Source organism: Corvus moneduloides, chromosome 1 (genome assembly GCF_009650955.1).
Source record: "Corvus moneduloides isolate bCorMon1 chromosome 1, bCorMon1.pri, whole genome shotgun sequence".
In the NCBI taxonomy this organism is placed as follows: domain Eukaryota; kingdom Metazoa; phylum Chordata; class Aves; order Passeriformes; family Corvidae; genus Corvus; species Corvus moneduloides.
The window spans coordinates 37,202-1,129,491 of record NC_045476.1 but is presented as its reverse complement, the minus strand read 5'-3'; the positions used below and the strand labels follow the sequence as shown (position 1 = coordinate 1,129,491).

Below are 1,092,290 nucleotides of genomic sequence, written 5' to 3'. Positions count from 1 at the left end.
GCAGGAATGAAGCCCAGCACCACCTGGGGAACCCACAAAAATCAGCACAAAGGGGATTTTTTTCCCCGGGAAGCCCCAAAAATCCCCTTTTAGAGGCAGCACCGTTGCAAAAATCCCCTAAAACTCCGCCCCTGTAAATCCCCAACTGAAGCCGAGTTTTGGGCACTAATTTTTTCCCTTTTTTGGGGACAAACCCCCTCTCCTGGCACAGCCAGAGCTGGAAAACTTGGAGCATCCTCATCTGCTCCATCACCAGCACCCCCGTGAGATGGATTTGTGTGGGAAAGGGATTTTCCCTAATTTTTGGGTAGAAAAAGGATTTTTTTCCCCATTTTTAGCTGGAAAAGGGCCTTTTTCCTTCTTTTTTTTTTTTTTTTTTTTTTTTGCTGTTTGCTCCTCAAATGAAATCTTTCCCTCCTCATCCTCACAGAGAGTTTCCAAGCTGGGAAGCAGCTCCCGGAAACAATCCAGCTCCGGATTATCCATCTTTTTGGAGCCATCCTCTCCGGATCCAAGGTACCCTTGGGGAGCAGATGGGGAGGAGCTGAGCTCCTCATTCCAGGGATAAACCCCAAGTTTTGATTTATTCCAAGGCTGGAATTAAACCACCAAATTTTCCAAAGCTTTTGAAAATCCTGTTTAACATTCCAGCCCTAAATTGGGTGGGATCAGCTCAGAAACATTAAATTATGTCATTAAATTAAAGAATTAGGTTAAATAATTAAAATAAATATTAAAATAAATAAAATAATAAACAAAAACATTTCAATACAATTATTTAAATTATTAAATTAATTAAATTAGGAATTAATGAAATGAAACAAAACAATAAAATAAAACTAAAAAATTAAATAATTATGTAATAAAATTAAAGAATAAGCTAAAACAAATAAAATAATAAAATAAAGCTAAAAAATTAAATAATTATGTAATAAAATTGAAGAATAAGCTAAAACAAAATAATAAAGTGAAATACTTAAATAATTAAATAAAGTGATAAAATTTTAAAATAAACTAAAACAAATAAAATAGTAAAAAAACCCTAAATATTTAAATAATTAAATTTTAAAATTACACTTAATTATTGAATTAAAGTATTAAATTAAACTATTAAATTTAATTATTAAATTTAATTAAATAATTAAGTTAAGGGAAGCTTTTATGCTGAAGCTGCTGCTTCACCTCCAGTTCAGCTCTGGGTTGGAAGCTGGAAAATCCTTGCATTCATAATTTGGAGCCAAAATCGGTTTTCATTTCCGCCGCAATTAAAAGTCACTTTGATCAATAACTCCAAAATTGGCTTTAAATCAATTCACACCCCGGGGGTAAAATCTGCACCGCTGGAGGCCTCGGGGTCAATAAATAACGGGATCAACAAAGGGCTCGTCTCGGAATTCCCGCCCGTTCCCGCATCCCGCAGCCCAACGCGCTCCAGGCCATCACGCCGGCGGCGCTGGAAGTGCTCCTGGGGGTTCTCCAGCGGGGCGGCAGCGGGGCCCCCCCGTCCCCCGCGCTGCTGGAGGCCACGCTGCGCTCCGTGGTGGCCGCGGTCCACGTCCTGCACGGCTCCAGCCCCGGCGCCGGCCCCGTGTCCCTGCGGAGCCTCCTGGACGGATACTTCAGGGTGCTCAACTCCGACCTCCCCACGGCATCGCTGGCGCCCGAGGCGGCCGGCGGCCTCATCACGCTGCGGGTGCTCATGTTGGGTAGGTTGGGAACGAGGGTGGGGTTTGGGAGGGTGGGAATGGGAAGGGGCTGAGCAGCCATCTGTGTCCGTAGACGCCATCCCGGCCATGCTGAGCTGCCAGGACCGGCCGGTGCTCCAGGCCGTGTTCCTCAGCAACAACTGCTTCGAGCACATCATCCGCCTGCTCCAGAACAGCAAGGTATGGGATGGCACCTCGGTGTCCCCATCCTCGTCCCATCCCCATCCTCATCTTCCTCCTTATCCCCATCCCCATCTCCATATCCCCATCTCCATATCCCCATCTCCATATCCCCATCTCCATATCTATCCCCATCTCCATATCTATCCCCATCTCCATATCTATCCCCATCCCCATCCCCATCCCCATCCCCATCCCCATCCCCATCCCCATCCCCATCCCCATCCCCATCTCCATCTCCATCTCCATCCCCATCCCCATCCTCATCCCCATCTCCATCTCCATCATCATCTCCATCCTCATCCCATCCCCATCTCCATCCTCACCATTCCTGGTACTAAATGATCCTGGGACAAAGTAGCACCAGGCTTGGGCACTTTCATCTCCATCCTCACCATTCCTGTCTCTGAATGATCCTGGGACAGGGTGGCACCAGGGTTGCCTGCCTACATCTCCATCCTCATCCTCCCTCCCTCCCTTCCTCCATCACTTTTTCCTCATTAAATGACCCTGGGACAGGGTGGCATTTCGCCCTTGGTGACACCAAGGTTGGGCACCTTCATTTCCATCCTCACCCTTCCCAGCTCGAAATGATCCTGGGACAGGGTGCCGTGTCCCTCTTGGTGACACTTTGGTCACCTCCATCTCCATCCTCACCATTCCCGGCTCTGAACAATCCTGGGACACATCCGTGGGGTGGGGACCCTCCAGAACCCCTTCCCCGTGTCCCACGCCCACCCCGTGTCCCACAGCTCTACCTCGGCAGCTCACGGGAGGCAGGAGAAGCCCGGGACAAGGTTCCCACATGGAACAGGGATGGACTCCAGCAGGTACCCCAGAACCCAACCACCATCCATGGTGGGCCGTGTCCCCTCCTTCCCATATCCCAGCAGCTCCCCCATTCCCGTGTCCCCGTAGGTCACCGCCGGCAGCTCCGACGCCATCGCTGTCCACGCCCTCGGGGTGCTCACGGCCATCATGAGCAACTCGCCCTCGGCCAAGGTGGGCCGGGGGACCTCCCTTTGGGGAGGACACCCCAAAACGGAGGGATTTGGGTATTTTCATGCGGGTTGAGGTGCTCAGCCCGTGGTGGGGCTCGGCTGGGATCCCACTGTCCCTGTGCTTCCAGGAGGTGTTCAAGGAGCGCATCGGCTACACCCACCTCTACGAGGTGCTGAGGAGCCAGGGCCAGCCCACCCAGCGCCTGCTCCAGGAGCTCCTCAACATGGTGAGCATTCCCGCTTTTCCTGCCTCCGGGCAAAGCCCTCAACACTGGCGCTTCCTGTGGATCTCGGCTCAGATTCCAAGCCCCCTCGTGCTCTCCACTCTGCTGGTTTCTCAGCAGCTTCCTCCTGAGGGGTCCTGGGGCCATCTTTCACTTGGAGTTGTGCTTGGGTTTGGGAGTTTTGAGCCCTTTTGGATGTGGAACTGCTCACTCTGGTACTTCTGAACACAGGAGGGTCTCCAAGGGGCTTCATGCATGAGGGTCTCTGAGATCCTCGATTCATGGAGGCCTCCAAGACACTTAATGCACAGGGATCTCCAAGATTCTGGATGCACAAGAATCTTCTGAATGCTTGGTGCATGAGGGTCTCCAAGATCCTTGATTCATGGAGGTCTCCAAAACTATTCATGCACAGGAGTCTCCGAGATCCTTAATCCATGAGGGTCTCCAAGATCCTTGGAGATGCATGGAGTCTCCAGGATTCCTCATGCACAGGATCTCCAAAAGCATTGATGCTTAAGGATCTCTGACAGACTTGATGCACGAGGGTCTCCAAGATCTTTAATCCATGAGGGTCTCCAAGACCCTTGATGTCTGAGGTCTCCAAATTCTGGGTGCATGGGAGTGTCCAAGATTCTGGATGCACAAGGGTCTACACAAGGTCTCTGCTGCCAGCCCGGGGTGGCCTGGGATGGATCTATCCCCCTCCACAGCACTGGAGCTGCACCGACCCCCTCTTGTGTCCCTGCAGGCGGTAGAGGGTGACCACAGCTCCTTCCCGGTGCGTCCCATCCGCAACGAGCAACCCCTGCTGATCCTGCTGGCCTGGCTGCCGGCGCTGGAATGCCGGGATCTCCAGGTGTTCCTGTCGGCGTGGCTGCGGCGCCTCTGCGAGGCCTCCCTGCCCAGCCGCCTCACCTGCGTCAAGGCGGGCATGGTGGGCTCACTGCTGGGCGCCCTGGCCACTGAGCCGGCGCTTCCCAGTGCCTGCTCCCAAAACCTGCTGGAGCTGCTGCGCTCCTTGGGCAGCCTCTCCATCCGGCCCGGGGAGCTGCGGCAGCTCCTGCGGCTGCTGCGGCGCGAGCGGGGCCGGGGGCCGCATCCCTACGTGGCTCCGGTCATCCGGGCGCTGTCCGGCATGGCCAGGGGCGAGGGGCCCCCGCGGGCGCTGCAGAGCTTCGACCTGAGCCCCGGCATGGCCGGGATCATGGTGCCCACCATCCAGAAGTGGCCCGGCGGCGCCTTCGCCTTCCACGCCTGGCTGTGCCTGAGCGAGGAGGAGCCGGAGCAGCCGGCGAGGCCGAAGAGGAGGCAGCTCTACAGGTGATGCCCGTTGGAGGGGGTGAGCTGAGGAGGGGCAGCACCACCATCCCCACCGTGGTTTTCTCCGTGGTTTTCTCCACCAGCTTCTTCACGGCGGGCGGGACGGGCTTTGAGGCATTCTTCACCGCGGGCGGCGTGCTGGTGGTGGCTGTGTGCACCAAGAAGGACTACATGACGGTGGCACTGCCCGAGTTTGCCTTCAACGACTCCGCGTGGGTGAGGATCATCCCCATCCCCACCCCTGTCCCCATCAGGGGCACCGTGATGCCATAATGTCCCTCTCTGTCCCTCCAGCACTGCGTTGACATCGTCCACGTCGCCGGCCGCCGGCCCTTCGGCCAGAACGTCGTCAGCATCTACGCCGACGGACACCTGCGGAAAACGGCACAGCTCCGCTTCCCATCCCTCCACGAGGTGGGGGGTCCTCCCAGCGCCCACCCAGACCCCTCCCCATGGCCTCAGCCGGGGCTGAGCGTGATCCCTTCTCCCTCCCAGTCCTTCACCTCCTGCTGCATTGGCTCCGCGGGCCACCGGACCACCACGACGGCCACCACCACTGCCGGTCACCCACCAGCGTCCCATGGGCCGGAGCTGGTCTTTCCCCCACACCCCGTGCTGGGACGCTCCCAGTCTGTCCCCGCCACCCTCGGCCCCCACTCTTGGACCCCCACGCAGCTGCCCACCGAGGGGGTGGTGGCCACCACGGCGGCCGGAAGCCAGGACACGGAGTGGGGCAGCCCCACCTCGCTGGAGGGTCACCTGGGCTCTGTGGCCATCTTCTGGGAGGCTCTGCAGCAAGCCCAGGTCAAGGCTCTCTTCTGTGCAGGTACATCAGGGTGGGGCGTGGAGGATGTCCCCGGGGTGCTGGGGGTAACCGGGGTCTTCTTCGCCGTGTCCCAGCTCATCCCAGTCCTCTCCCCCAGGACCAAACGTCACATCCCCGTTCACACTGGAAGGTGACTTGGTGGAGCTCAGCAGCAAACTCTTGCTGTACTACACCCCCCAGGTGAGGAGAGCCACCCCCCTGGGGACAAGGACAGTGCTGGTGGGCCCTGGACCACCAGGGACACATCCAGGACCATTGGGATGCTCCCATGGTGTTCTCTTCCAGGCCTGCAGGAACAACATCTGCCTGGACCTCTCTCCCAGCCATGGCTTGGACGGGAGGCTGACGGGGCACAAAGTGGTCAACTGGGACATCAAGGTGGGCTGGGCACAAGGTGACCCGTCCACCCCATGGCCTGGAGGCAGAGGGGTCCCTCCTGGGGCATGATCCCAGGGCAGGGCCCCCACAGATCCCCTGGGCCCTGCAAAGACTCTGCCCGTGGTACTGGGTCCACCACGACCCATCTGTCCCATAGGTCCTCAGTGTCCAGGGTGGGCACCAAGGGTGGTGCAGGGGAGCAGGTGACATCTGGGGACCCCAAGTGCCGTGGACCTCCTCCTGTACCCTGCTGCCACCAGCCAGCAAAGCCTGTCCCCTCCCTCCCCCAGGACGTGGTCAACTGCGTGGGTGGGATGGGGGTGCTCCTGCCCCTGCTCGAGCAAGTGGTGTCCAAGACGGAGGAGCCCGAGGATGAGCAGGAGACCAACGACCTGGTGGGGCCGGAGCTGACGTCCTCCAGGAACGCCCAGGGCATGCTCATCCCTCTGGGAAAGTCCTCAGGTGAGGAGTTCAGGGGACGTGGAGCAGGGGCTGTCCTGCTCAGGTGGCCGGAGGTGACCATGGAGGTGCTCCTGGACCTGGCAGGTGTCCACCACGGGCAGGAGAGGTTTGGCCTGTGGCTCCAGGAGTTACGGGGTGATGGAGGAGCCGCTTGGGATGCTGTTATGACCCAGTTAGTCACAAGCAGTTCTGGGAAAGTGAGGGTGGCTCCAGGAACCTTTGGCGCGGGTGGAACGTGCTGTCTCCCGATATCCAGCTGCTCAATTCCGAGCTCAAAGCAGCAGAGGCTTCCGTCTCCTTCAGCCTGGAGGAAACAGGAGAAGGGGGTGAAAAGTTTGGAGAGACAACTGGGTGGGATCTCCAGGAAAGGGTTTGGTGGGCCCGGGGCTCACAGGTCGCGGTGCCCTGCAGAGAGCAGGCTGGAGAGGAACAGCGTGGCCGCCTTCCTGCTGCTGCTGAAGAACTTCCTGCGGAACCACGCCGTGAACCAGGAGAGCCTGGTGCAGTGCCACGGGCCGGCCATCATCGGAGCGCTGCTGCACAAGGTGTGGGAGGCTCCCCACAAGATCCCCATCCCACGGTCCTTGCCTTTCCCAAGGGGCTGGAAGTGTCCCCTGTCGCTCGTGGCAGGTCCCCGGCACGCTGCTGGACATGAGCACCTTGGTGGCCTCGCAGATCCTCATGGAGCAGGTGGCTTCCGAGGGCAGCGGGCTCCTGCTGCACCTCCTCTACCAGCACCTCCTCTTCGACTTCCGCATCTGGAGCAACAGCGACTTCGCCGTGCGCTTAGGTGGGAACTGGGAATGTCCAGGAATGTCCATCCCACCCGGCCTCCGAGGGATCCTCACACCTTCTCCCTGCAGGTCACATCCAGTACCTGGCCAGCGTGGTCAAGGACCACAAGCAGCGCATCCGCAAGAAGTACGGGGTGCAGTTCATCCTGGACTCCATCCGAACCTACTACGGGTGAGCTGCCACGCAGGGCTGGAATCCTGGAATGCTGTCGGGGTGGCATTGGTTGGGCTTCACCCCCCTGGGAGCTGTGGTTTGGATAGACACCGTTTTTCTGGGATAATATCCCTCCTTCCAGTGTGGGAGCGCTGTGGTGGGTGCAGCACCTTCCGTGTCCCATCCCTGAGCCTGTTCCCAGCTCCAAAATCCTCCCCCAGCAGCCACCAAGAGCGCGGTGGCTTCTGCAGCAAGGTGACCCAAATGCATGGGGTGGACATTTCCCAGTGGGGCAGAAGATCCCTGGCTGTCCCCACCAGGCTCCCTGGAGCTCCTCAGGTTCTGCGTTGGGATTTGGGATGATGCTGGCGATGGGTGACAAGGGACACGTCCCCATGCGTGTCTGTCCATCAGCACCTCCAGGGAGAAGACCACGGCCACCGACGACATCAAGACGGTGCAGACCTCCCTCTTCAGCCTGGTGAAGGATTTCTTCTGCAGGAGCTTCTCTGGGGAGGAGATGCAGAGCTTGCTGAACTACCTGGCTGGGGCACAGGACGAGCAGCAGGTGTGCCACCGGCCACCCTGTGGTCCCCAAACCCCTCAGCGAGCCATGGGCTGGGGAGAAGCCACTGAGGTCCCGGTGGGATGCTCGGAGGGCAGTGGACAACCAGCCCCGTGTCCTGCAGGTCTGTGGGGCGCTGGAGGTGATCCACAGCCTGCTGAAGGGCTCCCCAGCCCAGGAGCAGCTCTTCGCCTTCCTCTTCGAGCCGGGCCATGTGGAGCTGCTCTTCTCCCTGCTGGTGCAGAAGAAGTTCTCGGATGAAGTGCGGGAAAGGGTCTTCAAGGTAAGGCAGGACCCCAGCGCCCACCTCCTGTTGTCCCAGAGGAGACATCACAGGCAGGTGGCCTCTTCTCACCATCCCACCAGGTCCTCTACAAGATGCTGAAGTACGAGAAGGTCCCCGAGCGCAGCAAGAGCCGCCTGAAGCTGAAGGACATCGGGTACCACGGGCTCATCTCCCACCTCAGTGACATTCCCGGCTCCATGCTGCTCTTCCGCTGCCTCTCGGAGCAGGTCCTGGGGGCAGGTACCGTGTGCCAAAGACCCCAGGCCACCCATCCCAGCCACGTCCTATGGGGTCATCACTGGTGGCTTCCCACGAGGCTCAGCTGGGCTGGGTCTTTGGTGGCTTTTAAGGACAGCAGGAAGTGTCCCACCACTGTGCTGTCTCTCCTTGTCTGCAGACCCTCCCAGCTACAAGGACCTGGTGGCCGTGGTGTACTTGTCCCACCAGGCTGAGCTGAGCATCCGGCTCGACATCTGCCGCAAGGTGAGCGGGGCCGGGGCACAGCGGGAAGTGACGGAGGTGTCACCCCAGGGCTGAGCTCCTTGGACACCCAGCCACGCCCAAAAGTGGTGGCCATGGGGATGGTGGTGACATGGATCTGCCAGCATGGAAATGGTGGAGCCCCAGCACCTCATGATGGTTTTGGAGGATCTGGGGTGCTCCTGCTCCTGGGATGGGTCCATCCATCGGGAGCTGGGGCAGCAGCGTCCTTCCTCCTTCCTCCTTCCTCCTTCTCCTTCTCCTCCTGCAGCTCTTCCACCTGATCTACGCGCAGCAGGACCTGGTGAAGCAGCTGGCCAGGTTGGCTGGCTGGCAGGACACGCTCACCAAGCTCTACGTGAAGGAGTCCTACGAGTGCCGCCAGCACAGCCTGAGCACCGCGGGCTGCCCGGAGCTGCTGCGCCTCTCCGAGCCCTCCAGCAAGGACGGGATGAGCCCTTTGCCCGCCGAGCTCCAGGAGCTCGATGTCTTCCTCCCGCTGGGATACGAGGCCTCGGACCAGGAGCTCTCCGAGGGCTTCTCCGACCACTCCATCTCCCCGAGCGGCCGCACCAAGTCCTTCCACAACTACAACTTCAAGTCCTTCGACTCCTCGGACCGGGCCAGCCGCTCGTCCTCCAACCCCGGGGATGGCCCCCCCTTCGATGGCGTCTACCACCCGCTGTCCCCCTTCTCCACCTCTCCCTTCGACCTGGGGCTGGACCTGGCCAGCACCAGCTCCATGGCCACGGCCGAGAGCGGCACCCAGACCCCGGCCAGCGGCCCCGGCACCCCCTCGCCCCTGGAGAGCTTCAAGCCCTTCCCGGGAATGCGAGCGCGCAAGAGCTCCAGCCTGTCCAACATCCTGGATGAGAGCAGCTACCAGGACGTGCTGCCCAGCGACAACGTCTCCAACACCAGCAACCCCCAGGTGAGCCCCAAACCCTCGTCCCCACCACGCCAGGGCACTCGGGGCACCTCTCACCTCGCCCTCCGTTGGCAGCAAACCCCCGAGGAGGAGCTGTGCAACCTCCTGACCAACATCATCTTCTCGGTGACGTGGCGCGGGGTCGAGGGCTGGGACGACGCGGCCTGGAGGGAGCGCGGCCAGGTCTTCTCCGTGCTCACCAAGCTGGGCACGGCCTGTGAGCTGGTGCGGCCCCCGGATGAGATCAAGTGCAGGTGAGGCCCGCCCGCGTCCCGGGGCTGGATCCCGAGGGAAGGGCACCCTCCGGAGCCGCTGCTGTCCCGCAGCCTGCTGGAGATGATGCTGGAGTCGGCGCTGACCGACCTGAAGGAGTCAGGCCCGGCCGCGCTGCCCGGGCTCACCCACAACGCCCTCAAGCTGCTGCGGCTGCTCCAGGATTTCCTGTTCTCCGAGGGACACAACAACCAGGCCCTGTGGAGCGAGAAGGTGGATGGGAGTGAGCGGGGATTCCTGATCCCAAACCCCAGCTCTGCTGATCCCTTATGTCAGCCCTGGCCCTAAACCCAGCCCTACCTGCAGAGCTTGAACATAACCTTGGGAAATAAGCTCAGATTTATTCCTAAACTGAAATCAAAGCCTAATCCTAACCTTGGGAAATAAGCTCGGCCTTAATCCTAGATTTAAATCAAAACCTAATCCTAATTTTAGGAAATGATCTCTGCCTTATTAATAATCTTAAATCAAATCCCAATCCTAACCCTTAAACCTTAATCCTAGCCCCTAATCCTAAACTTTAACATTAACCTTAAACCATTGCCATAAAAGCAACCCTTTATACTCTACGCCCTGAGCCTAAACCCTAAGATTAACTCATAAACTCTAAATTTAAACTGTACCTCCTAAATCAAGATCCTAAACCTTAACTCCACATCTTTGTCATAAAGCCCAACCATTAATCCTAATCTTAACCCTAACTCTTAGTGTAAACCTAAACCCTAACTCACAGCCTGTAACATCACTGTACTTCCTACATCCTAATCCTAAACCTGCTACACCTTTGTCCTAAAGTTCAACCCTACCTCCAATCCTACACCCCAGCCCTAATCCTGACCCTGACCATAATTCCTGAGCCCCAACCTCATGCCAAACCCAGACTAGTTTTGGGCTCTACCCCAATCCTAAACCCAAACCCTAATCCGAGGAGGGCTGGGTGACGGGGACGGAGCCGGTGGCTGGGCAGGGCTGGGATTCCTGCCTGGGTGGGGTCTCACGGTGTCCCCCCAGATCTACGAGGGGGTCAGCAGCCTGCTGGACAAGCTGGGCGTGTGGCACCACCTGGCCAGCGGCACCTCGGACCTCAAGGAGATGGCACAGACGGGGCTGCGGGTGCTCATCGGGTACATCCTGCTGCAGGACCCCCAGGTGGGTCACCCCTCCCCGGGCCCCGCGCTGGCCCCGCGCTGGCCCCGCCTGACGTCCCCTGTCCCGCAGCTGCACTCGCTGGCCTACGTGAAGCTGCACAGCCTCCTGCAGACCACGTCGGCCCCGCGGAGGGACGAGGCCTGTTACCTCCTGGGGAAGCTGGAGACGCCCCTGCGGCGCTCCCTGCATTCCAGGTCAGAGGCCTTCTCCTGGCTGGTGCCCATCATCCGGACGCTCATGGATCAGTGCTACGAGACCCTGCAGCTGCAGCAGTTCCTGCCCTCGCTGCCCCCCACCAACGGCAGCCCCACCTTCTACGAGGATTTCCAGCTCTTCTGCACCACCCCGGAGTGGAGGGGCTTCATCGAGAAGCACGTGGGTGCCGTGGGATGACTCCCGGGGGGAATACCTGGATGATGGGCGGTGGGTACCAAGCCCTGGAAATGCCTCTCTGCTCATCCAGGTGCAGCCCACCATGGCCCAGTTTGAGATGGACACGTTCGCCAGGAGCCATGACCTCATGTCCAGTTTCTGGAACGCCTGTTACGACGCCATGATGAGCAGCTCCCAGCGCCGGGAGCAGGAGAAGGCGGCCAGCCACAAGTTGTTCCAGGTACTGCCTGCTCCTCACCCCTGGCATGTCACCCTGGGGTGTGCTCCTCAGCCTGGGACACGCTCCTCACCCCTGGTGTGTCTCTGCACATCACTCTGGGTGCTCCTCGTCCTGGGGACGTGTTCCTCACCCCTGGGGTATCAGCCTGGGGACATGTTCCTCACCCCCGGGGTATCATCCAGGGATGTGCTCTTTATCCTGGGGACATGTTCCTCACCCCCAGGATGTCATCCAGGGAATGTGCTCCTTATCCTGGGGACATGTTCCTCACCCCCAGGATGTCATCCAGGGAATGTGCTCTTTATCCTGGGGACATGTTCCTCACCCCAAGGATGTCACTCTGGGTTCTCCTCAGACTGAGGACATGTTCCTCACCCCCAGGATGTCATCCAGGGAACGTGCTCCTTATCCTGGGGATGTCATCCTAGGGACATGCTCCTTGTCCCGGGGACATGCTCCTCACCTTGGGGACATTAATCCTGGGGATGTGCTCTTCATCCCAGGGATGTCATCCTGGGAACACTGTCCTGGGGATGTGCTCCTCATTCCAGGCGCATTATCCTTGGGATGTGCTCCTCATCCTGGGGATATCATCCCAAGGATGTGCTCCTCATCCCAACCACATCATCCTGGGGATGTTCTCCTTGCCCTGAGGACGTCGCCCTGCGGATGTCCCCAGGCCCCAGCCCTGCTGTCACTTCACTCTGGTGCCCCCTCGGCAGGAGCTGGTGCTGGAGCCGGCGGCGAAGCGCTGCAAGGCGGAGAACGCCCGGCACGCCAACGTCCTCAAGCAGGCCAACAACCACCACAGCACCGTGCTCAAGCAGTGGCGGTCCCTGTGCCGCCTGCTCACCTCGCCCCGCTCCGCCTGGGCCGACCGGTGAGTCCCCACCTCGTCCCCAGGGATGGGTGGCACAGCCAGAGGTCCCCAGGGTGCCTCACGCCCGGCTGTCCCCCAGGAACCCACCCGAGGTCCGCTGGAAGCTGTCGAGCGCCGAGACCTACTCCCGGATGAGGCTGAAGCTGGTGCCCAACCTCAATTTCGACCAACACTTGGAGGCCAGCGCCCTGCGGGACAACCTGGGTGAGGCGGTGGCACTGGGGCTCCTGGGGATGTCACCGGTGGGGTTGGGCCGGGAGATGTCACGGACAGGGTTAAATTGGGGCCCTTTGCAGGACTTGTCCCCAGGTTCTGGGGGAGCTCTGGGGTCCTGCTGACCCCATCCTCATTTCAGGAGCCGACCACCTCCAGAACCCCGCCGAGTCCCTCCCGCTCGCCATGGCCAAGGAGGCCAAGGTGAGCGAGCTGGAGGATGACCAGCTGGCCGAAGAGGACCTCCCCGTGCTGGACAACCAGTGAGTGTCCCCACCCCTGCCACCGCGCTGGCTCACCCGGACTGGGGGTGTCACCAGGGTGTCCTCACCCCGCTGTGCCACCCAGGGCTGAGCCCAAGGAGCAGAACCAGCGGGAGAAGCTGGTGGTGTCAGAGGACTGCGAGCTCATCACGACAGTGGCCGTGGTCCCCGGGCGCCTGGAGGTGACAACCCAGCACGTTTATTTCTACGACGGCAGCAGCGAGAAGGAGGAGACGGAGGGAGGTAACAGCGGGTGCTCCTTGAGGGGGGTGAGGAACCCCCGCCCCATCCCTGCCTCAGGAATGGCGAGATGGTGACACCTGGGGGGGCCTCGGCAGGGATCGGCTACGACTTCAAGCGCCCCTTGTCCCACCTGCGCGAGGTCCACCTGCGCCGCTACAACCTGCGCCGCTCCGCCCTCGAGCTCTTCTTCATCGACCAGGCCAACTACTTCCTCAACTTCAGAAAGAAGGTGGGGACCTCCTCATGGCCTCCTCATCCCCTCCCAGAGCCCTCCCAGGCCAGGGCTCTGCCCGAGCTCCGGCTGCTCCACATCCTCCTGTCCCCGCCAGGTGAGGAACAAGGTGTATTCCAGCATCCTTGGCCTGCGGCCCCCCAACCAGACCTATTTCGGCAGCCGCTCCCCCCAGGAGCTGCTCAAAGCCTCAGGGCTCACACAGGTACCGGCCCCACCACGCCCGTGCTCGTTCCATGTGTCCCTTTCTCAGATGGAAAAGGGGAGGGTCACAGCATGGGATGGGGATGCCCACGGGCCCATGGGCTGGAGATGGCCAGGGGATCAGGGATGGGTCTGGATCCGGGAGTGCCCATGGGACCATGGGCTGGAGATGGCCAGGGGATCAGGGATGGCTCTGGATCTGGGAGTGCCCATGGGACCATGGGCTGGAGATGGCCAGGGGATCAGGGATGGGTCTGGATCCAGGAGTGCCCATGGGACCATGGGCTGGAGATGGCCAGGGGATCAGGGATGGGTCTGGATCCAGGAGTGCCCATGGGACCATGGGCTGGAGATGGCCAGGGGATCAGGGGTGGCTCTGGATCCGGGAGTGCCCATGGGACAGGGATGGCTGTGGGGTGAGGACAATCATGAGATTAAGGACAGCCATGAGGCGTGGGATGGTCTGAGAGCAGGGATGGCCATGGAACAGGGGGTGGCTATGGGATAGGGATGGCCATTGGACCAGAGGTGATTGTAGAACCAGGGATGACCATGGGGTGGACATGGCCACAGTTCTAGGGACAACTGTGGGACCAGTGATGGCCACGGGACTGGGGACAACTGTGGAACCGGGGATGGCCACGGGATGGGTATGGCCATGGGACTGGGAACAGCTGTGGGACCAGAGCTGCTCTGGGACCAGTGATGGCCCTGGGATGGGCACTGCCATGTGGTGGGGGGTGTCTGCCCTGTCTCCTCCCCACCCCAAGCCCATCTCCTCCCTCTCCCTTCGCTCCAGAAATGGGTCCTGCGGGAGATCTCCAACTTCGAGTACCTCATGCAGCTGAACACCATCGCGGGGCGCACCTACAACGACCTGTCCCAGTACCCCGTGGTGAGCCCCTTTGTCCCCCACTGTCCCCACGGGGACCCCGTGACCCCCCCCCACCTCACCCGCCTCCCGCCCCCACCCAGTTCCCCTGGATCCTGCGGGATTACGTCTCGGAGACCCTGGACCTCACCAACCCAGCCGTGTTCCGGGACCTGTCCAAGCCCATCGGGGTGGCCAACGAGCGGCACGCCCGCGACGTCAAGGAGAAGTGAGTACCCCACAAACGAAGGGCGGGGGACGCGGGGAGCACCTGGCTGGCTCCTGGCGGACCCCATCCCCCCTGGCCCACAGGTACGAGAGCTTCGAGGACCCTACGGGCACGGTGGACAAGTTCCACTACGGCACTCACTACTCCAACGCCGCCGGGGTCATGCACTACCTGATCCGCACCGAGCCCTTCACCACGCTCCACATCCAGCTGCAGAGCGGCAGGTGGGCACCCGGCGGGTGGCTCCTGCAGAGGGGACATCGTGGGGACGGCCAGGCTCCAGCCAGGTGTCCTGTGCCCCCCCCAGGTTTGACTGCTCGGACCGGCAGTTCCACTCGGTGCCGGCGGCGTGGCAAGCCCGCATGGAGAACCCGGTGGATGTCAAGGAGCTCATCCCGGAGTTCTTCTACTTCCCGGAGTTCCTGGAGAACCAGAACGGTAAGGGACACCATTGTCACCGCCGTGGGGAGCAGGGGGGGGTCCGTGTCCTTCGTTCCTGCATCCTTCCCGTCCTGCCCGCAGGCTTTGACCTGGGCTGCCTGCAGCTCTCCAACGAGAAGGTCGGGGACGTGGTGCTGCCGCGGTGGGCGCGCTCCCGCGAGGACTTCATCCAGCAGCACCGCAAAGCCCTGGTGAGATGGGGCAGCCCCTTCATCCCTGCGGGCGCTCCGGGGGCACGGGGGCCATTCCCAGCCCGCGCTGACGCCCCATCCTGGGACAGGAGTCGGAATACGTCTCCGCCCACCTCCACGAGTGGATCGACCTCATCTTCGGGTACAAACAGCGCGGCCCGGCCGCCGTGGAGGCCCTCAACGTCTTCTACTACTGCACCTACGAGGGTGAGCTGTGGGGCGAAGGGAGGGGGACACCTGCCAGGGCTGTGTCCCCCCGTGACCGTGACCACCCCCGTGCCCAGGGGCCGTGGACCTGGACGCCATCGCCGACGAGACGCAGCGCAAGGCTCTGGAGGGCATCATCAGCAACTTCGGGCAGACGCCCTGCCAGCTGCTCAAGGTAGCTCAGACCCCCACCCCCAAAACCAGCCCCTTTTGGGGGGTCGTCCCCCCCTTCTGATGGGTCCCCTGCCCCCCCAGGAGCCCCACCCCGCCCGGCTGTCGGCAGAGAGCGCTGCCCACAGGCTGGCCCGCCTCGACACCCGCTCGCCCAACGTCTTCGAGAACCTGGACCAGCTCAAGTCCTTCTTTGTGGAGGTGAGGACAGCCCCGGGGGGCCGTGGGCAGGACTGGGAGGGGTGGGGTGGCCAGGAGGGTGCCCAGCAGCTGCTGTGTCCCCACAGGGCATCAGCGATGGGGTGGCCTTGGTGCAGGCTGTGGTCCCCAAGAACCAGGCGCATTCCTTCATCACTCAGGGATCCCCCGACATCCTGGTGAGTGTGGGGAAACTGAGGCACGGGGCCGTTTTGCTGCTCCAAGGGGGTCCAGGACCAAACCAGGGAGGACCCCGGCAGTGGGAGCGGTGTCACCTCCCCTCGCCTCTCTGCCCAGGTCACCGTGAGTGCCAACGGCTTGTTGGGGACCCATAACTGGTTGCCCTACGACAAGAACATCTCCAACTACTTCAGCTTCACCAAAGACCCCACTGTCACCAACGCCAAGTGAGTCACTGGGGCACAGGGTCCCCAGGGATGGTCCCTGGAGGTGCCACCAATCCACCATCATCCCACGTCCCGCCAGGACCCAGCGCTTCCTGCAGGGCCCCTTCGCCCCCGGGGCCGACCTCAGCTCGCGCACGCTGGCCGTGTCCCCCGACGGGAAGCTGCTCTTCAGCGGGGGACATTGGGACAACAGCCTCCGTGTCACCTCGCTGGCCAAGGGCAAGGTCGTGGGGCACATCACCCGGCACATAGGTACGTCCTCCTCCCAGGATGATGATGATGATGATGGTCTGATGATGCCCTGATGGGGTTGTAGAGCTGTGGGGGGAGGCAGGTGACAGGTGAGGGGCAGCTCCCAGTGCCTCCGTCTCCTGGGGACGCTCCAGGTTCCACCTCAGAGCTGGAGTGGGGTGAGGAGCAGCAGCATCCACACCCCAGAACACACCTTGGAGCGGGGTCGGCAGCAGTTCCACGTTCTAAAGCACATCACGCTGCCAGCCCGTGGAGTCGGGGTGCCGAGCGTGGTGGGAGGGGACCGGCACCTCATGGTGTCCCTCTGGGTGTCACAGATGTTGTCACCTGCCTGTCGCTCGACCTCTGCGGCATCTACCTCATTTCCGGCTCGCGGGACACCACCTGCATGGTGTGGCAGGTCCTACAGCAGGTAAGGGCTCGAGGAGCAGGGGGAGCTCGCCGTGGGCGCTGCCAGCAGGTCACTGATGTCCCCATGTCCCCAACACCAGGGTGGCTTTTCCAGCGGCTTGGCTCCCAAACCCGTCCAGGTGCTGTACGGCCACGACGCCGAGGTGACGTGTGTGGCCATCAGCACCGAGCTGGACATGGCCGTGTCCGGCTCCAAGGTGAGCTGGTGGGGCCATGGGGTGGGCGTGGGATGGGCAGTGCCACCACCATCGTCACCCTGTGTCCCCTCCCTCCTCCCCCAGGACGGCACCATCATCACCCACACCGTGCGCCGGGGTCTCTTCATCCGCTCCCTGCGGCCGCCCGGCGAGAGTTGTCCCCCTGCCATGCTGGCCCACCTGGCCGTGGGGCCCGAGGGGCAGGTGGTGGCCCAAACCGCCGTGGGACAACGCTCCTGCTCCAAGGTACGTCCAGGTGGCCCCGTGTCCCCCCCGGCCACCACCACCATCACCACCACCACGACGCTCCCCCTGTGCTCCTTGCAGGACAGGTTTGCGCTGCACCTGTACTCGGTGAACGGGAAGCTCCTGTCCTCCGTCCCGCTGGACCGGGAGGTGACAGCCATGTGCCTGACCGAGGACTTCGTGGTGCTGGGGACCTCGGAGTGCGGCCTGGAGATCCGCGAGCTCCAGAGGTGAGCGCTGGCCACGCCCTGTCCTGTCCCCATTGCGCCCTCAGGGTGTGCCGTGCCATGGTGTGCCATGGCTCGTGTCCCGTGCCATGGTGTCCCGTGCCATGGTGTGCCATGCCATGGCTCGTGTCCCGTGCCATGGTGTCCTGTGCCATGGCTCATGTCCTGTGCCATGGTGTGCCATGCCATGGCTCATGTCCTGTGCCATGGTGTCCCGTGCCATGGTGTGCCATGCCATGGCTCATGTCCCGTGCCATGGTGTGCCATGCCATGGCTCATGTCCCATGCCATGGCTCGTGTCCTGTGCCATGGTGTCCCGTGCCATGGCTCGTGTCCCGTGCCATGGTGTCCCGTGCCATGGTGTGCCATGCCATGGCTCGTGTCCTGTGCCATGGTGTCCCGTGCCATGGCTCGTGTCCCGTGCCATGGTGTCCCGTGCCATGGTGTGCCATGCCATGGCTCATGTCCCGTGCCATGGTGTGCCATGCCATGGCTCGTGTCCCGTGCCATGGTGTCCCGTGCCATGGCTCATGTCCCGTGCCATGGTGTCCTGTGCCATGGCTCGTGTCCTGTGCCATGGTGTCCTGTGCCATGGCTCATGTCCCGTGCCATGGTGTCCCATGCCATGGCTCGTGTCCTGTGCCATGGTGTCCCGTGCCATGGCTCGTGTCCTGTGCCATGGTGTCCCGTGCCATGGTGTGCCATGCCATGGCTCGTGTCCCGTGCCATGGCTCGTGTCCTGTGCCATGGTGTCCCGTGCCATGGCTCGTGTCCTGTGCCATGGTGTCCCATGCCATGGCTCGTGTCCCCAGCCTCAGGGCGGCCGTGCCCCCCGTGCCCATGCGGGTGCCCGTGCACAGCGTGTCCGTCACCAAGGAGAAGAGCCACATCCTGGTGGGGCTGGAGGATGGAAAACTCATCGTGGTGGGCGCCGGGCAGCCCGCGGAGGTGAGCGGGACCCCAGCTGGGTCAGGGTGGGAGCGGGGACGTGGCTCGGTGTCCCCTGGGTGGGGACATCGCCAGGGTGGGGACAGCGGTGTGTCCTCTCCAGAGGTGAGGGCACTGGGGTGGGGAAGGGGATGTGGGGTGGGGATGGGGGTGGAGATGGAGAAGGTGGTGAGGGTCTGAAAGGAGATGGGGATAGAGAAGGGGATGAAGATGGGGTTGGTTCAAGGGTTTTGGGAACGGGATTGGGATGGAGAAAAGGGATGAGGATCTGGAAGAAGATAAGGATGGAAATGAGGAAGGAGAAGAGGGTGGGATGGAGGAGCAGATGAGTGTCTGGGAAGGAACAAGGAGGAAGAATGGGATGAGAAAATGGAAGGAGATTGGGATGGAGAAGGGGATGAGGAACTGGAATGGGATGGGGATGGAGAAGGGGATGAGGATCTTGCAGTGGGATGGGGATAAGGAGGATGGAGGAGGGGGTGGGAGAAGGGATGGATAAAGGATTTGGGGCTGTCCCCAGGTGCGGCCGGGCCAGTTCCACCGGCGGCTGTGGCGTTCCACGCGGCGCATCTCCCAGGTGTCGGCCGGAGAGACGGAATACAACCCCTCCGAGGGCAGGGCCTAGGCTGGCACCCACCCCCCCACGCCCCCCGTGCCCCCCACACGGACAGGGGCACCCCGGGCGCCGAGGGGGGCCCGCAGAGCCTCGCCCCGCCCGACATCCGTGGCCTTATCCAGCCCCGCTGGGATGTCCAGCCCCCCCCGGATTTTCGGGAGCCGCGTCCCCCGTTTCCACGGCGGGATGGGGGCGGAAGGAGGCGGGGGCCCCTCGCTGGGAAGGGGGGTGGCACAGCCCCCCCGCCGTGCCCGCTGGCCAGGAGCCGGCAGCGTGTGGGTGCCCCCCGTCCCCCCCGTATTTTTTATTTCTATCCGTTTTTAGAGCTTTTACAGAAAAAGAATTGCTATTAATAATAATAATAATTAATTAATAATATAATAATAATAATATATCTGTGGGAAATCAACGTGTGAGGCCCGTGGCTGCCCCGAGACGGGGACACAGCCCCTCCTGTGTGTGTCCCCCGGTGTCCCCCCACTCGGGTGTCCTGCGGGGGGGGTCCCGGGCAGGGGAGCGTGGGGACACTCGTGTCACGAGTGCGGGGGTTCTCGGCAGCCCAGAGCTCAGGGGTGACGAGGGTGGGGCTGTCGGTGGCCTTGTAGCGGCGTGTCACGAGTGTGGCAGGTCTCAGCAGCCCTGTTGGCCACGTGCCACGAGTTTGTGGGGTCTCGGTAGCTCTGCACACACGTGTCACGAGTGTGGGGGTCCTCAGCCGCCCTGTCCCCACCTGCCACAAGCTGGGGACAGTTTGAGTAGCTCTACACAGGTGGCAGGAGTTGAGAGGGGCCTCAGCAGCCCTGGTACCCACCTGTCACGAGTTTGGGGGGTCTCAGTAGCTGCAGACACACTCGTGTCATGAGTGTGGGAGTTCTCAGCAGCCCTGTACCCACCTGTCACGAGTTTGGGGGGTCTCAGCATCACTCCCCACGTGTGTCACGAGTTTTGGGGGTCTCAGCATCACTCCCCACGTGTGTCACGAGTTTGGGGGGTCTCAGCATCACTCCCCACGTGTGTCACGAGTTTGGGGGGTCTCAGCATCACTCCCCACGTGTGTCACGAGTTTGGGGGGTCTCAGCCGCTCTCCCCGTGTGTGTCACGAGTTTGGGGGGTCTCAGCAGCAGCAGCTGTGTCCCCCCCATGTCGCAGGCGGGGCCAGTGGGTCCCCAGCAGCCCCTGTCCCGTGTCACGAGCACGGGGGGTCTCGGCAGCCCCCATCCCGCTCTCGGCGTCCCCTCCGTGTCCCGGAGCGCGCTGTCCCCGGAGCTGGCAGCGCGTCCTGGCCGCGGCGCCGGAGCGTGTCCTGCGCTGGCCCTGCCACCCCGGCGAGGCCCCTCGGCTGGCAGTGACCCTTGTCCCCGCTCTGGCGGCCGTGCCACGGCGTCACGTGGGGCACGGGGCACCCGCGGGGCCACCGGAGCCACCGCGGCGAGCCCGGAGCAGCCGCGGCGCCGGCCGGAGCCATGGACGGAGCCACGGACGGACGCACGGACAGGTGGGGAGGGGACGCACGGACAGGTGACACCGGGGGTGGCGGGGACACGAGGCCACGCTGCTGGAGGCTGTTCCCGTCCCACTGGAGCTTGGACTGGTGTCCCTGTCCCCGGGCCAGGTGGCCCCGTCCCAGCTTTCCCAGTCCCAGCTTTGCCAGTCCCAGGTGTCCCAGTCAGAAGTGTCCCTGTTCCATAGATCCCAGTCCCTGCTTCCAGTGTCCCCAACCTCGGCGCCCCAGGTGTCCCACTGCTCAGTTTCCCACTCTCCCATGTCCCAATCCCAGCATCCGCCTGACTCCAAGGAACCCTTGGATTGTGCCCAAGGAGGGGGGGACACCCCGGGGCTGCCCCAGCACCAAAACCCCCCCAGGGCCGGGTCCCTGGGGGAGCTCAGCCCCCCAGGAGCCCCCAACCCCCTCCTGGGGGGGTGTAGAGTGGCTGTAGGGTGGGTGCAGGGTGCTTCAGGGTGCTGTAGGGTGCTGTAGGGTGGATGTGAGGTGGGCACAGGGGGTTTTTGAGGGTGCAGGGGGGGTTTCCCAGCAGGTTCCCCCCTCTCCCGCCCCCTCCCCACATTCCCAGCTCGTGGCTGGGAGCCCCCCTGGAGCAGTTGCCCACCCCGGCGCTGACCCTGGACCAGGCCACGCTGCGCGGGAACGCGGAGCGGATGCGGGAACGCTGCCGGGCCCTGGGGCTGCGTCTGCGCCCCCACGTCAAAACACACAAAACCCTGTGAGTGTGACCCCAGAACCCAGTATCCCCAGTAGCCACCCGGTGTCCCCCCAGAATCACCCCTCATCCCTCCAACCTCTTCCCTGCATCCCTCTCAGCGTCACCTCGGCACCCCTCAACCTTCCCCCAGCTTTCCCCCCGGCACCTCCCCCATCCTCACCCCAAAATCCTTCTGCAGCATCCCCCACCCTCCCCATCGGCCCCTCTGCGTCATCCCCCCAGCATCCCCCAGCTTCCTCCCCAGCATTCCCCAGTTTCTCAAGCATCCTCCCAGTCTCCCTCCCAGCATTCCCCATATCCCCCCCCAGCATCCCCCACCTCCCTCCCCAGTATCCCTCCATTATTCCCACAGAATCCTCCCAGTACCCCCCATCCTCTCCCTTAGCACCCAGCACCTTCCCAGGATCCCTTCCATCACCTCCACCTTCCCCCCAGTATCTCCCCATCCTTCCCAGTATCCCCCATCTTCTCCCTTAGCACCCAAGTTCTCCCCCAGGATCCCTCCAGCATTTTCCCAGTTTCCCTCCCAGCACCCCCTCATCCTCCCATTATCCCCCAACCTTCCCCCCAGTATCCCCCCCCTGTCCTCCCAGTACCCCCCAGCTCTCCCTTAGCACCCAACGTCCCTCCAGCACCTTCCCAGGATCCCTCCCAGCTCCTCCTCACCCTCCCTCTCATCGTCCCCACCTTCCTCCCAGTATCCCCCAGTATCCCCCCACCATCCTCTCGGCATCCTCCATCCACTCCCTTGCACCCAGCTTCTCCCCCAGGATCCCTCCAGCATCTTCCCGGGATCCCTCCCAGCACTTCCTCACCAGCCCCACCTTCCCCCCAGTATCCCCCAGTATCCCCCAGTATCCCCCCCATCCTCCCAGTACCCCCCAACTCTCCCTTAGCACCCAGCACCTTCCCGGAACCCCTCCCAGCACCCCCTCAGCATCCCCCACCTCCCCCCCAGCACAGTCCCACATCGCCCCTCATCCTCCTCATCCTCCTCCTCCTCATCCTCATCCTCCTCCTCCTCCTCATCCCTGAGTCCCTGATTCCCAGGGAAGGGGCGGAGCTGGCCACGGGCGGGACCCGCCGGGGCATCGTGGTGTCCACGCTGGCCGAGGCGCGGTTCTTCGCGGCCGGGGGCTTCGATGACATCCTGTACGCGTTCCCGGTGCCCGCCTGGCGCCTGGCCGAGTGCTCGGCGCTGGCCCAGCGCCTCCAGGCATTCCAGCTGCTCCTGGACAGCCCCCAGGGGCTGGAAATGCTGCTCCAGAACCCCCTTCCCGGCGGGAAGCGCTGGCTCGTCTGGCTCAAGCTGGACTGCGGGAATGGCCGGGGTAGGTGACCCCCAAATCCCAGCCGGGGTGCAGGCAGGGCGCAGCGTGTCCTGTCCCGAGGGGGTTTCACCCAGGATGGGCCGTGGGGTGGGATGCTCTGTGTGCCCCCCCGGATCCAGAATCCCAACCAGGATGGGGCATTGAAGTGCCCCCGAAAGTCATTCTTCAGGGATGTTCCTTGGGGAATGGTGTCCCGTGTCCCTCCAAGCCCCCAGATCCACCATCCCAAGCAGGATGGAGAATCCAAGCCACCCCAAAGCCATTTTTCCCGGCCACGCCTGCAAAGGGGGACCTTTAACCCCCTTCCCTTCCCTCCCCAGCCCCATTCCCACCGCCAGGATGCTCCATGGCGTCCCCGTGTCCCCTCACCCATCCCCCTCCCCTCCCCCAACGCGGGGGATCCCAAACCCCCCTCCCACGCTCGTGATCCCCTCGGGCAGCCGGGATTCGTCCCACGGATCCCGAGGCCCTGGCCCTGGCGCGCGCCATCGCCGAGGGGTCCCCGGAGCTGGTGACACTGGTGGGGGTCTACGCCCACTGCGGGAACACCTACGGCTGTCGCGACATCGCGGCCATCCAGGCCATCGCCAGGGCCACCACCGCCGCCGTGCTGGAATTCGTCACCGCGTGAGTGCCCGCGGTGCGCGGGACCGCGGGGATGTGGGCACTCCGGGGATGTGGGCACTCCGGGGATGTGGGCACTCCGGGGATGTGGGGATTCCGGGGATGTGGGGACCCCGAGGGTGTGGGGATTCCAGGGATGTGGGGATTCTGAGGGTGTGGGCACCCCGGGGATGTGGGGATTCCAGGGATGTGGGGACCCCGGGGATGTGGGGACCCCGGGGATGTGGGGATTCCGGGGATGTGCGGATTCCGGGGATGTGCGGATTCCGGGGATGTGCGGATTCCGAGGGTGTGGGCACTCCGGGGACGTGGGGACAGGAAGGGTCAAGGCGGCCGCTGTCCGCACATCCCGAAGTGCGGCTGTTGGCTGTAAATGTGAATCGCCCCCATAAAGGGGCCCCCAAAGCCCCCCCGGGGGGCGCCGGGGGGCGACGGCGGCCCCGCTCGCCTTTGATGTGGCGGCGGTGGCGAGCTGTGACCCGGGGCAGGGTCCCCTCCCTCCTCCCCGCCACCCTTTCATCCCGGCGGGGGCTCGCATCCTGCAGGGAATTGCGGCCGGATGGCTCCTGCTGGGAAAAGGGGGAGGGACCTCCACCCCCCCACCCCGCCAGGGACAGGGATGTGCCCACCTGGGGACACGTCCTGGGGGTGTCCGGCCCAGCCCAGCGCGTGGTGGCACCGGGGAAATCCCAGATCCCCGCCCCAAAATTCGGGGGCTCCCAGGCGCATCTGGGGGCTGGTTCCGAGCACATCTGGGGGTCCTGAAACATCTGGGAGGGGTCCCAAGGACATCTGGGGGGTGCTCTGGGACATCTGGGAGGGGGCCCAGGCATAAATGGGGTGCTCTGACACAATTTTGGGGGGGGGTGTCTGTGGAACATCTGGGCGCGGTTCAACACATCTGGGGGGGATCTCCAGCTCATATGGGTGGATCTCGGGCACATCTGGGGATGCTTGGGCACATCTGGAGAGCGCTCTGCCACATCTGGGGGGATCTGGAGGGACCCACACCGGCCCTGAGCCTTTGAGGGGGCTCCCTGGCACATCTGGCTGGCTCCTGGGCACATCTGGATGTGTCCCCAGCACACCTTGAGTTCTCCCTGGCACACCGAGAGAGGCTCCGCCACATCTGGATGGCTCCCTTGAGTGTGTGCGGGGGGCTCCCTGGCACATCTGGGGCACCCAAAGGTGCAGGACCCACCTCTGGTGTTGTTCCCGGGGGTGCCCAGGGGTGACAGACCCACCTCTGGTCACCTGGGGGTGACGTCCCCCGCCCCGATCACCCAGAGGGTGCTCCCCGTGTGTCCCCAGGCTGCGGCAGGCGGGCATCCCGTGTCCCCAGGCCACCATCGGCTCCACCCCGTCCTGCAGCCACCCGGTGCCGGAGATGTCGCAGCTCACCGAGTTGCACCCGGGCAATTACCTCTTCTACGGTGAGCGGGACGGGCTCTCCCCGGCCGGGTGGGACCCCCCGAGGATGGGTGGGACCCCCCCAGGCTGAGCCCGTGTCCCCCGCAGACCTGCAGCAGACCCAGCTGGGCTCGTGCCGGCCGGAGGAGGTGGCCATCCGTGTCCTCACCAGGGTCATCGGCCACTACCCCCACCGCGGGCAGCTGCTCGTGGACTGCGGCTGGGCCGCCCTGAGCCTGCACGGCCGCGACCGGGGACCCCCGGGCTGTGCGGCCATCGAGGGCCACCCCCGGCTCAGGTGACAGCGCCGGGGAGGGTGGCGGGAGCGGGGGGGGACGGGGGTGACGCGTGTGCCCCGTGTCCCCGCAGGCTGGTGGGGCTCACCCAGGAGCACGGGCAGGTGGAGGCTGTGGATGGCGAGCTGGATTTCGAGCGGTTCCCGGTGGGAAGCACCTTGGCGCTCATCCCGTACCATGTGAGTGTCAGCCCCGCGTGTCCCTTGTGTGGCAGCCCTGTGCCACGGCTCGGTGTCCCTGTGTCACAGCCCTGTGCCACGGCTCGGTGTCCCTGTGTCACAGCCCTGTGCCACGGCTCAGTGTCCCCTCTGTCACAGCCCTGTGCCACGGCTCGGTGTCCCTTGTGTGGCAGCCCTGTGCCACGGCTCGGTGTCCCTCTGTCACAGCCCTGTGCCACGGCTCGGTGTCCCTGTGTCACAGCCCTGTGCCACGGCTCGGTGTCCCCTCTGTCACAGCCCTGTGCCACGGCTCGGTGTCCCTGTGTGGCAGCCCTGTGCCACGGCTCGGTGTCCCCTCTGTCACAGCCCTGTGCCACGGCTCGGTGTCCCTCTGTCACAGCCCTGTGCCAGGGTTCGGTGTCCCCTCTGTCACAGCCCTGTGCCACGGCTCGGTGTCCCTGTGTCACAGCCCTGTGCCACGGCTCGGTGTCCCCTCTGTCACAGCCCTGTGCCACGGCTCGGTGTCCCCTCTGTCACAGCCCTGTGCCACGGCTCGGTGTCCCTCTGTCACAGCCCTGTGCCACGGCTCGGTGTCCCCTCTGTCACAGCCCTGTGCCACGGCTCGGTGTCCCCTCTGTCACAGCCCTGTGCCACGGCTCAGTGTCCCTTGTGTGGCAGCCCTGTGCCACGGCTCGGTGTCCCCTCTGCCACAGCCCTGTGCCACGGCTCGGTGTCCCCTCTGTCACAGCCCTGTGCCACGGCTCGGTGTCCCTGTGTGGCAGCCCTGTGCCACGGCTCGGTGTCCCCTCTGTCACAGCCCTGTGCCACGGCTCGGTGTCCCTGTGTGGCAGCCCTGTGCCACGGCTCGGTGTCCCTTGTGTGGCAGCCCTGTGCCACGGCTCGGTGTCCCTCTGTCACAGCCCTGTGCCACGGCTCGGTGTCCCTGTGTGGCAGCCCTGTGCCACGGCTCGGTGTCCCCTCTGTCACAGGCCTGTGCCACGGCTCGGTGTCCCTGTGTGGCAGCCCTGTGCCACGGCTCGGTGTCCCCTCTGTCACAGGCCTGTGCCACGGCTGCCATGCACCCCGTGTACTTCGTGCACGCTGCCGGGAAGGTGGTGGAGCTCTGGCGCCCCGTGCGCGGCTGGTAGAGGGGAGAGAGAGGAGATTCGGGGGGATGCACCCGCACCCAGACCCCGCACCCAGACCCCGCACCCACAGCGAGATCTTGCACCCAGGAGACCCCGCACCCTCGCCCCTCCGAGCCCACTCCGAGCCTGTGCACCCCCGCTGGGGTCCCGTGGCCCTGTCCCCGTCCCGCGCCCACTCCAAGACCCCGCACTCGCTCCCACGCCCTGCGCCCACCCCAGGTGCTGCATCCACACCGGGGCTCAATAAAGCTGTTTCTCCTGCTTCCAGGCAGTTATTCCCTCGGGGAAGGGCCGTGGGGAGGCGGAGGGGGTTGCACCGCCTCTTCGGTGCCCTCGATCCCAGTTCGCACCAGTCCGCTCCAAGTTGGGCCCGTCCCGGTGGGAGCGCCCCGGGCGGGATTCGAACCCGGCACCCAAAGAGCTTCGAGGGGCGGAGCTCCATTCCTGGCCACGCCCCCAGCCGCGCGCAGCCAATGAGAGCGCGCCCCGCGCGGCCCTGCCCGGGGGAGCCACGCCCAGCCCGGCCCGGCCCAGGCGCGACGGGGCGGCCGAGAGGAGCCGAGCGCGGCCGAACCGGGACCCGGCGGGGCCGAACGGAGCCGAGCGGGGCCGAGCGGGGCCGAAACGAGACCCAGCGGAGCCGAACGGAGCCGAGCGGGACCGAACCGGGACCCAGCGGGACCAAACCGGGACCCAGCGGAGCCGAACGGAGCCGAGCGGGGCCGAGCGGGGCCGAAACGAGACCCAGCGGAGCCGAACGGAGCCGAGCGGGACCGAACCGGGACCCAGCGGGACCGAACCGGGACCCAGCGGAGCCGAACGGAGCCGAACCGAAGCCGAGCGGTGCCGGACGGGATCGAACCGGGCGGAGCCGAAGCGGTTCGGAGCGGCTCGGCCCCGCTCGGCTCGGTTCGGCCCGGCCCGGTGCGGGGGTCCCGGGCCGGTGCCGGCGATGCGGCCGCTCCCGGTGCCGCTGCTGCTGCTGCTGCTGAGCCCGGTGCGGGACGGGACCGGGAGCGGGACTGGGAACGGGCCGGGACGGGATTGGACTGGGAACGGGAGCGGGACTGGGAACGGGCCGGGCCGGGATGGGACCGGGACCGGGAGCGGGACTGGGAACGGGCCGGGGCGGGATGGGACTGGGAACGGGAGCGGGACTGGGAACGGGCCGGGCCGGGATGGGACCGGGACCGGGAGCGGGACTGGGAACGGGCCGGGCCGGGATGGGACCGGGACCGGGAGCGGGACTGGGAACGGGCCGGGCCGGGATTGGACGGGCCGGGTCTCCCGCTGCCCCCGGGGCGCTCCGGGTCACTTCGCTCCGTGGCTTTTGTTGAAGTTTTTGGGGTTTGATTCGGTTCAGTTTGGGCCATTTCGGTTCAGTTCCTTTTCTTTCATTTTATTCCGTTTTCCTCCATTTTTTTCCTCTTTATTCTCTTTTATTTCCGTCGGTTATTTTCTTTTTCTTTTCCTTTTTTAAATTTTTTTATCGTCCCTTTTTAGTACATTTTCTCTTTTCTTCTCTTATTTTTGTTTTCCTCTTTTATTTCATTCTTTTTTGAATTTTATTTTTTTATTTTCCTTTTTAATTCTATCGCATCTTCATTCCTGTATTTCCTCTTATCCTATTTTACTTATTTTCTTTTATTTTACTTTCCTTTATTTCAAGTCATTTTCCTTCCTTTCATTTTAATTTACTTCATCTTTTCCTTTGCTTTCCCTTCACTTCGTTTATTTTCATTCCCGTCCGTTTCAATGCCTTTTATCTCTTTTTTATTTACGATTTATTCCCTTTCCTTTTTACTCTTTCCGTTTGATTCCCCACTTCTATTTATTTCCCTTTCTCATCATTATTTATTTTTGCTGCTCCTCAATCCCTCTCCTCCCACTCTTTTCCCTCTCTAATCCCCCTTTTCCATGCTTTTGGGGGCATCCCAGCGGGAATTCGCGGGGCCCTGGAGCGAATTAAGGGGAAACTGAGGCAGCCCCTCCCCCCTGTGCCCGCAGGTGCCGGGGCGGGGCGGGGGGTGCCCCCCGTGTCCCCCCGGTGTCCCCGAGCCCTGCGACAGCCGCTGCCCGCCCTGCGCCCGCAGTGAGTACCCCAAAAACACCCCGCACCCAGAAACACCCAAAAACAACCCCAAAAACCCCAAAATGCCCCAAACCCGCAGCGCGGAGCCCCGCGGAGGAGGAGCCGGAGGAGCCGTGCCCGCCCTGCCCGCCGTGCACCCGTGAGTGGCACCGGGACCCCGGCGGGGGCACTGAGGGGGCTGGGCCGCGGGCCCCCTTTTGTGCCTCAGTTTCCCTTGGTGTGCCTCAGTTTCCCTTGGTGTGCCTCAGTTTCCCTTTTGTGCCTCAGTTTCCCTTTTGTGCCTCAGTTTTCCCTTTTGTGCCTCAGTTTCCCTTTTGTGTCTCGGTTTTCCCTTGGTGTGCCTCAGTTTTCCCTTTTGTGCCTCAGTTTCCCTTTTGTGCCTCAGTTTCCCTTTTGTCCTCAGTTTCCCTTTTGTGCCTCAGTTTCCCTTTTGTGCCTCAGTTTCCCTTTTGTGTCTCGGTTTTCCCTTGGTGTGCCTCAGTTTCCCTTTTGTGCCTCAGTTTCCCTTTTGTCCTCAGTTTCCCTTTTGTGCCTCAGTTTCCCTTTTGTCCTCAGTTTCCCTTTTGTGCCTCAGTTTCCCTTTTGTGCCTCAGTTTTCCCTTGGTGTGCCTCAGTTTCCCTTTTGTGCCTCAGTTTCCCTTTTGTGCCTCAGTTTCCCTTTTGTGCCTCAGTTTTCCTTTTGTGCCTCAGTTTTCCTTTTGTGCCTCAGTTTCCCTTTTGTGCCTCGGTTTTCCCTTGGTGTGCCTCAGTTTCCCTTTTGTGCCTCAGTTTTCCCTTTTGTGCCTCAGTTTCCCTTTTGTGCCTCAGTTTCCCTTTTGTGCCTCAGTTTTCCCTTTTGTGCCTCAGTTTCCCTTTTGTGCCTCAGTTTCCCTTTTGTCCTCAGTTTCCCTTTTGTGCCTCAGTTTTCCCTTTTGTGCCTCAGTTTCCCTTTTGTGTCTCGGTTTTCCCTTGGTGTGCCTCAGTTTCCCTTTTGTCCTCAGTTTCCCTTTTGTGCCTCAGTTTCCCTTTTGTGCCTCAGTTTTCCCTTTTGTGCCTCAGTTTCCCTTTTGTGTCTCGGTTTTCCCTTGGTGTGCCTCAGTTTCCCTTTTGTGCCTCAGTTTTCCCTTGGTGTGCCTCAGTTTCCCTTTTGTGCCTCAGTTTTCCCTTTTGTGCCTCAGTTTCCCTTTTGTGCCTCAGTTTCCCCACGTTGCTCCTCAGTCTCTCCATGTCCTGCCCCGGTTTCCTCTCGTTCCTTACTTTCCCCTCGTCGTTCCTTAATTTCCCTATATTATGGCTCAAGTTTCCCTTGTGGTGCCTCAGTTTCCCCGTTTGTGCCTCAGTTTCCCTTGTCCTGCTTCATTTTCCCCACATCGTTCCGTAAGTTCCTCTTGTCCTGCCTCAGTTTCCTCCTTTTTTCCTCTCATTCCCTCTTTTTCTCCCTCGGTTTCCCCTCACGCCTCACTTTCCCTTGTCTATCTCACCCCCCTTGTGCCTCAGTTTCCCCTTTTTTATCTCAGTTTCCCTCGTTTTACCCCATTCCCCCTTCTGTGCCTCCGTTTCCCCCTTTTTTCCCCTTATTCCCCCTCCTTGTGCCGCAGTTTCCCCCCGTGTCCCTCGGGGGAGGTGACGGCGGGAGGTGTCCCCAAAACCGAGGGTCACACCCCCTGCCCCCCCCCCTCCCCTCCCCAAGGGGAAACTGAGGCACGGCCGGGAACGTCCGCATTCCCTTCCCCTTTTTTGGGGATCCCACAGACGAGGCCACGGCGCCGCTCCCTGAGGGGACCCCGCCGGTGTCGGGGGACCCCCGAGTGACCCCGCCGGTGTCGGGAGCCCCCCCCGAGCCGCCCCCCGGGGACATCATCCCCCTGTACTGCGCCCTCCTGGCCGCGCTCGTCGTGGGGCTCGTGGCCTACGTGGCCTTCAAGTGGTGAGTGGGGGGTCCCGGGGGGGGACACACGGGGATTTGGGGACCCCCGGTGACCCCCCCCCCGTGTCCCCCCAGCTGGGACACCTGCAGGAAGAAGCGGCAGCTGGACAAGGCGAGGGACGCGGGGGACGCGGGGGTGGCGGCGGACGGGGAGAAGCTGCGGGGGGACAGCGGCGTCTGCCCGGACAGCCCCGGCCTGGAGCCCCCCCGTGAGCGCCCCGGGATCGGGGGGGGTGGGGACACCCAGGCCTGGCGGGGTCTGGGGACATCCGAGGGTTTGGGGACACCCAGCCCCGGGGGGATCTGGGGACATCCGAGGGTTTGGGGACACCCAGCCCCGGGGGGAATTGGGGACATCCGAGGGTTTGGGGACACCCAGCCCCGGGGGGAATTGGGGACATCCGAGGGTTTGGGGACACCCAGTCCCGGGGGGATCTGGGGACATCCGAGGGTTTGGGGACACCCAGCCCCGGGGGGAATTGGGGACATCCGAGGGTTTGGGGACACCCAGCCCCGGGGGGGTTTGGGGACATCCGAGGGTTTGGGGACACCCAGTCCCGGGGGGATCTGGGGACATCCGAGGGTTTGGGGACACCCAGCCCCGGGGGGAATTGGGGACATCCGAGGGTTTGGGGACACCCAGCCCCGGGGGGGTTTGGGGACATCCGAGGGTTTGGGGACACCCAGCCCCGGGGGGAATTGGGGACATCTGAGGGTTTGGGGACACGCAGCCCTGGGGGGGTTTGGGGACATCCGAGGGTTTGGGGACACCCAGCCCCGGGGGGAATTGGGGACATCCGAGGGTTTGGGGACACCCAGCCCCGGGGGGATCTGGGGACATCCGAGGGTTTGGGGACACGCAGCCCTGGGGGGGTTTGGGGACATCCGAGGGTTTGGGGACACCCAGTCCCGGGGGGATCTGGGGACATCCGAGGGTTTGGGGACACCCAGCCCCGGGGGGAATTGGGGACATCCGAGGGTTTGGGGACACCCAGCCCCGGGGGGAATTGGGGACATCCGAGGGTTTGGGGACACCCAGCCCCGGGGGGAATTGGGGACATCCGAGGGTTTGGGGACACCCAGCCCCGGGGGGATCTGGGGACATCCGAGGGTTTGGGGACACGCAGCCCCGGGGGGAATTGGGGACATCCGAGGGTTTGGGGACACGCAGCCCTGGGGGGGTTTGGGGACATCCGAGGGTTTGGGGACACCCAGCCCTGGGGAGGGTGAGGGTTTGGGGGCACCTGAGAATTTTGGGGTGGATGGGATAGGATGGGATCAGGGAGCACCTGGATGGGGTTGGGAAGCCCCCAAATGGGATTAGGGAGCACCTGGATGGGGTCGGGAGTCCCCTACTCCTCCCGGTGGGGCTCGGGAATCGCCCCCATGCCTCCCTCGGTCCCTCTGTCCCGGTGTGGAATTCCGGGATGCTGATCCCGTCCCTCCCCGCAGCCCCCCCGGAGGGTCCCTCCCCGCTCCCGGGGTCCCCGCGGCGCCAGGAAGAGCCGGGAGAGCTGGAGCGGCTCCTGGAGCTGGGGACACCCGGCAGCGAGCGGCGCGGCCCCGGGGCGGCCCCGGGGGACATCACCTCCGCCGTGTGACCCCCCCGGGACACCGGGGCCGCGCCGGTGGCTGCTCCCGGGGGGGGTTCCCGCTTCCCGATGGATTCCTGGGGTTTTTTACGTGGGTTTTGTACTTTTTTAGGGATTCTGGGGGGCGGGACAGGGACCTTTGGTGGGGGTATTAAACGTGTCACTGGGTGCCACCAGGGTTTGTGTCCTTGGGTGTCCGTGTGTCCGTGCGTGTTCCTGGGGTGTGTCCCCTCGGGTGTCCCCAGTGTCACCAGGTGCCTGTTTGTCCCCAGGATGTCTCCCCTGGGCATCCCGAGTGTCCCCAAGTGTCCATGTGTCCCCAGGATGTGTCCCCTGGGCATCCCGAGTGTCCCCAGGTGTCCATGGAATGTGTCCCCTCAGGTGTCCCAAGTGTCCCCAGCTGTCCACGAGTCCCCTCAGGTGTCCGTGTGTCACCAGGATTTGTGTCCTCGGGTGTCTGTGTGTCCCTGGGAGGCACCCCAAGTGTCCCCACGATGTGTCCTTGGGTGTCCCTGCATCCCTGGGATGTGTCCCCTCGGGTGTCCGGAGTGGGTGTCCCCAGGTGTCCGTGTGTCCCCAGGAGCTGTCCCCTCAGGTGTCCGTGTGTCCCTGGGGTTCTGGCCATCCCTGTGTGTCCCCACATTTGTCACTGGGATGTGTCCCGGGGTGTCCCAGACAGACCCCAGGCGTGGGTGGCCCCAGGAGGAGGAGGAGACACCCCAAAGTGCCCAAGGCAGGTGGCAGCGGGCACAGAAAGAGCCATTTTTAACCCCAAAATGCTCCCGTGTCACCCCAAACCTCCCTTCCCCTTCCCAGGGGTCTGGATTCCCGGGAATGCTGAGGGTGACAGGAGGTCCCCAAGGGAGAGGGGACATCCCAAGCCACGTCCCCTCTGTGGCCCCGCCCGGCGTCGGTTTTGGGGTTCGGGGTCTTTTGGTTGTTTTGTTTTTCTTTTGATTTTTTATTTTTTTCTCTTTTTTTGCTCCTTTTTTTTTTTACATAAAAAGTTCCGTAAAAATTGGATAAAGTAAAATGCTCGAAGCAGTAAAATCAATCTTATCAACATGGCCAGAAATCCGCAGTATTTACAGGGAAAACGGGAGGAAAACCTCGCGGAACCAAAAGGAAAACCAAGGAAACAACCCCAAAAAAAAAACCAAAAAAAACAAAAAAAACCTTGGGAATAACCCCCAAAGTCTCCTGCCAAACGTTCCCGTGGGATCGGCACGTTTGGGGCTGAAAGCAACGGGAAAAAAGCAAATTATTATCAATATATTCACATATACGTTAAAATATAATACAGAGCTTGGGAGGAGAGCCGGGCTCAGCAAAGCCTGGATCGGGAAAAGCAGGCTTGGGAAAGCCCGGCTCGTCCGCGGCGGCGGGAACGGAGTTTGTTTTCCTTAAAAAAACAAAAATTTATCATCATCATCATCATCAATTCACAGGTTGGTGGCTCGGAAGGGCGAATCCCGGTGGGACTCGGGGCTCCCGAGGGCCGGGGGGTCATTCCAGGGGCTATTCCAGCTCCGTGTCCTCTTTGGGCTTGTAGAGGATCCCGAATTTCTGCATGTACTTCTTGATGTATTCCTTGGTTTTGTGTTTGACGTTCTCGTTGCACTCCAGGTCCTCGGGGTTCTTGCAGTACTTGAGCTCCTTGTTCATCACTCCGTGGGTCAGCTGCGGAGAGGCCGGGAATGCCGCGGGAATGCCGCGGGAATGCCGGAGTCAGGCCCGGAATTCCCAGCGAGCCGAGGCCTGGGCACTCCCCAAGCCACTGTGCTGCTACTTCCCAAATATTTCTGCTGATTTCCAAATGTTCCCTGAGCTACTGTCGTATTACTCCTCAAATATTCCTCAAATTTCCCCAAATATCCCCCAAATATTCCTCAAATTTCCCCAAATATCCCTCAAATATTCCCCAAATATTCCCCAAATACCCTTCAAATATTCCCCAAATACCCCTCAAATATTCCCCAAATATCCCTGAAATATTCCTCAAATATCCCCCAAATATCCCTCAAATATCCCCCAAATACCCCTCAAATATTCCCCAAATACCCCTCAAATATTCCCCAAATATCCCTGAAATATTCCTCAAATATCCCTCAAATATCCCCCAAATATCCCTCAAATATTCCCCAAATATCCCCCAAATATTCCCCAAATATCCCTCAAATATTCCCCAACTATCCTTCAAATATCCCCCAAATATCCCTCAAATATTCCCCAAATATTCCCCAAATACCCCTCAAATATTCCCCAAATACCCCTCAAATATTCCCCAAATATCCCTGAAATATTCCTCAAATATCCCCTAAATATCCCTCAAATATCCCCCAAATACCCCTCAAATATTCCCCAAATATCCCTGAAATATTCCTCAAATATCCCTCAAATATCCCCCAAATATCCCTCAAATATTCCCCAAATATCCCCCAAATATTCCCCAAATATCCCTCAAATATTCCCCAACTATCCTTCAAATATCCCCCAAATATCCCCCAAATATCCCTCAAATATTCCCCAAATATTCCCCAAATACCCCTCAAATATTCCCCAAATACCCCTCAAATATTCCCCAAATATCCCTGAAATATCCCCCAAATATCCCCCAAATATCCCTCAAATATTCCCCAAATATTCCCCAAATATCCCTCAAATATTCCCCAAATATTCTCCAACTATCCCTCAAATATTCCCCAAATATTCCCCAAATATTCCCCAAATATCCCCCAAATATCCCTCAAATATTCCCCAAATATTTGGTGTTCCCCTAATATCTGCCATTATTTTCCAAACTTTCCCCAAGCTATTTTCCTGGTATTCCCCAATTATTCGATTATTTCCCAATATTCCCTGAGCTTCTCTCATATTATTGCCCAAATCTTTCCTGTTATTCCCCAAATATTTCTCAAATATTCCCTAAATATTTGGTAGTGTTCCTTCAATATGTATTATTTTCCCAACATTCCCAAGCTATTTTCCCATTACTCCCTAAACATTCCCCAGCCATTCCCCAAATATTGCCTATGATTCCCTAAACTCTTTTTCTATTACTTCCCAAATACTCTAATATTTCCTATTATTCCCCCAATCAATTTGCTGTTATTTCCCAAATATTCCCTAACATTTGAAATTGTTCCCCGCAATGTTTGCTTTCATTTCCCAAATATTCCCTAAGATATTTTCCTGTTATTTCCCCATTCTTCAAATATTCCCCATTATTCCCCCAAATATTCTAAATGTTCCCTGTTACCCTCAAGCGTTTCCTATTATTTCCCCAATGAATTTGCTATTATCCCCCAAATATTCCCTAAATATTTGATAGCATTCCCCAAATATTCCCTAAATATTTCCTATTATTCCTCCCTATAATTTCTCCATTATTCCACAATTATTTACTATTATTCCCCAAATATTCCCCAAACTATTTTGCTATTACTCTCCAAGTATCACCTGAAAATCCCCCAGACATCCCACATTATTCCCCACACTGTTTTACTGTTACTCCCCAAATATCTCCTGTTATTCCCCACTCTTCCCTGTTACCCCCCACCATTTCTCCTTCCCTTCCCTCTTCCTCGAGGCAGCTGGAGGGACTTGGAATGACACGACCCCCCTTCCTGGGGCCAGTCCTGTGTCCCCATACCCCACATCCCATATCCCTGTACCCCGTGTCCCCATATCCCCATGCCCCCTATCCCTGTAGCCCCCATGTCCCTGTGTCCCCATGTCTCCACATTTCCATGTCCTCATGTCCCCAATTCCCAAACCCCCATGTCCCTGTGTCCCCATGCCCTCATGTTTCAGCATCCCCGTGTTCCCGTGTCCCCATGTCCCACTGCCCCCACATCCCCGTACCCTCCATGTCCCCACGTTCCCACATTCCCATATCCCTGTGTCCCTGTTCCCATGTCCCCGTACCCTCCATGTCCCCACGTTCCCACATTCCCATATCCCTGTGTCCCTGTTCCCACATCCCCGTACCCTCCATGTCCCCACATTCCCACATTCCCATATCCCTGTGTCCCTGTTCCCACATCCCCGTACCCTCCATGTCCCCACGTTCCCACATTCCCATATCCCTGTGTCCCTGTTCCCACATCCCCGTACCCTCCATGTCCCCACGTTCCCACATTCCCATATCCCTGTGTCCCTGTTCCCACATCCCCGTACCCTCCATGTCCCCACGTTCCCACATTCCCATATCCCTGTGTCCCTGTTCCCATGTCCCCGTACCCTCCATGTCCCCATGTTCCCACATTCCCATATCCCTGTGTCCCTGTTCCCATGTCCCCGTACCCTCCATGTCCCCATGTTCCCACATTCCCATATCCCTGTGTCCCTGTTCCCACATCCCCGTACCCTCCATGTCCCCACATTCCCACATTCCCATATCCCTGTGTCCCTGTTCCCATGTCCCCGTACCCTCCATGTCCCCACGTTCCCACATTCCCATATCCCTGTGTCCCTGTTCCCATGTCCCCGTACCCTCCATGTCCCCACGTTCCCACATTCCCATATCCCTGTGTCCCTGTTCCCATGTCCCCGTACCCTCCATGTCCCCACGTTCCCACATTCCCATATCCCTGTGTCCCTGTTCCCACATCCCCGTACCCTCCATGTCCCCACGTTCCCGGATTCCCATATCCCTGTGTCCCTGTTCCCATGTCCCCGTACCCTCCATGTCCCCACGTTCCCACATTCCCATATCCCTGTGTCCCTGTTCCCATGTCCCCGTACCCTCCATGTCCCCACGTTCCCGGATTCCCATATCCCTGTGTCCTGTGTTCCCATGTCCCCGTACCCTCCATGTCCCCACGTTCCCACATTCCCATATCCCTGTGTCCCTGTTCCCATGTCCCCGTACCCTCCATGTCCCCACGTTCCCACATTCCCATATCCCTGTGTCCCTGTTCCCATGTCCCCGTACCCTCCATGTCCCCACGTTCCCACATTCCCATATCCCTGTGTCCCTGTTCCCATGTCCCCGTACCCTCCATGTCCCCACGTTCCCGGATTCCCATATCCCTGTGTCCCTGTTCCCATGTCCCCGTACCCTCCATGTCCCCACATTCCCACATTCCCATATCCCTGTGTCCCTGTTCCCATGTCCCCGTACCCTCCATGTCCCCACGTTCCCACATTCCCATATCCCTGTGTCCCTGTTCCCATGTCCCCGTACCCTCCATGTCCCCACATTCCCACATTCCCATATCCCTGTGTCCCTGTTCCCATGTCCCCGTACCCTCCATGTCCCCACGTTCCCACATTCCCATATCCCTGTGTCCCTGTTCCCATGTCCCCGTACCCTCCATGTCCCCACGTTCCCGGATTCCCATATCCCTGTGTCCCTGTTCCCACGTCCCCGTACCCTCCATGTCCCCACGTTCCCACATTCCCATATCCCTGTGTCCCTGTTCCCATGTCCCCGTACCCTCCATGTCCCCACGTTCCCACATTCCCATATCCCTGTGTCCCTGTTCCCATGTCCCCGTACCCTCCATGTCCCCACGTTCCCACATTCCCATATCCCTGTGTCCCTGTTCCCATGTCCCCGTACCCTCCATGTCCCCACATTCCCACATTCCCATATCCCTGTGTCCCTGTTCCCACGTCCCCGTACCCTCCATGTCCCCACGTTCCCACATTCCCATATCCCTGTGTCCCTGTTCCCATGTCCCCGTACCCTCCACATTCCCATATCCCTGTGTCCCCGTGTCCCCATGTCCCCATACCCTCTATGTTCCCATATCCCTGTGTCCCCGTGTTCCCATGTCCCCGTACCCTCCATGTTCCCATGTCCCCGTACCCTCCATGTTCCCATATCCCTGAGTCCCTGTTCCCATGTTCCCGTACCCTCCATGTCCCCACGTTCCCACATCCCCGTGTCCCTGCAGCCCCCACTCCTCCATTCCCCCATTCCCACCTTGCGTGCCAGGTGCTTGAAGTCCTCGGTGGTGGTGATCCGGCCCACCTTGCAGTCGGGTTTCCGGTAGGGATTCAGGCACTGCACGATGAACTGGGACATCTGCGGGACACAGCACTGGATCCGGCTCCCCGCTCCCAGCATCCCACCCCATCCCACCCCATCCCACCCCATCCCTGGGCTGGCACAGGGATCGCTCACCTCTTTCCTGAACACCTCCTTGCTCTTCTTGGCCAGCTCGCTGGATGTGTCGGCTTCCGCTGTCTTGGGCTTCTTGGAAGACTGGAGAAGGGAACACCGGGATGGCAACGCTTCCCTGTTCCCCCTTGGGGACAGTCCCACAGCCAGGCGGGCAGCACACGCTTCCAGCCCATTCCCAGGGAGCTTCCCAGCCCATTCCCAGGGAGCTTCCCAGCCCCATGCCAGCACACTCCCCAGTCCAATCCAGTCTTCCCAGCCCGATCCCGATGGGCTTCCCAGCCCAGTGCTGCTGAGCTTCCAGGCCCAATCCCAGTGCACGCTCCAACCCATTCCCAACACCTTTCCCAGCTCAGTCCCAGAGAACTTCCCAGCCCAAGGCCAGCACTGATCCAGGTGCACTTCCCAGACAAATTCCAGCACACTCCCAACCCCAAACCCGGCATTTCCCAGCCCGGTCCCATGAGCTTTCCCACCCAGTCCTGCTGCTCTTCCCACCCTGATCCCACCAAACTTCCCGGCCCAGTCCTGGTGCACTCCCCAGTTCAATCCTGGCAGTCCAGGTGAGCTTCCCAGTTCATCCCAGTGAACTTCCCAGCCCGATCCAGGCACACTTCCCAGCTCATTCCTGCTGGGCTTCCCAGCCCAGTCCCGGAACGCTCCACACCCCAAAGCAGGCATTTCCCAGCCCAATCCCAGTGAGCTCCCCATCCCGACGCTGGCACGCTCCTCGCCCCAACCCAGGCACAATTCCCAGTCTAATCCCAGTCCAGGCCCAGCATTTCCCAGCCTTGCTCCTGGCATTCCCCAGCCTGGTCCCAACACACTTCCCAGCCCAATCCTGGCACAATTCCCAGCACACCCCGGTCACACTCCTGGGCTGGGAGGCACAGGGACCACTCCTTGCTCTTGTTTGCTTTGGAAAAAAAGCTGGAAAAAGAGCAGGAGCAGGTCCTGGGGCAGCCAGGCTGGTCCACAGCGGGAGCAAGGCCTGTGGTGGTGGATTTTCCTTCAGGAATTCCCTGGGAGGGCTGGGGCCCCCCACAAGCGTTCACACGGACTAACTTTAGCTACACTCAAGATGAAGGGAATTTTCTAGGAATTTCTGGCTGCTTCCCTGAGTACTGATCCCTGATTCACTAGCGGAGTGGAATCCGCTCTGGCTGCATCCCGGAGCACATCCCTTCCTGCTGGACCCACACCCACCTCCCACACGCTCCCATCCCAAGCTCTGCCATCTCCTTGGAGCCTAGGGGAGGGAAAAGCGGCAATCCCTGCACCAGCACCATTTTCTGGGAGAGGTCTGGCATCCAGCTAATCCCGACTTGGATTGTAAGGACGGGAAGAGCAAAAGGATTTGTTAAAGGTTTGGAAAGCCGGGGGAGGCTTCCCTTCTCCTTCTGCTCTTTGATGATGTCCCAATATTTCTTTTAATTAAAAAAATCCCACTTTTTTTCAAGTGTTGAACACTGAAAAAAGCAGGAGCCATCCCATCCCTTTCAATCCCTAAAAACGTGCCTGGAGGCTGGAGGGCAGAGCTGCAGAGCCGTGGGAGCAGAGGGACAGGGCGTAAATCAGCCGCGCCAGGGAGGTTTTATGGCCGAGGCTTGGCCGGAGCAGGGACATCAAAGCTCCTGCTCCGGCCCCAGGCTCGGCTGCCACTTCAAAAGGCCGGGAATGGGGAGCAGATGGCTCCGGATGGCTCCGGCACCAACGCCTGCAGTGCTCCGTGGGCAAACCCTCATCATTCCCAAACCCTTCCCAAACCCCTCGTCATTCCCAAACCCTTCCCAAACCCTCATCATTCCCAAACCCTTCCCAAACCCCTCATCATTCCCAAACCCTTCCCAAACCCCTCGTCATTCCCAAACCCTTCCCAAACCCTCATCATTCCCAAACCCTTCCCAAACCCCTCATCATTCCCAAACCCTTCGTTCTTCCCAAACTTTTGTCATTCCCAAACCCTTCCCAAACCCTTTGTTCTTCCCAAACCCTTTGTCATTCCCAAACCCCTCATCATTCCCAAACCCTTCATTCTTCCCAAACCCCTCATCATTGCCAAACCCTTCCCAAACCCTTTGTTCTTCCCAAACCCCTCGTCATTCCCAAACCCTTCATCATTCCCAAAGCCTTCTACAGCAAACCCTGCTCCACCCCCAAATCCTTCTCCATCCCCAAATCTTTCTCCACCAACCCAACCCTTTCTCCATCCCCCAACTCTTCTCCATCACCAATCCCTTCTCCATCATGAAATCCTTCTCCAACCCCAAACATCCTTCTCCATCACCAAACTCTTCTCCATCACCAACCCATTATCCACCCCCAAATTCTTTCTCCATCCCCAAACCCTTCTCCATCCTGAAATCCTTCTCCACCAATCCTTTCTCCACTCCCAAACCCTTCTCCATGACGAATCCCTTCTCCATCAGCAATCCTTTCTCCACCACCGAATCCTCCTCCATTCCCAAACCCTTTTCCATTCCCAAATCCTTCTCCATTCCCAAACCCTTCTCCACCCCCAAACCCTTCCCCATCCAACCCCTCTCCGTGTGGGATGAGGGGAAAAATCGGTGTCTAAAATTGGCAGGGAAAGATGAGGAGGAGAAATAAAAGCTCCATTTCCAAGCTCCTCCTCGTGCCAAAGTGCCAATTCCTCCTCGGAGAATTTTCCCTAATTTTAGGCTAAAATTGCATTTTAAATTTCTTTTAATATCAAAACCTCTTTATCAAGGCCTTCCTCCCTCACCTCCCCGAAGTGTAATCCCATAATCCAAAGCCTGCCAGGAAAACTAACACAGAAAAATGCCCCAAAATGGTGCTGTCGCTGTTTTTCAGCCTCTGGAGGAGACAGGAATGGACAAGCCACAAAAACAGTGGGAAAACCAGCCTGGGATGGGATCAGGAAGCCAAATGTTTGGGAAAAGCTGGAGGAGCCTGACTGGGATTCTCTTCTCCAGCAGCTGGGATCTGCTCTGTTGACACTGACTTTTCCATGGAGAACCAACGGGCACAGACAAACCCAACCCAATTCCAAGCTTTTTCCATCTAAAAGGATGCAAAACCTTCAGAATCCAGCCCAGCGTCCCTGCCAGCCTTCCTGCTGAGCCACTCCCTCCAGAAAACTGTATTCCATGGGGAAAAACAGGATTCCAAGGGTGTTTTAAAGGGAATGGCGACCCTGGCTTCCCACTCCTCTTGTGCCTTTCCATCAAAATCCTCCCCCACAGCCCAGGAACACCGGGAATAGCAGCCGCAGCTGTCGGACGCCGGAGCCGCGGTGCCGGTGGGTTTAATCCCTCCTGGGTGGGTTTAATCCACTTGGGAAAGGTGTGGGGTGGGGAGCAGGGTGAAAAATCCAAGGAATGTGGTTGTAATTTCAGGGTGGAAGCGTCGGAGGCGGGAGCCGTGACCATGGGAATTCAGTGCCAGGAAAATCCCGACCTTCCGGCCATCCTGGCCCAGAAGAAAAGGAATTGAAGCTCTGGAGTGAGTTGGAACCACCTCACCCTGAGGTCAGCCAGAGCCACGGCTCATCTAGGAATGAGGGGTTCATGGATTCAGGGAAATTCAGGGATTTGGGGTTTGGAGCGAGCAGCAAAACCTGGAAGGAGCAGGGAGTTCATGTCCGGCCCGAGGTGAAGCCCTTGGATGGTCACCTCGGCCCTCAGCTCCTCCTCATCCCAGTTTATGGGATAAACCCCCACATTCATGGGAGCATCATTCCTTGCTGCTCCCTCTGCTGTGCAGGCAGCACGGAGACCCTCAAAATTCCATAGGAAAACAATTCCCAAGCTCGAAAGCACCAGCACAGCTCTATTCCCTCACTCGGAAGAGCCCAATCTTCTCCTCAGCACCTCCTTCCCATCCCAGGGATGCTCCCAGATACCTCCAAGCTGCTCTGCACCACTGAACTTCAGCTCATCCCTCCACAGAGATGCAATTCCCAGCTATTCCAGCTCCAAATCTCCCTTCAGAGCCTCAAATTAACATTTTCTTCATCAATCCCAACATCCTTCAACAATATTTGCAATCCTGAGATCCCGGAATCTCCAGGGAATGCCATGGGATAAAGGTGACACTGATCCAGGGGTAAGAATCCTTGAAAAGGCTTCCCTGGATTCCCCTGTGGAAGAAACAGCTCCTGGCTGTGCAGGGAGTGCCAGCTCTGAGCTCATTTTCCAATTAATTTCTTTCCAGGGAGATAAATATTTGTCCGTAATTTTGTCGGAGTGAACTCGCCAGGAATCCTGGCTGGAGCACTCGGAGGCGTTCCGGGAATGGGATTAACCCTTGGGATCCTGGCAGCACATGGAAAGGCAACAGCAGCCGTGTGGGATGTTCCTGGGTGCTGCAGGGTTCCAGGGTGCTGCTGCTTCCGCCTCCAGGAAAGTCACTCCCGGGAATGCGGGAGCACCGGAGCAGTGGGAGGATTGATTCCTTTCTTTCCATGGATCTTCTCCAGCTTTTTAAGGAATCAGAAAGATACAGGAAAGGCTCCTAAGCTACACCCTCAGTTTGTCCTTCTCAATGTTATTCCCCCTCATTCCCTTTTTTTTTGGCCAGCTCCACACACGAGGTTGGAATGCAGGGCAGAACTTCAGGGAAGTCCGGTGTCCACTCGAGCTGTGGCCGCAACGGCCGAGCCCCAACAGAGCCACTCCAGAGGATCCGGGGTCACTTCTGTCCCCCTGCCACGCCCCGAATCCACACTGACCTCCCATCCCATGGTCCTTCCCAAGGATTTGCCTCCCTCACCTTCATGGGGTTCTCGTCGTACGTGGGGGTCCCGAGGTCCATCTCGGCCTCGTGCTCCAGGCTGGTGTCGTCCCCGGGGCTGTCCCAGGTTGGAGGATCCCACTGGGTTTGTCTGGAGGAAGGGAGACAGACCCTTAAAGAAACCGGGACCTGCTCATGGATTATCCCATCAGCTGGCACATCCGGAGTCCATCAGCCATCAGAATTCCTGACACGCGGAATTCGCGGCCTCGTCTTGCTCCTGATGCTGCGTTTGAGGATTTCTAAGTTGGAGAAGGTTAAAACCAAGCAGGAAGAACTGAAAAAAGGGAATTTGCACCATTTCCCACCATGGTGACGCTGTGGGATCAAGGGATGTTCATCACCGGGATGAAATTCCCAGCATGGAAAGGTGGGAATGTCCCAGCAGAGACCCCAGCTGGGCCTCCTCATCTCATCCCGAGACTTCCAACCAGCACAGTTCACCAGTTCCTGCTCGACTGGTTTCAGTTCCAGGTGTTTGAAGGTCTCCTGCCCTGCTGTTGGTGTGCCAGGAAGCAGAGAGGAATCCAAAGGGAGATGGAAAAGATTAGTGGATGCAGAGAAATGTGTGCCAGGAACAAGAACTGACAGCAGGAAATGGATATGGGAGAAAATATTCCTGGCTTATCCCTTCAGAGGTGGATCCCCATCCACACCTCCCACGGCGTTGGAAATGTAAAAAAAAATCCTTTTTAGAAGCTTAAAATTCGTTATAATTCCAGGTAATTCCATAGGGATTGATCCAAAACCTGGTTCTTCCCAAAACTAATGGGAAAGGTGTGGGGAAAACATTGGGAAAATCGCGTTCCTTGCTGTGGAGGTGGGAGTTGGGCTCCTCTCCCAAGAAACAAACGACAGGACAAGAGGGAACGGCCTCAAGTTGTGCCAGGGGACGTTCAGGTTGGGAAAATTCCTTCATGGAAACAGCTGTCCCTGGACAGTGCTGGAGTGCCCATCCCAGAGGGATCTCAAAGCCCTGTGGCCGTGGCACCTGGGGCCAGGGGTCAGCGATGCCCACACTCACCTGGTGACCACGTGGTAGTAGTAGATCTTTCCCTCAGGGTCCCGGGCCGTTTTCCAGTTGGGAGGGAGGACGATGGTTTTGGGTTTGGGAGGGGACGGCGGAGGCAGATCCAGGAGGTTATTGGTGACCACCAGCTCAGGCTGGAAACAGCACGGAAGGGATGAAGAGAGAAGTCATGAGGGGCCATGAGAGGTGCCCTGAGAGCTCTTTATCCCACGGGAAAACCCTCCCCATCCCTTTGGATCCAGCAGTCCTCACCTGCTGGATGGGCTGGGGCTGTCCGGCTGCCACGATGGTGGTGACGGCCGTGGGGGGCTGCACGATGACTCCCTGCGGATGAGCCGTGTAGATCTGCTGGCCCTGGATGTACTGCAGACCTGGCTGGGCATAGCTCTGGAACAGGGAATCACACTCAGCTGGTTTTCCCAAAAAAACCTTTGCTAGAGGAGCGCAGCGTCCGCCAGGTCCCAGGCTGCTCCCAGCCCCAATGTCCAGCCTGGCCTTGGGCACTGCCAGGGATCCAGGGGCAGCCACAGCTGCTCTGGCAATTCCAGCCCAGCCCCTCCCCACCCTCCCAGCCAGGAATTCCTTCCCAATATTATCCTTAGATTTTTGGAATGTGATTAATTCTGGTAGCTCCAGACTCCCACTTCCAAAAGCCAGTGGAAGCTGAGCTCCCACATCCACGTTTTACTCGTTTACTCAGCTCCTGCCCACAAACCTCCCTTCAACAGTCAAGAAACCAACACAACTTCTCTAAAGAGGTTCTGAAACATTCCTGCAAGCTGCAAGTTCCTGATTTGCCCCAAGGACTATGGAATCATCATCCCTGGAAGTGTTCTATATCCTCCATCCCTGGAAGTGTTCTATATCCCCCATCCCTGGATGCTCTCAATATCCCTCATCCCTTGGAATGCCCAAGGCCAGGTTGGACATTGGGGCTTGGAGCACCCTGGGCCAGTGGAAGGTGTCCCTGCCCACAGCAGGGGGTGGATTGGGATGTTCTTTAAGGTTCTTCCAACCCAACACATTCCCAGATTCCATGATTCTCTAATTCATGCCGTTTGTAGATGGGAAATGCCCTGGAATGTGCTTTTCTCCTACTCCTGGGCAGGAAGTTCCCTGAGAAGAGCTAAGAAGATGCTCCAACAACAGAAGCAACAGTGAGTAACTCAATTCCCAGCCGGCTCCCCTGGTGTTCCCAGCTGGAATTACCTGGACGATGGGTGGGGTGGTCTGCGAGTAGGGAGAGGTCACTCCGTAGACGGTCTGGCAGGTCTGGCCCTGGTAGTAGATGGCCGGTTGGGACTGGGCCGGGGAATAGGGCTGCTGGACAGCCACGGGCTGCTGGCTGGAATCCCACACCCCGTAGCTCTGGCTCTGCACCGCGCCGGCGGCGGCCACCGGCAGCACGGCCACGTTGGCCTCCTGGTGCACCACGGTGTCGCTCTGGGCCACGTACTGCGGGGTGGTCACCTCCATGGTGGTGGCCACGTGCTGGACAACGGGCACCGGCTGCGGCGTGCTCAGGGCGGGCTCCACCGTGTGCCCCACCAAAGTCTGGGAATGCTCGTATCCCGCCGGAGAGCACATGGAGTCCATGGTGGGCGTGGGCAGCAGCACCTTGCCGGCGTTGGGGTTGCTGGGGTCCACGTAGGCCTGCATGGGGTACCCCGGCGGGTATCCGATGAAGCTGTGGTGGGGCGTTCCGTAGCCCATGGAGTCGTAGGGAAGCGGGGACGTCATTCCCAGGTTTTGGAGCTGCTGTTGCTGTTTCTGGGCTTCCCGTTGGGCCACCTCCTGCTCGAAGAGCTTCCGGCGCTCCTCTGTGGACAGCTTGTTGCGGTCCTTGGGCCGGACCTTCTTCTTGGAAGATGCTGGCGTGTCATACCTGGGAGAGAGGGAACAGGGAAAGGGCTGTGAGGCCTCAGGAAGCTGCAGGCCCAGGGCTCCAGCAGCAAAAGGGAGGGTGGGAAACCTGGAATGCCCAGCAACAGTGGCGATTCCTAAAAGCATTCCCTTTGTTCCGGCTGTTTGAGCAACTCAAGAGAAACACCAACACCCCGCTGGTCCTGCTCCCCCACAGGGAGCCAGGGCAGGGGGTCAGCAATCCCGATGGATTGGCCAACATCAGCCTGGTGCTGATGGAGACGCAAAGGTGCCAGAGAAGTTGGAGGAGCTGCTCCGGGATACCTGGAGAGCGAGGGAACATCTCCCAGAGAACCCAAGGAAAGGTCACAACCAGCAGGGTATCCCAAAATGCTGGAAACACTCTGCCGTGTTCTCCTAAAGCAGGACCAACAAAGAATTTGGAAGAGGCTCCCAAACAGGAGCAACTCACACCACGGCACCTTCCCCCTCAAATTCCAGAGCTGGAATGAGAATTCCATCTTTCCAGTCCGGAACCCCGACACGGGAGCTGCAGACATGGCAAAGAACAAGGGAGTCACAAACAGCGCATTCCTGTTGGGAATTCTGCTCCTTCCCAGACCACAACTTCAGCTTCAAAAAATAATGGTGTGTATGGGGCTTTAATTCCTTACGAGTTTTCATCCCAAAACACAGAGCAGCTGGAGGGATTTTTCCAGGGAATTAAAGAAGGAGGGGAAAAAAAAAAGAAAAAGCCTAAGGACTTTGATCAAAGCCCAACCAAGGAAAATTTCAGATCAAAGGTGGATATTTCCAGACATTACGAGTGTGGTAAAACAGGGATCACAAGGAAAAATGCTTTGCAGCCTGAACATAATGGATTCTACAAAGCATCCAGGATATTCTCCACATATTCCGTGGCCCTGGGATCCATTTACATATCAAAAGCACATTGCTACCAACAGATCCGCTGGAGCTGTTTCCTGGCATTCCCAGAGGAGCTGCAGGATCCGTTAATGGGAACCTCATTGCCGTGAGGAGTTTGGTTTCCCTAATTAAAGTCTTTCCTGGCACTGCCAGCAGAGTTTGGAGGAGAAGCAGCCGGCGTGGAGGGAGTGGGGAGAAGGAAACCGAGGGTTTAGCGTTCCCTTCTCCATCCGTTCGGTTATTTTCCTTATTAAATCCTTGGGATAACAACGGGGGATGCTCAGAGTGGGGAGAACATTCCCAGAGAAGGATGTTGCTCCTTCACGGACACGGCACAGGAGGAAGAGTCAGAGCAGCAACTCCTCACCCAAAAGAACCGTTTGTTCTGTTTAGAACAACCCTGAAAATCCAGGATTTACTTCCTGGGGATGTTTCCAGCCTCGTTCCAGGGGGATAGATTTACATCTGTATTTTTTCTCCAGATGTTTCCAACTTTCCCGGCTCAGCTCAACGCGAGGTTTCCTCGTCTGGCTGACTCGGCACCAATTGTTCCCTAATTACGGAGCGGCTTTGAGAGGGACAACAGAGAACGGAATTCTTGAAAGGAAATTCCCTGGTATTTTTCCTGCCTTTAACACGATCTCCAGTCACTCTGAGCTCCAAGACATGGAATATTTTCCTTCTCTTTATTAGGAGTCGCATTCTCTGCCCCGGCAGTGATGCCACCGTTCCCAAGGAAAGGCAGGAGACACGGCACCGGCCTGCTGGGATCACAGCTCCCTGGATTGTTGTCCTTGCAGGAATATGCAGGGAATAATTACTCAGACAAGGAAGTTTTGGAGTTAGAAGTCCTGGTTTGGGCACTGCTCCCTCCTGTTCAGGCAGGGATTGCTCCAAGTTCAGAATAATTCCCAGCACACCAGGAAGAGGAGGAGGAGGAGAAGGGAATGGGTTTTGAAGGACCCAGGGAGCCCTTTGCATTAGGAGGGCTGCATCCTGGAATTCCTGGATTCCCCAGCCCTGGCAGTGCCCCAGGCCAGGCTGGACACTGGGGCTCGGAGCACCCTGGGACCGTGGAAGGTGTCCCCATGGCACTGGATGGGCTTTAAGGTCCTTCCAACCCAAACCATTCCACGATCCCTAATTTCTGTGCAGGAGCTGGCACAGCTTTCCTCATTTCCCACCTCATTCCCAGAACACGCCTGAAGATGGAGATGCAGCTCATCCCAGAGAAGAAGCCACCAACACCACAGAACCGCCCAGCTCCCGGGAACAGATCTCACCACCAGGATTGCTCCAGGAGAAAACTCCCTTCCCCAGCCCTGGGCGATTTCAAAGATCTCCAGGACCATTCTTCCTGCAGATTTTACCCAGGATTACAGCAGATCCCTGGAATACGGTGGATCCCTGCCAGCACTTGCCTGTCCTCCGGCCTCTTTGTCCCCCGCTCGTAGCCCGAGGACGGCGGGGACAGGGAATCTCTGCGTCTCTTCCTCTCCTTGCTCTGGCTCTGCCGCTCCGGATCCCGCTCCCGGCTCAGGATGGGGTTCTTGGGAGTAGGGGTCTGATCCCGGAGCCCGGCTGTCTCTCTCCCACGGTCAGCTGTTGGGAAAACAGGGAAGAGGGGGGAAATTTTTATCATTCGGAGTATTTAGAGTATCCCTCTCTTAGAACAAGAGGAAACGGCCTCGAGTTGCACCAGGGAAGGCTCAGGTTGGATTTGGGAATATTCCTCTTGGAAAGGGCTGTCCAGGGGTGGAGTCCCCATTGCTGGAGGGATTTAAAAGCCACGTGGATGTGACACTTGGGGACGTGGCTCAGGGGTGGCCTTGGCAGCGCTGGGGGACAGTTGGACTCAATTTTGCAGGGTTTTTCCAAGCTCACCAATTCCATGATTTTAATTCTAGGTTGCCCCATGCCACCCTCAGGGCTCCATCTCCCACCACCCACCGCTCAGGTTATCCTCCCTATCCCAGGAGCTGCGCAGGCAGAGCATCCCTCGGCATTCCCACCTGGGAAAATGAAGCATTTCCATGGGAGAAGAGGAGAACATGGAAAAGGTGAGGACTTACCACTGCTCTCCTTTTCCGCTTGGCTCTTCTTCGGGATGCGATACACCTCCTGTGGAAAAGGCACGGGCACGGTCAGAATTCCAGCTGCTCCCAAAACCACCCCAAAGAGCCGAGAACCGCATAAATCCTTGATAGGGAACCCCCAAAAAAGGGTCTCTTGAGGGAAAGTTCTGGGGGTTTTGTGGTGCTCTCCACTTATCTCCTCTGCTCAGGGTCTGATTTTTGATGGATTTAGGTGGAATTTTGGGCCAAGAGCTCTGGGCAGAGCTGTAGGGTGCTACACATTCCGTGGGGAGATAAGAGTGTCCCACCAGCACCTCCTGCTGTCCCTGTCCTGGTCTCCAGGGCAGTTTCAGATTGTCCTGCTAGGAGCAGGGAGTTGGGCTTGGTGATTCCCACTGCAGACATTCCATGGATCTGTGATCCTGGCTCTGGTGGCCAACATCTGCTCATGGACCATCCCTGGGCTTCTCCCAGCTCCCAAGAGCCTCACTGGGGACAGGGTTCACGTTTCCATGATGTTCCCAAGGTCTGGTGTTTGATGTTGGAGCATCCCAAGGGCAATGAGCAGGAGGCCAAGGCCCAGCTCCGAGCAACCCCTTTGACCAAGGACCTGCTGAAGCTGCTGAGATCAGACCCCAGCGTCCAGCACTCCTTCAATGGCAGCAAAGTCCAAACCCTCTGCTCATCCAGCTCCTCCCTCAGCACAGGAGAGAGTCCAGAGAAGGCCCCAGAGCTGCTCCAGGGCTGGAGCCCCTCTGGAGCCAGGCTGGGAGAGCTGGGAATGTTCCCCTGGAGAAGGGAAGGACACAGGGAGAGCTCAGAGCCCCTGGCAGGGCCCAAAGGGGCTCCAGGAGAGCTGCAGAGGGACTGGGGACAAGGCCTGGAGGGACAGGAGCCAGGGAATGGCTTCCCAGTGCCAGAGGGCAGGGCTGGATGGGAGATTGGGAATTGGGAATTGCTGGCTGGGAGGGTGGGGAGGGGCTGGGCTGGAATTGCCAGAGCAGCTGTGGCTGCCCCTGGATCCCTGGCAGTGCCCAAGGCCAGGCTGGACACTGGGGCTGGGAGCAGCCTGGGACAGTGGGAGGTGTCCCTGCCCATCCAGGGGTGGGATGGGATGATCCCAAAGGTCTGGTGGAGATGGCACCGTGGGAAGGAAGGGAAGAAGAGCTGGGAACGAGGATCAGAACTTCCCTAAAGCCCAGCTTTAGCACAACAGCCCTGCTAAACCCCACTGGAGTGTGCAGCACCGACTCTTCCCACGTCATTGGAAGCAACTGTGCACCCCCACAATTAGGAATGAGGTTGATTAGCACCTTCCCATGCTCTGCTGTATTTTTAATTGGAATCTTCTGGCACTCTCAGTGTAAATCCCATTTCATCTCAGCGACGCTCATGATCCTACAGAGGTTTCACATTTACATTCCTGACTGTCCAAGCCCTGAAAGCTTGGAATAAAAAGCTCCTTTTTGTTTCATTCCAGCTTCTATCAAGCCCTAGCTCTGTTCCCTTCCTGAAGGAATACAGCATTCCCAAGAATTCCCAGTTGTTTCCAGCTGCTTTGCGCCTGATGGGGCATCCCTGATGGAGCTGCAGCTGCCTCCCAAAACAAACCCCACGGAATCATGAAGGAGATGCTCAGTTCCACACAAAGAAATTGCTGTCAGGAGCTGTGCTGACATTCCAGCTTTCCCAGGGCACCTTCCCGAAAATCTCCTTTCATTTACGCCCTGGATGAGGCAGAGTGGGAAAAAAGACGGATTCAACTGTTCCTGAGGGGAGAAGGCTGCTCCAGGTGGGAATTTAAAGCTCCCACGAGCTCAGAAATGTGGAGTTTACCTTGATTTGACTCTCAGATTTTAAAGAGTATCTTTTTTTTTTTTTTTTAAATTCCTGGAGTTTTTAAAGCTGTTTGGGAATTAATTAAAGGGTGGCTCAGGGGGCTCATTAGCAACGTGTCCACCCCTAGGCCTGGATGGGCTAAAAACGAGAATTTCCTTTAGTGAATAAAAGGAAAGGAGAAGAAACCCCGTTGTGGTTTGTCCACGAGGCAAAACCACTTCAAAAGTGCTGCTGCTGGTTAAAAAAAAAAAGGGATTTGGGCCAAGTTTTTTAGGTTTTTAAAGATATTTTTGCTTTTCCATAGAGCTTGGACACAGCACGTGCAGTTTGAAGGATCTACAAAAAAGAGAGGCATTAAAATTCCATTAAAATGACATTTTTTAGTTGTTTTTATCTGTTTGTGTGTTTCCTATGGGTTAAAAGACTCCAAATCCAGGGGTTTTCAGATTAAAAGTAAAGAAACAAAGCAGCAGCTCCATGTTTGGGGTGGGGAGGGATGCAGGAGGAGCCCATAATTATATAGGATTTATGTATTTATGAATGATGTCATCTCTGCAATGTCCCATATCATGGAATCATGGAAAGGTTTGGGCTGGAAGGGACCTTGAAGCTCATCCAATTCCAATCCCCACCACGGTCAGGGAACCTCCCGCCAGCCCAGGATGCTCCAAGCCCCATCCAGCCATAATTTATGGATTTGATTTTATTTTCCCACAGAATTCCATGGCTGTGGATGGCAGGGATGATCTTGCCTCTCACCACCTCATGTGGGATGGAAGTGACCACAGGCGCAGGTCCTGAAGCCCCAAAATCACCTCCCAGCAATGGGTCTCCCAATTTCATTTCTTTCTTTCCCACATTAAACTCCTAAAAATGTTCATTTTCAGAGTAGCACATCCAAAAAATCCCCCCAAATCTGCCCCAGGGCTGCTCCCAGAGGGAACGAGGAGCCACCGAGGAACGGGATCGTGGATGAACTGCCCAGAGGGGAAAGACAACACGAGTGTTGGGAAGAGCTAAACCACACCAACTCCCCAGCTCCTAAAAAGGATCTGTCCCATTAAAGAGCAGGATGGGGAATGGGAAATTACTGGGAAAAGGCTCGGTGGGAAGAGAAGGAGGATACGGAGCACCTGGAGTAAGGGGACTCGGCACCCCCGGCACTGCCACTCCTGCCACACCTCGCTTGAGGTTCACCAGGGCACTGGGGGAGCCCGTTCCAGGATCCATCCCAACCAACTGGCCAGCCCTAAAAAGTCCAGGAAGCCCAAAATCCAAGGTCATTATGAGCAGGGAGTGAGCTCCGTCCTGCTGGAGAGCAACTCCAGCTCTACTCGGTGGAGCCTCCAGCATCCACGTGGGAAGATGGAGACAGCAAAGGCTTTGAACCAGGAACAAACGGAAGGACTTGTCCAAATTGCTCCATGAGAAGCAGATGGTGGTCAGACCAGGCTGGGGAAAGTCCCAAGAAAAGTCGATTTTATTTTGGGAAACGGAAGCTGCTGGCTCGGAGCTGCAGAATTCCTCAATCAATGCGACCGCCGCTAACGGGCTCCAAATGGCTCCCGAGCTTCCAGCACAGCTTTGAAGGGATTGCACGGAAAATTAAACGCAGAAGGAAAAGTGACACGAGTCTGTTCGACACAAAAGAGGGGGGAAAAATGGGATTTAGGCTGTCCAGCCTCAGGCACAAGCCAGCCTTGGCTTGGGAAAGGGAAGAGAGCTGCAGGATCGAGTCAGGACTCGAAAGACGCAGCAGTGGGAAAGGAAGATTGTGCCTTGATGGAACCTCCTCCCTGAATCCGTCCCTCAGCTGCCAATCACTCCTGAATTAACGGTTGGATTTGATGATCTTAGAGGTCTTTTCCAACCTTAAGGATTCCAGGAGTTTATCCTACAACTCTATGAACTTCTGCTGACTTGTTGAAGGAACACAACTCAACCAAATCCATCCCCTACGCGGCTGGATGCTCTTCCTTCCCTTCCTCCCTCCTCTCCTCTCTTCCCTCTGCAGCTCCAGCGTGATCCCAAGGGATGGGGCAGAGCAAGAGGAAGGACCAACACCACGAAATCCCTGCTGGAAGGCCAGAAAATCCCACAGCAAACCCCGGCCTGGCCGCTCCCCAATCCTATTGTTTTCCCAAACTATTCCTTGCTCTAAGTTATAACAAATTATAAAATTCCCCATTAAAGCATGGGATGCACGAGCCAGAGCCAGAGCCAGGCACTCCAGGAAGGCTTCACTGGGAAAGGGACAGGCAAGAGCAGCTTCACCGGGCGTTACCAGGATAAATCAGAGCAGACTCGGAAAGATCATCCCAGGGGAAGATGGAAGCGCCTTTGGCCTTGGTCACCCAAGATGTCCCATTCAGGGTGAAGTGGCCTCCAGGGGAGGCTCAGGGTGGATATTGGGAATATTCCTCCGGGAAAGGGCTGTCCAGCCCTGGCACAGCTGCCCAGGGCAGGGGTGGAGTCCCCATTGCTGGAGGGATTTAACATCCATGTGGATGTGGCACTTGGGGACAGGGTCAGGGGTGGCCTCGGCAGGGCTGGGGGAAGAGTTGGGCTCAATGGTCTCGGAGGGTTTTTCCAACCCTATCAATTCCCTGATTCCATAATTATTAAGCTCCCAGATGGGAGCAAAAAAAAAAAGGCCACTTTGGCCTAAGTCAGGGTGAGGGCTCAGCCTTGAGCTCCGAGTCACCGCAAACGCCTGGAAGGTCAGAAGTGTCCAACTGAAACCATTTAAACACAAGGCTGGCTCTTCCAAAAGACTTTTCCTAAAACCAAGACCCTCTCCAACTCACAAGGAAAGGGCCTGTGGACCCTCAGAGCCACAACTCCCAATTGCCCTTTCCCAGAAGGTGAGGGCCTCCTCTGGGGTGGAGGAAGATTCCCAAAACTCGGTCCCACCTGAGGCAGAGTGGCACCAAAATGTCCTCTCCTGTCCCTCAGCTCAGCTACTCAACCTCAGCCATCAAGTAGACGTTGGGAAGAGCTTCCCAAGCTTGGCCCTACGGCGTGTTCCGGTGCTTCCGAGAGGTCTGTTGGCCATCGCACCACGTGTCACCTCCAGCACGGGCCTCTCCGCACGGATCAGCCCACGGAGCCTTACCTGAGCGCGATCCACCCGGAGGAACCACGTGGAACCAGCACCTGCGCCCCTGCCGGGTGCCCAGCAGGCAGCCTTTGGCACTGGGAGGGAGTTTTCAGCCCGGGAGAAGCCATGCGGCGCTTCCTCGGACAGCGGGAACGGCGCCCACGAGCCCGGGCTGAAAACTCATCCCGCTGGGAATGGGAGTGTGTGTGGTGTTGTGCCAGGGGTGTGGCCGTGGCCAGCACTCCTCACGGAGTCGGAGTGTTGGAGCCCTGGAAGGACTTAAAAGTCCTGTGTGTAGAGGTAGAGAAAAAAATTAAGCTCACTTAATCCTTTCAGGCCAGGAGCTGGGATTTCCCCGGAGCGACGTCCATTGCCGGCAATGGACGCACCAAAATAACGTCGGCATCCCCGAGTTAACCACCTCTGTCCTCCTTTCACCTATCACACTGCTCATGCATCATCCAGCTTCCCAACCATCTTCCCGGCTCTTCACGCTATGTCCTCTCCCTTCTTCCGCACGGAGTTGGAGAAAAGGAGCCCCTTGGTCAGCTCTGGCTGCCCGGAGAAGCTGGATGGAAACGGTGGAAATTACAAGGGCGTCATCAGCAAGGCTGGAGAGGACAGCGCTTAAGTCACGACGTTTCCGACCCTCCCGCCCCCCAGCCAAGGCCAGGTGTTCCACCGCCCCAAAAACCCGGCTTTTCCAAAGCTCGGATGTGCCGGGAAAGGCACCTGGGGGTGATTGAGCCATCCCCCTTCCAGCTTGGATTTGTCTTTTAGACATCCGGGGCGGGCTTTGGTGGCACCTCATGAGGTGAGAGGTGGACAGAGGCAGTTAACTCCCCGAGCCATGAAAAAGTCCAGCACAGGATAAATTCCCAGCTCCCAGCTTCCCTACAATTGTTTTAGAGAGAAACGAGTTGTCACAGCCCCGTGTCACGATCCGGCTTTTTTGGGATGGATTTGCTGGGATTACACTCCAAGCTCGTGAGATCCAACCCCATCCCTACAAGCAGACCACGACCTCATTAATAAATACACGGAGAGGATGAGAATCCACCTCTAAAATACGGGACTGCGGCAGGACTCCGTGGTCCAACCACAACTTCAACAAAATTCTGTAGATTCCCAAGCTGAGCTTCTCCAAGCTCCAAAGAAAACACAAATCTTGGGGATAAAACGACACCGTCAGATCAAATCTGGTCTCAGACCAATGTTTTGGGGGAGTTTTGTGAAATTTCACACGTTTTACCAATATTTTATCATTTTCTCTGTGCTGTCCCACGCACATGGAAGGGAACACGGCAGTTCCAAAGGAAAAACTCCGTCTGGATACCCAAAACAAGTCTCCAAAGCAGAGCGGGACTAAGGCCTGCCTTAACTTTCAGTTTAAAACAGGTTGGACTTGATCTTGGAGGTCTTTTCCAACCTTAACAATTCTCTTGGCAATGACGGAAAAGGACTTTTTCCTCTTTAACCACAAATCCAACCTGACGGTGTCGCTTCAAGAGGAAAAGCACACCAAGAGTCTGCAAATTCAAAGCTGGTAAAGGATCAGATCCACTCGGAACAAAGGGGAGGAAAACGCCAAACCACAACCCAGCCTCTCTGCAGAAATGGATTTCAGTCACCTCCCTTCTTCTCCCTCCAAGATTTGTGGCACAAATGATTGTGCCCAAAACTGTGAATTTCCCGGGAGTGTCTGATCCTCCTGAAAAATTCAGACTGAGGCAAAATGTCCCTGAATTCTCCTGGGAATCTCTGCATTTCTAAATCCTGATGTTTGTAGCTACAGAATGGCACAAGCAAAGCTTAAGGTGAGGTCTCCTCCACCTGTGCTGGCGCCGCAGCACAATTAACACCCGTTATTTTAATTAACCTCCTTCAATCATTACTCATTATCAAAGCCAATGGGTAAATAAACTCCTTAGCTCTGTGATGCATCAGAAAACATGAATTTGCTTAAAACTACTTCCAGTAATTAAAGCTGGGCTGGTGGTTGATTGAGAGAAGGGCAGAAGAGCCACCAAGCCCACAGGAAGCTGGAATTGCAGCAGCACCTTCAATTCCTGCTGGATCCCCAAGAATCACTGGGTTTGGACTTCTTAAAGAGGCTCCCACCCCTCCTGCCCTTGAATATAAGGAATATAAAATAATACATGGAGCACAATCCTACAGAAGCAGCAGCTCGGTGAGGAGCTTCCAAAGAGCTAAAGAAACCCAGGAATGACTGAAGCGCTGAGTAGACAGCAAGATCCACAGAACCATGGAATGGTTTGGGTTGGAAGGACCTTAAAGCCCACCCAGTGCCACCCCTGCCATGGGCAGGGACACCTCCCACTGGCCCAGGCTGCTCCAAGCCCCAATGTCCAGCCTGGCCTTGGGCACTGCCAGGGATCCAGGGGCAGCCACAGCTGCTCTGGGAAGTTGTGCCAGGGCCTGCCCAGCCTCACAGCAGGAATTAACTCCTTCTTCACCACTGATCTAAATCTTTCCTCTTTTAGTTTAAAACCGTTACTGGAATGTCACCCTACATCCCATCAGAAAGGAGCTGTTGGCTGAAGATCCCACTGGCCACCTATGGGACAGGGACACAATTCCACAGGACAGAGGGAGCCACCAATCCCTTCTCTTGAAGAGGTTTTCTGCTCCAGAAGACCTTGGTGGGAGTGAAACCACTGAAGTCCCAAATAACACCCAAATCTGGGCATTTCCATCTACAAACACCCAGGGGTTGATCCAACATGGCCTTTGAGAGAACCTTTGTGGCCAACAGACCCTTCTCTGGAGGCTCCACACGGTGCAGATGAAAAGCAGATGTTGAAAGGACAGGAAAAGCTGAGGATGTTGGGATAACTGAATTCAGAGAATCCCAGAATGCTTGGGCTGGTAGGGACCTTTGAGATCATCCAGCTGCACCCCCTGCCATGGGCAGGGACACCTTCCACTACCCCAGGGTGCTCCAAGCCCTGTCCAACCTGGCCTTGGACATTGCCAGGGATGAGGCATTTAGGAACAGCCCTGAACACTTCCAGGGATGGAATTCAGGAGCAGACAGTCCATCAGTTTGTTTCAACACTGATGGATATGAGCCACTTCCACCCAAAATGCTCATGGCATCTCTGGCCTCCTTTCCTGATGGGTTGAGAAGGGAATCTCAATCCCTCAGAGCTGCCCTTTTCCTGGACAGCCTAAAAAACAACGGGATGACCGAGGTGTCCTTGTGTGCCCAAACCCAACCAGCTGCTGATCTCAGCGTGTGCCACCCGGACTCAGGTCACACCCAGGGCAGTTTGCACCAGAGGATTTATATAGAAAGCACTTTTTGTGTAGAAAAGACCATTTTAGTCACCAAATATTGACCAAAAGACATCAAACCAGCCCCATTTGCACCACACCACCACCAAATCCATGCTTTCCTTAGCTCCAGGTGCTGGAGCTGCACGGAGCTGCCTCTTACCTTGAGCTCCTTCCAGCTGTCGAGCAGCCTGGTGGCCAAGTCGCTCACATCCACGATTTTATCTGTCTGCTCCTGGCTCCTCTCGCTCTCCACATCAGAAACTCCTTCCTCCTCATCCTGCGACGGCGTTTCCATGGCCATGGGCTCTTCCAGCTTCGCTCCGTTGCTCTCCTTGACCTCTGCCTCAGGCTCGGCCTCCAGCTCAGCAGGCTGGGATTTGCTGCTCTCCACCGGCGCCTCCACAGCAGTTCTGATGTCCTGCTGCTGCTGCTGCTGCTGCTGCTCCTCCGTCACCTCCATCGGGGCTGCCTCCAGCTGGTCCAGGTCCTCCTTGCCCTCCTTCCCTTCCAGCTCGCTGGTGGTATCCGAGATGGCGCTGTCCATGCTGTTCTCGCTGATGATCTTCAGCCTCCGGAACACCAACTTCTTGGGGGTGTCTGTGTCACCTTCCACGCTCTGCTTGGCCGAGAGCTCCGGGGTGTTGAGCGGGGTGTGGGCCCGGGACGTGTTCTCGCTGGAATATCCGTCGCCCTCGCTGAGCTGCGGCACCGCCGTCTTGGTCTGAGCCCAGCGCTGGATGATGGGCAGCACCTTGCTCTCCTCCAGCATGTTCTTGGTAGGGATGGGCAGCAGCTCCAGGGTCTTCATGATCTAAGGGCAAGGACAAGCAGGGCATTGTCAGAGCCATCAGGATTTAAAGCTGTGTCCAACCTGGAATAATTCCCTTTTGTCAGGAAGAATTCAGTCTGGAATATCAAGGTGGTATCAAGGTTTGGGTGGGAAGGGATCTTAAGGGTCGTCCATTCCACCTCCTGCCATGGGCAGGGACACCTCCCACTATCCCACGTTGCTCCAAGCCCTGTCCAGCCTGGCCTTGGACACTTCCAAGGATGGGAAGTCCACAACCTCTCTGGACAACCTGTGCCAGGGGCTCACCACCCTCACAGCCAAGAACTCCTTCCTAATATCCCATCTAAAATTTAAGTATCTGATCTAATCTATCTAATGATGGTCACAGGTCATGGGTGAGGGATTTCGGGAGGAATTTCTCCATGGAAAGGGTTGTTACACATTGGAATGGGCCACTCAGGGAAGTGTTGGGGTCCCCACCCTGGAGGGGTCCCAGGAAGGCCTGGAGGTGGCACTTGGTGCTCTGGGCTGGGGACAAGGTGGGCATCGGGCACAGCTTGGACTCGATGACCTTGAACTTCCAGATGTCTTTGGGCATCCAATCCCCAACTGCGTATGGAAAACCAAAACATTCCAGTTCCATTTCAGACCGTGAGGATCTCCAATTCCCTGTGCTTCAGCATGGAATAAGCAGCAACAGCAACAACCTTTAAGTCTCGCTCATGGAATCTACCTCAGGAATTCAAGGAAAACCACAGGAGCAAATTCCTTCCGTTCATTAAGGATGTGCCTGAGGGCAGAAGTTTCAGGCCTGTAGTTCTGAGGCACCTGAGTTTGTTTTCCATGAACACTTGGCATGGATTTGTATTTAAAAAAAAAAACAGAAGGAAAAGAAAATCCTCGTGATCCCGAACATTCAGTAAAGCTGCCAAAACCCTGTTCCCCAAGAAGGGGAAAGTCCGGACTCCCCGTTCCTGGAGGGATCCAACAGCCCTGTGCATGTGGCACTTGGGTTAGTGGCAGCCTCGGCAGTGATCAGGAATGGTTGCACTTGACCTTAGAGGGCTTTTCCCACCTCGAGGATTCCGTGGGAGCTCCCAACCCCAGGGAATTACTGACCTCCAGCTGCAGCTTCAGGTTGTTGGCAGTGCTTCCTCTGCCATCGCCCAGCTCCGTCATCCAGATCCAGAGCAGGGACAGGCCGTGACACTCCAGGAAGGACTTCAGGCAGGACTGGGAGTGAGTGTTCTGGAGAGCCAAATGTGGGAATAGTCAGAGACTTCCGGGCAAAACCATGGAAAACTGCTCCACTGGGATTATGGTGAAACCCACGGCAGAGCCAGAACTCGGCACCTGAGCACGTCCAACTGATTCAAGTGGCTGGAAGTGCTGGGATTGGAGCAGGGATTCAGCAGCAGGACCAGGATAACCATTACACAGCTCGTACTGGGGAACAAAATTTAAGGGCAATGGATCCTGGAGCCACTCAGCTGAGCTCGGGATGCTGGAACAAGGGCAAGACCTGCCTCCCACACTCCCCTCTTCCTCTGAGGATCCCTCCCGGTCCCAGGGCTGCTCCTCACCTGGATGAGCTTGAGGCAGGTGAGTTTCTGCTCCAGGGTTTCGATCCGGACCATGAGCCGGGACAAGCTCAGCACCTGGTTTTTATCGGAGAGGCCCTCCCCGTTCTCCAGCAGCGCCTCCAGCTCCCCATCCACCTGCACAGCCAAAGGAGAACAACCTCAGCCCCAGGCCACGGAATTCCCTGACTCCAACCTCTGCTTTCCCTAAGGAATGTCACGTTTTAGCTCCGGACAGGTGGAAATTCCAGGTGGTCGCACCAAAAGCCTCCCAGTTGATCGTCTCAGGTAGGAAAACAAACTAAGAAATGATCTTTGATTGCAAGTAAAACTTATTCTTTATATTCTGAATTGTAGAATTCCTTTATAAATCTGTAATAGATTCATGGATTATAAATTGTAACAGATTTATAATCCTTACAACCAGAGGCTCCCTCTCCACATGGACACTGGAATATCCCTCATCATCATTTTGTGACTAATCAGTGTTCTAACACACCCTCTAAATGATGTATCAATTATTTCTTGGCTTCCTCACTCCCTGATACAGCAAATAAAAATGAAAACTGGCATTTTCAAACTTCCCAAAAGAATTAGGAATAAACCTTCTCCACAGGAATAGAGGTTTGTATCTTCAAGGATGGAATAATTACAATTTGTAGGAATTAAAGAAGAGCCTGTGCAGGTTCTTGCAGAAGATTTCACCCAGAAAAAATCCTTTTGCTCTGGATTCTCTGCACTTTTTCCACACAGTGTGAACCCATCCCTGCAATTCCAAGTGTTGCCTCTAAGCCAAAACAATTTAGAGACTCAAATTCCACCTCCCAACCTGGAGATGGCCGAACTCTGCCCTCGGAGCTGCCCAATTTCAGGTGATGCCCTAAATGGTGGAGCCAATATTGTTCATCTTTCATGGATGTTTAAAAATCGTGGAAAACAACCCAAATTTTTTAATCCATGTGGAATTTATGGCAGGGTTTAGTTACGAATGAGCAGATACTGGACCTGGGAAAGTCCCCCTCTGGTGGGACTTTAAATAACCAGGAGAAAGGAAATACGGATTTAACTGAAGGTCCAAGAAAACACAAATCTTGAGGGGCCTTGTGAAATAAAATCACTGAAGTTGGAAAAGACCTCCAAGATGATCAATCCAACATTTAACGACACATCCATGGGAAAGACTGAACCCTGAGGTCATCAGGAGTCATCTGCTCCAAGGGAACAGCCTCAAGCTGTCCCAGGGGAGGGTCAGGTCGGACACGGGGGGAATTCCTTTATGGCAAGGGCTGCTGGTGGTGGAATCCCCATTCCCACAGGGATTGAAGCCGAGCGGATGTGGCACTTGGGGACGTGGGTGGTCTTGGCAGCGCTGGGGAATGGCTGGACTCGATCTCAGAGGGCTTTTCCCACCTCAGGGATTCCGGGAGAGCCAAACTCACCGAGTCCTTTTTCCGGGAGCGCTCCTTCTTCATCTTGCCGCCGGCCGCGCGGATGCTGACCCTGTTCTCCCCGCCCAGGTAGCCCCGGCAGTTGGAGGAGCCACAGAAACATTTCTGGGCCTCTTTGCTGTGGGGGGACACAAAGAGAGGTTCAACCCCAGCTCAACCCCAGCCACAGGCACTCGTCCAGCTCCAGAAGCCAGGCTGGGAATGGCTCTGCATGGAAAAGCCACTGAAAATGCAAATAAAGGCTTTGCTCCTGACACAGCTCCCGTGAGCCCCAGCTGTGGCAGCTGCAAAGCCAAGCCTGCCTCACTTCCAGGCTCTCTGCAGGTCCAGAACCAGGAACCAGAGAGGAAAAGGCGGAGCTGGTGGGGCTGAAAACTTCTTATCCCACATCGGCACCGATAGCCTAATTTTCCTAAGGAATTTATCCTCAGGATTATACATCCATTAGGAAAAGCTTGCAGTTCATAGCTTTTTATATATTCATTTTTTAGATATTTATTTATGATTTATTTTTATAATATAGTTCTTTTATAGATATATTATGGCTCATATATTGAATTGTAAAGCTCAAAACAGGATAAAGAATGAGCTCAGGATTCATGGAAGCAGCAAAATCCACATGGAAAATTTGCTCTGTATGCACAGCCGTGGATAATAAATCCAATAAATATAACAAATGTAATAAATGTAATAAATACAATAAATGTAATAAATACAATACATATAATAAATGTAATAAATATAATAAATAAATATAATAAATGTAATAAATATATTATAGTAAATATAATAAATGTAATAAACATAATAAATAGAATAAATGAAATAAATAAATGCAATAAATTTAATAAATTTAATAAATATAACACATTATAAATATAATAAATGTAATAAATAGAATAAATAGAATAAATAGAATAAATGTAATAGATACAATTCCCAAGGAATATTTCTCCCAAGCCTCTGTATTTCCCACTCGACACACCATCCATTTCAAGCCCCATTCCACAATTTCTTGGGAAAATGGCAGGGTTTTATCTTAAACATGTGGGATCCACTGGAGGAATGTGGCTCTGCAGTGGTAAAAACCAGGGAAGCTCAATTCCAGGAATTTTCAGGAAGGAGGAATGATTTTAAAATGCAACTAAAAACTCAGTCCTGATCTTCCTGCCTACAGGAAGGGCCTGGAGCAGGATCCAGAAGGAAAAGGAAGGGATGCTCCTTAAGTTACACTTCAGCACACAGTAACAGAGGAATATTAGGCTCAGCTTTAGCAAAGGGATCCAAATTCCAGGCTGGAGCTTTCCCTGCACCCCTGGATTAGGCCAGGAAGACGGGATGTGTTCCCGAGGGGGTTTTACAGCTCCTCAAGGACTTGCAAAGCCATAAAACAGGAGCGGGAAGGGAAGAACAGGAATTCCTGGGGAATACTGCAAAGCCTGGATCCTGGCTAATCAATAATGAGACAGGAAGAAGCAGGGAAGGGAATTATCTGGGAAAGGGATGGCGTGGGACCCAAGTGACACCGGGAAAGACGAGGTGAGCACGGAATTCCCGTGCCAGGAAATGGGACGTACCCGTATCTCTGGAACTGGTAATCGAACGTCAGCTCCGAGCCCGACGGGACCAGTTTGGTGGTGAAAAATCCAACCCGGAGCTGCCCATTCACAGTCCACTATGGAAAAGAGATGCCAGGAGTTATTCCAAGCCTGACTCCAGCTTTGCTTTCCCTGAACCGCATTAATCCTTGGAAAAGCAGCACGGGGGAGTTTAAAACCGGGCGCACTGCCTGGTTTAAATCCAGTTGGTTTTGTGTCGCTGATACGACAGCAACAAGAATTGCCAAAAGGAAGAAGGAAAACGCTTCACTCTGAGCTCTCCAGAGGGAGGAGCCGCTGGATTTGATCCAGCACTTTACCTTTTGGGTCTCACAGTTGGGCTCACAGCTGTGGTTCATGAAACGGGAGCAGTTTCCTTTCTGGGTGGCATCGATGATCTGGAAAGGAACCAGAAATCCAAGGGAAAAGGCTCATTCCTCGGAATGGGAAGCAGCTACAAACACAACTCATGGAGGAATCAGCTCCTTTCCCGCTCTTCATTTGATATTCCCCATCCTTATTCTGGAGATTGGGGGTTGTTGGCACATCAAGTTCCCCCCAAAAAAGAGCTCTTAGGTACACGGCCCTTCATTTCCCAAAGTTCTCCAGCTGGATGTGGATCCTGGATTTTGTTTCTGGTGAGACCATGAGGGGCTGGGACAGTGAGTTTTTCTCCCACACACCTCATACTCCGAGGGAAAAGTCTGGATCACTTCCAGAAATAAAAACTCCTTTTATAACTGGAAATGCTCCTTTGTGACACTTCAAATCACACAACAATCCCCAAAATCCTTATTTTGAGAAGAAAAAAAAAAGCAGGAAAAACCACTCTTGAGTATTTTTAGCTCCTTTTCTCTCAAGCTCCACAGACCCAGAAAGTCCTGACAGGAGAGACAAGGAGAGTCTGAGATGGAATTTCTATTTATCCCCCTTGTTCTCAGGCAGAGGGAACAGCTCCACATCCCACGGAGCTGAAGCAGCCATAATTAATTAAGGAAATCCGATATATAAATAGTCCAGAGGCAATCCTGCATGGAGGGACTTTGCCAGCTAAAAATATCCCAACTTCATGGAGTTTAACAGGAAAGGAAATGTGGATTTTTGGTGTATTTGGGCACCCAGGGAGGGCGAGTTTGGCCTGGAGCACCTTCCCAAACACAACTTTTCTCCCAGGGACGATGTTTGCTCATGGAAGGGATGAGCCATCTTTTCCTTTGGAAGGACACTTTCCCCTCCCTAAGGGACACTGGGATACATTTAAGGTGCCACAAATATTGTTGGAACTCAGCAATGAGTTTAAAAAATCCCAAGGCTTGAGGTTTCCTTTCCTCAGGAAAACATTCCTGATGGATTCAGGACATTGCTCCGTGGATTCCCAAGGAGCTGGGGCTGTACACACCTAAATCCAGCCTTTCCCAGAGCCAATCCCAGCAATCCCACTGCTCACCTCATCGTTCTTCAGGGCCATGAAATAATAGTGGATGTTCTTGTTCCGGGCATATTCCTTCACCCGAGCCTTGAACTCCTTGTGATCCAGCACTTCCCCACAGTATTCCAAGACAAAAGTGTTGCTGCAAGGGGGGAAAAAACATCAACTTTCTTAACAAAGAACCACCAAGAAACACAGAATAATCCCTGTTCAGGGGGATTCTCTGAACACAACTCCCAGCCTGGCCATCCCGGTGGTGCAGCAATAATTAATTGCCTTAACCTCTGGGAATTCTGATTGATTTGGGATTTTATGCTGTCACATGGGAAGGTGACAGAAGGATGAAGCTCCCATTTGAGCAGGGTTTATCCTATATATCCTACATATCCTGTATATTCCATATATCCTGTATATTCTGTATATTCCATATATTCTATATATCCTATATATCCTGTATATCCTGTATATTCTATGTATCCTATATATTCTATATATCCTATATATCCTCTATATCCTGTATATCCTATATATCCTGTATATTCCATATATCCTATATATCCTATATATCCTATATATCCTATATATCCTCTATATCCTGTATATCCTATATATCCTGTATATTCCATATATCCTATATATCCTATATATCCTCTATATCCTGTATATCCTATATATCCTGTATATTCCATATATCCTATATATCCTATATATCCTATATATCCTCTATATCCTGTATATCCTGTATATTCCATATATCCTATATATCCTATATATCCTATATATCCTCTATATCCTGTATATCCTATATATCCTGTATATTCCATATATCCTATATATCCTATATATCCTATATATCCTCTATATCCTGTATATCCTGTATATTCCATATATCCTATATATCCTATATATCCTATATATCCTCTATATCCTGTATATCCTGTATATTCCATATATCCTATATATCCTATATATTCGATATATCCTGTATATCCTATATATCCTGTACATTCTATATATCCTATATATCCTGCATATCCTATATATCCTGTATATCCCATATATTAATGGAATTCCAGGCTGGCTTGGGTTGGAAGGGAGCTTTGAGATCATCCCATTCCAACCCCATTCCATGGGCAGGGACAGCTCCCACTGTCCCAGGCTGCTCCAAGCCCCAATGTCCAGCCTGGCCTTGGGCACTGCCAGGGATCCAGGGGCAGCCACAGCTGCCCTGGGCACCCTGTGCCAGGGCTGAGCAGCCCTTTCCAGGAGGAATGTTCCCAATATCCAACCTGAGCCTCCCCTGCCACAGCCTGAAGCCGTTCCCTCTCCTCCTGTCCCTATTCCCTGGGAGAAGATCCCAAATCCCCCCCGGCTGCCCCCTCCTGTCAGGGACTTGTGCAGAGCCACAAGGTCCCCCCTGAGCCTCCTTTGCTCCAGGCTGAGCCCCTTTCCCAGCTCCCTCAGGAATTCTCCAGCCCCTTCCCAGCTCCATTCCCTGCCCTGGACACATTCCAACATGGTCCCTTCTCCCAGTAAACCTCATCTTGGTCTCCCCATCCTGCTCAGGCCCCACAAGATCTCAACATCCTCTCTCCTCTCCCGGCCTCACCCAAAGCAGCGCTGGGAATGACAATCCTGAGTTAAAAGCAGGAGGAAAGATCCCCTCGGGATCTTCTTGTTGTCCAAAGGGGAGGAGGAGGAGGAGGAGGAGGAGGAGGAGGAGGAGGAGGAGGAGGAGGAGGACTCAGGAAGCGCAGAAGTTTTGCAGAGGTGGGAAGAGAAGAATGGACACAACCAGAGTGCAGTAGGGACAGAGAAAGGGGAGGCAGATTCATCCCAAGAATAAACCATGGAAAGGCTGTTGGGAAAGCCTGGAGAGTGGGAGATCACACAATGGACGGACAGATGGCAGAGAGGGACACCCAGCAGGGACAAGGACAAGCTGGAAGAACCTCGGCCCATCTCCTGTCAGGGACATCAAGAGCCCCCAGGCCCTTCTCCCTTCATGAGGGAGCGAAAGAGCGGGAAAAGGCCGTGGGAAGAGGGAAGGCTTACGATGGCAGGTCCTTGGCAGCTCTGAGCCCCCAGCCCTTCTTCTCGGTCAGGATCACCTCCACATCGGCGTGCTGCTTCTTCTGGAAGCGCCGGTTGGAGCAGTAGTCGCCGTTTGGACACCGGGAAGAGCTGAGGGAAGGGAAGTGAAGGGAGAAAATCAATTCCCAGCAGGGAAACGGCGCCAACAGAAAGAGCTCAGATGGGAAATAAATCCCAAATAATCATCATCAATCCCGTGTGAAACCTTCCAATGTGGTTTGCTATAAAAAGCACAACCACGTGACTGTCACCATGCAAATGCAGATCATTTCTTTCTGGGAAGATAAAAACACTTGGAATGCTGATCCCGCTGTATTTCGGTATCAGGGCATCCCAATGGGGAGAACTGGGCTCTTCTCCCCTTGTTTTGGGAGTTATTCCTTCAGAATATTCCCTGCCCTAGGTTTGGGCTAAGAGAGAAAAGCAAAAGTTGAGATTCTGCCAGGTAATTCCAATCCTTCCACATGCCAGGGAGGAATCCCACCAAGCACCCTGTCCCTGCCTCCAGCTCCATGGAGCAGCAAACCCCTTCCAGGAGGGGCAAGGAGACACCAGCCAAAGGTGGGAGAGGAGACCCAGGAGATTGTGAGGGCTGACCTCCTGCAGATCATCCAAGGATTTACATCATGGAATCACAGAATGGTTTGGGTTGGAAGGGACCTTAAGCATCATCTCATTCCACCCCCCTGCGATGGGCAGGGACACCTCCCACTATCCCAGGGTGCTGCAAGCCCCACCCAACCCCTGAACCCTTCCAGGGATGGGGCAGCCACAGCTCCTGGTGGCAGCTCCGAAGGTCACTCCAGGCCAGCATGGACACTTCGCTGCCACCTCCCAGGAACTCCTGGCTTATCTGAGGCATTCCCAAGGCATCTCCAGGCCAGCCCACGGAACCCCACTCACCACTCGATCATGAGCAGGCGATTGAGACAATCCTCTCCACAGGCCACCTCCCCCTGCGCCCGCTCCTCCTTGGACAGAGGGGGACACTCACACAGCATCCGCTTGATATCCCGGTGGGATTTGTTCTTCTTCCTGGGGAAGCCAAGTCATGGAAATACAGGTGAGAGATCAGCCAGCAGGAGAAATTCCTCCTCGAACCTTATCAGTGGTTATTGGAAAAATTGGAAAATTGATTTCTGGACATAGGGATTGATAGCCCTGGGATAACCACCGGGAGGCACAGGGATAACCAAGGACACTCGGCTCGGTGATGACTTTGTGATGACAAAAGGTGATTTCCTAGAGAATTCCCAGGATGTTTAGCTGGTTTTCCTTTCTCCTCCCTGCCCATGTTTATTTGGACATCCATATTTTAATAGGCAAAGTGGAGGGTGTGGTTACTTCAGCCTTGCTGTCAAGTGAGAGGATGAAAAAGAGGAGAAAATCAGAGTTATACAAAAGGCATCCACTGATTCACATTTTAGCTTCCATAAAGGATTTCGGGAATGCTCTGGAGCGTGGATCCCAACAAGGCAAAAAAATCCACGAGAAAAAAAAAAGTAGTATTTTGAATTATGGGCATTAGATCCAAAACAGCTCCTCTGAGACGATAAAGAAAGACATGGAAGTAACCAAAAGCTTTAGAAAAGCGCCTTGTTTGTCCAAAACCTTTTCCACACCCAGAGAGAATTCCCTGTACCTACGGAGAGGGAGTGACCTGGCATTCGGGATATTGAACAGGCAGGATTTGGTAAAGCTATAAAAAAGGGTATAAATAAATCAACCTTTCCCTCAGATCCTTCCATCTTCCATCTCTTCTCAGCACTTGGGACTGTCTGGGCCCAACTGGGGGATTCTCTTCAGGAGAAGAGACCCCGGGGTGGCTTTGCCAGATGTTGGGAATGCAACATCCCCTCCCCTCCCTCCAAAGGATGCCAATTTGGCCATAAAAACCCAACCATCCTGGAAGCAAATGGAAGTTAAATCCCAAACTTGCTCCAGGAATTAAAACAAGGATGAAGCAGCAGTTACCTCTCTGTCAAGTAGACGTTCTCCTCGATGAGGTCGAAGTAACAGGGCATCTTCCCCTGCTTGGCAAACTCCTTCCAGCGCTGGGGGTCCCTGAAGTCATCCATGATACACAGCCTGCCCACCATGGAGGAATCCTGCGGCGCCGGCTCCGCCTGCTCCCCCTCCAGCTTCCCCTTTCTCTTCTCTCCGGCGTCCCCGTCGCTCTCCGAGTCGCTCTCCAGCTCCGGGCGCCTTTTCTTCAGTGGGCCTCGTTCTTTCGCGTCGTTTTTGTCCAAAGCTTTCACCTCCTCCTTCTTCTCCCCACCCGGCACCGGCTCCTTGGTGGAATTGCTGCTGATCTCGTGTGCCTGCACCGAGCCCTTTTCCTTCTGCCCGGGCAGCTGGGATTTTCCAGAGGGGCTGGGAAAGCGGGGCTTGCAGTCCTCATCCCAACGTTCATCCTCTTCATACTCCTCATGGTCTTCCGTGAGGGAATCGGGCACCTGCCCTTGGATGCGTTCGTAGTTAACCACGGAGGGTCTGCTGGCTGCCCTCGCGTCCCAGTAACCGTTGCCTTGCCAGTAGCTCTGGGAGCTGGGATAAGCTCCCGAGCCCGGCTGGTAAACGTAGCCCGAGTACATCCCGAAGCTGCTGTCCGGCTGCTGGTAGGTGCTGCTGGGCTTCTCCTGCTGGGAAAAGTCCCAGCCCACTGCACCCATTTCCTCCGGAGCACGGAAACCATCCAGCCTGGAGTAGTCTCCGAGGCCAGACTGGTTCAGCCCGCCCTGCCCTTGCCGACTGTCGGGCTTGGAAGAGCTCATCTGGTGCCGGGATGCGTCGGTGCTCTCCAAACTCTCTGGGACACAGAAGGGCTGCTCTTCTGGCCGAACCATGGGCCTTCCCACGTCCATCACATCCGTCAGCACCATCCTCTCCTCCGCGCCGGCTTTGCCATGGGAATCAGCCGTCAGGTCCGCCTGGCTCGTGCTGTCCACGCCGTCGCTCTGGGCCTGGCACGGATCCGCCCGCAGCTCCTCCGGCTCCCTCCTGCTCAGCTCCGTGGAAGTTGCTGGACTCTTCTCCATCCCTCTGGGAGAACACCTGCTCTCCACCTGAGCACCACCTTTACTGCCCATATTTTCTGACCTCTCCTCATAGTAGGGCCTGCTGGGCTCAGGCCACTCATCATCCCAGTGGTCAGAGAAGCGCCGGCTGCTCCGGGAGGAGCCCGGGCTGTTCTCCTCCGTGGCTATGGTGGAGTTCTTGGGAACCACCACAACAGACTGGAGCCGCTTCCGTGGCGTCCCATCATCGGAATCTGAGTCCTCCGTGTCGCTGTCCTCGCTGCCCCCCTCACTGTCGCTGTCCCCCGTGTCAGAATAATCGTCGTGGCTGGCGGGAATGAATTCCGCGGCGTTGCCGCTGCTGTCGCACGTTGGGGCTTGGGTCAGTGTCTCGGTGTCCTCTGCAGTGACGATGACATCAGAGGAGGGATACAAAGCATCTGGAAAAGCCGAGGCCACCAAGGGCTCGCTTCCCTCATCCCTCTCGGCTGATACGCCAGGACACGGAACCCTCAGCTCCTCCAGCTCAGCTCCCTCGGTGGAAACAGCACTTGCTTCCACGACCTCTCTGCCGCGATGCTCCAGCGGCACTTCCGAATAGTAGGAATGTTCATTCTGGAACGATGACTTGCCTTTTGCTGAGCCAAGATCAACGTGCTGAGCATCCAACTCCAGCATCTCTTCAGCTTCCAAACGTGGGAGCGGCTCCTGGCACACACCCGGAGGGGGCACATCCCACTTGGAAGAGACACTTTCCTCCGGCACAGGATGATCCGACTGGAGCCTCTGGGAACCGCCATCCTGGGAGGAATCCCTGCCCGAGCATTCCACTGCCAGACTGATTTTATGGGAAGCATGGCCATGCTCATCCTCCCCAGCAGACTTGGAATGGGAATCCTCCGTGCTCTCGTAATCGCACGTCACCGTCTGCGGCTCCACCTGCACATCCAGGAAAGTCTCAGATGTCACTTTCAAATCCGCAGGTTCCGCTTCGATTTCCACTTCCGAGTGGTACAAATCAGGGGTGGCATCATCGGAAATGTAGCAAAAAACAGGTTCTTTGGTTTTGTCACACAGAGTCACCTCCTCATCCACCTTCTTAAGGACAGTTTTAGTGGGATCTACATTCACGACAGGGAGAGGGGCGGCTTCCTCCGGCTGCTGCGGCTCCGCAGCCTCCGTTTCCTGGAACAGGCTGTTGCACTCGCTGGACTGGACCCGGGAATCATCCGGCTCTTGCTCTTGGGACACATCCCTGCTCTCAAACCCATTGGATGGCAACGGATATGACGGGCTCGTCTTCACGGCAGGCGACGCTTCCGACCAACCCGGGCCGTGGTCAGAGAACGCGGCGACGTCCTCTGCTTTGGAGGCACTGGAAGTTGCCAGACCCTCATGCTGACCCTCCGGGGAGCCGTTCACACTCGATTCCGTGGGGAAACACGTTCTTAAGGAATCGTGCTTTGCCTTTAAGAATGTTTCTTGCTCCTTAGCACTGCCGTGGCATTCGTTTGCTGCAAGTTCCTCGGATTTTGAGTCCGCCAAACCCACCTTGGACTCGTCGGCCTTCGGCAAAGCAGGAGAATCGCTGAACTGATTTAACGGAGAAAGTGTCTTTTCCCGTTCCAACTTTTTCACGCTGGACACCCTGATCTCACTGTTCTTTACACAAGAGGTCTCTAAATCTAGAGAATTACACCTGGACTTGATTTCTTCGATCGATTCTGTACAACAGAAAGAACTCTTAAATTTATCAGGCTTTGGTGCGGGGGCCTTGGATTTATAGCGGGAGGAATTCACATTACTGTCGGGCTTGGAATGGGATGTCCCCTTCCGATAGCCCAGTTCATCGAGGGGAGAGCACCTTTTGGATACTTCACTTTCAGAAGTCCTTCTGGAATCTCGATCCGCTTTCGAAGACGACCTCCCTCTCCTGTCCACGTCAGCATGAGACGACTCCACTTTGCTGTCCCTGTCTGACTTGGAGTAAGAGGATCTCGAGTCTCTGTAGGAGGAGGAGGAATGGGAGGACGTACGCCGGGAGTCGCTGGACCTGGAATGTGTCCTCCTGTACTCCTCCTCCGAGTCCGAGCTCTCTCGCGCCCGGCTGTCCGCATACGACCGGGAATATCGCGACCGTTCCCTGTACGGGGAGCTCCGGTGGTACCGGCGGTCGGAGTCGTAGTAATGCGAGCGCTCCGACCTCGAGTAAGAGGAGCTGGTTCGGGAGCTGCGATCAGAGCGGGAACGGGAATGAGACCGGCTTCGCCTCCTCTCTCTGTCCGAGCGGGAGCGGGAGGACGAGTACCGCGAGTCTCTCTCAGATTTGGAATAGCTCGAGTACTTCTCATCCCTGTCCGACTTGGAGCGCGACGAGGACTTGCCCAGGTCGTCACCCCGGAGGGACGCGGAGCTCCGTCTGGGATCTCTCTCCTTTTCCGTGCTGGATATCTTCTGCTCATGCGACCGCTGGCTGGAGGAGGTCCTCACGGAATCCTCATCAGACTCGGAGCCCTGCGGCGCACCGTCCGACTGGGAGAACTTCCTCTTGGCCCCCTGCCTCCGGGAGCAAGCGGGAGCACCCTTCAAGCCGTCGGAAACCTCATCCTCCTTCCCAATATGGGAATCTTCCTTCGGCGGGGTTCTCTCCGTCTGCTCGGGCGCGGTTTGAGCCACGCATTCCTCGGAGCCGCGCGACGCCGGATCCTGCTTGGCATCGGGCTCCAAGGCCTCCCTGGGCAGCGCGTGGTTCGGCTCCCTCGGCGCGGGGGCTTCGGCTTCTCCGGGCGGCGACAGCAGCAGTGCCGACATCGGCACCACCGGCGGCGGCGGCGGGGCCGTGGCTCCAGGGACCGGCATCGGTGACGCCGGCGGTGGCGGCGGGGGCGGGGGAGGCGGCGGCGTGGGGGGGAAATCCACGGCCAAGGCTACCAGTTCCGTTACCGGTGCCGGGAGCGGCGCCGCCGGAGCCGGGGGTGGTTTTGCCGTGACGTTCAGTAAATGTTTTTTGAAATGAATCTTCCCCAATTCTACCTTCGGTTTCGGGGGCGAAGACTCCTCGGCTGAACCAGCGGCGTCCCCCAAGTCCAGTTTATTTTTGGGGTTAAAATCAGTCGGGAGGGGAACTGCTGGAGGGGTGGGAGTTTCATTTTGTTTCTCGTTTCCCAGAGCAGCCAGGAATCGATTGGGTAAAGTTTTCTTGGTTAAACTAAAGCTGAAAGACACTTTTTGTCTTCCCTGCTCCTCAAGGTTAACCTTGGTTTTGGTGCCTTTGGGCAGAAAGCGGCTCGAGGCGACGCCTTTGAACACGGGGCCTTTGATAAAACCGGCTCTCGGCACCGTTTCGGGTTTGCCCTGCGGACGAAAAAGAAGATGCAGTTGGAGGAATTGGATTTTTTGGGGGTTTGAACTCAGTTCTGCAGCATTTTCTTTCACCTGGTGAATTTTTCATGATGATAAAAGAGAAATGCATACCCTGGGTCTGCCTTTGGTGCCCGGCTCTGTCCTGAAAAAAATCAATTCCTCAGACTTCTCCAGCTTGGAACAAAACCTCCTCTGAGGTTTGGGCTGAGGCTTTTTATCTGACTTATTAATGACCAAGCTCAAAGTCCTTTGATCACTTAATCCTTATTTTTTAAAAAAAAGAGAGTTCAGTTTATGAAGTTAATTGATGACAGAACTCTGCCTTTCTTATGCTGCTTCTGTCGTCCCAGGCTACAAAATATCCTGAGTTTTAAGCTTTAAGTACATTCGTTTCCATGTGACTCCACCTGGATGCAGCCTTCCAGTACTGGAGAAGGGAAGGACACAGGGAGAGCTCCGAGACCCTGGCAGGGCCTAAAGGGGCTCCAGGAGAGCTGCAGAGGGACTGGGGACAAGGCCTGGAGGGACAGGACCCAGGGAATGGCTTCCCAGTGCCAGAGGGCAGGGATGGATGGGAGATTGGGAATTGGGAATTGCTGGCTGGGAGGGTGGGGAGGGGCTGGGCTGGAATTGCCAGAGCAGCTGGGGCTGCCCCTGGATCCCTGGCAGTGCCCAAGGCCAGGCTGGACATCGGGGCTGGGAGCAGCCTGGGACAGTGGGAGGGTGTCCATGGCCACAGCAGGATGGAATGGAATGGAATGGAATGGAATGGAATGGAATGGGATAATCCTGAAGGTTCCTTCCCACCTAAAGCAGTCTGGGATTCTGTGATTTGGTTCCAGCACAAATCAGACCAACAACAATTCCAGCAGGAATTTAAACCCGTGCTCTCCCACCTCCCTCCAACAGCCCTCTCCCAGTCATTACTAACTCCTGCAAGTTCCCAGGCTCAGGCCTAGACCAGCATTAATTAACAACTCCCCAAGAATTCCCATCAGGACCCATTGGTGTGTGATGACTCCGTCACCTCTGGATCAACCAACTGTTCCCTGCTCCACGTCCTTCCCACCAGGAGGTTTCGGCTGCCTCCTGCCCAGGAGCTCACTCAGTACCTTCCGAGCCCAAACCCAGGAGTTCTCAGAGCACAGAGCGCCCTATATTCACCCATTTGGGCATTTCTCCCTCTATTTTAAATCTTAGAGCTCATCTGTGCCCCAGGAATAAAATCCTGGAGAAGATAAAGTGGGAAAAGGGCTTTGCTCTCAACAGTCCCTACGTCCAAAATCCAAACTGCATCAGAATCGTGGAATTCTGGAATGGTTTGGGGGGAAGGAACCCTCAGGATCATCCCATTCCACCCCCAGCCATGAACAAGGACACCTTCCGCTATCCCAGGCTGCTCCAAACCAAATCCAGCCTGGCCTTGGACACTTCCAGGGATCCAGGGGCAGCCACAGCTGCTCTGGGAATTGGTGTAATCCCATTTTGTGTGTTAAGCCTAATTCCAGTGGAAAGAGTCGTATCCAAATTGTCCAGAGGCAGATTTTGCTCCCATAGCTGTGCCATGAGCACATTTTTGGCAGGAGCAGCAGTTTCCTGCAGCCCCCTGTGAATTATTAAGGATTTTGTTATCCTTTAACTCATGGAAAGCACCATGCAGCTGCCCAGGCTCAAGGCACCCCAGTAAATGATTAAATGAGACATTGGTGCATTGGAAATCCTGGCTTTTTGCACCCTGGGACATCATGTATCCCAAAAAATCCTCGTTTTCAACACATCAAGGGGTTCATTGTGAAAACCTTTCAATGGTCTGTTCGTGGCTCGATCTGGTGACCCAACCCAGCACCACTCTGGAGCTGCAGCAGCAAATTCCCTTCGCTGTGGGAAAACTGGGAGCAAAACCCAAAAGCATTTCCTTGAAATCGGTGGTTTTTATGAGGGGACATTTCAGGGGTGATTTCAAAGGAGTTTCATGGCTAAAAAGGCACCCAAAAGAAAGGGCATCTCCAGCTCCGAAACGGGCTCCTCTCACCACTGCTCACAACCACCTCCACAAAGTCCTGCTGAAAATGCTACCCCTGTTTTCCAGAGAATCCACACATCAGAAGTGATCCTGGGATTAACCCACAAATTTATACCAATTAACTCAGGGAAGAATGAAGGACAAAATGAGCACTACTGAGACCACCCTCCTGTAGGATACCAGGTCCAGCCTCCTGAAGAGTGAGGGAACAGCATTTTGGGGGATTCCTGGATCAGTGATTATCCCTACAACCAGAAATTCCCACACTTTTTTTACTCCAACCTGGGACAACAGAAGCGAGCAGGTTCCTCTCCAACCTTACCCTGAAGGATCTCCACAAATCTAAACCCAAATTCTTATCAGAGGCTGGATTCTTTAATCATATCAATTATAAATGATAAATGAATAAATATCAATTTTAAAATACAGGAAACTCAGGGAATCCGCATTTCGGAGTTTTCCTTCTCACTCCAGCTTTGGTGCCATCATTTTATGCGCCAAAACCGTGCCAATGTTTTGATTAAAATCCTCCTAATTTCAAGCACAACAGCTTTGAAATAATGGGAAGAAGGGGGTTTGGATAGATCCACCTTTTCCCAAATATGGGATCTGTGGGCAAAAAAGAGCTGCCACATTCCAGGCTATTTCCCCCTCATGTGCTCACCCTTCCAGGGATTTTTTTCCTTAAATAACAGCAATTTGAACAAAACACAGCTTCCAGAATTTCACACTCCACAGGTAACTTGGGAAATGTAATAGGTGGGAATGACTGGAAAAGCTCTCCGGGAGAAGAGGAATTCTCCTTCCTTTCACGTTTTACAGACAGGGAACATTCCCCAAAATGGAAAAACCAGCGCATCCAAAATGATTAACAGCCCTCATTCCGAAGGCAGGATATTAAAATCTATCCCAGGCCTGCAAGTTTTCTCTTTTCCCAATAAATTCATTGAGTCACAGGCAGCAAAACTCATTATTTTTACAAATTAAGTCCTTAAATAATCCACACCAACCCACACCGAGCTGTGCCATCACATCCCGTGTGCTTATGGCACAAGTGGCACTGGAATTATTGCCCTTCCTTCCCAAATTTAAGGAGAATTATTGCCCTTCCTCCCCAAATTTAACAAGAATTATTGCCCTTCCTCCCCAAATTTAGCAAGAATTATTATTGCCCTTCCTTCCCCAATTTAATGAGAATTATTGCCCTTCCTCCCCAAATTTAACGAGAATTATTGCCCTTCCTCCCCAAATTTAACGAGAATTATTGCCCTTCCTCCCCAAATTTAAGGAGAATTATTGCCCCTCCTTCCCAAATTTAATGAGAATTGTTGCCCCTCATTCCCAAATTTAATGAGAATTATTGCCCCTCCTTCCCAAATTTAAGGAGAATTATTGCCCCTCCTCCCCAAATTTAATGAGAATTATTGCCCCTCCTTCCCAAATTTAACGAGAATTATTGCCCTTCCTCCCTAAATTTAATAAGAATTATTATTGCCCTTCCTTCCCCAATTTAATGAGAATTATTGCCCCTCCTTCCCAAATTTAACGAGAATTACTGCCCCTCCTCCCCAAATTTAATGAGAATTGTTGCCCCTCCTCCCCAAATCTAACCAGAGGAATCCCAGAAAAGCACCCCTTTCCTTAATCCAGCCCCTCAGTTGCTCTGGATTCATGGAATGTCTCTGTCAAACCAAGCCAGCCGGGCTCGCAGGACATCCAGAAACGCTGCAATCGCTTCCACTCACCTCATTTTCTTCTTCTCTATTGCAATCCAGCCAGGGAAACATGGAAAAAAGAACAGGAGAGAAGGTGTGAACACCAGGCAGGAACAAGAAATGTCCCACTGGACATCTGGGTGTGGAATGGGATGGACCTGGGACACGGAGGGAGGGAAACACCGATGGCACCCAGAGGCAAACCCGGCTCTGGAGGGGAGCACGGCACAGCTGGGAGGCTCCAAAATTCCCTGGAAAATCTCACATGGATTGGGACAGAGCAAACCTTTTTGGAGAGAACTGCTGGCTTAATAACTCCAGTTATTCCAACAGGCTGCAGGAATAAAACCCTCAGGAAGGGGATGGAAGAAGGTGGATTTGGGGTTCTTTCCATTTGAATGTTTTCCTGAATAACTGAAAGTTTCGGCCTCTCACTGACAGAAATTAAAGATATTAATGAAGGTCTGACTGCTGTGCCTCTGCCCTGGCTATTTGCATAATTAATCACTATTCTGGCAGCTTAATCATGAACTCATTAGGACCATTCTCCATGCTGAGCCAACGGGAAAGCCCCACTTTTCATTTTTCCCAAGTTCTCCGCTCCGATCCCACAGCAAAGTTGTTTCTCCTCAAGGAAGGAACAAGGACACAACTCCCTCTCCTTGCTTTGCCCGGTTCCTTGGAGAGTGTCAGGGAATTTCTCGGCCCTCCCAACACACCTCAGCCAAGACATCAAAAGTTCACCCATCTCTCTGTCATGGATCTGCCAGAGATCCCAAAATCCCCTTCAGAGCTGGAATTTTCCTCCTTTTTATCAGCTTTTAAACCATAATTCAGCACCGCTGTGGTGACACAGCCAAAGACTTCCCACAGAAAAGGTTCCCAGATTCCCCCTCAAGCATCAGCTCAATGAGAAATATCCCAATTCTGGAAGAAAAAGCCAAAATTTTCCATTTTGGAGCAACCCGGACGCGGTGACAGCACAAGAACCACCCATGTCCCCATTGAAACCATCACAGACTGGGAAGTGGGAGCAAAAGGAAGTGCTGGGGAGAACTATCCCCATAGGAATATTCTCCTGCCTCTCCAAAGGCTCCCATCCAATTGATGCAGCTTATTAAAAGACTATAAATTATTCCCAGAGCAGCACGAACGGCGTTTGATTCCATCAAGGAAACCCGAGCCGGGAGTTCCGGCCTGCGGAGCACACGAGGGCACAGACGGGATTTAATGGGGTCAAGCAGGCCAGGAATTCCAAATCCCACAGATTCAGGAGCTCTCCAAGAGCAGCACTTAGATTGGAATCAAGGCCTGAAAGGAGCTTTCAATTTTAGGGCCACCAAAAGAGGAGTTTGGGACTTTCGGGAAGCATCGCGCGGTTTGGGGGTTGGGGTTTGAGGTTTGGTGGAGTCAACTCTCAACAAAACCCCTGGATTTGATGACTGAAGGGCCTTTCCCAAGCTCAGTGATTCCAGGAAGATTTTCCAGACCTCCCCAGGCAGCTGCAGCAGGGAATTACAACCACCAGGTGGAAGCTGAGGGTTCAAAAGCAAAAATAACTCACTTTATACACAAAAATCCACCTTTAATCAGCTGTGCATGGGGAGAGAGGTAATTAAATTCCGTGTTTATCATTAGTAACGGGAATAATTAATGTCAGGGAGAAAAGAGAGTCGAGATCCTTCAACTCCCAGAAAAATCCTGCAGGAAAAAGAGAAGGAACGGATGATCCCCATCCCTGGGAGTGTCCAAGGACGGGGCTTGGAGAAACCTGGGATAGTGGAAGGTGTCCCTGGGTGGCACTGGATGATCCCATTCCAACCCAAACCATTTGGGATTCTGGGATTCCATGCATTAGAATGTGTTGACTTTCCTAAAAGTAAGGTTATGGATCCCATTTTCCTTCCCAGCCTCTTCCTTCTCCCCCCCCAAAAAATCCCCAGAAATAGAATTCCAAACTTAGGGAACGCGCTGCCGTTCCCTCAGGAACCTTGTGCCAAATTCCTCCCACGCTGGGATGAAGTTACATAAAATCCCCCTGTTCCAAGCTCAGGATCCATCCCAAGACACAACCCAGGGGTTTTCCAGAGCTCTTCCAGCTCCACAGGTTTGGAACAATTCCCTCAGCTGCACCTTGGTGCCTGCAGGCACCAGAAATAAAAGCAGGATGAAAATTACCGTGGAATTCCTGCACTTTGTGGCTCCTTTCCAGGAAAACCAGGAGAGAAGAGTTGGTAAAGTCCAAAATAAGGCTCAAAATAAAACTGAACACCCTGAGAAGTGGTGAATACATGCAAAAAAGAACGTAAAAATCCACAAAATCAACCAAATAACAAAAAAAGTAACCCCAGCACCAGGAAACTTCACCACCTTTGATCCGTTTCCAGCAGCTTGGTGTGTTAATTTTGTTAAAAAACAAAAATTAAACTCCAATTAAACTCCAGGAAAAGCTTTTGTAAGGCTGAAGAACAACATTTATATAAAAATTCTTTATATAGGGGCCACATTTCTACCAAAATTCCTTATATGGAGCCGCATTTTGACCAAAATTCTTTACATTTAAACTTTATCAGCTCCTCTCCTCATGGAAACATCCCAATTTCGTCATGAGAATGCTGATAAAAAATAAAATTGCATTTTAATTCCGGGGTTCGGCAGCTCCAGCATTTCTTGGTGCTTCAAGAGCTTGAGCTGAAGGAGATTTTTCTCTTTCTTAAGTGCAACCCACACAATAATTGGAATTTTATCCCAGTTTTCAGTTTTCCTTATGCAAAAGGAGCTGAAAAATGCCCTCAGGCTTCTGAACTCTAAAAGACAAAACTTCAGGAGCCTCATCTCCCCTAAATCCTGGGGGGTTTTTATTTTCTTCCCTTTAAAAGAGGAAAATCTGGAAGCCTGGAGCTTTTCTTATCTGAACATCAGCAGCCTAAGAGCCCTGGGAGCTGAAAAGGCCCATTCCCAGCAGGAATTCAGCTCAGGAATTCCACAGGGATCCATCTGAAAGCCACCTTGCTGTCCAAAGAAAGGGAAGCAAATGCAAAAGCTCAGCGCTTAAATCCCAACTTCCAGCTCAGGAAATTGGGATTTAACCTGTTTTGTTTAGCCACAAGTATCCTGGATGCAGCTGGGGCTCCATGGATCATCACCCTCATCCACAGCAGGGCTAAGGAAACCGGGAAGCAGCAAAACAAACCAAGCCCTCAGGTGGAAATTTGGAATTCCAACAGGATCCTGGAGCCCAAAAGGAATTATCCAGGCAGATTTGTCCCAGATGCTGATGCAGAGCTGCATCCATGGGCTTCTGGTGCTGGGGATGCAATTCCCTGGATGCTGGGGAGGAAATTCCCTCTCTGCTGCTCTCATTCACAGAATCCCAGAATTCCAGCACAGAAAGGACCTTAAAGCTCATCCCATTCCAGCCCCTGCCATGAGCACCTTCCCCTATCCCAGGCTGCCCCCACCCCGTCCAGCCCGGCCTTGGACACTGCCAGGGACGGCACAGCCAGTTCCTGTGGGAAAACTGCTCCAGTGCCTCACCCTCCCCCCAGCCAGGAATCCCTTCCACACATCTATCCCGAATTTCCCCTCCATTCCCACCCTCCAAACAGAAGGATTTGCTGAAGTGTCGTTGCTCCTCTGTTTATGAATCCCTCATGTGGGATAAAAAGCAAGGACAGAAGAGCAGCTGTCCTTGCATTTAATGGAATATGGATGGAATATTGGAATTGCTGGGAAGCCTTTTGTGCAGAGCACTGGGATTTAGCACTGCAACGTGTCCCTGCTCCCAAAAACACCACACTGCCAGTGGAGAATGGACAAGCAGGAAAAGAGCTGGGAAGGGAACAGGCAATCCATGGAGAGTGGAAAGGCAAAAGCACTCACGTGAGGAGGGAAAATCCCTGGAAAAAAACCTGATTTAACCAGGAGGTGGAATCCAAGCCGAGCTGCCTGGAAAACGAGGTCAAGGTACCTGTACCTGCAGCACATCCCCAAATCCAGCTCTCCTGCTTCCCAAAATCCCCATTTCCTGGCTTGGACATTTCCACCGAGGGTTTGGAGCTGGAAGTTTGGAGCAAGGGAAGTGACAGCATTTCTCCTGTGCTGGAATAGGAAAGAACAGGGAGGACTGGATATTCCAGGGAAAGAAGGAGCTGAACATACTGAAAACCAGGATTTATCCTTTCATTTATAAAAATGAGAAGGGGCTGAGTGACTTCATTTCTTCATTATTCCGTAATTTCTGTGTTATAATTCCAGCATTTTAGAGAAGTCAAGATCTGCTCCAGGAAAAAGATCCAGTTAAGAAAAAAATATCCACTTTCTGTGCTCCTTCCCCCAGCTGCCTGAGAATTCCCAAACTCCCCCCAAATCCTGCTTTTCCATTTCTGCTCGGGGCACACCTAAGGAAGAAATTCCATTTGAAATCCTGCCAGGGATCAGGAAAAGCAAAGCTGCTCCCAGGGAAGCCAGGAAAGGGATTCACCTGGCACAGGGAGGGAGAGGATGAGGATGGAAGGGTGAGGGTGAGGATGGGGGGGGGGGAAGCCGAATGGGACCCAAAGTAGAGGCACAGATCCTACTGGAATTCAAAGCACAGCTCTTGGAAAACGTCCCCCTGAGCCTCTGGAAGCAGGGAAGGAGATTCCAGGAGCAGCTTCCAGAGTCAGCACCTTCCTCCCACCAATCCCATGGCCATGGGATGCGGGTAAAGCCTGCCTCAAACCCCTCCTCTGCCACGAGGAGCCTTCCAAGGAAAAACCTCACCGGGAAAAGGGAACTGCAACTGCATTTTCCCAACCTGATGCACTTCAATCCCAAAATCTTGGGGCACATCCCTGAGCCCATCCAGGATGCAGAGAGAAGGGTGAGGCTGCATCCACCACACCAAGGCAGTTTAGCAGCTCCGGGAGGGTTTCCCATGGATCTGTCCCTGTGGAACACCACGGGAGGGATGGATGGGTGGGAACTGCACTGAACCCCCAAAGCCACAGTAAATCCAAAATTCCGTGGACACTTTGGAGCATTCCTGGGATCAGAGCAGCCAAGGGCATCATTTCGCTCCGGATTTTCCCCCCTCATTAACAATTCCTAATTCAAATCACAACAAGGTTAGGCCAGGCTTAAAGCTCAGGCTCAGTTCCACCACTGAAACATTTCCCCTGCCAGCACAAAGCCACTTCCAGGACTGAAAATGTTGGAATTAGTGGGAATAATGGGGGGAAAAAAAAAAAACCAAACAATTTTTATCATTTTGCTCAAAACCCAAAATTATCTGTGCCCAGAGGAAGCTCCTCTGTTTAAGTTGCTTTTTTTAAGTTGCTCTTTGTAAATTCCTCGATTTAAGTTAAAATAGGTTTGAGCAGGAAAAGGATTTCAGGAGGAAGTCCTGGAACCTGGAAACTTGAGGGATTTTAAAACAATGAAAATAATAATCAGAAAAATCCCAGTTTACTTACACATGTTGCTACCAGGGACCGGCACAGGGATTCATTCCCAGGGATGAGGATTCATTCCCAGCACCTGGACACGCAGAGGTGCTGAGGCTCCACCTGAGCTCAGCGAAGAATTTGGGACTTGTGCTAAAAATCGGGGGAAAATCTCCTCGGAGCAGCAAAGCAACGCCCCTCCCTCGGAGGGGGAGGATTTGGGAATGGCCCCCAGGATCCAGCGCTTCTCCCACCCCGCTGCCTTCCCGGGAAAACCAGGGACTTCCAGCCCTCCATCCCCTCCCTGACCTATCAGGTATCGCCATCCCGGGGGATTTTCCTTGAATGGGGCAGCAAATTCCAAGCGGGAGCTTAAGGAGCCTGAATGACATCACCCCCCCCAGGCACTGCACGGCACCTTTGTCTCCCAAAATGCCTGGAAAACAAGGAATTCTCTCTGCTCCAGGGCTCTTGTCCTGCTGGGACACAGCTGGATACGTGGCACCCATTCCCAAAGTCCCCAAAAATAGAAGCCATCCTGCCCCCTCCATCCCAAGATTCACACTGAGGCAAAACCTTGGAATTTTAGTGTCACCACCTCCTAATTCACACACGTGTGCCACCAAATATTCCCAAAATTCACCACAGCAAAGCCCCAGATAGCCCATTCTTAGTCCAAACTCATCCCAGATTTAAAAACAAGGCACTTCCCAATCACGAGGTGACCCTAAAACCGCATTCCAAAGGGCAGCAACTGCAACCTGCATCCCAAAAAACAGAAAGTAAAACGTTGCAAGGCCCTGGCCGGGCTCAGAGTCACTCCTTTGATATAAATAAATCTAAATAAATAACAATAAATAAAAATAAATATAAAGAAACGTAAATTCTCCAAGGACTGATTTCTTACCTAATTATAGCTGAAGTTTAATGTCCTGGGATTTTGCCCAGTGGGAGCAGGGACACCTTGGGAATTGCTCCTCAATCCACAGAAGAGAATAAATCCCTTCCATGCTCCTTTACACCCCAAATTTGCCAGAGAATTCCAAACTGGGAATGGGTTGTGCAGGTGAACACCAAGCACCAGGCTCCCGAGTTTTCCCTGTTGGATTTCCACGCTGCAAAAAGCTGGGAATTATAATTACAAAATGTACAAGGATTTTCTGCTGCCTGGGAATGACACACTTTGGATTTCCAGCTGGAAAACTTCCGCTGGTGCTCTTCCAACAGGAAGGAAATACTGGAACTACAAAGATGCTGGGGAAGCTGTAAAATCTTGGAGCGACACAGACGGAATCCACCAGGAATTGGAGCTCCAGCTCCTTCCTGATCCAGCCTGACGCCTCCTCCTCACATCAATATTTTGGGATCAAGTTTTGACTCCTGGCTCATTTTCTCCTGAATTTTAGGTCCAGCTCCACATCATTCCCAGGGATTGCAGCCTCTGGGGTGGATCCCAAAAAGCTGAAGCTCACAGGAGAGGTGCAGCTGCAGGGATGGAGCATTTTTAGGGATGTTTACCCCCAAAAAAATAGGAAAAGTCAGGAAAAAAAACCAAGGAAAAGGAAAATAACCTGTTCTACCAACATCCATCACCCAGAGCCACACTTGGGCTTCCTCAAGACTTTTCCTTGAGGAGTCCTAAAATCCTGGAAGGAAAAATGCCCATTAAAAATAGGTGTTTATAAATCTTCCCTTCTATATATCCAAACAAATCCTATCTGAAATTCCATCAGCCCATCTGGGAACAGGCTGCCCCGAGGAGCTCCAGCTGCCCAATTCCTGGAAATGCCCCAGGCCAGGATCCCAAATTCCCCATTCCGGCTCCCAAAGCCAAACACATAAAAGTGAATTTTCCCTAAATAATCCAACTTTCCAGACACATTAAAGCTGAAACACGGAGCTGGAAACCCCATGGATACACTCAGGCAGTGAGTGCCAAGTTCCTCCCTCTCCTCTCTCCATCCCACAGCCCGTGGGACCACCATTAATCGCCTTAATAAAGGGGAGGAGCATTCCAAGGGAAATGCAAGTGGAAAACTCAGCCTTGCTCTCCCCTCAGCATCTCCCAGGTGGATTGGAACAGGCTCCAGGGTGTAAATTTGGGTGTTTAACCACAGCACATCTGCCAGGAGCTTGTGCCCAGGGAAGGGCAGAAAATAGAATCCAGATTCCCAGAAAAAACCAGCAAGTCCCAAAGTGACACCGCCAGGGAACAGCCTGGGAGACTCTGCAGCTCCAATGAACGTCCAAAAAAATCCTGGGGAACAGCCACAGCCAGAACCTGGAGTTCCAGACTGGCTGAATCCCTGTCGGGTCACGTTAACAAAACCAACGGAATGTTCCACGCTCTGATCCTAAATCCCAACCCTCCCACCCACCCTCGGACACGCCAAGCCCCACTGGCATCACCGGGATGGCTGGAAAAGCATCCTGCCCCCAAATGGAGCTGAATTCCCGGTGGGGACGTCTCCAGAAGCAGACAGATAAATGCAGCTTCCAATAGCACAGAAGGACACGAGGGAAATAAATCCTTGGAGCCTCGATTCCGTCCCACCACGGAGGGGTCACCGGTCCAAGAGGTTCCTGCACCCTCGGGATGGGGACGATCGTGGAATCTTCTCCCAGGAAACAACAGCACCAAGAGATGAAGTGGCTCCTGCTCATGGCAGGATACAAACACCCATCAATATCCATCAGGAACAGCTTGTCTGGAGAAACCATGGCTGCCCCTGGATCCCTGGCAGTGCCCAAGGCCAGGTTGGACACTGGGGCTGGGAGCAGCCTGGGACAGTGGGAGGTGTCCCTGCCAGGGCAGGGGTGGCACTGGATGGGCTTTGAGGTCCCTTCCAACCCAAACCAGTCTGGGATTCTAAGCAGGTCCAGGCCGGCGCCGGGCAGCTCCGTGGAGAGGCTCCATGTGGAATGTGGTGGCAGCTCCGAGCTCAGGGAATTGGGTTGGCCCAAATTTAAGCATCCAAAGAGTCAAGGAGACCTGGTTCTGCTGGATACCGAAGTTCCCAGGAATCCGAGCTCTGGCTGACGAGCGGACACAGAGAGCGACCAATGAGGTAAAAGCGAGCCAGAGGTTCTTTCCCACAGGGAAATTCCAGTAAAAGCCATCGGCACGGACGAGTCGTCGTTCAGCTCCCGGCTCAGCATCCACCTTCTCCGGCCAGCACGGAGCTCCAGCTCAGCAGCATCCCTGGAAGTGTCCAAGGCCAGGCTGGCCAGGGCTTGGAGCAACCTGGGATGGTGGAAGGGGATCCCTGCCCATGGCAGGGGTGGAATGGGATAATCTTAAGGCCCCTTCCCACCCAAAACATCCTGTGAATAACTCCCAGGAAAAGTAAGGCTGAGCTTGATGATTTACCAGCCTCTGATCAGCCCTCTCCAAGCAGCACAATCCCAACGCTCCGAGCTACAAAAGCAACTCATCCCAAAAGAGAAGCCCGTGCATCCCTGCTCATCCCACCCTGCGGCGGGTACGGAGCGGGGGAAGCCACCAACACCCCACAGCCAGCATGGCTTGGTTTGAATTCCCGTCATCCCAAACAGCCAGCAGATCCTCAGACACTTCGAACAACCTTCAGCCAATTTTCCCAGACAATCCTTCTCTCCAGGTAGAAGTTCCGTGCTGGGAAAAGCACATCCAAATTAAGGCACGCCGTTAACGAACGCGACTGGGGCACGGAGGGAACACCGGGATTCCGGGTGGGGACGGGGGAACAACAACCCTAAAAACACCAGGACACCTCCTGAAAACTTTCTGAGTCCCAACACGCCCCAAGGAAATCCCAAAATCAGGCCAATTAATCCATGATTCCATTAAAAAGTCGTTAGAGGAGCCGCTCCGGCTCCTTTCAGCAGCCCGGGTTGGCGCCACTGGACACTTTTAGACAACAAACGGTGACGTGGGACAACCCGGACACTTTTGGCCACCAAATTCCAAGTGCCAGCCCAACCTCGGGCACCAGGATCCCTCCACACGCTCCAAACTACAGAGGCAAAACACCTAAATTAGCCTAAAAGTTTTGGGATGAACAGGAGAGTGGTTTGGACCCAGAGGGGCTCTCGGGAAGGGACCGTCCCACCAGGGTTAAGCTGAAGTAAACCAGGATTTACTCCAGGCTCTCCCATCCCGGGAGCCACGTCTGGCAAAACACAACCTGGGTTCCAAACGAAATCCTCCATTCCCCACTAATTTTAGACGCCTCAGCCACCGGCACCGTTTCAGCTGCAACAAGGGGAAGCTGTTCCTCAGCTGCTCCAGGTGGGCACAGACAGAACTCGCTCAAAAAAGGTTTGCTCTGTTGTCCCTGCTCAAAAAAACCACCATTTTTAGCTTTGCCTCCAATCTGGCCGTCGCTCGAGGGGTGCTCCATGCCAGATGTCTGCTCCTTCCACCCCAGAGCCGGCAAAGTTTATGGAGCCCCATAATCCTTCACCAAGAAAGTCTAAAATTGTAAAAATAGCGTTAAGAAGCAGCGGGAAAGTGGTGGAGGGGGAGAAACCCAGCAGGGACGGAGTGACTTCTCAGAGAGGCGATAAAGCCGGAGGCCCTGATGGAATGAGGGGGGTGGGTTGGTGAAATTCCCCATCCAGAGGAGAACCAGAGTTCCCGGCCATTAGGCTGCTCCCCCTTCCCTGGCTCCTTCCTCCTGGCAGAAAATGGGGTCAGGGCAGGGGCCGCCCGGGGGGAGAGAATTCCAGGGGTAAAAGCAAGACGGGGTTCGGTAACTAGACAAAATAACATTAATAATAATAATAATAAAGAAGGTACTGAAAAATGGCCCCGCGGGGAGGCCGGGACACGTCCGCACGCTCCGCCCGGCTCCCCCCGCGCACCCCCGGGCAGGGACGGGACAGGGAAAGGGAAAGGGACACGGGCAGGGACAGGGGGGACACGGCCCCCGAGCCGACCCGCCACCCCCGGCGCGGCCGCTCCCGCCGCTCCCGCCGCCTGCTCTCCGCCCTGCCCGCGCTCCCTGCCCGCCCTCCCCGCGCCCGGCCCGGCCGCGGCCATCACGCAAGGCCGGGGATGCGCGGCCTACCCCGAGCCGGCGGGAGGACGGAGGGAAGGGGAAGGGCGGCGGGACAGGGAAAGGGAAGGGGCAAAGGAACGGGAATGGGAAGGGGAACGGGAAGGGGAAGGGGCAGCGGCCCGGCTGCCGGCGGTCGCGCGGTGCCGGCGGGCCCGAGGCCGCGGAGGGCCCGCGCTTACTCCGGCGTGGGGTGCTCCGGGTCGTAGAAATCCCCCATGGTGGGTGGGCGGGCGCGGGGCTCCGCAAGTGCCCCCTGGCCGGGGAGGCCCCGGTCGCCCCGTCGGGGCTCCTCACATGGTCCGGCGGGGCCCCCCCGCCACCCGCGCCCAGCCCGGCCCGGCCCCGCCGCGATCCGCCCCGGCCGCCGGCTCCTCCTCCCGCGGCACCGCGCAGCACCGGGATCCCTCCGGGAGCGGCCGCCGAGCCCCGGGACGCGCCGGCATCGGGCCCGGGACGTCGCCGCGATCAGCCGCGGCCCCGCCGGGATTTTTCTCGGCGCACAGCGGGATCGCCCCCGGGATCGCCGAGGCCACAGCGGGCACCGGCACCACGCCAGGATCGGCCGCGGTGCCACCGGGATCCCACCGGGATCAGCCGCAGCACCACCGGGATTTTCTTGGGACCATATTGGGATCATTCCAGGGATCGCCGGGGGCACGCCAGAATCAGCCTGGGTGTCACTGGGATCCCACCGGGATCCGGGAAGGGGTCAGCGGGGCACACTGGGACTGCCGGGATCTGCTTCAGGTCAGCCACTGCACCACCAGGATCTCCTCAGGATCACGCCTGGGTCACTCCCAGGATCACCAGGATCAGCTACGGGATCACTGAAATCTCCCCAGGATCACCAGGGCCGCACCAGGTTCAGCCACACTGTTCCCGGGATCTCAGTGGGATTCCCCTGGGGCCGCACTAGGACTGGACACAGGATCTCCTTGGGATCACCCCTGGGATCCTGAGGATCTCGCCAGGATCCGATAGGAGATCACTGGGGCCACACCTGGATGAGCTGCAGGACTGCCAGGATCACCAGGGCTACACCTGGATCACTCACGGGACAGGCAGGATCTTACCAGGATCTCCTCAGCATCACACTGGGATCACCCCCAGGATCACTGAGATCTCCCCGGGACCACACCAGGATCTCACTGGTGTCACACTTGGGATCACCAGCACCCCTGGATCACCCATGGCACACCATCCTGGGGTCAGCTGCTTCCCTGCATCTCCCATGCCCTGGAGCACCAGCACCCCGGGGTCGCCCACAGCCCAGTGTCAACACCCCTGGCATCACCCCTGGCATCACCGGCACTCCCAGACACTGGCACCACATTTACAGCTTCCAATATTGAGATTCCTGGGATTTTCCCAGATTCGGGTGTGGGCAGGAGGGACCCACAGGGATGGGGTGGGAAGCAGAGGAGGGGTGGGTGGAGGGAAGGACAAAGGAAGGCTCCGTTCCAGTCGTGTGGAAGCGTTTTCTTGGGACATCCAGCCTGCCTTGAATTCCCAGCAGCTCCGTGAGCCTCTGGAAATGGGTCATTAGAAGGAAAAGGAGATTTCTGGGATGTTCTCCAGTGCCCTTCCAGGGGACAGGTGCTGTTATGGGGACAGAAGGAAGCTGCAGTGAATTAAAGCAAACGGAACCGTGGATTCCTTAATTCTCCCACTTTCCGTGTACATGGGGGCAGCAGGTGGAAAATCTGGGCTGCTTGGATTAGGGATGCTCCCACCATGGCTGGTGCTGGTTCTGGCAGGGGGATGTTCCTGGCAGCTGCAGGGGGTTGACTTTGGGGCTTTCAGCATTCTTCTTCCAGCCTCCCAAATAATTTTGAGGCAGCTGGAGGGGCTCATCCTGGAGAAAAGGAGGCTCAGGAGGCACCTTCTGGCTCTTGGGAATTCCTTGGAAGAAGGTCGGAGCCAGGAGGGCTCGGGCTCTGCTCCCAGGTGACAGGACAAGAGGAAACGGCCTCAAGGGGAGGCTCAGGGTGGATATTGGGAAAATTCCTCTGGGAAAGGGCTGTCCAGCCCTGGCACAGCTGCCCAGGGCAGGGGTGGAGTGCCCATTGCTGGAGGGATTTAAAAGCCATTGTGGATGTGGCTCTTGGGGACATGGTCAGGGGTGGCCTTGGCAGTGCTGGGGGAATGGTTGGACTCAATCTTGGAGGGTTTTTCCAACCAAAACCATTCCATGATTACCCAGAAATGAATCTTTGTTCCGTTCCCTTCTCCAGGCAGGTCCAACAGGCCAAGCCATGACTTGGTTGCTCCAGAGGGAACAAGCCCAGGAATCCTGCGGCTCCAGCACCAGGAAAGAGGGAATCAGGAGCAGCCTGGGTTGTCCACAGCAACCTCTCTGCCATGACCTTGCCTTTTCCAGAGGCTCAGGAAAACAAGTGGTGCTGTTGGAGCTGCCTGGCCCATGTCCTGTCCAAACAGCGGGATCGATGCCCAGGGACTCCCTGCCTGCCCAAAGGTTGCGTGGTTCGCTTTTCCTGCTGTTTATTCTTATAAATCCATGGTGGACGCAAGCAGGAGGCACTTCCTGAGGTGGCATTCCTTAGGGAATGCTGGGATCCAGGCTATGTGATGGGCAGGAAGGACAGGGCTTTCTTCTTCCCAGCAGCCGTGACCAGGCCGGGTTTCCTGCTCATTTTCTGGAGGGCCGCCATGGTCCTGTTGAAGGTGTGCTGGGAACAAGGAACACAAAGGGATCACTGACCTCAGCACAGCTCTCACCTGGCAAAGCTTTTTTCCTGAAAAATAAACCCAACCACCTTCCCGGCCTTTCCAAGTGGTGCTGGGAAAAGCTGGGAAAATCCCCATCACAGCAGCATTGCTCTGCCAATAGCAGATCCCAGCAGGCTCCAAGGAGGGTCAAGAACCCCTGGGAGATTCTCTGGAGCACTGAAAAGCTGCTTTTGAGGTGTTTCCATGGAATCCCAGAATGATTTCAGTTGGAAAGGACCTTAAGGATTATCCCAGTCTACCCCCTGGATGGGCAGGGACACCTCCCACTGTCCCAGGCTGCTCCCAGCCCCAATGTCCAGCCTGGCCTTGGGCACTGCCAGGGATCCAGGGGCAGCCACAGCTGCTCTGGCAATTCCAGCCCAGCCCCTCCCCACCCTCCCAGCAGGGAATTCCCAATTCCCAATCTCCCATCCATCCCTGCCCTCTGGCACTGGGAAGCCATTCCCTGGCTCCTGTCCCTCCAGGCCTTGTCCAAAGTCCCTCTGCAGCTCTCCTGGAGCCCCTTTAGGCCCTGCAAGGGGCTCGGAGCTCTCCCTGTGTCCTTCCCTTCTCCAGGGGAACATTCCCAGCTCTCTGGTGGAATTTGTTCTGGCCAGGCTGGACATTGGGGCTTGGAGCAGCCTGGGACAGTGGGAGGTGACCCTGCCCATCCAGGGGTGGCACTGGATGATCCTTAAGGTCCCTTTCATCCCAATCCATTGTGGGATTCTCCCTGGCCCAGCTGGGGTTACCTTTTGTTCCGTCTTCATCCTGGCCCTGTAGAAGGGCTCGGAGCCCGGGCTCTCTGGCAGCACCATCTCCTGCATCTGCTCAAACCTGTCCTGCTCATCTTCGTCCTGCCAGGAAAAGCATTCCCCATTCCATGTGCAAGGCACACACCGGAGACCTGGGATAACGATCCCGTTTGCTGCACCGAACACCGATTCAGCCAGGAAAAGCCTGGGAAGTGAGAGGTTCCCCTTCCCACACCTTGGAGGAGCAGCTTTGGACAAAAACCTGCAAGGGTTGGGATTTTCCCACAGGGAAAATGAATATTCCCAGCCTGGCTCCAGAGCAGAGGGGCTCCAGCCCTGGAGCAGCTCCGGGGCCTCCTCTGGGCTCTCTCCAGCAGCTCCAGGTCCTGGTGCTGTTGGCCCCAGGGCTGGGGCAGCTCTGCAGGTGGGGAATCACCTCAGAGGGGCAGAATTCCTCCCTTTCCTTCTGGCCACACTTTTTTTGGATGCAAGAATTGCAGAAAATGGGGATTTGAACCGAAATGTGTTTTTTCAGGATGACAAAAGCCCCCGGCCCCCACAGTGGTGGCTCCTACCACAGGACTGGTACCGACCAGTGCCACGAGGGTTTGGCTGCAAACCTCGGATCCCACAGGCTGGGAATCAGGCTCCCAACCATCCCTGCAGCCCCGGGCACTTTGCCCCGTTCCTGATATTCCACAGACGCCCAGGTGCCTCAGTCACTGTCCTGATTTAGCCTCTGAACAGTGCAGGGAATGTGGCAGCAGGATGTGGCTCCAGATATTCCCTCTGTGCCTCACAGAGCTCCATCTCCTCCTCCTCCTCCTTCTCCTTTTCCTCCTCCTCCTCCTCCTTCCACGGGCTCCCTCACCACCCCCCACGTGGCTCCCAAGGAGAACCGGCAGAACTCCGGGATAACTCACCAGGCACGTGACTCTGTTTATGGGAATCATTCCTGCTCTGGTGTTCCCACCAGGCTTCAGAGCTTCCCTCACGTGTTCAGGGATAAGGAAGGATTCCTTGTACCAGATCTCAAACTCTGCAAAGCAAAGAGAGGCAATTAATGGCTGTAATTAATGACCCAGAAGACATCGTGGGCTGGTTCTCCCTATGGATCAGGTGGGATCTCAGTGCTCTTAAACCCTCAGACAGCTCAGAACTCCAGGATTTTGAGTTTAAACAATTGGAAAAGTTAATTTAAGGAGGCTGATGGCTGTGCTGAGGTGGCCGGGAGGTGGTGGCCAGCTCCGGGGACAGTGCCCTGGCCATGAGAAGGCACCGCTCCTGCAGCCCCTGGAATCCCTTTGGAACGAGCAGCACGCCTGCGACTCGGATTTCAGTCCCACGCACTCAAGCACAGCTGCCTGCCATCCCATAATAGCCAGTGAGAACATGCAGCGGGTGGGAATTACGTCCTTAGCAATCCCGGGCATTTCCCAGGCACTCCCCTCCCGATCCGGGTGAGTCCTGGATGTCTGAACAAACAGCAAACATCTGGAGCACCCAAAAATGCCAAACCCGGATCCAACGGGAAGCGGTGGCAGAGTTGGGATCGGGCCCTGTTTATCCCTGGGATGATCCGTGCGTTTCTTCCAGCGTGGGATGCTCTGATGGATCCAAGCTGTCCCCTGGCAAACGTTGCCATGTGCACAGCATCCAAATGTTTGGGGCTCTGGAATTCAGACATGGACTGGCTTCCATCAGAGAGGCAAATCCAGGGATACAGCAGGGGTAGTTTGAATCCACAGATTCCAAGGTGGAGCCCAGCAGGAATTTGCAGGGATTTCCCCAGCAGAGCTGTGGCCAAGCTCTTTTTCCTGACAAGGCTGCAACACTGGAACCTGGAAATCACACAGGGACAGAGGAGATACTGGGAATCCAGAGCCCAAGCCCTGTCCCAGGGCAATTCCTTAACCACCACCTCTATTAAATAAAATCAGGGATGAGATCCAGGGCCAGCAGTGGGAGCACTGTTGGAAAATTCCTTGTGGGAGGCTCTTTCCCCCACGTCGTGGTGTGCCCAGGGAGCAGAGGGACATTGTCTGGGAGACAGGATCTGCAGCAGTTCAGGGTTAGGTCAGAAAACCCCACCTGAGCATGGATAAAATCCAGCCTGGAAGGCAACAGGAAAAAGGACAACAGAGGATGGGAACTTTGGCAAGGGATGGAGGAACAGGGAATGGCTTCCCAGTGCCAGAGGGCAGGGATGGATGGGAGACTGGGAATTGGGAATTGCTGGCTGGGAGGGTGGGGAGGGGCTGGGCTGGAATTGCCAGAGCAGCTGGGGCTGCCCCTGGATCCCTGGCAGTGCCCAAGGCCAGGCTGGACACTGGGGCTGGGAGCAGCCTGGGACAGTGGGAGGGGATTGGAACTGGATGGACTTTCAGGTCCCTTCCAGCCCAAACCATTCCGGGATTCCAGGGTCTGTGAGTGCTCCAGCCTGGATTTATCCCAGATAACCTGGGGGCTGCTGAGCCCTGGTGCTCCTACCTGAGATGAGCCTTTTCCTGCACTTATCCACGAGCTGCTGGCAGTACTGGATCTCTGCCTTCAGGTCCTGCAGCTCGGCAAAGCCAGCCCTGTGCGCCTCCTTCAGCTCCTTCAGCTTCAGGATGAGGGAAAGCTCCTTCTCCTTGATGATCATCTTTCCTTCCTCATCCATGAATTCTCCTGGAGGGGAAGAAAAGGAAGGGAAGGTTCTGGTGAGGGCAGAGAGCAGGGACAGGGCTCTGCAGATGTGACACCCTGATGGAGGGTCTGACGTGGCTTCCAGGGGCAAAATCCCTGGGGTTGTTTAGATGGGATATTGGGAAGGAATTCCTGGCTGTGAAGGTGGGGAGGGGCTGGATTGGATTTTCCAGAGCAGCCGTGGCTGCCCCTGGATGCCTGGAAGTGTCCAAGGCCAGGTTGGATTTGGTTTGGAGCAGCCTGGGCCAGTGGGAGGTGTCCCTGCACATCCAGGGGTGGAATGGGATGATCCTTAAGATCCCTTCCCACCCAAACCATCCTGGAATCTATGACCACCCAAAATTCCCTGAAGCCCAGAGCTCCATCCCTCTGTCCCACGCTGCCTCCTCACCCTCCTGACTCTGCTTCCGCTTCCAAGCCTCCAGAGCCTCCGTGATTCCCTCCATCTGCTGCTTGTTGTGGTTGATCCTGTTGGCCACGGAACAGCTTCTCTTCTTCCTGGAGATGAGGATTCTGTTGTTCTCCCTGAAGATCTGGTGGATCTCCCTTCCAGCCTCCTTCTTAAACAGCTCAAACGCCTCTTCCTTGGATGAAGGGGACCTGAAAGCAGGCACAGACACGGGAGGTCACTCTGTCCTGCCCCGCAGCATGGAATCATGGAATGGCTCAGCTTGGAAAATCCCTCCATGATCATGGAGTCCAACCATCCCCCAGCACTGCCGAGGCCACCCCTGCCCCACGTCCCCAAGTGCCACATCCACAGGGCTGTTAAATCCCTCCAGCAATGGGGACTCCACCCCTGCCCTGGGCAGCTGTGCCAGGGCCAGACAGCCCTTCTGGGGAAGGAATGTTCCCAATATCCAACCTGAGCCTGCCCTGGCCCAGCCTGAGGCCGTTCCCTCTCCTCCTGTCCCTGTTCCCTGGGAGCAGAGCCCGACCCCCCCGGCTGCCCCCTCCTGTCAGGGACTTGTGCAGAGCCACAAGGTCCCCCCTGAGCCTCCTTTGCTCCAGGCTCAGCCCCTTTCCCAGCTCCCTCAGGAATTCTCCAGCCCCTTCCCAGCTCCATTCCCTGCTCTGGACATGCTCCAGCCCCTCAGTGTCCCTCTTGTCACGACGGGTCCAGAGCTGGACACAGGATTTGAGCTGTGGCCTCCCCAGTCCTTGGGAATGGCCACAGCTGAGGTTGGATGGGATTTCCCTGGGTTCCTTTGGGGTCCCTCTGTCCTGGCTGCTCCCTGGCACCATTCCCGTGCCAACCCCAACACCCACTGTCCCCCAGGCTGCTCCCAGAACAAAGTCCTTCACACGGACACCATATTCCTCAGGAGATGCCTCAGAGCTGAGTATTCCCTGGAAAGCCGGCCTTTCATGGATTGAATTTTCACAGAAAGAATGGATATTGTTCCTCCCCATTGTTAAACAAATGCCTGTGCTCTTCCCGTGCTGGATTCCCAGCACGGATCCGTCCCTTCCACCAGCCAAACCCCACAGCTCCGGGCCTTGGCCGGCCCCACAGCACTGCTGCCATGCCTTGGAAGTCCTGCCTGTTTTCCAAGTCTGAATCCCAAGTGCCATTCCCGACTTTTCCATGAAGGGGCTTTGATGCCCCCGTGAACAGCTGGTGTTATTCCAGTGGGAAGCACTCCCAGCAAAGCAAGGGAGAATGTCACAGCCCACAGATGCTGCTGGGTGCTGCTGATATTCCTGGAGAGCAGGATGGATTTGGGAGCAGCAGGGAGGAACAGAAAACCATGGAATGATGTGGGTTGGAGGGGACCTTAAAGCTCATCTCATTCCAACCAAAGGCTCCACATTCCTCACTCCAGCCTGGGCAAAGCCAGATTCCAACTCCTGCCTTCCCTGAGTAACCTCTTAAGGGCATTTTCCAGCTCCTCCAGGGCTGTGTGACGCTGTTCCCGTGCCAAAGCACTGGCACAGGGCTGTAAACAACAGCCCCTGGGCAAAGTGCCACAGCTCCAGCTCCCAGAGCCAGCTCCGAGCTGCTGGAGTGCTCTGGGATGTGCCCCCTGCAGCTGCAGCAGCCTGTCCTGGCAGCCCCAGCAGTGCCAGAGGGACACAAATCCCGCGTGGAGGGAACGGAACCTGGCTGGGGAGCTCCAGGAGAGAATTCTCCTGTGACAGCTTCGCTGCTCTGCTGGAATCCACAAACCACATCCTGGGCTGAGCCCCAGCGTGGGCAGCAGGAAATGGGGGATTCTGCCCCTCGGCCCCACTCAGGTGATTCCCCACCTGCAGAGCTGCCCCAGCCCCGGGGCCAACAGCACCAGGACCTGGAGCTGCTGGAGAGAGCCCAGAGGAGGCCCCGGAGCTGCTCCAGGGCTGGAGCCCCTCTGCTCTGGAGCCAGGCTGGGAGAGCTGGGAATGTTCCCCTGGAGAAGGGAAGGACACAGGGAGAGCTCAGAGCCCCTGGCAGGGCCTAAAGGGGCTCCAGGAGAGCTGCAGAGGGACTGGGGACAAGGCCTGGAGGGACAGGACACAGGGAATGGCTTCCCAGTGCCAGAGGGCAGGGATGGATGGGAGATTGGGAATTGGGAATTCCCTGCTGGGAGGGTGGGGAGGGGCTGGGCTGGAATTGCCAGAGCAGCTGGGGCTGCCCCTGGATCCCTGGCAGTGCCCAAGGCCAGGCTGGACATTGGGGCTGGAGCAGCCTGGGACAGTGGGAGGTGTCCCTGCCCATGGCAGGGGGTGGGAATGGGATGATCCCTAAGTTCCCTTCCAACCCAAGCCAGCCTGGAATTCCATGATTCTGTTGACCCATTTCCATGCCTGTGGGGATTTCTGGCTGGATGTGAGGACTCCCTGCAATTTTCCCACTCACCAAAGGGATGCTGAAATTTTCAGAGATTAAAATATTAAATTAATTAAATAAAATGAAATTAAAGAAATTAAATTAATTAAAATTCAAAAGAATTCAACAACAACTGGCCGGGCAGAGCTTGAAGCACAGAGGTGACCCTCACCACCATCATCTGGAGCTCAGGGTGTTCCCAGCACCGCTCCTGTCCTGTATTCCCTGAAGATCTCCAGAGCTCTCCCCCTTCCCTTGTAGGTGCACTCAGGGAACACAATCCAATCGTTCCGGTGTAGAACACCCTCTGGAAAAGGGGATTTAGTCCCTCACAGGGAAAACCTACCCAGGCTTCTGGGAATCCTCCCCTGAAGATGAGATTGGGACCTCTTCATCACTGTCCTGCACACTTCCTTCCTCTTCCTCATCCACATCCTTGGTGGGACTTTCTAAAGGTGAGGATTCATCCTGGCCTGGCTCAGGAGGAGGGCTCCCACCTATTTCCTTCCTGAAAAAGGGGGAAAAGGTGAACCAGATTTGTTCATTTCCTCACCAGAGGAACTGGAAGCAAAACATGCAGCGGGTTTGGCTTTGCTGATTTCAAAACTGGTGATCTGAGGTAGCTGCTACCAGAGTTTCCAGGGAAATACCCAGTGACAAGGAATAAAATCAGCCTTGTTCCCACAAAGTCCTTCATTCTTAGAGTGGAGGAACTGCCCTGGATCCTATGGAATACAGGCCAGGCCGGATGAGCTCTCTTGAGAAGGATCTCAAGGACAACAGTCCCACCCTGTCCAGCTCTGGGCACACCTGGACAAAGGATAACCCTCTCCAAAAGAAATCTCCAAGGATTTGATCCAACCCCACATCTACACCAAGCCTGGTTCCCTGCTCCTTTCCCTCCACAAACCCCTCCAGCCTCAACTGCAGGGAATAGAATCATCATGGAATCCTGGAATGGTTTCAGTTGGAAAGGACCTTAAAGCCCATCCCCACCCCCTGCCATGGGCAGGGACACCTCCCACTGTCCCAGGCTGCTCCAAACCAAATCCAGCCTGGCCTTGGGCACTGCCAGGGATCCAGGGGCAGCCACAGCTGCTCTGGGCACCCTGTGCCAGGGCCTCCCCCCCTCACAGGGAATTTCTTCCTAAGGAATAGTGCGAGAGGAGAGTGGGGCTTGGAACACAGACAGGAGAGTGTTGGCCAGATCTCCTGGTGCCTCCCTAAAAGCAGAAGAGCCCAGCAGAGCCCAGGGCTCACGTGGCCACCACAGCCTTGGTGCTTCCTCTGCTCCCTGGCACGAGGACTTCAGGGAAATGTCAGGGAGGAGCCAAGCAGGGATTTATTTGTGTAAACTGAAGGCTCTTGCTCTGCTCAGGACTGATTGTTCCCCCCTCCCTCCCCAAATCTCTTCTCCTTCTCTGCTGCTCTCCCAGCTCCCTCCATTCCTTCCTCCGTGGGCTGCACATTCCTGCCTGACCAGAGCTGGGCTCTGGGAACTGCTGGGTCCTGCACTTGGGGCACCATGAGGATTGGGGACAGCAGCTGGGAAAGGCCCTGGGGGTGACAGCAGGTGCCAGGGAACAGGGACAGGAGGAGAGGGAACGGCCTCAGGCTGGGCCAGGGGAGGCTCAGGGTGGATATTGGGAACATTCCTTCCCCAGAAGGGCTGTCTGGCCCTGGCACAGCTGCCCAGGGCAGGGGTGGAGTCCCCATTGCTGGAGGGATTTAAAAGCCATTGTGGATGTGGCACTTGGGGACAGGGGGCAGGGGTGGCCTTGGCAGGGCTGGGGGATGGTTGGACTCAATGACCTTGGAGGGCTTTTCCAATCCTGACAATTCCACGATTCTGTGATTATCGGAGGTAAAGGAGAACTTTCTGACTGCTTAACTCACACGAGCTGCTCATCGTCCTTCTTGGCTTCCTTCTTCCCATCAGGAACGGGGGATACAGGAGGACTTCCCTCAAGAGCCTCTTCATCCTCTTCCGGCTCCAAATCCTCATCCCCTTCATCTCCCCTTCCCTGGAAGCAGAGAGGAACAACCCATGTGTCTGCACCATGGAAACTGTCCAGGCCTCGCCCAGCAGCTCCTCCCTCCCCTGCTAGGGCCTCATCTGGGAATTAAAAACTCTGTGAGAGCCCAGGGCAGGATTTATGGATTATGTGTGATTTCTACACTTGGCTCCAGAAATTATAAGGATTAACACAGGGATCTCAGCAGAGGCAGGACCTCACCTTCCCCACGCCAGCGCTGGACAGGTCACTTTGTAGATGGCATTGTAGGTGGCTTTAAACTGAAAGGGGGCCTGTTTAAATGGGATTTTGGGAAGGAATTCCTAGCTGGGAGGGAGGGGAGGCCCTGGCACAGGGTGCCCAGAGAAGCTGGGGCTGCTCCTGGATCCCTGGAAGTGTCCAAGCCAGGTTGGATTTGGTTTGGAGCACCCTGGGATAGTGGGAGGTGTCCCACCCCATGGAACGGGATGATCTTTAACATCCTTTCCAACCCAGATCATTCTGGGATTCTAATTCCCGTTTAATAAATTATTCTGTGCAGATAAAGGGCCCAATTAATCCCTCTGCTGACAGAAATTCCTTTTATAATGCTGCATCTCTGCTCTGGACACTTTTTTTTTTGGCAAACTCACCCCACTGAGGTTTCTGAGTTTGATTTCAGCAGGGAAAAGCTGCATTGGAGGCAATTCCCATTTTGGCAGCAAAGGAGCCGGTTCTAAGGTGGATTCTGGGCCAGGTCAAGCCCCAGCATTACCGTGTCCTCCTGCTTGTCCTGAGCCTCCTCAGTGTGCAGAGCAGCCCTCCACTCAGCCTTGGCCTCAGAGTCAGCAGCGAAGTCTCCGTGTCCCAGCCCGTACTTGCTGCGGAGCCTGAACTCCACTTCTTCCTCCTGTTGGCTGAGGAAAAACCAGCCCTTCAGGAATCCTGTCCCACACAGACACACCTGGGATCCCTGCCAAGGTCGGATTCCCAAAGAAAAACACCTTTTCCCTGTGGTTTTATCCCTCAACACCCATCCTGTTGTCCGCTCTCTTCCTCTCCTTTTCCATGACATTCCTTTAGGGATCTTGGATATTAAAGTTTTTTGATGGTTATTTCAAGGCTTCCCAGAAGCTTTTGATGGTCACATCAAGCCAAACCAACTCTGCTCAGTGCCATCACCTCGTTTGAACCTTCAATCCAGGTTGGACAGGGCTCGGAGCACCCTGGGATAGTGGGAGGTGTCCCTGCCCATGGGATGGGATCCCATGGAATGGGACGATCCTTAAGGCTCTTCCCAACCCAAACCAGTCAGGAATTCTATGAACTTACCTTACAATCACTTTGAACTGTCTAAACACCTCCTGGATCTGCCTGACATTCACTATCTGAGGAAGAGAGGTACAAAGCCATCAATTTCGGTATTAATTCTCTAAAGGAGTTCCAAATAAATCAATTTAAAGGGTTTTTAAGACTGAGGGAAAGTCTCCTGGAGCTTCCAAACCAGCAAAAATGGAATGAAAACATGCAACACACTTAACATGCAAAAAGGAATTAAATCACAGCTCTGTGGTGGGTTTGGGGTGGAAAACAGCCTCTTCCAAGGATGTTTTCACTGCTCCTCTCTTGGAGGAAAATGGGGTGGAATCAGGATTTCAGTCCTTTTTTCACCACTTACATCGATTTCCTTAATGACTCCTCTGAGGTATTTCTGCACTTGAGATCTGATTTCTTCTCTCTGGGCTGCAGTCAGGGGCTTGTAACTTATGAAGGAATGATTTGCCTTGAAAAAAAAAAGATGGAAAAGTGAGAATCAGGGAGTCACAAACAGCTGAGGGGCCTGGGAGAACAGTGGGGACAAAGCTCTGAGCAGGTCCTGCCATGGTGGGACAAGGAGTGATGGTCTTAAACTACCAGAGGGGAGATTCAGGCTGGATTTAAGGAAGGAATTCTTGGCTGTGAGGGTGGCACAGGGTGCCCAGAGCAGCTGTGGCTGCTCCTGGACCCCTGGCAGTGCCCAAGGCCAGGCTGGATTTGGTTTGGAGCAGCCTGGGATAGTGGGAGGTGTCCCTGCCCATGGCAGGGGTGGAATGGGATGGGCTTTAAGGTCCCTTCCAACCCAAACCATTCCAGAATTCTGGGATTCCACTGGTCTGGCAGACACCTGGCATTGCTGTGCCCAGTTCTGCTTGGGATTCTCATCACCTGACTTGCCAGGAGATGGGATTTGGGAGTAACCAACCAACAGAAAGGCATCAGGAGCCTGGAAAGAAACCATCTCCAGTGGATTGAGATTCCAACACAATCCCTCTGTGTGGGATCTTGGGAGGTTTCCCTAAGCCCCAAAGGATGGTGCTGGAAGCAGAAGGAAGGACACAACCCCCCTGGACACTGAGTCCAGTGCTCCTTACGATGAAGTTCTGCATGTTTAGCTCCTGCTTCAGGAGTTGGATCTCCTCCTCCAAAGCCTTCACTGACACCTGACAGGGAAAAAAGGGTGAGCAAATGACTGAATTATATTGGGGAAAAAAAACCCTGCTAAAAACAGCACGAAATTGGCTGCTGGACAATATCCCAGCTGGATCCCAGCTCCCTCAGGGCCTGCAGCAGGGAATTTGTGGGTCTGGAAATCATTTTGCCTTTGATTAGCCCCCAACAGGATGGTTTCTGCTGGGTCCTGCCTGCACAGTCTGCCCAAGCCACCAAAGAAGGGCCACCTGCTTTATGAAGTGATGATTTCCTGACCTGGACCCGCAGGGACCAGTGAGTTCTGGGCTCTGGGATATTATCCTGGAAGCCAAGCATTGTGCAGGGCTCACCTCTGCCCTCAACTCAGCAGCTCTGACATGAACTGGGACAAAGGAGAGACTTCCCTGTGCTGTATTTGACTGAATTTCTCCATATCCATGGAATATCTCCAAGGATTCACTATTTCAAATGTGTTTTCAGAAAAGTGAATATAAAAAAATCTTGGGATTCGGGGAGAAGTGGACACTGAGCTGCTTTGAAGTGACCTCTGGAGCACCAAAGCACAAAAGTTCCCTTCCAATTCCAGCTCCTCCAGTTTGTTTTTCACTCTGAAAGTGTACTCAGGGCATCTAAAATCCTGTGGGCCTTTTCTTTTAAATGATCTCCTTGATTAACCAAGTTTTCTAATTGTGGAGAAGCTGTTCTGTTACCAGCAGCAACGGGGATAAAGCTGCAGGAGGACTGGAGATGATTTCCCTGCATATCAGAGGAATAATTCATAATAAAATCTCTCAGTTGAGAGCTGAATCCCATCAGAAAAAGTTGGGATATGCAGGAGAAAGAATTCCCAGGTGTCAGGGAAGATGTGAGGCTGTGCCTCAGAACAGGGAATTGTAATTCATTCCCCAGAAAAAGGGATTAATATTGATCCCTTTCATCACCCACCTAAAACCAGCAGTGTCAGCTTGGCTCAGGAAGGGTTGTTTATGAAACTACCCGATTTTCCTCTGCTTTTTACGGGTGTTATCCTAAATATGAACGAATCTGGGATAATCCCCCTTCCTCCAGCCCCTGCTGTCCGTACCTCCTTGTAAAAGGGCTCGTTGGGGACAGGCTCTGCTGTCACCCAGTTCATCCTGGTGGCAAAGCGAAGGGAAGACAGCTGGAAAACAAAGGGTTTAAAGGAAATCAGAGAGATTTGAGCAGAGATATCATTTTCCTAATATTTTCTACTTAATTCCATCAGATCCAGGAGCACAGAAATCTAAAATGTATGAACTGCTCCAGGTGATTCCCTCCTGTTTGCTACGGATCCAGCTCCCACAGGGGGATTTTCACCTATTTTATCATTTCACAGGTTAAAAAACAACCTCCTGGGAGGTTCCTCCTGATCCCTGCTCCAGCAAGGAGCCAGCTCAGCTCTGCTGGGAACTGGGGCAATTCCAGTGAGTCCGTGATGTGATGTCCCATGGAAACACATTAAATAATAATAATAATAATAATAGTAATAACAACAACTCTCCAGTGAGCTTAAATCTGAGCAGCTCCTGCCTGCTGTGCTGCAGGCTCTCATGTGACAGGAGTCTGGTTTTGAGCCTTTGGGATAAGAGGAGCTCTCCAAAGTTTGGGATGTTTCCCTGCCAAAGCCTCCAGAGACTGTTCCTTAAAACCAAGCAGGAGCAGGGCTTGGATTCTGCAGGAATCCCCTCAACTCACAGTCTCTTCCACGTGAGATGCTTCCCCATAGATGTTCGTCACCAGCACAGTGTTGCAGTTTCCCCCTGGGAAGAAATGATAACAAAAATAAAGTAAATAACACAATTTGGGGTGATTTTTTTGTTGTTGTTTCCTTTTCTGCAGTGCCTGATATGATGTGCTGATTAAATCAGAGGAGAGGAATCTCAGAATGGGTTGGGGTGGAAGGGGCTTCAGGGATCATCCAGTGGCACCCCTGCCATGGGCAGGGACACCTCCCACTGTCCCAGGGTACTCCAAGTGTCCAGCCTGGCCTTGGGCACTGCCAGGGATCCAGGGGCAGCCACAGCTGCTCTGGGCACCCTGTGCCAGGGCCTGCCCACCCTCCCAGCCTGGAATTCCTTCCCAGTATCCCACCCAAGGCTACTTTCAGTTTGAAGAAGCATAGAGGACACAGCCAGAGTGTAACTGTCCCTCTAAAGGGCACAGAAAAAGAGGCAGAGAGTGACTTAAAAATAAAGGGGAAATTTGTGTCTCACGGAATGAGGATGCAGGAGGAAGATGGGAATGAAAACTCTGAGTTCCAGGTGTTTCTGAAGGTTCTGCTTTTCAGGATGCCCGGAGCAGCTGTGGCTGCCCCTGGATCCTTGGCAGTGCCCAAGGCCAGGCTGGACACTTGGAGCAGCCTGGGACAGTGGGAGGTGTCCCTCAAGGGGTGGCACTGGATGAGCTTCGAGGTCCCTTCCAACCCAAACCATTCCAGGGTTCCACGATGAATTACAGCCTTAGGACTTGATCTGCTGCCTGAAACCCCAGTTTGCCAGGAGCTGCTGGAACTGCCAGCTCTTACCCAGTGAGTCCTTGAGGACGTGGGTGAGTTTGCTCTGGCGGAAGGGAATGTGCTCCCGCTTGGGGTCGGCCAGGGCGATGACGAGCTGCTCCAGGAACGACAGGGATTTGTTGATGTAGGAGGCTTCGACCCGGAGCTGCCCTTCCGACTGCAATGGAGACCAACAGGAAAAGATTCCATAATGGGGAAACAGCGGGAGAGAGGATATTCCCTGGCGAGGGGGAAAGCGCTGACTCCAAGGGTCAGGAGTTAATTCAGGCCCAAAAAATTCATCATCTGCAGCTTTCCTCAGTTTGGAAAGGAGTTTTCCTAAACCATGGTTTTCCATTACAAGTCTACAAGGATTTGCATTTCCTTCCCAAAGGGTAAATTGTGTGTTTGTCACAGGCTTGATGCCATTTTGGTTCTGATCAACACGGAATGGCATGGAATCAGGGAACTGCTGAGGTTGGAAAAGGCCTCTTAGATCGAGTCCAACCATCCCCCAGCACTGCCAAGGCCACCCCTGACCATGTCCCCAGGTGCCACATCCACATGGATGTTAAATCCCTCCAGCAATGGGCACTCCACCCCTGCCCTGGGCAGCTGTGCCAGGGCCAGACAGCCCTTCTGGGGAAGGAATGTTCCCAATATCCACCCTGAGCCTCCCCTGGCCCAGCCTGAGGCCGTTCCCTCTCCTCCTGTCCCTGTTCCCTGTCAGCAGAGCCCGACCCCCCCGGCTGCCCCCTCCTGTCAGGGACTTGTGCAGAGCCACAAGGTCCCCCCTGAGCCTCCTTTGCTCCAGGCTGAGCATTCCCAGCTCCCTCAGGAATCCTCCAGCCCCTCCCCAGCTCCGTTCCCTTCCCTGTTTTTCCACAGTGTGGGCTCCAAAGGGACCTGAGCAGCTCCCATCACTCACCCCAGTCTTGCTCAGTCTCTCGGATCCCGCCAGGTCAATTAAGGTGATTTTAGATTTAAGGCATTTGGGATTTGTGTAATCTCTGGAACGACACTGAGGGAGAGAAGAAGAGAACCTGCACTTAGGAGCAGACAAAACTGAAACACAGGAAAAACCAGAACTGCAAAGGTCCTCTTGAACCCCTAGGAAGCCATTTCAGTGCCCAGGAACAAGGCTGGAGCTCTCACCTCAATGTACAAAGTGAAGATGCAGTGGGATCTGGAGGAATTCTTATTCAGGGTGTGCTCTCCTATCACTCTGTTGGTCTCACCCTGCCAATGGAGAGAAAATTCCAGGCTCAGCTCATGGAACTGTGGCTTTTTGAGGATAAGCCAGGCAACATCTCTGTGGCTCTTCCCATTTCCTGATGACTGGAAAAGCAAAGAGCTCCCCAAGCTTCAAATGGCCACGGATCTGAACCTCTGACAGGAACACAAAGGGATGTTGGAAGGGATCTTAAGGATCATTTCATCCCACCCCCTGGATGGCAGGGACACCTCCCACTGTCCCAGGCTGCTCCAGCCCCAATGTCCAGCCTGGCCTTGGGCACTGCCAGGGATCCAGGGGCAGCCCCAGCTGCTCTGGCAATTCCAGCCCAGCCCCTCCCCACCCTCCCAGCCAGCAATTCCCAATTCCCAATCTCCCATCCAGCCCTGCCCTCTGGCACTGGGAAGCCATTCCCTGGCTCCTGTCCCTCCAGGCCTTGTCCCCAGTCCCTCTGCAGCTCTCCTGCAGCCCCTTTAGGCCCTGCAAGGGGCTCGGAGCTCTCCCTGGATTCTTCTCTTCTCCAGGCTGGACGTTCCCAGCTTTCCCAGCCATCATCACATTCCTTCTACTCTTTAAAAAGAAAAAGGCAGTCCCTGCACATTCCAGAGCCCAGGACAGCACTGTGTCATTAAAAAGGCCAGAGAAAGACTTTAAGGACACCAGATGGCCCTGGCTGAAAATTCCTGCATCCAGATCCAATTATTTATCCCTGATTTCCTCAAGAACCGAAACAGCCATGAGGAAAAGACAGATGCTGATCTAAGTAATCAAAGACCCCTCACAAATCTCTCACCCTGAACAGCCCTGCTGGGAATTCCAGCAGTGCCAGGACCATCCCAAATCATCTTTTCTTGGAGCACCTTCCAGAATCCCTGAGCCAGGGACATTTTCCTTGCAAGATCAAGAGTTCCCAGCCGTTCTACCCACACTCAAGAGGGGTGGTTGAACCTCCTTCCACCATCTTGGCCACCCGCTCCTGCCTTTCCGCCTCCTCCCTCAGCCAACACCCACAACTGTGGGATCTAATGGAATATTTGGCTTCTCTTGCCTCAAAAAGGAGGTGCAGGGCCTCCTCCTCATGGCTGACGGGGTGGATGGAGAGCCCCTTGACATAAACCCCCTGGGGGCCATCCCTGACCACCAGCTGGGTGTCCCTGCATCCTCGGGCCAGCTCCGGCGCCAGGAGGTCGAACAAGGCCTCGTTGTAGATCTCCAGGTAGGAAATTCGGACAGTGACCATGACATTGAGGAATTCTGCAGCTGCTTTGAAGATCTGCACAAAGACAAAGGGTTTGTGTCCGTTCACAGGCAGAATTTGTAGGTATTTGTGGCTTTTCAGAGGAGATATTTATGTAGATGTTGATGGGAGATATAAATGGTGTGATATAAATAGGTGCAAGAGAAAAATAGATATAAAATAGAAACAGGTAAAAATATAAATAAAGTATAAATAGATATAAAATGGAAATAAACACACTAAGATGTATACAAGATATGAAATTATGCAATATAGGTATTTATACAGAGATAGTTCTGAACAGCTCCAAGTGCAGCTGGGGCTGTGTGGGGCTAAATCTGAGCTGTGGCCCCTGAGGGCTCAGCTTGGATTTGGATTCAATGATCCTACAGAATCATGGAATTCTGGAATGGTTTGGGTTGGGAGGGACCTTAAAGCCCATCCAGTGCCAGCCCTGCCATGGGCAGGGACACCTCCCACTGTCCCAGGCTGCTCCCAGCCCTGTCCAGCCTGGCCTTGGGCACTGCCAGGGATCCAGGGGCAGCCCCAGCTGCTCTGTGCCAGTGTCTCTGTGCCTTAGAGGTGTATTTTTAACGATTTTATGATCAGTTTTAACCTGATTTCACGAAAGGACACTTTGGAAAACACGTCTTTCGAAGGCTCGGTGACATCTGGGGAGCAGCAAGAACTTAAACAGCAACTAAAGAGGAACAACCTCTGAGAATGCCAATAAAACTCCTTCACTCTTTAACCATCATCCCTTGGGTAAAATGAGGGGAAAAACCCACATAAAACATACTCACTGTGTTAAAACACTTGGATATCAGCAAGAGCTGATCCCAGAGTGTTCCTTGGTGCTTCTCCCACCTCTTTTCCCACCCAGATCCTGTTGGATACCTGATGGATAGCTCTGGGGATGATCCCTCGGCGTCTGTAGTCAGAGGTCACTCCAGTCATGGTGTAGGTTTTGCCAGCCCCAGTCTGCCCATAGCACATGATGGTGCCTAAAAAAAAAAATTCAAAAGCAAAAGAATAAACTGGGGAGGGAGCCTCCAACAGAAAAAATGGATCTCTCCTCAAATCCAGTCTCTTTTTATGATCAAAATAATCAAAATTGCAATAAATCACCATTATAGCCCTGCAAAGCTTTGGCCACCAAGTCCTTGGCCACGGTCTCATAAACCATTTTCTGGGAAGTGTTGTGGAGGAGCCCATCCAGCTTGAAGGACCAGTCAGTGTGAGAGTTGTTCACAGCTCCTCCCCTGGGACTCCTTCGGATGTAGATATTGATGCTCTGCAAGCCAAAAAGAGAGGAAGATCAACTCAGCAGCCCTGAGGATTTTCAGCAGTCGAGGACCTGGGGTTAAGCAGAAGAGGGAGCACAAATAACAGGGTTATTTTACTGCCTTGGGTAGTTCTAGATGTCCTAAAAATATCTGGTAATGCTCTCGGATTTCTAGTGATAAATATCACCAATAAAAAGGAAACGTGGTTAAGCTCATCTGTTTAACTTCCTGTGATTCTGTGCCTCAGGGAAATTCTTAATTAAGCAAGAGAAGGCAGAGGGAGGGATTTGCATAAGAGGGGATAGAAACAGACTGTGCCAAACTGTGGTTATCACTGGGAATTCCTCCTGGATCAGCCAGTCCCAGTCCTGTTGAGGGTTTTCCTGGTGACTGTACCACGGGAAGTGCATTTTCCATGCTCACCCTCGCCGTGACAAAACCACTGCCAAGCAGGAACGGGTGAAGCAGCACCCCCCAAACTGTTATCCATGGCCTCAAGGGATGGAAAAATCCTGTTTTCCCATGGGAAAAGCTGGACTCAAACTCCAAATCTTTCCCACTTCCAACTTCTTTTACTCTACCTTGTTGTCCGACCCGAGCTTGATCATATCTTGGGCAAAATGAGCTGTTGGCTTGACCCGCACGAACGCCTGGACTCGCTTCGGTGCTCTGAGGAGAGGAAAAGGAGAATCTTGCATTGCCTAAACTGAAATTTATAGTATTTGTCAGCTAAAGGTGAGGCAGAGGAGTCAAATTTAAAAATCAAGTGTTGGCCATTATGCAGCTGCAGTTTTTATTCCCCACTAAAAACAGCTGCGGGCAAGGGCTTGCTGAAAATTCCTTCCAGCCTTGTCCTGCTTGGAAAACGGAGGATGTAGGAAGAGGAGGGTCAAACTGATCCTGATTTTCTGATTTCCTCGTGTGTACCAGGCCCAGGAGTGTTGGATACACACAGGGTTTCTTCCTCTTAGCCTTGGAAAGCAAAGTGTTTGCAGGAGTAGGAGAGGGATTTTCTTTGGTCACACGCAGCCTTTTTTAAAGTCATTTCAATTCCCAACAAACAGCTGATTGGCAATTTCCTGCAGGAAATATCCACAGGCTGGAGGATCTGCTGGGTAAAACCCACACCAGGAGGGCACAGGGCCCATCCAGCTGCTACAGCCACGTGCACTGAGGATTTTTAAGCCCCTGGAATGCGTAGATCCCATGTTTTCCCTCAGTCACTTCCTCCAGACAGCCCGAGCTCAATAATTGTGTAGTGACAACTTCTAGTTTGGGACAAAATCTTGGGGATTTCTGGTACATTCAGGATTTTAGTGACCTCTCACACTTCACCTGCTGGGACTGCTCTAAAATGAAACGTGGAGGTTTGAGCTGAGGCAGGACTTGTTGGATTTAAACCAGGGGAACGTTTGGGTGATACCTGGGGGCGTCACCCTTGGGCTCCGTGTCAGAGAGCCGTGAGGAAATGATGCTTTCCTCATCCTCAGCCTGCTCCTTCTCCTGCTCTTGCTCCTGCTCTTGGTCTTGGTCTTGGTCTTGGTCTTGCTCCTGCTCCTGTTCCTGCTCCTGGTCTTGGGAGTTCACAGAGGTCACAGAACTCTGTCCAAAAAAACCCAGAACCAAGTGTTGGAGCAGCTGTGAATGACTTCTTCAAAGCAAGATACGCAGCAGGGAAAGGAAGAAGGGGAAATTTGGGGGGAAAACTCCGCTATGAGTCAGGGAGAGAACCAATTCCGAGCAAGTGGCATTTCCCTCGCTGCAGCAAGGCCCTGTGGGGGGCTTTGGACACGTGAGGACAAAAGAAACTATTCCTGGGAGGGGTTATTAACACGAGGAGATGGGAAGAAACAGGGTGCCCAGAGCAGCTGGGGCTGCCCCTGCATCCCTGGCAGTGCCCAAGGGAGCTTGGCCAGGGCTGGGAGCAGCCTGGGACAGCGGGAAATGTCCCTGCCCACGGCAGGGGGTGGGATGAGATGAACTTTAAGGTCCCTTCCAACCCAGACCATTCCAGGATACTGGCTGGGCCCGGCTGGAATTACCCTTCGTTCGGTCTCTGCTTTGGATGCGGAGCTTTGACTCTCTTCCAGCCCCTCCTGCTCATCTTCCTCCTGCCAGTGAGAAACAGAGCCGACTGCACGTGAGAAGGGCACCCGGAGACATGGGGTGGGAATGGAATGATCCTTAAGGTCCCTTCCAACCCAAACCACCCTGTGACTTTCCAAGGCACCTCCCGAGGTGTGGGGGGGGGTGATGCCCCGGGGAAGGGGGGTGATGCCTGGAGGGTTGATGCCGCCTGCGCGGGGATACGACCTCCGATCACCCCTTGAGGAGGGGAGGGCGACCCCCCGGGCACCCCCCCGGGCATCCCCCGGTCCCTGTCCCACCTGCGACCCCTCTACAGCTGGGCTCGGCGTGGCGTCCGGGGTCGCCATGGCAGCGTCCACTTCCGGGTTCTCCATGGCAACGGCAACTTCCGGGAGAGCCCGGAAGTGGCTCCGCATACGGCGGCCGGGCGGGGCCAGCGCGCGGCGGGGGCGAAGCGGGACGGCAGCGGCACGGGAGTGGCCGGGACGATGCTGGAAGCGGCGGCGGCGGCGGACCCGGAGCTGGATCCCGAGGATCTGGTGCATTTCTCGGTGGGAGACCTGCCCAGCCGCGGGTATGGAGTGATGGGCGAGATCCGGCGGCAGGGAAAGCTCTGCGATGTGACGCTCAAGGTGCGGCCCGGCCCCCGGGGGCGGGGGGGGGGCGTAGGGACCACCCGAGCCCTGAAGGGTCTGAGGGGGACCTGAGAGACCTCGACCCCTCAGGAGGAGTGAGGGGCACCCCAGTCCCTGATGGGGGATGAGGGACCCCGACCCCTCAGGGGGCTGAGAGGCGGCTGAGAGACCTCAGCCCCGGGCGGGGAGTGAGGGACCCCCGGCTCCTGAGCGGGGACCCCGGTCCTTGAAGGGACACTGAGGGGGGACCTCGACCCCTGAGGAGGTCACGGTCTCTGGGGTGGGGGCTGAGGGAGGACGCTGAGGGGACTTCCCCCAGTCCCCTTAGGAGGGAGCTGCGCGACCCCCTGGTCCCTGAGGGGGGCTGGGGGACCCCCGCAGCCCTTGGGGGAAGATGAGGGTCCCCAGCCTCAGAAAGGGGAGCCGAGGGAGATCGAGCCCCGAAGAGGAGCAGGGGGGACCCCCCCATTCCTGGGGGGGCTGAGGGACCTCAGCTTGTGGAGGGGGGACTTGAGGAAGCCCCAGGCCCCTGAGGGAGGGGGCTGAGGGACAGCCCAGTCTCTTTTCCAGAGGGAAGGAGGAGCGGGAGCTGAGGTCCCCCCTTCCCATGGCTTTGGCAGAGCAGAGGGACAGCGCCGAGACTCCCCCAGACCCCCTTAGTGGGGTGCCAGGGGGTCTGCGAGGGCCTGTGGGTCCAGGTTTATGGACCAAGCTCTGCTCCAACCCACGGGAGAAGACTCCTTTCTCTAGGAAACCATTCCCTTATGGGAATATCCACTTTTTAACATCCGTGAGCGTGGTAAACCCTCAGGACTGTGTCCCTAGCTCTGCAGGGAATGGCTGGGAGGGCTCGGAGAGTGCCCTGTGCCAGGCAGGAGCTGCTGGAATCCCTCAGGATTCCAGACTCGGAGGAGCTGGTGGGGTGGGAGCCACACGCAGCTCTGAGTCATTGCAGAATTAACTCTGCAGTTTAATTAAACGGGAAGGTGTTCCCAGCCTACTCACCCTGAAACCTTCCAGGGGAAGCAGCCGGAGAGGGCTGTGCCCATCAGGGAGACGGGATGTGGGACAGGGAGCATTCCATGGATACGGGGACGGCTTCATCCCTGTGGAGCGGCTGTTCCCCCCGGGAAGAGGGGCTGAGGGTTGTGATCCTCCTTGGAAGCGCTTGCTCCTGCTGTAGGGTGATGTTTGTGACCGTGTGGGCTGGAGCCTGGGTGCCTCGAAGTGGCTGAAAACAGAGGCCAGGCAGGAAGAGGAGAATAAAAGCAGGTATTTATTGGAAGGGCCTTCCAAGGTGCCCCCAGGCAGCCCAAAGCCTCCACCCAAGATGGACCCTGGCTCACGGGTTCTTCACACTTACATAAGTTTGGCCCATTTGTATTTCAGGGTTAATTCTGCAATTATAACTTTGGTCAATGATGTCATTACCCCGAGTTTGCTCCTCCTCTCAAAGGCTTTTGGTTTAGGTATTTTGGGGCTTGGGGACAGCAAGGTGTCCTTGAAGTGCAGATGCAGAAAGGGTTTGTTATGTCTGACCAGTGTGGGGGAACAGCGGCTAAAGGGCCACGTGAAACTCCAGAGTTACACACCAGGCAGTACAGGATTTGAAAAATATAAAAGTTCAAACCCAAGGCATCAGCCTGAGGGAATTCCGTGGCAAAGCCAGTTTGGGATGGAGAGCGCCGTGGTTTTAGGATTAAACTGGGTATTGGTGTGGCAGGAGAAGAGTATCAGGTCCTGGCAGTCCCTTGTTTCTGGGAGTCAGTAGGAGGAGGTCTATGATCCCAGTCTTATCTTGGATAAATTCCTCACCATTGTTTCTAAAATTCCTTTGAATAATGATCCATTTCTGTGGATTTTCTGTGGCAAAGAGCTGTCTAAATCCTCTTTGTCCCTACAGAGGTTTAAAAGGTGCTAGGAAAGCTCACAAACACCACAGAATGGTTTGGGATGGAAGGAACCTTATGGAACATCCAGTGCCACCCCTGCCATGGGCAGGGACACCTCCCACTGTCCCAGGCTGCTCCCAGCCCCAATGTCCAGCCTGGCCTTGGGCACTGCCAGGGATCCAGGGGCAGCCACAGCTGCTCTGGGAAATCCATCCCAGGGCCTCCCCACCCTCACAGGGAAGAATTCCTTCCCCAAAATCCCAAAGAGAGATGCCAGCAGCGCCTGACACGTTGTCAGTCCTCTGTCCCTGTCAGTCCTCCGTCCATGTTGTTTCAAACATTCCAGCTTTCCCTCCTACACCCACAGCTTGGAATTCCAAGCATTTCATTCATTTGATTCCTCTTGTTGTCTCGGGTCATCCTATGAAAATCTCCCACCTTGTGCTGCTTCTGGCCCTGGACATCCCTTTTCCCAGTGCCCCGTGGTGATGGAATCAGGGCAGCCAAGGCTTCCCTCCCATTCCCAGAGCAGGCTGGCTGCTCCAGCTGCTGGTGCTTTAAGCAGGGGTTTTTCTTAGCTCGAAGTTGGGGGTGGCTTTGGATCGCTCAGGAATCCCGAACTCAGCCAGCACAAAATGTCTCTGCTGTGACCTGGCTCGGGAACATGTTCTGTAAATCCCGGGTGGGTTTCCAGCAGGGACAGAGTTTGAATGATTCTTACCCAAAATTAAGGGAGGAAAGTAAAGATCACTGAGCTGCTCCCAGGGCTGGAACCCCTCTGCTCTGGAGCCAGGCTGGGACAGCTGGGAATGTTCCCCTGGAGAAGGGAAGGACACAGGGAGAGCTCCGAGCCCCTTGCAGGGCCTAAAGGGGCTCCAGGAGAGCTGCAGAGGGACTGGGGACAAGGCCTGGAGGGACAGGACACAGGGAATGGCTTCCCAGTGCCAGAGGGCAGGGCTGGATGGGATATTGGGAATTGGGAATTGTTCCCTGGGAGGGTGGGGAGGGGCTGGGCTGGAATTGCCAGAGCAGCTGGGGCTGCCCCTGGATCCCTGGCAGTGCCCAAGGCCAGGCTGGACACTGGGGCTGGGAGCAGCCTGGGACAGTGGGAGGTGTCCCTGCCCATGGAATGGGGTTGGAATGAGATGATCCCTAAGATCCCTTCCAACCCAGACCATTCCAGGATTCTCTGATAAAAGCTCTGAGAAACATTCCAAGCCCATCCTGAAGGAGCCCCGAGGTGGATCCTGATGCTCTCACACCACCGCAGTGAATTTATTCCCCTTTTTTCCACTCCTGCTCCTTTTTGTGAGCCCCATCTCTAAAACAAAAGGCTTCCACACACCCCTTTGTCCCAGAAGTTGGATCTGGATGTGCCCAGTGCTCCAGCTCATGGATAAAGCAGGAGCAGCAGTGGTCCCATTCCCACTCTCAGCTGGGATCACTGGGATTCTCCCAGCCCTCAACCCTGTTTGCTGCACAAACAGCCCTGGAATTATTAAGGAATTGTCACTACTCCGGTTTGTTTGTTTTAATTATTCCCCTCAGAAAGGGAGGCAAGCATTCCCTCAGGAGCCAGGAGGGGCAGGATGGGTTCTCCTTTCCCAGAAACCTCCTTCCTGCGGGAATCAGCACTGCCTCAGCAGCCGGGCTGGATGGATTCAAAGCCAGAAGTGCGGATTTGCCTGGCTCCCTTTGGATCTCTGATCATCCCAGCTGGGCTCGGGGAAATCTGTCGCTGCTGCTCACGGTTGTCCATGTGAACATGAGGTTTCCTGGGAGCTGCACCTCTTTCCAGCAGCTCAGGATGTGTCCTGGAGAGCCTGAAGCTCCTTTCGTGCACGGATGGAGCCTATGGATCGGGAAAAGCCTTTTCTCTCCCTGTCTCTTTAACAGCTGCAGGTCAGGGCTGCTCCTGATGTTCCATCTCAGCTCCCTTTGGAGGCTCTCCGAAATGTTTAATTAAAGATTCATTTGCTAGGAACACACATGGATGGACTGGAGGGAGGAGGGGAGGGAGGAGACACACCTCAGCCTGTGGTTAGTCGTTTTTCCTTTGGAAAAAAGTAGGATTTTTGCTTAGCAAGGCCAAACTTCTGCTTTCTTCTCTGCGAATCACCGGGCTGGGCGCCGGTGTGGCCGAGTCTGGTTATAAAATAACCAACCCAAGCCTTTTCCCCAATTTAACCTGAGCCCAGCCACGCTGTGGAGGGTGAAGCTGTGTTTTCCTCCTCATCCAGTGTTGGTGATGATGGAAAAGCTGACAGAGGTTCTGACAAGGGCAAGGAAACACCAAGCCTGGAATAATCATGGAGAGAGCAGAAATGAGGCTTCTGAGCCTTTTTTTCCTTTAATTTGGGGGGGATTGAGGCTTTGAACTCCAGATACGGACAAGCCAAGGGGCAGAGGGGCAGAATCCCCCTCTCAGAACCCTTCCCCCTGATTTTTGGTGGGTTTCCAGTCTTTCTCCCTTTAAAGCTCACAACTAAACCCTGCAAAAGCCCCGAGAATTCCGGCTCGCTGACAGGTGCTGGCATTTGGGGCTGTTATTCCCTGAGCTGCAGATCCTGAGCTGCTTCTTACCAGCACAAAAGAGGCTCCTCAGTGCTTGTGTCCTTCCTGAGCATTGTTTTTGGAATTGTTTCATCCTTCCAGGATGAAAGCTGCCCGGGCAGCTTTGTTTTCTGGGATGTGCTGCCTGTGCTCCAGGCCAAGGTCCGAGCGCTCTCCGGGGACACATCGGAGGCTGCTGCAAGCTGAGGAATGCACCACTCTGTAAAACAGGGAAAACATATTCATCCTATTTCTTCATTACAAATTTAGAGGGAGTAAATCTCTCCAGAGCTCTTGCTGGCTCCCACTGGAGCTGGAGGAGAATGATCCAAGTGCCAGGCTGGCACCTCCAGAAATCCTTGGCCAAGCTGTCGGGAGAGGGAAGGTTTGTGCCTTCCCAAATCCTGAGAGTTGACGTGAGCTCCTCTTGCTGCTGCAGCTGCTCCTCCTCGGGATCTGAACCGCTCCAATGCCATTTTTCCATGACTGACTCCAAGACGAATTAGAAAAGTCTCCTAAAATATGATCCAGGTCTGGCAAGCTGAAATAATTCCCAGCTGTGGAGAGGGTACAGTGTTTGCTCCGTGTTCAATCCCAATGGCACTGACAGGTCACAGTCCTGCTGGCTTCTCTCCCATCCTGATCCCAGATTTTCCAGAGCAGACTGTGAACTCCAGACCCTCCAAACTGGAGCAGTTGCACCCCTGAGAGCTGATGCAGAGGTGGAGGAGCCTCTGGATAAGTGGAATTCCAGACAGCTCGGGCTGCCTGCCCGATTCCAGCAGGATCCTTGAGAACTCAGTGCCTGGCTGTGCTGCAGGTGTTGGAGCATGTTTGGGAGATCCTCCAGGAAAACAGCCTTGGAAGGTGTGCCGGTTTGGCCAAATTTGGAAATATATCCTCTGAGAGAAGGCAGATTACAACCACCCTTCCCCCACCAGGTTCGGGAAAAAATAACTTTTCCTCGAAGGAAAGTGAAAGAGATAAAAACTATTTATTTAACACACACACAGGAAAAGAATAATGATGCCAAATAATGAAACCTCTCGCTCTGCTGAGAGAAACCTGGGAAAAGTTCAGAGTCCTCCCGTAGATCTCTCTCCCCCTCCATGGAGCTGGGATGGGGCGCTGGGCCCCCCTCCAGGGCCAAGGCCTCGGTGGAAATTCCTCCTGATGCATTCTGATGTTGAAACCATCCAGCAGAGAGAAAAGGGAAAGAAACAAAGTCCCAGGAAAACAAAGGTTCAACTCTCTGTCTCCCTCCGGAGGAAAAGAAAGCCGAAAGCTGGAAAGCAGGCAGGGCTTCGTCCCGCTCCTCTCTCTCGAACGCAGAGCAGTCTGTGTCTGTGTCCTTGAAAACAAACTGCAGACTGCTTTGAAAGTTTTGCTGGGTTTTTTTTTCCTCTCCCCCCTCTCAGGCTCAGTTTAAAGGCACAAAATTAATTGCTGGGCATAGGGCAGCGATATGGGATCAACATCATAAAGTCACCCCCAGACAGAAGGAGAGGGAATATCTGTTTTACTGGAGGAGCTGGGAGACTGGAAAAGCAGCTGATCCATGACAGGAGAGCTGCAGGATGAGGATGTGATTCCAACCTTGTCACACAACAGACAGGAGTTATTTGGGATTCTCACTGGAGGTGATTCCCCCGAGCTCTCGGCTGCCCTCAGCTCTTCCCTTACACAAAACATGAGGATTTTTAGTTCTAGGACAACATAAAATGTCTTTTTGCTGTCCCTTCAGGAGCCTTAAGGAGGGCAGGGCTGGAGCTGATCCCCTTGGGATGCTCCCTGTCCCCGTGGGAACTGGAGGGACAGGAATTCAGCAAAGCAGTTGGGCTCCTCTGAGCTGGCAGGGAATTCCCTGGGGATGTGGCTTTGTTGTACATCCAAGGGGATGTTCCTCTGCTTCAGAGGAATTGGTCACCGTTCTCATGGAATGCTGGAATGGTTTGGGTGGGAAGGGACCTTAAATCCCATCCCACCCCCTGCCATGGGCAGGGACACCTCTCACCCTCCCAGGCTGCTCCCAGCCCCAATGTCCAGCCTGGCCTTGGGCACTGCCAGGGATCCAGGGGCAGCCCCAGCTGCTCTGGCAATTCCAGCCCAGCCCCTCCCCACCCTCCCAGCAGGAAATTCCTTCCCAATCTCCCATCCATCCCTGCCCTCTGGCAGTGGGAAGCCATTCAGAATTCCCTCTTTCCTGCTGCCCACACGGGGGGTGGGGGGGATCAGCCCCCAGGGCACGGCGAGTTCTGGCCAGGGAATGTGGAGCTCCTCATCCACCAAATCCTTCCCTGCAGTGCTCCTCTCATTGTCCAGCCTGGATTTGTGCTTGGCATTGTCCTGATCCAGGTGCATCCCATTATTACCTTTTCCTGGCAAAACGGGGCTGCAATGGATTGGACACCAGCTCTGCTTCTGCTCTGGCCTCTCCGTGCCCTCAGTGCCACTGTCCCCTCAGAAAAGATGGATTTGGGGTTTTTTTGAGACCTTCAAAACTCAGCGAGTTCTCAGCTCGGCGGGGTGATGACGTCAGGAATGCAAGGAATGCCTTTCCCCCACCTACAGCATTTTCCTCCGGAGAAAGGCTCCTTGTTCCCTGGAATCTGTTCATGTTTGTGGCTGTGGGGGTGTCCGGGAGCAGATTCCTTTGTTACCCGCTCAGAGACACGTTAGAAGGGAATTCTGGGATTCCCAGGGTCAGGAGGGATGCTTGCAAAGTTCCTTTTTTCTGCAAAACTGAATCTTTCACCTTCAAAGCAAAGGACCTGAAGTGATAAATTGTAAAACAGAACATGCTGGAATGGTATCAGGAAGAGGACGAGCTCTTTGCCGCTCTCTCCTTAGGTGACTCCAGAGTGACTCCATCAGGAAGGCGCCTTAGTGCAGTCAGGGAAAGGGAGAGCCTTTGGCTCTGCAGGTGGGGAGCACTTTGGGAAAGAAGACACGAGGATGAGCTGAATGGACACGTGCTGCGGGCCCATCCTTGGAAGGCTTTTCCATATCCCAGGGGAAAAACTTGTCCTTTGCCTGCAGCAAGAACTGCAGTCCTTGGGGACTCGCCATCAAGTGCTGATGGAATGAACACGATGATAGTTTGAGAGCAGACATCCCAATTTCTCCATCTCCCCGAGGGTTCTCTGCCATTCCAGGAGCAAGTTTCAGACATGAGGAATCACAGGTTGTGTCTTGTCCAGCACCAGGAAATATTTCCCGGGCTCTTTGCTGGTGCAGCTCCGTGGATCTCACTGCTCACAGGGACCATTCCCAATCCAGGACCACCTGGAAGGGCAGCACTGCCCAGACCCAAGGGATTCCATCCCGGTGGTGATTTCATCCCAGCTGTCATTATCCCGGCAGGAATCTTGCAGGATGCCTGGGGATGTTTGCCCTTGCAAGGACCAGGGCTGTTGGAGATAATGAGGCTGTTTGGTGGCAGCTCCTCAGGGGTGAGGTCACCGAGATGCATCCCTGGAACTGGACCTTGGCGGGACCTCTCAGCCCTTGGACAGGGCTGGAATCTCTTGTGCTGGAGCTGAGGGCATGGAATCATGGAATGGTTTCGGTTGGAAAAGGCCTCTTGGATCATGGAGTCCAACCATCCCCCAGCACTGCCGAGGCCACGCCTGCCCCACGTCCCCAGGTGCCACATCCACAGGGCTGTTAAATCCCTCCAGCAATGGGGAGCCACCAGTGCCCTGGGCTGTCCCTTCAATGCCTGACCCCCCTTTCCAGGAGGAATGTTCCCAATATCCACCCTGAGCCTGCCCTGGCCCAGCCTGAGGCCGTTCCCTCTCCTCCTGTCCCTGTTCCCTGGCAGCAGAGCCCGACCCCCCCGGCTGCCCCCTCCTGTCAGGGACTTGTGCAGAGCCACAAGGTCCCCCCTGAGCCTCCTTTGCTCCAGGCTGAGCCCCTTTCCCAGCTCCCTCAGGAGTTTTCCAGTTCCCTTCCCTGGACACGCTCCAGCCCCTCAATGTCACTCTTGTCACAAGGGGCCCAGAGCTGCCACCTGGGCTCTGTAATTTACAGTTATTTTGTGAAATAAGGGCCTTTTTCTCCTCCTTGGGTCACACTACAGGCTCAGGTTTTGAGTAAGTATAACCTTGGTGTTGAAATTCCTGTTATCTTTAGTTATAAAGATAATTTTGGTTATAAATAGAAGGTCGCTGTGTGCATTTGAAGCAGGTGTTTCACTTTAAGAGGTGCCTGTTCAATTTTAGCACCACTCTTTATTTATTAAAGAGCTGAAATGAGATTTGGGCAGTTGTGATTTTTGGCAACTTGGGCTTGGGGGGAAATGAAAGTCAAGTAAAATGTTGCTTTTCTTGCACACTCAGCCTGAACGGGAGCACTCATCCAAACAAACCAAATGGATTGTTGCAGGTGGAGTGATTCCTTAGGGAATTTTAGAGATAAGAGGAGGCCTTGTTCTTTCACCTTTCAGAAACAGCAAAAGCAAAAATGGAGTTTTTCTATGTTTTGGGATGTTTGAGGCACTCAGGAAGGGGTTTTGCAGCAGCATGAAGGTGTGTCAATAATGGGATTCATTGCTGGGAAATCAGTGGGTTGGGCCAGGAGCAGCTGATGATGGGATGGCTTCACCCATGGGGAAGGGATGGACTGGGAACTGCCCGAGTTGCTGAGGTGTTGCCGAGCAGGTCGGGTGTTCCTGAGCCTCCGGGCTGGAATGTGGACGGGCCAAGCAGCAAATTTGTCACCGTGGTCAACCAGGCTGTGGCTGCTCGTGTGTCAGCCATTCCCACTGGGAATTCCCAAAGCAAGAGCTCCAGCAGCTGAGTGTCCTCAGGGATTCCCCTGTCCTGAGCAGCACCTCAGACCCACCGAGAGTCCAGGTGTGCTCACCTGGCAGGGAGGGAGGGAATGAAAATCCCAGGGGTCTGGGAAGGGTCTGTGGGCTCTCAGGTTCTGGAATCACTTCCCTGTTTGGCCTTTCCTCGTGAAATTTGCTGTGTTTTTTGTATTTTTAAAGCTGTTCAAAGCTCTGGCCAGGCTGGAGTTTGTGCTCTCTGTGTGAGGTCGGGGTGGGAACCTGCTCAGCCAACATTCCTCCCTCTCCAGGGCCAGGGATGTGGCCTCGAGCTCCATCCCCTCACGGAGCCTGGGCCTGCAGTCCCGATTCCTTTTCCCAGAGATTCCCCATGCTGCTGTGTGCACAGGAGGAGGCTGGCAAAGATTTTGCTGATACCTCGAGTCTTGGAGCCTCTGGGATGTTTTCCAGGTGGTTTTGGGTCAGGAGAAGGGATCCATACAGACCTTCATCCCTGTAAAGTCACATGCAAATAAATATGTATGTGAAGGGTGTCATAGTCACGACCATTTCGCTTCCTGATTTTGCTCTGGGAATTAGGAATGCTGCAAAATCCAGGAGAGCAGGATTTGTGCAGCATTATCCAAGCACAGAGGACAGCATGGACAGGGATTCAGGCCCAGGACAGAGACAAGGCTCTTCAAAAGTTCCTCCTTTTTTTCCATCTGGCAGGAATTTTGCTTTCTAAACCCTCTGCAAGTTTGTGTTTGCTGGCTCTGAGCACTCCAGGCCTGGAGGGAGAGGGGAGGCACTGTTGGGAATCATGGAAGTCCTGAATCCAAACAGCATGTCTGGAGATGAAAGTGGGGGGAGGGTTTTGCAGAGGAGAAGAGAAGGACTCCTTGGATAACCTGGAGCGAAGGGCCCTGCTGTGCCAGCTGCTTTGGCCATAAAACAAAGCTCCAACGGGAAATTTTGGCTTAAGAGAGGAAAAAAGGGCAGTTCTGCACAAGCTGGGGTGGGCATGGACTGGGATGAGCCAAGTTGACATGGAAATTAGGGAAAAAAGCTCTGAGAGAAGGAATCAGAGCAAAGACCTGACTTGAATCCTTGGATGCTGGTGGAGCTGTGCTGCAGGGAATCACCTGGAGCCGTGGGTGGTGCTGATCCCTTCTCCTTCCCTTTTGCCCCTCCTTTAGGTCGGGGACCATAAATTCAGCGCGCACCGGATCGTGCTGGCAGCCTCCATCCCGTACTTCCACGCCATGTTCACCAACGACATGATGGAGTGCAAGCAGGAGGAGATCGTCATGCAGGGCATGGATCCCAGGTGACATCCCTAGGGAGAGCCCGAGGGAGCACGAGGCCTCTGCGGGCCTTGGCGCGGTGTGTGCGCGGTTCAGAGGCTGCTCTCCGCGGGAACGATCCCACAGAGCGTTCTGCTGCTGGCACAGGGCTATCCCAGCTGGAATTCAGTGGGGTTTCTGCCCTTTCTCCCTGTTTTTAGTGCTCTGGAGGCTCTGATCAACTTCGCCTACAACGGTCACCTGGCCATAGACCAGCAGAATGTGCAGTCCCTGCTCATGGGGGCGAGCTTCCTTCAGCTGCAGAACATCAAGGACGCCTGTTGTACCTTCCTCAGGGAGAGGTGAATGCGCCTGGGGGGATCCTGGGGGGATTCCGGGGGCATTCCAGCTGCTCCCCAGCAGCAGTGAGGGTCAGGCACCTGTGTCCGGCTTGGGAGGAGCAGATGTGTCCTTCTAGCAGGAGGAGGAGGAGTGTGCATCCCAAAACTTGGCATCTGTGGAGTTATGGAATCACAGAATGAGTTGGGAGGGACCTTAAAGCCCATCCCAATCCACTGTCCCAGGCTGCTCCCAGCCCCAATGTCCAGCCTGGCCTTGGGCACTGCCAGGGATCCAGGGGCAGCCACAGCTTCTTTGGGAATTCCATCCCAGCCCCTCCCCACCCTCCCAGCCAGCAATTCCCAATTCCCAATATCCCATCCAGCCCTGCCCTCTGGCAGTGGGAAGCCATGCCCCCTTATCCTACCATTCTCATTCCCTTCGGAATAACTTACCACTCCTTCATTGGGACACAATAAAAGACCTTGGCCAGCCATGGGAATTAACACCCAGAGCAAAACTGAGGGACCATCTCCCTTTTTGAGAACCCATCCTGGCAGGAACTGCCCAATAAAATGCCCTAGGGTACATCACCGTGTCCCACAGCCGTAGGGAGGAGGAGAGAAGATCCAGCAGACAGGAATTGTGCAGCAAGATTGATTGATTTAATTATTTTACAAACTCTTTTATAAACTTTTCTCTTCATAGTCTAATTGGACAAAGGATCAGCCTCCCCTTGGGGGTGATTGGCCAAAATCCTAAAACATCCATTGTCAAAATATTTTCCTACTGTGCCATAAACAAGACTTTTCAAGGTTGCAGGTGGCTTGGTTGTTTACAGAACTCTGCCACTATCTCTGTGAGAGAGAAAAGTCTCTCATGGACTTAGAAAACAGCAAGAAAATCCTCGCTAGCAGCATTTTTGTATCCACAGTTGCCCTTCCTGCTGCTGTGTGTGCTAAAGGGGAGGAACACCGCGCCTCAGCCCAGGAGCTGGACAGGAAACTGTGGCAGAGCCTTAAATTGGTCCCAGGTTTTTCAATTTCCTCGCTGGTGTTTGGCTGCGAGGCTGTTCCAGCAGCAGGGTCTGGAAATGGAAAGCTGGGATACTCCTTGTCCACGTACCACATGGATTCTCAGCCCGTGCCAGGGAGCCTGACGTGTTCAGTTTTCCCAGCCTGGCTTCTCTGCAGCTGCTCAGGGTGCTCAGTGGTATGATGTCAAACACACCCACCAAGTACAGGGATTGGCTACCAAAATCCTCCCAAATCCACCAGGAGCAGCCAGGTGTCCTAAGTGAAGTCCTGGATTTGAGTGCACAGCTGCCAGTTTGGTTAATAACTAAAAATTAGTGGATTCTGGCCACCCTGGGAGCTGGGACATGGACACTGAGCTCTTCATCTGAAGTGGAATTGAGAATTGGGATATTTTTAGGCAGCTGTGTTGTAACCAAGCCCTGTGTGAGCCCTCAGAGTCACCCTCATGTGACAGTTCCCCACCCAACAGCACCAGGACCTGGAGCTGCTGGAGAGAGTCCAGAGGAGGCCCCAGAGCTGCTCCAGGGCTGGAGCCCCTCTGCTCTGGAGCCAGGCTGGGAGAGCTGGGAATGTTCCCCTGGAGAAGGGAAGGACACAGGGAGAGCTCCGAGCCCCTTGCAGGGCCTAAAGGGGCTCCAGGAGAGCTGCAGAGGGACTGGGGACAAGGCCTGGAGGGACAAGAGCCAGGGAATGGCTTCCCAGTGCCAGAGGGCAGGGCTGGATGGGAGATTGGGAATTGGGAATTGCTGGCTGGGAGGGTGGGGAGGGGCTGGGCTGGAATTGCCAGAGCAGCTGTGGATGCTCCCAGAGCCACCTGGATCTATCCAATGGCTCCTTGGCAGGGACAAGGGGACATTTGTGTTTTCCATCCTCTGGCTGTGCTGTGGATTCACCTGGAGCTCTCTGTGCAGATCAGCTCATGGGTGAGCTGGAATCTGCCACCACTGGTGAGGACACAGCTTTCACTACACTGCATGTCCTGCAAGGCTTCTGTGCTTCCCAGAATCCTGGAATAGTTTGGGTTGGAAGGGACCTTAAAGCCCATCCCATTCCCACCCCTGCCATGGGCAGGGACACCTCCCACTGTCCCAGGCTGCTCCCAGCCCCAATGTCCAGCCTGGCCTTGGGCACTGCCAGGGATCCAGGGGCAGCCCCAGCTGCTCTTCCATTAACCTGACATTCCTGTTGCTCTCCTCTTCCCCTTTTCCCAGGCTCCATCCCAAGAACTGCCTGGGTGTCCGGCAGTTTGCCGAGACCATGATGTGCACGGTGCTCTACGACGCTGCCAACAGCTTCATCCACCAGCACTTCGTGGAGGTCTCCATGTCCGAGGAGTTCCTGGCCCTGCCCTTTGAGGACGTGCTGGAGCTCGTTTCCAGGGATGAGCTCAACGTGAAGTCCGAAGAGCAGGTGGGTGCCTGGTGTAGGAAACTTTGAGGAAACTTTGAGGAAACTTTGACCTCGAGGGGTTGTGTGTTGCTTGGGAGTAGGAATGGGAATGATCCTATTGCTGGGCTGAGGGAAGCTGAGATGTCCTGGCACAGGGGGGACATTCAGAGGTGCTGGACAGAGCGGTGATGGTTCCTTGGGCCTACTCCAGACTGACTTGTTCCTAGGAAAAAAGAAAAGCAGGGCTTTTTTAGGATCACAGAATCATTGAGGTTGGAAAAGCCTTCAGGCTCCATCAAGTCCAACCATCCCCAGCACTGCCAAGGCCACCCCTGCCCTGGGCAGCTGTGCCAGGGCTGGACAGCCCTTCTGGGGAAGGAATCTTTCAAATTCCTGCCTAAACCTCCCCTGGCACAATGTGAGGTTGTTTCCTCTCCTCCTGTCCCTTGTTCCCTGGGAGAAGGGCTGGAATCCCACCTGGCTGCGCTCTCCTGTCAGGGGGTTTTGGGGGGAAAGAGGTGAGCAGGGAAAACAGAGCCGGTCCTCGAACCTGGAAATCCATCCTGCTCTTCCTGAGGAGCCTCCAGAGGAGGTGACAAAGGCAGAGCAGACCTCCAGCTCCTCCTTGCAGGGTAAAAATGTGCTTTGCTAATCAGGCTTAGGGAGGGAGGGGAACCTGCCTCGCATTCCAGCCACATTCCTCTATCATACCAGGAATTTCTCACTCTGTTTTTCCCAGAGCAGGTAGGATCCAAAGAGTCCATCCTGGGGATGTTTCCTCGTGCCCTGGCACCTGCCAGCCCCACTTTTCAGAAATTCCAGTGGCACCCTGTAGAGTGGAAAAAAAGTTGGTTTGGGGTTTTTAATCCCTGTGGTGCTGTTGGAGAAGCATTTTTGCACTGGAAAGTTTGGGAATTGTGTTGGGAGAGACTCCGGATGCCACTATACAAGAAAGTGCTGATGATTTTGTTCTGGTGGATGACACAGGTTGCAGTAACTTTAACAAGGAGTCCTGTGAACCCAGGAATGCGTGTCCCAAATCAAACTGGGACCAGGGCACGGGGATCCTTTTGTAGCTGGAGTCATCCAGTGGTGCTTCGGAGAGGTCTGTCCCTTCCAGTGTGTGGGATGGAGCCTGGAGAGACCAGCTCAGCTCCAGGCATCTCCAGCGTGGTTATCCAGAGAGAACAGATGGATCCCTGTCATCAAACCTGTCTCCTGGTTTCTCATGGAGCAGCACCACTCCCTGTCTTCTTTCCCAGTTTGCAGATTTCTGTCACTAAAAAAACACAGTTTTGTGTTCTGTGCCACCTCCTCTGCCAAAATCCTCCTTGCAGCTCCCTCATCTCCCTGCAAACAGTTCTGCTGGATGTCCCATCCCACGGGACCACAGATCGGGATTCTTGGAGGCAGGGAAAGAAACTGCATGGAGTTTCTTTCCCTTTTTCCCTCTTTCCCTCTTGGAGCTTCTTGGAGAGGCTGGGACAGCTGGGAATGTTCCCCTGGAGAAGGGAAGGACACAGGGAGAGCTCAGAGCCTCTTGCAGGGCCTAAAGGGGCTCCAGGAGAGCTGCAGAGGGACTGGGGACAAGGCCCGGAGGGACAGGACACAGGGAATGGCTTCCCAGTGCCAGAGGGCAGGGATGGATGGGAGATTGGGAATTGGGAATTGCTGGCTGGGAGGGTGGGCAGGCCCTGGCACAGGGTGCCCAGAGCAGCTGTGGCTGCCCCTGGATCCCTGGCAGTGCCCAAGGCCAGGCTGGACATTGGGGCTGGGAGCAGCCTGGGACAGTGGGAGGTGTCCCTGCCATGGCAGGGGTGGCACTGGATGATCCTTGAGGTTCCTTCCAACCCAAACCATTCCAAGATTTGATATCGTTTCTTTCCCATCCACTTGCACAACCCCAAAACTCCCAACTTCCCACTCCTGTCTCGTGGCAGGTGTTTGAAGCTGCCTTGGCCTGGATCCGGTACGACCGAGACCAGAGGGAGCCCTTCCTGCCCGAGCTCCTGTCCAAAATCCGGCTCCCCCTGTGCCGGCCGCAGTTCCTCACGGACCGCGTGCAGCAGGATGACCTGGTCCGGTGCTGCCACAAGTGCAGGTGAGGCTGGGACATGGAGGCAGCAGGATGGGAAAGCTAAATCCTTCAATCTCAGGCTCCAGACAGTCAGATCTCCTCTTGAATGATTCCCTGATTGGATTCCAGGGATCTGGTTGACGAAGCCAAGGATTATCACCTCATGCCAGAGCGCCGGCCGCACCTCCCGGCGTTCAAGACGCGGCCGCGGTGCTGCACGTCCATCGCGGGGCTGATTTATGCCGTGGGGGGACTCAACTCAGCAGGTACCTTGCAGTGGAAAGACCGCCAGGGGCTGGGTGGGATGCTGGAATTCCCCCCTGTGGAAGCGTGGAGCAGTTTCTCCTCCTCCATGCAGCACTTCGACCCTTCCAGTGAAACCCTCGGGGTGGTTGTGCCCATAGTTTAACGTCTTCCATCTAAATCCTGCCGAGGTGAGGCTTATTCAGGATGTTTAAGACTTTGAGGATGGTGTCCTTGCCTGAAGCCCCAAGCAGGACTTGCAGGGATCTCCACAACGTTGTGGGATCACAATACCGTGGTGCCATGAGCCTCACCGTGCTGTAAAAAGGGAAGAGAGAATGGTCAAGGACAAACCTTCTGTGGAGGAGCTGCGTTCCCGGGAAGCAGCGACAGCACAGATGGGACTTGCAGGTCTCTGCTGCCCCTCGGAGGACAGTGGAGGTGCCACTTCCACAGAGGGAACTTGTCGGGGCTCCTGGTGCAGAGCACGGGAGAGCTCTTGGAAATGTTCCCTGATGGTTCTGAGTGTGGGAACAATGGGAATTGTTCAGAGCAGGAGCTCTGTGGGAGAGCAGGGATATCTGGCTGGGAAATGTCTCTGTGGGAGCAGGTAGGCTGGAATGGGATGTGAGACCCCAGGATAGGACAGAGAATCCCAGAATGGGCTGGGTTGGAAGGGACCTTAAGGATCATCCCACTCCCACCCCTGCCATGGGCAGGGACACCTCCCACTGTCCCAGGCTGCTCCAAGCCCCATCCAGCCTGGCCTTGGACACTGCCAGGGATCCAGGGGCAGCCACAGCTGCTCTGGGCACCCTGTGCCAGGGCCTGCCCACCCTCTCAGGGCAGAATTTCTTGCCCCGACCCAGGTGCAGCACTTTGCACTTGGCCTTGTTGAACCTCATGAGCTTCCCACTCTTTGAGCTTGTCCAGGTCCCTTTAGATGCCATCCCACCCTAGCAGGTAAAATGTTTTTCCCAGATGTTTTCCTAAACATGGTTCCCCATGCCAACCCCATCTTTAGGATCACAGCAGCACCCCATTACCCCTCCACCCCGCTCCCTATCCCAGGGCTTCATCAGGTCTCCCTCTTTTAATTTGAGTAGCAAATTTCTATGCAGGCGACTCTCTGAACGTGGTGGAGGTGTTTGATCCCATTGCCAACCGCTGGGAGAAGTGCCAGCCCATGGCCACGGCGCGGAGCCGCGTCGGCGTGGCCGTGGTCAACGGGCTGCTCTACGCCATCGGCGGCTACGACGGCCAGCTGAGGCTCAGCACCGTGGAGGTTTACAACCCAGACACCGACTCCTGGTCCAAAGTGGAAAGCATGAACAGCAAGAGGAGGTACGTGCAGCTCACAGGGAAGAGAGCTCTGGAAAAGCAGGGAAAAAGGAGGTTGGAGGAAGAGTGGGGGAGTGGGTGCCCAGCAGGATGGGGGGGGGGGGGTGGAAATGGGAAAGGAGGAGTGGGGCAGTGTGGAAGCAGCTGGGATTTCCGTGGTTAGTTTCTGGTGCAGCCGAGGGGGGGCTGGCCTCTGCTGCCAGGGAACAAGGACAGGAGAAGAGGAAATGGTCTCAAGCTGTGCCAGGGGAAGGTCAGGTTGGATATAGGGAAAATTGCTCCTGGAAAGGGCAGCCCAGCCCTGGCACAGCTGCCCAGGACAGGGGTGGAAGATGTATGTGCCCCTCACCAGGTACCTCTGGAGCTCCCTTAGCCGCTCCTGGTGCTCCAGCCCCTTCCCCAGCTCCATTCCCTTCTCTGGACACACTCCAGCCCCTCAGTGTCTTTTTTTTTTTTTGTCGTGATGGGCCCAAATCCAAAGCTGGGATTCAAGGTGCTCCTGCCGTGAGCACCTTTCCGCTTTGTGAGCTCAGAGTTCGGGTGGGACTGAGCAGTGTGCAGGTGAATCCAGGGCAAAGGCGGTTTGGTGGGATGACACAGGCAGAGTGTGCAGGGTCACAGTGTTGGGGACAGGGTGACAGCACCCCCAGCCATCTCACGGGGCCCCGCTGTTCCTTGCAGCGCCATGGGAACGGTGGTGCTGGATGGGCAGATCTACGTGTGCGGTGGATACGATGGAAACTCATCCCTCAACTCCGTGGAGTCCTACTCTCCAGAAACAAACAAGTAAGAGCCCTTCATGTCCCAGAGCTTTCCCAGGAGCTTCTCCTCCGGTGTTCCGTGCCCTGGCACCGCTGGGCATCTGGGCTGTGAGAATGGTTTGAATAAGAGTGGGGAAAGGAGAGTTGGTGGAATCCAGCACTAGAAAACCACGGAATAATCTGTGGGAGTCTTGCTGATCTCTCCCCTCTCCCTCCCAGGTGGACAGCAGTGACCCCCATGAGCTCCAACCGCAGCGCTGCCGGAGTCACCGTGTTCGAGGGCCGGATCTACGTGTCCGGAGGGCACGACGGGCTCCAGATCTTCAACAGTGTAAGGCCCTGGGCTGGGGCTCATCCACTGCACCTCAGGCTGGGGCTGGAAGGCTCCGTGTCCTTTCCCTGTGCACCCAAACGGCCCCAAGTGCTTGCGCCACCGAATTGTGTCACTTCCACCCATGACCGAAAAACCTGAGGTGGAACAGAAGTGACTCTACCTGCTTGGGGTCGTGGAGGTGTTCTGAGGGTTGGAGCCCCTCGGATATGGAGCCAGGCTGGGAGAGAAGGGACGGACACAGGGAGAGCTCAGAGCCCCTGGCAGGGCCCAAAGGGGCTCCAGGAGAGCTGGAGAGGGACTGGGGACAAGGCCTGGAGGGACAGGAGCCAGGGAATGGCTTCCCAGTGCCAGAGGGCAGCGATGGATGGGATATTGGGAATTGGGAATTGCTGGCTGGGAGAGTGGGCAGGCCCTGGCACAGGGTGCCCAGAGCAGCTGTGGCTGCCCCTGGATCCCTGGCAGTGCCCAAGGCCAGGCTGGACAGGGCTGGGAGCAGCCTGGACAGTGGGAGGTGTCCCTGCCCATGGCAGGGGTGGCACTGGATGAGCTTTAAGGTCTCTTCTAACCCAAACCCTTCAGGCACAATCCCATAGCAGCTGAACTTTTAACTGAAGGCAGTTCAGCCCTCTCAGCTCCCCCAGCTGCTCCTGGCACTCCAAACCCTTCCCCAGCCCCGTTCCCTTCCCTGGGAAGCCCCTCACTGCCTTGTCACGAGCAACCCAAAACTACCCCCAGTTTGGAGGTGCCACAGCGGGAGACTGTCACAGGCTGATTCCCAGGGCAGCATCCCTAACTCCCGCTGTGCTCCATCCCAGGTGGAATACTACAACCCTCACACGTCCAGCTGGCACGCGGTGTCGCCCATGCTGAACAAGCGGTGCCGGCACGGCGCGGCCGCGCTGGGCAGCCGCATGTTCGTGTGCGGCGGCTACGACGGCTCCGGCTTCCTGAGCGCCGCCGAGGTCTACAGCTCCATGGCCGACCAGTGGTACCTGATCGTGCCCATGAACACCCGCCGCAGCCGCGTGTCCCTCGTGGCCAACTGCGGCCGGCTCTACGCCGTGGGCGGCTACGACGGCCAGTCCAACCTCAGCTCCGTGGAGATGTACGACCCCGAGACCAACCGCTGGACGTTCATGGCGCCCATGGTGTGCCACGAGGGCGGGGTGGGCGTGGGCTGCGTGCCGCTCCTCACCATCTGACGCGGGGGATTTTGGGGGCATCTCGTCGTCAGCGAGCGTGCCACGATTTCCAGGTGCTCGATCCAAACGCAAAGGAACTTGACAGAGTAATCCCCCACCTGTAACTTTTTGGGCTGAAGGTCCTGAAAGGTCAAATATGGTGAGTTTATGTGCGAGCAAAGACTCCTCGGCCTCCCCCGGAGCCGTGGCCGAGCAGATCCATCCATCCGTCCATCCATCCCTCGTTGGTTTTCCTGCGGTTGCGCCTTTGGGAAGCACCGTTGTGGGGTGAGGGAGGGGGACAGGCTTCATTGTGACATAAAAACAGCCACTTCAAGGACTTGGAAAATCCGTTGGCATCTTCTGGAGCAGCAAAACCACCTGAGCCCCTCCAGGGGTGTCAGCAGCGATTTGGGGGGTCCTGGTCACACAGAGGGGGTCTCCAAATGCGACAAACACGGCGCTGTTGCTTCCAGGAGCTTCTTAGACAAGACCTCCCCCCCCCCCCCCCAGTTTCTCGTGTTTTTCTCAGCTTGATGTGGAAAACTTCTCCACAAGAGCCACAGGATGGAGAAACCAGGAAGAAGAAAAGGTCGGTTAAACCAGGATCGTTTGGGCAAGCTCTGGAGAAGGATGGATGGAAACGACTCCAGGCAACAGCCTGAGGGTTTCAAAATGGGAAGTAGATTATCAGGATGTCCTTTAAATTAAATATCAAGGTATTTTCCAAGGCTAAGAGGCAGCTGTAGCAGAAAGGCCGGGATATTTTAGGAGAAGCAAGGAAAACACGTCATGAGTTTGTCATGCTCTGCTGGGAAAGGTCTTTGCCGTGGGTTTTGTGCCAGGAAACTTTGGAATGCTGGCAGAGCCAAAGAGCTGCCTGGCAGCACCTTCCCTGTGTCAGCCCTTCAGCCCTCCTCCTGCATGATCCGTGATCCACCATCCCCCCGGAGCTCTCCGTGCCCGGCTCTTCCCGTGCCATCCTGGGCACAGCCATACCTCCTCCGGGCAGGCAGGGCCAGGCAGCAGGAATGTGACCTGATCCCAGCTGCTGGGGAATGGGGATCTCCCCCTGGGTCCGGCCCCATCCTGGCGTTCCGAGGGGCTGGGAGCTGGGAGGAGCGGGATGTGCCCCCCAGCCCCGCTCCCCGTGTCCATTCCTGCTCCCCAGCATCCCTGGGATTGACTCTGGCTGTACATGTGGATGTCTATACTGGGGTACTGTGTATATTTTAGGGTCTATAATGAGCATATCTGGCTATAAATGTGATCTATCAGCACATATCCATTTCTTCCACACCTATCCACTGCTGGCTTCCCAGGAATGGGAATCCTTTGGACTTTTCTGTGCTGCTCAGACTTTAAAAAAGAACAAAAAGAAAAAACAGGAATACTTGGATCAGAATGAAGTTGTTGCTTGTGGCATCTTCTCTTCTCCAAGACCCATCCTGACCATCTCCATGGGCAGAGGAGGCTCTGATGAGCTGCTCTCCTGGTCTTCCATTATCCCTTCTCCCTCCCACCATCTCCCACCTGGGGCTTGTGTCCATAAGAATGGGAATATTGGATCAAATACCCTTGGAAGAGCAGCAGCTCCCTGACACCGGGGCTGTCGATGGCCCCTGGGCTTCCAGAGCGCTGCTCCCAGGCACGGTGATCCCGGGAGACTCAGGTATCTCCCAGATGTGCTTCCTGGGACTCCTTCCCCAGGGATCTCTGCTTTTCCATTGTGAATGAAGCAAAGAGAAAGGGGAGCTCCTGGCTCCAAAGGCGACAGGAAAAGACTGAATTTTGGGGAAATGAGACTCGCTCACCCAGGGAAGGCAAACTGGGAGAGCGGGATCCACACAGTGCAGTGCTCGCCAAACCCTGTGTTCCTGAATCCAAGGAACACCTGGGCATGGGGTGTTTGGATGAATCTGAGCAGGGTGAGAGGGATCTTAAAAACCAAAAATAGCATAAAGAAATTGGGAGAGGGCAGAGGGCTCCTGCTTCTTTTCTCTGTGGGAACCAGGAGGATGCTGTCGCTCCCGGCTCGGGAGGAGCAGGATCTCGGTGGGACCAGCGTGCCAAGAAACTGGGAGCAGGCACAGGGAAGGGGCCACGGATGGGGGATCGGCCCTGCCGCGCTCCAGCATCGCCGCATCTCCTGCAGGTCCAGGCGCGCTTCCCCCCGCGGCACCGGGCCAAGGAAAACATCGGCAACCCGATCCCTTCCCGCGGCACGGGGGCCGCTGTTTATCCTGGAGCCGGGCCGAGCCCGAGCCCGGGGCCGATCCCGGGCTCATTCCCGGCCGTGCCGCCCGCATGGCGCTGGTGCTCGGGGCCGTGCTGCTGGCGGCGGGCGCCGCCGTGCCCCCGGCCGTGCCCGCGGCCGTGCCCGCGCCCCGCGAGCTGGCGCGCTCCGTGCTGGAGACGCACGGGCAGGAGCTGCGGCTGCTGCGGCTGCTGGGAGTCGCCAGGACGGTAGGAAAAGGGGTGCGGGTGCGGGGGGTGCTCCCGGTTCCGGCACCCGTCCCGTGCGGGTCCCCACGGAGCTTTTCTCCCGGCAGAGCTTCGACTGGGGAACCCACTTCAGCATCAACTTCACGGCCCGGCAGCCGCCCTGCCCCCGGCCCCCCCCGGACCCCCGCGGCTGCCGGGGCCGCCCGGGCAGGGTGAGCGTGGGGCGGGACCTCCGAACCGGGGGGCGCGGGGGGTCCCCGGGGTGCTGAGGCCGCTCTGTCCCCAGGTGCAGCGCTGCTCGGCCCAGGTGTCCGTGTTCACCTTCCTGCCCGACGTGCCGCTCTCGATGGTGGAGTGCGGCCGGGAGCCGGTGAGGGCGCCGGGAGCCCGTGCCGGGGGTGGGACGCGTGTCCCCCTCACTTTGGGGGGTTTGTTGGCTCTGGAGTGAAAACCCACTTTATTTCTCCCCGCAGCAGCCCGATGGCAGCGCCCAACCCCGCTCCCCTGGCACCAACCCAGGTCATTCATCCTCCTCATCCTCCTCCTCATCCTCCTCCTCATCCTCCTCCTCATCCTCCTCCTCATCCTCCTCCTCATCCTCCTCCTCATCCTCCTCCTCATCCTCCTCCTCCTCCCCGCGGCCCCGGCCCCCTCCCAACGCGTCCCTGCGGGGACCGTCCGGCCGCGCCCTGTCCCCAACGGAGCTGGAATAAAGAGATTTCGGACGTGTGCGTGTATGGGGGTGACAGTTTGGGGGACCCGGGGGGCACCCTCGGCCTTGGGCAACAGCGATGGGGCAAGTTTGGGGTTGTGCAACCCCGCGGGCACCAACCTGACACGGGCAACGTGTCCCCTGTGCCCCCCCGAGGGGGCCTGCGCCCCAAATCCCCCCGTGCCCAGCCAAGGGGCTCCCAAGGGTGGGGACCCCGAGGGGGTCAGATGCCACCGCCCATCCACGGGGACACACTGGGCCCCCCCCGCCCCGCGTGTCCCCCCCAAACAACGGCCGCTCTGCGGGATGGGGCCGGGCCTTTCCCAAGGGGGGGAGCCGAGCCCCGGGGCGGGTCCCCGACCTCCCGTGCGGGATAAAAGGAGCCCGGGGGTGGCCGTGGGGACAGCGATGCCGAGCTCGTGGGTGCTGGTGCTGGCGGTGCTGGGGGGGGCCTGCGCCCTCCCCGCCCCGGCGCCCCTCGCCTACACGCAGGTGCTGGCCCAGGCCGTGGATTCCTACAACCAGCGCCCCGAGGTGCAGAACGCCTTCAGGCTGCTCAGCGCGGAGCCCGAGCCCGCCCCGGTGAGTGCCCCCCACTCGGGACCCCCCCACGGGTGACACCCCCACCCCACTCGGGATGCCCTATTTGTGATCCCCTACTCGTGGTGCCTGACCTGGGCTGCCCAACCCGACCCTGAGTCCGCTCCGGTGAGTGCCCCCCACTCGGGACCCCCTATTCGTGATCCCCCACTCATGACTCCTGATTTGGGCTGCTCAAGTCCAACCCCTGAGCCCCCCCCAGTGAGTCCCCCCCGCGAGTGACCCACTCCACTCACTCGTGACCCGCTGTTCCTGTCCCCCCCACTCGTGGTACCCTACTCGGGGTGCACAGTGCCCACCCCTACGCCCCGCCCGGGCAGTGTCACCCCACTCGTGACCTCCCCATTTCTGACACTCCCTTCACACCCCTCACGGTCCCCACCCCGTGAGCGCTCAGCGCTGAGCCCGCGCCAGCGATTGCCGCCCCACTGGTGACCCCCTACCAGTGACACCCCCACCGGACACCCCCCACTCGTGACCCCTCTGCTCCTGTCCCCTCCCGCTCGTGACCCCGCTGCCCACGCGTGTCCCCAGGGCGTGGAGCTGAGCTCGCTGCAGGGACTCAACTTCAGCATGATGGAGACGGACTGCGCCGCCAGCGCCCACGTCAACCCCGACGACTGCGACTTCAAGGAGAACGGGGTGAGGAGGAGGAGGAGGAGGAGGAGGAGGAGGAGGAGGAGCGGGAGGAAGGGGGACACGGGGGCCCGGTGCCATCCCCGGGGTGACACCGCGTGTCCCCGTGTCCCCGCAGGTCATCAAGGAATGCTCGGGGTCGGTGCAGCTCCTGCAGAGCTCCCCCGAGATCGACCTGCGCTGCTTCGACGCCTCCTCCGACGTGAGTGGGGGGGGCCCGGGGGGCACCCGTGGGTGGGGTGAGGTGGGAGGGTCCCTCCCCCTGCCCCGCATCCCCTAAAAGGGACACCCCGATGGCTCCGTCCCCCGCGATGGAGGGTGGGGGGTCCTGGGGAGCTCGCAGGTCTGGGTGGGGTGTCGCAGGTGTGGGGTCCTGGGTGGGGAATTTGGGTGCAGAGTCCATGGGGCGGGGCCCATGGGTGTGGGGTGCAGGGCCCCGGGGGAGTCCTGGGTGCAGTGACCCGGCAGGTGCTGGGTGTGGGGTCCCAGATGTTGGATCCTGCGTGGGGCCTGGGTGTGGGGACATGGGTGGGGTCCCTAGTGTTGGATTCTGGATTTAGGGTCCCAAATGTCCCAGGTGTGGGGTCCTTGGTGCGGGGACACGAGTGGGGGCTCTGGTGTGGGGTCCTGGGTGGGATTCTGGGGGTAGGGTCCCTGCTATGGGGTCCTGGGTGGGATTCTGGAGGTGGGGTCCCTGCTATGGGGTCCTGGGTGGGATCCTGGGGGTGGGGTCCCTGCTATGGGGTCCTGGGTGGGATCCTGGGGGTGGGGTCCCTGCTATGGGGTCCTGGGTGGGGTCCCGGTGTGCTCCCAAGGAAGGGGGGGTCCCGCACCCCCTGACCCCCTGACCCCCATCCCTCCGGCAGCCGGTTCTGATCCAGCGCGGCCGCTTCGGGCGCTTCCTGGGCAAGATCCGGCGCTTCCGGCCCAAGGTCAAGTTCGACGTGCACCTGAGGGGCTCCGTGGGCTTGGGCTGAGCAATAAAAGGGCCATCGGGAATGGCCGTGTGGGCACCGGGCTCTTCCTGTCTCTGGCACACGGGGAAACTGGGGCACGGCTGGCACACGGGGAAACTGAGGCACGGCTGGCACAGGGGGAAACTGAGGCACGGCTGGCACACGGGGAAACTGAGGCACGGCTGGCACAGGGGGGAACCGAGGCACGGCTGGCACAGGGGGAAACTGAGGCACGGCTGGCACACGGGGAAACTGAGGCACGGCTGGCACAGGGGGGAACCGAGGCACGGCTGGCACACAGGGCTGCGCCCCCACGTTGTCCCCAAGGGGATGTGGGGTCAGGGATGTGGGGTCAGACTGGGTACAGGGATGGGTTTGCTCTGGGGAGCCCGCAGGGCCCCACCCATAAAAGGGGCCGCTCACATCCCAGCCACCATCGTCCCCACAGTGTCACTGTCCCCACAGTGTCACTGTCACTGTCCCCATGGTGTCATTGTCCCCACGGTGTCACTGTCCCCACGGTGTCACTGTCACTGTCCCCACAGTGTCACTGTCCCCACAGTGTCATTGTCACTGTCCCCACAGTGTCACTGTCCCCACGGTGTCACTGTCCCCACAGTGTCATTGTCACTGTCCGCACGGTGTCACTGTCCCCACGGTGTCACTGTCCCCACGGTGTCATTGTCACTGTCCCCACGGTGTCACTGTCCCCACGGTGTCACTGTCCCCACGGTGTCACTGTCACTGTCCCCACGGTGTCATTGTCACTGTCCCCACGGTGTCACTGTCCCCACAGTGTCACTGTCACTGTCCCCATGGTGTCATTGTCCCCACGGTGTCACTGTCCCCACGGTGTCATTGTCACTGTCCCCACGGTGTCATTGTCCCCACGGTGTCACTGTCCCCACGGTGTCATTGTCACTGTCCCCACGGTGTCACTGTCCCCACGGTGTCATTGTCACTGTCCCCACGGTGTCATTGTCCCCACGGTGTCACTGTCCCCACAGTGTCATTGTCACTGTCCCCACGGTGTCACTGTCCTCCCTGCACCTTGTCCCCCCCAAACCAGCAGTGATGGCAAAGGGAGATGGGGGGGGGGGGGGACACAGGGGACACCATGAGCCCCCCGGGGAGCTGCAAGGGCGGGGCTGGGGGAGTTTCAGGTCCCGAGGGGACCCCCACGATGGACCCAGTTTGGGACAGGGACATGGGGGGTGCAGAGTTGTGGGGCTCAGGGACCCCTGTGCCCCAAAAGTGGCCAGAGCAGGGTCATGGCTGCGGCCCCCTGGGGGTGACCCTCCTGTCCCCCCATATTCCTGTGGGTCTGTACCCCACAAACACCTCTGTGGGGGCCCCACAGACTCCAGGGGACCCCCAAGGTGTCCTGGGGACACGGAGGGACAATCCCGGCGGTCCAAGTCCCTGCAGGAGGCCGGTGAGACGGCGGGAGCCAGTGGTGCCCATGGGGCCAGGACGGTGTCGTGCGCATTTTAGGGGGGCAGATCACACTCCCCCCAACCCCGGGACCCTCTGCCATCAGCGCCGTCCCCATCCCACCGCCATGTCCCCCTTGTGGTGACAATGGCAGGAGGCGGCACAGCAGGGCCGGGAAGCGGCTGGATTTGGGGAGGGGCTCTCGGGGGGTCCCCGAGGTGGCGGCACCTGCAGGGGGGTCCCTTCGCCTCTCCACGGCCTTGAAGGGTTGGGGGGACCCCAGATCTGCCCCACTGAGTGCCGCTCACTCGTGACACCCCCACTTCGTGACCCGCAGGGTGTCCCCAGCTCTCAGAGCTCCCGGGCTGGGCACAGGGGGGATTTTGGGGGCGCTCGGGGGTCCCCGTAGGGGCGCAGGGACACTCAGGGTGACACCGGGAGCGATGCAGGGACGTTTATTGGCAGTGAAGCAGCCGGGTGGGGGGCACAGGGAGGGGACACAGGGAGGGGACACAGCAGGGTCCCCTCAGGGTTTGGGTGCCTTGAGGTTGAGCCTGTCCCGGATCCAAATCCGACCGCACTGGAAGAAGCCCCGGAAGCGCTGCTTGACCTTGCCAAAGAAATCCTTGATCTTGGACTTCCAGGTCCGGCCGAACTGGGAAAACAAGGAGCGGTGTCAGACTTTGGGAGGATGAGGAGGGACCGGGGGCACCCCCGGCAGCCGGGGGGACACGGAGCCATTCCGGCCCCCTCGTACCGCGGCCGGAGCGTTCTCGCAGGAGAGCTCCACCGTGGGCTTCTGCTCCTCCAGGAAAACAAAGCCGTGGCACCAGGTCACCGCCTGTGGGGACGCAGAGGGGACACGGGAGAGCCCAACCCCCCCGTGCCTCAGTTTCCCCACCGGATAATCCCCAGTTGCCACAGGACGAAGCCTCACCCCGAGCCAGCGGCTCTTGCAGTTGCCGGTGTCCATTCCCGGTGTCCGGCACGTGGTTTCCTCCAGGGTGAAGCTCAGCTCCTGCCGGCTCTGCAGGTCCGAGGGCTGGGAAAGGGGACAGAACCCATCAGGGCCCCACCGCCCCCAGTGCCCAGCCCCGCAACGGGCCGGAGCCAGCCCCAGGAGGGGCCACGTCCAGCCTGGAGCGGGTCAGGCTCAGCCCAGACTCGGCTGCGCTCAATCCCGTGGGGGTCAGACCCAAAACGGGGCAGAACGGTTGGATCCACCACTGCCCGGTCCTGGAGCTTCTCCTGGAAAGGGAGAGCTCAGCACTCACCCACCCGGGCCGGGGCTGAGCCTCCCGGAGCCGCAGGACGTGGGGACTGACGGCCCTGGCGTTGAGCAGCTCCACGGCCGCCGCCACCACGTCCTCGTAGCTCAGGGCCCGGGGTCCCAGCGAGGACAGCGTGAATCCGTCCCATCCCGGCGTGGATCCCTGTGGCCACAGCGTGGAGGCTCCGGCCAGCCCCACGAGCAGCAGCAGCGGCGGCAGTGGCAGCGCCCGGCACGGCCCCATCCTGGCTCCTGGATCCTGGATCCTGCTTCCCACCGGGCCAGGAGCACTTTTATGGGAGCTGCCGTGGGCGTTCCAGGGGGCTGGGACACCGGGACATTCCAGGTGGGATGAATCGGGCCCAGAGCCCAGCCCAGCCCAGCCCGCTCTGGTCCCCGGGTCAGTGGGGATGGGTGTCTTGGTCACTTTTGGTCAGCAGAAGGTCACAGGGTTTGGGGTCCCGTGCCATGGGGGTCGCCAGGGCAGGGAATGTGTTACCAGGGGGTGACAGCGAGGACGGGGGTGACAGAGGGGACAGACATGGCCGTGGGTGGTCCAGGGCGTGGTGGGATGAAAGGTCCGAGCCAGGTGAGGATCGGGCTCTGCTCCCAGGGAACACAGACAGAAGAGGAAGTGGTATCAGGCTGTGTCAGGCCAGGGGAGGCTCAGGTTGGATATTGGGAACATTCCTTCCCCAGAAGGGCTGTCTGGCCCTGGCACAGCTGCCCAGGGCAGGGGTGGAGTGCCCATTGCTGGAGGGATTTAACAGCCCTGTGGATGTGGCACTTGGGGACATGGGGCAGGGGTGGCCTTGGCAGTGCTGGGGATGGTTGGACTCGATAGACTCTGAGGACTTTTCCCCTCAACAATTCCTTGATTCTCTGGAGACGGATGGGGTTTTTCCAGCCCAGGGCTGATTTATGGCCTGTCCCTCTCTGCAAACAGGGTGGGTTTCACCAAACACCAACGTGGGAGCGGCCGCTCTTCCCCAGGAGAGCAGGAAGCTCCAGGAGGACACCCAGGATCCTGCCCGGAGGATGACCCTCGGCTCAAGCCCCCCCCTGGAGCCACGCAGAGGGTTCGGAGCTGGGATCAGTGGAGGCCATGGAAAACACCCTCGTAAATCACATGGGGACAAAGACAGCAGGGGGTGGCACTGGGAAGTCTCCGGGGAGGGACGGTGTCGGTCACAGCCCTGCAGCACAACCCCGCCTGACCCCGGAACGTTCCAGGTCCAACCTTCCATGGAAAAGGGACCTTGGGTGGGATTATCCTGCACCACATCCAGGCTCACACTAAGAACCTCCAGGGAGGGGGATTCCAACACCTCCCCAGGGACTGATTGGTCTCTCTGGACAACCTCAGTGGACACAAAGCATCTCCCAGAGCCCGTTTTCCCTGGTCTCGTCCATCAGAAGAAACCTCTTCCAGTTGTCTCTGCTTCCCTCCAAGTCTTTCCCAATTCCTTCTGAATTTGTCCCCGTTCCTTCCCAGATTCCCTCCAAATTCTTCACTTCCTTCTGAATTCCCTCCAAATTCCTCCCAGCTCCTTCCAAACTCCTCAGTTATTCCTGTTTCCCCCATATATCCCCCCTAGGATTTAACAGTAAGAGAAACAGGTTCAAAATCGAGGTAAGAGATTTAAATTTCATTTTTAGGTGCCTGTGCCAGCCCCGAGCAGGCTCCAGACAGCCACGAAATCCTTGGAGGCCATTTTGGGACTAAAAAAGGGAAAATCCAGTGAGTTTTCCTCAGGAATTTGTGACTCCCCGGGCATCTCCCACCTCTGACAGGAAAGGGAGTAAATCCCCCGCCAAGCCAAACCCTGAACCCTGAGCCGGGGTTCATAAATCTGTTCTGCCCAGCTCATAAATCTGACTTGGGCTTTATTTGCCCTTCCCAGGATCATGCTCCTCATTCCGGAACACCCTCAGGTTTGTCTTGGAGCCGTTCCCACACCAAGACCCTGATCCAACCTGGGCAGGGCAACGTTCCCAGTCTGAGGCAGGGGGAGGGACTGGATGGGCTTTAAGGTCCTTCCAACCCAGCAGGTCAGGGATTCAGGGATACAGAAGGGAGGGCATGTCTGGTCCATCACGGAATCGTCCTGGAATGCTTTGGGTTGGAATGGACCATCAATCCCGTCCCATTCCCACCCCTGCCATGGGCAGGGACACCTCCCACTGTCCCAGGCTGCTCCAGCCTGGCCTTGGGCACTGCCAGGGATCCAGGGGCAGCCCCAGCTGCTCTGGCAATTCCAGCCCAGCCCCTTCCCACCCTCCCAGCCAGCAATTCCCAATTCCCAATATCCCATCCAGCCCTGCCCTCTGGCACTGGGAAGCCATTCCCTGGGTCCTGTCCCTCCAGGCCTTGTCCCCAGTCCCTCTGCAGCTCTCCTGCAGCCCCTTTAGGCCCTGCAAGGGGCTCTGAGCTCTCCCTGTGTCCTTCCCTTCTCCAGGGGAACATTCCCAGCTGTCCCAGCCTGGCTCCAGAGCAGAGGGGCTCCAGCCCTGGGGCCGCTCCGGGGCCTCCTCTGGGCTCTCTCCAGCGGCTCCGTGTCCCTGCCGGTCCCTGCCGGTCCCTCCGTGTCCCGGTTTCCCGCTCCAGGCCCCGGTGCGTCCCTGGTTTCCACGGCAACGGCCCCGCCCCGGTTCCCATGGCAACCGCGCCGAGGGGGCGTGGCCACGCCTGTAAACGCGCGCGCTTCCGCGCCAGGCCACGCCCCCAACGTCACCTCGCGCCTCGACCCGGAAGTGGCGCGTTCCCCGCGCTTACAGGGCGGCGCCATGTTGGGAGGCCGCACAGCATCCGGGCCGCGCGGCGCCGCTGTGATTGGCGGAGCGCGGCACGTGACCTGAAGCTCCCGCTGCTATTGGGCGCCGGTGCCGCCGCTTCCACGGCCTGTGCGGGCGGGGGGGCCGCGGGGGGGGGAGCTGGGGAATGGGGGGAGGAGACGGGACCCCCCAGGCCCTGAAACCTCACCTGGAGCCAGGACAAAGCGGCTTCTGAGATATTTCGCCGGTTTTATTGGCTTTAAAATCCCGTTTCACTGTCCGCTGGCACCGACGAGGCGCGACCGTCCTTACAGGAATTGCGGAATGATGGAATTGTTGAGGTCGGCAAAGCCCTCAGAGATCCCCGAGTCCAAGGCCACCCCTGACCATGTCTCCAAGAGCCACATGCACAGGGCTGGTAACTCCCTCCAGCGATGGGGCCTCCACCCCTGCCCTGGGCAGCTGTGCCAGGGCTGGACAGCCTTTTCCCGGAGAAATTTTCCCAATATCCACCCTGAGCCTCCCCTTGAGGCCGTTTCCTCTTGTCCTGTCACCTGGGAGCAGAGCCCGAGCCCTCCTGGCTCCGACCTTCTTCCAAGGAATTCCCAAGAGCCAGAAGGTGCCTCCTGAGCCTCCTTTTCTCCAGGATGAGCCCCTCCAGCTGCCTCAAAATTATTTGGGAGGCTGGAAGAAGAATGCTGAAAGCCCCAAAGTCAACCCCCTGCAGCTGCCAGGAACATCCCCCTGCCAGAACCAGCACCAGCCATGGTGGGAGCATCCCTAATCCAAGCAGCCCAGATTTTCCACCTGCTGCCCCCATGTACACGGAAAGTGGGAGAATTAAGGAATCCACGGTTCCGTTTGCTTTAATTCACTGCAGCTTCCTTCTGTCCCCATAACAGCACCTGCCCCCTGGAAGGGCACTGGAGAACATCCCAGAAATCACCTTTTCCTTCTAATGACCCATTTCCAGAGGCTCACGGAGCTGCTGGGAATTCAAGGCAGGCTGGACTTCCCAAGAAAACGCTTCCACACAACTGGAACGGAGCCTTCCTTTGTCCTTCCCTCCACCCACCCCTCCACCCACCCCAACACCCACCCCTGGCACAGCCTGAGGCCGTTTGTTCCTTGATCCCTGGGGAGCACAGCCCAATCCCTGGTCGGTTTTTAAGATCTTTTCCAGCCCATCCCGTTCCCGGAGTCCAGGATTTCAGGATCCCTCGCTTAACTTTTCCTTCTTTCCTCCTTCGAGCCACACTGATTCTCCCCTTTCCCACTGCTTTTCTCCAAAGGTTCTCAATCAATCCCAGTTCAGGGCTGGGGAAGTTTTAACCCCCCCAATCCGCCTCTGCCACGTTTCTCCTCCTGAAGCCCCCAGGGCTGTGGGGGATTGGGCGCTGTGCCTCAGGGAATCCAATCCCAGGATTCCCGCCGGGAGTCAGGGCTTTCCAATCTCCCCCAAGTTGTCGATCTCGATGACGATGGGCCAGATGCTCTTCACTTGGGAGAACCCCTGGAGCTCGAACTTCTGGCACATGGAGTTCAACATGGACCTGACAGCCCTCAGCGCGTCCCGGATCACGGCCTGCAGCGACCCCCCCTGGGATTCCACACGTCCATTAATTTTCCAGCGGGTTCCAGGATCCTCCAGAGGCTTCGCTCCCTTCCTCACCCCTGCAGCCGGGATTGGGGCGGGGGGTGAAGCCCCAGTTCCCAAAATCCACTTTGGGGCGCGTCGCGCGTCCGACGTCACCCCCTTGGCGTTCCCGGCGCTCTGGAGGCCGCACGGCGCAGCCGCATCTGTCGGAAGAGAAGCCCCGGGGTTTGTCCCCTGCGCAGCAGCACGGCAGCCAGAGCAGCCTGCCCAAGGCAACCCCGACCTCCTGTAGGGCCGGTAGCGCCGCAGGATCTCCCTGGCTTTCCGGAGCACCCTGTGGAAGCGGGAGCGCGGCCGCGCCACCCGGCAGCGCGCAGCCCCACGCCTGCGGGGTCTGCAGATCCTCCTGGCCCGGGGCCCCTGGAAGTAGTCGTGTTCCCACGGCGAGCACGGCCTGGGAGCACAGGGCGTTCCCGGCTCGCACCACAGGCAGTAGCTGTGGTCCTTCGCCACGGCCGCTCGCAGCTCCTCCACCTGCAGCTCCCGGTTTCCCGGGAGAAGCGTCGCCTCTCCCGAGGTGTGGCCGTGGTTTTGGGCGTGGCCGTGATTCCTCTCCCCAGAGCGATCCCACAGCCGTCCCCAAGGACACACGCTCCGCTGCTTCGTCACGGAATGAAGGAGGAACGTCTCGCTCGGGGGCAGGTTTTCCACCAGTTCAGGTTTCTCCTCCTCTTCCTCCTTCACGAGCCATGGCCAGACTTGGCTCCTCACTCCACTGTCCGCTTCCGACGGGAATTCGCTCCTTCCCTTGTGACAGCCAAACTTCTTCAGGAGCCTCCTGGCCTGGAGACAGCACGACGTGCTCCATCCTGCTGGGAGAGGGGTGGGAAGGGGTTGGATTCTTCCTGGCTGGAGCAGGAAGAGGAACATCCCTTCTTCCCGGTCCGGGACCACCCGGGCTCCACATCCCAACCTCTGCCAGATGTCAGGAGAGCCCAGCAGTGGGAGAGGCCCTGGAGGTGCCCCAGGGATGGGGCTGGAGCTCCTCAGGGATGGGGCTGGAGCAGGAGGGAGGAGGATTCACCTGGAGACGAAGGCTCTGGCCCCTCCTCCAGCTCCTGGCACCCACTGGCTCTGGGCCACCAGCCAGAGGACGGCTCCTCCAGCCAGCTCCCGGCGTGTCCTGCAGGAAAACAGTGCATGTCACCGGCCAGGCTGGGAATCCTGACTCTCCATGGCCACGGGAATGAAGGAAGAGCCCTGTCCTCGTCCCCACCAGGAATCCCAGCTGCTCCTTGGCCATGGGGATGGAGGAGGGAGCCCTGAGCCCATCCTGGACATGAATTCCATCCCTCAGGGTCGGGATGTTGCTGCTCACCTGGAGATGGGCAGACCCACGGCTCTTCCCCGCGCTCCAGCCGGTGCAGGATGTCAGGTTTGGGGCCTGGATAACCTGGGGATGGGACAGAAAGCCTTGTGCTGTCCCTCATCACAGGAAAACCAAGGACTGGCCCACCCTGGCTGTGCCTCACCGTGCACGAAAACACCTCTGGGATGTGGGAAAAGCGAGGGAGAAACCAGAGCTGCTGCCAGAGAGGGATTTACTCCCGAGGATGAAGGCAGAGCCCTGATGGAAGTGTGGGAGTCAGCTCCCAGCTCCGCTGACGGGCGTTCCCAGCGAGGGAATGTCTCCTGCTCATCCCGGGAGCAGCTCCCAGGGGTGGAACATCCCACTGTGCTCCCTGATCTTAGGGAATCATTTCCAGGGGTGCTCAAACCCAAACCCAAATCCTGCATTTTCCAGCACTAAACACCCTGATCAGCCCCTGTTAGGGAAAACTCCTCATGGAAAGGGTTGTCCAACCCTGGAGGGATTGGAAAGCCGCGTGGATGTGGCACTTGGAGACATGGACGAGTGGTGGCCTTGGCTGTGCTGGGGAACGGTTGGATTTGGGCATCTCCAAGGCCTTTTCCAACCTCAACAACTCTGGGATTCTGGGATTCAGAGTTCTGGAAGCCGCACGGCCCCGCTGGGGTGGGACCCGAGGGAACCCCCGCCCAGGGCGATTCCCGGGATTACCCAGGGAGGTCAGGAGCTCGTAGGTGTCCGACACGACATCCCGGTACAGCTCCCGCTGCCCCGCCGGGAGCGCGTCCCACTCCGCCCGGCTCAGGAACACCGTCACGTCCTCGAAGGTCACCGGCTCCTGCCACGGGATCAGGGATCACACCCTCCCCAGGGATCACACCTTTCCAGGGATCACACCTTCTCTCGGGGATCACACCCTCCTCAGGGATCACACCTTCCCTCAGGGATCACACTTTCCCTCAGGGATCACACCTTCCCCCAGGGATCACACCTTCCCCAGGGATCACACCTTCCCCAGGGATCACACCCTCCTTGGGGATCACACCTTCCCTCAGGGATCACACCTTCCCTCAGGGATCACACCTTTCCCAGGGATCACACCTTCCCCAGGGATCACACCTTCCCCAGGGATCACACCCTCCTTGGGGATCACACCTTCCCAGGGATCACACCTTCCCCCAGGGATCACACCTTCCCTCAGGGATCACACCTTCCCAGGGATCACACCTTCCCCCAGGGATCACACCTTCCCCAGGGATCACACCTTCCCAGGGATCACACCTTCCCCCAGGGATCACACCTTCCCCAGGGATCACACCTTCCCAGGGATCACACCTTCCCCAGGGATCACACCTTCCCTCAGGGATCACACCTTCCCCCAGGGATCACACCTTCCCTCAGGGATCACACCTTCCCAGGGATCACACCTTCCCCCAGGGATCACACCTTCCCCAGGGATCACACCTTCCCAGGGATCACACCTTCCCCCAGGGATCACACCTTCCCCCAGGGATCACACCTTCCCCAGGGATCACACCTTCCCAGGGATCACACCTTCCCCCAGGGATCACACCTTCCCCAGGGATCACACCTTCCCTCAGGGATCACACCTTCCCAGGGATCACACCTTCCCTCAAGGATCACACCTTCCCCAGGGATCACACCTTCCCCAGGGATCACACCTCCCCAGGGATCACACCTTCCCCCAGGGATCACACCTTCCCTCAGGGATCACACCTTCCCAGGGATCACACCTTCCCCAGGGATCACACCTTCCCCCAGGGATCACACCTTCCCTCAGGGATCACACCTTCCCAGGGATCACACCTTCCCCAGGGATCACACCTTCCCAGGGATCACACCTTCCCCCAGGGATCACACCTTCCCTCAGGGATCACACCTTCCCAGGGATCACACCTTCCCCAGGGATCACACCTTCCCAGGGATCACACCTTCCCCCAGGGATCACACCTTCCCTCAGGGATCACACCTTCCCAGGGATCACACCTTCCCCAGGGATCACACCTTCCCAGGGATCACACCTTCCCTCAGGGATCACACCTTCCCCCAGGGATCACACCTTCCCTCAGGGATCACACCTTCCCAGGGATCACACCTTCCCCAGGGATCACACCTTCCCCCAGGGATCACACCTTCCCAGGGATCACACCTTCCCCAGGGATCACACCTTCCCCCAGGGATCACACCCTCCCACAGGAGAAGCCTTTCCCATGCCAGGGGAGCTCCCAGGACACGAGGCCGTGGATGGCACCATCCCAGGAAGGTGCGTTCCCCACTCTAGGGGGAATTGCGGATCTGGGAGGAGGAGAGGCTGGAATTCAGCGCCAACCACTGGAATCCGGCACCTCGGGATGTGTTTTACCGATCCTACTGGGAGCACTCCGTGATCCCCATGGCACTGGGATAGTCCAGGACCCCCCCAGGTCACCTGGAGCTGGACAGCCCCCTGTGACCCCCCAGGGCACATCCCAGGAAATCCCCCGGGATCGATCCCAGCGGGGAGGGGAGGGATGTGGGGGAGAAATGTGGAGGGTGATAGGGGTTTTGGGGTGGGGGGGATTGGGGGAATGGGATGGGGGGTTTTGGGGGTTGATGGGGATTTTGCGGGGGTGAGGGGGTGGGGAGTGACGGGTGGTGTTAGGGATGGGGGTCTTCAGGGGGAATTTCATGGGAGTGGGGGGCAGTGGAGGGGGCGATGGAGGGGGTGATGGGGTGGGATCGGGGGTGTGATGTGGGGGTGATTTGGGGGGGTATTTGGGTTTTCGGGGTGGGGCTGAAGGGGTGATGGGGGGATGATGGGGTTGGGGGGTCCCTGGCCATTTGAGGCCAAGCCCCGCCAGCAGCATCGGAGGGGGCGCTGCGGGACCCCCTCGGATCCGGGGGGGCTCGGGGGGGGCCGGACATCGAGGGCCCGGGCGGCGGCGAGGGCAGCCCGGGGCTCCCCCGGCCAGCGCCCGGCTCCTACCTGCGCCTGCCCCGCCATGGCGGCCGGGGGGCCCCGCGGGGCTCGGGGGGGGCCCGGGAGGTTCCGGGGGGGCCCGGCGGCTCCGCGGCCTCTCCCGCACGCGCTTCCGGTACAGGCCCCGCCCCCGCCGGAAGCGCCGCCATTGCCGAGCCGGAAGTGGCGCCCCGCGGGCCCCGGAAGCGCCCCGGTGACCCCGCACGTGATTCCCGGATCCGGGGCGTTCAAATCCCGCCGGGAACGGGGCGGCAGCGCGGCCCTGGGCAGCTGGGGCACGGCGGGACAGTCTCTTCCTGCAGGGGTTTTCCCGCTGTCCCACCGGGCCCTCCCCTGAGGCCGTTTCCTCCTGTCCCGTCCCTGTTCCCCGGCAGCAGAGCCCGCCTGCATCTAGGCCGCTCTCATCCCGCTAGGCCTCCAGAGTCACCGGTTCTCCTGAAATCCCAAACTGAGCAGGAGAATTGTCAGGTTTTCCACCAGAAATGATCTCACATCCCACCCAGACTCCGGGTTTCCCCATGCTCTTCCCTGAGGCCTGAGCCCGTACCTCCCGCTGCCCCCGCATCCCTCCGCGCTGGCTCCTGGCTGAGCCTCCTCTGGATTTCCCGCTTCTCTCGGATAAAGTTCCCGGCGATTCTGCCTCTCCCGTGTGCAGCTTCTCTTTAATTCCCTTCCCACCAACCTCGTGCAAGCAGTCTCCATCTATCCGCTGGAATTCCCTATGGAATTCCTCTGTCCTGCCCGGACCCTTCACATCTGCGCCACTGAAAGCCAGAAAATCGTAATGAATCCAATTCCATCGTATCCTAGGAACCCGCAGGAGTGGCCAGGAGTAATCACTGATCACTAAATGGGTACAGTGAGCGTGGTTTGGTTTCATAGCAATCCCAGAATCCGGAATTGTGGGGTTTGTTGGAGCAGCAGCAGGATGTGGAATTGCTGTTGGTAAAAGACTGGATCATCCCTCAATTCCCTCCCAGCCCGGGCCATTCCAGGATTCCAGGACTCCACCAGAGGGGTGCAGGGAGAGCAGGACCCCCCGGACACGGTTTTGGGAGATGTTTCCTCCAGCCCTTATCCAGAACCGGCCCTTTCCTCTCCCTGTGTCCGGCAGCCCCGGCTCCGACTGACCTTTCGGGGTCACCGTGGTGACATCAGGGGCCAAGGTCCAGGCGGGGCAGTGACACCATGAGGCTGTGGCTGCTCTGCGCTGTGGCCGTGGCCGCTGTGGCCGTGGCCGGAGCCCGAGCTGACCACGGCGGCTCCAGGATGGTGGCACGCGGGAGAGAGGTCGGTAGTGCAGGGAGAGGGGTAAAGCTGGGAATAACAGGGCCGGGAATGCCGGGAGCAGCGCGGGAGGGGGAATGGCCCAGCCCGGCACGGCCCCCCGGACCCGCACCCTGCCCGAGCGCCCGGAACGAATCCCGGAACGGGAGCAGCTTCTCCAGCATCCCCGTCCTGCTGAGGATGGGCTCGGCATTCCCGGCCCCTCGCGGCATTGCGCAACCGGAGAGGATCCCACGGGGATGGCGAGGGGGGAGCGGGGAGGACGCGGCGGGACGGGGGCTTCCCCTCAACTCCCGCTCCATGGGCAGCTCCCTGTCCTGCCCGCATTCCCAGCCCCGGGCTCCGGCAGATCTCGATCCACCCCTTCCCTCCGCAGGGCCGCCGGCGGCCGCACAGACCCTGCTCCGGCTGCTTCTCCGTCCTGAGCGAGGTGAGCCCGCGCCGCCGGGATGCGGGAATGCGGGATGTGGGAATGCGGGGGATGGCGGCTCCCACACCCGCGTCTGTCCCGCAGGAGTCGCAGTCGATGCCCTGGAATTCCCGTGAGGAGGATGCGGCTCAGCCGGGCAGGCGGGCACGGAGCAGGAAGGGTCTGGAGGTACCGGAGTGCGCCCCCGGGATGGGGATGGGGATGGGGATGGGGATGGGGATGGGGATGGGGATAGGGATGGGGGTGGCATCTCCCTCTCCCGGGGCTCCGTGTGACGCCGCGCTCACTCCCGCAGGGCAGAACCAGGAGGGAGAGCCCGGAGCCGGCGCGGGCCGCGGCACTCCCCGGGCGCACCCTGCTGCTGTGACAGGTGACAACGGAGCCCCGGCAGGACCCCGGGCCCCGCGGAGACCCCCGGCAGCCCCCGCGGGGCGTTCCAGGAGCCACCGAGCGCCGAGAGCGCGGCGGGAGCGATGCCGGAGCCGCCTGGGAATGATGCTGGACACTGGGAGCAGCCCCACGCCAGGAGAGAGCTCAGCCGCCCGCTCCCTGCTCTGAGCTGAGCCCCCCGCCCTTCCCACCCCCCAAAATGCTTCTGGGGCAGCTGCCCCCGCTTTGCCAAGCCCCCCAATAAAGCCGGCACACCGGAGGGAGAGGATGCATTTGGAGGGACACGTAGGGTGCGTGAGCCCCGACAGAGACACCCTGGGCTGGGCTGGGTGGGAGTGTGGGGACACCGGGGCTCTGAGGGGCTCTGAGCCAGCCCCGTGCGGTGTCCGCACAGGGGGATTGCGGGGGGATCGCAGGGATGCTGGTCCCAGGGATGGTGGGGCTGGGGGACCCCCCGGGGGTGCTGACCCTGCGGGTCCCTCAGGAATGTCCGTTCAGGGGTGTGGGAGGTCCCCCAGAGCGCTGGTCCCAGGGGAGGTGGGGCTGGAGGACCCCCCAGCGATGCCGGTCCTGGGGGTCCCGCAGGGCTCCCAGTTCAGGGGAATGAGGGATCCCCAGGAATGCTGCTGGACCGCAGAGATGCAGCGGGTCCCCAGGAATGCTGGTCCCAGGGGAGGTGGGGCTGGTCCTGGGGGTCCCGCGGGGCTCCCAGTTCAGGGCCCGGGGGGCGGCCGGCGGTCGGGCCGTGGTGACCCCTAGCACCTGACCCCGCCTCCCTCCGGGCCCCGCCTCCCTCCGGGCCCCGCCTCCCTCCGGGCCCCGCCCCACAGCGGGCCCCGCCTCCCTCCGGGCCCCGCCTCCCTCCGGGCCCCGCCCCATCACGGACCCCGCCCCACAGCGGGCCCCGCCCCATCACGGGCCCCGCCCCATCACGGGCCCCGCCCCATCACGGGCCCCGCCCCCGCCTGCCCGGCTCCTGCTCCTCCCGCCCGCCAGGGGGCGCCGCTTCCCGCGCGGTGCCGCTCTGGCGGACGGCGCCCCCTGCGGGCCCGGTGGCGGCGCGGGCGCGGGGCCTGAGGCGGCGGTGGCGGCCGCGGCCATGTCCCGCCGGGGGCCCGCGCAGGTCAGGGCCCGGCCGGGGCGCGGGGCACGGGCCGGGACGCGCGACGGGACACGGGACGGGGCGGGCCGCGGCGGTGCTGGGTCAGGGGCGTGCGGGGGTCCCACAGGGGAAGTGGGATGGGGGATCAGGGAGGTCCCTCAGGGTCCTGGGGATGGGGGGAGGGAGGTGGCGTGGGGGGGTTCTTGAGGGGGAGCTCGGGGGTCTCCGGGAGAGCTGGTTCTGGGGGATTGAGGGGTCCCCCACGGGAGATGGGGCTGGGGGAACCCCCAGGGGTGCTGGTTCTGGCAGTCAGGGGGGTCCCTCTGGATCCTGGGAATAGGGGGGGACCCTGAGGGGTGACAGCTCAGGAGGACAGGCGGGCTCCCCAGGGCTCCTGGTTCAGACGGGGGCGGGGGTCCCACAGAGGAGGTGGGACTGGGGGCCCAGAGGGCCCTCAGGGTCCTGAGGATGAGGGCTTGGGGAGGGAGGTGCGACTCTGAGGGGTGGCAGTTCAGGAGGATGGGGGATGCCCCAGGGATGCCAGTTCATAGGGATGAAGGGATCTCCCAGGGATGCTGGTCCTGGGAGAGGTGGAACTGGGGAACCCCCCAAAGGTGCTGGTCCTGGGGGGCCTCCTTTGGTCCTTGGGAAGATGGGGACAGGGGAACGAGGGGGTGGCAGCCAGGCTCTGGCAGATCCCTGCGGAACTGGGGCTACTGGGGGGGTCCCCATTCCCTGGGCACCCTTGGGCCAGGGCCGTGGCCAGGCTCCTAACCCTGAATCCCCCGCAGGTGTCGGGCAGCCTCCGGCAGAAGGCGGTGCCGGGCATGGCCCCGGCGGAGCTGCAGGAGCTGCAGAGCCGCACGGAGCGCGCGGAGCGGCGGCTCCTGGCCTGCGAGAACCTGGTCGGGGAGCTGGGCAGTGGCCTGGCCACCCTGGGCACCCTCGTGCAGGGCTATGGGCAGCTCCAGCAGCGCCTGCTCAACCTGGAGAACCTCCTCAAGAACAGGAACTTCTGGATCCTGCGCCTGCCCCCCGACTCCCGGGGGGAGATCCCCAAGGTAGTGGCGGACGCTTCCCAGGGATCCTGCGGGACTGTGGAAGGATTGGGGGCCGAGCTCCTGCGTGTCCCCATAGTGGGGCTGGATGTGTCCTGAGCCACACGTGGTTCCAGGGGAATTCCCTGTGATTCCAGGTGCCGCTCACCTTCGATGATATCTCGGTGTATTTCAACGAGCTGGAGTGGGAGAGGCTGGAGCGCTGGCAGAAGGATCTGTACCGGGCCGTGATGAGGGGCAACTATGAGACCTTGGTGTCCCTGGGTAAGGCTTGGGGGGCTGTAGCTCATGGAATTGTGGAATAGCCTGGGTTTGGAAGGCTGTGAGGATGGTGAGGCCCTGGCACAGGTTGCCCACATCCCTGGAAGTGTCCAAGGCCAGGTTGGACAGGGCTTGGAGCAACCAGGGATAGTGGAAGGTGTCCCTGACTTCCACTAGAGGGAAATATTCCAGCCAAAGCTTTTCCCTCACTTGGGATTTTAGTTCATGTTCTGCTGGTTAAGATCTTCTCTACCTGGGCTGCATCCGTGCTTGGGGGTGGAACCTGCCTCGGGGTCAAGGAGGTGTTTGGAGTAGGGATGAGGTGTTTGTGTCTCTGCCAGGGCTGGGAGAGGGGACAAGGGTCACTCTTGGAATGTGCCAGGGTAAAGGCACAGCCAAATCCTAACAACCCCCATTCTCTGCCCCATGATCAGACTATGCCCTGTCCAAGCCCGACATCCTGTCCCAGATCGAGAGGGATGAAGAGCTCAGTGACAAAGACGGTCAGGAGTCCCCATGGACAGAGAATGGGGATGGTCAGAAGCACCCCCAAGCACCAGAAGAGATGGATGAGGCTTCAGGAGATGAAACCCCCATGGAAGCTGCCCCAGGTGGGTGCCAGGAGGAGGTGGCTGTTCCTGGAGATCTCCCCTTTGTTGGGAAGGAAGTGCTCACTCCATGGACTAAAGCACCCCGGAGCACTGTGAGTCTTCATTCCAAGAGGAATGGTTGTGCTTGGTCGGATGAATCCCATGGAGAAAAGCAGGCAAAACCTGCAGGAGGGTCTGGAGTGGTGGGAAAGGCCTCCTGTAAGACTAGAGCTTCCAGAGGCATTCCTGCCTGCTGTGGAGGGACAGGAAACATGCTGGGAAGTGAGGAACTAGGAGCTGAGGTGGGAGGGGGAGGCTGGAGCTGCTCTGCTTGCCCTGGGGGAACAGAGGAGTCTGGGGAGCCTTGGGGCATGGATTTTGAGTGGGAGGGCTGGGCAGGAAGATGGGAGGTGCTGGAAAGGGACAGACAGAGCTAGGAGCAGCAGAGATGGGGGAAGAGCCGTGGTCGAGGGCTCTGTCCTGCAGGATTGAGGAGTCTGGAGGGTTAAAGGCATCCCAGGAGAAGCTGGGCAGGTGCTGCCCTGTGGGAAATCTCACCTGGAGCCCCGGTGGAAGTTTGGGGGTTGGATTGGAAGATAGGAAAAGGGACACAGAGGGACATCTCCTGTGGGATTCATGTTCTGTTAGCTGGAGCTTCTCTCCTGTGTGGATCCTGCCACGGGGCCAAGGAAGCGGCTCTGCTGTGGGGGTTGGAGCAGGGATGAGGTGTTTGTGTCTCTGCCAGGGCTGGGGGAGGGGACAAGGGTCACTTTGGGAATCTGGCAGGATAAAGGTGCAGCCAAATCCTAATAAAGCCCCTGTTCTCTTCCCCAGGAGCAGACGGTGCCGTGTCCAAGCCCAATGGTCGGTCTTGCATCAGGAGGGATGAAGAGCCCAGCGACAAAAAGGGTCCAGAGCCCTCATGGACACAGAATGGGGACAGCCAGAAAACCCCACAGATACAGGCTGGGGACAGCCAGGAACCCCCACAGACACGGAGTGGGGACAGGCCAAAGTCCCCATGGACACGGAGTGGGAACAGCCAGAAAACCCCACAGATACAGAATGGGGACAGCCCAAAGTCCCCAAGGACGCGGAGTGGGAACAGCCCAAAGTCCCCAAGGACACGGAATGGGGACAGCCCAAAGTCCCCAAGGACACGGAGTGGGAACAGCCCGAAGTCCCCACGGACACGGAGTGGGAACAGCCCGAAGTCCCCACAGACACACTCTGGGGACAGCCAGACACCCCCTCAGACACAGACTGGGGACAGTCAGAACCCGCCCCAGACAAGTGTCACCAACAATGAGAAGCCCCCACAGACACCAGAAAAGATGGAGCAGAAGGAAGAGGCTTCGGGAGAGGATCCCGTGCCCATGGAAGCTGGCCCAGGTGAGTTCCAAGGGTGCCAGGGAGGATGTGCTTCCTCTTCCCCAGCTCTCTGGGGCTCTGGCAGTGTCCATGGCAGAGGGCATGGTGCTTGGAGAGGCATTGCCAGGGAGGAGCGGGAGCCTTGGGATGCTGTCACAGGACCATGGAAGGGGGTTGGGGCCCTGGACACAGGAATGCAGCCTGTGGAGATGGTGGGGTGAGGCTGCTCCATGAGGCAATGGCACATGGTACCTTGGTGTCCTTCCTCCCAGCCCTCCCTCTGCTTTTGGTCCATGTGTGGCTTCACTCCAGTTCCTCCTGACACCTTTCCATAGAATTGGTGGGGTTGGAAAAGTCCTCTGAGGTCATCGGGTCCAACTGTCCCCCAGCACTGCCAAGGCCCCATGTCCCCAGCTGCCACATCCACACAGCTTTTAAATCCCTGCAGAAACAGGGACTCCACCAGTGCCTGTGCCAGGGACAACCCTTTCCAGGAGGAATTTTCCTGATAACCGATTCACATCCTGGCTCTTGAGCCACAGCTTTCTCTGGCTCTTCCCCACACTCCCAGCAACCCCTGGGAGTTCTTAATGTCGGAGCAGGGACCTGGGAGCTCTCCATGGGTCTTTCAAATCCCTGTTCCCTGCAAACAGAATTCCCCATCTTGGTGATGAACGTGATGTCCCTGGGGGACCATCGGCCGGAGACAGGGACAGAGGAGGACCCGGAGATGGAGGAGGACCCGGAGATGGAGGAGGACCCAGCAGAGCCTGACACTGGTGAGTCACCCTGTGCCAGGGACACAGGGCCTGGTGGGTGGGAAGCAGCTTCCAGACCTGATGGGCTTGAAATAGGGAGGGAAAAGGAAGTTTCATGGGTTCCTTTTATCTTTTCCTGAAACATCCTGTGGGTTAAGAGGTGGGTCCCTTGTGCCACTGGTCCTGATGGCACCACGGAAGGCTCAGCCTGGAAGATGGGCACTCCATCCCTGCCCTGGGCAGCTGTGCCAGGTCCAGACAACCCTTTTGGAGAAGGAATGTTCCCAATATCCACCCTGAGCCTGCCCTGGCCCAGCCTGAGGCCGTTCCCTCTCCTCCTGTCCCTGTTCCCTGGGAGCAGAGCCCGACCCCCCCGGCTGCCCCCTCCTGTCAGGGACTTGTGCAGAGCCACAAGGTCCCCCCTGAGCCTCCTTTGCTCCAGGCTGAGCCCCTTTCCCAGCTCCCTCAGCCACTCCTGGGGCTACAGACCCTTCCCAGCTCCGTTCCCTGCCCTGGACATGCTCCAGCCTCTCAATGTCCTTCTTGTCATGAGAAGCCCAGAGCTGCCTCCAGGACTGGAGGTGCCCCAGCAGTGCCAGCACAGGGAGGGGCCCTGATCCTGTGTCACACCGGTGCTGGCACAAACACGGTGTCTCTCTCTTTCAGAGGAAACCTCATCCATGGAAGATGAAATGCCGTGCGAAGGGGCTTCTTCCGAGGACGTCAAGGTGAAGGAAGAGGAGCCTGAGCTGCTGGCAGAGGAATCCACACCCTCTCCTGGCTCAGAGATCCAAAAGTACCCCAAAAACGAGCTGGTGAAAGCCAAGAGTAAGAAGAAGCCGAACCGGTGCGAGGCCAGCAACCTCCTGATGGGCAACTGCCGGCGCGGGTACGTGCGGGAATGGTCCCATCCCTGCACGGAGTGCGGGAAGCGCTTCCGCCTCAAGATCAACCTCATCATCCACCAGCGCAGCCATGCCAAGGAGGGGCCCTATGAGTGCCCCGTGTGCGAGATCGGCTTCAGCAGCAAACGGCACCTGGACCTTCACCGCGACATCCACGTCAAGGACAGAGCCTTCGGGGCCAAGGTCTGGGGCAACGTCCACCCCGAGCTGCGCGTCCGCCCGCGCAGGGACCTGTGCGGTGGTGCCCACAGGCTGGGCAGCGGCGGCCACGCCGGGGGAGCCTGGCTGGGCCAGCCCAAGGAGGAGCCGGACAGAGAGGGCCTGTCCGGCTCCGGGATCGCACGGCCGCCGAATTCCAGGCTGAAGTGCCCCCACTGCAAGAAGTTCCTGTCCTGCTCCATGTCGCTGCAGCGGCACCTCCAGACCCACACGCGGGACCGGCCCTACTGCTGCAGCTCCTGCAACAAGTGCTTCACCCGCCGGAATCACCTCCTGCGCCACGAGAAGATCCACGAGCGGGCTCTGGCCGCGCTCCAGCAGGAGGCAAACGCCCAGGCCCCCGCTGCTATCCCGGCATCCCCACAGCACAGGGCTCCTGAGGCCGAGAGGAGCCTTTCCCAAGGGAGCAGGAGCCCTGAGGCTGCAAAAGCGAGCCCACCCAACATGCTCCTGCTGGGAGCGACACCACTGGGGCTGCCGGACAAAGGCTCCCCGCTCCCTGACTGCATCGGGAAAGCCGTGCAGCCTGTGGTCCAGCTGGGATCGAGGGCAGTGGCTTCAGGGATGATGGAGAAATGACCACGGGACAGATCTGAACTGTGCGTGTCCCTGGAGAGAAGCTGTGAGTTTGTTGGGTTTGCACCTGCTGGGACACCGGGATTGGGAATCTGCTACGTTTTAGGAGCTTCCTGGGTTGTAGAAAGAATGGGAAGCTTGGAAACCGCAACAGAGAGCAAACTGTGGAAGCCTCCAGTGATCCAAAATGATTCACCATTCCGCTGACTTGTTTCTGTTGGCTGATGCTTGGAATTTTCCCAGGCTGACTCCTGGGAGATGACCAGGTGAATCCTGGTCAAACAGGAGCAGAGCTTTCACGTTCCTTGATGTTGGAACTGCCCCCTTGTGTTCGGGAACACAACTGAAGAGGACAGGCAGAAGGGACTGGAGCTGGCAGCATTCCCAAGCAGCCCTTTGCTCCATGGACCAAGCTTCCTGACAAAGACACCGGATCAAGAGAGCGTGACATCTCTGAGACCCCACCGCATCCTGGCCACGCTTGTCACCCCCCACCCTGGGGAGGAGATCACCCAACACCCCCTCCAGCAGGTCGGGAACACTGGAGCTTTACACTGGAGGATCCGGAGGACAAACCAAACCCCAATGTTCTGTGCTGGCGTATTCCAGGGATCCCGGCAGGTCCATCAGGAAGGCCACAGGCACCCTCGGGACCATCCTGCATGGGTGCAGAGTCATTTTAGGAATACTTGACGGGTCAGCCAGCCCCATGCTGCAGCAGCACCCCTGATCCTTGTGGATCCGCTTGCATGGAGCAGCCCCTCAGCTCTGGAGGAAACTCCCACTCTCCCAACCACAGCTCATCCCCTTTTGCCCAAAATCCCACCATAATGAATCCTACGGGAAAACAGTTCTGCAGCTACCTCAGTCAGGGAGAGGGGGATCTGCCCGGAGGCAGCCCGTGGAAGCCAGGCCTGGCGCTGCTCCGGTGTCCCCTGGAGCAGTGTCCTTGGCCAGAGCCCCACACACATTCCACACACTGGCTGTGCACAGGGAGCACATCCCACCTGGAGCCATCACCATGCGGGCCCAATGGAGCAGCTGTTGGGACTCCTGAGTTTAGTTAGTTTTGCAGGTTTTTTTTGTTTTCTTTGAGTTGTTTGATGTAATTATTTGATACCCTGAAGTCTCTGGCCCTCTCCAAGCAGTGAGCACTGGGAACTGGCAGGCTTTTCCCATCTTTCATTCCAGTCACTCCCAAGGTGTGATGGTGCTGCTGGGGAAGCTTTGGGAGCTGAGGGAACACCTGTGCCACATCCAGGTGTGATCCTCAGCTACCTCCTGCTCCACGGGACAGACAGCAGTATCCAAGCTGCTCCACAGAGATACACGACATCCCACTGTTCCCCTGGGCCAGTGTCTCACAATTCCTGCCCCTGGGATTGCATTGTGGAGCATTCCTGGACTGCAGCAGGAGCTGGGAGGGGTGACAGTGGCAGATGGGTCACTCTGTGTCCCCAGCAGGACACAGGGGTGGTTGATGCCTTATGGTCCCATGGTGGCCATGGATCTGGCAGTGAGCCAGTGGCTGGTTATCCCTGTTATCCCTGCCCAGGCAGAGATCCCAGTGCTCCCCGGTTTATCCCAGGGGCATGGCTGAGCTGGTGTGCCGGTGTTGCTGGCAGGTGAATCCCCCCAGGCCAGCAGAAGGGCCCCAACCAGGCATTTCTAAATCTGCTGTGAGCGGGACCAGCGTTTCCTACGACATTCCCAATCCCTTTCTCAGGCTGTGGAATCAATAAAGTATTTGTCTCTATGTCTGGCTGCTTTGGGAGCTGCGCTGGCGCCTGTGGGCGCAGAACTGGGATCAGCCACGACAGCTCTCACCGGGAGGTTTTTGGCAGTCACTGCCAGCAGCTCCAAAGCCCCCCACTGGGAGAGTTGTGGAACCCCAGCTGGGAAGGACGAGCGGCCAAGGGGAGCAGGGAAGGACCGGGGATGGAGTGGCCCTGGCCACCAGGGGTGGGACGTGTCCCTCAGCACTGCCAGGGAGTCCCGTGGAGCCCAGATCCTACAGCAAATCCCATGGGGAATTCCTGTGGGACTGCTCCACATTCCCATCACACATTCCCAGCAGGCAGCTCTGCACTCCTCCCTTGATGGCCCCATCCTTGTTGAGCCAGGGATGTCACCCCCCAGGCTGCCCCTCGCCCACCCTGGAGCACAACAGGAGACCACGGCAGCTCAGTCTTTTATCTGATTCTCTTCCCGGCTGCTCCTGCCACCCAGCCCCCACAGCCTTCTCAGGGCCACCAACTGCCCCCAGGCCACCTCCCTGCACGGTGGTGGTGTTCAAACAACCCGAGTTCCACCATTCCATGGGATCCAACAGAGCCACTCCTCTGCTGAATCCACGGGGCAGCGGCACTGCCCAGCTCGGCTCCGGCTGCTGACCCTCCTCTGCTGCCTCGTGGCCGGTCCCATCCACCCTGGGCCCTTCCTTGCCGGAACAGCACAGCAGCCTCCTTCCTCCTCCTCCTGCTCCTCATCCTGAGACCCAGGTGGTGCCACAAGTCCCACGGCATCGTGGACAAACTCCCGGTGGTGCCGCAAGTCCCAGCTGCCCAGCATGTCCCACCGCTGAAGAACCACTGTCCCTTCCCTTCTCCAGCCCTCTGGCTACCGATTATCCTGGCTCAGAGCCTTGCAGGGTTCCAGCTCTGGCTCGTGTCCTGGCAAGCTGCCGGCCGGAGAGGCGGCCACGGCGTGCACCTTCTGGTGGTGGTTCAGCGACTGCCGGTGCCGGAAGCTCTTGGTGCAGCTGTGGCACTGGAAGGGCCGCTGCTGGGTGTGCCGGCGCTGGTGCTCCTCCAGCGACGCTTTCTGGGGGAAGCTCTCGGCGCACTCAATGCAGCGGTAGAGCCGCTCCCCGGCGGCACTGGCCCGCGCCGGCCGGCCCGGCCAGGCGCTGCGGAACTGCGGCCCGTGGATGCGCTGGTGCTTCTGCAGGTGGTGCTTCTGCACGAAGCCCTTGCCGCAGGCGGGGCAGCGGTACGGCCGCTCCCCGGTGTGGATCCGGTAGTGCTTATTGAGGTTGGACTTCTCGTTGAAGCTCTTCCCGCAGGCGGGGCACTGGAAGGGCCGCTCACCCGTGTGCAGGCGCTGGTGCCGCAGCAGCGCGGCGTGGTGGGCCAGGCTCTTCCCGCAGGACGTGCAGATGAAGGAGCCGTTGCTCTTCCTCGCCCGGCTCTGCTGCCGCGCCAGGAGGTTCCGCGTCAGCCGGACGCTCTTCCAGCCCGACGGCAGCGCCCGGGGATCATCCTGGGGGCTCTGCTGCTCCCAGCCGGGCTGCGGCGAGGCCACCTCGGCCGCGGGGTCTTCTCCCAGTGGCATTCCCTGGGCAAGGGCGAACGGCTGCTCCGTGCCCACGCCCAGCGCGTGCTCCGTGGGGAAGGGCAGGCCTGGGGCAGGGTGAGCCTCCACCGGCACCATCACTGGCTTGAATTCCCCCAGGCAGAATTCCCCCAAGCCCTCTCCAGCCGCCTTCGGCCCAGCCACGCCATGGCTCTCCCAGGAAACCGGCTGCTCCTGGCTGAGGGGAAGCTCCTCGTCCAGCCTCACCGCGGGCGCCATCGGCAGTGCCAGGAGCTCAGCTCCGTCCTCCTGCGGCTGCTGCTCTTCCATCTTGATCACGATCGTCTCACCTGTGGAGAGACAACAGTTCATTCCCAGGAAGGGAAGTCCTCCCATGCCTGCAGCTCCAGAGTGGGAGCAGGAGCAGAAGTGAGAGGAACTGGCAAAGAACGCAAGGGAGCAGGAAGGATTTCCCAGGAGGAGATGAGGTGAAGGGGGGTTGTCCGGGCAGCTTGTTGGACCTCAGGGATGTCATGGAATCACTGAATTACTGAGGTTTGGAAAGCCCTCCACGATCAAGTCCAATCATCAACCAAGCACTGCCAAGGCCACCACTGCCCCATGTCCCCAAGTGCCACATCCACAGGGCTGTTAAATCCCTCCAGCAATGGGGACTCCACCCCTGCCCTGGGCATGCTGGACTCAATGGACACTAAGGACTGACAGTACAATCCTCACAAAAAAACTGAACCAGAGGGAATGTGAAGGCAAAGCTGAGCTGCAGAGTCCTCCATCCTGGGAAGACCCCATCGAGAATGGCAGAGTTTAAGTGGGTGAATCCAGGGAAAAGGATCTAAGCAAAACCTCCCCGCAGCAGGAGGGAGCATCCACCCACAGGTACCAAGCCCCAGAGCCACCCTCACTGAGCCTTGCCCCAGGTTTTCCCATTTTCCATCCTTATGAACCCCGCTCAGTCCAGGCAGGTTGTCAGTGCCCATGCTCAGCTCCCCTCACTGTCACTCACTGTCACCGAGCTGTCCTGGTACCGCTCCCTTCTCTGGCAGCCCGGGGGTCCCTGGATCCTCCCTGTCCTCGGCTGGTGGCAGCAGTGCAGGTTTGGAACCAGCATCCTCAGGTCCTGGGAAGGAGGGAGCAATGGGATAAACTGCTGACAGTGGGGACCAGCCAAAGGGGAGTCCTGGAATTCCAGGACATCCGATCACACAGGCCACTGGCAGCCAAACCAGGCACATGGTTTTGCTTATCACAGGAAGTGCCTGTTGGACACTCAAGCTCTAAAATTTCAGCCCAAAATTAGTGAGTGCTAAAATGTAGGACTTTCTGCAGCAAATCCCTGCAGGGTGATCCATCCACAGCCCATATCTCAGGAAAAAACGGTGCAGGAACACTGGCTGCAGAACATGTCACCTGGAATTCCCCCACATTCCACGTGGGAAGGGCTCGGAAGCTGGGTCAGCCCAGGGATGACGATGCCTCTGACATGGTCTGAGTGATCCTCACTGAGAGGGACCATGGCCTCGTAATTCCCCTTCCCGGCAATCCCACGGAGCTCCCGGCTGTCCACGCTCCCCAGCTCCTGCTCCGGCAGAGTGCCCGCCTCACCCTCGCCTGCTGCCGGCACCTGGAAGTAAAGGAGGCTCCACGTGGGGGTCCCCACTGAGCCCCTCCCTGAGCCCCAGGAGATCCCTGGGGGTCTGAAGCTCCTACGAAGAGCCACGTCACAAGGGACATTCCCAGACATCCCAGGGAGGCTCAGCTGTTTCTCCCCAGACCAGAGGCAGATTCTCATGATCCATCCCACCAGCCAGGTGAGCAGTGACCCCTCAGGTGGGAGTGGGACAGGTGGCACCACCCCACATCACCCCACTAGGGCCCAACATGGCTGAAACACTCGGGGCGGGTGTTCTGCTCCCCCTCTTCCCTGGAGACAGGGACAAGCACCAGAGGAGCTGTGTCCATCTGGCTCCGTGCAGCTTCCGAGAGCCAACAGCACATCCCATTGGCCACATGATCACCTGGGGCACTTTCTCATTGCTTTGGGTACATCTCTGCCACCTACGGCTTGTCCCTGCCACCCTGGGCACAACCCTGTGAGATGGGACAGATCCCTGTTCATCTTTGGCACATTCCCATTAGCTGGGGCTTGTCCCCGTTTGTCACCGCTGGCACGTCCCTGTTATCTGGGGCTTGTCCCCACCAGCTGGGGCTTGTCCCCATTACCTGCGCCCTATTCCTGCCACCCTGGCCACATCCCTGTGAGATGGGACTCATCCTCATTACCCTGGGCCCATCCCTGTCATCATGGGTTCATCCCCATCCCTGTTCCCCAGAGCTTGTCCCTGTCACCGTGGGCTCAGCCCGATCCCCATTCCCCAGGGCCCGTCCCGTTCCTCATTCCCTGGGGCCGGTTCCCACTCCCCGGGTCCCATCCCAGTCCCTGGGGCCCGTCCCCGTCACCATGCGGGCCCGTCCCGGTTCCCGGGGCCCCAGCCCCGTCACGGTTACCTGTGTCCGCTCCCGGGCGGCGCCGGTGCCGGTGCGGTTCCCCCCGCAGCGGCAGCGGCGGAGCTGGCGCTGGATGCGGCGGAGGCGGCGGGAGTTGTCCCTCAGGAGCGCGGCCAGCCGGGCCCCGCCGGCCCGCACCGCGCGCTCCAGCCCCGCCACGCGCCGCTCCAGCCGCTCCAGCCGCCGCTCCGCCGCCGCCACCGCCCGCAGCGACAGCGCCGCCGGGGCCGCCCCGCCGGGGCCCGCGCCGGGATCGGGGCCCGCGCCCTGCCAGGCCTCGGGCGCCCACTCGGGGTCCTGCTGCGGGGGGAAGAGGGCGGTGAGGTGCGGCCGGGCCCGGGGTCCCGCCGGGGGTGGCGGTGCCGGGGGGGTCCCGCCGCTACCTGTGCGCGGCCCCACCGGGCCATGGCCGCCCTCACCGCCGCGCGCCGCAGCGCCCCCTGCCGGCCCAGCGCCGCCCGCGCCGCCCCTCCCGCGGCCGCCGCGCCGAGACCCCGGCCCGGCCCGGCCCCATCCGCAGCCCATCCCATCCTATTCCATCCCATCCACAGCCCATCGCATCCTATTCCATCCCATCCCATCCTATTCCATCCCATCCACAGCCCATCCCATCCCATCCACAGCCCATCCCATCCTATTCCATCCCATCCCATCCTATTCCATCCCATCCACAGCCCATCCCATCCTATTCCATCCCATCCTATTCCATCCCATCCCATCCACAGCCCATCCCATCCTATTCCATCCCATCCCATCCTATTCCATCCCATCCACAGCCCCATCCCATCCACAGCCCATCCCATCCTATTCCATCCCATCCCATCCTATTCCATCCCATCCACAGCCCCATCCCATCCACAGCCCATCCCATCCTATTCCATCCCATCCCATCCTATTCCATCCCATCCACAGCCCCATCCCATCCACAGCCCATCCCATCCTATTCCACCCCATCCCATCCCATCCACAGCCCATCCCATCCTATTCCATCCCATCCACAGCCCCATCCCATCCACAGCCCATCCCATCCTATTCCATCCCATCCCATCCTATTCCATCCCATCCCATCCACAGCCCCATCCCATCCACAGCCCATCCCATCCTATTCCACCCCATCCCATCCCATCCACAGCCCCATCCCATCCTATTCCATCCCATCCCATCCTATTCCATCCCATCCCATCCACAGCCCCATCCCATCCACAGCCCATCCCATCCTATTCCATCCCATCCCATCCACAGCCCCATCCCATCCACAGCCCATCTCATCCTATTCCATCCCATCCCATCCACAGCCCCATCCCATCCTATCGACAGCCCATCCCATCCCATCAACAGCCCCATCTCATCCCATCGACAGCCCACTGACAGTCCATCCCATCCCATCCCATCCCATCCCATCCCATCCCATCCACAGCCCCATCTCATCCCATCCACAGCCCCATCTCATCCCATCCCATCCCATCCCATCAACAGCCCCATCCCATCCACAGCCCCATCTCATCCCATCAACAGCCCATCCCATCCCACCCCATCCCATCCCATCCCATCCCATCCCATTGACAGCCCCATCCCCACCCCATCCCAGAATGGGTCAGGTTGGAAGGGACCACAGTGCCTCATCTGGTCTCACTTCCCTGCTCAGTCAGGGCTGTCCCAGAGCACGGGGCACAGGATTGTGTCCAGACCATTCTGGGATAACTCCAGTGAGGGATAACTCCAGTGAGGGAGGCTCCACACCCTCTCTGGACAACCTGTTCCAGTGCTCAGTCACTGCACAGGGAAGAAGTTCTTCCTCCTGTCCAGGTGGAACTTCTGGGCAGCAGTTCCTGCCTGTTCCTCTTGTCCTGTTGCCAGATCCCACAGCAAAGAGCCAGGCTCTATCAGTCCTGTCCCATCCTATCTCCATCCCCATCCCATTCTGTCACATCCCACCCCATCCCTATTCCATCCTTGTCCCGTTCCCATCCATCCCCACCCCTGCAATGGGGATCACATCTCCAGCGCCCAAATCCTCAGTGCTCAGCGACCCCCAACACCATTCCCAGAGGCCCATCTGGACCCCAAATCCCATCCCTATTCCATCCTTTTCCCGTTCCCATCCATCCCCACCCCTGCAATGGGGATCACATCTCCAGCGCCCAAATCCTCAGTGCTCAGCGACCCCCAACACCATTCCCAGAGGCCCATCTGGACCCCAAATCCCATCCCACCCCATCCCCATCTCAGACTGGGACTGCAGCCCCCAGCAGCAGGTGACACCCCCCACCCAGTGTTCAGTTCTCACTCTTCCATCACTCCACACCATGGATCCCATTCCTGGTGCCACCCACCCAGCCAGACCCGGCAGGACCCTCCCGGAGCCCCCTCAAGGAATCCACACTCAGCATCATGGTTTCTACAGCATCTATTGGCACTCTCCAGAAAAGGGACCCACTCCCAGCATCCCACCCGCCCCACCAGGGCTTGGGAATGAGGAGCCCCCCTCGCTTGGGCCAGGCAGGTGCCCCCATCCCCACACCAGGACAGGGGAGCCAGAAAATGTTGCCCATGCTCCATCCTTCATCTGGAGAGGGAGAGAGGGGAGAAGGTCTGACAGTGGCCTCCAGTCCCCATGAGGTCACTTCAAGGTCCAGCAGCATCATCACATCCCTGGGAGTCACTTCAAGGTCCAGTAGCAGCATCCCATTCCTGGGAGGTCACCTTGAGGTTCAACAGCAGCATCGTATTCCTGGGAGGATACCTTGAAGTTCATCAGTATATCCCATTCCTGAGAGGACACCTCAAAGTTCATCAGCAGCATCCCATTCCTGAGAGGACACCTTAAATCCCATCAGCACCATCCCATTCTTCACCTCAAGATCGGACAGCAGCCTCCTGTCCTAAGGAGGTCAACTCAAAGTCCATCAGCAGCACCCTGTGTCCGGGAGGTCACCTCAAAGTCCATCAGCAGCATCCTGGGAGGTCACCTCAAGTCTCTGGGAGGTCACCTCAAATTTCAGCAGCATCTTCCCATCACTGGGAGTACACCCTGAGGTCCAACAGTGGCCTCCCATTCCCACGAGGACACCTCAAGGTCTGACAGCAGCGCCTCATCCCTGGGGGGTCACATCCTGGCTTCCCACCCCGTCTCCTGCTGCAGGTGCCTCCGTGATGGGCACGCGGTTGGCACAGGTGAAGGGCCGCTCCTGCCGCCCGTGGATCCTCTGGTGCGCCTTGAGGTGGGAGAACCTCTTGAAGGTCTTCTGGCAGATGCCACACTGGTGGGGCCGGACGCCCATGTGCGCCCAGTGCTGCCGGACAAAGTCCGAGACCCAGGTGAAGCTGCGGTTGCAGCAGGGACACAGGATGAGGTGGTGGACGGAGTGCCGGCGCTGGTGCACGGTCAGGAAGCCCTGGCTGGAGAAGTTTTCCATGCACTCGTTGCACGTGTACATCATTTTCCCAGGTGCCAGCGAGCACCTGGCAGGGCCGGGCTCCTGCCACACTGCGCTGCAGTCCCTGCTCGGGGCTTGCGGCTGGGAGGACGGGCACAGGGGCTGGCTGGGACACTCGTCTGGCTTCGAGGGCTGGCAGGTCCCACTGGGTGCCCAGGTTTGGGGCTGGGATGTTGGGCATGGCCCCTGGCTGGGACACTCGTCTGGCTTCGAGGGCTGGCAGGTCCCATTGGGTGCCCAGGTTTGGGGCTGGGATGTTGGACGTGACCCCTGGCTGGGATGTGCCTTCACATCCGAGGCCTGGCAGGTTCCACTGGGTGCCCAGGTTTGGGGCTGGGATGTTGGACGTGACCCCCGGCTGGGATGTGCCTTCGCATCCAAGGGCTGGCAGGTGCCATTGGCTGCCCAGGTTTGGGGCTGGGATGTTGGGCACTGGGATGCCGGGCACGGCCCCTGGCTGGGACATGCCTTCGCATCCAAGGGCTGGCAGGTGCCACTGGGTGCCCAGGTTTGGGGCTGGGACATTGGATGTGGCCCCTGGCTGGGATGTGCTTTCACATCTGAAGGCTGGCAGGTCCCGTTGGTTGCCCAGGTTTGGGGCTGGGATGTTGGGCATGGCCCCTGGCTGGGATGTGCCTTTGCATCCGAGGCCTGGCAGGTCCCACTGGGTGCCCAGGTTTGGGGCTGGGATGTTGGGCATGGCCCCTGGCTGGGATGTGCCTTTGCATCCGAGGGCTGGCAGGTCCCGTTGGTTGCCCATGTTTGGGGCTGGGATGTTGGGCACGATCCCTGGCTGGGATGTGCCTTTGCATCCGAGGGCTGGCAAGTCCCGTTGGCTGCCCATGTTTGGGGCTGGGATGTTGGGCATGGCCCCTGGCTGGGATGTGCCTTCACATCCAAGGGCTGGCAGGTCCCACTGGGTGCCCAGTTTTGGGGCTGGGATGTTGGACGTGGCCTCTGGCTGGGATGTGCCTTCACATCCGAGGGCTGGCAGGTCCCATTGGTTACCCAGGTTTGGGGCTGGGATGTTGGAAGTGGCCCCTGGTTGGGATGTGCCTTCGCATCCAAGGGCTGGCAGGTCCCGTTGGCTGCCCAGGTTTGGGGCTGGGATATTGGAAGTGGCCCCTGGCTGGGATGTGCCTTCGCATCCAAGGGCTGGCAGGTGCCATTGGCTGCCCAGGTTTGGGGCTGGGATATTGGAAGTGGCCCCTGGCTGGGATGTGCCTTCGCATCCAAGGGCTGGCAGGTGCCATTGGGTGCCCAGGTTTGGGGCTGGGATGTTGGAAGTGGCCCCTGGCTGGGATGTGCCTTCGCATCCAAGGGCTGGCAGGTGCCATTGGGTGCCCAGGTTTGGGGCTGGGATGTTGGAAGTGGCCCCTGGCTGGGATGTGCCTTCGCATCCAAGGGCTGGCAGGTGCCATTGGCTGCCCAGGTTTGGGGCTGGGATGTTGGAAGTGGCCCCTGGCTGGGACACATCTTCGCGTCCGAGGGCTGGCAGGTGCCATTGGGTGCCCAGGTTTGGGGCTGGGATGTTGGGCACTGGGATGCCGGGCATGGCCCCTGGCTGGGGCAGGCCTTCGCATCCGAGGGCTGACAGGTGCTGTTATCTGCCCAGGTTTGGGGCTGGGATGCTGGGCACGGTGTCCTACTGGGACACTCCTCTGGCTTTGAGGCCTGGCACGTCCCGTTGGCTGCCCAGGTCTGGGGATGGGATGCCGGGCACGGCACCTGGCTGGGACACACCTCCAGCTCCGAGGGCACGCACGTCCCGTTGGCTGCCCAGGCACGGAGGTGCCGCCTGATTTTCTTCTTGGACATGAACTTGCGGTTGCAGTGGACGCAGACGTAGGGCACCCAGTTGGTGTGGCCACGCTGGTGGATCAGGAGGTTGATCTTCAGCAGGAAGGTTTTCCTGCAGATGGGGCAGGAGTAATATTGCCGCCGGGTGGCATTTCGCTGGCAGGCCGCTGACCGGCCCACGCAGGACTCCTTCTCCAGCTCCCCTGGGCTGGGATCTGCCTGTTCCATCATTCTGCAGACATCTGGTGTCACCTCCTTTCCTGGTTCTTTGGGAATGTCGGCCACCAGATCTTGGCCAGTATTCCCTGAATCTTTCACAGCCTCCTCTTCCAGACCTTTGTTCTCTTCCGGACCCTTAGCGGGTGTTTTGGGCATTGATGGCTTCTCTGCAGCAATCTCCTCCTGCGGCACCTCCATTGGGATCCCCGCCTCAGCATCTACTGGGAATTTTTTAGAATCCAAACATCACTTTTCCACATGGTTTTGAGGCATGAACAGCAAAGGGCTTTGCTCCCACCCTCCCTCACTTCCCACCCTGTTCCCAGCAGCACAAATCCTAGCCTCGCTCTCCTCTTCCAGCCCAGTTCCTGGACTGTGTAAAACCCACAAATAGCCACAACTCCTCCCTGTAGACACCCCAAGAGCAGTGTGAGGTGGCAAACATCACCCAGGTAGGACAGGGGACTTGACAACCACCCTGGGGCTTGTCTGGGCAGGTGAGCCAACGCCATGCCGGGCCTTATCTCAAACGGTTTCAATGCTGGCAACAGGATTTGCTGCTCTTTCCTGGAAGCCCTGGGCCTGGAGAGAGGCCCAACAGACCCCCCCAAAGCTGCCAGCCCCGCCGAGAAGTGATAAAGGTTCTGCCCCAGTACCTGCTGCAGGGGGAGAACAGTTCTGACCCACTGGTTCCTGGCAGTGCACGGAAAGAGGGCAGGGAAGGGACGGGGTCGGCTGGCCGAGATCCGCCGGGACAGCAGCAGCTTCCAGAGGGACGGGTGCTGTGAGGGCAAGAGCAGCAATGGAGGTGGGTGAGGAACAGCCGGGCAGGGATCCAAGACCCCTCACAGCAGCAGCAGCAGCATTTGCCAGGCACTCACGTGTGCTGCAGTTCTCCGGGACCACTGGGCTCCTGCCTTCCTCCACCAGGTTCTTGCTTTCCTCCACCAGGTTTCCGCTTTCCTTTGCCAGGTTCCCACTTTCCTCTGCTGGCCTCCCGTTTTCTTTTGCCAGATTCCTGCTTTCCTCCACCGGGTTCTCACTTTTCACTATCAGATCCCAGCTTTCCTCTGCCAGGTTCCCACTCATCTCCACTGGGCTCCTGCTTTTCTCCACCAGGTTCTTGCTTTCCTCTACCACATTCCCACTGTCCTCTGCCACATTCCCACTTTCCTCCGGCTCCCTGCAGCCCCTCTCCAATGTCTCTGTCTCCAGCAGCGCCTCATCGCTGGTGCAGTTCTGTCGGGCCAGCTCTGTGGAGGACAAGGACATTTGGACTCACCAGCAGCCAGGAGAGAGCTCCAAGGAGCCAGTGCAGATCCCATTCCACAGGGTGTCAGGATCCCTCACACCCAGCAGCTGCTGGGGCAGGGGCTTCCAGGCTATCCACACACCCCATCAGGTATTCCCTCACAGCGGACACTTCCCAATCCCTGGAAGTGTCCCAGGTTGGACAGGTCTTGGAGCAACCTGCACAGTGGAAGGTGTCCCTGCCCATGGCAGGGGCTTGGAAAGAGATGAGCTTTAAGATTCCTCCCAACCCAAACCATTCTGGGATTCTGGGATTTTCAGTCCCTGGGACTGAGGCCACTGTCCCAGTGAGCAGCCAGAAGCTCCTGGCACAAAAGAAACCCAGTGTCACCCACCTACAGCCAGCTCTGGGGACACCTCTGCTGCCTCTGGCTCCGATTCCGGCGGCGTGCTCAGCTCCTCTCTTTCCAGTTGTAATAACAGTTCAGGCTTGGACAGGGCACAGTCTGGGCAAGAGCAAGACAGGCATCAGGGACATGATGGGACAGGGACTCTGCACCCACAGCCAGGCAACAGAGCCAGTCCCAGCCCAGGACACTTCATCTCCAACCGAGGCCACGACGGGAGTTATGGATACAGACAGGAAACAGCAGGCAGAGCTGACAGGGGAATATGGAAAGCAGCCTCTGACAATCCCCTGGGAACAGCTGCAAGAAAACCCATCTTTGCTCCACCCCTGCTAAAGATTTCCCCATTCTCCCAGAAAATTCACCTTGCAGATAGGAAAACACCCTGAAAGACAGGAGTTGTGAGGCTCCTGACTGAATGTTCGCCCAGGAGCATGAGGGCAGTGCTGAGGGACCACCTCGAATCCTGGGGGCAGTTCTGGGCCCCTCACAACAAGGAAGACATTGAGGGGCTGGAGCATGTCCAGGGAAGTGAACAGATCTGGGGAACAGAGCACCAGGAGCTGGGGGGGCTCAGTCTGGAGCAAAGGAGGCTCAGGGGGGACCTTGTGGCTCTGCACAACTCCCTGACAGGAGGCTGCAGCCAGGGAGGAATCAGGATCTGCTCCCAGGGAACAGGACAAGAGGAAACAGCTTCAAGGGGAGGTTCAGGCTGGATTTTAGGGAAAATTCTCATGGAAAGGGGTGTCCCAGCCAGGGAATTTTGGAGGTGACAACCCAGGGAGATGACAACACCAACAGTGTACCTGTTCTCCCCGAGGAAAAGACAACAGGCACTTACTACCCTGTCCTGCGTGTCCCTGCCACACTCCAACCGCTGCTGGAGGGGACAGGGGAAGGAGAGGATTATTTGAAAGCTGGAGGTTCCAGTGAAAGGCAAAGAGGCAGAGAAGTGACCCCAAGAGAGCTCCCTGGGGCTGCCAAACCGGCGCAAACGCAGCCTACACAGGGACACCAGCATCTCGTAGTTGCCTTCCATGACGCTCCGGTACAGCTCCCTCTGTCCCTCGTCCAGGCTCGCCCACTCCTGCCGGCTGAACCGCACTGCCACATCCTCGAACAGCACCGGGACCTGCAGCACCGGCTGGCATGTGGGACAGGGCAGCTCCCAGACCCTCAGACACCCACAGCCCTTCAATAGCCCCAAAAGTCCCATACAGAGTCCCCTTTGCTTATTCCCAGCCCCCTAAACCAACCCGCTCCCAGTAGCCCACTGGATTCATCCCCAGTCTCCCGAAACCCAGCGCAGCTCCCTCAAACAGCTCCCAGATCCCCAGGAGCCCAGTGGATTCATCCCCACAGTTTCCTGAAACCCACTGCTGCCCCCTGAGGAGCCACCCGAACAGCTCCCGGCCAGCCGGGAATCCACTGGATTCCCATCCCGTCTCCTGAAACACACTGCAGCCCCCTCAGGAACCCCCCCAAACCTCTCCCAGCCCCTCAAGAGCCCCACGGGCGATCCCCAGGCTCCCTCCCAGCCACAAATTCCCATTGCAACAGCCCCATAAGCGGCCCCCAAGCTACCCCTCAACCTCCCCCCAGCCCCTAAGTGCCCGCCCCCAGTCTCACTCCCAACCTCCAGCCCCACAAGGGCCCCATAAGTGACTCCCCCATCCCACTCCCGGCCCTCCTCGCCCCCCATCACCCCCCCAAGCGCCCTCAGTCCCACCCTCAGCCCCACAATCGACCCCCCCTCGCCCCCTCCGGGGTCTCCCCGGTTCCCCCATCGCGGCGCTCACCCCGTGGAGCCGCAGGGCCGCGAGGGGCCGGTCCCGCAGCGCCGCCTCCGCCCGCTCCATCCGCCGCTCCAGCGCCGCGAGGCGCGCCCGCAGCTCCGCCATGGCCCCGCGCGGCTGCGGCCGAGCCGGGCCCGCACAGGACACGCTGCCAGAGGGGCGGCACCGAGCTCCCGGAGGGGTGGGGAGGGTGGATGGACGGTGGGATGGGTTGGGAGGGGCGGCACCGAGCTCCCGGAGGGGTGGGTTGGATGGATGGACGGTGGGATGGGTTGGGAACTGGCTGAGTGGCAGCTCCCGGAGGGTCGGGGTCAGTGGCCCGGGGTGTGGTTGGAGGACTGGGATCTGCTGGGCTCGGTATTGTTTGGCTGGTTCACCACTGGCTTGGGTGAGGGGGTTGGTGCCTCCCCAGCAGGTTTGCTGAGGACTCAAAGCTGGGAGGAGCGGCCGATCCCCCCGAGGGCTGTGTGGCCCTTCAGAGGGACAGATGGGCAGGGAGGAAGCTTCTGGAATTCAACAAGGGCAAGCACAGGTGTTGCACCTGGGGAGGAACAGCCCCAGGTACCTGCACAGGCTGGGGTAGCCTGCTGGAGCAGCTCCATGGGGAAGGAACGAGGGGTCCTGGTGGACAAACAGCTGTCCCTGAGCCAGTAGAGTGTCCTGGGGACAAGAGGCCAATGGGATCCTGGGGTGCATTGGGAAGGGCATTCCCAGCAGGCCAGGGAGGGATCCTGCTCCTCTGCCCAGCCCTGGAGGCACCTCTGGAGTGCTGTGTCCAGCTCTGGCTCCTCAGCACAGCAGGGACAGGGAGCTCCTGGAGCGGGGCCGGCGGAGGCTGCGCAGCTGAGGAAGGGCCTGGAGCAGCTCCGTGCCCAGCACAGGCTGAGGGAGCCGGGGCTGCTCAGCCTCGAGAGGAGCCCCAGCTGAGAGGGGCCCTCAGCCCTGGCTGTCCCTGGCTGCAGGGAGGGCTCAGGGCAGGGCCCGGGCTCTGCTCCGGGGCCCGGCAGCGGCACCAGAGCCACGGGCAGGGCCCGATCGCAGGGAGTTCCACCTGCACAGGAGGCAGAACTGCTGCCCTGGGCAGGGCCCAGCCCTGAGCAGAGACCAGAGGGGCTGTGGGGTCTCCTCACGGGGATATTCCAGAGCTGTCAGGATGTAATCCCGTGCCCTGAGCTCTGGGATGGCCCTGCTGGAGCAGGGAGGTGGCACCAGGTGCCCACTGTGGTCCCTTCCAGCCTGACCCGTTCTGGGATTCTGTGACTCACGGGGAAGAGCCGCTGCGGTGGAACCCCGGGGGGATTCCTGGCACTCCGATCAGCCCCTTTCCCGGTGACTGACAGCTGTCAATCACTGCGGGGGCTGCCGGCCGGCGGGGGCCGCTGTGGCGGCGGCGGAAGCGGAGGAGGAAGAGGAAGCGGCGCTTCTTGGCGGCAAGGAAAGGCGGCGGCGAGGGGAGGGCAGGAGCGGCGGCGGAGCGGCGGCGGGCAGGGGCCGGTCCGAGCGGAGAGCTCCAGCTCCGGGGCGGGAGGGACGGGAAGGACCGAGCCGGTCCCGGTGTGCGGCGGCCGAAGCGGGGCTCTCCTGCCCCGCTGTCGCCCTTCCTCAGCCCGGAGCCGCAGCCTCTCCCTGCGCTCCGTCTCTCCCGGTGCGGGGATGGAGCTGGCGGGCGGCAGCACCATCTCGCTGTGGACGGTGGTGGCGGCCGTGCAGGCGCTGGAGCGCAGCGTGGCCGCACACGCGTCCCGCCTCTTCAGCCTGGAGCACCGCGCCGGGAACAGCGAGAAGAAGCACCTGGACTGCGAGAAGATGGTCGGGGAGTTCGGGAACCAGCTGGAGAGCAAGTGCGCGGCGCTGGGCACCCTCGTCCAGGAGTACGGGCGGCTCCAGCGGCGCCTGGAGAACATGGAGAACCTGCTGAAGAACAGGAATCTCTGGATCCTGCGGCTGCCCCCAGGGGTGGAGGTCCCCACGGTAACGGATGGGTCTTTAAGGGGTCTGGGGGAAACATGGACAGCGCAGAGGCTCCTCTGCTCCTCACCTCTTCCGGCAGCTTTCCGCCATGGAAATCATTTCACAAACTCTGCTAAGATTTCTTCTGTCGCCTGTCGTGCGAAGGCACGAAGCAGGAAGTGATTTCTCCTGTGTGTTGTTATATTCAGCTGGTCTTCCCTACAAAAGGAGGGGTTGACACGCTTTTACCAACAGGAAGTTTTTCCCCAGTCTGAGCTCCCCAATGGGATCAGGCTCCACACAGGGAGAATATTGTGGAATTCACAATTCATCTCCCAAAGTTTAGCAAAGATCCAGCCTGTTACTCTCAGTGTCCAGAGGATGCCCCAAGGCAGGAATTTTCTTTCCCTGATGCCTGGTAGCAGGGATAAATAGGGAGGAGGATTCTCTGTGTTCCAGGAGCGGTGCTGAGTGTGTCACTTTTGGGATTGCAGGCCCCAGCTGTGGCGTTGGAAAACAATGCCACTGGCTTTTCCACTCAGGAGTGGGAGAACCTGGAGGAGTGGCAGAGGGAGCTGTATGGAAAGGTGCTGACAGGGAAGAGAGAAGCCCTGGTCCTGCTGGGTGAGTGTTGCTGTTGGGTCGGTTATCAGCACTTCCAGACTGGCTCTGGTTGGGGAATCTTTCCCATACTTGGGAAGCAGATTTGTGGGAACACGGTGAGGCCGAGGCCAGTGTTTGAGGACTCTGCGTGCTGCCCAACCATGTGTTGGAGCTGATGGAGCTGGTTTGGGGAGCGCAGCTGGGTGCGTTCCTCCCTGTGGATGCAGCAGGGAAGCATTCCTATCCCTGTTCCTTGTCAGACGATGTCATCTCCGAACCTGCCCTCCTGTCCCGGCTCCAAGGAGGAGAAGCGCCCTGCAGTGAAGAGGAGCCAGCTCCTGGAGAGATCCCAGCAGAACCAGGTGCAGGCAAGGGATGAATTAAAGGTGTAATCCTGGGGGTGAGGGTTGAGTGGTGCTGTCACCAGACAGAGGCTGTCACCAGACAGGTGATGGTGATGGTCCTGGTTTGCTCAGAGGGAACTTCTTGGATCTCAAAAGGAGCCAGTTTCAGGGGGAGTAACAGAGGGTGAGAAAAAATGTAACAGGTTTGATTTTTAGTATTACAAGTCAGGAAGAAATTCGTGGCTGTGAGGGTGGGGATGCCCTGGCACAGGTTGCCCTGTGGCTGCACCTGGATCCCTGGCAGTGTCCAAGGCCAGGCTGGACATTGGGGCTTGGAGCAGCCTGGGATAGCAGAAGGTGTCCCTCACCATGGCAGAGGGTGAAGCTGGATTATCCTGAAGCTCCTTTCCAACCCTCCTGGCATTCCGTGATCTGATTCCATGATTTCTGTCATTGGCAGAGGCTCTGCTGTTTGAACTCGATGTGAGCAGCTGGGACAGCAGAGAAGCGCAGGAAAACCAGGAGGGAAGAGCAGGGCTGGCTGAACCTGGCCATGGTGAGTGTTGTGGAAGGGCCTGGGCTCGAGGGTGTGGAGGACCCTCTGGAACTGGGGGGTTCAGGGGGAACCACTTCCCTACAGGACAGAGCAGAGCTCCCAGAAGCAGGAATGGGAGGTGCTGGAGAGGTTGTGTGTGGCAAGACAGTGGGTGGGTGGGCACCAACTTCCTGGGGCAGCAAGGGAGGAGTCCAGTGGTGCTGCAATAACCAGTAAAGGAGTTTCCTCTTTCCCAGTAAAGGAGTTTCCACTTTTCCTCAGCAGACTGCAGCATTCCAGAGCCGAGCTCTGCGGTCACCGTGAAGCAGGAAGAGGAGGAAGAGCCCTATGCAAAGGAGCAGGGAACTATGGAGGGCATGGAGTTTTCGGAGCTTGGTGTGGGTGAGTTCCAAGTGATTCCACAGCATCCTGTGCTGCTGGAGATGTGGGAATCCCTGACATTGCTGCTGTGGGACAGTGTGTGCTGAGATGTGGGTGCTGAGTGGAGGCAGGTGGGGCAGTGGGGAGAGAGCAGGAGCCATGCTGAGGTGGGAATTGGGCAGGAAGCCTCGGGACAGTTTAATTGTTGGGAAGGTTAGAGCGCTGGGACGATGAGGCGCTGCAGGTGAGGAGACTGGCATACCTGAAATGAATCCCTCGGAATACGAGGAATCATTAAGCTGAGAACAATTCTCAAGGCCTTCTCCATTGATGATGTTATGCCTGAGTATCTGGGGAGCTGGGTGAAGTTCTGGAACATGGCAGTCGGGGACACTGTCCAGAGTGGGGAGGTGGAGAGCTTCGATATTGGGAAAGAAGGAATGTGGCCTGGGAAGGGGATGGCAGAGAGGGGGACACAGCACAGGGCTGTGCCTGGTGAGCACAGCAGGAGCTGAAGGAATCCAGGAAGGAGCCTCAGCCAAGCAGGGCAAACTCGGCTGTCACAGAATGTTGGAATGATTTGACTTGGAAGTGACCTTAAGGATCATCCCGTTCCACCCCCTGCCATGGGCAGGGACACCTCCCACTGCCCCAGGCTGCTCCAAGCCCCAATGTCCAGCCTGGCCTTGGGCACTGCCAGGGATCCAGGGGCAGCCACAGCTGCTCTGGGCACCCTGTGCCAGGGCCTGCCCACCCTCCCAGGGAAGGATTTCTGTCGTGTGTGTGAGTCCAGAGGGCTCCACTCCTTTGTGGGTCCTGTCTTGTGTCCTCCACAAGGACCTCCTTCCCTTCCTGCTCAGTGTCCTGGCGAGCACTTTGGGTTTGTCCATTAAGTGGATAAACTTAAACCAGTGGGTTTCTATGGATTCTGGTTAAACTGCTCTTATAACTTTTTTAACTTATTCTTTGAGGCTTCAGGGCAGGGAACTTGTTTCTATCTATTTGAAAAATGCTGATTAAATTTGCAGCAGTAAAGACTTGATTTTTAATAAAAATGACATTATGCCTGTGAAACTCTAAATGCTTTTTTCAGTCTTTTTTATTTTTCAAACCATGTTACCTGCTGTAAATGGCAGTTTCTAGTATTGTACCTTATGGGTGGAGAAACAGAAGTCAACCTAAAATAAAAAAAAACCAGGAGGTTCAATTGTTTTTAATTTTTTTTCAGTACTGTGGTGGAACCTGAGCAGGAGAATGGTTCTCCATGTGTGTATCTGAAATCCACACAGGCCTGAAGTGTAAAAATGTCTAAAAATAGGGTGTAAATAAGCTCACAATACAATTCTTGCCCAGATCATGTCGATCCTTCTGCCAGCAAAACATTTTCAGTGTTGTGGTCGTGATGGGTTGAGTCCAGGAAGAGAAAAAATGTTTAGTTTCTGGTTTGTTTTCTGGGGGTTTTTATTTCTTGGTGCGTTTCACTTGTGTTTTGACAGCAGCTGTTTGTTCTGGAACATGAGTTCAGGGGGGTTGTTGCCCTCCAGAGTCCTCATCAGTGCTGTCACAAGAGTGGTAGAATATTGCAAGTTATAGAGAGATTTAGATCCAAATACAGAGGGTGAAGAGGAGGGAATTTGAAAATAAACGGAATGAACAAATCAAAACAGCTGAACAATAATGACCTTATTATTATTTAGGTCACACAGAAATGGGCTTCCCACAGAAAAGCTTATCCTTACTGGTTCAGCATAAAATTTGGGTTTTCAGTCAAAATACTCACTTGTGAAGAGCATTTTTAGCCTGCTCTTATCCAAGAATCCATGGGTTCTGTGGACCATTGCATGATTTGAATGGAGTTATTCCCTCCTGAGGAAGTCCATGAAATCAACAGTTCATTTTGCATCAAAATTTCGTGGAGAGATCCTTTTGACTTGATGGTGTCGTGGCAGCATCTCACAGTGGAACTGTTGGGGTTCCTGCTGCATTTCATCTCCTCATGGATTTAATTGTTGGATACGGAAACCGACTTCCAGTCACAATCTGCTTGGTCAGATCAGGAATAAATGAGTTTAGAACTCTCCCTAACATTTTGGCCGATTCGCTGCTTTAGTACAGGAAGAAGGAAAACAAAACTCCGGGTTTTCTGGTCCAGTTAGAACTTGGTTCATTTTAGATTTGGTTTTTTGGGGTTTTTTTTTATGTTCTAAGTGCCCTAAATTGCAGGATAATGTTGAGGCAAAGGCTTCCTGCTGGCAGAGGGCTGGGTTAGGTGGGATATTGGGAAGGAGTTCCTGGCTGGGAGGGTGGGCAGGCCCTGGCACAGGGTGCCCAGAGCAGCTGGGGCTGCCCCTGGATCCCTGGCAGTGTCCAAAGAAAAGCTGGACAGGGCTTGGAGCAACCTGGGATAGTAGAAGGTGTCCCTGCCCATGGCAGGGGGTGGCAATGGATGGGCTTTAAGGTCCCTTCCCACCCAAATCTTTCTGGGATTCTATAAGAGCAGGATGTATTCTGGGATAAAAAGGCAAAGTTGTGGCCCTGTAAAGCAGTGCAGGGACATTTGTGATTCCCTTGTGACCAGAATACCCTGAGTTCTATTTGGGATCATCTCAGCAGCGCTCCTGGATTATTCTACAGACAACCTGAGGTGCCCTTTCTTGCCTGTTTCTGTATTTTACATGCTCCGTGTTTCATCACTTTTTGAAGCTGCCTTTGATACCAGAGATGACACAGTATTTTACAGTCAGTCATGGTTTTTCTGTTCCAGACCAGCTCTCCTGAATTTCAGAGAAAAATACATGTATTTGTAACAAATCTCAGAGCTATTTTGGGATTTGTGTTGTTTGAATTGCAAAAATAGAACCCTGAATTCAAGACAAAATGTGAAGTGACACAGAAAGGTGCTGCTTTTCCAGGACTGAGAGGAAGAATAGAGGTTGTTCCTGTGCACAGGCAGGCTGATGCTCTGCAATCACAGAATCATGGAATTGCTGAAGTTGGAAAAGGCTTCTGAGTATCAAGTCCAACCATTTCCCAGCACTGCCAAGGCCACCACTGTCCCATGTCCCCAAGTGCCACATCCACATGGCTTTTAAATCCCTCCAGCAATGGGGACTCCACCAGTGCCCTGGGCAGCTGTGCCACAGCTGGGAGGCCCTTTCCAGGAAGGAATTTTCCCAATATCCAGTCTAAATGGATAGGGACCACAGTCCCTCACAGCTCTGAAAGAATCCACAAGTGCCTTATGGCTCCGAGAGGATCCTTGATCTCTCATGGCTCTGAGGGTACTCCAGTCCCTCACAGTTCTGAGAGGATCCCTGATCCTTCACTGCTTTGAGGGGACCCTGTTCCCTCTTGGCTCTGAGAGGATCCCCAAGCCCCTCACAGCTCAGATGGGACCCTGGTTCCTCACAGTTCTAAGCGGGCCTCTGACCCTTCACGGCTCTGAGAGGATCCCTGATCCCTCACGGCTCTGGGTGGAACCCATTCCCTCACGGCTCTGAGAGGATCCTGTTCCCTCACAGCTCTGGGTGGGACCCATTCCCTCACAGCTCTGAGTGGGATCCTGTTCCCTCACAGCTCTGGGTGGAACCCATTCCCTCACAGCTCTGAGTGGGATCCTGTTCCCTCACGGCTCTGGGTGGGACCCATTCCCTCACAGCTCTGAGTGGGATCCTGTTCCCTCACGGCTCTGGGTGGGACCCATTCCCTCACAGCTCTGAGTGGGATGCTGTTCCCTCGTGGAGCGATGCAGGTCAAGGTGCGGGTGCATGTGCAGCTGGGATGTGGTAAGGGCGGGCGGTGAGGGAGCCCCACGGTGCTCCCCCAGCTGCCCCTCACCCTCTGCTCCCCACAGGGCCGGACACCGCTGGACACAACGCCCAGGCCCCAGCAGAGGGTGAGAACCAGCCGAGTGCCCAGAGCTGTGAGGACCGCGACAGGAAAGGGAATCCTGCAGAGACCGGCACCGGTGAGTGGCGTTGAGGCTTGGTTTTGGGGACGCCTGGTTTTTGCCCCTGCCAGGTTTTGGGGGCATCTGGGGTGTGGGTGGTGTTTTAGTCTGGAGCAAAGGAGGCTCAGGGGGGACCTTGTGGCTCTGCACAAGTCCCTGACAGGAGGGGGCAGCCGGGGGGGTCAGGCTCTGCTCCCAGGGAACAGGGACAGGAGGAGAGGGAACGGCCTCAGGCTGGGCCAGGGGAGGCTCAGGTTGGATATTGGGAACATTCCTTCCCCAGAAGGGCTGTCTGGCCCTGGCACAGCTGCCCAGGGCAGGGGTGGAGTCCCCATTGCTGGAGGGATTTAAAAGCCATTGTGGATGTGGCACTTGGGGACAGGGGGCAGGGGTGGCCTTGGCAGTGCTGGGGATGGTTGGACTCAATGACCTTAAGGGGCTTTCCATGGCAATTCCATGATTCTGTGACTAGCCTCTCTCCAAGGCGCTTGCTGTGCTGAGTGTGGTCTTCCAAATGCAGCTGTCAGGCTGCCATCCCCACCAGCCTTTCCAGGATGCTCCATCACACTCTTCTTTTCCCTCTCCTGGGGAATCATCAGTCCCCTTGGCCAGGTCTGCACTGTAAAGGTGCAGAGCACAGGCCCATCTGCTTTTCTTTATTTATTCCACAGACTTCTGTTTTCTTTTTTCAATAAGTTTCATGACTAACTCTCTAAGAACTCTCTTCTCACGAGTGTTTCACTGATTGGTGAGAAGTGGTGTGTGACTGAGAGGGATTGAAAAGGAAACAACAGAACTCCAGCGGTGCCAAGAGAGAAACGAAACTCAATGACAAGAATTCAAGTGGCTCTGGCCTCTCCTGGGGCCATGGAGAACGTGTTTTCACTTGTATGAAAATGTTGTGTGTTTCTCAGGCTCAAACATCTGCTAAGGGTTTTGTAACCAACATTTCAGGTCTGTTCAAGAGGCCTTGGTCAGCAGGAACTAGAACTGGAGTGAGGTTTTCACTGGAATGTGAGCTAGAACAGAGCAGATCTGCCTGGGCTGGGCTGACAATTGGAATTAATTTTGTATGGTATTAAAATAACACTGGTTCCTGTTAACAGAAGACAGCACAATCCCAATTAAGCAAGAGTTGTGCACTGCAGGTCGGGAGGAGGAGGAGGCTGCAGAAGCTCCTGGAGAGCCCTGCCCAGGTGAGTAACTGCATACCTCGGAGGGAAATCTAAGATGAGGGATTAAATTCCAGGTTGTGTGGGGGTTTTTTTCCCCACCTCTGCTCATGTATTCCAAATCTGTTAGAAGTTTTGAGCAGACTTGCCAGCAGCCCCGACAGGCGAGGGCTGGTGTTGCCCTTTCCCTTCTCAAGGACATTTTGGAGCTTTCAGATGCATGGCTGGTTTTTGTCCAAGTGTGGATTAGGAGATGTTTCATCCTCCCCTAAATCCCTTCAGGTTGCCCTTTCCCTCCTCCCTTCCCTTCTGGGGTTTTCCTGGGCAAGGATGAGCACACAGACTCCTCTGAAAGGCTGCAGAGCCCTGGGCCCTGTTCTTTGCCCTCTCACTTGGAACCTCTTTGTTTTACAAATCAGCTGCTCTGCTTTGCAGATTTTCCTCACTCTACAAAGGGTAGCAATGCTGCCTGTTGGCTCCACCGGAACTTGGCTTACTGTCTTTGCAGCCAGCTGGGATTTTTAGACCTTTCCAACAGGTTTCCTTAAGAAACTGGGCTATGGGGAGCTGGGCTTGGGGATACAACCTCCAAACAAAGCCCAAACCAGAGCAGGTTTTCGGCCTTGTGAAATCCTGAGCTTAGGCAGGTATGATCCACTTCTCCTGGATTTTCTCCCTTAGCAGAGCGAGGATTTTACAATCCTGAGGCATCCAGTCAGACCAGGAAAGGCAGCGAGGTGGATGCCAGGGAGCTGCCAGGCACAGAGGGCGAGGACCTTCCAAGAGATCCTGACACAGGTGAGGATCTGCCAAAAACTCCACTGCAGGAATTACCCCTTAATGGCTCTTCATGTTGTGTCTTCCCTGATGCTTTGGTGCCATTGTGCATTCCCGAATTATCCGTGCTTTGTGCCTTCCCCCGGTGTTTCTCAGCTGTGTAAATTCTCCCCAATAAACAGGATTTCAGACTTATGCAACGGATATTTCATCGTGGATTAAACAAGAGGAGGAGCCACCCTGCCCTGCACAACAGGACCTGGAGAAAGAGGAAATCTCTACAGTTCCAAGTACAGGTCAGTAATGGATTTTAGCTGGGATTTCAGGGACAGTAAATGTAGTTTAGAGTATTTTTTAATACTGTATGAAATGTCACAACCTTACGATGTAAACCATGAGAGAACTGGGACAGACCTCAGTCTGCTGGTTAATATTTGGTGACAAAACTTTTGGGTTCTGTCAGCTGAAGAGACTCCTTCCCCCTTGAGCCAGCCAAAAGCTGTCAGAGGCGCTGGCTTGGGCTTGTGTTGAGGCAAGCCCAGAGGTGTGCTCAAGCTGCATGGATTGAGTCTGTGCTGCTTTTACCTGGATAAAAACCTGGCTGAGGGCTGGGCCCACAGAGTGCTGGGCAAGGGAGTGACACCAGCTGGTGGCCAGTGACCGGTGGTGTCCCAAGGGCTCAGTACTGGGGCCATTCTGTTTAATGTCTTTATCAACGATGTGGATGAGGGGATGGAGGGCACCCTCAGTCCTTTTTATGGACAGGATTCCCTACCCTGAAGACAAGTTCCTCACTTCACATGCAGTCAGTTCTTCCAGGCCTTTCTGGAAATGGCTTGGAGGCTTTGGGCTTTTGATCGCCCCCCTATAATCCATTCCCACTTCTTACCCTCATTCCTGCCTTTGTGCTGTGTTGTGCTTGTCTTCAGGAGCTACAAGGATGTTTGTCCCAGAAATTGCTGCCCTATCTCCACATGGCCCCCCCTTCTCCAGCCAAATCTTGTTCTTTCTCATGTCACGTTAATCAACAGTCCTTGGTTGGCTCCATGGCCATCCAGTTATCAGTGTTTGGGACACACACATTCCTTTATTTTCTGGGAATCAGGAGCTCAGTGGGTCTCACTTTGGACCGCAGTTTATAGAGTCACAAGAGAGTGGGCTTTAATCACAGTGATTTTCCGTCCTGGCTGCAGTTCAAGTCAGTGACTTTCTTTGAAAGTTCAATAACAAAAATATTATTCTACTTGGGTGTTTCAGGCAAGAAAAATAAGTTTCCAAGGCTGTTCATTAAAAAACAGATGCTCATTAGACAACTCTAGTTCCTGGGAGCAGAGAGTGCTTCTGATAGGCTTAGGAGGGGAGGTTTAGGTTGGATATCAGGAAAAGGTTCTTCTCCCAGGGGGTGGGGGGGCACTGAACGGATATTTAAAAATGCAGTTTAAAAAAGTCCTATTTCCCTGGAGATACTGTTTCAGTGGACGCTGGTACTTGTTCCCGCCGTCAGTATTAATGATGTGGCTGTAGGCTGGGAGGGACATTCCTAAGGAGACTCCTGAATTAAAAATCTCTGAAATCTCTCTGTTTCAGATGAAAATTTGAAGAGGGACCATCCAGCAGACTGCTTTGAGAACAAGACCTGTGACTTAGAGATACCAGGAAGGCCAGGAGAGGGGTTTCCCAAAGATCCCAGCCATGGAGTGCCATGGGACAGTCAGTGGAATTCAGAAATGATGGAAACAACCACCACCGCGAAAGGGAACGGCCTTGGAGGGGATGCCCAGTACGAGTTCTTTAGTGCTCAGGAAAGGAGCCTTGAAAAGCAGCCCTGTGTGTACAAGTGTGAGAGAAACTCCCCACAGCAGGGCCAGCCTCAGGCACCGCAGGGAGAAGGGGAGATGTTTCCAGGCCCCACGTGTCAGAGGGTGTTCCCTCTGCTGCACCCACACCCGGGAGAGAAAGGAAGGGGCCCTGGAGCTGCTCCTGCCTCCTGCGAGGGGCTGGGGCCCCGCTCCGAGTGTGGAGAGACTCCCCCGGGCACAGGCAGGCCCCGTGACCAGGACAGCCTGGGCGCAGAGGAAGCTGCTGAAAACGAGGAGAGCTTCCCCACGGACACATCGGGAGCCAGCCCCTGCTGGGATCCACCCCCGGCCCGGGGCAGCCCTGCCCAGCAGCAGAGCCAGGGCCGGAGCAAGTCCTACATTTGCAGCGACTGTGGGAAAAACTTTGTTTGCCACTCCTGGCTCGTTAGGCACCAGACAAGTCACACGGGAGAGAGGCCCTACAAGTGCTCCAAGTGTGACAAAACCTACAGGAGGAAGGATTACCTCCTGAACCACCAGCGCCGGCACACGGGAGAGAGGCTTTTCCAGTGTCCTCTCTGCAGCAAAAGGTTTGTGCTCAAGAGGAGCCTGCTGAAGCATCAGGAAGGTCACATGCAGGACACACACGTGCCGCTGGTCAGCTGGCCCTGCGGGAACATCAGGGGCTCCGTGATGCATTCCATATAGGACATCACCCACGGCCCCCTCGGGGTCCCCTCGCTGGGCCAGGGCAGCTCTGTGCCAGACCCTGAGGGCAGGAGAAGGCTGTGGAACAGCCATCCCGAGCCCCTCCCAGGAAAAGGGAGGTGGCTGGGGGTTGTTTTCCCATTCACCGGTGCCTGTGGATTTGGGGAGGTGTTGGAGGTACTGCTGGCTGTGGATCCATGTGGGAGAGAAACCGCGTTGACATGGAACAGTTTGTGATGTTTGTTACAAAGAAGAATTGTCTGAATAGAGAGAAATTATCTGAAATGTTATCCCGGGAGTCCGGAGTCCTTGGACTGGGCTGGGAACAAGTGAGTTAAAGGTATTAATTGTCCACTAAATGAGTGAAACGGTGTCAGGAAACACCCACTTGGGTGAAATACTTTGGGAAAGGAAGTGTTGCCCCTGTGGCTGTATGAGGAAGCCTCTTTCTTCAGTGGCAAACAGAAAGAAGGCTGCAGAGCCTGGGAGGCAGCTCATTCCCACTGTTAAATCCTGGGGCTCCTTGCTGCTGAGCCCCAAGGGAGAATTCCTGGAGGGTGAGATCCTTACTGGGAGTTGTAAAATGGCCGGGGAGCCTGGAATATGGTTTCAATTTTGCATAGCCTTAAAGTTGTGTTGCATTTATTTTCCCACATTGTTAACGGTCTTCTGTTTTTGTTCAATTTTCCAAACCCCGTGAAAGTGGAACATGGAGATGCTGCAGAAAACCTGGGAAACATGGAGTTAACGAGCTGCTGTGTCCCAAACACTGATAACAGGATCTGCTGGAGGGAGAGGGGGCCATGTGGAGGTAGGGGCAGCTCTGCTCCTCCAGACTCCCTGTGTCCCGCTCCCAAGAAGAAAGAAGCTCCCAAGGTTTGTAGATGCCCGTGGGCAAAACGGAGTGACAGGTGTCAGAGGGGTCCAAAAAAGCTCACAAAGTTCTATTAGAAAATTCCACACTCAGTGTGGGAATTGGTATTTTTGCCCTTATCTTCTGGTATTAAGAGAAATAGCAGAGTAAAAGAAAAGAGGGAAGAGAGAGAGGGAGGTCAGAGAGGCGAAGGGGAGGAGATCACCAGTCTTGGCTCTGGCATCGATCCAGCTGACACAGTGTCCAGGATCCCAGAGGTGCCCCTGTGAATGCTGTATCACCCTTTTATAGCCAAGTTTTCCACACCCTGGGGCCACTTTTTTCACTTTTGATGCAAGCAAGTGAGCAGACACAGTCCATCCCTCTGGATCCTCCTAGAAACGGGTCAGGGGGTCTTTGGTGGTTTTGATCCCCCCCAAACTGATCAACCTTTGTTGGACACTCCATGTCCTGTGCTGTTCCACGTTGTGCTTATCTCCAGGAGCCAGAATGAGGGCGTTTGTCCCAGAAAAGAGCTGCCCCAGCTCTGTGTGCTCCCTTCTCCAGCCACATCCTGTCCTTTCCCGTTCCGTGTCTCACACAGCAGTCCTTAGCTGGCTCCACAGCTGTGGCTGAGACACACACACCCTTATCTCCTGGCCTTCTACAGAATCCAAAGTGATAAACCTCGGCCTGAAAAATAATCAGCTTGGGACTCTACTGGCTTCAGCAGAATGCAGGGAAAGAATTATTGGAGAATTTAGATAGGAAAAAGCGTGGTAGAGAGGAAATAGAAGGGAGGAAAAGAGCTGTCAGTGAAAACTGAGCAGCTGCAGAGAGAGTTACAGGAAGAAAAGCCCCAACACTGGAAAAATCAGAGGGGCTGAAAATATCAGAGGGTCCCCCTCTGCAGGCACACCCTTTGTTCCAGTTTGTCCCTTGTTAGCAGGTTTGGGACACAGCAGCACATTAACTCCTTGGTGCGCGGGATGCCACACCCCAGGGCACTGCCCACACGGTGTTGGGACCCACAGCTTTTATTTGGGCCAACTCATCTGGAACTCCAGAAATTCCCTTTCCTGCCGCAGCAGGAATTTGCCATTGTGGTACTTTAATAATTTTTAAATCAAGGAGTGCAGGCACTGCATGGAGTCAGTGCACCGTAGCCTCTGGAATTCTTTTGGGGTTAAGGTTGGCAGATTCCTGGTTCTCACCCAGGAGCCATAAATTAACCTGAGCAGTTTGACACAGGAGCATTGCTCCAGGGATTTTAACTCTTTGCCCTCTGGGTCCTACATGAGCGTCCTGCTATGTTAATACTGCATATTGTGTTCCCGTGTCTATTAAAAATTGTATTAATTGTTGGCAAGATCCAGCTGGAATGTGAATGTCCAGGCTGTTATTTTGGCTGCATGGGTAAGATTCCACTTGCTGGATGTCTGGCTGTTAAGGAAATTTCCCCGTCTGCCCATCCAGGAGTCACAGCTGAGCATCACCTGAGCTGGGGCCGGCGCCCGTGAGCCGGTGGGTCCCTGTTTGATCCCACACTCACACAGGTTTCCTCACAGACCGCATCCCAGATTTCCCATAGCAGAGCCTCGGGCACAATAATTTAATCTCCATACAGCAACAGCATAACAGCTCAAGGTGGTGCTTCCAGAGAGAGATCCCAAACAAAGCAATTCCACCCTCCTCCCCGGGCTTTTCTCCCCTCACAGTCTAAACTGAAAATCTGGGATGATCGGCTCCTGCTGTGTCCCTGAGTGTCCCTCGCTGCGCCCTTTGTTATGGAAAGCTCGGGCACTTGCCGGCCCCTGGCCTCGGGCTCCTGATTGTTTCCCTCCGCAGTGCCCAGGGTGCTCTTGCAAATCAACCCCCTGGGTCGGATCAAACGGGATCGTTTTTTATGAGCCATTTCCCGCTCCACCCCCAGAGGTCCAGGAGATTCAGAGGTGTTGGAGGAGATAAGGAAAGACTTCCCCGCTTCTCGGGATCACCCCAAGTTTCCATCCCGTTCTTCAGGGGACACAACGGGTTTTCTAATCTGTGCGATTGTAGCAGCCAGGGCTCCAAGGAGTTAAGGCGCTGCTGTGTCCCAAACGCTGATAAGGAGCAGGATGGAACAGGATGCGACTGGAGAGGGAGCGCGGCAGATAGGGCAGCGCTGCTCCGGAGGCCAACTCCCCCTCGGGACGCGGAGGCACAACAAATACAGGACGAGGCCAGCGGGGAAGGAGCACGGAGATGAGCAGAGAGGGATCAAGAGCACCACAACCCTTCAAAGCCCTCCGACCCAATTCCAGAAAGGTCCGGGAGCAGGATTGCGCACACTCCCTCATTTGCATGGGAAGTGGGAAACCTGATCCCGGGGCGGGGAAAATTTACCCATAAGAAGGTGCCCGCACAGCATCCTCGGGACCCTGCACATCCTGCAGACCCGGATCGGCGCTGGAGCCAGGACTGGTGATGTTTCGTGACCTCTCCCTCTTCCCTCCTTTCTTTTTAATTTACTAATAGAACAGAAGGGGCTAACTCACCCCAATTTCCATGTCAAGTCTGTAATTTACCAATCAAACTTCGTAGCTCTTTTGGGACCCTCTGGCGTTTGGACCCCGGGCATCTCCGTGCCTGAGGAACTTCGCTCCCCTGTGGAGCGGGACAGGGCAGCTGCTCGTTAAACATCCTCCTTCCGAGACCTTTCGCTCGTGTTCAGGGTCTCTCACGGGGCTGAGTCGGACGTGTGGCCTTGTAAGGACACAATTTACTCCTTTTACTAATAAGAGTCTGGATTTGGCACCTGTCACCTTGTTGGGGGCGTCGTGGGCAAAAAAAAAAATAGAGAAACAGAGGTGTCTGAGTCAGGGAAGAGCCTGTTTGGGGTCAGAGCTCCTTCACTTTTCCTTAAAGGAAACTTCCTTAAAGGGCCTTTTTTCGCCTGCGTGTTTCTGCTTAAGTTTTGTCAGGATGTTTGATTCGTTGGCTGGAAATTTCAGGGGTTTTAATTAAAACTATCAAATGCCACACGGGTCGTTCTGCAGCGGGAGGGGAGGAGCGAGGCTGAAGCCAGAGGAGGAACTCAGCGGCTGCCTCCCCCAAATCCAAGATTTCAAGGCATCTTTGCGTTGGGAGGAAACGGGCGCGGAGGAGGGGAGCGGCGGGGGCCGGTTCAGGCGGGGGAGGTTCCCTCCGCTCCCCGGGCCCGGGCCCGCACTCCGAGACGGCGAATGCCCCGTCCCACCGGTGCTCGGAGAGGGGTCCAGGGGCTCCGGTCCCGTCCCGCGGCTGGTGTTCGGTGAGGAGTCCCCAGGGCTACAGCCCCGTCCTGCTGCCGGTGGTCGGTGAAAGATCTCTGGGCTTCGGCCCCATCCCGCGGCCGGCGCTCGGTGAGGGGATGCCAGGGCTCCGTTCCGCGGCCGGTGCTCGGTGAGGGAGCTCGGATCTCCGTCCCGTGGCCGGTGCTCGGTGAGGATTCCCGGGGCTCTTTCCCCATCCCGCGGCCGGTGCTCGGTGAGGATTCCCGGGGCTCCTTCCCCGTCCCGCGGCCGGTGCTCGGTGAGGATTCCCGGGGCTCTTTCCCCGTCCCGCGGCCGGTGCTCGGTGAGGATTCCCGGGGCTCTTTCCCCATCCCGCGGCCGGTGCTCGGTGAGGATTCCCGGGGCTCCTTCCCCGTCCCGCGGCCGGTGCTCGGTGAGGATTCCCGGGGCTCTTTCCCCGTCCCGCGGCCGGTGCTCGGTGAGGATTCCCGGGGCTCTTTCCCCGTCCCGCGGCCGGTGCTCGGTGAGGATTCCCGGGGCTCTTTCCCCGTCCCGCGGCCGGTGCTCGGTGAGGATTCCCGGGGCTCTTTCCCCGTCCCGCGGCCGGTGCTCGGTGAGGATTCCCGGGGCTCTTTCCCCGTCCCGCGGCCGGTGCTCGGTGAGGATTCCCGGGGCTCTTTCCCCGTCCCGCGGCCGGTGCTCGGTGCAGGTTCCCGCGGTTCCGGCCCCGCCGCCGTTGCCAGGACAACGAGAGGACGCCGCTCCTAATCCCCTCCTCCCTTCCCTCCTCGTCCAATCAGCGCCCTGCTTTCCCTGCGCGCTGACCAATGGGGATGAGCGCTCTTGCCCGCCCCCTCCTCGTGGAGCCCGCCGCGCGCCGGGGGGGTGGGCGGAGCCGGGGGCGGCGGACCAATAGCGTGGGGGGAATGGTTAGGGCTGGCTCTCGATTGGCTGCTGCTGCCCGGCACCGCCTCTGATTGGCTGCTGCGGCTTGGCGCGGCCGAGGGGGAGGAAGATGGCGGCGCAGCGTGGCGGTGAACGCCGGGGGTTCCGCGCGGCTTCCCGGGGCGCAGAGCCGTGTCCGGCCCCGCTACAGCCCTGCTGCGCCTTCCCAAGGGCCCCGGCCCCGCAGCACAGTGAGGGGAGCGCCGGTACCCACTTCCCCCCGTAGCTGTGGGACGGGGAGAGAGGCACAGACACCCCCGGCATGTGCAGGGGATGAAAGCGGCGCTGGGCTGGAATGGTTTGTGTTGAAAGGGACCTTAAGGATCATCCAGTGTCACCCCCTGCCATGGGCAGGGGCACCTTCCACTATGCCAGGCTGCTCCAAGGCCCGTCCAACCTGGCCTTGGACACTTCCAGGGATCCAGGGGCAGCCCCAGCTGCTCTGGGCACCCTATGCCAGGGCCTGCCCACCCTCCCAGCCAGCAATTCCTTCCCAATATCCCATCTCTGTTTCAGTTTAAAGCCGTTCCCTGTGTCCTGTCCCTCCATGCCTTGTCCCCAGTCCCTCTCCAGCTCTCCTGGAGCCCCTTTAGGCCCTGGAAGGGCTCTGAGCTCTTCCTGGAACCTTCCCTTCTCTCCCAGCCTGGCTCCAAAGCAGAGGGGCTCCAGCCCTCGGAGCAGCCCCGTGGCCTCTTCTGGACTCCCTTCAACATGTCCCTGCCCTTCCTGTGCTGGGGCCCTGTGGACACCTGGCCCCAAGGAGCTGATGTGCTGCTGTGTCCCAAACTCCCGTAACAAGCACGTTAGAACGGGCTGTGGTTGGAGAAGGGAGGCACACAGGTGAGGGAGCACCTTCCTGGGGCCTCTTCCCTGTTCTGCTCCACGGAGATAAGGGCAATGGGAAAAATCATAGTGGGAATGGGGTCGGGAAGTGGGCACAGAGTGTCAACCAAGCACTGATCCAGGAGAGGTGGATGAAGACGCCCAAAGCCCCCTTCCAGAAAGATCTGGGAGAAGGGACTGTTCGTCCTCACTCATTTACATGAAAAGGGAGAAACCTGATTCCAGGGTGGGGAGAACTGACCTGTGAAAAGGTGCCCTCAGGACTGGATCAGTGCTGGAGTCAGGATTGGTGATCTCCTTCCCTCTCCCATCTGATCTCCCTCTCTCTTCCCTCTTTTATCCTTTTATTTCCCTTACTACCAGAAGATAAGGGCAAAAATACCAATTTCCCTGCTGAGTGCTTAATTTACTAATCAAGCTCTGTGAGCTTTCTTTGGACCCTCTGATCCTTGTTCATTTTTGACCACGGGCATCTACAAACCTTGGGATCTTCCTCCTCTTCGGAGCAGGATGCAGCAGGATCCCTGGATAGTTTATTCCCTGTTCCAAAGATCTCCTCACTGACTGACAGCTAACACCCCTGAGACTCTCCTCTGGTATGATGGAGGAGCCCTTGGCACACCCCAAACTTCCATTTTTTGGGGATTATTTGCTGTGTGCTGGATAACCTTTGGAGCTCAGGATCCCTCATGGATACACAAATGAACGAAGCTCGTGTCTGTGTGTGCACAGCAGGGGTAAATGAAACGTAAATCTGCATATTCAGGGGGCATTACACTGATTTTAAAGCTTTTTTTTCCTTTTCAGATCGGGGATTTGGAGCAGCTGGGAAAAACCTGTGGGAAGTTCAGCCCCGCGTTTCACTCGGTCACCTCAGCTCTTCCTCTTCGCCAAAACCTCAAAACCATGGGGTTTTTCGGAGAAGTTTAGGCCCGTTTGGGACTGAGGTTGATTAGGAACTCCCTAAACGTTCCTCCCAGTGTGGTTTTTGGGGTTTTTCCCCCACTCCTGGTGCTTGACAATGGTTTATTGTGCGGCCCTGAACTGCCAGAATGGCACGAACGGAGCCTACAAGAACAGCTCCGTCACTTTTTATGGATTCCCCCTACAAAATGAACCCCTCTTGAGGCAGTGGATCCAAAACATGGGCCGGGACATGGAGACCCCCTCCAAATACCAGCGCCTGTGCTCGGAGCATTTCGAGGAGAGCTCCTTCGAGACGGATCCTTTGAAAAGCCACAAGAGCCGGCGCCTGCTGAAGGAAGCTGTTCCCAACAAATTCATCCTGGGGGAAGATGGGAGCTGGCTCGTGGGCACCCCCCAGGGTTTCTGCGGCGTGGGGAGGAACAAAACCCGAAAACGGATCTGGAATCCCAAGCACTGGAGGGTAATTGAGGGGTTGGAGAGTGGGAATAAATGAGATTAAAGGGAGATTTGCCTGTAAAGCCTTGGAAGCAGCTTGGAAAAATATCCCTTCGAGGGTTTGATTAATAATAATAATATTGTTATTCCCTAATAATAAGCTTTCATTACGAGGGAGGAGCTTTTCCAGCCAGCTTGACAGATCATGGCACTGCCCCAGGGTTTATTTAAAACACTGAATTATTTTCTTTCTCATTGAAGGAAGAGCCACATTCTCTGGGGGGGCTGGGCATGGATGCTGACCATGGATATCTTTTTTTATGACTAATTTCTGACCCAGCTGTTGGAACAAATCATTGTTCTGGCTGAGTCACATCATTTCAGAGCCTTTTCTCTCCTTCTGGATTAACAGTAGAAGGTTCTTATGTAAAATCCTTCATTAATATGCTGCTTACACATAGCACAGACATCGCTGGGAGCAGCTGGGAGGTGCCACGTGTTTAAACTGTTGGGATAAGAGGGTTTTCAGGGATTCACAGCTCCCCTGACTGTGGCACATTTTGATTTTTAGGCCTCTGGGATGTTTCCTCAGTGGCCACGACTGGAGGATTGGCAGAATGAGTTTTATAAGCAACTTCTAAAGGAGAAATACGGATCTTTGATCACACTGGGAAGAGGTCAGTGTTCCCTCTCCAACGGGACACGTGCTGGGTCTGGCCTGGCTCTTGTCTCTCCTCAAATCCCTGGATTTTTAGACAATTCATCTTTAAGTGCTTGTGAATCTTTGTGAGGGACAAGAAGCTCCACAATTTTCCTTTAAGAGGTTGTAGGAGAGTTTAGGATCCCAGGGAATGCACCTGCCAACAGAAACAAGGAACAAAGAGTGGAAAAGGTTGGGATCCAGGAGCTGCAGTGGCACACGGGATCATTAATCCTGTACCCTCATTAATTACAGTGAAGTTGTGTTTTCCTCATCCCCAGACCCTGATGTATGTTTGGCTTCAGGGTTCAATGAAGAGAATTGAACTATTTTGATGCAGAAATAGTTGAATTACTCGAGTGATGCCCAGAAAAGGAAGGAATCTCATTAATTAGCTTTAAATGCCCAACTATATGTTTGCTTGAAGTTACTGATATTTTAAATCTGGATCTGTGAGCCCTCCCTGGCTCCTCAGCATTCAGGTAATTCCTTGCATTGATTCCTAGAAGAACCTACTGCTAAAACTGGGGGCATTGCACAAGGGGAATTAGCTGGGGAAAAGACAGGACTGAGCCATAAAACCCAGCACCAGGCTGCTGAATTTGGGGTTAAGGCTCAAATCCCAGACCTTCCACTTTCCAGCATTTAATTTTCAATCTTCTGGGTGTAATTTCTGGAATATTTTGTAAAAGCTGGGACACAAATCCAGTTCACCTGCCTCCCAGCCATCCTTTTAGACACCGGGGCAGCTGCGTTTGCTGTTCCCTCCTCGTTGGATCTTTTCCTGGAATAACAGAGATGCTCTTTAGAGAGTGGGTGATGCAGGGATTTGCTGGAAAACCATCAGAGGGAAATATTAACAACCATCATTCCCATGTTCCTTCTGTTCCTTGTTCAGACCATGCTGTTCCCAAAAGCCACGTCCCGGCAGGAGGAGCGGTGCAGGTCAAGGAGTCGCAGGATTTGGTGGGAAGGAAAATTCCTGCCAGCCCCAGCACAGGTGTGTGGGAATTCACTGGCAGCATCTTGAGCTTGGTAGGATTGGAGGGAGGGGGGATCCCAGCTCATCCCTGCTTTTTTTTTACCCAAAACTTGGGGGTTCTGTCCGGATGCAGTGAATCCGGAATTGTTCTTTGGAGGTTTGTGTTCTGTTACATCAGACACAGGACACGTTTGGAATCTCCTTGTTCCAGGCCACGATGGTGCCACGCTCAGCTCCCACCTGCAGGATGCAGGAGGCACCCAGCTGCACGGATCACCCTTGGGAGCATCCCAAGCCCCGCACTGCCGCAGCTCGGAGCAGGGGGAAGCGTCGGGGAGCGGCCACGACCCAGCGGCAAAGCCGGCAAAGCCCGTGGCAATGAGGAGCGGTAACAGCGTCCTGGCGGGGCGGGAGCTGGACGAGTTCCGGCGGTTCCTGCTGTGCCACCAGGGCCGGCCCGAGGAGGCGGCGGTGCCGTGGTTCATCTGCACACAGTGCGGGAAGAGCTTTGCCCGCCACGCGTACCTGCTGCGGCACCAGCGCACCCACAGCGGGCAGCGGCCCCACGCCTGCGCCGAGTGCGGCCGCAGGTTCCTGGCGAAGCCCACCCTCAACAGCCACCTCAGGACGCATTTCCACATCATCCGCGTGCCAAAAGCCTTCCCGGGGTAGATCTTTCCAGCTGTCAAAATCCCTGCTCTGTGCAGAGGTGGGGGTTTATGGTCCTGTGTGGATTAGAGGGAAGCTTTGGGATAAGGCAGTTGTCCTAAACTGAGTCAAGTCCTGATTGGATTTGGTGCTGGGCTAATGGTCGTTGATTAGGAGCTGATTTTAATTAGTGGCTGGATAATTCCTGTCGTTCTTACCATGCTCCATCCAGCCTCCAGGAGTTGGATAGAGCAGCATTGGCTGTACCAAAAAGGGGCATTAAAAAAACCTGGTGCACCAACAGCACCAACGTGCTGGAGAACATCCAGAGTAGCACAGAGAAACCCAGGAAGTTTTCAGGGATGAAAAGTGGAGAACTGGGAATGGGATTGTCCCCTGGTAATTGATGTTTGACGCAACCGATTCCGGGCTTTATTTCCCCCCTTCAGCTGCTCTCCCATGACTGTACCTGCAGAACAAACTCTATTTTTGGGTTCTATTTCTGTACTGACCCCCATCTATTTCCTGTGGGGCGAGATGCTGCTTTGCTGTCTGAAATTCTGGGGAAAAAAACCCATGGATCTATTCTTCCTGTGTGTGCAGTGTGCCGGTGATGTTCCTCTGGGGAGTGGAAATGCAGCGGGGAGAAGGTGAGAGGAGAGGAGGGAGGGCCTGTGGAGGCAGCACATGCAGATTTTGTGTTTTCTCCCCACGTGCTGGTGGTTTTCAGCATTTTTGATTATTCCAGTTGAGTGCCAAGAGGGAAAATGTGTTGCCTCCAGTTGGAGGGGTGTCCTCAGTCACAGGCTCCAGCTGGAAGGAAGTCTCCGGGTGCAGCAGCCCCTGAGGAGCAGGAGAGAACCAGCTGGTGCTGTGCTGGAGTTCCAGGAGCTCTGAGCAGGATTGGGAAAATACACTTGGCCCTAAAGCATCCTGCCCATCCCAAGTACAGGAATAATGTCCCAAAAACCTTTTTGCCATGGGCTTCTCATTGTTTCCTTCTTATAAGTGAAGTCCTGGGGTTGGCTTTGCTTTTATTCCTCATGGAATCCCAGGCTGGCTTGGATTGGAAGGGATGTTAAGGATCATCCCATTCCAAACCCCTTGCCATGGCAGGGACACCTCCCACTGTCCCAGGCTGCTCCAAGCCCCAATGTCCAGCCTGGCCTTGGACACTGCCAGGGATCCAGGGGCAGCCCCAGCTGCTCTGGGAATTCTATCCCAGCCCATTCCCACCTTCACAGCCAGGAATTCTTTCCCAATATCCCACCCATCCGTGCCCTCTGGCAGTGGGAAGCCATTCCCTGTGTCCTGTCCCTCCATGCCCTGTCCCCAGTGCCTCTCCAGGTTGGGATGCTCCAATGTGGGATGTGGTTTCACAGCCTGGACATCCTGCACTGCTCCCAGCCCTTGGAGAGCCCCAGCAGGAGGGAATGTGTCCTCCTGGACTGGGATGCAACTCCATTCCCACAGAGGGGATGGTTCCTCTGTCTCCTGACCGCTGGATCCCATGGGATGCTCCAGGCCCCGGCACCCCTCACTCCTGAGGGGCAGAGCTGCTGTGCCAGACCCAGCTTTAACTCCCACTGCCACAAAGAGCAGGATCCTCAGCAGGTGCTGTCCTGGGGGATCAAAGCTTCTCCCAGGAGGACCTGACATTCCCAGGGAAATACCACGTGCATGGTAAGAGATGTTGGGAAAACGTTGGGAATAAACCAAGCAAACCCTGTCTGAGCTGGCAGTAGGTGAATCCATGGCTGAGATGAGACCTCAGTGGCTGAGGGAGCTGGGAAAGGGGCTCAGCCTGGAGCAAAGGAGGCTCAGGGGGGACCTTGTGGCTCTGCACAACACAGGAGGGGGCAGCCGGGCTCTGCTCCCAGGGAACAGGGATGGGAAAATTGGAAATGGACTCAGATTTAGATTGGATATTGGAGAAAATGTCTCCATGAAAAAGGCTCGGCCATGGGGCAGGGCCTGGGGGGCTTGGGTGTCCCAGCTGGGCTGCAGGGGCCAGGGAGCGATGACATCCTGGAGGGAAATGGCTGCTCGGGCTCCCGTGATGCTGCTCAGCCCGTTAACCCTTCTTGTCCCACTGCCCTCCCTTCCCCCGGGGCTGGGGTCATCCCAGTCCGTGTCCAGCCCAGGGGAGCCCCCGCCGTGGTCCATCCATTGGATCCTGGAGCTCCGAGGCACCGGAGGAGTTTTTCCGGGGATAATCCCAGGAAAGTGGGACCAGAACACTCCCCCTGGCACGAGCCCCAGCCCCTGGCACTGTTAGAGTGAAGGGTTCCAGGGTTGGGATGAGCACACGGGCTGGTGCCAAACCCAGAATGTCCCCCCATGAGGGTCTTCTGGCCAGGACGGGGGTCCTGGTGTAGGTGGTCATGTCCTCGCCCACACGGCTCATGGCCCTCGGTGCCACCAGGCGTGCCCCGGGGGGAAGGGGTGTCCCAGCACAGCAGAGCTGCGGCCCTGGCTGTGGCACGGACGTGGTGCGGGGTACCCCGGGGGCTTTGGGCTCTGGGCACCCCCAGGGCTCGGAGCTGGTGCTGATCCTGGAGCCAGGGCTTGGTGGTGATAGCGGGGCTGGTGGTGACCCCAGCGCCGGTGCCAGCACTGGGGATGATGCGGGTGCCAGGCCTCGGTGCCGGTGCTGGTGCCGGTGCTGATGCCAATGCCGGTGCTGACACCGGTGCCCGTGCCAGCACTGATGCCCGCGCTGGTGCCAGCGCCAGTGCCAATGTCACTTATGCTCGTGCCACCATCGGTGCTGATGTCGCTGCAGAGACCGGTGCTGGGCACAGAGCCGATACCAATTCCCATGGTGGTGCCAGTGCCGCGGCTGCTGCCGGGGTCTCGGTGCTAGGGGTGGACGTGGCAGTGCCGGTGCCGGTGCACCGGTGCCACTGAGGGTGCCACTGCCGGTACCCGCGGCCGTGGTGGAGCCACTGCCGGTGCCAGCGGACCGTGGCAGTGCCGGTGCCGGTGGCAGAGCCGGTGTGGGTGCCGGTGCCGGTGGCGGGGCCGCTCCCGGCAGGCGGTGGCGGCACCGGGGCCGCGCCGGTGGCGGAGCCGCTGCCGGTGCCGGTAGGCGGCAGTGCTCCGCGCTCCCGCCGCTCCCCGCCCGCTGCCGCCCAGCCCGGAGGAGGCGGATGCGATTCCCCGGCTGCCCGTGGCTGCTCGGCGGGGCGGCGGGGCCCGGCCCGTGCGCAGGCACCGACAGCGGCCCCGGCCCCGCTCCCGGCCCCGGCCCCGGCCCCGGCCCGGCCCCGCTCCGCGCTCGCCGCCGCCGCCGCCCGGCCCCAGCCCCAGCCCCGGCCGCCGGGGCCCGGCCCAGCTCCGCGGGGCCATGGCCGAGTGGGCGCCCGCCCAGGTAAGCGCGGCCCGGGGCACCGGCACCGGGCACCGGCACCGAGCACCGGCACCGAGCACCGGCACCGAGCACCGGCCGCAGGCGGAGCCGCCCCGCCCGCCCCGCTCCCGCTCCCGCCGCCGCCCGGCCCGGCCCGCGGCCCCGGCCGGGACCCTCCGGCACTCCCAGCCCGCGGGGCCCCCGCCACCTCCGGAGACCAGAGCCGCGGTGGCCCCGGTGCCCCGGGATGTGGCTGAGCACCCCTGCCCCGGGATGTCCGTGAGTCCCCGGGATGCGCCGGGCACCGCTGACCCGGGATGTCCACGTGCCCTCGGGATGCCCCGGGATGTCCCCAGGGACCCGACCCGCCATGGCCCCAGCGCTCCCGGGATGCCCCGGGTCCCGCTGACCCGGGATGGCCGTGTGTTCCCAGCGTGTCCCCAGGCACCTCTGCCCCGGGATATCCCCGTGCCCCCGGGATGCCCCGGGGTGCCCCGGGATGCTCTGAGCCGGCTTCAGCTCGGGGATGCCCCAGGCACCTCTGTCCTGGCATGTCCCTGTCCGTCCCCAAGGTGTCCCTGGACACCCCTGGTCCACAGTTGCCCTGGCTGCTCCCTGCCCACCCAAACCCATCCTCCTCCTGAGTGGATTCCAGCCTGGGCAGGCCCAGGAATGGCTCCCAAGGGATTGGGGTGACGAGTTGGGAGGGGGTCACCATGGTGACCTGCTGAGGCTGGTGTTCCATGGGGACAGTGATGGGCACTGCCCCCACGGCCACCCTGGACTGTCACTCACTGTCCCCTCAGACCGATGGGCATCAAACTCAGGGGTCCCATGCAGTTCTGGGGCTGCTGGTGGCCAAAAGCCCTGGAACTGGGGAACAGAGGCTCCAGGGGGTCACCGTGGGCCTCCTCCCACTCGTGCCCTCCCTGTGGCCCAGGTGCAGGAGTGGAACATGGAAGCCCCTCACCTGATGCCGCTGCAGCCGCCGCTGCTGCCGGAGCGGGCGCACGTGCGGGAGGCGCAGCTGCACTCTGCCGAGGCCTCGCTCTGGACCGTGGTGGCCACAGTGCAGGCCATGGAGAGGAAGATTGACCTGCTGGCCACCCGCCTGCTCAGCCTGGAGGGCCGCTCCGGCACGGCCGAGAAGAAGCTCCTGGACTGCGAGAAGACGGCCATGGAATTTGGGAACCAGATGGAGAGCAAGTGGGCCGTGCTGGGCACCCTCATCCAGGAGTACGGGCTGCTCCAGCGGCGCCTGGAGAACGTGGAGAACCTCCTGAAGAACAGGAACTTCTGGGTGCTGCGGCTGCCCCCTGGCCCCCGGGGCGAGGTCCCCAAGGTAGAGGGTCCCAGGGGGCTGCAGGACAGTGGGGGGACCCTCAGTTTCCCTGAGGAGTGGGCACCACTGAGCCGGGGGGTCTTGTCCCCACAGGTGCCAGTGACATTTGTTGACATCGCCGTCTACTTCTCAGCGGAGGAGTGGAAGAACCTGGAGGAGTGGCAGAAGGAGCTGTACAACAACCTGGTGAAGGAGAACTATGAGGCTTTGCTATCCCTGGGTAAATGTCCCTTTTCCCATTTCCTGGCAGGAGGCAGCGATGGCTGCATCTCCCCAGAGGGTGCCCTGGTCCCCCCGCCAGTGGTTGGTGGTGGCACTCGCTGTGTCCTGGGACCACCATTCCAGAGGGAACGCTCCATGGCTCGTGCTGTGTGTGGGGACAGGGTGACACGCCGTGCCATGCCAGTGCTGCCACGGTGCTGCCCAGGGGGCTGGAGAGGGTCCTTGTCCCCCAGAACCCAGGAACTGAGTGTCCACACTACAGGGACCTCCAGCATGGAGCTGCCGTGGGATTTAGGCGCGTTCTCTGCCAGGAGGCATGCCAGGGCCTGGCAGCCTGGTGTGTCCCCAGTGTGTCCCCCCAGGCCTGGGTGACTGGCCCTGGTGACATCAGCCTGTGTCCCCTGCAGATGGGGCCCTCTCCAGGAGCGAGGCGCAGCCCCGCAGCGAGCGCGGGGATGGACCCTGTGTCCCCGAGCAGCGGGAGCTGGAGCAGAGGGAGCTGCCGCCGGACGCCTGCGCAGGTGAGGCACCGCGGGAGGACCCATCCCCACTGCCCCCACCTCGTGTTCCCTCAGGGATGCCCCTCCTCCTTCCCCAACAGTCCCATCCCCACCGGGCCCAGTTCTCCAGCTGGGACTGGGAACTGCCGTGAGTGGCCCCAGAAAATCCGTGACTGTTGTGACGTGGATATCCATCCCTGGGAGATCCACGTGTCCCCTGCTGCCACCACGTTGTGTCAGAGCCCATGGGCTGTGTCACAGTCACCCAGCCCCATTGCCACCTGTCCCCAATGGGCTGTGCCACAGCCATCTGTTCCCAAGGGTTGTGCCTGTCCCCAAGGGCTGTCTCAGGGTCACCCATTCCAATGGGCTGTCCTACAGTCACCCATCCCCATGGCTGTCTCGCCGTCACCCATTCACATGGGCCACCTCAGGGTCCCCCATGCCCAAGGGCTGTCCTATGGTCACCTGTCCTCACATGTCCCTGGGGGTGTTGGATGTCCATAACTGCTGGGGGATGGGGCTGTCCCCTGTGGCCAGAGTCCAGGGGTCACACACCGCGGGGTGTGGTGGCCGTGGGTCGCACCATGTGGTTCCTTCCTGGCCTGGCCAAGTCTCTCCTTGTGAACAGAGTCGCTGATCTCCACCTCCGACATCCTGTCCCGGATCAAGCAGGAGGTGGCCTTTGTGGGGGAGCAGCAGTTCCCGGAGGAGCGGGGGATGCCACCAGACCCCTGTGCAGGTGAGCCCGGGGCTGGGCCTGCACCCACCGGAGCCATTCCCTCCCCTGCCTCCCGGAGCAGGATGTGGCCCCGCGTGGCTGAGTCCCTGTCCCCATCCCTGTCCCTCCCTGCAGGCGCGGACGCCCTGATCACTGCGCACGACTTCTTGTCGTGGATCAAGCAGGAGGAGGAGCCCTGTGTCCGGGAGCCCTGGGAGCTGCCCGAGAGGGAGATGCTGCCCCCGGGTCCTGGTCCTGGTGAGCGATCCCCACCATGGGGCTGGGGTGGGCGGGAGCACCCAGCCAGGACGAGTTGTGACTTGGGGACAGCCCCAGTGTCCCCGGTAGGCACTGACCAGTCTCTCTGTCCCCTGCAGCCAGCGAGGGGCTGCTGGTGAAGACGGAGGAGCGGTGCCCCCACGCCGAGCCCCCCGAGGAGGTGGGTTTGCCGGGCAGCTCCGGGGAGCTGCTCTTCCCCGGCACGGGCTTCGGGACCCCCGAGGGACAGGCGGCGGTGCCCGCGGCGGTGGCTCTGCCGGCGCAGCACAGACTGGGCAAAGCTCCGGGCCCCGAGCCGGGCCCGGGGGCCGATGCCGGGGGCGTCCCCGCGGCGCCGCCGGGCCCCGCCGAGGAGCGGCCGCACGGCTGCGCCGAGTGCGGCAAGAGCTTCAGCGGCAAGAAGAGCCTGCGGATCCACCAGCGCAGCCACGCGGCCGAGCGGCCCTACCCGTGCGCCGAGTGCGGCAAGAGCTTCAATTGCCACTCGGGGCTGGTGCGGCACCAGATGATCCACCGCGGCGAGCGGCCATACAAGTGCTCCGAGTGCGGGAAGTGCTACAGCCGCAAGGAACACCTGCAGAACCACCAGCGGCTGCACACCGGGGAGCGCCCCTTCGCCTGCGCCCAGTGCGGCAAGAGCTTCATCCGCAAGCAGAACCTGCTCAAGCACCAGCGCATCCACACCGGGGAGCGCCCGTACCAGTGCCCCGCCTGCGGCCGCAGCTTCCGCTACAAGGAATCGCTCAAGGATCACCAGCGGGTCCACGGCGCCGAGGCGGGGCCGCCGCCGCTGCCGCCGCCCGGGATCCTGCCCCCCGGGGACTAGGGGCCGCCCCGCCGCGGACTGGCACCCCCCGGGACGGGGACAGCCACCGGCCACGCAGCTTCCGACCAAATCTTGGTGCCCGGCCGGGGCGGGGGGCACGCGGGGAGCCCCGGGGGGACACGAGCCCCCAGGTCCCCCGCCACGGACGGACACTTCGCCCCCAGCGCTCCCCCCACGGACAGTGTCGCCGCACGGGGTGGGGGGCAGCCCCCCGCCGTGTCCCCCCGCGCCACCCCCCGCCTGCCGCTCTCTCCCCTCGCCCCCGCTGCTTATTTTTACTGCCCCCCCCGCGCCGTCCCGCTGTACAGTGCTTGGGGTGTAGTTTTGTATGGACGAAGCGATATGGAATAAAGTCGTGCTGGGCTGCAGAGCCTTCAGCACCCCCGCCGCGGCTCCCCCCTGGTCTGTGGCCGCACTCCTGCCCCGTCCCCGGGGTCCTGCGCCGCGGGAAGGCAGCAGCAGCAGGATGGGGGAAGGGGGAATGTCGTGGTGGGACACGGGGTAGTGGGAATGGCAGCACTGTGGATCTGGGGGTGTGGGGGCTCGGGAGGTCCCTGTGTCACCAGCTGTGGTGGCCTCATGCTGCTGGGGCTGTGTGGAGACCCTCGTTCCTGCCCATGTCACTGACCCATCCCTGCATCCTTCCTGCCCCCTGTCCTTGCCCCATGCCCAGGTCCCTCCTACCCCTGATTTGGGGATAGGAGTTCTTTCACCCAATTTTCTCTCCACAGCCGTGTGAATCCAGAGCCCTTCCTCAGGCACCCCGGGGTCCCCAAGCTGGGTGTCACCATCCTCCTGGGAGGCCACAACCAGAGCTGGGTGACGCTGCAAATGCCACAGCTCCTGCTGCCCCACTGTCCCCTCCCTGGGGGCTGCACCCTCCTGCCCCACCCCACGTGGGGTGAAGGAGCTGCCACCGAGCAGGACGTGGCAGTCAAGGGGCCCTGGGGGCTGGAAGAGCGGACACAGCACAGAGGGTTCAGCGGTGCTGTCACCCTGATGTGGGCTGGAGATGGAGGGGGGACACAGGGGGTGCAGTGCTGGGGTGCCCTGGGGACACTGCACATGCTGTGGGGACACTAAACATGTTCTGGGGACCTCAGACATTCCCTGGGGACCTTGGGCATTCCCTGGAGACCCTACACAGTGTCCAGGGGCCTTGCATGATGCCAGGGACCCTGCACACTGCTGGGGACACTGCACCTTGCCTGGGGACCCCAAATGCTGCTGGGGACCTTGGACACTTCCTGGGAATCCTGCACACAGCCCAAGGGGCCTTGCATGATGCCAGGGACCCTCTACGCTCCCTGGGGACACTGGGCACTGCTGGAGACCTTGGACACTCCCTCAGGACACTACACACTCTTGGAACCTGTCAGGCTGCCTGGGCCCTGCACATTCCTGGGGACCCTCTGGCCTCCCTGGGGACACTGCCTGGGGACCCTGCACGCTCCCCGCAGGCTGTACACGCTGTCACCCCTCTCCAGATCCACGGAACTGCTGGTTCCAAGCCTGGACTGCACAGCTCCCGTTCCCCAGCCCCGATCCCAGGGTGCTGGGCTGCCCCACAGGAATGGGGTGAAGCTCGTTTGTCCCATGGCCTTGTCCCCATTCAGGGCTGCAGAGCCATGGGTCAAACGACCCCCCTGGCCCAGCTCCCACCCCCACAGAGAGGTCACACACAAAACCATCATTTCTGGGTTTTTTTGGAGGCGTTTTTTTTTTTTAACAGAAGTTTTATGGTTATATGCAAATTAGGTCATTAAATGATTTGCATAAAATGTTCGCACGTCAGCGACTAAGTGTTCCTAACTCCCACCCCCCGACAGGTAGTAAATCCTACTGGACTAGCGCCGTCACGCCGCGCTGTCACACGTGTCCCCCGCGGGCACAGCGGCGTCACCTCGGGGCCCTCCCGCGCCTCCCACGCGCGGGGACGGGCGGGCACCTGCCCGGAGCGCTGCGAGCCCGCGGCAGCCGGGGCAGCGCCGGCCGCCTGCGTCCCCCGTCGCTTCCCGCGGGGATCCGGGTGCCGCCCGCGTCACCGCACACCGTCCCCCCGGGGCGGCCGCGGGCACTCGTGTCCTTGGCGGGGCGGCTCCCGCCCGTCCCTAGCTGTTGGTGAGGAAGAGGCGTCTGTGTCGGGAAGCGGAGCCGCGCGGCCGCCCGCGGCGCCGGCCCCGGCCGCGGTTGCCGAAGGGGCTCCGGCTGGGCACGGCGGTGTCTGCCCAGGCGGCGCTCCCGGCCGGCGGCTCGGGGAAGCTGGGCTCGGCTTTGGGCTGCTCGAGGAGCGGGCTGGGGTCGCGGCGGGGCTCGGGGGGCGGCGGGGCCGGGCTCTGGCGGGCGGCGGCGCGCTCCTGGCGCAGGTAGCGCAGCTCGTCGCGGATGTCCGTGAGGACGCCGAGCAGGCGGAACTGCAGCTCCCGGTCGCGCGCCCGCTCCTCGCGCTGGGTGGCCCGTTCCTCCTGCCACATGGCCAGCTCCTGATGGTACAGCTGGTCCCACTGCTCCTCCAGGTCGAGCAGGTGATGGATGCTAGTCCTCCAGCTCTCGCGGCGGTCCTCGCGCAGGCGGGAGCAGCCCAGCCCGCGGGCGGGGCCGGGGGCGGCCGGGGCGTCTCCCGGCGGGGAGGCGGAGGAAGGCAGCGATTCCTCGGTCAGGGCGCCGTGCAGCGGGGAGCGGGCCGGGGGCTCCTCCTCCGCCGGGGCCTTCTCCCAGGTGGGCCCCATCAGTACCCTGGGCAAGGCGCCCATCTCCGGGCCCGGGCCCCCCGCCTGCTCCTCGGGATGCGCCGAGTCGAGCCCGCGGCCCAGGGCGGGCAGGTCGGACACGCCCTCGTGCCCCCAGTCCGAGTGAGCGTCCGCGGGGTTGAGGGAGTCCTCGGGCAGCGAGGTGACGGAGCCCTGGGAGCTGCACCGGCGGATCAGCATGGCCTGGCGGGACAGTTTCATGTCCTCCTCCGCTGACATGGGGGCCTCGGGCCCCGGCTGCATCCCCGCAGCCCCGCCGTGGCCCCTCTCCACCTCCCGGCCTTCCCGTTCCTCCTCCTCTGACATGGAGGCGTAGGAGACCAGGGACTCGTTTCGCAGGGATGGGGAGATGGCCGACACGTCTGGAGTGCGCAGCTCCGGTCCCGACTCGGCTGGGAGAGAACAGAAACCTCTGGTGAGCCACAGCACTGCCCTGGGCCCAGGCCCTCCCTGGCACATGGATCCCAGTGGATCTCCATCCTGACCAAGGAGATCTCCATCCTGACCCAGTGGATCTCCATCCTGACTCCACTTCCAGCAGATCCCCATCCAGAGCCCCACTGCCGGTGGATTTTCAACCAAACCCCGCTCCCAGCAGGTCTCCATCCAAACCCTGCTGCAGAGGATCTCCATCCAGATCCCACACTTCCCAGCAGATATGCATCCTGACCCAGCGGATCTCCACTCAAACCCCACTCTCAGTGGATTTCCATCCTGACCCAGCCGATCTCTGTCCCACCCCGCTCCCGGCAGCCGCAGCCTGTGCCCGTTCCCGCCGTACCGGAGCCGCCCTGCCCCTCTCCTCGGCCGTACTCGCAGACGCCGGCGGGGTCGGGGCTCTGTCCCGGCAGGCGCGGCGCGGCCGAGCCCTCCACGTCGGGCAGGGCCGAGGGCTGCCCGTTGGTGTCGATGTAGATGCTGGGGTGGCTCACGCCGGGCTGCAGGTGCATGAAGGGCTGCTTGGACGCGCCGGGGAAGAACAGATCTGCGGGACACAGAGGATGTGGCCTCAGCTGATGGGGACACGGTGGCCCCGAGGTACAGACGCTCCCGCAAGGCCATCCCGAGGCAGCCTCACCTGCCCCAGCACCATCCCGAACCCCCAGGGGGCTGACACCGCCCATGGTGCCAGAGAACCATGGGATCAGGGAATAGCCTGAGCTGGGAGGGACCCACAGGGATCATTGATCAAACCCCTGGCCCTGCACAGACACCCCAACAACCCCACCCTGGGCACCCCTGGAAGCGCTACCCAAACGCTCCTGGAGCTCTGGCAGCCTCGGGGCCATGCCCATTCCCTGGGGAGCCTGGGCAGTGCCCAGCACCCTCTGGGGGAAGAGCCTTTCCCTGATCTCCAGCCTGACCCTTTCCTGGCACAGCTTCATGCCATTACACAGGATTTCTTTCTTCAGCCTAGAACCCTCTGTTTGGGACACAACCGGCACCTGGATCAGAGACACCCGAGTCTGGGCCACGTGGACTGAGCCCCACGATGCCGCCAGCAAAACCAGAGGGCAACTCCGGCATCAAACAGCATCAAATTAAAGAAAAGAAGAAAGAAGAACAAAAAAGACGCGCTCCTACAAAGCTTGAGGTGTTCCTACCAATCCTGTTGATTTGGCAGCTTTCCCAGAGAAGCTGTGGCTGTCCCTGGATCCCTGGCAGTGTCCAAGGCCAGGCTGGACAGGGCTTGGAGCAGCCTGGGATAGCAGAAGGTGTCCCTGCCCATGGCACAGGGTGGAACGGGATGAGCTTTAAGGTCCCTTCCAAGTCAAACCACTCCGGGATTTCTACAGTTCACTGATCCCAGGTTATTTCCACAGAGGATTTCTAATCCCAGCACACAAAGTTCCCTACCCCGGTGGCTGGTACTTGGGTACCACAGGACCGTGGCTCTGGCGGATGCTATAATCCCAACACAAACCCCGAAGTCTCTTTCCACAATCCAGAGCAGCCAGCTCAGAACGCCAGTGTGGCCGGATGTCCCTCGAGGAGCGCAGCGGGGCCACCAACGCTCCAACCATCCTCTGCCCGCAGAACCGCCACCACTGACCTGGGTCCAGGATGATCTCGGGCTCCGAGTCGTGGCTGGCCTGCAGGAAGGTGGAAGCCACCATCTTCTCCAGGGGCGTGAGGCGCGGCTTGTGGAGCGGCCCCCCGGCGCGGTTCATGGGCAGGTGCTTCTTGGAGGTGATTTTCTTCTTGACGTCCAGCCGCAGGTCGCGCCACTTGTGCTTGAGGTCGTCGATGGAGCGCTCGGTGTAGCCCAGGAAGTTGACGCGGCTTTGGATTTGGGTCCAGAGCTGCTTCCGCCGCACGGGGTGAGCCCGCAGGGCCTCGGACCCGTACAGGGCGCTGAAATGCCGGACCACATTCCAGACCAGCGTCTCGGTCTCGTCATTGGAGAAGTTGGCCTTCCTCTTCCGGCCAGACGCTGGCATCGCCTGCGAGGCTGCGGCAGAGGTGGAAGGGGCACAATTGAACCTCGGTCCCCACTCCTCTCTGTCAGCTCCTGGGGGGAACATGGGGCTGCGGGAGCCCGAGGGAGCCGCGGAGGAGGGAGCCGAAGCAAGGGCCCCGGAGGCATCCATGGCAGGGGAGGCTTGGGCCAGGGAGGATCTAAAGAGCCGCTTCGGCACAGCACGCGGCACGGGCGCACCGCATCGCCTCGCCCGGCTCGAGAGCACCTGGGAGGGGAGAAAAGGAAAGGGCAGCGGCGGGTGGTGGCAGCGCGGGGGGACGGCGAGGGCCCCCCGGCTCTCTGCAGCCAGAGGCACCCGGGAGCCCCCAGCCAGCTGCCACGGGGGCCGCGGACAGGGAGGTGGCCGTGCTGCGCGTCAGGACCACGGTGAGGGGTTGTGGTGAGCGCCTCGGGCACAGCACCTGCTGTGGGGCCACAGCGCTGCCCCAGAGGGTGCCGAGGAGCACCTTGGGGCACGCTGAGGGTGATGGGGGCACCTCAAGGCCACAGCGAGGGTCTCATGGCAATGCCGGCCACGATGGGGAAAGTCTTGGGCATGGTGAGCACCTCAGGTTCCCAGACAGGACCTCGGGATCACAGCACTGACCAAGACCTGAAGGACAGGTCTAGGGGCCTTGGTCATGGTGAGCACCTCAAGGCCATGACGAAGACCTCAGGCAAGAAGCAGGCCTTGGCAAGGGTCTTGGCCATGGTAAGAACATCAAGAGCCCAGTGAGCACCTCAAGTTCCCACTGAGAACCTTGGGGTCATGGTGAAACCCATGGCCACAGCGAGAGCCCCAAGGCCACGGCAAAGGCATCACGGAAGGTCTTGGCCATGGTGAGCAGCTCAAGCTCCCAGGGAGCACTCTGGCACCAGGGCAATGACCAGGGCCATGGCAAGTGCTGCAAGGCCGTAATGAAGACCTTGGCAAAGGCCTTGGCCATGATGAACACCTGAAGAGCCCAGTGAGGACCTCAGGGCCACAGAAGAGACCTCGACTATGGTGAACACCCCAAGCTCCCAGCGAGGACCTTGTGGACACAGCAAAGACCTCGGCCTGAAGCTCCCGGTGAGCACCCTGGGGCCATGGCAAAGACCTCGGCCAGGGTAAACACCGTGGCCATGGCAAAGACCCCAAGCTCCTCGTGAGGAACTTGGGACCACATCAAAATCCTTGACCGTAGCAAGCGCTCCAAGGCCATGATGAAGCCCTCGGCCATGGTGCACACCTGGACCAGGTGCGCACACCTCAAGCTCCCACAAGGACCACGAGACCACAGCAAAGACCACGGTGCCCACCCCAACCTCCCATGGTGCCCTCAGCCCCCACCAACCCGCAGGAGCACCGCACCAGCCTCGTGCAGACCCCGCAGCCCCGAGGTGCCCCTGACGCCCCTACCGTGCCCCGAGCCCCCTCCCCATCCTCTGGGCCCCCCGGCAGCGCCCACACCCGCGGCCTCGGGGCGCCCGCTGCGGGGCCCGGGGGGCTGCGCGCTGCCCCCCCTTGGCTTTGTTCGCGCTTCTCTGACCGGGGACAAAGCGGCCGGGCCGGGGCCTGCCCCGCGAACCGCCCCCCATTCGGGATCCCCCTGCGGGGGGGTGCGCGGGGCAGACACCGGCCGCGGCCCCGCGGCTCCCCCCGCCCCGCCGGCCCCCCCCGGCCCCGGGGCGGCGCTTACCTGTGCCGGGACGGGCGTGCGGGGCGCGGAGGGCGCGGAGCGGGGCCCCGGCGGCGGCGGGAGGGGGGGCTCAGGTCCGGCGGCGGGTAATGGCTCCCGCCTCGGCGGAACTCGCCTTCATTTCCTCCGAGCGCCGGCGCGGGCCCTGCGCGACACCGCCGCCCGCGGGCCCCCCCTGGCGGCACCGCCGCGCACGGGCGGGGGCGGGACCTGCTCGGGACAGCCCCGCGGGAGGGGACACCGGGAGGGGACACCGGGAGGGGACATCCCACCGGTACAGGACAGCCCCGCGGGAGGGGACACCGGGAGGGGACACCGGGAGGGGACATCCCACCGGGACGGGACAGCCCCGCGGGAGGGGACACCGGGAGGGGACACCGGGAGGGGACATCCCACCGGTACGGGACATCCCACCAGGAGGGGACACCGGGAGGGGACATCCCACCGGTACGGGGCATCCTACCGACACGGGACAGCCCCGCGGGAGGGGACACCGGGAGGGGACACCGGGACGGGACATCCCACCGGGACGGGACATCCCACCGGGAGGGGACAGCCCGCCGGTACGGGACAGCCCCGCGGGAGGGGACACCGGGAGGGGACATCCCACCGGGACGGGACACCGGGAGGGGACATCCTACCGGGACGGGACATCCCACCGGGAGGGGACACCCGGAGGGGACACCGGGAGGGGACACCGGGAGGGGACATCCTACCGGTACGGGACATCCTACCGACACGGGACAGCCCCGCGGGAGGGGACACCGGGAGGGGACACCGGGAGGGGACATCCTACCGGGACGGGACAGCCCACCGGGAGGGGACACCGGGAGGGGACATCCTGCAGGTACGGGACATCCCACCGGGACGGGACAGCCCCGCGGGAGGGGACACCGGGACGGGACATCCCACCGGGACGGGACAGCCCACCGGGAGGGGCACCGGGAGGGGACACCCTACCGACACGGGACAGCCCCCCGGGAGGGGACACCGGAAGGGGACATCCTACCGGTACGGGACATCCTACCGACACGGGACAGCCCCGCGGGAGGGGACACCGGGAGGGGACATCCTACCGGTACGGGACATCCTACCGACACGGGACAGCCCCGCGGGAGGGGACACCGGGAGGGGACATCCTACCGGTACGGGACATCCTACCGACACGGGACAGCCCCGCGGGAGGGGACACCGGGAGGGGACATCCTACCGGTACGGGACATCCTACCGACACGGGACAGCCCCGCGGGAGGGGACACCGGGAGGAGACATCCTACCGGTACGGGACATCCTACCGACACGGGACAGCCCCCCGGGAAGGGACAGCCCACCGGGATGGGGACATCCTACCGACACGGGACAGCCCACCGGGACCGGACAGCCCACTGGGAGGGGACATCCTACCGGGACGGGACAGCCCACCGGGAGGAGACAGCCCACCGGGAGGGGACATCCCTGCATTCCACCCCGAGGGGACGGCGGGTACCCACTGCGGATGTATCCCCGTGGGGGTCCCCCTGGGGTGATGCATCCCTGTACCTCACTCCCGAGGGAGCCGGGGGTACCCCTGTGGGGCTGTGTCCCCGCGGGGATCCCCCCGTGCCCCCCATCCCTGCACCCCCCTGATGATGCACCCATGGGGGTCCCACCCCCATGCACCCCATGTACCCCCGTGACGGCGTATTCCCGTGGGGCTCCCCCCATGCATCGAGTCCCCGCATCCCCTCCCTTTCCCACCCGTGGCTGTGCATCCCTGTGGGGGTCCCCCCTGCTGCACCCCATAACTGCATTCCCTGTAACTGCACCCCCTCTCCCCTGGGTACCTCATGCTCACCCGTGACCATTTATCCGTGTGGGGATTCCCCTGTGGACTCCATCCCTGTACCCCCTGGGCCTCTGTCCCTGCCTGGTGGCCTGGTGGCCTGCAGCTGCCTGTGACTGTGGACATGCAGAGGGTCATCCCCGTACTCCGTCCCACCCCAGGAACCCCAGTGTGGGGGACAAGGTGCACAGTGTACAGGGGGGCTGTGCAGGGGACCCCAGGGTGCCCGTGGGTGCCACCAAGGCTGGCACAGTCCCCACAGGGCGGTCAGCCAGATCCTCACTGCCCTGGGCCTGGTACCCGGGTGGGGATGGCACAGCTCGGGGTGGCTGTGGGGGCCATGGTGTGCCCAGGACAAGGAGAGGGAGGGGAAGGGGGAAGTTTGGGGTGGCCCCACTGCTCCCGGCAACCCTGGGGAGCTCTGCCCCACCACTCACAGCGGATGCGACAGTAGAATAAAACCACCCGTGCTTCCCTTTGCTGAATACCAACTTTTTAATGCCTGTAACAATTCTCCGAGCAGCACTTGGTGACAGCAGCCAGTGCCACCTGGTTCCCCCACGGGAAGAAGCTGCCGTCCCTGGCACGGGGACACCCCAGCACCACCCACATCCCCCCACGGCAGTCACAACTACCCCACCCAGGGCAAATCCCCACCGGCAGCAGCTCCACACCGTTTCCTGCTGGCTGCAGCAGCCACCCTCTGGGAGAAGGTTCTGGCAGCAGGTTTGTGTCCCCAGCACTGCCAGTGCCCCACGGGTGACACCCAGAGCGTGGCGGCTCCTCAGCCCCCACACACGGTGATCCCATGGGGCCATACAGACCCACAGCAAACCCCACGGCACAACTGCAGGGGACAGTGGCCAGGCCGGTCCGGTGACGGCCCCAGGGAGCACCGGTCCCTCTCACGGGCACGAGCGGGTCCGGGCACACACCAGCCGCCCGGTCACTGCTTGGGAAGGGTGTCCCCGAGGAGGGCTCGCCCCGCGCCGGCTGACACCATGTGCACCGCGTCCTCCAGCTCGTAGAAGGCCTGGAAGAGGTCCGGCGAGGTGGCCTGGCACTCCAGGTACCGCCGCAGCGTGGCCAGGCTCCTCCAGACCTCCCGCTCCGAGGGGCAGGGCGGCACGGCCGCCAGCTCGCCCGCGTCCTCGCCCTCCGCCATCCCCTCGTCCCCATCCGCCCCCGCCGGGTCCCCGTCGCGCTCCAGCTGCTCCCGGCTGAGCAGGCCGGGTGCCGAAGTGAGGGACACGGCCTCGGCGCTGGCATCGGGGGTGAGGCCGGCGGCGCGGAAGCAGCTGGCGATGAGCCCCGGGTGAACGTCGCCCCAGGCTTGTGCCAGCATGTGCAGCACATCCAGCAGGCTGGGCTGCTCCGCGCCGCGCTCCGCCGGCAGCCACCGCAGCAGCCGGCGCCGGTAGTGGCCCTTGAGGTCGCTGGCGATGCCGCGGTCCAGGGGCTGGGCCAGGGCGGTGGCCGGCGGGACGAAGACCATCCTGACATTGGACAGCTGGAGGTAGGGGTGCGCCTCGTGCTTGGCCAGCAGGAGGAGGACGCTCTTGCCCTGCCGCCGCATCCCCTCGTTGAACTCCCGCAGCCACTCGGCGAACAGCGGGGCGGTCAGGCCGGCCAGGCTGCCGGCGCGGTAGCTCCACGGCATCTGCTCCAGGTTGACGCCCCGCAGGCAGCGTGGCCGGGGGCTGTCCCCCACCGCCCGCAGCGGCACCTTCTCCGAGCCGCTGGCGTTGGCGCAGAGCAGCAGCGTCAGCCGCTCGCCGCTGCTCTCGCCCTTGCCGGGGCCGCCGGCCGGGAGCAGCACCGCGGTCTCCCCGCAGGCGAAGATCTCGGCGGGCGCGTAGCTGCGGAGGAGGCCGGGCAGCACGGCGCCGGCCCAGTGCTCCGCCGTGGGCTGCTCCGCGTCCCCTTTCTCCGCCGGCGGCTTCTTGCCGGCGAGGCCGTGGCGAGCGCCCAGGCGAGCCAGCCAGCCGCCGCAGGGCTCGGGGTCGGGCCGGGCCAGCGCCCCGGCCAGGTGCCTGGCCCTGAGCTGCAGCAGCGGGCGGCTCACGGGCAGGTCGGCGGCGCGGGCCCCCTCCACCCAGCGCAGCAGCGCGGCCTCCAGCGCCGCGTCCTTCCCCTCCCGCTTGCGCTTCCGCTCGGGGTCGCCGCTGCGGTGCCACTCGCTCAGGATGCGCTCCTTGTTCTTGATGATGCGGCAGATCTGGGGCTGCGACACCCCGAAGCGCTTGGCCAGCTCGCTCTGCGACACCTTGGGGCCCTCCAGCATCTCCAGCACCCGCACCTTCTCGGTCAGCGACAGCTCCTTCCGCTCCTTGCGCGGCGCTGCCGTCGCTCCCTCCGCCGAGCCCGAGGAGCGCCCGGTGCAGGAGGCCGGGCGGTGGGGGCTGCCCGTGGCCCCCAGCCCCGCCGGCTCGGCGAGGCCTCTCCCGCAGCGGCCGCAGGCGTAGCCGAGCTCCGTGCCACGGCCCAGCCGGTGCCGCACCAGGTCCGGCTTCTGCCCGACGCCTCGGCCGCACTCGGCACAATCCAGCGGCGGCTCCCCGGGCCGGCAGCGGCGGCTCTCGAAGGCGGGGGGTGCGGCGATGAACCCCCCGTTACCGGCACCGGGATTCGGCTCCGGCTCGAGGACGCCGCAGTAGCTGCAGCCCCGTTCCCGCAGCGGGACGAGGAAGTCGGCGGGGCCGGTGTGGCGGGACGGGGGGGAGTGGGGCGGTGGGGACACCCCGTCCTCGCTCTTCACCTCCTTCCCCTGCCAGTCCCCTGCGGAGACAGGAGCGCGTTGGGGAGCGGACCCCTCACCGGGAATCCCGCGGGACCAAGGCCCCGGCTCGGCAGGATCCGGCCCACTGCCCGAGCCCTGCTCCTGGTCCCACCTGGCCACGATCCCGCCCGTCCCCGTGTCCCGCTCACCCTGGGAGGGGCCGGCGGGCGCCGCGTGTGGCCGGGGGCTCTGGTGCTCCCCGTAACGCCCCGCTGCCGCCGCCACCCCCTCGTCCCCTCGCTCCACCTCGGCCAGGATGTCGGGTTTGGTGATGGCGTAACCTGTCACAGAGACAAGAGGAGGGACAGCCAGTGATGCCACTGGTGATGCCACTGGAGATGCCACCAGTGATGACATCGGTCACAACAGGCCAGTGTTGGCTGCCCGTGGTGATGGGGACAGGCAGCCGGTGTGGTCCCGTGGTGACCCCAGAGCCATCCCGTGACCTTCCGCTCCCGGCACCAACCCGGTGAGTGCCGGCCTCGCTCATGGCCAGGCCACGACCGGCAACGCCAGGACCGGTGCCGCGACGGCCCCGGTGCCTCACCCAAATCGACGGGATGCTGGCGATCCTCCTTCATGGCACCGGCACCGTCCCGGTCCTCGGGAAACGCGGCGGCAGCTGCTGCCGGTGCTGCTCCCGCCGAGGCCTCACCAGCGCGAGGGATGGCGGTGATTGAGCGATGCCGCACCGGGATGACGGCGCGCGGGCGGGCGGCGGGACGCGGCGTCAGCGCTGCCCGTGGGGCCGGTGGCGGGGCCGCCGAGCCCCGGTGGGCCGCGGTGGCGTTGCCACACCTGTCTCCGTCCCCTCCCGCCCGCTCGGTCCCGCCCGGCGCCGCCGCCGCCGCCGCCCCGCGCGGCCCCGCTACCGGCGGCGGGAGCGCGCGTGACGCCGGGCCCCGCCCCCTCGGCGCTCCGCCCCCCGATTGGCCGCGCCGCCGCCCAATGGGCGCGCGGTCCGCCCGCCGGCGGGGGTCGCTGTGGCGCCGGGCGCCGCCGCCGCCGCTCCCAGCGCGCCCCGCGCCCTCGGCATGGCCGCTCCGCCCCGCCGCTGCTGAGCCGCCGCCGCCGCCCGGCCCCGCCGCCGCCCGCCCGCGCCGCCGCCCCGCACCGCCCGCGCCGCCCCCCGTGCCATGGCCGACTGGGCCCCCGCTCAGGTAAGCCCCGCCGCCGCCCCCCGCCGCCCCCGCCGGCCGCCGCCCCCCGGCCCGGCCCGGCCCCGCGTCCCGCCCCCCCCCCCCCCCCCACCCCCCCACGGGCTGCGGGCGCATTCCCGCTCTCACCGCCGCGCGCCCGGCGCGTTCCCCCCGCAGGAGCTGGAGAGCATGATGGAGCCCCAGGAGCTGGGCCTGGAGCAGCCGCTGCCCGCCCCCGAGCAGGGCCCCGGCGGCGAGGCCGAGCTGCCGGCCGCCGAAATCTCGCTCACGCTGGTCACCGAGATCCAGGCCGTGGACAGGAAGGTGGACACCCAGGCCGCCCAGCTGATGAACCTGGAGGGCAGGATGAGGATGGCGGAGACTAAGCTGATCGGCTGCGAGAAGACGGCGGTGGAGTTCGGGAACCAGCTGGAGAGCAAGTGGACGGCGCTGGGCACCCTCATCCAGGAGTACGGACAGCTGCAGAAGCGCCTGGAGAACATGGAGAACCTCCTGAAGAACAGGAACTTCTGGATCCTGCGGCTGCCCCCGGGGGCGAAAGGGGAAGTCCCCAAGGTAACGGTTCGCTGCTCCCCGCTGCAAAACAGGGCTGTTCTGCACATATGCTGGGCTCACAGCCCCATATCCTGCACTGGCAGCCCCATATCCTGTGCACTGACAGCCCCATCTCTTGTACACTGACAGCCCCATCCCTGCACTCACAGCTCCATCCCTGCACTGACACCCCCATCTCTTGTACACTGACAGCCCCATCCCTGCACTCACAGCTCCATCCCTGCACTGACACCCCCATCTCTTGTGCACTGACAGCCCCATCCCTGCACTCACAGCCCCATCCCTGCACTGATAGCCCCATCCCTGCACTGACACCCCCATCTCTTGTGCACTGACAGCCCCATCCCTGCACTCACAGCCCCATCCCTGCACTGATAGCCCCATCCCTGCACTGACACCCCCATCTCTTGTGCACTGACACCCCCATCTCTTGTGCACTGACAGCCCCACCCTGCACTCACAGCCCCATCCCTGCACTCACAGCCCCATATCCTGTGCACTGACACCCCCATCTCTTGTGCACTGACAGCCCCACCCTGCACTCACAGCCCCATCCCTGCGCTCACAGCCCCATCCCTGCACTGATAGCCCCATCCCTGCACTCACAGCCCCATCCCTGCACTGATGGCCCCATCCCTGCACTCACAGCCCCATATCCTGTGCACTCACAGCCCCATCCCTGCACTCACAGCCCCGTTTTGAGGCAGCTGCAGTGCTGAGAGCAGTTCATGGCTCCCCCACAGCACTGTCTTCCCTTCAGCACCCAGAAGCACCAGCACAGGTCCCGCTGTGTTAATTATGCACCGCTTGTGCACGTGTGATCTGGGAGGGATGTAACAAATTCCTGTGTTTGGATCACCTGGAATTGTGTGGCTCAGCCCCCTGTAACTGGGAGGGCTTGGGAACATGCCAAGTGCCTGTTCAGAGGTGATGAGCAGCAAAACCGTCAAAAAGGAGGTGAAAAGGAGTCTGTGCCAGGCGCTGTGCACGGGGCAGCGCCTGTGACAGGAGGAGGCTGAGCAGGGGGAGGGGACAGGGGAAATCCCTGTCACGTCTCTTGAGGGCTGAGGCACACGGGAAGGAGCAGATGTTCCTGCCTGGGACTGTCCTGCACGACGCTTGGGGCGTTTGAGCGAGAAAATTGAATGAGAAAACATCCCCAGGTACTTCCTTAAACGAGAAACAAACGCCGTGGTGCTGCTCCTTGCAGGTCCCCGTGGCCTTCAACGATGCCTCGTTTAACTTCTCTGAGGAGGAGTGGAAGAGCCTCAACGAGTGGCAGAAGGAGCTCTACAGGCACATCATGAAAGGCAACTACGAGGCCGTCATCTCCATGGGTAACGACGGGCCAGGGTTTGCCCTCAGCCTCCTGGCACGGAGTTTTCCCGGGAACTGGTGGATGGATGGAAGCAGCCCGGTGTGCTGCGGGATCAGGGAGGGGGTGGTGTGCTCTGGGAAGGCGTTACACAGCCCTGGCAGTGAGTTCAGCCCTCACAGCCACGTGCAGGGTGGAAGGATGTCATGAGTGTCACCGCAGGGACAGTGGATCCCCGATGGTCCCTGCGGCCCGGCGAGCGCTGGGATTGTGAGGAGGAGGAGGGGAAGTGAGAGGACCCTCAATCCAAGCAAAGCTGGGGAAGAGGGAAGTTCCTTTGTCGCGCCAAGGTCCACCGATCCACTGCGCTGGGTGCATCAGCCCGCTGGCTGCTTAGGGCAGCAGAGGGTGCCCTGTGCCCTGCCTCTGAGGTTCCTTCCAGCCCTTTCCGTGGGGCCTTCCATGAGGGAGAAGTGACATTTGCCTGGGTGCTCTGTCCAACCCCGGGGAGCGAGTCCTGCTCGAGGTGCTGCGGGATCTGCTGGGGCAGAGATGGGGAGAAGCAGCGGGTGAGGGCGAGCTCTGCCTCCTGCTTTCCCCTCAGCAGCTCAGGGCAGTGCATTCCCAGCCAAAGGAACGCGCTTCGCTCGCTCCTGCCAGTCCTGGCCATGGGAATTCCCTCTGGGGAACACGCTGCCTTCACAACATGTTCCAGAAGTGACCTTGCCTTGGCTGGACAGTGGGTGGGAGCACAGATGCCGTCCCTGGTAGCCAGACACTCCCCTGTGCCGAGTGCAGGCTCATCCACCTCCCCGCCATCCAGCTCTGCCCAGTCCAGGCCTTTTCTGCTTTTTTTTTCCCCCCTTTATTTCTTTGAACAGAGGTTTCCTGCAGTCCCTGTGTGCCAGGGCAAAAGGTGAAGGGTAACCACAGCCCCCATTCTCCTGTTTCCAAACCGATCCCGTGTCCTGCTCCTGAGGCATGGGAATGCAGCAGTCCTGCTGGAGGGGATCTGGGGATCTGAGCCTGGAGCTTAGAGAAATGTATCTGTGCTTCATCCCAAGGTTTCCCTTGAGAAACGAGGTTTAGGGGTTTGGCTCCTGTGTAAGGCAAACGGATCCAGCGGAGCAGAGGTGGAATTTAACCCCCAGGGCCTCCCATGTGTCTGGAAGTGAAGTTTTCCGCTCTCCGCCCGAGGAGAGATGGTGATTGTCCCCTTTCCCCCACCAAAATCCGCGAGCAGCCCGTGACTCGGACGTGCAGGACGGAGCGGTCCTGGCTGGAGGGAACCGCACGGGGAGGGCAGTGCTGGCAGCTCTGGTGCTGCCCCCGAGCTGAAGTCCCCATTGTAATGGATCCGCGGACCTTAGCGGAGAGGAGAAGACAGGAGAGCCTGCAGGTAAGCGCAGATGCCTTTTCTTACTGTCCTCCTCACGCTGCAGGCTGGGAGGTGCTCCTCACCTGAGCAGAGTGTGCTCCTGCATCCAGGGCCCACCCAAGGTGAGCGCGGCAGATGGGTGAGAGCAGCTTCCTAAGCCTCTCTCGTTCGTTTCCCAGTGAAGGAAGGTTGGTGGGCGAAGGCTGGAGAGTTGCTCTCTCACCAGGGCAGGGGAAACATCCTCCTCCTCTTTTTACATGCAGACGCTGCCATTTCCAAGCCTGACCTGCTGACACGGATCGAGCAGGGAGAGGATCCCAACGCTGAGGATCAGGAGGACTCGGAGGGAGGGGAGACCCCCACGGACCCCAGCACTGGTGAGCCACAGGATTCCTGGGACTCGGCGGGGAGGTGGAGGCAGATGTGGGGCAGGCTGTTCAGTTCTGTCAGCTCTGTGCTCAGGTACAGGGGGGGCTTCGCTCTCCTGCTTGTCTCCCACCTGATTCATCCATCTCTCCTGGAATCCTCTAAAGCAGCTGGAAGGTTGGAGTGTAACTCCTGCTCTTTTCTCTTGCACAGAGTTTTTCTTCCCTGGGCCCGATGACAGCTCGTGGGGTAAATATGAAGAGACTCTGGCTGAAAGCCACGAAGGCTCCGAGGAAGAGGAGGGCGTGGAGGTCCCTGGTACATGTGAGTGCCCTGAGCTGCTTTGGGAAGTGTCCCTTGCCTGGATGTGCTTTTGGCTTCCCAGCCTCATTCCCAGGAGCAGCTCAGCTCTTCTGGATGGTGCTTTGCCAGAATTTCAGATAGTTGCTTTGAGTCATGGTTTATACCATGGCAGATCCTTCAGCCTCAGGCACTGTACAAGCCCATGAGGAAAAGAAGTTTTATTCCCTTTTTCTCTGGTTTCTTTTTGCTTTTATCCTAAACCACACATTCTTAAAGACCTGTCCTGCTTCACCTCCTGCTGAGGGACCCACTTTTTTCCTCTGGCTACCTATCTATAGCTAGATTATATATATTATATTATATTGCAATATAATTGAAGGCAGGAAGTTGCTGGAGTGTGTCCAGAGAAGGGAACGGAGCTGGGAAGGGTCTGGAGCACCAGAAGTGGCTGAGGGAGTTGGGGGGGCTCAGGCTGGAGCAAAGGAGGCTCAGGGGGGACCTTGTGGCTCTGCACAAGTCCCTGACAGGAGGGGGCAGCTGGGAGGGGTCGGGCTCTGCTCCCAGGGAACAGGGACAGGAGGAGATGAAAAGGCCTCAAGTTGTGCCAGGGCAGGTTCAGGCTGGAAATAGTGACAATTTCTTCCCCAAAAGGGGCTGTTACGCATTGGAACTGCCCAGGGCAGTGGTGGAATCCCCATCCCTGGAGGGATTTAACAGCCCTGTGGACGTGGCACTTGGGGACATGGTCAGTGGTGGCCTTGGCAGTGCTGGGGCTCGCTCTCCGAGGCCTTTTTCAACCTCAGTGATTCTGAGATTCCAAGTCAAACCCCTCTGGCCTCGCCTGTATCCCAGGACATAGTAGGTGCTCCCAGCTGGACTCGCAGCCCCGTCAGTGCCAGGCTCTGAGCTGGGTGCGCGCAGCAGAGACCACCCGTGTCCCGAGGGAATTGTGGTGTAAATAACAACCCAGTTCTTCCTCCCCAAATGACACGAGTGTCTCTGCTCTGCCAGACGAACAGCCGTGCGACGAGGAAGGCTCTGAGAGCCTGGAGCTTTCCAGGTCGTTGACAGGAAAGTGGGAAGAAGTTTTCTCCAGCCCAGAGGAGGAGATGCAGTCGAGCAGCAAGAGCCAGAGCGGGTCAGCCCCGCCGCAGCGAACGGCGACGGGCAACGGGCTGAGGCGCTCCGTGCGCCGCGGGAGAGACTTGGCCAGGAAGGATCCCGAGGAGGCGGCGGCGGACAAGGGGCCCTACATCTGCTGCGAGTGCGGGGAGAGCTTCCTGGACAAGCAGCTCTTCGCCACCCACCAGAAGGCGCACGCCAGCGAGGAGGCCTGCACGTCCCTGGAGCACAGCGAGGGCTTCCGGCAGAAATCCAAAGCGAAGGGCCAGGGCCCCTCCCGCTCCAAAGCGTCCAAGCGCCCCGACGGAGAGAAGAGCTCGGGATTCAAGTACGGCTTCGTCAGGCACCAGGTGAACAACATGGTGGAGAGGCCTTACACCTGCTCCCAGTGCAAGGAGAGCTTCAGTCTGGAAGTGAGTCTGATCCTGCACCAGAAGCTGCACACGGGGAAGGGCGACGGGCCGCTGACGTGCACCTACTGCGGGAAGGACTTCCGAGACCTCTCCAAAGCCATCCGCCACCAGCGCATCCACACCGGGGAGAGGCCCTACCAGTGCACCGAGTGCGGGAAGAGCTTCATCCGGCGGGACCACCTGCTCAAGCACTGGCGGGTGCACACCGGGGAGACCCCCTACCAGTGCCCCGTCTGCGGGAAGCACTTCCGCTACAAGGAGTCCCTGAATTGCCACCAGAAAATCCACTCCCGCAACCCGCGGCCCGGGGAGGATTCCCAGCACAACCTGGGCTCGGCGGGCACCCAAACCGACCATTTCTGCGTGAAAAAAGAGACTAAGCAGTAGCCATGGTGGGGCCGGGGCAGGAGGGCTCGCGGTGACCGTGACGGTCTGGCAGGTGGACGTGCAGCATGATGGCAGGTGACTTGTATCGCAGCTAATCCATGTGGTCATGCTACGAAGCCCGCTTTGGTGAAGCATCCAAGGAATTCCTCTTAAAGACTCTGCTCGGCCGGCCCAGGCAGGTCTGGGACCCCGCGGGGTTCCGTGGCACTTCCACCGCGGCGCAGGCCCCGTGCTCGCTGTTCCCTACGCAGGGTTGGATTCTGCCCGTAGAGAATAATCCCGAGCGATTCTCTGGGGTCCGTATATAGCAGGTGTTCCCCCACCTATCTTTGTGCATATTCAGGAGTGACAAGCTTTCGCTTTCTTTTTTCCACTCGTTTCACTGCAAGGCTGGAAGCGCGAGGAGGGAGGGAGGGAAGGAAGGTGCCGTTCCCAGCCGGCCGCCCGCTCCCGCTGCGTTGCCGTGTCCCGAAAGGCTGCGAGGCCAGGACTGGGATGAAGGGAAGAGAAGCGAGGCAGAGAGGTGGTCAGGGCACGACGCGGGATTTGTGGAAGGCGGAAAAGCGGAGAGGAGAGCGTGGCAAAGAGCGGGGTGAGATGAAGCAGGTGCAGGAGAAGGGGCTGAGGACATTGGAGCAGGAGGAGTCGGGAAGGGCAGCGTTTGGAGGCGTGCTGGGCTCACTCGCACGAGGAGGACACGTCTCCGTTCTTCTGAAGGGTGTCACTGGCACCAGCCGGGCTGTGGTTCCCCTCTGGCGTGAGGGAACGGCGCTGCTGGGCCGACTCACGGACTCCTGGCAATGAAGGTGATTTTATTATTATTTTTTAACTGGGTTTGGTCTCACTCAGGTAAGTCAGACGAGTGAAAGCAGCTTCTCCTAACCCCTGTAAAGAGCTGTTTGGTTTTTAGTTAACCTAGAAGTAGTCTATTATTATTAATTATTATTATTATTATTAATTATTATGATGATAATACTACAAGGAAAGGTGTGACACTATATTTCACAGTTGCTCTAAAACACTTCCATGTATGCGATAACCGCCCAGAGTTTTCCAGCTGTTTGTGTAAATATTGGATGACTTCTGGAGCTGTTGGTGTTGTTCTGAGGTGGCTGTACGTGGTGTCTCTTCGCTCTGTATCGTCAGCTGCTGGTTCGTGACCGTGTTTTGTAACAACTTTTGTAAAGTCTGTCAATACAGTGTTTCCATTCTGAATTCCGTGTACTGGTACCTGCAGCTCCCTCATCTTGCTCCTGGCTGTTACTCGGGAGCTTTTCCAAGTAATTGTGGAACAGGTGAACAGCCCAAGCCAAGCTGAGCATCTGGAGAGCCAGGCCTGGCAAACGAGGCTGCTCTGGGATGCTGCATCTGGCACTTGGGATTTGTGTTTTTGACTTTGCTCCTATGGCTGGAAGCAGATTTTGGGTTTGTGCTCTGGGAGTCAGCCTGTGCCACAGACTAACAGGGCTGTGGATGGCTGAGGAGTCCCTGGATCTGGGGTGGGATGGAGCCGGGGCATCCCATGCCCAGGATGAGGGAGAGGGAGAAACGCTGGTGGCTGTGGCCATGGAGCTGGGACCATGGAATCATGGAACGGCCTGGGCTGGAAGGGACCTCAAAGGGTGCCCAGCTGGTGCCACACACTGGGGGCACTTCCCTTCCAGGCTCCCCCTCAGCCCAGCATTCCCCAGGCTCTTCCCTGCCAGAGCCCAGGACACAGAGACAGTTCCCTCTCCCCACCAGAGACCTTCAGCAAGGCTCAGGGGTTGTTCCAGCTTGGGACCCGGTGTGGGAGGTGGAGAGGGCAGCTCATAGGTCAGAACCACCGTGGGCATGTGGCACTTGGAGCCCAGAGACCGGGGAGTGCCGGAGCCCCTCAGCCATCCCAATCCATGCTGGGTGCCTGGGGAGACAGAGCAAGTGACCCCAGAGGAATCCCCCCACACTCTGAGTGACCCCAGGGGAATCCCCCCACACTCTGAGTGACCCCAGTGTGAATCCCCCCACACTCTGAGTGACCCCAGTGTGAATCCCCCCACACTCTGAGTGACCCCGGGTGAATCCCCCCACACTCTTGAGTGAGTGACCCCAGTGTGAATCCCCCCACACTCTTGAGTGACCCCAGGGGAATCCCCCCATGCTCTGAGTGACCCCAGTGTGAATCCCCCCACACTCTGAGTGACCCCAGGGGAATCCCCCCACACTCTGAGTGACCCCAGGGGAATCCCCCCATGCTCTGAGTGACCCCGGGTGAATGCCCACCCTGTGGGATGGGGCTGCCCCATGCGGGCACGGAGATGGTGGGGAGGAGGAGGGGGAGGGAAAAGAGCTCAGGGAAGGAGCATCCTGTGGGATCCAGGCTGGGAAGGGCAGGTGATGCCAATGGTGAGGCCGAGCACGGCCCTGAGCGCACGGTGAGGCCACGCGAGTGTCCTGCTCTGGTCACACGTGTGCTCTGTGTGCACACACGTGGCTGGAGCCCAGGGCACAGGCGCATGGACTCCATGGACACGGCTGTGTCCCCATCCTGCTCAGTCCACTCCTGGGAATAAATACACCTGGTGATCACACCCATCTCCATAGGGACAGCGTGGGGCCTCCCACAGCCAGGGTCAGGCACTCCCTGTGCCAGGAGCTGCCCTGCAGCCCAGTGTCCCCAGCTGCACTGGGATGTACAAACCCCAGGGAGGGACCCCCTCCATCCCAGAGCTGCTCCTGGTGTCCCCTGCCAATGGGTCAGCCCTGGACAGAGGCTGTGGATCCCTGGGACAGCCCCAGAGGGGCCTGGACAGGATGTCCCTAACTGGGGGTCCCCACCTGCTGTCACACCCCTGTACCTCCCAAGCCGGGGTGACCCATCCCACTTGTCCTCTCCCTTTTCCCATAAACTAAAGGGTTTCCTGCCCTTCCCTGTGTTTGGTGACTTCCCCCCCAAAGTGTGGCGGGGCTGTGCCAGAGCAGGCAGGGATGGGACTGGGGAGATGAGACGGGGATGGAATGGAATGGGGTGGGACCGGATGGATGAGCTAGAACCGGGAGGGATGGGATGGAACAGGATGGGATGGCACAGGGCAGATGGGATACAGTAGGATACAGTGGGGCAGGATGAATGGAATGAGATGGGATGGAACTGGATGAGACATGGACAGAATGGGATGTGATGGGACAAGATGTGGGATGGAGAGGGTGGGACTGCATGGGACAAGACTGGACACACAGCATGGAATGGGATGGGAGAGGATGGGATCGGATGGGATCAGACGGTGTGGATGGAGTGGGATGGGCTGGGGCATGAAGAGACAGCATGGAGGGGGTGGGACAGGAGGGCATGGATGGGACAGGGCGTGGTGGGAGAGACAGAATGGAGCAGGACAAGACTGGAAAGGACATGACAGGATGGACTGGGAGGAGGTGGGAAAGAATAGGAATGGATGATGTGAGACAGGAGGGGGCAGCGGGAGGGGACGGAAAGGGATGGGACAGGAGAGGACGGGACGGGATAGGACGGGATGGGATGGGTTGGGATGCTGGGGTCGGGTCCGGCGGGGAGGCCGTGGGCGGGGAGGGCTCGCTCTGTTTCCACGGCGCCGCCGCCTCCGGCCGCCATTTCCGAGCCCGTGGGGATGGGCGGGAGGGACCCGACGGGCGGAGCCGGGGAAGGCGGCCCCGGGGCCTCCCCAGTGACCCCTCGGTCCCCCCCCCAGTCCCCCCTCTTTCCCCGCCGCAAGCCCCGTGCCTCGGGCAATGCCCCGAGTGCCACCAGTACCCCCGCCCGCCCAGCTCCCCCGTGCCCCCAATGCCCCCACCCCCGTCAGTTCCCCGGTCTCTCGGTTCCCCCGGTCTCCGCAGTGCCCCCCGGTCCCCGAGGTCCCCCCCTGTCCCCGCAGTGCCCCCCTGTCCCCGCGGTCCCCCCCTGTCCCCGCTGCGGGCGGTGCCGTGGGGGGGCCCCGACGGGGCGGGGCGCTGATGCCGTCGGCCCGCCAGGGGGCGCTGTGCGGCGCGCGCCGCCCCGCTCCGCCCCGGCCCGCGCGCGGTCCGGCGGCTGCAGCGCCCCCTGGCGGCGCGGCGGGGCAGCGGCGCGGCCGGAGCGCCGGACCCGGACCCGGACCCGGAGCCACGCTCGGTGTCGGAGCCGCCGCCGCCCCCGCCCCGCCGCCTCCGCCCGCCAGGCCCGCGCCGCCCCCGCCCCGCCCCCGCCGCGCCGCGCCCCCGCCCCGCCGCGCCGCCCCGCGCCCAGCCCGATGCCCGGCGGCGGGCGGAGGTGAAGCAGCGAGCGGGCGCTGGATCCTCCCGGCCGCAGCCCCCGGGGCCCCGGGCACGGAACAAAGGGCCATGGCCGAGGGGGCCCCCGCTCAGGTAAAGGGCGCCCGCCCGCCGCGGGGCCGGGCCCGGCGCGCACCGCCCGCCCGCGGCTCGCGGGCCGCACGTCGGGGCTCCCGGGCCGCGCCGTCGGGGCCGCGGCGGGCGGGGGGGGTGGCGGCGGGCGGCGGGCGCTGTCAGCGCGCGGGGCCGCGGCCGCCTCCCCGGGGGGACGGGCGGGGACGGGACGGGCGGCCCCGGGGGGGCGGCGGGGCCGCGCCGAGCCCGCCCGGGCCTCCGCGGCCGGCGGCGCCCGCGCTGCCGTCGGGGCCGGGCCTGCCCGGCCGCCGCGCCCCCCCGCCCCCCCCCCCGCCCCGCCGCCGGGCCCTGCGGCCCCTTGGGACGGACCCGCCGCCGCCCCCCACCCCCGTGTCACCGCCCGGTCCCCATGGCGACGGGGCGCCCGCCGCCCCCCGGGTGTCCCCTCGCCGTGCCCATGGCAACGGGGCTCGGCCGGCCCGTGTCACCGCGCGCCCCCCCCCGCCCCCACCGTGTCACCTCCCGGCCCCGCGCTGTCACCTCCCCCCGCCCCCGCCGCCGCGGGTCCTGCCCGTCCCGTGGGACCGGCACGGGGCCGGTGTAAGCGGCTTAGCGGGGACACGGGGACGTCCCCGCCGCCCCGGGGAGCGCTGGGCCCTGCAGCGGCCCCCCCGCGGGGTCTGCATGGCCCCGGGGGCGTCCCCATCGTCCCGGGGGGCCCCTGTCACGCCGGGGGGGATCCGTATCGCCCCGGCAGGGTCCCATCCCCCCGGGGGGACCCCCGCCCTGACCCCGCGCCCTTGTGTCCGCAGGCGCCGGAGCCGGTGCGGCCGCCGCGCTGCCCCTCGCCCCTCCGGCCAGCGGCCGGCCCCGAGCGCACCTCGGAGCGGGAGACGCAGACGGCAGAGCTGTCCCTGACCGTGGTGGCGGCCGTACAGGCGGTGGAGCGGAAGGTGGATTCCCACTCCACCCGCCTGCTCGACCTGGAGGGTCGGACGGGGATGGCGGAGAAGAAGCTGATCGACTGTGAGAAGACAGCGGCGGAGCTGGGGAACCAGCTGGAGAGCAAGTGTGCAGCGCTGGGCACCCTCATCCAGGAGTACGGGCTGCTCCAGCGGCGCCTGGAGAACATGGAGAACCTCCTGAAGAACAGGAACTTCTGGATCCTGCGGCTGCCCCCGGGCAGGAAGGGGGAAGTCCCCAAGGTAATGGTGTCCTGGGGTCTGGGAGCCAGGCACTGCACCCAAAATGCTCCCGGAGGGCAGGACAGGACCGGGGTGGGTGAGCGGGGACAGCCCCAGCACAGGGGAGTCTCTCACCATTGCAGCTGCCCATCGCAGCTTCCCAGCTCATCCCTGCCTGGGACTGAAACACGGTGGGACACCGGCCTGGGAGGACATCCTGGTACTCAGGCCAGAGGTTTCAGTTCTGCTCCACTGCGCTGCAAAGCCCTGGGACCACTGACTCTTTTTTTGTTCATTTCTTTTTGACACCATTTGAAAAAACCCTGCAGATTTTGTGGTTCTTTTGTTTTGACCACCTTGGTGCTGCAGAGTCTCCCAGGCCGGGGAAGGAGCAAGTGGGAGCTGCTGCTGCAGGGAAGGGGGAAGCTTTGGGATTCAGGAAGGCAGATGAGCTCCCTGGGTTTAGCTGAGCTCCAGAAAGAGCCCACCTTCAATATTCAGCTCCTACTTGAATTTCACAACCTTCCCGCTAAAAGAACGTGTGCAAATGAGACCGTGTAGGACATGGGAATGACTCCGGAGAGAGCAGAGAGGGTCAGGAAAAGGGGGGTTCAGACCCTGACACCCCATCAGCGTGGTTGGGGGGCAGAACTGGCGTGCTGTGTTCTCCTCTGAAGAGCTCCACTCCAACACAGCACTGTTTGCACATCCTGAATTTATCCTTGGGAATTACTCCTTGGCTAACGAGATAGGGAGCTGCAGCCAGTGAGCACAGAGTAACCAGGGATAATGGGGAGCCCTGTGGGCCTGGGTAGAGTTTTCTCTGGAGTTCTGGGGTAATTGAATCCGGGGGTTACGTCAGCTCATCAATAGGGATGAGTCCAGCCCAGCTCCTGGGTTTTCTCTCCCTTACCGTCCCCCAAGCCTGATCACCCTGCAGAGAGCAGGAGCTCGGGGTCCTTTGGGGAAATCCCAGTCTGGATTCATGGCTAGGAACCATCCCTTTGGTTTGGTTGAGTCCTTTATTCCCATAGAAATACCTGCCCAGGAGTTGTTTTAAGTGTAAAAAGCAGCTTGTTGATGGCCTTGAAGGAGCTGCAGCTTGGCCATGCCCAGGCTCCTGCCTGAACCCGCTGTTGGAATTGCAGGTGCCGGTGACCTTTGATGACGTGTCCGTCTATTTCAATGACAAGGAATGGGAGAAGCTGGAGGAGTGGCAGAAGGAGCTGTACAAGAATGTGATGAAGGGGAACTACGAGTCTCTGATCTCCCTGGGTAAATATGGGGTGTCCTTGCTCTGCCGAGGGACGGGGGACTGCTTCTGGCTTCTCCTTGGAGATCCCCTTGGGCGAGGCCCAAATGTCCCATTTTAAAGACTTAAAAACACAGGAGGATGTTTTTAGTCTGGGTTCATTCCAGCTCATGCTGTGGTGGTGTTCTGGCTGCGTGGGGGGTGCCCTGTGGGCAGGTGGGCTGGAGACCTCCCAGACCTCTTCCAGCCACAGTTATGCAGTCAAAAACCAGCTCCTTCCCCATGGCTGGTGGAAGGGCTTCCCTGGGGCCTGCAGTGGGTATCAGCCCATGCACCCCTTTAGAGGATTTTGCAAAGGGAAGAATTGTCTGATGTCATCCATGCTTTGGGGCATTTCTTATGGAGGTTCAGGAGGAATCCCAGCTCTGCTGGGAGCTGGTGAAATGCTTCTGGCTTTGCAGTGGGCACGATTTGTCTTAAGAAGTTCTAAAACCCCACCAGAAAAAAACGAAAGGGATTTGGTTTCTTCTCTAAGGTAGTTCCTCTGTGTGTGGCACCTCAGCTCCTGTCTCCCTGAATTCCCTCTGCCAGCAGCACCCGTGGATGTTCCTGAGTGTCCTCACGTGTTCCCCGGCGCTGGGAAGAGCTGGAAGCCAGTATTCAATTCCCAGCGCAGTAACCCCTCTCTCCACCCCTCTGTCTCTCAACAGACTATGCAATTTCCAAACCTGGTGTTTTGTCTCAGATCGAGCAAGGGGAGGAATCGCGGGGCAGGAATGAGCAGGACCTGGAGGAGAGTGAGATCATTACTGATGCCACTGCAGGTGAGGAGGTGCCTTGGCACCAGGGCAGCCCTGGGTTGTGCTCCCAGGAGCTGCTCATCCCAAGGCTGAAGCAGGTGTTGCTGGGGCTGTGGCTGATGGGGTTTATCAGGAGAAGCCTTGCCTAGGAATGGGATAAATTTGGCTGATGGGAGGTTTGGTGTCCAGGTACAGCTCAACATAGAAACCAGGGCAAGCAGAGCCTAGAGAGTTGGGCACTGGGAGCCCTTCCCAGCAAGGGAAGCATCTGCAACCAGACCAGGTCCTCAGGGAGCTGGTGTGCCCAGCAAGGAAGGAGAATTGGGTCCCATTGGGAGAGCCCATCCATCCAGAAAATCCTCTCCACCCTCTCTTTGCGTGGATGGTGCCTGGAGCATCCTCCTGGGCAGGGAAGCGGGGTCCCATCCTGTGCTGAGGGGCAAGGCTGGGCTGGGAATGAGGCACCAGTGGCCCCAAGTGCCAGAGCGACTCCTGCTGTCACATGAGGGGGCTGATAAGGAGATGAGGAGATGGCCTGGAAGAGATGCTGTCATCTCCACTGGTCATCCCTGATCCCAGGCTGTGGATGTGGGGTCACTCCAACACCCTACCTGCGCTCTCCATCACAAGGATCTTGAAATTAAGTTAAGGCCAATAGGAAGAGGAAGATCACGGGCCCACATGGAGCTGCAGCTGGGGAATGTGGGGTGGCTGAGGGCTGCTGAGCTGTGCCACCAAGGCCCCAGGCTGGGTGGAGCGAGTTCCCTGTGCCTGCGGATGGTCCTGGGCTGGAGCTGGGAGCGTGGCAGGGATGGGTGAAGGGCAGGGGCTGTAGGGAGAGCAGAAGAGGCCGAGGAGATGAAACCCCTCTGTGGGATCAGCAGCCAGAGCCGGCGGGGATTGCTGGGAGCAGTTCCTTCATCCTGGGAGTGATGGCAGGCGGGAATCTCTCGTTGCTGCAGCTGGAATAAGGGTTGTGATCAAAACGGAGGAGCTCCTTCCTGAAGACAGCCCCGAGAACCCCGAGCTGCACGGGATGTCAGGGCAGTCCGAGGGGAGCTTCCAGAGCCCAGACGAGGAGGCAGCCTGCGAGAGCCCCTACGGCTCCGTGTCCCCGCCGAGGGACCTCCCGGGAACCAGCCTGGGGGACTCGTCCGAGTATGGAGCCGACTTCAACGAGATCCAGAGGGTCATCGTCCACCACGGGAGCTGCACCGGTGAGACACTCTGGACACGGGAGGCCCGGGGGGCTGTGGTGGGTTAGGAAAAGGTGGGCAAAGGGTTGGATGGGCAGGAGGAGTTAAATCCCCCCCAGAAACCAGCACCAGAAGGAAAGTTTCTGGGTTCAGCAGCTTCCAAGAGTGGCTCTGGCCAGGCCTTGGGCTTGGAGGAGGAGGCAGCATGTCCCTGGTGGGCACAGAAGGTGGTTTTTGAGGGCTCCTGTTCCACTCCGGAGCGGAGTGAGCACTGGCCCAGCCCTCCGTGTGTTACCCACCGAGACCAAGGGAAGATGTGCCTCAGGCAGTGTTCTGTGAGAGCCCCAGTGAGCCCTGCTCCCAAAATCCCGCTGTGGCAGAGGGCAGGACGTTGGTGTGAGGTGTGGAGGAGTGGATGGTTGCACACCGGACTCTGCTGGAGGAATGTGGGAGGTCCTGCAGGTTGCCAAGTGTGGGAGTTGCTCGGGGCAGCTCCGCAGGACAGGGAAGAACGGCTGGAGCTCTGTGGTGTGTGAGCTGCCAGGAGGGAAGGGGAAGGATGAGGTGATTTAGTGGAGAGATGCAGTGATGGCACCGAGTGTTTCATGTGTAGAATTCTGCCAGTGGAGTGGCAGATGCAGGCCAAGTCCTGCAGATGTGCTGCGAGGGTGGGGATGGGAGAGCAGGGAGATGAGAGGTTGGGAATGGTGGGTTCCCTCCTCCTGACGGCTTTGTGGTGTAACACAAACCAAGACGCACAGGGTTGGGCTCTTGAGGGCCTCAGCTCCGTCTTGTGGGTCCTGTGGTCTGCTCACGGCTTTGTGAGGGAAAGCAGCCAAGCCACCAGTGGGGCTGGAGCCGATCCTTGTCCGAGAGCCGCTGCCTCTGGCAGGGCGTGGGGCCCAGCTGGTGGGGCTGGGCAGGAGCTACGGCGGTGCCGGCCGGGATGGGGGATTGAGCCCCCAGGTCCATAGAGGGGGGCAGGGAGAAGGACCTGGGTTTTCCCCTCCCTCAGAGGGAAGAGGGCCGCCACAGCTTTGACACATCCACTCCTGTCGATTTCCCTTTCTTGGGAAAGTGTAGCTGCTCTTCCCAGGAGACTATTTAGGCCTGGCTGGAAGTCCAGTGTGGGGTGACATGAGGGATGCCCTGTGGGCCTTTCCTTGGGCTGTGCTGGCTGTGCATGTCGTGCTCTGTGTCCCTGGGATGGCTGCTCTCACCAAACAAAATCCCTGGCTCACTTCCTGCCTTGGTGACACGAAGGCGAACCTGGCCTGCTGCCATCCATCCCACTGCCATTCCATCCCACTGCTGGGTGCTCTGGGAAGGAGGTGGGTCTCTCCCCTCATGGCAAGGCTGAGGGAAGGGGACAGTCCCAGGCTGGCTGTGCTGTTCCCAGAGCAGAGCCAGCAGCCCAGTGCTGTGTTTGTGTTGAGTGGTGCCATGTGGGGAGTGTTGTTGTAGCCCAGTGAAACAGCAGCAGATGGAGCTGCTCTGAAATCTCTTGGCCACCCGAGCCCTGGTGAGCCCATGACACTGTTATCCCCCACATCCTGCAGCACCATGAAGCTGCCAAACCTATTGGCAATTGGTCAGAGCAGACCCTCCGGGGGAGCCTGACCTGAGCTCCGTGTTCAGGGGGCATGTGGCCCATCCCAGCGCTCCGGGCTCCGGCTGCAGCCAGCTCGTGTCCGGGTGGTGGGGCAGGCGCAAACAGCTGCAGGAGCCTGTGCAGGTGTTTCTGTAGCACCCAGGGGTATAAGAAGCCACCCCGTCCCACCCAGTAACCTTGACACTGTTCGGTTTTCCCCCACAGAGGATGGGATCGTGATCAAGACAGAGGAGGAGGAGGAGGAGGAGGAGGATGACCCGGACACGCTGGAGCCATGTGCCATGTTCTCGGGCCGGAGCGAGCCGCCGGCGTTCCCCAGCCACGAGGCCGGGCTGGGCTGTGAGGCGCAGTGCAGCTCCAAGGCGCAGCCCCGCGGCCTGGCCGCCCGCGTGAGGAAGCCGTCGGCCTGCGAGAGGGACTCCGGGGACATGAAGCCGGCCAGCGGCCAGCAGCGGAACCGGACGCGGGAGAGACCCTACATCTGCCCCGAGTGCGGGAAGAGCTTCATGCTGAAGATCAACTTCATGATCCACCAGCGCAACCACCTCAAGGAAGGGCCCTACGAGTGCCACGAGTGCGACCTCAGCTTCCGCAACAAGCAGCAGTTCCTGCTGCACCAGCGCAGCCACACGCGCCGCGGCGTGGGGGTCCCGCGGCGCCCCGAGCACGGCCTCAAGCCCCCGTCGCGGCCCCCGCCCCCGGGGAAGCCCTACAAGTGCTCCGAGTGCGAGAGCAGCTTCAGCCACAAGTCGAGCCTCAGCAAACACCAGATCACCCACGTCGGGGAGCGGCCCTTCACCTGCGGCGAGTGCCGGAGGAGCTTCCGCCTGCAGATCAGCCTCCTCATGCACCAGAGGATCCACGCCGGCAAGAACGAGATGGCCTTCCTGTGCCCCCAGTGCGGCAAGAACTTCACCCGGCCCTCCCACCTGCTGCGGCACCAGCGGACTCACACCGGCGAGCGGCCCTACCAGTGCAGCCAGTGCGAGAAGACCTTCAGCGAGAAGTCCAAGCTCACCAACCATTACCGCATCCACACGCGGGAGCGCCCGCACGCCTGCGCCGTCTGCGGGAAGGGCTTCATCCGCAAGCACCACCTCCTGGAGCACCAGCGCATCCACACGGGCGAGCGGCCCTACCACTGCACCGAGTGCGGCAAGAACTTCACGCAGAAGCATCACCTCCTGGAGCACCAGCGGGCGCACACCGGCGAGCGGCCCTACCCCTGCACCGAGTGCACCAAGTGCTTCCGCTACAAGCAGTCGCTCAAGTACCACCTGAGGACGCACATGGGAGAGTGAGGGGCTGCCCAGGCTTCCTCTCCCTCCTCTCCCTCCCTCCCTCCATTCCTTCCTTCCTCCTCGTCCTCCTTCTCCTCCACTCATCTCTCCCACCCTCCCTCCATCCATCTCCCCCCACCCCGGCTCAGGGCATGGACATCAAGGAAGCTTTGTGTGGTAGCGCCGCTGGTCTGGTGGAGACTCGGCTGATTGGAAATAAATTAATGAATTAAAGCAAGCAACGCGCGGCAAAATTAAAAAAGATTATATATATATAAAATTAACAGAAGCAGCTGATTTAGGGGGAATCCTCACCAACAAGCAAACAAACCACCAACAAAAGAAACCTGTACACAGGGTGTTTTGCCAGAGTAGGACTCGTAACTGCTTTTTAAATCTACTGTTTGGTTTTTTTTAATAAATGTGGAGGAACTTTTTATTTGATAAGCAACCTTAGGGTGGGCAAGATTTTATTTTTGGTGGGTTTTTTTGGTTTTTTTGTTTTGTTTTGTTTTGGTTTTTTTTTGTTAACTGCTCTCTGTAGGCTGATTCTGGCACAGTCACTTTTTGTCCAGGAGCTCTGCGGAGGCGCTGCCTCGTCTGGGCTGGATGCTACAGGAGGAGCTCCGGCCGGGGGGAGGTGAGTAATTAACAGATGCAGCTGATGAGGAAGTTGTGCGTGTGTCTAGATTGGAAGCGCTGATAGGTGCCTGCCCGGCTCGCGGGGCTGTGATGCACTCCTGAATTATACAATAGAATAAAACTCTAGTTGCAGTAAAAGACCCTTTTTCTGGTAGGACCCCTCCGCAAGGCTCCTCCAAACACCCATTCCTAGCGCTCGATCCTCCCACCAGGGGCCTGGCCCTGCCACCACCGAGGGCATTGGGGTGCTGTGGGGTCACCACAGACTGAGAGTGAGACCTTGTGTTTAACTGCTCTGCTGTCCTTGAGCCGCTGCCGGTGGCATCGACCACGTTCCTCAATGCGGGAGCTGCGGGATTCCTGCCCAGGGGAGGAGCAGCTCCAGGCTGGCTGCAAGGAAAGACCTCCCTGCTCCTGGGCACCTGCTGCCAGGGTGGGTGGGACACGATCCATCTCCTTGCTGTTGGTTTGAGCTCCTGTTTGTACCAGCTCTGTTCCTGGGGATCCCAGCTTGTCCTGGCTGCAGCTCCTGAGGCTGGGCTGTGGCTGGGTGAGATCCATGCGAAGAGCTGGGCTGGGGCTGGGGTGGTGGCATCAGCTCCCCGGAGGACGCCGGGCTCCTTCCCGGTGCTGTCAGATCTCATGTTGGACAGTGGCATCAATAAACGGAGCGATGATGGGAGAAGTTGTCAGGACCTGTTAATGCCTTTGCAGAACCAAAGTCCTCATCCAGGACTTTCCTGGTGTATGAACCCCTCCTAAGTTGGAATTTACAGCCTTTTCCATGCTAGAAAGTGCCAGAGAGCAGCACAGCCATGTGCAGCTGCTGAGAGCCACCAGCTGGTCACCACTGTGGGTAGGAGCATTTTGGGGCTGCCAGGGCAGGCTCCTGCCAAGGTTCCTGCCTTCCCACTGCTGGGGTGGTGCCTACAACTCCCTGGAAGCAGTTTGGTGTTTCAGCTCAGGGCCTGCAGCCTGACAGGAGCTGCCACTTCCATCCCTGGACGTTGGCCAGGCTGGACGAGGCTTTGAGCAACCTGGTCTAGTAGAAGGTGTTCCTGCCCTTCCTAGGGGATGGAACAAGGTGAGCTTTGAGGTCCCTTCCCACCCAAACCATTCTGGGATTCCATGAAAAGTGCTGTGGCAGGGCTGGTGTCCTGGGAGGGAGGTGTGGGGGCAGGACAGGAGCGCCTGGCTGCAGCCCTGTGTCCCTCAGCAGCCTCCCTGCATCTCCCTCACCAGGACTAAATGCAATTATGGGGAAGAGGGAAATGAAAAGCAGAACTGATTCTGGTTCTCAGCAGCTCATGTTCGTCACACTGGCAGCAACACGGACCTGGCACCATCCTTTTTTCTTCCTAAAAATGGATGAATTCAGCTTTTTATTGGCAAAAAAAAGCTGAGGCGCCTGTACTAGCCTGGCTGCCCCTCTGCAGTGCCAGGACCTTGGTGTGGCCAAGCTGGCAGTGCCTGTGCTCTGCTCTGTGTCACTGGGCCCCACACAGCAACTCCTGCCCCTCGTGCTGCTGCTCACCCGCCACACTCGGATGTAACAGCCTCGGTCACCGGACACTGCCAGGATTTAACAACATCCTGGTGACCTTCAGCGGCTCAAATGTCACCAATCCGTCTGCAGAGACAGCTCCCGTGCCAGTGGGACAACACGGCCATCGTGGCCCTGAGTGCAGGATTGGCAGCCACACTGAAAACCAGCATTGTCCCATGGTGGGGCCCACTGACTCGACAGCTGCTGTCCCTGCAGTTTGGGGCAGTGACACTCACCCAGCCTTCCCTGGCCTGGGGTGCTGGAGGACCTGGACACAGATGTGCCCAGAAAGCAGCTCCAGGAACAGGGGATGAGCAGGAGCCACCATTGTCCCCACTGGGATGTGAGATGGGCAGTGTACCTCAGGCAGCACCACAGAGGCTCCAGATGAATGGGGGCATCAGGCTGTCACCCCGGGGTGCTGCAGGGACAGCGGGCAGGAGGCTGGAAGCACTGTCATGACCTGTCACAGACCGGGCTCTGGGACCCACCGGGGCAGGGAAGCGGGCAGTGGGGTGGCAGGGACGCCCGGCAGGGCACGACCATTGCAGGGCAGTAACTGCCTGGAGAGGGATTTGTTCAACTGCTTTATTGTGTCAGGGGGTGGATGGTGCCCCTCAAAACACTCCTTGGGCCCCAGCTGGCAGCCCATGAGGGTGGAGGAGGAGCAGAACCAGCGACTGAATATGGGGCCTTGATTCTGGGCACCCAGCACCCTGCGGGGCTGAGCCACAGCAGCACAGAAGGGACAATGTGGACCCGCAGCAGGCGGAGAAGCGCGAGGCAGCTCGAGGGGCGCTGCTTCCTTAAGCACCGCTGCTGCTCGCCGGGTGTTGTGGAGCTGGGGAAGGAGACACTGGGAGAGGCACCGGCAGCCATGGGGTGCGGGGATGGAGGCTGGAGCCCTCCTGCCCCGGAGCAGCCCGGGGACTGGGCTGGTATCAGGCGAGCAGGCCGGGGCCGGCAGCGCAGGGAGGCAGCACAGGATTACCCTCGGCTCCCGCACGGCGCAGCTGCCGCCCTGACACAATCCCTTAAAACTGCATTAACCCGGCCCGGGTGGCCGGGAAGCGGCTCCGGCGAGCGAGAGGCCTCGGGAAGGGATTCCCGCTCGGCAGCTCCGACCCGCCGCCACGGCCGAGCCAGGGAGAAGCTCCCGGACGCGTTCCAGGTTATTAATGATTAAATTAATTTAAGCATCCCGAGCATCCGCGGGCGCTGGCAGCACCGTGCCGGAGCGTGCCGGCGGCGCCCCGGGGGAAGGCTGAGATGAAGGCTCGCACTCGCACTCACCCCAGCCCTCCCCTTCTGCGGCCGCTGCTCCATCCCCGCTCGCGTGGGCTGCCCACGGCCACGCGTGTGCAGGCACGGGCACACGCAGCGCACGCAGCGGGCCCCGTGCCCGTGTGCCCCCCGGTGTTTTCCTGCTCGTTCCTCCCCGGCTTGCACACACACACTTGGACAAGGACACGCATGTGTGTATTGTGAGATCCAGGCACAGGAACATACACAGGGAGAGACAGGGACGCTCCCACGCATACACACACACAAACGCGTGTGTAATGACATGGATGCACACATGGATGCACACACAGAGGCACACACACACACGTGTGTTGTGACACGGATGCACACACAGGGACACACAATGTACACGGAGGCACACACCCCTGTATACAGATACCAACACACAGAGACATAACCAACAACTACATACACGTATGGAGACACACACACATGCAGGCATACACATAAATGTACAGACACGCACAAATGTGCTCCCACATGCAGGCACGTGTACAAAACCATTCACACCTGCATGTGTATACACCACATACACACAGACATACAGACACAGACACTGACAGACACAGACAGTCACACCCTCAGCCCATTCCCGGCCCCGCAGCCCCGCCCGTTCCCGGCGCGCCCCGCCCCGGCCCGCCCCATCGCGTCCGTCGCGGCTATGGCTCGAGAGGTGCTGGGTCTGGGCAAGCAGCTGGCGGCCGAGGCCACCTGCCCGTTGTGCCTGGATCTGTTCGCGCAGCCCGTGCTGACGGCGTGCGGGCACAGCTTCTGCGGGCAGTGCCTGGAGGGCGTGCTGGGGGACCCGCCGCGCCGCGCCGCCTGCCCGCAGTGCCGCGCCGCGGTGGAGCCGGGCTCGCTGCGCCCCAACCGCTCGCTGGGCGCCATGGCGGGGCTGGCCCGGGCCCTGGAGGAGGTGGCGGCGCGGCCGCTGTGCCCCGAGCACGGCGAGCTCCTGGCGCTGTTCTGCGAGCCCTGCGCCGCCCCGCTCTGCGCGCTCTGCCGGGACGGGCCCGGGCACCGCCAGCACCGTGTCCGCCCCGCCGACGAGGCCGCACGGGAGCTCCGGGTACGGGGCGGCGCCGCGACAGGGGCTGGGGAGGGGCTGGGTGCCTTTGCTGGCCGGGGTGGGGTGGCCGAGGGGCACAGATTAGCGTCTCCTCCGGGCTCAGGGTGGGATCCCCTCCACGCGTGGGCTGGGGCCCCTCGGTGCGTGGGTTTAGGTCCCTTCCAGGGACAGGCAGGGGTCCCTCTGGGCACAGGTTAGTGTCCTGTCCGGGCACACAGCTGGGGTCCCTTCAAGGACAGTCTGGAGTTGTGAGGAACGAGACAACTCTTAGAAAAATTAAAATAATTTATTACAACAGAAAAATTGAAAAATTACAAAAATCAGAAAAATATAAAAATTTGGGATCCTAGTGCCTCAAGAGGTATGCGCAGGAACGCAGGGATTAGAGATCTTTGGGCTTAAACAGCACTGGACCTCTGGTGGAAAACTTGCAGTGCTGGGCTGACTTTTAGCTAACCCAAAAGTCGAAGAAAAATTATTAAAGGCTCCTAAATAGGAGTAAGGCTTAGGTGCCCAGCACTAACACCCACTACAGCTGAAACCTGCAGTGTTCTGCCCCTGCTCTGAGGCTGACTCACTATTTTATAGTACCTTTGCTCCGCCCCAGTCCGCCCACAGCCCGCCCACAGCACACCCCTTTGGTCCCAAGTGATTGGTGCTTCCCTTTTGACAGATCATCTCTGTCTACCAATAGCTCGTCGTTGTCAGGGTTGGGGTAGTAGCAGCTGGAGTAAGGGTGGTAACATGCCCTCATTAAGATTCAGGTTGCCACGGAGCTTACTTACAGACCAACGGCCAAAGGTCTAAAATTAGCTGTTGGCTGTTAGAAACTGGGGTTTGGAGCTGGTTCTGAGACTAAGGAGCAAAGTAGAAACCCTTAAAATAAATATTAAAATACATCTAACACATCTTAAAACATTTGTAAAAGTATACAGAGAACATGAGAAAAACAACTCTTACAGTGTACAAGTGGTTTAAAGTTGGAAAGGGATTTTTAACTGGAACACTTCTAACTGGGGGATTTTAACTGGACCTGGTGCAGAAAAACTGCTTTGAACAAGTGAAAACACTAATAGCAGAACTTGATATTTGTACCTGGACTGATGGGTGAACATTAACACTCAATTAAAAATTGTTTAACCCAAAATTAACTAATTAAAACACTTAACATGCAAAGACCAAACTAATTAGGGATTTCATGTATGACATGGGGTCTGCTCTGGGTGTGAGTTCGGGACGCCTCTACGTGTGGATCTGGGTCCCCTCCATGCATGGGTGGGTCTCCTCTGAGCACGCTCTGGGGTTCATTCAGGGCACCTGTCTGGTTCCCCTCCACACACAGGTTAGGGTGGGTCCCTGTCCAGCCACGGATTTGGGCCCTCACCCGGCTGCTGGCTGGGGTCCCTGTGTGGGTACCAGTTTGGGATGCCCATGTGTCTGTGGGCTGGGGTCCTGTATCGCACCCTGCTGGGGCTGCTGGTTCTCCCATCGCCTGGCCCCAGCCCACCCAGGAGCCCAGGTCCCTCTCACTGCTCACCCCTCTGTGTCCCCGTATGGGTCCCTTGTGCTCTAGATGTCCCCAGCCAGGGTTTCACCCCCACTGTGTGGGCTGGGGTCCTGGCTCGCTGCAACGCAGGAGATGACTCGGAGCATGAGGAGTTTTTTAATACTCCAGCAAATGTATGGAGCATGTCTGAGTCACTGCTACTGTCACTGCTAACCTATTCCCAGAAATCCCACTTCCAATGCCAAAAGTTGTTTTTTCTAATTAAAAAAAAAAAAAGCAACAAACTCCAAACCACAGACTCCAGGGTTTCCACAGGAAGTTATTCCAGAAATATTTCTGGCCACAAGAGCTGTGGATGGGGATCTCCCCAGCCTGACTGAAGTGAGTTTGGAGAGGTGGGTGCTGTCTCTGAGCTCAAAACCCACTCCCAGGTACTCAGAGGTCACCCCCAGTGACTCCCCAGACTGGGATTGTCCCCACACAGGCTGTTCGGTGAAGTCATCTCCCTCCTGCAAATGTCACTCTGAAATTACCAAAAATGCCTTTTTTAATCCCTGCCCCAGGAGACACTCCAGAGCAACCTGCTTTTTCTACAAAAACAGAAGGAAAAATTGAAGCCCAAAGGAGACCAGAAAACTGATGACCTGCTGGTGAGTGTTCCTCTTCATGCCCCACACTGGTCACCCACCTGGCTCCCCAGGCATGTCCCATCTTCCCCTCTCCCCCTATATATTTATCTCCTATTGCATGACGACGTTCTTTTCTCTCTCTCTCTCTCTCTGTCCATCCCACATGGCCTCCTTGGGCCCATCAACATCCAGACTTGCCACCCATCTCTCCATTCTTCCCGCTTTTCCTGTACAAAACCTCTGGTCCCCTTCTGTGTGATCCTTGTCGCCTCTCTGCAGCAGCCGTGTCCCTGCGGAGGCAGCCGGAGGCTGGGCGGGCTCAGGGCCTCCGTGCGGTGCCTTGCAGATGACGGTGGTCTCAGAGGCACAGCGTGTGCGCGACACCTTTGAGGAGCTGCAGCAGTTCCTGAAGGAGCAGGAGAAGATCTTCCTGGCCCAGCTCGAGCGGATGTCCCAGGAGCTTCTTGAGAAGAGCCATGAATACAGCTCCAGGGTTTCAGAGAGGGACTCGCTGCTGGACACGGTGATTGCGCAGATCGAGGAGAAACGGGACCAGCCGGTGGTCGAGTTCCTCATGGTGAGGCTGCATCACCCACTGGGCGCTGTGACCCCTGGCGAGGCTGGGAGCACCCACCTGGCACCCTCACATCCGGGTGCAGCCCGGGGCCAGGCTGTGACACTGCAGTGTGCCTGCTGTGGGTCAGGGCCCTGAGGGAAGGGAGGGTTGGGGTGAGGTGTGGGGTGACGCCCGGCCCCCTTAACCTGCTTCACCACAGCTGGGCAGCCACCGTAGCTCCCTGCCCCGGGCACCGCTGTCCTTCTCAGCAGTGCCAGAGCTCACCTGTGTTTTCTCTCTTCCAGGATGTTGGCAAAATCCTGAGCAGGTATGAAACAGGCTTGGTGTCACTCTCCTCCTGCGCAGCTCTTTTGGGCAGAGGTTTGGCAGTGCTGCAGGAGCCGGGAGGGAGGTGCTTTGCCCTGCTGAGTATTTGGGATTTCATGTGATGTTAGCAGGAACCAGAGGCCATTGCACCCCTCTTAAAGATGGGCTTCCTATGCTGATAGCTGGGATACTGCTCCCCTGGGTTCTGTGGCTGCAGGGATTTCCCTGTTTCCCTCCTGGCCCTGGCTGATGGCTGGGCTCAGAGCTCCTCTCACTGTTTTTCCCCTCAGCTGCGAGGCAGCCAAGGCCCCGATCCCAGAGCCAGTTTCCCCGGAGCTGCAGAGGAGCGTTGAGAGCCTGTCTGAGATGAGCCAGCTGATCGTGGACATGGTGGCCAAATTCAAAGGTAAAGCTCTGCTGGATCCACGCTGTGCTTCCCCTGGGCTTGGGAAATCCTCAGTGCCTGCTGCCTCTGCCTGGGGCTCGAGAGCAAAACGCCTGCTCCAGATGGGAACCATCCCTGAGATGCGCTTTGCTGGAGCCTGGGGCTCCACATCTGTCTTGCTGTCTTGATGGGGAGCAGGAGAGACACTCATGCATCTTCCTTTCCTTCTTCCAGTGAACCTGCAGAAGCAGATAGACAGTGAAAAGGGTAAGTTTCTGGAGCTGATGGGCACAAGAGAGGGGGAAAACCTTTCCAGGATGAGTTTCCTCATGTCCTTGGTGCAGAGATAGGCTCACACCACATCTAAGCCCGGCATCTGTCTAGCCCTGAGTCCTGTTGTTTTGACTAGGCCTGCTATAAAAATCCACGTCTGTCCCGTGCCAGACAGCACCAGGGACGCTGTCCTGCGACACCTGCCGAGGGCCAGGACAGCACGAGGCCATGTCAGGCTGTGCCCAGTTAAGCAGAGGTGCTGTACATGTTTTTAGCTGGCATTTAGGCATGATCAGAAGTGCTTTTGCAGGTGCTTGGGGCCCACATGATGCAACATCGCTGGGCTGAGGTCTGGCTGGCACCACTTGTGCTGAGGCTGCTCTCCGCACTCTCAGTTTTTGGGATGTTTTTGAGCACAGGACAGTCGTGCCTCAGTTTCTCCCCTGCAGTCCCTGGAGGAGTGGGTTTAGCAGAGGGTCTGGGGTGGTGACACTGCACAGTGACACCTGTGCGGCCTTGTGGGATGGCCACGGGATGGCAGCAGAACATCCCACATGGACGGGCAGCTCCTGCTGTGGCACAGGCTGCCCGGTTGCTCGGCAGAGCAGGGTTCCGAGCTGGTTTTCCCTTGGATGAGCACTTGTCACATGAGCAGGGACTGGCCTGGCACCACTCCTGCCTTGCAGCAGTGCCTCCTCACACCCACGGGGATATGCTGCTCCCCACAGCCAGCGATACCCAGCAGATCTGGAAGCAGATTTAGCAAAGCCCGTCGTGTCTGTCCCCTGCATGTGGGGATGCTGGCTGGCACAGTCCTGCTTCAGGGAGCATCTTTTCACCCTTTGGTCCCAGCGTGGGGGACCATAAGGGTCCTGTGTCCTGTGCCACCTGAGGGGGCTGCAGGAGTGCCCGCTGTGCTCCCAGGACATGTCCCAGCCCCGTGGTGCAGGGGATGAGGTGCTGGTTCTCTTCTCAGTGGGCACAGACTGATGTTTCTGTCATTCATTAGAGACAGTGATGCTGGACCCGGAGACGGCGAGTCCTCACCTGACCCTTTCGGAGGATTACAAAACCATCCGGCTCGGAGGTGGGAAACAAAACCTCCCTGATACCTCCAAGAGATTCACAGGCAGCCCCAGTGTCCTGGGCTCCCGGGGGTTCACATCTGGGAGGCATTACTGGGAGCTGGAGGTCGGGAAAGGGAACAGCTGGGCCGTAGGGGTGGCCCTGGAGTCCGTGCAGAGGAAGGAGTCGCTCAGCCTGGCCATGGGGAAGATCTGGGCTCTGCGGCTGGACTGGGACGACCAGTACAGAGCACTCCGCATGCCTCCTGTCCTGCTGGAAGTGAGGGAAGAGCTCCACAGAATCAGGGTCCACCTGGACTATGAAGCAGGCCAAGTGACCTTCTACAACGCAGAGAGCATGACGCAGATTTTGCAGTTTGAGGCCACCTTCACTGAGAAAGTCTTCCCATATTTTTGGCTCTGGTCACGAGAAACCCACATCCAGCTGTGTGACTGATAGGGTCAGATGGCTCCCAGGCCCCTGCCTGTGCCCTTGGCTAGCTGAGCAGGGAAGAGATGTGGGAGAGACACGGCATCACGCTGCAAGCTCACTGCAGCTCTGCCTGGGCTGGATCCGCTGTGTGCTTTGCTGCATCTCCTCTCACTAAGTCCTTTAGAGCATTAAAGAAGTGCTGTCCTGCCTGGGGGTGTCTGTGTGCCAGTATCTCGGCCAGATCGCAAGGTGACAAGTGTCCTACCTCCCTGTGGGCACTGAGGCCATGGGATAATGGGGAGGGAGGAGGGAAGAGGCTCTGATTGTCCATGCCAGCCTTTGGCAGCTCTGCGTGGCTTGTTGGCATCTGTGCTGTGCTGGAGGATGCAGCCACCCCGCACACAGGAAGTCAGGGTGGAGCACGAGCTAATAATACTGGTGGTAACTGCTCAAAAAGCATGTAAAAAGGCAAATGTTCAGGGAGAGTGGGAGTGAGGGTGCACCTGGAAGAGCAGCAGGAGCTGGGGGTGTGATGGGGATCGCTGAGATCTGGGGTGGTCAGGGAAGGAGCAAACACCACACTGTCTAATCCAGGAACCGGGAGCATTGTGTGACTGGTGGGTGGCAGGGCCCGGGCAGAGGGACATGGGGCGTGTGTCGTTTGGTCCTGGAGATCCCCTGGATCCAAAACGATCAGCTGGAGACAGCAGCCTCCGGATCCAGTGGAGAGACCCGGCAAAGGATCTGCCAGGGACTGGAGAGCACGGATCTGCAAACCCTGAGCTGAGGAGAAACTGCGTGTCCTAAAGAGTCTATGTGGAGTACAAGTGGGGGACAGTCAAGTCTCCCTTCTCCTGCTCAATGAACCCCATCCTGATGTCGCAGGGATGTGCACAGCCTTATTTCCCTAGCCGCTCACCAAAAGCCTCACAAAGTGGCTTTTGTTCTCATAGAGAGCTCATTTGATGATAAATGATGTGAGAAGGGCTCTTTGAGGAGAAAGGATGTGGGAAGGGTTTGGCTCAGCGAGGCCGTGTTATCTGCTGAGTTTGTGCCTTTCTTCCTTCGTCTTCCCCATTTTCCCCTCACGCCCAGGCTAAAGGGAGACCGCCGGAAACATGGCGGCAAAGCGGCGCCGCCGTGAGGCGGGAACTACATTTCCCAGCATGCAACGCACACAGCGATAACGCGCCGCGCCTACAAGGAACACTGGGAAATGTAGTCGCCCGCGCTGGCGCGCATCACCCCCCACCCCGATTTCCTCGCTTTCCTATTGGTCCGGAGCGAGGCCAAGGGGCCGCGGTGGGCGGGGCCTCGCCGCCGCGCCGCCGTTCCTACTGGCCGGGGCGCGCGCGGTGGGAGGGGAGGTTTGAAAAAAAACAACCCGCCCCCCCGCGGGACGCCGCGCGCTGATTGGCTGAGCCGCGGTTTGGCGCCAGCTTCGGAGCGGGCGACGGCTACCGGCTGGGCTCAAAACGCTGCGGCGGCCGCGCTGGCGGCACAGACGGCACGGGACGGCTGAGCTTCCAATTCCCATTTCCACTCCGATGGATCCCGCCCCGAGCGCTTCCCACCGCCGCCGCCTCCTGCTTCTCTCGCCGGCGGCCCCCGCCTCGCCTGCCGTGGTTAAGGCGCTCTTCCAGGATGAGCTCTCGCCTGTCTCCGATCTCCGCCTCACCATGGAGCAGCTGGGGCGCGGGTGAGTCGGGGCGCGGGGCCCTGCGAGCGCTGGGCCCGGGCACCCCCCTTTTTCTTGCCTCTGTCGTGACCCCTCCTCCCCAAAAAAAGCGAGGTTTGGAGGGCTTATCCCCCGCTGTTTCCTCCCGTGCTAAGGGAGCCTCTTCCTCCTCTCCTCCGCCCTCATACGAGCTCTCCCGGGCATTTCGTCCCCTCTCCAGGGCGTTCTGCCTCCTCTCCAAGACGTTTGCTTCCCCCTCCCAGACCCGAAGCGAGGCCTAGGGAGGTTCCCCCTTTTATGAAAAACCCCAAGGCCTCCCGGAGTCGTTTTCCTTCTGTTCCATCCACCCCCATAATTTCCTCCCGCTCAGTGAAGCCTTATGGCATTCCCACCCCCACCAAAAAAGCCACAAACCCCAAACCCCTGGGATGTCTTTATCCCCCCTCCCAAGCCCCAAAGCCCCAGGGATATCTTTTAACCCCCACCCCCCCTTTCCCAGACCTAAATGTCTTTACCCCCCTCCTCGCCGCCCAAGGTCTCAGGAGCTCGCTCCCTTCCCTGTCCCCCCCTCCTTCCAGAAACAAGGCCTCGGGGTGCTCACCTACCCTCACCCTCCAAAAAACAGGGAGGCCTCGTGGATCCCTCCTTTTCCTTGCCCCCCATCCCCCAGTGGAGGCCTTGGGGGTCTCTTCGTCCCCTTCTCCCGCCAGGAATGAGGCACTGAGGGTTCACCCTGCTTTCTCTCCTTCCAGGCACCCTCCCCACACCTAAACCCGAGGCCCGCAGTGCCTCTTCTCCCAGCCCTTCCCCCAAAAAACGAGGCCTCCCGGAGCTGTTTCTCCCCACCCCCGCCCACGAGGCCTCGAGAAGTTTTGTACCCCCCACCTTGCAAACATCCATGACTCCCTTAGGGTCCCCCACCCCTTTCCTGATGCCTTCCCCCTGCAGAGCTCTCTCCTCCTGCCCCATCCCACATGGATCCATGCTCTGGGACAGCTTCCCCCTGCCCTGGTTTTGTTCTGGGCATCCACCTCCCTCCTGAGCCCTTCCCTGGGCTTCCCTCTCTCCCACAAATACCTTTGTGTCCTTCCTGCCTGCCTTGTTCCATCCCAGCCCTGTTCCTGCACCCTCATCCTCTCTTTTCTGTCTCCCATGTGCTGCAGTCTCTGGGCCCTGCAGCTGCTCTCCTGTTCCCATAACCTCAGCCGCAGCTGCTCCATTTTCCTGGTCTCCTAACTCTTCTAATCCCATTATTCCCACAGTTTCTCCCGTGTGTGGCTCCTGTTTTGTCCTGGCCCACTCAGGTCTCGATGACCCTCCTGGCTTTTGTTTGTTGATTTTCTGTCATTCTCATTTCTGCAATCACCTGCTTTATGATCCTTCCCTCCTTCAGATTCCTGGGATTCCTGCAAACCACTGGCAGTCCTTCCCATGTAAATTATTCAGCCCTTTGATTTCCTAGCCCTGGCTACGTTTTTTTTTAATTACCACGTGCTGGAACCTCACTCAAGTAGCTTTCCCTTATATATGTGAGGCCAAATATGATTTTCTTTTCTCTCAGTGCTGAGGTTTAGCAGATAAAACAGAAGTTGGGAGGCAACTATTTATCAAAATGTGTTTGAGTTAGAAATTGGCAGTTTTTTCTATGCAAAACCTGAACTGGGGGAGTGGCTGCCCAAGAGAGGGTTGCAGTTCCAAGGAGGATAACTGGGCTCTGATGGAAATCCAGGTGATGATCACCTGTGCTGTACCTACCTGCAGTGTGGTATTTCTTGCTTTTAAAGCAAATCCCAAATTCCTTTTCCAGGCAGCTTGAAAACCTGGAGCAAGATGTGGGAACCAAGAATGGATTACACAGATCAGCATCTTCGGAGTCCACAGACTCAGGTAGGGCTTCCTCAGCTAACAAATAATGACTAAGAACTGCAAAGCAATGCACTTTTACATGGCTCCCACTGCAGGCAGCTCCCAGGGTTTGGAGAGAGAACTATCCCTGCCTGAGGTCCCTGCAGCCCCCTCTCATTCCCGTGCTCTTGGAAGGAGGGAGGCAGTTGGAAAATCCCACTGCAGCTCATGGTTTGGGCTGTGGGTGGGTTGGTGATTTTTTTTTGCTTTATTTGTCCTGGAGACTGTGAGCAGTAGGGAGTGAAAACTGGTTCTGCTCCTTGGGGGACTCCAATAGAGCCTTTTCCCCTTTTTCCCCTTTTTCCCTGTTGTGGTTTGTGCTCTGGGCTGCTGTTGGTGGGAGCAGTTCTGGAGTGTCCTGCTCTGGGCATGGCAGGCAGCAGGGACAGCTGGAGGTGAATCAGGCTGCTGGGGATAACCCAGGGATCCCTGGGGAGCTGGGCTGCCCCCATTCCCTGGTCTGGGGTGCTTTGTGGATGCTGCTGTGGAAAACAGGGAGATGGTGTTTTATCCCTCACCGATGGGATCTCCTGGAGCTCCTGTCCTTTGGAGGGTGAGGAGGGAGAGTCCTCGCTGTGTTTTCTCTCTTTGAACCCAGACTGTGCCAGTGAGTGGCTTTGTGCTGTGTTTTCCTGTTACCCAGAGCTGGCTGATGATCTGAAACCCCTCAGTTCTCTGATTTTCTGGTTTTCACGCGAGATGTTTTATCAGTGAAAATGAAATAAGCTCTCACTCCATGACTTGTAGATTGCCTCTGGTGCTTCATTGCTCCAGCTCAGGGAAATCACTGTTTCCACCTGAATTTATGCCCCATTTTGAGGGCACTTTCAGCCTAAAAAAAGAACTTTATGAAGTGCTAAAACACAAGTACAGCTCACAAACCACGGAGCAACCAGCCTTGCTAAATCCTCAAGTTCTGTGGCTCCTCAGGGATCTGTTGGAGTGACTTTGGATGTGTCTGTGCTGAAATGCTGTGGGGCTGTAAAGCTTTGCTTGGTCTGTGCTTCTGAAGCACTTCCTGTTAATTCCAGCACATCCAGAAGGGCCTTTTGACTGCTTATTTTTTTGGAATGAGCCCAAAAATCTCTTCGTAGGAAGAGGTGTAACTAAAACCATGCCTTAAAAAAAAAAACCCTAAAGGACTAAATAGTTTGTTAAGGGGTGTGTGAGAGGATAAACAGAGTATTCCATGCTGAGTGCCAGCACTCTGTTCCATGTGACAGCTCAGGCAGGGCTTGGGGGATGTTCTTAATGATCCCTGGTTTTCCCCAAGCCCTGGCACTTGATGATCCACAGCCAAACCCCACAGTGGGGAGTGTCTGTGACGCTTATTTATTCTACAGCGAGGTGAGGCTGCAGATGGGACTTTCCACGGGAGTTTCTGTGGAAATCTGCTGCAGTGTCTGATAATCCCTGGATACAAATCAGTGGGAAATCTGTGTCTCCTCTGCAGGTTTGGCTTTGGATTCTCCTGGCCCCACGACCTCACACAACACCATGGAGGACACGTGAGTAACCCTGTGTTAAACCTGGCTTGTGGCATCATTAGCAGACCTGGGCTGATGAGGTCTGGTGAGGGTTTTCCTGTGCTGGCACATGTGCAGCTTCCCTGCTGCAGCTTTCCATGTGCTCCACAGCTGGAATGCTGGGATTGGCCCTGCCGTGCCCAGGGCACTGAAGAGCTGGCTCTGAGCGAGGGTGTTGTGCCAACCACATGGCACTGGCACCTTCCTGCAGTCTGGGGCTGCACTGAGGTCTATCTAAATTGCATTTTTTAACACTTAATTTATGCTTGTCTGTGCCTTAAGAACCACAGAATCATTTAATTTGGAAAAGACCCCTAAGATCTTCCAAGTCCAACCTTTGATTTTTTGCTTTTAGGTTTGAGAAAGCAATCAAATCCAGCAGGCTGAAGTAAGTATAATTCTTTTTTAAATTCTTCCTCAGTGTCTGTTTTAGATGATGGAGTTGGGAGGTGATTTCTGTTCATGTCACTGCCTTTTAAAGCAAAATGTTGAAGTAAATTTTGTTTGTTTGTCGTTGTAGCCTTCGAATACCTTTCAGAAGAATCCATTCCCTGCCAGTAAGTGAGAGTGGTATTGATGTTTTATACGTTAGTTAAAGGATTTAGCATGGGTTTAGTTGAATACATTTAGTTGAATACTTGTTAATTTTCTGGCTTCAAGAGCAGCTGCTGGGGTACTTCATGTCAAAATTGCAGCTTGTAAATTCCAAATCTCACTTAATTTAGTGTGAAATTTCCGTGATGTGGCTCCATCACTGGTGCCCTGAAGCATTTTGGTCCCTGTACCAAGATGCCAGCAGAGGATTCCTGCACAGGGTGTGCACGAATTTGTAGTCAGAGACTTTCCAGTCTTTATTAACCCCTTTAGTGCTTAGCTTGTGCAAGGACTGATGCACAGTCCTGAACTGTCCCTCCTGTGTTGTAGCAAAGCCTGCTGGGCTCCAGCCCTGCTCTGAAGAGAAACCACTCTGACTCTCTGGACCCTGATGCTTTCCAGCCTTTGGAACAGGATGAAAATAAGGAAAATGTAAGTGTTGTTTCCTGCTGCCTGTGATGATCCCGTGGGAGGGGAGGGACAGCTGGATTAGCACATCCTGCCCAGGGAATGTGGTGGGAAAGGCTTCAGTCACTCCCTGCCAGGCTGCACTTCAGGCACAACCACCTTTCAGTCAGTTTTTCTGGAGGGAACTTGCAGCTCTGATGAGAGTGGCTGCAAGCTGTTGGGAGGTTCATAAAAATTGGGAAGACTTTGCCCAGTTCTGCCTTCGTGCCACTGACCCTGATTCCTTTTTGGCTGTGGCAAAGGACAGTGTATTCCCTCTGCTTGCTCCAGGCAGCTGCAAGAGCTGCCTCCAGAAGGTGCTAGGGGGGATCACCCCCTCTCTTCCCACTGCTGCCATGGGGAGCCCTGGTTCCTCATGGAATCTGTGTTCTGGGCCTGCCCTGGCTGCTGGGAATCCCGTGGGGGATGAGGTGTCAGGACACAGCCTTGGCTGCCTCCAAATATGATTTAGTCTGCAGAGAAGTTGACTGACAGAAATAGAAAAGCCCTGAAGCCTGTAGGTGATGCCAAGAGCATAAATGCTGGATTATGTTAAATGAAACACTCCTGTAACATCTTTAATTTGAAAACATTCACCTTCAGACTATTCCTGTTGGCAGGAGGGAGCTTAAATCCAAAATGTCAGGCAGCTTAAAAACCATGAAAAAGATAAAAGGATCCAAGCAACTTAACACAGTTTGTAATTTTGGTAAAAATATAATTTTTGTGCTTTTTATTTCAGGAATCATTTGAGTTTAAGAAGCCAACCAAACCAGCTTCTCGTTGCTTCCGTGATGGAAGGGGTGTTCCTGCAGCAAGACAGAATTCATCTCCAGCTCAGGTACTTGGTTCTTTTCAACTAATTCTCACCTAATTCTCTGGGATCAAAAAAACTTCATCAGGGTTCTGAGGTGGTGCTGTTGCTCAGGTGCCAAACAGAAAAACTTATCTGCAGATAAGAAAATTGTTCTCACCTTTGGCTCATGAGGTGGCATTGAGCCAATGAGAAATTTGAAACATTGTTTTGGGAAAGATGAGTCAGCACAGAGCTGAGGTTGTGCTCAGCTACTGAAGGGAGTGGCCGTTGATGTGGGATTGAAAGGATCAGTAAAACTGATACTTAATATTCAGGCAGATGCATTTGGAACAGTGAACCCACCTGTGTAAATGCAGCTGGATTTTGCGTCCAGATGTGACAACCACGGAGAAAATCTACCTTATTTGTACCCTGCTGTTTAGAAAAACTGAAAAATCATTGTATAGAAACAGAGCTGGGGGGGGGGGGGCCAGGCCTTGTCTCTGCTCCCTGGATCCAGCAGGGATCCTTCATGCTGCTGCCTCCTGCCTGTGCTGTGCTCAGCACCTGCAGCTCGGGGTTGGGAATAAGCACGGTGTTCCTGTAGTGCAGAGAGCCGTGGGGCTGCAGCATCCTGCAGGGAACAGAGGGGTTGTTGTTATAACAACTCCCTTTGTCTTCTCTCAGCTGCCCATGGGTGAAACAGCCTCAGGGGAACAGGAAAACTACAGGGCAGCCTTCCTGCAGCAGCACTCCCTGCCCTCCTCGGAGAGCGAGGATGACGATGGGTTCCTGGAGCTGCTGGATGACCAGGACTTGAAGGTATGTGCAGAGGGCATAGGATGGAGAGCCCCAAATCAGCTCTGCCTGATGTGTCTGGTGTGCTCTGGCTGCAGTCAGGGTGCTCAAACTGCAGCAAGCTGAGTTTTTGGGAATCACAGAATCCCAGAGTGGTCAGGGTTGGAAGGGACCTTAAAGCTCATCCAGTTCCAACCCCCTGCCATGGGCAGGGACAGCTCCCACAAGGAGATTAGTTCTCATCTTTTTCCACTCACTGGGGTGTCTATATCTTGCTCTTCCCTGGTGCAGCCAGTGGGATTTGTTTGGGCTGTGAACAAGTGAATTATTTTTAGTGTGAGAACTGAGGGAATTATTTGAGCAGTTGGCATTTTTCTTTAGAAACTCGCTGAAAAAGTCAGAGGTGGTGATTGCTTTGAGCCACTTAAATACATGACTGTTTCCAAGTGAATTTGAAATGTTTAAAACCCTGGAGACTCATCTTTGTTAATCAATCAATGAGTTGGTAAACTCACCTTCTCCAACATGGCTCGGCTCAGTTCCGTTATTTCCTTAAGAGTTGGACTGATAATGGAGTTAAATCCCTGAAACTGCTCTGACAGCTGAATGCAGCTGGAATGTTTGCCTGAGCCACGCAGGAGCTGTACTTGCAGTGTCTCCTGTGGTGAGATGGATGAGAATGAACTTCCTTCTCTTCCCAGAATGACGAGGAGATGCCCTCAGACGTGTCCAGTCTCTGGACGGCGCCGCTGGTCATGAGGAGAGCGGACAGTCGGGTGAGTGTCCCCACACAGGGACAGGGACTGTCCTGGCAGCTGGGACAAGTGATCCCACTGTCTCCTGCATCCCTGAGAACAACAAAACAAGCCCTGGCATAACCCCCTGCAGAATTCCCTTATCTCTGGGGCAGCTCACCTGGGAGACTTGGTCAGTGTGGAACAATTGGTGTTAATAGGCATAAAATTTCTTCTTGCACTTCATAAATGTGAGAAGATCTTGAATTGCCTTATCAGAATCCTGATATATCTGGAATTCACTCTGCCCAGACTCACCTGGAATGCTGTAACCTGATCCTCTGATAACAGGCTGGGAAAGGAGTTCAGACTCCAGCAGAAAGCTCCTTAATCTGCTGATAAATTGGCTGCTAATTGGTGTAGAGCACTTTGCTGCCTCTTTATCTTGCTTATGGTGCTCCAAGCTCCCCCAGTAACAAGTGTTACTGGAAGTGTAAAGCCTGGATAATTCAGATTAACAGCCCCCTGTTGCTGTGCAGTGGTGGTGCCTTAAATGAAGCCAAGTTTGGAATAATCTGAAAGCCTGAGTTGTGTTTATTTTCTTTTGTAAATCTTTGCTGGACAACTCAACTCCTCTCCTCCCTCGTAGGCCAAGCGCTGCTGCTTGTTTGGCTCTTCATCCATGTCAAGCATTGCAGGAAGAACCACCCAGAAAAGGATGGAGAGATCCCAGGAGGAGAATTCTCCCGGGAAAAGCAAGAAGAGAAAAAGCCTGCCCGGAACTTCCGAGGACTCCACGGTTGGTGGCTCAGCATCCAGATTGTGACAGGGAATTGATGAGGGGAGGTGCAGTGTTGGGGTCTGGTTTGTGAAGGTTGGTGGGAGCTTTTCCAGGTGGATTGTTGTGCAACTGCTGCCCTGCCCCAACCAATCCTGAACCTGCTGGAAGCTGAGGAGCCATTTTGGGGCTTGGGAGTACACTGAGCTGTCAGCTGTGGGAAGCAGGGAACGGGATGTGTCTGCCCTTGGTGCTCATGGATCTCTGACCTGTGTCCTGCAGAGTCTGAAGCTGGTGAGGATCCAGCCCTCCACAGCAGAGATCGAGAGCATTTTGGACAGTGACCAGAGAGACCTTATCGGGGACTTCTCCAAGGTAATTCCAGAGATTCCATGGCCAAGTGCTGAATGAAGTGTTTCAAGGGCCTCTCTTGGTGGGGATGTCTCAAACCAGCCCAGAAAAACACTTCCATTTACAGAGGCTTTTCTGTTCCCTCCTAAACCTGCCTTGCTTCTTTGGACTTGGTCTTGGAGGTCTTTTCCAACTTTAACAATTCCCTGACCTTCAACCAACCAGGGGAGGTTGTTGGTGAGAAGGGGATGTTCCAGGCTAGACGCAAAGTAATCCATTTGTGGTTAAAGCCCTATAAAATCTCTCGAGTGTAGGAGCCAAAAATTAAATTCTACGCCTGATTTTAGACTTTTTAGGTGTTTTAACTTCTGCAGAGGTTCTGGTCAGCAGAATATGTGTTAGAGGGTGAACTGCTGGATGCTGTGCTGTCACCCACGTGACTCTCAGCTGGAATTTTCTCAATCCTGTCTCTTCCAGACTTACTTATTTGACACTGTCGATGGGAAACATCAAGATTTAAAATACATCGACTCAGAAATGGTGAGTGCTCCAAGGAGAGCCAGAAAAATTCTTTACTGGGGATTGGGGAACAGCATAAAAATGGCTTGAAACAATTGAACTCTGGTTTTTGTGGTTTTTTTTTTTTTTTTTTTTTTTCAGATGGTGTCTGTGCTGACTGGGAAGTTCGAGAGCTTCATCAAGCAGTGTGTGATAATTGACTGTAGATACCCCTATGAGTACGAGGGGGGACACATCAAGGTATGTTGGCCCCACAAGGGCAGTGCAGGGGGCTCTGAAGCTGCAGCCTGGGGTCACTTGGCACCCAGTGGGGCCGATATCTATCCAAGGCCCTGTGGATATGTTATTCCTTCCAGGGCCTAGAGGGGCTCCAGGAGAGCTGCAGAGGGACTGGGGACAAGGCACGGAGGGACAGGAGCCAGGGAATGGCTTCCCAGTGCCAGAGGGCAGGGATGGATGGGAGATTGGGAATTGGGAATTGCTGGCTGGGAGGGTGGGGAGGGGCTGGGCTGGAATTGCCAGAGCAGCTGTGGCTGCCCCTGGATCCCTGGCAGGGCCAGGCTGGATGGGGATTGGAGCACTCTGGGACAGTGGGAGGTCTGGCAGGGGTGGCACTGGACGGTCTTCGGTCCCTTCCCAAATCATTCCAGGATTCTGTGACTGATCCTGAATGTTGCTGCCTGAGCAAAGGCCCTCCCAAATACAGGGGATGGGGGGAGGGAGATCCAGGCAGCCACAGCCTCCAGGTGCTGAACTGCAGGAGGTCCAGGTCACCCAGAGCCCGTTCCAGACTGTCCGTGGTGTCCTGGTGGGGTTTGGAGCCATGTTGGGAGAGGGTTCCAGAGCTCCTGCAGCAAGACCAGATGAGGAATTGGCTCCTAGGGAAGTGGGATGAGTTTGTGGCTGTTCCCTTCCACTCACTGCTCGGACTCTGCCCTTCCAGGGTGCCATAAACCTCCACATGGAAGAGGAGGTGGAAAATTTCCTGCTGAAGAAGCCGATCCAGCCGTCGGAGAACAAGCGCGTCATCGTGGTGTTCCACTGCGAGTTCTCCTCGGAGCGGGGCCCTCGCATGTGAGTTCCTCTCCCTGGATCCGGCATTCCTGCAGCTGAGTGGCTGGGCTGGCTCCAGTTGCTCTGGTGGTTGTCACCTCTGGCAGGGTTTGGCACAGCTTGGGGTGCGAGTGGCTGTGCTGGGCCTGGGCTGGAGCACTGGAATGTTCTAAGGGGAAAGGAGAAGCCTGTGAACTGTGGCTGTGGGGCTCCTCAGCCTCCCCCTGACAGGCAGCTCCAGCTCCTCCATCGAGGGATGGGGGCTTTGGGGGGCAGGTTTGGGAGTTACTGGTTGAATGTGGGATTTAAGATGGGATTTTCCCCGCTGCAGGTGCCGGTTTGTGAGGGAGCAGGACAGGCTGAGCAATGAGTACCCCAACCTGCACTACCCAGAGCTCTATGTGCTCAAGGGGGGCTACAAGGATTTCTTCTCGAGGTGCCAGGTGAGTAACGTGGATTCTCCATCCCTGGAAGAGTCCAAGGCCAGGTGGGGATGGGGCTTGGAGTACCCTGGGATAGTGGAAGGTGTCCCTGCCCATGGCAGGGGGTGGAACAAGATCTTTCAGGTCCCTTTCCAACCCAAACCTTTCTGTGGTCCTTTTCACACTCAAAAGGAGTGTGAAACAATAGATAAATAATATTAATTTCTTCCTATTCAAACTTCTCTTTGGGGCAGAGTGGTTTGGCTGGGGGGCTTTTCCTCCTCTGTCTCTGTGGGCTGTTCCCAGAGCAGCTCAGCTTGTTTCTTGTCTCAGAGCTGTCTTCCTGCCATAGCTGAAGGGCTTTTCCACTTGTCTCAAGAGTAAAACAGAAGTGGTTTCTGCCCCTTTAGATCAAACTGTCAGTCACAGAAGGGATTTCAGGCTGCTTGGAGCAGGGGAGAGGACGAGGCTTGACAGTAATAAATGGAAACCTGAGGTCTTGTACAGTCCTGACCCAGTAAAATTTGAAAACCTGAGCTTGGAGATTGCAGCCTTTAATTGAGACAAGGAAACTAAAACCCACCTCCAGCACTTCAGGGGTAGGATTTCTCCTGTCACTTGGCTCCTGCTCCTGCAGCATTTCCGTGGTCCTAGCGCTCCTGGGATCTGTCCTGCTGCTCTGACACGAACAGGCCTCAGGCCCCCACACTTGCAGTTATCCCTTAGACTGCCTTCCTTTTCAGGGAGATGGGAGATACTTGGCCTGTCCATGGCCAGCTGGGTGGGGCTGTCAGCTCCCTCCCTGTGGGATGTTGGCTGTCCCAGCACTCGGAGCTGATGGCAGCCAGTGCTGCCCGGGGTTCTGGTCCTCCTGCGATCTGCGGGCTCCCCTGGGCTGAGGGACAGCCGGGCTTTGGGTTGCCCTGAGGAGGGGGGACCGAGGCCTCAAGGTGGCAGCACGGGACAGCCAACGGCGGCTCCCTGTGAGCCGGGACCTGTCCCGAGGCACAGGGATCATGGAATGCTGGGAGCTGGAGGGGACCCGCAGTGATCGCTGCTCCCAGCGTGGATGGAATCCACGACCTTGGTGTGATCAGCACCCTGCTCCGACCAGCTGAGCTGGAACATCCTTCCAGTCTCTTCCATTCCAAGCTGAACTCTAAACCAACCCAGCCTGTGCGTTGGCTGCCAGGAAATTTGGGATGAGAGCCCTGTACACAAAGCCCTTGTTTTGCTGGCTGTAACCTGAACATCCCCGGGCTTTGTGTGTCTGCCACGGAGCTCCCACGTGGAGCAGGGTCTGTCCCTGTTTGTTCCAGGGGCTGCTGGCGGTGGCGTCACCACCCTGGTGACACTGAGGTGACCCCAGCTCCTCTTCCCACAGAGCTTCTGCGAGCCCCAGAGCTACCGCCCGATGCACCACAAGGACTTCAAGGAGGACCTGAAGAGGTTCCGCACCAAGAGCCGGACCTGGGCTGGGGAGAAGAGCAAGAGGGAGATGTACAGTCGGCTCAAGAAGCTCTGAGGGCTGCAGGGACCCACAAGGACTGCCCAGCCTGGGGGCTGTGGTGGGAGAGCCATGTGTTCCTGTGCTCCCGCTCCCCTGGGCCGTTTCCCCCCTGGGATCACCTGGACCTTGGCTCCGTGAGCTGGACGCCGGCTGGGAGCTGCCCCTTGGGATTCTTTTGGTTACGTTGCTTCATGAAAATGTTGTGGCTTCTTGTGTTGTGGGACACCCCAAAGCACCCAGGGAGGGTGGGGACAGCCTCGTGGGGCTGCACTCGGTGGTGTCAGCACTGCCAGGGAATGTTAGTGCCTGTTGATTTTTAAATGCTTAATTTTATTTAAATACAGTCAAGTGAAGCCAATACTGCTGCGGTTGGATCATCTGGATTGTACTTAAACCTTGTTTCTGCTCCAGGGTGACCTGCTGGGGGGGTGTTGGGGGTCATTATTTTTCTCAGCTGCAGTTTTGGTTCTATGTAGCATCGTGGGGAAGGAAAATGGGAAATACCCCGTGATGGCTCAAGATTCCCACCTGGCTGAGCGCTGCGGGAAGCCTTGGGAGCCCATCTAAAGGGAAACTGCTTATTGTTCATAAACATGATGTTCACCTCGTTTACTTACTCCAGGCTGGTTTATTTCATAGTCTCTTTTTGTTGGTTCTGGAGGAGTTGGTGTTTCAATGGAGGCAGAGTTTTTGGGAGCTGAGGGGTTCAGCAGTTGGGTGACCCCAGGATGCTCAGCAGTGTTGCTGCTGCCTCCGAGGCCTCCTTATCCTGGAACATTCCCAGAGCAGAGCCTGGCTGTGAGGGCTTCTGGGAAGCTGCTCCCACACTGCTGCTCTGGGGGTGGCTTTGGCCACTTCTCTGTCTGCCGGGAAAGGCAGGAAGTGGAATTGATCCGTGAGGGAAGCGGAACTTCCTCAGCAGTGTTGGACCCCCCAGCTGAGGAAGTTCTGCAGTGCCAAGCCCCCAAGCTGCTTTGCTGCTGGTTTTGGGGTCACTTCAGTCCCAACTCTTAAATCCATCTTCCTCACACACCAACTTCCAGGTGTAACTGGTGCTCCTGGGAAGCTCCAGGTGCCTGGGGAGTTCCTGGCTCACTCTGTTGTATCCATGTCAAAAAAATACTGAAATGGAGGTGCCTTATGTGGAGTTTTAACTTTGATTTTTTTTTTTGAAACCTATTTCTTAAAACCTGCTGTTAATCCTTTTGCTCCGAAGAGGATTAAACTTGGAATTCTTTGTTGTTTAAAAAAAATTGGAATTTGCTGTTTTCCCTCAAAGCTGAACCCCTTGAAGGGGGGGAGATGATGAAATGTTAAATCAGAAGTGATGGTTACAAATTTCCCCCATTGCCTTGGGAAGGGGACGTGGGGTGGGAGGAGGCCACGTGCCAGAGAGTTGGGGAAAGTCATGGGCAGTGTCCTGAGTGACCCAAACTGCCCTTGGATTCAGCCCAAGGGCTAAAGCACCAGCTCAGCACCACAAGGGCCGGGCAGGATCTCTCAGTCCCACTCTGTGATCCAGTGGTTGCTCCATGGAAATGTTTTAACTCCTCCTCTGTGTCCAGAAAAAGCAGATGGAGACTGGCCTGGGTCAGGACCCTCCTTCCCAAGGTCACGCAGCTGGAGCAAAACCATTGCAGCAATGCCTGGTTTACAGCTGCACTTCCCCTAAATCTGCTCGTGATCCCAAGCTCCCAGGTGCTCGGGGAGCTGGGTGTGGGGGGCGGGGTGGCTGTGTCCCAGCAGTGCCAGGGAGGAGCCCTGCCCAGGGACTGGGAATGTCTGTAACCCCCGAGGGGTGCAAATGAGACCCCCTGTCACAGCCCACCTGGTTCTGGGTGTTGGGAGTCCTGGGCAGGGAGAGGGGTCTAAACAGGGTCCAAACCCTTATCATCTCAAAACTTAAGAGTGCTCTGGGCAAAGGGAATAAAGTCCTAACAATCCAAGCTCTGGGCTCCACGTCTCCTTGCAGCAGGACATGGATGAGCTGCTCGGTGGCACTGGTGGCAGAAGAGCCCCAGTCTGGTGCTTGCTGCTTTTCATGTTCTGGCTTTGCTCCTTGCTTCCAGGATAAACTTCCAGAGCAGGCTGCCCCTGGATCCCTGCAAGTGCCCAAGGCCAGGCTGGGCAGGGCTTGGAGCAGCCTGGGACAGTGGGCGGTGTCCCTGCCCCCATGGCAGGGATGAGCTTTAAGGTTCCTTGAACCCAAACCATTCTGGGATTCCATGATCCTGCAGCCACCTGAGTGTCAGTGCTGTGTTCCCATCACTCCATCAATGCTGTGGGCAGTCACGGCTGGCTTTTGGCTGAGGATCCTGCTCTGTGCTGGAGTTGTTCCCAGGGGGGCACCTGTGAGGGCTGTTGTGTGGAGGATGTGAGGAGCAGGTGGCCGACAATGGGGTCAGATTTAAAAGCTTCCCTGGAAATACAACAGTGCGACTCCAAAGCCACAGGAGGCTTGAGCAGAGCGGGGTGAGGTTTCTTTCCCCCCTTCCCTCCATCTGTCACCTTAAAACTGATGTTGAAAGCAGCTTAAACCTTCATCAGCCTCGCCCCACAGCTCCTGGACGCCGCAGAGCTCGGTGTTTCCTCCCATACTGCGTCACCTTTGTGGCCTAAAGGACTCTCATGCTCTGTCCTTGGGCCTAATAAAGGCCAGCTGCAAAGAGCCACCTGGCCTGCTGTGCCAACAGCTCCTGGATCCCCTTGGGAACCAGCAGTGAGTGTTGGACATCCCTCCAGTGCTGCCTCAGTGGCGTTCAGGCTGCCTTAGGAAGAGGGAAAAGGTGATTTTAGCCATAACCAGGCAATTCCCTGATTTTAAATCCTTTTGCAGCTTTTCAAACAAACCTTCTGTCTTTGCCTTTCTGCCTCCTCTGTTTTCTTTGTGCAGCAGCTCTTCCCAGGCCTCTTGCAGCCTGTTCCCCCATCCCAGCTCCTTTCCTGCACACACCCAGCCCCTGTGAATCCCAAACTTGGAATTTTCTGCAGTTATTTGTCCAGTGAAGCTGCCCCACCTGAGGCTCTGCTGGGCCAGGAGGGATTATCCCAGCTGGAGGCAGGAGCACAGAGTGAGAACCAGGGAAGGGCAAAGCAGGATCTCTGCAGGGCCTGAGTGCTGCTGCTTTGGGCTGAGGCAGAGGTTCAAATCCTCAGGTAAAATTCACTAAAACTCCCCAACAAACCAAGCTCCTGCAGGTTTGCAAGCGGTGCCGCTGGAGGTGTGTGGCTGTGGCTGGGAGAGCCCCCTCTGCCCAAAGCTGAGGGGTTTGGCAGGGAGAAGACACACAAGGAATCGCCTCGGATGAAATCTTGGCTGTACCTTGGTGAGTCAATGTTTTCTGAAGGGGACTCACGTGGCTTTGCTGGGCAGAAGCTCCTTTGTTAAGAAAATCATTGGCTTCTTGTCCTGGCAGTGGCTTTTAGTGCCAAGTGTGACTAAGCTGGGCCCTGGAGAGCTGCTGCATGGGCAGCAGTGCCCCAAAATTCCTGGAGATGTTGGTACCAGGTTGGGCCAGGCTGCCAGCTGGGTTTCTGTGGGACTGGGGCTGGGTGGTGACCGCTCCCATAAGGACATTCCTGGGGCTCCATCACAACCCAGTGCCCCATAATCCGTCTCCTGTGTGGGGTGATCCTGCTGTGCCACGGCTGATCCCTCGCCCAAAGCCCTGAGCTCCCTTTGGGCACAGCAGCACCCTGCCACTGCACGGGAGCCGGGGAGGGCGAGGGGACGGTCCCAGCTCCCCACCAGCTCCCCAGGGATCCTCGGGAAGGCCCTGCCGGGAGCAAGGAGTAGAGGCTGCCAGGCAGGGCGGAAGGTCCTTGTTAGAGGTCACCAAATCCAGGCAAAGCTGGAAAGGAAGCTAATCTCCTGCTGTCGAGCCAAGCTCCAGGCGTGCTGCAGGAGGCTCCGGGCGGGTGCCAGCCCCGGGCCTGGCAGCGGCTCCAGCGTGGCCCTGTCCCAGTGCCCGTGGGGAGGCCTGTGCTGAGCCTCGGGGTCCCTCCGTGCTCCGAGGGGCCGGGGCAGGAGCTGCTGCCTCTGGAGGCTGCTCTGGGCTGAGGGATCCAACTGCTCGAAGGCAGTGGCACAGGGGTTCTGGGGGTGGCACAGAGCGTCTGCTCAGCGTTAAGGAATGATGGGTTCCCCCCACGGCGCCCTGTTCTCCTTCCTGAGGGGACCAGGCCCTGTTCAGCCCCTGCCTCCAGATCCAGCGGTGCCATCGGGTCTGTCACTGCCACCAACCCCGCACTGCCAGCACTGGTCCCCGGGCAGGGGCTGCACTGACAGGGTTTTCCTCACCCAAAATACTTCCCTTGGGGGAGCAAAGTGCAGTGGGTGTAGGGGGAGGCAAGCCTGGAGGCCCCTCCATGTCCCATGCAGGCTTTGCCCCTCAGCTTCACCTCCTGCCACGGCGCCATTCTCAGGGGTGTTTGAAGTCCCTCAGGCACCCTTGGAGAAGGGATGTCACTGAGATATCCAGCCAGGGAGGGTCTGTCTTTGGGGTTTGTCTGCTCTGGGGGCACAGCCCCCGCCGGGCAGTGCTGGCCCAGGGCTGTGTGTGCTGCTCTCCCCTGCTGCAGACACAGCCCTGGCTGTTGCTGTTGGATGAACTCTCCCTGCTTGCTGGGGCTCAAGGCTCAAGCAAGGAGCTGTAAAAAGGGAGAACATCAAAAGCAGAAAGTGGAAGGGGGCCAAGAGGAACGTGGCCAAGCGCCCTTTCCTTCTTTCTCTTTCTCTCTGTGGGGGAAGTCCCCCAGCCTGTGGCACATCCCTGTGCCAGACACGGCCACGGCTCTGCCACCACAGGGCCACGCGACGGGAACGGCCCCGATGGTGGCTCAGGGGCCCGGGGAGGGCAGGGAACGGGGGAGGCTGAGCTGGGGAGAGGGGCCCAGGGGAGGAGCTCCTGATGGAGCCAGGATGGAACTGTGCTGGAGGTCCCACTCCACTCTGGGGTTGTCCACATGGGGTGGCTTCTGCCATCGCCTTTGGCGGCACGGGAAGGTGGGACCCTGGTGGGAGGTGCTTGGTGGTGGAGGGGGTCTGTGGCTGGATCCTGGGAGTCCCCACTGGAGGAATTAAGCAGGGCGGGGAAGGAGATAGTGGCTGCTCTGTGGGGAGGAGATGAGTGGGTGCAAACACCCCACAGGCAACCCCTGTCAGGTGCCACGGGAAGGCACAACCCCAGCTCTGTGGTGCTCGTCCCTGTGACCTCCTCACCAGGATTCCTGCCCTAGGCAGCTCAGGAAACCCCACAAGGGAACCCCGGAGCTGGCGGTGGGTCAGGAAGCGTGGCTGGCACCCGGGGTCACCTGGCAGCTGCCCCATGAGGTGACCCACGTGGTGTCAGGGCTCTGTGACACCCAGCAAGGATCAGTGGAGGCTCCCAAGGAGCTGCAGCCCCTTTTTGGGCACAGGCTCCCTGTGCCAGGAAGTGGCCATGCCCTGGCCTGTCCTGAGGGTCTCGTGCCCTGGGAGAGGGCAGAGGAGGTGCCGGGTTTTGGGCTGTGCCCTGGGAACAGCCCCAGGCAGCCACAGTCCTGGGTGGGTGACACTGCCAACGCCGCAATTAGCAGGTGCCAGCACTGCTGGGGTTTGTTTCTGGTTCAGCCCTGGCTCAGCCCTGCTTCCTCCTCCCACCATCCTCCTCCTCCTGGGGCTGGGCAGTCCCAGAGGCACAGCTGGGCCCACGCAGGTTCCTGACTGCCACCACCCACTGCAGCCCTTGGCCCGAAGGCTGAGGAGCAGAGCCCTGCTTTGGGAAGTAGCCACTGAACCAGTTTGGCGAGCGCTGAGGTCCATGGGCGAATGCTGTGCTCATGGGAACTCTCCCAGCATCACCACAGTCCCAGGAAATGTGGGGTCTGCCCTGGCAGAGCGAGCACAGGTGAATTTGGGGCTGTGTTTGGGGCTCTCCTGGGTGGAGAGCCGGTGTTTTGTGTGTGGAGGGGATGAGTTTGATCCTGTGGGAGCAGGAGCGGGAGTGGTGCCACAACTCTGCACTGGGAACAACCGGTCACATCCCCACCAGCCCCACCAATCTGCAGCCCCTCGGCTGCTCCTCTCCCCTCCATCCAGTGTGGTTGGAATTGGGTGAGACATTTGAGCATCCATGTGTTGGAGTGAGCCCAGAGGAGGCCACCAAGGTGATCAGAGGGATGGAGCAGCTCTGCTGCAAGGAAAGGCTGCGAGAATTGGGATTGTTCAGCCTGGAAAAGAGAAGCTTTGGAGCGACTTAATCATGACCTTCCAGTGCCTGAAGGAGCTACAAGAAAGATGGGGAGGGATTTTGGACCAGGGCCTGGAGTGACAGGATAAGGGGGAATGGCCTTCTCCAGGCCGGACACCCCAGCTCTGCCCACCTCTCTCCATAGGAGAGCTGCTCTCCTCACCTCCAGCATGTCCCTCTGGGAAGCAGCAGGACCTGCTCCTCCCTCGGCCAGGGAGGCAGAGCTCCCCCCAGAGCTCACCGGGGCAGAGCCATCCCTCAGGGCACCGCCTGGCACTGCCAGAGTCGTCCCTGGGCAGCAGAGCGAGCTGCCAGCCCGGCTGTGCTCCGGGGTACGTGCACACACACACCCCCACACTGCAGCTGTGCACAGATGTCTTTGGATCCCGCTGAGGGTGTTTATTCCCATTCCCAGCTGCTCCCAGCTGACCCTTGGGCTGGCTGTGGTGCTGGTGGGACCGGTGGAGTTGTTCACGGCGTGGTTTTTGTCAGGAGCTGTGATCCAGTGGCCGGGGGTTTGTGGTGCCAGGGCTCTCTGCACTCCCTGCTCCTCAGCACAGCCCTCACTCTGCAGCCAGGGCCTGTTCCCAGGGGATTTCACCCCAAATTCACATCAGGCGAGATCTGAGCCATCATTTCAACCCAGCTCCCGTGCCGTGCCAGCCAGCCCTGCCGTGGGGCTGGGAGGCGAGGAGGGACCGCTCTCAGCTACGCTCGGCAAGGAGACAGGGAAGCGGGATATTCCCTGGAACAGCAGCAGCTGTTTGCACAGCGAACGTGTGTCCGTGGCCTAGGAGACCGTCTCCTGCCTGGAGAGCTGACAGTGGGAATAAAGACGTCGGGAGCCCGCAGACAAAGGCACGATTGTTGTGGCCGGGGCTCGGGAGGAGCGAGGCTGCTCCCAGTGTCCCTGGGCGCTGCCAAACAGCAGCTGGAGCCCGTGGAAAACAACTCGGCAATGCTGCTCTCGGCACCGGGAAGGCCCCGGCAGCCGGGCACGTCCCATGCCCCCGCACAGGGACAGCAGGCCTGGGACGGGCCGAGGGAGGAGTCGGCTTTGGCTCCGGGCTGCTGAAGGGAATCATCCAGCAGGGCCTCCTCACAGGAAAACGCTCCGGGAATTCCCGCGTGGGTTTTGCTGGATGCCGGCAGAGCTGCTGGCCCCGGGCTGTGCCGGGGAGCAGCCACATGTCACTGAGGGCTGTATCCCCCCGTCCCCATCCTGTCTGTGCCAGCCGGGCCAGCCCAAAGCGTCCCATGCTCCTGGGATCCCGGGTGGGAGCTGCGGGATGCTCAGGGCTGCCCGTTGTGTGATCCATCCCGCCCGTGGGAGGGAGAGGGGGCGAGGGACAGGGTGGGCATTCACAGCCCCTTTCCCTGCAGGATTGCTCCGGCCCCGATGGGCTGAGGCCACTTGGCAGCTCCGGATCCCTCTGGATCACAGGCCCCGCGTACCTCTGTGCGGCAGTCTGGGAGCACTGCGGGGTTCAGGCGAGTCACGGAGCCGTGGTCACCCTGTCTGGTGAGTGTCACGCACCCCTCACACCCTCTCACACACTCACCTCTCACACACTCACCCCTCACACACTCACCCCTCACACCCTCACACACACACCCCTCACACCCTCACACCATCACACTCACCCATCACACACTCACCCCTCACACCCTCACCCCCTCACACACTCACCCCTCACACCCTCACACCATCACACTCACCCTCATACCCTCACACACTCACCCCTCACACCCTCACACCATCACACTCACCCATCACACACTCACCCCTCACACCATCACACTCACCCATCACACACTCACCCTCATACCCTTACACAGTCACCCATCACACCCTCACACGCTCACACCCTCACTCACACGCTCACCCCTCACTGCTCCGCAGAGCATCTCCCGGCAGCTCTGCCCCTGCTCCAGCGGGAGCAGCGCGGCCGCGGAGCTGCCCCGAGCTCGGCTGAGCACAGCAGGGAATTTGCAGCAGCCTGGCCATTTCCCATGCATGAGGCAGGAGCCGGAGCCAGGCGCTCCTGTGCCGCCTCGTTTCTCCCGGGCTGGCTGCACGAGTCCCGTTTGTCAGGGCCGGGGCTGGAGCCGAGCCTGGGCGCTGTCCCAGGGCTGCTCCTCTCCGGGGGGAACGGGCCGGGCAGGAAGCAGCGGCTGCTGCACACATTCACACCCTCCTGCTGCCAGGGGATGCAACAGGAGAGCCCGAGGAAAACACGAAGCGTTTTGTTAACAGCCCTTGAAGCAGCTTCCTCTCCCACCCCGCTTTGGGCTGGAACCAAGGAGGAGCTTCCCTGCCTTGCTGAGCATTGATGGCAAAACTGGGGCTCGGATGCTTTTTCTTCCTCCTGGAAGTGATGAAGAGATCCCTGCCAGGCCCTTTCTCCTCCCTCACCACAGGACAGCCAGAACAGTCTTTTCTTTCTGTGGGATGATGTTGCTATTGACAAAAGTATGTAGACACCCACCCACTCATAAATAACTCGGTTATTGCCAAGCAGAGCGGGACTTTGCCGTAATTCCCCACGGATCTGTGCTGTGGTGAGCGTTGTTCCTCTCTCCAGCAGACCAGGCCCATCCGGAGCTGCCTCTGCAGCAGATCCCAGGGCAGCCCAGCTTTCCTGGGGCTGGGTTTCAGTGGAGTCACGGGGTTGGGATGCTGGGAGCAGCCAGTCCAAGACAACATTTTGATCAGCTCAGGAGGAGAAGCTGTTCCAGCAGGAAAGAACAAAACAGTTCAGCACTTCACGGCCCAGCTGCGTGTGCAGGGACGTTCAGTCTGCAACACTTCAAGGAGCCCAGGAGACACGAGGATTTCCCATCTTCTCACCCCACCACAATCAGTACCCTGAGGCACTTCCCTGTTTCATCAGACTTCCTGCGAGAAGAAATTCAATATTCAAATAACAGCAGCCAAGATTTGTACCAGTGGGATGATTTCAGCACTGGTACGTGATCCTTTGTGGGGTTTATCTGCCAGCATGGGCAAACTGGGCAGAAGGTGCTTTTTGGTAAACCCTGAGTGTTTCTCCCACAGGTAAATCATGGAATATCCTGAGTTGGAAGGGACCCACAAGGACCATCGAGTCCAGCTCCTGACTGAGGGATGCTCAAGGTGGGGACAGGTGGTGCAGGGATGAAAGCCCTGGTCTTCTTAGAAGTGTGGGGTTTGGCAGCATCCTGAATCCCTTCCTTTCCCCCCCCAGTGTTCCTCCAGCCCCACACCTCCCTTGGCACACAGGACCTGCCACAGGCACCCAGAGGTGACAGGGAGCAACATCACCTACTCATTTTCACACCCACGGCAGGGGGTGGGAGGAGATGAGTTTTGAGATCCCTTCACCGTTCTGGGACTCCATGAGGAAACAATAGCAGCCATCCCTCCTGCACGTGGTTATAGAGATGTATACGCACAAAATGGCTATTTTATGCTGTCTCTTTGTTTAGCAGCTTTAACTGCTGCAGAATTAATGGCCTGTAAAGATTAGAACCAGACGGAACCGCTGCGAGGCTCAGCTGAAGCAGCTCCCCCCGGGAGCTGTGGTGAAGCTCTGCACAACATCACGGTGCCATCTCGGCTGTTTGATTCCATTTCCTCTGCCGGCCTGGCAGGAAAGAAAATGTTGGGGTTTTTTTAAAATGAACATCAGTGTTTGAAAATATGCTGATTGTTTTCTTGGTGCATTTTCAGTGATAAATTAATAGCAGCAAAACAGCCAAGCCCCCCATCCGTGCCTTTTTTGCAGTTGAGCAGTCGGTCGTGGATGCTCCAACCCTCCCTAAGAACAGCCATTCCTTTTCTTGGGCTATTCTTGCAGTTTGGGCCTGATTTTCCTCTCTAAACACAGCCTGTCTGTTGTCAGCTGCCAGAGGACAGATTATCTCCCTGCTCTCCATGCCGGAGTGTCCTGGCAGGGAAGCCCTGAAGGATTACCACGGGATAATTTGGTAATAAATAGCCATATTTGTAATATTTGGTTACAAATCACATCCTAATGTGCTTTAATAATGGGGTGTGTTTACCATGCAGACACAGAATTTCTCTTTCATCACAAACCCTCCAAGATTTCTTCCAACCTATCTTTTAATCTAATCCTAGAGAAACTTTGGACACAATCCTTACTCCTTACTTTCATCATGCTGCCAAGTTCTGTTGTTGGTTCTCTTCTCCCAGACCAAGGCTCGACTCGGTGGCAGCACATGGAGAGTTTGGTGCAGGGCCTTGTCAGCAGAACCATCATCAAAGGAAAAAATTATATCTTTTGCCTGCAAGGCACCATGCCTGCAGTGAAAGGAGAGGACTGGGAAGCTGCAGGGACTCCTGTGGTCCCGATTCCTGGGATCTCCCCAGCTCCAGCCGTTCCTGTCAGCTCCGGTGCTCCATGGAAGACCTGGGGGTGTTAGTGCTGGAATTTCAGTTTCTAAACAAGTAAGAGAAGTTTCTTTCAGTGTTTGTTTTTTGTTTTATCACTCTCCTACTTCATGGTGAAGGTTTAAAGCTGGTGAGGAAGAGCAAGGAACGCTCCTCTGGCCCAGCCAAAAGATAAAAAAGAGTCACCTCTGCTAAAATACCTGAGTGCGGTTGGGGAGGCAGCGAGTCTGGGCTTTAATTAACACAGGGCAGTGCAGCCGCAATTACACTCACGGCTTTTTGCAGTGAAGAGGGAAATCAGGGGCACTGCTGCCCTTCTGTCCCCTTTCCCTTGAGCCCATGGCTTTGGTCACATCCCAGAGTTCCTGGAAGAGCCTGCCCAGCAGTTCTCCAAACAGGCCCCTTTCCCTCTGCTTCAATGTCTTTTCATCTCCTCTCCTGTCTCTGTGCAGCTCCTCTGGAGAAGTCAGGGCTGTCCCACTGTGGCTGCTGAAGGCAGGGCAGGAATCCAGTGTCACTGCAGGAATCGGCTGGGTGGGAGCCCTGGAGGTGCCACAGGGACACACAGAGGGACCCACAGAGGGACACAGAGCTCACACCCGTGGGGATGGACACAGCTCTGCCCTGAGGGCCACACGGAGCAGCAGGGAGGAGAATCCCGGTGCTCCGTGTGCTCCGTGGCTGATCCTGAGGGAGGGGATTCTGCCCCTCGGCCCCACTCAGGTGAGACCCCACCTGCAGAGCTGCCCCAGCCCCGGGGCCAACAGCACCAGGACCTGGAGCTGCTGGAGAGAGCCCAGAGGAGGCCCCGGAGCTGCTCCAGGGCTGGAGCCCCTCTGCTCTGGAGCCGAGGGGCTGGGAGAGCTGGGAATGTTCCCCTGGAGAAGGGAAGGACACAGGGAGAGCTCCGAGCCCCTTGCAGGGCCTAAAGGGGCTCCAGGAGAGCTGGAGAGGGACTGGGGACAAGGCCTGGAGGGACAGGACACAGGGAATGGCTTCCCAGTGCCAGAGGGCAGGGATGGATGGGATATTGGGAAGGAATTGTTCCCCGGGAGGGTGGGCAGGCCCTGGCACAGGGTGCCCAGAGCAGCTGGGGCTACCCCTGGATCCCTGGCAGTGCCCAAGGCCAGGCTGGACACTGGGGCTGGGAGCAGCCTGGGACAGTGGGAGGTGTCCCTGCCCATGGCAGGGGTGGCACTGGATGATCCTTAAGGTCCAAACCATTCTGGGGAGGAGAGGCTGGGAGCAGCAGTGCTGTGAGGCTGCAGAGCTCAGATTCTCAAGCCCTGGTGGGACCCACCAAGCACAAGCTCCTTCCAGCTGCTTTCCCCATCCCGCTTTTGCAAGAGCCCTGTCCCCATTTGAGAACCTTTGCGCAGTTCCCCCGATTTAACAAGCTCTGTCGCAAACCCACACTCATTCATTAATGCTCAGGCTGTTCTCATTCCATCCCCTTTAATAACTCTCTCTCACCAGTGCTTATTTGGGATGACTGTGGGAAGGTTTTGAAACCAGATATAGGCTTGGCAAAACACTCATTATGGCTGTGGCTCATCTGCTCAACCCAGAAATTGCATCTTCCCCCAGTGCCCCAAATCTGCTTCCATTTGCTGAAGCAGCAATTTGACATTGAAGTCATTTGGTTCTTCTCAGCGGTTTCACATTTGACTTCTCAGGTTTCCTGAGGAATTTGTTGCAGACTAATGTTTAATCATGCTCTGGTAGGGTGACAGCTCGAGTTTAGCAAAAATGCTGCTAATGTTCAGATCTGGAATAATTTATTTCCAAAGCAGATGCTTTCCCAAAGGAATGGATTTATTTAGAGACTAATTTTAGAGAAATGCTTGGGCTGGTTACAACCAGCACTACTCTGTCAGCATGTAAAGCTCTGTGCAGCGCGTTCCTGACACTTGTGACAAACTGATTATCCCTAATTCTCTCTTCCAAAGACTCTGTGGCCGAGGAGAGGAGACAACAGCCACAGGAGCCTGTTCTCAGAGGGAAGAGAATTAATTCACTGACTTTGAAAACTGCTCTGAGGCCAACTCTGAATGAAGTCATCCATTAACAAAAAATGGGAGCGATGTCCACATGGGACACGACTTCAGTCAGATTCCCTTTCCAAAACTCCCTCTGCAATGAGAGATTAAAAGGTTCTCTGCTGCCTGAAATCAATCAGTGAAGGTTTCCAAGTGCTCTCCTAGTGGGATCTGGACGCTGCCCTGGCCTCATCCAGGTTCAGTTGGGGTTTATAGAAGCCACAAGCACAGTCTGCAGGGTTTTCAGCTCGGATTTTAGCTGAAACCTTTTATCAGTGATTCAGTAATGATGATATGGGCCTGGGAGAGCTGCACACAGCAAAGGCTCCTCCCATGGGGAGGAGAAATCCAGCAGCTCTTCCATGGACTGTGGATACTCCTCTTGGAAGGAATGGCCTGAAGGTCACCTTCAGGGATGTGCTGAGACACCTTAAATACCTTCTCCCATCTGTCTGGGCACTAAATGACCCCACAGCTTCCCAAATTCCCTATTGCCTCTACAGGTTCTCCTGTTACTCAATTCAGGTTCAATCCACCCCATGGACCCTCAGAGAGCCTGTAGCTCCCTGTTCTTGAGCAAGCCCAGAACCTGGGCCAGCTGAGGACCAGAGGATTTGCTCTTGAGCAGAGACCATACCGAGTGTTTCACTATGATGTGTAATGACCTCTGGGGATTGGTTTTAATTTGGGAAAGAATCCTCGAGTCATTCAGGCTCCCCAGCCACCATCTCCCCCACTTTCACGTGGTATCTTGATGTCCTGAGGGTTTGCTTGTCTGTCACCAACGCCTTCATCTCTGCCTGACATGAGTTAATTGCCACAGAGCTCTGATCTTCACGACTCTCCTGTCATCTTCCCCACTCCTTCTCCAGGAGCCTTTTCCCAAGCTTGCTCTGCCTGCACAATTCCCTGTTCAATGACTGATGCTGGCACTGAACACCTCTGTTTATAGATGTCTTCGGCACTTATTTCCTTATCACTTACTTTGCATGGCATTTCGTGCCCTTCATTTTCCCAGCTGCCACAAACCTTCTTCAAATCGAATAATTTGGCAATAGTTTGGACAAGGGGGGCTTTGATTCCTTCAGAGTTTGTTTTCTTCCCCTTTAAAGCAGTTTTTAATGCAGATACCACTCCACAGCTGAGTGCTGCTATTAGGGATTCATTCAGTTTACCGAAAACTTGAAAATAGCTGAATTGGGCTGTTTGGTTGCCTGGATCCTTGGCTGCTGGACGCTTCCAATTATAATCAATTCACAGAGGTAGGGGCCTAAATTTTCCTTAATTCCTGTCTGTCTGCTGCCCTGCTGTTTTCCGTGATAAATCCTCTTGGCTGCAAAAATGAAAATGCCAAGATAATACCTAAGATCAGTTGCCAACAGCCTCCTTTGCTGGGCCCTAAGACCTGCCTGCTCTCCCCAAAGCCTGTTTCATCTCTCAAAAGGCTGGAAAGCGGCTGTCTCTCAGTCTTTTTGCTTCTGCCACTGCTCAGACTTTCTAGTTTTCTGCTTTTTTCGAATTTCATAGCCTGCCAAGATTTTTTTCTCCTTGGATTATCATTATTTTCCATGCTTTGTATGAACGAGTTGTATTCCTATTCCAAGCAACGCATTCACTCTCCCCTCCACCCCCTTCCTTAAAGTCGCTCATTTTTGGGAGATGAATAAGAATTTAAATGGGAGCTCTCCCCCATAGTACTGAGAGCTGCCGTCGTTTCCCCCAGCTCTCGTGTCTTTTTAAAGCAAGAGCAGAAGGAGATGTAGAAAAATCCTGGCAGTTTGTGGCCTTTGAGCACAGGCTTTGGACATTATCGGCATTTCTTTCCTGCCTTCGACGATGGGATTTCGCAATCAGGTCTCCAGGTCTGTTGCGGAGTCCCAAGGGAAGAAATCGCCTTCTAGAGCCTGTGTTTACATTGTCTCTTCCAGAAAGCTCGGCTCTAACAACATGGTGATTAAATCAGATGACAGATTGAGTTTCATCCTTCGGCATTTTCAGGCAACTTTTAATTCCACCCTTTGGTTCAGCTCTAATTGGAGCAGCTCTGCTGCAGCTGTGCCATGAGCCTGTGCTGCATTTTCACTATGCTCCTCGGGACAGTTTCTGTAGTCACAGCCTCATCCCAGCTCTACCTTCCTTCTTGTCCTACTCCAGCTTTGGATGTGAGACAGTTCCTCGGAGTTCACCTCTCTGCCCCAGCCTCAGGGGTGAGCTGATTCACTCTGCTCTGCTCTGGCAGCCAGGGCTTGGGAGCAGAGGCAGGAAACTTTCTCAGTTGCAGCCTGAAAACCCTCCCGGTGAGGGGATGTGTGAATGGTGTGGAAGGCTCACGTTCCAGGGCTGCAGAGCCAGGTGGGATTTGTTACCTGGTCCTGGGAGCTGCCAGTCCAGCCCAGCACGAGCAGCTGGGACTGAGGGGCTGCCAGGGACAGGAACCAGCTCTGGTTCCTCAAGCGAGTCCAGAGGAGGCCACAGAGCTGCTCCGAGGGCTGGGCCCCTCTGCCCATGGCAGGGGTGGAATGGGATGATCCTTAAGGTCCCTTCCCAGCCAAACCAGGAATTCTCTACTCAAGCAGGGCTCAGCTCTGCCCTCGCTGCTAAGGTGGCACTGCCTTTAATCCACACAGAGACCTTGCTTCTAGCCTGAAAAGGTGTTTTTCATCCTGTGCAGCCCATATTTAAAGCTGCAGCATCTGCATGAAAGCCACACACCCTTTATTTGCATGCCTGAACTGCTGAGTGTGCAGCGGCTGCACAGCTCAGGACGAGCATCACGCATGTCCTTCCCAGCCCACATGTCCTTCACACGGTGCATGCAAATGGCCTGGCTGCCCAAACTGCAAATAAACAGCAGGAAATGCCCTGGGAATTCTTCAGGCAGCCAAAGTGCCCTCAGCCATCTCCATGAGCAGGGAAACTTCATGAGAGTCAGGTTTCTAAAGTGGCATTTCCAAAACCAAACTTGGGCACTACTGTACATGGGGTGTCCTGAATTCTGCCCAGGCTGGGGGCAAGAGGAACAAGGTGTTAGAGATTTAAGGGAAGATGAAGAGTACTGGAAGTATTGGAACACAGATGAGTGATGCAGGAAATGTATGGAGATGGTACAGTCTTTCCCAAGGCAATTCCCACAGCACACTACAAAGACATTGGAGATTCAGGAGAGTTCACCAAAAGCAGGGGGGGCACCTGAAGAGAGAAGAGCACGTGGTGAGACACTGAGGGATCAGGCACCTCAGGAGAGGTCAGAAATGATGTGATGGAGCCACAGCAAATTCTGAATGGCCAAGAGAAGATGCAGCAGAAAGCCTCCATTCTTTTTTCTGTTCTAACACAAAACCAGAGGAATTACAAGGCAGGACCATTACCCTCTGTAAGGTGCAGTCACATGAAAATGCTGCCCCTGCCTTAGGAAGGCTCAGAAAGGGAGTGGGCTGCTGGGTCCCAGGATTGCCCAGAATAGTCCTAAGGAGTGGTACAGAAAGTGTGTGCTCTGAAAAATCCTGTCCCAGAGCTCCAAGCAGCACAGGAGGAGACTCAGCGCAAGGAGATCACCCCTGCTTGGCCTGGCCTTGCCTGTGCCTGGCACAGCCCCCTGGCACTGCACCCTGGCACAGCTGTCCCCAGACACAAGGTCCCACACCAGATGTGGCCCTTGGTTGCCTTTCACAACTCCCTCGTTTTGTCCCAGCAGTGACAGCAGGTCTCACAGCAGAGGCCTGGAAATCCTCTGGACACCGTGTCCTCCATCTCAGCACCCTCGGGCCTCTCCTCCCAACCTGCAGGTGAGTGGTCAGAACTTCCCCCTCTGCTGCTCTCTGCACTTCATCTTGTACCTGCTCACCTGAGGAAGGAACAGTAAATGAAACCAACCCAGGCCCTGGTCCCTGACACACTCTCCTTGTCAGTGAAGGGTATGACTTGCACAAAACTTCTTGCAGACCCTCAGGCCTGATGGAGAGGGCTCTTTGCAGATGGCTTTCCCCCAGAACAGTCGACTTCTGTCTCATCAGGCAGCTTTTGTCAGTCCCGGTTACATGCTCCATCTAGTTCGGGCTGGGAGCTCCTCAGGGCCCAAGGACCTCTCACCCTCTCCTGTCCCCCAAGTGTCCTGTGCACCAGCAGCAGGACAGAAATAGCAAATCACCATCAAAGTGATCAGGAGGAATTTGGGAGCTGCGTGTTTCGCATAGCAAGGAAGAAAACATCCATGGCTGCACCAGGGAGAGCTGCACCGAGTGGGGAGTGTCACAATCCCCTCTGTCCCCCACTTGGGAGTTTGAGGAGAATAATTTGATTGAAAGGCAAATCCTTTAATCTGCAGATATAAATCAGCAGAGTGGCAGAATTGCTTAGGATGGAATACATCATATAGGGCATGTCCTGTATGTCTCTTCCCTTTAAACAACCACGGGCCCTCCAGCTGTTAACCTATTTATAAAAGGTAACTTAAGGCTACGCGCTAACTCCTGAGGACATTTCATTCTGTCATTACAGCACAGACTCCATTTTTCTGCCTCAGAATAATTTGGCTCGGTTTATGAAGACCCAGGCTAGAGGAGAGATCATCTCTGATACTAAAAGCCCTCTCCAGAGGAGCAGGATGAAGCCCCCCAGGAGGTCAGGCTGCCCTGTGCTTCCCAGGACAAGGCTCTGTTTGGAGAAAGAACGATGCAAATATCAGCTACTGAGTCCTGACAGGTTCTCCTCTTCCCACATGAGAGATCCCAAGCTCTGTGTGGAAAGTGTCCCAGGTCACCCACAGCAGGACCTGTGGTGCAGGACAGCAGCAGGAGCTGTGTTTTCTGGGACCACAGAGCTCTTGGCAATGGAACTCACTGCCCCAGCCTTAGTGCAGCCCCACAGCCAGCTTCCTCCTCCTCTTCTTCCTCCTTCTCCTCCTCCTCCTCCATGGCCCCACACCAGGTTACAGCTGACGGAGAGATCCCAGATCAGGAGATCACGGGGTGTGCCAGCTGCAAGGCAAATCCCATGACCAGTCAGAGAGCCTTGACAGGTCTCTGGGATGGCAGGGATCCCTGGCCGAAATTCCATGCCTTCCATTGTGCTGGAGTCAGCTTTGATGAGCAGAACAGCCCTGTCTGGCTGGCAAATGTCTGCCAGTGACCCACAATGCTTTTGTTGTCTCCAGAGCAGCGTCTTGCCTCGCTGAGTAGTTACCTTCTTGCATCCCTGATCCATGATAGGGGAGCGATGAGAGGTTTGCTTTGTACGAGTATTCAGATTCTCCAAGCTGCTTACAGACATTCACTTTCAAAAGTGAATGAACCGAAATTTCCTGAAAATGAGAGTCTGCTGGGTGCTGCTCCAAGTGTGGAGGCAATTCCCTCCTCCGCTCAAACCCTTTCCAGATCTGCCTCATGAGTTGTTCTCCTCGATGGAGTTCGGGTTCATCACTTACTGCCTGCACTGCTGGGCACCCATTTTTGGATGTGAGCCCTGCACGGGCTCTGCTGCTCGTCCGGAATGAGTGAGGGATGCGAGGAGTGACAGCCCAGCCCCCGGCAGCGCCGCGTCCCCGCGGAGCCCAGACAGACCCGCAGCGCTGCCCCTGTCGGGCACCTTCCTTCGGCCATCGCATCCCGTGCTTTGAGCAAGGGAATGACAAACCCTTGCCAGACGGGCAGGAAAGCTGCCCGGTTCATTACCGCTTATCTCCAACACTTGTGCTGTCAGTGCCCTGGATCGGCTGTGTCACCCAGCGCCCTGCATTTGCACCGGCTCCCATCAAAGCGGTGGCAAACGAGCGTTCCCCAGGCTGAGCTTTCCCTTTCCAGCTCTCCCGGTGCCCACAGGTGACTCACCCAGCACGGGCCAGGCCCACGCAGAGAGCAGCCCCAGTGCTGGCTGCCCTACCTGCCCTGCTGGGCTAATGGCGCTGGTCAGGAGTGACTCCTTAGGGAGATGAGCCGGGCCCTTTCCCTTTTCCCCAGCCACTTTCACTGTCTGGCTTGATGAAAGGGCAGAGCCATTGCCTAAACACCTTCTCTAAACACCTTCTGTCCTGCCACCAACCCCACCAAACAAAATGCCCCCCCTTTGCTGGGACAAGGACAGACACACCTGTGGCGTCTCACAGATTTTGTCTGCCTTGCACCGAGGACATTGGATCATGCTGCCCTCCCTTCCAGGCCACATGGAGATGGAGAGGACTCGGAGTCTGGAAAAGCAAGTGGAGAAATAGGTTATGTTCTTTAGAGGGACAAACAAAGGTAAAGGAGATGGTTTGAATTTTTGCACAGGTGAAGTGTATGGGGAGGCAACAAACGGAGCGTGGCCTGAGGTTGCTCCCAGGAAGCAGAGAATAGACTTCAGATTTTAAACTAAACTAAGGAAGTTTCATATTAAACAGCGCCCTGCAAAGCCATGCTAAGCTTGGGTAGATTAATAAAGTAGAAATGAGTTTTTCTGGGCAAGGTTGGAAAGCACAGGAGCAGCTAAGAGGACACATCTATCAGTGGTTCACCTAGGAACAGGCCCAGCTGGGATTTCATTGATGATTTTTTTCATTGATGATCTTTATATTGATGATTTTTGAGGAGTTACAGGAATTCACCTGTGTGGAGGATAGAGGTGCAGCTCATATTATATAATGTCCTTCCTTCCCTTCCCTTCCCTTCCCTTCCCTTCCCTTCCCTTCCCTTCCCTTCCCTTCCCTTCCCTTCCCTTCCCTTCCCTTCCCTTCCCTTCCCTTCCCTTCCCTTCCCTTCCCTTCCCTTCCCTTCCCTTCCCTTCCCTTCCCTTCCCTTCCCTTCCCTTCCCTTCCCTTCCCCTTCCCTTCCCCTTCCCTTCCCTTCCCTTCCCTTCCCTCCCTTCCCTTTCCCCCCCCATGGCTGTGGGGCTGTCGGAAGCCCCTTGTGCAATTCCATAGGGACGCTTGGGTTACAGTGGACAGTTGCCTGCTGCAATTTATAGTTTACAGTGGACACACCTGTGGCATTAAAGGTGCTCTATGATTTCAGGTGTGCCTAGCTGGGATTTGGGTGAGGTGTCAGAGCTGCTGTGTGACAGGGAGAAGCCTGGGCACACATGTCCTTAATCCACCAAAGGTTTGCTCCTGTGTGATTGCTGTGCAGGGAAGGCCTGGCTTTGGGCTCTCAGGTTTTTTCTTTTGGGGAACAAATTCCAGACTCAGAATTTAGAAGAAATGATCCTGAAGCTCTTTTTGAAGCCAAAAGCAGGTCAGCCCAGTGGTCAGACATGAGCTGATGGAACTCACTACTTTTTATTGTATTATTGTGTTGTAACCCCCTGCTTTTTGTTATATTACATGTCTGTTCCACAGACACAGGAATCACTGTCCTGCTCTAGGACCAGGGTGCCCCCTGTCTCAGAGACAGGCAGCAGAAAGGCTCCAGAGGGGAAGAGAGGTGGATTTCCTAAGGAGAGAGAGGGATCATTAAGCCTCTGATGATCAGGGTAGGCTGGGACAGCCCTGAAATTCAAACCACCGCCTGACCCTCCCAAAGAAAGCCATTAGGATGCTATTTTATCTTGGAGCTTAAAAATAGCACATGGTACAAGCAGTTGTTATGACTCTGCCTTTCATCAGGACACGGGATTTCCCTCTCCCAACTCCAGCCCTGGAAAGGTACCCAGGCTTGGGAGGTTGGGAGAGGGGTGGGCAGAAGATGCAGCTTAACCCCACCTGGATGGGGTGTGCCCCCTTCCACACCTCATGCCAAGGGTGTTTCCTCCCTCCAGTGCCCAGACATGAGGCACACCTATTTTTGTTTTAATTTAGTCACCATGCTTTGATTTTCTTATCTGGCAGGCCAGCGAGTCCCATATTTTCATGATTTAGTACCTCTGCAGCTCCCTCTGGGCAGATGGGTGACACAGAGCCCTGGGGGACATGCAGGAGCCTTGCTGTCAGCAGACAGGGGATGGTGTCCCTCCCTCCTGCCCGGGTTAACTCCCAGAGTACCCTGTAATGGTTTATCCATGAAGGATGGGGCTGAACGTTCCTCCTGCGTGGTTGCTGTCACTGCGCCAATCCAGTGTCACCTCGCTCTCGTCTCAGGGAGTTTCAGCCACGGGGAACGGTTTCACTGAGGGAAGCAATTGAGGTTACAGTGATGGTGGATGAGGGAACAGTGACCGGTGTCACCCGCCTGGACTTGTGCAAAGTGTTTGACTCTGTCCCACACGACATCCTCGTCTCCAAACTGGAGAGACAGGGATCTCCTGGATGGGGCACTTGGTGGATAAGGAGGGGGCTGGATGGTCACACTCAGAGCCGTGGTCACTGGCTGGATGTCCGAGTGCAGAGCGGTGATGAGAGGGATGCTCAGGGGTTGGGGAGTTCCAGTGCCTAAAGGGGCTCCAAGAGAGCTGGAATGGGACTTTGGACAAGGGATGGAGAGACAGGACACAGGGAATGGCTTTAAACTGAAGGAGAGTAGATTTAGAATGGTTATTAGGAAGAAATTCTTGGCTGTGAGGATGCTGAGACCCTGACACAGGGTGCCCAGAGCAGCTGGGGCTGCCCCTGGATCCCTGGCAGTGCCCAAGGCCAGGCTGGACACTGGGGCTGGGAGCAGCCTGGGACAGTGGGAGGTGTCCCTGCCAGGGCAGGAGTGGCACCGGATGATCCTTACGGTCCCTTCCAACCCAAGCCAGTCTGCGATTCTGTGACTCTGCAGCTGTGCCTGCTGTAAAAACATGGCCTTTCACCCCTCACCGTCCTGCTGTGTACACTTCATCCCTTTATCCTGTTTTCCTGCTCTCCTCCTGCCCTCCTGCATGCGCAGAGGGTTGCATTTCTGGGCCAGAAGGGCCACGGAGGATTATGAGTAGCAGCACGAGTGGTCCCTGCTGTTCGGCCACCTGGAGGGGCGGCTGGGAGCTCCATCTGTCCCGGGGCACTGCTTTATCACAGGACTCCTTCCACCTCCTCCACATCCACGACTTCTGTGCAATACAGGCACGCACACGCTCCTAGGCTTTCCTCTCCCCTTTTAAATACTGTCCTTTCCTGCCCCACCACACCCTTCCCAAGGCATGGGATCTCCTTCATCCCCTCAGCCGTGTCCCCTCAGCCGTGTGCCCTCAGCCGTGTGCCCTCAGCGCCGCCCCTCGGCCCCGCGCCCCGCCCCGCGCCGCACCCAACCGCGCTGCCCGTTCACCGCAGCGCCGCCCCCGCCCCGCGCGGCCGCGCGCCGCCCGCGCTCGCGCTGATTGGCCGGTGCCGGGCGCGGCGCGGCGCTGATTGGCCGGACGGCGCGGGCCCCGCCCCCCCGCAGCCAGCAGGGTAGTGCGCTCGGCGCGCGGCCAGCGCGGCTCCGCTCCCCGCTCCTCCTCCCGCCGGGCCCGCAGGGGACAGCGACACTCGCCAGGCGCCTCCGTCCCGGCGCTGCCCCGCGCCCCCGCCGCTCGGTAAGGCCGCGGGGAGGGGGCTGCGGCCGGGGACGGGGCGCGGGGACACCGCGCTGCGGGCGCGGCGCCCTCCGACGCGGCGGAGGGGCGGCCCGGGCCGAGCGGGGGCTCCGGCCTCGCCGGTGTCCGGGGGGCCGGGGCGGGCCGGGGCGGGGGTGGCAGGGGCTGCGGGGCGCGGGAGCCGCGCAGGGAGGGCCCGCAGCATCCCCGAGCATCTCCCGGGGGAGCCGGCGGAGGGAGCGGGCGCTGCCGGGGCGCGGCTTTGTTGCTCGGGGGCAGGGGCTGGGGTGGGTCCGGGGGTCTGGGAGGCCCCCCCGGGATTTCCCGGCGTTGCTCCCGCAGGGTCCCTTTGGATCCGGCTCCCCGGGCGCAGGGAACCGCGGGTTTCGCTCAAGGGCGACTCAGCGGTTCCGCACTTCTCCTTGGGACTTCTCGAAACTTTTTGTGCCGTGTTTTCCCCCCGTCCTTCCCCGCTCTGCTCCCGTTGGATCCCTCGTATTCCCGGCTTTATAAGGATGGCTGCGGGCTCGCAGCGGGGCACGGGGTGAGGGATGAGCATGGGCAGAGCCGCGGCTCGGAGCGCTGGGTGTGGCGAGCCGGGGATGCGCCAGGCTCCAGGCCTCTGCTCAGTCATCGCAGACGCAGCCGAGCCATAAATTCGGAGCGGGCCCGGTTTCGGGATGAGCAAACTTCTCGTACATGGCACGGCCGCGTTATAAGGTACAAGAATTAAGCAAATGTTCGCCACGGCGTGATGCAGGGTTGCTGTTAATACGTCTAAATTCAAGGTGGTGAAGTTTTTGGTTCTGCAGATGCTGTTCTGCTGCCAAAAGCTGCTTCTAAGTGTATCCTGGTAGTATGAGTGTTGTAAGCTCTCCCTCTCTTAGAGAGGTGTGTTAAAAGCCTGATCCGTGAACATCCAAAACCTGAATTTAGATGTTTAGTTCTCTTTTCTTTAGGTGGCTCTTGATCTCTCTTACTTGGTTGCTCCCTCTCTTATTTCCTTCCCCGGATTCCTGTATGGATTTAGCAGATTATCTCATTGATTTTAGAGTTTTTAAAAAAGTTTTTATTTAATTTTAAAGCTGGAATTATCTATTCAATGAGCCATGTTCTTCCCAGCTTACAGTTCCAGCCGAAAGGCTTCTTGAATAATACAATAGCCATCCAAGTCCTGCTCAGCGTTTCAGTGTGGAGTAACAAGCCTTGCTTGGGGCCTCTTTCTGCTCTGCGTGTGATGCTGCTGTAGCTTCATTTTGTAAACTGAAGGGACAGGACTGCGCTGGAGTTTTACAACTCTAAAGCTTCTTTTGTCCTCTGCCAGGGCCTGGTGTCCCATCTGGTATGTTTTGCTGGTACTGTATCTATAAGGTGCTGTTGCAGCTTGATTAACCCCTCCTTTATTTGAGAAAGAGAAATTGTAACTCGAAATTATTCAGGTTGACAGTACAACTATGATAAAGGTGATATTGGCTGGACAGACCTGTCTGTTAAATTTACTTTATGGGTTTTTGTTTGGGTTTTTTTTTTTTTTTGCGAGAACTGATGGAATTTCTGATTGTCCTTCCAGATGCATTTTGGAGGATTTGTGGGCTCTTTCAAAGTTTTTAATTTTTTTATTCTTTTGTGCCTTCTTGCATCAGAAGAGGTGAGCTTTTTCAGTTTGAAAAAGAGCTTAACTTACTTGCTGTTGCAACAGCAGCAATATCCTGTGTCTTTTGTTTTGTTTGGTAATGATTACATGTTAGTGGCAAATAATAAGCTTGAAGGCAGAATAGCTGATCTGTTTGTGACTGTGATTGTTGACTCTGAAGCTGAAGGCCGTGGATATTATTAAATCTGTTTCTATGTGTCTCTGCAGAAATGACATCAGGGAAAGATCAGATAATACAAAGAAGTGTCAGTGGTTTGAAGATGCCAGCCCGGGGAGTTCAGCTAGAGCCCAGTGTTGCCATGGGTACAGTTTGTGGGTCACCCCCGGTTCCCCCCGAGCCCTCAGCTGATATTAGGAGAGGATTATGTCACTCCTGTCCTTAAAGAACAAACGGGGAGGCTGTTGGAGGACGCTTATGGCAGCGGATCCTCGCTGGGGCTTTACTGGCTGACTTTATCAGCTTGTTCCTCCAAAGCCAGGGCTGTGGCAGGCACTGTCCCTGTGCTGGCCACTGATCCCAGGCAGGCTCCAGGGAGTGTGGGCCCCGTGGGACACCACGGCTCCGCTCTGCGAGCTGCAGGACCTCACCCTGGCAGGATATCTGGAGATCTGCTTTAACAAGTTGCCTAATTTGTCTGTGGGGAGCTTTGAAGGTTGTGAGTGCTGTGGTAAATGATCAGTGCAGCCCTGTTTGGGTGAGCACTGGAGTGGCCAGGGGGTGAATAATCACACCCCAGGCTCCCAGACACTGCTGGAACCAACCCGGAGTTACTCTGGGAGCAGGGTGTGCTGGTAAGTGTCATATACAGGTGGAAGTACTAATTCTGAAGTATTTGGGTTCAGTGCACTCGTTTGTTCCCTCCCAGGGACACCAGGCAGTTTAAGGCAAGGTTTTAAATAGCAGAGTGCTGCCTAAACTGTTCTGTGATGATATTAAACGCCCCCACGCCTCCAGCAGCCTGAGCAACAATGAGAGCAGAAGCCAGTTGGGTTTTTGGAGGGGCAGAAGGTGAGGCTGAGTGGAGGCTGGGGCAGGACTGGATTTCCAGCCTTAAGCTCGTTATGTGAAGTCTGATGAGTGCTCAGTTGAAACAAATGAATTACGTATTCCTGCTGGTAAAAGGGCTGACACAGCTGTAATTTCAGCGAATGGAGCTGTAATTATATTTGAGGTCCCAGCCCCTGTAGTATTTTAGTGGTTGCTTCTCTTCCCTAGAAATAAATGGATCTGAGCCATTAAATCAGATCTGAGTTCTTGCAGAGTTCAGGTCTGGTTTACACCCGTTGCTGTTAGCATGTTCTTGCTCTTGTGTACCTCAGGCTTAAACTCACCTGCTGTTTGCTGAACCAGTAATGTCTCCAGTGAGAACTCAGTACTTGGACTGCATTTGTGTCTTGATGTGCAAACTTCCAAATTCTGACCTACACCAAACTTATGACTAAGGGAAACCACTGGTCAGACAGGATTTAAAGTCTGTCAGGATGAATTCAAGCTACTTGCAATTCAAATGAAAGTGATGGTTACTTGAAAGCGAAATAATGTGTGACTATACCTTGGTTTGGTCCAGAAAAACCCCAAATAATTTATTTTGCTAGGCTAGACATAGATTGGAAGATAAAATTCCAGTCTCCTCCGCTGAGAATGAAGAGTTCAAGGCGTATTACTCATCGTGTTGTTGCGAGTCAGATTGCAGACAACAAAATTATAATTTGTGTAGGTACTTGTGGAGTTTCAAAGGCAAATTGAAGAAGCTGATACTGCTCTGAAAGGCAGAGTTATTTCCTGGAACTCCTGGTTTGTGCTTCCTGTCCCAAATACAACAGATGAATCTCTTGCTTAGTCAAATGTCTGTGTCCACAGCTTCCTTGTGCTTTAACAGCAACTGAAGTGATTATTTCTGTGCTTGCTTTTTTTCCTCCTTGAAGGCAAATGAAATTATAGTCAGCTGTAGATCAGAGAAACCAGGGGTCTGTGATTACAGCACATGGGAGGGTGGCAGAGAGCTCGAGCCTTGAGTCGGAGCCACCAGCGCCGCGTCATCTCCACAGAGCTCATCTCCAGAAGAGAGGGTGGATGTCCTTCGGAGCAGGTTCTTGGGAGATGATGGAAAAGCTGGGCTGAGCAGAGCAGGTAGGACCCCTGCATCCTGGGGGGGATTTCTCCTCCTACAGCTCAGAAACCAATTCCATGCCTTAGTGTTCCGCACATGGGAGGGAATTTCTCGTGGGAAGAAAAGGTCAGTGAAATCAGTTGCTGTAGATGTTATGCAGATTTTAACTTGGTAATGAGAAGAATGAAATACTTGTGGCTCACACTAGTGCCCTGTGTTGTTCCTGGGGAGGCTTCTTAAGATGATGTTAGAAATTATTAAATTTATTTAAAATTATTGGGAAATCTGACCCCGAAGGATTATGAACAGACATTGGTGTGATACTCTAGTGCTATTCAAAATTACATCAGGATAGTGCTGAGGATTTGTCCCAAACAAGATCAGTCTTGGACTCCTCTGAGTAAGTTACTCATTTTTGTATGTTGCCATAAGAGCCCATATTTTGGAATGCTGGAGAGCAAAACTTTTTGCAGTTGTTGCTGTAGAAAACACGGGAGACACCGTGTTCATGGGAAGTGTAGGTTACTCCCTGGGTAAAAACAGTGTGTATGTAAGTGATGGTGTATTCCAACTCCATAGTGCACACTGCTCCCTGGAAGTGTCTGCTGGAAGGTGGGAGGGCAGTGGGTTATTTATTCTGTTCTCCCCTGGAGACAGGGAGGGAAGGGGCTGACTTCTTCTCTCGCTCCTAGAAAAGGCAGCTCCTTACTGTTCCTTTTAATCCTTGCCTTATTTTACTCCCTGCCTCTTAGAATTTTTCTTGGGGACAGTGGCAGCTGCTGAATTGGTAGTTCCTCTGGGGAGTAGCAAGATACCAACATTGAGATAAAGCTCACAGTGTCCCTGTGATTTGAACAAAACTAGCAAACAAAAACAATAGTTGTAGTTGCATTATCGAGGGAGGTTTGTGTAACGCAATAGGCCCTGGATTAGCTTTCCTTTGCCAAGGTTGGATTTCCAGCCTCTTGGAGCTGTAACTCTCCTTGTACAGAGAGTTTAGCGTAGACAAACACCGTGCTGGAGTCTGTAGCCTGCCCAAAATGAGTGTGTTGGCAGAGTGGAAGAGTGGCTGTGTGGGTGGGAGGAAGGTTAAGTATCAGGTGTATCCCTGAGTGGGTGACGTGACACACACGGTGTAGCTGCAGATTAAAGTGGGATGAGCAGTGCCCGGCTCCGTGCTGGCTATCAGGCTACTCCGAGGAGCTGCAGGAGGCTTCTGGGAGAAGTATGCAGTTAATCACATCCATTAGCATGATTAAAATCCTGATTAGCCGGTGTCACTCACTCCCATTTTCCACCTACACTTTGCCCCTTTTCACCCGAGGTATTTGCAAGTACGAGCAGCAGCGAGGCCGGGCACGGTGCAGGCTCCAGCCACGGGATGGGCTCGTGAATGGATCCCAGGATTCTGGGCTTTGTGTTGTAACAAAGTTCCTCAGAACTCACAGCCCAGCTGCTGTCTGAACAGAACATCTGAAAAATCAGCCCCTCACAGCTGGAGGAGCCTCAGCAGGACTGTGAGGAATCCAGTGGAGCATGGAGTAGGCTCGTCTTGCTTGTCAGTCAGGTGCTCAGGGCTTGCTCGTGTTCTGTATCTGGTGTGTCATAACGCTGGAATTTTAACATCTGCATCCCTGGGTGCTGAGGAGCTCCTCGTGCTGGCTGGCACCTTGGGGCAGCAAGGCTCCTCTGGCCTCTAACAGCCAGGGCTAAATGGGCTGGAGAACAAGTCCAGGGATGGGATGATTGGGAAAGACAAGGCTCAAACTGAGGTTAGGGGAACTGCAGATCAGCTGGCTGGACTTTGACAAGAAGTGGAAAAAAAGGCAAAAAATGAGGTAATTGTGCAAATTCCTGTGTGCAAAACCTCTCTTCTTAAAAAACTTCACTGGCTGGGGAGATACTGTACATATTAAAACTGGATCCTTTTGGAAAAGCAAACGTCTCTGAGCATTAGGTCATACACTCCCAACACATTCCCGCCTGGGAGTGAGTCATTGTTCCTTTTGTAAAATTGTATTAGAGCTACATCATCCCCAAAAGCTGTTTTTCAGCTGAATTTAGGGTGTTGACACTTGCTCTAAACAAAGTAGAACTATGGGAGCATTTATCAGACCAATTTCAAAGTGTGTTTACATACTCTGGAGTTGCGACTCCCGGAGTGCTGGAGCTCAATTCATTCTTGTGAGTGGAAACCCTCATCTCTCGCACTGAGGATTGGAGCAAATACCTTCACATAACTTAACTGATGTTTGTGAAGTGCTTAAAATCCTCTGGAAGGGGCAGGGAAACATCTAGGTGCTTTTACCTGGTCTTATTTTTCCCTCCTCCCACTTGTTTCTTGCAGGGACTGTGCTGTGTCGGCTCTTTGCTGTAGATACTCCGGCAGTTTGTCCTTCCAGGAGCTGAGCGTTTGTTTCCATATTATGACTTTATTTTCTCTAACAAAACTCATTTGACGTTCCAGCCCTCCTCTGCTTTATGCTTTTCTCTCAGGTTGTTGTGCCAGAAGTTCAGTGCAGTGAAATGGGGCAGTGAGAAATGGGTCAGTGCTCAGGTGGGATTTCTACAACTAATTTTAGAAGCTGCGCTGATTCTGTTAAAGGGGAAGTAGAAACAACTGCTTAGAGGAGGGGATGTCAAGCACTCATCACACTGGCTTTGTTGGGGAAAATGTGATGGAGAAATGCTGTCAGTGGGATGAGTAAGAGCTTGGGGTGAAAGATCCTTGTCAGACTTTCATTGGAAAGGCTTAGGCTGCCAGGCACACCAGGATCCCAGAATGATTGGAGTTGGAAGGAGATCGCCCAGTCCAGCCCCTGCCTGGGCAGGGGCACCTGGAGCAGGTGACACAGGAACGTGTCCAGGGGGTTTGGGATCCCTCTGGAGAGGGAGACTCCAGGCCCCCCTGGGCAGCTGTTCCAGGGCTCTGCCCCTCCTCCATGGAAAGAGGCTCTTCCTCCTGCTGAGCTGGAACTTGCTGTGTTTTGGTTTGTGGCCACTGCTCCTTGTCCTGTCACTGAGCAGAGTCTGGGACCATCCTCTGGCAGCCCTGGGGGAGATTTGTGTGGATTGATGGGATCCCCTCTGAGCTTCCCTTGTGCAGACTGACCAGGCCCAGCTCCTGCAGTCTCTGCTCATCTGGGAAATGCTCCAGACCCCAAATCCAAGTTCAGTGTTGCTGTGTTTGCTGCTAACACCATTTCAGTTCATCAGAAAGGGAATCTGGGTGCAGACAGCAGTGAGGATAGGGCAGGAATTAGGCACTTGGAGCTGCTCTGAACAGGATGCAAACGGAAATCTGAAAGTTGTGCTTCACTGATAGTTTTCCTGTAATCCCCTCTGGAAAGCACTGGGCATTTTTAAGTACCTGACTCTTCATAGTTCAGATTTGCCAGGGTTTCAGGCACACTGAGAGGAAGAGCTCGACTGTGGTAAAAGGTTTTCCCTGGGTTGGACTGAAGGTCCTCGTGGCCTGGGAGGTGCCCTTGGCAGTGACATCTGCTCGGGAAGTTCACGTGTGCCATTCCCCAGGGGTAAGTGCAACTTGATCCACACTTGAGGAGAAAATCAGCAGTGATGTGAAATCAGTAATGATGCTGGATATGAAATGTGCTGGATATGATGTTGGAAATGCTGGGGAAAACCCAATTGTAAACAGCAGCTTAAAAAACTCTTTCAAAATGTGATTGTTGGTGCTGCTTGTAGCAGTTCCAAGTGCTTAATTCCTGCCTGTACCCTCATTGCTCTCTGCACCCAGGTTCTCTTTCTGGTGCACTGAAGTGGTGTTAGCACCAAACACAACGATTTTTGAATTTGGAAAGTTGCTTTTTCCAAGAATCCCAGAATGGTTTCTGTTGGGAGGGACCTTAAAGCCCATCCAGTGCTACCCCCTGCCATGGGCAGGGACACCTCCCACTGTCCCAGGCTGCTCCAAGCCCCAATGTCCAGCCTGGCCTTGGACACTGCCAGGGATGGGGGCTTTTGGTGTTGTTGATGAGGTGTATTCCTCTTTGTGGTTTTTTGTGTTTAACCTCTCAGTTGCAGCCATTTTTCTGTTGCAGCTTTATTAAGTGCAGTGCCCTGTTAAAAGATGCTCCTTTGCTTATCTGCAGTGGTTTTAAGGAATCTCAGAAGTTTTTCTGCTGTCCATGGATACTTTCACTGCTGTTAATTAGGTAATTGGAATCTTCCAAACTGGGATAGCAAAGACAAAAATCCCCAAGCAGCTCCTGCAGAGGCTCTGAATGAAGCTCTGCAGACAGGGGAGGCAAAGAATGAGACAAAGAACTGAGTCACCCTCGCTTCCTTCCTTTGGACTCTTGTGGTGGGAGTGAATCGTTTCTGTTTTTAGTCATAAATCAGAGCAATTAAAAAACGGTTCTGGATGCTAATGGCTGGATCATTCAAACTTCTAACTTAGCAGGAGCTGTGGATTTAAGTGATTTAAATAAGCAGCAGTAAATTAAATATACTGTGTGATGGCCTGTTGCTGGATTCCCACCGGGACATTATGGATGCACGGCCTCAGAAGTGCTGCTTTGATTGTAACTCTGAGTGCAGCCCCCAGCCCTGGATCCAGCACGGGAAGGAGCTGGAGCTGCCGGAGAGAGCCCAGAGGAGGCTCCAGGGGGATCCGAGGGCTGGAGCAGCTCTGCTGGGAGGAAAGGCTGGGAGAGCTGGGAATGTTCAGCCTGGAGAGGAGAAGCTCTGGGGTGACCTCAGTGTGGCCTTGCAGGGCCTGAAGGAGCTGCAGGAAACCTGGAGAGGGACTTTGGACAAGGCCTGGAGGGACAGGACACAGGGAATGGCTTCCCAGTGCCAGAGGGCAGGGATGGATGGGAGATTGGGAAGGAATTGTTCCCTGGGAGGGTGGGCAGGCCCTGGCACAGGGTGCCCAGAGCAGCTGGGGCTGCCCCTGGATCCCTGGCAGTGCCCAAGGCCAGGCTGGACATTGGGGCTTGGAGCAGCCTGGGACAGTGGGAGGTGTCCCTGCCCATGGCAGGGCTGGCACTGGATGGGCTTTAAGGTCCCTCCCACCCAAGCCATCCCAGGGCTCTGGATTCTGGGAATGTTTGGCCAGCTCTGCAGTTGGTCTGGGTGAGTTGAATGTCGGCTCCTGCCCAGGTTTGCAGGATGTGACTCCCAGAGTGGAAGTTGGTTCCACCTCCACCGGCACAGCGCAGGACACACCCACCAGGATGTCACCGAGGCTGGAATCCTGCACTAAATCCTGTTGGGATGACGTGCTGTGGGGCTGGCACACAACGTGTGCGTGTCAGGTGGTCCTGTGACACCACGATGATGGGGACTGGAGGATGCTGTGGGTGGCTCCAGCTATATTTTATATCACAAATTTGCATTTATCTATGAAACTACAATGTCTGTAATCTGCAGGGTTAATTTTTCCAGGATATCTTCATGCTTAAAGCATACATTCTGTTTTTCCTTAGGCTGTATTTTAACCCATTTAAGCATTTACAACACAAGAATTAAAGGATATTTCCATCTTGTGAAGGGCTGGATTTTCTTTAACTAGGTTTTTTTTTTAGGTAAAATGCACTTTTTTTTTTTTTTTTTTTTTTTGCCTTGGGATTTGGACAGAGCATGTAGGGCAATAGGATCAAGTGTCACATTGGGGATTACATATTTGTCCTGAAGTGAACCTCTTAGGAGCTTGCATGGGTGTAATTGGTGAATGACTGGATTTATAGGGATGTATATCTGCATTAGCACTGGTTTGATGTGACTCGAGCTGATTTGCTTTTGGTCCAAACTATTTTCAGCTTGGGGAATTGACTTTTAAGGAGAGATGCTATAATTTGCCTAAAACTGGCATTTTTAGGCTTGTATTTTCCCTTTAAAGCAATGGTGGTTTTATGAGGATTTAACAGCTCCACATATGAATGTGGAGCAGTTCTGCACGGCATTGTCTGGTGGCTGAACCCCAAATTTATCCCAAAAGCTGCACATCTATTTGAGACCTCTGGGTGTTAATGGTGTGGAATAAACCTTTATCATATCAACTTTACAAGATTCTTTTGTTGCATCAGTCACTGTCTTGTTCTTAAAACTGCAACAACTCTTTCACTCGTGGTGTTCTGTATTATTTTGGTGTGTTGTGTCCCTTTGCTGGCAGCTCCTGTGGCATTTCCCTCTCCTGGAAGGAATTAACATGAATTTGAAGGCGTTGGGGAACATGAAGGAAACTCCTTGCACCTCCAAGCTTAGTTTTCTGCAGCGAGGGTTTTGAACGTGCCAAATTAGCAGTAATTGCTGGTCTTGCTGACAGACTTTCCCTGTGGGCACATCCTCGTGTGCTTGTGTCTGAGCTGAGCCTGGCACCCTGGTTCTGCCTGCAGCTGGGATTGCAGCGGGAAGGGTTTTCCGTGTGGCTCTGGTGGGCAGTGGGAGCCCTGCCCTGCACTGCAGCAGCTCTGGGATCCCTTCAGGTGGTGATGGATGAGTGAATGGCTGTGATTCACAAAGGCCTTTAGTTCTACAGCGTTCATTTGCATTTTTTCCTTAATTACCCTGAGCTGTGTTTGTCCCACAGGTTTTCCTTTGCTCCCCTTCTCCTGCTGCTCTGCTCTCTCTCCAAAGCTCTCAGCTGCTGTTCTTTCTCCCTTATTTCTGTTTTCCCAGATCCTGTTTAAGGCCATCTGAGTGTATTCAGTGTAGGGTGGGTTTCTTTTTTTTTACTGCAAAGACCTTTTAAAAGGGCTGTTGGAGGGGTGAGTGGAGCACAGAATTTAACACACTGCTCCCAGAAATCCTGACTCTTGCTGGCATCAGCTGATGGTGTCTTGTTTAAACATACCACAGACTTGATGTTTTTTCCCCTTGAGGTTTTGACTTCCTGTGATAAAAGGAGATTCCCTTTTAAAGCAAAGCTCCGTGGTTATATAATGAGAGAAGGAAATACTCCAGAAGTGACACTGGGAGAATACTGACCGTTAGACAGGAGAATAGAAAATTCACTCAGGAGGGCACTGGTAACTCGAGTCCTCCTGGGAAAGTGAGAGGAACACATTTAAGGAATTAAGTAAGGGAGTGAGCAGGGCAGAGCAGTGGAAGGAAGGTTATGGTGAGGACAGAGCTGTCCAGTGCACGTCTAGGATTCCCCTCAGAGGGTTTAACTCTTTCCAAACTGCTTTTCCTCTCCTCCATAAGCTGCTGTGTTGTTCCCAAGCACCAGAAGTCTCCAAATCTGACCTTCCAAGAGCTGTGCTGGTTTTTGCTGTTGGATTTGAAGCCATGAGTAGAAGTTATTTTTGAATTTGTGCATGTGACTTTGTGTGTCCCCAGCAATGCCAGACCAGGGAATTCCTTCCTTCCTTCCTGGAATCCTTCCTTCCTTCCTTCCTCACTCTCTGTCCCCCCTTACCAGGGTTGCAAACTTACCAAGGACTGTGCAGGAATCAGAGTGGAAATTGGCTTTTTATGCTGTTGGTAGGGGAAAAAGGAAGTTTCTAAGGAAATTTGCTATTCCTCAGCCTGGGTTTTTGGGAGGCAGGGATACAAACTCCCAGGGAAGCCAGCTGGATTCTGGCAGGGAGTCACTGAACTCGCTGAGCCTTCGTAGTTCCTGCCCTTGGAGTTCAAACTCGGTGCTGCACACCCCCCACACTCCCTACAGACACTGCTCCTGCAAGTCTGAGGTCCCTGTGGATTTAAAAAGGAATATTGATTTCCCTGGTCTGCGATATGCCTATGGAAACCTGGAAAATGCCCACGATTCATCAAAATTAAGCTGGTTCTCTTTCTAGTCTGAGGTACATCCATTTTTTTCTAGTATGTAATTTATCTGTAGAATAATTTTTCAGCAGCCAGATATGCTGACTGTGCCTGTTATGTTTCCCCAGTGAAATTCCCTGGCAAGCCTCGCTTCTTCCAAGATCATTTTGAGGTGCTGATGTAATCAAATGGTCGAATGTGAACTCAACAAGAAATTATGTAGTGCAAAGTTTGCTCTTAAAATCCATATGGAATTAAAGTGCATTTGTTATTTTTGTGTATTTTTAGTGTAGGTATTTGTGCTATTCAGTACCTTTGCTCTTGCTAATTTTTTAATTAAGAGATGTCAGTTTATGCCTGCGGAGGGGGGAAGCAGGACCGGCGGTTACAGATCCTTAACACCTCATCAAAATTTCAGTGGGAGTTATTTTTTCAGCTCTATTTGAATAATTAAACATTGTGCTGAACTAACTTTGCAAATGTGGGGGGGGAGCACAAGGAGTAATGAAAATAGTTAATCTAAATTGAAATGCATTAGAGCATCCTGGTTGTACAGGTGTAACACCCTGCTTTATTCTAAATAGTTGTATTACTTAAAAGAAACTTCACAGCTTACAAACTGAGGAGTAAAATATAAACAGAGATTGGGAACTGATCCTCTGAAAGACAGAACTGAAACAGGGGGGTTCTGGTGATGAATATCTTGTTTAACACAGAGATCACCTTGAGTAGTATAATTTTCCGTACTGAATTTTTAACCCTTGCTTCAAAGCAAGGGCACTTCCAAAGTGCCTTGGGGGACCTGCATTTTGTCCTTAAGTTAGTTTAGTTTTCAAATGAAAGACTGTAGAATCTCATTATTTATGAAACAGAAGCTCTGGATTAAGCTCAGATGTTCCTTTATTAGAGAATTCCAACTACAAAGGGAGGCTGGGTATCTACCAGCTGCACTCGCTGACTGATAGCAGGCTTTTCAAAGTAGTTTTCGTTCAGCAATCCTGTTAATGCTTTAAATTCAAGCCTAAATTTTTTTGTGCGATTAGAGGTAGGAAGAAAAATAAAGTTGGATCAGAGGAATAAATGCAAATAATTCAGCATGAACAGCAGAGCAGGAGGGTGAGGTGAGTAAATTATTTTGATATGTGTTTGAAAGTCAGCAGGACAGTATAGCACTCCCCACTTTACAGCATATTAAATAACATCAGAATGTAAGAACTGTGAGACCACATCAGGCAAAAGGTTCAGGTACATGGGCTTTGGTTTCTGTTTTGTCCTTTTTTCATCTCCTTGGCTTTTACTCTCGGGTGGTGGGGAAGCGTGGGCTGTGTCCCCGTGTCTCCTTGTTTGTGCTCCTCCGAGAGTCCTGGGGACTCTGTGGGGTTCAGTTCACAGAATCCACACTGGGTTGGGTGGGAGGGACCTTCAGGATCATCCAGTTCCACCTCTGCAGCTCTCCTGGAGCCCCTTTAGGCCCTGCAAGGGGCTCTGAGCTCTCCCTGTGTCCTTCCCTTCTCCAGGGGAACATTCCCAGCTGTCCCAGCCTGGCTCCAGAGCAGAGGGGCTCCAGCCCTGGGGCAGCTCCAGGGCCTCCTCTGGGCTCTCTCCAGCAGTTCCAGGTCCTGGTGCCGTTGGCCCCGGGGCTGGGGCAGCTCTGCAGGTGGGGTCTCACCTGAGTGGGGCCGAGGGGCAGAATCCCCCATTTCCTGCTGCCCACGCTGGGGCTCAGCCCAGGCATGGGGGGTCTGGCCAGGGAATGTTCAGCTTCTCATCCCCCTACACCCCTCGGTCCTCCCCAGGGCTGCTCTCCATCTGTTCATCCCCAGCCTGAGATTGTCCCAGCCCAGGTGCAGGACCTTGCCCTTGGCCTTGTTGAACCTCCTGAGGTTGGCACAGTCCCACCTCTCCAGCCTGGCCAGGCCCCTGTGGATGCCCCATCCCTGCCCTCAGGCGTGGGACAGCACCCAGAGCTCGGTGTCACCAGCAAACTGCCCAGGGTGCCCCAGTGCCAGGTGTGTAATTTGGCTTTTTGAGTTTCTTCATCTCCTCTGCAGCAGAAAATGCCTTTCCCTCCTCAAAGCCAAGAGCTCTGTGCACAGGTTAGCACTGGTGGTGTCGAGGAAATAAGCCAGCTCCAAAGTCTCAATATTGGCAAATAAAGATTACCTGTGGCTGCCACTGTCACCTTTGTCCTCTCAGCACAAGGTTTCACACTTGCAGCTTGCAGGTGACACTAAACACTCCTCTCCCTGCTTACCTCTTGTGAGAGTTTTTCTGTTAATCTCTCACAGTACAGGAGCTGTGATTTCTAGATGAAATGTTTTATATTGTACTTCTCAAAAGCATAATACCAAAAAAGGGGGTTGTGTGTTGGGAGGAGCATTTGCATCTACTAAACAGGGATGTGGGCTGTATTTTATGGAACTGACTGAAATCTTACGGTTTTTAATTTGGAAATTGCCTGTGGATTGTTCTCTCTCAGCAAGTTTTTACTAAATTCTGTTACTCTACTAATTTATTTTTTTATATATTTTTGAAAAAAGAAAAATTGTGTTTTAAGATGTTCACCGGGTTGGCCAGATTCAAGGCAGGCTTTTGCTCTCACATGTCCTTTGTGTAAATTCTGGGTTAATTAAGTGACTCATTCATTCAGTCTGGCTGAGGCTCCACAGGCCAAGGAAGCTCCGGCAGCACATGATGGGGTGAAGGAAAAAACAAACCCAGCACAGGGTGAAACTCTCTGAGGCGTCTGAGCTTCCTTCTGGAAAGTGTATAGGGAATAGGCAGCCTGTGCCTCGGTGGAGATCTGCAGGATCAGGCATTTCACAGGACATAACCAGAGGTTCTTTGATTCCTGAACACTCCAGGGCTCCTGGTTTGTGTTGTCTTGATTTCTGAGGCCTGGCTGTTAATGGATGTCCCTGTGTTGTGGTTTCAGTTCTGTGCTGTACAATGGCAAATCTGAGTTCTGCACCGTTTAAACTGAGCAGGGCAGGGATGGATGGGATAGTGGGAAGGAATTCCTGGCTGGGAGGGTGGGGAGGCCCTGGCACAGGGTGCCCAGAGCAGCTGGGGCTGCCCCTGGATCCCTGGCATTGCCCAAGGCCAGGCTGGACATTGGGGCTTGGAGCAGCCTGGGACAGTGGGAGGTGTCCCTGCCCATGGCAGCGGTGGGAATGGGATGGTCCTTAGGATCCCTTCCAACCCAAAACAGTCTGGAATGACTTGTTTTATTCCAGCAAGTTTCTTGCTGTTGGGGTTTTAGGTTAGTCTTAGTTTTTTTTCCTGTTAATGGAATTTTCTCCCATATGCATGTTGCTAGGGGACAAATAGCTGTACTTAAGAAAGACAAAAAGGGGAGTGGGGCGGGCCTGGCTACTCCTTTGTGTACACCTGGGTGTGGGGGCAGTTCGCTCTGAGCGTCCGGAGAGAGAAGCTGCAGAGAAAGGAGCTGCTGCTTCTCTCTTTTTGGCCGTTCTTTCTTCCTGCTGGAAGCAACGCCGGGACCCCAAAAGCCGCTTTCCCTGCCCTGCTGGAGACCGAGCTGTGGCTGCCCTGCCCCGCTGCTGCTTCGAGCTTTCGCTACGCTGTAGCCCTGCTCGCCCTGCCTGCCTGGGCCTCCGTGGGTTTTTCCCATCTGGATACATCTCGTCTGCCACCCGGGATTTGCGTTCGTCCCTGCCGCTCCAGCCTGCCGCTCCAGCCTGCCGCTCCAGCCTGCCGTTCCAGCCTGCTGTTCCCGAGAGTCCGGGATCGGCTGCCCAGCGGTTTGTGAAGCTCCTTTGTCCCATCCCTTCCCGGGATCCCAGGCCCCCAGTGCCGCGTGCTCCCCGAGCTCGCTCCGGAGCGCCCCCTGCAGGCGCGGGGGAGCCATCGCACCTGCCCTGCTCACCGGGAGCCGCCAGCGCCCCTGCCGGCTGCGAGCGGAACTGCACCCGAGGGGAAAGGGCCCGACAGCCGAGAAGGCTGGGACTGGGTTTGTGATTGCTGTTACTGCCATAGTTGTTGTTGTTTTGTTTGACTGGTTATATACATATATATAGAGAGTAAAGAACTGTTATTCCTATTTCCCACATCTTTGCCTAAAGGCCCTTGATTTCAAAATATAATAACTTGGAGGGAAAAGGGGTTATATCTGCCACTTCAAGGGGGGGCTTCTGCCTTCCTTAGCAGACACCTGTCTTTCAAAACCGAGACACTTGCATGAAACACAGAAGCAGTTGCTGAAACACAAGTCAAAACCTGGAATGCCTGGTTAGGAGGGGATGGACAGACCTGAAAGTAGAACCTGCAAGTATTTCTTCTTTCAAACACCAAAGAGGAAAAAAAACCAAACCCAAAGAAGAAGCCCCTCCCTGAGCTCTCTAGAATTCATCCCATCATGATTCTAATAATTTAAGTTAAAAATTTTAAAATGTCTTATAAATATTCCAAATCTAATGAGGTAGGAATGTAAGAGAAAGGGAGGGGAAGCACTGAACACTTTCTGAATAATAAAGTGAATCTTTCTGTAAAACATCTTTACTAATTAATCCAAAAACGAAGCAAACAGAAGTACAGCAGCTTGTAACAAAAAGCTTTTTGATGGAGTTTGCTGCTGGGAATGAGCTCATCCCGGTGCCCAGCTGGGCACTGGGCAGGGCTGGAGCTGTTTGCTGAACCCAAGGGAGCTGCGTGGGCTGTGGGCTCGTGCTGGGGGGAGCTGCGAGTGTGGGGCCATTCTGAGCTTTCCCTCCTGCTTCCACAGGTGGAGTCAGCAAGAATTTGGATTGTGGATTTGCTGTACTTACTTTTCTTGCAATTGCATTGATTTTTAGGTACATCAGGAGGGCTGGAGGGGGACTCTACCAAGGGCATGGAGCGCCAGGCCAAGGGGGAATGGCTTTAAACTGAAGCAGGGTAGATTTGAATTGGTATTAGGAAAAAATTCTTGGCAGTGAGGGTGGGCAGGCCCTGGCACAGGGTGCCCAGAGCAGCTGGGGCTGCCCCTGGATCCCTGGCAGTGCCCAAGGCCAGGCTGGATGGGGCTTGGAGCAGCCTGGGACAGTGGGAGGTGTCCCTGCCCATGGCAGGGCTGGCGCTGGCTGGGCTGTAAGGTTCCTTCCAACCCAAACCTCTCTAATGAAAAGTTGTTACAGAATGAAGAAATGTGGTCCCCATCCTCATTGAGAAGCATCACTTTGGTCCTTGGGCGGAGCCAAGCAAGGTTGAAATTAAAAATGATGTAACAGTGATCCTTGGCTTCATAATTTTAAGTTATTCCTTTTAAAACATAGTACAGTGAATCGATGTGCCTTCTGTGCTTTCTACCTGTTTCTGGTTTTAAAATGATGAAATTGTTGCTTTAAAATAAGCAGTTGATTGGGAAAACTACTTGTAGTAAGGGCAAACCCTGAATATTCAACTTGTACAATGCTTGTGGGGGTTGACACTCGGATCTTGCTGAGTGGGAATTCAGTGATGTGCCAGAAACACAGTTTGCTTCATTCTAAGTCAGCTTTAAACACCAGAAGTTGTATTATGCATTGTTCTTTCAGTTTCTCACCCTGATAAGCTGCTTTGTTGTCCTTGGAGGCACTGGGAGCCTCATGCTGGTTCCAGTTTAAATTGCAATATCTGTGTGTAGGGGAGGCCCGAAGGTTTGGAGTCTGCAGAAACTCCAATACAAATGTTTGATTTCTGCCAACTAAAGAAGTGCTGAGAACTGTAAAAGTAACGGAATTACATGTGAGGCAATGTGTTAGACTTGTCTCCCTTGTCCCTGGAATTTGTCTTTAAAACTATGGGAGAGTTAATTAGGGTTTGAGTTGTAACAGCTCCTACACATGAATGCAGCAGGAGCGACTGAATTCATCGTGGTGAGGGTGACTCAGAAATCCCCAATTCCTGAGCTTTGGCACAGTTTTTGTTCCGTCAGTACTGTCAGATGTGGTGCACAGGCCAGTGTCACTGCATTCCCACCTCCTGGGTGTATTCCCACCTCCTGGGTGCATTCCTGGAGTAGTGAATGCAGTACTGGGAGTGGAGCCTGTCAGTGCAGGGCTGCACATGGACAGGGCAGCAGTGAAAGGGCTTTGCTGGGTCTTGGAATCCCAGAATGGTTTTGGCTGGAAGGGACCTTAAGGATCATCCAGTGCCACCCCTGCCATGGGCAGGGACACCTCCCACTGTCCCAGGCTGCTCCCAGCCCCAGTGTCCAGCCTGGCCTTGGGCACTGCCAGGGATCCAGGGGCAGCCCCAGCTGCTCTGGCAATTCCAGCCCAGCCCCTCCCCACCCTCCCAGCCAGCAATCCCCAATTCCCAGTCTCCCATCCATCCCTGCCCTCTGGCACTGGGAAGCCATTCCCTGTGTCCTGTCCCTCCATGCCTTGTCCCCAGTCCCTCTGCAGCTCTCCTGGAGCCCCTTTAGGCCCTGCAAGGGGCTCGGAGCTCTCCCTGTGTCCTTCCCTTCTCCAGGGGAACATTCCCAGCTCTCCCAGCCTGGCTCCAGAGCAGAGGGGCTCCAGCCCTGGAGCAGCTCTGGGGCCTCCTCTGGACTCTCTCCAGCAGTTCCAGGTCCTGGTGCTGTTGGCCCCGGGGCTGGGGCAGCTCTGCAGTGGGGTCTCACACATCTCCACACGCCACGGCCTCAGCACTCCCGGTTTTCTTTGGATCTGGGTGAATGATCAGAAGCAGGAATGCAATTGTGTCTCGGCCAGGAGCAAGTGAAAGTGTGGATGGACATATGAACAGCTGGGCTTTGCTTTTTTTTTTCTTTTTTCTTAATAAGTCTGAGCTGAACAGTTTTAAGTCCAGATTAAAAGCTGGATTGTATAATTATTTTTTAATTGGTCTTTGCAGTAAGAACCTGTGCATTAAACTACAGAACTTTCTGAATTCCAAATGCTGCGAGAAATAGAAATCAGGTGGATTTAGTGCTGAAAATTCATTTTATGGATGTGTGAAGCATTTTCATTCAGTCATAATTCAGTGTTTATTATTAATGCAGCTTTTGATTTCTGAAGGTGTTATTTGAGCTTTTAAAGCAGTCATTCTGCACTGATTTATTTGGTTGTGGTGTGAAGTAACACATGTTGTACTGGTTCCAATCTTGATGAGGAAACTGCTGCTGATCTTGCTGCGTTTTCAGAGCAGGAATTGCTTTCCTTGATAAGCACAGAACAAGGATCAGAGAAAACACTTCCAGCAGCTCCCTTGGCTTAGGCTGTCATTGCTCTGATAACACAGACAGCGTGAGAGCTGCTCCTCTGCTTTCTCAGAACAGGAGGGTCTGTGGGGATGGAATCTTGGAAGATGCCAAGTCTCTCCCTTCTTTATGTTCCCTGTAGTTCTTATCCAGCTCATTGTTTGTTTACTGTGACTGAACCTTCAAAAATGCAGCAAAGTGAAAGCGCTCAACTCTCAAGGGGGACCTTCTCTCTACAAAAACTTGAGAGGAGGTTGTAGTGAACAAGGGGCAGGGCAAGGTGGAATGGCCTCAGGCTGTGCCAGGGAAGGATTGGGTTGGACATCAGGAGCAATTTCCCCATGGAAAGGGTGGTCAGGCCTTGCCAGGGGCTGCCCAGGGAGGTTTGGAGTGCCCATCCCTGGAGGCGTCCAAGGAACACCTGGAGGTGGCACTCAGAGCTCTGGGCTGGGGACAAGGTGGGGATTGGGCACAGCCTGGACTCCATGGCCTTGGAGATCTTTCCCAATCTTAATGATCCTGTGATTCTCATGTCCTCCACACCTCTGGCTGGCTCTGCCATGACTGCAACCAAAGAGAGGTTTAAAAACCTGTAATTAAATGTTTAGCAGCACCCTGCAGGTTTAGGGCAGGGTGGAGGGCTGGTGGGTGGCAGTGCCAGCCCCTGGTGCTCTGCAGGGAGTGTTTGGGGCCTGTGTGTGTCCAACACCCCGTTCCCTGTATCGTGTCTCAGATCTTGCAGCAATGTGCTCCTGGGTTCTGGTTTAACACAGCTGTCTGCACCTTGTTGTAACCTGTCAGCAGCTGATGGTGGGTACTCAGACTGCAGCCCAGTTTTTCACGCTGAATTGAACAAATCTGTTTTTCCAGGCAGTTGCATAACGGGAAGTGTCTGCTCATCTTCTGTTCCACTTATTTTTTGTTGGCTTTGGAAACTTTTTTCTTTAGAAGCCTTAATTACTCTACTACAGTTGTAAATAAACATCTGAAGGATTTATCAGGTAATTTCAGGGCCAGCCACGGTTGCCTTGAATTTTCTAAGGAGTGACACTGCTTGAAAAACCCTAAAAGCCACAGTTTTGACACAGAATATGAATGTGTTCCAGTTCAGTCCAAGAATTTATCCACAAAATGGCTTTGAGCCTTACTCTGACTGGTTGGTTTTCCAACCCACCTTTAACAAAGGGAAACTTACCCCTTAAAATGGACTTTTTTTTTTTTTGCTGGTGGCCTTGTTTTTCAATCTGAGTCTGAAAAGCTTGGGTAAGGTGAGTTTCTTTATGCCTTGGAAATGTGATCTGTGAGCTAAGAGGCAAAGAACTAAATGTTAATGACCTTAACCCTATCTGGCTGCACTGCTCTGACCCTTATCTCCCATCTCCCCTTTCCCCAGGTACAGGTATCATTTTCTGCTTGTACCTCCCAGAACAAATCCGCTTGGAGATGCTCCGATTTTAGCTGGAAATCTGAAATAATGGGAGAATGTTGGTTTTCTTTGGTTCTCCTGCAGCCTGGTAGTGCCCAAATTCTTGATTCTGGGGTGTAGAGAGGTTGGTTGTGCTGGGGATCACTCAGAGCTGACCTAACAAAGCTCTGCCTAAGCCGAGGTGCAAGTTCTGTTGGGTGTTGGGCACTGTCCCCTCACAGGGGAGGTCAAATGATGTTTTGAGGCTTCTCCTGAATTTGCCAGGAGAATTTGGAATGTTCTATGAGTGACTTCTGCCCGGCTGGGATCACAGTGAGGTCCTGACAAAGTCAGCCTGTAATCAGGAGTTTAATGTTTTAGTAGTTTTGGTGTCTCAGGATGCAGATACTGCTTAATTCTTGCTAATCTGGTCTTTTCCATGTAAAACTTTCAAGTAACAAATCCTCTGAAAACTTCTGGAATATGCTCATATTCTGACTGGATTTGGTTTGAATTGATTCTAACACTTATGTTGTCTCTGCACTGATTTTGAGTGTCATTAACTTCCGTGGTAGAGGATGCCCTCTAGTCTAGAAGCCGATGAAAAAGACGGAGAGGGACTTCAGCTAAAAGCCTGGAATGACAGGACAAGGGGACGTGGTTCAAACTGAGAGGGAGTAGGTTTGGATGAGATATTGGGAAGGAATTCCTGGCTGTGAGGGTGGGGAGGCCCTGGCACAGCTTCTCTGGGCAGCCTGTGCCCCTTGAACCCATCCCCCCATGTCCTGTCGTTCCAGGCTCTTACCCAAAGTCCCTTTCAAGGGATCTGTGATATTTGTAATCTGTAGCTTCTGTATTTTGGTATGGGCTAAAGAAGTCTTGGAGAGGGGGAGTTATCCCTTCTGTGTGCTGGTTTTGATCCAGGAGCTCTGCTCACGGAGGAAAAGCAGATTCCTTCTCCACTGGGCTGTGAGCGGTGGGGTGTGTGCCTTGTCCTGGGGATGTGTTTGCTCACCTGTGGCTGATGAGGGCTGTGGGGTGGTTCTGATCCCTCCCCTCTGGCTGTTCTGACACCGCTCCTGCTGTCGGGAGCCTCTGATTTCCGTAGCAGCAAACACCAGGCACTGCCACCGACCAGGAAGCCTGTGAGCAGAGGGGATGGATATGGGTGAAGGAGGGTGGAATTCCCTGCAGGGCAGCCTCTGTGTGTGGGAGCAGATCCCACAAACAGCAAGCAGGGCGAGCCTTCGCTCGGAACTGCTCATGGAATTCTGTCTGTAAAGAGCAACCAGGTCATGAAAATCATCACTGAGCAAAGGAGATGCTGGCTTTGCTGTGGACTGGGTTTCTCACCTTTGGTGGGACTGAGTTTTGGAGATGTGGGTAATGCCTGGATCACGTTCCTCGTGTGTTCCTGCACATCTGAAATACTTCCCCTGAAATACGCAGCTTATCAAACCTGTCACACTGCTCTGCTTAGATACTGCTCTGTGTTTAGAGCACATCTGGGCATGAGAGTTGGGTTTATAGGAACCTATGTAAATGATCTTTTTCATGGAAATATTGATATATCTATTAACCAAATAACATGTATTTTCAGAACTTTTAACCCAGTGCCCTGGTCATGCTCCTAGCCCATATTCTGTTGAACATTGGTATTTTTTTTCCTTTTTTTCTTCCAAAGCATCCATGCAAAATCTACTGCCATAATAAATTTCCAACCTGAAAAGCCAAGAATTAAATAAGTCCAGAATCTCTGTTGTAAAGGTACTTTTAGGTCAGGGCTGGGGCGGTTGCTAGTTGGGGTGAAGCAGCACAGGTCAGTGGTTCCACCACGTTGGAGTCCCTGTAAAATGCTCCATTCACAAGCACCAAGCAAAGCTCAACTCCAGGAGCACCTGCATGGATCCTTTCCCACGAAATCCTAGGGGCTTGCTAGGTGGGTTTTTCAGTGCTCAGTGAGGTCCATTAACTGTCCCTGGGTTGTGACCTGCAGATCCCTGCCCACCCACACGTCCCCATGGGATAATCCCCTCCCTCCTCCAGGACAGGGATACAGGGGGAGGTTGTGACCTGGTGTAGGTGAGGAGATATTAATGGGCAGCTTGGGCCCTTCAGTTATGAAACCTGGCAGGCATCAACCTTGAAAATGTAAGGCGATTTCAGTCTCGTGAATTTTCATGCTTTCTTACAATAATAAAATGTCAGAGATGGTTGGGAGTTCTCCAGGAGCTGTGTGGCTTTGAAGCTGTTGCTGTGGCAGCCTGCAAGGTCCCAAGGAGATGGGAAATCCAAGCTTCTCTCCTGTTTGCCTACAGCAGGGCCTGAGCTGACACTGCAGACAACATTCCTTAATCTGCTGTAACTTGGTAAAATCGCTCTTGGGGGCAGCAATTTCCTTCTTGGTTTTCCTTTTCCAAAGTTGAGGAAAGATGTTTTGTAGTTCCAGTGAGATCAGGGAGTTCTCCATTCTGGGGTGCGTGGGAATATTTGATTACAGAATCATGCAATGGTTTGGGTTGGAAGGGATCCTAAAGATCATCCCATTCCCACCCCTGCCATGGGCAGGGACACCTCCCACTGTCCCAGGCTGCTCCCAGCCCCAATGTCCAGCCTGGCCTTGGGCACTGCCAGGGATCCAGGGGCAGCCACAGCTGCTCTGGGCACTCTGTGCCAGGGCCTGCCCACCCTCCCAGCCAGGAATTCCTTCTCAATATCCAATATAAATCTCTCCTCTTTGAGTTTAAAACTATCACCCCTTGTTCTATCATCTTCCATCTGTCTTTTGTCTAAGCCCCCTTTAGGCACAGGCAGGACACTCCTTCATGTTATGTTTCTGGATGTACATAACACTCCTGGCCATTCCACTGACCCTTTGATCTGCACAGCAAGGGTTTGGCATGGGTGAGAGTGGAATAAAACAAAAGGGCTCTTCTGGAAGCATCTCCAGCCTTGCCAGAGGAGCTGTGGGGGAGCAGCCGTGTTCTGCTCCTGCTGCTCTGGGTGTGGTGTGCATGCAGTGAGTAACAGAAGGATCCTTCTTGTTTGACATGTTGGACAACCTGTTACACCTTGGCTGAGAGACTTTGTAGAAGAGTTTTATAAACCAGCAGAAATGTTGATTTTTAAAAAGGCCCTGAGTGATAAGCCCTTGCAAATGCCCTGTTTGTTCCAGTCGTGGGCTGGGGAGGTGTTCCTGGTGGTTTGCTCTTGTGTAGGGGCAGCTGAGCTGGACTGCTGGAGCTCCCCGGAAGCTGAGGTGATGTGACTATGAAAAAAACCTAAGTAAGAGCTTCTCTTACTTAGAGCTGGTGTCTCCAGCTACCCTCGTGCTACTGAGTTATGTGATGTTTGGTGACTTCTGGTAGTGCTGGGATGTTTTATTTGAGGAGATTTCCTCTTGCAGCCTTTGACCTGGGGCAAAAATCCTCTCCCAGACACTGGTGGGTGCTGTTCCAGAGCTGCCATGGACCAGGGCCATTCTTAGATGCATTTGCATGTAGCAACCCTGGTGTAGAGAGCAGGATTTTATATGTGGGAATGCTCCTGGTCACTGTAACTCAACTGTGGCATTGCAGCTCCTGGTGAGGAGCTCCTTCCCATTCCTTCCTGATGCAGGAAGGCATCTCAGGAAGGCCATCATTTGGCTTAGCAGCCTCTCATTAGTGGACAAGTGACATTTGGATAATGAAAGCTGCTTCTTCTCCTTGTTGCCATCAAAGAGTTCATTAATGTTCCCCCAGCTAGGGCAGGACGAGCACTGGAGGAGCTCCAGCCCTGAATGATGATTTCATAGTTCAAGACTTGACTCTGTTCTTAGTGCTCCTTGTATAATGTGTGTGCGACTGAGTCTTTATGAATGTCAAATCATTAAAAAAGCTGTTTCTGGCCTATACTATCCCAAAAGATGCAGGTTGGGTAATGCTGGCAGAGGGTGGGCGTGGGGATGTGCTTTGACAAGTAAAGCAGATGACAGGAGTTACAGTGGGATATGTATTGATTAGACAGAACAGTAGGAAGAATTCCTGAGTTCTTAAACCCTCTATTTTTAGATGTAACTCGTCTGGGCTGAAGGCTTTCTGCTCCCTGAATTGTTCCAAAAATAAATATTTCAGAAGAGGATTAAACTTGAATGTGAAAGACAGTGTTTTTTTATGCATCAGTGTTCATGGAAGGAGCTGGTCAGAAATCACTATTTTCCTTAAATTTGCATGCTCTGAATCCAAATTAGAGCTGCTTTCACCAAAACTACTCATCCACACGGGAGGCTCGAGGTGCTGGTGAGAATGCAACTGTGAGAGCTAATTTTAGCTAATTCAGTCCTGTGAGCAGCAGAGTCCTTCAGCTGTGAAAAGAGACACTTCGCTCTTGCTTAAATCACTTTCTTTTTTTATTGAGCTTCTGCTGAACAAGGACAGACTTTGCTGATTCTCACCAAGGGCAATTTCTGCCTTGGGTTTTGGTGCTGGGTTTCTTTTTGGTGTGAATCTGGATGTTAAGATTTTGTTTTGTTTTGACACTTGAGAAAGATCTTTGAATCTTTCTACGCATCGCTTGTGTCGAAGTCCTTCATCTCAGCCTTCTCTGGGTGTTTCCAGGCTCCTGTCACGTGGTACTTCGTGTGTAACATGGGCTCTCCCACCCTTCCCACGTTCCTCTCTTCGGCACTGACAAACCAGAGGGCCCTGGCTTCTGGAGCTTTTCTTCCCAGGTGAGTGCAGCTCTTGCTGCGCTGCCCAGCCTTCCAGAACCCTTTGGGAAGGTCCTTGGCTGGTCCTTGACACTGGCACTATGGCAACCCATGAGTCACTCCTCCAACTTCCCAGAGTCATTGCATGTTGTTTCTCTTTTTCAAATTGCTCCTGACATCCCAAAATCCGTGGTGCTATAAAAACAGCCCCGCTTGTGCAGCTGCTTATTTCCTGTCTGATTTTATGAACCTCACTGGGTTTTAACTTTGTCAGCCTGAATCGCTGCCGAAGACTCTTACTTTAAAGTCTGTCCCCTCTAATAAGGATGAAATGTGGATGTTGCCAAAGAGTGTCTGCTTGCTTTGCAGTGGGAGACCTTCATTCTGCCCTGTGCTACCTGGGACTGGGGAGGATCATCTCCTTCTCCAAGCAGTAGGACTTGCGTGACTGCTGTGGAGCTCTGCCTTGCTGTTCATGAATATTTCCCTAGAAAATTATTCACTCTTCAAGTGCAGTGGAATTACATCCTGTGTTTTGAAGACTCTTTAAATTATTCGTCTAACTTAACTTCTCTTGGGAGAAGCTCTACTCAAAAGCCTGGAATTAAATGTAAAGGCAGTCTCTTTCAAATCCCAGAATCAATTGGGTTGGAAAAGATCTCCAAGGCCATTGAGTGCAACCTGTACCTGACCCCCACTTTGTTACCAGCCCAGAGCACTGAGTGCCACATCCAGGCCTTCCTTGGACACCTCCAGGGATGGGGACTCCAAACCTCCCTGGCAGTTGCAATGTCTGAGCACCCTTTCCATGGGGAAATTCCTGCTGCTGTCCACCCTGAGCCTCCCCTGGTCCAGCCTGAGGCCGTTCCCTCTCCTCCTGTCCCTGTTCCCTGGGAGCAGAGCCCGACCCCCCCGGCTGCCCCCTCCTGTCAGGGACTTGTGCAGAGCCACAAGGTCCCCCCTGAGCCTCCTTTGCTCCAGCCTGAGCCCCTTTCCCAGCTCCCTCAGCCATTTCTCCTAGGATTTACTGTCACCTTTATCTGAGATGCCTCATACCAGTGTGGGAACAGGAGTTTGATACTGAACAAAAATTCATTGAAGTATTTGGCAGTGGTGTCCATGAAGGAAAAAAGTCCATCATGTATTTGTGAATAATCTCTTGGTTTAGGATCTTCGTGAGTTGAGGAACAGGCAAGGAGACAACATAGGGGGTTGTGGCCATAAAGGCAATTTTCCTTCTCCTGGAAGGTGTCCCTGCCCATGGCAGGGATTGCAATGAGATCTTAAAGGTCCTTTCCACCCCAAACCATTCCATAGTTCTGAGATTCCCTGTCAGGTTGTTGTAGGTATTGCTGTTAGCGTTATTCCTCTGGGAAGAGCCAGGGATGAAATCTGAGCTGCCCAGTCTGGACTTCATGGCCACCGTGTATATTTAGCTCAGGGTTCACCAGCCTTTGCCTTTGGAGCCTACATCCGACACCCTGGGACTGCTTTGCATGTGGAATGTTGGAGCCAGGATGGGCAACGCCCCTCTTGGCTTCTCCTGTCGAGTGATCTCCATGCCCTGTATGTGTTGGAGACAGGAGCTATTTAAAGGGAGCTGTTTATCCAGAGCTTTGGAAACCAAGTCTGGAGGGTGAGAGAACAGGAAACTCAAAGGTTGAGGGGCTTTCTCTTGCAGGGCACAGGAAACAGTCGTGAATTTGGGATGGGAAAACAGAAAACGCTGCTTGTTTAGGGAATTTGAGGGAGCTGATAAGGGCTTCTGATATGGGGAATGGCACATTCTTCCTGTTATAAACTCGGTGCCACTGAAGTGCATTCCACCTTGCTGGAATAAGAGGGATAATCCAGAGCATTTTTCTGCTCCCTGTCTCTGGCATTGTGAACAGGGGCTGGAACGATCACTGCTCACACAGAAAGTCCTGGATCTTTGGAACTGGAGACTGTCCAGTGATGATCATTTTGCGAGGTGCATGTGGGGAATCGCTCTCTTTGGTCCTTTTTGGGTGGCTTACCAGCATGAGCTCTGTGCTCTCCTCCAGGACCAAGCAGAGCTGGGAGTTCACTCCATCCTCCAAAGGGCTGCCACTGGAAACTGGTAGAGACAAAGTGATACTAAAAGTAGTAAGTAGGTGCTACTAAAAGTAGTAAGAACCTTCAAAATTACAGAAACCTGAGGGGAATTGTTGATGTTTGCCCTGAAATATGGATATGATTTTGGCACTCCTTGGAGTATGACTCTGTAGTATGACAGATGGGGTGTTGTTGCAGTGGGGATCCTGCAACACGCATATATCAAACCAGGAGTCCTGTGGAAAGGAAATATATACGGACAGACAGATTCTTGCTAGATGTTTCAGAGATGTTTATTTCTCCAGCCGCATGGCCGGAGCTCTGCCCAGGAACTGTTCAATCACGGGACCAAGGGTCCTTCTGCCCGCGCAGGGAACACAAACCAACCCATGGGAACGAGGCTGAGCAGGGGCAGGGAAGCCCCGTGTCTGTGCCCTCAGGGCCCCTCTCCCAGGGCTACACGGCAGGGGAGGGACCCCAACACCTCACCCGTTTTATTTTAATAAAAGGAGAATGAAAACAACTGGATAAACATAACAAGAACAGTTTCAAAACAAAACAAGCCACCCTCCTGAGTCTTTAAATATCCAAACAGATTCTCTGGAACATCTTAGGGCTGACAGAAGGGAGACAGGACTCTGAGCACGCTTTGTGGGGAAACTGAGGCAGGAGAGGGTTTAACTTCTTCCCTCCCCCTTTTCATCCCCCACTCGGCATTGGAAAGGGATTTTTGGGGAAACAGTTGGCAAAAGCATGGTTTTGTGAGGGAAACCATGGATGAAAAAACGGATTGGGAATACACTGGGGGTAATAGGACATAGGGTAAAAGGGAAAGGTGGGATTAGGAAAGGGAAACTGTAGGGGGGGCTTACAATGGAGATACTGTCTAACATGACTACGATTTTTTGCATATATACTGCCTTTCACAGAAACACCATCAGGCCCAGTGACCTGTGATGCTTGTAACCCTTTTCTACCTTGTATAATTTTGAATTCTACCACCTCTCCATCTCCCAAGCTTGGGATGCATTTTCCAGGGTTATTCTTTTTAATAGCAGTTCTATGCACGAATATGTCTTGCTGGTTGTCACACCTTGTTATAAAACCATAATTTTGCTTAACATTATACCATTTTACTATCCCTAAGGTCTTAGTTACTATGATCTTTTTCCGAGTGGCTGCTGTTTTTTGTCTCGCTGCGTCTTTGCTCTCTCCTTCGGTCGCTCCCGTGTTGGAATTGTCGGGGCTGCTCGTGCCTGCGCGCTCTTCCCGGGGTCGCGTTCGGGGCTGCGCGGGCCGGGCCGGGCCGCGCCGCTCAGTTCTCCGCGCGTCGCCTCCTCTGGTCGCAGCTTCGCTGCCGCTGCCGGGCGCTGCACCCACGTCTCGGCCGGGCCCCCGAGCGATGACTCCCCCGCGCCCTGTTCCAGCGCACGTCTCGGCTGGGCGCGGCTCCGTTCCACCGCCATTGCCGCCCGCCGCCGCCCCTCTCAGTCGGGCATTCACGGGGCTCGCTCCACCACGCGCTGTGCTGCGCCGTGCGGGCACCGCCGGGTCCCGCCGCTCCTGCCACGCCTCGCTCCACCACCGACACTGCGGCTCGCGTGGCTCCGCTCGCGTGCGGGAACTGCCTCGCTGCTGCTCGCAGAGCACACGGTGCACGTGGCCTGGGCCGCACGGTCCCTGCGCCAGGCTTCCCTTCGCCAGGACACAGCTGACATTGCTCAACAGTCTCAGTAACTAAATAATATTCACGAAAATATTCTTCCATCGGCATATATTTTGACTCCAGTATTAACTGTGTCCAAACGGTTTTCCAAAAGCCCTTGGTAAGAATTAAATCCCAAGAAACATAGAAAAAGTTCTTAAACAACCATGCCAGGAAGTGTTTCAGTTCTTTCTGAGCTTGAATCAAGCTAAAATTTACAAATCGTTGTTCAAGAATCATTTTAAGATAAATGTCCATATGCGGCTTTGAGAGCCAAGAGTCTTCCCACGGTTCCTCCATAGTTTAGATATGGAATAGCAAAGCAAAACCAAGAAGAGGAATCCAAAGTTTCCAGGGTTTACTCACACAAATCAGTCGCTTAGGGATCGGGGATCGTTCTGCTCACAAATCTCCACCATTTGTTGCAGTGGGGATACTGCAACACGCATATATCAAACCAGGAGTCTCGTGGAAAGGAAATATATACGGACAGACAGATTCTTGATAGCTGTTTCAGAGAGATGTTTATTTCTCCAGCCGCATGGCCGGAGCTCTGCTGAGGAACTGTTCCAGTCACGGGACCAAGGGTCCTTCTGCCCGCGCAGGGAACACAAACCAACCCATGGGAACGAGGCTGAGCAGGGGCAGGGAAGCCCCGTGTCTGTGCCCTCAGGGCCCCTCTCCCAGGGCTACACGGCAGGGGAGGGACCCCAACAGGGTGTGTTTGGTGAACTCTCAGGTGAGAGACTGGGTGGTAACCTGGCAGTAGTCAGTGTGGTAATGGGGTACAGGGGATTCACTTCTTCTGGGAGGGGAATCTCTGAAGTTGGAGAAGCCGTTGGAATGTTCTGTACTAACAGGATGACGAGCTTGGGAAGCAGAGGAGCTGAGGAACAAGAACTACTGGTGCAGGATGTGGAACTGGATCTTACAGGGACAGCAAACACGAACAGTCTGCAGGCCAGGCAGTGCCTGTTCTCGGATAGGGCAGGCAGGATCAGATGAGGAGTGGTGTGAGATCCCTGCTTTTCCTCTTGGTGCTGCTTTTCCATGTCACTTGTGGGAAAACAGTGTTGGGGAGGGAAGGAACTTGGGAGCTTGGAATTGGGGTCACAATGCATGGACAGGTATCTCTACACATTAAAATCAGTCTCAGAAGTATTTCTCCAAACTGGAGAACAGTCCCGGTTAATCATGGGTCACGAGTTGGGATTTGCTGGATATATGGGGTTTTTCCTGCTGTTCAGCAAGGCTTCTGGAACAGTTGGAGTCTTCCTCAATTTATCGTGTGAGGGGACGGGGTGAAGTCTCTCAGATTAATTAAAGACCCCACATGTAAGAAACCTTTGCAGCCACACCTTCTATTTCAGCAAATCTTTCGATTTGGAGTAAGAAGCACAGATGTTTAACATTTCTGCTTGCCAGTGAGAACATGCCCTAACTTAAAGAGCAGCAATTTTACAATGGGGGCAGTTAAAACCCCCACAGTACAGGAATTCTGCCCTTCAAGGGTTCATTAGAGAGCAACCAGAGGTGCAGCTTTACCAAAGGAAAAGTTGGTTTGCTCAGACCAAGAGCCTGTGGTAGATTTGGTCTCACAGTTACCAAGCTGACCCAGCACTGCCTCATTTGAATTGGAGCAGCACTAAAAAAGGAGCTCCTGCTTCTCATTTTCATCAGTTCTGCCTGAAAAGAGAGGGCTGAGGGTTGTTTTTCTTAACAAATCAGGTAAAGTTTTAGTGGTTTCTGTGCAAAGAGATTGGAATGTCATGTGTGAGAGTGGATCACAGCAAGAGCTGTGGGATGGACTTCAAGGGAGCAGCCAGTTGGGCTGTGCCTTGGGCTGTGATGCCTTGGGAAGTGATGTGGGTGTTCTTCAGTGGGAAGGAGCTGCAGAGAAGGACCCTGATGTCCCAGTTTCTCAGGGTGGCTCACCTGCAAGTGACAATGTGGAGAAGGGAGCTGTGGGTTTGTGGTGTGTGCTAGCAGAGTTTCCTCTGTGGGGAAGTCAGTGTTACCACACAAGCAGGAGCTGACGCTGGGCACCTCGTGCAGCTGAATCCCGCACAGGATATTCCTCCATTCCTTATTAGTGTGGTAACTCCCCTTCCCAGCCCTTCTGAAGGGAGCAGGGCTCTTCTGGAAGGTTTTTCTCACTCCTGAGTGCTTCACTGCTTTACTAAAGCTAAAATGACACTTTTCACCAGGCTGTTTCCTCATTCAGCTAAAAGCTCTGGCATTTTACTTCCCTGGAACACGAAATGTCCATCTGTGGGGAGAGGAGCATGGATTAGTGTTTCTGTCTGACTGCTGAGCAGGTACTGAGGTGGTGTTTTCCTGTGGGATTGGCTGGATGACTTGCAGTGGTGGAGAACAAGCTGGACATTTCTTTCTCCATGTGGATTGAAATACTTTAACTCTGTGGCTCAGTTTATGTTCTCTTCTGCAAGGGGGCTGTCAGGAGTAATTATTGGGATAGAATCTTTTTTTTTAACAGCTATGTCTGCTTCACAATGAAGAAACATTATCAACAGAATGTAAAATATTGGGTAGAAAAATTTGGTACGTGACACCCAGGTCAGGAGATGGTTCCCAGGTAGAGCTGGTGGGAGCAGCTGCACTGGAATCATGGCAAACGTAGGGAAAACAGCTGGAGCAGGTAAAGGTGGGCTCGTGACTCGGATGTGGCTGTCACAGGTGGCTGGGCAGGTGTGACAGGGACTGACAGGGGCCCTGTGAGCTCTTAAGCCATTCATTGAGCACCTGAAATGCCACTTAGGGCAGGGATGTCCTGATCAGCCTGGATTAATTCAGCTTTAATGCTGTGTTTGGGGCAACCTATTAGGGTGTGTAACGAGGGAAAAGTCACTCACAGTTTTCATGGAATATCCTAAATGGCTTGAGCAAGTGTTGATGGGAAACAGCAATCACAGGATGGTTGGAATGTGAGGGGACCTCTGGAGCCCATCCAGTCCAGCCCCTGCCTGGGCAGGGGCACCTGGAGCAGGTGACACAGGAACGTGTCCAGGGGGTTTGGGATCCCTCTGGAGAGGGAGACTCCAGGCCCCCCTGGGCAGCTGTTCCAGGGCTCTGCCCCTCCTCCATGGAAAGAGGCTCTTCCTCCTGCTGAGCTGGAACTTGTTGTGTTTTGGTTTGTGGCCACTGCTCCTTGTCCTGTCACTGGCACCACTCTTATTCCTGCTGAGGGCACTGAGGAAAGCTGCCTGGATCACTGGAAGAGGACTGCAGTTTTAGTTAATTCTGAGTGACACCACTCATGTCCCAGCATCCCTAATTCCCTGCCATCCAGGGACTCTGTGATCACACGCTTCCTTCTGCTTTGTGTCTTGCAGATAAGCAGTTTGTGAGGACTGAAGTACCTGCCCAGGGAACACCTGCTTGTGAGGTAGGAACTGATTTTCTAATGACCCAACACTAAATCTCTAATTGAAAAGCAGAGGTTGGCTACAGCTGCGTGCACACCAAAGCAGCCATGCTGGGAATCGCAGCGACCATCCAGAGATCTGAAATGGGAGCTCTGCCTCCGGGAACTTCTGTGGAGCAGACATGTCTGGAATGCACTCACCTTTCCATTCTCTTCTGTTAAACCTTCAAATCACTGCTCTTTTTACACTCTTCCAGTTAGAGTCCTTCCAGATAGAATCAGAAAGGTCTGGGTTGGAAGGGATCCTAAGGATCATCCCATTCCCACCCCTGCCATGGGCAGGGACACCTCCCACTGTCCCAGGCTGCTCCAAGCCCCAATGTCCAGCCTGGCCTTGGGCACTGCCAGGGATCCAGGGGCAGCCACAGCTGCTCTGGGCACTCTGTGCCAGGGCCTGCCCACCCTCCCAGCCAGCAATTCCCAATTCCCAATATCCCATCCATCCCTGCCCTCTGGCACTGGGAAGCCGTTCCCTCTGTCCTGTCCCTCCAGGCCTTGTCCCCAGTCCCTCTGCAGCTCTCCTGGAGCGCCTTTAGGCCCTGCAAGGGGCTCGGAGCTCTCCCTGTGTCCTTCCCTTCTCCAGGGGAACATTCCCAGCTGTCCCAGCCTGGCTCCAGAGCAGAGGGGCTCCAGCCTTTCAGGTATTTATTAAAGTTTCAGATATTCCTGGGGTTCTGCTTGGGATAACAGGGCGGGTGTGGAACTCAAGGCTTGTCCTTTCTGGCCACCTGGACCTTCTTTCCTTGCCTTTTCTGTTGCAAATGCTCACATCTTGTTTAACTTGGTTGCTCAAATCTTCTTTTTATCAGAGTAAGAGGACTACAAAAGATTAAAATGGGTAAACTAGGCCAAGAAAAACAAGTCTGATTTGATTTGTTAGGAATTGGGAGCAGCGGATCATCCAGTTTTTTTATCCTGGCTGTCCTTTGGGACGGCACAATAAAGCTCCAGTTCCACTGGAAGCTGCCATCAGGTCTGCAGTTGGGATGTTCGAGGTGCTGGTGCTCACATAATGTGGTTTGGGGAAGGAATTACGATTTATTCCTGATATTTGTATGGACTGAGAGACCCGGGTGTCTTCTGCAGAGCAGTCTGGGATTGTTCTCAAATGCTGGTTATGTGTGTGAGTCCTGAGAGGAATGTCTGCTGTTTTCCTCAGGGTTTGATCCATCCATCTGCCTTTTCCTTTAAAAAGGGCCTGAGCTGCTACTGGCAGTGCTGGTACATCCAGTGACCCTTGGCTGTGAGGAGTGCAGAGGAGTCACATGGATGTAGCTCATAACACCTTGTTTTATATCACCAGCTCTATCCACTGTGATCTCCTGGAAGTGACAGGAGCCTCTCATGTCTCCTAGAACTTAGTTATGGGATAAAACTGTTCCTCAGGTGCCTTTTTGCTCAGTGTCCTTAGATGGCAGATGCAGAGATAAGGCCGTAGGTGCAGAGTCCTTTATTGTCAGGGGGCTGACGCTCCTGTTCAGGGTGGGACTGGAAGAGGCTCCTGTGTCCCTGTTCAGGGTGGGACTGGAAGAGGCTCCTGTGTCCCTGTTCAGGGTGGGACTGGAAGATGCTCCCTGTTCATGAAGGGGCTGGAAGATGCTCCATTGCTGCAGGGGCTGGGCCCAGGCTCCCTGGGACGCTCCCAGCTCCTGTTGTCAGTCCCGGGCCGTGGCCGCCAGCCAAACCATCTTAAGTTGTTGTCTCAAAGCCACTTGAAGAGAAGCCAAGGAAGATGGCTTATCTCCCCTGGGTGGGCTGGAGCGGGGGGGCTGTGCCCAGAGTGCCCCACGTGCTTGTGCCCGTGGCCTCAGTGGACCTGCAGAGGTCACGGGAGGTGAGGTGTCACCTCCTCCGCAGGGAGAAGCCAGACAGGGAAGGTGATGGAGGAATGGGAGAGCTCTGTGTTTTCCTTTCTGCACCTGCCAGTCTTGAGTGGGTTTTAATTTTCCTCTTTTCTACCTCTCTTGGCTTGGACCAGTGTGGTCTGAAGGTCTGCCAGGCTCCTGGGATGTCTGGACTCGACCTCAGACTTCATGGAATATCTCCAGTTGGAAGGGACCCTTATGGATCATCGACTCCAATTCCCTGCTCCTCACAGGACCACCTAAAACTAAATCCCATAACTGGAGTGTTCTCCAGGCACCCCTTGAACTCTGACAGGTTGTGTTGTACCTCCCAGCTTGTGTAAGGGGGTGACTTTGCCATTAGGATTTCCCTCCTTGCATTTCTCCATTGTCCAAAACTGGGAGTTCCGGTGGAAGCTGCCTCCTGGAGTCCCAGGGATCCATGTACCACTCCACATTTGTTGTTCGTGGTTTCAGGACATGGAAACCAACCAGGTGTTTCCCACAGGCTGCACTGAGCAGTTAAAGTGCTTCCTGGAGTAATTTATCCGGGAATATTTAATCCATGCTCATTGAGTGCGTGGATGAATAAAGGCAGCTTCCTCCCCAACATCCTCTGGGAAGCTGGGAGAGCAGGCAGGAGGGAGGAGGCCTTGCTGGGAGCTGGGCACTGGCTGGTCCTGGTTGGATGAGCTGGCTGAGGAATGTCCTGGGCTCTTTACAAACCTGAACCTGTTATCTCGGATCGTCCCTCAGGAATACCTGAGTTCTTCCTGCTTATTCCATTGTGAGCTCCTCCAGCCAAGCACAGGGGAATGTTTGGTCACCCCTCTGAAACTGCAGACACTGACCATGATTGTGGCACCTGGATCTTCACTGGGTTCTTGTCTTGGTGCCACGTGTACAGGTGGGGAAAAGACCCTTCTGAAAACGTTACCTGCTGGATGAATTTCTTTGTTGTATAACGTCTCTGACTGGGAAGAAACACCCACAAACCCACATCTTTAGGGTCAGTTTTATTGGGTGGGCAGGCCCTGGCACAGGGTGCCCAGAGCAGCTGTGGCTGCCTCTGGATCCCTGGCAGTGCCCAAGGCCAGATGGGACAGGGCTTGGAGCAGCCTGGGACAGTGGGAGATGTCCCTGTCCATGGCAGGGGGTGGAATGGGATGGGCTTTGAGGTCCCTTCCAACCCAAACCATTCAGGGATTTGAGGATTCTGAGTCACTTTAGCACTTAAGGTTTTATTTTCTTAAAGTGATGTAGGATGAACCCTTAATTAAAATCAAAAAAGGTGGTAGGGTTTTTTTTTTTTCAGTACTATGCTGAACATTTATTTATTTATTTAATCTCCTCTTTTTCCCCTTTTGGAAGGGAATTGTTGTGTCCAAGGGCACCTCAGTGTGGCACTGGATGCTGCAGCCGTACCTTTGATAAGAAAGTGAATCATTCTCTAAAGAAACCACCAGACCGTGCCTGATAACACTGCAGGGACACCTGGAATGTCTTTTATTGCTCTTTTCTTTCATGAAATCTCAGCTTTTGTTTTCTAAGCTAAGCTTGTTTTCCAGCACCCTTGAATGTGTTTGTTATCAGGAGCACGGAAATGTAAATACAATGGTGGTTGGGCTGCAGCAGCTCCTCCCTTCCTCCCCCTGCCTTCCTGCATGCACTTGGGGAGGGGGAAGCTGTTCTGCTGCCTTAATTCATTGCAGAAAGGACTGTTCTTCCCCCTGCTGCCACCCCACCAGATTTCAAAGAGAGCAAAGAGAGACAAGTCTCTCCTTGAGACCAAGAGCTGACACAAGGCCTCGTGCTGGGGCTCCTCTTGGCGTTTTCCCAAGCTCCTGCCTAACAGCACATCCCACTTTTTAACCAGATAAGCCACACAGGCACCGTTCTGCTTGAACTAAGACTGCATTCTTCTGCTTGCAACATTTGAGCACGTTTCCTAGAAGAAAGACTAAAAGAATTGGAGCCTTCACCAGCCTGAGTCTCCCAGCCTTAAGTTTGCAGCTGTTCCTGAGAGTTGCTGTCCAAGTGTGGTTGTGCTGGGTGTAGCTGGTCACTAGGAGCTAATGTTGGTTGATCTCTCAGCCAGCAGGAATTTTGTCCTTAAAACCAGGTCAGGATAACAGAAGGGCTCCCATGTAGAATTTGTTCTTCTGCCTCGCTGGGGGGGGAATTGGGCTCAGCTGTTGGATGTGAGCAGTCACTTGGCCTCGCTCTGTGCCCGTCATCTGCTTTTTGCACTGAGTCTGTCATGAACTTTGCATGGCAGGAACAACTTTCAGGGCAGAGTTATTTCTCTTCAGTTAGCCAGGCCTTTCTTGCCTAACCTGCCATGGTAAATGCCATCAGTGTGCCTGCACCACACTCAGGCTGCTCCCTTGTCACTGCTGAGGAGTTCAGTGATGCTCTTCTGGCCCTGGGCCAGCTGTGGGGCTGAACCAGCTAAAGAAAAATCCCTGGGATCCTCTCTAAGAATAAACATCACGGGAGAGCAGGAGTGTCCCCCTGCCTGGGGAGAATTAACGGGTTGTGCTGGGAGGGAATAACAGCAGCAGCTTAAGGGCTGGGCTGGCATCCCTCTGGCTAAAGGGATAAGCTGCAAGGCCTCAGGAGGGTCTGGCCTGGACCTTCAGCGTTCCTCATGCTGAGGATGACGCAGTGCTTTCAGAGCGTGCTGGCTTTATCAATCAAGAATCTGATATGTCCCCTTTTGAAGGAGGTGGGAACGTTCCTGCTGAAGCTGTGGTCCAGCAGAGTTCCCTCCAGATGAAATCCTGCTGAATGTGCCATTGACAGGCATTTCTCTGTTTTCAGGCACTTCTCTGTAGCTGTATCTTTGATGTCCCTCCCCTGGGTAGCACGGGAGGTGCTGGACTGCTGCAGGAGTGTGGTGATGCTGCCTCATGGGCCCTGGTCTGGCTCGGGCACCGAGGGATGCTGAGCTAATTCATCTTCCCAGGAATTCCCTCGCCGAGGGAGAAGGTCCCTCTCTGCACTAACACTGGAGCCATGAATTGCTGCCTGGTCCCTCAGAGCATCCTGAGTTCTGCCCTGGGGAGCTTTGGGGTGACTCACTGGGCCTTCCCCTGCCTCACACCCCCTTCTGAAGCTCAGTTATCTTTCTCCTCGTCCTTGGGAGCTGTTCCATTAGCACCAGGAGTGCCCCTCTCCCGTGGATCACAGGCAGGCAGTTCTTGCTTCCCAAGCTTCCAACAAATCCTTTCCTGAGCTGTTGTAGGCAAAAGGCTCAGCCCTGCCTGCAGAGGGGCCCGAGTGTGCTCAGCACTTTTAAAGCTAAAGGCTTCTACCTTGGTTTAAAAGGATTTCAGATTTTGCCTTTCTCACGTGTGTGTAGGCACAAATATCCCTACTTAGAGGTAATTCCTATTGACGTGGAATGTGTTTAATCTCCGTTACATCTATTGTGGAGTTGCCCCGGGATGAACAAAATCCATACAGTGAATTGCTGAAGGTGGTGCAAAAATGCCCTTTCTAAGCATGTTCCAGTGGCACACCAGTGTGTAAAGGCAGACTGGGATATCCCAGAGCTGTCCTTAACCGGGTAAGGAACAGGGGTGATCCCAGAGGTGTTCTTAACAGGGTAAGGAGAGTAAGGAACAGGGATATCCCAGAGCTGTCCTTAATTAAGGAACAGGGATATCCCAAAGCTGTTCTTAACAGAGTCAGGAACAGGCTCCACAGCTTGGAGCCTTCCGGGTGTTTTCTGCTCCCACCCTAAATGTGCTTAGGGACTTCAGTTCTCCATGAATTTCTGAGCACCCAAGTGGCCTCCTCAGAAAAAGAGGGAGTTTTGTTCCTGGCCTGAAAACCCCTGTGGACCAAGTGGGGAGGTGCTCGTGCGTGGTACGTGGAACGTGTCTGTTCCATTTCCAGGTTCCTCTGGGGGCATTTCTGGGAGTTTGCAAAAGCCACGATCCTCTGAGGCACCTGATGAGTCCATAAAGTCCCTCACTCACTGTAGCCAAGATCTTGCAGAATTTGCAAATAGCTAAAACTCATTTCTTGGTATAGAAATGCTTTGTTTCATTCTTCCAAAGCTTTTTGACCTTCCAGTGGTGTTTGAAAGCTTTAAAACATTGTTTTCTTTTGACAAATCCCCTTGGAAAAGCATTGCCAGGTTTGCTGTGCCACCCCTCTGGAACACCAGGCTGGTGCTGAGTTGTCATGAATGAAAACGATTCTCCACTCGACTTTCTCACGTGGAAGCTTCCAGCCCTGTGTCCTGATGGGCAGGTTCTGGCGCTCTGTAATTATGTTGTCAAGAGAAGGGCTTATTTTAATTAAAAATGAAGTAGCTGCTGTACTACAGTCACAGACACAACTGGAATTATTCCATGCAGGGGAAGGAGTGGAGCCTGTGTGGAAGTGGAGTGGCTGGAAGCAGAGATGGTGTGTCCTGGCTGCCAGAGGAGCTGCTTCTCTTTTCATGGCTGTGGCTGCTGCTCCCCGTGACCTGGGATGGTTTATGTTCCTTGCCCAGATTTTATCTTGTTTTTTAGTGCACTGGTGAAGGTGCTGATTCGGGGCACTCGGAGTCAGTTTGCTTGCAGAGGATGGCATCCAGCCTGTCCTGTGGGCATCACAGTCATGGAATCATTGAGGTTGGAAAAGACCTCCAAGACTGAGTGCAGCCTGTGCCTGATCTCCAGCTTAATTTCAGAATTCATCCTCTCTGGCCTTGCTTTCCAAGCTACGCTCTCAGATGTGTATATACACATATTTATATATTACTATATATACATAAAGGCAAAACTTCAAGTTGATGAAGGCACTGAGGGGCTGCACAGTGGTACTCAAACGATAATTAGGCTGGACTAAACCTCTGCATTTTTTTCTCTCAGCATGACTTGAACTCATTCTCATCTCTGGGTTTGTCCTTCCAGTGTTTGTGCTGCACAGTTTTCATCCCATCTTAGAAATTAACGCCCAAATTCTCACGTGAGAACAAAATCCATTGTTCTGGGAGACATGTACATAAGACGAACATGGAACAGGGTGAATTTAGGGGAGCTGGCACGAGGGCTGAGGGACTGAGGTGAACTTTTGTAGTGAAACGTCTCCCATTTTGTGCACTTGTGTGATTTCCAGGCTGTGGCAATGAGGTGATGTTGCAGGAAGAAGAACGAGGAGGTAAAGATGAGAAGTGTTGGGCGATGCACTCCGTCAGTGATGTGCCATCCTTCCCCTGCTTCCAGGAGGAGAAGGATCTCTCTGGGCAGAGCCAGGCAGCCCTTGTGTTGTGGCTTTGCTCTGGGAGGGAGGTGGGATCCAGGCTCCTCCCTGGGCCGGGTGCTATTAAAGGAAAGCAGCTGACGGGAGCAGCTGCTTGGGCTGGGGCTCAGCCCAGCATCCTCCAGAGAAAGTGCTTTGCAAACAGCCCTTTCCTACCCTGCCCCCACTTGTCCTTCCCTGTGCCAGGAGAAAAGAGGAGACTCTCCCCATGATTGATGAAACTCTCCTTATTTGGTGCTGCCTCTCTGGGGAAGCGGCGCACGAAATCCCCTCTGCTGCGAGGCAGTGGAGGCCAGCAGCCAAGCTGGGCTCTGGGGAGCTGGGTTTTCAAAGCTGTTAAAGAGTAGGCCATTTTGGAGCTAAAACTTTGGGCAGAAGGTGGGCAGAGTCTCTTTATTCCTTAGATAAATATTTATGATTTTGGAGTCCTTTTTAGGTCTCTTACTTCAGCGCTTGTAGGCCTGTGCACACCTCGACACTTGAAAGTCCCTCACAGTTATTATCTATGAACTCATCTTCCATGTGGCTGTTTTGAAGGCCAGCCAAGAGCATTAATCCCCACCTTCTAGAGTCCCTGATCCCTGCTGCGGCTTAGAGGAAAGTTATTCTTGTCCTCCCAGTGAAGCTGCTCTGGCAGAGCATCTCTCTCTGTAACTTAAGGCAAGTTTATTAATGTGACTTTTTATCAGCTTGGAAAGGGTACAGCTCTGGATGGAGCAATCCAACTTGGACAGTCTTACCCCGTCCTGCTGAGTGCTTAATGGCACTGAAATTGCCCAAAGGGAGGGAATCGGTGCAGGAGGTTGGTGTGCTCTTATCTCATCTCAGGCATAATTACGAGCAGTAAAACGCTCTTTGCAGGCACGAGTACACGAGTATGTGCCATGAATCTTTTTTGGGAATGGGTGCAGCTGAAGTGGAGTCAGGGCTGGAAATGGGCTGCTGGGGTGATTCTTTGCAGTTGTATCACTCTTCTTCTCCTCAGCCTGACATTCCTGAAGCCTCCCAGCTCTGGTTTTTGTCCAGTAGTGGCTGTGCTGGCGTCCGGCCCTCTCCCTGCGTGAGCCTCCCCCTTTCCACCATCCCTCCTTACTCAAAGTCTGCTTTGGTTCCAGGAGCGCTTCTCTGAACGCTCTGGGCTGCTTCAGGTGGGCTTCCTTCCGTTTGTTGTCCTTTCAGGGATTTGGACAGGAGGGGAGTTTGTACAACTTTGCTTTCAGCTCCCTCTGCCAGTTTGGTGGCTTTGGGCAGCTCTGATGATCAGTCTGGTGTCGCATGGAGGGTTTGGGAGCTGGGTCAGGGCCCTGTCATGGAGCTGTGCTGCCTCTCTGGTGCTGCCTCTCCAGCCCTCCCTTCCACAGGGAAGTTGCAAAACACCCCTCAGGCTTTTGGACAAGTGCAGAGCAATGGCAGCAGCGTAATTCCCAGGAATGCGGTAGGGTTGCTCTCTTGGGTATCTGGAGTTTCTGTCTCGAGTTGTATGGGCAGAGCCTGGCTCTCCAAAGCCTGAGAGCAGCAGGAGTTGTTGTGGAGTGCCCTGATCAAACAGGCTCGTGCTTCGTGCCTGGAGCTCCCAGCAGCTCCTTCTGGAGCCCGTGCCTGGTGTTACCCCCTGAGGAAAGGTTCTGCAGAGCTGACATCCTCACCCTGAGGGGAGGGGAACCGATGGAAAACCTGCAGGTGAGAGTGTGAAATGAGAGTTTGCAGAGTTCTCAGTGCATCTGAACACGGGGCTGAACTGAGATCAAACAGGGGGATCTGTGCCATGGAAATGCTGAGTTCCAGAGGCCTGGCTGGGAGCTGCTGGGAGGGTGGGAGGCCCTGGCACAGGGTGCCCAGAGCAGCTGTGGCTGCCCCTGGATCCCTGGCAGTGCCCAAGGCCAGGGTGGACATTGGGGCTGGGAGCAGCCTGGGACAGTGGGAGGTGTCCCTGCCATGGCAGGGGTGGGAATGGGATGATCCTTAAGGTCTCTCCAACCCAAACCATCCTGGGATACCATTCCATGATACCGGGTGCCTGCACACTTGTGTGTGTGTATTTAGACACGCTCAAACAGGAATTCTCCCTGGTTCTCTTGCATTTGGATATTCCTTCTGCCTTGATCTTTGACGGAGATCTGGCTCCAGCTAATTACTTTTACTTTGCATAAGTGCAGAGTGTAGACTTTATTTTTCAACTGCTTATACTGAGTTGAAAATGATGTTGATAAAGGACATATTATATTCATGTTACGCGCCACTGGAATTCCTCGAAGTGCTGAAGTATCAGTATTTATTTCTCTGTTCCCTTTCCTCTGCCAGTGACAGCCCTGGCCGCAGTGCACCCTTTGTGTAGGGATCTGGAACCTTCCATAGTACCTGGGAATGATGGCATTGGTTCTCTCCAGGCAGCTGTGCTGTGAGAGAGGGAGATGTTTAGTGCAGCCTGATGGAATGTGCAGGGCAGTTCCCACCTGTGCAGGTGATTCCTCACCGGAATCCCGGCTGCGTGGGGCCCTGCTCCAGGTGTTTGGAAGGGAATGCTCTGTGGGATGCATTGACAGCAAGATGGGAAGCAGCAGTTGGCAGAGTCTTTGGCTGCTAGCAGGTTTTGGCCTGTGCTGGGATCGCCAGAGACCTCTCTCTGGTGAGGCCTGTGGTGAGATCGATTCCGGTGCGGAATTACAGCCAAGGTAAATGCTGGAGTGCCCCAGCTCCCTCAAGGACCAGGCTCCCTGTAAAGCGTGTTCTGGCTGGGGCACAGGTTGTATTTGGAGCGAGCAGTGCAGAGCCTTGAACTCCTCTCTGAAGAGCTCATTGTAGGGGCAGGTGCAAAGCTGAGAGGCTGCGTGGGGCATCGATCCGTCCCCGCTGGCGTAAGGCTGAATTCCTTGGAAAACATCCTCCTGGGGCAGGACCTCTGCCCTGGAGCAGCCGTGTCACTGTGGGGTTGTTCAGCTGTAAATGGGCATTGTCCCTTCAGGGTTTGGGGTTGCCATAGTTCCTACCACAGTCTTGCAGCTCCAGTGCAGCTTTATGGGTGTTGGGAGCTTTTCCTTCGTGCAGTGCAGGGACTGTGTGACATTCCCTGATGCACTCTGAAGGTTCACAGAATCTTTAAGATGGAAAAAGACCTCTGAGATCATCGAGTCTGACCTTTGACTGACACCCCCATATCAGCTGAACTCAAGTAGCCTCGAGTCATCCTGGTTGCTGTTGCCTCCCCTGGATGCCCTTCTGGTCCTGCGCTTCCCTTTGAAGTCCCTGTATGTTAAAGGAAAAAATGTTCCTTTTTTTTGTTGAATCGAGTACAGATAATTTTAGTGTTAGTGAATATAAAAAGAGCAGGTGGGAACTGCTGTAGTAAAGCTGGGAAATGCTGGCCTGGCAGCCTTCAGTCATGGCTTTTGAGCTGACAGTGAGCAGGAGCTCCACACGTGGAGAGAGGAGCTTGTTTTACAACTTGCGTCTGGCTGCTGTGGGATTTCTGCCTGGTTATCCTTGGAGACTTTATCATTCCATGAAGTGTGAGCTCTCCAAGCCATGAGTGGCTGCAAGGCAGGAAGAAAATAGAAGTTGCCTCAAATCTCCAGAAATTGAGAGGATCTCTTTAACATTCCCAACGAGGCAGGAATGCTGGGAGACTGTCTGCTGCCTGGCTCTGCTAATTCACATGGCTTCTGAATAATTGATGATGGGGAAGGCACGGCTCGTTGGCTTTATCAGTGCTTTCCTAAGGGAAACGGAGCTGACGAAAATGTTTCTGATTATGGAGCAGAAATCATCATTAAGGACGTGGATGCAGGAAGCTGGGTTTATTTGCAGTACTAATAACAGCAAAAATAATGCTTGAAGCAGAGAAATGGCTCATTCCCCAAGGAATGAAGCCCTGCAAATTGATGGACACTCTTGGACATCCTGAATAAACCCCAGGATTATGGAAAGACTTACAAGACATCATTAAGTGGACAAACTGCACTTCAAGCAATCAGCTTTGAAACTTTAAAGTTATAACTCAGAAAAGCTGAAGTATAGCCTGTGAAAAAGAACTGGCCCAGGCCAGCCAGAGCTCGGTTTGTCCCGGTGACCTTCCCTGTCACATCTCCACGGCCTCGCTGTGGCCGTTCCCGTCCTGCTCCGCCAGTTGCTCCTGGTTTATTGCAGATCTGGCGTTCCCGTGGCAGGGAATTCAGCCCCCCAGCCCCAGCATCTCCTGCACGCTCCCTGGAGGAGCCTCGGGTTTCCCCACTCTTGGAAGGCCAGGTGGGAGCAGCAGGCAGAGCCAGAGGCTGAGGGAGAGGTTGTTCCTGACCCGAGACGTGGAAGGAGGAGATGGGAGAGGAAGTGGCTGGGAGCAGACAGTGAGAGGAGGAAGCAATCGGGGCTGAAGCTCTGCCTCGGCTTTGGGATCATGTTGAAACTTCATCAAACCCATCTGAAGTGAGAACTTAAAACTTCCTGTTTATTGTCTGCTGTGTGGCCATAAAGGGATTGTGGAAGGGACTTGGATCTGCATGAAGCCTTCAGAGCTATTTCATGGTTGGAATCCTGGAATCCCAGCCTGGTTTGGGCTGGAAAGAACCTTAAGGATCATCCAGTGCCACCCCTGCCATGGGCAGGGACACCTCCCACTGTCCCAGGCTGCTCCCAGCCCCAATGTCCAGCCTGGCCTTGGGCACTGCCAGGGATCCAGGGGCAGCCCCAGCTGCTCTGGCAATTCCAGCCCAGCCCCTCCCCACCCTCCCAGCCAGCAATTCCCAATTCCCAATCTCCCATCCAGCCCTGCCCTCTGGCACTGGGAAGCCATTCCCTGGCTCCTGTCCCTCCGTGCCTTGTCCCCAGTCCCTCTGCAGCTCTCCTGGAGCCCCTTTGGGCCCTGCAAGGGGGAATCTGGGATTCCTGAGTGGAAATAGGTGTGCTGTCCTTGCGTTCCCTCGTGGAGGCAATAGTAGCAACTGTTTCCCCCTTCAATTGTGCGTTTCTGGCTGGTTTTGTGTAGCAGCTTGGAGCCTCTGGGGCTGGCTGAATTTATTCTGAGTAATTAAAGTGAGCCAGAAGGCTCGGGCAGTTTGTGCTGAGGAGGGAAACAGCTCCACAAGTGCTTTGTCTGTTTCAGGAGTCCAAGCTTAAAATCACCAAATGCCCCAAACCTGCTCCCCTTGCACCCAAACCTGCTCTCTTTGTCCCCAAATCTGCCTCCTCTGGTCCTGCCTCGTCCCTTGTCCCTCACACAGGAGGCAGCAATCACTTAAGCCCTGTAAATAACAGCTGGAAAATCTCTTGCTGTGTTTATGGATTGAAGGAGAACGTGGTTCTGTGACTCTCCCTGAAATCCTGATCTGCTGGAAGTCCAAACATGCACTAGAAATCAGGAATATTTGGTGTGCTGCCTCCCTGTCTGCTCTCCCAGGAGCTCCAAGGAAGCTGCCAGCTCACTCTGGTTTCAGCAGCACCTCCAAGTTGAAATTTGGTGTTTGACTTTGCTGTGGAAATATCTGGAATCTCCTAATTAACCCTGTTTTGATGGTGCCATGGGGCAGGTCTGGAGCATCCCAAAGAACCGGAGACTTTCCCTTTGCCCGGAGGGGGTGGCACCTGCACTTCAGGGAGTCCTTGGGGAACTGATTCCTGAATTCTGGAATCCAGGACACCCATTCTGAGGCTGCTTTTTCCAGCACTTGAGCTGAGAGTGATTATAAGTGTTGGAGAGATTTTATTAAAGATCTCTCACCTTCTATCTCTTTGCCTCGAAGAAGCTTCTGGTGATTTGTGGGATTTTCCTGTGGCTCCAGAAACAGCCGCACAGCAGAGCTCTTGCTGTGTCTAAAACAATAAATAAGTGAACCCCATGGGTTTAGACTGTGCCAAAAAAATTACAAAAAATTCAGTTGGGTCATAGATTTTTGTGCCCAGCCATGGATTGTAAGGAACGTCAGCGACTCGAGTGGTTGCTGTGTCCTCTCCTCTGGAAGGATGGATGCAGAAACCCTTTCCATGGATTCCAGGACTCTGGGAAGGAGGATGACTTAGCAGATCTCTGCTCTCCTGTTTCCTCACGCCTCAGCAGCCACGGCCGAGTGCTCCCAGCAGCTCCAGCTAAGAAAAGCAACCTGACTTACCCAGGAGAAATGGGAATTATGACCAAGCTGTCCCTGTTTCTTCCAGCCAGGCATTTCGTTCGGGATGGAGTTAGGAGCTAATTTTAAAGGGGCAAGTGGATCTGATGAAATAATGGCTGTGCTTCTCGTAAATCTGGGCATCAGAGTCTCCTTTAAAGCAGCAAAAGTGAGGAAGTGTTACTTCACTGTTCCTCCTGCTTGGGAGCAGATTTCTCTTCCCTCTCTGGCAGGAAGGTTGCTGGGCCAGAGGCCGAGTCCAGCCCGTTTGGAGCAGGATGGAGCCATGGATTCCTGCCAGGAGCCTGGCAGGGCTCTGGAGCGGGCTGGAATGCTGTGTCACTGTCACTGCGGGGCTGGAACTGGTACCTGGGGGTGCTCCTCTGGGAAAAGCCATCATTCCCTCTGCCAGAAATCCCAGGGAAGTACAGCAGTGTCCCCCACTGAGTGTGATTCTGTTTGGACAGTTTACAGGCTTTCAAGTTTGAGGTTTCTTTGGCAGCATCCCTGTGCCCACTCTCCTCTTTCTCTGCCTTCAGACAAGACACACAAAATCTGGGTCAGACTGATCATAACTTGAAATTCCAAGCCTGTGCGTGCCCGGAGGCAGGAACACAACCGAGCAGTCAGGGGAGCTGCAAAATGGAAGCACAAAGTTGAGGAAATAAATTCCACTCTTCCCTGGATGGGGAGCTGGAGGCTGTGGCTCATGCAGGTTTTGATTTGCCTCCCTTTCCAGAGGGTGGTGAGTGGGATGATGGCACTGGGAAGTTGTTCCAGGGGCTCACTTAAAGTAAAACCTGGGCAAGGAAGTTGCTGAAGAGAAGTTCTTGACACCCTGAGAAGTTGTAGATACCCCTGGATCCATGGAAGTGTCCAAGGCCAGGTTGGATGGGGCTTGGAGCAGCCTGGGATAATGGGAGGTGTCCCTGCCCATGGCAGGGCTGGCACTGGACGGGCTTTAAGGTCCTTCCCACCCAAACCCTTCTGGGACACTGCCAGGGATGGGGCAGCCTTGACTAAAAACCAGTGAATAGTTGGAACTCTTTGGAACAAGACACCAGGATCGGGGTCTGTGATGTGGTGAGGGATTGAAGTAACCCTGCTGAATCTTGCAGATTAGCTGAGGAGAGATGGATTTTATTTATCCCCACAAACAGGTTACTCACTGAGTACACAGAGATTCTGAGCGTGGAGAAGAACAGATGGGGCAAACCCTGAGTGTAACAGATCAGCTGTGCCTGGAACAGGAGGGATCTAAACAATCCTCCTGTGTAAAAATAATGTGTGAGTTAAAGGAACATGATTGATTTGCTTTGGGATAATTTGAAGATTTCCTGGAATGTGTAGCTACAGGAAACCCCTTCTCCTTCTCTGTAGTGCAGCTGTCACTGTGGCACTGGCAGGGCTGTTCCGTGCTCCTTCACACCTTTCCTGGGAGCAGACTCCTCCCTTGGTGTTGCCAGGGAGGGCTGGGCTGTCCTCCTAGGCTCTTCCAGGATACAAACCTGGAGTCACCCACGGCTGCTCCCCTCCCTCTGCTGATTTAACCGCCCCGAGGATCTCAGCAGCTCTTCCACTGCTGAAGAATTATTCAGAATCCCTGAGGCTGGAAAAGCCCTCCCAGCCCATGGAGTCCAGGCTGTGCCCGATGCCCACCTTGTCCCCAGCCCAGAGCACTGAGTGCCACAGCCAGGAATTCCTTGGGCACCTCCTGGGATGGGCACTCCAAACCTCTCTGGGCAGTTCCAGTGCCTGCCCAGCCTTTCCAGGAAGGGGTTTCAGTGCATTTCTAAACCTCTGCCTTCAGAAGCCTCAGTCACTCCTCAGTTTTTCCCTCTCATCCCCAGGTTAATGCCAGCATTCCTCTTCCCTGTGCTCTGTTAATGTCTGATTTCCAGAGCTGTGGAGGCAGGGGATTAAGGTGCATCTTGCTGAGGATTCTTTAATGCTTCCCAGCCAGCCTGTTCCATATGAATGGAAACTGGGTAGGAAGGATCTGTCTCTCTAAGCTGCTCACCACATGAATATGCTCTGGGATTTGCTTTCTACCCTTGGGCACAATCCCTGCAATATCCTCATTTTCCTTTTGCTTTGGTTAGCAGACAAGCCCTGGGAATCTGGGAATTGGTGCAGTTCGGCTGCTCTAACCCTGGAGATGGAAAGGCAGGAATTCCCAGGGCTGCTGTGGCTGTGTTTGGAGCCCACCTGGGCTGAGGAGGGATCCCTGCAGTTTGTGCCAGGTGCTCCTGCGTGTCTGAGACACCAGTGCTGTATTGGAAATGGCTTTTCTTAGTTACCCTGGTTTATTTTTATGCATCGTTTCTACATTCCCTATTTAGCTAAATATGGACAAGGAGGTGTCCTGCTGATAAGGCTGCATAACCTCATTATTACTTTTCCCCAGAAAGTAGATCACTCCCGTGTCCTAGTTCCTATGTAGGCCTGAAGTAGCAGCACTGTCAGTGCCACACAGCCCCCAGATGCCATGTATTTTATGGCAGCTGTTCCACGGAGTGCAGCCGACTCCATGTCGGGCTCTGCTCGAAGGGAACAGGGACAGGAGGAGAGGGAACGGCCTCAGGCTGGGCCAGGGGAGGCTCAGGGTGGATATTGGGAACATTCCTTCCCCAGAAGGGCTGTCTGGCCCTGGCACAGCTGCCCAGGACTGTGGTGGAGTCCCCATTGCTGGAGGGATTTAAAAGCCATTGTGGATGTGGCACTTGGGGACATGGGGCAGGGGTGGCCTTGGAGGTGCTGGGGGATGGTTGGAGTCGATGGACTCAAGGACCTTTTCCCCCTCAGGCACTCTGTGTTCATGATGCAGCTTGTTGGGAAATTTAAATTCTGTTTTTCTTCTGATGCTAAATGACATTTTCAGAAGAAAATGATTAAATGTTCGTTGCTCCACACTGAGACTCACTGACCTAAAGCCATCAGTTCACTTGTGAGCTGAAAGCAAAGGAGGGTGTGGCTGAAAACTTGGCTCTTTCTGAGCCCCGTTTGTTCCTCGGAGGAGACTGGCCAGGGCAGGGATAAAACTTCTGCAAGTGCCTTCCCTGGCTGGTGCTCCCCACAGGGTAATGCAGCCAGCTGTGTGCACATCTGGGTGGTGTTTTGTCTTAAAATAGTCAGGAACTCTGAAAGAAACGTTTTTGATAGGACTCTTTCACTTAAGTATAGAAAGGTTTTTTTACTAACCATAATTCATTCAACTGTGACCCTGCACAGGGAGTGAAGAGCTCCAAACTTTTCACCTCTGGATTTCCAAGTGGTGATTCAGGGCCTTTATCTGAACCGACAAGAGCTGCAGTTGCTGCCTGAAGTGTGGTCTGCCTGCAAGCCTGACCTTTTATTGTTCAAAGAATAAAAAAAGAGGAGCTTGAACTGAATTCGTTTCCATAATATACCATTGCCTGGAAGGACAGAAACACCACTATCAGTGGGATAGCATTGTTCCTAAGGAATGTGAGGCTGGAGCCTGTAGGTATGTGGTGGCCCTGTAGTGCTGACACAGAATTTCCTGGAGTTCAAGGAGTAGGAGCCTTTGTTTTTCGGGAACAAGAGGATCTGTGTTCTGCCACCCCATGGAAGGCAGTGAGCCTGGGCTGCTGCACAGTGGCCACTTGGGTTGCCCCTCATGACCCAGCACACACAAGTGTCCCTTGTGTTCCTCGGGCTGTGGCTGCAGCTCTGTGTCAGCAGCTCCCGATTTTCCTAAGGAGAGGCCGGAGCCCCTCTGCTCTGGAGCCAGGCTGGGAGAGCTGGGAATGTTCCCCTGGAGAAGGGAAGGACACAGGGAGAGCTCCTGGAGCCCCTTGCAGGGCCTAAAGGGGCTCCAGGAGAGCTGCAGAGGGACTGGGGACAAGGACTTTCTGTACATTCCAGCAGTTTTTGTTGGCTCTTGTTCCCAAGAATTCCTTGAAAAGGCTGAAACGTGAAAAAGTAAAGACTTGGTGCTATGTGTGTGTTGTGCCAGCTTGAAGGCTGGAGATGAGTCAGTTCAGGTGCATTTTCAGTTTGGTGCCAGGAATTAAATTGAACACAGGGAGGGATAGCTGGTGATTACCTCTCTGCTGCTTCCAGTTCGTAGCTGTGGATGTAATGCCTATGTCTGCACTTTGCTATATTTTTTTCATGTAAACATTATTAAAACGTCACTTTCCCTCCCAAATCCCAGGGCTGGAGGGGGTTTGCTGGGATTAGCAAGGTTTGCTGAGGACATGACCATGCTGCAGGACCCTCTGGGAGGGATCAGGAGCAGCACTGAAGTATACATCAGAGATTATGTAAAATCCTAAGCTCCATAGGGGAGGCTGGGTGGAGTCAAGCCCAGCACTAAATTCTCTTGCGTCATTTATCTTTGTGCTGCTGAGGGGTGTAATTAACTCCAGATCTGGGGCAGGGCAGGAGTCAGTGTCACACCATGGTTACCCTGGCCAGGTGCTGGGAGTCATTTTTCACATTTTTTATTTAAGGTTCTGATAAAAGATCCCACAAAATGTAACGTCCACGAGCTAAACCCGCTTTAGATGATCCCGGTTTATTTCTGTTCTGGTGGGGGGGTTCAGAAACATCTGGGAATTACTGAGCACTAAACAAACGTTTCTCGTGGTGTGAAGGCACGGGGGACACGCAGTGGTCAGCACCAAAGTGAGTGACAGAAGAGACCTCTGATGAAACGTGTCTTTGTCTCCCTGGGCGCGGGTTGCAGGTGCAGAGGTGCTCAGGCATGGCTGACCTGGACCACAACCTCAGCCTGGCCGATGCTCTCACAGAGCCGCCCCACGACATCGAGGAGGAGGTGAAAAGGGACTTCATTGCCACGCTGGAGGCCGAGAAGTTCGATGATGTGGTTGGAGAGACAGTAGATAAGACAGACTATGTGCCACTGCTGGATGACGACAACGATGCGAAACCTGGGAGCCAGGAGCCCAAAGGCAAAGGCCACGCGGACGGAATTCCCGTGGAGCGTAAGTGTCCCAAGCACCGGGCCAAAAACCGGCACTGAAACATCAGGGAACGCCTGTACTCCCTGTGGCACTGCTGAGACAGGGCCTTCTCTGCTGCTGCCTCAGCCTGAAGCGTTTATTTCCAAGGCCAGGGTTGAGATCAAGCCCTGTTTGTTGCTTTTTGCCCTCGGTCCTTCAGCCTGTGAGATAACCTCTCCCTGCTGGGCCCCAGGAGAGGCTGTGCTTTACATTATTATTTCAGGTTGGGTGGTTTTGGCTTTGACCAAATTCTGTGGCTGCCATGCTCCACAAACAGTGTCCCAAACCAGCAGAGCTGTGCAAGGAGCCACCACTCTGGGGGATGGCAAATCCAAGGAACAAAGGTGGATGACGAGCTGCTGCTGGTGAGGTCAGCAGATGGGAACCTTCATCATCTGCCTTGGAGCTTCACTCCCAAGTGTTTGACAGCTAAATCCCATGTTTCTGACCCAAGGCTTTGCTTACTTGGGTTCCTTGCTGCCTGGATGTGCTGGTTGTGTGCATGGGTACCAAAACATGCTGCTGTCCCTGCTGGTGAAGAGCACTTTCCAGCCCAGCTGATGTTTAGAATCATGGAATCATTAAGGTTGGAAAAGATCTTTGAGATCATCAGATCCAGCAGCTCCCCCACCCCTGTCCCCAGGTGCCACATCCACAATGGCTTTTAAATCCCTCCAGCAATGGGGACTCCACCACAGTCCCGGGCAGCTGTGCCAGGGCCAGACAGCCCTTCTGGGGAAGGAATGTTCCCAATATCCAACCTGAGCCTCCCCTGGCCCAGCCTGAGGCCATTCCCTCTCCTCCTGTCCCTGTTCCCTGCCAGCAGAGCCCGACCCCCCCGGCTGCCCCCTCCTGTCAGGGACTTGTGCAGAGCCACAAGGTCCCCCCTGAGCCTCCTTTGCTCCAGGCTGAGCCCCTTTCCCAGCTCCCTTAGGAGTTTTCCAGTTCCCTTCCCTGGACACGCTCCAGCCCCTCCATGTCTGTCCTGGACCTGGGGACCCCAGAATTTCCCCAGCAACTTGAAGTGGAACCTCACCAATTTATTTGTGTTAAGAACTTAATCAAGAATTCCTTAGGAAAAGGAGAGTTTTAAACAGATGCTTTCTTCTATGAGAGGGAACAGAGTAAGATTTGGGGTCATCCAACAGGTTTCTTTCCCAGTGAGCAATTTAAATGATTGCTCCCTTTGCCTGTGTGCTGTTCCCTCCCTGCCCAAGTGGGAATTGTTACCTGGGACCAGAAGTGCCTTGATGATTTTATTTATTTTGTGGCCTTGATCTGTGCTGGGTAGAAGAGGAGAACCTTTGGTAACCCAGTGACTTCCTTCAGAAGAAGTTTTCTTTTTTTGCCTTGATCCTGCTGCTCATCAGTGTTGAGGAAAGAGGGATTTGATTCCTGAGAATAAATAGAACCTGCAGGACCACAGCATGGGGAATTCTGGTCTGTTTAGGGCATTTATTTGCTTTGTTTAGAAGTGCATCGGGTGCCTTGTAGTACAGAAAATGTAACTTGGAATTTTCCATGCTGACACAGTTATTACATGGTACCAGATGAGCAGGAAGGATGGGAATGGGCAAAGAGATTATTAGAAAACTTGGAACTTTGGGCAGTTCAGATGCGTATTATTTATTTCATTATAGGTGGTTGATACTTTAGCATTGCAGAAGTGGCTGAAGCAGGGAAACACAAGGACTTGTTAACACCTTGTACATGATTTGACCATATTTTAAAGCAAGCCTTTGTTGTAGAAGCTGCAGGTCCTAAACCATCTCAGTGCCAGGATTTCTCAGTGCTAAAATCATGACTCAATATTGGTTTGAAGTCCCTTAAGTGTGTCCTCCCAGCTGTGTATCCCTGGACATTGCCATCGCAACCCATTGTTTCACATAACTCAGGGATCTTGGAGTGGGGGTAACGAGGCCTTTTGGGTTTGCTCAGTAATTAAAACTCTGTGAGAGAAAGGCTGGGTCCTGTATGCAGAGCTCAGGCAGAAATACTGGGGGGGGAAGAAGTGGAATTTCGGGAGGAATTCCTTCCTGGAAGGGGTTGTTAAACATTGGCAGGAGCTGCCCAGGGAGGTTTGGAGTGCCCATCCCTGGAGGTGTCCCAGGAAGGCCTGGATGTGACACTCAGTGCTCTGGGCTGGGGACAAGGTGGGGATGGGGCACAGCTTGGCCTCGATGGGCTGGGAGGGCTTTTCCAGCCTCAGTAATTCAGGGATTCTGGGATCTCTTGGCTTTTCCAGCCCTCTCCTCTCCCCGCTCTGCACACCCCATTCACTGGGCTGCTTGAGCAGAACTCATTTCCCTCCTACGTGGCAAGGGGGGGATGCAGTTTCTTACTCTTGCTTTGGAGATCGGTTTTTCCCTTTTTTGGGAGAGCTGGAGAGCAGTCAGGAGCATTATCTGAATCTTTGGCAAGATGCAAACGAGACCCTGCGTGAAGAAAAGGAGACGTTGCCCTGAGTGGAGCTGTTCAGCTTTCCCACCTTGTGCCAGCAGGGAAGGACTGAAGCCTAAGCAGGGTCAGTTTAACAGACCAGGCTTAGGATTTGATCCTGGAATGTCTGCATTTCTTTTACCTGTTTTTCCCTGAAGTGCTGAGGATACCTGTTTCTTTCAGGAGATTTATTTAATATTTGTAACTGTTTAAATTGATGGTTAAGCTGAATGTGCTGTATTTATTGAGGTTCCAGAATAAATGAGCCCTGGGTGAGATGAACAGGGTCCTAAGGGGGTTTTGGTGTTGTAGTTCCATGTTTGAGTGTAACACCAAGTTTTTGGGGAGCAGCAGCAAGAGTTCCATGGCCCTGGCTCCAAACAGCCTGCTTTTCCTGAGGGAGAGGAACAGCCTGAGAGCTCAGGCTTTTCAGCTTCCACTTGTTCATTTCTTTATCTCAAAAGGCACAAATGTGTTCTGACATCACGGTCTGTGCTCCTGAGACTGTCTTTCCCCAGTCAGAAGAGGTTTAATCCTCCATCCTATCAGGCTTTAGCTGCTCCAGCTCTGCTCCAGGGTTTTCTTTCACTTTTTTCCTAAACCCAGGAGCCAGATTAGGCGAGTTTAACGTTGAGCTGGGCCCCAGCGTGGGGCTGGGTGAGTACAGAGGGGTGGAGAAGAGGAGGGACATGTGATGAGCAGTCATTTGGTCACCTACAAATCTGCCCTAGAATAAAGCTTTAATAATGGTTAACTTTATAAAATACCAGGGAGAAAGGGGTTTACTCTTCCTCACACCTGGCTGGGCATGGCAATTTGGCAAATTCTGGGATAATCCTCTTATGACCTTGTGGTCCTTACATAACACCAAGGGATTGCTTGGGGTGTGCTGCCTGCTCCCAGCTGGCTTTCCTTAGCATTTCCAAGGCTTCAGGATACTCTGGAGCTTCCAGGCAAAGTCCTGGAGGCTGCAGTTCTGTTCAGGTGCTCGTGTGATGGGTAGGCAGGTGTGAAGGAAGGGATTTGGGGTGGGAGCACGTTCCAAGGGAAAGGAAAACGCTGGGGTTTGATGAGTTGCAGCAGAGCCCCTGGGGAATGCTTTAGTGGAAGTGAGGACCAGTATTGTCTCTGCAGTGATGGTTACTGGTGAGGAACTGTGGACACAGACCAAAGGGCAGGTCTGTGCCTATGGGACGTGGCCTCGTGCTCAGTCCCTGTGTTTTGCATTCCCACACTGTTCACAAGCTCCTTGGTGAGTGTTATCCTTAAATACAGGGGTTTTTGGGGGAATTGTCCTGGTATGGGCTGGGATGGAGTTAATTTTCTCTGTGGTGGCTGGGACAGTGCTGTGTTTGGGTGTGAGAGTGGTGTTGGTAACACATGGGTGGTTTGGTTGTTCCTGAGCCCTGCCTGCTCTGGATCAAGGACTTTTTGATTTCCCAGGCTCAGCCAGGGAGCTCAGGTATCAGGAGGGTGAGGGCATGGCCAGGAGAGCTGAGCCCACCTGGCCAGAGGGATATCCCACAGCAAAGAACATCATGCCCAGGATAAACTGGGGAGAGCGGGCCAGGAGCTGCCAGTCACGGCTGGGGGACGGGCTGGACACTGGTCAGTGCCTGGGGACCCAGGGGACTGGGCATCACTGGTTCCTCTTGGGTTTTATTCATAGAATCACAGAATTGTTGAGGTTGGAAAAGGCCTCTGAGTCCATCGAGTCCAACCATCCCCCGGCACTGCCAAGGCCACCCCTGACCATGTCCCCCACATCCACAGGGCTGTTAAATCCCTCCAGTGATGGGGACTCCACCCCTGCCCTGGGCAGCTGTGCCAGGGCTGCACAGCCCTTTCCAGGAGGAATGTTCCCAATATCCAACCTGGTCCAGCCTGAGGCCGTTCCCTCTCCTCCTGTCCCTGTTCCAGAGCCCGACCCCCCCCCCCGCTGCCCCCTCCTGTCAGGGAGTTGTGGGGAGCCACAAGGTCCCCCCTGAGCCTCCTTTGCTCCAGGCTAAACAATTCGCCTCTCTCTTTCATTACTACAATTCTGTTATTTTCTTTTGTTTCCTTTATTAAGCTGTCCGTGAGCCCCGGGCTTTATTCCCCTGCATTGCCCTCCCCACGGGGCCGGGCAGTGAGCGGTGGCTCCGTGGGGCCTCATCCCCATGGGACTAAAGCCTGCAGGACTCAAACCCTGCCCAGCCGGGAGGGATGGGCTCGGTTTAATTGAATCAGTCCCGGCAGCGCCTCTGGGGCCCTTGGGAGCGGAGGTGTCACCACGAGGTGGCTCTGCTGGACACTGCTGGACGCTGCTGGACACTGCTGCCCTCCCTCCCTGCAGCTCCAGAGCTGAAACCTGAGCCCGGACCACGTTTCCTTTTGGTTTTCCCTCCCTTCCCACACGAGGAATGAGTGCCTTTCTTGCAGCAGGATTTGCTTTAGCCAAAGGGAATTTAGACACTTTGTCACATATGGAAGTGGAGGGGGAGAATGTTCCACATACCCCAGAGTTTCAGAGGGGTCGAAGATAAATCAGCAGATGATGATATTTGCATTTTTGTCTCAGATGAGACATTAAACTTTTCACTCTCAAAAGTCTGTCCAGCCCCATTCCTGCCCCACAGTTGTTACATCAGAGAATCCCAGACTGGTTTGGGTTGGAAGGGACCTTAAGGATCATCCAGTGCCACCCCCTGGATGGGCAGGGACACCTCCCACTGTCCCAGGCTGCTCCCAGCCCCAGTGTCCAGCCTGGCCTTGGGCACTGCCAGGGATCCAGGGGCAGCCACAGCTGCTCTGGGCACCCTGTGCCAGCCCCTCCCCACCCTCCCAGCCAGCAATTCCCAATTCCCAATCTCCCATCCATCCCTGCCCTCTGGCAGTGGGAAGCCATTCCCTGGGTCCTGTCCCTCCAGGCCTTGTCCCCAGTCCCTCTGCAGCTCTCCTGGAGCCCCTTTAGGCCCTGCAAGGGGCTCAGAGCTCTCCCTGTGTCCTTCCCTTCTCCAGGGGAACATTCCCAGCTCTCCCAGCCTGGCTCCAGAGCAGAGGGGCTCCAGCCCTGGGGCAGCTCCGGGGCCTCCTCTGGGCTCTCTCCAGCAGCTCCAGGTCCTGGTGCTGTTGGCCCCGGGGCTGGGGCAGCTCTGCAGGTGATTTTGAGGCAGAGTATTTAAATGAATGAACTGAAGGAGATAAGGCTCCTTGTTTAAGAGTCACCAGCTAGTTCAGATTCTGTCCCTCAGCGGTTTTGGTCCCGTTTTCCTCTCGAATGTCAGCGTTTGACAACGTGTGATTCCCAGCGTGCGATAAAACCTGCACAGGGACTCCTGATCCCCACCCCCTGCCCCAGCCGGCTGCCCAGAGCCCTCTCTGCCCTCAGCTGTGCTGTCCCTGTACCAGAGCAGGCTGCAGGTGCTGTGGTGGGGACGTGCTGGCCGTGGTGGTGTCCCCTGCACGCTGGCCGGTCCCTCTGGGATTAGGGGGTTATGTTGGCACTGCCCATTTGCTCCAGATTATCGGTTTAGCGAGTGCTGCCTTAAATTTGTTTATATAAAAACAATCCTTTGATCCACGAGCCAGATGCAAATACTATCTTGTGATTCTGCTGAGGATTAGGTAGTTACAACATCTTGACATGGTTTTGGGTTTATGCAATTTAGAATATGAGGGGAGCAGCTGTGGCCCTGGGCAGGTTGCTGGGTGCTTCCACACTGGGACTGCAGCAAACCGAACTCAGATTGATTTGCTCCAAAGGCATTGACCTTCAGAGACTTAAAAATAACAACCACTCGTGCTGGCTGGGATTGGTGTGATTTGACCTGATTTTTCTGGAAGCTTGTCTTCCCAAAAAGCTAAAACTGTAACGGGAACCATTTCACCTGCTCTCCGTCCTTCCCAGGAAGGGCCCAAGGAGAGCCATGGCATTTCTGATCCTTCTGCTCCTTTGGAGAGGTTCAGCCACTTTTGTGGTCGAGTCCTGGTTTAATGCATCAATAATGGTGGTGGCATCAGAGTCACAGAGGCTGGAAAAGCCCTCCCAGCCCATCGAGTCCAGGCTGTGCCCAATCCCCACCTTGTCCCCAGCTCAGAGCACTGAGTTTCATGTCCAGGCCTTCTTTGGACACCTCCAGGGATGGGCACTCCAAACCTCCCTGGGCAGCCCCTGCCAAGGCCTGAGCACCCTTTCCAGGAAGGAATTCCTCCTGATGTCCAGGACCAGGCTATGAAACATCCCAGCAGCTCTATTGCCTGTGCAAGGTGTAAGGAGCAGCTCTAAAAGAAATGAAAGCAGGACATGATCGTGGAGGGAATCTTGGGGCTGTCCTTTGCAGGGCCAGGAGTTGGACCTGGATGATCCTTGTGGGTTCCTTCCCACTCAGGAGAGTCCATGATTCTATAGGACTTGAGAAAACTCGTAGCTCCTGCAGCTGGGCTGAGCTCCCTCACTGGTAATCTGGGGGGTTCAGCAGGGCCTGTGCAGCTCCTGCACAGAATTCCTCAGGGATTTCATTGCAAGACCCCTCGTTACTCCTCGTGTACCTTTGGGCAGCTGTGACTCAGTATTGTATAAACCACTCTGACCCTGATTTCTCCCTGCCTGACCTGCTCAGAGAATCTAGGGGCTGCCAGGACCTCCCCCAGTTTCTGCTTCGGACCATTCCCCTGTTCCAGCAGACACCAGCCCTTGTGAAGCCTGGCAGCAGGAGCTGTGTGTGGGACTGCTGAGGAGCAGGCCCGGGGATCCCTGTAGCGTCTCCAGCTCCTCCAGGAGGATGTAGGTGTGTGTTTGTCTATAAGCTGCAAAGTTCATGTGGAATTTTTGTAAAACACCAGGATGAGCCACTGATGCAGCTGGAAAGACTTTTCCTTTTGTTTCGCTGAGGGCTGGATTCAGCCCTGAAGTGCTGTGTCTGAAGGACCCTGGCAACGTGGCTCTGTTATAAAGCCGGGGCTGAGGAAGGGCCAGCAGAGCTCCAGGTGACTGAGTGTGTGTCTCTTTGGGAGAGACTTTTATTATTTATAAAATGAGCATTTCCTCACTGTCAGCAGAACAGAGGGCCCGGGGAGGAGCTGCTGTCAGAGCTGGTGCTGCTTGTTCTGCTTCACTAGAACTGCTCGGGGTCATAAAGTCACAGAATCCAGACTGGTTTGGGTTGGGAGGAACCTTAAGGATCACCCAGTGCCACCCCTGCCATGGGCAGGGACACCTCCCACTGTCCCAGGCTGCTCCCAGCCCCAATGTCCAGCCTGGCCTTGGGCACTGCCAGGGATCCAGGGGCAGCCACAGCTGCTCTGGTCACCCTGTGCCAGGGCCTGCCCACCCTCCTTGTAAAAAACTTCTTTTATCTAATCTAAATGGACCCTCCTGCAGCTTCTGTTCTGCCTTGTCCACTGCTGCCAAGTTTCCCAAGTTCAGTGTGTAAATCCTGGTGCTGGTTAAAATTTCAGCTGACAGTGTCAGAATGAGAAGGACTAAACCTCACAGCGATGAGGATCTTCTGTGCTGGTTTTTGGAACTGGTGATCTTCCACCCTGACCACCCTCCTCTAAATCTCCCCTGATCCCTGCTTTAGCAATATGTTGTGTTTCAGGAGGAATTCCTTCCTGGAAAGGGAGCTCAGGCCTTGGCAGGGGCTGCCCAGGAAGGTTTGGAGTGCCCATCCCTGGAGGTGTCCAAGGAATGACTGGAGGTGGCACTCAGTGCTCTGGGCTGGGGACAAGGTGGGGATTGGGCACAGGGTGGATTTGATAATCCCAGAGGGCTTTCCCAACCTCAGGTATCCTGGGATTCTGTGAGTGTGCTCTCAAGGCTGGAATTGATCATTCTTTTGTTAGTTTTAGGATCACCACTTGGGTGACAAGGTGGGAATTGCTCAAAGCTTGGAGCTCTTTTCCAACCTCAGTGATTCTACGATTTCACAGTATTGTTTTTAAGGTCTGGATTAAGATTAATTCCATCCAGTATTAACCCTTCCTTTGATTTCTTGCAGATTCTTCAGCTTCTGGGCCGATGGTGGTGGAGAACGGAGACCACGGACTGCAGGACCATCGCACAGGTACGTTCTGCGTGCCAGGCAACACAGCCTGCCTGCCCTGTTTGTTCCTGAGCAGCAAAGCTGCACCGGGGCCAAATGCATCTGCTTTGGAGTCCTCACTCCTCCCAGGGGGTTTGGGTTGGATTTAATGAGCTTTTCAAAGAATTTGCAACAGAATAGAGCTTCATTTTTTTCGGAGTTTAAATGTCTTCTTTGGATAAAACCTTGTTCTGAAGGTGTCCTGTTCTTTATCCATGGTCAGTGCTGGGAAGGCAGCTGATAAAAATGGCTTTGTAGAGTCCATAATATCCACGGGTGAACTGTCCCCTGTCCTGTGACTTCCCCTGCTCCCTGAGACCCACAGTGGTGTTTTCCCACATCCCCCATCCTTTGGAGCAGTTTTTATTCACTGCCATGACCCAGCTGTGTCCTTCCACCGCAACCTCCCCTTCCATGGACATGTCCCCACACCTGCTCCAGCAGTGGCACAGGTGACATCGAGCCTTTGGAACCTTTTTCCATAGCATCAGGATAGTTCTGACTGCCAGAAGCTCGTGATGGAACTGGATCAATGTTTCAGACTTGTGCAGAACCTGGAAAAGAACTGACCTTTCCAATCAGGCTGAAGTGCTGAGGTTGGTGTTCTCTTAGTCCCAGCTGAAGGTGAACGCTGCTTCCCTTCCCCTTGAGGCTTTCTGACAGGGAAATGGGGTTCCTACCAAATTCCAGCCCATCTGTTCCCTTTTGTCGGGAGGACTTTGGCTGTGGGACCTCTCTTTTCTTGAGGAGGGAGTATTCCAGAGTCAGTTGTCACGGGTAAGAACTCTGTATTTGGTCTCCCTTGTGATGATCTCCAGCTCCAGATCATTGCTAAGGTTGTCTGGATGCTCCCAGGGTTATCATCCCTCCTAATCCGTAGGTGTAGCCCCAAGTTAAAAACCAGTTCAGGGAATAATGATGAACATTTGGGAGATGGGGATGAATTAAAACACCTCTTTGCTATAATTCTCTTTAGGATTTTAGAGTTTAGTTTAGAGAGTGAGTGAGTTTCATGTTCTTGGTGAGGATGGGAATAGAAAAATTGATCTTTGTGTTTCATTTGCCGTTGGAAATCCGGTCAAAAGGAAGTTGTGCATCTTTTCTAATTTAGTATAAACTAAGAACACTTCTGAATCTTCCTAAGGATATTTTCTCCCTCTTTTTTAATACTTATAACTAAAGGAGATAGAAATGCAGTCAGATTTTATGGTCTGAATAATTAAAGGCATCTGGATTTTTGTATTGAACTTCTTGCTTGTGTTTAAAAAAATCTTTGTTATTTGCTTCACTCTTGCTTTGTGGAGGTTTAACTCTTCACACTAAATGTTAACAACTTTGATCAAAGATACTTTTGTGTGTCTGGGGCTTTTTAATTTATTCATACATTCCCTCTTTGTGAGGTAGAGTTGATTTTTTTTCTCTTGTTCAAATCTGTCTAAAAGTGACATCAAAGTGGCAGAGCAGCGTGTCAGGATGAGGAGCTGTGGCCATCAAGTTAATTAGGTTTGCCAGAGTAACAGAAGATTTATATGACACAGTTCCTTCATGGTCTCTTTCCCCTACCCCCTTCTTTGTGGAATTCTTGCAGTATCCCTGGTTCTCCATGGGAGAGAAGGGAGAAATGCTGAATTTCCATCAGGCACTGGAGGGGTTTCAGAGCTGTGGGAGCACCTGGACCAGGGGATGGCCTTGAGCAGTGCCTGGTTCCACATGTAAGAGGTGCTGCTGCCTAAAGCCCGGATCCCTGGCTCCAAACCACCTCCAGTTTTGGGGTGTTTGTTTTCAGCAGGATCCCTTCCCTGTGCCTGAAAGCTGAAATGGTTCTTAGGGATGTGGAATGTGAGCCCAGTGCAGAGAAACGGAGCAGCCAGGAGAGGTCTGAGGAAGGTGATGCTCAAGCAAACCATCTCTGTGCTACAAAAACCAGTGTTAAAAGCTACAGAGAGAGCTTTAAAAAGCAGAGTTGGGTTTAAGGTGATTCTGAAGCAGCCTCCAAGGAAAAGGGGTAGTTCAGCTGTTTGCAAATCCAAATGTGGATCTCTCCGGGCTGGAGCACAGGAAGTGCTGCTGGATGGTTTTCTTCACTCATCAGATAAAACAAGGTGATGACTGATCTTGTTTTATTACATGCAGCATTATCTGCAGCCGTGTGGGGTGTGTCTGCAGAGGTCGGGATTAGTCAGGCCTGAGCTCCTGGCACTCCTTGGCAGCCTGTGCAGCGGTGCCTGCTCCCAGACACCCTCAGTGCAGCAGATGGCAGCGACCCAAACCTCTCCGGCTTGGGGATAAATCCCCCATCAACTGTTGGATTACTGTCATTCTGGCAGGGCTGTGTTCAGAGCACTGCTGCAGGGCTGTGTTTAGGCCAGGATTTCGGGCAGGGGGACCCCAGCAGCTCCTGCGAGGGGCTCAGTCCTTGGCAGCGCTGAGCCCGACGTGGCCGCTGCTGCCTGGCCCTGTGGGGTTTGTTTTTGGGAGCTGGAGAGCTGCAGAGGGGAGCTCTGGCTTTGGGTGCTGGCACATCCCCTGGAAGGCTCGCTGCTAATCCTGTTCTTCCTTAAAAGGATAAATGGAGAGGCTGGAGCAGCATTCCTGGGGATGCACGGCCGGTGCAGCTCCGTGAGCCAGCGAGGGAACAGGGAATTCAGTGGTGGTTTGCAGTCCCTGCTGGGAGGAGATGCTGGGGGAGGCAACTCACTGCTCACCTCCACGAGGCAAAGGTTAGGGAGGGCTTAGTCAAACCAGCAGTGGGTTTAAAACCAAAAATACATGCGTAATTTTCAGTTTGCAACTCCTTATTGCAGGATATTTGCCTAGAGTTCAAAGGAAATATATGTATTTAAAAATGAAACCCAACCAAATTTCTGGAAAGAACTCCATCAAGGATGATCACATGGTTTGCTCTGGATGCCTCTTGCCCAAGATGCTGTTCATGCTCTTGCTGGCAGGCAAGAAGTTCCCTAGGGAAGTATCCCTGCTGGTGCTCATACTTGCCCTAGCTGGGCTTTCCCTCCAGCCAGCCTGCTGGGAATTCTGTCACCCAACACTGGGTCACAGAAATACTTCATTTTCAGTGCAAATTGTGCTTGTGAGCTGCATCCTGAGGTGCTGCTCCCCTGTGCCTGTCACCGACGGTGACGTGGCCCAGCCCTCTGTGGCATGTGGCTGCACGTGGTGACTGGTGGCAGATCTGCAGACACTCCTAAAGCAGAGCTCCTGTGTGTGTCTGTGACCTGGCTTGTGGCAAATCTCCTGGCTGCACTAATGGAGTGTTGCTTGTTGTGCAGTGCTGCCTCGATGGTGATGTTTACTAATGACTTGCGCTCTCTTGCCCCCTTCCCCATCCCCTTTCCCTCTCCTACTTCTTTTCCTCTCTTCTATTTTCTCCTCCTAGAAGCCTAGACTGTCTCCTAACACTGGGGCTGCCACTGACACGAGACCAGTGTCCTTTTCTACCTGCCATTACACTTCTAAAATCTGCAGCATTTTACAGAGCTCTTGCTTTACCTCCTTGGACTTGGCTGTAGAAGAAGCCAAAGGTGGCTCCATCCTGCTCCTCCTCCCTGTGCTCTGCAGTGCTTGTTGAAACCTTCCTCTCTCTGTGTAAGCACAAAAGTGCACCCTGGTTCTGAACTGCACTGTGCCACTGGTTTGAAATCACGACCACAGCTCCATTTTCTGTTTGATCACCTTTAAATTTAATTTCTCTCCGTTTTCATGGTGCTCAGTAAGAGAAGGTTTGAAATTTCCAGTTGTGCTTCCATAGTGGATGGGTCCACCATGACTGCAGCTCCCTTCCCCTTCTCCCCATGCTCCCCACAGCCTTTTAGAGTACCTGCCTTGATCCTTGCTGCTTTGAAAGCCTCTCACGTCAGATTCTGATCTGTAATAATGCTCTTTTCTTCCAAATGAGTGGGTTCAGATAATTTCAGCACTTTGTAGACTTGAGAAACAGATTAGGGAAAAGCAGGTTTCCTGAGGTACAGGTGGATCATCTCTGGTGTCTGAGGGGTGGATTTTGGGGTCCAAGCACTTGCCATAACTGGGAGTGTGAAGGAAAACAGCCAGCCCCAAATTCCAAAATTCCTAACCCGAAGCCTTAGGAGTGGCTTTGCTGTCATACTCCTTCCCAAAAACCTTGGAAGTAAGAAAGGAAATTGCCTTTTTTTAACTTCGCACCTCTGGCTTCCTTTGGGGAATGACAGCCTTGGATGGAACTTTCCCTGCCATGAGAAATAATCTGTCCCTGCTAAAACTGAGGGAAGCAAGAGGACTGAGTTGTGAAACTGTACTGAAATAATCCTGACAATTTCCAGCAACACCAGAAGGACCAGGCCTGTTTTAGCCTAAAACAGCTGCAGGGGCATGTCTGGTGGGACTCCCGCTGGCTCCACAGAGGTGCAGAGCTTTCCAAAGACAAACGTGCTCATTTCTCCATCAAGAGACAAAACAAAACGTGAAGGGAGGAAATAATTAGAGAGACAATGCAGTATTTTACCTGAGACAGGCTCAGCCTGGGCTTTGAGAGATGAGGGAATGTTCTAGGTGAGGAGAATTGTGTTGTGTAGCTCAGGGTACTTGGCCTGTAGCACCTGATGGAAAGGATTTAGTTAAACCCAAATCCGGTCTGAGGTTGAACTGCCCAAAACAGACCTACTGAGACCTTCACTTGCCTAAAAATGGGATTTCCTTGTTGTGAGGGGAGTAGGTGGCAGCTGCCCAGCCCTGGTACCCTGCTGGTACCCACTGCAGGTCCCTGCTGCACTCAGCACTCACGGGAGGCGTATCCCACCTGGAATGCCACCAGAGGGGCTGCTCTGGGCATCTCCCTCAGGCAGACCCATCCAGCCTTGCTTTGTTCTTTATTCCCAAGCGAGGCCTCGCGTGCTCCCCACGCGGGGTGGCGGTGCCAGCGCTGAGTCACGGCCTGGGCACTGATGTGCAGCAGGACCTGGCGCTTCTCTCGCCCGGTTTGGTGCCAGTTTTACCCCTCTGTGCCCCGCTCGAGGCCTCGTTAGGAGCTGGTGTCCTTGTGGTGCCAGTTCCCAGCAAGTTACCCTGGTGGCTTCTCCCAAATCCCGGGTCCGTGGGGGTTGTTTCTGGGAAAACTCCGTCTCCTGGAGGCTCCCAGCTCCCCAGACTGGGCTCTTCCTTCCCAGTGCCATGTGCCAGCCTGGCCGAGCCCCCGTGCAGGGCACAGCATCATTCAGGCTGGGAAGGACCTCTGAGATCGAGTCCAGCCTGTGAATCATTCATGTTGTGCTTTCCTTTGGGTTTTTGATGTCTGTGGCCATAAAAGGAGATTCTTGCATTCTTGGCTTTCTTTTCCAAGACCTTTTCCTAGCTATTTTTTTAAAAATGTGATTTTGAAGCAAGGCAGCATCTCTTTGGCTTGGCTCCTCAATTGTTCTTTCTCACCTTTTGCCTTAAGTGGGCTTAATTCTTGTGCCCTAGAAATAGCGAATAATTACTATAGGACCGAGAGGCGTTTTCAGATTGAATTCTAGAAGGTTTCAGGTTACCTGAATATGAGACTTTGCCTACTCCCACAGATGCTTTATTTTATTTTATACTGAAATGCAACAATGCTTTGAAGTCAGGCTAGAGGGACTTGTAGCCAAAGTGAGGTGGGCAGAGGAGTTTGGGAACAGCTGCCCATCCTGGGAGCTGCAGTCAGTGGGATGGGGCTGGATGGGCTCAGCAGAGCCTCGGGCAGAGCAGGGCCAGCCCCTCCAGCCCCAGGGTGCTGCAAACATGGATCACTCATCCCACTGCACGCCCATATTGTCACCCCATGTTTGTGTCCCTGTTTATTTGAAGTGCCATGGCTGCACTGGTGTGAAGGTGAGCTGTAGGCAGAGGGGGAGCTGGTTTTTTGTGGGGCTGAGGTGGTTGTTCCTACAGGACTGACCCCAAGCTCTGGGATGTGCCGGGGTGGGAGCGGGAGGTGCCTGGGGGTGGATCCAGGGGGATGTAGGGAATGGGGGGGTGGGTCTGTGCAGAGTGTTGGTTCTTCTGTCCCTCCTGGAAAACATCCGTGTGTCCCACTGAGAGCTCGGTGCAGGGGGGGTGTGTCCCTGTGCAGTCCCATGAGCAGGGAGCCACCAGGAGTGTTGCTCTGCTCAGGTTTCCTGTTACCCACCCTTTCCTCCAGCCCTTGGAGCTGATGCTGTGCCTTTACTGTGCTCTAACATCCCTGTGCTTCCACGCCTGTCTGTTGTCACTCCTGATGCTGAATTATCAATTCCAATGCTCTGTACGATGTGAAGCTGTAACTGCTGTGGAATAAATCTCCCTAATAAACGTCTCAAACTAACCCCTCCCGAGTTGTTCTGTGCTGAGAATCTCCGGGGTCCTGCTGCCTGTGCAGGGCTGATTCCTGCAGGGAATGTGCTGGATCAGCTGCTCCGGTGGCAGCGCTGGAAGGGGGAAATGGCTGGAATTGGAATCCTTTGCTGCCTGGACAGAGGCTGGAAAAACTGTCCCTCAAGGACAAGAATGTTGTGCAAAGTGTTTGACTCTGTCCCACACGACATCCTCGTCTCCAAACTGGAGAGACAGGGATTTCCTGGATGGGGCACTTGGTGGATAAGGAGGGGGCTGGATGGTCACACTCAGAGCCGTGGTCACTGGCTGGATGTCCGAGTGCAGACTGGTGACCAGTGGGGTGCTCAGGGTCAGGGGTGGGACCAGCACTGTCCAGCTTCACTGTCAGGGACAGGGGCAGTGGCATTGGGGCACCCTGGGCAGTTTGCTGGTGACACCGAGCTCTGGGTGCTGTCCCACGCCTGAGGGCAGGGATGGGGCATCCACAGGGGCCTGGCCAGGCTGGAGAGGTGGGACTGTGCCAACCTCAGGAGGTTCAACAAGGCCAAGGGCAAGGTCCTGCACCTGGGCTGGGACAATCCCAAGCACAAACAGACTGGGGATGAACAGATGGAGAGCAGCCCTGGGGAGAAGGATCTGGGGGAGAAAAACATCAAAAATCCCAACAAAACCATCCCAAAATCTGTATATTCTGTGTAGCAGTTTGTAAATGGGACACTTAGAGGTGTGCTCTTCTAATTAAAGCTTTTCTACCGGCTTTCCTCTTCACCTGCCTGTGTGTTTCCCTCTTGGTGCAAGTTTTTATTTACAGAGGCTTTTATCCTTCCTAGGCTTCACGTTTCCCGTGGCTCCAGTCTAAAAACAGCAGCCAAGTGAATAATTCAGCAGCTTTGCTGAGTTCCTCCGTGACTCAGACTCAGGGTGTGAGTCTCCCTGAGCTTTGGGGTGGTTGTTTTTGGGGGAAGGTGGATGGGGAAGGTGATGTGACAGCCAGGGGGTCTCTGTCCTTGGCCCCAGTGAGGACCCTGGGGGGGGGACAGAGACCCCCTCCCTCCCAGGGAATGTGGAGCTTCCTCATCTCCTGGAGGGTGAGTGGGGGATGAGGGTTTTTTTCTGCAGGTCCTGGTGCTCTTTCAAATGAGGAATTTGTGGCTTCCTACCGCTCAGGAGCTCAGCAGCTGCACAATCTCAGCTCCTGAGCTGTTCAAAGAGTGTAAAGAAACTTCCCGGGTGTTGAAGTGCTGATAAACACTGGGAATGTAACAGACAGGGTGCCCAGAGCAGCTGGGGCTGCCCCTGGATCCCTGGCAGTGCCCAAGGCCAGGCTGGACATTGGGGCTGGGAGCAGCCTGGGACAGTGGGAGGTGTCCCTGCCCATCCATGGGGTGGGAATGGATGATCCTTCAGGTCTCTTCCCACCCAAACCTTTCCATGAATTCCTGATTCCTTGTTCCTGCTGCCTGAGGGAGAGGCAGTGTAAACCAGCTGAGCCCTGGGCTGGCTGGCTGGGAGCACTAGTGCCATCCCAAAGTTCCTCCTGCCGTGCCATGAACCGCTCTGCTGCCTTCCCATATGGTGAAGGACACACTCAAGGAGCTTTTCTGCTGGGCCCGAGTCCTGTTTGTGTCAGAGCAGCTTAGGCTGTTGTGTAAGGAGCCGCTGCTGGAGGAAAGCGAGCGTGGCAGCCCCGCTGGAAGTGCTGCAGGGAATTCTCCGTGTCCCTGGGGACAACGGGACTGCCCTGCAGCTCCTGCCAGGCTCAGGATGGAATGGGAAGTTTGGATGGCCAGGTTGGACAGGGCTTGGAGCACCTGGGATAGTGGGAGGTGTCCCTGCCCATGGCAGGGGTGGATCCTTAACATCCTTTCCAACCCAAACCATCCTGGAGTTCTGTGATCTTCATGGTGTTGTGGTGTGGGGAAACAGAGCTCTGGGATGAGGGATGGAAAAGCTGGGAGGTAGGATGCAGGTTTTTCAGGAAGCTGGCACTGTGCTGCCCCAGTGTCACCGTGGGTCCCACAGGGCTGCCCGGCAGGACGGACAGTGAGAGCTGGAACTGCCCAGCTCTGGGAGTGCACTGGGAGCTCCTCTGATGGCTACAGGGAAAAGCAGGGACCTTTTCTGCATACAAAATGCTGTTTTCGTGCTGTGTCTCTCTCAGATGGTGCTTCCCCACCAACCTGCTGCTTGGCTTTTCACTTTTTTGTTTCAGACTTCGCTTCAGAGGTGGGATGTCCCTGGCTTGGCTCACTGAATAGGAAATTAAAAGGATTATAATGAAGTCATACATATGTTGAGAAGTCTATTAAAAGCTTAGCAGGGAGGCTTAGTGAGGTTTAAAAACTGGGAATACAAGCCCTTTCTGTTTTGCAGCGTGCTCAGGAGTTGTTCTAGCAAGGATCTGACAGCTGAGTGAATTAATGGGGTCCTCCAAGGCTTGAATTTCCTGAACAAGTAGCTGGGACTTAAAATATTCAAGCCATGAACTCTGGAGCTTGTACCTTGGATTTAGTATGTTGTTAGTGCACTTAAACCTCCTGCTTTGGGGAGGTGCTGCAGAACTGTGCAGGCTGAGACCTCCTGGAAAATGTGAACCCTTTTCTGTGCCCAGCCTTTGAGCTCGTCAGCCTTTACACAAAATCAGCCTGTCATTTCTCAGAACTGTGTTTCTGCAGAACTGCAGTGTTTCTGGGCACATAATGAGGCAGCCTTTTTAAACTCCGGGTGTTCTCAGGAGGTTTTGAGGCAGGAATAAGAGAGACAGAGTCTGAGTGCTGCAGACAAGCGGGACTAACTGACCTTCCCTGCTCGTCACCCAGAGCCCTGCTGTTATCCTGCACTTGCATTACCCAATTTGCCTCTAATTTGTGTCTCTGGAACTTAACTGCAGCTTAAAAAGATACTTTTTTTTCCCCCCCTTCTTCAGTGTTTAAAACAACATCATGTTTATTCCCTTGCTTAGTCCAGTAGCTCTGCAGAGTCTTTGCAGTGATCCTTCAGATTAAACGTAGGGAATTTCAGTGAGAGGCTTGTCAGAGGAAAATAAACAGCAGCACTGTAAAAGACACAAAAAATTAAGCTTAACCTAAATATTTTATCATTACCTTTTTGCTAGGTGGGGTTTGTTGTTTGGCTTCACGATAGGAGTTAATCTCTGACACTCTGATCACTTGAGTAAATATTTGCCTTGGAGGGCCGAGCTCCAGGGATCAGCTCCTGGGCTGACAGCACAAAGCAGCAGGGAATGAACTCTGCAGTGGTTCAGTCATCTCCCATCTGCAGGGGTGGGGAGGAGGGTTTGGGAGCTGCTGGATCCCATTCCCAGCGGGAGCTCCATCGGAACCGCTCCGCGGCAGGACCCTCGGCAAGGTGGGGTTGTGCCTGGAATGCTGCTCCAGGCTGGGCTCTCCCTTTTCAACTTTCCTTCCCCACCTTTTATTCCTCTTCTAAAGCTGGGGTTCTGCTTGTAAGAACGGATTTAGTGGGGGTTTATCCTGCTTACAAAACCTTCGGGAAGAGTCGTGTGCTGGGATGGCAGAGTGGCTTTGAGAGGTCGTGTGACACGGGCTAAATCTGAACCTGGGGACAGGAAACTTCCCTAATCCTGGCTCTGCTTGTGGCTCCCTCGGAGGCCTGAGCTCTTTAATCTTCTTCCAGTTCAGTCCCATCACTGCAAATAGGGTAAGGCTGATTATATTGTGCATTTTATCTTTTCTAGCTGCACCCCAGCTGTTGTTATCGAGCGTTCTCGTTGCGGGGTGGGTTGGTACCGGGGTAATCGTGGATTATTGGGGCCTTGTTTTGGAAAGAAAATATTTTATAGTTAAGGAACATATTGGGTACAGTGAGGCTGCTCAGGAGCTCTTTGGTGGTTGGGACTGAGAGCAAATCTACACCTTGGAGCAAGGGCAGCTTTTGAGTGGCTGAGCAAAGGGAAACTCTGAAATGCTGAGCGAGGCTGTGGTGCCTCCTCGTTAAACCCCACAGAACTGCTCTTCCTGGAAAGGGTCTGAGCAAATTCAGCTCTCTTAGTCCTGCATGAGCAGGTCCCTGAAATACAAATTATAGATATTTTCAGCAGCAATCTCGCCTTTGGGCTGCTATTTGGTGCAATTTCTGCAGCTGATTTCCAGCTCTGACCCATGAAATACGGAGTACACCTTGTGTGGAGTTGGTGTGTCTGAAACACTCCGGATTTTGGCAAGTGTGGCATAAAACCTTCCTGAATTCCTGCTGAATCAGTATCAGAACAGGAAAGCTTTGCTCTTTTTCTGGAGTTATAAGACTCTGAAATAATGTGTGAGGGATGCTCAGGATCTCATCCTCTCCCGGCCCAGGGAGCTGTGCCTGGTCCCTTTGGAACAGTCTCCTCTCCCGTGGGATAACGCTGCAAGCCAGGCTCACCCTGCCCTTGGAAATGGTGGGAAATGCCGTGTTGGATGGTTTTTCTAAGTGCTCCTCTTTTCCATTTGGCGGGTAAAGGCTCACCTCAGTATGGCAGAGCTGGTCCCTCCTCACCTGCAGCTGCTCGTTCCTGCTGCACCGGTCGAGGTGGGATCGCGATTTCTGTGTTGGAGGATGAGGCTTTTCCCATAAACCTGTCCCTTGATTTTAGCAGCAGTGGAAGGCAAAAGAAGCTCCTTCCTGGAGGTGACCAGGCAGGATCCCTGTTTCTCTTGGCATTAATCAATGCCTGCTAAGTGGTGCAGGATTAACAGCTCCCTTGGGAGCAGTTCTGGAACTTTAGGGCTGTGGATGTTTCTGTGGACAACTGATGCTGGAGGCACCTCTGGAATTAGAAGTGACTTGGCAAGGCACAGAAGTGACAGGAGACTGCAGGACATGAGCAAAACACAGTTCACCACCCCCCAAAAAATATCTGGGAGGGATGTTTGATTTTGTTCTGTCACGTAACTTATGATGCTGTTTAACCTTCTTCCTTTCACTGAGAGCACACTGCATCTGACTGAATCGTGGAGTTGTTGAGGTTGGAAGAGAGCTCCAAGGTTACTGAATCCCAGCTGTGCCCGATGCCCACCTTGTCCCCAGCACTGAGTGCCACGTCCAGCCCTTCCTTGGACACCTCCAGGGATGGGCACTCCAAACCTCCCTGGGCAGCCCCTGCCAAGGCCTGAGCACCCTTTCCATGGGGAAATTCCTGCTGATGTCCCACCTGGCCCAGCCTGAGGCCGTTCCCTCTCCTCCTGTCCCTGTTCCCTGCGAGCAGAGCCCGACCCCCCCCCAGGTGTCCCCTCCTGTCAGGGACTTGTGGAGCTGTAGGGGTTTGATCTGTCTCTTCTCAAAGAGAATTTCCTGTGGTTCCCTGTGACAAGTTCAAGCTGTGCAGGGCCAGGAGTTGGCCTTTGATGACCCCCATGGGTCCCTTCCAACTCAGGATATTCTGTGATTCTGTGAAGTTGTATTTTCCATGCCCTCAGGTTGGTCTGGCTTCCTGAAAAACCAGACTCTGGCCCAAGTCACTGTCTTTCCTTGATCTTCCTGAACTGCTGGGGATTCAGCAGTGACTTGGCTTTCAGAGATGACTGAAGGACTGAAAAAGAACATTTCATTCTTCTGGAGTCCCTTTTTACCTGTGCACATCAAGGCTTGCCATGTTAGATGGCTGTTTCCCAGCTCCAGGGGGAAGACTGGGAGTTAATGGTGCTCATGGTGAGTTTGTGGGAAGGCTGGGGGGAGAACTCAGGTTTCCTGAGCCAACCATTAAAATGGTTGCTTCCCAACCCAACAGGGGCAGTGGGAGCAGCAGGGCTGGGGTGGGTCAGGCTGTAATGGCTCTGTGACATTCCCTGTTAATGGGATTTGGCACAGGAGAAGGGATGGAGGTGTCTGGCTCTTGATAGGATGCCACAAGTTCTGCCTTAATTGGGGCCCAGCTTTTTGTGCTTCCAAATCTCCCATCCTGGTGCCGGGCTGGGGAATGAAATCTGCCAAGAGAAATCATCCAATGGGAATATCCTGGGTTGGAAGGGAAAGCCAGGGATCATCGAACTCCAGGGTGGTTCTGATCACTGGGCAGCAGCCTCTGATCTGTACCTCCAGCACGTGCAGGTAACAGAAGCTGGGCTGCTTCCTTGGGTCCTGAGATGTGCAGGCAGAATATTTTCTCTGAGAAGAGAAACTTTTAGCTTAATTTCATCCGAAGTTTTTGATTTCTAAGATTAAAAATGAAAACATTAAGCAAGGGTTATTTTGGCTTCCCGATCTTCACACTCTAATAACTGGTTATTTTCCTCCAGGAAGAGAATTCCCCTTTTGACATTGCCTTGCCACTTGTCACTTAGCCAGCTCTTTATTTACCTTTGTGTCATTTCCTTGTGTCTCCACTTTCCCTAACATTTCCCCTGGCTACAGATAAAAATACTTTGCTTTCAGCTTCGTCAAGCCTTCCATGGTTTGTCTGGAAAATCTGTGGTGTTCCATCTCCTACGTTAACACTCTCCTGTTTCCCAGTGATGCAAACAACTTCTCTTTCAAAATGTCGCTCATGGGCAGTTTTGCAAGATTTTAGGGCCTCCATGTCTCAGTTTTCCGACCAAAATTACTGACTCTGCTTAAAAAAAAAAAAAAAAAGGAAAATCTGCAATTTTATGTGTATCACTGGAAGTTTCAGGTAGTTAGTGCAGTTCTGTATTCTACCAGAGACAATCTCAGATTCAATATGAATAGGAACCTAATAATCATGGAAAGATCCAAATTAGAGTTGCCCCGTTTTGTAGCTGAGAGTTGAGGAAGATGAGATTTCCCTGGGCAGACTTTCAGCTAAGAGCACATTAAAAAAATAAAAAAAAAAATAAATGTAAGTATAAATATAAATATAAATGAGCTATTGAGTGGTTTCAACTGGCAGTTGTGTTTCTTGTGGTGATTTTAGAATTGCTGGTCACAGGGGTCACATCCATTTTTTACCTCCTGAGTCTTGTGCTGCTTTTCTGTCTTGGGAATGTCTCCAGTCCTGCCAAAGTCAGGAGGTTTCAGCATTAAACCTCCGTGAACTGAAGACAACCAGAGCCAAGAGCAGGTTCAGTAATGCCTGAAGGGGCTCCAGGAGAGCTGCAGAGGGACTGGGGACAAGGCCTGGAGGGACAGGAGCCAGGGAATGCCTTCCCAGTGCCAGAGGGCAGGGCTGGATGGGAGATTGGGAATTGGGAATTGCTGGCTGGGAGGGTGGGGAGGGGCTGGGCTGGAATTGCCAGAGCAGCTGGGGCTGCCCCTGGATCCCTGGCAGTGCCCAAGGCCAGGCTGGGCACTGGGGCTTGGAGCAGCCTGGGACAGTGGGAGGTGTCCCTGCCCATGGCAGGGGTGGCACTGGATGATCCTTAAGGTCCCTTCCCACCCAGACTATTCCAGGGTTTTCTTCTCAATGCTCATCTCTTTGGTGGTGAATTCCAAATTGAAACCATACCCCCAAAGGGACCTGGAGGGCGGGGATTGAGGATTTTTTGTCCCTTGCTGGTGTACTTTGGAGTCACCCACAGCTGACCTGTGACCAGACCCTCTCCCAGCGCTGTCGGTGGCACCTTCTCATCCGTGCCTGGGGCACAGGGCAGGGTCTGGCTGGCTTTGAAGGTCGCACTTGGTGTGCTCTGCTGTGCTTTTCCCAACCCCAGCCCGAGCCAGGGGACTCGTCTGGGCTGGCTGAGCCGTGCCCTGCAGGGTGTTCAGTGCTGGGGCCGCACAGGCCGGCAACGTCTCCCAGAACCCTGGAAACGTCCGCTCGCGTCACCGTCAAACCGCGGCACCGCCGTGCCTCTGCCGCAGCTCCCGGCCCCGGCCCCGCTCTGTCAGCTCCATCTGGGTGAGACAGTTCAACATCAGAGCACAGATCTGAGGAACAGCCCCTGGTTTGTTTGCCTTGTCCCCCGTGTCCGTGGTGGCTGGGTGGGAGCTCCGCCGGAGCAGCCCTGCTTTGGGGTGAGCTGCTCCCTCAGACGCCGGGTTCGGTGTCTCAGGGCTCGACCACAGGAATAAAAGCACTTTATTTGTTAGATTTCCAGAGGAAAATCAAATTGGCAGGGTTTATTTCAAAACATCAGAAACTCCTTAGTGAGGAATTAAAGAATTCCTAGAAAACTGGCTGCCTCTCTGCAGGGCTGTAAATTAGAATGATTTCAAAAGAGCACAGACAGCGTGTCATCTTCCTCCTTCTCAAGCAGAAGCTGCCTGAATAAACAGTAATAGAATTGTAGATTCTTCCGGTATTATGTAAATGCCTTCATGCTTTGATGTCCCTTGTGTCATTAGTTTGACACTAGCTGGAATTAATGGCCATAAAACTCTATTACAAACGTGGCAGAGAGATTTCTCCTGACTGCTTCTGATTCCTCCTGCGAGCTCCTCGCTGCCTCTGCCACAGGATTGGGAAAGCTGAAAGTAGGTCAGGGCGATGTGTGTGAACATGGGCTGCTGGAATCGCAGCCACAAACAAACAGCACTCGAGTGCTGAAGGGAAATTTGCTCTTTTAAGCCCTTATTTCCATTATCACCATCTCATTCTGCACAACAAACACGTGGGGGGGGCTTTGTGGCTGTGCACCCACAGGTGGGATCCAGGAAGGAGGAGAAAAAATACGTATGAGTATATACAGATGTATATATGTGTGTGTGTTTGTGTGTTTCAAGGGTGACAGTAAATATTGTCACTTCTGAATGGCTCCTCTCACGTGAAGCAGAGTGCAAGTGCCAAAATGTGCAGGTCAAAAGAAATGAAGCATTTTGCATCCAAGCAGCAATCAAATGCTGGGATTCCGGGCTGGAATTGCCGATACCGTGTGGCGGAACGTGGGGCAGGATTACAGGGATGTTATCCAGAGCTGCCACACTCCTTGCATATTTATAATTCCTTCAGAGGGGCTTCCTCACTGACAGCTCTTGGGGCAAGTGTTGGCTCCCAAGCTGAACTAAGGAGTTGGGATGTTCTGAACTAAAGAGAAGGGTTAATCATGGAGCTGCTGCATGGTTTCCCTTAGGACAGCTGGGTGAGGAAAGGGGGGAAACAAGGAATAGGATAGAATTGGCTGTTTTTAGGCAATAAAAATATGAGCAGGAGGGAGAAAAGGGCAATAAATTTAAATTCATCTTGGCAGTCAGGGATGGCAGGAGTTAAATCTGTTGGGAAGGTGAAGTGCTACAAAACTAGTGGAGGGAAGTGATTTGTGTGGATAGGAAAGACATTCACAGACCATTTCCAAGGAGGCTGTGTCCAATGCTTTTAGGCGTCTGGAAGAAAAGGAAGAAATTAATAAAAATGGAAGCAAGGACTTAGAGCCAGAGAGATTTAAGAGCTCCCCAGATTATGTGCACAGTGATTTACAAGCACCGAAGTGCAGGAGCCAAAAGAAAAGGATTTCTCATTTACTGGAGATAAGAGAAGGTTGGAAGAAGGAGGAAGACTGTGAAATGGAGGGGGAGATGGTGCACAAGAGGCTGCAGGGTTCGGCCCCTTGCCTGCTTTAGTTCTGGTGTTTATCATTTGATAAGGGCTGGAGCACAGGCTCCATCCAGGCCAGGGATCAGCACCTGGGACCCAGGGGAGCTCCAGGATGGGGATGGGTGTTCCCAGGTGATGGAGAGGGCAGGCACCACTCTGGGCTAGGGGAGTGAAGCATTATTCATTTGTAACCCATTTCATTAAAAGATGCTAGAACAAGTAATGACACAACCAGAAAGAAGCAGCTGGAGTGATAAAAGTCTGAGGAGGCAGCGGACGAGGTGTAGCTACAGCATGGTGCAGTGAGGAGGTTTTCTTCATGTATTTTATTTGCCATAAGTTTTGAGAAGAGTCAAGAGTTTTGTGCCCTCCTCAGTCAGAGAAAATAGCTCTTGAGAAGTGCTGTTAGTGGATCGAGTGAGCTGGTGTGTGGACCTTGTTCTCCTTCGTGGTTCTGTAAACAGTGACTCTCAAAGGAGCACACTCGGAGCTCGTGATCCCCAGCAGAGACTGTAAGTGCTGCTTTTACGTATTTCTGTTTTCTTCTCTGGCCCTGATTGCATTAAAAAAAAAAAGAATTCAGCTCTTGGATGTTGTCAGGGGAGGATTTGGGGCTGCAGCAGCTCGGAGCAGCCGTGGCTCAGCGCGGGGAGCGTCGGCCGTGTCCTGCCGGAGTGATGGCTGTGGGAGCTGGGCTCTGGTGCTGCTCCAGCTGCTCCTGGGAGGGCCAGGATGAGGGAAACAGTCTGGGGACGTGGGGAACATGTGGTATGTTCCTGACCCTTGGAAAGACAGCTCAGATATCAGCCTGTGGAGAGAACAGAGCTGCGCTGGTCTGTCTGGTGTGGGCACAGCGTGAGGAGAAATCCTGGGCTGCCTTAGGATCTGAAGATAAAGGAGCACTTTGTGTTCAGCTGAAGAGAAATCTGCAGATTTACTTTTTATGGTAGTTTGGGTACATGTGGTTGGGTCTCAGAAGGATAAAGCTTAGGGAAGGTTTGCGTTCTTCAACAGGAGGTAGCAGATCATCAGCAGTGGGAAGTAGGGGATATTTTCATTTGGGAATTTTGCTGACTTTTTATACCTCAGGCATTTTTTTTTAATCCACTCTGTGGCTCTTGGATTTCCTGGGAGCAGGAGGCACTTTGCAAGTCCCAGTCCTGTATGCAGACTGGCAGCAGATGGTGGTTTGGCTGCTCTTCTGTGTTTGTGGTGTCCTGAACCCTCTGCAGGTGTTGGCATCACCCCAGGCTGCAGCTCAGGATTCCCTGAACTGTGTCTGGTACCAGCCCAGAATCTTGGCTGAACTGGAGGCTATTCCTGGGCCTCTTACTGAGCAAGAGTAGAATCACAGAATCGTAGCATGGTTTGGGTTGGAGGGACCTTAAAATCCATCTGGTTCCACCCCTGCCATGGGCAGGGACACCTTCCACTATCCCAGGTTGCTCCAAGCCCTGTCCAGCCTGGCCTTGCACACTTCCAGGGATCGGAATCCACAACCTGTCTGAGCAACCTGTGCCAGTCCTCTGCTCCTCATCCCCAGGGAGTCACCGCTCGCCTGGGAGGTACCAGAGCACGTTCTGCAGCTCACAGCTCCATTACAGCTGCTCCTGCTCATGCAGGTCCTGCCCACCTTCCAAACTCTTGCGTTCCTTCTCTGACTCTGGTGTGTGTCAGGTAATGTTTGCTCATCCTTCCCCCCTCTCCAGAGGCTATGGGGAGATCTGTGTCCCTGTTCCAGAGACTACTTCCATTTTCCTGGGGGAAAGGAACTTCCAGACCTGCCTTCCTTGAAAACCCCTCCAGGGTGGCAATTCCTGTCTCCCTGTATCCCTGTTTGAAGGGTTTGAGCACCAAGCTCAGCAGTGACCTTTGCTGAACGAGCCCTTACACTGGTTCCTTTCTGCTGCCTCTGCTCTTCTCCAGGGCTGCCGCTCTGCAGTGTCCTGCACTTCTCCTGACCCTGGATTAAAGTGGAGCACGGGCAGACTCCTCAGCGTGAGCGAGTGCCACGGCTGAGATCTGCTCCAGCCTCTGGCCTACGGAGGAGCTCATAATGCAGCGTTTGAACTGGAGCATTCCCTGAATCAGGATAAAGCTGGTTAAATTTGGCAGCAGCCCTTTCAGGGGACATAGCCGTTCCCAGCTCGGAACGCGGGCTGACAGCCCCGCGGGTCACAGCTGCCTCTGCAGACTGCACTGTCACTGTGGGCCAGCACAGGGGACACACTGTCCCTCTCCGGGGTGGCACTGGGCATGGGGGGGCTGTAATTCCCCCCAGAACTCTTCGGAGTTCCTTCCAGGCTGCTGTGGGAGTCAGGAGCCTTCTGTAGGGCATTAAAGCAGCACAGCTCGGTGGGAGATTTCATGGACGTGCAGGTGATCCTTATTTTACACAAAGGTTTTGTCTCTTGGGATCTCTGTCACGTCACTCCCAGCCCTTTGTGTTCCTGGCTGTGAGATCTCCGTGCTCAGGAGCTGTGGCCAGGCTGGACAGGGAGGAGGAGAGGCTCCAGCTGGTGCTCACAGCTCAGCCTGGAGCAAAGGAGGCTCAGGGGGGACCTTGTGGCTCTGCACAAGTCCCTGACAGGAGGGGGCAGCCGGGGGGGTCGGGCTCTGCTGGCAGGGAACAGGGACAGGAGGAGAGGGAACGGCCTCAGGCTGGGCCAGGGCAGGCTCAGGGTGGACAGCAGCAGGAATTTCCCCATGGAAAGGGAGCTCAGGCCTTGGCAGGGGCTGCCCAGGGAGGTTTGGAGTGCCCATCCCTGGAGGTGTCCAAGGAACACCTGGAGGTGGCACTCAGGGCTCTGGGCTGGGGACAAGGTGGGCATTGGGCACAGCTGGGACTCCATGGCCTTGGAGGGCTTTTCCAACCTGGATGATTCCAAGATTTTGGGATCTCTGGGGCTCTCCCCTGTGCCAGCACAATGGGGTTTGGACAGGCCTCGTGTGCCCACTCCTCGCTCTGAGTCTTTTGCCTCAGAATTGATCTAATTTTGACTTCATGCATATCAGGCAAGGCAGCCAGGGCAGGGTGTCCACAGACCTTCCTGTGGGTTCTTCTCCTCAGTTCCGAGGTGGGATGCAAGGCCAGGGAGTGGGGAGGGATTCAGCTGGCTCAGTCCTGGTGTTGTTGCTCTGGGGTTTCCCTGCCTACAGATGTTCCTGTATCACCTGCACCTCACGCTGGGCCTGCTGAACAGGTTTGGGGGGTTTTGCCTGGCTGTGGATTGAAATATTCCCTGCCAAGGATGTGCAGAAGGCTCGTGGCTTTAGGAAACAGAAGAACTGCCTTAGTTGTACCACTTGGCTGAGAAAAACCAAGCAAAAAGCCCAAGCAGAGACACCTCCCACTGTCCCAGGCTGCTCCCAGCCCCAATGTCCAGCCTGGCCTTGGGCACTGCCAGGGATCCAGGGGCAGCCACAGCTGCTCTGGGCACCCTGTGCCAGGACCTCCCTGCCCTTCCAGGGAACAATTCCTTCCCAGTCTCCCATCCAGCCCTGCCCTCTGGCACTGGGAAGCCATTCCCTGGGTCCTGTCCCTCCATGCCTTGTCCCCAGTCCCTCTCCAGCTCCCAGCGCTGTGGAAATAAGTCTTTAGTGAGTCTTCTGTTTAAAAATAGAGCTTCAGGTGCCTCTGTTATTAAAAGATGAGGGGTCTGTCGAGGGTGGTTCTGGGTGGGGGTCTGGCGAGGTGGGAGCTGTGCTGTCCCATGGTCTGGGATGCTGAGGGATAAATCCGAGCTGTGCTGAGGATTACTCACTTCCGGAGCAGCTGACATTCCCAGCGGGAAGCAGGAGCAGCAGAACAAACATGGAGCAATTAGAGCAGAGGGTGGGAGGTGGGAGCTCTGTGCACCTCCGTGGTTCCGCCTCCCAGCTGATTACAGAGCACTCGCTGCCTGCCGGAAAATTCCCTCTGGGAAGGAGAAGTAAGGAAGGGAAAATGCTGCACAAGAAACTGTAGCAACTGCATTTTTTTTTTTACAAGGGAAAGGATGAACCTTGTGTTGAACTTTCAAGTTACTGACTTTGCATCTCTGAAGTTTGGAGATACGGGTTCTGACAGTCGTACGCACAGAGCCCTTTTAGCATTCGGGATTATGTAACCGCATGGGATTTCAGAGGGAGAGCAGTGAAACCCTTGTGGAGCTGTCAGCACCCTCTGAAGTGCCCTGCAGTTTCTTGAGGGCTCTTAATAGAGTCCTGATCTTCTTCTTCCCATCCAACTCAGTGGTGGAATTTAATTTGCTTCTCATTGCAGGGACTTTGGAGTGCCGGGACAAGGGGAATGGCTTCCCACTGCCAGAGGGCGGGGATGGATGGGATATTGGGAAGGAATTGTTCCCTGGGAGGGTGGGCAGGCCCAGAGCAGCTGTGGCTGCCCCTGGATCCCTGGCAGTGTCCAAGGCCAGGCTGGACACTGGGGCTGGAGCAGCCTGGGACAGTGGGAGGTTGGAATGAAATGATCTTGAAGGTCCCTTCCAGCCCAAACCATTCTGACATTCTATGAAGTTGAAGTATTTTGTGTAACCTCAGCCAGTTTTGGGCTCAGCACTGGCCCCTGGGAGTTAAACTTTGCAAACCCTGAGGTATCTCCTTCTCCAAAACTGAATCTGAAGAGCCCGTGAAGGCTCAGGAGGCTGGAAGGAACCTCTGACATCCTAAGCATGACACCTTTGCCCAGAGCAGGGAAAGCAGACTCTGCTCGTGCTCTGCTCAGCTGGGTTTGGAGCTATCCCCAGGGCTGGACACCCCACAGCCTCTCTGGCCAACCTGCCCAGTGTCCAGTCCCCTCAGATTTCAGTTTTCAATAAAATGGAGTTGCTGCATTTCAGTTTGACAAGAGGGAAGGGAGGAGGTAACCAGCTTTGACAGCTCTGCTCTGGGTGAACTGTCCTCCGTCAGGGCTGCCAGCTTAGTGCTTTAGATACTCTTTAAATGCAAAAACTTCTTGGAATCTTGAGCTCTTATCCTCTTGGATAAAAATGTGCAACCTCCCTTTGGGTGGCTGGGTGACATCTTCTTCCATGTAGTTCCTGTCTGTGCTTATCCCTTAGATTTGGGGATTAGTGAAGCTTGTCTGCAAAACTCACTCACAGGGATTTTCAGACCCTTCACTCTGAACTGAACTAGACAATATTTCATTTTACAAGATGATGAGACTGATGATAAAATATTGAGGGGATATATTTAAGATACTCCCTGTTTGCTCCAAAGCCAGCAGGCACAAAGGGAGCCTGAGCATCTTGGGGGAGGTACCCTGCGACCTTTCAGGTGAGGATTTTGCCTCTCTTACCCTAAATAATGTCTGGAAATAATGTCCCGAGCAAGGGAAGGAGACCCTGGAATGTCTTGGCTGCCTGTCAGGGTTTTTACCTGATGCTCCAGGTAGGTCTCATCCTGTACAACACCACTGAGCAGCAGATTGAAGGAGTGTGTGCCTAAAAATGAGACAGGACATGCAGGCAAAGGTCCCATGAACCCCTCAGATGGGAATCAGAAGTTGCTCCTGATAGTGACTGTCCTGAGCACAGGCAGCTCCTCACACAGGCACCAAGAGCTCCCAAAACAAGTCTAAATCTCGTGTAGAATCCTTAAAGCGTCCAGTCTGGAGAAGAGAAGGCTCCAGGGAGAGCTCCGAGCCCCTTGCAGGGCCTAAAGGCGCTCCAGGAGAGCTGCAGAGGGACTGGGGACAAGGCCTGGAGGGACAGGAGCCAGGGAATGGCTTCCCAGTGCCAGAGGGCAGGGCTGGATGGGAGATTGGGAATTGGGAATTGCTGGCTGGGAGGGTGGGGAGGGGCTGGGCTGGAATTGCCAGAGCAGCTGGGGCTGCCCCTGGATCCCTGGCAGTGCCCAAGGCCAGGCTGGACACTGGGGCTGGGAGCAGCCTGGGACAGTGGGAGGTGTCCCTGCCCATGGCAGGGGTGGCACTGGATGATCCTTAAGGTCCCTTCCCACCCAAACCATTCCCCGACTCTGGTTCTGAAGCTCCTTTTTAAGGCTGCAGACACCCCACCCTGCAGAGGGGGATGTGTGTGTGCGGGACTTCCATTCCCTTGGAGACAGATGGGAGTTTCCTGGCATGATTGATAAAGCTTCTGCTCTTTGTGGTGATTCCAGCGAGGCCAACTCTGCCTCCGTGAGAGGTGCACCCACCCCAGGGGTGATCTGGGCACATTCCCTGTGAGATCCCCTGCAGGAATGGAGCTCCCAAGCCTCCCTTTCCCCATTTTCCCTGCTGGGAGCTGGCAGGGCCCTCTCCTGGCTGCTCACTCCTTAATTTTGAAGATACTTAACCCCGAGCTGGAGGTCCTGGCCAGTGACCTCCCAAGATTAGCATCTCCTGCAGCGAAAAGGCTTTAGCACATAATCCTCTCCTCGGAGAGCCCTGCCTGGACATTCCCCGTGGGATGTCCTGCGTGACAGCGGCTCCAGGAGCTTGTCCTGCCCCAGGTCCGAGCCCAGCAGGCCGCCCACGGTGGGGAGGTGGCCAGAAGGGCACTTTTGGCTGGATTAGCTGTGAATTGGTTGATGTGACCGTGCTGACCTTTGCAGAGAGATGATCAAACAAACAATTCGACACCGTCAGCAGCCCTGCTAAATGTTCCACCCTCGTGCTGCCCTGGGATCAGTGCAGGGAAGGTGCTACTTGCATGGGATCCTTATTTTTACTTTCAGAAGCAAGTTTGCGTTGTAAGTACGTTGTTAATGGTCTTTTTTTCCTTTAAGCAAGACTTTGTAAGCTCTAATCCTACACTGGTTTATATTATCAGGGCTCGTAACCGGATTTTCAGCTATCAGCCAGCTTTAATACTTGCTAAAATTGCTTTACAGGTCTGTGGGATCTGTCAGATTTGCATTTTGTGTGCAGTGCATTATCTGCTGCCGATGCACATCCGCAGGCACTGGCAGCATTGGGCCGTGGAAGAGTTTGGCTTCTCCTTTTTGCTGCTTTTGTGTCTTTGGTTGGTAGGTCAGAGGCAGAACATGTGTTTGGGGAGGTTGGGTTTGGAACTGAAGCATCCTCTTTTCCCAGTCCTTGGGACCCTGTTCTGAGATCACATTTTGTGTTCCTGGCTTGATAAGGGGAAACTGAGTACTGGGATGGGGTGGGGATGACAAATTAGTGTCCACTTTATGGCAAACAACTTGGAAAACACTTTGGGAATAGCAGAGGGGCTTTTGCTGATGGTGACTGGGATCCAGAAATCTTTGTTGTCCTGGCTCTGGCAGGGGTAGCTCGGTCCTGGCTGGCCCAGGGAGCGGTGGCTGATCCAGGCTTGGCCCTGCTCCAGCCTCTCCCTGCTCCAGAGCTGCCTGGATCCCTCCTTGCACTGGGATTCCTGCTGGGAAGCAGTGGCTGGTTTGGGTTTTTAATTTGCATCTGTTGTGAAAATATTGTGTGAAGAATATTCCAGTCTTGGGTTTAGATTTCGAAGGATTTGGCAGAGGCAGCTCCCAACTGCTCCTGATGCAGCTTCCAGCCAGCTCTGGGGCTTTGCTGGAGCTCAGCGCTTGCAAACAGAGTTTTGCTCAACTTGGTTTCATCTGATGTCACATGGAAATATTTCCCATTACAATTCCTTTTGTCTCCTGCTGCTCCCTCCTTCTCCAGCCCCGGGTGGGGTTCGCCTCTGTACTTAAAGGCATGAACACAACCTGGCTACTGAAAAACCCCCAAAGTGGAGGGGGTTCTTCTGGTTTACCTTTCTGACCCTAATTTTATGTCCTTTCCTGTGAAATCTGTAATCATGCCAATATGCCAACGTGTTTTTAGTGCTAACAAATAGATTTGTTTCAAATATTTAGAGTTCAAGCAGTGGGTCAAGCTCTCCATCAGCCTCAGTGTGGGTCCAACCAGCACTCAGTTAATGTCATAATATCATAATATCATAGTATCATCTTTGAAGAAGTTCTTGAATGTTTTTAACTGCTCCCAGGCTCTTCCTCACATTGTCAAAGACTTTTAGTATCCTCTGGGGTTTTTTTTGCTTTAGATAGTTTTATAGACACGCAAATGACAGGCTCCTGTCTAGAGGAATTTAGGATGGAATCTAATTAAATCTCTTGCTGTTCTGTACCATAAGTAATGGTAAATAATAATAATGTCTCTTGACACATTGCAGTGGCACTTTATCTCCAAAGCACTTTGCAAATCTAAATAAAATATTACCAAAATTACATTATATTACCAAATAAAATATTAATAAAACATTTTCTCCTTTAATTTTCAGCCTTCTAGCTGCTCCATGCTCAGGCAGCGTTGCCCAGGCTGGATTTTCCACGGGACACATGGGGGGTTGGTGTCCCCCTTCCTTTGTCACAGGGCAGGCAGAGCTGGTGTAACCCTGGCCTGGGAACCTCTGTCTGCTCCTGCTGAAGTCAGCCATGGCAAACGGAGTCATTTAGCAGAATAAAAGCTAAAAGCCACTGGCAGAAAAGCGGCGTCCCCGTGCCAAACCCCGCTGCTTTGGGGGCTGCAGCAGCTGCAGGGCTGCTCAGGAGGGGGAGCAGCTCCAGACGTGCTCGGGGCTCGATGTGTTCAAGGGCAGGGCTGCAGTGCCTGCTCTGGGTCGTGTTTACGTGGGAGCCAAGGAGTGGAGGATCTTGTGTTTACTGGAAGTAGCCTTTGATTCCCAGCCTCTGGCCTTCGAGTGCGTGTAAGCGTGAGAAATGCATTGGCTGTGGATTTCTTGGAGCAGCACCTTTAGAGGCTCTGTTGGACACCTGTGAGCTCCTGCTGGAGCCCAGCGCTGCTCTGGTGGAACTGGGTGGGTTCTTGCTGTGGGACACACAGGTCTGGACGCTGGGACAGGGGCAGGCAGAGCCCGTGGCCCGCTCCTGCCCAGGGTGGCACTGGGGACGCGGTGCCAGCACCGCTGTGGCCCCGAGCACGTGGCCCTTCCCTCCGTGGGACCCTCACAGGCACCTGAAAAACCCCGGAAAGCTCCTGCCTTTCCCGGGCTGAGCTGGGAAGGGCCTGCTGAGGGGAGCTCTGGGAACGGCCGGGAATGGGGACACACGGAGGGAGGGTCACACACAGAGTGTCACACACACAGTGTCACACACACACACTGTCACACACACACACTGTCACACACACACAGAGTGACACACACACACAGTGTCACACACACACAGTGTCACACACACACACACAGTGTCACTCACACAGAGTGTCACACACACACAGAGTGACACACACAGTGTCACACACACACAGAGTGACACACACACAGAGTGTCACACACAGTGTCACACACACACACAGTGTCACACACACACAGAGTGACACACATACACAGAGTGTCACACACAGAGTGTCACACACAGAGTGTCACACACACACACAGTGTCACACACACAGTGTCACACACACTGTCACACACAGAGTGTCACACACACAGTGTCACACACACAGTGTCACACACACACAGTGTCACACACACACACAGTGTCACACACACAGTGTCACACACACACACACACTGTCACACACACAGTGTCACACACACAGTGTCACACACACAGTGTCACACACACACACAGTGTCACACACACACAGAGTGACACACACAGTGTCACACACACACACACAGTGTCACTCACACAGAGTGTCACACACACACAGAGTGACACACACAGAGTGACACACACACAGAGTGTCACACACAGAGTGTCACACACACACAGAGTGTCACACACACACACAGAGTGACACACACACACAGAGTGTCACACACAGTGTCACACACACACACAGAGTGACACACACACACAGAGTGTCACACACAGTGTCACACACACACACACAGTGTCACACACACAGTGTCACACACACACACAGAGTGTCACACACAGAGTGACACACACACAGAGTGTCACACACAGTGTCACACACACACAGAGTGTCACACACACACAGTGTCACACACACACAGTGACACACACACACAGAGTGACACACAGTGTCACACACAGAGTGTCACACACAGAGTGTCACACACACACACAGTGTCACACACACAGTGTCACACACACACACACAGTGTCACACACAGAGTGTCACACACACAGTGTCACACACACACAGAGTGTCACACACACACAGTGTCACACACACACAGTGTCGCACACACAGTGTCACACACAGAGTGTCATACACAGTGTCACACACACACAGAGTGACACACACACACAGTGTCACACACACAGTGTCACGCACACACACAGTGTCACACACACACACACAGTGTCACACACACACAGTGTCACACACAGTGTCACACACACACGCAGTGTCACACACACACAGTGTCACACACACACAGTGTCACACACACATACAGTGTCACACACACACAGTGTCACACACAGTGTCACACACATACAGTGTCACACACACACAGTGTCACACACACATACAGTGTCACACACACACAGTGTCACACACAGTGTCACACACACACACACAGTGTCACACACACACAGTGTCACACACACACAGTGTCACACACACACAGTGTCACACAGTGTCACACACACACACAGTGTCACACACACACACAGTGTCACACACATACAGTGTCACACAGTGTCGCACACACACACAGTGTCACACACACACAATGTCACACACACACAGTGTCACACACACACAGTGTCACACACAGTGTCACACACACACAGTGTCACACACACACAGTGTCACACAGTGTCACACACACACACAGTGTCACACACACAGTGTCACACACACACAGTGTCACACACAGTGTCACACACACACACAGTGTCACACACACACACAGTGTCACACACACACAGTGTCACACAGTGTCTCACACACACACAGTGTCACACACATACAGTGTCACACACACACAGTGTCACACACACACACAGTGTCACTCACACAGTGTCACACACACACACAGTGTCACACACACACAGTGTCACACACACACAGTGTCACACACACACACAGTGTCACACACAGAGTGTCACACACAGAGTGTCACACACACAGTGTCACACACACACAGTGTCACACACACACACAGTGTCACACACACACACAGTGTCACACACAGAGTGTCACACACAGAGTGTCACACAGTGTCACACACACACAGTGTCACACACACACACAGTGTCACACACACACACACAGTGTCACACACACAGTGTCACACACACACACACACAGTCACACACACACAGTGTCACACACAGTGTCACACACACACACAGTGTCACACACACACACAGTGTCACACACAGTGTCACACACACACAGAGTGACACACACAGAGTGTCACACACACAGTGTCACACACACAATGTCACACACACACAGAGTGACACACACACACTGTCACACACACACAGTGTCACACACACACACACAGTGTCACACAGAGTGTCACACACACAGTGTCACACACACACAGTGTCACACACACACAGTGTCACACACACAGTGTCACACACACACAGTGTCACATGCACAGTGTCACACACACACAGTGTCACACACAGTGTCACACACACACACAGTGTCACACACACACAGTGTCACACGCACAGTGTCACACACACACAGTGTCACACACACACAGAGTGTCACACACACACACACAGTGTCACACAGAGTGTCACACACACACACAGTGTCACACACACACAGTGTCACACACACAGTGTCACACACACACAGTGTCACACGCACAGTGTCACACACAGTGTCACACACACAGTGTCACACAGAGACACAGTCACACACACACACAGTCACACACACACACAGTGTCACACACACACAGTGTCACACACAATGTCACACACACACACAGTGTCACACACACACACACAGTGTCACACACAATGTCACACACACACACAGTGTCACACACACACACACAGTGTCACACACACAGTGTCACACACACAGTGTCACACACACAGTGTCACACACACAATGTCACACACACACAGTGTCACACACACACACAGTGTCACACGCACAGTGTTACACACACACAGTGTCACACACACACACAGTGTCACACACACACAGTGTCACACACACACACACAGTGTCACACACACAGTGTCACACACACACAGTGTCACACACAGTGTCACACACACACAGTGTCACACACACAGAGTGTCACACACACACAATGTGACACACACACAGTGTCACAAACACAGTGTCGCACACACAGTGTCACACACAGTGTCACATACACACAGAGTGTCACACACAGAGTGTCACACACACACAATGTCACACACACACAGTGTCACACACACAGTGTCACACACACACAGTGTCACACACAGTGTCACACACACACAGTGTCACACACACACAGTGTCACACACACACACAGTGTCGCCCACACACACAGTGTCACACACACTGTGTCACACACACACAGTGTCACACACACACAGTGTCACACACAGTGTCACACACAATGTCACACACACACAGTGTCACACACACACAGTGTCACACACAGTGTCACACACACACGCAGTGTCACACACACACACAGTGTCACACACACACAGTGTCACACACACAGTGTCACACACACACAGTGTCGCACACACACACAGTGTCACACACACTGTGTCACACACACACAGTGTCACACACACACAGTGTCACACACAGTGTCACACACACACGCAGTGTCACACACACACACAGTGTCACACACACACAGTGTCACACACACACACGCAGTGTCACACACACACACAGTGTCACACACACACAGAGTGTCACACACACACACAGTGTCACACAGTGTCACACACACAGTGTCACACACACACACAGTGTCACACACACAGTGTCACACACACACAGTGTCGCACACACACACAGTGTCACACACACTGTGTCACACACACACAATGTCACACACACACAGTGTCACACACACAGTGTCACACACACACAGTGTCACACACACACAGTGTCACACAGTGTCACACACACACGCAATGTCACACACACACACAGTGTCACACACAGTGTCACACACACACACAGTGTCACACACACAGAGTGTCACACACACAGTGTCACACACACACAGTGTCACACAGTGTCACACACACACAGTGTCACACACAGAGTGTCACACACACACAGTGTCACACACACAGTGTCGCACACACAGTGTCACACACACACAGTGTCACACACACACAGTGTCACACACACAGTGTCACACACACAGTGTCACACACAGTGTCACACACACAGTGTCACACACACACACAGTGTCACACACACACAGTGTCACACACACTGTGTCACACACACAGTGTCACACACACACAGTGTCACACACAGTGTCACACACACACACAGTGTCACACACACACAGTGTCACACGCAGTGTCACACACACACAGTGTCACACACACAGTGTCACACACACAGTGTCACACACACACAGTGTCACACGCAGTGTCACACACACACAGTGTCACACACACAGTGTCACACACACAGTGTCACACACACACAGTGTCACACACAGTGTCACACACACACACAGTGTCACACACACACAGTGTCACACGCAGTGTCACACACACACAGTGTCACACACACAGTGTCACACACACACACAGTGTCACACACACACAGTGTCACACACGCAGTGTCACACACACACAGTGTCACACGCAGTGTCACACACACACAGTGTCACACACACACTGTGTCACACACACACAATGTCACACTCACACAGTGTCACACACACAGTGTCACACAGTGTCACACACACACACAGTGTCACACACACACAGTGTCACACACACACAGTGTCACACACAGTGTCACACACACACAGTGTCACACCCACACAATGTCACACACACACAGTGTCACACACACACAGTGTCACACGCAGTGTCACACACACACAGTGTCACACACACTGTGTCACACACACAGTGTCACACACAGTGTCACACACACACAGTGTCACACACACACACAGTGTCACACACAGTGTCACACGCAGTGTCACACACACACAGTGTCACACACACACAGTGTCACACACAGTGTCACACACAATGTCACACACACACAGTGTCACACACACACAGTGTCACACACAGTGTCACACACACACGCAGTGTCACACACACACACAGTGTCACACACACACAGTGTCACACGCAGTGTCACACACACACAGTGTCACACACACACAGTGTCACACACACACACAGTGTCACACACACACAGTGTCACACGCAGTGTCACACACACAGTGTCACACACACACAGTGTCACACACACACAGTGTCACACGCAGTGTCACACACACAGTGTCACACACACACAGTGTCACATGCACAGTGTCACACACACACAGTGTCACACACACAGTGTCACACGCAGTGTCACACACACACAGTGTCGCACACACACACAGTGTCACACACTGTGTCACACACACACGGTGTCACACACACACAGTGTCACACACACAGTGTCGCACACACACACAGTGTCACACACTGTGTCACACACACACGGTGTCACACACACACAGTGTCACACACCGTGTCACACACACACAGTGTCACACACACACACAGTGTCACACACACACAGTGTCACACACAGTGTCACACACACACAGTGTCGCACACACACACAGTGTCACACACAGTGTCACACACACAGTGTCACACACACACAATGTCACACACACACAGTGTCACACACACAGTGTCACACACACACAGTGTCACACACAGTGTCACACACACACAGTGTCACACACACACAGTGTCACACACACACACAGTGTCGCCCACACACACAGTGTCACACACACTGTGTCACACACACACAGTGTCACACACACACAGTGTCACACACAGTGTCACACACAATGTCACACACACACAGTGTCACACACACACAGTGTCACACACAGTGTCACACACACACGCAGTGTCACACACACACAGTGTCACACACACACAGTGTCACACACACAGTGTCACACACACACAGTGTCGCACACACACACAGTGTCACACACACTGTGTCACACACACACAGTGTCACACACACACAGTGTCACACACAGTGTCACACACACACGCAGTGTCACACACACACACAGTGTCACACACACACAGTGTCACACACACACACGCAGTGTCACACACACACACAGTGTCACACACACACACAGTGTCACACAGTGTCACACACACAGTGTCACACACACACACAGTGTCACACACACAGTGTCACACACACACAGTGTCGCACACACACACAGTGTCACACACACTGTGTCACACACACACAATGTCACACACACACAGTGTCACACACACAGTGTCACACACACACAGTGTCACACAGTGTCACACACACACACAGTGTCACACACACACACAGTGTCACACACAGTGTCACACACACACACAGTGTCACACACACAGAGTGTCACACACACAGTGTCACACACACACAGTGTCACACAGTGTCACACACACACAGTGTCACACACAGAGTGTCACACACACACAGTGTCACACACACAGTGTCGCACACACAGTGTCACACACACACAGTGTCACACACACACAGTGTCACACACACAGTGTCACACACACACAGTGTCACACACACTGTGTCACACACACAGTGTCACACACAGTGTCACACACAGTGTCACACACACACACAGTGTCACACACACACAGTGTCACACGCAGTGTCACACACACACAGTGTCACACACACAGTGTCACACACACACAGTGTCACACACACACAGTGTCACACCCACACAATGTCACACACACACAGTGTCACACACACACAGTGTCACACACACACAGTGTCACACGCAGTGTCACACACACACAGTGTCACACACACTGTGTCACACACACAGTGTCACACACAGTGTCACACACACACAGTGTCACACACACACACAGTGTCACACACACACAGTGTCACACGCAGTGTCACACACACACAGTGTCACACACACACAGTGTCACACACACACACAGTGTCACACACACACAGTGTCACACACACAGTGTCACACACACACAGTGTCACACACACACAGTGTCACACGCAGTGTCACACACACAGTGTCACACACACACAGTGTCACATGCACAGTGTCACACACACACAGTGTCACACACACACAGTGTCACACGCAGTGTCACACACACACAGTGTCGCACACACACACAGTGTCACACACTGTGTCACACACACACGGTGTCACACACACACAGTGTCACACACACAGTGTCGCACACACACACAGTGTCACACACTGTGTCACACACACACGGTGTCACACACACACAGTGTCACACACAGTGTCACACACACACAGTGTCACACACACACACAGTGTCACACACACACAGTGTCACACACACAGTGTCACACACACACAGTGTCACACACAGTGTCACACACACACAGTGTCGCACACACACACAGTGTCACACACAGTGTCACACACACAGTGTCACACACACACAGAGTGTCACACACACACACAGTGTCACACACACAGTGTCACACACACAGTGTCACACACACACACAGTGTCACACACACACAGTGTCACACACACACAGTGTCACACACACACACAGTGTCGCACACACAGTGTCACACACACACAGTGTCACACACACACACAGTGTCACTCACACAGTGTCACACACACACACAGTGTCACACACACACAGTGTCACACACACAGTGTCACACACACACAGTGTCGCACACACACACAGTGTCACACACACAGTGTCACACACACACAGTGTCACACACACACAGTGTCACACACAGTGTCACACACACACAGTGTCACACACACACAGTGTCGCACACACACACAGTGTCACACACACACAGTGTCACACACACACAGTGTCGCACACACACACAGTGTCACACACAGTGTCACACACACACGGTGTCACACACACACAGTGTCACACACCGTGTCACACACACACAGTGTCACACACACACACAGTGTCACACACACACAGTGTCACACGCAGTGTCACACACACACAGTGTCACACGGCCCTGAGCTCACAGGGGCCACACCCCGGGGCCACAGCGGCGTTTAGAGCTCCAGGGCCTGTCTGGAAGTAATATTCAGATTTGTTATATTAATCATTACTCATATTCATTTTTATTCATATGTATTTATGTGTTTATATACATATATATTTATATTCATATTCATATGTCAGTGTGTCTATAAATTAAAAATATATAGAATGATATATAATTTATAATTTACATCTATTTATAAATATATAAAAATTATATAATGTATAAAAATATAATATAAACCACATGAAAATATATAAATGATGCAGTATAAAATATATATTGCAATATATATTAGATAATATAACATGCATGAAAACATAAAATATAAAGTATAGATAGTATAGATAGTATATATGCTATATAATTTATATATAGCATATATATACTTATATATTACATATATACATACATATACACTTATATATTACATTTATTTATCACATATATAAATTTTGCAATATATTATTGTGGAATGTATTATCATTTCACTTGTTTAAATTATAATTAAATTAATATGATTAATGATATGATGAATTAGAAGTAATATTTAAAATTCACCCCTAGTCAGAGGCTTGGACATGTTTCAAGTTCCAAGGAATCCCCCCCTGCTCTTCTAAACCCGAACTCTCTGAGCGATTGTTGAACCCACTGATGATTTGTACTGGTGGCTGTTCCTTGTTTAATGATGTAAAACAAACCCCAAACCCCACAAAAGCCATTTTTCATCTCATTCTTTCTCAATCACTTTATTACTATTATTATTATTATTATTAGAGTTTTTGGAGTTGGATCTCTGCCCGCCTTGCTGTGAGCTCCCAGCCTGCCGGGCACCTCCAGGCTGTTGCTTTTACAGAGCAAGGTCATGTTTTTAATGAATTCTTCCCTTCTGCTCCCTCTGTGCCTTACCATTGGGGTTGTTTTTATTAACTGCAGTTTTGCACTGAATTAAAGGTTGTAGTCAGGGGTATTTTGTGATGAATTTCCTCTCCTGAGCTCCAGGCTTGCAGGTGTTGCAGCCTAAGTGAAGGTAAAAATACTGAAAGCACGAAGGTAAAAATACTGAAAGCACGAAGAGATGTATTGGCAGGAGAGCAGAGAATGTTGTACGGGGGGTGAGAGAAGGAGTCACTGTAAATATTTCTGCATTTCTTTCCAGAGGAAACTGGAGCCAGTTTAAAACTTTAATGTCTACAGAAGAGTTGACAAATTCAGGCCTCCTTAAAATGAAAATAAAGCTAAAAGTCATTAGTCTGGGTATTGTTTTTGAGCCTTTCCACTGAGTTTGTCCTGTTTAAAGCTTCAGGACTTATGGTTTTGTTTCTTTTGTACAACTGGAGCACTTCCATGTGCGTCCTTTCTTGATCTTATATGTGCATCAGGACACAGAAATCCCCATTATTCTGTGGCTTGTATTTGAAGAGCCACAGTAAAAAATGAATATTATCGTCTCTGATTTGGCTGCCAGTCCTTCTTACCTGGGGATGTCACATCCCAGTGTCACATGGTGCAGCGATCCATTTAAAATATTTTAATGTTTGGCTTTTGACTGGGTGGTTTTCTTCTCCCGTGTCAGTATTCCCAGGAGAAATCATGGATGAGGAGATGTCCTACAAAGAGTTCCTGGATCGCAATGACTCCTGGTCAGCAGAGGAGAGGGACCTGTGCTTCAAACCCATGGACATGGCTGGTAGGATGGCTCAGGGGCCTGGAGCATCCCTGATTTTAGCAGCTGGGGGACCTCGTGGATTCCTGGCTGGAGTTCATTCTCATCCATTCTTGGCTCCATCCCTGTGGGGGCTTCTGCTCCCCTGCCTTTGACACCCCTGGGTTCCCCGGGCTCGGGGCCGGGCCCAGCCCTGCTCAGTGGCTTCATTTGGGATCTGGGTGGGGCTGTGCAGTGAACCTTCTGTGAGCCATGGCCAGCGCTGAGCTGGGTGGGATGTGGGATGTGGGATGTGGATCTGCTGGAGGGCAGGAAGGCTCCACGGGGGGATCTGGACAGGCTGGATCCGTGGGCTGAGGCCAGCAGGGTGAGGGTCAGCCAGGCCAAGAGCCAGGTCCTGCCCTCAGCGCTCTGTAACCTCATGGAGCGCTCCAGGCTGGGGCAGAGGGGCTGGAAACCTGGGAAAGGCCCTGGGGGTGCTGTGCCAGCGGCTGGACACGAGCCCAGCTGTGCCCAGGTGGGCAAGAGGCCGATGGCCCCTGGGCTGTGCCAGCCCCAGTGTGGGCAGAGCCCCAGGGCAGGGACTGTCCCCTGTGCTGGCCCTGCTGAGGGACCCCCTGGAATCCTGGGGGCAGCTTTGGGTCCCTCCTGACAGGAGAAACCTTGAGGGCTGGAGCGTGTCCAGGGCAGGGAACGGAGCTGGGAAGGGGCTGGAGCCCCAGGGGAATTCCTGAGGGAGCTGGGAAAGGGGCTCAGGCTGGAGCAAAGGAGGCTCAGGGGGGACCTTGTGGCTCTGCACAAGTCCCTGACAGGAGGGGGCAGCCGGGGGGGTCGGGCTCTGCTGGCAGGGAACAGGGACAGGAGGAGAGGGAATGGCCTCAGACTGGGCCAGGGCAGGCTCAGGGTGGATATTGGGAGCATTTCTTCACTGAAAGAGTGGTTAAGTGTTGGAAGGGGCTGCCCAGGGGCAGGGGTGGAGTCCCCTCCCTGGAAGTGTCCAAAACCCAAGCAGACACAGCATTTTGTGATGTCTTTTGGGGGTATTTGGTCAAAAAATGGAGCTGATGATCTTGGAGGTCTTTTCCAACCCCAATAATTCTGGGATTCTACGCCAGGAGCAGTTTTGAGGGACTCCCACAGCTGAGCTGCTGTGAGAACTGTGGGTTTCAGTGCAAACCTCCCCATACCCATCCCTCTGGACTGCAGCGTCCCCAGGCTCCGGGCAGTGCCCATCCCTCTGTCACACCCTGCCCTGCAGTGCAGCTCGGGCTGTCCCCGCAGCCTCGGCAGCTGCTGATGCTCTTGAAAATGAGCTGGACCTTGTGAAACCCGACCCCACAAACTGATACACTTTCACCCAGCAGCTTCCCCTCAATTTGCTCACTTTTTTCCCCTCATTCTTTGAAATTAAATTGCTTGCTGGCTCCAGGAGCACCTGGGAAATGTGTGTCCTGCCCAGCTTACCCCAGGCAATCAACCTGGAAAGATACAGGATGGAATTTCTCTTTTTAATATATTTTTGAGTACTGTAGGCCTGCTTAGTGCATGATTTTCTTACTGTCTGAATCTCTGTAAGAGATTCTGTGAAGAACTGATACATTTTTACAAGGGTAGGGAATGATTCAGGGAAGAACTGGAAGAGCCACAGGTTTGTTGGGTTTTCCTCCTGTTGCCATGTGGGTGCAGGAACGGGGCATTGATGTCATTATGCTCAAGAGCCAGATGTCAAATTCATTAATTAGGAACAATTTACATACCTGACTCATCACCCAGTGTTCTTTTGGCCTGAATAATGTGAATTTTTTGGTTTATTTGCTGCATGAAACCACATTTCTTTAGGTTTCATGTCCTTGGAGTGTCTTGCACACCTGTACAGGCTCCACATAAAGTTCAGGATCAAAGAGTTCCCTGTGTTGATATAAATGAGATTGCTTAGAGTTCCCATAATGGAGCAGAGGGATCAGAGGGCACAGAGCAGCTTTAAGGACTTGTCAAAAGGAGAAAAATGGGAACATCAGACTCAGAGGAGTCTGTGGGTTTATTCAATATTTAAATAATTTCCATCCACTCTTTGGAAAATGGGAGGATGATTTCCCTCCCAAGGAGAGGATTCTCTGGCCAGTGGTGTAAAGGATCTCCTGACCACCATCCCTGTAACAATCCTTGTTCCTTGGGGAGAAACAGGGGAAATTCCAGCCCTCCCACTTCTCCCCTTTTCCCTCTGGAGCAGAGATGGGGTTTGCCCAGAGATCTATTGCCCATTTTTTCCCTATCATCCAACTGCTGGGCAAGGAGGGAACATCAGCAGGATCTCTTTTAGTTTTAAACTTGTTTCAGTCATGATCTTTTTTTCTTTTTTCCCTTGGTTTTGGGGTTCATTTTTTAATTGGGAAGAAGGCAGTTGTTCAGGCCTGGCAATACTGTTCTAAACAGCTTGAAATCAAAGTATTCTGCTCGTTGCTCCAAGGCAAGATGTTGTCTTGGCATCTCAAATAACCTGACAGGTTTATGAAGGAATTCACTCAGCTCACCTGATCTTGACATCCCAGCACACATGGGAGCACCTCAGGCTGGGCTGTCAGCCCTGCAGGGAGCACATCTGGCATGAAAATGAGCCACAGCCCTCAATCAAATCCCTCTGAACTGGGTCTAACTGGAGGAAATCCGAGTGTCTGGAAATAGGGTGTTCACCTGGAGAAGGGAAGGACACAGGGAGAGCTCAGAGCCCCTTGCAGGGCCCGAAGGGGCTCCAGGAGAGCTGGAGAGGGACTGGGGACAAGGCCTGGAGGGCCAGGACCCAGGGAATGGCTTCCCAGTGCCAGAGGGCAGGGGTGGAAGGGACCTTAAAGCTCATCCCATTCCAGCCCTGCCGTGGGCAGGGACACCTTCTGCTATCCCAGATTGCTCCAAGCCCCATCCAGCCTGGCCTTGGACACTGCCAGGGATGGGACAGTCTGCTTGGGACACTGGGAAATGTTTTAGTTTCCCAGTAACTTGGTTAAAACACCAGTCCATCACCCCGGTTCATACTGGGATGCAGTTCCTGCCTGGGAGAGCTCAGAGGTCCCACACCTTTCCCTGCTCTGGGCTGAGCTGGGCCCTTGTCCTGACTCAGGTTCCCGGGATGTGTCCATCAGGGCAGAAGCAGCTGATTCCTCCTGGAGGGGAGGCACAGTTCCTCCAGGATCAGCCGTGATGCCCTTTCCCCAGGAATCAGCCTGAGCAGCTGAGTGTTACTTTGGGTGTAAATTCTCATTGGGAAGGTGTTTGCTCCTGGTAAATGATCCCAAAAGCAGCTTTTCCTCGGAAGTGCAGCGTTGGGATCTGGTGCATCTTCATCCTCTTGTTTCAATAACGTTCTCGTCCCCTGTGTGGTGACACTGCCTGGTTGTGTCCCTGCCAGACCCCTTCAGCATCCACAGAGGGGAGAACCTGCCGGATTTGTCCTTCCCTACGGACATGAAGAACGTGCCGCTGTTCCCGGGCCACGCCGATGCTTCCAGGGACATCCTTGGTGAGCTCCTGCTGGACACCCCTCTCCAGCTGCCAGCTGGGGAGTTTCCTCTCTTGCCTTTCATGTACTGAAAATTAAGGTTGTACATTCACAAGGCTTTTTTCCTGCTCTTGTTGTCGTGGCTAAAACCCGGATACTCAGGAACTGTTTCCACAAAGTGCTCTTGAGGATTTGAACTCTTGGATTATTGTATTAATATTGGATTATTCAGGGATTACCAGCCGGAATTCATGGGAGCAGAAACAGAAAGCCAAAGGAAATGATTTGCCTGTGTTTACTCTCTTACACCTTGTCAGAAAGTTCTGTAAAATACAGAATCAATGCTTTATGAGGCAGAGCTAACATTTGATGCAGATTTATCTGCGCTGCTGCTGAGCAGAACAGTCCAAGTGTGGTAGGACTTGAAATTTAGGAGAGGAGTCATTAGGGCTGGTGATTAACAAAAGGTTTTTTATTTCCTTAGCTCCACATGGATCCATGATGGGACCTGAACAGCCTTTCCTGGGGTCCCTGTATTCCCCTGCAGAGGCTCTGGACCCATCAGCCTTCATTGGCCTGGAGTCAGGCACAGAATTCCTGCCAGGAAAAGCAGGTGAGAAGCAAATGTTTTCTCTTACTGGCCAGGTTTGGAGGATTTGCAGCTGGAAAATCCCAGTTTATGAGTCCTAAAGAATCTTGGTGGGGAGTTGATACATAAAATGAGTCAAGATTAGAAAGTTTCCTGTTGGCATTGACAGCTCTTGGTTCAGGGGGAATGTTCTGGTGTGAGGCCCTGGCACAGGGTGCCCAGAGCAGCTGTGGCTGCCCCTGGATCCCTGGCAGTGCCCAAGGCGGGACAGGGGCTGGGAGCAGCCTGGGGTAGCAGAAGATGTCCCTGCCCATGAGATGAGCTTTAAGGTCCCTTCCAACCCAGACAAGTCTGGAATTACATCAGGAGATCACAGGATGGTTGAGGTTGGAAGGGAACTTTCCCAACCCCCCTGCTCAGGCAGGGCCACCCAGAGCCACTTGCCGCAGGAGAACTGAGGAAAGAAACTCCACTTTTGGGTCCTGGGGTCAGTGCAGGGTATAACTCTTGTCTGAGGGGAGCTTTCACTCCCAGTAATTGTGGAAGACCAGGATGTTCTGGGGCCTCTTAGAGGAAACTGAAAAGTTCCCTGAGGATGAACTCCCAAACCAGCAGAGTCAGGACCTTCCAGTGGGGAAGTAAAAGCCCTGTGGGGTCAGGCTGGACTCAGTGTGTTTGTTTCCCACAGCACCTGAAGAATACTGGATGGGAGCTCAGCAGGACATGAAGGGACCAGATACCTCCTTCTTTGTTGAGCCACCAGGTAAAAACAGTTTTGGGTTGATCTGCAGGAAGTGTTGGTAGAGAGCTCCTGAGCAGCAGAACCAGCTCCTCTCCTCGTCTGCCTCCTCAAGGGACACGAGGCTGTGACAGAGCCACTGGGACCTGAGCAAGAACAGCACTGTTTCTGCTGCTCACACCAGTTCAGAATGGAAAGCTTTGAGGGGTGGGAATGGCTTCAAACTGAAAAAGAGTTGGGCTAGATGGGATATTGGGAAGGAATTCCTCCCTGTAGCACAGGGTGCCCAGAGCAGCTGGGGCTGCCCCTGGATCCCTGGCAGTGCCCAAGGCCAGGCTGGACACTGGGGCTGGGAGCAGCCTGGGACAGTGGGAGGTGTCCCTGCCCATGGCAGGGGTGGCACTGGGTGATCCTTAAGGTCCCTTCCCACCCAAACCTTTCTGGGATTTTACAATTATCTTTAGATTCTGGTCACAGTTAAATCTTTGGAGCTCCACTGGGACGTTATCCCATTGGGAATTTGTGTGTATTATAAAACATGGGATCTTTATTTCTGTGAAGAAGCTGAGAACAGTTTAACCCTGCTCCAGGGTAGAAAATGTTTCTGGAGCTGGGGGTGGGACTGGGAGGGTTTGTAACACAACAACACTCCCCAACTTTGCCACTTCTCTCGGGATTCAGGAGTTTTCCTGGGTGCTGCACACATGACTTTCCTGAGAGTGGGCAATAAAAGCCGATTCTCTCTGAGCTGCTGGGGAAGCTAAGGGGGAGTTTCCTCCCCAGGGTGGCTGAGGTGATGCCTTAAGAGGCCTCCTAGACACAGAGACTGGACAGGAGTAAAAGAATAAAATAGGTATTTATTTGAAAGGCCTTCAAAGGTACCCCCTGGGAGCCACAGACTACTGCCAAAAATGGACCCCAAGATGGACAGCAGGTCATGAGTCCTTCACACCTTTATAGGTTTGGTTCATTTGCATAGCAGGGTTACTTTTCCAATTAAAGCCTCAGTTGAATTATGTCATTTCCCCTCCCATGGCCCCCCTTAGAGGCTCTTTGGGTTTATACTTTTTGGGCCTAGGGTGGTCTGGGTGACCTTGGAGAGCAGGCCCGGAGAGGCTTTGTTATGTCTGCCCAGCAGAAGTGAGCAGAAATTAGCAAGCGACAAGAAACCCCAGAGTCACACTCTAAGCACTACAGAACCAGGCAAATAGAAAAGTTAAAACCCAGGCATCAGAGGCACCACCTCGGGCGTGTCCCCCACATGCCAGCAGCTCCAGGGAGCAGCCGTGTGCCCAGGCCTTTCCAGGCGCTCATTCCAGCCCTCTGTGTCCCAGTGCCCCCCGCAGCCACAGAAGCCATAAGGACGAGCCTGCCCGAGAGCCCGACGGCAGCAGCGCCTGCCAGCGCTCCTGCTGCAGCCGCAGCGTCGCCAGCAGAGGCTGCAGCCACCGATGGACCAAAGGGGGCAGCGCCAGGTAAATCCCTGTGGCCTGAAGGGTGGTGGGGAAACACGGAATTGCCTCTCCTGAGGGAAGCACAGCAAGGTGTCAGCAGATCCTGCTGTGCCTGCAGGCGTGGGGCGCCTGAGGGAGAAGCAGCAAATCTGCTCAGGTGTGTCCCAGTCCAGGAGCTGATTCCATGAATCTTCGCTGTCTCCACGTTTTAGCTCCAGGAAAATCCTGAGGACGTGGTTACAGCATAGAGCCAGGGAAGGGTTTAGGCTGGAAAAGCCCTCTGAGATCACCGAGTCCGGCCCTTCCCCAGCAGTGCCAAGGCCACCCCTGACCCATGGCCCCAAGTGTCAGATCTATACACAAGTACCTTTAAACCTGTCCTTTTGAAAGACTCTATTTAAAAAAAAAACATTTTTAACATATTTATACCCAGACTCCTAGTGCCAGTCATTGTCCAGTTTCCTCAGGCTTTATCCCACTCATTTCCATAATTCTCCAAGGACCATCCATACTGCTTTTAATATCTATTTATTTACAGTCTTATTCATGTGTAAAATCACAATCTTTACGTTTTCTTTTGGAGAAGACCATGAAATCATCACTTAAAAAACCCACAATAAAGTCAAACCCAAATGAGGACTGGTGCATGATGGATCCTTTTGGTTTAGGTTCACTAAAATATTTATCTAAATGGATCCTTAAGTACCATTTTAAAAGGGACCTTTGCCATTTTCCTATTTCTTTCTGACTTCAGTTTAAGTCCCTAATTTAGATTTAATACATTTTCCATTGGTTGGGGAGGATATTTTTAGATGTGACTCAAAAAATCAGTAGAAATGTTATTTTTTGGTCATCAGCAATAGATGGGAGATGTTCAGGGCATTGAGCTGCAGGACACAGAGGGTGGGCAGAGCTTGGGGCTGTCGAGATGAGGAGCTGCAGAAGAGAAATCCAGTGCTCCTGGCACTGATAATTTGGAAAAGCTTGCCTCTGGACAGCTGAAACATTAAACAAAACCTGACTGAATAAAACCTCCTTGAAGGGGATTTTAGGCAAATAGGAGCTTAAAAGCAGAGGTTTGATTGTGCTGTGAAGTGACAAATGTTGGTTTGGAACTACCAGCTCAGTGTTAGGAGATAACGTGTGAAAAATGAACGAGGCCAGTTTGAAGGAATAGAGGGAATTTGGGATTTGTGGGAGGATTTTTGTGTCAGGAGTGCCAGAGCTCCAGCTCGAGCACCAAAGGCCCCCCACCAGCACAAACCATGTTTACAGTGAAGTGTGTGGCTTTGGAGTGTGTCAGGACTTTCCCTGCTCGTGGAAAACCTGCTGGGCTCGCTTGCACAGGTGATTCTGCATTTTCTGAGTCCTGCAGTAGAGGGAAAACCAGATTTCCCAGGGAAGCTGAGGCTGCCCCATCCCTGGAAGTGTCCCAGGCCAGGTTGGAGCAACCTGGGATAGTGGGAGGTGTCCCTGCCCCTGACAAGGGAGTGCAGCTGGAACTGGGACATCTTTAAGGTCCCTTCCAACCCAAACCATGCTGGGACTCCGTGAAAGCCGCTCGCTGTGATTCCTGTCTGGGTTCTGCTGGAATGTGCTCCTGGCAGCAGATCCAGCAGCTCTGGCCCTTTGCCAGCTGTGTGGCATCAGGGAGGTTTTGGACAGAAACAATCCATCCTTGGCTGCTGTGGGCTGGGAGCAGATGGGAGCCCTGCTGCAGTGAGGGATGCAGACAGGGCACGTGGGGCTGCAGGAGGAAAAGCTCTTGGATGCATCCAGGAGTGACCCAAGGGCTGGAACAACGGGAGTGCACTGCTGGCAGCGGGGAGGAAGTGGTGCTGAGAGACAAGAGGAGACACAGGGAGTGAACCCTGTGTCCTCCCCAGCCAGAAAGCAGCAGCTCAGGTGTTTCTGTTGTGTTTTTCCCTGATTTGTGTGCCTGTGTTCCGGGACAGGTGCAGCCTCTGTTCCCGCTCCCGACGCCGCGTCCCTTCCCACAGAAAAGGCCGGGGCTGTCCACGCCGGAGACACCAAACCTCCCCAAGCTCCAGAGGCTGGAGCTGCTCCTTCAGCAGCAGCCAACCCTTTCCAGGCCACGGATGTGGGGTTTTCTCCTGCACCTGAAGCCAGCCCTCCCAAAGGTGTCAATGACGTGTCCGCCCCAGGGACAGAGCTCGCCTTTGCCCCGGCAGCAGATGCTGGATCCCACCACGGGGTGGATTTGGGGTTTGCTCCAGCAGCAGATACGGAATCCCACCAGACCATGGATTTGGGGTTTGCTCCAGCAGCAGATATGGAATCCCACCAGACCATGGATTTGGGGTTTGCTCCAGCAGCAGATATGGAATCCCACCAGACCATGGATTTGGGGTTTGCTCCAGCAGCAGATATGGAATCCCACCAGACCATGGATTTGGGGTTTGCTCCAGCAGCAGGTGTGGAATCCCACCATGCCATGGATTTGGGGTTTGCCCCAGCAGCAGATATGGAATCCAACCATGCCATGGGTTTGGGGTTTGCCCCAGCAGTAGATATGGAATCCCACCATGCCATGGATTTGGGGTTTGCCCCAGCAGCAGATGCAGAACCTCACCACACCTTGGATTTGGGATTTGCTCCAGCAGCGGATGACAAAGCTCAGCACGTTATGGGCTCTGAGTTTGGCCCAGCAGCAGATGCAGAGTTTGCCCCAGCACCAGAAGTCAACCATCACCATGCTCTGGATTCTGAGTTTGCTCCTGTGGCTCCAGCCAAGCCTCTCCCTGCTGTGGATCCCGGGAATGTGTCAGTGGAAGCTCAGCCTGTCCCCGCAGCTGCCCCCAGGATTGCTGTGTCTGAGGAGCTGCTGACATCCGAGGCTGCCCTTCAGCAAGACAAGTCTCCTGCAGGTGAGTGTGCCCAAATCCCAGAATCCCACTCACGGATAATTCAGGTTGGAAAAGGCCTCTGAGGTCAGCGAGCCCAGCGTTGATTGGCTTTGGGTGAAGCACCTTGAGGAGAGCTCAGCTCTGCTCTCAGGACACACAGGAAATGCTTCACGGGGATTCTTCATTTACAGAACATAAAACTGGAGTTTTTTCATGATTTTTAAATTTTCATTGGGCATTCTTAGCAGTGCTGAGTGGTTTAAGGACAGCCATGGAGATGTGTTGGCTCATCCCTGCTGGTGCTCGGCTTTGTGTCACCACCACCCTCAGCTCTCACTGGAACCTCCCAAATCCTGTAGGACACAGAGTTTGCCAACAGAGGTTCTTGAAAACAATTTCTGAAGAGACTGAAAGGCTTAGTTGATGATTTGGGGACCTTTCCTTGGGGTGGCTGTAGGTGTTGGAGTGCTGGGAAGGGCGTTTGGTTTTCCATGTGGAGGTTTGCTGTGCCGTGTGGATTTCTCCAGGGACTCCATCCCTCCAGAGAGAAAACTGCTCTCCAAAATTATATCCATTTAATATTTCTATTACTAAAATGCAGCATATAGTCCTGGGCAGAGGCAGGATGGGTTGGCTGTGGATGGGGTTGGAGTGAGATTTTTTTCTTCTAATACTCTTTAGGTTAATGATGGGGATAAATTTCAAGAGAGAAGTTTTAACCAAAAAAAACCCCACTAGAATGTAGTGACTGAGAGGCCCAGGTGGGTGAATGAAGGAGGAAGTGCAAGACAATATAGGAAGGTAGAAAGATCCTAAAAATCAGGTTTTGAAAATGAGGAAACCCTTTAGTTCCGTGCGGAAGATAAAAACTGGTAAGGGAGCGATTTTTATCTTATTTCATCTGATCTAAATTTAAACCCAGGAATTTTTACTCTTTACATTGCATTTGCAGAAGCAACAGCAAAGGTGGAAGCAGAATCCAAAGTCCCAGAAGTTTGTGTGGATCACTCAGAGAAGATGAAGGACAGGAAACCTCCCCCCAGCCCCCCGGACGAGCACCTTCCTGGGAAAACCAACCACCACCTGGAGCCAGCAGGTGGGAGATGCAGCCCTGAGCAGAGCTGGGCTCCTCCTGCCCCACACAGGCACTGCCCTGCTGCCCTCAGCAGAGGAGAGGCACCAAATTGGAATCCCAAGCAGGTTTTTAGTGTGTGCTGACACGGGGCTGTCATTCACAGAACTCGTCCTTTTCTTCCTCATGCACAGTTGTTGTACCAATGTCTGTCATCATTTTCCTTTCTATTTAAAATTTAAATAAAATTAATTACAGAGAGAGCTGCTCTCCCATGTAATTATGCCTTACAAATTAAAACTGGGTATAATTATGCAGAGTGAGGAATGTTTTGGTGTCTGTGTGAATGTATTGTAAGGTATAGATGAATACAAGATGATCAGCATTAGCCAGGGACTCCAGGCTGATAATGGAGTTCATTCTGGGTTTGAATTCCCAGTGGGAAGCTGGGATAGTCTGAATTGGGTTGATTACAAAGAGGGAAAAAACCCAAACAAACCCTCACCCTGTGCTTAAGCCCTGAAACAGCCCCTGCTTCGTGTTCTGCCCCACCTTGGCATGTGCAAAACATAACAGTGCTGCTGAAATGGGATTGTGAGGAGATGACACAGCCATGTCTCATAAACTGCATTCCTGTTAAACACAAAATTAACCCCTTCTCAAGGGCTGGGGTTTGCCTGCGGCCTGCCTGTACTCCTGAGACCTGAAGCTTTCTGTTCCTGTCTTTCATGTTCCAGCTGAAGCAAAAGGAGCACTAGAAAATAAAGACCTTCCAGAAAAATCTGCTCCTGCTGAGGATGGGGAGACACAAAAGGAGGAAGCTGAGCACAACCACGTCTCACATGCGGAACCTCAGGAAGGGAAGACCCCGCAGGAGCCCACAGGTAGGACATAAATCATTATACAAAACGCCATTTCCTCGTGGAAATCTCCTCTGGGAACTCTTGACCTTCTGCTCCTGGCTGTGGGGCCACCTGGGCAAGCAGAAATGTCTTTGTGTGGCTCTCAGAGTTCCTGGTGCTGGGCTCAGCCTTCCCCTCGGATCCCTGCCCTCTCCAAGGCTCCTTTCTCTCCATATTCAAACTAGAAGCCCAAATCCGTGTGCTCTGAGTGCTTTATCCCTGGGACTGGCTCACAGCTGTGCTGGAGGATTGCAGAGCTCCTCCTCTCTCTGCCATCAGCACTGCCTTTTATTTTGGTATTAAAAAGGACCGTTAATTCTTACGAGGATATTCCCAGTGAGGCTCTCCTTCCCAATCGAGCTGTGTAATTGCCAAAGGAAGATGTGATTTCCTCCTGCTCCACTGACCCAGCCTCCAGAGGAGCTGGTGCTGCTCACACTTGGTGTGGAGGAGGATTTGTGGGCCAGGGCTAAGTGTCAAATGGCTGCTCCTCTCCTCAAACTCAGCTGAGGGATCCCCAGGGACACAGCAGGTGACCTTGGGACAGAGGTTCTGCCTCCCACTGCTTCCACCCTGGGTGCTGGGGAAACTTGGCTCTCCTGCCCCCATCTCTCTTCCCATCTTCCCACTAAACTTCTGTTTTCCCACTCTGGAAGGATGCCAGCTAGAGATATAAAAAGGCTCTCTCTGATCTTGTCTTGCTGAGACAAAATGGATCCTTAATGCATTTTTAAAAAGCAATGGCATGTCCTTACAAGAACTGGTGCTTTTTGGTGGGGTAAGAGCCTGTGTCAGACTTGTGTTTCTGTAGCACTGATGTGTGCATTTGGGGTAGATTACACAGGTGTTGGGGTAAATACCTACCCCAGCCCTCCTGGGGTGTCTCTGGTGTGGTGCCAGTGCTGGGAAATGCTGCACATCTAACCATGGCCTGTTTGAGAGGGCTGCCATCACATAGAGATACATTTATTATTTCTTTTATCAAGCAAATAGTGGCCTTGATGTTTGAGCAGGCTTCCTGTATTCCAGGTCTTCCCACTGCACAAGTCAGGCAAGCTCCCAAATCCAGGGACCGCGGGTTTGGCAGAGCAAAACCTGCCCCAGTGCCTCTCACAGATGTGCCAGAGGAGCATCCTGTAGGTCTCCCGCAGCAGAAGAGTCCTGAGCCCAAAGCAGACCCCTGTTCCACAGTGGAGCTTGGCTGTGGTGCTGGAACATCCCCTCGCTTTAGGGTTCCACACAGAAAGGCCACCGGTGTCCCCACGGAGCCTGTGGAGAGCTGCAGAGATCCCTCCCGGGAGAACTGGGATTTGGAAGGTGCCATTGTGAAGAAAAAGAAAAAGAAACCAAAACAGAGGAGAAACCAGCTGCCGAGAGGGATGGAGTTCTGGGATGAGAAGGGAACAGCCTCCAGAGCTGCCAGGAGCGCTCCCTTTGGGCTGGAGTGGCAGAGCCCCGATGTGTGCCCCGCAACGCCCGCAGCTCGCGGGGAGCTGGCCCCAGGAGGCAGAGCTCTGGATGTGCCAAAGGATGCTAAAATAACAACTGGGACTCATATCCTGGATGAGCAAAATGCCTTCCCCGTGCCAGCCCCAGGACAGCAGGCCCCAAAATCCGGTGTGTTGGATGCCAAACGCAGGGAGGAAGTGAAGGCAGAGGGAATGAGAGATGGCAGCTGGATGCTGGAATCTAAAGGCAAAACCAAAGAGGTTCCCTCGCAGCAGGTGGGGGAATCTGCTACAGCAAAGGGACCCACCAAGCCCACGGAGAGAGATTTTCTCAATAAAAATGAGAAGAGGGAGGATAAGGAGTCAAAAGGTGCTGACCTGACGGTCAATCTGAGCAAAACAGAAACTCCCTTAGAGACCAAACCTTTGGAATTGCCCCTTTCCCATAAAAATAAGGAGCCTAAAACCCCATCTCCAGGGTGGGAAGCAGCCAGTGACTCTGTCCATCAGCCTTCCCTGGAAGCAGCAGCCAAGAAAAACTGGGAAGAAAGCAAAGGGCTTGAAAAGGAATCCCCCAAACAGCCTCAACTGGAGGCTGCAGCCATGGAGGACAAGCTCCCTGTGGAGCCAAAGGTAGCTGGAGAAACTAAAACAGGGTCAGAGGGAGGACTGAAGACCCCAACAGATGCTCCTGGAGCTCCTGTTGCAGCCTTAGTTCCACCAAAAGCTGGGGAGGTTCCAGCTGTGCAGGACAGAAGGGCCGAGGGTGTTCCCGATGCTCCCAAGCATCCCACCCCTGGCGAGGCAGGGGGCAGGGGGATGGCAGCAGATTCCCCAGATCCAAACAAAGGGAAAGGATTCACTGCTTCAGAGCAGCAGGCTGGAAAAGATCCCAGCTTTACACCCGGGATGGACAGGCCTAGAAAAAAGCGCAGTGAAGGGAAAGGCAAAAGAATTAAAAGCTTCTCGGAGCAGATGATGCTCTCAGAGGATGGAGGCAAATTCACTGATGGAGGGAGGACGGATGAGGCTGGAAAAGAGGCAGCTTATCTCGAAAATGGCCAGGGTGTTGCTGCCAGAGGACACCCATCAGCCAGCACTGCACAGGCCTGGCCTGCAGACAAGCCCAAAAAAAGAGGCAGCGATGGAAGGAGCAAAAAAGGGGAAAGAAGCTTTTTCCAGCAGCCTTTCCTTGAGAATAAGATGGATGCAGGGAGTTTTCCTGAGGTAGTTGATAAGGTGAAGGAGGGAAGTGGTAAGGGCAGAGAGGAGAGCTGTGGCCCTGCTGGGGGCTTGCAGGAAAACGCAGCTAAAGCGCAAAGGCCAATTGAGCTGGGAATGGAGAAACCGAAAGAAAATATTGGGAAAGGTGAAATAGCTGATTTGGGAGCTTTAGACCAAGCTTTGCTGCTGGAGAAGAGCAGAGAGGAAGCCAAAAATCCTGCTCTGGCTGCCACCATCAGCCCAACAAAACAGGGGGATTTGGCTGGGAAGGGCAGAGAGGCCGGAGGTGCTGCCGGCGAATCTGCCGGGCTCAGCTCGGATGTGACAGCGCTGGCAGAGAAACCCAGGAAGAGGAGCAGTGATGGGAGGAGGAAACAGCCTGAGAAAAGTCCCTCCGGGCAGGCAGCTGTCCTGGGTGCTGGGGGGGAAAGCAGCCAGGAGCAGGTGGCTGGAAGCAGGAAGGAAATGAGCTTGGATGAGGAGAAGGGGTCTGGTTTGCAAAGAGAGAGTCTGGCAGAGGAGCTGGGGAAGCCCGAAATCCAGAGTGGCACTGGAAGCTTCTCTGAGCAGCCAAATCTTTCAGGCCATAAAACAGAGACTTCCGAGCCAGAAATAGGCAGTGCTAAAGAAACTTGGCCCATGAGTAAAGGGAAGGAAGCAGATAAATGCCAACCTCCCCCAGAGCACAGGGCAGGGATGCACAGTCCCACCAGGGAACTGGGGGTGGACAAGCCCAAGAGTAAAAGCAGAGATGGGAAGGGCAAAAAGGCTGAGCACAATCCTGAGCTGGGGCCAGGTGACATCCCTGCAGTGGGACAAGTCCAACAAACTCGGTCTGAGAAGGGCAAAGAGAATTGCAGGACTCCAGCAGCACTGCTGGGTCACCTGCCTGATCCTGCCAAGGCACAGGCTCCTGCTGTGCTTCTGGAGCCAGGGAAATCACACATGGGTGGTGAAGAGAAGCACAAAAAGGGAGAGCCTGACCCACAGCAGCTTTTTCTTCTGGAGCATAAAGCAGGAGCAGGGGTGTTCCCTCCTCCTGGCCTGGAGATCGGGGACAAACCTGAGGCAGGAGGTGCCAGTCCTTGCAGCAGGAATAAAAGTCCTATTCCAGAGCATCCAGCAGTGTCAGATCCCAGCCTGGCCCCAGTCACTGAGAGATCTAAAAAGAGGGGTTATGATGGAAGCAGTAAAAAGGCTAAAAATGCCTCCAGGCATTCTGTTCCTCTAGAGGCGAAACCAGACAGGAGCGAAGCACAGCCTCCCGTGGGATCTGGGCTGGAATGTGGGCTGGAAGACACAGATTTTGTAGATGAAAACAGAAATATTAAAAACTTTCCCATTGGCCCTCAAAGGCTTTGGAATAATAAAGGAAATGACTTCAAATGCGTGGCTCAGACCACAGCAGGTGGCCCTGGTGACGTGGGTGATGCTCCCTGCAGCCTCCCAAAGCAGAGGGATGGTGGTGCAGGGACTGGGGGCCTTCCACCACCTCCTCCTCCTCCTCCTCCTCCTCCTCTGGAAGCAGTGGCAGAGAAAAGCAGCAAAGAGCCTAGACCTGGTGCTAAGGAGATGCAGACCCAGAAATCTCGTGAGCAGCCCATCAATCTGGGACACAAAGAACCTGGCAAAGAGGTCTCACAGAAAGATGGGAAAAGCAGAGAGGCTGCTTCCCAGGATGGTCAGTCCAAGGACAAAAGTCACCTTTCCCCCGTGGCAAAGGTGGATGATAAAGAAATAAAACCCACCGATAAAAAGCACAACACGGCCAAGGCTCCTCCAGAGCTTCCTCACGAGGTGCCAGATCCAAAACACAGAGCAGCCTCTGGAGCTGCTGAAGGGACGGGGGGACCAGAGGCCACCGTGTCCTGTGCACAGAAGGGCACAGGGGGCATTTCCCCAGCCCCTGCAGCTGTGTGCCAGGCTGTGCCAGGAGCTGGCATGGACAGGAAAGCTGGAGAGGCTGAGCTGGGCGGCGGCACGAGGAGCAAGCAGAGCTCACCCCAAGAGGGGGGCACTGAGCCTGAGGCTGCTGGGTCACATGGCACAGCTGCCCAAACTACCCAAAAATGGCCCAAAGAGAACAAAAAAGATCCCTCTCAGCCTGCAGAGGAGGGCCCTGCTTGTGCTGGCGAGGCTCTCCTGAAGGATGCTCCTCATGGTGGGGAGGCTCTGCTGAGGGACGCTCCGGTGTCAAAGTCTGAGGCAGATAAACCTCAAGGCACAGCCAAAGAAAAGGATTCTCAAGCCAAAACCAAAGAAAAGGATTCTCAAGACACAAATAAAGAAAGAGAAACTCAAGAAACAACTAAAGAAAAGGGAACTCAAGAAATAACTAAAGAAAAGGAATCTCAAGACACAGCCAAAGAAAAGGAATCCCAAGACACGAGTAAAGAAGAGGAATCTCAGGACACAGCTAAAGAAAAGGAGTCTCAAGAAATAACTAAAGAAAAGGAATCCCAAGCCCCAAGTAAAGAAACAGAAGAGGAATGTGAGCAGAAAGCTGTGAAAGAGGCAAAGAAAGACAGAGTGAAGGCAGCAGAGCAGCTCAAGGGCTACATGAGACCCACCAAGGCCCGAGGGGTGCCAGCCCTGGCGGCCAGGCCTGCCCCGGCCAGAGCCGTCCCCCGGCAGCCGAGAGCGGCCGCAGCGGCGCGGCCCCGGCCGGACCGAGGTGTGTGAGTGTGCCCAGGGAGCCCGGCAGCAATCCCGGGCTGCTGAGTGTCCCTGCCTTGGCATGAGCCCGAGTGGTCATCCCAGCGTGGCATGAGGGGTGTGTGCTGCTCGGACGGGGCTGCTGGTGCTGCTTGCCTGGCTCACGGTGCTAATTGCCAAAGTTCAGAGCGCTGGCAGCTCGCTCCGAGTTCCAGAGCTCTGCACTGGGTTTGAACCCATCCAGATTGAGTTGTACAAATATTGTGGGGTATTGGAGTGACTTTTGGGTGTGAAGCTGCGTTGGCTTCTTGTCACCTGAGCCTTGCCCTGTGCTGTGACAGTGGTCCCCGTGACCCTGCTCAGGGATGGAGGATTCCAGCGGCAGGGAATGTTCTGGGGCACTGTTGTTTGCAGGGTTTGGGTTCCTCCCACCTCACACCAACTGCATCCCCTTTTCCTCCTGCAGTTGGTTTGGCTTAAGCCTCCTGGAGCCACTTCCTCCACAAAATGTGTTTCCTTCTGGAATCAAAACCTTTTCCAAGGCAGCTCTAACAAAACAATGGTGGGACTGATGTAAATGTTGAGACGTTATTCCTCTGTGGAGACTTTGGATGGGCTGGTCAGCATCCAGGGCTGGGCCACCCTGGCTGTCCTCCAGGGAACAAGGTCCCTGTGCTCATAGGAAATGAGCTGGAATTCATCCCATAGAACTGAATCAAGTTCTTAGAAATTTTGAAATATGGCTAGAGATGAAATTACAAATATTCTTGTACTTGTGCTCATTCTAAAGCTCCCTCAGAAAGAGCTGACATCTCTGTGAACCCCACTCTGCCGAGATGGGCCAGGAAGTTTATCCCTGCCCTCAGGTGCTCTCCATTTTTGCCTTGTCATCAGGCATGAAAGTTTGTTCCTGTTCTGCGGAGTTTCTTGCTGCCAGTTTGCATGATGCAGCCACTAACTCACCAGACCCCGAGCTCCAGAGTGCCTTAACATGCTGCTCAGGTTTTTGAGAGGTTTTGTAATTTTAATGAGTGTTGCATAACTTGAAGTAGTTCTATTTTAGTGGAAGTGGTGTTCTCTGCATGAACTTGTGCCTGCAGAAGTGATGCTCTTTGGTGCATGATGCAACAGAACAAAGGGAAAGCTGAAGGCAGCATCTTTTACAAATCCAACATTTCTTCAAAGCCTTCCCATTGTCTGCCAGGAGTTTTTGAAAGAAAAGCTCCTCCTGAATATCTTGCACAGGTAACCGTGCACGGATTGGAGGAGTCCTGGCTCAGAGTAGCACTGCAGCCTGTGAGTAAGTTGGCACATACTTCACACCTGGAAGTTGTCCTGACCTGAGTTTTCTCAGGGCTTTGATAACATTCCATTGCTTCCACCCTTTCAACACTGTGGTAGATTCAACAGTTGGTTTGTTGGGGTTTTTAAGAGGAGCTCAGCAGGACCAGCTCTGATCCCCCCAAGCGTGCTGTTCACTGCCCAGGCTCCCCAGGGAATGGGCACAGCTCCAACCCTGCCAGAGCTCCAGGAGCATTTGGACAGTGCTCTCAGGCACAGGGTGGGGTTGTTGGGGTGTCTGTGCAGGGCCAGGGCTTGGATCCTTGTAGGTCCCCCCCAGCTCAGGAGCTTCCATGGTTCCATGACTGAACTTGTTTTGGAACTCTTGGTGCCGTGTTCCCACAGCAGTTTGAGGTGCTTTGCCATCCCAGAATCCCAGGATCATTAAGGTTGGAGTCATGTGCCCAATCTCCACCTTGTCCCCAGAGCACTGAGTGCCTGGCCAGGCCTTCCTGGGACACCTCCAGGGCTGGGGACTCCAAACCTCCCTGGGCAGCCCCTTCCCAGACATCCAGATCCGTGACCAAGGCTTTTATATCCCTTTCCATCCGTGCCTGGCCCTTCATGGAACAGCTGTTCCACGAGCTGCAAACACCCACAAAGCCTGGCTGAATCCCTCAGTTGGCACAAGTGGTGTGGAAGTGCCTGGGGCAGATCGGAGGCCGGAGCAGGGAATTCGCACATCAGTCGCACCCAGCTGAGCCCAGGAATCGGTGAAGGGAAAGGTGCTGAGATCCCTGGCTGTGGTGAATGTGCTTGTTTACTGACAGGGAATGAGGGAATTGTTCAGCTTGGAGAAGTCCAGCCATTAACCCCAGCACTGCCAAGGCACCACTGAACCACGTTCCCCAGTGCCACATCCACACAATCTTGGACCATTTCCAGGGCTGGTGATTGCAGCACGTCCCTGGGCAGAGCTGCAGGGATCCAGGAGATCACTGTAGAAGTCCAGACGTCACATGGACTGTGTGTCCCCTCCATGTGCCTCTTTGTGCTCCTGTTATGTCACAGTTGGATGCTCAGGGGTTTTGGATTTTTAGCTGTTGCCACACCTTGGCCAGCAGCTCACCCGTGACTGTCAGGCAGGACTGGGAGGCTCATACCCCACACCCGATATCCAACAGGATCCTGGAATGGCTTGGGTTGGGAGGGACCTTAAGGATCATCCAGTGCCACCCCTGCCATGGGCAGGGACACCTCCCACTGTCCCAGGCTGCTCCAAGCCCCAATGTCCAGCCTGGCCTTGGGCACTGCCAGGGATCCAGGGGCAGCCCCAGCTGCTCTGGGCACCCTGTGCCAGGGCCTGCCCACCCTCCCAGCCAGCAATTCCCAATTCCCAATCTCCCATCCATCGCTGCCCTCTGGCACTGGGAAGCTATTCCCCATGTCCTGTCCCTCCATGCCTTGTCCCCAGTCCCTCTCCATCTTTCTTGTTTCCTTCCCCTGGTGGGCAGGCAGTGATTTACTCCCAGATTAAGGCATTTTGGAGGATCTCCTGCTAAAGTTCAGTGATGAAATCTCTTTAGCCAGGCTCCCATGTCCTACACTGTGTGTTCCAGGATAACAGGATGCTTCCCTAAAAACATCAGCTCCTGTCTGTGCTGCTAAATAGGTCCCAGCGTTGTGATACAGCTCCCTCGGGAGTCATGGCAACTGTGATGCTGCAGATTCCTCTCTCTGACGGAAGTTGGATCCATCTCCTGTAAATTAGGCCTTGCACACTTCTGTAATTTTATTTTTTTTCTATTTTTGACTGTGCAGCTTAAGGAACGTTGGCTATGAGGCTGATCATGCAATTTGAATTTAATCCCTTATCCCTCCTTCGGGTTTATTTCAGCTTCTCATTGTTGTTGTTGCCATTGGAAGAACTGCCCCAGAGTCTCCTGGAAAATTATTTTATACCTTTTAATGTCAGGAGGCAGCTGAGCTGGTAACAGAAACACAACAGGCATTATCAGCCTTTACAGTGTGACTGAACCTTTGTGTTGCCTCTTGCGTGAATTAAAACTCAAACTGGGAATTAGAGATGACAAGCAGGGTCCTAAATTCTGTACTTCCAAGGGGGTGCCTTGGCTGGGTGCTGGGGAGTGGGTGAGGGGGGAAATGATGGAAGGTTTTCACTCAGCCAGGGTTGGGCTGCTGGATTCCAATGTGCTGCCGGCGTCCCCCTTCCCTCTGCTCCTCAGGCTCTGTTTCAAAGGGACACTTGCAAAAGATATTTTTGTCTTCAATCTGTCCTTGAAGAATAGTCAATTTAAAAAAAAGAAATTAATTAGTTTCGGTGTTTGGGGGCTGTATCCTCTTATGGAATTTGATTTGCATAAGCTGTTCAGCCCAGGGCCAGCTCAGATCCCTGACGCTGCGGGCAGGGAGCTCATTGCACAACCACCCTGTGGTGCAGACAGTCTGCTCCTGAATTACTGCCCCACATGGGGGGCTGGGGGGCCTGCTGGAGTGGTCATCTCATGCCTGGATCCCTCTTTCCCTCCCATCCATCCCCATCCCTGTGGCTGCCTCCTGTCCCCAGCCTGTGCCAGGCTGTCGTGCTGCCCATTGCCACAGTCACCCTGTGGGATGCAGGGCAGATTTCTCAACAGTTTGTGTGCCAACCAAATACATTTAAAAGCAAGAAATGCCCATCCCTGTTTAATGACAGGATTTGCTTTGCTTTTACAGCCACAATGAAGCTCTTGCTGTAAATATTCTCTTTTCCTGCCTGGTTTCCATTATTCTAAGTGGGTCTAGCATTTGCACAGTAACCTTTCATTCATATCATGTTTGTAGTTCTCCTGTGGGACCCCAAACTGTAATTGGGTTTGTCTGACAAGAGTTCATCAGCTGATTAACGTTGTGTTAATCAGGGCAGAGGATGAAGGATGTGCAAGCGCAGCCAGTCATCCTGAGATCATCAGCACAGATGCAGTCGTGGTGGAGGAACTCATAATAACAGAGGGGCTCTAATAATGCTTTTGAAATGCTCAGTGTCATCATATTGCAGCTTGCTCATTAATTAAAGACCTGTTAATTATCCCAGTGGGATGTGTGAGGGAACTGAACCCCACACGGTGTCACCAGCCAGTTCCTGTCAGTGTTACATGGATTTGTGAGGAGACCTTGGCCATGAGCTGCTTTCCCTGCCTCTGGCCCTGGTGTGAGTTTGGTTCAGCTTGAACAGAAGGTTTTGTGGAGGTGTTGGTTCTGTCCCTGGCTAAAAGCTGAGCTGAGCTGAGCTGAGCTTACAGGGTGTTTTTCCAGAGGTGCAGCTCTGCAGTGCTGGGTGCTCAGGGGCCTCTGATCCAGCAGGATCACAGAATCCCTGAGTGGTTTGGGTGGGAAGGGAACTGAATGCTCATCCAGTGCCACCCCTGCCATGGCAGGGACACCTCCCACTGTCCCAGGCTGCTCCCAGCCCCAATGTCCAGCCTGGCCTTGGGCACTGCCAGGGATCCAGGGGCAGCCCCAGCTTCTCTGGGCACCCTGTGCCAGGGCCTGCCCACCCTCCCAGCCAGGAATTCCTTCCCAAGATCCCATCTAAATCCACTCTCCTTGTCCTGTCCCATCCTATAGCTCTGTGTTCTTTCAAGGATTACCCAAACCAGCTGTATCCCAGTGCAGATGCCCCAGTTTTTCCCCAGCTGGTTTCCCACCCCGTTCCACCAGCTCCTGGTTTCTCTCCAGCTGGACGCTGCCGTGCCCATCCCCTCTCCCCCTTGGAGCTGGCACCCACCGTCCTTGGCCGCGGCTTCCTGAGGTTGATTTCCTTCCTTTATTTTATATATCCTTGACACTCGGATTTTCAAGAAAAGCTGGGAGCGAAACAAATCCACTTCTGGCTGCAGATTCTGCCAGGCTGAGACTGCTGACCACATTTCCGTAGTGGTGCTGTTTAACTTGCAGGGGAAATCTGAATTCCAAGCCTCTTTTCTTGGCTGATGTTGCCAGTCTGTGGCTTGTGCATCATTCAGTGAACTTTGTGTTGCCTCTTCTCGGTTTCCACTATCAAATAACCCCACAATAAGCAAATACTGAGTTGGAAACACTCTGTGTTTGATTTCTGGTTTTGGCTGATCTTTGATTTTTGATGTAAATTCTAAAGCAGGATTTGATCTGTAAATGACCCGTCCTATAAAACATGAGGCTGTGTTTAAGGTTTGTACAACTCCATACCTTTGCCATGTTAAGCTGATGGTCAGAATCCTAAATATTCCAGTTTTATCCTTTGGCCTGGCTTCTTGCAGCCTGTGGGAAGAAGTGAAGCATGAGTTGAGCAGGGGTGTCAGGCTGGTTCCACAGGCTGAGCAGCACAGCCCGTGTGTGTGTGTGTGTGTGTGTGAGCACACGGGGCAGGGGCTGTGTAAATCACAGTTTCCTGGACACACAGAGCGTGTCCTCATGGCTCTGGTTGCTCTGATAGCTGTTCTTGGTAATAACTCTTAATTAGAGACCACACCAACAACGCTGGCATGGAGGAGCTCATCATCCTGGAAAGTGATGTTGCCTTAGAAACCAGTGCAAGAGGCTGCACAGAAATGATTGTGTTAGATTAAAGCAAAAAAAAACCCCAGAGCATTAACAGGGATAAGTAATAGCTTCGGGAGTGAAGCAAAAATAGAAGCACTAGGCTGATTCATCTGCTGAGGCTGGGAGGCTGCAGATTGGGTACCAGAGCTGACGTGGGATGTAGTGATCTCCACCCACTCCGGAGACTGGTGCAGCCCAGTTCCACCTGGAACAGCCCAGGGAGGGCACAGGCATCCCTTGGGGATGGCTGCCCTTGGAAAAGGATCAAAAAAGCATCCCAGTAGATCCTAATGGCTGCAGAGGTGGTTGGTGCTGGGACTGAGACCTGTGCTGGGTGTGCTCAGCATCCCGGACTGGCTCATTTCTGTCAGCTCTTCCTGCAGGGAAGGACTGGATGAAATGAGGATGAAAGGAGGTGAACAGGCAAAATAGACCCTTCCTCCTCGTGACCAGGCTGCTCTCACCTTTGGGAGGGAGTGGGGAGCTTCAGGCAGTGGGGAAAGCTCCACATCCAGAAGCTGGACCGGGGCCTGATTTACAGGATCTTGTAATGCTGTTGCTGCTCCTGCCTGACATGAAAGGTGGTGGAGAGCCCAAGGGAGTGGGAAACCCCAGATTTGGTACCTGAAGAGTGTGAAATCTTCCTCCAAGTTGAACTGAGGGTGAAAGTAGTGGTTGGGGCTCCTTTGAGAGTGTCTGACTCCCCCTTCCAACCCAGCTCCGCTCCAGTGAGACCCTCCCTTGTCTGAGTTACCTCTCAAAGTCTGCCCAAGTCTGTATTCTGAACATCCTCCCACCCTTTCTGGCTCATCTTCATTGACCAGTTTGCCTTTTAGTTCTTCAGAGAATTGAAGGTTTATAAGAATGTAAAGGATCAACAGGGACCAAAGCTCTGGTGGGAGAGCTGCTGGCCATGGCTTGCGAGGGACCATAGCTGGCCTTGCACAACCACTGTGGCACAGCTTCAGAATATTCATAAATGGAAATGAAAAGAAATGAACTGGGTAGAAGATAGAGGCCAGGGCACTGGAACTGGGAAGGGATCTGGGAGCAGCATGCTGTGGGCAGGAGGAAGCTGTTGGAAAGCTCTCAGTGTATGAACTCTGCATTACCTCCATTAATGTCCTGAGAGATTAAATGCTGGATGACTTTGGAGATTTTTCATAGCTAAGCATTCTCCTGCTTCTGAGTATCCCAGGTATTGACTGTGGTTCATTTCCTGCATTAGAAGATGTTATTTAATAAAGCAGCAGCGGGGGCTGTACACTGACATGGAGTCAGGCGTTTCTTTCCGGTGATGCAAATCCCTTCCATGATCCCGGGCTCTGAAGTACCAGCCCCGAAATCAAAGAGGGTTTTCTCCTCTGTTAGAAATGGTAAATGTTTGCTTTTTTTAAAAAAAAATTCAAATAAAAGGCTCCTAGGTGGTTTCAGAGAGCTTTACAGGGCTGTCCTCACTCCGAGGGAAGTGCTTTAAGGGATCTCTGATGGATTGAGATTTCCTGTAAAAAAATCTTGGTTTGGATTGAGTGAGCAATGGAGGAATAACAGTAATTACACAGGATTAGAGGAACTCAAGGCCTGCCAGATTGGGGAGCACAGTCAGTACTTTCAGAGTGAGCAAGTGCTTGCAAACATTAGTCCTACATCAGTGAGGAGGGAGAGCACGAGCCGTGAGCTGAGAGCCCGTTTCCCACAGCAAGACACCTCGGAATATTTTAGAGCAGAGAAAAATTGTTGAGGCTCTTTGAGAAGTGAAGGTTGTGGGTGGAACTATTCTGGTTAATTAGAGGCTGTCAGGAAAGATTCATATAACTTACAGTTCCTTAGTCATTGTTTTTAAATATAGCAGTGCCTTAAATCCCAAGCTTAAATACAAGCAGATAAATGTGTGGATTGTAGCATTTCTCACAGCAGGTTCAATTCAGGGGGCGTTGTGGAACTTGCAGGCTCTGGGTATAAAAATACATTTCTCTCAGTTCAGCTAGAGCAGGGGAGGCCTTTTCCATGAGCTCTGAGGACATTTTCTCCGGGGTGGAGTGTGTCGCTATCCGGGATGGTCGGTGTGCTGCGACCCTGGTTCAGAGAGCAAAATCTGCCTCAGTCAAGGATTAAGCTGCACCAGACACTTAAGAATAAAAGCTGAATCTGCAGTTTGGTGCTAATGCAGCCTCTGAGCAACCTCCAGCCCAGTTTAACCAGGGAATTGGTGTCCAAATCAGGACTCCCAGTTGGAGAAGCTCTGGGGGGGTCCTGGAGCAGAGGTGGCTGAGTAGGGCACGTCAGAGGCGGGTGAGGCTGGGTTGGGGTGGATCAACACAAAGTGTGCAGTGCTGGTGTGAATGAAGTGTGACAGAAAAAACCCACCTGCAACCGGGAAAACAAGCAATGAAGTTCATATTTTTGGCAACTGGGGCACAGGTTTGGCTTGGCTGGTGAATTCTGTGGACCCCAAGAGGCAGCTGTTTCAAAACATAGATATATGGGATAAAAATTAGCTAAAAATATTGTAAGATATGTTCATGTTCAAAAAAATATAATTAAAATGGATCTTGCAGTATTTGAGACTCCAGGACATTTCCAAACATGTCCCATCCCGTCCTTTTCATCTTTGTCCTCTTGCTTATGGGAGCGATCCTGTTTGTGAATTGTGAAATCCTCATTACAGCAGGACTTGTGATCACTGTTGACTCCAGAAGAATATATTAAAATTCACAGAAAACAAAGCCCTTGTGCTGAAAGAGCTCATTCTGCAGTGTGCTTTCAGGGCTGGGCTGGGGGGGGCCGTGTTTTGGTTTTGTTTGCGGGGGGAATTGCTGACCTTGGTTCCTTCGTGTTCTTGGAATGGCTCATCAGCAGGAATTGATACTGGTAAAAGCATCGATCACAGCCGAGCTTGGCAGAGCAAAAGGAGAGGGCGAAATCCCCCCAAATGTGTCGGGACCCCCCAAAGGCTGCTCACAGCAAAACCCTTCCCCTGAGCTGATTAAACCCACGCCAGCCTCAGCCCAGGGCCCGGCGTTCGCACTCCCCAAGTGAATTGCTGAGGATTTTCCACAAAAGGATGCAACCTGCCGGTTTCTTTTGAACTAGTGGCTGGCTGCAGTAAGTGAAGGCGACGGCGCAGGGGGTGGGGAGGACGGGGTTTGTCACGAATACCGGGGGCACGCTGTGTCGTCACGGCAGCGAGCCCGGCGCGCCGAGCGCTGCAGCCGCCGAGGCAGCCGAGCCGCCGCGATGTCCCTCTCCAACCAGCAGCCAGCCCCGCTCTCCGAGTACAGCCCGCTGGGCAAGGGCAAGAGCCCCGAGAGCTTCCCGGCAGCCTTCCACCGCATGGAGTCCCCGAAAGACTTCGGCAAAACCGAATTCGAGTGGCAGAGGACCGAGGGGAAGCTTAATGAGATTGGCTTGAACGTGAACTCGGGGGGACCGATTAAGGACGGGCTCGTTAAGAACGCCGGTTTCACGGATGAGGACAAGCTCTGCTTCTTTGAGGGAAAACTAGACAAAGAGCTAAAAATAGCTCAGAAAGACAAAAGAGAAATTGAGGTGCCGGGCAAGAAATACCAGGCGGCTGCAGGTCACCTTGAGAGCTGGTCCTTGATTTCGGAAACCTTTCCTTCTGCAGAAGGGAACTTCGCGAACCCTAAAGCGACCGATTTTCTCGTGGGACAGGCAGCGGCCGAAAAACCCGGTCCTGGTCTGGGTAAAAATGAAGCCATCACCGACCAAGAGAAAGCCGTGGGTAAAGCTGGGATGGAGACCAAATGCCAGGCAGAGCCAAAGCTGCCCCATCTATCTGTGTCAGAGAGCGATCCCAGCAAATATATGAAGGAGCAGGAAATCAGTGTCTGGAACCCCAATTTCCACCCTATCCTGCCGGACGATTCGGGGTCTAAAGAAGCGGCCGTGAAAAAAGATGGAGCTCCTGGCTATTGTGTCCTCGGGGTGGTTAATGACAACTACGGGCAGAGCGGGCTCTCTTCCCCCACTCCCGCACCCAAAGCAGCCCCTCCGACCACCACCGTGGAGCTGGCCCAGGATGAGTCCAAAAGCAGTGACCTGAGCGAGAGCCCCGAGATGGAGGAGGAGATGGAAGAGCAGCTGGGCTGTGAGGGCACTTTGCTGGCCAGGGCTGCCCACCAGAGGAAGGCGATGAGGCGTGCGATGTCAGAGTGCTCTCACTTGTCGGTGCCCCTAACCCTTAACCTGGCCGATAAATACCCTGAGCCGGTGCTTAGAGAAGACGTCGCCACTGGGCTGCTCTCTCCTAATAGCAGCCTGACCCAGAGCCGCAGCCCCACGGCCAGCAAGCCGAGCACCCCGATGAAGAGGTCACTGACGGTGGCCGAGGAGCAGGCGGCCGTGGCCGGCCCCGCAGCCCCGCCGAGCCCGGCCGTGCCCGGCGCCGCCGCGCAGCCCCCGGCCCCGCCGCACGAGGAGCCGGCGGCCAAGAAGCGAGAGGAGTGGAACGGCAGCAACTCGCTCAAGAAAGAGCTGGGCAGCCCGAGTGCGTTCCACAGCAAGCTGGAGCAGATCCCCGAGCTCGGCAGCCAGGACAAAGAGCGGCAGGAGGCGGCGGGCAAGAGGGACAAGAGGAACGGCACCGATGGAGCGGCGGGGCTCGGTGCTCCCAAAAGCAAAGGCGCCGAGCTGGAAGCCGGCAAAACGGCTCCTCTGGAAAGAAAAGAAATCGAGGTCAGCAGTGTGCAGAGCTCTCCGTCTCCCAAGCAAGGAGATTTACCACGTGATGGTATGTTACTAATTTTTACCTCCCTGGGCAGTGAGCGGACAGGAGCCGGGAAGCGCCGAGTGACTTTATAGAGCCCGGAGGCGCAGGGCGGGCGGAGGGTTCACCTGGGAGACCGGCACCGGCCGTACTCGGCAGTCAGTACAAAGGACGGGCTTTTACACACATAAAAATGGAGGGGAAATGGGAAAAATTTATTGCCTGGCTGGTTGCACAGCATCTGGTGCAGCGGCAGCTGTTAATGGCTTGTTGGGATGCTGCTCGTGAGCAGTGGCATCCACAGGGGTCTGCACCGGTCTCCCCCTGGGTACCCTCCTGCCACACCTCCCCCGAGCAGAGGTACCCCCTGATCACGAGCTGTATTGTGAGAGCAGGGTGATATCAAAGTTAAAACCTTTCAGCCCATGCCAGAAAAATCTGCGGATCGTGCTTTTCCCGTAAGCTTCTGGCACCTTTTGCTGTTTCTGTTCGAGGGGCAGCACTAGAGTGATGGGTGGAATGATTTATGGAGTTAAGCTCTTCCCGGTGCTGAAATTCAAAGTGGAATTTCCCCGTCATTTTCTGGAAGCTCTTTCCCAAACCCCCCGTTTGAATGGAGCCATTCCCATTCCAAGGGTCAATAGCAGCTTGTTGTATTCTGTGGGGTTTGTTGTTTCAATAGTGCTGTGGTGTATGAGGTCACTCTTCCCGGATTTAAAATCTGTGAGAAGAGTAGTTAATCTTTGTTCTCCTGCCTGGAACAACATCTCTGTGTCCCCCTTGCCAGCCCCAGCCAGCAATAAACCTGCTTTTTTGCCCAGATTTTGGATGCGAGGATGATGTTTGTGCTTTGTTTGTCACCCACATTAACGAGAGGAGAGAAAATGTGTCAGGGGATAAAGACAAAAGATTTGCATGAGAATTTTTGCATCCTTTTGTAGCCAGCTGGTTTGTCAGACCCTCCGAGGACTGATGTAAAATGGGAGCTGTCACGTTGTCGTGGGAGGCGGGGGTAAGACACAGGTGTGCAGGGGGGTGAGCTCCTTGGCTAGAGCCCCAAAACACTTGGGGTGAGCTGAGCCCTCTGAGCGGGGCAGGGCAGCCCTGAGGGGCTGTGCTCGCAGAGCCATGGATTTGTTCTCCTCTGGGTTTGTGGTGTGTGAGTGACACCCCCTGGTCACTCGGGTGGCTCTCGCTGCCCGCGCCGGGCTCTGGTCATCGCCCTTCTTCAGCCAGCGGTCACTCATCACTGCTGTGCCTAATTAGAGTTCTGCTTTCTCTAATTATTTCTCTAAGGTTCTTCAGTTTCCAGTCTCGTGTTTGGGTAGCTGTGGAACAAGGTTTGGGCAGTACAAACTCGCCTCTGTGCTCTGCCAATGTGTCTCAGCTTTTCAGTGAACCACAGAATCCCAGGATGGGCTGGGTTGGAGGAACCTTAAAGCTCATCCCATTCCACCTCCTGCCATGGGCAGGGACACTTTCTCCTATCCCAGGTTGCTCCAAGCCCTGTCCAGCCTGGCCTGGGACACTCCCAGGGATCCAGGGGTGTTGAGGATGGGGAGATTCTTCCCTTTCCATCCTCTCAGTGTTCCCTGGTTCCTCATGGTCGACTCGAGGGACAGATTTTGAGGAGCTTGGGAGCCGTGACTGAAGTGGTGGCAGCACGTCAGGAGTGCAGCCCTGGCTCCTCGGAGCCTGAGCAGAGCTGTCAGCTCCTGGCAGGCAGGTGGGGGCCACCAGCTCCCCTGTGGTGGTCACAGGGAGGTCCTGGCTGGAGTCAGGGTTGGACAGGACACCTGGGGGTGTTCCCTTGGGCTCAGGTCAGACCCTCATGTTCCGTATTCACCTGCGCTCGATTTTGTACCTAAACATTAGAGGGTCATCAGTCGTCATGGGAACTGAAACATGGCAGGAGTAAAGAGATGTTGGCAGCAGATGTGGAACAGAAAAAACCCAAAATGACTGTATTTGTGCACACCTTTCATGTCAGGGCGTTCTCGGGGTGGTGGGGTTTGCCAGCACCTTTCCTGTCACAGATTTTTGGGGGTTTGCTGACATCTTTCATAGCCATAGGGGTTTTGTGGTGGTATGGGGCTGATGACGCTGTTCTTGTCCCAGGTATTTTGGGGTTTGATGACACCTTTCATGTCACAGAGTTTCAGGGGTTTGCTGACACTTTCCATGTCCCAGTTTTTTTTGGGTGGTGGGATTTGCCGACGCCTGCCCTGACACCGAGATTTAACTACAACAAGACAAATCAGCAACAAGGTTCATATTTTGGGCAACTGGGAGGCCCAGTTTGGCTTGGCTGGTGAATTCTGTCCAGCTCAAGGGGCAGTTGTTTGAAAGCACAGCTCTGTGGGATCTTTAAATCAGACAAACATTTAAAACCTCATCTGAAGTGGATTGACATGTTTTCCCCAGAGGGGCTGAGCATCAGTGATGGAAAGGTCACTGAGATGGGACTGCTCCGAGTGTTCTGGCTGGGTTATGTTTTGCAGATGGTTTATTCACATTGCCAAGGGTTTTTTAGCATTTGGTTTAAAATTGCTCTCACAATCTTTATTTTAAAAGCTTGTTTATCATCCTTATAACCACGGATCTGGGTGAGCTGATAGAGAGACAACTGAGCTGGCAGAGCTCTCACAGGCATGAATATCATAGAATTTTGACTTATTTTCTACTCTTTGTGATTTTTACTCTTTTAATCTCTGGATTTATCCTCTTCTGCAGTAAATGCAACTAAATGTTTTCTATATGTGCAGTTTAGAGGATTTTCAGAATGCAAGAGAAACCAGACAGGAATTCCTCAGATGTCCCTGAAAAGCTTTCAAACTTTCTGTGCTGAGGATTTTTCCCTCTCCCCTGTTAACCAGCAGAGAGGTGGTTATAGTAAAAATATCTCCCCCGAGCAGGCAGTGCTGGCTGGAAGGTGGAGCAGATGCTAAATCCATCCTTTGCCTTTCATTCACGGCCCAGTCCCGTATCCTGAGATCCTTGTCAGCCTCCCCTGTCTCATCCTGGCACTCACCTTGCAGGTCTCCATCCAGTCATGAGGCAAAGTGGCCAATGGATCCATTTTATCTGACAGAAAGGTTTTTCCTGCTTTTTGTTAATCCCTCTTTTTTTCTGCCTGTTCTGTCTGTTCACACTGACCTCGGCGCTCACGTCTGGGGTAACAAATTTTGTCACTTACACCTTTTTTCATCCTAAAAATACTTTAAACAATTGTGCAGCCTGATTCCAGTCATTTGTATGGTATCTCCACCTAAAGCAGACTTCCTTGGTTCTGCCCACCCAGGGCTGTGGGATTTTTTGCTAAATATCTGCTCCTCCAGCATTCTTTTAAGGCGACGTAGAATTGCACATAAGCCCTTTCTTCCTTGCAGACAGGTGGGTGTTAGTGTGATCACAGAATCCCAGGATGGTTTGACTGGAAGGGACTTTAAACCCCATCTGGTGATGGCACATTTAGTTTAATTTTAGTTTCATTTCCTTTAACAACTGCCCCGAAGGTGCTCCCGGTCAAGCCCCTCGCGTGCCCACATCGGGTATTTTAAGGCAGGAGATCCTGGCTGCAGATTAGTCCTGATCAGAGCTGAGTCCCAGGACCTGCCCAGCTCCCTCAGTTCCTCAGGAATCCGATCTCCCTGAACAAGTGGTTGTGTTGTTCCCAGCACCAAGGACAGGTTTGACCCCGTTCATGGTTGAGTGTTGTGTGATTTGCTGGCATTTGTGTGTGCCCAGTGTCACCTCCAGAGGTGTCACTGCCATAAGTGATGTCCTTCACCACTGCTGCCTTCACCTTCCTCCTTCTCTCGCTTCCTTGGCATCTCCCTGGAATGTTCTCTGCTCTGAAGCACCAGGAATTCCAGGCTGGGTCTGTCACACCCAACACCAGCTCAGTGTTTGCATCAGGAAACCATCCTGGGTTTCCAACTCAGATTTCTTCATAATCCGTAAGCAAAGTCCAGCATAACTTCCAGCTCTCCTGAAGGATTTTTTTTCCAGCAGAACGCTGTGGTTTAGATGAGAACAGAATCCAAGACAGCAGTGAGGGTGTGAGAGCCCCAGCCTCAGGCTTGCACTGATTAAAGTTGGTGATGGGGTTGGGAATGTCAGCCCCAGCTCCCTGTAAGGAACCAGCAGTGCAGTGCTGGTGCTGGGGGCTCACAGGTCCTCACCACAGGAAGTCGTGTTTGTAGTAGGGAAGAAAAGACAGGAATGGATTGCAGCTGCTCTGTGCCTGCTTGGAATTGGGGGAGACTGAGCAACCTGACCTGGGAGTCGTTGGCTCATTAGTGACACCTTTGTGCTTAAGTGTTCCGAGGCAGGACTGTCTGTATTTTGCATTTTGAACAGTGTGGAACAGCAGTTTTATGCCTTCAAACACTGAAAAGCTGGAAAGGGACTTTGGACAAAGGCCTGGAGGTACAGGACCCAGGGAATGGCTTCCCACTGCCAGAGGGCAGGGATGGATGGGATATTGGGAATTAGGAATTGTTCCCTGGGAGGGTGGGCAGGCCCTGGCACAGGGTGCCCAGAGCAGCTGGGGCTGCCCCTGGATCCCTGGCAGTGCCCAAGGCCAGGCTGGACATTGGGGCTTGGAGCAGCCTGGGACAGTGGGAGGTGTCCCTGCCCATGGCAGGGGTGGCACTGGAGGGGCTTTAAGGCCCCTCCCAACCCAAACCAGCCTTGGAATCTCTGAATTCCATTAAATGCCCTGGGTGTCCCCTGGCCCAAGCACTGCCCAAGCTCAAGTGGCCACCTGGAGATTCTCTGAGGTTTCACCAACGTTCAGCTTTAGGGCCAGGCTGAAACAGGAATTCAGGCCCTGTTTATTCCCTGCCCCTCACTGGATATCCTGCCCAAGGAGCTCCAGTTCAGTTGTGGTTTTCTGGTGGGATCACTTTGATCGCACAGGGGAGGTGTTACTTGGAGCAGCTGCTTAGTTCCAGTTCATGCCCTGTTGGATAAACATGGGAAGTGCTTTAGGTTGTTCTAGAAGAACAAGTTCTGATTTAGGATTTCCCTTGCTGGGGTAAAAATAGAGTCTTAACAATCCTGGAGCCTTAGGTTTACAAATGCAGGCGAAGAGGACATCTGGTTTCTTCTCAGTTCTTGATAATGAGGGAAAATGTACACGATGATTGAGTTGCATTTGGTGCCAAATAAAATGCTGAGCCCTCTGTATTTGGGTCAAGCAGGGGATGTTGATTTAGCCTTTTCTGGAGAGGAGGAAGCAGCTCAGGGTTGTATTTCTGCCCAAATGAAGATTTGTTGTATTTGTAAACACTTTTTTATAAGAGCCTTACACAAAAAGGCTTTGTTTGAGGGTGGGTTTGGGGATGCAGCCACTCCTTCAGGGTGCTGATGGATGAGGAAGGAGCTGGTGCCTCTCCATGGTTCCACATGGGCAGGTTTTGTTCCAGGGGTTGTTTACGTTCGAGAGGGAGAGCCAAGGCAAGGCTGGTCATTGCCTTATTGCTTAATCTATTTTCTTAATGGATTTTCAGCTGATGACTCTAATCCCGATGAGAATTATGGAGCTGTTTCATTGAATGATGTTTTAGTTCAGCTTAGCCTGCTAAATATCCCTTGCTGGGGATCTGGGGATGATGCCTGGCCTGGTTCACGTTGGGATGCAGCTGCGGCTCCCTGCGGAGCCACGGCCGGGGGCAAGGCAGGTGACACAGGGACCTGCTGGGAGGGGACAGCATTTAGGTGGTACAGGCTCAGGTGCCCGTGGAAATGCTCGTTTTTTAGAGGGAGAAAGGAATGATAAAGTCACGGAATATCCTGAGCTGGGAGGGACCCACAGGGATCATTGATCCAACCCCTGGCCCTGCCCAGACCCCCCAGCAGCCCCACCCTGGGCACCCCTGGCAGCGCTGTCCAAACGCTCCTGCAGCTCTGGCAGCCTCGGGGCCGTGCCCATTCCCTGGGGAGCCTGGGCAGTGCCCAGCAGCCTCTGGATGGGACACAAGGTGCAACAGTCCCAAAAAGCAGTGCGGGGTTACAGATTCTTCCTTTGCCTACCACGGTGCCAGAAAACAGGAGCACTTCCCAAGATCTGTTCTGCCAGGGTCTTCCTTTTGGCATGGAGGATGGGTTTCTGGGAATGCTTGCTCTTGCCTAAGCTGCTGGTTGGTGTTTGAGGCTTTGCTTCTGAGTTCTGTGGTTTATAAAAGAACAGTACAGTAACACAGTTTAACTTTGAAAAGATCCTCCTGGGTACACTTCTGTAAGTGCTTTTTCCTCATTTTACTTCTTCAGGGAACACAAACAGCAAAGCTTTTCAGATTTCGTGCCTGTTTGGGTTTTTCACACACAGTTGCAGCTTTTGTGAGAGCTGTTACACAAAACTGAAGGGCTCTGGGAGGCCGCAGGTTTGTGTTTGCTCCCTCCTGGGTTCAGCTCAGCATCACCTCACACGAGCTGGGACTCTGGTGCACTGGATTTGTAGGGTGTAGGTGGCATAAGGATGCTTTTATGTGGCTTTCCTCCAGCAAGTGGAGTTGTAGGAACTCGGAGAGAGAACAAAAATAGAAAGAACTGTCAGTGTATAAATCCTTATGTTTGAAAGAGGGAAAGGTCAGGTTAAGATATGTGGAAAAAATTCCTGGCTGTGAGGGTGGGGAGGCCCTGGCAGAGGGTACCCCTGGATCCCTGGCAGTGCCCAAGGCCAGGCTGGACACTGGGGCTTGGAGCAGCCTGGGACAGTGGAAGGTGCCCCTGCCCATGGCAGGAGGCTGATGATCCTTAAGGTCTCTCCATCCCAAACCATTCTGGGATTCCATGACTCCGTGATTCCATGTGCTTGGCTTTGAGTACAGTGTGTCAGTCCACACCTCGTCCTCCAAAGGCTCTCTAGAATGAGAGCTGTGATAAATAAAACATCGTAGTGGAGGAGCTCGTACAAGCAGTGGCCAAATGAGACTCCTTAGCCTGGAAGAAGGAACATGCAGAGGGAGGTGGTTGTGGTTGCTGTCTGAAAAGTCATCAGTGACAGGGGAGTTGTGAACAAGAGGAGACAGTTCTGTTTTTCCAGGATAAGAATATGGGTCAGCAAACGAAAATAGCAGCAGCAGCTGAAAGCAAACCATGCTGGGTGACTTGTGAGAGATTGCAGCAAAGCTGTAAAACAGCTTCTGCCAGGAATTTGGGAGCTGTGAGATTTTAGCTTTTTCCTTTTTTTACCAGGAGGGTAATCAGATATTGTAGGAGAAGCCCCCAGATGTGGAATCTCCATCTCTGGAGATGCTCAGAATAAGATTGAATACACCCTGAGCAGTCTGGTGCAATTGGAGGGGGGGATTGGGGTAAATGACCTCCCCTCATCGCTTCCACCCTGCGTTGTCCTGTTATTCCAGTGGGAAATGACTGCATGTGCTGCAGAGCTGTTGGACAGGCAGGTGGTTTCCAGACTGGAATTCACAAGATGGGCAGAGAGATGTTTTTTTTGAGGAGTGGGTGGGATGGGTTTTTTCTCCTTCTGGTTAGGAATTCTATTTATAGTTACCCATAATCAGGATTTGGCTCCAGGAGAGCAGTGGAGGAGTGGTGGGTGTGGTGGGCACCCCCTCTCTGCAGCTGTGACAGGAGTCACTTAGGCTGGACTGGTTTAACCCCGGCCCAAAGCCTCGTGGAGGCAGAGGGGGCTGTTCCAGGGCCGTCCAGGTGTGTCCCTCCCAGGTGTGAGTCTCTGTGCATGGAGACTTCAGAGTCTCTTTGGGCTCCCTCCTGCCTGTGACTGCTCAGTGTTCTGTGTCACCTGAGGGATGTCCCTGCAGCTGGGCTGCTGAGGTCACAGGGGTCCAGAATGGCTTGGGTTGGAGGATCATTCAATTCCAACCCTCTGCCATGGCAGGGACACCTCCCACTGTCCCAGGCTGCTCCCAGCCCCAGTGTCCAGCCTGGCCTTGGGCACTGCCAGGGATCCAGGGGCAGCCCCAGCTGCTCTGGGCACCCTGTGCCAGGGCCTGCCCACCCTCCCAGGGAACAATTCCTTCCCAATCTCCCATCCATCCCTGCCCTCTGGCAGTGGGGAGCCATTCCCACTTCTTCCCCAGAAGGGCTGTCCAGCCCTGGCACAGCTGCCCAGGGCAGGGGTGGAGTCCCCATTGCTGGAGGGATTTAAAAGCCATTGTGGATGTGGCACCTGGGGACATGGGGCAGGGGTGGCCTTGGCAGTGCTGGGGATGGTTGGACTCCATGGTCTGAGAGGGCGTTCCCAACCTCAGCAGTCCCTGGACTGACTTGCAGGATGTGCTCAGAGGCTCCTGGGGATGTTGTTCTGCTGAGCTGTGTTAGAACTGTGCAGGAGCCTTTGGAGAGAGGCTCAGTGTCCAAGCAGGGAAGTTTTAAGGAAATAAGGCACAGACTGTTCAGTGTTGAGCCTGGGGGCACCTTTGGCCTTCACACAGCTGGTAAAGGAGCTGTTCTACTCTCTTCTTTTTGGGGAAAAAAAGACCCTTAAAGCCATTGCCTCACCCACTTGGACTGTGTTGTGTCAGGTTCCATCTCTTCTAAAGGTACCTTCAGCTGCTGGTAGGAGCCACCAGGAGAGTGGCAGCGAGTAGAGAAGTGAGAGTTGAAGGATAAAACACGTTAAGAGTCTCCTCAGGCCCCAGAGTTCCCATTCCAGGGGGCTGCCAACACCCCAGGTCCCTGCAGGAGCCGTCCCCGCTCCGTGGCTGCCCCACGCGCTCCGTGTGCGTCACCGACCCAGGCTTGGCTCCGGGAGGCACAGATCCCTCATTAGTGGGGTTTGGTGGCTCACTCTGCTGGAACAAGGCAAACCTATGAGTTACATTTCCATCCTGTCTCAGATGTGCAGGGAGACTGTTGTTCCCTTTAGCACAGGAGCTGAATCTTGCTTTCCTGGGTGTAGTTCTGGCACAGATGATCTCGTTATCACTATTTATTCAGAAAAATCACCACTGCTGATTTATTCTGAGTCTTGTTCCCTCCGACTCCAGTTCCATCCAAAACCCACATGCTGTTGTTCGCTGGGTCCTTCATCCAGCCATGGCAAGTACCTGGTTTCTGGTGGCAAATTTATTTTAAAATTGGGCTTTTTAACTTGTTGGCTTCAGTGGGGCTTTGCCAAACGTAGATTTGGTGCTTTGGGCTCTGTGGGTGGTCCTGGCTGAGTGTTCTACAGCTCAGGGTTGGGTTGGCCAAGCTCACACTGCACTGAGCGCTCCGGCACGGATGGATCCACGTGGGATAAACCCAGGGTGTGCCACCTACAGCTGGTGTGGGCCTTGGGCTGCTCAGCTCCCTCCTCACAGGAGCCTGGGAGAGCTGGGTGTAGGCTGGGAATGTGGCCTGGGAAGCGCTTGGAGCTGGCCACGGAGCGTGGCCAGCGCGGGGCTCCAGCAGCAAGAGGGTCAGACACTGGCGTGGGGCTTTTCCAGGGAATGCTGCTGAGTTTGAGCCCATGGAGCGTCCCTGGAAGACTCTTGGTGCTGCTGTTACAGAAGACCAAAGACCACTTAGGAAGGAGTTTGCTCCTTCCTCACTGGTGCCTGTAAAACCCCAAACAAAATCCTGGAGTTTGTGGGTTTGGGGGTTATTGTGGAGTCATTTGTTCTCACTGGTGCACTTAAATACAGAATTCCAGGCTGGTTTGGGTTGGGAGGGGCCTTAAAGCCCATCCAGTGCCACCCCTGCCATGGGCAGGGACACCTTTCACTGTCCCAGGCTGCTCCAAGCCCCAATGTCCAGCCTGGCCTTGGGCACTGCCAGGGATCCAGGGGCAGCCACAGCTGCTCTGGGCACCCTGTGCCAGTGTCTCACCAGTGATAGGAATAATTTCTTGCAGTGTTGCTCTTGGAAATTGTTGAGACATCCCGAAAAGTGTGGTTTTCACCATTAAAAAGGTGTTTAGTGAGTCAGGAATGGTGAGGAAAGGGGATGAGGATGGATGCACTGAGCAGCGCGCTGCCATCGCAGCGAGGAGCAGTGGAGAGAACATTCCTGATGGCAGGGCTATGCCTTGGAGATATCAGTGGAAGATGCCAGATGGGAATGTCCTCCCCTGTGTCCTTGAAGCCCCTTTCCCTCGGGAGCGATTCCGTTCTGGTGCTGACTCAGCTGGGCCGGATGAGCCGCACGAGGAGCCGGAGGAGCCGCTCGGGGCACAGCAGCCCCGGACACAGCTCCAACAAAATGCCTTTGAAATATCTTTCAGGGGGTTGTTGCTGTGCTTGGGGGAGCAAGCAAACTGAAAAGTCTCTTAAATAATTCTTGCAGCCTAATGAACAAATTTGATTAAGGTTTGGCAGCTTTTCCTAATATTCCTTGTAACTAGGAAATGGTCCCAGTTCTCCGCTCTCAGAACACCCTCGTAATTAAACCATGAATGAGAGCAAATGTCCTGAGGAGCACAGGACAAATGAATATTAAACCCCAAACCTATCCTTCTGTAATCCCTGGGGGATGGTACAGGGTTGTGTATCCTGGAATGTCAGAGGCTGTGAGAGGTGGAGCCTGAATTACGGCCCCTCAAGTAGGGAAGTTCTCTACCCAGCTCCTCTGGATGATGATGACATCATTATTATTACAATTATTATTATTATTATTGTTATTATATAAATTCATTAAATTCATAAAATCCTGGAATGGTTTGGGTGGGAAGGGACCTTAAGGATCATCCAGTGCCACCCCCTGGATGGGCAGGGACACCTCCCACTGTCCCAGGCTGCTCCAAACCCCAGTGTCCAGCCTGGCCTTGGGCACTGCCAGGGATCCAGGGGCAGCCCCAGCTGCTCTGGGCACCCTGTGCCAGGGCCTCCCACCCTCCCAGGGAACAATTCCTTCCCAATCTCCCATCCAGCCCTGCCCTCTGGCACTGGGAAGCCATTCCCTGTGTCCTGTCCTGGTTTTTATTCACCTTCTATTAAGCAACATGAAATACCATCACATTCATGTTGTCATTGGTTCAGAAACATGGAAGCTGTTGGAGTTCAAATCCTGAACCTTTGGAAGTTGAGGGATTTGAGGAGCATTCCCTGATGTAGGGAATTCATGCTGTGGATGCTGCAATCCCTCATCAGCCAGAGGTTTAATGTTGGTGCTGAATTAGCTGAAGTAATTAATGACAGCAGCTTCCACCAGATGGGAAGTCACCTTGATGTCAGGGATATTTGAGACTGGTAGGATTCCAAATGAAGCCATTCCTGGGAGCAGAGGGAAGGGAATGGGCAGGAGGTTGTTATTCAGGAGTGGGACTGCTGACAAGGACTGCTCCTGCTGGCATTGCTGTGGATGGAACTGGCAGGTGAAATGAGGGGGAAGATACAGGTTCATTGAGATGCGGGGGAGGAATCAGGTAGAGAGGAGCCAGTGCAGATCAGCTGCTACAAAAATAGGTTTTCCAGGTGAACAGGACCAATTCCTAAGAATTTTGCATTAAAACAGGTGTTCAACCTCTACATTTTGCTGTTTTTCTTCACAAGCCTCTTTTATGTGCCCAGGATGCTCAGCCCAGTGCTGCAAAACTGGAAAGCCAGGTGGGTAGGAAGGGGTTAAACCAGTGCAGGGAAACAAAGGCTGATCCTGAACTTATCCTGGAGTCAGAACATAAATAACAACCCCATTCTCTGGTGGGAGGGAGGCATGGGTTCATTTGATTTTCCTGGTTTGTACCAGGACTGAACCATCCTCTGAGACGCTCCTGTCAAGTCTGACAAGCAGGAAGATGGGGAATATAAAGTGATTTCCAAAAGATGTGGAGAACAGGCTGTTTGCTGCATGAGTTGTTACCCTGGCCTTGTCACGATCTGTTGCGTGGTTATGAAAAGCAGCGTCCAACACGGATAATGCTGGATCTGAATCCCCAGAGGACAGGGGAGATGCAGGAATTTGTGCTGGGCTGCTGGCACCAGATCCTGCCTGAAATCCGAATGCCACAGGAATTGCAGCGGAAGGGAGCCCAGGGCCCTGCGGTTGTGCAGCTGCTCCGTGGGGAAGGAGGGGTTGGAAGTGATTTATAGGGATAAAAGCTGCTCCTGGCTTGTCCCATGGTGCTGAGCAGCACTGAGGGTGCTGTGGGATTTCAGGGATTTGGGGAGAAAACGTGGGAAAGCTGCTATTAAGTGAACATTTTGTTGGGTTGGAGGGCAGTGCTGGTGCTGCTGTGGCTCGACACTGCTTTGGACTCTGGGTTTCAAAGGATGTGAGTAGGTGGTGCTGCTCTCCTGCCCTTTGGAGAGGAGCCTGTGTGTGTTCAGTGTCCCCACCCAGTGTCACAGCTCGGTGGCAGTGACCAAAATGAACAATCACAGGGAGAACTGGCACTTCCTGGAACTGAATCTGAGCTTTGTGCTGTGACACAGCTCCAGCGAGGGTCGGTGTGATCCCACTGCCAGAATGGGATCTCCGTGTTCCTGCCCTCGTGGGAATCTTGGAATGGTTTGGATGGAAAGAGGCATTAAGGACCATCCCATCCCACCCCTGCCATGACAGGGACACCTCCCACTGTCCCAGGCTGCTCCCAGCCCCAGTGTCCAACCTGGCCTTGGGCACTGCCAGGGATCCAGGGGCAGCCCCAGCTGCTCTGGGCACCCTGTGCCAGGGCCTGCCCACCCTCCCAGGGAACAATTCCTTCCCAATCTCCCATCCATCCCTGCCCTCTGGCACTGGGAAGCCATTCCCTGTGTCCTGTCCCTCCGGGCCTTGTCCCCAGTCCCTCTGCAGCTCTCCTGGAGCCCCTTTAGGCCCTGCAAGGGGCTCGGAGCTCTCCCTGTGTCCTTCCCTTCTCCAGGGGAACATTCCCAGCTCTCCCAGCCTGGCTCCAGAGCAGAGGGGCTCCAGTGCTGGAGCAGCTCCGGAGCCTCCTCTGGGCTCTCTCCAGCAGCTCCAGGTCCTGGTGCTGTTGGCCCCGGGGCTGGGACCTGTGGCCTGTGTGACCTTTCCCGTTGCCCCCTCTGGCTGCTGGAATCCTCCCTGCTCATGCTGGGCTCCAGCTGGGGATGTGGGCAGAAGAAAGGCTGAGCAGGAACAGTTGTAACAATAGGGATAGTTGGGAAGAGAACCCCACTCCAGGATAAGTGTAAAACCTGGAAGAGGTCAGAACTTCACCATTAACATTCCAACAATTTATTTTAACAACTTGAAAGATGGGAAGATTTACTATTTAAATTAAACCTTCATCTGCTGTCTGGCTTTTCCCACTGGGATAAAATGAGAAATTGGAATCTAACAGCATCTGGATGAACCTGTCCTGTTACAGGGAAAATCTTTCTTCCTGCAGGTATTCTGGGTTTAGGGAATTTCCCACTAATACCAACCTGTGCTGTCTCAGTTCTGTCTCCTGCTGCTGCTGTGTTGAATAACAGTAAACTAAAAAATAGATATTTAAAAAAAAAAAGCTTAAACTCACAAATCTCCCTTCCTTCCCTCCAGCCAAACCAGAGGAGCCCAAAGCAGCCGAGGCCGTGACTGGGAACGACATCACAGCTCCTCCCAACAAGGAGCTCCCTCCCAGCCCGGAGAAGAAGACCAAGGTAGGAGCTGTTCCCTGTCTGCCATCTCTGCTTCCATGGGTTTTATTTGCCAGCTTTTCTGCTTCCCCAGCTGTGCCAGCCCAAATTCTGTTTTCTGAGCTGCTACTCGTGAGCCCTTTCCCCAGAGCAAACCCATCCAGTTCCGGAGCTGTGGCCAGGGGGACTGGAAGCACCCTTGAGAAAAGTGTGGAAACTTTATTTCACTGAATTCCCCGGTTGGTGTTGGTGGTGTAGCAGTAGTAAACGTGTAGTAAGAGTGTAGTAACGCCCGTGCTCACCGATACTCTGTGTTCACAACACATTTCTGTGCACTGCACAGCCCTGCTCCGGCCTGGCTCCTCTGGCTTGGGAGCTTTGCTTTCAGGAGCTTCCAGCACGCAGCAGATTCCCCCCGAGTGTCCCCAGGAGGGCTGGGGGGGCCGGGGGCTCTCTCCCCTCGAGGCCCTGCCCGTGTGACCGCGGGAGCTGATCCGATGAGGATTTGGAGCTCACAATCCCCGTGTGCCCGTAATTGGAAAGCCACGGCCTGTGGATTGCACGTAGCTCTGGATGCCAGGAGCACCCAAGGACTAATCCAGCTTTAGCAGCCATTCCTTCTGCTGCTTTCGGCGCTACTGGAATAAATCCCGTTGGTTTGGAATTGAATGGCAGAACCCCCCGGCCCCAGAGGCTGCTGCATTTCGGTCTTTGTTACGCTCAGAAAACAGAAAGGTTGTTGTTATTATTATTATTATTATTATTATTATTATTTGTTTCCTTTAAAATATCACTTTTCTGTTGTTGCAGCTCAATGTTTTGGTTTACAATGCGCTATTTTTTGTTGTATTTCTTTGGTTTTATCCTGGATTTTGCTTTTTGGCCCACCCCTAAAGCCTGCTGCATCCACCTCCTCTCCAAAGCCGGCAGCAGCGAAAGCCAAGCCCTCGGCCACCACCAGCCCCAAGCGGCCGAGCTCGGCCACCCCGGGCACAAACAAAAAGCCCACGAGCCCAACTGCAGGTCCTGCTCCTGGCAGCGCTGCCAAACGCCCTGGCACCAGCAGCACCCGTCCCTCCACCTTAACTCCAAAAGAGGCTAAACCAAAGGTAAGAACCGCCCGGCTCTGGGGGAGCGCCCAGGGCTCACTCACAGGGAGATTCCCAGCTCTCAGCCACGAGGCAGAACGTCATTCCTGTGCTGGGGTGAGGTCAGGAATGGGATTCAGTGTGCTGGGAGCTGCAGGGCTCTTGGGAGCAGCTTCCATTAACCCAGGGATGGCATCGGGTCCCTGGCACTGAATTGTGTCACCACAGAGGAGAATAAACCTGAGTGTGTTGCTGAGATTGTCCTGATGAATCAGGGATCCCAGATTGGCTTGGGTTGGGAGGGACCTCAAAGCCCATCCCATTCCAGCCCCTGCCATGACAGGGACACCTCCCACTGTCCCAGGCTGCTCCCAGCCCCAGTGTCCAGCCTGGCCTTGGGCACTGCCAGGGATGCAGGGGCAGCCCCAGCTGCTCTGGGCACCCTGTGCCAGGGCCTGCCCACCCTCCCAGGGAACAATTCCTTCTGTATACAGCTCCTAAATCCAGGCAAGAACATGGGAATCCTGACTGGAGACCTTCGATATTAATATTGAAGAAGAACAAATCCATGTGAACGCTCCATATCTCCCACCAATGGTCATTTTTTGGTGTCTGGTCACTGCAGAACTGCACAGAGAGAACTGACAGCACTTAGAAAATGTTGGAGATTCGTAATTCCCCTAAAGAGAGTATTCATGGGCAGAGTTGCATGTTCCAGATAAGCAGGGAATCCCCATGTGTGAAGAACGGGAGGTGTCCCTTGAATGTTCCCTGTGTTAACCTGTGATCTTACAGAGTAGAAGAATTCAACTTTAAAAGGGATTGTCAAAATCTATTTCACTGATGGCTAAACAGCACCATTCCTGCTGTATTAAGCTCAAATTACTGCATTTGAGTGTCTTTTAGGACTAACTAAAAATAAGAGAAGGCAAATGAGAGGCCAGGTGTAAATCTGTGCTTTTCTCTGAGCTGGTGACTTTGGTTTGACTCAAGTTTTTGGATCATTCTGAATCCCTTTTTGATAAAATCAGATTTGTCCCCGTGCATTAACTCAGTATTTCCATACTTCAGAGATCAGGCAGTTGACAAGCAAGTGCCTTGCCAGGGACAGCAGGAAAGAGTTTTCCAAGTGAGGGATGAGCCATGGATACCCGATTTCATGTCCCCAGTGTTGAAACAGATTCCACCTTAGGGAGCATTCCTGCTCCTGGAGGATGGGAATGTCTCCCAGGAGCATTGCTGGTGGACTGATGGTTCCATTTTCTCCAGAAATCAAAACCTCCTTTGCAGCTGGAGAGGCCTCCACACATCAAAGCTGAGCCAGCCCTGGGTGGGACCTGCTCCTCCGCAGGGTCCGTGCTCCGTGTCCTGCCCTCCACTCCATCACTCGCTTCTGCACGTCCTCACTATGTTTTAATTGCATTATAGTCTTTCAGCAGTGCCAGGCTTAATTAAGTGTTTAAGAATTTCAGCAATTTCTGTTCATTTCAGCCTTTTTTGGCACTTCCCATTGACTTGGAGCGCGGTGCTTTGCCGGTGACGTTCCGGCTGTTCTGACGCTTCCTGCTCCGTTCCAGGTTGCAGATGCGAAGCCCACGGAGAAGAGAACCTCCCTCTCCAAGCCTCCAGCCTCCACCACTCCTAAAACTCCTTCCAGGAGCTCCTCTGCTACTCCCAGGACCACGGCACCATCGCCGGTGACGGCAGCGGCTGCTGCCAAAACCACGGCGGCGTCTCCTCCCAAGAGGCCGACGTGTGAGTGCTCCCTCCTTTCCCTTGGGAATCTGTCCTTCAGCAGCAGCAAGGTCCTGTCTGAGCAGCACCAGGTGCTCCCCACAAGTCCCTGACAGGAGGGGCAGTGAGGGGGGGTCAGGCTCTGCTCCCAGGAACAGGGACAGGAGGAGAGGGAACGGCCTCAGGCTGGGCCAGGGGAGGCTCAGGGTGGACATTGGGAACATTCCTTCCCCAGAAGGGCTGTCCAGCCCTGGCACAGCTGCCCAGGGCAGGGGTGGAGTCCCCACCCCATGAAGTGTTCAAAAGCCACTCCATCATTGTCTGGATTCTGAGAGTAGCTCAAAGGTTTTTCTCTCCAGGGCTTCCTCTTCCAAATTCCCTTCAGGGCCAACCTGGATCAGCTCTGTGTGATCCAGGGTTAATTCAGTTACTGGACACACTTGATTTAAGAGTAGGGATTCTATTCCCTCTGCATTTTGCCATAGGAACAGATGAAACACTAAATAAAACTTGGGAAAGCAAATCTTTGGAAGAGGACTTGGAACACCTGAACTGGTGTGTGAAATCCAAAAAGGGTTGAGCAGAAGCGGAGGGTTTTTAGTAGAGCAGGAAGAACTTGGAGCTGAAATCACATCAGCTTCATCCAAAAACTGTGTCCCAGTCTTTAATACTCTTTAATACTGCTGCTAAAGAGGGGACTTCCCATGAGTTCAACAGGAAACCTGAGCAGTGTTTTAGATAAACTAACACTGTTCTCACTCATTTTAATGGAGCTCAAGAGATTTAACATCAGATAAAATCATAGTTGAGTCTTCTCAAGTCTTTTCAAATGACTAGGCCTCAGTGGCAAAATTTGCCAATAAATGTGTAAAACGACACGGATTGGTTTGAATCCCAAAGCATGGATTCATAGCCCCGCTTTCCCAAAGGAATTGTAATGTTTCAGCTGTGTTGGGATGTGTTAGGCTTGATGGACATCCCAGACTTTGTGCTCTGGGGGAAAATCTAATTCATCAAGTGTAGAGAAGGTGCTGCACATTCCAAGAGCTGTGTATCTGATCCCATGGACATCCTGGTAAAATTCATTTTGTGTGGTCTTGGAGGCAAACTGGAGCCCTGGAATGTGGGATCTGTTCTAATGAGTTGGGTTCATTGCTGCTGCCCAAACCGAGCCACAAACAAAGGAGCGTTCGCTGCTGACATTTGAAAAGAGACGGAGTCAGCGATGCAGAGCTGCAGGGAGGCTGTTCCAGGAGGCAGGATGTGCAGAGGAAGAGGCTGTGGCACCGGGAACGTGGTGGGACTCTGCCAAGTGCAGGCAGAGCCTTGTGGGTGAGGGAGGATGAGGTCAGCTGGAGGGACTTCATGGGGAGGCACAGCCGCCCTGTCTGGGTCTGCAAATGCGCAGAGGAGGCAGGAATGGGAAGAGGAAGGGGGTCCTGTTCTGGCTGAGGGGGAAGCAGGGGTGGGACAGAGGGTAGGTGGTGCCCTGGGGCCTCAAGGGAACCACAACGAGCTCCATGCTCATGGTTTGGTTTGGTTTGGTTTGGTTTGGGTGAGACGTGGGTGGGGAGACCTGGAGCTCTTGGAGTCACAGCTCTGACCAGCTCCTTCAGAGGAGGGGGCAGCCAGTGGGGCTGGGCTCTGCTCCCAGAACAGGGACAGGAGGAGAGGGAACGGCCTCAGGCTGGGCCAGGGGAGGCTCAGGGTAGACACTGGGAACGTTCCTTCATGGAAAGGGTGGCCAGGCACTGGAATGGGCTGCCCAGGGCAGGGGAGGAGTCCCTGTTCCTGGAGGGATGTGACACCCATGTGGATGTGGCACCTGGAGAGTGGTCAGTGGTGGGGAACAGTTGTACTGGATGGCCTTGCAGGACTTTTCCAACTACAGTGATTCCATGAATTTAGTTTCTCATTGCACAGTGTTGAGACAGAGAGTAAGTCTGGGGCTGAAGATCCTCCTTCAGGACAGCTGCTGGTGCTTTTCTCATGTCAGGCACTTGGTGCCTTGAGCTGCCATCAAGTTTCAGTCATTGTCTCACATGAAGTGTGTGTGTAAAGGCTGGGTTTGACATTCTATAGTTCCACTTTTTCAGGTATTGAATGTCAGTCATTTCTCTCTCTCTAAAGGAGAGCCACGGATTATGCAGGGATTGATATTTTGATTTTTAATATTTTAAATTTTAATTTTTTTTTTATTAGTTTTTGTTCCCCTCCGCGTGGAAATTACTTTAATATTTGTACAAGACCACGCTCAGCCCCTCAGATCAGGCACAGATCAAAGTCTGTCAGTACAGACCATCGTCCCAGGGGCTTTATCTGGGTTTTCACCATCTCATGTTAACACAGACAGAAGTGTTCAGCATTTGGCTCCCCACTGACACCAACAGAAATAACATCTCTCTGTATATTAATGTAACATAAGATTCCTTTGCCTTTACATAAACCTAAGACTGTTCTGTCCATGCAGTTTCCCCAATTAAAGTTGTGGTCTCGAGGAATGAAATGAGGTTGGCTTGCCAGCCCCTTGTTTGAAGTGTTTGCTATTAATTATGTATCTGTCCTTTAGGCCTTATTAAATTATCCAAATGAGTTTCACCTCATTAGCTGGAATCTTATCTGGGGTGTTTAATTGAATGCTTTTAGCAAAGTCAGGGTGGAATGATCCAGACTAACTTGGCCTGTTGTTATCTGCCTCTTCCCCTTGGTCCTTTTGGTATTGATATTCCATAAAGGACCCTGACAACTGCTGGAGTTTATCTAAAAATCTGAGACTAAATGGAAATTAAATATTAAAAAACAAGGGTTTTTATAATTTCTAACTTGGGTCTTTTCCATTTATTATTTCTTTTCAATGTTGCCTTCCTTTGGCTGTTGAAATGAAGCAGACTTTACCCAAACTTGCTCCCCACTGAGAGTAAAATCCCTCCAATTTCATGAGCAAAGAGCTCCTTAAAATAAAGTTCTGTGTCTGTTTTTCAGTCTGTGGTTTTTGCCTTGGTCAATTTGGTGTTTGGTTTTCTCCTGCTTGGAGAAGTGTGGCTGCATCCCTGGTTTTGCACGTCCTCTGTGCAGTGTAATCAGGTCATGATCGTTGGGCTTTGCCCAAAGGCAGCTCAGTTTAGGGATTGATTTTTGGGTTTATACAATTAAAATAGGGGCCGAAATATGTGCAATAACTCCTGTGCAAGAAAATTGGCACAGGGTAGGACTGGTCTGGCAATGAGAGCAAGGTTGGGCAAGGACGAACATGGGGTTGCTTTTGGTGCTTTTTAAAGAAAGGAAATGTTTTGGGGTGTTTTTTTGCTCGGTTGGGGTTTTTTTAAGAACTGAAGGCGGGGCAGGATTAAAACACTCCCAGCGAGTGCTGTCAGATTGAATTTGAGAAGAAACGAAACGCAGCCCATCCCCAGGTGTGTGGTGTCACCGAATGAGGATCCTGTGACGTGAATTGGTGCTTTGGCTGCAAAGTACGAGGGGCTTTTGCTGCCAGCAGGAGCACCCCAGCCAGGTGCTCACCCAGAGCAGTTAATCCATGGGCTGATTCCAGGCCTGGACTCCTGCAGGGATCCTCCCCTGACGTTCTGACCGCTGTGTTTGTGTTGGCAGCGATCAAGACGGACACGAAGCCGGCAGATGCCAAGAAAACCTCTGCAAAGTCTCCCTCAGGTAACTGCTCACTTCCCATCTCACTGTGGAAATCCTTTGTGGGAAAACCCTGCAGGACCATTGAGCCCACCCAGCCCCCAGCACTGCCAAGGCCACCCCTGACCATGTTCCCCACATCCACAGGGCTGTTAAATCCCTCCAGCAATGGGGACTCCACCCCTGCCCTGGGCAGCTGTGCCAGGGCCGGACAGCCCTTCTGGGGAAGGAATGTTCCCAATATCCAACCTGAGCCTCCCCTGGCCCAGCCGGAGGCTGTTTCCTCAGTCAGAGTCAAATCCCCTTTGTCTGGGGCTGGGGTCGTTAAGGGGGTCCCTGTACATCTCTGGGAACGGGGGTGTCCCAGGCCAGGCTGGAGCACCCTGGGATGGCAGAAGATGTCCCTGCCCGTGCTCTCTAAGGTCCCAGCCCACGCTGGGATTGTGTGACTGAGGACATTTGTGTAGCAGGCTCTGACCCCTGTTCTCCCCCCTTCCCTCCCACATTCCCTGCGATCCTGCAGCAGATTCCAGCCGCCCCAAGAGCGCTACGGGCAATGCCACCAAGAGCAGTGCCACCACTCCTTCCACCACGGCCTCCAGCGCTCCCAGCGTGCCCGGGGTGGCCTCCAGCCGGCCCAAGCCCAAAGCTGCCGCGCCCAAAGCCGCCACGGCCTCCACGGTGTCGGCGGACGCCAAGAAAGCCACGGCCAAGGCTGCCAGCAAAGCCAGCGGCGCCTCCAAACCGCCCCGCCCGGCCAGCAGCGCCTCCGCCCCCGACCTGAAGAACGTGCGCTCCAAGATCGGCTCCACCGACAACATCAAGCACCAGCCCGGGGGAGGGAAGGTGAGCTCCTCCGGCCGCGAGCGTCCGCGCTCAGCTGCGGCTCTGCTGGGCTGGGTGCCTGTGTCCTCACTGCTCTCCTCGGGCACGCTCTGCAGAGCTCCTCGCTGGGGTCCTGCTTGCTGCACGAGGCGGGATCCACCCCAGAGCCAGCCCCTGTTCCCTGGGATACCTGCAGGAATTCAGAGCTCTGCTGCTGCTCTGCTGCCGTAGGGCCTGGCACAGAGACTCGGAGTGGGAGGCTCGGAACCTGTCTGTATTCCAAACCTTTGCCTTTGAGTAGGGGAACTGAGTCTGCTGAATGGTACAGAAGGTGGAATAGTGCACTAGGATGAGGGAAATCTGGCTTCAGGAGCAAGTTCTTCAGCATCTTTCCCTGTCCAACTTGTCAGGCCCAAAGCTGACGTGAAATGAGCCTTTTGGGATCACCTGTGGTGGCCACGAGGAGAGGATAGTGCTGAAAAACCATTAACAGAGATAAAACCTGGGGCTCTCACTGCCTCTTAATGCTCTTAAATGGCATTTCCACCATCAGTATCTGCCATGGAAAGGATAAAGGTGTTGGGATGCACCTGCAGCCTCTGCTGGGCTTTAAACAATGTGGCTGTGCAGAACCACAGAACCGTGATCAGCTGTTGTATAACCCCGGCCTTGGGCTGGCCTCGTGTGTTAGTAGCAGCCAGAGGCTGTGATTCCCCCCCAGTGGGACACAGATCTTTCCACTTCTCTTTGCTGCAGCTCTGTGGTGCTGAATAACCCGGCCCAGAACTTTAATGTGCTGCCAAGGGAGCACATTCCATGCTGGGAGCCTTAATCTGCTCTCAGGCACATTAAAGTCAAGGGCACTCCTGGCTGGGTATTGTGTGTCCCAGACAGCATCGATACAGCATGGATTTATCCTCAGAGTCAGCAGTCTCCTGGCTGTGCAGCAGCACAGCACAGCCCTCATTGTGTCAGCTTAAGGGACTTTAGCTGGCATTTAATTGCACTGTCCTGAATTTTTCTAAATATTTTCACAGTTATTAAATCCTAACAATTGCCTTGTTAAGCAATTTGTCCTTTTTGTAGTCTTATTTACACTGGGCTGTTTTTAGAGTCTGAGAATGTTGTAATCTTGGGGGGGGTTTGTTCACTGGTCTGTAGGTTAGTGAAGTACAAGATTTATGCTGAGCCCCTCCTCAAAAAATGCAGGTTCTGCTGCACTTCCCTGCATCTAAATTAGCCAAACAATGGATATTCTCAGGCAGATGCTGAATTTTTATGAAACCTGTAAATTTTCCTTCAATTTTCTGCTCAGCTGGACTGTCTGGGTGCACCTGCCTTTTGTTAGATAAAAACCAAACCAGGTGTTGAGCTCAAATCCTGAGTGCAGTGTTGTGTGGGTGGGAATCCGAGCTGGGAGCACGGGCTGTGTGTCCAGCAGAGCTCTCTGAGCCCCAGATCAGCCCTGGCTGTCTCTGCCTCCCAGATCTGCACCACGTCCTCTGTGTGCAGGAGCTGGTCCTGCGCTGCTGTTGGGTTCCCCAGGGATTTGGTTGGATTTTTTGGCAGGATCAGTGTCCTGGGGTCCCTTGGATCCCGAGGAAGGGCACCAGGAGCTTTTTGAGACATGGAGCACTGAACCCTTGCTCTGTGCCCCCAGGGTGCCTGCTCCACCCGGGGCTGTGCCCTCCCACCCTCAGTGTCACCCTTCCTGGGCATGGGATTATCCTTGGCCTGGGAATTAGAGCATGCAAGGAGTTCTCCTGGGTCCTCTGCTGCACCAGGCGTATCCGTGTTCCCGTGCTCCTGCCCACACTTCTGCTTTTGCTGGTTGAAATCATCCCTTTGTCTCCATCCAGGGGAAAATAGAGAAAAGGCCAGACTCAGCCGCCGCCGCGCCCAGGTCTGAACCCAGCGCGGGCACTAAAGTGGCTCCTAAAGCAGCCGCAGCAAAAGAGGGGGTCCCCAAACAGCCCAATGGGAAAGTGAGTTCCTTTCACACTTTTCTCTGGGGGAGATGAAGGAAAATGTTTCCGTTTCGAGTCACTGTCCCTCCTCTCCAGCTGTCCTGCTCTCTCCTGTCAGTGGCACTGTTCCTTGCACAGGCACTTCCCGTCCTCTCCTGTGCACCCTGAGATGTTCCCAGGGAAACTCCTCCAGGGAGCGACTGTCTCCACACCTGCTGGAAAGGTTTCCAGAGCAGGGTCCTCCAGTTTCACTTGCAGGTTAATGCAGGCTTCACTTTGAATCAGAGGTTTCCTTAAACCCAGTTCTTGACACAGAACCAGTTTGTAACGAGGCAGAGAGGTTGAGTTCAGAGCTGCTGCTTGTAAGACTGCAGAAATGAAGGAGTTCACATCTTTCCTGTAATACTCCCGACCCAGTTGTACCAAAACTCTGTAACTCCATGCATGAGCCCATCACCATTGGATGGGCTACTCCAAAGTACAGTAGATGGGGTGAGGGGGGAGTGCCACAGTGTAATTCTGATGTTATCAGGTGGGAATGGTCAGGAATGAACAGGATTTGTACCTCAAGCGAGTCAGTGAACCACCCCACGCTCCATGGCACAGGTATGTTCCCAGAGCTGCTGTTCCCTGAATCCAGCCCTACTGACCTGGCTGAGGAGCTCTGGGAACCTGCCCAGGTGAGAGTGTTGGGTGATCCCTGTTGTGCTCCAAGTTTATCACCTTTTGTAGAAATCAGGATCCAGCTTGGGCCTGTTAGTGCTGTGGTAAAAAACTCCAGACTAAACCTGTGTTGTAACTAACCTTTGTAAGCACCGGTGCCTAACCCAGTTACTGCTGTGAGTAAAGCTCACCTCAGCTACTCCTGTTGTATTTAAAAATCACAGAATCATTGAGGCTGGAGAAGCTCTCTGAGATCATGGAGCCCAAGCACCCCCACCCCCAGCACTGCCAAGCCACCACCAACCACATTCTCATGCCCTCAAATCCAAGTCAGTGTAAAGGAGAAACAATTTCATTAACACAGGACTCATCTGAGATCATTCAACCGAAGGTTTCACCACCTTCAACAGGAAAAATGTTTCTCAGACCCAGCTTTACTGCCCACGGGTTTGGAGGGACATTATCCAGGGCTGGAGCCAGTCCAGATGTGGGCAGGGAGCAGCTCACAGCGTGCTGGGAGCGGTGGCTCCGAGGGCTGGCTCTCCCTGCTCTGGGGAAGCTGTCACTGGAAACCTCCCAGGAGACTTCCTGGGGCATGGACAGTCTCATCCCATCCCTCTGGGCTGGCTCTCCCTGCTCCAGGGAGCTTTCCTGGGGCCACGGGCAGCCCCAATGGCTCTGGGCTGGCTCTCCCTGCTCCAGGGAGCTTTCCTGGGGCCAGAGGCACCCCCATGGCTCTGGGCTGGCTCTCCCTGCGCCAGGAAGGTTTCCCAGGGCCATGGGCAGTCCCAGGGCTCTGGGCTGGCTCTCCCTGCTCCAGGAAGGTTTCCCAGGGCCATGGGCAGTCCCAGGGCTCTGGGCTGGCTCTCCCTGCTCCAGGAAGGTTTCCCAGGGCCATGGGCAGTCCCATGGCTCTGGGCTGGCTCTCCCTGCTCCAGGAAGGTTTCCCAGGGCCATGGGCAGTCCCATCCCTCTGGGCTGGCTCTCCCTGCTCCAGGAAGGTTTCCCAGGGCCACGGGCAGCCCCGATGGCTCTGGGCTGGCTCTCCCTGCTCCAGGAAGGTTTCCCCCAGCCGCGGGCAGTGCCAGGGCTCTGGGCTGGCTCTCCCTGCTCCAGGAAGGTTTCCCAGGGCCGCGGGCAGCCCCGATGGCTCTGGGCTGGCTCTCCCTGCTCCAGGAAGGTTTCCCCCAGCCGCGGGCAGTGCCAGGGCTCTGGGCTGGCTCTCCCTGCTCCAGGAAGGTTTCCCCCAGCCGCGGGCAGTCCCATGGCTCTGGGCTGGCTCTCCCTGCTCCAGGAAGGTTTCCCCCAGCCACGGGCAGTCCCATCCCACGCCGAGGCTCCGCAGGGTCCATGGGAGCGTTCTCCCCGCGGTGCTCCCAGCCTGGCACTAACACTGTCTGTGCAGCCTCCTGTCCTTCACTCTCTCTCACTCTCTTCCTCGGTGGCTTCCCCCCTGCACTGGGTCGAGTTCCACACAGTCCCTGTTGCTCCAGAGCCCCCTCCTGCCGTATGACAACTCTAACCAGTCCTCTTCCCTTGTGTTGTTTTCCATTCTGTGACGTTCCAGGTCCAGATAGTCTCCAAAAAAGCGAACTACAGCCATGTTCAGTCCAAGTGTGGTTCCAAGGACAATATTAAGCATGTCCCTGGAGGTGGGAATGTAAGTATGGGTCTGGGCAAGCTGTCTGTCTACTAACTTCTCTCGTGCCGTGTTGGGTGTGCCAGCCTCAGGAATGCTCTGCTGGAGGCAGAAGCTGAGGCAGAGCCCCAGGGCTCCTGGAGACAACTCAGGCTGGAGGATTATTGCATTTCCCTCGGGCTGCCAGGCTGAATGCGTGTGTTCGTTTCACAGTGCACAGCTGCCCCCGGCTGTTCCTGCTCTCTGGGCTGGCCGTGGCCAAACTCGGGGTGGGGACGTGGCTGAGCCTGGGACTGAACTCGCCTGGAGCTCCTCGGCACCTCCTCCCTCCCTGACCTCCTGTGGAACTCGGATTTCCCAGAGCACATGCATTAAGGCCTGGAAGTGCCTGTTACTCTCCCCTGGCTCACAGGGCCAGCTGCAGCCACACTCATTTCACTTCTTGTTTCACAAAAAGGACTTTGGAGCAGGCAAAGACTCTGGGACTTAATCTTTGAGCTGAGATTAGTTTCTAAATGTAAAGGCTGCTGGTGTCTCTGGCAGCAGGGCTGAGCTCATTAAAATAGAAAGGTGATCTGGTGGTGTCTGCAGCTTGGTTTGGGGTGTTAGATGCTCAAAGTGTCTGCCAGGCAACCCAGCTTAACTGGGCAGATCCTACAGCTCGGGAGAGCATGAGCATGGTCTGGGGCCTCGGGGGCAGATCTGTGCTGCCCTGACCAACCTGGGCTGGGCTGTTGGCACAGGAGAGGCTCAGGAGGGCAAAGTTTGGGTGGTTTCAGAGACACTGAAGGACTTGAGCCCAAGGAAGTTTTTTCCATAGGTGTTTACATATCCTGGGTTCCTGAGGAGTGACATCCAGCTGTCACATCTGGTGAGGTGCCCAGGGTGCTGGCTGGAGCCTGGTCCAGTGACACAAACCCTGCTCAGGACCTGGCTGTGGAGCCAGCTGGGGGCCACTTTTCCTGGGACATCCATGTCCAACTGGCTGAACCTCTACATGACTGATTTTTCCACAAATCTTTGCAAGTGGCAACCAAATGTGTGTTCTGAACAACTGGTTCCCTCCAGGGTGGTTGCCACAGTGGCCAGAGACAGATGCTGGGGCCACACCTGTGCTTCTGAGCCCAGGCTGCCTCCCCCAGTCGCTGGACACACACCCCTGCTGCCTGGGGATTTGGGATTTGGGGTTTGCGGTTCTCCCTTGCTGTTTCCATCCTGTAGACCATGTTCATGGGAGTGTTTCCCATGGAAGTGCTCACACAGGAGAACTGGGAAGGCTGGTGCTGAGCCCTCAGGGTGTTTTTGAGCCCTGTTTCTGTTCCTGCTGGCTGCTCCACCTGGTTCTGTCCCCCAGCCTGGGCCAGGCTGTTCCAGAGTCAGTGGCAGAAGTGCCTTTGGCCACACTGGTGACAGTTTCCGGAGCAGCTGGTGGCATTTCCCTGTCTGTGCACTCCAAGGAGCTGCATTTTATTAACCACTTCAATTTTGCCACCTTCATCTTGTTCAGCCTTCCAGGAGCCTCACTGGTGCCTGTCCTGTTTTGTCAGGCTACCAGAAATGGGATTGAAATGTGGGAGATCTTTTCTTGCCTAATGAACTGCGCCAGTGAAGCGTCCTTCCGCTCATGGATCGCCATCCTGTCCTTCCCTCTTCACTGCCAGGCATTCCCAGCCAGGGACAGCTGTGTCCCTGCTTTCTTCTCTTCTCCTCTCCCACACTCTCCTTTCACCACTGCAGTTTTGCTCCTTGCTCAACCACTTGAGCAGCTCTTTATTCTGCATTTTCAGAGCCCAAAGCTCATTTCCAGGTTCCAAATGCTCCCAGAGCAGCTCCAGGCAAGCATTCCCAGCCCTCCAGCACAGGCAATGTGGATGTGAGTGCCCAGTCTGTCTTCCCAGTAAATAATTTTCTTTTATTCATTTTTATATCTTCTCGCTCCCTTTGGGGCACTGTGACTTTAGTGACCTCTTCCCAGATGTTTTCTTGTTCAAGTGGCTGTAATGATCACTTTTGATAGAATTCCCAGTGTTCAATTCCCTGGTGGGTCTGTCTGGAAGGTCTGTTCTGGTCTGTGCCTTCAGTTAAAGCTTTCAGGAATCCTGTGGACAAGACTTGTGGTTTAGAAACAATTTCTGATTGAGCTTTAGGGTTGCTCTGGTAGAAGTGGTGGGCATGGAATGGTTTGGGTTGGGAAGGACTTACAGATCATTGAGTGCCACCCCTGCCATGGGCAGGAAATCTTCCACTATCCCAGGTTGCTCCAAGCCCTGTCCAGCCTGGCCTGGGACACTCCCAGGGATCCAGGGGCATTGTCCTGCTACCCCCCAAGAGGCTCCAGGCTGGGTCTCTGTTCAGGTGCCCATTTTGCCCTCTATACAAGGACATAATTTCTTCTCCATGCCCAGATTCCCCAGAAGCCGTGCCCAGAAGCAGAAGTTGTTCCTGCTCACGTTACACTCACCAGAAATACCTCAGCACAAACATAGTTCAGTTTCCTGGGGAAAAGCTGTTGTCGTATTTTTGTTTAGTATTTCCCACTCTCAGAACCACTGAGGTTGGAGAAGATCTCCAAGACCATCAAGTCCAACCTTTGACCAAGTTTTCTGTTCAAAGAAAGCAGTACAGAGGTAGATTTTACAAAGTGTGGCGATGTCTGTGTTGGTGAAGGTCTGAAGGGGCTTTGGAGTGTCCATGTTTCTCTGTCCTGTGGCTTGGCCTGCTTAGATGGATTGGGAAGTGGTCAGAGACAGAAAAGCCAACAAGAGCTGAGGCTCACACTCCCCACCTGAGCCTCTGTCAAAGCTCCAGTTTGTTTCTGGCACCGGAGTCTGTGTTTGGCTCTCTCAGTGCAATCCCAAGGTGCAGACCCAGCCCCTGTTAGAAATCCTACAAACACACCCTTCCATGCAGGTGGGACAGTTGGGATCTCAGCTCAGGAGCCACAGCTGGTGACAAACAGCAGGATTTCAAAGTGCATTCTGTGAAATAAATTCAGTCTCATCCCAGCTCCAAGCAAGCAAGGACTGGTGATTAAAGCTTTAGTAACTTGACTCAGCCCCTGAGACAACCAAATCAGGGTCTGTGACTGACCTTTTGAGGCTGTCCCTGAGCTGGGGCCGTGGGGCCATGGCAGGAGGCTGAGCTGTGCTGTGCTGCTCCTCCTGGGCCTCCTCCCTGTGCACACAGAGCAGGAGGATCCACTCTTCCCAAGGAAGAGTTATGGCAAATGATCCTGGGAACTCTCAGTAAACTCCTCGAGTGGCTGGTGGGTGGAGGAATTCTTGTCACATTCTAAAGGAAATCTGTGGATTTTCTCTGTGCACTGACCTGGAGCAGAACTTCTGAGCCTGCTGGTCCCAGCTGGTGGCTGCTCTCACCTCTGGCATTGGTCTTCAAGAGGGATGGATTCCTGGAGCAGTGCATTCCAGCTGGGCACTGTGATCCCTCAGAGAATTCCAGACTGGTTTGAGTGGAGGGACCTTAAGGATCATCCAGTGCCACCCCTGCCATGGGCAGGGACACCTCCCACTGTCCCAGGCTGCTCCCAGCCCCAGTGTCCAGCCTGGCCTTGGGCACTGCCAGGGATCCAGGGGCAGCCACAGCTGCTCTGGGAAGTTCATTCCAGTCCCTCCCCACCCTCCCAGCCAGCAATTCCCAATTCCCAATCTCCCATCCATCGCTGCCCTCTGGCACTGGGAAGCCATTCCCTGGCTCCTGTCCCTCCAGGCCTTGTCCCCAGTCCCTCTGCAGCTCTCCTGGAGCCCCTTTAGGCCCTGCCAGGGGCTCTGAGCTCTCCCTAGAGCCTTCTCCAGGCTGGACATGATGGTGGAGAGCAGAGGCTGGAGCTGTGGCACGGCCCTGGCCCTGCAGCAGGAGGTCTGTGAGGTGACCCCAAGCATGGCCGTGTCCCCAGGCTGGGCAGGAGCCGTGTGGGGAGCGTGGCAGCGGGGTTGGCTTTTATTGTCCCTGTGCCCAGTGCTTCTGTACCCCATGGCTGTGCCCTGAGCTCAACCCCATTCCCAGTTCTGTCCCTCTGTGCTGCTCTCTGGTCTCAGCTCTGTCCCTCACTTTAACCCCCCCTGGCTCTGAGTGACCCTGGCACTGCTGGCGGCGTTGGCAGTGGCCAGGAATGCTCAGGAAGGATTCCTGGGAATCAGCAGCAGGAATAACGTGGGAGAGCAGGGGCACTCACGAAGCACAACGTGGTGCTTTGGCCTCCAGAGTCTGGAGAGGTTTCTCTGTGCTCAGCTGCTGCTTTTTGTCTCTCCAGGTGCAGATCCAGAACAAGAAAGTCGACCTTTCCAAAGTGTCCTCCAAGTGTGGATCTAAAGCAAACATCAAGCATAAGCCAGGTAGGAATTTCACCATTTTCTCATTTCTCTGTATGTTTTGTCCCTTTAAGACAGTCCTGGATTGTGACTGAAATAGTTTAAGGGGTTTGTTGCTTTCAGGGGGTGTCCTCAGTGCTTCTGGAAATCCCTAAAAATGCTTCTTCCACAATTCCTGGGGGTTTCATGAGCAGAGAGGGGGATTAGATGTGGGATGTCCTCTTGCCTGTGAAGATAATCTACAGCTTCGACTCATTTCTGCTTTTCCTGGTCATTTGAGAATGAAACGTGGATGCTTCTGTGACCATAGCAGGAAGCTTCATCCATGCTCACAGAGGGCGGTGAGGCACTCGGAACATCCAAGGATGTTCATGGAACATGGAAGGATAAAGGAAATTCCCTTCAGTTCTTCAGAGCACATGCAAGGGTCCTTTCAGCCTTGAGTCCATGGCAGCTCCTGCCTCACAGAAAACCCTTTGGCCCTTTGATGAATTTTCTGGGATGAGTGTGCGGGAATTATCTGCTCCCCCTGAGAACACAGCGGTTGCTCTGCGTGAATTCCTGGGAATCTCAGGTTTCTCCCCAAGCTGTGCCCAGCCCAAGGTCCTGGGGCTGGAGGCCCCTGGCTTGGCCTGAGGGATGGTCAGTTCAGTGCCCTTGGCTGGCCCCGTGGTGTCTGGGGACACTTCTCCGCCCGGGAACGCTGCCGCCGGCACAGCCCGCGCACGAGGGACAGAGTTCACTGCCCAGGGCTGGGAACAAGCACCACGGGCTGGGAACAAGCACCACAGGCTGGTCTTTGTCCCCTCTGGGAGTCCCCTGCGCCCTCCCCAGCCTGCCAGGTCCGGGCAGCTCACCCTGCTGCAGGAGCCCTCGCTCCAGCGGCTCCGAGCGCGCTCCGGCGTTGGGAACGCGCTGCCACGGCCGCGACCTCTGCGTGCTCAGCGCTCGGCAGTAACGAGCTGGGAGTGACAATCAGTGCCCTTGTCCCGGCCTGATGAAAGCACAGCCACCCTGCCAGCGGCTCCCACTGGGTTTAACTGGTTTTGTTGGACCAAATCCGTTGGTTTCTGCCGTTGGCCACGCCGGGCTTCCAGAGGGGGCTGAGGGTTTAATGATGTCGCTGGGAAGCAAAGCTGTGCTGAGCAGGACTTCAGCTGGGCTTTGGAGAGGCTGCTGGAACCTGGACTGCAGCCGGTGCAAGGTGGCCCTGGCCACGCAGGGGGGTGGGAATGATCCTTAAGATCCATGATTCCAACCTGTGGGTGTGTGCACAGTCTGATTTATCAATAAAGGAAGCACCACTGTGGTCAGAGGGATGGAGCATTTCCCCTGGGAGGAAGGGCTGGGAGAGTTGGCATTGTTCACCCTGGAGAAGAGAAGGTTTTGGGGTGACCTCATTGTGGTCTTCCAGGACCTGCAAGGAGCCAAGAAAGATGGGGAGAGACTATTTCCAAGGGCCTGGAGGGACAGGAGCCAGGGAATGGCTTCCCACTGACAGAGGGCAGGGCTGGATGGGAGATTGGGAATTGGGAATTGCTGGCTGGGAGGGTGGGGAGGGGCTGGGCTGGAATTGCCAGAGCAGCTGTGGCTGCCCCTGGATCCCTGGCAGTGCCCAAGGCCAGGCTGGACATTGGGGCTGGGAGCAGCCTGGGACAGTGGGAGGTGTCCCTGCCCATGGCAGGGTGGCACTGGATGGACTTTAAGGCCCCTTCCAACCCAACCCAACCCAACCCATTCCAGGATTCTGTATTCTGTGATTAATGGGAACTCGAATCTATTCCGTTCTGGAAAATCTTGCTAAAATTCTGCAGGTTTCTTTCTGACCTCCACGTTCTCCTGAACCTGCAGTGTTCCTTCAGTTCCCCCCAGGCTTTTCCTGCCTGTGGAGCCACAGGTTGGGTGTGTGCCAGGGAGGAGCTGGCCAGGCAGGCAGGGGTGCCTGGGGATCCCAGGGCTGGAGCAGCAGCGGGAAGGGATAAGGAGGGCAGGAAGGCAGTGACACAGAGGAGCAGGAGGTGTCCTGGCACCAATGAGTGCACAGATGGCTGAGCTGGAGAGGCCTGGGCAGGACAGGGACAGGAGCAGTAGGAGTCAGCCTTGGAATGGCACCATTGAGGGGTGGGATTTCGCAGCTCTGGGGAAGGAGGCAGCCTCAGGAGCAGATCCAGGGAGGATCTCTCCAGCCTGTCTGCATGTGCAGCATTCCCCAGGGCCCTGTTTGCTGGCACAGCTGGAAATCACCAACTTTGGTCTTCCAGTTTGAAACCAAACTTTTCCTGGGGAGAGGCTGAGCCAATGAATGTGGAACTTGTCCTCTCCCTGCTCCAAAGGGTCCCCAGTGGTTCTGGGGCGGGGCTGGGAAGGGAACACCTGGATGGGACTCCCCAAACTCAGCCCTGCTCCCTGTCCCTGCAGGGGGAGGAGATGTCAAAATCGAGAACCAGAAGCTGAACTTCAAGGAGAAGGCCCAGGCCAAAGTGGGATCTCTGGACAACGTGGGACACTCGCCGGCCGGAGGAGCCGTCAAGGTGAGTGCAGGGGTCTGGCACAGCCAAGGAATGGTTTTGATCCAGTTCTTGTCCTTCTCCTGCTGTTCCTGAAGTGCAGCTCCTCCACCACAGCCTGTTCCAGCCTCCTTGTTTCTGGGGCCTGTGCTCTGCACCCCGGGAGTGAGGCTGGAGCCCGGGATGAGGATGGTTGGAAAGGAGAGAGCTGGGACTCACCTCGGGGTGCCTGACCCTGCTGGGCATTCCCAAGGGCTGGCACTGCCCATCTCCATCCTTCCTCTTGGAATGTGGGAGCAGGGATTGCTCCAAGCTGTGAGCCCAGCAGAGGGGCTGCAGTGGCCTTCACCCCCAGTGAAAGCTGGTGAGATCCATGTGCTCTGTGCTGGGAGAGAGCACCTGGCAGAGCATTTGCAGAATCATGGGATATCCTGAGCTGGAAGGGATCCGTCGAGCCTGGTCCCTCAGCCCTGTTGGTGTGAGGATGAGAACAGATCCCAGCTCTCATGGCTGTGACTCAGCCCTTCTCCCGCAGGAACACAAACTGTCCCCAGCCTTGGCTCTGCACATTCAGGTCTGGCTGCAGCAATGGGACATCTGTGCTCAGGCAGGGGACATTCCCTCCCTGAGGAACATGTGGGCCTGGCACAACCCCAGGGAGCTGGGAATTGTGCTTAGGGTGTTGCTGGAAGGGACCTTAAAGCCCATCCAGTACCACCCCTGCCATGGGCAGGGACACCTCCCACTGTCCCAGGCTGCTCCAAGCCCCAATGTCCAGCCTGGCCTGGGACACTGCCAGGGATCCAGGGGCAGCCACAGCTGCTCTGGGCACCCTGTGCCAGGGCCTGCCCACCCTCCCAGCCAGGAATTCCTTCCCAATATCCCATCTAACCCTGCTCTCCTTCAGCCTAAGGCCATTCCCCCATGTCCTGTCACCCCATGCCTTCAGGAAAAGTCCCTCTCCCAAATGTGAGGTCTGAGAAGATGCTGCTTCTGAAATGGGCCGTTGGCTCTGGAAGCAGAGAAAACCCCTCTGGGGGCTGCCAGCAGGATAGGCAGACCCAGGAGAAACGCCTCCAAGCACTTGGATTCCCTGGTTGTGCCAGCCTTGGTTTGTCTGAGGATCTGTGTGTGGTGGAAGGGCTCAGAGCTGGGCTGGAGCCGTTGTGTTGAACCCTGGGTGCACTGGAAATCAGTGATGCCAGTCCTGAGGGGCAGCGGCGTTCCCGAGTGGATTGAGCGTGTGCTCAGTGATTCCTGGTAAAGCGGGGGGAGAGGGGATGGCCACTGGGGATGCATCAGGATTCTCCTGTCTCCAGCCCTGTCTGGAAACTCCATCCTGGCAAATCATGGCTCAGGGAAAGCTGGAAGGAGCTGGAGAAGCTGCTGCTGTGTTGGGAGGAGTCTGGAACTTTCTCTGACAGAATTCCAGTGAACTGGAGTGTCTGGTCTGTACACTGGTGCTGTTTGCTGGTGACTGGTGCTTTCACCCGAGTTCCAAAATCTCACCTGTTCAGATTTAGTCTGATTTTGGAGTGTGTTCCCCCCTCTCTGCGGGTGTCTGTGGTGACACTGCCTGGCACTGTTGGTGGTGTCCCAGTGTCTTTCCAAGCGAATCCGTCACTCCCAGTGGGATCCCCCCAGGGCAGCAGACTCCTCTCCAAGGGCAGGAGGGCTCAGCTCTCTGCCAGGGCCAGTAAAAGGCAGTGACTCCAGGTGGGATGAGCGGCTCTGGTGCGAGATCAGACCAGGATGGGATTCTCTGAAGTCACAGTCCTGGTTCATGGCTCAGCATCAAGGGAAAATGAGCTCCTTGTGTGAACCTGGCCTTCCTGGCTTGGGACCCACCATGTGTTAGAAGCACAGAATGCTGGAGTGGGTTGGGATGGAAGGGACCTTGAGGATCATCCCATTCCACCTCCCACTATCCCAGGCTGCTCCAAGCCCCAATGTCCAGCCTGGCCTTGGACGCTGCCAGGAATCCAGGGGCAGCCCCAGCTGCTCTGGGTGTCCCCAGGTCATGATCCACTGTCACAGCAGTGACCCCACCCCACCCGCCAGCCCTTGGGTGCCCTCGGAGCACTGGGCTTTGTCCTTGCCATTCCCTGGCCCCTGTGCCATTCCCTGGCCCCTGTGCCATTCCCTGGCCCCTGTGCCGTTCCCTGGACTGTGTTCCAGGCTGTCCAGCTGTGTGTGAGGGAGCAGGCGCTGAGCTCCAGGGCCCCGGGGTCTGTGAGACCCCGCATGGCCGGGCAGGATCTGCTTTCCCAGGAGCGGAGATTCCCGCTCCCATCGCCTCCCGTCCCTGGGACCCTCCCCACCGTCCCCGTCGCTATTGACCCGTGCCCACGATTGTCATTGTAGGCCGAGGGCGGCGCGGAGCCGGCGCAGCTCCCGCCGGCGAACGGAGCGGGGCCGGGCCCGGTGCCCGCGGCCCCCGCGCTGCGGGAGAACGGCGTGGGGCCGGCCCTGGCCGCCCTCAGCACCGCCGACCAAAGGGAAATGCAGAGCCTCGACACTCACATCCAAGAAACAAGTAAGTGCCCGCGGGCCCCGCCCGAGCCGGGGGGAGGGAGCCCGGCAGCCCCGGGCACGGCGGTGTCGCTGCCACCGCAGCCCCCACCGCTGGTAGCGACGTCTGCAGGCTTGTGGTGCCTTTCTTTTAATTCAGAAAATTGCCTTTTATCTTCCAGGCATCTAATGATGACATTATGGTATCGTCTTCCATTCCCCTCCTGTCCCTTGTCTCCTCCTCTCCCCGTGTCCCCTTGTCCCCTGCCCTTGTGTCGCTGCAGATTGAGTCTCACAAGCTGACGTTCCGTGCGAAGGCCAAGGCTCGAACAGACCACGGAGCAGAAATTGTCGTCTCCAAACCCCCCACCCTTTCCAGCAGCACCTGCCCCCGGCGTAGCACCTCCGCCAGCGACAGCCTGGGCTCCGTCGCCTCCCCGTCACCGCTGCCGGCGCCCCTGGCCGCGCCCTCCCAGCAAGGCTTGTGACCCCCAGCCCCGCTCCACGCGCCCCGGGGACCCCAGCTTGGCTCTCTTAACGCGGCTCTGGCTTTAGGTGGGAAGGGGACGGTGTTCCATGGGCTGGGCCTCTCTGGAGCTCGGAGCGTCCCGGGGACCCGGCCCCGCCCGGGCTGGGGGTCCCTCGGCGGCTGGAAAGGGGCTCCTCTCCCTCTCCGTGCCCGTCCCGTTGGCCTGGGGTGACTCTCGAGTGTTGGTGTCGCGTCGGGGCCGGGCCCGCGCGGCTCCCGGGCTGTGCCAGCGGCGGGGACAGAGCAGAGCCCCGCGGGGTGCGGGCTGAGGCCAGGCCGAGTTAACAGGGATAAGCTGTGATCTTTCTTTCTGTCTCTTTTTTGAACCCCTTCCCTCCTCGCCGCTTCAGTTTCTGCCGCCTGTGGGATGCTGATAAATCCCCTCCACACTCGTTAGGCTGTTTTAACTGTTGACTTGAACCTTTTATTCTTTGTGACGAAGTGTTGATGATTTATGGTGTTACGAACCCGTGCTAAGTTTCCTTTTCTCTTTCCTTCTTTTCTGACCCGTAGGAGAGTAGGGACATTTAACCGCTGCTGCCGTGTTGGCTTCTTACTGACATATCCAGCCATTGTAACTTCTTTGTTGTTGTTTGGGGTTTTTTTTAATATTTTAAAACGATGGAGCGAGTTCATGGGATTAAGCCATGTCTGGAACGAAAGGCACAGGAATGTGTAAAGGGCAAACTTTGAGCTGTGAGAGCTCAGGTGGAGCCTGTGTTGACCTCGAGATGTGTTAATTGACGCTCGTGAGCCCTCCCCGGGGTGCCTTCTGCAAAGGTGGTTTATTTATTAACGGCACGGCCGAGCCCTGGGATTTCTCCCGTTTTTCCAGGGCCGAGGCTGAGGGAGGCAGGAGGCGGCCGTGGCGGGGCAGGAGGGCGCAGGCCGGGAGTTCCGAGGCTGCAGCAGGTCCGTGGGTGCGTGGGGGGTGTGTGGTTTTAGTGGGGTGATGGATGGGGAACCCGAGCGTCGGGATGAGCAGGGCCGCGGAGGCAGCAGGGAGAAGGGAAGGGAGCGCTCATCCCGGGATGAGGCCGGGAGCCCTCGGCCGGGCAGCAGGGCGGGGTTGGTGCCAGGGAGTTGCAGCTCTGACTAGGAAGGAGATTTAACCACTCTTGGAGCTCCTCGTTTCAAATGACACTAAAGAAACGAAATGTAAATAAATTAAAAGAAAAGAAAAGTGTTCTTGGGTGGTCAAACTAATTTAAAGCAAAAAAAAAAAAAAAAGAGAGAGCAGAGTAACAAAACACTGGGATCAAAGAGAACTGAACCAGGCGTGTGCTAAGGGGGGCTGCTCCAGGAGGGGACAGAGGGAAGCCTGCAGCTTCTCGTGCTTGTGGGAATATTTCTTTGGGAAGCCGACAATGACACGATAACCCGGAATCTGTATTTACACACAAAGATTCTTATTGCACTTGTATTTTTTATATTAAAGTTTGCATGATTTCTAATAAAATGGCATTAAAATGTACTAGTTTGCATCAAAGTCGTCTGGTAGTTTCATAAGTGCTTTTTCATCTGAATACAAATTTAAACGAGTGATGCAGATTTGCACCTGAAAGGGGCGGTTATATATACCCAGAGACCTCCCAGTGCTTCCCTTCCTCTTCTTCCTCCTCTTCCTCCTCCTCCTCCTCCTCCTCCTCCTCCTCCTCCTCCCCCCCCCACCTCTCCACTCCCTTCCACATCCCTGTGACCCCAGCCGGGGAGCGCGGCCGTGCCGTCGCTCCCTGCCCTCCCTGTGTGTCCCTGTGTGTCCCCGGCGTTCCCTGGAGCAGCCACCGCCACCCGGCCCTCGCTCGGAGGGAGGAGCTGGAGCCGGGCCCATTCCCCGGAGCCCCTGTTCGTTCCCTGTATCCCGGTATATATCACTGCCCTCCCGTGACGCTTCCTTCTTTCTTTACTGCTAAATTCTACACACCAGCTTCAGCTTGGCAGCCTTGGCTTTGGTCTGGTTGATTTTTCCAACACTTGAATTGAGGGAAAATTTGAAGGAGAGGAGAGGAGCAGGATGAGCCCCTCAGCAGGACAGTGAGCCTGAGGCCTGGTTCCCTGCCTGGAGCCTGGTTCCCTGCCTGGAGCCTGGTTCCCTTCTTGGAGCCTGGTTCTGGGCCTGGAGCCTGGTTCCATTCTTGGAGCCTGGTTCCCTGCCTGGAGTCTGGTTCCCAGCCTGGAGCCTTGTTCCCGGCATAGAGCCTGGTTCCCTTCTTGGAGCCTGGTTCTGGGCCTGGAGCCTGGTTCCATTCTTGGAGCCTGGTTCCCTGCCTGGAGTCTGGTTCCCGGCCTGGAGCCTTGTTCCCGGCATAGAGCCTGGTTCCCTTCTTGGAGCCTGGTTCCCAGCATAGAGCCTGGTTCCTGGCCTGGAGCCTGGTTCCCTGCCTGGAGCCTGGTTCCCTGCCTGGAGCCTGGTTCCTGGCCTGGAGCCTGGTTCCTGGCCTGGAGCCTGGTTCCCGGCCTGGAGCCTGGTTCCCGGCATGGAGCCTGGTTCCCTTCTTGGAGCCTGGTTCCCTGCCTGGAGCCTGGTTCCTGGCCTGGAGCCTGGTTCCCTGCCTGGAGCCTGGTTCCCTACCTGGAGCCTGGTTCCTGGGCCTGTGACCAGCCACAGGGTCTTGGCATGGGCTGGAGCGGAGCTCCGGGCTCACGGGCCAGGCAGGGGCGCTGGGAGCAGGGTTTGTGCCGATGGGCAGCAGCTGGAGATGTTCGCGGGCAACCAAAGAGGAGGTGGAGGCTGAGATGTCGTGTTCCTCTCGCTGCCTTCCCTGGGGCACCCCAGGCCTGTGGTGGCCTGGAATGCCCCAGGATGAGATTCCCTGGGTGCCCTGGGATGAGATTCCCGGGGTGCCCTGGGCAAAGGGGGGCAGCCGGGTGCCAATTCAGGGACTGCAGGAGGAAGGCAAGTGGCAACATTGCACTTTATCTTCTGAGATTGCAACAAGCAAACAAGCCCTGCCCCGCTGCAAAGGGACAGTGGTGTCACCTTCTCCTTGCATTGCTTTTATCCGATTTCTGATTTCCCGAGCGCTGGGCGGCCCTGGCCGGGCCGTGGTGGCTGCATGCGGTGCCCAGGCCTGTCCCTGCCCAAACCCCAGCCCAGCTGAGCCCCCGGCCTGTGCTTCTGTGCCACTTCTCTAACACTTGTTGTGCCTGTGTTTAGCTGACAAACTAAATCCAGATACACTAGATTGCTGTGGTGTTTCTAGGACAGCTTCAGTTTTAATAAGGATTTCTTTTTTAACTTTATTTTGAGGAAGCGGCTGTACATATTGCTAGCCTGGGAAGGAGCCGTGTGTGGTGGGAATGACTTTAGTTTCCTGTCTGGGGAGGTGGGATGAGCTGGGTAGTGCTGAGACCTTAAACGCTGCTGGGGGGCCGCGCGTGGGAAGGGCCTGCGGGCACCGCTGGCTCCATCGAGGGCTGGAGGCAGCAAATCCCGGGAAGAACAGGAGTTGTGCTCCGACTGAGATGCAAGTTGAATGTACACGTTCCTGTCCTGAGCTGGCGCCGGGGGTCTTGGCTTTGGCTGCGCTGGGGGGCTCTGGGCTGGGCAGGGGCTGCGCGGGGCCAGGCGGGCGCTGCCGGCTCGCTCCGGGCAGGATGCTCAGCAAAGGCCTTTGCAGAGCTCGGGACGAGCCTTTGGAGGGGCCGGGCTGCCGGAGGGGAGGCGAGGGAGCGGCGCGGGCCGGGGCAGGGCTGGGCGGGAGCTCCACCCCGGCCGGCAGCAGCCGCGGCCCGGCGTCTCCCGGCATATCAGTGGCATATACAGTTACTTTGGGCTTTTTATACTGTTAACAAGTACATTCAAGTAACCGAGTTTGTGGGCTCGAGGCCGCGGCTGCCCCAGCGCGTGGCTCCCGGTCGGCTCCCGGCCGCAAACTGAATGTAGTTTTTCTACGCTGCCCCTCGCGTTGTCCCCGCGTAGTGTCGGTGTGTGAGAGGGGCCCCGGGACCCTCGTGTGTTCGTGTTTAGGCAGAATTTCTAGTTTTCTTGGAGCTTGATGTCGGTGGCGTCCTCGGGGTGACGGGGCTCCCCTGAGGGCAGGGCCGAGTCCCTGCGGAGCCGCGGCCGCCGTCGGTGCCGGCCCTGCCGAGGCCGAGTGGCCGTGGCTGGGGGGCCCAGCAGCCTCCAGGCTCGGGATAAATGTCACCCCAAGGCCGAGTGGCCGTGGCTGGGGGGCCCAGCAGCCTCCAGGCTCGGGATAAATGTCACCCCAAGGCCGAGTGGCCGTGGCTGGGGGGCCCAGCAGCCTCCAGGCTCGGGATAAATGTCACCCCAAGGCCGAGTGGCCGTGGCTGGGGGGCCCAGCAGCCTCCAGGCTCGGGATAAATGTCACCCCAAGGCCGAGTGGCCGTGGCTGGGGGGCCCAGCAGCCTCCAGGCTCGGGATAAATGTCACCCCAAGGCCGAGTGGCCGTGGCTGGGGGGCCCAGCAGCCTCCAGGCTCGGGAGAAGTGTCCCCCCAAGGCCGCGTGGCCCGCGGAGCCGGCGGGTAGGGGGGAAGCGGCCCCGGGAGGCAGCAGCACGGAAAGGGCTCTGAAGGGCTCCGGCTCTCCTCCCTCCCTCCCTCCCTCCCTCCCCACCCGAGCTCCAGCCCAGGCAGCGTTCGCCTTCCGCCCTCCTCGCACGGGTCCCGCCGGCCGAAATCACCCACGAGGCTCCACCGCGCCCGTCGTGCCCATCCCACCGCAGCGTTCGGCATCGCCCGCAGCTCCCGCTGTCCCGTAACGCAGAACACCGAGTCAGGAGCGAGGGGAGTGACCGCGGGGTGCGGGGCGGTGCGGCCGGGGAGGAGGGCTCGGGGCGCAGCAGCCCGGAGGCTGATCCCGGCTCTTGGCTCCCTCCGTGGTCTCGGGAAGCCACTCAACCTCTCTGCCTCAGTTTCCCCATCTGCAAAGGTGGGGGGGATTCAATTTTACCTCACCGGGCTGTTGTGAGGCGTGAGCAGCGCGTGACGTGTTCTCTAAATGTGACGTATTATTATTATTTTGTGTCATAGGATTATTCTGCAGGGGGTGCCCGAGGAGGGGGAGACTCCGCTGTCCCTGCGCCGTGGTGGGGGAGGCGAGGGCTGGAGAGGGGAGGTCTGTGCTTGGTGTGAGACAACAGCTCTGGGGGGGCCGGGGCAGAGCCCCCGGCCCGGGGGGAACCCACCGGTTGCTTCTGCCTTTGTGTCTCCCCTCCCCGGGGGCTGTAAGAGCGTCGTCTCCTTAGCAACATTTCCTGACTTGATGTTGTGATTTTACTGTTGTAAAGGGTTGAAATAAAGCTTCTAGATGTTCCTCCTCAGGCTGGTGTGACTCTGTGGGGCAGGAGGGCCGGGCGGGGGGCGATGGCACAGTCCGGAGCACCTGAGGTGGTGCTGGCAGAGCGCTAAGGAGGGGGCTGAAGGAATTCGGGTGTCTCTGATTTCAGCCACAAGAGAATTTCCCTCCCTGGCTTTGCTCCTGCACTCAGAGGGGAGGGGGCTTTGGGCTGACACGGGGCCCTGCGGTGCCCATGGCACAGCTGGAACAGCTGGCACAGCCAACACAGCTGGCACAGCCAGAGGGCACCGGCACCTCCCAGGAGGTGCCCCTGGCCACTCACACAGATAAAGGTTTCCCACCTGGGCTTGGATGTGACCTGAGACCCCAACCAGGATTGGGACCCAAGGTCCAGGTCCCTATGGCTGGAGCAGCTGCTCCTCTGCCCCTCCTTGAGCGCTGCTGTGGGAACATCCCCAGCTGCCCCAGACACATGGGACACACTGGCTTGGCTTCCCCAGGCACTCGAGGTCGGTTTTCCTGGGCACTGGGACACGCTGGGCTGGGTTCTCCAGGCACCAGCAGCACCAGGACACATCTCGTCCCAGCAGCCCCCCCTCAGTGCCAGCCCCCTGTGCCCACAGCCACTGTCCCCTAGGGGTGGCTGGGGTCCCTGTGGGGGCACAGCATGGCCCTGCAGCCCCTCACTCCCCCACAGCCCCAGGGCAGCTCTGCACCTCTCCCAGCAGACAAGCCGCCAATGCTGCTCTTCCCTACCCAGGAAAAGGCACAAAAGCCAAACTTTGCAGAAAAAAAAAAAAAGTAAAAAAATAATGAAGAGGACAGAGGCAGTTCCTACTCTATCCCTTTTTATTGTCTTTAATCTATGTTGTAAAAAGATCCAGTATCACATAACAGCCACGGAAGTATCCCAATATCACACTAGTTCGGAACCATTTAGACAATAGCTTAGTCTTTTTTTTTTTTTTTTTTGTCTTTTTTTTGTCTTTTTTTTTAAACCTGCTGGAAGGGAAAACCATACTGCCCATTATACAGGCCAAAAGAAACAAACACTGGTCAAATAATAGTGACAACCTCAAGCAAGTGAAATGAAGATGAGCAGTTTGGAGTGACCCCAGGCTGCAGGACTCTGAGGGCCCCGCGCCGGCGTCCCCAGGGCCGGGGGGAGCAGAGCCTCGGAAGGGCCCCCCTGGGCCTTGTGCTGGCACAGCCACGGCGCCTTAAAGCCCATGAGCAGTAACTTAAATGGTAGAACTGGGAGAACCAAAGGGTGGCCCCGGGGGGCGCGGGGCAGGAGCCCCTGAGCCATGGAAACGGCCTCGCTCCCATTCCCGGCTGCAGGTACAAAGAGCGTAAGAAATGGGAATAAAAAGAAAGGAGCCCAGGCCCCGGGGGGGCACAGCCCTGGGCACGAGGGCTCCCGTTACAAACCCCGACCCTCACAACAGCCCTGTGAGGTAGGTCACTGTCTTCTTCGGACAGAGAATCCAAGGCAAAGCTGGGACTAAACTCCAGATTCCTCAGTGAGTGCTGTGCCTGTCGCAATCCTCCTTCCACAGAATATGGTCCCTGTTCATAGAAAACAAAGGATTTTGTGCCTCTGCTCCTGGCTTCCTGCAGGAGCGGCGCTCACAGGCAGCCTGGCAGCTACAATCACGTCCTGTGTTGCACAAGGGACAGGGATCCGGCCTCCTCCACGTGGGGAGAACAGGAATTTTAAAAAAAAATCATAGGAACAACTCAAGAGGACGAGAAGTACAGGCAGGTTGGGAAGGACGAGTCACATCTCACACTCAGACACCACGACTGTGCTGGGGCTGGCAGGGCCCCTCGGATCCCGCGTGGAATTCCTCTCCATCCGGTGCTTTCGGGGCTTCCTCCATGTGGAGAGTGGAGAGACAACGATCAGCGATCCCCTCCCTGCCGGAGCTGCTGGATCCACGATCCTGGCACAGCCGGGACATCCGTCCTCCTCTTGAGCCCAGAGCAGCTCTGGCCCCGGAGCAGCTCCAGCCTGGCCCCGTGGGGAGGGGGCAGAGGAGGGCCCGCAGCAGCCGTGTCCTTGTTCCCGGTCAGGGACCGGCGCTGGGACGAGCGGAGGAGGCGGGTGGGCGTCCACGGAGCTCGCGCCGGGGTCCGTCGGCACTCCCAGTCCATTCCCGGCGGGACTGCGCTGCTCTTCCCACGCGGTGACCATGCACGGAGCCGACAGCAGGAGATTCAGACAACATTAATCTTCTAGGATGGAGAGAGATGACTTCACAAGGGATAAATAGAACTTTATTTAAATAAACATTTGTGAACATCTTTATACAAATTACAAGTCCCCACACGAGGCTGCAGCTCTGCCTACGAGCCGAAGCTGCCGGGAGGGCCCTTGAGCAGATCCACCAGGATGTCGAGCAGTTGGCTGTGCTGGTGGTGCAGGTCCCCGGGGATCGCGGCCATCTCGTAGCACAGGCACGTCTCCACCATCTTGGAGAGGGACACGCGGAAGTCGCGCAGCAGGCGGATGGTGTAGGAGTCCCCCTCCAGCACCAGCAGGTCGCTGTCCGTCAGGGACACCGTCGCTCGCCAGCCGTCATCTTGGGGGGAGGGAGAGCGCGTGAGCGGGGCTGCTCGGGCTCCTCTGCTGCCCCTGGGGCAGCTCCTCCCCACACTCGTTTCAGCCAGGTCCGGGGACTCGACTGGGCCGACAGCTCCCACAAAGCCAGGCAGCTCTGAGCACGCACTGGGATCCTCCCCGTTTCCCACAGGAGGTGACTGACAGCACAGCCCTACTGAGCTCGCGGCCTAGAGACCGACTGCAGCACTGCCAAAACCCCAGGGGCTGAAGGGACACATCCCCAGGGACAAGTGGGATCCTACCAGCTCAGCTCCCCTCCCCAGGATGCTCCAGGCAAAGCCTCAAGGCTCAGCCTTCGGGGGCTGGCTTTGTCTCCCTGCAGAGCAGCAGCCAGGAAGAGCTCACAAACCCTCACCTGCACAGCCCCATCACGGCAATGCGTGCCCAGCCCGAGAGCCTTGGGAAGCAGGAACTGGGGCCAGGGAGCAGGGGGAGCAGGGAGAGCAGGCTGGGCGCCCCCGGAGCACTCACCTCGCACGTGGATGTCAGTGTCGGTCATGAGCAGCACGGCCAGCGGGTGCACCTGGGACGAGTCCCGCACGAAGACGCCGCCGTTGGACTTGACGGCCATGAAGTAGGTGAGCCAGCGGCTGTAGAGCTTGGACGCCTCCCTGCAGGGGCAGCTCCGTCAGCCCGGCCGGGCCGGCACAGCCGCTGCCCCGTGGGACCCCCTCCCCGCTCACCCACCTGTTGATGGTGGACTTGTGCAGCAGCACGGTGCCGGCCTTGGTCCGGTACGCGTAACTGTTGGGCTTGAACTTCCCCTGGCGCGTCACCTTGCCTTGTCTCACCTGCCACGGGAGGGGACTGTCACAGCCTGCACCAGCCCCGGCAGCCACAGCCACCCCTCTGACAGGGGGAGGGGGATGATGTCCCTCCACTCCCAGGAGCTCCATGGCTTAGCGGAGCGCGTTCTGGGGTGACCACACCTGGCAGTCACCCAGTGCCAGGCAAGGGACAGACAACAGGAGGAGGAAGATGCCACCTCAGGCAGCAAACAGGAAGAAAATGCCACTCAGTGGCTCCCAGACCAAGTGACAAGAACCTGAGCATGGACCCAACACAAGCCGGGGTGGCCACTCCTCACGAGTGGGGATCAAGGACAGAGCACAGGGCAGAAGCCTGGCTTGGACACTCACTCCCAGGAGAGCAGAAGCATCTCTGCACCTCAGCACTCCGGTGACAGCAATCCCCAGAGAGCGATGGCAGCACCAGTACCTGGATGAGGTTGGGGTAGAGCCCAGCCATGAGGACGCCCTTGACCAGTTCCTCCTCCTCGCTGTACTGGTTACACACAGACGAGGGCATGGTACAGTCGGACGGGGACGACACCAGGAAGGCTTCGTAGAGGTTCTCAGAAAACTGCTTGACAAGGCCTGGAGGGAGGAGACAGGCCCAAGGATGAGATTCACCCTCTCCTTTCCCCCATGGAATGAGTCACCCCGGCAGGGCAGCACCAGCCCAGGCTGGGACAGGAGACCTGTCCTGGGCCAAAGCCAGACGCTGCCCGGTGCCACGGTCGCTGGCCCAGCACAGCCCACTTGTGCCCCGTGTCCCTCCCTGTGCAGCAGCTGTGTGGGGCCAGGGGAGGGGCAGGATGGCCCCGAACTCACCGTTGATGAAGCGCAGGCTGGGCCCGTACAGGTAGTAGTCCTGCAGGTAGTTGTCCCTGGCACGGCTGTCCCTGCGCCGCAGCACCTCCTCCCAGCCCGCCACCGCCCGCACGAAGGCCAGGTGGTCACTGCCGCTCTCCCGGCTCAGCACGGCCTTGGCCTGGGACAGGGACACAGGTGAGCCACGGGCAGCTCCGCCCCCCGCTCCCTCCTGTGCCAGGGGGGCTCCTCACCTTGTCCACCTCGGCGCGGTTCTGCAGGCTGCTGCTGAAGGGGTCCCGCGTCAGGCACGACACGATGACCAGCAGGGGGTGGAGGCAGCGGTAGATGGAGGCCAGGACAATGGCCTTGGCCAGCCGAGGGTCCGTGGAGATCTGGGCCAGGCGTTTGCCCAGAGTGGTCAGGGCTTCCCGCTGGTCCAGCACTCCTGCAGGAGAGCCACCCACGTGGCACATCCATCAGCTCCCAGGGCAGCCAAAACAGGGCATTTGGGAACTGCCAGGGCTGGGAAGATTTGGGATGACCTCCTGAAGAGGCACAAGGACAGGGGCCTGCAATGAGCACCCAGAACCCCCCAGGTCTAACTGAGCTTAGGACAAAGAAACAGCTGTCACAGCCACAGGACCATCAACAAGGCCCGGCCCTCAGCTCCAGATCACCACTTCCCTTCCATCACCTCCCCACCGTTTTTTTTTTTTTAACCTTGGGAAGTTACCCCCAATTCTTAAGCAAAGCAGTGTGGGAAATAAAACAGCACAGAGCATGGGGTTTGGGAAAGTCACTATCAACTGCCATCCCCATCCAGGGACAATCCTGCCCAGTCTGCCCCACAGCAGCCTGGGCCAAGTCCCACTTCCCACGTTTAGACAGCAGATGTGTTTCCATTGAGAATTAACTCACCGATCTCCTGCAGCAAGATCACGGCTTCATCCACAGCTTTGATGTCAGGGCTGTCCAGAGCCTTGGAGAGAAACTCAACTGCCTGCAACACAGCAGGGAAGGGAAAAAGTGAGCCTGTTTCCCATACAGGTATGTGGGAGAGCCCTCAGGAACCCAGACTGCAACATAATTCCCTCTTTGTTTGCCTCCAAGGACATGAACTCAGCCCTCTCCATTCCTTCAGTCTTCCAGACACACTCTGTAATCTCAGAGATCTACAGAGTTCCTGGTCTGAACCTCCCTGGGCAGCACCGTGCTCAGCAAAGCAAAAACTCAAGCAGCAGCACTCTGGGTTCTTCCAGCTCCTGTCCCTGGGGCTCCATGAACCCTGCTCATTCCCTGCAGGCAGCTGTGCTCACCGTTTTCTCTGGCATGTGGATCTTGGCCTGCACCACCAGGTTCTCCAGGGGCGTGCGCAGGATCTCGGGCACCTGGTACGTGGGCATCTTGTCCAGGCGGCTGCGCGGGAACAGGTGGTAGGCGAAGCCCGACTGGCAGCGCCCGGCGCGCCCGCGCCGCTGCACCACGTTGGACTTGGACACCCACACGGTCTCCAGGCAGGACACCTGCGGGGACAGGAGCAGGGTGAGCGCTCCCACAGCTCTGCTCTGTTCACACCATGGAACCCCAGATTGACTTGGGCTGGAAGAGACCTTAAAGCCCATCCAGTGCTACCCCTGCCATGGGCAGGGACACCTCCCACTGTCCCAGGCTGCTCCCAGCCCTGTCCAGCCTGGCCTTGGGCACTGCCAGGGATCCAGGGGCAGCCACAGCTTCTCTGGAAAATCCATTTCAGCCCCTCACCATCCTCACAGCCAAGAATTCCTTCCCAATATCCCATCTAACCCTGCCCTCTAGCACTGGGAATTCCCCCTTGTCCTGTCACTCCAGGCCCTTATCCAAAGTCCCTCCCTTTGCCATCTTTCCACCCAGCCAAGAGAACTCAGACTCCTCAGGACTGATGAATGGTCCCACAGGGCCAGGGGTGCCTTTCCCTCTCTCCTGCCTCTTGCAGTGCCGCTCTCTGTCCGGCAGCAGCACCGGGGCTGCATGGATGGGACCCAGATGCCACCTGCTGGACACCTGTCCCAGGCCCCATCCCAGGGCCCCCCATCCCAGCCCTGCCTCGGGGTCTGCAGTCTGAACTGAGATAAAACCGAGAAAATATCAAAGGGTTGGGTTTTAACCAGAACTGCTCCAAGGTGTGAATGGCCACCTGGCCCTGGGAGATGATGTTCTAGAACAGGGGCAGAGGGATGCTCCCAGAATTCCATCTCCCAACAGCAACAGCAGCACAGTTGCCTTCACCTTGCTACAAAGGTGTACGAACAAGAGCCTTCCCAGGGCACAGCACTGCCAGGAACAGGCCCTAGGGCAGCAGATCGTCCTTGGAAAGCTGAGGAACAGGCTGTGGGATTGGGCCAGGAGAGCTGGAATTGAGCAGAATCTAACAGGTCAGGGCTGCCCTGCAAGGGCCAGCAAGAGATTTTTGATGAAATCATAGAAAAAGGCTGAAAGCAAACAGAAAAGCTACAGATGTTCTATGGTGAAACAGAGAGCTGGAAAGGGAGTAGGATTTGCCTTAAATTTGTTTGAAAAAACTCAGAATTTGATGGGGAGCCTGGCTCAGAGCTTGGACACAGCAAACACTGATGAGGAGCCAAACACTGTCCCCAAACAGGGACACAACGCCTGTGTCCCAGGGGCCAAATAGGAAGCAGCTCCATCATCCTTAGTGGCACCTCCAACACTCCTCTGACCACAGCCCTCTCCAGTGCCCCAAATGAGTCAGAGGCAGCAGGGCAGCAGTACCTTGGTCTTGAGGTCGTAGCGCTCCTCCTTGTGCGTGCCACTGTCCACCACGTGCACGATGTCGTTGATGGTGATGGAGGTCTCCGCGATGTTGGTGGCCAGGACAATCTTCCTGACGCCTGGTGGAGGCCTCTGGAAGATGTTCTGCTGGTCCATCATGGGGATGTTGGAGTGCACTGGGAAATCAAAGCAGAGTCAGTCCCGCCCGGCTGAGATTCTCTTGTACCATCACCCCCTGCTTCCAGAGATGGGGGCAGAAATGGGGACACCAGCTACCAATGGTCACAGCCAGCAGCTTCCTGCCAGCCAGACCCCAGGAAGAATCTTCCACAAGTCATTTGGGAAAGCCTCACTTCAGTTGCTTCAACCTGTGGCTCAGTAGCAGCAGGAGCTCTGCTCACCTCATGTCCCAGAGCACCCCAGGAATATCCCTGGCAGAAATCCCACTCCCTCCCACAATCCAGTTCTGAAGCTGCCCCTCCTCAAGAGTCCCCTGGGGCAGGGGAATGGGGAATCCTCACTACCACCTGGGTCCACTGTCTGAAGTGGGTCTCAGCAAGGGCCCGTGGCTGTCCTGTGTCCCAGCTTTGCCCTGTCACAGCTCAGCGACGCGCAGGAATCCCCAGCAGCGGCAGAGGAGAACAGGCACCTTCCACCAAACAACACCTGCACTTATTAACAGCCCAGCTGCTCAAAGCTCTGCTCCTCCCTGGCCTGGTTTGACATTAAATAGGCAGAGCTGCTAAAAAACAAACAAAAAATGCCAAAACCCTAAAGAGCTTTGCAGAGCAAAACTGGCTTTTGTTATAAATTTCCTCCTGGGGCAAGGAATGTTAAATTCACTGATCAAAGCTGAGCTCTGGAGTTCACCTGCATCCCACAAAACAGGTCCTGAGATCTTTTCTGTGCAGGCTCAGCATGCAGCCACAACACTGCAGAACTGAGCTGCTTTCCCCTTGCCTAATTCCGAATTGCTGGAGGCAAATGGGAAGCCACTCTTTGATCACACACAGGAGTTACTCAGCCTCTGCTAGGAGGAGTTACTCACACTTACCACACACCATTACACAGCTGGGACATCAAAGCTTACCAGCACTGTACCAGAGCAAAGCTGAAGGAGCACATTGAGCCAATTGTCCCAGATTCTCCTGAATCCTGGGAAGAAGGGGCTGGCCCTGCCCTCTCACCTGGCAAGACGAGGTAGCGGCTGTTCTGCGAGCCCAGCATCTCCAGCAGCCGCTGCTGCACCCCTTTGATCTCCTGCCAGCCAGGGAGGAAGCACAGGATCCCACCTGGAACACACCGGGAGTTAAGAACACACAACCTCAAAATCCAGGTGCTTCTCCCCAGCTGGAGACACAGGTTTCCAGGGCAGAAAGCAACCAGGCTACCTGGGGTTTGACAGTGAATAGCCAGGAGCTTTGAAACACTTCAATCTCTTGGAAGTCACCTGAGAGTTCTGCCTTCTTCCCAAAAACATCACCCTCCAGGCAAGGGTATTTGACAGGATGGGGCTCCAACACAAAAGGCAATTGTGCAGCACAAGGCTGCCAGTGATGGAGCACAGACAAGTCCTAGACCAGCTGCCCAGGACACTGAGGAGTCCAACCCTGTCTTAGCCAAAGACTCAGAATTTGCTTGTGCCACATGGCTCAAGACCACTTGGATCAGCAGGAATTCAAGGAGCCCTTGCACAAGAGGCATCGGGGTGTGTCTGGAGGGGTTCCCTTTCTCTCCCCCCAGCAGAAGGAAAGAGCTCGAGGTGAGGCAGGACCCACCTGGCTCTCCGTGGGCATCGATTTGCAGCACGAGGTCAGTGATCAGGTCAAGGTCGAGGACACACTCATCGTCGGATTGCTGGGTGGAACAGGACAGGCAGGTCAGGGAGGTGTCAGCACACAGCACAGGGGCACCCTCCAGAGCACCTTCTGCAGACAGCAAACGCCTGTACTTGGACAGCCTGCCCAGGACTTGGAGCCAGGAGCCTGGTCTGGGCTCCATCTGGAACCTGCTCTGGTCACAACTGCTGCCAGAGAGAAGGCACAGTCCCTTCCCACTGTCCAGATCTCAGAGCTGAGATCTGTGCACCTCTGCTGAACAGCACCTCACAATTAACAGAATTCCCATGAGACACCTGTGGACAAACTGTGCCACATGCACCTGGGAGTTCAAATCCATCAGGCTCTGAGCAGCAGCTTCTGTATCTCTCAGTAATTTGGAACAGACCATTAAAGCGCAGATAAAATCCCTGCCACAGCAGAAACAGGAAGAATGCCCTGGAGGCACTGGGATACCCCAAGCGAGTTTGCTGATCATCCAGGACTGGGAGAAGTGGCTGATACTTCAGACACTTGTTCAGCCACAGGGAGGGATCTCTCCAAGGCTGGAAAAACGGGCTGAAAGACTCCAGACCAGCAGGTTGGACCAGAAAACGTCTGGAGATGCCAGCCAACCTCAGTGAGTCTGTGACTCCATGACCCATCACTGGTATAGGATTACCCAGAGCACAGCATATGTCTGGAGGGCATTTTCCAGAGGAACAGTCAGACTAGTTGCAGAAAGCAGCAGTCAGGGAATTCAGTCATGCAGGACGGTGAGCACTGAGGTAACAGTGCTGGAAGCCACAACCATCCCAGTCCTGGGCCATGCTTGCCCGGGGTGTGCAAACATCCAACTCTGTGTCTGTGTACACACAGCAACGAGCCCTCAGCCTACTCAAACATCAAACTTCCCATTAAAGGGAGACAAAAGCAACTCGACCTCAATGTGGAGTCATCTTCATGCATAATTTAATCAAACTCCTCTGGGGTTCTACTCAGCCGACTACACTTCACAAGGACTAACGTGGAATTAAAGCTAAGCAGTGTCCAACAACCACAGGGAAGCAGGAGCAGTTCCAGGCCCAAACTCTCCCCCTGCTGATAGGCCAGAAGCCAGTGCCCCATCCAAGGGGGACAGCTCCCCCACGACACTGCACACCCACCTTGATCTCGTAGTGCCGGTGCCGGTGCCGGCCCAGCTTGGCCAGGATCTCCTCCAGGTAGTATTCCTTCACCGGGTACATGAAGCCTGGCACCTTGACCACGGGGCAATCCCCAAAGTAGTGGGAGAAGCGCTGGTTGTCCCCAGTGGCGCTCATGAGCACCAGGCGCAGGTCGGGGTTCAGCTTCTGGATGCCTTTGAGCAGGATGAGCAGGAAATCTGTGTTCACGTCCCGCTCGTGCACCTCGTCCACCACGACGTGGCTGACGCCCTCCAGGCTGGGGTTGCCCTGCAGCTTCCTGAGCAGGATGCCCACAGTGCAGAAGAGCAGGGCCCCTCCCCGGGCAGGGGGTTTGCTCTCCAGCCGCACCTGGTAGCCCACGTTCTTCCTCATGTTGGGCCCCAGCTCCTGCGCCACGCGCTGGGCGACCGAGATGGCGCTGATGCGCCGGGGCTGGGTGATGACCACGTTGCAGCGCGCGCCGCGGCCCTCCAGGATGTAGTGTTCCAGCAGCAGCTGCGGGATCCTCGTGGTTTTCCCACAGCCCGTGTCTCCTGCTATCACCACCACGGGGTTCTGCTCGATGGCTGACAGGATGGTGTCCTTGTGAGGGTCTACTGGCAGCGGGTGGCTCTCCTGCCAGGAGGCTCCTCTCCTTTTCCAGAGGGCCAGCAGGTTCTGGCTAAGGCGCACTTCCTCTGCTTCCAGCATGGGGATGTAGGTCTTCCCCGTGATGGCATCGCTGATCGCACCGGATTCCTTGGTCAGGTTCATCATGTCATCAGCGATCCGGGGCCTGGACTCCCTGATGTCCACGGGATACTGGGAGAGAGCGAGAAAGTTGGCGAGGACAGCAAGGTTAGTACCGGTCCTAAGAAGGACAGAAAGAAACAAGTGCCTGGAACAGACTCAGCCAGTCTGGCTTGGCCAAGGCTCTGCCAAGGTCTCCTCAGATCTTAGGTAACTCAGCCTTGTTCGGAACTGAGGTTATTTAAAGTGAGAACTAATTTGGGCAGCCCCCTGTGTGTTCCTTGCTGCATTCCCTGTTTTAGGAGGGGTATTAGTGCTGCTGCCTGAACTGACAGGCACAAACCAGTAACTTCAGCTCGCCAACACAACAGCCCCTCAAAGACAACTTTTGGAAACTATCAAGTTACACCACCACCCAGACACATAACTTACACAAAACACAAGCGTTTGGCTAAGCCAGAAATATTCTGTCTTGGCAAAAGAAAGAACAGAAGTCCCACATCCCACAGGAAGAACTACAAGGAGCAACAGGTCAGGAATTGTCTAGAACAAAAATCAAAGCATTGGCCCAGATGTTCACGGGATTAGAAGTTGCTGAACTTTTTATCAATCACAACTTTTGGATTCAACCTTAAGAGTCCTGGAGTCTTCCAAAGGGAAGGCCACTGCCCAGAAAGGGCAGCAGAGACTGATCAGGTTTTGTGGCAACAATCAAACCATGAATTCCCTCAACATTTTGACAGGAAGCTTTCAAACACATCCAATTCCTGAAGTGAAATGGGATCAGGCAAAGGAGATCCTCAGGGGGCTGAGCCTTACGTGGTTCAGGTAGTTCTCAATCTTGCGCAGGGTGGCCTCAGGGACTTTGATGTGGCAGGGCTTCCTCTGGTTCTCCCCCAGCTCCCGCAGGGACGTCATGTTGTACATGGCATGGCTCAGGGGGTTGTTGTTCTTGTCCACCAGGCCAAGGCTCTGCAGGGAACAGGCAAACAACACCATCAGGTCTGAGGCTGCTCACACCAAGGGCTGGTATACAGAGCACCCGGATCCCATGTTTGGATAGGCCCACTCCTTACCATCCCAAATCCATCAATTCCTGCCTTTCTTGCCACAGCAAGAAACCAGACATGATCCCACTGCAGCTCTGGAGAACCAGACACACCAGACACAACACTTGCAAGGTCTCAAACAGTCCCATGAGAGGAACAGCAGACATGACTGCAAAACCCTCTTGTTGAGTCCCTTGCTGTGGTTCTGGCATGCTGTGAATCCCAAGGTTTGGAAGTTCATGTTTATTAAGCATTAGCTCATTAAGCAAGCCAAAGATCAGGAAGTTTCCGGCATCCCCTGTCAGGCTCAAACCCAGTGAGTGATGTGGGAGGAGCTGTATCCACAGGCACATCCCCAGGGGATACAGGAGCCTGGGGCACTCACCTTCAGCTTCTGACAGGCCAGAGCTGCTGCTTTGTTCTCGGCCTCCACCTTGCGCCGGCCCTTGGCAGCGAAGGTCATGGGGCAGGGCCAGCGCAGTGTGAGCTTGCAGATCTTGGTCTTGGTGCCCACCGTGCGGAACTGCATGTACTCCTGCAGGAACGACAGCACCGGGCTCTGCAGGACAGCCTGGGCCCAGAGGGACCACCCTGCCCAGCCCCTGGCCCTGCCCAGACACCCCAGCAGCCCCACCCTGGGCACCCCTGGCAGCGCTGTCCCAACGCTCCTGGAGCTCTGGCAGCCTCGGGGCCGTGCCCATTCCCTGGGGAGCCTGGGCAGTGCCCAGCAACCTCTGGGGGAAGAACCTTTCCCTGCTCTCCAGGCTGATCCTCCCCTGGCCCAGCTCCAGCCACTCCCTGGGTCCTGTCCCTGTCAAAGGGAGCAGAGCTCAGAGCTGCCCCTCAAGAGGAGCTGCAGCCCCTGCTGAGCTCTGCCCTCAGTCTCCTCTGCTCCAGCTGAACCAACCCAGTGCCCTCAACCACTCCTCGTGTGGCCCTTCCAGACCTTTCACCACGGGGTTTTTTGCTGGATTAGTTGGATTTTTTGGGATTTTTTAAAATGGAGCACTAGAAGGAGTTTACTGCACTGAACTCCACCCCCTCAGCTCGCCAGGCGCTGTCTAAGCCAAAGTGAGAGCAAGCAGCTGTGGGGAACATCCTGAGAGCCTTGGGGTGGAACTCAGCTCCTTTCTGCTGAACACCTCCTGGGAAGGAGGTGGGTAACACATCCCAGGAAGGAGGATCACCAGATACGGGCAAGAATCGAGCTGTGGAAAGATTCCATCAGCACAGAAGCTACACATTGCTCCCAGTAACACAAACTTGTGCTTGTTGCAGATATATGGGGAAAGGAAACCTTAGATAGTATCTCCTTCATTCAGACAGCAGCTCCTCCACTGCCCTGGCCTCAGGAGCAACATTCCTCATGATTCTATCAAGACATTCCCTCATGTCTCACCACAAAGTCTTTTCTCTGCTGTTCACACTGATTTCTCTAGGTCTAGTTCTAACTTCCCTCCTCTCCCCAGTTCTGCTGCCCAAAGAAAGCACTGAAAGTGATTCCAGTTGGAGCCTCTGAGCTTTGTCCCTGGCAGGGGTCAGACAGCACCTTACCTTGACTGTGGAGGAAGAGGTTGCAATCTGAATCACTTGGGCCAGGAGATTTTTGGGAAGTGGGAACTGCGTCAGGGCACGGATGGCGGTGTTGTCGTCTGTCATTTCAATGGAACTCCCTCCTCGGCTGCATGGAACATGAGGAGAGTTGGATGTACAAATGCCCACTTGTGCTCAGACCCACTCCACTCCAGGAGTGCTGCTGAGCTCTGAAACCACTCAGTGAAAGCCCAGGTAATTCTGGTCATGTGCAGAGTCCAGCTGTCCCTTGCTACTAAAATCTGTCGGTCACGACCACCCAGCCCAGCAAAGCCACCTACTATAGAGTGATCCAACCTTCACACCAAGGCTACAGACTAAACAGCTCTAAACAGATTTAATTAATAAATAATTCTGAATAAAAAACCCCATCACTGAAATAACCACCATCACCTACATCTACACCAAGATCTGTGCTCATAAAGTCAAGCAGGCAGCTTCAAGCAGGGGATGAAAAGGAGCATATTTAGCACTGCCCTCAAAACCAGGGTGGTCAAAACCTGGTGTAAGTGCACATGCACCACTTCTGGGGATGGAAATGTCCTTAGGCACAGAAGAATAAGGTAGCTAACAAGACTGGAGGCAGTCTCTCCAGAGGGCAGAGCTGCAGAGAAGAAGTCTATGCATTCCCTGGATGGCAGCCAGGTACAAGACCAGGCTGCCCCAGTATTCCTCTGGCCCATCTCCAGGCCCCCCCCAGCTACAGGAAAACCCTCCCTTCCCTCTGCCCTGGCTCAGCATTCCCAGCCAGACCCACCTGGCGTCTCTGCCTGGGGTCCGGGCGTCCTGGTGTGCCATGGGCAGGTAATCCGAGACATCGATCGCCTCCTCCTCCAGCTCTCCTTCCTCCAGCTCCCCCTCCTCCAGCTCCCCTTCCTCCAGCTCCTCTCTCCTCATGGCTTTGGGCATCCTGCCCTGCTCCATGGGCTGGATGGCATCATCGGGCTCCATGCGGCGCCAGCAGGTGGACAGGTCAGCGAGGGAGGGGCCGGACTTGGAGCGCCACTTGCCCTCGGAGCACCAGCGCTCGTCGGGACAGCCCAGCTGGTCGGCCAGCAGCCGGTACTTGGCCGCATCGAAGAGCTCGTTCCGGGGGCCCAGCAAGCCCCAGCCCTGCAGGAGACAGGGGCAGCTCTGGGAACACCCCCCTGCAGCTCTGGGAACACCCCTCTGCAGCTCTGGGAACCCACACCCTGCTGGGGACAGCGGGGCAGGAGCGGTCCCCTCCTCTCCTTCCCCACGCAGAGAGAGAGCGAGGAAAGGCACTTTCAGGAACTCTGAACTTTCCCCCGCCACTGTTCTGTACCAACGGGAATCTGGTCCCTGCCCTCCCTTCCCAGGGCATGCCTCTCAGCCCCACACAGCTCCTTAGAAAGGGTGGGCCAGGATTTATTGGGGTTTTACAAACTCTTGGCTATATTTAGAACCCTCAAGTTTTGAAATCACCCTCAGAGCAGGAAGTGCATCTTTTTGGGAAGGCTAGTCTGAACTGGCATAATCTGGGATAACACAGGATGAGAATTCAGGGAATGGTTCATCTTTCATTTCCCAGGAAGAGTTTTTTGTACAAGCAGCAGGAAAATGTCCCTAACCTGGCAGATTCTGAAGCAGGCCTGCAGTAATTAAACACTCTCCTACCATCACCATTTAGGACTGAACCTTGCAGGAAGCTCCAGACATACCTGGAGTGCAGCACACATCGTTTCTTACCAGGATGCTGCAGTAAGTTCTAGCTTTAATTTTCATAAATTAAAAGTTACAGCTTTGACCTTTTAATGGCCTTAATGGGCCTGTACTATAAAAAGCTGTATTATTTTGTGCTGTGGGAGTGCCTGAGACACCAAAGTTCACCTGGCTTGCTGCTCTACTCAAAGCCTCTGTATTCACTCTCTGCACTAAATAGATGCTATTAATTTTCTTGAACTGATGGCTTTTTAAAGCAGCATTTGTAGCTCTTTCTATAGCTGTGATCACACAAGGCCTCCATCACAAGGGTCTTCTGCCAGCTTCAGAAAGCTTTGCATGTTCCATCTGTGGTTTCAGGGGCCTGGGTTTTGGTTTAAGCTCTAAACTAAAGTACACTTCAGCCATTTCCAAAATTTGGGGAAAATGTGTCAATAGGGTATTTTTCTTTGAAGTTTCCTTTGAAAACTTCCAGGCTCTCAAAGAAAGCAGGGAACAACACTGGACTAGGGAGGATAAAACCAGGATGTGTTCCCAGTGAACGCTGACTGCGTGAGGTGGAATCAAGTCAGTGAGTGAAACAAGTTTCTGATTCCAGGATTAGAGGACCAGCTTGAGCAGCTGAGGAAGCTGAGTTTTCACACTGTCTTCCTGAATTTCTGAAAACTGGTTATTTCCTCACAGAGCATTCTGATCTACAAGCAAACCAAAACCTGTCTCACTGTCAGAGCATGCACAGCATCTTCTCCTGAGCAGAGAGATATCCCTGTTCCCATTCTACACACAGATCAATGGGACACTCTCAAATCAGTCTCACTTGCTCAAGGTAACATAACAGCCAGGGGCAGAGCTGGAGATAAAACTGCATCTTTTTCTCAGCTATAAAACACCGTCGAGAGAGACCTTCAGAGTTTTACTGTGCCTGTTTGATACTGGCTGCACACACCCATTTCTAGCCATAAATAAGTGCCAAACAAAGCATAACTGTCAGAGTAACAGCAAAACACAACATGTAATTGCCACGCTGGCTTTGATGAAGAGGAAACAGGAGGCTCTGAAGGTCCTACAGCTGCAAACACACCCAGCTGTGCTGGCAGAAGTGGGAGTAAGTGACCAGCAAACCCACCTGAGGGATGCTCTACTCGCTGTAGATACTGGGACTAAGGAGCTGATTAAGGTCCAGGACAAAAGGAACAAAGACCAGGACTACCTGACGCAAGCGGGATTTTAAGCTCAAATGGATTCAGACTCAAGACTTCACCCTCTACCCCTGACTACCAGAGGGGCCAACTAAGGGAGTGCACAGGCAAAGAGAGATGAAAGAGTTCCCATCACCAGGCCAGGCTGGCTGCACACTGCAGGGTGTGTCGGGCCAGCCGAGCAGCAGCAGAGCTCACCTTGAAGAGCTGACACGCTGCAGCCGCCGCCTGCCGCTCCGCATCGATCTTCTTGGTCCCATAGCCCTCCACTTCCACATTCTTCGGCCACTTTATGTGGAGAGTGACTTTCTGAAAGGCAAGGAGAACCAGAGAATGAGCCAGGGCAAGCTCTCCCCTCCACCAGAGCACACCCACTCCAACCATCTCTGCACTCCAGGCAAAGAAGAGAAACACAGAAGAAAACTGTGAACAAAGTGTTGTCTGGTCCCTTCACAGGAAGCTCCACTCCAGGAGCACTGAAGGAAAAGGCTGAGCAGGGCACAGAGGTGCCACAGCCCCACAGGAGCTGCAGGGCTGAGGTCCAGCGTGGGCTGTGGTGTCACAGCGTGTCAGCACCGAGGGATAAATGCCAGGAGGTCATTACAGGAACAATTCCATTCCAGGGCTGTCCCTCTGCACTCTGCAGCACACCAAAGTGTGCCCCGGAGCAAGATCCCCTCTCCAACAGCTTCCAGCTGCAACAGCAAGGAAATCTTCCCAACTGTCTTCCTCACTGTCATGGAAGCAGCACAGGGTTGCCTCAGCTCCCAGGCACTCCAGCACTCAGTGGGCACAGGAGCACCCAGCTCCAGCACAACACAAGCACTGGCAGAACCACAGCCCCACCACAGCTCCTGCATGGGAGCATCCTCCTGGATGGGAGCACTAAATCCTGCAGAGAATGCTGAAAGATGAAGCCTGCCCTCTTCAAAGAAGTGCTCCAAATCAAGAGCTCGCTCAGCTGCTGGCCCTGCAGATGCCACAAGGCTCCAGGAGGGAAATGCCTAAGGAATTCTCTCCTGTTTCTGCAGCACAGATGAAAGGCAGCAATGGATGGATCCACTGGGGAAGCCCAGCCTCCAAGGCTGGAGCACAGGCTCCTGACTCTCCAGCACCTGGCTGGCTGCCTTCCTGCCCCTGAACCCGGCTCTCTGCAGGGAATTACTATGGATTTTGCCTCGGGGCTCTGCCTGGAAAGCACAGACCTGCTGGGAAAAAAGGTGTCTCAGAAGGCCAAGTACTCACAAACCCCCTGTTCACATCCAACAAAAGCTCTCCAGGCTCTCACCTGTCCTTCTGCCCACATCTGCTGGCTTGTTTTTCTTTGTGAGCCAACCCTCATTTTTTTCCCAGGGCTCCTTTATCTCCCTTATTGTTTTCCTGGTTTAGTTTTTTGTTTTAATCTGAAGTTACTCTGCACATTAATCTATTTAAGTGCTGGCAAGAATGGGAACCAATTACACAAACTGAAGAGATGAGGCACTGCCTGGGGTATTCCAAATTTTAGGGATGAGGCACTGGCTATGGTATTCCAAAATTTAAGTTAGGAAACTGCACTACTGCTTGAGAAAGAGCAAGAAAAACAAACACAAATAATGAAGAACTCTGAAGTAACATTACTAATGTATCCCCTAAAATCCAGGGATGCTTAAGAAGGATGTGGCAATAAAAACTGTCTGGGAAATTTTAGACAGAATGTTATTGGAAAATGTTAATCCATCAGAACTGAGTCTTTTCCTGGAATGTGGGTTACAGTTAAACTTCAGCTGGAAAGGGCTTTCAGCTCTGGAATGAGAGCTGGTGTGACAGGAAGAGGCAAAACCTTGACCATGGAGCACCATTAGGTAAGAATTCCTGCTGAGTTCATAGCCCAGACCCAGATCTGGGCCTCTGGCATCCCAGTGACAGCTCAAACTACCTGGAAAACTGTTTGCTTGGGATTCCTCCACTTCATTTAACAAACAGGCTGTATTTCACCCTGCTCTTAAATACTATTAGAAGCCTCCCTCCATTGCAAACAAACTCCTCTTTTCCGGTTGCAATTGGACATTTTTGGCTTCGGAATTTTTTCTATTGGAATCCACAATCAAATCTAGGGTTCCTAAGGGCTAGAATACAGCTTTTAAATCTTAATTTTCTAAGATAGTAGGACACCTTTAAGCACATTTAAGCACAGACTCTGTGCCTTTCTGGTGAGAAAGGCCAGATACAACAAGTCACTTAAAAGAAAAATATCCACACAAAAAGAGGAACAGCCCCTGCATTTATACACCTTTAAAGCATATGGAGATCAGGAAAAATAGCAAGAAGTGAGAATATTTCTTGTTTGAAACTTTTATGTGGAATTAAAACTCTTCTATGATTTTCTCTAGGAAAGTTACTTCCAGGATTAGCAGTTCCGTGGCTCCCTTCCCACTCTATGTCCAACACCCCTCCAGCAGCACGGGATTACCTTTTTCCTTGGCCCATTAGTGTGGATGTAAACCAGCTTGTCCCTTGCATGGGAAATGCCCAGGGCTCGGCCAATCACGCTGTTGAGCAAGTTTTTAGGCTGTGGAAATTCCTTTAGTAAGTCTCTGGAATCTGGAAAAAAAACCGAAGAGGAACTAAATGTCTCCCAGTTGCTGTGCAGTCCCGTTCAGAGGCGCATTCCAACACCAGCTCCCTGCGGCTCCAGGAGAGCCAGGCTCAGGGGGCAGGCAGAGGGTCCAGTGCTCACCTACAGCATCTCCAGGCACCAGCAAGGTCCTGGATCCCTGAGGCTGGGACAGACCTCCAGGATCATCGAATCCACCCTGTGCCCAATCCCCACCTTGTCCCCAGCCCAGAGCCCTGAGTGCCACCTCCAGGTGTTCCTTGGACACCTCCAGGGATGGGCACTCCAAACCTCCCTGGGCAGCCCCTGCCAAGGCCTGAGCACCCTTTCCAGGAGGAATTTCCCCAATATCCACCCTGAGCCTCCCCTGGCCCAGTCTGAGGCCGTTCCCTCTCCTCCTGTCCCTGTTCCCTGCCAGCAGAGCCCGACCCCCCCGGCTGCCCCCTCCTGTCAGGGACTCGTGCAGAGCCACAAGGTCCCCCCTGAGCCTCCTTTGCTCCAGCCTGAGCCCCTTTCCAGCTCCCTCAGCCGCTCCTGGGGCTCCAGCCCCTTCCCAGCTCCGTTCTCTTCTCTGGACACGCTCCAGCCCTCAAGGTTTCTCCTGTCAGGAGGGACCCAAAGCTGCCCCCAGGATTCCAGGGGGTCCCTCAGCAGGGCCAGCACAGGGGACAGTCCCTGCCCTGGGGCTCTGCCCACACTGGGGCTGGCACAGCCCAGGGGCCATCGGCCTCTTGCCCACCTGGGCACAGCTGGGCTTGTGTCCAGCAGCTGGCACCAGCATGGACCCAGTGCCTTTCCTCACCAGCTCTGTTTGTTGTTCCTCAGTATCAAAACCCAACTGAGCAATAACAACTTTGAACAGTTTGGGTGTTTGCAACGTCCCCCCCCAGCCACAGGTTAAATCCAGGGTCTCACAAGTTACACGTTAGATCCAGCCAGCAGTAGAAACATGAGGACTTCATCCTGAAATGACTGGGATGGCTGGATTAGAGCCTGGGAATGTGGTTTAATCTGAATTGCTTGGAGAATCCCCTGGAAAGAGGTTTGCCAACAGTGTTTGGAGACACAGCAGCCCCAGAGGCAGCAGGACAGAGGGCAGGTGGGACTGGCCCCAGCCCCCACAGGGAAATGCTGCTCAGGGTACAGCAGGGAGGGGATGCTGATGATCAAATCAAATCACTCATTTAAAAAAACAACAGTAATAAAATCCCACTGCCCCCAACAGAGCCATGTCACACCCACGTCCCAGGTCAGTCTCCTCCCTGACCACCTCCAGCAGTTTCAGCAGTGAGGGAGCTGCTCCAACTCCTCTCACCTGCATCACTGCCATGGCCAGCACTGGGAAGGGCCTTTTCTTCCAGCAGCAGGTCCAGTGAGATCAGATCAATGGGATAACAATTCCGGATGTTCCTACACCTCACAAACAGAGAGGTGGCACAGCTCCCCGGTGAGGAGAGGGGCAGCTGTCCCTTCTCCCAGGCTCCAACACCCCCACTAACCCAGATGTGCAGGGAGACGACCTGCAGCCCTAATCCCACAGAAAACCAAGGCAGGAAAAGGGAACACACACGTTTTTGCTGGGCTCACAAGTGAATCAGCCAGCACAGTCCTGCAGGTACCAAAAGCAGCACAAGGGAACAGGGAGAGGGATGGGGTCTCCTGCTCTGCAGCAGCAAGCACAGCTCATCCCACACTCAGCCTCATCCCACACAAACTCCCCGGGCAGTCAGGACTTGGGTGACCTCCCTGCAGACCACCCTGGGGGTGAGCATTCCCTTTTGGAGGGTTTCTGAACTCCCTGCAGGAATTCAGGGCATGTTTCAGCAATGAATCAGAAGCCACCACAGAGATCAGCGGTACCACCAGAAACCAGAATTTCTGACTGAGCCACCAAATCCAAGGAGAAACGAGGAGCCAACAGTCACTCATCAGAGCATCACCAAGCATCACCGTGTTCTGCTGGAAACTGATTCTGGAGCTGCTGTCATAAAGACACAGAGGAACTGCAGAGAATCCCAGAATGGTTTGGGTTGGAAAGATCCTTGAAGATCTTCCATTCATTTATTTAACAAATGGGCAGGGACACCTTCCACTAGACCAGGTTGCTCCAAGCCCATCCAACCTGGCCTTGGACACTTCCCAAGATGTTCAAGGCAAGAAGAATTTAGGAGAGACTCTGTCACACAGGCACGTGGAAGAGATGCTCTCCAAGAAGCTGCTCATCATGATGATGTCCTAGGAGGGCCCAGCTGGAAGCTAAGCAACTGGGAAACCATGGGAGATTTAGAGAAGGCAGAGTTCTGCTGTGCCACTGGAGGCCTGACACTGTCAGCCTGGGGACACTTGGCTAACGGAGAACAAAAAGCCACTGCTGATCCCATCACCCTCTCTGGCAAAACCCAGCAGGCTGATCCACAGCTCAGCACAGAAGATTCACTGGTGACACTCAGTTTTGAAACTTCTTCTTGCAAACCATAGAAGAACCACCTGGATCTTGAGAAATGCTTTCAGTAGCCTTGGATAACTCCAGGGGAATTGCAGGAATTACTGTGATTTACGACCACGATTTGTCCATGAATTACCTTCTATATATTGGCCAAGGGAGCAGGAAAATGGTCTCAGCCTAACAAAAAACTACGAGCCAATTTTGTGTAATTATACAGCAAATGTGCTATTTCTATCTACTCAAGCAAGTTTCTCTATATTCAGACTTTGGCCTGCTCAGGAAAACTGGAAAAGCATCCAAGATTTTGGCACTCCGCAGTTCTATTCCGTTCCACAGTGGTGGGACAAACGGAGGGAGGAGCAGTAACACAAGTCCCAAATGCACCATTCAATTCACTTAATAAAAAAAGAAAAGCAGAAAACAAATCTCCAGCACCAGCATGGTTATTTGGCTTCCAGCTGTTTCCTCTTTCAAAAACAATAACCTGGGAAATTCTGTGATAGGAGGTGTAAGAAGCACATTTTTAATACCCCCCCAAATCCAATTACCTATGACCGAGGCAGTTTCGCACATTCTAAGGTGACTCCTCAGTGAAGACTAAATATTTAATCTGCTCTAGAGGGGAAAATAGGATCTCTGACTAACAAAGCCCAGTTCTGGTGACAGCTCAGGCTTGGAATTCCCAACAAGGTGTAATGTTTTCTCCCCAGCTGAAAACACCACATCCAGCAGCACATTCTGACTGTGTCAGGGGCTGATGGATCACCTTCAGCCCATTCCTGCCCCAATCCCAGAACTGAACGGATCTTATCCTGCAGGAAGCCATCCCTCCCTTGGAGCTTTTAAAGAAACAACCCCAAACTGCAGAACTGGATTTGCAGAATGTTCCCTTCCCTGCCAAATCAGATTTCTCAGCATCTTCCTCCAAGGAGTGTCTCAGTTCTGTCACAGCTGAGAGTGGATGTTTGGGTGGGAATTGTGTCAGTGGGAGCACAAGGAGTACAGCTCAATACTCCCAAAACTGAGCCACACATGACACCCAAACAGCTCTGAGATCACGAAGGAATATTAAAAGCCTGTCTTGGAGAGCAGACAAGTCAGGGTGGGGCTATCAAAGAAGCCAATTAACTAATTAAAGTTCCTCAAAGCCAGTGAGCGCTTTAGGTTAATTCAATTGTGAAAGTCCAGGATAATTCCAAGCTACACTGAAAAACACAAAAACCAAACCCCAAAACCAACAAACCACCCAGCTGGAGTGGCCCAGCCTCCTACAAACCCCAACAAATCTGAGTGAAAACACTCCTGCACGAGAGCACAAACAGCCCAAAGTCCTGTTCAAGGAGGACAGAGGAGATACATTAGTTTCTCTCTTCTCTCCAATTCTGCTCCCTGGAAGCAACAAATTAGCACCAAGGACAAGCCAGCAATGACAAAATTCCTCAAGATATAACAAATTCAAGTAATAAACCTGAAAGTGTTTCCAACACATCAAAAATCCCCAAAAAAGAAAAAAAGCCCTGTGGGTCCACAATATCCATTTCACAAGGAATTAGCCCAGACATGTTCCACTGCAGAGATGGAGGGAGACACAGAAAGTTCCACCTGGCAGCTTAGCTTCGAGTACACCAAAACATGGCTTTTTGGGGAATTTCGGGGGTTTTAAACCATCCCCAGCCATCCTGAACACGGCCCCTTTCAACACACACAGACTAAAACCCACACACAGCTCCTGGCTGAACAAGAGCTTAAAAACCAGGAAAACTGAGCAGGTCCCTCCAAAAGCAAGTGGGAACAGCTGAGGAGAAGGAGCAGTGGCCAAGCTCCCCCTCGGAGCCACTGGGGCTGATCAGGAACCTGCCCTGCTCCAGGAAGGGATCCAGAGCTCCAGCCCAGCCCAAATTCTGCTCTGGTTCTACAGGACAAATTTAATTAGTGACAGAGGAGGGTTCCTGGAGAAAACCCGAGGGCAAGGGCACGTCAGCCTCGGGAACGAGGGGAAGTGACTGAGCTGCCCAAATCCCACTGTCTAAGCCAAAAAAGTGAAGCCTCAGACAACAACACGGATCTACCAGTGACTTTTTGAAGCTGGCCTCGGGTCCGGGTGGATTTTTCCGTATTTGTATCCAAGGCTAATAACAAAGCAGCCAAACGAGGATGGCTAAGGAGACATCAGCCCACAAGCTGAGGGTGAAGAACCGATCTCAGAAAGAGGTTTTTCAAATGACATTCATGATCTCCACGTGCTCAAGTAGCAGCTGGACAGGTAGGGCAGGTTCACGAGACCCTGAGGGCTTTTATTTGTTCATCCAAAACAAATCCATTATTGGAAACAATCCCAGTATCACCACACTCCCATCTCAAGAGCCTTTCATGGTCAATCCACCACATAAACTGGGAGGGCGAGTGAACTGAAGACCAAAAATAAAAGTACTCGGGCACTGCCTGAAAACACATTACAAAAAAGTGCTGACGGACGAAATACAAAAGAGGAAAGAAAAAAAAAATCCTAGTTTATTCCTTTTCTCAGGCAACACCTGAAGCAGCTCATTAAACAATAATTTGGGGTGGCTCAGCACCTGCTTTAGCAGGGAGTTAATCTGCTCTGTTGAACAGCTTGAACGTAACAATTAAAAGACCATCCCACTATGAACGCCAAATTAAAGCTCAGCAGCTTCTGAAAGGCAAATGGAACCAAGACCCAAAGAATCCTGAAATTACAGAGAAAATAATAACTTTAAAAGTGCTGGAGAGTGGGAAAGAAGCACCGAACACAGAAGGATAAGGGTTGAGAAAAAGGGAAAAGTTCTATTGTAACAATACCCCAAATTTCCAAAACGCAGCCCACGAAAGAAAACTGAAACCAAAACAGTGATTTTCAAGGGAAAATGGTTCAAGTCACAACCTCTGGCACAAAAGCACTCGCATCTCTCTAAGCTCCAAGTGCTCTCCACACTCCATAATCCAACAAAAAGCGATTCAAAACGTGACACCAGACCCGAGTTTTAAACATTCTTTCACAGCAGTGACGATTCCGAGCAGCGGGAAGGCATTCACCTTCCCACCTGGGCCCACGCACCACTGACAGCCAAACGGGGAAAATCTTCCAGGCTCTGGCCAGAGACATCACCCCTGGCCGGCTTTAGGGACGCTGCAGTACCGAAGGCCGGATGCTCCAGAGCTGTCGGTGTCTCCATCGGCGTTTCCCGGGCTCTCCAGGTGGATCCAGCGGGATCCCGCGCACGGAGAGGCGGGGAACGGCCCTAACGGCCCGCGCTGCCCGGCGCCGCCCGAGCGCTTCGCAACCCATCCCCTTTCCCTGACACATCTCCACGGGGGATTTTCCTCTCGCGTCAGCGACGGGAGGCGGCCGGAGTTTCGCCCAGGCCCGGCTCGGCGACCTTGAGGGGAATCACCGGGGAAACCCAACTCCGGCCAACAAAGGGCTGCCGGGGCGGCCACAAAGCAGCTCCGCGGTCCCCCCCGGCGCCCCCCGGTACCTGCGCAGCTCGGCGGCTCCTCTCCCTGGCCGCGCATCCCGGTCCCGGCAGAGCCGCGGGAAGGAAAGGAGGGATGGAGGGAGGGAGGGATGTGGCGGCTCCCCCGCCCCGCCGCGGGCCCGGGCTCGCCCCTCCCTTCCGCTGCGCGAGCGCCGCGCGGGGCGCCGAGAGCCGGCCGGCTCCGCTGCTCACCCTGCGCTGCCTCGGGCTCCTCCTCCTCCTCCTCGTCCCGGCGGGGCTCGGCGGGCCCGCGGGGGAGCGAGCAGAGCCCGCGGGGGCCCGCGCAGGGCCCGCGGGGGCCGCGGCAGAGGCGCAGCGGCCCCGCCGCCTGCAGCAGCAGCCCCAGCGCCGCCATCTTGGGCCGCCCCGCGCCCGCGGGCAGCGCAGGGGCCGCGCGCGGCGGCGCCCCCCGGCGGGCGGGAGGACCGAGAGCGGCCCGGGAGAGCCGGGCCTCGCGTCCCACCGGGAATGGCGAGGGAAGCAGAGGGAAAAGGGAGGGAAAGGACGAGAGGGGAAAGGAAAAGAAGAGCGGAAAGGAGAAGGAAAAGGAGTGGGAAAGAAGACGGAGAGGGGAAAAGGTGAGGGGAAAGGGAGGAGATGGGAGAGGGAAAAGGAGAAGGGAAAGGGGGAAAAGGAGGCGAGGGAGGAAGAGCTGCTGTGGTGCCCGCGGCCGGAGCCCCGCGGCCGCGGCATTGCCGGGGCTCCGGAGCCCTGGGAGCGCAGGGAGTTCGGGCCGGGGAGCTGCGGGGCGCACAGAGCCATTGTCCGGCCCTGGCGGGAGTTCTGCCCCGGCCCTGCCCCGGCCCTGCCCGGCCCCGGCCCACAGCTCCGGCGGGCGGCCCGCGGGGCCCGGCCCCAGCCCGGGGCCGTTTCCCTGTCCCCGAGCCGGCACCACGGGGACGGGGCGGGTTTGCTCCCAGATCCCGGCGGTGCCTCTCCCTGCATCCTGGCGGGTCCCTGGATTTGAGGATCGCTATGAATCTTCCCTGATGAGAGGGAAAACACAAACACACAGTATTTTCCTGCTTTCAGCAGCATCTCCCTGGGCTGGGTTTCCTCCCACACCTTTTCCTCTCAATCCTTCCACCTCCAGGCAAAGCCAGATCTGGGATGGTTCCACACGAGTGACCCCAGGTACGACTCCAAGGAGAAATCCTGAAACTCCTTTGGGGATTGTTTCCAGCTCCACACACCCCAACACACACACAGACCAGGCAAGTCATGGCCAAGTGCATATTCCTAAAAACCAAGTCGTTCATCCTGCAGCCCATTATTTGCTAATATTTGAGAAAAACACTAAAAAAACTTAAAATCTTTATAAGCTTTTAAAATGAGTCTTTCTAAATATCTTAAAATCTTACATCTTTATCAAATCTTAAATCTGTAAAGATCTAAAAATCTTGATAAAGATCTTATAACCTTTATAAAATAAGTCAGCCCTTCCCCACTTCTCCCAACTCCGAGTCCTCCTGTTACTCAGTTCTACATGAATTATTTCATATCCAGGTATAGAATTCTTAAGGCTGTAGAGCTGGTTGAAATTCTGACCCTATGGGATTGTTTATTTGTTTATTTAAATCTGAACTATTTTTTCTAAGCAATTAATCTATATTGGCCCTGGCTGTACTGGGACTACCATTAAGTTTTGTGTTTCTTTAAACCAGGGTCTCATTTTTATGTCAAAACTTTATTACTGAGTATTTTGTGTGTAAAGTGAAAATGAACATGGATGGCTGGTTAAGCATCATGATGCAAAATGAGTTTTTAAAAAATTTTAAGTGGGTTTTGTTACTTTTGAAGTCAGAAAGAGAAAACTTCAAAAAGACAAAAAGTAGTGACTGATACGATGGCACAGTTCAGTTTTACAAAGCCTGGGCTCCATGAGAAGAGGTTCAAGAAGAATAAAGTTATCGAATAAAAACCCTGTAGAAAAAAACCCCAACATTGGAAGAGCTGAACTCTCAAGAAAAGTCTTATTACACTAAGTTTGCCTTTTCCTGTATTCACTTTTTAGAACCTCTGAATTAGCTGCTAATTTGTCTTTGTAGGTTCTTGTACTTAACAAAAACCCAAATGGAAACACAAACCCAGATCTTGAAACAGCACCAAATGACCAAAAAAAAAAAAAAAAAGCACTTCTTTTTGAAAGACATGAAGTTATTCTGGCACTCAGATTACAAATTTTAAGAGATTGGTCCACTAAAATGGGAAAAATCATTCAAAACTGATTGTTCATTCAAAAATCATCCAAAAATCATCCAAACCACTAAAAAGGAAAACAACTCATTCCATTTAAGGGAATTAATCCTGTGTTAATCTTGTGACAGCACGTTGCACAAACTATTAATTTTATTTTTTTACTGTAATTTTTACTATTTATTCAGAAATAAATGGAGGTGGTTTGGAAACAAAAGCTTCGAGGAGGACTGGAAGGAAAGGGAGGCTGGAAACAGCACGGCACCATCCTCTCATCCTGCTGGGAGGCAAATCTACTGAGAAACTGCTTAATGTGACAGAGTTCCTGGGTTTTAGCATCTCCCCAGATCCAGCCGAGGCAATGAACTGTCCAGCAGGGAAGGAACCCAAATTCTAACCACAGCCATGGAGCTGCTTCAAATCCTGGACATGCAGGAAGGAACCCAGGAGCCAACAGGAGAGATGGGAGATCTCCCCAGGGAGATGGGAACCGTGGCTGGAGACCACGGGGGCAAAGCAGAGCCACCCAAACATGAGTGAAGTACAGGCTGGGGAAACTTGGAAACACATGGGCAGGGGGCTGGAAAAGCTGGGGGAAACCTTGGAAACACACGGGCAGGGGGCTGGAAAAGCTGGGGGAAACCTTGGAAACACACGGGCAGGGGGCTGGAAAAGCTGGGGGAAGAGGCTGACAGGCAGGCCCAGTGTGCAGGAACAGTTAGGGGTGAGGAGGGCTGGTGGTTTGTCACCAAAAATGATATAAAAATTATCTTGTGGGCACAGAAACAGCAGTGAAGACTCAATTTATTAAAAAATTCCAGAAGTCGCCGATTCCAAATATCTTTATTTTGCAGAGAGCAGCGTTAACCAGCACAGACAGGAGGATCTCCAGAGCCATCTCCCAGATCTGGCAGCTCCTGGGATGAGCTGGGCTGGACCAGCCCCTCCAGCCAAGCCTGTGCAGAGGCAGCAGCTCGTTAACGAGCCAAGTTTCATTAACGAATTCCTTTATCCCCAGGGCTGGAGCATCCCGAGTCCCAAACCCAGCTTGGCCACGACAAACCACCAGCCCTCACCAGGAAAGCTCCTTCTCTCCACCCAGACTCCAACCCCGCTCACAGGATGTGATGGAGGAGAGGGGCTTTGCTCCCAGCTAAAGTGACTTCGTACACAATTCCTGCCCTGGACTGGGAAGAATCCTGGGATTTTTGGTTTAAATCCAGCACCCCCAGTGCTGGTGACTCAGAGCAGGGCAGTGACAGGAGTGCTGGGGTCACTGTTGGGTTTCCTGAGTGCCAAGGGAAAGGATGAATTCCCTGGGATGGAGGGAGGGGTCCCTCTGCTTCAGCCAGCGCTGGAATATTTTATTCCATTCTATCCACTTTCTTTAAGACCAAGTAACAGAGCTCAGGAAAGATCCACAAGTTAAAACAGAAAACTGTGACTGGAGGGATTTCTGAGGACAAAATATGATTGAAAGGAAGGTTGGCAAAGCAATGGCAGGGAAAAGAGCCATGGTGACAGTGACAGGTAATAAAGGACCAAATCCCAAGCAGGAAGAGCTCATGGAGTTGGTACTAAGGGATACAGGAATATTTAGGAGGACAAAATTAAAAGGGAAAAAACCTGTACTTGAAGCTAAACAGCAAACAAGTGTCCAATGTGTCTGGACAACACTGCAGGGCTCCTCCCCTGCCCAATCCCACTGTTTCCCTGAAACCCTGTCCTGTCCCTCCTGCTCCCAGCTTTCCTGCCACATTCCCTCCCTGCTGCACCGACCGGGACACAACTGAGCTGCCTCCTAACACAAATGAACTCCTCATCCACCTGCTCCAGCTTCCACCTCCAAGCACAGGGAAATCCCAAGTGGAACTCAAGGCTGTGTCAGGTCTTACCTTTGAGGGAATTCAGCGAGAACATCTCCATCCCCGTGGAAAGGGTGGGTTCCTGGGACAGCAGGAGGGAGCACAAAGAAACAGCAAGTTAGAATTGATACTTCCTTTAAAATGTTTCAGGTGCTTCTGCTTTGTCTCCGTGGTGACAATGAGGGTTTTTAAAAAGCTCTTTAGGCCAGGATTAAGTAGAGTATTGCCATTATTCCCTTTAAAGGAAAAAAAAAAAAAAAAAAGCCAGGAGGAAAAAGAGAACTGTACTTTTGATAACGTTCTTTGCTGAAACTGTGTTAAACTTGCTATTTAATTTCTTACTAAAATAACTTTCACTCAAGACAAAACCAACTTTGCTTTGGGGTGTTTTATCTGTCATGCCAACTATTAAATACACTGTAGAAATTCTTGGAAACAATAACAAGGATTTTCTAACAAACTTGTATCGGGTGGGAGAGGATTGAAGGTCATCATTTACACACAAAGTTGAAGTTTGGAGCTGGACTTCCATGATCCTGGTGGATCCTTTCCAAGTCAGGATATTCTGGGATTCTATGGACATTAACTGTCCCTATGAATGACTTCCTGTGCATGCAATTAATAGCCTGCAGTTATCATTCAGATTACTCACTTTTGCTTTCAGTAAGACCAAATTACTTCAGCAGCAAAAAAAAAAGGCTTCAAATAAACCCACCCCGTTTTCTGGCCACATCTCTGGATGTGACACCTTGTTTGTGGTTCCCTCCCCACGGACACACGGACACCAACCTGCCGTGGCTGCCAGGGCCACACCCGGCCTTGCCCAAGGACCAGATCAATAAAAACAGAGTTCTTGACTTGGCAAAAATGAAACCTCGCGTGTGCTGTGGTGAATCTCGGAGGGAAATGTCCTTGGTGTAACTAAATCACTGCAGGGAACAAAGTCAGGGAACCCTTTTGTGGTCCTGGAGCGAGATTCCCGAGGCTGGAGCGCTCGGCCATGGAGCCCAGCCACAGCAGGAATGCCAAAGGAATTGCAGGGAGCAGGGCACACGGCAGCCTGTGCCCCCTTCCATAGGGATCATCCCAGCCTGGGTTAAACTGCCTTAAAGCCAAGGGGATTTGTGACAAATTGGGTGAGTCCAATATTGCTCTGACAGGAAAGAGTCAATCCTTGAACCCCCCGAAGTTGCTGGAGAGAGAAAACCAGGAATGTGCCAGGGAATGCTGCAGTGAACCTCAGCTCCGAGGTATCGGCCACGTCCTCCTCCTGGACTTTGAAGCGTGACCAAAGAGGGGGAGCTGTTTGCCTGCAGAGAGAGTGAGTGTATCCCAGGGAATCCCAGGGAATCCCAGGGAATCCCAGGGAATCCCTCCCTCAGCGTCCTGGGACACGGCACCACGAGGGCACTTAACCTGCAACGTTCCCTGCGGAGCAGGAATTCAGGGAACGGGGAGCAAGGAACGCCTCACCCACGCTGGCATGGGGAAAAGGGATCTTCCAAAAATGGCTTTGAGCCAAAAGAGGACAGGGATAGATAGGATATCGGGAAGGAATTCCTGGCTGGGAGGGCACAGGGTGCCCAGAGCAGCTGTGGCTGCCCCTGGATCCCTGGCAGTGCCCAAGGCCAGGCTGGACATTGGGGCTTGGAGCAGCCTGGGACAGTGGGAGGTGTCCCTGCCCATGGCAGGGGTGGCACTGGATGATCCTTAAGGCCCTTTCCCACCCAAATCATTCCATGATTCCATGGATAAATGCAACATGGAAATGATTGGGTATGATGGAAATGGTCTTTTCTGCTCAAGAACAAGGAAATAAAAAATTGAAAACCTTCCAGGGATGAGGTTCCAAGATGAACAACTGAGATCCCCTTGGATAAGCAAGATTCCAACCCAGCTGTTTGTATAATCCTGTCTGCAGATCCCAGCTGAGCTGGGACCCTTTTTGGGAACCAGTAAGAGTCAGACTGGGTGGGAGCAGGACAGGACAGGGAGGAGAATAAATCTGAACACCGAGATCTGGACCTGGGAATCACTTTTAGCACGTTCAGCAGCCTGGGGGAAATCCCAGGGTTGGTTGCTGCAGATCCTGATCCCAAATAAAAAGAAGCGTCCAACTACAGCTGCTGCTCCAGCCCCCAGGGAAACACAGGGATGCAGGACCAGCATGGAAAGGGGATACTGGGAGACTCAAAATCTATTTTGTCTGATGACAGCAAAGATGTGGGAGCTCCGAGGACACTGAATTTGGGAAGAAATGGAACAGGATGACACAGGACTGGTAATGGTACAGCTGGAGTGAGAATCTGTGGGACTGTGGAGCCTCGTGCCTCACACCCAGCAAACTCCGGAGTCCCAGGTGGGGAAAGAGACACTAAAAGTTTGTTAGGAAGAGACTCAGTGCTCCTGCTGCAAAGGCAAAGAGTGAAACCAAGCAGTGTGGCACAGAAAGCTGTTAGATAAAACCCCAAAGGATGGGAAGGAATTGGGTCTTTGTTGGGTTTCCTTGATCCACTGGAAAACAACTATGTGAGGGAAAACCACATCCCCGAGAGAAACACAGGGAAAATCACAGCAATTCTGATTATTGGCTGCTGGGATATTCCAGCAGTGTTGGAAGAGGCAGAGCCCCGAGTGCTTTGTGAAGAGAACAAAGGAGAAATCCTGCTGTCTCCCACATCCAGCCCCAAGGATCCCCTGCCCCGGGCTCCAGGCAGAGCCACTTGCAGCAGAGATTTCTTTTTCTTTTTATTTTTGGCTACTCGGGCCAACGGAGCAGCGGATCCGTGCAGGAAACCTTCCCTTCCCAACCCTAACCCTGCCGGATCCTCGCTGCTGAGAAGCTGGAAGGGACAATGAGGGGCTGCAAGTGGGAATGGGCGCTGGATGCTCTTGGACACCCCCCGAGCACCGGGGCCAAACGGGTGACCCGGAGCGACAATTCCCATGGCCACGGGGGAAAACGGGGCCAGCGGTGACACCGGGGCGAGCCACAGGAGGGGACGGAGAGGCAGGACTGGGAAAGGGCTGCGGGAGAGCAGCTCTGTGCGGGAGCGAAGCCTTCGCAAGGCAGCGATGGGAACTCCAAGGAGAACCGCGCTCCCGGGGCTCTCCCCGCCGGCCCCTCGCCCAGGGCCCGCGGCGAGCGGTGCCCCGGAGCCCCCCCGCTCATCCCCGGGCCCCCCGAGCATCCCCAGCCCCGCCGGTGCTGCCGAGCATCCCCGGTGCCGCCGAGCATCCCCGCCCGCGCCGCCCCGCCCGCACAGGCCGCGGCCCCGCACGGCCCTCCCCGCCTCACCCCGCTCTGCTCGGCGCCATCCCCCGCTCCTCCCCCTCCTCCCGCCGCTGTCTCGGCCCCGCGGCCCCCCCGGTTCTCCCCGGGGGTCGCGGCCCGACCCCCGCCCGCCCCGCACCGACCTCCGCACCGCGACTGCCGCCGCCGGGCTGCCCCTCGGGACTACAGCTCCCGGCAGGCCCCGCGCGCGCTTCCGGCGCGGCGCGCGCTTCACTTCCGGCCCTGCCCCGGAAGTGAGGCCGCCCGCGCGCTCCCTCCGGCCGGCAGCTCCACAGTGCGAAGCCGCGCGTGGGCGCGGGGCGGAGACTGTCCCCATGGCAACGGATGAGCCAATGGGCGGCCCTGGCTGTTCCCATGGCAACGGCAGAGCCAATAGGCGGCGCGGCCTGTGGGGGGCGCTGTAGCCTCGGCCCCGCCGTGGGACCCGGCCGGGCCCCGATCCCGATCCCGATCCCGGTCCCGATCCCGATCTCGGTCCCGACCGGGGAGCTGCCCAGAGCAGCTGTGGCTGCCCCTGGATCCCTGGCAGTGCCCAAGGCCAGGCTGGACATTGGGGCTTGGAGCAGCCTGGGACAGTGAAAGGTGTCCCTGCCCATGGCAGGGGTGGCACTGGATGGGCTTTAAGGCCCCTCCAAGCCAAATCCTTCTGGAATTCTTGCCTGTATTCGCTGCCTTTTCAGAATGGCAGTTCTGAAATTCTGAAGTTCCGATTTCTGGATGTTTGGTGGGTTTAATATTTCCTGTGTCTCCAGGTGTTTCCTCTCCTGAAGGTGTTTATTTCTGCTTTGGAGTGTTCAGGGATGGGGCAACATTTATAAACTACGGTAATGCAAGGGGCGTTCTTATATCAGGAACTGTGATTTTAATGAAGGACTTTTTGACACTGTATTTGATAATGTTCGAACTGAAATATGCTGTATTTTTAAATTATATACATTTTTTGCTTGGTTTTTTTTTTAATTTCTCTGTTATGTTCGATTCACAAATAAAGCATTAGTAGACACTCGAAACGAAGTGGGTTTTATGAAGGGAATTTGGGGGAAATTGCTTCGTAATGACCCGTTCCGTGGGTCTAGATGTGGTTATGAAAAGGTAAAGGTACCCAGCAGTGAAGACTTAGTGCAGATACCTGTAGGTAATTATGTCAGCACCCAAATTACTCCCTAATTGGATCTCAAGGTCTCCATAGCAGGCTTGAGCTTCGGGGTCCGGAGCAGCCCGGAGCGCTCCCCGGCCGGTACCGGGGCACGGACGGTGTGTTCGGGGTCCGGAGCAGCCCGGAGCGCTCCCCGGCCGGTACCGGGGCACGGACGGTGTGTTCGGGGTCCGGAGCAGCCCGGAGCGCTCCCCGGCCGGTACCGGGGCACGGACGGTGTGTTCGGGGTCCGGAGCAGCCCGGAGCGCTCCCCGGCCGGTACCGGGGCACGGACGGTGAGCTCGGGAGCCGGAGCGGCTCGGGCGGGGCCGCCCGGGGCGGGGGCGGGGCCGGTCGAGGGGCGGTGCTGCGCAGGAGCGGCGCGCGCGTTCCCGAGCGCGTTCCCGTTCGCCTTCCCGATCACATCCCCAAGCACGTTCACGTTCCCGTTCGTGTTCCTGTTCGCATCCCCAAGCACGCTCCCGATCGCGTTCCCGTTCACATCCCCGAGCACTTTCCCGTTCACACTCCCGGGCGCGTTCCCGTTCCCATCCCCGAGTGCATTCCCGTTCACTTTCCCGGGCGCGTTCCCGTTCCCATCCCCGAGTGCATTCCCGTTCACTTTCCCGGTCGCGTTCCCGTTCCCATCCCCGAGCGCATTCTCGATCGCGTTCCCGTTCCCATCCCCGAGCACTTTCCCGTTCACACTCCCGGGCGCGTTCCCGTTCCCATCCCCGAGTGCATTCCCGTTCACTTTCCCGGTCGCGTTCCCGTTCCCATCCCCGAGTGCATTCCCGTTCACTTTCCCGGGCGCGTTCCCGTTCCCATCCCCGAGCGCATTCCCGTTCACACTCCCGGGCGCGTTCCCGTTCCCATCCCCGAGCGCATTCTCGATCGCGTTCCCGTTCCCGAGCGCGTTCCCGTTCACACTCCCGGGCGCGTTCCCGTTCCCATCCCCGAGCGCATTCTCGATCGCGTTCCCGTTCCCGAGCGCGTTCCCGTTCACACTCCTGGGCGCGTTCCCGTTCCCATCCCCGAGCGCATTCTCGATCGCGTTCCCGTTCCCGAGCGCGTTCCCGTTCACACTCCCGGGCGCGTTCCCGTTCCCATCCCCGAGCGCATTCTCGATCGCGTTCCCGTTCCCGAGCGCGTTCCCGTTCACGCTCCCGGGCGCGTTCCCGTTCCCATCGCGGGCGCGCTCCCGGGGTGGGCGGGGCGCGGGCCGGGGCGCGGCGCATGCGCGGCGCGGGGCGCGCGGGGACAATGGCGGCGGCGGCGCTGGCGGCGGGCGGAGGCCCCGGGAGCGGCCCCGCGGCGGTCCCGGCGGGCGGGCCCGGCCCCGCGCTGGCCGCGGCGCGCCGCAAGGACGGCGGCCCCACCGGCAAGTTCTGGGAGAGCCCCGACACCGTGTCCCAGCTCGACTCGGTCCGCGTGTGGCTGGGGAAGCACTACAAGAAGGTGCGGCCCGGCGAGGGCGGCGGGCGCCGGGCGGGCTGGCGGGGGATGGCCGGGGATGGGACGGGGGGCCCGAGGTCGCCGCCGCTCTTTGTGAACCGCGGCCTCGCCGCTGCGGCGGGCGCGGGGCCGGGTCGGGGGCAGCCCCGGGGACATTTCCGCTCCGTCGGCGCCGGCCGGTGCTCGGGGCCGCGTTTGGGGCAGCCCCGGTAAGCCCCGGGGACGTTCCCGCGGCCGCGGGGGCCCGGCCGGTGCCCGCTCGCCCCAGGCAGTGACTTTCCTGTGCGGGCAGGTCCCGGCCCGGCTGGGTTTCGCTTCAGCCGCGCCCCGGCCGTGTCGGGAGTGCTGGAAAAAGGGAGGAAAAATCCCTCAAAATCCCTTCGGTGCTTTTGGGGGCCGCGTCCGGCCGCGTTAAAGCCCCGCGTGTTGCTCCGAGTTCGCTCGGCGGCAGCGTCGCTGCTCGCTCTGGTGCCCTTGGGCTCCTCTTCCTCCTCGCACACTTCGCTCGGCTCGCTTGCTTCGCTTTAAGTGGTTTTTCCCGTGTGCTGGTTTTGTAACTTCATTTCAATACCTGAGCCGTGAAGAATCACCCGGTGTAGCTTTCCAGCGCTGTAGCGATCCTGGAAGAGCTTTAGTTGGATCGGAGCGGTGCCCAGGGGGGGCTGCGCAGCCCAAAGGTGCCTTAATCTCCGTATTTTCCCAATGCTGGGGCCATCCCGCCGGTCCTCGGCAGGCCCGGTGTCCATCACCCGTGGATGAGCTTGTCCCGTGCTGTTGGTTGGGTTCTTTGTGTGGTAAAGAATCTGAGAACGGGAATCTGAACTGGGAATCTGAGCTGGATCGGTGTGGGGTGAAACCAGCTCGGGCTCGGGTGTGTTTTTCCAGTCCTTCCAGCTCGGATCGGTGTGTGGGGCGCAGTTTGAAGCGGCAGCTCGAGCCCTTTGTGTTGATAGGGAAATGTAACAGAATATTTCTGCAGTTTGGCTTGTTCCGGTTGTGGTTCTGTGCTGTCCCACGCTTTGGAGGAGCTGTGGTTTTCCCTCTCGCTGTCCTGCCTGAGCACCCCAGGATCCCAGCAGATCCCTGGAGCAGCACCGCTGTTCTGAGGAGGGTCTGGGTGCCCTGCTGAGCACAGAAAGGTGTTTGCTGTGACTCCAAACTCCCCAGCCGGGCTGGCTCTCTCTGTACTGGCTGGGCGGGTTGTGTGTGGTGCAGGAATGGGAGCCAAGGAAAAACCTCTCCATTCAAATTGGTTATAAAACTGAGATGTTCGTTTCTGATGGCTCTGGAAGGTAATTAGAGTTGGGCTAAGGAGACTTTACAGGGCAAGTGAATTTTGGAATGTTGCTGTGAAAATCCTTTTTAAAAATGGAAAATAATTTTGGTTTGGGGAAATAAGAAAGCTGATACCAGCATTTAAAGATGGAGCCTTAACACTCCAGAGGGAAGGGTTGATTCCCTTTTGGATGTGCTGTAAATGGAGTCTGCTTCATCTTGTGCCTGCTTTCGTCCTGCTGTAGGTGTGTGGCTCCTTCCAGAGAGGTACATGGTGATTTTAACTGGCTTTTGTCCAGTTTATACTCTTAAAAATAGATGTTTGTACATCTCGGTGGCGAAGCTGTCAGCAGCAGTTGGTGTGTCCAGCTCTGGGAGCTCCAGGGACACTGGGGGCCAGCTGGAGAGAATCCAAGAGCAGCACCAAGCTCCATCAAGGATCCAGAGGTCCCAAGGGGCAGGGAGAGTTAGAGAACTGCAATTACAGAGCTTCTCATTTTGTCTCTCGATTAGACAAGACTTTAATATGGAAGAGTTTTCCGTGTCTCCAGAGTACAACAAATATTGGGGAATTCTCTGTCTCCAGAGTACAATTGAGAAAGGAAGAGGTTTAAAGAGTAGTGTGGAAGACTCACGCTGGACCTTGCAAAACTTATTGATGGGCACCAAACATAATGACAGAAAATGAAATTATTAATATTGTAATGAAATTATTTATTCCAGGCTCCCTCCCGCCCCCTGTTTGTGTGTGTGATGTCGGGAAGTCAGTTTGTGCTGTTTCTGTGCATCAATGCAGGAGGTGCCCAGCTCCTTCCCAGGCAGTAGGGATGCAGTAGGGATGTTGCAGCCTTGCTTCCCTGGGAGCTGGGAATGGGTTCATGCCGTGGGTTTGGAGTCCTGGGGGATCTGACAGACTTTCATAGAACAATGTCACAGGATCCTGGAATGGTTTGGGTGGGAAGGGCCCTTAAAGCCCATCCGGTGCCACCCCTGCCGTGGGCAGGGACAGCTCCCACTGTGCCAGGCTGCTCCCAGCCCCAGTGTCCAGCCTGGCCTTGGGCACTGCCAGGGATCCAGGGGCAGCCCCAGCTGCTCTGGGCACCCTGTGCCAGGGCCTGCCCACCCTCATACCCAGGAATTCCTTCCCAATCTCCCATCCATCCCTGCCCTCTGGCAGTGGGAAGCCACTCCCTGTGTCCTGTCCCTCCAGCCCTTGTTCAAAGTAATTTGGGTAGACTGTAATGGACACTTTGATGTCACCATAGTTAATTAGAAATTTACAGTTCAGAAATAAATTGGGCAATTCTCTGTTTATTGTACTAATGCTTGTTTATCTCTAACATTGTGTATTGTTTAGATAGTTCCTTTCTCAGTAAGCCACATCCCTCATATTAAAATGGGGTGTCCCAAAGCAGTTATTTCCTGTCTATAAAACCTCTTTCTAAAGTATTTTGGGAGGGTTTTTAGCAGCTGCCTGATGAAGGATGCAGCCCCTGACTTTGGCCTTACAGCTGTGCTCCCCGAGGACCCATCCCGGTGAGTTGTTCAGATCCAGGTCAATACAGTGACCCCTGGGAGCTCTGGTGGCTCTGACAGCTCTGCCCCTCTGAGACAGAAGGCTGGAGAAGTTGATTTTTGGGAGGCAGGGAGGAGGGCGTTGAGGTTTTTAACGAGCAAGTGGAATGTTGAGTTAGAGGGGCTCGGGCTGGACACGGGCTCAGCACTCGGAGCTCTGGGGGCAGGGCAGAGCTGGGACCCCCTTGCACTGTGCAGAGGGGTCTGTCCCCATCCCTGGAGCTGCTGCTGCTCCAGGGGGTTGGACCGGTGCCCAGGGAGCGTCTGCAGGGCCAGAGCTGCGGGCAGAGCGGGGGATCCTTGCTCGCTGCCGCGGGTGTCCCTGCGCAGGGGCCGGGGCTGGCTGGGCACCCCCTGCCCGTCCCCGCAGCCAGGGCTGCCCTGGGAGCGGTCGGAGCTCGCCGCCGCCCGGCTCTGCTGGCCTTGGCAAGAGTCTCCTCGGTGACTGGCTCGGATTTAATCCAGGGAGGGTTCTCTTTCTGCGGCTCTTTTGTGTTCTCACCTTTGAAAAGAAACAAGGGTTGTAACCCAAATCAAAGCGTTTTAGTGTGGGTTTTCTTTTCGCTCGTATGTGGTGATCTGAGCTGAAATGCCCTTTGTTTTGGGGGAAGGTGTGTGCACCGGGGCCACACCACAGAGCGCGATGTGGTTATTTGAGGTCAGTGCCCACATCAAAGGCGGGTGTGGATCTGTCCCTGGTCGGTGACAAAGGCTTTCAGGGCAGCTGCAGTGCAGGTCTAGCTGCAGAATGATTCCCTCTGCTGCTGCTCACACTGGTTTCTGACCACACATTTTCTGCTCAAGTACATTGGGGGTGGTTTTGTGCTTCTAATGATTGTGGAAATGTTGGAAAACTCTTTGCTGTGTCAGTGGGGCTTTGGCATTTTAGCACGAGAGCAAAATCCTCTTATGAAACAGGGCATCATTCTGTTCTCCAGAATTCACCGCTTAAAAACCTTTATTTCCTGCAGGATCATTTTGTGGAGACGAGGGGAAAACCTGGAGATCTGTTGGGACTTGATCCTTCTGTGGTCCCTCAAACCCTCTGCGAATTGATCAGGAAATTGCTGTGTTTTAGTGCTTAAAGATCCGTTTGTGCTGCTCTTTAGGAGGCAGAAATGATGGAGGGGAGTCTTGGGCTTCTTTTTGAAGGGTTTTCTCCCTTATTGTTCAGGGGAACCTCACGCAAGGTAATGGGCTTCTAATTAAAAGGATGTTCAGGATGTGCAGAGGAAGATGAGAAGGTGTTGTCTTCCTTTATAGCTTCTAGCTGTCAGTGCCTCCTGCAAGAGGTGAAAATGGGAGCTGCAGGAAAAGGAATGATTGCCTGAAAAAGTTCACATATCTAAGAATAGGCTTTGCTAGGTGTATTCTCATGTAATTTTCCTTTTTCTCCGAAGGAAAATATCTGAAAAAAAAAAAAAAAGTAAGTCAGTACAAGGATGCCACCTCTTCTGGATTTGTTTTTTTGAAGGAGGTTCATAAAATCCCAGACTGATTTGGGTTGCAAGGGACCTTAAGGATCATCCAGTGCTACCCCCTGCCATGGGCAGGGACACTTCCCACTGTCCCAGGCTGCTTCCAGCCCTGTCCAGCCTGGTCTTGGACACTGCCAGGTGCCCAGGGGCAGCTGCTCTGGGCACCCTGTGCCAGGGCCTGCCCACCCTCCCAGGGAGCAATTCCTTCCCAATATCCCATCTAACCCTGCCCTCTGGCACTGGGAAGCTGTTTCCCCTTGTCCGGTCACTCCAGCCCCTTGTCCAAAGTCCTGTGCAGAGCCAGGAGTCCGACTCAGTGATCTTTGTGGATCCCTTCCAACTCAGGATATTCTGTGATTCTGATGTAATTAAAACATTAATTCCTGGGGGAGGGAAGAGGTCAAATTAAAATGCAGCTTTGAAATTGTAGCCTTCAGTTCTTTCCAGGCTCGTGTTTCTAGTTTGGGATTTATACACAGGACAGGACACTCGGGAGCCTCACAGGAATTTGTGTCCTTTGAGTTGGGAACATTTAATTTCTCAGATATGTGTCTGCTCCTGAGAAAGTGCTGGGGGAACTCACATCTCGGGGTGGTCAGGCACTGAAATTATAATTGTTTCCATTCACACAATGTCTTTATGGTGTCTTTGGCTTTGGAGCTGGTGCTTTGCAAAGCTCAGTTAGGTTTGACTGGCATTTGGCACCACAGCTTTAAAACTTCCAGGGTTCTGGGTCTCAAAATCGGGTTTTTTTAAGGGGCTTTAGAAGAATCTGGTTTGAGCAAAGAGCAAAGGCTGAGAGTTACTGAGCAGAGGGACTGGGGTAGCTCAAATTGCTCCATGTTCTACCTGGAAAAGTGGTGTTTGTTCTTCTCTTGGAAGTCTTCTGGCACAGCGAGGAGGTGACATTCAGTGAGTGAGTACTGGATATTTAGGAGTGAGAAAAACTCAGCACCATGGGAGGGGTTTAATATTCCATGCTGTGATTTTACATTCACATTTTATTCGAAGCAGAACCTTGGGAGCTGCTCAGATTGTCCCAAAACATCGCAAGCGCAGCTGTGTGGCTCAGCTTTTCCCTCTGTGCAGAACATCCTATTTATACCAAGGGGTGCTCTGAGGATTAATTAGGAGTTGATTACAGCAGGAGGCTGTGAAGTTACTGCAGAAAGCTCTGTGTGTGTGGGCAGCACGAGCCTGTTCCTTTATTAGGAGCTGAGATCAGCTTGCAGCGGTTAATCCGTGTCTGTAACCCTGAGGAGCTGGGCATGAGCCTCGGGTGAGTGCTGGATTTTTAGCCTAAGGCTTGGAAAACGTTTGTGCTTGGTGCTTCTCCTGTGCAAACCCCTGCTCCACGCCTCCCCAGCCACACAGGGATCCCAAAATGCTGAAGCTCTGCTCTCCAAGTGCTGGAGGGAGCTGGGGTGTCACCAGTCAGCCTTCACTCCGAGCTTCCCTCTCCTCAATGAATGTGTGCTTTGTGTCTTGCAGTACGTTCAAGCAGATGCTCCTACCAATAAAACACTGGCTGGGCTGGTGGTGCAGCTGCTGCAATTCCAGGAAGATGCCTTTGGAAAACATGTCACCAATCCTGCCTTCACAAAGCTTCCTGTGAGTATTGGGGTTCTCGCTCTGCTCTCACAGCTCCGTGTCCTGCTCTTGCTCCAGTGTAGGTGCTGCTGGAATGTGTCCAGGGCATCCCTGCTCCAGCCCAGGCTCTTCCTGATGCACCCTCTGGAACAGCACACTTCTCCTCAATGCAGATTTTCAATGTAATGCAGCTTATTCTCTGTATATTTGAAATTATTTCTGGAATGCTGTGGGAATATTTTAGTTTCTACTAAAATTCAACGTAATTCATCAGTTTTAAGTAAAATCTAGACTGGTGCAGACTAAACTGAGTGAATAAAATGCACTTTCTGAGGCAAACAAGCTCCCACTGGGCGTTTTGGTTGATTAAACTCCAAACTTGTAAAGCTGCCAAGGCTGGGAAATGACTTTGCCACGTTCTGCAGCAGCACTCGGTTACCTGGTTGGTCTGGGATGGTTCTCCAGTCCCTCAGGATACAGGTAGCCAGAAACAACATTGTGCTTTCAAATTCCAGCCTGGAACCCTGCCCACCACCCAAAGGATCTTGTCCCAGGGAGTGTGAGGTCCAAAGAGCTGGTGGAGGGCAGGGGATGCAGGACAGGGAAGGACAGAGGGATCTGGGAGGAGGGCAGGGATGGCAGCCAGGTGCCAAGGCCCAGCTGGGTGATTGAGGGAGGTCTGTGGGCCAGGACAACTGTCCTAAACCTGTGTGTAAGTGTGGCATCAGCAGGGAGGGGTGTGCTCATCTGTGCCCCAGGATGTGTGCTGGCATTGGGGTCACGCCTTTGGGGTTCTGGATAGGTGGGTGCACACAGCTGGAATCATTTACAGCCAGTTCCAGTGCTGAAGCCAATTGAAACTGAAGTTGGCCTGACAGCTGTTAGAGGAATTCCTGTGGCTGGGGGTCCATGTGACAGGACAGGGCCTTTCTTTGTTCTGTGCTGGGTTTCCCCAGGTGTTTTGCCCCTGTAACCTCTCCATGAGGGGTGGGATGTGCACACTCCTTCACTGGAAGGTATTTTCAAACTCACAGGGTGAATATTGGAACAATTCCCAGATGAATTCTGGAAGGAATCCTTCCCTGGGAGGGTGGGCAGGCCCTGGCACAGGGTGCCCAGAGCAGCTGGGGCTGCCCCTGGATCCCTGGCAGTGCCCAAGGCCAGGCTGGACATTGGGGCTGGGAGCAGCCTGGGACAGTGGGAGGTGTCCCTGCCCGTGGCAGGGGGGCACCGGATGATCCTTAAGGTCCCTCCAACCCAAACAGTTTTGGGATTTTAAGAATCTCTTGGTGCTTTGGAGTGCACCCAGCAGCACCCCAAGGTGCCATTGAGATCTCACCACTTCTCCTGATACCTTGGTGATAGTGGGAAGCTTTAGGGACAGAGGGAGCTTTGCAGGGCTTTATTTGGATGTGGCAGCACAAACCATAAACCTGCCCACATTCCACAAGTGCATAAACCATTGGAGTGCTCCCGAGCCTTAAATCAATTTGTGTTATCTTAAAAATGGGCAATAAACGCTGCAGTGGCATCATAAAGATGTTGTTCCTGTGTTTGTTCTCACTGCTTCAAAGGTCTAATCTGGTCAAATTTGCTCAGCTTAATTTACAGCACTTGGATCTCGGTTACTTCCAGCAGGAGATGACACCTCCTCAGCACATCTTCAGGAGTGCTGCTGCCTGGGGGTCTCTGCTCTGCTCCCAGCAGAAAGCCCCTGGTAACCAGAGCCTGGCCACTGAGCAGCTCCCCACGCTCTGCTTTGTGCCTTGTGCAAGTGTTTTATATTTACTGAGAAATACAAAATAATCCATGATCAAAGCAGGTCCTGCTGTTGCCTCTCCCTGGTCCTGCCTTCAGCTGGCCCACCTGCCTGTCTCCATTTCCAGGATAACTTTGACAGCAGCCAGCTTCTCCCAAGCACAACCTTCCTGACCAGAGAGGTCAGGAAAGCTGCAAATAAAATCCCAAACTAAAATGTGTCAGAAAAAAATGAGCTTTCTGTGCAGGAAACAGGGGTTTTCTCAATAATCTTTCAGAGGAAGGACTTGGTGGGACTCCTGGAGCCTCCAGCCTCCTCGAGCTCCTGTTTGAAGTGCAGTTGTGGAATTCTTGCTTTGGGAACGGGTGACTCACGTGTACTCCGGTGAAACTAAGAAGGAAGAAATGAGCTGGATTGAAATGAGGTGGATTTGGTGCTCTAGGGCAGATCTACAGCTCCTGACAAGCAGCTTTCCGTGGGGGAGGGATGTGAATATGGAATATGTGAACTCTGCTTCAGGTGCTCATTTCTGATGATCTGGTTTGATGTTCTCATACAGAAGAGCTGCTTCCCTGACAGCTATGATTTGAGGTTTAATTTACTATGAAATGGATGTTCAAAGAGTACTTTGTATTTTTACAGCTCTACAAGGAATTATTTTCGAGGAAAGACTTGGAGCTTTCAGATACATCAAGTCCTTGCAAATACAAAGAATTCTGCTTAATCCAAATGCATTTAATCTTCAGGAAACATTCTGAAAGGAGAACCTCAAACTCCCAAAGTGCTTCATCTGAAAATTAACTTTTCATTTGATATGTTCTATGTCTAAAACTCAGCTAACAAGTACATATTTGTTTAAAATAATTGCATAAAAGTCAGTGTCACTGTTTTTCCTTGTTCTCTTGGGTTCCAGGCAAAGTGCTTCATGGATTTCAAAGCTGGAGGTACATTATGTCACATTCTTGGTGCTGCTTACAAATATAAGAATGAACAGGGCTGGTAAGTTTTTATTTGTGGTTTATACACCTTTTGCATGAAACCAAGCACATGAATTGCTTATGCAAACTACCTAAAGTTTAATCCTTCCTGGAGAATCGGGCAGGCAAGGCAGTGGAGATGGGAAGAGGGAATTTTTTCCTGTTTTGCTGATGGTAGCTTTTTAAAGACACACCCCCACACTTCTAAATTTAAAGAGAAATTGGCCAAGTTTAAGGTTTTGGGTCTGTACTTGGAGTTAATTACAAGTGTGAGGCTCTTTTTTTATTTCCTTGCTGTCTGACTGAGAAAATGAACCAGGATCGGAGTCTCACTTCTGTGAGATGTAAATCTTTGTTTCTGTATTGATTATTTGGTTTAGTTACAATTGGGAAATGCTGCAGATTCTAATAAATGCTCAGATTTCCATTGCTCCAAAAATGGGGAGTGTAAGCACTTAGAAACTGCCCCTGTAGCTGTTGACGCTGGTATGAAAAATATCCCTGTGACATCCCAGGAGTGGTTTAACCTGGGTGTTGTTAAGTTATAATCCTCTTCCCAAGTGAACAGCAGCATAGGATCATAAAATCCTGGAATGGTTTGGGCTGGAAGGGCCCCTAAAGCCCATCCAGTGCCACCCCTGCCATGGCAGGAACACCTTCCACTGTCCCAGGCTGCTCTGAGCCCTGTCCAAGCTGGCCTTGAAATTAGGATTTTTGAGAGCATTGGGCAAAAAAAATGAGGATGAAAAGTCAATAAAGGTAAACAATAAAAATAAGCAGAGATTGTTCCTGTCCACAAACTTAAATAGTTTGGATGTGATGTTTCCGATCTGTAACTACATTCCTGGAATTGACTGTCGTTTTTACACACAAGAGCCATTTAAAAGGCAGAATAAAGTTGTTTGAGAATGGATGGTTGTTTTTAGGAATTATTTATGCTTATATCTGCTCTATCTGGGGTGGATATATCAGGAATAAGCTGCTCTCAGGGGTTTTCCTACTCCAGTCTTGCCAACACCTGGGACAGGCACCTGTTCGCAGTGTGGTTTATCAGGAGTGTCTTGCTACCTCTTGGCCTTAAGATACAGGAATGAAATGGTTCCAACTTGAGGAATATTTGAATATTTCAATGCCCCACGTTTTTACCAAGCAAATCTCGTTTCCAGTCAGTTGCCCAGCCCAGCTGAGCTCTGGGGCTGCCTCCTCCCCTGTCCCTCCCTTGCTGCTGCCTCAGGGTTAGCGTGGTAGTGCCTGGTGTCTGTGCATGTGGGCCGTAGCGGGCAGTAATCCTGGAACTTAACTCTGAGGATCACCCCTAGAGCCTGGAATGTGTCCTCACTGACTCAACCAAATAATCCGTGGTGTTTGCCTGAACTGTGATTGATTTGATTTTTGAATGGTCTGCATTGTCGCTCCTGCTTAACCTGTTTGTGACTGATCTGTCTTATAGGAGAAGTCCCTTTCCTCGCCACAGTAGGTATGTCTGAGAGCTGGACATACCTGTCCCTCACTGCAGCCCAAGCCAACGTGGCACAGGGAGTCTCTTAAGCTGAGGACAGGAAGAATTAGTGCCATTTTATCCAAATGGGCAGCTAAAAAAGTGCTGATGATTAATGTATCGATGTCCTTCTCTGGGTTTCTGAAGCAGGCAGGGATCTGGGGTCATGCACCATTCCGTGGATGCACAGTGCAGGTTTTGAGCAAAACATGTAAAAATTTTGGTCATGCCCTGAGTGTCTTTGTCTCACAGGTACCAAGAGTTCTGTAGGTGTTTATTTGGCATTTATCTCCCACTGAGCCATTCTGGGTGTTTCAGACACAAACCATGGCTGAGTACTGGAGAAGGGGCTTGATCTTGACTCTAAAATCCTCTGTTTTATAGGTGTAAAATACTTTATTAACAGGGGCCTGACAGCCTTGATGTCTGGTCCTGCTTCTGCAGGTCAGGGTGAACTTTTCAAAGCACCCAGCAGAGTCATAAATTCCTCTTAAAAAGGCTGATTCCAGTAAACATGCCAGGATCTTACGTTTGATTTGTTTGCCATGTCCTCAGTTTGAAGGGCAGAGTCCCTAATGTCCTTTAGGACAGAAACCATCCCCCCTGACAGAGGATGTTTGTAGAGCTGCCCAGCACCTCAGAGTGTTCCCACAGAACCACCTGCCTGGGCACCTCCCTCCTGAAAATCCCAGGAGCCTCCCATGGAGAAGAACGTGGTGCTGCCAGCTGGGGTGTCACGTTTGATTTAGTGGGGTCACATGCTGGTGTGGTCACAGGGCTTGGGGCTAAAAGTCTTGGGGCTACTCTTTGCTTTCCTTTACCTTCTCTGAACATTTATGGACTGGGAAAGGGGGTTTGTTGCTGGAAAAAGGGCTGTGTTTATAGGAAACTGTCCTTGGCTGTGGAATAACTGGTTTGAGCTGGGCGGTGGTTGCAGCCCATCAGTCCCTCGTGGGGAGGCTTTCCCGCTGCACTGGGTGTGCAGGACTTTGGATTTCACACCCTGCCACCACCTCACACCCCAGGGAGCCTTTCCAGACTCCAGCAGCAGCGTGTCCCCAAACCTGGGAGGTGCAGGTCACGTTCTACATCTGAGAGGCACAGCCTGAGGGTTGAGCACCTCCTGGGGCTTTGGGAGAGGCTGGGTCGGGAGGGCTCAGCCCCCTCCCCGGCAGTGTCTGGTGGTGCTGTGGAAGTGCTGGTGCTGGACGTGGTGAGGGGCTGCTTTGGGGCTGGGGTTGTCCCTGCTCAGGTTCTGGGGGTCACCACTCAAATCCCTCGTTTGGGTTGGCCCATCCATGAGTTCCAAACGTGTGCAGGGGTCAGGTGGGTACAGCAGAGGGGATCTGGGGGCTCTCATGCTGCTTCCCAGGAGGAATTCTCAGGTTTTGTGTCCTTCCCCCATTTCTGATGGACAAATCTCCGTTGGTATTGCAATAATTGTGGTGATTTGCCCATGAAATACCGAACTTCAAAGCACCAGGGTCCAGTAAAGGCAGTGATAAAATGCTGACCAGGATTATTCGCTGCCTGTGTTCTGGGGGGGGTGGTTTGTTCTCACACCAGGCAGAGGAATTGCTGGTTTTCCTGGATTCCCAGGACTGGAGGACGGGTGCAGCTAGAAGTAAGAGAACCGTGAGAGCTCTTTCATGAATTTTCTCATCTGGCTGTTGAAATCCATTGTGGTTGTGTGTTTAATTACCCCCTGTGACTGTGGTGGAATGCACGACCCTGCTGCAGGGTTTGGTGGACACTGTCAACCTTCCTTTTTCTCCCTGAACATATCACAAGTCAGCTGCATTTGTTGATTTGGTTCATTGTGGTTTTCTTGGCTTGAGGGTGCCGAGTGCAGCAGGAATAGTTGTGCCTGTGCTCCAAGTGTCCTTACGCCGCTGCCATGATCCAGTGTTTGTGTGGAATGGGGAAGGTTCTGGACTGCTGGCAGGGGGGGGACTTGGAGTTAATATTTCTGAATCATTTCCCTCAACAGGAGGAGGTTTGACCTGCAGAATCCCTCCCGGATGGATCGGAACGTGGAGATGTTCATGAACATTGAGAAAACACTGGTGCAGGCAAGGAGCTCCCCCAGCAGCACTGCTCGGGCCAGGGATCCTCCCCACCCCCTGGGGACTCAGGGAAGGGCTTCATCCTGCCCTTTGCAGGAATATGGGGCTCTCCCTTCCCTCTCCCACCCAGTTTAGTCACAATTCCACGTTTTCACTTGAAAAATGCAGAGTATTTCCACTGACCCTCTGTGGATATGCAGAGGGTGAGGAAAACCTGTTGTAAGGTAGGAGAAAACATCCCATGTGTCCCCATGTCCCTGTGGAAGTGGCACCCTTGGGACTGAGTAAGTGGTCCTGTGCACACCCATTCCAGGGCTGACCTTCAGTTTGATCTACACTGGCCTTTTTTCAGGTTAAGGTACATTTTAGTCTCACTTTATCAAACACATTATTATCTATACCCATTAAGCAGCTCTGTGGAGTCTAATTTGAAGTTCAGTTTTTTTCACTGCTGCATGGGAATAATGTATGATTTTTTTCAGACTCTAAAGCCAAGTTCAGTGTATAATAGAGTCAAAACATAACTTTCAAGTGTTGTTAGGAATGGCAACAAAAAGAAGAACAGCAAAAAGCAACAATATTCTTATTACAGAAAGACCTTGCCAGTGTGCAGGGGTTTCAGTGCATAATAAAACCTGGACAGGGCTTTGCTGGGGAGGTGTGTGGAGGGAATGTCCCTGCCCAGGGCTCCTGGAGCTGGGATCACTGATCTGTGTTGCCCCCTGCTCTGGGTTCCTTTGGAGTTCCAGCACTGGGGGTTTTAATAGGAATATTGTGATTTTTGCCACGGATCACCTCCTAATTCCTTGTTTAACTTGCTGTTCTCTCACAGAACAACTGTCTGAGCAGACCAACCATCTACCTCATTCCTGACATGGAGCTGAAGCTGGCCAACAAGCTGAAGGACATTGTCAAACGTCACCAGGTGAGCGTCACACAGCACAGCTGTACCCAGCGTTGGTCAGCTCTGAGGGAGAACCCCTGGGTTACCCTGGGTGGGTCTGAGGACACGGGGCTGCAGCAGCAGCTCTCTTGTGGAGTGGTTTTTATCCTCCCATGGATGCTGAATCCTGGCTGTGCTCCAAAAGCAAACCTGGACCTGCTGCTGCCAGGTGGCTCTGGCTGAGCTGGGGGCAGGCCTGGCTGATTTATTGCTCAGTACAGGTTTGTCCAAACCTGGGACTCAAGCAGGGAGTGAGGCAGCTGTTCCAGATGTGTGGGACAGCAGAAGGAAGCTTCACTCTTTAAATGATTGTTGGTTTTTGCTTTATTTCACTCTCTCACTGCTGGTGCTGAGCAGAGCCCAGGCAGCCCCAGACATTCCAACACCTTGGAATTCCAGGTGCTAAAGGATGGCCTGAGCGAGATTAATGGCTTCATCTCTTACAAACATAAACAATCTTCTCCCTTGTCTGGAGAGAGATACCCTGGAACGTGACCCCTGGCTTTTGTGTCAGGACAATTCACAGCTGTAGCCAAAGAGTTTCTTTTCCAGATTTAATGTATTTCCTGTGTTGTGATTATGAACCATTGTCTCAGCCTCAGTGGGGCAGATTTTCACAAGTTGCTCTTAGTTATTTGGCTGATTCAGGACGGGTGTTATTGCTTAAATTAGAGTGAATGAGTCAATTTTCCTTTCCTAGAGGAAGTCTGTAGTGAGCTCCACGCTGTATCTATGAGTGATTGAAGGGATTTCTAAAGCAGCTTTGTCTCTACAAGGATGTGAAGAGATGAAAACAGAAGTTGTCCCTAATTCTCTTTTTGGGCTCTCCTTTGCTCTGCCTTTGAATTCTCATCTTGTCACTAACTTTGCTTCCTCACTCTCTTGGTTTCCACTTTTTAACCCCTTGCTGTCATCTCCCCACGACCCCAGCCCAGCACCTGTAGCTCCCTGGTATCCCAAGTCCTCCCTGCTCCAGCTTCTCTTCATCTCTTGTGTTTTAAAGCTCCACAGGAAATAAATGAACCTTAATTATGTGGTTCACAAAGCTCAGATCTACAGGAGCATCTTCAGCTCATGGGGAGCTAAGGGAGAATTTCCGTCCTTTTTCCTCGAACACTGGGCAGGTTCTTCATTCGTGCCAGGGCTCTTTCTCTAAATTCTTATTCTCCAGCTCCCTCCTTTGCTGCTGCTCAGAGCTGCTCCTGGCCCTTCTCTGAGTTCTGGGAACTCTTGGAGTGGGAACTCTTGCCCTTCAGCCCCTGATCCCAGAGTATCTCCTCATCCCGCTCCCACAGTGCTGCTCTAATTCCTCCTTTTGCTGCTGCCATCCAGGGATGGGATTTGCAGCTTGTTGTGCTCTGAAAGAAATCTCCCACGTGTTTATGGGATGGAGGTTTTGAACACCATTTTCCTACCAAACTGTTGCAAAACACAACATCCCTGCAGACTGGGAGATTCTGATCTTTGGGAATGACTCTTCCCATGTGGAGGCTGGGGCTGTCAGCAGCATGTGGGGGAATCTTCTGGGCCTCTGCAGGAGGGAAGGACACTTGCTGGATTGGCAGTGTTAGGGATTTATTTCACAGATATCTGAGCCTGTAGTAGATTTTTTTTCCAGATTGGTGTAGGTCGAGTAGGAATATTGTTATGGCTCGTGCCCACAGGAAGAGAAATTGCTTTATGGACCTCTCCACAACTTCCTGACAGGAGGGCGGAGCTAGTTGAGGTTCTCTATATTTTTTCTGCTGAGGTTCTCTAGACTTTTTCTGCTGTAAATTGTCATATTTACAAATTGGTTTGGACCAAAATGTAGAAAGTCACAGGTACTTTCTTACAACCTATTTTTGTGTGAACTGGTTCCATTTATCGTGAGGGTTGGGGCAGAGGGAACAAGGGCAACAAAGGGTTTGGGATGAACAGAGTAAAAGATGACAGAGTAATTTGGCAGCAGCCTTAAAGTAATTGCCTTTTCCTGGCACTTCTTGGAGCTGGTTTTATTCATTAAAGGTGGCCTTGAATATTCCTGGGGTTTGTGGGATGTGGGTAAAAAGAAGCAGCTGCGAGGTTTGGGGTGATGTGTTGAGGGTTTCTCATTTGGTTTCTCCTCTTCTTCCGTGTTTCCCACAGGGAACAGTCACTGAAGAGAAATCCAAGGCTACCCACCATGTGTATCCCAGTCCTACCTCAATGGATGATGGTAACGTTCTGTTACAGTTTTTGAGGGGGAGTAGTCCTGTAATTAATTCCATGAGAAGTTCTGGAAGTGTTTCCCAGACTCAGCTGTTCCCAGCCCGCTCTGAGGAACACTTGCTGGATTATGGATAATGTCCATGGGGAGCTTTAGGTTGGATATTGGGAATATTCCTCCTGCCCAGGGCCGTGGTGGGGTCCCCATCCCTGGAGGGATTTCAAAGCCCCAGGGATGTGGCACCTGGGGACGTGGGGCAGTGCTGGGGAATGGCTGCACTCTGTCATCTTGGAGGGCTTTTCCAGCCTCAGTGATTCCCTGATTCTGAGTTCCTGGCTGTCCAGGAATTCTGTTGGGAATGCTGGTGCAATCCTTGTGTGTGGGAGCAGTGGCAAGGAGAGCAAGGAGAGCTCCTCAGTGAGGCTTGGCTGTGTTAGAGTTCACTCTGCCTGGATGAAGGGCAAGGTCCAAAAAAAGCAATTGCACAGCTGCCACCTTCAGCTAACAGCAAAAAATACTTCTTCATTTCTTCATCTTAAATGCATTTAATTACCTGGTGGATCGTTGTCCTCAAGTTGCACAGACATAAATCCCTTTCCCACATTCCCTGGCCTGTGCTGGCCACTAGATGGAAGTGCTCCCTGCAGTTTGCAGGGATCAGGGGTGGTTTGTGCTCTGTCCCTCTGGCAGTGCCATGCCCAGGCTCAGCTCTGTGTCTGTGTCTGGCCAGTCAGGCTCTCAGCAGGGTGGGACAGAGCTCACAGCTCTGAGCCCCAGGTTACCCTGTGGGGAACAGCCCTAAATTCCAGCAGGGATGAGAGATACAGGCTCACATCCTCTGGATTCCTCCTGTAACGCTTCTCTGGGCTCTGTTCTTGGGATTTGGGTTGCAGGGTTTGGTACTTGAGAGCTGCCCCAGCCCCGGGGCCAACAGCACCAGGACCTGGAGCTGCTGGAGAGAGCCCAGAGGAGGCCCCGGAGCTGCTCCAGCACTGGAGCCCCTCTGCTCTGGAGCCAGGCTGGGACAGCTGGGAATGTTCCCCTGGAGAAGGGAAGGACACAGGGAGAGCTCCGAGCCCCTTGCAGGGCCTAAAGGGGCTCCAGGAGAGCTGCAGAGGGACTGGGGACAAGGCCTGGAGGGACAGGAGCCAGGGAATGGCTTCCCAGTGCCAGATGGCAGGGCTGGATGGGAGATTGGGAATTGGGAATTGTTCCCTGGGAGGGTGGGCAGGCCCTGGCACAGGGTGCCCAGAGCAGCTGGGGCTGCCCCTGGATCCCTGGCAGTGCCCAAGGCCAGGCTGGATTTGGTTTGGAGCAGCCTGGGGCAGCAGGAAGTGTCCCTGCCCATGGCAGGGGGTGGATTGGGATGAGCTTTAAGGCCCCTTCCCAGATCAGGCCCTGAGCAGACCTTTAGCAGAGGGGTTTGCAGTAACTTCACTCTGATTCACTGTGGAAAAGTGAATTACTGTGCTTTTCCTTCCACATCTGAGCTGGATCTCGTTCCCTTTGCAGATGAGTGGTTGAGACCTGTGATGAAAAAGGACAAGCAGGTGCTGGTACATTGGGGCTTTTTTCCAGACAGGTAAGGATGGTGGGGGGAAAAGCAAACCCTGAGTTTTAACTGTTTGTTGGTGGAAAAGTCTTGATCCCAACATGCAAAGCTTGAAAAGAATTAACCATTGATTTAAAACAGAAATACCCAGATCCATTTGTGGCACTGGCAGGTGGCTGAGGCTGGAAAAGGAGTTTTTCTGCAGAGCCACAGGGAACTGGCTGGAAATTGAACCAGATTTTAAAGCTGGGATGAGCCTTTCCTTAAACTTTAAAGGGAGAACTTCCAACCAATGGCTGAACTTTGACAAAGAGATTTCACTCCAAGGGTTGTCTTCAGTCAGGTGCAAGGGACTGTTAAAGTTCCCCTTTGAGAGACCTGCCCTGTGCTGCTGGAACATGTTAAAATTCTGTGTGTGTGCTGTTAGGAACTTAAATGTATTTGCAATAACTGGTTTCTGAGCCCAGGCTATGGAAATCAATCAAAAAGTTGATAACCCAGTATTGACTTCTATTTAATTAACTTTTTCAGGCCTCTAAAATCTATGGTTCACACACAGAATTCCCAGGAACTGTATCTCATATGAGGATTTCAGTGGAAGAGAGCAAACAGTAATCACACTGAAGTTTTTTTATTCATACAGATGAAGAACTTTTAAATATTTTTATATTTCTATCAGTAGTCAAGTTTGTATTGGTATTTATAAATCCAGGCACACACAAAACCAGTATAAATCCAGGAATGCTTGTGCACATCTTTCCTTGCACCTGACCTTTCCCTGTTCCTCAGTACCTGGTGTTGATTACCAAGTATTTTGACTCAGTGCAGTTTCTTAATAAAGAGGCTTTTGAGGAAATAATGTGGAAGAGTGAATGTAAATAATGAGTGGTTTCCAGGACAGGATGCAGCTTCCTCCCTTCCAGGAATCCAGCAGCTCTTGCTTTGAAGGCATGAGAACAGAAAAAAGTGAATTAATTGAGTGGCAGGGTTTGGTTGGGTGACTCAGAGCTGTCTTTAACCCCTGAACCTCTCCAGATTTGCACTTGAAGCTGGAGCTGGTTCACAGGGAGGGATTTTAAATTCTGGTGTGCATCAGATGCCCTGGAGCCCTCCCTCTGCGCTGTGCCCAGCTCCTGTGGCACAGAGCAGGACTATTCCCTGTGGGAAGCCCTGCAGTCCCAGCAGTGGGATCTGCACGTGCCAGAGCTGCTGGGAAACCATTCCTGAGTGATCCTGGTGGCTGAGCTGCTCTCTCCTGACTCTCTAGCTATGACACCTGGGTCCATGCCAACGAAATAGATGCCGAAATCGAGGATCCCCCGATTCCCGAGAAGCCGTGGAAGGTAAGCCTGCCTCAGTCCTGGCCAGAATTCCCGTGCTGGGGCACTGCCTTGGTTACTCCTGCCCTCACTGTGTTACCCTCACGGTGTTCTGTGAGTGCTGCTGAGCAGCTCAGGCTGGAGGGACCTTGGTGTCTGTTCAAACACCACTTACTCCAGGTAGTAACCTGTAACTCGCTGGAAAGCAGGACTTTGGAGTATAAACCTTACTAGGAACAGTAAGAGAGCACTGTAGGAAGCATTAATAAATCCATAATAAATTGTATCAATGACTCTACAGCACCAGAGGTTTTTTCAGCTGTATAAACCAAACTATCTGAAGGTGGATGTTGTAATCCAGACAGCTGGTCGTGTCTCTCCAGGGAATGGCCAACTCTTAGTCATTTTTTTGGTGTTTGTGGCACATCTGCCCAGGGGATCTGAATACTTGGGACGTTTTGATGGTGATGTTCAGCATCCAGAGAACATTGTTAACCGAGAGCTGTTGTCCCAGCTCTGAGAACTGATCTCACACTTCAGGAGGCTTGGAAATGGTTGAGGAGCAGAGGTTGGATTCTGAGTCCTGTTCATCCTTTGTGGTCTTGCCTTGTGACACTGTCATGAGCGTGTGTGAAACCGGTGGGAGAGATTTGGGCATGCAGACCTGATAAAGCTCCGGGAATTTCCTTAATCCCGGGAGGTCTCTCGTGGAGCCATTTCTTCCCAAAGCATCAGCCTCTCAATGCCTCCTGTTCTGCAGGTTCATGCCAAGTGGATCTTGGACACAGATGTGTTCAATGAGTGGATGAATGAGGAGGATTATGAGGTGGATGAGAACAGGAAATCCGTGAGTTTTCGCCAGAGGATCTCCATGAAGAATGAAGAGGTGAGTGGTTCTCTGCTGAGGGGGACCTGGAGGGACAGGAATGTCCTTTATCTCTGCATGGATAGAGCTGGAGAAGGAAGGGCTCCAGGGAGAGCTCCGAGCCCCTTGCAGGGCCTAAAGGGGCTCCAGGAGAGCTGCAGAGGGACTGGGGACAAGGCCTGGAGGGACAGGAGCCAGGGAATGGCTTCCCAGTGCCAGAGGGCAGGGATGGATGGGAGATTGGGAATTGCTGGCTGGGAGGGTGGGCAGGGGCTGGCACAGGGTGCCCAGAGCAGCTGGGGCATCCTGTTGTGGGATGGATTAAGGAAGGATGGAGCCTCCAGCACTGCAGTCGGAGTATTTGGGAATAACTCAAACCTCTGCTCCCTCCCAGCCCGTGCGGAGCCCGGAGAGGAGGGACAGGAAAGCAGCAGCCAGCACTAGGAAGAGGAAACATTCTCCTTCTCCACCCCCCACTCCTGTGGAGTCCAGGAAAAAGACAGGGAAGAAAGGGTGAGTGTCTGGAAATTGCCAGAGGCCTGGAATTTGAGGTGAAAAAAAATGAGGAAAAAAAAGAAATTCAAGAAATGCTTTTGGGGAGAGCTCTGTGACCTGGGCTTCCATAATTATTTCTGGATAGGCTTGAGGGATTATTCTGAGCAGTTAGTGTAATTCCTTATTGTGGAGGTTTGTTCTTATTCTACCAATCTGCTACTCAAATAGGAACTTAATTATGGGGTTTTGTGGGGGGGGATGGGGGGCAGCACTTCAGAGCTAAAAATTCAGGTCTTGTTTATGGATCTGTTGGGCTCTAATAAGACAAAACTGGAACTTTATCAAGAATGAGTTGATAATCTGAATTACTCCTGAGCTGGGGTCTGTGAGGAGATGTGGGGCTGGTTCTGCCTTTGCTCCCAGAGTGGTTTCAGGAGGGTTTGACCTGAACAATGTCCAGAGCAGATCTGGCAGAGCCCCTGTGTCTGCTCTGTTCCAGACAAGCTGCTCTGTATGGGAAGAGGAGGGGGCAGAAGGAAGAGGATGAACAGGAGGATCTCACCAAGGACATGGAGGATCCCACCCCAGTACCCAACATAGAGGAAGTGGTACTTCCCAAAAATGGTAAAACATGAGACCTCTTTGGGTTCTTTGAATGTTAAAAATTAAACTGCATTAAAATTGTGGATATATCTTGTCAAATCTTTTCAACACTTTGTGGCCACGGAGCAGGGATCTCTGCAGTCAGGGATGTAACAGCTGAGAAGGGCAGCACATTCACCTCCTTTTGGCCTTTTAAAATACAAAAATACATTTACAAAATACACTTTCTAAAGTAGATTTACAGCAATCTACTTAAGTGTTTCATTTCACCTGTTCATCTTGGGGGAGATGGAGTTTTCTGGAGCAAAATATTTCCCTGCCAAGTCCCCAGAAGAAGGATGTTAAATGAGTGGAAAATGTGCTACATGGCAAGTGCTTTTAGTCCTTTTCAGGGAAGTGCTGGTGCGAGCAATAATAATTCTGGGAAAAAGAATTCCTTCTGCATCCTTGACAGCAGATTATTTTGGGAGTGTCTCCGTTTGGGTTTCCCTTGGTTTGGATTTGCGCATATACCTTGTTGTGTGTTGGACAGGTGGGGAAGTGCAGGGGTATCCCCGGATAGATCCTGCTTTGTGTGGAGCTGGGAATGCAGGGAAATGGGACAAACGGGCCCTTGTGCTCCTGTGTGAACTCTTGAACTGCAGACAGGGCCAGCAGAGCGCAGGGAAATCAGGCCAGACTGGATAATTCCCCGTCTGCTGCTCTCTCATCACTCCCTGTTCCTTTGCAGTGAACCCAAAGAAGGACAGTGAGAACACGCCTGTGAAAGGAGGAACTGTGGCAGACCTGGGTAAAGCCCCCTGCAGCCCTGCCCCACACCTCACCCTCAAGTCCTGCTTGCAGTCAATATTTTTAAATAGATTTTAAATATTTCTAAGGCTCTCCGTTTTAAAAGCAATCTCTGGTTCTGCTGTCTTGTTGAATTAATTCACTTTCCATATGTGTTTGAGTTCCAGTGTACCAGCTCTTCTTCTTTTCTTTGCAAGGCTGTTCCCTCATAGGCTATTGTTATTTTTATTTTTTAACATGACATACATAAAAGAGTTTTTATTTTTTTACTGGGAATCAAGGTAAATCACAGGTGCCCTGAGCTTTGTTGAGCCTTGACACGAGATACAAACTCGTATCCCATATCTTATTACACAAGGCTCATCTAGGAACTGGGAAAGGAAGTAATTAATTATGGATTCTGAAGTGTTGAGATATTCTAATTATCCTTCCTCTGTGTTCTTACCTCTTCCCTGGTGTGGGATAGGTAGAGCTGTAATTGCTGTAGTGATGTGGGATCCATTTTGCTTCTTTCCAGTTACACAGTGGTGTTGCTGGAAAGGCTCGTGAGCATTTAAATGAGTTTTGTTGGTGTAATTCTCGATGTTTTTACCTTTCAGATGAGCAGGATGAGGAGACAGTGGCAACTGGAGGAAAGGTAACAGCACCTGGTTCTTCCTAAATTTGGTAACAGCTGAGATTGTAGAATCCCAGATGGTTTGGGTTGGAAGAGACCTCAGGGATCATCCCATTCCACCTCCTGCCATGGCAGGGACACCTTCCCCTATCCCTGGCTGCTCCCAGCCCCAGTGTCCAGCCTGGCCTTGGGCACTGCCAGGGATCCAGGGGCAGCCACAGCTGCTCTGGCAATTCCAGCCCAGCCCCTCACCAGGAAGAATTCCTTCCCAATATCCCATCCAACCCTGCCCTCTTTCTCTTCAAAGCCATTCCCTGTGTCCTCTCAACATCTTAATCTCACCTCCAGTAGCTTCACCTGTACTAATTTTCGAGTGATCTGTAAGATTAAATCAGTTACGGACAGGATTGAGGGTTTGTTATTATAAACCTCTCCAGATTCTGTGGGATTACTTGGTGTTTCTAAACCTAGTATATTAAAAAGGAGAATGAGGAGACAGATACCAAGTGTTTTCCAAGAAGCATTTTTCACATGAGAGGTTTTTCAGAGGTTTTGCTTTTTTTTTTTAGGTTTTAGGACTAAATCTAAACCCTGCTTAGACTAAATCTAAACCCTGCTTCCTGCTCATTTCAATAGAGCTGCAGGGGTAGTTTCTGTACTGAGTTGCATTTGTGGCATGCCAGGCACTGTTTTTTACAGTTGTCAGATCACTGAATGTGCTCAGAGTGTACCTTGTTGTCTTGGGGGAGCTCAGTCCCAGACAAAGATCCATTATTGATGCCACTGGCTCCTTAGGGTCTGCCTGTGGGGGCTTGGTTATTTTAACGTTGCTCAAACAACCCCTGAGGGGTTTTGTGCAGTTCTTGTCATGTCCTGACCCTGTTTTGATGCCTCCTCTGTGCCCTCCTCATGATCCTTTGGGGTCAGGAGTTGACTTCTGCTGGAACTTGAGGTGCAGAACAACAGCTGTTCACAGGAGGCTTCTGTGGAGCAGCAGAGAGAGACCAAAGCTCTTCCTCCTCCCAGGGGTGTCACAGAATGTGTGTGGGGTGGGGAAGCCCCTGTCCTGCACTCACCCTGCAGTGTCAGGGTGCTCAGGGGTCCCCTCTGAGTGCTGTGTCCCCTCTGTGCCTCAGGAGGACGAGGACCCCAACAAGGGCGACCAGAGCCGCTCCATCGACCCGGGGGAGGACAACGTCACCGAGCAGACCAACCACATCATCATCCCCAGCTACGCCTCCTGGTTCGACTACAACTGGTGAGAGGGAGCTGGGGGACACTTCTGTTGGTTTTGTCTGCTCATGAATCAGCCTGAGAGCTGAAGGAGTGGCTGTTGCTCAGCTCTGGTTCCCGTGTTTTGTGTTTAAATCGTTCTGGCCGTTCTCAGGGACTGGGAGTGAGGAAAGGAATTTCAAACAGCAGAGATCTTCACTCTGCCTGCTCAGCAGTTTTTGCTTACACTGATTTCCCTCTGATTCCCACCTTAATTCCTTTCTCTCTTTTACTTCTCTGGTCTTTATGTGATCATTCTGTGCTTGTCTCTACTTCTAAAAGCCTTTTTATTTTGCTTCAGAGCTTGACTTTGAGAGAAGTCACTGATTATAGAGGGAGGATATTTGTTCCAGCTTGGAATCCTCCTTGGAGGCTGTTCAGGATGTGACATCTGAACTGTTTTTGTTGCAGTATCCACGTGATTGAACGTCGTGCGCTTCCGGAATTCTTCAATGGGAAAAACAAGTCCAAGACTCCAGAAATGTGAGTAAAACGTGAATATGGGCAGTGACAGCGTGGCAGGATGAAGGAGCTTCCCATCCCATAAATCCTGTGGACACAGCTGGGGGTGTGTGAGGCTGGTACTTCTGTAGGGCCCTGAAGGAGGGACAGAGCCACTGACGGTGTTTGTACATTGTTGTGGTAGAGATAGAAGTTCAAATATCAAAGTGATGTTTACCAGTGGTTATCCAGGTAAAATAAAACCACTTTCTCCCGAGTAATACTGGAACAACTTCTTGAACTGTGTGTGGTACATGATGTGATCAACCTCCAGAGTCACCTAAAAATGTCATGAAAGGGTAGAGGTGGAATAATCCTCCTTGCTTCTCCCTCTCTCCTCATGCCATGCTGTATTTCTGGATTTCTGTGTGTTGTAGATCCTCTCAGACTCCTGCCTGTTCTGGGTTTGTTTATTCTGAGTGATCTTGAAAGGTGGTGGATAAAGGAAGATGGTCAAAGGCTTTTGAACAATATGCTTGTTTCTATTAAAATGATCCTAAAATCTGAGATTTCAAACTGGAAAATCCTGGATTTGGACACCAGTGTGTGTGCTGGTCAATGTGGGCAGTGGGACTGGGCTGGTTGGGGTCACTTTGTCCTGGTGTCAAATCTTGGCCTGGTTGCAAAGCAGCTTTTGTGGATTTTAAAAGGTGGTTTTTCAATCAAGTCCCGAAGGAAGCATTTGAGGTGTCTCCTCATTGTCCTAATGTCAGCTGGGCCCTGCATTTCTCATACACAGCATTTCATGGAATCCCAGAATGGTTTGGGCTGCAAGGGAACTTGAAAAACACCCAGTGCCAGCCCTGCCATGGCAGGGACACCTCCCACTGTCCCAGGCTGCTCCCAGCCCCAATGTCCAGCCTGGCCTTGGCACTGCCAGGGATCCAGGGGCAGCCACAGCTGCTCTGGGAAGTTGTGCCAGGGCCTGCCCAGCCTCACAGCCAGGAATTCCTTCCCAATCTCCCATCCATCCCTGCCCTCTGGCACTGGGAAGCCATTCCCTGTGTCCTGTCCCTCCAGGCCTTGTCCCCAGTCCCTCTGCAGCTCTCCTGGAGCCCCTTTAGGCCCTGCCAGGGGCTCTGAGCTCTCCCTGGAGCCTTCTCCTCTCCAGCTGAGCACCCCCAGCTGTCCCAGCCTGGAGAGGAGAATTCCCCCAGATTGTCCTTGTGCTGGAATCTCCCACCTCAGGTGTGGCTGTTGGTCTGTGATGCTTTGGATCTGATAAAGGAATAGAAGTTAGGGACTGCCCTTTCTCCTGGGCCCTTGGGCTGTTTGTCCCCTGCCCCAGGAGGTCCCTGGGGTGCAGCCAGGCTGTCACTGAGCCTGTGACAGGGCAGAAGCAGGTCAGGCTGAAACAGCAGGTTCTGGCTCGAGAAAAGGGGAGTTTTGAGCTCTGAACAAGATGAGGCACTGGCGTGGGGCCTTGGGAAGTTGGGATTGCTCCTCCTTGGAGTCTTTCAGGCCTTCCTGGACAAAGCCCTGAGAAACCTGGTGAAAATTCATGGCTTGAGGAGGAGCTTGGCTCAGACACCCCCTGAGGCCCCTGGCACCCCAAGGATTTCCAGTCCGTGGTCTGTCCTCATGGCTTCTGTGCAGGTGTGAGTGCAGAGTAACCACAGCTGGATCCCAGAGTCCTGCACGGCCTGGGTGGAAGGGACTGCAAAGCTCTTCTTGTTCCGCTCCTGCCCTTCCAGAAAGGGTTTGTTCCAAGCTCCATCCAGCACTAACTCTGTCCCATCACTTCTGCTGCTCAGCAAGTTGTACTTTGGGGGTTTCTCAGAGTGTGAGGCAGCAGACAGCTGGAATGTGGAAGGAATGTTTATCTCCTGCATCTCTCACCCCTGTGATTGTCACTGCAGTCCCAGGGCCCTTTTCCTGTTGGCATCACAACATCAGCTCTCCTGATGCTGCTCCCTGGGCTGCTGCTGGTTACTGCCTGCGAGAGGAGCAGGCTGGGGGCTGCTCCCAGTCCTCATGTCAGCCTGGAGATCTATTTTTGGTGCCATTTCGGGATTGTAGGAGTAGCACGTGGTCCTGGCTTTGTGTTTTCTTTTGAAATAAAAGAGGAACATCCCTCTGAATGGAGATGAGTCGCCTCCAGCTGAATGTTCAGGCCAAAACACTGTGTTTGGGGAGCTCACACAGGTTCCTCCTTGTGACAGCAGTGCCTGGGGGTGGGCCCTGGCTGAAAAGGGATTGAACTAAATCCTGCTTGACTTCTCACTGGCGACAGGGTTTAGCTGATGGGTCGTGTCGTGGCTCAGAACAGTCCCCCTTCAGGATAAACCTGGGGATGTTTCTGTCTTGGGCTTCTCTCTCCACCTCGTGATGTGACCTTTGCTAATAAATATTAATTTCTGCAGCCAAGACCTGTTCCTGGGCAGCTTCTTCCCCTCCTCCCCTGGAGCATTCAGAAGCATTCCTCAGTGTTCCTCTGTGGAAGAAGCTCCTTTTGTTTCTGGCCTCCCAAACATCCCACATGGAGCCAAACACCTACTCCAGCAATTTCCTTCCAGCCAGTTGCACATATGATTTGGTCAGGAGGAAGATGTGGGATTTTGGCAGGGACATGTGCTTGCAGCATCTGCCTGCTTAGGCCTTGCCTGGATGATTTATATTTTTGGTTCCCAGCTGCTTCACACATTGCATGTGAAACATTCCCCCCAGGAATTTTCCAAAGGCAGAAATCTGCTTAAAAGCCACTGTTTTACACACAGCTTTGTATGGGATACTGACTTCATAGAACCCTGGGATGGTTTGGGTTGGAAAGGACCTTAAATCCCATCTCATTCCACTCTGCCATGGGCTGAGACGCCTTCCATAGTCTGGGTTGCTGCAAGCCCCATCCAGCTTGGATGGTGCCAGCCTGTCTTTGGCAGATTGGGTTTGTTCCCTCCAAAGAGCAGGGCTATCAATAATTTTATGGCAGTTTATTTTCTTTGGGATAATTGGTACTAGGAAGCATCAGTATATTCCAGATATGGGAATCTCTCAGGGATTGTTTCTGCTCCAGCTGTTCCCAGCTGTGCTGGCTCTGGGCTCTTGTGCTCTGCTTCTCAAAGATCTTTTCTTCTCCATGTTGCTGTTCTCAGCCTTTCCTGCCTCATCCCTTTATCCATTAAAAACTCTGCATGCAGCCACAGCAGTGTTCCATCCACTTCTGCTTTCCTGTGCAGCTTTTTTCCTTCCAGCCTCACACAGGGATGCACAAGGATTATTTCTCCTGTCCCATGTGAAGACCAGACCCCGTTATTTTTTTTCCTGCAGCTTCTGTTCTGTTGTGGGAATATTTGGTCAGTGATCAAGTTACAACAGATAATTGTGTGATTTACAATTTAGACATATTTCCATGTGCTGCTAATCCAAACACGGGGAAAATCCCGAGTGAAACAGTGTGGCAGAGTGTAAATTCCACTTACCTGTTGCTTTTGGTGCTGGTTCTGAAATTTCACCAATGAAAGAGATGTGTTGGTGTTTCCTGGTCAGTAAGGGGTGTTTGGGGGAGTGGACATTAAAATGAGTGCCCTGACCTGTGTGAGAGGTGAGGGGACACGAGCTGGTGGCCGCTGTGTTGCAGATACCTGGCCTACAGGAACTTCATGATCGACACGTATCGGCTGAACCCGCAGGAGTACCTGACCAGCACTGCCTGCAGGAGGAACCTCACCGGGGACGTCTGCGCCGTCATGAGGTGACACCGGGGGCTCGGGGGCTTGGAGCTCTTGGACATTTCCAGGCATCAGCAAGATCACAGAATAACTGAGGGTGGAAAACCCCTCTGAGATTGATCCCCACCAGAGCACTGAGTGCCACCTCCAGGCGCTCCTTGGACACCTCCAGGGCGCCTCCCTGGGCAGCCCCTGCCAAGGCCTGGCCACCCTTTCCATGGGGAAATTCCTGCTGCTGTCCACCCTGAGCCTGCCCTGGCCCAGCCTGAGGCCGTTCCCTCTCCTCCTGTCCCTGTTCCCTGCCAGCACAGCCCGACCCCCCTGGCTGCCCCCTCCTGTCAGGGACTTGTGCAGAGCCACAAGGTCCCCCCTGAGCCTCCTTTGCTCCAGCCTGAGCCCCTTTCCAGCTCCCTCAGCCGCTCCTGGGGCTCCAGCCCCTTCCCAGCTCTGTTCCCTGCCCTGGACACGCTCCAGCCCCTCAGGGTCTTTCTTTGGGGCCCAGAACTGGACACAGAGTCAGGCTTTGGTTCATACATGACACGCAAGTGCCCTCAGGTGTGCACAGAGCTCCTGCTCTGGGATTCATTTTGCTGCTTGGGATTAATGAAGGCCTAGAGAAGCTCCCGGGTCTGTGTTTGATCCAGAAACATCAGCTTTGTCCTTTGTCACCCCTGCACGAAGCACAGGCGGAACTTTGGTGGTAAAGGTTGGATTTGTCCTGTTTTCCACAGGGTCCACGCCTTCCTGGAGCAGTGGGGGCTCATCAACTACCAGGTGGATCCTGAGAGCCGCCCCATGGCCATGGGGCCTCCCCCCACCCCCCACTTCAACGTGCTGGCTGACACCCCCTCGGGGCTGATGCCCCTGCACATCCGCACCCCGCAGGTGAGCCCAGGGCCGGGGGTGCCTGGCCTCTGTCCAGCAGAGAAGCCTGTGCCCAGCTGGGTGAAATGTCCCCTTCCTGACCAGCTGGGCTGAGCATTTGGGGCAGGTCTGTGCAGAACCACTCACACACATTGCTCAGAGATTTGGTTTAATGTCTTGGGCTTGTGTTCAGCTTCTCTGGCCAGTCTGTGCTCTTTTGAGAACATTAACTTTGAATTCCTGCCCCTCTCCCCTTTCCCCTGTAACGTTTGTTCCCAGGTTCCAGCTGCCCAGCAGATGCTGAGCTTTCCTGAGAAAAACAAGGAGAAGCCAACTGACCTGCAGAACTTCGGCCTTCGCACAGACATCTACTCCAAAAAGACTTTGGCCAAGGCAAGTGTCCTGGGATTCTCCCTACAGCTGCCAGGGAGCTCTGTCATTCCTCAGGTGTCCCCCACTTTGTGTCACGGAGGTGACTTGTGTTGCTCCCCCATTCCTGATTTGGATGTCTTCCACCCCTGTGCAGGACACTGCGCTGGGAGGTTGTGCTGGAATTCTGATTTCATAGAGATAAAGACATGGACAACTTCCCAGACAAGTGCACGCTGCCAGCCTTCAGATCCCAAACTCCTTGTGTTCCTGCATGCCCTGCTGGAACAGTTCCGAATGAGCAAACCACCCAATGGCTCAGGACACAGAGAGCTTCCAGCAGGATCACTGACTCTCCTGTGTGCCAGTCTGAGCAGGGTTTCTGGGCTGACAAACAGGGACCCCGATTCCCACGGGTTTGGGTGTCCTGGGGCTGTTGCAGGGGTCCTTGGGGCACTGTCACTGCAGGCTGTGACACAGGATCATTAGACTGGGAGACATGGCTGCAGTGATGAGTTGATTCCACAAGTTCTGCCTTTCCCTGCTCCCTGTGTGTCCCTGGAGGTGCTGTGGGAATGCCAGGTTACCTCAGCACAGCCTCCAGTGGGAATCCCCAGAGCTGGGTGGTGCCTCTCGTGGGTGGCATCAGGCTGATTCCGTGTCATTGGTTCGTTGTCCTCAGAGGTCACTGTTTAAACCTAAGAAATAACTGTTTAAACACTGTTCACCACTTCAGACCTTCATTAAAAACCCTACAAACCCAAAGCAGTTCTAGAGGTGAGTATTTTTTATAAAGCTGGTTCCATCTCACCTGTGATGGATTGACTTTTTCACTTGTTAGGGGAGGTGTAAATATTCTCCAAATTGATAAATCTGTAGTTGGTTCTGGGCTCTGGCTCTGTTCACAGGAGCTGTGAACTGAAGCAGGTTTGTTGGCAGATTTCCCTGGTTGGTTTCTGTGTGCTGGGGGTTTTGGCTGTGGAGTGCAGCAGTTGGGTGACTCACATTGATTAATGTTCTCTGTGGGTTAATGAGCTGTTTGAAACGCAGCTGGAGATAACATTTATTATCCTAAATAGCCTCTTCCTTTTGGTCTAGCACGGAGCCATCCAGTGGTGCTGATGTTCCTTAGGAGCAGGTCCCAAGCTGCTTTTGTGCTGGGTCAGGGTGTCACAGGAGGGCAAGTTTCACCATGAATTTGGGGTTTTTAGCCAATCTGAGCAGTTTACCACAAGGTGTAGATTGGGGAGCAGCAGCCCTTGGAGCAGGTGATTGCTGGGTGTGCAGATGATCCTGCTGGAACTACTCTGCCTTCTCACACAGCTCATCCCCCTGTGAAGAGTTGTTATTTCTCTGCTGAGTTACTGATGAACTTGGAGATAGATTAACTTATTTTGGACCATGCACAGCCCACTCTGCCTTCAGCACTCAGAGGGGGTTTACTATTGAGGGAAATCCTCTTTGCTGTGTGTGCAGGCACGGATGACTGGGAGGAAAATGCGCCAGATTCCTTTCCTTTAGCTTGGGAAGGCACGATGGGAAGTTGGGATGTGTAACCCGCAGCTGTGCCTTCACTGAGGGGTAAATCACATGAACCCCTGCACGGGGTCACAGGGGCTGCTGGAGGGGGGAGGTTTGAGTGGATCAAATAACAGATTCTTCCCCTTTCCTCCTCAGTGTTTTCTTCTACAAGGTTTTGTGCAAGTCCTGTGTTTCACCTTTATTTTCCCCTCCTGTCTTTTGTAGAGTAAAGGTGCAAGTGCTGGCAGAGAATGGACAGAGCAGGAGACACTGCTGCTGTTAGAGGTGAGTTCATGAGGCCAAGCCAAAAGGTAGGAAACCAAACCAGCACGGGTAGTTCAGGCTTTAAAAATCTTCATGTGCATTTTTTGGAGCTAGATGACTACTGCCATCATGGCTACAAGAATGTTGCTACCAAAAAGAGATGGCAGGAGCATCTCTGTGAGAGAGGGGCTGCCTATGTTTAAGGTTTAGTTCTAATTTGGACCTGCAAGCCAGAAATGAAGCATTTAAGAATTCTGTATGAGTCAAGAACAGGTTTTGCAGTGCAGAGAGGTGTTTTCATTCAGCTGGACTCACTGACAGTAGGAAATAATGTAAGTAGTTCAAATAGTGGTAAGTAATTCAGGTAAAAGTTTACCTGGCACTCAGATAAACACTTGGAAATTCTGGTGACCCCAGCCATGCCACAGCTTAGGGAAACAGCTCATTTTGGAAGTTGAACTGGTAGAGAAACAGCTGAGGCATCTGAGAAGGGGAGTTCTTTGGTAGCTCCTTCATCCCGTCCATCTCCTCCTCGTTTTCCCTGTAGCTGCACTTGGGGTGTTCTTTGAGCTTTTTCTGGAAGTCTACCAAAAAAAAAAATCCCTGAGATGACTCCATGAGGTCCCTTCCAATGAGCTCCAGGAGCTGCTGCTGGCTGGTGGCCCCAGGTGGCTTCATGTGAAGCTCTGGAGCCACACGGGGATGGTTGGATCTCCTGGAATTGCAGTGGGGATGGAAACCCTCCCGAGGAGCTGCAGAGGCCTGTTCTGGGCTCTCACATCAGGGCAGTTGTTTCTCTCTGCTTCAGCAGAAGAAGAATCTCAGTGGCCTGAAATAATTTAAAGTGCTGCCACTTCCTGTAAAGAAAATCTCTTCTCCCCAGTTTTGCTTTCACGGGAACATTTTCCTGATGGAGAGGCTGCATGGCTGATTTCTTTCCTTTAATGTAATTTTTAGTTCTAGGAATTCCAGTTTGGGGCTGTGTTTTTGTTGGGTGTTACTTGCAGAGCTCAAAGCAAACTGCAATTGCCTGGTTGTTTCAGCTTTTTTGTCTTCCCATGTGTCAATAAACCCATTGAAAAGTTAATTTCCTAGGGAAAAGCCTGGAGGATGGGCCTGTGTCAGTGCCAAATCAGCAGCTGTGATTCAGCCTTTACACATATGGAGTGTGGTCATCGAACAGCCAAAATCTCTCTTTTATTTCTATTTATTTTAGGTTGATATTCACTGTTTAGCCAATACTTTTCTATTGGCACATGGAAAAATTTTGCTTTTAGGGTGTAAACAGCTCAGATGTTTTCCATGGTGTTCTTGTAGGGAGAAACAAGGCTAATGCCTTGATACCCTGACTTCTTTCCTTTATTATTTATTTAAATGTATTATTTAAATATTTAATATTAATAGTACTATATTTAAAATTCATTGGTTGGTGTGTTTTTAGCTTATGGTCATACACTGCACATTGTAGCCTCATGAAATAATCCAGTGACATACTCTGTGTATAAAATAAACCAAAACCTCCCCTAAATCTTGAGATTGCAATCCTATTTAATGAGTTTAAATTAATAATGGTTTTGTTCCTCCTTTTTCATGGATTTGCTCTATGAATAAATCAGTAAAGAGTATATCAGTTCAAGCATAAGTAATTCAGCTGTAACAAGCCAGCTCAGTCCAATTAAATCCTCAGGGTAGCTTTGGGCAGATAGATATGCAGTGAAGTTCCAAATAATAAATCGTATCTGAAATAATTATTGGCCTTCTGCCTGTTGACTGAATAATTTGGGGGAGGAAATAGAGTTTTGCTCCCCAAACCAACCCTCCCTGCACAGCCCCCTCCGTGTCTCCACGGCTCAGGCAGAGTTAAGTGCATTTTCAGCTATTTTTAGGAGGGACATTTCTTGTGAGCGAGGGTTTGTCTGGCAGGAAAACAACAGACGGGGAAGGAGAAGGAGCAGAAAGCAGCAATTTGGGGGTTGAGAAGCAGAGCTGATCTCGTGTGCTGGTGGGGTTAAGACTGGAGACAGGGATGGAGAGGCCAGAGATGCAGTTAGGGAAAGGGAAGTAAAGGCTGAGCAGAGAATCAGTATCTCCCTCGAGTGTGACCTGCTGAGCTGAGCAGTCTCTCATTTGCTCAAAGCCCCCTTGGAAGATCCCAGGGGCAGCAGGAGGGCTCAGCAGGGCTGGGGAATGTTGATTCCCGTGGTGGGGACCAGGTTGTCGAGGTTCATTCCCAAGCCAAGTGGCTCCTCCCATGGAGCTCTCACAACCCTTCGTGGTGTTGCTCTCAGCAGCTCCTGGGTGTTCTCCCCACCCAGCTGAGCTCCTCGGGGCCGTTCCCAGTCGGGCACTGCCCAGCTGATCCCGCTGCTGCTGCTGCTGGCAGGGAAGGAGCAGGGAGCCAGAGGCTTTCTGGAGATACACGGGGGGTTTCCCCCTCCCCACCCAAGTTAAGCAGCCAGACCTGGCTGTGAGAGAGAAACTTGAGCCAGGTTTCAGCTGAAACCCTCTGGGGTCAGGGGGCTGGGGAGTGCTTCTCCAGTTTGAGGCGTGCTGGATCTCTGATGCTTTGCCATTGAATTATCTGTCCTTGTAGCCAGTTTGCTTCCACATCTTTGCAAGCAGGAGCATTTTCATGACCTCAGCTGACCTCCTGCAGCCATGATGGGCCTGAGGGCCCCGTTCAGGTCGATACTTTGTCCTTGAGGAATTCTCAGAGGTTCTGTTTTAACTGAACAAATACTGAAACACTTTTCCTCCTGAAGAAACCAGTGTGTTTGGTAGGGACCTGAGAGCTCATCCCACCCCACCCCACCTTCCACTATCCCAAGTTGCTCCAAGCCCCATCCAGCATGGCCTTGGTGTTCCATAGAAGTTGTTACATATTCTGGGCCCTTCCCAGATGGAGGAACTCTGAGCACCAGGCTGGTGGCTCACTTTGGATCTTCCCCTTGTCCCTGGGAAGTGCTGAAAGCCCCAGCACAGGAGCGTCGTGTCCCTCTGTGCTCTGCTCTCCCACCTTGGGCGTGTCCTCCCCGGGACCTCTGGCAGATCCAGCCCAGCTCTGAGTTCTCCCTCCTTGCTCTGGGAGTTAAGTCAGTCTGGAAGGTTGAGACTGACCCTGAAGGTTGAGATTTCTGGGAGTTCTCAGCCTTGTGGGAGAGATTTACTTGAGAAAACCCATTGTCACATTGAGCATCTTCTGCCAGAGTCTCAAATGGTTTTTTTGCCTTTTCTGGGTGAATGCACCATGAATCCTCTCAAAAATGTCACAGTTAATGGTTCAGGATATGTCAGTATTTATTTTATACTGTCCAGATGCTTCACTAAAACGATTTTCAGGGAGAAAAATGGCTTGTTACGGAGTAATAATTTATTAGGCTGTGACTTGGAGGGTTTTACAGGATTAATGTGTTGGTTTTTCAGGAACTAGTACAGGGCCTTCAGGAGCTCATTGCTGTAAAATTGTTTTAAGACTTTTCTTGAGGAAGTTTAAAAATGACTGAAACTCAGAATTGCATCTTTGATATAATCTGGAAGTTCTTACTTTATCAGGTGCCATATCTACCCAGTAATGATGTGTTAGCCTGGATATTAACAGGAATCACACTGGTGCAGAGCTCCTGGAGAGCTGCTCTCTCCTGGCCTCAGGATGTGGGATAGATTTCCCTCTTTTCCCCTGGTGTATTGGTTTGATGCTTTTCCACTTCCATAACATCTGTTGGATCTATAGACTGGATTTCGCCATCACAGCTGGTCCATATGTGAGAAATAAATCCTGTTCCTGCCCCAAAGAGCTTCCTGTGTTCAGGGAGGGAACGCAAGAGCGCTCAGGGGGGAGTGATGGGAATTAAAGAGTTGTGAGACTTGGTAGGAACAGCAGGTTCAGTTCTCTGTGGAAGCCAGGTGGGGAACACCTACTGTGTGAATATTAGTAAATCCCAAGTCTTCTGACAGTCCTTTCTGATACAGTAACAGCATCCACTCATGTGATGGTCTCTGTGGCATCCATGTCACTGATACCCCAGGGAAATGCTCGTATTTCTTCTGCAGATAATTTTGATACCAGAAAAAAAAGATCTTTAATAGTTGTCTGATCCCCATTTATTGTTCCATCACCACAATAGCCAGTATGGAAAGTCTTTCTGCCCAAAGCAGCGCTGTTTTCCCCAGCAGTCCGTGTGTATCCGCTGGTTTTGCCTTTTGCAGGCCCTGGAGATGTACAAGGACGACTGGAACAAGGTGTCGGAGCACGTGGGCAGCCGCACGCAGGACGAGTGCATCCTGCACTTCCTGCGGCTGCCCATTGAGGATCCCTACCTGGAGAACTCGGACGCCTCGCTGGGCCCCCTGGCCTACCAGCCCGTGCCCTTCAGCCAGTCGGGCAACCCCGTCATGAGCACCGTGGCCTTCCTGGCCTCCGTGGTGGATCCGCGCGTGGCCTCGGCCGCCGCCAAGGCCGCCCTCGGTACGGGACAGCCCCGGCCCTCACCCTGTGTCTGCCTGCCCCTCCTGCCAAAGGGGTTCCGAGCCCTTAGTGATGAGTAAGACACGGAAATCGGGGTACTGTTTATGTAGGAAAAGCTCTGCTGTTCCCAGGTTTGTGTTCTGCTTTCCTGAAATCCCCAGGTTGCAGCCAGGTTGCCCCGGTCAGGCACAGCTGGAATATCATGTGCAGTTCTGCCTGGGCTCCTCAGTACAAGGACAAGGAGCTGCTGGAGAGGATCCAGCAGGGGCCAGAGAGATGTTCAGGGCTTTGGAGCATCTCTGATGAGCAGAGACTGCAGGAGCTGGGCCTGGTCAGTCTGCACAAGGGAAGCTCAGAGGGGATCCCATCAATCCACACAAATCTCCCCCAGGGCTGCCAGAGGATGGTCCCAGACTCTGCTCAGTGACAGGACAAGGAGCAGTGGCCACAAACCAAAACACAGCAAGTTCCAGCTCAGCAGGAGGAAGAGCCTCTTTCCATGGAGGAGGGGCAGAGCCCTGGAACAGCTGCCCAGGGGGGCCTGGAGTCTCCCTCTCCAGAGGGATCCCAAACCCCCTGGACACGTTCCTGTGTCACCTGCTCCAGGTGCCCCTGCCCAGGCAGGGGTTGTACTGGATGGGCTCCAGACCCTCCCAACGCAGGCACTCTGAAGTTGGAGTGGCTCCAAGAGGCCACTGAGTGCCTGGGAGTGGTTGGTGTTCCCTTCTGCCCTCAGTGCTCCTGATGTGTTTGCACCTGGTGGATGGTGTTCCTCTGATCACTGTCACCAGTGCAGCTCCGGGTAAATTCAGCGTGAATCTTCCAGTTTTACCTGTGGGAAATTATCTGCCAGAGATCCTAGAATTCCCAGATTGGATTGAGTTGGAAGGGACCTTAAAGGGACCTCCTGTTCCACCTCCTGTTATGGGTAGGTGCGTCTTGCACTGGAGGGTTCAAGTCTCTAGTGAACACTGGATGTGTCCACTTGATAAAATAGTTCCTTTCACATTTTTCCTTGTCCTTCCACATAAAACACAAATTTATATAATTGGAAGGAGACTCTTTACTGCCACATCTGAAAGACAAAATCAGCTACCTCAAGTGACAGGAAGGAACTCAGATATTTGAGAATTCCCTTTGTCCCAGGGTTTACCTGCACACCGATCAGAGAAAACGTGACCTAATTTGCTGCAAAAGCCCCAGAATGCCACAGTTTCTGTGTCCTGTCCCACAGAGGAGTTTTCCCGGGTCAGAGAGGAGGTGCCCCTGGAGCTGGTGGAAGCCCACGTGAAGAAAGTGCAGGAAGCAGCACGAGCCTCTGGGAAGGTGGATCCCACCTACGGCCTGGAGAGCAGCTGCATCGCCGGCACCGGCCCCGACGAGCCCGAGAAGATGGGTGAGTGCTCCCTCCCCGGGGAGTGCTGCAGGTGGGGTTCCTTGGGGCGTTCTCTTCTGAGTCCTGATGAGCCCTAAGTCCACCTCCAGCAGGAGATGGAAGTTGTGGGTGTGGAGAAGGGGATGGGTCGTTCTGCTCACTGCAGGATTGACTTGGACACTGAACTAAAGAATTCAGGAGTGGCTTGAGTTTCAGGGGTTTGTTTTCCTGCTCTCACTGTGTGGAAATGCTGTTGCTTGGGATGCACAGAGTGGACTGACCAAAAATACCAGAGCAGGATATTCCATCAGCTGGGGTGTTGGAGCAGTTGGAGGATGCTGCCTTTGCAGGGTTAAGACAAAGCAAGCTGAGGGGTTTGGGCAGTGGGTTTTAAGGTCAGTCTGGCACTCTGAGTCTGTTGCTCACTGCGAAGGCAGCAGGAGAGGAATTTCTGATGAAGTGCTGGACTGGCACACGATAATCCAGTCCTGCTCTAGTTGTGCTGGAATTCTGCTGGGCATTACCTGTGCGTGTTAACAAGCTCTGGTTTCATTTCTGTCATGTTCAGCAAATATTCTGCTGTTAAGTCTCTTCTCTGAAACCCTGGCTGGTGCCAGTTGGTTCCTCATGACTCTGGAGTGTCAAAGCAGCTCCCTGGGAAGTGAAGCCCTGTGTGGCCCCTCTCTGTGGGACCCTCATGGCTCTCCCCAGCAGGAGGAGCAGACACTTTACTCTGTACCCACGGCTTCCTCAGACTTTGCTTTCCTCGTTTGGGTGCAGATCTACCATCTTGTCACTGTTGTTTTCCTCTCAGCACTGTTGGCTCCTTCTTTGTTCAGCTTATCACAAATGATTTTAGTGAATTTAGTGACTGGACGTGTAAAGGCACGTCTGGCTTTGGGTGAAGCTAAGCAGGATGTGATGGAGCTCGACCGGGAGGCTGCATTTGGGATGTGCTCCTGCATTTCATAGCTGACCTGCTGTCACCCCATCCAGGGACACGAGCAAGGTGCCAGATTGTGGGATGGGATCACAAGGGACTGTGTTTGGTGCTCCTCAGTTATCAACTGCTACCCATGGAAGACTGCTATTTATAGCATGAATGTCCACTGCACAACTACCCAGTAAATGAGATTTCAAAATGCCATTTAAATCACCAAGATAGTTTTTAAATAGAAAAGAAGCAAACAAACCACTCAGCCCTTCTGTCACATCTCTCAGTTCTGCACTCAGTGGGACAGACTTGCCATGAGCAGCTTGGTGCTTTGGGATGATGTGCACTTTGTGCTGGAAAGAGAAGAGAAACATCTGGAATATCTGCTGCTCCCTGTTCCTCAGAGCTGACAGCAGGCATCGAAGCTCTGCTGGAAGGACAAGGCTTTGGGGTTTATTTACAAGTGAACTGTAGACCAAATCTCAGTGCTCCTCTGTCTGGGGCTGAATTTAATTTCATAGTTGTTTTAAAATAAGGTCAGCTTAAGTTAAATTTTTCTTCCAGTCTTTGTTCCCCTTTCCCATATTTCACGGTACAGGTGTCACTGTGGGTTGTTAACGACCTCACAGGATCATTGCAGTTGGAAAAGCCCTCCAAGGTCACAGAGTCCAAGCTGTGCCTGATGCCCGCCTTGTCGCCAGCCCAGAGCACTGAGTGCCACAGCCAGGCCTTCCCTGGACACCTCCAGGGCACTCCAAACCTCCCTGGGCAGCCCCTTCCAGAATTTAACAACCCTTTCCGTGAAGAAATTCCTCCTGATGACCACCCTGAGCCTCCCCTGGCACGTCCTGAGGCCATTTCCCCCTGTCCTGAGCATGTCCCCCCATAACACGTTTGCTGCTTCGAGTCTGCAGCCCCACCCTGGGCGTTTTCCCCGTTGCCAAGTTGGCCCTTTCTGGCCCTTTCTCTGGGAGAACTTGGGCCCAGGTTGGAAGTGGGGACTCTGAAGTGCCCGTCAGTGGTGGGGGTCTCAGGGCAGGTGCCCACCCCACCATTGGTCCTGAGGGAGCGGCGTGGGGAGCTCCAGGCCAGCCCTGCCCCGGCGCCGTTAATGCGATTTGTACTGGGCTGTGACTAATGGAGTAAATGAGGGCAGGAGCAGATGGTTCTCCCTGGGGGAGCTGCTCAGCCCGAGTGAACTGGGTCACTCAGCAATCTGTGGTGCCTCCCACCCCCCTGAGCTGGGCACGGGGACCCCGAGTGTCCATGGCAGAGAGGATCCCGCGGGCTGTGGCCGTGCTCGGACGCCGGGGGGATTGTACCTCAGCGCAGCTGCACAGGCATCAAAACATCTGCTGGGGCTTCCAGATGGGAATTAAAGCTCACTGGCTGTTACATTGTCATAGAATCAAAGGATGCTGGGGTGGAAGGGGCTTTAAAGCCCATGCAGTGCCACCCCCTGCCATGGGCAGGGACACCTTCCTCTATCCTAGGTGAGCCCCATCCAACCTGGCCTGGGACACTTTAAGGGATGAGGCAGCCACAGCTTCTCTGGGCATTCTGTGCCAGGGCCTCCCCACCCTCACAGGGGACAATTCCTTCCCAATGTCCCACCTAACCCTGCCCTCTTTCTCTTCAAAGCCATTCCCTGTGTCCTGTCCCTCAAGTAATGGAATCACAGAATGCTGGTTTTATATTTAAATGCAACTATGGATAAATAAAAGTATCAGCTTAGGGTTCCATACTAGAATTAAAGTTCATTAGTTGTTATATTTCAGAAACAAAATTATGTCAGAGCTCTACAATCATTTTAAAACTCTTTAATATCAGTAAATTATAGTCAATAGGGAATGTGAAAAGGGAAAATGACTGGAACAGATTGGAGGAGCTTAAGTTAATACCCAAGAATCTCCTCTTCTAAGTCTTCATTGTCAGTTTTTCTAAAAGCTGGTGGTAATTCCTTTTAAGTTGATAAAGTGAGGCTTCAGTGGAGTTACGAGGAGACTGAAGTGGTTCAGATGCTGTGGTGAGCGTGGTGGACTCTGTCCTCTGCTTTCATAGAGTCATGGAAACGTTTGGGTTGGAAGGACCTTAAAGCCCATCCAGTGCCACCCCTGCCATGGGCAGGGACACCTCCCACTGTCCCAGGCTGCTCCAAGCCCCAATGTCCAGCCTGGCCTTGGGCACTGCCAGGGATCCAGGGGCAGCCCCAGCTGCTCTGGGCACTCTGCTCTAAGGTTCTAAGACAGTTCCCCACAATAAATACTACGACCTTTCTTAGGTCCTGCCCCAGTGCAGGTTTTGGAACAGATCACTGGAGCTGCTCTGCAGCTGTGTCAGTGAAAATCACCTGAGGGGAGCAAAGGAGGATCCAGCTCTTCGGGTTGGGATTGAGCTCCAGAGAAGGGGAATATGCAGCACACCTGTGGTATTTAATGATTTCTAGGAAGTCTTTGTTAATGTCTTTCCAGAGGTGGTTAAGGACACTGATTTCTCGAGGCAGCCTCTGAAGGGGCTGTGTTGGAATTACTTGAGCATTTCAGGTCTGATTCCAACAAGTATTTCCACTGCCACCAGTCCTGGGGGCCTCAGGCTGGAGCTGCTCTGTGCCAGTGAGTGAGGGAATGGTGGTTTGATTTCCTGCATCCCTACACTGTAAAGGGCTCCAGTGGAGGGTTGCATTCACCACTTTGTGGATGGCTTTGATTCACGCCCAAACACACACACTGGAAAACCACACACAGGGAGGGCACATCCACACAGGAGTTATTTTAGTCATGTTTGGTGGGGAGATTCCCTCCTGCTCTCCAGGGCGAGAACTCTGAGGTGATGGAAACTTTCCTAAACCAAGGGATTGCACAGCACTTCCTCAGCTTTGGGTGTGTCCAGGTGCCTGGTGGCTGGGTCTGCACCACTGGGGGGTTGAGCCCTTCAGTCTTCTCCTGGTGAATTCGTGTGGCTCACACTGAAGCTGCTGCAGCTTTTCCAGCTCCCCCAGCAGCTTTTCCAGCTCCCTCAGCCTTCCCCATGGAGCCCTCCTGTTGCTGAGCCCCCAGGCTGTGTGAGGCAGGGGCAGAGGCGGCTCTGGTGGCTGTGCAGCCCTGATTTATTGTGGGAAATGTAAATGATGGTTTGGATAACAGCATCATTATCGTACCCAGAGCCAGGATATTTCCACAGCTACAGTGTATTTCCTCTCAATTAAATATTAATATTCCAGCCTGGCTGTGACAGGTTGTGTGTTGCCTCAGTGAAAACAAAGGAGTCTGGGATGTCTGGAGGGCACCTTAAACTGTTTGCTGAGCTGAAACTGAGGCAGGTGACTCTGCTTTTGTTTGCAGAGCTTTGTTTGTTCCTCTCACGATGGCCATGGCCGAGGTTTCGGACCTGCTGCTTCTGCATCTCTTTGGTAACGCAGGGAATTCTTAGCAGGGAGATGTTTCACAGGTTTCCTTGTTGACCTAAGTCCATTTGAGTTCTCTGTGAAGTCACTGGGCTTGGGCAGAGCTCAGCTCCAAGTTCTTTGTGTTAGAAAAAAGGCTTAGTGTTCTTGGAGATAATGTGGAAGACAGAACAGAATTCCACAGAAACAGAATACTGCTGATTCGGGGGCAAAGAGGGCCTTGGAGAGGTGATGATTCCTCATCTCCCAGTGGCTTTTCCCTCGTGAGAGGTGTCCTGTGGTGGCTCACAACCATCTGCCTCTTCCTGACCTAAGAAACGTCCTTTCATTCAGGGAACAGGGACAGGGACAAGAGGGAACGGCCTCAGGCTGGGCCAGGGCAGGCTCAGGTTGGGCATCAGGAGGAATTCCTGCATGGAAAGGGAGCTCAGGCCTTGGCAGGGGCTGCCCAGGGAGGTTTGGAGTGCCCATCCCTGGAGGTGTCGGGGAAATTCCTGGACATGGCACTCAGTGCTCTGGGCTGGGGACAGGGTGGGCATCGGGCACAGGGTAGAGTTGAGGTATATTCCAGCTTTAATGAATCTGGGATTCTGTGATCCCACATCCTGCAAGGTGCAATACCAAACCTGCTGGAGAGAGTTCAAGAGTATCTTTGGTGCAGGGGAAAGGGATTTCAGGGGTTTTCTCCTTAGAGTCAGGGCTTCCCCCTTTGTCCCAGGGACACAGATCTCCAACTGATCGATTCCTCTGGGATGTATTTTCATTAAGCTCATTAGATCACACAGGAAAATCAGTACAGTTGTGTTTGTGTCTGTGCCAGGGGCCAGAGGCAATTCTGTCATGGCTGTGCAGAAGGTCAGGCATGTTTTGGGCTTTGTGTGAGCCTTTCATTCTGGAATTAGGGATTAAGTTTTACCAGACTCAGCTGTTTTGAGGTACTTCCTGAGGAATTCTTCGTGGGAAGGGTGTTAAATGTTAGAAGGGGCTGCCCAGGGAGGTGGTGGAGTCTGGAGGTGGCACTCAGTGCTCTGGGCTGGGGACAAGGTGGGCATCAGTGGTCTCAGAGGTTTTTTCCAGCCTCACTGATTCTGTGATACTTTGAGCAGTCTGTGATTTAGAACCAAAAATCTGCTTCCACCTAGGCAAACCATTTCCCCCCCAGACTAATAATGGATCATTTAATCTGTTGTCCCTTGCACGTGAGTTGTCCACCCGTGGGAGCTGGGAGCTGCAGCCACCGCGCTGTCGCTGCGCGTCAGGGCTCTGCAGCTGATGCAGGAAAACACTTTCCAAAACCATTGACTACAACCTGTCTGAAGTTGTCAGCCTGGTTTTAACCTGACATTTATTGCTGCAGCCAGAACCAGAGAAGCGAGGTTAAATCAGGCTGTTTGCAATAATCTCAGTGTCCCACGTCCCTTTTCTTCCGAGGGTGTCCTTGGGAATGGGAAGGAGCATGTGGGTTTGGATGGTGTCCATCAATGTGTCCTGGCACAAGGGAAGATCTAAGGGCAGTTTGAGATGCTCTGCGTGCTTTTCCTTGAGAAAATCCTCTCTAAAGAGTGAATGGGAAGCAGTTTGTCTTTCTGGGATGTCCTGTTTGTTTGGAACCCCTCCCTGACAGGAGGGGGCAGCCGGGGGGGTCGGGCTCTGCTGGCAGGGAACAGGGACAGGAGGAGAGGGAACGGCCTCAGGCTGGGCCAGGGCAGGCTCAGGGTGGACAGCAGCAGGAATTTCCCCATGGAAAGGGAGCTCAGGCCTTGGCAGGGGCTGCCCAGGGAGGTTTGGAGTGCCCATGCCTGGAGATGTCCAAGGAGAGCCTGGAGGTGGCACTCAGGGCTCTGGGCTGGGGACAAGGTGGGCATCGGGCACAGGCTGGACTCCATGGGCTGGGAGGGCTTTTCCAGCCTTTCATTCTGGGATCCAGTGAACTTCCTCCACAGCAGCAGCATCAGTCCCTCAACAGCTCCCGTGGTCCCTGGATTGGTCTCTTGCCCAGAGCAGCTGTGGCTGCCCCTGGATCCCTGGCAGTGCCCAAGGCCAGGCTGGACACTGGGGCTGGGAGCAGCCTGGGACAGTGGGAGGTGTCCCTGCCCATGATGATCCTGATGATCCTCCCCACCCAAGAATGTAAATTTGGGTATTTCTGTGCAGTATTTTTTTGTTTGAGCTCCACCAAGCTGGGCACACTCAGAGTGTTTTGCACTTTATCTCCCCTTTTTTTTTCTTAAAGGATTGAATCCAGTTTTCTTAAAGGATTGAATCCTTCCCTTTCCTGGGAGGGATGACACTTTTAAGACCAGTTTGGAACTCTGCTTCTAGGCTTGAAAGAGCTGTCTGACAAAATCTAATCGAGATTTTCCCTGTGACATTATTGGGTCACTAAATCCTAACTCCGAGATAAAACTTGTGAGGAAGAATGTCCCCAGTCTCCCTAAATTGAATTATGGTGGCAGATAGTTCAGATAAGTGGGTTTATCATCTTAAAATAGGCCATGAGGAAAACCATTACCCTTCAGTCAGACATTTTAGTTGGTTTTTCTTATATATGGAAGGGACTTGTGTAAAAACTTCTCTACAGAACTGTTGCTATTCAAGGAGGACACTTTGTACCTTGTTTTTCCTCAGTGTAGCACACAGGAATTAGCAGGAAAATGAGGATTACTGAAAATGAACCCCCAGCACCAGCTGATGTCTTCAGAAGCTTAGAGATGGATCAGGGCTTGTCACCAGCAGTTCTGCATCGCCCCAGTCCAGGATCTAAATAAGCTCCTTTAATGCCTCTGTACATTAAATTGTGAAATCCTGGGCCAGGACCACGAGGCTGTGCTTCCTCCCTGTCCCTCCTTGCAGAGCTGTGGATAAATCGGGATTTCTCGGTCTTCTGAACAATCCAACAAAATATCAGGGATAGTAGCACATTATCCAGCACCTCCATGGTGTTTCCTTGGCTGGCTGTTATCCCCTGATCTCTGGAACCAGCTGTCATTATAGCAACATTTAAAACCAATGTTTCATAAAGCAATAAAGGAATGAGCCAAGGGCTGTGTCTGGAGCACAGGGATGCACTCCCAGCTCTTCCACCACTCCTGCCAGGAGGTGCATCCATCCAGCCCCTGGAACAGTGACTCTCTAATCATTATCTTTATTATTTCTTTTTCTTTCCTCATGTTGGCCTCGCTTTCACACCAGTTGGGCCTTGTCTGGTCTGGGGTAGGACTGGAGGGAGATGGAGGTGCCCAAGGCCAGGTTGGACAGGGCAGGGCTTGTAGCAGCCTGGTCTGTGGGAGTTCAGTGCTGGGACTTTGTTGAAGCCACTGTTAGAGAGCAGCAGATTTTAGTTAAGCCCAAAATAGAGAGCGAGTGTGGTGAGTGGCTGTGGGGGCAATTCTGAAAACTTCCCTCTTTGTTTCTCAGATGGAGCTGAGGAAGAGAAGATGGAAACGGAGGCAGAGGGGCAGCAGGCAGAGAAGGTGAGTTTGGGTCTGCTGGCAGGAGGCTTCTGGCACTTAAATCCTGAGTTCCCAAGCTTTAGGGTGCCTGTAAGACAGGGGACAGTTGTGCTGCTTGTGTGTCCACAGTTTCCAGCCTCCACAGAGCTTCTTCTCGGTGACTGAGTCCTAAATCCCAGCAGTGAGGCATCAGCAGTTGTTCCTGGTCCTGGGGAGGAAAGGCTGGGCTGGGAGGAGCTGGGAGCTGGCTGATGCTGTGGGAATTGGGATTGGAGCTGCACAAGGAGCTGGGCCCGTGGGCTTTCCTGCCTGGGGGTGCCCTGAAGTGTCACCTTGCCCTGGGACAGTGGCTTTGGCAAACGCCTTCCAGCAAGGCTTCCAGGGCACGCAGGGCTTGGAGCACTCCCAGTACTCCACAGCCATTTGTGCCCCAGGTGCCTCCAGCTGAGCTGCTCAAGGAGAATCCTCCTCACAGGAATTCTGGGCTGGCTCTTGGGCATGGATGTGTTTGTGTCCTCCTGATACTGGGGGCGATCCACCCTGCCCAGGAAGATCAGATATTTAGACACCAATTATTGTTATCCTTCAGCCTGTTGATAATGACCACAAGAACACATTTGTGGCTTTTTCATAACCTGCGTCCACAGACAGGTACCTCAAACTGCAGTGAGTGTTTCACACCTGAACTGGGATTAAACTGGGATCCTGGAATTGCAGGATAGCTCTTCAATTACTGCTAAATTATTCTAATATTTAAATGATTACTATTTTATTTGTTTATATATTAATATAATGTTGTTTAATATGTATTTTCATAAAACTAATGTTTTAATTATATATTTATATGTAAATTTAATTTTAAAGCTATAATTAATTTCATGTGTAATTCCTGCTACATTCTTGATAAATAAATGGGGAATGGTTGTTTCTGGAGTCTGCAGCAACAGGAAATATTTCTTGTTGCCTCCTTCACCACATGAGGAGTTCAGACTAACCTGGGGCTGATCAATGCAGCCTTGGGGTTATTTCCCACTCTGTTTTCAGGTCGTTCTTCTGCCTCCCTGATATACAGGGGCATTTGGGAAGAGATAAGTGGGGAAGACTCACTCAGGACTTGGAAATCTGCATATTCCCAGCCATTCCACGATTCTGTGATCTCAGTTCAGGAGTTTTTGTACCCACAGAGTAACCCAGCTTGGCCTGGGTCACTGGACTTGGTCCAGTTTAGCATTTGCTTTTACTCACATTTTGGCTTTGTTTGTCAGATTTGGCTGAAGCAGCAGCCACCCTTTAAAGTGTGATCTCTTCATTTATGGTAATTAATTAATTTGAAGGCCATGAATGAAGTTAACGGTGAATATCTTCTCTCCCTGCCATTCTCCAACCAATCTCATCCCCTTTAGGTGGAGAACAAAGCCGAGAGTGAAACTGAGGAAGGGGAGAAAGTCCCGGAAGGGGAAAACGAGCGGAGTGCAGAGAAGGAGCCGGAGAGCGAAGGGGCTGCGGAGCCCAAGACAGGTAACAGCTGTCAGCTGCTCCAGCACCTCCCCCAGAGTGCCTGGGACAGGCCCCAAACCCAGCTGGGAATGTTCCTCTGGCACCTCGGGCTGCTCCGTGTTCAGCAGAGCAGATTCCACTGTAACCTCCCTGCAGAGCTCAGGCACCAAATCCCTCCCTGAGCTTCCCAGCCCTGGGCATGGGGGAAGGAATTGCAGCACCAAAGTGCCTGTGGGTCGTAGAAATGGGTGGGGGTTTGCTCATATTCCACAACATTTGATCATTTTGGATGCAAAGAAGTGGAACTGCTGGAGGTGCTCAAGGTTGGACGGGGCTGGGAGCACCCTGGGCAGTGGGAGGTGTCCCTGCCCGTGGCAGGGGTGGGATGGGATGGGTTTTAAGGTCCCTTCCAACTCAAACCATTCTGGGATTCTCTGCTCACTTCTACCCTTGTTCAGTTTCCCTGGGAAGTGATGCAAAGCCTGAGGCTGAGGAGTAACAACACCTACATAAAACCTTGTTCTTTTTGACATTTCTCATGTGCCCCATAAAATCATGGAATGGTTTGGGTTGGAAGGGACTATAAGGGTCATCCAGTGCCACCCTGCCATGGGCAGGGACACCTCCACTGTCCCAGGCTGCTCCAAGCCCCAATGTCCAGCCTGGCCTTGGGCACTGCCAGGGATGGGAATGGATATATTGCTTTTTTCCTGCAACTTAGATTCAGGTTTTTAGCACCAGGTAGAATAAGGAGCATTTGGATTTGATGGAGTTGATTTGGAAATGATATGGGGAAGCTGATGGCAGGTGCTGAATTGAGAGGATGGGGATGAAAAGCATTTGAAGTTGCCCCATTTGTTGGATCAGGTCCCCTCAAACTGGGGTTCCCCTGTCAGCATTTGGATGGGGAGCAGTGCTGGAAGTCAGGAGGAGTTAATTAGTGCCTGCCTAATGAGTGTGGGGCCCTCCCATCCCGGGAATGCGTGTAACGGCCTGGGCTGGGAATGTCTTGCAGAGGAAAAGGAGGCAGAGGAGAACAAGGAGAACGTTGATGGCAGCAAAGACAAAGAGGCCGAGGCTGGGAAGAAGAAAGTGGAACATGAGATCTCGGAAGGAAACGTGGCCACAGCTGCAGCTGCTGCCCTGGCCTCTGCTGCCACCAAGGCCAAGGTTGGTGCTGCCCCAACACCCTGGGCTTGGCTTCCAAGGACAGCAGAGCTGTGCCTGAAGTGCTCCTTGGTCCCAGAGCTGTGGAGTTCACACTCTGATCCCTGACACCTTGTGGGAGCACAGGTGCTGCCTTAATTTCTCCTGCCTGGGCCCCTGAGTGAGATAACGAACAGTTGTAATTAAGCAGCTCCTTGGGTGATTATGGACTCGATGAACATCCCTGAGGAGCAGCCCAAAATGTGTGTGATTGCTTGGCAAGGCTTTTCTCTGCTGGGAGGTCTGGCTGTGGTGCTGAGGGTGCAGGTCTGGGGCACAAACCCTTCGATGGCCTCTGCTGCTGCCCCAGGGCTGCACACAAACCCCTGAGCTCTGTGTGGAGCAGACACAGAGGGATGTTCTGTCCTGGCACTGCAGCTTCCACAGACACCTTAATGATTCTGTGTTTTGTTAAGAGCTCTGTTAAAAGCACGTTGGTGTCTTCCCTTGACTCCTGTTTGTGTGTGGTCTCTAATGAGCTGTGTTGAATCAGCTTTTCTTTACCCTGTAATTACTAATTGCACGTTGTCTTGCCTTTCCTTCTTGCAGGAACCACACTGCTTTCATTGCTTTTAGAGTATCTTTTTCAAGTCTGTTTTCTCTTTACAAATTTCTCTGGATTCAAGTTCTAATTTGGGTTTTTAAATCACTCTTGGATTCAGTGCCATGTTCCACGTCCACCTGCTTTACAGAAACCAAGAGCGAAGCATGGGTGGTGTTTATTCCTGATGGATTTCCACGGATAGAACGAGCTGTTGTGTTTCTGTTGACTTTTCCACTCTGATCTTTGACTCGTTAACTTTAGACTCTTTCCCCAGCTGCATCCCCCAGAGTGAGGATGGTGGGTGATGTCATGTGCAGTCCCTCCTTTTGAACCCAGGAGATGGAGGATATTTTTGTTCTTACCTTTCAAACCAGGTTGTAAAATCCCACAAGGCAGAAAACTCCTTGTCCATTAAAATCCCAAACTGCAGGCAAAGCTGAGGTTCAGTATTTTGGTGAAGTGAAGCAGAGTCCAAAGTGGTTCCCTTGTGCATCACTTTGAACCTGAGGGTGACTCTCAGTTCATCAGACTCACAGATCTCCTCAGCCCAGCTGGAAAAACCTGTGCTGCATGAGGAGCCGTGAGATTTAATCTGTGCTTTATGGAAGGCCACTTGCTCCAAATGAAGATGAGCTGCTGCTCCCTTCCTCTGGAGATAACGAGCTGGAGGGAGCAGGGACCTGGCTGATGGCACTTTCCATTATGGCAGTAACAATGTTCTGGAAGAGCTTCAGCTTTCCATTATGGGGAATAATGTATTGTAATTAGGAGGCTGACGCTTCAGAGTAGAATTCAAGTTCAACAGGGATTTCTCTTCCCACTCACTTAAAAAGCCAGACAGTATTAGAGCTTTGGGTGGTCTGTGTCTTGTCTGAGGGAGTAATTAAACTCTTCATCATGAGCTCTAGGCCTGGTCATGTAGAAAGCTGTTTTCCTTAGGATTTGATATCAGAGGAATATTGCAGTTGGATTCTGAGGAAAGACAGGGGTTAAACACAAGTGATTGAAATGGGGTTTCATTTGTTTTGGGGCCTTTTTTCTTGGTTTTTTTCTTTTGGGATCAGTAGCTTCACCAAGAAATTGTGAGTTGTGCTCTTTGAGAAATGGTGAACATGAATGTTCAGGGTGAGACTCTGTATTTCGTAGAGAGCAACAGTTAAAATGTGTTTTTACGGGTTCTGGTTTCTGAACAAACACCATCAGAATTTAACTCCCTTCTGCTCATTTTCCTCCCAATGGAAAGCCAGTGTGAGCTGGTTTTTTCCTTTCTGTGCAGAAGTATCCCTGCTGGATCCTGTCCTGTGCTGCTCCTGCTCTGCTCCAGCTGGGACTGAGCTGCAGAACTTCTGCTCTTCATCCACCACTTCCCCTTCCCTAAACAACTGTTCTGGTCCCAGTTTGACCTCCTGCCAGACAGACCTCTCTGAATTCCTGCTGGGAGTTGGCTGGGACTGAAGAGATCATTCCTAGAAGGATCACTGCTGATCCCAGTGATGCAGTGGGGCTCCAGGAGAGCTGGAGAGGGACTTGGGATGGAGGGACAGGACCCAGGGAATGGCTTCCCTCTGCCAGAGGGCAGGGCTGGATGGGATAGTGGGAAGGAATGGGCTGTAAGGGTGGGCAGGCCCTGGCACAGGGTGCCCAGAGCAGCTGTGGCTGCCCCTGGATCCCTGGCAGTGCCCAAGGCCAGGCTGGACATTGGGGCTTGGAGCAGCCTGGGACAGTGGCAGGGGTGGCACTGGATGATCCTTAAGGTCTCTTCCCACCCAAACCATTCATGCATTCCGTGATTATTTTTTATAGAACCATTTAGGCTGGAAAAGCCCTTTAGGATCACTTGCTCATTTGTGACTCAAGGCTGGTACAGTGATGGGTTTATCAGGCATTTCAAATTACCACTGAATTTGTGTTCCTGGTTTTCCTCAGCTGCAGCTGTAGGTATTTGTCCCTTGTCCACAGAAAGCTCCAGGTAATGTCAGGCTGGGGAACAGCCTCTTTGAGTCTCTCTAGGAAAAACTTCAGGGATAATTTCCTTTCTAAGGTGTATTTTGAGACCTGTCCTTTACCTAATCATGTGCTTTAATTTGCTGTTAATCCCATTTCATTATTAAAATTGCACGTGTGACACAGAGTGAAGTGTTTGGTAGAAGACTCTGTATCACCAGGTGCTTCCCTCACTCTGAATTTTCACACAAACGAGTTTATTTTACTAAACAGTGTTACTTGACATGAAATTCCCTGTTCTGTCAGCATTGTTTCATTATTTTGTGTGCAGCACTTTGGTCAGTTTTGGAACAGCTGATGGAATTTCAGGCGGATGTGGTGTTGGATGAGGTTGGAGTCACTCTGGTTCTCTCAGACCTGATTTAAAATTTACTTTAGAGCCAGGAGTGCATTTACCCACATTTACTGAACCCTCCTTCACTGCTGGTGGGTCAGGGAGGTGAATGCTGTCAAATGGCACAGTATCACATGGGTTTGAGAAATTCTGATTATAATCAGGGTTTTACAAGGAGGTTTTTAATGGTGCTTTCCTCCAGCTTGGTGTTTGTCCCAGTTCTGAGGCAGTTTGGGGCCCAGCTCCCTCGGTCAGGGTCTGTTTGCAGCTGGGGCTGGATGAGCCTCCTGCTTTTCCTTTTTTCCTTCTTCCCCTCAGGCCTCACCTTTCCCTTCTGACAGCCCAGCCCTCCTTGCCCCCAGGCCTTGGATGTGTCAGGAAGGCTTGGACACGGTGGGAACGTGTGTGCCTGTGAGCACAGAGCCCCCAGGCAGGACACGGCGGGTGCCTTCTCAGGGCGTTCTCGTTCTGAGCAGCAGGTTTTTATAAAAACGACTAAAAGCATCATGACCACACTTGTCACACTCTGAGGGTGTGAAACACTTCCCTGGCTGTCTCATGTATCAAATATATATATACACAGACCCCTGGTGTTATTTATGTGTGTGTATAAATGGGATGAAGCTAAAGCCTTATAAAGAATCCACGTGCGCTTTACTTGAGCAAAAACTATTTTAATGGCAAAGACATGGCAGTGCCATCTCCCTGCTTGGGGGTCATTCTGGGTCACAGCCTCTCGTGTGTGTCCTGCTGGGAGCTTTTTGGGTGACCCACAGCTGACTCCACTGAACCAACCCTTCTCCCTCATTTGCATTCCCACTGGAAGTGCTCCCTGTGCCCAGTGCTGGGAAGGCTCCGAGGCAGAGCTGGATTGCTCTGAGCATCCTCCACAGCTCCTGTAGGAAACCTTCACACCTATTTATTTGATTAAAAGCTTCATAATCTTCCAAGGGCCTCTGGTTCCCAGCATAAGATTTATAGTCTAATTCCCTGTTTTCTGTCCAGAAGCGGAGCAGGGTGGCTGAAGCTGGATGATTCCCTCCCTCCCAGCCCCTTATTGTGCCCAGCTTCCCAGAACAACCCCTGTGTTTCATCCCCAGCACCTGGCGGCTGTGGAGGAGAGGAAGATCAAGTCCCTGGTGGCCCTTTTGGTGGAAACTCAGATGAAGAAGCTGGAGATAAAACTTCGCCACTTTGAGGAGCTGGAAACCATCATGGACCGGGAGAAAGAGGCAGTAAGTGGGAATTTGGGATTACATCTGTCACTGCAAAGATCTGTGTGTGCCAACGTGGAAAACCAGCAGCTCCTGTCCTCTCCTTTATTTCCTTCTCCTTCAGCTGGAATCCATGATTCCCTCCCACAGTGGCTTTTGAGCCCTTTCCTCCTTCATCCAGTGTTTTGTCTATTCCATAAGCAGCACACTGGGGGTGTCCTGGGTTTGCTTCCTCATCCTCATTCCAAGCAGGAACGTGGAATTGAGCCTTTAGGTGGCCTTTTCACGTGGATTATATCTGACCTAAGAACAGCTTTTCCCTGGAGGAGTGAAATGGGTGGAACCCTTCCTTCCCTAGGAGGGGAACCAGCCCTGTCTGCCTTTCCCCCGACCCAGGGGAAGAGTCAGTTCCAAGGAGATGGTTCAGGTTTTTGGGGGCATTCTGAGCAGCTCGTGGGAAAGCCCTGGAAGTGGGGTGTGGAGGTGGAAGGGGAATGCTCAGGTGTGACAGCCTCATTTGTGGTGGTGGTGCTGATGATGGGTTTGCCTGAGCCGGGAAGGCAGCAGCAGCTTCAGGAGAGGGGAGGGCAGGGGAGGAGTGAGGTCAGGACATGGAGACGTGCTGCCTGGGCCTGGATTACTCAGGAATTACAAGGAGTTGTGTCACATGTACTGCCAGAGGCTTTGGAGAAGTGCTTCCTCTCTGGCTGCTCGAAAGATGACTCAAAATCTCATTTTTATCAGAATGGCCATTTTTAAATGTATTTTTTCTTAGCTGCCTCATTGTTGTGGGTAGATAGTTACTCCAGATGGGTTGAAGATGTTGATTCATCATTCCAGGGATTTCCGCATTTGCCCTTCTGTGTGAATGCAATGGAATTATCCCCATTTGGCATCCATGGAATCATAGCCCAGGCTGGGAAGGGCATTGGGTCCAACTCTGCTGCTCACAGCACATCAAACTAAACCATGTGAGCAGGAGCATCATGCAGACATTCCCTGAACTGTGCCAGGCCTGATGCCGTGGCCGCATCCCTGGGGAGCCTGGCCACCCTGTCCATGGAGAACCTCTTTTCCAGTGCAAAGCTCCCCCTAATCACACTGATGGAGTTTGACAAGATGTGGACTTCTCTTGGAGCAGGATGTCAGCAGGAATTTCTGGATTGCTCCACATCCTCTACCGTTTCAGTCTGTATTTGATTGGCAGCTCAGGAAATGGACCTAACTCTTTTGGAAAGGTTCCCTGCAGATTCTTTCTTTGGGGGATATATTCCATTAGTGACAGGGAGGGGTTTTTTCCTCCCTTTTGAGGCATATGACATTTCCCTTTTTAAAAATGTGCATACAGATTTTCCCCTTGGCTTCCTGGTGGTTAAATTCGGTCTTTTCACCTGTCATTGTGGATATTTAGTGGAATAATTAAAGCAGAAAAAGCTCCTTGTTGCCATTGCACACTGTGCCTGTCGCTCCTGCTGCCCTGGCTTCTCCTTGCAGGGAAGGAGCAGGGATTGTGAGTGTTGACAGGAGTCAGTGCTGCAGACTGGAGGGTGTTACATTTCAGGCAAAGCACATTTATTTGTGTTTGAGCTGAGCAGTGTCAGCGCTGCCAGTGCTGAGTGTGGCAAACCAGGGGCCTGTTGGTGGAGCTTTGCCGACCCAGAATTTCTAATGGCACCTGAAGCTTTGCTGGTTCTGTTCAGGGAGGAATCCCTGAATCCCTGAGGCTGGAAAAGCCCTCCCAGTCCATGGAGTCCAGCCTGTGCTCAATGCCCACCTTGTCCCCAGCCCAGAGCCCTGAGTGCCACCTCCAGGCCTTCCTGGGACTCCTCCAGGGATGGGGACTCCAAACCTCCCTGGGCAGCCCCTGCCAAGGCCTGAGCACCCTTTCCATGGGGAAATTCCTGCTGAAAGGAAGTTCTGTGCTGGAGATAAAGCTGTAGCACAGTGATGTGTTGTATTAGGGAACATTAAATGCTTGTAGTTGCCCCTCCTGGTGCATCGCTTTTACAACAGTACAGAAGTGGGTGTTGGATATTGGGGGATTGTCAGGTGTTACACCCAGAACCACCTCCCTGAATCCCAGCTGATTTCCTGAGCAGGGTTCTGTAGGGAGACGCTGTGGGAGAGGGTCCAGCAAGGGCCAGAGAGATGTTCAGGGCTTTGGAGCATCTCTGATGAGCAGAGACTGCAGGAGCTGGGCCTGGTCAGTCTGCACAAGGGAAGCTCAGAGGGGATCCCATCAATCCACACAAATCTCCCCCAGGGCTGCCAGAGGATGGTCCCAGACTCTGCTCAGTGACAGGACAAGGAGCAGTGGCCACAAACCAAAACACAGCAAGTTCCAGCTCAGCAGGAGGAAGAGCCTCTTTCCATGGAGGAGGGGCAGAGCCCTGGAACAGCTGCCCAGGGGGGCCTGGAGTCTCCCTCTCCAGAGGGATCCCAAACCCCCCTGGACACGTTCCTGTGTCACCTGCTCCAGGTGCCCCTGCCCAGGCAGGGGCTGGACTGGATGGGCTCCAGACCCTCCCAACGCAGGCACTCTGGGATTCTGGGGCAGGTGACAGGAGCTGGCCTTGGTGAAGGTTCTCAGCCTCTCTCCTGCCTCATTCCAGCTGCAGGAATGACTGAGACTGGGGAGCAGCTGTAAGTTACTGATGGAGTTCCCACTGGAAAATGCGTTGCTGCAGTTGTTTTAATGCCAGTCCGGGTGTACAGCCAGGGGTTGTGTCTGAGGTGGTGACAGAGCCTGGTACAGAACCAGGAGTTTGGGCTCTGTACTAGAGCCCAAGCTTAAACTTGGCTCAGCTTTACACCAGCTCATGTTATAACTTGTCTTTCTGTGCCTTTTTATCCCCTGTCCAACTGTCTGTCCTCATCCCAAGCATAGGGATTGTATAGAGGGGAAGTTTCCCCTGGCTTTCCATACTCAAATGTGAATTTTCAGGCACTGGCTGCTGTTTGGGCATCCTTGTAAGGACTCTTTTAAACTGTAGCGGGATGGGGTGCCCGAAGAGAGCAATGCTGGCCACAAAAGGGTCTCAAAGGAATAAAAAAGTGTTGCCTGAGCCTTTGTTTGGGGTCATTTGCAGGAGTTCCTCTCCCAGCTGTCTGCCACCTCGGGAATGTTTCCCCACACGCCCCATTTCCCCGGTGGGGTGGATTGATCGGGTGCTTCCCTCAGCGTATCAGCGTGTCCAAGGAGAAAGGAGCCAGGGCAGCATGAATAATGCCATTGTGGGCCTGCAGCAGCCGCTCCGCCCCGGCCAGGAGCATGTTTAATTCATGAGCTCGGCCCTTCTGGGGCTGCTGAATGGCGGCTCTGTGGAGCTCCCTTCCCGCTCCCCATCCCTGCCTTGTCAGCAGCCAGGCTGCCAACACCGAGTACTGAGGGAGCTTTGGGATTTTTGGAGAACTCGTGCTAGGTGAGAGTCTCCTTGGCAACCTGCTTTTCAGCTGAATTACAGTCTCTACCTTAAAACACTCATTGAATATTTGTAAGTGAGTCACGCGACCCCGGGTCTGGTTGTCCAAGAGTTATAATGTGGGAATGTGTCAATATTCCTTAAATAAGTCAAATTCCACTTCCTTCGCCAGGACACTGATCCATCAAACAAATGCCCGATTGTAGGAAATGCTTCCTGTAGCTTTTTTGTCTTTTCATGGAATTCCAGACTGGTTTGGGTTGGAAGGTTCTTCAGGATCATCCAGTTCCACCCAGGGCAGGGGCACCTTCCCTAGGCCAGGTTGCTCAGGTCTCACTCTCTACACGATTTCATAATTAATCAAAGTAGCCTATTTGATGTTAATTGGCCTAGGTTTTTTACATAAAGCTCTTAATAGTGCAAACGACTGGTGTCTGACTGCTGTGGCATCCAATTCCTGCACTCAGAGGATGGAGAAGGCTCCTGCCTGTGATCCCCAAGCTCCTGCAGCTGCACACACGTTCTGCTTTGGGCTTGCCTAGAAAACTCCTTGAGTTTCCTGTTCTCCCTCATTCCAGCATGCAGAACATGGAGAGAGAAAGCCCCGGTTTCTTCCAGAGCTGCATTAGGGCTGAGTTCTCAGTGCAGAGCTCTGTGAGTAACGAGCTGTGTTGCTGAGAGGTTTTGGGACAGAACAAGGTGAGTCCCTGTGTTCCAGCTGGAAGAAGCTCTGGAGCCTTTCCCAGAACCTGCTGCAAACATCCACAGGACAGGTGTTCGATTTGGGTTTGGTGGGGTTGGAATGAGAGGCTCCTTCCAGCCCAGCCCCCGTCTGGTTGGTAGGAACACGTTTGAAATGCATCCTTCCTAACTTGCCTGTGCCTTCTGTCCCCTTCTGGCACAGCTGGAGCAGCAGAGGCAGCAGCTGCTGACCGAGAGGCAGAACTTCCACATGGAGCAGCTCAAGTACGCCGAGCTAAGGGCTCGCCAGCAAATGGAGCAGCAGCACAGCCAGAACCCCCAGCAGCCCCACCAGCACCCCAGCGGGCCTGGCATGAACCCCCTGGGGGCACCAGCACACCCAGGGCTGCTGCCCCACCAGCAGCCCCCGCCCTACCCCATGATGCACCACCAGATGCCACCTCCTCACCCACCTCAGCCAGGTAAGAGCCGGGAGCAGGGAATTCCTGCCGTGAATCCCTGTAGGAGTGAGCCCAGAGGGAGAGGAGCTGCCAGGGGAGGCTGCCCGAGGGGTGATGGCTGGTCTGGGTTACTGGTTTGTAATGGTGCCACTGTCAGACACGGCTGGCTGGAAGGATGAGCTTTGCTTGTTCTGCAGGTTCATTTTGGAGCTTTTACCCCATTCTGGATGTGTGGATGGAGCTTGAGGAGGTGGTGTCTTATGGAGGGTGTGAACCCCAAAAGTTGGGAATGAGGGAGGGCCAGGCTCCCCCCAGCAGCACCAGGGTGGGAGGCAGTGGGCACAAACATGAGAAATTCCTTCCAGCCACAGGAAAACACCTTTTTTTTTCCCTGGGAGGTTCATCAGCCCCAGAGCAGATTGTCCAGCAGGGCTGGGAGTCCCCTGCCTGGGACAGTCAGGCTCTAAAGTCAAGTGAAATGTGAAGCTGCCCCAAGCACTTCCAGATGTTTTTAGGTTATTTGTATTTCTCTAGACTTGTTTTGGTGATCTGAGCAGATGCTCCTTCAAAAACAATCATTCCTCAAATTCTCCAGTTCATGGCACGGAAGTTAAGAGACTGGGACAAGCAGCAGAAGCTCCTTAAGGAACTTCCTTTGGCAGGAGACCTGACTGTGAGAGGTTGCTGTGTCCTGCCTGGATGTGTTTGATGCCAGGGGAGGGTCACAGGACCGTGTTGGTCAGAGGGGTCACCTGGAAATGTCCAGTGCAGCCTGTCCTGCTGGTAGGGGACTTGTCCTGCTGAGGGTTGGGTATCTCCAAGGGGGGAGATACTCCTGATTCCAGAGGGTGGGATGATCAGGTGCTGATGTGAATTGGCAGCTTTTACTTGCTAAAGGTTGTTGAAATGGTAATTTAAAATTGAATAATGGTGTCTGGCACATGGGAATCTAGTTGTGGGACTGGACACAGCCGAGGAGCTTGACCAAAACCTGCTCCAGAAGAAGACCTGATCAGTTATTAGCCAAAAGTATTTTGGGAGATTTTTCATAGGCAGCTGCTGAAGAGGCTGGAAAGTTTGAGTGTCATAATCCAGATAGAACGTGGCAACAGGAAGCTGCAGGAACTTGAGTTTTCCTCTTGAGACAAAAAGCATTTGATTTGGGAAGGAGCAGAAGGGCACAGGAAACAGCAGGATTTGCAGGTGACCAGGAAAATGGGCACTAATCCAACTGGATCTGCAGAGTGATCAAAGTGGATTCCCTCAGCAGGGGCAGAGGACTGGTGACTGGGCAGGAAGGGAAGACTTGTCTGGTGAGGCTCAGGCTCACTCAGTTTTTAAGGCTCAGGGAGTTCCTGGGTTCGCTGTGGACAAAAATCCCTGGGAGCTGGTTTAGTTTTTGCTGGAATTGGATTGTGAGTGTGATAAAACATGGTCTAGCTTTAGACTCAGATTTAACATGCTGGCTCAGTGTGTCTGTTGTGGGGTGTGGACAGCTCAGGGCTGCTCACGTGGCTGTGAAGGAATAACCTGGAAAGGGAAAACTGGCAAATGGGGAACAGAGTAAAGGAGGCAATCCTGGCACATCCATACACAGCTCTCCTTCCATGCTGCTGTGGGGACTGGGACAAGATTAAAGCATTGTTGTGTTTATTCTCTGGGGAGCTGATAACTCCTGCTTTCTGATGTGCTCCCATCCTTGGCTCACACAGCCCCGTGTTACTCCAGCCCCTCGCAGCCACCCGGGCTCTGCATTCCCAGGGGTCCCTCCCAGAGCAGGAACAGGGAATGTGGCTCTGTTAATTAGTCAGAACATCTCTCTTTCAGGTTTGATTAAAGCTGGTCGATAGATTGACTTTTCCAGCAGCACCTCCCCTGGCTGAGGGCAGCAGAGCCCTGGCTGAGGCTCAGCACTCCTGGCTCCCACAGCAGCATCCAGAGCTGTCCCATTCCACACGCCCCCAGCACCGGGATGTGCCCTCACCTCCTCTGACAGTTCTCTGGTTTGATGCTTCTGTGAAGGGAAGAGTTGGAGGCCTGCTCAGAGTTTGGAGCAAACCGCTCTGTCTCCAGCCACAGCCCAGCTGATGTTGCCTAGAAAGCAGAAGGGGCTCGTTTCCTTGAGTTCTTCAGTGGCAGTTTGTTAGGAGTGCCTGGGAAGGCCACGGGTGCCAAAGCTCCTTGGCTGCACAGCAGAGTTATTCTGACTTGAGGGCATGGAGAGAAAATGGCAAACTGGTGAACTTCACCTTGCTCACCCTACACCTGTGAGTTCCCTCACTGGGTCTGCCCCTGAGTCTCCTGCAGCCTAGGGGGAGATCCCAAATTTTGGTGAGTGAGGAGATTATGGAGTCCTGGAATGGTTTGGGTTGGACCTCGAAAATCACCCAGTGCCACCTCCTGCCATGGACAGGGACACCTTCCACTGTCCCAGGCTGCTCCAAGCCCCAATGTCCAGCCTGGCCTTGGACACTGCCTGAGATGGGGAGAAGAAACTCCCAAACCCCTGAGAGTGATCCAGGAGCACCATGGGGCAGCTGGGCTGGCAGTACCTGCTCAGTTCCTGCTCAGCTGGCTGGGTGTCACTCCAGCACTTACCTCGGTGCTCTCTGGTGGTTTCAGACAGGTTCTGACCTCAATAGCAGCTGGAAGTGCAGCCGTGGGCTCAGCAGACCGTGAACAGAACCAAGGTCGGTTCCTTGGAGTGACTGACGAGAGCTGAAGGGGTGGTGGGAAGCAAAGGGAGGAAAGGATCTGAGATGGCATTTGGGGAGGGAAGAGAGGAAGATAAATTCCTGCTCACGGCTCGTCTGGACTCGGGGGCAGAAACAGTTAAGTCAATCTCTTAACTAAAAGTGAGGCTTTTCCCAGAAATGTGGTTTTTAGCTCAGATGTCAGTCTGGACATGGTGGTGGAGAACATCTCCAGTGGAGGGTTGGGCTGGAGCCATCTGGAGAACATCTCCAGCTGAGGGTCACCCATTTCTCCTTGGCAGGACCATGTCTGGCTCTGCTGGACCGTAGATTCATCTTCCCTGAGCTTATTTTGTTCTCCCCTTTGCCCTGGAATGAAAACTTTTAGAATAGGAAAAAATTGGATTCCAGTTTCACTGTGAAAAGCTGCACCTTGTCATTATAACGGGAAATAAAATTCCCAGTTTCTTCCCATGGCACTTCATTGATTTCTGTTTGAGCTCTGGGCTGGTGATCAGTGGGATGAGAACTCCTGGTTCTGGTGATACTCGTGGTGTGGACTACGGGAAACTTCTGGAAATTCTTGGAGGAAGAGAGATAGCTGGGAATTAGTAGCTGTCATTATTAACTCTTCCTTCGGGTGGAATTTTCACCTGGTAAATCATCTCTGACCTAAGGCAGAAATGGAATGAGGAGGGCAGGATACACTTCCCACCACAGCTGGATGAGCAACTTAATAACCTTTCCCTGATATATTTTGCTCCATTTTCTGTCAATGGTTGAAATACTCAAAAAAAATACTTTGTCAGGAATTTTGAGCTTGTGGTTTTTCAGCTGCTGAGCATTTCATTATTTATAGGTTTAAATTAAGTTCCTGGATGCTATTTGCTTCCTTATTGGGCTGGTGACTATTCCAGGGGGTTTTTTTGGGGTACAGATAAGGATTTTGAGTTCACTTGCTTTAGGTAAATACTCCCTAACAGCTGTCAGTGCTTCCTGTTTCTCCATCAGATGTACAGAGTTTGCTGGGGAGGTGCAGGGAGCAGTGGGATGAAAGGAAATCCAAGTCATGGGGTGGTGCATGGGGTTGGAGCTGATCCACAGCATTGTAACCTGGGGTAATTTGGGGTTGAAGGTGTGAGGGAGGTCGGTGGCACAGGAACACTGGCACCACGTTGGGCTCTCTGCAGTTTGGCTGTTTAAAAACCTGCCCCAGGCAAGAGGCAGCGGCTCCTGGGGCTGAGCGCTCCCGGGGATGTTTGGTGCAGGATCCTTTCCTCTGGGAGGGTGACAGCAGCAGCATCCCCACGAGGTATTCCCAGTGTCTCCTACGTGCTTCCCGGGAGGCACGGAATGGTGATCCCGGCGCGGGGCCCAGGCACGGCTCCGGCCCTGGAGGTGCCCGAGCGCGGCACTCAGAGGGAGGGCCAGAAATGCTGGATGCCAGTGAAGTGGAAATTCTGCCTCTTCTTCCCGGAGACACGAGGCCAAACGAGTTACTGTGGTTAATTATTCACAGTGCTTGGCTGGGGGGGCAGCGGGAGGGAGGGTGGAGGGAAGGATGGATCTGCTGTTGGAATATCCCTGCCCATGGCAGGGGTTGAATGAGCTGAGCTTTAGGGTCCCTTCCAACCCAAACCATTCCAGGATTCCCAGAGCCTGTGAAACCCGTTCCCAGTGGGAAGGAGCACACCTTGGAATGCCAGCCGGCATTCCCTGGAGGTGTTCTCTGCCTCTTCCATGTCAGGGCTGGGAAACAACTCCTCAGCAGCAGGAGAGCAGGCTGTCAGCCAGGCTCATCCCCACAGAGCTGCTCCGTGCCCTCCGGAATCCCCAAACCTCCAAAGGCCCCTCCTGCACGGAGCACTGGCTGTGTCCACAGGTTTTCCCTGCAAAGGCTGGACAGGGAGAGGTGCTGGAGCATTTGGATCAGCTCCAAGCCTCGTGCATCAAAACAAAACCCCTCTGGCTGCTTATCAGCCCAGTGCTCCTCAAGTGCTGATTTAATAGAGGCAGAGGCTTTTTAATGGAGATAAATACCTTGGAGAGCCTCTAAAGGCGTTCCTCCCAATTCCCTGGAGTGTGAGGCTGCGTTGGTAACAGGGGAGGGTGCTGGAGAAGGTGCCCAGCCCCTCCCTGTGAGGGGTTTTCATTCTGGTAAATCTCGATGTGTTGAACCTTTGGACTGGACCTTTTCCCACAGCTGCTGTTCCTCGGCTCTCCCCCCTATGTAGGTCACACTTCCACATTTTCTGCTTGAGCCGCTGTCTTGGAGCGCTTTCTCTTGGAAAAAAACATCTGTGTAGGAGCAGGGCTTTGGTTCTGCCATGGTGGCAGCAGTGATTTCCCTTGGTTAATCCCACTCTGGATGGGTTCAGTGCTTGGGTACTCTCAGCTTGGGTGTTTTGGAGCTGGGATGATGGGATGGGATTGTTCCTCTGCCAGCTCCCTAAGCTCATTTTGAGGTAAAATTGTTGCATCCCGTGTCAGGAAGGGAAAAAACGGGCAGCCAAACCCCCACACAGAGGAGCTTCTCAGCTTACGGACAACTCCAGCAAACCAGCAGTGCCGCTTGGTTTTAAACCTCCAAGGTTTAACAGGGAAAACAGCTCGGGAGACTCCATGGTCCAGGAAGGAGGGAGCTTCCCAGTGAGCATTGCTGGGAGGTTGGGAGTTGTAGAATCCCATGGTTTGGATCGGAAGGGACCCTAAGGATCATCCAGTGCCACCCCTGCCGTGGGCAGGGACACCTCCCACTGTCCCAGGCTGCTCCAGCCCCAATGTCCAGCCTGGCCTTGGGCACTGCCAGGGATCCAGGGGCACACTTTGCATTTATGAAGAAATGACATTTTAGAAAGTAGATTTAATTTCTGTTCAGCGGTGATTTTAGCACAACTGGGGTTGATTTGCATATCAAAACATCCTTGAAGCTGCATGTCCCTGTGGGTTTGACAGCCTTTCCCTGAAGGAATTCTTGCCCAGTGCTGGAATTTCACGTGAAGCCACTCAGTGTGTAGTAAAGTCTGATTCAGCTTCCGATGTTTCAGAAAAGGGATTTTAATATTAATCACTTCGTTAGTGAGAGAGAATCCCGTAGGCCTGTGGTGTTCAGGGATGCCCAAATTATTGAGGCTCCTTTCAGGTGGCAGCTCCCAGGCTGGGAATTTCTCAGTTCCCAGCTTTCCTGGGCCTTTCAAACACAGCTGTGTTATTCCAGTTTTTATGTTTTTATTCCCTGATCAGCCTTAATTTTGCCAGTGAATAACACCCCTCGTAGCTGTGAATATCTTCTTCTGCTACAAAGTCTCTGAGTCTTTGGGAGGTTGGAACTGGATGATGTTTCCCAATATCCCATCCCCCTGGCAGTGGGAAGCCATTCCCTGTGTCCTGTCCTTCCATGCCTTGTCCCCAGTCCCTCTGCAGCTCTCCTGGAGCCCCTTTAGCACTGGAAGGGGCTCTGAGGTGTCCCTGGAGATTCTCCTCTAGGAGTTAATGGTGTTTGTGCCCAGGTGTTGGCTCGATCCCAAATGCAGAGCTTTAGCCCCGTGTGACTCTGGTGCTGTTCATGTGCGTTCAGAGCCTTTGTTGTGTCAGAGGGTTCATCACGTTCATTTCCCCCCTTGTCTGAAGGGAAGGAGCCGTTTCCATCCCTGTCTCATTAAATACTGTCCCTCCATGGACATGTGTTAAAGGAAATGGAATTGGATTATGCCAAACCATCCCTCAAATGAGGTTTTAAAGTATCAGCCCCAAGCTGGAGGTGTCCAGGGCCAGGTGGTGTAGCTGGAACCGGGAGGTCTCCCACAGAGCTGGTTTGTGAGGAAGAGCCTTGGAATCCTCCTCACAGCAACACCTGGAATCATAGCAGGAATTCCTGTGCAGCCCAGCTTTAACTGTGTGATTTCAGTTCTCCCAGGAAGCTTATCCATGAGGCTTCATGGCTGCTCCTCTCCATCAGGGGCTCTTCCTCTGATGCCTTGTTACTCCGTCTGGTTCCCAGCACTTGGATTCCGTGGGATGCCCTTTCTGGTGGGGGTTCCCCTTGGGTTTGACTGTGTTCCCTCCCACTTGCCCCTTGTTCCAGTGTTCCCAAGAGGTTCCAAGTGCCCCCTGACCCTTCCTGGAGGTGTGTTGGGGGATGAAGAGGCGTTTCCTGGGAGTGTGGAGCGCACGCGGAGCCGCCTCTCACAGAGGGCTCTGCTCACTGCTGGGAGCACAACCCCACTGGTTTTCCCTCCCCAGCACTTCGAGGGCCTCACGCTCGTGTCTCTCCCTCCTCTGCAGGTCAGATGCCGGGGCCTGGCTCCATGATCCCAGGACAGCCCCTGCCGGGCCGGATGATGCCGAGCGTGTCCGCCAGCATCCACCCCGGTGGCGGGGCCGCCCCGCCCGGGATGGCCCCGATGTCGGGGAACCTCATCGGCCCCCGCGTCCCGCTGGCAGCTCCCAACGGCATGTGTGAGTGCACCTCCTGGGGATGCTCCTGGGGGGCTCCTCTGTCACTGGGAAAGGCATTCTAGTGGGAACTCCCTATTTCCTGCAGGAATAACGGGATCTGTGCACACTGCCAGCCCGAGAGTGGTGCCGGGGATGTGCTGGAAGCTCTAAGGGCTCCTCAGCCCTCTGGGCATCCCAACACATTCCACTGTCCTTTATTTTATTTATAACATCCCCTGGTTTATTTATAGTGATACAGAGGTTCAGTGGTGATGATCAAAAACTTCTCCCAGCTTAGTGGAGGGTCAGGAATTAACTATAATTCCTAAATAGTGGAGGTAAGAGTAGGATCCAGTTCAGTAATACCTTACTGAAAGCTTGGCACCCTGGAATCGGAGCGAGGAAGTCCTGTTTAGGAAGAAGGAGAAGATAAACCATGTAAGGAACATTCCCAGTATAAAATCTGCACCTCTAAAATGAAGTTGATTTATGGCAGCCAAAAAAGCAGCTGGATCAGGAGCCATGGTGTGGGAGTTGCTTGAATGAGTGTGAGAGTGTGGCCAAGCCCAGAAGGCAGAAGACAAGCTGGCACAGGGAGGAATGAGTGAGGAATTCTCTGTCAGGAATTCCTCAATAAATTTGCCATTATTAATTGCAGCCTGGCCCACTGCTGCTCAGGAATCCTCACCCCCAGAACGCTCGGTGTGGTTGTCACCGGACGAGCAGGAATTGTCATCACTTGTAGTACCTCTCCCAAAAAATGATGGGAAAAGCCCGTTTGATTTTGGCTTCAGCGGCAGGAGCTGCTGCGAGCTCTGACTCACGGGCATCCCCAGCCCCAGCGGGAAAACTCTGCCTGTGCTATTTCTGTTTGGGCTTTGCTCCTGTTCCTCTGCTCTCCCAGCTTTACTTCTCTGTCCTTTTCCCTGAGCCTTTACCACTGGGAATATCTCGTGTCAGGTTGTATTCCTGTTTGCTCTCTTCCCTTCTCTTAATTTCTCCTTTTTTCCTCCCCTACTAAACAAGTCAGTCATGTTCCATTAGTATCTCCTCTCTGGGCACGAGGCTGGTCCTTTGTATCCCTCCTCTCTTCCCTCCTGCTCGCTGCATCTGTGGATTCCTCTGCTTTAACCTACATCCACCCTTCAGAGGGAGGGGCAGCCGCTGTTTATATCAAACCCATTGTTCCATCTATTTTAAACAGAAAAGAGCTGTAATTTGGGCTTGGGCGCAGAGCTGGGAGGTGAGAGATGCCAATTCCAGCTCTGCAAGTTGCTTGGCATGGATTTGCCAGCTGCTGAGCCGCATCCCCGGCGCCTTGTCCATAAAAATATGGGAATTTTTCCCTCTTTCATGAAGTCCATGCGGCGCTGGGTGGTGGAAAAGCACCATAAAGGTGCAGCAGAGCTTTGGGAGCCACCATGGTGCCATTCCTAGGGACGGTCCTGGCTGCAGGAATTCCCATCAGACAGACTGTCCCGTGGCCTGGAGACACCTGGGCACAGGCGTTGTGTCCCTTCTCTGTGTCCAGCCCCCCCAGTGTCCCTCCCTGTCCTCCCAGTGTCCCTCACTGTCCCCCTTGTCTCCCTGCAGATCCCGGCCCAGCGCAGCCGCCGCCGCCCGCGGAAGGAGTGACCCCGCCACCGGCCGGAGCCCCGCCGGCCTCAGCCGCTCCCTAAGCAGCCAAGGAAGGAGGAAGGAACTTCCACAGCAACATAGTGGTGACCAAAAGAGAATTCCTCAGTTCCCTTCTGTTCCCTGGGGAGGTTTCCCCCTCCTCTCCCAGTCGTGTGTGTGTGATCTGCACACGTTCGCGCGGCGGTGTTCCCCCGCTCCCCACCGGAGCCCGGCAGAGCTTGGCATTCCCTTGGGAAAGCTGGAGATAGGGATGCCAGGAGCGCCTCCATGTTGCTGGTGGGAAGTCCTTTACCCCTTGGCCTGCTTGCCTTGCAGAGCTCCACGCTGGTTTCCTTCCTCTTGGTGCTTTGAGCTTGGGCTTCTCCCGGGAAGGGTGAAATAATCCAGGTTTTCGGGCAGGAGCTGAGCTTTAGGACGTGCCCACCCCAGGGTGACTCAGTGTTCTGAGGTCCCTGGGCAGAGCAAAGCACCGAGAGGAGATGCCAAACCAGAGCTTGGAGCAGAGCAGGAAAACCAGGGTGTGCTGGGGCACGGAGGTGCGGGGCCGGCAGCCGTGTCCGCAGGGATTCCTGGTGGCTGCGGCCAGAGCTGCCTCTAACTTATTACAGGAAATATTGATCCATGGGAATGAACCGGGAGTGAATCGATCGGAATAAAACCACTCAATGGTAGGAGTTTTCTTGCTCCAGTTTTTACCTTTCCTTTGCCTTTGGAGGTGGTAGTTGGACCTTCCCTGAGTAGTTCGGTGCAGTAGCCAACTGAGGAATAACCCCCGTTTTTAGTCCCTCTTTTTGGAGCATATACTTTGTACTTTTTAAAATGAAGAAAGCAAAAAAATAATAATAAAGTAGATAGCTGAGAAGTGCTAGAATTTGGGATTGGGTTGGGATGGCTGGGATGGGAATGCCAGAACTACCTCTGGACGGCCGGGGCGGCAGCGAATGCGGCTGGGACAGCTCCCGTCACCCCCCACTGCGGCTGGAGGGGTGGGGAAGGGAACAGCTTCAGCAGGTGGATCTGGGAGCACCCCAGAGCTGCTGCTGCACACCTCCAGGCTGCCAAAACTTGGGGAAAAGTCCTGCAAAAAGTCCTTTTCTGCCCATGGTTCAGGTTCTCTGCCCTCATCCCAGCCCGGGAGCGTTTGGGGTTTCCCTGCTGAGGGTCTGGAGGCTGCTCCTTGATTTCAAGGGTGGCTTTTGGCTGGGTGGGAGTTGAGGTTGGGCTGGAGAGAGACTCCCACAAACTCTGGAACCACTTCCACCATTTAAAAATTAAGGATTTGCCAGGTCTTCCAGCACGACTCCCCGGTGCCGCGCAGAGAGCGGCCGGGGCCTTCCCATTCCCCTTCCCAAGGCTTCCTTCCCCTCCAGGGTCTTTGGGGTGAGCATGGGATTTCTGGTGCAGCCCTTAGTCCAGTTTAGAGTAACCTCAGGTTGTTTCTAGCGTGAGCGATTCCCAGGATCCAGGTGGAGACTATTTTTTACTGTCCTAGTGCTGATCCTGCCGAGGACCTGGATCCTGGACACTGTTTTGTTTCTGTATAAATAATCCCTGTGCCCACTTTTTCACCTGATCTCTGTATAGGGCCGGTTTGATTCCTGCAGCAGCCACCCAATTTTGTGAAATAAAAGCAAAAAAAAGCGGTTTTTGTACAAAGCCTGTGGAGTTTGTGAAGTCTCCTTTGCCTTTGTGTGCGGGAAGAGCTGGGAATTGTCACTGCCATCCGGGGCTGTTTTGGGGCTGAACGTGAACTCCGGAGGAGCAAACACAAAACCCGAGCTTGGGGCAGACCCCGAAGGCACGGGGGGAGCGCAGACCCTTCACTCACCCGGAATGTGCTGCTGTGGACAGGCCCTGGCAGGGTTCGGAGCTCAGGGAGGCGGCTGCAGCGGAGCAGCCCCGCAGCACGGCTGCTGTGGGCTTCCCGCGGGCTCCGGAGCCTGTTCCCGCTGGGATCGCGCTGGAGGGGGAGCTCTGGTGAGGCAGCTTGGGCTGGGGAGGCCTCGGTCCCACTGCTCCCCCCTCCAGCTGCTCTGGCAGGTTCAGTCCTGCTGCTGCCCTGCCCTTCCCTCCAACCCCGGCGGGCTCCGCAGGCTGCGGGGGGGGGGGGTTTGTCTTTTTGATTAAACTGAAACCAGAATCCAGTCTGGATCACATTCCAGCCATTCCTGCTGCTTTGCCCAGGGAGAGGCTTTGCCTCGGAAGTGGCACCTCTTCCCAGGCATCCCGTAATGCCCGCAGTCCTTAATTCCCGAGGAGGGAAAAGGCCAGGGGTGGAGCTATGTCCAGGACACGCCATGAAAGCCACATTCCCAACTGGGAATTCCTCCTTGGATGGGCAGGGGGGGGCTTCAGGGCTGGGGCGTCCTGCTGAACATCCTCTTGTGGACTCCTTGGTGCTGCTCCTGCACGGGGCAGGACGGAGAGGGAAGGAGCTCTTGGATCTTTGCATTCAGCAAGGCTTGTCCCTTGGATGATGACCTCCTCACCTCCAGCACGGCCAGCAATGGTCACTTTTCCTCCTCATCCTGAGGATCGTTCTCCTGAGGGATGCACAGAAAGTGGTAAATCATAAATGTCCATTTTAGAAGTCTTCTATTGACAGCCCCCAAAGCTTTGTGGTCGCAGCAGCTGCCAAGGCCGGGCTGGGCAGAGCTGGAGTAAGGGAGAGGAGACTGGATCTGCTTTGGGATCCCAGTTTTGGGAATGCTGGTGGGTGAGGAGCTGGCCAGACCCCGCCGTGCCTGGGCTGAGCCCCAGTGTGGGCAGCAGGAAATGGGGGATTCTGCCCCTCGGCCCCACTCAGGTGATTCCCCACCTGCAGAGCTGCTCCAGCCCCGGGGCCAACAGCACCAGGACCTGGAGCTGCTGGAGAGAGCCCAGAGGAGGCCCCGGAGCTGCTCCAGGGCTGGAGCCCCTCTGCTCTGGAGCGAGGCTGGGAGAGCTGGGAATGTTCCCCTGGAGAAGGGAAGGACACAGGGAGAGCTCCGAGCCCCTGGCAGGGCCTAAAGGGGCTCCAGGAGAGCTGGAGAGGGACTGGGGACAAGGCCTGGAGGGACAGGAGCCAGGGAATGGCTTCCCAGTGCCAGAGGGCAGCGATGGATGGGAGATTGGGAATTGGGAATTGCTGGCTGGGAGGGTGGGGAGGGGCTGGGCTGGAATTGCCAGAGCAGCTGGGGCTGCCCCTGGATCCCTGGCAGTGCCCAAGGCCAGGCTGGACATTGGGGCTGGGAGCAGCCTGGGACAGTGGGAGGTGTCCCTGCCCATGGCAGGGGTGGCACTGGGTGGGCTTTGAGGTCCCTCCCACCCAACCCATCCTGGGGTTTGACTCCGCTGTGGGTGTTTGGATCCCCACAGCTGGGCTGGGCCTGGGGTGGGGGCCGGGGCTGCTCCTGCTGCTGGAGCACGGAGCGGGATTAGGGAGTGAATCCATTGCTGTTCTCAGTTTCCTGCTGTGGGTACAGCCGGCTGGAAGGCGGCTTTAGGACAGGGCTCTGAACCGGCTGAGTGTCCGCTCCAAAACCGCTGTTGGGGTCATTTCAATCCAAGATGTCTTTAGGATAAAGGGAATTACCTGCCCAGGGTGAGCCCTTCTGCCTTCTCCAGAAAATTCCCTGTAAAAATCCTGCCTGTACGGCGGAGAGGGGTTTGCATCTTCATCCGAGTAACCGGATCCTGCTGGAGACGGGCGATGCGATCCGCAGGATTTTTCCTCAGCACCATTGGCCGAGGGAGGGAAGAGGGAGCGAAACAGGAACAGGAACGGGCGCTGGCACCGCCCTTGTCCATCCCAAAACCGCCCTAAACCTCCAGTGTCCTGCCGGGGATACGCGCTCCACCTCGGGCTGCCTGAAAAGCTGCTTTTTTGTCCTTTTCTGGCCGATTTAAAGCCCAAAATGCGCCTTGGGGCTCGTGGACAGTTTGGGGTGTCTGAGTGCGCGTTGTCCCCTCGCTGCTGTTTCATCCCTGTGCCTGTCTCACGGGAAACTTCCACGCGAAGGGCTTGGAAGGCAGGGAGCTCCTTTTTCTCTCTCCCTCAGGTTTTACAGGAACGAGTCCAAGGCTGACCCTGGCGCCCACCCCCTGGATAATCCCCCCAAATCCCGGGAGGAAGAGACGTGCCCCAGACAGGACGGCTCTGGGTGACCTGCCAAGGGCTCGGCTATGCCGGGGCCGTGCCAGGGCCGTGCCAGGGCCGCTCCTGCCCGGATTTCCAGGAGCACTGTCCCCCTTTGTCTGCAGCAGCTCCCGCCCGGCCGCCGGCGCTGCCCGGCTGGGAATTTCCCCTTTCACGGGAACCTCGGGACGCTGCCGGGGTCCCGGCACAGGGACCCTTCCAGCAGCCCTGGGAGCCCTCGGGACCTCACCTGGAGGCTGCAACGGGAAACTGAGGGCTGATTATTGGGAATTTTTTTCCCCAAAATTCCTCGTTTTCTGTGGTTTTGAGTTGCAGTGTGATAAAAACAACCTGGTGTCCATCACAGCCAGCAGCCTTCCAGGCGTGTTGCCAGAATTCCAGCCCTGGGTTGGTGCTGGTGGTCCCTGTGTGCCAGGACCAATGGTTGCCCACCCAGCTGCGTGTCACTGACCCAGCAAAGACCCGGAGCCACTTCCAGGCGCAGGATCAGCCCCGCGGGACCTGAGGGACGTCCCCTCGCTGAGTTCTGGTCCGAGTGCTGCTGTGAGAGCCCCCAGATCCCCCCAGATCCCCCCAGGAGCCATTCCATGGAATTCCCTTGTTCCTTCCCAGTGCCAGGACCGGGATGTTGTGATCCCACTGGTCCGGAGGCGGGCGCTGCCCTCGGAGGATGCTCCGGGGGGATTTCGGTGCCCTGCAGCTCTGGGTCTCTCTGCTGCTCCAATTTTGGGTTTCCTCCTCCAGAGGTGCTGGAGCCCGGGGGTGGTGAAATGGCTGTGACCTGCCGTGGGAGGGACGGGGTTTGCGTTCACATTCCGGGCTCAGCTCAGCCCTCCCCGAGCCCTTTTCCATCATTTCAGGGGATGAAGTTGTGTCCTCACTCCTTGTCCTGAGTGTGGAACAGCCGCCTTGACTCACCCGCGTTCCCAGCAGTGATGAAAGCAAAGCCTTGGAGGTGAAAAGCTTTTCTGAAGGGCCTTTAGTGCCCTCTTGGCAAAATCACAGGCACTAAACCGGGTTCCACAGGCGGGAAGGAGGAAGGTGTGGGAGCAGTGCTGGCGCTCGCGGTGACTTACCCCGGTCAGGGACAGCTTTATTTGCCACCTGTGCAGACTGTGCACGTTCACAGACACGAAAGGAGTTGGGCACAGCTGGCAGGTGTGATGTGTCCTTGGATGCAGCGCTCCATCCTTGGGATGCAGCTCCCCGCCGGCCCCTCTCCCCAAAGCTCGGCCTCACCTCGCTCAGGGTTTTCCTCACTCTCTGCAGCTCAGAGCTGGGACAGGTGATTATTAAACCTCTCCCACCTTTTCCCTCTGCAGCCCCAGGGCAATGTGGCTCGGGAATGGCTGGGAGAAACGAGCCAGGGGCTCTGCCCCTCCAGCATGTCCGGCACAGCCTGAGGCCTCTCGGACACTGGACTCTGCCCCTGCCCGGACCAGCTCTGCCTCTGCAGGCCCAAATGCACCGGCCCCTGTGCAGGTCAGGAAGGGTTTCTTTGGGAAGATCCCGGCTCCAGCGCCGCAGGACATGCAGAGGTTGTGGATCTGTGTATTTTTGTGCCTCCGGCATCCTTCCCCAAGCTGCTCCTGCAATCCCAAACACGGCTCCTGCTTCGAGGACTTTGAATTGCGGTGATTTTCGGATCAGTGGGGTGTCGGGAGCAGTTTGGCGTGTGCCGGATCCGGGGCGGGGGAATCTGTTCCCTGCAGAAAGGGGTTGGATGCTGTGGGCTGAGCACGGAGGAGGCTGAAGGTCGATGCGGCGGCGGCTCCTCCAGCGTTCGGTGTCGCATCGGGACTCGTCACCTCAGAGCCAGCCCGGGCGGTGCCAGCCCCAATCAAGGACAAAGCTATCCCTAAAACCCCGCCTGGCTGAGCTGGGCTCGGCCCTGGGCTCAGGCTCAACATCCAGGATATTATGACAGGGAAGGGTTCACTTGTCCAAGGGGAGCGGTGCCTGAGCCAGGGCAGGAAACGCCAACCTCAGTCCTGGCTCTTTGATTCAATTCTTTATTTTCTTTGCACTTTTCCAATACTCGTTAGTGAAAGAAAAATGGGGGAAAGGTGACTTGAGCCTCTCCAGTACCTGGCTGAGGAGGGAGGGAAAGACGATGGGAGGAGCAGAAGCTGGGGGGAAGTGCTGGCCCGGCCCATCCTGGCCCTGCCATCGCCCCCCCTGCCCTATCCCGCGGGTCTGGATCCCCTCACTGGACACGGGGATGAGGCGATTCCTGATGCTCAGATGATGGGAGGGAGCTGGGAAGGTGGGGATCCAAGCCGAGCCTGTGCCTCCCCCTGGCCTCCGTCTGTCTGTCCATCCCCATGGGATCCTGGACCACAATCCAACCTGGCACCTGCGGCCAGCGGTGCCCCCGCGGGAGGAGGAAGGTGCTGGTGTGGGGCTGCCCCACGGCCACTGGGGCACTGGGAGCTGCCAGCCGGGATGAGCTGGGCTGAGGGACTGAGCCGAGCACTGGCAGGAGCGTGAAGCAGGACTGGGGGAGCAAAGCCCCTCCCGTGGGCTTTTGGGGATCCCAAGGTAGGGCAGGATCCACGGGCAAGCTCCAGTCCCAGTGCTGAACTGGGCAGGGAAGGGGTTTGGGATGAGATCTCTCCCCAGCTCACTGCACCGATGGACAGGGCTCACGGATTCGCTCTGGGAAGGCCCCCAGTGATGGCTGCAATTCCCAAACTTTTAAATCACCTTTCATATTCTGAGTAATTCCCCCAGGAAAACACAGACTTGGCAAGAGCAGCTGGTTCTCCCCAAGTGAGGGAGCTGGTGCTGGATTTCTCCTTTGAGACCGAAGCACCGTCACTGTCCATCTGTCTGTCTGTCCATCCTGTCCATCCGTCTGTCCTGCCGTCCCTCATCCAACCCTCTGCTGCTGACGAAGCCCAATCCAAGGCAGGTTTGTAGGATTGTGGTGGGATCTGGCTTCAACCCCGTGCTGGGTTTGGGCACAGTGGTGGAATTGGCGCATTGGGGCTCAGCCCTGCTCCGCCCCTGCGAGGCTCCGGAATCCTCCCCGGCTGGATGTTCCTGCCTGTGCACGGCACCCACCGCCCTCCCTGAGCTCTGCCCACCCAGGGGCACCCACCCTGATCCAGAGCCGTGGGCACAGGGATGGGTGTGGGGCCTGTGTGTGAGGTGGGGGCTCCTCCCGTGCAAAGGGGACCTGCAGGGAACGTCCTGGCCCCATGCCCTGAGCGCAGGCGAGCAGCCTCCAGCAGGGTGGGGATGCCCACACCCTCTTGTCCCCAGCACAAGGTCTCAGCCCCCTCATGGGGCTCTGAACCCCACGGTGACACTGGCTGGAGCTCCTGGGATGTTGATACCCTGAGGGGACACCAGTGAGGGTGGGAGCGGGATCCCTCAGGGTGGGGGACACCCCTGGATGAGGTGCCTCAGGGCTGTCGTGGGACACTGGCCACACAACTCTCTGGACAGGAGGAGCTGGTGCTCCAGGACACCAGCCCGGGCTGTCCTGAGGGCTGGCAGAGCCTCTGGCCATGGAGGTGTCCAAGATGTGACCCTGCGTGGCTCCAGGCCTGGCACAGGTGGCCCCAGGTGTCCTTGCCAGCCCCACCAGCTTCCTGCCCCCAGGAGTTACTGTGGGTGCTGGAAGCTTCCATGGGCTGCCCATGGAAGCCCTGCCCAGGCTCCATCCCAGCACCATCCCCATTCCCGGATCCCACCCGCCTCCCCTCAGCCTCCTGCTGCCAGGCAGGGACCTGGCACTGGGACCCCCCAGCCTGTGGGACCCCGATGCCTCTTCCCAACCCTTTTCCCGGCTGTCAAGGCCATGTCCCCCCATCCATCCTGGCGGCCCCTCGGCTGGTCCCCTTGGAAACGCATCCAGGGGCGGAAGCCTGGGGAATACTAAGCAGGTGCAGCCCCTTCAATCCCCCTTTGAGAGGGACAGAGCTGGGCTTGTTCCCGGCGCGGAGCCCGGCCAGGAGCCGCGGCTGCTGGGGGGAGAGGGGACCCCCATTCCCGGCATCCCCCCAGCCCAGCCCCCTGCACACACGGCCCATGGGGGCGGGGGGGACACGAGGGGGTCACGGCCGAGCTGATGTGGGTCCCACGTGGGAGTGGGAGGCACTGCAGTGGGGTACCCAGGGAGCATCCTTCAGTGGCGTGGGTGCTGTGGGGTGTGGGATACGGGGTGTCTGATGCGGGATGCCCGACGTGGGATGCAGGATTTGGGATGTGCGATGCCCAGCGCAGGATTTGGGAAGTACGATGCAGGATGCCTGATGCAGGGTGTGGGATGCCCGATGTGGGATGCAGGTTGTGGAGCAGCCATGACAGACACATCCCTGCGCTGCAGGTGGAGGTGTCCAAGGACACACAGCGACCTTGGGAGGCCTCGGCCAGCCGGGAGCCGGTGCCGGCCTCAGGGGGACGAGGTATCCATGGAGCCAGTGGTGCAGGGACAGCGAAGGAGCAGCCGCTGTCCCACGGACGGGTCCAGGCTGAGGCCCCAGAGCAGCCCGGGGTGTTCCCGGGTGCTGCTCCAGCACCGCCACCACACCCTGCGGGGGTGGGCTCTGGGGGCGAGGGGCCGGCGAACCCCGGGGGCCCGTGGCCATTGCGAGGCCGGGCACGTCCGCGCCCTTTCCCTCTCCCGGCTCTTCCCCGGCTTCATCCAGACGCTGCTCCTGGCGCTGGGCCACGGGCTGGAGCAGCCCCCTGCCCACCCCCCTGCCCGCCCCCCTGCCCATTGGAGGGGCCAGCCCATGGTGCCCGCGGGGACAGGTCACTGGTGACAGAGGCCGCGGTGGCACCTGGTGGCAACTGGACCAGTCTGGCACTGGCAAGAGGATCCAGGGCCGTGGGGCACCCACGCGGGGAGCAAGGAGGGTCCAGCCTGGCACTGGGGGTCTCTGCCTGGGCGCTCTGAGCCGTCACAGCCCCGCCTGGGCCGGAGCCCCGCGGTGCCCCCGGGGCGGTGCAGGAGTGCGGGTTTGGGGGCAGGGTGGGGGTCCCCCCGCACCGGGTGAGGATGCTGGGAGAGGATCCCGGTGCTGGTGCGGGGAGGGGTCCCCGCCCCATGCAGGAGCAGTTTGGGGGGCCAGAGGGGGATGCCGGCGCTCGGGGATTCCTGGGGCTGTTCCCCCCCGGTGCTGGGGGGTGCCAGGATGTGTCCCCGGTGTCCTGCTCCAGGAATGCCGATGCGGGAGGTGCCGGGGTGTGTCCCTCCAGGGATAGTGGTGCCAGGATGTGCCCTCTGTGTTCTCCGCCCCAGGGGTGCTGGTGCCGGGATGTGTTCCCCGGTGTCCCTCCCCGAGGATGGCGATGCCGGGGGGTGCCGGGGGGTGTCCCCCCGATGCTGGGAGTGCCGGAATGTGCCCCCCGGTGTCCCCCCCAGAGGATACCCATGCTGGGGGTGCCAGGATGTGTGTCCCTCGGTGTTGGGGGGTGTCGGGATGTGGCCCCCCGTGTTCCCCTCCGGGGATGCCGATGCTTGAGGGTCCCGGGGTGTGTTATCCCCGAGGCTGGGGGGTCCCGGGATGCGCCCCCCGGCGCTGCCCGCGGGGTGCCGGGGGTGCCGTGCCCGTGCCCGGAGCCGCCGCCGCGTCCGCGGTCCCGCCCCCGCCGCCCGGCCCGGCCCCCCGGCTCGGCGCGGCTCCGCTCGGCTCGGCGCGGCTCGCTCGGAGCGGGGCGGGCGGAGCCGCTGCCGGTGCCGGCCCCGTGGCGGAGCCGGGGTCCCTCCATGCCGCCATGGCCCCCCGCGCCCCCCGCGCCCCCCGCGCCCTGGCCCTGCTGCTGGCGATCGGCGCCCTCGGTGCGTACCGGGACCGGGGACACACGGGATGGGCACGGGGGGGCGGATCCCGGGGCGGGGGGGATCCCCGGGGTGGGGAGACGGGGGGGCTGCGGTCCGGGCGGGGGCTGCGGGGTGGGGGGGATCCCTTCACCGGGGCTGGATCCCACTGCCGGGGGCTGCACCCCCGCAGGAAGGTGGATCCCCCTGGGCGGGGGGTCGGATCCCACTGCAGGGGGGTGATGATGTTGATCCTGTTGCCGGGGGCTGAAGCCCCTTTATGTGGGGGGGCATCTGCAGGAGCCGGGGAAGGGCTGGATCTCCTTGCAGGGCGGGCGGGATCCCCTTGCCGGGGCCGGATCCCTTGCGTGGGGCTGGATCCCCTTGGAGGAAGGGCTGGATCCGCTTGCCGGGGGCCGGAGCCCTTGCGTGGGGCTGGATCCCCTTGCAGGGCGGGCGGGATCCCCTTGCCCGGGGCCGGAGCCCTTGCGGCGGGGGCTGGATCCCCGTGTGTGCAGGGGGAGCATCTGCAGGAGCTAGGGAAGGGCTGGAGCCCCTTGCAGGAGGGACCGGATTCCCTTGCAGGGGCTGGATCCTCTTGGGATTATGGGGGGCACTTGCAGGAACCGGAGGGGGTTGGATCCCCTTGGAAGGGGCCTGGATTCCATTGCAGGGGGAGTTGGATACCCTTGGAAAGGGGCTGGATACCCTTGCAGGGAGCTGGATCCTGTTGCAGGGGCTGGATCCCCTTGCAGGGGCGGGATCTGGTTGTGTGGATGGGGGGCACTCGCACGAGCCGGAGGAGGGCTGGATGCGCTTGCAGGAGGCTGGATCCCGGTGTGGGAAGGGCTGGATCCTGTTGTGTATCTGGATGGATGTGCAGGAGCCAGAGAGGGCTGATCCCCTCGGAAGGGGCTGGATTCCATTGCAGAGGGGCTGGATCCCGCTGCAGGGGCTGGATCCGCCGTGTGTAGTGGCCGCATCCGCAGCAGGCAGAGGGGGCTGGATCCCCTCGCAAAGACCGACGGATCTATGGGGCGGGGGGGCTGGATCCCATTACAGGGAGCTGGATCCCGTAGCGTGTATGGAGTGCACTTACAGGAACCAGAGAAGGGCTGGATCTGTTTGGGGGGGGCCTGGATCCCCTTACGGGGGGCTGATTTTTTTGGGGGAGGGCTGGCTCCCCTTGCAGTGGGGGCTGGATCCATCTGGGGGAGGACTGGATCCATTTGCAGGGGGATGGATCCCCTTGAAGGGCAGCTGAGGGGGCAGGGCTAGGGGCAGCTTGGTTTGGGGGGGCTGTGCTGAGGGGGGGGCGTCACAGAGTTGGGTGTGGGGGCACCCGCAGAGCTGGGGCCTTCTGTGGGGTTCACCCCTTCAGTCCCCGGGAGAGGCTCAAGGATTCGGGGTGCAGCCCCCCCCCAACCCCCCAAATGCCTTGTCGTGGTGCTGGTGGGTGCAAGGTGGAGCAGGTGGGGACCTGTTAGAACCCCCCCCCCCAGGATGCCGCGTCCTTCCGGGGGTGCGGGGGCCCCTCTGACACGTCTTTCTCTCCTTGCCCCCCTCCAGCATCCGCGTGGCCCCCCCAAAACTCCAGCGTTGGCGAGGGGAGAGCCTGGGAGGGCTCGTTGGAGAGCAGCCCCCCGAAATGGGACCTGGCGAGTGGAGACCCCCCTGGGGGACCCAGCAACAGCACCAGCGCCGGGGGGGCCGCGGCAGGACCCCAGCTAGAGCCTCCCGGGGCGGGCACGGCCACCACGGAGCCGTCGGCCATGCCCGAGGGGTGCCCGGGCTGCGCCGGGGAGGGCGAGGCCAGCGCCGTGCCCCCCCGAGCCGTGACCTGGCCCGGGGACGGGGGCACGGTGCCGGTGGCCCTCGGCAGCCCCGAGGAGCCGGGGAGCGGTGACCGGCCCACGCCCGCCTCCCCGCCCGGCGCGGGGAGCTTCGGGGGGCTCCCGGCCGCCCCGCCGAGCCCTCCCGGCCCCCAGCTCGCCACCGACTCTGCCGAATCCGACCTCCTGCTGGCGGCCGGGGGCTCGGCCGCGCCGCGGACCCCCGTGCTGGGCGAGCCCAGCCCCGTGCCCGCCGCCGGGGGGGACTCGGGGGGTCCCCCGGAGCTCTGGGCGGCCGCCTCCAGCCCGGCCCCAGCGCAGGGGGCTCGCGGCTGGACGGATCTGACGTGGCTGCAGGAGCCCATCACCGCCGCCACGGGCCCGGCCAAGCCCCCGGCCGACCGGACGGGCTCGGAGATCATCGACGTTGACTACTACGACCTGTTCGAGGGGGGCGAGGGACTGGGGGGCTTCCCCGGGGGCGGCCGGGGGGCGGCCGGCTCGGCGCGGCGGCGGGAGCCCGAGGGGGCGGCCACACCCTGGGCCCTCCACGAGCTCTACGACGACTTCACGCCCTTCGACGACGCCGATTTCTACCCCACCACCTCCTTCTACGCCGATGGGGACGACGAGGACGAGCTGGAGGACGAGGAGGAAGAGGAGGAGGAGGAAGACGGGGGGCTGGAGGACGAGAACGGCTACCGGCCGCCCACCTCGGCCGCGCCCGGCGCCGCGCCGGCCCCGCAGGACCCCCGGCCCACCGGGCACCGTGCCGCGGCCCCGCCGCCGCCGCCCGGAGTGTCCGGGGGCAGCCCCACGGCCTGGCCGCGGCCGGGGGAGCGGGGCCCGCCCGAGAACGGCTCCGAGTGCCGGAGCGGGTACGTGCGGCACAACAGCTCCTGCCGCTCCCTGTGCGACCTCGTCCCCAGCTACTGCCACAACGGCGGCCAGTGCTACCTGGTGGAGAGCCACGGGGCCTTCTGCCGGTAAGGGATGGGGCCCCGGCGGGCTGGGGGGTGTGGGGGCTCGCCATCCCTGGGCACACCATTCCTGGGCACATCATCCCCTGCGCCCCATCCCCAGGCTCTCCGTCCCCCATACCCCATGCCCAGTCTTTCCATCCCCCTGCAGCTCATCCCCAGGTTCTCCATTCCCAGTATCTCATTCCCAGTCTTTCCATCCCTTGTGCACCCCCACTCCCAGTCTCTCCATACTCCATGCATCCCATCCCTGGGCTCTCCATCCCCCTGTACCCTATCCCTGGGCTCTCCACCACCCATGCACCCTATTCCCAGTGTTTCCATCTCCCTGCAACCCATTCCTGGCATCTCCCGTCTTTCTACTCCATCCCTGGGCTCTCCATCCCCCTGACGCCCCATTCCCAGTCTTTCCATCCTTTGTACATTCCATTCCGGACCTTTCCATGCCCTTGGCACCCCATTCCCGGGCTCTCCATCCCCCTGCACCCCAGCCCGGTGCCCCCCCGCAGCCCCATCCCGCCGGGATGCAGAGGGGTTTCCCTGCCCCCCGAGAGGCGGCTGGGCAGGAATTAGGTCAGGGCCGCGCAGCCGAGGCTGCGGGGCAGCCGCGCTAATCGGCCCCGGCAGATTGTGCCCGGGAGGCCGATGCCGGCTGTGCCGCACGCACCGGGATGTGCCCTGCGGCTGGCACCGAGCCCGCCCGCTCGGGGGGCCTGGGGGGCCCCCTCCCTGCTCCCACCGCCGCTGGGGCTGGAAGCCGCCGGTGCGGGGCACCAGCACCGTCTGGGACACCCGGACCCCCCTCCTGGCATCCCCCAGTGTCCCCATCTCCCTCGGTGTCACCCCCCTCGGGGACCCGCTAGTCCCATGCCCCTCAGACACCCGTAATCCCCCCAGGTACAAACACCGCATCCCCCGAGGATGCTCTGTGGGACGGGGGCACGTTTTGGGGCGGGGGGACGCGTTTTGGGGCGGGGCATCCCTCTGACCGCGTCCCCCGGCAGGTGCAACACGCAGGACTACACGTGGCACAAGGGCACGCGCTGCGAGTCCATCGTCACCGACTTCCAGGTGATGTGCGTGGCCGTGGGCTCGGCCGCGCTCGTGGTGCTGCTGCTCTTCATGCTCACCGTGTTCTTCGCCAAGAAGCTCTACCTGCTCAAGACGGAGAACAGCAAACTGCGCAAGACCAAGTGAGTGACGGGGACACCCCGGGCGGGCCCCAAACACCCCGCGGCCGCCGGGCGGGCTCAGCCCCCGCCCGCGCTGGTGCCAGCCCGTCCTTTGGCGTCACCGGGACCCCCGGTGCCGGTGGGGGCGCGGGGACGGCGGGTGGGAAAGCTCCCGGAGGCGGGAGACGTGGATGTGCCTCTTGCTCCACGGTTAATCCCTTAAAGCTGCTCCTGACTGGCACCAGTTAATCTGCTTCGCTGGGATCTGGGGATACCGGCTGTGCTGCCATCGGGGACGGTCCGGCTGGGGACAGGGGTGGGGGGGAGACAGGGAAGGCTTCGGGGTCATCTCCCTGCCCCAGCCATTGCTGCCCAGCTCCTGGAGCAGGGAGGAGGGAGCCTTCCCAGCCCGCTCCCTAATGAGCTGTTAATTAGTGTTTGGAAATGCCAAGTGTAATTAGCAGGGAAGCTCCGTGCCAGCTCCCGGGTCTCCCTCTCCAGCCCTGCCCCGGGCTGCCCTTCCCGCTCCCCTGCCCGGAGCCCGGCTACCCTAAAACGCCAGAGCTGGGGGCACCGAGCCCCCCAAAATGTCACATTGGGCTCATTTAGCCTCAACTCCATTCCTGGGGACGTTTAGTCTCCAAACCTCCATCCAGTTCAGGATATTAAATCCTGTAGACCTCCATCCCTGGGGATATTAAGTAACCAAGTCCTCCGGATTTGGGGGCATTTAGCTCCCCAAATCCTCACAGCTGGGGGTATAAAACCCCAAAACCCCCAGTGTAGGGGTATTTATCCCTCCAAAACCCCCAGATCTGGGGGCATTTAGCCCAAAATTCCATCCCTATGGGCATTTACCCCCCAGACCTCCAGCGCTGGGACCAGTTAACCCCCCCAAACCAGGGTCACCCCACAACGTGGGCGGGGGCTGTTGGGGGGTCCTGCTCTCACCCCTGCTCTCCTGCCCCCCGCAGATACCGCACCCCGTCCGAGCTGCACAACGACAACTTCTCCCTCTCCACCATCGCCGAGGGCTCCCACCCAAACGTAAGGAGCTGTGTGGCACCGTCCCCCCTCCCACTTTCTATCCTGTCCTTGTCCCTCTGTCTGGTGACCTCTCACCTATGCCCCCTCCATGACCCCAGCACTGCCCTCCTGTCCCCCCCATCCTGCCATGGTCACAAATCTGTCCCCTCGCTGGTCAGTTCCCAATGACCTAAACTGGACCCAGGCCAGGCAGGGGGTCAGTGTCACCCCCCTGTCCCTTCCCTGTCCCCTCCTGCCTATGTGGCTCCTCGGGGAGCCAGCATCCCGAGTTCCCGGTGGCTTTGGCTCCATGCGTGGGTGGCAGGGGTGGGTGTGCCAGAATTTTCAGGGAGGGGACAGCCGGGGCAGATGATGCTCCCTGGCTGTGGCATCACTGGGCAGGACCAGCAGATGACTCCAGATGCTGGAGGATGACACGCTCCGGGCTGCTGCTGCGGTTGGGGCGCACCCACCGGCATCCCCCGGGATGCCCTTCCAACCTCCTGTCTTTCGACTCGGAACAGAGAGAAGCGAAGGGCTTTGCGGAGCGCGAGCCGGAGGAGGAGCGTAGGTCCCTTTAGCCTTTCCCTATCCATGGCCGGTGTTCCCGTCTTCCGACCGCCTTTAGCAGCCGTAGCGTCGGCGCGGCCCGGCCGTCCTGGCAGGAGGCTCCGGGGCCGGCCCCCTCCCCGCTGCCGAGAGGATGAAACTCGGGATGAACTCGGTGCCGCTCCCCGGTGTCTCGCCGGGCTCTGACACATCCCTCGTCCCCTCCGGATGTGGAGGGTTCGGCACGCGCTGCCTGGGATGCAGCACTCCAAGGATGAGGAGGGGTCAGCAGGGTCAACCCCCCTAGAAAGGGGTTTCTGAGGATCCTGCAGCGGTGGAGCCAATGGCACCAGCTCCGGACTGGCCGGACGTCACTGCCCAGGAGATGGAGAATCCTGTCCCTGTGTGACGCCGGCCCTTGGGTATCCCCGTCCATCTGCCGCTCTCCGTGTGGCACCGGGAGCACCGTACCCACCGCGGCCCGGCCCGGCCCGCCCTGGCACCCCCCAGGCCGGGGCTCATCCTGCCCCGCCAGCGCCGCCGGGACCGTGCGGGCACAGCCGCACCCAGCGCGGCCGGAGCTCGGCCCCGGTGCCGAGGGACCGCTCTCCCCGTGGATGCGGGACAGACTCGGGGCACAGCCCAGCCCCGGCGCGGGGAAGATGCTCCAGCGGGGGGACGTCGGGAAGAGGCGTGCCCGGCTCTGCCAGCGGCGCGGGGGCACCGGCTGTACGCTGAGGAACCGCAATAAATCCAACCCCTCTGGCCTCCTGCCAAGCGCCGCCGGGAGTGACTGATTGTCGCGGGGACGAGGAGCTGCGCCGGGCTGGGAACGGGAAGAGGAATCGGGTGGGAACGGTGGGCGGGATGGCCGGGGGGGATGTGCCTGTGGCTGGCACAGGCTCCTGCGGCTGGCACGGCTCGTGGGCGCTGTTGGCTTTGGGAGCCGCAGCACCCCGAGGTGGGGAGGCTGTGCTGGGGGACGGCGTCACCGCGGGGGGGTCGGACCCTCGCCCCGCGCCGGGAGCACCACGGGCCCCCCGTGCCGCCATCTGCGCTGGGGGGGGGACATTTGTCCCCTCCAGTGGCTCTCTGCAAGGGGTCAGTGAGACATCGGTGCCCTCACTGAGTCTCGCCCCCATCACGGCCCGGCCCTGACCCCCGTCTCTCCCGCAGGATGATCCCGGCGCTCCCCACAAGCTGCAGGACTCGCTGAAATCCTGCCTGAAGGACGAGGAGCCGTTTAACATCCACAACTCGACGTCGCCCAAGCACGACGGCGGCAAAGGGGAGCAGGACGTGGGGGAGCTCAACTGCCTCCAGAACAACCTGACGTGAGAGGCGGGGACGGGAGCGGGAGCGGAGCGGGAGCCAGGCTCCCCCCGCATCCACAGCCGTCTCCTCCCGCCGCTGTGTCCCTTCCCGCTCCGTGGCATGCTTTGGTGTGTTTTGTACAGAGGAAAACAAAAAATCCAGTCATAATTCGGCCGTGTCGTGGGGGTGTTTGGTTCGTGCTCCGTGTTTCTCGCTTGGGTTCGTTCCGCGCTGTGATTTCTAAACCTTTGCCGTTCCGCAACTGACTTTTTTTGTACTTTTGCCCCACTTTTTTTGAAATACAGGTGAAAACAACAAAAAAGGAGGGAAAAAAAAAAAAAGAGGAATATCTTGAAATAAATAAACCATTTTTTTTTTAAAGTTAAGCCTCTTGCCGGTGCCTGCGATCTCCCGACATGGACATGGCGGGATTCAGTCCCTGCTTGCACAGGGTCCCATCTGAGCGTCACCCGGGGGTGGTGGGTGCCTGGTCCCCCCTTCTCACCCTCTCCAGGCACCTTCCTGCCTCTGCCAGGCCAGGGGTGCAGCACATCCTGCCACCCCGGACACGCTTGGGAGCAGATGGGACACCCTGGGATGTCTGGTGGAGGTGCCTGGGCTGCTCCAGGGTTTGCTCCATCCCCATCCCTGTCCCCACCATGAGTCCCCCCAAACAGTGTGGCTGCACACGGGGTGACGGCTCCCAACCACTCCTGCTCCAACAGCCTCCTTCAGTGGAGCTGACCAGGCTGTCAGCGGGATTTTGGGTGAGACGCCCCAGGGTTGTCACCCCCCTGCTCCCAGTTTCCATCTGCATGGAGAGGAACCGGTGCCACTGTCCCAGTGGCTTTGGCAAGGTCAGGCTGGCCCTGCTGCCATCCCCCAGGATCGAGCATGGAGCGGGGATCTCTCCCCAGGGAGTCCCAGCACTCCCACCACCCTCCCCTCCAGCCATGGCTCCGTCTTGCTTCCAGCAGGAACTGATTTCTTCTGGAGATGGATTCATCCACAAGCCAACACTCTGGGTTCCTTGGGAGAGAGGACACAAAGCCATTAATCACCACACAATATTAAGTGTGCGGCACGTCAGGGATGCAGCCGGCGCTCTCCCGGAGCAGGTGGGAGCCAGAGCCGCAGCTCCGCGTGGATCGGATGTTCCCGATGCGTTCTGTGAGCTGCTAAATAATTAATTCTCGGCTTGCTCGGGGAGATTAAAAACTGAGGAGTGGTGGAGGGAGCCGGCAGTCGATCCCGGCAGTCATGCGAGGCAGAGCGAGCGGCTCACCGGCACCGGCAGGGTTTGGTCTTTGCCATTCCCCTTCCAGCACGGAGCTGCAGGACAGGTACAACCATGGATAGAGCACTGGGAACGTGGACACAGCAACAAAAAGGGTGGGGCGGGGGGAGAGAGTTGTGCTGGTGGAGCCAGAGCCCAGCAGAGCAGAGAGGAGATGCTGATGCCTGAGGAAACCCCGAGGAAAGGTGGGATGTCCTGGCATGGGCAGAGGCTGGGCACAGGCTTCCTGTGGGACGGGGAGGGAGGGAAAGGGAGCTGGAGTGGGATGAGCATCGCTGTGATGGGAGAGGATCTGTGCTTGTGTGTGAGCAGTGAGGGGAGAAGAAATGGTTGTGTGAGGAGAGGGATGTTGGAGGGGATTGGGAATGCGAGGATGAGGTAGCGTTGTGGGTGATGCAGGGAAGAGGAGGCAGGGGCAGTGCAGGATGAGGGAGGCACCCCTCATCTCCAGCTGCCCTTGGAGGGAATCAGCAAGGTGGGATGCAGGGAGACACAGAACGGGATGGGGCAGCCAAGGAGCGAGTCCACCCAGGGCTGTGTGGTGGGATCTGGAAACCGTCTGCTCCTCACTGGGATCCTTCCTCACGGTGCCTGTGGGTCCGGCCGGCTGGACACTGCCTGGGGAGACATCTGCCGTGGTGTCACCGTGGAGGTGAGGCTGGCACAGCACAGGACAGTGACACCATGGAGGTGAGGGTGACGTGGCACAGCCCCTCCGTCCCAGCACAGCCCATCCATCATGGACAGTGACATCGTGGAGCTGAGGGTGACACGGCACAGGCCCTCAACCCTGGCACAGCCCATCCACCCTGGACCTGCCGTGGCCCCACGCAGAGGTGCCCACCTTGGAGCGGTGCCCACATTCCCTCGCCACCCGTTTTTGTCCCTTCCAAGAAGCCCAGTGTGGTCCGGGTCAGCAGTGGGACCGTCCCCTCCACAAAGGCGGGCGGTGGCTCCTCGGTGCAGGCCCTATCTCGGAGCTGTGAGGGATGACCCACAGAGGAGTCCTGGATTCAGGAGCCATCCTCGGCTGCAGCCGCTCACCCCCACGGGCTGGAGGGACTTACTGGGATTCAGGACAAAACTGGGTCACAAGGATTTAAGCAGGTTTAAGGATGCTCCTGCTCACACACAGGTTGGGAGCGCTGGGGGATTTGTCGCCCTGTGCCCCTGCTCTGGGGTATTGTTCTGACCCCATCATTCCCCCTGGCTGCTCCCGCTCCCTCAGACCCTACTCACCTTCCTGGCGTGCTCCTGTCTCCCACGGGAAGGCACAGCCTCCGTTCCCTGCCTCGCTCCAGCCGGCCACGAGCCCTGGAGCCCCATCTGGCTCCGGGGTCAGTGTCCCTCGCCGTGCCTCCATCTCCCCCGGGGGTACCAGCCGAGCCCCAGCCCGCGGGCTCTTATCCCCTCTGGCTTTCCCAGAGCAGGGAGGAGCGTGGTCTGGAGGGATGGATGGGGTTATCCGAGGGCTCCCCGTCAGCGCCTGGTCAGACACGGGAAAGGCGAGGAGCAGGCGCCGTGTACCGTGCTCGGAGCCGATTTCACGGGCCCTATGGAGGAATTTGCCTCCCAGCCAGCAGAGCAACACATGGGCTTTAATCACAGGCCTAATCACTGGGATGGAGAGAGAGGCCGGAGAGCTATTAAATTTCAATGCTTGGTTGGTTTGCTGGGAGGGGAGATGGCCCGTTGTGGCCAGAAAGGGCTGGCACGGGATGCGGGCAGGGAATTGGCATCGGCAGTGGGCCTGTCCTCCTCTCTCCGCCGTCCTCTTTTCTCTCGCAGACACATAACAGGATTAGAGCCACGACCCCGAGACAAGGAGCCTTTCTTCCCTTGACAAACTCCGGCTGCCTGAAACAAAATATCCGGAGTCGGGATTCATTAGGTGAGTCCCGATTCACCGACCAAGAGTCCACATTCACCAACCAAGAGTCCAGGTTCACTGGGCGAGAGTCCTGACCATTGGCTGAGTCCTGATTCACCAGCTGAGAGTCCCGATCACTGGCTGAGTCCTGATTCAATGGCCAAAAGTCCCAACTCACCGACCGAATCTTGATTCACCAACCAAGTGTCCTGATTCACCAGTCGGGCGCTGGTCAGGAGCGTGAAGGGCTGGAGAAGGAGGTGGCAGCAGCTCAGTGTCCTGATCAGCCCCCGCACACCCCAAACTGTGCTCAACACCTACGGTCAGGATGCTGCTCCTTTGGGATGCCAGGTTGGTCTGTCCCTCCCTGAGGTGCCAGGAGCTGGCTGTGCCATGTCCATCCCTTGTCCCCTTCTAGACACCTCTGAGGACATTTCCTCACCTGAGGGCTGGCTCCACACCCTTTCCCTTGGAGGAATATTTGGAAGATGAGGCGGGCTGTCTCCTTTCCTTTCCTTGGTGCTTCTGTCCTGCATCTTCCACCACGGCACAGTCTGGCCCCGTTCACCCGTGGCTCCATCACACACAGCTACAGCGGTCGGATGAATCCCACCCTTGCAGTCCCACCTCCAGCTCCCAGGGCTGGTCAGGCTTGAGGAACCATTCCCAAACCCTTCTGGACCATCCCTGGTCAGCAGCTCTGCTGACCCCCAGCACAGGAGCGTTATGCAGTGAACCCCAGGATGAGCCGAAGGCTTGGGAGGGGACATTCCTCTAGGTCACTGTGGAGAGCTCCTGGGAGCATCTCCTGTGACATCCCGGTGTTCCCAGCAGTGCTGGGCTGCCTCCTGGCTGGGAGGAGCCCGTAACTGGTATTTGTGTAGCCAGAAAGCCCCGGGATCCCAGTATTTAGTGCTGGGAAATACCAATTACTCCATTACTCGCAGCCTGGCTGTAACAGGGAGCGAGTCCAGTATTAAACTGACTCCGCATTGGATTTAGAGAGAGGAGAAAAGCAAAATCCTCTTAACTTCGTGAACTGTAAAATGCCCAGTGTGGGAACGAAGAGCTGGGCATGTGCCCGCTGACGCCGGCGAGGGCTGGGACGGCTCCAGGCAGGGCGGCTCCTCTGCGTCACTGCTGTCACTGGGCTGACTGGTGCCACTGGGAGAGGGACAGAGCGGGGCACGGGCAGCAACCAGCACCAGACACTGGTTTGGAATGTAAAGGCAGGAGGAAAACCGGCCAAGACTGTGCATGGAGTGCCCGAGCTCACACCCCTCATGGAGGGATGTGGGAGAAAAGGGGAAAATAAAGACAAGGGACGCCGAGACTTTTGGAGAAGCGGGAAGTAGGATCTGATGGGAGGCATGTTTAAAAGTGAAAGGAGTTGAGGAAACTGGCGGGACTTCAAAGAAACGCTGCAAGCAGCACACACAGAACCCATCCCAATAGGAAATGTAGCAGGAACCAGCCTGGCTACATCGCAAGCTCCTCACCGACCTCAGGCTCAACAAAAAAGGTTTATGGGAAATGGGAACTAGGTCAAATTACTAAGGACAGTTACAAGGGGAGCATAAGCATGTGGGGGGACATCAGAAAGGCCAAATTGAGATGGAAATAGGAAGGATTCATTAAGGAGAAGAAGAAAAGGCTCCATCAGCAGGAGGAGAATGAGCAAGGGAGCATTGGTCTGGACCCAGGGAAGGAGGGAGGTGGCTGGCAAAGGAGGCTGGGAACTCAGGGGGATCACCAGCTTGTTTTAAAACCTTTTAAAACCCCCAGCCTTTAAAGATGCCAAGTGCAAGCAGATGCCCACCACAATAATAAGGTGCTGGGCTGCTGCCGAGAGAGCCATGACTGCAGTAAGGGGAATATTAAACAGCACACCCAGACTGCTCCCGACTCTCGGAACCTCATCCTGGGGTGCTTGGAAAACCAGTTAAAGCCACCTGAGAGGTGTTTGGCAGCACAAGGGATAGCTGAGGGTTTACAGGAGCAGGTCCAGTTTGGGGCATGTCATGTAAGGAAAGGTGGAAACCACAGGAGAAGGTCCAGGAGAAGCAAGAAGAGAGATTCAGGACAGACTGGTGGGCAGTGGGGAGAACTGGAGCCCAAGGGAGACATGGGAACAGTATCTGAAAGACTCCACAGCTCCCTGACAGGAGGGGGCAGCCAGGCGGGGGTCAAGCACTGCTCCCAGGGAGCAGGGGACAGGACAAGGGGGAACGTTGTGCCAATGGTTCAGGTTGGATATTGGGAAAATTCCTTCGTGGAAAGGGCTGTCCAGCCCTGGCACAGCTGCCCAGAAGCAGCTGTGGCTGCCCCTGGATCCCTGGCAGTGTCCAAGGCCAGGCTGGACGGGGCTGGGAGCAACCTGGGACAGTGGGAGGTGTCCCTAGAATGGGATGAACTCTAAGGCCCCTTTCCACCCAACCCACTCCAGAACCCAGTGATTCAATCTGTGTATGCAATTTGCATTTATTAAAGGAATCTGGAGCCCTCCTGCAGGAGCACCCAGGAGTCTCCATCACCTTTTGCTGGGAGCTACAAAAATGCAGCGTGAAAATGCAGCTCTGGTGTCAGAGCCGAGAATCTCACATCAAGGCAAGAGACGGCAGATGGGACAATCTGGTGGGCTGTGGAGCACAGAGAAGCAGTGAGACAACACTGGCTGCCATGGCAGACAAGACCAGTCAAACTTGGTGGGGTTTTGCTGGAAAAGAGGAGATTTCAGGAAGGATTTGGGAGAAAATGCAGAGATTCTTTTGTAGCTTCTGAACTCCAGCTCTGCATGGTGATCCAGGCCTGGGACACAGGTGTGGGTGGAGAAGGGGATCTCTGGAGGTGTCTGTTGTCCTCAGGCTGCTGGATGTTGTACATGGGGTCAGCAGGAAGAGGAGAGGGCAGGAAAAGAGGAGCTGTGGGAGAGCTCTGTGAGCAAGAGTTGGAAGGGGGAGATGGAAGTGCTGCAAAGCATGGTCAGAGGGGAGAGGGGAATAGCAGGATGGGGCAAAATGAGGAGAAGGAGTGGCTGAAGGGGGCAAGGAGTGTGAGGGATGAGCAGGCACAGAGGATCTGGCAGAGAGCAGTGGCTTTAGGCAGCCAAACACCTGGATCTGGGAGAGGGGACAGCACTTTTCCTGCCGGCTTCGATCCCACTTGGCTCAGAGCCATCCTCAATCCCACTTTGCTCAGGACCTCGGTGGTTCCCTGCTGAGACAACTGAGGAACTTTGTGTTGAGACAGCTTTGCTGCCAGATCCCTGCTGGATTCAGCACGTTCCCCAGGAATTGTCCAGTCTCTTTTGCAAAAGCCCTGGAGGTCCCTCGTGGAGAGCCAGCTGCATTTTGCTTTGAAATGGTCAAGTGAATTTTAAAGGTGACCTGAAAATTGAATCCAGACTGGTTTGTTTTTCTCCCTGCTTTATGAAGGCAGTGAATTATTCTCCACAGCCACGAGCAATCAGCAAAAGAACCACGGATAAAGCCAGCGAGGGATGCCTGGGTGACACGGGGCTACGGAGTGGGAATAAAGGGGGGCTGGAAAGAAATGCCAAGCGAGGGTGGGGAGTCGTGGCCGCTGAGGGTTTCTGGGAACAGGCTGGACAAACATCTGCCAGGGAAGGTTGGAGCTGAGCAGATTTTGCTGGCGGCAGGTGTTGCTCCATCCAAGCGGCCTCTCCGGGTCCCTCCGGCCTCATGCTCAGTGATCCTGCTTTTCTTCCATCAGAAATGTCAGCCCAGCTCTTCCCTCCCTCTGCCAGAGCGTGTGGAGCAGGTTTATCAGCTCAGTCCTCATCATTTTTTCCAACATTTTTTACAGTTGCTCCTTTCACGGGGGATGCGTTTGTTTATATGGATACGAGCAAGCAAAAAGTAAGATTTGAAATGGGAAAAAATAAATGTCAATTTTCTCTATTTATCTTGTATTTTTCTGTCCCAGTTTTATCAGTCTCCCATGAAATCTTGCAGCACAAGGAACACTCCGAGGTGAGAATAACTCCATCCTGAAGATCTGGCCCCAGGCAAACAGTGGAAGGAGAAGGTAAAAGAGAGAGACAGGAGCTGATGCTATTCTGTGCTTTTGTTGGAGTCTTTTAAAGGCAGCTCAGGTGTCCCGGCCATTTCACCACGTCCTCAGGATCTAAATCCATATTTATTTTCCTTGTGCCCTCCTTTGCGCTTTGTCCCTGCAGCCCAACCCAAATTACTCCATGGTCTGCAGCCTCGGATCGCAGACCAGAATGTTTGTAAATGCCCGGAGGACTTGGTTTCATCGGCAGCACTTCTCCCAACCCTGCCAAGCTAAAAGAGACGGGAAGGTCCAAGAGAGGCTGGTTTTCCCTGAGTTTTCCTAGAGAAAAGGGCTCTGGGAAAGGCAGGAGGGCTGGTGACACCGGGAACAGCCCTGCCTGTCCCACCGGACCCGGGTCCCTGCTCCTTGTCACAGGGAGGGACCTCCCGCCTTCGCAATTCTTTTCAAACTCTGCCTCTTGCATTTCTTCAGAGAAATTCAGCACCTGGTTCAGCTCATCCATTATTCCTTCCAGCTGCTCTTTGCCGTGTCAGGGCGGGCATTGAGGAGGCGGAATTTACACCGGAACGTGTCCCGTTCTTTTCTTCCCTGGCCATTGACTCGGCCAACATCTGCTCCCGTTAACCCCCGCTGGCCCCACAGCTCTGGTGATCCTTTATGACTCCGAAGCACTTGGCATTGTGTCAGCAGCAGCCGAGGTGTCCCGAGAGAAGAAAACCCTCCTTCTGCTGCGGTGAAACGGGATTTGTGCACTCAAATCCATCCTGGATAGCTCAGCAATAAGCAACAATCACAGGAGGTAAATCAAAGTGTTTTCTCCCTAAAAATCATTTTCCACACACTCACATCATGAAACCTGGTGGGTTCAGCTTCCCTTCCCTGCCAGGCTCTTGGGAATCACCTCAAACACTGCAAGATTAATTGCTTTTATTTGTTCTGTTGTGGTTTTTTTCTACTTTTGGGCATGAATTGCTTTTCACTCACTGCTCTACACAGGGGTTTCATTGGAAGCAGTGCGGATACCTATGGATCCCATATGGCTCCTCTGGGAAACAGCTCCATGATAAATACTGGAAATAGGCATGGAGCAGATGGGAGGGAAGGGGCACCAGTTTTAACAGCAAAATCCTCACTGCCTTCGCACGGTAACAAGTCCTGGGATGTGGGAAGGAATACATTAGGAAGGACAAGAGGTGTTTTGAGAGATGCAGCTGCACTTTGCATGCGGTTCTGGTCCCCCTCCCACTGGGAAGAGAAAAAGAGAGGATTTTACATTTCATTTACAAGGCATTCCGGGCTCTGCGGCTCCTGAAGGAGCCGGGAAGGGAGTGCCACAGGGAGGGAAGCGTGACAGTGCAGACAAAAGGTGTCTGAGCGGTGGCTCCGCTCGCATACAAATGCAGGCAGGTAGGAACACCTCCAGGAACTCCTCCGGGCTCTGCGAGCCGCCCTTGCCGTCGGAATGGGCTCTGCAGCCAAGCCCTGTGACCCAGGAGCCAGGAGGGAGCCAGGCTCTCTCAAAGGCTGCCGAAGGAATTCGGGCTCTGGCTGCACCAGCACAGGGCAGGGACTGGTTCCTGCGCTCCCCGGCACCGGAGCGGGGTTCCCAGCTCCCTGAAAGGGAGGGAGAACAAAAGCAAAGCGGTTTGGACTTTTAAAGAAGCTTTCAGCTCCAGCTTTTACAGGACTGAAGGCATCAAAGGGAAAGAAGAGAGGCAGTTCCTTTCAGTGGCCGCCCGGTCGGGCACAGGAAGGAAGGGGCCGGCACAAGCGCTCTCTGCGGCAGAGCTCTGGGGGACCTCGGGGGCTGCCGGCTCGTCCTGAGCGCTCCCAAGCAGGGCTGGAGAGCAGGATGGGGAATTTCAGAGGTAGCACACACACACACAAACATAAGGAATAAGGACAGAGGCGCGGCCGCGGTGCCTCAGCCAAATCCTCGCACAGCCCATCTCTCCTACGAGACTCATTCTAGGGGAAGGCGAGGGAACACCGAGGCAAGCACCTCTTGTGTTCCCACAGCTCTTTTCCCAGGAATCTGCAGCTCAGGGGCTTCCCCAGATGGCGGCAGCCCTGTTTCCCACAGGTTTGTGCCCTTCTCCCGTGGAATCCCGCTTCTAAACCCACACAGTCGCGCAGCACCGATGGATGAGCTGTGCTGAGCCTCGGCAGTGCCTCCGTCCCCGTTCCGTGCTTTTATCGCATCGTGGGATGCCCCCTAATGCTCACAGAGCAGCATCCCGGGCTCCAGCAGCGTCTCCTCAGCACATCCTGGGCTCCACTTTCTGCTCTCCAATCCCCCTGGCACATCCCTGGCTCCAGAATCATCTCTGCAGCCTCCCCAGCACTTCCCAGACTCCCGCAGCAACCCCTCTGCATGTCTCATTCTGGAGCACATCCCGGGCTCCAGAAGTTACTCTTCAGGCTCCTTGGCACATCCCAGGCTCCACTGGCTTCTCTCCAGTCCCCCTGGCACCTCCCGGGCTCCAGAATCATCTCTGCAGCTCCGGCACATCTCCCCTCAGCAGGGCAATCCCTGCTTCCATGATGAAACTCATACGGTTACAAAAGCTTTGCTGGAGCAAATGAAAAGGTGAATTAAGTGCCGAAAAACTCAATTTCAGGCTCGGAGGCAAAAATTACACCAAAGAATGTGGATTTTGGTGGTTATGCATAGTAAATTTGCTGTTACTGCTCAGGGGCTGCTGCAGATCATTTTTGGTCACCGAACGGATGTGCAGCACTTCCCAAACGTGCTGATAATGAAACAGGAAATAATGAGAGAGTAACAGACCCCTCGCAAATATCCCCGTGCCCCAAAATGTCCCAGGTGCTTCCCAGATGCTTCCCTGACACAGAAAGGCAGAGTTTGAACGGGGGCAGGGGGCACCCTGGGGTCAGTGGTGACCAGTGCCACCAGGCCACATGGAGGCCAGCACTGGTGGTGGCAACCGGGATCCAGGCCCAATTCGTGCCTTTATGAACAACGGGATGTGGATCCAGACCCATTAATTACGATGGGATGAGGATCCAGTTCCATTTAGCACCTTAATTAACCATAAGGGTCAGGATCCAGCCGCTTTTACTGACGGTGGGACATGCGCCCAGCCCCGTTAATTGGTGCTCCAGCCCTGTTAATGAGCGATCTACTGCCGTTAATGAGTGATGCAGCCCCGCTAATTGGCGATCCAGCCCCGCTAATTGGCGATCCAGCCCCGCTAATTGGCGATCCAGCCCCGCTAATCGGCTGCGCACGCCGGTCCCCGGGCGGCGGCAATGGCGGCTCCGGCACCACCCCGCCCTGCCAGCAGGCGGCGCCACCCGCCCGGCGCATGCGCTGCCCCGCGGCGTTTCCCGCCCTGCGCGGCCCCTCAGCGCCGCCCGCCATGTTCGCGGAGCTGAACGAGCTGCTCGGGGCCTCTCCGGAGCGCCCGGACGCGGTGAGAGGGCGCTGAGAGGGCGGGAGGGACGGGCCGGGGCTGCCGGGAGCGGCGGGGCACGCTGGGAGGGGTACGGCCTCCGCAGGAGGAGGCGGCGGCCGCGGCCGGTCCCGGAGCTGAGCCGCCTTCGGCTCTTCCCTCGCCCGTTCCCGGCTCCCCGCCGCCTCTCACGGCTCTGGCTCCGGCATCCGCCGCTGAGAAGCGGCCGAGCTCTGTTCCCGCAGTGTGTCTTTGCGTGCGTGCTGCCATGCGGGAATAAAAACAGAACTGGGCGTTAGACCCGCTGCCGGGCACTGCTCCGGGGCGGGGAGCTGTTCTACAGGTGCTTTAGGGCACTAAATTAATTAGTTGAGCATATCCAGGGAGGTTTTGTGTTAATGAAGTCACGCTGAAATTAAACCCCCTCACTCTCTGTGAGAGCTGTGCAGGTAAAACGTCAGTCATGGAATCCCAGAGTGGTTTGGGCTGGAAGGAACATTAAAGCTCATCTGGTCCCACCTCCTGCCATGGGCAGGGACACCTTCCAGTGTTCCAGGCTGCTCCAGTTCCCATCCAGCCTGGCCTTGGGCACTGCCAGGGATCCAGGGGCAGCCCCAGCTGCTCTGGGCACCCTGTGCCAGGGCCTGCCCACCCTCCCAGGGAACAATTCCTTCCCAGCCTCCCATCCATCCCTGCCCTCTGGCACTGGGAAGCCATTCCCTGTGTCCTGTCCCTCCATGCCTTGTCCCCAGTCCCTCTGCAGCTCTCCTGGAGCCCCTTTAGGCCCTGCAAGGGGCTCGGAGCTCTCCCTGTGTCCTTCCCTTCTCCAGGGGAACATTCCCAGCTCTCCCAGCCCCTCGGCTCCAGAGCAGAGGGGCTCCAGCCCTGGGGCTGCTCCGGGGCCTCCTCTGGACTCTCTCCAGCAGCTCCAGGTCCCACCTGAGTGGGGCCGAGGGGCAGAATCCCCCATTTCCTGCTGCCCAGTCTGGAGCTCAGCTCAGGGCACATGGCTGGGGCATGTCCAGCTCTCACCCCTCAGCACCCCCAAGCCCTTCTGCTATGCTCATCCATCCATCCATCCCCCAGCCTTTGCTGATTCTGGGGATTGTCCTGATCCAGGTGCATCACCTTGCATTTTGTCTTGTTGAATCTCATGAGGTTCCCATGGACCCACTCCTTCAACTTCTCCAGGTCCCTCTGGATGCCCCATCCCTTCCTCTGGTGTGTGACCATACCACCAGCTTGGTGTCATCAGTAATTATTAATAAATTACCTGTGTGCTACATGTTATCCCATATTTTTCCTGACAGTTACAAGCTTAGTTAATAAAAGCAAGTTTGGGGTGATAATTTATTTTATAAGTCTGTGTACCCCTTTGTCTCCAGTTTCCCTCCTTGCCCTACTACCAGCTTATGATGGGAATAGGGCAGGTTTGTCCTTTATTTGGAAGATACTTCTGAGGTCATTCTTTGTCAAGCTGCCTGGAGTGGGGCAGGGTTGGTCTGATGGGGAAACAATACTGAGGGGAATTTGGGGTAGTGCCCTTGAGGCTCAAAGCAGATCTGGTGCAGGTGTTGGCTAAGGCTCAGTACTTGTAAAGGATAGTCTGAGGCTGCACAAAGTCCCAAATCCCTGTGGTTCCTGTGGGTTGGTGTTGGGTTTTTAATGCATGTGAAGCACTTAAGTGAGAAATGCTTGGAGTTTGTTGGCCTGTGCTCAGTGGTGGAGCTGTGGGCTGAGCGGGAATGTGGCCATCCACGAGCTTGGTTTCTGAGGCAGGTAGCTCACCTTGATGTGAACAGGAAATTCCACAGAGCAAAACCAAAAGATTTGGCCTCAAGATCCTGGGTTTGGACTTGGCAGCCAAAGCAGGAGCTGACCAAGGCCTCCTCTGTGCGAGGAATTCCCTTGGATTGAGTTGGCTCTTCCCATCCCACCACACTCCGCAGGTTCTCCTTTGTCTGGGTGTCACACCGGTGTGGCTGGCTGCCCAGCGGGCGGTGTTCCTGGGTGCTGGAGGGACTGACTTCATGCCCTGCAATGCTCATGGTATTAAATCTGGTTTACTCTGGTAGTAAATCATGAGTATTTGTGTTCTCAAGTCCCCCTCAGTGTCACCAGTCCCTGTGCAGAGCTAATCCCTGGAGTGTGCTGGGATACCCAGCCTGGCCTGGTGTCGCACTCTGTAACAGCATCAGCCCTTTGCAAACCTCTCCTTCCTGGCACTGCCATCCCAATTCCTGCAGCTCCACGCCTGCTCCGTGCTGTTTTCCAAGCTCTGACAGGCGCTGTCCCCGCAGGGCTGGTGGGTGGATGGAGCTGCTGCCAGCGTGGGTGTCTCTGTGGGTGTATCTGCCGTGTCACTGTGGGGTTGTCACACCCACTGCTGTCCTGCCAAGGGGTTTTGGCAGTTCCTAACAAGTTGCTGCACCTTCTGCCTCATAGCCTGCAGGTATTGAGAGTGTGAGGGCAGAGCATGGCTGGAACTGGCTGGGGTTCATGGAGATGCTACAGGAAGGCTTTGCCTTTGGAAGGGTTTCATCCCTGGTAGCATCTTCCTGGGACTGAGAAGGGAGAAGAAATAACAACTGGGACAGCAGTTTGATCCAGCTCATAAGGATCTTGAAAAGCCAACTTGTGGAGCAGCTATCTCCCATTTTGAGACTGGTTCCTCAACATCTGAGTCCTCTGATACTTTCGTGACTATTTGGGTCCCAAATAGATGGAATTTTATCTCCTCCTGTGTGTCTGTGGTGGCAAACTGGGACCCTGGGGTTCCTGAGACAGTGAGCAAAATCCTGGTGGTGGGGCCAGGACTTCCCTGCTTCTCAGCAGGAGAATTCCTCTTGCTGTGAGGACATCCAAGGACCTGGTTGCTTCCAGCCAGCTGTTAAATAACTTGATATTCGTAGTCTGTGGGATGGAGCTGTGTGAAGACAGTGTGAGCACAGACCTTGGAAAGCCCCACAGGTTCCTGTCAGCTTTGCTTAGCTTCCTACTTGTGTGGGCACGGTGGGTGTTGTGTCTGCACTGGTGTGACCACAGGACCAGGGCAGTGCTCGTTCGCTGTGCTGGCACTGCCAGGACATCTCAGATCCTGGGGGCAGCTCTGGGCACTCATGGGAAAGACCTTGGGGGGCTGGAGCCCCAGGAGCGGCTGATGGAGCTGGGAAAGGGGCTCAGCCTGGAGCAAAGGAGGCTCAGGGGGGACCTTGTGGCTCTGCACAAGTCCCTGACAGGAGGGGGCAGCCGGGGGGGGTCGGGCTCTGCTGACAGGGAACAGGAACAGGAGGAGAGGGAACGGCCTCAGGCTGGGCCAGGGGAGGCTCAGGGTGGATATTGGGAACATTCCTTTCCCAGAAGGGCTGTCTGGCCCTGGCACAGCTGCCCGGGACTGTGGTGGAGTCCCCATTGCTGGAGGGATTTAAAAGCCATTGTGGATGTGGCACTTGGGGACATGGGGCAGGGGTGGCCTTGGTGGTGCTGGGGGACAAGTGGACTTGATGGACTCAGAGGCCTTTTCCAGCCTCAGTGGCTGTGACCCAGTGATTCTGTCAGTGCTGTCTGAGCAGCTGCGGTGCGACAGCCCAGTGAGGGCTGGCAGGGTTGATGGCTGATGGCTGCAAGGTTTGGAAGGGCAAAAGGCCGTGTGCTCAGAGCGACAAAGGCCCACGGTGCCAGCACAGCCTGCGGGAGCCAGCCGGCAGGGAGGGCACACGGGAGCGCTCAGCCCGCTCTTCCCGGGGCTGCGGTGGGGAAGAGGGGAGCTGAAGGGGATGGAGTTGCAGGAGATAAACCCCTGAACGTCTGGGCTTGTGCTGTTTGAGCACAGGTCTCCTCCAGGCTCATCCAGGGCACGTCTCAGGGCGGTGTCCCTGTCACCGCAGTGCCCACTGAGGCATAACCCTTTTTTGGGGGGGAAGAGCTCTCACTCTGGCTGAGGGAGAGCAGCTTCCCTGCCCTGGCCTCTGCTTTGCATTCCCTGCAGTCATGTTCAATATTTGCCATTCCATTCGCTCTGCTTTAGGCACCGCAGAGTTTGTTCTGATGGATGACTTGGGAATTGCCTGTGCAGAGATGGCTTGTTGCTGCAAAAGGCTTTTTCTGTTCCTGGGAGTAGAAAAACTCCTACTTTGATAAGTTCTTTGTGTTTCCAAGCAGCTCTTCTATGATTTGTATTGATTAAAGAAACATCCTGACTAAGATTTTAATGGAAACAAACACCTTGATGAAGCTGGGGCTGATAATGAGTGTGCACTGATGAACGGAATTAATTTCCTGCCTGATCAAAACAAGGTTTATACCTTGTGCTGAGAGCTCTGCTGCACTACAGAATTCTGGTGATAAGGTTTTCCACCCCAAAGGTGGCATGTTGGAAGTAAACCTGGAAGAGAAGACAAGGGAGGACTGTGTGGGGACAGGAGGAACAGCAGCTCTAGAGGTGCTGACATTTTAAACACACTGGCAATGCTGGCTGTGGCAGGGGGAGAATGGACCGGGAATGAGTGACTGTTGTCTCCCTGCCACTTGGAGAAGAAAGATGCCTGTGAACTGGAGGAGAGGGGCATAAAGCTGGGAGGTGGAAATTGCCCAGAACCCCCTTGATGGTGTCCAGCACCAGAGGCTCCGGATGTGGCGGCGCTGGGAACGCAGTGCTCCGTATCTGTTGTTTCCAGGGTAGGGGGTGGCACCTGGTGGGCACAGAGCGTGGGGGTCCAGCTGGGGTCACAGTTGAGCACAAGGGTTTTTAGCTGGTGGACATGTGGGATGTGGTTCAGTGGTGAGCTTGGCAATTCTGGGTTAATGGTTGTCCTGGGTTGATGGTTGGACTTGATGGGCTCAGAGGGCTTTTCCAACCTTAGCAATGCTGTGATTCAGATGCCTCCCCGTGGGCTGAGTCCAGAGGAAGTGCTGGCATCCCTATGTAAACAGGCAGGCAGCTGGAGCTCTGCTTGTCCACTTCTTTCTCTGAGTAATACCTGCAGAGTTTCCTGTACCTTGAGCCAACATCTTGTCTACCAGGAGCAGTTTGTGCCCTCACCTTACTCTGTTGAGTTATTTTGCTTCTTCTTTTCCAGGGTAAATTTACGCTGCTGCGAGACTCCCGGACAGATGGCAGCTTCCTGGTGCACCACTTCCTCTCCTTCTACCTCAGAGGTGGGTCAGCAGCAGCGCTCTCTGAGGCAGGGAAACCTTGGAGGTCCCTTCAGGGTTGCTCCATGAGCAGTGGGCAGTTTTGCAGAGTGTGAAGTATCCTCATATAAACCCAAAGCTTTGGGGTTAGGATTTATGGATCCCAGTCCTGACTTGGGTGCATCCTGTAATTCTGTGCCTTTTTTCGTCGCGGGTCGTGGCGGTGGTTGTAAATCACACAGGCTCTGACCAGGAGGTGTTCACTGATATTCCATCACTGCCTCCATTTTTGTGATGTAATTACACATATCAGGATCAATTAACAACAGATAAGATCACAGTGAGTAAAGAAACAAACAGAGCCTGGCAAGTTGTCTAATTACTTTCCTGGGAACAGTTTCCCCTGTGAGTAACCTCCTGGCCCCTGCAGAGCCTCCAGCTTTCTGCTGGCACAGCCACCAGCCCAGCAAATCTGGTGCTGTCAGGCCTGAAAGGGAGCTCAGAGTGCTGGGCAGGGTGTGGGACAAGGACATGCTGCCCCCCAGAGCTGCCACTGCCTCAGCTGGGGCTTTACCCTGCTTTGAAATACTTTTTACTTAACGGAACAGAGGGAAACTGAAGGAAATCCCATGGAAAGTGGGTTGGTAACAGCATGAATGGTTCAAAGAGACCTGCCAGACACTGCCTTGGGCTCTGCTGATGTGCTGCCCTGCAGCAGTGCCCTGGGAATTGGTACTGCCCTGGGAGTCGCTGTCCGGAGCTGCCTGTCTGCCTGGGAGAAGCCTTCCATCACTGGTGGGTGGGCAGCCCTGTGGGATATTAACGTGTCTCAGAACAGGTGTGCTGGCTGTCCCCTGCCCCTTTCCAGCCCAGGACCTGGGTGCAGTTATCCCATGTTTGCAGCACCACCATGTTGTCCACTTGGTGCCCAAAACCTTTGGGAGCTCTGAAGGTTCACATGGGGCCACTGACTTGTTTGCAAGCCATGTCCGACAAACACTGATTATGTTCATACCCAAACCGTGTTCCAAAATCACATTTTATTTAGGTGTCTGACACAATTGCTTGTTCTGTGTGTTTTTCTAGTCAAGGTCACTTGCCCTGTGTGAGCCAAAATGGGGATTTTTGGCATGTCCCTGGTTTCAGTAGTTCAGTGTTTTGGCTGGCCCTTGGCCTTCTTACAGTAACACCAGCAAACTGGGCCAGCAGGTCCCAGGCTGGCCTGGCACGAGGCAGAAAAGGGGCCTTACATTTTTTAAAGTCATCTTTTTCCTTCTTTCCTTCTCTTTTAAAACTAACGTTTTCCCTAATGTGGATATCGTCTAGAAGGGTAAAAATTGAAAAGCAGGGGAGGGTCTGTGTAGACCTGCGTCACTTCAAGGTCCTTCCAAACAGATCTGTGGCCTGGCTGCTGTGATTTACGAGCTTTGATAATGTCAGCTGCCAAGTGGAGCTGCTAATGTGTGCTTTTGTCCCTCCCCAGCTGGCTGCAAGGTTTGCTTTGTGGCCCTGCTCCAGTCCTTCAGCCACTACAACATCGTGGCGCAGAAACTGGTGAGTCTCTTGGTGGGTTCATTATTACAGGTCCAGGTAGTTTCTGTTGGGTGGGAAGGAATGGGAATGGGGAGCAGGAATTGTGTGTGAGCAAATGTTTCCAGGTCTTGATGGGGACAGTTAGGATTGGTGATCCTGTGATGAGGCACGAAGAGCACTTTAGGGCAAAAACTTGGCTGCGAGGTGCCCCACAGGCTCTGCCCTGCCAAGAGCTGGATGGCTGCTTGCTTTGTGCTTAGAAATGTTTTCTGGGGATCAGCATTCCCCAGACAGGCCCAGACTAGTAGATGGAAGTTCCTTAATCCTCTGGGGAGGAAAATGCCATGGTGGCCGTGTTCCCAGGGCTGCTGTACACCTGCAGGAGCTCCTGAGGTGACTTTGTCCCCTGTCCTCTGGATCCTGTTGGGATGGAGGGCTGAGTCACCTGTTCACAAGGACACCCAAGTGCCTCATTTGGGCCCTGGGCTGAGCCATCACTTCGAGCTCTGTGAGGAGCCACGGGTATATTCCTAGGGATTTCCTTCCCGTGGTCAGTTGGGCAAGGATTATTTGTACCCTGAAATGAGGAAACAGAGAGACAAAGCAGGCAGGGTAATTCTGCGTGTCAGCAAATTGTCTGAGTTCCAAACTGCTTCACTCAGCTCTTTGTACAACACTCCAAGGTGAAATGCTCCAGGTGGGAAGTCCAGGTGACCTTCCAGGGCTGAAGGGATGAGGGCTTGCATTGGTCCTCCCTCCTCTGGTTCTGCTGGGAATTCCACTGGCACTGCTTCTCATAAAGACTCCCAGGTGTTGGGGAACCAGGTGTTGTATTCCCCACTGTAAGCATGGTGCTGCTAAACAACGGTATTTTATTTACTGCTCAGTTTTTACCTTTTGGAAGGAGTGCAGTGGTCCGGGGTACATGCAGTGGGCTGAACAAACACAGTGTTCCCCCACGGAGCTGTAACTCACAGGTGGATACTCAAGGTGTGATTCCCCTGTGGAGTGGATCCCCCTGGCTGAGCAAACCACCCCCCACAAGTACAGAGCTGTCCTGGCCTTTGTGGTGCAGAGAGGAGGAAATCTTGGAGGGAACTTGCTGAGTGGGGCAGGAAATGGGGCACAGCAACTGGTGTGGGGAGGAGATTCAGCTGTTGAATACGGGGTCCTTGCCTGCTCCTGAAGTTGGTGTGTTTCCTAATGCAGTGAGATTTCCTGCTGTGTTCTTACTGGGAGCTGCTGACATCTCCCTCCACGGAGAGGCTTAGGAGGGAGAGAACGTGGGGTTAGCTGGAGCACACATCCGATGCAAATGGGGGTGATTTGCTGTCTGATACTTGAACAAAAGGTGGCTGCCACGAAGGAGGTGATAAGCACAGCTCAGAGAAGCACTGAGCTGCTTTCAGCTCTGAGTCACTCTTGCATTGCAGCTTCATAGGTGCCCCTGAGGTCGTTGCTGTGAATTCCTCCCAAGCTCTGAGGAGCCGGAGGTCGTAACATCAGTTATTTATATCCAAGTTTCCATCGCATCTTCTCTTTGCTTTAATCCTTCTTTGCGCAGGTGAACACGTCAGGCTCAGAAAAGGTGGTTCTTGGCAGGGTAGTTTCACTCTTAAATTTGCTTAAGAACTTGTTGCTGTAGATCGTTACTGGAGACCAGTAGTGGTGTGGCCACAGGCCGAGGACAGGGCCCATCTGCTGTGCTGGCACTGCTGAGGCACCTCCCGTCCTGGGGGCAGTTCTGGGGTCCCCAGGTACAGGACAGAGTGTGTCCAGGGAAGAGAATGGAGCTGGGAAAGGGTCTGTAGCCCCAGGAGCGGCTGAGGGAGCTGGGAAAGGGGCTCAGCCTGGAGCAAAGGAGGCTCAGGGGGGACCTTGTGGCTCTGCACAAGTCCCTGACAGGAGGGGGCAGCCGGGGGGGTCGGGCTCTGCTGGCAGGGAACAGGGACAGGAGAGGGAACGGCCTCAGGCTGGGCCAGGGGAGGCTCAGGTTGGATATTGGGAACATTCCTTCCCCAGAAGGGCTGTCTGGCCCTGGCACAGCTGCCCAGGGCAGGGATGGAGTGCCCATTGCTGGAGGGATTTAACAGCCCTGTGGATGTGGCACTTGGGGACATGGGGCAGGGGTGGCCTTGGCAGTGCTGGGGGAATCGTTGGACTTGATGGACTCAGAGGCCTTTTCCAGCTTCAGTGATTCTGTGACTGACTATGCCCTTAGGAAAGACTGCACTTGGAAGAGCTTCAGAACTGAGCAATGCTCCAGTTTCTTTAGGGAGCAGGGTAGTCCCAGGCCCAGGAGGAGGCTCCTGGAGCCAGGGTGGATTGTACAGTCTGTACAGTGACACTTGTAGCACTGGTGTGTGGTGATACAGTGAGTATTTATACACAGCTGAAGTGATGCTTCTAAGGGCTTGCTGTTTTCCCAGCTACCAGGTGTTACAAGTCCCAAACCACTTACTTACGTGTTAGCTAACTGCAGGGATGTATCTTGCAGGAGAAGCTTCCCTGGCTTTTTGTGCCTGTGTCCTCTTTTCCTGAGGACCTACACTTCATTTTAAGGCACTGTCGATGTTATTGGCCCTGACCTTGCAGAGAACATGCAGGGCTATATGAGGACAAACAGCACCAGGGCACCCTGCCAGGTTGATGTTCCCACCCTCACTTTTACAAAGTTTGTTTTAAAGGGAAGCCAGATTTTTTCCCCATTTGATGCCCATCTCCTGTCCCCTGCTTCGAGTTCACAGCCTGGAGGATGTGGCCTGGCCTGATCACTGATGGCCACACTTTGTCCCACAGCTGTTTGCTGATGGAGCTCATTCCCCCAGCTTTGCACACTCCATTCCTTGTTCTGTCCTTCAAATATTTTGCTTTCCCGTATGGAATGGCCAGCGGTGAGTGGCAGCTCTGGTTTGAGGGGCTGTCACTGCTGGCAGGCTGGAGGGCACCAGGCAGAGGGGCAGGAGCAGCTGAGCTGCTGCTGCAGGAGCATTCCTGGGCTGGGTCGATGGCTGACATCGTGCCAGAGATAATGTCCCTGTGCCCCAGGGTAATGGAGCAGGATGCTGGCACGGAATGAAAGCTTTCAGGCTGTTTGAGGGCTGGGCAGCGCTGTGGCTGTGACGCGGGTATGTCAGTCCTGCAGGGGCATCGGTCCTGTCTGTGCACTCAGGAAGGTGCCACTGGCCATTTTGAGCACTCTTCCCACTTTTCCAAGCTGTCTGATGCTTCCTGTGCTGCTTCCAGTGGTCACACTGGGTGGGCTGCTAGCAGGGAGTCAGGCAGAGGTTTGCTGTGGTAGGTGACTGCAGTGGGTGAGTCCAGGTCTCCCTGGGACCTGGGCCCCCCGCTGGAAATGAGGCTGGACTTGCTGGGTCCATGCCGTGGCACTGAGGGGGTCGAATTCTTGGTCTGACACAGAGGCACCCTGTCCCTGGCTGCTGTGGACCTTCTCTGTCACCCAGGCAGGCCCCAGTGGCACAGAACGGAGCTCCCTTCTAAAGAGGGGACACTTCTTGCAGATCTGAGGTACAGAGAGTTTGTGTGTGCAGGAAGAAATGGCTGAAACAAAGGTAAAATCGGTTGTTGAATTATTTTTATTAATGTGAATTTAGTCACGGCATTTCAGCAGGTTCCCAGTCCTGTGGACTGCAGAAATCCCTGAGGGAATGAGGTTTGTGAGGCTGCTGTGCAGCCCAGCCCTTCTTTATGGCATGGCAGGTATTTATTTGCTGGCTGTTCCCCGCTCCTCACCTGCCACATAAAGGTGGTTCTGTCCTTGGCTAGGAAGTTTTCCATGGTGTGTGCTTGGAATTGCCCAATAACACTGATATTTCTGAAGCTGTTACTGAGGGGTGGTGTCAAAAAAAATCTATTGCTTTATAGGGGGAGTTTGAAGAGGGAATGAGCATTCAGGCATAGATTCCTTCCCAACTGTGTAGAAGGAAAATAGAGGAAGCATTTTTCTCAGGTAGCAGGATTCACAAGGTTGGGAGTGCAAGCAGCTTCCATTTAAATCAGGGAACAGATGTCAGCAGATGGGTGTTCACTCAGGCCTCAGATTATTCTTAATATCTGTGTTACAAAGTGATAGTGCTGCAAAATTGAGCCTGGGAAGATAATCATGGAATAGTTTGGGTCGGAAGACACCTGAAAAGGTCACCTAGTCCAATCCTCCAGGAAATAATTATACTGCGCATGATCAAGGAATCATTGAGGTTGGAAAAGCCCTCAAGGATCATTGCATCCACCTGTCCCCCAGCACTGCTAAGACCACCACTAACCCATGTTCCCAAGTGCCACATCCACAAGGCTTTTAAATCCCCCCAGGGATGGTGACTCCTCCACTGCCCTGGGCAGCCCCTTCCGATGCCTGACCACCCTTTTTGAGAAGAAACTGTGGAGAGCAAGAAGGTCCCCCCTGAGCCTCCCCTTCTCCAGGCTGAGCCCCCCCGGCTCCCTCAGCCCTTGACAGGGCTTGGAGCAACCTAGTCTAGTGGAAGGTGTCCCTGTAGAGGGATGGAACTGAATGGTCTTTAAACATCCCTGCAACCCAAACCTTTGTAGAATTCTGTGATCTCAGCTGGAGTCGTCTCTGTGTCTGCTGCCGCTCTGGGATGTCTCCGTTGGAGCTGGACATTCCCAACACGTGGCTCTCCATTGGCCTCACCACCAGGCAGGGCTTTGAGCCAGTTGAGTTTGAGTCGAAGCCCCAGGCGTTTGTCGTGGTCCCTCCTCCTCCTCCAAGTGGAGCCAGGGCTGCTTCCCGTGGGAGCTCTGGCTGCCCTCTCCCAGGTGTTGTGCAAGTGTTGGGATGCCCAGCCCACGAAGCTCTCTGGATCCAGGCAGTGCCCATCTCAGCTGCGTGGGCTGTGCCAGGAGCCGTCATTGCCACAGGCATGATCTGGAGATAATGAAAAACAAAAGCTTTCACCACCCAGGAAGGGAGGTGAAGGAATTGCTCACAGCAGCTCTTGGAGAAACCTGGGCCATCCTCTCCCTGCCTCTGGACAGGCAGCTGATTTTCTCCCATGCCACCAAGCTGGCTTCCCAGGAGGAATTCCGGGATGTTTGAGGCCCCAAATCACAGTGTGTTTTTGTTATCTTCTGGTAAAGTACAGAAGAGCGAATGTGCCACCAGTGACTGTAACACAAGTGCCCATTTCATCCCTGAAGCACTGACTTTATCAGCACATTTAGATAAGATTTGATTCAAGTAAGAATGCAAATTCAGCTGTTGACCCGCGTGGTTCTGTGTGCACCATTTTCTATAAGTGTTCACTCTGAAACCTAATGTTTTCCTCTCTCGAGGGAGTCAGTCTGGCAGCTGCCAAGGAGCGGGGACAGCTCGTCTTCCTGGAGGGCCTCAAGTCCTGCCTTGACCTCCTGTTTGGGGAGGAGGAGCAGCCAGGACAGCCCAGTCCTCTGCAGTTTCTGAGGTGAGCCTGGGCATGGAGTGTTCCTCCTCATATCTGCTGCCACCAGGAGCACCACCCAAGGTCCAGGACTGGCTCCCACTGCCCTTTGCGCTCCCCTCCAAGGCCCAAGGACTCAGAGCTGGACACTGAGTGAAGGGAAATGCCAGCCCTGTGCACATCCCCCTAAGTGTCCTGGCCTGTCCCTCGCTGCTGCTCATGGAGGCATCCTGTCCCCCTTTCCAGAAGTTTAGGGGAACTTCCACCCCCATCCTCATTGCCAAGCATGTCACAGGTCTAAAAAACCATTTATTTCATCACTCCACAGGTTTGTGTCAAATGAAACCCCAGCCATGTGTTTTTATTCCCTTCTGTCATTATTTTGAGTTTTATTCTTATCAAAGAGAACAGTGCTGCTTTATCCCTGCTGGCTTTTGGGTTTATTCTTGCTTTATTCTCTCCGTTGTCACCTGGGAAGCTCAGCAAAGGCCAAACACTTCCCTGACAGTGTCCAAGGCGAGGTTGGACGGGGCTTGGAGCAACCTGGGATAGTGGAAGGTGTTCCTGCCCAGGGCAGAGGGGTGGCACTGGATGGGCTTTGAGTTTCCTTCCCACCCAAACCATTCCAGGATCCCTGGAGCAGGGCAGGAGGGTTTCACCATACACAGGTGTAAAGGAGCAGTGGCTGAAGGGCAGTGAGGAGATCTCTGTCACAGCAGGGAGGGGGCAGGATGGTGATACCACTCTGGGTCAGTGGGTCAGGAGGGGGACACGCAGTGCCGAGCCCCTGACACCTCCTTCATCTCTTCCAGTGGGAGCACCTCTGACCTCAGAGCCTTGTTTGACTTTGTGCGGGTGTCCCTGACTCCTGCTGATGGTGATTCCTGGAAAGGCCCCGTGCTGCTGGTGGACGACCTCAGTGTCCTGCTGAGCCTGGGGGCTGCACCAGTGGCTGTGCTGGACTTCATCCACTACTGCCGCGTGTCTGTGTGCTGCCAGCTGAAGGTACTGCTTCCCGTGGGCTCTGGCTGTGCACAGAGGCTCCAGAGCAAAGCCTGGCTTGATTCTCTCCTTCTACCTGACCTTGATGAGGTTTTTGGAAGGCTGTGGCTGTCCAGGGAGTTCAGATCATTGCTCTGGGGCCACTCTGGGGAGTTGTGTGGGTCCTTGAGTACCTGTGCAGGCTCCTGTTCAGCTGGGTTCCTGGGAGATGCTGCCCAGAGAAGGGTTCTCTGTGTCTCTGATGTATGAACAGGGATTTGAGGTGTAAAACAGTGTTATTTGGAGCTCCTGGCTCTCCAGAGATCCTGACTCACACCCCTGTGTGGGAGGGCAGGGGTGGAAACAGGTCATGTGAGGGGCTGGTGAGTCTCGCAGGGGACAGAAATGAAGGAGCCCTTGGGGGGCACCCCAGTCCCTGTTCCCACCACCCTGCAGGGTGGCTGCTCTGGCTGGTCCCCAAGGCAGGGTGATGATCTACAGAGGTCTCCCAGCGATGTGGTGACTCCTGAGAGCACCACAGGAGAAGTGCTCACAGCCACATCCAAACTGCCATCACAGGTGGCATCCCCTCCGTGGGCACTTCCCTGCAGGAGTGAGGAATGAGCCGGTGTCGGGTGTTGTCACCCTGCACTTCACACAGCCACACAGCGTGGGGTGTTGGGCTCTACATGCTGACAGGGGATGGTCTGATTGCAGAGAATATTTACCTCCGAAGAGCTAAAAAAGATGATAAACCACGCTAACACCTTGCTATTTCTGTCTGAGGTGTTCCGAAGCTTTAAAGTACATTTTAATTGATTGAGAATTCATGTTATTTTAAGTCAGTGGTGACTTGCACGGGCTGAGGCAGAGTCTCTTGGGGTGGATGTTAATAGAGTCGGTGTGTTGTGGAGGTGTTTGTTCTCTGTCAGAGCTGTGAGGGTGTGAGCCTTGCTGCAGCCCTTTGGCCGTCTCTTTATTTACCTGCTCTGAATTCAGTCAGTGCCATCTGCCTAGCCTGACAGACTGGTTCAGCCACTGTCTCCTTACAAAGGCTTGAGGTATTTTTAGACTGCACGTTACATGTATGTGTGTGTGTGTACACAATGTACAGTGAGCTCTTCAGTGTGTATATGTCATAGAGTGGCCTGGGTTGGAAGGGACCTTAAAGATCGCATATGCCATGGGCAGGGACACCTCTGATTTGGGCCCCAGAGCTGGAGGCAGCTCTGCAGGTGGGGTCTCACCTGAGTGGGGCAGAGGAGCAGAATCCCCCCTCCCCTGCTGCCCACGCTGGGGGATCAGCCCAGGGTATGGGGGGTTTCTGGCTGGGGCATGTCCAGCCTCTCCATCAGCAGCTGCTGGTTATTTTCCCAGTGGAATTCAGACCAAGCTGGAGCTTAGATGGGGTGTTTGTGAAAGCTGCTGTTGCCACCCCCCATCCTTCCCCTAAGGGATTAGGCCCAGCCAGGGCCTCATCCCTGCCTCCTGCTCCCGTTCCAGGGCAACGTCGTGGTGCTGGTTCACAGCAACGAGGATTCGGAAGATGAGGAGAATGAACTGGTTGTGAACTCCCTGTGTCATCACAGCGACCTCATCCTGTGGGCAGAGGGGCTGGCCACCGGCTTCTGCAAGGATGTTCACGGGCAGGTGAGGCACAGCAGAGCATGGACAGGTGGCACGTGTCCCTGTCACCTACAGCACTGCAGGCCCCGGGGTTGTGGGAGACAGCCCAGGCTGTGGCTAAGGAGTAATACCGTGGGCATCAGTATCTGCTGGAGCACTCAGCTGTCACTGCTTCTGCAGGGATATTCAGGGACATCCTGCCACCTGGGACTCCCCAATTCCCAAAGCTTTCCCGGGTGATGGTGATGGCTAACTTTCCTGGGAAGTTTCCCCAAATGGTGGATCTGAGCCTGGTCTGTGGTGATCCCTGCAGGGCTGGGAGGGTGCTGACACTTGTGTGATCCCTCATCGGGGGCTGCCACCAAGGGCACGGGGACAGGCAGCTGCTGCTGGATTATTTATCAGTGACCCCCCTTCCCTGCAGGCCAGCCAGAGGCATGGGGAGCAAGGATACTCTGGGCAGCCAAAGGGACAATGTTCCTATTCCTTTCCCTTTGCAGATTAAGATAATCAAGAGATTGTCCTTGCGGCAGGCGGCGGAGCAAGATCTGGTCCAGATCTACCAGTACAAGATCCAGGACAGGAACGTCACCTTTTTCGCGCGGGGCCTGTCGGCTGCAGTCCTGTGACACTGTGACAGTGCAGGGTGAGCCTGGGAATGTCAGTCCCTGCCTCTACATGAGCACCACCAGCACCTTCCAGGAGCAGCACAGCAAACTGACCCGGGAGGGAAGCTCAGACACACCTGGAAGTGGTGCCAACGAGGGATCAGCTTGCCCGGGGCCTGCCACATCCCTTTGTCCTCCCACCCCGTTCCCAACACGCTCAGGCCAAAAAAGGGAGCAAGAACTTGCAAGAATGGCCCTCGGAGCATGTAAATACAGGCAGGGGGTGCCTGCGAGCTGGGTGTGCCTCGCCTCACCTTTTCCAGTGTGTTCAGCACAGCATGGCGGTGCCAGGCACTGCACGGAGGGAGCACCCCCTCCCTCCTGCTGGCACGGGAGGAGATGACACACAGCGGGTGGAGCAGGGATGGTCTGGGAGCCTGGCGCAATCCTCTCCTTGCTCCCTGCTCCGGCTGGCAGGGATTTGCCCAACTCCCCGCTCCCGTTGGTGCCGTTGGTAAATCTGTAGCTCCGTGTGTAGCCCCTCACCTGGCTGTGCTGAGACCTGGGTGCTGCCGTGGCTTATCCCCTGCAGCTTCCCAAGCTCATCCTTGGCTTTGTGGTCGGATAAACCCCTCTGTGAGCCTCTGTCTCAGCCACTGCTTCCTCATCCCAAAGCCTGACTGGCAGTGACACGACCCGCCTGTGCTGAAGCATTCTTTTTATAATAATAATAATCCCTAATTTTAGTGAGATAAGGGTACAGTGATTAGGTAACCGTGGATCTCTGGGTGGGAAATACTCCCCACCTGCTCCTTGGCAGGGGGCAGGAATGGGCGTCTCCCAAGCCTGCATGAGGAGATGGCCCTCCCCTGGCCACAAGGGCAATCCTGGGAGCAGAGCTCAGGCCTGGAGGTGTCCTGGTAGATGCTCCTGCTGGGATATCCGATTTATCCTGGGAGATAAATGACATACCACACACTTGTGAGAATCCAGAGTGACCTGCCAGGTCTTTGCAGCTCCAGAGCTGGGGTTGCAACTCTGTCAGTGGGACACATTCCTGCTTTTTCCATGTAGACTCAGTGATCCATCCCATGCTGGTTTGGGAATGTGCCCCTTGGCCTTGGAGTTTTGGGAGCCCTGGCATGCTCAGAGCTGTGGCTGCTGATCAGTGGCAGCCCAGGGAGGCCAGGCAGACTCCAGGGATTGTGGCAAAGCCACAAGGAATTCGGGAGGGGAGTCAGGCCATGTGTGCACTACAGGATCACTTGTCCCTGGTGTCCCCTGGGTCTCTGTGCTCTGCTGTGGAAGTGGCAGTGCCCAGTGCCACCGCTGCTGTCCCAGTGTGGTGGCAGGGCCCAGGGGACAATGCACCATCACAATCTGCAAAGGGAGAATGAGAGGACCAGTAGCTGCTGGCACTGCCGCTGCTTAAGGAGCAGCTGTATGGGCACAGAATGGTGTATAATTGGAGTAATATCTGTATGATTACCCTTGGAGAGATCCCAAAGCCTGGCTCCCAGGCTCTGCCTCCCTCTCTGAAACCGGCAGGGTCATTGTGTGGCATCACTGTATGGCATCACTGCTGGCTTTTGCCTGGTTCTTTCTGCCCTTAACCAGTGCCTGTATCCAAGAAATGGGCTGGGGAGCCTCGTCCTGACCCCTCCATGTCCCCATGCAGGGGCTGTTTCCCGGGATCTGAGCCCTTTGGAATGAGCCACTCTGCCTGTACCATATAGCAGTGCGAGCTTGGACGGGGAGATGAAGCCTGTGCTGGCTGCTGAGTCACAGTGAGGACCAAGCCCAGCATTCCCAGCACCCCTGCCCAATGTCCAGCAGTGGCCTTGGCCATCAGGACGTGATGGGGCAGCTGCGCTGAGCCAAGGCCACCGGCGCAGCTGTGACTGAGCCAAGGCCTCGCTCTGGAGCTGACGCTGTGAGAGGCCAGCCGCAGAGTGGATGTCAGGAATGATGCCATCGGTGGCAGGACAGGATGGCCTTGCCTGGGGTCAGCCACCAGCTGCGTGCTCAGGGCCGCTGCCACGGGCAGTGTTTGTGTGCCAGCTGGAGCTTGGGCAACACTGAGAAATGTGGGACAACCTGAGGGCTCAGGTCTCCATTCCCTTGGCCTCAGAGGGAGCTGCAAGCAGGGGGAAGTCCCACCAAGGTTCGGGCTGGTGGGACAGGGGTGCAGGTCCCTGGGAAAAGGGGGTATTGTTACATTGGGAAAAGCTGCTGGCAGCAGGGACTAACGTTGGTAAGCGTCAGGGTCTGACAGCTGCAAGGAGGGCCCTGGAAGGGCTGTTTTGGGGGTGCTCAGCCCCTGGAGATGAAGGAGCAGAGAATATGTTTTCCAGCACCCCAGCCCGTGCCAGCACCATGCTGGCAGGAGAGCAGGGGCATTGCTGGGGGAGAAGGAAAGATCCCTTGGCCTCTGGGTACCGCTTGCCCCTTCCCATGGCGTGTGCCCACAGCGCTCCCAGAGCCTGGCCCACTTCTGTTGCCGGGAATCAGTCACCTTTGTCTCCTGCACCGAGCCAGGGCTCCCGGTGTAAGGTCCTCCCTCCCGATCTGCTCTGCCCCGGGATGCTCCAGGGCTCCTGATGCCCAATCCCCGCCAACTCCTCCTGTCTCTCCTGGGATACTCAGGACTCCCACCGCCTGACCCGCACACTCCCGCCATGCCCGGGTGCGTGGGCCGGCTCCGCTCTCCCCTGAGCCCTAGCGCGGCCGGTGCCCGGTTGTGCTCCCACGACCCTCCCCGTCTCCGGGAGCCGTTCCCGGCGCTGCCGCAGCCGCCCGTTCCCCGCTCCACGTGCTCCCGCCGCCTGCGCGCCGCTTCCGGGGGCGTGGCCAAGGAGAACGCGGGATGGCAATGGGGGCGTGGCTACGCGCAGCAGTGGGCGTGGCCATGTAAATGAAGCCCGAGCTGAGGGCTCGCGGCTCCATTGGAGGCGGGGGCTGTGGGCGTGGCCACGCTGACGGCGGGGGGCGTGGCCGACGTGCGGCGCTGCGCGCGCGCGGTCGGGGCCCGGCGGCGGCAGCGGGGGGAGGGCGGGAGGGGGTGGGAGAAACCGGGCCGGGAACGGGCAGAAAAGCTCAGGATTAACGCTGGTTTAGAGCTACTAAACCCCGCAACATCCTACGTTAAAAAAAAAAAAAAAAAAAGGCCAACCCCCCCCCCCCCCCAACGACGAAGCAGGAGAGCCGCGGCCGCTGGGAGGTCAAAGGGCGGAGGTGAGGAAGGAGCCGCTTCCCGGTGAGGTGAGAAGGGACCGGGGCGGGCGAGGGCAGCGCGATCGGGTATGGAAATAACCCTTCACCACCCCCTTCCCTGCCTCAGTTTCCCCTCAGGCCCCTCCGTGCCTCAGGTCCCCCTCACGGCGGGCGCGCGCCCCCCGCGCTCGCCTCCCGCCCCCACATCCTCCCCCCCCTTCATTTGGGTAGAATTTGGAAGGAATACGTAAAAGGGAATGATGGGAAAGTGGAGTCAAGCACTCCAGTTTTGAAGCATTAAAGGTGCAAAGCAAAGAGGGGGGAGCGGAGGGAAAGGGTTAAATTCCCCCCCTCCCCCCGTGCTGCAGGACGAGGAGAAGATGCTTTATGGAAAAGGATTAAAACGAGGGGGTACGTAAAGGGAATGATGGGAATGTGGAGTATTTTATTCCATAGGGGTTTGTTGCTGCCATAAGGATTTTCTGCCGTGGTTCTCTGGAGACTTGGCTCTGTGCTGCGAGTCTCTGCCCTCGGGATAATCACCTGTCTTTGGAATTCAGTCGATATTCAGGAATCATCGACAGAGAGATGGAGAAAGTTTTGGGGCATCAGAGGTGCAAAGCGGAGAGGGTGAGAGGGAGGAAAGGGTTCACCTCTGCTGCAGGATCAGAATATGTTTTATGGGAAAGTATTAAAATGATGGGATATGTAAAGGGAACGATGGGACAGGGGAATGAGACACTCCATGAGGTTTGGTACAGGCTCACTGAGCACTTCAGAACCAGGAAGATTTGCTGCCCCGGTTCTCTGGGGACTTGGCTCTGTGCTCTTGCAGTTATCTTGCCCCCTGAATCACCCTAAACTTCGGGATTTGGTCAAAATTTAGGAGTCGACTTCCTCATGTGAGTCAGAATGAACATCTTTAATATAACAAGCAAGCAGCTTTTGGAATGCTGAGGCAGTTCTAGGGTTGTGTTTGGGAGAATCCCAAGGAAAGGACTCCGGAAAGATTTTGGCCTTAGTGCCAGAATCTCCTGAATGCAGCATCCACGTGTTTTTCCGGGTTGTTGAAAGACAAACCAAGTTTCTTTTCATGCAAGGGGCAGAGGGGAGGTGTGAGCTCCCTCTCTGTGAAACCAGAGCTGTGAGAGCAGGACTAGGGTGGTAAATTTGGGATTACACGTGTTGTTGTGTAATGCAGAAAGGAGATTAGCTGGCTGGGATTGGGAAGAGAGGAAAACACCCTGGGATGTTCCCTGAATGTGTGACACAGCCCCAGGAACTTCCCCCAAACCACCTCTGCTCTGTGTTTCCACGTACAACTTGGCATGGTTTATTTTTCCAATCGTGATTCAAATATAACATCCCAAAAGAGCCAAGAACAATCAGGATTTGTCTCAGGAGGGTTAAAATAGTATTTTAAGTGTCAGAATCCTGTGATGAATGAATTAGTCAGGCTCTCACTGGGTTACTCAACACGGTTTTCAGTCACGGGGTTGCTGGGCCTACCTGGCATCAGAGTTTGGATCATTACGCACCAAAACCTCCTTTTTTTCCCCCCCTCTCTGATTAGAATTTAAAAAGTAGAACAGGTACAGCTTGAGGAACAAAAATAGCATTACCTGCCTGTAGTGGGAAGTAGTAGGTGAGAAGCAGCAGCACAGCGCTTCCAGTAGATCCTGAGTCCTGGGAATCCTTTCAAGGGGATTCAAGGGAGCTGCAGGCCCCTTCCTCCCCTTTTACAAGAGACTTTCTCTAGGGGTTGTGGCTGGAGGTGGGGGGCACAGTCCCCTGTGCTGGGGAGCACGGAGGGACCGGTGGCACTCTGCACAAGGGGCTTGTGGGACTGGAAGGTGTAGAAGCAGCTCTCCAGGCGTTCCTGGGCTCTGATATCTGTGATTATAGTTCCTTTGAATCCCTTTCTCCCCCTTGTGCAGTGCTTTAAAGGGTGAGAAAGAAAGGCTTAAGGAACATGGAGCAGTTCTGTGGTGGTGCAGCTGCTGTTTCTGTGTCTGGAAGTGTTACTGCTCACATCCAAGATATGCAGAACAGGGAATTAAGGGTGGCTGTCTTGGAGGGAATCTTTTAATTCATGTCCTCAGGTGAAGACCCAGCCCTGATGGCTCAGAACAGCTGTGGCCTTTTGGCATAACTGGGAAAAAATAAAGTTCTCCTTCCAGGAAAAGAGTGATTTCAGCTGGAGTGAGAGTGTGGTGGGCAATGGGGAGGGGAGCAGAACTGCAGTTCTTTGGGGAAATCTGAATTAATCTTGTATGGAGCATTGTGGTAAAGGAATAATAGTTGGTTTGTTTACAAAAGACAATGTCCGAGTCAGGCTTTGGGACTTGCTGCCTGACAGAGGAATTTTGGGATTGTTTCTCCATCTGGAAGAAAGAGTGCAGTGATTTCCTAAGCCTGGCTTCCTAATTAGTGATGATTAGAAAGGAAAATGTTTAGTTCTGTGTGATGCTGGAGATGCCAAAGGCTCCTGCTCAGGGCTGGGAGCTGGTTAGTGTGTTCAGCCTTGCCCGGTGTTCTGCTGTAACCCAGAACCTGTGGAAAACCGATCCCAGGCAGGTGCGTCACCTTACAGGTGCTGTGTCCCTCTGGGCCTCTTGGGGCCCTTCACAAGCCCCAAAGATCTGGGAGTGCAGACTTTTGAACCATGGGAGCTGTCCTGATTAACACTTTAGGGGTTATTTCTGAGGGAACAATGCAGGGAAAGACGTGCTGAGGGTTATGTCTTAGTTTTTGTTTTTTATTTCATGGATAGATGGTCAGAATTATGGGGTTTGTCTCCCTTTTGTCATCCTTCACATCCTACCCGTGAGGGTATCCCTGGTAATTACATGACTGACAGCCAGAGCTTCCAGAATTCCAGAGTCCAGGCTGGAAACACCGCTGAAGCTCTAGCTGGGTCTGTGTGGAAAGGGAACGTGTTCCCCCGAGAGCCAAGGGCACACTTCTGATTTCCTGCCAAATCCACGAGTTTTGGAAACCCTTCACTTAACAGGAGCCCAACTGGTGCTACACCTCAGTCCTCCCTCTGAAATGGGAAGACTCTTGGTTTACATGTTTCCACAACGCATTTTTCAGGGAAATGATAGTGTGTAATGGATAAACTTCATTTGACCGAGCTCTAATTACAGTAAGTCAGGAAACTCCTGCCAGTGATAGCTGGACTTTGCTGCAGGGGTGTTTAATGGTACTCAAAAGCTGTTTCTGAGGGGCTGTCGGAGGGATTTTCTTCTAGGAGGCAAATGGACCCCATGTGGGCTGTGGGTTTGGAGAGCGCAGAATTCTGCTCGGACGGTTTACGTGGATGTGGCTTACCTGGGAAGGGTTTCGGGAACCTGCTGTCTGCTCCTGGGGCTGGAGCAGGGACCTGGCACAAGCAGAGCTGGAGTGGGCTGGGAAAGGAGCTACAATTCCTTCCATGGACAATGTTTGCCTGTCCTGGGCACTCCTGAAGCTGTTACTGTCCCCTTCAACTGTCCCTGCCCTGTCAAACTGTGGAGTGAAGCATGGAAACATCTGTTGTGGCACATCCCTTAAAAAAGGGTTGCAGAGAAGGTGCAGTTCAGGTATTCAGACATGAATTTGAGTTTTGAATTAGTTTGTTTCAGAAATAAACCCCAAACCATAGAGACAGAATGTGTTTGCCTACATTAAACAGGTTGGCTTGGTTTAGGTTTAATTTCCTAATACTGATCATTTACCACCCATGCTGATTTCTGTTCTGAAGGAGAGTTTTGAGCCAGGAAATGTGTCCTCTGCAGGGAGAGGAGCCCAGCCCTAGAGAAAGAAATGGGGAAGCAGTTGTGCTCAGTTCAGATCCTTGTTTGCTAAGGTGAAAGATAGTTGAGCAAGAGGGTGAATCTCCACAGGATGTGTTGGGATGGTGAATGGCTGCTCTGGGTGCTTCCCAGGTGAACTTTGCCTCACAAAAGCAGAGCTGGAGCTGGGCAGAAATTATTGAAGTGCTGATTTATCGTTGCTTTCAGCACTCCTGCAGTGGGGGTTATTCAAACCCAGAGGTGTTTCCGTTCCTCGTTTGAAGAGCAGCAAGGCCACAAAGGGAGGATTAAGATAAAATCAAACCTGACTGTCAGAGGGCATTAAGGGACACAGAATTATTCTGGGAATGTCCTCATGGCAGGAAGGTGGTGAAGGAAAGGAAAACTTAATGTCTGGCATCCCCAAAACGGGAGCGTTCAGCACCTTTTGACTCTTGGTGAGCAACTGGTGGTAGTACCAGGCTACAAAAAGGAAGAGCAGCTTTGCAAGCTGTCGTTTCAGGGAGGTATTTTTGTCTGTGTGCTCAAAGCACGGGCTAAAAAAGACCTGAAAAGCTTTAGGAGGCGTCTTTTGAGACATGGAAAGTCGGTGATGTTTTTAAAGCCTGGAAGAGAGCGAGCAGTTGGTGTGGGTGAGAGAGTGGGACAAAGAGAATGGGCGAGTAGTAGTCATCCTAAAATCCTGCAGCAAGTGGGAAATGTCTGAAGAGCACCTGACAAGGTACAGGGAGTGTGGAATAGCTGGTGCTGCTTTGCCACAGGTATTCCTTGGCAAGGTGAGTTTGCTCTTTCTAGGATAAGATACCAGGACTGTTTCTGGCTGCAGAAAAGCAGCTGTGGTCATGAATTCTCTAAGGTTTGATTTTTATCCAAATAAGAGTCTTGGGTAGGTGTCATTAAAACAAACCCAAAGCCTAAGAAGGTGCCAGTCTATGATAGATAAAGTCGTGGTTAAATAAATATTCAGAGCAGCAGTAGCACCCTTGTTAGTGGGCCTGGGTGTACTGAGAGGGGCACTGGGGGGCTCTGGGGGGCTCTGGGGTCTCACTCATCACTGAAGCAGCAGGACAGACTGTGCATATTCAAGCTGTAAATGGCATAAAGCAGGGAAGGGCTGCACATGTGACTCAGGAGTGAGAAACGGGTTTGAGCAATTAAACGTGGCCTGAAAATGGGCTGGTGATGAGGAAGGACAGTGGTGAGGTTGGGATTCAAGCAAAAATAGCCAGCTGCAGGCATCAGGATAGTTGATGAGGTGTAATCCCTAATTAAAGGAACCTGGTGACCTCCTGTGTGTGTGGGAAGGGGGAGGTGAAAGGTTCAGTGTGAAAATTGGTGGTGGCGGCTGTGGCAGCACTGTGGGAGCAGTTGGACTCCATGGACTCAGGCTTTTCCAGCCCCAGCAATTCCATGGGTCCAAGTACCCCTGCTGGGCTGGCTGGCTGGCTGTGCCCACTGGGAACAGAAGTGGGTTACACGGCACGGAGGGGCCCAGGGAAAGCGTTACCAAACCCTGTCTGACACCTGGGACCTGCGGACATTTCTCCGGCTGCTTAAGAGCAAATTGGATAAACATCTGTTGGGAATAATTGAGCATAGTTTGTTATGCTCTGAGTGAGGGCCACGAGGCAGAGCCCCCAGAGTCCCCTCCAGCCCTGTCTCCTTCCTCTCACTCTGACCTGTCATTGCTGACGGGGTTTTCCTGTGCTGTGGGTCCCTGGCCATGACTGGGGCAGGGTAAATGCAGTGGGAGAAGGGCCTTTCACTGCGGGCAGGGTGAGGGATGCTGTGTCCTTCAGTGCGAGCGGTGGTGGCCTTGTGTGATGCACAGAGAGCTGTCATGGGTGTGCTGAAGGGTTTAGCTGGAGTTTGTGTCAGTCACGTGCTTTGGTGGGGAGCGAGGGTGGCCTGGGCTCTTTGTCTCTTGTCCGTAGTATGAGCAGTGCTGGAAACTTCAGGAATGGCACTGAGCACGGATCACACAAAGTTAGCATTTCATGGATGACACAGAACCAGAGAATCATGGTTTGGCTTGGATGGGACCTTGAAGCTCATCTTGTTCCATTCCCTGCCATGGGCAGGGACACCTCCCACTATCCCAGGGTGCTCTGAGCCCCAGTGCCCAGCCTGGCCTTGGACACTTCCAAGGATTGAGCAGCCACAGCTGCTTCTTCCTGCCAGGGCCTCCCCACCCTCCCAGGGAACAATTCCTTCCCAGTCTCCCATCCATCCCTGCCCTCTGGCACTGGGAAGCCATTCCCTGTGTCCTGTCCCTCCAGGCCTTGTCCCCAGTCCCTCTGCAGCTCTCCTGCAGCCCCTTTAGGCCCTGCCAGGGGCTCGGAGCTCTCCCTGTGTCCTTCCCTTCTCCAGGGGAACATTCCCAGCTCTCCCAGCCTGGCTCCAGAGCAGAGGGGCTCCAGCCCTCCCCTCTGGACTCTCTCCAGCAGCTCCAGGTCCTGGTGCTGTTGGACCCCAAGGCTTTGCACAAGTCCAGGCAGATGATCCAAAAGCATTTTGCCTATTTTATACCCCACACAAGAGGCTTGGGCTGAGATGTTGATCCTGGTCTGGTAGAGAGGATTAGAAAATGGCACGAATAGAATTTCTACCTTCAGTAGAAAGGGAAGAGCGTTGCAGGTCTGTGCTGGGCAAGCTGTTTACACAAGGCTCCAGCCTGGAGTGAAGGATCGATGGAGTCCCTGGTGTCTGTGCCTGGCACTGGGTTGGGATCTATGGCCAGGAGAAGGGAACGGTGGGATTGCACAGCTGGGATTTGTGGGGAAGCTCTGAGATGTAACTGCACGGGAGTGTTGCATCAGTCTCTGATATTTTTAGGAGAAGGTGATTCCCCAGCCACTTGTAGAGCGTCTGCATTGATAAACAAAAAGGAGGAGATTATTCCAAAGGGATCACGTGGGATGCATTGCATAAGGACATTTGCCAGGGCAGGCTCCTGGCCTCTCTGGGTCCCTGTCTGGTTCCTGAGCGTGGCCAGGCACAAACGAGACCAGTCTGTTGGGCACTGGCAGCCAGTGCCATGCTGGGGACGAGAGGCTCGTGTCCGAGGGGCTCCTGGAGCCAGAGGGATCCCTGGCTTTGCTCAGCAGTGCCTCATGGCTCGCTCTTCCCGAGGTTTATCCGCTGGCTGCGTAACCCGTGTGACAGGGACAGTGTCCTGGGGAGAAGATTTCCCCGGCTTAGCCACGTGTTTATTTTGAGCTGCTGCTCTGTAGTTGGTTTGATGCCAAGTTATCCCAGGATAAAAGAGATGGCCCTTTCCTGCTCCGCTTCCTCGGGCCTTCCTAGGGCCACCTGGTGTCCACTTGCTGATAAAATCTGCTCCAGCTGGAAAAGCCTTCTGAAGCTGCTCTCTGTCTTTGAGCATCCTTGAGCTTCTCAGTACCTTTTCCAGTTCTCCTCTGAGGAATGCCCCGTGCTGTGTGTAGCACTTAGCACGTGTGAGGATGGATTTACATCCTGATTCCATTCCATTCTTAACAATTCCTAATGCACAGTTTCCTTTTTTATACTGCATCACGTCACACCTTCAGGGAATTAAGGATCAGGATCCCTGGACATTATTTTCCCTGTGTGCATCACATCCCATTTGCTGTAACTGGGTGATCCTTAAGATTCCTTCCCACCCAAACCATTCTGGGATTCTATGATTGTGGAGGTGGATCATTCCCAGCTGTACAGGGTTGGGCAAGAACTCTGCAGTGGAGAAGAACGGATTGGGAAATGTTTCCTTGTGTTTGGAATCTCTGTTCTTCATGTGCAAGGGAGCTTCCCTTGGCTAGATGCAACAAGGGGAGTGAACTTTGAAATTATGTTTTTTCTAAATTTGGATATTTTCTATTTTTGTCACAAATGCCAAGCTTCTGCGTTTCATGGCTCTGCACGTGGAACATCCCATCCTGTCTCATCATCCACAGCAACAAGCTGTTGTCTGGTGCTGTTGGGAGTACTTTGGGAAGGAAGAAAGGATAGAAACCACATTCACTGAATGACTTCCGAAACAGGAGTTGAACTGAGGTTCATCTCTTGTAGCAGAAAAGTTCAAAAATGTCCTGAAAACTGTTTTGGAAGCTGATTTTGAATGTCAGCCCCTGTTTTGGGAGCAGATAACTTTATCTGACATGTAGAGATTGTTGAAGTGTTCTCTTTGAATCTTTGTTGTTGTTGCTACTCCAACTTTTCAAGAGCTGTTTGTAATATGAGTGAAATACTACTTATAAAATGGGGTCTATTCCAGATAACCTCTGAATTTTTAAACTCAAAACATAAATGAATGTTGTACAGGGAGGAAAACAGGCAAAAAGAAATGGGGGAAAACTGGCAAAGTGGGGCAGAACAGATAAAATGAGGAAAGTTTGCACATTTTGGGGATTGAAATCTAGTTCAAAAACTTGTGTCAGACTTTCAGCACAGTTTTAGCCACAGAGCTGGAATGGAGGGAGTGGAGTCAGAAATGTCATTTTCTACCTTTTGAATATGGAAAGTACCCCTTCTGTGAAGGACAATCCGTTTAGGACTTGGAGGCTGTTCCGGAGCCTTGTTCCTGACAGCAGTGTTGGGATTAACCCCTTGCAGACAGTGGCCTCCCCGGGGTTAGTGCATGGCTGTGATTTTCCCATAGGAAGTGTTCTGTTCCTCGTGACCTCTGTGTCCTTTGGCAGCACAAAGCACGTTATTCTTCCCATGGGAATGCGAGGGGAGAACAGGACCTTGGTGTTAGAGCCCATTGTGCAGCATTTCTGTGAAGGAGGCTTGTCTTGAGGGAGGCTCTTGTTTTCCCACCTCTGAAGTCCTTAGGAATGTTCCCTGGCCCTCGCTGGGGGACAGTCCATGCTTGCTGAGGAGAGGGAGAGTTGGATTCCCGAGATCTGTGCCTCTCTCCCTCCCCTCCTCCCTTTGTGGATGGTGGGATTTGGGAGCTCCCAAGGCAGTGACACCAGTGAGTGATTGCTCAGAGATTCAGAGCCCTGAGCCACCTCCAGGGCCCAACAGAGGGCGAGAAAATCCGGGTGGTTTTCTGGGGTGTGAGTGATCCAGCATCTGTTTTCTGCATCTCCAGGGAACCCGAGACTTCCCTTGTTTTCGGGAGTGTCTGTGGTGCTGAGTTTGGGCAGTACCATGAAATCATCGCCATGGTGAGGGCTGAGGAGAGCTCGGAGCTGTTTGCAGGTCAAGGGGAGGCCGTGGATCAGCTGGGTTTGGTGATGGCTCTTCTGCTCTGTGTGTGCTGGGAAGAGCCCAGGAGTGTGTGAAGCACCTGTAACACCTACCTGGGTGTGAACGTGTCCCACGGGCTGGGGGACGAGGTGGCACATGGATACAAGGAGGCACTGTCCTGTTTGGACCCTCCGCTCCTGGCTCACGATCTGAGCTGGAGCCCAGATGAAATGTGTCAGTTAGAGCAGGAATTTGAGGTGTTCTGGCTGGTCTGGTCTCCAGTGGCATCAGTCCTGCTGCTTCCGTGTGTTCTGGGGCAACTCTGAAGGCAGAAGGTGTCTCTGATCCCCCAGGACCCTGTGTGGGATTGATGGATACAAGGCAGTGCCTGCAGCACCAGGAGGGGGAATTACTGCTGGTGGTCCCTGGCTTGCTGCTGGTGGTCCATCACCCACCTGGCCCTCAGGTGTGTGAGCATCACATTGAGCTGCTCCCTGGGCAACAACATGGACCAACCCAGTGACCTTTATAAATTCTCATTTTTAGTAAATTCTTCCTTCTTTCCCATTCATTCCTCCCCTGTCCTTCCCAGAACACAGCCTTGGCAGGAAAACTCCTCAAATCCCACATCTGCTCCGGGGCTGCTGCAGGGCTGAGCTGTTCCCATCTGCAGAGCAGGTGTGGACAGGCAGGTCAGCCCTTGGATGTGCAGATCCTGGTGGGATGCTGGAAAAGGAGGTGTGAGGGGCAGAGGGGCCATGTTGGGTGTGTTCCTGCTTTGCCAAGCTTGGGGTTGTAAATGGAAAATGCTGGGTTAAAATTCCCGTTGGAGGTTTAGATATAGGCAACATGATGGAGCAAATTATTGTATGTCTTGAAGTGCAAGAGAAATACTGTGGAATGGGGATTTATTTTGGATTTTTCCTTATATTTCCCCCCTCCAGGCTTCACTAGCTCAGCTGTGTGTTTTTATTACACCTAATGCCAAGGTCTGGTTCCAGAACATTTTGTGGAAAACTGAGGAGTTGACTATACCTAAAACCCCAGGTGACTGTGTCTCAGAAAGGGAAGAGTTTTCTACCTTTGTTAGTTTTTCCTCTAAGCTCACAGTGGGCTCTGCTGTGTTTCCCTGCCCTCAGTGTCCAGGGAGGCTCCTGGGAAGGCTGTAAAGCCTTTCAGACAGAAATTGAAAGAATTTGGAACATGTAACTATTGTTGAGTGAGATAAAAGCTTTTGTCTTGGGAAAAGTAGCAAGTTAGAGTTGATTTTTCCTGCAAAAAGAAGTTCTACATCTCTTCCTTCTGCTGGTCAGCCTTGTTTTTGTAAGAGTGCAGGGCATTGGAGCCAGGTGGGGTCGGGCTCTGCTCGCAGGGAGCAGGGACAGGAGGAGAGGGAACGGCCTCAGGCTGGGCCAGGGCAGGCTCAGGGTGGACAGCAGCAGGAACTTCCCCATGGAAAGGGAGCTCAGGCCTTGCCAGGGGCTGCCCAGGGAGGTTTGGAGTGGCCATCCCTGGAGGTGTCCAAGGAGTGACTGGAGGTGGCACTCAGGGCTCTGGGCTGGGGACAAGGTGGGGATTGGGCACAGCCTGGACTCGGTGACCTTGGAGGGCTTTTCCAAGCTCAGTGATCCTGGGATTCTGTGAGGTGTGTCCATCTCTTGTACCCGAAGTGAATCAGAAATGTCACCTGTGGTGCTGCAAGGTGAAAACATCCCAATGCCCTCGTGCTTCCAGGCAAACTTTGTCTTGGGTTTACAGTCATGCAAAAGGCAAGAAATTCTCCTTTAACATTTGTCCTACAATCAGCAGGTTTATTTTGGCTTAGATAATCTCTGTTTGCAGAAATGACTTGGAGCAGGAACAGTTCCTGCTGTTCACTCTTACGAGCTCTGTCACAGCATAAAGCAAATAAAGATGGCAGATTTTAATATGCAACCCCCCCCCCAAGTGATAAAGAAATCCTAGCTTTGGAATGCTCTGTGTTTTCTTATGGAATTCTGCTGTTGGACAGCAGGTGAAGAGAGTAAATACAAAATTTTCCTCCTTGAAATGACTAGAAATTGTTGCCAGTGTTGTGCTCCTCCCCAGAGCGGTTTTTGGCAGCTAAGGCTGGTCAGAGAGCCACTTTTGATGTATTTTTTGCCACAGGAGCAGCATATCCATGTTGTTCCTGAGTTCCTCGTGGAACAGGGATAGTCCAGTCCTGCCAGTGAGGTTGAGATCTGCTCAGTCATTTCATAGAATCAAGAAATCCCAGAATGGTTTGTGCTGCAAAGGACCTTAAGGATATTCCAGTTCCACTGCTGCCATGGCAGGAGCACCTTCCATGATCCCAGGGTTCTCCAAGCCCCAGTGTCCAGCCTGGCCTTGGACACTGCCAGGGATCCAGGGGCAGCCACAGCTGCTCTGGGCACCCTGTGCCAGGGCCTGACCACCCTCACAGGGAAGAATTTCTTCCTGAGCTCTGGAGATCTTTCTAAAAGGAGCTGATAATGTTTATTTCCCTTTTCTTTATCTGTTTCTCTCCCTTTGCCCTCCCCAGCTGGACCCAGTGCCTTCCCTGAAGGGCTGCCCATGCTGGAATTGCCCGAGCCGCTGCTGTATCCCGGGATGGCATCGAGGTGAGGGCGGCCGAGGATGACCCTGACTGAAAGGCTGCGCGAGAGGATTTCGCGGGCGTTCTACAACCACGGGCTGCTCTGTGCTTCCTACCCCATCCCCATCATCCTCTTCACAGCTCTCTGCATCCTGGCCTGCTGGTGAGTCCTCCCCAGATTTGTGTCACATAGGGCTGGGGAGGGCTGGGGAGGGGGTTCTTGGCAACATTCTCTCTTCTGGGCCCACCCAGAAGCTGGTTTTTTATTTAGACTTCATAGGTTTTGTCATCTCCTTCTGGGGGACAAAAGAAACAACAGGGATGAAGTGTCTTCTTGTGGTTTAGTAAGAAAGAACTAATTGAATGAGTGAAGTGAAGCAATAAATGAGATGAAAGTAACCCTTAAGCACCTGGTAGTGGACTCCGAACTCATCAATTAAAAATGGGGAGAAGGAAAGCTGATCTTTCTCTGCACACCTGCCTGTCCTGTGCTCCCTGGAGCCTGCACTCTTCTGTTTCATCCTTGGCACGCCCGTGTGGGACTATTGTAAATTCCCTACTCTCCTTATGGCCCCTAATTTGGATCCCTAGTTTGCAAGTGGATATAATCTTACTCCCAGGAATGTCACATGGGCTCAGAATCATTTCCAGCAGAGCACTGTGGGGCTGAGCAAACCTTCGTGCTCAGACCATGCACACATGTGAGCATACAGATTCTGTCTTGCAGGGTTTAACTCTCTTGTCTGTTTTGGGCAAAATAAACCCGATGTGATGATTTGCTCCCCTGTTTGTAGAAAAGCTCCACATGTGTTGCCACAGACACAGGTTTTTCTTTGAGCTGTGATGGTAACGGGCTGCTTTCACATCTCAGTTAAAACATTGTCAAAGGGAGGATTTTCACACATTAAAAACCTCTGAGGTGGCTTCTCCTGGCTGGAACCCTTTGTGGTTGTGAGCAGCAGTGGGGGTTTTGCACCTCAGCCCATGAGTGTCTGAGTGAAGGGACTCCTTCCTGGGAAGTAACACGTTTTGCCATGTGCTGAGGACTCAAGGATGGGCTTTGGCATGGATTTCCTGCTGGAATTGAGATATTTGTGCTCTTTGGAAGCGCTCCACTTTGCTGGGGTGGATTTCACTGATGCATCCTGGCCACTCCTCTGCAAAAACAAGTGAGGAATGACCTGAAGCTGTGAGAAGGAAGCTGGTGTGGAAAAATCAAGGCCCAGCATTGAGGCAGAAGCTCATTTAGGCAATGTTTCTGTGCAGCAGGGCTGGTCAGGGACCCTCAGCACGGTGTGCAGCTGGTCTGAGACCTGCACAGAGCAGGGAACTCACAGAACCATGGAATCGTTAAGGTTGGAAAAGGCCTTTCAGATCATGAAGTCCAACCACTCTCCAGCACTGCCAAGGCTGCCACTGACCCCTTCCACGTTCCTCAGCCTGAAACATGCTTAATAAAAAAGTTCCAGCTAACAAGAGTGGATCTTGTGTCCTGAGTTGTTCAGAGGGAGGGAGGTGAGTCAGTCCTCTCTCCTGTACCTGGAATCAAGGAGAGCTCGTGGAATTCTGCTGCAGAGAAAGTGGTCTGAGTTATTGTGGTTTTCCTCCCCCTCACATCAGTAGAACGCCACTGGTTTTGTGTGCAGACAGTTTTTAAAAGCTGAAATAAAGCACAAGGTCTACAATTTATCCATGGGGGGTTCTGGCCTCAGGCAGGTGAGGGCGGTGACCACGCAGGGAATGAGGGCAGCACAGAGTCTGGCCTGGTTGCTTTGAGTGTCTTTACTCCTGGAAGGGTTTGTATAGACACTATTTCTAATGTCACTGACAGACAAGACACAGCATCTCTGGGTCTGATAATAAATTAATACCTAAAGCAAAAATTCCTGTGACTCATTCTTACTCTGTAGTCCTAAAGTCTGAAAATCCAAATTGGTCTCCACATCAGAGGGAGAGTTTTCTTGTTTTACTATAAATCCCCCTGTAAGTGACACTCCTTTTTCTCATCCCACTTGAATGGATCTGCATTTTTCCTTGAAATGAGGGTGTCACCAACCCTGTCTGACACTAGCCCAGAGAGGAACAGGTGATACCTGGAAATGTGGCCATTGGGGTAAATGTGGAATCCCAGTGTCACTCTGAAGAACAGTTTTTAGTTCAAGTAAGGATTGCACATGACGCAGATGACTCTGCAGCAGGTTCAGGGCAATTAAACAGGTGCTTGTTATTTAACTGAAACACAGGTTCTGCTCCTGAAGAATTGCAGAACTGGCTGGAACCAGAGCCCCTGGGGAGGTATCTGTGTATATATATATATATATTTATAATTATTTCTGTAAGAACAGATCATTCTTGCACAGGTTTGTACTATTTGTGTGGTAACCAGAGGACCTGAGTTAGACTCAGACTCTTCATGTTCCAGATCCCCAGAATCTCCTCTGGGACTTCACCATAACACTGGGAGCAGGTTGTGCTGCACAGGAAAGGGGAATCTCCAGTGCAGAATCTTGGGGCCCTGTCAGAGGGAAGCAGGGCAAAGCCACCATCACTTACTCAGAAACAGGTACTGTCAATGCACTTGCCAAGGCTAAAAAGGAGCTGCTGCTGCCAGATACTGGCCTTGCCAACCCTCTGGCAAGACCCTATTACCAGATTCCCTCCCTCCTCAGCAGTGGGATTCCAGGCTGCTCTGTCTTGGCTGCAGACAAGCCAGAAGCTTGTTCTGCAGCGAGCCAGCGGAGCTGGGAGCTATTTTAGTTCCATGTATCAGCTCCTTTCCCATTACCTGAGACCTGGCAGCTCCCTGCTCCCCTCCACCCTCAGTGGCTGGGGCTGTTCCAGGTGCTGGAGCTCTCTGTGGGTCTGGGAAGGGGGAATGTACAGAGAGGGATTTGCCTGGAGCTCTCTTGGCCCCCTGAGACGTCTTGAAAATACGTCGAGTACTTGAATGAGCACTTCTGCTTGCACCTCCCTCCTGCAGGTGACTGAAATGCAGTTCCTGCTCCAGTTCACCACCTCCAGCTGGTTACATGGTCTGTGTTTCCTTTATTCTGGGATTTCAGAGGGGTTTCAGGGTGCACAGTGACATGAGCATCTAAAAAGAGCCTTTCCCAAAACCAGAACAACTTCTTGAGCTTTCCTGTCGTCTCTGTTAGATCCCAGGATCACAGGATGGGTGTGTTGGGAGGGTCTGGAGCCCATCCAGTCCAGCCCCTGCCTGGGCAGGGGCACCTGGAGCAGGTGACACAGGAACGTGTCCAGGGGGGTTTGGGATCCCTCTGGAGAGGGAGACTCCAGGCCCCCCTGGGCAGCTGTTCCAGGGCTCTGCCCCTCCTCCATGGAAAGAGGCTCTTCCTCCTGCTGAGCTGGAACTTGCTGTGTTTTGGTTTGTGGCCATTTCAGGTCCTGCTATTCTTCCCTCCTCTGTGCTTTCCATTCTTGTGTTCACTTCTTTCCCTCAAAAACATCCCTAACAAAGAGAAATGTGAGGAGAGTCGAACCCAAGTGCTGGAAATGCCTTCCCTGGAGCTCAGGTGGGGCAGTTCTTCCCTCTGGGGACCCGTGCACATGTCAGTGACCCAAACCTGTCACAATACAGGTCACCCAGAGCAGCTAAACAGACTAAAGTTCTGTTCTCCAGTTCAGTTTGGTGCTGACAGTTCCAGATTTTCAATGGATCTCTCTGTATCAGCAGCCTTGCTTTTCCCACTAGTTCAATTCTGATTTGCTTTTAACCACTTCTGTGAACATTTGGAGTTAAAAATCCCATTCTAAACTCTCTGAAATCTCAGTTTCTCAATCTCTGGATAGAAGTCTCTGTTGTAGAACAGCAGCTACAATCACTGGAGGTTGTGGTGGCAAAGCAGCAGGAAGATCAAGACTTCATGGGTTTGGTGTCTCACTGCTGCTCTTAAAAGTGCTTTGAGGACCAATGAAGTTAATGACAAGTTTTGGAAATAGTTTCAATCTAAATGAGGAAAAGCAGAGGATTATAAAGGGTTTGGGGCAGGGAAGTGGCCACTGGAATACACAGAATGTCTGGGGTTTGTGTGGGATACACCGGAATTAAGCCAGGGCCATACTGAGTGGTTTTGCCACAGCTAACTTGGATGGAGGAATTCAGGAGAGGCCCTGCAAGGTCTTCCCTTCTTTCTCTCCCAGTACTTTTAGTTATCCCTTTCTAAGGGAGAAAGACTCTTGGATACCAGTCCCATGAAAGCCAAAGCCCTCTCGCTGGGGCTGTCCTGCGCAGCTTGGCTTTGCTGAAGTGGGCCTGGTCATTTTTTTAACTCTTCTGTCTAAAAAAGTCCATTAACCTCCAAAATGAGAGTGTGTCCTGCTTCTGTCCCCCCAGCTACCCTCTGCTGAAGCTGCCTCTGCCGGGGACGGGCCCCGTGGAGTTCAGCACCCCGGTGAAGGACTACGCTCCTCCCGGCCCGGACGCGGGCCCGCAGCACAGGGACCCTGGCGAGCGTCCCGACTGGGTGAGTCCTGCTGGGGCTGGGGGCCACTGCGGGGGGAACATGGCCCCGCTGAGCTGCCTCAGTACGTGATGGCCCAGAGCAGCTGTGGCTGCCCCTGGATCCCTGGCAGTGTCCAAGACCAGGCTGGACAGAGCTTGGAGCAGCCTGGGGTAGTGGGAGGTGTCCCTGCCCGTGGCAGGGGTGGCACTGAATGGACGTTAAGGTCCCTACAACACAAACAGAGAATCAGACCGTTTGTTCTTGCCTGCTGAGTCCTGTCATGTTCCACCTCTAATCTGGGAAGGGAAAACAGAGTCTGGCAAAGCTGTTGGTGCTCTGCTTCTGCTGGGAGCTTCCCGGTGGCCGGTGCCTCACGCTGCCCTGGTCTCCCCGCAGTACGTCGGTGCTCCCGTGGCCTACATCCAGCAGATCTTTGTGAAAGCCACCGTGTCCCCGTGGCAGAAAAACTTCCTGGCTGTGGATGTGTTCCGGTCGCCACTGTCCCGCGTCTTCCAGCTGGTGGAGGAGATCAGGAACCATGCCCTGAGAGACAGGTGAGGCACAGGGAGCTGCTGCTGTGCACACCTGGCTCCTGATGGCTGCCTGCAGGGCTGGGCGGGGGCTCTGAGCTGGTAACGTCCTCAAAATGAAACGAAAATGAGAGATCAGTGCTAATGGGTGACGTGGGATCATTTTTGAGTGTCCGCCCCGCTCCTCTAAGGGATGACTGGTCCTTTACCCCCAGCTCCTGCTCTTGGGGCTCATGTTTTAGAAATGCCATTTTTGCTCTTCAGTACAGATTTACTCAGTTTTTTTCTCTCCCTGCCAGCTCCCCCAGCCTTGGCACTGACCTTCTGTCCGTGTGCTCAGTCCCTCTCCTCCCTTATCCTATGGGATAATAATCTGCTGCCAATTACAATCAGAAACAACTTGCTCCCAGGCCTGCGTTGTGTTCTCATTATCTCCCTTGTCTTCTCATTGTATTCTCATTATCTCCCCTTGGCATTGCCCTTGATGAGCAGTGATGTAACACAGAAACAAAATTATTACTTTTATTATTATTATTCATACTACCAGAAGAAAATTACTTCAACATTTAGACCTAAACCTTGGGGCAAGGTTACCATTTTGGGGATGCACTCAGATATTTTAGGAAACATCTAATTTTGAGATAAATTCTGCAATTACCTCAAAAGTCATTATGAAGTTCTTGTTTGTTGCCAGTAACAAAGTTGAGCAGAAATATTTTTTTTTATATGCAAACTGGCTTGTTTTGTATTCTATTTTCTATTCTATTCTATTCTATTCTATGTCTTTTATATTTGTTTTATATTACAAAGTTGAGCAGAAATTTTTTTTTTATATGCAAACTGGCTTGTTTTGTATTCTATTTTCTATTCTATTCTATTCTATTCTATATCTTTTATATTTGTTTTATATTACAAAGTTGAGCAGAAATTTTTTTTTTATATGCAAACTGGCTTGTTTTGTATTCTATATTCTATTCTATTCTATTCTATTCTATATCTTTTATATTGTTTTATATTACAGGAGGGAGCCAAAGGTTGTTAAGTGTACCTGGGCAGGACACACACTGCGGGTGTGTTGTCATTGGCTGCAGATCCAAGCACTCATCTCTAAAAGTCAGGAGTGACCTGGAATCTGTGGTTTGCCCCAGTTGTGGGTTTTGGTGTCACTCTGCACCCACAACATCCCACAGGGACACGAGCTGGGAGCATTGCCTTGCAGATAAGAATGTCCGTGGCCTTATCTGCACCATGAACTGTTATCACTGCCAGGTTCCAGAGCTGGTAAAATACAAACCATGGTCATCTGCCTCTTCCTGGAGCTGTTTCCAGAGGCATCACTGCATCAGTTCCTTTAAATTTTCTTTCCCAAAGCTTTTGTCCCTATAAATACCTTTTTTTGGAGCATATTTTCCCTTACTTTTTTTTGATAGCTGAGACTTGTCCAGGTGTCTTGCCGTGCAGCCACAGGACACACATTGGACAGAGTGTTCACAAAGACAAATCATAATTTTTGAATCTCTATGCTTGTTCTTTGTAGTTATTACAGAGGAAGTCTCTTCTGGAGGGGGATTTTACAAAGGCTTCAATTAATTTGTCATCTGAAGCACTTTCCTGTGACGTGCGAGGCTGCAGCCAGGCAGGGCTGGTCTCTGTTCTTCACTTGGCCTTTGCTAAACACACCTTTCCTGAGCAGATCCCCCCTGTTCCCATATCCCAGTGAGGGAAGAGTCTCTGTCAGAGCAGCAGCTCCTCCTCGTTGTCACTGGACAAGTGGGAGCTTTGGACAAGCCCTGCCTTAGCCTCAGATTTTGGCCACAGTTAAATTTAAGGACTGCCTCTGGCCCACATGTTCTAATGATGGCAAATGAGGTGTCTTTGTAAAATGAATTCTTTATTAAACAGGTAGGAAATAACAGGTGAAAGATCCTAATCACAATTACTCCACAGTATAAAACTGAAGAACTACCAGTAGATTACAGCACAACATAAACAGTGCAGAGATCAAGGCCCCTGTGTTAAAGCTGGCAGAAGAACTGGCATTGATTAGGAGTCAAATGTAACTTCCCATGGAAACAAGGAGAATGTTCAGATTCCTTCATTCCTTCACTCAGCCCCTGGAGTGACCACAAAGGAAAGCACTGTCCCTGCTCAGGGGATATATATGTATATATAGATAGATTTAGATACAGATGTATGTATCTAATGATTACTGATTTAAAAAGTTACAGTGACAAGGTATAGCGTTAAATCTGGAGTGTTTATGGTAGCTGGGGACAATCCAAACAAGTCCTTTTACTTGGGTTGTTACCAGTCTGTGTGGATCAGGATGTTCCACACCCACTGAGTCTTAAAAATCATAGGAAAGATGGGATGCAAATGAGGATCAAAGAAAAGTTCCTGGAGTTGATTTTTCAGTTGCAGTGATTGGAGGAGTTCAGTGATGGGTCAGTGACTCCCTTCACTTCCATTCATGGTTCTTAGTCCATTTCACATATCTTTGCTCATCATTTCATGTGTTAGACGATTCTGCAATAACCTGAACAAATGCGTATGTACTTTAGAACAGTCTGGTTATAGCCCCAGGGGAATCAATGGTGTAATGAAACTCAAATTGTTCCCACCTACTGCAGTGGGGAATTTTATGCCTTACCCTGAGGAGATAGGAAGAGGTGCACACAACTGATTCCATAATTATATGAAAATTCAAGTTACATTCAGGGGGAAATCTTTTCCACCCCCTGTGACAGCCAGAGTGAAGACACAAGCATGCTAAAGCAAGAACTCGTATCCACTGCAAAACTACTGGGACAAAATATATGCAAGTATTAATCAAACCAATTCAAAACTCGGGTGCTCTAGTCCCTTAACAAGACTGATCAAGATTTTTAACACTGTGTAGATTTGGGCTGTCTTTCCTTCCAGAAGGAGCATCACTCCAGCTGGAGGAAGGCCACTGGAAAATATGTTTGGTGTGGAATTCCCATCATCTGAATATTTTCATGAAATGAATGGGAAACTGAGAACAAATCCAGCAGTTGCTGTTGTTATCAGTGTCACAGCTTGCAGCAGCTTTAGGTGGGAGTTTCTCTTCCAAGGGTCAGGTGCTGTTGGTTCTGTGTGTGCTGTACTAGAGTGGCCCCGAGGGAAAACAGCATTGCTCTCTTTGCCTTCCTGTCCTTTCCAGTCGTTGGTTGCAAGGTGCTGTGGGGATGGCTGATGGACCCGGGGTGGGAGAGCAGCAGTGCTCTCTCCAGAGTTAAAGACATTGTTCAGTAAACACAGCCATACAGTGAGTGTCCCTTGAGAGCTCCCGAGTCTGTCGCAGCTTTAGCTACAGCAGATCAAAGAGTCCCTGTGCTGTCCAGTGTGGTCCCTGTGTGTCCAGAACTGACTTTATTCCCCTGTTGGAGTCCAGGAGTCTCCATCAGTAATCCCCACAGCCGAGCAGGCGGTCACCAGCCCTTCCCCCTGCTGCCCGAGTGGCGCCCTGGCTCACATCCAAATGCACACCCAGTTTTCTGAGGACTTCCTTGACCATCTCAGGTTATTAGGGCGCCTAAACCAGGAGAACTCGTGCAGTCCTAGAGGTGCTTTCCCCAGCGTTGCGGCAGCAGGTCGGTCCCTGGCCGCCGGCACACGGGGCCGGTGCGGGGCAGCTGGCCCGGCCAGTGGGGAACCCCGCACTGGTTGGGACCTGGACTGGGACAGGAGTGTGGAACGCGGGAGTCCCCATCGGGAGGTGCCCTTAGCATCGACGGCCACCCAGAACATCGGCCCCCGACTGCCCCTCAGAGTCACAGCTACAGTCCCAGGGTGGGCTGGCTCGACTGTGACTGGCTTTCCCACGGTTAAGTTGTCCTGAAAAGCTTCAGTTTTGTCATTTCGGGTTTTAAAGATGTTTAAAGAGGTACAGGGCTTAGGAGAGCTTGTGAAACAGGACTACCCCTTGGTCCATATCAGTTATTTATTATATTTGTTTATATTTTTATATATAGATACAAACACATATATAAAATAAATAAAAATAAATATATATGTGTGTTATTTGTTTATGATATTTATTTATTATGTCTGATATTGGTTATTTATTATATCTGACATAACATAGAGGGTAACCTTTTATCCCAGCCAGATTCACGTGGCCTAAGGCACTGCTTTAGCAAACCATTGGCACGATTCACAATCCCATTTACTTGGGGATAATGAGGTCTATTAAAAACCCATTTAATACCTTCTTTTTTGGCCCAGTCTTGCCCCATCACAGTGGTGCAGTGTGATCCCTTGTCACTCTGTGTAGAGTCTGGGACAGGGAGGCTGGAAAACCAGTCACTGAGTCCTGAAACAGTAGCTTTGGCATCAGCGTGCCTGCTCTGGGCAGTGACTGACAGCCCAGAGACCACTCCCACCCCTGGTCGTGTGTTCCTGTAACCACTGGATGTCTTCAGAGGCCCAAGAGAATCTAAGAGGACCAGAGTGTTTTGTTACCTTTGATCTGTAAAGGCAGTGCCAGGTCTGGATGATTTTGTTCAAGCTTCAGCTGTCACTGGGGACACTGTGAGAATGCCTTGACACATCTTCCTGGTCAATGCCAGCCCCTGCTTTGTGCTGCAAAAAATAGAGCTTTTTGTCCAGTATGCCCTAATTTCCAGTGTAACCACTCACCAAATCCACACCAGTGTTGTGGAGCTTCCACTGATCAGTTTTTATCTTCCTGATTTTTGTCAGCTGATCCACCTTGTTGTTCCAATGAGTCTGTAAAGCTTGGTCATTTGCATGAGCTCTGCCCCATCCTGTGTGCATTTGTCCATGGGATGGGGCCTGTAACAACAACCACTTCCAGTCTTCCTTCTGCCAAGCCTCTCTTCCCTTCACTTGCCAATCCAGTGCTTCCCACTGACACAACAACTGTGGCACCAGCCCAGAGCACGTAAGAATCAACACAGATTGGCTTTGTTTTCTCCTTTACTGCCAGCAGTACAGCCTTTAACTCTCCCACCTGTGCACTTCCTACTACTTCTTCCACTACTTCCACTCCTGTTTCAGTGTTCAGAGCAACTGCTCTGTACCTCCATTTCCCATCAGTGCGTTTGGCTAAGGTATCAGGGAACCAGACATCTCCAGCTTCAGGGTGTGAAGTGAATGCAGGAGCATCCAGTACAGGACGAGATTTATGGCTGTTGTCAAACTAACCTGTCTGGAGTCACAGCTCTCTGAAGTTCGTAGGGTTTTAGTGCCTTCCATTTGGGCACACCCACCCCATCTGTGTACTGTCACTCTTTGTGCAATTGCCTCTGCATCACTGCCCTTCTTAACACTGGCCAACAGACTGAAAGGTCCTTGGATTTTCACAGGTTGATGCTGTTGAACTTTTTCTGCTCATTCAAGAGCTCAGGTCGGGGATAACAATCCCTTTTCCCAGGCAGTGTTTCTCTTTCTAGTATCTTTAAATGCTGTGGAACTGAACCCTAATGGTTGTTTGGGTCTCTGTGGCCCTTTCTGGAACATATGACAGTAAGTCCTGTGTTCAGCAGAATCCCATTCAGCAGCCATTACAGGAGCACTGGGATGAGCTGGCCCAAGTGATGTTTGTGACTCCTCTATCAGTGTTTGCAGAGCCTGTTTGTGGCTGTCAAGCCATTGCCAGTTTTGGGTTTTCCTCATTAATGTTTGCAAGGGTCTTGCTATTATAGAAAATCCAGGAAAATGATTTCTCCAGTATCCCGAAGTATCTTCTGAGGTTCCTTTTCAGTTGTGGGGGTAGATATAGCATCTAATTTTGTAATGGTTTCATGTGGAATTACAGCTTAGCCTGCTACCCCCCAGGCTCCCAGGAATTCTGCCTCTTTAGAGGGACTTTGACTCTTAGCTGAGGGCACTTCTATCCCCTCCCCATTTAATCTATTCCAGATATCCTGTGCTGTTGTTCTTACTGCACTCTCCTCCTCACCTCCTACCAACACAGCATCAATGCACTGATAAACCTGCACTCCTTCCTGAGTTTTTATTTGTTGGAGTTCAGCTAAAGCGTTGTGTGCTATGGTGGGTGGGTGCTCATATCCCTGAGCTAGGCAAGTGAAGGTGGATTGTGTTCCTTCCCAAGGGAATGCAGATTTGGGTTTATTCCTCCTGAACTGGGGCCATAAAAAACATGTCTGTTCTATCCCAAGCTGCCATCCCTTTGTGTGCAGCTGCCTGCAGAGTAGCAGTGAGGTCTGCAGTATTTGGGCCTGCTGCAGGGGGTGGTTCTGCATTAGCATTAAGCCCTGATAATCAGCAGCTAAATGCCAGCTCTGTCTGCTTTTATCACCTGGAAAACAGGGGAATTCTGAGCAGAATGAGTCCTAAATGTAATGCCCCTTTGTTCTAAATCTTTAATTACTTCCTTTATGCCTTGTTTGGCTGCAGGAGGCACAGGGTACTGTTTAACCTTAGCTACAGCAGAAGCAAGAAAAACTGGAGCCGTTTGTAAGAGATTGATTTTCCTACCTTTCCCAGAAAGATTACTGTGGGGTTTTTGTTGGGTCCACAGGACCAAACATCCCTGGTTGGTAATTGCCAAAGTTTCCCTTTAAGGATGTCATATCCTAAAATGTTTTCTTGATGATCTGCAATCACAAATGTGTGTGAAGTCATTCCCCAGGTACCATAAACAGACTGTGGCAGTGTAAGAGAGAATATTTTTTCCATTAAAGCCAGCTAAATTAACTTTTCTATTTTTAAAACCTAAGTTTAGCTTTTTAGCATCCTTGGGAGTAATCAAAGAGGTCTGAGCTCCAGTGTCAATTAAAAATTTTAAAGGCTGTCCAGGGAAATGTACAGAAGATTTCTGTTTTGGGAAAGTTTGGTGAGGTGTCTGTCAGTCAGAAATGCAGCTCCTTTTCTGACCTCACTTCAGCAGTGAGGTGTTTTTGGGCAGCTGGGAGATGCCAGACCAGTGTTAACCCCGTGGAGCCAGAATAACCCCTGCAAGACAGGAACAATAACTCCCTGTGAGACACTTGTCCTGGCTGAGTTACCTGAGCGGGTGACAAGCAGCAGATCAGCTCCTGGTGAGCTGAGATGTCCTGTTACACTTCTCTGTCCCACAGCTGGGTCTGTCACTGACCCTTCCCACCAGGGCCTGTTGTAAACCCAAGCTGAGTCTTGCTTGAATTAGTGGTTCCAGTTCATACCAGTTACACCTGTATGGAATTCTGGACCTCTAAGGAAATTCTCCTTTCCACACTATGCAGAGGAATTGGGAAGACACCACACCCAGGTGCAGACATTGAATCCTGGGTGCATTTTAGAGCATTCTGTGCACCTCAAGGGATCCAACTCAGGAAAGCTGACCAGGATTCCTGTAAAACATTCCATTGCATGTGTGGAGAGAGGTGTGGAGAGGGGTTTGAGGTCTGGAAAAATTCCAGAGAGAGTTTCTCTGTTAAGTGTGGAAATGAAAGTGTGGCACCAGACGTGGGTGAGGAGCGAGAGCTGTGTGGTCAGGCAGCACCCAGGGAATGTTGATGGAATTCTGGAGCCTGTTCACAGTTCCAGGGAGACCCAGCTCCTGTTCTCAGCTGTGAGGAGGAAGAGCAGCAACACCCGAGGCAGGTGCCTGCGATGCTCCTCTCCAAAAGCTTTGCCTTTGCCTCGGTTTTGTCCCACAGCCCTGTGCTTGCCTTTCAGCTCCGGGGTCAGGAGCCTGGAGGAGGTTTGTCTCCAGGTGACAGACCTGCTGCCTGGCCTCAGGAAGCTGCGGAATCTGCTCCCGGAGCACGGCTGCCTGCTGCTGTCCCCAGGGAACTTCTGGCAGAACGACCGCGAGCGCTTCAATGCCGACCCAGATATCATCAAAACCATCCACCAGCATGAACCAAAGACCTTGCAGACGTCAACCACTCTCAAAGGTGAGGGGCTGGAGAGCCAGGGAAGCTGGGAGTTGCCTACAGCTTCATTGTTATTCCATCCTCGCTAATTCCAACACCTGGATTGCTGATAGTGCCAAGTTGGGCAGTATTTTGTCATTCACAGCAGCCGAAGCGGCCCAGTCTGTTGTCTGTCACTTTATATGTGTATTGGAGCCCTGATCTGTATTTGTGGGAAGTGAACAAATCACTCAGTCAGGCTCCTTTCTGCAGGTAAAAATAGCAGGGTTTTGTTCCTCTCACTTTACACATGCTCTGGCTTTTCCCTCTGTCACACTCAAGGCTGCCTCACTGACACAGATAAATCAACATTCATCCTGCTCCCTGGTGTGTTCTAATTCCTTGCACACAGCCTGAGCTGACAATGGATATCATAAAAGTATTTTTATCTCTTACTTATAAAAAAACCCTCTTACCATGTGTGGGATCATTAGTGGCTCCATAATGCCAGAGGAAGTGCTGGTTTAAATGCATGTTGAATCCTTTGGTTTTAAAGGAACTTCAAAGTTCTGGAAGTGTATAATGTATTATATTACATGTCTGAAAAGGGGTTTGTAACCCCAAAGGAAGTTTGCTTTAAAGGTTATTTTTGAGCATCCAGAGTGTGAGCTCGCTGTGGCTGGAGCACGTGGAGCCTGCATCAGGCGTGAAGCCCATCCGTGGGGTCTCCCCCGAGCACCGGGCAGTGCGGGATATCCCACGGGATAAGAGCAGCCGTTCCCACTGCTGCTGATGACAAGGAACACCTCTGCCCCCCTGTCCTGCGTGTGTGCTGCTCCCTGATGTCCATCCCTGTCTCTGCAGACCTGCTGTTCGGGCTGCCCGGCAGGTACAGCGGGGTGAACCTGTACAACCGGCGGCGCGTGGTGTCCTACACCGTCACCCTGGGGCTGCAGCGCTACGACTCCAGGTGAGGGCTGCTCTGGGCACAGCTGCTGTTTGCTCCACTCTGATGTTGGCATGGTTTTCTTTACCCCCTATTTCCTTGTGGTTTAGAGTATCTTGCATCTCGGAAGGTGCTTTTCTGGGGAGAGAATTTGCTGTGTTTTAAGGAAATGAAATACTCTCAGTTCTCAGTTCCTCTTCAGAAACAGGGTCTGTAGCATCGAGAGCTGCCAGGGGGAGTTTCTGTGGCATCCAGGGCCCAGTGGCTCTGGTTTGACCCAGTTCCTTGTACACAGACTGGTTTGCCTACCAGTAAGCACTGGATTGACTGGTGAAAACACTTTGGCAGTGTTGGCCAAACTGGCGTGGACTGAGTGGATCCGAGACCTCTGAGCTGCACAGAATTCCCCAAGAGATGCCTGGAATGGAATTGGCAGCACAGGAGTCGAAACTTGCTTTTCCAGAGAACTGAGCCCTGAGGGCCATTGTGTGGCACCTTCCATCAGCCATTTTTACACAGAATTCTGTAATTCTGGCAAAATTCCAGGGGTGTTTGAGGCCGTGGCGTGTTCTGTTCCGCAGGGCCCAGATTGTGGTTGGTGAGCCTTTGCTTTAAATAAAGTCTTGGTGAGTCTGCGCAGCAAACCTTTGTAGAAATCAGTGTCTGGGTGGTTTGGGCCAGCGAGGAGCAGGTTTGGGAGCAAGGCCTGGAGAGAGCCACGCTCTGCTGGTCCGTGTGAATCCATGGAGTTTCCTCCTGCTGCGCTGCCGCAGGAACTGCGAGCTGCTCTTTGGGAAAGGGTGAGTGACGTGCTGCTCTTCCCCAGGTTCCTGAGCAGCCTCCGCTCCCGCCTGAAGCTGCTGCACCCCAGCCCCAACTGCAGCCTGCGGGAGGAGAATGTGGTCCACGTGCACTTCAAGGAGGAGATCGGCATCGCTGAGCTCATCCCACTCGTCACCACCTACATCATCCTCTTCGCCTACATCTACTTCTCCACACGTAGGTTCGGGGGCACCTGCACTGCTGGCACCTGGCTGTGGGGTCAGGGGTGCAGACTCCTGTCTGTGACACCACCGCACTTCCCAGCCGTTTCAGCGGGAGAGGTGGTATTGGAATTTTACCCTGAACTGTCATGGGGAGAATTAGTAACTGTTTACCTGATTGCTGCTAATTTGCCCCTCTTAGCCAGTGTGGTGTTGTTCCTTGTGATACACCTCCCCAGCTGGAGGTGTTTCCCCATCCCTGGAAGTGTCCAAGGCCTGGGATAGTGGAAGGTGTCCCTTCCCACAGCAGGGGGTGGAACGCTGGATCTTTAGAGTCCCTTCTAAACCCAGCCATTCCATGATTCTGGGATATCTTCCAAGGTGTTTTCTGTCTTAGGCACTCTTAGATGCCACAGGAATGCCTTTTTTCCCAGTTTGTTTCATGCATTATCAGACAGAGCAGACACGTGTTCTGAGCTGGTGGGTTTAGACCTCTCTGGCCACATTTCAGTTCGGTTTTTCCCACCTCAGTGCAGTGCTGGGACTGGTGTGAGCTGTGAACCAGCGTTGTCCCATGTCCCACCCTTGTACTGGGAGGCTCTGGGAGCTGCATTTCAGACAGGAGCACTGCAATACCTTCCCTTCTGGGCTGGGGGATGTCCAGTGACCTCCTGAAGCCAGGCAGGACGAGCATCCCGCCTCCACTGGCATTAATTCCGTTTGCTTCCCCTGGTGACCTGGGCTGGGCGCTGTTTTCCAGGGAAGATCGACATGGTGAAGTCCAAGTGGGGCCTGGCGCTGGCGGCGGTGGTGACGGTGCTCAGCTCCCTGCTCATGTCCGTGGGGCTCTGCACCCTGTTCGGCCTCACGCCCACGCTCAACGGAGGGTACGTGCCAGCCCTGCCAGGGGTGCACGGGGAATGCTGTGGGAACAGAGCCCCCAGGCTGGGGAACAAGTCCTGTGATGTGTTGGACACACTGCTGGGCGGGATCAGCATCAACGGCTCTCCAGGGATGCAGGGGATGTGTTCCTCTGCTGGCCAGTCCTCCTGGAGATTCCTTATTGCTGGGCAGTTGGCTCTGTGTGCCTAAAGCAGGAGGAATTGTTGGGATAACACATTATTCCTGGAGCTGAGCAGGCTCTCCCACAGCCTCCTCCATTCTCCCTGTTTAGAGATTCCCATCCCTAAGGAGCTTATCTCCTATTGCTGTCCTGTCCTGGTGCTGCCTGGAGGGCTCACACAGTTGTGAGCTGAAAATGCTTTAATTAAAGGCAGGCCTGCGTTGTTCTTGCTGAATTTTGGATTCTTGGGCATGAACGAGAAGCTGCCCATGAGAGGCTTATTGGTATTGGTGGTTTTTTCACTCACTATGGACGTTCACTGACATTCCCCCCTTCCAGTGTCTGAGGGAGCCTACAGGGGAGCTGGAGAGGGATTCTTCATCAGGAACTACAGTGATAGGACAAGGAGCAGTGGTTCAAACTGAAAGAGGGGAAATTTAGGTGAGATAGACAGAAGAAATCCTTCCCTGTGAGGGTGGTGAGGGACTGGAATGGATTTCCCAGAGCAGCTGTGGCTGCCCCTGGATCCCTGGCAGTGTCCAAGGCCAGGCTGGACATTGAGGCTGGGAGCAGCCTGGGATAGTGGAAGGTGTCCCTGCCCGTGGCAGGGGTGGGATGGGATGATCCTTAAAGGAAGTGGGACACGCTCCCTGCCCTTCCCTGGTGACTGATTACCCACCCCCAGTCCCTCACAGGGTGTTCAGGTCCATCTCTATCGTTGTACCCAATGCTGGAGAGCAAAGGGCTCTGTCCCCACCCTGGGAAGCACCGAGACTAATTTCGTGGTGCTCCACAGCGGGCGTTTCCCAGGAATTCCTGCAGCTTTGCAAAAACGATGATTTCTCCCCAAGGCAGAGGAAACACAAACCTTTTCCTTGTCACAGTGTGACACTGAGGGAAGGGACTGGGGCACAGGGTGGTGTCTCCTCACCTCGACTCCCAGGGGTCTGTTTGCTCCAAACTTGCCTCTTTCCCTTCTTTTTCCCCACGGATCTCCTCCTCAGTTCTGCCTCTGTTTCCTCCAGAGAGATATTCCCATACCTGGTGGTGGTGATTGGCCTGGAGAACGTGCTGGTCCTCACCAAGTCCGTTGTGTCCACGCCCGTGGACCTGGAGGTGAAGCTCCGCATCGCCCAAGGTAGGATCCTGCTCTGGGAGACTGCAGAGAGGCAAAACTGGGGAAAGCCAGGCACTGGGAGAGGGGGAATGGTCTAATTCAGCTCTGTGAAGGAAGCAAGGTGAGTTGTGCAGCCTTTTGTGTTGAATTCCAAGAATAGAATGCTGTCATTGTGGGCACTGCTTTTTGGGATTGTTGACTGAAACAGGCTAAATAAATATAAAAAAATATTAGTAGGGGAGAGCTGGATCTCGTGGCGTGGATACTGGGCACTGTGTCCTCAGGTCATGGATATCTGAAGTGCAGAACACAGGGCCTATAAAATTTCCCTGAATGTGTGACAAAATTATCTTTTCCATTCTATAGATGCTCTGTGCCTGTGGAAGGATTTGAGTGTGCTCACACCAGGATAAATGGGATTTGCAATCTTCAAAGTTGTTTCTAAACGTCAGGGAGAAGAGATTCTAGAGTGATGCTGATTTTAGTTTTAAAAATACAAGTGCTTTGGATCCTAGATGGGAAACAGGACTCAGAACTTCACTGGGCCTTTGCACTCAGGAATTTTAGCCTGGAAGGGCCTTTTTGGGCTGCTGTCTGTAGATTCCAGGTTTTAAAGAGGGGAAATGCAGCTGCTTTTGCTGTGCTCGTCCAGCACAGTGAAGAGGCTCCCCTGACCTGTCCTTGCCCTTCCCCAGGCCTGAGCAACGAGAGCTGGTCCATCATGAAGAACATGGCCACCGAGCTTGGGATCATCCTCATTGGATACTTCACCCTGGTCCCGGCCATCCAGGTGAGTGGGGCTGCTGCAGGACAGAGCCCAAGGCACTGCAGGGAGGCAGTGGGCAGTAGGATCACAGAGTCAGGGAATTGTCTGGGTTGGAAAAGCCTTGGAGACCATCAAGTCCAACTGTTCCCCAGCACTGCCAAGGCCACCACTAGCCCATGTCCCCAAGTGCCACATGCACACAGCTGTTAAATCCCTCTAGGCACGGGGACTCCACCCCTGCCCTGGGCAATTCCAATGCTCAATAGCCCCTCTTGGGGAAGAAATTTTCCTTAATTTCTAATCTAAATCTCCTCTGGCACAACCTGAGGCCTTTTCCTCTCACCCTGTCCCTTGTTCCCTGGGAGCAGAGTCCCCGGGTTTTGATGGACTGTGGCCAAAAAGAACAAAGAATGTGAATCAGAATAAATATTCTTGGATTCTCACATGGACTCATCCAGCCCTAAACCCTCAAGAGGTGGATAACAGGGTTTGTCAGTAAAACACTGCTGAGTGTCCCCTGTTCAGAGGTGAAATGGGAGCTAATCCCTTTGTCCCATCCTCAGGAGTTCTGCCTCTTCGCCGTGGTCGGGCTGGTGTCGGACTTCTTCCTGCAGATGTTGTTCTTCACCACGGTGCTGTCCATCGACATCCGCCGCATGGAGGTGGGCACAGGGGCATGCCCTGGCCTCGGGGGAGGAGAGGGACACAGCCCAAGCATTTCACTCCCCAAAGAGAAAAAGAACAGAACCATAAATTCACGGAGGTTGGAAAAGGCCTTTAAGATCATGGAGTCCAGCCATTCCCCAGCACCACCACTGCGTTCACCACTGACCATGTCCCCAAGTGCCACATCCACAGGGCTGCTAAATCCCCCTCCCCAGGGATGGGGACTCCACCCCTGTTCTGGGCAGCTGTGCCAGTGCTGGACAGCCCATTACAGGAAGAAATTTTTCCTAATATTTAACCTAAATCTTCCCTGGTCAATTTGAGGCTGTTTCCTCTCATCCTGAGCTGTTAAAGTTCTGGGTCTGTACTTGCTTGGTTACACACACAGGGATTGGGAACAGGATACTTGAGGGAAAAGACACTCTCAGGAAGGACATGGAGCTGTGGGAGCAAAGCTAGAGGAGGCATCAAGTTGATTGGAGGGATGGAGCAGCTCTGCTGTGAGGAAAGGCTGAGGGAATTGGGATTATTCAGCATGGAGAAGAAAAGCTTAGAGACCTAGCTGTCGCCTTCCAAGGCCTGAAGGGACCCCACAAGAAAGATGGAGAGAGAATTTGGACAAGAGCCTGGAGTGACAGGACAAGAGGGAATGTCTTCAAACAGACAAGAGAGAAGGTTTACATTGGATATTAGAAAGAACTTCTCTGTGAGGCTGGGGAGGCCCTGGCACAGGGTGCCCAGAGCAGCTGTGGCTGCCCCTGGATCCCTGGCAGTGCCCAAGGCCAGGTTGGACACTGGGGCTTGGAGCAGCCTGGGACAGTGGGAGGTGTCCCTGCCATGGCAGGGCTGGCACTGGATGTGCTGTAAGGTCCCTTTCATCCCAACCATTCCGTGATTCCATGAGTCTATAAATGTGCTGAAAGGAGACACAGTCACCACCATGACCCTGGGGGAAGAATCGCTCACCAGGGATCCCTCACCCCTCACCTCTCCCTGTCTGTTCCAGCTGGCCGACCTCAACAAGCGGCTGCCCCCCGAGTCGTGCCTGGCGCCGGCGAAGGCCCCGTGCCGTGCCCGGCCTCCCGCGCTGCGCCCGGCGGCGCCGCACACGCCGCACACCATCACCCTGCAGCCGTCCTCGCTGCGCAACCTGCGCCTTCCCAAGCGCCTGCGCGTCATCTACTTCTTCGCCCGCACGCGCCTGGCCCAGCGCCTCATCATGGTACGTGTGGGGAGATGGCCCCCCCTGCCCGCCCTCTGGGCACCACTCCGGCCAGGCTGCACCCCCTGCCCTTCCCACTGGGCACCACTCCGGCCAGGCTGCACCCCCTGCCCATCCCGCTGGGCACCACTCCGGCCAGGCTGCACCCCCTGCCCTTCCCGCTGGGCACCACTCCGGCCAGGCTGCACCCCCTGCCCATCCCGCTGGGCACCACTCCGGCCAGGCTGCACCCCCTGCCCTTCCCGCTGGGCACCACTCCGGCCAGGCTGCACCCCCTGCCCGCCCTCTGGGCACCACTCCGGCCAGGCTGCACCCCCTGCCCTTCCCGCTGGGCACCACTCCGGCCAGGCTGCACCCCCTGCCCTTCCCGCTGGGCACCACTCCGGCCAGGCTGCACCCCCTGCCCTTCCCACTGGGCACCACTCCGGCCAGGCTGCACCCCCTGCCCTTCCCGCTGGGCACCACTCCGGCCAGGCTGCACCCCCTGCCCTTCCCGCTGGGCACCACTCCGGCCAGGCTGCACCCCCTGCCCTTCCCGCTGGGCACCACTCCGGCCAGGCTGCACCCCCTGCCCTTCCCGCTGGGCACCACTCCGGCCAGGCTGCACCCCCTGCCCTTCCCGCTGGGCACCACTCCGGCCAGGCTGCACCCCCTGCCCATCCCGCTGGGCACCACTCCGGCCAGGCTGCACCCCCTGCCCTTCCCGCTGGGCACCACTCCGGCCAGGCTGCACCCCCTGCCCTTCCCGCTGGGCACCACTCCGGCCAGGCTGCACCCCCTGCCCGCCCTCTGGGCACGACCCCGGCCAGGCTGCACCCCCTGCCCTTCCCGCTGGGCACCACTCCGGCCAGGCTGCACCCCCTGCCCGCCCTCTGGGCACGACCCCGGCCAGGCTGCACCCCCTGCCCTTCCCGCTGGGCACCACTCCGGCCAGGCTGCACCCCCTGCCCATCCCGCTGGGCACCACTCCGGCCAGGCTGCACCCCCTGCCCTTCCCGCTGGGCACCACTCCGGCCAGGCTGCACCCCCTGCCCGCCCTCTGGGCACGACCCCGGCCAGGCTGCACCCCCTGCCCGCCCTCTGGGCACCACTCCGGCCAGGCCCCACACCTCCATGTCCTGGTTGCCAAGCGAGTCTGGTGCTGCCCCATGGGATCCAGAAGCAGGTTTCCAAGGCTGGCTGAGCCTTGAGATGATTTTACAAGCAGAAATCACAGTATGTTCCTGCATGTGTGGACTAAAGACATTTAGGAGATATTTTGCTTAAGGTTTCACCCTTTACAGCCACTGCAGCCACACCACTTCTGGCCCTGCTTTTCCCCCCCGTCTCTGTTTTGGATGTCTCTAATGGAATTAGAGGGATCTCTGTGTTCCCAGCCCAATCAGCCAGCACTGGCAGTTTAAGTTAAATCCCCACACGGTCCCAGAGCAGTGGGTCCTGCATACCTGTGGATCCAAAAACCCCAACTGAGCCATTCCAGCCCTGTTTGGAGGTGCCAGACATGCTGGTCCCAGCTGCCAGCATGGAATCTCCTTCCTGCTGTGCATTTGGGGAGAGAAGCTGGGTTCTGACCATCACGTGGATCACGGAAAAGTGGTGTCCAGGGTCTGTGTGTGCTGGGCCATGCTCCAGATCTTCCCCAAGGAGCGGTGCTGGGAGTGAGGCTGCAGGAAGTGTGGGGTACCTGTGGTTGGGGTGCCGTGGGTCTGCTCAGGCAGGGGACAGGCTGGTGGCACTGAAGGGAGCTGTGTCTCTGCTCATCCTGCACAGGCCGGGACGGTGATCTGGATTGGAATCCTGGTTTACACAGATCCTGCTGGGCTCCGCACCTACCTCACATCCCAGGTCACTGAGCAGAGTCCCCTGGGGGACGCAGGCCTGCCTCCCATGCCCGTTCCCGGAGGGGTCCTGCCTGCTGGGGACCCCAAGATCGACCTCTCGGTGTTCCCATCGGAGCCAATCCAGCTGTCGGAGAACCAAACGCAGCAGCGGGAGCAGAAGCCAGGGCTGGAGCCGAACCAGCACACGTGGGCCCAGGGACCAGAGGGCAGAGGGAACGGGCAGGTGGAGCTGGGAACAGAAGCAGAGGTTACCTGGGGAGCAGAGGATGAGGAGATCTGGAGGAAGCTTTCCTTCAGGCACTGGCCAGCCCTCTTCAGCTACTACAACATCACCCTGGCCAAGAGGCAAGTGGGCTGGCATGGAGTGCCAGAGGCACTGGGAGCTGGGCAGCTGACCCCAAGAGTTTGTCTTCCTTCTGTCCTTCGTGCTCCTGACTCACATAACCTGGTTCCATGAGGCTCGTTCTGGGTGTGCTTGGGAGGAGCTGCTGAGCAGGTCCTCTGGGGTGGACAGAGCTCACAAAGCCCCCAGGGCTGTTCCTCTGGGAATCAGGGTTGTGTCTCTCTGTGATCTTGGGTGTTTTATGTGCTTGGTGTCTTTGTCTTCCTTGATCCTGGAAGTGAAGTTTTAAATTTTGCAAAATGAGCAAAGGAGGCTCAGGGGGGACCTTGTGGCTCTGCACAAGTCCCTGACAGGAGGGGGCAGCCGGGGGGGTCGGGCTCTGCTCCCAGGGAACAGGGACAGGAGGAGAGGGAATGGCCTCAGGCTGGGCCAGGGGAGGCTCAAGTTGGATATTGGGAACATTCCTTCCCCAGAAGGGCTGTCCAGCCCTGGCATAGCTGCCCAGGGCAGGGGTGGAGTGCCCATTGCTGGAGGGATTTGAAAGCAATGTGGATGTGGCACTTGGGGACGTGGGTCAGTGGTGGCCTTGGCAGCGCAAGGGGGAACAGTCAGACTTGATGGTGTCAGAGGGCTTTTTCAACCTCAGTAATTCCACAATTCTCTGATACAATCATGTGTAAGTGATGGAAATAGTACATGTGAGGAAGAGATGTGTGAGCTGAAGAAGCTTGGTGAGACCTCCCAGCCTGCACCGTGCAGGAAGTGAGATCCTTACTTAAATTCATGGGATCCAATTGATCTCATCAGGACTTCATTCCACTGCTGGCTCTTTGAAGGGTTAAAACCTGGAGAGTAACTTCAGAGAATATTCCCAAGGAGATCTTCAGTTCAGAGCACCTGAGGTTACAGCACTGAAAGCGCCCTGGGACCTGCCATGGCTGCCCAGTCACCTGTCCCTGTGTCCCCTCGTGTCACTCCCGAGCTGTTCTTCCTGTCCCCCCTCAGGTACATCAGCATCCTGCCAGCCATCCCTGTCACGCTGTACCTGAAGCCGCAGGAGGCCCTGGAGATGCGGCATCCCCAGGAGGCCTCGCGCTACCACCCCTTCCTGGCGGGCAGCGCGGGGAAGCTGGACACGGGACCCCAGCCGGACCGCACAGCACAGCCCCACGGCCACCAGGACGTCACCCTTTACAAGTAAAACATCCTCTCACAGCCTCCTGACCCTGCCTCAACCAACCCCAGTGGGACTCCGGGGCTGCTTTGGGCCAGTCCTTTTGCTGGGAGAGCAAAAAAGCTCACAAAACGTCAGTGCCAAAGCTCGGGATGCTTGGGAGGCTCCAGTGCAAAATTAAATTGATCTCTCCTGGCAGTTTTCCATCAGCTGAGGGCAGGAATGGGCTGTACATGGAGGCTCTTAGTGCTCCTGATGCAATTCAGGGCTGGTCACTGGGTGATGAGGACAGGAGGTGGATGTGGGGGTATAAACGTTGTGATTTCATAGAACCTCAGGTTTGGGTTGGAAGAGGCCTTAAAACTCATCCAGTGCCACCCCCTGCCATGGGCAGGGACACCTTCCACTATCCCAGAGCACTCCAAGACCTGTCCAACCTGGCCTTGGACATTGCCAGGGATGGGGCAGCCACCACCTGGATATCATTTGATAATGACTTACTGGGTGCTAGATCAAACTTTGGTGCAAGGAGCTTCCCTCCCTGCAGAGAGGATGGCTCACACTCCCCTGCCTGAATCTGCAAGTGCTGAACACACTGTGTTATCCCAATCCCCAGCTAGTGTTTTCTTAAAATCTGAGTTGAATCTTAGTTGCTCGTCACTTTCCTTACTGAAAAGCCTCAAAACCTTGTTGAAATTGTCGTTTTCCCATTAAAACCCCCTTTAATTTCCAACAAATCTCTGTAATTTGTTGAAAAGCTTTCTCAGCTGAGAAATTCAGACCAGCACGTGAGTAATCCTGGCACAGGATTTTCCAAATCTATCCTTGGACTAGAAATTAGAATTTCTTTTCTTACCTTCTTGTCTTCGTGTGTGTCTCCCCCAGGGTGGCTGCTCTGGGCCTGGCCTCGGGCATCCTGCTGGTGCTGCTGCTGTTCTGCCTGTACCGGGTGCTGTGCCCCAAGAACTACGGGCAGAACGGGCCGGGCCGGCGCCGGAGGGGGGACCTGCCCTGCGACGACTACGGCTACTCCCCCCCCGAGACCGAGATCGTGCCCCTGGTCCTCAGGGGACACCTCATGGTAGGTCCCACTCAGAAATAAATACATAAAGAAAGGATGTTGTAGCATGAAATTCCTGCTACACGTTCTCATCTCCTCCTGGGACTTGCTTTCTGCAATTCCCACCATCACCACCTCTGGCATCCATTCCCTGCTTTACTGGGATACCTCCACATTCCTGAGGTCCAAGGAACAACTGGATGTGGCACTCGTGCTCTGGGCTGGGTGACAAGGCAGGCATCAGTCACAGGTTGACTCGATGGTCTGGGAGGGCTTTTCCAACCAGGATGATTCTGGGATTCTTCCTGTTCTGAGATGAAACAAAGCTCTTGGGCATCCAGACGTGAGTTTAAAATGCTGTGCTGTGTCTCCCAGAGAAGCTGCACCTCTGCTCCTGAAGCTACCATCAGCTAGGACAGAATTTGTCAGGGAAAGGCAAGACAGACACAGTCTGTTGGATTTGCAGCAGTCCAGTGCACACTGAGGTCTCTGGGCAGAGATCCTGGAATGCCACAATGACAGAGTGGTTTGGGTTGAAAGGGACTCATCCAGTCCAACTCATTCAGTCCCAGCCCTGCCGTGGGCAGGGACACCTTCCACTGTCCTAGGTTGCTCCAAGCCCTGTCCAGCCTGGCCTTGGACACTTCAGGGACACACATGTCCTCACCGTCCCTCGGTTCCTAAACCAGCCAGATTTGACAGGAAACCCATCATCTCTGCAGCTCCTCCGCCACACCAGGCTGTGTCAGGGTCCAGAGGCCTCGGTGGTGCCACACTGAGCTGTGCTTGTCCTTCCTTCCTGCCAGGACATCGAGTGCCTGGCCAGTGATGGGATGCTGCTGGTGAGCTGCTGCCTGGTGGGGCAGATCCGCGTGTGGGACGCGCAGACGGGCGACTGCCTCACTGTCATCCCCAAACCCAGGTATGGCCCTGTCCGTGTCCCATGGCCCCACATCCCCACATCCCTGTGCTCCCATCTTCCCGCCAGCGGTGGGGCTGAGCTTTGTCCCTCCTCCCAGGCTGCGCAGGGACAGCAGCGGCATCTTCGATTACCAGGAGGGCTGGGATCCCAGCCCGGACGGGAAGAACGGGCTGGAGGACTCCTTTGAGAGCAATCACCAGCTCAAACGGCTGCTGGGCCCCCCCCAGCCCCCCCTGTTCTGTGACCAGCCCGACCTCACCTCCCTCATCGACACCAACTTCTCGGAGCACGCCAAGGCGGCCGAGTCAGAGCCGCGGCTCCGGGCCGTGGGCACTCGCCACAAGGACTCGGGATACGACTTCAGCAGCCTGGTTGGGAAGGTGTACGAGGAGCACGGCAGCTCCAGCTGCAGGAACATGAACTTCCCGGGGCTCTCGGCCCCGCACGGCCCCGCCGGGTTCTGCGGCAGCAGCGGCCGCTCCCCGGGGTGTGGCTCCGACGAGGGCGGGTGCGGCGGCCGCCGGCGCAGCCTCGGGGACCGGAGCCTGGGGGACGAGACCTGCGCGGGATGTGACAAATCTTCACCCCTGCCGTCCTGGGGCGGGGACCTGGAGAGCTCCGTCTGGAGCCTGGAACTGCAGGGGAACCTGATCGTGGCTGGCAGGAGTAATGGGAAGCTGGAGGTGAGGAACAGGGACACAGTGACAGGAAACGAGGAGCAGGGACACAGTAACAGGAGGGTGGAGGTGAGGAGCAGGGATGCAGTAACGGGAGGGTGGAGGTGAGGAGCAGGGATGCAGTAACAGGAAGCTGGAGGTGAGGAGCAGGGATGCAGTAACGGGAGGGTGGAGGTGAGGAGCAGGGATGCAGTAACGGGAGGGTGGAGGTGAGGAGCAGGGATGCAGTAACGGGAGGGTGGAGGTGAGGAGCAGGGATGCAGTAACAGGAAGCTGGAGGTGAGGAGCAGGGATGCAGTAACGGGAGGCAGGTCACACAGCTTGGGAGCACAGCACAGGGAGCTCTGACTTGCTCACTCAGCTCAGGGGCTGGGAGCAGAGCACAGGGACCTGCTCAGGATCCCAGACTCCCTGTGTTCAGTGCTCCTCTGGCCAGTGCCACCGCAGTGACCCCTCCTCCCCCAGGTGTGGGATGCCATCGAGGGGACCCTCCGCAGCAGCAATGATGAAGGACAATCCGGCATCACGGCCCTCGTCTTCCTCAACAACAGGTAACTCCTTGTGCGAGTGCTGGGAGATCCCCAGCCCCAACCTCTACGGCAGCTCCTGGCAGCAGAGGCTCAGCTGAGAAGTCTCCTCCTTAGAATCAGGGTCATGGAATACCCTGAGCTGGAAGGGGCCCCCAAGGATCATGGAGTCCAACCCCTGGCCCTGCACAGACACCCCAAAAATCCCACCCTATGCCTGAGAGCATTGTCCAAATGCTGCCTGAGCTCTGGCAGGGTTGGAGCTGTGACCATTCCCTGGGGAGCCTGCTCAGTGCCCAACCACCTTTTCTTGATATCCAGCCCAATATCCAGCTTAATCATTCTGTGTATCCACCTCTCACCAGCTTTCCTGGCTCCAGGTCTGCTCCAGCAGCCACTTCTTCAGCCCTCAGTCTTTCTAGTAGCTGAATATCCAGAGGGTTTCAGGGCTGGGATACCTTTGGATCACTGCTGTTCCAGAGGTGCTGCCGTTGTCCAGTCCATTCGGAGCTGTGTCCAGTCTCCCAGCCCAGCTCTGTGCAGCCTCCTCCTGGGAGCGGGTGGTCTGCGCTTGGCCCAGGGGACGTCCGGGTTTGGGGCTCGGGGAGGGGCCTCTCCTCACCCCCCACATCTCCCCCTCAGGATCGTGGCTGCCCGGTTGAATGGCTCCTTGGATTTCTTCTCTCTGGAGACACACACAGCCTTGAACCACCTGCAGTTCCGAGGTGAGCGGGTGTTGGAATGTCAGTGCACTGCCCTGGGCTCCTGCCTGTCCCTCCTCCCTCTTCTTCCTCGTAGCTGAGTCTTCCTCACACGCACTTCAGCTTTGGTGGTAGCTGCTCCAAAGCACCCGGAGCTGTACTGAGCTGAGGGGTGCTGTGGGAGCTCTCTGTGCTGGGACGCCATCCCCATGCTGGTTTTCCCCAGGGCACAGGGCCGGAGGCTCCCATGTGCTTCGGGGGCCAGCACTGCCCTTACCTCCTTCCACTTCTCACTCCTTTCTCTGTCTCACTTGTTCCCACCCCGGGAACAGCCCGAGGCCATGGCACAATGCCAGCACAGCCCAGACTGGCCCATGGGGGTGACTGGTTAGAGCACAGGGTTCCTTTGCTTCTGGAGCACAATAGAGGGGATGATTGAGATGGGATATAGGGGAGAAATTCTTCCCCTGGGAGAGTGGTGAGGGACTGGAATGAATTTCCTGAAGAAGCTGTGGCTGCCCCATCCCTGGAAGTGTCCAAGGCCAGGTTGGATGGGGCTTGGAGCAACCTGGGATAGTGGAAGGTGTCCCTGCCCAGGACAGGCGGGGGGTGGCACTGGATGGGCTTTAAGGTCACTTCTGTCCCAAACCAGTCTGGAATTCTTTGACCCTGTTGAGACCCTCCCTCCACTTGTTCTTGAGCATAGAGGGTTCACTGCAGTACCAGCCCCAGATTCCCTAAAGCCCAGCACCCAGCCCCCTGAGGCACAGCATCCCGAGGTGTCCTGACCCTGGCTCAGGTGTTTGTGTCCCCGCAGGTGCCCCGGGCAGGAGCAGCCTCCCACCATCGCCGGAGCTGGGCCGCGGGGCCGCGGTGCGGTGCCAGCTCACCCACAGCGTGGCCTGCGCGCACCACAAACCCATCACTGCGCTCAAGGCCGCGGCCGGGCGCCTCGTCACCGGCAGCCAGGACCACACCCTCAGGGTGAGGGGGACAGGGACAGCCGGCTGGGGGAGCACACAGGGCGGGGGAGTTCGGGAAGCTCCGTGGGTTCTGTTCACCTGCCTGGATGTGGCATTGGAGGAGTTGGAAGGGCTGGGTATGGTACCCTCATGCCTTAGGAATGGGTGACTTCAGAGAATTATGGAATCATTGAGGTTGGAAAAGCTCTTCAAGACTATCTTAAAGATAGTCTGGCCCCAGAGCCTCACTCCAGCCTCTCTTGCCCCAGGTGTTCCGGCTGGAGGACTCGTGCTGCCTGTTCACCCTGCAGGGCCACTCGGGAGCCATCACAGCCGTGTACATCGACCAGGTACGGGGGGAGCTGCTGGGCCTGAGCCCTCACCTGCCTTCACACCTGAGCTGATACCTGAGCCCACCCCTGAGATCACACCTTGGCCCATACCTGGCTTCATCCCTGGTCCCAGCCCTGAGCCAGTGGCTCAGCCAGGGGCACCCACCTGGGTCCCTCCATCTCTCTCCGGCCAAGCCAGAGTTTTCCTCCAGTTCACTGTCAGCTCAGCAATCTCTTCCCCTAGAGATCTCTTGCTTCCCTGTCCTTTTGGAGCAGGGAATCCCTGTTCCTGCACTGCCAGGCAGGGCTGAGCAGGGCTGAAACAGGGCCTGAGCCCCCAGGGAGGCTCTGCCCCCTGGGCCCCGGGAGGAGGAGTGGGAGCCCCCCATGTGCTCCCTAAGCCAGCATGTGCCCCCAGGTGCTCTCCCACCTCAAGTGAACTCAGGTGCTTCTGCACCTGGGGCACCTGGGGTCTGTTCCCCCCAGCCTGCTCGAGCACACGGAACAGGCAGGGAACCCCTGGGCTGGCAGTGCAGGGTTCCAGCCCACCCTCACGTGACCTCTTGCAACCGGGAGTGCCTGGAGCACCAGGAGTGTCGGTGGCACCGTGTCCCCCGGTGCTGACTGGCCCTGGTGTCCTGCAGACCATGGTGCTGGCGAGTGGCGGCCAGGACGGGGCCATCTGCCTGTGGGACGTGCTGACGGGCAGCCGCGTGAGCCACATGTTCGCCCACCGTGGGGACGTCACCTCCCTGACCTGCACCACGTCCTGTGTCATCAGCAGCGGCCTGGACGACGTCATCAGCATCTGGGACCGCAGCTCGGGGATCAAGCTCTACTCCATCCAGCAGGTGGGACCTGTGGGGCAGCTGGGGAGGGTTAACCAGGAAAGTGGGAATTGCTTGGCTTGGAAAAGCTCTTGGAGACCACAGAGTCCAACCACCCCCCTGCGCTGCCGAGGCCACCACTGATTGTGTCCCCAAGTGCCACATCCACACGGCTTTTAAATCCTTCCAGGGAAGGGGACTCCTCCACTGCCCTGGGCAGCCTCTTCCAATGTCTAATCACCCTCTCCATGATGAAATTCCTGCTGATGTCCAACCTCACCCTCCCCTAGCACAGCCTGATGCCACTTCTCTTGTCCTGTCCCTGTTCCCTGCGAGCAGAGCCCGACCCCCCCGGCTGCCCCCTCCTGTCAGGGACTTGTGCAGAGCCACAAGGTCCCCCCTGAGCCTCCTTTGCTCCAGGCTGAGGCTCCCCAGCTCCACGTCACAGCCTCAGGGGTCCTCCTGGGTTTTCCTGGCCCCCACCACCTCTGCTGCGCTTGGAGGCTGAGGAGCCTCTACTCCAGCTCCACATGCTTGGAAGCTTCCCTGTCACGTGCAAAGGCTCAGAACAGTCCGGATCCACCGCAGGGCTCTGCCCCGTTCCAGCCCCTTGGAGCTCAGCTCTCCGCCCTCTGTCCCGCAGGAGCTGGGCTGCGGCGCCAGCCTGGGCGTCATCTCCGACAACCTGCTGGTGACGGGCGGCCAGGGCTGCGTGTCCTTCTGGGACATCGGCTACGGAGACCTGCTCCAGACCGTCTACCTGGGCAAGAGCAACGAGTCGCAGCCGGCGCGGCAGATCCTGGTGCTGGAGAACGCCGCCATCGTCTGCAACTTCGGGAGCGAGCTCAGCCTGGTCTACGTGCCCTCGGTGCTGGAAAAGTTGGACTGAGCAGGAGGAGGGGCCGGCGGGACTGAGGCGGGGCTCGGGGCTGTGCCGGAGAGGACACGGGGCCGCCGGCTCCATGGCTCCATCCGTGCCACCGGAGCGACTCCTGCACCAAGCGAGCTGGGGCCGCCGCCCTCGCTGCTCTCCCCTGGTCCAGCAGCATCTTCTCCGTGGTCTGGGGACTCCCCGGCAGCGCGACGGTGCAGGGGGACACGGGGGCAGGATAGGGCAGGAGGGGGGACAGTGTGGTGGCTCCCAGGCTAGGCACCCAGCAGTGACTGTCCCAGCCCAGCACCGCTCCCAGGACAGCCCTCGGCCAGCCCCGGCCCCGGGTGGCAGCCGGGAGAGGGCCGGGACCGGTCCCTCCCGGGCGTGGCTCGGCCCCCACGTGCCTTAGGGCGCGGCAGGGCCCCGCCTGATCCCGCCCGGGGCCGCTGCAGCTCTCGCCCTATTTATTTATACCCTGTAAATAGTTATTTATTGGGGCAGGGGGCGCGGGGGTCCAGCCCCTGGCAGTGCTGCCCTCGCCGTGCCCTGGCACAGCTGCCCTGCCCGGCTCCCTCCTGCGCCCCATCTGCAGCAATAGCACCTTCCTCCTCCTCCTCCCCCCCCCCTTCCCGCTGCGGGGCCAGAGGAGGCTTTTCTCAGGTTGGGAGCGGGCGGAGCCCTCGCCCCCTCCTGCTGGGGAGGGACCCGAGCGGGGGCACAGCGGGACCAAGGTGCACAGCCAGGGACGGGGCAGCACCCGGGGCTCCCCCGAGCACGGGCTTGCGGCTCCGCTCCCCTCCCCGGGCGCTCTGCGGGCTCCGCTGCAGCCCCGCCCCAGGCCGGGGCTCCCCGCCCTGCCCTGAACTGCCGATGATGTCTGTTCTTGACCCCCGGTGATTGTAGAGGCGGCGCCGGCCCGGGGCAGGGGGGACCCCCGGGACCCCGGCCCAGCCCCCCGCGGGTGGCCTTCGCCCAGCTGTACCTTTGTGCTGTACAGGGGACGCTTTTTGTACCGATCGTGTTTTATAACGTGTGCAGGAACATCCATTAAACGGAACTAACCCGAGCCTGGCTCAGCCCTGACCCCCGCCCCCGGCAGCACCAGGGCCCGGCCCTGCAGATAAACTCGCTTTATTTTAGTAGCAAATAGCTGAAAAAGTCAGTTCTACCTGGAGTCAAACAAAGTGGGGCTGGGGGCCGGGGGGCCCCCGCCCCCCTCACGCCTTGTTGAGGGTCCAGAGGGGGTCGAGCATGCTGAGGGGGTCGTCGCTGGGCCGGGGCCCCCGGAGCCCCTCGCCCGGCTGCGCCTGCAGGAAGTTCTGCTTGTTCATGCGCTGTTTGCCCTTGAGGGACGCGTCCAGGCTGAAGGCCTCGGGCGTCAGCGAGGCCAAGAGCTCCAGTGAGGAGGAGGAGGAGGCTGGGGGGGGCAGCGGGGGGCTCTGGCGGCCCCCCCGGCCCCTCGGGGCTCTCCCCCCCCACGTGGTTGCTGTTCTCAGTGTCACCCGGTGGCTCGGGGAGGGGCGGCCTCAGGGCGGGGGGCTCGGGGCCAGGGGCACCAACACCGTCCACGACGCCATCAGGAATCACCAGCGGCACCTCAGCATCCACAGGGTCTGGAGCGGGGGCAGGATCCACCCCCCAGCCCTCCCCGGGCTCCGTGCTGGGCCCCCCCGGTTTGATGCTGAGCTTGGCGATGGTGGCCTGGATGGAGCTGATGGGCACATCCCCCCCCAGCACCAGGTCCTGCGGGTCCTGCTGGAGGTAGAGCTGGGGGGCGGGAGAGCGGCCCCGTGAGCCCTGGGAATGGCAGAGCTCCCCAAAAGCCCCCGACACCCTCCTACACCCACCTTGGGGGAGGTGCTGTTTGGGGGCTTGGCCAGGGCGGGGCCGCCCACGCCGTGGCGCAGCAGCACCTGCTCGGCGTGGAGCAAGACGGCCTCGAAGCAGAACTTGAGGTGCAGCTGCAGGGAAGGGACACGGTGAGAGCCGAGGGCGCAGCCCCTGCCTCACGCCCGGGGGTGCAGCCCCGCAGTACCTTCTCCTGTAGCATGTGCTTGCGCTGCTGCCGCATCCGCCTCACCAGCTGCGCCAGGTCCGGGATGCCGTTCCCAGCCTCCACCTCCTGCACGGCGGCGTAGAGCAGGCAGAAGGCGCCGGTGCGGCCCACGCCGGAGCTGCGGAGAGACCCCCGAGCCGTGACAGCCCCGGGAGATGAGAGGGGAGCCCTTCTCCCCCCCTCAGGAGCTCCTGGCCCCGCTCACCTGCAGTGCACCACGACGGGGGTGTGCAGCGGGCGCTGGTGCAGGTAATGGCCGTGCACCTCCTGGATGAAGCGCAGGAGGCTCCCCTTGCTGTCGGGCAGGCCCCTGGGGGTGGGGAGCACACACTGGCTCGGGGGCTCTCTGCACTCAGCCCCCCCTCGGAGGCTGCCCAAACACCCTCCCCCACTCCGGAGCTGTGGTCCCGGACCTGCCCCCGATCGGGGCTCCCAGGGCCCCCCACCCTCCCCCACCGCAGCGGGACTCCCCAAGCCCCCTCCCTTCGCCCCTCCGCGTACAGCTCAGGCCAGGAGGTGAACTGGAGGTGGGCCACGGTGCGTTTGAGGCTCTGGTCGCGGTACTGCAGCGTCAGCATCCGCTCCACGTGCGTGGGGGTCACGCGCAGGCTGGTGAGCACCAGGGTCAGGGGGCCCTGCGCCACGGGCTGGCCCCGCTCCGACGGGAAGTACCGGAGCACCTTCTGCCGCGGGACGGGCCGTCAGCACACCCCGGGGACCCTCGGGACCCACAGGGCCTGCTGACACCCGGCCACGGGCACCGGGTAGGGTGTCCGAACCCCGGGGCCCCGCCCGGCCGTCCCTGCACCCAGGACAGGACGCACCTTGTCCAGTTCCTGCTCGGACACGAGCATGACAACCACGGACACCTTCTGCTCGTAGATCATGAGCCAGAAGTCGGCGGCGGTGCCGAGCAGAGGGGCCTGGGTGGCGATGAGGGCGGGGCAGTACGGGGACAGGTCCTCCACGCGGCTGGCGTTGATGTAGTCGTCCTTGCCCGAGCGCAGCACGACGCGGTTGCGGTCGTAGGGCATGATGTCCTGGTGCCGGTTCTTCATGGAGTAGCAGCGGGCGATGGCGATGGAGCGCTGCCGGGCGTCGCGCTCCTGGGCCTCCTGCAGCTCCTTCCAGAGCGCGTCCAGCTCGGAGCCGCCGCCGGGCGCGGGCCGCTCCAGCCGCTCGGCCAGGGCGCGGAACTGCTCCAGCTCCGCCAGCAGCCGCCGGACGCGCTCGGGCTCCGCGTACGGGTCGGCCTCGATGAGCTGCACGGCCCGGGGCCGCTGCCCCTCCTGCAGCCCCGCCTTAGTGGGCTGCAGCAGCCCCCCGGGCGCGGCCGAGCCGCCGGGCTGGCTCTCGGGGCTGGACGACAGCAGGTCGGCGGGGCAGGGGCTCTGCCGAGAGAACGGCGAGTCCCCGGCGCCCGGCGGGGGCAGCGCGGGAGGGGGGCGCGGCGCCGGGGGCTGCATGGGCAGGGCTGGGGACGGGGACGGGGCCGGGGACGGGACCAGCGGGCCCTGGACCACCACGGGGCCCGGCACGGGGCCGGGAGAGGGGGCCTGGCTGGGCGGGGCGGGCGCGGGGGGGCCCAGGGCCATGGTCCCGGGGGGCAGCTGAGCGCTGGGGGGGGCCGGGCTGGGGCAGAAGGGCAGGGCGGGGGACCCGGGGGGCACCGGCTGGAGCCCCCCCAGGGCCGGGGGGCCGTTCTGGGCAGGGGTCCTGGGGAAGGGCACGGCCCCCGGGTGCGGGGCGAGGCCCGTGGGGGGAAGCTGGTCCTGCCCGGGGAGCTGGTAGAGCTGGGGGGGCAGCGGGGCCTGCCCCGGGGCCGGGGGGGGCAGCTGCCCCCCGGGACCGGTGAAGGGCTGCTGGGGGAACTGGGCCGGGGGTGCCAGGGGGACGCGGGGGGGTTGCTGGAAGGGCAGAGGGGCCTGGGCTCGGCCCGGGGGCATGAAGGGACCTGGGGGGAAGTGCTGGTGGCCCTGAGCAAAGGCGGGCGGGGGCTGTGCCGGGGGAAAAGGGGCCTGAGCCGGTGCCCCGAAGGGCTGAACCCCCCTCGCAGTGTAGGGGAAGGGGGCCGGGGGGCCCCCCGGGCGCTGGGGGGGCAGGAAGGGGCCCGGGGGTCCCCGGGGGGGCACGGAGCAGCTGGAGATGGGGGCCTGGACGCTGTCCACCGTGGTGGTGGCCGGGCGCGTGCCCGGGGGCTCGGGGCCACCCACCCCCGGCTGGGCACCCACGGGGGCTGCCCCGGGCACGGGGGGCCGGAGCGGGCCGGGGGCTGCCCCGGGCTGGCCCAGGCCGTAGGCGGGGGCGGGCAGGGGCCCGTGCTGGGGGGACGAGTGCGGGGGCAGCACGTGGGGGCCCCCCCCAAAGCCCGGCTGTCCCGGGGCGCGGATCAGGGGCGCGGCCGGGAAGAGCTGAGGGGCGGCCGAGCTGGGGGCGGGCCCGGCCGGGGCCGAGGGCTGCAGGAGCTGCCCCGGGACGCCCCCGGTGGGAGGAAAGGGGCTGGGGACGGCGGGGGGCCCGGGCAGGCGGTAGTGCCCCGGGAAGGGGGGCGTGGGGGCCAGGGGGGGCAGTGGGGCGCTGGCCACGCCCCCGGGCAGCATGTAGGGCTCGGGGGCCCGCAGCCCCCCGGCCAGGGCGGCCAGCGCTGGGGGGGGCAGCTGGGCCAGGGGCCCGGGCAGCAGCTCCGGGGGAAGGCTCCGCAGCTCCTCCGGCAGCTCCGACAGCACCAGGGAGCCCAACTCGGCGGCCTCGGGGCCCCCGGCCTCCAGCTCCAGTGGCTTCTTCTGCAGGGGGGGCTTGGGGGCCGTGGGCCGGGGGGGCGGCTGCTTCTTCAGCTCCCTGAGGGGGCAGGGGGGCTCAGTGTGGGGCCGGGTGCTGCCCTGCCATTGCCCCATGGGCCCCAGGAGCCCCCCAGGCCACCACCCACAGCTCCCACAGGCCCCTCTCACCCCCCGGGGGTCTCACTGGCCCCCCAGCCCGGGTCTGTGCCCACCCACCTCTCCAGCAGCTGCTGCCGGTGCGCCTCGCTGGCCTGGCATGCGGCCCGCGCCCGCTCCAGCAGCTTGGCCGCCTTCCCCTCCAGGTCCGTGTAGAAATCCTTCCCCTCCTGGGACTTCTTCATCAGGTCCTCATAGGCCTCGTAGGAGGCCACCAGGGTCTGCACGGTTGTGTTCCACCTGGGAGGGGGGCACGGAGGGGCTCAGCGGGATGCAGTGCCAGCGTAAAGGCGGGCACTGGCTCCAGGCACCTGAGGAACCCTCCAGTTCCCGCTGGGATTGGGCACAGGGACAGGACAAAGCCACCACGGCCCTGGCAGTGCGGTGGGACAGGAGAAGCTGGCAGTGGCCCCACACCTGTCCCAGGGTGAGGGCTGATCCTGGGCACTGAGACCCCCCCGGGGCAGCAGGACCCCTCCTCCCCACTCACTTGTGCTCCACCTCGGCCAGGGCCTTGCGCACGGCCGCGTATTTGACGTTGGCGTCAGTCAGGGCCTTGAGCACGTTCTCCTGGGCAGCCAAGTTCTGCTCCAGGTACACCTTGAGCTGGTCGTACTTCTTCAGCTGCTCCTCGAAGAGCTTCTGCCGGGACACGGGAGGGGACACGGGAGGGTCTGCAGGGCCCTGGGACAGAGCGGTCCCTGAGTGGGACACAGGGGGTGTCCCAAGCCCACCTTCATCTCGGAGCGGTCGGTGGTGACCAGCGAGGTGGTGATGTCGTCCTTCTGGATCATCTCCCGCAGCTGCTGCTCCAGGGACAGCCTCTGGTCCCGCATCTCCTGCACCTTGGCCAGGATCCGCTTCAGGTTCTGCAGCACCTGTTTGTCGTCTGGAGGTGGGGCGGGGTCAGGGGCGGGGCCGGATCCCGAGGAACCGCAGGGAACCCGCGGGGTGGGATCTGCGCAGCCAGGCCTTGGCTGGGACACTCTCTGTCCCCTTTGTCCCCGAACAGGACCCACTCTGCACGTTCCTGGGGGACAAGCCCCCACCCCCCTCACACGGACGGTGCCAGTGCCAGGTGACACACGGGGACCGAGGGGGGCACAGGGAGGGCAGCCCTTCCTCCCCAGCCTAGGGGCACTGCCACTCCCCTGGGGGGACACAAGGGGGACAGCCCTGCCTCGTCCAGCCCCCCAGGCCAGGACTCACCTTCGGAGAGGGTGGGGGTGGGCAGCGCGGCCCGGACCTGCTCCAGGGGGCCGCCGAGCAAGCGCAGGTTGCCCAGGTGCAGGTTCATGGCGCGGTGCAGCTCGGTGTTGGTGAAACTCGCCTTCTCGTGCAGCTCCAGGTACTTGGAGCACTCCTTGCTCACCTCGGCCAGCCCCGGGGGGGACCCCGGCGCCGGCGGGACCCTCCCCAGCAGCTCCTGCAGCTTCCGCTCCTGCGCCTCGTCCTCCTCCAGCAGGTCCCGGATCTCCTTCAGCGACGCCTCCACGTCGGTGAAGACCCCAGAGAGCACTGGGGGGACACGGGGGGGGGGGGGCTGGTGGGGGTTGGGCCAGGCGTGGACACGGCGGCTCCAGGAATAAACCCGGCAGCCAGAGGCAGGGACACGGCAGCCCAGGTGTTGGCATGCTGGGCTCGTGGGCACCCATCCCCTTGGGGTCATCCCTCCTCCCATCCAACAGGGAAAATGCTTTGGGATTCAGGAATTTATGCCAGCACAGAACCAGCCATCGGTGAGAACATTCCCAACAGCCTGGGCAGGGAGCAGTGCCACCCTCAGAACCCCCAGCCCCAGGCAGGGAGCAGTGCCAGCCCCAGGCAGGGAGCAGTGCCACCCTCAGAACCCCCAGCCCCAGGCAGGTAGCAGTGCCAGCCCCAGGCAGGGAGCAGTGCCAGCCCCAGGGTCCCGGAGCCCTCACCCTGCATGGACTGGACGAGGTTGCGGACGGTGTCTGGGCGCACGCTGAGCGCGGCGCATTTCTCCATCAGCACGGGCGGGATGTGGTTGTACATGTCCAGGTTGTCCACGGTCTCGGGGTCCAGCTGCATGGAGTCCATGAACTGGCTGTGGGACACAGAGGGGCCCCTAAGGGGTTGGCAGTGTCCCCCCTTGCAGAGGCTCGGGAGCACCGGGACCCCGTGGGGCGGAAGGGCCGGGCCCCTCACGTACTCCAGCACTTCGTTCTTGGCTTCAATCTTGGCCATCACATCCCGCAGCAGTTTGGCCTTTTCCTCGCTGGGACAGGACAGGACAGAACATTCTGTGAGTGCAGGAAATCCCCACCAGGCTCCAGACCCCCATCCCATCCCATCCCACCCCATCCCACCCCATCCCACCCCATCCCGTGTGCTCTGGCCGGAGCCCGGACACACCTGTACAGGGACGAGGCCTCGTGGGCAGCCATGGGCACCAGCTTGGCGAAGATGTCAGGGCCGGTGACCGCGGGGTCCGTGGGGTTGACGGGCAGAGCCTTCACCAGGGGGGCACCTGCGGGACACACCCCGGGCTGGGATCGCTCCCGAACGGATCCTCCTGCTCCATCCCAGCCGATCCCTGTCCCCAGGGGTCCCAAAGCCCCCGACCTTTGACGGACTGCAGAGTGTCCAGCGCAGGCACAGCCTCGTGGTAGATGAAGTCATTGTCCTTTTTGGCTGAATTGTACCTGGAAATGGGAAGTGATGCTGGAAGAGAAGGAGTGGGGGGCATTCCTGGCCCCCTGAGCTTGCTCCCAATGGGTTCAGCCCCCTGGGCCTCCTGGGATTGATGCAGCAATTCCCACAGCAGCCATCCGTCCCCAGGGCCTGGGGCAGTGCTGGGCTCTGCATGTCAGGACAGTGGGAACGCTCCCCAGGCTCCCTGTCCACCAACATTCCCGACCCCTGGAAAAGCATGGATACATCCTAGGGCACCCCACAGACTCACTTCCCACCGATGACATCCATGGTGAACCTCAGAGCTTCCTGCACGGTTTCAGGCTGCCCCTGTGGAATTGAGAGTGGGAATCGCTGTCCGAGCGCTCCTGCCATGAGCGGAGAGGCCTGGAGGCAGCTGAGCCTCCTAGACCAATCCCAGTCCCCCTCCTGCCAGCCTGGCAGCTCAGGGCCCAGCTGGGAAGTGGGAAGCCTGCAGTCCCAGACAGCAGGAACACACCTTTGCCAGCTTGATGGCCTCGTTGAGCTTATCCAGAGCGCTCTGGAAGTAGATGACCTGCGGGAGAGCGGGAATTGGGGTCAGCACGGGAGGCACTGTCCTGGCTCTGAACAGGGACACCAGAGCTGCCCACAGCTTTCCCAGAGCACCCAGGCCCTGGCAGCACACAGGACACGGCTGTGGATACGCAGCCTCTTCCAGGACCCGACCCCCTTCCCAGGACCACGGCTGGAGGGGATGAAGCGGCCCCACTTACCCTTTCCCCAAACTTCTGCTGCTCCTCGGCCTGTTTCCCCATGTGCAGCTGGAAAAAAACTGGGATCAGAGCTCTGTAACTCCAGGGAGAGCTTTGAGAGGAGGAGGAAAAACCCAGGGAGTGGCCAGAGCTGCTCCAAAGCTGGCAGGAGCATCCCGAGGTGGGATGGGAGCACAGGGAGAGCCCCCCCAGCCCCAGTTCCCCCCACTCACGTGGGCCACAGCAGCAAAATAATAGATCTTCATTTGAACCAGTTTCTTCCAATCCTTCTGGATCTTGCCCAGCAGCGAGGCCGTCTCTGAGTTCTCCAGTGCCCGGCAGGCCTCCTTGTAGTAATCCACCACCTGTGGAGAGGGACAGGGGAGAACCCGGGAATGCCGGATCCCAGGGGGGCCAGAGCAGGACACGGAAGGGGGAATCACCAGCACCGGCCCCAGGACTCGGATCACCCAGAGAAATGGCTGGGGGAACTCAGGGATGCATTTGGGACCAGAGCCAGGGACTTGTGACATCGCTGCGACACCTGTCACCAGTCCAGGCTGCTCCAAGCCTGGCCTTGGGCACTGCCAGGGGTCCAGGGGCAGCCACAGCTGCTCTGGGAAATCCATTCCAGTCCCTCACCCACCTCAGAGCCAGGACTTCCCAATACTCCCCCCACATCTCCCCTCTGGCAGTGGGAAGCCATTCCCTGTGTCCTGTCACTCCAGGCCCTTGCCCCAAGTCCCTCTCCAGCTCCTGATCTCGGAGCAGCGGGAGCAGGGCCGTGCTGGGAGCAGCTCCTGGAGCTCACCTGGGCACTGATCCGGGCCACGAGGAAGCTCTTCCTGTTGTCCAGCATGGACTTCTCCAGGAGACACTCCTGTGCCTGGCCCTGCCAGAGACAAGAGGGGAATGTTCAGTGTCCCAGTTCCACTGGCTCCAGCCCCTTTCCCAGCGTGGATGTTGCACAGGGAATCCCAGCCCTGAGGAAGGGCACTGAGCCTTCCTCGATCCCCCAGTGCATCCCAAAACCTCCTTCCCCCCCTGGGAGAGAGCCCCTCGGGGGACACTGGGGTCCCATCTCCTGGGATCCTCAGGGAACACCAACCCTACGGACACACCTGAGGTGTCCCAGTACCACCAGTGCCCCCAGTGCCTACCAGCATGAGGTTGATGTTGAGGCTGAGGATCTGGTGGCTCATGTCCACGCTGTAGGAATGTGGGAAGTGATCTCGCAGGTAGGTGAAGGCGCCCGCGGCGCACTGGAAGTGGGTGCAGGAAACTTTCATGCCCTGAGAGGATGGAACTGTTGGGCTTGGAAAAGACTTCCCAGATCACGGAGTCCACCCAGCCCCCAGCACCGCCAAGGCCATCCCTGACCATGTCCCCAAGTGCCACATCCACATGGATGTTACATCCCTCCAGCAATGGGCACTCCACCCCTGCCCTGGGCAGCTGTGCCAGGGCCAGACAGCCCTTCTGGGGAAGGAATGTTCCCAATATCCAACCTGAGCCTCCCCTGGCACAGCCTGAGGCCGTTCCCTCTCCTCCCGTCCCTGTTCCCTGGGAGCAGAGCCTGACCCCTGCCCCAGCTGCCCTCTCCTGTCTCCAAGGTTCCCCCTGAGTCTCCTCATCCCTCAGTCCCTCCTGGTGCTGCACCCCTTCCTAGCTCCGCTGCCATCTCCAGACACACTCCAGCCCCTCAGTGTCCTGTCCCTGGAGACCCCAAACCTGTCCCGATTCCAGTTCCTGACAGTGCCCAGCACAGGACAGTCCCTGCCCTGTCACACCCAGGAGGGACAGAGCTGGCCCCGAGGGCTGCCGGGTCGTTACCTCCTCGGACACTCGCTTGTCCATGGCTCCCAGCATGGAATGCAGAGCTCCTGTGGGGACAGGCCGGGGCTCAGTGGGGCAGGGACACCCTGACACCCCCAGGAATGGGGGCTTGGACCAGGGAGGCCCAAACCTGTGGGAAGCCAGGCGCTCACCCAGGTTGTAGAGGACACAGGCCTGCTCGTACTTGATGTCCTCATGTGTCACTGCCTTGCCCGAGAAGATCTCAGTCCTGGGGGAAAAGGGGCACAGGACAGGGAGCAACCAGGGATTCTTCCAGGAGGAGGATTTATAGGGAACCCCATTCCCCAAGGGTCCCCAGGACCCCTCTGTGCAGGACCCCATTCCCCAAAGGTTCCCTGGGATCCCCCTGTCCCACCCTGTGCAGGACCCCATTCTCCAGGAGGTTGCTGGGCCACCCCTGTCCCACCCCGGGCAGGACACTGTCATCCCCCAGGGGCTTCCTGGGACCCCCCTGGGCCACCCAGGACAGGACCCCATTCCCCAGGGGGTTCCTGGAGCAGCCCCTCTCCAGGGAATGGGCACGGCCACGTCCTGCCAGGCTCAGCCCCCATCCCCGTGCCCCCAGCCCCTCACCAGGTGACGGGCACAGCGGCATCCTGCCCGTTGCCCATGGGGATGCGGCTCTGCAGGAAGTGCAGCTGCCCCAGGTACTTGCGCAAGGTGCTGCAGCCCTCGAAGTCCCTGGGAACGCTGACGGCGCTCTAGGAACAGGACAGGAACAGGGAGAGGCTCTGGGGACACGTTCCAGGCAGGAACAGCACCATGAGGCTGCTTGGGATGAGGCGAGGCCTCCGGGAACACCTCGGGAGCAGGAGAGTTCTCCCAAAAACGAGGCCGAGGGAGCCACGTTATGGATCCAGAGTGGGAAAAGGAGGCTCTGCACTCCTGGCACAGCTCCCAGGGGTGGGAGAACCACAGGGATTTGGGTGTCCTGGGGCACACTGGGAGAGGAGGGAACAGCAGGAGCACCTGGGAAGGTTTCCTGCCCTCCTGCTTCAGCACAAATCCCAGTGCTGGGCTGGGGGTGTCTGGACCCCCCCACTCTGGGCCTGCTGGGACCGCCCTGGGCTTTGGGGACCCGAGGGCCACCGCCAGGAGTTGTCCCTGCTCCCCCCACCCAGCAGCTCACGGCTCCTGGATCACTGGGATCATCCAAGAGCTGCTCCTTGGGACACAGGAGAGGGAGGGGAGCAGCCAAGGCCCAGCCCCCGGCCTGGGGGGGGGTCGGCAGAGCCATCCCAGAGCCCCCCGGGCGGTCCCCCCTCACCTGCCGGAGCAGCTCCAGCTTCCGCAGCTCCTCGTTGTAGTTCTCCGGGTTCTCCCCATAGTTCTTCAGGACAAACTGGAAAAGGGGAGAGCGTGAGAGGCCCGGAGCCCCTCCAGGCCCCGGAGAGGCTGATGGGGAGGGAGGACACCGGGCCGGGCTGGGGTGGCTCCCAAGGAGGAGCTTCACGCCCACGGGATGGGATCAGGGAAGGGCTATGGCTGGAAAAGGGAGTTCTGGGCAGGGAGAAGGTCCCCCCGGCCCCCAGGGTGAGGCAGGGTGGGGCCATTCCCAGGGGCCGCCTGCGGCCCCCACAAAATCGCGAGGGGAGCGACACAAACGCCGCGGGACCCCCCGAATCCTCCCCATCCATAAATCCCGTGGCACGGGAAGCGCCGGGCAGGGGTGGAGCTTGTTCACAGCTGTTAATTAAGTGACTGATTAATCAGGTCCCCACGGGGGTGGCAGGGACAAGGCGGAATCCCCCGGCCCTCGGTGGGCTCGGGGAAGGGGGGTCCCGTCGTCTCACGCCCCCCGTGCCCCCGTCCTGATCCAAAGCCCCCCCACCTGCGACTCCCGACGGCTGCAGGGACCCCCCCAGGCATCCCGACCGCCTTTTTCCTCTTCTCTGAGCACCTCAAAGGAGCCCAGACCTCTCCTTCTCGCTCCCCCCCCGCCCCTCACAGACCCCAAACCCCCCCGCCCCACCCCGCCCCTCCCCGGCCCCTCCCGGCCCCCGCAGGCCCCGCCGCCCCTTCCCCGGCCCGACCTTCTTGACGGCGGCGTTGAAGGCGAACTCCCCGGCCTCCTTGAGGTCGAGCCAGATCATGGGCATGCGGGGCACGGCCTCCATCCCGGCCCGATCCCGGCCCCGCTCCCGATCCCGGCACGGCCCGGCCCGCCGGAACCGCGCGCGGGGGCTCACGGGACACCGAGTCCGCGCGACACTTCCGGCTCAGTTCCCATGGCAACGCCCCGCCCGTAACCACGGGTGACGGCGAGGCCACGCCCGCTCGGGGCGGGACAAGCGCTGTTACCATGGAGACGCCTCGCTCGCTGATTGGAGGACACGGGTGGTGTCACGGCGAAGCTCCGCCCCCGGGGGGGCGGGGTGGTTGCTGTGGCAACCAGCGCTACCCGGGCCCTCCCCAGCCCCTCAAGGCCTCCCCTGACGGGGTGCCGTTAATTAATTACCCCGTTAATTACCCTCTTCCCCACCTTCCCCGGTCCCCCCAGTGTCGTGTTGTGTATTTTGGGCTCCAGGACGCCTCGGTGGTCCCAGGGATGCCTCGTTCTCTCCCCAGGGCTGTTCCAACAACGTGGATCAATCAGAGTAATGGGGGTTTATCCTACAATACTCCACTGATGTATTTAACCCATTAATGTAATTATCTGCTCCACTAATTAACTGATCCATTAATGTAATTATTTGAGCCACTAACGGAACTGTTTGATAGGTTCTGGTACAGGGGGGAGCTCCTCAGCAGCTCCCAGAAGGAGCACACCAGAGCCGCCTTCTTCCAGCTGGGAATTGCGCCCTGGGCAGCCTGTCCGGCTCATCAGCCACACGGACACCGGGGACTGGGGACACAGGACACAAGCACAGGGACACGGGGACATCAGGACCCAGGGACATTGGGACTCTGGTTATCCTGGGCACTGGGGCTCATGGGCATTTGGGGCTTGGGGACAGCAGGGCACAGAGGCACTGGAACCATCAGGATCTGGGACATGGGAACACCAGGACCCATGGATATTGGGACACTGCGGTTCAGGGAGATGGGGTCACAGGGGCCACCTGAACCTGGGACATGGGGACAGCAAGTCCAGGTGGCACTGGGGACACAGGGTGGGTCCCTGCTCCAGCACCTGGAGCACCTCCTTCCCCTCCCACTGAAGCCCCATTTTAATCCCTTTTTACTTAAAACAAAAAGAAAAAAACCTCTGGAATCAAAACATGGAAAACCTACGGGTTTGTGTTTAATTCCCTGATTTTGGTGTCATGGAATCCTTGTTCTTCCACGGGCAATTTGCCACGCTGCTCCAGCTTCTCCTTCCATCCACGGCCACTGGATACATCCCCATGGGATAACAGCACTGGCCTGGGAAGGGTGGGACAGGCTGTCGAGGCCTTGGCAGGTGGCACCCAGCACGCACCTTGTGCCGGGTTTGGCAGTGTTAATTAACCAGAACTGCATTAATTACGGTGACAAGTCTGTTGCACCCACTTTCTCCTTCCTGGTGGCTTCCTGGATCAGCATGGAGGGAGCCTGGAATTAGGAAGGGAGGGAATGTCACTGACCCTGCTGCCCCTGTCCCCCCCCCCCCCCCCCCCGCCATTTTCCCCAAATATTCTTTGGGCCTGGGGATGTCCGAGGTTTCCATAACCACCCCCGGGAAGCGCCGGGAGAGGCCTCAAACGGCCTCGGGATGTTCTGGCAGCGCTGCAGGAATGGTGGGAGCCACACCAGGCCCCCCCATGCTGGAGCCTGCGGCGGGAAGAGCCGTGGGCACCCGGACACGGCGGATCCCGGGCTCTCCAGAAGCCTCGAGAAGCACTGGCAGGTTGGTGTCACCCCAGGAATGCCCTGCTGGGGGACACGGGGACAGCCCAGGAACGTGGCTCCGCAGCCCATGTGACACCAGCACCCACCTGGGCTCCAAGGAGCCAAACTCCCCAGCATTCCCACAGCATTCCAGCCCTGGAGACTCCCCCTGGGCAGCCAAGGAGCACTGGCAGAGCTGGGGCTGACCCTCACCTGGGCAGGCGGTGTCGATGAACAAGTCCTGCCACGACAGAGCTCCATGTGCCAGGTCACGGCATTCCCGCGGGATTTTAGCCCCGGGAGACGAGGGACCGAGGCCTTGGTAGCCTTAATTAATCAAAATTAGGCTAAAAACGGTGTCAGGTGCCTTGAATCCACTTCCTTCTTCCTGGTGGCTTCCTGAATGCCTCTGGATCCTCGGAGCAGGAGCCTGGAACGGGAAAGGGCAGGAATGTCACCGGCCCCGCGCCCGGGTGTTTCTGGCTCCCCCAGTCCCGCCATGTCCCGCTCAGCTCCCTCCCCAGCCCGGGCATGTCCGGGGCTTCTATGACCGCCCCCGGGAAGCGCCGGGAGAGGCCTCAAACAACACCGGGATGCTCTGGCAGCGCTACAGGAATGGCAGGGGCCACGCCAGGCCCCCCCATGCTGGAGCCTGCGGCGGGAAACGGCTCCCGGGGTAGCCTCGAGCCCCGGGATACCCCAGGACACTCCCGGGAGCCCTCCCCAGAACGCACCTCGCCCCGCGGCCCCTCACGATCGCGGCGGGGCCCGACGGGCGGGACGCGGCGCACCGCGCGCGGCCCCGGGAGCCATCGGTGGTCCCGCGGCTCGCGGTGGCGGCCCCGCGCGCGGATGGCGGCGGATGCAGCCGGGCCGCCACGCCGCCCTCACCTGCTCCTGCGGCCGCCATGGCTGAGAAAGCGCGCACCTCCTGATGACGTCATCGCGACGCGGCGTGGTGATGGCGTCAGCGCGTGTAGAGCACGGTGTGGGCGGGGCCAGGGAGGGGGGCGTGACTCGAGGGCGGTGCCCGTCACCGCAGAGATGACGTCACCGTGGAGGCGGGGAAAGGGGCGTGGTCTCAACGTGTGGGCGTGGTCGTCAGTCTGATGCAAATGAAGGCGTGGTTTCAGCGGTGGGCGTGGCTTGCGCTGCCGGCGGTCTGGCGCAGGCGCGCCGCGCTCGTCTCCCCCCGGCGGCGGGGCGATGACGTCACGGGAAGGCGCCGCCCAAGATGGCGGCGGGGCCGAGCCGCGGGCGCTGAGGCGGCGCCGGGAGCGGGAGCGGGAACGGGAGCGGGAACGGGAAGCGGGGCTGGAGCGGGAACCGGGCGGGCCATGGCCGCCGCCGCCGCGCGCTGAGGCCCCGCCGCTCACCCGGGCCGGGATGCCCCGGGGGGGGCCCGGGCCGCCGCCGGAGCCATGGAGGAGGAGGGCAAGAAGGGCAAGAAGGTGAGAGCGGGGGTCCGGGGGGCAGAGGGACAGCCGGGGGTCGCGCTGTGCCCCCCCGAGGGTCTCTCAGCCCGGCCGGGAGCCCTCCCGGGGCTTTTCCGGAGCCCGTTCCCGGGAGTTACCCGACCTCCACTTCGCGGGAGAATCTGCCCGCAGCCCCGTCCCGGGGGTGTACCCAGAGCACCCACCCATAAACCTCCCGCTCTGAATCTGGGGTTGGAGAAGGCTATTAATTGATAGGGTTGTTAATTATGGAGCGATTAATTTATGAGTTTGTTAATTTGTTTAAATTATTACTGATGCAAATTAATTTAATTTATACATCCATTAATTTATGCCTTTATTATGCCTCCCGGGGTCGACTGCTCCAACCGTGCCTGTGGTGCCCTGATTTCCCTCCTTTCAACCCATTTCTGTGTCCTCTGGGAGAGGCTGAGGCGGAGCTGCTCCGCACGCCTAGAGCGGGAGGATGGATTTGATCCCATAGTTTTGGGGAGAAATTGGATATTTTGGGAGTCCCTGACCTCGCAGGGACCCCGGGAGGTGGCAGCAGGTTCCTGCTGAAGCTCTGCCTGGAGCTGAGCAAAACATTCCCAAAATGAGTAAAACTGGGTGGGATTTTTGGGGGATTGGCATCCAGGCTTCCCAGACAGTCAGATTTGGGAATGAAAGCCCCATGATGCCATCAGGTGACCCGGGGAGATGCTGCAGGAGCAGCAGCACCACTGGGGGAGGAATTTTCCACCTGGAGACAGGATGATCCTGCCCAAGGCTCCAGGGGTTCTTAGGCTGAGCTCAGGTGTGTCTCACCTGGGGCATCCCACTTTATTTCCTGGCACTGGGAAGAGCCTGGATCATTCCCTCCTTCCCTTCCCCAGGGACACGTTGGGCTGGTCCCCCCACCCCTTTTATCCCACCTGGGTAATGCCACTTGTGTTCCTTGTGTCCCTGATCCCGATGGATCAGGAGCTCCCCTAGTCCCTCTGGAGCGGGGCTGAGCTGGGGACCGGGGAGTGGCGTGGCTGTGGCATCTCCTGGGCTGATCCACGGCCTTATGGAGCCTCCTCGGAGCAGGTTTTCCATCGTTGTGGTGGGTAATTAACCCTTGGAGCTGCTGCCTGTGGATCACCGTTAAACCTGGATACCTGTGGCTACAGAGACGGGAAGATCCATCTTTGTCTTCCTCCTCTGTTCCAGCTGCAGGGAAAACTCTTCTTCCTGCTTTTCCCACTCTGTGGATCATTCCAGCAGCATTCTGGGCTGAAATGGAGGAATTGAGTTCTCTCAGTGCTGATCCAAAGGGATTTCAGGGCAGGTTTGGTTGGGACGAGGAGGAAAATCCCAGCCTGGCTTTGGGTAAAGTCTGAACTGGCTTAAACTGGAGCCCTGGAATTCCTTCCAGGAGCTCATGTTCCCTGGATCTCACTTGTGGCTATCGCAGTGGGATTGTGGAGCTGTCCTGGGGTAAAAAGCCATTATCCACAAGTCTTGTGAGGCAGGATGGATCCGTCCGGAATTCTGTCTGTGCCGTGGGAACCTGCCCAGGGCTGGGAGCACTTGGTGTCACACCTGGGAGCCTCAGGTGAGGATGGGTGCTCCCAGCGTGCCCAGAAGTGTGGGTGGGGGTGGATTTTCTGGGAATGATTTCCCTTCTGGTCTGACTCTGGAATCCGTGCAGCGGCTGCCAGTGAGCCAAAGCTTGCACGGTTTCCCTGAGGGATTTCTCTGTGTATTCAGCTGTTAGCATGGAATTCCCAGCTTTTCCAGCTCAGGGATGCCCTGGATAACTGAGGTTGGTGCCTTTTGCCTCTTCCAGCAGCTGCTTTGGCATTTCCCTCCTGAGCCATGGAGTTGCTGAGCTCGAAGTTGTATCTTTGGGGGAAATTCTTCTTGAAATTCCTTTGTTATCCCGAATATCCAGCCCCGTGCCCTGGGCTGAGCCCCAGCGTGGGCAGCAGGAAAGGGGAATTCTGCCCTTCTGCCCACTCAGGTGAGACCCCACCTACAGAGCTGCCCCAGCCCCGGGGCCAACAGCACCAGGACCTGGAGCTGCTGGAGAGAGCCCAGAGGAGGCCCCGGAGCTGCCCCAGGGCTGGAGCCCCTCTGCTCTTTGTGGGGCCGAATAAAGTGGATTTTGGAGTGTCTGTGCTGTGGGATGCAGGGGCAGGGCAGATGTGTTTGCTGGGAGATCAGGAATTGGGGTGGTGGAGGAACTGCCACTGTCCCAGGCTGCTCCAAGCCCCATCCAGCCTGGCCTTGGACACTTCCAGGGATCCAGGGGCAGCCACAGCTGCTCTGGGCAGGAAGAAGCTTTACATCCCATGGACTCAATGGGCCATGGGATCATTAAGATTGGAAAAGCCTCTGGGAGCAGCACCTGGGATCCAGCCAGGTGTTGGAACAAAACAGCTCTGAGCTTGGAAGAGAAACCAGGGATCAACGTGCCTTGGGATGGGGGGTTTCCCTCCTGGGTGTGGTAATGGCGAAGGATGAAGGATTTGGGGCGTTCACAGGGATTTAGGGGTGCAGGAGGTGGGATGGGAGCAGGGAATGGGCTCGTGCCCCGGCCCTGGTTCCCTCCCCAGCTCGATCTGTCACGTGGGACAGAGGAAGCTGTGGCCGTGGCACTTCCGGCCCCAAACGCCTCGGTTCCGGCACCCCCAGAACAAGGAGAACGCTCCCCAGGGCCCCCGTGGCTCCCCCGGCACAGCTTGGACCTGCTCTCCTGGTGGGAATTCCATGGAGGACGAGGTGGGTGCTGGGGTTTGGGCTGCCCCGAAAAGCAGAAGCTGTTCCAGGCTGCGTCACAGCTGGAGGTGCCTCCACCTCGGGTTTGGAGCCCCCAGTTCCTCGTCCAGGACAGCCAGGGGATCATCCCGGCCCTACAGATGCAGCCGCATCCTAGGGGGGAAAAGGGGGGTTTCTCTGGATTGGGGTGGATCTGGATCCTACCTGGTGGAGGGGGAAGTGTCTGGGTACGACCTTGATCCCAGTGGCACGTTCCTGCATTGCTCTGCTTTGGATTCCTGAAGGATTCCTATGGAGCTGGATCGTTAGGCACTGGCAGGCAAGATTCCAGATGGGACATCCCCAAGTTGGAGAGCCCCCACACCTCTGTTCTTGGTAAACAGACCTGTTGTGTCCGGGATTTCCTTCTCTCCAGCATCGCAGCCCCTCGGCAGGATTATGGAATATCCTGATCGAGGGTCATGGAGTCCTCCTCCTGGATGCTCTGTGTTGGGATCCTTCCCAAAAATCCACGCTGCTGCTCCTGAGGCAGGGCTGTGGAGCTGCTTCCTCTCCTCTCTGTCCTGTAAGATCCCTTTATTTTTATCTTCCTGATCCAAGGGATGTTTTTCCAGGCTGAGCTGTCCTCAATGTCCTCGTGAGCTGGTAATTCCCAGTGTTCCAGGAGCTTTTCCTTGGTTTATATTTAATTAATTCACCACTGGAAGCATGTTCTCTGCCCCTTTGGATCCCATATTCTTCTCTCTTGCCCATGAGGATCAGGAAAGGCAGGATGTGGTTGTCCTGAGGGGTGGGAAGCAGGGAATGGGACATTGGAGCCACATGTCCAAGGAGTTCCTAGATCCAGCCATGGGTCTGTCTCCTCCAAACATCCACCTGGTAAACCTGGAATTGGAGCAGTCTGGGGATGTTCCCAGTCATTTGTCCGGCGTGGAGCTTGGCAAGATCCATATGGCATTCCCGTGCCGATGCCGAGGGACAGCTGGGAGCCTGTGTGTTGGCTCCAGTGGTTTTCCAAACCCGGCACTTCAGGTTTGGAATTTCCCATTTTTCCACTTTCTGGGTCATTTTCTCATTATTTGGGGTCTCCTTGGAACATTCCTACCTGTAGCAGATCCTCAGGGAGGTACAAAACCGTGGAGGGTGCCTTTGGACCCGCTCTTCACCTGGAATATGTTGTAGCATAGAAGAGTTGTATTTCTCTTACCTGGAAGGTTGAACACGGTGACTTTGGGGGAGAACCACCGTATTTTGGTAGTGAGAACATTCAGCTCTTGTGTTGTATGCCAGGAAAAGGGTTTTCTGTGGAAAGCCATGGATTTACAGCTCCAAACCTGGCGCGTCCGTGGGGCAAAACCAGCAGGATGGGCTTGAGGGTCGCTGGGCAGGAGGGGCTGGGGTTGCTGGACCCCCCAGTTCTGGTGCCAAACTCCCCTTCTCACCCTGATCCCGGTGTTCCTCTCCCAGCCTGGAATTGTGTCTCCGTTCAAGCGAGTGTTCCTGAAGGGGGAGAAGGGCCGGGATAAGAAGGCGCAGGAGAAGGTGACGGAGCGGCGGCCGCTGCACACGGTGGTGGTGGCGCTGCCCGACCGCGTGGAGCCCGACCTGCTGCTCCACGACTACATCGAGAAGGAAGTCAAGGTATCTACAAGGGCCCTGAGCATTGGGAATGCCTTCCTAATATCCCAGCTGGCGCTGGGAACTCATTCCCCTTGTCCAAAGTCCCTCTCCAGCTCTCCTGAAGCCCCTTTAGGCACTGGAAGGGGCTCTGAGGTTTCTGTGGAGCCTCTTTTTTCCACCCACGTTCCCACCTCTCACCCGTTTCCAGGTTTTCCTTGGAGCATCTCCATGACTCATTCTGCCATGTCCAGGATCGTGTGCATGCTGTGGTAATGGTTTGGCTCTTCTCTCCCAGTATTTAGGGCAGCTCACCTCCATCCCAGGGTACCTGAACCCCTCCAGCCGCACAGAGATCCTGCACTTGATCGACAATGCCAAGGTGAGCGCTCGGCTGCTCCGGGACTCCCAGCAGGCAGAAATCCTAGCTCACCGAGCTTCCTTCAGGCTGAGGCCTCCATCCTGCTCTTCCCTGGTGGGAGGGAAAGCTGTTCCCAAAGGGGAAACACCCCTGGGAGAGTGGTGTGGGACTCAAATGCATTCCCCAGGGAAGCTGTGGCTGCCCCATCCACTGAAGGGTTCCAGGCCAGGTTGAATGGGGAATACCTTGGGATAGTGGAAGGTGTCCCTGCCCATGGTAGGGACCTGGATAATCCTTAAGCTCCTTCCAACCCAAACCATTCCATGGCTAAATCCATGTGAATCCCTGTGTTCCAGAGAGCCCATCAGCTCCCGGGGCAGCTGACCCCGGAGCACGACGCCGTCATCAGCCTCTCTGCCTACAACATCAAACTGGTTTGGAGGGACGGGGAGGACCTGATCCTCAGGGTGCCCATCCACGACATCGCCTCCGTGTCCTACATCCGGGATGACTCTGCACACCTGGTCGTGCTCAAGACAGGTGAGTTGTGGCCATGGAGTTGGGATTGTCCTCCTGGGGGCCACCTGGGACAGTGGGAGATGTCCCTGCCCATGGCAGGGAGTGGGGCTTGGTGGTCTTCAAGGTCTCTCCAACCCAAAGCATTCCATGAGGGTTCCATGACACCTCATTCCCTGTCCTGAGCAGCTCTGTGCATGTCACACCTGCGTGGTTTGGGAACGGGGAGCTGGGGAGGGCTGAGCCAGGGATTTATCTGATAATAAACCCCATGGACAGGCTGTGGAATAAAGGAATGAATGCCTCAGGGGCTGGAATTCTGGTGATGGAATTCTGCACTGTGAAAACAGCCAGACAGCTGTCAAAAGCAGCTCCAGACTGGAGGCTTTTCATCCCATTCTCCTGCTTCAGGGCTCTTTCTCACCTACAGGACCCCTTCCCCTCCCCTGCCTGTCCTGCCTTTCCCTCACCTCTCCTCTCCCCTCAGCTCAGGATCCCGGGATCTCGCCGAGCCAGAGCCTGTGTGCCGAGGGCTCCAAGGCGCTGACGTCGGGCTCGCTGTCGGAGAGCGCCGGGGGTCCCCTGGAGTCCTGTTGCCTGGTGGTCCTGGCCACGGAGAACAAGGTACGGCTCCCACCGCTCCATGGACACCCTGGGAACGCCTCAGCGTGGGCTCAGAGTCACTGGGATTGCTGGGAGGTTTCTGGCTCTTGGATCCACAGTGGCCAAGTCCTGTGGCATGTCCGGATCCTTCCCTGCACTCCCACACCTCGTGGGACACAGGCCCAGATATAGGGATGCCAGGTGTGGTTGGGCATTGCTGGAGCACCTGGAGAGGGGTTCCTGATCCCTGTCCCAACCCTGGGATACGAGAGGGTCTCCAGGAACTGTTTCCCTTGGTCCCTGTCGGCCAGAGCCTTCTGCAGCAGCCCAGAATCCGTGAGGACAATCCCACAATGAGGTTTTGCTGATCGGGATGTTTCCCCTGTGCTGACCTGGGAATTTGTTTCATCCAGTGTCTGGATCCAAGGATTCCAGTCCCAGCCTCTCTGATCTCCACTGAGGGTGGAGTTTCACTCCACTCATTTCCAGCCCTGACATTCCCTGGGGCACCTGCACCCCTCTGGGATGAGCCAAAACCCCAGGGAGCTGCATGGAGGAGCCTGGGCATGGAATGTGGGGGGCTCCTGGGTTGATGCTGGAGCATCCCAGCTCCTGCTGCCAGGGGCAGGAGGGCTGGGATGCCGGGAAGGTGATGGAGCTCATTGTTTCCCCATCCCACGGAGCCAAAGGGAGAGGGGATCTCCCTCTGGGATCTGCCACAGCTCCCTGCTCGTTCCCAGGTGGGTGCCGAGGAGTTGTGCTCCCTGCTCAGCCAAGTCTTCCAGATTGTTTACACCGAGTCCACCATCGACTTCCTGGACCGCGCCATTTTCGACGGCGCCTCGACGCCGACGCGGCACCTGTCCCTGCACAGCGGTGCGTGCGCCCTGCTGCCCTCCGGGCTGCTCCCCACACCCAGCACCTCTCCAGGGCCAGACGCAGCCACAGCCAGGAATGGTTGAGGTTGGAACAGCCTCAGAGACCCCCGAGCCCACCCAGCCCCCAGCAGGGCCAAGGCCACCTCTGGCCGTGTCCCCAAGTGCCACATCCACAGGGATGGGGACCGACCCCTGCCCTGGGCATCCTGTTCAATGCCTGACCACTGTTTCCATGAAGGAACCTTCCTGAGATCCAACCTAAACCTCCCCTGGCACAACCTGAGGCCGTTTCCTCTCATCCTGCCGCTCATTCCTGGCCTCTCCCCTTCTGGCCAAGTCAGGAATTCCTTTGTGTCTCTTCTGGCTTAGGAAGTCACCGAGTTTGTGCCTCTCACATTCCATCTCCCAAATTTTTTCCCTCCAGATGACTCTTCCACCAAAGTGGATGTGAAGGAGCCCTTCGAGGCGGACGCCAGCACTTTGTGAGTGATCCGTGGCCCCTGGAGCCGGGATTTACCCGGATCCGCTGGCACATCGGGAATCTCAGCTGAGCCCAGCCGGGCCTCAGCAGGGTTGGCACAGATCCTGTCTGGGCCTGGATTGTTCTGCGCTCAGCATTCCAGGGAGAGTCACATCCACAGCGAGCAGTCCCTGTGTCAGCAGGGCACAGGATCACAGGCTAGGGTCCAGCTGGAGCTGGGAGAAGGGTTTTCCCCAAAAACTTGTTATTTGGGAAACTTTTCCCTCCTGGGTCACTGGAAACATTGACAGTGTTTGTGGGGTGAAATCCTAACACACAAACCATTGGTTAGCATGGAGGGATGCTCTTGGAATAGCCAACACAGAGGGATACTCAGGAATGTTTAACATGGAGGAGTTATGAACATTATTGAAAATTGCACATTTAAGCCTGAGGTACGGCGCCTGGGGGTTCTTCCCTGTGTTATTCCCAGTGAGGAAGCAGCCAGAGGGATAATTCCCCACGCAGGCCTCCATTGTCACTGTCACCAAAGCAGCATTTGGTTCCCTGGGAGCCCTGGGGTGCCCTCAGGAGCTGGGGGCTTCCAGAATCATGAAATATCCTGGGTTGGGAGGCACCCCAAGCATCAGAGCCCAACTCCTGGCCCTGCACAAGCCACCCAAAAATCCCAGCACCACCACCCCGAGGAGCTCCGGAGGACTCACCCGTGCTCCGTGTCAGTTCCTTTGCAGACACCCTGGAGGCCGGGGACACGTCCCCGTCGTCCTTCTCAGCACGCCCGTCCCCACACGTGACCACGGCCAGCGAGAGCGAGCTCAGCACCACGGCCACCGAGCTGCTGCAGGACTACATGATGACGGTGGGATGTGGGATCAGGCCCCGGAGTGAGGGACGGGGCTGGAGGAGCAGCTCATCCTCCTCCTTCCCAGCCAGGCTGGGCTTGGAGGGCCTGATGGAGGGATCGTGGAATGGTTTGGGTAGGAAAGGGGCTGTAAGGGTGATCCAATCCCAAGTTGCTCCAAACCCCATCCAGCCTGGCCTTGGGCACTTCCAGGGATCCAGGGGCAGCTGCAGCTTCTGTGGGAAATCCATTCCAGTCCCTCACTACCCTCCCAGCCAAGAATTTTTTCCCTGTATCCCATCTGAATCACCACTTTTCCAGTGGGAAGCCATTCCCTGTGTCCTGTCCCTCCAGGCCTTGTCCCCAGTCCCTCTGCAGCTCTCCTGGAGCCCCTTTAGGCCCTGCAAGGGGCTCTGAGCTCTCCCTGTGTCCTTCCCTTCTCCAGGGAAACATTCCCAGCTGTCCCAGCCTGGCTCCAGAGCAGAGGGGCTCCAGCCCTGGGGCCGCTCCGGGGCCTCCTCTGGGCTCTTTCCTTCTCCCACAGGAGCATCCCCCCCTTTCCCTTTCCCAGTGTCCAAGTCCCCTCATACCCCAAGACTCCACAAGTCACAGTCCCAGCGACCCCCACAGCTCATCCCAGCTTTCCCATCGGGTTCCTGGCCCTTCCAACACCATTCCCAAGCCTCCCAGCGCCCCTTCCCGAGCACAGGGTGCCATGAGGGCCGTGTCCCCGCAGCTCCGCACGAAGCTGTCCTCGCAGGAGATCCAGCAGTTCGCCATGCTGCTGCACGAGTACCGCAACGGGGCCTCCATCCATGAGTTCTGCATCAACCTCAAGCAGCTCTACGGGGACAGCAGGAAATTCCTGCTCCTGGGTGAGTGCTGGAACGGCTCCGGAGCCAGGAACCCAGAGCTGAGGGGTGGGATTGAGGGGTGAAGGGGTGGGGGCACAGGAAGGCCTTGGGGTGCCACCAGGAGAGGAGGAACATCCCAGTCCATCTCTCCTGTGGAGATTGCTCGTTCTGAGGGCAGCTGGTCCATCCAGCCCAGCCCATCCTACAGCTTCAGTCTCTCCTTGGAGCTGTTCCCTGCTCCCACCTGGCTATGAAGCACCTGGGAACTGCCTCCAGAACCAGGCAACCTAATCCAGACCTGGGAACCTCTCCCAAACCTAGAAACTTCCTCCAGGTCCAGGGAATTTAATTCAGACCTGGAAATCTCCAGGCCAGGAAACCTCCTCCAGACCAGGGATACTTTAAACAACCTGGCCTCTCATATCTTAGGAAAACAGGTCAGGAATACAAAATCTTCCCAGGATAGCCGCAGTGTCTGACTGCACCTGGGGCCTCTCACCCAGCCTCTGATGTCCAAGGAAAAGGAGTCAGGAATTTAAAATCCCCACAGGACAGGAGTAGAGTGTCTCACATGGGCCCACTGGCCCTTGGGGATGCTGAGGAGACAGGACAGATGTCCCTGATGGGACAAATTATCAGGATAAGCTCAGCAAAGCCGAGCAAGATGCCGGGTGAGGAATTAGATTGTTTGGAGCTCAGAAAGTCCCGCTTGAGGCAGATTTTGGCCTCAGTGAGCAGTGGCTGCAGGTCTCAGGTGTGAACAAATGAGGGGCCCTGGAGGTCCCCATCCCTCCCAGAGGGATTCCTGGGCCCTCCTGGAAGGCTCGGGAATGGCATCCAGGTGAGGAATCCCCACGGATACCTGTCCTGGGCGCTCTCCGTGCCGCCCCGAGCCGTGCCCGTGCTGTGTCCCGGCTCCAGGCCTGCGTCCCTTCATCCCGGAGAAGGACAGCCAGCACTTCGAGAACTTCCTGGAGACCATCGGGGTGAAGGACGGCCGCGGGATCATCACGGACAGCTTCGGCCGCTACCGGCGCTCCCTGGGCGCCGCCTCCGCCTCCAACGGCACCGGCGCCGCCAGCAGCTCCGACGAGCAGTCGGTGCCCTCGGAGGAGGACGAGTGGGACCGGATGATCTCCCACATCAGCAGCGACATCGAGGCCCTGGGCTGCAGCCTGGACCGGGACTCGTCCTGAGGGAGCCCGGGGATCGCAGCTGCTCCCGCGTGGAACTTGGGGCTGCCCTCGGGGGGACCCTGGGACACGGAGTTACCCCAGGGGGCAATGTGGGGCTGCCCCCCGTGGGGACGTGGAACATGGAGCTGATCCCAGGGGGATCCTGGGACATGGAGCTGCCCCTGGAGGGACCCCAGGACAGGGAGCTGCTCTCGGAAGGGACATGGAACACGGGCACGCCCCAGGGGGACTCTGGAGCTGCCCTTGGAGGGGCCCAAGAACACCAGCCTGTGCCCTCATGGAGATCCTGGAACATGGAGCTGCCCTTGGAGGGATCCCGGCCCCCTCCTGCAGGATTTGGGGCTCCAGCAGCGTGGTGGCTGCACTGCCCCAGCCTCGTTAACAGCTCCAGGGGCTCCCTCTGGACCCAGGGCTCCAGATAGGACAGGGGGGACAGATCTGGATTTGGATTTTGGGGACAGATCTGCTCCTGAGCATCCCTGTCAGCTCCTCAGGGATGTCCTGAGCGTTGGGATCTGTTCCCGAGGGGCTGGAGCCACTCCCCCCCAGTTTACAGTTTGCACAGCGGGTCCCCCAGAACTGCCCCTACAATGAAGTTTTACCACAATGTGAATCTTCTCACCCTCTCATCCGTGGCGTTGGAACATTCCTGAGCATTCCAGCTCCCCCAGTCTGGGATTCCCCACGGTCACTGCAGGAGCTTGGTGGGACCCCCAGAGCTGAGCCAGGACCCCCCTCCCCCTTTATCTGCATCCCCTGGTGGGCTCCCACCCCGAGCAGGGTCCCCAGACGGGCTTGGGGGGTCCCCAGTTTCCCCACAGCCATACCCAGGGGGTCCTGTCCCTTCCCCCCCTCTGGCGTCAGACACTGACTCAGCAGTTTGGGGATCCAGCACATTCCAGAGGCCTCGGCCCCAAATCCCCCCCAGTGCCTGTAACCCCTCTGCCCCCAGCACTGCCCACACTGGGGTGTCCCCCCACACCATGACCCCACCGGTGTCTCCCCTCATCCTTCCTGGTGACCCCCTCTTCTCCCAGGGCTCTCCCTACCCCTCCTCCCTCTGGAATTCAGGTGTCCCGGGAGCTGAGGCACCCCCAGGGACTCACCTGGGGGACACACGGGGGAGTGTCCCCTTCCACAGCCCTTCCCATTCCAACACCAAGAAAATGGAGAGCAGGAGGGGATCCCAGGGACTTGGGGATAGAGCTCCATCCCTTCCCAGCCCTTGGAGCTGGGGGGCTTCATTCCCATCCCAGGTCTCTGCCACCCCCCAAATCTGGAGGGGAGGGGGTGTCCCTGATCCCCAGTGATGCTGGGGGCACTCTGGGGTGCTGCCTCTCCCCCAAAACCTGTCCTTCCACTTCCCCCATCCCAGTGACACCCCCAGGCGCTGCCCCCCATCCCCCTGCTGGGAAAGGGGCTCCCCAACCTCCCAAAATCAGGCCTGGGAGGCAAGGTGCGATCCAAGGGGTGCAGGAGGCCTTTATTGAGCAGTCCAGGGGGCCAGGAGGAGGATGGGGGCAGGAGGAAGGATGTGGGGGGGCTCTGTGCATCTATACAGGGGGCCGGGACACCCCCGGCCGCTACATGGTCAGTTCCTGCGGGAGAGAGCAGAGTCGGGAATTCCGGGATCAGCCCCAATTCCCGCTGAGAAAAGGGGGGGGTCACAGCCCCAGTTCCTGCTGGGAAAAGGGGGGCTCACAGCCCCCCACTCACCATGATGGCGTTGACGATGTCGTTGTTGTTGTGCCGCAGCGCTCGCACGGCCTTGGGCCGTGACACGTTGGCCTGGGCCATCACCAGCTCGATGTCCCGCACCTCCAGCCCCGTCTCGTCCACCTGGGAGGGGCCACAGTGCTGCCAAACCCCCCCAGGGCACACACCCAGCCCTGACCCCCAGGGACCCCTGTGCACCCCCTCCCCGCCCACAGAACCTGGGCCTGAGCCATCCCCAGCTCAGCACCCTGCACCTCCAGCCCCGTCCCATCCACCCCACGGGGTCACAGCACTGTCACCCCCCCATGGCACCCCCGGGGGCACTCGAAGCCCCCCAGCACTCACCTCCTCCTCCTCCTCGCTCTCCTCCTTGATGGCCAGGGCAGGTGCAGCGTCGGTCACGAGTGCCGAGTGCTCCAGGGGCACCTTGAACTTCTCAGCCGCTGCCTTGTGCACTTGCTGGGACAGGTCCTCGATCTGAGGGGGAACACGGGGTCAGCACAGCCGCCCCCGAGCCAGGGCCTCCCCCCCAAAGCCCCCCGAGCCCACCTTGGCCTCCCCGAAGACGATGTAGATGTCGGACACGGGGCTCTTGAAGACGTCGGGTTTGGAAATGACGAACAGGATGTTCTTGGATTTGCGGATAGTGATGCGGGTGACACCGTGGATCTGCCGCAGCCCCAGCTTGGACATGGCCTGGGGGGCCGGGGGGCACAGGGTGACCCCTGCACCCTGGCACGGCAGCCTGGGGGGATCCAGCCCCCCATAGCACCCCAAATCCCCGGGATAACAGGGACACCAGAGATGGGGGATGTTGTCTCAGCACGGCCAGGATGGGTCCCCCCCCCAGCCCACAATGGGGACCCCGAGTCCCATCCCAGCGTTGCCCAGAGACCCCCCAGAGTGGGGACCTGACCCTCAACACCCCAGGACTGACCCCCTCCCCAAGCCCTGGGATGGGACAGGGACGCCAAACCCAGTGGGACACCCCCAGCCCCCCAAAAACCCCCCACCTTCCGGGCCTTCTTCTCGCTGCGGCTCTGCTTGGCTTTGCTGAGCGGTTCCTCTCCGGGGCCGAGGGCGTGGCCGAGGGGCACCTGCCGACAGGGGGGAGTCAGCGGGGTCCCCACACCCCGGGGGCCCCCACCACCCCCGACCCCCCAAAACCCCACCTGGGGCTGGGCAGGGGGCGGCTCCGAGCCCTCGGGTTCCTCCAGCTCCGGGATGGACTCGTCGTTGCTCTCAGACTCGTTCCCGGACCCTGTGCAGAGCGGGGGGGGGAGAGGGGGTGAGAGGGGCTCCCCAGACCCCCCGAAGACGGGGGTACCCCACGGGACGCCCCTCACCTCGATGGTTGGGCTGGCAGCGCTGGGGGGCCGGGGGGGGCCGGGGGGCCTCAGCCTCGCTGGACGAGCTCGACTCCGACTGCAGAGACCCCCGGGGGGCGGCCCGGCCCCCCCCAGCCCCTGGGCCCCCTGCCCGGCCCCGGGGCTCCGGCTCCTTCTGCGGGGAGGGCTGGGGGGCTGTGAGGGCAGAGGGGCTGAGCTGGGGAGTCCCCAAAACCCTTCGGGGGGCGCAGCCCCTCCTGCTCACCCCTGTCGCCCACCCTGGCACCCCCCAAAGGCACCCCCAGCCCCCCCGAAACACCCCATGGCAAGGGAGGAGGGCCTGAGCTGGTGGTGCCCCCCAAAACCCCCCCATCCGGCTGAACCCACCCAGGACCCCCCGGAGTCCCCCCATGGGCGGTGCCCACCCCGGTCCCACAGCCACGGGGGGTTTGGGGGCCCTCTTACCTTCGAGGTGCTTCCTGGAGAGGGGCAGCCCCGGGGGGGGCTCCTGGCTGGGGAGGGCCCGGGGGGGGCTCGGGGCCAGCGGGGCCGGCGTGGCGGGAGGAGGCACTTGGCTGAGTTTGGGGGGCGCAGGGCGGGGGGGCTCGGGAGGAGGCCCCGGCTGAGCCCCCGCAGCTGGCAGAGGGCCGGGTGCGACCCCCGCCACGGCCTCCTCTTCCTCCTGCTGCTCGGGGGGGGCCGCGGGGGGGCCCGGGGGACTTGGGGGGACTTTGGCATCGGTGCCCCCTGCAGCGTGGCCGGGGGGCTCAGGGCCCGGCCGGGGGGTGGGCGGCTCCTGCAGGGCGGGGGGCAGGGCCCCCGGGGCCCCCCGGAGCGGGGCGGTGACAGCCGGCCCGGCCCCGCGCCCCGAAAAGGCACCGGGTGGTGGGAGCAGTTCGGGGGGGGCCGGGGGGATCCCCACAAACACCTCCCGCTCCGAGGCCGTGAACTGCGGCGAGGGGGGCACGGGGGCCGCATCCTCATCCTCTTCTTCCTCCTCCTCGGGCTCTCCGCGGGGCCCGGGGGGGCGCGGGGGGGTCTCTCCGGCGCTGCCCTCGGGGGCGGTGACGAAGCTGGAGGCGGTGCGGGAGCGCGACGTGTCCGGCAGCTCCGGGGACAAAGCCTTGGGCGAGGCGGTGGCCGCATCCTCCGACTCCTCAGGGACATCCCCAGGGGGCTGTGACAGCGTCCCCTGTGCCAGGGGACACGGGGGGACAGCTGGGGACTCTTGGGATGGGGCCACCCCGGCTGCCAAAGCCACGGGGGACACGGCCCGGGGAGGGGGACATGGGGCAGGAGCAGCGGCCGGGGGGCTGGGGGTCACCGGGTGGGTGGCCATGGTGTCCATTGGGCTGGGGGTCGCTGCGTCAGTGGTCACGGTGGCCGTCTCATCGTGGGGGGTTGGTATCACCGGTGTGGTATCCGTGGTGTCCGCCACGCTTGGGGTCACTGGGGCGGTGTCTGTGGTGTCCAACAGGGCAGGTGTCACCGATGTCACCAGGTCGATGGCCGCAGCATGCCTCTCATCCAGGGGTGGTGGCGTCACTGATGTCACCAGGTTGGTGGCTGCAGTGGCCATCAGGGTGGGTGTCACTGATGCCACCAAGTCAATGGCCACAGCATCCTTCAGGGTGGATGTCACTGGTGTGACCAGGACAGTGTCCACAACTTCCATCTTGTCCAGCAGGCTGGGTGTCACCGGTGTCACCAGGTCAGCGGCCATGATGTCCAGCTCATCTGGTGGGCTTGGTGTCACTGGTGTCACCAGGTCAGTGGCCACAGTGTCCAGCTCATCTGATGGGCTTGGTGTCACCAGGTCAGTGGCCACAGTGTCTGGTTCATCTGGTGGGCTTGGTGTCACTGGTGTCACCAGGTCGGTGGCCACAGTGTCTGGTTCATCTGGTGGGCTTGGTGTCACTGGTGTCACCAGGTCGGTGGCCACAGCGTCCGGCTCATCTGGTGGGCTTGGTGTCACCAGGCTGGTGGCCACAGTGTCCGGCTCATCTGGTGGGCTTGGTGTCACAGGTGTCACCAGGCTGGTGGCCACAGCATCCGGCTCATCTGATGGGCTTGGTGTCACAGGTGTCACCAGGTCGGTGGCCACAGTGTCCAGCTCATCTGATGGGCTTGGTGTCACCAGGCTGGTGGCCACAGTGTCCGGCTCATCTGGTGGGCTTGGTGTCACCAGGCTGGTGGCCACAGTGTCCGGCTCATCTGGTGGGCTTGGTGTCACAGGTGTCACCAGGCTGGTGGCCACAGCATCCGGCTCATCTGATGGGCTTGGTGTCACAGGTGTCACCAGGTCGGTGGCCACAGTGTCCGGCTCATCTGGTGGGCTTGCTGTCACCAGGTCAGTGGCCACAGTGTCCAGCTCATCTGGTGGGCTTGGTGTCACTGGTGTCACCAGGTCAGTGGCCACAGTATCTGGCTCATCTGGTGGGCTTGGTGTCACTGGTGTCACCAGGCTGATGGCCATAGCGTCCAGCTCATCTGCTGGGCTTGCTGTCACCAGGCTGGTGGCCACAGTGTCCGGCTCATCTGGTGGGCTTGGTGTCACCAGGCTGGTGGCCACAGTGTCCGGCTCATCTGCTGGGCTTGCTGTCACCAGGCTGGTGGCCACAGTGTCCGGCTCATCTGGTGGGCTTGGTGTCACCAGGCTGGTGGCCACAGTGTCCGGCTCATCTGGTGGGCTTGGTGTCACCAGGTTAGTGGCCACAGTGTCCAGCTCATCTGCTGGGCTTGGTGTCACCAGGCTGGTGGCCATAGTGTCCAGCTCATCTGGGGGGCTTGGTGTCACCAGTGTCACTGCATCAGTGGCTGCAGCATCTGACGGGCTGGGTGCCACCAGGCTGGTAGCTGTGCTGTCCATCAGGCTGGGTGTCACCACATCAGTGTCTGCAGTGTCTGGCTCATCCAGTGGGCTTGGTGTCCCTGGTGTCACCATGTCAGTGGCCACAGTGTCCGGCTCATCAGACGGGCTGGGTGTCACTGGGCTGGTGGCTGCAGTGTCCATCTCGTCCAGTGGGGTTGGTATCACTGGTGACACCAGGTCCGTGTACACTGTGTCCATCAGGCTGGGTGACACTGGTGTCACCACATTATTGGCTGCAGTGTCCATCTCATCCAGGGGGGTCGGTGTCACTGATGTCCCCAAGCTGGGGGCTGCAGAGTCCAGCTCGCTGTGGCCATCAGCTGTCCCAGTGCTGAGCTCAATGTCATTGTCACCATCACTGTCACCCCCAGGGCCGTCCTGGGGCTCCCCATTGGCCCCCCCCAGCTGGTGGCTCTGGGGGTCCCCGGCACAGAGCAGCCGGGGGACAGGGCCAGTGACTGCCAGCTCTGGGCAAGGTCCCTGTCCCGGCGCCGCTCCAGAACCTTCTGTCGCTGCCAGCTCCTCGGGGGGCTCCGGCGGGGGCCACGCCCCCGTGATGGTGACAAAGGCGTCGCCGTCCAGCTCTGCGTCCCCTCCAGGGGGTGCCAGGGGTGTCCCCAAAGATCCGGGAGCCGTGTCCTGGCCCGGGGGGTGACACGGGGACCCGGCATGGAGGTGGAGCTCGACGCCGGCGGGGCCGAGGAGTGCCGGGGGGGTGCCCGGGGGTGTCCCCGTGTCCCCCGCGTGCCGCTCGGTGCCGTAGAGCCGCTCGTCCTCGTCCCCGTCGTAGGCGGCCGAGTCCGAGGAGGCGTCGGTGTCGTCGCGGAAGGCGAAAGCCTCGTCCCCGCCCTCGGGGATGGAGCTCTCGGACAGCGAGCGCAGGAAGGACGCCGAGGTGCTGCCTTCGTCCTCCTCGTCCTCCTCCTCGGCGGGGGCCCGGGGCGAGATCTCCACGGCCTCGGCCTGGAAGAGGAGGCTGCCGCGGAACGGGAGCAGCGCCGCCGGGATCAGTCCCGAGCCCTCGTCCTCGTCCTCATCCTCCTCCTCCTCCGGCGTCTGCCCATCCTCATCATCATCCTCCTCATCGTCCGCACAGCCCGGCAGGGCGAAGGGGCCGTCTTCGTCATCATCCTCCTCCTCCTCCTCCTCCTCCTCGGGGGACAGTGGGGGGAAGGCCGGGGGGTCCCCCAGGCCGGGGGGCAGCACCAGGGTCCCCCCCAGACCTTCAGCCTCGCCCTCAGCCTCGCCCAGGCCTTCAGCCTCGGCCGCCAGGTTGGGGGAGCAGGACGGGGAGGTGCTGGCCGTGCCCGAGGAGCCCCAGCTGCCGCCCTCGGCCGTCATGTAGGACCCCGAGGGGGACGTGGGGGGCGAGCACAGCCCCTCGCTGTCCCCGTCCGTCGGCTCCTCGTGGGGGGGCGGCCGCGCCCCCCCCGCCCGCACCGGCGTCGAGGGGGCCGTGAAGAACAGCTCGGGGTCCAGCGCGGGGGGGCGGCCCGGGGGGGGCTCCTTGGGGGGCGCGGGGAAGGGGCAAGGCACGGGGGGCCCCCCCCGAGGCTCGGGCGGGGGGCAGCGCGTCTCCTCCCCCATCACAATGCGGGTGTCCAGCGGGTCCGCGGGCGGGGGCGGCCGGCAGGGAGAGCCGGGGGGGGCGGCGGCGGCGGGGCCGGGGTCACAGCTGGCCCCCTCGGGCGGGGGACGAGCCTCTTCCTTGGCCGGCATCGGCGGGGGGATCGCAGGCATCGGCGGGGGGGCTGCGGAGAGAGGGGACACCCCTGAGCGCCACAGCCCCCCCAGAGTCACCACGGAGAGAGGGGACACCCCTGAGCGCCACAGCCCCCCCAGAGTCACCACGGAGAGAGGGGATACCCCTGAGTGCCACAGCCCCCCCAGAGTCACCACGGAGAGAGGGGATACCCCTGAGTGCCACAGCCCCCCCAGAGTCACCACGGAGAGAGGGGACACCCCTGAGCGCCACAGCCCCCCCAGAGTCACCACGGAGAGAGGGGATACCCCTGAGTGCCACAGCCCCCCCAGAGTCACCACGGAGAGAGGGGACACCCCTGAGTGCCACAGCCCCCCCAGAGTCACCACGGAGAGAGGGGATACCCCTGAGTGCCACAGCCCCCCCAGAGTCACCACGGAGAGAGGGGATACCCCTGAGCGCCACAGCCCCCCCAGAGTCACCACGGAGAGAGGGGACACCCCTAAGTGCCACCCCCCACTCCAGGGTCATCCCGTGACGGTGGAAGGGGGGACACCGTGGGCACTGCCCTGGGGGCGGGCTAGTGTCACTCCCACCCATCCGGGAGTGGGAGAACAGGGTGACCCCACCCAGAGCACCTGGGGGGTCCCCACAAGTCTGGTGAAACTGGGGGCCACCAGCAGCCCCCGTCCCCACACCCCTCTCTGCGGGGCGCACGAGGTTGCAGCCGCAGCAAGGCGGGACCCCAACCCAGACCCCTCCACACGCACAGAACCCCCCCGGGCGGGGGGCGCACCCCCCTTACAGCCACCCCGGGCGCCCCGCGTCCGCACCCCGCACCGAGTTTGGGGGTGCTCAGCCCTGCACTGCCCACCCCTACCCCAAAAAACACCCGAGACCCCCCCTCAATCACCTGGGCCCCTCCCTCCGCTACCTGAGCCCCCTGGGGATGGATCCATGGGGCGGGAGCGGTCGGACCCGCGGTCACCCCCGACCCCTCCTGCAGCACCGACACCCCCCCCCCCCACCCCGGGCGTTATAAACGGGGGGGAGGCGGGGCCGGCGCGGGGGGAGCCGGGAGGGGGCGGGGCCCGCGGGGGTATTTGCGGGGCAGGTGCCGCTACTCCCCCCCCCAGTCTGAAATGGTTCAGTCCAGCGCACAACCCCCCCCGCCCCCCACCACGTGCTAGGGACCCCTGAAAGGCTCATTGAGGGGGGGTCCCGTCCCCCCTCCCACCCCCGGTGCCGTTTTGGGGGTGACTCTGCCCTGTAATGGGGGGGGGGGCTGCTGGGATCCCCGTAATTCAGCGTTTCCGTGCCTGGCCGCGGCCGCCCCACACCTTGGGGGGTGTTTTGGGGTGCCCTCTGCTCACCCTGGAGGGCACGCCCTGACCCCCCCTGTACAAACCGGACCCACACCCCCTTTCTCGGGGACCCCCAGACTCAGCTCTGTGGGGGGCACTGAGGCACAGGGGGAGGGTGACACTGGGGTGTGTCCCTCTCCTTGCCCCCGCTGTCCCCAGCCCCTCAGGAAGGTGCGGATGACCCCAGGGATTTCTCCCGGCTGTCCCCAGCCCGCCCGACACGTGACAGTGGCCCCCAGGGACACTGGTGTGGGGTGACCTTGGGCTGTGCCTCAGTTTCCCACCCCGGGGGTGGGATGGTGCTGGGAGTGGGGCGACGCTCAGCCCCCCAGTCCCACCAGCACCTCCCAGTACGGGGGGGACACAACCCGATACCGACCCCCGCTGGGGCTCCTGGGGGTGAGGGGGTGACCCTGAAGCGGGGTCCCCAAAGTCCCCCGTGCCCCGCCCCGGAGCCCCCCGGTTGTGCCGGGCCCGGAGCCCCGGGCGGTGGCGGCTGCCGAGAGTCGCGGCCGGGCCGCGTATCCCGCTCCATCCTCATCCTCCGGCTCCGTCATTCCCGCTCTGTCCCTCATTCCCCCGCTCCATCCTCATCCTCCGTCTCTGCCCTTCATCCCCCGGCTCCATCCCCATCCCTCCTGCTCTGTCGTCCGTCGCTCCCGCTCCATCCTCATCCTCCGGCTCCATCATTGCGCCTCTGTCCTTCATCCCCCACCTCGACCCTCCTTCCTTCCACTCCATCCTCATCCTCCCATCCTGCACCCCTCCCTGCTCCGTCCTTCATCCTCCTGCTCCATCCCCCTGCTCCATCCTCATTCCTTCGCCCCTCAGCCCTCCATCGCTCCCGCTCTGCCTTTCATCGCTCCATCTCCATCCTGATGGCTCCGGCTCCCTCCTCCCTGCTCCGTCCTTCATCCCCCTGCTCCATCCTCCTGCTCCATCCTCATCCTCCTGCTCCGTCCTTTCCGCTCCGTCCTTCATCCTTCCGGCTCCGTCCTTCGTCCCCCTGCTCCATCCTCATCGCCCCGTTCCATTCCCATTCTCCGGCTCCATCCCCCCGCTCCGTCTTTCATCCCTCTATCCCGCACCCCCCATCCCTCCGCTTCCATTCTTCCCGCTCTCTCCTCACCTCCCCTTCCCTCCCGCTCCCTCCTCATCCTCCCGCTCCATCCGCGCCCCCCCGGCCTCACCTGCCTCCGCTCCCTCCGGCATCCCGTTCTCCTTCTCCGATCCGCCCCCCCCGGCGGGTTTCAGGGATTCTCCGGGCTCGGCGCTACCCGCGGCCCCCCCCCGGCCCGGCCCCCCCCGCTCCCCCCGCTCGGCTCGGCCGGGCGGACGCGGCTGCGGCGGCGGCGCCGGAGCATCAGCGGGGCTGGGGCGGGGGCGGGGGGGGCGCGGGGGGGCCCGGCCCGGCTGATGTCAGCGGGAATTGTGTCCCGCCCGGCCCCGGCTCTGTCGCGATAGAGGGTTTGTGCCAGAGGGCGCGGGGCGGGCGCCAGGCGCTGCGGCGGGGGGGGGCCCGGGCCCACCCAGCGCTTGCATCAGCTCCGGGGGGGGGGGGCGCGAGGGCGGGGCCCGGCCTCAGTTTCCCCCACTTTGTCCCTTAAAAAAGGGGGATGATCATCCCGCGGTGTCCTGGGAGGAACGGGGGCGGGAGACACAGGGCGGAGCCCCCCCAAAAGCGTCTGCGCGGGTGCGGTGACACCAGAGATGGGGGCGCGGGGGGGGGGGGGGCCCAGCCTCATTTTCCCCTCCCGGAGTGGGACTTTGTCCCTTAAAAAGGGGGGATGAGTATCCCGAGGTGCCCCGGCTGGATTAGGGTGGGGGGAACACAGGACGGAGCCCCCCCAAAAGCGTCTGCGCGGGTGCGGTGACACCAGAGATGGGGGCGCGGGGGGGGGGGGGCCCAGCCTCATTTTCCCCTCCCGGAGTGGGACTTTGTCCCTTAAAAAGGGGGGATGAGTATCCCGAGGTGCCCCGGCTGGATTAGGGTGGGGGGAACACAGGACGGAGCCCCCCCAAAAGCGTCTGCGCGGGTGCGGTGACACCAGAGATGGGGGGAGGGAAGAAGCCGCGTGTCCCCCCCCGCGTGTCCCCGGAGCACCGGGGGTGCAGGATGAGGGCGGGCATTGTCCCCCCCGGGCTGGCCGTGCCCGCGCTGCCGGTGCCAGGCACAGCCCCGAACGGTGACTCAGCAGCTCCCGGCCCCGCCGTGTCCCCCCGTCACCGTGTGTCCCCCCCCAGCCGGGCCGTGTCCCCCTCCCGGGGGGCCGGAGGGGTCGCGGAGCCAGGTGGCCGCCAATCCGTCCCCAAAGCCCCTCCCGGCCCCTGTGCGTCACCCCCAGGGCTGTCCTGAGCCACCTGGTGTCCCCCCCACCCCGGTGCGGGGACTCGCGGCCTGAGGGACACGGGGACACCGGGGGGGCTCCGGCCGGGACGTGACCCCCCCAGTCAGAGACACCCCCAAACCACGGAGTCCCCGGTGCCCGCTCCCGCTGCTCCCCCGCCCAGCGCCAGCCCCAGCCCCAGTCCCTCCCGGGGACAATCCCGGGATAATCGGGAATAAAGGCCGGTGGCTCCTGATCCCGATCCCGGCTCAGACCGGCGGCCCCGGGCACAGGGCTGGGGGGCACGGGGGGCGCGGGCACAGCCACGTGCCACCAACACCGATGGCACCTGACCCCACTGTCACCCACCCACAGTGTCACCCAACCCGGATGGCACCCATTCCCACTGTCACCCAGCACTGATGTCACCCAGCCCCAATGTCACCTGTCCCTGAGATCTCCCAGCTCCAAAGTCACCTGGCCCCAATGTCACCCAGTCCCAATGTCACCTGGCCATGATGCCAACGAGCCCCTGTGTCACCCACCCTAGATGTCACCTGGTGCCAATGACACCTGGCACCGATGCCACCCAGCTCCAATTCCACCTGGCACTGATGGCAACCGTCCCTAATGTCGTGTCTCCAGTGCCACCCATCCCCAATGTCCCCTATGACACCCATCCCCAATGTCATGTCCCAAATGCCACCGTCCCCAGCGTTACCCATCCCCAGTGCCATTTATCCACAGTGTCACCTGTCCCCTGTGCCACCATGCCCAGCCACCATCCCTGTACAGTTTTGGGTTTATTTGAGCTGTTTGTAACACGGAGCAGCAACGCTGGAGCCACGTGGGGACACCGGGACCTTGCTGTGGTGACATGCCCACTGGGGCACGGCGACCTGGTGACGTGACCACCTCGCTGTGGTGACGTGGCCACCTGGGCTCAGCAGCTGGGCCACCTCGGTGTGGTGACCTGGTCACATTGGCACAGGGACGTGGCCAGCTGGGTGAGGTGAGGCCACGTGGGTGCGTTAGGTGGCCGTGTCAGTGGCCATGTCACCTGCCGTGTCACTGGCCAGGGCCTTGGCCACCTTGTCCTTGAGGTAGGCCACGCGCTGCCGCTCCAGCTTCAGCTCCAGGAACTCGTAGTGGGGCACCTGCAGGGGGACAGGGACGTGGCAGCGGCCCAGGGGATCCCAGCTGTGTCCCCTCCTGTCCTAGGCCTGGCTGTCCCGTGGCACCCACCTGGGAGGGTCTCAACACCGATCTGGGGTCCCGGTGCCCACCCAGGTGTGACAGTGACACTGCCAGGGGAGTGACAGTGACCCTGGGGGGTGACACGTGACTGTCACACTCCCCCCTGGGCTATAATTACCCCCAGGGGTTAATCCTGGATGGCCCCACAGGATCAGCTCGTCTGTGTAACCTCCCTGTCACCCCTGTCCCTCCCCCGGCACCTGGCAGGTGGCCCGGGGGGATCACGGTGGCTCATCCCTGCTGAGCCCCGGGCTGGGGGGAGCTGGCAGCCCCCCAGGAGGTGTCAGTGCCGCCATCCCGACGGAGCCAGGTGTGCCCAGCTGTGCCAGGGGGACAGTGGCACCTGGCTGGTGTCACCAGGGTGGCCACAGGCACAGGGACCGCCCCTGGGCTGGCCACAGGTGAGGCCACACCTGAGTCCTGGGGGCACCTCACAGGATGGGGGCTGGGCTCTGCTCCCAAGAGGGAGGTTCAGGTGGGATTTTGGGAATACCTGGGGAATATTTTTGGGAATATTTTGGGAATATTTCTCCTGGAATGGGCTGGGAGGGCTCAAGTGCCACACGGATGTGTCACCCGGGGCCAGGGTCAGTGGTGGCCCACGCAGTGCTGGGGACACCCAGGTGGCCTCAGGGGTGCCTCCCCACCCGGAATTCCAGCATTCCCAGCGCTCACCTCGGCCAGCAGGAACCCGGCTGCTCGCAGGTGCCTGCGGGCCATGGAGCCCCGGCCCAGCAGCTCCCGGCCCCGCGAGCTGAACTGCGGGAACTCCCAGCGCAGCACGGCCACCCTGGGGACAGGGGACAGGGGGCTGACCATGGGCAGCACCTGGAGCCCCCAGACCCCAGCCCTGGCTGAGCTGTGCCCCTCCTATCACCTCCTGGCCCCCTCTCTTCCCGTCCCGTCCCCTTCTTGTCCCCCTTCTGTCCCCATCCCACATCCCCTCCTCTCCCTCTCCTGCCACCTCTTCTCCCCCACAGACCATTTCTATCCCCCCCTCCTCATCCCCTCCCTGTCCCCTCCTGTCCCCATCCTCTCCCCTCTACTGTCTCCCCCTATCCCCCACCTCGGGGGACCCTCCTGTCCCCACCCACCTCCTGGCCCCCGGTGGCAGTGGCTTTGTCCCCTCGGAGCAGGGCAGGTGGGGGGCAGTGAAGTCCCTCACGGGCAGAGGTTTGTTGTCACTGTCCAGCACCGCCTCGGCATCTGCGGGGACAGAGGGGACACGAGGACTCAGAGCCACCCAGGGGCTCTCCTGAGCACACCCTGGGAAGGGCACGTGTCCGTGGGGATCTGTCTGCCCAGGTCCCACGGGAGGGGACAGGGACACGCAGAGCACGGAGGTTGCTGTGGCAGCCGGTGGCCGGTCCCCGACACTGGGGGACAGGGACCGAATTTGACTGGGCTGCAAGGGGGTGGTGGGGGTGGCAGGGGTGTGACAGAGCCAGGAAGGTGACAGGGTGGGTGACAGGGCTGGGGTGGGCTGGAGGGTGACAGGGGAAAGTGACAGGGCAGTGCGTACCGGGGGGATGCCCAAGGAAGGTGACGGGAAGGTGACACAGCTCTGAGTACCTGGGAATGCCTGGAGCTGGGGGGTGACAGGAAGGTGACAGGGCTGGGGGGGCTGGGGGTCACAGGGGAAGGCAGCAGGGGTGGGGGGTGCCCAGGGTGGGTGCCAGGGCCAGGGGTGGCAGTGGAAGGTGCCCAGGCAGGTGGCAGCGGGCGGCACTCACCGATGTCCCAGCCGTACACCGTGCTCACGTTGTGCCGGATGAGGTCAGGGCCCCCCAGCGCCCCCGGCAGCGCCTCCCGCAGCCCCCGCTGCAAGGGGGTGGCCTTCTCCCTCTCCTTGTCCTTGTCCCTGTCCCCGTCCCCCCCCAGCACCTCGGGGGGCAGGAAGGGCCCCTGGTAGCCCGGGGCCTCCAGCCTGGCCGTGGCGTTGATGTGCAGCAGCTTCAGCCAGGAGCTCTGTGCCCGCGGGGAGGTGTCACCTGTGGGACAGGTGGGGACACGCTCAGGTGACACCCATGGGACACAGGAATGGCCCCAGGTGGCGCCAGGGAATGTTCAGGTGGGATTTGGGGAGTACTGCTCCCGGAAGGGGCTGTCCAGCCGCGGTGGGTTTATCAGCCATGGGGATGTGATGTGACACCGGGGACATCGTTTGTGTCCCCAGGGCTGCAGGAACAGGGGAACTCCAGCAGCTGAGAGGCCCCTCCCAGCCCCAGGCACTCCCAGATCCCATGTCTCCGGTGGGATTCACCCCCCGGGTCCCACGGGAGGGGACACGGGGCACGTGGCCACGGAGGTCGCTGTGGCAGCCGGTGGCCGGTCCCCGCCATGGGGGGACAGGGACCGAATTTGACTGGGCTGCACTTGCCCAGCACCTGCCATAGGTGACCCCAGGCCACCCCCCGGGGCCGGAGTTCCCGTCCCATCCCCGATCCCAGCGCGGGCTCGGCCGGTCCCGTCCCGCTGTCCGGGGCTCACCTCGGAGGCGGGCCTGGAACTCCGGGGACAGCACCTGGCGCAGGTGGGGGGGCCGGGCCTGCTGCAGGACACACAGCGACCACACCACGTCCGTCAGCAGGTGCGTATCCAGCTGCTGCTCCTGCCCCTGCAGCTGCTCGTGGACCTGGGACAGGGGACACATGGAGCCGAGCTCGACCGGCCGTGCAGGCGTCCCCAGGCGTCCCCACTGTCCCCCAGGGGAGTCTGTAGGGTCCCTCTTGAGTGATCCTGTGGCCCCTCGCTCCATGGATCCAGCCATCCCACAGCCCCTTTCCCAGGAGAATGTGCCAGGGGAACACCTGTGCTCTGGGACAGGTGACAGCTGCGGGGGGGTCACCTGGAGGGGCCTCTGGGGCCTCTCCCGGTGCCAAAAGTGGGAGCTGGGAGGGATTTGGGACACCAGGACACGGGAAAACGGGGAATTCGGGGGGCTTTGGGGAAGGAATCTGTAGCTGTGGGGGGTCTCTGAGGTCCCTCCCCACCCAGACCGCTCGGGAATTCCACGATTCCAGGGACGTCACCATGGAGAAGAATTCCTCGCTGGAGCTGGGCTGGAAGTTGAGGCGGGCGAAGGACACGAGGATCCCGCACAGCTGGGTGATGGACAGCTTCTGTGCATTATCCAGGGAATACTGTGGGAAAAACGGGAATTTGGGGCTGTCCAGAACAGGGACGGGAGGGAGAGGTTGGACACATCAGCCAGAGACACCTCCCAGGTGGGAAAATGAGAGGGAGGGAATCCTGGGATTTTATCCAGGTCCGAGGGGAAGCTCTGAAATACCCCAGTATGGATGGGAAAGAGCAGGGGGATGAGCTCGGAAGGAACTGGGAAAGAACTGGGGAAGCTGGGAGAAGAGCAGCAAGGAAAAGGTTGGAACCATCAGCAGGGACCATGTCCTAGGCAGGACACCACATGTGACGGATCCCTGGGATATGAGGGATCCAGCCAATGGGGAGTCCTGGAATATCTCCATCTGGATGGGGGACTGCGCAGAGATGAACTGGGAGTGAACTGGGATGGAACTGGAACAGCACCAGCACTCACAGCCAGAGGCTCTGGATCGAGCCAAATGCAGCAGAAAACGATCCCCGATTCCCACTGGGAAGCAGTGGCAGAGCTCAGACAGGTGAAGGGCCCTCACTGCCACCCGCTCCCAGGTGACAACACTGACCAGTGAGGGGAACCTGCTCTCCCCAGCTCCTGCTGGGGAAGGTGACAACACCCCTGGACAGGAAACTGTCCCCTGCCTCCCCCATGGCCACGTGAGGTCCCCCCTTGACCCCCAGGCCTCACCTGAGCGATGGCCTCGGCGAGGGGCCGGCTGAGCCAGCGCAGGCTGGCGAAGGAGCGGGCACAGCGCGACACCTGAGCCGGGCTCAGGGTGCCCAGGTGGGGCTGCAGCTCCAGGGACAGGCGGTGCAGCACCTGCGGCTGCTGGAAGCTCAGCTTACCTGTGCCAAGGGGGGACAGCTCAGTGCACGGGGGCACCTCGGTCCTGTGCCCCCCACACCACAGGGGACAGCTGGGAATGTCACCTGGAGTGGGACAGCTCCAGGGACACCTCAGAGCCCTCCCAGTGCCTAAAGGGGCTCCAGGTGAGCTGGGGAGGGACTGGGGACACCCGGAGTGATGGAATGGCCTCACACTGAGCTCTCAGGGGTTTGGGACACCTGGAATGACAGGACAGCTAGAACAGCCTCCTAGGTGACCTGGGTTTTGTACTTGGAGCACGGAGGTGACCTGCAATGCCCTGCCCCCCTGTTCCCACCCTAGGACTGGGATAACCCACGGGGGAAGAGCTGCTCAGGCTCACCTGGATTCCCCCACCCCACCTGGCTGTGAGAGGAAAGGTTTGGGACCTTGAAGACCTAGTCCCCCCCCACTGCCAGCCCAGGCAACTCCCAGCCCCGGGACAGCAACACTGACCCATGGACCTGTCCCCTCCAGGTGCCCCCCAGCAGCCCAGCACTCACTGTAGGCGAAGAGCAGGTCGGTGAGCACGGGCAGGGGCAGCTCGGCGGGTTTCTGCAGCAGGTGGTAGGACAGGGCCCGCAGCAGGGGCACGCAGCGGCGCTGCTGCAGCGCCAGCGCCAGCACCACCCGCCGCAGCTCGTCGGGGTCGAACTGCTCCGCCAGCTCCAGGGCCTGCCACGGGGACAGGGCACAGCTGAGACAGGGCACAGGCGCTGAACTGCCCTGCCAGCTCTAGGGCCTGCCACGGGGACAGGGCACAGCTGAGACAGGGCACAGCTGAGACAGGGCACAGGCACTGAACTGCCCTGCCAGCTCCAGAGCCTGCCACGGGGACAGGGCACAGCTGAGACAGGGCACAGCTGAGACAGGGCACAGGCACTGAACTGCCCTGCCAGCTCCAGAGCCTGCCACGGGGACAGGGCACAGCTGAGACAGGGCACAGCTGAGACAGGGCACAGGCACTGAACTGCCCTGCCAGCTCCAGAGCCTGCCACGGGGACAGGGCACAGCTGAGACAGGGCACAGCTGAGACAGGGCACAGGCACTGAACTGCCCTGCCAGCTCCAGGGCCTGCCACGGGGACAGGGCACAGCTGAGACAAGGGGCAGGTGAGAGGGGATCTCATCAGGATCAAACTGCTCAGCCAGCTCCAAAGCCTGCGTGGAACAGGGGAGATGGGATTCCTCTGGGATTGAACTGCTCTGCCAGCTCCAGTGCCTGGGGCACAGGGACAGGGGACAGACACGAGACAGAGAACAGGGGGTACAGGTGACCCCAGGCGGGACCGCTGTCCCCAGGTGACCCCGCCTAGCCCAGGCTGAGGGCCTGGGTCCCCCCCACTGTCACACCGTGCCAGGCGTGCCCCGCGCCGTGCCCAGGCGTGCGGTCCCACCTTGTCCTCCAGGCGCTCCATGAGGGTGGGGGACAGGTGTCCCACCTTGGCCATGAGCGTCACCACCGTGCGGGTCCCCTCCAGCTCGGTCCAGCGCAGCTCCAGCTTGCGCAGCACCTCGGGCAGCAGGAGGCCGTCGGGGCCCTGCCCTGCCAGGTGCTCGGCCAGGTGCACCAGCTGCCGCAGGGGCAGGCGCCGCAGCCGCCACAGCACCTCCTGCTCCACCGAGCGCGCCGGGCGCCCGCCCCGCGCCAGCCCCAGCGCCGGCAGGCTCCGCAGCAGCTGCAGCAGCGGCGCGTTCCACACCTGGGAGATCTGGGACAGGGACAGCACTGAGACAGGGCACAGGGCCTGTGCCACACTGGGAGATCTGCGACAGGACTGAGACAGGGCACCAGGGCCTGTGCCACACTGGGAGATCTGGGACAGGGACAGCACTGAGACAGGGCACAGAGCCTGTGCCACACCTGGGAGATCTCGGACAGCGACAGGACTGAGACAGGGCACCAGGGCCTGTGCCACACTGCGAGGTCTGGGACAGGGACAGGTGTGGGACGGGGTAGCAGATGAGGATTTGGGGTGCTGCTCATCTACCTGTGCCACCTCCCAGGTGCCCCCTGAACACGCTGGAGTGACCCAGGCCCTGCTGCCCTGTCCCACAGGTGTGCCCTGAACGGTCAGGCACGGAGCAGAGTAAAGCAGACACCCCCAGCCCTGTTCCAGCAGCGCCTCCCAGCCGTGCCCTGAGCAGTCAGGTACTGTGTGGAGCCCCCCCTGTGCTCCCCCTCGCTTCTCACACGCGCCCAGAGCCCTGAGCCCCCTCACCTGCGCATCCACGGTGCTCAGGAGCCGCTGGAAGCGCGGGTCCCCGCGGATGCTCTCGGTGTCCAGGCGCTGCTCGCAGGCCAGGCGGGCCAGGCGGGAGATAGCCAGCGCCGCCAGGTTGCTGCTCAGCGCCGGCCCCCGGCTCACCTGCAGCAGCTCCTGGGGGTTGGACGCTCCCTGGATCAGCTCCCGGAGCTGCTGCTCCGCGCCGTCCTCGCGTGGCCGCGCCTGGGGCCCCTCGGCCCACCTGGGCGGGCAGGTGCGCAGGGCCGGGCCCGGAGGGGGCACGGGCGGGGCCGGCGGCAGCAGCAGCCGCCGGCAGCAGCGGCGAACCAGGTGCGCGGCCATGGGGCAGCGGGGTCAGCGCCGCATCCCGGGAGAGCTGTGCGGGAACGGGAACGCTCAACAGCCCTGCCCCCGGACCCACGGTACTCTGCCGCCATGCCCTGAACTCCCCCCGGGCCGAGCCCCCTCGGTTCCGGGGGCGCTCCCCCCCCCCGCCCATCCTCTCCACCCCTCGTCCCGGTCCCGGCCTCCCCCCATTTCTTCTTCTCCAGCCCCGCCCCGCTCCCGGCCTCCCCCCGGTCCTTCGCCGGGCCTCGCTTCCCCACCCCCGGGCCCCCCGATCCCGATCCCAACCCTGGTCCTGGTCCTAGTCCCGGTCCTGACCCCGATCCCAACCCCGGTCCTGGTCCCGATCCCAACCCCGATCCTGATCCCGATCCCAACCCCGGTCCTCGTCCCGATCCCGGTCCCGATCCCAACCCCGGTCCCGGTCCCGATCCCGCTCCCTCTCCCGATCCCATCCCCGGTCCCGCTCCCTCTCCCGATCCCGGTCCCGGTCCCGTTCCCACTCCCTCTCCCTCTCCCGCTCCCGTTCCCATTCCCGGCCCAGCTCTCTCTCCCTCTCCCGGTCCCGTTCCCATTCCCGATCCCGCTCTCGCTCCCGGTCCCGTTCCCATTCCCGGCCCTCTCTGACCTCTCCCGCTCCCGCTCCCGGTCCCTCTCCCGCTCCCGCTCCCTCTCCCGCTCCCTCTCCCGGTCCCGTTCCCATTCCCGATCCCGCTCTCGCTCCCGGTCCCGCTCTCGCTCCCGGTCCCGCTCTCGCTCCCGGTCCCGTTCCCATTCCCGGCCCTCTCTGACCTCTCCCGCCCCGGCCCCGCGCACGGGCCGCCACCGAGGCGCGCGGTTGTGACGTCACCGCGTCGCGCCCGCTCCGTATTGGCCGCTCGGTTGCGTCATCACGCGGCGGCGGCGCCTCTTCCGGGAAGAGGCGAGAGCGCGGCCGCCATCGGCGCCGGGGTCCCCTCGGGGTGTCCCCCACAGTGTCCGTCTCGCACCGTCCCTTCCACGGTGCCCCTCCCGCAGTGTCCTCGCGGTGTCTCCGCGCCGTCCCCGCGTCCCGGAGGGGCCCGGACCTCCCACCCGCCCGCCGCTGTGTGGGGCGCCCTCGTATGGTGGCGGGGGAAACTGCAGCCACCGCCGCCCCGCAGACCCCCAGCTCGTCCCAGTGCCCCCCCAGTGCCGCCCAGTGCCGCCCAGTGCTCCCTCGCAGACCCCCAGCTCATCCCAGTGCCCCCCCCCAGTGTCCACAGTGCCCCCCCGCAGACCCCAGCTCATCCCAGTGCCCCCTGGTGTCCCCAGTGCTCCCTCCGACTCCTCCAGTTCCCCCAGTGCTCCCCACACAGACCCCCAGCTCATCCCAGTGCCCCCCCAGGGCCCCCCCGCAGACCCCCAGTTCATCCCGGTGTCCCCAGTGTCCTCTAGTGCCCCCCCAGCGCCCCCCGCAGGCCCCCAGTTCATCCCGGTGTCCCCAGTGCCTCCCAGTGTGCCCCCGACTCCCCTAGTTCCCCCAGTGCTCCCCGAGGGGAGTTATCGGTCATTGATCAATTATCGATTATTGGTCGTTTATTGGTATCGATCAGAAACTCCTCGATGCCGACACAGGCGGAGGGTGAGGGGGTGTCCGGGGGGCTCCTCAGCGCCGGGTGAAGTCCCCGCCTGCGGGACAGGAGGTTCAGGGTGTCACCCCCGGCGCACCCTGCGGTGCTCCCCCAGCCCCCTGCAGCCCCCCCAGATACCCAAGGGCCCCCGGGACCCCGTCCAGGCCTCCTAAGACCCCCGGAAACATCCCCCCTCCCACCCCGGGACCCCCCCGGACCCCCCCGGACCCCGGCAGGGCTCGCAGTGGCACTCGGCGATGCGGGGCAGCAGCGCGGGCCGGGGGCGGCCGCGGGGGCAGGGCAGGAGCAGGGGCCGCACGGGCCGGGCGGGGTCCAACCGGTAACTGCAGCACTCGCACAGCGACCGCACGTACGGCTCCTGGGGGGGACACCGGCGGGTCACAGGGACAGCGGGACACCCCCGGGCCCCCCCCGGCCCCCTGCACCCCGCCCCGAGCCCCCCGTACCTGGGCGCTGACGGCGGTGCGGGAGCGACACCCCCCCGCGCAGTAGGTGACACGGACGCCCCGCAGGACACACGCGCCCTTGGCGATGGTCCGGAGCGCCGTGAGGAGCCGGCACGGCCCGGGGGGCTCCTCTGCAGAGTGGGGGGGGGGGGGGCCCGGCGTGAGGGGGGGCGGCTGCCGGGACCGCCCCTCCCGAGGGTCCCCGGGTGCGGGATCTCACCTGGCCATTCGTCCCGGCACACGGGGCAGCAGCTCCCGGGCTCCCGCACCGGCTCCGCGCCCTGCGGGGACCCCCAGGCTCAGTCCCTGCCCGCGGGGACCCCCCCCGCGCCCCCCGAAGCGCCCCCGGAGCCCCCCACCTCCGGGCAGGTGAGTGCGGGGCAGGAGGTGGCACAGGTGACGCGTCCCTCGGAGCAGCGACAGGTCCCGCACTGCTCCCGCCACTCGCTGCCGGCCTGGGGGGGACAGGGACCCCCAGACATCGGTCAGGGGTCAGGGACCCCCAAACACTGGATCAGGGACCCCCACCCCGCGCTCCCCGCCCTGCTCACCGCTCGCAGCGCCCCGCGGTACCGGCACCCGCAGCCCCCCGCGCTCACGCACTGCCCGGAGCCGTTCCGGTACCGGCCGGGGGCGCAGGCGCAGCGCGGGGGGGTCGAGGGGATCCCGAGGGTCGCGGGAGTGTCGAGGGTCGTGGGGGTCTCGGGGATCCCGGGGGTGCTGGAGGTGTCCAGGGTTACGGGGGTCCCGGGGGTCGCCGGGGATCCGGAGGTCCCGAGGGTCACGGGGGTCCCCCCGCATGTCCCGGGGGGCTCCGCCAGGTCCTGGCAGCTGCGCTCGCAGGCGGGGCCGGGGTCCAGCCATACCTCGCCCGGGGGGCAGCCTGGGGCCGCCGGGAATTGCGCCGGGAATTGCACCGGGAATTGCGCCGGCACCGCCCTGACCCCCCGCCCTCCCTCCTTCCATTGCCCCGGCCCTCCATCCATCCCCCTCCATGCCTCCGTCCGTTCCTCCCTATCTCCATCCGCTTTCCATCCCTCCATCCCTCCGTCTCCCTTCTCCCGTTCTTCCATCCCTTCCACCCCTAACCCTTTCCGACCCTCGTTCGCTCTCCCCTCTTTTCCCCGTCTGCTGCTCCATCCCCGCTCCATCCCTCTGTCTCCCGTCCCTCCTCCCTCCCTCTCTGCTCCTCGGTGTCCCTCCCGCCTCTCACCGGGGCACGGCTGGGGGTTGCACGCCGCCGTCTCCTCCCCCGAGCTCTCCCCGCACCGCGACCCCGTCCCGAGCCCCTCCTGGCACTGCCGGTGCCGCGTACGGGTCCCGCCGCCGCAGCTGCGGGAGCAGCGGGACCAGGGGGACCAGGGGAACACGGGGAGCGACACGGGGGTCTCGGGAGAGAGGGGGAACAAGGGGGATAGAGAGGGCGAGGGGGACAGAGGGGACACGGGGTACGCGGGGGACAGGGTGGACAGAGAGGACCAGGAGGACGCGGGGATCGCGGGCGTCGCGGGCCCCGGGGAGGGACACGCCAGCACCGGGCAGGTCCAGGTCCCATTCTCGCAGGTGCTGCACCGGGGGTGACACGCGTGTCACTGTCACCGCCCGTGGGGCTCTGCTGTGCGGCACCGCCACCGTGTCCGTCCCACCAGCACTGTGCCCGTCCCACCCCGACCCCCCGCGCCCGTCCCACCGTTCCCGCGACCGTCCCACTGCCACCACCGTGGCTGTCCGTCCCCCTGCCCCGTGCCGTCCCGCCGTGTCCCCCACCCCCTGTCCGTCCCCGTGTGACGGTGCCCGCCCACCGCGTTCCCCATGTCCCCCCAGCCGTGCCCATCCCTCCGTGCCCCCCTCGGCGGTGTCACCCACCAGTTGTGACACCCGATCGGGGTCACGCCCCCCGGGGGCACCTCGCGGCTCCCGTTGCCCCCTCCGGGGGTCCCGCAGCGGCAGCGGCCCAGGGGGACACAGTGACCGTCCTGCAGCAGCTGCCCGGGGGGGCACCGGCACCCTGGGGGTACGGGGGCACGCGTGGGTGTTGGGGGGCCACAGGGGACACCCGTGGGTGACGGGGCGGCCGCCGGCCGTACCTGGCTCGCAGGGCCCCTGCAGGCACAGCACCTGGGCCCAGGTGTCGGCGCAGGTCCGGGGGCAGCGCCCGGCGCAGGGACTGCGGATCCGGCCCCCCCCGCCGCACCCGGGATCTGGGGGGGGCACGGGACCCCTCAGCACCCCGGGATGGGGGTCCCAAGGGTGCAGGGTGAGGGTGCCCAGGGTGGGAGTCCGGGGATTACCGGGGCAGGCGGTGGAGTTGCAGCTCTCGCTCTGGGTCCGGACCCCTCTGCACGCCCGCCCGGGGGTCTCGGGGTTCAGGGGGTGCCGGTGGCGCAGGCGGGACCCCCCCTCACAGGGGTCTCCGCAGGGTCCCCAGGATCCCCAGGGGCTCCAGTCACACGGCTCTGGGGGGGCACGGGGGGGCACCAGGGTCACCGGGACCCTCAGGACCCCCTGTGTGCCCATGAGCCTCAAGACCCCCCAGCAACCCTCAGAATTCTCCAGACCACCAGGACGCCCCAAGACTCCTCCTGAACCCCCAAATGCCTTGTGTGACCCTCCTGCCCTTCCCAGGACCCCCCAGCCCCCCCTCCGGCCCCCCATACCGGCCGCACACGGAGTGTCCCAGCACTGGGGTCCCTCGGGGGTGCAGGTGCTGTGGGGGGGACACACACGCGGTGGGTGGGGGGCCCTCAGACCCCCCTCCCGGCCCCCCCAGCCCCCCGAACTCACCACTGCCGGCACGGGCCGGGGCTCCAGCGCTCGCCCAGCCCTCGCTCGCCCCCTGCCCAGGGGCACAGAGGGGGGCACGGGCTCTCCTCGCACCCCCGAACCTGCTCCTGGGGGATCCCGCAGGGTCCCCCCGCGCCCTCGGGGGGGATGGGAGTCCTGGGAGGGCAGGGGGGACCCGGCTGGCACCACAGGTGTCCCCGCAGCCCTCCCAGGGTCGTGTCTCCCCGTGGATTTCGCTTTCCCCCCCAGTGCCAGGTGCGTCCCCAAGGTGACATGCCCCCCCCACAGGTGACGCGTGGCCTCCCCATGTCATGACCCCCCAGCAGATACCGGATTCCCTCCCGAATTCTCTGTCCCCAGTTACGTGTCCCCCCCATGGGTGCCATGTGTCCCCAAGGTGCCGTGTCCCTCCCGCAACCCCCGCGTCCCCTCCGTGTCGCACCCCAGTCTCGTGTGTCCCCCCCCTCACCTGTACCGCTCCTGCCGCCCCCCCCCGCAGGTGACACTGCAGGGTCCCCACTGGCTCCAGCGGCTCCAGGTGCAGGGGGGGGTGCCGGGGGGGGTCCCGGGGGTGGAGGTGGGGGGGGGACACCCCCCCGGGACGCAGCGCAGCCGCCCCCCCGCGCAGGTGCAGTTCTGGCAGCCCCGGGGGTGCCCGCCCCCCCCCGGCACCCAGAGGTGCCCCTCCGCGTCCAGGCACTCGCACAACGCGGGGGGGACGCAGCCCCCGTCCTGCTCCAGGGTCCCTGGGCGGGGGGACAGGGGTCAGGGGGTGCGGAGGGGCCGGGGGGTCACGGAGGGAACTCCGGTCCTGCTCCAGCGTCCCGCGGGAGACACGGGGGGTGACGGGGGCTCACCGGGAGGGCAGCGGCAGCCGGGCTCGCACGGGGTCCCCCCCTCGCAGGACACCCCCTCCTGCAGGTCCCGGCAGCTCCGCGGGCACCGGGTGGCACAGGGGGACAGGGTCTGCCCGGGGGGGCACCGCGGGCCTGGGGAGCACCGTCAGCACCCCGACATCCCCAGGGAACCCACCGAGCCCCCCCAGGGCACCCCCCAGCCTCCCGCAGGCCCCCCCTCCCACTGCCCTCCAGTGCCTGGACTGGAGACCCTCAGTGGCCCCGCCGGCCCCCGCCGATGCCCCGAGTCCCTCCCAGTGCCCCCAGTCCCTCCCAGTGCCCCCCCGTACCGCAGGGCCGGGGGTTGCAGACGCGCAGCTCGTGGCTCCCCCCGGGGCAGGGGCTGCCCCCGTTTTTGGGGAGGGGGCGGGAGCAGGAGCGGCTGCGCACGGAGCGGCCCCCCCCGCACGGGGCGTCACAGCGCGACCAGGGACCCCACGGGGACCACGCGCCGTTCACTGAGGGGGGACAGGGCGGTGACCCCGGAGCCCCCCGGATTCCCCCTGAGACCCCCAAGGCCCCCAGCTCCCGCCACCACCCAGCCAGCCCCCCCCGAGCCCCCCGTTCCCCCCGGCTCCCCACAGCCCCTCCCAGCCCCACAGTCCCCATTCAGCCCCCATCTCCACGGCCCCCCAGAGGTCCCCATGCCCCCCTGTCGCTGCAAACCCCTAATCCCACCATAGCCCCCCAACCCCCTCTGAACTCCCGCCAAGGCCCCAGCCCCACAGCCCTCAATTCCCCGGGCTGCTCCAGTATCCCCCAGTCCCCCCCAGTCCCTCCCATACCCTCCCAGCCCCCCCTAGGCCCCCGCTATCGCCCCCGGGCCCCCCCGGAGTCCCCCCGCACCCCGACACGCCGTCACCCCGCACGGCCGCCGCTGCTCGTGGCCCCCCTGGATTTGGGGGCACCAGGAGGCCCCGGGGCTGGGGGGGGTGAAGGCCCGGAGCCGCCGCTGCTGCCCCCCCCCGCAGGGCCGCGAGCAGGACCCCCAGGGCCCCCAGGGGCTCCATTGGCACGGGCAGGGGGGCGTCACGCAGGGGGGCGCTGCGGGGGGACCCCAGCCTCAGTGGGACCCCCACAACGCCCCGTAACCCTCCCACAGTGGGGCAGGGGCCCTCTGCATCCCCCCCATAGCTCCCCCCGCAATGGAGCGGGACCCCCAGAACCCCCCCAAACCTCTGTACCTTGGCAGTGGGGCAGGTTATAGGGACCCCAAAGCTCCCCCAGAGCCTCCAGGACCTCCTGGACCCCCAGCCCCCCATGGCAGTGGGGCAGGTTGCAGGGTCCCCCCCAGCCCCATAGCCCCCCATACCCTGGCAGTGGGGCAGGTTGCAGGGTCCCCCCCAGCCCCATAGCCCCCCATACCCTGGCAGTGGGGCAGGTTGCAGGGTCCCCCCCAGCCCCATAGCCCCCCATACCCTGGCAGTGGGGCAGGTTGCAGGGTCCCCCCCAGCCCCATAGCCCCCCATACCCTGGCAGTGGGGCAGGTTGCAGGGTCCCCCCCAGCCCCATAGCCCCCCATACCCTGGCAGTGGGGCAGGTTGCAGGGCCCCCCCAGCCCCATAGCCCCCCATACCCTGGCAGTGGGGCAGGTTGCAGGGTCCCCCCCAGCCCAATAGCCCCATACCCTGGCAGTGGGGCAGGTTGAAGGGCCCCCAGCCCCATAGCCCCCCATACCCTGGCAGTGGGGCAGGTTGCAGGGTCCCCCCCAGCCCAATAGCCCCATACCCTGGCAGTGGGGCAGGTTGAAGGGCCCCCAGCCCCATAGCCCCCCATACCCTGGCAGTGGGGCAGGTTGCAGGGCCGGTGCTGGACGCTGCCCCCCGCCCCGCAGCTCCCCCCGCCGCAGCCCCGGCGGCGGCTCCGGCTCGCGGGGCTCTCGGGGCGGGTGCAGGTGTGGCTGCAGGGCCCCCACGGCCCCCAGGGCCCCCACGGGACCACCGGGACCGCCGGGGAACCCCCAGCCTCCTCCTCGTCCCCTGCGGGAAGGGTAGGTCAGTGGGGCGGGCCGGGGGGAGACCCCCGGGGTGGGCGGCACAGAGGGTGGGGGACCCTCACCTGGGGCTGTGGGGCTGAGATCCGATGTGGGGCCGGGCTCAGCTGTGGGGGGAGAGACAACCGGTGACACTCCCGGCCCCCCGGGACCCCCATCTGTAGGGCAGGGGGCTGTGGGGCCGTGACCCACCGGCGCAGGGGGGGCTCGGGCAGATCGGGGTCTCCGTGGGGGTCCCGTTGCAGGGGGGGCTCCCGGGGGAGCCCGCGGGGGGGGCGCAGCGCAGGCGGCCCCACAGGCACGTGCTGGGGGGGCAAAGGGAGAATCAGTGGGGGGTGGGAGAGGGCAGCAGGCCACGGGTGGGGAAGGGTCGTGGGGAAGGACCGCGGGGTGGTGGGGGAGGCCCCCGGGGGTGTCCCCTTCTCACCAGAGGGCGCAGCCCACGCGCAGGGTCCCGCCCGGCGGCAGCTCCAGGATCGGGGGATCCCCAGGGGGGGTCCCCGAGGGCTCCGGGCCGGGGGTGGTTCCCGGAGGGGTTTCGGGGGTGGTCCCAGGCGTGCCCCCCCTCAGCAGCGCGGCCGGCACCGAGCAGGGGCACTGCTGGGGCTGAGCCGGGGGTGGGGGGCGCCCGGGGGGCGCCCACAGACCCAGGGACCCCAAACCACCCCAGGGACCCCAACCCACAGAGCCAGGGAGCCCCCATGGGCCCCCTACTATTCCGGTGGGCACCCACCATTCTGAGGGGCACCCGTGGGGCACCCACTACCCCATAGCAGCACCTTTGGGAACCCCCACTGACCCAGGGGCCACTCACAGACCAGGGGAACCCCCACCCCCGTGATTCCCCCCACAACCGGGGACCCCCGACCCAGGGCCCACCCCGCCAGGGGGGAACCCATGGAGCCCCCATGGGAACCCATGGAGCCCCGGGAACCCCCACCCCGGGACCCCCAATCACTCTGGGGGGCACCCGTGGATTTGTGGACCCCGCCCTCAACCCCAAGATCCCCCCTCCCATAATTCCCACCCCAGAATTTGGGGGGCAGCTCCCATGGGAGGGTCACCCGGGGGGTCTCACCTGCAGGCAGGTGCGGCGGTGCAGGAAGGTCCCGGGGGGGCAGTGACAGCCCTCCTGGCACCCCCCCGCACACCCCACGGCCCCCCCAAGGTGGGCGCAGCTCCGGGGGCACCCAGAGCCCCCCCCGCATTCGCGGAAGGTCCGTCCGGGGGGGCACCCGGCCTCTGCCTCCCCGCCCCGAAAAAACGGTCAGTACCTGGGGGGCAGCCGGCCTCCGCCCCCCCACAAAACACCCCAAAACACCCAGAGGCACCCGGCCTCTGCCCCCCAACAGCTCCCGGCTCAGGGCCCCATGGAGGGGGTGGGGCGGGGATGAGGGGCTGCGCTGTGGGGGCTCTTTGGGGGTCTGTGGGACAGGGCAGGTCTGTGGTCGGGGTCCCTGTCTCGGGGGTCCCTGTCGCGTGGTCTGTGTCAGGTCCCTGGGCCGGGGTCTCTGTACTGGAGTCCCTGGGTGAGGGTCTCTGGGTCAGATCTCCGGGTAGGGGTCCCTGTGTCGGGGTGCCCGTGCCGCACTCACCGCGACACACGTGGCTGTGGCAGCTCTGGCTCTGCAGTGCCGGCCCCGAGCACGGGGGGGTCCCGCAGCCCCGGCGGCGCCAGCGCTCGCCCCCCCCGCACGGGGCACTGCAGCCGCCCCAGGGCCCCCACGGCGACCACCGGCCACGGGCGGGGACCGGCGGCTCGGGGGACCGGGCGGACTCTGAGCTCCACGGCGACACCGGCACCCCCGGGGGCTCCGGGGATTCTGTGCTCCACGGCGACCACCGGCCATACGCGGGGTCCGGGGACTCCGGGGGCTCTGGGGACTCTGGGGACTCCGAGGGCTCTGGGACCCACAGCGGCTCCAGGGACCCCGGGACCCAAGGCGACTCAGTGCCCCACGTCGGCTCCAGGACCCACGGCGACCCTGGGGACTCTGGGGACTCTGTGCTCCACGGCGACTGCGGTGCCTCGGTGGCCCCAGGTGGCCCCGTGCTCCCGGGCTCTGGGGACAGACGGACACGAGGCGCTCGAGGGGCCGCGGTGGCACTCGGGGGTCCCAGCCCCGGGGTCCCCGTGGGCCGGGGGGCTCGGGGGCTCCTGGCACGTACCGGGTCCGCAGAGCTCGGGACAGCCCCGAACCTCTCGGGGGGTCCCGGTGCAGGGGGCACCGCCGGCCGCGGCCGCGGGGTTGGTGGGAGACCTGTGGGGAGCGAGAAGTGGGGCAGGACCCCCCGTTATGGGGCAGGACCCCAGTATGTGCCAGACCCCCCTATGGGGCAGGACCTCGCCGTTGTGGGTCAGATCCCCCCGCTGTGGGGCAGCCCCCCACACCTGAAGCGCTGCCGGGTCCCGGTGCCGCAGTCACAGCCGGTCCAGGGGGTCCAGCGCGACCACCCGCAAGATTCAGGGGGCCCCCGAGTCCCGGGGATCCCCAACACCCCCGCGGGGACCCCACAGGCCCTGGAGGGATATGGAAGGTTACCCCAAATCCTAGGGAGCCCCCAGGGGGCCCCAATATTCAGGGGCCCCAATTTCTGGGGACCCCCAACACCGGGGTTTGGGGTACAGGGGTGTCTGGGTTATGAGGGGAGTTGGGGTACAGTGGGGTTTTGGGGTACCCGGGCTCCACGCAGCCGCTCCCCTGCAGGACCAGCCCGGGCCGGCAGCGGCAGCCTGGGGGATGAGGGGGGTTCAGGGCGGCTTCAGCCCCCTGTACCCCCCCCGCGCTCCCTGAATCCTCCCCACCCCCCAGACTGCTCCGTGCCCCCCTCAAGTTCCCAAGCCCTCCCGACGTTCCCTCCCAGTCCTCCAAGAGTCCCAGCCCCCCCCCCAAATCCCCCCAAATCCCCCTGTGCCCCCGCTAGCCCTCCCCAAATCGCCCCCCACCGAGACCCTCCCAAGACCCCCCGTGCCCCCCAAACTCTCCCCCACCCCCTCCCGCGCCCCCCCCACCTTCCTCGCAGCCCCCCGGGCACGAGCTGTTCCCATTCAGGTCCGCACAGGTGGGGGGACAGGGGGGAAGCCCCAAATCCTCGCACCCCCCCGGGGGTACCAGCAGCATCTGGGGGGGACAGGCTGGCGGAGACACGGGGAGGTCAGCGGGGGGCAAGGGGGGCACTCGGGGGAGGTTTAGGGGGCTGGGGGAAATTTGGGGTGGCTGGGGGGCAGTAGGGGGTTCAGGGATGGGGGAGGCAATTGGAGCAGTCAGGGATGGAGGAGTCGGGGGGACTTGGGGGATTTTAGGGAGCACATTGGGTTTGGGGGTTCGGGGGTTCAGGGGGGATTTAGGGAGGAGCAGTGGGAGCGCTGAGGGATGGAGGGGAACAAACTTGGAGGGGTCTCCCCAGCCCCCCGTGCCCCCCGTACCTGGGAAGTCCCCGCAAGGCCGCAGGTTGCAGGGCCGGCTCTGCAGAGCCCCTCCCTCGCACGGTTGCCCCCCGTTTTTTGGGGGGGGGTCGCTGCAGCGGCGGCGGCGGGTCCGCTGCCCCCCCCCGCACGGGGCGTCGCAGGGGCTCCAGGACCCCCAGGGCGCCCACCCGCCCGCGACTGGGGGGGGCACGGGGGCGGTCAGGGGGGTCAGCACACCCACAGTGCCCCAGGGCCACCCCCTGCACCCCCTAACCCCAAGTGGGCACCGACCCCCCCGCACTTGGGGACCCCAAACCCCTGAGACCCCCCTACCCTGAGGATCCCACCCAGCCTGGGGGGTCCCACCTACTGTGGAGGTCCCAGACTTTGGGGGTCCCGCCCGTCTTGGGGGTCCCACCCCGGCAATGGGGATCGGTCCCACCCCACGGAGACCCCGGGCCCCTGGGGGGGTCCCCTCCCATGTCGGGGGTCCCAGCCCGTCCTGAAGGTTCCAACCATAACGGGGGTCTCTCCCTCCTACTGGGGATAACCCCCGCAGCCCGTCCGGGGGTCCCGGGGGTTTGGGGTACCTGGGCAGGCTCGCAGGAAGCAGACGCGAGTGTCGATGCTGGGGGGGTGGGCGCAGCCCCCCTCGGACAGGGTCCCCCCCCGGCGCCGCAGAGCGACCCCCACCCCGCAGGAGCGGCTGCAGGACCCCCACCCTCCCCAGGGCGGGGGGGCGCAGCCTGGGGGACACGGAGGGGACAGGGTGACCCCCGTGTGTTGGGGGCCCACCCCTGCAACCCCCAACCTCTGTGTCCCCCGAGTTTGGACCCCCCGAGCTCCCCCGGCCACGACCCGGGCGCTGCCCGCCTCAAGAATCCCCCGGCCCTGGGGGGCTGTTTCAGGGGCCCGACGCCCCTTCCACCGGGACTCCCCAGTCCCGGAGGGGCCGTTTTGGGGGGGCCTTTCCTCCCCACCTCCCGGGGTTCCCTCACCTGGGGGGGTCGCGGCGGGGACCCCCGTGGGAGCCAGCGAGGGCAATGTACGGAGTTGGGGGGGCTCGTGGGGCGTCGCGGAGCCTCCGGGGGGTCTCGGGGTGTCCTCGGGCGGGGTCGCGGTTCTGAGGGTGCCCCCGGCCGCGCTGGGGGGCTCCGGGGGGGTCTCGGCGCTTTTGGGCCACTCGGACGGCGGGGGGCGGGGCGGCCCCTCGGACCCAGCAGTGGGGCTGGAGGGGGCAGAGCGGGGGAGGGGGGTCAGCGGGGGACCCCTCCAGTGCCCCCGGCTTTGGGGACCCCCAAATCCCGGTGCTCCACCTTGCCCCTCTCGTACCCGGGGCTGCCGGGGGGCTCGGCCGGCGCGGGGGGGGACAGCGCCGTCATCATCGCGGGCGGGGTGGCCGTGGCGTTGTCGCCTGCAGCGGGGACGGACAGGGCGGGGGTGGTCGCAGCGCCGAGGGAACGGGAGTCACCTCCACCTCCCCCGGGACCCCTCGGGACTCCCCACTCACCCGCGGGGCCGCAGGTGCAGCAGGACACGCCGTCACCTTCCCGCAGCACCTGGCCCTGGGGACACCGGCAGCGTCACCGTCACCGTCACCTGCGGCTCGTGCCGCCCCCCCGCGCCCCCCACTCACCTGGGGACAGCCGGTGTCGCGGAGGGGACAGTAGGGGACACAGCGGACCCCCCCACCCGGCAGGCACTGACACACCTGGCAGGGGCCCCCGCGCCAGCGCTCGCCGGGGACGCGCCATCGGCCCCGCTCCTGGCACCGCCGGCACGGCGCCGTGTGGCACCTGCGGGAGGGGCAGTCACACACCTGAGGGACCCCCCAGCCCCTCGCCACCCCCGGGCCCCGCTGACCGTCGCGCCTTGCGGTAGATGCCGCGGCAGTGCCGGCCCCCGCCGCGCCGGGCCGGGTTCGACGGGCTGCGGAAGGACCACTGCACACCGGGGGTGCCGCAGGTGCCCGCGCACGCTCCCCACGGCGACCACGAGGACCACCCGCAGTCCACTGTGGGGACACCGGGTCACCTGGGGCCCGCCGGCACCGGGGCCGGGACACCCGGGCACCGCGGGAGCCCTGGGCACCACCCTGGGGACAGCCGGGGCCCCGCCGGCATCACCGCGGTGACACGCGGGTACCGGGGGTCCCGCTGGCACCGGCGGTGCCCCCGGCGCATCGCCCCGCGCCGGGACCCACCTGAGCAGCCGGGGTGGGGGCGGCAGTGTCGCAGGTGCCCCTCGAGGCAGGTGCAGAGGCGACAACCGAGCGGCACCGGGGCGCCCGGGGGGTACCTGCGCCCCCCGGCCAGGCACGGGCACTCCCGGGGCCGCACGCACCCCGCGGCCCCTGCGCCGGGCTCGGGGGCGTCCAGTAGCTGCCCCGCCGGGCACCAGCACCCTGAGGGGGGGGGCGGCGGGTCAGGAGGGGCCCCTCACCCTGGGGTGCCCCCCCAGCTCCCCCCGGGGTCCCCCTCACCTGGGCGGCAGGGCGGGGGCCGCGGGCAGGTGACGGCGGCCGCCAGGTCGGCGCAGGAGGCGGGGCAGGGGGCGCAGGGGAGGGGGCGCAGCCCCCTCGCGCACTCCGAGGCGTTGGGGCACCCCCCCGGGGCACAGGGGGCTGGGGGCAGGGGTCAGACACGGAGACCACCTACCCCATCAGCCCCCCCTCCCCCAGAACCCCCCCGCTCTGTGGTGCCCCTCCATCCCACCAGGACCCAGCCATGAGCCCACCTGTCCCACCAGGACCCCCCGTCCCACAAAGCCCCCGAACCCTGAGAGACCCCGAACCCACAGAGCGCCCCCCACTCTATGCAGCTCATCTGTCCCACGGACGCCACCGGGACCCCCCACCCCATTGGGCCCCCTGCCCCCAGAGCCCTGCTCCGAGCCCCCTCCCCACGGACTTCCCTCATCCCATTGGACCCCACACTCCCGCCGAGTCCCCGCCTTCCCCCCCGCACCCACCCATCTCCAGGGCTCCGGGGCTTCCCCCGGGCAGCTCCTCGCAGGTGCGGCCGCCGTTCTGGGGGGGCTGGCACCCCCTCCTGCGCAGCCGGACCCCCCCGCAGCCCCCCGGGCAGTCGGACCAGGGCCCCCACGGGCCCCACGCGCCGTCCACTGCGGGGGGGGGGGGGGGGTGTGCGAGTTAAGGGGGGCCTCAGAACCCCCAAACCCCTCGGACTGTGGGATCCCTGAACCCCCCCGGCCAGCCTGAACCCCCAAATCCCTCAGGTACCCCACGAGACCCCCAACTCCCCCGACCTCCCCAAGCCCAGGGGTCCCCCCAGGCACCCCGTCACTTGCCTAGGCAGACATGGCGATATCAGGATTGCTCCTGCCCCCGCTGCCCCCGGGACCCCAACACCCCCCGGCCCCCCCAAACCCTCTGGGGTCCCCCGCCCCCCCCCCGCAAGCCCCGGGGTCCCCCCGCGCTCACCCGGGCAGGCCCGGTGGAAGCAGGGCCTCTCCTGCTCGCGCGGCCCCCGGCAGCCTCGCAGCAGCCCGGGGTGGCTCTGGTGACATCCCCGCACGCGGCGCTGCCCCCCGGGCCCGCAGGGGCGGCTGCAGGACCCCCAGGGCCCCCAGGGCCCCCAGAGGCCGCACCCCCGCTCGTCCCCACCCGAGCCGCAGTCCCGCAGCCCGTCACACACCTGCGGGGACACCGCGGCTGTCGGGGACAACGAGGGGGAGGGGGTGGTGGGGGGGCAGCGGGGGGACATCGGGGAAGTCGGGGACACCGGGGTGACACCGGGAGGGAGCTGGGGGACACTAAAGTGGCTCTGAAAGGGGATCATGGGACGCCGGGACACTGGGGTGACACCGGTAGGACACCGGGAGGGGGTGAGGGGAGTCAGGGAAACCGGGAGTGGAGGGCGAGGGGGCATCGGGAGGGGCCAGGGGATACCGGGGGTGACAGCAGGAGGGATGGGGGACACTGCGAGGACTCCATGACGGCACCGGGATGGGGTGGGGGCCGGGACCCCGCGGCGCCCCGAGCGGGTGGGGGTCCCCGCGTGGCCCCTCGTTACCTGCTGGAAGGTGACACAGTCCCCGTCCCCGCAGTCGAACTCTGCACAGGGACCCCCCGGGCTGCTCCCGGGGCCGGGGGGCTCTGGGGGGGCAGGAGGGCTCTGAGCGATCCCCAGGGGACAGAAGGGATCCAGGGGTGTCCCCCGGGGTCTCTAAGGGGTCCTCGGGGTACGCGGGTGTGTGGGGGGGAGCATTCGTGGCCAAGCCCCCCTCCGGTGGGGTCCCCTCACTGCTGAGTTCCCCGTCCCCTCCCCAAGGGACCCCGGAGATCCCTCCCCTCACCTCCCGGGGTCCCCAGGAGGCGACACGGGGGGACTCCCGGACCTCCCCCACTTCAGATGTCCCCAGAGACGGATCCCGAGGGTCTCACCGCAGAGCTGGGGGCTCTCATCGGCGCTGTCGCGACAGTGAGGGACACCATCGCAGAGGTGGCGGGGGGGGACGCAGGCGGGGGCGCAGGGGGCGTGTCCGGGCTCGCAGGGGGGGTGGCAGGGCAGGTGGCCGGGGGCGCACGGGGGGTCGCAGCCCCCCTCGTCGCTGCCATCGGGACAGTCGCTGTCGCCATCGCAGCGCCACCCCCGCGGGACGCACCCGCCACTGTCGCAGCGCAGGGACCGGGGCGGACAGGGCGCTGGGGGGGGTGTCGGGGTTAGGGGGGCACCGCCGCTGGGGCCACCCACCCACGGAGCCCCCCAGCTCCCCCGCCGGCACCGGGGCACAGCGCAGCCCCGGAGCTGCGGCACCGCCCGCCCCACGGAGCCCGCCCAGCACAGACCCCCCCAGTCATGGGGCTCGCCAGTCCATGATCCCACTGTCCCCTGGGACTCACCCGACCCCTTGGAGCCGCCCCATCCTCAGAGCCCGCCCACCCCGTGGAGCCCACCCAGCCCACGGGGGGACTCACCTGTGCCCCGGAGCCCACCTGGTCCATAGTCCCCATCACCCGGGGTTCCCGGCCATACCCAGGTGTCACCGACCCCCCCTCACCTGCCGAGGCGTTGGCAGTGCCGGGGACAGTGTCGGTGACGGGGACAGTGTCGGTGACGGGGACAGTGTCGGCGATAGTGTCAGTGTCACTGACAGTGTTGGTGACAGTGCCCATGGCGGTGCCGCTGGCGATGGCGCTGGTGACCGCGATGACAGCGTCGGCGACAATGCCAGTGACAGCGGTGACAGTGGCGGTGACAGCGGTGACAGTTTCAGCGGTGACAGTTTCGGCGGTGACAGTTTCGGCGGTGGCAGCGGTGACAGTGGCGGTGACAGCGGTGACAGGGGACAGCGGCGCGGGGGGCAGCGCCACCGCGCACCCCGCCGGACTCTCGTCCCAGCCGTCGCGACAGTCGCGAGCGCCGTCGCACACGGCGACCTCCGCCACGCAGGAGCCGTCGGGGCAGGGGACAGTCCCGGGGGCGCAGGTGGCCCGCGCTGGGGACACGGGGACAGCGGTGACACCACCGCCGTGGGGGAATGGTGTCCAAAGGGGGGGGGGGGGGGGGGTCCCACGTGTGGGGGTCCTGGGGTCAGGGGTCCCTAAAAGGGGGTGGTCCCAGGGGTGGAGGTGGTCCCAGAGGGGGTCCTGGGAGGGGAGGTCAGGGGTCCCCAAAGGGGGCGATCCCTGGTAGGGCGTCCCCGGGTTGGGGGGGTCCCTGCATCGGGAGGCTCTCGGAGTGGATGGGGGTCGTCCCCAGGTGAGGGTTCTCGGCGGGGTGGTCCCAGGGCAGAGGAGTCCTGGGCTGGTCCCCAGGTCGGGGTTCCCAGGTGGGGTTCCCAGGGCGGAGGGTCTCGGGGGGGTCGCTTGCGGGATGGTCCCAGGGCAGAGGGTTCGGGGGTCCCAGGGGGGGTTCCCAGAGCAGGTGTCCCCCCCGCGCCCCTCACCGGGGCAATTGGCCTCGTCGGCGCCGTCGGCGCAGTGGCGGCGGCCGTCGCAGAGCGCGGCAGGGGGCTGGCAGCCCCCCCCGGGACACGGCAGGTGCCCCTCGGGGCAGGAGCAGCCGCTCTCGTCGCTCCCGTCCCCGCAGTCGTCGCGGCCGTCGCAGCGATGGGGGTACGGGATGCACCTGCCCCCCCCGCACCGGAACTGCCCCGGCCCGCACCGGGGGGCGCAGCCTGCGGGGACGGGACCCCCAAGTGGGCACGGACATTCCGATGTGGGGCACGGGCACCCCACGGAGCACGGACAGTTCTCTGCTTCTCGGGGACTCCCAGGCAACCCCCACCCCCGGGAGCTCCAGATGCCGCTGTGGGGCACAGACCCCCAGCGTTGGGGGCTCAGGAACCCCCACTGTGGGGCACAGACCCCCAGCGTTGGGGGGCTCAGGAACCCCCACTGTGGGGCACAGACCCCCAGCGTTGGGGGGCTCAGAAACCTCCACTGTGGGGCACAGACCCCAAATGCTGCGGGGCTCTCTAGCTCCCCAGGACCCCAAAATTCTCCGCAGTTTCCCCCCCACCATCCCCAGGACCCCCCCGAGCCCCCCGTGCTCACTCACCCGCCTCATCCGAGTCGTCCCCGGGGGGACAATCGAGCCGCCCGTCGCAGACCCGGGCGGGGGGGAGGCAGCGACCCCCGGCACAGGCGAACTCGGGGGGGGAGCAGGGGCGGGGGGGACACCCCGCCTCGTCCCAGCCGTCGGGGCAGTGGGTGACACCGTCGCATCGGGCCCCCCAGGGCAGGCAGCGCCCGCCGGGGCAGCGGGGCTGGTGGGGGGCGCAGGGGGGGTCGCACAGCTCGTCCGAGCCGTCCCCGCAGTCGTCCTCGTTGTCGCAGAGCCACGCGCCCGGCACGCAGAGACCCCCGCCTCGGCACCGGAACTCCCACGGGGCGCAGCCGGGGGCGGCGGGACACGGGGACGGGGTCGGGGGGCACTGCCAGCGCCCCTCGAGGCACGTGCTGGGAGGCGGGAGACAGGCGAGACTCACACGGGGCCGGGGGCCCCGCATCCCGGTGTCCCCATGCCCCGGCGTGCCGGTATCCCACTGTCCCACTGCCGGGGTCCTGGTGTCCCAGGCTCCTGCGGTCCGGGTGTTCTGGTGCCCCCAGTGTCCCAGTACTCCCATATCCCAGTGTCTCCGTGTCCTGAGGTCCCAGTACCCCAATATCCCATTTTCCCAGTGTCTCTGTGTCCCCATGTCCTGGTCTCCCAGTGTCCCACTATCGCGGTGTCCCAGTGTCCCGGAACACCAGTATCCCCACATCCCGGTGTCCCAGGACCCCAGCATGGAGTATCCCGGGATCCCAGCACATCCCAGTGCCTCACCAGTTGCTGCAGCCCTGGGTCACAGTGGCCCCGGCCGGGAAGGCGAAGCCGTCCCAGAAGCAGGGACAGGCGGGGGGTTCCACGCACAGCCCGTCTGCAGGGGGGCACAGGGGTGGCACCGTGAGCCCCCAGCCCCTCCCCAGTCCCCCCGGCCACCCCAGTCCCCCACCCAGCTCCCTCCCCAGCCACCTCCCACCCCCCCAAACCTCTTCTGGCCCCCAGAGCCCCTTCCCAGCCCTCCCCGCGCTGTGCCCCCCCCCTCACCGTGCAGGACCCGCCCGGGGGGGCAGAAACAGCCCTCGAGACACCCCAGGGCCCCGCAGAGCTCGGGGGGGTCCCGGCCGAGGTCGCGGCAGGTGGGGGGGCAGGGGGGGCCGCAGGGGCTGTACTCCTGCCCCCCCTCGCACTGCAGGGCTGCAGAGATCGGGGGGGGTTAGGGGCGGCTGGAACCCCCCCACCCCGCAGCCTGGGACCCCCTAAATACCACTGGGGGCTCTTGTCCTCCCCTCAGTCCCACAGCCCCAGGGGGGGCATAGGCCGGACCCCTCCTCCCCCTCCATAACCCCAAGGGGGGGTTCCTGCATCCCCCTCACCCCACAGACTGGGACCCCCCTGCCCCACAGCCCCGGCCCCCAACGCCGGCACATCCCACCGGGGGCTCCCCCCGGGCCCTCCCGTGCTCTCCTGAGCCCCCCCAGACTCACGGCACAACCCCCGGCTCCGCCAGCACAGGACCAGGAGGGGACCCCTCGTGCCCCACAGCCCCTTGGATGACCCAGGTCCCCCCGCCCCCTGTGCCCCCCTGGACCCTCGGGATCACCCAGACTCACGGCACAGCCCCTGGCGGGATGAGAGCCCCGCACCCCCCAGTCCCTCGGAACCCCCCGGTCGCTGCCGGTACCCCCGGGCCCCCCGGACTCACGGCACAGCCCCTGGCTCCGCCAGCGCAGGGGTCTCCCCCGCCGGCCGCACTCCTCGGCGTAGGCGGCGAGGGCCGTGCACAGGCACTCGCAGTCCCCGCCGCTGTCACACCTGCGGCACTCGCCGTGGGACACGGCCCGGGACCCACCCTGGGGCCTGGGGAGCCCCCGAGCCCCCCAAACTCACCCGCAGGCGTCGAACAGGCACCACTCGTAGAAGCGCTGGGGGGGCACCAGGTCGTGGCAGGGGGTGAAGAGCTGATGCCGCAGGACCCCGCAGCGACCCCGCGCCCAGGCCGAGCGCTGGGGGCTGTCCTGGGGGGACACTCCATCAGCTCCCGTGTGTCCCCAGCCGGGCCCCCACTGCCTCCCGTGTCCCCCCGTGCAACCCCCATGTTCTTTGGTATCCCCCTGTGTCCCCCTGCCAGCTCTCCACGTCCCCCTGTGTCTCCCCATGTCCCCCTGAGTCCCCCTCCGGTTCCCGCGTACCCCTGTCAGTCCCCCACGTCTCCCCGCGTCAGCCCCGTCCCCCCATGTCCACCCAGGTCCCCCAGGTCCCCTTGTCCCCGTACATCGCAGGGGTGTGGGCGGTGGCCATCGGCCTCGGGGCAGAGGGGGCTGAGGCGCCAGGAGTCCCCGAAGATCTCGGGCGTCGCTTCGAGGGCCCCGTCCTGGCTCCCGAAATCGTTCTCGGCGTCGCCGTCGAAGTTCCCGCAGAGCCCGGCCAGGCGCCCGCGCAGCCGCGGGGACACGCGCACGTACACGCGGGTCCCTGCGGGAGCCGCGGGTGGCAGGGGAGCCACCCACGGCACCCGGGACCGCCCACGGGACCGAGGGCACCGCCCACGGGCCCCATGTGGCACCAGGGACCCCGCATGGTGATCCCTCCGTGGCGGCACCGTGGACCCCCCCACAGTGATACCGCCATGGCACCACCAGCACCAGGGATCCCCCCATAGCCCCCCAGTAGTCGGGACCCCCACCCGTACCTCCCCCAGGGTCTCACCTCCGTCCCACAGCACGGCCACCCCCAGGAAGCCCCCGGACGCCCCCGCGTACCCCTGGGGTCTCACCTCCGTCCCACAGCACGGGCACCCCCAGGAAGCACCCGGACCCCCCCGCGTACCCCCGGGGTCTCACCTCCGTCCCACAGCACGGCCACCCCCAGGCGCGTGAGGAGCAGCAGGAAGAGCCCCGCACGCTGCAGCGCCAGCCCCGACCCCCCGAACACCTTGGGGGGTCGCACGGCCACCCCGTTCACTGTCACCTCCCGCCCTGCCGGCGCGGCACCGAGGGTCACCCCCACGTGTCGCTCGTGGCCCCCCACATCCCCCCGTGTCCCCTCGTGTTTCCCCCACACACCCCACCCTGCCGCGACGGGGCTGGGATGTCACTGTGGGTCACCCTGCCACTTCCCCGTCTCCCTCCACGTCCCCCCATGGCCCTCCACGACCCCCCGTGTCCCCTCGTGTCCCCACCCCCTGCAGCCCCCACCCTACCGCGACCGAGCCAGGATGTCACTGTGGGTGACGCCCACATGTCCCCGTGTCCTCTCCGTGTCCCCCTCGTCCCCTCAGCCCGCAGCATGTGCACCGTTGTGTACTCCGTGTTCCCATGTCTCCCATGTCCCCCTCACCCCGCAGCATGTGCACCACGGTGTTCCCCATGGCCACCACCACGGACTTGGTGCAGGTGACGCCGGTGGCACCGCACGGGACGTTCTCGGCGGTGACAGCGAAGAGCCCGGTGGCCTCGCGCGCCAGCAGGTACTCGCAGTCCCCCGCGAAGGTGAAGGCGCGGCCATCGAAGGTGACGTAGTGGGGGTCCCCCGTGGCCACGCAGGTCCCCGCGCACTCCTCGCGCCCGCAGTGCCACCGCTGTCGCTGGCACACGCTGCGGGGACAGGCTCGGTGCCACCGCGGGGGCTGACAGGGGGTTGAGGGTGTCCCCGAGGGTCCGGCAAGGGTCTGGGGGTTGGCAGGGGTCCAGGGGGGTCTGGGGGTGTCCGGGGGTCCCACCAGGTGTTGCAGTCGCGGGCGATGGTGGCGTTGGGTGGGTACAGCTGCCCGCCGTGGTGACAGGGACACTCGTCCGGTGACACGCAGCGCCCGCCCTGCGACCAGACCGCGGTGAGGGGGGGTCGGGGATGTCCCGCATCCCCACCCCCCCGGGGGTGTCACTCACCAGGAAGAGGGTCCCGGCGGGACACACGCAGCCGTCGGCGGGGCCGCCGCAGGTGCCGGAGGGCTCGGCGGGGTCGCAGCGGCGCAGGCAGGACCCCGGTGCGTGCAGCAGCCCCGGGGGACAGCGCGGGGCGGGGGGACACGGGGCGGGGGCGCAGCGCCACGACCCCCCTGCGCACACACTGCGGGGGGCGGGGAGGGACCCCGTCCTTCTGAGTCCCCACGGCAGGGTCACCCCGCCCCCAGCTCCTGAATCCAAATTCCACCGAGCCTCCCACCGGGGCCCCCACCCCCATCTCCAGCACCCTCCAACCCCCCGAGCCCCCCTCATCGGGGTCTCCCAAGCCCCAGCCCCCCACATTCTGCTGAGACCCCCATGTCGCGGTCCTCATGTCCCCATCCCCACCTCTCATCCCCCCAAATCTTGCCGAGCCCCCCACAACAGGGTCCCCGCACCCCTAACCTCATCTCCCAGCACCCAAATCCCACCGACCCCCCTGCACCCCCATCCCCCAGGAACCCACATCCCACTGAGCCCCCCTAACCGAGGTCCACCCCCGCTCCCCCAGGGGTGCCGGGGCCCTGGCGTTGTCCCCACGGTGGGACACGGGACAAAAGCCCCTCCGTCCCGCGGGGCATCACACCGGGCTGGAGGGGGTTTCATCATGTGTCACCATCACCGCCACATTCTGCTTGTGTGACCCCTGGCCTGTGGGTGACCCCCTGCTCCCCAAACCTCCCTGCTCCCCCCAAATCTCCCCGGGACCCACCAGGCCTGGCAGCCGCGGTGGATGCGGGCACCAGGGGGGTACAGGCGGGCGCCGCGGGGACACGGGCAGGCGGCAGGGGGGACACACTGGCCCCCCTGGGCCAGCAGCAGCCCCGGGGGGCAGCGACAGCCGGGGACACAGAGGGTGTCCGGAGGGGGACAGTCACTGGCTCCAGGGGGCTCCGAGCAGGAACGGCCGCAGGGACCCCCACAGTCCCGGTACTGCTGCCCTCCGGGACACGGCTCGTCTGGGGGGACATGGGGGAGTCACCAGGAGGACAGATGTGTTACCTCATCCCCTCCCCATCCCATCCCATCCCATCCCCATGCCATGCCATGCCATGCCATCCCATCCCATCCCATCCCATCCCCATGCCATCCCATCTTCATCCCATCCTCATCCTTATCTCCATGCCATCTCCACCCCCATGCCATCCCCATCCCAATCCCAGTCCCGCCCCCATCCCACCGCAGAGGCTCCGGTTCCTCCACTCCAGCTCCGTTCCCTCCCGGGCGCATTCCCGGCCGTAGGCGCCCAGCGCCGGGCACAGGCACCGCTCCTGCTCCTGCTCCCGGCAGGAACACACGTCCCACCGGCACAGCTCCAGGAACGGCTCCGGATCCACCACGCGGTGACACGGCTGTGCCGGAGGGGACATTGTCACAGCGATGTCACCTGTCCCCGCTCGCCCCCGCGCCGAGCCCCTCACCTGGAACGCCGGCCCCATGAGCACGGCGCAGGCGGCCTCGGCGCGCTCCCGGCTGCCGGGGAAGCCGTCGCAGGGATCGGGAATGCCGGGGCCCAGCGCCGGGCAGGCTCCGGCCGCCCGGAAGGCGTTGGCGAAGGCGGCGACTCCCGGCTCCACGTCCCCCTCCGGCGTCGTGAACTCGTCGCGCTGGTCCCCATTGAAGGTCCCGCAGAGTCCCCGCACCTGCCCGGAGCAGGGCAGAGCCCAGCAGAGCCTCATCCCACCAGATTCCCAACCCGCTGGAGTGTCCCGGGGATCCCGGGGTCCCACTCACCGTGCCGGCCATGGCAGGCTGGAGGGTGACGAAGGTGTCGGGGGTCCCCAGGCCCCAGAGCAGGTGGGCATCGGGCAACTGCAGGTGCAGGAAGGCCGAGGACGCGCGGCGGATGCTCAGTCCGGCACCGGAGAAGGGCAGCGTCACCTCCCGCCCGGCCACTGTCACCTCCCCTGAGGGGCACAGCAGTGGCACCATGGGGTGGCCACCGGCATGGGACCCATCGCCGTGGGAACATCAGGGACAGGCACTGGAACGGCTCCCACTGCCACGGGGACTTGGGAACAGGCACTGGGATGTCACCCACCACCGTGAGGACACGGGAGGTGGGCACAGGGACATTGGGGACAGGCACTGGAACGGCTGCCACAACATCACCAGGGTGCAGGGATGATCCCAGTCCCGGCCCCGGTCCTGGTCTCAGTCCCAGTCCTATCCAGGGGTGTCACCTGTGCCGTGGAGCCGGGCCGTGGTGCGGCTGGTGGTGACAGTGAGGGTGCGGGGACAGCCGAGGGGCCGGTGGCTGTTACAGGGCTCGTGCTCGGCCGTGATCAGCAGCCGCCCTGCCACGAAGTCCTGGGGGGCAGAGACACGGTCACACCCCCCGGGCAGAGCCCTGCCACCACGGCCACCAAGGCCACCAGCCCATCACCCCCACAGCCACCACCACGGCCACTGCAGCCACCTCCCCGTCACCCACACAACACCACGGCCACTACCAGAGCACCGCCCCATCACCACTGCGGCCATCCCCGCGATGTCGCCCGTGTCCCCTCACCTCCACCAGGGTGTGGGCGCAGGTGGCCGGGAGGGAGAAGCGGCGGCGGTCGAAGGTGACGAAGTGACGCCCCCCCAGCACCGCGCACTCGGCCGGGCACCGCTGCTGGTCACAGTGCCAGCGCCCGTCCTCGCACGTGCTGGGGACACCGGGGACACCAGGGACACCAGTCACTGGGGGGGGGGGGGGGGCGCCGGGGGACACTGGGGCGAAGGGGGGGACACTGCAGGGGACCCCGGGGTAGTGGGGGGGACACGGCAGGGGACTCCAGGCTTGGGGGGGACACCTGTAGGTGACTCTGGGATAGCGGGGAACGTGTCACAGGGGAACCTGGGATGAAAGGGAATATGCTACAGGGACCCCGTGGTGGGAGGGACATCACGGAGGACACCAGGATCGGGGGGGGGGACACGCCAAAGGGGACCCTGGGGCTGCCCATCAGCGGGTTGTCCCCCAGTGGGTGCCAGCCCGGTGTCACCGCTGTCACCACGGTGCCACCCACCAGCGGTTGCAGCGCTGGCGGGTGCTCTGGCCGGGCTCGTAGCGCTGTCCCCGGTGGTGGCAGGGGCAGGCGGCGGGGAGGACGCAGCTCGGCCCGTCCTGGGCCAGCCCCGGGCCGCACTCGCAGCCGCCGTGGCAGTGGCGGTGGCAGGTGCCCTGCTCGGCGCTGCCCGCGGTGACACAGGTGACCGGGCACAGGGACACGCAGTCGGAGAAGCGCTGCCCCGCGTCGCAGCGGCGCTCTGGGGGGAGGTGACACCGCGGTGGCACCGGCGGCACCGCGGGGAGGGGGCGGGGAGGGGACCCCCCCCCAATTCCTACCGCAGAAGCCGGGATGGCGCCAGGGGACGTCGAGCTGGCGGCGGGAGCACTCCCGGGCGTAGGCGGCGAAGGTGTCGCAGGCGGCGGGAGGAGGGGGGCCGGGGGGTGACAGGGGGCCGGGGGGTGACAGGGGGCCGGGGGATGGCAGGGGACCGGGGGGTGACACGGGGTCCCCGTCCCCGCACAGCAGTGCCAGACACGCCGCGTAGAACCCGCTGGGGTCCACCTGGGGGCGGGAGGGCGGCGGTGAGCACTCTCCAAGACCTCCCCGAACAACCCAGGACCCCCCAGGACTCCCCAGGACCTCCCTCCGGATGGCCAAGAACCCCCTGGAATCTCCCAGACCTTCCAGGACACCCCGAAATCCCCTGGACTCCCTGGGAACTTACAGATCCCCACAGGAAGTTCCAAGACTCCCCAGGACTCTCCGGGATCCCATGGGACCCTCCCGAAGCCCCCGGGAGCCCCCAGGACACCCCGGAACAACTCTGGGACCCCCCGGAGCTCCCAGGAGCCTCCCGGTACTTCCCAGGACAGCCCTGGGAGCACATGGATCCCCCAGGACCCCGGGACATTCCAGAACCCTTCAGGACCCCCCCAGCACCCCCCGGACCTCCCTAGGACCCTCCGGGACCCCCTGGTGCCGCTGACCTCGCCGTGGCACTGCCGGAAGGGCTGGGCCAGCAGCCGCCCGCACGTGGCCACCGCCGGTGCCACCTCACCTGGGCCACACCTGGTGCCAGCCTCCGGCATGTCCCTGCATGGGGGCTGAGCCGGGGGTCCCTCAGCGCGGGGAAGACCCCCGGGGACCCCCAAAGGGGCACGGGAGGGTCACCCTGGTCCTTTAGGTACCTCTGTGCCAGCCAGTGGCACCTTCCAGGCGTTGCCAAAGGCAGCGGCGAAGGCAGCGATGTCCCCGTCAGGGCGCAAGAAGTCGTCTGGGGGGACAGGGAGGGCGGGGACATGTGGGGCGTCCCCCCGGCCCCCCAGGTGGGGTGGGGGTGGCGCTGGGCATGTGGAACTCACCTGCGGGGTCGTTGGTGTAGGTGCCACAGAGCCCCCAGGTGCCACCGCGCAGCTCAGGCTCTGCTGTCACTGTCACTGCCAGGTGCCTGTCCCAGGCCACCCGCACACCCAGGCTGCTGGCCACAGCCACCCAGTCACCTGGCCAGGTGACACCGAGCCCTGCGCGAGGGGATGGGGCGGGATGGGGACAGGGATTCCGGTGGCAGCTGAGCGATCACCATGTCCTGGTGCTTCCTGGTGTTACTGGGGACTCATCCCCACCCTGCCCCAGCTTGGTGGCCTTGGGGACCTCACCTTTGTGCAGGTAGGGGCGTCCCTCCGGCACTGCTGCCCCGTTCACCGACACGTTCCGTCCCTCGGCCACCACCGTGTCCGTCCCGAAGGTCATGTGCAGCAGCTGTGGCAGTGGGGTGGCACTGGGACACTCAGGTGTGCCAGGGACAGCGGGGATGGGGATGGGACACTCATGCATGTCACAGTCACCAGGGATGTGCCCATGGGTGTGCCATCCCAGACCCCATCCCAGCTCCCATCCTGACTTCCAAAGCCCACTCCAGCTCCTGGCATGCATCCCAACTCCCAGTTCCCACCCCAGTAACCATCCCAGCTCCCAATTCCCACTCCATTTCCCACCCCATCATCCATCATAGCTCCCAGCCCCCATTCCACCTCTAGGAACAGGACCAGTGACCCATCCTGTTCCCCCCTCAGTGTCCAGGACTGATGGTGACACCCCAGGTGCTGTCACCCATCCCTGTTCCCATTGTCCATCTCAGCCCCACCCCACCCCAGTGGTGACTTTGAGTGACCCCCCTGTGCCCTCCCGCCCGTCTCCGGTACCCGGGGCTGTCCGAGGCCGATGGTGACATCCCAAGTGCCGTCGGTGGCCGTGGCCAGGCTGTACCGGCAGCTCCCGGCAAAGCCAAAGTGCCGCCCGTCGAAGGTGCGGAAGCGCGTCCCGGCCCAGGCCTGGCACGTGGCCGGGGGGCTGCGGTGGCGCGGGGTCCCCCCGTCCCCTCCCAGGGGCAGGCGGGTGCAGGGCAGGCAGGGCCCCCCGGCGTCCCCGGTGTCCCCGCGGCGCCAGCTGTGTCCCCAGGGGTGCTGGCAGCACTCGGCGCGGCTCATGGCGCTGCCGTTGTGGCTGCTGGTGTCGTCCTGGCACTGCCACGCGCTGAAACAGCGGCCCAGGGAGCCGGGGCCTGTGGGACGGGGACAGTGGGTGACACCAAGAGGCACAGCCGGATGGCACACACCCCAGCATACACCCCAGCACCCAGTCTGGCTGCCGGCACCTGTCCTGGCACTCAATGGGAATGGCACAGTGAGGATATCCCACTGCGGATGGCATGGTGGGATTGGCACGCATCTCAGCTCCCATCCCAAATCCCAATTCCCATCCCAGCTCCCAGTGCCCATCCCAGATCCCATCCCAGATCCCATTCCTACTCCCAGCACCCATCCCAGCTCCCTTCCTGGCACCTGTCACTGCTCCCAGCACACATCCCAGCTCCCGGTGGGAATGACACTGTGGGAATGACGCCCATTCCAGCTCCCGGTGGGAATGGCACAGCGGGGACGTCCCCGGGTGCCACCCCCGTGTCCCCCCTCACCCTCAGTGCAGCGGGCACCGCTCCAGCCGGGACAGCAGTGGCGCTCCGTGCGGTTCCGGACCACCGGCTGCATCTCCGGGGGCCTGTGGGGACACCCCAGTGTCACCCAGCGTCACCCAGCGTCACCCTGTGCCACATCCCCCTGGCCTCACCGGTAGATGTAACAGAGGGCGGGGTTGGTGCTGGTGTCCCCGGGGGAATTCCCGTGTTCCCGGCGCGTGCGGTCCCGGTCCAGCCGCCACCCGGCCAGGCTGTACTGGTACAAACTGGGACACGGCACCGCGGCCTCGCGCCGCGGCGTCACCTCCTCCTGCTCTGTCACCAGCACTGTCCGCTCGCACCAGCGCCTGCAGGCACCCATGGGATCCGCCCGGGATCCATAGGGATCCATCCAGGATCCATCAGCACCCGGCACACATCGGCATCCAGCACAATCCCAGACCCATCCCAGACCCATTCCAGCTCCCATCCAGCACCTACCTCATCCATCCCCACTCTGGGCATGCACCCCAGCTCCCAGCCTTCATGCAAGCGCCCATCCCAGGATCCATCCTGGTTCCTGGCACCCATCCCAGCATCTATCCCTATTCCTACTGCCCATTCCCAGCTCCCAAACCCCATTCCCAGTTCCAATCTCTGATCTCCATTTCGCACCCCCAGTTCCCAGTTCTCTTTCCCAACTCCCACACCCATTCCCAGTTCCCGTTTCCCCCCCATTCCCAGTTCTCATTCCCAGTTCCCACCCGCCATTCCCACCCCCCATTCCCAATTCCCATTGCCAGTTCCCAGTTCCCGTCCTTCAGTTCCCACCCCCCATTCCCGGTTCCCGTTCCCAGTTCCTCACCCTGTGGCTGCCCCCACTGCTGTCACCCACAGCACCGTGATGGCCACGACCCCCCCAGCGACCCCCGGCCACGTCACTCCGGCCATGTCGGATCCTGGTTTTCCTGGAAAAGTGGGCTCCAGGTGACCCCATTGTCACAATTCCCAGGGTGTCCTTGTGGCCAGGGGGTCCCACAGGAACACCCCCAATGCCACCCACCCCGATGCCACTCACCAGCCCCAGCTCTGGCACTGCCAAGCGGCTCCGGGATTTATGGAAAGTCCCCGAAAGTGCTGCCAGCTGTGGGAACACGGATTGGACCCAGCTGGCGGCTGGGGGGGGACATGGTGACATCAGGGTGACAGCTCCCCGTTTCCTGGGAGAAGGTAATGGCATGGGACATCCGGGATCCGGCACGGGGCATGGGGACACGGATGTGGCAGGACAGCGGGTCCTGGTCACGCTCAATGTCCCGTGTCCCCATGTCCCTGTCACGAGTCCCCTTGTGTCCCATCTGTGTCCCCCTGTATCCCCCCGATGTGTCCCCTCACGTCTCCTGTGCCCTCATCTCCCGGCCCCGTGTCCCCCCAGCCCGCTCCTGCCCGTGTCCCTCATGTCCCCGTTTCGATCCCGTGTCCTGGCCCGTTGTTCTCGCCATGTCTCCTGTGTGTCCCCAAGTCCCCCGCTGTCCTCGTGTCCCTGTCCCGTGCCCCCATACCCCCCCCCCCCCATCCTGTCCCCGACCCAGCCGTGTCCGTGTCCGTGTCCGTGTCCGTGTCCGTGTCCGTGTCCCTCCAAGGGGGACACCCGGTACGGCACTGGGGTGGAGGACATGGGGACGGGGGGGGACCCGGGGGGGACCCGGGGAGTGCGGACACGGGGGGCGGTCCCGGCGGGGCGGGGGGACCGGCGGCCACCGCGGGGGGCGGGGCGCGGTGGCGGCGGCGGCGGAGCCGGTGGGGCCGGGGGAGCCCCGAGGCCACAGGTACGGGCGGGACCGAGACCGGACCGGGATCGCGACCGGGATCGCGACCGGGATCGGGCTCGGGAGGGGCAGGAAGGGCGAGGGGACTGGGGGGGGGAGGGGCAGGATGGGAGGGCGGGGACGGGAAGGGAAGGGGGGGCACGGAGGGGACAGTGGGGGGAACAAAAACCGTTTGGGGGGGGGACGAAGGGGGACTGAGGGGCCTGGGGCACAGTGGGGGGGCCCAGAGGGGGCTGGGGGTGCGAAAAGGGCTTGGGTGGGGGTACGGGGGGGTCCAGGGGGGACGGAGAAAGGGGGTGGGGTGGCCGTGAGCTGCTGGGGGAGCAGGACGGGAACACCATTCCACGGGTACCCCGCGGACCACCCAGACCCCCACGAGACTCCCCCGGATCCCTGCGAACCCTGCCTGATCCTCCTGAATCCCCCGTGGATTCCCCCCGAACCCCTCCAGACCCCCCCGGAACCCCCCAGGCAGGAGAGCGGTCACCCCCACCGTGCCCGGGGTATGTGCCCGGGGGGCCGGCGGATCCCGAACCCCCCCGGCTGTGCAGGGGGGCCCTAGTTCGGGTCTGGGGGGCTCACCCGGCCCCCCCCCCCCCCCCCCCCCCCCCCCCACCGCAGGTCTCCCCGTGGCCGAGACGGAGCCGGAGGAGATGGAAGCACCGGGATGTGCCGGCTCAGGTGGGGACTGGGGGATTCCGGGTGGTCTCGGGTGGGGACCGCGGGGTCCCGGGGTGCTCGGGGCCACCCCTGAGCCGGGGAGGGACCTGTCTGTGCCTCTTTGTCCCCCCAGAGTGGCTGGTGGTTCCCAAGGCAGAGGTGACTCCCGAGGGTGACGGGGACAATCCAGGGGACCCGGAGCTCCACAGCTCAGGTGAGGGACACAGTGGTGACACCGGCACTACCAGGCATCTCCCGGGAACGCTGGGGCCACACGGTCATCGTCACCCCGTCCTGGAGCTGGTGGCAGTGCTGGGTCCTTGGGGGATAGTCACCATGTCCCCAGGGCCAGTGACTGTGCCAGGTCCTTAAATTGATGGTCACCGTGTCCCTGGTGCCATTGGGCTTGATGGTCACCATGACTGCCGGTGGCAGCTCCAGGTCCTTGGGTGACAGTTACCATGCCCTGGTGCCAGTGGCTGTCTCAGGACATGCTGGCGTTGGCACCGCCCCCCCGTGTCCCTGCAGGGCAGTGGCTGGTGCGGAAGGTGAAGGTGGAGGAGGAGGATGAGGACGAGGCCTGGGCAGGGGCAGCCGGGACCGGGGCTGAGGCCCCACTGGCTCCGCAGCCCCTGCCCGGCGCCATCCCCCCCGATCCCGCCGGGACACCGGGGTGCGCTGGTGCCTGCAAAGCGGAGGAGCCGTGCCCGGAGGAGCTGGGATACGGGGTGCTGCCGGCCTGGGGGCCGAGGCCGCCCCTGGACGGCGTCGGGATCGGCGTTGGCGCCGGCATCGGGATCGTCCCCGGCATCGGCGCGGGGATGAGCCCCGGCCCCGGCGGGTGCGGGCGCTGCTCCCAGCCCGGCCCGCGCCCGTTCTGCTGCCCGCAGTGCGGGAAGGCCTTCGGGAAGAAGGCGCACCTGACGCGGCACCTGCGGGTGCACACGGGCGAGCGGCCCTTCCCCTGCCCGCACTGCGGCCGCCGCTTCCGGCAGCGCATCCACCTGCGCTCCCACCTGCGCACGCACACCGGGGAGCGGCCCTACCCCTGCCCGCGCTGCGCCCGCCGCTTCCGCAAGAAAACCCACCTGGACCGGCACCTGCGCACCCACACCGGCGAGCGCCCGCACCCCTGCCCGCGCTGCCCCCGCCGCTTCGCCCACCGCCAGCATCTCCTGCGGCACCTGCGCCTGCACGGGGACCCCGCGCTGGGCCACGGACACCGCGATGGGGACGGGGAGGGACGCGGGGACGGCCCCGCCGAGGAGAAGCCGCTGCCGTGCCCGGCGGGCGAGATGAGCCTCACCTGGAAGCAGAACCCGGCGTCGCACCTGCGGCTGCACACGGGACCGATGCCAGGAGCTGGAAATGGACACCTGGATGGGCACCAGGATGGGGACGGGGATGTCCCTGCTGAGGAGAAGCTGCTCATTTGCCCCCAGTGCGGGACGAGCCTCACCTGGAGGCCGAACTCGGCGTCACAGCTGTGGCAGCACCTGGAGAGCCGAGCCCTCAGCTGTGCCACGTGTGCCCAGGACCCCCAGCACCCCCTGCAGCCCCCACAGGAGCCCGGAGCGCAGGACCCCCAGCACCCATCACAGGTGCCCAGGGCCGAGCGCCCCTTCGTGCAGGACCCCCAGCTCCTGTCAGAGGTGCCCAGTGCCAACTGCAGCCACGGCTGTTCCCAGGACGCCCAGCCCCTCCTGCAGCCCCCGCAAGTGCCCGGTGCCCAGGACCACCAGCACCGGCCAGAGGTGCCCAGTGCCAAATGTGGCCACGGCTGTGCCCAGGACCCCCCACAGCCGCCGCAGGTGCCCCAAGCCCAGCGCCCCTTCACCTGCCCTCAGTGCGGGCGCGGCTTCGGGCGCAAGGCGCACCTGGCGCGGCACCTGCTGGTGCACTCGGGCACCCGGCCCCACGCCTGCGCCCGCTGCGGCCGCCGTTTCAGCTCCAAGACGAACCTGGGCCGGCACCAGGCCGTGCACACGGGGCTGCGGCCCCACCGCTGCACCCGCTGCGGCCGTGGCTTCACCCGCAAAACTCACCTGGAGCGCCACGAGCGCACCCACGGCACCGGCACCGGGATGGGCACAGGGACGGGCACGGCCAGCACTGGCACGGGGATGGGCACAGCCACCGCTGCCACTGGCACCAGCGTCACTGGGTCCCAGCTGAGCTGGCCAGAGCCCCCCACCCTCTGCCCCTGAACGCCAGGAGGTACCGGGGCCCCAGCAGATGCCAGTGGTGAATCCTTGGCACTGCGATGTACCCGGAGATGCCAGGATGTGCTAGGAGGTGCCACGGGCCCTGATGGCTGCCGGCGGTGAGTCCTGGCACTGGGATGTGCCAGGGGACCCAGTAGCTGCCAGTGCTGCATCCTCGGCACCCTGCACGGGGTGTGCCGGGATGTGCCAGTGCCTCCAGCAGTGCCGGTGGCGAGTCCCCAGCACTGGGATGTGCCGGAAGATGCCGGGATGTTCCGGTGCCACATCCTGAGAGCCGGGATGTGCCGGGATGCACTGGGGGCCCCGGCAGGGGGATCCCACAGGATCCCGGCCCGTTCTCCCACCGGCAGTGGCGCAGGAGCGGCCGCCAGAGCGTCGTGGCCGGTGGCGCTGCAAAGCCCCGGTGCCGGGGTCGGTGTGGGGGACGCGGGAGGACCCCAGCCCGGGGACAGGAGGCGATCTCCCCCCTGCGGCGCTGCCGTGGCCAGGAGACAGCGTGAATGAAGCCGAACTGCTGCCAATAAAGCCGTTTTTATGGAACTTTTGGGGGACCTTGGGGGGATCTCGGGGCGGGCAGACGGACCGGGGGGCGGGGGGCGTGGCCACAGAGGAGGGGGCGTGACCGGGGCGGGCACTTGTCCCACCAGGCGGGGCGTGGCCTGGGCGGTGGGCGGGGCCTCGTCCCCATGGCAACGGGGGGCGGGGCCTCGGGGACGGCCGGGAGCCGCCGTGCGGTGAGAGCGGGGGGGGGGGGAGCGGGGTTTGGGGGATTTGGGGGGGACCTGGGGGGCACCGGGGGGCGGGGAGGGGCCGATGGAATGGGGGGGCTCGGGGCGGGTCACGAGGGCACCGGGGGGGGGCCACAGAAAGGTCTGGGAGCACCGGGGGAGGGAACGGGGGGGGGGTCTGAGATCGCGGGGCTGGGTGCGAGGGAAATGGGAGGTCTGGGGTTGTAATGGGGGTACCGACGGGGGGAACGGGGAGGCCTGAGGGCACCGGCGGATGGAACAGGGTGGGTCTGGGGGTGTTGGGGGTCTGGAGGCTCTCCATGGGCTCTGGACCTGTTCCTGTGTCCCAGGTTCCTCTCAGATGTCCCCCATGCTTGTCCCCTGACCACCCAATGGCCTTAGGGTCCTACACGTGTCCTCACACCCCCAAGACCCCCCCAGATGTGCCCCACACATGTCCCTGCACCCCAGTTTACCCCCAGATGGGTTCCACACGTGTCCCCACACCCCAGACCATCCCATAGCCACCGTGTCTCCCAGAGACGTTCCCCAATGCCACTCCGAACCCCTTTCCCTGCTCAGGACTCCTTTCGGGGATGCGAGGGGCGTGGGGAGGAGGACGTGACACCCCTAGATGTGCCCCACATTTTGTGCTCCACACCCCCTCACATATGTCCCCTGTTCCCCCCAGATGTGCCCCATGTGTGTCCCTGTGCCCCACTCACACACCACACGTGTCCCCATACCCCAGGGTACCCCACGGGCCGCCCCGGGGGGTTCCCCAGTGCCACCCCCAGCCCCTTTGTGCCCCCAGGACCTCCCCGCGGGGATGGAGGGGCGCAGGGAGGAGGCGCCGGAGCCGGAGGTGTCGGAGGCGTCCGAGGAGGACGAGGAGGAGGAGGAGGAGGAGGAGGAAGAGGATGACGGCTCCGGGGTGCGGGTGACGCCGGCGCTGCTCAAGGCCACCACGGGCGAGTTCTCGCTGGAGTCCATCCTGCTGCTGCGGCTGCGCGGCCGCGGCATCGCCCACCTGGGCTGCCTGGCCGACTGCTCCAACCTGGAGTGGCTGGACCTGTCCGGCAACGCCATCGCGGGGCTGGCGCCGCTGGCCACGCTGCGCGCCCTGGCCGTGCTCAACCTGGCCGGCAACCGCGTGGCCAGCGTGGAGCCGCTGCGGGGCTGCCGCAGCCTGCGCCAGCTCAACCTGGCCGGGAACCGCCTGCGCAGCCTTCGCCAGCTGCGCTGCCTGCAGGGGCTGCGGCACCTGGAGAGCCTGCGGCTGCGGGACCCGCTGGGCAACCTGGGCAACCCCGTGTGCGCCACGCCCGCCTACCGCGCCGCGCTGGCCGCCATGCTGCCCGGCCTCAAGGCCATCGACGGGCAGCGCGTGGCCGGCCGCGGCAGCGAGCTGTTCCGCCTGTGCGGCGAGCTGGACGCCGCGCTGGACGCCGAGGCCGCGCCGGCCGCGCCCGCGGAGCCGCCGCAGCCGTGGGTGCAGGCCGGGTTCTGGGAGCCGCGGCCGCCGCGCCGCAGCGCCGTGCTGGAGGAGGCCACGCGGCAGCTGGGCCAGGCCCTGCGCGAGTGCCGCGAGCTCGGCCGCCGCGCCGACGACTCCATCGCCCAGGCCCAGCGCGCGCTCGGCCGCCGCCACCACGGCAACTTCGGCTTCTGAGCGCGGCAGGGCTGGGGGTGTCCGGAGGTACCAGAGACCCTGGCACGGCCAGGAGACCCCCCGGAGGTGCCACAGCCTGGAGGCTTTGTGGTCTGAGCTGTGGGACCCCAAAGATGGGACTGGAGAACCCCCAAAGCCACCACAGCCCAAAGCCTTCATCATCTGAGCCACAGGACCCTAAAAATGGACCCAGGAGAACCCCCAGAGCCTGAGCTGTGGGACCCCAAAACCAGGGCCGGGAGACCCCCAGAGCCATCCCCAGCCCAGCTCCTTCATCTTCTGAACTGTGAGGCCCCAAAAGCAGGTCTAGGAGATTCTCAGTGCCACCGCATCCCAACTTCTTCATTTTCTTAGCCATGGGACCCCAAAAATGGATCCAGGAAAACCCTCAGAGCCCACACTGTCGCCGTGAGACCCCCAGAGCCACCCCAAGCCCATCTCCTTCATCTTCTGAGCTGTGGGACCTCCACACTGAAACCAGGGTACCCCCAGAGCCACCACAGCCCACCCAGGACTATGGCACCTCCCCAGTGTCACCACAGCCCAGCACCTTCATCTTCTGAGCCACAGGACCCCCAAAACTGGGCTGGGAGACCCCCACTGCCACCACAGCCCAGCACAGGATCCCCAGGGAACACCAGAGGAGCCGTGGGACATCTCACATCTCGGGGACAGGGGACATGGTGGCACTGTGCATTAAACGTGTCCCACCCTCCAGCGTCCCTGTGTCCTGCAGCCTCAGGGGTCTCTGCACTGCTCAGCCTGCACCCACCATTTCCCTATCTTTCACCCCTGGGGACAACAGGTGACACAGGCAGTGGTGACATGGAGCCCACTCCCCACCCACCATGTCCCCATCCCTCATCCCGGGAACAACGGGTGGGGGGTGACATGGGTGGTGCCAGGGGGGAATAAGAGCCGTGACAGCAGAGCCAGCGCTGGGTTTACTGGGGAGCGGGGACAGGTGGGAGGGGGGGACACGTCCAGGACCCTCCTTGGTCACACTGTGCTGGGGGGTGACAAGCGGGGGAGGCCGGGACTGCCGTGGCAGCGTCCATCGGTGCTGTGGTGCCTGGAAAGGGGGCACGGAGTCGGGGCTGTGAGGGATCCCTCTGTCCCCCTGTCCCCCCCATCCCGGGGGGCTCTTCCAGCCATGTCCCCATCCCGGGGTGTCCCCAGCGGTGTCCCCGTACTCACCTAGGCTGGCAGCCCCCGGGAGAAGGCGAACATTCCAGGCAGGTACAGCAGGTCCCCACCTTTCCCGGCCTCCTCCACCGCCCGGCACTCGGCTTCGTCCCGCTGCCGGATCTCCTGTGGGCACAGCAGGGGCTGGCACCGGGTGGGGACACGGGGGGACACCGGGGGCACTGGGGGGCACTGGGGACACCTCACCTTGGCCGCCAGGTGGTGGCTGGAGCCGCAGTTGTGGTACTTGTCCAGCACTTTGGGGACGTCGCTGGTGTCAAACTTGTAGCAGGCCAGGCAGGTTGGCCTCCGCTGGGGACATGGCAGGATGTCACTCCCGGGACCCCTGCGGACCCCTCGGCACCAACCACCGTCCCTTCTGTCCCACCCTGACACCCATGGCAGCATGGTGGGGGAAAGGGGGCCTGGGGGAGGCTGAGGGGCCGTGTGACCCCTGGGATGGGACCCAAGGGAGAGGGGACACCCAGGGATGGGCCTAAGGGATGGGGCCCCATGGGGGAACGGGATGGGACCCAAGGGAGAGGGGACACCCAGGGATGGGCCTAAGGGATGGGGCCCTATGGGGGAACAGGATGTGCCACAAGGGAGGGGGGACACCCCAGGATATGCCCCAAGGGAGAGGGACACCTTGGAATGTGTCCTGAGGGAGGGGGCGACACTCCAGGATGGGCCCAAGGGAGATGGGAGCTCCCTGGGATGTGCCCCAGGGGAGGAGGGACACCCCCAGGACACGTCGCCAGGGTCCCCCCTCACCCGGCTCTCCAGCACCCGGCAGTGCCGCTGCGGCGCTCGCTTCCGACATGCCGTCTGTGCCAGGCCCAGCCGGAGCTGCACGAACGTCCCCGAGGGGTCTTCCTGTGGGAACGGGGGGTGGGAGGGTGTGGCAGGGCCCCGGAATCCCCCGGAGGGATCCTGGCCTCTGGAGAGACTCCCAAACCCCACAGATTCCCAAGGAAATACAGCCCCCGGGAAGACCCCAAACCCCAGGAGTGACCCAAGCGCCCCCAGAGGGACCCCAAATCCTGGGGGACACCCTGAACCCCACAGACGCCAACCCCTGAGAGGGACCCCAAAGCCTCCATAGGAACCACAAATCCCAGGAGGGACCCTGAACCATGGGAGGGATCCTGAATCCCAGAGAACCTCCGGTAAACCCAGCCCAGGAATGACCCCAGGGTGGCTCCGAGATGGGCAAGTGGCCCAAAGTGGGGGGCCCCTGGAGTCCTGGCCCTTTCCAGACTCGGGACAGTGATCCAGGGGCACCCCGGGATGGACCCGCTCCGGGGGGCACTGGGATCAGCTCGGATCCGTTAATGAATAACCGAGCTCAGCCTGGCCAGCAGGGCCGATCCCGGGGCACCCCCGGACACCCCAGTGCCCGCCTGTTCCCTTCGGGACACCCCGAGCCCCTCCCCATTCCTGTGGCCATCCCGGATCCCAATCCTGAACCCCGAATCCCAAATCCCAAACTCCCCTGCTTGATGACCCTGTCCATCTCCCATTCCTTCGGGGACACCCCGACCCGCTCCCCATTCCCTCTGGGACACCCCAATCCCCTCCTCAACCTTCTCTCTGCTCCTGCTGGGACACCCCAACACCCTCCCCATTCCCATGGTGATCCCGGATCCTGAGCCCCAAATCCCGATCCCGAATCCTGTTGCTCCCTTGCTCGATGACCCCGTTCACCACCTGCTCCCTGCAGGACACCTACCCTGACCCCCTCCCTGTTCTCGTGGCCATCGTGACCCCCCAATGCCAGATCCCAATCCCAACCCCTGCTCCCCCCCTCGATGGCCGCTTCCACTGCCCGCTCCCTCCTGGACACTCCGTCCCCCCCCCCCCCCCACTCCCTCTGGGACACCCGCGCCCCTCCCCGACCCCTCCCCATTCCTGTGGCCATCCCGGCGCCCAAATACGGGTTCCCGGTCCCGAATCCCGTTACTCACCCGCTCGATGACCCCGTCCACCTCCCGCTCCTTGAAGAGGAAATGCACGTTGCTGCGCCCGTGGAAATATTCCAGCACATCCCGGACCACGCGCCGCTGGAGCGGGGACTGGCCCGCGGCCACCGCGGCCACCGCGGCCACCCCCAGGGCCAGCGGCAGCCACAGGGACACCGGGAGCCTCATCCCGCCGGGAACGGCCTCACGGATCCACGGGCCGCTGGCGTCGGGCTGGCATGAGCCGATTTCCTGGGATCTGCCCCCAAATCCGCCCCCGGGACGGCCCCGCGGGTGACCCCCCCCCACCCCGCGGGGCCCGGGAGGAGGGGCTGGAATGGGATGGAGGGAGAGACCCCGGGAATAGCGTCATGGGCTGCCGGGAGCGGCTCCTGCTCCCCGGGAACAAACTCCAGCCCCCGGGAATGGGCTTCAGTCCTCTGGGAACAAACTCCAGCCCCCGCGAATGACATCCTACCCCCGGGAACAAAATCTTGCCCTGGGAACGGGCTCCAGCACCTGGGAATGGGCTCCTGCCTCCCGGGAATGAGCTCCTGCTCCTGGGAATAAGCTCCAGTCCCCCGAAATGGCTTCATGTCCCACTGGGAATGACATCCTGCCCTCAGGAACCGGCTCCTGTCCTCGGGAGCAAAGCCTCCAGGAACGGGCTCCTGACTACCAGGAACGGGCTCCTGACTACCAGGAACGGGCTTGTGCTCCCCGGGAATGGCTCCTGCCCGCCGGGAATGTTGTCATGTCCCACTGAGAATGACATCCTGCCCCCGGGAACAAACTCCTGATACCGGCCATGGGCTCCTGTCCCCCGAGAATGGCTCCGGGCGCCGGGAATGGTGCGGTGTCCCCGGGGACGGGCTCCAGCCGCTGCGAACAGCCTCCTGCTCTTCCCGGCTGTCCTTGTCCCGGCTGTCCCCTCCTGGCAGCAGGGGAGGGGGACACAGGTGGCACCGGGGGGGGCGGGTGGCACTGGGGAGGCACTGACGGAGCCCTGGAGGCACTGGGGAGCCACTGGGGGGAACTGGGGAGCAGTGGGGGACACTGGGGGGAACTGGGGAGTCACTGGGGGGAGCTGGGGGGAACTGGGGAGCAGGGGGAGGACATTGGGGGTAACTGGGGAGCAGTGGGGGACACTGGGGGTAATTGGGGAGTCACTGGGGGGAGCTGGGGGGAACTGTGGGGCTCTGGGGGTTACTGGGAGGAACTGGGGCTGTACTGGGGAGCACTGGGGGACACTGGGAGGCACTGGGGCTGTACTGGGGGCACTGGGGGACACTGGGGGGAACTGGGGAGCAGTGGGGGACACTGGGGGTAACTGGGGAGTCACTGGAGGGAACTGGAGGACACTGTGGGGCTCTGGGGGTTACTGGGAGGCACTGGGGAAGGCACTGGGAGGCATTGGGGCTGTACTGGGGAGTACTGGGGGGGCACTGGGAGGCACTGCGGCTGTACTGGGGGCACTGGGGGACACTGGGGGGGCACTCGGGGGGGCACTGGGGCTGTACTGGGGGCACTGGGGGGGCACTCGGGGGGCACTGGGGCTGTACTGGGGGGCACTGGGGGGCCCTGGGCGGGCGGGGCTTCTCCGGCCCCGCCCATCGCCTCACGGCTGTGTTGCCCGCGGCGCCGACAGGGGGCGCTGCCCCCGGCCCCGCCCCCCGACCCGGAACGGGGCGCGGCCGGATGCGGCCGTGGCTGTCACCGTGACGTCACCAACGCGCTGACGTCACCGAACGCGTGACGTCATCGCGCCGTGGGGCAGCGGCCGCCCGTGAGTTTCCCGGGGAGGGGTCCTCGGGCATCGCGGTCACGTGATCCGGGGGGGCCGGGGGGGCTCGGCGGGGTTCGGGGGTGCTTGGGGCGGGCACGGGGCCCTGCAGGGGTCTCAGGCTGTGTTTGGGGGTGTCGGGGGTGGGGGGACACACGTGGCAGCGGCGGGTTCGGGGCTTCCCCAGGAGGGGGTGGGTGCTGGGGGCGCACGGGGGTCCCTCCGAACCCCCCCGAGGTGCGGCCGGGACCGAGCAGAGCCGGGATCCCCGAGCGCCGGGAGCTGCCGCAGCAGCCGGCGGGGGCTCGGGGGAATCCGGCCCGGTGGCCCCGGGGCTGTTCCCGGCTCCCGGGGCTGTTCCCGGTTCCCGGGGCTGTTCCCGGCTGAGGAGGCGATTCCATGCCGGGGCTATTCCCGAGCCCCAGGGCTGTTCCTGACTGCCAAGGCGAGGCTGTGCCGGGGCCGTTCCCAGCTCCCGGGGCTATTCCTGGCAGGACGAGGCTGTGCCGGGGCTGTTCCCGGCTCCCGGGGCCATTCCCGGTTCTCCAGGCGATGCTGTGCCGGGGTTGTTCCCGGCTCCCGGGGCTATTCCCGGTTCTCCAGGCGATGCTGTGCCGGGGTTGTTCCCGGCTCCCGGGGCTATTCCCGGTTCTCCAGGCGATGCTGTGCCGGGGCTGTTCCTGACTCCGGAGCCGTTCCCGGCTCCCGGGGCTGTTCCCGGCTGCACAAGCCGGTGCCGTGCGGGGCCATTCCCTACTCCCTGCTGGCGCAGGTCACTCCCGCTCGCTCCCATCTAATCCATCCCATCCCGAACTACAACTCCCAGCGTTCCCGAGCTCTCGCCGTCCACAGCCGGATCCGGCCCCGCTCGGCGCCTTCCGCACCCCAAATTCCGGGGGGAGGAGGAGGAGGACGGGGGGGCCGAGGCCGCCGGAGCCGCTCCGGGACTGCCGCGCTTCTCCGGCCTGGTTCCCGCCGTCCTTCCCGCTCCCACTCCCGCTGCCCTTCCCGTTCCCGTCCCCGTTCCCACTCCCACTCACATTCCGGCTCTCCCGCTCTCCCAGGACCCCGCCGCGGCCATTTGAGGGAGTCGGTGGCGGAAGGAGACCAGGAAAAGGCTGGGAAGAGGCCGGGAAAGAGCCGGGAAGCAGCTGGGAAAGAGCTCTCGAAGAGACCGGGAAGGGGCCGGGAAGGGGCCCGGGGGAGCGATGTCCGCGGGGGGAGCGCCCCAGGTACGCGGGGGATTCCGGCGGAATTCCCGGGGGGATCCCCCGCTCCTCCACCGCCCCAGGACATTTGGGGAGATCCCGGCGGGAATTCCCGGGGCCGGGGGCTTTTCCGGTGATTTTTTTCTTCAACCCTTGGAGCCCTCCAAGAGTTTTTCTGGGAAATCGGCGCTTTGGGAAGTCCCGGAGCGCAGGGGGCCGCCACCCCCCCAGCTCTGCCTCCGCCGGGCTCCGGGGGTTGGGGGACACGAGAGGAATCCGGGAGGGCACGGGGGGCTTGGGAGCAGTTCAGTGACCCTGGAAAAGCGGGAGTGGCTCCTCAGGAAAGGTTCCTCCCTCGGTGCGGGTCCTGGCTGGAAAAGGAGCTGGTTTGGGGGGTGGGCAGTGGGGCTGGGGCGACAGGGATCTGTTCTGGAGGAGCGGGGCTGGGCCTCTGTTTTGGGGGAACAAGGATCTTGTTTGGGGAGCAGGGATCTGCTGGGGGAGCAGGGATTTGGTTTGGAGGGGTGGGGATCTAAATTGGGGGAGCAGGGATGTGGGCTCCATCCTGGAGCAAAGAACCCGGACCTCATATTTGGGATACAGGAATAGGGGCATGATCCCTGCCCTTGGCCTGTGGCCAAACCCAGGGAAAGGTCCCCAAACATCCCAAAATGACCCAAATGGCCCCAAAATGCCGCTGAGCCGCTGCCCCCTCCCCAGCCCGCCCACGCCCTGGATTTGCTCCCGTATTCCCGGCTGAGCCCAGCGCCGCGGGCCGGATCCCAGCTGGATGCTGTTGGCGCTGAGATCCCATCGGATCCCTGCACAGGTGAGTGGGGGGAACACCCTGGAGTGGGGGCCGGGGTGGAATTTTCCGCACAGAGCTCCGTGCATTTTTGTGGGAACTTTGAACTGGGATGATGAAAGTGTTCTGGGGATTCCCGGGGATGGGAGAGGCTGCAGGAGGAACCCAGAGCCCAGGAATGGCTCTGTCCCACCTCACCTGGAGCCTGATTCTCGAGGGGCGGCTCCATCCCCCACTGCCAGAGCCCGGTTCTCCCAGGAGTGGCTCAGTCCCAGCTTCCCAGCTTCCCAGTGGCAGCTCTGTCCCTGATCCCGGCTCTGCGGTGCCCTGTGTTCCCCCAGGGTACCGGTTCTTCAAGCCGGGGGGTTTGTTTGGGATGAAGCCGCCGGAGGAGCCATTTGGAGCCGCGCGGACGGGCCCGGAGGATTCCAAGGCCATGGGCAGCCCCTGTGCTGGTGAGTCTGGCCCCGTGGGAATGGGGGAGCAGTGGGATCGGGGGGCTTAGGGGAAACGATGGGCTGGGATGGTTTGGGGGTGTTCTGGGCCAGTTTAGAACTTTTTGGGGCCAGTTGCAGGCTGCTCTGAGCCAGTTTGGACCAGTTTAAAGACCATTTTCAGCCATTTTGGGCCAATTTTCAGTCATTTTGGGGCTATTCTGGGCCAGTTCACAGGCACTTATGACCAATTTATGGCAATTTTAAGCCACTTCTTGGCCATTGTGGGCCAGTTTGGGCCAGTTTTGTGGGCCAGTTTTGGCCAGTTTTGTGGACCAGTTTTGGCCATTTTAGACCAGTTTGGACCATTTGGGGTGTTAAAAACCGGGGGGTTTGGGGTCCCTTTGGGGTGTCACAGACCAGGAGAGTCCTGGGGAGTTGAGGCTCTTTGGGGTGTCCCAGTTCCCCGTGGTTCAGCGCTGAGGGGCCCACGAGGAAGGGGGGGCTGGACCCGGGTCCTCCCTGCTCGGGACAGCCCGGAATTCTCCGAGAGCCGGGATAACGCCGGGATCTCTCCGGTGCAGTGGAGCCCGGGCGGGTGAGCAAGGTGGAACCCGAGGAGAAGCCCGGGATCGGCGCTGGCTCCCTGGAGCTGTTTCCGGCCGCGGGCGGCAGCTCCGGCCGCTGGTTCCCCGGCGGGCAGCGCGGCCCCGAGTCCCCCCGGGACCCCCCGGCCCCCCGTGCCGGCTGCTGGGGGGCCCAGGGGGGCGTCCCCGGCCCCTTCCGCTGCGCCCAGTGCGGGAAGGGCTTCCGGCAGAAGCAGAGCCTGGTGACGCACGAGCGCATCCACACTGGGGAGAAGCCGTTCCGCTGCGGGGACTGCGGGAAGAGCTTCAGCCAGCGGCCCAACCTGCTGACGCACCGGCGCGTGCACACGGGCGAGCGGCCCTTCCCCTGCGCCCAGTGCGGCAAGAGCTTCTCGCAGAAGGCCAACCTGCTGGCGCACCAGCGCATCCACGGTGCCCACCCCGATGAGGGCAAGGCACGGGCGCGGGCGCCGGCGCGGGGCTGCGCCGAGGACGCGCCCTTCGTGTGCCCCGAGTGCGGGAAGAGCTTCCGGCAGAAGCCCAACCTCATCACGCACCGGCGCATCCACACGGGCGAGCGGCCCTTCTCCTGCTTCCTGTGCGGCCGCAGCTTCAACCAGAAAACCAACCTGGTGACGCACTACCGGGTGCACACAGGTGAGCGGCCCTTCGCCTGTGCCCAGTGTGGCAAGCGCTTCACCCAGAAAACCAACCTGGTCACGCACCAGAGCACCCACACCGACCTGCGCCCCTTCCCCTGCGCCCAGTGCCACAAGTGCTTCAAGGACAAGGTGTCCCTCAAGGCCCACCAGAAGACGCACATCCCCCGCCAGCGCCGCTGCCCCGCGCGCGGCCCGGCCCCCGCCGCGCCCTTCGGGGCCGCGCCCGCCCTGCTGCCCCCTGCGCCTGCCCCGCAGGACCCTGCCCCCTTTGCTCCGCTCCCGCCCGCCCCGAAGCCCCCCGAGGGCGCCGAGCTGTTCCCGTGCCCCGAGAAGGGCTTTCCCCCCCCGCCCCCGGGAGAGGCCCCCTTCCCCTGCGCCCACTGCGGCGACGGCTTCTGCCCCAAGGTGCCCCTGCTGCGGCCCCCCGAGGCGCCCGCCGCGCCCTTTGCCCCCGGCCCCCCCCTCCTGGGGCCCCTGGGGGCGCAGCCGGGGCCGGGGGACGCCGCAGCCCCCCCGGAGAAGCCCTTCATCTGCAACCAGTGCGGGAACAGCTTCGGGCTCTGGCTTGCCCTCGTCGCCCACCAGAAGAGCCACGCGGGGCACAAGCCGTGCCCCGGGGCCCCCCCAGCTGAGCCGGGCGCCGAGCGGCCGCCCGGGTCCCCCCCGGTGCGGGCGGGCGAGGGCCGGCCCTGGCCGTGCCCCGAGTGCGGGCGGGGCCTGGCGCAGTGCGAGCGGCTGCCGCGGCACGGGCACAGCCCCGGCGGGCGCGGCCCCTTCCGCTGCGACACCTGCGGCAAGCGCTTCAGCCTCAAAACCAACCTGGCCACCCACCAGCGCATCCACACAGGTGAGCGGCCCTTCACCTGCGGCGTCTGCGGCCGCCGCTTCAACCAGAAGGGCAACCTGGTGACGCACTACCGGGTGCACACGGGCGAGCGCCCCTTCGCCTGCGCCCAGTGCGGGAAACGCTTCGCGCAGAAGCCCAACCTGCTGGCACACCAGAAGACGCACCTGGGCCGCCAGCCCTTCACCTGCCTCGAGTGCCCCAAGCGCTTCAAGAGCAAACTGTCCCTGCGGGTGCACCAGCGGGTGCACACCGGGACCCCCGGCCCCGCCCCCAACGCCCTGGACCCCACTGGGAGCCCCTTCCCCTGTGGGCTCTGCGGGGAGGCCTGTGCGGAGCATGGGGGGCTCCGGCCAGGCCACGGCGGTGGCGAGCGGCCGCACACCTGTGCCGAGCAGCTGCACACCTGTGCCAAGTGCCCCCATGCCTGCACCGAGCATCCCCACGCTTGTGCCGAGCGTCCCCACGGCTGTGGCGAGCGGCTCCACACCTGCGCCGAGCAGCGCCGCGCCTGTGCGGAGCATCCTCACGCCTGTGTGGAGCATCCTCACGCTTGCGAGCGGCCCCACACCTGCGGGCAGCCACACCCCTGCGCCGAGCGGCCACACCCCTGCGCTGAGTGTCCTCACCCCTGCGAGCAGCCCCACGCCTGCACCAAGCGGCCCCACACGTGTGAGCAGCCTCACGCCTGTGCCGAGTGTCCCCACGCCTGCGCCGAGCATCCTCACACCTGTGCCGAGCATCCTCACCCCTGCGAGCGGCCCCACCCTTGTGAGCGACCCCACGGCTGCGCCGAGCAGCCCCACGCGTGTGCCGAGTGTCCCCACGCGTGCGCCGAGTGTCCCCACGGCTGCGCCGAGCGGCCCCACGCGTGCGCCGAGTGCGGGAAGCGGTTCCGGCAGAAGGTGAACCTGGCCGTGCACCTGCGGACGCACACCGGGGAGCGGCCGTTCCGCTGCGCCGACTGCGGCAAGGGCTTCAGCCAGAAGGCTCACCTGCTGCGGCACCGCCGCACCCACGGCGCCGGCCTGGCCCCGCCCTGCGCCGCCGGGGACCCGCTGGCCAAGGGCCCCGAGCCCCCCGCGCTGCTGCTGCCGCCGTGCTCCCGCGGGGCCCCCCCGGCGCGCCCCGACAGCCCCACGGGCGCCGCCGACATCCTCCTGCAGCTGATGCAGGACGAGCCCCCCCCCGGCCCCGGCGCCGCCCCGGTGCCCCCCTGCAAGTGCCCCGGGGGGGGGCCGAGCCCCCGGGCGCCGGGGCTGCCCCACCCGTGCTGCTGCGCCGCCTGCCTGGCCCCCCGCCCGCCCGAGCCCCCCCGCGGGCAGCTCTGGCCCAAGGCCGGGGGCTGCGCTCGGGCCTTCGAGGAGAAGCGAGTGCCGGGAGCGCCGGAGCGGGAGTGCGGCGAGGAGAAACCGGCCCCGTGTCCCGGCTGCCTGTGACCCCCACGCTGGGACCTACGCTGAGACCCCCGCACCAGGACCCCCACCCTGTCCCACCTGCCTGTAATCCCCCGCACTGGAACCCCCACCGAGACCCTCCCCGGCAAGGGCTGGCCGTCGGCTCCTGCGCTCACCCACAGCAAACCTGGTGCAGGATGGAGCCGAGGGGACGGAGCCAAAGGAATGGGGCCGAGGGGACAGAGCCAAAGCGATGGAGCCGAGGGGTTGGTGCCAAGGGGACACCACCAGCCGGATTCAGGACTGGGACTTGGAGGAGCCTCCAGCAGGGGCCGATGGGGCAAAGCAGAGCTCCAGACTGGGACATGACACGTTTCTGGCTTGGGAAGACACCAGAGGTGTGCAGGGGACAGCGCTGGACCCGATCTGTCATGTTGGCTCCAGCCACACAGACCAGAAAGAGCTAGACACAGTGGAGCTGCACCCACTGGAGCCAGACATGGGACAAGAGGGGCCCCCAAGGGCTCCCTGTGCCTGCAGAGCCTTCCATCCTGCTCCGGACTGGCTGGTATTCCCTAGGGACACGGTTGGGATGGGAGTGTGGGGCCCTTCCTGCTACGGGCTGACTTCCTGGGATCCCCAGTGCAGCTCCATGCGGAGGAGTTGGGAGCGCACCGGGAAAGCAGCCAGGAAAAGGAAAAGGGCCTGGAGGGGCTCAGCTCTGCTTCCAGAAGGGCCCCGGAGATGCCTCCGGTGCCGGGGGCATGGGGGGGGCAGCTTGTGCTTCTGCTTGCTCTGGATAACTGCGCGCTTTGGGACTCAATATTCCGGATTTGGGATGGGTGATGCCGGGTGGCTGCTGGAGCCGGAGGTGGTGGGGGGGCCTGTGCGGGGTTCCAGCGGCACGGAGGGCACGGGGTGCTTTGCTGGGGTTTGCTTGGTGTTTTCGTGTCCCCCCGATGTGACAGAGCCGGGGATCCATGGTTTCGGGCAGAGCTTCTGCCACAGACACCACAGGGAGCTGCCATTGCTTCATCCCAGAGGGAATCGGGTCTTCTGACGGGACCGACACCGGGACAGCCACCGCTGGAGGCCCGGCCGGGTGGGGGGTCCCACTGCAGTCCCCCTCCCCCAGCTCTGCTCTCTGCAATTCTATTTTTTGAGGTTATTTAAAATAAAAGCTTCTGACGGCTCTGGGGCTCCACGTGCTCTCTTTGGGGCTGGGGGGGAACACAGGGGCCTCTCTGGAGCCGCAGTCCTGGCCTGAGCCCCGGGAAAGGCTCTGCCCCCCAGCCCATCACCAAGGGCCCACCAGGACAGTGACAGTGACTGTGCCAGGATCTTCCAACGTGCTCTGCAACCACCAAACCTCACCTGGACACCACGTGAGAGCTCAGGATGAGGGTGGCCACCAAGCCGACCCCAGGGTCACTGTCACATCCACGGGGGTGGCACCAACGCCTCCAGTGCTCCTGGGGACAGATGGGGGGGGGGGGTCTCACACTGGAGCTCTCACTGGGGGGACCCAGTGGGACACAGACACTGTGCCACTGGCCAGGCGTGTGGCTGAGCTCCCCTGCTCTGGCTGGGGACACCCGGTGCCACCCCGGCTGAGTTCTGGGAGGTTCGGGCACAGGGGCTGCAGGGGCAGGAGCCGGGGGCTCCGGGTGTTCCTGTCCTGGGGTGGACACGCGGTGCGGGACCCTTCCAGTGTGGGACCCTCTGGTGCGGGGGCTCCCAGATCTCCGGAGTCACCAGGCCGGTTCCTCGGGATTTGGCGGGGGTGGTCTTGGAGGGGGGGTGTGTGCCCGAGCAGCCCCGTTTGCGGGCGCGGGTGACGCTGCCGGGGTGGGTGATCGTAGCCGGAGCGGGGCCGGATCCCGGGCCCACCGGGCACTGGGAAGGAGCCGGATCCCGGCACCCACCGGTGCAGCCGCCGCCGCCGCCCCACCAGCAGAATTCCCCCGCCTGGCCCGGGGACCCCTCGGTACCCCCAGCACCCGGTTCCGGTGCTCTTCCCCCCCGCCCGGTGCCGCCCCCCAGCCCAGCCCCTTCCGCCGCCGCCATCGGGCCCCGCCCGGCGATGCAGCGGGTGAGCCCGGGGCGTGCCCGGGGGGCTCCGGGGGTGCTGCAGCCGCGGTGTCCCGGTGGAGGGCCCGGGCCCTGGGCGGGGGAGGGGTTCCGGGGGTCCCTGCGGACGGGTGGCGGGGTTGGGCGGGGCTGTCCCGACGCCTCCGGTCGGGATTAGCGGGGGGTCGGGCACCCAGAGCCCGGGGGGGTGCTGCAGCCCCGGGTGACCCCCTTGGGGTGCCCGGCGAGGGGCGGTGCCGCCGGCCCCCCTGAGCCCCGCGCTGTCCCTGCCAGGGGGTGCTCCCCGAAGTGACATTCGAGGAAGTGGCCGTATATTTCTCCCCCGAGGAGTGGGCGGAGTTGGCGCCCTGGCAGCGGGCCCTGCACCGAGAGGTTATGGGCGACAACTACGACCTGGTGGCCAGCCTGGGTGAGGGGACGGGGGCGTGGAGCTGGGGGTCCCACGGGGCTCGGGGTGCCGTGGGGTTGCGGGTGCCCGGGACAGGGGGTGCCACAGGGCTGGAAGTGCCATGGGGCTGGGGACACAATTGAAGGCTGAACTGGGGGTCCGGAGGCTGAGTCGGGGTCTGGGGGATCAGTCGGGGGTTCAGAGGCTCAGCCAGGGGTCTGGGTACGTGGCGGGGGGTCCATAGGCTCAGCTGGGGGTTCCGAGGCCAAGCTGTGGGTGTGGAGGCCGAGGTGGGGGCCCGCAGCCCGATTGCCCCACAGAGCTCACCCCCATCTCTCCATGCAGAGCGGGGCTCCGGATGTGTCCCGGGTGTGAGGAATGATGGTACCAGGTAGCCTGGCCCCGCTGTCCCCCCGTCCTGCTGCCCCCGCACCCCCAGCACAGCCCCCCGGCCTGGTGACGGTTCCCTGGTGACACTCCCCATGCCTTGCAGGGAACACTGAGAGTCCTTCCTCCCACACAGACCCCAACTCCAAGTTCACCCACATGAAGGAGGAGTCACACGGGGGGGTTCCCTGCGCCGGGGAGCACGGCAGAGCTCCCGACACTGCGGACAGCTGTGAGTGACTGGGGACACCCTATGGGGCTGGGGGGCTGGCCCTGGCCAGAGCCGCTGTCTGACACCCCCTGGACTGTGCTGGGAGTCTCCCCACGGTGTCACAGGGGTGGGCATGCGGCCGGCGGTGGGTCCAGGACTCTCCCATGGTGACACTCTGTTCCCAACAGGTGCCTGGAGTGGTTCTGACAGCAAGGACGACGCCGGGGGACACTGGGAATTGGGTTCCGATGTCTCCCGCTCTGGCTGGCGTGACTCCGAGCCGGGGGGCTGCGCCAGGGCCCTCTCCCGGGAGGTGCCGGCGGCGTCGGGGCCCCTCATCGCCGGCACCCGCGGGCCGCGCTCCGGGCCTGAGGCCGCGCTCCGGGCGCACCCGGGCCGGCCGTACCTGTGCGTCACCTGCGGCAAATCCTTCCGGCACCGCCGCAGCCTCCTGGCGCACAAGAAGCTGCGGGGGGGGAACCGGGCCCGGCACGGCTGCGCCGACTGCAGCCGCACCTTCTGCCTGCGCGGGGACCTGCTGCGGCACCGCGACACGCACCGGGCGCTGCCTCGGGGCCACCGGCGCTTGGCGGGCGCGGCGGGGCCGGGCGAGGAGCGGCCCTTCGTGTGCGGGCGCTGCGGGCGCAGCTTCAGCTGGAGGGAGAGCCTGGAGGTGCACCTGCGGGAGCACCGCGGCCCCGAGCGCGCCCACCCCTGCCCCGAGTGCGGCCGCGTCTTCTCCCGCCGCGAGTACCTCCGGCTGCACCGCCGGGCGCACTCCGGCCAGCGGCCCTTCCCCTGCGCCCGCTGCGGCCGCGCCTTCGCCTCCCGGGCCAACCTCAGCACGCACCGGAGAACGCGCCGGCGCTGCCGCCCCCGCAACGTGGAGCCCCGCAGGGACGAGGACCTGCCTCGGGACAGAGGCCCCCGCGGGGACAGGGACCAGCCTGGGGACAGAGGCCCCCGCGGGGACGGGGACCCACTCAGACACAAGGATAGGGACCCCCGTGGGGACGGGGACCCACTCAGGGAGAGGGATAGAGACCGGTACCCCTGTGGGGATGGGGACCCACTCAGGGACAGGGGCCGGTACCCCTGTGGGGATAGGGACCCACTCAGGGACAGGGACCGGTACCCCTGTGGGGATGGGGACCCACTCAGGGACAGGGATAGGGACCCCCGTGAGGACGGGGACTCACTCAGGGACAGGGTTAAGGAGCTCCGCGGGGATGGGGACCCGCTCAGGGACAGGGACCTGCTCAAGGACAGGCACCCCCGCGGGGATGGGGGCATGCTTGGGGACAGGGAGCCCCTCGGGCACAGGGACCTGCTCAGGGCCGGGGAACCCCTCGGGGTCAGGGACCCCTGCGGGCACAGGGACCTCCCAGCGGGTGACCAGCAGTAGCCGCGGGACCGGGTTGTTGTGCTGGTGCTCCGATGGATGTGACCTCGCCGGTGCCGCGGCTTCCCCAGGGCACCCCTGGAGCCACGAGCCCCTGGAGGCTTCTGAAAGCCAGGGACTTCTCCGTGTCCCTTTAGACCTTGGGAAATCCCTCCAGCATGTGTTTCCATGTTCCCTTTGGATCTTAAAGTATCTGGGATGTTGCCCCATGTCCCTTTGGACCTTGGAAAATCCTTCTGGGAGGTTTCTCCGTGTCCGTTTCGCACCTTGGAAAATCTCTCCAGGACATTTCTCCGTGTCTCTTTGGACCTTGAAGTGCCTTTGGACCTTGAAATGCCCTCCAGTGCGCTTCCCAGTTCTTCCAGACCCTGGAAAATTCCTCTGGGATGTTTCTCCATGTTACCTTCGCACCTGAGAAAATCCCCCAGGGTTGCTTCTCCGTGTGCCTTGTGACCTTGGAGTATCTTTGGACCTTGCAAAATCCCTCTGGGTTATTTCTCCGTGTTCTCTTCAGACACTGAAGTGCCTTTGGACCCTGCAATGTCCCTTCGGGGCATTTCCCAGTCCGTGCCAGTGCCACCAGTGCCCTGCCCCGTGTCAGTATTTAAAGCCAGAAGTTTATTCAACTCAATTTATTTTAATTTTTTCATTTATTATTCTTTTCTATTCTTTCTGTTTTAATTAATTCTGTTTAAGTTACTCCAGTTGTTCTCTTCTGCTTAGTCCAGTTCTCCTACTCCATTCTGTTCTTCCTATTCCATTTAATTCTATTTATTTCTATTCCATTTATTCTTTTTAATTATGAGGAAGGGCAGGGAGGGAGGAAGAGGAAGAAGGAAGGGAGGGAGGGAGGAAGGAAGGAGACTCCTCTGGGGTCTTTGTCATGGTTGAAGCATGACAGGGCTCTTGTGACAGCAGGAGCCACCTCGTGTCCTCTCAGTGTCCCCGCTCCCCCAAATAAACAAGCGCCAAAAATCTGAGTTAATGTCGAAATGAGTAAAAAATGCAAATGAGGCTCTGAGGTGGGGGACCCACCGGGGGGGGCACCTGCAGCCCCACAGCCACTCCCAGTATGGCCCAATCTGTACAGGGGAACCCCACAGCTGCTCCCAGTATGGGAATTTCCCTCCCTTCCCAGTAAACTGGAGGCTGCTCCGCACTGGGAGCACTGGGAATGTCCCCCCAGCCGGCTGTAGCCGAGCAGGGGGACAGATGGTGACATTCCCATGGGAATGGGGACAGACTCCCCACACACACTCCATCTGCCCACAGAGCTGGGAGGGAGAGCGGGACATGCTGGGGAAACTGGGACACCACGGAATCAGGGAATTGCTGAGACGGGAAAGCCCCCAGACGCCCCCAGTTCACCCGTCCCCCAAGGCCACCCCTGACGATGTCCCCAAGTGCCGCATCCACACGGCTTTTAAACCCCCCGGGGCTGGACAGCCCTTTCCAGGAGGAATGTTCCCCAAATATTCCCCAAATCCTACCTAATGCCCTCCAGGTGCCACCTGAGGCTGTTCCCAGCATTCCCAGCCCTGCGCTCCGTGGCGGTGTCACCTCCCTGCCACCCCCGGCTGTGACAACGCCGCGGCCCCGGTGGCTTTTTTGGGATGTCCCAGTTCAACGTGCCGGGAGCACACGTGGAGGAGCCGCCGGAATTGGGGTCGGCAGGACGGGACACGGCGGGGGAGGGGCTGGGCTGAGTCCTTTGTGCTCAGGACTCAAATAACCAGGAAAAATCCCCAAATTTCCTCTTCTTTTTTTTTCCTTTCAGATGAAATCACGAGGCCGGGAGATATTTTCCCAATTAAATTCCTGAAATTAGACCAGAGCCGCGAGCGTGGGGGGGGTGGGATGCTGAGGTGTCCTCAAGGATGTGAGTTTTTGGGACTAAATCTCCTTGGTGCTTAAAAATACGGGAATTCCATCCCTGGAACTGAGCTCCGGAGGAAGGGAGAGGCTGGATGTGGCTCATCCTGGCACCCGGAGGAGCTTCAGGACGGGATTGAGGTCCAGAAGGACATTTCCTCCCGTTTTCCCACATCCTCAGGGGTCACATGGTGCCTCTGCCCCCACAGCAGCTTTCCTAAGGGAAATCCAGTTCTAAGGAAAAACCAGCTGCGTTACCAAAACTCGGTGAAAATAAAACTCCTCAACACCAGGGTAGCGTTAAGATGCAGGAATTCTGCTGCCTTGGTGTCAAGGAGTTTCATTTTTACCGATTTCTGGTAACAGTTTTGGCACCTGGACGGGAGCTACTCCTGAATTTCAACGGATCTGAGGGACCGCGGGACCTCGAGGGATTCTCGGGGAGAAGCTGAGACCCCCAGGCCGCAGGAAACGGGAGCAGGACCCCTGGGAAGACCAAGGCATCCTTCCCTTTAAAGGGGTGAAGGCACAGCAAAGGCTCCCCAGGGTGGGGTTTAAAGGTCCCTAAGGCGGGGACAGGGAAGGATTAGGGTCCCTTCTGGGAGCTCCTAAATTGGGATGGGTTTGGAATGCCCCGTTTCGGAATGCTCCTAAACGGGAATAGGTTTGGAATGCCACACGGTTTAAACGGGAAGAGGTTCACGTGGTGAAAGGGGGGATTCTGGAGAGAATTCCCCCTGGGATGCCCATTAAAGCTCTGGGGGATACTGGGGGAGGACCCCCTCGCTGGGAAACAAGGGGTTGAGTCCTGTGGCTGAATTTGTAAAGAAAGGGGACACTGGAAAACAGAGTGTCCCCAAGCCAGGGGAAACCAGACAGGAACCCCAAATCTGGCTCTCCAAACCATCAAGCTCCTGAGATGGAGATGAAGAACCCCCTGATGAGGACTGGGGGAATCATCCTCAGCTGAGCCCCTGGTTTTAAATGCCAGGGAAGGAAAAGGTAAATTTTTAATTAATGCAGGAGGAACTGTTGAATTCCTGCAGAGCGAAACTGATCTGGGAACCTGTTGTGGGTGTGGCAGGGAGGAAGGGGACCAGGCCTTTGTTACAACCATTTCCATTTGAATTAAGGAAACACTGGGGGACACACGAATTTTTGTACCTGCTCAGTGCCCAAACCCCTGGCTGGGGAGAGACTTGTTTGGAAAATTGGATGCTCAAAAACCTTCCTGGATGGGGCAATACAAATTCCAACACCTGAATCAAAAGCTGTTGAGGCAAAGATTTTTATGTTACAGGGATCAAATGAGGCAGAAGAAATCCCAGGGGATGTAGGGAACGCTGTAACCCCACTGGCGTGGGCCCCGAGGTGCCCCGGTGATCAAAGGTGGCCAAACTGCTGAGGATCCCTCCCAAACCTGAAGCCAGCCAGGGAAGGCAGACACAATGTTCTACGGAGGGGAAGGCAAGGAAAACTTTGGAAAAGCTTATAAAACTTCATTTTGAATGTGGGTTATGGAAGGAGTGTGGGTCAGAGCATAACACAGCAGTGCTGGGGAACGGAGATCAGCGCAGATTTAAGGGCCATTTATAAAATAGCCCCGGATTTTCATCCAGGCAGAGCTGAACCGTGCACGGCCCCGGCAGTGCTGAGGGGACTCAAAGGGCTCGCTGTGCTCTCTCCCAAGGTGCCTGTTCCTGTAACACCTCTGGACACGAGAGTTGCTTCGGAGTGGGAGAATCCAGCATTTCCCAGGCAGTTGGACAGCGCAAGTAAAGGATGAGCCAGATGCTCGAGAGCGGTGGGAACTGCGGGGGCTTGAACCCGGGAAGCACAAAAGCTGCTCTGTGCCCCCCGCAGAACAAAGAGCAGGACACTGGATGCCACCAGCAGGATGCTGGAATACCAGGGTGCCCCACTGGAGCAGGACAATGCTGAGCTTAGGTAAGCCCTGTTTGAGGCCGGCCGGCTTTCCCCAGGCTCCTGTGAAGCACAAAGGAGAAATCGGCCAAAATCCTACAACAGGCAAAAGAAGTAGCCGCGGCGCCCTTGTGAAGCCCATAAGAGTCCCCACTAATTCCAGCGAACCACTGAGCTGACAAAGCAGCTCGAGAGGCTGCTGAGGAAGGGAGCCGTGCACTAATCCCTGGAAAAGAACGGAACGTCCTGGAACAACCCCAAATATCGGTGATCAGGACAGGCAGTCAGCCCCGTCATTGGGAGCCTCAGAAAATCCCAGCAGCTGATTGGTAACCTCGCGTGGGCAGGTAACTGCCTCCAGAATTAATGGATAACGGAACTAAACCATCAGGAAACACACTGGGAAATAGAGAATAGAGTGATCCATTTGCAAAGGAATATAGTCAGCACAAAAATGACAGAAATTAATGGGTCAGTCGTTGAAAAATGGGATTTGTTTGCAAAACAATCCCAAGGAAGGCAGAAGGCCGCCTCCAGGGCTGGTAAAACGGGAATTCCCCAGGGGATTATTGGTAAATTGATTTTGCAGAAGCGCCCAGGCAGACGGGGGACTGGCGCGTTTTGGTGTTGGGAGACGGCCAGAGACTCCTCCATGTCACACTGACACGGCAAGGGAAGGCCCGGAAGTTCCGCTGAAATCAATATTTAATTGCGCTGGGACTGACTCTTCTAAGTCTTGTGAGATGCCTGGTTATCAACAGATCCTTGGGACTGTTTATTCCGGGAAAATCAATGAGTCTGTCTGTGAAATACGGTATCTGAACAGGAGCCTCTGTGGTGCTCAGCACACACAACAACCGGGAGGAGAAATCCCCTCGTGCATCCGGCCGGATAAAGAATTCCTGCTCTTTAATGCCGCATTGGTGTGAAGGAGTTTCATTTTACAGGTTTTGGTAACAAAACGATGCCATGGGGGCAATAAAATCTGGCCATGAATCAGGCGAATTGAAATCCAGTCAGCTTTAGTGCGGCGGGGATTTGGGTGGACAGCAGAGTTAAAATCCCCCGAGCAAACGCTATCTGCGATGCTGATAAGGGTCACTCCTGCTCCCTCAGGGTCACCCCTGGCTCTATCAGGTCATTCCTGGCTCCGGGAGGAGGAGGTCTGTTCATCTGACCTCTGAGAGCCGCCCAGACGCTGCGTCCCCGCTCCCGGAGTGTCGCAGCGCCGGGGTTTGTTACGGCACAGAACCAAACTCCTGGAGCTGCCGCTGATTCGGCTTTTCCAACAGCTGCAGAATTAAACATTGCGAGCTCACAGCCCGGATGCCGCGGCTGAGCTGATTTACACCTCCGAGTCCCTCATCCGGCCGGCTTCTCTCAGGCGGTTCAGTAGCAGCGCTTTGCTGCTGCGCAGAGCAGCGGAGACCCCCCTAAAACGGGGAGGGTTTGCATTGTTTTCTTCTCCTGGCAGTGCCAGCGCTCCCCAGGCCCCGAAAATGGAACCAGGGAGCTGGGAGTGGGGCGGCTGCGGAGGGTTTCAATGGGAAAACCAGAGCCAGACGCGATCATGGCTTTTAAGCGCTTTTAGTGACTTCTGCGGTTTTACACAGGAACTGAATCAACGCCCCAGGGATTGTTCCTTCTTTTTGTTTCTAATAAAGATCCGTCTGTCGCAGGTCGAACTTTCACTTTTCTTTTCACAGGAACCTGCGAACAGAAACCGATGGGGCTTTTAACCGCCCCCATAACCGCTTGTGTTATCAGTTTATTGATTTTGGTGATTTGTTCGTGTTTTCACCGAGAGCAACTTGTTGGGAGACCAAATATTAACAGGATAATGTAAACCAAACCATTTTATATGGGGTTTTTTTGGGTTTTGCTGATTTTATTTTGTCTTTTTGCTGAAAAAGAAAGAGTAACGTGAGAACAACTTTTATCTTCTGGATTTATACTTTTGTTTCAACCAAGTGAGAATCAGAAAATCCAGCCAAACTGGGAGTTGGCGCAAGAATTGATGCATATTTGGGATCGTGCAAGCATGTGTTAACCTTCCTAGTCCTGCCCAGAAGGCTTTAAATTTATGATTATTTGGGTAATTTAAAAAAAGATTTTAGTGAGTGAACGGAATGATTTTAACAAAACAAGAGAAAATACCAAATGGGGAATGGATAAAATGCAGAAAAGCCTTTTAGCAACTCTCAAGTCCTGTAACCATTTTTGGAAACACTTGTACTCCCACTAGAACGTGTCTGATGAACAGCTGGGTTTCCTGCCATGTGTCCTGAGAAAGGATCTTAATTTTACCTCAGTTCTATCTTTTCTAATTAGCATGGTGATTATAGCACTGCTCTACAGCACACGTTTCTGGATTGTGGGTGCAATTCACTGCAGCAGAATTGTAAAGGAATGGGACGGGGGCAATTAAATTGGAATTTAATTTTAAATTAAATTAATTAAAAAATGAAATTAAAAATAAAGGGGGGAAAGCAACAACTCAGTTTGAAAAGGAAATAATTTTATTTATCACCTCAACAACAGTAAAGCCACGGTTTTTGTTTTGTGGCAAAATTAAATCACAGCGTGATCTCTGACCCCTGGAGAGCAGAGGCCTAAAGCAAAAATGTGTTTGCTTGAAAATATTTTATATGAAAACGTTTTCTATTTTGTATGAGAACTTTTGTACACAAAAAATTTCCATATTGGACTCACATCCCACGGACACAGAGCTGTGGAACCTTTCACAGCTCCCTGAGCCCCTCACAGCCCCTTGAGCCCCTCACACCCCCTGAGCCCCTCACACCCCCCTGAACCCCTCACAGCCCCTGAACCCCTCACAGCCCCTTGAGCCCCTCACACCCCCTGAGCCCCTCACACCCCCCTGAACCCCTCACAGCCCCTGAACCCCTCACAGCCCCTGGATCCCTCACACCCCCCTGAGCCCCCTCACAGCTTCCTGAATCCCTCACACCCCCTGAGACCCCTCACACCCCCTGAGCCCCTCACACCCCCTGAATCCCTCACACCCCCTGGATCCCTCACAGCCCCTGGGCCCCTCACACCCCCTGAGCCCCTCACACCTCCCTGAACCCCTCACAGCCCCTGAGCCCCCTCACACCTCCCTGAACCCCTCACAGCCCCTGAACCCCTCACAGCCCCCTGAGCCCCCTCACAGCCCCCTGAACCCCTCACAGCCCCTGAACCCCTCACAGCCCCCTGAGCCCCCTCACAGCCCCCTGAGCCCCCTCACACCCCCTGAATCCCTCACACCCCCTGAATCCCTCACACCCCCCTGAGCCCTTCACACCCCCTGAGCCCCTCACAGCCCCCTGAACCCCTCACACCCCCTGAGCCCCACACACCCCCTGAATCCCTCACACCCCCTGAGCCCCCTCACAGCTTCCTGAATCCCTCACACCCCCTGAGCCCCTCACACCCCCTGAACCCCTCACAGCCCCCTGAGCCCCCTCACAGCCCCTGAATCCCTCACACCCCCCTGAGCCCCTCACACCCCCTGAGCCCCCTCACACCCCCTGAGCCCCCTCACACCCCCTGAATCCCTCACACCCCCTGAGCCCCTCACACCCCCTGAGTCCCCTCACACCCCCTGAACCCCTCACAGCCGCTGAGTCCCCTCACACCCCCTGAGTCCCCTCACACCCCCTGAACCCCTCACAGCCGCTGAGTCCCCTCACACCCCCTGAGCCCCCTCACACCCCCTGAGCCCCCTCACACCCCCTGAATCCCTCACACCCCCTGAGCCCCCTCACACCCCCTGGGCCCCTCACACCCCCTGAGTCCCCTCACACCCCCTGAGCCCCCTCACAGCCCCCTGAGCCCCTCACACCCCCTGAGTCCCCTCACACCCCCTGAGCCCCCTCACACCCCCTGAATCCCTCACACCCCCCTGAGCCCCTCACACCCCCTGAACCCCTCACACCCCCTGAGCCCCCTCACACCCCCTGAATCCCTCACACCCCCTGAGTCCCCTCACACCCCCTGAATCCCTCACACCCCCTGAGCCCCCTCACACCCCCTGAACCCCTCACAGCCCCCTGAGCCCCCTCACACCCCCTGAATCCCTCACACCCCCTGAGCCCCTCACACCCCCTGAACCCCTCACACCCCCTGAGCCCCCTCACACCCCCCTGAGCCCCTCACACCCCCTGAACCCCTCACAGCCCCCTGAGCCCCCTCACACCCCCCTGAGCCCCTCACACCCCCTGAACCCCTCACGCCTCCCTCAGCCCCTCACACCCCCTGAGCCCCTCACACCCCCTGAATCCCTCACACCCCCTGAGCCCCCTCACACCCCCTGAATCCCTCACCCCCCCTGAGCCCCTCGCAGCCCCCTGAGCCCCTCACACCTCCCTCAGCCCCTCACACCCCCTGAGCCCCTCACGCCTCCCTCAGCCCCTCACACCTCCTCAGCCCCTCACACCTCCTACCTCTCAGGATCACAAAGCACCCCATGTGCCAGAAGTCAATTTTTTGTAGTGTGCAGGACTGCCTGGTGGGACAAGAACACAGCCTGTGAATTCCTCCAGCTCTGTGCGGATGTGCTCAGAGAGACCCCTGTTTCTTGTGAACCCCCTCGAGAAACCCATTCACACCCATTCCAGTGTCAAAGACGATCGATTTTACACAAAACCCAGAAATCCCCTTGGCTGATTGAGAAAGAACCTATTTAATACGTGCTGTGTATTTTCAGGGGATACCCCTGAATGGGATTCAGCTGTGGAATACCATGGCTGATTTCAAGCCCCAAATGTGCTTGAATGACACCTGGACTTGTGCAAGGAGCAGCTCTCCTGCCCCAGCTGGATGAGCCTGGGGATGTTCCTGATTCAGGGCATTGGTCCAGGGTGGGACAGTGCTCCTGTCCCACCTTAGCCTCAGATTTTGGCCACAGTTAAATTTAAGGACTGCCTCTGGCCCACATGTTCTAATGATGGCAAATGAGGTGTCTTTGTAAAATGAATTCTTTATTAAACAGGTAGGAAATAACAGGTGAAAGATCCTAATCACAATTACTCCACAGTATAAAACTGAAGAACTACCAGTAGATTACAGCACAACATAAACAGTGCAGAGATCAAGGCCCCTGTGTTAAAGCTGGCAGAAGAACTGGCATTGATTAGGAGTCAAATGTAACTTCCCATGGAAACAAGGAGAATGTTCAGATTCCTTCATTCCTTCACTCAGCCCCTGGAGTGACCACAAAGGAAAGCACTGTCCCTGCTCAGGGGATACAGAGATATATGTACCCTGTTGTTGTAACTTTTTTTATCAGTTATCATTTTATTTATTTATTCATTTATTTATTTGTATATTTATATGTGTGTGTGTGATCCCCTGAGCAGGTCCTGTGTGGGTCACCTGAGCAGGTGACAAACAGCAGATCAGCTCCTGGGGGGTGACATTCCCTGGTACAGCAACACCAACAGGCCTTGGAAAATATCCCTTGGCAGATCCAGGCTCCCAGGAACCAGGCCGGGTTTGGGTGCAGAGAGCTCGACTTGCAGGTCCAGCAAGAGTCAAAAATGGCCTCAGGGACTGGCTGGAGTTAGAGAGGCTGTTGTAGGAGCAAGGGGATGTGGAATGTTAAATCCCACTGAAGCTGGAAGTTGTGTCACCATTCCCCAGGCAATGTCATCCACTGGAAAAGCCTGAGCCAAAATCAAAGAAGTGCTTAATGAAAGAAATGGTTAATGAAAGAAATGGTTAATGAAATAAATGGTTAATGAAAGAAATGGTTAATTAAATACCAGAAATTCCCAATCGTTCCAACGCCAGGACTGGCTCCAGGGTGTTTGTCCCAGCACCTGGCTGGGATCCACATTCTAATCCTTGGAATTCACCGTATGGGAAGAGTGGCTGATGAGAATTGGGCTGATGATTGCAACTGGATTTCTGTTTTATTGATTGGAACAGTGACTGATTGCTGTGTGATTGCCCTCTTATTGGAACAGTTATTGATTAACCTGCTATTGCAACAGTTATTGATCAATCTGCTATTGGAACAGTTACTGGTTGCTGTGTGATTACCCTGTTATTGGGATATCTATTGATTGCTGTGTGATTAATCTCTTACTGGAACAGTTATTGATTAATCTGCTATTGGAACAGTTATTGATTGCTGTGTGATTACCCTGTCGTTGTTTCTGCTCTTTCTGTCTTTTCTCTCTTTTCTGTGTACGTTCACCCCCATGGACACCCTGGGAACTGAGGAGAGGTCCCTGGAGGCCGTGTTTGACTCATGGGGTGGGGGCAGGACTTGGAGAATGCAAAGAATTGCCTCAAACCCTGCCAGAGGAGGGAGTTCCCCTGGCATAATCCACCACCGCGGGCACAGGGGGCAGACAGGAAGGCCTGAATTCCAGGTGTCAGGAAAATCCACCAACGCCAGAGGTCTGCATCCAAAAAGGAGACAGAGGAGTCCTTCAACTTTATTCAAACAAAGGGAGAGAGTCCACCGGGGCACACACCCGTGGGCTTTCTCTCCTGAGGTTTTGGAGGGCACAAACTCCCTTTTATCCCATACTCCTGGCCGTATGTTGCTCTCTTGCTTTCCCCATTGCTGAGGCACCAGGAAGGTGCAGCCTTCCCGAACCGCCTGCCCCATATCCCCCCTCGAGCCTGGCATTTTACCCCAAAGCTCAGAAGCTGAGTCTCACGCAGAGCCCTGTCTGTTTCAGGAGTCAGGCTGGCTGGGCTTGGTGAGGCACCAAAGGCACCGGCGGCATCCAGACCCATTTTGAAGACGTCAACAGCCGCGGAATTGTTTGTGAAGCCCTCGGCACACATCCTTCCTCCGCAGGCCTGCGAGATGGGAAAGGTTTGGAGATTCCGCCGTGCAGACCACGGGGGCAGCAGCAGGGAGTGCCAGGCCTGGGGAGGCAGAGCCAGCGCCCACCCGGGCAGAATTCCCAGCTGGCACACCGGGAAAGGGAGCGGGAAAGGGAGCGGGAAAGGGAGCGGGAAAGGAAACGGGAAAGGGAACGGGAAAGGGAGCGGGAAAGGGAGCGGGAAAGGGAACGGGAAAGGGAGCGGGAAAGGGAGCGGGAAAGGGAACGGGGCACCCCGAGCTGCGGGAACGACCCCGGATCCCGGGGCACCCCCAGGAGAGCCCCAGGGACCCCAGCACTGAGCGGGGACAGCGGGACAGGGCGCCTCTGGAAAATGCTCTCCTGTGCACCCGGGCTGCGGGAGAGGCACCTTTCCATGAGCAGATGCCAACATGATTCCAGTAAATGTCAACAGCAGGGAGCGGTGAGCTGGGCGAAACCAGCTCCAGGGAAGGAGGAACCTGGACAAACCCGGCCGAGCGCGGATGAGGCCTCGCGTGGGGAATTCTGGGGTTTTTAAATCCGCTTATCCCACTTTGGGGGCTTTTAAAATGACTTATCCGAGGTTTTGGTTTTTTGACTTTTAAATCCACATGTCCTGGTCTTTTTTTGGGGTCTTTAAAACTGCCCATCTCATTTTTGGGGTTTTTTTCAAATCTCTTTCCCTGGTTTTGGGGACTCTTAAAACCACTTGTCCCATTTTTTTTTTTTGGTGGCTTTAAGAACAACTTAACCCAGTTTTCATTACTTTAAATTTGGGGCTTATTTTAAAATTACTTATCCCAGGGTTTCTCACTTTTAAAATAAGTTATCCCTTTTTCTCCTCGAGCTTTTGAAACCCCTTATCCCAATTTTGGGAGCCTTTTAAAACCAGTTATACACGTTTTTGAGGATTTGAACTTTTTTGCTTTTAAAATGACTTATCCTGGGGTTTTTCCCCTTTTAAAACCTCTTATCCTGGTTTTCATCTTTTATTTTTTAATTTTAAACTGCTCACCCCATTTTGGGGGACTTTTCAAACCACTTATCCCAGTTTGTGGGGCTTTTAAAAGCACTGATCCCATTTTTAGGTTTTTAAAATTATTTATCCTGAGGCTTGGGGGCATTAAAACCCACTTTTTCTTTTAAAACCAATTATGCCCATTTTTGTGGCTTTAAATCCACATCTCCCTTTTAAAATTCCTTTTCTTTTAGAAGTGCTTATCCTGGGCTATTTTGTTTTTTAAACCATTCACCCCCTTTTTAGGGGTTTCAAAAAGACTTGCTTTGTTTTGTTTGTTTTTTTTTTTTTTTCTTTTTAAACCACTTATCCTCATTTTCGTGGCTTTTAAATTTTTGGCTTTTAGAATGACTTATCCTGGGTTTTTTGACCTTTAAAACAAATTACTCCCCCCCTTTATTTTATTTGGCATGTAAACCCACTCATCTCAATTTTGTGGGTTTTAAAAATGACGTTTTCTGTTTGGTTTTCTTTTTCCTCTTAAAACCACTTATCCCATTTTGGGCTTTAAAAACAACTTTTTTTTTTTTTTTTTTTTTTTTTAACTTTATAAATGATTAATCCCAGTTTTTTTGGCTTTAAAACTTCTACTTCTTATCTCGATTGTGTTTCTTCTGTTTTGTTTTGTTTATTAAACCACTCATCTCTCTTTTATGTCCTTTTAAAATCACTTGTCCCATTTTTGTTTTTTGGCATTTAAAAATACTTTTCCTGGAGTTCTTTGTTTTGTTTGTTCGTTGGTGTTGGCTTTTATCACTTATCCCATTATTTTAGGGGTTTTAAAACCATTTATCCCAATTTTTTTTGGCTTTAAAAATGACTTATGCCGGTGAGCTTTTGGATTTTTTTAGCGGGGGGTTGGGTTGGGTTTGGTTCTTTTTTGTTTTTAAAACCACTCATCCCATTTTTGGGGAGCTTGAAAACCAATTACCCCGATTTGGGGGCTTTAAATCCACTTATCCATTTTTTAGCTTTTAAAATTACTTATCCTGTTTTTGAGGGGCTTTAAAATCCTCTTATCCCATTTTGAGGTCCTTCAAGCCACTTAAACCAAGTTTTTGATGCTTTTAAAACTGCTCATCCCATTTTTGGAGGCTTTTAACATAACTTACCCCAGATTTTTTTGCTTTTCATATTACTTTCACTGGGATTTTTGCTTTTAAAAACACATCCCATTTTCAAAGCTTTTAAAGCCCTTTGATACATTTTTAGATGTTTTAAAACCACTTACCTTTCTTTTTTTTTCTTTAAAAAAACCACTTATTCTGGGGTTTTTGGAGTCCTTTGAAACGGCTCATACCTTTTTAGTTTATTTTTCCTTTTAAAACCAATTATTCCACTTCTGGGGAACTCTTAAAAGCACTTATCCCATGGGTTTGGCTTTAGAAATGATTTAACCTGAGCTTTTGGGGCACTTGTCCCAATTTTGGGGCCCTTTTAAAACCACTCTTCCCGGGTTTGTGGCTTTAAATCCACTTATCCCATTTATTTTTGGCTTTTAAAATTATTTTTTCCTAATTTCTGGGGGAGGGGGGTTAAACCACTTATCTCATTCTGGGGGGCTTTTAAACCAATTGTTCCTTGGTTTTGGCTTTAAAACCACTTTTTCTTTCATTTCTCTTTTCTTATAGTTTTCTTTTCTTTTCTTTTCTTTTCTTTTCTTTTCTTTTCTTTTCTTTTCTTTTCTTTTCTTTTCTTTTTTTTTTCTTTCCACTCATCCAATTTTGGGGGCTTTTAAAACATCTTACCCCTTTTTGGGGGGAATTTAAAAATCTCTTATCTTTCTTTTTTTTTTTTTTTCTTTTAAAATAACGTACCTTGAGACTTTTGGAGGGATTTAAAGCCACTCATCCTAATTTTGGGGGCTTTGAAAAACCACTTACCCCATTTTCAGGGCATTTAAAAATCATTTATCCCCTTTTTTTTTACTTTTAAAATGACTTATCCTGGGGGTTTTGGCTTTTAAAACTGCTCATCCCACTCTAGGGGGATTTAAAACACTGCAACCCATTTTTGGGGCATTTTAAAGGCTTTTCCTGTGGTTTGACTTGCTTTTGAAACAACTTATCCCCCTTTTTATTTTTTGGCTTTTAAAATCACTTATCCGATTTCGGGTTTATTTTTTGTTTTTAAAACCCGAATTTTTGGGTTTGTTAGAACCACTTAAGTTCTTTTTTGAGGCTTTTATACCGAATTATCCCTTTTTTGGGGGGCTTTAAATCTACTTATCCCGGGTTTGGGAGGGAGGGGCGGGGCCGGGGGCGGGGCCGGGGGCGCGTTGCCATGGGAACGGGATGCAGCCGTGGGGACTGGGGGGGCCAAAGACCCCTTTCCATGCGGATTTTGGGGGTCGGCGCCCCGTTCCCATGGGAATGGGAGGGCAAGGGACGCGTTGCCATGGGAACGGGATGCAGCCGTGGGGATGGAGGGGTCAAAGTCCCTTTCCATGTGGATTTTTGGGGGGGGGGGGGGCGTGTCGGGGGCGCTGTTTGGAGCCGGAGGGGCTCCGGGGGAGTCCAGAGCGCCCCCACCCCCGCACCCCCGGCAAGTCTGAGAGGCCGCGGTCTCCCGTGGGATTCTCCCGGCTCTGATCCCGCCTCGTCCCCGGAATTTGATCGCTCGGAGCCCCCCCAGCGCGGGGGGGGGGACAACGACCGGGCGGCCCCGGCGCCTTTGAGCCCCCCCCGGGTGATCATTAACCCGCGGGGGGGGCGGGTGTCGGTACCGGGACTCGGTACCCGGGCTCGGTACCGGGGGGTCCCTCCCCCGCCGCCCCCGCGTGGGCGCGATGCGGCGGAGACAGCGAAGGTGCGGATTTCGGGGGGGGGACGGGGGCTGCGGGGGCTGCAGCCCGGTTGGGACGGGGGGGACACGGGTCCTGCCGGTGGCCTTGACCCCGGGCCGCGTCGGGAAGGGGCGGCCCGCGGGCGGGGGGCGGGGAGGGGGCGGGAAGGGGGGCAGTGCCCCTGGGGGGCGGGGAGGGGGGTCAGTGCCCCCGGCGGGGGGGGCCGGAGGGGGAGTCAGTGCCCAGGGCCGGGCAGAGACCGGCAGCGCTGCTCAGATGGGGCGGCAGAGCCAGGGCAGGTGAGCGGGGGGCTTGGGGGGCTCCCTGCTGTGGTGGGGGGGCTCCTCGGGGGCTCCGACATTGGGGGTCTCCCAGGCCCACCGGGGATGTTCAGCGCTGGGATGGGGTTCAACAGCCGCCCTGAGAGAGGGTTTTCGGGGTGCTTGGGAGATCCGGGATGGGGGGAATGTTTCTGGGGGTCACCCTATGGTGTCCCCATTTTCCCGGGGGTCATCCGTGGTGTCTCTGGTTTCACTGGGGGTCACCCCGTAGTCACCCCAGTTTTGCTGGGATCGTGGCACAGCTGGAGCAGGGGGTGCTCAGCTGTGCCCCATTCCCCCTCCAGTGCTGACCCCCCTGTCCCCGTGTTGCCCAGGATGTGGCTGCTGGGGCTCCCCTGGGCGCTGGCCCTGCTGGTCACCATGGCCTCCTCCGGCCCCTCCGCGGACCCCCCGGACCCTGCGTCCATCTTTGCTGACCTGTCCCCAGAGGAGCTCCGGGCCGTGCGGACCTTCCTGATGGGGCGGCCAGAGCTGGGGCTGTCCCCGAGCCAGGGGGGGCCCCTGGCCAAGAACTCGCTGTTCCTGGTGGAGCTGCTGCCCCCCAAGAAGCGCTCGGCGCTGCGGTTCCTGGAGCACGTGGGGGCCCGGCCGCGGCGGGAGGCTCGTGCCATCATCTTCTTCGGGGCGCAAGCGGAGCCCAACATCACCGAGCTGGCCGTGGGGCCTCTGCCGCGCCCCAGCTCCTACCGGGTGCTGGGCTTCAAGGGGGGCCGGGCCGTGCCTTTCTCGGCGCGGCCGATGACGCGCTTGGAGTACGAGCTGCTGTACGAGGCGCTGGTGGCTGCCATGGCCCCGCTGGAGCCGCTGCTGCGCGAGGTCACCGGCTTCGGCTTCCAGAACTGCTCCGAGCGCTGCCTCACCTTCTCCGACATCGCCCCGCGTGGGCTGGGCCCCGGCGAGCGCCGCACGTGGCTGGTGATCCAGCGCTTCGTGGAGGGCTACTTCCTGCACCCCGCGGGGCTGGAGGTGCTGCTGGACCACCAGGACCCCGACCCGCGGCGCTGGGCCGTGCGGCAGCTCTGGTACAACGGGCGGTACTTCGCCAGCGTGCGGGAGCTGGCCGAGAGCCACGCACGGGGGACGCTGCCCCTGGCCCGCCTGCCCGAGCCCCCCGCCCGCCACCTCTTCTCCAGCTACGAGCCCCGCGGGCGCTTCGCCAGCGGGACCCCCACCGAGGTGCACGGCGCCAAGGTGTGCGAGCCGCAGGGCCGGCGCTACCGGCTGCGCGGGAACCGGCTGGAGTACGGCGGCTGGAGCCTGGCGTTCCGGCTGCGCTCCTCCGCCGGCCTGCAGCTCTTCGACGTGCGCTTCGGCGGCGAGCGCGTGGCCTACGAGCTGAGCGTGCAGGAGGCCATCGCCTTCTACGGTGGCCACTCGCCGGCCGCCATGCAGACCAAGTACATGGACGCCGGCTGGGCCATGGGCGCCTCCAGCTACGAGCTGGCGCGCGGTGTGGACTGCCCCGAGACTGCCACCTTCCTGGACGCCCACCACCTCCTGGACGCCGACGGCCCCGTGCGCTTCCGCCACGCCCTCTGCGTCTTCGAGCTGCCCACGGGTGTCCCCCTGCGCCGCCACTTCGACAGTGACTTCCAGGGCGGCTTCCACTTCTACGCGGGGCTGGAGGGACGGGCGCTGGTGCTCAGGACCACCTCCACTGTCTACAACTATGACTACATCTGGGACTTCCTGCTCTACCCCAACGGCGTCCTGGAGGCCAAGGTCCACGCCACCGGCTACATCCACGCCACCTTCTACACGCCGGAGGGCCGGCGCTACGGCAGCCGCGTGCACAGCCACCTCCTGGGCAACATCCACACCCACCTGGTGCACTACAAGGTGGACCTGGATGTTGCAGGTGAAGGGCCCCGACAGCTCCTGACACCCCCTGGCCATGGGGAGGGCGCTGGGAGAGAGGGGCTGGACCCACGGAGGGTTCCGGCGGCTGGGGTGCCTTGTTCCCGGAAGGGTGGTATCACCTGGCCATCACCCAGACCCTCAGATGATGATCCCCCTCCGTGGTGGCATCTCTGCAGCATCACATCCCTCCATGGTGGTGGAATCTCCCAGCCCTGGTGACATCTGGGGTTCCAGCCCTCTATGGTGGTGGCATCTCTGCAGGGTCCCAGCCCCCCATGGGTGATGGCATCTGCCTGGGGTCCCAGCCCCTCATGGTGGCATCTCTGTGGAGTCCCAGTTCCCCAGGGTGATATTTCCCAGGCCACATCCATAGTAGCATCTCCTGGTGTCCCAGCCCTCCATGGTGGCATCTCCTCAAAGGCCCTTCTCTCCACGCTGGCATCTCAAACTGCATCCCAGCCCTCCATGGCGGCTTGTTTGTGGGGTCAGTCTTCCATGGTGGTGGCATCTCAGCCCTCCATGTTGGCATCTCCACGGGGTCCCAGACCACATCCATGGTGACATCCCTGCAGTGTTCCACCCCTCCACGGTGGCACCTCCGCCGTGTCCCACCCCCACACTGGGGGTCTGTGCCACTGCACCTCCTCCACCGACACCCCGTCCCCGCAGGCTCCGGGAACAGCTTCGAGACGATGGACATTCGCTTCGAGAACATCTCCAACCCCTGGAGCGCGGGGGCGCGCGTGGTGCAGCCGTGGCTGCACCGGGAGCCGCGGCGCCGGGAGCGCGAGGCCGTGCTGCCGCTGGGCCGCCCCGCGCCGCGGTACCTGCTCTTCTCCAACCCACGCCGGCGCAACCGCTGGGGCCACCGCCGCACCTTCCGCCTGCAGCTCAGCTCCCACGCCGGGCCCGTGCTGCCCCGTGGGTGGCGCGAGGAGCGCGGTGTCACCTGGGCCAGGTGGGGCACGAGGGGTTCCACGGCGTGGGGAGGGGGCTGCACGGGGACTCCAGCATCACCAGAGGTGTGCTGAGGCACCGGCATCGCCCGTGGGGGCATGGTGTCCTTCCCCTGGTCACACCTTCCTGTGGTGGCACCTCTCCCTGCTGGCACCTCCCCATCCTGCCCCGGAGCTGGAGTAGGTCTTTGGGACCCTGGGAACCTCCAGACCTGACAACGCCCTTGGAGCTGGGGAAGCCCCTTGGGAGCTGGAGAACCCCATGGGGGTTTGGGACACCCTGGAGCTGAGGGGGCTGCTGGAGCTGGGGAACCCCTGGAAGTTGAAGAGTCCCTGGGAGTCTGGAAACACTGTGGGAGATGAGGAAGCCCTGGAACTAGGGACCTCCTCAAGATCTGGGGAGCCTCCCAGACCTGGGGACCTTCCAGGGTTGGGAAACCCCTTGGGAGCTGGGGAGTCCCTCAGGAGCTGAGGTGCGCACAAAGCTGGGGACCCCCGGGCCCCTCACCAGCCCTGTGTCCCCTTGATGTGACTGGGCCATGGGTGGCACAGTGGGGTGACAAGGGCAGGGGTGGGACAGGGATCCCCCTGCCCCCGGGCTGACCCCGCCCCTCACTTGTCCCAGGTACCACCTGGCCGTGACACGGCGCCACGAGAACGAGCCAAGCAGCAGCAGCATCTACACCCAGAACGACCCCTGGGACCCCCCGGTCACCTTCGAGAACTTCATCCGCGACAACGAGACCATCGAGGACCAGGTGACACCGGGCACACGGGGCTGGTGGCTGCTGAGGGGCCTGGGGCGTTTCCATCTCCAGAGGGGGGCCCATCTCCAGGGTTTCCCCAGCTCCAGAGGGTCTCCCCAGCTTCCACAGGGTTCCCCAATGGGAGGGAGTCCCCAGTTCCTGAGGGTATCCCCATCTCCCACTGGTTTCCTCAGCACCCGTGGGGGGGACCCTGGTGCCACTGACACTGCGGTGTGTCCCCCCAAGGACCTGGTGGCCTGGGTGACTGTGGGCTTCCTGCACGTGCCCCACGCCGAGGACATCCCCAACACAGCCACCCCTGGCAACGCCGTCGGCTTCTTCCTGCGCCCCTTCAACTTCTTCAACGAGGACCCGTCGGTGGCATCGCGAGCCCCGGTCATCGTGCGGCCACTGGACCCTCCGAGCTGCTCCCGCCTGGAGATCCGGCGCTGGACCCCGCCCAGCCCCGGCGCCTGCGTTCACCCCGAGCCCTTCACCTATAACGGCACCTACCGCCTGGTGTGACCCGGGGACATGGGGACACTGAGCTAGGGCATGGGCCCTGTGCTGCGGGACAGATGCAGCAGAGCCACCTCCCCTGGCCACCTCCCCTGGCCCCAGCACCGCGGGGACACCGGTGCCATCAGGGCGTGGGACTTGTCACACCGTGTCACATGCTGCCACATACCAGGCCCAGTAAAGGCGGTGTCACCTCCTCTGACCCCAGCACCGGCACTAGCACCATGTGGGACACCAGTGGCACTGGGACACTGGGGTGTGGGATGTGTCACACTGTGCCACATGGCACCATGTGCCACCTGTCAGGCTCAGTAAAGGCGAAGCCAACCCTTCCACCCCCATGTGGGTCACCGGTGCCACCAGGGCACTGGGCTGTGGGACGTGTCACACAGTGCCACACGGTGCCATGTGCCAGTAAAGGCAATGTCACCTCCTCTGATGCTGGCACCGGCACCATAAGGACACTGGTACCACCAGGACACCATGGCATGAGTCATGTCACACTGTGCCACGCGGTACCACCTGTCGGGCTCAGTAAAGGTGATGCCACCCCTTCTGCCCCACAGGGGACCCCAGTGTCACAGGGACACCATGGTGTGGGACATGTCACATGATGCCACGTGCTGGGCTCAGTAAAGGTGATGTCACCTCGTCTGTCCCCGTCTCTGCCAATGCTGTGACCACCAGGATGCCCCAACCTGTCCCCACCTGTCACGATGTCTAGTCACGGTGACATCCGAGGTCACTGTGCCTCCCCCCACCTCCCAGGTGGTGACACACAGAGCCGGGAGTCTCCGTCTGGTTTATTGGGGGCACCTACGCAGGGGTGACATGCAGGGGTGACATGGGACAAACACGGCACACGCTACGGGGCGGCCGGGGAGTGGCAGCCCCTCGACCCCCGCGTCCCCCTCCCTGTGCGTCGGGTGACACCGCCCTGTGACACCCGGCTGTGCGGGGGGAGCGGCCGGGGCTCGGGGGGGCACACAGCCCAGCCGGACGGGAAGGGGCACACAGAGGCTCCCGACCCTCAGCCGGGACGGGGATGGGGACACGGAGCGGGGCACACACGGACCCGCCAGGCCCCACCGCGGCTCACACGCGAACGGGGGGGGGGGCTCCTGGCGGGGGGACACGGCGGGGACACGGCGGGGACACACACACAGATGGGGGGGGCAACACGCGTGTCCCAGCGCAGCGGGACCCCCCCTACACACACGCGACGTCCTGGGGACAGGACCCGGGACACACCCGTGCACACCTGTGCACACACACACCTGGGCACCCCCCCGCCGCCCCGGGGTCGGGGACGAGGAGGAGGAGGAGGAGGAGGAGGAAGAGCAGCACAGTCTGACAGTCCAGGGCAGGGGGCCCCAGGATAAGGCGGGGTAACGGGGGATCCCAGGGGCCCCAAGCCCCCCCGCTGGCCGCCGGCACCAAGGGCAGTGTCCGTGGGGGGCAGTGGAGCCCCCAGCAGGCCGGGGCCCGGGGCTGAGGGCTCTGGGGACCCCAGGTCCCGTGGTCGGGGAGTTCTATGTCCCCACCTCCTGGGGTTGGGGATCCCAGGGCTCTGGATGTCCCACGTCCTGGGCTTGGGGGTCCCACATGCTGGGGACAGGGGTCCTGCAGCTCCGGGGGTCCCACGTGCTGGGCTCCGGGGGTCCCAGGGGTCCCAGGGTGCAGGGGTCCGAGGACTCTGGGGGTCCCCCATTCCGGGGTTGGGGGTCCCAGGGCTCCAGGACTTCCAGGGCTCCAGGGGTCCCGTGTTCCAGAGTCAGGGATCCTGTGACTCCGGGGGTCCCGGGTCGTGGCATCCAGGGCTGCCGGGTGCAGGGGTCCCACGCTCCGGGGTCAGGGGTCCCATGTCCTGGGCTTCGGGGGTCCCATCTCCCGGGGTCTGAGGGCTCCGGGGGTCCCACATTCCGGGGTCGGGGGTCCCTTGGCTCCGGGGGTCCCGCCGCGCCCCGGCGCTCCCATTAGCTGCCGGGGTCGGAGCAGTGTCTCTGGAGCGGGGGGGTCCCCGGGGGGGTCCCCGCGGTCGGGGGCAGCGCCCCGGGCAGGGAGCGGCGCCGCGGGGGGGGCGGCTCCAGCAGCAGCACCACGTCCGGGGGGTCCGGGGCGCGCGGGGGGCGCGGGACCTGCGGAACAGGGGGGGTCAGTGTCGGGGGGGGACCTCCACCCGGCACCAGGGGCTCGGGGTGCCCCCCACCCAGTACCGGCACCCCCGTGGGTGACCCCCGTGCACGGAGGGGCCGGAGGACACGGCCACAGGCATGGGAAGGGGGAACCCCGAATCTGGGGGGCTCAGGGTGCCTCCCACTCAGCAGCAGGGGTTTAGCGTGTCTCCCCGACCCCTGCCCTGAGCCCACCACCAGCAGTGGGGGGCATGGGAGGGGCGTACCCTAAACCTGGGGGGGCTCAGGGGTGACCCCAACCCACAGAGCCTGTGTCACAGTGGAACGCCCCCCAGACCAGGTGTCCCCCCCGGCGTCCCTCACCTCAGCCAGCGGCCGGATGGGGGTGATGGGCAGGGTGGAGGGCAGCGGCCCCGGCGGGGGCTGGTGGGGGGAGGCCACGGTGCTGTAGGCGGGAGGCACCAGCACCTGGCGCTGCAGCAGGTGCACGATGGAGGAGATGTCCGTGCTCAGCCGGGATTCCAGCCTGGAACGCCGTGCGGGAGCGTGGTCAGGACATGATGAGAACGGGACCCCCATCCCCGCCCCTCTGCCGGCACCCCCACACCCCCAGCACCCGCCCCTGCACCCACCTCGGTGGGGATGGGGAGGATTCAGGCTGGGGTGAGGGGTCCCCCATTCCCCTCCCCAGTCAGGGCTCTGCAGACCCCCAAAACCCCCGGCACCCCCAGCCCCACCCCTCCCCCAGCCCCCCAGGACCCATAGCACCTCCCCTGTCCCACCCATCTCTCAGGTGGGACGGGGGGCTCAGCCTGGGGTGGGGGATCTCCCCTTCCTTCTCTTCCCACTCAGGGTTCCCCAGACCCCTTTGGCAATGGGGGGGTTCCCTTGGGGTCCCACTGGCCTAAGCCCCCCTCAGGTCCCACCTGAGCCCCCAGATTTACCTGTTGAGCTGTTTTTGGAGCAGATCCAAGCGGGATTCCAGGTCGGAGCGCTGGCGGCGGGTCAGGGTCGGGGGGGGATTTGGGGGGGCCCCGTGGGAACAACGGGGGAGCTCCTGGTACTGGCGGCCCCGGGTGTCACCCCAAAAACTGAAGATGTTGGAGACCCCCGAGAAGGCGCCTGGAAAATGAGGGCAGTGAAGGGGTTGGGGGGTGTGGTGAAGTGAGGGGGGAGGTCGAGGGATCCAGGGGTCTGGGGGAGGCGTGGGGAGTGGGGGCTGGGGCTTTGGGGGGGGCTGTACAGCCTTAAAGAGAGACAAGAGATTTGGGACCCCCCTGCCCAACCAGAGACCCCTATCCCCACCTGAGGGGGTGCAGGGGCAGTTGCTGGAGGAGGGCTGAGACTGGGGGGTTCAAGGTTTTTGGGGGGGCTGTAAAACCTGAGTGAGGAGGGCAGGACTGGGGGACCCCCATCCCTTCCTGAAGGCCACCTGGGAGGGGTCCAGAGGTGCAGGGGCAGGGAGTGAGTTGGGGGTCCAGGGGGCTGCGGGACTGAGGGAGTGCTGCAGTTTTGGGGGGCTCTGCAGGACCCTGAGTGGGGAGGGAAGGAATGAGGGACCCCCCAATCCCGAGCCCCCGACCCACCTGAGAGGGGGTTGCACATATCGCTGCTGCCCTCGCGTTCCTCGGGCTCGGGGGGTGCCGGGGGGGCACTGCGGAACGGGGACAGCGCGGTGGCCCCCGGAGGGGGCGCGGGGGGCTCCTCCTCGTCGCTGGAGCCGCAGCTGGAGGGGCTGGGGGGGTCCCACTCGGCCGGGCCTCGGGGGGCTCCGGGGGCCTGGCCCCCCCCGCCGTCCCCCCGCAGCGCCCGGGACTCCCCGGGACTGGGGGCATCTGCCGGGGACAGGCCGGGGTCAGGGCTGGGTCACCGAGACCCTGGGGTCACCCCCGGGGGTCCCGGCCCCCCCCGACCCCCACCTTTCTCGGGGCGCCGGCGGAAGGACAGCTTGCGGCGCCGGAGCCGGGAGAAGCCTCCGTCCAGCTCGTCACTGCCCGGGGAGCCGGGGATCATGTTGGTCTGCGGGGACACGGAGGCACGGCTGGGGGGCTGCGGGACCCCTCCGCTTCGCCAGGAAGCCCCCCAGATCTCTCAGCCCCTCACAACTTGCTCAGCGCCCCCTCCCTTGCTCAGGACCCCCACCCAGAACTGCACAGAATCCCCCAACCTGTCCAGGACCCCAAGCCCTTCTCAGGGCCCTCCTGGCTTGCTCAGAATCCCTCAAGACTGCTTGAAACCCCTCAACCTGTCCCGAACTCCCCCAATTTCCTCAAGACTCCCAGTTTGCTCATGACACCCCCCCCCCATTTAGCTCAGAACCCCCCAAATTGGTCAGGACATCCCCAGCTTGCTCTGAACCCCCTTATTTGTTCAGGACCTCTAAGATCACTTGGACCTCCCAGCCTGCTCAGGACCTCCCATTCACACCCCCATTCCCCCCTCGGGCCCCCCCTCACGTCGCGCAGGTTGAAGGTGATCTCGAGGGTGCCCCAGAAGCGGTCGGAGAACTCGGGGTACATGTCCAGCACCTCGAGCAGGTCCTCGCGCAGGATCTTGTGCAGGTCGCAGTAGGTGAGTGCCCGCACGTCCGCCCGCGACTTCCCGGGCCGGGCGTGCAGGTGCAACGGCTCCCCGAACGTGTCGTTCTTACCTGCGGGGTGGGGGGGTCACTGGGGGGTCCCCGGGGGCTCGGGAGCTCAGCAGGGCCCTGCACTGCCCCGGCCACTCCTGCAGTGCAGCAGCTCCCAAAGGTGTCATTCTGACCTTGGGGGAACTGGGGGGGATACCCGGAAGGGAGGGAGGGGTCACAGCCGGGCACTCGGGGTGTGACCAGGGCTGGGGGATCCCCCGGGGGCACTCAAGGTGACCCCAAAGCTGGAGGGGCTCCGGGACATGCAGGAATCACTTGGTGTCCCTGGGAGCCGGGTTGTCACCAGGGGGACACTCAGGCTGTGCACAGGACTGGGGGGGTCCCCCGGGGGGCACTGGGGTCCCCAGGATGTGGGGTGTCACTCTGGGGGCACCAAGAGCTGGGGAGACCCCAGCAGAAAGGGGGTCACCCCCTGGGGCACTGGGGGGTCCCCAGGAGGTGGGGGGTCAGTATGTGGCTCCCCCAGCACTGGGGTGTCCTAGCATGGGGGGGATCCCTTGGGAGGCAGGTGCGGTGTCACTCGAGGAGCGCCAGGGCGTCTCCAGGAGATGGAGTGTCACCCAGAACTGGGTGACCCCAGGACACCGCAGGACCCCTGAATGCAGTGGCTGCCCCGTGGGGCACCGTGGGACCCCGAGGCCACTTCTGGGGGGCTCACCCAGGATGGCGACGACGACGTCGCCACGCAGGATCTCGATGGAGCCGCGGGAGATGAAGTAGAGCGCGGTGAGCACGTCCCCCGCGTGCACCAGTGTGTCCCCGGGTGGTGCGTGGGTGGTCTTGAACTTCATGGCCAGCGCCCGCAGGCAGCCCTTGGTGGCCCCCCGGAACGGGGCGCAGTTCTGCAGCAGGCTGCGGTTCAGGTGCAGGCAGATGTCGGCCTGCAGGCACTCGGGGAAGCCCTTCAGCACCTGGAGGGGACCGGGGGGTCAGAGGGGGGCACAGGGGTCTGGGGGCGTCCCGGGAGCGTGGCAGGTTTTAGGGGTCCCGGGGGGTCTCACCACGTTCATATCAACGCCGTTGGTGTAGGACCAGGCGTGCTGGAAACACTCCCTGAGGAGTGGGGGCAGAGGGCCGTGGGGGGTTTTAGGGGTGCCACGGAGGTTTTGGGGGGCGCCGGGGGCTCACCGCGTTCATGTCGATGCCGTTGGTGTAGGACCAGGCGTGCTGGAAGTACTCCTCGAGGCGCTGGCGCAGCGGGTTGGGGATCTGGTGGAAGCGGATGAACTCGCGCACCCGCAGCATCTGCGTGTGGTACCGCGCCGTGCCGGAGTACAGCCGCTGGATGATGGCCGACACGTTCCCGAAGATGCTGGCGTACATCAGCGCTGGGGGGGCAGGGTCAGGGGGGCTCTGAACCCCCAGCCTCCCCCCAAGCCCCTACTGCCAGCCCCCGGGCCGGGGGTGCAGGGTCCCCTGTGTCCCCAGGTGCCCAAGTACAAGCGCCGGGTGGTGGCCGAGGTGTTCCCGAGGATGCTGCCGCACATCAGTGCTGGGGGGGCACGTTAGGGGGGCTCTGCACCCCCAAACCCCCACAAACCTCCCACTGCTGCCAGGGCTGTAGTCTGGGGTACCCATCATCATGGAGGGTGCCCACTGTCATGGGGTCCCCATTGCCACACGGGGTCCCCATCATCACAGGAGTCCCCACCATCATAGGGTCCCCCCTGTCACAGGGTGCCCACTGTCTCAGGGTGTCCCTATTGTCACAGGGTGTCCCCACCATCACAGGGGGTGTCCATCACCACGGAGTGCCCTTTGTCATGGGGGTCCCCCTCAGCACAGGGGCTCCCATCATCACGGGAGTGTCCCCATCATCACTGGGGTGCCCCTTGTCACAGCAGTCCCCATCACCACCAGGGTCCCCACTGCCACCGGATCCCCATAACTGGGAGGTTTTCCATTGTCATGGAGTTCCCCATTGTCATGAAGGGGGGTCATTGTCACAGGGGTGCCAAGAGTCATCAGGATCCCTGTCATCAAGGGAATTCTCAGACCCCTAAGCCCACCCGTCCCCCAGAGCTGCCAAGGCCACCACTGCCCCATGTCCCCAAGTGCCACATCCACAGGGCTGTTAAATCCCTCCAGCAATGGGGACTCCACCCCTGCCCTGGGCAGCTGTGCCAGGGCCAGACAGCCCTTCTGGGGAAGGAATGTTCCCAATATCCAACCTGAGCCTCCCCTGGCCCAGCCTGAGGCCGTTCCCTCTCCTCCTGTCCCTGTTCCCTTCGAGCAGAGCCCGACCCCCCCGGCTGCCCCCTCCTGTCAGGGACTTGTGCAGAGCCACAAGGTCCCCCCGGAGCCTCCTTTGCTCCAGCCTGAGCCCCTTTCCCAGCTCCCTCAGGAATTCCCCTGGGGCTCCAGCCCCTTCCCAGCTCCGTTCCCTGCCCTGGACACGCTCCAGCCCTCAAGGTTTCTCCTGTCAGGAGGGACCCAAAGCTGCCCCCAGGATTCCAGGGGGTCCCTCAGCAGGGCCAGCACAGGGGACAGTCCCTGCCCTGGGGCTCTGCCCACACTGGGGCTGGCACAGCCCAGGGGCCATCGGCCTCTTGCCCACCTGGGCACAGCTGGGCTCGTGTCCAGCCGCTGGCACAGCACCCCCAGGGCCTTTCCCAGGTTTCCAGCCCCTCTGCCCCAGCCTGGAGCGCTCTATGGGCTGGTGTGACCCACAGGCAGGACTCGGTCCTTCACCTTGTTGACCCTCACCCAGGTGTCCCCAGCCCATGGATCCGGACCCCTTTGCAGAGCCTCCTGTCCCCCAGCAGAGCCACATCCCACCCATCCATGTCACCTGAGCACAGGCCGCGAGCTGCCCCCGATCCCCAGAGCATCGGGGAAGGTGTCAAACAGGGCCGGCCCCAAAACTGAGCCTGGGGGTGCTCCTACACGCTCCCCGTGTGCGGGGTACAGATACAGGTGTCACACACACGGGTGTGGATGTGCACACGCAGGTTTGCACACACGCAGGCGCTCCCACACCCCACAGGCACTCACATCCGACCAACATGACGCAGATGGAGAAGACCCTCTCGGAGTTGGTGTTGGGGGACGCGCTGCCGAAGCCCCCCAGGGTCTCACGCACACCCGGGTGCACACACAGGTGCTCACACACACACACAGGTGTGGATACACGCTCACACAGGTCTGCACACCCGCACAGCGCTCTCACACCCCACGGGCACTCACATCCGATCAACATGACGCAGATGGAGAAGATCTTCTCGGAGTTGGTGTTGGGGGACACATTGCCGAAACCGACGCTGGTGAGGCTGCTGAAGGTGAAGTAGAGGGCAGTGACGTACTTGTCCTTGATGGAGGGCCCGCGGCGGGGGTCACTGCTGTTGAGGGGCTTCCCGATCTGCTGTCCCAGCGCGTGCAGCCAGCCCGTGCGCTGCCCCTCCACGTTGCCAATGGCGTACCAGATGCAGGCCAGCCAGTGGGCGATGAGCGCAAAGGTGCACATGAGCAGGAAGAGCACGGCCGCGCCGTACTCCGAGTACCGGTCCAGCTTCCGCGCCACCCGCACTAGCCGCAGCAGCCGCGCCGTCTTCAGCAGCCCGATGAGCGTCGTGGTCTGCAGGAACGGCAGGGAAAGGGTTACGGGCGAGTAGAGATGCCACGGGGACCCATGGAAGGGCGAGGCGGGGGTCCCATCCTCTCTCCCAACATCAGCAGCCCCACCAGCATCACTGTCTGGGGGATGGGAAAAACGGGGGGGTTAACAGTGAAGAGACACCCTCAGAACCCCGAAAGGGTGGAGGGCCCCTGCCCCAAGCCAGGCACCTCCATTCTGTGAGTCTGTCCCTGCCCCAGGTGCCCCCCAGGGCAAAAGGTGTCTGGGGAGGGAGGAAAGCGGGGTCACCAGGACAGCGGTGGCAGAGAATTCCCACAGACCCCTGGAAGGGCAGAGGGTGCCATGAGCCCCTGTTCCCTCTCCTCATATCAGCCCCAGGCGCCTCCAGTCTCCCCACCCAGAGCAAAGGTGGTCTGGGATGGAGGTGCAGGGGAGTCACCAGGGGCACTGGTGGTGTCCTGGCCTGGGGGTTCCCAGCACCCAGGGAACAGCACCCACCACACCAACACCCACCCCAGCACTGGGGGCACAGGTGGGACCCCCAAACACAACCCCCAGCACCAAAACAGCACTGCCCAGCCAGGGCACAGCCTGGCTGGCGCCATCTCATCCTGTGTCCCCTGCTCACCTCCTCGGAGCCAGAGCCGAAGATGAGCAGGTCGAAGGGGATGGCGGCCACCATGTCGATGAGGAACCAGCCCTTGAAGTAGTGGATGGCGATCTTGGCAGGGTGGCTCACCACCTCCTCGTTGGAGTTGACGTAGGTGGTGCGGAAGTTAATGAGGATGTCGATGATGAACATGATGTCCACAATGAGGTCCACGACGTTGAGGGGGCTGCAGGAGTACCCGCAGTGGTGGCGCTGGGCCTCCTCGGAGTCACTGAGCAGGAAGGCGGCCGAGTAGGGAGTGAAGATGGCCGTGTAGATGACCAGCAGCAGGATCAGCCAGTCCCACACGGCCTTGAAGGGGCTGTAGTGCAGGATGGTCCAGCGGTGGATGCGTGGCGCCTGCAGCTTGTACTCGGGGAGCACATCGGCACCCAGGGACAGCACCTGGGGCAGGGGAGACACGGGGGGTCAGTCCTGCACCCCAACACTCCACCGGCTCCCGGATTTAGCCCCTCAGACCCCAGACCCCAGCCAATGTGGTGCCTGGGGATGTGGGTTGGTGGCTTTGGCCACGGTGGATCAGTGCTGGACCCAATGGTTTTAGAGGTCCTTTACAACCTCAACAGTTCTGTGACTCTCTGGGGTGAGGTGGGACCCCAGCATGGTCCAGGAGGGGTCTGGGGGGGCCACAGGGGGAGCTCGGACCCCCAGCCTGTGGAGAGGTGGAGACCTGGGTCAGGGGTGTGGGGTCAACACTGGATCTGATGGTCTTAAAGGTCCTTCCCAAAATCAATGGTTCTGTGGCTCTGGGGGTGCAGAGGGAGCCCAGCACAGGTGATGGGGGGTGCAGGGACACCACCATGTGTGACCAGGGGGACAGCTGGAGGGCATGGGGGACAAAGGCCCCCCACACACACCACAGAGCTGCCCCACAACCCCCTCCTGCCCCACGAATACCACCAGGGCAGTTCCCACCCCAAACACTCAGGGACATGATGCTGCCCTGTGCCCCAGCTCTGGCCCCCCAGCTGTGGCCATCCCCAGCATCCCCATCAGGGGGCACGGCCTCCCCTGGCACTTCCACCTGGGGAGCACAGACCACTCCACTCATCCCAGTCCCCCTGCAGAACACCTGGACATCCTGGGGGCACAACTCAGGGATCTTTGGGGGGGTCTTAGCCATCCTCGGGGGTGCCTGGGGGTGGTCCACAGGGTCCATCATCATGCACAGCCCCACGGCAAGGGTGAGAGGCAACAGGGGCTGACCCACAGCCCCCCCCTCCAGCGGCCACAGCCTCCTGTCTGCCCTATGGGGGGTCACTGTCCCCCTGCACTCCCTGGGGGTCCCATCGCCCCTCCGTGCCCATCGTGGGGCTGCTGCAGCACAGGGAGGGGATGGGCACCATCACCCCTCACCCCATCAGCCCCCAACCCCGAGAGCACCACTGGGGGGGGTCGCCAGTCATGCCGAGCCAGAGCTTTATGTAACCCCCCAAACAAGTGCCGAGGACACAGCCCGAGCCCCCCACAGCCACCGCCAGGCCACGGATGGGCACAGTGCCCCCCATGCAGCAACCCCCGCCCCCCCGTGCTGCCTCCCCCCGGGGGGCGCGGGTAGAGGCGATCCCGGTACCTTCTCGTCCTGTCCGTGCCCGGTGCCGTCGCGGCGGAGCCCCAGGCAGGTGCCGCAGAGAGGGACCCCGGGCATGGGGGAGGGGCCGGGGGGGGGCCCGGGCCGGGGGGCCGCAGAGGAGCCGCCCGGGAACTCCTGGAGCAGCTGCAGGAGCGCGGGCAGCATCCTCGGCGGGGGCAGGGGTCAGCAGGGGTCAGCCCCCGCCGGCCCGTGGGCACCAGGGACACCCCCACCCCGGCCCCGTGGCCATCGTGTGCCTCGGGACCAGCAGCGGGGACCCTCGGTGGCAGCGGGGACCCTCGGTGGCAGCGGGGACCCCCGGCGCGGCGCGCGCCAGCCACGCTCCGCCAGAGCCGACAGGAATTATTGGGGCGGAAATTTTTCCCAGGCTGCTCCGCTGCTGCTGCCACGGTCATGGCCAGAGCTGCCCCCCGGGCCCCCCATCGCCCCCCAGCCTCTCGGCACACGGTGACACGCGGTGACACACCGGAGGGGTCGGCGACACCACGGGGACACTGCGGGTGCCCAGGGGCGACAGGGCACGAGGTGGGACATGTCACAATCCCCCGGCATCCCCTGGACACCCTGAAGGCACCCTGAGGCACCCGGGCACCCCAATGGCACCAGCGCCTGCCCCAGGTGTGGGGGGGGACAGCGCCGGCAATGAGCAGGGTGTCAGGGTCCACGCACACGCAGGGACACGCCAGGGACACGCCGGGAGTGTCCCCCCACCCGTGCGGTGCCCACAGGCTGGGATGCGGCTCCCAAAACATGTCCCCCACTGCCACAGCCCCTCCCAGGACACAGGGCCCCGGAGCCACCAGCCTCGGTGGCCTCGTGGGGCAGCGGGAATAGCCATGTGGTGATGGGATATGTAGTGCTGGGGACACACGGCGACAGTGCTGGGCACAAGGGGATGGCACTGGGACACGCGGTGGGTGACACGCGGCGACAGAGGCACACACACAGCGCCGGGGACACGCAGTGACGGCACGGGGACACGCGGTGATGGTGCTGGGACACACAGGGACACAGCGCCGGGGACACGCAGTGACGGCACCGGGGCACATGGTGACAGCGCTGGGACATGAGGTGACACGCGATGACAGCGCTGGGACACACAGCGGCTCCTGCGTCACAGCCGCCACCCCCACGCGGGGGATTCCCGTTGCCACCCGTGTCCCCGTGCACCGTGTGACGGAGGGACGAGGCCACACGTGGCCTGTGTGCAGGGGGCCCCAGTTCCCACCCCCTTCCTGTGGGGCTGCACCGCAATGCTCCCCACGTGTCCCAAGCGTGTCCCTCTGGGGGTGTGATGGGTGCCACGGGGACACCGGGGAGTGACAGGTACCACGGCGCAGAGCCCCCCCGGTGCCAGCAGAGAGCAGGGGTGTCCCCGGGGGGGTCCTGGAGGGGGACCCCAATCCCAGAGTCGCCGAGGCCCCTTTGGCTGTGGCTGTGCCGGGCGGCTCTGGTGTGAGCGGGGGCGGAGGGGGGGCTGGGGGGCGGCTCCAGCCACCAGCCGCTCCTGCCGCTAAATTTATCGCAGCTGCCACGGCAAAATGGGACAAATCCCGGCCTGCGGCGTGGGGGGCGGGGGGCCCCGGGCCGGCCCTGGGGGAAGAGGGGGTCCCGCCGTCTGCAGGGAGAGGCCCCGGGCCCCCCCCCGGGCACCACCGGCTCCCTCCCCGAACCGTGCGGCCCCCACGGGCTGGGGGTGGCCCCACACCCCACCTGAACTCGCCCTCCCCCGCCTGACTCCTAACTGGGGACCCCCCGGCCCTGCAGGCAGCTGGGAAGGGATGGATGTCAGAGGAGAGTGACCAGGACCCCCACTCAGTCACAGCCCCCCAAAAGACACCCCCAACGCATCAGCCCCACAGATACGCCTGTCAGTCCCCCCAAAATGCACCCCCGCCCCACCACCTGGTCAACAACCCCAGCGCAGCCCATGCCAGTCCCCGGGAGGGCTCAGCCCGGGGTGGGGGACAGTCCTGGCATCCCCCTCTCTGTGCCAGCCCCCCGCACACACAGTGGGGACACACAGAGTCCCCCGTGACGCCCAGCCGTGGGGCCTCCAGGCCCCCAAGTGGCGGGGCAGCCCCCAGCCCAGGATGTTCCCCAGCCATGGGGATAGTCCCCAGCCCCTACCCGCGCCCCCCAGGCCCCCTGTGCCAGCAGGGCTCGGGGGTGCCATGAGGAGGGGTTGGGGACATCGCCCCACACCTTGTGGGACCCCCACCCCTGGCGCATATGTCCGGAGGGGGCCGATATGCGGCGACATCCCGAACCCCCCGGGCTGGGTGCCCGCCCCCGCCCCGACACCCGTCAGTCACGGTGACACAGATGGCGGCGGTGCCAGTGACACGTTCGGCAACACGCGGCGACACGTCCCGCCCTGGTGACGCGTCCCCGACACCTGCGGTGACACCGACACCCCCCGTCCCCCCGGGACACCCGGCGCCGCACCTGCCGCGACCCAGACACCTGCGCCCACGGCGCACCCCAAATACCCCGGGCCGGGGCAGGGGGAGGCCCAGACCCCCCCGGGGCCCCGACAGCCCCCCGACACCCTGATCCACCTCCCTGCCCCCGGACGCTCCCCTCAACACCCCCGGCGCACTGACACCCCCTCTGTCACTCCCCAGTCCCTGCTCCCCGTGGCGGGACCGCCCAGCACCGCTGCAGTGCCCCCCCCGGCAGCTGGCAGGGACCCCCACCCTTGCTCCGGCAGGTACCTGACAGACCCCCAACACCTGCCCAGCAGGTGCCCCACAGCCACAGACCCCCAACACCTGCCCAGCAGGTGCCCCACAGCCACAGACCCCCAAATCCGGTCCCAGCACGTGCCCAGCACCCAATACCGACATTGGCAAGTACCTAACAGCCATGGATCCCCAAAGCCCCCGTGGGCACCCAACACTTGCCCTGGCAGGTAGCCCACACCTTCCTGGGTACCCGATACCTGCCCGGGTACCCCACACGCACCCCAGCACAGGCCCCGGCACCCACCCAATGCCCATCAGGGTCTAAGACCCCCAGAGGTCACAAACCTGAACACTGACACCCACCTTGTCACTGGCCCTGGGGGGCTTGGACCCCCGGGGACACCCCCAGCCAGACGGACACTGACCCCCCATGACACCCCTGTCACCTTGCAGGTGTCACCCAATGCGGTCACCACCAGGGCGGCACTGGGTATCAGCCAGGTGACACCTGACCACTGTGGGGACACCCCGACACAGAAGACACCCCAATAGGACAGACATCCCGATGCTGGGGAACCCCTCCTGCTTCCCCTGACCCCACACTACTGTCCCCCCAGGGTGGCATTGGGGGTACTCACGGCGCTGAGCTGCGGCGTCGCAGCACCCTCGGGACCCCCCGACATGGGCACAGGGGACGCAGGGCCACCCTGGGCGGGCAGCGACAGTGGCACCCGCTGCCAGTGGCACCCGTGGCAGGGTGGGGGACAAGCCCCGTGACAGGGTGACGTCCCTATGGGATGGGGTGACGTCCCTGGGGGGCGGTGCGCCCGCCCCAGCTCCGACCCCTAACCAGTGACGCTGGCACTGACCCACACCCACCCCATAAGCCACGGGCCACTGGCAAGGGAACGGCTACGAGGACCACCTGGGACACACTGGCGACCACTTGGGACAAAGTAGAGACCACGCCAGCCACGAGCCGTCACCTCTCGCCACACCACAGCCACCACGGCACAGCTGGACACAGCACTGGGCCGGGCCCTGGAACCGGGGGGGCAGTGGGGGCCCATGAGGGGGTTATGCGCCCCAACCCCCGGGGGGCAGTGGGGGACCCCAGATCCCCCTGGACCCCCAGAGTCGCCCACCATAGCCACCAGTGCCCCCCCCCCCAACTCCAAGCGTGGGGGCACCCCCGGTACCCCACACCTACTCACGGCGGGATGAGCCGCGGGACCCGCTTCCCCAAGCGGGGGGGACACTCCAGGCCTCCTCGGGACCCCCAGCCCTCCCGCAGCCCTTCAGAGCCGCCTGCTGCGACCCCCAGTGCCATCCCCCTGCTCATTGTGTCCCATCTCGGCGTGGGGACACCCCCGGGACCTCACACCCACGCGTGGCAGGATAAATTGCGGGTCCCTGTTCCCGCCGTGGGGGGAGACCCCCCCCGAAAAACCCGAGACGACCAAACCCATCCAGAGAGCCCGGCCACGATCCCCGGTGCCCCCCTCCCTCCCACTCCATCCCGGCACGGGAACACCCCCGGCCCCTGTGCCCGCGTGCTGTGGGACGACCGCGGGACCCCGCTTCCCCCGCGGGGGGACCCTCAGATCCCCCCGGTGCCCCTCAGAGCCGCCTGCCGCGACCACCGCTGTCTCCACCGCTCCATCCCCTGCATCCCGGCATGGGGACACCCCCGGGACGCTGTGCCCGCGCCTGGTGAAAGGACCATGGGACCCCGTTCCCCTAACGGGGGGGACTCTCCCGAGAGCCCCCAGATCCCCCCGGTTACCCCCAGAGCCGCCCGCCGCGACTCCCGGTGCCCCCCCGCTCCGTGTCCCCCCTGCCGGTGTGGGGACCCCGAGCCCATGTGCGACGCTACAAATCGTGGGTCGCCTTTTCCCTCTCGGTGGGGACCCCCGGCCCCCCTCAGCCTCCCCGTACCCTCCTGTACCGCCAGGATGCACCCCCGACCCCCCCGTACCTCCTGTGCCACCAGGCTGGACACCCGGACGGCCCGGCGGACCCGGTCCCGCCGCTCCCCGTCGGGGCGGTCGCCGCTGTCGCGCCGAGCCGGGGCCATGGCCGCGCTCCGGGGGTCCCCGCGCCGCCCCCCGGCCCCGCGCGCGGCAGATGGAGCGGGGCGGGACCCCCCGAGCCCCCCCCGCCGCTCGCTCCCGCCGGGCTCCCCCCGGCTCCAGCCGTCGCCACTCCCCGGAGGAGGGACCGGGAGCGCCCGGGAACAGCCCCGCGGGGACACCGGGACGAGGTGGGGCACGGGGGTCCGCGGAACCGGTGTCTCCCCTGTCTGCTCGGCCGCCACCCCCTTCCCCGCTGCCAGCTGGCACCTGCAGCCCCCCACGCCCCACAAGGGATCCCCAAGACGTCACTCGCACAGCCCTGTCAGCAGCGGGATGGGGACAGTGATGGTGGGGACAAGGACAGTGACGGGGACAGGGACGGTGACGGTAGCGGTGAGCTGGCCCTGGCAGCCCCGGCTGATTCACGGCTCCCGGTGTTCTCATGTCCCTGGCCACTGCCCAGGCCTGGCAGTGCCCCACGGCTGCGCCCTCCCGGCCCCCCCGGGCACCCCCAGCCCCAACGAGGGGGGATCTGGGGGGCAGCGCCCAAGCCCACCCAGCCGGTGCCAGCGGGACTCGTCCCGGCAGTGGGGGGGTCCCTGGTGTCCCCAGCCCGCCACCAACAGCCAGTGATGCCCCAGTGGCACCCCCGTCTGGTGACACCGCCGGGTCCCCACACACCCTGGGTGGGTCTGGGGTCCCCCAGCCCTACCCTGCCCCACCCAGGGATCCCCGCCACGGCAGGCCAGGGGTCCCCGGGGGTCCCATGAGTCGTGGGGATGCCACGGCCACCCCAGGCCCTGTCACTGTCACCCAGGGCGCGGTGACCTTGACGGGCGCTTGGCTCCGGCCCCGCGGGTGAATCACGGTGCCGCTGCAGGGACACCCTGTCCCCCAGTGCCACCGACCCGTGGGATTCTCCGTGCCCGAGCCGGGGACACCCCCACGCCCCCAATTCCTGTGTCCCCTGTGCCCGCGTCCCCAGTTCTGCCCGACTGCACAGCCGCGGCACGAGACGCCCTCGCCAGTGCCGGGGGGCAGAGCCCGCCCGGTGACCGCAGCCGTGTTCCCCCGTGCCACCTCATGGCCCCCGTGGCGACGGCGGGGGCAAGAGAGAGTGCAGCGTCACCCTGGAGGCCCAGTTAATCAAGGCCGAGGCAATGAAGAGGCTCCGTGAGGAGCTGGGGAGTCGGGGACGCGGAGTGAAGGGGTGCCACCCCATAGAAGGGTCCCTCCAATCCACAGAGGGTCCCCTCTCCCCACCGAGGGCGCCGCGGCTGCTCCAGCACCAGCGCGGGGAGCGCCCGGAGCCCCGGCAGCAGGGCCTGGAGTTCCAGGTCGGAGCGGGAGTCCCCCACGGGGCCCCCTCACGTGTGCGGGCAGGTGCGGGGCCGGGGGGACCCCGAGGGGGTCGGGCAGATGCGCCGGGGCTGCTCCGTCCCCCGCCAGCTGCCGGGGACCCCGGGGACAGCCCCGGGGCTGCGCGGGAGGCTTGGGGACACCGCGGGGTGGGGCAGGCAGCGGATCCCCCATCCCGCACAGCCCTCCGGGGATGCCCGGAGCCGCCGACCCCCCGGCTCATTAGCGGGGGGACAACCAGGGTGTAATTAAGCGGCGCCTCCTGCTCCCGCGGCAGATGGCGGTTACACAACGGGCCGCGGATTAGCGGCCGCCGCCAGCACCCGGCACCCGGCAGGCACGGCACCGGGGCGAGGGTGAGGGGTGCCGCGGTACCGGGGGGGTGTCTGCCTCCTGCGCCCCGCTGGGAGCCCCCCGGGGACTGTCCCGGACCCGACTGCCCCCGGCCACGGCACCCAGCGCACCAGAACACCGCAGTCACGACCCCTCGGCCAGTCTCCCCGAGGGAGCCGGTGCCACGGGAAGGTACAATGGCCCCGGCCCCGCCACCTCGGCCCCTCCGGCCTGCCAAGGGGATCCAATGGTGCCCCCTGCACCTCCTCCCAGTGCCTCCCAGTGCGCTCCGGCACCTCCCAGTACGCTCGAGCTCTCACTGGAGCATCCCCTGGGCTCTAGCAATGCCCCCAGCACCACCAAGCCACCTTGGCATTGCCTGGCTACCTCCAGCAGCACGTTGGCACCGCCCGGCCACCTCCGTCACCACCCGGTCACTTTGGCACCATCCGGACACTTTGGCACCGCCCGAACACCTCCAGCACTGTACATTCCCTCCAGCGCTGCCTGGACATCTTGTCACTGCTCAGGCACTTTGTCACTGCTTGGCCATCCTGGCATAGCCTGGCCACATCATCACTGCCCGTCTGCCTCTGAAATTGTCCGGACACCTCGGTACAACGCAGCCATCTCTGCACCACATGCCACCTCCAGGAGCATCTGGCCACTATGGCATTCCTGGTAACCTTTGTCACCACTTGGCCACCTCTGGCATCCCCCGTCACCTCCAGCATCACCCAGTCAGCTCAGCACCACCCAACTTCCCTCAGGGTCTCACCTGTGCGACCTGTCCCCATGTCCCCCCTTCCCCCGGGCAGGGTCCCACCTGTGTGACCTTCTCGGTGACGTTGTGGGTGCGGTCGCGCAGTTTGGTGGGGGCAATGATGGGGTGGGGGGCCGGGGGCGGGGCCAGGAGCCCCCCCGGCTGCAGGTCCATGAAGTTGAGGGTGATCTGGGGGATGCGGCCGATGGCCCGGAACCGTGCCAGGTCCGAGTCCGACGTGGAGTTGAGCAGCGCGCTGCGCACAGCGGCCACTGCGCCTGCGGGGACACACTGTCACCGGGGGGCTGGCACCGGGCCACACAGGCCCTGCAGCCCCAGGGCAGGTCCCACAGCTTCCCAAGGCTCCTGGGGCAGGGGTCCCATGGTCTCTGCGGTGATCCCACAGCTCCCACATTTGGGGTCCCACAACAGGTAAAGGGAATGGGGAGGCCCAGGGCAGGGGCAGACCCCAACCGTGTGCCACAGGCCCCCTCGGCCCCACAGAGCTGCTCTGAGTTACTGTTAATAGCATTATAGTTATTGTCCCTCATCTTAATACACTTAAGGAGCTCTGGGGCCAACAAGGTGATTCCCGAGGTGATTCCCAGGGTGATTCCACACTGTGGCTCAGGGTGGCTGAGGGGACTGGAGGGAACAGGGGGCTGCAGGATGGGCTATGAGGGTCCTGGTGGTGATGGGGGGGTCCCCAGCCCCTGCCAGCCCCGGGTGCTGCTCTGGGGAGGTGGGATGGGGTCACCAGGGTCTCTGGCTGTGACTGCCACAATGTCCCCAGCACTGATGACTGTCCCCCACGCCGCCATGGCCGTACCGGTGCTGGAGCCGCGGTGCAGGCCGGCGCTGGCGCTGGCGTGGCGGCTGTGGCAGTGTTTGTCCCCGTCGCCCTTCATGGCCTCGATGTCATCGACAGACGATGCCCGGCGTAGGCTGCGGAGGCTCTCCCGGGACCGGCGCTCCCGGGACCGGCTCCTGGCCAGGCTGTGGTTGGCGAAGGCCAGTGCCAGGCGCTCGGCCCGCGGGGACGACTGTGTCACCGGTGGCTCAGGGTCCCCCATCAGCGCCACCTCGTCCTCGGGACGGTCCCCAACACCAGGCTCCAGCGAGGATGAGGCATCCTCAGGGCCTGAGTCACTGCCAGGCAGGCCTGGGTCCATGGCCAGTGGGTCCACGACCCCAGGGTCCACCACCACCACGTCCGGCGGCTCCGGGGGCAGCGATTGGCGGCTGCCCGTGAGCGCCAGCAGCTTCAGCCGCAGGGACCGGCTGCGTCCTGGGGAGAAGGACAGGACTGGGGTCAGGGCTGGGCTTGAGCTCAGGGTCAGGATCCAGCTCCAAATCGCCACCATGGTGCTGCTTCAGCCACAGGGATCAGCTGCACCCTGGGAGTCAGGGCTGGGTCAGGGGCAGGGTCTGGCCCCCGCCATGGTGCTGCCCACTCTCCCCATATGCCCTACAGCAACACCTGGGACACGGGGTCAGCAGGACATGGGCTGACACCAGGCATGGTGGCACTGAGCCCATCCCCCCTGCAGGAACCCAGGAGGAGGGGGTGACCCGGTGTCCCTGTCCCCCCATACCTGCAGGGCCCCAGGGGGCCGGGGTGACCCAGTGGTTGGTGCTGGGGGTCGGGGCCTCCCCAGGCTCAGGCTCCCTCACGGCCTCGAAGTTGAGGATGAACATGATGACGGCGCCATCCTCGTTCTTCACTGGCACCACGTCCACCAGGCACGGGAAGGAGCTGCCTGCGGGGAGGGGGTCAGTGACATGGGGGGATGGCACCCCCACCCGGGAGGGCCCCCCTGCCTGGCCCCAAACATCCTGGGAGACACTGCCCGTGTCCCTGCTGGGGAACCCCTCCTGGGGAGCACCCCCTCCTGTCCCCGCATTCCTGCTGAACTGCCCCTTCTGCCCCCCACTCCGGGAATCACCCTCGTCTGCCCCCCAGCACTGACTCCACCAGATACAGCCCCACTGCAGCTGCACCTCAGGGGGAAACTGAGGCACGGAAGAGTGGGACATCCCCTTCCTCCCCACAAATGTCGCAGGCAGGTCTGTGTGTGGGCAGCAGGGCCGGGGGGGCCGCGGGGGGCTCTGGGGGTGCCGGGCCGGGTTAAGCCGCTCAGAACTCGTTAACAGCTGTGGCGTTAATCCGGTTCCACAGCTGGGGGGAGGGGGGAAGGTTTGGGGGTGGTCAGAGCAGCCCGGGGCAACCTCTGGGGGATGGGGGAGCATCCTGCTCCCCCTCGACGCCCCTCACGCTAAGGGGACCTTGGGGGGGACGCCAAAGCACCGAATGCCCCCCTCACGGTGTCCCCCCGCTGGCGCCGGGCCCGGCAGCCTGGCACGGCGGGTGCCAGCTGGCACTGTCCCTGTTCCCGTGCCCGCGGCGGGGGGATTCCCTGGCGCACGTGGGGCCGCGGGCTGGGGGCCAGCACGGCGTGGCACGGGTTGGCTCCGGGCCACCGCGGGGTCCTCGCCGAGCCACGGGCGCGACTGGATTACAGCCACCGCCATGTGGCCACTGCCGCTGCCGGCTTCATCCACCCCCGCGGGAATCTTGAGGCCCCTAAGCCCAGGAGCTCCGGCCCCCGCGGTCCAGCTGCTTAGTGGGGGCCGGTCCCGGGGCGGAGGCGATGGGGGGACCGCGCGGGTCCCCCAGAAGCAATGGAGGGACCCCCGGGGTGGGAGCGATGGGGGGACCCCAGTGGCAGAGGTGCGCCCCGTACTGCAACGGGACCCGCCCCCCGTGCCCTCGCACCCTAAGTGCGCCTCTCCCCTCCAGAGCTGTGCCCCAAATCCCCCCCGCACCCCCCCACTGCACCCCCAGCACCCGCACCGCTCCCCGTGACCGCCAGGGGGCGGCACCGGGACCCCCAAAGCGGGGGGACCCCCCTGCGCCCCCCTCCCCGCACCGCACCCACTGCCCTGGGACCCGCACCCCTGCACCGAGCACCCCACACTGCACCCCCAGACTTGCAGCCAGGCTGGGGACACCCCTCAGGGACAGGGGGCACCCCCACACCCCACAGGTGCCTCAGTGACAGGGCCCCGATCCGGCTCCTCCGGGCCCTTGGCCGCTTCCGCCCTGCACCAACACCGGGGGCCACGCACAGGGGGACCCCAAAGGCCACAGCAGCAACTGGGGCGTCTGTGCCCCCTCCCTGTCCCCCATCCAGCCTGGGGTCCCTGAGGGCACCCCCCGGGTGTCCCCACGGGGACACAGGTGCCCCACGGGCACCATGACCTCCCTGCGTCCCCGGGACCATAAACAACACGTCACAAAGACAAATGGTTGCAGCAGCGGCAGCGACGCGGCGGCTCCACGGCTCCACCACGGCTCCAGGGATCAGGACACAGCGCTGGGGACTGGGACACACCAGGGGCTCGGGGTGGGGGGGCTACAGGGTGGGGGTCAGCACCCCAACACGATCCCGAGGGCAGCTGTGGAATGGCAGCGACACCGGGAGCACCAGGAGCCACCTGCACCCCGCAGCCCCTGGCTTCGCACGGTCCAAAGGGCACCGTGGAGCGCCAGGTGGGCCAGGCAGAGCCACAGCTGCAGGATGAGGGTCCCAGGGCCAGGAGTGGTGCCTCTGGCCCCAGCCCACTCCCCCAGAGTCCCTGGGGCCACAGTGGCTCTGCATGGCACTGTGGCCACACAGGCAGCTTTGTTTACTCCAGCACCGGAACCAGGGCTGCGTGCCCAGAGCTGGGACAGCTGTGGTGACAGCCGGGACACCTGGCACTGGCACGAGGCCACGGTGAGGGGAAGCACCAGCACTACCAACGCGGGGAGCCAGCCCTGGCCTGGGCTCTGTGGGGCACAGCTCCCACGTCCTGGCACAGGGACCCCCGGGATGTCCCCTGCCCGCTTACTCCACACACCCCCCACAGGGATGGTGGCACTGTGATGCCCAATGCCAGCTCAGCCCCCTTCTCCCTTGTCCTTGCTGCAGGTGACACAGTCCCGCCGCACCCCCCATCACCCTCTGTGGGGGATCACTGCACCCCACAACCCTGCACCCACAACACGTGGCTTCCTGGGACCCCACCTGGTGGCCGTCACGGCACCGGGAAGGGCTGCAGTGTTGCAGGGTGCTGGTGCCCCTCTGGAGCCACCAGTGCCAGGTTCCCACCCTGCTGATAGCCATCCCGGCACTGGAGAGCACTGCCAACCCCCGGGGGTGTTGGTGTCCCTTGGGTTCCCACCTGTGCCAACAACTCGTGCCACCCAGGTCTGCCCCCGTGCCTGCTGTCCCCCTGTCCCCAGCACAGTCCCCGCAGGGGGGTCACTACCACCCTTGTGGTAGAAGCAGAACTCCATCCTGTGCTCCCACACCTGCTGTCCTCAGTGCAGCCCTCCCGTCCTGTCTGTTCCCTGTCCCCGCTGCGGGGTCCGTACCGTCCTTGCGGTAGAAGCAGATCTCCACCTTGCGCTCCTCAGCGCCCAGCAGGGCCTGGGCGATCTGGGCGGCCGCGCGGCGCTGGGTGCGGGGCCCGTGCAGGAAGTCGCAGGTGCTGGGCTGCTGCATCACCTCGGCCCGCGAGTACCCGCAGAGCCGGCAGAACCCCTCGTTGCAGTAGATCACGGCGCAGTTCTCCACACGCGCGTTCCCGATGATGAACTTGCGGCCTGGTGGGAGAGGGGATGGGTGGGTCAGGCCAGAGCACCCCTGGCCCAGCAGCCCACAGGGAGGGTCCTCTCCATCCATCCATCCATCCATCCGTCCATGGCTCTGGGTTTCCCGGGTACAAACACTTCATGAGTCATCCCGCTCGCTCCCCAGGGACCCCCGAAGCTGGTGGCATCACCACCATGGGGACCCCAGAACTGTTGGGATCCCACCATCACAGGGACCCCATAACCACAGGGACCCAGGGACTCCCAGCACTGCAGGGACCTCATCATCACAGAGACCCCACAACAGCAGGGACCTTGTCACTGCAGGGACCCAACTACTACAGAAACCTCACAGGGACCCCACAACTGCAGGGACTCTGGGACCCCAAGCAGTGCAGAGACTCATCACCATGGGGATCCCCACAACTGCAGAGACCCCATCACTACGATGGGGACCCTGGGACCCCCACACCCTGAGGGCAGGGGCTTAGCCAGGCCAGACCCCCCAACCACAGCCTGTCCCCCGGCAGGGTGACACCCCCCAGCCTGACCCATGGGCAGCATTCCCCCCCCATCACTTCCCTGTCCCCAGTCTGGGAGATGCTCAGGGCCTGACCCCAAAGACATGCTGGGAACCCCCAGAATTTTCAGTCCCCCAGAGCCCCCATTCTGCCAGGCCTCCCTGTACCAGCTGCTGGGGAGAGGGCATGGGCCAGCTGGGACCTCCAGTCCTGCAGCAGCCTGAGCTGGTGGTGGGGGCTCCACACCTCGGGGACTGTGGGGAAGCCCCAGTTCTGGCACCCCAGAGCCAGGGGCTGCTGGAGGCCAGGGTGGCAGTAATCCTCCACCAACCAGGATTGTCCCCATCACCCCAAATCACCTCGAGCTGGGGACTCCTGGATGCCAGGGTGAGCACTGTGCCTCCCAGCTGGGCTTGTCCCTGTCACCCCAAACTCACCCGGGGCTGGGGATGCTGGGGGCTGCTGGGGAATGCCGGGAGTTGGGGCAGGCAGTGCCCCTCCCCAGCTGAGCTTGTCCCTATCACCTCAAACCCACCCAGGGCCACCGTCCCCTCACTCCCTTCCACACCTGGTGCCCCCCGGTGTCTCCCAATCCCCTCCCCGGGCGCTCCCCTCCGCGGGGATCCCCGTCGGACCCCCTAAGTCCCGGCCCTGGTCCCCCCGGCGTCCCCCGGCCGCCCCGTCCCCGGCGCCCCCCACTCACTCTGCCCCTCGAACTTGCGGATGATGGTGTCCAGGAAGGTGTTCTGGGGGGCGACGTGCCCCCGCCGCACCGGCATCGTGCCGGGCCCATGGGCAGCGCCGGCCGGGGCGGGGGGGCCGGGGGCCGGGGGGGGCCCCGCGCCGCGGGGGGTCCCGCTGCCCTTGAGCCAAGGACGGCGCCGCTCCGGGGGGGCCCGGGGCAGCGGGGGGGCCTCCCCCGCCCGGGGCCGCCGGCCCGGACCCCGCCCGCCCCGGTGCGGTGCTGCGGGGCCGGAGGGGGGGCCGGGGGAGGGGGCCGGCGGGGCCGAGCCCCCCCGCTCTACCCGCCCGGTGCGCGCCGCGCCATCGGCCTTATTTAGTCACGGAGCGGCCGGGGGGGACCGAGCCCCCGCCCCGCGCGCTCGGCGCCGCTCGGAACAGCTCGGAACGATTCGGCTCCGTTCGGAACGGCCGGGCTTGAGCTGGGCTCGGATGGGCTCTGCCCGTTCGGCTCGGTTCGGAGGGGTTCGGCCCGGTTCGGCTGGGTCGGCTCGGCCCAGCCGGGTTCGGCTTAGCTCGGGCGGGCTCGGCTGGGTTCGGCTGGGCTGGGTTCGGCTGGGCTCGGCTCGGCCCCGCCCCGTTCGGCTGGGCTCAGGCGGGCGCGGCGCGGCCCGGCTCGGGCGGGCGGGCTGGGCTCGGTTCGGGCGGGTCCGTGGGCTCGGCCCGGCCCGGCGGGCGCTGCGTGTTGACAGCCGGGCCCGGGGCGGGGCCAGCGCGGCCGCAGCCAATGGCCGCGGGGGGGCCCGGGGACCCCCGCCCCGCCCCGCCCGGGGGCGCCCACGGGGCCCGCTGGCTCCGCCCCGCCGCGGCCCCGCCCCCAACAACGCCCACCACCCTCCGGGCCACGCCCCCTTCCCCGGGACCCCCCCCAACACTCCGGGCCGCCCCCCGACACCCGGGGGGACACGCCGGTCCCAGCCCCCCTTTGCAGCGAGGCCACGCTCCCGGACAGGTGGGACACAGGGACACGGGGACATGAGGACATGGGGACACCAGGACATGGGGACACCAGGACATGGGAACGCAGGAACATGGGGACACTGGGACATGAGGACACCTGGACTTGAGGACGTGGGGACATGGGAACACTGGGTTACCAGGACACCGGGACACTGGGACACAAGGACATGGGGACACGAAGACACCGAGACACCAGAATAAAGCACGGTGGGACACCATGACACTGGGGCATTGGGATATGGGGACACTGGCACACCAGGACACTGAGATACAGGGACAGTGGGAGACTTGGACATGAGAACACGGGGCCAGTGGCACAGCAGCAAAGCTTCCAGGCACAGCCCCAGCTGGGTCCTGGTGGGAGCCTCCCAGCCCCAGTCCTGCCATGCCGGCCCAGCCTAATCCCCTTCCCAGTCTAGTTCCAGTATCAGCCCCAGTACCAGTCCCAGACCAGCCCTTGTCTTAGGCCTGATCCCAGTCTAATCCTAATCTCTACCCAATCCTAATTCTAGTCTATGTCCTAGTTCTAGTCCCTGTCCCACTCCCAGTCCTGTCCAGTCCCAATCTCAGCCCAGACCTCATCTAGACCCCATCCAGTCTGGTTGTGGTCCCAGTCCCAATCCCAGTCTAGTCACAGTCCCAGTTAAATCCTAATCCCAGTCCCTTTTCCAGTCCAGTCCCAGTCCAGTTTGGCTCCAGTGCCAGTCCCCATCCAGTCCAAATCCCAGTTCCAGTCCCAGTTCCAGTTCAAACTCCAGTCCTAGTCCACTTCAAGACCAGTTCAGTTCCTTCAGAGTCCAATCCAATCCAATCCATTCCCAGTCCATATTTAGCCCAGTCCTGGTCCTAGTCGCAATCAAAGATCAGTCCCAGACCAGTCAGGGTCTCAGTGCTGTTCGAGTCCAGACCAATCCCAGTCCCAACCATGGTTCTGGTCCCGATCCCAGTCCCACTTCAGCCCAATCCAGTCCCACGTCTCTTCCAGTCCTGGTGTCAGCCCTGGTCAGAGCCGAGTCCAGGCCCGGGTCCCAGTCCCAGCTCAGCGCAGTTCCACTCCAGTCCCAGTCTCAGTCCCGATCCCGACGCTGCTCTGGATGCTCCCGGTCTCTGTCCCAGGTGCTGAAAACGGCGCCGGCCCCGACCCGGCCCCGCCGCGGGGCCCGACCGCAGGGACCGACCGGAGTGACCGGACCCGAATGGACCAACCGGACCCGAACGGCCCCGAATAGACGGACCGAACCAACTGCTCTGACCGGACTGACTTGACCAACCGGACCCGACCAGCTCTGACCAGTCCCGACCAGACCGACTGGACAGACCGGCTGCGACGGGCTTTGAAATGGCCCCGATGAACCCGAACGGACCCAGACGGGCGTGACTGGACCTGAATGGATCGACTGGGCCCGACCGGACCCAAATGGACTGACCGGACATAAATGGATTGATCTGACTGACCAGATCGACCAGACGTGAATGGACAGACCAGACCAACCGGAGCTCAGCCGAGCCGGGCGGGGGGGACTGTGGGGTACGGGACGGCCGTGGGGCGGGGGGGCTGTGGGGCGGGGGGGCTGTGGGGCTGGAGGAGGCCGTGGGGAAGGGGAGGCGGTGGATTTGGGGGGACTGGGAGGCGGGGGGATGTGGGTGGGGGGCTGTGGCGTTGGGGGATCTGAGAGGGCGGGGGGGTCGAGCCCTGACCCTCAGCAGCCCCCGCCTGTCCCGCGGCCGAGCCCCGCCCCCCCGGGCGGGGCAGCCAATAGGGTGGGCGCTCTGTCGTGACAGACAGGCCGGTCCCGCCCCACGGCGCGTGGGGGCGGGGGCAGGGAACACCCCGGGGCTGGGGCGGCAACCCGGGACCCCCGAGACGGGGTGATCGAACCCCACTCCGGGGGTCCCTGCGGCACCCCCGCCCGGCTCTGCCCCCCACGCCGTGCCTCGGTCCCGCCCCGCGCCTCCCGGTTCCCCCCGCCCCGTTCTCCCCCCGCAGGAAGGAACCGCCGAGCCGGCACCGGGCGCGGTTTCCCGTCGCTGCGTGAGCTGCGGGCTGAGCCCCCCCCCGAACCTCCGGAGGGACCCACCCACCCGCACCGGGGGGACCCCGCACCCCCCCGACACCCCCCCGCACCCCAACAGCACCCCCGCCCCGGCTTCCCCCCCCCACCGCGACCCCCGCCCCACTCCGGGGTTACCGTAGGACCCTCCCCGCCGACAGCTGGGGTGAACCCCCCCCAACCCACGCGGCTTCCTAGGGTGCCCCCCGGGGACGGTCGAGGGGTGCACTCCCCCCTGCATAGTCCCCCCCCAGGGGTGCTCACCCGGGGGTCCCCGGGAGCGCCCAGCACATCAATGGCCGGAACTGGGTGGAAGCGGCGGGAAATGGAGGGGGGGTCCCGCCGGACATCCGCCCCATGGCTGGGGGGCTGGGGGGGGGTCCGGGAACCCCCTGGAGCACCCAGCTGCCCAGTGCAAAGGCGGGAAGGGGCACAGTGTCCTGTGGCCGGGATGGGGGACCCTGCCACCACGGCGGCCTCCCGAGTGCTGTGTGTCCCCCCCATGGGTGCTGTGTCCTCCCTCTGGGTGCCATCGCTGCGTCCCCAGGGTGCCATGTCCACCCCAGTGCCATGTGTTTGTTCCCCCGGCGCCATGTGCGTCCCCCCAGTTTCATGTCCCCCGTGGGTGCCATGTCCCCTTCAGTGCTGTGTCCCCCCCGGATGCCAGCTGTCCTCCCTCGGGGTGCCATGCATGCCCTCCAGTGCCATATATCCCCCCCAGTGCCATGTTCCCCCCCGTGCTGTGCCCCACCCGTGTGTCATGTGTGTTCCCCCAAGGGCCATGTCCTCGCCATGAGCGTCGTGTCCCCCTCTCTGGGTGCCATCGCTCCCTCCCCATGGCCACGTGCCAGGGGGCCGGGGGTCACACTGGGTTCGACGCCCCCCGGTGGGGTCTCCGGTGTGTCCCACGCCGCGTGGCGGTGGCAGTGACGGTGGAGGTGGCGGTGCCCATTGTGCACGGGGCGGGGGCGTCGCGGCCTCGTCACCACTTCCCCGGGCTGTAGGAAGCGGGAAGCGGCCGCTCCCGGCTCAGTGGGGCCGCGATGGGGAACCTGCCGGGGGTCCTGTCCGGAGCCCCCCGCGCCTGCCCCGGCCTCGGCCTCTGCTCGCGCCCGCGCGGCCCCGCGCCCGAGGACCCCCCTGTCACCGCTGCCTCCGCCGCTGTCACCGAGCCCCCCAAGTAGGTGCCCAGGTGGGATGGACGGGGTGGGATACGGAGGAATGGGGTGGAAAGGACGGACAGGGCACCGGGGCACCGGCGCTCACCTGCCGCAGCTCCGAGCCTCGACGGGGACCCCCTCCTCCCTCACGGGGACGTTCGCACATGCCTGGAGCCCACCGGAGACGTGTCCCCGGCGTGGAGGTGTCCCCGGCGTGGAGGCGTCCCTGCCGGGGTGGCTCGCATGGGTCACTGGGGCAGAACACGGAGCCCGCCGGCAGCAGAGCCCTGTGCGCATTGCCCGTGGCGTCGCGACAGTGTCTCCTGTCCCACGGCGTGGCCCCAGCAGCCCGTGGGACCCCCGGGGGTGCGCTGGGGCGAGCGGGATCTGGGGGCACATATGGGCACGTATGGGGAGGGGCGTATGGGGTCCGGTGGGGATGGAGGCTTAGGAACCCCCCAGCTCGGAGGAGACGGGGACGGGAGGGGGGTGTGTCCACCCCCCTCGGTGGCCCGGAGCCCGGTCTGACTCATGGCCATTGTTCACACTCACACGAGGGCCAGGAACGCCCCGCGCCCCCTCCATCCTCTGACCCCTCAACTTTTGACCCCTCCAACTCAGCCCTCCATATCTCGATCTCCCATTCCCTGACTTCCCAGCTCAGCTCCCCATCCCCTATTTCCCCTGCATCCCCTGATCCCCCCCAGCTCAGCCTCCCCAGTCTCTGCCCCCCCGGTTCAGCACCCCCATCCTCTGCGCCTCCTCACCCCCTGCCCTCCATTCCTTGCCACGCCCCGTCCCCACGAAGTTGACCCGAGGGCTCGAGACCCGCCCACCCCCCCCGCCTCCAGCACTAGAAGTCCCCGGACCTCCCCCACTGCCCCCGCCACAGCCCACCCACTGCTCCCCTCCACCCAGTGCTCTCCTGTCGCCGTCCCCTCGGACAGGTCCCCGCACCCCGAGGCGGTCCCGGTGTCAGAGCCGCGGGAGCAAGTGCGGGGGAGGTGGATGGGTTTCTTCCCAAGTCCCCCGAGACCCCCGGCTGGGCCCCCCCCCCGCCCGGACAGGGCTCAGGGGTGTCCCGTGTCACCCTCCAGCCCTGCGCCCTCCTCCCCGGCGGAGCCCCCCCGCTTCGCTCGCCTGAAGAACTGGGAGACGGGGAGCATCAGCTACGACACGCTCTGCGCGACTGCGGGGCAGGTCCGGGGGGCGCGGGGCGCGGCTGAGGGGAGCGGGAATGGGGCACGGGAATGGGGTGTGGGGCTGGCGGGGTGAGAAGAGAGGGCGCAGGGATAGCGGCAGAGGGCTGGGGGTGCAGGTTGGACTTGCATATTGGGGGGCTGCAGGATAGGAGGCAGATGGGGGGGCAAAGTCAGGGGGCGGGGCTGGGGGTGCAGGTTTGGGGGGTGCCGGGGTGACAGGCACGGGCGGGGCGGTGTGGAAGGGGATACAGGGACCGGGACGTCTGTCCCGGCGGTCTGGGAAGCTCACCAGATCACCCCCCAGGAGCTGCCCTGCTCGGGGCAGCGCTGCCTGGGGTCCCTGGTGCTGCCGCGGCCGCTGCCCGCCCCCACCCCCGAGGGGACGCGACCGCCCGAGGAGCTGCTGGAGCTGGCCCGGGACTTCATCACCCAGTACTACGTGTCCCTGCGGCGGTGAGCGGGGACGAGACCCCCACAACAGACATGGGCACCCCCACAGCGGGCATGGGCGCCCCGCGGCCCCGGGGCACCCACAGCCCAGCCTCAGCCCTGTCCATGGCCCCATTTTCACCCCAGAGCACCCCACTGCCTCGCCCTCCCCTGCACCAAGGCACCCCACAGCCCCAGGGCACCCCACAGGCCCGCCCCTGCCCAAAACACCTTTATATCCCTATCCCTTTCCTGAGACACCCCAAAAACCCACCCCTGCCCCAAAGTATCCCCAGCCCCATCCCTGCCCAGAGCACTCCACATCCCCATCTGCACGCCAGGGTACCCCCATAGCTCCAGAGATGTCCTAGGGTGCCCCATATCCCCACCCCTGTCCCAAAGCACACCCATATCCCCATCCCTGCCCCAGAGCACCCCGCACCCCTGTACCTGCTGGGCCCCCGCCCCCGGGGCTGCCAGTGTCTGGGGGTGCTGGGGGGTGGTCCCAGTGTCCGTGGATGCTGAGGGTCCCCCTGCAGGGAGAACTCCCCGGCACACACGCAGCGGCTGCGGGAGGTGGCCGCCGACATCGCGGCTTCGGGCTCGTACCGGCTCCGGGAGCCCGAGCTGGCGTTCGGAGCCAAGCAGGCCTGGCGGAACGCGGCGCGCTGCGTCGGCCGCATCCAGTGGAACAAGCTCCAGGTGCGGCCCCACCCGCGGGACCCTCACCCACGACAGCCCACGGGGACACCAACACGGGAAGACCTCAAACTCCTGGGGACACCAAACCACAGGGACCCCAACTCCCCGCACAGGAATGCCACCCCATCTCACGGGCACCCACCAGGACCAACCCCCCCACGGTTACCCCCACGCCACGGGGACCCTCACACCATGTCCTGTGTGCTGCGGTGACCCCCACCCTACAGAGACCCTGCCTTGCACCTGTTCCATGGGGACCCCCAGCCCAGGGGAACCCCTCGGGAACCCCTGTCCTACGGGGACCCTGGTTCCGCAGGGAACTCCCACCCCAACAAAGACCCCATGCCACCGCCGCCCCATGGGACCCCTGTCCCAAGGGACCCCCTGGCCTGCAAATTCCCCAGGGGGACTCCCACCCCACCTGGCCCGCAGGGGTCCCCCACACCCCACCCTGTCCCTCCCGCAGGTCTTTGATGCCCGGGACTGCGCGGGGCTGGGGGAGATGTTCAGCCTCCTGTGCTCCCACATCCAGTTCGCCACCAACCGCGGCAACATCCGGTGAGAATCCCCCCGGCCCCCCCCGACCCCCGCGGCTGCAGGGTGTCCTGACGGCCCTCCCCGCCCCCCCCTTCCCCCCAGGTCCGCCATCACCATCTTCCCCCCGCGGGCGCCGGGACGCGGCGATTTCCGCATCTGGAACTCGCAGCTGATCCGCTACGCGGGGTATCGGCAGCCTGACGGCTCCGTGCGAGGCGACCCTGCCAATGTGGACATCACCGAGGTGGGGGAGCCCCTGCGCCCCCAGGCCCCCTCACCACCTCCCCATCCCTCCTCTATCCCCTCTCCATCCCCTGCTCAATCTTCCCTCCATGCCGCCCTCCGTTCCCACTTTATCTCTCCTCCATCCCCCTCCTCATACTACTCCGTCCACCTCTCCATCTCCCCTCCATTCCCCCGATCTCTGCACCCCCAAACACTTCCTGGTGGCCCTCCCTGACGCTTTCCCCTCCCAGCTCTGCATCCAACATGGCTGGACCCCCGGGGGGGGCCGCTTTGATGTGCTGCCGCTGCTGCTGCAGAGCCCCGACGAGTCCCCTGAGCTCTTCCCGCTCCCCCCGGAGCTGGTCCTCGAGGTGCCGCTGCAGCACCCCACGTGAGTGGGGCTGTGACCCCCCAGAATCCCTCTGGCTGCGGGACTCTCCCAGTGCCCTGGGCTGAAGTCCCACAGGGTCACCTCGGGGGAGGGGATGGAGGCTGGGGAACCCCCCTGGGAACATGGGGCAGACATGGGTCTGATCCCATCCTTGATGGATACTGGGGTGCTGGGCTCGTCCCTGGCTGGGATACTGGGATGCTGTCCCCTTCCCCGGCTGGGATACCGGGTTGTTGACTCCCTCCCGGGCTGGATTCTGGACTATTGGGATGCTGATCCTCTCCCTGACTGAGCTATTGGTGTGCTGACCCCCTCTCCGGGTGGGATACTGGGACACAGGTGGGATTGGGGTTGGGTGCCCACACCGGGGGCCGCGGGGCCGCTGTGGGTCTGTGAGGGTGCGCCCACAGCCCTTCCGTGCCCCCCAGGCTGGAGTGGTTCTCGGAGCTGGGGCTGCGCTGGCATGCGCTGCCAGCCGTGGCCAACCTGCTGCTGGAGATTGGGGGTCTCGACTTCCCCGCGGCGCCGTTCAATGGTTGGTACATGGGCACCGAGATCGGCTCCCGGAACCTCTGCGACCGCCACCGCTACAACGTGCTGCCTGTGAGCCCCCGGCCCCCCGGGACCCCACAGGGACAGCCCTCGCACCCCACTGCAGTCCCCCCAGGATCCCTCCTGGGAGCCCCCTGCTACTCCCCAAGATTTCCACACTGGACCTCCCCGGAACCCCCCAGGGACCCCCACTGGGACCACTCTGGGACCCCCTTCAGGCTCATCCAGGGACCCTCACCAGAACCCCCCTGGGACTCCCACCGGGACCATGCTTGGGTCACCCCCAGGACCTCCCCCAGGAGCCCTCTGGTACCCCAAACAGGACACCACTAGGACCCCATCCGGGACCCCTCTGGGACCGCCTGGCTGACCCCCTGGCCAACCCTGCCTTGCTGACCCCCCACAGGAGGTGGCCCAGCGCATGGGGCTGGACACAGGGACAAGCTCATCCCTCTGGAAGGACCGGGCAGCCGTGGAGGTGAACGTGGCCGTGCTGCACAGCTTCCAGGTGGGACCCCTTCTGGGCCCCCCAGTGCTGGGAGCCCCACACTGCTGGGCCATAGGAACCCCACATCCCTGCACCCCCCATCCCCATAAATGGTCCAAGTACCCATTGCCCCCCTGTCCCCGCAGGTGGCCCAGGTGACCATCGTGGACCACCACGCAGCCACCGAGTCCTTCATGAAGCACCTGGCGGCGGAGGGGCGGGCGCGGGGCGGGTGCCCTGCGGACTGGGCCTGGATCGTGCCCCCCCTCTCGGGCAGTCTCACACCTGTCTTCCACCAGGAGATGGTCAACTACCACCTGAGCCCCACCTTCCGCTACCAGGTGGGACCCCTGCCCCACACATCCAACCCCGTGGCTCCCCAGCCCCTCTGCCCCCCTCCCAGGGCTGGAGGTGCCAGAAGCAGCGGCTGGTGCTGCAGCCCCAGGTCACTGAGACCCTCGGTCAGCTGGCACTGACCCCCCTGGATCCCCGAGGACTTTCTGGGACTCCCCCAGGCACTGCAGATCCCTACGGAACCCCCAACCCTCTGCGTCACCCTCCACCGGCATCTACCCCACGGCTGCCCCCGGGACACCCCACAGCACCCCCTGAGCACCCTCTGGGACACCCCCAGCACCCAGCTGAGGGTCTCCCTCAGCCCCTCTGGGAGTCCTCCAGCCCCCCTCGAGCCCCCATGACCCCCAGTTCACTTTCTGGTACCAGGCGGGTCCAGCCCCACAGACCCCCAACACCTCTTCCCCACAGCCACCCCCCCTCCTGCTCCCCAATCCCACAGACCCCCAACCCCTCTGCCTCACTACTCCCCCCCCACGGCCCCTCTGCCCCACAACCGGCCCCTTCGCGCCCCACAGCCGGACGCCTGGAAGGTTTACGTGTCCAAAGGCACCACTGTCACCCGGAGAAAGACCTTCAAGGAAGTGGCCAAGTAGGTGAACCCCATGATGCTGGGGATCCCCTGGGAGTTCTGGGATCCCCTGGGAATCCCATGCTGATCCCATGGTGGCCCTGGGGATCCCACAGCGCTGTCAAGATCTCGGCCAAGCTCATGGGACACGTGATGGCGCGACGGGTCAAGGCCACCATCCTCTATGCCACGGAGACTGGGAAATCACGGACTTACGCTTGGAATCTGTGCCAGCTCTTTCGACGGGCATTTGATCCCAAGGTTTGGAGGAAAAAGGGGGAGAACTGGGACAGCTCCCCTCACCCACCTCCCCCCACGGGGCCAAAGGCCAAATGCCCTGTGGCAGGGGTTTGGGCGAGGGGACGCGCCGGGTGCAGCTCTGTGGAGGGATCCTAATCCTGGGATTCCATGAAGGTGCTGTGCATGGATGAGTATGATGTGGTGGCCCTGGAGCATGAGACCCTGGTCTTGGTGGTCACCAGCACATTTGGGAATGGGGACCCTCCAGAATGTGCTGAGGTAGGGATGGGATGAGAGGAGGATGCAATGGGGATGGGGATGGGGATGGGGATGGGATGAGATGAGATGAGATGAGATGAGATGAGATGAGATGAGATGGGATGAGATGGGATAAGATGGGATAAGATGGGATAAGATGGGATAAGATGGGATGGGATAGGGAGGGGGATAAAGATGAAGTTGGGGTTGGAGATGGGATGGGGGTGAGATGGACATGGGAGGAGATGGGATGAGTATGGGGTGGGGATGGGATGTGGGAGTGACATTCTGCCCCCCACAGAGCTTCTCCAAGGCACTGATGGAGATGACATCGCCCTACACTGGCACCTCCCAGGTGGAGCCGCCCATGTGAGCACCCTGAGGGTCCTGGGGGGTCTCCACTGGGGCCGGGGCAGGATCCCCCCTCACCGTCCTCACCCTCCTAACCCCCCAGGAGCTACAAGCTGCGGTTCAACAGCGTCTCCCAGTCCGACCAGCTCGTGTCCTCCTGGAAGAAGAAGCGGCGGCAGCTGAGCAACACAGACAGTGCGGGAACCTTGGGAGCCCTGCGGTACCGAGGCCACGGGGATGGGCATGGGATGGGCATGGCCACAGGGACAGAGCATGGCCATGGGGATGGGGATGGGCGTAGAATGGGCACGGGATGGGTACTGGGATGGGGTTCTCAGCCTGGGCATGTTGGGAGTCCTGTGGTACCGAGGCCACACGGATGGGCATGGTCACGGCCGTGGGAACAGGGATGGGGTGGGGTCCTTGGCCTGGGCACGCTGCCCTGCTGGGGCTTGGGGCTCACACCGGCACTGGCAGCTCCAGCCCCGGCTGCCCTGCAGATGTGGGAGGGGCAGGAGCTGCCCCCGAGGTCCCCAACCCTGACCCCCTCATGTAATGGCCTGACCCCTCTGGCTTTGGGGACCCCCCACACTGCGTCCCCCCCCGGTTGGTGGTGTTCAGGTCGGGGTCCTGGGCATACCTCCACATTCCTGGGGACCCTCACCCCCCCTTCTCCCCCCAGGTTTGCGGTGTTCGGGTTGGGGTCCCGGGCGTACCCTCACTTCTGTGCCTTTGCGCGGGCCGTGGACACGCGGCTGGAGGAGCTGGGGGGGGAGCGGGTGCTGCCCCTGGGCGAGGGCGACGAGCTGTGCGCCCAGGAGGAGTCGTTCCGCACCTGGGCACGCCAGGTGTTCCAGGTACGGGGCTGGGGGGGCTCAGGATCCGTTCTGCACCTGGGCATGCCTGGTCTGCCAGGTCCGAGGGTTGGGGGGCACCCACAGGCCCCCCTGCTCGGCACCCACTGCACCCCCCCCGTACCCCCAGGCTGCCTGCGAGACCTTCTGCGTGGGGGACGGCGCGGGGGGCGCCGAGGAGCTGTTCGCCCCGCCCCAGGGCTGGAAGCGCCAGAGGCACCGGCTGGTGCCACAGCCCCAGGCCACCGAGACTCTGGCCGGTACTGACTCCTCCGGGACCCCCCCCCCCGACCCCTGCGGGACCTCCCTGTGTCACCTCGCACCTGTCACCGGCATCTGCCCCGTGTCCCCCGGGACACCCCATAGCACCCCCCGAGCATCCTGGGGGATCCCCTCGCACCCCACAGCTCTGGGAGGCCACCTCCCAGACACCCCCCCAGGGACTCGTCCAGCCCCCTCATGACCTCCCCAAGACCCTTTGGTTCCCCCCAGCCCTCCTGTCACCCCATGAGTCCCCAGCCCCCGTGCTCCTCCGTGTCCCCCCAAATCCCTGCTCCTTCCCAGCCCCTCCGTGTCCCCTCGTGACCATCCAGTCCCTCCAGTCCCCCTATGACCCCTCAGCCCCCCATGTCCCCCAGCCCTACATGTATCCCTGTGTCCCCATGTGTCCCCAGCCTCCCGTGTCCTCCTACAACCACCCGTGACCACCAGCCTCCCGTGCTCCCCTAATCCTCCGTACCCTCCCCTGCATTCCGTGTCCCCACTTCCCCCATGATCCCCCCGCGCCCCCCAGGACTGTCCCAGCTGCACAAGCGCCAGGTGTTCCCCTGCTCGGTGCTGTCTGTGGAGAACCTGCAGAGTGAGGAGTCCAGGTGAGATCCCCCCGCGCAGGGACCCCCACCTCCCACCCCACCCACCCCCGGGATCTCCCGTTCCCCTCCACTCCCGGGACTCCGGGGTCCCCCCATCCCGCGGACACCCCCCACTGCTGGGACCCGCGGGACCGCTTTCCCCCCCATCCCGTGTCTGCCCCACCTCGTCCCGCGCTGACCCCTCCTGCACCCCGCTGACCCCTCGCCCCTCCCGTCATTCCAGGCCCCCCTCACCGCTGCCCCTCCCGCACCGTGGCACCCTCCACCCCCGCTGTCCCCCTTGCACCCCCAAAGCCCAGACCCCCCGTTCCCCCAGTCCCCCCCGCTGACCCCCCGTGCCCCCCAGCCGGCAGACGCTGCTGGTGCGGGTGGGCTGCGCAGAGCAGGGGGGGCTGCGGCACCTGCCCGGGGACCACCTGGGCGTGTTCCCCGCCAACCGCGAGGAGCTGGTGCGGGGTGTCCTGGAGCGCGTGGAGGACCCGCCGCCCCCCGAGCAGCCCCTGGGGATGGAGAGCCGCGACGGGGACCCCGCCGGTACGGAGCGGGCACGGGGAGGACTGGGGGAGAACCTGCCGGTACGGAGGGCACGGGGGGGATTGTGGGGGGACCCTTCGGTACCGGAAGGGGACAGGAGGGGGTCCCGCCGCTACGGACCGGGGAAAGATGGGGAGGGGCTGAGACTTGGGAAGAGAAAGAGGAAGGGGCTGGGGAAGGGAATGGGAAGGCGCTCGGACTTGGCTGGGTGGGAAGAAGAAGGAAAAGAGGAAGGGCCTTGGGAAGGGCACAGGACAGAAGTGAGCGCCCCGATCCCCCCATCCCCAGGCGGGTCCACCCCCGGGCCGTGCTGGGTGCCGCAGGACCGGCTGCCCCCCTGCACCCTGGCCCAGGCTCTCACCTTCTACCTGGACGTGGCGGCCCCCCCGACCCCCCAGTTCCTGCAGCTCCTGGGCTCGCTGGCCCGGGACCCCGCGGAGCGGGAGCGGCTCCAGCGCCTGGCGCAGGTGAGGGGGAGTGGGGTGGGGGGTCACCACCCGGAGAGGGGCGGGGGGTACTGGGGTACTGGGGTGCTGGGAGGTTGACCTCCCCCCGTACTGGGATGCCGGTTACCTCTCAGTCTGGATACCGGGATGCTGATCCCCTCCCTCAGCGGATACTGGGATGCTCCCCCACCCCGGGTGGGTGCTGGTCCCCTTGCTCGGGTGCCAGGCACGGGGGGGCCCGGGGGCCGGGTGTGGGATCCCCGCTGTCCCAGCCTTGTGCCCGCAGGACGCTCGGCTGTACGAGGAGTGGAAGTGGTTCCGGTGCCCGACGCTGCCGGAGGTTCTGGCCGAGTTCCCGTCCGTGGCTCTGCCGGCCGCGCTGCTGCTCTCCCAGCTCCCACTGCTCCAGCCCCGCTACTACTCCATCAGCTCCGCGCCCGGCGCCCATCCGGACGAGATCCACCTCACCGTGGCCGTCGTCACCTACCACAGCGAGAGTGAGCGGGGGCAGGGGCGGGGCCGGGCGCGGTCGGGCACCTCCAGGGCACCTTCAGGGTTTCCAGCATTTCTCCAGTGTCCCCAGAGCATCTTCAGGTCCCCCCATTCTCCAGCCCTGCCCGGGCACAGAGGAGTCGCCAGTCCCTGCGGGAGGCTCTGTGAGGGGCTGCCTTTGGGGGTGCCACCTGCCGCACCCCCACCAGCCCCCTCTGGTCCCCACAGACGGGCAGGGTCCCCTCCACTACGGCGTCTGCTCCACGTGGCTGGCGCGGCTGCAGCCCGGGGACACAGTGCCAGCCTTCATCCGGGGGTAAGGGATCACCTGTCCTCCCGCATGTGTCCCCCCCGCTATCCCTCTCTGTCCTCCTCAGATGCTCCCCTACACGTCCCCTGCCTACCCCTATTCCCCCCAACCTACCCCCCGCCTGCCCTCCCCCCATTTCCCGACAGCTCAAGGGCCCCCAGTGACCCCCGACTGCTGCAGGGCCCCCTCGTTCCGGCTGCCGCCCGCCCCTGACACCCCCTGCATCCTCGTGGGCCCCGGCACCGGCGTCGCGCCCTTCCGCAGCTTCTGGCAGCACCGGCTGCATCTGCTGCGCGCCGGAGGTGGGGACAGGGGACGGGGCTGGGGACATGGGGACACGGGGGGCTGGGGATGGGGGGCAGGGGCGATGGGGGGCCAGGGACAGGGGGATGGGGAAACAGTGACATGGGGAAGGGGACATGGGGACAGGTGGTTGGGAGGATCTGGGGACGGGGACTGGGAGCTGGGGATGGGAGGGATGCGGGGGTGTGGGGTATATGGGGACATGGGCACAGGGACACAAGAACATGGTGGCACTGGGAGGCAGGACAAGAGATGGGGACAGTGAGCAAGGGGTTGGGGACGTGGGGACATGGGGAAGGGATGGAGACTGGAGACGTAGGGACATGGGGATGGGGAGATGTGGGGACAGGGGGGGCTGCAGGACAGGGGTGAGCGAGGCTGTAGGGACGTGGAGTGTGGGGACACGAGGACATTGTCCCCCTGCAGGTGGCCCCCTGGGCCCCATGGTGCTGGTGTTCGGATGCCGCTCATCTGCCCTGGACCACATTTACCGAGAGGAGATGGAGGAGGCGCGGGAGCAGGGGGCCCTCAGCCAGGTGCTCACGGCCTTCTCCCGTGAGCCCGGGACCCCCAAGGTGTGACGGGGACAGGGGTGGGATGGGGATGGGGACTGAGACCGGGATGGGATGGAGACAGACTGGGATGGGCTTGGAGCTGGGGAGGGAGGTATGATGGGGACAAGGACAAGGTGAGGATGGAAATGAAGGAGACAGGGATTAGTGGGGGACACTAAGCCAGCGATGGAGGTGAGGGGCTGGGGACACGGACAGGGACAGGGACAGCACACAAAGGATCAGGGCAAGGATGGGAACCTGGGGACAGGTTGGGTGGGTGCAGGATGCCATCGTCCCTGTGTGTCCCCAGACGTACGTGCAGGACGTGCTGCGGGCGCAGCTGGCGGCCGAGGTGCACCAGGTGCTCTGCCAGCACGGGGGCCACATGTACGTGTGCGGGGATGTCACCATGGCCACCGAGGTGCTGCAGACCGTGCAGCACATCCTGGCCCAGGAAGGCAACATGACACTGGGGCAGGCGGGGGACGTCATCAGCGAGCTGAGGGTAAGGGCTCGGACACGGGGACACCACAGGGGACACACCTGTGGACACCACGGGGGACACCGGCCCCGGCCCTGACACCTGTCCCGCAGGACAAGAACCGCTACCACGAGGACATCTTCGGGCTGACGTTCCGCACGCAGGAGGTGGCCCTGCGCATCCGCAGCCAGTCCTTCTCCCTGCAGGAGCGGCGCCCGCCGGGCCCGGCGCCCTGAGTGCGGGGACACGGGGGTCCCTGTGGCTGCGCCCCCGTCCCGCCACCCCCCAGTAAAGGTTTAGTTTTGATACCCCCGGCCCCACACTTCGGCTCCCGCAGTGGCACTGGAGGCTTGGGAGCTGGCACAGGGCAGGATGGGCTTTGTGACACTGCTGGGGGCACCTGGCCACCCTCCAGACATGAGGGGTGGGAAATGGGGGGCAAAAGGACACAGCCACGGTCCTGTGGCTCTGAGGGGTGGGAAACGGTGGGAGGGGGCCACAGCCACGGTCCTGTGGCTCCCAGTTGTGTGGCTGCAGTTGAGTGGCACCACGCCGGCACCACCGTTGCCACCTGCCCACAGCCCCCAGCGTCACCCCACACTGCCCTGCCCCCATCCACGGCATCGCCCCCCCGGGACCCCCAGCCCACCCCCGGGCACAGCCAGCGGGCACAGCCCCTCTGTAAACCTTTATTTCGGCTGGTGCTCGGGGCACCAGCCCTTTGCCCCTCCCAAACACAGCACCTGGGGGGGCCCCTGGCAGCACCCCTGACCCCGCACTGCAGTGGGGGCACCAGGGACACCCCGAGCAGGGGGCTCCCACGGACAGGGCCCCCCTGGCAGCATAGTGGGCACGGCGAGCCCCCCACTGTGCCCCTGGAGGCTCCCCCGGCACCTCCGGGGGGGTCTCGGCACAACCAGGACCCTGCGGAGAGAACGGGGTGTCAGCAGGGACCCCAGAGCAGGGACTTCAGAGTGGAGATCCTGGAGTGGGGGCCCCAGAGTGGGGACCCTGGCACTTGGGGACCCCAAAACTGGGCACCCCAGAAACTGGGGACCCCGGCACACATGGCAGCCAGACCCCACTGAACCCCAGCCCCGGGGGTCTCCGTGTCCCAAGTCCCTGTATCCTCAGCCCTGGGGGTCACCATGTCCCCCAGCCCCGGGGCGTCCCGTCTCCCACCCCCGGGGGTTTCCATGGCCCAATCCCGGGGGTCCCCGCTCCCCCGTGTCCCCACTCACCGGAGCCGGGTCCGGCTACGTCATCGTCTCCTCTTCCTCCTCCTCTTCCTCCTCGGCCCACCCGCCCAGCGGCATCTCCCGCAGCTGCGAGGCCCGGGCAGCCGAGCCTGGGGGGCACGGGGGGGGTCAGGACCTCCAGAACCCGCCCTGCCCTGGCTCCAGGCTCGGCCCCGCGGTGGTGGGGGGGTGTCAGCAGCGTCCCCCCAGCCCCCGGGACACACCACGCGGCCGGTGCTCACCTGTGGTCACGAAAGGGTGTTTGGGTGCCCCCGCGGGCTGGGGGCCGGGGCCCTGCAGCTGCTGCTGCTGGTGGAGCTGTGGGGGAGAGGGGTCAAGGAATAGCAGAGACCCCGCATTAGTGCTCAGAACACCCCCCAGAGGCAGTCAGAGCCCCCCCATTGCTGCTAGAGCCCCCCAGCACAGCAGAGCTCCCCCATACTGGCACTCGGAGCCCCCCATGGGGCAGCGGGGCAGGGGTCCCTCAGCCCAGGACACTCCCCAGCTCCCAAAGGGGTGGCAGAAGGGGGAACATGGGTGACACCAGCTGCGGTGCCTCATCCCCAAGTCGCCATCTGGCCGTGGCCGAGAACGGTGGGTGGGTGTCACCCAGGGGGGCAGGGAGCGTAGGGCAGCCTGGAATGGGGCTGGGGACAAGGGACGGGGGACAAGGGACCAGGGCCAGGCAGGACTTCCAGGGGGCGAGGCAGAGCACCCAGACAGTGACACTCTGGTGGACATGGGGACACCAGGGGACCCCAAGGGACCTGTGTCCTGGGGGTGCTGTGGGCAGGGGGAGCACGGGAACTGCAGGTGACACACCTGGTGCAGGTAGATGGCGTGAAGGCTCATCTCGGCCGAGGCCACCTCGGCCAGCAGCGCCGAGCGGCTCAGGCTGCGCAGCCGCGACTCACTCAGCGCCGGCCTTGGGGCACGGGAGGGGTGGCACGAGGTTACACCCCCGCCACAACAACCCCTCCTCGCTGTGACAGCCCTGAGCCGTCGTGACACCCCTTGCCTGCCACCACATCCCTCCCCGCCACCCCTTTCCTCTGTGACACCCCCTCGCCACCCTGACAGCCCCCCATCAGTGACACCCCTCACTGCCCTGACACCCCTCCCAGCCATCCCCCCTCCCACGCCCCCCATCCCCCGGTGCCCATGTCCCCACCACGTCTCTCCTCCTCACGACCCCTGTCCCTGGTCCCCACCTGTCCTCAGGGCACTGGTGCTCTCCAGGGCTCTCAGGGGCTCCGCAGGGCGGGGTCCCCAGGGGGTTCCGCAGGGACGCCAGCAGGCTGGCGGTGGCGCTGGCCGTGCTGCAGGGCTGCCCAAAGCGCGGGTCCCGGGCCACCAGCCCGCTGGCCGCCAAGACGCTGGCTACCAGCCCCTCGGGCTGTGGGGACATTCGTCAGGGGGACACCCAATGTACACCGTAGCCCCCCCGAACCGCCCCCACTCACCGCCAGGGCCGAGTCCTCAGACAGGAGGGACGCGGCCAGCGGCCCCTCGGCCAGCAGGTGCCGCGGGGGGGGCGCGGTGGCCGCGTCGCGGGTCACCTGCGCCTGCAGGTGGCCGAGGAAGCGGCGAGCGGGCGGCGGCGGCCGCCAGCGGGGATTGCTCAGGGCGAAGCGCATCAGCGACAGCTCCGTCTTCCCGTGCTCTGCTTGGCGCTCCGGGGGGGCCTCCGTGTGTCCCTCCGACAGCCACTGAGGGGACAGGGACATGGGACACCCCAACAGGGGACACGCAGCCCCAGCCCGCCACCCCCGGGCCCCCCAGTCCCCACCTGGGGGTTGCCGTGGTGCCGCACGTCCAGCTGCGCGAAGGAGCAGATGTCGCCCACCCCCGCCACCTCCACCGTGAAGTTGCGGAAGAAGTCCACGATCTCGAGGGCGCGGGGGGGAAACGCGAAGATGAGGATCAGGGGTGTCACGAGGGGGCTCAGCAGCTCCTCCAGGATGAAAACCTGCAGAGGCGGGCAGTGGGATCTGGGGGTGTCCCGGGGCAAAGGTCCCAAATTGGGAAGTCCTGGGGTGGGATGTCCAAGGTGGGGGTGCCAGGGCAGCGGAGTCCTTGGGCAGGGCTGCCCTGGGGTGAAGGGGTCCCAGGGTGGGGGACTCCAAAGCAGGAGGCTCCTGGAATGGGGGTGTCCCAAGAGTGGGGAGTCTTGGGGCAGGAGGGTCCCAGTGCGGAGGAGCCCAGAGTAGGCGATCCTGGGACAGGAAGCTCCCAGTTTGTGGGGTCCTGGGGGTGGGGGGGTCCCAGGGCAGGGGATTGGGGCAGGCAGTCCCAGGGCAAGGGGTTCTAGGAGCAGGGGATCCAAGGGTTGAGGGGTCCAGGCTGGGGATCCTGAGGAGGGGGCTCCAGGGTTGGGAAGTCCCAGGATGGGGAGCTCCCAGTCTGTGGGGTCCTGGGGGTGGGGAGGATGGTCCCAGGGCAGGGAGGTCCTGGTGAGGAGGGTCTCTGGGAGTGGAGGGGCTGCACCCACCGCCTTGTACTGGAAGAGCTGCGCCATCTCCGCTCGAGTCTCGGCGCGGCCGGCACGGCCCTGCCAGTGCTCGGGCAGGTAATGGACGTGTGCGAGGACCCGCTGCAGCAGCTGCTCGGGGCACCACACCGAGTGCTCGTCTGGGATGAAGGATCTGCAGGGGCACAGGCAGGGTCCCACCTTAGCCCCCCGCTGCCCACCCAGCCCAGCACGGTACAGAGTCTGGCCCATCCGTGACCACCAATCCAGCACCCACCTGGCCACCGTGACCACGAGCCCCAGCAGCGTGATGGCCGTCAGGATGTGCTGCACCGTCAGCACGTCCTCGTCGTACACGGTGAGCACGATGAGCACGGCCAGCACGGAGCCGGCGAAGAAGCCCACGTGGCGAGCCAGCACGGCCAGCAGCGGGCTGCTGAACGAGTCCATGTACTTGGTGGCCGGCGCATGGCCGCGGCCGAGCCGCGCCTGCAGCTCGTGGCCCAGCTCGTTGAAGTGGCGCAGGTAGTGGCGGGCGTAGAGCGACCAGCGGCGCGCACCCAGGCTGCCCGGCGCCCGCTTCAGCCCCTCGGCATAGCTGAAGAAGGCGAGCAGCAGGCGCCAGCCCAGCACGCAGGGGCACAGCGCCAGGTTGGCCACCCCCAGCAGCACCGCTGCCCGCGCCAGGCCCCGCGCCAGCGCCCGCCGCGAGCCCGCCCGCTTCACCTGCGGCCGCAGGCTCCAGGTGTTCTGGAAGAGCGCGGCTGGGCCGCGGAACAGCAGCAGCTCCAGGTTGAACTGCAGGCCGCGCGTGAGGAAGACCACGGGGCCGAGCAGCGGGAGGCGGAAGCGCACGGGCAGCAGGGACTTGTTGACCATGGCCACGGTGTAGTTGCGGAAGCGCAGGATGCGGTGGTGGATGTCGAGCTCCGTCAGCTCCCGGCGTGGTACGCACAGGGGCTGGCGCCGCTGCAGCGCCAGCAGCCGCGCCTGCACCGACTGCCAGCTGTGGTTACACAGCTCCTCCTGTGACGGCGGCACGGCGATTGGCACTGGGCACCCCGTGGCACAGCTCAGCACCGCACGGCGCTGATGTGACTCGGCATGGCTCAGCACCGCACGGCCCCGTACGGCACAGCCCGGACCCCAGCCCCCATCGGCCCTCCCCAGCCCCTCACCGCGGGGATGCCGAGTGCGCGGATGTAGAAGCTCCGGATCTCCCAGTAGCCCACGAGGCGCCGGAGTGCTGTGACCAGGCGGCACAGCCAGACTGCGCCCGCCAGCACCAGCAGGAACAGCAGCCACCCGCTGCCACGGAGCCTGTGGGGACATGGGTGTCACCAGTGCCACCAACCCCCCTGTGGCCTCCTTCCAACCACAGAGCCTGCCAAGAAGACACAGGTGTCACCAGCGCCACTGGGACCCCCCCCCGGCCACACCAGTGCCAGCAGAACCAGAAGCCACCTGCTGACATGAAGGCTGTGGAGACACAAGTGTCAGCAGTGCCAACAAACCCTTCACAGACAGCAGCCACCCACTGCCCTGGAGCCTGCAGAAACAGGTGTCACCAGTGCCACCAGTCCCCTCGTGTGCATCTGCTGTCTCAGAGTCTGCTGGGGACACACATCACCCACAGCACCAGGACCCCAGGCAGCCACACCAGTGGCACCCTGACCCCCACAAAGCCATGCTAGTGGCACTGGGACCTCTGCACGGCCATGCAGGCACCAGCAGGAGCAGTAGCCACGCACCGCCACTGACCCTTTGGGGACATCCACACCACTGGGACCCCGCGTGTCACCCACAGCACCAGCACCCCTGCACAGCTCACCCAATGTCCCCCAATGTCCCCCAGTGTGCCCCAGTGTCCCCCTGCCCACCTGCGGGCGCACTGCGGGGCGGGCAGCACAGCGTCCGGCAGGGTCACCTTGGTGTGCTCTGGGACGTGGCTGTGGTTGAGGGGGCGGGTGGCGAACAGGACATCGTAGTCGACACAGCACAGCAGGAATGTGCTGAAGGTGACGACAAACAGGAACTGCCTGGGGGCACAGGGGGGTCAGTGGGACCCCTGTGGCACAGCTGTGTGGCACTGCATGGTGACAACGTGGCATCACTTACACCAGCTCAAGGATGTCCGAGAGCACAACGCAGGCAAAGCCATTCCTCTGGTGGAAGTGGTAGATGTGTGGGGGGGTTAAGGAGACTTTGAGGGGGTGATGGACCCCCCATGTCCACCTCCATCCCCAGAGTCACCCCATGTTCCCCCATGTCCCCCACAGTGCCGCCAGGGGCTGTGCCAGGATATCTTGGTGAAGAAACTGTCCAGGTCCTTGATGTGGTGCCACGAGTCTGGGGGAAAACGCAGGGGGGTCAGGTGGGAATGTGGTGCCGCCCCATCACCCTGGACCCCCGCGCCCCTCCAAGGACCCAGAAACACCCACTGGGACCCCCAAACAGCCCATGGGAACCCTGGATCCCCCACCAGATGGGACCCCAGTACCTGTCGGCCCTTCAGTGACGTGCAGCAGCAGCTGCTCCTCCTCCTCCTCGCCGGGGGGCGAGTCCTGCTCGCAGTCCTCCAGCCGCCGGTATTCCGGGTACTCCCGGTCCTCCTCTCCCTGCTCCGCCATCACCTGCCGGGAAACGTGAGCACCTGCCGCCGCGGGGCAGGTGTGGGGCGGAGGGCTCGGGGGGCAGGTATGGGGCACCGGAAATGCCACTGGGGTGCCGCAGCGCCGCCCGCGTGCCCCAAATTCGGGTGGCCTGAGCTGGCCCCGGCCGCGGGCAGGTGACACCACAGGTGCCACCGGCCCGTCCTGTCCCACCGGCCAGGCCAGCGCCAGAGCTTGCCGTGACCCTGCGGGGCTTCCCGGGAAGGACCCCCTGCATGGCCCGAGTGACCCCAATACTTCCCCCAGCTGTCCCCCTCTCCATGCTGTGCTGGCCCCCCCCAGTCCGAGTGGGGGAACACCCCTCCCCAGAGACCCCTGTGTCCACAGCCCCCCCACACCCTTCCTTCCCGTAGAGCCCCCCTCCCCACGGACTCCTGTACCCACAGACACCCCACAGACCCCACTCACAACGGACACAGCACCCCGGAGCCGGGAGCAGCAACCCAGAGTGGGACCAGCTCGGGAACAGTCCTGAGCCTCGGCGGCCGCTCGGTGCCTTGCGGACCCCCGGCCCGAGAAGGGCCGGACCCCCCACCCCCTGGGCTAGGGCAGGACCCCGGACCTCGGGGCAGGGGGACAACCCCCCACAGGGGAGGACGGGACCCAAAACTCTTGGAAAGGACCCCAAACCCTTGTACGGAACCATCACCCCCTGGGGAAGGATGGGACCCCCACCCCTGGAGCAGGATGGGACCCCCCTGTCCACCCCCCCACGGCTCCCTTACCGCAGCCCCGCGGCAGCGCCGCGCGTCACCTGCGTCCCCCGCGGTGGCCACAGCCGGTGTCCGGCCAGGCCAGTGGCCGCAGGTGACCCGTCCGGCCCCACCTGTCCGGGGCTGACTCACGGCGCGGGCCGCGGGCGCGGGGCTGATGCGGCAAGAGGGATCCGACCCCTACTTGTGCAACACCCCCTCGGGGACAGCGGCGGCTTCCCCCGGGATCGGGTGTCCCGGCGGGTGACACCAGCACGGCCCGTCCCGTCCCCAACCAGCTCCGCACCCGGCAGCCAAAAATATCCTCGGGGCCCGAAAATAGCCCGAGAGTGTAAACAGCGGGGGGGCCGGGGGGATCCCCGGGCGGGGGCCGGGCAGCCGGGACAGCCCCGAGGGCCAGGGGCAGAGCTCAGGGCATGTGCCAGCCAGGGCACACAGTGGCCCCCGGCAACGGCCCCGGTGACCCTCCCAGGACACACGTGTGCTTCCGCAGAGTCACCTGTGTCAAACGGGGACCCCCGCGACTCCGCACGGGGAGGCGGAAACCTGCCGGTGGGGCCACGGCAGGGTGACATCCCCGTGGTGACACGAACCCCAGTGGTGACACATGGCTGCGCCGTAAGAACACGGACGGGGCTCGTCAGTGACCCCCGGGAGTGACCCGGGATCACCCATGCGGACAGGGGCACCCCCGGGGCTGCAGGGGACACACCTGCCCCGATGCCCCCGTGCTGCCCGCTTGGGGGGTCCCGGGGCAGCTGAAGGACCCCGGGAAGGAGAGGGGTGACCCCGCACCGGGGACAGCGAGGCTCCGCCACCCCCGATACCCGCTTCCCCGTCCGTGCTCACCTGGCCGCTCGGTGCTGGCTCGGTGCCCCCGTCCCCGCCGGTGCGGGACGCTCAAGGAGCCCCGCGCTCGCCCCGGGTCCCGCCGCCGGCCATGGCCGCACCGACAGCAGCCCCGGGGCTCGGGGGGTGCCGGTGTGCGGTCTGAGCTCCGGCACAGGTCCGGGGGTCCCGAGGTGGTCCCGGGGAGGAGCGGGGATGCCGGGACCGGGGGTTGCAGGAGTCAGGGCTCGGAACCCGGGGAAGGGCCCGAGGCGCCGGAGAGCGGCCGGCGCGGGTCGGGGCCGGCGCAGGGCCCGGGCCGCGGTGTTGGGGCTCCGCCCGCCCGGGACCGCCCCTCCCCGCCCCCGGCCCTCCCCGGTCCCTCCCCGGTGCCGCCCCCGGTGCCGCCCCCGCCCGGTGCCGCCATGCCGCTGCCGGTGCTCTTGCTGCGGGCTGCGGGCGCTTGGACCCGGCTCCGGCCGCCCTCCGCTTTGGGGCGCAGGTACCGGGGAGATGCAGGGCATTCCTGGAGGATCCCGGACTCTCGGGTCCCTTGGAGCGCGGGAACCCCAACTCTTGCTGGGAGGAGCCCAGACTCGGGGGTCCCAGGGGTCCCGGGGGTGCGAGTCAGGTTGCGGGGGAGTCGGAGGTCCCGGGAACTCGCGGGGGCTCCCAGACATCTGGATCTCTGCGGGGGGACCACGGGGAGGCCGGGGCTCCCGGGAGGTTTAGGGGTACGTGGGTGTCCCGGAGCAGCGGGGCGGGGGTCAGAGCGGGGAGAACACGTGGGCAGGTCGTGGAGAGACCCGGGGTGCCTTGAGAGGACGACCCCAACTCTTGGTGTGGTGCGGTGTGGGGAACGCGGACTCTGCAGTCCTGGGGTGTCCCGGGAGGTTCCCAGAGTCACGGGTCCCCTGGGTGGTGGGGGCACCCCAACTCTTGGTGGGGGGAGCCAGGACTCTGGGGTTCCAGGCAGTCCTGGGGGGATCCTGGACTCCTGGGTCCCTTGGAGGGAGGAACACAACTCTTGGTGGTGGGAGATGAGATTCTGAGGTCCCCGGGGCGATCCGTGGGGGCTTCGGGGGGCTCGGGGCTGCCGGGAAGCAGCAGGAGCATGGTGGGGGTCTCCCTGCACCGGACTGTGGGGGAGTGCTGCCCCTGCTGGGGGTCCCCGGGTTCCCTGGGGCTCCCCTCGTTGGGGCACCCTTCACTCACCCCTCTCCCCAGTTTCAGGTATGGGGGGCACCTGGGGCTGGCCAGGGCCCCCCGGCTGCCACCCGCATCTCCGGCCCCCCGCCTGCTCCTGGCCGGCTCAGCCACAGGCTGCGTGGTGCTGGGGCTGCTGCGCACAGCTGCGCGCTGCCAGGAGGCCACTGTCCCCGCGGTGCCCCCTGCTGTCCCTGGTGGTCCCGAGCCTCCAGAGTCCCCCACGGAGCCCCCCTTTGATTGGCCGCTGTTCTGGACCTTCCTGCGCCCGAAGCTCCTGGCACTCTCAGCTGCCGTCCTGGTGAGCAGGGGCGAGTGGGTGGCCATGGTCCCCCTTATCCCCACCGTCCCTGTGTCACACCTGTGCTGTGGAATGACACACTGTCCCGGTGCCACAGCACGATGGCCGCTGTCCCATTGCCATGGTATGACACCCACCATCCCAGTGCCTGTCACTGGCTGCCACTGTCCTAGTGCCACAGTGTGATGGCCACAGTCTCTGTGCAGGGGCGTGGCCCCTTGTCCCCATGTCATGGTGTGGCAGCCACTGTCCTGCGTGACACCTACCATCCTGATTCTGCTGTCCCAATGCCATGGCATGACACCCACTGTCCCGGTGCTGTGCCAGGCCAGCTGGTGTCCCGGTGCAATGGCATGACACACTCCTGATGTCCTGCTGTCCCGGTGCCGTGACACCGCTGTCCCTGTCTGTCCCCGCAGCTGGCGCTGGGCGCGGCCCTGCTCAACGTGCACATCCCGGTGCTGCTGGGGCAGCTGGTGAACGTGGTGGCCCGATGCGCCCGCGGCCACGTCCCCACGTACCTGCGCGAGGTGCGGCGCCCGGCCCTGCGCCTCCTTGCCGTCTACTGCCTGCAGGTGAGCGCCGACCCCCCGAAAGGGTGGGTGGGGGATCCTTCCTGGCCCTGCTGACGCCGCCGTCCCACAGGGCCTGCTGACCTTCGGGTACATCGCGCTGCTGGCTCGCGTCGGCGAGCAGGTGGCCGGCAACATGCGCAAGGCGCTCTTCACTGCCCTGCTCAGGTAGCCCCGGCAGGGACGGGGGATGGGAGAGGTGGGGGCGCAGGGACCCCCACCCACCACTCCCCTGGCAGGCAGGAGGTGGCCTTCTTTGACGCCACGCGCACGGGGCAGCTGGTGACACGGCTGACGGCCGACATCCAGGAGTTCAAGTCTTCCTTCAAGCTGGCCATCTCCCAGGTGAGCCCGGCCATCTCCTGGGCAAGCCCGGTAGTCCCCCATCCCCTCAGCTCCCCACCCACTGTGCCCCCCTCCCCAGGGCCTGCGCAGCAGCACCCAGACCGCCGGCTGCTTCGTGTCGCTGTACCTGCTCTCGCCCAAGCTCACGGCGCTCCTGCTCGTGGCGCTGCCGGTGCTGGTGGGCTCCGGGGCCGTCATCGGCACCTTCCTCCGCAGCCTCTCCCGCCAGGCACAGGAACAGGTAACCCTCACCTGAGCCCCCCAGTTCTACCACCCCCGAGGCCACAGCGTGAGGTGTCCCCACTGTCCTCCCTATCCCTGCAGGTGGCCAAGGCCACCGTGGTGGCTGACGAGGCCCTGGGCAACGTGCGGACTGTGCGCGCCTTCGCCATGGAGGAGCAGCAAGCAGGGTAAGGGTGGGGGGGACTTGGGGGTGGCGAGGGTGTGGAAGTGGGGACCCCAACCCATCCCTGCCCCAGGCTGTTCTCTGTCGAGGTGGACCGTGCTGGACAGCTGAGCGAGCGGCTGGGACTCGGCATCGCTGCCTTCCAGGGGCTCTCCAACCTGGCGCTTAATGGTGAGCAGGGGCCATAGAGTGGAACCTCGATGGCTGTAGGGTGGGACTCCCTTGGGCAGGACCTCCTCTAAATGCTCCTTCTGCATGTCCCCTTCAAATCCCAGCTTTGTGCCTACCCCACAGGCATCGTCCTGGGAACCATCTTTGTTGGTGGCTCCCTGATGGCTGGAGATGAGCTCTCGCCTGGTGACCTCATGTCCTTCCTGGTGGCCTCGCAGACAGTGCAAAGGTCAGGGCAGGGCCCAGTGGTACCCCCAGTACCCCTGGCACCACCTGTACCCCACACAGCCCTGAGCTCAACCTCTGCCCTTGTACCTCCCAGGTCCTTGGCCAACATCTCCATCCTGATGGGCCAGGTAGGTGAGGTGGGGGGTCCTGGCACCCCCTGAGGCTGCAGGTTCAGGTTTAGGGCTCCGGGGGTGCTTTCACCACCCTCCCTGTGGGACGTGTGGGGTCTGAGCGCCAGTGAGGTGGGGTCTGGGGACCTGGGGGTCCATGAGGTGCTCCTGCTGTTCCCCCACAGGTGGTGCGGGGTCTGAGCGCCGGTGCCCGTGTCTTTGAGCTCCTGAGGCTGGAGCCGCCCGTGCCGCTGCAGGGCGGGGTCTCCATCCCTGCCCACTCCCTGCTCGGACACATCTGCTTCCATCACGTCTCCTTCAGGTGAGTCCCACCGGGCCCCTGCCCAGCCCCACACGGCTTCCTGAGCCACCCCATGGACTGGGGGGTTGGCACCATGTGCCTGCAGGCCTGCAGCCCCTGCTCCTCTCCCTGCAGTTATCCCACCCGGCCTGGCTACCCTGTCCTTCAGGACTTCAGCCTCACCCTGCCCCCCTGCCAGACAGTGGCCATTGTGGGGCCCTCTGGAGGAGGTACCAGTACCCCCCACCCTCCCCCTGGCTGCATCCTCCTGCGCCCCAGTCCTGTGCTCAGTGCGCCCAGTGGATGCCAGGGACTGGGAACCCCCCGGTGCTGCTGGAGCCAGGGGTCCAGAGCAGGGGGACCTCAGGAGTCCCCTCTGCAGGGAAGTCGACGGTGGCAGCGCTGCTGGAACGGTTCTACGAGCCCACGGCGGGAACCATCACCCTGGATGGGCATGACATCGCCAGCCTGGACCCCTCCTGGCTGCGGGGGCAGGTCATCGGCTTCATCAGCCAGGTGGGGACAGGAGTGGTGCTGGCTGGGACTTCCTGGCTGTCCCTGGGGAAGGGGAGGGAGGTGGTCCTGGCTGGGGCTCAGCGCTGAGGCTGGGGTTTTGCTGCAGGAGCCAGTGCTGTTTGGCACAACCATCATGGAGAACATCCGCTTCGGGAAGCCAGGAGCCTCTGATGCAGAGGTGTACGAGGCCGCCCGGCTCGCCAACGCTGACGGCTTCATCCGCAGCTTCCCTCAGGGCTACGACACCATCGTGGGTATGGCTGGGGCGGAAGGGGGTCAGGCAAGTGTGGGACCCCAGCTGAGGTGATCCTGGTCCTGCAGGGACACCAGCTGCTGGTCACTGCAGGTGTTCAGCTGTGCCGGAGGGAGCTGGGGCCGCACTGGGCTCTGAGCAGGAGGGACAGGGTTCGGATGTGGGAGTCCCTGGCTCTGGGCTGGGGGATCTCCCCACGCTGATGTGGCCCTGACATTCTGGGGGGTTCCCGGCTGTGGGTTGGGTGGTCCCCTGGGATGGTGCAACACCACCATCCCCACTGTGTCCCCCCACGCCGCGGTGTCCCCACGGTGTCCCGCAGGTGAGCGTGGCACGGCGCTGTCTGGGGGGCAGAAGCAGCGCATCGCCATTGCCCGCGCGCTGCTCAAGGACCCGGCTGTGCTCATCCTGGACGAGGCCACGAGCGCGCTGGATGCGCAGGCGGAGCGGGCGGTGCAGGAGGCCCTGGACCGTGCGGCCACTGGCCGCACCGTGCTGCTCATCGCCCACCGCCTCAGCACCATCCGCGGCGCGCAGCTCATCGCCGTGCTGGCCCACGGCCGCGTGGCTGAGGTGAGGCGCGGGGCAGGGTGGGGACGGGGCGCGTGGGCACCGGGAGGTGCCACCGTCCGGCTGTCCCCGCTGTCTCCACAGGCAGGGACTCACGAGGAGCTGGTGCGACGGGGAGGTGTCTATGCTGAGCTCATCCGACAGCAGACCAAGGAGGGGTCCTGAGGGGTCCCCCCGCTGCTCCCCAATAAACCAGGGGTGGAAAGCGGACGGGGGCTCCGCCTTGTGGTGGGACGTTGCGACGGGTCCTCCGGGCCGCTGGAGGGCGCCCTTGGCACCGGGGAGGGGGCGGGACGGGGCGGGGTTTGGGGTGAGTGACGTCTGGTTTGTGGGCGTGTCTGGCGAGGCTGGCCCCGCCCCCTCCCCGGCGGCGCTGCCCGCGGGGGGGGTGGGGGGGGGGTCTCCCGTGTCACCCCTGCTTGGTGTGAGCCCCCCCCCCTAGATGCGGGACCCCTGTGGCCCTCCTGGGGTGAGGGTTCCCTGTCTGACCGTCGGAGTAGGGTGTCGCATGTGTCCCCGGGGAGCGTGGGACCCCTGTGTCACTCCCGAGTGAGGAAACGCTGCAACACCCCCCGGGGAAGGGGGGGTGAGCCCCTACGTGACCTCGGGATGGGGGACCCCTGCATTCCCCCCCGGGATGGAGGAGCCCTTGCGTGACTTCTGTCATGGGGGGCCCCGATATTAACCCCCGGGGCAGGGGGGCCCATGTGTCACCTCCGGAGTGGAGGAACTCCTGGGTGACCTCTGGGATGGGAAGACCCCCGTGTGATCCCCCCCCCCTGGAGCGAGAGGGGTCGCCTATAGGGGTGGGGGCCCCTATATCACCCCTGGAGTGGAGGGACCCTGTGTCAACTTTCTGGGGAAGGGGACCCTCTGCATGACCCCGGGATGGGGGCCCCTGGAATGGGGGTTACCCCTTCGTGACTCCACGGGATGGACTGTCCCCTGTGCCGCCTCTCAAGGTAGGGGACCCTTGTGTCAACCCCCCAGGCTGGGGGAACCCCTGTGTGACCCCCTGGGGTAGGATTAGCCCTGCATGACTCTGCCGGGGTGGGGGGGGTCGCCTGGATCAGCCTTAGGATGGGAGACGCCTGTGTCACCCCGGAGTGAGAGGACCCCGTGGCATCTTTCTGGGGTGAAGGCTCCACTGCATCACGCCCCGGGGCGGAGGACCCCTGCGTGACCCTGGGACGGGGGGACCTCTGTGTGACCCCCGAGGTGGGTTCCCCTGAGCTGCCCGATGAAGGGGCGCTGCCTGCTGGTCCCCCCTTCCCGGGGGTCTCGGCCCCCCGTACCCCAGCGCTGCGGCCGCCGGCGGGGGCGGCGGGTGGAGCCGAGCAGGAGGGGCGGGGGCGGCGGCGGCGGGGGGCGGCGGGGACCGGCGGCGACTGCGCCGCGGCGGGAGCGGAGCCGGGAGCGGGACCGGGGCTGGGGTTGGAACGGGAGCTGGAACCGGGATCGGGGCTGGGGCTAGATCCGGGACCGGGATCAGGACGGGGACCGAGGCTGGCATCGGGACTGGATCCAGGACCAGGGCTGGAACCGGGACCGGAACCGAGACCGAGGCTGGGGCTGGAACCGGGACGGGAGCTGCGCTGCGCTGCCCGCGGCTCCGCGGCACCGGTCGGGCAGCATCGGCACCGGCTGCGTGAAGGACCTTGGGGAGCGAAGCGGCCGGTCCTGCCCTGCCTCTCCTGCCTTTCCTCTCCCCTGCCCACCCTCCTCCCCCCCTTCCCTCGCCGCCAGCTGCGCCCTGAGCCCGGCGCGGCGATGGGCTGAGGGTGCAGGGCAGCGCGGGGCCCCGGCGGCAACAGGATGAGGAGGGGCTCGGAGGGCAGCGGGGAGGGCGAGGGGCTCTCCAGCCTGCGGGCTTTCGCCCACAGCTCCTCACTGCACGGCATCAGCCACGTCTTCGCCTACGGGGCCGTGTCCCTGCGCCGCGTGCTCTGGGGCGGCTTCTTCCTGGGCTCGCTGGGGCTGCTGCTGCTCGTGTGCGCCGAGCGCGTCGCCTACTTCCTCACCTACCCCCACGTCACCAAGCTGGACGAGGTGGCTGCCCGCAACCTCACCTTCCCGGCCATCACCATCTGCAACCTCAACGAGTTCCGCTTCTCCAAAATCACCCGCAACGACATGTACCACGTGGGCGAGCTGCTGGCGCTGCTCAACGAGCGCTACGAGATCAGCAACCCGCAGCTGGCTGAGCCCCACGTCCTGGCCGCGCTGCGCGACAAGGCCAACTTCAAGAACTTCAAGGCGAAGCCCTTCAGCATGGCCGAGTTCTACAACCGCACGGGCCACGACCTGGCTGAAATGCTGCTGCAGTGCTCCTTCCGTGGCACCGGCTGCACTGCCCGCAACTTCACCGTGGTGAGTGCCAAGAGGGTGGGGAGGGGACTGACCGTATGCCCCGGGGCTGCGGAGGGACACGGGAGCCTGCTGGGGTTGGGCATCCATGGGTGAGGTCCTTCTCCCAGCTTGTTGCCCCTGGGCACCGCAAGGATGGGGAGGGGACCCGCTGTGTGCCCCCGGGGCTGTGGAGGGACCTGGGAGTCCTGCTGGGGTCAGACGCCGGCAGGTGAGTCCCCTCTCTCATCCCACCGCCCACAGCACCATCAGCCCCTGCCCTCCCCTCCGGGTACAGCAGCTGCCAGACAGGGGTTCCCCCACCCTGGGTGCTGCAGGGGTGCCAGGCAGCTGTGAACGGTGCCCAGGATGGAGCAGGGCTGTGCCGGGGACTCTGTGCTGGCTGGGAGTCTCTGCCGGCATGCAGGCCCTGGGCAGAGGTGGTGGTGGGCACAGGATGCTCGGGGTACAGGGTGCTCACAAGGACAGGATGCTCACAGGTGTGGGTGCTCACCTCTAGGGGTGTCACTTGTACAGGGTGCTCACAGGTGCAGCCCTCACCACCTGCGCCCGCCTCGGGTGCCACCGGGCACTGCCAGCAGCAGCCACTGTCCTGGCTGTTGGCACAGAGGCTCTTCCATGCCTGACATGGGTGGGGATCCTCATGCCGCCCTGCTGTGACCCCCAGCACCCCCTACTGCTGCCCCCAGCACCCCTCGCTGTGGCCCCCAGATCAGGGCAGGGACAGTGGCACAGGCAGGGATCATGACACTTGTGTGACAGACAGGTACACTGGGATGGGCAGGGACAGTATCATAGGCAGGGTGGACAGGGGCAGTGGCGTGGGCAGGACAGGCAGTGATGGTGGCATGGGCAGCACGGACACATCCCTCCTGCCACAGCAGCACCAGGCAGCAGTGTGGGCGCTGAGCAGCTCACGTCTGCTGTGCCAGCTCTGCCCAGTCCACATCACTGTCCCCAGCAATTACCGTCACCTTAATGCTCTTAGAGCACTAATTAAGTCACCACGGAGCTTAGGGATGAGCCACCCTGTGACAGCTCCGTGCCCCCTCTGTGCCCCCTCTGTGCCCCCCATGCTCCCTCCATTCCCCCCGTGCCCCAGTGCCTGTGGCCAGAGCTGCTCTGCCCTCTGTTCCTGCAGCAGGGCCAGCCACTGGTGATGGCCCCTGGGTTTGAGGGCCAGGACATGTGGCAGGAGGGCTGAGGGTCCCCAGGGCAGGACTTGGGGTGGGTGGCACGTGCCTGGTTGAGCAGCAGGGTCCTGGCTCTGCCTCCCAAAATCCCCAGGCTCGGCCAGTCTCAGCCCCGGATTGGGATCCTCTGCTCTGGGCCATGGTGCTGAGCTTGGGCACTGTGTCCCTGCACCTCCTCCCAGCCCGGGCCCTAGTGTCCCTGAGGTTCCTGGACATGTGGTGGGGGCCCAAGGGCCATTGGGGTGAAACATGTCTCCTCTCACCTACCCCAGCGCCAGTTGAATGGGGCAGGATGGGGGTGTGGGGACAGGGGATCTTCGGGGTGAGGGCTGGGGGTGCCCACGGTGCAGGGCTTGGGGTCCCCAGGGTGAAGGACAGGGGGTCCCCAGGGTGCAGGGTTGTGGGTCCCTGTGTGACCCTGAGTGCGGAGTCAAGGAGGACTGGCAGTGCTGGGGCCACGTCCCCATCACTGTCCCCACCCATGCCCCCCCCAGCATCCCCATGCCGGGCAGCCGTTGCCATGACACCCGCCCCCCCCTTTCCTCCTTGGGCACCGCATTGCCATGGCAACGGGTCCCCACTTTGGGAGCAGCTGGTTGCCACAGCAACGCCCCCTCCACTCCCCCCGTGGGACATAACCCCCGGGTGGGGGCACCCATAGCAGAGGGGGCCATGACGCCATGGGACTGCACGGCAGGAGGTGAGGGGCCGTGAGACCAGTCTGGGGGCTCAGGGTCACCCCAGGGTCCCTGGCTGTGGGTACCGATCCCTGGGAACTCAAGGTCACCCCGGGGTTCCTGGCTGGGGGTGCGGGTCCCCGCGGTCCCTGGGGTGGCTGGCCCAGGACAGGCTCTCAGGTCCTGGGGGGGACATGGTGGCCTCTGCTGCTGTGACAAAGGAGTCCTGGTCCCCATCACTGTTCTGGCTTGTGCCCTCCCACCTCAAGTGTCCCCACATGTTCCCTGGAACAGCGACGAAACCCAATATCCCTGCAGAGCTGCGGCAGCGAAAGCGCGGGCACCATCTACATCCTCGCCTTCTCCTGGGGGCACCGGCATCCTGTCCCAGGGCACTGGGATCCCCTCCTGGGTCCTGTAGGTACCCTCTAGGGGTACTGGGATCCTGTCCTGGCTCATGTGGGGCACTGGAATCCCCATTGCCATGTCCCCATGTGTGTCCCTGTGTCCCCACAGGGTCCCCACAGTGGCACTGAATGCCCCATCCCCATGTCCCCATGGGGTCCCTGCAGTGGCAGTGAGAGCCCTGTCCCCGTGTCCCACGTGTGCCCTGTGTCCCTGCAGATCTTCACACGCCTGGGGAAGTGCTACACATTCAACCCGGGGGGGCCGGGGCGCGAGGTGCTGACCACGCTGCAGGGCGGCTCCGGCAACGGCCTCGAGCTCATGCTCAATGTGCAGCAGGAGGAGTATCTGCCCGTCTGGGGGGACACAGGTGAGACCCTGCCCATCTGCGGGGACATGGGGGAGAGCACTTGGCTGTCTGGGGGGTCTCACGTGAGTACTTGTCCTTTTGGGGGGACACAGGTGAGCACAAGCCCATCTGGGGGGACATGGGTGAGACGCCCTGCCTCCTGACTCCCCTCCCCCTGCTCTGCAGATGAGACCTCGTTTGAGGCGGGGGTGAAGGTGCAGATCCACAGCCAGGATGAGCCACCCTTCATTGACCAGCTGGGCTTTGGCGTTGCCCCTGGCTTTCAGACCTTCGTCTCCTGCCAGCAGCAGCGGGTATCCGGGCACGGTGCCCGGGGCTGGGCATAGACCCCCTGAGGGATCGGGATGGGCCCCTGGAGGGATTGGGATGGACTACCAAAGGGCTTGGGATGCAGACCCAAAGGGATCAGAATGGACCCCCAAAGGGCTTGGGATGGCCTGTTGTTGTCACAGACATCCCTGTGGGGACATTCCAAGCCATGGGGCCATCCTGAACTCTGCCATGGGTACCACGGCCGTCTCCATGGGGACACCCCATGCCCAGACATGCCGAGGGTACCGTGCCACTGCACTGGCTGGGAGCAGCACACGGTGTGGGGCAGCCCCTGCGCAGGCACTGGCTCCAGCAGCGACCCCCCGGTTCCTGTGGAACAGCCGCCGGGGGGGTGGCAGCGCCCGGCCCCCGCAGCCAGACACCTAAATTTAGGTGCCTCGGGTGGGTGTCACCACGTGTGCCAGCACATGGGCGGCAGTAACACGGCGGCAGCAGGAATCTGGCCCTGGCGCCCACGGGTGGGGGGTGCTGGGTCCTCACCAGGCATAATCCCTGCACCAGGCACCGAGGGGAGTGCGGGGGCCCGTGCTGACCCCCCCACCTGGCACGTCCTGGTCCCGCATGCTCCCAAACAGTGCCACCTGCCAGATTTCGCTGTGGCACCCAGCACAGGTGACAATTGCTGCAACGCCCATCCCCACGCCCAGAAAGGAGGGGACGGGGTGGAACGGGGGCTCTGGCGCGGTAGGACCCGCCGCACTGTCTGTGCGGGGTGAGTTCTGCCCGAGGGATGGCACCGTGGTGGGCCGGGTATGACACCGGGGACATCGGGGCTGACACGGGGCCCCGGGAGGCTGTGTTTTCCTTAGCGGGTGCCCGGCAGCTGGTGTACCTGCCCCCACCGTGGGGGGACTGCAAGGCCACCCCCATCGAGTCCGACTTCTTCACCAACTACAGCCTGACTGCGTGCCGCCTGGACTGCGAGACGCGCTACCTGGCCGAGAACTGCAACTGCCGCATGGTGCACATGCCGGGTGAGCGCGGGGGCGGCCGGGGGGCTGGGGGCTGCCGGCACCAGCCCCGCGCCTGCGACCACCACCTCCCCCGCAGGCAATGCCAACGTCTGCACCCCGGAGCAGTACAAGGAGTGCGCCGACCCCGCGCTGGGTACGTACTCTGTGCCCCACAATGGCCCCGGACACCCCTGCCCTCTCCCCGGGACCCCTCAGCCTCCCCGTGCCCCCGTTTCTGTGAGTGTGGCTCCGGGGTCCCTGTGCCCTCGCCAGGGTGGGGGTCACTGCTGTCCCCCAGATGCGCAGGGCCGGGCCTCCTCCCTGTGCCACCAGTAGTACTTGTGGCACACTTGTCCCCGGTGGCACCCACCGCCCTCCAGCTCTGCCCCCGGACCATCCCGCCTGCCCCCCGTGGGCGGGGGTCCCGGGGGTCCCCGTCCCACCCACGCCCCCCCCAGACTTCCTGGTGACGAAGGACAGCGAGTACTGTGCATGCCGCACGCCCTGCGCCATGGTGCGCTACGGCAAAGAGCTCTCCATGGTGAAGATCCCCAGCAAGGCCTCGGCCAAGTACCTGGCCAAGAAGTTCAACAAGACGGAGCAATACATTGCGTGAGTGACACTGCCACCACTGCTGCCACCGCGGTGTCACCCACCACCCCGCCAGCGCACAGCGTGACACAGCACGGCACAGCCACACAGCCCCAGCATGAGAACTGGCGTCACATGGCACAGTGTGACAGTGTGCCACGGCCCAGCACGGCCCCATGACATGAACCAGCAGCGTGACACAACGTCCCCAGCACCTGTGAACTGGCACAGCCCAGAGTGACAGTGTGACACGGCACGGCCCCATGGCACCCCCAGCAGACATGAACTGACACAGCCCAAAATGATGGTGTGACATGGCATGGCACGGGGTGACAGTGTGACATGGCATGGCACAGCACGGCTTCCCCTGTGCAAATCTGCCCCAGAAACGGGAAACCCACACGGCACAGCACGGCATGGCTCAGCATGGCACAGCACAGCCCAGTATGGCACAGCATGGCCTGGCACACCCCTCTGCCCTGTCCCCCTTGTACCCCACGGCACAGTCCAGCCTGACACAGCACAGCCTGGCACAGCCCCCCTGTGCCTGATGCTGCCCCCTTGTCCCCTGCATCCCCCCAGGGACAATGTGCTGGTCCTGGACATCTTCTTCGAGGCACTGAACTATGAGATGATCGAGCAGAAGAAGGCGTACGAGGTGGCCGGGCTGCTGGGTGAGGGATGGGGGCCTGGGGGTGCCGGGGGAACCAGGGGTCTGCCCTCACTGACGTCAACCCCCGCGCAGGTGACATTGGGGGGCAGATGGGGCTCTTCATCGGTGCCAGCCTCCTCACCATCCTGGAGATCTTTGATTACCTGTATGAGGTGAGCCCACCCTGGCCTCCCCCCTTCCTGGGGGTCTCAGGGCTGGGGACTCTGACCTGCCCCCCCCCAGGTGTTCCGGGACAAACTCCTCAGCCTGTACAAGGAGAAGAAGCGGAGCCCCCGGAGCGATGGCAGCACCCTGGTAACCCCCCCGCGCCCCCCCCTCCCCAGCCCCCAGCTCGGGGGTCGCACCTCATCATCCCCCCGCTCACCGCTCTCTCGTCCCTCCGTGCGCCCGTCCAGGAGCACCCGGCGGTCCCGGGCAGCCCCACGGCCCCGCGCCCACCCAGGTACATGGGGGGGGGCAACCAGAGGCCCCCAGGGCTGGCACAGGGAGTGTGGGGCAGTCACTCCCTGGGGGGAGATGGGGGTCCGTGGGGGCCCCCCAGGACCAGCGTGGGGGGTGCGGGGCCATTTCCTGCAAACCCCCCTGCATTCTCTGCAGACCTCATTCCCTGTAGACCCCCCCATTCCCTGCAGACATCCCCATCCTCATCATACCCCACAGCACCCTGTTCTGGGGTCCCCCCTGCTCTGACACTCCTCAGCTGGGCTGGGGTCCCCCAACCTCCCCTCTGGAACACAGTGGGGCAGGAGAGAGGGGGCCGGGTGGGGGACATGGGACGGGCCAGCCTGGCTCCAGGTTGGCCGCGTGGTGGTCCCTCCCGAAGTGGAGGGCTCCTGGGACACCCTGGGGGGCACGAGGGGAGGGGGCAAGGGGCAGAGACCCCAGCAGGTGGGGCGCAGAAGGCCGGTAGTGGCGGAGGGAGCTGACCCCCCGACCCCCCTGCAGAGCGCCTGGCCCCCCCTGCCCGGCCCCACGCCCCGTCTCGGCGTCGCCCCGAACCTGCTACCTCGTCACCCGGCTCTAGGGTCCTCCCCGGGCCCCCCCGCGGAGCCCAGCCCGCCCCCCCGCCGGCCGGGGGGCTGGGGGGACACCCCCGGGCCGCGGGGCGGCCTCCAGGCCCCCCCCGCCCCCTGAGGGGGTGCCGGGGGGCTGGGGGTGAGGGGCCCCCCCGGCCCTGCTCCCACGTCCCTGCATGCGCTGCCTGTGCCCCCTCGCGCTGGACATGCAACCCCTCCCGACAGCCCCCCCAAATAAAGAGGCGCCCCAGCCCTGGCTCCGGGCTGCTTGGGGGGGGGACAGGGGGCTGGGGGTGCTGAGGGGTCCTGGGCACTCCAGGAAGGAGAAGGCAACGCTGGGGGGTCACAGGGCTGGGCCTGGGGTCAGGGGCTGGTGCAGGGAAGCTGTCGCATGGCAGCAGGGGGGCCCCAACACCCCAGGAAGGAGAAGGCGGCGCTGGGGGGGGAAGCTCTTTATGGGACACCAAACGCACATCACCCACGTACAGCAGCGCCCTAGATGAGGGCACACCCAGGACCCCCAGCAGAGAAGGGGTCGGGGGGAGTCGGGAGAGGAGGGTGGGGGGCGTATTCCTCCCTGGGTCCCTGTGCCTGGTCCCCGAGGGTCCTGCCCCTCCAGCAGCCCTGTGGCCCCATGTCCCGGGGGTTCCCATGCCTTGGGAAGTCCCCTGCCCCCGGGTGAGTCCTGTGTCCCTGGAGGGAGTGCCAGCCCTCTCATCCACCCCCCGGGGCTGGGGGGCTGGGGGGGTTGTGCCAGCCCCCCGCAGCCAGGGCAGAACCTAATAAATACCGGAGGGGCTGCAGTTCAGGGGGCTGGCACGGGCTGGCACCTGGCTGCGGGGGGCTGGGGGCTGCCCCCCTCATGGGGGTCTGGGGGTTGGGGGGCCCTAGGGGGGGCAGAAGTCGGTGAAGTAGGGGTGCTGCAGGGCCTCCTCCGCTGAGATCCGCTGCACTGGATTGCACTTGAGCAGGTTCTGGGGGGCACGGGGGGCTGAGGGGGGAGAGCATGGACCCTCCCCATCCCACAGCCCCCACAGGTGGGCAGGGGGCTGCGAGGGGGGAGGGCACCCACTCCCAGGAGCCGGAGCCCCCATGGGGTGGGCAGGGGGGACAAGTGTGGGGGACACAGCAATGGGACACGAGCAGGGGGAGGTGCAGGCTGGGGGACACACCAGAGGTGGGGGACACAGGCGGGGACGGGCACAGGCAGGGGGACAGAGGCGGGGTCTCACCTGCAGCAGGTCCCGGCCAGTCGCGTTCAGCTTGGGCACCACGTTGACCAGGGAGGTGGTAGCTGGGTACATGGGGTAGGGCTGGGGACACACAGGTGACCCCCAGCTCCCCCAGACTCCCTTATTCCCTCTGACCCCTCCGGTCCCCAGCTCTCACCTTGTAGTCCGGCAGCTTGGCCATGGCTGGCCACTGCTCCTCCGTGGGGGTCCCCAGCAGCGTGGGGACAGTCAAGGGCCACCACAAGGGCACCCGGCACCTGCCCCCCTGCCCCTCTGCCCAGCCAAGGGGGGTTCCCATTCCCAGGGATTCTCATTCTCAGAGCTCCCCATTCCCCAGGGGGTCTCCATTCCCAGGGGATGTCCCCATTCCCGAGGGCTCTCCTTTCCAGGGTTCCCCCAATCCCCCATTCTGGAGGTCCCCATTTCCGGGGGGATCACCCTTCCCACAGGGCTCCCCATTCCCAGGGGATTCCCAGTGGTCTCCATTCCTTCGGGTTCCCCATTCCCTGAGCTCCCCATTCCCAAGCAGTCCATTCTGGGGTTCCCCATTCCCAAGGATATCGGAAGATCCTCTTCAGCTGGTCGTCCACGTCATTGCCTGGGAAGAGGGGCCGCCCCGCATTGGCCAGTTCTGGGGGGACAGAGGGTGGTTCCCACAGGCCCCCCTGGCCCCCCAGGCCCCCGCCCCCTCTCGCCCCACAGTGTACCCGCAAAGATGCACCCAGCTGACCACATGTCAATGGAGGTGGAGTAGAGCTTGGCACCGAAGAGAACATCGGGGGGCCGGTACCACAGAGTGACCACCTGGGGAGGGACAGGGACACTTGGACAGGGACAGGGGGACCCCCCGGCGGCTGCGTGGGGCCAGGACCCCGAGCCCCACGAGCCCCCGCTCACCTCGGCCGAGTAGCAGCGCACAGGGATGCCGAAGGCCCGGGCCAGCCCGAAGTCTGCCAGCTTGAGCTCCCCATTCTGGGGGGACAGACAGGGTCAGCGCGGGGGGCCCCACCTGTGTCCCCCACACCCCAGGGACAACGGCCCTGCTGCCCTTCCCATCACTGGGAACGCGGGAGAGATGGAGCTGCAACTGTGGCTGGACAAACACCAGATATGACTCCCCAGGACAGACAGACAGCCCCCCACTTCCAAGCATGACCCCCTAGCACAGCCCCCCACTCCCAGGTGTGACTGCCCAGCCCCCTGCTCCATCTGCCCTTGCCCCGGGCCCTTCCCACTGTCACCCCTCCACTCCCACCGTGTGCCCCCACCCTGTTGATGAGCAGGTTCTGGGGTTTCAGGTCCCGGTGCAGGACATTGCGGCTGTGGCAGAACGCGAGGCCCTTCAGCAGCTGGTACATGAACGACTGTGGGAGAGCACAGGCAGGGTCCATCAGCCCCCCAGCACCGCGGGGCCAAGCTGCGACCCCGGGGGCTCCCCAGGGCTCCCACACCCACCTTGACAATCTCGGGGTCCAGATCCCCGTTGCAGCTGTCGAAGTATTTCTTCAGGTCCTGGGGGGAAGCGAGGGGGAGCCGGGAGCGGTGACCCTTGGAGACCCCCAGGGACCCCCGTGCCCCCCAGGAACCCCGCCCGTGCCGCCGGTGCTCACCTGGTCGCAAAACTCAAAGACCAGGGTCAGCTTCTTGTCGCTGTGCAGAACGTCGTGGAGCCTGCGGGGGAGGGGTCCCTGAGACCCCCAGCGCCCGCCCGGGCCCGGAGCACCGGGGGGAGCAGCCCCGTGCCGCGACCCCCCAGCCCCCGCTGCCTCCCGGAGCCCCCCGGTACCTGACAATGTTCTTGTGCTTGAGCTCTTTGAGCAGGCAGATCTCCCGCAGCGCCGAGCTGGGCACCCCCTGCGGGACACGCCGGGTTGGGGGAGCCGGGGGGTCCCCGGGGGTCCCGGGCGGGGGTCCCGGGAGGGTCCCAGCCCCGCCCCCCCCCTCACCTCATCATCGTCGTCCAGCCGCACCCGCTTCAGCGCCACGATCTCGTGCGTCTCCCGGTTCTTAGCCTTGAACACGGTCCCGTAGGTGCCTGCGGGGAACGGAAGGGGGTCACGGCCGAGCCCCCGGTACCCGTACCGACACCCCCGCCGGGCCCCACAGCACCCAGGTCCCCCCGCACGGCTCCGGCACTGCCGCACCTTCGCCGATCTTCTCCAGCTTCTCGTATTTCTGCATCGCGCCGCGATCGGTCCCGGTCCGGCCCGGCCCGGCCCCGGCCCCGGCCCCGCCACCGCCACCGGCCCCCGCCCGCCCCGCCACACCTCCCGGCAGCCCCCGCGCGGCCCCGCCACACCTCCCGGCAGCCCCCGCGCGGCCCCGCCACACCTCCCGGCAGCCCCCGCCCGCCACGCCACACCTCCCGCGATGGCACCGCCCACCCGCCCCACCCCCGCCCCGAGGTTCCGGGTTCGATCCCCGGCTCCGCCTGCCCGAGTCCCCGCCGGACCGCCCGTGTCCCCCCGCCCGCCCTCCCCGGCACAGAGGCACTGCGTGGGGGCCCTCCGGGGAACCCATTGCGGGGACGGTGTCCGCACCTGCCGGATTGGTGCCGGAAGCGGTGCGGACCCGCCCGGTGCCGCCCCGCCCCGGCGCGCTCCCGCTGCTCCGCCCCGCGGGGACGCGCAGACCCGCCCGGCGCGGCCGGACTGTCCGGTAAGCGGCGGCACCAGCAGCGGGATCGTGAGCAGAGGCGGTGGGGCTGGCAGGGTGCAGCACGGCTGGTCCGGTCCCGGTCCCGGTGCCCCTGCCCTCCCCTCCCGGTGCCGCTCGTCCCCGCCGGTGCTGTCCCCGCTCCCCCGCGCTGTCCCCGCTCCCCGCACGCTGCTCTCACCGAGCCCCCTCCGTTCCGCTCCCTCCTCTCCCGCCCCGCCCGCGGCAGCTTCAGTCCCGGTCCCGTCCCGGCCCGCCCTGGCAACTCCAGGTCCCGGCGCGGCCGCGGCTCTGCTTCCCCCCGCTGCCTTCCCGGGGCCCCTGCCGCGGTGGGGGGGTTCAGGGCGGCTGTGCCGTGTCCCGGGACTCCGGGTCTCCCAGCATATGCTCCGGATGCCTTGGCTCCTTCGGCTGCAGGTGGAGCAATACCCAGCCCCGGGCATCCCCCAGGACCACCCCGGCACCCCGGGACGCCCGGGGGGCCCCTCTGGACCCCTCCCGGACACCCCGGCACCACCGTCCTCCCGGCCAGCAGCGATGCTGCCCGGGACGTTGGAGCTCGGCCTTTCCCCGCCGCCGCTGGAGCCCCGAGCAGGGTGGTCTCAGGTGACCCCAGACCCTGCTCTCGGGGTCACGGTGGATCCCAGACGCCGCGTGGGGCAGGGGGAAATCCAGGACCCTTCACCATCTTTATCCCTCTCTCTTGCAGCGAGGCCGCTCCATGCGCTTCTCCCGCGGCGCCTGAGCCCGGTAGCCCTCGGCAGGTGAGAGACGCGGGGCTGGGGGGGGACCAGGTGTGTGTCCCTGTCACCTGGCTGGAGCCGTCCTGCGCCCACCCGCTCCCCGCGAGCGGAGGGGTCTGAGGGGTCCACAGGACCAGGAAGGGGACTAGGATCATCCAGCCACCTGCCACCGTCCTGCTCCCCCTGAACGGAGTGTCCGAGGGGCCTGGGGAGTCGCACGGTGCCCGCTGAGAGCCGCCGGTGCCGGGGCACTGCCCCTTGCGAAACCATCCGGCGTTGAGCAACGCCGGGCACGGCTCCAGCCCGGGGCTCTCCCACGGAGCGTGGGCTCCCATGGCCCCACAGCGCGTCCCCAGGGAGAGGGCAGCAGGTTGGGATGGGAACAGGTTTTGGGGGCTGCGTTGCCTGTGGCTGCCCCTCTTCCCAGCTGCAGAGACCCTTTTGGTCTTCGATACGGTGTCAGGAGTTGGGATCGCTCCGCAGTGGAATTATGTTGGCAGCTCCCAGTGCTGCGGGAAGGGCTCCGTGCCTGCCCCGTCCCCCCACGGAGGAGGGCTCCAGTGGGGACCCTGCTGTCGAGCCTTTCGGGGTCGCTGCACCGCTTCAAGCGGTTGCCAAAAAAACCCGGGATGTGATCGTTCTAACGATCCACTGGCACCGGCACCTGCGCCTCCCCGCCGGCAGCCCTTCCGCCCGTGCTCCCGGGGGCTCGGGGGCCAGGAGCGGGGCTGGCCCCGTGCCCAGGTAGGTCTGTACCTGTTTTGTCACCTGTCCTGGGCGGGCAGCGATGCTACAGGAGATGGGGCTGGCAGAAGGGTCCAAAGGACGGGTTGGGGGACCCTCCTGGCACCTCCTGTGCCCTGGGAAGGACTGAGGGTGACCCAGGTGCCACCCTGCCTGCGGATGCCATCCCGGCCGGCGGAAGGGAGGGGACCGTGGGAGCCGTGTCCCCGTGCTGTCCCCGTCGCAGCCCCCACAGTCACAGCCTGTCATTAGACGGGACGTGGTGGCCGCAGGGACCGGGCTGGCTGCCCGAGGACGCCGCACGGGGCATTCCAGGGGCGTGAGGCCAAGGGGGTGGCCACAACCCTCGCCCGACGTGGGACCCTGCGCTTATGGCGGGGGTCATGTCCCCTGTGTCCCCAAAGACGCGTGGGGCGGGAGTGGGGTCGCCACGGGAGCCACGGCGAAGGACTTGGCAGAGCTGCGCTGTTTGGATCCGGGGCTGCTCCACGGAACAAAGCCTCGCGCTCCCGCCGCTGCTCCCGCGGGTTGTTTTCCTCCTGAGCCGGTATAAAACTCCTGGCAGCGCTCGGCAGCTCCGGGCACAGTGCGGCTGCCCGCGGTCCTGCTCCGGACGGGCCTCACCCCTGCCGTGCCGGGGGTCCCACGCCATTCCCGCTGGGCAGGACCCCGTCCTCGGGAGGTGGGAGCGGCAGGAGCTGCTGCAGCCTTGGGCTTACCGGGCCAGCGTGTGATGGGGTGAGTGTGGCCGACGCTGTGCCGGGACCGGGGGTGGCACAGCGGCAGTGATACCTCCCCGGTGGGCTCCGACAGCCGTGGGTGGGTGGGCGTCGCCCAGACCTGCCGTAGGTGACAGAGCGGCTGTCCCTGTGGCCAGACCACCCCCTCAAAGAGGTGCTATCCTGCAGGGACCAAGCTGACAATGCTGGTGCATGTCCCCACAGGGTTGTGGGGAGCAGCTGTGCCTGTCCCCTCCTGGCCTGGGATGAGACAATGGGGGGGGACCACCGATGGCAATGGCAGGAGCCTCTTGCGGGTCTGGTGCTGCCTGGGGGGAGGTCTTGGCCTCTCTGAGGTGGCAGTGTGGTGGTGGGGGGTACCCTGGCACATCGGTGACAGTGGCAATGACAGTGGTAGGGGCACCACATGGGTGCAGAGCTGTGATTCATCTCAAGATCATGGTAGTTTTGGTAGGTGGGCAGGGGGGTGTGGTGGGAGGGAGGCGAATATTTTTGGTGTTGGTTTCCAAAGTTTCAGTGAATGAAGCTCTGCCAGGCGGGAGCCAGTGGTGTCTGGCCCAGCTCCGTTCCGTGGTGTCCCAAGGTGATGAGAGAGTGCAGGATCCCAACTGCCTCTGCTGGGTGGGATCTGGGGGGCTCACGGGGTGCCAGTATCTCCCAGGGGTCTCCCAGAGCAGCCAGGTGAGCTGGGGCGGGGAGCAAGGGGCAAGGGGCTGCAGGGAGCTGGGGGGACTCCCATCCTTGGGGGTGGGCAGAGTGCTGGGGCACCCACTGGGCCTCCTCCATTTCGGGGTGCAGGGAACTGGGGGTCTCCTGACTTCCCTGGACATGTCTGCCCAGGCGATGGGCGCAGCCTGGGCTGTGCTGGCCTCGCCCCAGCCATTCCTCCTGCCTGGCACATGCTGTGCTGGGGGGTGCTGCCAGCAGGGAGGCCACAACCGACACGGTGTGTTCCTTGTCACCGAGGGGGCACCTGGTGTCACCACCGAGACTGGGGGACGTGGTGCAGGGGTCACCATCAGCCTTGGTGCCAGTGTGGGCACAAGTGTGGGTGGCACATGTTTGTGTGCTGAGCCATGGCAGGGATCTGCCGAGTGACGTGGTGGTGGCAGCAGACGTAGTGACAGGAGTCATGGTGCTGCTGGTAGTGGGGGCACCGGCATGGGAGAGTGGGCAGGAGGACACTTGCTGCCCTGGGGGTCCCCTGCTCCCAGTCTTGTCCCTTCTCATGGGATTTTGGGTCTGTGCTATGGACATGGTTGTCCTGGTGTGGATGTGGGGACTGGCTTCCCAGGACGTGGGTGTCCCGGTGTGGACGTGGTTGTCCCGGTGTGGACAGGCTGCCCAGGACACAATTGTCCTGGTGTGGACATGTATATCATGGTGTGAATGTGCTGCCTGCAGTGCGGGTGCCAGCATTCATGCGGGTCCTGCTTCCCACCGCGCTCAGCCCACTGCCCCAGCGCTGCAGAGGTGGGTCCAGGAGCTCCTGGGCCCTCTGGGGCAGCCCCAAGGCAGTGTGGGGCCAGGGCCGAGCCCTCTAATCGCCTCAGCAGCTCAGGCAGGCCAGGGCCGGTCCCAGGAATGTGACTCCGGCGGCGCAGGAGTGGCCGTGGCGGCGGAGCTGAGCACCCATGGCAGCGACAGGTCATTCCCGGCGTGGCCAGTGCTGGCAGCCGCTCGGGATCGCGGTCCTGCCCCGCTTATCGGGGCGGCCCGGCCTTGCACAAGGAGCCATTGTGCTGTGGGGCCGAGCGCGGGGCGCGGCTGGTGCTGGTGCCAACACCGACACCGTCACGGTCCTGTCGCCGCCGTGGCCGCGGGTGTGTGTCCCGACCCTTCTGCCCGGGAGCAGGGCAAGGTGCTGGCACTGCAGCCATGTGGTGACGGTGGGACTGTCCTGGGGTGTCTACTCCGGATCTGTCCCCCCATCCCAGCGTCCTGGGAGTGGGGTTGGCCATAGGGCACCAATCAAGGCTTGTTCTGGCCCCTTTCCACAGGGCTGGCGTGAGCCCTGAGCTGTTCCCGGCCACTGCTCGTCCGTGACTCAGCGACTGCCATGGAAAGCAGAAGTGTCCCCCCCCCCCGTGCCCCCCCCAGCTGTCCGTCATCCTTTCCAGCGGGGTCATGCCCCCGGCTCCTGGGCGCCACATGTCCCCAGTGTCACCATCCTGCCGTAGCACCTGGGGGCCAGGGGGCCAGGACCCGCTTTTTGGGTGTTTTGGTGAGAGCACGATGTTCCCGAGAACAATCCCAGTGTGTTCCCAAACTAATCCCAAGCTGCCCACAGGACTAAGCCCAAAAAGCTGCTTAGTGCCGGGAGCAGCGATACCATCCCGCACCAGTGCCCTGGCATCCACCGAGGTGGTGGCCCAGCACCACGTCTCCCCCGTGGGAGGGTCCCATCCTGAATTTGGGGGAGGGGGGGGGGGGTCTGAATGCTGGCGGCGGCTTGGCGGGCGCCCCAGGAGAGCGGCGTGGCAGGGCGGATAATCTGCTTGCTGGAATGTGGATGTGCTGGCTCTGGCCCCGGACGGGAGCAGGGATTAGGGAACAGCCGGAGCAGGGTAGCACCGAATTTTGGGGAAAGGTGGGATCCAGGGCCATGGTGAGGCTCGAGGAGCCACAGCCTTGGCATTCACTGAGGCCACGACTCCTCAAGCCTCACCACAGCCACCGTGCTGGCACCCCAGCAGTGACGGTGACGAGGATGGTGATGCCACTCATGTGAGACGCAGTCATCCGTCACCACCCTCCTCAGTCCCCACCGTCACGTGGGGCCAGCTCCCGTGGCAATAAACCCAGCACACCGGTGCCAGAGGGGTCAGCGCAGGGCCCGGGGAGCTGCCAAGGGGCAAATGTGGGTGGAAGCTGGGTTGGGCTGGGGAAACTGGGGGGGTTGTGGGGTTTCAGGAGGGTCGGGTGCTGCTGTGCCCCCCCGAGTCTGGCACCCTGCCTGCACCCCACAGGGTTGGGTGCTTGCCCGGGGTCCCGCTGCCCCGACTCCGCTCCCCTCCTGGCGTTTGTCTTGGCCACAGCTCTCCCATTCCAACCGGTGGCCAAGACAAACCAGCCCGGAGCCAGCCCAACCCGAGGAGGGGCAGCCCCGGCCCCTGCCTGCGGCACTGCTCCGAGGGGACCCCCTGATCCCCCTCTGTGTTCCCAGGTTATGCTGCCCCGACAGCATCCCCTGAGCCCCCGCGAGAAGGAAAAGGGCTAAGCCGGCTGTGCCGGGGGCCGTGCCGGCACCATGACCCACTCCCAGGTGTCTTCTGAGCTTCACCACATTGTCTCCTCAGCCTTCCAGAGCGTAAGTGCCACCGCGGGGGCGGGCCTCATGGCTGGGGGGGATGAGAGGCTGCACCCCCTGATGCTGCCTGGAGGGGTGATGGGGGTCATGGCTCAGCCCTCCTGCCGTGGTGCGCCTGGGGATGCCCGGTTGCTGGGCTGTGGGGTGCTGGCAGTGCCCATAGCACCTGCCCCTCTGCTCAGCTGTGGGGCAGGGTTGTGGGGTGCTGGCAGTGTTGTGTGGTACCTGCCCTATTGCTCAGCCATGGGGCAGGACTGCCCCACAGCAGCTCCCCGGGGCAGGCCAGGCCAGCTGTGCCAGGGTGGCAGGTGCCCTTGGGGCCAGCACGGTGCCAGTGCCGCTGGTGGCACGGCCGTGGTGATGCCCGCGGTGCCGGCACTGCCCTGGCGACAGGTCCCGGGCCGAGTTAATGATTGACCCCCGTGTCGTGCCGCGGCTGCCCGGTGCCGTTGGCAAGTCCCTGTCGCGCGCACGTGACCGGGGATGGGACTGGCCCCATCCTAATGGAGTTCCTCCTGGGCTCCCAGGTAAACTGCGGCCTAGAGGGGCTGTCGGGGGCTCTCTCTGCAGTGCCAACCCCGGGCACCGTGCCCACCTGTGCCAGGGTCATGTCAGGTGCCGGACGAAGGAGTGTGTTGGGTGCTGCTGGGGTGCAGGATGGAGCCCGGCAGGTTTGGGGCCATGGGGCCATGGCCAAAGGGGCCTGAGGGGTCGGGGGGATCAAAGGGGTCGTGGAGATGGTGGAAGGGATGTGGCAGGAGTGGGGGGATGCAGGTGCAGGACGTCGCTGACGCCACTGCTGCCATCACGTGGCAGGCTCTGTGTGCCAGGGTGGTGGGTGTGATGGGGTGGCGTGGGTCGTCACCTGGGTCACCCCCTGTGTCACCCTCTGGGTTACCCCCCTGGGGGGCCCTGTGATCACTGTGCGGTGGGGGCGGGGATGGAGAACCTGTGCTCATACATGACACCTGGGCTGGGATTCGTGTGGGGTGGCCGTAGCACAGCCCTGGACCAGCAAGTGCTGTGGGGTGCCCACTCGGGGTGGTGGGAGCTCCCCCCACTGCCCGGCGTGTCCCTGCAGGCAGATCGTGGTGCCCGGGGTGCCCCTGTACCCCACTGCCCCCCACCCCAGGTCCAGGACCTGGGTCCCAGGGTCACTGGGAGGGGGCCGTGGCGGGGGGGGGCGGCTGCGCAGCCCCCGCAGGGGCCGTGGGTGCAGCACTGGGAGGGGATTTACCGAGGGAGCCGTGCAGCACCGGGGCATTGGAGCGTGACCGTGGGGTCGCTGCATTCCGGGGGAAGAATCTGAGCTCGGCGAGGGGAGCCGGCTGCTCGGGGGGGCCGCGGCTCGGCGGGTGGGGCTGATGCGTCCCGGGGTGTTGGTGCGTCCCGAGGGGCCGGAGTTGGCGGGGGGATCGGCGCATCCCGAGTGGGACCGGTGCATCCCAGGGGGCCGGTGCATCCCGGGGGGAGTCGGTGCATTCCGGGGGGGCCGGTGCATCCCGGAGGGAGTCGGTGCATTCGGGGGGGGCTGGTTGCTCCGGGGCCGCCGCCGGTGCCGCGGTGCCGCCGGTGCCCTCTGCGTTCGCCGTCACCTTGAGACGGGCGCGAGGCGGCTCCGTCAATATTTGGCGAGGCCGGGACGGAGCCGCCGCCCCCCCGGTTCCCTCCCCGACCCCCCCTCGCTCTCCCCCCCCCGGCCCCATCCCCGGCCGGTCCCGCCGCTCCGATAAAGCGCTGCGGGAGCTGCGGCGGGAGCGGCTCCGCCATGACTCAGGTAGGACCGGCCGGGGACGCGCCCCCCGCTGCCCCCGCAGCCCCTCCCGCACTCCCCCAGCAAGTCCCCCGCAACCGCCAGCCCCGCATCCTTCGTATCCAGCCCAGCTCCGCATCGCCCGTGTCCCCGCACCCCCCCTGCAACCCCCAGTCCCGCATTCCCCGCGCAACCCCCCCCACCCCCCACTCCTCCACATCCCTCTACGCCCCCAGCCCCGCATCTCCTCCCGCCCCCAGCCCCGCCCCCCTGCCCCCGCAGCCCCTCGCCCCCGAGCCCACCCCTTGGCCCCCCAGCACCCACGGCCGGGGTGCAGCAGCAGCACTGGGTGGGGGGGCACAGCGCCGGGGCTCTGCGGGTGCAGGGGCCGGGGAGCGGGGCGGGGACAGCCCTGGGGTTGGACCGGGGGAACAGCACTGCGGGGTGTGCGGGGGGCACCAGGGCACGGCACTGGGGGTGCTGAGGTTGTCCGGGGGCACGGCACTGGTGGTGCTGGGTCCCAGTCCCTAGGAGAGCAGGGCACTGGGATGCCCAGGGGCACAGCCTCAGGGCCTGGAACTGGGGTGCTGTGGCACATGGGGTGCAGGTGACACTGGAGCACAGCGCTGAGGCTGGGGGTGCTGGGGGTGTGTGGGGGGCGAATGATGCTGTGGGTGCCTAGCCCAGGGCGCAGGGCGCGCACAGCCCTTGGGTGCCTTTGGGGGCTCCCCTGTCCGGGGCTCCCATCCCGCGGGGCTGCAGGACCGGGGCGCGCTGGGGGCCAGTGGCGTGGCAGGCGGCGGTGCCACCGGGGCCGCGTGCCCGCTCATCCCCGCTGCCGGCCCACAGCCCGAGCAGGAGGCGCCGGGTGCCGGCTCACCTGTCTTCGGGGAGGAGGAGGAGGAGAAGGACCTGAACAAGGCGCTGGGCGTGGAGCGCTTCGAGGAGATCCTGAACGACGCTCACCCCCGCAACGCTGAGGAGGCCGGGCGCAGCTACAGCGAGGAGGACTTCGAGTGTGAGCAGGGCCAAGGGCTGGCACGGAGCAGGGAATGGGCAGGGAGCAGACAGGGGGCAAGCTGGGAGTGGGGAACGGGCAGGAAATGGGCAGGGAACACAGCACCAACTCCCGGTCCCCCCAGACCACCGCCAGTCGTCCCACCACATCCACCACCCCCTCTCCACGCACCTGCCCCCTGACGCCCGCCGCAAGAAGGGGATCCCGAAAAAGGGCAAAAAGAAGGCTCGGCGGGCCTCTGTCCCTGGAGAGACCCCCACCATCGAGGAGGCCGAAGAAGATGAGGATGACGCGTGCGACACGGAGACAGAGCGGTCGGTGGAGGAGCTGCGGCAGCCCGGGCCAGCCGAGGCAGTGCAGGTGAGGGCAGGGCTGGGGTGCGGGCAGCGCTGTGCCCCCCGGCTCGGGGTGTCTGGGCACAGCTGGGGCACCAGAGGAGCCCACGGCCAGGGAGACACGGCTCCCCAGCAGCCGGCTCACCCCCTGCCCCCCCCAGTTCTTCTTGCAGGAGGATGAGGTGGCCGACCGCCAGGCAGAGGAGCCAGCAGCCCCCGCGGCACTGCCTGGCTCCCCCCCAGAGCCCCGGGGGGGCGTGGCCCCGAAGGAAGCCCAGGCCAGCAGGTGAGCTGGGGTTGGGCAATGCTGGGGCTCTTGAGGAGTTGGCAGCATCCTCTGGCCGCCCCATGGCAGGGCTGGGGACTGGGCAGCCCCTTCCAGTACCCCATGACAGGATTGGGGTGCAGAGGGGGGGCTCGGCACTGAGGTGGGCTCCTACCTTGCAGCCCTGATGCAGAGCAGGGGGCTCTGGGGGAGGGGGCAGCTGCTGAGGCTGCATCCCCGGGTCGCCCTGCGCCGAAGTCACAGCCGGGGCACCGAAGCTACAACCTGCACGAGCGGCGGTGCATTGGCAGCATGACAGCTGCTGAGCAGGACCGGTACCAGAAAATGCCGACAGACGAGTCAGAGGCACAGACACTGGCCTCGGCCGACCTGGACTACATGAAGAGTGAGTGGGAGGCTCCCTGTGCACCTGGGGCTGCACTGGTGACCAGTCTGTGTCGGGCGAGCAGGGCCGGGACAGTGGGTGAGGCAGTGCCAGTGGAGTGGGGCTGGGGATGGTGGGTTAGGGACAGTGGGGCCGGCAGTGCCAGATTGCCTTGTGGCTGCAGTCAAGCTGGGCTGGGTGCAGGCACTGACCCTGCTCCCAGTGCTGGGGAGAACCACAGGGGACTCATCCCTGGTGCCAGGGCTGGGCTGAGTCCCTGTGGAGTGTGGCCAGGAGCTGAGCCCAGGGCAGCTGGAGCCAGTGACGGCAGTAGCAGTGGTGGCAGCTCCCCTGGGCACTCACTGGCCCCAGGGATTCACAGTCCAGGACTCTCAGGGTGGCGGGTGACACTTTTGCTGTGGAGCTCCCAGGGGAGCGCAGCCAGGGCAGAGCCCATGTGCCAGTGAGCACATGTGGGTGTTGGCACATGGGGAGCAGGTGACCCCAGTGCCAGGAGCTACCTCAACTCCTGCTTGACACTGCTGGTGGTGACCAAGTGACCCCCCGAGTGCTGCAGCACTTGCCCCCAGCACTGGGATGATCGCTCTGCCCTGAGCTATCCCAGGCAGGATGCATCCCACAGGTCCACGGCCGCTCATGCCAGGGCTCAGTGTCCCCTGTGCTGGGGTTTGAGAATCAGGGCCCCACAGATTTCCCACCCCATACCATTGCTGACCCCCCTCAGGTCACCGCTTTGAGGATGTGCCGGGCGTGCGCCGGCACCTGGTGCGGAAGAGCGCCAAGGCACAGATGGTCCACGTCAGCAAGGACCACAAGGAGCCCAGCACGCGGCAGCGCAAGCAGGACCGGCAACCCCACGAGGTGCAGGGTCCTGGGGCAGGGCACGGGCAGGGACGGGGGCCCTGGGTCCCAGCACTGACCCCGCTGTGCTGCAGGTGTTTGTGGAGCTGAACGAGCTGGTGGCGGACAAGAACCAGGAGCTGCAGTGGAAGGAGACGGCACGCTGGATCAAGTTCGAGGAGGACGTGGAGGAGGAGACGGACCGCTGGGGCAAGCCACATGTGGCCTCCCTCTCCTTCCGCAGCCTCCTGGAGCTCCGCAAGACCCTGGCCCACGGTAGGGAGGCGGAGACCACTCTGTGGGTCCCATGGTGAGGTGGGGTCCTGTCCCTGCTGGCCTCAGCCCCCCCTCCCTTGTCCAGGGGCCGTGCTCCTGGACCTGGACCAAAAGACGCTGCCAGGGGTGGCTCACCAGGTGGTGGAGCAGATGGTCATCACGGACCAGATCCGGGCCGAGGACCGCGCCAACGTGCTGCGGGCGCTGCTGCTCAAGCACAGGTGGGCATGGGGGGCACGAACACAGCCTCCTTCCCCTGGGCTCTGCTCCCTGAGCTGCGGGGCTCACGCTGTCCCTGGGATTCTGGCAATGGCTGTGCCATTGGGCCTCCATTGACAGCCCTGGCCCTGTCCCGCAGCCACCCGAGCGACGAGAAGGAGTTCTCCTTCCCGCGGAACATCTCGGCGGGCAGCCTGGGCTCCCTGCTCGTGCACCACCACAGCACCAACCACGTGGCTGAGGGCAGTGAGCCAGCTGTCACCGAGCCCCTCATAGCCGGCCACGCCGGCGAGCACGACACGCGCGTTGACATGGAGCGGGAGGTGGGTGCCATGGCCCCCCAGCCCTACCTCTGTCTTGGGGAAGGGCTCTGACCCCAGTCCCCCACTCTGTCTCCACAGAGGGAGGTCCTCACTCCCACGCCCCCAGCCGGCATCACTCGCTCCAAGTCAAAGCACGAGCTGAAGCTGCTGGAGAAGATCCCAGACAACGCTGAGGCCACGGTGGTGCTCGTGGGTATGGAGGGGTGGGCAGGACAGGGGGGTGGGGACCTCCTGCCGGGCACCCTGGTGACCCCTGTGCCCCTTGTCACCCCAGGCTGTGTGGAGTTCCTGGACCAGCCCACCATGGCCTTTGTGCGGCTGCAGGAGGCTGTGGAGCTGGACGCGGTGCTGGAGGTGCCTGTGCCTGTGCGATTCCTCTTCGTGCTGCTGGGCCCCAGCAGCACCCACATGGACTATCATGAGATTGGGCGTTCCATCTCCACCCTCATGTCCGACAAGGTCCGTGCCCTGGGGCACTGGGGTCCTGCCAGGGTGGGGGGCTCAGGCTGTGCCAGGTTGGGGGGTTTGGGGCTGTGCCAGGATGGGGGTTCAGGGCTCTACTGGGGCAGGGGCTTGAGGCTGTTCTGGAGAAGGAGCTCAGGGCTGGGGGTTCAGGGTTGTGCTGGTCTTGAGGCACCACTGGGTTGGGAGTTTGGGGCTGTGATGGGGGCGGGAGCTCAGGACTTGGATGGGATGGGCTGGAGGGCTCAGATTTTGCCAGTGCTGGGGTCTCAGAGACATGCCAGGATGACGGCTTGGGGTCCTGTCGGGGCTGGGGAGCTTGGGGCCACGCCAGGATGGGAGTTGGGCCTTGCCGTATTGGGGTCTCTTGGCTATACTGGGGAGGGGGCCAGGGCTCTGCCAGAGTTGGGGGCTCAGGACTGTGCCAGGGCCAGGGCCATGCTGAGGCCCTGGGCTTGGGGCTGTGCGATGCTGGGCTGTCAGGACACCACAGAGCTGTGGCATGGGCACTGACCCTGCCATGGCTCCCAGCAATTCCATGAGGCTGCCTACCTGGCTGATGACCGACACGACCTGCTGAATGCCATCAACGAGTTCCTGGACTGCAGCGTGGTGCTGCCGCCATCCGAGGTGCAGGGCGAGGAGCTGCTGCGCAGCGTCGCCCACTTCCAGCGCGAGATGCTGAAGAAGAGGATGGCGCAGGAGCGGAGGCTGCTGCTGGAGCCCAAGTCCCCTGAAGAGAAAGGTGCCAGGGCAGGGCTGGGGCCGGGGCAAGGTTTGGGAGGGTGTCCCAGCTGTTGGGGTCTCACTGTCTGTCTGTCCGTGCATCTGCCCGCCTCCAGCGCTGCTGAAGCTGAAGGTGGTGGAGGACGAGGCCGAGGAGGACGATGACCCCCTGAGGTGCACGGGCCGCCCCTTCGGGGGGCTGATCCGGGACGTGCGGCGGAGGTACCCGCAGTACCTGAGTGACTTCCGCGATGCGCTGGACCCCCAATGCATTGCTGCCGTCATCTTCATCTACTTCGCTGCGCTGTCGCCTGCCATCACCTTCGGGGGGCTGCTGGGTGAGTGGGGGCTGTGGAGGCCTGCCGGGGGTGGTGGGGTCACGGGGGCTTGCAGGGGGTGCTGGGTGCTGCCCGGTGCGTGTGCTGCGGGCAGGGCTGTGATGCCAAGGCCAAAGGGCCCATCCTGATGGTGTGCCTGAGCCTGTTCTGCCGCAGGGGAGAAGACGCAGGATCTGATCGGGGTGTCGGAGCTGATCATCTCCACATCGCTGCAGGGTGTCCTCTTCTGCCTGCTGGGTGCTCAGCCCCTGCTCGTCATCGGCTTCTCGGGGCCACTGCTTGTCTTTGAGGAAGCCTTTTTCACGGTGAGGTGCTGGGGTCTGCCCTGGGGGCTGGGGGAGACACCCCCGCCCTGGCCCCACTGCCCGGGGTAGACATTCCCACAGCCCTCCTGCCAGGGCTCTGTCCGGCCCCATGACCGACACCTGTCTGTCCATCATCTGTCCATATGGCTGGGCAGTTCTGCACGTCTAACGAGCTGGAGTACCTGGTGGGGCGTGTCTGGATTGGCTTCTGGCTCATCCTCATCGTGCTGGTCATGGTGGCCTTTGAGGGCAGCTTCCTGGTGCGTTTTGTCTCCCGCTTCACCCAGGAGATCTTTGCCTTTCTCATCTCCCTCATCTTCATCTATGAGACCTTTTCCAAGCTGGCCAAGGTGAGCTGTGGAGGATGAGCCGGGGGGCTGTGGCAGGGCTGCGGCAGGGTGGGGCTGAACGTCCCATCCTCCTGCTGCAGATCTTCCAAGAGCACCCGCTGCACGGCTGCCTGAGTGCCAACAGCTCGGCCGAGGCCTGGGGCAACGGCAGTGTGGCTGCGACCAACAGCACAGCCCTGGGCACCAGTCCGGCTGCCCGCGGTGCCACCAAGGTCACAGGGCAGCCCAACACGGCGCTGCTCTCACTTGTGCTCATGGCCGGCACCTTCTTCATTGCCTTTTTCCTGCGCAAGTTCAAAAACAGCCGCTTCTTCCCTGGACGGGTGCGTGGGGATGGCCGTGCGGCCGTGGGGCTGGGGTGAGCCTGGGGGCCGTGGGGCTGGGATGAGCCCAGGGGGGCTGGGGTGAGCCAGGGGGGCTGTGGCCAGGCTGGTGCTGGTGTTCCCCCAGATCCGGAGGCTCATCGGGGACTTTGGGGTGCCCATTGCCATCCTGGTGATGGTGCTGGTGGACTACAGCATCCAGGACACCTACACACAGGTGAGCAGCCACCCACCCACCTCCTGGGCAGGACTCTTCACCCCACAACCTCCTATGGCCACCTCTGGCTCCCAGCATCTGACCTTCCCTCTCCCTTTGAGTCTGGTTCCTGTGGGTCCTGGTGCCTCCGTGGCCCCTCTCACTCTGTGGAGCACAGCCAGTGCCCTCTCAGCATTTCTGTCTCCCCCGCCCCCTGCAGAAGCTGAGTGTGCCCAGTGGGTTTTCAGTGACCGCCCCAGACAAGCGGGGTTGGGTGATCAATCCCCTGGGTGTGGAGAGTGCCTTCCCTGTGTGGATGATGGTGGCCAGCGGCCTCCCTGCCATCCTCGTCTTCATCCTCATCTTCATGGAGACCCAGATCACCACGTGAGTGCAGTGGGGCCGGGCAGGGGGCATTGGTGGGGCAAAGGGAGCCTGTGCTGTGCCAACCATCTGCCCTTGTGCCCAGGCTGATCATCAGCAAGAAGGAGCGGATGCTGCAGAAGGGCTCCGGGTTCCACCTCGACCTCCTGCTCATTGTGGCCATGGGCGGCTTCTTCGCTCTCTTTGGGTTGCCCTGGCTCGCCGCAGCCACCGTGCGCTCAGTCACCCATGCCAACGCCCTCACTGTCATGAGCAAGGCCGTGGCACCTGGGGACAAGCCCAAGATCCAGGAGGTGAAGGAGCAGCGGGTCACCGGGCTGCTGGTGGCCGTGCTTGTCGGTAGGTCTGGCCCTCAGGACCTGGGGGGACTCTGGTGCGGAGGGGGCAGCCCTGGGTGGTTGCAGTGGGGAGGGAGCAGTGTGGAGGGGGCTGGGGAGCCATGGAGGGGCTGCGGTGGGGAAGGGGCAGTGTGGGGAATTGAGCTGGGGCACCCTGAGCCCCAGACAAATTGGTGTGGTCATCCTGTCCCCAGTGGACAGAGGGATGTGGGACCCTCCCCATACGAGGGGCTTAAGTGGGCAGGGGGAGGTGGGGCTGGACGGCTGTGCTGAGCCCGCTCCCCAGGCTGACACTGCTCCGGCCCAGGGCTGTCTATCGTCATTGGGGACCTGCTGCGGCAGATCCCGCTGGCTGTGCTCTTCGGCATCTTCCTCTACATGGGTGTCACCTCCCTCAATGGCATCCAGTTCTACGAGCGCCTGCAGCTGCTGCTGATGCCCCCCAAGCACCACCCTGATGTCACCTATGTCAAAAAGGTGGGAAGGGGGCCTGGGGAAGATCCTTAGGGGCAGGACCCTTGTCTGGGACAGCAGCCAGGCTTGGGTACACGTGTGTGGGAGCTGGGGTGTCTGCAGGACAGGCTGTGGCAGAGCCTTGTTTAGGGGGGCAGAGGAGGGCAGAGTAGGGACTCTGGGGCAGCCAGACCCTGATGGGGTGGGGGGGGGACCGTGTCTGGGGCTGTGGGTACCCCTGGGCCAAGCTGTGCCCGTGGTGCCAGGGGGACACAGGGCCCGGCTGAGCCTGACACCTCTCCGTGCCCAGGTGCGCACGCTGCGCATGCACCTGTTCACCGGGCTGCAGCTGGCCTGCCTGGCCGTGCTCTGGGCCGTCATGTCCACTGTGGCCTCCCTCGCCTTCCCCTTCATCCTCATCCTCACGGTGCCGCTCCGCATGTGCCTGCTCAGCCGTATCTTCACCGACCGGGAAATGAAGTGTGTAAGTACGGCCGGGAAATGAAGTGTGTAAGTGGCTGCGTCGCTTGTCCCGGGGGCAGGCGGGGAGCGGCGGCCTCCTGGGCAGGGCAGGGCCGGGGGCCCCTCGCTGCCCCTCAGCCGCCGTGTCCTGCAGCTGGACGCAGCCGAGGCCGAGCCCATCCTGGACGAGCGGGAGGGTGTGGACGAGTACAACGAGATGCCGATGCCGGTGTGACGGCGCTAGCGGCTCACGGCCCGCGATGGGCGCCGGGCACGGCGGGACCCCGCACCGCGGGGCCGGGGGCGGCGGCTGTGTGGCCGTGCCCCGCGGGGACGGGGCCCTGCGCTCCCCAGGCTCTCGGAGGGCACCTGCCAAAGAGACGCCGGCCCCAGGCTCGCCGCCGCGGTACAGCCCCTTGGACACTGCTGCCCACGCCCCGGGACAGAGCCCCCCGGCCCCCTCAGCAGCCCCTCGGCTCCCGCCCGACACTCAGGCGTCACCTGAGCCCCCCGGGGTTCATGAAACACGCAATTCAAAGGCAATAAACAGCTTTATCCCGAGCACGGGGCTCAGGGCAGAGGTGCTGGGGGGACCCCCCTGCCAAGGGAGGCCTGCTCTGAGCAGGCCCTGGGAGGCTACCGGGCTGGGGGCCGGGGCCCCCCCCGCTGCCTTCGACTAATAAAGAGACCGGACTTTGCACACTTTTCACCAGTTTTATTGGAAAGTTCCCCCCTTCCCGAGCACCCCCCTCCTCCTGGCCCAGGCCCTGCGAACAGCCCCATGTGCACACCCACTCCCGGCCCTGCATATGATCCACTGCAGCCCCCCGGCACCCCTGCACCCCACGGAGGGGCCGGGCCCAGTCCCCATCCTGGTAGCAGTGGTGGGAGCACAGGGATACCCCAGTGCCGAGGGAAGCCCAGGCCAGGCCCAGCCCCTGCAGCAACAGACTGGGCTCAAGTGGCAGAGCCTGGGCAGGGGGGCCACGAGGGACCTTCCCCAGTAACACCCCCCCCCCCCACACGCACCCCTCAAGTCACACCCCAGCCCCCCATAATGGCAATAAATAATCTCACTCCCCCAGTCCCACAGCGGGGGCAGGTGCCCACAGCCTGGCCCCACAGCCTGGCCCCCCAGGACGGGGAGCATCTCCATATCCCCCTGACCCCCCGGGATGGGGGGCAGCTCCGTATCCCCCTGCACAGGGGAAGGGGCTGGCAGCACCCACCTGGCCCCCCACACCCCCCGGATCCATCCCTCAGAAGCGCAGCTCCCTCAGCTTCTGCCGCAGGTAGTGCTTGGCCTCCTCGATGCCACTCACCTTCTCCAGCTCCGTGTAGGGCAGCTGTGAGGGGACAGGGATGACGTCAGAGCGGTGACAGCATGTCTGACCCCACTTGTATCCCCAGTACCACCAGCCCACAGCCCCATTCAGCCTTCTGTGGTGGTGGGAGGAAGAACCAGGACACAGGACCCTCCCTGGAGAAGGAGGGCAGCGCAGTTCCTGCCGAGGGGATGGACACAAGCATGGACAGTGGTGTGGGAAGTGTAGACAATTCCCAGCTCCAGGCTCATCCAGCCTTAGCTCAGACCTGGGCAGGTGGTGCAGGCACACAAAGAGAGGAGTCTCGAGCCTCACCCCACCCTCAAGCCCCTGTCAGCAGCCTCCATGAAAGGCGAGAGCTGGGGGTGTTCACCTGGAAAGAGAAGGCTCTGGGGAGACCTTCTAGCGCCCTTTCCAGTGCCTAAAGGTGCTCCAAGAGAGCTGGAGAGGGACTGGAGGGACAAGAGCCTGGAGGGACAGAGCAACGGGGAATGGCTTCCCACTGACACAGGACAGGGTTAGATGGGATATTGGAAAGGAATTCCTGGCTGGGAGGGTGGGCAGGCCCTGGCACAGGGTGCCCAGAGCAGCTGGGGCTGCCCCTGGATCCCTGGCAGTGTTCAAGGCCAGGCTGGACAGGGCTTGGAGCAGCCTGGGACAGTGGAAAGTGTCCTTGTCTGTGGAAGGGGGTGGCACTGGATGGGCTGTAAAGTCCCTTCAGCTGGGTCGTTGCTGTGCCTTCTGCAGGAGGGACACTCCTGGCCAGCCCAGCCCAAACACCAGCTCAGGGGAGAGCTGGCCCTGCTCCTGGCCTGGCTACGCTGCTGGGCAGCTCCCAGGTGATTCCTCAGCAGAATCACGGGACTCCAGAGCTCTGCACAACCACGGGGCTCTGGGCTGCTGAGCTCCAGAATGAGGAGGAGCCGGTGCTGGCATGGCCTGGCGGCAGCAGGGGTTGAGGCAGTTTGGGAATGGCTGTGGGATGGCACGGTGGATCCACTGCTGCAATCCTGGTCCCCTCTGCAGTACAAGAGTGAACAGGACTGAGGGCTCATTTCCAGTGCTATTTTCCTCAGAAAGACTCATCCTCAGGCTAAAACCACCCACAAACAAGCATGTGGGAGCTGCACATCCTAAACCAATGCCTGGAGTTTGCCAAAGGAGCTGCAACACCTGAGGGCTCTTCCAGCCCCAGCACTCGGCAGAGAGCAGCTGGGGCTGGAACCAGGGCAGGCAGGGCTCTGGCACAGAAGGTGACCCAACCTCCCTCCTGCCCCCTCGGCACATGGGATCACAGGTCACCACACGTGGACACGTGTGTCCTTCCCACCTGATTTCACCCTGAGGCCCCACACCCAACGCCGCCACCATGGCTGTGTCTGCCAGCCCAGGCTGAACACCCTCCCCTTCCCCTCACTCAGGTTGGGTCTCAGCTCACAGGACAGACTGTTCCTTGTCTCTGCTTTCCATCAGGACTGGTGACACCCACTAGCTGCATGGAAAAAGTCCTGGATGGGGTGGGGGGGGCAAGGAGACATGAGGATGAGTCAGCCCTGCTTCCTCTCACAGGGACAGGAGTGTTTACAGTGGGGATGCCAGGTCTGGGCCCATCCTTCCATGGGGATACCAGCTCTCAGCTCTGGGCCCATCAGATGCCAGCTCACAGCCCATCACCCACTGTGTCCCCCGGCCCTGAGGAGTTAGGGGCAGCCCCCACTTACCTGCACCAGACAGTATCCCAGCAGCCGCAGGTGCCGGTCCCTCATGGCCCGGGAACCCACCAGGATGTCGGAGTTCTGGCAGTAGTGCCACTTGTCATTAACCGACAGCACCACCCTGTAGAGGGGACAGCGGGGAGCACAGTGTCACTCCACACCTCAGTATCACCCCACCCTATGGACCCTACTCCCCAGCACTGTGGCAGCTGAAGAGTAGCACCCCAAACGACCCCAGATCCTGCTGGTGGCAGGGACAGCTGTATCCAGCACCTCAGGGCAGTGAGGACATGGGTCTGTGGGTGCCCCATGGCAGTGGGCAGGAAGGGGCCAGGGCTGAGCGTCTTAGTGGGCAGGAGCCCAAGGCAGTGCCAGGGTGGCTGTCCTGCCAGAAGGGACCAGGGACATGGCCCAGGGACATGGCCCTGCTCCATACCTCTGTATCTCCTCGGCACCCTGAGGCCCCTCGCCCGGCCCCCGCTTGGGGCTGGGCCGGCATGGTGAGGGTGGGGGGCCGGCGTCCTCGCTGGCTGGGAGGCTCCGCTCCTCAGGTTCCTCCTGGGCCCGTTCCCCCTGGAAGCAGCCGTGTTCTTGGCTGGGGCAGCCGGCGGTCTCCTCCTCCTCCTCCAGGATTTTGCCGATGGGGAACTGGAAGAGGGAGGTGGTAGAGGTGCGGGGGGAGCAGTCGGGGGTGCTGGGTGGCGGCACCGAGAGGCACTCGGAGGGGCTGCTGAGTGTGGAGCTGCCCGGGCTGGCCAGGGACGGCTCCTTGCTCAGCCCGCAGTAATAGTCCGAGGGGGGCTGGAAGCAGGGCCCCCCTGGCGCTGGACAGAGCGCCGGCAGGAACCGCCCGGCCCGGCCGCTCTCCCGGGGGCCTGGGGGGCTGCTGGGCGTCTCTGGAGCAAATGGGGCAAAGTCCTGCAAGTCTGAGGTGAGGGCGAGGACACTGGACCGCAGGGACATGGTGACGGGGGACGTGGCTGGGGGAGCCCTGGAAGCTGCCGGAACGCGTGAGAGAGGCAGCACCGTGCCTGAGCGGTTGATCCACAGCAGGAAGTCTGCAGGAGACAGAACAGGGATCAGCAACTGATGGGACATGGGCTTGGGAATTCTGTGCCCCAGCTGGGAGTCTGTGCCAGAGGCACAGGGGAACCCCCCATTTCTGCAAGGGGAGGGCTCAGGGAGCTTTGTCCCAAAGGCAGTGTCACAGGGAAGGCAGTGACAAAGCAGCCAGAGCTCATTCTGCCCCAAATAAACTCCCATCCTCAGCCCCCAGACCCCACCTGGCAGCCCTCTCCCCACAGCCCAGGGGGGTTACCTGTGCAGTACCCAGGGGGGAGCACCTCGTCCTGCCGGTAGCATTCCTCCCCCACCAGTTGTCGCAGCGCCTCGGCCACCAGCCCCTTGTAGCTGCAAGGAAGGGACAGTCAGGGGGACACTGCAGGGGCTGGCACATGCCCCAGCACTGCTGGTGCTGAGTACATCCATGCAGAGACGGGAACCCCCAGGAGCAGGAACCACAGAGCTGGAGTTTTGGGCTCTGCTGTTGGGGGTCAAGAGGGGATGGGCTCCAGTTCCTTCTGCAGAAAAGCTCCTTGCAGTATTGGGACACTAAAAGCCTCCCAAAAGGGCTGCCCAGCCCTGGCACCACTGCCCAGGGCAGGGGGAAGTCCCCATCCCTGGGGGAATTTAACAGCCACATGGATGTGGCACTTGGGGACATGGTCAGTGGTGGCCTTGGCAGTGCTGGGGGACGGGTGGACTCCACGGTCTCCAAGGCTTTCTGAACCCAAACAATTCTGCAATTCTAAATGATTCTGTGATTCTACAGAGCTACCCCACAGGCTTTGGAGCTTCCTTTATAGGGGCCTTTATCCCAGCACCATCTGGGATCCTGCCAGAGTAGGTCACAGACCCCGTGTCCCCCACTGCGAGGGACAGCAGAGGGGTGCTCCCCCTCTCCCCCCCACCTGTACTTCCTGTTGGCCTCGTCGGCAGTCAGGGCGTGCTCGAACATGAGGACGCGGTAGCGCGGGTCGAGGCGGGGGCCGCTGTACTCGCGGAACTCCAGCTCCACCGCCGCATCCAGCAGCGACAGGTACCGGCGCACAATCAGCGCGTAGGGGCTGCCTGTGGGGGGCAGCTCAGATGGAGCCCACCGGGATGGGCATCCCCTCACCCAGCCATGCTGCTGGGGACCACCCTCACCCCAGCCAGGGCTCTGCCAGCTGGGAGCACCCTGGCAAAGGCCCAACGTACTCATGACATTGGTGATGAAGCCTGGGGAGAAGACCTGGTGCAGGACAGTCTGTGGGAAGTGGCTGAGCTGGAACATGGACATGAGGATGTTGACGGTGGCCAGTGGTGAGCTGCTGGCCTTCTGCTCCAGGATGGCCTCCAGCTTGGGAAAGAGCTCGCCGTGGTTGGAGGGGCGGTAGTTCATCCGGCTGAAGGGGAACACCAGCTTCTGGATCACCTGTGGCAAGAGAAGAGCGTGGGACCAGGGTGGGACAAGGGACAGGTCGGGGCCACCTGCCCAGTGCCACGAAGAGACGGGTGCTCAGAGCCCGCCAGGACGGGGGCATGACCCCTGGTCCCCTGGAATGCCCCATCACGATGGAGAAGAGCCATGGCTCCTTTGCCCAGGTGTGCCCACAGATGGAGGTGACCCCATAGGTGAGGCGAGCGCTCACCTTGCTGTCGAGCTGCTCCCCACGCTTCAGCAGGAAGTTGGCGATGGTGTCAAGCAGCCGCGGCTCACGCAGCCGGTGCCGCGCCACGTACTTGGCGATGAGGGCCATGGTGTAGGGGGTGAGGTTCTCTGCCTTCCGGGGCAGCCACTCTGCCGAGCCAACACAGTGGGGAGGCCGTCACAGGGGCCAGCTCTGTCCCCGCCGCAGGTCCTCTGCGGCCACCATAGCTCGGGCAGGTGGGAGGACAGGACCGGACAGTAGCGCCAGTCCTAAAAACCTCAAAAGCCAGGCAGTTCCTAAAAACCCTCAGGTGAGAGGCTCAGGCAGATTCCTGTCATGCACAGCCAGAAGGCACAGCTGGAATGTGCACAGGTGGGGCCTTCTGTAAAACCCCACCAGAACTCCACTGTGCCCAGCCTGGAGGCACTGTGGGAAAACAGTCCCTGGAGGAATGGGGGGCTCCCAGCCTGTCAGAGGGCTGGGCAGTCAGTGACAAGGGTGGCCACAACACAGGGCTCCTTCTGCTCCAGTTCCGTGGCTCAGCAGGGCCCCAGCTGGGGCTGTCACCACCCAAACGTCCCCAGGGCCAGGGAAGGCGTCTGCGAGGTTGCCCCCCACCTGGCCAGGGGCCCCCATGTCCTCTGCCCGACCAGAGCTCTGCACCCCCCATGTGGGTGGCAATGCTGGGACCCCACCTGGGCACCCCTCACCTGCCATGCTGCGAATGAAGCGCTCCTGCCGGTTCTCGTAGAAGAGCTGGGAGCTGAAGATGGCCTCCAGGGCCTTGTTGTTGGCCTCCTGGGCACACAGGGCCAGCATCTCGTCCAGCAGCGCCAGCTCGTGCTCCCGCATGGCGCTCACCTGGCCCAGCGTGTGCCGCACCAGCCGCAGGATCTTGCGGTTGTTGATGAGCTGCTGGTCAGAGGCCGCGTGGCCCTGCAGCGCCTGCGCCCGCAGCCGGTAGTAGGAGAGCAGCAGGAAGAGGGTCTGGGGGTGCCGCTCCTTCTCCAGGTGCCGCTCCAGGCTGCTGAGGCAGGACTCGACCAGCGGGTGGGGGCTGGAGGGGTGCAGCCGCATCACGCTGCTGAACACCATCGACACATCCTTCTGGTTGAAGCGGCCCAGGCGGCTGCGGGACTCGTCCTCCAGCACTCGCACGAGCGGTGACTCCCCGGGCAGCCCTGCAGGGGGGACGGGCACAGGCACGGCTCAGATCCTGGGCATGGCTCAGCTGCATGGCACAGCCACCTCTGGAGCTTGGGCAGGAACCCACTGCCATGACTGCACGGATGTGCTGGATCAGTGACCAAACGAGAAGGGGAAGGGGAAGCACTGGCAGAACATCAGCGCATCTGCACCCATGGAAAACACTGCATGGAACTGTGGAGTCATTCCCACCCATCCCACTGGAATGGGAGCCCTGCAGCTCACCCACAATAGCAAGGTTCTTTTCCTAACTCTCAAACATCCCAAAGATAAATAATTCATAGAATCCCAAAATCCCAGACTGTTTTGGATTGGAAGGAACCTTAAATCCCATCCAGTTCCATCCCTCTGCCATGGGCAATGACACTTCCACTAGACCAGGTTGCTCCAAGACCTGTCCAACCTGGCCTGGAACACTTCCAGGGACTCTGAGCACCCAAAAAACTCACCTCAAAAAGTTCGTAAAAAAAAGTTGTGGTTGGAAAACAACTGTGACATCCCATGTGACCAAACTAAACCCTGTTTGTTCCATCACGGACTAATCCTTTGGCTTTTTTGACCTTCTCCCGTTTCCCAGTTCAGCTTTAGCCTGTGCAACCTGGCTCCCAGGGAAACACTTCCCTGCAGCTCAGGACATGTTATCCAGGCCTGGGCACAGGCTCAGTGCCTTGGCTGTCAGGAGGGATCTCCTCAGCAGAGGCAAAGAGCGTTGGGGGGCCTGGAGCTTCCCATCGCCCTAGGATTTGGGCAGGCACAGGCCGAGGGGCAGCGCAGGGCAAGTCACTGTGGGTTATTGTTAATCAGAACTCAGGAGGGGGAACGTGCAGATTTGGTCTGAGCAGCTGCTTTGTTCCATAAAAAGGCCTCAAAAGAAAGCTGGAGTTTGTGTTAATGAGGGACAAGGGGGCAGAACAAAGTGGGGGGCACAGCAGAGCTGTGGGGGGCCCAGCATGGGGAGCCTGGCGAGGGCAGCAGCGCCGGCAGCTCCGGCTCAGTGTCAACAAACACCCGGCGCCGCAGGCCTGGGGCCGACGGGCAGAACCGGCCCCCCCACCCCCGGCAGGGGCTCGAGTTACTGCGTCAACAGTGGCCGGGCGGTTCCACCGAGCCCTGGCCCAGGAAGGCCGTGGGGAACGGGAAGGAGAACAGGATGGGGGGAGCCACGGGCAGGAGGGCAGGCACCCGCCGGATTGTGGAATCCTGGAATTGTTTGGGTGGGAAGGGACCTTAAAGATCACCCAGTTCCAACCTCCTGCCATGACCAGGGACACCTTCCACTATCCCAGATTGCTCCAAACCCTGTCCAGCCTGGCCTTGGACACTTCTAGGGACAGGGCAGCCACAGCTTCTCTGGGCATCCTGTGCCAGAGCCTCACCACCCTCTCAGGGAAGAATTCCTTCCCAATATCCCATCTAACCCTGCCACCTGGCAGTGGGAGACCATTCCCCCAGTCTTGTCCCTCCAGGACCCTGTCCAAAGTCCCTCTCCAGAGTAGAGGAGCTCCAGCCCTTGGAGCATCTCCATGGCCTCCCCTGGACTCGCTCCATGTCTTTCTGCTGCTGGGCTTCAGAGCTGGAAGCAGCACTGCAGGTAGGGCCTCACCTGCGTGGGGGAGAGGGAAAGATTCCCCCTACTGCCCTGCTGTCCACCCCTCTTTGGATGTAGACCCCACCCCCTTCCTCGAAGCAGAAGAACTTGTAGGGTCACCTCAGCCCACAGAAGGAGGAGCCTCCGGGATGCAGCCTCCCTTGGGACACAGCCCTTCAGGACGGGGCCTCCCCAGCTCAGTAGCACCCCAAGGAAGCTGCACAGGAACCCAAATACCTCAAACCCTCTCTCCCACATAGCAACACCTGGTGACATGGGGCTTGTCCCCTCCAAGAGTTCAGCCAAACCCATGGTCTCCCCCATCAGTGCTCAGGTGTTTCCTGGTTTTCAGGGCTTGGAACTCAGCTCCAGAAGTGGCTGATACACATCCTTCCAGGCAGGGCTGCCCAGCACCGTGACTCCCCTTGGCTCCAGCACTGACCTTGTGGTCAGCCAGGGATACTCAGCCCTCCTGCCCCGGAGGAGCAGAGCATCCCTGCTGAGCTGAGCTCCCCGAGCCCTCCTGCCCCCTGACCAGAGCCCCCAAGGGTCATAGCTCCATCTGCTACAAATCCACCACCACATAAATCCCCCCAGACCCGGGCCCTGGTCCCTCTTGCAGCGCTGTGCTCCCGCCCGTCCGAGACCCCTGGGGGTGGCTCACCCAGCGCGGCCGCTGCGTACAGGCAGTTGACGATGCTGAAGTTGTCGAACTTGGCGCAGCCGCTGACGATGGCCTGGCAGAGCACGTGGAACTCGGGCTGCTCCAGCACCTGCCCCGCGGGCCCACGGCCGTCCCCAGCCCCCATGGGCGGCCCTGGTTGCTGCTGCAGGAGCTGCCCCAGCTTGTGAAGCGCTATGGGGTAGTGACTAGCCGACACCTTGCCCGGGTTCTGCGTGACCCAGCGGAGCACCTCACCCACGCTGCGTGAACGCTCGATCAGCCGCTTCATGGTGAAGAAGGTGTCGTAGCTCATCTTCTCGTGGATGAAGTTCCAGCTCTTCCTCTTGCCATGGGTCCGGCCCCGGCCGCCGTCCGGGTGCACGGTGGGCAGCAGCCCATGGCCGTAGGGGTCCAGGGGCAGCAGCAGCCGCGGCCTGGCCTTGCCGGCGCAGCAGCAGGCGGGGAACATCGCGGCACCGCGGCGCTCACGGGCAGCCGGGCCCCGCGGGCCCGCCCGGGTCAGAGCGCGGAGCCATGGGCACAGCAGCGGGCACAGCATGGCGGGGGCGGCGCGGCGCGGGGGGCTCCGCGGCTCCGGAGGACCCTGCGGGACAGACCGGCGGGGACGTGACGGGGGGAACGGTGGGACAGCCGGGGCCCGCGGGGGTCACGGGCGGCCGCGGGCACTCCCCGACCTGGCAGGGACTCCCCCCGTGCACAGGGGTCCCCGCCCCCGGGTGCCCCCGCCCGCACAACCACCCGCACCGGGCCCGCCACCGTGTCCGGGCCCGCGTCCCGCGCAGCCCCGTGGTGCCCTCCGGCCTGCCCGGTGTCCCCCGCCCCACAGCGCCCGCCCCTCTCCCGGGCACACACCGACCTCCAGCCGGTACCAGGCCCACCCTAGCCCCCCCGGCTGGATTCCCCGCCCCTCATCCGGGCCGGCCGTACATGGCGCTGGCGGCCGCTCGGTCCCGCCGCCACTCAGCGCCGCCGGGACATGGACACGGCCCGGGAGCGCAGCCCCGCCGCCATCTTCCCGCGGCCCCGCCCCACGCGCGGGACTTCCGGGGCGGGGCCGGCGCGCGCGGCATGCAAATCACCGCTGCGCCTCCGCCAATGAGCGACAGCCCCGCTAAGAGCGGGGCGGGGCCGCCGGCGCAGGCGCGCTAAGGCCCTGCGGAGCGCGTGGCTGGAGGCGCCAGGCCCCGCCCCCTCCCGGAGCCCCGCCCCCCCGGTCCCGGGTCCCGATTCCCCGTTCCCCGGGCACCCACTCCCTCCCCCTTCCCCGACCCACGGAGCAGCAGAGCCGGGACGCCACGGCGGGTCACAGTCCTTCCGCTTTAATCGGAACGGCGGTGGGGGGTGGGACCCCCCAACACAGCATCGGAATCCCCGGGACAGTGGGGAGTGCAGCGACCCCCAGCACCGGGACCGCCCCGTCACAGCACATCCCGCCGGCAGCAGGACCCTCGGCACCCCAGGGCTTGTGTCCCCCTGCCCAAGCACCGGGACACTCGGGAGCAGCCCCTTGGGAGCTGCTCTCCCACGAGGAGAAGCTCCGCAGGCACGGACACCACCCCGGGCAGGACCGCACCCGAGAAGCTTCTGCATGCAGAGTGGCTGGGGGGTGCTCCGTGCAGGGACAGGGGGCACTGGGACGCCGCCAGAGGTAGCTGAGCCCTCATTCCTGCAACAGCCCCTGAATGCAGACAGGGCATGGGTGGGTGCCTGCTCTGGACCCCTGGGCCCCTGGGGGGGACACAGTCCAGGGCCCAGCCCCCCCAGTTCAGGTGCAGTGGGCAGACCCCATGTGCCCCCGATATGTTGGGAGGGCTGAATGCAGAGCTCCCCATGTCCCAGGTGGATTGGGCAGGCTCTAAGTGTCCCAGGTGTGGCCCTAGGTCCCCCACGTCCCAGGTGCTGATCCGGGCCGCGCTATCTGCGGTACATGGCGAAGGCCACGAAGGTGACGAGCAGGGTGAGGCCGGCCAGGCAGGTGGTGGCGGTGGCGGTGAAGACGTGGCGGTGCTGCAGCTGCAGGTACCAGAGCAGGGCCAGCAGCAGCACGAAGAGCGGCAGCGCCAGGCTGCCCACGCCCAGTGCAGCGGGTGCGGGGCTGTGGGGACCGGGGGTTCCGGGGGCCGTGGGGGCCACGCTGGGCGGGGACAGGTGGCAGTGCAGGACGCTCAGGTGGCCCAGGTGCAGCCCTGCCAGGCTCTGGGCATCGTCGCGCAGCAGCTGCCCCTGGTAGATCAGCCGCACCTGCTGCTCCTGCCCGGGGAAGTAGGTCCTGGAGGAGACAGGGACAGGGGTCACACTGCTGTCAGGACGGGCCCCTCTGACCCACCTCCCGTGACTGTGCCCACCCTGACCTCTCACCCCACCCATGCACCTGAGCTCGTGTGTCCCCATCAGCCACCCCAAGCAACAGTTGCCAGGCCAGTTCCTCCATCCACATCCTATGAATGTGCCCACCCTGATCCCCCACCCTGCCCTGAACACCTGCCCCCCTTCCTGTCCCTGGCCCCAGCTGCCACCTGCCCAGGACAGTCCCCTCTGTCAACGCGCCCACCGACCCTCCCGCCCTGCCCACACACCCGAGCGCGTGTGCGCCCGTCAGCCAGCCCAGGTGTCCCCTGCCAGCATGGGCTGTCCCACGGCCCCGCCAGGGATGGGCACCGGTACCCGGGCACAGGCCACCTGCCCCGGGACACCGCGGTTCCCTGCCAGGTTCTGCGGGGATGGGAGCGACGGCCGGTGGGGTCCGGGGACGCCCGAGCCGGGACAAGTCGCCCCTGCCCACACGCCCTCACCTCTTGAGCGCACCGACGGTGTCCCCGGGGCGCACCCGCGCCAGGCGCTCCGTGTCATTCAGGAACTTGAGCCGCAGCACCAGCGTGGGCTCGGCGGGGCCCTCGGAGGCGGCCGCAGGAGGGTGCCGCTGCCGCAGCCCCGCCGCCTCATCGGGGGCCGCCGCTCCCTCGGCCGGGGCCGGGTCCTTGCGCTCGGCAGGGACCGTGCTCGGGGCCGCCTCAGTCGGCGGCGCCGCGGGCTCGGGGGCGCGCGTGGAGGCCCAGGCGAGCCCCAGCACGGCGGCCGCCAGCAGCAGCACGAACAGCACCGTCACCTCGTCGCCGACGCCCTCGATGAGCGCCATGGCGGCGGCAGGACCGGGGGACGCACCGGGAGAGGGTACCGGACGGGCACGGCCTCAGCCCGCGGGGCCGCGGGGAACCGAGGCCGCGGCCACGGCTGCACCGGGCCGGGCTCGGGCCGCCATCGCGCCGCTTCCGGCCGGGCGCGAGGGGCGATGGGACATGTAGTCCTGGCTGTAGGAGCCATAGCGGGGTGTGGCCGCCGTGCGGAGCACGCCGGGAATTGTAGTCCCAAGCCCCCGGCGCCAGGCCCGTACTCCCAGAATGATCCCGGTCACTTCCGGTCACTCCCCGTGTGATCCCAGTCCCTCCTAGACGCTTCCAGTATTACTGTAGTAATTTGCAGTATGTTCCCAGACAGTTCCAGTATGGTCACAGTATTACCCCAGCATAGGCTCAGCTGCTCCCAGTATGATCCCAGTTACTGCCAGCGTGGTTTCAGTTGCTCCTAGTGTAATTCCCAGTATGAACCCAGTTAATCCCAGTATGATGCCATTTGTCCCCAGTGTAGTTCCAGTTGCTACCAGTCACCTCCAGTATGGCTCCAGTCACTCCCAGATTCTCTAGATACTCCCAGGTTTAAGTTCCTGTGGATGTGTCACTTGGGGACACGGGCAGTGGTAGCCATGGCCGTGCTGAGGATGGGTGGGTTCAGGCATCTCCGAGAGTTTTCTACCTTCAGTGACTCTGGAGCTGTGAATCCCCAGGAGTGCCTAAAGTCACCTGCAGGCTCTGATTAAAATACTTTATATTAGGTGAAAAATTCTTAATTTTAGGTTAAAAGTTGTTAATTTTAGGTGAAAAGGTTTTAATTTTGGGCTAGAAATTGTTCATTTTAGGTGAAAGATTCTTAATTTTAAATGAAAGGTTCTTAGTTTTATGTGAAAAATTCTTACTTTTAACTGAAGAGGGTCCAACCATGGAAATACAGCAACAGGGATGGGGGAGATGGGAAAAAACTGACGCTCCCATAAAGGACAACTGTGGGTGGAAGGGAAATTTTGGGCAACAATGCTCCTGTCCCCAGGGCGTCCCGTCTGCAGGTCCCTCGATGGCATGGCATTGACATTTCCTTGGATAAGATCAGGAGGATTTTATCATCCATAATATCTTTCCTGGGAAAAAATCAGGATGAAATCAGGATAAAACCAGGAGGTGTCAGCGTGCCAGGGCAGCCCCTTCCTGCTGAGGGTATCTGGGGTCGGGGGCCTCCCAGGAGGGAATTCAGGATTTCTGTGCTGGGATTCTGGGTGGGAGCTGCCTCTGGGTGGGAAGGACGGGCTGCAGGTGAGGGATCCCCACTCCAAGTAAGGCAAAACCCATCTCCAGCCTGGAGCTGCCGAGGTGCCAGGCAGATCCTGGGGCTGTCAGAGCAATGGATATGAGAGCAGCAGCAGATTTAAACCATGACTGATCCGTGCAGGCAGAGAACTGGGATTTATCCCTTCCCAATGTTGGAATGAGCCTGAATTGACTGCTGGAGGGGTTGTGGCTGCTCAGATTTGAGGGTTTATCCAGTGGTTCATCCCCTCCCTGATAAATCCGGTGTCTGGTTGTCACTGTGGATTTGTCTGGCTTCAGCTCCCAGAGAGTCAGACTTTTCCATCCTTCCTGCCTCGATTAAGAAGCTGTTTAATATTCCCCTGGAAGTACTTCCCCAGTGTCACCTTCAGTTTCCCAGGAAAGCTGAGCAGATTGTGCTCCTTAAATCTGCTGCTGAGGAACCAGGGAGAACTAGTGTTGCCCTGCCCAGGGCTGCTCCGAACCCCCTGGATTTTCAGTGTTCTCCTGAAAGACTGGTGGTGTAGAGTGATGGCCAGTTCTGGGGGTGCTGCTCTGGAAGCGGGATCCCCCTGCCCTGCCTGGGTGGTCCCAGGGGTCAGCAGGGTGGGGGCCCCCAGATAGCGACACCCAAAGGTGTCCCAGCCCCTTCCTGCAGCTCTGCTCCTGCTGGGGCTGGGGAGTGTGACGGGAGGCTCCGGCCACCTCCAGCACAGGAGGAACCAGGGCAGTGCCCGTCCCCTGGGCTGGCACTGCTGAGGCCTGAGGTCAGTATTGGCCCCTCAAGACAAGAAAGACCCTGAGGGGCTGGAGCGTGTCCAGGGCAGGGAACGGAGCTGGGAAGGGGCTGGAGCCCCAGGAGCACCTGAAGGAGCTGGGAAAGGGGCTCAGCCTGGAGAAAAGGAGGCTCAGGGGGGACCTTGTGGCTCTGCACAAGTCCCTGACAGGACAGGTAGGGGTTGAGCTCTGCTCCCAGGGAACAAGGGGCAGGACAAGAGGGAAACAGCCTCAAGCCGTGCCAGAGGAGGTTTAGGTTGGATATTGGGGAAAACATTTTCATGAGAAGGGCTGCCCCACTGTGTGTCTGTCAGGGTTCATGGTCCCTTCCTTCTGTTTCCTCTTTACTCACCATTTCACCTTTCACAGTGTTTCTCCCTGTGGTCTCCCCCCATGACTAGGCTGAGCCCCCTCTTGTCCTGCTGGCTGCGCCCCCTCCTGTCCCACAGGCCTTGCTGGGATTGTTGACCCTGAGCTCTGTTCAGGACCTCCACAGTGCCCAGGGGGGTTTAATCCACCTTGCTCCATTTTCACCCTCTTTTCCCAAAGCCCACATATTTGCACAGTCCAGCTCCTCTGGGGTTGTGACCAGAGAGGGGTCGCAGAAGGATTCTGCCCTGGTGGGGCACTGGGGACACTGGGACACCACCCCAGACATGGATGTGCCCCCTGGAGTGTCCCTGGTTCCTGTGGAAGCAGCGCTGATGGGACCCACCCAGCCCAGCCCAGAAGAGGATCCCGGGGCCCCTCAATGTGCAGGTGGACGCTCGTGGGAGCGGAACATGTCCCAGCTGTCACCAAAACCCATGGGGTGGTCTGAGATGGCCGACGGCACCGTGGTGGGTCACAGCAAGAGACACAGACAACCGTGGTCCTGGGAACTGTGGTCACCTTGCCAGCCAGCAGCCATCTCGTGTCCTTGGCACAGCGAGGGGCCGTGCAGTCCCCTTCCAGAAACTCCTGGGTGGGACGTTCTGCTCCTCTCTGCTCCACACCCAGAGCTGCCCAGAGCCTCACAGCAGGGACACAGCAGGATGCTCCAGCCGTTGAGCAGTGGATTTTGGATTTGCCATTTGACAGCCGCATGGTGTGGATCTGGATGGGATTAATGGTGCAGCCAGTACCTCTATGCTCCAGAGTGAGATTAAAGAGCTGCAGCTATTCCAGGGAAAGCTGCTGGCTGATCCCCAGCCCAGAGAGGACAGTCCCTGTCACTGGAGGGTGACATTAAACACCTCCCTCCCCCCGAACCAATGCTGCCATGCAGCAAAGTGCCGATGGGTTTGGGAACAGGAGCCATCACTATGTTGGGTGTGCAGGAGGATGGGCAGCCCCAGCTCCCAGAGACAGATGAGTTTCCTGCTCCCCTTAGTCTGGGGAAGAGGAGCAGTGTCCCCCAGCAGTGTCCCCCAGCTGTGCCCTCAGCTCTCCTGACAGAGAGGGCCCCACAGAAAGGAAGTCCCAGTTTTTATTCCAAGAGTGATCAAACACCTCAGAGTGTCCCCATACACTGAGAAGCCATAAAGCCCTGGAGAGCCTCCCGGGACCCCCATCTCTGCCCACTTTGCCCAGACACCGACTGAAGCTCAGCTGTGGGCCTTGGCCTCCCCTCAGCTCTGTTCTGGTGGTGCTGCTCCCCAGCCCTGCATCCTGGGTGGGCATTTGGAGTCTGCAGCAGGGACCCTCCTGCTGCCCCACATGGGGCTCTGGCACTGTCCGGTGTCATGGACTGATTTGGGTGGGAAGGGACCTTCACGCCCATCCTGTTCCACCCCACTGCCATGGACACCATGGGTACCAGGGTGGCTGGTCTGGGGGTGGGGGCAGCAGCAGGAAAAGAAGGAGGAGGAGGAGGAAGAGGAAGAGAAGGAGGAGGAGATAGTAAAGGAGGTGGCAGCTCCTCCTGGCAGCGGCACCAGTTTGAGGCACTCACGAACTGCAGCGTCAGATGGAAGTGCTGCAGATGGAGCAGAGAAAGTTCAAGATCTGAGGGTGAAATCCATCCTAAAAAGCAGTTTACATCTCCAAGTGGCCTGTGTCTGCAGAGAGCAGGTGGTTGGCCATCCCTGTGGGAATGTTTGCTCCTGAAAGCCCCAGCTCGTCCCCACCTGCTCCTGCCTTTTCAGCATATTGAACTTCTCTCCTGGGTCTTCCCATCCCTGTGCTAAGCCCCAGCTCCATCTGTTTGCTCTGCTCCCTCTGCGCCTCTGCGATACTCCAGGCCCCAGTTCTCCAGTGCTGGCCCCAGTGCTGACTGGGGGGTCCCGCTCCACAGGGGCTGGTGGGGACAGGGTCCCATCTGCGCAGGCTTGGGCTGGGCGATGCCCCATCCCAGTGTCCTGGCTCTCATCCCATCCCTGTGCCCTGTGTCCTGCTGGGTGGTGGGAGGTGGTGGGGACCCTTGGGATCCCCCGTGCTGGAGGATACTGGCGGCCCAAGGAGACTCAAGATGTCGGCTCAGGGCGATCTGTAAATACCCGTGTGGGGGACGAGCAGCCGGGGCTGAGGCAGGGGGGCATTGCGCATCTCTGCTGGAGGAGAAGGAGGAAGAGGAGGAGAAGAGTGAGGAGGAGCAGGAGACGAAGGAGGAGGAGGAGGGGGCAGGGGAGGTGGGGGTGGCCAGAGCCCACCTGTCAGGGGAAAGTCACCTCGACTCATCCATGCTGCTGCCTCAGCCAGGTGAGGGTGAGGGAGGGATGAGGGATGATGTCCCATCCCTCACCAGGGATAAATCCCAGAATCCCTAACTGAGAGGGTGATGTGGTGGAGGCTGCACGTGGGGTGTCTGGACGTTCAAAGGTGCTGAAACAGAGACAATTTATAAATGTTCATGTGACAACTGATGGAGGGCAGGGTTTAGTGGGATACTGGAGAGAAATTCTTCCCTGTGAGGGTGGGGAAGCCCTGGCACAGGTTGCCCACAGAAGCTGTGGCTGTCCCATCCCTGAAAGTATTCAAGGCCAGGTTGGACGGGGTGTGGAGCATCCTGGTCTGGTAGAAGGTGTCCCTGTCTGCAGCAGGGGGTGGAACTGCATGGGCTTTAAGGTCCCTTTCCACCCAAACCATTCTGGGATAATGATGATGATGATTGTGATGGTAGAAGATGGAGAAAAAGGCCATAAGCAAGGACCAAGAGACCCAAACAAAAAACAGGCTGGAGAAAGGCCATTGCAGAGCCGAGCACTGTTGTGTTGCGGTGGTGGGATGGCCCTGCATAGCCCATGCGGATGTAATCCCCTCAGACACGTCAGGGAAGAGACAGTCCAGCTCCTGCTGAGCAGAGCTGTGACTCATAGATCTTTCAAAGACCTTTGGAAGCCTTGGGGAGCATGCAGGTGGGTGTGTAGGCAGGGGGAGTATGCAGGTGAGGGGATCCTGGTGCTATAACAGTTACAGATTTTCTAAATGCTTTCAAGAAAACCCTCATAAAAGTTGTTGTCTAATAAACCCCTTCTCATGGCAGAGGTGGTTGGGATGCACTCAAGGAATCCCAGCAAGGCACAGGAAGGAGGGCGAGAGGGCAGGGAGGTGCTTCTCCCACCCACACACGCCAGCACCCACTGCTGAGTCGTAGAGGATTCCAGAGCCGGGAGGCATTTAGAAACTTCCCAGAGATCTCTCCTCCTCCTTCTCCTCCTTGTTGTCCTCTTCCTCCTTGTCTCCCTCCTTCTCCAACCCTTCCCACCATCACCCAGAGAAGGGCAGAGGGTGGGAACCAGCCCCCAGCTGCCCCCTGAGCCTCCCTGGCACTGAGGCATTGTCCCAGTGGGACTGAGGGAGAAATCCATTGCAATCTTGGTTCTCTCAGCTGCTCACCTTTTTTGTTCCTTTCTTCTCTCCCAAATTCCACTTTCTCATTTAATCTGCCAGGGCCCATGATCCTGGTTTTTTGTTTCTCAGCCGTTTGGAAGATCTCAGCTAATCCCCAGTGATGCCCCAGTGAGCTCTGCTGGCTCCCATGGCACTGCCAGGGGCTGCCAGCCCTGTGCCCAGCCAGAACCTTCCTGTGCCCCAGGTCACCCCATGCAAGCTGTTTTAGGGATGGGTACAACGGGAGGGATGTTATCAGCCCCTGCCCATCAGGCATCCCTGAGATGGTTGGACTGTCACCGTGGTGGGTCCCCTGGGTAGTTCCATCATCGTGCCAGCCCTCACCAGAGTGGCCTGGAGCAGCCTGTACTGAGCATACGAGCAGGGTGACAGCAGTCGGCCCTGTGGACACAGGGTGACCAGCGAGGAGACCCCACCACAGTGGGGCAGCAGCTGGTGGGCACCCAGGAACTTCTTGGGATGGGTCATGTTCCACAGCCTCATTAATGACCTTGGGGTGATTAACGACGAAATCACCTCTGAAACGCAGTTGGAGGCAGGGCTGGCACAAGGGGGTCCCCAGGCTGGCTCAGGGGTCTCCAGGTTGGCACAGGGGGTTTCCAGGCCGGGGCGGGGGAATCCTCCCGTGCCCTGCAGGGCATGGACAGCCGCACAGCACCGGCGCTGCCGTCGGGGTGTCCCGGGGTGGCCGCGGTGAGGTGTTGAGGGACAGGAGCCGAGACTCGTACCCAGGCGAGGGCCGAGCAGGGGGCCAAGTGCCCCGCGCTGGGGTGCCGGGCGGGCAGGGGCCGCGGCGGGGCGGCGCAGGGCCGGGCACTGACAGTCCTCCGCTCCCCCTCCTGGTCCCAGCTCCTCCCGTTCTGGGCCCCGGCCCCCCGCTCCCCTCCCGGATCCCAGTGCCCCCTCTCCCCCTCCCGAGTCCCGGTTCCGCTCCCTGCTCTCCCCATCTCGTTGCCCCCGCTCCCCGCCCGCCGCGGGGACGGTCCCGCTGACGCGGGCGGGGCGGGGCGGAGCAGGCGGGAGGCGGTCGGGGGCGGCGGCGGAGCTCGGCGAACCCGCGGACGGACGCGGCTGCGGCCATGCAGCGGCTGCCCGGAGCCCCGCGCCGCTGACCGGCCCTGCCGCCGCCGCGATGAACTTCCCGGGCGGCGCCGGGCAGAGCCCCGGGCAGCAGCAGAGCCTGGCGGCGCCGGGCGGGCCGGTGCCCGTGCCCGTGCCCGGGCCCTCGGGGCCGCAGCCCGGCGGGCCGCCCCCGCCGCAGTTCGGGCTCTCCAACTCGGCCGCGATCCGTGCCGAAATCGGGCGCTTCGAGTCCGTGCACCCCAATATCTACGCGATCTACGACCTCATCGAGCGCGTGGAGGACCTGGCGCTGCAGAGCCAGATCCGCGAGCACGTCATCTCCATCGAGGGTGAGCACCGGGAACCGGGCACGGAACGGGTCACCGGGAACGGGGCACCGAGCCGGGCCATTGGTGCCGCCGCCTTTGTCCCCGCCGCCGCTGCACCTGCGCCCGCTGCCGCCCGCGGGGCCCGGCGGAGCCCGGCCCGGCCCTGCCCGCGGGACTGGGATCGGGATCGCGCCGGGCCCTGCAGCGGCGGGGCCGGGGGCGCGGGGGGCCGGGCGCGGCCTGCACGGGGCCGGGGCCTGTGGGCGCTGCGCCCCCGCCGCCGGCAGCGGGACCGGGCACGACGGGGCTGCGGGGGCCGGGCGGGCCGGGAGGGAGGGAGCGAAGGGGACACACTCGTCAGCCGCCCCCACCCCGGGCTCGGCTCCGGCCCCGGCCCCACAGCGATGGTGGTCGCGGCCGGGCCTGCGCAGGGCCGGGGACTCCGCCCGCGGCCTCTGCCGGGAGCGGCGGGCGGGGGCGGGCGCTGGTCCGGCATCGGGGCGGGGGGGGTCTGTACTCGGCATCGACGGGGAACGGGATCCGCCGGAGCCCGTTAACATTAGAAATGCAGAAAACTGCAGCCCGAGTCCCGGGAACCGGCAGTGAGGGGAGCGATGGAGCCGAGGAACTGCAGAGGAGCCGAGGGGCTGCGATGGAGCTGGGGGAGTGGGATGGGGCCGAGGGGCTGCGATGGAGCTGGGGGACCGCCATGGGTGAGGGACCGCGGTGCAGCCGATGGGTTGAGGTGAGGGAGAGGGACTGGGATGGATCTGGAGGCCAGGATGGGCGAAGGGCTGCGGTGGAGCCGGCAGGCTGCGGTGGAGCTGAGGGGAGGGGAAGGTTGATCGTGGTGTGCTGAGGCCCACTGCGGGCCGGCAGGCTCTGGCAGCCCCCCAGCCTAAGGGTCCCTCTGCCCTCGGTGAGCCCAAACCTCCAGGTTTCTGCAGCTGGCCCGCAGCAGGGAAGGCTGCAGGGCCGTGGGTGCCTTTGGTCTGTGTGAGGAGCCCCGGTCCAGCTTGGTGCCTGCCAAGCACAGCCGTTTCCCTGCCCTGGGTTTTGCTGTCCTTGCTTGGTGGTGGCAGCATGCTCAGCTCCGTTCCTGCTGCCTCACACCAGGAATGTCACTGCAGGGGCACACGAGGTGGTTTTGGGGAGTGGTGGCCCTGCTATAGGGGTGCTGGCCACCATGGTGATGCTGCATAGAGAAGCAGCCTGGTTACTTCTCCAGAGGCCTGCATCCCACTTTGGTCCTTTTGGGTTTCTGTGGAAAGGATGGAAGGAAGACGGATTGTAAGAAGAGTCTGAAAGGCTGCATGGGTTGAGGGAATGTAAATCCCAGAATTTATCAGCCTCATGCTGCAAGGACAAAGGACACTCAATGGGGTCAAGACAGGGTGGGTGTAAAACCCTGGGCTGATGCTGGAGGGCCTTTCCACCTCTGTGGAGGTCTTCAGCCACAGAAAGCTGTTGGGTTGATGGAACTCGAGGAGAAGAGGAAAGGGACTCAGGCTGGATGGAGATGGGTGGGAGCACCAGACTGGCACAGGCCGTGGCAATGGCTCAGTCCGATACATTGGGGTCCCACCAGTCCAACTCGGGGAGTCGCGGTGGGCTGGTGGGGAAGGACTGTCTTGTGCCCATTCCATGGGGCTTCTGCAGCTCTCCCTTGTTTGTGCCTCTGATGACAGCTGCGGTGGGAGTCCCGAGGTCACTAGTGACATGATCTGATCTTGTATGTGGCTCCTGCGCTGCGGGACAGAGGAGCTGCGAGCTGAGACATGGCGGGGCTATGCCTGAGGTGCTCCCAGGGTTGCCTCTGTGGGCAGAGCCATCCTGGGCGCCGTGTCCCTGCCCCTTGTCCCTCTGCAGGGATGATGCTGAGCCTCCCGGGGTGCTGGGCGCCTGTCCCGTCCTGCGCCCCCAGCCGCGGCAGTGGGTGCTGGGCACGTTGGTGGGAGGCGCGCGTCTCTTAGCAACTCCTGTGGTGCGTGGTTCCTCCTGTTGCTCAGGAAGGTGTGAACACACACACCGGCCTCTTGTGCGCTGCTGAGGTGCTCAGGGCTTCCCAAGGCACCCTGTGTCTCCCAAAATGAGGGCTCAGGGGTGCCCTGCACCCAGCTGGCTGTGACACGTCTCACCTGGTGTCCACAGGGCTGTGAGATGGTGCCAGAGGCTGCATGTCCTCGGGGGCTTTGCCTGCTCAAGCCACAGCTCCATCCTGTCTCCTCTGAGCCTTCCCTGTGGATCTGCAGCAGGAATCCCACAGATTTCCTTCTCTGGGCTGCATTCCCTTATTACCTGCCAGGCACTGGGATGAATCCTGATCCTGGTGAAATGTGTGCTGTGGTTGTACAGTTACCTGTGACCCGTTACCGGGTGTGTGTGGATGAATTAACAGGGATTAATTAACGGCTGGAAGAGCCTTGCTGGAGATGTTATCGTTCGTGGAGTGTCTGGGTCTGGAAGGGAATTTCCTTCTAAACTGCAGGTTTGGGGCTTGATACAGAAATGTCTGGAAGAGGATTTTGTTTGTTGATGTTCCTGATCTGAAGATCAGAGTTGGTGACCGGGACGACGGCTCATGGTCTGAAAATCCATGACGCAAGTTGCCAGTGAAACCCCAAATTCAATTTCCTAACACCTGAGCACTGGATGTTGCAGGACTTGCTCATGTCCTCCTGCCAGATTGCTTTCCTGTAGGCAATTCCTTCATTTTTGAAAGGGAAAAGTTGAAGGCAGTACTTTGCTGCAGTGGGGCAGGGAGTCCAAACTGCCCACCCTCTGCCAGGGCCAGGGCTGCTGGTGTCCCTGTGGGGGTGTCACCACAAGGGTGTCACTGTTACAGCCATGCCGGCAGTGGAGTTAGGGGGCTTGGCAGGGCTGTACAGAACTGCGGGGAGGTCTGTGACAGTGTGGCACTGCCAGGAAGGGGGGTGGAGTGGGTGTTGGGGGGCTGCTGCGGCCAGAGCCCTGCCAGGCCCCTGGACTTGGAGAACAAGCCTTTCCCAAGGAGTTTGAAGCCCACGATGGGGTGAGAGCCAGCTGCGCCTGCTCATGGGTCAGCATCAGTGGTGCCACTGTGGGAAGAAAGAGAAGTCTGCTCTGTTTTGGTCTCCTCCTTGAATTGGAGCTTCATTCGGAGGTGATGGGGGCAGAGGGGCTGAGGGGCACTGGGGCTGGGGGAGATGGCAGGTTGGGCTGGTCGCCAGCATCAGCTGCATCACAGGCAGGACCTGGAGTTTTTTGGTAGTTTCTAACCACCAAATTTGGACAGATTTTCAGGGGGCTTGCAAAAAGCGATTCCCTCATTCTAGGCTGCTTTCCTTGCCAAGTTGTGGAGACTGCTGCAAGCTGCTGAGTTCTATAAAAGATTTCATATCTGCATAAAGCAAAATGATACCAACCTGGGGCTGGTGCAGCCCCTGCTCACAGTAAATGTGACCTCCAACGTTGCGAGTCTGGGACGGGCTACAGACAGAACCATATTAATAGAGTTTGTAATTAGAGCAGTAATTGCACAGTGCTTAATTTCTTTCCTAGAAATGAACTTTGAGCAGTGACCAGAATGCAGGTTTGAGGAGGGCGAGTAATGCCTCTGGTGCAGAGGGTTACCTGAGGGACATGCAGGACAGGCTGAGAGTAGCATGGAACCATCACGGATCCATGGACAGATGGGAGAGACAGCACCAGCAAGACGGAATAGTGAAAGAAGATCATGATATGGGACTGAAGAGATGGTTACACAGAGGTTTTCTGGGTGTGTAAAGTGGTGAAGGCAGGAGGGAGAGGTAGAAGGGAGATAAGAAGTAGGAGAGATTCCCTCAACCGAGCTTTTGCCAAATGATGGGAATTTTCTTCTGACATTTGTGGTTGTGCACGTGCCTTGCAGCCCACCTAAAGCTCAGCTCTCTGGGAGAGCTTGGAGAGGGTTTGAGCCATGGTGAGGACTCAGTGGCCAGGGAGCAGGACCAGGAATCTCTCTGTAGTCAGTTTTACCTGGAGCACATGGTTTTCCCTTTGTTGTCCTTCCTCACCTCTCCCACTCGCCTCTAAACCCATGTGGGTTCCTGTCTGCAGTTTAAGAAGCAGGATTAGTTTGGGAAAGCTCTCCTCTACAATTTCCAGCTGTTGCTGCTCTGGCAGAGGCTTGGGATGAGAGAAGCTCTGCAGAATGTCTGTGGTGGCTGGGAGCAGCCTGGATGTCCGTGACCTCCACAGCTGCTCTGCCGGGCAGGGGCTACCCCATTGCCGGCTCTCCATCAGGGCCTGGCTGTCGGCTGGGTGTGAGGCCAACACAGACCATTGGGTCACTTGGTGTAAATAGCCCATCCCAGGATTTTAGCCTTAAAAAATAAGGCCTCTGGCTAATGCCTTATTTTTTGGAGGTACAGCCCTGGGCCTCTCTGCCTCAGGAGTTTACTCCATCATAACCTGTCTTGCTGTCAATAATTGCTGTCACTTTTCCAGCTGGCATCTGGTGTTTTCTGCATTTCTCTCTGAGGAAGGACTGCTTTGATACTGTTTAAAGCCGCTTGTACCAGTTACTGAGGTTACTTTGCCATCTTTCTTTCTGATGAGTTAAATTGGCTGAACTTCATCATTCTGTTCAGTTCCAGCACAAGTCTTCCAGCTCCATGCTCCATCCTTCCCCAACGTCTTTTGAAACTGGCTCCTGGTGTGCTGATTCACAAAGCAAACTGAGGCAGGAGTTGCCACTGATGCAGGGTCTTCTGGAGGAAGATGAGGACCCTCCTTGCTGGAGCCCTCCAGTCCTGCCAGGCTCGGGGAGCCCCGCACTGCCAGGCTGCACGCTGGGCTCGCCATGTCTTCGCTCTGCTGAATCAGCCTCGAGTAAATGACACCCTTTGGGAAGGAGAGCATTCTGCTTAGCCAGCTTTTTCTTGCTAATTCCATGACCTCTGCAGAACTGCCCTGTTTATGTGTGCCTGTAGTTCCTGAGGGCTGGGAAACCACAGGCCGTGGTGCTGGGGTGCTGTAGGGGGAGCTGCAAACTCCAAAGCCATCGGCGCATCCCTGCTCCAGGGCCGGAGCTGGGGATTCTGGGCAGCTGTGTGGCTCCTGCTGTACTGCCCCCTGCATTCAAGGCAAGGTTCCTCTGGCACTGTGGTCTCCAGATTTCCTGGAAGTTAAGGGCAAATCACAGAACCAGAGAATGGTTTGGGTCTCAGACCATGTTGTTCCACCCCCTGCCATGGGCAGGGACACCTTCCACTATCCCAGGTTGCCCCAAGCCCAGTCCAACCTGGCCTTGAGCACTTCCAGGGATGGGGCAGCTGCAGCTTCTGTGGGCAACCTGTGCCAGGGCCTCACCACCCTCACAGGGAAAAATTTCTTCCCAATATCCCATCTAACCCTGGCCTCTTGTCCATGGGAAGCCATTCCCCCTTGTCCTGTCACTCCAGTCCACTATCCAAAGTCCCTCTCCAGCTCTCCTGGAGCCTCTTTAGGCACTGGAAGGGGCTCTAAGGTCTCCAGAACCTTCTCCACGTGAACAGCCCGGCCTGGCACCAGAGCAGAGGGGCTCCAGCTCTTGGAGCAGCTCCTGTTCTGATTGTGTGCTCTGTGTTGTTTGGGTGAGGAGGCTGTGGTCTCAGGGCTGACTCCCAGGAGAGGCTCCTAAGGGCTCCTAAGCCTGGCTGAGGCTGTTGGCAGGACTGGCACTGGTCAGCATCTCATGGCACCAGTGCCTGGCACGAGCAGCACAAGCAAAAGGATCTACCTGGAAAGAGTCCTGGAGCAGATTCTGATGTGACAGGAGACCCTGGCCCCCCAGGAGTGATGGCAAGAGCCAAAGCACAGCTGAAGGAGCCTTTAGCATGCTTAAACAAATAAATCCTATGTTTTTACAGAGTTTTATGTTGTGGCCCAAGTCATCTGGAGGCATCTTTGCCAGGTGCAGCTCTCACCGTGCTGAGCTTACAGCTGGAGAATCTGGTCTTGGGGAAGAGTCAGAAAATCAGAAAAGGCCATTGCTTGTTGCCCTGATCGATAGGAGTTGGGAGGGATGGTGAAACTGTAGCAGGAAGGCTGGAGGATGGTTCTGATGGCTGGAAGCTGAGCAGGATGGAATCGCAGGTGCTGTGCTGAGGGAGGTAAAGATTCTTGGTGCTCTGGGGGCAAGAACTTGGTACTGCAACTAAAGAGGAAAATCTGGGGATGTCAAGATACACGGGGGAAGATCAGGATTTGGAGGTGGGCTCAGGAGAGAATTGGGAATCTCTGTGGCTGCAGTTTCAGTTCCCTTGATCCAATACAGGCATAGTTGCTGCAGGCAGGGACAGTGCAGCTCTTCCCACTTGGCAGCTCCACCTACCCGTCCCTGTGATCAGGAGCTGCTCTGGCAGGAGCCAGGCATGTGTTGAGTTTGGTTCAGTCAGTTCTCAGCTGCTCGTGGTGTGACCACGTGAATGCAGGTGGTGAGGAGGGGGAATGCATGGTCAGGTCTGGGGCAGGCAGAATAGCCCTGGATTGTGCTGATCCGAGCTGTGCTGATGGCAAAGCTCCGTGTGCCAGGTGTCCTGACCGTGGCAGCAGCACCAGCAGTACCTGGGGAGGAGCTGGGAGCCTGGTGCCCGTTCAGGGACACGCTCCGGGTGTTTGCCCAGACACTGGCTGGTCTCCCTGTGCTCGCTGTGGGTCGGTGTGATGTCAGTCCTTGCTGGCTCTCCGCCTTTCCAGCACAACTGTTGTGGGAAGTCCCGACATAACTCTTGTCCCAGCATAAACTCCAGATTTCTCAGGAGTTTCACAGCTTGGTTGCACAGAGCTTTTTCCAGTTTAGGGATGCTCTGCACTGACTGTTGCTCCAAGCAGCCATGTCCTGCTGACCCGGGCCTCTGTCAGAACAGGGGCAGCAGTGATCCTGTCTGCAGAGCTGCCTCTGTGCTGCATGTGGGGTGAGCCCTCGTGCATTCCCGCTGTGCTTGGGCTGGAGTTGCCAGGCTCTCTGGGAGTACCCGGTGGGAGTGGTGTGAGTGGGGCCAGCTTTGGGCAGTTGACTGTGAGTCACTCATCTGCCATTTGTTTTCAGGAGCTTTCCCAAAGATGCTGACAGAGCATGTCCCCTGTCTGCATAGACACCTTCCAGTGTTGGGCACTGCTGGACTCTCACCTCCTCTGGAATCTCACTGAGATGGGAATGTAAGGCATGGTTGCATCCAGGCTGGTTGTTCTGAGCTAGTGATGGGACTTTTGCTTAATTTGAGTGGCCAAATTAGATCTAAATGATGTCTAATCTGGTCCTAAACTGTGTTTCCAGCTGGGCTGGCTGACATGGAATGGTCCTACACTGGGGAATACTGGGTGCTCTGGTACCTGGGGCAATAGGGTACAGCCTTTGGGCTAAAATCCCCTCGTAGCTGGCATGGATGTGGGGGGAGTAGGCAGTGGCCACATGGTCTGGAGGAGCTGGCACGGTAGCCTGGCTGCTGGCAATTGAGGGATGCAAGAGCTGCCCCAGCCTGTGATCGGAGCTCAGCACCTTGATGGGCATCTCGGCAGTACCACAATGCCCTTATCACATCCCTCCCTGTCAGGAGGAGGCCTTTTCTCCTTGTTATCCTGCCTTCCTGCTTTGGCATCAGATTTTTTTTTTTAAGTTGTTCTCCAAGACTTCCTGCAAGTTGTTATCTCCCTGTGCAGCAGCTGCAGGGATTGGGAATCCATGTCTGTTGTGTTTCTGCCTGCAGTGCCCTTCATGGAAGAGACACCTGTCGTCTCACTCCTGCTGCCTCCCGCAGCTCTGGGCAGCACTGGGAGCACGGATCCCATGGGTGCCTATTCAGGTGGATTTCCTGAAGTGGTGTAGTGAGTGCAAGAAATCTTCTGGGGCAAGAAAGGTAAAAATTAAGATAATTGTAGCTGCTTCCCTACTGGAAGGAGGTTTGTGTGATTATGACCTGTTGCGTGCCTACTTACCTCTCCTGCCTCAGTGACTTTCAGACCTGCTGTCCAGTTACAACCAAACCTTGCTGCTTCTGAATTCCCATAAATCCTAAGGAAATAGATTTCCAGACAGAGCAGAGCACCCCAGCTTGTGGCATGCAGAGGGAAAGGGATGTTTGCATCTGTCCCGGGTGTCTGGCTGCAGTGGGGCTGCATGTCCACTCTGGAAGCCCTGGCTGTGAGTCACTGGGGAATTCCTGCCTGGGGTCATGTGTGAGATCTGGTTCTGGCCATGTGATCTATGTGATGAAATCCACTCTGGCCTCAGGGCTCTGTGCCACGCTCCCAGCTGCTGCATCTGGAATCCTGGCTGGGTCCTGCTGGTCCCGGAGTCCCAGGGGTGGGAGCTGCTGACTGCGGGTTGCCTTGGTGGCCAGCGTGGGCTGTTGGCCCTGGCTCCCGCAGTGGGCGCAGTGCTCACTGGCTCCTGCTCTTGATTTTGGGCATTTACCCCAGCAATGACTCCTGTGGTAGGGAAAAGGGGTCTGGCCTTCAGAGAGGGACTTTGAGCAAGGGACTGGAGTGACAAGACAAGGGGGAATTTGTCTTCCCATGCATGGGATATTGGGAAGAAATTTTTCCCTGTGGGGGTGGTGAGGCCCTGGCACAGGTTGCTTAAAATGGTTGTGGCTGCCTCATCCCCGGAAGTGTTCAAGGCCAGGTTGGATGGGCCTTGGAGCAACCTGGGATAGTGGAAGGTGTCCCTGGCCATGACATGGGTGGGACTGGGTGGGCTTTAAGGTCCTTTTCCACTTGAACCATTTGGTGTTTCTATGATCAGCCTCTGGAAAGTGCTGTCCATCCCCAGTGTCTGGAGGATCGAGCGAGGCTGGAGGAGCACACACCCATGCAGGATGCCACACTGGCGGCAGGTGGCCAAGGCCAGTGCAGTTCCTGGTGGGAGGTGGGTGCCGCAGGGCTGATGGTGCCGTGGCCCTTCCACTCGGGAGCAGTTCGATGGGAGAAGCTTTTCCTCATCCTGGTTTTTCACTGCAGTCAGCCCTTGCAGCCTCACCTCGTCAGGTCCTGTGTATGGGAGCACAGGACAGGGCCGACCTTGCTGTGGAGGGCTTGGAGTTGACTTAAAAGTGAGAGGCAGGTGCTGATGAGCACATGGGGGAGCTTTGTCAGGACATGGAGCTCCCAGGTCAGCCACCTCACCTTGGGTGATTTGGGTGTTCCTGGTGGGCACAGAGCTTGGGAGAGCTTTGAGGAGCTCTTTGGAAGAGGAGAATAAAGTGATTTCAGGTGGTTTACATAGAGCTTTTCCAACATGAAGCACAAACAGAAGGAAGCAGGGAGGTGTTTGCTGGAATTCAGCCGCTGGGGAGCGGAGCTTCTGCCAGGGTTTGGGAGGGAGACAGTGGAGGAAGGGTGGTTGTTATGGAATGAGGCATTTGGGAGGAGGAAGACACGCAGCTCGCGGTTGACGTGACAGAAGAGGAGGGCCCGGAGGGGGATTCAGAGGGAGCATTCGCCTGCTGAAGAGAGAGGTTAGGGAAATAATTCCAGTAGCAGCAATGTTGTGACTGAATAGGGATGAGGTAGGATTTTATGGGTTATAGGCACTTTTGGGGAAAAGGGGCAGTAGTGGTCAATGCAGAGTGGATGCTGGGGGCCTTTGGCTGTGTGGCCAGGGGACAAGGAGGTTTCAGGGACTGGAGCTCATGTAGCTCTGCAGGGGTTTAGGGACAGCCAGGATGAGAGGTGAGGAGAGGGAAAGGAGGATCCATGAACTCTCACTGTCTGAGTCATGTCCTCGAGTCCCAGACAGGGTCTGAGTAACGTCCCTCGTCCCTGAGCAGCAAGGGCTTGGGGGCAGATGGGACAAAGCTGGGATTAGCAGCAGTTCTCTTTAATCATGTGGACCTTGGACTTGTGGTGCACACTTGAAATGCTGGAGGGGAAAAGAAGCTGAGACTTCATTTTGGACAGGAGACAGTCCAGGAATAGAAAAGCAGAACTATGAATCATCACACAGAGCTGAGGGATGGCATTAAATTAAAGGCTGGCTGGAGGAAGCGTGGAAGAAGAAGGGAAGGTGCTATGGGCAGAGCCGTGTGAGACACCCAAAAAACAGCAACACTGGAGGTGGAGAGTGAGGATGGTCTGTCTGAGGCCGGTGAAAAAAGCTGTAGAGAATCAGGAGGAGAACAAAGAGGATAAAAGAATTGCTGGGATCAACGAGGACGAACTGTTGTGGCCAGTTTGGTTCCTGAGAGAGGAGCTGCAGGGTCCAGAAGAGCCCAGAATCTGCAGGTGAGGCAGGAACAACCTTGTGCAGTCCCCTGGTGAGACAGAAAACAGAGATCCTGGGGTGAGGATGTCTGTCCTCCTGGGAAATGAAGGCCTGTCAGTGACATCAGACACCTTCCCAGGAGACTGGAGAGAATTTGGAGAGAGGTGGATTTGGTGCATGGACTGTTGGATGGGTGAGGAGTTGCATAGATGGCCTCATCTAAAGGTTTATGGTCAGTGGCCAAATGGAAACCAGTAATGAACACTGTCCACCCTGGGACCAGTACTGGTTAATATCTTTATTAATGACACAGACAGTGGCACTGAGTGCACTCTTGGTGTGTGTGCAGGTGACACAAAGCTGGGGGGTGCAGGTGACAAGCTGGAGGGCAGGAATGGCATCCAGAGGGACCCTGAGAGAGGAATGGGCCCATGGGACCCTCATAAAGTGCCAAGTGCAAGGCCCTGCACCTGGTTCTGGCCAATCTGCTGTACCAGTACAGTCTGGGGCACCTTTCACTATCCCAGGGTGCTGCAAGCTCTGCCCAACCTCGTCTTGGGCACTTCCAGGGATGGAGCAGCCACAGCTTTTCTAGGCACCCTCTGCCAGAGCCTCACCACCATCACAGGGAAGAATTTAACCCCAATATCTAATCTAAATCTCCTCTTTTAGTTTAAAACTATCACCCCTTGGTCTGTCACTGTCTGCCCATGTAAAACATCTGACATTACATTTTTTACTGGAAGTTTCAGTGAGTCCTGTGGCCTCTGCCTGTGCAGATCTCCTCTTTGCTCTTAGTCGTGGAAACTTACACAAAGGGGCTTAACCCCCCCCTGTCCTCAGCATCATTCCTCAGTGTCTTCTCTGTCCCCTGTGGAACAGGCCAAGCCTTCCTGTGTCCTTATGTTGGTCACTGAGGTACCTGGGATTCGCCTCTTGATTCTGCTGTTTGTCACTGGTCACCTCTCACTCTTTGTGTAGCTGCTCTGGGCTCAGACTAGGGTGCTGCTGCCACTCCCTTATTTTTATCCTTATTAATCTGGCCTCATTTCCAGTTTCCTTGTGCATGCCTTCCCGTGCCAAGCCTGGTATGGAGCTTGGGTGAGCCAAGCTGGTCTCCTACCACACCGGTTTCCTCTGCACTGGGATGATATCTGTGTGTGCCATCACTGCTGCTTCAGGGACCCAACAGCTTTTTGTAATCTTTTTTTAGTTTTCTCTTTTTCTTTTTTCCTTGTGGATTTGCTTCCAGTAAGATCTTGCCTGTGGAGTTTGGTAATCGTAGAATTCTGTAATGGTTTGGGTTGAAAGGGACCTTAAAGCTCATCCAGTTCCACCCCCTGCCCTAGGCAAGGACATCTTCCAGAAGAGGAGGTTGCTCCAAGTCCTGTTCAACCTGGCCTTGGACACTTCCAGGGACGGGGAGTCCACAGCCTCTCTGGGCAATAGCTGCCTTGGTGGAGTCTCTGCAGTTTGCTGTCCTTCCTCCCACAGACTGTAAGAGCTTGTGGACAGTCTTTCCTGCTCTGCCTCCTCCCATCAGCTTGCCTCAGAGGGTCAGCTGAAAGATGCTCTGGTAGACTGCAAGAGGTGGAAATTGAGTTGGAGAGAGTCTAAGAGAAAATCGAGGACAAAATGACACGTGGCCTGGTACAAGTGAGAAATGGGCATGGGAGGAGGTGCCCAGCCCCTTTGCAGGGCTGGGAGTGGATTTTTGAGGAGGGGATTGCACAAGGTGATGAGATGTTCGGGGAGCTCTGGTGGTGAGAGGTGAGGGGTAGACCTAAATATTCCTCTTGGAAGAGAAAATGCCTAAATGTGTGTTGGGTTTAGTCAGCTGGTTTGCAGGCTCTGTGGGTTTGTGGGCTTTGGTTTCAAACAAACTTTGATACTGGAGTGTCTGTTCCATTGCTGGCCATGTATTGTGAACTAATAAATGGTATCATCGTCCCCCTGCTCAGTTTAACTGCACTGCCATCCAGGCAGGTTGGGAAGTACTTTGTCCAGCTGGAAAGGTCTTGGTTCCCCCATTCCTGGAGGTCTTCACACCCTCCCGGGGCAACAATTGAAGGGAGCCCAACCACTGCTTCTTCAGTCGGTTGTTCCAGTCATTAATTCCTCCAGCTGCTGATAGTTCCCGTTTAATTCCCAATTTGCATTCATCTGTTTTAAAGTTCATTTTCTCACTTGTTTCTTTAGATTGGACTAAATAAAACTTTGTTACCTGAATGTTATTCCCTGAGAAGTTTACTGTTAACTTCATCATCAATTATCTCTTGATGTTCTTTCTGGGAAGTAAATCGCATAATGCTCATTAAAAGTCTCTTCATGAGTTCATTTCCTGTGGTCTTCAAAGAGTTTTTATGGCTCTTCCTTACACAGTGTTCTTAAAATGAAAATCATCAGATTATAGGCAGTGCGCTCCCACTTGACCCAGCCATAGTTCCATGAACTGTAAATCCAGTTTCTTTCTCTGCTGGCTGCTCTTTTTCATGAAATCCCAGAGTGGTTTGGGTTGGGAGGAACCTTAAAGGTCATCTGTGGTCTGTGTTTATTAGAGCTCTGTTGTCTGGCGTATCCATCCACCGCCTCCTGATGGTTGATGATGTGAATCCACACCGATGGTTCCTGGTCACCCAGTCATTTCTCCTGTGTTGGAAACACCACAAAAGGGTGTGGTCTGGGGTTTGGGGCTGGGGGATCTGAATGTCCCAGCATTCCTGGCATTTGCCACTTCACCTCTCTTGGACCTGGCATAATAAAAGTGTTTTCCCAATTGTCTGAAGCTTCCCAACATCACTGGTAAGGCTCCAGGTGTCACTGGAGTCCTCTTACTGGTTGACGTGGATCTCTGGCTGTTCTGAGCCTGGTCCTGCTGTGTTTATTGTAAATGACTTTGCGAAGTGATGGTTTATAGAGGGAGTGAGTGTTCTATGAGAATGGGTTACATGGTCATCTAAACATTGGCGGACTTGTTTATGTCATGGAACCATGGATCACTTCGGGCTGCAAGGACCTTCAAGGTCGTCCAGTCAAACCCTGTGTCAGCAACACCTGAACCACCTGGAGGAGTGGGATCAGCTGTCACGTGAATTGTTGTTTAAAAACATCCAGTTCCATTGACTCCATCCCCTTCCCAGGGACTGGTGTCAGCAACGGCTGCTGGGGAGGGGGGTATGAGGTCACTTTGCTCTGTTCCAGCCATTCCTGAATAGCTCTGTTATTTCAATATTTATTAAAAATTAGCATGAGCAGGAGTGTGAGCTCACTCTTCCTCGCTCTTCCTCACACCATTGCATTCAGGTCGTTTGTGCCTTTAAATTAGTTCCATTTTTTAATGACGTTTTTAAAATTGTTTCTGCTAATGGTTTTGCCATTCTACATTTGTGTTTGCTCTTCCTGAGTGTTTGTGTCAGCGCCTCTGGTGCCGTCTGTGCGAGGCCCAGCAGACCCCTGCCCCTGGACCTGCTCTGGGAGCGAGCCATGCCTCCCTGCGCGGGTCCGTGCTCCACACAGCCGCTTCCTGCTGCTCTCAGCATTGTTAGAGACTCGTTTTCCTGAAGGCTTCAACTTCCTACACCATTTTTGATGCTTCCTGCTTTCAAGATTGCATTGACATCTGTTTCCTCCTCTTTCTTCTTACTTCTTACCCTTTTTTGGGCAGTTTGGATGTCACTCACCTCCAGGTGGGTACAGGAGTTATAGCCTAATTGTTGTTGTGGTGTTTTTGTGAGGTGTTGGCATTTGGGCTGTCTGATCAATTGTGGAAGTGTAAAAACCCAAACCACAGCAAAAGCCCCGAACTGGGGCTTAGAATCCTGGAATGGTTTGGGTTGGAAGGGACCTTACATCCCGTTCCATTCTACCCCATTGCCATGGTCAGGGACACTTTCCACTGGACCAGGTTGCTCCAAGCTGTGTCCAACCTTGTCGTGGACACTTCCAGGGATGGTTCAGCCACAGCTGCTCTGGGAAAACCCTGGTTGCCCTGCTTTCCTCTCCAGGTGTCGGGTCCTGCTGCTGCTCCCCCATTGTCCTGGCTCCCGCTGTGCCCATGGCTGTGTCTGGTGGGCTCCTCACAGCGCTGACCCTCGTGCTGCGTCCCCTTCTCTCCTTGAGCTAGTTCTGCTGGTCCCAGAGTGCAGCAGCGCTGCCAGATTTAGGTGGCTCACTAAAATAAGTGCAGTTAGTGAGAATTTGGGTTACTTTATTACTGAAGTAGGTGCTAGGCGGCTTTCTCCAGGTGAGGAGGGTGCAGTGGTCAGACGGACAGGGCAGGTCCGGTCCCCTCAGTCCCCCTGCACCAAATGACATGCCCCTGTGCCCTGGCCATGTGGATGCGGCGCTTGGGAACACAGGGGTGGCGTTGGCAGTGCTGGGGGAACACTTGGACTTGATGGTCTCTGAGGGTTTTTCCAACCTTAATGATTGTGTGATTCCATGACAAGCTCTGCTTCTGGCACAGCCTGGCCGTCAGGCTGCCCCATGCCTAGGGCAGGAGATGTTGAGGCTGACGAGTGGGTGGGCATGTGGGGCACGGGGTGAGCCCTAGGCTGGGCACCAGGACCAGCAGGGCAGTGGCAGCTGGGGTCAGGCTGAGAGCTCACCTGATCTGCGGCGATGAGGGCCCTACAGCAGGGCCACCGGTGTGTCTGGGGACAGGCACGGCACCCCTGCTCAGTGTCCTGGGAGCACCACTGGCGGACTGGGAGCCCCCTGCCCATGCCACTGCCAGGTCTGTGCTCTGCCCGGTGCCAGGACCTCGGCGAGCCGCCGGCAGCAGCACATCTGTGAGCAAACCTGCAGCTGGAGCTGCTGTGGCTGCATGTGCTGGCCAGCAGCCGTGTCCGAGGTGAGTCACCGGCCACGCTGTGACTCAGCCGAAGCCTCTGCTGTGCCGCTGGCTCTGGCACCTGAGTCACTGCGCTGTCAGGCCCCCAGCCCTGGATGGGCAGGCTGCAGGCAGGATTGGGAAGGACAGAGTGAGGAGTCCAGGTGGAGCTGTGACATGGGGGGTCCCAGCATGGGCGTGGGGGGAGCCTGGGTCAGTGTGATCCTGCTGGGTGTCCTGCAGCACGTCCCCTCCACAGCAGCTCCCCAGTTCCATGTGTGACACGGAGCAGCAGCAGGGCCACCTGTGCGACATGAGGAACTTGGGTGGGTGACTGCAGGGGTCAGGGTGCTCACAGTGGCTCTTCCCTGCTGGTACCTGTCTGTACAGGTAGTCTGGGCAGGCAGGTGTGTGCAGCTGTGCCCCAGGTAGTTCTCTCCAGAGGCTGGAGGAGAGTCTGGCCTGGAGCGCACCCTGCTTTCATGGGAGATCATCTGCAGAAGTAGTCAGCCCTGGAGCCTTGCCAGCCTGAGGGTGGGGATGGCTCCTCGTGTGCTCCTGCTGGAGTAGGCACTTGCTGTGTCCCACAAGACTCCAGTGTAGAAGATGATATCCTTCCAGCTGCCCCAGGTCTGAGCTCTCGGAGCTGGGTTGGAATTTTCTGTGTGTGGGAAGCTGCTCTCCTCGAGGTTGGACATCAGTGTCCAGACCTGCAGGAAGGGCTTTAGGAGTGTGTCTGTAATCATGGCAGGAGTGTGGCTCATGGCCAGGTGTCCATTATCTTCCAGGCATGGGCAGGGCAGTGGAATGCACGTGCCATGGAAAACTCCTCTCCATCAGCACGTCGCCCACTGTCTGACTGTTGGTCTGTGTGATAGTACAAGATCAGAGCTGGGCTGAGCAATTTCAGCCCTTGGATTGGGTGTAACAGCCTGGGGAGGCCCGGGCCCATCAGCTAATGGTCCTGCTGACCACAGTGGGGCCAAGGTATGGAGCACATGGTGGAGATTTTGGGCAGTGACCTCTCAAAGTGGACCCCTGGCTGGAAAGAAGGCAGAGGGGCAGCTCTTCTCTCCTCTTCTGGGAGATGTGTCTATGTTAGCTGAGGGCTTCCTGGGTAGAGGGAGCTCCCCTCAACAGCTTTGCTGGTACTCCTGGGGTTGCAGTTTACATTGTGGTGTTCTGCAGACCCAGGATGCGAGTCCGGGGAGTCCCATGGTGCTGCCAGGTCCTTCCCAGCTTTGCTTTCAGGAAAGACTCATGGCTGCACTGTGGAGTGACGAGAGTGGGGTGGAACAGGGTACCCTGTGCCAGTGATGGTAATTAGCACCTTGGCTCCACACTGTCCTTGGGCTGACCAGAAGCACTGTGGCACTTCGCTGTGTCAGGGAAAGGGCCTGCCCTGGGAGGCACTGGACCGGTGCTCCCCGTAGTGCTTGGAGCTGTCCTGTAATTCCCTGAGTGACTCACGAGCCCATAAAGCCTTTTTCTGCTGCTGAGGCATTGGGGAAGCCTTGGTCAGCAGGATCACTATGTGTGCTCCAGGATCAGCTCTGATGGACAAGTTGGCACTGGACTGAGCCACCATGAGTCGTGAGCTTCCATCCCCTGATGCACTGACATGGGAGGCTCTCTGGAAACCCACCTGGCTGTTGAAGGAAGCAGGAGCAAACACCTGAGCGAGGCTGGCCTTGGCACTGGGGTGCAGGACAATGGTGTGGGCAAACTCCGTCTCCTCTCCTGGCACTGAGGCGGGAGTGTGACAGGTTTAACAGTTAAATTCCCAATGTTGGTAATTGTCGTTCCTTTGAAGTCTCTAATTCTGCTGTTTCCATGGAAATAGAATGATCTTGTGATTAAGATGTGAGGCTGAGGTGGCAGCTCTCTGGTCCTTCAGAGCTTCAGGTCCCTGTTTGCTCCCATGATGGTGTCTCTCTTTGAGAGGAGGCATACACCTGCCCTTACATGGCAGTCTGGGTTCCTGCCTTCAGAAAGGTGTCTAGAAGCCCTGCCTTGTCCCAGGGATCCTGGCAGAACCTCCTCAGGTGCATCGAGCGATGGTATTGCTCGTTCTGAGTCGACTTTGTGAGTTGTCCTCTATGGAAGCTGCAGGATCCAGAAGTGGGGGAGTTGGCTCATGCGGTGTCAGGGATGGAGGTGACATCACCTGAGTCTGCTCCCCCAGGCTCCTCGTCATCATCATCGGTCTCAGGCTGAAGTAGGAGTGATAAGTAGGTTGGGTGACTTGGGCACTAGAAGTGCTGATTTCTCTCTGTGCTGTGGGAGGGCCGAGGGTGCTGGATCAGATCCGGAAACTGTAAACCGCAGATGGCTGGAGTTCAGCTTGAGAGGAGGAGGAGGAAGAGTTGTGATGGGACCCACTTTAATTCTGGCACCCTCCTGTGCAGGGTGGTGGTGCCAAGGGGACATGGGGCTGGTGGGGCTCAGCAGGGCCTCTCCCTGCAGAGCTGCCCAGGGAAACTGGGCTCTGCAGAGCAGATCCATTCTCAGGAGGCTGGGGAACTGGGATGTGCAGCCCACCATTCCCAGGTTCTCAAGCTCTCGTATCTGGCTACTTGGCATTTCTCCTGTTTCCCTGTCTCAGGTAATGCCTTGGAGGAAAATCCCACAGTCGCCATGGTCATAGAACCCAGAACCTTCTGGGGGTTGGAAGGAACCTTAAATCTCATCTCGTCCCATGCCCTGCCATGAGCAGGGATATCTTCCGCTAGACTGGGTTGCTCCAAGCGCCATCCAACCTGGCCTTGAACACTTCCAGGGGTGGGTAGCCACAGCTTCTGTGGGAAATGTTTTCACAGAGTTGTTGAGAATAACCCCAAGATTTCATCTGAGAAATACTGGAGATGCAGGAAACACTTGCTGGGCCCCAAGCAGAGCCCACTGTGGCTTGGCAGATCAAAGTCTAGAGCACTGGGCTCCAGCCTGGAGCTGGGAGGTTGATCAGCTCTTCAATCCCTCACTCAAAGCTGGAAAAATGTACAGCGTTGGCCAAGCTGCCTTGTTTTTCCCCAGCCAGCTTTTGGGAAGTGTCTGAATTGCTTTTGCTGAAACTTCTATAAATACCATCCCGATGCAGTGAGCGAGCATGGAAAATGTTGGTGGGAATGTGGGTTTGGCAGCCCTGGGCCTCGGCGCCGCGGGGACGGTGTGACAGCCCCAGCCATGGCGCTGCCAGCGGCTCGGCGTGCGCACCGGGGGGCGTGGGGAGAGGGGGGCAAGGGGCCCCTCCTTGTGCTGCTGCCAAAGGGGCTCCAGGGGCTCCTTTGCTCCCTGCCCGCCCTATGCTGCTGCCCCACTGTGCGTGGGCTGGCTGTGCCCTTCCTGCTCCCAGGAAGCCATTCCCGAGCCCAAAGCTGCGTCTCATGTTTCTGTAGCCTCACATGGAGCTTTTGTCCTTGGGTTTGGCCAATAGTCCTCTGAGTGCGTGTTCGCTGAGTGCCGCTGCAGCCCTGATGAGACATTTCACACTGATGCTTTATGTGAAAAAATCTCCTGTTTTGGACCTGCCTAATTGGATGTGATGTCCCCAAGTTTCTGCTTTGGAAGAAACAGGGGACAAATTGTTCCCTAGTGGCCTTCTCCTTTCTTCTCCCAGCATGGAAAACTTCACACCCCCTCTGCCATCTTCCTTTCCAGGCTGCCTGTACAGTAGCTGTTCTATCCTGTCAGTCATCTCCTGCCCCTCTTAGTACCTTTAGGAGTTCCCTTCCATTTATTTTTGAGACCCAGGTCAGAAGCGCTGGAGAGGGTGAAGCCTGTGGGTGAGGACAAGAGCGTTGGGATATTCCCTGTCTTGTTCTCCATTCTTTACCTAGTAATGGCTGACACCCTCTTTGCTCTTCGATTGCTGCTGAGCAGCGGAGTGATGTTCACCGAATCATGGAATCATGGAATGGTTTGGGTTTGGAGGGACCTTGAAGTGCATCCAGTTGCACCCCCCCTGCTGTGGGCAGGGACACCTTCCACTAGACCAGGTTGCTCCAAGCGCCATCCAACCTGGCCTTGAACACTTCCAGGGATGGGGTAGCCACAGCTTCTCTGGGAACTGTTTTCTTAGAGTTGTTGAGAATTACCCCAGGATTTCATCTGAGTAGTGAGAACTTGCAGTTTGTTTTTGCAGATGTAAAATCAGAATTGCTTGTTTCTGATGATTCCGCTTCTCATCAGTCACCTGCTGTTCTGGCAGCTGGACACTTGGTATTTTAAGGTCCTTTTGCGACTCTTTCTCTTTGTTTCTGCCACCTTGAGTAATGCTTTGAGCTGACAGGGTTTCCTTGCTTTGTATTGTTCTCCGTGTGCCTGTCACACACCCTGTACTTGGGAGCCATGCCAGCCCTTTCCTTGGTACCGGATTGCCTGTGGATGGAGAAGGAGGGGAGAATGTTCCCTGTCCCTCACAGCCCCCATAATGCCCTGCAAATCTGGAGCAGCGATGCTGTTCCTGGGCAAAGTGTTTGGGTGATACTCACCCTTTGCCGTTTGGTTTTGGAGGTTGGTGTTGCTAGAGCCAAAAAACCAATAAAATTATGAGCTGCAGGACTTGGGAGAGAGAACACAAATAGCAAATGCAGTAGTTCCAAAGAATGTCACGTTTGTGCCCAAATCACGCAAAGGCCCTGTTAATGAGGGAAGCTGTGCCAACAGCCAGCCTGGCACACGGAGCGGCTGGCACATCCGAACAGCAGGACTGGCACAGAATTGATCCTAAACAGAGGAAGAGTTGGTGTTACAGAACACAGATCAAGAGTGGAAGTGAGCAAAAGAGGTGGTACACAAGTGGCCATTGGCATCCAGCTGGTCAGTGCCTGCTGGGAATTGGGAGGTTTATTGGGAACGGGGATGTTTTTAGCTGTGATGTTTGACTGTATTGTCTGAAACATGGAGTGTGGGGAGCTATGCAGTGTAAGCATCTCCATCCCTGCTTGGAGAGGTGAAATTCTTCCCTGGAATGGTTGGTCAGTCCTGAACAGCAGCTGCCAAAGTCAGGTGCTTTCAGATTCCCAGCTTTGGGCAGCTGGCACCCAGAGCTGTCTGCAGAGCGCCCTGCGAGCTGGCTGTGAGAAGATGAGTGAGGTTGGAGTGGGCTGATGCTGTGCCAGCCTTCAGCAGGATCCGTGGATGACTCAGGTATTTAGGATGCAGTTAGGCTGATATCGATCCCTGAGAGAGCAGCGGAGTGCCTGACATAATCAGAATTAGTGGAGAATTAAAGGAGGGAAGTGGGTGCTGAGTGACGTAGTTTGATGGGATCTACTTTCCATGACACTGAGAACAGCTCCCAAGCAGTGGGATTAGTGAAAGGTGTTAGTGATTAAATAATACCTTGAGGCTTCTTTATGGTATTTAGGTTAGTCCAGAGTGACCTCAGGAAGAAACTGGAAGAGTCAATGGTCAACATGAGATGTGTGAAGTGGAGTAAGAACTGGGGCCCTCAGTGTGTAGTTATGAATACAAACTGGGCTGAGACAGGTTTGGGGAGATTCCTGGGGATCCATCCTCTCCTGTGAGCATTTAGTGTCTGTATTGGGTCCTGGAAAAATCATCAAGAATGGTTCTCCCTTCCAAATCCAAGGTGGTGCGAGGCACTCAAAGCCATCCCCTTCTGCCCCGACCACACGGGAAGTTGGTGTTGGTGCTGGGGGAAGTTGAGGTCTCCCTTGTTGCTCTCTCTGGTCAGGTCAGTCAGGGGCCCCACTGTGACTCAGTCAGGCAGCTGGGACCCCTTGGGCCCTGCCAGGACTTGGTCAGGCAGCTGGGACCCCTTGGGCCCTGCTGGGCCTCGGCGTTGGCGGAGAGACACAAGGTGAGGGTTGGTGAGGCCAAGGGTGTGAGCCGGGCAGAATGACGCAGGGACTGTCCCTCCTGGGGCCCTGGGGTGAAACGTGGTACCTATTCCTGTTGGGAGGATGAGCCTGTGCAGGTTGAGGTGTCTGTGGCTGCAGCAGGGGAACCTTGGGGGACGGTGGGAACAGAGAACCAGGTGCAAGACCTGCACCCTCCATCCCACCTTCTGGCTGCGGCTTGTGGCTTTCAGTTTCTGGGTTTTTCTACTGTCTGTGGTTGGTGGTTGGCCTCTCTGCAGAGGCCTTGGGGAGGAACCCAAAATGCCTGGGTTAGACACAGGTAGGCTCCTCAGGCCACTGGGGTCTGTAAAGGTGAGCACTGATGGAGATGGATGACGTGGGGAGCTGCTTCCAGCAGGGGCTGCTCCAGGGATCAGAGCTGGGACTCTCGTGCCGAAGTGGGAGCAGGAGCAGGAGACACCAAACCCTTGGCCAGCCTGGAGCAGGGTCTTTGGCTCAGCATGCCTTGGGCTGGGGCTACCTCCGGCTCTCCCCAGGACTTGGGGGCAGCGCCTGAGGTATGAGTGGGTTCATTGAAATGGATAGTCTCACCTACAGTGTTTGTTGTGAAGCTGAGTTTCGTGTGCCAGGTGACATCTACTTCTTAACCATCCCAAGGGTGATATTTCGTTCTCTAAATCCATTGCGTGTGAGAATCGAAGCTCCATCACAGGGTCTGGAGCCTGTCCACCACGAGGGAGCTGGAGAAGGTTGTTGGGGGCTGGAGCACTGCAGTCCCCCTGCTCCAGGTGGGATACAGGGGTATTACTAACACTATTCTCACAACTGGCTCTTGTTGTTTGCAGCAAAACAATCTCTGCCTGTGTGTGCAGATGCTGTTAGTCACCATGCTCGCCTCAGAAGATGACGAGGTGGGAGCAGCAGTAACATGGCATTTGTTGGAGTGCTCAGGCCCCCATGAGCATCCCGTGTTGTTGCCAGCCTCAGTAGCTTTTTAGTTTGTGTTTTGAAAATACTTCCTTTGCCTGCTCATTGTTCCTGAGCAGGTGCCTTTGGGAACAGGGCGGAAGGACAGGATCTTTCCATGGCTTTAATTGTTTTGCATGTTTCCCAGGGAGGGAGGAGTGGTTTTGGAGAGCTTTGAGAAGCACTGTTGGGAACATCCCTTTGGGATTCTGAGCTGCTCCCCTTCCTGTGGAGCTTGATGCCACTCCAGTCCTACCTTTTGCTGGGGTTGGCTCTTCCCAAAATTCTTGTGTCATTGGTGTCTGCGATGCTGCATGCGCAGAGCCAGAAGAACGTGAGGATGGGTGGTCTGTCCGGTTGGCACAGACCTGGCTTGGAGGCCCAGTCTCCATCTGCTGCTGGGATGGGTGGGGGCTTTGCTTGCGGGCGCAGAAATGTCCTGTACCCGCTGGGCGTATGAACGTCATCACAGTGCGGTCATGTCTGAAGGAGCTCCATGGTCCAGCTAAAGGACAGCTCTGTGACCATCCTTTGCAGGCTGCTGTGGGGTCTCTGCCTTTCTGTCAAGGCTGGAAGGATTTTCCAGCCTCCTCCATCTCCTGCCATATTCTCCTCCTGATCTCCATGTGGATTTTCACGTCCTCTGAGTCCCATTGCTGCACCGTTCACTTTTTAGTTTCACTCTGTTGCCATTTCTTCTTTTGTTTGCTGCTTTTGAAATAAACTGGAGGATTTTCACTGTTTAAGTGATGGTTATGGGAGAGATTTTAAAGTGAGGCTGGAGAACCTGAGGAGGTCTTCTTTAGTCCTCTAACTAAATTTTCACATGGCCTTTTGTCTTTGGATTTCAAAATCCCAAGGAGTTTTCACAATGTCTGGCCTAATCATGCTGATGCTGCTCATACCTGCATCACCAGTGGGGAGCTTGGGAATTGGGAACGTTCTGGTGCCTGGAGACAGCCCTGTTCCATGGGAACATCTCTGTACCTGGAAGCAGCCTAGTGCCTGGGGACAGCCCAGTGCATGGCTGGCAGCATGGCGGGGCTGCTCATGCCCTGGAGTGCAGGTACCAGACTACCTGCAGGTTTAGTCAGGATACTGGTATGGGCGTCTCTGCGCACAGAAGTGCCCGGAGGTGGATTAAGGAGCGGAAGTGATTGCTGCTGCCTTGATCTTGTATTACACCCTGTAGGTAACATCCCAAAGCGTTGTCTTCCGGGGTTCCCTGAGGCACCAGGGTCTGGACCCGATTAGGAAGCATCATCCCTGCATCTGTCATCCCTTACATCTGTCATCCCTACGTCTGACTTGCAGCATGTGGGCGCAGGATCTGCAGCGTGGCCACCCCCACAGGGTCCATGGCAGGATGCCATCTTCGAAGGGCTGGCAGCAGTTTGGTGCTCAGATTCTCTCCTTGGTGGACAAGAGCATGGCCATGCCCTGTTAGGGTGACATGGGCATGACCTTGCATGTGTGGGAGGGAGGCGTTTGCTTCAGCGCTGCATCCTGGGTGGGGGGAGAAGGTGGCAATTTCCTCATCAGCAGCTCGAGGTTTGTGGCAGGACCTGAGCTGGGGGTGGGCAGTGTGGGAGGAGGGAGGGAGCTGGTGCTGGAGTCGGGCTCTCCTGTGACTGTTACTTACTTCCCAGCTGGTGTTAACTCTCTGCTGGCTGGGCCTGTTCCTCCTCTCCATGGAAACTGTAGGGAACAACCTGCGCTGAGGCACCTCTCATGGCAAGAGGCTTTGGAAAGTCAGTCAGCCTGTCAAGTGTTAAACCCAGGGCTCTGTGCTGCACAGGCACGGAGACAGGGCAGGGCAGGGCATGAGGGTCCAGCTAGCAGTGAGAGGCTGTGCCAGAACTTGGACCTGGAGCAGTGCCTCACCTCTCCATCCTGAGACCCTGGGGATGTGCAGGTGCTGTGGGGTGGGCGGGTGTTTGTCAGTGGAGTGCAGGAGGACATTGTCTCTTGGGCTCAGGGTGGTTGGGGTGACTGGAAGAGGTTTTGGGGTGCTTGGGGTGGCCGGAAAGGGTTACCACGGTGGTGCTGTGTGGTGTGCAGTGGTGCTGTGGTGGATGCTGAGCCTGTGGCAGGACTCAGCGTGAATGTATCACCCTGCTCAGGGTCAGGGGACGCCTGTGTCTCCTCCTCCCTCCTCCTGTTTGGGCCAAGGATGTCTCTGGCTCTGTCCCGGCCCCGTGGGGCCAGCAGGCAGGGCCTGGCCCCCGCCACCGCCTCCGAGTGACGGTGCTGCTGACGCGCTGGCAGCGTGGGCTGTGACGTGGGGCTGCGGGGGCTGCGGCGCTGCACCCCACGGCCGGGCCACCGAGCCTGCGCCCCCGGACGCTCTGCTTTGGCAGAGCCTCATCAGTATTCCTGGTGCATGGCCGAGCTGGCTGGAGCTGGTTTGCGGAGCCCGGTAGCTCCAGCATGGTCATGACACAGCGCTTGGGGTCCTCCTGCAGCTGCGGGGGGGTTTGTCTGCCATCCCTGGCACTGCACAGAACCCTCCTGCTCTGCTGCTCCAGCTGGACAGTGTGTGCCAGGGCCCTGGGTGCCCTGCAGCCTGGCACAGGTGCAGTGTTGTCACCTGTCCTGCACCCTGTCCTGGCTTTGTCCCTGGCAGTGGTGCCCACAGTTCCACCGCTAGCACGGTCTGTGCAGGGCTGTTGGCCTCGGGCAGCCCTGGTAGCACACCGGGCCTGGAGCTGGCTGCTGTCTCCACGTGCTCCTGGTCTCCTGCTGGTACCTGCCCTCTGTGCGGGCACTGGAAGCCATTGGGGCCATCCATGCTAGGAACCTCATCCCTCCCCCAGCTGCCGAGGCAGTGCTGGTCCCTCATCCATGCTGGACGTGTGGGGCTGCAGGGGGGCCCCCGGACTCAGGCACCTCTGCAGAGTGACAGTGCCTTTGAACCCACGGGGGATGGTGAGTGCAGGTATCCCATCCTCCCAGCTGGGCATCTCCCTGGCAACAAAGTCACCCTATCTGCAGTTCTCTGGAGCAACAATACTATTTGGGTCTGGGGGAACACAGGGATACCAGTGCTGGTGGGTCTGGGGGAGCAGTGATACCAGTGTCATGGGGTCTGGGGAGCACAGTGGAGCATTTGACCATGGTTTAGACTCCTTTTCCTTTTCAGGTCTCCACCCTGAATTTCACACCAGGGCCAACCAGCACTGGAATGTTCCCTGGCTCTCGGACTCTTCCCATGCAGCTGTTGTTAAGCCTCTTATGGATTATATTAATTTCAGCCACATGTTCATTGCCATAATGTTTGCACCATGCATGTGACTCAAAGAAGTGCTGGTAAGGGACCAACTTGCTTCTGTCCCCAGGCACCTGCTCTGGGTCAGATTGCCAAAGCCCAATGTCCCTGTTACTGCCCAGCTCTCGGAGATGCTTCTGCAGCCCCGCATAGCCCTGGGAACTCAGGCCAAGCTGCTGCCCGCCAGCAGCTTGTGAGCAGGTGAGCTGTCACCTGTCACCTGCACTAGACAGACACAGCTCCAGTCCAACCCACTATGGTTATGGTGTAAACTGCCAGAGACGAGACACATTAAAGGCATGTGGGGAGTTTCAGTGATGGCTGTCCTCAGACCCTGGTGGTTTCTAGTCTCATTCTCAGTTCCTCCATCGGTGGAGGGCTCAGGCAGCTGGAGCCCGTGTGTTGCGGGGTTTGAGCCCATCCTGGGGTATAGGTTCCCAACCTGTGTGCAGGTGCCCTGCAGCCCTCAACCCCAGGACTTGAATCTAAGGCTCCATTTTAGCCTATATTAGACGTCTTTCATTCTTCCTGTAGGAATAACGTCAAGGGGATCATGTCAATATACATACCAGTGCACACAGCGTTTGCAAACCTTTGCCACGAAACAGCCTAATTAGGTAAGAACAGTGTTATGCTGTTTCTGTGGTGTAGACCAGTATCTTACTGGGATGCAGGAGGACAGGTGTTGTACCTGTATTTCTTGGGCTGCTGGAGGTTCCAGCTGAGTGTTGTGCACAGGTTCTGGCTCTGTGTTTAAGAAAGGTGGAGACAAACTGCAGAGAATTGAGGGAATGCTTTAGAAACACAAATAGCTTTAAAAATATGATCCCTGGTGGGACAGGGAAGGGATGTTGTCAGCTAAGGGGAACTCTCCATGTTTCTCAGTAGATTTAATCAGAATTTGGATGAGGTCACAGGAGGAGGAAGAGCTGGAGCAGAAAGGAGGTCACAGGCTGCAGGGGGCTTGAGGAGGTCATAGTGCTGGAGGGGGCTTGGGGAGGTCGAAGGGATGGGTCAGACAGACCCTGTCAGGGGGATCCAGCATGTCTGGTCCTGCCTCAGCAAGCAGCACAAGGTGCATCATCTCTCCAGCAGACAGTCTGTGATTCAGAGACACCTCACAGCCAGAACCTGCCAGAACATTTTAAAAAGCTGAGACTCATGTGGAAGAGGAACCATCTGGTGCTGTTGGAGTATGTGTTAAACCCAGGGTTGGGAAGGAGATGGATATAGACGGTCCCATCTCCCTACAGGAAGAACTTTCCATCCCTGGGAGCATGGAGCTGTGCCAGGCATGGTGGAAAGGAGCTTGTGAGGGTCCTGACCTGGTTCCCTGCCCAGAGCCCGGTACCTGTGCCTGAGGTACCCTTGACAGGTTGGCTCGGACAGCCTGGTCCCCGCAGCCAGCCCTGTCTGGTGTTCAGCACTTTGGAAGACATTCCCTTGTAATTGCTTCCTGCAGAATTCCTTGTTCTCGCTGCAGTGCGGCTGCTCTGGGAGACGGGATGGCAGATGCTGTGCATGCAGGTCAGATCCAGTCTGGCAGTTCGCATGTTCCTGTGACCTTGGCACAGATGGCAGAACTGCAGCTCTGGCGGCTTGTCAGGCACCTTCTGCTCAGTCCCGGGCACAGGTGCCCGTTGGCTTGGGAGGGAGGGGAGTGGGATGTGTCCATTGTCTGCCCACAGGGCATGGCCACAGCGTGGGAGTGGCGGCTCTGAGCTACTGCTCGGGGCATTCGGCAGCGGGTACCGGGGAGGGGAACTGCCGGGGTAGGGCTGGTGCTGACAGGTGCGAACACCTGAGGGAGGAGCAGGACGTGAAGCCCCAGGAGAGGCTCTGGGTGGGACCTCTGCTCCTGCACGCCGTGATGGGGGTCTGTGGTACTGACGGGGATGGGAGGGGAGGTGGATGGTGGGACCTGTGGGCTTAGGAGAGGAAGGAGAAGGGACAGGAAGGGACTTGGCCGAGGCGCTGGCTGTGCTGTAGGGAGGGGAAGAGCTCTAGGTGGGGTTTGGCTGTGTCCGAGGCCTGGGTGCATCCAGAAAACTGGAGAGATAGGATGAGGCCTGTTGAGGAGGAGGATGAGGGGTCAAAGAGAAGGCAAAGTCCAAGAAGGTGATGGGATTTTGAAAGAGTCAAGGCAGTGGAGTCAAAGACTTCTGTATAAGGAGGGGGAAAGGGAGGTGCTGATGTTTAGGTGTTCCCTGGAGAGGCCTGGAGAAGCAGGAGAAGACCTGGGCTGGCTCAGCAGACAGGGCTTTCAGAAAGGTAAAAATAGTTTAAGGGGGAGTCAGACATCTTTTTTTTTCCTCCCCAGAGGGAGCACAGATCATACTTGCAATGTGAAGGAGGGAAGCCAGGGAGAGGGAAAAGGTGTGGAGGAAAAAAGAAGAGGAGAAGGAAGAGGAGAAGGAGGAGGAGGAGAGCCCTGGGGTGATGCTGGAGACAGGGACTGCGGGCAGCAGTGGGGGGGTGCTGGGGAAGAGGTGGAGGAGGTACCACAGTCAGGACTCCAGTGGCCAGGAAGGAGGGTCACAGGTGAGTGATGGTGGGTTTGGTCAAAGGAAATGACTGCCCTGGAACGAGACAGGAGTGAAGCTCTGGCTGAGGTGGTCACACTTAACCTGGTGCCCTGTGCTTCGGGCTCGGGAGGGCTCTGGAAGTCAGCGCTCCTGGGGGTCTGTGCTCCAGGGTGTGGGTGCTCCGGACTGCCCGGGCCCCTGGAACTGACGGTTCCCAGGTGTCCCTGAGCACAGGGCGGCTGTTGAGCGTCACGCAACTGCTGAGGGGTTCGCTGCCCCATCACAGGTTTGGGAAAGGTGAGAAGGCAGAAGGCAGCAGCTGGATCTGAGTGCAGGGCCGGTGCGGCCGGGGCTGGGGGGTCTGGGCGCCCAGAGCGGGGGGTCCCGGCAGGAGAGGGGAAGCTCCGGGCCGGGCTGAGGGATGTGCGGCGGGACTGCGGCCGGGGAGGGCAGCGGGGGGCGCGAGGATGCCGCAAGGGGCGGGTCGAGCCGGGCCGGCGGAGGGTGCGCGTGCACGTTTGCCGGTGGCGGGCGGGGTCCCGGTGCCGGTGCCGCGGGCAGCAGCGGCCAGCGGGGGCGCAGCGCCCCCTGGCGGGCGCGGCCGACCCCGCCCCGCGCCACGGTCCCCACTGCCGGCCCTGCCCGGCGGTCGGTACCTGGCAGGGTCCGGGCCGGTTCTGGTCCCGGTGAACGCCCCGGCGGGGCCCGGGCAGGTTCCGGTCCCGGCGCTCGGCGCCGCCCCGGCGGGGCTCGGGCAGGTTCTGGTCCCGGTGAGTGCCACGGCGGGGTCCGGGCGGCCGGGCAGCGCCGCCGCTCCCTGGTGCGGGCTCCGCCGTTGGCGCTGAGCGCGGCCGAGTGGTAACAGGGACCGGTCCTGCTCTGCCCCAGGGCCGTAGCCCCGCACCGCTCCGGGACGGCGCCGCCGCCGCTGCCCGTGCCCCGGACTCGGTGCCGTCGGTGCCCGCGGAGGGCGCGGCGGGCGGGGCGGCCGCGGCCTCCGCCCCATCCCCATGGCGGCCCCGGCCCGTTCCGGGGCGGGCCGGCCCAGCCCCGCGGTGGCGGCGCCGAGCACGGCCCGGACATGCGGGCGCGTCGTGGGAGCCCCGCGCCGGCGGCGGAGAGCGGCGGGCGTGGGGCCATGGGGCAGCCCCGCCGCTGACCATGGCCGAAGGCTGGCGCTGGGCCGGGCCGGGCCGGGGCGCCCCGCGGCCGAGCCCCCGCCGCGCCGTCAGCGTCTGCGAGTCGCTGGACTTGCAGGGCGTCCCCGCCGTCCAGGCCGCGCTCGGCGCCGCGCAGCAGCAGCGCCGGCGGCCCAAGAGCTTCTGCGCGGCGGGGAACGGGCTGCCTGGGGCGCTGCTGCCGCCGCCGCCCCCCGCCCGCGCCCGCGGCGGCCTCCTGGACCTGCTCCGGCTGCGCTCGCCCCGCAGGCAGAGCCCCGAGGACGAGAGCGACGGCCCCGATGAGGCGCAGCGCCCGCGCCCCAGCAGCATGACCTTCCTCCCTACCGCCCGGCCGTCGCACCCCACCGAGAGCCCCGGCTTCCTCAGGGGGGGCTCCCTGTGGGGCAGCCGCCGCTGGAACCTCTTCGGGGGCAGTGGCTGGAGCGGCTCCAGCCCCAGGAAGAACTTCAGCTCCCTGCGGAAAAGCTTCAGTTTCCGCCTGCGCCGGGGCCACGAGCTGCGGCGGTCGGAGTCTGGGGGGCTCCTGCGCCCCACGCGCCTCCGCACCAAGAGCGAGGGTGATGCCAGCTCCCTGCACACCTGCCCCAGCAAGCGGGACCTGCTGTACCCAGAGCTGACCAGGGTCGGGGGCCGGCTGCACACCGACCCCGTGCAGACAGGGGGACTCTGGAAACTCCTCACGAGCCGCTTCCGAAGGCGAGAGCGTGGCAGCACCGGCAGCATGTGCCCCAAGGATCCCCATGGCGGTGTTGAGCCTGTCATCCTGGGTGGGGGTCCTCTGCGGGCTCTGGGTAAGTAAGTACAGGGGCAGTGCTGGGCTGGCACGAGCCTCCTGTGCCCACGGGGCCTGTGGCCTGTCCCAGCTGAGGTCCTGGCCTGTGCACTTGCACCGGCTTCTGTCCTGGTGCTCTGCAGGGTTTGCACTGGGCTGCAGCAAGGTTGCTGTGAGTGTTCACAGAGTCGTGTCATACTCCAGTGTCCTGGGCACTGCCATCGTGCTGGAGCAGTCGTGGTGTGGCTGCTTGGGAGGATGTGCTCTGGGCTCTGGTTCCCTTGCTGGCCACATACCTGGAAATCAAGCATGTGTGTCGCATGTCCTGCTTGCCCTGGTGGTGTCCCAGCAAGGGCAGGGTGGGCTGAGCCTCCCTGCCCTTGCCCCACAACATCGGTGGAATGGGGAGAGGAGTGCTGTTGGTGGGCTCCCAGGCAAGTGAGACTGTTTGGGGGCGGTTGTCAGAGCAGAGGTGTGAAGCAGCACAGGGGGTTGGGGAGCCCTGCACACCCCTCTTGTGAGCGGCTCCCTGGTGCCAGGCCTCGTCTGGGCGATGCTCAGCCAGAGCCATCCCTGGCAAGGTCCTCCACTGGGGCCGAGTGGAGGCCACGTGTTTGGGAGCACAGGGACCCTCATCGGGTATGGGGCAGCCTGCAGAAAGCAGGTGTGGCATTACCAGTGATGGGACAGAGGGACAGAACACCCACGGGGTTGGGCATTCAGCTGGCACTGGCAGCTGAAGCAGCTCTCGGGTGTTTGACTCTCTGATATTGGTGGGGAGTTCCATGCCGCTGGGGCTGTGTGGGGCCTCAGCTGGGGCGGTGCTGGTTGTGCCTCTGTGCCCTGTCCCCTTCCCAGCCCTGTGGAAGGAGCTGCAGGCGAGCCCCGTGGCCTGGCAGGCTGGGAGGCGACAGCAGCATCCACGGCTTTTTAAGGCATGGAACGCATGGAGCTGGGGGCTGGGCCAGGCCCCGCCGCCCGCTCCCGGGGGGCCTCGCTGGGTTCCATTGCTCTGCTCTGCATCTGGGTGTCGTGGAGGCAGTTCTCTGCTTGGCTTAGGTGCCAGAGGGATGTCTTAGGGCTGGCGGGCTCTCCAGGGAACCCACATGCTCGCGAGGTACCTGATTGCTCCTGGGGCAGTGGCTGTCCAGGACAGCGTTGTGCCCAGACGTTCCCCAGGAGGGCTGGGCCACAGGTATCAGCACAGGAGCAGCGCTGCTCAGGGGGCTCCATCCTCTAGCCCCCTCTGTCTTTCAGGTTCACTGTGCTCCAGGGAGGGGTTCTGGAGGCTCCGGTGGGTGCAGGGGCTGCCCGTGCACCACGAGGCAAAGGCTGGGATGCTGCTGCGCTCCGGGGGTTCTGGTGCTGGCAGGGCAGCCCGGGCTGTGTGCCGGTGCCGGCTGGGTGGCGGGAGGTTCCCAGGAGAGGGGAGGCTGCGCTCATGGCTGGGGAATGTGGGTGTATGCGGGCAGGGAGGGCCGGGCCCTGCCCCTGCAGCGGGGGGCCTGTTCCTGCTTGCCGCTTCCAGTGGGAGCTGCGCCAGCAGCAGCCGGCCCAGCGGCCGCATTCCCAGAGAAGCAGCTGAGGTTGAGCACTTGGTTGGCGTCCTCGCCTCTCACCTGGCTCCTCCATGAGACAGGTCGGAGCTCCCTTTGGATCCATCTTTGGGATACCCTACTGAGGCTTCTGTGGGAAGTGGTGTGGGGGGCTTGGGGCCTCTGCAGCAGTGAGTGACCAGCCAGCTCATGCAGGACCACTGCTTGTTGCATGGATCAGCGTTTGCCACCGTGGCTCGTGCTGGAGGCAGAGGCTCAGGGATGACCTCTCCAGGCTGCCATCGGCAGTGTGGCAGAGCTCACACCAGGTTTTGTCGCACTGAGAACATCATTCATTACCCTCCTGGTACCTGCACAGTCCCTGTGCCCACCAACCTGTGTCCTCCTGGGGACAGTGAGGTGTGAAGGTGAGGCAGTGGTGAAGTCTGCACAGCAAAGTAGCTGCTGCTTGTCCTCTCTTGTGCCCCATCTCCCCATCGTCTCTCTGCTTGGAATGTTGGTCCATGGCTTCCTCCAGTGGGAGCTGTGGGCCTCTGAGCCAGGGCTGGAGGGGCACAGCCTTAGTGCTGCTCCGATGGGGCTGCTCAGGAGGTCTCTGCCCCATTCCCATTCCAGTCTTGCAGGCCGATGGTGTTCCAAACACCCTCTTGACATCCCACAAACTTTGATGCTCTGTGTGGGCGCTGCCCACCTTGCCCTGGGAAAGCTACTGGTGCAGCCCCAACTTGCCCTCCTGGGGGGTGCAGCTGCAGCTGCGGTTATCAGCACTTGGAATAGCTGGATGTAGGAGTCCCGGCAGAGAGCCAAGCCAGCACTCTCTCTGTTTCCAGAACCTGGAGTGGTTTGTTTACAGCACGCTGTGATACCCACCCAGCCCCACACTCTTCATCCAGACATACCCACAAGAGCCAGGGGGATGCACCCAAGTGCTGCTCCCAGCCCTGGAGGGGTTCGGCTGGGGTTGAGCACGCAGAGAGGTGATGGGGGATTTTAGGGTTTGTTACCCAAAAAAGATGTAAAGAGCTGATCCTTGTGTAATGGGCAAGGGAGGGCAACAGCCGTTAGGATTAGGGAGCAAAGTCGACACAGAGTGCGGCCAGCTTGGACTGACCCAGGTGATCGTGGTCAGTGGTTCAGAGCGTTTCTAGGTATCCAGGTGTTGGCTGGTGCCATGCCAAAGAGGCTCTCTAATTGGCATGGTCTTGGGAAAACTGGACTGTTTTTGAATTGGAGTTGTCCCTGTGCATAGAGGGTCTGTGTGATGGGTACAGCATCTCTGATGGCTCAGGAAGCATTCCTCACCTGAGGGAACAGCATGGAGCTGTGTCAGGGAGATTTAGGTTGGATTTCAGGAAAAAGTGCTTCCCCCAGAGGGTGGTTGGGCACTGAGCAGGCTCCCCAGGGAATGGTCACGGCCCCAAGGCTGCCATTGCTCAGGGAGCATTTGGACAATGCTCTCGGGCACAGGGTGGGATTGTTGGGGTGTCTTTGCAGGGCCAGGGGTGGGGCTTAATGATCCTTGTGGGTCTCTTCCAGCTCAAGATATTCCATGATTCTGTGATCACAGCCGTGTCCCCTCTCCCAGAGAGATGCCCTGCTTTTTGAGGTTCTTTAAGGTACCTCCCTTTACTCTCCTGTGTGGAGTATTGATGTGCAGGGCATGTGAGGGAAGGCGTCTGAGAGAAGACGGGGCTGTTTTCTCATGGATTGGGTGAAGTTTGTGTAGAGAGTTGGGTAGGTCATGATAAATATCACCTCGTGTTGGTACTTGCCTTCGTTGAGCTGGGAGTGTTGGTGAGAGGCAGAGGTGTCATGGTGGGGTTAGAGATGCCTTGGATGCTGAGGCCAGTCTGGTGTCCGCAGTTTGGAAAAGCTTGAGAGTTCTGGAAGGTGTCAGGGAGGGAGCTGTTGGGACAATACTCTGGAAGGCTCAGTTCCTAGGACGAGGCCAGAGGGTGTGCGGTGAGTGCAGAGGTGGCTGACTGCAGTCACTGGCAGCCTTAGGGAGAGGGAACCCTGTGCCTTCGGTGTTCACCTGCCAGCGCTCGTGAGGTTGCACGAGGAGCCGAGGTCAGGCACATTGGGAACAGGTTTGTGCTGGCGAGGTAGATCCCCACGGAGTGCTGTGATGGGAGGTTGTGAGTTCCTGTCTCCCTCTGTCACACTCTGCTGGGTTTTCCCTTCCAGCAGACCCTGTCCCACCATCACAGCAGGGTTTGGTCTGGGTCTTTGACAGTGTTCGGGTGGGGGCTGAAGAGCAGCAGGTGCCGAGAGGTTGAACTGCCTGGATCTTCCAGAGTCTGCACTGACCTCAGAGCACAGTGACACCAGCTGCTGCTGCCTGTGGCGTGGTGACGAAGCAATGGTGGCAGTTCCTAAGCGTGCCCTTTCCCAGAGAGACACAGAATTGTCTTTCGGTTGTTGCTGCAGAGTGTTTAAAGCTCTACTGAGATAATCCTTCCAAGATCATGTCCTTCAGTGGGTTCCTGTGCTAGCTCAGTGCTGACTGGAACGCTGCTATGCCTGTGCTGGTCCTTGACCTGGAGAAATCCCCATCCTGCCAGCATTGCTGGGGCAGAGGCTTTATCAGCCTGGCCTGGAAGGGGTGGCTGTGCCCAGGAAGGGTAGCTGTGCCCAGGCACGCTGCCTCTGCCTGCCTTTGATCTGTGTGTGGGCTCAGGTGGGTCCGTTTGTGTGGCCACAGCGGTGGCCACGAGTGGCCTTGGTTTGTGTGGCCTCTGCTGTGTTTGCACAGCCTCTGACCTGGTTTCAAGGCTGGGTTTAGTGTCCAGGGTTGCAGTGTCCAAGGGAGTTCCACCATGGCTTGGATAATGAGTTGGTTAATTATTAGTTGCTGTGTGGGGAGACCACATGTGTCTGGCACTGGCGCTTCTGGAGCACAGGGTAGATGAACCTGCTGCGCATCATCCCGTGGAGGGAGCATCTGGGGTGAGAAGTTGAATTTGGCTGGCCAGCCCCTTTCTCCTCCCAGCTACCCTGCAGCATGAGGGTGCTGAGAGCTGTGGGTCTGTGGCTGAACCCCCTCCAAGCTGTCTTCAGGGCACAGGGAGCTGCGGTGTCCGAGCTCTGTGATGGAGGGTGTTGATCCTGCCTCCTCGGTGCATGCCACTGCTGTGCCACAGCTGGGGTCTGGTCTGTAGGTCCTGAAGGTGGCCAGGATGACCAGCTGACCAAGGGACATCAGCTACAGAGTGCCTCCTTTATGTCCCTGTCTGCTTCTCTGCATGGCAGAGGCTCTGCCCACCCCAGAATTGCCAGCTCTCCCAAATTTCCACCTTCTGCAGTACAGCTGCCTATGCCAGGAAGTCTCCATCAACAGAAGCTTCTGGGGAGTAACAGAATTGGCCTGAATCTCCTTTTCCCAGGCCAGTCTGGACTGATCTCCTCTTGTGTGGTTGTGTCATGGAGCGAAGGATACTGTTGGGCTGTGCTGAAGCTCTTGGTGTGACAGTGGTTCCCTGAGCCCACTGCTTCTGCTTTGGAGGTCAGGTACACCTGGGGAAGGCACTGAACTGCAGCACGGACAGCCTGGTCACTTCTGTGTGATGAAATAACAAAGAGAAGATGCAGGAAGAGTGAGCAGGTGTATTTTCATCTGGAATTGTGCAGCCAGTCCAGCAGTGAAGCTGATCCAGTATATTGTGACTCCCTGATGCTACATGAGATCAGTCCCTGGAGGTGTCTCCTGCTGGAGGCAATCCCTGCTGAGCGAGCTGGCAGCGGGGCCCAGGTGCTGTGGGAAGGGGCTCCGAGTGCTCACCTCCCTGCCGGGATTGTGGGTGGTGCCTCGCTGTGTGCTTCCACATGGTTACAGCTGCCCCCAGGAGACAATGGGGATCGTGTGCCTGTTCAGTGGGGAGCGGTGCCTGCGGACTGGGCACCCCCCTGGCTCAGCATGTGGGTGGGGAGGGTCTGGGGGCCCGGAGGGAAGTGGGGAAGGTCTGGCAGCCCCAGAGGGAACGGTGCTGTTTGAAGGGGGCTCCAAATCAGTCTGCTACTGCAGACTTGGACCTTTCCTGCTGCTCTGGTGTGTAATAGCTGCAGCAACACACAGGGTGTACAATGTCACACTGACAGGGTTCGTAGCCGTGTGTGCAGGGACTTGCCATGTTCTGCATTTTGACAACCAAGGATGAACACTGGTATGGACAGAGCTGACATCCGGGTCACGTCACTGGTTTTCAGCAGCCAGCTGCTTGGTCTGTGGTTGTTTTGGGTTGAGTAACTGCTCGTGAGGTGCCCTTTGGCAGCTCTGTGGGTGTGATCTGTGCCCGCCCGCACACGCTGCTGCGGGAGCTGATGGCGGAGGAGGGAAGCAAGTGCAAGAAATCGGGGCGGGGGGAGGGGGTGGGAGAAGGCTCCATGCTGGGGATGTCTGAGATCTGGGTGATAGAGCCATCCCTGCGAGCATGGGTGCAGGCAGCTGCAGGACACAGGGCCCAGGTGATGTGAGAAATACCTTTGGGTTTGTGGATGGCTCATCTGCACATATGTGGTTCCCCCACCTGTTGGGGTGGTGTGTATGTGTTGTGTGTGTCCCTTGTGTGGTGAGAGAAGGGTGATTGGCATGTTCTGGGGCAGAGCAGGGGGTGTAAAAAGGACCAGGGAACACTTAAAGTGACAGACTGTAAGTTATGCAGTTGTGGCAGGGACCCCAGCCTGACATGTGGAAGTGGATTGTGCTCCAAACCCTCAGGCCTTCCCAGACTGGCTGATAGTCACAGAATCACAGAATCCCTGAGGCTGGAAAAGGCCTCTCAGACCATCCAGTCCAACCATTCCCCCGGCAGTGCCAAGACCACCACCAACCCATGTCCCTAGGTGCCACATCCACATGGCTTTTAAATCCCTCCAGGAATGGTGACCCTGCCACTGTCCTGGGCAGCCTGTGCCAGGACTGGACAGCTGATTCAGGGAAAAAATATTCCCAGTATCAAACCTAAACCTCCCTTGGTGCAACTTGAGGCCATTTCCTCTTGTCCTGTCATGTCTTGATGGCCTAGAGTACCTTGTCCAGGTGGTGGGTGGGAAGCTTCACCGCATGCCTCAGGGTGCAGACAGAGGGCACGTGCCTGCTCCAGAGTGTGGACATGAATGGCCTCTTTGCCTCCCAGGCACTGCCCTCTTCATCCTTAATCAATCTATCTGTGCAGGAGGAAGCTGCCTCCTGCTCAGCTGATGAGGCAGGAGAGAGGTGGGGGCAGTGCATGAGTGATGCTCCAGACAGGTGTTCAGAGTCATGGTCCTGAACAAGAGGTGTGTCTGTTCACCAAGGTGGTACTCAGATGAAGGGTTGGTGTGTGCAGGTCTGGCCCAGGGTAGCAGGGGCACACAGGGGTCTTCTGCTCCTGACACCTGTGACCTTGGCTCCAGAAGGGGCCTCAGAGGGACCACGCTCCTCCAAGATGTGCATCTCAATAACTTCCAGGTGATTGTGAAGGAATGGAGATTCCAGCTGCACTGTGTAAAGTGGTGCTTGCACCCTGGCATGGTGCTGAGTGGAGACAGTGTGGGTGCAGGCAGTGTGCTGGGCCGTGCCGGGACCCTTGGGCCGTGCCGGGACCCCTGGGCTGTCGATGCCACATGTGCCGGGTGGGTAACCAGGACCAGTCGGTGGCCTGGGCTGACATTCAGGCTTGGCAGGTGCTGGAGCAGGCGGACAGATGTGCAGGCTGTGCCTGGTGTTCAGTGGGAGTGAGGAGCTGGGTGAGTTGTGTGGCTGAGCACAGTCCTGTTGGCCTTGTGGTGTCAGTGTTTATTTGTGTTGAGGTTTACTCAGGGGCCTTCTCAGCAAGTCAAAAATTGAAGTGTTGCAAACAAACTCTTGAACCTGGGTTAAAAACCAAGCAAGGATCTGTTGGGACAGTTGGTGCAGGAGGCAGCTGTTGGGGCAGCTTGTCGTGGTCATCCTTGAGCAGATCCAGAGAGAGCCCAGCCTGCCCTCTCCAGGGCTCTCCCTGCCTCTCCTCCTTCCCAAGGCCGATCACTGGGTGTGTGTGTCTTGTGCTCCACTCAGAACCTGCCAAAAACCTGCTGTGTGTAGTGAAACAGCACGAGTGTGTGCTGCCTGCTCCCATCAGGGAATGCTGGGGACAGAGGAGGCCTGGATGGTGCTTTATCTGTCGCATTACCTGCCAAAGAGGCTGAGCGGGGCAGAAGTCCCAAGTGGAGGTGACAGCTTTTTTTAGACCCAGTGATGTGGTTGGAAATACAGGTGTGCTGTTACCTTTTGGAAAGGGCTCAAGAATGTATCATTTTCCTCGTGACTGATGAATTGTTTTAATAAAAAAATTACCTCTGCCTAAAAAAGGAAAGGGCAGGTGAAAGACACCACGGAGAAACAATTCCTCAGGATGGCTATAAATAACCTGGTGTTCCTGCAGCAGACGTGGGGATTATTTGTCTGTAGCTCCTGGAAAAGGAGTGTTCCTAAATCAGCCATGGAAGGTAAACTCCAGGTAGGAGCACCATGTTCTCACCTTCCTTGAACATGGTGGATGAGTGTGTTGTGGCCTGTGGGTGCTGGTGGCTGCACAAAACTGGGACAAGGGCACAGTGCCGGGTTATGGTTTGTCACCTCGTGCTCTCTGAGCAGCTTAGGCAGCCCTCTGGCCATGGGAGGAGGACAGGGCTCTCCTCCATGGCTTTGGGCTGCCCAGTGAGGTGAGAGAGGTGAGATGAAGCTTCAGCCTGGAGATGGAGGAAGGGCTGCTGCTGTTGTGTGTCTAACCTCCCCTAAGGAGTTATGAGGGCCAAACATGAGTTGGAGTGAGGGCAGGCGCTGGAGGGCTCTGGCAGGGCTGTGGAGCCCAGTGCTGCCCCAAAACAAGACAGATGCTCTGAGTGCTGGAGCCCCTCAGCTCTGGAGCCAGACTGGGAGAGCTGGGGGTGTTCACCTGGAGAAGGCTCCAGGGAGAGCTCAGAGCCCCTTGCAGGGCCTAAAGGGGCTCCAGGAGAGCTGGGGACAAGGCATGGAGGGACAGGACACAGGGAATGGCTTCCCACGCCCGGAAGGCAGGGATGGATGGGATAGTGGAAAGGAATTCCTGGCTGGGAGGGTGGTCTGGGGACTGCTGGAGCAGGCACTAGGAGTTGTGGTTGTGGGGTTAGAGCTGCTGGGGCAGGTCTGGAGCCACCCTCCCTGTGGCCTTGGGTGACACTGCCCAGGTCATCGTGTTTGATTGCTGCCCACTTTTGGGTCTGGATTTGAGCTTCCCTTCTGAGCCCATCTGAGATTCCCATTCCTGCAATAGTCTGTGGCCACAGATTTGGCAGGTTTATTACAGGCTTCTGAAGATGCAGAGCTCCCACAGGTTTCTGGTCTCCAAAAATCCTTTCTGTTTGTATGTGATAAACATGCAGGAGGTCCTGCTCCTATGGGTCCTGCCCTGGAGCTGGTGTTGGATGGAAGGTCTGACCTTGCCAAGGCAAGTGAGGGACTCAGATTTGTCAGGAGGGGCTGCTGGCTGCTTCTGGTATTCAAGGTGTCCTCCAGGCTCCTGCTCCTCCTCCAGATGCTCTGTGGCAGGATGGGGGTGTTTCCTCAAGCAACGCCAGATTGCCACAGCGTCTGTAAGCCTATTGCAGCATGCTGCCAATTCCATAATATGCCATAATTAATTGTGTTTGCGTTCAGTCAGGAGCGTGGCTGATATCCTGCCGTCAGCTCCACCGCTGCACGGCCTGCGGCATGCTGAGGGCAGGGCTCGGGGTGCTGGCATGGGCCCTCAGTTCCGGGTCTTGTGCAGCCCCAGTGCTCCCCAAAAGGGTATCTGGTCCCTAGGGCTTCCCTTGTCCTCTGTGCCTCAGGGCAGGGGATGCTGAAGGGGTTTTTGTGCTCCTGCAGGGCAGAAGGGAGGGTTCCAGCCAGCAGTGCCCGGCCTCTTTGCTGCCATACTGCCCTTGGCTTGGCTGCTCCTCCCCACCTGGGGCTCCAGCTGCGTGTTGGGTCCTCATGCAGCCCTGTGTCTCTGGATGAGGTAGAAGGGAGGGAAGAACCATAAATCTGCCTGGAGGGAGCAGGGAGAGTGTAGCAGGATCCTTGCTGGGATCTTGAGGGTGACCTGATGGTTTCTCCCCTCTGTCCACAGATTCGTTTGTGAACAGCCAGGAATGGACCCTGAGTCGCTCGGTGCCTGAGCTGAAGGTGGTGAGTACTCGTGGCTTGTGCCTGGGATACCCCTGGTTCCCCAAACCCTCAAGAAAATCCTGCATTTTCACATGGCCTGGTGGAAACACACGGAGACTTCAGCCTCCGAAGGGAGGGAGGAGCTGGAGCTGCTGCCATACCAGGGAAGGACTGGGGTTTCTCGGCAGCTTGCCCTGGTAGGGGTGAGCCAGAGGTTGTTGATCTGGGAGAGCACTTGGATGTGAAGGTGAAAAGGCACCATTTGAGCCGCTCAGCCTCCCTGCTGGCCCTGGCAGAGCCATGATACCTGTCTGGGTGCTGCTGCTCAAGCTGGTGCAGCAGAAGCAGGTGTGGATCCCAGGTGGTGATTTGGGTACGTGTCCCTGGTGGTCACCCCCAGAGCAGCCATCCTGGCATGGGACATGTCACTGCTCCGTCAGAGGCTCACTGATCTCAGCTCTGCACTGGCGCTTCCCCCGCCTCTGCCGAGGTGTCCTTGCCCTGGAGGGCTGCTGCAGGATGACAGCAGCTCTGTTCTGCCAGACCGAGGGGCTGGGGCTCCCCGGGTCTGTCAGCGCAGGGCGGGTTTCCCCTGGACTCGCCATTGCGAGGCTCCCCCAGCTCCCTGTGGGGTGTGGTCTCTGTGGTCAGGGGGCTGCCCCCACCCCCTTGCCCCTGGCACAGCCCCTCCAAGTGGGACAGGGTCAGTGTTGCGGGCTCCGGGGTGGCCAGGAGGTGATGTTGGGGTGAACAGGATGCTGCAGGTGCTTCAGTGATCGATTCCTCCCTCTGCTCTTCCTGCGCTCTCTGTGCCAGCCCTCAGTGCCCTTTGCAGGCTCCTGGCGTGTGCCCTTCAGCTCTTTCTCCCTTCAGTTTTTGCAAGATTAACTTTTTTCAGTATTAGTCCAAGAAACAAAAGAACAAAAGTCTTCTTGCAAAACGTTCCAGCACCATCCTGAGAATCAAACCAAACTTTGAATATTCATTTGTTAGTTTACGTGTGAAATGCATTTTAAAAAATGTTCTCACAGATGTTTGGGTGTTGCCACCTGATGTTGAGGCTCTGCAAGGCTGCAGAGCTGTGCTGCCAGCTAAACCATCCCAAAGCTTTTAGTTCTTCCTCAAGTAGCACAGCCCTTTCCCCAGGTTTTGCATGACCTCTGGGGATCTCTGTTGCTCCGGGGTTTCATCCAACCAAAGCAGCTCTTCTAAAAGCCATGAGACCTTTCGGAGTCCTAGTTTAGAGTGACAGAGCCATTTGGGTTGGAAAAGCCTTTGGAGATCGTTGAGTCCAGCTGCTTCCCCAGCACTCCCAAGGCCATCACTGACTGTGTCCCCAGGTGCCGCTTCCACACAGCTTTTAAATTCCCCCAGGGGTAGGGATTCCACCCCCGCCATGGACAGCCTGTGCCAGGGCAGGACAGGCCTTTCCAGGAAGGAATGTTCCCAATATCCACCCTGACCCTTGCCCTGGCCCAGCCTGAGGCCTTTCCCTCTTGTTCTGTCCTTCGTTCCTGGGAGCAGAGCCCGACCCCCCCGGCTGCCCCCTCCTGTCAGGGAGTTGTGCAGAGCCACAAGGTCCCCCCTGAGCCTCCTTTGCTCCAGGCTGAGCCCCTTTCCCAGCTCCCTCAGCCGCTCCTGGGGCTCCAGCACCTTCCCAGCTCTGTTCTCTTCTCTGGACATGCTCCAGCCCCTCCAGGTCTTTCTTGTTGTGAGGGGCCTGACACTGTCCCAGCAAGAAACATTGCCAGGCTTCACTCCCTTCCCATTTTCAAGCAGCTCTGTGTCCTCTGTCTCTCCTGCAGGAGTTAAGGGTCTTGCTGCTCTCCCTGGTTGTTCCCAAGCATTCAGGATACTTCCTCCAAGGTTTTTGAATAGTTTCATGTATTGAAGATATGTTCAGCAGTTTTCTCTCACTCAGTTTTCTCCCAAAGCTCCCTCCCAGTGCTGCAGGCCAGGAGGAGGCTGTGACCGAGCAGTTCTTGCAGAGGGGCACTGACGGTGCCTCCTGGCAGGACTCGTCCCCTGCACCTGGCACTCGGCAGTGCCAGCACAGTGCTGACTGTGTTCCCGCATTCTCCCAAAAATCATGGAGCAGAGGTTCCCACAGTGCTTACACACCTTGTTTGGCTCCAGTCTGGTGTCTCTCAGGGGCTGTGTTCCTCAGGATTGTCAGTTCTGTGGCTGGTTTGAAGCTCCAGGTGAGCTCGAGGACATGGCAGAGCAGCAGGATTTTGGTGAGATGCAGGTCAGGGTTTGTACTATGTGCAGACAAAATGTAACTGCAGCCTCCATCCCAGTGTTAGAGCTAAATGCCGTTGGAGTGTTTATCTTTGGCGTGGCATGGCACCCTCGCTGCTGGGCAGCCTCGGGAACCACTCCATTGGCACAGGAGCCATGGCCAACCTGGCACTGAACCCCTGAGCTGCCTGCCCAGAGCTGGGCTCTCCAGAGTTTCTTCCGTGGAGCCTGCTTTAGTACTCCCACCTGGAGTGCTGTGTCCATGTCAGGGGCTCCCAACAAAACAAAGACATTGACCTGGAGTGAGTCCAGAGGAGGCCATGGAGCTGCTCTGAGGGCTGGAGCCCCTCTGGAGACAGGCTGGGAGAGCTGGGGGTGTTCAGCCTGGAGAAGAGAAGGTTCTGGAGACCTTAGAGCCCCTTCCAGTGGGTTGCAGCCCAGCCCATGTTCTCTGTGCTGTCAGCTGTCTGAACGCGCTGTCGGGATCTGTAGTTGCTGTGGCAGGTGACGGATGTGGCAGCGGTGGGAGCCCATTGGTCGGCGCTCCCTGCTCCTGCCGCACGCTGGCTCCACTGGCACAGGCGGAATTGGCAAACAGGGCAGTGTCCTGCGCTCGGTAGCATGGTCTGTGACACCAGGACGCCAGAATGCCGGCGGCCACAGGGCTGGTGCCTCTCTGCTTCTCACTGGGGGCGTGTGGATGGCCCAGGGCAGGACCCTTGGCAGGACCCAGAGCAGCAGGAGTGTTTGAGCGCCTGGCGGAGAGCTGGAGAACCTGCCTGGTGGTGACTCACTTGCCAAGCTCATCCCAGTGCCTGGAAAAGTTTGGCTGTAAACTTCCGTGGCAGCAGAGGCAGCTTTAATGTTCGTAGCCACTCCTCACCCTATGTCTTCGGCACTGGTGTGGCCATGTGAGTGCAGCTGTACAGAATCACAGAACCATTCAGGCTGGAAAAGCCCTCTAAGATCATCAAGTCCAGCCATCAACCAGCACTGCCACCATGTTCACCACTAAGCTATATCCTCAAGTGCCACATCCACATTTTTTTAACACTTCCAGGGATTCAGCTGAAGGTGACCCCTTCCCTTTTTGTGGAAAAATTTACCTGATACCCGCCCTAAACCTCCCCTGATGCAATTTGAGGATGTTTCCTCTTGTCCTGTCATTAGTAACTTGGGAGCAGAGCCCAATACCCCCCCGGCTGCCCCCTCCTGTCAGGGACTTGTGCAGAGCCACAAGGTCCCCCCTGAGCCTCCTTTTCTCCAGGCTGAGCCCCTTTCCCAGCTCCCTCAGCTGATTTTCATCAGACTTGTGCTCCAGACTCTTCAGTACAGACCTGGTCCCACAATGAAGCAGCATTAAATGGTCAGGAAGACACTGACAATGGGCAGAGCTGGGCTCTCTGACTAACCCATCCCGGGACACCCACCTGCATTTCATAGCAAATCTGAGGGTGCTGCAGTCAGATGTGCTTCTGCCCAATTAAATTGAGGGCTCAGTAGCTTTGTCCTTCAGTTTGGTTGAACACTGGTGCTGGGTGTTCCTGTGTGGGTGGCACCATCGTGCTGGGAGGTGCACGTAGTGCTGCCGTGGTGCTGGAGCCTCAGGCATGAGCACATGCTGGGCCTGTACCCGACGTGTAGCTGGTCTCTGCTCCCCTTCTACTGGCAGCTGCTGTCCAGAGCTGCAACACCCCAAAGCTGGGGATGTGTGGGCTGGGAGAAGAGGTTTTTCTCCTCCTGAGTTGACTTGGGATGGCAGGTGTTCCCTGAGGAGCAGAAGGGCTGTGGGAAGAGCTGATGTGGCTCTGGCAGGGCTGTGCCTGTTCAGTTGAGGATGAGAGTACCCACTGCCCTCTGTCCAGGTGGCTGCACCCCAGTCTCGGCTGCTCTCTGCCCAACTGAGCCCAGTCAGTGTCCCCTGGCCTCCCACCGAGCACTGGGCTGGGTCACACCATTCCCGTGTCCTCTGAGGGACACCTCTGCCTCTTATCAGCATGTGCCCAGGCACTGGTGGTGTCACCTCACGGGGGTGGCCTTGTGTACAGGAACACATGCTGGGCACATGGCTGACACGTGTGTCTGTTCCAGGGCATCGTGGGGAACCTGTCCAGTGGCAAGTCGGCCCTGGTGCACCGCTACCTGACCGGCACCTACGTGCAGGAGGAGTCTCCAGAGGGTAAGGTCTGGTTCCCAGGGTGCCTGGGGATGGGCTGGGTGCTCACTCCTCTCCGTGGTGCTGAAGGTGATCCCGGTCCCTGCACCTCCTTCACCACTGCTGTGGGGGTCTGCAGCTCCCCTGGCCCTCGTTTGGGGTGTCCCCTGCTTGAACCTCCCTCACTGACCAGCAGCTTTGCTCCCCCAAGGTGGCCGGTTTAAGAAGGAGATCGTGGTGGACGGTCAGAGCTACTTGCTGCTGATTCGAGATGAAGGGGGCCCCCCTGAACTCCAGGTAGGAGACCTGTCCTTCCTGTAGTCCCTCCCCACCCGTCCTGTTGGAGGGACTGGGGGGAGGTGTGTGCTGGCTGAGCCCGGTGTGTGGCTGCCCTTGCTGGCTGCTCCGGGCCCAGGTCCCCAGCTGCTCGTCCCCGCTGTAATCCTGCCGCGTCTCTTCAGTTCGCTGCCTGGGTCGATGCAGTGGTGTTTGTCTTCAGCCTGGAGGATGAGATCAGCTTCCAGACCGTCTACAACTACTACCTGCGGCTCTGCAGCTACCGGAACACAGCGGAGGTGCCGATGGTGCTGGTGGGCACACAGGGTGAGAGCGGTGCCTGGGCTTCCCCCACACCCCCAGCCTCAGGCGGGAGCGCTGGTGCCGTGTCCCGCTGGCCCAAGAGCACGGGGTGCCAGCCCCGTGAGCACATCGGGGATCCTGCTCTCTGAGCCCTGCATGGGGTTGAGGGACGATGCTGAGGCCCCAGCCCAGGGCCCTAAGGCGGGACTTCCTGCTCAGACCATCTCAGCATTCCCAGAGAGAGCTGCCTCATTCCATGGAGTCACTTTCCTTTTGGAAATGGCACAATACCCTGGTGCTGCCTCCCCCAGCTCTGCCAGCCTAGGCAGGAGGGAGCCTGGGGCTGAAGAGTTTTCTGTGTGACAGTAGAGAGCAGGAGCAGGACATGGCTGTTTGGAAAAACTGTCCTGGCAGGACAGTTCCTGAGCACTGTGTGACCTGTTCCTGGCCAGGAAGAAGCTCTGAGGCCAGGAAGACAGGCAGGAGCAGCGGGAGGGAGTCACAGGGGGTCTGCTGCAGACCCTGTATTAAAAGCAGAACAAAGGTGTGAAACTTTGGATATATTAAAGATTGTGGAATGAATTTTAGGACTGAGTGATCTTGGCTCAGGAATGGGGTGGCAGCATGTACTGTGGAGGTGCAGGAGTGGGCCAAGTAATAGGGTCAGTGGCCATTGTTGTCCCAGACACAGAACTAGGTGAGGTCCTAGCCTTGGTAGAGCCACACAACTGTCTGGAGAGCCCGAGGAGGGCTTCCTCACAGTGCAGGTCCCAGTTCTCTGACCCCTCCTGAGAGGGTTGGTTTGCAGCCCCCACTTGTCCCTAGCTTGTCTTCAAGGAGTTGGATTCCTCTTTGGAAGGAAGTTTTTCCAAAACAGGCAAGCACTTGGTGGGTGTCTGGGATACAAATTGAGCCTGTATTTTAGAGCTGTCCAGCAATGCCTTGGTTGTGGGGATGTCCCAGCAGAGTTGACTTTCTTGTTTAACCAGGAGGATTTCTCCCTTGGATTCTTTAACATGTAGGGCTTGGCCATGAGCCCTAAAATGGTGGAGACTGACAAATCCATTTTATTTGGCAGCTAGGGCTGCCTGGCCTTGGTGCCCACACCTCCCAGAGGTGTTCTGCCTCTCTCTACTGAAATGTCGGTGGCTGAGTGGTTTGGGAAATTGAGTCAGGTTCATTTACCAAGATTCATCCATTTTTCTACAAACGTGGGACTTCGTGATCGCAGGCATTTATGGGGCAGTACTGTGGAGGTGGTTCCTCTGTATGGAGAGAGGGAGGGAGGCCAGAAGTGTCGTGGGACCTGTGGATAGGTGGGGCAGGGTCCTTGCCTTTCAACCCCCTGTCCCTTTGGTTTGCAGATGCAATCAGCGCCACCAACCCCCGCGTCATCGACGACTCCCGGGCACGGAAGCTCTCCAACGATCTGAAGCGCTGCACGTACTACGAGACCTGTGCTACCTACGGCCTGAATGTGGAGAGGGTCTTCCAGGACGGTAACTGCAGCCGTGTCAGGGTGTCCGGGCAGGACAGGGCTGCAGTGAGGTCTCACAGAGGGGTTTGTGCTGCCCTGGGCCCGGGGCCTCGGGCACCCACTCGCGTGCGGTGCCACTGCTTTGCACACACAGATCTGGTGCGGGGAGCAGCACACGCTCTGTGTACAGGGGGTGTAAGGACCCCGTGTGTGGCGCGTGGGTGTGCATGAGGGGCCACAGAACAGGGCTGGAAGCACCTTCTGCCACTCTGCAGAGGCTGCCCTGTGGGTGGGGGCTTGTTCCAGAGAGCAGAGAGGCTGCTGGGGACACTTGCACCCCCACAGGGCAGCACAGCAGTCTGTGAGCCTGTGAGGACTTGGGGGGCTGCAGAGAGGGGCTTGGTGGCCTTGGCGTGGAGGAGAGGAGGAGTCACAGCAGGGCTTGGGGGTGCTGGAGTAGGAAAGCAGCACCTAAACAGCTGGATGGGGTAGCTGTAACTCATGGGAACAGTGTGGGAGAGCATTCCTGCTTAGGCTTGGAGGGGGGGTCTGCAACACAGTGATGCTGAGGGGCACAGGGAACCTGCACCATCTCCTGGGAGTTTGCAGTCTGCTTAAATAAACTGTGACCTTACCCTAAAGGGAATTGTGTGTTCCCTGTAGTGACAGGACAAGGGGAAATGGCTTGAAGCTGATGGGATGAGGTGTTTCTGGAGTGGGTAAGCGATTCTTCCTAGTGAGCACTGGTGGGTCATGATGCAGCTGGTTTGGCATCTGGTGGATCCTGGTGCAGCTGGTTTGGGATCTTGTGGAGTCCTGGCAGTCACAGGCACTGTGAGGACCTTGCCTCACGTGGTAATTCAGTTTCCATCAGACCTTGTCTTTATATGACTTGTTCCACACAAGTCGCCCCCCCAGATCCTGGCAGACCCACCCTGGGCAGGCTGGGAGGGGTGTCCACTTCCCATAGCAGGAGCAGGAAGAGCTGCTTTCAGTGCCGAGGTTGCTTGCTTGCCTGTGCTGTGTGGAGCCTGTGCTGCACCTCTGTTCCCAGAGAGCCCTTCCCTGCCACTGTCCTGGGTCACAACCAGTGGCCACTGACCTTTTTGGGGAGCAGGTCAATGTGCTGGCACGAGAGCTTGAGGGAGTGACCACCCTGCCCCTTGGTGTTCACAGACAGCTCTTCCCACACGCGCACGTGGTGCTGCAGAGTGTGGGGGATGCTCCAAGATGGAGAAACTGGGATCTCCCATCTTCACCAGCTGCACAGGGGGTCTCCAAGAACTGGGTGGCCCTGGCTGTTGTGACACCACAGCTCAGGCAGGAGCAGCAGAGACCCTATTCCTCAGAGCAGGTCCTGGGTGTCCGGTCTGTAGCCTGGAGCTGTGGGTGGTTGAGCTGTGCCGTGTCTGCACTGAGCACGTTGCAGTGTGTACCTGACAGGGTTGAGGCTTTTGTGGTCCAGGCTGTGTCTGGGCAGCCAGGCTGCCGAACAGGGGTCACTTTCTGCTTGCTGGTTTCTTGTGTCCTGGCAGAACTCCCCCTGGAGGCGCTGCTCCCTGTGTGGGAATTGCGCTCCTCCATCCTTCCAAGTCCACAGATGTCACAGTGACTGCTGCTGTGAGAGGATGGGATTTTGGTATTGCCAGGTGTTGCCAGGAGGTGGCCCTGGCACAAGCAGGGACAGTGCCTTGTGTCTTGCCGTGTCCTGTCAGCTTCAGGACTCCCTGAGGTGTGCCTGCCCTGAGGGGTGGCTGTCGGTGCCCTCACTGCAGAGGTCCACTGAGGTGGGGGCTGGTATGGAATGTGCCTTCTGCCCTCTTGGCTCCAAAGAGGTCTGGTTAAAGAGCCTTCTTCTCAGGATTGCTCTCACAATTCCTGTGTGCAGAAATCTGGGGTTCAGCAGATGCCAGGACAGTTTGCAAGGAGCCATCAGTGGGGGGGGGGGCTCAGTTCTTGGGCTTCACTTTAAGGATGCTTCTGTACCAAGCAAAGATCAGGGAACACGTTGTCAAGAGCCCCTTGGCCATGGTCACCTCAGTGATGTTCCTGAGGAAGAGGAGGAATGACGCAGCGCCGGTCCTGGAGGGTGCAGGAGGGACAGCAGCTGTGCTGCCCCGTGCTGTGGATGACTTCTTGAGCTTCACCTCTGCTGCAGATCTCAAGTGCATGGTCCTGCCTTTCCTCTGCCCTGGGCGCTGGAGAGGGCAGGAGAAGACGGCCAGCAGCTCCATGGCCCAGAACCCGTGGCTGAGGTGCTGGTGGCATTGCTGCTCTCCATCATCCCCCTCAAACACCCCCCTCAAAAGCAGGCCCAGGCTCCAGCATGAATTCTGTGGGAGGTTCTGGATCCCCTGCCCAGGGGTTTGGTTGGGTTTCTGCGGCCTGAGTGGGACAGCAGGTGTCCCTCCTGCTCAGGTGTGACACTGTTCCTGGCCATCAGGGTGATGGGCAGCATGGATTGCTGTCTTCCGGGACAGTGGGGGATGGACGTGAGGGAGGGTTTGGCTGGACCACGTCACCAGAGAGGCCAAGAGCTGTGCACAAGGGTGCGCAGGGCCTCGTGGGTCTGTAAGGTGACACCCTGAGGGGTTCTCTGCAGAATCCTTGGTGGGTCCCTGGGGACCTTTGCATGCTCTTGCTCTGTCCAGACTTGGAGTGCTGGGTTTGCTTTGAAACGCTGAGTGATGCTCAGGTGCTCCCAGTGACATTGGGCAGTGGGGCTGCTCAGGCTCTGTGGGCAGGGCACACCTCACTGGGTGTACAGCAGAGCTGTGTGTGGCAACCAGAGAAAGCAGAATATGCAAACAATCCCAAAGACTGGTGTCAGGGATGGCAGAAATTATCCCAGAAAAGCCTGACAGATGTTCAGGAAGTAGAAGAGCCTGGGCCCAGCATGCAGAAAGGTGAAGGTCACCTCAAGGTGCCTCATTTCGGGACTGGGGAGATGTTATCCCTCCAGTGTGGTCTCGCTGGCCTCATGGTTAATTCTTTATTAGCAGTAGTGGTATGGGATCCCTGCCCACAGCAGCAGTGGCTGAGGTTTTTTTCTGGATATTTCCTGGCCCCTGGGGGGCCTGAGCTCACAGTGTTCCCCAGCAGCATTGGGACGGGAGATATTCCCACAAAGAACACTGGATGCATCTGGTTGGAGGGGAGGAAGGAGCTGGGGAGAGCAGGAAAGCAGCAGATTAATATGATCTGTTTGGTGAGTGCAGGATGGGTTCCTTGCTGTTTCTGGAACTCACATTTAGCTTGGGAGTTGGGACAGGCTCCCGGCTTTGTGAGAACCCAGCTGTGGCCCCATGGACCTTTGGCTGTGTCTGAGCAGGACGTGGCACCGTGGCCGCGAAGGTGCCGGGACTCTGCAGTTGCCGTTGGCATCTGACCTTTCCAGACAGGCTCAGTCACACCACAGGTGTGGTGCAACATCTTTTCTCCTGGAAAAGGAACATGGCAGCTCCATTATTGCACAGGTGCATGGCATGAGGCATGCTGGGGTGGGCATAGTATGTTCCCAGTGCCTACAGTTGCATTCATCTGGAAGATTCTTCCTTCTGTGATTGTGGGGGTACCTGGCCAGTGTGCAAGAGAAAACCAGGAGTGACAATGTGTTGTTCTGGATTCCCAGCAGCCCAGCTCATTTGCTGTCACGCTTTTGGTCAAGGTATTTATTTCCAGAAAAAGCAGGAGATTGGGAAGGCTGAAATGCTATCATGGGCTGTTGGCATCAGGCAGGGAGTTCACAGGAACTGGGAGAGTAGTTCCTCAGGTTAATTTTCTGAACACCTAGAGCCTGTGAGGGTCACAAGGGCCCAGACTGATGGAGGTGGCATTGCCCAGGCAGTTCAGTCCAGTACCTGGCCCCTGGGGCTGCCATAAGGGGTGACTGAGAAGTGACTGACTGCCCAGGGATTCCCCTGCATCAGCCCAGGCTTGTAGAGTCTCCATGGTGTTCATAGGAAGAAGTCACTGTTCTGTGTGATGCCCAAGAGGGCCAGTGGCCTCTGGGGACTTGGCCTGAGCAGTGCAGGCAGCCTACCCTGCACCTGCCCTGTGGCTGGGCCACGTGGGTGTTCTGCTGAATCCTCCCTGTGGATGGGCTGGGCACAGTTTGAGCCCCAGGTATTGGCATCAGTCAGGGGAAGGGCCTGGGTCTACCTGAAGCCCTCCAGAAATCTGTGGGTGGAGGAAGCTGCTTTCTGGACTCTGACCCTGTCCTTTCTCCCTTTTGCAGTGGCTCAGAAGGTGGTGGCTCTCCGGAAGAAGCACCAGCTATCCATTGGCCCCTGCAAGTCCCTGCCCAACTCACCCAGCCACTCATCTGTCTCCGCAGCCTCCATTCCTTCTGTCCACATCAACCAGGTGGGGAATGGGAATGGGGAAAGCCAGGGACCTCTTGCGCTCTCTACCCCCTCAGCTCAGTACCCAACAGTTCAGCCTTAGGCTTGTACCACTGCCCTGGGCTGGCTCTTTGGAGGAGCAGAGTGGTGTCACCCTGGTGCTTCTTCCATAGCCCAGAGCAGCTGTGGCTGCCCTGTCCCTGGGAGTGTCCCAGGCCAGGTTGGAGCAACAGGGCTTGGAGCAACCTGGTTCTAGTGGAAGGTGTCCCTGCCCATGGCGGGGGGTGGAATGAGATGTACTTGAAGGTCCCTTCCAACCCAAAGCACTCCATGATTTTATGATTCTGTGACAGTTTGATACTCGCCCTGAGGTCAAGTGTCATGTCTAAACCTTTGGGCCTGGCTTATGGTCCCCAGACTGTGTCATGCTTTGGTGGACTCACAGCAGAGCCGTAAGCAGTGCGTGGGGAGCTCTTGGGCAGCACAGGCGGCTGTGAGAGGGTCGTGCTCTGGCTGCCCCAGCTGGGCGGGCACAGCTGCTCACGGTCCTGCCTCCCCTGCACTCGGGAAGCTGGTGGTCTACGTGCACAAACATCTGAGGGCTTCTGAGGGGCTTCTGAGGGGATGCACCTGTGGAGAGATGAGCTCAGTGGTGAGCTGAAGGAGCAGAACAGGGAAGGAGGTTCCCTCCCTTCTGCCAGAGGAAGGTCTCTGTGCTGTTGGTAAGGGTTGCCAAGGGCTTGGTGCGGGGAGGATGGTGACGCCGTAGGTGTTTGTTCCGTGATCTTGGAGCAGAGCTGAGGCAGGAGAGAGAGGTCAGAAAGCAGGGCAGGCTCCATGGTGAGGGGCTGGGGAAGGAGATCCTTCAGGCAGCCACCTCACTGCTACATTCCCAGTGCCCACAGAAATGCTAGCTGGGTGACTGGTGAGGAAGAAAGGAGAGATCCTGGGCTCCATTGCTCCCCAAGGCACTCAGGCCAGCAGATTCTATCTCTGCAGCAACTGGCATACAGAATCACAGGATCTGTGACCTGGGCTGCAGGAAGTCTGCCTGTGGCTGAGGGACAGCATGTGTAGCTGATGGGTTTTCCATAAGGGGATTGCCTTTGAAACTCTGGATGTATCAGAACCTCCCAGCGCTGGGAGGACTTCTGGTCCCCCACCACGGGCGCCTGTCCCTGCACAGACCTGAGCCATATCTGCAGCCACCAGCTGGACCATTACATGGGGAATTTTCAAATATCCCCGTGAAGTTTATACCTGGTTGTAGAGGCTTCTAAAGCTGGATTGCAAGTAGGTGGGTGCAGGTTTTTGCAGAGACCTGTGCCAGCTTCCTGGTGCTCCAGGTCACCTGGACACCAGCAGGTTCAGGTGAAGTCTGTGTGCAGGTGGATGGGCTGCTGGGGAAGGTTGCAAAGCCAGGTTCTGTCAAGAGTATGCTTGTGTCCAGAAAGCTGGGGACAGGTTCAATGGGAGACATCCGAGGTGGAGAGCAAAGTCCCAGGGAAATACAGATTTGAATGTCTCTGGTAATTTGAGGGTTTTGTTAGCAAATTGTGTACAGTATGAGCCTGGCTGGGAAGGAGAGGCCACCTGTGCTGGAAGGGAAGCAAGAGGCTGATGGCCAGGGTCAGCATTTCTCAAGGGAGCTGCACACTTGTTTGGTGTTTTCTTCCATGTCCAAAGTATGGGAAGAGTCCCAATAAATATGTGCTGTTGGCACTGGCTGTGCTGGGCAGTGAGGCTGAAAATGTTTTCCCTGTACGAGGGATGGAGTTGCCAGACTCCCCAGGTCCCCCAGTCTGAATCCAGTCGCTCATGTGACTGTGCATGGAACCTGCAGAGTAGCAAAAATTCGTGGGAGGGACGAGACCCCAACACAGGAGGAAAGTAAGCACGTGACTGACTGATTTAGCTGAGGAATGACTGCAGAGATAGACCAAACCTGACCTAAAATACACAGCTGTGATGTGAAAGAGCTCCTTAAGGAAAGGCAGCACTAGAACCAAAGGGGTGGATTTAGGATTGGCCACAGGGAAGCAAATTTTGGAAGAATTTTCTAACTGCATGTCATGAGCTTTGTGAGGTGTTTGCTCAGAGCCATCCCTGCTTTCCTCTCCTCTCCTTTCCTTCCCACAGAGCACCTCTCAGCACGGCTTGCAGACGGGGTCTGTGTAGAGGTGAATTCTGGCTGCCTGCTTGGGGACAGACCTTTGCTCTCTGTACCTTGCTGTGCTCCTGGCTTGGCTGGAGGGACGTAGGGAGCTGTGGTGGGAAGCAGAGCTGTGAAGGGAAGTAACGCAGCGTGCAGCTCACCGGGATTGCGGCTTGATGGCCTGTGCCCCCTCCCCAGCCCTGCTCTGTGCCTGTCCAATGCCATGTCCCTCCTGCCCTCAGCAAACCTGGGCCCCACAAGGGTGATCAAAGTCAATTTGTGTTCCCTGGGTCTCATGTGGCCCCACCACAAACCCTCTTGGTGCCAGTGACCCGTGCAGCGATCTTTGCCCTGGTGTTTGCACGTCTCTCCCCCATTACTAAGAACACTTCTAAAAATAGTGAAGCAATGGTGAGTGATCCTAAAATGCCGTGAAGTATTTCCCTGTTATTGCATGGGCTCGGAAGTGAGGTTCTGGAACTGCTCCCCACTGTCCTCAGGGAAAATCCAACTGGCTTTGGGAAACAAATTCACCTGTAACTGATGGGTCTGACAGGGAACTGGGCAGAGCAGCCCACACACTCGGGTGTGTGCTCAGGCTGCCCACGTGGGAGGGCACAATGCCCAGCTGGGTATTGGGGAGCAGTGCCCTGGTGTCCCCTGCCCCTGGCACAGTGATATGTGGTGGGACGGCTCTGGAAGGGGGTGGACAGGCTTGCCCTGCCAGGAAGGACCAGTGGGAGAGTGACAAGGTGTTGGTGGAGCAGAGCTGAGCTCTGTCATACCTGAGGGCCTGGGACTCTCACCAGGGTTTCTCATTTGCTTTTGCAAGTCAAAGAGCAGTAACTGGCACAGGGAAAACAGGAAAAAAGCTCTCAAGGAAGAGTTTAGGAACACAGGACTTAACATGGAGATGAGGTGGAGAGAAGCCAGACAAAAAACACAATTAGGAGTTTTCGTTTGCCTTTTGCCGCAGGCATCAGTGTGCACAGGTGAGACACACACTCGGGACAGAAGGATCTCCTTCCCTTCCAGTACTGCCTGGGAGGGCAGGAGGAGTCCCTGGAACAATGAGACTGGCATTTGGGGGCAGGAGGAGCCCCTGGAATTGGGATTGGCAGTACTGCTCTGGGCCTGGTCTGCAGCGGCAGCTCTGTCCTCTGGAGCTGCCAGTGGAGAAAGCACTTTTCTTGGAATGGGAACAAGGTGTCCCCCACAAAGGGCTTCTTATGGTAGGTAGGAGCTGGGAGCCAGCCCTGCCCCTTTTCTTGTTCTGGGCACAGCTCTTCTGGAAGTAGCTTGACACTACTGGCTGAGCCAAACTAACATTTTTGGAAATGGCCACTGCTTGTCTGGTCTGTCAGTCAGACCAGTCCAGTGTGGTTACTGGGAGAGGAGGGACTCCAGAGGACCCTGGTGATTTTGTTACCCCTCTGTCTGGAGGATTCCCTTCTCCTGGGACAGGGCTGCTGTGGATGTGTCCTGGTCTCCTTGCACAGTGGATGATCCTCTTGGGAGCCAGCCAAAGGCCCTGGTTTCATTTCTGCCTTTGGGAGTTTGGGGTTTTTTTCTCTTATTCCGCAGCGGAGCCTGGAGGACGTTGCTCCATCCGTGGGGAGGGGAAGGGAGCTGTAGGAGCAGGTCAGCCCTGGTCAGGGTTTTCCACGAGCTCTCACGAGTCACTAGATGTGCTCGGCAGGTCCCTGACCCTGGGTATTGTGTTCAGCTTCAACCTGGTTCTTTGCAATGGCAGGAGCCAGGGCCAGCCCTGGAGTCCTCTTGGGGACACAGATCTGTCCCTTTGGCCTTCCCAGCAACTTGAGGGGTGTGGGTCTGCACCCCCTGGAGCAGGCACCTTGTATTCCCCAGAACCCAGCAGCTCCAGGGAAAGCTCTTGCCTGCTGCCTTGGGCTCTCCTTTCTGTATCTTGCCCACACCTATTGCTGGGTGAGCAGGTTGGATGGGTTTGGGAATCCCACTCCTCACTTGACCCTGACTCCTACGTTGCTCCCTCCTGGCAGCTCCTGGCCCTTGCCTGCAGGGAGGGGATGGGAGTTTCTCGGGCCAGTGGGTGCTTGCAACACCTGCAGAGTTGTTCTACCTGATTTCCTCACTTTTGCTGCCCCATTCTCAGTCTTTCTTCAGGGCCTCTGGGATGCCTTTGGGAGTTCCCCAGGCTGTGGGTGAGTCACTGCTGTGTTTGCTATGGGATGGCAGTTTGTCTTCCTGCCAGGAAACTGGTTCCCAGCAGCTGGCAGGAGGTACCACAGGTACCCCATGCAGGTACCTGGCACCTGGCAGGCTGGTGGAGGGAACTGGGTGTCCCCCTGGGCCTTGGGGGCTGCTGCCATCCCCGCCATGCTCTGGGCTGCCCAATGTCATGGCTTTTCTTGATGGCCTCAGTCTGCCTTCCTGCACGGGCTCTTTGGGGGCACTGGGAGGGCCTTCATCCAGAACTTCAGCAGGAGATCAGATGAAAGAGGTGGAAAATCAAAGTTTGCAAGTGAAATGAAGCCCCAAGGGCAGCTCACCTGAGCTGGTAACAGTGCTCACTGGCCTGCTGCAGCACGTTCTGTCAGAGTTCAGGAGCTGCAGTGGCAGGCGTTGGCGTTTCCCTGGGGAAGCCCGTGTCCTGTTGCCCGCTCAGCTCAGGGTGCCCACATTCCATGGTCCATATGCTCCTCCGGCTTCTCCCCTCTTCCCGCAGACACCAGGTTGGTGTTTGCTGTTTGTGTGTGCTCTTCCACTCCGAGCCCTTCCCAAACTACTTGTTCTGTCTCAGGCCTTGTTACAGCAGGAATTGCTGCCCCTGAACTCCAGCTGCATTCTGCCCTTCCCAGGCACTGCTGATGCTCTTCCACCAGTTACACACTAATGGGGAGGATTTGTCCCACGAGTGTTTTACCAAGTTTCCAGTTCCCACTGTGTTCTCAGATTCCAGTGGTGACCACAGGTGGTTGTTCAGGTCCACCAGCAAAGTACCTGCTGGTGGACCTGAACTGTCATCTGGTACTGGACCAGAGCTGTCATCTTGTCAGGGTTCTGCCACATCTCTGAGATTTGTCCTGTGTCCCTGGATCCCACGGAAGTTCTGGAGTTCCCTGCTCCAACGGAGTGGAGGCGGCTCAGGATTGCCTGTCTGAGCCACTTTCTATCTTTGAGGGACTTTCTCCTCTGCCCCCAAACTCATGGGAGCTTCCCTTCATAGCCTGGTGTGAACCATGCTCCAGCCCCAAAGCCCTTCCTGAGGTTTGGCTGTCTGTGAGACATGGGAGGCTCAAAGGCCAGAGTCCATTGTCACTCAAGGACAGTAACCTTGGCTCCAGCACCAGGCAGACTTACCGGCTAAGGAAAGTTATTCTGGCCAGACAGAAATGACACACAAGACTGCAGGGAGCAAGTAAAATATAAACCAGGGTGTAGCAAAATTTCTTCCTTGAAGCTTTAGTGTCCATCACCTGCATCCACAGGTTCCAGCTGCTTTGGCAGGAGCTCAGACTCTGCAGCCTCCTCTGAACTGGCTCCTCCCGACAGTCACAGCATCATCAATGTGCTGCCAGGGTCACCGAGACGTGCCAAGCATGGCCAGGAGCTGATCTTGGAGGGACATGGGGAGGTGGGCAGCCATGCCCAGCTCACTGCTCCATGTGGCAGGTTGTCTGTGCTGCAGCATCCTCCTTCTCTTCCTAACACTTGGACTATTTCACTTTCTTTGACCTAGTTCACACATGATAAATCAGTTAAACACAGACTGCCCATGTGTGCACTCAGTGGCCCTGGCTCTCTTCCCCTGCAGCTCTTCCGTCATCACAGCACCTGTGAAACTCCTGTGTGGGTGTTGGACCTCGGATTCACAGGAGCTCTCTCTGTTGAAGGCTCAGAAGTCACTGGCAGGTGACATGTTGCTTTGCCCCTTTGTGTCCCTGGTGGTCCCCTCTTCCCTGGGACTCAGCAGCAGAACCTTCTTGTCCAGTGCAGGGCTCCTCAGCCTGCAGAGGAGCTCCCTGGCGACATTCCCTTCTCTGGACAGAGTTCCCAGGCTCTTCTACTTGTGGAAAAGCACAGCCAGACCAGGTTCCCTCTCATTCTGTGTTTCAGGACTCCAGCAACGTTCGTGTTCCAGACAGGCTGGGATGGTCTGAGCCACCCACCTGCTCACAGCATGGAATTCCTGTCCTTGCTCTGCCTCCATGAGGAGGAAGCTGAAATGCTGCTTGGGTGGCTCTTTCCTCTCTTTAAGTTCCCATTGTGAGTCTTCTCCCATTTCTCTTGTCAAAGATGAGGGGATCCATGACTTAGGTGAAGGTTGCACCTCTCTCTGAGACTGGGCTGTGGGTAATGGTTGCTGCTCTGCCTGTGCAGCCCCTTTCACGCTTCCAACATTCCTGAACTGCTTGTCTCAGAATAAGGTTCTGATCCCACTGGGGGTGGGTGGGGGTCTCTTGCAGAGCCTCTCCAGCAGATCATCACCCTATGTGGGCTCCACTCCTGCTCAGAGTGTGGGCAGGATGGAGGAAGTCACTGGGCTGCTGATGCCACCACTCTGCGAGCGTAGAGCTGGGAGAAGGTGGGCTGCCCCTTCTGGGATGCTGGAGCTCACCTGCCCTTCTAGGGGCAGCTCCTCCATGTGTTTCTGAAATCCTGTTCCAGAACTGCCAGTGAGCTCGGGCTGCTACGGGCCGTGTCGTAGTGAGATGTCCTGGGCTGCAGATCTGAAATGATTCTATGCAGGTGTTCTTTCTGGCATGTCCCTAAGCCCCTGTCCAGTGGCTGCCCACATTGCTGGCATGGCCAGGGTGGGAGTGAGCAGCCTTGTCTGGAACAGATGTGTTGGTGACGTGGGTGCATGGCTGCACAGTTGGATCTTCCTCTTGCCATGAAGTCCAGTGAGGTGCTAGTGAAGCCCCTTGTGTTCCCAGGCATAGGCCACTGCAGCCATGGCTGTGGAGTGTGCCAGCCTCAGGGTCTGCTCAGATAGACCTCCAAACCAGCAGCAGAGATGGGTTTCACACAGAGCTTGAGCTTGGGGTGTGGCACTCCGTGCTTCAGGACACGGGAAAGGTGAAGGCTGGCCTGGGGACACGCATCCACACTGGCATCTCGGCTGTCCTCATGGATGGATGAGTGGGACTTGGAGCTGTGCGGGCTCTGCGCTGCCTCGCACCCTCATGTCTGATGGGCTCAGTGGAGAGGAAGGGAATGATTGCCCAAGGAGAGTGACCCTGGTCCTGTGTTCTGGGAGCAGGCGGAGGTGCCCTAGCTGTGCCCCTCGGCTGGGCACAGCTATGTGGGACCCCGCTGCCCCAGGCCTTGTACCACACCTGTTTGGAAGGGCTTCAGCTGGGTTTCTCTGGCCATTTGCTGCTCTTCTCTTTGATTTCAGAACTTGAACATGTGAAAAAACTAGAGCAGAAAGAGAGGAAAGGCTTCCCAAGCCCCTCTGTTGAGCAGGAGCAGTGCCTGGCATTGGATGTCTCTCTGAGAGGTTGTGAGCTCTCCATCCCTGGAAGTGTTCAAGGCCAGGTTGAATGGGGCTTGGAACAATCTGGTCTAGTGGAAGTTGACCCTGCCCATGGTGGGGCGTTGGAACTAAATGGTCTTTAAGGTCCCTCCCAACTGAAACGATTCCGTGATTTTTTGGATGTCACCCTATCCCAGTCCTGTGCAGCACTCCCTGCCCTGGCATGAGGCCACGTGGGGCAGGTGGTGCTCCTGCAGTCGTGCCCCCAGGTAGCCTGTCTCTGACCTTTCTGACCATTTGTCGCCTCCTCCAGGCCACCAACGGTGGAGGAGCCTTCAGTGACTACTCCTCCTCTGTGCCCTCCACCCCAAGCATCAGCCAGCGGGAGCTGCGGATTGAGACCATCGCTGCCTCCAACACGCCCACCCCCATCCGCAAGCAGTCCAAGCGGCGCTCCAACATCTTCACGGTAAGTGGCACAGGGAGCCCAGGAACTTTGGGGTGGGTTTTCAGCAGAGGAGAGGGGAAGGGAGTGGGTTATGGCAGCCTGACCCCACGGGCTGTCCCGCACAGCAACCAATGCTGTGCTGGCAGGAGGGCCGGGGATGCAGGAGTGTGTGTGTGTGTGGGAGGGACCTTCTGTGTGTGCAGAGACCGTGGTGCTGTGGGCTGCTTCAGGCAGAGTGTGCGTGCATGGGGGAGCATCTGGGAGCAGGACATTCCTCGCACACGTAGGAGTGTGCAAGGGTGCACTCATGTGGGTGTGTAGTGCGTGTGAGCTCCTGCTCCTTACGGGGAGTGCAGCTGTGCGTGCACAGCACCAGTGACTCTGCTCATCTTCTCCTTGGGGCTGCATACCCCGAGCGTGGCACGGAGCCCCTGGTCACTGGGCCTCCTGTTTGGTGCCGGTGATGCTGTGCCCAGTGGTGCTGTGCAGAGCTCAGCACCTGGCATGGGGCCCCACTCCCATTCCTGAATCCTGCTTCTGCGTGACTTGAGCAGCGCACGTGGGAGCTGCTGTGGGTGTGGAGGGAGGGAAGACAGAGGGGAGGCAGCGAAGCTGTGGGCCCCAGGTGGAGCAGGGTACATTTGCAGCTCTCAGCTGTGCTGGTTGCCTTGCAGCCTGCCTCTCTGCACGCTCTCACACCATGCACACGCCGTCCACGCAGTGTGCACAGTCCTGCCCTCACACTCAGCCTTGCTCTGAGCACAGCCATGAGTGTCCCCTCACTGTGAGCACACACGTGTCCCAGTCCCATGTCTAGTGTAGGCATAGCCTCTGTTCCCTGTGTACGTGTGCAGGCTCCGGCCTTGCTCCTCTCCCCATCTCAATGTGCTTTCCAGCCAGCCATTGCTCAGCACACTGTGTCTGCTGTTTGTGGAACCAGCCACCACAAAGCCCTCGTACCTGTTGCACCGTGTCACCCTTGTGACCAGCTCTGAGCCCAGACCACACAAATTCAGTGTCCTATGCCCCATTCCTCTCACTGCACCATTGGCATCCCAGATTCCCCACTCCTTGTGCTGGGAATGTGCCCATCTCCTTGCTTTCTGACATCCTGTAAGCTTCTGCGCTGACCTCCCGAATACTCTGTGCCTTCCCCCCGGTTGCATCTCATGCACCCCCAGCTCTCTGTGCACGCCTCAGGCCCACACTCACCCTGTCTGTGTGCTGTGGGTGGGTGGCCTGTGCTCCCCACCCCCTCCTGCCAGCACACACTGCCCCTTGCAGCAGGTCCCCACTCCCAAAGCATGGTTGCTCCCTCACTGCCTTCCCCTGCGGGTGCTCAGCCCTTCTCGAATGCCCTGTAGCTCTCCCGTTGCCGTGGCCATGCCCGCCCTGCACGCAGCGCTGGCGGATGCTGGCCCCCCCGCCCCGCCGTTCTGTCGCTCGTGCTTGCTGCCATGCCCGGCGCGGGTGCTTGCGCTGTGCCACCACCCATCCTGCTCGCTGCGCGCCGATGCGTCTGGACTCGCCGCTGGCTCATGTTCATGCTCTCTGGAGCCCCATGCTCGCTCACTTGGGGTGGGCACACGCTTGGGGGAGGAGGAGGGCGGCTTGCTGCGGGGCTTACGCTTGTTCGCTGTGGACGTCATCATGCGTGTAGGACTCTCACATGCTCACTCATCCTGGGCTCACGCTTGCTCTGTGCCGCGGGCTCACCTGTGCTCAGCCGGTGCGTGCTCACTCGCCACGGGGCTGGGGCTCACCTCACCTGCTTGCTCGTGTGCTGGTGCACATCCATGGCTCACGTTGACGTCTTCACCCATCTGGTCGTGGCAGCAGCAGCAGCTCCCGACACCTCCCGCAGTGGCACAGGACCAGGAAGGGTGGGAAGGGAAGGAAAGGGCAGGCTGTTTTCTGCCACTAGCTTTTCCCAGGCAGGCAGCGCAGGTGTAGCCAGCAGCCCTCATCCTTGTGGGGTCCCCAGGTGGGCACAGGCCTCTCCGAGGTGCAGTGCTCGGCCCAGCTCTGGGAGCTGCTGCAGCCCCAGTCCCGAGCTATGCCTGACTCCTTTGCTCCTCTTCTCCTCTCCTCCTTCTCCTTTCCTCCTCGTCCCCTGTTCTCCTCCTCCTCTTCCTTCTCCTTCTCTTCCTCCTCCTCTCCTCTTCTACTCCTCTTCCTCTCTTCTTCTTCTCTCCTCCTCCTCTCTCCTGCTCTGGCTCCTCTCCTGCTCCCCTCCCACTCCCTACTGGATCGCACCCCCCCAGGGGGTCTGCGTGCCCCAGAGCTCCAGGTGGTGACAAGCTCTGCGCCCACCCGCGCCTTGAGGCGCTCACCCACTCCTGGCCCCCAGCCCCAGCCCCGACTGCTGCTGCCGCCGGCGCCCACTCCGTGGCCTGTCCGTGCTGTCCGCTGGCGCCCATCACTGACAGACTCATGTCCGTGTTCTGAGTATAACTTGCCAAACTCTTTATTCTTTCGATATTTGCAGATATGTGCCACTGTTTCCAACTTTTCATCAACAAAAAGGCCTTTCCAACTCCTTCCAAATTAGAAGATCCAGGTGGTTACACACGGCACCTCTGTACAAATTCTCTCACTTTTCATTGCCTCTCCAGGGCCGGATAAGGGATGGGCACTGGGATTGATCTAAGATTAGAGGCTCGCCCGCCCTCCAGCCAGCATGGGTCCCCCCCTCGGAGACACGCAGGAGCCTTTTAAATCCCCCCAATGTAAAGTCTAGGAAGCGCTGAGACGGCCTGCGCCTGCACTTTAAGCTGGGACATTTCTGGGCCTGCTGGATGCTGTCTAGGCACTGCCCTTTCTCGGGGATGCCAGGCGGACGACCCTCCTGGGACGGGAAGACCTGCAGACCCACCGGGACCGGGCGACAGCCGCGCATGGAGCTGGATGGGCCAAAAGACGCTTTGCTGCTGCCTACGGGAGCCGCTGCAGCGCCTGCCGCTAGCGCTCCGCTCCTTCTTCCCTCCTGCACCTCTGCAGCCTGCATGGACTCCTGCTCCTTCTCCTCTTCTCCTCGCAGCCGAGCAGCCATCTGTGTCTCTTTAGTTTTCTTCTCTTTTGATCTCTTTGTTTGGTTCTGGGCCCAAAAGCCGGTGAATTGGTGTCCCAGGCGCGCGGGGCTCGTATCCCTTTCTGATCCAAAGCACACGGGGCCCTCCTGGACTGAGGGGGTGTGTAGGACGCTCCAGAGAGACGCTGCTGCTGCCTCCTGCCATTGTTGTGATTCTGAATGTATTGGTTGTGCTCCATGCCATGTATGACTTGGTATTTCCCTCTGTCCTAAGCACTTTGAATGAGTTCTGCTCAACAGACTGTAAATTTCATATTGTATTTATCAGAGTTTGCTCTCCCCGCGGCCCTTGGGCACTGGTGGGTCCCGCTCTCGCCGCTCTAGACATGTGGTAGATATTTATTGTCCATGCTCTTTTGTAAGGGGCTGGTATCTCTGCCCGGTGACCTGTGCTACTTTGTATGGTGCAAGTGTGTTACCAGAATAAATATGTTGGATTAGTAGAGGTGTGAGTTCCTTCACTGCCTGAGCCTCTCCTGCTTCCATCCATGCTCCACCTGCATCCCATGCCATTTCTGTCTGTCGCCATGTCCTGTGTGCCCCACGGGAGGGGGGGGCCACATAGCCCCGCTCTGCCAGGAGGAGGACAGCTCTGCTTGCAGTGGGGGGAGAGGAGAGCTTGCTGGGGGGCTGGGCTGGAGTGTCCCGAGTGTCCCTAGAGGGGCTGGGTGAGGGCCCAGCTGCTCTGTGCGCTGGGAGAGCTGGCCTGGGGGAGAGCAGAGTGGTCTGGTCTGGAGCCTGCTGGGGACAGGGGACCGTGCGTTTGGTCTCCCGTGCCCAGCTCTAACGCACCTGTGTCTCTTCTCTTCCAGTCTCGGAAGGGCGCGGACCCGGAGCGCGACAAGAAGGTGCTGGAGTGTAAAGCGGACAGTATTGGCAGCGGGCGGGCCATTCCCATGAAGCAGGTTCGATGCTCCCCCTTCGCCCCGCTGCGAGAGCAGGGTCCAGGGAGTGTGGGCTGGGGCACCTCTGCTCAGCACGCAGCACGAGCCCACTGAGGGCTGCTTGGTGCCCCTGTGCCCCGGGGGGGCTGCCGGGTCCAGCAGCCAGCGTGGTGCTGGGGGTGCTGGTGTGGACCCTGTGCCGTGTGTGGGTGGGGGGCTGCTGGGGGGCCTGCAGCGGGGGCTGCTGGGGGCTGCGGCAGGGCACTGCTGTGGAGCTGCGGCAGCGGCTGCAGAGTGGTTCCAGCAGATGGCATCCATGCCCCATGCCCGCTGCAGCCCCCGCCGCAGGCTCTCTCTGCTCCTTTCCTGCTTCTCTCCTCTCCTGTTCCTTTCCACTCCTGCTCCTGCTCCTGGCAGGACAGGAAGGGGGTTCCTCTCCTCATGGGCTACTGCAGAAAGCTGTGAGCACAGTGCCCACGCTGTGAACTGTTGGGAATCTAAGGGAGGCACTGCTTCCTCCAGCAACAGCGCGTTCTGCTCCTGCCTCCTGGCTTCCAGGGAAGCTTGAACTGCCTGGAGTCGACCCAGAGTGTTGCCTGCCCTTGTGTCCGTCGCTGGCAAGCAGCGACTGATGATGTCCAAGCTGTGTGGATTGGCTGGGTGGTGTTTCCACCAGGATTTCCTTGCATTACAGGAAAGACTGATCCATACGCTGCGTGGCAGTGCCCGGTTGTGCTCCTGCCTTGCATGTTGTGCCCCCGTTGTGGATCCATTTTCCCCCGACAGTCCCTGCTGGCCTCTCTGTGCTCCATGTGCCCCCAGCACTGCCAGGGCTGAGCTGCACAGACCCAGTTGTGTCTCTGCATTGCAGGAGTGCTGGGATGTGAGGCAGGAGAGTAGAGTCTACGTCCCCACCAGGTTCTGACTGCCTAGTACCATTCCATGCTGAGATTCCATGGGGAAGGACTCAGTGAGGCCAGGCTAGCTGAGGAGTGGAGTGGTGGGTCAGAAGAGAGAGACCTTGCTCACTGCTGGAGCTGCCAGAGCTCCTGCCCTTCCCCACCCATGGAGTAATCCTGTGGCAGGTTTGTGCAGGGCCGTCGGTGCCCCAGGCAGGGGGATGTGCTGTGAAAGGAGGGTGGTTCTGGGAAGGCAGCGTTGGGAGGATCGGCTCTGGGGCCAGAGGGAGCAGTGACAGGAGAAGCAATGCCAGGGTGGGGGCTGTGGGATCTCACACATGGGGGCTCTGCTCCTGAGGTGCCCGAGTTTGGCACAGCCCCAGCAGGAAGAGGCAGCCCAGCTGCGTGCGGGCCATGCCCTCCTCTGCAGCACAGGGCCTGTTGGCGTGCAGTGGGCCGCTGTTTGTGGTGGGTCATTGTTGGTGTGTGGGGGTCATTGGCCTGAGATGGGTTGCTGATTGTGGTGGGTCGCTGGTTTGCAGTGGCAGTGCCCATGTGCTCTGGTTTGGGGTCAGCCCAACCTGGGCAGCAGGGGAGGTGGCGGGTGGCTGTTCTGTGGTGAGATAGAGGAGGCTGAGAGTAGAGCAGCTGGAGCCCTCAGTGAGACCTGACTCGATTCCCCAGAACCTGCTGCTGCCTGCCAGAGGGCTGGTCCTGGGAGGGTCCCTGCCCCCCCTTCCTCCCTCCCTTCCCTCCCTGACAGGAAACCTGGACGTTTGGGTTCCTTTTTCCAGCATCTCCCTCCACTCGGCAGGGGAGGATGATCTGCTCCTGTGTCTCCATGCTGCTGACAGGGCCCGTCCTTGCCTGATCTGCCAGAGGCTCTGTTGGTTTAGTGGGATTAAGTCATTCCGTGCTGTAGGCAGGGCAGTGCTGTTCCTGTGTGAAATGGGGAGAACTGGAGGCCCAGGTCTGCAAACACAACCTGTACATCCTTTCTGGGCTTTGCAAGGAGGAGGAGATGACAAACTGCTGCCTGGTTCAGGACTAAGTGGAAGTACCAGTTCATGGCACAGCAGCTCACAAGGAGAGCCTGGAGCAAAGAGTTTCCATGGGAGACCCAGATCCATGCTGGCTTCAGGACTGGTGCCTCCTGTAGCCAGAGTTGCAAGAGGTGATTTCACAGAGATCCTGGCAGTGTTCTTACAGGAACATACATGGGGGGAAGTGGTGTTGGACATGTGGACACTAGCTTATGCCAGCAGATAGCCACATGTGGCTTGTGGAGAAGGGGTTGTCAGGGGGTCCAGAGTGAGGTTAGCGCTGCAGTTTGGCACATTGGTGCCATGGCCCTACGCCACAAGGAGTGATGGCTTGGTACCACCAATGGGGAGAGGAGCTCCCAGGATTTGTAGCTTTGTATCACAAAGACTCAGGACAGGGGACGGTCACTCTGGTCTCTGGTATGGACCTGCACCTTCTGGAAGATGGTGGAGGTCTCATTGCTTGCTGTCTCTGCAGGGCAGTGGGAGAGTGGGGCCTTTAGTTAGACTGCCCAGTGGTCCTGCCCAGCCATAAGAGCAGAGAAACTGGTGGGTTTGGAGCTGTGAGTGGCAAATGTGCAGGATCTCCTGCCTGGGTTAGTGGCCAGTATTGCACTGTTCGCTTCCCTTGGCATGAGCACTGCTGGGCTGGCATGTTTGGTGCTGGGGCTACTGGCAGCTTGCCTCGGGAGCATTTGGGTTCCTCTGCTTGAAAGAACGAGGCTGGTCTGTGCTTAGATTGCCAACCAACGGCTGAAGGCAGCGAGTGCTGTGGGGCAGCAGGCTCCCCCATGACACCCATGGCTGCAGTCACTGTGATCCACAGTCCTTTCCTGGTCTCTATGAGGACACAACAAGCTTTGGGAAGCACTGGCAGCCCTCCTCAGCATGCAAGGCCTGGGCTTTGCATGGAGCCAGGAAGCAGGAGGCTGGGCTGGGTGCTGCAGAAAGGAGAAACATTGAGGAGACTTGGCTGAGGAGTGATGCGTGTTGCTACTACAGGGTGCTTGGTTGTTGCTTGTCTCCACCTTCTCCAGCACAGCACCTCTGGGTGACCTGATCTGTCTCCCTCATGCACATCTGGAAAAGATGGAGCTCCCCAAGGGGATAGGTGAGACTGTGGGTGTTGGGGCCCCCCACACCTGGGACGGTACCTACGCACCCTCCAGCCTCTGCCAGGGCTGCTCTGTGCCAGGGACTCAGGGTCCCACAGTGTCCTTTCGATGACGGTCCTGCAAGGCTGGAAGAGTTCCCTCATAGCTGGATGCTTGTCTCTGAGAAGTGGGTTAATTAGGCCAGGAGACGAAGCTTCCTCAGCTGTTTGTTACCAGGAACGAGCTCCTAATTGCACATCCACCAGATCTTTCTGGCAAGGCCGCATGGAGCGCGCTGGCAGCCTGGGGGTCCCCTGGCCCCTGGCCTGGCTCTGCTTGGGCCGTGCACTCCAGCAGGGCCCAAGGCGGGTGACTCCTCCTCCTTGGGAGCTGGGATCATGCTGGGAGCTTAGATTACATTTAAATTGCCATTTGCATTTTCCAATCAATACGCGACTTCACAATTAAGTTTGGTGTTAAAATTCTTAGCAAAAAGTGAGTAGAAGGGAGATTTGTGGAGTAAACGAGTCCTCTGGGGGCCATCGCTGCTCCCTGCTTCATTACGCTGCATATTGCTGCTGCTGCTTTTACTGTGCACCAGCACAGCCCAGCGCAGCACAGAGCCGGGCATGGCCCACGGAATGCCGGGAAGGGGATAAAGAGTGGAGAGAGGAAGAGGGTCGGGCTCTTCTGCCATTTGTCTCTGTCACCTCCTTCCCTTTGTGTGTGACATGGGAAGAAACTTGTGGAAGAGTTATTTCCTGTAAGTCTTCCCACACGGTGCAGAGGGAGGTTGAGGAGCACCCGTGTGCGCCAGCACAGGGGTCTCGGAGCTGCAAGGAGCCTGGCTGGGAGGCTTATGGGGAGCGGGCACAGGAGCATGGGTGGACCATGGCCTCAGCCATGGGTTGTTCCCGCTTTTGGACTCCTTTTCCTTCTGGCCTGCAAAAAGGGGCTGTAGTTCTGGGTCCTCCTTTCCAGCTTGGAGTTTGGTTGTGCTTCAGTTTGCCAAGTTGCAGGTTTGAGGCTGACCTAACTGCAACCGAACTGATCTCTGCAGGCAGCATGTGTTTGGGGCAGGCTGGGAGTGCTGGAGTAGGTGTTTCATAGCATCAAGGTGTATCAGGTTGAAGACACATCGAGGAGAGGAGCTGTTCTGCAGGATGTGTGGGCAGGTCAGGCTGTGGAACTGAGCCGGGTTTAAAGCCAGAAGAGGGATCATCATGCCCAGGAGGGATCAATACATGCCCAGGAAGAATCTTCATGCCCAGAAGAAATCATTGTGTCCAGAAGGAGTTGTCACACTCAGAAGCCAGAGAATTCCACACAGTTACTTTGAGTTAGATCTGTAACCTCAGTGTGGTCTAGAGCAGATTTGTTTTGAGAGATACCGAGCAGATGTTCTAAATTACAGAGAATTCACCAGTTACCTGGGTGAGCTGGTGGACGTTAAACTGGCTTTGTATGGGAGGAGGAACGATCATTTTCATATAGGGTGTGGGAAATATGTGGCCCAGCTGTGGTGTTAGAGAGGACAATTTTGGGTAGGTCCAGAGTCAGGGTGCTGAGGAAACTGCTAGCTGCATGTGGGAGGACGGCACACAGGACCAGGCAGATGTCCTGCCCCTGGCACAGCATGGCTGCCACCTCATCTGGGAGGTGCAGGGACATCAGGATCCCATCTCCAGCGGGGAGGACCATTGTCCATCACTGCAGGTTTTGTGAAGAGGTTGGAGTGACATGGTAGGGCTGAGCCTGTCCAGGGAGCGAGGGGTGAGGTGACCTCCCAGCACTCCTCCAGCTCTACTTTGCTGTGACAGTATCACAGATGGGAGTTTACTCTGTCTGCCCTGTCTCACCCCACAAGCGCTGCCAGACTGAGGCACCTTTCCCACAGAGCACTGGGAGCTTGGGAACTGCTCAGTGATGGCACGTCAGCCCAAGAGCTCACACATGTGCTGCTCCCACCCACTCCCTGTGCAGGACCAACCCTGACAGCCCACTGCAGGGCCCTGCCACCTGGCCCCTGAGCAGGACTGTGCCTGCTGTCCTCAGCAGCTCAGTTTGCCCAGTGAGGAGGCAGTTGGGGTTAAGGACCAGTCACTGCACTTATTTACACCACGCAGTTGCCACATTACTTTTAGGTTTTCTGGTTTTATGTTTTCTTGGAGTTTATTTGAGCAAGACATTGAAGAACTAGTCTGAGTCAGATGCAGGTTGGCTGGACCTCTGTAAGTCCTTCTGTTGGACACAGGTTTGCCATTTATAACCACACTCGTTCTCAGACATGGATATGTTTTGTGAGCTTGCACTTGACTAGTTCTCATTCCATCCATTACTGGCTCTATGGACTTTGTACAGCTGGTGTTTAAGGGCATTGCTGCTCAGTTAAAGACCTGACAGAAAGCTAAAAGCATTTGTCAGCACAGTCACTCCTGCCATCAGATACTGTGTTTTACCCAAGGTAGAACCAGGCCTCTCTAAGGTCCTGTTTGCACTGGCTGACACTGGCTGCTTTCCTCTCCTCTTGTTCTTTGCTGATCACTCTTTGCCATAGCTTTTCCATAGATTTGCTTGGTGTAAGCATCCAGCCATGATTCCAAGGGTCGTTGCTTGTCCCCTGGCAGAACTTGGCAGAGCAGGAGCTGTCGGTCAGCTGCCACATTCCGTGCCATGTTCCCATCAGCAACTTCTGACTACTACTGAGTGAGTTCTTCAGCTCATTTCCTTTGAGCTCTTGAGGGCAAGGTATCAGATCCTGGCAAGGGATTCGATCCTGACAAGGGAGGGATCTGATCCTGCCCACACACAGCTTTGCCCTAGCCACTCTGTTTTGCTGCCTCGTCCCTGCACGTGCAGGAGGCGAATCCTTTTCCCGCTGTGTGCTGCCTGAGCACCGAGCTGGAGTGGTCACGGGGCACTTCTGCCTGTTCTGCACCATTTTTTGCTGATTTCACGGTCACGTCTGGCAGCGTTGTCCCCCTGCATGTGCCAAGCCCCACCACTTTGTGCTGGGCCTTTGCACCATGCAGGCACAGCAGCTCAGTCTCCCGGCACTGGGATGGGGCCCCCAAATATGCCGAGGCTGGCAGGGCTGAGACTTTCTGCCCAGGTTTTTGAGGAGGGGCTGGCCTGGGGCCCAGATTTTTGCCACATTAGGAACAGGCAGTCTGGGTGTCTGTCCAGACAGCACTTTCGGAGGGCCCAGGCCCGACAGTTGGTAGATCCAGCTTTTTCCCAGACTCATTCCTACTTTTGTCCCCCCATGCTGTCCTTCCCTCCCTGCCGACAGAATGCTTGATGTCCTCTCCCTGCTCCAGAGCCCTTGCACCTGGTGTCTTGCCCCAGCTTCCTTCTCCCTCTCCACTTCTGTCCTTACCTGGTACATGATGAGTTGCTGCTGGAGGCAGATTTCCTGAGGAGGCAGAAATGGATGGGGAGAGGATGAGGAAGGTCCGTGCTCTGAGCCTTGGTTCAGATCAATGGAGTTAGTTCTGGGTTACTCTGGGAAGAGGGAGTGCAGCACATGCGAGTGCAATCATTTCCTGACCCTGGGAGCGTGTTGTGCCAGAGACAACAGGGTAGGTCTCATGTAAAATCCTGATGAGAAAAGGGGATCACCCTAACTCAACTGCCCAGGACCTGCACTCCTTCCTGCGATGTGTCCCTACTGTGTTTGACAGCTCTCAGGATCACAAGCAGGCGAGACAATGTGCATCCCTTGGGAGACCTGTATTTGGAGTGTGGTTTCTCAATCGGCCCCTGCTTGTCCTCAGTTTTCCCTGCCTTGACTATGCCTCTGTGCTTTGGGTGGTGGGAGAAGGTCTGGGAGCAATCTGTGTCCGTGGTAGTGAGGTTGGCCCCTGCCCTGTGTGGGCACTGCCCTTCGGCATTTCTCAGAGGGAGTGGTTTGGGACACCAGGGGATGTGATGGGTCCCTCAGAGGACCTGGACATTGGCATTGACTTGTGGAGATCCTTATCCCTGAAAGGGAGGGGGCTGTCTGTGGGGACTGAGGGGTTGGTGAGGAAAGGGTGCAGCCCAGGGAAATGCTGTGGGAAAGCAGACCTAGAAGATGTTTTCTTGAGTCTGCTCATCGTTTCTTCTCAAAGACCAGTCTCCAAGGGGCAGTGCTGGAGCAGAGTGTGAGGTGCCTGGACCAAACACCATCTGAGACTCTTGACTCCTCTCTTTTAGGGCATTCTCCTCAAACGCAGCGGCAAGTCCCTCAATAAGGAGTGGAAGAAGAAGTACGTGACGCTGTGTGACAATGGGGTCCTCACCTACCACCCCAGCCTGCACGTGAGTACTGGGCTGAGTGGAGGAGCAGGGTGGGACAGAGCAGTGTCCTTCATGCTGTGGCTGCTGCTACAGGTGCTCTTGCAGCAGCCATCATGGCAGAGAGGGGCTGGGGAGGAGTTTGGTAGCAGATGGAAGTTCTGGGCTCTGCCCTGTGCAGGAGTTCAGTGTTGGCCACCTCCAAGGCAGCATTTTCAGCAAACCTGGTTTTTACCAGGGTCTGGAGGAGACTCTCTCTCCTGCAGGCTGTTTGTTCAGTGCTAGGCTGGTGGAAACACGCTCTATGCAGGATTACACTGGGGAGCTACAGTTCTCTCCTGTTTACCTGCTCAGTCCATTAAAGTGGGGCCTACGCTGCAGCTGGATGAGGAGCAGGCAGAGAGCTCTTTGCAGCTATATCTGATGGTGCCATTTGGGTGTGGAATAATTTTCCTGGCTGCTAGGTGTTGGGTAATGGAGATGAGGTGCCTGTGCGGAGCCTGCCAAGCTGAGCTGCCGGTGGTGCAGCTCTGATACTTCTCGCTGCTTGGCTCAGGCATGCAGCTGCTGCCCCATCCATCTCTGTCGCCTCCCCACTGTGGGGCTAATGGCTTCTTCCCTATTCCCTCTTGAGCACAGTTTGCTGCTGCGGCAGCAGCCACGGACAGACACACCTGTGACACAGGCCCAGCACCTCTGCCTAGGATGTACTGCCACAGGACAGACAGACAGGCAGTGGCTGGGGGGCACAGGGTGGTTGAGGGAGCTGCAAGGAGAAGAACAAGTTGCTGCAGCTCTTGTGAGTATTCCCAGGCCCTCAGTCTGTCCCCAATCTCCTCAGATGTGTGGTATTGGAGTGCCCTGAGCCTCAGAGTCTTTCTCCTCATTGCTAACTCTGCACCCTCACTCCAGGGTTTGCCATGCTGAGTTATCCAGCTCTGGAGCCCCTGGACCCTCCTGTCCTTGAACTGGAGACCCAGCCATTGCATTTCCTTTCTCTAATTTGTTGGAGCTTTTTCTTGTAGTCCTCAATCCCGATACTATGCTGTGGTCTGCAGTTCTCTGACTTTGTAACCCCCGTTTTTTTGGAGCCCCAAACGAGGAGTGGCGGCTGCTGCTGCCATCTCTGCATGTGTGCTCACCTGTGCATATGGCTTTATCATATTTCCACCATGGACTGTTGTTACCATCAGCTGTAGAGGCAAAGCAATTTCTGGGCTGTTTAGCCACTCTCAGACGCTGTTGCTGCCACACACCAGGTTTCTCTCCTTTTTTCACCATTCCTTCCTCAGAGGGTGATTGAGATTGATGCCACTCCCTTTCCTTCCTGCACGTCAGTGTTTCATTTCATTACTGCGTTGCCCTGAGAAAAATCTGGTTTGCTTCCAGCTGGTGCCACTGGTGATCCACAGCCCGTTGCTGAGGGTGGTATGCGCTGGGCCTCTCCTGCCCAGTTTCTACGGGGAGCTCTGGACCTTGCACCTGAGATAGCAGCTGTATCGCCTGATGTGTTTACCTACAGCGAGGGTGGATTACACGTGGGCACAGAGCGTGGGGCTGCCCAGCCTGTCTGCTGCAAGGCTGGGGTTCTGCGTGCTCCCCGTGGCATTGCCTGCCTAAGAACTGGGGAACGGACCCTGGCACCCGCCAGCGTGCCCCATTGTGTACTGCAGTTTTGGCAGCATGCTGGTGGGATCAGAAAAGCCTCTCTGCCTCCCTTCCCCCCCGGTGCCTGGTGTACGACCTGCTTGGAAGGGATAGATGCAGGGACAAGCAGGAGGAGGAGGTAGTCCAGAGGAGGATGTCCTGTTGTATCTGCTCCTCCCCACCTTCCAGAGTGAATCAGGAGGTGCTGTGGTGGATTTGGGCCCTGTGGGCAAGGCAAAGCTCCCATGTCCTTTCACAGGATGACACAAGCAGAGCACGTTAGGGTTGGAACAAACCTGTGCTCCCGAGGATGGGCGGATACTCTGCTACCACTTCAGCATGGCAGCAGAGCCCAGGCTGGCTGGTGAGGGGAGCTGTGGGCTGGAACAAACCACAGAGTGTCAGCCAAGGGGACGTGCAGCATCCAGTTCTTGCTATGGGAAGACCCAGCTTCTTCCCTGTGTGTGCTGCCATGTATCTGGGGGATGGCAGAATTCTGGGTGCAGCAAAGGGGTCCCTGGGGGCAGGCTGAGCCTTGCAGAGAGAGAGTCTTCCCTGTCCATCAGGATGTTCAATGCCCCAGGGCATTTTTGTGCTCTTTCTCTGTCCCAGTGGCTGTTCCTTGGCATGAGTCAGGGCAGTTCCTGGCTTGTCTTCTCTTCCACCTCTGTTGCATTCTCTCCCTGTCCCTCCTGGGATGGGTGTCAGGACCCCAGAGGTCAACAGCCCTAATTTCTTTCTCCTCCAGTGCGCATCTAGCCAGGATGTGTCTATGCCCCATTGGATGGAGGTCAGGGCCTGGCTCTGGCAGTGCTGATTTTACCAAGCAAAGCTTCCTGGTGGAGCTCTTCATCTGTTTTTGGGAGTTCATCACTCAAGCCTATTTCTGGGTCTGGATCGTGGCACCTCCAGCCCGACTTGAAAGTTTCCTCAGCAGGAGTCACACGTAAACTCCAGGTTTGCAGTCACAGGCTGGTGAAGCGTGTGCTGGTGAGCTGGCCCTGGCCCTGGAATTGCTTTCCTGATGGAAACAAATCTGTCTTGACCACCAGCCCAGACTCATGCTTGGGAACGTGGGGCAGTCGGTGGGTTCCTGCCCTGAGGTGCCACCTCTGCCTCTGCACCAGAGCCGTTGGTGGTTTCAGGGACAAGCGGGATGCCTGGAACTGGAGGCAGGAGTGCTGGGGGCCTGATCCCTGGATTCAGCAGGGCTTTCCTTGTTTCATCTATATTTTTACCTTTCTGTGAGTGTGTTCAGTGACAGGAAAAGAGCAAGTTGTGTGAAGAGCCTGGTGCAGTTTCCCATCACTTCCCCAAAGCCTTGGAGAGAATTCTGCTGCGGGAAGGTGCGTGGCTGAGCCCAGGCTCGCCGGCCTCACTGCACAGAACCAGGGAAGCAGCTCCCATTTTGCAGCCAGTGGAGCCATTCACACAATCACCTTCTGTTAATTCTATCTGCAACATCAATTAAATTGTTTGTAGAAACTAATTGAATGTGGCTTAATCACACATCTTAATAGCTTTCCACGCTTTGAACTCGTTGTTAATTCCAGTAATAAAATGAAATGAGAGAACTGGCTGGGTAATTAGCGAGGAGGCTTGGGAAGAAATTGCTGTTTTATGGTGGGTAATAAAAGCCGAGCGCCAGTGACCGCTCGCTCCGGCAGGCAGCCGGCGACCGCGGCAGTTGTGCTGAGTGAGGGAAAATCCTCCAGCCCCTCTGAGGGTCCCTGCCCAGGGCTGTCACCAGGTCTGCACCCAGCTGGGAGCAAGTTGGTGTGGTGTTTGCTTAGGTTGGTGGTCTCAGAGTCACCCAGGGCACTGGATGGTGAGTGCCAAGGGCTGAGGCCAGGCTGCCTGGCCCCTGGGAGCATAGGAGGGTGTGCTGTGAGGACAGGATGCCTGCATGAGGGTCAGTGGAGAGAAAGGAGTTCAGACCAGGGCATGAAGGTGCCGTTGGGAGACTATGACCCTTGCAAATAGTCACCTGAGAGCACAGAGCATGGCCTGTGCAGGCCCTCTCACCTGGTTTTGGGTCCAGGATGAGAGGATTGTTGCTCCTGAACTGAGCTTGTTCATGCCTTTATCTTCTTGGATATGGAAGCAGACAGGGACCATCTCTGAGTTAATCTTTTTGGTGACCTCCTTATGAACTGGAGTAAACCCAAGCTCCCTGCAGCAGCCACAAGCTCGCCCTGGACAGCTCTGGCTCCTCTCCTGATGGCAGCACAGGGATGGTGTCCCCACCTCCCTGTTCTCCCAGAGCCTTGAGCTCCGGTGTTGGTCCCTGCTCCCTCAGGATCTGACCAGCAGTTCCCCTCTCTAACGCTGATTGGGTCTTCCCCTTCTGAGGGCACAAGCCTGAGGAGGAGTTGGCCTCAACAGAGAGGGCTGGGGAAGAACCATGGTGTCCCATGGAGCAGGGAGGGATGGGAGGCACAGGAAGGGACACAATGCTCGGAAGAGATTGGAAGTCTGCATCCTCATTCTGACTGAAAGCTGAGATGCTCTTGGGAGACAGGGCAGAGTGATAGTTACAGTCTGCACATGGGGTTTTGGTTGTATAATAAATTGTGTACCAGAGGAAATGGTGGAAGCACCAAGTTTTGAATAATAGGAAGTTCTGCAAGTGAATGAGCAAGGGAGTTACCTGAGTTCTGTTGGTTTGGGTTTTTCTTATCCCAGCTGAGACCTGAGAGGGAATTTCTAGGTGTCCCATTGCTTATACTGATATGATATGATATTTATTATATTATTAGCTGTTGCAGCTGAGTGCTGAGATTAAACAAGGGATGATAGGGAGAAGGAACTGCTGGCCACCTGCGTGCCCTTTGGCTCCATCTGATCTCTGATCCCCAGCCATGCTTTCCCAAATGGGCTTGTCCTGGCATCTGACAGGGCTTAGTGCTGATCCTGAGCATGGGGGAGCTGAGCGTGTGTGGCTGGGGCAGGGCTGATCTCCGCCCTTGTACCTCTCTGCTCCAGGACTACATGCAGAACGTCCATGGGAAGGAGATTGATCTGCTGAGAACTACGGTGAAGGTCCCGGGCAAGCGGCTCCCCAGGGCCACGACGGCAGCAGCGCCCAGCGCCAGCCCCAAAGCCAACGGGCTGGCCAAGGAGCGGAGCAGCTCCCAGCTGGCAGGAGGCACAGGTAAGAGCTGGTGTGGGTGGCACAGAGGCAGAGGCCGTCCCTCCTGCAGTGCGTCTGCAGCCCTGGGCTTTGCTGAGCTGAGAACAGAACCCCTTCTGACATGTCCTGCTTTTACCACCCTCGGGGAGTCCCCTTGGTGGCCCTTAGCATTTCTGTGCAGGTCCCAGGTAAGCTGCTGGTAGGATTTTGTGCTGATTAGTGTCCAGGACAGAAGAATGTCAAAGGGTTTAACTGGCAGTGTGAATCCCTGAGGAATTTCCTCACCCCAAGGAAAGTGTTGAGGCTGGTGAGCTGCTACTCATGGTGGAAGCTGCTGCTCCATAAATCAAAGGAAATCCCAACTAGGGTGGCTCTTGGTTCCTGACTGTTTCTTTCTGGTTTTGGCACCCTATTTCCTCCTCACTTTCCCCTGGAGAAATGGTGAAGATCTGGTTTGGGATCATCACTCTCTCTGCACACTGAAGAGGGGCAGTTGCCCCAGAGTGTGGTGAGGCGAGGCTGGCTGCCCCCCAGCCTCTCTCAGAGTTCCTGCCATGCTCCTCCTTGCTGCAGCTGCCAGAGGAGGTTCTCACCCTGCCTGGGGAAACTGTTGAACTTGGGGCCTTCCTGCCCACATTTCCCAGGGCCTTCACTGTGTCCTTGGGGCTGGTGTCCTTGGCCAGGGTGGGCAGTTTCCACCTGCCTTCTTCCCAGCTAGCGGTTGGCACAGTCTGGTGCACAGGTTATGGAAAACACTCTGTTTGGGATGCTGAGGGAGTGCTGGTGGTGCTGCTGATCACAGAAATCCTTCCAAATCCAGTACTGCCACTGAGAGTGAGCTTGGGCTGGCACATCCCCATCTTGTTCGTTCCTGCTCTGTCCCGTGGTCGGGGTGCTGTCAGCACCGCGCTTCAGAGTGTCCCGGGGCTGAGGGGAGGTGGGATGCAGCTGGGGTGAGTGTGCAGTCCTTGGCATCACACACACACACACGGGGAATGAGGCACAGTAACATCTCTGCTCACATGGTGCCAAGGAGGACATAATGAGCCCTCCCAAACCCAAACTGCTGTTCCTGTCAAGTCAGACGTCGTCTGTGGATAAACCGTCTGTTCTGACCAGGGCTGCGAGCTCTGCCTGTTCCTTGCCATGGCTCTCCCCTGTACACTGACACTCTTTCACCACCACCCACACTCAGTGTGCCCCAGCGTGGGGACAGTTCCTGATTCTGGACAGGGACACTTCTCTGCCTGCATGTCAGAGGTGCCTTGTCTGAGTTCTGACTTAGCAGAGATATCAGAGCTGCGGGAAGGATTCAAACCACAGAGGAGCTTATGCTGATGTCAAACCAACTGCTCACGTAACCCCATATCCTACTTCAGCAGTCCTCTCAGTGCTGTTGGGCTCGCAGGAGCGGGTTGGGATGTGCCTGGATTACTGATGACTCCTGCTGGAAAACCAGTGCCAAGGAGTGAGTACGGCAGGAGACCTTTCAGTCGGGGCGACAGAGCTGGAGCAGACACAGTGCGTGGGGGCTGGACTTGGAGCAGTTTACACGGGAGAGGAGATGCAGTGTCCCAGCAGGGGGGAAATGAATGTTGGAAAAGTTTATCTGGAGAGCAGTTGGACTTAGTGCTGCCTGAAACCTTTAGAATGAGACCAGTTTTCTTTTCACAAGACGTGCTCTGGTCCAGCTTGTGGGTGTTGCTGTGTGTGTGTGTGCAGGGGGTGGGACCTTATGCTACGATGGTCGTTCCCATGTAGGGTCTGTGGATTTGGGATCCCCTGCTGGCTGTCTGCCCTTGGGCCCTTGAGCAGAGCAGTGCTGTGTGTGTGTCCATGCAGGGCTCAGCACTAGGACAACAGCTTTAAGCACATGTTGTGTGTCTTGTCTTGGTTCAGGCTGTGTCTGCAGTGTCAGAAAGGTTTTCCTCCTGGTACACAATCAGTAAAGGCTTTTCTTAGGAATTTTTTCATCTCGCTCTGATGCCTCCAAGCCCAATAGCAGTAGATGCAGTCACAAAATGCACTGATGGGACACAAACCCTCTGAGGTGATGTGCTCTTATTCCTGAGCAATGCCCAGGGCTGGATTTGGGGCTGATGGAGAATATGCCTGGCTTCAAATTAGCAGCGACCTCACAGTTTTGCCGCCTTTGGGGCTGTGGGTGAGACTGTTACTGGATCCACTGGGTATCTCTCATCTGACACGTGTTTTGGGGACTGGAGAGGAAGCACTTCAAAGTCTGCACTTCTTTGCCAGTCACAAGTTAATCTTCAGAGGACACAAAGTGTGGAGACATAGGGGATTTGCTGTCTTGCCCCAGGAGTCTCTGGGCAAAACCAGGTGGCCGGTGATTAGAGTTCAGAGCAAGTGTCTGTGGTTCCTCTGTGACCTGAGTTCTGCAAAGGTGAGTGTGCTGGCTGATGTCCACCGCACACACAGTCCTTACCTGGGGTGAGGAAAGACCAGGGACAGAGGGGAGAAGAAAAAAAAAGAAGTCTCACCTTGCCCTGTATGTGGATGAAATACTTGGATGTGGTGCTCTGGTGAGGATTCAAAATAACTCCAGGTATAGACAGCTTCAAGCTAAATACAGTAGGAATGAGGTAGGGACTTGTGTTTGTGAAACCAGTGGGGGCTCTGAGCTCAGTCATGATTGTGCCAGTATTTAAACCATTCAAGAAGGCAACTTTACTGTAGTTAAACTTGGGTTTATTTTAGGTTGGATGAGTTCCTGTTGTCCAGAGGAGGCCATGGAGATGCTCCAAGGGCTGGAGCCCCTCTCCTGTGGAGATAGGCTGAGAGAGCTGGAGGTGTTAACCTGGAGAAGAGAAGGCTCTGGGGAAGGCCTTGGAGCCCTTCCAGTGCTTGAAGCTGGAGAGGGACTTTGGACAAGGGCCTGGAGTGATGGGACAAGGGGGAATGATGTTATACTGAAGGAGGGGAGGTTTATATTGGATATTAGGAAGTTCTTCCCTGTGAGGGTGGTGAGGCCCTGGCACAGGGTGGCCCGAGAAGCTGTGGCTGCCCCATTGCTGGAAGTGTCCTAGGCCAGTTCAGACAAGACACTGGCTGGAGCAACCTGGTCTGCTGGATGGTGTCCCTGCCCATGAGGAGATGGAGCTGCAGTGGTTGGGCTGGAGAGGGCAGGAAGGGGATGAGCCAGAGCTCACAGGTGCTATGGCCTGAAGGCAGGTGTTCACTAGAGGTGTGGCACTGCTGGGTCAGGTGTCTCCTTCAAATCCCTGCTGTTCCTCTTCCCGCTGGAATGTTACTTCTCTTGCCCTCTTCCTCACAGTCCCCCAGGTGCATCCTTGCTATGGTTCATCAGGCTCACCTACCCTTGTGCTGTGCTGCATCGCATGTTTCTGGCTCGAGGAACGAAGGCAGCTCGTATCAAAGTGCAGATGGGATGGAAAGGGACTTCAGTGGGAGGACAGATGGTGACACAACAGACACAGTCAGCACAAGAGCCTAACCTCAGCCCAGCTGAGCCCTGGGTTCTTGCTTCACAGAGGTTTGTAGGGACCTGCTCCAAAGTGTTAGCAAAGGGGAGATGGGCAGGGAGGTACTGGAACCGTGACACCTTTGCAGGTTCGTACATGGCACATACCACAGCCATGCGCGGAGCACACGAGCTGGCACTGCATCGCAGCTCAGTGGTGTCAGAGGATGCTGAGGAGAGCTGAACACTAGGAAGCCTGCCTTGGAGTGGGAAGTGAAGTGAAGGAAGAGGCTGCAGCAGTGCGGAGATGGTTGTGGTTGCAGGCAGCGATTGGAGGTGTTTCCAGCAGCAGACAGAGATGGGACTGAAGGAAACAAACGTGGGGGAGCCAGAGCACAGAGTGAAGGGAGCAGGCTAAAGGGGAAAGTTCTGCTCCACTCTAGGGGGCTCATGGGGGATTCTCCAGCTTGCTGAGGACCATGAGTCTTCCATGGGGTGTGCTGCCGAGCGGATGGCAGCCACGTCCTCAGCGCAGGCGACGCTGAGCGGGCCGGGCCAGTTGGACTTGGCACGGAGGTGTGAGCTCGAGCTCTGGAGGGTTTTAGGTGGGGGCTGCCGCTGGTCAGTTCCTTTCAGCCCGAGGAACAGTCTGCATGGTCTGGCACGTGTGTCGGGGCCAGTGCCAGTGTGAGTCCTCCTGCTTCTGCAGCATCACCCCTGCATCTCCTCCAGGGAAAGCATTTTCCAGAGTGTGTGTTGGTGGGAGGCACTGCTTGGCATGCAGGGCTTGGTTGATGCTCCTGTTTGCTCTGAAGTGACGAGGGTCCAGCTGTCCCTGGGCCGAGTTCTGTGTGCTGGCACCAACTCTTGGCTCCGCAGCACAGGCTGGGGAGCCCTCGGTGCACTGAGTGTGGCAGCGCACCTGTCCCGGGGTTTCTGTGCCGGGCGGGGTGGTGGGAGGGAGCCTGTGCTGGCCTCAGCCCCTCCAAACGTCGGGATGGCAGGGGATGGTGCTGGGTCTTCAGGCAGCTCGGGATCTTTGCTGGGTTCATGGTGACGCCTGACAGCTCTGTTGTGGCTTCTGGAGCCGATGGCCGGGAGCATTTGCACAAGGCAGGCGGATGGAGAGCGTGGTGCCGGTGCCGGTGCTGGGCGAGCACCGCAGTGGCAGGGTCCCCCCCCGCCAGGCCCATGCCCCCCGATGCTCTGCCTCTGCAGAGTGAGGGATTGGCTCCCCCAGGCCGGGGTTGCTGAGCCTGCTGTGATCATGTCACGTCGGGCTCCGTCGATGTTAACATCTCATTATCTTTGTTACTGTAATTACATTATCCGCTGCTTTATGCAGAATTATTCTCTGAGGACTAATTGATGGATCCATGTTTAATTCATTAATCATTAGCATCAAATTCGACAATTACAGTGCACACTGATTGTGGAATTTCAAATGTAATGAGGGAAGAATTAACAAAGAAAAGGGAAAACCTGTTTCCCTGGCACACCGCTGCTCGCCGTGGGGGACAATGACATTGAGGGAAGAAGAGCAGTGAGAGCAGGGTGGTGCAGGTCATGGCAGACAGGAGGCTGGTGGATCATCTCTTGCCTTTCTCCTGGTTGTGGCTGCACAACAGATTCTTCAGGTCAGAGCAGGGTCATTAATCTCCTAGGAAAGAAGGGAAATTTGGGGACTCAGGAGGGAAAGGTCAGCTCCCACTTCTGAAACGAAGTTGCTTTTGCTTCCCCCCTGCCCAGCAGCTCCGATCACCCTGCCCTGGCATGTGTCCAGGAACATCCCAAGTTACACCTGTGCTCCACACTTTGCAGGTTAGCTGGATGGATTTTGTTGTCCCTGGGATTTGCCTGTAGTCCCATGGCTGCTCTGTTCCATGCACAGTGTGTGGCTCCTGCTCTTAAATCCATGGCTGCCACGTGTCATTTCGGTGTGTTCTGCTCGGAGGCAGGATCCTGTCCACTGTGCTCTTTATCGTGGTCCCTGTGAGCTGGGCAGCAGAATGAAAGCCAGAGCAGGGCCGCCAGTGCCTCCCCCTCAGCCTGCAGGACTCCTTGGCACCGGGGTGGGGGCAGTGCCCATGCGCAGCTGGGTCGGTGCCAGCTGTGGGGATGCGCCCTCCCTCCCTCCAGCTGTGATTTCGGCTCGCTCACTTGGCTTTCTGTTGAGTCTGACTGTAAAAGTCCAATGTTAGTCACTGCTGTTCAGCCAAGGGCCAGGGCAGGGGCTGGAAGATCTTCGAGGTCGCTTCTGACCCAAGCCAGTCTGGGATTCTGTAACTTGGACATGGGATTGCCGAGCTGAAAGGAAGAGGGTGAGGGTCTGTCTATTCCTCTATGTGAGACTTCTGCCCTTCCCAATAATATGTTAAAGGGTTGTTTGTAGTCTGAAGATGAAGCTGAGATGAGAGATTTACTAAAATTTATCTGTAATTAATATTTTGCATCATGAATCATGTATAAAATACTGCAAATTCATATTTATATTATAAATATTATACATTCACCATTACAGTCATACAGTAACCTCTTACGAATGTTTATCTGCATGTCTGAAGGTGGAGGATGAATCCAAATGTGAGGCTTGAGGTTTAAAGTTTTGCATTGCGTGGAAGCTAGAAATTGTCAGGATTCCATGGGAAGAGGAGGAGTGTGGTGCCAGCCAGGTGGGATGACACAAGGCAGGACAGGACCAGCAATCCTTGGTGCCTGGTTCTAGTGATGGACACAAGGCTGGAGGGCCGAGATTCTGCTGGATCAGCTCAAGGTTTTATTTGCTAGGATATGCTAGAGTGAGGATGAATTTCGTATTTCCAGGCATTGTAACCTGATTATCTCAGCTGTTATTTCTTTCTAAAGAAGGAATACTGAGGCAAAGAGAAGGTGAAGCCAAAAGTGTTGGAAGCACCTGCTAACTGTGTTCCCCCAGTTTGGAGCCCAAGAATTGCTTTTTCTCTCTCAATAATTTGGCTGGTTTTTAGGCCTTTTCACCATTCCTGTCATTCAGAGCTCAGTCTGCCCCAGGCACACGGAACAGGAGCACATTGTTAGAGGCTGGTTTGGGCAAGGGTTGGTGTAAGTCACTTGAATGGTAGTTCTGGGGTTTTTGCAGCGGTGTGTGGGTTGGATCCCATGTCCCCAAAGGAAATACTCGGCTCTGAGGCCCTTTCAGTTGCTGACACTCGTGAGCTGTGGCTGCCCTATCCTGGAAGTGTCCAAGGCCTGGTTGGATGGGGCTTGGAGAAGCCTGGGCTAGTGGAAGGAGTCCCTGCCCCATTGCTGGGTGAACCCTATGCCCAGAGGAGATGTAGGATGTTCTCAGGGCTCTGCTCTGTGCTGCTGTTTTGGGGAGCCTCTGCAGCTCCAGCACTGCATTGTGCCTCCACACAGGCCATGAGCCCCTGCAGCCCTGTCCTGTGGAAGTGCCCGGACACATGCGTACAAAATTGCCCGGAGTGTCTGGCCATGCTGTGCCACCAGCCCTGACTCTGCTCTCCTGCCAGGGTGGGCTGTCCCCACCTTGTCCAGACTGGTGACAGAGTGAGGCCATGTTCTGACAGCCACCTCACAGACACAGCTCCTACATGGCTCCTGCTCATGAAACAGGCAGCTCCAGAGCTGTGCAGGCAGGGAAAGGTTCATGGAAGGGATTGGAGCACATAGGGAGCTGCTGGTGCTTCCTCCCTCCACACCCCAGCTCTCCCTGTCCTCCCCGGTGGAAAACAGAGACTGATTTTCTCCAACCCAACAGTATAACCACTAACCCTAATTAGAGATAATTACTGAGAGCCGATACACTTATTCCTTACCAGATCACTAAGGAGCCATGCAGTGCAGGACTGAGCAGGGAAAAGGCCTTGGAGAAAGGGAGGAGTAGAGAAGCAGGGAGGAAGAACCACAAGGCAGCAGTGCCATGATGATCAGAGTCCTGCCCAGGGCTGGCCAAGGTGTCCAGGGCAGCCAGGTGGGCACAGGGCAGCCAGGTGGGCATGGGCCAGATAGCCAGGCCTCGGGGGCTGCAGCTGTAGCTTTCAGCATCCTGGAACATTTTGCTCAGGGTGCCTTGCATGGGGCACCTGGATAAGCTACAAGGGTGTAATTAGTGGCCACCTGTGAAAATCTCAGTGTAAGTAACTTGCTGGTGCTGCCAGGGAGGGCTGGGCTGGAGGGGTGGCTGGTGTTCTCCAAGGTGGACTGAGAGCCTTCTCCAGCACACCAAGCTTTCTCATCCATACAACCCAGGCTTGTGCTGCAGGAGGGAGAGGGGCCAGGGAGCGAGTTGTTACAGGCCACAAAGTCCTACTCTTTGCTGTCACACAGCCCCATCTCATCCCTGACCGCAGGCAGTGGCTCCAGTGGTGAGTCCGTCTGGACCTTCCTCTGCCATCAGCACACAAGGCCTTTGCCTGGGGTCTGCATTCTGCTGCTGGGCAGGAAGGTGTCCCAGAGGAACATGGAAAAGCTCATCACTAGCAGGCAAGGGACAGGGCCATCCTGTTCTCCAAACAGAGCAGGGCTTGTTCCATCCCCTTGGATTTGTGCACCCCAGGAAGTTGTGCTGCTGCACACCAAGCAGCCTCTGTGGACAAAGCAGGCAGGGGTGGATAAAGCCTGGTATGAGTGAATGGCTTTAGAAACCACAGTTATGTAGAAAAATGCAACAATTCCAGCATCCCCCAAATGGCCCTTTCCCAGTTGCACTTGGGATCTGGAAGCAGGAGCTGTTCTCCATCAGTCACTGCAGTGCTGGTCCAGGTCCACACTCCTCAGCAAACCCAGAAAGTTCTGGCTCTGCTTCCTTCCCTCCTGCAGTTCTGTCTCAGACCCAGGTTCCTGCTCCACCTGTGCATGCAAACGGGGATCCATGTCGGTGCTGCCTGTCATGAGTGTCCATCTCCCACTGCCACCACAGGGATCTCAGGGGGGCTGCTGCACAGCATCTGTTCTGGGTTGTGTTTTAGACAGCGTTACTTGCACGTTTTCTGCAGCTTGTGATTCCAGGTTTCTGCAGGGACCGTAAGTGACACCTCTATTCACAGTAACAGACCAAGAGAGGGATCTGGAGCACAGACCATGCTGCCTTCATCCGCTCCTGCCGCTCATTCCCAGCACCTTGGTTTTCTGAGGTAATCCTTTGTAACATGTTGGACAGTAAATTACATTAATGTAGTAAAGTCCCTGAAGGACTTTATCAAGTTGCAGTAAAGCTCCTGTGGACTTTCTGAATTCTGGTTCCAAACAGCAGAGCAGCTCCCAAGGAGAATGCCGCTGTTACCCCCACTTCAGCCAATCACCAGACTAAGTTCAGTAGTGTCTTGCATAAAAGTAACCTGGTTGTGTTGTGCTGGTGTTCAGGCAGAACAAAATTCAGATCAGAAATGGAGTATTAAACACACACATGCACCGACACATGCATACAAAAATGTATCCAAGCCAATTTCACCAAGCTGGAAGCAATTACGTGCCAGATCTTTTGGGAGAAGGAACTTAAACAGGGAAAAAAAAGTGAAGCGTAATTAGGAGTTTTTAAAGAATATTTTACTGGATACCAGAAAATTAAAAGGAAGGTTGTACTGCTTAAAAGTATGTCAGTCTCGGTGGAGAGGAGACGTGAACTGCTCACTCTCTGTCCCGATAGTGAGAAGGGGCAGGGCCAGGTGGAGGGAGCTGGCTGCATGGTGCTGCTGTGGTTTGTGCAGCTGTATCTGTGTGTGTATAAAAAGTGATAAAATAAACGGCAACATGATAAAGTAATGGGTAAGTGCTGAGCAGGAGCTGGAAGCCGCAGCCAGTTGGAGGCTGGTGGCACTGGTGTGGCCCGGCACAGCCAGCTGGAGCCGCGGTGGAGGGCCCCGCTGCCGTTCAGAGCCGTGCCAGCGCTCCTGGCCCAACATCCGCCACGAGTGATTAATTGTGAGCAGCCTTCAAAGTGACCCTCCTGGCTTTATGGGAAGGATTCCAGCTCCTTGTGTTCCCAGACTCACTGTGGCTGCAGCCACACAAAGGGTTGTGTCTCCATTTGCTCTGGGCTGCGGGCTCCTTAGGCTGCCCCGGATCGTGCTCCATGGCTGCCAGGTGTAGGGAGGAAGTTGAATAACATTTGAGAAACAATGGTGGTGAGGAGTTTAGGAACAAAGTCACTGATGAAGTAAGAGCACCAGGACAGCATAGCTGCTGGGGAGGACCTCCCATCTCCTTCTCTGTGGGGACAGGGGTGTCCCAGCTGACAGAGACACCCGCCCCATGGAGAGCTTCCCATTTTGGGGACATCTACCCAAATCTGTCACTTCACCTCTGTTCCCTTCTCCCAGAGGAAAACCTCTCTTTCATCGCTCTCACAAGTGCTTTACTTGGCAAAAACTCAACTCCTGTGTCTCAGTTCCTGCTCCAGGTGCTGAGCACAGGGCAGCTCCCGTGTCCTCCCTGGTGCTCTCTCTGTCTTGGTCTCTGCAGCCTGGTGTGGATGTGCAGTGTGGTCTCCTTCACCACTATTCCATGCCAAGGACTCATCTTTGCCCAGTGCTGGGTGAGCGGCTGCTTGGGCAGCTGCTTCACCCCGTGACAGTTGTTCAGCCTGTGAGTCATGAGATCAGTCACTGCTCATGTATCTCACCAAGTCCCTAATCCTCAACTTTTTACATATTCCACGGGGTTTCCACATAACATACAAATAAAAGTGATGGATCTGGTACTGGGCGCTCATTTCCCAGCTCACCTTCCACCTTGGCTGGCACAGGAGCCTGCACTGCCATGGCTGCACGAGGGGATGCAGAACAGGAACCAGTGGAGTTACAGACAGTGAAAGGGTTTTTTTCAAGTTTATTAGGAACTAATGAATCCTAACCCTGGCATTCCTTCATTACTGTATGGGAATAATAGAACAGTTAATAAGGAAAAAAAGCGAAGTGTTCAGTGAACACTTGTATTGGTGCTTGGGAAGAGGCAAGATGATGTATCTCAGCACAGAATGATGAATTCTTCATATTCCAGCTGTAATTAGGCAGCGAATTAAACAGCAGGTAGGAGATGTGGACATGTTGGAATCAGCAAGGCTGAATTATTTACAGGAGTTGTAGAAGATGTGGTCAAGGTCTTTTTCATGTATGGGTGGCAACAGTCAGTTTTGGGGTGGAGAGGACTTGCACAGGGCTCAGATTAATAGATTCATGTGTTCACAGGAGAGGAAAAATGATGGACAGGAAAGACTGTAAAAACCAGGAAGTGCTCTCAGAATCACCTTCTAGGAAGATCTGATGAGCTCAATATATTTAGCTTATTGGAGAAAAGGTTAAGAGGTAATTTCAACACCATCTGTAAATACCTGTATAGGAACAGAAATTTGGTGAGAGAGCTCTTTATCAGGTAAAATGTACCAGGATCCAGTGACAGTGGCAGAAGGAAGACAACTCAGGCCAGAAGTAAGGCCCAGATTTCAGCAGTGAAGGCAATTAACCACTGGAACCACTTAGCCTGCGTCACTGTGATCTCTCTGGCACCAGCAATATTCAAGTCAGGATCAGATTTTCTGACAGTTCCATCATTGTTCAGGCAGGAGTGACATAGGGGCAGACCTGTGATGTAACTTTGTGCTGAGCAGCAAAGCTTGGGCAGTCCAAGGGCTCCTTTGGCCACTCCCTGGCTCCAGGTCTGCCATTGCTCTTCCACGAATCTGCCTCTTCATTGCATGGCTTTCCTTGGCCATGGAGCTGCTCGGTAGGTGGACATGGGGTGCCTCAGCCAGCACCGTGGGCTCTGCTCTGTGTGGGGACTTGGAGCAGGCAGAGCTCAGGGTGGAGACAGACAGAGTGGCTGCAGCTGCCTGCAGTTCCTGGGCTGGTGATGTGTGCTCAGTGCAGGATTTTGGGGGCAGCGTCCCTGAGGTACCCATTCCCACGCTTCTCCAGTCTGTAGGGTCCTGTGATGCTGTACGTGGGGTCGGTCGCCCTCTAAACCAGAGGTGAGCTGGTTTGTTGGCTGGAGAAGCACTGGCTCATCTTGTGTGTACTGGAGCTTTGGCTGGGGAATGGGAAGTGTCATGGCCAGCCCTCCCCATCCTGCTGCCACAGCCAGCCCAGGCTCTCGGTCGTCCCAGAGACACTGGCACCATGCGGAGTTTTTTGTTCTGATGGTTCGTAACCCACGCAGGTCAGCTTTGGTAGGAGCTGGGGTGTCACGTAGTTACTTAGCATGTGCACATGTCCAAAACCATGCTCTGCAAGGGCAGCGCTGAGAAAGGAGGGAGATTCCCTGTGTCAGAGCATCTGCGAGGCCCAGTGCAAGGCAATGGCTCCTGCTGTGTGCAAGCTGGCAGATCCTAATGGCCCTGCTACAGAGCTGGGCTGGGAAGCCTCGGTCGCCCACAGTTCGGATCAGTGATTCCGTGCAGACGTTCACTGTTGGCAGAGCTGGGAAGAACACCTGTCCATCTGTCACTCCAGAACGTGCCCCACCGTGCCTGGGAACGGTATGGCTGCTCAGCATGGTGGCCAGCTCCCAAGGAGAACGCACAGGTTCACCTCTCCATCCTGGGGCTCCTGGTTGGTGGGAGCCAGCCCGTACGTTCTGGACTCATGGGAATTGTTCAGGAGGAAGGACCCAACAATGTCCAGGTAACAGCATGCAGTGCTTCATTTAGAGACCCAACCTGAGAGACTCTCGACTCTGGACTGGCTCTGGGGCACAGCTGGGTCTGGGAACAGCAGCCACAGGGTCATCCCGGGATGACTGCCTTCCTGCCACGGCAGCTGCCAGGCCACTGACGGGGCGGGGGGGAGTTATGTCCTCCCCAGCAGGGTTTTCACAGGCAGGCAGCTCCACCAGGCTCCTTGGCTCTCACCTCCCTTCAAGAACCAGTTGGTTTCTGGGAGTAGAGAAGTTTCCCACTAGCTGGAGCTGCGTTCCAGTCCAGCTCAGGGTCCTGAGTAGCCACAGATTTTGGGGAGGCTTTGAGACATGTTCAGCTGCGGGCTTCAGCCAGGCACTGGGGAGCCAGTACACTAAGGTGACTCACAAAAATCCTGGTTTTTATTTGGAATAAATGATGATGTGTTGGCAACAAGTGGTTGAGGGGCAGAGTGATGATGACTCCTTGGGACACTGTTTGACAGACAGTGGATAGCATTAACCTGCACCGTGCTGTTGGCCTCTGCACTACCAGAGAAAACAGGGTTTGCTCCATGGCAGGGTGTCCTCACCCATCCTGGAGTACCTCCATCACCATCTTGAGCCACACTGACAGTCCCTCTGCACCGTGCTGCAACAGCAGCATCCCTCTGCCTGTGAAGGAGCAGGGCCTGGCACTCCAGAGGAAAGACCTGTCCTGTACTTGGCCATAATCCCGGGGGATCCCAAAACTGCTCTCCAGCTGGTGCCTCTTTAAAAGTCAGCATGGCCCATTCCCTCTGCCAAAGCTGGTTTCCTTCACACTGTAAGGGCCTGGTAGCAGCATCCAGCATAATGTCGCCAGGAAGTTTCACCAGACATTGTGTATTATTTTGCCAAATTGCTCTTGAAAATATTAAAGAGATGCTAAAAAGATCCTCAAGTGATTCTGCAAATTATCTCCTTCCTGACCAGTGGTGCCCTTTTGGCTAACTCACCTTTATCCTGTTCCCTGGGCAGCACCACCTTAATGAAGAATTCCCAGTTTGCTCTGATCCAGGTGTTTCACCGAAGCATCGGGGCTGCCACATGTCATGCCTGGGAAAAGGCCATTTTGGTTTTAGGTCATTTTCCATCCAGTGCACCTCATCAGTTGGGCTGTACTGAAAAGGCATCACGGAGCCATGTGAGTCTCTTTTGAGGGAGTTGAGGAAGCAGTGACTGGGAGAGGGACTTGGGGAACTGTCAGCGGTTTGGGGGTTTAGTTCCTGCAGGTGTTGGCTCAGAGGCAGGTAGTATTTACATGTCACCTGTCACTTGCCCAATTTACAGGGAACATATCCAGCAGCTGCCACAGTGTCACTTTCAAAGGGATGCAATTCCTGAGAGCTCTGGCCTTGCTGGGGCCACCCAGGAGCTCCCTCAGACAAACCCGAGTTGCACAGCACGAGGTCTTGTGAGCGAGCAAGTGGCTGGGCTGTGAGGGCATTCCCCCACAGCTGGGTGCCTCCAGGCAGCTGGAGTGAGGTGCAGGGAGCTTGGAAGGGCTGCAGAGGCCGATGGAAGCTGTTCCTTCTTTCAGAATGAAACATTGGGCATTTGTGGCAGCCTGTGCTGCTCTTCGGAGGTGTGATGAAAGGCATGTCCTGGCAGGCTGGGGCTCCTGGTGTGGCTGGGTGGGGGTGCAGGGGGCAGATCTGTGCTCCCTAGGGCCCTGCAGGACTTTCCCCTCTGCAGGAGAAGCTTCTCTCAGGCCATCTGTTTCTGCTCTCCCTTCCTCACCTTCCTCTGCTCCGTGGCTGTAGCCATAGCCAGGGCTGGGGGCTTGGGGCTTGGGGCTGGCAGACACTGAGCTCTGAGCATCCCATCCCATCCCATCCCAGCCCAGCAGCACCATTCCCAGGACCAAGCTCATTCCGGCCCCAGGAGAGCAGCGTTGTCCCTGCTCCAGCAGCAGCAGGCTCCCTCCCACGAGGAGGCAGAGAGGAGATGGATGCAGCAGTCAGGAGCAGAGCGCCAGCTAATTACCCTTCCGAGTGTGTCTTGTAAATTAAGGGCTAATTAGAGGCAAAGTCAGTGTCATGGTTTTACACGTGTTTCTGTGGCGCTGAACAAGGGGAGGGAGGGGGAACATGCAGCAGGCAGGCTGGAGGCAGGCAACGTGGGGGGCTGTGCAAGGTCCGGGCAACATGGGGTCAGGGTCCTGGCAGCACAGGGTGCAGGCACCAGGGTCCTGGCAGTTTGGGGTGCAGGGTCCTGGCAGTTTGGGATGCAGGGCACCAGGGTCCTGGCAGCTCGGGGTGCAGGGCACTGTGTCCCAGCAAGCCCTCCATCGGCACTGCTGGCAGGCGGGATCTGCAGGCGAGGCTCGCAGGCGATCCCTGCACAACACTGCAGGGAAAGGGGATTTTTGGTCCAGGATGAGTATAGGGAAGAGGAGGGTGGGAGGTACCTGCCATGCTGGCCCTGAAGGGGTGGTGGCAATGGTGGGTGGCAGGCATGCCTGGTGCAGGTCTGGTGGCCACATCACCCCTCTGTTCAGCACTTGCCTTTGGAGGGGGTATTTGGGCTCTTGAGCTGTCCCGTCAGGCACTCAGCAGCCCTGGCCCCTGGCTATGCTTGGGCACATCTGAATAGCATCCCTTGGGTTTTCATGCAAACAGCAGGGACAGAAACATACACTTACGTACAAACTCTGGGGCTTCACGTGGGATTTTGTGGGGCTCTGCTCTTTGTAGAGTGTGGCCCAGCACAGGGATAGGTTGCCCAGGGAGGTTGTGTCATCACCCTCCTTAGAGATACTCCAAACTCAACAGAAACAGACCAGGGCCACTGGCTCTGGGGGGCCCTGCTTGAGCCGGGGCTGTACAGGGTGATGCCAGAGCTTCCTTCCACCTCGGCCATGCTGGAATCCAGGAGAGCTGAGTGAATCTGGTTTCACACAGGAAGACACAGGTGAGCTGTCCTGGCTCCCGCTGGGGACCTGCTTCCACAGGTGTCCATTTGCTGCTGTGGAAGGCTCCCACTTGTACCAGTCCTGTCGGACCCACGGCTCGGTTCCTTGCAGCCCAGCTTTGTGATGCCTGCAGAGGGGTCTGTTCAGCGGGGCTGGAGCTGTGGGTGTGTGGCATCTGGAGCTGTTCTGTGGTCCTGCCCTGGGCCATGGCCAGGTGGGCTGCAGTGAGAGTTGCAGCTCAGTGTCTGTGCCTCCAGGCAGGGAAGGAGGAGACGTAGCTTTGGAGCAGGGATGGGGCCCTTTCTCTCACCCCTGAGCTCCCAGAGCACTTGCTCTGCAGTGGCTGGAGCCAAATGGCCTGAGGGGAGCATGAGAGAGGGCTGGTGGCGGGCAGGTGCAGTGGCATCCCTCGGGCCAGTGTCCTCCTTCATGGCAGATTGCCTGCAGACTGAACAGGAGGGTGTGTGCTCCCTGTCAGAACCATTTTGTTCGCTATTCTGGACATTTTGGGTTTCCTGTAATCCAAAAACACTTCACCCATTTTGCATCACTGAGTGATCTTGTCCTCTGTGACAGCCTCTAGTCCCAAAAGCACTCCTCTCCTGGGGGTTCAGGTTCCTGGGCTCAGCCGCAGCAGTTTTGAGCTAGTGGGAAAAGGAACTCCCACCTGCCATCCCTACCTTACTGACATCTGTTCCTCTGCTTGTTCCTTTGACACCCTCCATGTGATCTCACGCTCTCCCAGTGCCCCCAGCATGGCTGGATTTCCTGCCAGGGACACACAAGAAAGTGAAATTGAGAGATGAGGGTGGGTATGCTGGTTGTGGGGTGGGTTTGGGTTTGCCCAGGTGCCAGAGGCTGTAGTGAAAATCATGACTGTGAACTCCAGCTGTGGGGAAGCTGCGTGCCAGAATCCCCAGCTGTGCCTCCCGGGGTGCTACACTGAAACCCACTAAGCTGGGGGTTCCTCTGGGAAGTGGGGTGTGCTGGGCTCTTCTGTTAGCACCTTTGGGGTGATGCACCAGCATGCCTTGGGAGAGGAGAGCCAGAGAGAGCTTGTCCTCATGTGGAGCCACCCAGGGAATGTGGCATCAGGTACGGGACAGCTTTGCCTTCTCCCACCGTGCCTCCAGGCAGCAGTCAGTCCGTGCTGAGTTCCTCTCTCTTGCAGGTGCTCCCCACTCGACCAGCAGCACCTCCCTGCACTCGGAGCGCTCCATCAGTGGCATCAACCTCGTGGGCTTCAGCTCCAAGCCGGACGGGATGCACCAGCGCTCCTACTCTGTCTCCAGCGCAGACCAGTGGAACGAGGCCGTGGCGATCCCCGGCAGCTGCCCCAACCCCTGTGAGTAGCCCTTCTGGCCCTTCTCCCCTCAACCGCGGCAGGTAGGGGGGATCATTTCGGCAATGGGGCAGTTCTGAGCTCTGCCCTGTGATTGTGAGCCCAGACTTTGCTCATGCATGTCAGACACAGCCTCTGGGCCTCGTTGGGGCTGTCCAGTAAGGGTAAGGGTCAGCTGGCAGTGTCCCAGCCGGGGAAGAAGCTGTCCTGCAAGGCATGGAGAAGCTCCAGCCAAGGGACACTGCTCTGCAGCAGGATGGCTCCAAGCCCTGTGCTCTGATCTTGCTCTGAGCTCACCATGCTGGGGTACCACTGCTTTCCCCCATCACTGCACCTTGTGGGCACCCCCATCTCCGAGATTTCGGGGCAGTTGAAGGAATAGGAGTGATTCCTGTCTCTGGAGCGCACACTGAGCACGGCCCGCCCCCTCCCCCCACGCTCACTCGCTCTCAGTGATGTTTCAGGACAGTTGAGTGAATTAAAATAATTCATACATTTCCCAACGTAGCCACTTTGCCGAATTGGAAAATAAATGCTTTTGTGCTGCATTCATCACTCCTTCGTTCCTGGCTCTGCCGCCGCACTAAAAAAGCAGTTAAATGCACATCAAGAGTGGAGGAGCCATTTCCATGCCTGCTCGCCCCTTGTAGTTCTCATTAGCGCGGCAGCCGCCCCCCCGCCCGCTCCCAGGGGCTTTCGCAGTTTAAAGGAGCCTCTTTATGATCATTACCGGAGTCCGACTGTGCGGGCGCCATTTGCAGCTGAGGAGGCTCCTCATTTGTAACTGTGAAAAACTATCAATTTCAGCGCGCCTGATGCAGCGGCTCCATCATTGGCCCCATCAGCTCCCTGCTGGAAGCGAATTAATCAGACTGTTACTGCTGATGGGGCAGCGCGGGCGAGGGGAGCGGAAGGGCGCAGCGCTGAGCAGGGATGTGCCAGCAGCCCTCTCGCCTTGGACGCGGGGGCAGCGAGGCAGCCCGCGCCGGAGGAAGCACATTGCGAGTGGGGACTGGGCACGGGCGTGTCTGCTTGTCCCCGTGCCGGGAGAGGGTCCCCACCGCAGGTGGAACCTTGCCTGGCCCGCGGGAGCCGTGAGCACAGGCAGCAGGAGCCCCCGTGCCCCGGTGGGCACAGCAGCAGGTCTGATGCCCTCGTGCAGCTCTGCACGGCGCACGTGTGGTACCGTGGCACAGATCGGTTTTGGGGCATGATCCCTCTGCAGAGCAGCCCCTTGCCCCGGTGCCCTCCTGCCCCAGGAGCTGTCGTGCCTGTCATCCTTCCTCCCAGCAGCCCCTCAGCGGAGCTGGGAGCTGGTGAGGCCATGCTGTGGCTTCACTCTGCCCTGCCCTTGCCTGGCTGTCAGGAGAGCAAGCCAGCCCGGCCCATGCTCCCCATCCCTCTGCCCTCTGTTGCTCTGCCTCTTGTGCTACTACTCTCCATCCCTTTGCTCTGTGTCCTTCTGTTCCTGTCCATGGAGGAGCTGTCCATGCTCACAGCACCTGGACCAATCTGCCTCTTTTATGCACAGTAGCTGAACACTGTCAAATGAGAGTTGATCTGCAGGGTCTGTTGTAGCAGGAAAAGGAATAATGTTTTTAATCTAAAAGTGGGTGGGTTTAGACTAGATATAAGGAAGAGATGTTTTATTGAGAGGGTGGTGAGGCAACAGGGTCCCAGAGAAGCTGTGGTTGCCCCATCCCTGAAAGTATCCAAGGCCAGGTGGGTCAGGGCTGGGAGCACCCTGGGATAGTGGACGTGTCCCTGCCCATGGCAGGGGGTGGAACTGGATGAGCATTGGTCCCTTCCAACCCAAACCATTCTGTGATTCTCGGCTGCTGCTCCTCCCAGTGATGTGGAGGGGTGAGACACCAGCTCAGTGCTCACTGTGTGTCCTGTATGCTGGTGGCTATTCATCCACTCTCAGGTCCCACCACACTGTGCTGGACCCCAAGCCCTGTGTTAGTGCTCCACGACTTGTCACTGGGCCAGCTGTTCTGGAGGGCCTGCAGCACACCATGGGCCACCAGCCTGGGGGTCCCAGGCAGTTCTCAGGGCTGCATCCCTGTCTGTGTCCCCCACAGCCACAGCTGACAGGAGTGCATGCTCAGTGTCATGAGGGAGGTGGCATTTGGTGGGTGGGCAGCGCTTTCCACATGGCAGGGCGTGCTGGGCTGAGCAGCACAACCACCCCTCCATCAAGGGGCTGAGCTGAGCGAGGCTGTCCTGCACCACGCCCGAACCAGGCTCTCTGCTGTTTCCAGTTCTGCATGGCAGGGCAGGTGAGGAATATTCCTCTGCTCAGAGCTGATTTTGGCCACGTGCCAAGGCTGTAGGCTGCCATCCCAGCTCCCAGGGACAGGCTGTCTGCTCTGGCTGTGCCCTGGAGAGTACATGGAAGAGCAATGGGATGGGGCCGTACAGTCATATAAATGTGCTCCAGCACACTCTGTATCTATCCCTTGTGCAGGAGCTCTGCAGCCCACCTGTGGGGTCCCAGGGTCCCCTGTAAGGCTGGCTGGTTTGGAGAGGGGCCCAGGAGGTCCCAGATGTGCCTGTGAAGGGTTCCCTTGGTGAGACAGAGCTCTAGAAGTCCTTGGATGGGTCAGAGGGGTTCAGTTGTCCTACTGGGGAAGGAGAGAGAGTAAGCAGTGCCTGACCTAGCAGAGGGAGTGTGTTCCATGTGCTGCCCCCACCCCATTGCTATCCTGTCTCCATCCCACGGGGGCACTGGAAGTCCCCAGCTCTGGTGTGGGCGGCTGGGCAGTAAGAGCAGGGGTGTGGATGATAACCCCTCGGGAGTTGCTGGGCTCATGGCAGGCCACAGGAGTGGAGTGCAGCAGTGTGTGACCCCTCTTGCTGAGCCTGGAGTGGGGCAGGGTGCCAGAGGCGTGGGATTTGGCCCAGGGAGCATCTTGGTGAGCAGGTGGGCAGCAGAGGGAGGATGGAGGCACCACACGTAGCCACTGACATGAAAGTTCAGGTCCCCTGTGACATACAGCTGGGAGCTGAAGGTGCTTCACACCTGCTCTAAGCACGGTCCTGTAGCAGGATCAGTAATTTATATTTATAAAACCCGAGTCTGATTTTATTAGATTTATCTCTCTTAATTGTCAAGAGTGAGCTATTTCCCCATGGATAAATAGCAGCAGAAACACCCTACTAGTGTGTGTCAGTGCAGGAGAAACCAGAGTTGGGAGATTTCCAATGCTGCAACCTCTCTCAGCTGTGTGAGGGGCACACCGGCTGCACCTCGATCCCTGCCTGGGGCATCTCCTGGCCTGTGGCCCTCTGTGTCCCTCTCCACCCCACTGTTGGTGTTTGTCGAGACAGACCAAGCCCCAGGGAGCCAGTCCAACCAAACCAGGATGAACCAGGGGAGCAGAGGACGGGCTGGGGTGGGAGAAAGGCTTGGCAGGTCCCTGCTGTCCCACTGCTGGAGCTGCTGCCCTTGTGCAATGCTGTGATTCCTTTCTTAATTCCAGTTGCCACAGAACATGGAAATGGGAAGTGAGGACTTGATGGGAGACACTGGACTGTAGCAGAGAGGACAGCAAGCTGCCCAGGGCAGAGGTCCTGGGCATGGAGCTGCCATCTATGCCCTGGGGGTGGGTGGACACTGGAGAGGCAGGAGTGGATTTAGGAGAGGGTTAACAGTGCAGCGAGGGCTCCTGCGCCTCGTTGCCTTCCCCGGAGTCTGCATTTTTATGCTGATTGGAAGCCTGCGCTGTGTGTGCTGCTGAAATTGAATGTCAGGCTTTTGATTTTGTTGCTGGTCTCTAATGAAATTTGACATTTAATGGTGAGTGCAGCGGCAGCGTGTGTGTGTGTGATCGGAGCTTGATTAGCGCACTCTAATTGACAGTAATTAGGCAGCTCCCTGATTGTTTCTAATTCTGCTATTAATTGTAAGGAACAGTATGATTGAGGATAAATTTGGTGCGTTGCTGCTGGGGATGCAGCTTCTTCAGCTCCGTATCGGAAGCCTATTGAGCCCATCATGCTCAGGTTCCTGAGTGTGGCAACCCCAGTCACCTCGTCTGGCAGAGCGGTGCTGGGAGGGCAGTGCTTCTGCAGAGGTTCTGCAGATCCTGGGGCCTGGATCTGCCCCAGTGAGGCCAAGATCACCCTCTGGGCCTGTCCCTTCCCAAAATGCTTGTGTAGCCCTGTGAGGACACTGCCCTGTGAGGGAACTGCTTCCCCAGGAACATGCGTTTGGGAGTGGGACATCCAGCTGCTCCAGAGGTGCTGCTGTGCGTGTCCCGGCTGCATGGATGTCCCTGTGTGATCGTTCTGCATGGATCCCAGTGTGGAGCAGGTCCAGCCTGAGTGCCCAAGGAGCTGCCAGCCCTGAGCTGGAGCGGGTGTTGCAGCGGCCCTGTGCCATGGAGCTGAGCAGGTCCTGCCCTGTCTCATGGGGTAGTGTGGGTCGAGCCAGGCAAGTGCTGGGGCTGGCTCCAGAACACTTCGGTGTCTCTGGAAAGAGGAGACTGTCACTGTCCCACTGTACATGACTTGCCTTATCTTTGTCCCCAGCTAATGGTACAGCCGACTCACTCAGCTCCAGCCCAAACATTTCCAGTGCTGCCAGCCCGAAGCTGGAGCCGCCTCCGTCACCACATGCCAACAGGAAAAAGCATCGCAGGAAAAAGAGCACAGGGACAACTCGGCTTGATGGCCCCAGCACGGCAACAGAAGGTAGGAAGGGTCTGCCTGGGGAGCAGCTCTGCTGGCTCAGAGTGCCAGGCACCCAGGGGTCCTGTGGTGCTCGGTGGGTGCCTGGGGCTTGGAGTGCTTCTTATGCAGGGCTCAATGGTGACCTGGGGCTCGGAGCACTCATTGTCCAAGCAGCTTGTGCTGAGGCAGGAAGGAGCAACCAGCCTCTCTGATCTGCCTTTTCCTCCATGTCCCACATGCCGTGCAGAACCACTGTCATGCCTGCGCCTGCAGACAGTCACTGGTAGTTAAAATTACTAACTGCAGTAGCAGACCTGAGAGCACACCGTATGGTTAAGGTGTGCTCTCAGACACTTTCCACCACAAGGACCTATTTCTGTTGACTTGTAAATTGGCCAAGCTTTCATAATTTAAAAGACCTGTGCTGGGCATCTGCCTCAGGCTGAGGGTATTTTGGAAAAGCTTGTCTGCTTCAGGGGACCAGCTGAACGCGTGTGCGTTGCTTTCCCAGTGCTCAGAGTACTGATGGTTTTTGTGTTGAGAAATTCTGGTGTCTGTGGTTGCTGGAGAGGGACCAAAAGCTTGACGTGGAGGCTGCAAGGCATAGGGGAACGTTCTGCTGGGAAAAGACACCAAATCTCTACCAAATCAGGTAGAGATGAGCCTGGCAGCCACATTCTCCAAAGCCCGCATCTGTGCTTAGCTGCTGGAAAAAGTGAGATTTGACTTTATTCTTGGTCATCCTGTCCCACAGCACTCAATAAGCTTCTGTAGTGAACCAAAGTAAAGATGTAATTCAGAGGGGAGGAGGATTCAGTACAAGTGTTTGAAGCTAACAGTTGCTGCAAAACAAACCAGAAAATATTAGTCTGTACCTGAAAGTGCTGCAGCTGTCGTGGCACCTTGCTCCAAATCACATGTCTGCCTGCAGTCCAGCTGCCCCGGTGTCCTATAGCAGAACAGCTCTTCTCAAGTTCTTGTTCTTGGAATGATTGCATTGAAGGTGTGCAGAGTTGGGCAGCTCTGTTGTTCCTTTTTAGCTGTTGTAGTTGTCTGCATCTGAAATGCACGAGTCTCAGGCAGGCTTCCCCTCTATGGTGGTTGATTGAGGAACCTTGAGCATTGTTTGAGGCTGTCATACCCACTGGTGTCTCCTGGATAGCAAGAGGTGTTGCCTGTAGTTGCACTTTTTTCTTAGCTCTGCGTGTATGTTATCTCCTCAGCCATTGTTGCCCTTTCCAGATTGGTTTGCAGTTCTCAGCCCAGTGCTTGGGAAAAGGAGAGGCTCATTCTTTGTGTGAATAGTGGGATAGTGAAGGAGGGAATGATTTTGCATCCCCACATGTAAAACTGAGAAAGCATGTGCTGAAGTCCTGTAAATAAAATGTTAAGAAAGAGTTGTAAAGGAGGTCCCAAAGCTGACCTTGGTGTGATGATTGGGTTTATTATGTGGATGGACATGAGGGCTCTCAGCTGACCATGATGAACACTGAAAAGCACAGGACTGATGTGTCAGTGCTTGCAGAGGAAGTCTGGTCCTGTGGCTGCTCAGTGCAGCTGACGGAGTGTGAGAGGTGCAGATGCTGGGACCTCATGTTACACAGAATGTAATGCAATTTCGTAGTGGAAAAGGTAATTGAAATGTGGAAACACTTTTATGAAGCAGTAATATGGACTAACCACTGCTTGAAGTCTTAAAATTTGATTAGTTCCTTTTCAACAACACATGTGTGCTTGGCAGAATTCCCAGCCCTCTGCTCCCAGACGCACAGACTGGAGGACCTCCTCCTTGTATGCCCAGGACAGGAGTCTTTGAGCAATCCCAGTATTTCCATGATTTCGCAGGGAGGTTTTTTCAGACACATGCTCACTCTTTTTGTCCTTCCTGGTTTGGCAGCATCCCTGGAAGATGGAGTGATGGGGGTGGAGCCATGTGGCAAGCATGAGGGCATCAGAGTATTTTTGTTGATTCCTGCACTGGTCCTTGGCCATGCTAGTCAGCTGGGCAGAGGTCTGTCTTACCTGAAGTGGTACCTGTGTCTTGTCTCAGGTTGATATGGTTCATTTAAAGCCCTATCAGGTGCTGGGGCAATGTAACTTTTCCTACAGTGTGAATTCCTTGGCATTTATCAACACAGAACTTCATTTGCCAGCGAAGTGTCAGTTACCAAACTTCATCTGTCACTGCACAGACTTTGTGCGCCGTGGATTCTCCTGCCAGAGCCTCTGGCACTAGTAGCAGGAGCAGGAGGAATCCCTGCTCTGTGATCTGCAGTGCTGCTGGTGCCCCAAGTGCATGGCAGCAGGTGGCTGAGCTGCTCCAGTGTTGCAGTGGGAAGGAGCAGTGTGAGCACCATGGGAGGGATGAGGAGAGCATGGCACAGCAGAGGGGGCATCCGTGACCCGCAGTCACACGGGCAGCCCATCCCCCGTGTCTCCAGTGTGAACCCAGACTTTCCAAGCCCCTGTGTCCTTCTGCAGTGGGTGAATGGGTGCAACACCTGCCAGCTCAGCGCTGTGGTCAGGCAGAGGTGATAGAACCAGCTGCTCCCAGACCTGTGCTGGGGCGCAGTGGTGCCATGGGCTGCTGCATGGTGGGTTTCTGGCTTTTGGTCAGGTATTGACAAACTGACCTTGCATTTATTTTTTTAAGTAATCTAGTATATTAGAAAATTGATCCAATTGCAAAATTTGAGTTCCAGAGGCTGGGTCAGTTCTGTCATGCTCCCAGCCTGCCCTGCATCAACAGGACCTGTTGCTGTGGACAGCGTTTCTGCCAGCAGAACCGTGCTCCGAGTCCATGGCAGAGGCCACTGTTGCTGCACTTAGAGCTTCTCAGCTTGGACCTGTTGCAGCCAGTTCCAGCAGCAATGAGCTGTATGCCCCATTTTGGCATGAGGGGGACATCCTGATCAGGAGAGGACCGTGTGCATCCCTGTGCTCAGCGTGAATTACGGAGCTGGGTCACACACTCCTTTTCATGCAGATGATCCCCCGCCTGCCATGGGCCTGCTGCACGGCTCCTGCCTGTGGTACCTTTGTGAGTGACTTGGTTGGTCTCTCTCCTGCTCCTAGCTCTGGGACTGCTCCAAGAACTGATGCAGCTCTGGACACTGTGACAGCTCATCACCAGGACCAGCAGGCCAGGGCAGAGGCAGAGACAGAGGAGCAAGTGACTCTGGGACTGGTGTTCAGGTGGCCACCCATGATGGGTCACTGCCCTGCATGAGAAGCGGAGACTGGCAACAAGTACAAGGAGGTGCTGAGCCTCTGCTTGAGGTCCCATCCCAGTGTCTGAATGGTCCAACTGTGAATCCTGGGCTGAGCATTGCCCCTCACCATGGGCATGGCCAATTTGTGTCACGGACTGGTGTCCATAAGTATGATTGACTCCCCCTTGAATCTTTTTTAGCTGCTTTTGAACTGTTACAGCAGTTGTTTTCAGAGCAGGGTGATTTGAGTTTTTTGCTTTCGCACAGTCAACACGGTGAAAGTGTGAAATCCCTGTGCCAGGAGTGGGGCTGCCAGGTCCTGTGGCAGAGCTGCCATCCCTTGTGGCCGAGCTGCTGTCCCCTCACGGTGCTCATCCCTCTGTTCACTGTCCTGGCAGGAGCATGGGGACAGCCCAGTAAGGAGCCGTGCTTCCCACTAGCTCGTGTTAGTGTAGCTGTGCCGGTGTGGGGAGCACTGTGGAGGGACCCCCCCACCAAAACTTCTTGCCCACCAGGAGCTGCATGGGGCCAGGCAGGTTGCCAGGCTCAGCCTCTGTCACAGCATCCCTGTGGGCAGGAGCAGCCCGGGGGGTATGTGAGGGAGCAGGTTTGGGCTGTGCCCAGGCTGCCTGCACCTGCCTGCACCCGCCCCATGCCCGTGAGCTAGGCACGAGCAGTTCAGGTTAGCATCCTGGGAAAGTTGGTGAGGTCTGGGGATAAATTGCCATCAGTTTATCTCATTTAGGAGGTAATCAGAGCCAGGGACGTGCAGAGCAATTGAATCTTAGTTGTTCTGAAGTATCATAAATCAAACGAGCTGTTGCTTTTTTACATGGGCTCATGTTAAAGAGAGCTCAGTGTCAGGCTGCCAGGGAGCATCCGCAAACTATGGCAGGCGTGGGATTGGGCTGCCGGAGATGTCACCAAACTGGGGAGTGCTGCACAGGCTGTCAGGGAGCACCCACAGGCTGGCAAACGTGTATCAGGGTGTCAGGGGACGAAGATGCTCATTCCCATGGTGGAGTTGCAGTGTCAGCCTGCAAGGACCATCAGGAAAGTCTGCTCTCATGAGAACCCAGCAAAGCTCTGTGGCCAGAAGTGCCCTATCCTGCCACGGAGCAGCCCACAGCCCCCCTGCAGCCGCACTCCCCTTTGCCTGGACCCTCGGCCCCTGTCCAGGCTGCCAGGCGGGCCAAAGAGCCACCAGACACAACTGAGGGCAACAGCACCTTTGCGACGCTCCCTGCTCCAGTCTCCCCATGGCTGCCAGAGCTCCAGGGATAATGAACTTCTCATGTGCTTAAAGAGTGATGCAGGGTGCATGGCGAGAAGCTGACAGCCCCTTAATGTGCTTCTCAGTGGCGGCCAAACGACGCGGTTTTGTCTTTGTTTTTTAGTTTTAAAACCCACAGGAAATTGATGGCCAGTAAAGAGTTGTGTTGGGGCGATGTGCGTGATTAATGCCAACTGTCAGGGGCTGTCGAGGCCGATCGTGGCAAGCCAGGAGTGTGAGGCTGAGCCGTGCTCACCAGATTGCTGGGGATTCCAGCTGCTATCGCTCAGCTCCCGCCTGCCCCACACAGCTTGTGTCACCCGCACGCGTCCTTCCACCAAGCCTCTTAATTCAGTGCTAACAAGTCACTCCAGCTCATTACAGACCCTGGAGCTCCCTGCTCCATCCTGGCGGGAGGGAGGCAGCCTGTGCTGGGCATCTCTGTGGTTCAGCCAGTTCCCCGTCTCCAGCAGCTCCCACCCCCTCAGTCTGTGGTTCCTGAGGGACCTTATACAGCTCCATGTTACCCCTCTGAGAGACCCTCATGTGCACACCCCTGACCCTGCCACAGGCCACTGCTCACACCATGAAGCTCACACCATCCATGCCCTCCCTCCTGTGACCCCTGCCCTGATGCCTGCTGGCCCGTCTGCCACCTCCCAGGCCCGCCCCCGCTGTGCACATGCTGCACCCCACATTGCATCCTCCCCACCAGGTACACAGAAATGACACTCTTTGACCCTTACATGACCCCCCTGCACACCCCTGTGTACCTGTGGTGTCCCTTGGGAGCACCTGCTCCTTCTGGCACAGTGTCCTTCCCCACATGGGCAACACATGTTGGGACCCCACTGTATGCCCTCTGTTGTACAGCTCAGTGTGCCCATCCACGCTTGAGCCCCCGCTGCTGCCGCCCCCGTCCCCCATGCAGTCCCTGGTGGGGATGTGCCAGCTCAGCCTGGGGCACTCCGGGATCTGGGGGCGTTGGGACAGCAGACGCTGGGGGGTCTCCATAGCGCTGTTTCTGCTGCGCTCTCCTGGCGGCTGTCCCCGCGGAGGGGCCTGTCCCCGTCGCACTAATACAGGTTGGGAATATTGGGTTTAATGATCTGCAAAATGAGGAGGTAGCGAGCTGACATTTACGAATGGTGCTGCATCCTTCTCTTCCCAGACGCCTGCTAATTTGTTGATATCCCAAACACCTCATAATGATGTGGTACAGTCACAGCTTGCAAACAAGCATCCCGAGGCCAGGGGCTGCTGGCTGCCCTGCTCCAGGACCCTCCTCACAGGCTTCGCAGCTGGAGAGCGGAGATGTGGGCCAGGTCTGACAGGACCTGCCCCTGGTTCCTGCCATGTGCCCCACATGCTGGAGGCGTCCCCCACCTCCTCCCTATGTGACTACCCACTCTCCAGGGCCTCTGGAGGCACTTCTACTATGCCAGCAAAAAGTGGGAGAAGGGCTGGGAGTGGGAAGACAGCATGCAGGGAGAGGCTGGATGTGGCTGGGAAATGGTGAAGAGCAGAGGTGACAGAGGAGACTTCAAGAGTGGGGCTCAGTGCCAGCTCTGCTTCCTGTTTTGCTAATGTTGAGTGGAATCCTGCTCCTCTCTGCTGGACCTGCTGGGATGCAGGGAAGGTGTCCTACACTATCCTGCACCCATCTGCTCAGGAAGGAGCCGGCTGGGGAGCTGTCTGGCATGGAGGGCTCTTTGAGCCTGGTGTGCTGGCATGGAGATGCTCCTGCCATTCCCTGTGCTGAACTCCCCCTTCCCACGGGGGAAGAAAGTGCTGCCCTGGGCCTTTGGGCTGGCGTGGGGGAGCTCTGTCCAGTGCCCTGTGTAGAGAGGGAATTGCTGTGCCGTGTCCAAGTGCTCGGAGCACGGTCCTGCCGCACTGGGTGGGGACCAGAGGGACATTGTTCCATCCTCTGTCCTCACAGAGCTGCTTTGTATCCCAGCTTCTGGGAGAAGGGGAGCAGCCCCCCTGTATTGCTGCTTGTGCTCTGAGAGTGCTGTCCCAACCTGTGTGGGGGCACCTCAGGTAGGGGTGAGGGATGGGGCCAGCCTGCCCCACTGCAGCTCCCGGGGGGAACATGCTGCCTGGGGTGACCTGCTGCACTCCATGGAGAAGCAGGGTGTCCGTGGAAAAGGAGGTGGGAAGTACTGCTGCTGTGGCTCCGCGTCATGGTCCCCACAGGAGGGTCTCTGGGCTGGGCACCAATGCAGGGTGTAGCCAGAGCCCTTTGCAGAGCAGGACCAAGCTCTGCCCCAGCCCTGTATTGAAGCTGAGGCATTTTTAGCCCCCAACCCCATCTGCTCAGAGCTGTGCTTCCCCCCGACTCAGAGCATAGAGAGGGGACTTGGCACGAGCTGTGAGAGCAACACTCCGTGTCACTGCTGCTCCCCTTCCCTTTCCTCTCTGGCATCCCACAGGTGTCACTGGGACACACGGTTGCACTGGGCACCTCACTGCCAGGACTGCTTTGAGCAGCAGATGCAAGCTCCCTTGCATCTTGGTGGGCACTTCCCTTCCCTCCTGCTGTCCCTTTGGTCTGGCTCCCAGCTGGGCAGACAGGATGTCCATTCCCTCATTCTTGGCAGCCCCGTGGTGCTGCTCTGCTGTCCAGAGGATGCTTCCCCCCAAGGCTGCAGTGTTGGCAGAGGGAGGGTGACTGCCCTGGGGCTGCTCATCTCACTGCAGTCCCTGCCTGAGTCGTCTTGGCTGCTGGTGGGGTCTGGGTGGCATGTGGCCCTGCTCTCCTGGCCCTGCCCTCCCTAATCCTGCTCCTGTTCAGAGCCCTTGTTCCTGGGCGGTGTTGGAAGGGGGGTCATGGGGTTAACACCCATTAGCAGAGCCGGCTCACACCAAACTCTGCTCAGCAACTCTTCACGGAGCTCAGTCTTTAAAACATCATCAAAAAATCATCAAGAGAGAGAGAGAGGCAGCGCACTGATTTCCACTGCCCACTAATTCTAATGGAGCTGGTGTAATGGGCTCCCACCAGTGTGCTGGGGGCAGCTGGGGGGCCGGGCTCTGCCGTCTGGCCCCCAGGTAGCTGCTCACTTGGAGGCAGCTGGGAAGGGCTCCCTGCTCCTGTAAGAGTGGCTTTCTCTGAGGTCTGAGCCCTGTCAAGTTGGAGCTGACAAGCCCTGGGACTTCTCTGAGAAGGAGCCTGTGCCCAAGTGTGCGGCAGGGGAGGGAGCTCTGCCAGCTCTGCTTCAGCAGAGGCAGTCAGTCTAAACTGTTCTGCTTATGTCATCTGCTTGGTGCTACCCTTTCGTCCGGCCAGAAATGGCCCTGCTACATTGGGAACCTGTACCTCTCCTCAGAAGAAGCTGCGAATGCCCACTACTTTCCCTAAAACAACGACTTGAGTCTGATCCAACTTGTATGGGTGCCCTGGGGAGCTCAGGAACTGGTCCCAGGCTGTCCCAGAAGGTGGGTCTCAACAGTATTCAATGCTGCTGCAAGTCCTTGATTCCCTTCCCAACTCTGCTGATCCTCACGTGTGAATCCAGGGGTGTGATCCCACAGTGTCACACTTTCCTGTTGTAGTCCTGCTATGCTGAGGCCTCCAAAGGGATCCAGCCCCATAGTGCCATCCTGCACTATGAGGTGGGGAGTTTGCCTTAGTGCAGCAGAAAAGCTGTGGTCCTTTGTTAGCTCTTCCCGGGCTCCGAGAGCAACAGGCCCTTTGTTCGGCCTGAAGCTGGAATCCAGGAGGCACAAAGAAGGAAGGGAACGGAGGTCCTGTGTCTTGCAGAGCTGGCGCCAGGGCTTTGGTTGGACTAGGACTGCTCCCACAGCTGGGACTGGGCAGCCCCAGAGCTGTGGAATGTCCCTCAGCTGTGATAGTGGGAAAGTCCATCCGAGTCAGGTTGGAGCCCCAGAAATTTCTCTCCCAGAAGGAGGGAGCCTCTTGCCCTAATATGAATGTCCTGAGCAGAGTGCTGGGAGCCACATGGAGCCCCCCAGCCCCAGCATGGTGCCTCAAGGAGCAACAGTGAGCCCCACGCCAGAGCCCTGGGCAGGCAGAGCAGGCATTTGCTTCCCTGGGAAGCATACATGTGCAGGAAGGCTGGGGCTGGGATTCCTGTCTGTCTGTTTGGTGGGGAGGTGCTCAGCAAACAGGAGACAGGAACAAGGAGGATGCAGCCACGTGAGCCCACAGCAGGAATTCCTCGCTGTGTCCTGCTGACCATGATGTCCTGCTTCCTGCTGTGCAGAAGGGGCTCAGCAGCAGGAAGGACTTTAAGTGCATCCAGTGTTTCCCAAGTCCAGGCAGCTGGCTTGGGCTCTGCAACACAGTGGCAGCAGCCACAGGTGGCTCAGACCATGGAAGGATGAGGTTTGAGCAGAACAGGGCCTGTTCTGGTGTGTCAGGGTCCTCCAGGAGCACTGTCTGCAGACGCTCCGTCCAGCACCTGGGCAGCCTGTGCCCCAGGGCGCTGCTGCTCACTCCTTCCTGGCTGGCAGCACTTGGCCCCAGGCAGCCACCAGTCCTGTGGCTGTGGGGGGATGGTCCTGGCTCCCCTGCAGTCTGGAGGCTCCCTGCCCATGCCTGGGTCTGGCAGCACGCACAGAGGCTGGTGCCAGCAAGCCAAGGAGGCAATGCCTGTTAGCCTGGCTGTTGGCTGGTTATTTCTTCTCCCAGTATTCACAAGTTAGCAGCTGTGTATTTTCCAAGAATCTTGTTCTTGAGCTGGGACTTGGTAACTGTGGGGTCCCTCCTGCAGCTGAGAGGTGGAGGAAAGGGCAAAGTGCTGGACGAGTGGGATGTCCCAGTTACACCCGTGCATCACAGAGAGGGGAGAGCCCAGCAGCGTGGCTAACTGCCTGCTCCCCGCAGTCTGTCATCCTCCTGAGGGCTCAGAGGCTCTCATTCCAGCAGGAGAGAGGCAGTTGCAGGCACCTTTCCCCAGAGGAGTCCCAGGCTGATTTAGGCTGAAATGAGTAAAAGAGCCTTGCCTTCCTATCTGGGAAGGGCAAGCCAGGACAAGGCCTCATGCTGGAGTCATTCCATCCTCCCCAGGCTCTGATGGTGTGGAGAGCCGGCCTTGTGTTCCCACAGCAGTTCACGAGCACTGGTGTTCTCCAAGCCTGGGACTTGTCAGTGCAGGTGCTGACCGCCAGCCTGGGACGAAGGGCTGTGCTCTGCCACCGTGCCCAAGGGACCTGGCTTTCCTAAGGAGACTTCCCAAGGCTGCACTGTGTTCTGGGGACATTCGTGGACACAGCCTGGCTCAGATGGGCGCAGGCAGCCCTGCAGTAGCCGAGGGTGGCCATGGCCTTGGTGGGACCTAGCCAGGGGTCTCTGCAGCCATTCACTGGGGCTGCAGCAGCTCCTCAGTCCCTGCCTTTCTGCCACTTCCCTCTGCAGTGAGGGACTTCTGTGCTGCAGAGAAGTCAGGGAGAGGAGCAGACCTCCCTCAAACCCCTCCAGACTCCCCTGCTCACCTCCCCACGTCATGCCCAGTGTGCACAGACCCTGCCAGGCTTGAGGCCAGCACAGCTCTGCCTTGATGTGGACCGGAGGCCCCTCGGCCTCCGTGCTGTCTCTGGAGCTGAGCAGTTGACTCCCTGCTTTTAATAGAGAGCTGGGAAGGCACATTATGGAGATGAGGGTGTTATTTGCATAACGCTAATTAGGTAATTACAAATCATTTTGCTATGAGCTGAAGCGTGTGCTGTGACATAACGTTTATTAGTCATTCCATTCAGGCCCCGCTTAGTTAAGTCATTTACTGCACTAACTACTGAAGTTGGCAATAAAAGGTAAATGCTGGTGCTGGGTGTGAGGCTGAGACACGACACCCCGTGAACTGTGCCCGTGGGGGGCTGTGTGAGGCAGAGCCAGGCTGGCAGGTGTTAGCAGGGCAGACCACCTTTGAAGCCGTGGTGAAGAGCTGCCTCTGAACCCACTGCACAGCCCTTCTTGCACCACCTCACTCCGTGTGCAGGGCCCATGCTCCAAAGCCACTCGTGGGTGGGCACTGAGCCCTGGTGCTGGGGCTGTCTGCAGGCACCAGCTCAGTGGAGGAGCCGATTTCACTGCTCCAGAGGTTGGCAGCTTTCTCTGAGGGTGGGACACAGGGCACAAGCCAGTGGAGCTGTGTGGGGCAGAGGGAGGGAGGTTTGGCACAGAGCTCTGATTCTTCTCTGCAGGCACTTGCCTGTCCCAGCCTCCTGGGCTCTGCTGCTGCCTCAGCTTGGCCATTTGGGGATGGCAGTGGCCTGCAGGGATCTGTCCCATGGCAGATCCCATCCTTCCCAGCCCTGTGTCATGGCACACCTTTCTCTTCCAGAACCAGATGAGCCATTTGAGTTCATTATCGTGTCGCTGACGGGCCAGACGTGGCTCTTTGAAGCCTCAACATCAGAGGAGCGGGAGCTCTGGGTGCAGGCCATTGAGAGCCAGATCCTGGCCAGCCTGCAGGGCTGTGAGAGCAGCAAAAACAAGGTAAGAGGCCTTGGCCAACTTCTGTTCTATCTTCTCTGGCATCTGCTTTGTCACATTCTTCCATGTCCCACACTTGCCTGTTTGTCCCTCTGCTCCCAGGGAGAGTTCAGTCCCGTCCCTGGGACTACGCAGTTGCCCCCAGGTTTCTTGTCCCCTCTGGCCCACCTGGCTCTGGCCCCATGGAGTACTCTGCATCCTGTGTGGCTGGATCCTACATGGTTCATTCCCTCTCTGGACATCTCTGCCCTTTCTCCCCACTCTGACCCACTGTTCCCTGCTTCTCTGGTGCACACCTAGCCACTCCAGACCCTGTTGTCAGAGCCCCCATGCTGGCCAGCCTCATGGAGTGTGGTGTGGCACACTAGGAGGGGTGCAGGACGCATGGTAGGGTGGCTGGCCTGCAGTGAAGGGGGTCTCGTGGGGTTCTTTGCAGGCTCGGCTGGGCAGCCAGGGCGACGCACAGGCCATGCAGGCCGTCCGCACCGCACGTGGGAACAGCTTCTGCGTGGACTGCGATGCACCGAGTAAGAGATGCTACAGTGGGCAGGGGGCTCACCCAGGAGGGGAGGGGGCTCCAGCCACCCCAGTCACCCCTTCTCTCAGCCCATAGAGACCTGCTCTGTGTGTCTGTCCTGTCCTCTCCTGCAGTGGACCTTCTCCTCAGGGTTGGGGTACAGACCCACCTGCCACACTGGCCCATGACCCCTCACTGGCCAGCCTGAGGTCATGGCCTCTCCGTGCCCACCCCTCCCAGGGACACTGAACTGGGAAGGGTTTGGTGGGCAGGTGCCTGCAAATACGAGTCTGAACCACAGGAGACGGGCTGGTGAGTCTTGGCAGGTATTAACTCTCCCCCACTGATCCTGCTGCCCTCAGATCCGGACTGGGCCAGTCTGAACCTGGGCGCTCTCATGTGCATCGAGTGCTCCGGGATCCATCGCAACCTGGGCACCCACCTGTCCCGTGTGCGCTCCCTGGACCTGGATGACTGGCCTAGCGAGCTTCTTATGGTCATGACGGCCATCGGCAACGCACTTGCAAACGCTGTCTGGGAGGGAATGGTGGAGGGGTACCCCAAGCCCACGCCTGAGAGCAGTCGGTAAGGGAGGTGGTGAACCCCAGAGATGCTTCTTGGGAACCACACCAGGAGGGCTGGGGGATGCTACAGGGGGTTGGGAGCAGCCATTGAGGCAGGCAGGATTCCTCAAGATGCTCCAGTGTTGGGGGTCCTGCCCGCCTGCGAGGCACTGGCCACCCTCTCCTGCCATCCTGGTGGGGCAGTGGGGCTCCATGGCGGCCACAGCCGTGCGGTGACTGTGAGAGCTGAGGCTGGCTGCAAAGCCGAAGGGGTTAACAGAGATGGCTTGGCAGCGTCGTGCAGGTCTCCAGGGTCTGTCCCTTTCAGGCCCTTGTCTGTCCCTATCGGAGCCACTCTCCTGTCACTCATCCCAACGAGAGCCCATTCTGTGGCTTATCAGCGGCGGAGCGCGGGTCAGGGGGCGGCGGCAGTGAGCATGCTCGGCGCGGGGCATTGATGGCCGCCCGCCAGATGCAGATGGATAGAAAGGCAGCAGATAGCGGCGGGACGGCGCACATCGATCCGCCGGCCCCGCGGCCCCGCCGGGACGGACGCGGACACCGCCTTTGTTTGCACCAGGCGAGACGCGGCAGCGATAAGGTGCCTCCCGTGGCACTGGGCTGGCGTGTGCAGCACTAACCTTCTCCTGCCACTGGCCATGGCCCCACACAGGCACGGGATAGGGACGGTCCCTGTGCTGCCCCGGCACAGGCACACAGCATTGGGGTGCGAGGGGCTCCAGCAGGGAGGTGCACAGGGACAGGTGTGGGGTCTGGGTGCAAGATGCTGCTGCTGTATAGGCATAGGCGTAAGCATACAGTGTCCATAGGGAGCTGTAAGGAGGTCAAGCAGGTGACAGGCAGGTGTCCAGAGTGGGGTGACAGAACCCCAGTGGCAGCTGTGGGCACAGAGGCACGGCAGGGGCTATGCAGAACATACCTGGGTGTGACAGATGTTCACTGCTCACACAAGTATGTTCACGTGGCAGTGCTGATAATCATATCCTTTTGTGCACGGGGCCCAGGCAAGTTGTCTCAACTGTGACAGTGACAATGTCCTGTCTGGCAGGGAGGAGAAGGAGCGCTGGATCCGGGCTAAGTATGAGCAGAAGCTCTTTCTGGCCCCACTGCCCCAGTCTGACATCCCGCTGGGGCAGCAGCTGCTGCGGGCCGTGGTGGAGGATGACCTGCGCCTCGTGGTGACACTCCTGGCCCATGGCACCAAGGAGGAAGTGAATGAGACCTACGGAGATGGAGATGGGCGCACAGCACTGCATCTCTCTTGCGCAATGGCCAATGTAGTCTTCACGCAGCTGCTCATCTGGGTAAGACAGAACCTGCAGCCCCTACCGCAGGGCTTCTGGTGCTATCCTAGTGCTTCCCCACCTCCGTGCTACCAGGGCACAAGGCACCCTTTATCCATCCTGCTTCCGTGGGTTCTCCCACATGCCCACTCGTGCTGACCTGCCCACCCTCTTGGCTCCCTGTCCCTGGCCACCCTCCCAGCTCCCTCTTCCTGCCTACCCCAGAGACCCTCTGCTCCTTGCCACTTCCATGCCCATGGGCACACGGTACCCAGGTACCACTGACCAGCTGCTTCTCTCCTGTGCAGTACGGAGTGGATGTGAAGAGCCGGGACGCTCGGGGCCTGACCCCACTGGCCTATGCCCGGCGAGCCGGCAGCCAGGAGTGCATCGACATCCTGCTGCAGCATGGTTGCCCCAGCGACAGCGCTGCCACGCTGACCCCCAGCCTGCCCCGCCGCAACACCAATGCCAACAACAACGCCTGCGCCACGGCACCGGTTGAGTTCAGCGCCAGCCCCAGCACGGTCTAGCCCTGCACGGGCCCTCCGGTTGCCGCACAGCTGCCCTCCAGCCCTGCCGGGGACCAGGGCCGCAGGAATGGGTCTGAGAGCAGCACAGACAGGCCCCCGCGGTGCTTGCCCCCACCAGAACCCCTGTTCCAGCCAAGAGGAGGCTGGGAGCCAGCCAGGAGCCAGCATCCTGCTCCTCTGCACTGGTTCCAGCCACCTCTCACTGTGCAGCTGTGCAGACCCAGTGCTGTCAGCTTGTGGAGGGGCTCCTGCATAATCCCTGGGGTGGCTCCAGTGCACCCCATTCTTGTGACCGGTACATGGATGGGGGGGCAGTTTCTCCTGCCCCCCCCCATCACACACATCTGTAGATAAAGCAGGGGCTGGGGACAGTTCAGGTGTGTAGCCCCCCCCTGCACAGCAGTACCAGGGAGGCTGATGGCTGCACCCACTCCCTCAGGCAGGTCAGTTTGGGCACTTCCTTCCAGCTCTCCATCCGTGTTGGCCTCGCCACGCTCCCCAGTGCAGTGGTGAGGTGGGGAGCAGCAGGAGGTGCGTATTTCTCCATTGTACCCCCACGCTCCTCTGCTTCTGGCCGGTGCAGGAGGGATGCACGCACCGATACCGCTCCCCGTGCGCTGATGCAAGGGTGGCATCTCCCCAGTGCAGCCCCTGGACAAAGGCCTCCCCAGCCTCCCTGGTGACCTGGAGCGTGAAGAGGATGGTCACCTCGGAATCCCCAGCTCTGTCTGTCTGTCTGTCTGTAGAGTCACTGTCCTTCCAGGTTAAAGCTCCAAGCTCCAAGCCATACACAGTGTCTCCATCAGAGCCTCCCGCTGGCTCCCGCTGCTGCCCAGGTGGGGCTGGTCTCCAGCTGAGCAAGAGGAGAGGAGAGGAGCGTCTCTCTTTGCATTGGGGTCAAGCCTCTAGCTGAATGCTGGAACTCCAAGGCTTTGGACACTGCTATGGAATGTCTCTGTCACTTGTGTATAAAATGTACATTGGAAATATTTATATGGACACTCTGTATATATGGTTTCTTTTCCATGAGTTGCCCTGTGTGTGTTATCTGCAGCCAAGGAGATAAAGGCCAATAAAGCAACCCCCCTCCTGCCAGGCCAGCGTCTCAGTGTGCTGCCTTTGGGGCCTCCGGTGCAGCCCTGGTTTGCACCTGGGTCTGGTGACTCTCCATCCCACACTGACAAGCGTTCAGCCTCTTCTCCTCCGGCTCAGGCTCTGATAACAGCAGTCCTGTGCCAAACTGGGCCCCTGGAACATTGCAGAGTGCTGAGGGGTGGAGGGGAGATGTGCCAACCCTGGGCACTGAGGGACAATGCCAGAACATGGCCCCAGAGGAATGCACAGCTCTGGTGGGATGGGAGATGGGCACAGCAGAGGGGTGTGCTGGAGAGGGAACATGCAGGGCAGGAATGCTGGGCCAGCTGGTCCCTGTGCACAGGACAGCGAGTGTGAAGCTGGGATGGGGCAAGGCAGAGATGGGCAGGGAATGATGGGCTGCCAGGGCAAGTGAGGAGTCTGCTATGGCTACAGAATACTGGGTGTCATTGCGTCCCAAGGCACAGGCAGACCCCCTGAGCAGTGAAGGGAGCCGTGTGTCTGCTCTGCCAGCCCTAACTTTGCATGCTTCTCATAGCTGTGGGCAGAGCAGAGCCCCAGTGCTGGCAGTTCCAGGGTGCACCCCAGGCCACACCACAAACTGCAGTTCGGGGTTCCGGTGTCTCTGTGCTGTGCTGGGGTCCAGGCTCTGCTGCACTGGGACTGGGCACAGGCCTTGGGCCCCAAGCCTGTGTGGCAGTCTGCAAGGAAGGGAGGTGCCAGGACACCCCCACCTGCCACAGCTACCCCAGCTATCCCTGCCAAACCCCTGTTGCCTCCTCCTTGTGCCTCTCCTGTGGCAGAGGCTATCTCGCTGGGGTCTGCAGACAGTGGCCCCAGCCCCTCCACCAGCCCCTCCACTCATTGGTGTGTTCCGGCTGCGTGTGCCCATGTCATCATCCTCATCCTGGTCCTGGCTCTGGTCCTGATCCTGGTCCCACTTCCAGTCCGGGCCCTGCACCCATGTCACCCCTCATTCCCGTCCCCTCGTGGTGCCCATGGGTGCCCCCACACCGGCCCTGGCCCCAGCCCAGTGCTGGGTTTGGTTAATTTCCTGGCGACTGCATTAGCGGGAATGGAAGCCGAGGGACGGCAGCTCCTCTGGGGCCCATTAATCATCCCCCTCAGACAAGCTGCCTTGATTACAAGTGGCAAGAAATTCATTAGGGCTGCGGCTCTGACAACTTTTATCTGCGCGGCTGGATCTGACTCATTAGGCAGCCAAATTAAAGCCATGATGGGCCCTGATGAAATTCACTGCTTGTTTATCTTGTGCGATCTGATACATCTGCCCATACATCATCTCCCGCGCGGGATCCCGCCCTACCCAGCCCTGGCGCCTCCCTTCCCATCCCAGCCCTGCCCCAAGCCCCCGGGTACCCTGCCTGGACCCAGCTCTGACCCCAGAAGACCCCTCGCCTGCCCCCACACTCTGCCTGCGGCATTGAGGCTGGAGTCGGGGCTGTAAGCGATGACCAGGCCACCAGGAGCCATGCGGAGACAGCTCTGGAATCAAAACCATGAATACCCTGAGCTGGAAGGAGCCCACGGAGATCATCAACATCCAGGGTCTGGGGCCACACAGCCCGGAGCAGCTCCCCACGGTCCATGCAGTACTTGCGGGGGGTGCAGTCCCCTCAAGGCACCCAGACCCCTGGCCAGGTCCTGCTGGCAGTGACACTGCTGTGGGCACACAGCCCTGTGAAAACAGGCCCTGTGCCCTGCTGCTGCCTGCATATTGCAAACAGGCGCTGGGGATCCCAGTGATGCCCCTTTGCTGGCACCCTGGGGCAGGGAATTCCACCAGATCCCCGCAGGCTCTGACACCATCCCAAGGAGCCTCCACCCCGCAGTGGGCCAGACCCCACCAGCAGCACCACTTGTGCCCTGTCCTGCCTTGCCCCAGCCCAGCATTACCCCAATGCTGGAGCACATCTGGGTGCCAAGGTGACCAATGTGGCTTCACATGGCCCCAGGCCAGGACGGGCTGAAGCAGAAGCTCCATGTCCGTGTTCAGGGTAAGAGGTGTGTGTCCATGTTTAGGGGCAGGAGCTGTGTCCATGCTTAGGGGCAGGAGCTCTGTGTCTGTGTTTAGGGGCAGGAGCTGTGTCTGTGCTCAGGGGCAGGAGCTGTGTCCGTGCTTAGGGGCAGGAGCTCTGTCTCTGTGTTTAGGGGCACTGTGTCTGGTTTTGGGAGCAGGAGTCCGGTGTCTGTGTTCAGGCTGATGCCAGGGAGGACACAGGCCAACCCTCTGCTCTGCTGTACACCAGAGGACCGTGCCAGGGCAGCAGCACAGTGGGACTGTCCCTGTGTTACATGGCCCGAGCAGCAGCAGTGACCACTGCAGCTCCGTGGCAGCACCATGAGGACCCCACCCCAGGCAGCCAGCAGCACTCACACCATCGAGCTGAGGCTGGAGCAAGGGGGAGGGAGGTGGGTGCCACAGGACAGGAGCCAGGGATGCAGACTCGTGCCATGAGTAAATCCACGATATGCAGCCTCAGGCTGGGAACCAGCCAGACCACAGGTTTGCAGCACTTCCCAGAGAGCCTGGGCACAGCCAGAAAAAGGCCCACAGGGTACAACTTACAACAGAAGCCCCACAGGCCTTCTTGGAGCTCCAGCTGAGCAGGCACAGCCTCCTGGGGATCTGTAGGTGGTCAGCAGCAGGGCATGGGGCAGCACCGCCCAGCCCTGAGGCTGCTGGAATCACATGCTGAGCACGTGCAGAGGTGCCTTCAGGAGAGATGGCCAGAGCAGAGATCCTGCCACAGGGCTGTCCCATCATGTGTCCAGTCAGCTTTGTCTCTGGGAGAAAAGGCACAGGTGTGACAGCTCCGAGCTCCCTTGGCCTGTGCTCAGTAAGGTGCAGCACCAACCAACACACTCCACTACAACACCTGCACCCTGTCTGTGCCCATTCATGGCTGTCGGGCCTCCGGGCGGGTGCAGATGCCCACAGCACAGGGACTCCCAAAGCCCTGGGGGCAGTTCCAGCCTGGCTGGTGGGGACAGGGTGCAAAGGAGTTGGGGAGTGGTCAGAGGGAGATCATGACCCTTCCCAGGTGCCAGCCATTGGGAAATTGTTTCTCTCCTGCCCATTGTTTCTCTCCTGCACCTGAGCTATCCCTGTAGCCACTGGCTAATGAATAACACCAGCACCATATTGTGGGCCATCACATCTTCATACAAGCACCTTGTCAGGGAATGCTGACAACCAGCTTTGTTGTGCTGAGTGAATAAACACTCTGTGGATGCAATCCCTGCTCCTTTCCCAGTTCTTTAAGAACCACCATACAGCTAAACAAGTGTACAGGTTTGGGTAGGGAGAATTCCCTTGTAAATGCTGAAATTACCGTCCTTAGGCAATTTCATATGACTGCATGTATATATGTGTATAATGCATGTATATGTATATAAACATATTTATATAAACAAACACATGTCCATAAATGCATACACACCATATGTATTTCTCTGTGTGTCTGCACCTGTGTCTGTGTGTGTGCACACGTGTGTGCCCGTGTGCATGTGTACCAGCCTGTGTGTTTGCATTCCTTCCCCAGCACACAGGATAACAGCCAGAAGCTGGTAGATGGGAAATTCCAAACAGATGCAAGGAAAAAAACATATTAAGAAGGTGGCTGGACAGTGGTACAGGGGCCCGAAGAGGAGGGGTTGCCCGCCCTTGGAGATACTGGAAGTCAGATGGGCAAGTTCTTCAGCATCTTGAATGGGACAGGCTTTGTGCAGGTGTTGGAGCAGAGACCTCCCAAGGCCCCATCCAGCTTCACGGCTCAATTGCCCCAGGTCTGTCTTTACTGCCCAGTTTTTCATTGCGGCTGTCTTCCCACCAACCCCAGTCTGACACAGCACCCAGAGCTCCAGCTCATGGGGGCCCCCACAGCTCTCCCCTCTGGGGACAGACCACAGCTGCTTTGTGCAGTGTGGGCAGTGCCATGCACCGTGCTCGCTGTGCAGTGCTTTGCTCTCCGCTGTGCAGGAGGCACCAGAGCTGTCACAATGCTCAGGGTTCACAGGGAGCTCTGCTCCGCTCTGCTCGGTACCAGGAACACTCTGCTGCTCTGCAGCTCTCTCCAGCAGCGCTGGTGACAGCATGAGTCTGTCACCTCCAGCAGCAGTACACAGAGCTGCACCTCTGCAGCATTTGTGGGGATTTTAACATGGCTGTTTGTAGGGCTGCAGTGCGTACAGGCTCTGGGACTGGTCTAATACAAAAACAACAACAAAAAAATCTTCCATGCAGCTGAAAACTGTAGGTGTTGTATCCACCTCAGCAGCAGTCGGTGGATGAGCATGCAATGGAGCGGGAGTACTCTGCACACGCATTTCGGGTGGGCAGTGGCCTGTACAGTGGGGGAGGTGGGTTAAAGACACAATAAACCAGTGCTGCCACTGGGGCAGGACATATCAAGCCAGTGTCAGTTAGAAATGCCCAGTGGGAATAAGGGACTTCTTGGACCTTAAAACAAAACTTGTCTCCTTTCAATATCACTGCCCCAACCCTAGATCTGTGGACACTTTCTGGAGTGTTGTGGTTAACGTGCACTGCTGTGCTGTGATCGGCTGCAGTGGCACAGACCCCTCATGTGGACACATTTGTAGTGGCAGAGCCCTGCTTGTAGCTGCAAAATGGCTTTACCCTGCCTCCTGCCCTCCCACACAGAGACATGAGTACAGTTCATGTGCAAGAGCCACTGCAGTCGCTGCAAACAGCTGTGTCCCCTTTGCTGCCACGTAACACAGCTCAGTCCCTGTCTCAGACCAACACCCACCTGAGGAGGGAGAAGAGGTGCAGGTGCAGGCAGCTCTAACCTGGCCTGTTGAAAAGGGAGCTGACAGTTTTCCTCAGAGCAGGGCACTGGGGGCTGCTGCCAAAGGACATTTACTCCCCTGATCCAGAGGGAATGCCAGCAGGTGTTGCTACCTGAACAGGACAAATCCATGCTGGGGATGCTGTGAGCAACACCAGGCCAGGCAGTTCCTGAGGATACTTTTTTGTTTCCAGGTCAGTGGTGCAGGGACAGAGGCAGGTGTCCTGCAGTGGAAGCCAGCTGTGCTGAGAAACCAAATCCTGAAAGGATCCCGCAGAACTGTCTTGGGACCTGCAGCAAATATTTCTGTGGAAAGAGGCACCCACCAAGAACAGCTAGAAGCACACCTTTGTCCAAATGGTTGCTCTGATCTGAGCTGTGTCTGTGTCTGTTGGCCACATAAGCCAACTGGAGCCAACAACCATGGGGCAGGAACAGCCACCCCCCAGTGCTCTGAAGCTCCAGGGCACCGCAGGAGGACTCAGCTGTACAGGCTGAGCATGGACCCCACACTCCAGGTGAACAGAGTGTACCTGCCAAAGAGGGAAGGGACATGGGGAGGGAGCACTGCTCCCCAGGCAGCACAGAGGCCCAGCCCTTGCTACGGCATCAGGGAGGGCACCCAGGAAGGTGGAGTCAGCTCTGGCTGTCAGGGATATTTCCTGCTCTCCCAAGCTGTGTCTCCCAGGGAAGGTGCCAACGGCTGGTTGGACCCTTTGTGACCCAAACTCCCTATCAAGCCTCTGAGCAATTGATGCCCCAGCAAAACCTTGGAGAGAGCCTTCCCGCTCTCCAGGAACCTCTGGTGGCTTTGCCATGGGTGTTGCTACCACAGCACAGGCATAGGAGCTCCCTTGCCCCACGGACTCACTGTCAAACCAGAGCAGAGGTTCCCAAGGCTGGACACCCAGGGAACCACATAGCCCTTGTGCTGTTGACTGGGATTGCAGCTGTGCCCTGTGCAAAACTGGATCTTCGTGGGGTTCTGGGGTTGGGCTCAGTATCTGAGATGGCTGGCTGTGGAAGCTCTCAAGAGCAGAGAATGGCTGGCCTGGATGTGCGAGCCCCTGTGGTTGTTGTTCCTGTCCCAGGGCTTCAGCACCAGGGAACCGCCTGTGCCGGGCCAGGGCAGGGGCTGCAGCCGTGCTGGGAGTCTGCAGCAGCCCCCACATTCCCCCACCCCGGGATGAGCTGCGGAGGCAGTCCCGAACCAGTCCTGGCCCCGGCTCCGCCGGCGGGAAGGCCGACCTGGGGAAGCTCCCGGGCGCTTCCCGGCCCCTCCTCTTCTCCCTCCCGCGTCTCGGCACCGGCACAGCAGCGGGTGCAATGGAGCCCGCAAGGCCACCGCTGCTGCTCGCACAGCCTCTGGCTCCGCGGGCCCCGGTACCGGCACCGGCCTAGGGGCGGGTGAGCCCCGGAGCCTCCCCTTCTCCCCGTCCGCTCGCCCTCCCCGACCTCCGCGGTCGCCCCTTGGGGTGGGCGCCGCCGCCCGCTGCCCCTGCCCGTATCCCTGTCCCTCTCGCTGTCCCTGTTCCCACCCCTCTCCCTACCTTGTTCTCCTTCTCTGCCCGCGCCAGGCCAGGGCCCCGGGACCCCCGTCCCTGCAGCGAGGAAGAACGTGGTCTTGCTCCATAGAAAATAATTTATTGAAATCACAGCTATACATGGGCGGGCGCCAGCGGCAGCGCGGGCCCGGCCCGGCCCGGCCCGGCTCAGCCCGGCCCGGCGGGCGGCCAGGGCCCGAGGGCCAGGCGGCCGCACCCCCCGTGGCACGGGCAGAAGGACACGCTGCCGTATGTACAGAGTTTACACGGAATAAATAAGGGACATGTACACAGGAGTGGGAGCGGGCGCCCGGTCCCCCTCCCCGCCGCCGCCACCCGCCCCAGGGTCCGGGAGCTCCGCCGGGCTCAGGGCCGAGCGCCCTGCTCGATCTGCTGGTGCTGGCTACGCACAGCGAAACGATTGACGTGCACCGGGATGGGCACCACGATCTTGGGGTTGCGGACAGGCTCTCCCGAGCGGTTGCTGACATTGCCAGCCTTGATGCGTTTCCATTTGGCGCGGCGGTTCTGGAACCAGATCTTCACCTGCACCTCGCTCAGCTTCAGGGCATGTGCGATCTGCGAGCGCTCCGTCAGGCTCAGGTACTTCTTGCAGTGGAACTCCTTCTCCAGCTCCAGCAGCTGCTCGCTGGTGAAAGCCGTGCGGCGCCGGCGGCTCTTCCCGGCCCCGGAGCCCGGCGGGGGCTGCTCGGCGGCGGGGCCGCCCTTGCCCTTGCCCTTGGCTCCCAGCGCGGTGCCGGCAGCTGCCCCGTCCAGGAAGGGTTCTTCCTCGCTCTCGCCCGCCGAGCTCTCCTCCTCCCGCTCGCTGCACGGCGTCGCCGCCGACTTCACCTCCAGCTTCTCCTCGTCTGAGCTGTACGCCTTCCCGTCTGCGGGGCACACAGCGTCAGTGTCCGCCGGCGCGTCCCGCCGCCCCACCCCACCCCACCCCGCCCCGCCCCGCCGCCCGCACCCCGTCCCGCCCGGGGTCCCTCGGCTCCCAGAGCCCCCGCAGCCGCGGGGGAAGCTCTCCCCCGCACCCTCGGCGGGAGGCTGCAGCTCCTCCCGCAGTCTTGGACCCCGTCACTACCGCGTCCCGCAGCCCCGGAGCAGGCGAAGCAGCGGCTCCGGCCCCAGCAGCAGCAGCCCTGCACCAGGTCCTGCTGCGGGCAGCGCCAGCCGCTCCACTCGCGGACCCCAGCGCCCTGCTCCCCGCAGCCTGCCCGGCGGCAAGGGTCAGCACCGACAGACCCGGCGGCCACCCCGGGGTCTGATCCCCCCAGCAGTTGCCCCATCCCATGGCCCAGCCGTAGCAGTCTAGCGGAGAACATCACAACACTTCCAGGTCTGGACCTTCGCATTGGAAAGAACGCCCATACCTCGTCTCTCAGCTCAGCCCTCCCTGTCCCTTCCCAGTGCACCAAACCATCGATGCCGTTCAGAAAATAGCCAGCCAAGAGCTGCAGAACTGTCCTGGAAACAGCATCCAGAGCCAGCTCCAGCCCAGCAAACCTCTCTGCAGGGCTCTACAGGACATGGGGTGGACCAGTTCTGGCTCTCCCTCCCTAATCCAAGGACACACCACAGCAGACTGTGTGGCCAGCGAACAAGGTGCTGAGGCAGCTGATGCTCAGGGCTCAGCTATGCCCAGCAGTGGGCAGAGGGGCAAGACAGAGCCTGTCAACACCACACAACAGACAGCATCTCATCCCAGGCCACCAGACAGAATGCAGTGCTTGGATCACCACAGACACCTCTGTTCAGCTGCCTGTGAGGATATTGATAGGGTACCGGGGTATGAATCTCTTCCTTGCAAGCTTCTTGTGTCCCAAACTGCTGCCTGAACGATTAAACAGCCATGGAGCAAGGGAAGACATGGTGGAGATAGAGGGGGGGAAAGAGGTCTGCAAGACAGTCACTTTCATAGTAGAAGGACTCAAACAAAGTGAGAAGATGTTCTTGGCCACAGACAGAGGTCATGAAGGGAGGGCCCAGAGCTATGCACAAGCAGGTGAAGAAGCTTTTCTGTCATGCTGAGACTAGAGAGACCAGAAAATTCTTCGTCTGACCCAAGAGCAGTAATCACTGCTGGAAGGAGTTGTCCTGAAGCACTGCCACTCTATATAACCCACCATGCAGAAGGAGAAGCAGCAGCTCTCCAAACTTCTAAGCAGCGTCCAGGTACTGGCACATGCAACCTGGGCCACTGGATCATCTCAGTGGGAAAGGCAGAACAGCCCTCAGAAGCCTGATAGTGCAGGGTTTAAATACATAAACAGAACTGCAAGAGACTACTTGAACCCAGAAGACATTCCTGGTAGTCTGGTGACTGTGGAGATCCCGCATCCCTTGTTAGTCCTGCAGCAAGCCTATGGCTTCCTGAGAGCAGGTGGGTGGCTTTGGAGATCTGGAATCTTCTCCCCGCTCCTCCTGCTTCCTACAGTGGGAAAGAACATCATCTCTATCCTGCTGCAGAGTGATTTCTTTCTTCCTGAGGGTAGGGAGCAGGGGAAGAGATTTCCCATGTGCATAGAGGGTAAAGACCCAGAGAATTTATGCTTATGGGGCTGAGGATTAGCAGCAGGTGGCAGGGAGCACTTTGGCTGCCATTGCACAGGCTCATGCAAGCACTTTGCTGAAGAAAAGAAGAGCTTTTAGCTTCTGTGTACCATCTCTCTCTGGTGGAGCACGGGGCCTGACAAGGTAAGAGAGCTCTTACGAGGAATTCAGTGTCTTCCCCAAGGGCTCTTTAGGTCCTGCCCTGGCACTGCAATTCCCCAGGGATGGCAGATGGCATCCCAGCAGCCACACCAGCAAAGAGTGCTGGTAGGACAGTTTGCTCCTGTTAGCCCAGGCTGTGCCCCAGGAGACTGGAAGAAGGCTGAGCAACATGATGGTTTGTAAAACAGGTGCTATCTCTGAATACTCTCTTCTGAACCAGACTCCAAATTTTAAATAGTCTCTAGCACTCTTCCATTTGTGTCTTATAAAAGAGCTGGGTTTGCAGTAAGGAACTTGGAACTGTTTGATAACAGAATCTAAATCAGATGTTTTCACAAAGGAAATTGGTATATTGGTCTGTTAGTCACCTACTATGTCCCCAGCAAGGAAGGAATGAAGGCAGGGATCCCACCTGTGTGTTGGGGCTATACTGAGACTTTCAAGGCCTTTGAACATGAAGTGAAGCTGTCACGAAGCAAAGCATCATGATTGAAAAATCAACGAGAAGTAGTAGATGAAGAATAGGCCTTACTCACTGGTTGGCTTTTCACAAAGTCACAGCTGTTCATTGATCTTGTCAAAGACATTGAAGAGAATCCAAAGCGGGTCACAAAAATGCTCTGAGGGCTGGAGCACCTCTGCTGTGAGGACAGGCTGAGAGAGTTGGAGTTGTTCAGTCTGGGGAAAAGAAGGCTCCAGGGAAACCTTATTGCAACCTTTCAGTACTTAAGGAGGGCTTATAAGAAAGACAGACTTTTAACAGGGCCTCTTGTGATAGGACAAGGGGTGATGGTTTTAAACTAAAAGAGAGTCCATTTAGATTAGATATAAGAAAGAATTATTCACAATGAATGTGGTGAAACACTGGCACAAGTTGCCGAGATAAGCAGTGGATGCCACATCCCCAGCAACACCCAAAGCCGGGTCAGACAGGGCCCTGAGCAACCTGATCTAGTTGAAGATGTCCCAGCCCACAGGGGCAGGGGGTTTGGACTAGGTGGCCTTTAAAGGTCCTTGCCAAGCCAAACCATTCTGTGATTCTATCACTGTGGTTGTGGAAAGCATGGTGAGGAGACTTAGGTCTCACAGGTGACAAAGCTATTCAAGCAGGATCAGGAAGACCTGGATCAGGAATGGGTGTTGTAATGAGCCCTGTGTTGGTAAGCACACACAGCAACAACAGAAACTTCACCCTGTCCCCAGCTGAATGTGCAATCACTACATCAAACCAAGAAAGAGTCTCAGACTACTGCCTGAATCTCAGAGGAGATCTGTACAGCTCAGGAACAAACCTGCTCTCACAAGAGGTGTGGAGAGCTAGGGATGTTAAGTACCCTTACCCCAGGGTTCATGTCTTTGTGGCAGCTGTAGAAATAAGCCAGACTTCAAGCTTTGCTGCTTCTCACCACCAGTTTCCCTACATGCTTCTCCCTGCTCAAGAGGGGTGGCAACAGCTGGAAGCAAGTTTCAAACCCAGTGGATGCAGAGAGAAGCCCCAAAATAGTGCATTGATCCCTTTTGCTGATCCAGGGAGCAACTGATCCTGTGTCCATAGACACCTGCATGATGGAGATACTAACAGAGCCTAGGGACAGAGGCAGTCGCTCCAGAGTGTAAGTCACTTAATGTCAGTGAAACAATCAAAAGGAGGCATTTATTCTTCACAAGTTTCTTCTGCAGGTAAACAATCTGTGGAACATCTTACCATCTTGATGTGGCTGATGTCAAGGTTATCCCTCCTTTCTGGTGGACTCCAGGGGAGATTAGATAAGGCCACAGAAAACAAACTGGTCGAAGTTTACTAAATAAACAGAAACAACACTTGGTACAGGAAGTCCCTAATGTGCAGATGGTTGGATGTGAGGAAAGTATCATTTTAGAACTGAGCATTGCACAGGTTGTGCTCTCTTGCTCCTCCCTGGACAATTGCTTTTGGCCGGGGCCACGGACTGGATGTGAGTGCAAACTGCATTACAGATAGTTTTTGATGACTCCTTTTGACATGAATCATCTTTCTATTCCTTAATACTGGGAAAAAGCTCACAGCAGCCTTCCTGAGTTTCCTCTAAGATGGTTGTAAAACAAACCCCACTGTCCATCTCCAGTTTTGTCTGGTACAGCCAGGACAAACAATAGGTAAAGGAGAAGGTGGGCGCATTTGGCCTGACAAATCCCACAGAACTGGGTCCACATGGGCCTGTGCAGGGGGACAAGCATCCTTCATGGCTCCAGAGCAAGCCCAGTGCTCAGAGGCAGCAGGGGATGAACAGCAGTAGCAAGACATCTTCCCTTCCATCATATGATCCAGTTGCAACAGGAAAAGTCTTAGAGGTAGAATTTCTTGGATTCAGAAGTGGCCACGGTCTGAGACAGTTCATCTGAGTCCCCTGGGAGGAGGGAACATATTGGGCTCAGTTATGGAGGAGCCACAGAGGGAGATCAAGCACAATGGAGTTCATCTGCCCACAGACTGGAAAGACAAGGTTGTATAGACCTGGTTTTGGCCAGGGCAGAGCTGCTCTCGAGAAGACTTTCACAAAAAAAGTAAGATCGCACAGGGCTTTTGATTCAGCACAGAGGCTGGTGAGCACTGGAGGAGCACCCAATACCCCAGTAACCCATAAAGGCAAGGGGGAGGTAGAATGCCCCGATTGTCCTACTTGGGGTGCGAGTTCTAAGGGGTACTTGAGTGAGTGAAATGCTCTTCTGAGGGATGAACAAGGCAGGGCAAAGAAGACATCTGGGCTTACCCAGGAGAGACTAAAGAGAGGATGGAGAACAAACAGCCAAGCACTGCAAGAAGCAGCAGTGATTCTCAGCACACACCCATGCCAAGAAGCCTGTGAGACAAAGGTGGATTTCAGGAGTGGCCAGGGGAGACAGCTCAAGAGAGGCCACGCCAGAGAAGCAGCAGCTGGCTCGTCTGGGTCTTGCTGCAGGCACCCCTCACGCCCCGTGCTGCAGGACCCGAGGGAAAAGAAGGCGAGTGCTGGACCTGGCTGAGAAATACGGAGCAACAAGTCTCTGAGGCTGGTGCTGTACTCGGGGAGCGGCCGCAGCGCACAAAGGCGAGGACCCCGACGGGAGCCGTTCCCGGCCGCACCGAGGGTCCCAGGAGGGGCGCTGCCGCCTGCCCGCGCCGTCGGGCTGAGCCGGTGCCGAGACGGCGGGCGTGGCGGCCAGCGCGGAGGAGAGCGGGGCTGCGGGCGGCCGCCTCGGAGCGGGACCTGCTCCACCGTCGCCCCTGCTTTAGAAAGAAAACTTTGAAAAGACGGTAGTCGCAGCACGGCGACGCCGGGAGGCACCCGCCCGGGACGCGGCATCATGCTGGGGACAAGGCGCAGCCCCGCGCCGCACCAAACGGGACCGGGACGGGGACCGGGACCAAGATCGGTGCGGGCGGGGAGGGCTGCGGACCGAGCCGTGGGACTCGCCGCCACCTTCCACCTCACTCGCCCCGGGCCGAGTGCCAGGACCTCGGAGAGCTCCATGCAGCTGGTCCGGCCGGGGCTCCGGGCCGCGGCGCTCCAGTCCCACCGTGGCGTCCCCCAGGACCGGCCGCTCTCCCGCCCCTCCTGCCCCGCGGCCCGGCCGAGGCAAGCGAAGTTTGACTCCCATCCGCGAAAGCTGTGGGCGCTGCGGACCAGGCCTGGGACGGAGGGGATTCGGTTCGGTCCTCCCGGCTCGGCCCAAGTGCAGCTGAGGGCAGGTCCCGCCGCCGCGACCCGTGGCGACCCCGCCGTCCTACCCGCCGCGCCCCGGCCCCCAGCACCTCCGCTCCGCGGCTCCCGTCCTGGCGGGCTCCGGGCCGCAAGACCGCCTTTCCCCAGGTGCCGCTTGGACGGTGGAGAGAACCCGGGCAGGTCTCCCCGGGACTGCGGGGATCCGGGTGAGGCGGGGCGGCTGCTCTCCGCCCGGCAGGACGGGCCCGCGCCGCTCTTACCTGCAAGGCCGGGGAAGGGGTCCGGGAAGTGCAGCGGCGGCTCGGCCGGCCCCTTGTCGCGGCCCGGGGGCAGCTCCTCCGCCTCCAGGCCGTCGGCGCCTCGCCGGCAGCCGGCGTCGGGGGTGGCGCGCGGCGGGGGCAGCTCCTGCGGCGGATAGAAGCCGTCGGGGGGCTCGGAGAAACTGGGCAGGGCGGTGGTGAGCGCCACCATGGAGGGCACGGCCTGGCCCAGGCTGGCGCAGAAGGTGTTGGTGAGGCGGCCGGCGAAGGAAGCGAGCGGGGCCAGCGGCGGCAGCCCCGACTGCAGCGGGGCGTGGGACAGCGCCTGCGGTAGCACCAGCGGCCGGTACGGCATGAACATGGGGTACCCGGTGTAGAGCAGGTGCCCGGAGCGCGGCGGCGGCGTCCCAATGAGCGAGTCGATGGAGAAGGCGGTCCCCTGGCCGCCGGGTCTCTGCATGGCGAGCGGGCGCCTCCGGCTCAGCCGGCACCAACTTTCCGGCGAGCTCGGGCCGCCGCCAACTCGCCGCGATCCCGCCGCCGCCGGGCCCCGCCGCTGCCGCGGCCCCGGCCCCGGCCCCGGCCCGCGCCCTCCGCCTCCCGTGGGCTCCGGCGCCCGGCGAGAGCTGCCGCCCGCCCGCCCGCTCGCTGGCTCGGCGCGGCGGAGTGGAGGCGCGCTCGGAGCCGCCCGCCCGCCCCGCTGCGGGGGGGCCGGGCCGGGCCGCCGAGGGGAGGGGGAGGGGGAGGAGGGGAGGGGAGGCGGGCGGGGGTGTCGCCCTCTGCTCTCATCCATCTTCTGCACATCACGGTCGAGTTCCTCCTTCAGCCCCCGCTCCGGCGGGGCAAGGCGCCCCGCTCTCCCGGCACGGCCGGCCCCTGGGAAGGCACCTCCCCCTCCCGCCTCATCAGCTGTTATTAATGGTGATTGATGATTAGCAATTACGGGGCCAGGACAAGGGTGCTTTTGTGGGGACGGGACGGGACCGCGCCACTCGGTACAGCCCTCTCCGGGCCCGGGCCGGGCCCACGGACGGGGCGAGCCGGCTCTGCTCCGCCTCGGCACCACCGGCTCCCGTAGCCGGACCCGAGCCGGCCTTCTCGGCAGCTCCTGACGGCCGAGCCCGCGGGGAGTGGCCCGGGGACGGCGGCGAAGGGAGGGCTCCAGCGCCCCGACGGACCGGCCCTGGCCAGGCACTAGCCGCCCCATGCCGGGACTGCGCCGTGCCGTGCCTGTGCCGTGTCTGGAGACCGCCCGCCGCCGAACAGGGAGCGGAGGGAGCAACCACCGGGCAGGGTCGGGACTGCCCCTTTCCCGGCCCTGGAGCCTTGTCAGCTCGGAGCGGGGTCTCCGTGAGACCGGCGGGCTCGGGCGCCGCGGGGCCGGGAGGACCGCGGGGGCTCCCGCAGACGCACCGGGTCTGGGAGCGGGGGAAGGGGGGGGTGTCCTGAAACGCCCCCTCTTGCTGCTCCCCCGGCCCCGACACTGCTCGGCCCCCCCCGCACTCCGCGTGTCAGACTCGTCCCCCGGTGACGGGCAGCGGCTCTGGTGCGCATCGCTCCATCTGCAGAGCAAGCGACACCCGTGCGAGTGAAAGCTCCCGAGCTGCGGCGAGAACTGCACGGCTCCGCTGTGCTCTCTGTGTCCGGGAAAACATCGCCTGCTCCTTGTGGGGAGTTCCAACGCTAAAACAAAGGACTTTCTGGCCCCAGCTCGGCATTTGGGCTGTCCTCTGTCTATAGAGAGCTGCTCACCAGACCTGCAATAGGCACGCCGAAGCCCTGCTTCAGAAGAGTATCAGGATTTCCGTGTAAAGTGCTTGGAAGTCAAGAAGTGCTAGAGCTGAGGTCGTGTCTACACTCCCTCCAACTGTAGTTTCAGTGGCACAGTGACATGCCAGACCTCTAGCTCTCACCTAGGGGTATTCCTCTTCTCAAGTCCCCTGTGTGTTCCTGCTTGCATTCCCCCATTGACCAGGGAGGCAGTACCTCTGGCTGCTTAGCTACCCAGGCTCCCTGGTGGCATCAATATCTGTGTAAACACATGGATTTCTCCACCATCACCTTCTGCTCTGTCCCTGAGGAGGTCTGGAACACCACTTTGAAGTGTTTGTTTTCTGTGGGACGTGACAGCCCAGCCATGGAGTTGGATTCATGGGTCCTGTGTGGAGCATGTAAGTGAGGCAAAGTGGGCCCACTGTACTGAAAGTGGGGTATTCAGCCTTCCTCCACTAAACAGGCACAATCTGAATCCCCAGGGCCCAGATATGACATCACAGAGCCTCCTCTTTCTTTCATGTCTTTTGTGCCTTTCTCTGTGGCACATCCTTGTGGTCCCAAAGAATTATCCCTCCACAGCAAGAATGGTCCTGCCCCAAGCCAGAGAAATGGGTGTGGAGAAGTCAGTGATAAGATAATCATCCAGGCTCAAATATTGAACCATAAAACTGAGGCCTGGCATAGGGGGTCCCTGTCACTAGTCTGATGCAGACACCTCCCACCCCTGAGAGAGTGAGAGATGCCTGTCTTTGCAGGTCGTTGACTGGTTGTGGCCCCTAGTCCAGGACTAGGGGCCAGATTCCATGCTGGGAAGGAGCATGGCAGTGACAAGCATTTGGATGAATCGCACCACAGAGACCAGTTCTGACACAATAAGGGACATGGCTCCAGATCTGCTGGTCAGCGCTCACATTCTGTCTGTCCTTGCCCCAGCTCTCCTGTCTCATCCACCACATGTCTGAGGTGAAGGAACCTTCAGGTTGGAGTCACCTTCGTGCACATAGTTTGGGTCCATTCCCTGCTATGAAGGCACCTTAGACCATGGAGAAAGTGAAAGCATAGCCATGTGTTACTGGATCTCAAGACTGCACTCAAAAGGGCCCAGATCCAGGCTGTGCAAGCAGCTTCCTGGCTCCTGAGCAAATGCAATTTGATCAATTTTTCAATGAATCTTTTCTATGTAACCAACCCACACCTCACACCTACAGAGAGGTTAGCAAGATATTTGAGAGCAACAGGAAACTGCTCTCTTTAGTGACCTTGTTGGGTAACTGAGCGAGCTGGGGGTGAGCTGCAGCTCCCACGAGGAAGGATGGCAGCCTGTGCCCACAGCAGCAGGTCCTGCCTGAAGACAACAGTGCAAGCTCAGTACTGACCTCTGTACAGCAGCAGCTTGCACCCTGTAAGTCCCTACTAATGTAGATTAAGGTTCTGCTTACCTGATCGTACACTTGCATTACCTGCAGCCCCCATCTCCCTTCAAACATTGAGTCTCAGGTTCCATGCTAGGAGCAGCAAGGAAAGGCTGCTTCCAGAGAGGTGGGAAGCCAGCAGGAAGGGCTGTAGCAAGGCAGGGGCTTCATTGACCAGGGTGCATTCCCACAGGACCTGAGTAAGATTAGCAGAGCAGATCTGATGACAGATGGCTGCATCATATGAGTTGGCCCTGACCCTGGAGGGCCAAACCTCCAGGAGGGGGGAATGTACTCAAGGCACCAACAACTCACTCCACTCTGGTTTACTTTGTCTCATGAGACTTCGTGGTAGAGGTAGAAACTCACGTGCAAATAGTAAAGCAAAGATTCAGAGAGAGATATGTTGAAGGACTGCAGAAAAGAAAAAAGGTTGTAAGGATAATAAAGCAAAGATTGTGCTGCTGTAGTCTGGTGTGTACATCAAATGGGACAGAGCTCCCACATCCACAATCCTCACAGGGTAAGCCAACTTAGAATGAGGGACCAGGTTGCACATCCACCCATTGGACTTCCATGGGTTTTCCCAATTTCAACTGTGTAACCCCTGTCTAATCTTCCACAGCCTCTTACTGCCTAGTGAAATGCAGTTTCCATGGCTTCCACTTGAGGCTCAGATCTCTGCTGCTCAGATGCTCCCTGGGCATCTTTCCCTCTCCACACACCTTCTCTGCAGAATGCCCCTCAATTCCAGTTTAAAGGGCTTCATCCCTCCCTCTCAAAGATCCAGTGTGTTCCCTTAACATACCTGAAGATAAGCTGTCCAACATGCCAGGTACAGCAGAAATACTGATTGTGTGTGCCTGCTCTCTCCTGATTTGGGGTCACTGGGTCATGGCTCGTGTTTTTCAATCTCAGCATGTGATCCTGAGTCTCACCAAGCTGGGCCCCGAGTGCTGAATTCAAGTCCAGTCTCTGCAAGCAGCACCTTCAGCAATCACAGACCAGCCTGGCCCATCTCCTCCATCACGCCACTGCCTAAGCTGGCCCTCCATGCTCAGTCTGCCTTTGCTTCCCACCTCTCTTCTCTGTTTTCTGCATTAGAAATGCTCAAGCTTCTTCTCCTCCTCTTCTCCATTCCTTGCTTTGGACATGTGAACATGGACAAGTCCATTTGCCTGCTTTTCTGGAGTCTGTAGGAAAGACTGGAAAGTGTCCTGCTCAACACTTGACACTTTGGACACAGTGTCTGTCCTGAAGATGGTACATGGCCTGTCTGGTCAGCACGGAGGATCCTAGGAGGATCAGCGTCTAAAAGTGTCCTTGTTTGGAACATGCAAAGTGGGATCCTCAGAGGCTGTTAATTAAGGAAAATTTGATCCCGTGCTGCTGGGCAGAAAAAGAACCATCCGGGCCAGCACTCCTCTCTGAGGTGGAGAGTCTGGAGTGTATTCCTGATGCACCAGCTGTTGGCCAAATACAGGCCAATTAATTTTTGCTGTATCTGTAATGGGTAGAGTTTTGAGACAGGCACAAAGCACAGCAACCACAAGTGCAACAGTTAAAATGTAATGACTGACTGGGAAATGAAAGCAGGTCTTCCTAATGGAAACTGCTATGCAGTCTTAACTTTATGCCTCTACCTGCTCCACTTACTATCTCTGCACGGAATCTAGCACAACAGGACTAAATCTAGTCACAGCCTCTAGGCATTCCTGCAATATAGCTGCTAAACATATTGAAAGCAAGAGTAATGTTGTAAAATTATTTACTCAAAGTTTGGGAAGTCTAGATAACAGGCTGGCTGTGGCCATGATGTTGTTTGACCAAAGCTGGGCTCCCGCCAGGCACAGATTCTGCTACTGGATGTGCCCATGGCATGATCCATCAGGCTCTGCAGCCACACACTGCCTGAGGTAGGCAAGGGCTCATGTGCAAGGGGCACCCAGGAGGTCCCAGCTTTCCCTGGAGGTCCCACAGGCTTTCCCTGACTGCAGAGCTGCCCCATGTACTTCTGTCTTCAGCTTCTGACAGCAAAACCTGTCTGCAGCAGCTGAGGAAATGCCTGTTCATGCCTGAGGAACATATTTCAGATCTAGAGACCCGGCAGAGCCATAGCTAGAGCAATAAGAATCCAGGATCCTCATTAACAGTAGCAAGAGCATTCCCAGCTGCATGGGTTTGCTGTTCACAATATCTCAGACCAGAAATTTTTGTTTCCGTACTCCTGGCCAAGGTTCACATATTTCTTTGAGGATTGTTCTGCTTAGGAGAGCCAAGCCCTCCCTCACTCCTGTGTTTGGATCCTGCTCAGGGAGAGCAATGCTAGCCAAATTCTTTATATAATTTATGGGGCTTCTAAGATACAGGGCTGGTACCTCTTGCATGTTTAGCCTGGAAGCAGCTCTCTCCAAGTGCACTGCTCTGCCCCAGCAGTTATGGGAGCATGGCACTCTAGAACCTTTCATTCGGAAGACATCCATCATCTGCAGGGCACTATATAGACATACATCTCATGGCTCTGTGACAGAACCCAGGAGCCTATAAGCAAAGCTGGTGTTCTCAGAGTGCAGGATGCAGGATTCAGAGCAAAATGGGTTATGCAGCACTATCCACAGTACAGTCTGGGACATGAATATCGTTTCTTCAGCTGGGAGCACAGTGCAGTCAAAGGCACCACTGAAAACAGCCTGACTCCATCGTCTTAGTGTCCTCCCTTCAGGTATTTATCCACACTGACATCCCCTCGAGCCTTCTCTTCTCCAGGCTGAACAGTTCCAGCTCCCTCAGCCTTTCCTCACAGGAGATGTGCTCAGGTAACTTTTCCATGTTAATATATTGTTATTTTGTCACTGCTCAGGTTTCTCCAGGTCCCTGAGGCAACTTTTTTTGGCCATTTCCTTGTCTTCTGATCCTTCTTGATGTCTTCTGCTACCACTGCACAGTTATACCAAACCTGCTTTTATTGATACCTTTGCTGGTGATTCCTTTAGTGACCTGAACCACCCATCCCTGGTAAGCAGCTGCAGGTGACACTGCTGACATGTGGCAGTGAGCCAGAGTGGGGCTGACAGCTCAAAGAGCACCAGTGTGCAAAAGGGGTCTGCTCCCCTGGGATGCATCTGTGGAGCATGGCACCTCAGGAGCATCAGCATCTGCTGCAACACGTCTGGATGGAAACAGAAGTGCAGGAAGTATTTGGAGTCATGCTCCTCACAAAGAAAGACCAGAAGCCCTCGGCAGTGGGAGAGCTGCTGTCAGGCCAAGCAAGACCCCAGCATGAGTCCTCAGGGGGGCTGTGTTGCTGTGAGGGGGGGTCACAGCTTGGGGTGGACACTGAGGTTCCTACTACCCTGAGTCAGGGCACCGTGCAGTCCCTCGTCAGGGAGAAATCACAGCCAGGGTTGTCAGGCAGCCCTTGAGGTGCTCATGTGCTGGGGAAAGGATGGGGTTTGCCGTTGTGGGTCACATCCAGCCCTGGGGTCCTTTGGAACTCCTGACTGCTGTCCATCCTGCTCAAGTGAAATATGTATGGTGCTGCCAAACAGCTGGGATGTCAAAGCTAAAGCTTGTGAGAGAAATGGTGTAAGAGCAAATATTTAAATAACTTAATAAAAGCAGCATCACCATTTATTTCAGAATGTTTTTCTCAGAAACTGCTGCAGGCAGCACATTCAGAGCAAGGAAGGTGATAGAATCCGTACAAACCAGTGGGGTCAAAATGAAGGAAACTCAGGTCAAGTCTGAGCTGTCACTGAGGTGTCAATGGAGTTAGCAGTGCTGGGAAGGGAAACTGGAACTTATTATCATGGGGCCACACACAGTCTCAGTGGTGTGACACAGACAGCAGCTTGTGGCAGCCCAGTGCAGGGGAGTGGTTCATAGATCTGTAATTAATCAGCCTGATCTCCTTGGGGCTGGGCCGAGCACCATGCAGATGATCCCTGGTCTGGGCTAGGGCAGATCCCCATGTGATTTTAAAATAACCCCTGAGATAAGAAATCTACATCCACCATGATAACCTGTTCTAAGATGCAATTAACTAGAAGATTAATTGCTCTTGCTATTAAAAATGTCTCATTTCTAATACGTGTTTGCCCAGCTTCAACTTCCAGACACCAGATCTAGTTTTACCTCCAAGTGCCACTCAGAAGGCCTGACAGTGCTGAATGAACCCTGCAGGGAGGTTGAGCAAGAAGGCACAGCAGGGTCCAGCAGTGGGTGTCAGGGGACAATGAAGGGGCCCTTGGTGCTCTTTGGGAGTGGGCTCTCAGCCCCTCCTGCCCTGTGAACCCGAAACTGGAGAACAGGCACCCACACCTCCACATGGGACTCTGAGGAGCAAGCTTGGTGTGTCCAAGCCCCCCTCTCCACAGCTCCCACAGCCAGGAGCCACTGCAGCCCATCACCCACTCATGGTGCTACTCTGAACCCCTCTGATTTCTCAAACTTTCTGAAACATCGACCCTAGAGCAGGATGCCCCTGCAGCAGAGAACCCAGAGACCTGTAGGCACTGGGCACCTGCCCCAGGTGTCTGTGTGCAACACACATTCTGCATAATGAAAACCAATAACTCACTAAATATTTCTGCTCTGCATTTGGAACAACTATGTGCAATATTCATATTTTACAGTGGTAATGAAATACTTTCTATTTCATCAGTAATTAAGGAAGATGCTAAACTATGTAAGTAACAATTTTTATAATGTGCAAGAGAAGAGCTTACAGCCAAGAGTATTTAATTGGCTAATGAGTTCACTGAACCATTTATTTTTTTTCTTTATAACAAATCATGGCACACTGGGGAACTTAAGATTACTAGGGGGAAAAATACCAATGTCTTGTCAGTATTTAAATGTGTTCACATGGATATCCAAGAAACTACAGAGCAGTTAGTTCAACATACCTCCCAAGCAATCACAGACAAGCAGTCAAAGGATGTCCTGGGCAAGTTAGTAAAAACTAGAACCCAATTTAATGTAATTTGAAAGAAGTACTTTCAAATTATTTTATGTACCTTTTTTATAAGCCTACAAGTTTGATAGAGCTGAGAGAAATGGGCCAAGCTTAGAATCCTGTAAGTCATTTGACTAAGTTCTGCATGGCATTCTAATAAGAAAAAATCAGCTGTGTGCTGCAGTTAGTGTGCTCAGTATTAACAGATCCAAAAGAACTTGGTGACTGAGGAGACTTATCCTACACAGCCATTTGACAGGCATGTTTCTAGCTCTAGTCTCTTCACACACCAGTGCTATATGCTATTAGCAATCAGAGAGAAATAAAAAAAAATTGCCGATAAAATTATTGGAATGGATAAAAATTAATTGTTGGGATGGTAAAAGTAATAGGTGGCACTTGCTCAAGACAACCTGATGTGGGTTGCTGGAAACACCAGGTTCATGAACAGCCTGGGTTGTTACAGTGAAGTATAGGGTGCAACATATAAGTAAGAAGAATGGGCTTCACTTTAAATCAGGGACAGCATCATGGATAGTAACAAGCCTGAAAAACATTAGAGGTTGCAACATCCAACATCAGAGCACAGACCACACTGACTGGAGGGCATCACTGCTCAGGCCTCCTCCTGGGCTGTGCAACTGGTCAAATCATGTCAAATATGAATCCAAGGTTCCTGAGCATTTGTGTGGGTCTCAAATCCACAACAGAACAACCCTTACACAACCACAGCACAACCCCGTTTCAAGCGCTGTGCACAGATGTCCTCCCTCCATCTCCGAGGGATGCACTGCAACCAGTAAAGGCCCAGGGAAACCCTGTGTGTGGCATAAGGGCTGGGTGACAGCTTCCACACAGGAACAGCACAGCTGAACAGAATTCCAGCCCAAATAAGGAGAGAAATAGCAGAGATCTGTATAGTTTTAAATAATATGATTAAGAGAAAGACAATCATTGCCCATATATACTTACATGGCATCAAATGAAACATGACAGTGACAGCAGAAAGATTAATAGAGGGAGGTGATCAATACACTGTGCAATTCTTCTCTCTTTGCCACAAGGGCATCAGAATGCTCAAATATACACAGGTCCAGAAAGTGACTAGTCAAATTTATGGCAGAAAAAAAAAGGTCTCTCCACAACCAAAAAATACAAAGATGCCTTTTTGACTCAAAACTATCTAAGAAGCAGGGTACAACTCAGGGTGGGGACAGATATGCTGGGGAAGAACTTTTCTCTACTTGCTTTGTGGCTGTAAGTACCATTACTGTTAACCCCCATTATGGCCTCATGCTCTTTACTGAGGAACAGGAAAATTCGAGTGAGAGTCAAGCAGCTGCTTGAGGCTGGGAAGCCTGCAGAGAGTGCTGGTTGTCTGTCGAAAGGGGATACCAGGGATGGGCAGGGCTTTGGCTGCACAGGGAGGGTCAAAGCAGGATCCAGTGGCTGCAGCTGGGATGGAAACTTCTGCCTAGAACTGAGATGACTTTTGCCCAGAGCATGACACTCAAATGGCTGCACTGAGAATGCAGTGGTAGACTCACATTTCTCCAGCCACTCCTAAGGGTTCCTCTTGCCATGACTGCTCTGCTGACAAACCCAGGTGGATGCTGAAACAGGAACAGCAGCCTGTGCCCAAAAGACATGCCGAGCAAACCTAGGACACAGAAGTGACCAGCAGCTGCTTGTGCCTGCAGCAGCTGGTAAAAACACACCAGAACCCTGTGCCCCTGTGCTAACATCACCCGATGCTTGGTGTTCTCAGTGGAGACCACAGCCCTCCCACTCGAGATGGTTAAATTTCCCTGGCAAAATTGTCCCAGCAAGTAGATCCAATGCTGCATTAGGAATTTCCCCTTCAGAAACCTGAGAAAATAGCAAAGCTTATTAAATTGCCAGAACATGCTTTGGAACATTAAACCTTTTAAAATCTGTTCTTGTAAATGTTTTTGAAAATCAATTGCTAATCAATTAGCATAACTGAGTTGAACTCAGAGCATTTGCACTCAGCCTGCATCTTAGCTTGAACCTTTCTGATTGTTTCCGTTTGCCGAAGGGCTGGAGTTCCCAGAAGGTTTTCTGGTGGCTTGGTTTGATTTGGTTTCGTTTTTTCCCCACCAGTTGCCTTGGTCACTCTGTAAAAGGTTCTTCCCTTTTCCTTCCAGCCTCACATTCCTTGAAGACTGTTACCCAGTGGTATCCTTATGCATAAGGAACTCCTGCCCTTTCAATTTTGGTGGGAGCACAGACAAAATTCAGTTTCTGAAGATGTGTGGCCAGGGATGGCCTGTCCCTCTTGGCCACCCACCTGACCTCAGCCCTCCCTGATGGGCTGGTGCACACTAGGATGCTCTGTCTGTAAATCTGGTGGCTCTGAGAGGAGCACTGGAAATGTACCTGCAGCCCCACCATGGATCCTTCATTGCAGCAGGTGCCCATCTGGGCCACAACACCTTTGTCCAGGAAGGACTGGGATGTGCCAGAGCTCCATCTGCTCCTGCATTTGAAGAAACCAGACCCTGTGGATTCACCTCTTCCCACCAGAAGAGCTGGAGCTGCCCTCATCACCCAGCGCAGAGCTGCCTTAGAACTAGCAAAAGCAACCAGCAAGACCCAGGAAACAGCTATAAGCCTAACAGTTGCAAGTAACAACAACGAAATAAAGCAAACCATTAAATTCAACCCTTCCCTGTTCTTAAGGAGATATTATTTGAGTGGCTGAGCATGCATTACTGAGCACCAGTTACTGCGGGCATGGGGACAATGTTGGAGAGAAGGATGGTACACCTGCCCAGGTGTGCTGCTCTGCAGGCTGCCTTCAGACCAGGACACCAGCTCAGGCTAAGGCACTCCCAGACTGTACTGCCACCAAAAACAACAAACCTTCCTGTTTCTCTTCCTCTTTCACTCACAGACATCACCTGGCTAAAAATGAACTCTCTAAAGTCGTGATTAGACTTTGGGAACAAGACCACTGGCCCTGATCCCATAAACAGATCACCTGAGCAGACAAGCCAGTTCAGCTAGCAGGAAGAAGGGAGCTTCAGACCCAATTCCTACCTGGTGGTCCATGGTGAGAGGGCAGGCCATTATGGGTGTATTTTAAAAACTTTGGCTCCCCTGTACACTTCATCCCTGTTTTGCAGATCATTGTGGTCACCTCAAGCCAGCACCTCACCTCTCTGCCCTGGATGTCATAAAACACATAGTTAAATGTTCCTGAGATATACTATCTCTATACTGCAATAGTACCTACACAAAGGCAGCCACAAGTGCTTTCCAGGCACCTTGTGTGCACCTGTACCACATAAACACATGCCTCTTGTACCCTGTTAGCATTCCTGCTGTGGCACATCAGCAGTACAGGCACATTAGGAACAGCACAATCAACCTCACAGTGTGATTTTGGGTTCTCCCCCTCAGAGCAGCAGGGCCTGGCAGTATAAGGTGACAGTAACTGAGGGCACAGAGCCACAGCCCATGTGGCCAGAGAGGCAGGAACAGACAGCACCACTGGGTCTGTCAAACAGCTTTGTCTTCAGAGCTGCATGTTGCAGAGTCCTACTGTTGGTGTGGCCATGAAGAGAGGCCAGGCAGAACGAGTGCAGCAAGAGCAGGGACCCACAGTATGCTGCCCTGGGTACCTGTGCCAGCCACAGCTGTGGTGCTCAAGGTATTCCCTGAGCCAGAAGTAGCAATGGAGTTTGCTTACAGCAGATCTTTAAAGGATGGATAGCGCTTCCCTTCTTTACAACTGTGTCTTGAAGTCACAGGACCAAACTTTTCCCTTTACCTTGTCGAGAGCATGTTACAGCCCAGGCCACAGTGTGAACCCACACAGTGCTCTGCAGGTGCTGGCTGCTCTCTGCCCAGGGGAGCAGCATTTTCAGGGCACATTCCTGCTCACCCAGCAGTGACATCCCCAGTGTTGCACAGGCACTGCCATCCTGCCCCAAGCTCCTGAGCCAGGTAACCCAGACATTGTACCTTCATGAAAGGGATTTGATTGGAACACCTACCACACATTTCCCTCTGAGAAGCAGGTGGGTGCACAGGTCTGAGTGCATATGCCACCACCCATGACATGTCAGGTGAGCTCTATCAGGACAGTCTTCAAGGAAATGTAGAAGTCATGCTCAGGTAGGTATAAAGACCAGGATTTATTCCAAATACCTTTCAGTACAGACCGTAAACAACTTGACTAAAGACAGGATTACACCAAACATTTAGGGTACCAGAGTTGCCTAGTACAGGCTAGAGTATTTGGATTTGGGATAGGGAAACATCTATGTTTCTATGCTACTACTAAGCCTGTGATCCATACAGTGTCTTTGCTCCTTGTACCACAAAATGCCCTAATCCCCATGCCTCCTTTTCTTAGTCTGGAGTCCGTGCTGATTAGTATGGACAAACAGAATGCTCCAAAACAGGTGCATGAGGCAGAGCACAAGGCTGGCTGGGACTGGGACACAACAACAGGCTTGGCACAGGGGGCTAATGTGGCCAGGTAGGAGTGGGCTGAGGGGAAGGGGGTGAGGGCAAAGCACAGACTGCATTGGCAGGGATGGAACATCTACACTGAAAGACACAGCAGGACTGGAACCACAACCCCTAGTAGAGAATGTCCTCAAAGCCGAGCAGCAGGAACTGGTGCAGGGCACTTGGCAGGTGTAGCTGGGACAGGACCAGAAGCAGCCGGCCCTCCAGGATGGTCCTGAGAGTGCAGCGAGCCAGGTGCTGCAAGGAGCGAGGTCTGTGCCCCAGGGAGAAAAGTGACTGGTAGAAACATGGGTATTTCTACAGAGAGAAGAAAGGACCAGAGGCACACAAAGCTGAAGATATCATCCTGGGACCAGACGTAGAACCAGACATCCATTTGCCTCACTATGGAGCATCCTCCCTGTCCCCAACAGCACCCTCCCTGTGTCTGGCAACCCCACACTGCCCAACCCCCTCCAGGCCCAGATGCCCCCGGCAACCCATCAGAACGTGGACTTGTGCTCTTCAGCCAGCTGTAGGCATTTGTTCCCTCACCTGTACAACCTCTACTGGAACTGCTTCCACCCAGTCCTCAGAGACGCACACATGGGTGTAGCTGTTCACCAGGGCCTCGATGACACGGGGGCAGGTGTGGCAGTACCGCAGCACCTGGCCAGGGAAAGAGCAGGTGATCACCATCATTGGACAAGGTCCTGCAAGCCCCACTCTGAGGTGAGTAAAATACTGCTCAAACCCAGATATGGTAAATCTGGTGAATTCCTGTCTGTCCCGCATGCTGCCCCACGAGAGAAAAACCACTGCAGGTATGAAGCACCAGAGCATCCCTCCTTGCAAAGAGGGTGACTGAGCCATCACCCAACCTGCATGGCATGGCTGCCTTCAGCACAACCGGGTCCCCACAGCTTCTCCTCAGACACAGGGACCATCATACATGGCTGTGATGATGATCTCCATTGGCTTCACTGCTGCAAGTAGCTCATGAACACCAACACTCTGCTTTACACCAGGTTCCTTACTTCACATTTTGGTAGTTAGACCATGAGCCATTCGGGGCAGGGACTGGCACTCATTCTGTGATCAGCCAGAGCACAGCACATTCTACCTCTGTTGAGGGATGCACCAGGGTCTCAGGGGTGCAGGATTGTGCCTGTTCGGTGCAGGGCTGCAGAGACATCTGTACCTGTGTCCATGTCCATGCTGTGCCCATGTCAAGGGCTGCACAAAGCCCCAGAAGACTTCACACATAGTTGTACATGTCTGGTGCATCCCACATTCGCATAGGTGCAGGTGACACACCAATGCCACGTAGCTAGCAACAGTGCAGCCTTTGGAGCACACCCTACTCAAGCAAAGCCACACATAGGCAGATTTCCCCGGCTTCAGGCTGCCACTCCCCATGGCCCAGGCCAGCAGTAGCTGTCAGAGTCTATTCTGGCTGTACCAGTGATCCTCATTATCTGGCGTTAATAGGAGATTAATTAGTGTTAATTGTTGATTTTCCTGTATTTTCCCAAAGGGGAGAGCAATCTGCTGATCTCCGGGCTGGGTAATTATTGCACTGCTCAGGAATTAAGACAGGAAATTAACCCTTTGTCTGCTGGTGTCTTGCAGAGACAGCAGGAGCTGGAGGGTGTGCCCCGAGAAGAAACTGTCTCCAAAGAAAAAGGACCAACCACTTTTCAGAGCGAGTGATTATGGAAACTGGGTGAGTACTGTCCACATAGCTTAGCAGACAGACGAAGGAGAGTCCTACAGGAAAACACACCAGGAGAAAACATCAGGGATACCATCCCATACCAGTTCTCCCATAATGCCAGCTCTCCCTTCCCAGGCCCTGGGCAGAGCAGGGCAGGACAGCAAACAGGCTGCCATGGAACAAGCCTTGCTGTGACAGGAGGGCTCACTGGGGCCCTGATGTTGTTCACAACCTTCCTCTCCCACCACACTCCCAGCTCCGCTGGAGACCCGCACCTTGAGGAGGGAGCCTGGCCAGATGCGGACGGCTCCATGGTTGAGCAGTGCTCGCACCACGAGCTCCGGGCGATGCTCCAGCTTGTAGGCAGCTACTTGCAGGATGTTGTGCAGGGCCGTGTTGCCACCATAGTTCATGACATTGACATTGGCACCCCGGGCCAGCAGTAACTCTGCAATTTGAGCATTGGCATTCTTGCAGGCCAGGTGAAGTGGGTGCTGCTGGTCCCGATCCGCAGCGTTGATGCTGGCACCGCTCTCCACCAGCAGCTGACAGACCCGGTAGTAGCGGTCCATGTCCTGGGGCTGGTGGTGCTGAGCACAGGCAGCATTCAGGGGCGTTTGCCCCTCCTTGTTCTTTACCTCCAGTTCAGCCCCGTGGCGCAGAAGCAGCTGGACATGCTCTGCCAGGCCGTGCCGTGATGCCACGTGCAGTGCTGTGTCATTCTCCTCCTCCGTCTGACTGTTTGCACTGGCACCATGCTGCAGCAGCTGCCGGACACACCTGAGTGGACCAAGGTGACTTGGTGACCATTTCTCATCTCCACCTCCCATCCTACCTCCCAGCCCCCACATCTGTACCATCCCACAGCTTTTCCCCAGAGTCCAAAAATCCCTGCTCCTCATGCCCTGGAGCAGTGGTTTTAAGCCAGGATGACTAGTGATTAGAGATATTGTCACCCTAATTTCAGCTAACTCCACACACAGATCTCTTGAAGTGTTGTCACACCTGATGCCTGCTCACATATGCAGTGGATCTGCTCAGGAATGCCCTGAACATTGCAGTGTGACCACTGGCTCCATGTTGCTGGTGGGCAGACCAGACAGCAGCACCTGGCTCAGCTGCATCTGCTAAGGACACGAGCTTGCAGTCATCTGTTTGACCTCAGAGGTGATCCTGGCCCAGGAACAGGCACCAAGGCCACCCCCATTCTGCACCCATCAAACCATCTTCAGGGACCCCTCCGACAGGGGATTAGGCTTGAGGGAGAGGGAGGCTGGCTGCACTCCCCCGAACAGAACTCACTCGATGGAGTCTGAGCTCTTGCAGAGGTGCAGGGGCCTGTAGCCATCCTCAGAGACAGCCTCAGGATCAGCTCCGGAGCCGAGCAGCAGGCGCACACAGTCGGTGCTGGCGCAGGCACAAGCCTCATGCAGGGCTGTCTTGCCCCCCGGAGCAAAGTTGACAGCAGCGCCGCGGAGCAGCAGGAGCCGCAGGCAGTCCGTGTAGCCCCGGCTGGCCGTGATGTGCAGCGGCGTGGTGAGCTCCTGCTCATAGCTCAGCGACCACAGTCCTGCGGGGGAAGAGGGGTCAGGGAGCCACATCCAGCCACAGTGCACAAAGAATTGCCCTTTTCCTTGAAGCACCTGATGTACATCCCGCCTGAGACACTTGTGTTTCCCCTCCAGGGACTTCAAGTCCCTTCCCTGCAAGGTCCCTGTGTTTGGACTGGCCTACCAAAGGCAGAGATCCATGGAAGGCTCTCAGGCCACACAGCAGTGCAGACAGGGAGCTCCAGGGAGCAGGAGCCCACGGCAGAGGCTGTTCTGTGCAGTGTGCCCTTCACCTGTGGCTCAGGTACATACATGGGGTTTCTGTTGTCAGGAGTGCAGCAAGCGAAGGGTCTGGGGCACCAGCAGGGCTAATAGCAGTGAGGTGGTTGGGCTAAACACCATGTGTGAAGCACCCCAAACATAAGGAACTGGGCAGTAAGAGAAGCATCAGAGCCAGCTGCCATACACACAGGGGACGCAAACAAGCCCTGAGCAGGGTGCAGACAACAAGCTACAGCAGAGATGGACATCTAGGGCCTAGGAGAGAGCAAGGGACTGAAATGTGCCAGCTCTCAAAGATGCTGACCCAGCACAAACCATCGCTGAGCTGGTGCAGTCTGCTGGCTAACAGCCTGCAGATGCTACAGGAAAAAAGCTCCTTAAACTGTGCTTCTTGCTGCCTACCCAGACTGAGCTGGAGGACATCCCAGACTGCATGGCATGTTCCACACTACACCCTCTCAGCTCTTTCTTGCAGAAGCAGTATGTGGTCATCTGTGTTTTCCAGGGCCAGGTTCAAACTAAACCATCTCAAAGACCTAGCTCATGTTGTGACAATCTGGCACAACCTGCAGTGGGACCTGGCAGCCCAGTGCAGGCTGCACAGAGAGCAGTTCTCAAGCACCTAAGACAATACCTGTGAGAGGGGCCAGGTTTCCTGGATGCACCCTGTGCTCTCAGAAACATGAACCCTCTTCCACAAGGATCACAGGAAAACCTGACCACATCCCCATGCTCTCGGCTCCCATTCCCACTCTTCTGTAACCCAAGGAGCACCCATAACACCTAACCCCAGCAACAGCTATGCCCCACAGCACACACCACAGCCAAGCCCCACTGCTCCCACATACTCAGCCGGCGGGGGTTGAAGCGGTAGTTCTTCCATTCTTCCGGGTCGCTGGTGTCAAACACAGCACTGGGGCTCAGGTTGTTCTGAGGTGCTGTGAGGATCTCGGCTACAGTCTCCCGATCCCCAGCCAGCAGGGCCTGCCAGAACACCTGGGCAGGGCCAACCGCCTGCTGTGTGCGGATGGGCTCCTGGCTCTCATCTCTTCCACCTGTGATGCTGCCCATAACAAACAACCAGACCCTTCTCAGAGACCAGGACAGGACCTGCTGTGCACCCCAGCCAGGCTCTGAGGCACAGCCCCACCAGCAGCCTGTGTTTGGGCTGAGACTCTGCCTGCCAGCCCAGGGTGTTCCACAGGGAGGGGGAACACATCACACCCCTCTCTTTGGCCCAGGCTGGGCATGGCTCATGTCTCAGCTGTTCTATTCTGGGAAACCTTGTGATCAAATGCTGGGGCCAAGAGGCCAATAAAGGCTCCCTGCTCAGGCAGCAGTACCTCTGCAGTGCCCCGCTGTGAAGGGAAAATCCTCAGGCAGGGCAGGGGAGCTTGAAGGGTAGAAACAGGGATGGGACATCACTAAAACAACAGAATGGGAAATTGTTTCATGCCTACTCAGCACTTTGTTGCCCAGTGCTGTCCAGACCACAACAGCATGACCCCAGCAGCTCCACACACATCTCCCATGCCTTTGCTCACCTCTTGGCTCCACACGTCTCCAGCACTGCACACCCACTTACCAGTTGCACCTGAGCCATTAGCACTAGGGAGGTTTTTAAACAAGCTACAGGACATCTCTTTTTAATCAAAGCCTAAGGAGTGGTAGAAATAGGCACAAGGATGGGGAAAACTAGAGGTAATTGTCCTTTAGACCCTCCCTGCTTCCTCCTTTTTCTTGATATCCAGCCTTGCACAGAGCCCCTGCATAGCTTTAGTGTTTTCTTTCAGTCCTCAGACACTCTCCCCTGACTCAGAGTTGCTCACTGCAGTCCTGTCACCTGAGATGGTGTTTTCCTCTGGCACCACTTGGCTGCATACAGCCAACCCACCCACCTTGGTCACAGAAGAGCATGTGTTGCTCACATGGCATTAGCACTGTGTACATATTGTTCACACCACACGATCCAGAGAAGGTGTCAAACTGTGTGGAAGGCTAGTAGTGTTCAGTGTAATTTTGTGTCATGGAACTACTCAGATCCTGCAGCTAAACACCAGTTAAGTGACCCCAACAGACCACCAAGCAACAATTACCAGGGGACCAGAGCAGAGTGTAAGACAGGGAACTCTACTCAGTAATGAAAATAAATGAGCAAGTTCTATGCTGACAGTATCTGGTTTGCTCTGTCTGTGCAGACTTCACCTTGTCTAGCTAAAATGACAAAGCAAAAGCCTGCAAAAGGGTAAAGAAAGGGAAGCCCCTGGCAGATGTTCTCACCTGATGGGACCCTCTATTTCCCCAAGGATATAAGCAGGTGTCCCATGAGAGCTTGAGGTTCCCAGTCACACACCAGGGAGGCAGAAAGCTGTGTGAGTAAGTGTCAGTGACACCAGACAGTTTACACTTCTTCTGGGCACCTTAAAATACCAAGAGGGGTGATTTGGGAAAGACAAGGTCACTAGAACCTACTGTTAAGGTCACTGAGTCAGTTCTAAGAACCTGTCCCTGCACGATCAGTGAGATACAGAGGCAAGCCTCGTGGAGCATGAAGGTTTGTTTTGGTTTTTGTTCTGTACCCTTATCTGATAAATTTGGCAGCACATTTTTGCTCTGTGTTTGATGAATGATCTTGTTCAGTTGGGGTTTTCATGTCTTGAAACTTTGTTGATAAGAGAAATTTCTGCATGAGGTTGTTTTACACTGTCTGTTCCATTTTCTCTGGGGCACAAACCTTTACAAGCAGAGAGACTGGCTGTTCCAGTGTCTGCCAGCCTAGCATAAGACAGGAGTTACAACACCCAGTTCATATTTTACTGACAAATGGTCTCAGTTACACAAAGGGCAATACTTTTAGTGATTTCATTCCTAAGTAGACTGTAACAGTTCAAAACCCGGGTTGTACAAAGCTTGCAATTCAGTAAATAATCTTCACCACTCACAAGTAGCAGCACATGCATCTGCAAGCCCACACACCCTATTTGTCTCTTGCTGGAGTGGATCCCCACAAAACACTGTCATCTGACTAAGCACCGGGACAATCAGCCTGCTCCTCTGGGAAAGCAGTCTCATCAACAGCTCTTCCATTCTGGTATGGGTGGCTTTTGCCACCAGCCTTCTGTAGAGGAGGGTGGTACAGTTAAAGCCCTTCCACACCTGACACTCTTAAATTCTGGGAGTCTGCCTGCACCACATCACTAACTGACAGCAGCAAGAACAAGGGCACATCCAGGCTGCTCAGCACACCTCTCCCTTGAACACACCAGCTGCAGTGTCTACTGAGAAGCTCACAGGTGACATTGACAAGAAGGCAAGTAAAAGGGACCAGAGAGTGTGGAAGCATGTGTGGTAGCCCCAGGATGTGCCTGGACAAGGTACAGTGAGATGTACAGATGGAAGGAAACACCAAGGATGATCAGCTCCTACCTCCTGTCACTCAGGAAAGTTTACTTCCACCATCTTTCTGGTAGACTGGATTTCTGCCCCCCTTGTCAAATCCATCCCATGGAACAGAACAGCATTCTGATGCCTTTTCACCCATGCACTCTCCCCACCTCCCACATATTTCACATCCACCCCAGCAATCTCTAACAGGACAGTCCTGAGAATGTGTTTCTCCAGCAACTCTTCCAAGGGCTCTATTCTCATTATTTTCCAGTAGACCTGCCTCATGCCACCTTCAACAAGCCTGCTACTATTTGTTCTACAGCCTTGGAAACCTCCTTCCTCACACAAAAGCTGTTCTTCCCAAGTCCTTCTTCCACCACCAGACATTCCTTTCAACATTTTTCTTGGGTGCCTGAGCCCTATCTTTGGGCCCCATCCTGGGCACATACTATCCCCCCCACGTCCCAGTCTTGCATACCCACCACGTTTAGTGCTAGTCCAGCGCAGCACATCGCCCCTGGTCTCAATGATGAGATTGATGGCTGCGCTCTTGGTGAAGTACTTCTGCACCATGTCCAGGTCTCCAGTGAAGAGTGCGTTCTGGACCAGCAGATCTCGGCACTCCAGTGGCTCCAGGCGGCTGTGCTGGTACCCCCAGCTCTCTGTGCTCTGGCTGTGCTCACCGTGGTGGTCTTGGGACCTCACGTTGTGAGAATACTTCCGCTGGTCCGGCTGCAGCAAACGCGTGGCAGAGCGGGGAGGGAAGGTGCAGTCCATCACAGGTAACTAACCTGAGAAATCTGAGCTGCACAGTGAACGAGCTATCGCAGCAAAGAGCCTCTCGTTCAAGGGTTTGTCCTTTGCAGGTTGCTCCTGGGTTCCAGCTCCCCTGCATCTGGCTGGACTCGGGCACAGGCCTGAATCACCCAGTATAAATAGCCTGGCTTGGCAGCTCCTCATCACCACCTCCCCTTCTTCCAAGAGCTTATTTTCAGCTGCTAGGTGCAATCACCAGCACAGACTAGGCAAAGGAGAGGAGTGGCAGGCAGCCTGGAACCCTCTCCTTGTGCTTGTTTGCTCTGCAGAGAGCTCCTGCTCCACAGGGCGCTCCCACTGAGAAAGAGGCAGAGCAAGGTGGGGTCAACCATGGCAGGGAGGCAGGTGGGTGAGGGGGAGCTTGGGAAAGGCCTGGATCAGACTCAGTGTCTGAAGTCATAAGAGACTAAGGACAGGGCACTTCCAGTTCCCCACAGGCAACTCCACAGGGACCAAAAGACCCTCACAAGTACCACACACTGCTCTGGGAATCAGCCCCTTCCCTGGGGCAGCAAGGTTGGCTGCCCACAGGGCTGGGCAGGATACAGAAGGGCAGAGAGGTAGCCCTGAGAAAAGCAGCTTGTACAACACAGATTATCCTGTCACACTGGTCCCAAATTTTGATCAAGTTCTTTGTGGTGTGGCTGGAGGTGCTGGTCAAACAGGGAGCCAGACTCTGCTTGTGTTCCTTTTGACAGCTGTTTCCAGAGCAGAGAAAACAATTATGTAAGAACCTTGAAGCTGAAGAGGGTCCCATGAACCAGACTGGGATGATGCCAAACATTCCCATTGCCACAGCACAGCTGTTCTGTGCCAGTGAGCACCTGCAGCATCCCACTGGTGCTGGACTGGGAGCACATTGCTTTCCTGAAGGATGCAGTGCCTGTACCTCCAGCTCCTCCATGGAATCCACATTCAAGCTTCACAGAGTCTCCTCCAGCCTGGTGAGGGGCTCAGTGCAATAGCCCTGACTTGGGGAACTTTGAGTACAGGAAGTCTGGATTCCCTAAGACATGAGGAAAAGGAGAAACTAAGAACTCCTAGTTCCTCTCCAACCTGTCTTTAAAACTTCTGCTGTTCCTACCACTGAAACCAATGCTATCATGGGAATAGAATGCCTAACTAACCCCTCATGCTCAGCACTATTCGTGCACCCAAGACCAGGAAAGGCCCCTGGGAGGAATGCCCTGACTGCAGCTGTGCCTCAGCCCATGACCCACTGCTGGCCAAGGGCAGGCAACATCTTCACACTCAGCATTTCACAGACCTGGGGCTCCATGTTCCTGACTGCACCAGCTACCCTTGGACATTTTCTCCCACGCCCATGGCTAACAGCAAAAAAAAAAAAAAAAAAAAAAAATCCCTCAAACCACTTTAGGCAAGCCAACCAACCCAAAGTTACAAACAAAAACCCACCCAAAAAAAAAAAAAAAGACAAAAAAACCCAAAACAAAACAAAACAAACCCCCCAAACCCACAAAACACAATCAGCCACCTTCAGCACCTCCAAGCCCAGCACCCACAGTTGCCAAGTAGGAAAGTCCACAGAGACATTGAGGACACTGAGGGCCCTCAGCTGCAGGCAGAGAAAAAGATGTCATAGCTATCCATTTCCCATCCAGAAAAGCAGCCAGCCAGGTCACTGAGCAAAGAGACAGAAGCAACAGAACCCAATATGTCCTTAAGTACACCTGGGGCTTTCACCCTCACCCCACTAATGTTTGGTCACAAGGTAGCACAGAGAAAAACCACAGCTGGGACCCTGGCTAGGAGGGCCTGAACATGATCAGGAAGAAGAGGATAAAGACTAAATACTGCTCATGCCACCAAGGCCAACAGGACAAGGATAAAGTGGTACTAAGAGCCTTGTCCTCCCACACAGGATTTCAATCTTGCATGGTTTGAGAGGACAGCAGAGGGTGCCCACACAGCAGCCAGAGAGGAACAGAAAGAGCAGCAAGGCTGCTCTCCCAACCAGCCACTAACCAGCTGCCACAGAACCACTGCTGACACTGCTGCTGCTTCATTGGCTCCCTCACACCTGGTCCCTCTGGCTCATGCATCTCCCATGGACATCCAAGAGCTCAGGCTTGTCCTCAGCTTCAGAGCCAGCCTAGGATAGCTGACATAACTCCTCCAACAGTGCCCAGAGCCCAGCAGCTGAAAAACCTTGGGGCTTCAGGGTCTGGAATCTGCAGTGACACAAGTCCAAGGGCTGGTCAGAAAGTGAGCACAGGTGAAGGCCAGGACACCTGAACAACAGTCCCATCACCAGGCACGCCCCACTCACCTCTATTCTCTCAGACTGTAACCAACTGCCATGACCTGGCTGTGCCTTATCTCTCGTCCCAGAGGACACCATGTCTGTTTTGTCAAATAAATGTCTCCATAGGGCCAAGCACTGCAGCCATGGTGGGGGAGATGCATTCCAAGCCTCAGAATGAGGTTGTGTGGGGAGGGAGCAGCATGCGTGGAAACGAGCCTGTAACGAGTTTGTAATATGCATGTGTGGCACGGCCTGCGCAGCGTCATCACAATGGCACAGGCACTTTCCCGCCTCATTGCCTCCCAAATGGATTTTAAATATCATTCCGAGGACACAATTATTTAAAACGCTGAACTAAACACTCACTAATGGGAAAACGGCGTGTGGCCTGCAGCAGCCATTCCTCATGGGGCCACTCTGCCCATGTCATCCTCTTCTCCAGCCCCACACCCTGCATGGGGCCACATGGAAGCATCCTCCTCCTCTTCCTTGGATGCCAAACAGGACACCACTGGTACCTGCCTTGAGCCCAGGCCGACGCACATTGCTTATATGAGAACACATCTTTTGTCCCCACCCCAGAGACCTCCAGCCCCAGAGCAGTCCCCAGGCACCAGGGGCACTGCAAGTCAGCCCCAGGGCTCCATGTCAGGGAGCACCTCACCAGACAGCATGTCTTTCTGTCTCTCCCCAGTTTGGCAGCAAGTAATACTGGGCTACACAGGGAGAGGACATGAGAACAAGGATGCCTCCTGACCCCCTGTGTATGGCTCTGGAAGTTATAGTTACAACCTAAGACTTACTTTTTCACTTAGTCTGAATACCTCCCACACCCCCAAGCACAATCCCAACCAGGGGAGATGAAGAAAGCAGCATTATTGTTGGCTACATCCAAGAATCCAGAGCACACAGAGCATGAAAAGAGGGAAAGAACCCAAGGAAACAAACTGTTTGTAGCAACCCTTGCTGGGGAGAACACTGAGACAGCTGCAAGGATGCAGTGGACACTTGGTCCCATTACAGCAGTGGCAGCATTAGGGATGACAGAGCTTCAGACAACAGTGTATCTGCTGATGGGGGAGTGCCTGCCTGACCTTTGATCATCAGCCCTCTCCTTTCCTCCAGGCAGGGATTCTAAGGCCGCCACAAGCTACCAGTGCTCAGAGACAACAGCCTACCTCAGACTGAACAGAGAAGGGAGGTGACACAGACCAGCACCATCCCCACACACTAGCAGTTGAGCACAGAGAGGAGAAGAGTCCATTGCTGGAACTCCAGCTGCACATCAGAAGTTTATATTTTAACAGCTTTGGCATCACCAGGGCTATCCATCACCAGCTCATTTTCCTCTGAGTGCTGAACCATTCCTGCCTCTGCTGTTTGGAACAGTGTCTAATGATGCACCGGAGCAGCCACCTGGCAACACTGCTGCCAGGGGCCGCAACACTGGAAGAAGAATACACACAGGTCTGCACGCTGCTGCCAGCCTCCACTGCCCAAAAACCTCCCTCCGCTCAAACCTGCTCCACTCAGACCACATGGATGCTCTGCCTCATGATCCTCCACCTTGAGAGAAAGAGCACATGCTCTTAAGCCATTGCTCCCTTACAGAAAGGAAAGCAGAACACAGCCATTGACGATATTTTCATGAATGCTCATTCAGCACTACAGTGCTATTTTTGAGAGGTTGAATAATGGGCAAAAAAAAAAAAATTAGTTGCTTCTAGCCCACAGACATGCATAGCTTAGTAAGAACATAGCTGTGGGGCCAGGGACATGTAACATGACAGTGCTGCAGTACTAAAAACTTGCTGTGAGACTTGCAAAGACACAGGCAGACCTGGACAGACTCACATGGAACAAGGCAGCCCCAAGACACGTTGGAAGAGAGCCTGCACAGGCTCCAAGTCTTGCTTTTAGTGTAACCTGAGTACTTCTGAGTTGTTCTCACAGTGGCCAGTGGCCTGTGAATCCCCACTGGGTGGCAGAACCTAAAAGCAACTTCCCCTAGATCTCACTGGATCCACTACAACAAGGGCATGGAGCCACAAGCCCAGCCGGAAAGCAGCTGAGCTGAGGCATGGTGCTCACCAAAGCTAATCAACTAAATACAGGGTGAACCCCAGGAAAAGACAACCACCTATGACATCCCGTGCAGGCATCCCAGGGCAGCTCCATGGGAACTTACTTTGGGGAAACAAGCAGCAGAATCCCTGCACAGCAAGAGATTAACCCACCCCCACATGGGAAATGTGGGCAGGTTCAGTGAAGAACTCCCTCATTCCAAGAGCAGCCTCCCTCCTTCAGCCTTAGTGCATCTGCACTACCTGTCACAGCTCTAAGGAAGTGCAAGGATCTAGTAAGAAGAATGTGAGGCCAATCTCCAACTCCATTCTTCAAGTCTTTGTTGGGGATGAGGGTGAAAAAGGGGGTGTGACATGAAGCAGGATGCAGAAGTGGAGTACTGGAGAATCAAGCACCTACCCCATTGAATCCTCACTCCTCTGGGGCTCACCCGGTGCTCGATGCTCTATCAGGCATCTCCAGGAGACAGCCACTCGCTTCACCATAAATCAGCACCTTACCCACGCAGCCAGCCACGTATCTGCCAAGAGAGCCAGGGTACTGGAGAAGAAAGTTCCAGGCCCCCAGGCAGCCTGCTCCGAGCTGGGTAGCGCGGGGCTCCTGCCCATGCAGCAGAAATGGATCCGAGATCAGGTAGTCAGAGAGACCCATCTCCAGGGCAGGAGGAGAACTGCAACTCCAGGCTGCTCCTCAGCATTCCCCATCCCTCAGAGAGCATGGCTGCACATCCCACAGCTGGGAGAGCTGCTGGAAAGGGGAGTAAGCTGTAGTGAACGAGTAAAAAGCAAGGAATGTTTCTCCATTGCCTCCTCAAACATAAATGTTTGAAAGTTAAAGTTTTGAACTGCATCCAACAAAAACCAGAGACTGCTTGATTTTAGAAAATGAGGCACGCTCTTGGAAGGTCATTAAAAGAGCTTGTATTTGATAGATCAGGCAACGAAGTAATAAACTTCTGATACATCAGGCAAACTTCGCCAGATACCAACAAGCAGCCAATGAAAATTAAGCGAGCAAAGATGAAGTTCTCCGCAGATCTGCTGTTGCTACGAGGTGCATGTGATATTGCCGCTTTCAACACCCTCTATAAGCAAGTGCCTAACTTGCCACAGGGGCTGCAAAATCTACAAAGTGTTGAAGTCTTTGCCTTTGCTGTCCTTCACTGTCCTGGCTGCTACTTCGAGGCCTTTCATGCCCCATTCTGCTGGCCTGGCTGCCATGGCTCTGCTGCCTCTCTGGCTTGCTTGTCAGCTCTCAGAGGGACTTCACCTGGGAAAGCCCCATCGCACCCAACACAGATCTCCCCCATTGCACTCTACAAGCCATCTCTGGACCCGTGCTGGTGGTAGCCCCTTTCCTGTGCTTTTCATAATTATTCTTGGCATTTTCCTTCTTTTCTATTTCCTTTATGAAAAAAAAGTTGAATTATCGCTTTGTATCCCAACATCTAATCTCATTTATGTTTTAATCTCACTTTCAGGTATGTTTAGAACATAACTCCTTTCCACAATTATGGATCAAGGCAAAACTTGCCTCTCTTCACCTTAAGCAGATCAGAACACAAGTGCAGACATGGCCTAGCAAGCAATAGAACAGATTCAGCAAGGAGATGAGCTGCTCACCTGCTTGATGCAAATGGAGCCTGCTCAGCATCTCACTCCTTGGCTGGACTCTCCTGCCTTCAATCCATGCATGCAGCTGAGCATCCCCGCAGCCACTCTGCCTCTAGCACCAGCCACACAGCCTCTTCCCACAGCACAGCCACCACACAGGTTAGAGAGAGGAAAAGAATTGCAACCCACACCTCTGCTCAAGTCCAGTTCTGGCTTGCAGGCCAGACACAATGAAGAGATTGCTCTTCAATGCTGTCCTACAGCCAAAAGGAAACAGGACACCCAGTTCAGCCTCTTCCCTCCCTCAGCCAGCCCCACTCTATAGCAGCAGGGATGGAGCTGAAGGCAAGACGCTCAGTGCTGCTGTCTCCTGTATTCTCCCTAGAAGCATCACATATGCCTTGTCTGGCCCATACTCTACCGAGCCAGGCTGACCCCCATCAGAGATCAGCATCTGTCACAGCTCCATAGCTCATGAGACTCAGCAGCACCTCACAAGCTTGTGAAATCCAGGACTGCCCCACTTACTGTCACCTTGGACCTTAACACAGCTCTGGTTCCTCCTGGTACTCCTACCTTGATACTGTGAAGATAAGACATTAGAACCAGGCATCCAGTCTCAGCATGAAGCTGGCAAAAGGCATTGGAGCAGGTTGTCCAGAGAAGTTATGGATGTCCCAAGCATTCAAGGCCAGGTCGGACAAGGCTTGGAGCAACCTGGTCTAGTGGAAGGTATCCCTGCCCATGGCAGGGAAGTGGAACTGGATGGGCTTTAAGGTCCCTTCCAACTGAAACTATTCTGTGATCTCCACCACTTCTCAACCCAGAACATGAGCCACATCTTTTCTTCACTCCACCACAGACCCTGAGGCAGCACCTCTGTGTAGGAGCCCAGGACAGCCCCACACATACCAAGAAGGTGCTGTGCTTACAGGGCAGCCAAGCCATCCATCACAGGGTCGTGCCTGGACACAAGACTAAGCCCTGTGGGTTGCCCAGGGTCCATGTGGACAGACAGAATGTGCTCATGCTCCCTTCAGAGCCCTGGATCCCTCCTGTAGTGAGCACCTGGGGATACAAGGAAAGGCAGCAAGGGCCAGTCATTAACACAATGGTCCAAGGCAGAACACAGGATACTCAGTCCTAGCCCAGTTGAGAGCCCTGCAAGATAAAGTTCTCTTTAAAACCACTGAAAGCAAGTAGAGATGATGGCCACATGTCTAGAAAGAAAAGAGTTTGTTTTTCTTGTTAGTGAAGCTCATTTTGCTTTGGTTCTGCCTCTCCCAGAAAAGGAGAAAGTTTTCACCAGAAGAAAAAAAACTAAACAAAAACAACAAAACCCAAACCAAACAACAGCAAGAACAAACCACAAAAACAGCTAACAAGGAAAAACTCACACTCATTCCCACAGCCCACCAGAAAAACAAAGAAAACCAAACAAAGAACAACAGCTTTGAAAATAGCTTACAAACATTAGAAAAACCCTTTACCCACTGCTAACTTCATTCTACTGACCCAGAGAGATTTAGCATTTACTCTAACCAGCATAAACTGATAACTTGGGCAGAAAGACCCACCAAAATTAGGAAGCAGTTGAAGGACAGCAGAAGAGTCAGAGGCAACAGAAGTTTTTAAGCAGTCAGGAATCTGAAAGCTATAGTAAGGAGTTTGGAGAACTTCAGAGAACCACTATGCTTCCCATAATGACCCAGCTTTCCCCAGGCACACCCTGTGGTCCCTGCTCCTAGTTGTATGTGGTGGCTTTCAAACAGCAGCTATTCTTCCAGCCCTACCAAACAATCCCCATGGCCATAGTTTAAACTGCCTCACAGTTTGTGACACAAAGATTAAACACATGATCTGGGCTTCTATGCATTTCTTTATTTAAAGGCAGACTTTTTGCTTTTTCAGTTGAGTAAGACCAAATACCAACTCCTGTAAGAGAAGCAGCAAGGCTCAGGCTGGTTTCACTGGGGTCCAGTTGGTCACTTGCCGCTGGTGTACTTGGTGACAGCCTTGGTGCCCTCAGAGACTGCGTGCTTGGCCAGCTCGCCGGGCACCAGGAGCCTGACAGCTGCCTGCACCTCACGGCTGGTGAGGGTGGCACGGTGGCTGTACTGGGCCAGGCGTGAGGCCTCCGAGGCCAGTTGCTCAAGCATATCGTTGACAAAGGAGTTCATGATGCTCATGGCCTTGGAGGAGATGGCAAGGTCTGGGTGCACCTACAAGATGGTAACCAAACACCATCTCACACACCCATCACCCTGGAAGGAGTGGGAGCCCCATTCCAGACAGGGCACTCTAACCCCAAAAACACCTGTAGTTGCCGCCCTAAGGGTTTCCAAGTCATGGGCCACTTTAAACTCAGTATAGGCTCCCATAATGCCACACAAGCTTTGGGATTACACTGGCAGAAGTCTCCTCACAATCCCCATGGAAAACATGGCTGTGAGGGGTGGAAATACTCCAGTCTCCAAGTCCTGTCTACAGACTCATGCTGACAACTGTAGCCTAGAAAACTCATGGTCACTTCCAAAAACACTCTCATCTCCCCATCAAAAATCACCAGACACCTACTCACAGGGCCAGAAGCAGCTGTTTCTGCCATACTGACTTCAGTGCAATTACTTCTTCAGGCAGAGCTGTGCACCAGAGCTCATTTTCTCTAGGAAACACTTTCTGCTCTAGATCTACCTCTACTACCCCTAGAATCCACCTCCTCAACTTCTAAGCTTCAGCTGGGGCTCTCCTGTACCCACTTACACTTTTTTTCTTTCCCCATCTCTCTAGAAACCCAGATTTTTCTCCCTTAATCTTTATAGTGTTAACATGCAAGGGGCAGAAATTACTTTATGCACAAAGCAGTTTCTAGCAGAAAAGAAACATTTACTCACCTGCTTCAGTACTTTATAGATATACACTGAAAAAGCTTCCTTTCTCTTAGGCTTCCTCTTAGATCTTTTGTCCCCAGAGGTAGCAGCATGACCCTCTTTCTTCAAAGGTTCTGAGCTCATCTTAACCTCCAACAGACCAACGAGCAAGTGCCGTGGGGCTGGTTATATAGCACGGGCAGCAGAACCTAACTTGCCTCAGGTGCAGCCCCCAAGGAGCAGGACAACTACACACTTGTGGCTGATGATACCACTTTCCACTAAATGAAGAGCAGCTGGCCTGAGAGGAGCTTGGAAGTGACAGATTCAACTAAACTTTCAGACCTGAGAAGTTTGAGTGTAACCTGGGCAAAGAGGGGCAAGGGCAGAAGCATCCAATTTACAGGAGACAGAATTACCAGAGAAGAGCCATTCCCAGGTCCAAAAGGGGTTTGGTGAAAGGAGGGATCTTGCTTTGGTGCAAGGGTGTGAATTGGAGTACTCAAGGTACTCCAGAATCAAATGGGATCACGTCTATGCTACGGAACAGGTAATGCCATCAGGGGAAACTCAGTAACTGCAGGAAGCATTGGGCCTGAGATGAAATGATGGCATCGTAAACACCCTACCAGCCATATTTCCCCTGCTACCTAGCCTGCTCTTGGGATCCCACCTGCTGCACACAACAGGGCCTGGAATGCCAGGATGGGGGGCAGTGGAGGGCTGACACCCCAAGTATGGACAGAAACCAAGATTACACTAATGAGGGTAAATGTGACACAGGAGTTAGACTTAGCCAGGAAAAACGTGCAGCAACACAGCAGAGACATGAACAAAACAGAGTTTTCTGCGCTTTGGGGAGAAAAGGAAACCTTTCAGCAGACACCACTACAGCCATTTCATAGAAGGGTGATGCCAGGATGCTTGTTTGGTGGGGGAACACACCGGGGTCTTTGTGCTGCCAAGTAGAGTCTGTTGCTCAGGTATACACATCGTACTGGCACATCCTGAGCAAATTACATCTTCCAAAGAGTGAGCTTGGGAGACCTACTCCTCAGTCAGTGATTCTGCTACTGCTTGTGCAGCCCACAGTGTTTCACTGAATTGTTTTATTCTCAGCCTGTCCTCATGGGGAGGCACCTGATCACCCTCCCCTAGTGCAAATACCTGTCACAGTGACAAGGGGGGTCAGTGCCACAGTGAGGTCTTGCTCCCAGAAACTGAAACATTAGTGATCAGGCAGGACAGGCTGGAATGATCATGTCAGTGCATTTGTGAAGGAGAATGGGCTTGTGAAGATATGTGTTAGTGGGATCCTCTCGAAACAGGAGTGACTAATACTGGGAGGGAGGACCAGGGGACATCAGCACTTGTGCTTTGTAAGGGGCCATGTGTTGTCAAGGGACAGTACGGGTCTCCCCCCTCAGAGGGACATTCCACCACCCTCCTTGTAATAGGAGCCGTGTTACCTCGGTTTCAGGTCACAGCACAAGGGGACTCTTGGGCTGAAGGAGCTGGGGGCTGTTGTATCCCTCCCCAGCTGCCACCGTGCTTGTGATACAGTGTTACACAGTGATAAACACACAGCTGTTTTTTTCTGAAAAAAACCCATTTAGTTGGAAGGGAGCCCGTTGGCAGGAGGAGCAGCGACTGGTCACTCAGCATTAGGCACAAGGAGCCTTTACACACCAAGGATGGAGGCTCATCCACTGAGCAGTACCATCAGATTTGAACTCTCAGGTTTGGAGAATTACCATCTGCTTCCTTAGACTGGATGTGCTAGAGGCTGTACACGGTGCTGTGTGCTGGGCTTGACTCATCCTAGTGCTGGCTTTGCACTAGGTTTTTGGTTTTTTGGTGTATGGATCTACTTGCAGCACATACACAAGGGAATCCCACAAGCCTGCACCTGCCACTTCTGCCTGTGGCTGTGTTAGAGCCAACCTTACTTTTGGGTAACAGGCAAGAGTGACTGTGCAGGCACTGGGTCACTTCTTTTACAGAAATGACCATCCTAGCAACTAAGGGGCAATTCTTGTAATTTATCTATAGTTTTCCTTTTCTGCAAAACCAGAAAATTCCCAGCTGAAACAGCTCGAAGTGCCACTGCCCCAGCTTGTGGCTGTCCCTGAAATCAGTGCTCCAGGACATTTGTCTGCCACAGCTGCTTCAGCGCCGCCCAAAAAACTATCACCATGGGACAAAGTGAGGTTAAATCAAGGCTGATAAAGCATGTTTATACATTCCATTTTACAAGTCCTAGCCTACTGTGACCTCTAGTGCAGCTACAGCTGCTTTTGCTTTAAACATGTATCTGTGGTCCTTGTTTATACATCAGAGACGTGTCTGCACCCCAGAAGTTCCTCTCTCTTTGCAGCAGCAGACAGTAACAGCACTCATCTTGGCTCCGTGAGCTACAATGCTCCAACTGCTGCCCATCATGCTGGCCGTCATCCCAGTGTCCCCAGGCCATTCTCAGGATTTACCATTCCCAAAGAACTCAGCGTAAGACTGTATCCTGCATTTATTACCACCAGATCTGAAATGTAGTGAAACGAATTGTTGCCAAATCTTTGGTTAGGGAAAGAAGCACATGACAAACAGCTCTAGCCTCAGTCGGGACTCTTTGACCTCACCATTCTCAGAGCTACTTCACAACCTTTTCCAACTCATCAACACTTCCTACAACCTAGAGAGTAGAACACACATGCATTAATCTATTACTGTTTAACTTTTGTGACCCATCAGTCTTTTGAGTAATCACTTCCCTGTGAGTTTTACTCCCTCGCTCTACCCGGTAACTTCCAAATCCTCCACTGTAAGATATTCATCCAAGTGACATTTACTGCCATCTACACCTTTCTGCAAGACTAACTTGGAAGCATTTATACTAATTGGCATTATTTTCCCAGAAAGCATTATTTTTCTTGTCTCAGATCTTTGCCAGAACCAGTGAAAAACCTGAAGGTCCCACTTGATCTACTGGAAGCAGCTCGCGTTGTGACATTTGTCCTATGGATGACATACAGCAGCAGTCACAACTTGGATGGGTGCTTTGGGAAAGAAAAATAAGGAAATACTCTACTGAAAGTCAAAGCCAGTCAGTTGGCACCAAAGAATGCACTGCATGGGAGCACAACTCCTTCGTTTGTCCTGTCCTTCCATTCACCCAGCAACATGTGCTGCTGGACAGGCTGCTGGGCTACATGAACCTTTCCCGTGACCAGTGTTGCCACTCTCATGTGCCAGTAGTAATTAAAATGATGACTCATGATCAAAAAAAGTTATTAGGTTTGATTTGCTACCTTTCTCTTCAGTACCCTTTGTTTTAATAATAAATTATAAATGTGTTTTATTCAAGGTTCTGTGGCTCAGGGTGAGGTTTGAACACCAACTTTTCCAAAAATCTGTTACTGAGAACAAAAATAAAAGTTCAGCTTCGCTTGATTAGTCTTTAGTTAAACCTGCAAGGAACAAGGAACGAATTTGTAGTCCAAAATTCCTACATTATTGAGTCTCATTATTAGACAATTCAAAGTGAAGCAAAAAGACACACCTGAGCCACTGTGTTGGTGAGAACACACACTGGTGTTGCACAGATCTATGTTCTCTCTCTAAAATTGATCTTCAGAACACTTTCAAGTTGTGTCTGTCACCGTCTACAACAGAAGTATCCATGGCTTGTTCTGTGACTCACCGGAAACCCAGTGTTCACTGTCTGAGCAGAGGTGCCCCAAGTCTGAGGACCCTGCTCACTGCTCACTGCTTCCACAGCTCAGTACTCACCACTTCACGTGTCTCAAGTTCTGGCCACAGCTTTGGTTGTACTGAGGAACTGAACATTAAGCAGGAAGGGCTGATCCTCACTCAAAGCTTAGCACTTGCTGACTCACCCCAGCACACCCCAGCTACCATGGCTCACAAAACAAGACAACATTGTTCTTCTCTCTTTATTGACTGATGGATTCTCGGGCAGATCTGTTAATTACACTGTTAAATAATAGTTAAAAACAAACCAAGGCCAGAGGAGTTCGAAGTGAAGTATCTAAACTGAAGCAGAAATTGGGAGGCAAGAGGCAGAAGCTGGGCTGGGGTCTCCACTTGTGTATCACTGCCACTTGGACACCCCGACGGCCACTGTTGTGACCCCAAGCCAATAGATTCCAAGGCCTGGCTCAGATGGGACATTGTCTAAATAAGGAAACAGTTGCCCAAACGTAGCCAGATCAGGAGAGAACAGCTCTGTCCAGACACAGAGGTGCAAGGCAAGTCGAGGGGAAGCAGTATTGCAGCAATCCTAGAACACAGCCAGAGGGAGCAGCAGTTCCGCTCCTGCCGGCGGGCAGGCGAGTTACATGGCCACCGCCAGCCCCACGGAGAACACGGGCTGGGGCTCCTCAGCTCACACGTTGTGGGTCCGTTTGGTGAGCTGTGGGTCCTCATCCACCAGCTTCGACTTGAGATGCTCCTTGTAGGCAAGGATGTCCCCTTGCCACTTGGTGATTGTCTGCTTCTCACAGACCCAGATCTCCTGTGCGACCTGAGAGCAAACAAACAAGGAGGAAGAGGAGGCAGAGGGGGAGGCGGAGAGAGGTTTGCAGTACAGAATTTTATAATCTTACCAAAATTAAAAAGTTAACTAAAAGCTATTCTCTGAAGTCTGGCAGGAAAAGTTTGATAACTTCCACATTTCGACTACCCAAGAAAAGTACAGAGAAACATCTTCCCTGGTGTTTTCCACATAATTTATACAAGATGTTAGAACTGAAAATCCTAGGCCCCTCTGTATTTCTGATTTTGTTCATGGACTAAGATGAAAAGCCTTTCTTGCTAAATTGGGAATTGAAACAAAAGTAGTTCTTGACCGGAACTACTTGGATCTATCACAGTGAAAAATAAAATCATACCTGAACTCGCAGCCAAAGCTAGAGCTGATAGATCAGCACTTGACATTTGTGGCGGTTTTTATTTTATTTTAAGTACCTAATGTTTTCCTGGGCTAGCTCAGTAATTGTTTAATATGCACACAGTAAAGGTATCGTGTCCACTGATTTTTTTTCCTTCACTCACTCATCTTTTTGGGATGAGTAAGGGCCAGTCAGTTGAAAAGACCTTGTTTTAATTACTAAAATGTTAGAAAGGTGCTCTGACAAAACTCACAACTGTCCTTACCTGTTGGATGAGTCTGAAGTCATGGCTGACAAGCATCATTCCTCCTTCAAACTCGTTGATAGCATCTGCCAGTGCATCTATGGTTTCTATGTCCAGGTGGTTGGTGGGCTCATCCAGGAAGAGCATGTGAGGGTTCTGCCAGGCCAGCCAGGCAAAGCACACGCGGCACTTCTGCCCATCAGAGAGGTTCCTGATGGGGCTCACCTGCCCAACACACACATGGCTTGCTGCTCTGCAGTGACCTGACAGCATGCCACCCTGACCCAAACCATTTGGCTCCCACCTTGGCCTCCGTGTAGTTCCATGACACAAGAGGACAAATGTTCAGTCAGCCTTATACCTACACTAAGCTTCTCCCAGCCAGGGAAGAAGGGAATTCCAGGGGCTTCTGAAGGACTATACACAGCAAGGCCCAGCTTGTGCCAAAGGTGTGTAAGGACAGCTAATTTGTCTGACTGGTATTCACCAACACAACAATCAAACTACTCTCAACTTCTGCAGTGACAAATGGGCAAAAACAATGTAAAAACCAAAGCTGAACTGCAGCGATGTGGACAACTGTTACACACAGGATGTGTCACGTACAAGAGCATGTCATTCTTGGACTTAGAGCACCATAGGTGAGCCTACTCTCTTGTCTCAACCAAGTGGACCCCACAAACAGCTGAGAACCTTCTAGCACTTCTGCCTGGTATTCATCTCAGAAATAAGAGAGATGCAAAATAGTTCAAGTTACAATTACAACACGCTCAGGTCTAGCACTATACCAGAACTTGTCTTCTTTTCACCTGGAGTCTGAGGGGGTCACCCCTTCAACCCACACTGTGATTCAACCCAATTGCTGTGATCCAAAGAAAGTTCCCATGAGCCGCGAGTTGGTTTTTTTTCTCCAATTTCAAAGGCAGAGATGGAAAAAGCATTTTGATGCTGTGGTGTACCATGCTGCATACTGTATCACACTGTCAGGTGTCAGTAGAGCAACAGAAAACACAGAACCTCTACTCCCCTAATGAACAAAAGGCAAACCTCAAGAGCTCATACTCACCTGCTGCTTCCCTGTCAGACCATATCTGCCAATAATTTTCCTCATCTCCTCCTTCTCCTTGATCTCTGGGTAGCATTTCAGCATGTACTCCAGGGGTGAGAGGTCTAAGTCCAACTGCTCTTGCAAGTGCTGACAGAGAAGAAAAGTCACCTTCAGGCTGTGCAGGCCAACTACTTCATGGCCCTAAGCACTACCCCGTTACACCCCTCTGGTACCAGGTGAGCGGCAGAACACAAGAGCCAATAATCCCACCCACAGGACAGCCTCTGTGCTGAACTATTAGGGAATAATTTCCATTTCAGGAGGAGTGCTGCTTCAGAATAGGAGGCTTGTCCACCACCACAAACAAGGCAATCAGCTCTACCATAGCAGGTGGGAGACTGAACAGGAAGGACCACAGCCAGACTCTTTACAGGGTAAGAACATGAGCTGGAGACCATTCCATGGAACAGTTCCTTCCCCCATCTCCAGACACAGAAAGGCAGCAGTGGCAGAAGCCTCAGAAGCAGAACTAGAGGGGCAAGATTTCTCATCCCTGACAGCTTTTTTCTCAGCATTCTCTGTCCCTGGGGGCTGCTGTAGGGAGTACCTGGTGGTATCTACCGATCTTCACATGCGAGTGCTTGCGAATCATCCCATCTGTGGGCAGCAGCTGGAAGGGGAAGATAAAATCATTTTACCGGGAAATCTCTCCTCTTGCAGTATGCCAGAAATACAGAATCCAGCCATCTCTACTCTGGCACAGGGGAGGCAGTCTGAACACATAATATGAGAGAAAAAGCCCTATATTGCAACAAGACTATAGGATTTCTAAGGCCTGACGGGGGTGCTCTGGCAAATAAGTGCAGCTTTGCTGAAGACTATCCCAAAAGTAAAGGTCCAGAGCAGGGTAGACAATGTACAGAGCAAACCTCTCCTGTGAGCAGTTTCAGCAGTGTTGACTTTCCAGCTCCATTGGGTCCAACAAGAGCTACACGAGTATCCAGGTCAATCCCAAACTCCAGGTTATTATAGATCCATGGCTGCAAACCACAAAAACCATGAAATATTATGCCTTTTCAGCAGTTTCCAGAACCGCCCTACTGCACCTGTAATGCTCTGTCCCCAGCAGGCCCAGCATTAGCACTGCCAAGAACTTTGTTCCATTAGTGATACACTGCAGCCCCATCAGGAAGCTCAGCCAAAAGTCTCCCACTTCCAAACAAGGCAGGAATACAAGTGATCTCTGTATGCATACTCCCATACTCACCCCATCCTTGGTGTATCTGAAGCTGACATTCTGCACCATGATGACAGGAGGGGGAATTTTCCCACAGGGTGGAAAGTAGAATGACAAAGTCTGTTAACACAGAATATCCACCTGTGAGACACCCCGGAACACGAGAAAGCCCAGTCATTCTGGTGTAACCATGCCTCACTACCAACATCAGCTGTAGACCAAGGCACCAGATCGTGACTTTTTATAAGCCCCTCCTGCAACTCACTCAGACTTATTCTGATGAGCTGCTTGCAATCTCATCTGCTGGCTAATGAATCCCTATTTCTTTCCCTTTGAAACAAATGTGGGTTTGTACTCTTTACACAAGTAAAAGCTGCACTGAGCATCCTCTCCCATCTCCTATGAGCCCTAGGCATTCCTTTCTGATTTCTGTATCTGCAAAATAGTCTTATTGATATGAAAACTCCACTTCCCTCCCCTAGAAAATTCCTCCTCCTCTTCTCATTATTCAGCATTACTCCATGCTGAGTACAGGGATCCTTGGCATCAGGAAGGGTATCTCATTCTTGCTACTAGCTCTGTTAGCCATTCTTGCTGTCTGCTAAAGACCCTTCTGCTCCTGTAGTCTGTGTTTCAAACACAGATCTCTAGATGCAATTCCATGTCTGATCCTACCTTATCATTCACAACTCTCTCTGTCAAGCCAGAAGCCATCATTTTTTGAAGGGTCTTCTCCTTGCTCTGAGCTTGCCTGGCCAGCTTTGCACTACCATGACCAAATCGTGCAATGTAATTCTGCAACAAAAGAGTTAGCCAAAAGCCACAGTGATAAGGTTGAGGAGGGGCAGGGATGCCCACTACAAGGGTAGGAGGGTGCTCATGCAGCTAAGCAGGTACCTTCATATGGGCAATCTGATCTTGCTCCCAGTGGAATCGCTTCATTTGATTTTCTTCTAATTCCAAGCGAGTCTTTACATACTGATCATAATTTCCCTGGAAAGAGAGCATGGAACATCAGATGTGCCCAGAGAACAGCTCCTGTTTCTGCTGGTTACATGGGGCACTGTCTACTCACCGTGTAGTACTTAAGTTTGCGGTTGTGCATGTGGATGATGTTGGTGCAGACGCCGTTCAGGAAGTCCTGGGAGTGGGATATCAGCACAAGGATCCGCTTGAACCTGTGGCACCATGCAAGTTCTTAGAGACTAAACTAGGAAAAGAAAACCTGTTCGTTGGCCCTGATGGTGACAAAGGCTTTATATGCACCAGATTTCTCTTGCCTACAATCAGATTAAGAACAAAAAGGTCACAGCCAGGGAGATGCTCTGGGGAAACCCGAAGTAAAGCAGCTACAACCAACTGCAGTGAGTAAATCCTGCCAACAGTTTTCACTGTAGTAAAACACCCTGCACCACTAGATAGTCTTTGCCTGTTATCACAAAAAGCCCAGAATTGGCTGCCTATGTGGCAGGTGACTTGTGCCACTGATGCAGCTGACTCCACTGGCATCACATTTCTAAGACGTTTCAACCTTTGCTGCTTACTTTCCTCTCAGTACAGACTCCCATCCGTTAGGCACACTGCATCTGGCTGCGCTCCAAATCCGTACAATGAGGGGTTAAAGCCTCCCCAAAAGAGGTTCAAAGTTCTTTTCTAAAGCACCTGACTTCTAAAGCAAGGACACAAAAGGTTCAACTGACAGAGCTGATGGAAAAACCTCTGCAAAGGCAAAGCCCTTCTCACAATACAGTTCTTTTAATGCATACCCCAGATAACCTGAGCTTCCTAACTACTCCTAAGGTATTTGCCTTACACCTTGACATTCTACCTTTGCTATGAAAACCAGTCATCTTACACACTAGCAGAAGATGAAACCAACACACTCAGATACTACAGTTCAGTGAAAACAGAGAAATGGTGGGCAGGAAGATGAGCTGAGAGCCAGATCTGGAAATCTCACACTACTGGTACGGTACACAATGCTGGTACACAGGCTGCCAAGGCCTGCTCCTGGCTTTCAAGGAAGCACCTTTAACCTGGGAGTACAAACCAGCATTTCTCATTTCTTCAGTGCCAGGGAGATAGGGGATTGTTTTGAATTCTTTACTCTTGCATCAAGCATGTCACATAGCAGAAAGCAGGTGTCACTGATACTGCAACACAGTTATGCACCCACAAGAACTATACAGTTACTCCTGCAGAACTTGCTTACATGCTGGCAAGATGTTCATGCTCACATGCTGACAGAAAAGCACAACCCACAGAAGCAGCAAACTCCTCTGTGCTTACGTTTTCAGCTCTTCCTCCAGCCACACACAGGCATCCAGGTCAAGGTGGTTTGTGGGCTCATCGAGCAGCAGCATAAAAGGCCGAATGAAGAGCGCTCTGCAAGGACAGGGGAGATGACAGCATAGGGTAAGTGCAGGGTAACCCAAAGCCTCTCAGCTCTGCTCTGAGTTCTTAGAACTGTGTCTGTGGTTCTGCAGAGTCAGGAGCAGGCAGGCATTCTCGCAGGAGGCAGGAGGCACTATTCCACTCACCTGGCAAGAGCCACCCTCATTCTCCAGCCACCACTAAAGTCCTTCAGCTTCTTCCTCTGCATGGCTGGCGTGAACCCCAAGCCATGAAGGATACGTGAGGCCCGTGCTTCTGCCTTATCAGCATCCAGCTCCTCCAGACGTTCATATAACTCCAAGAGTTTCTCACATTCCGCTGAAAGAGAGCCTGCCGGTCAGCACCTCCGCCTATAAAGGGCTCCCAGCTGCACTGCTGCACAGCATGGAAACCTCACAGTCCCTCTGCTTTACCCCTATTTAGCCCCCTCCATATCCAAGCTTGAGACACTTCTTAAGATGCTGCATGGAATAATTCATCCAAAGAAGTGTCATCCGTGCCCATTAGTACAGGCAGCTGAGGGAAACAGGTACCACAACATGTGAAAACTCCACTAAGGAACCCAAATTTTCTTTGGTAGGGAAGGAAACGGGAGAAAATGTCCCTTGGGACTCTGAGAAGCTTTACCATCTTCATGAGCTAAACGTTCTGCCTCTCGCTCCAGCATGGCCCTCTCTGTATCCACCTCCATCACGCACTGCAGAGGGGTCTTGTCACTGGGAGGCATCTCTCGGGTCAGGTGATAGATGTCAATGTGCTCTGGGATGGGCACTTCTCGCTTCCCAATAGCCGACAAAAGCATGGATTTCCCTGTGTGCAGATAATCACAATTAATTGCTGGATTCAGTGAGATACAACATCACAGTGAAACCAATGAGATACACTCAGATCCCACTGTGATTCCTTCGCTTTCCAACCTCAGAAAATCCTGAAGAATTTTTTTCCCAAGAGGCCAGAAGAACTGGAGAGGCCACTGCCTCACTATGACAGGCCGCCCTCCTAGCTAAGGCTCACCACCCCAGGGACAGGACATGAAGAAGCTTTTTGGAAACCACTGCATTTCAGCCCTTGCCCAGATCTGGGAAACTTTATCTCTGTTGTACTTTCTGCTGTCTAACCAGGTCTGACAGCTGGTATCAGGATCCCAGATTCCAAAGACTTCTAACATTGAGGAAAATAATGCACTCATCCCTAAACAACCTGGGTTTTCCTGAAAGTTAAACTAGATGGTCACTCTTACTAGCACCCCTCCAATCACACCCATATTCTGCATCTCTCAATGTAGCATCACTTTCTCCAAGGTCTGTACAGTTGTTTTCCCAGTCAGGCCAAACCACACACGTTCTACTCCTCCATACAGTACAAGTTCTTTGGCCAACACCATCAGCATTGGGTTTACTGGCATTACTAAGCAAATCGGGCAAACAGGAATCAGGCAGATTAACAGATCCCAGACATCTCAGCCAATGCTCCATAGAAACAAGATCAAAAGCACAGTCCAAATCTAGAATGCAATCTCAGGCTTCTATCAACAATCCTAGTAATTCCCCTTCCTGGCGGGAGACATGGGAGATCAGAAACTGCTGTGTCCCAACCAGGTCCATCTAACAGTCCTCTTTCTGGTTTCCAGCACTTCCCACATGTACCTGCCCAGCTTCTCAGCAGCATGACACCTTTACCGAGCTCCAGGGAGCCATGTCACTTTCCCCGCAGCTTACCAATCCCATTGAGTCCAATCAGGCCATAGCGTCTCCCAGAGTTCAGCTCCAGTTTGGTGTCACTCAGCAGCTCCTGACCATGAAAGGTCAGTGAGAGGTTGATGATATGCACATCAGTGCTGTTGGGGTGGGAGGCCAGCACTCCTGTCACGGCTCGGGCAGCAGCTTTCTTTAACTCAAAGTCCTCCAGCTCCTTTGTAAGAGCGTCCACCTCTATATGTGAGAAGACCAGAAGTGTTACTGATTTACAACCATGAGAGAAGCCATAAGCCTCTGTACCAAAAGGCCCAGGACCACAAAAACAACTCCCATTTCTGCAGAAGAGTTGAGGAGACCCAGATGCAATGAAACTCAGCTTTTCAGCTTAGCAGGCAGATATATACAGTCTAGCAGGAACTTCCACCAGCTAAATATCTAAATGTTATCTAAATAAAACAGGACCATCAGAACTAAGTGAGCAGCCAGAACAGTGAGCCAGTTTTCTAAATGTGATGGGACTAACCCCCCTGGCAGGAAGGACTAGACTAGGAATAGAATGTACAAAGTACTGCCTGCAAGCTTAAGAAAAGGCTTGACCAGAAAATTAATTTAATAGCAAATAAATGAAGGGAAAGCTGAGAATAGAGAAGCAGCAGCATTGGAACAGTCCCTACTAATTTTCTGAGAAGCTACTATGTCCATCTGCACGTTCCCCTCTTCCCTTCCTCCTACAGTAAAAGCAAGTAATAGAATCACAAAATCCTGGAATGGTTTGGGTTACATCTTCTAGAGCATCTAATTCCAAACCCACTGCCATGGTCAGGGACACCTTCCACTAGACCAGGTTGCTCCAGGCCCTGTCCAACCTGGCCTTAGACACTTCTAGGAACGGGGCAGCCACAGCTTCTCAGGACCACCTGTACCAGAGCCTCACCACCATCTTTCCTGTCATGCTGACCTTCTGTCACAGGCCAACTTCACTACTCGGTGAGAGATGCTGCCCTTTGAAGCAGCCAACGGCACTAGTGATCTTGGCAGGCAGATCTGATTTCAGATTGTGCCAGCACGGAATGACACCCTGGCTGTCAGCATCCAGCACTCCTGGCAAAATCACTCACTCAGCAAAATCACTATTAACACCCTGGCAAATATGCTTTAGCCAAGGAGCAAAAAACGTCACTGGCACTGATACAGGACCCCTTCGGGCAGTGCCACAGAGCAGTGACAACAAGGAATGAAACAGGTGAGCAAAAATGGGCAAGGGAGTTTTATCCCTCATGTGTAAATAGCTCAGTAAGAAATATGTCGGTATCGACCCACACAGAATCATATGATCTCCTGAGCCGGAAGGGGCCCACAAGGATCATCGAGTCCAAGTCCGGGCCCTGCACAGAACACCGGCACAACCCCACCCCGAGCCTGAGAGCGCTGTCCCGAGGCTCCCCGAGCCCCAGCCGGGCCCCGGCCCGCCCCCGCCCCAGCCCGCACCAATAGGGAGGCGGCATGCAAATGAGCCCCGGCAGAGCGCGGCGATTGGCCGGCTCGGACCGGGTCCCCGCGGCGGCTCCGAGTGCCCCGGGGCCGGCCGGAGCCCGGAGCCCGGACCCTGCGCGCGGAGAGGCGCGCTCGGCACCCGCGGGCAGGAGCGGCCCTTCCGCGGCTCCGTGCCGCACACCGACCGCCCCTTGGCACAGCGCACCGCGGGCTGAGCCTGCAGGAAGCTTGCGGACTGCCAGGTGAGCTAAAGGAAGGCCCAAAATTAAACTCTCTGTAAGCGTTACCTGCTTATTTCCTTTAAGACCAACAGCTCCCTGTGGCAAAGCCTCTCTCTTTAACAGGCACAAAACCTCTTTTAGAGGCAGGCTCTTAGTTTCTGCAAACCAGGTATGTCTCAGAAAAACAGGTGAGCAGAGAGTCAGAGCAATAGCAGTAGGAAGAGAATTAATTCCGACGCTACAGTGGTTTCTGCAGCAGGAAAGAAAACTCCAAACAGGTCTGGGCATCAAGCACCAGAAGATCGAGGCAGTGTCTATCTGAGAGGGGGAAGACACCATCAGCCCCCTCCATCTTCACACTGCCATGCCTCAAGCAAAGGCCACGGGCATCCTTTACACACATGGCCCACGCGGAGCCCCCGGGGCTGCGGGTGTCCTGCTGCCTCAGGGCAGAGTGGTCCCGACGGCATCTACTGGAGCCGCCCGGTTCCGCGCAACCCATGCCCGAGGCGTTTCACCAGCAGAACATCAACGTCGCAATTCACCCACCCCGGGACACTGCCGAGCGTACAGAATCCGGCCGGGAACGACGCCAGCCAGGCCCCCCGCCCTGGGACACGCGGGGCAGACACCGGACTGGCCACCCTCTCACCTGGCAGCACCGTCCCGTTGGCCTCCGGTGGCCGGACTTCCTGCGGCTCCGTCCCGGCATCACCGTTCTCGTCCGGGACCCGGCGCGGCCGCTGCCGGGCCTTGGCCGCCTCCTTCTTCTTGGCCGCCTTCTTCTTGGCCAGGTCGGAGGGCATGGCGCGGGTGGGAGCTACGCCAGAGGGGGCGACAGGCGCCGTTAGGCCGCGCTGACCCTGCCCGGCCCGGGTCGCCCCGCCTCTGTTCCCCCGCCCCGGCGGCCCCGCGGGCCGTCCACCCCGGCCCGGAGCACACGGCGCCGCCGGCTCCTCCCGAGGGTGCTCTCCCGCTCGCTGGGCTGCCCGCGCCGCGCCGCCCGCCCCGGCCCTGCCCCCAGCTCCCCGCTCTGGGCTCCCCAGGCCCGCCCGCACCGGCCGCTCGCGCTTTCCTTCTGTCGCAACAGCCCCGCCGCGACCGCGTGCGCGCGCCCCGCCCCCTCGGCGCCCCGGCCAATGGCAGCGCTCGCCGTCACCTGCGCCGGGCGGCGCGCGGCCCCGGGGAGCGCCGTCCGCACAGTCCGCCGCGCCTCCCGGCATGCTGCGCGCCCGCTCGGCTCCACCCCCGCACGTACCATAGAGGCGCCGGCGTTGCTGGCCAGAGCGGCCGCCAGGCACCATCGAGAGTAGAGCGGAAGCGGAAGCGCGCGGGGCGATGCGACAGGTGAGGTGGCAGCGGCGGAGAGCGGCCGGGCTGAAGCCGTCGCCACTCCCCACGGCCCCGTCCCGGAACCCCGGCCCGCCCTCTGTCCTGTCACCGGCCTGCGGGTAACAGAGTCCCGGGGCCGCCGTCCCGTAGGGCCGCTGCCGCCCGAGCGCCCCGCGCCCGCCATGTCCTGCGGCCGCCCTGTGAGCTCGGCCTGGCCGTAGCTGCCGCGATGCGCCTGGGCGCGTTCCTGAGCGCGCTGCGGCCCGCGCTGCCTCTCCTGCTCGGGCTGTCCCTGGGCTGCAGCCTGAGCCTCCTGCGCGCCTCCTGGAGCCACAGCGCGGCTGAGGAACGCTGTCTGGCACCGGGGCCGCCCGCGCCGCCCGCCCGTGGAGCTCCGCCCGAGGCAGGGGAGGGGAGGCCCGGCCCGGGCCACGAGGACTTCAGGCCCCGGATTGTGCCGTATTACAGAGACCCTAACAAGCCTTACAAAAAAGTACTCAGGTAAGTTACGGTTTTTCTGGCCTGGATTTCCTCCAAGCAAAATATTCTCGTGTGAAGTTCTAAATTTTTGTGTGAGCAAACAGGTTCAAGGTGGAATTTGCTGTTTGAAATAACTTGTGTAGTAAGAGCGTGGTGCACCAAGGCAACGGCCGAGATTGTTACCTTAAGGGGTGCAAGAGATGTGTTCGGGAAATTAACATGAGGGGAAAAAAGGCAGCAAAATTGCCCAAGAGGAGTGAGAATATTTCTTCTCAATATAGGGAGGGTGATTCTGCCCTGCTCAGGTGAGACCCCACCTGCAATGCTGCATCTAGCAATGACATCAGCTTGTTGGAGCGAGTCCAGAGGAGGCCACCAAGATGATTAGAGGGATGGAGGAAAGGCTGAGAGAACTTGAGTTGTTCAGTCTGGAGAAAAGAAGCCTCACAGTGATCTAGTTGCAGCCTTACAGTACCAGAAAGGGAGCAGCCAAGAAAGATGGAGAGAGAGACCATTTAACAAGGATGTGGAGTGACGGGACAAGGGGGAATGACTTCAAACTGAAAGGGAGTAGGTTTAAATTAGATATCAGGAAGAAATTCTTTCCTGTGAGGATGGCAAGGCACTAGCACAGGTTACCCACAGAAGCTGTGGCTGCCCCATCCCTACCAGTGTCCAAGGCCAGGATAGACGGGGCTTGGAGCAACCTGGGATAGTGGAAGATGTCTCTGCCTGTGGCAGGATGTTGGAACTAGATATTAAAGGTCCCTTCTGCCTCAAAACATTCAGGGATTCTGTGATTCTTTTGTTACTCACGTTTAATAGAACATGTTAAGTTATTCTTCAAAACTTGTCTTAACTGGTCTGCTCAGTAGGAAAATTTTGATCAATTAACAGTAGTATATGTGTTAAGGAAATTTTCCTGCCTGACCATCCAGGAGCCACTGGGCATTGCACTGGCACTGCCCTAGGCTGTCACTGCTGGGACCGAGGCTCCTTTGCAGCTACAGCTCTGGTGACCCAACAGGTGCCTTGCTCAGCTCCTTCCACACACCACACTCATACTGTCAGACAAGTTTCCTTGGCCTCAGGTTTCCTGTAGGAGTCCCTTTGGTTTCTTTAAGTATTTCACTTGTGGTGCAGCAGCATCATAACAGCTCAGGATGGTACCTGTGTAGAGGGACCCTGAACAAAGGGACCCCTGGACGTTTGTACCCTCACAGGCTCTGTGTACTCTCTGGTGGTTTTTGGTCTGGAGTCTTCTCATTGTTCACTGGGTCCTGCAGGGCTTTGTGCTGTTTGTGAGGCCAAAGACCACCACCCATTGCTGGCTCATGGCCTGGGGGTTCAGTGATCTCCCAGCACCCAGGGTGCCATGTGCAGCTGGTGCACCCCAGCCACCAGCACTAGAGACTCCTCAACAATCAGTCCTGTGTTTTTATTGCACATACCTGCTAAGCTGCACCATGTACTAAGTTCCAGGTGGTTAGCTCTGTGGTATTTTGATTTTAATTGCACTGGTACAGTTTTCTAGCTCAGACAGATAACGTGAGATTGTAGCTGCCTTGAAGGAAGCAAGTGTTTTTACAAAATGGGCTTTTCACTAGTGAGTCTTCTCTTAAAGCTCTATGACTAAGCTTGACTTTTTCACCCTGGGTAGATTCCAGCAGTTAAAGACTTATCCCAAGTTACCATAATTCTTTGATTTTTTTTCTCCTCCAGCTGTTTGTCATGTAGGTATGTACTTCCTTTACAGAACTCGCTACATCCAGACAGAATTGGGATTCCATGAGAGACTATTTGTGGCTGTCCTGACCTCCAAGGCCACACTGAACACATTGGCAGTGGCAGTGAACAAGACAGTGGCCCACCACTTCCCTCGCCTGCTGTACTTCACCGGGCTGCGCAGTGCCAAGGTGCCCCATGGCATGGTGCTGGTGGCCCACGGCGATGAGAGGCCCATTTGGCTCATGTATGAGACCATGAACTATATCCATCAACATTTTGGTTCTGACTATGACTGGTTCTACATCATGCAGGATGACACCTATGCCCAAGCTGAACAGGTCAAGGCTCTGGTGACACACCTGAGTATTAACCAAGATGTGTACCTGGGGCGAGCAGAGGAGTTCATCGGGGGAGATGAGCAGGCCCGTTACTGCCATGGGGGCTTTGGCTACCTGCTGTCCCGTAGCCTGTTGCTTAAGCTCCATCCACACCTGGACAGCTGTCGCAATGAGATCCTCAGTGTGCGCCCAGATGAGTGGCTGGGTCGTTGCATCATTGATTTCCTTGGCATCACTTGTGTTTCCCAGCTCCAGGTATTACCTCCCTGCTCGGGTCTTGTGTTAGCTGAGCCTGACAGAGCCCAAAATCTTACTTGTTCTCTGCCGCATAGCCAAGCGGCTTTTTGTGAGTTGCAGAGGAAAGAAGGGCTGTGTGCTATGGCAGCATTGCGGAGGGCCCAGAATCACAGCTGGGATGTTGAGGGAGAGAGAGCATACATAGGATTTAATTTTCAACCTACTAGCAGGGCTGATTCACATGTTTTTGAAGGCAGGATAAAAAGGGTATGTTGGTACTGAGAAACAAGTGGGAATGCAGTGCAGGGTGGGAGGGACAACTTACCCCTTTTTTTTTTTTTCTGGGTACTACAGTCAGTATGGAAAGAGGGACAGGTGTGTGTCTGGGGTGAGGAAAAGCTGCTCTGCGAACTTGAGTTCCATGCCAGTCTTTCTGGCTTTTGTCTGCTTTAGGGCCAGCATTATCACACTTATGAACTGGCCAAGAATACTGAATTGGAGAAGGAGGAAGAAGAGGAGTTTCAAGCAGCTCTTGCGGTGCACCCTGTTTCTGACATGACCCTGATGTACCGGCTGCACAAGCAGTTCAGCAGGATCCAGCTGGACAGAGTCTATCAGGAGATCCAGGACCTCCAGGTATGTGGTGAGGGATATCTGCAAAAACTCCTTGACCAAACAGATTGCCTTCATTTTCAGCACACTGGAGGAAGATGATTGCTTCTGTTTGTGGGCAACTGTTAGTCAGACACACGCTACAGTCCCTTGTCTCAGAAGCAGCACTTCTGACACCATGTTACCCAAAACTGCTGGTGTGACACTACCCATGTACAGTTGTAGGTGATGAGGTGGGCCTGGGGAGGAGCTGACCTGAACCTCTTTGAGAACATGTGGGGATCAGTTTGTGCTCTCTGTTTGCACAGATGCAGATCAGGAACCTGACAGCCCTGACCCCTGCAGGTGAGGCAGGTGTGACCTGGCCTGTGGGCATTAACGCCCCATTCCTTCCAAAGTCTCGTTTTGAGGTGATCAGCTGGGACTACTTCACAGAACAGCACCTCTTCTCCTGTCCTGACGGCTCCCCAAAGTGTGAGCTCTCTGGAGCCAGTAAAGCAGATGTCAGCGAAATCATTGAGTCTGCGGTCGAGCAGCTGAACCGTCGCTATCAGCCCCTGCTCCGCTTCAGCAAGCGGCAGCTGCTGAACGGCTACCGGCGCTTCGACCCCACGCGGGGCATGGAATACACGCTGGACCTGCTCCTGGAGGCCGCCACCCAGAAGGGTCACAGTCATGTTCTGGCCAAGCGAGTGAGCCTGGTGCGACCCTTAAGTAAGGTGGAAATTATTCCCATGCCATATGTGACAGAGGCCACACGGGTGCAACTGGTGCTTCCCTTGACAGTGCAAGACCTGGATTTTGTAGCAAACTTCCTGGATATGTTTGCTATGAACACACTGGACACACATGATAATGCCCTGCTGACTTTGCTTTTTATCTACCATCCCTACGATGCCCAGAGAGTTGGTCAGGTGGATGTTTTTGCTGGAGTCAAAGCCATGGTAGGAGAGCTAGAGAAACGCTATGCAGAAGTTAAAATCCCATGGATTAGTGTTAAAACAGAGGTGCCATCGCAAGTGAAGCTCATGGATATAGTCTCAAAGAAGCATCCCGTGGATACACTGTTCTTCTTGGCCAGCGTCTGGACAGAAATCAACATGGAGTTTCTGAACCGCTGCCGCATGAATACCATCAGCAATTGGCAGGTCTTTTTCCCTGTGCATTTCCAGGAGTTCAACCCCGCACTGGTGTACCGTGGTGAGCAGACAGCATCCTCCAACACTGACTTCCTGAGAGATGGGCATTTTGACAGACATTCCTTTGCTGAGGCCTGCTTTTATAATTCTGACTATATGACAGCACGTACCAAGCTTGCAGCTGATATCCTGGACCGAGATGAGGTGCTGGAGAGCATGGAGGTATTTGATGTCTTCCTCCACTATTCTGGCCTGCACTTGTTCAGGGCTGTGGAGCCAGGGCTAGTGCAGAAATACACACTGAGAAGCTGCAATGCCCGGCTCAGTGAGGACCTGTACCACCGCTGTGTGCTCAGTAACTTGGAAGGACTCGCGTCCCGCTCACATTTAGCCATGGCCCTCTTTGAGCAGGAACAGGCCAACAGCACTTGAGAGATGAGAAACAGCGAGAGCTTCTCAGCACCTTAACACTTGGCACTTTCCATCCCCTTCCCAGCCTTGCCATGGGTGAAGGGTATGTGAGGTCAAGGGAGGAGGAAGACTTTCCCAGACCCACTCTGACGCACTTGGGCTATGGAGTGAGGCTGTTTCAGTGGAGGGGGTTTGGTTTTGGGGTTTTTTTTTAAATAAATTTAATGTTCTTTCCAGGCAGAGTAATGTGGTCACTTGTAAACTTTGCAGTCTCTGGATGAGGGAGGTAAACAAGCTGTAGAGTTGACCTTACTTAAAGCTATGTCATTCTGCTGAGCAGTGCAGGCAGAGAGTGAGTATGAGCTGTGTACTTGGACAAAGTTACCTTGACTGGTTCTGGTTTAGCTGGAAAAAGCTATTCAACCACTTTCACTTTGCTGGTTTTGGCTCTTTCAGAGCTGCAGAGTGGTTCCAGCTTAAGTGTCTTGGGGCTGGAGACTCCATAGTCCCTCCCAGCAGTATGATCTGGTGCATAGTAACTTTTACAGTTGAAAACTTCTTTCTCCTGTTTAAATGAAATTTCTTGCATTTCGATTTGTGCCCATTGCTTCTCTTAGCATCACTGGACACCACTGAGCAGCAGCTGTTTGCGTCTTCCTTACACTCTCCCCATTACTGACACACGCACGGATGAGACTGCCCTGAGCCTGTTCTCCAGATGGAACAGTCCCAGCTTTTGCAGCCTCACTGTCAGGACAAACACTCCCATTACTTAACATTTCCACATCCCTTTGCTGGACTAACTCCAGTGTGTCCATGTCTGTCTTACTGGGAGGCCCAGACTGCACACAGCACTCCTGGCATGTCTCACGTGTGCTGAGGAGACAGGTCATTGTCCTTGACCTGCTGGCCACAGTCCTGCTGCCTCAGCCCAGGATGCTGTTGACCACTTTTGCTCTGCGGGAATGCTGCTGGCTTATGTTTAGCTTGGTATCCATTAGGACTCCACTAATCTTTTTTCAGCTTTCCAGCATCATCTTTCTAGCCAACATCCCAGAAATCAAAGCCCAAAATCCTGAAGTGAACTTGTGAGTTTATGTGATAAGTTGGCAAGTGTGACTGACTGTTCATCGCTGCAGGGTCACTGCTGAAGGAGAGAGCTTGTATTTGCTACACTCGTCTCATGAGGTGAGCGAGGTGAAGGTCTGGTGTTGGCATCAAAAGAGATGCTGAAAAATCAGAAAAGCTTAAAAGAAGTATTCAGAATCAGGAACATCAGTTCAAATTGGATAGAAATGTCAGATTTGCTTATTTAACAAGTAAGGCATGCCTCATTTACATGGGAAGAAGACAGATCTCTGCAGTGCCTTATGGGGATGTGTTTGTTGCTAAGCACATGTTCGCAGAATGAGGACAAGGGCAGCTACCTGGGAAACCTTTTATTATTATGATGGTTGTTCTGCATGGGGAGGTCCTGATCCATTATGATCCAAGTAGGAAAGAGACTCAGACTCTGTAGGGTGCTATTTAAGATATGATGTGTTAGAGCTAACACAATAGAATAGTGTACATCATCTCATATTCTTGAGATGTGGGGAACTCCAAGTGGACCTCTGCTCTCCACCCAGCATGCCCTGCAGAGCCCATCTGCAGTGCTGGTTCTCCCTTTTTTGCCATTAGAGCCATTATAAGAGTGCAAGAAAACAACTCGGTCTAATAGTGAGGCAAGAAATTCTCATGCAAACATCCTTTCTGTCTGACAGCAGGAATGACGAACAAAGGCCAGGCCACATGAGTGGCAGAACGGCTGCACATGACCTAGAGCTGCCCACAGGCATTTCTGTATGAGGAGCTGGCTGAGACTGTCTGGTGGGCAAGGGATTTGTGCAGCAAACCGAGGCCTGACTGTTACCCTGTGAGCAGCACAGGCCTGTGCGTGCTCAGGTTAACATCTCCTTGGGATGTAGCGACTGCCAGGTGCGATCATGTGCCATGGCAGAGATGGACAGAGTGAAAACCCTGATGCTTGCCTTGGGGATGGTGTGCTCATCTTGAATGCAGAAGAGATTCTGGTGCAGGGAGTCAGAGAGGATGCAGCGCTTGTAATTGCAGGTTTCAGTACGGTGTAATATCCAAGGAGAATTCCTTGGATCACTGTTCTACGTAACACATCTGGAAGCACTGGCAGTAGACACTGGGTCCTGTAAGAAACTAAGCAAGCAGCAGATCTACTGCACCGGGACACAGTGGGTGTCATGCCACCAAGCTGAGCATTAACCTGGGAGAGATGCAGGAATTGGCTGTCAGGAATTGCTGTGACTGAGAGCTGTAGGGGATGCAACAGGTGGGGATATCTGGATGTAAAACAAGCTGCTAAAGAAAAGGGTTTGAAATGACATAGGGCAAGCAAGAATCATTAGTGAGTCCTCATTAGAGAAGGAAGAGAATCATGGGAAACAGGATAGTGAGATTTGATGGATGTAACCCAAAAGCCAGAAATGTTGTTGCCAACTTGTTGGTGGAAAGTCCTTGCCTGTGTCAGGGCATGTCAGATGATGATGCAACACTACACAGAACTTAAAATTCTTGAAAGTGTCTTGGGAGAAAGCTGAGGGAAGCTGGAAGCTGATTCTTCTATTTTTAAAAATCCAGTTCTGTGGGAAAGGAAAGGCAGGAAATACTGCTAGCAGACTGCCCAATCCATAAGCTGGGGATTCTGGTTTTTACCTGAGGAACAGTTCTCCAGCCAGTGTTGTTTGACACTTGAAATTGATTATTTGGAAGCAAATATAAGATCTCTACAAATAAAATCGGCACATTATGTTAAAAAATGTGAAAAAAGTCATGAAGAGAAGATAATGGTGGAGAAGTGTGTAGCAGAGCAAGGCTCTTCACATAGATTTTTGTCTTAGAACAGTCAAATGCAAACTTACCGGCTTGGGGAAGACAGTGTATCACTCCTCCAGAGAGGACTGTGTGTTAAAAAAGGTAAGTCTGTAAAGAAATTGACTGTATTAAAGTGCAAGCAGCTTCATTTTTCTTGGACCCACTATTTTAGACATTAAAATCCAGGTGCTGTCCCAGCCTTGTAAAATATCAGTTTAAGACATGATATAACAGATCTGTACAGGTAGAAGATCTGGGGGAAACAGATGTTGTTGATGTGAGACAGCAAGAAGGGCCCTGGTGGCATAGCACACAGCCTATTTTTTAAGGCTTCTAGGGAACAGAAAATACAAAGGATGTTCGAGGTTCACAAAACTTACCTGAAGATTGTAAGAAGTATTTTTACAATGTGAGATGCCAGAACTCTTGTAAGACAAGGGGTAATGGCTTTTAAACTGGGTTTAATGGTTTTTAAACTAAAAAGAGGGTAGATGCAGGACTAGATGCAAGAGGGACCATTTTTAAAGTGAGGCTGGTAAAGCACTGCACAGGTTGCCCAAAGAACCTCATCCATGGAAGTCTCCAAGGCCAGGTTGAATGGGACTTGGAGTGACCTTATTGACCTTATTATGGGTGGGAGATGTCCCTGCCATGGCGGGGTGGGACTGGATGACCTTTAAAAGGTCCTTCCTAACCCAAATTTTTCTATGATTCTATGAGTTCTTAGAAAGGTTGTGAGTGATCTGATTAGGGTGTGTGAGTACATGTACTAAGTGAAAACACTGGATACTAAAGCAGTTTTTAGTTATCCAGGGGTAAGCCACAACAGCTACACCAAGACGAACAGCTTTAAACTGCAATAGATTAATTCCAGAGGAAAACAGGCACATGCTTTCAGTGCTGAAAGTGAGTAGCTAGTGAAATTACAGCAGTAACTCTTCTGGTGTGCTACAATTGAATTGGTTTATGTAACAGAGATCATTGGAGGCAAGTGTGAAATTACTTGTCAAATGTAGGTGAGCAGAATATGTCCTTGTCAAATGTTAGGGGGTGTAGAGTAAGTCCTTCATGGCCTTAAATTTTGTGACTGCCACTATATGGTGGATGAAATTTGCAAAAGAGAAATTCTATCAAAGGCTGTTAAAGCCAAAACCTCTGGCACAGCAGGTCTCTGAATTACAAATCTGTAAAGACCTAGGAGAGCTGCCAGAGAGGGAGCATTCCTCGGTCTACCCTATTTTTATGATTTTTGTAGGCAGACAGTGTTGGCCACTGTCGGGGAGAGGGTAAATGAGTCAGGTGTGCTTATGATTTGACTCTGTGCCACCATTTTTGTGTCTTGTGCTAAAAAATACTAGATCTTTTTCAAAGATGCACTTTATTTCAGCCAGAAATGATGAACTATGTGAGGATCATGATACTGAGTTTGTGTACTACAGTGGGGTCATGAACTGGCCAGGAAGACAAATTACCGTGATTGTCATGTTTGACTTGTAGCCCTGAAGAAATGCACACCCTTATGTGGTGTTTCTGCTTACCCCAACATGCACCAGGTATGTTTACTTTTGTGTATACTTCACTTTCTTTGGGGTCCACAGCAATGGATATTTTTCTTCCTTGTCTTTAGTTGTGAAGGTAATTTCCTCCATTGCATGTTTTAGACTGGCTGACATACCCTGTTGGAATAATCTGTTGATCCTAGAGAAGGATGTACAGTATATGTTACAAACACAGGAAGCTTCTGTCCCAGCTGCATTTTTAATTTCAAGTAACAGGTGAAAATAGACTCTCCACCTTTTCATCTGTGACAGATAGCTACTCTATCCCAAATTAACAAGTATACTTAAACCCCAAACCCAGATGTTGTGAACTCAGAAATGTTGTCTGATCATGGTGTCCATCAGTCTTCTCCAAGACTGGAATATAAATGATGTGCCTCTGCCATGCGACCTGGACGAGTAGCCCATCTCCCTCAGGGGATCTGCCCAGGGTGGTCTCCCCCCTCCTCCCTGGAGCAGTTCAGGTCTGTCTGGGCAGGTCCTCCACTCAGTCGCAGCTCACAACCTGCTTCACCCCAAAGTGCTGCAAGGCCAATTCCCAGCACACTGGAGAGTGCAACCCAGGCACTTGCAGATGGTACTAAAGCTGTTCCACAGAAGGTCTGGAGTTGCTGTTGGTCAGATGAGATGAGCAGATAGAGGATAGGATGCTCTCAGTAACAGGTGCACACTCCCCCAGCTACAGCAATGTATTCTTGCTCAGCAGACTCCTCCATTCTTAATTCCAGCACAAAGAGTTCTTTTCATAAGAGCTTGCTGTCTTCTCTTTGGCTTTGAGCATTGCCTTGTCACGCATCCATTGTGAAATATTCCATACAGCACTGCAGAGCGTGTGCAGGTGCAGGCTGCCAGCTTGGTCTCAAGCTGGAAGTCGTGGCCTGAACCACTGCACCAGATGCTTTCATGCCCCACTGTCCCAAGGGCTCACCACTCCCTAGACCTGTACTTCAGCCAAGGCAGTCACCCTCTCCTATTCCCATTCCAAACCCTTTCCTGGATGTACTAAGCACTTACCTTGTCTTCTCAGCATGCATGCTGAACCATTGCTCATGGATTCTCAAAGGGGGCAATTTTCTGGTGACAGGTACCACACAAACTCATTTTCCATTTGCAACAGTATTTTGGTGGTACAAATAACTGTAGGGAAAAGCTTGAAAATGTGACGCAAAAACGCAGTGAAAAAGCCAAAAGCATGTGTATAGTCTCTCCTTAAAAACACCCAGTGAGACTTAAATCCACCTCGTCATCTTTACAATATTTTACTTCATCTTTTAGACATACACTGGTTTTGAGCCCATGAAGCTGGCAGGTTTTCTTGGCTTTTTGCAGATGGAGCTCAGTCCTTTCACTGCTTCCTCACAGCTGCTTGGAGCATCACCCCAAGGTATTCACTGTCAGTGCTCATTCTGTCCAAACTTCCCTCCTCGTCCCCGTGGACTGCAGGGCTTTGGCAAGTCGCACTGAAGGTTCCTTCTAATTACTCTGTCCAAGTGCACATCATAGACATCTCCCACTGCGTGTTTAAGAAGCAATTTTCCTTTTCCTGTTAGAATTGACACTGCACCAAAGACCCTTAACCCGCCAGGCCCAGTACCTTCATCCTCACCCTCCCGGGAGTCACCAGCTCCTTAAACACAAGGAAAAGCGTGCGGACAGTGGATCGCAGCTCGGGGCCTGTTCTGAATTTGAAGGATTGGACGTGCCTCAGAGCTCCCTTGGCCTGTTTGCTCTCTCATCCTGTTAGTACCGTACCCATCGCCACTGGAATTCTCATTGCCTCCCGGTGAACCCCGGCCCCGTCACCGTCGGTGCGAGCCCCGCTCGGTACCGGTCGGAAGCGCTCCCGACCCTGCTGCGAGCGGGCGGTGCTCGTCCCCAGCCAGGTACGGGCAGCGCGGGCCGCGTTGGCACCGGGCTGGGCGGGGGCTCTGCGTCGGGCCCGGCGGCCCGGGGGGGTGATGCGGAGCGGGGACGGCGGGCGGCGCTGTGGAGCGCGCGGAGGCTGCGGCGGCGGGTCGGGAGCGCTGCTGGAGCAGCGGGGCTGCGGCGGCGAGGGCGGCAGGGGGCGGCGGTGAGTGCGGGGGTGAGTGCGGGGCGGGGGCGGCGGGGCTGGGGGACTGCGATAGTAAGGGGGCTCTGGCGGTGGTGCGGGGCGCTGGTGGGGAGAGAAGGGGGTGGCTGTGGCGGCGGAAGCAGGGGCGGCGGGGCTGGGGACCGTGGCGGCGGCGGACCCAAAGCCAGTCCGTCCCTCTCTCGAGCTCTGTCGAGGCAGCAGCGCCGGAGCGGCCCGTGGGGCTGGGAGGGTGTGGGCGCCGCACCCGCCTGTCCCCGGGAGGAGCTCCGCGCCGCGCCGCCCCCGCGGGGCTGGGAGCGGGGCAGGGGCCGCGGCTGCACCGCCGTCCCGCCGCAGCAGCGCGGCCGGGGCCGGGCGCTCCCGGCGCGGGACCTTCTGCCCTGGCGCGGCGGGCGAGCCGCACTTTACAGACGGTCCCTGGCCGCTCTCCGCAGCGCCGCGCAGGCGCCCCGCGCGCAGACGGCCCCGGCGGGAGCGGAGCATGGACGGGACGGTGAGCGCCGCGCGGCCCCCCCGCCCCGGCCGCCCTCCGGCTCGGCCCTGCCCCGGGCATCTGCGAGACGCCCACGCCGGCGGTACCCCTGGGCCGGGCACGGACCCCGGGCAGCACCGCTGCTGCTCCCGCCCGGGCGCTGCCCGCCGGGCTCGCCCGCCCGGGAGATTGGTGGAGTCCGGGCGGACCCCGCGCCGCCGGTACCGCCCGGCGGTGCCTCCCTCCTCAGCCGCCGCCGCCGCTGTTCTCCCGCGGAGCCGCGGCTGGAGCGCCCTGGTGGCTGCCGCGCCGCGCTCTCTGATCTTTCCCCCGGACTCGGCTTTACGCGGTACGGCGCCTGCCTGGCCCCCGCCGGGTGTCCCAGCGCGGGCCCCGCGTCCTCCTCCGAGCCCCGGCGGCTTTGCTGCCTTGCAGGAACTCGGCTCGCTCGGAGAGGCAGGCAGAAAGGGGGAGCCCAGTGCTCATTTACCTCTCCCGAATGTGGGCTGCAGGCCCCCTCGGGAGGGTCTCCTTTAGCAGGGACTGACTTTACCGAGGGAGACACCATCACTCGTCTGGAATTGCCCATCCTGCCCTGACATGGTCCATGCATTCTCTGGAGAGGAGTGTCCTCTTCTTAACACCCTGTTCCTGGAGACACCCCAGCGCTGCCCTGCATCTAACTGACTGCTGTCTCTGGTGCTCCAGCAACAACCAGCCTTCACACAGGAGATGGCAGCTTTTGAGAGAGAGTATTTGACTTGCTGCCTCTAAGATGCCCCTCAGTTCCGTCTTCAGAGGGAGATACATGGTCCCAGATACTCTCTCAGGACTAACAGATCAGTGCCTGTGGGAGACTGATGCTCTGCGTGTCCTTCTGGAAGATCTTCTGACTTCCTGAACATGTAAACCATCTCACTTTGGCACCAGGAGTCTGCTGCTGGAGACTGCTGCTCCTTCCCTCCCTCCTGTTCCCTGAGGCCTGAACTCTTCTCCGTTTCCTCCATCACTGTGGCCTGTGGAGGATCCCTGTGTGTGAGCTGCTGCTGGGAAAAACTGAGGTAGAATTAAAATGGGGGACTGAGGAGCAAACAAGGTCATTCACCAGTCAGCATGATCTGGGAACGTGTGCATTATCCTTGCCTGGTACTGTCAGCACTTCCCTTCTTGGAGAGACTGACTTCATCCTACTGCCCATCCGAGGAAGTCCTGCAGCTTCTGAAAATAACCACTTCCTTGGTGCTGTCTCAGGAGCAATCAACGATCTGCTGTTTTCCATGGGGACACGACCAGTGAAGCCAGCCTGTCTTCCCTTGCTGAATGCCCTGACCTCTCTGTGAGGAGGAACTTGCAGCTTGGTCTTGCCCCTAAGGCAGGGTGAGGACACTCAGTCTTTGCTCTCCTCCTTTTCCTCAGTGCTGCGGTAGTGTTCCTTCCTGTACCTCATGCACTCTCCCTTCTCATTTGCGCTGCCTCCACTGCAGTGTTTGCCTCAGCCCCTGCTTGCCTGGGATCTGTCCTTCCTTGAATACAGCTCTGTTTCAGCAGAATTCACCATGATCTTCTTTCTGTCCTTTTTTCTTCCCTTTTTCTGACCCCACTGGATCCAGAGCCTTGGTCCTGTCCCTGGTGGAGTTACCCACTCTATTCATGCCGCCTGGCACTGCCCAGGCTGGCACTGCAATGTTCATACTTCCCTTTCTTGCCTATCCATTCTTTGAACAGTTGTTTCTATCTGCATGTCTAGGTGCGAGCTTATGCTTGAGAGTGCTGTGTGTGCTGGTGCTCACACCTGTTCTGCTGTAATGCTGCTTTTCTTCATCAGCTACAGTACAGAGCTGTCAGGAGCAGCAGGGCTTTGTACTTGCAGGTGCAGCTGGCTCAGCTCTTCCCAAGGAACAGGTCCCTTTTCCTTCTTAGCCTGGTTCGTCTTCTTTGGGACTTATCATAGCATGCAGACACTGAAGCTGCCTGACTATGCCCTAAATCTGTGGGATCATTAGTTACTCCAGTCTGCCGCACTCTCCCTATTCTACTGGGGCAGCTAACAGTGCCTGCTAAAATGCTGGAGTGTTCTGGTAGGAGTTGATTTTGAGTTCTTTAAGGAGTTGATTTTTTTAAGGATGAAAGCAAGCTGACTTGGACAATGTTCCTAAGCTGGCCTGCCTTCCCAAGGTTGAGAACATCTGTCTGAGAAGATACCTTTGTTTCTTGGGACAGGCAAATTCCAGGGATCCACTCTAATCCTACCCACCCTGTGGTTCTTATCAGAGCCTGCTCAGTATGTTGACAGGTTATAGGCAAGCAGTGACCTTCATGTTCTTTCTAGATTCCACAAATACAAGCTGGGTCCTGTGGGGAAATTGAAGAGCCCACATGGATGGGCCAGTGCCTGGGCAAAACTGCTGTCCTGGCAGCCTGGACATGCACCTGTGTACAAAGTCTCCAGAGAAGTCCCAAACCACTATGTCAGTCTCATCTTCCCTTTCTTGCTCTTCTCCCCCTCTTTTTTTCCCCATGTTGTGCTTCTTATGAAGTGTCACATGGGTTGGTGCAGTTCTAGGAAATGTTGTTTTTATTGTACATTACTTCCCTCTCACCCAGTACGTACTTTCTCTTTTCAGAGCTGGATCCAAATGCATCCTCAGCCTGCTGTCTTAGAGCTGTTCCTGCTTAAGGTCAATGAGAGCATCTCCTGCTAATTCATCATGACATAATATCTGGTCTCCTGCTCCATCCACAGGATAAGTTTATTCCTTCTTCTTGGTCTACACAGATGTGACTCCAGGTGTTCAGCTGCCTTGTCTGGTACAGGTAGGTTTTAGCTCTTTGAAAGGTGACCTGTTTTAGTCAGGAAGGATGTGTCTGTGCTTTGTATTGGGGATGGAAAATGTTTACCTTTGGGCATATGGGAAATACTATGTTGTGAAATAAATCCTAAGATGCCAGCTTGCTGCTGCTGACCTAAACGGGTCCTTTGAATAGCCAATTACTTCTGTGAGAGTTTGCACTAGTGCTGGCAGGAAGATGCTGATCTGGCAGAGTGGAAGTGACGTTGGAGGATGCAGTTGCTAAGAGGAGTAGTAGTAGCAGCAGGTATTCTTTGTGGTAATTCATTACTCCATTTGCCACAGGTAAATATAATTAGTTCTTGTCAGGTGGTTATTGATCTGTGGGGTTCCCATGCTTCTCAGTGCAGGTTTAAATTAGCTCTTCCCAGCTAGGAAGACTTCTTCACTATCTGCTGTTGCTGGATGGGCATTGGTCATCTCCATGATACGGTGCTCAAATCTGCCACTCAGATTTTCATTTTCTAACATTAGTTACATTCTACTTTTTGCTTCCACTGTGAATATCCACCTGTCTGTTTTCCCAGCCAGTACACAGTGTGCCTATAAGGGACTTTTGTTTTTGCCACACCTGGATTGGTGACTTCTCACCTTTCACAGCCTGCACAGGTCACCTCACTGGTAGTGTAAACTGTGTGGTAGAAGAAATGCATACTATTTTGCTTTGGAAATAAATAGCCTAGGTTATAACAATTCTCACTTTAACTGGAAGAGCTTATGTATGAAAACTCCTTCAGTTTTTTGATGAAGATGCTAATGCTAACCTTCAGTTCTCTTTATCACTCGGCGCTCTCTCCTCATCCAGTGCAGTGTTGATACAGTGGTTTCCAAGCAGAGTGCTTGGGCTAACACCTGGAATTTGGTGGTCTCTCCTTAAATTGAACAGCGTTCCAGGAACTTATCTTTTCTGGAAAGATGCAGCTGAAGGAATTGAATGGTTCTTAATTGAAACTGTAAAATATTGAGAGTTCAGGTGTTATACCAGGAGAGTTATCCAGGTTTTGCATTTTTATAGAAATGTCCTGGGTGCATGGAAATAAGCAGATACCTACAACTTATGTGCCTTTCCATCTAGCTCACAAGGCTGCGCTGTGTTCTCCATAGTGCTTTCATAATGCAGACGCTGGCTAATTGGTCTTGTTCATGGAAGGTTCCTCAGAGGTCATCAAGTGAGGTGTGTTTAATTTTTGTGAATTGACAGCCTGAGATGCCCTTGTCAAATGTTTTCAATATTCACTGAGTAAACATGGAAGTGACAAAGATACTGTCATTTCTGTACCTGGATGTATTTGCGAGCACTGGAAGCTCCATGCTGCACAAGGACCCCATGAATTTTATGGAAAGCTCTTTCGGTCTTCCTTCCATTTCTTGAAAAACTCTGCATTCATAGGTTCCAGTGTTTGAGAGACAAACCTCCTATCCTTTCCCTTCTGGCCTCTTACAGTCCTGCAGCCTTCTCTGTTTTCTGTACTGGCACAGAGATGGTGTCTGTGTCTGTCTGTGATCAGTGCCCAAAGCAAGGGACAGAAGCATTTCTCTCTGAACAGAACTAGCACCATGGCTTAATTGAAGGCCTTAGCTAGACTGAAGAATTTGCCTACTCCAAGAATGTCAGTGTAAGATTCTATTCAATATCGTACCCTTTACCCCCAAATTTGGCACACTTACTCTCTGCCTGTGAATAAATTAAAAAAATTATTTGTTTAAAGGTAGTTCAATTCCTTTCGAGATCCTAAACTGCAGGGAAGAAAACACAATTTACCAGTTATATATTTTTATTTTTACAGGCACAGCTATTGCATTGAAGTGCGAAATCATGTAAACTTAACTTTTCAGCATGTGGCCTTTGATTTGTAAATGTGCTTTTGATGAGCACCTCCCCTATGGAGACAGGCTGAGAAAGTTGGGACTATTCAGTCTGGAGAAGAGAAGGTTGTGTGGAAGTGTCTGAAGGGGCTACAAGGAAGCTGAAGAGGGATTATTTGTTAGTAACTGCAGTAATAAGAAAAGGAGTAATGGGTACAAATTGAAAGAGGGGGAAATTTAGGTTAGATATTAGGAAGACATTTTTTACTATGAAGGTGGTTAGACACTGGAACAGGTTGCCTAGGGAGGTTGTGGGTGCCTCGACCCTGACAGTGCTCAGAGCCGGGTTGGATAAGGCCTTGAGTGATCTGGTCTAGTGGGAGGTGTCCCTGCCCATGGCAGAGGGGATGGGACTAGATGATCTTTAAGTCCATTCCAATCCCTTAACATTTTATGAGTCTATGATGTGAAAGAAATTTGACTTCACTTGGTGAAATTGCAAGGCCCAACAAAGAATGATATTGAAAATTTATAAATTTATTATTTTTAAAGATTTAAACCAGTCATTTTCCTCTGATAAAATATCTATGATTCATGGCAACAGCAGAATTTAGAGTTAAGAGGTGGTGTCTAGATGGAAAGCAAGAGCTGTGTTTGCAGCTGTGAGACCTGTGAGGAATGATTTTAAAATGTTACTTGCAGATTTTTATGCTTTCCAGTTTCATGGTAGAAAGAGGACATAGTGGAAGGTTACTTAAGCGTTTTTATTCTTGTTTGTTCTTTGAGATCATGGGGATAACCACATAGTAACTGAATGGGCTGGCAGGCTGATCACACTCTGTGTGGACAGGGGCCAATCTGCGTAGTTGCAGGAGAAGGTACAAAGCTCATTCACTGTGGTTCACAGAGGCATAGAATGTATTGGTTGGAAGGGATCTTTTACAGATCACCTAGTCATGTTCCAGTGTTTCACCTCCCTCATTGTAAAAAATGTCTTCCTTACTAAAAATGCCTTCCTTCTAATCTAAAACCACCCTCTTTAAAATGGCACTTTAAAAGTGTTGTCCCTTGTTTTGTCTTAGAGGCCTTGGTAAAAAGTCTCTGTCTTTCTTACAAGCCCCCTTTAAATACTGAAAGGCTTCAAGAAAATCTCCCTGAAGCCTTCTCTTCTCTGGGTTGAACACCCTTGGCTCTCTCAGCCCATCTCCAGAGCAGAGGGCTTCAGCCCTCAGAGCATCTCCATGGCCTCCTCTGGGCTTGCTCCAGCAGATCCATGTTTGTCTTGTACTGTGGAGCAAGGTGAGGTCTGACAAGAGCAAACAGGAATAATCCCCCCCCTCACATGCTGTCCATGCTGCGGGATCAGCCCAGGACTGATTGTTTCTGGGCTGGCAGCGCACGTGACCAGGATCTGTTCTATTTTTCATCCACCAGCACCTCCAAAGTCCTTCTCCACAAAGCTGCTCTCAGTCAACTCATCCCCAGGTCTGTACTGGGATAGGTGAGACAATTGCCCCAAAGGTGCAGGGCCTTGCACTTGGCCTTGCTGCACTTTATGAGGGTCCCATGGGCCCACTCTCTCAGGGTCCCTCCCTCTGGATGCCATCCCTGCCCTCCAGCTTGTCACCTGCACCCTTGGCTTGGTGTCACCTGCACACACACAAGGGTGCACTCAGTGCTACTGTCTGTGTCATTAATAAAGATATTAACCAGTACTGGTCCCAGTATGGAGCCCCAAGAGACACCACTGGATCCTGATTTCCATTTGGATGTTGAGCTGACATCTATTGAAAGACATTTTACTTAGAGCCCAAGAACTATTGATTCCAATGTTCAAAAACTCAGCTGAGAAATGTGGGAAACCAGCATGGCTGAGTAAGGACCTCCTTCCTGAAACTGAAACACAGCAGGGAAATGCAGAGACAGTGGAAGCAGGAACACACATCCTGGGAAGAACATAAGGATACTGCCTAGGAGTGTAGGGATGGGATCAGGAAAGCTAAGGCACAGCTGGAACTAAGTTTAGCAAGGGATGTGAAGAATAAGGGCTTCCTTGCACAGGTATGCTGGTTAGACAAGGAAGGCAAAAGAAACTGTATTCCCCAATAAATGAGATGGAGAATTAGTGACGACCAAAATGGAGAAGGCTGAGGTATTCAACAACTTTTTTTCCTGCTCAGTTTTCACTTGTAATTGCTCTTCCCAAATCACTGGACTCTCTGAATCTCAAGGCAGGGACAGGGGGAATGAAGTCCTGCCCACTGTAGGAGTAGATCAGGACCTAGACCATCTGAGGAACATGGACATACTCAAGTCCATAGGACCTGATTAAACACGTGCCAGGGTCCTCAGGGAACTGGCTGATGGTGAATCCTGTCTCTCCTTAGTAATCTGTATTCATCAAAGAACATCCCATGACTGGAGAAGCTGAAGCCCTGGCATCAACACCAGCCATGAAGCCAGGTGTTGATCTGCACTGATCATGGTTGTTTACACATTAATGGATCTTATGGCTAAAAGAAACTTTTGGATCATGTGACACCCATATTTTACTGAGCACTAATTGATTTCCGTAGGTCCTTACTGTGAGCCTTATACCTTTCACAAAGACAAGCTGGTTAACCATTGGAAATTTCAATGCGATATACTGCTTGTAGACCTTCTATCAGTGGAGGGTTTAAGAACTTGGACAAATACTTGTTAAGAAGGGTTTTGGCAGATCAAGGCTGACTTGGGGAAAGGAAGTATTTGAAGCTCTAAAGGCCATGCCAGCCCCTCTGCTTGTTCTCTTAATACTTGTCATTCTTGTATGAATGAAAGTGTCTAGTGCAACAGTATCTGTATGTGGTTTATAAGTAATTGTTGTGCTAGTTTTGGGCTTGGTAGTCCAGACCTATCTTAGTAAGGAAGTGAACCAGTTTGGACTGCTAAGAACAGCATCTCTGGATCTCCCTGGGATGTGCACAGACCAGCTAGGGACCAAGGCAGTGTGCCCTGAGACAGGGCACCTGAGAAACATCTGCTGTCACTACTTTGCTATGGACTGTCTGGTACTTTTAGTCTCCACCATCCTCTGAAGTGAATGGTGGTGTGTGTCTTGTGGACATTTAACACATACAGATTTTGCCAAGTGGTTTACAAGTCCAAGAAAACTGGATGCTCCTTATCTAGTTACTGCTTTTTGCATCTTCAGTGTCTCTTGGCAAGTCCTATGTCCGTTGGTGTCCCAGGCTGGCTATTTTGCATGAAAAAGGTTTCATTCATTTTGAACTTAGTCCTCCATTTTTGTTGGTGGTCCTCAAGTTCTTCTGTTACACGACAATGTGCTCCTTTCATCACAGTGACAATTTTCATTCTTTATATTTCCCCCCTCCTCTGCAACATAAACATGCACTCTGCTTCAGTTCCTCTCCATAAGAGGATTATTTTGTACCTAGTCTTTCTATATCTGTATGGTTATAATTCTGCTGTATGCTTTCAGAGATGTGACCAGCACTGGCTGCAGTGTGATAAAAAAACTGTACTGACTGATAGCATGTTCTGTAGTGTCTTCTATCAGACTCTTCATTACTCCTTCAGATTTTATTTTCTGAGTGAATGCTTCTGTCAAGTGTTGCAGCCATCCTCATCTGTTAATATCTTTAACAATATAAATTGCACACAAAGTTGTAATTCGTGGAGTCCTGTTTTTTGTTTGAAGAGGAGGTGTGTAAGTGTGCCATTGCAGGTAAGGAGTCAGCGTGTCTTCTGTAGAGATAAACAGTGCCCCATGGGTCTGTTATGTTCCTATTCTATTCTCAGTTGTGTCCCTGTTTTATTAGGATTAGAATTCTTCGATGGCTCATGTAAATCAAAGTGGGTTTGTCAGCATATTGCACTTCAGTGTTTTGAAAATGGCTCTCAGCAAGGTTTCTAAAGAATATAAAAGCTGATAAGGGAAATAGTCAATAAAGAAAACTCCTTGTAAGCAGTAAGAAAAAGCAGTGACTCATACAATGGTTGAGGTTGGAAGGGACCTCTGGAGGTCATCAAGCAGAACTGGTTGCCCAGGACCGTGTCCAGACAGCCTTTCAGTATCTCCAAGGTGGGAGACTCCACAACCTGTCTGGGCAACCTGTCAGCCTCACTGTAAAATACCATTTGTTGATGTGCCAAGGGAACTTCTTGTGTTTCAGTCTGTGACCCTGGCATCAGGTCCTGTCACTGGGCACCACTGAAAAGAGCCTGGATCCATCCTCTTTGCATGCTCCCATCAGGTATTTTTATACATTAACGAGCTCCCCTCTGAGCCTTCTCTTCTCCAGACTGAGCAGTACCAGCACTCCTGGCCTTTCCTCACTGGAGAGATGCTCCAGTCCCTTTGTCATCTTCATGGCTCTTCTCTGCACTCCTCAGTATGTACATGTCTCTCTTGCACTGGGCAAAGCACTCCAGCTGTGGCCTCATCATGCTGCACTGAGGGGAAGGATCCCCTCCTGGATGTCACTGTGCCCAGGTACCCCACCCTTGCTGCTGCCTCGTGTTCCACTTGGGGTCTTTGTCTGACAAACTGCTCTCTGGCTGAGTGGCTGCCAGCACATTCTGATGCCTGGGGTTTTTCTTCCCCAGGGGCAGGAATTTGCACTTCCTGGTGAATTTTTGCCAGGAAATGTAAGGGTACACGCAAGGCGAGAGCACACCTCTTCTTCATTAAGGTCAGGCAGTCAAGGAGGTTCTCCATGCAAAGGGGATAATAAGTAAATGGGGAAAGTGCTACAGAAAAAGAGAGACACAAGGCTGTGAGTCAAGGGATAATGGTGACAAAGCCCAAGAGCAGACTTCCACTGACTGATGAGCCTTTAGGAAACTACAGGCATAGCTTTCAAGAGGTCTAAGCTGAATTAGTGCAATCCCTGGGACCTGGAGTTGCTGAAGGTGGTGGCTGTAGAAGGACGAATAAATACTGAGTTTCTGTGCCTTTTTGGTTCCCCATTGGTGCTCAGTGTAGGATGAATGAGTTCCAAAGATCTAAATAACGAAACAACAAAATTAGATTATAATGTGACATTATTTGACGCAGTAGAACCTAAAGCTGTCTTAGGATTGGGGAAGTGTGTTTCAAAACTGGATGATAATATGGCAGAATAAATTCCAGGTTGATGAATTTATATGTAAAGTGCATAAAGAAAATAAACCTGCCAATGTAGCCACATTGTTGCTAAAATTATTTCTTTCAGCTCAGGAAAGAAATCTTGGCATCTTTATAGAGAGTTCTCTGCAAACACGAGCTTAACAGTAGTGATTAAAATGGAAAATTTGATGTTAGGTATTACAGGAAATGAATTAGCAAAGCCGAAGTTACTGTTGTAATATTGTATAAATCCATGGCTCTCCTATGTTCTGAAGAGAGGATGGAGTTCTGTATCCCTTAAGATGCCGTGACTAGTAGAACTAGAGGAATTCTAGAAAAAGTGATAAGGATAGTGAGAGGTGGAGGGATTTCCATCAGAGGAGGCCTGTGAGAATTCTTTAGAGAAATGATATACGAAGGTAAAAGTGGTAGAGATCATCAGCCACCACTGAGGAAAGGCAAAGCACAAATGGACTTAGGATTTGTAGAAGATACAGGCATGTGATGAAATTATGAGGCAACAGGCTTAAAACTAGCACAAAATATTGTGGGTGTTGGTTTTTTTTTTTTTCAGCTGAACGTAAGCCCAGATGTGCCCAGGTAAGCAGGAGGCCAATGGCACCTGACTTGTACCAGCACTGGTGTGGGCACAACCCCCAGGGCAGTGCCTGTCCCTGTGCTGGCACCGCCGAGCCACCTCCTGTCCTGGGGGTAGTTCTGGGCCCCTCATGACAAGGCTGGAGCATGTCCAGAGAAGGCAACGGAGCTGGGGAAGGGGCTGGAACCCCAGGAGAAGCTGAGGGAGCTGGGAAAGGGGCTCAGCCTGGAGAAAAGGAGGCTCAGGGGGAACCTTGTGGCTCTGCACAACTCCCTGACAGGAGGGGACAGGCGGGGGGGTCGGGCTCTGCTCCCAGGGAACAGGGACAGGAGGAGAGGAAATGGCCTCAAGTTGTTGGGAAATATTTCTTTACTGAAAGGGTTGTGAAGCCCCAGCACAGGTTTCTCAAGGAAGTAGAAGGGTCACCATTCCTGGAGGGATTGAAAAGACACGTAGACATGACATTTGGGGACACGGCTTAGTGGTGGACTTGGCAGTGCTGGACTTACATTGGATATGATGATCTTGAAAGTCTTTTCCAACCTAAATGATTCTGTAATTCTGTTCTGTGATTAGTAAGTGGACCGTGTTCCCCTTCACTCTTAGGGCACTGCACTGCATTCACTCTGTAAATTGAGGTATAAGGGTGGAGAAGGGGTCCCTCTGCTGCCAGAAGCCTCCAGGCTCCCTATTATGAGGCATGCTATCCACTGATCCTTTGAGCCCAGTCTCTAGCTGTCTCTGCTTTCCCACATCAGGTATATGGAGCAGCAGGCCCCTGTTTCAGTTGACAATCCCTCCCCAAATTGCAAATCTTAAGTATCAGTGCAGTCTTTTCAGAAGGGTGAGGAAAAGGCTTGCGCGAGGGAGGAGAGAGAATGTGAAACGGGATTGGGCGGCACCAGCAGTGCAGTGGGCACTGACTGCATCCTGCAGCCCAGGGGCTACTTGATGCTCCTGCATGGTCCTGCAGTGCAGATCCCACCTCCGCTAAGGTCCCAGTGCTGCAGGACCTCTCCCTGGTGAAGTGGCCAAGGCGGCCGCAGAGGGGCAGTACGGAACTGCCAGGACAGTGTCCCTGCTGACCCTGCCTGTGCGGAGCTGCTCCCGCACCGACAGAGCAGCTCGGGAACACAGCAGGAATCTGCCATGTGCTGCGGGCCGGCGCTGCTGCCCTGAGGCCTCCAGTGTACAGAGCCTGCTGATTTTACAGACATGTTCTGGTTAAAACTAGTGGTGAAGGCAGACGAGAGATGGACACTGCCTTTTGCCAACCAGCTCTTCTGGAAGTGCAGGTCTCGACCACAGGAAGCCCATGGAGAGGAAGGAATCAGTTTATTGCACATTAGATCAGTGAGAGTGAATTGAAAGAGCAACAGGACAACAGGAGAAAAGACAGGCATACAGAGGTTTGTAGGTTGGCAATGTCATTTTAAATGTTGATATCAAAACCAGTTATTAGGGATAATCTGACATATTATAGCAAAATGCTTAAAACATATTCTGAAAGGAGAATGATTGACGTGCTTAAGTGGGGGAGGTGATTATGACTGTATAAAACTCCTTATGATCTTAAAGATGCTGAAATGCTTTGGGCACAGTGTCCAAAAGCAGTGGCTGTCTCCTTGGCAACAGGAATGCATCTATCTGTTGCCATGGCAATGGACTAGAGGGGTGCTCAAGGAGGGCTTGTGCAGAGCTCATCAGCGCAGGCTCCCAGCTCTTCGTTGCTCCTCCCTGGAGCAGAGGCTGTGGGCACATTCAGGTGCTCTGATCCTGCAGCTGACAAGGAGGAGTGAACTGGAATAGTGTGGTACTGTTCCTGCTCCCTGTGTAAAACAGATTAATTGTGCAGTGTTGTTTCATCTGGGGAGTTCCTTCCTCAGTCCCTAATTGCCAGCATTAAAGACTTCTTTGAAGCTCCCCATAAGGAAAGCAGGATTTTTGCTATCCAGAGAGGCATCAGAGAGTGTTTGATGTTGATTCTTTCAAAAGAGCGGACAGACAAATCTGAAAAACAGGAAACAGTGTATATGCAAGGAGTCTGCATCTCAGCCCTTTCCTGGTGTCTAAAAGGAGAAATTGTGCAGAGGCACTGACAGGCCTACCTGTACTAGGTCCACCACACAGGAACTGCTAATAAAGTAAGCAAATTATGTATAATAGGCACCACTTCTTCTAAACCCACTGTGATACTCTTCTAAGGGAGCCAACTCGTATTTCGCACCAGAAGTAGGATCTAAGCATGGTTTGATGTTTTTATCCTTTTTAAATACGAGGCGTGGGATGCAGAAGCACTGATGGAACAGTGATCATTTCAAAGTGATGAACTGGTAAAATTATTTTAGAAGCAGCATTTTGAATGCATTTCTATGTATTGTGTGTAGGTATTACTAAGCAGTGTTTGTTTTAATTTTTTTCATCAACAGGCTGCTTTTCATTCTAGTAGCTTCTTCCTAGTCCTGCATTAAAGGATAGCAAAATAGAAATCCATTACTTACCTTCATTATCATACTGTTTTGCCCCCTAATACATACCTTCTAAGGCAAAAAGCACTTTCAATCGCTGCTTCTAGACTGGCATATGTGCTTTCAGGTAAAGGCACTCCAGGTGTTTTGTCCTTGCCTTGTTTCTGCTCCAGTCTCCAGGCTGTGGTTTCTCATATGAATTCACAGCATGTTGATTGGGCAAGTTGATTGAGTTACTTGTCATGCTTAAGTCTTTCCTGAGTAGAATCATAATATCATAGAATGGCTGAGGTTAAAAGGGACCTCTCGAGATCGTGTGTTCCAACCTCCCATCTCAGAGCTGGGTCAGCTTGAGCAATTTGCTGAGTACCAAGTTCAGTGAACTTCTGAGTATCTGCAGTGGTAGAGTGAACTTGCTCTTTGGGCAACCTTTTCTAAGTAAAAACCCATTCACCTGTTGTGTATGTGCATCTGGTTCAAACATTCCCTGACCTTGTCCTTCTTCACTGGGGGCAAGTCTTCCTCGCTTCAGACATCTTAGTGGTCTTAGGAGCCTGGAATTCCTGACAGCCAATCTTGCCAGTAGAGAAAGATGTAAAGAAGGCATTCAGTACTTCATTCTCAGCAAATCCCCTCCCCAGTAAGCCCACATTCTCCCATGTCTGTCTTTTACTGCTGAGATATTTGTAAAAAACTTTCTGTCTGCCCGTCATGTTCCTCACAAGATTCAATTCCAGGTGGGCTTTTGTTATCCTAATTGCATCCCTGCATGCTTGGACACTGTCTCTGTATTCCTTCTGGGTCACCTGTCCCTGCTTCTGCCTCTTGTAATGCTTCAGCTCAGTCAGGAGCTCCTTGTTCATGCATGCAGGCCTCCTGCTGCTTTTGATTCATTTCCTGCCTGTGGGATGTACCAGTCTTGAATTTGGAGGAGGTAATCTTTGAAAATCAACCAGATCTCCTGTAACTCTCTTCTTTTCAAGGCTGTAATTCATAGAAATCTTCCAAGAAGATCCCTGAACAGGCCAAAGACTGCTGTTTTGAACTCTAGGGCTGTGATTCTGTTTTCTACCCTGATCCATCCTCTCATATTCCTGAAATATCATCTCATGGTCTAGCTGAGGCTGCTCTGACCTTCACATTCCTGACCAGTTCTTCCACGTCGAGAGCACCTCTCCTTGTCTGCTCCTCAGATGCCCGTGTTAGGAGTTTATCTTCAGTGTGACCCAGAAGCCTCATGGATTGCTTGTGCCCTGCTTTCTTATCCCCTCAGCAGATACTGGGGTGGTTGAAATCTTCCATGAGGACCAGAGACTGTGGACATGAGGACTTTTGCTGCTGTCTGTGGTCTCACTACTTCTTCCTCAGCAGGTGGTCTGCAGCCGACACCTACCACAGCGCTACACGTTGGTCTGCCTGATAACTCTGTTCCCACCTCTGGTCTGTGAGCGCTCAGTTGATTCTCTGTCCCTCCCAAGATGGAGCTCTGTGTGCTCCAGCCACACGCTTGGCTGAAGGGCAGTTCCTCCTCCTCATCCCCCAGCCTGCCCTTCCTAAAGAGTCTGTCTCCAGCCATCACAGCACTCCTGTCCTGTGGGTTGTCGGTTACTTTGGAATTCAGTGCATGTTCAGGGTGAAAAGGGACCAGAGACAGCGTCACTAACAGCATGGATGTTCGGAGGTTTTCTGTGAGGAGGGAGAGGTGGGCTGTCAGTCTGGGAGCAGATACAGCACCGTTGCAATAGGAATCAGGAGAATATGTCACAGCTTCATCGGTTTGAAGAGAGTGACTGAGGGCCTTCTGTCCTCCAACCATAGGCAAATGGCAGAAAAAGCATTTCACATGTTCCTGCTCTCTCAGATGCTTTGCTGCAGGGAGACTGCAACAAGATCAGGAACTGAAATATTAACTATTGGAGTTATATGTGGTTCATTCTTTACCAGCTGCCAGACAGAACAGTAATTTTCTGAGGGTGTTCTTCAGGGTTTTGTCTGGTTTGAAATAGGTCAGAGGCCTATTGTTTCTGCAGGCAGGCAAGAGGGTTCACAGCACTGGTCTTTTGAGAGACAAATGGAGTTGAAGTATAAGGGAAGATCAATGCTAATCCTTAAAATAACGCCGTAACAGGAGAGGGATGTAGGTTTGCAACTGATTTTTTATTAAATAATTTATCATGAGGAACTGTGATTATTGATGCCTTGCAGCACTGTGGAAGAGACAAGGCATCCTGGAGCTGCATGGCAAAGTGGATGCAGGGCAGGGTAAAATCAGCAAATGCATAAGGCTGATGGGATGCAGAGGGATGTAGAATTGGGCCCTTATCTATATGCAGTATCTATACTGCATATAGACAGTTTCAGAACAAATTTTAGCCTGTGGCATTCCAAGAGGATTTAATCAGAGTGAAAAAAAAGTATTTGCCAAGTTCAGAAGAGACAGAATTGCAGTTTTGTGATGTGCAACAGCAGGAGCTTGAACTGGGGAGAGGAAGGATTGACTCGAATAGAAGGAGATGGAGAAACAGAAAATGAAAAAGAAGAGTAACTGTCAAAACAAAGTCAGCCAAGTGTAAGAGTTGCTAAAGATCAAATGCAGCAGGAAAGGATTAAGTTATGTGATAGACAAAAGAAGATTTTCTGAAGAACAGAAATACGACAAGCTTTTTTCGTGTTGGAATATTTCTTGGCTCCCTGTATTTCTTATTATTGGAGTATTAGTGATTAACTTTCCATTACATAAACTTTCCACAAATTTTTTAGGTTTGTTTTATTCTTGTTTAGATTAGGTGAATACCCTACTGGAGATTAATATCCAAGATCTTAACTAAAAGGATTTAAAAATACTGTTTTAATTGTTATGGTATCTCAGACTTACAACTAACGATTTAGAAAGCCTTTCTCTCTATAACCTTAGCAGAAATTTATGTATTATTATCTGGCATCATATTTATAATTAGTATTTGGTGTTGCTGTATCATATGTATATATACCAGCTTGGCTTTAGCATCAGAACACTAGGGAATCTCTTTGAAGAAGGAAGCATAGTTATTTCCCAAGAGACAATAAGGTAGTCAAAATCCCCTACAAGTTCATTGTTTCTATGGTTTCAAGTTTCAGGCTGGGTATAAATTGACCAGAAAACAGGTGCCAAGGATGGGGTGCACAGGGTAGGGATTTGGTGGCTATTCCGAGCAAGTGCAGCCAGACAGCTGGCATGCCTGTCAGGATGACTGGTGTTCTCTATTCCACTGCGCTCCTTCTATTTCCATCTCTTAACTTCATCTGTAAACTGTCAAGGTCAGAGACTACATTGTTCTTAGCTGTACTTCCTCATACTCTCAGGCACCAGAAACTACTGAGTCCCAAGAATGGGAAGGATTGTGACATGTGGCAGAGAATGTGACTGACACAAAGTACAACACACAGCTCTTCTCCCTCTGACAGTGCATGGCCATGCACAAACACGCCTCTCTCCTTGGAGTTCTCCAATGTAAACTCTGTTTGTTTTGAAAAGCACTGAATGCCATAATGATTCAACTTAAGTTTGTTCTGCCTGTGTTTCTTCTGCACGTTTTGAAGATGATTTAACAAGTAACTTGTGCCACCACTTGTGTGCCTTGTCATTCAGACGTGCTTTTTCCTGGGATCACATGCGGTGCGGTGCTGTGCACGCTGTGTGCTGGGTGACCCCGTTGCCGAAGGCAGGTTGTGCCTCTGAGCTGGGAGCTGCCAGCCTGCTGTGCGTGTGCTCTGGTGAGGGAGAGGAGCAGACAAACCACTGTGTTGTGCTGAAGCCAGACAGTTTCCATTTCTGCAATACTTGGTTGCTCAGAATGAGTCTTAGTCGAAGGCCCATTGTCCAGTTGGAGCCCAAGTGCTGTAATCGTGTCTCTGTGCCACGAGCTGCTGTGCTCACTGTCCTATGATTTCATACATGTATTTATGTAATGGGTGGATTGATGCTGAAAGGATTAGCAAACCATCCTACCTGCTGCACAGACATGGCACAGTTCTTCCACCTCAGGATATATCTCCACCAGCTTGATTTTTTCCTGCTTAAATCTCCTGTCTAATGTTTTAGGCCAAGTTGAGTTTTTTATCCTCTCCCCTGACTGGCTGTGAAATTTTTCCAAAATCTTCTTGTGTGAGGATTTAATCTACATATATTTTGCTTCCCTCTTTTAGATCTTTGAAGGAGGTTAAAAAAATCTGTATGTAACAACCAACCTTGGAGTCCATAATAGTCACTTTCCTTCCACCTGTTTTTATTACTCATTTGTAACTTTTCAGTAATGTTACATACAAATAGCATACAAATTATGTTCCTTTTAAGAATTTCAGGCATATGATAATGTTTTACTACATTGCCTCTAAGTCATATTTGCCATTTCCCACTGGCTGCCATTGTATTTTTTTCCAAAGCCATTGTTTGCTGTAATGATGTACCATTTGAGATTAACTTTGACTTTTTTGGGGTAATCTGTAATTGTTGTAATTATTCTGCCAAATAAAATAATTTTAAAAGACATTTGGCCTTGTCTGGCAACACAGTTTTTTTATGATCACCACTATTACTTGCTCTCAGTTCCATCATGTTCTAAGGCCAATGTGATTGTATTCCCCTGTAAGTTGTCCTTTCCAGTCCAGTTGAAGTGAGAGCTGGATTTATGAGACAGTCCGTGCCGAGATTGCTCTGTTTTCCTTCTTTGGTTCTGTCCTTTCTCCAGCCTCCTAGTGCTGAATTCTTAGGCAGCTGTGCATATTAATACATCCTTCAGTCCATATTTACTGGCTATTGATTTGCTTAAACTATAGATACTTTTCAAATGATTTTCAGTGAGAATAGGACATAATTCTTAACATTGCTGGTATTAATCAGAATGGACTTTAAATTTGTTTTTCCGGACAAACAAACAGGAAATCCTATAGGTTTTCTGACAATACAGAAGGGCAAGAGTACTCTAGGCAGATGCACTGGCTTCATCCTAAGTCCATGCAAGGCTCAAGAATGATTTTTGAAAGAGAAAATAACTGAGCATGAGAAGGATATGCATGGTGTGAAAAAGCAGCCTAAGTTTACTAATCTACTCTTTCTCAGATAAGTAATTTTCTACACAAAGGAATCAATGTCTTTCTTGTCTAGACTTGAGTGAAGCCTTTGATACAGTGTGATCTGAAAATTTGGCTGGGACTCAGAAGACAGGTAATAGCAGAACTGCAAAGTAGGTAAGGAGCTTAGTAAAGAAGACAAAAGACATTGCAGTTTCTTCAGGATTTGTCTTGGCACTGGTGTCATTTAATATTTTCACTAATGCCCATGGCACAAAAATAGGCAATGTATAATTAAATTTGCTAGTGATACAAAATAGGTATCGTTGAAGCAGAAGAGAACAGGTTCTATGGGAAGAACTGCTTGACTGTGAACTACACAAACAGAAATCAGCTGGTATCTGGTGACAGTACAGTGCACAGCCATGCACTTGGGACCTTGTCACAGGAGTAGGCACTGTATGCCAGAAGCTGATCTAATGACAGTGCTTAAGAAGGAGAAACAGCCCAGTACATCAGTGCACCTTCAAGATAATGTGGAGCTGTCACTGTCAGGATGTTGTGGAAGGCAGCTGTGAGCCTAGCGAGGTTTGATGGATTTCTGCTCGTGAGAAAAGTCATAATGGCACACGAGGATGTGGCCTGGACACTGGAGCCAGAAGCTGATCTAATGACAGTGCTTAAGAAGGAGAAACAGCCCAGTACATCAGTGCACCTTCAAGATAATGTGGAGCTGTCACTGTCAGGATGTTGTGGAAGGCAGCTGTGAGCCTAGCGAGGTTTGATGGATTTCTGCTCGTGAGAAAAGTCATAATGGCACACGAGGATGTGGCCTGGACACTGGAGGTACAGTTCTGTCTGCCCTTATTCTAGCCAGGTTAACTGGGACTGACAGGAAAAAGATGGAATGATAAGAAATAGGCACAGAGTTTTAGGAATGCAAATAACAGTTTTCACTTGTTTAGTCTGACAAAAGGAGAAGTGAATGTGGATGTGACTGCTATGTGGAAATGCTTCAAAGCATAAACATTAGACACAAAGGACCATCAAGGACAGTGTTGGTAAGCGTTAGCAGCTGTCCCCTAGGAATACCAAGATTTAAAGTGCTGTGAAATAAACTTATATCTGAAAGGGTTATTATATGTGACATGGTTGCTGTTGATTATACATAGAATCAGAGAATTGTAGAATGGTTTGAGTCGGAAGGGACTTCCCAGTCCAGCCAGTAGACCCGGTTGCTCCAAGCCCTGTCCAGCCCGGCCTGAATACTTTTAGGGATGGGGCAGCCACAGCTTCTCTAGGCAACGTGTACCAGTGTCTCACTACCCTCATTGGGAAGAACCAGTGGTTCCCAGTTGCTGACCCAGTGGTTCCCTCAGCTGTGTTCTGTCAGTGAGTGACAGCAGGTGAATCTTTAGGATGCCTTTACCAAATGCACCCCAAAGCCATCATTCTAACCACCAAATATTATGAAGATACTTACACCTTTTGGACTAGGGGCCAGTTGGTTTGAGGGTAGTTGTTGATAGGTCTTTTTCTCTGCTCCCTCATGATTACCCACCAATAATTCCTCTATTTCCTTCAATTTTGAAAAATTCAAATCTGCATTCCCAACTGTTCTTCCAGGACCAAGGTCTTACTAGTAACCTCTCACACTTTGCAGCTCTGCTCTGGCCCTTGGCTAGAGTGTGATGATTGTGGCTGCTGTTTGCAGTGCTCTGGTTATTTGCTCAGATGTTTGAAGCCGTGCACAGCTGTTGCTGCACACTCAATATAAAGAGGGTTGGTGAGGATGGAAAAGTGGAGATAAAGGCACAGTAGAACTAGACAGCTTACCATGAGGTCAAACAGAATTGTGCAGAATTGTGCAGAATTGGCTAAAATGTTAGTATGGTTGATGACATGATAATTCTGATGACTCATTATTTTGTATCCTATAATATTACATACATATTTTATATATTTCTCCATCTTTTAGCATCTCTGCTGTTGCCTTTGATTACATTTTAAATAATCAGGGAACAAGTTTCTCTCTCTACCTCTGCACAATAATGTTTGGAACCTTCAGAAACAGAGACAAGCACTTTTCTTTGCCTTAATTTTTTCCCCTTCCCTTCCCATGCCTTCCCATACTTCTTCGTTGCAGATAGACTTTAGAAACAATTAGTGGAAAGGCCTAACAGAGAAAGGAGAGCCTGTGGGACAGTGATACAAGATTGTGGCTGAAGATACAGGAGTCAAATAGAGAGCAAAAAGCTACAATATAAAAGCCGTATGATCCTTGGGAAGCCCCAAAGACTGACTGGTAGCACTTGGCATATGCAGATTCCTCATTCGTACATTGTCATAACAATCAGATGTCTACTTTCTCGTGCAATAAAAAATTTAAGGAACTCTTTTTGTTTGGTTTAAATTTCCTTGCATGAGATATGTGAAATCTGTCAGGGGAAACTACTCTGGATGAAAAAAAAAGACACCTTAACCTTTGTGTTACAAAATTTCATACAGTTTCTGTAGGGAAATAAGGCAAAAAGAACCTCTGGAAATCAGGTGGTCCTTTGTCCTGCCCCAAGTCAGAGTCTACACCACCTGCATCACTCTGGATAGATGCTTGTCTAACGTGTTCTTGAAAGACCCTTGGCAATTGGGATTCCCATCCTTGCTGGACAAACTATCCCAGAACATCTCCACTGTCACTGCTGTGCTTCTTAATAGCTAACATAAATCTTCCTGGGAGAAATTCAATCCATTATTTCCTGTATTCTGTGTATGGGGAGCAGCTCTTCCCTGTATTTGCAGCAGCCTTTTGGATACCTGACAACTGTTGTTTTCTCTTTATCTTGTTTGGGCCGTACAGTTCTTGTTACACTTACTGTCCTTTCCTGAACCATCCTGGTTTCCTGATTTCTCCCACGTTTCCTCTGATGCACAGAGCCCCTGACTGCAAAGGTTGGTCTGCATGAGACACTGACGATTCATACCACAACAGAATTGCTTTGGAAGAGTTCTTCAGCAATTCTGGCAAACTTTAATTTTGCAACCTTAAGGAGATGTTGAGCTGGAACACTTGTGCCCTGGAGAGCTCAGGGGCTGGGGGGAAGGAGGAGAGACGAAAATGAGGAGAAAAGATTAATCTAGAGTATTGTTGTCAGTGCCTATGCTGCCACCAAGGGGATGAGAGCAGTGGGGCAGCATTCCTGCAGTTCCTGATCTTCTGGGGGTTTTATCTCTTTATTTTGTGTCAGTGTAGTACTGTTAACTCACATTCAGCTTATGATCTATCATATCCCCAGATATTTTTTTCTGAAAAAAACTCTTCAGCCAGTTGTTCCCAATCTTCTGTTTAGATAGTCGTTGGTATCTATGCTGATGTGGAACTGTGCACTGTTTCTGATTGAATTGTGGTTTGGAAAAAACAGGACATGTCTCCAGTTCCTCTGGATTTTAATTTTAATAATTTCTTGTAGCAAACTTGTAATCTCTCCAAACCGTATGTTGCTAGGAAATTGAATAAGCATGTTGTCTATTATCCATATTTTTAATGAGACTACTGAATAATTCTGAACTCAGGAACAAGTGGACATTTCTTTAGATTAAGCAGAGCCTCAGTCTTGGGATATTGTCTGGTTCCAGCATGTCTTCTATGCCACACTGCATCAATTCCAAAACTGCTGCAAATACTTTAAATTTCAGTGAAAAGCACGATGCTGACTTTAGTGAAACTTGGATGAGGGAAACTACACCTGCTTAAGGCAATCAGCACCTTCACGTACTTCTGTAACTACCTACAGATCAAAAAATTGCAAGTAGCAGCAAACATGTCTCCCTAAAACAACAACGTGGTTCATCTCTTTTCTAATCAGACCATCAGTTTAACAGCCTGAAAAGCCTGAATAACAGCACAGAAATTAAACCAAACCACACACACAGAGACCAGGTGGGCTCCCAGAGCCCCAGGAAGTACCAGGGAAGGAGGTCAGCCTTTCTCTGAAATGAAATGGTCTGGGAATGTGACATGAAGCGAGCTGAAAGTGAGTATGAATGAGGCTCCAGTGTGTGCTCAGCCTTCAAGAAACCGTGGAGGAACACAAGACTTGCAGAGAGCCCTATGGCACAGAGAACTTCCAGGCCAGAGATGGCTGGGAGCTGCTAGGATACTTGAAGCAGTTGGGGACGACTTAGGTTGAATCAGTCACTTTTTAAAAGAGCACTGACAACTATTTTCTATACTTTTATGGGAAAAAAAAAAAGTTGGGAAAATAGAAAACCAAACCATTTAAAATTAAATTATATGCTGTTTCTCTTAATATGGGAAATGAAAATCTTGCATGGTAACCTTCACCCTTTTGTGCAAATGCCTCACACAGTAGTTTTCCTGGACACTATTGTAAAGGGTTGAAGAATCACAGGAAATGGGTTTCATTCTCAGCTAGGTGATGTTGGGCAAGTCATTTCCATCCATTTGTACCTTATTTTCCATTTGCAAAATGTAAGAGCTGTTTCTACTGATTTATTTTCTGAAGTGCTTGGAGAACTACAATCATACTAAGTAAGAACTGAGTTTTTATTATTACAGGGATTTTTAAACTTTTTTTTTAAACTCAGTTGACAGCTGAAGCTAGTGTGCCATTCCGTAATTTTCAAGTGGCTGGCCCTGGAATTTGATGTTCAAGGAAATCTAATTTGGATGTCTGTTAAGAACATCCAGGTAGATTACAGTATATATTGTATGGTCTGCAGCTTAAATTAGTAGCACTTCATAGCAGACGTCCTCCTGCTCCGGAAGGTGATCAGTGGCTATCGATGGAGATCGGGGCAGCTGCGGCTCCATGCTGTATCTGCAGCTAAGGGGAAAATAAGAAAACCCTGAAATCCGCAGCCGAGCGCATGCTCCGGCGGCGGGACAAAGGGCCGGGGCGAAGCGCTCCCGCCCGTCCCGACAACAGCACGACCCCGCTCTGTGCTTCGCCGCCGCAGCCCCGGGAGCCGCCCCCCCGTCCGTCCGCGGGCGGTGCCGTTGAGGCGCGGGAGGGGTTAAAGCGCTCCCCCCGCGCGTCCCCGCCGGCCCGCGCTGACCTTCACGCGGCCGCGCCGAGCATGCGCGCGCTGCGCCCGGGCCCGCGGGGCCGCGCTCCGCCCGCCGAGGTTCTGCTCGCCCGGCCCGGCCCCGCCGGGCCCGGCCCGGCCCCGGGCAGGCGGATCGGGCCGGGCCGGTCCCCGCCCGCGGCGCGGCCGGGACCGTGGCAGGCGCACGCCCTGCCCGTGCCGGGCGCGCCGTTGCCATTCGGTGCCGATGGTGCTGGCGACGGAGCGCGGGGGGACGCGAGGGGGGACCGCGCGCCGCGCCGCAGCCCGGAGCCGCCGCCCCTTCCCGCGCCGAGCGGGCGGGCAGGGCCGTGGGGTGCGCCGGGCCCGTCACGACGGCTGCTAGAGGAGCCGCTGCGGCCCGTCCTTAGTGCCGTTTCACGCGGTGAGGGCCCGCACGGCTTCCCGCGAGGTGGGGGGGAAACAGCCGCACGGGCTGGGACTGCTGGGACCGCCGGCCAGTGCGGCCCCAACAGCTAGTGCAGACTGTGAGGAAAATGAACGGTGTCTGCCGGGAGCAGGGAAGGGGCTCACATGATGGGAGCCAACATTTCTGTGTGAGTCCGGGGTCTAAAATCATGGCAGGTACCAGCTGGATGCTGCCTTGCCAATCATGCTGGCATGTAGAATTTAGAGTCGTTTAGGTTGGAAAAACCCCTCCCGATCAAGTTAACCTGACATTGCCATGTCCACCAGACACGCAGCAGTTGGTTCCAGATTATACGTGCCTTTAGTTCAGCTAGAACCTGATGAATTGTTCCAGCACAGAACGAGGCATGGCTATGTTGATTTGCTTGGCATATTCCTTTTGAGGCGCTGAGAGGGGGAATTGATAACAATGGTCATCCTCCCTAAGTTTCTGTGATTCCTAGGGCTATTGCCACACACTAGCTCTTAGATTGGGGTGACCCTAAAAATCAGTGGAGGTCACTGTCTTCATCTCCATGTTCAGAAGGCCATGGGATCTTCATGGCTTGCCCTTCATTGCTAGTCAATGCAGTGTCTTTTCTGTGCTTGTTTTTAATGTTGGATGAGGGTAGAATATTTTTTGTTTCTGATCTGATTCTGTCTTGTTTGCAGTCTTGCCAGAAAATTCACAGCCCCTAGACAAGAATTTCAAGCAGAGGAGTAGAATAAACCCCTCTTGTAACCTGGCAACATCTCGCCTATTGCTGTGTTAAGGGAGACCAGGGAACATCGGCGCCTGTGAGCCGCGGGCACACGGAACTGTCGGAAAGCAGATCAGTGCCCCAGGCCATCACTGCGGGCTCGGCCATCACGGAGGAGCCACACTCTGCTTGTGGAATGGCCGCCGTGCTGCCAGCGCCACGCTCGCCCCAGGGCCACGGAGGGGGCGGTCTGCTGCTCTCTTCTCCTTCCCCCGTGGGCTTCAGGTTCCCAGCAGTGTCCTGGGATCTCACACTCTGTCGTGCAGGGCTTTATGTGACAAGCAGTGAGCTGCTGATGTCTTGCAGCAGCTGTGGTGTTAATAATTTGTCTGCATCTGTCAGTCACCTGGGGTCTCTAGTGGATCCATCACAGTGGTACCAGCATCCCTGGAGTGGTCACTGGGGAGAGGCAGTGGGAGTATTGGAAACAAGCTGTGGAAGCTGTGCCGCCATGCTGCCCCCCACCCCCTTCCTCTGCTGATCTCACACTCTTTCTTTCCCCTCGCTTCCACATGTTGTCCTTCCCTGTTCCCAGCTCCGGCCTCCCGCTGCTTCTCTGTCTTGTCCAGAGGGGTTAGTTCTCGTCTCTCATGCTGGAAATGCTGCCAGCGAATGTTTCTGTGTGCTGCCTGCCAGGTCCCTGGGGAAAGGGCCTGGAAATGCAGTGCGGGAGGAGCAGTGGGAGCAAGGGAAAACCACTGCTCGCCTGCTGCATTTTCTAATGGGAAAACATCTCTGTGAGGTGCTGAGCTCTGTGTCACTGCTTAAGTTGCCCCCTCCCCCTTCCCCTTGCCCCAGAATTGCCTATCCCTGACGCAGAGAAGGAGAGGCTGCAGCACCACCACGGAAAACCGAGACGTGTTTTTCAATTTGCCTCCTGCTTATCTCTGCTGTTTGGACAGAGAGGTTTAAAAAGCTGGATTTTCTGTCCCTGCAGAGTAAACAGACAGAGCCCGGCAGCACAAACTATTTCTGGCTTATCAGTGGAGGAATGCAGCAGCTGAGGCTGAGCTCGAGTGGGCCGTCAGGAAGGCCCTGAAGGGGCCCCCTCCCCACTCCGCGCTATTAGAAGTGTGAGAGCCCAGCAGGACTCAGAGGGGAGAGTTGGAGAAAAAGGCAGAAAAGGGAAAGAAAGAGGAAGAGAGAGAGTGAGAGAGGCTGAGCAGACCCTGATGGCTACAGATGAAGTTACAGGAGGGGCTCGCAAAGCTACGAAAAGCAAACTTTTTGAGTTTCTGGTCCATGGGGTGGTGAGTCGGGAAAGTTAGTGAGCTGGCTGGCTCTGAATAGAGGGATGAGTGGAAACTGGAGGTTCTGTGCTGGGCTGTATCGGCTCCTGCAGTGTGCTCCTGGGGCGCTGGTAGCTGCCTCACCAGGGGAACACCGGGGTCTGTGGAGCCCCCAGCCTATGCACTGATTCATTGATAATACAGGCTTGTGTCTGGGGGGATGTGTGCTGTGCTTTTTGCTGTGATTCTCCATGAATGGTGAATAGCATGCTTTTCAGCCTGATCATGGTGCAGAATCTGCGCTGGATCTAACCCAAATGGGCTTGTAGAACACTTTGTTCTGTAATCAAACTTGTGTTTTGAAAAACAGTTCTGATGAGAGCCTGATGAAGCCTTGGGGTGCTGCCTCTGGTTCTTGTCTCCAGTCTTGGCTCGTATGTATCCTCTGGCTACTTAACAGGTGACTTTCAGGGGCTTGAAGAGATTAGCTGTGCAGATCTGTAACAGTCAATGGAAACTCACCCACGAGAGAATTTCAGGGTGCCATGCTTAATTAAAGCAATCCTTCAGGTCTTTAAAAATGTTCCAGCTTTTGTTTAAGAATCAGGTCTTCGATCTCCATTTAAGGGGAAATGCTCACCCTGTTTTGCTGCCATTGGAAACGTTCTTTACATGACTCTAGTGTCTGAGAGCAGTCACCATTTATAACATTTGGATTTCTAGCATTGATACACATTTAACAGAAATAAGGCTGTTAAAGAGCCCCAAGGAATGCAATATTGTTTGGATGCTGATAGTCCCAAGTGCTTCTTTCTTGAGGATTCTGACACCTCCTGTGACACCTTTTTGAAGACATCAGGTAGGGGCTCTTGTACAGAGATCATAGAAACCTGTGGGGCTTATGCCAGACTACTGAGCTGTTTCCATGGTTCAGGCTTACTCCAGATGTGAAGTCTCTTGCGTGTCCTTTAGCTCCTGGATGTGGTGGGACTGGCATGGCTATGGACTTTGAGGTGGCTTTCTGTGTTGGTGAGAGCTGTGAAGAGGTGATGTGGTGCCAGTGTACAGGAGCAGGCTGGGCGAGATTGGTGGCTGTTCAGGGGTCGCAGAGAGCGGGTGTGCAGGTGGTAGCAGTGGTTTTGTTGTGGACATGTGGATTTGTCAAGGTGGTCTGGATTGTGATGGCTGTGTCTGAGCAGAACCAGAAGCAAGTTGGGAGGGTGGCAGATGGGATGATTTTGCCTTATCTAAAGTTTCGCTTGGCATTTGCACACCAGTGCTCTTCCTTTAGTATCAAGAAGAAGGGCAAAAATAGTTATGTGAATTTGCTTATTCCACGTCTAGCTGGCCTTCATGTGAAAGCAGCATGCAGGGCTCTTAAGCCTGGGAAATTTTTAATTTATACTGGAATGAATATAGCAGAACTCATTTCCATTACTTATTTGGATGCCAGGAAAGTCTGCCTTTTCTGCCCTGGGAGTTTTGTTGCCAGTAGCATCTTACTTGAATACATGCATTAGCCTGGAATATCTGTATGTGTTTGTCATCTTCCTGCTTCTTGTTGGCGAGGCTGACGCTTCTTGGCTGTTGTTCTGGTGCCTGAACACTTCTTGTATCACCCTCTCCTTTCCTTCATTATCATCTCCCTTAGTTCTGCTTTGCTGCCTGGTTTGTTCTTTCCTTTAGTTTCTTCCTCGTCTCGGGTTCGTTTTGATCGAAACATGGGTTGGGGTTGTCACTCTTCCGTTACTTAAAAAAAAATGAAAAAAACGTACAACTTCATTTTATCTCTCCAGGCCCTGTATCCTACCAAGTAAGAGAGCATGCCATGCCAGCCATTACCTTGAGTTTACCTTGTGCTGGTTCCTGTGTTCTATTACTACCCAAAGTGTGTCAACATCTGAATTAATTCCTTGAAAAATCAAGTTGCATAGCAAACTTTAGTGGAATTTCTTGGAGTCAGATCCTGCTTTAATTTCAGGAACCAATCTCTTCTTCAAATGGCTAATTTTTTTTTCATTCTATCTATGATAACATTATTTAATTTGGTTATTGAAAATTATTTTCTTTTCACCCCTAAAAATTGGGAGAAGCAAACAGAGGTAGAATGTTGTGAGAATATTTTTTTTTTGCTTTGTTGGCACTTAAATGAACAGGATAATTCTGCGGTATTTCCTAAGGGCAGTTAGCTCTTGGATTCACTTGATCTTTCTGGAAACATATGTTCCTTTGCTAAGGTCACTTTGCCCTTTGCTCTTGTGCACCTGATCCTGCTTTTGTGCTTTTCCATATTGCCAGCTTAGACAATGTCTTCTTCCTCGTTTGTCCAAGGCAGATAGGATCCCCCTGAAAGGTGAAATCTCTTAAAGGTTAAAACTCTGAAGTGGGATGCTTCATTCTCTTCCTACTTGAGACCTTGATAGTTTGTTACACCTCTGGTTAGCAGTTGGGCTTTAAAAAAGGTTAAATTTCTTTCAGTTATTTATTTTTACTGTGCTTTTACTCCTGTTCTGTTTCATCAATGTCTTGCACATCGTTTTTGTGGGAGGAATTTTTTTTCCCCCCAAAGGCTTCATCCTGTACTTTGTCCTTTTGTTGTTGTTGTTGTTCCTCTCTTTTTCTAGCATTTTTATGGACAAGTATGGCTTTAATCACCACATTTATGTTGATTATCTTTTTATCAATGCATTTTCTGCTGTCCAGTAGTACATTTCAGGCAGTCCTTATGACATCTGTCCAGGTGTCCAGCTGTTGCCTTATATTTTGTTGAATAAGTTACTAGTCTTGCTGCAGGTCATTCGTTTCCTCGGTTTCCTCTATCCTCTAGTCCCTACCACAGGCCTCATTGCTGGCTGGATCCCTTAAATGGATCCTGCCTTTGTCTACCTCCCCTGCTTTTTTCTTTGTTTCTTTCTGGTTTTTCTTTTTCTTACTCAAACAGGCTGTTTAGTCTTGAGAAGGTCCATGGTGCAGGTCTTGTCAAAACGCTTGTCCAGACATCTGTCCTCTTGTGACTCGATTGCAGGAACCTTTGCTTGGTGCCTTGTGCTGGCGACCTTGGCTGTGTCATCTGCACGCAAGAACCTGCTGAGAGGTTCATTTTCTTGTCCCGTTGTTCTGACCTTTTTAATCTGCTTCTGTGTCCTTTTGCTGTTCCCACTTTATCTTCCTTCCAAAGCCAATCTTTTTGCCTTTTATCCACCAAATACCCATATAAAGGTCTATGTGCCTGTCTTAACTCTGGAGTCATAGCTGTATTTACAGTGTACTTGGCTGTCAGTTCAAATCACCTTCTTTTTCCCGTAGTGATCTTGGTCTTTGTCCTCTTTGCTATGCTTAGGAAGCTCTCTGTGGCAATATAAGTCCTTATCCATATTTATTTTCTGCTAATAGGTGTTATTTCATAGTTCTGCTAATCTCTACAATTTAATATTAGTTACACTCCAAGATTGCTAATTCATACAAACCCGTGTATCACTGATGTGACTCCTTTGCTTATCCTTAGTCCTTTTTTTGTGTGCCTATCTACCTCTGAAATCTGGTCATAGGATTTTATGGTAAATACATAAACTGTCTTACATTAAATGGCATTTACAACAGTGAAAGAAGAGTGTCAGAGCATGCCAGCATGTAAACAAATATTTTATATATATGATAGGTAACTTGTCAGTGTTAAAACAGATGAACAGGTCTCGTGGATATGGAGGCTCTATTACAGATTTATCAGTGATTTGGAAAAAAGGATGAGTAATTAATTTCATACACAAGTTTTTCATCTCCTGATATATTGCTGGGTTTAAATGAAATGTCACCATTCAGGAGAAAGGCTTGGATGTCCTGTGAGCTGCCTAGTGTCTAGCTAATAAGACATCAAGTGAACTGTTAGCCTGATTGGGAAGTGGGGCAGGGAATAACGCAGAAGCAATTGCAAATCCATGGCATATACTTACCAGAATGTTTTTCTGATTTTGGTAATCTGTATGACTAACAAGCCAAATGACTGGGAACTCGGAGGGCAGTAGGAGTGGGAGATGTCTGAAGGCTTCATCAATAAGGGAATTAGGGGTATTTTTGGTTTTATTTATAATATGTAAGGATAGAGACTGATTATGTAAAATCAATGTCATTGGAGGCTCTTAGGTACTGGTTAAAGAAGTAAACAGCTGTCAAAGATGATGGAGTTACTGGTGATGCTTCTTTGAGATGAGAAAGAACTGCATGACCTCAAGGTCTCATATTTCAGTACAGTATAAAAATTACGGGGGTTTTATTAGAATGGGAGGAACTAAAGATATTTTTGCAAAAATTGAATGGTGATCTGTTTTAAGTGAATAGAAGTGACTGTTTCTCCCAACCAGTCACAGGGTTGTAGAGATCACTACTAGAAATAGTGAGGTGAAGAGGGTATGGCCAGGTTTGAAAAAAGTAGAGCTTTCCTAATGAAAAATTTCCTACTAATTTTTATTTTGTCATGGGTATAGATACTGTCTTGTCAGAGCATAAGCCAGCTAACACTAGAATGGCTAGAAAAGAGCCTCGTGAACTGTTGGTTTTGGACAGTTTGTTCCACTTCCTACCTCAGGGCTCCATGCGTGGTTCTCTCTGCGAGGGCATCCTCAGCAAATGGGGCCTGGGATGGAGGCACTGGTTTGCTGTGTGCATATTCCCTGTTGTGGTAAACAAGGAGGTGTTTGGGGTGAGTAGGGCAGCCTGGAAGAAATCAAGGGATCTTATGGCAAGGAATTTGTTTGGGAAGGTAGTTGCACAGGACTGTTAGAGTGAAAACTTTGTACAACATTCAACTATGTGAGCAAGCTGCTGGTAGAGACTGAAGCTTTGTCCTTTTCTAGCCATGGACTGATTTCAGGCTGTCAAGTAGAAAAAAGTTCATACATAATTAATAAAATAAAATCATATTAATGCTAGCCAAGGCTTTAATAGAGATCAGTGTGATTTTGTGCAATATGGGCTTGTTAAACAAATCTGAGTTGCTGGTTAAGAAAACTTGTATTTGCTGAGGAATGTAGGTGTATGGATAAAATGGATCTGTGAGGTGTTTGAACTGCTCTTCTCTTTCTAAAAAACCCAAAACCACTGTAGGAATATGAAAATGGTCAGACTGGATCATTTAGTTCAGTATCCCACGTAGAATGGGGCAGTGGAAGGCAGCATGGAAGTACAGGAACAAGGCAAAAACCTTAGCAATGGTTCGTATGAATTCTCTCTGATTTGGAGCTTGGGAGCTTTCTGACCCAAAGCTGCCCTCTGTGTAGTGCATCTATATGGATTTTGGAGTGCATCTATGTGGAGGTTAGTCTAATGATGTCTTCCAGAACCTTTCTAAACTTCCAGCATTCAGTGTTTTGTGTCAGGAGTTTTTTCAGCTTATCTTGCATAAGGAATTACCTGATCCTGCCAACTGTTGTTTGATTATTGTAAGGGAAGAGACAATGAGCTCTTGACCAGCCTCTTCTCTCTCCAAGCTAGTCATGGTGCTGCAGAGCTCTGCTGTTCCTCTCCCTCCCAAAGCCATCCTTTCCAAAAAGCCAAGAGGTGCATTCTGGTAGTTGTTCATACAAAATCCCTTTCATACATTAGATCACAGCAGTGGTATGATCAGATCTGTTAAAGGTGGTAGAACTCAAAGCTGGTCTGTAAGGTTTGTTTGTTTAGATTACAAAGACATTTTGGGGGGGTTTTTTTGTTGTTGTTGCATCCAAGTGCTCCACTAGAGCTTGGTGGCAGATTTTTCTGAGCTGTGAGCAGACACACATGAAATAGAACTGAATTTCGTCTCGTGTTACAATTCACAGTTCTGTAAATGGGATGGTTTCTAAATTAAAGACTTTTGGATTGTTGTAAACATGATATTAAAGTGCATGGTACCTGGAACACTTGGATTTATAGACTGAGAGCTTTTGGGAAATGGAGGACGGTGAATATGGCAAGAAGCAAGAATTGCAATACTGATGTTTCAGCTTACTAAGCCCCCAAAAGATTCATACACATTAAAAAGGGGAACTCATGAAGTAACATCTATAATTGTAAGGAGGAGAGAAGCCTTGTACCAGTTTTATTTGTTGTACTTCTAAGAGTCCATTTTGAAACAACACATCCAGTTGGGAAACCATGTGTGCAGTCAGAAACTTGTTGCCATCAGACAGTATTAGTCTAGTCTAAATTTCTTAAGGGTTCCAGGTACTTCTAGTTACTCATTCTTACCTCCAGACAGCATCAGGTATCTTCTATTGCTTATGTTTATGCTCTATAGAAATCATAGAATGGTTTGGGTTGGAAGGGACCTTAAAGTTCATGTTCTGCCATGGGCAGGGACACCTTCCACTAGACCAGATTGCTCCAAGCTCCATCCAGCCTAGGTTTGAACACTTCCAGGGATGGGGCAGCCACAACCCAGGCCTAACCACCCTCATAAGTAAAGAATTTTCTTCTAATCTAAACCTACTGTGCACTGTGCTGTTTTTGCCTTGCTGCTCTGCAGGCACCTCTGCTCTGCTCTCTGCTTCACCTTCTCAGAGCTGTGAGAGCAGTCCCTTCAGCTGGGGACAGGCTGTGGTCTTCCTCATTTCCTGTGGCCCACAGTGGTTTTGCCCTCTGTCCAGTGGGGTGTTTGTTAGTGTGAAGCCCTTCCCTCTTGTTCTGTCACTCCAGGCCCTTGTAAATCTCTGTAAATAAATCTCTGTAATAGACTTGTAAATAGTCTCTCTCCATCTTTCTTGTAGGCTCCTTTTTAGTTAAGAAATATGCTGTTTGTATACTTGGTGGTGGTGGTTATTCTCAAAATCTGTCAGTGTCTCTGTTAACAAGAAGCTGGTGGCTGTTCCGCACAAGCCGTAAGAGCCTTCTGTGTGGTGCTGAGGTGGATGGAGTCTGTCAGGACAGGAGATTGCTGTAAATGCAGCTCAGCACTCAACTGCAATGCAGCAACTCCTGGCTCTCTGTTCAGTCTCTTTCTGAGGCCTCTTGTGGGTATTTTTTGCTTGACTTTTCTTGACACTTTCTTTTACTTTCACCTGTCAGTTCTCCAGGTTATTTTCCTCTTACTGGTATGTCCAGACAGGAAACCTTTTTTCTGCTTCTGTGTTTTGACTGCTGTGATGTACATCCCCTGAGAAAAGGCTCCGCAGTGGAAGAATGTAGAAGAGCACTGCTCTAATGTTGTCTTGTTACTGCTGTCAGACAGAAGTTCACTTAAGGATGACAAAGAGGACAGAGGCAGAGCTCTGATGTGACAGGAAGTTCAGGCAAGGAAGAAAGTAGACAAGCCAAACATGGCTTCAGAAACTGGTCAGTGGAAGGCAGTGAAGGGATATATATGGCAGCAGGTGTCAGGGAGGTGGTATCCTGCTGCACTGACCATGTGCCAAGGTTTGAACAGCTGTAGCTGTGCACATGTATACAGGCAATTGGCAGAACTCTTGGGGTCCAGTACACGTGCATGTAATACTGGTCGTGTGCCTTTGTGCACTGTGCCGTCTTTGCCTTGCTGCTCTGCAGGCACCTCTGCTCTGCTCTCTGCTTCACCTTCTCAGAGCTGTGAGAGCAGTCCCTTCAACTGGGGACAGGCTGTGGTCTTCCTCATTTCCTGTGGCCCACAGTGGTTTTGCCCTCTGTCCAGTGGGGTGTTTGTGCAGATTAATACATGTAAATGGAATCAATGGAGGTAAAAAGGAGATAGGACTGTGGTTACAGAGATGAGTCGGGGATGGGGGTCTCAGGCAGATGACTTCCCAAGAAGGAGGATGTATCAGTGCTGTTTTGCACTGCAGCATTTCCCATGGATGCTTCTTGTTTAAGACAGATTCCATCCTGCTGAGGAAGAGAGGGAGAGACCTAGTCCATAGGCAGATGCACCTTCAAGATCTCTTTCAAAAGCCATAATGGGATTGGAATACTCTTTAGTATGAAGACTTTTTTTTTTAATGTCACTATTGTGAAAAATTCGATGTATTTTCCATCACTGTCTTGTCTCGCACATGCGTTTGAGAGCAAAACCAGCTTTTAGATGAGGTGAGGTACTGCTTGTGTATTCTTCTTTTATAAAAGTTCACATAGATGAAGTATTTCTGAATCTTGGGAGTCTGGTGGGCTTGCAGCAGGAAGGCAGTTGCACAGTTGCATAGTGAGTAATATTTTATCTATGAGTGATATCAGAGATAGAAACATGAGAACAGAGGCGAAGGAATGAGGTGGTCAGGGAATGAGATTGAATGTGCTTTTGCTGGAGCTGCCTCTCGTTTCTCATGTTTGTCCTTTCTCTATGTTTCTCTATTTTAGTGCTTAACAAAGGAAGCTGAAGGAAGTTTAAAGATGTAAGGCCGAGTAGCTTTAGCTTGCTGACCTTGTTCTTCAAGCCCTGGGGTGTCCTTTAGAGGAGCACCAAAAAGGGCCTTCAGTTTTATCCATGTGGCCAGTCAGTCTCCGTGAGATGGCTGTGCTCAGGATCCGGGCTCTTCTGAGTGACTGTCAGATGTCCCCGGCTGACTGACAGGCAGCAGCTGGCCCAGTGGTCTGCCTTTTGCTGGAAGGAGGCCACAATGCATGGCTTGACAGATGACAAATCTTAAATGCAGGCTCGAGAGAGAAGCATTTTCTGGGCCATTTCTTTCTGCTGACTCTGCCTGGGTCAGAGGGTCGGAGCACATACATGGGAACAGAGAGCACTGTTCCCTTCCAGCTGTTCTTGGGGCTCTAGGTTCATGGCAGAAGTCATTTGGAGCTTTGCACAAAGCTGCAGTTTGGTCTGTCTGCTGCCTGCTGCTCTCTCCACGGCCATACCTGCCATTGCTTTCTTACATCGGCTGAATTCACCTGCGTGGATTCCTGCGCTGGTCACTCTCGTACCTCCTGCCTTGCCTCTCTGTCCATACCAGTTATATTGGTTCTTTGCTGGTCATCCATTCCTCTCCTTTATCCAGTTTCCTTTATAGATACAAGTGTGAGAAATATCTAAGACTTGTGATGATCAGGGAGGGCACTGAGCTGGGGCTTTGGGAGCTACAGTGGATTTGTGTGGTTAATTTGGAGATGCCGGTCCAAATATATTTAGAATTATGATTTATTATAATGCATAATTACATATTTAGAAATCATAGAAATTATGAGATAAAGATGAAGTAAACTTTTAAAAAGAATTATATATGTTGACTGTGCACAAACTATTTTCTTCCCACCCCCAGTGAACTGGCTTGCGTACCCTCAGAGGTGTGTGCATCTCATTTTGGGGTCCAGTAGTGTATTTCTCCCAAGTACTTTCTCAGTCTGCAACTATTGAGCCAAGTATGTCTTCGATGTTGTTAGCACCCCTTTGGAAGAGGGTTCCACAGGCTGATACCCACAGTGGGACAAACTCACCCCTTCAGTGGTCTGTGAGCCTGACCCCTCTGCTGATGGCCAGGGTTCACTACTCTAGCAGGGGCAGTGAACAGTCAATACCCAACTGCCCTCCCCAGGCGATGCCTGATTTTGCAGAGCTCTGGCAGATGCCCCTTTAGATCACCTTGGATCACCTCTTTCCAGATGAAAAGTCACAATATATTTACTTTTACTTCCATGGATGCAGTTCCATATGTTAAGAATTTCTGTGCCATTCGTTGTCCTTGTTTCAGCTCTGCTCTGCCATGACTGAGCTGCAGGAGCCAGAGCTGCGCACAGACCCTCACTTGTGGACACATCGTGGCCAGTGGCACACTGATATCCTATGTTCCCTCCACTCTTACTTCTTTTCTTTAATGACATTCTTGACCTCTAGTAACCAGTGAACCGATTTTTTTTCTGGAAGTGTCTGTTTAAACAAGACCTTGGTTCTGCTGGACAGCAATCAGCTTAGGGCCCATTGCATTGTCTGTGATTCTCGGATTGTTTTTTCCCTTTTGTAATTCACTTCAATATGTATTGAAGTACATTTGCATCTTCCTTTTAAGTGTTCATTCTGTCTCATAAAGTCCTTCTGCAGTTCTTGAAACTGGCCCTCGTCCTTGCAAGCGTGAATAACTTAACGTTACCAACAAACTTTTTCACTCCCTTGCTTTTTTCCTGGCTTTTTTTGGTTCTTTTTTTTCCCCCCCAGGTTGTTTTAAATATGCTGAAAATGAGAAGTCCCAGCAGAATTTTACATGTGCCTTCCTTTTATTTTCAGAACCAATTACTTTTGCCTTATTTCTATCCTTTAACCAATTGTTTATCCATAATGGATGCCACTGACTCTTGGTTTCCTTAAAATACTTTGTAGAGGGACTTGACTTTCAAAGGACTTTTGTTGTATGGTTATTCTTTTTCTCATCCTGGTTCAAACGCCTAGAGAATGTGTGTGTCTGTATTTTTGCATATATGTGGACATATACATATTGATAATTCTCAATATGAGCCTAAGCTCGTCTCTCTGTTTTGAATTGCATTTTGCAGGCAGTAATTATTTTACTGGTTGTTTTCCTTGATGACTATAAACTTTTAGAATTCAGAATTGGGTTTACTGTGTGTCTTGTGCAGCATTAAGCTTGACCCAGAGAGTCTCTCAAGAGCATGCAGAAGTCAACATAAATGCCAGGGCTTTAGAATGCCTACAGGGCTGCTGACAAACTCCCACATCCATTTCATTCTTTTTTTTAGTTTAAAGGCTTGATCGGAGACATGACCTTTTTCTTAAAGGATTCATGCTGCATTATGAACCGACACTGCTCTCTGGTGTAGGTGAAGTAGAAGGCTCTTAATGCAAAGTGTTTATCCTGATGTTTTGCCTGTGCTGGTTTCTGTCTCCCAGCTGATCAGAGCTGCCTGCTCGGCAGTGCAGCGTTTGCAGTGGGAGTGTGCTCGCAGCTCTGAGCAGCATGTGAGCTGCACCAGTTTGGACTATGTGTCGCTGCCATGGGGTGTTCTTTTCAGGCTGAAGGTAGAGCTTCCAGCTGTAACCCGGTCTGGATATGCCACTGACCACTGAGTGTTTTCCCAAACCTAGTATTTTGCCTCCCTGTTTCCTGTCTCCTTTATCCCTGAATGCCTCATGACATCCAAGACGCACCAGTCACAGAGCTTACGTGCTTTATGTTGCTGCTTAGTGCTTATCAGGATGGTCAGAACGGGGAATCTGTTGAGGCCAGTGTCGCATGATGTACAAATGTCTTGGCAGCTGCAGAAACAGGAACCAAACTGGCTTTTCTTTCTGTTTTGCTTTTCCTCCAGCGCCCTGGGATGCCATCAGGAGCTCGAATGCCCCATCAGGGGGGTCCCATGGGTCCTCCAGGCCCCCCATACGTCGGAAGCCCCTCCGTACGACCTGGGATGCCCCAGACTGTGATGGAAACAACAAGAAAACGCACTGCACCACAGCAGGTCCAACAGCAGCAGGTGCAGCAGCAGGTGCAGCAGCAGCAGCAAGCCACTCAGAACCGAGCTAGGAGGTGAGTGTTCTGGAAGGAAAACACAGGAGGACAATTTGAGGAAGCAGAGATGATACCTGTTTAGCAGTGGGTAAGACCTCTAAGATCAAATGGGACAGAATAGAACATGTATGTATTGTCAGTTTTTAAGCAGGAAAAACATTGGTAAATTTTACTCTTTTTTTTTGTTTGTGAATGGTTTTGAACAAACCGACCTTTAATAATGTCTGGTTTTGCAGTTACTCTGCTTTTACTTCACAGGTTTGTCAGGCCATAAATCTGTTGAGTATGTTTAGCCTTTAGAGTTAATGAACAGTTCTAATATAGTAAGATTATTGTATTATTTGTTGCCTGTTCTGTATAGTTGCTCTCATTTCTGACTGGCTAACAAAATAGTTTGTAAATGGCACAAGTGGAAAAAACTTTTCACATTGTCATGTGAATACTTGTACTATGATCACTCAGAAGAGTGGTCATAAAACTTGCAGTTGTCCCAAGTGTTTTTGCATATAAAGTAAACAAATATGCACTGGAAGTAATTCCATAAAATTAGAGGAATTTCTATGAGGAACTTTCTTTTTTAGATATGCCCACCTTGTACATTGCTGAATGCATTCTCTCTTAAATAAGTTAGCTAGTTTCTTTTTGCAACGTATTAGACTTCATCAATCTTGAGTGTTGAGTGTGATCCACACACACATAGCAGATCTGCATGGGCTACCTTTTGCAAAATCATTATAGATGTATATACAGCTTCAGACAGTGTTCTGGTGGTGTCATGGAATCCAGTTGTAGGTAAAACATGACTCTCTAAGCTCAGTTCTTCAGGAGCCCTGCTCTGACCAGGTTATATACCTTGGATCAGCAAGTGAGACTTGGGAATGCTTGTATCTGGGATGCATCTGGAAAGGACACTGATCTTGAGAGTATTAATACACAACAATTGAAAAAGGTTGAACACAGAAGGAATGTGTGTGAGTGCAGCACGTGAGCACAAGCAGTGCATGTGCATCTTGGAGGCCTTGCCTGGCACCAACCAAAATGCACATTCTATAGCATCTCCCGGGAGATTCTGCAGGAAACTGCACAAAATAATGCCCAACCTTCAGGTACTAGGGTGGATATAACCTGAAAAATTGCCCCTGCTGGATAATTAAGGTAAACTTTAGTCGCTAACTAGTTTCCAGGGAGCATTAAAGGACAGTATTTTCTAAAAGTTGATGGCCTAACTCACAGAAGAAAGTTCCCCATCCCTTTTCTTAACTTCAGTGTTTCTGATTTGGGACCCAGCAGTGATCTCAACTGCCTTGAGCCCAGTTCACAGCAGTGCTTCCTGGGTACACAGAGAGCTTCTCTGTTTCTTCTGCCATGCCTTCCCTTCAGATAATGTGTTGAACGTTTTCCCTTTTTTCGTTTCCACCTCCCTGTCATTTCTCATTCTGTTTTTTCAGGCACACTTTTCTGTCACCTTGGGTCCAGTTCTGGGGTTAAGTGCGTTCCATGTTTTCTAGCGCAGGCCAAGAAGGTTGCACTTGTCCTTTCTTGGCAGGTTTGGTGGAGACAAAAATCTCATTTCTGTAATAGGCTATTGAAGAACTGGTTGAGACCCAAATTGTTTGGGGATGTTGCTTTGTTTGTTTCTTGCTTTTTATTTGCAAGCCTGTGGGGTTGTTGCCGGTATGTGCATATCCCACTCCCTTTGGGAGGCTGGCGCTTGCTCAGCCTTTACTTCCAGATTCTGTGAAGTGTTTCAGTGCAGATTTGATTTGTAAGCTGTGGAAGGTATTGGAGTTTCATATCACGTAACATTCCATTCCCATTATTCCTACACTTTTTAAAAGGAACATTGTTCACCTATTAAGTTAGGTGTAACTGAATGTACCTCCAGGCACAAAGAGTGTCTCAGCCTTGACTTATGTGGGGATGGGAAAGAGTCTAAGAATCTGATATTTCAATCCTGGCTTATTATTAACAAACATAGGAAGAGGGTATGCCACACCAATGAGCATGGAAACAGCTTTTATGTGGACACTGCTGGTGACAGACTTGCAGTATGAAGACAGTAAGGAGGAGGGTGTCCTTGTGACATGGCAGAATAGCAGCAGGTGGTTTACTTTCCCCCATTTGTCTGTCACAGATGGAGTGATTCATCTCCTGCTTAAGATAAAGGCCTCACAAATTAAAGAGATGAAGAATAGGACCTGAATTCCATCTTGGCCCTGTTAGAGAAAGCTGGGTGACAGGTTTGGTGGACACAAACAGTTCTTAGAATCTGAAGAATTCAAAAGACAGTGTATTTGACAGTCTTCCTGACAGTACAGTTTCTCAGGCACATGCACATTTGTGTTTATGTCCACGAGTAAAAATGTGTTTTTAAAAGCATAGCTATAGAAATGTGCCTATGTATGGGTATGGACACAGTATGTGTACACTCTGCAGGCACACATACATCTTCCCATGTGTGTGTTCATAAAAATGAAGAAAGGTGGAAATGTAAGGCCTTTTACCTTTGTCCATCACTCATGCAATTTTAGTTTTGTTTTGTTGTTTTGGTTTTGTTGGTTGTGGGAGTGTTTTTATTTTTGGTTTTTATTTTGCCTGTTGCCTTTATAAGATTAAAAGGTCTCAGAGGTAATCAAATTTTTGCCAGCAGAAGACCGCTCATGCAAATATGTTACAATAAAACAAGTGTGTATGTATATATATAAGGAATGAAGGGTGTACATATGTGTGTGTTTTCATACATCATATGAAATACACACATATATGTGTGTGTTCTTCAGCACTTAATTTTGGGCATGATTGAATAAATGCGTGTTGTCTGTTTGAGCGAGTTCACATGCCATTTGAGTGCTCAGCCACTCAGATGTGCACACACATAGGTGTGTCTGTGCATGCCACACGTGAGACTGTCCTCCTGCATGCTTGTCTGTACCTGGAAGCAGCGTGTGCACATGCACTTGCATACATTGCCACCCTGCACCACAGAAGATGCTGTGATCAAAGAACTTACAGACTTCTTTCCAGGATGCATAACAGACAGCCCTGATTTGTTCTTACCTAACTGCCTCCCCAGCCTGCTGAGAGAAGGGGTACGAGGTCCTGGGCATGGGTGAGACCCTTTTGCTGATGCATGCACAGCTGTGCACCAGCATGTGGAGATGTCAGGATAATTTAGCAGGTGGCCTCGTTACTCCTAGATCTGTCACCATGGTAACGTGTTTTTTTCTTTAAAAAATGTACAGTGCCAAGAGGAGGAAGATGGCTGACAAAATTCTCCCTCAGAGGGTGAGTCGCTTTCATTTCCTATTCCCTTCACAATCAGTTCAGCATCTTAGTGTAATTAGAGGAATTTTAGAAAATTCTTTCACTTTTTGTTTAAAAATCTAATTAAAAAGTAAGTAGACAGTGGGTGAAAGTCTGGAGAGCCAGGCTGGGGCTGGGCTGGGGGCTGGGAGCGTGGAGCAGCCCGGCCTGTGCGGCCTCGTGCCTGGGTTAGCCGAGCCAGCACTGCCGCTTGCTGGAGGGACCGTGGTGCTGGGCTGCCAAGCGACAGCTCGGCACTGGGGCCCTCGGGTCTCCAGAATGCTTTTGATCCATTTTTGAGGCTGGCCAAAACCTGGTCCAGAGTGTGGCTGTACCTGAGGGGGTGGACTCAGACTCAGGTCTCTGGCCCAGTAGAGCTTCCAGGTTGTGATTTTTGTGGTTGTATCACCGTAGGACTGAAGTGAACCCATGTAAACAACAGAGTCCAAGGGGTCTGTATTGTCTGGAGAGTTACTAATTCTCTTATCCCTGGGGATATGTCTAGCTTTTGGCATCTGCCCATGTTTGATCCTCAATGCTTCCATCATCTACTTCCTTTCTAAACATTGGGATTTCTCTCTGTTCTCCTCTCTCATTACTCCCAGACTTTTCCTTTCCTTTACCCTCTTCAGTACAGTCCCCAAGAACCTGCTTGGTCTCAAAAGGCTTCAAAACACACACCCTTGTCACATCTTAGTCTCAGTTGCTTTGACTGGTGCTTTTTCTAGGCTCAGAATCCCTTGGACAGGTGTGTCCTTTTCCTCCATATCCTTTTCAAGTTTTCAAGCTCCATTGCTAGTGTGAGCCCAAATTTGCTGGCAGGCTCCAAAGTCTGTTCTGTGACATTTCACAGGTGCCTACTACCAGCCATCCAAAGAGGTGAGCCCACTTTGGTACTCCTGGTGTCATTCTATCCCTTCTTCTCTTGTCATTCCTGCCACCTTCTGAAAGCAGAGCCTCTCATATGTAAGCCATTAGATCTCATGTTGCTTGAAAGACTAAGCTACCATTAAACCCAGACCTTTGAACTACTTGCAGCCTCCTGGTTGTTGTGTTGAAGCCTCATTCTTGCTCTACTGGTGGTCTGTACGTTTTTATAATGAAGGCTAAGTTTCTTGTACTGTCAGTTTTGTCTGTCCCACACAAACTGCTTTCACAGACAATGATACGTCCCATATAGCGAGGCTGTTGCTGCAAATGTACGTTCATTTCGAGGTGCTTTTAGGTTGGTTTGGTTGTTTTTGTTTTGTTGGTTGTGGGAGTGTTTTTGTTTTGGATTTTTATTTTGCCTGTTGCCTTTATAAAATTAAAAGTCTCAGAGGTAATCAAACTTTTTTGCCAGCAGAAGACCGCTGACTCTGTTTACCAAGTCCATGATAATTCTTTAATAGGTAGAGACTTCTATAGGTGTGTCAAAAATCTCTACAGATGCTTTCAGAACCATGCTGTCATCAAATATTCTTACTTTTCAGTATCTTTGTTGCTGACAGCCAACAGCTTTAACTGATGGAGTAATAAAGCAATTGCTAGAGGTCTTTTCTGCAGTGGGGTTTTTATCAGTGCAGCTGCACTGCTGGTGTCTATGATGTGACCTCTGTCTGGGTTAAGATACTCTGTCAGGCTGCGGTAGTGTGTCAGAAATCCCTTACACCATCTGTGGGATGAAGAAATGCTGTGCACATCATTGTCCTGTCAAGTGGAGGGTTTGCACTGGTGGCTGTGGAATGCATGTGAAACACAGGGTAAAACTTCCAGCTTTCTGGAACTACCTCTGGAGTGTTTTCCAGTCAGTCAGCATCTGTTACCCACAGACTTTTTGCAGACTCCTGCTTATGTTTTCTGAGAACTTTGAAGGGGAGAGAGGAGGCTATTAAATACATTTTACTCTTGAAAATGATCTTATGTAGCAGTGGGTTCTCAGTATTCCTCACTATGGTAATGACTCAGGCAGTTGGCACTGATAACCTCTTGTTGGATTTCCAGGCTCTCTGGTTAAGCCTGTGCCATAGTCCTGGAGCATAGTGCTGTTGGGTAGGATCACTGAGCCACTCCAGGCAAACTGTTGCACATAGGAAGATTGGATTAGGGAACTGCATAGGACATCCTGGCACTTCCAGTCTGGTTCCCTCTGTTGTGGAAGCCATGACACAACTGCCACCTCAAGACTAGTTACTTGAGACATACTTTTGATCTGGCAGCTTGGGTTTTTTTGTTTGCTAGGCTCAGCAAGGGAAATGCTTTTAGCTTCCCAAGTAAGAGAGGCTCCCCTCTTGAAATCCTCTTAGTCACTTGTTTTATCTATTCCAGGTTAAATTAACCTCTTTCAAACCTTCTTAAATCTACCTCTCAATAAACCAGAACTATACGTAGTAGGAGAGATTACCAGTATCACCAGTGCTTGAATGCCACTCCTGCATTTTTTATCTTTACTGGAAAGAGCACTGCAAATTGGTATGGCTGTGCTGTTTTTTATTCATGGCCTTTCCACACTGATACAGCCTCTGGTCATTCTGTGATTGGCTAATACAAGTATTTCTGCTTTCTGTCATATGCAACTGATGAATTCCCATATTAGAGCAGGATTTAGACTCTGAGGCATGATCCTGTGCTTTGTAATGCTATATTTCACCCCATCTCCATTATACAGTTCTGAGCTTCCTCACATTTTCTGTACTATCCTCTGCCTTGCAATGACAGTGACACCCAAATTTGTCATTACTAAGTTTTCTTAGCATACTTCTCCTTTTTGTACAAGAACTATTAATGAATGGTCCATGAGGTACTTCCTGCTTAATACTTATTTGCTATGCCAGGTCTTGTTCCAATCCCCATTTTTCAGTCTTAAGGAGTGGTTCCCTTTATGACTGTATGTCAAATGCTTTACTTAAATGCAAGTTGCTTGTATTGACTGCATTTCTTTTGTCTAAAATGCAGTTTTAATGAACACAAGGACTTGGTTAAGCTCAGTTGACATACTGAGTAACATAGCAAGGCTTAATATTTTTTATAGTGTATTTAACATTAACTCCAGTTCTGTCCAGCAGGTTCTTTCCTGCCCCATTTTCCTCACTTCTGGATCTTTCCCTTGTTCACACCTGGTTGTCACCAAAACCCTCATTCAGTTTTGGAGAACTGCAGAGGCATCTTCATTCATAGCCAGGGACCTAAATCTCTGGAGCTGATGTTGCCTTTGTGACCCAAGTTTAGCAGTTGTACCTCGATTTTGACCTCAGACCACAAACTGTTTGTAGGGACACATGACTGCACCTCGGATTGCACTTCTTTCTCCAGGCCTTGCCTCCTCATTACTTCTGGTCAGTCTTATTTTCTCTTAGTGTTGAGTCATTACATTTTTTCCCAGGAACTGTGAGTGTGATCCACCATTCTGTTTCTTTGGCTTCCTTGCCTACCCATTCTGATGCAAGAGTCTCAGCTGAAAACCATTCTGGCTCCATAGCTGTGCCTGTTTCTGCTTTTCCTTGTTTAACTTGCTGAGTGGATTGCAACTTTGAAACAGCAAACTGCCCCTCCTTCGGTGGCATACTTGTCTCTTAGTATTGGCTGCTGTTCTTCTCACTCAGCCCCAAATTCCTGAGGTCTTTTTGTCTAGCTGTGCTGACAGGTTTTTGTATACCTGTCCTCTCCTTTTCAGCCTCTCTACTTCATTTTCTTTTACGCAAATATTTAGTCAATTTTTGCTGCTGCTCTTCACTGACCACCATGTGGAATTCTCTGCACAGATCCCATGCCATAATAGCTGTCCTGCTCTGGTTTGGTCACTGCATGGCTGTTGTCCACCTCTTTCTCCATCTGAGTCAACCAGAGGTGAGGAACACCTGGATCTGCCATTCACTTGTAAGAAAGATGATGTTAAGGGGTGTGATAATCAGTGGTAGCCTTGGATATAGCAACCGTGAAATAAAGAAATTCAAGCTCTTGCAGGGAATAAGGAAGGAGAGTAGTCAAGTACAAACCTTGGACTTTAGACAAGCAGGGTTTGGCTTATTCAGGGAACTAGTAGGTGTGATTCCTTGAGAAGCCAGTCTGAAGGCTCAGGGAAACTGGGAGGTCTTTAAGGACCTTTAAGAGCAGCCTGTTTTAAAGGCAGGAAAACGAGCAAATTTATGAGGAGCCCAGAATAGGGAACTCACAGAGGTGGTCCCAACATCAAAAGGCAATGTACAAGAAGTGAAGCAGGGACAGGCTACAGAGGAGGAGTTTAGAAATGTTGCCTGGGCATACAGGGAATGGTATCGGCAAAGTCAAAGCTCAGCTGTACTTGAGATCTTCAAGGGACATCAAGGACAAGAAAAGCTTCTGCTATTGCACTAGTAATAAAGGCTGACCAAGGAAAATGTGTGCCCCATGGCGAGTGGACTGGGTGATCCAGTGATGACAGAGACAGTAAGTCTGAAGCACTCAAAGCCTTCTTTGTTCAGTCTGCACTAACAATGCCTCCCATGCCCAGTGATCAGTGAACGCATCCAAGAGTAACAGCCGACAGTGGACAGGGATTGGGCCAGGGATTAGTTGAGGAAAGTTGACCCATACAACTCCATGATACCCAACAGGCTGCATCTGACACACCAACAGTGTCCTTTCAAGGCCACTCTGTCATCCATAATAGTCTTGTATCCAGGTTGGGACATTTTGGTCTAAATGGGCTGACAGCCATCTGCTTAGGTGATGAGGCTGAGAAGGTGGCTAATGGTTGCACTTGGCCATGAAGACACTGACATCAGAGTACAGCAGGGATGTGTCCTGGCAGCTGTTCAGTCCAGCATCTTTGCCACTGGAGGAGGCAGTGCAATGCTTGCTTATAAATGTACAGATGACACCAATCACTGGGTGGGGAAACCAGTCGATATGCGTGTGGACAGGCTGGAGGAATGAACCAACAAGAACTTTATGAATTGCAACTAAGTCAAATGTTCTTCCTTGGGAGAGAGGAGGACTGCCTGGCTGGGAAGCAGCACTGCTGGAAAGGCCCTGGAGGCGCTGTTGGATGGTGAGCTGAGCGTGAGCAGGAGGTATGCCTTGTCAGCAAAAATGACTAACAGCGTCCACAGCTCTGTGGCCAGGAGCACAGCCAAGAGATTGAGGGACTTGATTACCCTTCTTTGCTCAGTACTTGTTAGCTCACTGCTAGAGCACTGTGTCCAGTTTTGGGATCCTGAATTCAAGAAAAACATTGGCAACTGGACTGAGGTCAGTGCATGATTGTCAGGTTGATTGAATGACTGGATCAGCACATGAGGAAAGACTGAGGCAACTGGCCTTGTTCATCCTGAAGGAAGGCTCTGAGGGGACCTAGCAACAGCAATGGCTTGCCAGCTCTTAAGAGAGGAGGACCAAGAATATGGATTGCTTTTGCCATTTTACTGGACTATATTACTGGCCCTGTGGTAGTCAGTCAGAAATCCTCCTCAAACCACTCTCTCTCAGGGGTCGCGGGGTGGCACAGTTACGATATATAAGGAGTGTCAGCCCTTAGCAGTCTTTCTTTGACCACCGTAGAAGCCTCAGTGGTAGAGACACTTTTGTCAATAAGCTATGGTCTAAGGTTTCTTTTTGGGGAAACTGTCCGGTAGCTGCCAAGTCAGACTTCAGTCACTGCCACTTAAAATTTAAAAGTTCTGGTTCTCAACAATACCTGTGAAATGTGTGGGTTGTGTGCATCTGCCATAGGTAGTAAAAAAACCAGCTCAGGATCAAATTGAGCTTGTCAAACATGGGGGGAGTAAGGGGTCTTGGATTTTGTTACCTCTCTCAAAGAAGGGAATTCTAGGGTAGCCTAATTCTGAAGAAGCTGCCAAATCTCCATTTATTAGTGATTTTTTTTTTTAAATCAAGATGGCTGAAACTGCTCTGTTGTCCTCCAGTGAAGAATGCAACTCCAATTGTTCCTGCCAGAAATAGGTCCAATTTTATTTATTGGGTTTTTTCTGGGACCTTGGAGGTGCACAATAGTAGGACCTCTGAAAGTTGTGCAGGCCAGCTGTTGTACAAAACAGGTTCAAATTACATCAGCTTGCTCAGGACCTTGTCCAGATGGGTACTGAATATATCCAGCCAAGGATGGGCACCCCAGAGTATTTTTTGGCAGCCTGTTCCAATGTTTTAATACCATCGTGTGTTTTGTTTGTTTTGTCAGAGGTTTTTTTACAAACCAATTCCTTATAGGGAGTGAATTGGCCGTGCTGCAGTGAATTTCTGTTGCCTCTCACCCTAATCTCAGGCACCTCCAAGGGGAGGCTGGCCCTGTCTGTGCTTCAGCAGTCCACGTGGCAGTCGCACTCACCCAGGCGATCCCCTTTTCCCTTTTCTCCTCCAGGCTGGAGAAGCTCTTGCAACTTCTCTCGGCAGGTCTGTGCTCCAGCCCCCACCATCCTACTGAGCCTCTGCGGGCCTTGCTCCAGAGTGTCACATCTTTGTGGTCCTGTGCCCACCAGTCCAGATCCAGTTTCACCAGCGTGGCATAGCAAGGAAGAGCCTCTTTCCCAGGCTTGATGGCAACACCTGCGCTAATATGGCCCCTTTTGCAGCTGACCTTTGCTATGGCTGCCTTACCTCACAGACTCCTTCTGCACTTGTTGTCTGTCCAGCAGGGCCCCCAAGTCCTCTCCTGCCAACCTGTTTTCTACCCCGCCGATGCCCACCTGTGCCCCTGCACGGCATCATTCTGTCCCAGGAGCAGAACTTCTCCCACGTTGGGCTCTACCATGCTGAAGCGCCGTCCTGTTTCTGCGGCCTGTCAGGGTCCCTCTGAACAGCCCTGCTGCCCTGACTGACTTGGGCTCAGGACCCTGGGAGGCCTGAGGACAGGCCTTAACCAGGAGCAGTGGAGCCAAAGACAACATGGAGCTTTCTCTGTGGCTTTTGACAAGAGCAGCAGAACCAGACCCAGACCTGGGTTTTCCTTAGCATTCCTTCTGCTGCTGATCTTCTTGCAGAAGGCTTCCTCCTTGCTTTCCCCAGCCTGCTGACTGCTGTCGTTGCCTTCCAAGCTGTCATACTGTGACAGCCATAGAAGCTATCCAAGGATGTTGTTCGTATCCCAAAATTTGTAGTGTTGCAGCTGTTCCTTGGTTTCTGATTCTGTCTCACGATCCTTGCACGTCTGTTTACAGGCAGGTGTGGTGGGGCCCCCACACTCTGCTGCTCCTACAAGGAACTTGTGAGAGACTCCCATCAGGCCATTCCTTCCACACTGTCCTCACTGCCCCCACTTGCAAGTTGGCCATTTTTTTGTCACCATTGATAAAAAAAACCTGTGGAAATCAAGGATAAAAATGCAGAATTTAGTAATAATTGCTTTTTACTAACTTTTAAAAGTTTGAAACATTTGAGTTTTCACAATAGAAAGAGAAACAACTCCAGCCTCTAGAAAGACAGTGTCTTACTAATGTTAATAGTAATCTCTTGCAGTTATCCAAGTAATTCTAAGATAAAGTGTTACTATATAAGCTTCAAAACCTTGGCTGACAAGATGCTGCTTCTGCTACTGCTCGGTGCTTTCTGGAGTTTCTTCTACTAGATAAAGGCCAGAATGGAGAATTTAAGTATTGAAATACTCTTTTCACATTTGTAGTTAGAACTTTTGTAGAAGAGTGTAGACTTGCATGGAGCTATGAACTTTTCAGTTAGGGCAAACCATGCAAGAAGAAGGAATTAGGCAGGCTGTGCAGATCAGTATCACATAAACACTATCATGCCTCCAAAAGATTATTCCATTAGTAGGGTGAGAAAGCAAAAGACTGTAAGAGCTGCCAAAACTGGCCTGAGTGAGCCTTTGATCTAGCCCAAAATCCTATCTTTGCTGGGACCATAACACATCCCTAGAGAAGAATACAAACACAGCCAGTACAATTCTTCTCTCAAATGCTCTCCCAACCTGTGGCCATTTGCAGTTCAAGGAATTAGATGCAGTTTTGTCTTTGGCTGATTTTAAAGTGTTTGTGCTTTTTAACATCTTATAATGTTTAACATCCAGTTTGGTTATAGGAATGGAATAGGAATTGCCCTTTCGCTTTCATGTGGTAAAAGATGTAAAGGTGTGGAATAGAAAAATTTATTGAAGGTTTCTGCTGTTTCTACAAACTTACTAGAAATTTTGTTAGATCCTGGGTCTAGTACCCATTGAAAGGTTGTATCATCTGTGTTGTATAGGCTGTATCTTAAAGACTCTGTAGGCCTCTCCCTGCTTCACCATGTGCCTGGGGGGTTCACAAACTGACTCTGGTGGAACTTGGCATCAAAGGTCTGAAGCTACTTTTTTGGTCCAGAATTTTTAATTGACTGCAGCACACCATGATTGATTTCCAGGCAAGGAACTGAGGAATCTTTTTATCTGTGCAGAACAGGAAGAAACCTTTGGGGTGTTTTGTTGGGTCCAAAGATTTGCACTCACTGCCTCGCTGCCCTTACTCTGCAAGCTGTCTGTCAATTCCCTGATGTTTCCAGGGTAATGCTTGCTCTTCGTGCTCATGTTTCTTTTATTATTCTGCTGATACTAACACATTGAGAAAGCATATAAGCAGTTAAAAATATAATGGTTCAGCTAAAGCCGAACACAATTTTTTGCTCTGTGGTTTCTGCTTTTCCAAAGTATCAATCTTGCTGTAAGTAGAGCAGTTACTCTACCATCTCAAAACAAACAGAGTAGGTTGAAAGAGACATTTATTTGATAATCTTAATCAGTCTAAATACAGCAGGGAGAAATTGTTTGTCTTCAGGCTGGAAAAGAAAATTATTAAGAAAAGGATGAAAAAAACCTGTAAAACATGTGGGAAAGGTGCCTAGGGAATGCCTGCCCACCACTGCTCCAGCAGTGCAGGGAAATGACATCAAATGAAGCTCACTGGTGGCTGGTTCCAAATGAGCAAAAGGAGGTACTTCCTCCCACATTGCCTGGTGAGGTTCTGGAACGCTCTGCCTTGGGCTATTGTGGGTATTAAAAGGCAGCAACTTTCAAACCTTGTCAGAGTACTAGGAGAGCCAGCTCTTGGCATGACCTCGTGCAATAGTTCTCATGTCCTTGCAGATCACAGGGAACAAGTGTATGCCTGGTGTCTCTCACATGTATGTTTGTGTCTTACACCAGATATAAACTGTAATTTTAACTATAACTAATTTTGATTCTAAAGCAAAACAGGAATACCAACTCACTTTTAATTCCTACGGAAATATTATAACAGTTAAGTATTTTAGTTACGTAGGTGAAAGCTACAGTGAATATTGTAGAAATAGACAAGGTTGTCTGGTAGATCTGTTTTAATTACTTACAGTACCTTTTTTTATGGTTTGCCTGCATGAGGTATTCCAAATTAAGAACCAGCATTTTCATTTAAGGGTATACTTACCCATTTCTAAGCTCAGTTCTTTACGTCTTTGTTCCAACCTACTTCATATCCCCACTTCTGCTAACTTCCTTGTAAAACAGAAAATAAAAAGGGGGGTTGTCAATAGAACTCACGTAGTTAACTATGTATTAAAGTACCAATAAAAGTTGGCAGGATCATAAGTTGACACCTGATACCTGATCGTGTTGAAACTTTGACGTGAAGGTCAATTTCACCTCAGCCAGGAAGATACGCTGGCAAAGGCTGGCATCCTACGTGACAGTTTTTACTTACAATGGGTAACACTTGGTTTTGAAACATCAACATGAACACTCTTTTAGTCTAGAGAGATGCAGCACTCTTTAGTTTTGAACTGGACAAACTCACTGTACTTCGGATTGCTGAGAGTAGCGGTTCCCTGGCTGCCGTAGCTAAACCTCTCTTGAAGAAAACAGCCATGATTCAGGCCTTGTGGATTCAGACAGGATCTTCCAGAATCCATTAGCTTCCGTTCCGTGCTCTCGCTTTTCAGTCTATGCTTGTCCCATGCCACTGAGACCTGCCTCGCTGTCTGGGAACTGCTGTCAGAGGGAGAACTCTGGTCACATCTCTCCAGGGGCTGGGAGTGTGTCAGTATTGCTGTTCTGGAACATGGCAGATTCGCGCTTCCAGTGCTTGGACATTCCTTGCTTCCTTCTCAGATCCGGGAGCTGGTTCCTGAGTCCCAGGCCTACATGGATCTCTTGGCCTTTGAACGCAAACTAGACCAGACCATTATGCGGAAGCGCGTGGATATTCAGGAAGCACTGAAGAGGCCAATGAAGGTATGTTGTGAAAAATTTGTAGATTGTGTCAGGGGAGGAAAATAATTCTTGTAGTAAATGGTGGAAATACCTTTCCAGTAAAAGTCCCATTAACAGAAATGCTTTGGAACAGTTCAGACAAAGCTCCTAAGAGCAAACAGCTGGGAATCAGCGTGCATAGAAAAGTGGTAGAGAAAAGAGAAAATTCTGGCTATTACCTGCTCTAGCTTCTGAAAGTCTCTAATAAGGGGAATAATACCCTAGGGATAAATAAACACTGGTTTGGGAACTTTGTATTAAAATGATAAAAAATGAGAAAATAAGAGATTAGAGGAGTGTGCTGAAGGTATGTATTACATTTCCAATTCAAATTCGGTCAAAAGTGGAACTTCTGGAATAACAGAACATACAATGGCAAGAACTACTTACAGAAATGATTATTTGTGTGAGAAGAGAGTTGATGACGTTTTCTGCAGTTTCTTTCTATTAGATCAAGTCCAGCACTTCACTCTTCCTAATATCCCACTGAAATGGTCTTTTTCTAAGTTTTCTGAGTCTATTAATTTGAATCATGGAAGAGTTTAGATAGGAGGAAACTGAAGTTACCTAGTTCAATCTTCTGCTAAAAACAGGGTTGTCAAGGCCTTGTTGAGTTTTGAAAATCTGTAAGGATGGAGGTTTCACAGCCTCATCAGGCAGTCTGTTACAGTTTTTGTCCACTCTCGTTGTGAAGAATTTCTTTTCATGTCTCATTTAATTTCTTGTGACTGTATGGGGTAGCTCATATTCATTCATCTAGTAACTCCCATAGAATGAAGGGGTTTGTAGCTGTATGTCTGCTGTGAAGTAAAGCTGTCATTCTTGTCTGTACTACAGTGATGGGAGTCAGCCCAACAAAGATCAATATTCCATTGTGTTTGTCACTGTACAGGTATCTGATAAAATGTGGAAGGCTTTTACCTCTTGATGTTTTTCCAGTTGATATATGTGAAGCAAAAAAAAACCTCCAACAACAACAGTAAAAAAAAAAAAAAACAAACCCACAAAAAACTATTACGTTCCATTAACATACCTAGATAGATAGGAAACTGTATTGTGGAGGGTCTAAATCACAAGTTCATTATTAAAAAGTGTTGTACATAGTAGATTGGACTCTCAGAAGAAATAATTTGTCTTACCTTCTTGATATGGGTAGAACACCATTCTTTTAAACTAGCTAGGAATCTGGCCATGTTTAAAAATGATTGAAGACTCTGACTGGAATTCATAAATCAGCAGGAAATTGTTTATTCTGTGGCAAACTCTTTAATGAGGGACTTAACAGGTACACAAGGTCCCAGCTGTAAGCTGTGCAATGGAGATATTCAGTGTCTGGGATAGGGAAGAGTGTAGGAGGCACAACACTCTACGGAAACTGTAGACAGAAAATTCTGTTTCCATCTAAGGCTCAGCAAACATATTTTAAGTATCAGTTACTCAGCATCTAGAGAATGATCAAACAGATGTTTTTCAAATTCATATATAGGTAGTCCTAGCAGACCTGTCAAAATAGAGCTAAATCTAGATAAACTTGGGTTTTTCTTAAAGTTAAGTATTTTCATTTTATTATAGTTGCAGAATTGGTAACAGCAATAGAAGTTATCTCTGCATTTCCATCTCTCATCGAAGCTCTTGTAATTTTGAAATATTTGCCTTAAAACAGTGATTCTCAAACTGGGACTGTAATCCTGGGAGAAATATGAATTTGTCTGAGGTATGTAAAATTATGTAGGGAATATGCAGGATTTCTCAGAATTATCAGCTGTAATTGCAGTTACGGTGTTAGTCACAGTGATTCGGCTGTAGAAGCAGTCGTAGGGAACCACAGATTTATGGTCTAGTGTTGCTCAGGCTGGGGTTTTTTTTCTGTCTGAAGACTAACCATTCTGGGGAAATTTTAGGGGGAAGTGGTTTAAGCATTTTTTTCCTGAGGATAGTGCACAGAATATGTTTGTCCTGTTGATCCTACTTGGATCTCCTGAGAACAGTTGTGCTGTTGAACCCGGTGACAGCTGTGGGATGGCTCAAGAAGTGAGGAGGCCTGGGGGTTGTGCAGCTGTTGAAGGGGGAAGTCGCCTTCCCCACCTGTCAGGTCCTTTGACCACTGTCAGCAGCCCCCTTCAGCTGCCAGCTTTTCCAGTTTAGATCCTGCCTTGGTAGTTTTCTGCTTGTTGGGCACTGCTGTGTTCTCTACTCTTCTTCAGCCAGTCCTGCATTCTTGGATTGCATCTGTCATGAGAGTCTCAGAATTCCTTTTCTGCAGAGCAGCATTAGCAAGAGTCCTTGTACTGACTTCATGGAAGACCCACGTGGTCAGAATTCCAGAAAGAACTTTTAGGAGGTAGTCAGGCAGACAGGGCTGTTTGATAGATACAGCAAGCTCCATGGCCTGAAAGAAACAGAAACCAAACACTCAACTCCAGACCAGTAGATGTCGTTAAAGAAGAATGAATTACTGAAAAATCTCTGCAGCTCTAAGTCCATGGTGAACGTTGGGAGTGGGATTTATTTGGCTAAGTATAGACATATCTATTTTATTCATTTATATGTGAGCTAGTTGCTCTCGGCTCCCTTCATAGTTGTGGGATTAAGTTGGTATAGGCAATGGTGTTCAGGGCACAATTCTTCTCATACAGAAGCGGATGTTTAAAAGAATATAGACAAATAATGCCCTAAAAAATGCCTATTTCTCTCCACTGTGTAAGCCTGAGATAGACAGCTGTGGGCATAACAATAATTTAAAACTGAAATGATTTTCATCCCAAAGCTTGAACCAGGGTCTCCTGACAGAAAGAGGGATGAGACCCATGTCACAAGCAAAGGCTCCTACTCCAGGTCCTGGCACCACAGACAGTACATTGGTCTCACCCAAACCAGAGACTGTCATCCAGGGACTGTCACTCTTTTGCAGTGAACTAGTGTGGGACATTCTGTTTGCCAGACAGTGTAGAGTTGCAGTTTCCGAACTAAATTATCTGCTTCCAGGTTCTCCATTTTTAGGTTAAAAACAAGTAGTAGCATCAGAATACCATCATAGTGTCTCTCTCCCTAGTTTTGTGAATTGGGATCTTTTCCCCACTTTCAGATTTTAAGATGACTTAGGAATTGATACTGGGTTGTTGCCAAAAAGCAGTTTGGGTTTTTTTCTGAAACACTTGTCTTGTGGTGTAATTTTATGTGTTCTGCTTTTTTGCTTTATGAGATAAGGAAAATGTGAACACCTAATCTCCTTCTTTAATCAGTCAATGTTTTAAATTTGTCTTTCAAGTTCTTTAATGTTCTCTTTTCTCAGGTAAAAAATTCATTCCTCCCAATCACTGTAGAAAAATAATTTTTCAATGCGCCTGGCTTCTTCTTACTGCCTGTCACTATACAACTCCTCATTCTCTCCTGAGAAAGTACCGTATACAACTACCAAATAAGCTGCTGCAGCTGATTTTGTAGACTGTTGCCCATACTAATTTGCATTTTATTCCTCTGCAGCATTCGTTTCACCTTTTTTTGAGTTTTGTTGTTGTTGTTTAAGCTTTTATAGAACTGTCTACAAGTGTTTTTCATGCACTGCAATTTTGCACTCAGTAAATATTGTCTTGTTCCTTTTATTATTCATGATATTTCTATAGTCTGCTAAGTCACTGATTTTTCTGCTTTGGGTTGACCATTTTTACATTCTTGTCCATCTTTTTCAGGAGTTACCTAACTAATTTTGTTTCTTCTGCAAATTTTGACATATCTTGCTGCTGCTCTGAGTGAGATGCCTCTATATTCCAGCTCTGATATGGACACTCTCTATTTAACTTGGGACTTTTATAATGATGAGACAGTGATCACTGTCTTTTCTGTCTCCTGATTTTTAGTCTCCATGCTACCACTGTTCATTATGCTTCCTAAAAAGTTACTCTATATGCAAAGGCAAAACCACGGATTTTAATCTTTTCTGTGCTTTCTGCTTGAGGTTTTTATGCTATGTTGAGGTGCATAGAAATTCACCCTTAAGATATACTTAGAGAGCTCTTAACACAATACTGCTTATAAGATTGGCAGCCAGATTTTCTTGCGTCAATTGGGAATAGACTATCCGCTAATAACTTTGTTCATTTGTTTGAAATCCCAGACACAACTTCCCTGGAAGCATCCTGGAGGTTTTGTGTCCAGCCTGAGAGTTCATTGAAGGAAACTTCAGCAGTTGATGGAGATTTGTCTGGGGGATAGCACACAGATCATGGGATCATCAGATACTCGCTTCCTGATTTGACTTGTTAGGGATTCAATGCTAATGGAAACTGAAAAAAAACAAAGTAACACTGTAAACCAGGGGAAGCTTTCTGAAGGATTTGGCAGATTTCCAGCATTTCACTCATGTATTTGAACTTAAAGCTGTATTGATTTGTGTGAAGATGACACTGGAGAGCTTGGAGAGAGAGCAAGCTGTAGCTGTGCTGCTCCACCGTTTCTGTCAGCCTCCCATTCAGACCTGTTTGATTTCATGTGAGCTCTCCCAGCAGTTGTGCTGAGACCTTTGCAGGAGTTCATTGCTGACATGACCACTCATTTATTACATACGATTATTTTTTTTCCTTTTCGATTTCTCAAGGAGAAATTGTAAATGAAACACAGTGCGTTTAGGGGAAGGCTTTTCATTTTAATATGTCTGCAATTTAAAGTTCCTTTTGCTGAAGCAAAGATCTGTATCTTACTCTTAGAGAGCAAGGAGATCAAGCGTTTGCTGATTTTTGGACAAGAGATTATTTGATTTACAGTGTTGATCAGGTCTCTGTGAATTTCCCCCTGCTTAGCTTTGCCTTTGTGGGTGGTAAAGTTCTGGTGTGTTTGAAGAGATGAAGTGTGATGCTTTCTCTTTGCCCTAGAGATGTAAGTCTTCTCTTTAGTTTTTGCTCCCAACTACTGAGAATCCTTTGGTTGCTTGCTTTTCTGTTCTCTGAGAATCCACCATACAGAGAGGAGAACAGATTTTAGGTCTGTGTGGTAAAGTGCATGGCTAAGAAATTTGAAGAATTTGTTGAAAGGCAGTGGCTTCTTGCCACTGCTTTATTTAAGCTGCAAAGCAATCAAGTTGCACATAACTTTTATCATTTCCTGCCTGGATGAGATTGAGTTGCGTAACTGGAGATGGAAGAATATGTCGTTCTGAGAGCCTTCTGGATATGGACTTGACATTATTGTGGAACACAGGGGTACTGAGAGTGAACCAAATGCAGTGGTTTTGGGTGTGTGTCAGCAGCTGAAGAGACTTTGTGGTCCGTATAGTGACTCTAAAACCCCACCCAGCACCATGTTGGTGTCTTTCTTCCTTGAGCTGAATTTTGACTGTATCTCATCTCTGAACTGGCATCTTCCAAGACTGGACATCCTTATGATAGCAGTATAGCTGTGCATGCTGGAGTTGTTACTCACTGGATGGATCCCTTCAGGTAGGATTCAGACTATAATCTTGGGTGTCTGCCAAGGGTCTTGCTTCACAGGTGCAATGGTAGTTTAAATCAGCTGCCAGGAGAATAGTTATGGTAGGAGAGAAGGAGCTTGAGGGTCCAAAGTAACTGTTCTGGCTGTAGAGCCATGGTTCTGAAATTTTGCTAGGGATTTCTAAATTTATTTTCTTTAAATTCCACTGCACAAAGTATGCATTACCACTATTGGTGATAAGGGTATGCAGGGCAAGTTCAAGTGACATTGTCTAGTTCCTGGACCTGGAAGAGGAGACAGTCAGCCTCCCAAAATGTCTGAGAGCAGAACCGTTCCCAGGTAGCTCTTACAAGAAGCCAGTGGTGCTGGCAACACTAGATGTATAAGGAAGAGGTGGTAGTAATTCTGGAAAGGGCAGAAAAAGAAGGAAAAATGGAGCAGCAGCAGGGAAACATGATAGAAAATGGAGGAGCGGCAGGAAACAAGCAAGATGTGGACATGATGGCAGCAGCTTCAGAAAGGTAGTTGAGGTTTGAATGTTTCTGGGTCAGTACAGTGTTGTGCAGGGCATGTTGGGCTGTTCAAGCAGTGTTCATGGACAGATGCCTCTTTCACAGTTTCTTACACTGCTCTCCAGAACATCTCTGGTAGGTCTGGCTGACTCTGCAGGTCATGTCTGCACTCTGAAAGGCATGGAGTTGCTGGAATAAGAGCAAACCTGAAGAAATGAAGCATTTTCAAGGAGATGTGAGCAGAGAAAATTTGGTTTACAGAATTTTATTTTTTTTAAATTTTATTTTACCCAGCAAATGTCAGTTTTCCTTCTTTATGTTCCCTTATTCTGTGTTTTAACGAAGATTTTTATTAGACTTAAAGCCCATTTGGTGTTGAAGTATTCTTGCAGCTGTACAATTGCCCTACCTGACTGGTTTCTTGAGGAGTAAGAAGCAAGGATCTTTCTGTGGTTGTATTGAAGAGATTATCATTGCCTTAATAGTGTTGCAGATTTGCAGTACCTTGGGCCAATATCTGAAGACAGCCCCCAGGGTGCAGGTTGGACATTTTGTTGTCGGATAGAATGTCTCTGCCCAGCAGAGGCTGGAGGCACAGCATGCCACAGTACAGACAGGTTGTCAGTAGTGTCTGTATCATGTTGGAGTCAAAGGCTAAATAGCTTTCGATGTAAAAGCAAGATACATAAAAAGTAGGAGAAATTATAATTTTTGAGATAGCCATTACTTAGTATTTTTATTCACAATTATTCTAAGTTCCTTTCTGATGTGGAAGTCAGCTTGTATATAGGTGTTACAGTCAGGAAATATTTAAATTTGAGAAAGAGAATTTGTTGTGTAAAACCAAACACTCTAAATTGAAGAGAGAGATGCAGGAGAAACAACCAAATGATTTGCAGACTGAGACTCTGGCAAAGCAGGGAAAATACAGGGAAGCCAGCAGGAAACCAGCTCTGAAACATAAGCTGTACCTGGCTTGTGCATGACTTGAAAGACGAGTGCTAAGGGGCTATCAAAGGGAAGGAGTGAAAGTGTGGAAGAGAGGAGCTCGATACTTCACGGTTCAGTTGGGTGTTGTTGTTAACTCGGTTTTAGGTGGACTGGACAAGACAGCTAGAGAGAAAGGGAGACATCTAAAACACTCAGATTTGAATAAGGATGTTACTGCAGAAAATGATCTTAGTGATGAAATGACGTCTGAGGAAACAGACACGGTTCCTAGCTGGATATGGGGAGACATGAGGAGAGAAGGAGTTTCCAGGGTAAATGGGAGAATGACGATAATGTCTTTGGAAACTGAAAGAAGAGGAAATGGAATCAGTGATATAAATGTGAACTATCAGGAGAGTATCTTTGAGGAACTCTTAAGTAAAAGCCTGCTTGTGTATGTGGATACAGTTCTGCAAGTAGTCCAGATGGGTATAAAATTTGGGAATGGTGCATAAAATGTGCAGAGTAATTTGAAGAGTTGTGAATTTAAAAATGTGAAGTCCTTCACAAGTCCGCTGCATGAAATAGAGACTTAGGGTCATTAAAATAATTATATTATGAAAGAGCACTTTGGCAACAGAAATGCTGTGGGAAAGGATGGAGAAAACATTGATTCGCAGGAATGTTTTTCTGCCTATCTCCCTGTTCTTACCTGTGTAAACCTGTCATTTTCTGCACTGATGGCACTTTGGAAAATCCTGTTCCCTGCCAGAACATACTGTTGACACTCCATTTCTATCAAACCTCTCCGTCACTGTCTTCTCCAGATTTGGCAAAACGTAGTAATTTTTCTGTTCCTCTTCAGCCATATATCTCTGCCTTCCCCATTCCTCTGTGCCAGATTATGCTCTACAACCTGCTGTATGTAACTTCCTTCTCTCCTATGTGTGTGTGAAAGCTTTACAAGATTGCTCCTTTCTTCTGTTGTTTTGTCTGCATTAACTTGATAACTGTAGCCTTTTTGACGTTGTGTTATACATAGGTATTGGAGATTAGAGTCCCAAAGTAATTTTTGGTAATAATCTTTTCTGGAATCCATGCATCAGACTTAATGGCTGTGTTTTCCACATGGTGCATGGCAGGAGGGGTGCTGAGAAATGACACGGCCAGAAGCCATTACACTGACTGGGAAACTTCAGGTGTTCTGTAAAAATGATTATGTGTAGGCATGATTGTATCTCTGACAGACTCGAGCACCTACTCGGTGTTAGGAATGAGGCAGGGTGCCTTCCTTCACTCCGGTCTCCCAGGAAGGTGGAACTGCAACATGTTTGCTGAGGGTGAAGGCAGGTGGGGTGAACAGGAGGGTAAGGCAGCCGGTGTGTGTCGGTGTGTTCAGGTGTGTCTGCAGGAGGATTATTACCAGATGCTGCATGATGGTAGAATGCAGATGAGCAGAGATGTGCGTGACAGGTAGTTTGCTGCATGAGCTGATTTGTGATTGCCATTTACAAATTTGAACTGATGCAACTATGAAAGACATTTATGTTGCAATAGAGTTGCAGCTGAGTTTTAGCAATCTAGCTAGGTTGAAGCCAGAAAGGACATCATATCGTGCTTTTCTCACAGTGATTTCTCAAATATCTAATCCAGACCTACAGGATGTATCACTTCTCAGGCTTGGCAACCTCCTGTCTTCCTCCATTTACACTGAATTTTAGTATGTTTGTATAGCCAAGAGTTTTTGAAAGGAATTTTCAGATTCAGCTCTTCAGTGTATTTTCTTACATGTAACAGAATCTTAAATTCTAATATAACTGGTGCAACTGTACAAAACATGGAGATTCTCTACTAAATGTGTAATTATCACCTTTCCTGTGGCTTCCTCAGATCTTGAACTTAAACTGGATATGTACTTTTCCCTTGTCTATGTGTATAACAGCAAAAGCGGAAACTGAGACTTTACATCTCCAACACATTTAATCCTGCAAAATCAGACGCTGATGACTCCGACGGCAGCATTGCTTCATGGGAGCTGCGCGTGGAGGGGAAGCTCCTGGATGATGTATGACTTATCTCTGTTTCACTGGGGCTGGAGGACTCTAAAGATTGTCCTTTGGGGTGGTAGGTTTTACTGGGGACATCAGCTGAGACAAGACACGTCTGAATGGTAGTGTTGGCTTGTTGCTGCTGGGAAGGCACCATGCCCAACCCAAGTGAGGGATAAGGCCCTAGTGGGAATGTTGGAGAGTGCAGCAGAAAATGAGGCAGATGTAAGGACAGGACAGGTAGGAGGAAGTGGAGATAAGAGGGCTGAGGTGAATCCCTTCAAAGAGGTGGCAGAGTTCAGGTTACCACAGGTGTGATAATTCAGGCCTACAGCAAGCATTGCATCTTGTGAAGAGCGGGATAACAAGGAGAAGGCAGTACTTACATTGTACTTAGGGAGTACAACACGATGTAGGAATGGTTAGAGCAAGGATGGAAGAAACATTTTATCATTATGAAGTCCTCAGAAACCTCAGTGATGGATTTAGCTGTCCTTGGGGAAGGCTGGACTTTCCTAATAAATCATCTCTTTGAATAGACTTCACAAATAAGTGTTTATAGGCTAAACAGATGGAGAACATGCATGCATGGAGAGGGCAATGCTTTCAGTCTGTCTGGAGGTAACTGTACATGAATCAGAGTCCTGCTGGAGGATGAAGTGGTGACAAAGTGCAACATCTGGGAATTGCAGTTAGACAAATTCAGTTTAGAAATTAGAGCATATATTTCAATAAAGAAAGATTCTTTATTGGAGCAACATAGCTTTTCAATTACCGGCATTTTTAAATAAAATATTATCTGCATGAAATACAAAGAAATAAATTGGAATCCTGTGGCCTGTATTCTGTGGAGAGTCAGTTTTTAATGTAGACAGTATGAGCTATGTAGTAAACAACTAATACTGATAATTAAGTGAAAAGACAAAATGTAAAAGGAGATAGTTTTGCTTCGTGCTTGACCACTCTGCAAAATTTAATGTAATCTGATAAATCAGACCAAGAAATTAGCATTCATCAAAAAACCCCAGGCTGTTAAAAAGAAAGGTATACAGAGGCCTTAGGATCGTAGAATGGTTTGGGTTTGAAGGGACCTTCAAGACCATCTCATTCCATCCCACTGCCATGGGCAGGGATGCCTTCCACTAGCCCGGGTTGCTCAAAGCCCTGTCCAACCTGGCCTGGAGCACTTTCAGGGATAGGGCAGCCACAGCTTCTGTGGGCAATCTGTGCCAGGGCTTTACCACCTTACCACCTTCTGAGTGAAAAATGTCTTTCATTAAAACCATTGCCCCTCGCCCTGTAGCTACAGGTCTTGGTAAAAAGTGTCCCTCGATCTTTCTTACAAGCCCCCTTTAAATACTCCCTGGAACCTGCTTTTCTCTGGGCTAAACAACCCCAGCTCTCTTAGCCTGTCCTCACAGGAGAGGTGCTCCAGTCCTGAGATAATTTTCATGGCCATTCTCTGGACCTTTCTCATGCATGCCATGTTCATCTTACAAGCCAGTCCTTTTCAATAACACTTAAGAGTCAACGAAGTCTTACCTAAAGTGCGCAGTGTTCCACTGTTGTTGAGATTTTTGCATCTTGCCCTGTGTTTGTCAGAGGGAGAACTCAATTAGATTGATCACACTTGTGACTTACATGGGATTTAATGTTCAAGACAGAGAGACTGAGAAGAAAGTCTAGAACACAAACTAATAAATGCAGCCTCATACATGTCTGGTTCTTCTGCTTGTACAGCTCAGCAAACAGAAACGGAAGTTTTCATCTTTTTTTAAGAGTTTGGTTATTGAACTGGACAAAGATCTTTATGGACCTGACAATCATCTTGTGGAGGTGAGAAGGTTGTGCCCCCTTTGCATACAAACCAGTTACTGGCACACATAAACACCTGGTGCCTGTTGCCTCCCTTGTTTAAGGGACCTTGCATTCATTATTTCATTTAAGGTATTTTCAAAGTTTTCAAAATTCCATTCTTCTTAAGAATGTTTGCTAAAGGAATCTACTCTAAAAACGTAGATGGATTAGTGATGTAGTGCACATCTTAGAACAGAATGTATGAAAAGATGAAAAAATTGTACACGTTTTTCCTAACAAATAAAGTGTGCTAACAGCAGAGCGGGTTCTGCACTAAAGCCGAATTGAAATGACTGGCGGGGCGGAGGGGTGTTGTGGTTTGGTTTTGTTGCTGTCAGGTTTCTTTTTTAAATTGCCAGATCTTCAGAAAGCTTGTACTTGTCTGATTCTAACATGGTGTACTGTGTGAGATGCACCTCCATGGACATCAGTGGAAAAAAGACCAACAATTTTGCTTTTCTCTTTGTTAGTGGCACAGAACTCCCACAACCCAGGAAACGGACGGCTTCCAGGTGAAGAGACCTGGGGATGTCAGTGTGCGATGCACATTACTTCTCATGTTGGACTACCAGGTCAGTGCACTGCTTTCGGCATGGAAAATACAGCTTCTGGGACCTAGTGCAATGGAGCAAATTCATCTTGTCACATACATCAAAACCCAATGTACTTGAACTTGCAGTGTCACGTGGTCCATTGAAATTAGAATGATACCAAACTGACAGATTATTTAAAATCTAACGGGGACAAAACAAGTGAGTTTCTAATATAGTCTAGCAAAATATTGGTCTTGGTATTATGATAATTAGTATTTTTATTGTCCACCTGAAGAAAAAATAGGCATTTCCTCCTCTAGCTTCTTAGGGAATAGTCAGATAAGTTGCACACAAGTTACGCATGTGGTTCTTTAAAAAAAATTCAAAGGAGTAGCTTTTGCTAATGGTACCTGAACTGTGTAGCTGTGGCAGCCTTACCTTGGCACAAACGATGGACGCTGCAGTTGTGGAGCTCACTAATCTGACTGAAACCATCTCTGGAAGAAATGTTGCTGTCTTAACGAAACTGTTAAGAATGCACTGCTGCGAGTAGATGGGATCCCCCTTTTCAATGACAGTTCAGGCTCAGATGCGTTTTGATGGTATAACTTTTAAGAACTTGTTCTCTGCCACCTTCTTTCCCCTCCAGGCAAATAGCATCTATTCAAGGTATAGACGCTCCATTTTATGTTAACAGAGGGAAAATTTTATTGATTTTGTGGAGCATATGGGCTAACTGAAATACTGATATAGGCAGCGAGAATTTTTACTGTTAAGACAATATAATGATGTTTGTTATGCTCACCGTTATTATAGATTTATGCTTTAGAATAGATGTTCTTTTATCCTTAAGTCTTGATTTGTTATAAAGCTAGCTTTGGGTGACCTGCCACCCCTCAGACTGGTGAATACTAAACCCGAGTATGAGTACACACTTGAAGAAGCATCAAATTCCAAATTATCCAAGGAATTTATATTACTAGAGATGGTAAACAGGGAAGTTGAATTGTATCACTGAGATCAGGAAAAGAAATAAAATACATTGACTGGTTGTGGCCGGGTAAATGTTTTGGTGTGCACCAGAATGGTGGGAACATGCCTGAAAAAATAGAGTTCCAAGACAGTGTGTGGATATGAGACAGCAGTTATTAGCAACTGTGGAAGCATCATCCTGCCTTCCTTCTCTCTCTCTGTGGTTCATTTCCAGTAGTTCAGAGGAAGGGCTGTTCTTTTTCTTCTCCCATTCCCAAAAGGAAACATTTGCATCAGTGTTGAAAAGGAAAATTCTTCCTGAGTCTTTGTGCAAGTTTTTATTATTTGAAGTATGCGCTACAAGTAGTCCATGTGCATAGCACGGGTACAATGTCCCTCTTCCAGAGTACCAGATTTCCAGAGTTGTATTTTGTGGTGGGACACAAAAACACAAACTTGTATTTTTGCAATCTCTGCCACTGAATGGGATGCTTCTCCTGAGGAGCAGAGTCCCCCGAGAATTAAAACTGAAACTTCATACTTGTGTATCTGTCTGCTTTCCTCTTTATTGCCACCTCCTTTGCTTTCTGTTCCAGCCTCCCCAGTTTAAATTGGACCCACGGTTGGCCCGTCTGCTGGGGATCCACACGCAGACACGCTCAGCCATCATCCAGGCTCTCTGGCAGTACATCAAAACAAACAAGCTGCAAGACTCCCACGATAAGGAATACATTAACTGTGACAAGTACTTCCAGCAGGTAACTCTTTTTTAGACACAGTAGCTCTTTAGAAGCAAACTGTAACATCCAGCCACAAATTTGGGATGAATGAAAATGACTGATTTTTATCTTCCCTTAATGATTTGCAGTATCCTCAGTATTGAATGGCTTTCAGCAGCCACTACAATTAATATCATTAACAGCCTCCCCATGTGCCAGTGTTGTCAAAACCCCCTACATCTGGTGGTTCAGCACTCCCACAAAAGCTGTGGCCTTTCCAGGAAGGAGAACTTCTGTATTGATTTGATGGGGTTTTTTCCTCCATTGTATCATTTTATACTAAGAAACATGAAATATGTTTTCTTCCCTTCTCTTTCCCTGTTCATGAAGGAAGAAGACATGGAAGATATAATTGGAAAAGCTGTTTTTTCTTAAATCTTCTTCAGATAATGAAATGATCTGCATGATATTTTGAAAGTAGCATGTTGAGACTTTTTGTCTTTCACAATGACCTCTAGAATTAACCGAGAAGGCCACTTAAAAGCACTTCCACCCTTTCTGTAAATATGATTATGGGGTTTTTTTTTTTTGAAAGGTAGTGTTCACTGAGCTATCACTGTCTTACTTGGCTTTGTTTTTCTCTAGCTTCAGGCTCACATGACTTATTTTGAAAGTAATTGAAAGTAGGGTTTGTGACATACTTCTGTGTAAGGAAAGTACTGGCAATTACAATGAGTAATATTTTAGTGAGCAATGAAAGTAAATGTTGTGATGAAACTTGTGTCCTAGTTTTCAAGTTTTTATTTTCTGTTACTAATTTGCCCTACAACAGTTCAAAGTAGCCAGTGCTTGAAGTAAACTTAAAGACAACTTTGCACATTTGAAAATACCAAATGCAGCAAAACAACTGTGAGATTCATGGGTATTTTTAGGAATATAGAACCAAAGTGATCAGGATTATATAGTCACTCTCTTGTTTGTTTGGGTTTTGGTTTTTTGAGAATTACAGCATACAGTCTCTTTCACATACAGTGAAAATTCCATATTAAAACCACATAAGAATTTTTGACAAAATGGCAATGCTGTTCTCTTGATTAGATTATTTGATTTCCATTCTTTATTTATCTTTAGCCAATTTAGACTGAGTTTTGTTTCTGCCAGCCCGAAGAGGAAATGGGAAAGGGGAGGTGAAAAATACTTGAAAAATCTTGAGCAGAATGAAAAGGTGAAAAAGGAGTAATTTTTTATATTTTGGTCAATAGTTGCAGTCCATCAACTAAAACTAGCAGGTAGCAAATTGAAAACAAACAAAAGGACTCAAGCATATTTAAACTTCAGAACTCTTTGCAATACAACCTTGCAAATACCACAAGTGTATATAGATTCCAAAAGTGACAAACCAAAGGATGAAAAATCTTGGGCTGTTTTAAATGCAAATTTGGAGGTTGGGAGAGTGTTTTTGGGGAAGAACCAGTATATGTTTCTCCTGTTCTTATATTTTTCCTTTAATATCCACTTTTGGCCACTACCAAGAGCAGGATACTATGACAGATTTGCAGCAGATCCTTTGTATGACCCTGTACAGATGTACATATCTTTCAGTAAGCAGGAGGGCCTTCTCAATTTTATGTATTTTAATTTCAGTTTAAGAACTTTGCTAGAATAAGAACTTGTTGAAGCCATCTTTTCCTCATGCACCTCATTAGAGATTTATTTGGTCTTAGGTCTCCTTTGCCTTAGAACTCTGCAGGAATGCTATGATACCTGATAATTGTCTTCTCATCCTCAGAAGATGAGTCAAGTGAGAGAGTTGGGAAGTAGCTGATTGCTTTTCTAGAAGACTGAACCTCACACCCCGCAAGAGCTAGCTAACCTGGAATAGTTTCATAAGAATGCAGTGCTTGCACAGATTTAAATCATAAATGGGATTGTTTTGAGTATTTCTGTTTTTCTTAGGTCTCTGTCAAAACTGTCCTAATCAGCTGATCTTACTTTCAAAACTGATGCTACTACTTAGGAATCTGAAGCCACTTACAATAAACGAAGTATTTAATGATGAGGTTTTTTGGTTTTTACTCTAATACTCTTAAGGTTGAGAGATGGAGGGCAAAGGAATTGGGTTAGTAATGCCTTCCAGTCTGATAATATTTCTGTAGATTATATAGTTTTAGCCTCATGACTCCTGGGGGAAAAAAGGGTTGTCCTAGCCAGAAGTGTACATATCACTTAGGGGAGCAGTACATAGGCACCAGTGTCTCTGGCATTCCCCTTGAGATACTGGTCTTCTCATTTGGTATGTCAGCTTTTCTGCATCCTGCACTGCTGCACTGTGGTTATATCTAAGGGCACAAGACAGTACACACTAGAAAATTATCACTGAATGAGTTACCTGACCCACCAACATCACTGTAGCCAGAGAGGCTTTCAGAGCCAGGGGTTACAAGTGTAGAGCACTAATTCCAGTTAGGCAGGAATATGAGAAGCTCTAGGAAAATTCCACCTACCCTTAGTTTCCAGCCTCCCATCCTCCTCTCGCTAATGTGTGTTCTTGATCCCTTTTCCCTTCTTAAAGCTCTTGTCGCTTGGGCTTGCATCCATGTTAGGAGTTTATGAGTGTTGAGCCGGTGGTGACAGCAGATTAGATGGAGCTTGGTGTGGAGAGATTTTGGGTGGGAATTCCACAGTCATCTCTATCAAGTGTCAGAATTCAGAACTCAAATAAGGAGGAAGCTGCAGACTCATTAGGTTTTGTTACTTCCTTGTTCTTCAGAGACTAGCTGGCTGAATTCCTGGATACAGGCAAGTCCTATAAATCAGACAGATTTTAGAATTGATGAAGACAGATTTTCTGTTTAAAAACAGTTTACATCAGCAGGGAGATTTGAAATCCACTGTGTTACAAGCAAAAACAAGAAAAAAGTTTCAAAGGTATTTCAAAAGCAATAGAACCTTGCAAATACCCAGAGCTGGCTCCTGGGTATTTCTGCTGCCAAATTCACTCACTTGAGAAAACTGTGAATTTCAAAAGATACCCTATCTGAGGAACCAGAGCATCTGACTTTGTATGTCTATTCTACAACCTGATAGTCCTTTCTTTTCAAGCCTGCCTGCATCCTTTGTCTCTGGAGCTGCAAAGCTTGTTTCTGTTTACAGATACATACTATGAGTAGTGTATCTCTTCTATCAGGTGAAAGTAGTTTCCCTAAGAGGCATTTTCATTGGCATAGGCCTGAACATTTTTACAAAAACTTCCTCCACATAAAGGCACATTTGAAGGCAAATGTCAATATATATAGAAAGTTCAGGTTTGTTTGGGGTTTTTTTAAGGTCAGTTTAATTGGAGTATCTTTAGAGAAAAGCCTATTTGCCAGTTCAGAGCATTAAAAATCACAGTAGGAAACAAAGGCTGTAATTATATTTCTGAAAACTCCAGGTATAAAGAGTGTTTCTAGATTCATGGCAATGCACTACAATTACAGAAAATTTCCAAACTCTACAGCTTTTAATGCTTTCCAGAAGAAAAAAATTCTTTTTTTCTGAATTCAGTAGAAATTCATTGTGTGATTTTCAGGGTTGTCCTATGCAGAGGCAGGAGCTGAATTCAATGACCCTTGTGGGTCCCTTCCAAGCTAGGATATTCTATGAGTCTATGATTCTGTTTAGCTTCTTGACCATAGTAAAGAGACAGGGTAACCATGAACCATTGTTTGGAAAGGGGTGGTTCCCTTCCAAGAGGCTGTTCAGGCTTTGGTTAAAAATAAATAATATCCCCTTGGCTTTATTTTTCCTTAATCCTAAAAACCCCACAAATTGCAAGCAATTTTAAAATCCAGAAATGTTTTCTTGTATTTTTCTTTAGCACAAAATATCACAAGAAACAAAAAGGCAAACTGTTTTTATGTTTTCTCTGGTAAAAAAATACAATTCTCTTTACAATGTGCTTTTGTAAACCTTCAGTAAGAGAGGGAGTATTTGCTTCTCTCCCATCATTGATACAGCTGATCTTCGTGTCTCATTAAAGAGCACAATCTTCACATGCCCTGCAGCATCTAAACCAGAAGTGAGACATCTGAAATTGTCATGACTTGATGGATATGTCTGCAAGCCCAGATGAAAGTACCACGGCAATTTACAGGGACAGAAGTGACCAAAAATTTAATCTGTGCAAGGAACCTGAATTTCAGTTTTCAAAATCACCTTCCTTAATTGCCTCAGTTCCTTGTGAGCTGCAGATACTGCAAGATAGGCTTTGGACAAAAAGCATTTGTTGTTTATTGTGTTCCAGATCTTCGACTGTCCACGGCTAAAGTTTTCTGAAATTCCTCAGAGGCTCACTAACCTACTGCTGCCACCAGACCCGATAGTGATAAACCACATCATCAGGTAAGCTGGCTGGTCAGCTCAGCACTGCCATGTGCAAAACACTCACTAGGTGAAGTACAGAAACAGCTGCAGCTAGCTGTAGGGACCATAATCCAGTTTTTACAGTTTCCAGGTGAATACCTGGGACCTTGTTGTGTGTTCATTCTATGTATCATTCTAGTTTGTATGATTCTGAATTATTTTCACTAGCATGGAACCAGTTTTCTAGGAGTATGAAAAACAGCTTTTATATTTACTAGAATATGATTGAGAGAGTTGGTCGGGCCTTTTCCCTAAGGAGAGAGCAGTGACAGTTTGAACCCACAAAAAGAGATAAAAAAGAAATTGAAATGAGATATTGTACATCATGGGCAATCATTCTAATCACTGATACATTATGTAAAATGTACAATATTAGGATTTCAAATGCAGGGCCAGTCCATGCATGCTTTGTTGGGATTGGATCAGCCCTTTGACTGTTAGTCTTATCCTGAAAATGCCAAGGAGTCAAGAGATCTCCAGAGATTTCCAACAAAGAATGCCTGGATTTAGAGGAGGTCACTGTGACCAAGATACTGAGCTCTCATATCCTTGTCAAAACAGATGTCTTTGTGGCATAGCAGATGAAATACGACTTTCAGCTCTCTAGGGCTCTTCCAGCATGTGCTGTATTTAAGTGACAACTGTGTACATGGAGGAGGGGGATAAAGAGATTTCTGGGGATTGCAACTTTACTGTTCAGATGTTTCAATCTTTTCCAAGTTTCTTTGTGGTCTGGGTCAAAACTCTGATTCTGGGTGTTTAAACGTTATTGTTACTTAAGCACAGTGATTTGATCTCCTGGAGAATATTGACAGCAAATGTTTCTGAATTTGCTTGAAATTGGGCTCTTTATTTTAAATTTGTAACATATGTGATAAGAAGTTTAAATACTACATAGGCTGTGAAAATACAATTTGCTTTTTGATTAATTTGAATATATCAAACAGAGTAATGACAAGGCAGCTTGGCGGCCGTGCAGATTGAGAGCTGCGTACGTACTGTCATTGGATGCAACTCAGTGACCTGTCTGATGGACCACAAAAAAGCTGAGGTCCTCGGAGATAGACAGTCATTGCTTAGAGAAAAATGACAAGGAACTGATGATGATGTTTCCAGGGGCAGAGAGATGGCAAAAAGGTTCTGGAGGAAGTGTTTTTTGTCAGGTACCAGCTGAAGACCAGGACTTTGTATCTAGTAGCATTCTCTGATACACTCTATGCACTGCACAGTACCTGACAACCTTAAATGGCACTGATATAACGGTGTGGAAAAAAGAAGAACTAATTTCCTGAGAAGAGGCAGTACTTTTGCAGTGAAGTCTTTACAGTGTCAGGCTAAACTAAAATAAATCTGGAAGTCTATCACTGAACTTAAAGAAAGTAAGTAATTTTTAGACTCATAAGGTCACAGGATAATTTACAGTAGAAGGGGTTGCTGGTGGTCATTGAGAGCTCCCCCATCCAAAGTCAAATCAGGTTCAAAGTCTATCCAGGATACTTAGGGGCCTGGTTCAACCAAGTTTAAAATAGGGTCTCACAAATGCTCTGCCCTGTCCCCCTGCATTCAATTTTTCAGAGTGAATGTAGCCAGCCACTGAAACAATATGCCAACTGCCTGTCCTGGTTTAATCCAGTCTTCAGCTCAGACTCCCCATCCGCTTGTTCTCTCTTGAGCAGGGCAGGGGGGAAGGTTGAAAAGGTAAAAGGGAGAGAATTCATGAGTTGAGATAAAGACAGTATAACAAATGATGATGATGATTGTGATGAACAAAATGCAATACAAGTGATACAGATGAAAACTATTGCTCACCACCAGCTGATTGATGCTCAGCGAGACCTTGAGCAGTGAACACCTGCCCAGTTTACTGTTCAGTATGGCTCCACATGGTTTGGAATATCTGTTTGGTCAGTTGGGGTTAGCTGTCACAGCTGTGTCACCTTCCAGCTCCTTGTGCACCTCCAGCCTCCTCACTGGTGGGTGGTGCAAGGAGCTGAAAAGGTCTTGACACGCTGTAAGCAGCGATAAGCAATAACAAAAACATCTCTGTGTGACCAACCGTTTCCAGCACAAATTCACAACACAGACCCATGCCAGCTACTACTCTATCTCAGCCAAAACCAGCACACTACTACAGGAAATTTTTCATCACTAGTGATTGTAAATATATGTGCTCTTAATTGAGATAAATCCTCAGGACTGCCTTTTACAGGAAGATCAAGTAGATCACCATTATTCATTCTAGTTTTAGAGGCTATGCACAGAGACAAAAATGTGAAGTATTCTAAACTTATTCTAGAAATTTTAACAGTATTGTAGAATCACTCTCTGGGCAACAACAACCTTCATTTTTGAAGAAAAAGGAAGAAAAAATACAATGGGGTTGAAGTGGATATAAAGTACAGATGAACAAAAAGTCTCTGATCTTGACAAATGTTTTAAATACTAGGTAGACTCAAACATGCAGAATGCAATTAAAAATATTGCATTTTGTAATGGTTTCTGATCCCCATGATACTGAATGCATCAAATTTAAAACTGGTAGAAGTAGAAACTGGTAGAAATCTTCTTACCTGAGCTCAAGCTAGAACTGGAGATTTTCTTGAGTTGCACTTCTAATTGCAGCTGGCACACCTGAAATCAGAGGTAAAAAGAAAAACCTCTGTGGGATTTCCATTTCCACAGAGAAGCGAGACATCTTCCACACTGTTAAAGGACACAAGCAGACTGCAAAGCATAGCTCTCCAATATTCTTCTAGTACAAACAGGTTGTCTCTGGATTCCCCCTTTTTGATTTACCATCATGATTTTTAAACAAACAATTCCTTATAGGGAGTGAATTGGCCGTGCTGCAGTGAATTTCTGTTGCCTCTCACCCTAATCTCAGGCACCTCCAAGGAGAGGCTGGCCCTGTCTGTGCTTCAGCAGTCCATGTGGCAGTCGCACTCACCCAGGCGATCCCCTTTTCCCTTTTCTCCTCCAGGCTGGAGAAGCTCTTGCAACTTCTCTCGGCAGGTCTGTGCTCCAGCCCCCACCATCCTACTGAGCCTCTGCGGGCCTTGCTCCAGAGTGTCACATCTTTGTGGTCCTGTGCCCACCAGTCCAGATCCAGTTTCACCAGCGTGGCATAGCAAGGAAGAGCCTCTTTCCCAGGCTTGATGGCAACACCTGCGCTAATATGGCCCCTTTTGCAGCTGACCTTTGCTATGGCTGCCTTACCTCACAGACTCCTTCTGCACTTGTTGTCTGTCCAGCAGGGCCCCCAAGTCCTCTCCTGCCAACCTGTTTTCTACCCCGCCGATGCCCACCTGTGCCCCTGCACGGCATCATTCTGTCCCAGGAGCAGAACTTCTCCCATGCTGGGCTCTACCATGCTGAAGTGCCGTCCTGTTTCTGCGGCCTGTCAGGGTCCCTCTGAACAGCCCTGCTGCCCTAACTGACTTGGGCTCAGGACCCTGGGAGGCCTGAGGACAGGCCTTAACCAGGAGCAGTGGAGCCAAAGACAACATGGAGCTTTCTCTGTGGCTTTTGACAAGAGCAGCAGAACCAGACCCAGACCTAGGTTTTCCTTAGCATTCCTTCTGCTGCTGATCTTCTTGCAGGTGGCCACAGCATCACAGATTCTCAGAATGTTTGAGGTTGGAAGGGACCTCTGGAGATCATCTGGTCAAATGCTCTCCCCTGCTCAAGCAGAGCCACCTGTAGCAGGCTGGCCACAGCCATGTCCAGATGGCTTTTGAGTGTCTCCAACATGGGAGACTCTGGGCTGGGCAAAAGGCAGATGGGCTTTGAGGGTCTTACTGCAACTTGTGCTATTGCTTGGTCACCCTTAGAATAAAAACGTGTTTCCTGGTGTTCAGATGGAGCCTCCTGTGTTTCAGTTTGCACCAACTGCCTCTTATCCTGTCACTGAGTACCACTGAAAAGATCCTGGCTCTATCTTCCTTAAACCCTCCCTTCAAGTTTTGGTAAGTTCCCTCCCCACCAGCCTTCTGTTTTCTAGGCTGAATAGTCCCAGACCTCTCAGCCTTTCCTCAACTGTGAGGTGCTCCAATGTCTTAATCATCTTCATGGACCTTTGCAAAATTCTCTCCAGTAGTTCCCTATATGTCTTGCACTGGGAAGCCCAGCACTGAACACGGTACTCCAGGTGTGTCCTCACCAGTCTTGAGAATAGAGAAGGATCACCTCCCTCCACCTGCTTACAACACTCCTAATGCAAATCCATCCTTGGAAGTTCTTCTGCTCCCCCAGCTCTGTCAAGCTCAATTTGATCCTGAGCAAATTTTTTTACTACCTATTGCAGATGCACATAACCCACACATTTCACAGGTAGTGTTGAGAAGCCAGCATTTTTATATTGCAAGTGACAGTGACAAGTCTGATTTACCAGCTACTGCACTGAAGACTGTTTTCTAGTTAAGAAACTTTGGTCTAACAATAAAGTAAATGTTAAGTCTAACTGTTGGCAAATTAAATATAAATTTAGGTCAGGACAAGCCAAAGAATGATACTGGTATTTAGCGTAACAGGTTTCAGGAGGATGTCAGAAATTTAAATTTGATGGTCCGGGCAAAAGCTCCAGCTCAAAAGTCTGTGAAATCCAACCGATAAAAGATGAGAGAATATGCAAATGTATAAAGATACCCTGTTCTTAAACTTTTCTCACAGCATCTGCAACAGGCTTTATTGAAGAGTGTATTCTGGGCTGGATGGATATTCATTCTGATTCATTTATGGGCGTTCTCATGATCTTGTGTTATACTCTCCATAGTGTTGACCCCAACGATCAGAAGAAGACGGCTTGTTATGACATAGATGTAGAAGTTGAAGACCCATTAAAGGGCCAGATGAGTAGTTTTCTTCTCTCAACAGCTAACCAACAGGAGATTACAGCATTGGATAACAAGGTATTAGCCCAAGAGTAGTGTGCTCATTGTGTAGCTTCATGTGGATTTGGTGTTATGTGTCAAAGACAGTAATGTTGTGAGACGGGGACTTCTTGTGCTTTCAAGGGATGAATCAGCCAAATGCAGTGGGAATACATAGGGCTGAATGGCATTCCCACTTAGGATTTGACACGGTTGTTGAGGTGATAGAGTTTCACAGGTAGCGTACCGAGTCCCCTGACACTTGAGAACCACCTGAACTGTATGACTGTAACTTTTCATTGAGAGGTCATGATATTTTGCTAAATTGCAAAGCCAAAGCTAGGAGAATCTCATACTCAGGTGTGGGTTTTGTATTCATAACTGCAGAATGGCTCTCTGCATTAGGTGGAAATATGGAACATGCATGGCGGAAAAATCACTTGGAGCAGTTTGGCAGTTTTAAGTGTTAGTGGAAGAGGATTGTGTGCACTTCAAATAATAATACCTGTCTTAAGGCAGTGGTGGGCTTTGCAGGCTGTTTTAGGGGTTTGTGTCCTATGGGCTGTTAGCCAGTTCTGGCATGTGTCAATGGCTGGTTTGGATCGGTAAGGGATAAACAAAACTGCCTCCTCAGATCAAGGCCCAGGTTCTCTTTGTTTACTTCTAATAGAAACAAATATGTTAAACTCTGGTCTTCATGCAATTTTGAAGGGGATCTGGGCACCAGCAATGCAATGGATTCTGGTAACTGTTGCAGCATCTTTTCTGTCATGGCTCTTGAGGAAGGTCCTTTTCAGCAGGGCAGCTGCTCAGTCAGTTGGTTCCCAGCCAGCCAAGCTTGCAAGCAGCATGTGTAGGGTTATTCTGTTTCCAGTCCCACTCACCTTTTCAACCATGTCTGTGTCACCTCTTTTTTGAATATTTGCTACAGCACAGTGCAAGCTGTGATCAGTGAAGTTACTGAAGTCACTGCTGCGTGAATGAGCATCGGCTGCTCCTGTTACCCTCTGTGCATTGCATTGCTGTGCTGCCATGGAGTCCCCTCCTGGGAATTCAGCGCATGCCAATGGAGTTCACTCCACACAACTACAGTATTTTCCCAAAAAAGGAATGATTTAAAATGGACAGCAGCTCTCTTAACATACCACATAGTACTTACACTAGTGGCCTTGATGGCATAGCCAGATCAGAGGAGGATTATTTTCTCCCATGTGCTTGGTCACCTTAGCTGTTTTGGCAAAAGAGATGAATACATGAAACTAAACAAGATAGGTTTACTATTTCAAACTAGAATGTTAGAGGGACAGGATAGCAAAAGTTTGCTTTTGTGTTTGTCTATGTGTAAATGATTCATGAACTGTTCTCCTCCTGATCATACTTGATGATATTATCCGTTATGGGACCTTGACTTCTCTTCAGTCTTCATTCTTCCCCACTAGTTAATACTCATTTCTTCCGTAATATTTCTGAAGATACGATTCATTTTCTATAAACCTACCCATGATTTCTCATTGTTCATGCTCTTCTTTTTGCAGCCATTGTGAATTTTACAGGCTTTCTCTTAAGAAAAAGTCTAGAAGTCATGGCTGTTCATTTGACATGGACTTAATCAGGAAAGTGCTAGAGTTTTTAAGGATTACAGTAGGATATTGAAGAGATGATGATGATGATGGTAAACTGGGGAATAATTGATTTCTTTCACTGGGCACTGTTTAACTGCATACTTATGTAGCACCTGTCCTCAAAGATCCCAGTCTTGGCAGGCAGAATGATTCTGCACAGGAAATTATTACATTGTACAGTGACATGGCTTAGCTCTGCATGCCATGCAGGAGTTCAGTGCAGGAAGTGAAGGAGAATCCTGTACATACTTGTATTGCAGAAGTGCAAGTGAAACCAAAATGTAGTGGCAGGATTGCAGTTAAGTTGCTGCTTTTTGAATTGAAAAACCCCTAGGAGCCTGCACAAGTCTGTGGTGTAGAATTGTCACCTTTGTACATTACCAGGAATGCAAAGATAGTAACAGAGCTGACCTGATGGTCACTGGAGCATGGGAGAAATTAAAGAATATCTGCTTTGGTTTTTTTCTGTCAGATTCATGAGACAATTGAGTCCATAAATCAGCTAAAAATACAACGTGATTTTATGCTGAGTTTCTCCAAGGATCCTAAAGGATACATCCAAGACCTTCTCCGGTCCCAAAGTAGGGATCTTAAGGTGAGCTAAGGTTTGAAAAAGAATGAATAGTGGAACCAGAATGGAAGAATTTTATCTAAATGTACACAGAGTGTATAGCCAAACATCTAGGATGGATAATTGGTGGAAGACAGACAATGAGTGGACTACTGCAATCCCTGAGTAGACAGTATGCAGCAAAGACAGTTTAGGTCGTATTCTGGTTCCAGTAGAACAGTGGTGCTTCATGGGAGTGGTAGGTCAGCTTGTGGCCAGACAGTAAGCTCAAAATGCAGGGCTTTGTTGATGTATTCTGTAAATTGAAAGCTGTGTAAAACTCAGCAGGAGCATCCTATAGCACGAGAACACAATTTGGGTGTTTTGTTGGTTCATAATTTAATCTATCAGCTGTCCTTGAGCTTATCTTTGAGATATGCAAGAAATGGAATGCAAAGAAGTTCAGTTGTTTGCCAGCAAAAATTAATCATTTGTTCCTCATAAAGTTTCACATTTTCTGTCTTTAACTGAGATGCCTCAAAATCAGTTGTATTAACGAATCCATTAACTTATTTTAATAAAATCATTGTGTCTTTCTTATGTAAATGCCTATTGTTAAGTGAATAGTCTTCCAAAAATCTACTGTTAAGGTTATGGTTATTATAATTTATATTGTATTCAAAGGGGACAGGTATCTGAAAGAATGTTTAAATAAAGCAGACTTTGACTTGAGGAACTTACAAACAAAGCTGTCGTGGAGCTTCTCTAGCTATATACATGGAATAGTTGTTCAGAGTTTTCCCAACTAGTCCCAGAAGAGCCTTTTCTATAATGTTCGGCCCTGCTAGCATCAAAGGTGTGATTCCACAACACTGCTTTGCAAAATATACCAATATTTACCTTTGATTCTGTGATGCTGGAGACATAGTCATCAGAATTCTATTTTTTTATAGAATGGTTCCAACCCCCTTGCTGCTCTATCCCTGGAGGCAGATTGGACAGGGCTTGGAGCACCTGATCTAGTGGAAGGTGTCCCTGCCCTTGGCAGGGGGTGGAACGAGATGAGCTTAAAGGTCCCTTCCAACACAAACCATTTGATCATTCTGTGATCCTGTTTTGGCAGAAAGCACACATTGTCCATTCGCTTTGGGCTTTGAGAACAGTTCTGACCATTTTTATGTGTAATGTAGATAAATTTTCACTCTGGGTAACTCTGCAAGTTTCTCTGTGTGGTAGAAGAGCTATGGTGAAAAATGGGTTTATTTTTGTCACAGGTGATGACTGATGTGGTTGGAAACCCGGAGGAAGAACGCAGAGCCGAATTTTATCACGAGCCATGGTCTCAAGAAGCTGTGAGCAGATATTTCTACTGCAAGGTATGAAAGAAATGTCCACACTGCTGACTTAAAAATGCATCTCCTGCCACTGAGCAATTTAATCTGCTAAACTGTACAGTGTGTCTTTTTCTTTCAGATCCAGCAGCGCCGACAGGAATTGGAACAATCTTTGGGAGTGCGTAACACATAAGTACTGCTCACAAGATTCCATTGGCATCATGACCACCAAACCAGTGGACTTTTCAGTGTTACTTAGCTCACTGTTACACATGGACCTGCTTCCTGACTGGATGAGAACATACCGTCAACACACCAGTTAGAACACCAGCTTTAGAGTGACCCTTGAAAATCTTGCCCAAGATGGGTGTCTCAAACCATTCCAAGCCAGAGACAGCAACATAACAGTGTCAGTGTGAAAGAAGACTAAAGGTTCACTCATCAACGCACGTCATTAAATTTTAGTGGAAAGTTAGACACTACACAGCAAATCCTAATGGGCTATGCTTAGAATCATGAGTGGCACTGATGGGGGAGGTCGAGATAGGTGTTCTAGGAGACCACAGATTTAGAGAAATAAATGCAGTTCTTACCCTATGGTACCTAAGAGTCTCAAACAGTAACTTACCTGGAATTAGACAAGATAGTCTTTCTTATAGCTGTGGAATGCTTTATGTTCCTGAATAGAGTTTTTATTCCAGCCGGACCAATGCAAGAAGCTATCTCCCCATCTGAAAGAACTAACTAGGAGGATTTTCATCTCGGAATGCAGAGCCCGTCTGGAAGAAAGACTGAGAGAAAGACTGAGAGAAAGAGACTCATCCCTGGGATAAGAGCTTCTTATGCATCCCTAATATCAGTGGTATTAGCAACAAATGAGGCATTCTGAGAAAATGGAAATAATGTAATGGTGCTTTGCTGATGCCTGCCTTTAACACAGCAGATATTAACAATAAGTATGTATGTAAAATACCAGATCACTTAAATGTTTCTCTGTGTGCCTGTAGGGTTCATCACTGAAAAGAACTTCCTAATTCTTGGTGCAGAATTCAAGAAGCTTAACTTCATGTAACACGGTAGTTTTTTCTTTACTTCAGGATGTTAGCAGAGGCCCTGGATTGGTCTCACATTTTGATCATAGGTGAACTGCCTCTTACTATTAATTATTTAGCTCTCCCATACATGGTACGTGCTGGTTATTTTGGATGCTCTTGAGTTATAAAGCACTATCAGCCTTAAATAGCACAGAGAACATATCCCTTGGAAATCATCTTCTTTGTAAATGTACGACAGATTCAGACTATGGGAATTTATAGAACAATTAATTGGAAGCAGGGACATCTTCCTTAAATCCTTCCCCTCCTCATTTTTTGTAGTGCACAGATGAGTTGTAATTAAAGGCCCAACATGGTTTCTAGTCCAAAAAGCAGCTGCCAAAGTATAACTCTTGTCTGTTTCATATGGCACTAAAAATGCTCTTCCAGGTTACTCCTTTTCACCTCCTTTCTTTCACTTCCTTGGAAAAAGAATCAAATTCACATGTGGTATGGAAGGAAGGCAGCTCTTCTGAATAAATGCATTTTTTTCTCTAGTACTGTGTTTTCTGCTGTCTTTGCCAATTTCTCTCTTAGTTTAACTTAAAAGTTTCTTCTGTTCAGTCACAGAAGAGATAGTCTTCTCTTTATACCTTTGTTTAATATCTTTGTTTTCACATTAATAGTGCCATAGCTTTTACTCCATCCGTTGTGTTCAGAGATGTCTTGGAAAATTTGCTTTTGATTGCATTTACGTGATGGCAGTACTCTCACACAAAACCTGTTGGTGTGAGAAAAAGTATGGCAGTATGTCATTGCCTGAGGCCTTTTACTGGGAATGGCTTGATTTGGAATTTTCCCCTTTTGTGTTAAAACCTCTTTTCACAGTAAAATGTGAAATCCTGCAGTCTTAAACTGGTTATACTGAGGGGCTGTGAAGCTGCCACAGTGATTGACTTGAAATGTTACTTAATTTAGGACTCCACTAATTGGACTACAAGCAAGCATTATGAAGAGAAAACAGTGGGGGTCATCTGCTACTGTGCTTCCATATTTGTTATGCTGCTGTGTCCGTTGTGTGCATGCTGCTCGATGTATGAAACTCTTTGTCTATATGTAGCAAACAGAGCAGCTACATTCAGGAGCTTTGTTCAGTGTGCAGGAATAAGAAATGCAGAGGAAGATATGCAAGGATATGAGAAGGCCACTGGACTGAGATAGATGCCTGCAGAATGTCTGCCAGGGAATTCTGGAGTTTTGAGAGCCTTCCTGCTGAAGTGGCAAATATTTGCAAGAAATATCAGTCATTTGCCACAGCTGGCAACATACTGGAGTCCAGCCTGGTTTTAGAGCCTCTGTAGAATTAATTGGATGGATCTGGTTCCAAGTCTCTTTCAGAGCAAATTAACAAAACTAATGTGTTGGTGCCGGTGTTCACAACTGCATCACTGAAAGCTGAAGCTCTGTTAAGCAGCAGTGTTGCACTGAAATGTGTGTGTGCATGAATCAGGCACTGGAGATGACAGTCCAGAATCTAAATTCTTATATCCCACTGGCTATAAGAAAAGAGTGGTTACCACCAGTGAGTCTTAGGAATCAGGAGTCAGGAGTCAGATATCTTTCCTTTGGTTAAACTGGAGTTTGAGATTTTGATGCCTTTTTCCTGGAGCTGTTCAGGAGCTGTTCGGGCCTTTTAGTGAAGACAGAGAAAAATACTGTCCTCTGTTCCACAAGTGCAGCTAAGAGCTTTCTTGTTTGCAAAACAAAGAGAAATTTTTTTTGAAGAGAAATAATGGAGAAATACTGGAAGCAACTAGACCAAGTGTTGCTTGACCATTGAAAATTAAGGGTAGTGGCACTGAACAGGCAGGTAATTATGGCAGACTGTGAATGAGAAATTTATTTTGAGTTCAGGATGGTTGTCTTTTTGGGTGTGTAAAAGATGACAAGAAGATGTTTCAGCGTCTTCAGTTGCTACAGTACGATACAAATCTATGCATACTGCAAAAAAAAATTCTGTGCATAGAAGTAATTAATGTATAGATGATAATATAGATTGTTAGAAAATATAGCACCCAACTAGGAAAGGGTTCAAAAGAATTTTGGAGTACCAGTAGGAGGGAAATGTATCTTGGAGCGGAAGCGTTGACATGGCAGGTTAGAAACAGTTTTTTTAGTCTTCTGGGTTGTTGGCCCTGAGACAGTAATCAGATCAAATGTTTCTTAGAGATTGAAGGGGAAACAAATGTTCGGTTATGGAATAAAGAGAAGAATACAACAGTAGGAAAGGAAATTTAAAAATGGAGCAGAGTGCCACTGCAGCGCCAGTAAGACACAGCACAAGATAATGTGCAAAAAGTACTCTTGGAAATAGCACAGCCCACGTGAGTCTGTGCATTCTGTGTGCATGTGGACATAAAGAGAGCACCGTCTCTACGGTCTCAGTCGCTGCGTAGCTTCGGAAGTGGGGGGCAAGGACAGAACCAAAAGTTTTGCCAGTAACTTTGAGATGCACTGTCAAAGCATTTTCACTGTTACCAGCAGGGATTCGGTTGTTCGATATAGCAGGGTTTGTAGTCGTAGTGCAGACATCCTCTCGACTGGCAAGTTTTTTACACCACATTGTTTAGAATTTATCCTGTGGAAGCCGAGTGAAAATATTAGTGTTTAAATCAAGATTGGTGCATATCCTAGGGCTCCTAATTTTGCCAAAATGCTAATCGGGTGTTTGGGGATTGTTGGTCTGGTTTTGTGTGGAGAACCCTTTTATGGCAATGCAAAGAGATAAGGAGGGAAAGAAGGCTCTTTTTTACTAAAGAAAGCGGTCTCCTTTCTGTAACTGCTCTGCTGTTTAATAGGATGTATCTGTTCTGCCAGATCCTGTATTGTGAACATCTTTTCCAAACTCACTGAAGAGAGGAACTCCATTTAAAAATTACAACAGTGGGTTTGTGAGAGTGAGCAAATACGTGTATAAAGAACGGGGGGAAGGGAGAGAGCCACTTCCTCTACTCTGCAGCCACCATATCCATTGTATGATGCCGAGTGATTCGTAGAAAAGCTTTTGACAATAAATACTTTGTTTCTTTGTATCTCGTGCACTAATCTTATGTGCCTTCACAAAGACGGGTACGTTGGTTTCTTTCTGTTCCTGATAATGATCTCTAGTGTTTGGGTTTCCCTTCACTTGTGAATGCACACACAGACAGGCAAACATTTACAGGTTTTCATGGGACCTGACAAAGGTGAGAACTGTTTCTCTTTAGATCTTTCTTACCTGAATTCCTTTTTTCACTAGATTCCACCTTCAGCCATTTTCGTACTCAGTAAGTGAGAAATCCTTTCCATTGGAGAGATCTGGCTCCTCTCCTTGTCAGCCTAGAACTAGAGCTTGGATGCTGAGAGGTCGTGTAGGAATTACAGAGTCACCATCTCCACTGTGGTAGCAATTAGGTGGATGCCACTTCTATAGCGCTTGTCCCCAGGTTCTGCTTAAATAATTAAAAAAAAAAAAAAAAATCAAATGGAGTTTCTTCTACTATGTATAATATGTCATTGCAGGTCCAGATCGGGCCAGGCGCTTCTGAACAGGAGACCTCTGCCACCTGTCCATTGTCGATTTGGCTGGGAATATGGTTTTGTTCCAGAGTGGCTGGATGGAGCACTGGGGACAGTTGGGGTTTGTCAGCTTCAGGGGTTGATTGCAAAATCACTGAAAAGAAGAATGACAACGAGGTTTTTCAAACTGGTGCTTTCAGACCCCACTTGACTGCTTTGCTTTGGTTTGGAGGTGGTCATGCATTTGCACTGCAGGTAACGAATGTCCCCTTCCAAATTCAGCCCAGCAGGTCCCAAAGGCTGTTACCGGGATTATTTCTTCTTTACTTTCTTTCATTTGTGATAACATAATACCCAAACTGACAGGAGAAATTCCTTAATTTCTCATGGAGAAAACCACATGGCAGAGGCAGTTTGCAAAGCAACCCAGAATTGTGTATGGAGAAGAGAGTGGTGAAATGTGTGTATGCATGAATCAGGCACTGGAGATGGCAGTCCAGAATCTAAATTCTTATATCCCACTGTCTATAAGAAAAGACTGGTTACCACCAGTGAGTCTTAGGAATCAAGAGTCAGGTATCTTTCCTTTTCCAGGAAAAAATGCACAATGCCAAGTCTTTTTCAGTTCTTTCACCTAGAAAAGCTCTTCCTGGCACACAGGGAGCAGATATTTATTTCTCAAGTGCTCGGACTGGACTGGGACCACTCCAAACGCGAGGAATAATTTCATTTTTCCAGAAGGAACCGGGATAATCATGGACTTCCATGTACGAATGGTTGGAGAGAAACTTGGAAGAAGTCTTGAAACTTGTTTCTGCTTTATCCTGGTATGGCGTTTGCTCC

The 1,092,290-nt window shown here is 56.7% G+C and overlaps 53 protein-coding genes, 6 long non-coding RNA genes and 4 other non-coding genes across 158 annotated transcripts in view; 32 read left to right on the top strand and 31 right to left on the bottom strand.

Moving 5' to 3' along the window:
- NBEAL2 (neurobeachin like 2) overlaps positions 1–19,363 on the top strand; it is a 30,637-nt gene extending 11,274 nt beyond the window's left edge. The window contains exons 7-55 of the mRNA XM_032128480.1: positions 431–516; positions 1,421–1,706; positions 1,780–1,886; positions 2,639–2,716; positions 2,805–2,888; positions 3,016–3,114; positions 3,863–4,434; positions 4,518–4,650; positions 4,729–4,848; positions 4,930–5,260; positions 5,358–5,440; positions 5,546–5,638; positions 5,929–6,100; positions 6,512–6,645; positions 6,731–6,890; positions 6,964–7,066; positions 7,463–7,616; positions 7,738–7,896; positions 7,980–8,139; positions 8,297–8,382; positions 8,651–9,310; positions 9,383–9,561; positions 9,634–9,793; positions 10,592–10,729; positions 10,799–11,104; positions 11,193–11,342; positions 12,065–12,222; positions 12,302–12,426; positions 12,578–12,698; positions 12,784–12,941; positions 13,037–13,170; positions 13,271–13,378; positions 14,177–14,272; positions 14,353–14,477; positions 14,561–14,701; positions 14,785–14,915; positions 15,000–15,109; positions 15,199–15,316; positions 15,394–15,491; positions 15,572–15,688; positions 15,775–15,864; positions 15,983–16,092; positions 16,172–16,344; positions 16,662–16,756; positions 16,836–16,952; positions 17,037–17,198; positions 17,280–17,428; positions 18,238–18,373; positions 18,894–19,363. Of these exons, the coding sequence (XP_031984371.1) occupies positions 431–516; positions 1,421–1,706; positions 1,780–1,886; positions 2,639–2,716; positions 2,805–2,888; positions 3,016–3,114; positions 3,863–4,434; positions 4,518–4,650; positions 4,729–4,848; positions 4,930–5,260; positions 5,358–5,440; positions 5,546–5,638; positions 5,929–6,100; positions 6,512–6,645; positions 6,731–6,890; positions 6,964–7,066; positions 7,463–7,616; positions 7,738–7,896; positions 7,980–8,139; positions 8,297–8,382; positions 8,651–9,310; positions 9,383–9,561; positions 9,634–9,793; positions 10,592–10,729; positions 10,799–11,104; positions 11,193–11,342; positions 12,065–12,222; positions 12,302–12,426; positions 12,578–12,698; positions 12,784–12,941; positions 13,037–13,170; positions 13,271–13,378; positions 14,177–14,272; positions 14,353–14,477; positions 14,561–14,701; positions 14,785–14,915; positions 15,000–15,109; positions 15,199–15,316; positions 15,394–15,491; positions 15,572–15,688; positions 15,775–15,864; positions 15,983–16,092; positions 16,172–16,344; positions 16,662–16,756; positions 16,836–16,952; positions 17,037–17,198; positions 17,280–17,428; positions 18,238–18,373; positions 18,894–18,998 (7,670 nt within the window). The 3' untranslated portion in view covers positions 18,999–19,363. The remainder of the gene's footprint in view (positions 1–430; positions 517–1,420; positions 1,707–1,779; positions 1,887–2,638; positions 2,717–2,804; positions 2,889–3,015; positions 3,115–3,862; positions 4,435–4,517; positions 4,651–4,728; positions 4,849–4,929; positions 5,261–5,357; positions 5,441–5,545; positions 5,639–5,928; positions 6,101–6,511; positions 6,646–6,730; positions 6,891–6,963; positions 7,067–7,462; positions 7,617–7,737; positions 7,897–7,979; positions 8,140–8,296; positions 8,383–8,650; positions 9,311–9,382; positions 9,562–9,633; positions 9,794–10,591; positions 10,730–10,798; positions 11,105–11,192; positions 11,343–12,064; positions 12,223–12,301; positions 12,427–12,577; positions 12,699–12,783; positions 12,942–13,036; positions 13,171–13,270; positions 13,379–14,176; positions 14,273–14,352; positions 14,478–14,560; positions 14,702–14,784; positions 14,916–14,999; positions 15,110–15,198; positions 15,317–15,393; positions 15,492–15,571; positions 15,689–15,774; positions 15,865–15,982; positions 16,093–16,171; positions 16,345–16,661; positions 16,757–16,835; positions 16,953–17,036; positions 17,199–17,279; positions 17,429–18,237; positions 18,374–18,893) is intronic.
- Positions 19,364–20,374: 1,011 nt separating this feature from the next.
- Positions 20,375–26,441, top strand: LOC116453809 (D-threo-3-hydroxyaspartate dehydratase-like). Its single transcript, XM_032129687.1, has 8 exons — positions 20,375–20,484; positions 21,062–21,211; positions 22,262–22,542; positions 22,983–23,169; positions 24,478–24,599; positions 24,685–24,874; positions 24,946–25,051; positions 26,089–26,441. The coding sequence occupies exons 1-8, from the start codon at positions 20,453–20,455 to the stop codon at positions 26,176–26,178; spliced, it is 1,158 nt and encodes a 385-aa protein (XP_031985578.1). The 5' UTR covers positions 20,375–20,452; the 3' UTR covers positions 26,179–26,441.
- LOC116440862 (basic proline-rich protein-like) lies at positions 26,205–31,946 on the top strand. Its single transcript, XM_032102144.1, has 7 exons — positions 26,205–26,341; positions 26,428–27,175; positions 28,186–28,270; positions 28,350–28,409; positions 30,002–30,176; positions 30,252–30,385; positions 31,629–31,946. Exons 1-7 carry the CDS (start codon positions 26,205–26,207, stop codon positions 31,775–31,777), a joined length of 1,488 nt encoding a protein of 495 aa, XP_031958035.1. The 3' UTR covers positions 31,778–31,946.
- Positions 31,947–33,027: 1,081 nt separating this feature from the next.
- SETD2 (SET domain containing 2, histone lysine methyltransferase) lies at positions 33,028–86,644 on the bottom strand. 2 transcript variants are annotated; one of them, XM_032128599.1, is made up of 21 exons: positions 86,513–86,644; positions 75,896–75,911; positions 67,722–72,118; positions 66,651–66,782; positions 65,709–65,837; positions 63,672–63,795; positions 62,545–62,622; positions 62,204–62,301; positions 60,618–60,744; positions 59,182–59,316; positions 58,718–58,846; positions 56,969–57,619; positions 48,567–48,615; positions 47,916–48,096; positions 44,914–45,589; positions 43,957–44,091; positions 43,699–43,838; positions 42,654–42,765; positions 37,902–37,982; positions 37,701–37,802; positions 33,028–33,448 (listed from the first exon to the last, which is right to left on the bottom strand). In XM_032128599.1, exons 1-21 carry the CDS (start codon positions 86,548–86,550, stop codon positions 33,287–33,289), a joined length of 7,692 nt encoding a protein of 2,563 aa, XP_031984490.1. In that variant the 5' UTR covers positions 86,551–86,644; the 3' UTR covers positions 33,028–33,286. The 2 variants fall into 2 exon arrangements, 1 of the variants encoding a protein (XP_031984490.1); XR_004243762.1 differs by lacking the exons at positions 33,028–33,448; positions 37,701–37,802; positions 37,902–37,982; ... (2 more) ...; positions 43,957–44,091; positions 44,914–45,589 and adding an exon at positions 53,832–54,076 and having other exon boundaries at positions 48,057–48,096.
- A 2,174-nt stretch (positions 86,645–88,818) lies between these two features.
- KIF9 (kinesin family member 9) lies at positions 88,819–108,683 on the bottom strand. 3 transcript variants are annotated; one of them, XM_032127984.1, is made up of 23 exons: positions 108,438–108,683; positions 108,093–108,161; positions 107,474–107,652; positions 106,632–106,719; positions 105,893–106,058; positions 105,662–105,768; positions 104,576–104,800; positions 103,449–103,532; positions 103,222–103,314; positions 102,324–102,471; positions 101,495–101,559; positions 100,863–100,940; positions 99,721–99,789; positions 98,988–99,092; positions 98,642–98,697; positions 98,085–98,226; positions 97,212–97,339; positions 95,662–95,823; positions 92,898–93,106; positions 92,309–92,488; positions 90,742–90,857; positions 89,816–89,920; positions 88,819–89,023 (listed from the first exon to the last, which is right to left on the bottom strand). In XM_032127984.1, exons 1-23 carry the CDS (start codon positions 108,681–108,683, stop codon positions 88,916–88,918), a joined length of 2,928 nt encoding a protein of 975 aa, XP_031983875.1. In that variant the 3' UTR covers positions 88,819–88,915. The 3 variants fall into 3 exon arrangements, with proteins under 3 accessions (XP_031983875.1, XP_031984045.1, XP_031983961.1); XM_032128154.1 differs by lacking the exon at positions 95,662–95,823; XM_032128070.1 differs by lacking the exon at positions 99,721–99,789.
- Positions 108,684–117,741: 9,058 nt separating this feature from the next.
- KLHL18 (kelch like family member 18) lies at positions 117,742–127,998 on the top strand. Its single transcript, XM_032101532.1, has 10 exons — positions 117,742–117,747; positions 119,189–119,319; positions 119,497–119,637; positions 121,863–122,061; positions 123,981–124,141; positions 124,247–124,383; positions 125,482–125,704; positions 126,383–126,487; positions 126,682–126,793; positions 127,612–127,998. The coding sequence occupies exons 1-10, from the start codon at positions 117,742–117,744 to the stop codon at positions 127,996–127,998; spliced, it is 1,602 nt and encodes a 533-aa protein (XP_031957423.1).
- Positions 127,999–130,195: 2,197 nt separating this feature from the next.
- LOC116453195 (uncharacterized protein DDB_G0271670-like) lies at positions 130,196–131,151 on the top strand. The gene is made up of 4 exons (XM_032128368.1): positions 130,196–130,443; positions 130,530–130,634; positions 130,709–130,792; positions 130,896–131,151. Exons 1-4 carry the CDS (start codon positions 130,285–130,287, stop codon positions 131,133–131,135), a joined length of 588 nt encoding a protein of 195 aa, XP_031984259.1. The 5' UTR covers positions 130,196–130,284; the 3' UTR covers positions 131,136–131,151.
- Positions 131,152–131,156: 5 nt separating this feature from the next.
- Positions 131,157–133,347, top strand: CAMP (cathelicidin antimicrobial peptide). Its single transcript, XM_032128280.1, has 4 exons — positions 131,157–131,716; positions 132,269–132,376; positions 132,489–132,572; positions 133,237–133,347. Exons 1-4 carry the CDS (start codon positions 131,159–131,161, stop codon positions 133,345–133,347), a joined length of 861 nt encoding a protein of 286 aa, XP_031984171.1. The 5' UTR covers positions 131,157–131,158.
- Positions 133,348–135,200: 1,853 nt separating this feature from the next.
- On the bottom strand, positions 135,201–138,211 carry LOC116452863 (cathelicidin-B1-like). Its single transcript, XM_032127736.1, has 4 exons — positions 136,035–138,211; positions 135,698–135,802; positions 135,518–135,601; positions 135,201–135,415 (listed from the first exon to the last, which is right to left on the bottom strand). The coding sequence occupies exons 1-4, from the start codon at positions 136,272–136,274 to the stop codon at positions 135,287–135,289; spliced, it is 558 nt and encodes a 185-aa protein (XP_031983627.1). The 5' UTR covers positions 136,275–138,211; the 3' UTR covers positions 135,201–135,286.
- A 1,439-nt stretch (positions 138,212–139,650) lies between these two features.
- Positions 139,651–145,972, bottom strand: LOC116452725. Of its 3 annotated transcripts, XM_032127436.1 has the most exons (7): positions 145,883–145,972; positions 145,299–145,515; positions 144,758–145,199; positions 142,483–142,609; positions 141,781–141,855; positions 141,487–141,585; positions 139,651–141,274 (listed from the first exon to the last, which is right to left on the bottom strand). In XM_032127436.1, the coding sequence occupies exons 3-7, from the start codon at positions 145,139–145,141 to the stop codon at positions 140,244–140,246; spliced, it is 1,716 nt and encodes a 571-aa protein (XP_031983327.1). In that variant the 5' UTR covers positions 145,142–145,199; positions 145,299–145,515; positions 145,883–145,972; the 3' UTR covers positions 139,651–140,243. The 3 variants fall into 3 exon arrangements, with proteins under 3 accessions (XP_031983327.1, XP_031983403.1, XP_031983496.1); XM_032127512.1 differs by lacking the exon at positions 145,299–145,515 and having other exon boundaries at positions 145,883–145,969; XM_032127605.1 differs by lacking the exon at positions 145,883–145,972 and having other exon boundaries at positions 139,651–141,271; positions 145,299–145,808.
- Positions 145,973–147,923: 1,951 nt separating this feature from the next.
- LOC116438970 (zinc finger protein 777-like) lies at positions 147,924–155,454 on the top strand. The gene is made up of 7 exons (XM_032098253.1): positions 147,924–147,981; positions 148,752–149,021; positions 149,156–149,282; positions 149,714–149,890; positions 150,704–151,261; positions 151,894–152,019; positions 152,665–155,454. Exons 1-7 carry the CDS (start codon positions 147,958–147,960, stop codon positions 153,699–153,701), a joined length of 2,319 nt encoding a protein of 772 aa, XP_031954144.1. The 5' UTR covers positions 147,924–147,957; the 3' UTR covers positions 153,702–155,454.
- A 423-nt stretch (positions 155,455–155,877) lies between these two features.
- On the bottom strand, positions 155,878–159,925 carry LOC116440457 (zinc finger protein 768-like). The gene is made up of 5 exons (XM_032101313.1): positions 159,902–159,925; positions 159,519–159,818; positions 158,421–158,634; positions 158,017–158,130; positions 155,878–157,342 (listed from the first exon to the last, which is right to left on the bottom strand). The coding sequence occupies exons 1-5, from the start codon at positions 159,923–159,925 to the stop codon at positions 156,318–156,320; spliced, it is 1,677 nt and encodes a 558-aa protein (XP_031957204.1). The 3' UTR covers positions 155,878–156,317.
- A 1,984-nt stretch (positions 159,926–161,909) lies between these two features.
- On the bottom strand, positions 161,910–168,668 carry LOC116451728 (zinc finger protein 282-like). Of its 13 annotated transcripts, none has more exons than XM_032130799.1 (7): positions 168,432–168,668; positions 167,638–167,764; positions 166,621–166,731; positions 165,856–166,227; positions 165,631–165,756; positions 163,424–165,195; positions 161,910–163,240 (listed from the first exon to the last, which is right to left on the bottom strand). In XM_032130799.1, exons 1-7 carry the CDS (start codon positions 168,531–168,533, stop codon positions 162,611–162,613), a joined length of 3,240 nt encoding a protein of 1,079 aa, XP_031986690.1. In that variant the 5' UTR covers positions 168,534–168,668; the 3' UTR covers positions 161,910–162,610. The 13 variants fall into 13 exon arrangements, with proteins under 13 accessions (XP_031986690.1, XP_031985834.1, XP_031989260.1 ...); XM_032129943.1 differs by having other exon boundaries at positions 161,910–163,429; positions 163,514–165,195; XM_032133369.1 differs by having other exon boundaries at positions 161,910–163,087; positions 163,607–165,195.
- A 60-nt stretch (positions 168,669–168,728) lies between these two features.
- On the top strand, positions 168,729–181,299 carry LOC116439347 (zinc finger protein 212-like). Of its 5 annotated transcripts, XM_032098813.1 has the most exons (11): positions 168,729–168,989; positions 169,664–170,399; positions 170,873–171,002; positions 171,242–171,343; positions 171,786–171,881; positions 172,143–172,262; positions 176,095–176,208; positions 177,297–177,386; positions 178,044–178,160; positions 178,322–178,435; positions 179,727–181,299. In XM_032098813.1, the coding sequence occupies exons 2-11, from the start codon at positions 170,082–170,084 to the stop codon at positions 180,644–180,646; spliced, it is 2,121 nt and encodes a 706-aa protein (XP_031954704.1). In that variant the 5' UTR covers positions 168,729–168,989; positions 169,664–170,081; the 3' UTR covers positions 180,647–181,299. The 5 variants fall into 5 exon arrangements, with proteins under 5 accessions (XP_031954704.1, XP_031954785.1, XP_031954957.1 ...); XM_032098894.1 differs by lacking the exon at positions 168,729–168,989 and having other exon boundaries at positions 169,385–170,399; positions 172,146–172,262; XM_032099066.1 differs by lacking the exon at positions 168,729–168,989 and having other exon boundaries at positions 169,385–170,399; positions 177,300–177,386.
- A 1,697-nt stretch (positions 181,300–182,996) lies between these two features.
- Positions 182,997–190,829, top strand: ZNF589 (zinc finger protein 589). 2 transcript variants are annotated; one of them, XM_032101562.1, is made up of 5 exons: positions 182,997–183,962; positions 187,349–187,928; positions 188,475–188,580; positions 189,502–189,603; positions 189,797–190,824. In XM_032101562.1, the coding sequence occupies exons 2-5, from the start codon at positions 187,563–187,565 to the stop codon at positions 190,255–190,257; spliced, it is 1,035 nt and encodes a 344-aa protein (XP_031957453.1). In that variant the 5' UTR covers positions 182,997–183,962; positions 187,349–187,562; the 3' UTR covers positions 190,258–190,824. The 2 variants fall into 2 exon arrangements, with proteins under 2 accessions (XP_031957453.1, XP_031957538.1); XM_032101647.1 differs by lacking the exon at positions 182,997–183,962 and adding an exon at positions 186,303–186,538 and having other exon boundaries at positions 189,797–190,829.
- A 2,958-nt stretch (positions 190,830–193,787) lies between these two features.
- LOC116439989 lies at positions 193,788–228,398 on the top strand. The gene is made up of 26 exons (XM_032100191.1): positions 193,788–194,927; positions 195,021–195,147; positions 195,557–195,670; positions 196,281–196,391; positions 196,506–196,628; positions 196,748–197,473; positions 199,305–199,596; positions 200,046–200,327; positions 202,559–203,073; positions 203,190–203,398; positions 207,219–207,505; positions 207,875–208,045; positions 208,145–208,622; positions 208,694–208,892; positions 209,466–209,742; positions 210,225–210,684; positions 211,895–212,021; positions 213,641–213,754; positions 213,957–214,067; positions 215,058–215,964; positions 219,856–220,001; positions 220,325–221,511; positions 222,639–222,765; positions 223,453–223,566; positions 224,505–224,759; positions 226,555–228,398. Exons 1-26 carry the CDS (start codon positions 194,112–194,114, stop codon positions 227,649–227,651), a joined length of 9,372 nt encoding a protein of 3,123 aa, XP_031956082.1. The 5' UTR covers positions 193,788–194,111; the 3' UTR covers positions 227,652–228,398.
- Positions 199,166–204,512, bottom strand: LOC116439928. Of its 2 annotated transcripts, none has more exons than XM_032100070.1 (4): positions 204,369–204,512; positions 202,279–202,912; positions 201,007–201,210; positions 199,166–200,617 (listed from the first exon to the last, which is right to left on the bottom strand). In XM_032100070.1, exons 2-4 carry the CDS (start codon positions 202,814–202,816, stop codon positions 199,587–199,589), a joined length of 1,773 nt encoding a protein of 590 aa, XP_031955961.1. In that variant the 5' UTR covers positions 202,817–202,912; positions 204,369–204,512; the 3' UTR covers positions 199,166–199,586. The 2 variants fall into 2 exon arrangements, with proteins under 2 accessions (XP_031955961.1, XP_031956048.1); XM_032100157.1 differs by having other exon boundaries at positions 202,279–202,677.
- Positions 206,662–209,852, bottom strand: LOC116439262 (tigger transposable element-derived protein 3-like). Of its 2 annotated transcripts, XM_032098678.1 has the most exons (3): positions 209,517–209,852; positions 209,119–209,250; positions 206,662–208,968 (listed from the first exon to the last, which is right to left on the bottom strand). In XM_032098678.1, the coding sequence occupies exons 1-3, from the start codon at positions 209,548–209,550 to the stop codon at positions 207,137–207,139; spliced, it is 1,998 nt and encodes a 665-aa protein (XP_031954569.1). In that variant the 5' UTR covers positions 209,551–209,852; the 3' UTR covers positions 206,662–207,136. The 2 variants fall into 2 exon arrangements, with proteins under 2 accessions (XP_031954569.1, XP_031954483.1); XM_032098592.1 differs by having other exon boundaries at positions 206,662–209,250; positions 209,517–209,802.
- A 3,361-nt stretch (positions 228,399–231,759) lies between the features above and the next one.
- LOC116440468 (E3 ubiquitin-protein ligase TRIM7-like) lies at positions 231,760–237,575 on the top strand. Its single transcript, XM_032101327.1, has 7 exons — positions 231,760–232,192; positions 234,263–234,349; positions 234,675–234,905; positions 235,190–235,212; positions 235,502–235,617; positions 235,831–235,863; positions 236,879–237,575. Exons 1-7 carry the CDS (start codon positions 231,785–231,787, stop codon positions 237,388–237,390), a joined length of 1,410 nt encoding a protein of 469 aa, XP_031957218.1. The 5' UTR covers positions 231,760–231,784; the 3' UTR covers positions 237,391–237,575.
- A 1,225-nt stretch (positions 237,576–238,800) lies between these two features.
- On the top strand, positions 238,801–251,093 carry CDC25A (cell division cycle 25A). The gene is made up of 16 exons (XM_032100575.1): positions 238,801–239,065; positions 240,852–240,931; positions 242,403–242,457; positions 242,831–242,863; positions 242,996–243,032; positions 243,400–243,501; positions 244,259–244,357; positions 245,000–245,134; positions 245,812–245,886; positions 246,494–246,643; positions 246,905–246,997; positions 247,451–247,513; positions 247,634–247,732; positions 248,436–248,566; positions 248,877–248,988; positions 250,352–251,093. The coding sequence occupies exons 1-16, from the start codon at positions 238,914–238,916 to the stop codon at positions 250,490–250,492; spliced, it is 1,557 nt and encodes a 518-aa protein (XP_031956466.1). The 5' UTR covers positions 238,801–238,913; the 3' UTR covers positions 250,493–251,093.
- A 21,316-nt stretch (positions 251,094–272,409) lies between these two features.
- On the top strand, positions 272,410–429,318 carry MAP4 (microtubule associated protein 4). Of its 13 annotated transcripts, none has more exons than XM_032103298.1 (24): positions 272,410–272,538; positions 304,453–304,505; positions 322,460–322,718; positions 331,157–331,222; positions 365,780–365,893; positions 369,273–369,383; positions 369,847–369,975; positions 370,640–370,714; positions 372,025–372,165; positions 374,100–374,387; positions 374,676–375,032; positions 375,964–376,107; positions 376,821–376,967; positions 378,015–382,331; positions 406,317–406,417; positions 407,290–407,502; positions 409,059–409,236; positions 412,825–412,884; positions 413,384–413,706; positions 415,545–415,670; positions 417,883–417,975; positions 422,225–422,306; positions 424,701–424,813; positions 427,585–429,318. In XM_032103298.1, exons 3-24 carry the CDS (start codon positions 322,478–322,480, stop codon positions 427,786–427,788), a joined length of 7,623 nt encoding a protein of 2,540 aa, XP_031959189.1. In that variant the 5' UTR covers positions 272,410–272,538; positions 304,453–304,505; positions 322,460–322,477; the 3' UTR covers positions 427,789–429,318. The 13 variants fall into 13 exon arrangements, with proteins under 13 accessions (XP_031959189.1, XP_031955920.1, XP_031954225.1 ...); XM_032100029.1 differs by having other exon boundaries at positions 374,580–375,032; XM_032098334.1 differs by adding an exon at positions 427,154–427,325 and having other exon boundaries at positions 374,100–375,032; positions 427,585–427,673.
- A 4,606-nt stretch (positions 429,319–433,924) lies between these two features.
- On the bottom strand, positions 433,925–465,489 carry DHX30 (DExH-box helicase 30). Of its 3 annotated transcripts, XM_032120605.1 has the most exons (20): positions 465,358–465,489; positions 461,971–462,022; positions 451,793–451,923; positions 449,539–449,649; positions 447,216–447,571; positions 446,420–446,546; positions 445,251–445,400; positions 444,636–444,788; positions 443,067–443,888; positions 441,862–441,940; positions 441,271–441,375; positions 440,084–440,259; positions 438,631–438,837; positions 438,233–438,314; positions 437,566–437,759; positions 437,333–437,492; positions 436,938–437,095; positions 436,407–436,510; positions 436,191–436,330; positions 433,925–435,678 (listed from the first exon to the last, which is right to left on the bottom strand). In XM_032120605.1, exons 2-20 carry the CDS (start codon positions 461,999–462,001, stop codon positions 435,443–435,445), a joined length of 3,522 nt encoding a protein of 1,173 aa, XP_031976496.1. In that variant the 5' UTR covers positions 462,002–462,022; positions 465,358–465,489; the 3' UTR covers positions 433,925–435,442. The 3 variants fall into 3 exon arrangements, with proteins under 3 accessions (XP_031976496.1, XP_031974850.1, XP_031975712.1); XM_032118959.1 differs by lacking the exons at positions 461,971–462,022; positions 465,358–465,489 and adding an exon at positions 458,072–458,234; XM_032119821.1 differs by lacking the exons at positions 461,971–462,022; positions 465,358–465,489 and adding an exon at positions 457,880–457,987.
- LOC116441107 lies at positions 458,281–462,312 on the top strand. 4 transcript variants are annotated; one of them, XR_004238912.1, is made up of 3 exons: positions 458,281–458,457; positions 458,915–459,013; positions 460,264–462,312. It is a non-coding gene; the product is annotated as an uncharacterized LOC116441107 (long non-coding RNA). The 4 variants fall into 4 exon arrangements; XR_004238923.1 differs by having other exon boundaries at positions 458,411–458,457; positions 458,973–459,013; XR_004238943.1 differs by lacking the exon at positions 458,915–459,013 and having other exon boundaries at positions 458,413–458,457.
- A 2,204-nt stretch (positions 465,490–467,693) lies between the features above and the next one.
- On the top strand, positions 467,694–533,289 carry SMARCC1 (SWI/SNF related, matrix associated, actin dependent regulator of chromatin subfamily c member 1). The gene is made up of 28 exons (XM_032102267.1): positions 467,694–467,828; positions 473,645–473,764; positions 476,416–476,501; positions 479,968–480,049; positions 480,876–480,968; positions 483,114–483,183; positions 484,687–484,756; positions 485,994–486,069; positions 486,806–486,931; positions 487,305–487,423; positions 487,905–488,029; positions 488,739–488,798; positions 489,397–489,434; positions 490,550–490,671; positions 491,097–491,168; positions 494,764–494,877; positions 495,586–495,739; positions 495,998–496,111; positions 497,834–497,893; positions 502,079–502,337; positions 503,572–503,733; positions 511,467–511,522; positions 512,905–513,019; positions 514,014–514,168; positions 518,187–518,321; positions 522,627–522,885; positions 529,842–530,015; positions 531,588–533,289. Exons 3-28 carry the CDS (start codon positions 476,428–476,430, stop codon positions 531,671–531,673), a joined length of 2,970 nt encoding a protein of 989 aa, XP_031958158.1. The 5' UTR covers positions 467,694–467,828; positions 473,645–473,764; positions 476,416–476,427; the 3' UTR covers positions 531,674–533,289.
- Positions 530,239–535,339, bottom strand: LOC116441268. The gene is made up of 3 exons (XR_004239004.1): positions 535,207–535,339; positions 533,461–534,175; positions 530,239–530,402 (listed from the first exon to the last, which is right to left on the bottom strand). It is a non-coding gene; the product is annotated as an uncharacterized LOC116441268 (long non-coding RNA).
- Positions 535,340–541,431: 6,092 nt separating this feature from the next.
- Positions 541,432–548,678, top strand: CSPG5 (chondroitin sulfate proteoglycan 5). 4 transcript variants are annotated; one of them, XM_032097384.1, is made up of 5 exons: positions 541,432–541,564; positions 543,113–544,361; positions 545,360–545,548; positions 546,502–546,574; positions 548,279–548,678. In XM_032097384.1, exons 1-5 carry the CDS (start codon positions 541,501–541,503, stop codon positions 548,438–548,440), a joined length of 1,737 nt encoding a protein of 578 aa, XP_031953275.1. In that variant the 5' UTR covers positions 541,432–541,500; the 3' UTR covers positions 548,441–548,678. The 4 variants fall into 4 exon arrangements, with proteins under 4 accessions (XP_031953275.1, XP_031952485.1, XP_031950933.1 ...); XM_032096594.1 differs by lacking the exons at positions 541,432–541,564; positions 548,279–548,678 and adding exons at positions 541,878–542,625; positions 547,078–547,883; XM_032095042.1 differs by lacking the exon at positions 541,432–541,564 and adding an exon at positions 541,882–542,625.
- Positions 548,679–548,767: 89 nt separating this feature from the next.
- On the bottom strand, positions 548,768–551,272 carry LOC116441065. Its single transcript, XR_004238874.1, has 2 exons — positions 550,953–551,272; positions 548,768–549,445 (listed from the first exon to the last, which is right to left on the bottom strand). It is a non-coding gene; the product is annotated as an uncharacterized LOC116441065 (long non-coding RNA).
- A 193-nt stretch (positions 551,273–551,465) lies between these two features.
- Positions 551,466–558,215, top strand: LOC116441208. Of its 2 annotated transcripts, XR_004238987.1 has the most exons (4): positions 551,466–551,604; positions 555,409–555,461; positions 555,529–555,630; positions 556,136–558,215. It is a non-coding gene; the product is annotated as an uncharacterized LOC116441208 (long non-coding RNA). The 2 variants fall into 2 exon arrangements; XR_004238976.1 differs by having other exon boundaries at positions 555,529–558,215.
- A 736-nt stretch (positions 558,216–558,951) lies between these two features.
- ELP6 (elongator acetyltransferase complex subunit 6) lies at positions 558,952–575,082 on the top strand. Its single transcript, XM_032101998.1, has 7 exons — positions 558,952–559,058; positions 564,116–564,194; positions 565,654–565,724; positions 571,014–571,141; positions 571,930–572,122; positions 573,602–573,748; positions 574,225–575,082. Exons 1-7 carry the CDS (start codon positions 559,005–559,007, stop codon positions 574,351–574,353), a joined length of 801 nt encoding a protein of 266 aa, XP_031957889.1. The 5' UTR covers positions 558,952–559,004; the 3' UTR covers positions 574,354–575,082.
- A 2,307-nt stretch (positions 575,083–577,389) lies between these two features.
- SCAP (SREBF chaperone) lies at positions 577,390–620,022 on the top strand. 3 transcript variants are annotated; one of them, XM_032116895.1, is made up of 23 exons: positions 577,390–577,566; positions 589,060–589,276; positions 593,468–593,597; positions 593,973–594,130; positions 601,775–601,995; positions 602,818–602,923; positions 603,726–603,898; positions 604,643–604,769; positions 605,971–606,083; positions 606,758–606,852; positions 607,392–607,490; positions 608,501–608,716; positions 610,487–610,902; positions 611,906–612,097; positions 612,960–613,155; positions 613,941–614,056; positions 614,154–614,739; positions 615,199–615,284; positions 615,903–615,985; positions 616,761–616,945; positions 617,193–617,273; positions 617,900–618,106; positions 618,726–620,022. In XM_032116895.1, the coding sequence occupies exons 2-23, from the start codon at positions 589,155–589,157 to the stop codon at positions 618,969–618,971; spliced, it is 3,954 nt and encodes a 1,317-aa protein (XP_031972786.1). In that variant the 5' UTR covers positions 577,390–577,566; positions 589,060–589,154; the 3' UTR covers positions 618,972–620,022. The 3 variants fall into 3 exon arrangements, with proteins under 3 accessions (XP_031972786.1, XP_031973621.1, XP_031971931.1); XM_032117730.1 differs by having other exon boundaries at positions 577,390–577,593; positions 616,779–616,945; XM_032116040.1 differs by having other exon boundaries at positions 577,390–577,593.
- Positions 620,023–620,071: 49 nt separating this feature from the next.
- PTPN23 (protein tyrosine phosphatase non-receptor type 23) lies at positions 620,072–631,511 on the bottom strand. 3 transcript variants are annotated; one of them, XM_032106968.1, is made up of 26 exons: positions 631,231–631,503; positions 630,465–630,539; positions 629,771–629,898; positions 629,329–629,405; positions 629,174–629,223; positions 628,501–628,632; positions 628,152–628,232; positions 627,574–627,705; positions 627,362–627,409; positions 627,106–627,162; positions 626,878–626,936; positions 626,538–626,617; positions 626,328–626,442; positions 626,125–626,190; positions 625,874–626,019; positions 625,158–625,466; positions 624,683–624,837; positions 624,439–624,590; positions 624,009–624,188; positions 621,837–623,850; positions 621,514–621,695; positions 621,218–621,322; positions 620,992–621,130; positions 620,804–620,917; positions 620,459–620,723; positions 620,085–620,421 (listed from the first exon to the last, which is right to left on the bottom strand). In XM_032106968.1, exons 1-26 carry the CDS (start codon positions 631,312–631,314, stop codon positions 620,174–620,176), a joined length of 5,193 nt encoding a protein of 1,730 aa, XP_031962859.1. In that variant the 5' UTR covers positions 631,315–631,503; the 3' UTR covers positions 620,085–620,173. The 3 variants fall into 3 exon arrangements, with proteins under 3 accessions (XP_031961169.1, XP_031962859.1, XP_031962004.1); XM_032105278.1 differs by having other exon boundaries at positions 620,072–620,723; positions 631,231–631,502; XM_032106113.1 differs by lacking the exons at positions 620,085–620,421; positions 621,514–621,695 and having other exon boundaries at positions 620,462–620,723; positions 631,231–631,511.
- An 895-nt stretch (positions 631,512–632,406) lies between these two features.
- Positions 632,407–633,996, bottom strand: LOC116441008. Of its 2 annotated transcripts, none has more exons than XR_004238846.1 (3): positions 633,899–633,996; positions 633,221–633,437; positions 632,407–632,731 (listed from the first exon to the last, which is right to left on the bottom strand). It is a non-coding gene; the product is annotated as an uncharacterized LOC116441008 (long non-coding RNA). The 2 variants fall into 2 exon arrangements; XR_004238861.1 differs by lacking the exon at positions 633,899–633,996 and adding an exon at positions 633,742–633,798.
- Positions 632,828–632,956, bottom strand: LOC116436096. The gene has a single exon (XR_004236930.1). It is a non-coding gene; the product is annotated as a small nucleolar RNA SNORA9 (small nucleolar RNA).
- LOC116436100 lies at positions 633,537–633,665 on the bottom strand. Its single transcript, XR_004236932.1, has one exon. It is a non-coding gene; the product is annotated as a small nucleolar RNA SNORA9 (small nucleolar RNA).
- A 338-nt stretch (positions 633,997–634,334) lies between the features above and the next one.
- Positions 634,335–645,170, top strand: CCM2 (CCM2 scaffold protein). 2 transcript variants are annotated; one of them, XM_032100798.1, is made up of 10 exons: positions 634,335–634,458; positions 638,674–638,847; positions 639,122–639,205; positions 639,541–639,724; positions 640,188–640,324; positions 641,044–641,179; positions 641,606–641,663; positions 642,383–642,521; positions 643,240–643,378; positions 644,279–645,170. In XM_032100798.1, exons 1-10 carry the CDS (start codon positions 634,429–634,431, stop codon positions 644,551–644,553), a joined length of 1,356 nt encoding a protein of 451 aa, XP_031956689.1. In that variant the 5' UTR covers positions 634,335–634,428; the 3' UTR covers positions 644,554–645,170. The 2 variants fall into 2 exon arrangements, with proteins under 2 accessions (XP_031956689.1, XP_031956598.1); XM_032100707.1 differs by lacking the exon at positions 634,335–634,458 and adding an exon at positions 636,516–637,209.
- An 840-nt stretch (positions 645,171–646,010) lies between these two features.
- Positions 646,011–654,854, bottom strand: NACAD (NAC alpha domain containing). Of its 9 annotated transcripts, none has more exons than XM_032110567.1 (10): positions 653,106–653,145; positions 649,440–652,220; positions 648,063–649,391; positions 647,616–647,792; positions 647,442–647,530; positions 647,283–647,366; positions 646,819–646,965; positions 646,615–646,746; positions 646,270–646,392; positions 646,011–646,151 (listed from the first exon to the last, which is right to left on the bottom strand). In XM_032110567.1, the coding sequence occupies exons 1-10, from the start codon at positions 653,128–653,130 to the stop codon at positions 646,137–646,139; spliced, it is 4,902 nt and encodes a 1,633-aa protein (XP_031966458.1). In that variant the 5' UTR covers positions 653,131–653,145; the 3' UTR covers positions 646,011–646,136. The 9 variants fall into 9 exon arrangements, with proteins under 9 accessions (XP_031966458.1, XP_031968164.1, XP_031969821.1 ...); XM_032112273.1 differs by having other exon boundaries at positions 648,063–649,410; positions 649,516–652,220; XM_032113930.1 differs by having other exon boundaries at positions 648,063–649,334; positions 649,659–652,220.
- Positions 654,855–656,646: 1,792 nt separating this feature from the next.
- On the bottom strand, positions 656,647–664,539 carry TBRG4 (transforming growth factor beta regulator 4). Of its 4 annotated transcripts, XM_032099588.1 has the most exons (11): positions 664,466–664,532; positions 663,323–663,704; positions 662,498–662,812; positions 661,605–661,776; positions 660,925–661,082; positions 660,152–660,262; positions 659,610–659,754; positions 658,853–659,110; positions 658,214–658,325; positions 657,795–657,909; positions 656,647–657,019 (listed from the first exon to the last, which is right to left on the bottom strand). In XM_032099588.1, exons 2-11 carry the CDS (start codon positions 663,668–663,670, stop codon positions 656,894–656,896), a joined length of 1,860 nt encoding a protein of 619 aa, XP_031955479.1. In that variant the 5' UTR covers positions 663,671–663,704; positions 664,466–664,532; the 3' UTR covers positions 656,647–656,893. The 4 variants fall into 4 exon arrangements, with proteins under 4 accessions (XP_031955479.1, XP_031955567.1, XP_031955728.1 ...); XM_032099676.1 differs by lacking the exon at positions 664,466–664,532 and having other exon boundaries at positions 663,323–663,731; XM_032099759.1 differs by lacking the exon at positions 657,795–657,909 and having other exon boundaries at positions 656,906–657,019; positions 664,466–664,539.
- Positions 658,397–658,529, bottom strand: LOC116436093. Its single transcript, XR_004236929.1, has one exon. It is a non-coding gene; the product is annotated as a small nucleolar RNA SNORA5 (small nucleolar RNA).
- LOC116436086 lies at positions 659,361–659,494 on the bottom strand. The gene has a single exon (XR_004236928.1). It is a non-coding gene; the product is annotated as a small nucleolar RNA SNORA5 (small nucleolar RNA).
- A 681-nt stretch (positions 664,540–665,220) lies between the features above and the next one.
- Positions 665,221–691,628, bottom strand: LOC116439720 (SCO-spondin-like). The gene is made up of 67 exons (XM_032099659.1): positions 691,390–691,628; positions 691,238–691,320; positions 690,468–690,826; positions 689,922–690,024; positions 689,628–689,786; positions 689,454–689,539; positions 689,253–689,369; positions 688,602–688,827; positions 688,282–688,522; positions 687,780–687,918; positions 687,451–687,577; positions 687,002–687,174; positions 686,689–686,910; positions 686,448–686,619; positions 685,980–686,226; positions 685,211–685,391; positions 685,045–685,139; positions 684,663–684,919; positions 684,167–684,301; positions 683,599–683,798; positions 683,214–683,341; positions 683,029–683,138; positions 682,371–682,520; positions 682,107–682,200; positions 681,339–681,739; positions 680,725–680,955; positions 679,837–680,274; positions 679,220–679,480; positions 678,849–678,931; positions 678,257–678,470; positions 677,785–677,937; positions 677,297–677,437; positions 677,018–677,218; positions 676,678–676,828; positions 676,451–676,610; positions 676,325–676,379; positions 676,147–676,228; positions 675,813–676,042; positions 675,405–675,560; positions 674,833–675,012; positions 674,419–674,541; positions 674,085–674,139; positions 673,798–673,926; positions 673,575–673,666; positions 673,001–673,468; positions 672,470–672,647; positions 672,346–672,364; positions 671,833–672,167; positions 671,598–671,710; positions 671,471–671,512; positions 671,191–671,391; positions 670,259–670,456; positions 669,703–669,870; positions 669,374–669,505; positions 668,986–669,262; positions 668,517–668,672; positions 668,390–668,439; positions 668,024–668,188; positions 667,820–667,933; positions 667,599–667,740; positions 666,946–667,298; positions 666,284–666,615; positions 666,092–666,187; positions 665,953–666,013; positions 665,733–665,863; positions 665,494–665,644; positions 665,221–665,323 (listed from the first exon to the last, which is right to left on the bottom strand). The coding sequence occupies exons 1-67, from the start codon at positions 691,626–691,628 to the stop codon at positions 665,301–665,303; spliced, it is 11,484 nt and encodes a 3,827-aa protein (XP_031955550.1). The 3' UTR covers positions 665,221–665,300.
- Positions 691,629–692,964: 1,336 nt separating this feature from the next.
- ZNF467 (zinc finger protein 467) lies at positions 692,965–696,470 on the top strand. Its single transcript, XM_032099942.1, has 4 exons — positions 692,965–693,045; positions 693,667–693,726; positions 693,839–693,919; positions 694,234–696,470. Exons 2-4 carry the CDS (start codon positions 693,699–693,701, stop codon positions 695,910–695,912), a joined length of 1,788 nt encoding a protein of 595 aa, XP_031955833.1. The 5' UTR covers positions 692,965–693,045; positions 693,667–693,698; the 3' UTR covers positions 695,913–696,470.
- A 113-nt stretch (positions 696,471–696,583) lies between these two features.
- On the top strand, positions 696,584–699,050 carry LRRC61 (leucine rich repeat containing 61). Its single transcript, XM_032101445.1, has 2 exons — positions 696,584–696,664; positions 697,473–699,050. The coding sequence occupies exons 1-2, from the start codon at positions 696,617–696,619 to the stop codon at positions 698,328–698,330; spliced, it is 906 nt and encodes a 301-aa protein (XP_031957336.1). The 5' UTR covers positions 696,584–696,616; the 3' UTR covers positions 698,331–699,050.
- Positions 699,051–699,256: 206 nt separating this feature from the next.
- Positions 699,257–701,733, bottom strand: RARRES2 (retinoic acid receptor responder 2). Its single transcript, XM_032102131.1, has 5 exons — positions 701,483–701,733; positions 700,290–700,391; positions 699,723–699,827; positions 699,528–699,641; positions 699,257–699,402 (listed from the first exon to the last, which is right to left on the bottom strand). The coding sequence occupies exons 1-4, from the start codon at positions 701,663–701,665 to the stop codon at positions 699,528–699,530; spliced, it is 504 nt and encodes a 167-aa protein (XP_031958022.1). The 5' UTR covers positions 701,666–701,733; the 3' UTR covers positions 699,257–699,402.
- A 1,732-nt stretch (positions 701,734–703,465) lies between these two features.
- On the top strand, positions 703,466–710,389 carry LOC116440955 (zinc finger protein 135-like). The gene is made up of 5 exons (XM_032102384.1): positions 703,466–704,491; positions 705,188–705,296; positions 705,614–705,727; positions 706,291–707,110; positions 707,711–710,389. The coding sequence occupies exons 1-5, from the start codon at positions 704,468–704,470 to the stop codon at positions 709,236–709,238; spliced, it is 2,595 nt and encodes an 864-aa protein (XP_031958275.1). The 5' UTR covers positions 703,466–704,467; the 3' UTR covers positions 709,239–710,389.
- An 870-nt stretch (positions 710,390–711,259) lies between these two features.
- LOC116440276 (zinc finger protein 586-like) lies at positions 711,260–714,671 on the top strand. 5 transcript variants are annotated; one of them, XM_032101066.1, is made up of 5 exons: positions 711,260–711,288; positions 711,561–711,696; positions 712,169–712,294; positions 712,462–713,342; positions 713,385–714,671. In XM_032101066.1, the coding sequence occupies exons 1-5, from the start codon at positions 711,280–711,282 to the stop codon at positions 713,676–713,678; spliced, it is 1,446 nt and encodes a 481-aa protein (XP_031956957.1). In that variant the 5' UTR covers positions 711,260–711,279; the 3' UTR covers positions 713,679–714,671. The 5 variants fall into 5 exon arrangements, with proteins under 5 accessions (XP_031956957.1, XP_031956872.1, XP_031956794.1 ...); XM_032100981.1 differs by having other exon boundaries at positions 712,199–712,294; positions 712,462–714,671; XM_032100903.1 differs by having other exon boundaries at positions 712,462–714,671.
- Positions 714,672–728,091: 13,420 nt separating this feature from the next.
- On the top strand, positions 728,092–733,179 carry AOC1 (amine oxidase copper containing 1). 2 transcript variants are annotated; one of them, XM_032098466.1, is made up of 5 exons: positions 728,092–728,126; positions 728,759–730,302; positions 730,974–731,262; positions 731,886–732,018; positions 732,253–733,179. In XM_032098466.1, the coding sequence occupies exons 1-5, from the start codon at positions 728,107–728,109 to the stop codon at positions 732,529–732,531; spliced, it is 2,265 nt and encodes a 754-aa protein (XP_031954357.1). In that variant the 5' UTR covers positions 728,092–728,106; the 3' UTR covers positions 732,532–733,179. The 2 variants fall into 2 exon arrangements, with proteins under 2 accessions (XP_031954357.1, XP_031954267.1); XM_032098376.1 differs by lacking the exon at positions 728,092–728,126 and adding an exon at positions 728,310–728,402.
- Positions 733,180–733,308: 129 nt separating this feature from the next.
- Positions 733,309–756,370, bottom strand: KCNH2 (potassium voltage-gated channel subfamily H member 2). 2 transcript variants are annotated; one of them, XM_032123822.1, is made up of 15 exons: positions 756,229–756,370; positions 754,786–755,016; positions 751,961–752,125; positions 751,195–751,653; positions 750,429–750,643; positions 741,513–741,938; positions 740,497–740,884; positions 738,439–738,638; positions 737,969–738,221; positions 737,117–737,310; positions 736,580–736,679; positions 736,247–736,495; positions 735,605–735,782; positions 735,024–735,186; positions 733,309–734,663 (listed from the first exon to the last, which is right to left on the bottom strand). In XM_032123822.1, exons 1-15 carry the CDS (start codon positions 756,302–756,304, stop codon positions 734,502–734,504), a joined length of 3,459 nt encoding a protein of 1,152 aa, XP_031979713.1. In that variant the 5' UTR covers positions 756,305–756,370; the 3' UTR covers positions 733,309–734,501. The 2 variants fall into 2 exon arrangements, with proteins under 2 accessions (XP_031979713.1, XP_031980491.1); XM_032124600.1 differs by lacking the exon at positions 756,229–756,370 and having other exon boundaries at positions 751,961–752,121; positions 754,786–754,872.
- A 3,914-nt stretch (positions 756,371–760,284) lies between these two features.
- Positions 760,285–771,904, top strand: NOS3 (nitric oxide synthase 3). 2 transcript variants are annotated; one of them, XM_032121814.1, is made up of 26 exons: positions 760,285–760,457; positions 761,535–761,637; positions 761,944–762,092; positions 762,608–762,770; positions 763,237–763,328; positions 763,410–763,551; positions 763,784–763,923; positions 764,352–764,526; positions 764,882–764,983; positions 765,109–765,303; positions 765,835–765,908; positions 766,004–766,148; positions 766,302–766,406; positions 766,687–766,754; positions 766,840–766,956; positions 767,419–767,593; positions 767,721–767,850; positions 768,384–768,462; positions 768,809–768,996; positions 769,285–769,463; positions 769,729–769,939; positions 770,163–770,250; positions 770,425–770,546; positions 770,974–771,122; positions 771,412–771,606; positions 771,696–771,904. In XM_032121814.1, exons 1-26 carry the CDS (start codon positions 760,321–760,323, stop codon positions 771,816–771,818), a joined length of 3,546 nt encoding a protein of 1,181 aa, XP_031977705.1. In that variant the 5' UTR covers positions 760,285–760,320; the 3' UTR covers positions 771,819–771,904. The 2 variants fall into 2 exon arrangements, with proteins under 2 accessions (XP_031977705.1, XP_031978491.1); XM_032122600.1 differs by lacking the exons at positions 770,974–771,122; positions 771,412–771,606; positions 771,696–771,904 and having other exon boundaries at positions 770,391–770,540.
- A 351-nt stretch (positions 771,905–772,255) lies between these two features.
- On the bottom strand, positions 772,256–778,214 carry ATG9B (autophagy related 9B). The gene is given in 15 exon segments (XM_032093960.1): positions 772,256–772,506; positions 772,824–772,930; positions 773,063–773,138; positions 773,643–773,745; positions 774,032–774,216; positions 774,284–774,529; positions 774,610–774,789; positions 775,312–775,465; positions 775,568–776,316; positions 776,469–776,610; positions 777,171–777,329; positions 777,409–777,473; positions 777,596–777,639; positions 777,791–777,954; positions 777,956–778,214. Coding segments are annotated over 14 exon segments (2,583 nt in total). The 5' UTR covers positions 778,180–778,214; the 3' UTR covers positions 772,256–772,506; positions 772,824–772,838.
- A 1,684-nt stretch (positions 778,215–779,898) lies between these two features.
- On the top strand, positions 779,899–784,692 carry ABCB8 (ATP binding cassette subfamily B member 8). 3 transcript variants are annotated; one of them, XM_032099370.1, is made up of 16 exons: positions 779,899–780,005; positions 780,731–781,010; positions 781,430–781,585; positions 781,656–781,750; positions 781,822–781,927; positions 782,007–782,168; positions 782,252–782,337; positions 782,407–782,504; positions 782,628–782,733; positions 782,827–782,860; positions 783,028–783,164; positions 783,279–783,373; positions 783,526–783,659; positions 783,766–783,913; positions 784,235–784,485; positions 784,567–784,692. In XM_032099370.1, the coding sequence occupies exons 1-16, from the start codon at positions 779,929–779,931 to the stop codon at positions 784,645–784,647; spliced, it is 2,046 nt and encodes a 681-aa protein (XP_031955261.1). In that variant the 5' UTR covers positions 779,899–779,928; the 3' UTR covers positions 784,648–784,692. The 3 variants fall into 3 exon arrangements, with proteins under 3 accessions (XP_031955261.1, XP_031955350.1, XP_031955173.1); XM_032099459.1 differs by having other exon boundaries at positions 779,904–780,005; positions 780,737–781,010; XM_032099282.1 differs by having other exon boundaries at positions 779,915–781,010.
- A 1,182-nt stretch (positions 784,693–785,874) lies between these two features.
- ASIC3 (acid sensing ion channel subunit 3) lies at positions 785,875–793,178 on the top strand. 3 transcript variants are annotated; one of them, XM_032100286.1, is made up of 11 exons: positions 785,878–786,852; positions 789,344–789,494; positions 789,660–789,787; positions 790,651–790,801; positions 790,878–790,934; positions 791,239–791,392; positions 791,954–792,045; positions 792,117–792,196; positions 792,267–792,338; positions 792,440–792,486; positions 792,990–793,152. In XM_032100286.1, the coding sequence occupies exons 1-11, from the start codon at positions 786,298–786,300 to the stop codon at positions 793,066–793,068; spliced, it is 1,566 nt and encodes a 521-aa protein (XP_031956177.1). In that variant the 5' UTR covers positions 785,878–786,297; the 3' UTR covers positions 793,069–793,152. The 3 variants fall into 3 exon arrangements, with proteins under 3 accessions (XP_031956264.1, XP_031956336.1, XP_031956177.1); XM_032100373.1 differs by lacking the exon at positions 791,239–791,392 and having other exon boundaries at positions 785,875–786,852; positions 790,725–790,801; positions 792,990–793,155; XM_032100445.1 differs by lacking the exon at positions 792,440–792,486 and having other exon boundaries at positions 785,877–786,852; positions 792,990–793,178.
- Positions 793,179–793,497: 319 nt separating this feature from the next.
- On the bottom strand, positions 793,498–796,545 carry CDK5 (cyclin dependent kinase 5). Of its 2 annotated transcripts, none has more exons than XM_032101785.1 (12): positions 796,437–796,545; positions 796,239–796,327; positions 796,079–796,146; positions 795,903–795,963; positions 795,748–795,804; positions 795,561–795,656; positions 795,190–795,264; positions 795,000–795,096; positions 794,854–794,923; positions 794,450–794,510; positions 794,293–794,373; positions 793,498–794,051 (listed from the first exon to the last, which is right to left on the bottom strand). In XM_032101785.1, the coding sequence occupies exons 1-12, from the start codon at positions 796,471–796,473 to the stop codon at positions 793,866–793,868; spliced, it is 978 nt and encodes a 325-aa protein (XP_031957676.1). In that variant the 5' UTR covers positions 796,474–796,545; the 3' UTR covers positions 793,498–793,865. The 2 variants fall into 2 exon arrangements, with proteins under 2 accessions (XP_031957676.1, XP_031957759.1); XM_032101868.1 differs by having other exon boundaries at positions 793,498–794,034.
- Positions 796,546–796,781: 236 nt separating this feature from the next.
- Positions 796,782–812,956, top strand: SLC4A2 (solute carrier family 4 member 2). 6 transcript variants are annotated; one of them, XM_032126902.1, is made up of 24 exons: positions 796,782–796,950; positions 797,657–797,711; positions 802,341–802,484; positions 805,087–805,255; positions 805,380–805,615; positions 805,752–805,876; positions 806,038–806,261; positions 806,986–807,122; positions 807,197–807,377; positions 807,463–807,598; positions 807,736–807,919; positions 807,998–808,112; positions 808,194–808,378; positions 808,913–809,126; positions 809,224–809,445; positions 809,602–809,750; positions 809,906–810,100; positions 810,181–810,423; positions 810,551–810,640; positions 810,840–811,006; positions 811,089–811,342; positions 811,649–811,818; positions 812,105–812,278; positions 812,411–812,491. In XM_032126902.1, the coding sequence occupies exons 3-24, from the start codon at positions 802,425–802,427 to the stop codon at positions 812,489–812,491; spliced, it is 3,711 nt and encodes a 1,236-aa protein (XP_031982793.1). In that variant the 5' UTR covers positions 796,782–796,950; positions 797,657–797,711; positions 802,341–802,424. The 6 variants fall into 6 exon arrangements, with proteins under 6 accessions (XP_031982793.1, XP_031983099.1, XP_031982882.1 ...); XM_032126991.1 differs by lacking the exon at positions 796,782–796,950 and adding an exon at positions 797,129–797,553; XM_032127208.1 differs by lacking the exon at positions 812,411–812,491 and having other exon boundaries at positions 811,684–811,818; positions 812,105–812,196.
- Positions 812,957–822,503, bottom strand: FASTK (Fas activated serine/threonine kinase). The gene is made up of 10 exons (XM_032127324.1): positions 822,396–822,503; positions 821,448–822,051; positions 818,700–819,170; positions 817,990–818,138; positions 817,556–817,772; positions 817,267–817,426; positions 816,615–816,706; positions 815,733–816,354; positions 815,303–815,417; positions 812,957–813,602 (listed from the first exon to the last, which is right to left on the bottom strand). Exons 2-10 carry the CDS (start codon positions 822,004–822,006, stop codon positions 813,516–813,518), a joined length of 2,472 nt encoding a protein of 823 aa, XP_031983215.1. The 5' UTR covers positions 822,007–822,051; positions 822,396–822,503; the 3' UTR covers positions 812,957–813,515.
- Positions 822,504–822,766: 263 nt separating this feature from the next.
- TMUB1 (transmembrane and ubiquitin like domain containing 1) lies at positions 822,767–824,747 on the bottom strand. Its single transcript, XM_032126678.1, has 2 exons — positions 824,261–824,747; positions 822,767–823,737 (listed from the first exon to the last, which is right to left on the bottom strand). Exons 1-2 carry the CDS (start codon positions 824,602–824,604, stop codon positions 823,383–823,385), a joined length of 699 nt encoding a protein of 232 aa, XP_031982569.1. The 5' UTR covers positions 824,605–824,747; the 3' UTR covers positions 822,767–823,382.
- A 6,759-nt stretch (positions 824,748–831,506) lies between these two features.
- Positions 831,507–942,071, top strand: AGAP3 (ArfGAP with GTPase domain, ankyrin repeat and PH domain 3). 4 transcript variants are annotated; one of them, XM_032126466.1, is made up of 18 exons: positions 831,507–831,903; positions 871,122–871,180; positions 875,492–875,579; positions 875,767–875,852; positions 876,017–876,158; positions 877,499–877,633; positions 881,849–881,976; positions 889,884–890,039; positions 893,922–894,014; positions 901,227–901,331; positions 905,940–906,108; positions 922,267–922,440; positions 926,974–927,135; positions 937,908–938,062; positions 938,496–938,586; positions 938,939–939,161; positions 940,209–940,464; positions 940,752–942,071. In XM_032126466.1, the coding sequence occupies exons 1-18, from the start codon at positions 831,624–831,626 to the stop codon at positions 940,974–940,976; spliced, it is 2,727 nt and encodes a 908-aa protein (XP_031982357.1). In that variant the 5' UTR covers positions 831,507–831,623; the 3' UTR covers positions 940,977–942,071. The 4 variants fall into 4 exon arrangements, with proteins under 4 accessions (XP_031982357.1, XP_031982433.1, XP_031982277.1 ...); XM_032126386.1 differs by lacking the exon at positions 831,507–831,903 and adding an exon at positions 859,154–859,517; XM_032126312.1 differs by lacking the exon at positions 831,507–831,903 and adding an exon at positions 860,648–861,473.
- Positions 942,072–948,627: 6,556 nt separating this feature from the next.
- Positions 948,628–955,907, bottom strand: GBX1 (gastrulation brain homeobox 1). The gene is made up of 2 exons (XM_032126187.1): positions 955,115–955,907; positions 948,628–949,340 (listed from the first exon to the last, which is right to left on the bottom strand). Exons 1-2 carry the CDS (start codon positions 955,905–955,907, stop codon positions 948,817–948,819), a joined length of 1,317 nt encoding a protein of 438 aa, XP_031982078.1. The 3' UTR covers positions 948,628–948,816.
- Positions 955,908–967,398: 11,491 nt separating this feature from the next.
- On the bottom strand, positions 967,399–975,762 carry ASB10 (ankyrin repeat and SOCS box containing 10). Of its 2 annotated transcripts, none has more exons than XM_032125975.1 (5): positions 975,160–975,762; positions 970,761–971,028; positions 969,734–970,238; positions 968,297–968,410; positions 967,399–968,059 (listed from the first exon to the last, which is right to left on the bottom strand). In XM_032125975.1, exons 1-5 carry the CDS (start codon positions 975,452–975,454, stop codon positions 967,874–967,876), a joined length of 1,368 nt encoding a protein of 455 aa, XP_031981866.1. In that variant the 5' UTR covers positions 975,455–975,762; the 3' UTR covers positions 967,399–967,873. The 2 variants fall into 2 exon arrangements, with proteins under 2 accessions (XP_031981866.1, XP_031981953.1); XM_032126062.1 differs by lacking the exon at positions 975,160–975,762 and adding an exon at positions 972,139–972,416.
- Positions 975,763–983,442: 7,680 nt separating this feature from the next.
- Positions 983,443–984,477, bottom strand: LOC116447141 (late histone H2B.L4). The gene is made up of 2 exons (XM_032115946.1): positions 984,352–984,477; positions 983,443–983,679 (listed from the first exon to the last, which is right to left on the bottom strand). The coding sequence occupies exons 1-2, from the start codon at positions 984,469–984,471 to the stop codon at positions 983,443–983,445; spliced, it is 357 nt and encodes a 118-aa protein (XP_031971837.1). The 5' UTR covers positions 984,472–984,477.
- Positions 984,478–988,260: 3,783 nt separating this feature from the next.
- LOC116451357 (ATP-binding cassette sub-family F member 2) lies at positions 988,261–998,707 on the bottom strand. Of its 2 annotated transcripts, XM_032124733.1 has the most exons (15): positions 998,628–998,707; positions 998,222–998,389; positions 995,876–996,088; positions 994,785–994,967; positions 994,304–994,475; positions 994,053–994,148; positions 992,839–992,941; positions 992,661–992,756; positions 992,439–992,558; positions 991,794–991,883; positions 991,456–991,566; positions 991,134–991,196; positions 990,545–990,673; positions 989,500–989,703; positions 988,261–988,867 (listed from the first exon to the last, which is right to left on the bottom strand). In XM_032124733.1, exons 2-15 carry the CDS (start codon positions 998,373–998,375, stop codon positions 988,730–988,732), a joined length of 1,872 nt encoding a protein of 623 aa, XP_031980624.1. In that variant the 5' UTR covers positions 998,376–998,389; positions 998,628–998,707; the 3' UTR covers positions 988,261–988,729. The 2 variants fall into 2 exon arrangements, with proteins under 2 accessions (XP_031980624.1, XP_031980718.1); XM_032124827.1 differs by lacking the exon at positions 998,628–998,707 and having other exon boundaries at positions 998,222–998,460.
- A 171-nt stretch (positions 998,708–998,878) lies between these two features.
- CHPF2 (chondroitin polymerizing factor 2) lies at positions 998,879–1,004,088 on the top strand. Of its 2 annotated transcripts, none has more exons than XM_032124601.1 (4): positions 998,879–999,402; positions 1,001,104–1,001,702; positions 1,002,138–1,002,320; positions 1,002,605–1,003,867. In XM_032124601.1, the coding sequence occupies exons 2-4, from the start codon at positions 1,001,121–1,001,123 to the stop codon at positions 1,003,865–1,003,867; spliced, it is 2,028 nt and encodes a 675-aa protein (XP_031980492.1). In that variant the 5' UTR covers positions 998,879–999,402; positions 1,001,104–1,001,120. The 2 variants fall into 2 exon arrangements, with proteins under 2 accessions (XP_031980492.1, XP_031980405.1); XM_032124514.1 differs by having other exon boundaries at positions 999,131–999,402; positions 1,001,138–1,001,702; positions 1,002,605–1,004,088.
- Positions 1,004,089–1,010,286: 6,198 nt separating this feature from the next.
- On the top strand, positions 1,010,287–1,090,981 carry SMARCD3 (SWI/SNF related, matrix associated, actin dependent regulator of chromatin, subfamily d, member 3). 11 transcript variants are annotated; one of them, XM_032125338.1, is made up of 15 exons: positions 1,010,287–1,010,362; positions 1,011,350–1,012,214; positions 1,013,462–1,013,651; positions 1,047,397–1,047,614; positions 1,050,839–1,050,881; positions 1,060,942–1,061,064; positions 1,069,891–1,070,013; positions 1,071,737–1,071,832; positions 1,072,324–1,072,425; positions 1,073,955–1,074,116; positions 1,078,363–1,078,460; positions 1,083,253–1,083,388; positions 1,085,444–1,085,566; positions 1,086,796–1,086,897; positions 1,086,995–1,090,981. In XM_032125338.1, exons 4-15 carry the CDS (start codon positions 1,047,406–1,047,408, stop codon positions 1,087,046–1,087,048), a joined length of 1,371 nt encoding a protein of 456 aa, XP_031981229.1. In that variant the 5' UTR covers positions 1,010,287–1,010,362; positions 1,011,350–1,012,214; positions 1,013,462–1,013,651; positions 1,047,397–1,047,405; the 3' UTR covers positions 1,087,049–1,090,981. The 11 variants fall into 11 exon arrangements, with proteins under 11 accessions (XP_031981229.1, XP_031981383.1, XP_031981296.1 ...); XM_032125492.1 differs by lacking the exon at positions 1,011,350–1,012,214 and having other exon boundaries at positions 1,010,319–1,010,362; XM_032125405.1 differs by lacking the exons at positions 1,010,287–1,010,362; positions 1,011,350–1,012,214 and adding an exon at positions 1,010,758–1,010,858.
- LOC116451901 lies at positions 1,033,263–1,033,847 on the bottom strand. Its single transcript, XR_004243364.1, has 2 exons — positions 1,033,794–1,033,847; positions 1,033,263–1,033,561 (listed from the first exon to the last, which is right to left on the bottom strand). It is a non-coding gene; the product is annotated as an uncharacterized LOC116451901 (long non-coding RNA).
- Positions 1,090,982–1,092,290: the final 1,309 nt, after the last annotated feature.

Excerpts from the sequence above, each read along its gene's own strand:
- LOC116439262 (XM_032098592.1), bottom strand. The coding sequence starts at position 209,550 with ATGAAGGAGGATCGCCAGCATCCCGTCGATTTGG. Across the intron at positions 209,251-209,516 it reads CCAGCATCCCGTCGATTTGG|GTTACGCCATCACCAAACCC; the intron begins GTGAGGCACCGG and ends TCTCTGTGACAG.
- ELP6 (XM_032101998.1), top strand. The coding sequence starts at position 559,005 with ATGTTCGCGGAGCTGAACGAGCTGCTCGGGGCCTCTCCGGAGCGCCCG. Across the intron at positions 564,195-565,653 it reads CCTCTCCTTCTACCTCAGAG|CTGGCTGCAAGGTTTGCTTT; the intron begins GTGGGTCAGCAG and ends GTCCCTCCCCAG. Across the intron at positions 572,123-573,601 it reads CTGTGTGCTGCCAGCTGAAG|GGCAACGTCGTGGTGCTGGT; the intron begins GTACTGCTTCCC and ends CTCCCGTTCCAG.
- ASIC3 (XM_032100445.1), top strand. The coding sequence starts at position 786,298 with ATGAGGAGGGGCTCGGAGGGCAGCGGGGAGGGCGAGGGGCTCTCCAGC. Across the intron at positions 791,393-791,953 it reads AAGACGGAGCAATACATTGC|GGACAATGTGCTGGTCCTGG; the intron begins GTGAGTGACACT and ends GCATCCCCCCAG. Across the intron at positions 792,046-792,116 it reads CGAGGTGGCCGGGCTGCTGG|GTGACATTGGGGGGCAGATG; the intron begins GTGAGGGATGGG and ends ACCCCCGCGCAG.
- SMARCC1 (XM_032102267.1), top strand. The coding sequence starts at position 476,428 with ATGGATTTCAAAGCTGGAGGTACATTATGTCACATTCTTGGTGCTGCT. Across the intron at positions 483,184-484,686 it reads TCCTACCTCAATGGATGATG|ATGAGTGGTTGAGACCTGTG; the intron begins GTAACGTTCTGT and ends TTCCCTTTGCAG. Across the intron at positions 488,030-488,738 it reads AGTGGTACTTCCCAAAAATG|TGAACCCAAAGAAGGACAGT; the intron begins GTAAAACATGAG and ends GTTCCTTTGCAG.
- ZNF467 (XM_032099942.1), top strand. The coding sequence starts at position 693,699 with ATGGAAGCACCGGGATGTGCCGGCTCAG. Across the intron at positions 693,727-693,838 it reads ACCGGGATGTGCCGGCTCAG|AGTGGCTGGTGGTTCCCAAG; the intron begins GTGGGGACTGGG and ends TTGTCCCCCCAG. Across the intron at positions 693,920-694,233 it reads CCCGGAGCTCCACAGCTCAG|GGCAGTGGCTGGTGCGGAAG; the intron begins GTGAGGGACACA and ends GTGTCCCTGCAG.
- TBRG4 (XM_032099588.1), bottom strand. The coding sequence starts at position 663,670 with ATGGCCGCGCACCTGGTTCGCCGCTGCTGCCGGCGGCTGCTGCTGCCG. Across the intron at positions 659,755-660,151 it reads GCGAGGAATTCTTCTCCATG|GTCCACGAGCAGCTGCAGGG; the intron begins GTGACGTCCCTG and ends CCCCTGTCCCAG. Across the intron at positions 659,111-659,609 it reads GTTCCAGGCCCGCCTCCGAG|GTGACACCTCCCCGCGGGCA; the intron begins GTGAGCCCCGGA and ends CCTGTCCCACAG.
- KIF9 (XM_032127984.1), bottom strand. The coding sequence starts at position 108,683 with ATGCACCAGATCCTCGGGATCCAGCTCCGGGTCCGCCGCCGCCGCCGC. Across the intron at positions 103,533-104,575 it reads CCCTGCACCTCCTTTTTGAG|GGTGAGACCAACAGAGTGAT; the intron begins GCAAGAGAAGCC and ends CTCCATTGGCAG. Across the intron at positions 102,472-103,221 it reads AGAGACTGAGCAAGACTGGG|TCGGAAGGGCAGCTCCGGGT; the intron begins GTGAGTGATGGG and ends TCTCCATTGCAG.
- LOC116453809 (XM_032129687.1), top strand. The coding sequence starts at position 20,453 with ATGGACGGAGCCACGGACGGACGCACGGACAG. Across the intron at positions 22,543-22,982 it reads GGACTGCGGGAATGGCCGGG|CCGGGATTCGTCCCACGGAT; the intron begins GTAGGTGACCCC and ends CCCCTCGGGCAG. Across the intron at positions 25,052-26,088 it reads TGGCGCTCATCCCGTACCAT|GCCTGTGCCACGGCTGCCAT; the intron begins GTGAGTGTCAGC and ends CCTCTGTCACAG.
- LOC116440457 (XM_032101313.1), bottom strand. The coding sequence starts at position 159,925 with ATGGCCCGGTGGGGCCGCGCACAG. Across the intron at positions 158,635-159,518 it reads CCGCCCGGGAGCGGACACAG|GTGCCGGCAGCAGGCGAGGG; the intron begins GTAACCGTGACG and ends CTTTACTTCCAG. Across the intron at positions 157,343-158,016 it reads ACCAGGACAGCTCGGTGACA|GTGAGACGATCGTGATCAAG; the intron begins GTGAGTGACAGT and ends GTCTCTCCACAG.
- LOC116438970 (XM_032098253.1), top strand. The coding sequence starts at position 147,958 with ATGTCCCGCCGGGGGCCCGCGCAG. Across the intron at positions 147,982-148,751 it reads CCCGCCGGGGGCCCGCGCAG|GTGTCGGGCAGCCTCCGGCA; the intron begins GTCAGGGCCCGG and ends AATCCCCCGCAG. Across the intron at positions 149,022-149,155 it reads CCCGGGGGGAGATCCCCAAG|GTGCCGCTCACCTTCGATGA; the intron begins GTAGTGGCGGAC and ends CTGTGATTCCAG.
- MAP4 (XM_032118150.1), top strand. The coding sequence starts at position 322,478 with ATGGCTGACCTGGACCACAACCTCAGCCTGGCCGATGCTCTCACAGAG. Across the intron at positions 322,719-331,156 it reads GGACGGAATTCCCGTGGAGC|ATTCTTCAGCTTCTGGGCCG; the intron begins GTAAGTGTCCCA and ends GATTTCTTGCAG. Across the intron at positions 407,503-409,058 it reads CAAAAGAGGCTAAACCAAAG|GTTGCAGATGCGAAGCCCAC; the intron begins GTAAGAACCGCC and ends GCTCCGTTCCAG.
- LOC116439720 (XM_032099659.1), bottom strand. The coding sequence starts at position 691,628 with ATGGATCCCTATGGATCCCGGGCGGATCCCATGGGTGCCTGCAGGCGC. Across the intron at positions 683,799-684,166 it reads GGCCGTGCTGTGGGACGGAG|GGACCCGCGTGTACGTGCGC; the intron begins GTGAGACCCCGG and ends CGGCTCCCGCAG. Across the intron at positions 668,440-668,516 it reads CCCGGCCCGTGCCGGCAGTG|CACCTGCACCCCCGAGGGAC; the intron begins GTGAGTTCGGGG and ends TCCCCCCCACAG.
- CDK5 (XM_032101785.1), bottom strand. The coding sequence starts at position 796,473 with ATGCAGAAATACGAGAAGCTGGAGAAGATCGGCGAAG. Across the intron at positions 795,265-795,560 it reads AGAACCTGCTCATCAACAGG|AATGGGGAGCTCAAGCTGGC; the intron begins GTGGGGGCACAC and ends CTGTCCCCCCAG. Across the intron at positions 794,511-794,853 it reads CAGCTGAAGAGGATCTTCCG|GCTGCTGGGGACCCCCACGG; the intron begins ATATCCTTGGGA and ends GACTGTCCCCAC.
- LOC116440468 (XM_032101327.1), top strand. The coding sequence starts at position 231,785 with ATGGCTCGAGAGGTGCTGGGTCTGGGCAAGCAGCTGGCGGCCGAGGCC. Across the intron at positions 232,193-234,262 it reads AGGCCGCACGGGAGCTCCGG|GAGACACTCCAGAGCAACCT; the intron begins GTACGGGGCGGC and ends TCCCTGCCCCAG. Across the intron at positions 235,864-236,878 it reads GCAGATAGACAGTGAAAAGG|AGACAGTGATGCTGGACCCG; the intron begins GTAAGTTTCTGG and ends GTCATTCATTAG.
- AOC1 (XM_032098376.1), top strand. The coding sequence starts at position 728,380 with ATGGGGCGGCAGAGCCAGGGCAG. Across the intron at positions 728,403-728,758 it reads GGGCGGCAGAGCCAGGGCAG|GATGTGGCTGCTGGGGCTCC; the intron begins GTGAGCGGGGGG and ends CGTGTTGCCCAG. Across the intron at positions 732,019-732,252 it reads ACGAGACCATCGAGGACCAG|GACCTGGTGGCCTGGGTGAC; the intron begins GTGACACCGGGC and ends TGTCCCCCCAAG.
- CDC25A (XM_032100575.1), top strand. The coding sequence starts at position 238,914 with ATGGATCCCGCCCCGAGCGCTTCCCACCGCCGCCGCCTCCTGCTTCTC. Across the intron at positions 240,932-242,402 it reads TTCGGAGTCCACAGACTCAG|GTTTGGCTTTGGATTCTCCT; the intron begins GTAGGGCTTCCT and ends TCTCCTCTGCAG. Across the intron at positions 244,358-244,999 it reads AGAATTCATCTCCAGCTCAG|CTGCCCATGGGTGAAACAGC; the intron begins GTACTTGGTTCT and ends GTCTTCTCTCAG.
- LOC116440955 (XM_032102384.1), top strand. The coding sequence starts at position 704,468 with ATGTCCGCGGGGGGAGCGCCCCAG. Across the intron at positions 705,297-705,613 it reads CCCATCGGATCCCTGCACAG|GGTACCGGTTCTTCAAGCCG; the intron begins GTGAGTGGGGGG and ends GTGTTCCCCCAG. Across the intron at positions 707,111-707,710 it reads CTCAAGGCCCACCAGAAGAC|CCCCGGCGGGCGCGGCCCCT; the intron begins GCACATCCCCCG and ends GCACGGGCACAG.
- ASB10 (XM_032125975.1), bottom strand. The coding sequence starts at position 975,454 with ATGGACTGCACCTTCCCTCCCCGCTCTGCCACGCGTTTGCTGCAGCCG. Across the intron at positions 971,029-975,159 it reads CTGGACTAGCACTAAACGTG|GACTGTGGTCGCTGAGCTAT; the intron begins GTGGGTATGCAA and ends CTTCCCCCGCAG. Across the intron at positions 968,411-969,733 it reads GGCCAGGCTCCCTCCTCAAG|GTGCTGCGGTACTGCCACAC; the intron begins GTGCGGGTCTCC and ends TTCCCTGGCCAG.
- RARRES2 (XM_032102131.1), bottom strand. The coding sequence starts at position 701,665 with ATGAGGCTCCCGGTGTCCCTGTGGCTGCCGCTGGCCCTGGGGGTGGCC. Across the intron at positions 700,392-701,482 it reads TGGACGGGGTCATCGAGCGG|GAAGACCCCTCGGGGACGTT; the intron begins GTGAGTAACGGG and ends CCGTTCCCACAG. Across the intron at positions 699,642-699,722 it reads GCCACCACCTGGCGGCCAAG|GAGATCCGGCAGCGGGACGA; the intron begins GTGAGGTGTCCC and ends CTGTGCCCACAG.
- LOC116452725 (XM_032127436.1), bottom strand. The coding sequence starts at position 145,141 with ATGCAGGCGGGCTCTGCTGCCGGGGAACAGGGACGGGACAGGAGGAAA. Across the intron at positions 141,856-142,482 it reads CGAGCTCCTGACCTCCCTGG|GTTATCCAGGCCCCAAACCT; the intron begins GTAATCCCGGGA and ends TCCCATCCCCAG. Across the intron at positions 141,275-141,486 it reads GCCAGAGCCTTCGTCTCCAG|CAGGATGGAGCACGTCGTGC; the intron begins GTGAATCCTCCT and ends CCCCTCTCCCAG.
- NOS3 (XM_032121814.1), top strand. The coding sequence starts at position 760,321 with ATGGGGAACCTGCCGGGGGTCCTGTCCGGAGCCCCCCGCGCCTGCCCC. Across the intron at positions 763,924-764,351 it reads GTGCCGCTGCAGCACCCCAC|GCTGGAGTGGTTCTCGGAGC; the intron begins GTGAGTGGGGCT and ends CGTGCCCCCCAG. Across the intron at positions 770,547-770,973 it reads GCATCTGCTGCGCGCCGGAG|GTGGCCCCCTGGGCCCCATG; the intron begins GTGGGGACAGGG and ends GTCCCCCTGCAG.
- LOC116451728 (XM_032125842.1), bottom strand. The coding sequence starts at position 168,533 with ATGGCGGAGCTGCGGGCGCGCCTCGCGGCGCTGGAGCGGCGGATGGAG. Across the intron at positions 167,765-168,431 it reads CGGCCCTGCGGCTCCACGGG|GTCCCGGTGCTGTTCGAGGA; the intron begins GTGAGCGCCGCG and ends CCGGTGCTGCAG. Across the intron at positions 165,757-165,855 it reads CCCGGAGAACTGCAGCACAC|CACCCGTCCCTCTGGAAGCT; the intron begins GTGAGTGCCTGG and ends TTGCCCTCACAG.
- FASTK (XM_032127324.1), bottom strand. The coding sequence starts at position 822,006 with ATGCTGTGCCCGCTGCTGTGCCCATGGCTCCGCGCTCTGACCCGGGCG. Across the intron at positions 816,355-816,614 it reads CCCCCCTGGGTACTGCACAG|ACTTCCTGCTGTGGATCAAC; the intron begins GTAACCCCCCTG and ends TGTCTCCTGCAG. Across the intron at positions 813,603-815,302 it reads TGGGATACTGTCTGGTGCAG|CTGCCCTACACGGAGCTGGA; the intron begins GTAAGTGGGGGC and ends GTCCCCTCACAG.
- LOC116439989 (XM_032100191.1), top strand. The coding sequence starts at position 194,112 with ATGCCCCAGGCACCTCTGTCCTGGCATGTCCCTGTCCGTCCCCAAGGT. Across the intron at positions 203,074-203,189 it reads TGCTGCGCGTCAGGACCACG|GCCACAGCGAGGGTCTCATG; the intron begins GTGAGGGGTTGT and ends GGGCACCTCAAG. Across the intron at positions 221,512-222,638 it reads GGAAGGGGGAAGTCCCCAAG|GTGCCGGTGACCTTTGATGA; the intron begins GTAATGGTGTCC and ends TTGGAATTGCAG.
- GBX1 (XM_032126187.1), bottom strand. The coding sequence starts at position 955,907 with ATGGATGAGAGCAGAGGGCGACACCCCCGCCCGCCTCCCCTCCCCTCC. Across the intron at positions 949,341-955,114 it reads CCCCTTCCCCGGCCTTGCAG|ACGGGAAGGCGTACAGCTCA; the intron begins GTAAGAGCGGCG and ends TGTGCCCCGCAG.
- SMARCD3 (XM_032124958.1), top strand. The coding sequence starts at position 1,046,927 with ATGCAAAGTGTTTATCCTGATGTTTTGCCTGTGCTGGTTTCTGTCTCC. Across the intron at positions 1,047,107-1,047,396 it reads GTGTTCTTTTCAGGCTGAAG|CGCCCTGGGATGCCATCAGG; the intron begins GTAGAGCTTCCA and ends CTTTTCCTCCAG. Across the intron at positions 1,083,389-1,085,443 it reads TTACAGCATTGGATAACAAG|ATTCATGAGACAATTGAGTC; the intron begins GTATTAGCCCAA and ends TTTTTCTGTCAG.
- AGAP3 (XM_032126312.1), top strand. The coding sequence starts at position 860,663 with ATGGCCGAAGGCTGGCGCTGGGCCGGGCCGGGCCGGGGCGCCCCGCGG. Across the intron at positions 894,015-901,226 it reads GGGCCATTCCCATGAAGCAG|GGCATTCTCCTCAAACGCAG; the intron begins GTTCGATGCTCC and ends CCTCTCTTTTAG. Across the intron at positions 901,332-905,939 it reads CCTACCACCCCAGCCTGCAC|GACTACATGCAGAACGTCCA; the intron begins GTGAGTACTGGG and ends TCTCTGCTCCAG.
- LOC116447141 (XM_032115946.1), bottom strand. The coding sequence starts at position 984,471 with ATGAGCTCAGAACCTTTGAAGAAAGAGGGTCATGCTGCTACCTCTGGG. Across the intron at positions 983,680-984,351 it reads TCTATAAAGTACTGAAGCAG|GTGCACCCAGACCTTGCCAT; the intron begins GTGAGTAAATGT and ends ACCATCTTGTAG.
- LOC116440276 (XM_032100903.1), top strand. Across the intron at positions 711,697-712,168 it reads CGACCTGGTGGCCAGCCTGG|GGAACACTGAGAGTCCTTCC; the intron begins GTGAGGGGACGG and ends CATGCCTTGCAG. Across the intron at positions 712,295-712,461 it reads TCCCGACACTGCGGACAGCT|GTGCCTGGAGTGGTTCTGAC; the intron begins GTGAGTGACTGG and ends TGTTCCCAACAG.
- LOC116440862 (XM_032102144.1), top strand. The coding sequence starts at position 26,205 with ATGCACCCGCACCCAGACCCCGCACCCAGACCCCGCACCCACAGCGAG. Across the intron at positions 26,342-26,427 it reads GGTCCCGTGGCCCTGTCCCC|CTGTTTCTCCTGCTTCCAGG; the intron begins GTCCCGCGCCCA and ends GGCTCAATAAAG. Across the intron at positions 30,177-30,251 it reads GCCTACGTGGCCTTCAAGTG|CTGGGACACCTGCAGGAAGA; the intron begins GTGAGTGGGGGG and ends GTGTCCCCCCAG.
- ZNF589 (XM_032101647.1), top strand. The coding sequence starts at position 187,563 with ATGGTTTATTGTGCGGCCCTGAACTGCCAGAATGGCACGAACGGAGCC. Across the intron at positions 187,929-188,474 it reads GGAATCCCAAGCACTGGAGG|GCCTCTGGGATGTTTCCTCA; the intron begins GTAATTGAGGGG and ends TTTGATTTTTAG. Across the intron at positions 188,581-189,501 it reads TTTGATCACACTGGGAAGAG|ACCATGCTGTTCCCAAAAGC; the intron begins GTCAGTGTTCCC and ends TTCCTTGTTCAG.
- CAMP (XM_032128280.1), top strand. The coding sequence starts at position 131,159 with ATGGGGGTGACAGTTTGGGGGACCCGGGGGGCACCCTCGGCCTTGGGC. Across the intron at positions 131,717-132,268 it reads CGGAGCCCGAGCCCGCCCCG|GGCGTGGAGCTGAGCTCGCT; the intron begins GTGAGTGCCCCC and ends GCGTGTCCCCAG. Across the intron at positions 132,377-132,488 it reads GCGACTTCAAGGAGAACGGG|GTCATCAAGGAATGCTCGGG; the intron begins GTGAGGAGGAGG and ends GTGTCCCCGCAG.
- LOC116439347 (XM_032098813.1), top strand. The coding sequence starts at position 170,082 with ATGGAGCTGGCGGGCGGCAGCACCATCTCGCTGTGGACGGTGGTGGCG. Across the intron at positions 171,344-171,785 it reads AGAGATCCCAGCAGAACCAG|AGGCTCTGCTGTTTGAACTC; the intron begins GTGCAGGCAAGG and ends TGTCATTGGCAG. Across the intron at positions 176,209-177,296 it reads TCCTGCAGAGACCGGCACCG|AAGACAGCACAATCCCAATT; the intron begins GTGAGTGGCGTT and ends TCCTGTTAACAG.
- CHPF2 (XM_032124514.1), top strand. The coding sequence starts at position 999,131 with ATGCGCCTGGGCGCGTTCCTGAGCGCGCTGCGGCCCGCGCTGCCTCTC. Across the intron at positions 1,001,703-1,002,137 it reads CTTGTGTTTCCCAGCTCCAG|GGCCAGCATTATCACACTTA; the intron begins GTATTACCTCCC and ends TGTCTGCTTTAG. Across the intron at positions 1,002,321-1,002,604 it reads AGGAGATCCAGGACCTCCAG|ATGCAGATCAGGAACCTGAC; the intron begins GTATGTGGTGAG and ends CTGTTTGCACAG.
- ABCB8 (XM_032099282.1), top strand. The coding sequence starts at position 780,618 with ATGGTGGGGGTCTCCCTGCACCGGACTGTGGGGGAGTGCTGCCCCTGC. Across the intron at positions 781,928-782,006 it reads TCAAGCTGGCCATCTCCCAG|GGCCTGCGCAGCAGCACCCA; the intron begins GTGAGCCCGGCC and ends CCCCCTCCCCAG. Across the intron at positions 783,374-783,525 it reads TGTGGGGCCCTCTGGAGGAG|GGAAGTCGACGGTGGCAGCG; the intron begins GTACCAGTACCC and ends TCCCCTCTGCAG.
- LRRC61 (XM_032101445.1), top strand. The coding sequence starts at position 696,617 with ATGGCAACGGGGGGCGGGGCCTCGGGGACGGCCGGGAGCCGCCGTGCG. Across the intron at positions 696,665-697,472 it reads CGGCCGGGAGCCGCCGTGCG|GACCTCCCCGCGGGGATGGA; the intron begins GTGAGAGCGGGG and ends TTGTGCCCCCAG.
- PTPN23 (XM_032105278.1), bottom strand. The coding sequence starts at position 631,314 with ATGGAGGCCGTGCCCCGCATGCCCATGATCTGGCTCGACCTCAAGGAG. Across the intron at positions 627,163-627,361 it reads AGCAGAAGTTTGGGGAAAGG|GTCATCTACTTCCAGAGCGC; the intron begins GTAAGTGGGGCC and ends GCTCTCCCGCAG. Across the intron at positions 626,618-626,877 it reads ATGGATGTCATCGGTGGGAA|GTACAATTCAGCCAAAAAGG; the intron begins GTGAGTCTGTGG and ends TCCCATTTCCAG.
- LOC116453195 (XM_032128368.1), top strand. The coding sequence starts at position 130,285 with ATGGCGCTGGTGCTCGGGGCCGTGCTGCTGGCGGCGGGCGCCGCCGTG. Across the intron at positions 130,444-130,529 it reads TGCTGGGAGTCGCCAGGACG|AGCTTCGACTGGGGAACCCA; the intron begins GTAGGAAAAGGG and ends TTCTCCCGGCAG. Across the intron at positions 130,793-130,895 it reads TGGAGTGCGGCCGGGAGCCG|CAGCCCGATGGCAGCGCCCA; the intron begins GTGAGGGCGCCG and ends TTCTCCCCGCAG.
- CCM2 (XM_032100707.1), top strand. The coding sequence starts at position 637,009 with ATGGGCTCGTGCCCCGGCCCTGGTTCCCTCCCCAGCTCGATCTGTCAC. Across the intron at positions 641,180-641,605 it reads GCACCTGTCCCTGCACAGCG|ATGACTCTTCCACCAAAGTG; the intron begins GTGCGTGCGCCC and ends TTTTCCCTCCAG. Across the intron at positions 643,379-644,278 it reads CAGGAAATTCCTGCTCCTGG|GCCTGCGTCCCTTCATCCCG; the intron begins GTGAGTGCTGGA and ends TCCCGGCTCCAG.
- LOC116452863 (XM_032127736.1), bottom strand. The coding sequence starts at position 136,274 with ATGGGGCCGTGCCGGGCGCTGCCACTGCCGCCGCTGCTGCTGCTCGTG. Across the intron at positions 135,803-136,034 it reads CTCAGCCCCGGCCCGGGTGG|CCCTCGGACCTGCAGAGCCG; the intron begins GTGAGTGCTGAG and ends CCCCTTTCCCAG. Across the intron at positions 135,602-135,697 it reads GCAAGAGCCGCTGGCTCGGG|GCGGTGACCTGGTGCCACGG; the intron begins GTGAGGCTTCGT and ends GCGTCCCCACAG.
- KLHL18 (XM_032101532.1), top strand. Across the intron at positions 119,638-121,862 it reads TGTACCTTCCTCAGGGAGAG|GCTCCATCCCAAGAACTGCC; the intron begins GTGAATGCGCCT and ends CCCTTTTCCCAG. Across the intron at positions 126,488-126,681 it reads TACTCTCCAGAAACAAACAA|GTGGACAGCAGTGACCCCCA; the intron begins GTAAGAGCCCTT and ends TCTCCCTCCCAG.
- SETD2 (XM_032128599.1), bottom strand. The coding sequence starts at position 86,550 with ATGGGGGATTTCTACGACCCGGAGCACCCCACGCCGGA. Across the intron at positions 62,623-63,671 it reads TGGCCCTGAAGAACGATGAG|ATCATCGATGCCACCCAGAA; the intron begins GTGAGCAGTGGG and ends GTTCCTTTCCAG. Across the intron at positions 48,616-56,968 it reads ACAGCTGGAAGGAGCTCAAG|GAGGTGTATCGCATCCCGAA; the intron begins GTAAGAGGCAGC and ends CCTTTTCCACAG.
- LOC116451357 (XM_032124733.1), bottom strand. The coding sequence starts at position 998,375 with ATGCCCTCCGACCTGGCCAAGAAGAAGGCGGCCAAGAAGAAGGAGGCG. Across the intron at positions 994,149-994,303 it reads ATGAGGGTGGCTCTTGCCAG|AGCGCTCTTCATTCGGCCTT; the intron begins GTGAGTGGAATA and ends CTGTCCTTGCAG. Across the intron at positions 991,567-991,793 it reads TCAGATACACCAAGGATGGG|CCATGGATCTATAATAACCT; the intron begins GTGAGTATGGGA and ends TGTGGTTTGCAG.
- SCAP (XM_032116895.1), top strand. The coding sequence starts at position 589,155 with ATGACCCTGACTGAAAGGCTGCGCGAGAGGATTTCGCGGGCGTTCTAC. Across the intron at positions 608,717-610,486 it reads TGGCCCAGCGCCTCATCATG|GCCGGGACGGTGATCTGGAT; the intron begins GTACGTGTGGGG and ends CATCCTGCACAG. Across the intron at positions 617,274-617,899 it reads CAGCCGTGTACATCGACCAG|ACCATGGTGCTGGCGAGTGG; the intron begins GTACGGGGGGAG and ends GGTGTCCTGCAG.
- TMUB1 (XM_032126678.1), bottom strand. The coding sequence starts at position 824,604 with ATGGCGCTCATCGAGGGCGTCGGCGACGAGGTGACGGTGCTGTTCGTG. Across the intron at positions 823,738-824,260 it reads ACCGTCGGTGCGCTCAAGAG|GACCTACTTCCCCGGGCAGG; the intron begins GTGAGGGCGTGT and ends TGTCTCCTCCAG.
- DHX30 (XM_032118959.1), bottom strand. The coding sequence starts at position 458,234 with ATGGCGGCGCTGGGGCTGCTGCTGCAGGCGGCGGGGCCGCTGCGCCTC. Across the intron at positions 451,924-458,071 it reads GGAGCCCGAGGCAGCGCAGG|ATTCCAGAGACTTACTAAAG; the intron begins GTGAGCAGCGGA and ends TTTTTTTTCCAG. Across the intron at positions 443,889-444,635 it reads TTGAGAACTACCTGAACCAC|TATCCCGTGGACATCAGGGA; the intron begins GTAAGGCTCAGC and ends GCTCTCTCCCAG.
- NACAD (XM_032108131.1), bottom strand. The coding sequence starts at position 653,130 with ATGGATCCATCCCCAGGGGGCTCAG. Across the intron at positions 647,367-647,441 it reads CGCCCCCTGCCCAGCCCCAG|GTGCCCCTCGGCCACGCCCT; the intron begins GTGGGGTTTTGG and ends CCCTGTCGGCAG. Across the intron at positions 646,393-646,614 it reads AGAGCGAGGAGGAGGAGGAG|GTGGACGAGACGGGGCTGGA; the intron begins GTGAGTGCTGGG and ends GGCCCCTCCCAG.
- SLC4A2 (XM_032126815.1), top strand. The coding sequence starts at position 802,425 with ATGACCCACTCCCAGGTGTCTTCTGAGCTTCACCACATTGTCTCCTCA. Across the intron at positions 809,446-809,601 it reads CACCTTCGGGGGGCTGCTGG|GGGAGAAGACGCAGGATCTG; the intron begins GTGAGTGGGGGC and ends GTTCTGCCGCAG. Across the intron at positions 812,279-812,410 it reads CCGACCGGGAAATGAAGTGT|CTGGACGCAGCCGAGGCCGA; the intron begins GTAAGTACGGCC and ends CGTGTCCTGCAG.
- CSPG5 (XM_032095042.1), top strand. The coding sequence starts at position 542,355 with ATGCGCTTGCAGGAGGCTGGATCCCGGTGTGGGAAGGGCTGGATCCTG. Across the intron at positions 545,549-546,501 it reads AGCAAACTGCGCAAGACCAA|ATACCGCACCCCGTCCGAGC; the intron begins GTGAGTGACGGG and ends TGCCCCCCGCAG. Across the intron at positions 546,575-548,278 it reads CCGAGGGCTCCCACCCAAAC|GATGATCCCGGCGCTCCCCA; the intron begins GTAAGGAGCTGT and ends TCTCTCCCGCAG.
- KCNH2 (XM_032123822.1), bottom strand. The coding sequence starts at position 756,304 with ATGCCGGTGCGGCGGGGGCACGTCGCCCCCCAGAACACCTTCCTGGAC. Across the intron at positions 741,939-750,428 it reads TCACCGAGAAGGTCACACAG|GTGCTGTCCCTGGGTGCCGA; the intron begins GTGGGACCCTGC and ends CCCCTGCCCCAG. Across the intron at positions 738,222-738,438 it reads ACGGCATCGACATGAACGCG|GTGCTGAAGGGCTTCCCCGA; the intron begins GTGAGCCCCCGG and ends GGTCCCCTCCAG.
- LOC116439928 (XM_032100070.1), bottom strand. The coding sequence starts at position 202,816 with ATGGATGCCTCCGGGGCCCTTGCTTCGGCTCCCTCCTCCGCGGCTCCC. Across the intron at positions 201,211-202,278 it reads CGAGATCATCCTGGACCCAG|ATCTGTTCTTCCCCGGCGCG; the intron begins GTCAGTGGTGGC and ends TGTGTCCCGCAG. Across the intron at positions 200,618-201,006 it reads AGAGGGGCAGGGCGGCTCCG|CCGAGTCGGGACCGGAGCTG; the intron begins GTACGGCGGGAA and ends GTTCTCTCCCAG.